The 952,500-nt window shown below is 39.7% G+C and overlaps 4 protein-coding genes and 3 long non-coding RNA genes across 14 annotated transcripts in view; 2 read left to right on the forward strand and 5 right to left on the reverse strand.

Annotated features, from left to right (window-relative positions):
• The window catches only part of zbtb16a (zinc finger and BTB domain containing 16a), a 142,487-nt gene extending 135,757 nt beyond the window's left edge, over positions 1-6,730 (reverse strand). Inside the window, exons 1-2 of one of the 2 annotated variants that reach the window (XM_080866383.1) lie at positions 6,583-6,730; positions 2,208-3,534 (exon numbers count right to left, since the gene is read on the reverse strand). In XM_080866383.1, coding sequence (XP_080722509.1) covers positions 2,208-3,445 — 1,238 coding nt within the window. In that variant the 5' untranslated portion in view covers positions 3,446-3,534; positions 6,583-6,730. Of the gene's footprint in view, positions 1-2,207; positions 3,535-5,854; positions 6,235-6,582 lie in introns of those variants that run through there. The other variant, XM_080866384.1, reaches the window with a different exon arrangement.
• LOC308386675 lies at positions 6,723-38,964 on the forward strand. The gene is made up of 3 exons (XR_013969839.1): positions 6,723-6,853; positions 12,549-12,674; positions 37,890-38,964. It is a non-coding gene; the product is annotated as an uncharacterized lncRNA (long non-coding RNA).
• Positions 31,246-304,452, reverse strand: ncam1a (neural cell adhesion molecule 1a). 5 transcript variants are annotated; one of them, XM_080866377.1, is made up of 21 exons: positions 304,195-304,452; positions 114,509-114,583; positions 112,035-112,244; positions 111,273-111,416; positions 106,484-106,621; positions 105,516-105,633; positions 103,125-103,285; positions 102,375-102,517; positions 97,362-97,391; positions 92,482-92,632; positions 86,713-86,897; positions 86,007-86,103; positions 83,462-83,629; positions 79,960-80,085; positions 78,349-78,363; positions 64,163-64,287; positions 63,281-63,461; positions 48,041-48,248; positions 44,932-45,048; positions 43,512-43,967; positions 31,246-35,745 (listed from the first exon to the last, which is right to left on the reverse strand). In XM_080866377.1, the coding sequence occupies exons 1-21, from the start codon at positions 304,244-304,246 to the stop codon at positions 35,625-35,627; spliced, it is 3,021 nt and encodes a 1,006-aa protein (XP_080722503.1). In that variant the 5' UTR covers positions 304,247-304,452; the 3' UTR covers positions 31,246-35,624. The 5 variants fall into 5 exon arrangements, with proteins under 5 accessions (XP_080722503.1, XP_080722504.1, XP_080722505.1 ...); XM_080866378.1 differs by lacking the exon at positions 78,349-78,363; XM_080866379.1 differs by lacking the exon at positions 97,362-97,391 and having other exon boundaries at positions 304,195-304,451.
• A 5,867-nt stretch (positions 304,453-310,319) lies between these two features.
• LOC308387506 (uncharacterized protein) lies at positions 310,320-312,911 on the reverse strand (the record flags this gene model as incomplete). The annotated part of the gene is made up of 4 exons (XM_080867612.1): positions 310,320-310,883; positions 311,451-311,546; positions 311,933-312,100; positions 312,498-312,911. The coding sequence occupies 4 exons, from the start codon at positions 312,909-312,911 to the stop codon at positions 310,566-310,568; spliced, it is 996 nt and encodes a 331-aa protein (XP_080723738.1). The 3' UTR covers positions 310,320-310,565.
• A 19-nt stretch (positions 312,912-312,930) lies between these two features.
• On the reverse strand, positions 312,931-318,008 carry LOC308387161. Its single transcript, XR_013969896.1, has 3 exons — positions 317,912-318,008; positions 316,667-316,721; positions 312,931-313,476 (listed from the first exon to the last, which is right to left on the reverse strand). It is a non-coding gene; the product is annotated as an uncharacterized lncRNA (long non-coding RNA).
• A 111,841-nt stretch (positions 318,009-429,849) lies between these two features.
• Positions 429,850-931,328, forward strand: cadm1a (cell adhesion molecule 1a). Of its 3 annotated transcripts, XM_080866462.1 has the most exons (12): positions 429,850-429,990; positions 753,679-753,696; positions 792,912-793,058; positions 824,546-824,698; positions 826,205-826,342; positions 837,428-837,586; positions 845,635-845,731; positions 856,831-857,003; positions 872,681-872,770; positions 887,774-887,806; positions 917,524-917,652; positions 926,380-931,328. In XM_080866462.1, exons 1-12 carry the CDS (start codon positions 429,918-429,920, stop codon positions 926,496-926,498), a joined length of 1,329 nt encoding a protein of 442 aa, XP_080722588.1. In that variant the 5' UTR covers positions 429,850-429,917; the 3' UTR covers positions 926,499-931,328. The 3 variants fall into 3 exon arrangements, with proteins under 3 accessions (XP_080722588.1, XP_080722590.1, XP_080722589.1); XM_080866464.1 differs by lacking the exon at positions 887,774-887,806; XM_080866463.1 differs by lacking the exon at positions 753,679-753,696 and having other exon boundaries at positions 429,851-429,990.
• LOC308387279 lies at positions 477,284-480,598 on the reverse strand. The gene is made up of 4 exons (XR_013969913.1): positions 480,326-480,598; positions 479,363-479,518; positions 479,186-479,278; positions 477,284-478,382 (listed from the first exon to the last, which is right to left on the reverse strand). It is a non-coding gene; the product is annotated as an uncharacterized lncRNA (long non-coding RNA).
• Positions 931,329-952,500: the final 21,172 nt, after the last annotated feature.

Consider the following 952,500-nt stretch of genomic DNA (forward strand, 5'->3'; position numbering starts at 1 on the left):
AAACTGATGTACATTATAAGGCTTTCATTAACCTAATATCAAGGTAGCATCTCTGCTGCTTAAAAAGAAGCAAACACAGTCAATAAGCAACTCCTTACACTTGTTTTGCCAATACATAATGAATTCAGTGTTTTTATGAAAGGTTGCAGAAACTAGATTTATACAGGAAGTGGGCACTTTTCGGTGCATTCATTTAAACATAGAAGCCCACATTGACACCTCACACCACTGACCTGTGCCACATCTGGAAACAATTAGACTCATGTTTGACTTGACCTGCCCGCACCTAAGTGAACTTTGCCAACTTTTTTATGCATTTGTTGCAGAGGCAGTGCTGACCCTGACACAGTTGCTCCGGGGGAATGATGCGTAATTAGTCAGAGGGAACACGACTCCACTTGTCTGAAATAAAACATCTTGCATACCCATCAGGACGATTAAGAAGTGTGACAGGATAGCCATAAAAAATAAGCAATAAATAAAGAAAAAAAAGAAGAAGCAGGGACTGGATATGATACCAAATGACCCACAGTGGAGTTTGTGAGGACACGAGAAGCGTCTGAATTATCAAGCATCTCAGGCGAAGCGGACCTTTCATGTCAAAATGGCAGAGCAGACAGCGGATGATGCAATGTTTGATTTCTACACTTCAGGAGGCTGTCAGGACAGCACATACAATATTAAACAGTGTCGTGTCGGTGTATCAACCAGTGTAAATTAACCCATTAGTATGCTATGGGGTGAGGCGGTGAGATCAATGCATGAAACGGTTTGGAAATCTCCTTTGATACAAGATTTCCCAGCTTGAGTGAATTGATGAAATTCCTCTTGAAACACAGGCAACCATTTCACACGCCACACTTTTTCTCAAGACAGAGACGAGCGTAGCCTGTCCGTTAACGCAGTTCGGCTACATTAATGCATCTAAAGAAGAGGCTATTGTGCTTCTTTTCTTTTTAAAAAGTGGCTGTAAAAGCCTGCTTAGGATGAACTAATCATATGCGCAAAAGCCACTTCTTTTTCTCTCCTTATGATTTTTAGACGTGTAATATGAGTCAATGCAAAAATCCTCTTTAACTTAATGAAAAATTAGCTCTGATCATGAAGGTCACACAAATATATACACTGTGACTTCCTGTATGTCTTTAATAGAGTCAAACCTATTCGGTAATATTTCTTTAACTTGAAAGTCTGGACTGAATCACTTCAGTGCTTAGCCATGTATGCCAAGATACCAGCTCAAGAATGATGGGACGGGTGATAAGGTTCAAATCCTCCGGTGAACTTTAACCACTGTGCATTCCTTTGCATTGATTCAAGCAAACACTGCAGGGTGAGAAGGTGGCCTTCAAAGTAAAATTTCTTAAACATTACGACAGCACGAAAGAGAGGTCATGCAAGATTAATATTCAGTTTGCTTGCTCAACCAGGGTCAATCCAAATATGACAGAAATCCAGTGAAATATATCAAATTGAGCAGGGTATTATGTCAGAAAAAAGGGATAGAGAGATTTGAAAAACTTTCAGTAATTCAAGTGAGGTTTCGGGGCAAAAACTCTGGGGGTTTTTCTGGTTTACTGTCACTCTCCTGTCCAAGAGCTACCTCCTTGTCTCAAAGCCCAGGTTCAGCACTCATTTCCTGGACTGACCATCTACTCCAATTATCAAGCTAATAAAGGCCCCCCTTGTGCAGTTATGGGAAAGGGGAGGGGAATTGATTCCAGGATGAGGGGGTTCCACTTTGGTAAGTGTGTGTGATAGCTGCCGCCCACATCTTGTAAGGTGTGACTAATGGTCTTGGACAATGTTAAGACAGCACTCCTTCAGCGGTCACCTGGACAGGCCTGGTAGTTACTGAAGGAGCAAATCTCCAAGTTTGAGCTGTCAGCCACACAAAACTAAGGTTTCTGTGATTATAAAAGGATGTTACTATTTGCTATTTCTCATAATTTCAAAGCAAAAAGCTGTCCACTTTAAATTATTAACAATAGGAATTAAGTTACTATGTGGATCATGAATTAGTAAAATGAAGCCAAGTGACTTAATTTCACATTCTGATGCACATCAAGAATTCATAAATAAACATTCAAAATTTCAGTCAAATTAAGGGTAGTTGAAATGCTAAAAAAGGGACACAAATTTCAAGAACAAAACAATTTAAAAAAAAAAATTTTAAGCAACTATCTTCAGAAGAAAAGTTGTCTTACCTGTGCTGCTCCACAGCTTCATTATCTGGTAGCTCTGCACCGCAAACATTGCAACGTTCATGCTGGTTCCTGCCGTCTGGTTTCATGCCCACTGCCAGCTCCCCAAGCTTGCTGAAGAATTCTCTCTGGATGAAACTCTGAGGCAGGAGTCCCCCATAGGCACTGAAGTCCATAGACATAGCCAGGGCTGGGGACATGGGCAGAGCGGACGCCATGGATACTGGCATGGACATCATGGCATCTGATTTATGATTGACAGGTAAGGAGTAGAGAGAGGCCAGATGTTTCTCAGTCATTCCAGCCATTGCTTCCATCCCCATCTGACTGACTTCAGCTTGAGAGTCGCCCATGCCTTCGTCACGGACGTAATGCAGCTCACGGGCACTGGTGATCACGCTGCTCCTGGTTGGCGTTCCGGGACCATCTCTGTTCCTGTCCTCCCCACTTCGTTCTCCATTGCTGGAGGCACTGGACTCCATGTTCTGTGGGCTTTCGTGGCCATTGCCACCCATATCCACTTGCATCATCTCAGTCTTGATCTCAGTCATCAGTTGGTTGGAGTTGCCATGAACTAGTTGTTCACCACCAAAGCCCTGCTGGAGCAGAGACTGGCCGATGCTCATCAGACTGTCCACAGCAGCTTTGGTGGGACTCAGGGTGGAGACACCAAAGGAAGTGGAGACGGAGGGACTCTGGTCGACGACCCCGGGCATGTTAGAGACTTGCTGTGTACCTGACAGATAGGGGCTCCCCATGGAATGCTTTTTTGAGTTTTTGGCTCCATTGTGACCTTTGCGCTCATCGTCTTCCTCTGTGCTTCCATCGTTAGCGTTGACCTCAGCATCATTTTCATCTGAGGACTGGATGGTTTCCAGGATCTTCAGGCATTGCTCTTCTAAGTACTCAATCTCAAGTATCTCGGCTGCATACAGAAGGTCATCCAAGTCTTCCACCTTGGCCTGGAGCGTGGCAGTGTAAGCATACTCCAAAATCTGCTGAAAAGTCTTTGGTGATAGAAAGTCCAGGGTATAATGCTGGCTGCTGCGGTGAAAGAGGATTTCAAACATTTTGCTGGTGCAGGCTAGCACAGTCCTGTGAGCGTGAAACTCCTGGCTGTCTACCATGATGACCACGTCACACAGAGTTCCAGCTAGACGCATCTGGTTGGCCTTCTGCAGCAGGGAATTGGGGTGGTTGGGGTTCTGAAGCTGGATCATACCCATTTTAGTTAAATCCATGATGTCGATGCAAACCACGAGGCCGACTCATGAGGCTCTCCTTCCCCGATCAACAATGTTTTTAGCTATCTTTGTAAACAAGATGAAACCTGTATGGAAGACAAGAGGGGAGAAAAAAAATCAGCTCTGGTAGAGTATCATGAGTACAAAGTATCATGAGTTAAAAAGATATTAGTCTTTACACATTTAAATCCAACATGCTCAGTCTGCATTTTTTTTTTCTTCCCTTCAGAATCTGAATGAATGAAAGGGCTTTCTCTTTTGAAAATTTTTTTAAATTCCAGTTTATCATAAAATACAAGTGCCTTTCATTATTGCAATCACGCTGCAAATAAATGTGATGAATTTGTTACGCTTATTTAAAACATACCACCTCTTTCTCTCTCTAAATGGCAAGTGTGAGGCAATTGCAAATATCCTGCCAGTGTGGTAAACACTCCGCTCAGTGGCATTGTTCTTAAATTCAGCAGAGAGTATTGACTGTAGATTTCTGAAGGGAAACAATTTGTGAGCCAACATGCTCAACCTGCATATCAATCAGTCCAACATATGTTACGTTACAAAGATGTCTTCATTTAGTTATCTAATCGGTATGTACACCAGTTAAACAAGTGTGAATTGTGGGTTTTCACTGCCGCTCGGTTCACAAAGACCATCAGCAGCCTTTCTGAAATTAAATAGCATCTTACTCAGTATTCTCATCACAGACGGGAGCAGAGAGCAGCGGCCAGAAATGGGTGGAAAGGAAAGCAGGATGAGGCAAAAGCACACAACACTGCTGTACCAAACACAGCTCTCAGTCGCTAATGTTGAAAATCGCAAATTTGTCCTCCTCCTACTCCTGTTAACCTGATTACTGAAGTTAACAACGCAACACGCTCCCACAACCCTATACTTTGACCTGCACCAAAAAAATAATTAAAGCTGGCTTAGATTGAATACACAGATTCACCACTACATTCAGTTTAACACTGAACTATGCTGCTTCTTCATTGTCCCAATTAACTAAACAGTTATTTGCCACTGCACCTACTCCAAGTGAAGCAGGAATGGTCACCAGATTAGTGTCGCCTTTGACCTACAAAAGCTCACTCAGGGCCAATTTTTAGGTTTTCGGAAGAGTGAATAAGTCAGGCTTATGACAAATGACAAAGTGTGTCAGATGAAGTCTGGTGAGAAGTGACACACTGTCTAAATTTGTAATATTATTGTTGCTTTTATTAATAATAATCTTCAAATTAATTTTTAAAGATTATGAAACAGACAACTTGGGCAGCTCTTTCCCTCCCTTCACACCTGTAAAAAAAGAAAAGAAAAGGAAGAAAGAAGAAAAGAAGAAAGGAAAAATAAACCTTGAAAAAATGATAAGGTTTCTTTTTCTTGCCAAACCTTCTATAATATATAAATAAGATCATCTAAACACACTGAATCTGAATATTCAGGGGGTAAATGATGCTGCACCTATTGTTAGTGCTGAGAGTAACGGAAAATAATTCTCCCGGCTTTTGGGGCACTGGGCGGTTTGTCTTTTCCGTACCTTGACAAAAATCGATGTAGAATGTAGGTAATGATAAAACCACAGGTTCTCCTCTAACTGAAATTAGCCTCTCAGTAAACAGAGATCATGCCTAAAACCCGACATTATCTTTATTGCAGGTATGCCAATAGCGCCGATTTATGGCCCCGTAAATGATCAATGCTTGTTGCGCTCTGTGGGTTATCAACTAAACTGTGGCTTCACTGGGATGTAAAGTTGCTGTCTGGGGACTTTGTCTGTTTTCTATTAATAAAGGAAAAAGGCTGCGTGGGTCTAGACGGCGTTAATTTTAGCCAGACGCACCAGACAAATTATACACAACATTATGCGTTAAGCAAAACATCACGTACTACATTAAGTACATTAAGCCTGGAGAGATTTCCTCCCAGGAGGACGATATGGACCGCTGACAATAACCACATCACGCCGACTTCACAGAGAGGCAGCATAATCAATCTGATCACGAGTTGTCTGCCATAGCGCGCCTTGACGAGCCAGCCACAACAAGAATAAACAGCGTTCAATATTCCAGACCACGAGCCACACTGACAGACACAAACGCGGAGAGATCAAAATGGTACGGGGAGGGGGGGCAATCAGATACCGGTGCCTGCTAAAAAAGTACACGCGACACAGACGGCAGGCAAGGGTCTCCGATTTGAGCCAGCTCTCATTTGATCAACGCACAGGTGGACTTTGAGGCATGATGAACACTGTAGCGCTACCTTGTAACAGTGAAGGAGAAAGAAGGGGGGTTTGGTCTCGGGAAAGCTGCCTAAGGGATAAAGAGGAAAAAAAGAGTGAAAGGGGAAGAGAGAGATCAGACACACTCGATAACAAATCAATTTGCCATCTGTTACCAGTTCCCCCACCTCACAGTGTGCTGCGCGTGCTACGGCGAGCCGATTATTGGTAACCAATCAAACATTTAGCTGGCTGTCAATCAATGGCAGTGCGCCTGTACAGTGACTGGATTTACGGTTGTTTCGTGTGTAAAAACCAGTGTCTGTAGTCCCCCATCATGATGTCATCACGGCTAAATAAGCCACGCTGGTGCGTCTGGAGACACAAGGACAAGCATGAGTGTCGCCGTCCTTAAAAAAAAAAAAATATGGGCAAAATTTCCACCAAAACAAGCTAACGCGATTTCAAAGTCACACGCAGCGAGGCGTCATATGTTGTCTGGCTCCCCGTGAAACAGCCAGACCTCACGTCCTCTGACTGCGATCTCCAGAATACTAACGAGCCCGAGAAGAAGAAGGGGGGGTTACGTCAACCTTAACATCTCTACACTGAGCTACAGTGCGTTAATGCAAACTTCAACACCTTGCAGCGCAATCAGGTAAACACTTGTTTTCATCCAGAACTCCGGTGCGCAAGTCCAACTCGCATGCCAAAGTCGCGTTTGCAGTCAACTTCAGCGTGAGGTTGAATGGGGACACGCATAAAAAAGCCGATCCTCAGCACTATAAACACATCAAAACATCCATATGGTGAATGAAAGTACGCGAAGAAAACAGTACTAGATACATGCAGAGTAGCGGGTCTGGCACTTGTCGCCGGGAAACTGCAGCTGCATTTAGCCCGGATTGGTACTCACCTAAGTTGCACGTTTTGATTCCGGATAGTGCAGGGGGATTGGGGCTACAGCATAGTAAGGCAGTTCGCAGTACCCGCTCTCAGAACATGCTCTAACTCCTTTCTTCTCTCGCCTTAGCAAATCAACACGGCGCTGACGTCAACGCAGCCAGACGAGAAGCAGGCAGGCGGGCAGCCGGCGCTGCGCTCCAGTCCATACAAACACTGAGAAAGTGAGACACCTAGGGGGCTGTCTCATGTCAAACGCCTGTGTTACAGTATGGCAGTGAAAGGTGAGCGACACTGCCCTCTCTCCAGCTTCCTGAACGCACACACAGCCTGCGGTTGTTCTTTAACTCGAGCCAGGAGCTGACTTATGGGTTCGGCGTTACAGGAGGGAAACTCAAGAAGAGGGGCTCATAAAAAAAACCCTCTAATATTTTCACTCCATTCATATCGGTTCAAAAATTGGTGTAGCAGAGGGACAGGTATGACTTAGTGCAAAGGAGCGATGAAGCTGTGTAGCTGTGCTGTCTGGCACATAATTAGCGTACCCAAAAAACAAATGGAGAAATTATTCAATTAAAAAAAAGGCTCTCTTTCTATCTTCTTAAAAAGTAACATCGTGTTCCATGACTTGATGTCCTACAATCAGAAAGCAAAACACATTATAATTTCATTATTTGTGTTCCTGGCAATGATGTAGTTTCACATCGATATTCTGTGATATTAGTGCTTCCAGCTTCCTATCCTATCCTCCCACTTCTATCATTTTACGAACTACGCATTAAATTATTATTATTTTAAATCCTAAATTCAAACCGCTACACCACTATTGCTGTCATTAACAGATTTTACAGTGGAATATTCAAGAAACTAGGGGGATTTTTAGGTCAGTGCAAAATTATAATACTCGCGATTTAACTGTGTAATGGCTAGAATAAAGTTTATAACCATCCAAAGTAAATGATGGACTGAAAAATGGGTATACCTAAATCAGAATCTAATACCTTTAACCACAACATAGTTCAAATGTTATGTTAAAAAAGGGTTAATAGACATGGAAGTGTCAGTCACTGCCAACAAAACTCTGAATGAGCTCACAATTCAGTGTGATTAAATATATCCAAGATCTGCATCTGATTTCACTGATTTCATAGAAGTAATTTTCATTCGCTTGAGTCTTAGGTCCCTCGTTTTAAAATACTGACAACAGGAAGGAAGGAAACTACTGGAGAAACAAAGCTACGCATGCAGCTGTGGGCCAACTAATTTCTTGTTTTATAAAAATCCATCCAAATGATCAGTGCAGTGAATGACTTTCAGCCAAATGGTTTTGTAGTGCATTACCAGCCCTGGATTGTTTTTATCCTCCTCTTTTTTTTCCATTGACCTATAACAAGCGATGCAATGGGCAGCTCACCTCATAATTGTTTGGCTTGATAAAACTCTCTATTGTAAAAGCATAATTTGGCTCTTTTCTGGATATAAATTTGATAGATGGTTTTGCCCTAATGATGATCACTGTCTAGTGGCGATCCTTTACCCTCGGTTTTATGTCACTATATTTTCATTTTTGCTGTTACGTTGCCTTTAAGTGCTTCTTGAGAGCTCTTACTTTCCTAAAGTCACAAATAAAAATTGCCCGTAACTCAGAAGGAAGTTGAGAGAATGGACATGATGTGTACATAAATCCTTATCCAAGTTATCCATTTGTGCAAACATTTATGTTCCCCAGCTCCTGCTTTGTTTTCTCTTTTATTGTTAAGCAAACTTTTTATCTACTGCTTTAAGAGGGTTAAAGATTACAAGCAACAAATGAAATATTTCACCATCATGGCACATAAATCTATACAGACATATGTAATCTGTGTGATTCCAAAATAACTGTAATTGTTATTTTGAATGGCAAACATTTATTATCAGCTATTCTGTTAACAAAGTGCATAAATATAATGCCTTGGGGGTTAAATGAGTTGACATTTATATATATCTGTTCAGTGGTTAAGGAATGCATATTGTTTGAGGTAGAATGGAATATTTTTACCAGTAAAAGTCCGGCAGTTTAAAATCCTACAAAACTGAACCTTTGCAAAGTGGTGCAGTTTAAAGAAGAACCATTTACAACACAACGGCTGTAAGGCCAAAAAAGCTGGGAGGGCCAAATCATCCAGCGTGATGAGTTTGAACACCTTCGCACCTCAGGCTCACATCAACACTCAACTGACTGAAGCTGATAAAATTGAAGCAATGGACGAGTCAGGTCAGAGTAGACTTTCTCAGGGAGACCGGGGTCGCTCAGTGTCTGCAACAGATCACTCGGCATGCTCTATCAGTCAGTGTCTGACAGCAGCCTTATGGTTTCCAGAGGAAAGAAAAAGATAATCATTAATATTTACAAAAATGACAAAAGATGCCTCATAGCCAAGGCATAAAAACTGATCAAGAGTGTTCTTTAGTTTTTTTTAATAGATGATACATTTGACTAAAATGTCTTTGGACTGTCATTCAGAGCCACCAGCAACAGACAAGCATTTCAGTTCTGCATGACAGTCTTGGGTAACATAGAAACTTTATTCCTGTTCAAACTCCCAGACAGCTGATGACTTTTGCTTTGTATTGCTCAACCAGTTTTTGTTTTTTTTTTCTAATTTCTGTTTTTCTCTCATGAGTTTTGTTTCCTACTCACATAAATGACTCAGTACCTGTGACAGTCACCCTCACGGATCAGCCGCTGGACTGTAAAAACACCAGGATGCTTTAATAAACCGCCTGTCAGAAATCTTTTAGTAGCGACTGGCCAGGTGGTCAGTAAAGGTCACGGCAATCGTAGATTTAAATGTCAGACTGAAAAATAAGCGGGCTCAATTGGAATTAGTAATCGCTATCATTTTCTCAGGCAAAGAAAGCAAACACTTCCTCGGCAGTATTTGTTACAATGTCAAGCTTTCTCTTCGTGCTTATTGAAATGATTTTAAAAACAGCAACAAGTCGAGGTTCTTGCACCAGGTTGTAAGCAGGCCCGCGGTTTATAGCCATTTCAAAATGGGAAGCATAGGTTCGGAGGCTTTCAGGGAAATCTCATTTCCTTTAAAATACAGTGGTGCTCTGGGAATTTTTAGATTCATCCGGGCACGGATCACAGAGTGCTTCATTACCTCTGAGCTGCGTGCTGTGCAGGCTTACCCAGGGATAAAGAAAAAGGCACTCCCTTAATCTGGCAATAATCCACCATTTTACTGAGGGGAAGGAAGATGTGGGCTAAATTATAAAAACCAGATCATCACTACACTTTAAAAAAAATACCAAGAGTTGGAAAAAGATGGGCTGCCTGGAGGAAGTTTTGGTTCCGAATGGGATCATTAAATGTCACTGAGTTAATAGGAGCTCCGGTGTGATTCAGTGGCAGGTTATCTGGGCTGCACAGGTTTCCATTGCATTCCCACAGATATATACTGCAGCTCACTCTACCGTTGTTTTCTTTGCTAAAAGAAGGTGATCAGTAATAATGAAAATCCTTATGTAGTGCTTTTCAATAAAAATAAATGCATGTGCACAGCTAATATACAAATATGGTATGCTTTTTGGAAATATCAAAGGATGGTGCACAGTTCTGTGCAACTCCACATCAGCAAATAAAGGAGGCGAGGAGATCCAGGATTAATATAATCATGAGTAAGAGTAATAGTTTTTGTATATATGCACATTTACAGAGAGATTTACAGAGCACAGTGAAATAAAATGAGAAAAGTAACCAGTTAAAACAGCAAAAACAGACAAATGGAAATAAAATAACAAATACAAGCAGTATTACTCATTTTTTCAGTACACTAAGGCTAAGATTGTTTTTCTGTGAAGGCTCCACACTTTCATTTTAAGTGGCACCATGCTGCAGATCTCCTGTGAGTTTGTGGTGTCCGTTTCCTACACTGTAGTCTGCTTGGACAAAAGCCTGATGACGGACGAAACCAAAACATTTCAGGAAGGCTGGGTCAGTCGCTGGGGTGGAGCTGGACAATCCCCAGTCTGCACAGAGAAAGATGTCAGAAGTCCTCTCCATCATGGACAACCTCTCCCACACTTCACACGCTGTTCTGGCCAGCCAGAGAAGTGTGTTCACCCCCAGAGTTATAATGACTAAACACTTTGGCCATCCACACATTTCATCCTCTTGCTGCTGAATTAAATTGTAATTTTTTTTTTGCATTCATTTTCAATTATTAAAACTTATTACTAAATTTTACAACTTCACAATCTTAAGCGACTGCAGTTTCCCCCTGGGGATGATTAAAGTTCTCCTGAATCCGATTGGCTAATTATCAGTTTTCTTGTTCAAAACCATACTCAGGAATGTGATCAGGCCCATAATCTTGAAAATAATTAGAGCAATCCGATCCAAATTAAAAGCAAAATATGTCACAGATTCAGGGGAAACTCAGAAAACAAGTCAGACCGGGCACGTGCAGTTTATTAAGAGAAAGACGTCCTTACAAACCACAGGACGAGAGGCGGTCAAAGTCTGATATTTTTTAATTTGTCTGTGCCACAGAGCTTTGCAGTTCCCCAAAATAAATTAAATATTATGTCTATATATTGAATATTAAAAAATAATGGAGCCATGTTGTTGCTGGGAAACATGGCATTATTTTGCCTCATTACCATGACCACAGATTGTGAAATTCATTTCAGGTCAATCACACTTAAACTGTTGTACTCGTGTAAATACCCACCAAGACATCATATCCGTGCTATTAAACCACTAAAAGTAAACAACATTTTTACTGCTATCTGGACAGCATTTCCTAAAACCTACAGCTTACTAAACTCATATCAAAATTAAGCTGTGCGACCCATTTTTCAAGGCCTTCGTCTTCAGTATTAGTGTTTGGTTGGGTCTCACCAAATCAGCTTTTTAGACCCCCAGACAGATATAAGGTCAAAAGTTATTTTCAGGGTAATGGTGGTAGCCATTTGAACATTTTGGTATCATATTATAACGCATGCTGACTGTTAGAATAACCTAACATAATAATGTTTGATGATCTTCGGCGTGTATTTGCTCAGCCAAAGTTTTTTATGACTGCATTATTTAAACTGTAGCTGTACTGTGTCAATCTTACAGTTTCTTAGTAGTTATTTACTCTCCTACCTTCTAACGAACACAAAGTTTTAGGCTTCGATTCAGACTAAATTCTCAAGCATAGACAGAGGTGACAGGAAAACCTGGTTAATGGTTCTGTCACGAAGGAAAATATTTCAGGTTAAGATCTTTGAGGCTCTGCTGACCAGAAACCCCCCATTGTCTGTATCCTGTGTAGCCACGGCGCTTGGAGGTGATGTGTGTGCGCGCCTGTGTATGAGTGTCTGTGGGTGGGGGGTGTGTGTATAGGCCCCACACAGTGGACCTTTGTGAAACTCTGCCCATGCAGCCAAACTGAATGGACTCTTTTTACACTTGTGTAAACCTGGGGGCGTCTCCGGCACTGAGGCCACACCTCTCTGACCCCTGACCCTCACCTCTGGCCTTGCTGGATTTGGTCAGGAGGTACTTTTTTTGGTTGCCATGTGCTTATGGTGAAAGCCAAAAATCTTTCACTGTGGATTTTAGTTTGATCCCACAGACACACAATCTCCTGCAGACTGTAGTTCAAGCATTTTATACTAATATGACAACATTTGTGTAACCAAAATAACTTTTTTTCATAAAACACAAAATCCAAGGAAAGTAACTATTAGAACAGAAATAACAAATGTAAGCGAATTAGAGCAAAAGTGAAAAGCATGAATCTAAAGTAGTTCACTCGTCCAAAACGAGTGCACTTCATTTTTCTGACCCCTGAATGACCAGCTCTTCTCTGTTTACCAAGTTACAGGTTTGTCCACTTCCACAGACAGAATGCTCGAACCTGCAACAGGTTAATGGGTGAAATGGCTATGTTGACCTAGGTGTTTTATTTACCAAGTGCCTGTTTACTTCTCCATTCCAAGCCTTCAGCTGCACCCTCAGAGGACAAACTACAGCGCTTAAGAGAATCCCCCGGATCAATACTTCTCTTTTCTTGAATGGCAAAAGAATGGCAGCCCCACAAACAGGACTTGTTTGGTCAGTTTCAGGTGAGGAGCCCCTTGATCTAAGACTCTGCAATCATTTCTTAACCAACCATTGACAGACCATTGGCTGTGTTGAAAGGATGGTTATTACAAAGGCGATAAGGTTGCTAGTGAAAAGGCAATAAATTATCATCTGTAGATAACATTTTTCCGTTGTAAAACAGAATGCACTTTTCACCTCAAAAAGCCATTAAAAAAATCAAATAATTCATACTGGTTCTGTGTTCACTGGCTAAACATCAAATCTGATAAAATATTAAATGTATTATCTCTCACATAGCTACGGGGGGAAAACCCACCCAACTTTTTTTAATCAAATTTACAAAATAGTATTTATTTGTACTCCTTCATGTATTAGAACACTTCTGTAGCACTAGCTATCAAAAAAGAGCACTTAAGAAAACTGATGAGTCTGCGTTTTGTCTCATGATTATTCACTGATATAACTTTTGTGCTTATAGTAAATGTATGGTGTCAGATTATTCCAATGTCCTGTGCGCATATTTGACGTATTGCCATGCGTGGGGGCAGAAAAAACAAACAGAAAATGAAAAACGAGCAGCACAAAATCCAAAATGCAAGCAATCAAAGCGAACAACGCTAACTTCGGTGAAACAAGTGGCTTTATCCTTGCAGTGAGACTTTGGGTCATTTATAGCATCTACCCTAAAATAATGGATGTGCCCTTGTGATGTCGGTGTGTGATGTCTAGCTAAGTTATTGAAGAAATTTATGACCCGGCATCGCGAGCGGCCATACTGCTGAAGAAAACAAAAAACCGTTGGTATGTCTATGTGTGACAAACTGTCACTGCGGCCCTGCTATTTTTCAGGGGAAGGCAGCATTACTGTGATGATTCATTGTATTTTCAAACACGAGTGCAAATTATTCAGAACAAAACAACAAAATTAGAACAACAAAAAGAACAAAAGCATTTTTTAAAGGAGAAGGAAAGGCAGACAGCAGAGAAAACCTCTTTTATCTTGAAGCTTTATGTATTTCTCCGACTCTGATATCTGCGAGCGCAGCGTCTACTCATCGCTTTTTCACCATATTATTTTTAAGCTAAATGAACACTGATAAGGCTAATTGTAAGCGAAATAAGGAGATCACCCCAGGTATTGTTTAGAGATCCGTTTTATATAATCCTTCCTATTCAGTTTCTTTTTGAATTCTAGAATTTAAATTCTGCAACAAAGCTTTGAGATCTGGATCTATTTTGGTTTAGACAGGTGATACACAGAAAAAAAAGAAAAGGTGGGCAGACAAACACAAAACCCCACATGGACTTTGGTGGGGTAATTTTCTCATTAATAATTAACATATTTGAACCCATTTAAACTCTTCGCCAATGTCAGCTGATCCCCGGTTGAAGAAATCACAGCAGAAAAGTGGTGATCTGAGAGGAGAGAGCCCGACTCACAGTCTGACAGGAGATCAATTCCCTCTCATGCCTTAGGTAGTCCTTATGCATTGTACAGTGAGAGTGGATGAGGCAGACATTGACCAAATAAATCAGAGGGATTTTCACTGTATGTTGAATGCATTCTTTCTTCAGGGAAATCCCATTCCAGAACCACATTGGTTCAAGCCTGTGGGAAGCACATGGACATGTGGTCTTTGCACTTTTTATAAACCCTTAAAGATATAAGATTGATACATTAAATAAATAGGAAATAAGCACTTCTGGCTAATCAGGGATACCTTTTATGTTAATCTACTTCTTGGATTGAATCTGTACTTTGTCCACGATCTTTCTACTTGACTTGATGCCACTTGTTTCCCATAACTTCTATCAAATAATACACATCATGTCACTGTCTAAAAGTAGCATAAACAGTCCAGTGTTCCATACAACTTCAATCTGTTGACTTTATTTTCAAAACTAAAAAAAGTTTAGTTTAGTTTTGTGTTTATTGAACATTTTCTTTGTTTACTGGGGCAGCGCTTATACTTTTTTTTTTTTTAGGTAATTGCTGTTTCTACTGTCTGAGTACAATGTTGTGTATGTATGTGAGCTAACACACACTGTGTGCAGATGTGCTTTTGTGAATTTAAATAGATTAATTTTTTTTCCATATTTTTTTATAAACTCGATGCCATTGAATATCATACAGTAGAATTCATACTCTTTTGTATTATGACATCCCTAAATAGCAAAGTAGGGGCTTCTTTTTTCATTTTTCCATTAAATGGAGTTTATTAAGCCCGATAACAGACGAGACCTTTGTGAGAGGTCTGGCAGAAAGCCTTTGGTTTACTTTCACCGTTTGTCTCAAATGGATCGGGCTTTGTGCCTCAGCTAGCTTGCTATTTCATATATTTTTGTTACCGGTTTGTCAAACCATGCCTGGTGAAATGCCTGCCTTGGAAATGAAACCTGAGCTAAGAGGTTTCAGACAACTTTCCATTTGTGCATTTTTCAAGCACTTGAGGAGATACAGCTGGGGAATGAGAAGAAAAAGAAGGGCGTATGATGCATTAAAGGCTTAGGCAGCCAGAAATTGAATGTTACAAGTTTGTGGGCTGTGCATTAGTCATCAGGGCACTGAAAAACCTGGACAATCTTGACAAACTAATTCAATAAATGTCTTTATGATCAATATGCTGCATACATAGACATCACTGGGCAAGAAGTCGCATTTAAAAACAATTTTAAAAAAAGTATTTCATGAATAAATCAAGCAAAGTAACGCTGCCCAGTAACCTGTACAGAACAGCCTCTTCTGTATTTTGTTAAGACACCCTGAACTGTGCTCTCTTCTGCACTTTCAGCTGCTCTGTTGGTAAAGTGGTGCTAATGTCGAATATTATAACGATCCCACTCAAAGTAATGCTGATGCATGGGATCTCCTTATTGTTCCTTTGTATAAGAAGGACTCATTTGTTGCTTTTTGATGGATCATTTGAGTTGAGGGAGCATGTGGAATTAGGCGATTGTTGGATTGAATGCATTTGGTGCATGTAAATTTGAAGTGGTAGTGAACATTTTCAGTGACTTCCCTGTCTTATACTTACTGCACTCTTGTTTTTATGACTGTCTTTTGGATACTGTACATGCTATCAAAAACATCTTGACATCTAAACAGCCTTTCTTTGAGACTTTATACAGAGATGTAACCTACATATGCTCAGTTTTCTTTTGAGCCTGAAACACCAACATATGTTTGCTGTATTCACAGACGCTGCAACCGTACACTCAGGGTATTTGTTAAATACTTGACAATAGAACGAAGACCTACAAACACACACGCACATGCACACCTCAATTTCTTCCCGGTGTCACTGTGTGAATTTGTTTGTCTACCTGTGTTCAATTGCCCTCGGTTTGATTCTCTCCATCCTTTTTTGATGCGCTGCTTAATAGCCCCTTTCCTTTCAGAGGAGATTGCATGGACATCTTGGAAGGGCCAAAAAGCCCACAGATAGACTAGTTTAGCGCCTAGTCCGTGTACTTAAATTAATCTCACATCACTGTAATGAGTAAGAGAAGAACTCAATGGTGAAATGGTGGGTGAAGAAATAAATGCAGAAGGATAGGCAGTAAGGAGAAAAGAGACAGGCTAAAGAGTGAGACAAAATGAAGGAGATTAAAGCACAGGTTCAGTGATTGGTAGATCCGGTGTAGTGCTTAATAGCATACAGTAAAGTTTCTACTTCATCCAGAAATGCGATGCACAGTAATCCGTGAGGTGCAGTTAGAGTAGTGGATATACACCTGCGCTGGTAAAAGAAGCAGCAGGGGAACAAAACAATTATACCTATCAGCAAACGAAATAAAACTCGGAAAAAGAATAAGGGAAACACAGAGTCAGCTTTCTCTGTTATTTCTTTTTTTTTCTAGTTTTGGTTTTGGTTAGTGCCCTTGGCATTTCCTGGCAGCGTGAAGCAGCTCATTCAGGTTGCGCAGCCCATCCAGCTCTTCCAGCATGGTACATCCATATTTGCTGTTGCAAGAATGTTTGCTGTGCCTCCCAACACAATCTCAAGAGTGTGGAAGAGATACCAGGAGATGGGATAGGGCCATTGTAGGGCATCAGCCCAACAGTGGGAATGACATTTAGCCCTATGTGTATGGAGGAACAGGAGGAGCACTGCAGGAGGAGCACTACAAAATGACCTCCAGAGGGGTACTCATGTATATTTCTGATCAAACTGTCATAGTCAGGCTCTATGGGAGTGGCATGAGGGTGGTACCTGTGTTCACAGACCAGCATCATGCATCTAGATTGCCATTTGCCAGACAACATCAGAGCTAGCAGGCCCACCATTGGCATTCTGTTGTCTTCACAGATGAGAGCAGGTTCATTCCGAGCACATGTGACAGATGTGAAAGAGTCTGGAGACATCATGGTGACTGATATGCTGCCTGCAGTACCGTCCAGCATGACCGGTTTGGCAGTGGGGCAGTGGTGATCTGTGGAGGCAGATCCTGGGAGGGTCTCTACGTGCTCGCCAATAGTAACCCGACAGCTGTTGGGTACTGAGATAAAATCTTCAGGCCCATTGTCAGACCTTATGCTGGTGCCATGAGCCCTGGGTTCCTCCTGTGCTGGACAATGCTTGGCCTCGTGTGGCTAAAGTGTCCTGGATGATGAGGCCATTGATACCACTGGCTGGCCCTCACATTCCTCAAAGACTTGAATCCAATTTACAGCCTCAGGGACTTTATGTATTGCTGCCAAATAACACCACAGACTGTCCAGGAACCCTGATCCAGGTCTGGAAGGAGATCCCCCAGTAAACCATCCACTGTCTCATCAGGAGAATGACCAGATGTTGGGAGTACATATGGGCAAATGGGGGCCATACATACTAATGAGCCAGATTATGAAGCAAGTTGGATTAGACTGTAACTTTTATCTTTGACTTTTAACATCATTTTGAATCCAACCCTCAAAACAGGGATTAGTTTAGTTTCCAGTCACTGTTGCACAAAGCAATCAATGTTAACAAAGTTTTTCAACTTTAATGTTTTGTTCATAAATATCCGATGTGTGGTTGAAGTGTTTACATAAATATTACAATTACTATTTATGATTTAAATGTATTGTGTCATAAGACTCACACAAGCCACTGATAAATACTATGAGGCAACATGACTACGGGAATTAAGTTTGAATCGAGTAAACATTATGATGCATGAAAAAACATGAACGGCAGCTGCTCTAATGAGTGAATCATATCATGAGATCTAGAAGTTTTACATAAATGTAAAACAATTATTATAATTTGGAAAATCTACATATCTGTTTTAAATTTAGGATAAAAGGAAAACGATAAAGCACCTTTTTGTTAGTCTGTTGTACCTCCTAAAGGAAAATAAGGTTCTTTTTCATTAGTTGGTGGGCAGCTAGGGGGGGAAAGGGGGGATTTTAGCCAAGGAGTGCAATACCCAGTGTAAGAGATTTTAGAAAATAATAAAAAATATATACAATTAAAACATGCAGAGGGCCTTAAAACACACACACACACACACACACACACACACACACACACACACACACACACACACACACACACACACACACACACACAACTAAAACCAATTATATTAGCAGGCCAGTCTTAGATATAATGTGCATGCAACAGTCTCAACACAAATGCTCTGGCATTATTTTCACTGGATTTGTGTCTCACTGCAAGCACCTTTTACTGGGTCCATCTCCTCCACATCAGACGCCAGTTCCACAAACACAACTTCATGGCCAATCCCAGGTCTTGTTTTGCATCCCATCTGTCTGCAATGTCCATCTTGTTACTTCCCTCTTGCTTTGCTGAAGCTCCGCTGCGTGTCTGCTGTGTGTCTCCTCTCTGTCTGTGCTGACTTCCTGTCGTTTCTACACAGTGACTGCGGAGGTGTTGATAACTTTTTTGATTAGGAAGATGTTGGTAGGAAATAATAAAAGCATGCAAAAAATATTTTTAAATTAAAACACACAAAATAAAACCACGATAAGAGTCAGTAAAATAGCCTCTGGTCCTATATCTTCAAATAAAATCTGGGTTAAATAGCAAATAAAAACATTTGGGAAACGGGTTTTGTTTTTGTTTTTTAATTCCTGTCATATTTGTCACTGACATGCTATTGCTGTTATTGGACATGTTGCAACTGCTTTTAGGGATTCAAGTTTCAAAAGTAAAGTCCCAGCACAACATTTTGCAGCGCAATACAAGATAATAGAAGATGGAGCTTTGATTAAGTGTTAAGCTGTTATCAGAGCAACAGCAAGAACTGCCTCAAAGTAACCTCTTTCTTTAAAATGACGTGCATGTATTCTGTTTGCTATTTGAAGGTTTTGCATCTCCAATAAAACAAGGTTCAGAAAAATTGAAAAAAAAAATATAACATGGGAAAAGGAGTGAATGGAGTAAAATAAATGTAGTTTTCAGAAATTCCAAATAAGAAAGTTACCGGTCTTACCTTTCTGTTTAACATCCAGTAGGACAGACACCTCTGCTGACAAACATTCAGAGCTGAACAGAGTCACAACTGCACAATAAAGTGAAGAGACACATGACACACTTGACATTTGTTATTATACTCCCAGAATACCTGCAGAGATAGCTACTTGTGATGTCATGCTACGTTAGAAGCAGAGCAGCATTTGCAGGTGAAAGGTGTGAGTTTCTGGTTTTCTTTTTTTTTTTAACCCAGCTGATACGTCCACAGGTACACGGGTATTTTTGAAAACGGAGATTTTCCATTTTCGTTTTAAAAAATAATCCCGTCCACACGTAAACGCAGAAATGAAGGAAAACGCTGCTAGGAACATGCCAAAGCAACAGGTGGCGATATATTCCTAAAAAACTGAGTTTTCGAAATTATCCACCCTGGCAGGCGTTTTTTAGAAATCTCTGTTTTCAGTGACCGAAAACGCCGTTTATGTGTGGACAAAAGGTGCAAACGCATAGAAAAATCTGCGTTTTGAAAAATACCCGTGTATTTTTGAAATATTTTTACATGCAGCAGTACTCGGCGTGGATGCTTTGAAGAATATACGTGAATTTGCCTCTTTCTGTGGAAATATTACAGGAAACAATCACCAGAAAAAGCGAGTCAAGAATATTTTTTGTTCCTCATTAAAGATTCTTCAGGAACTTGCAAAACCTCTTAGTGAACGCAGGGCTCTAGACTAACTTTTTGACATGGGCGCACCGGTACGCCTAACTTTAAAAATTTAGGCGTACCGGCACAAAAGTTAGGCGCACTCAAATTTTTCAACCGCATCGCTTAACACCGCAGTTTTACATGTGCACTTTCTTTGGGGGGGGAAGTCCATACAGACAATATTAATTTCTAAATTATTAACTAACAAACTTGTGCTTAAAGTGCTTTGTCAATATTGTAGAAAATGTTAAAAACTTAATCATCATCTTGGCCTCCTCTGACGACCTGTTTGCTGCTGTCTGCTGCTGAAAGGCCGTGGGGAGAGGGGACACTTGGGCAGTGCATTTACTGCAGCATATAATGTGTTTCCTGGATACACTGTGCTTTTTCAGCATTCAAATATTGATGGCACCGTGTCAGAGCACTGGCTATGAATTTCAGACAGATCAGGCCTTAACTTAACAAAAAAGTTATCAATAGTTCTTTTCATCTTTTCTTATTACCCACAGCTACAGTACATCCACTTCTCTCAGGCCTAGGCTGCTCACTAGGGCTGAGTATCATCACTGATTTCTATAATCCATTCAATTCCGGTTCTCAAAGTCCTGATTTGATTCAATTTAGCCTCAGACAGTCAGAAATATTATAATTCTGATCATGTATCAGTACTGATACACATGAGACTTCATCAGAATTGTGAAAATCACAGCAGATGCCTTTGTGTGAAAGTAACTGAGAATAAAACACAGGAAAACATGAAGGAGATTTTCCTGGTCTGGCTTTTTATAGCAGATAACCTTAAAAATATTCTGCAATTTTGCATAATTTTAAGAAATTTAAATTTCTTCAGTATTGAACAGCAGAAATTAGGCTTTCTTGTCCGAGGTCATTTAAGTGAAAAAAGAAAAAGCGCTGTAAACAACGCTAGACTGGTGGGTAATAAGCGAATGAATAATGCAGAAAACAGATTTGAGACGGGAAACTGTTCCTGAAGTACAGAGAGAGAGAGAGAGCTGTGCAGGAAGTGTGATTTTTATCGTGGTGGAAGCAAAACAGCAAAAGTCAGAGGGAATTCATGACGACATTGATCAAATGTGAAGCGCAGTTTGCTGCTTCTTTTGCTGCAGGCTCGGTGAATTTTGGTTGGAGAGAGGCAAAACCTGCAGCTCAGAATCAGCGCAAAAAGACGTAAACACAGCGCGGACCCGAAGAATCGCTAAGCTCTGACAGCGTGTCCGTGTTCAGGCCGTCGGGTGAGAAAGCCGAGAAAGACGAAGCTGATTCTGATGTGTTGGGTCCGCTCCGTGTTTAGGTCTTTGTGTGGAATCCGTTAATGAATTGATATCGCTTTATTCAAGCTAGTCACCTCTCTCTTCCACCTGCACTTTCAACTGGACCACGGCCAATCAGAGAGGTCCCGCCCCTGACTATCTCTGATTGGTTTAGTCCACGATAGGGGCATAATGTGTGTCTGTTGTTGACCACACGGAGAGTTACAGAGATTTTTTTTTTTGTTACCGGAACAGTTGGTCGCACCTGTGCGACCAAATATTTATTTTTAGTCGCACCACTGAAAAATTTGGTCGCATTTGCGACCAAATTGGTCGCACTCTAGAGCCCTGGAACGTAGATTTTTAAAAAAAAAATATGTACATCTGAAGGATGATCTTGGCAGAAGACATTCAATTGCAGGTGAATCTGAAGGCTTTAAAAGGCTGTGGGCTACGGAGGTGTTTTGAGAGTTGTTCTGTCAGAACTCTGGAATGATTTTTTTTTGCAGTGCACCACGGAACATGATTTTGAGACGCTGTGCTCGTGTCATTATTTCACTAAACAAGAGCAGAATGGAGTAGACTAAAGCATGTGTCATAGTGATCTTTTTATTTCAGTCACAATGACTCTATTGATCAAAAGAAATTTGTGAAAGTCACACATGTTCACAGCTGCTGAGGTTCCTAACAGGTGATAATTCTGCAGATCTTGAGGCAGCCTGTCAACACAAACTGATCCAAAGGCCTACCTTTGTGACTGAACAGTTGAGCAGCGTCCTTGTATTACCGAAATCTGGGTTGCCCATTCAAAGAGTCGCCTCCCAGTTATCTTAGAAAGACTTAGACAATGCGATGCAGAAATTACTTTCTAAAAGTTACAGATTTCAGACTCACAAGCTCGACTGGCATCAAGGCTAAGCTTTGTAGTTGTCTTTTTTTTTATTGCGGTTGCACTTTTAAAGATACTATAGCCCAGGTTTTCAGCCTTTCTGACAGCCTCGCCAATGCTTTCATTCTGTTTGTTTGCTCCTTGCAACTCACAGTTCATTAAGGCATATGGTGAATACCTCGATGAAGGCAATGAGTACAGCTACATTTTGCTGTATTAAAAAAGTATGAATTTTAATGTTTGCCTTGAATGTATGGTTAACTGAGTGTATGAGATGAAATGTACACAAAGTTTTTTCTTTCTATTAATAAATTTAAAAATGTGTAATTTACTGTGGCTTGAAAGCCTCTTTACTATCTCCACCGCTATCCCCCACACGACCTTTTTCAAACACACTGCTGTGACAAAGCATATCTGTCCATTGTACTGGGATTTTGCACAGGATCAGACTTGCTCAGATGAAAGGGCATCACTGGTGCACTGCAACTTTTACATCACTCGCATAACCTGTGTGTCTTGCTCTTGTAAAGAGGAGCTGAAAGCAGCACCGGTCCTTTAAATCCTGAAATTTTGTAAGAAATCTCTTTGAGTGAAGCCGTTCATTTCATGCTTCAACAACTCCCGGCTTCAACTTTGCATCATCACACAAACACACAATCATTCATATAAATTCGACTCATTTCACTGCACTGTAGTGGTCTCAACAACGGTGACATCATTGTTGTGGTCCTTTTGGCCATCCAGGTCATTTGAGCAGAGTAACTAGTTCATTCTGGAATCTGATATTGGCAACATTTAAAGAATAATGTGAGAAGCCCTATCTAGTTTCAGCTTTTAAATATGTAGTATAAGCTTACTGCTAGATGCGGAATATTTTTTATTATCTGCTTCGTTTATGTAAATGTTGTGTCTGTTTTTGAATGATAATTCAAGGATAACTTTGATTCCGCGTGAGCTGCATTGCTGGTGCATTCTGACTTCAAAGACACGATCATTTTTGACACATATCCCAAGTCAGCTCACAGTGGTTGAGCAGGTTAGACAAAGTAGTCCAGTTGTCCTAGCAACATTCTTCAGCCCTACCTGGGGGATTCCCAGAGCTCTCCTAAAAAAAAAAAAAAGTACATATACAGACAGAACTATTACGCCATTTATGCCATTTCAGTGGCTTAGCATTGAAACAAAGGTCATAAAGCTTGTGATGCACAGTTTTTGTGTTGAGGTTAATGCCACAGGAGGTCTAGAAGTTAGCAGTCACTGATTTAGCAGAGTGTTGGCAACATTTACACACTGTGTGTCTCAGTGCGCACAAGTTGCTGTGGTTCCTAAACTCTTCCACTTTGTAATGATGCCACTTACAGTTAATTGTGGAATATCTAGGAGGGAAGGAATTTCACAAACTGACTTGTTGCAGTGGTGGCATCCTTTTATGATATGTGAATTTAACGTGTGCTTCAGGACGACCCCTTTAATTCACAAATGTTTATAAAGCTAGACTATACAACTATGTGCAAACTCTTTGGTGTTTCCAGGACTGGAAACACCAAAGAGTTTTACTTTTCCATATAGTGTATAATCTCACTGCCTATGCTGGGGTCTCCCACCAGCTGGAAGCTCTTGGAAAATCCTGATCAGATGCATAAATCCACTAAACTGAAGAAGCAACAAGAATAAGCTGTAGCTCCGCTCTGAGCTCATTCTGGATGTCTGATAGCACTGGTGCCCCCAGGTACCCTTTGCATGAAACTCATTAATTCATTATCTTCCACAGTCTTGTTGTATGATTGCAACTAATCAGCAGCAGTCAGGTTCCATCGAGTTCATCAATAGTCCGTCAAGAAATAAATTGTTAATGTAAATATTTTTAATATGCATCCACCAGTGCAGTTTTAATTCTCTTCAAGTGTTTTCTCTATTTAAACATGATCTGCCCAACAATAATAACATAAGCTGTTATCATAACTGTGATACTCACACTACATATATGCACATACACAAAAATGATTACTGGTTTTATTAATATGCATATGGTGTGGGTGTTTGTAAAGCATAAAAATATACATTATTAATTACACTTTAAAGAGCCGTATGTGTTTAGGTGAGTGTATGTGAGCTGACTCCTTGTCTCCACCATTTACCACGTCTTGTCTACTTCCTGTGGAAAGACCACATCTGCCTTTCATTGAGAGGAAAGAAAAGAACCACCTCTCCTCTCCTCATCACCCATTTTTTCATCCTATCGCAAACCTAACACACACACACACACACACTTATACAAAGTGTAAAAACCAAGCTCTCTCCAGCAAAGCAGAATTACAAACATCTCTCCGATATATTTCCTGGCTCAATTTGCCAGATTTCCCTGCTCCTTTTTTTAGTTGCCAGATTCTCAGTCGACAATATTTAATTTAAAGAGTAAACACACTTTTTTTTTGTTTGCACATTGGTTGATGAAAGGCAGGTAAAAAAAAAAAGGGGGGGGGGGGGGGGGGAGTAAAAAGTCTTGCTCTGATTCCCATTGTGCTGAGTAGAGCCAGTCAAGCTCTTGTGTCCATAGTGCTTAACCACTGGACCGATGGCAAACGACACAGTAATCACCTTACAGTGTTCCTGGTGTTCCCGGAAAAAAGAAGGCCTACTCACCGCAGGAAAGCTTCTCACAGCTAATCCTTTAGCACATCTCTCTCTTTCTTTTCTCCCTATTCTCTCTTCCATCTAGATTCCAGTATCTGTAAATGAATCATTCAGGATAACCTTGATTTGTTTATCCTCTAACTAATACTGATGTTCAACACAGATTATCTGCTAATGTGTGGACTTTTCACTTTGCCTTCAAATAAACTATAAGTACAGTTTTAGCAAAGCAGACGGAGATGATGGACAAAATAAAAATGAAAAAAGGAGTTTCTTGCTGACACTTAGCATATGTAGATAGTGTTTCCTGTTAACTAAAGCTTAAAGATGAAACCACCTTAGTGCTTTGGTTCTAGTTTTTGGCTCCAGTTAGTTTACCCACCTTCATGTATTTCAGTTAGTTCTTTTGTCCCCCCCCGCCCCATCACTTACCCCAGTACGTGTTGACCTGCCAGGTACCGCATTGTCCTTAAGGGTCCTCCTTAAGGTCAGATCACTCCAAGAGCAGAGTATGATAGTCAGCAAGGTCAGGGCTTTCCTTCATCCAGATTTCTTGACCAATTCTACCTTTCTCAAAAGTTTGTGTAGTTGTGGAAGAGGATGTAAAACAGGGTTCAGTTTTATACAATGGGTTAAGTAACGCAAATCTATTTCAGACTTAAAGGAAAAAAAGCTCTTGACTTTAGATTCATCTGAGTTAATATGCCCAGAGTGGAACAAATTGAGGTAGCATGGAAGATTAAGGTCAGAGGAAATACTGCACGTCTTCACGCGCGAAGAATCGAAGAACAGATAAATCAGCGACTGAAGAACAGTTTACAGTTGTCAAACACATGGTTTAATTTGAGGCATTTGGATATGTTTTCATAAAAGAGCAGAGCAGGTCGATATCGTAGAAATCGCATGCTTGTGGTCATTACACACAAAGCGATGCGGGTAGAGTTCTTTAGATTGTTGGTGGATGGAACAGATCTATGTAGGGCTTTTCTATTTTTGTTGAGCACTTTAAGCATTTTACTGTACAAGGCACACCCACGCATACACAGTGCTTTAGCTATTTTACACACATGAACTGATAACACACGAGGGGCATTTATTGCACTTCCCCATCATATCTTTTTCTCAGGACATCCATCCATCCATCCATCCATCCATCCATCCATCCATCCATCCATCCATCTCCAATCCAATGTAATCATTCTTTTGGAAATCTGTATTGTCCAGTTCCAGTTTTGTGTTAACAATACGTGGCCTGCAGTGCTTTTCAGATCTTCAGTGATCTTCATTAAACCAAACCAGAGAATCAAAGATTGTCTTGGTTACACTTTTCCTAGACATTCCAGACAACAAACACATCGGAGGAGAATAAAACGAAATAAAACAAATTATAATAAATCGGCTTCGTCAAGCGAGATGGTGAGAAGGAGGGGGGGGTGCAATAATTGCAGTTGTTTCATGTGTGTACCTGTTGTGTCAACCCCCTTCATCCTCTGTCTGTCTGTTCTGTGACCAGAGGACGAGAGTGGGCAACAATACTGCCAGCTGCGGCCACAAGCTGTGAGCAAAAGCCATTCATTTAAAAGGAGTTTTTGTTCAGCTTAAGAAGTGAAGTGGGAAGTTATTTCTTTGAAGAAGCCCCCTTCTGAAGATTTGCTGATAAAAAACCGAAGGTTCTGTAATTTGCCGGAACTCCTGGTGCATTCCTGTGAAAGGTCCAGTACACTAAGAGAATACCAAAACAGGAAAAGAAAATGGGCAGTCTGATTTTCTGTAAAAAGTATGTGAATACACTGAAAATTTTCTACATATATATGTGTGACTTTAAAAACAAATCAACAAACTACCCAAATTACATTATTTTCTACATACATATTTTTAAGTTTAGTTATCACTTATGGTTAGTGATAAGCCCCTTGATGACTGCACTTTCTGTATTTAAAAATGCTTATAAGGAGTCTTGAAATTGAGATAAAAAGCAGAAGTCTGTGAAGTTGAATTATTAATGTACTATAAGCTGGGTCAGTGCCAAATACCAAAGCACAATAACACTAATCCTCTTGTAAAAATGGAATTCAGCCACAAAAGAAAAAGAAAAAAGTACAACACTGTGTAGGAATGGTGCTTTTCATTTATGTAGTATAAGTCTTTCACATGGTACAAATATTAACTTAAACAACGATTTGCAAAATGTAGATTTTCTTTTAAAATCTAAACTTTTGTGTTATTATTGGCCTCATTTCACCTTTACACATAAAAAACCTATTTATTAATATATCAAACACAGAATAGTTGTGTAACACAAAACTATTGTTATTATTATCATTATTATTATTAAATTTCAGCCCTGCTGCAAAAAAATGCAAAACCAAACATAATACTAGGAAAATAAGCTCATGTAGAGGAAAATATAAATGTCGTCTATACATAAAGAGTTCATAGCAAAAAGAGAAAGTTGCTGAAAGAGATCTGGAAAGCTCTTTGGGTCGTTTGTCATTTTTTCTTTTTAGCATGTTATTTTCCCAGTGTCAGAGTATCAGTCACGCTTTATTCCCCAGTGCAAAAAAACTGATAAAAACTGATTATTTGTGCACAATGTATCCATGTCTGCATATCAAACATCTTTTGTGCCAGCTGCCTGTCTGCTGAATGCTACTAAAAAACAAAATAAAGAAATAAAGTTTACAAGATCTTACTGTAAAGAATGGCTTTTTTTCCTTCCAGCATGCGTGCATACTGGAAGCGACTTACGGCAGTACAAATAGCATTAAATGATGAAATCTGTTGTCCATCTACTGTATATTCTGCTACTTTACTCAGCTCCTAGAATATTGTATTTTGATTTGGTTTGGCCAAATTCAAAGACTGAAATAAATAAAAATATAAAGATTAGCTCACATCTAAACAAATAAAAAAATACTTTTTCCTGCTTTTAAACATTTTACGATTACTCAAGAATGAAATAAAAACTGAATTTTGGAGAACTCTTCTTTTCTTTTTCTCCCCCCCCCCAATTGTTGATTCCTATTTGTTACTATTTAACTCAGAAGAGTAATTAAACAGATGCCTATTGCCCTGTACTGCCTTCTCAGAAGCACATCTAAACCAAAAGTACTCGATGTCCATCCAAAAATTATAGCACAATAAAAACAGGTTCTTCTTGGTTAAAGATTGGCTTAAAAATGTAGATGACTCTTCACAAGGAAAGTTTGGGAGAAGGGAGGGGGAATTGTATGAGAAGAAAAGTTCTTGGCATGGTGGCCACAGTGTGTGAGTTTGTGTGCGTGTGTGTCTATGTGCGTGTGTCTGTGTGTGCTATGATGTAACACTGATGTGATTTAGAGGTTGGGAAGCAGAGATGAAGCAGAGTGTTCTGGATAGGAATTCATGGCTGGCTGACCCTGTGCTGAGGCAAAAGAAAAAGGAACAAGACAGGAACAGCCTGGAAATGAGAAGACCAAAACGTGGCTCTGCATGACAAAAAACAAATACGTCTCAAAAATCTGAAAGGAAAGCTATGAGAAAAGAGAGAGAGAATCTGCTGTGCAAACATCTGCTTCTGTATATTTCAAGAACAAACCGAGGCTCAGTGTCTGGTACATTCAGACTGCATTCTAATCTGCTCAACAAAGCTGACTATGATGAGAAGCGTGGCCTTCTGTTTCATCAAATCATTCCATCTCCAGTGAATACATTTGATTGTTTACAACAATTTACAGGCTTTTAATTTGGAAAATTATTCTATCGTTTGGCACAAAATATTACCGGCATTCTGTTTGGGAACATTATATTGATGCTTATGCCGAGGGTGGGCTCCAAGGCAGTTCAAAGACCCAGATCGTGCTCAAATCGCTACAGCAGACAGGCACTGTCAGAAGCAATCAGGGAAACATTTGAACACTTTCAGACGCTTCTCACATATATGCGCATATCTGAATGTGAAATTTCTTGTTTCTTGTGGTTAATTTCTGTTTGCACTTTAGAATATGCCAGGAAATCTCACAAAGAGAGAAGAAGCTAATTGCTCTGACTCTGTGTGGCAAGTGAGTTCACTGTGAAATTGTGCCTTAAATCACAGAGACACCAGGTATCCTAACAATAAACTCTTCTAAAAAGAACCAGAAGGAAAAAGTTCCTAAGGTTTGTAAGAAAATTACCCCAAAACTGGGTTGTTGATGACCACTATTAAATTTCTCAAGCTTATACGGTAAGATGTTTATGTGCTCAGTCTTTAGTGTTAACTCATTTGCTGTCCCCATCTCAGTTCAACACAGGCCCGAGTATCTTGATGCACGCTCAATCATCCAGGTAGACCTTTTACAATGTGTGGTCATCTCCACAGTTGTATATTTTCTCACTTGTGCCATTCGGACAGCAATTAATGCTTAAAACATGCTGCAAATGGAAACTTTGACAATGACAAAAGGTAGACAAAAATCTACATAAATGACTCAACCACTTTACTAATTAACTCATTACCACACGTTGACTAATGTCCTCTCTAAACAAGAGATAGGTGTGGTGTGTACCAATCAGCGTAACACATGGCTTCACTATTATAAGGCTGTGTGTGCGCGACGGCAGAATTAAATGTGTGTTCAGACAGGTAGTAGCCACGAGGTTAGGCTATGTGCTTGTAGTTATCTGTGTATGGGATCAATCCCAGGCCAACGAAAACCACACTGGACCATTGTTATAGAAAGGGGGGAGGGACAGAGCCCTTGAAAAGCACCCTAATCTGGTGAGTGCAAAGTTGAGCAGATGAGTGGAATGATCTCTACAGAAAAGGAGAAATGGGATGATATGGAGCTTTGAAGAGTCATATTACTTATGTAGCTGATACTTGGTTCTGATAAACCGCATGAAAATGGGACCTGCATACTGCTGTGAATCACAGCTCCACAACTTTGTTTAAATGCTCTTTTTTACTAGGGTGTAACTATATTAGGGTAGTTAAACATACCTCAAGTGTAAAATACAAAAACAGCTCAACTTCACATCTTTTACCAGTCTAACATAAACCTCATTAGTGTTAGTGAACTGATTTTATTTACAGCGATTTGTATTCCTTCTACAGTGCTTCAACATTTCTGATTTAAAGACAATCTAATCATGTATTGATTGCTTTTGCTCAACATTTCTTGAGTTAGCCTGCCACCTTTTGGAAAACATAGGATCATTTAATATCCATAAGAACTACTGAGGAAAGTCTGATTATTTAGACGGCAAGGGTCTAATTAGTCCCACAAGCATTCATTAAAATGTGTCTGCTGTTAATTTAGTACTAAAATGGAACAGAGTTTAACATTAGATGTTCTATTGTTGTCAGAAATCGACAATATCTAGTTATTTAGTTTATAAAGACATTAAAAGATAATAGAGTAATATTATGTTAATTACAGAAAATAATGTAGTGTCACTAATCTTGTAACAACTAAATCATCCTGTGATTTAGTTGTTTAGCGTCAGGTCCATTTTCAAGCTTGGAGCATACTGCTCTCTAATGGTCATTATAGAGAACTGCATAGGGTCTGATGCAGTGTATAAATGTATGTCAATGGGTATTTCTTCTTGTAACAAGAAGTTTATCAGCATGAGTGTTTCATACGTCAAAGAGGAGAAGAAAAAGAAAAAAAATACTAATGTTTCTGTTTCATCCATGTAAAAACTCCCAGCTAATATAAGGTGTTAAGTAAAAATGCTGTTTTTATGTTCATAAATGAGTGGATATTTCTTTTTAGGTAAAAAAATAAAACAAACCCAAAAATGTAAGCAATTTAAAGAGGTGGCAAACTGAATTTTAAGGTCATACTCTGTAAATGTATTTTATTTACTCAACATTTATGTTCTGTTAATCCAGTATTTAACATGTTACTGCGACAAGTCTAGTATATAAACATACAGTATTTAAAAATATTAATACTTTAACACAAATATTCACTTTATATGTTATATATTAAATATAATTAATAATTAATATAATTATTTACAACAACAAAAAGCTTATTTTTCTTTTTTTTTAAGTCTAGGTAAGTGTTTTGAAATCAGTTGCAGTAGTAGTGAATTTCTTGACCATGAACATGGCATCTGGCTACAATAATGGTTTGCATTTTTGCCTTACAAGTCAAATATCCCCAGTCTGATGCTTGGAGAAGACGCAGATCCCTCTGTGGCTGCGTCAAGAAAGGGCATCATAAAAAAACATTCCCAGCGTAAACACGCGGAACAATCTGCTGTGGCGATCCCTTATATATCTAGTTATTTTTTCCTACTATGAAAATACTTTAATACAATTCTCAGAATGTTTAATAAGAATAAAATTCAAGGTACTGTCGCTGAATAGCCACATTTTCCTTCTTTAAAAGATCAAAAGAAATTTTGCTCGATAAATTATTGCCTTAAAATACAGGCCACTGCTTTGAAGGTATTTACCTTCAAATAATGAATGTGATAACTAATCTTAACTGTAGCTTTCAGTCTTCTTTGACAAACATTTGACTAACAGATATCACCGGTGAACTTTTCTAGGTTACTTACATAAAGAACAATTTTTTCATTGCAAGTTTTCTGAAATGCATGTTTAAATATGCAAACGAGGTAGTAAGCATCCCATCATGTGTGTCTGCACAATTCTTGGTATGAAAGAAAAAACCTTAACAAGATGCATTTTTCCTTTAATTTTATTGAACACAAAATTTCCGGCAGAATGCAAGGTCAGAATGTTCTTTTTGCCTCAGTTAGTATTCAGTATTTACAATTGTGACAGTGGGCAGACAGACAGAAGAGTGGCAGCCTACAGATTTTTTTACCTGCAGCATAGAGCTGATGTTTATACACACACACACACAAAGCATAAGAAAAAAAAGAATGGGGAGCTCTGGATCAAAGAGAGTGACCAGTGTTGGCAGTGGAAGCTGAAGGCTCCTGTCTGACTGAATAGGAAGAAGTTTGGGGTTAGACATTTGTGTGCAGGGGATTTATTCTATTCTCTGTGAGATAGAGAACCTTGAAAGGATGCTTTTCATCTTTTTGAAAACCTGAAAAACTCCTCGAGTAGAACTAGATGTCTTTATTCTTACTGAATCAAGTGGTGGAGTCAAAGGAAAAATCCAAGGCTGCTTCTGTGTCGTTCTTGTATTTTTGAGGCTTTGAACAAAGGCCTCTGGCTCACCCGATGTGACTTCACAAATGAATTTTAGGAGGTGTGACTGGAGTGGAAAAAGTTTTCATGTACAATACTTTCACAGGGGAAACAGTGAGGTTTGGTCATGAGACCGCACCCTTTAAAAAAAAATTACAATTCAGAGCTGTGCAAGGAAATCACGTTTCTTTTGAAGCAAAATTGCGCAAACAGGACAAAGTTACACAACACAGGGTCAATACAATTCATTAAGCCATAAATAGTTTTTACATAGCAAAAGTGATTACGTGGTAGTATCCTTCTAATATATGTTGCATGCTTGCTTTAGACAAATGTGTTTCAAATATTATAGAGAATGTGAGACCTGAGCGTCAATGTGCCTTGTACTCCAATGTCAGTGTTTTCGAAACATCTTTGTAATATGGTTTGCCCCCCAGTTCAGTTTATTACAGTTTTGACTTGTATTAGTTATGACAAGAGGTTAACTATAAAGATCTACACCACGTGTGTATTTAGGCATTTAAAATTTCCATTTATTATGACAGAAGTGATGACCAAACATAAATACTGTATACAAGACCAAATTATAATAAACCAGAATTCTCCTTCAGCAAGGACACTGCAAGCACTCATAATAACACAATGATACAGCCATTTAAGACTTATATGAGACAACAAAGCTCGGCTTAATTAACAAATCAAATGCAGTAAATGAAAAAGCAAATCAGCAGGGAAATGGAGATGTGAAATGTTTAATGCAGACACTGAAAGAAACTGATCGCATGCCAACATTTTCATATTTAAAGGCACTGTGTCTTTCCAGTTTGCTGCTGTCAGACTTCTGTACATCGGTGTTGCTAATTCTGTCGCATACTATCAGCTACATGTTTCACAAGCTATTTCAACTCTATGACAAAGGACTCAATGGCTTCACACATTCAGTGTACTAGCTTGCAGCCTAAAGTAGGAGGAACACTGTACAAAAAAAGGTCACACATAGTCTCATTACCTTTCAAATCCATAGCAGTGTGGAAAAAATGTTTTCGGTGAACTTCTAAACATATGACGAGATCTTTCATTTCCAAGGATACGTTTAATTCCTGCTTAAAAGAGGCCAAGTTCGTTAAGATTTGCTGAAAAGGTTAGAGTGTACATTCATTTCAAGTCACTAATCCAGGTTTTTAAATCACATTTTTCTTTAGAAATCCTTATGGTCTGTGACAGATTGGATATTTTTATTGGTTCAAAAAAAATCTGTGAATTTAGGGGTTTTCAGACCCACTGCTGCAGATGTATAAAATCAAGCATCTTGGCCACACAGTCTGGTTTTAGAAACATTTGTGAAAAAATGGGTCGTTCTAAAGCGCTCACTCAATTTGAACGTGGTACTGTAATAGGATGCCACCGTTGCAACAAGTCAGTTTGCGAAATTTCTTCCCTTTCCCCCAATGAGCTGTAAGTGGTATTACAAAGTGGAAAGGTTTAGCAACCACAGCCACTCAGCCATGACTTGGCAGACCCTATGAAGTTATAGAGCAGAGTGGCTGAGTGCTGAGACGCATAGAGTGTAAATGCTGCCAATGCTCTGCTGACTCAATAACTGCAGAATTTAAAACCTCCTCTGGCATTAACGCAAAATCTGTGCACCGGGAGCTTTATGGTATGGGTTTCTATGCACAAGCAGCTTATGTCTTTGTACTGTACATGCTCACAAATTTCTGTAATGATCAGAGAATGGTTGATATTAGGTTTCCTAATAGAAAGAAGCAGTTACAATTATAGACTGGTTACACAAAAAGCTCAAGATGATCACTTAACCAACTCATCTACAAACTTTCGGACATTTTTAATAAAGTTTCCAGCAACTAGACTTTGTTGGTAAATGCAGTGGTAACACAAGCTCACACTGAGTGCAGCTGTGGTGTAAGTGTAAAAACAACAGCTGAGACGATTAGACGGTTAAATCACTGACAGGTAAGCGAATCTAAACAAGCTGAGCTTTTGAATCTCCCGGTGAGTGATGGAGGTTAGCCCAGTCAAGACAAATCTGTGTCAAATATTCAACAACCCTAAGCTAAAGTTCAAACAAACAAACTGAACTGAACACATCTGGCCTCTGATTCACATTTAAGCCCAAAGCTGTCATGTAAACAGCTGGTCAAGAATGCTTAAAGGAGACCTCTAGAAGGAGACTTTGAGGTGACAGCATGTGAGAGAAAAGGAGGTAAAGGTAAATTTCCTCCATTAATCTAAAAACGTTAATGGGTTTGTGTTGTTATATACTGCTTCCAAGGTAAACTCACAAGGACTAAAACTAATGGTTTGCTGTAGTCAAACAGTGAGACCAAAAATTATACACAGGAAGTTGCATTATTTTCAATGTAAGGTAGAGAGCAGACAGTGTCAAATATTAGTTGCAGATCTATCTATATAGCTTAATTTACCGAAGTACTACCCAGAAGAAATAGTGGCCATAAGTCAGATTTCCATTATTTACATCCTGTAGCATCCCATTTCATTGGTCCCATTTATTTAATATATAATCAATGATCAATCCGTCTATTACATTTGGTCACATGTTAACTTGCTTGAGCTGGTGAAGAGCGAAAACAGTATTAATAAATGACTAGTGGGTTTTAGGATACTGATGATATCGAGTATGTAACAGAAGTTTTCACCAAATTCAGTCAAAAATAAGGTAGCAATTCTTCTTTGAAACAAGACTTCATCCAGCCTTGAAAGCTGGACTTTAAGAGATGTAATCACTGCAAAGAAACACATTTGTACTCTTCGGTATTCTTCACTGTCACCACTTAATTTAAACCCAACTTGTCTCCTGAAACTTAAGTTTATATACACTTAATAAGCAACATAATAATAGGTTGCACAAATACATTCAGTCAAAATGTATGCATGATCACCTTCTCTGTGTTTTACCCCAAACGTGTTGATGCGTGTAATTCAAATAATGCACTGTTTATAGACTTGCCCTTAACTCGGAGCAAATCTATAAAATAATTTGTAAGCATGCATTAGCTACGTGTCTTGTAAAAAACCATTAGATTGCTGTATATAAATGTCATTTTTAGGACAACAGGGTTGAAACCAATTAATAGTAGTACTTATAGCATGATACATTTTTCACTGGTGTTTTCTTTCATTTATCATGGCTTAGGATACATCTGGACCAGAAACACACAGAGACAACAAAAAAAAGTCTGAATATGAACCAAATGACAGCAACACATACAGAAATACAGTAAACTTGCAAAATCAGGCATGCTAATGTTCTAATCTCTAGCACTGGAAATAACACATAAAAAAGCTAAATAGGCAGTTTATCTGCATATTATTCAAACACAAAAAATATCGACAGAAGAAAAAAAAGACCCATTTTTTCATAATGCATTACCATGATGATGACCATACTGCATAAAGAATAGTAGCATCGGTAATGTACATGACTTACATGTGTGTACATCATGAAGGCAGTAATCAGTGAAGTAAAGCTACAGTCCAACCATGTTTATCTACAGGAAAATGTCGATTCTTCTCCGCTGATCAATTTAATATTAAGTCAAAGAAAGAAGGTGAATTACAAGAGATCAATTTTTTTCTGTGACAAATAAACAGGTAAACTTATGTAAAGGAACTAAGGCAAGTGCATGAGGTCTTTACATATTCCTGGTCAGAAGACACTGCAGAAAGAGAAAGAGACCAATGGTTTTCTTTTTTCTAATTTTTTTTTTCAGTTGCTTCTTGTTGGTTTTTCTAATGCAACGGGGTGGTGTGTGAAATTGCTTTGAGGTTTCAGTGACTGTGACCAACCCCTTTTAACCTTAAAACCCAACAACCCGAACCCTCCCAACCCTACGTGCCCTCTTCTTCTTGCTGCTCACGGCCAAGAAGATTACGCTTTACTTTCGTTGCCATTCATCTGAGGAGCCTCGTTGGGAACGGTCTTCACTTCGGCTGTGGCATTCTTCACCTCCGCCTCGCCTTTAGTGCTATCATCCTTCACAGTCTTACCACTACAGGCACAAATGTAAGAATGAGAGAGACACAGAAAGACAAAAAGAGAGGAGATTCTGTTAGCAGCAAATCACTAAGTCTCTCTTTCACAGCTAAACGGTCTGTTCTGAGCTGCCTTTTGTATCATTTTTCAAAGAAAGAAGGGAGGGGGAAATTGGGGGAAAACATGCAAGATGCTTTGAGGGAATTTGTTTTCCCTCCTGGAACTGAATGCATTTCACACATAATGGGATCAAGCTCACTATCCTAGCCAGACATCAAATAAGAGTACATGGATGTCACAGCTACTTTCAAGGAACAATGAATGCTGATGTGGAATGAGACAGGGCTGGTACAGTAGCCACAATGGATGAGGGAATGAAAGACTGAGGCATAACCTACAACACAAACTACAATTCACAAGAGGATTACATGCCATCTGGACTGAGCTGAGATACAATGGAAAGAGACTTTTGGGCCATACATCATTTAAGTTGAAAACTTTCTGGTGTTCTGGCTCGGATTTTTCTTTTTTAAGGGCATTGCTTTTATGTCTTCTGTACCGTGCTCCTACTGTGCCTTAGAAAAATAAGGCAGGGACAGTGCAATATATAAGATCTGTAAATATATCTAAACCTGACCGCCTTCTTAGATGTCATCTTATAAATTTTTGGTGTCAACTCCTTTAAATATGGTGTAATTATTCATATAAACTGTAAAGCTCCACTAGCATCCCCCAGTGGCTGAACTGCTTATTACATTACACAATTAAGTTTTTGCTGAGCAGTCACTCAGAATGTACAAAAAGGTAAACATAGCCTGTATCCTCTTGGGCTAATAAATGCTGTCAGCAGGATGTGAGATTATGAAGAAAAAAAATGTTTGCAGACTTGACACTTTTCTCCCCCCAGTGTTCCAAGAAGGAGAACTTTTTTTAATGTAATAATATAAATGCACATTACAGGAATTTACATTTTATTTGTGTCCTGGGGGGATGACCAAAAGCTTCAGGGAAATGTTCAGTTTAAATTCATGTTACTGTTAGTTTTCAAGAGTTATGGGGATGGGAAACTGTGAATGGTGCAGATGAGGCTGTTGGATGCTTTGAGTTCTTTTGGCTCCGGTTCAACAGTCTTAAACTGCACAGGGAATCTTTCTTTTAGCTATTTTTGCAATTCAATTTTTTAACTGAATTGCAACAGTTTATAAAATTTTTTCGGTCTGTTAGAAAAAAGTCAGCTGGACGTTGCTTTAAACCCTCTCTGGAGCTCTCTTCACTGAGTCAGTGTCCGATTGAAGTTCGGTCCTGTTTTCTGTCTCTCTTTATCCCTGGGCATCTTTTTATGATTCATTCAGTTGTTCCATTTTTGTTACCAATGAAAATATACCGACAACTCCTGGAGAACAAAAAGCATCTTTTCTTGTTTGTGTTTGTGGAATCAAGACTTATTTTCCCCCAAAGAGATTTATTATGTTGTAGAAGCCAGAACTGCATTGTGAAATCAATTTATAAAGTATTTTCCCCTTCCCGAGTTTTCATTTTCTTGCACAGTTCTCGCACTTACATGCTCATCAAAAACCTAAAACCAAAACATAATATTAGACAAAGACAACCCGAGTAAGTCCAGGATATAGTATTTTAATGATGCTTTCATGTATTACCTTGTTTTATGTGAAAAATGTAATTTTGGCCCTTTGTTAAATCCTGAATTAACTTTGATTAAATACATTTTTTGGAAAGCTGAGTTCAATTTCACTAGCTACACCCAGGAAAGATTACTGCCAGACCTGTTGGATCCAGCGTGTCTGTGTGACTGTGGCTTAAAAAATAAGGTCAGCTAAAAAAAAATAATCTCAAAAGGCAACACCTCATGCCACAATCTAAAGAAAAACAGCTGAGAAACAAAGTCATTGACATCTATCGGTTTGGAAAGGGTTAAAAAGCCATTTCTAAGGTTTTGGGACTCCAGAGAACCACAGTGAGAGCCATTGTCCACAATGGAGACAACATAACAGAATCCCAGGACTGGCTGGACAACCAAAATAGGGTCACAAAAGAACTCAGAATAACATCTTGAAGAGTTAAGTTCAGTCTTCACGATTAAACAAATAAAAAAATAAACTGGTGTTACGAACTTGCATGTCCATGTGTTTGTTTGTGCAGGTGTTGTGTCTTTTTATGTTAATTTAGCTGTGCCAGGGCCCTGCTCCGATCGGTGCGTGAATACACTGCCTCGACGTGACTGGTTCCAGCTGGAGGACCCGCCCATTAAAAGGAGGCTGGAGTACTACAGCGGAAGAGGTCCTCGCGTTTCTCCTCATGACCCAGCAGTATTCCTGTGGCAGCCGCTGGCTGCAGTGCGCTTAGAAGTTGTGGAAGTGGAGTGGGTAGGGGTGAGCTGCTGTTTCTTTTGATCACCCGTTTTCTCCTGTTTTGAGTTAGTTAAGGAGGTCAGACTCTGTCTTTATTTTTGACTTTGTTTTGGTAAGGTCAGGGGTGCGGGATTTGTGTAGATTTGTTTTGTTTATTGTTTTGGCCTTGGCTCACCCTGAAGTGTTGACACTCTCGTTTTGGTTCCTTTATTTCACATTGTAAATAAACCACATTGTAACTAACGGATTTGTTTCTTGTGGCTGCTTGGGTCTTGGGGGGGAAGCGAGTGCCTCACTCATGTTATTGCCTGGCCCTAGACGGGTCGTAACACTGGGCAAAAATGGCATCCATGGGAAAGTTCCAAGGTGAAAACCACTGCTGACCAAAAAGAACAAAAGAAGGAAAAACCCGCCAAACATCTTGATGATCCCTAAGGAATCAAAAGAACATCAGAGCAACAATCAAACATGGTGGTGGTAGTGTGACGATCTGGAGCTGCTTTGTTGCTTCAGGACCTGGACCACTTGCTGTAATTGATGCAACCATGAATTCTGCTCCCTACCATTAAATCCTGAAGGAGAATGTCTGGCCATCAAATGAGTTCGGGTTATTCAGCAGGACAATGATCCTAGACACACCAGCAAGCCTATAAAAAACTGCACTTTGTGTTTACTTGGGTTATCTTTGTCCATCCATTCACTAGCGCTTATCCTTTTCAGGGTACGCGCGGAGGGCGCTGGAGCCTATCCCAGCTGTCATAGTGCGAGAGGTAGGGTACACCCTGAATGGGTCGCCAGTCTGTCGCAGGGCTAATACATAGACAGAGACAACCAGTCGCACTCACATTCAACCCCCCCCCCCCCCCCCCCCCCCCCCCCCACACACACACACACACACCTATGGGCAATTTAGTGTTTCCAAGTAGGGATGGGTACCGGTGTCCATAAACATGACATAAACGGTAGTAACCAGACCGAAAAGCAGCGCACATTTCGGTGCTTTATTTCGGTGCTTTTTTTTCCTGAGCTGTGATACACTTTAGATTCTAGCCAATCATTTTACGTTTCCGAGGATAGTAGGCGGGGCCAGGTACGTACGTTCTGTTAGAGCAGAGCTACAGATTAAAAATGTCCAAGGCGAAGCGGTCAAAAGTCTGGCTGTACTTCACAGCAAAATATGCAAACTCAGCAGCAACAAGTGCTTTAAGCTGATACTGTGATACTGTCAAAGGAGGTAACACCTCAAATCCGATGAAACACCTGGCGACGCATAGCGTTTTTTTTAAAAGCCCAGAAATGCGCCGTATTTGATAGCTTGCTGCGAGACCTCACACCTAGCACATCTACTGCGGGTGGGTTGCCTGTTATGCAACATCCCCCAAAAACACGAAGAGGAGAGTCCTGGCCCCTAGCCCTGCCAGTGTAGCAGAAATGATGACGGATGATGGTGGCAGCAGCAGCCGTTCTTCTCTGCGTGAGTAGCTTAATGTTGTTCGTGTAATTTACGTTGAGTAGGCTAACCACGTTATTACATTAATGCATGTAAGGTGAACTAGCAAACATCATCATAGCTACATGCTGCTGTCTTCTTGTTTGATGGCAGATACTCCCTTCACCCTGGCTAAAAAGGCTAAAATGACCAAAGAAAAAGTGGAAAACAGTTAAACATGAGAGGTTTAGGACAAAGTTTGTGTGTTTTCCATTGTTTAAGCACTGCTTCCAGCCAAGAGTGATACCATATATGCCCCATAGCTGCAGAAAAGGCTAACATTGTTATATTTTTACAAAAAACAGCTGAACATGAGAGGTTTTTGGACCAATTTTGTGTTCTCCATTCTTTAAGCACCGGTTCGAGCACCGTTTGAGCACCGGCACCGTTTCAAAAGTACCGATTTGGCACCGGTATCGGATAAAACCTAAACGATACCCATCCCTATTTCCAAGTAACCTAACCCCACTGACTGCATGTCTTTGGACTGTGGGAGGAAGCTGGAGAACCCACGCAAACACGGGGAGAACATGCAAACTCTGGCTTATCTTTGTCAAATATCGAAATGTATTTGATTTTAAATATGTGACAAATATGCAAAAAAAGAAGAAATCAGGAAGGGGGAAATACTTTTTCACTGCACTATACAGGTTTGCGTTGTGCAATTAACTATATAAAAGGTTTAAACAACGATGTATTTTCTGCCATCTATTTCCACATTTTCACTATACTAATATTCCACACAGAGCTGCAGTCCATTGTTTGACATTAGCACTGTACTGTTGCTCATTCAAAATTCTGCCTATCCTATTAGAATGACCAATTAACCTAACAAGTGTGTCTTTAGACTCTGGGAGGAAGCCGGAGTATCCAGAGAGAACCCACGTGGGGACGGGGACAACAGGCTTGACATGCCAGCTGCGGTAATTGAACCCAGGACCTTCCTGGTAACAGGCGACAATGCTAACCACTTAAACCCTCTCTTCTATAATCAACTTGCTTCAACTTTTGACCTTTACGCAGTAGAATTCACATCTGTGAGTCATTTATGCAGTTACTCCAGTTTCAAGTTACTCTCAACTTCACTGAGAACCAAATTACTGATCATTGTGAGTCTAACTGTATTTCAAGCACGTGCAAGCTTCTAAAGAGCTATGCAGGGTATTAGTCACTTTTTAAAATCATTCTTACATCATCAGAAACTACTCACAAGTGCACAATTGTATTGGCTGTTGAGTCAAGGTCACATTAGACACATCATTAGATCAATGTTAAAGATACATTTAAAATCTAGGAATAATAATGAGTGTAAAACATCTATTAATAATGAATTCTTAAAGGTACATATTCTATAGTCTGCTCTTATTTCGTCTCTTCTGTTAAAATAAGTCCAGAGGAGGGCTCTACCGCTCAGATATCCAATAAACCCACAAGAAGTCTGACAAGACATTTTAGTGTTGGGATGCTGAAGAAGGATCACCACATAGATCAGTGGGAGAGCTGTGCTTCAGTCCTGTCAGAGTTATGAAGAAAAATCCCCCTGATGACAAGTTTGGTTTTATCAAGGTGATGTTGAGCTGACAAGAGCCCTGCTTCCAACTACCTCTCAACTCCCCATACTTCATCACTGACATCTTCCTCTGGCCATCCAAGTGAGTAAAGTATGAGATGAAGAAGGCAGAGAAAGAGGAGTGGCTGTCAGCAAGCCTCTGTAATTTATCTTCTGCAGCTTCCTCGCCATACTCAGACTGTCAGAAAAATCAGGAGAATCTGCAAACTCGTAGGGCCAAAACTCCAAATAATAACCTGTCATACCGCCACTGAAACGACAGCTTCTACAAGAATTGAGACAGAAAACAGAAGTGTCTGCGAGAAATTTGAGGGACTGACAGTTTTCTTTTGGCCTTCACCATCTATTATCTTATCACAATGAAGAGGACAGAGCACAGTAAAGCTGCTGCTTGGTGAATTTTTTAATTTACTTCAGCGATTTCAACTGAAAATTCTTCTGCCGAGTTCACTACACGAAGATTTCTTATGGCGCAGCAGGACTTGAACCCCAGCTATGGCAAACTAAGCACCATTAAGTGTATCACTTACAGTCTATTAATTGCACCTAGCTTAGGTTGTAGTCTCTGGCATTCACCTACTGCTGCTTGTTTTAAGAGGTCAATTAAAAACTACTTACAAAGACTGACATGTGATATATGATTTTAACACCGTAGGGATGAATTTAAAGCTTTTGATCATATTTTTCTGTTGCTTATGATAAAACAAGCACTCAGGGCTAGATTTAGAGTCCCGATATTTGCACAAAACTAAGGAAACAATTAAATCCTGTTTTAAACTGAGTCTAGCACTCGTAAGTTGGTACTTGTAAGTCTTTTTCACTCAAACTTGCATTTTGCTGTTTCACAAATGGCTTTAGAGCAAAGAAAACCTTTTAATTTAAAAATATAAACTTTTTAAAGCAATTTTAAATACTGTGATTTTACAGATTTTGCAATATGTTTACATCATCAGCTAATTTAATTTAAGTTGTAATCTTCTGTACATCAAAAAGAATTAGATGTAAGTTCCAGCCTTGATCTTGTTTGATTCCATTTCACCCATGTTGAGTGCACTGCTTCTCAGCTTTTACGAAGAAGCCAAAAACCAGAACACTAAGGAGTGGGAAACTCATGTGCATGCAGCTTAAAGCAGGAAAGACGTGTGCCTACAATGTTCAAGTAAATTTAACCATCTAACCCATTTACCATCGTCCAGCTATGAATGTTTCAAATACCTGCAGTCGGCACCAATAAAAATAAAAGCCCGGTTTAATGAACTGATTAAAATGACTGAATATATTTTTTGTATATTAGGACAGTGGGTGTTGCTAGATGCCCCAGAAGGTGAACAAAATGCATCATTCTCCTACAATCTGCCCATGATGATGAGGAATATGAGATGGCTTAGATGTATGGTAGGAGAAAATCTGTCTCTACTACGTGAATAAACAAACAGGTGGAGGAAGGTGGTGGATCTTGATTGATGACAGGCATGCTGGTAGCATGCTACACTGGTAGCATCCCAGTAGATCATTATCCTTGCTACCATTAAAGGAAAATTCCACTCTTGCATACTCCTAAAATTCATAATATTCTTGAATAATGTGCAATATAGTGTTAAAAACAATGGGTACATGTTTTAAAAAAGACTTAGGTTTACTACTCATGCAATGTTTGAAAATGTTTACAGCCAAAGCAGTTTTCTTTCTTTAAATTGGATAATTATTTTAACAGTTTTTGTCTTGAAATCTAGGTGTGCTGCAACTGTTGCTGCTGGAAATGTTTTTAACCTCAGCTGATACCAGACAACAGCCCAGAATATTTTTAGGGAATAAAAAGACCCATCAAAACCTCCAGTAGGGGAGAACTACTTAAAAGCACTGAGTCATTTAGATTTACCTTTTTTTAAAAAAAATAAATAAATGTGGGATCTTTCACAATATAATAAAGAAAAAAAAAGAAGTTTTTAATCTCAGAAACATGATGGTTTGAGGCTTTGAGAATAATGTTTTTAAGATAAACACAAGTACAGTCATTTCCACTATGACTGCTATTTGGCTCCGTGCTTTGGCCTCTAACAGTTTATATTTATGACTGTGAATTGTCATTAAATAAATAGCAATGGAAAGACTTTAGGAAAATATCGAGACCAGGAAATAAATTTAAACTAATTAACAAGTTTTAAGGAATCAAATCTTGATCTAAAGCTGCCTGCTATTTTCTGCCACATGCCTGATGAGTGCAAAACTGCTTGGGGAAGTCTGATAATACATAAGTGGAATTTTTCCTTTGAAATGGAAGACTTATGAGCTAAAGGGATGCTATCAGGCTCAAAGAGATACTTGGAAAAATACAGATATGGAGGTGCTCATACTCATTTTGGGCTGGTGTGGTCGAGTCTGTGCACGGGGCATTAGGAACATCCTTGGTCGGGCCGTCTACTTGTGAGTCCTTATTCTGGGTGCTGTCAGGGGCTTTGACTGAGTCCCGCGGACTCTGTGGCCCATCAGCATTAGCAGAGGGTGGGCTGACTAGCTCTGATACAAGGGGTGTTGGGTCGGAAGATGCGGCAACTTTAGGGGTGTCGCTCAGGTCAACCAGAGGTCCAACATCAGGTTGGGGGTTAGATTTATGCGTATTGGCTATAGGGCTGTTTTTAGGGTGAGACTTGGCATGGGCCACTTGGGTTGGGCTGGAGGTGTTGGTTGTTAGTGTGGTTCTCTCACTAGCAGGACTGCTTTGTGCCGTGCTAAAGCTCTCAGTAACTGAGTTAGCAGCTGTGGAGGACAGCAGATTTACCACCATCGGCGTGGTGTCTGCAGCAGCAGGCCTGTTTTGTGGGGAGAAGTGGGAAAAACAAGGTAGGAGAGGGAAAGATAGGGAGTTGGCACAGGGGAGGAAGCAGAGGGCAGAAAAGTGAGGGAATCAAGGACAACAAGGAAAATAAAAGAGGTAAAAGGAGAGTGCACGTCGGGGGATAAACAAAGCAGATTAGGTTTCTATTGTGCTGCAGTAAAATAAAAAAGAGACTACACAATCAAAATGTTAGCAACAAAATATTTGTAAGGGGAAAACATAAAACAATCCAACAATAAACTATAAAGGGAATGGAGGGAGTTTCAGGATTAAGATGCTCGGATGTCTTTCACAAGCAGTTTTCCCAGCAGAAGGCGGTGTTTGTTCATGCTTTGAATGTGTCTGAATGATTTATGCACCTTGGCAAACTCACTCAGAAGGAGATTCGACAGCGCTCGGCTTTGAAATGAGACGACTGAAGTTTCAACGACAATGTACTGTGATAATTGTTAAGTTGGTTGTTGCGCTTGTTGCTTCTTGTTGCAAAAATAACATTTGAATGGTTTGAAATTGTGCCAAAAAAAGGAAGTCAAGCAAATGTATTACTTTCAATATAAAATGGCAAAATCTGGAAAGTCTTAGTTAAGAGATGACCCAAAAATGCAGCGCCCTACAGCCTGCATCATGGTTCTGTGGCCGTGCATATAGACCAGCACTTGCAGAATCATTTCTATTGAGTGTTCACCGTAGGCAGTTAAGTGTGATGCGTCATACATGGTCATACATACTGTATAGACAGCGGGACATTTTAGCCTTGCATAAAAATGCTTACAGTGTAAATTACCAGCACTGCTCTGTGGTATGTATAACAGTCCTTACAAGAGAACTGGGTCAATATTTGAATGAAAGCTGGGCCGGACCAACATTATATTTGTAAAATGTTTCTGCTCAGAGCAAACCAATGATTTGCTTAATCTCTCTGTACTCTTGACACTCACTCAGGTTCTGTCAATGGCGTGGTCTCGTTGGGCTCAGTGGCACCTCCTCCTTCTTGGTTTGGAGTGTTTTCTTCCTCTGTTCTCACTTCAACAATAGGCTCCTTACACTCATCTTTGCTGTTATCCAAAGGAAATATTGTTACCAGGGTAATGAATTAAGTGCACTTAACTAGGTGTGTTATTTTTCAATCCTACAAAGAGAAAAATCTGGCAGTAACAATGTCAAATGAACAGGTTAATTTTAGTCAACTAAAACATACAAAAACCCGTCAAACGCACTCACCCTATCATCCTCTTTGATCATCTTCCACCTGCACTGACCTGTAAGCTCTGACTGGTGGTTTTCCCTGAGGCCTTGTGTTATCATCACACTGCTCTCTGATTGTGCTGAGCTGTGTGCATTGCTGGGACTGACCTGTTTAAACGCAGGGTGCTAAATAACGCTATAACTCTCACGATGCACTTTCACTAAATTTGTTTTGTGCGAGCTGTCAGAGCTGAAATATTTATTTGTTGCATTCGGAGCTGGCGAGATGTTTGATCAAACACAGGCGAACATGCAGTAACTGCATTTCAGCGCCATTAAATATTTACAGTTGGTGCTGAATAATTGAGGGAATTTCCCTAAGAATAAAATATAAAGATTTGCCTGCTTTCACTTTAGCTCAGCACCTTGGGAATTTGCTCTTTTGTCTCAAACTCGTGGGCAAAGACTTAAAAACATGTTTTTAGTGTGTACTTACATACATCTACCCAGGAATCAATGGAGTCTAATAAGCCCTCATACAGGGAGTGCAGAATTATTAGGCAAATGAGTATTTTGTCCACATCATCTTCTTCATGCATGTTGTCTTACTCCAAGCTGTATAGGCTCGAAAGCCTACTACCAATTAAGCATATTAGGTGATGTGCATCTCTGTAATGAGAAGGGGTGTGGTCTAATGACATCAACACCCTATATCAGGTGTGCATAATTATTAGGCAACGTCCTTTCCTTTGGCAAAATGGGTCAAAAGAAGGACTTGACAGGCTCAGAAAAGTAAAAAATAGTGAGATATCTTGCAGAGGGATGCAGCGGTCTCAAAATTGCAAAGCTTCTGAAGCGTGATCATCGAACAATCAAGCGTTTCATTCAAAATAGTCAACAGGGTCGCAAGAAGCGTGTGGAAAAACCAAGGCACAAAATAACTGCCCATGAACGTCAAGCGTGCAGCTGCCAAGATGCCACTTGCCACCAGTTTGGCCATATTTCAGAGCTGCAACATCACTGGAGCGCCCAAAAGCACAAGGTGTGCAATACTCAGAGACATGGCCAAGGTAAGAAAGGCTGAAAGACGACCACCACTGAACAAGACACACAAGCTGAAACGTCAAGACTGGGCCAAGAAATATCTCAAGACTGGTTTTTCTAAGGTTTTATGGACTGATGAAATGAGAGTGAGTCTTGATGGGCCAGATGGATGGGCCCGTGGCTGGATTGGTAAAGGGCAGAGAGCTCCAGTCCGACTCAGACGCCAGCAAGGTGGAGGTGGAGTACTGGTTTGGGCTGGTATCATCAAAGATGAGCTTGTGGGGACTTTTCGGGTTGAGGATGGAGTCAAGCTCAACTCCCAGTCCTACTGCCAGTTTCTGGAAGACACCTTCTTCAAGCAGTGGTACAGAAAGAAGTCTGCATCCTTCAAGAAAAACATGATTTTCATGCAGGACAATGCTCCATCACACGCGTCCAAGTACTCCACAGCATGGCTGGCAAGAAAGGGTATAAAAGAAGAAAAACTAATGACATGGCCCCCTTGTTCACCTGATCTGAACCCCATTGAGAACCTGTGGTCCATCATCAAATGTGAGATTTACAAGGAGTACACCTCTCTGAACAGTGTCTGGGAGGCTGTGGTTGCTGCTGCACGCAATGTTGATGGTGAACAGATCAAAACACTGACAGAATCCATGGATGGCAGGCTTTTGAGTGTCCTTGCAAAGAAAGGTGGCTATATTGGTCGCTGATTTGTTTTGTTTTTGAATGTCAGAAATGTATATTTGTGAATGTGGAGATGTTATATTGGTTTCACTTCCAGAAACATTCAGCTTTGATATTAATGAGTTTTTTGGGTTCATTGAGAACATGGTTGTTGTTCAATAATAAAATTATTCCTCAAAAATACAACTTGCCTAATAATTCTGCACTCCCTGTACTAACAGCTCTTTTAATAACCTGGTCGCAAAATAAAACTATTATTTCAGATTTGTATAAGTTAAAAAAAGAAATTTGGCTGACTTAAACAAGTAGTTTCAGTCTGCTTAGTTAGATTAAACCAATGTCTTTTCATCGTAGTACATCAGATACTGTTGTTCTGTCAGATACTGCTGGCCTCACAGAAATACACATTAGTGGTGCTTTAGGATGGGTGTTCAGTGCACTGGTTAACAATCCAGCTGTTAAAGAGTGATAAAATCTACAAGTTTCTCAGCTCTGAGACATGTCCTGCTTTGTTTTGCCTTGTTATCACTCCATTACTGGTTTCTTTTGTAACTGACATTTTATTGTGCGTTCACCCGCTGATTCCATTTCAGTTTAATACTTGCTGGGTAAGGTTTAGGACCCAAAACTACTAAAACAGAGTTATTCTGCTCCTTAATAAAATGAATCCTTCACCCTGAAAAAACAATAGTCGAGGGTTTTTTTTTTTTAACAGGCATCCACGTGTGATTGGAACAGAGACTTTTCTTATCTTTGCTGTAACCAGGTGGACTTGGCACTGAAGCCAGTGGTTACCTTGTGAAGAGAAAATGCCAGCAATGCCGACCAAAGTAAAGTGAGCTGAATAAGCACATCTTTACTGGCTTTATTCTAAAGTTATATAAATAATAAGCATTGATTTGTATTTATGGTTCAAAAGATAACTTTAAGCCCTTTAAGTATTTATTCTGTTTTTTTAGCTCTGCCTTCTTCTCAGTCAGCTCCTGAGAAATATGTTGATATTTGCTGCAAGTCCAACAGCTACACTCTAACTTAGGTTCTCTGATGATGGGTATTTTTGAAAATGTGCTAATTCTCTGTAGGCACACCACAAATAATCTGTGTTCCAGTCAAAAGATGACGCTTGCTTACGTGAATGCCGCCTTGCCCTCCTCGATGTCCTTGCTCTTTGCGCCTGGGCCAGCTTTCCCACAGAAGTTAACAGCAATGCACATGAGGAGCCCGCACTTGTTGAGGAAATAGCAGGTGACATCCACGCCCACCAGCAGCAGGAAAAAGACAACAATAAGGATGCCTACGATGGCCCCGGTGCCCATGCCTGAGCCACCACCCATGGCGTCTGAAGGGACAAAGACAGGTAGAGGGGATATACAAGCAAAACAGGCAGAAGAGGAGAAGAGGGTTCAAATATAGAGAAGAGGGGATGGGAAGGAAGTTAGAAAGAGAGAGGGAGAGAGAGATGATGAGGAATGCAATCAGGCTTTTAATACAGTGCTTCAGGTTTCAGTCAAAACCTCAGATGTGTGTCGCTCTTTTCAGAGGAAAGCTGAAATGGTGCAAGAGGGACCAACATAATTTCTAACAACTTTATATCTGTTCTTGACATCCCCGGTGGCCGAAACACTATGTTCAATTTCATACAGAATCACAGAAATTGCAAAGACAAAAACAAATCAAAACAAATGCAAACAAACAAAACTATCGGTAGCCTTTCGAGGGCTTCTAGGCATATTCTTGTTCTTGTCACTAGGCGTTTCATAATAGGCTTGTAACACATTTATAGACATTTGTGGACTGACTATTAATATTTGTGCCTGAGGTGTCAATATGGCACCATTAAATATAAATATAAATGCAATACACTACATTGCATACATATTTTACAATAAGAAAAAATGCCTCGAAAACTGCATGAGGAGCAAATAAATTGCAATGACAGTCTACTAGGATATATTACAACACAGGAAAACAATGTTGTAGCAGAATATTCTATGTGTACTCATAGTTTTAGCAATTCACTTTTTTTTTTAAACACCCGCCCAATCATTTTACCAGTTTCAATCAAACTTTCTTTGGAAATGTGAAGGTTATGAAGGGTTACCTGAGCAGCATGTGTGAGCAGCCAACACATTTCTAATTCAGCTCTGAAGGCAGAGTACAAATACAAGTCATTTTCTCCTACAGATTATTTGAATAAACAAACGCACATGCAGATTATAGAGAGAATGGTATAAAGATGGATTTTGGAGGTCAAGGCCAGCTTAGACAGCTACATTTACTACCTTTTTTATCATTGTGTGCAACCTGCTGCAAAAAGCACGGAGCATGCATTGTCTTAGTGACCTCAGTCTGTGAATTAGCGCATCACACCTTTTATTAATGCTTAATTAATAATTAACAAATTGATTGACATTTTATGTAAATTGCAATTGTTTCAGAGATTCAACTTAGAGCCACAGAATTCATGCCAGTGCAACTTCACTGCACACTATGACTTACTGGATTTCAACGTTCTTCTGGAAGAAACAATAGATCTGATTGATAACAGCAACAGAATAATGGAGAAACTGTATAATTGTTAAGAAAAGAATAAACTGTAATGCTTTGGATAAATAAAAGAATAAAGAATAAAAGGGATTCACTACTCCACTGAAAAAATGTGGATAAGTTAAACTAACAGAAAAAAACAGAAAAGACAAAATAATAATTAAAAAAAAAAACACATATTTCCTTGACTGAGGTAATCACAGTAAGCAGGATTCGTGGTAACCAGGTATAACAAGATTTCTTGTAATAGTCAGTGGACACTTAAAGACATAAAGACAGGCCTCCCTCAACTCGCATTTGGCTTCTTACTGAGACTGTGAGAAACAAAAAGCAATCTCTGCTTGTTCATCCAATGAACTTAATGTTGTTCAACGGAAACACAACATTCAGGTGTATCCGAACTCAGACCTATTTCTACTTTATCATCAGAAAGGTGTGGTATTTATCATTTTTGCAGCCCACTTCTAGTCTTATGGGTCAGTCACACATTGGAGTGAGCTGTAAGGGAGCTTGGTGTTGCAAAACACTTGTAGTTGCCTGGTGATTCTGAGACAGGTCACCTGGTAACGTGTCTCCAAACAATCTTGGTCTGGCCTGGAGTGGCTGCAGTCACTCTCAGACAGACAAGGAAAAATTTGCAAATAACCGCAGTCTAATTTATAAATGCAGACAGATTACAAACATGTTGTACTTAATCTGAGTCAGTTTGCTCCAGTGAATGAACCTCGTCTCCCATGTGTCTGTTAGCAGTAGGAGACTCGACTCAGCTGGTTGTATTCTGGTTCTATTCCTAAAGCAAGGCTGCGAGCACCTACACAGCTACATCACTATTTGTTCAGACGTTTCTGAACTTGTGTTTCAAATCTCTATCGTCTTAGCTTGACTTTGAATCTAAGTAGTTCGTTTGAAATTATGTTAAATTAAATTTCTGTTCACGCAGATCATTTTTGCTGACTTGTTAAAAATATAATTACTGTGTTATGACAGCTTGCATGTAATTGCCAACTTGTCCCCACTGACAAACCTGATAACAGACTCACTCCATCTTATTGCCATTTTAAAGTTGTCACGATGCACTAAAGCTACTGTGAAGATGACAGCTGACTGTGAGCGGTCGCAGACCCCGTCCTCCGTCCTTGAAGCAACGATTTCAAAGGCAACAAAATCACAAATTCCTTGCACACAGTCTCCAGCCACGGTTTTCCCCAGGGTGACTGTAGCCTTACTGACCACTACAAGTAACATTCACCCATTCACACCGAAGTTTAGTGAAAGCCTCACAACCATACCTGAGGCAAATTTCAAATGAACAACCTCTGGACTGGAGAACCTGGAAAAAAATCTGATAACATCAGAACATCCTGTATTGGCTCCATGTATTAACACAATGTTTCCCAATCAAGGCTTACATTTAATATGAAGATGATTTAAAATCAAAGCTGAAAAGATGTTTGTTTGTGTTCAGCGTGTAAAGTCAGAATTATAGTTCCAACCCTGTTATGTTTGTTATTATGGTGTCTACCGTGCCAGTAGGCAATCAAATTGGAAGACCTTCAGTTAAATTAAAGCCTCTCTTACATGTATCAATTTGGCTCTGCTTCAGGCAGTAAAGACTGCTGTAATGGCTCGCCAGGGTCTGATAAGGATCAAGGGCTCATCAAAGTGTCTGAGGAGAATGTGAGCGCTGTGCAATTTGAGGACCATCTTTATGTTAACTGTTTATACCCTCAGCCTTGGATATGGGAAAAAGGGAAAGGATCAGCCAGTGACAAATATGTTCTGCAGTCGTGATTCACTGGAACTACGGAACGAACCCCTATTTATAATGGCCTCTGCACAGCCTGCAGCGTATTCTAAAAGCTTAAAGTATAAATAAATGACAGCAGCGTTACCACTGTAAGGAAGCACTGTGAGCTGCGCTTTCAGTTTTCTGCCCATTTTGTGGTTTCACACATTCCCTACTCTTTAGATAAAAGGCCAAATATAGATAATGTACTGCCACATCAGTATACACTAGTTACTCCAGCAAAACAGACTTTGATCTGAAGTAACCACAACGAACGTGACGATTTAGTGTCACTTCCATTAAATCCATGTGCACTGGCGTCTAAAACTGTCATTTTGTACAGCTGAGTAATCACATGGGTGGGGGATATATATATATATATATATATATATATATATATATATATATATAAATATATATAATAAAAAGCCAATGTCTTTTTCAAATGGAGCAAAGCAGTAACTGCCACACTGAAGTATCATACTTAAATGTGTGTGACAGGTAAAGAGCGAGCAGAACTGTTAACACGCTCTTTACAAAAATTCACTGGATCTTAAACCACATATAAGTCATTTGGGGTAACCAATTTACTCGTATGCAACCCTGCAACGAATAACTGCCATGCTAATCTTTGACTGTTAACATACAGCTTTACTTTATGAGATGTCATAGTATGACATCACACTTTCTGCCAGTGATTTAAATTGCCTACAGAGTGATGAACGCTCATAACGAAGATGAAACCTCATTGGGCCAGTTTATGCCACTAATATGTCAAATGTAAGTATTTTATAAAAGCACCGTGTAAATGTGCCATTAAAAGGAGACTGAAACACATAAATTAGACCAAATGAAAGCTCCAATTCTCTTGGCCTTTGAAGTAGAAACAATTGTTGACACACATAACACTCTTTAAATGCTGACGGGAGCACACCCCATGGACAGCTATGCTGCAGACTTTGCAGGAAAAAAACATTTTATGCCTCTTAAAGATGTTATGTTTGTGCTTACTGCACTCTGATGCATTCACAAGTGAAAGCACTGCCCTGGGCCAACTGAGACGTTTAATTCAAATCCACTATCTTCCTCTTTCTGGCTGGCCCGGTATGTAAACCTTCAATTTCTTTGATGGTTGTGATGAAAATAGCAAGAACATGCCAGAGTTCTGCGTACTTATAGGTGACTACAGTGGTGCAGAAAACACTTGTTTTTTTCTCTGCCCATTGCTTCATTTGCATTTTAACAGGCACAATAAATCATGTGCCATGTATTCAGTGCTGAGGGGGGGTTTCTTACCGAGTGCTCTCACTGAGGGAGAAAGCACAAATCTACCTGTCAGGGTGGACTACACAAACATTTCTCTTTACGGGCTTGTCGGGTACAGTACTGAGACAGGTTTCCAGACGACTGCTGATAAACAGACCGCATGTGATAAAATATTTCACTACACACATTTCTGAGAAATCAATAAGACTGCCAGATATGTGCAGTTGTACTCTGATGAAACACCTTTATATCAGGAGTTAGATTTGAGTCCAACCGTGCAACTCTGCCTGTGGGTTGCAGTGTCTTTAAAAACTTGTGCTGTAAAACACGCAGAAATGCAATAAAAAAAAATCTTCCAGCACTTGCTTTACATTTGATGGATTGGTTCAGCCATAAGTAAAACAGCCAAATCTAAATAAAAAAATATTAATTTTAGAGTAGAAATACAGTTTAAGACATTTTAACAACATTTATTTCACCAGAGGGCCCACATAATAGTCTCAGAACAGTTTGTGTTTGAGATTCAGTGGAATGCTGAACATTGCAGTGATTAAAATAACCATATGCATGCAACAGACTGTAGAAAAGCAAACACAGAGTCCCCCTCATCTGTAAAGGAAGAAGCCCAGTTGAGGACAAATTTGTTTATACTGTAGACGGGGAATACAGACTGTCTGACTGAGGTGTAAAAATGTGTAAGCTGTCACCGTTTTTCAACCAGCACTACAACTGTATGTAACAACTGTCATTACAATTGTTCATACAACACCATCACAGAATCCCCATGACTCTTATTTTCTTCTTTTCCTTTCCTTCGTTGGGTCTATTTTTCCACCTATGACACATTTCTGGATACTGCATTGACCTTATTTGGCTTTAAAAAAGTTTCTTCAGTAATTCCCATGTCTGCGTCCTCCATCAAAGCTCTGCCACAGTGTGGCACTGCACCACCATTAAAAATAAAATCGGCTTCAGAATCAGTTTTCTTTTGGGGCACAAGGAGGCAGGGTGACGCTCAACCGGCGACCGACTCTCTCTCTGACTGATTTAAGATCCTTGGAAACTCTTCATGCAGAGAGCGGTGTGTGGCTAGATGGGATTTCAGCCCTTTTTAAATTAAGATGCTATGAAAACAAGTGCTACAAACTGATGTGCATGCTGGCTTGAAAGTTAGGAACTCTGGACTCATTTCCATAGAGTAAAGCTTATAGAGGAAAGAGGGGAATCATTCATTTAAAAAAATGCATCTATTTTAACACAATAGATATTTTGACACAGCGATGATTTCGATGACGCTTCTGTGGATTGTTTTAAGCTCCAACATTTGATTTGAAGTTTCTGCCATTAATCACACCAAGCTAACCAGCTGAAGAAACGTTTCAGGCTATACAAAAAAGGAAAAATCCAATAGAAAGAGAGATGGCAGCTTTCCCTTTAATCTGTATGCAGTGGGCGACCTGAACCATTTGCTTCAGGGAAGAGAAATATTCTGTTTATATGCAACACAAGTAAGTTTGATGCAGACATTTAGATGGAGATCCTGATTAGCAAAAATGAAAATCACTCAGCACTGATCAGCACTATCATTACTCGGTAGGCACTGATGAACAACTGGGGGGACAAAGTGACAAAGAACACCTCAAGGGTGTCGTAAGCTCTTATTTTCCTTGTGACAGAACTTATTTGAGATTAAACCGCAGTGCCAGGGATAATAAATGGAGGGAATACAAATCTTATTTTAGACCCCAACTCATAAAAAAGCGGGGGTGCCACGTTACCAAAGTGAAAACTGCTCAGAGAAAAAAAAGTCAATAACATTTGAAACTAACCTTGTTAACTTTTATTTTTTCTTTGCTAATAATTCTTCTGCTCTTCCTCACAACTAATTCTCCTTCATTCCTGTTCAGAGAAATGGGGTGTTACAGATATTGATGTTATTCAGGTTTGATGATACTGCCTATTCTAAGGCTCAGGCAGAGAGCTTATGGGGATAGATTCACCTTAGCGTCCCATCAAAAGGCCATCAAAGATCATACGTTCAGTGGAAAAGCCTGTGACATTTGATTACTTGGAACTCAAGTGCTCTTTTCTGCACTTTTTCTATGATTTCTTATGAGTTTTAGTTAGGTACGTGTTGTGCTGGATGTTAAAGCACTCACTAGCCACAAGAGCACGCTTGATGGGAAGATAAATTTTTTCGTATTTCTAGTATTACTGAAACGTGCACTTACATTTACTTACATTTACTTAGGGGCAGGGATAGCTCAGTAGGTAAAGTGGTCGCCCCATGATCGGAAGGTCGGCGGTTCGAATCCACTTAACGGCTACCCTGAGGTACCCCTGAGCAAGGTACCGTCCCTACACACTGCTCCCCGGGCGCCTGCTTAGTGGGCTGCCCACTGCTTCACTGAGTGAATGGGTCAAATGCAGAGAAAAACAAGTAATTTCCCCATGGGGATCAATAAAGTATCCATTATTATTATTATTATTATTATTACACAGTGCGTGTATATCCGTGTGAATCTGACTTTTAATACAGACATAATCAACTCCAATCCATCAGGACCATATGGCTCAAATTACCAGCAGCAGCACAAGTCTTAGTACCGCTTAGCTGGAATTTGTGATAAATCAGAGAAAAGTGGTTTTAAAACACACGCTAGCTGTATTCATTACAGCAAACTGACTTTCTGTATGTCTGGCCTCTATGATGGAAAATGCTCATCAAGACAGAATAAAAACAATGACCATTCACATATGTGTGATTACTGAAAATGTATCAATGCTTTATTAATTCTCTCACACTAAAATGCTGTTGATCATGGCTGCAGGTGATTTTAATCTCTTAAGTTATGCATTGCAATCTGTCATCTCTCATGACTCTGCAAACTTTAATGAGTTGTACAGCAGAGTGACGAACAAATGTTGGAACAAATGGAAACTATATAGAGGACTTTAAGTAACCCAAACTCTGACAGCCTTTTTTAAAAATCTTTAGCTTCTCATTGCCACTGTTAAAGACGGACATTTAAATTGGCCTAAGGTTATTCCCTTGTTAAGTCTCAAGTAATTAGCAATTTCTTAGCCAAATGCTCCGTTAGTTAATAAGAGCTAATAAGCACTGAGGCATTACTGAGAGTTAAAACATTTAAACTCCAGTAGAGTTGCTAGTGTGGCCGTTCTCCATGGTGTTACAATCAGACCAGGCCTCCATGAAAAACAATAACAACAACAAAAAAAAAAACTAAACATACAGGAGCGTGGAAACAGAAGCTAGCAATAAGCTAGCTAGCCATTAGACATGCTATTATGAAGTACCATATTTCAAGTGAAGTATTTAAAAAAAAAAATACTGCTACAGAATACATAACCTCCACCCTTGCGAAACATAACCACAGTGTTGTCAGATCACAAAACACAAGTAAGAATCCTTCTGTAACTGCGGATTTTCATATCTTTGATAGCTTAAACTAGGTTGCCTGGCTACCAGGTCAACAAAAATTAAAGGTGGTCCGGAAAGACTTACAAACAATGTTGTCGGCCATTTAATAAGGAAATCAAATTTCGGTGTTTTTTGTTGTGTAAACACTGGATACATTATTTTGTTGCTTAGATCGTAGCAGCTAACAACAGCCAAAAGAATCTACTCGGCGCCATCAGGGTTGCATATTGGTTTCATTCTAATGTTTAGCTAATGTTTGCATATTAATATCCATATTTTTGTGCTGTTTTACACTGCTGCAAGGCCTCTATACAATATACAGTTTACCATTTGTTCCTTTTTTATGCAAAATGCATACTTTATCTTCTTCACTTAGGCTACAGCCAAGCCCCTGACCTCAAAACATCTGGGTTCAACAGTCATGTTTGATGTAAAGCAACACTGAATGCAGAATACAGACATTTTGTTAAAGCTCCAGAGAAAAAAAGGGCAAAAATCAGCTTAACAATCAGCTTCCCAGAAGAGTCAGACAAAGATATCTTAGTATGTTTAGTCGCCAAAGCCTCAAAGTCATTACTTTCATGAAAGAAAAAGAAACAATTTATTTCAACCCTACAATGGTTACATGGAAATACACTGATAAGCACTTACAAAAATGTCTCAGGAATAGAGAAGAAAATAATTCCACATTTTTTAATTAAACAAAATTTTTTAGTGTTTAACAGCTGTTTCTTTATGGGTTTTTTTTTTCTTTTTTTAGACATTTCACTGCTTTCAGGTAAAAAGAGAGCATGAATCCTCCAAATAACAGCTGATTTCTCGAATATCAGTTTGAAAAGAGTATGTACACTTCTTCACAAAACATTAGTTTTTCTGCACATCCTTCTGTTCTCTCCTGACAAGGCGGTTACATAACAATGTATTTGAAAATGAGCATAATATAATGTTGAAAATTAAGAATGAGTCTGGGAAAAATGAGTTCTCTGACCATAACCGATATTAAATTTCTCTGCAAATGTTATCTTCCCCTCAATTTGTACAGCAGGACATTTCAAGCTTGTATAAAAGAAGAAGAAGAAAAAAAAAACAGCCAGAATTTAGGCACAGCATTTGTACTCATCTCCTGGTTAACACATTCATAATGCTTGACTGGGGAGCTTTGAAGCAGCTGCATAGCACATTCATGAATACTGGATCATGCCTTGTGTCAGCTTTCATGCAGTGTTCATGCTTTTATGTCATTTGTGACATAACAGTGGAATGGATGTGTTTGTTTAATAGGCAGTAAAGTCCAAAATAAAAGTCTCTTTACAATTTCCGTGTCTGATTAAACCACTGCAGACACAAAATTAAACAGTGTAATTATTCTATTTATCACCCCCTCTTCAGATCACATTAAGGCATTATGAATGTGTTACTAATCAAATCAAAAACAAAGCTACAATACTTTGTCTACATTGTATCCTGAAAGAGCACCCGACGTCCAACTTGCAACATTGACAAAACCCTAAAAATCTCTCTCCTTCGGAATCTATTCGTACACAAGATGACATTACAGTGAAAACAGACAAAAAAAATATTAACAGAATCTAAAAACCAGAAAACTGAAATTGATGCAAGTACTGAGCACCCTGTAATAACGTCATGAAACCAATGTCTTGACTCTTCAACTTTTTTTTTCTTGTGTGTGGCTGCACAAGGGTCAAAAGGCATAGAAAGCAAAGGTCTGGAGCCAAAGATTTGAACGGCTCAGACTATCCTCTTTCTCCTTGAATGCAATCAGTTTATGGGAGCCAGAGCACAGTCAGCACGGACAGAAGAAGAGCTGCCAGACTGCACGTCACACATTGGCAACCGAGGGTAGCTGAAGTTATAGACCAACAATAAATAAATATCCACAACAGAGTATTTTGAGTGATAATCACAGCAATAAAGTGTGACAAGAAAAAAAAACCACACACACACAGTAAAAACACAAACAGAGAAAGAAATTTGTGTGTATGGCAATGTCATGGTCCATAGGTGCCCAAGAAGATCACACATGGAGACAGGAAGGACACGGAGAAAAAAAAGAAGCAGGAGAGAAAGAGGGAAAAGAGGGAGAGAGATAGAAAAATAGGTCAGAAATACAGAAATACAAGTCTGGAAGGTTGTTTTTTCTTTTCAAGACTGACTTGAAGAATAAAAAAGGAAGTCTAAGTTAAAGGGTAAAAATAAAAAGAAGTTATAGCATGTTAGTATCACAGCAAATGACACATGGTTCATGGCAGGCATGGATGGAGGGTCACACAAAGGAAGGTAATGGGGGATGACATCGATAAGGAAGACATTTCAAACACACTGCAGCACAGTCTCTGTTTTCACCTTAAGGTTCAGTATAAAGAAGGGGAGTTTTAAATCAGCCATGGTGCAGAGCAGCGGCCAAGTTTAGGGTAAGATAGATGACAGCCTGAATGCAAGAACACATCCACATGAGTCAGGCTAGTATCTCTCACTCCTAATGGCCAGTGGTGTAATATAAAGTAAATGCAAGCACAAGCTTGCTTGCCAGTGATGCATAAACTGAATGCCAAAGTCTCATTAATTCACAGATTCGGTAATAATGGAGTAATAAAAAAACACAGCAACGCGTCTCTATATTTTATTATGTGTGTCTTTGGAAAGTTTGAGCTAAAGGCCAGAAAACTGGCGCATGGGTTTCCAATCAGCAGCTCTCTGAGCCTGCAGAGGAAAGAAGCTGGGCTGCTTTGCTCACGTAGCCTTAGCTACTATTGTTGCTCTTGACTTATCAGTAAAGGCAGTGCAGATTGTAGATGGATTAATTAAAATGTTTTTTGTCTACATTACGTAAGACATTACCTTCAAATCCTATTGGATGTTGCAATTGTAAATGGCTTCTGAATTTGGGTTCTAAAGGGACCCGATAATTACTTAAAAGAAATGTTAAAAACAATATGGCAGCTTTTTTGTCGGTAAATAAAAAGGAAATTATCTTGTTGACAGACCTCGTGGTTCAAAGTTCAAATATGTATGGACATCTTTTTTGTGTTTGTATGGACACATACGGAAAGAAAGCATAGGCAAATATTCACAATAGTACCACTTGTTCATCTAGCATTACACCACTGGTCATGGTTGGGGGAATGGCCCATGCAAAACCAAACATCCAAAGCAGACGCTGGTTATGAAGGTAAAGTCTGTGACATGGATGAATGGATGACCTCATGTTACAAAATGTTATTAGCTTTATAGTTTTAGTCCTAAGTCAACCTTAGCTGGGGAGATTTGGATGGATCAAGATGTGCCACTTTGTTTTTTATATTATCTCTTCACATTTGGGCAGCATTTGACTTTCCGTGAGACTGTGGCAAACAATTGCCGCTCAGCTGTACCTGTGTGCATTAAACCTAAAGAAAATTAGCTATACACAAACCCTTTCACACGTCCGATTCAAATAAATTCAAAGGACAACAAACTCCAATATGTTTTCAGAGATCTTTTATGCTGAAGTGCATTCACATTACTGGGCTGAATGAATTCTTGTGCGTATGGTTGTTTTTTTGAACATAAAACAGAAATTTAAACAGGCTGAAGCTCGACCTTGCGTCCGCACTGGACTCCCAATGTGAGATTCAGATAAAATTGAGCATGCAGAGTCCTGCATATAAAAAAGGAGCAGCTGTTGATCAAGCAGTACAAAGAACAGCTGTGAGACTGCAAGGGAATAGTGGAATTAAATGCAGATGTTGTAGCTAAAAATAAACCTCGGCAATAGCCCATGCTCCCTGAAGTGAAGAAAAACAACAGCAGCTTGGAAGTAATACCAAAATATCTCAAAACAAAACAAATAAAAATAAAAACTTGAAAAAGTAATTAGAAGACTTGAAGGGGGGCTGACTCGGATGATACTAAGGTTAACTTGTAGTCTGGTAGATTTATATGTGATCCAAACCTCCCACTGCTATATGGCTGTTGCCCAGCAAGGACATGAAAAAGAAAAAAAAAAACAATTACAGCATACGAAAACTCCCAAAAACCAACCAAACTACCAAACAGGTTTTTTCATGTGCCATGCACTGGCAGCAGTTGCCTTTTAACAACTCCAGTAAAGAGCAGAAAAACATTAATCCAGCTGGAAAAGGCACCATGCAAAGACTGTATGGGCTGCATCCCCACCTAACTAGGCCACACATTTCAATTCAGGTCAGTCTTGGAGCCTGAACTGTGAGACCTACTAAACCTGGTAGCAGAAGGGAAGACAGATGCTGACAGAAAGAATGAAAATCAGAGAAAATGTGAAACAAAGATAGAGGCAATAGAGGCTCAGATATCGTAATACAAACAGAGAGAGACTGCAAACAAATCAAAAAACAATGAATGGTGTATAAAATGTGGCAGGATAGTAAATTATGGAGTATGGTCATTAATGATTTAGGAAAAAACTGAATCTGCAAGCTTCATTAAACTTCATTTTTTTCATAAATAGTGACTTACTCAACTTCAAAAGCTGAAACTGTGATGAAATTTAGATTGCATGCATATAATAGTTTCTTCAACATTTGTATTTTGGATGTAAAACGTCAGTAATCTATCCCGATTAATAATAAAGCTCAACTACAGTGACTATGACCCACAGAATTTTGAATGAGTAGCTATGTGTGTGTGATGATAGCTCTCTAAAGAACAAACACTCACTGGCCACTTTGTTAGGTATACCTGTTCAAATGCTTGTTGGTGCAAATATCAAACAGACAAAGTTAAGACGATCTGCTAAAGTTCAACCCAAGTGTCAGAATGTTGAAGCAAAGGTGATTTAAGTGACTTTGAATGTGAGAAGGTTGTTGGTGCCAGACAGGCTGGTCAGACTGTTCCAAAAAACTGCTGATCTGCTGGGATTTTTCCCACACAACCATCTCCAGAGTTTACAGAAAACAGTTTAAAAAAGAGAAAATCCAGTGAGCGGCAGTTCTCTGGGTGAAAATGCCTTCTTGATGCCAGAGGTCAGAGGAGAATGGCTACGCTCCTTCGAGCTGATACAGTAGCAACAGTATAACCTCTCGTTACAAGCAAGTTATTCAGAAAAACAACAGATTCCCCTACAATAGTAGAAGACTGCACTGGGTGCCAACTCCTGTCAGTTAAACAGGAGGTTGAGGTTATAATTTGCAAGGTCGTTTTTTAAAATTGGAAAAACGTTGCCTGGTCTGTGAGTTTTGATTGTGAGATTTGGAAGGTAGGGTAACAATTTTGTCTGAACAACATAAAAACATGGATTCGTCCTTCCTTGTATCAAAAGCTGCTGATGGTGGGGGGATGTATTCTGAGAAAAGCCTTTAGTACCAACTGAGAATCATTGAAACACTACAGCGTACCTGAATATTGTTGCTCACTGTGTCTATCCCTTTATGAGCACAGTGCACCCATCTTATCATGGTTGCTTCCAGCAGGATGCCAATGCCACAAAACTAAAATCATGTCTATATCTATCATGTCAATACGTACAAAATCTCTGAGGAAAGTTTACATAACTTTGTGTGCCACAAAGAATTAAGATGCTCTTAGAGACAAAACAGGGTTCAGCTCAGCACTTTCAAAGTGAACTTAAAAAACTAGCCGATGAGTGTAGTTGTCTGCTTTGACTGGTAGGAAATGATTACAGCATTGTCCTACTACTTGATGGCTTAATTTTGTGTATTATTTTATAAAAATGTTCTGTCAGTACTTTTGAATCTATAGCAAGGCACAGATTTTAATTTGTGTTTATGACTTGTGGGCTGTTTTCGGGCACATTAGTTTAAAGATTGGGCCATTTTATAAGTGATTTCGATTTTTCAGGTAAAATATTTTTCACAGTGTGCACTTGACAGTTAAAAGAAAATATGACTGAGGCAATCAACACTTCCTTTCATAAAGAAGAAAAGGGCAGGCGAATAGTGAAAGGGAGGGTGACAATGGAAGAAAAACAGGATGAAACAAAAAAAAGAAACACAGACAGAGTGTAAGATGTCAAAGAATTTTAAACTGTTAGCTAATTCAAGTGGGGAGGCAGCCCAAGTTAAAAAGTGCACTCTACACACAACACAGCAACAGAGCAAAGGCCGACCGTGACCACCTGTGTAGACGATGTATTTGGGAATAAATGGACAAAACTCTGTTTTCTCTGGGTCTGACTGTAGTCTGTTCTCACATCATTGGACATTAAGATTGAGGAGTTGAAGTCACCTCATAAGAAGTAATGAGACTTGGAGGAGCCGGATATCCAAGGAGAAATGCAGTGAGGATGCCTCTGCATGTCATATGGACTCATTAGCTACTTTTGATCTTGTGCTGCCTGGGCTTCAACATTTTTTGAAGCGAGTGCAGTGTTTTAAAAAGGTGCTCTGTGCATAGAAATTCATTCCTTCAGGAAAAGAGGATTTAGTGGAGATGACATTATTAAAGAAAACAAAAGTGTGGCACTGACTGAGAACTAGAAACAAAGAGCGTAGGCTGGGGGTAAAATGAAAATAGATTTCAAATGACCCAGCTTGCAGTCACTTGTGTATTTCTACTGACATCAAACTTTTGGTGCACACATGCCATGTTCAGTGGTTGGTTTATCATTTAAAAACCCATTTTGGCCTACAAGGACAAAGCCTGTGCTTATTAACTATTGTAGAACAATGTTAGATTAGTTGCACTGGGCATTTTAAGGTTATCTACTATAGTAAACTTTGTGGGCAAGTTAGTTTAGTTCCTTAAATGTAAATCTCATTTTAAAAAATCCCCAACTCCCAAAAAGTAGCTCTTCAAAATACACCATTAGATCAAGTCTTTGTGTGATATTATATATAATGCCTGGATTATAAACCTTACAGTTACACTACTGTGCAAACGTCTAGCACCAGGTTCACTTTTTCTTTAAAATTTCCCCCCAAAATGAAAAATGTGTGATTTACTGAAACATATGCAAATATTTTCACAATAGAAAATAACACATTTCCAATGGGAATGAAATTTAGAGTTTGTGCTCATTTCAAACACTCTGTATAGGCCACACCACTACGTGCCCCTCGGCTTATAATAGAGTCTTTGCTTTACGCATCAATGGGGTTTGCATCGTGCATTTCCTTTTGGTTACCAGATATGAAAACAGTAAAAACAATACACCTCTGCCATGCGACAGACAGAGATAGATTATTCATGACCGACCCTGCAGCCAGCAAGCTTTGAATAAGCACCTAGCAAAAGTCAAAGATCCAAATAATAGATTTTCTGGTCACGGTAGAAGCCTATGTGCACTGTGGCTGGTGTGTGTGGATGCTTAGGGTAGGTATGATGGGAACAGTACCTGGGACAGTTGTGGGCTCTGTATCTGTCTTGAAGGTGAGGATGCCAGGCTTAGATTTGCCCTGCTCATTCTCTGCCACCACATGAACCTCATACTCCGTGTTCCATTCCAGGCTGTTCAGGACGATATAGGTACTGTCACTGGGAAGGCGGAGCTCTGGTTTCCAGTCAGATACACGCTTCTGAGAAATGGATTTAGAAAGGAACAATTCAACACTCTCAAAGGAAAAGCTCATTTTAGATCATCTACAAATGTCTCGATTTCTCAAACTGTTCTTGAGCTGACATAAAAGCAGTACATGTTCTTTCTCAACATGTTTTTCCGTTCCAAAGAGATTAACCTGGTCCGAAACAGTTAATAATGAGGGAAAAACAAGAAAATAATGAAATGTATAAAGTACTCACCAATTATTATGCACAAATTGTACACAAGTAGATCTTATAAGAATAAATGAAAGTGGTGTTTAAGCATTTATCTTTTCCATCAGGTTAGTAATGACTCTTTTTGAATACATAGTTATAATTCAGTGGACAAGTGCTGCATGAGAACATAACTTTATATTACCACCACTGCAGGAAAACTAGTCTGCTGTAAGGGTTGGTTGGTCTAATTACAGTCACCCTTTCTTCCTAGTGACAACTGTTAATTCCAAAGAGGTAGAAGATACAAATTGAAAGGGGGAAATGACTTGGATGATGAGGTGGCTTAAAATGCTTTGGAGTCATTAGCAGGCACATATTTTGACAGATTCCAGTAGATTTACCCCTGCTCAAAGCCGTAGCCAGATTTGACTACTTTATTGTAACTGCTATTTTTTTTTTTATGTTGTTTTTGTTTTTATATCAAATGCAAAAAGTTACCCCCATTGCCAGAAATACTCACAGCCTTGTATCTGATCAGGTAATGTTTAATCTTGGAACCACCGTTATCTTGCGTGATCCAGTTGATCTTAAGAGAATTGCCCGGGCTGTGCACCTTGGCCTGCAGTTTGGGAGCACTGGGTTCCCCTAAACAGGAAACCAAGGAATGATGATTAGATGACAAACGGTGGTTACTGCATCAACACATGTTTACCTTTAAAAACCAACTGCCTACATTAATTAACATGTCTGAAATTTTTTATCTTAAAAGAAAAGAAAACTGCGCTACAATAGACACATTTTTTTCACCAGTGTCTACCAGGAGCAGATCAATAACATTAATAATTTTCAAGCCTTCACCTCAAATAATAACTTGGTTAGTAAGTTTTAGTTAATGTTAATTTCTCAACAACCAAAATCTTTCATTACCCTTGAACTATTTGTTTAACCCAAGCCATTCGTTTTTGTGCCTAAACTTAAACTTTAACCACAGCAGTGCCAGATCAGGGGGCACACAAAATTGCAACAATTTTGGAACACCCATCAAAAGATTTGCAAAATAGTACATCTATGTGTTAAGTTTGGAGGACCCACTGAAAGAAATATAACCTCCATGAGAAGAGTATCTGATAATTAAAGACAGACTTTAGGTGGAATATTACTTCCAGGACGACTAGAAGCAACAGAGGTCAACGTGGCTGCCTCAGAACCACAGGCGGAGGTGTTGTTCTCCTTGAGGCCCTCATTATCTGCTCTGTCCTCCTGAGTAATGACTGCTGGGTCGCTGGATAATGAGCCTGTAGGCCTTGATTGGACATGTTCCTCTATTACTTTTAATAACATTTACATAGTCTTGTGCGAAAGGAGGTCAATGTGTTTTTTGCGTGTGTGTGTGTGTGCTGTAGCTCTTCGTGGCACTGTTAAGGCAATAAGTGTGGAGACTAACAACCCAAACTCATCAATTATGTGCATATTGGTTACACACAGTTAGCCTTGTTAATATGTTATTAAATCCCCTACCTTGTGATGCTATAATCTTTGCCCTGTGCTAACAATCTTAAAAGTAACAGCCACACCAGCAGGTAACAGAAAGGCTCAGTGGTGCTGCAATTTCTACATGCATGCTACTGATAGAAATTCAATAAGGAGTTAAACCAAAAAATATCTCTCTCTCTCTCTGTATATATATATATATATATATATATATATATATATATATATATATATATATATATATATATATATATATATATATATATATATACACATACACATATATATATATATATATATATATATATATATACACACACATTTTGTGATAGTCACAAGAAAAAAAAAGTCACGTATTCAGTATTTAACATTTCAAACATCAGTGTTAGTGGTTGTAGTTAATTAAATGAATATGCATGAAGGCACTTTTTCTTGAAGTAATCAAATAAGCACACTTTCTAAAAACTGCATCCCACCAGGCAGAAGTGAGCATGACACAGGCTGAAAGTGAATCAGACGGTATTAGTTACAGCAGTAGTAACTCTGTGACAGGCAGACATTGATACATTCAGCATTGCATCATTCTGGGTTAGGTGAATATTTCTGAAGGCTAAAACAGAGAAAGTGGAAGATTAGAATGAAAAAAACTACACATGCAAAGCTTGAAATTTGGCCCACTGCTGTAAATTCAGAAGGGTATCGTGTGAAACACCACCCATGGCCTAACATGCATGTGGATGGTGTGGTTCCACATGCAGCCCAAGCTAATCACAAAGACAGTATACAACAAAGTTATTAAAAACATTCTGTAGAATAAAGAAATTCATTTAAGTTTTACGAGTTCATAGATCATAACGGAAAATCATCTCATAAGTGCTGTATGTGAGCGATTATTAACAGTATGAATTATACAAAAGAAAGGTGAATTTTGAAAATAGTAAATGTCTCAAAGTTGGAGTCTTTGTTCAGGTCAAATGAAAAAAAAAAAAAAGATAAATGTTTTTAACATTGCCCAATCGTCTCAATGACTTCCCAATACTAAAAAGATGTACCCAATGTTAGCACTTCTGCATATGCAAACTACTAGAAAGACATTACATCAAAGATACAGAGACATGCAGGTAGGACAGACATTTTCTTTAAGAACAGCTGAACAACAAGAAAGAGGATGCAACAAGAAAAAGGAAGTAAACTTGCATGCTGCAGTAATGCAAAGGATTGTTGTGAGTCCAACCGGTAAAACAGTGTGAGCTATGTAGCTCTCCAGGGGAAGAATATGAAACATTAGCCTTGTGGGTGACTATATTTAACAATGCATGCAATGCAAATTGTGGTTAGTGGCACTTTGTGGGGCTGCTCGTATGATGTTTAAAAAGAATTCATAATGAAATGGTTTGTTACAAAACCGGAAAAGTGGGGTTTAAAAAATGCTTTGCAATGCTATCTGTGAAGGCATTTGGCCATATTAAAGGCAAATCATGTTAACAACAACACATTTTACATGAAACATAATATGACACAATTATGTGTGACTTTGTTAAAGATTTTTCTAATTAGTCATAAGTATAGTCATAACTTCTATGTTAACCAGGGTGAGAACTCAAAAATTATGTTTAAAAAGAAAGATGAAATTAAGCATATGCATCCAGTAGCACTTTGCTCTGCAGCACATCCAATAGTGCCTAGGTGTCAGACATAGCTGGAAAATTTGCACAATGGCTTTGCAAAGTTTAAAAATTGCACTAATATCTTGAATTTGTTGCTAAAATGCACTGGTATTACTGATGCAGTTGTACCAGGATTACTACACAGGAGCGAAACTGTCTGCAAAGTTTAAAAATGTGAGCACTTCTGCAGCTTGCTGTTTGAATGGAATAAGTAAAACGCTATTATAGTTTTATTTCCAGAATACTGGGTGTGGAATGATTTTGCGCCTGTAATGGCCCACCGTTATCTACAAATTTTAACATGCATTGTTGAAAACGCACTGACTTTTTTCAAAAGACATTTCAAGCTGTGACTGTTTTGTAAATGTGAATGTTTCACATTCAGAATGTAGTTATTTACACTTACAGAAAGAGAAAATATCACAATCGTGTCATTATTTATTACGCAGTGGTCTACTTATTGATCCAAGTTAAGGATATAGGCTGTTTAAGTGCGTTTAACAGATCTGAACCTGATCTTATGCATCAATTTAGCGTGTGTATAAAATCTTTTGTCTATTTTCTCTGTTTTATTGTGCTTTAAGATGACTGTTGTGCTGTGATTTGGCACTACAGAGAAAAAAACTAAATTCTACATGTTAATTCTTCAAACTTACATCACTCTTGCATTGCTGGCTCTATGAAGATTAGTGTTGTTTGTGGTGTTAATTTTAGCTTAGTTGAAGCTCAGCTTCAGCTATACATATATATAAAAAACACCCAGCACGCCCCTGCGGGCGGTTTATCCTTCAAGCTCGGGTCCTCTACCAGAGGCCTGGGAGCTTGAGGGTCCTGCGCAGTATCTTAGCTGTTCCCAGGACTGCGCTCTTCTGGACAGAGATCTCCGATGTTGTTCCCGGGATCTGCTGGAGCCACTCGCCTAGCTTGGGAGTCACCGCACCTAGTGCTCCGATTACCACGGGGACCACCGTTACCTTCACCCTCCACATCCTCTCGAGCTCTTCTCTGAGCCCTTGGTATTTCTCCAGCTTCTCGTGTTCCTTCTTCCTGATATTGCTGTCATTCGGAACCGCTACATCGATCACTACGGCCGTCTTCTTCTGTTTGTCTACCACCACTATGTCCGGTTGGTTAGCCACCACCATTTTGTCCGTCTGTATCTGGAAGTCCCACAGGATCTTAGCTCGGTCATTCTCCACCACCCTTGGGGGCATCTCCCACTTTGACCTCGGGACTTCCAGGTTATACTCGGCACAGATGTTCCTGTACACTATGCCGGCCACTTGGTTATGGCGTTCCATGTATGCCTTGCCTGCTAGCATCTTGCACCCTGCTGTTATGTGCTGGATTGTCTCTGGGGCATCTTTACACAGCCTGCACCTGGGGTCTTGCCTGGTGTGATAGACCCCAGCCTCTATGGATCTTGTACTCAGAGCTTGTTCTTGTGCTGCCATGATTAGTGCGTCTGTGCTGTCTTTCAGTCCAGCTTTGTCCAGCCACTGGTAGGATTTCTGGATATCAGCCACCTCCTCTATCTGCCGGTGGTACATACCGTGCAGGGGCCTGTCCTTCCATGATGGTTCCTCGTCTCCCTCCTCTTTCTTGGGTTTCTGCTGCCTGAGGTATTCACTGAGCACTCGGTCAGTTGGGGCCATCTTCCCAATGTATTCTTGGATGTTCCTTGTCTCATCCTGGACTGTGGTGCTGACACTCACCAGTCCCCGGCCCCCTTCCTTCCGCTTAGCGTACAGCCTCAGGGTGCTGGACTTGGGGTGAAACCCTCCATGCATGGTAAGGAGCTTTCTTGTCTTTATGTCAGTGGCTTCTATCTCCTCCTTTGGCCAGCCTATTACCCCAGCAGGGTACCTGATCACGGGTAGAGCGTACGTGTTGATGGCCCGGATCTTGTTCTTACCATTCAGCTGACTCCTCAGGACTTGCCTGACCCTCTGCAGGTACTTGGTGGTTGCAGCCTTTCTAGCGGCCTCTTCATGGTTCCCATTTGCCTGCGGGATCCCCAGGTACTTGTAACTGTCCTCTATGTCTGCAATGTTGCCTTCTGGTAGTTCAATCCCCTCAGTTCTGACTACCTTCCCTCTCTTTGATACCATCCGACTACACTTCTCCAGTCCGAACGACATTCCAATGTCATTGCTGTATAGCCTGGTAGTGTGGATCAGTGAATCGATGTCTCGTTCACTCTTGGCATACAGCTTGATGTCATCCATGTACAGGAGGTGGCTGACAACTGCTCCGTTCCGTAGTTGGTATCCATAGCCAGTCTTGTTAATGATCTCACTGAGGGGGTTCAGGCCTATGCAGAACAGCAGTGGGGACAGAGCATCTCCTTGGTAGATCCCGCACTTGATGGTGACTTGTGCTATGGGCTTGGAGTTGGCCTCTAGTGTTGTACGCCACATCCCCATTGAGTTCCTGATGAAGGCTCTTAGGGTCCCATTGATCTTGTACAATTCTAGGCATTCCAGTATCCAGCTGTGGGGCATTGAGTCATAGGCCTTCTTGTAATCAATCCAGGCAGTGCACAGGTTTGTCAGTCTGGTCTTGCAGTCTCGGCTGATTGTTCTGTCTACCAGTAGCTGGTGTTTTGCGCCTCTGGTATTCTTGCCAATTCCTTTCTGTGTCCCGCTCATGTATTGACCCATGTGCCTGTTCATCTTAGCCGATATGATGCCTGACAGGCATCATATATATATATATATATATATGCATGGAGGGTTTCACCCCAAGTCCAGCACTCTGAGGCTGTACGCTAAGCGGAAGGAAGGGGGCCGGGGACTGGTGAGTGTCAGCACCACAGTCCAGGATGAGACAACAAACATCCAAGAATACATTGGGAAGATGGCCCCAACTGACCGAGTGCTCAGTGAATACCTCAGGCAGCAGAAACCCAAGAAAGAGGAGGGAGACGAGGAACCATCATGGAAGGACAGGCCCCTGCACGGTATGTACCACCGGCAGATAGAGGAGGTGGCTGATATCCAGAAATCCTACCAGTGGCTGGACAAAGCTGGACTGAAAGACAGCACAGAGGCACTAATCATGGCAGCACAAGAACAAGCTCTGAGTACAAGATCCATAGAGGCTGGGGTCTATCACACCAGGCAAGACCCCAGGTGCAGGCTGTGTAAAGATGCCCCAGAGACAATCCAGCACATAACAGCAGGGTGCAAGATGCTAGCAGGCAAGGCATACATGGAACGCCATAACCAAGTGGCCGGCATAGTGTACAGGAACATCTGTGCCGAGTATAACCTGGAAGTCCCGAGGTCAAAGTGGGAGATGCCCCCAAGGGTGGTGGAGAATGACCGAGCTAAGATCCTGTGGGACTTCCAGATACAGACGGACAAAATGGTGGTGGCTAACCAACCGGACATAGTGGTGGTAGACAAACAGAAGAAGACGGCCGTAGTGATCGATGTAGCGGTTCCGAATGACAGCAATATCAGGAAGAAGGAACACGAGAAGCTGGAGAAATACCAAGGGCTCAGAGAAGAGCTCGAGAGGATGTGGAGGGTGAAGGTAATGGTGGTCCCCGTGGTAATCGGAGCACTAGGTGCGGTGACTCCCAAGCTAGGCGAGTGGGTCCAGCAGATCCCGGGAATAACATCGGAGATCTCTGTCCAGAAGAGCGCAGTCCTGGGAACAGCTAAGATACTGCGCAGGACCCTCAAGCTCCCAGGCCTCTGGTAGAGGACCCGAGCTTGAAGGATAAACCGCCCGCAGGGGCGTGCTGGGTGTTTTTTTTTTTTTTTTTTTTTTTTTATATATATATATATATATACACACACTCTCATATATGTACTCATATATGTACACACACACACACACACACACACACACACACACACACACACACACACACACACACACACACACACACTCTACAAAGTTCTGTACACACACACCCACACACAAATACTCAAGGCACCAAGAGTAAATTTGGTGTTACTCTATAAATGCAAGGGAAAATAATCATTGTGGTTATTATTATTAGTAATCGCTTTGATTATGAAAGTCATGGTTAGTGAATGTTTGTTACTTAATTACATAATGGCTCGTAGATGAAACAAATGGCTAAATGAATAAAACTGAAAATGTTTTAATGCCTCTTCTATGAGCCTAATTTAACAAAGGCCTTGCGCATGATTATTGCTGATGTAATGGTCTCGAACTAAACAAAGGAAATTTACCTTCTGTTGGTCAGCGAAGACGACATCATCAGCACCATGCAAGAGCCACATGACAAAGTCACATGATGCCACGGACATGAATGGTTGAAAGGATAACATAGAAGAAGAAAAAGAGGGAAAGTGTGGGGGGTAGCAGGGACAGGTGGGGGGCATATGGGAAACATACAAAACATTTTGAAATGATGAAAACATGTCAAAATAATAATAAAAAAACAAAAACAAGAATGTTAAAGACATAATGACAAAACAGAATAACAAAAACAAATCGTAAATTGATAAACAGAAGTTTTTGAACATATAAAAAATATGTTATTGAATATATGAGGTACTGGATATTTAGTTATGGCTGTTAACAACACTGAGAATATCAGTAAATAACCAAACAAATAAACTAATTAAGATATTGAAGACTCAGCCAAAACTATACACCCAGAATTGCCTCATGCATCCAGTTGACAGCTTTTCCTCTGGCATTTTTTTCCCTCTGTTATTTATTTTGGTAACAATTTGGCCAGATCTGAATTTTAACTTGTACCCATTCTAGTAGGGCTGATTGTCTTTGAAAATAAATGACATGTCGAACAGAAAATCAATTTTAAAATCAATACAAATCAATTTTAGTTGTTGTTGTGTTTTTTTTGGTAACAATAGAGCTTAAATGAAAACAGAGGAAACTCTGCAGCTTTGGGAATAAAACTATGCCAACTAAGTATGATACACAACACAGCAGACAACAATAGGAACACATGAAAAATCTGAAGAAATAAGTTCTACGACAATCTAAAAAAGCACATGTGGCATTTGTTCTGAGGAATGCATTTGTAAAAGCACTGAGCAGATACACTGCCATCAGCTGCATCCTATTTCAAGCTAATGAATAGTCACAACTGCATTAGACAAATGTTATTAAAATGGTGTGTCAAAAAGGAAAGACTTGTTAAGAACAATATTGAGACATACAGATCTCACACAGCAGACACATCATACATCAGGAACTTAAAAGGAGCAACTACACTTACAGCAAATACTCCAGTGACCAAACACACATGTTATGCTTCTTTACACACTGCACACTGTTAACCAAAATGACGTTTTAAGGTCTGTGAAAACCACAAATGACAGCAATAAGCAGTCAGACAGGTTAGTCACTTAGCAGTGCTACTGGTTAAAATTTTACTGCACACAATGACGTTAAAAACCTTAACCCGGGTCTGCTTGGGCTTTGTTGATCAGTGTCAGCGATCTCCCTTTTTCTTGTTTTTCAGAAAACGGGCTAAGTATTCACAAAAAGTATTTGTGGAGGAGCAAGTTATTTTTGGTCCATTCCCTTAAAACATTCATTAGAAAATCCTGGTCTCTGCTTCCTACTTAGTCACAGCTTTCAGTCCCAGTCAGATAAAGAACAATTGGCAGTGGCTATCCATGCTCTGGCGTAGCCAGTCAATACATGAAGGATGATTTTGAGATGCTGTTAACACGCTGCTGTCTGGCTTTTCAGAGAGAAATGGAGTGAATGCACACTAAGGGGAGGATTCAACTCATGAGCGATCTGGGAGAAAACAAGTTGTGATTAAATTGAGTGGATGAAACAACTGAAAGATTCACCGAAAAGACAGATATCCTTCTGTCATTTTAAAGAATGGCTCCTCATGGTTCGTTCAGCTGTGAATGTAACAACACTGCGGGACCAACCAAACTGTACTTTAACAACTGTCAGATCAGCTTAACTATATGCTGTGTCTCACCTAAACAGATAACAGGGTAAGAACCAGAAATAGCTTTCAATACTTTAATAGCTCCTCAGTATGTGAGATCTTAATAGTAAATTGTTTGATCATTTTTTGGGCGGTTGCCTTCCCTTTTTTTGCACGCTTTTTTTTTTATTTTATTTTTTTACAAATAAACAGATACATCTGAAAATTAGCTTTCATTTGTCATTAGCAGCCATGCTATGGGCTCAAAATGTGGTCATAAATATTTTGTACTTGTAAATCGGTTTTGTACTTGTAAAAAAGATTTGTATGTGTAAAAAAAATTTGTGCATGCGTAAAAAAGATTTGTATGTGTAAAAAAGATTTGTGTGTGCGTAAAAAAGATTTGTATGTGTAAAAAAGATTTGTGCGTGCGTAAAAAAGATTTGTATGTGTAAAAAAGATTTGTGTGTGCGTAAAAAAGATTTGTGTGTGTGTAAAAAAGATTTGTATGTGGACTTAGCCAAAAAACCCCTGCAAGTTACAACTACGAATTTTGACCCTATTTTTCTTCCTTTCATCTGATTGGTGAATGTCATGTCAATCACAAATGTAACAATCCAATCAGAGAACAGATGGGTTTGGCTGTCGGAGGGGCACTTTTTTGAACTGCAGGTCCTTGAAGGGTAATCTCTATATAAATATCCGATAGCAGTTAGGTCCCCTTACTTTCAGCAGCTGTTGAAAGGATAAAGTTGTGGTATGTCAGTGGTTAGAAATACCATTATTACTTTAGGATTAGTTTAACACAACGTCAGGGCTGACCCGGGACCATTGTTGTGAGTCACAGCGAGCAGCATAAAAGTCCTTTCACATCGGACCCAGGATGTGCTGCTAATGCTAACTGCTAACTAAAAGCAAAGGATCCAGAATTTGTTGCTGGCTGCTGGGCTCTGTGGGTTTTTGCAGCAGCTCTACCTGTACTAGATGCACCTGCTCCTTGTCGTTTTTATCTCTGACTTTATGTCAACTACAAGAGTTTCTGGTTTTTTTGCTAGTTCTTCAAATGTTCAATAAAAACATGTATGCTAATTCATAACGAAGAAACCTTTGTAATGAAGACTGTCATTTCCAAAACACTGCCCGCCCCCACCCCGCAGTCCGCAGCGCTGTTGAAAAGGCTGTGGAAGTCCCTGTATTAAACACGTAGTCCTGTGACACAAAAATCACTAAATTCGGACGACCACAGACTGTTTTCCTTCGTGGTGATGAAGGAAAACGCTGGGTTGGCATGTAAAAGGGCATTTATTCCCTTCAAAGACCTGCAGTTCAAAAAAAGCGCCCCTCCGACAGCCAAACCCATCTGTTCTCTGATTGGATTGTTACATTTGTGATTGACATGACATTCACCAATCAGATGAAAGGAAGAAAAATAGGGTCAAAATTCGTAGTTGTAACTTGCAGGGTTTTTTTGGCTAAGTCCACACACAAATCTTTTTTACACATACAAATCTTTTTTACACACACACAAATCTTTTTTACGCACACACAAATCTTTTTTACACATACAAATCTTTTTTACGCACACACAAATTTTTTTACACATACAAATCTTTTTTACAAGTACAAAACCGATTTACAAGTACAAAATATTTATGACCACATTTTGAGCCCATACCATGCCCGTTAGCGTGAACAAATGGCACATTGAACATACGCTGATTTGATGTTTAGCTTTGTTTTTAGGAGAAAAAATGGTGCAAAATAAATGTTCACTGAATCTACTTTAAGATCAACTAAATATGTAAGTACACTAGAATTTGCTTAAATTACGAATGTTTTTACTCAGTAAAAGTATAGAAATTGCAGCATTCTGTTATGACAAACAGAATATGAGGTGTTAGCATGGACCCTACTACCTTAATGTTTATAGCAAATAATAGCATAAACAATTTGTATGATGTAGTGGTATGAGTTTTCTATAAACCACCTAACTTTATACTAAGGTGTTAGCATGATACCTCTACAAATAGCAATTAAACTACAGTAAGTATCCTCTACACCTGTCAAAGTAAGCGGCTCAGTAGATAAAGCAGGCCTGGTAAAACAAACTCATATATTCCAACTGCACAACAACGGTCTCAAGAATCTAATTTTGAATATTAATGAACAGGCAAGTTGTGTTAATTCTGCAAACACAACACTATGTCAGATGGTTAACCTTTAAGTGTTAGTAAAAATCTAAATTTTTAAGTATTTGAGACAATTAGCAAAGCTATTCGATTTCTTTGTCAATTTTCACTCTGTAGAGGGATTCTGAGCCCTCCTATGACCCACAACAAATATAAATGAAAACTAGATGCAATGCCAAGCAGGTAAGAGAGGTAAAGAGACACAGCGCACACTGCTGGACTGGCATACTCACTACGGGCCATACTGGTGGCAGCAATAGGGGGTGGTATCTCTGATGAAACTGAAAGATGGTGAAAACAAAATGAGAGGCGCTGGAGTCCTCAACAGAAAAAAAACCCCTCAAGGATGGGACTGTTTCTTTTTGTCTCTTGGTCATAAAGAATTTGCCTGGATCACTGACAAATCTAAATCAAATCTAATGTGTTAATATGGACATGAAATGATATGAATAAATGCAATTTTATATTTCCATTTGATATTTTCATACTGATTATATACTGGTTCTCTCAGGGTGCATTGTGCCACTTATAAGAACACAAAACTTACTGTGTAATTCTGGCCCAACCAGTAGCATTTACATGCTCACTAAGCTCAGATCTTTGCTCTTTAACAGCAATGGAAATGTGAGCGCTTGCTAAGACATCATTTCTTCTTGCTGACAACCACTGACAGCTATTCATCTAAGAGTTTAAAAAGCTCATAGTTCTTCAAGTGTTAGATATTGTAGCACTTTATATAGCCTCTGTAGAAATTATCCACACCCTCACTTACCTTAACTGCACTACTGTATAGCTCTGTGTAAACAATCATTCTGTACATACGATAATTTTTAACCCTACAACTGTTTACAACTTGCATAGTTCCCATTTCTGTATAGCTGTATATCTCAGATTCCTGTAAAGTTATTTATTTCATATTCTGTATAGTTTTTCATATTTATATCCTGTCCATATCCTGTACATAGCTTGTACTCACTACAGCCTGTACATACTTATAGTTATAGAATATTCACAACATACTTCATACCGTGTACATTATAACATAATAGACCCATTTCTGTAATATACTTACATATCTATATTATTGCTAATATATATTGTAATATATCTATATCACTAAGCACTTCTGGATGGATGCAAACTGCATTTCGTTGCCCTGTACCTGTGCATGTGCAATGACAATAAAGTTGAATTCTATTCTATTCTATTCTAAACTAGTGGGCTGCAAATACACTAAGAATCATAACATTTAGGCAGTTTACAGGAATAGGTTTGTTCATGTCCTCCCACTGATCCAACTGAAGCCAAATGGTTCACAACTGTGGTTTCCTAGGTTCCTCCCACATTGCATGCATACATGCATTTTAGATATTTGCAAACAGATTTAGAATTTTCTTGCCTGAAATACTGGGCTCAGGTCTTGACAGCCCACCTGGGTTTAAGACCGTGGCTGCTTATAGCGCCTCGATATTTAGAATGCATAAAAGGCTGAAATGAACAACTTATAAGTTGACAGAAATTATGCTCCTTTATCTTTTGAAAGCTCAGGCCTGTAGCATTAAATTAAGTTCTTATGAAAGTAAAATTATGGCCAGATTTACCAAAATTTTGCAGCGCTTGTAAGACTTTTGAGGAAAAAGCTGCATTCTTGTTTGTACAGTAGTGACTGTAACATGTCATATTGATTTCTTACTATACCTATGGCAACTGCCTTTTGTTTTGTTTACAGCAACAACATACAATTACTCGCTTAACAAAATTATAAGCACAACAATCAGACACACACACTCACCCAAACACTTAGGCGCTACAGCACTATTACACTCTTTACACCAAGTTAATTAAATTCTTCTCTTTAACTCTCTTTTAAAAAGACGCAACTTATTTGTCCCTAAAAGTATTATACGGCAGAAAACATACACACAATGTAAACAGCTGCACATTTCCCAGTCATGCTTCTGGAACTGAAGCTTTTGACAGTGGTACTATGAAGTCAGTGCACTGTGTTGAAGAAAATGTAATCAGAAAATCTATCCATCTTTCTTCTGATTATCTAATTTAGAATCACGATTAGCTGGGTACGTTGGGGCGAGAGGCAGGGTACACCCTGGACAGGTCGCCTATTTATCGCAGGGCGAACACAGAGAGACCGACAACCATTCACACAATCACATTCACAACTACGGCCAACTTAGAATGTCCTTAGACCGTGGGAGGAAGCCAAAATACTCAAGAACCCAAACGGTGAACAAGCAAACTCCACACAAAAAAGTCCCAGCAGACTGGTGGATTCAAACCCTGGACCTTCTTAATATGAGGCACTGGTGGTTAGCACTATTGCCTCAGGACAAAAAGGTCCTAGGTTCAAATCCGATTTACATTTCAACACTATTGTGTTGAAATGTAATTGGCAAGCATGTCGAGCTGTTTTCACTACTTTTTAGTTCTGGCTGGAAACTTTTCTGCTGAAGTTTACTTGCACTGCAGTGTTTCAGTATTTGGTTGTATTTTTTCACTTTTCAACATTCTTCTAAAGGTTGTAGATAAAGTGAACTGGTGAAATGTTTTTCTGTGTGTGTATGTGTGTATTTTTCTATTAAGGAAGATACAATGCATTGAGCTTCTGGGTCTCTGTATTATACGAGATATTAAAACCTCTTCCTGTGTAACAGTAAGCACAGTCTTTTCTCAAAGAAAGCTACTCCTCCCTCCTCCAGTAATCTACTGCAAACTAGTAGTTTTTTTATTTTCTTACTTTCCAGATATTAATCTCTGTGTCTGAAAACATCTAATATCAAAAGAATGGGAACCCAAAAGATCTGGGGCAGTTGAAGACTGGAATATACGTAAAATATATGCAAAGACACCTGGTTTTTAAAATAATTACCAGAAATGATTCCATACATCGTCGGATAATGCAACTATATATAGTCTTTAATTTAGGCGACGTCATAGTCTGAAGAGAGTATATTCCTTATATAACATTCCCTGACTGAACTACTGCAATGCAGAAGTACATAATTTTTTTTTAAAGAAAAAAAAACAACCACACCTTTAAGGCGTCATGAGACAAAAAACACTAAAAAAAACAGGAATTACAAGCAGGACTGTTGCAGAAAACAACCTGCTCTTTAAGACCATCACACATATATCTCTAAAATGATCCTGACACTGCATAAAAGTATTCCATTTGCTATATTAGGAAAAAAAAAAAGAAGAAGAAACTAATGCTGATTGGTTGGGGGGAAAAAGAAAATTCATAGTTCTGGGGCACTGGATGATGATTCTGTGGAACACTGTGTGATCAGTTCTTACATCCAGTTGGCTGTAGCATCATTTAGTAACCACTCATTTTTTTTAACACAGAGAACGGTGAGGGTAAAATACAACGGGAGGATGGAGACAAAATGCAGACGAATATAAAGCAGCCAAGACATGGAGGACAGAAACTTACTTGTGACAGAATACCCTGAGAAGTCCAATGGAAGAGAGAACAGATGAAAAACCAGATGAGAAAACAATAAAACAAAGAGAAGAAAAAAACAATGAAATGAGAAATATGATCAATGAAAGAGGCCAGCTGCCCTGTCAAATCGTTAACCCACTGTCTATTGTGCCTTACTGAGTATTCTGTTCACACAAAGTTCTGCTTCTCTCTGTTTTACAGTTGATAATACTGGTACTGTATCAGCAACTACAGTAGAAAATACTTTTAATGACTTCAAGGTGTCGATCAAGGTAAGGAATCTGGATTTGCGGCTGATAATCCCCCCCTCCCCCCACTCTGATGCAATATAACAAACTGATTACAGCATCTAATATGATTCCTCCATCAAATTTTTGTCAATTTTTGTAACGTCTGAGCTGAACTTCAAGTTAAAAGGGTTTCCAAAATAAGCATAATGAGCACAGGGAAGAGATTTGTTTTTTTTTTTACTGCAAGCAAAATAAGAGGATGCTGAGGAGCTATTTCTAAAGGGGGGGGGGTGAAGAAGCACACAAATGGAAGTGTGACATGAAGGCAGGCACAAAATAAGACAAAGATTTATTCCTGACCTTGGTTTGAAATGCTGACTGATAAAAAGCTCTGTTTCCTCTCCCGTGAATTTACATCCTTATTATTTTTTACTATGTTACAATGTGCAATCACTTGTTATCATGTTAAACAGCAGTTACTGGATCATTTTTGCTATATGATTTGGATTTGAAAGAGAATCAAAATGCAGAATGTACGCGTATTTACACTACTATCTGGCCCAATTTATACTTCAGTGAGAAGCGTGTGACAAAAATACACTCAAAGTCACATTTCATGTCAGGCCGACACATCCTGGTGATGACAAGTGTCACATACCTGCTCTTTGATGTAAAGTTTGCCCCATATGTCTAACTAACTAAGCTGTGATATATAGGAAGCACCAAGGGCAATGACAAATATGTCCAGAATATCCACCAAACCCGCTTTAACGCCGTTAAATAGAAAATGTTCTTGACCTTCTAAAATATCCAGTAATTCATCATGCTCTGCCATCACTATCAGAAAATATAAACAATTCTCAGCAGGACTCGATGTGTGGCTGCTACATTAAAAATGCATGCTGTCACTGAACTATAAATACAGAGACAACACTCCTTCACACTGAAGTATAAATCAGCTTTAAGAATGTGCACGTACTTTGCAGAAAGCTTTCAGTAAATCACCTGAGCTGTGGGCTATGAAGACGAGGGTTCATTCAGACTTACACGCTGCAAACATTCACCAAAAAAAGAGGTACATAAAAGTGCTAGGTGATGAAGGAGAGGTAGGTTACACATTGCATCGTTAACCCTATTAACAAAGTTGGATCATGGAGTGACGGCGTCGTCGTGAGTTATCGTTTCTTCTGGCCTGGATGGAAAAGGATTGCGCTGGGGGCTTGGCATGAGAATAGAGGAACGTAAGGGTGAAAGCATCTGGGCACAGCTAGACACGGGGAGGCAGCGGAGTGAGCTACGGCATTAGGTTCAAAGCATTTGGGTCAGAGGAGCACTTAGAGCAGGAGCAAGAAGCGAGGGGAGTACTTACGGACTGGCTCAGTCTTGAAAGTGCTGGCCTGGCTGCTCTCGCCTTCACCTTTCCCATTGATGGCGGACATCCTGACCTCGTATGTAGTTTCTGGTTTCAAATTAGTGATGGTGATCCCAGTCATGTCTGTTGGAGGCAAGGTGGTGTTATTCCATAAAGGTGTACAGTGACCCGAGGAATTCAGAACTGAGACTCTGGGAACATTTCATATGTGACCCAATCATGTTGGCTTTTACCAATTTATGTGAGGTTGGTCAGTGTGGCTGCCTGCGTGCTACTTACCTTCTCATAGGCCGCAGTAGAGTAATGCACTAGTCCACCCGTTCAAGATTGTTTTCATTTTGTTTTTTACACTCACACTTTGCTCTGCTTCCCAAAGTAGAGATCTCTGTCTCCTCCTTTCGCTTAAGCTCACCACAATATAATAAAAATGGGGTATTTCTCCTATAAGTTGCTCAGAATGATTCAGCGGGATGCCTGCTGTGGCCTGATCCATATTAGGAGAAGAATATTTCCTACATGAAACCTTGGAACTACAAAAAACCGAGGCAGTAATTCCATGCTGAAAGCTTTTTGTTGACACTTGATGCCAGGACCCCACAGGTGAACTACAATTTTAATGAGTTTATAACAATGACTCAGTTGCATACAAACAGCAACCACAATGACCAATAGAGGGGTTATTAATTTTAATTGTATATGTGAAAAACAAATCCCAAGAAGGGCATAAATTGTAATTGCAGAGGGGCTCTGGGATTTTATATTTCAGGTTCTATTGTTGGGGGGGAATCAAAGATCTATTGTTATACAAGAGCTCTCAGGTGTATTATTTTTTTTAAAGGCCATTGCAGTGATCTTTAAATGCCATTTTTCAGGGTAAATTCCATTGATATAACCAATAATCTCCCAACAACAACAACAATCTATATTCAATAATCTACATTGAAGTGTAATACATCTTATAAAATTATTACTTTCTAAAACTCAGTTTTAAGATTTTTTTAAGTTTAAAATTTGCTTTTGACAGTCACGTTGTTCCTTCCAAGGAACAGTTGAGATTTCAGTCACGATACACATTCACGGTCTTGACATTTGTTATAAAACTGAGTTGGCTGATCTCTCAGTGTGCTATACAAAGAATAGTAATTTCATGGATGAGAACAAATTTAGGCTGTGAAAACCAACTGAGAAACATCTCTCCATTACTGTGACCATTTATGTCTCAAACTTATGTATCAGTGAGACGGACTTGCAGAAAGAGCTGAGCATAAGGCTGCTCGGGGAAACTGCATGAATACAGCTTTCAAGCATTAGAGCAGATGAATTGAGAACTGGGCTTTTAGCAGCAGCATAAAACTGATGTCTTTGCTGAGTCCATTAATGGTCAGATTAAATTTTTACAGCCAGCTCAAAGTAATATACCTGTGGGGGGGGGGCATGTTGGTTGCCTCTGCTTATGTAAAAGGTTTTCTCCACAAATAAAACGTTATTAAATTCGGTGCATCTTAGTCAGTGTCTTTCAACATTACTGCAGCACTAATATTGTAATTACGTGTACAATGTGAAAAATTTACTGTTATTTCCATAAACAGTAAGGACTAAAATTCAATATTTGGTTAAAAACATATAAAAGGACATCCAGATACTGGGTATCTGAGAAAATGATTATTAGTATTAAGGATTTGTGATTAGATTTAATTATAAAAATGTATAATATCCAGGTACCGATTAGTATTAATAATTTTCAGTCAAAAGGTAGGTAAATAATGTGAAATATTACTTGATATGCTCACTGATTTTAGAAATAGGTCCTAAAATGATGTGTTTTTAATTAATGCTTATTTGAATTCACAGTAACATCAGCCTATCAATAGTGCGAGCTCGTATATCTTCAATAAATCCCAAACTAAAGACAAAAACACTAAAAGAAAAAGAGTATTTTCATGTATAGAACTGAATGCTCCATGGCCCCAAAACCACTGCCATCAAAAACACATCAGTGAGAAATACCAGTCAAGCACTGAGGTAGATTACCATTAAGATCTACTCTGCACTGTATACTTTATGCATTATGGGAAAGCAAATGTGAGTATTTTATATTTACACAGAAATTACTACAGACTATATGGATACACAATGCATGAAGCTACATATGATCTGTTAGTACATGCAGAAATATTTACACAGTGCAGAAGTAAGGCTGTTTTATGTGTGTGCACACAGCAGCATCAGTACCTATATAGCATGGACCCACAGTGATATGGGTGTGGTATCTATATCTGGCAGTACTGCTTTTAAACATGTGATGGCAGCTCTGGGTCACAGTACTGTGACAGACACAAAAGCCTTTTTATTGACACAGTTCAGCCACTTGATAATTCAGTATCAGTAACAATATACTGCCTCCCTTCATGGCATATTGTAGCTTCAGTAGCTAGACCTTTAAAAAATGATATTACAAGTATCTTAGGAAATACGATGTGTTTTGCAAGGTCCTTTCACAGCATGTGTGTTTCAAAATCGCTCAGATTTATTAGACACAGAGTGGTTTAACTAGCTGTATGAAATATTTCTGACAACACTGACTGTTTGCGTGTGGGTCCATGCATTTCGTTTTGTGTACACGCTCACATGTCAGGCGGCTCATGGGCCTCGAGCTGACAGCACAGCCTGTCAGCCACTGACTGATACATCCCATGTGGCAGACAGGACGAAAACCATCCAGATTTGCAGGAGCCACAAACCCTCAGCGGGACGGGGATATTATCTAGGGCCTGTCAGTGTCGGAGCTGACTGTCATTTAGGCTATACTGTGTTCCACATCTCTTCTTGACATCAGCTACTGTCATGTTTGGATTAAATGTTGTCGCAGAACTGTTTTCGGCATGTAGGAACTAGACATAAACACATAACAGTCGCGGAGCTGAAACGCTGTGCTGCGTTTCTCTTTGCACCGCAAACTTTACAGTGGATTACCCTGGAATTTAATGTTTAAATATTATGATTAACAAGAAAATCTCAAGCCTTGAGCCTTTTTTACCTAACGGCAGAAATGAATAATTCCATAGATTTGCTGACAAAGATGGACTCTAGAGTCCTCCCCTTCAGGATGGCTCTTAAAGTATGATGCATCAGTTGGATGCTAAGAATTAAAGTGGCCTAAGTGGTACTAAGGTGTGGATGATGCAGCTGATGCCGACACGGAAAGTGGTAAATAACAACCCTTCCATCCACTGCGCTTCACTGAAAGTATGTTTTTCAGGGCTCTAAGGGGAAATGTATGGAAGAGATGACTACTCAGGAATCATAGCAAACCTAAACCATACAGAGAAATCTTTGTCCCAGCAGTCATTTTCAATCTCCTGCTAATGGCTAAATGAGGCTATACGAGCCCTAAACTTCCATAATGGCATTTTTTGTAAAGGCTACCACTTCTACATGTGCTTGTTATACACAAGGAGGGATAATCCAGCAAATTTAGTTTGCGTTATGACCGACTCACCATCCTCAACATCTTCCTCCTTGCCAGTCCAGTCCTGGCCAGGCAAACGCCATTCCACTCTATACTTGATAATTGGCACTCCACCCATTGAATCAGGCTCCTCAAACTTTACCACTGCTGTGCTTGAGAAAGGCTCCACTTGTTGAATTACAGGCGATGACGGCACCTCTGCAACGGCAAGCAGGGAAAATAATGTGTTAATACTTTTTTCAGTTTTCAAAAGCTTTTTAAAAAGCAAAAAAAAATTACAGCTTTTCATAAACTGCTTTTAGCTTCCATTGTGCACACTATGTTCTTTGCTCTGCTGCAGTGTGGGGAAAAAGAAAAACAACAAAAAAAGGACTCATATTTAATGTTAGGAATCGGTTTGATTAATTTAAAATAGGTTTCAGAGCTTCATAAACTCTTCTTCAATCGACTAATTTGAAATCTAGCAGCAGCAGCAGCAGCTCTTATCATAGCGGTTTTATATTTCTGGCTGTATTTGCATCTCTATCCTCTCTCTCTCCCTCTTTTCATGAAACTCATTTCAGCTTACTACAAAAATGTTACCATGCTGGAAAAGTGCTCACGTTGTGGCTAAACATAGGATGGTATTTACCACAGTGCAATTTCAGTCCTCACTTGAGATAACAATCACACCCACCTCTGTGAGTACTATGACAAAGGTCCTCACTGACATCATCAGCATTAACTGTTTTCATTTGCGAGGCTTTTTTATCAAACTTAAGAGAAAATGCTTCACATTCATTAATTAACAATTATGACACCAAGTTGCAGCCGTGCTAACTGTGTGCCCGGTACTCAAAGTTTGCAGGGACAGTACAACTTCAGCTCATCCCTGGGATTGATTTAATAACAAAATGAAACTTTCCTCTGTGGACGATGTCATTCTGTTTTTAATCTTTCAGTAGGAAGCCTTTACGATGCTAATCAGTATATTAGTTCTGTGGTACACTGGTCTATTATTTGTGTCCCATGTAAATCACTGGTTAAAAAGTGACAGTTTCTTTTATTCTAGCCTTTTTGTTGCATGTTCATGTCAAGGTAAAACATCTAGATACAGAAAAATGATCAGGTCAATGCACAGAGTATCGCCTTACTGGAAATAAACCCACATGGATCCAGGGGGATGAAGTCTTTTGACTTTGCTGACATTTGCCGCCACATACTAAAATCATGATTAAGATATGTGTTTAAACAATTATTCCACGTTATTATTAATTCATTTGTTTGGTGTAATGAACATTGCAATGAAACAGGTTCACTAGCGAGGCTGAAGCACGTTAATCTTCTTTGATATCAATCTGCTGATAATTAAAAAAAAAAGCAAACTGGGATGACTATGTCACTGTCAAGAGGGATTAAACTAATTATAAGCTCATCTGCATATGTCTGCACGCGTCCTGGATCTGCTTACCCAATGATTTCTTTAATGATGCCTTTTCTGGACTGAGTACCGTGTCTCAAATAGCTTCGTTTGGTCGAGCTCTTTGCCTCACATTACATGCAAAAATGTTCTCACGGACATAATTGCAGAGAAAAGGTGTGGAGACTTATTTACAGGGTTCTTTTTAGGATAACTCTGTTTGGAAGCAGTCACTTTAGGCATACAGACGAGTTATGCAGCAAATTACAAAAAATACTTCAAAAAGCCTACAGGATATTACACAATGTCAGCACAGGGTGTTACCATAATTAATTTGACCACCCTGCATTTAGACAAGGTCCTGAGCGACCTTCTACTTCTAATGGGTCCAAAGCAATTTGCATACCAAATGAAGCTAACGCGAGAAAATAAGACTTAAAGGGCAGTTCCGCTGTGATTTCAATTTTCTTCCATTGCCTGTCTAGCCTGTGCTCTGAGTGTCTCCAAGTCCTGGTTTGTTTTTCTTCCCTATTTATACTGCAGGATGCCTTTGTGCTTCCTCATACACAAACACAATGCCACTTTTCATTTGTATCCAGGCAATACACGCATATCTTTGCTAGAAGTCTTTTAATCATCTGAAGTCAATTCACACCATCCTGACTACACTTTCACAAGTAGATGCTTCAGATCTGCGCACTGTTGCTCTAAATACAGACAAAGCAGATAAATTAGTTCATCATAAATTCTAAATCTTTCATTCATACTTCTCATTCATTACCACTTGTCTTGCATACAGCAGTGGTTCCATTTGTTCCTGCTCTGCTAGAACTTCTGATGGAGATTTTTTTATACCTTTGCTTCCTAAAGTAGCTTCTGATTGCATTCAGAAATTACTTTTACATTTTTACTGCTAAACTGATCGACCTTTCTCTTGGTTTTACTGGTGAGTTGTCAAACCATTTGTTTTTAGGTGGTTAGATCCATATTGGGAATATGACTCTAAAATTCAGTCCATGGCAGTGGTTTGTGAAGTTCTTATTTCACTTCTGCATAAAAGACACTGGCCAGCCTGGAAACGTGAAGTCTCGTCATTTCATTATTTAGAGTGTTTCTTTTGTTTCCCCAAGACACTAAAAATTTCACCTAAATGGGAGTAATTTCTGGTTAACAAACCTGCTTGGATAAGAAGGAATTCCTTGGATTCAGAACCCATCACATTGGTCGCTGTGCAGTTGTAACTGCCAAAGTCGTTTTGAGAATCAGGGGTAATCTGAAAGACAAAAAGAAACAAAAAGAGACAAAAACACCGAGAAATATCAGGTTATGTCTCAAGTTTTTGGATGTGAACACAAAAAAAAAGAAAGAAAAAAAGACTCTGACTATATGCATGACGAACTTAAACACAGTGTAGATCATTAGGGTGTAGTCTCACTTAATGCTTTTCTGCTATTTAGCATTTGTGTTAGATCTGGAGCCTGGTTGTTATGCAGATGCACAGATTTCTTGATTTTAATCATTACCCATTGGTTCATTAACACAGTGTCTAGCAGTTGAGTGTGCTCAACACTAGGCCTATAATTATAGTCCATTTAAAGTTGGTCTGGAACTACTTGTTAGCTTTTAATGCAATCTTTCACGTTACTCTTTAATCTCACTAAAACAGTGGCTTATATTAGCCACAATTCATTCTTGTGTAACAAACAGAAAGCCTCTGTTTTTTTGTGTGTGCGTTTTTGGATACTTCTCAAAAACAATAAAAAAAACGGAGCTGCGTTCTAAGTAATCTGCCAAACTATGTCAAATATACAGAGCATGTTTGTGTATTTTGTGCCTCTTTATGGCAGTAGAAATCAGCATTAAGAAGACAGATGCAGCACACCTCAAGGTAGCTGACAGATGGTGTGTTATAGATCTTCATATTAGTGCTGTTGGCAGTGGGCAGCTGGAAGCCGTCTCTGAACCAAACCACCGAGGCTCCGGGATGAGCCTCCACCTCACAACTGATGTTGGCCGGGTTTCCCTCCCATGTATATACTGTCACCGAACCCAGGATCTTTGGAGTATCTGAAGGAATAGACAGGGGAGTGAGGATACTTGAAACAGATAAGCAGATTGTCAAAGGTTTACTGAAATTACTCAGTGGAAATAAACTGAATCTGACAAGTTAAAGAAAACAACTCTTATGGTTGGCCAAATTTATGCAGATGACTGACAAACCCGTGGAACAAACTCCTTTACTACACATGTGATGCATTATTAGGTAGTGCAGAAAGTAGTACTGGATACTCAATGGGGAGAAAAACAGATGAAACAAAAGAAGACATTCTGGGTGATGTAGGATTCATCAAACAGCACAATAATGACCCAAAATATCTGCAAGATGAAACAGCCAAGATGTAAATACTGCATATAATCAGCTGTATGTGAGTAAAACGTTCACTTTTACAACAGTCTAAATTGAATCCAACAGGAATCTGCTTGTAAAAAGCAGCACTGATTTTTAAGTATGTGCGGTATAATAAAAACTCCAAGCTCTGTTGAAAAGTCTAAAGGACAGAACGGTATCAGTCAGTTGGATATGGCCATTATATCTTGTCACGAATGGCAGTATTTCCTTTCATCCTTGAAGCTCTTCTCCACATTTCTAGCAGCTTTAATCAAGGCTACCAGTAAAAATACTCGATTTAGAATTCATGGCAGCAGAAAAAAGACATGTAAAACACACTCACTACGGAAAAGAAAGCAGTCGTGGCAATGGTGACAAAAGCTACAGTTTTACAGAATGGTAAACAGATGCTAAATGAATTCTAATGCTTTACTTGTGATCTATAAATTTAATGCCTTTTATGGTATGGATTTATGTTTTACAGCCAACTTGTGCTGGTTTTATAAGACATGAAAATGCTTCAGAGAGTTTATGAATGTGTTACAAATAAAAAAAACCCATTATAACTAATAATTATAAATTAGCACAACCACTTAGTTTAAAGAAATAGCACTGCTCGGGGTTTGATGACCAGATTATTTTTCTTTGATTTCTTTAATCTTATATGTGCCTGTAGCATACTTATGGATTATGCAGCAAAAATCAAATAAACGACTGAAACCAAGCAACAGTTTGACCAAGCTATTTTCACTTCCTACATGAAATGAGTTGATACCATATAGCCAAACCTGTTACACTGCACCCCAATTTTTGACAGGAAAACAGACAAGAGTAAAGGTAACGGACGGTAAAGTTAATTAATTCTTCCCTTCATTGTTTCCTTTTAAAATCTCCTGCTCAAATCACTGAGCATTGATTTTAAATTCAGTGAAGTATGCTTTGCTTCACGAGTGCCGTAAAATGCAGTGGCCCCTGACACTGCCAGGGCTTTACTTCTGACCCTATCCTTTAAAAGTCTGCAGCATGCTGCGGCTGGGATTGATGGACAAGGCTGAGTCAATAGATGTTCCATCTCCTGCAGCTCTGATTAGATTCTCACTCTTTCTGTCAGTGCTGCTTTTGGTCTCATTGACTCTATAGGGCCTGCGACTTGCCTGTTTGATTTCTGCAGGCTGCTAGCCTGGTATAGGTGAACATAGGAGGAATGCATCTGCCACATAGGGTTCATACATATCAAGTAGGCTGCATAGAGCTCATGTATATTAAATAGACTGCACAGTGCCCATAATGATATCATATAACAAAGTGCATACAAATGCAATAGTTATACAAAAAAGATGACAGCGTCACATTTGCATGACTAGTACATTCATACAAAAGTGGCAGCAACAGCGATACTTACTACACATAATTGCATTACTATTAAAGACTGCATTACTATTAGAAGGAATTTAGTCTTTTTTAGTGGAACACTGAAATAATACTCCATAAAACTCCCAACCAAAAACCCCTGAACTATTTTACATTCAAAGTGTTTCCTGTTCAGCTTCTTTGGGGAATTAATCTGTAGTATGAATTAGTTTTTCTTTCTCTCATTGATCTGTCAGTTTCATACAATATGTAATCAATATCAGTATCGCAGAAAGAAATGCTGTCTTATGCCCATACACCAAGTAGGTGAATTAGCTTGTCTTTGGCTATCAGGACATCCTAACTTGAATGAATAATTGGCTATTGCAGGGGTTATTCTTCAATAGAACTACAGGCAGCCAACAATGGCTCTGTGCAGCCTCAATACTAAAATATCATCATGCTTGCTGATATTCAGCTCTTAACAACCGCAGGGGAAAAAAGCCATGCATAAGTCTGTAATAAAAAGCAAAATCTAAAGTTACAATTTCTAATTCTCCATCCAGCAGGACTAGGAGAATCAGAAAGAGTATGTAACAGGTGACCTGCTTGGAGCTCAAACAGTGTTTTCATTAGACATTCATGTTAAACAAACTTCAACCTCTGACAAAATGGAAGTCAAACAGAAAGGACATTAACAGTTTCCTATCAGTCCTTCAGGAACAAACCTAGACATGCTCAGCCTAGCTAATGGGATCATGCTGTGAGGCAGATAGGAACTTCCATGCTTCGATAACGTCTCCATTGTGTGAGTGGGTGAGCGGTGATAGAGGGGACAGTGAGTGAGAGCTGTGCCCACGACAAAGCACCTTTTCTTATCGATAATTGCTTGGCAACAGTAAATCAGCTACCTGATAATTTGATGATTACTCTAGCAAGCCCTTAAACATCTCTATCAATGCTGAATTGTGATTATATCTCTAAGCAAATTACAAGCGCACTGAGCACAGGGGCATATTAATCCAATTAAGCATCCATTGGCCTTATTTCCCTCTCTCATTCTCTCTCTCTATCTTTTTTTTTGTTAATTAAGTAACATTTGATAGGCGTCAAAATGAGATCAAGTATAATTTTATACACATCAAAGCACTAGTTTATAGTTTGGTGCTGATGGAGCATTAAACCATCACCAGGGTACATACACTGTACTATTAGGGTCATTTTGTTTTTTCTTGGTGCTGTAGCACAGCGGTCCCCAACCCCCGGGCCTCGGAACGGTACCGGTCCGTGAGTCGTTTGGTACCGGGCCGCGAGAGTTGAGGCTCAGATGTGAAATGTATGGTTTTCAGGGTTTTTATCGGTTTTCAGCGTTATTTTGTTATCGTTTTGATCGTTAACTCTGTTTTCCTGGGTCTTTTCAAGTGTGTTATGAATAAATCTTCTTTTTTTCGGTACCGGTACTAGTTTTATTTTGTTGTATTTATCCGCGACACATTAAAGGCTGGTCCGTGAAAAATATTGTCGGGCATAAACTGGACCGCTGCTGTAGCACACTGGAGCTTTGTAGTGTCTATATAAAAAAATCAAACTTGTTGAAATTGTAATTCTCTTGGTACACCGCCCTAAAGATCAAAGGGGCCAACAGTCTCGCACTGTTGACCCTTACTTGGAGTGTCACAGACTCTCACGGTTGACCAGCTGCAGAAAGTACAATTTAGGCTTTACAGCATTTCTTGCAAGCTTCAAAGAACATGTCCAGTCCTGCAAAGACAGATGTGAAAAATGCCCACGATTAAGATCCAGAACTTATTTTTAGTCCTACGTGAAACAACGTCAGCTACACTATGGAGTATATTCAAATACTGTTGCTCAAAAATAAAGGGAAGTTTAAAATCTGCTGTGTACCCCTGAGTGTACCTTTTGACTGGTACCATGCCAAGATGGATGATGAATGTTAACTCTCCATCAAAGGTAATGTGACTGTCCCTGATGGGCTGAGACAAATGCAACCATATGACAGAAGGAAGATGCTGAAAAATGACCAAACTTCAGTCAAGAGAACATCTGAGATGATCCATCCACAACACGAGGTTAGTCATTGATATGCTGCTGTGCGCTCTGGATGATTCTGAACTGAAATCTTAGTTCGCCTCTGATTGATTCTTTGTGTGTGGCAAACTGTGAGCCAATGGGCTGTAGCTACATTGTAAGGTTTTAAAAACTGAGCTTAAAGGGACACTGCACATGAGTAGTGCTAATGGAAAGCCAGAGAGGCTGACAATGACCATAGATTGTTTTTAGAGGCTTCTTCATATCAAATAAAAGAAGATAGATATTAAAAAGACATCAGTAAGAACTAGGATCCAAAAGCAGGGTTGATACCTGATTTCCTGAAGAGTTGTTCTTAATTACCTGTAACTGCTGTAGTACATTTAAAAACACTTACGACACAATGTTATAAGAATGTTATTTTAAATTTAGACATATGGAAGTTTGCTTTTGTTTCTTTTGTGCTGTTAAGTCATTTTTAATGCATCAGCTAATTTGAGAATGGGCTTGAAGATGATACCCTCACCCTTAAGGACTTTAACTGATCTTGTTACTATCTGCGATAACATTGGTCACCTTTCTCACTCACTATGTGCTAACAGACCTCTCCGCATTGAATCATACTTGTTATTAATCTCTGGCTCTCTTCCACAGCATGTCTTTTATCCTGTCTTCCTTCTCTCACCCCAACTGGTCGCAGCAGATGGCCCCGCCCCTCCCTGAGCCTGGTTCTGTTGGAGGTTCCTTCCTGCAAAAGGGAGTTTTTCCTTCCCACTGTCGCCAAAGTGCTTGCTCATAGGGGGTCATATGATTGTTGGGTTTTTCTCTGTATGTATTATTGTAGGGTCTACCTTACAAAATAAAGTGCCTTGAGGCGACTGGTGTTGTGATTTGCCGCTGTATAAATAAAACTGAATTGAATTGAAAATTGATGCTGTCAACAGCTTGGTATAAATTAAATAATAATGAAGTAATGTTAGACAAACCAAGCACAGTTTATCTAATGTTTGCTACACCTGACAGCACACATTGCCTCTTTAATGTCTAAATGCTTTTCTATCCTCTCTTTGTGAAACCAGCTCAAGGTTTTGGTGTCACACTGAGACCTTCCATCTAGAGACACCTTTTTGAATAAGCATTAAACATGCATATGAGGAGAAATATCTGTGTGAGATGAGAAAAAGATTTCCACATGCAAGGCAGCCACAAGGTAGCAGTGGTTTAAATCGATGTCATGAGTATCAAGTTATTCTTGACTGGAGAGACATGCTCTCTTGCTCTTACTGTTAAATTGCTAGTGCTATAGATTTCCTTGCCTACAGCTAAAACCATCAGCTAAAGAACAAAACCCGAGAAAGTTCTCTAGGTGCTGTCAGAAACCATTTTTGGAGACAGAGAAAAAAAAAAGATCCAGTGCCTGAGCACAGATAGAAGTCGAAAAAAACATCTGGGCTCCATATATGGAAAGAAATGAATTACTGCAGGAACAAACTGACCTTCACTGCCTGATAAATCAGTATATTGTATCACGGTTAACAGATTTTCGTAATTTAACAATAGTAACTAACACTTTTAACATGCTCTTTGAAGACTGTTTTTTGGCTGATGCAACAACTTATAAAAGATAAATGTAGCAACAGAGTTTCCATAAAAGAATTCTTTTAGACACTACTCCTACCCCGTTTCCAACAGACTAAAATGAAACGTTAAAACGATGACATTTTATTAAGCAGATGTCAGCAGCAACAGCAGCTCTTATCAGTTTCATATTTGTACATATAACAGTGCAAACTTATGGTTATCTGTGTTGACAGCAAAGATAAACCACTGGAGCGTGCGGCCAGGCAGAGTTTTGTGACTTACAGCGGACTTCCAGGTACATGTGCCGGGCGTCCTGGCCGATGGAGTTGCTGGCGGTGCAGAGGTACTGTCCAGCATATGTAAACTGGACATTTTTCAAGGTGAGAGAGGACACCCGTGCATGACTGCGCACCACCACATTTCTATCAAGGCTCTATAAAGAAGAAGAGAAAGAAATTATTCTCACTTATAAACAGGTAGTTTTATATAAAACAGGGCTAAAGGGTCAGTCTGTATTTGTTGTTTTGCTAGCGCAAATGGGACAAATGAGTAGAAGATAAAGTGGGAACTATAAACTGAGAAAGCAAGAGTTAAAAAAAAGAAAAAAAATGTGACGACTGACTGACAGGTGAGCCATGTGAACTGCAGTGCAGAAATACCACAAGAACAGCGGGATGGAGACAACATAAAAGCTACAACTGCAATGAACTCTTCTGAGAGAGAATTTAGTATTCCTTGGATGCTATTAGCTGATAAGGCTAAATTTATTCTATGTTTTTTTTTGTTTGTGTGAAGTGAGTGCCACAGGAGCAAACAAATCCTTCCTTTAAATCCTAAAAAAAATAACGTTAGTTATAAAAATCTTACAAATATGCTGCTAAAATTTATTCTTTTCTCATATATATATATATATATATAAACAGCAACAGACTGGACATCCTGGCCTCTGAAAAACTATTGCTGGGATAACTATTAAACCAGCGTCAGAGCCCTGGCTAATAACCTGCAAACTCGATTGCTGTCCTTACCATTTAGCAGTCTGGTTGCAGGGTTACAGGCAGTCTAATTGCACTTGGAACAGTATAACTGCACTTTTAACAAACAGCTTGTTAAATCTGGTTTGTATTTGTATTAAGAGATCACATTTATTAGCCTGCCTACTGAGCTAATACTGCTATTCCAAGCATGTGTTATGCCTTACTTAGAGTGATCTCTTAACAGCTGTGCAGCTGACATCAAAAGTGGCCCAACGACCTCATTTGTTTTTTTTAACAAATGCAGTGGATCCTAGCTTCTCTCTGTTGTGCATGTAACCTGATGCAAATACAAGCCCAAAGCAGAGGGGGGGCTTCAAGTTCTGCACCGTTTTTGCGAAGACAAAAAGTATATTTGTTTTGAAATCGCATGGTGAAAGTCAGTAGGTGAAAAAAAACAACATCGGTAATAAAGAGAAGCCCTATGAAATGATTAATAAAACTGCAAGCCTATAAAACCCATGGCTGTTAAAAAAACCTGTAACAGTTTATCTTCCCTTTGGGGGACACAGGCGACACAAAAAGGAGATATACATCTTCGTTCTAGGTGCCATAGTATTTGCTTTTTATTTTAGGCATTCTAGCTAGAGCTTCGGCGTGCAAAGCTCTGGCCGGTAAACTAGAATATAGATGTAGTATATAACCGAGTCATATTTGTTGTGTAAGTATTACGTCAAAAACAGCTTTTCTTTGCAGAGCAGGGTGACGCAGATGTGGCAGAAATATTTCTGCTGTTTACGGAAGATCTGAGGGAGTGTCCTGGAACATTTTGAAAGGGCAGCATTAATCTTGTCTTACTGCAGTAACACAGGAAAGAGCTGTACTGGGTACACTGGTGGAATATAAACAGGAAAAAAGGTTAATAGAGAATAATGCTTTAATGATACAGCACAGGTAGCAGGGAGAGGGGAGACCTTTGAACAGGATTCATTCATTAACCAAATAATTTTAATTACAAAAATGAATTATGGTGGTAGACTTGTAAGGCGATGTATGGACAGGATTTTTTCAGTGTCTTGTATTTTGCAGTCACTGCTGATTTGATCTGCAGAGCAAATCTTTGTACACGTGTTTTGCTTGTCGTACATTCTGTCCGGCAAGTGTTACATGAAGAGGGAGACTGTCAGGCATAACATGCACAGGCTCTGTCTGTGTATTCATTAGATGTAGATCTGCTATTCTCAGCAATCACGGTGCAAGAGCCATTTATGCTTTATCTTCCCAAAATACTAGCTCAATAAAACGATGTTAGCGCTGTATTAATAACATGCTGAAATTTTATAACCACCTCCTCCTTTGAAAAAAATGAGGCAGTTTAGGCAGCTAAAAATAGAACTTTTTAACAAAGCAGATGTCGGCGAGCTGAGCCAACAGTTTAAAAAAATGAACTCTGCTACATCAAGAATTCAGCTCATGAGTAACTGTCTCCCAATTTGGTATCAGGATCCTTTAACACAACGTGGCACATGAAGATATATATTTGTGGAGAACACCTGACGGACAGGACAAACCTGTGCCTCCTCCAAAAATTTAACTTTGAAACTACTGGGAGTGGTCCTTGTCAACTTTAATTTCTAGAATGTTGATTTATGGAGCACCCTGATGGCCCAGGGGTTTAAGGAACAGAACATGAATATACAAAAGGGTAGGCTATTCATACTTTTAATCCAGCCTGGGACTTGTGTTGCTTGCTTATCATTCCCCATCTATTTCTGTCCTTAATTCTTTTAATTTCTCCACTGTCAAATCTTTCATCAAGGAGAAGTATACCAAGAAAAGTAAGTGCAATTTCTCTACTTGGCATTCTCAAGCCCTCCAAAGTGTTGAGGCGGGAAAAAGGTTACGATTTTAAGACAACGGTTAATTTAAGGAGACGGGTAACTAAAGGCAAGTGGTAAATAGAGTTCTATTAAACCATTTCCTTTATCTATAATTGTCTTTACTTAACATGCACTGAGTTGCTAAAAGAAAAACAAGCAGTCAACAACATGGTCATATGATCTTCTTATGAGTTGAAAATCAGTCAGTAGGCAGGTTATAATAATCAGACTTTTATCTGGTTTAAGTGTCAAACTGTCTTCCAAAGTGCACTTCTTAATGAAATAAAGATAAAGTGAAAAGGCTTTGCTGTTGTCCTTAGCATAATTTCACCTTTCATATTCGATTGTCTTCTATGACTAATTGTTTAATGACTGCTTTTTAGGGTTGCTGATTAACACCTGTCAGCTCGGTTCACCTAACGTCCAATGAAAGCAAGGCCGACGCTATTACTGAAGATCTGTTCGATCCATTCTGTGCCGCAATAAGTGCATTCGCTGACAGCTGACTTTCTGTGTGGGCCTACAAGAAAAATATTTAATGGGCTCGTTTGTTCACATCTAACTCTATGGCTTTATTCTTGGAATTTATTGAAGTAGTCTGCATGATTCACAGTTCAAAGTACCTGGGCCTAGGTGCAGCCCCTCAGTCTAAAACAGGCAAATGTAGATCCCTTACTCCTCCCTTTAGGATAGCTTTCTTCATATAGGTCTTTGCATAGGTCTGTCGTAAGGAATAGCTGCTCTCATTGACATCATACAAAGCCAAAAAAAGCTTCTTTCAACTGAGATGCAGTCTTTAGCCTTACCTCTTTGCTCACATGTATTCCTACATAAGCAAGCAAGCAAAAGCATCAGTAAATCACTAGAACAAAGTAATAGCAACAATAAAAACACCAAAGAAGTAGTCTTTAATTGAACTTCTGTAATGAAGTGCACAGTCAAGGATGTCAAGTACTGAAAAATCTGTAGTGACCCTTGGATTAGACTGGGCTCAGAGAGGTAAGAAAAAATGTGAAAGTGCTCCCGCTAAAACATAAAAGCATAGGTCACAGCAGTAGATCCATAAAACGCAACTTAAAACCCAGTCAACAGCCCAACAAGGTGACGTGATTATTGTCACATGCTGGGATAAGGCTATGTTAAACAGGCGTGTGGAAAAAAACTTTGCAGCATTACATCAGCAGGAAATGAGTGCTATGACTGATTGAAGCACGTTATTGAAGCCAGTTAGGAAAAACTTGTCAAAACTCTGAATCTGTGTGTTATGGATGCTGAATATGACAGTTAATTCTTAGCTTGGTTCCTTGTCACAGTGGTGAGTGAAGTGAGCTGATTGTACTGTGTCAGTTCTATCCAAAGGTAGTAATTGTTTTTGCAGCAGGCCAAGAGTTTGCATGTTTTTCTTTTGTGCCAAACAACAGAACAGGAAGCTCAAGTGCTTTGGGATTTTTTAAAAATGCAAACACACTTGGCATCCTTAAGCTTACCCTGTAAAAATGCTTGTTAATGCCATTCTAAGAGTTCTACCTAAACATGAGCCTTAAAAGTGGACAATGCAAACAGAATTCTGTCAACCTTCTTTGTATTAGAGGTTGAAAAAAAACCTCTCAAATCCTGGAGAAACAAAATCAAAACTCTCTACTTGGCTACATATGATCAGGGGCAAGGAAGACTTTTTTTCCCATTTGGGTGAGCTGACCTAGTGAGACCACAGTATAAATGAGGCCCCAAGGTGACTGAATGAGGCAGCTACTTCAGTGCACAGTTGAAACAAAAACATGCAGGCCCCTGGCCCATGACAGAAGGCTACACCATTAAAATCCATTCTGTTATTTGCTAGAGTTTGGTGAGTTAGAGTTAGTTTGCTCACAGCAGAGCAGACAGTGTGTTTTTTTTGGGTGTCCAGCTGCTGATCAATCAACAATACAGGATTCATCTTTTTTTCATGCAAAGTCTGAGCATTCACCACACTGTGCAGCAGGAAACAAAGAATGGAGCTACTTGGTCTACACCGAGATGCCTGCGTCTCACATGGAAATTTGTTGACAAAAATAAACAGTGATAAACTAATGGAGCAAGTCTAAATGCATACTGGAACTAAATGTATTAAATGAACTGTACTACGTGGCTATTAGTCTACACATTAAGCGCAAAACTAAATATGGTGCATATTAAATGTGGGCTGAGTGATAACACTTCTGCTCTGCAAACAAAAACAAAAAAAGGTGGTGGGGGTAAAAGTGGTAGTCTATGATGCAAGTCTGGGCTAGTACATCTAGAATCAGGCTACGATATTTGGTAGCCATACCTCGTATGTGTCTGGTCGAGTCCAAGAGGCCTAGAGAGGACAGAAGCAAAGAGGCAAAGACAAACAGCGACACAGTGGAACAAAGTGAGCTTTTGGAAATGACCCACATAGAACGAATGCAGACTGGCTTCAATGTGCAATGACTGAATCTTTTAAATACCGTTCCATGGTTTTGTTTTAGATTGTTAAAGCAAACTCAAGCAAATACATTGTTGCCAATTAATTTCCAGAATATCTACAAGCGCGTTTTCTCCGTTCTTGGTAGTTTCTGGTTTTTATCTGTCTTTTAAATGCTATCAATCATAGTTTACTTTGTTTTTGCAACGCGCAACATGTTAAAGATGGAAGTAGCCTCTAGGCATGAAGAGGTAAGCAGATTGCACATAATGACTTCAGTAAGCACTGTCCTTAATAAGAAATGCTCATAAAATATTCACATTTTGAGTAAAATAGGTAACAGAGGAATGAGGAATTAAAGGTGTAGCTACTTGTGGGAGAAAAGTTAAAAACGCATGAACGTGTATCCTCATTTTCTCAGATTACTTCTTGCTTAATCATATGTGATTCCAAAAATGCCAAATGGGAACAGCCAAATACTCAAAATGGGACTTAATAAACCAGTGGCTGACATCAGAGTGGTAAAGACCTTAGGCGCTCTTTTATAAACCATCTAAGATTTCTGCATTTGTATTAAATCGGTGATGCCATCTTGCAGTAATGTAACTAGAATTTAAAAAAAGATAGAATACCAAATGCAAATATCAAGGGTAGTTACCGATTTGCCTTTCAGGCAAACAGCCGTGATTTTTTACAAGATTTCTAGAAGCGGGACTTGGCACTGTTCTGATGTTGTTTATGAAAACTACAGATTGGATTCAGCTGAATAATTTCATTCAAAGCTTTATTTATTATAATTAAACAATTAAGACCAATGATGTCATAAATAGATTATATCCCTCTGTTGATGTATTAAAGGCTAGCTGAACATTTGGCATTGTCTAGTTCAAGGTTTTCTTGATGTGAAAATGACTGTTATGATGAGGGCCAGGCTTTCCAACTTGGCAATCAAGGAAGTAACAGAAATGGTCAAAATGCCAAACTCGAGCACATTTTCCTAGAGCTGCATGGGGCCAGTTATTAATTAATGTACTCTAATAAGAGAGAATTTGGAGGCACACTAAGGAAAACAAGGCACTGCAACTAATTATACAAGAACCACTACCGGCACCTAGGGACTTTGTTTCCTAATCAGCACATTTTCTCATCATGGCTTACAGTATGTATCTTGATTAACTCATTCATGTAAGTACAGAACATTGACTTCCACCACTTATCCTCTATTAATATAAACTACGTACAGATTCCTATCATGTGGTATAAACATTCAAACCACAAAGACCTTCAGCTGAACTGAGATGATGTCTTAATCATACATTACACAATGACGCCATTAGCTGTGTTTTTCTCAAGCCAGTAATATTCAAAAGAAGAAGCCGAAGACAGAAAAATTCCTGTTCTGTCATTGCACATCATTATGAATATGTCTGTGCTCTCGTACCCTGGCTGGTATGAATGTAGAACTAGAATGTGAATGGAAGACAGAGCGTGGCAAACAGGAAAGTAATGATGAATGAAGAGCCAATGAAAATTAGTGACAGCTATTACCAAATGATCAGCGGGATTTTCTGACTACAGCAACATTAAATCAAAATGTATCTGACAGTGATAGATAGGGAGGAGAGGGATGATGACAGCCTGTGAATAGAAGACATTCAGTGGCAACTATGAATACGACATGCAAGTCCTGTCTTGCAGGTGGAAGATTACATTCAGAAAGTCGCAATACAGTCACGGCTGCCGCAGCTGATTGGCAGTGATGAATTGCACAGTTAATAGGAAAATATGAGAATATTTTAACTGACTCAAATGTACAGACTGATCATTTTCCAGCACAACCGGAGTGGTGAACGGATAATTTGCACAAGTTTGCCATTAAGTCTAAAATAAAATCCGTCTCAGTTTAAGAACAACTTAACGAGATGTCTGCATTACAAGAACTGAATAAATAACACATTCTTCTTTAGTACAATGTTGTTCAGAAACAACAATATCCTACAGTTTTTTCCATTCTTAAAGACCTCATAGTTCCATATCCCCCCCCCCCATTATAACACTTTGCTCTTGGATTGAAGGCTTACTTCATAGGATATAAAAGTAGAGTGGGAGCTTCAGCTGCAGGCCCCTCGTCTGTCGAACCAGCTCCCAGCTTAAATTTTGGACACACACTGTGTAAACTTCTAAATTAAATTTAAAAAGTAAAGCTTAAAACGTTCCGTTTTTGATAAAGCTTAACTATTGGGACTCAAGTGTTTCTTGTTTGCATCTAATCATTAGTTATTATTAATCTCTGGCTCTCTTGCACAGTGTGTCTTTTGTCCCATGTCTCTCCCCAGTCGTAGCAGATGGCTGCCCCCTCCCTGAGCCTGGTTCTGGAGTTTTCTTCCTGCTAAAAATGAGTTTTTCCTTCCCACTGCCACTAAGTGCTCGCTCATATGGGGTCATCTGAATGCTGGAGCTTTCACTCTATTACTGTGGGGTAATAGATAAATAATGATAAAAAGCACCTTGAAGTGACTGTCGGGATTCGGTGCATTATAAATAAAACTGAATTGATTTAAATCATCCTGCTGCTGTAAATATAACTGCCACATTTGGTGCACAGTCTCACAATAATGTTATATTTTCTCCAATTAGCCGTCTGAATGCTTAAACAACTGTATCAACGATATTTACAATTATTAGTATAGAGAATGTTTACAATATGACTAGAAGAGAGTTTGTCAGACAGTCATTACCATGGTCTTTTTAGTTTTACATTATTCCACCAAAAATCAATAGTTCATTTCACAGAGATATATTTAATGTGAAAATGAGCTACATGGTAACTTTCAGACATAATTCATCACAATGCACCAGCTGACAGAGCATGTTAAATGAAGTAGGCCAGCATGGCCCAAAATACTGTGCAGCTGACTCTCTTATGCCCTGTGGGAAATAACAGGACAGGTGCTTTCATTGCATTTACAGTGTGTAGCTCCAAGAGTAGTTCTTCTATTGTTCTTACACACCTGTGTCATTTGAAACATTTGAAGAACAACTGTGTCTGCTATGGCAGGACAACAAACACTGTTGAACTATTTTTGTGTGGGAACATATTTCACAGGAGTTACAATACCTCTCAACAGTCAAACAAAAAATGGACTCAGGGTTTTCATGCTAAATGCTGCTTGTAGTGACAGGGTACAGCTTATCTTATGCCTAATTAAATGCCAGCATATTGTTGGCAGGAACAAGTTTTATGCCAAATTGTGCTTTTTTCCTGTTATTCCACAGCAAATGTCCCGAGGCCAGCAACCAGTCTGCAACCCAGCTGTTCTGTGTATCAGGGAAATATGCAGTGTCCAACTTTAGTGCTTTTAGAAGTAATATAAACATGTGGCAGTATGTAACGCAAGCTGAATCACAAACCAGTGCATGAAATGTTTTTCCCGAATCCAAAAACCTGGTGGAGGCAGCGAGGTAATTATCTTAATACTGTTTACTGCATTCACAGAAAATTACCCCTCTGAAGTGACTAATCTGTTTGCTGCTAGCACCATGTGCATTGTCAGAATAGACCGTTCAGATGGATTTTTCAAAATTATACAATTTTAATGAGCTGATAAGAGCATAACAATAGACTTCGGATGAGACTCTCTCACTAGGCTGGCAACTGCCAGAATGCTGTGACCACTGCAATGGAGAAAATAAGGAAAGGAATGGTGTTCATAGCTTACACATCCTAAGAAGCCGTTTACCATATCCTATAAGCAAAGCTTTAATCCAGCGTTATCTCCAGTGCTCCTGAAGGACATGAAGAGGAAAAACTAGGATATACGCCAAAGCATGACAAAGATGCATAACCCTTATGTGGCTGCTTTACTCATATCGTGTTCATCCTGGGAAAAAAGTGCCCACTCGTTCCCAAAGTGGATTATCACAGTAGTTTGCCAGAGTGGCATAACTGGAATCACAACAATCTGATTCATAGCAATAATTAAGCTAATGCCAATTAAATCATTTTCACTTTGTTTTTTAAACTCTTGTTTGATTTCCTGTGAATTTTAAAAGAGCACTTTTTATAGTAAATTCACAAAAAAAGGAAAGAAATTTCCATTAAAAGCCAATGAATAAAAGATGTTGTAGCGTGTCAGATGCGCTGTTAAAAACATGTGGGGAGACATAAGAAGTCTGCACTCTCTCTCCTCTATTAGTCACAATGTAAATGTACAAAAGCATTAAAGCAACTCGGGCTGCATAAGACAAGGCTGTCAAAAGTTCAGAGAGATCGTGAAGCAACATCAAAACCTCATTGTGCAAAGTTCAAACTCATGTAACAATGAGAAATGTACGAAGCACTTTTAGCTGCATTCCCAGCACGTGGGTGGAGTTGAATAGCCAGCTGATTAGTTATTAATGCCATGAGATGAAAAGTGACGGAAGTGAAAATAATTGGTGGGATTTCAAGGCTGAATTTAAAAAAATGAAAGTCAGTGAATGGCTGACAAAATTCCTTAAAAATGTCCATGTGAGTTTTTGAAAATTGAAATTGAAGCCTTTTTCTGAAAATTGTATTTAATAACAGCTGCCAACAAATCTGGAGAGCATGTGCTGTATTGTATATTACAGTGCAGGTCATAATATGTAAGTGGTACAAATTATGTGGAGGCTCTGTTCTAGCTTTCATCCACTTTATCTTTTCTAAATGACATTTTTTTTTTAAATTTGTTGTTTGCCATGTTGTTCCTTAAGAGCAGAAACGTTTTAGGCAAATTTCTCAAACAACTGTAGTTTTATTTTTTGGTACCTCTCTGTCATTAGCACCCCTTTTCCTAAAAACACTGGCTTTTTAAAACACTTCTATTAACTGGAAAAAAAAATGGTTTCTGGTGCATGACCACACAGCAACTCTACCTGTTCTCCTTCAGTGAAGACCTTGTTTCCAAAACTCCAGGAAATTGTAGGTGTTGGGTCACCGGAAGCCTGACATGTCAGGGTGACTTGATCATCAAACTCCGAAGCAGTTTGGTTACTCAAGTAGGTAATGTTGGGTTGGACTAGAAGCAGGACAGAAACTGTTATTAGAATTGGTTTTCTAGACACATAAATGTGGGTACCTTTGGTTTAAAGCTCCTTCTCCAACGAGAGTCAGCGGGGTAATTTCAAATATTTAATCTGTTTCTTTATTCTTTTTTAAACAGCTAATAGATGCTTGACATTTATCAACAGCTATTACCACTAATCCACCTGCCTTTTTTCTATTAACTGGGTTTGATAGTAGAGGTGGAAAAATTCTTAGGTTCAAATCACCACATAAACTCATCAGCTGCTGACAGATGAATATATGCGATCAAATGATCACGTCACTGTGAATGACACATTTGACATGGCCATTTGATCCATGGCTGATAGAGACGTTTCAGTATTACTGTGGCAAGTTATACAGAGTGGTTTCATACCCCACTGAGTTATAACAGAGCCACAGGACTACATAATTTCCTCATAAAGAGATACTGCACTTTATGTTTCACAGCTGCGTAAGGATACGAGTGTGCAGCAAAGTGCACAAAGTACAACAAAGAAATGTCAGAGATGATACAAAAAAACCAGCTGCCGTGTTCTTTATGCTAAGCAAACCATCAGCAAATGGAGTCATTTTCTTACCAAACACGCTTAGGCTGACTTCCTCCGCTTTCTCTCCCGCCTTGTTCTTGGCGATGCACGTGTAATCTCCTTCATCCACTTTGGTGACATGTTTTATTAACAATTCTGAACCATCCTCATTGAGGCTGTACTTATCGCCGTCTTCAAGGACAACGCCGTTACTGTAGCAAGGGGGAAAAAAGAGGAAAAGAGAAGTGTCCGCGTCACATGTATTTACTTGCACTACTAGAGGAGCCTACAAATAATTTTCTAAACTCACTGACAAAGAACTGTTGGGGTTTTATCTACTGAAGCAAGCAGCTCGCAGACAACAAAGCCTCGCAGACCAAAAAACGCTGTCCTGTGCTCAGTGCTTCTAAGAACACCTCCAACATTGCCTCAGATTCTGTTTGCCTTTGGTCTCCTTCAGCCTTGTTTTTAAGAAGGTCATACACCGATTGTATGATGACGATGCTTCTTTTAGATTTCAGAAAACACTCCTACTCTCAGGAGCCAAACTTTCACTTGAGGTTAGAATCTCTCTCTTTTTCTTTTTTCTTTTGTAGTGAATTAAGTGTTCGTAGACCTGGAGTAGCAGCATTGCTCCAGCAGCCAGACAGTGAATGACAGGCCTGTCAGCGACTAGAACAAATAGAGCTTTACCCCTATGTTTTTTTCACCACCTCATACATCTATCCTCCCAACAACCTTCCTGTCCATCTTAACCCTCTTCTAGCCAGGGCCTGCTTCTTCCTCAGGATCACACATTAGATCTGCTGCATGAAAGACAGCTGTGAGCGGGATTTGAGTTCAGTCGTCTTATTTACTCATGCAGCAGCAATCATGCTTTGTCTAAAGGTTTCTCCTCACTGCTGCATTCAGACATGAATGATGCACCAAGAATATTAACGTGCACTGAGCAAACAGCTGCATGAAGAAAAAAAACACGTTCGGGCTGACGTCCTTGATTTCGTCTCCCGAAAGCATACATTTGCACAAGTCGGTGGTCGTCAAACAAAAATATCCTATTCCAGCACGCACATGCTTGGTGTATTGGTAAGTTAATGTTTAAAATCATTACTAACTCAGTAAACCTCCTCTTTAATCAACAGAACTTACTTAATTAAACACATTTCAAGTACCAATTTTTGAACTACTACCAATTAGCGGTTGCTAAGATGCATATGCACCTTGTTCTCACTTTGGTTTATTCTGCTTGTTGACCTATTCATAATCCCTATAAATATATATTAACAAGTGTCATGTAAAAATTAACTTTATCAAAAGCAAGCCTGCATGAAAGGAGTCAGGGACAGAAGAATAAAGGGGACTGACTGGTAAGCTATGAACAGCAAAGTCACAAATCTGGTCTGGTCACGCTACTGTATGCAGAGATGTATTATTTCCTTATTATTACTGTGTCCAGCAGCTGGAGAGCTGGAGAAAAAACAACAGAGATACCCCGACAGCTGCCTCGGGTAGCGCACATCCTGCTAAAGGGTAGCCTCGAACTTATAAAAATGTCCCCGTTAAATTGATGCTCCTTGCTGCACAAAAGATAAAAAACCCCGAGGTCCTTTTTGATTAGGAATGTTTGTAACTAATTGAACTGACCTGTAAATATAAATTGCAGCCATTAGCGTAGCATAACAAATTCCTAATTGCCATGGAATGAAGTTTCAGGAAGACTAATTTTATGCAGATGTAGCTCCATCCTATCAACCCTTTATCTAGTAAGAGGCAAAAACACATGACTCATTTACCCTTTTACTGTGGATGTTATTACAAGGATTTTGATCATTGAGGTAAAAAGCCATCAGAATATCTCTCCATATCATTGTGTCATAAAATGGACTGCTGAAGTGAAAAAGCAAAAGGTAACAGTATATAGATCTCCCGCTCGCTAATGAATACTAATGAGTGTGACTTATAATGAGTTTCTATTGAAAAGCTGGAATTAATAAAAGCCCTCTATGTGCTTTAAGTACTAGTACACTGTATAGTGCATAGTTTGTCTTCCATTGCTCTGCTGCAAATATCATTCATCTCAGCTTAATCTTATCAGGCTGCTTTTACCTGCTTGGCAGATTGCCACTTAGGGGGGCGGGGGAGGGGGGGGGGGGTCATTTGTATTGACGTCAGTGTTTCTTTTTGGTTTGTCGTTGAAGTTTTGGACCTGAGAAGGATTACTGTGCACCAAGAATAACAGTTTGTAATTCATAATTATTCATTTCATTGCTCTAACTAATATTGCTTGTTTCGAGGTCAAGAACAAGAGGATCTGAAGATGAAAAAAAGAATAAATAAAATGCTTCATTTTTTGTGGAAGCTCAAAATTTCCCCTGACGTGATCCGGGGTAAATCTGAACTCTGCTCGTCACAACAGCCAGATAACAAGATTGAATGACGTACTGTGCCCAAGTCACGGTGGGTTCCGGGAAGCCATCTGCATCACAAGCCAGTAAAGCTGATTTACCAACGTCTGCTGTAGCGTTGACTTCTGGGTGCCTGACACGGATGCTGGGAAGCACTGAAAAAGATACAAGATTAATTTGAATTTCAAGTAACTAATATGTATTTATAAATTATATTTAAAGAGGTTTAATCTAGATATGTAGATTCAAAACCTATAAATGATTTTATTACTTCTTTTTGCACATTCCATATAAAATTAACCAAACACTGAAAAAACGTTCACAAAAAAAAAAAAAACCTTTTTGGTTTGACTTGTTTTAAACAACTACTGAACCCACATGGGGATAATGTAATTGTAGTAAAGTTTATCCAAAATGCACTTCAAGTTTCCTCCATTGAGTCGTGATAAAACAGACTGGATGTTTCAACATAGCTGAAATGAACATATTTCACACACATATAACGATATTTCCCATAGTTACACGTCTATTTCTTAATTTAGTCAAAGGGTTCGAAAATAAAAATGCAATTATCCCTGAAAATCTACAGAGTAGCTTTTAAGAAGTGATATTTCCTCAAGAAAATTGCCCAAAATCATTTTTTTAAATAGATTTTTCAAAATTCTTCATCCTGATAGTTAAAGGACTTTGATATTTAAAAGCAATTTGGGGATAATGTTGCTACTAAAGGTCAGAGCATCTGCAACATTTTCTGAGAAATCCACAAATTTAAAACCAATTTCTCGTCATTCTGGTCTGTAGTTGTTTGAATGTGTTTCTCTAAACCAGAAACTTGAAAAAGATGGCTAGATGATCTGACTAACTATCTAACTATCATTGGAGCAACAAAAAAGTTTTAAGGGTTTTAGAGCCATCTGGCTCATTACTGAACCCTGCTCTGTTAAGCCACACATTGATAAACAGCAGGGCAGGCAGAGCATAGAAGGTGGTGTATACACTGCTTACCGTTAACAATGACCTTCATAGTCTTGAAGTCAATTTCTCCCCTGGCCATGACACGAGCCTCACAAGTGTAGTTGCCCTCATCTGTCTTTTTAATGCTGCGGATCTGCAGGTGGCCATTATCCATGATCTTAAATCGAACTACAAAAAAAGGAAAAAAGAACAAAGGTTCGAGATTGTGAAGATTACATTCTCAACAAAACAGTGGAACAAAAGAAACGTGATTTAATAAGTCTTCTATGAATTAAGAGATGATCAGTTGGGGCAAGATTGAGAAAATCCTTCCTGGTAATCAAATTATTAGATGAGAGAGCTTCATGACTCTCTGGCTACAGTAAACATATTTTATCAATGTTTTAATCAAACCCAGATCCTTGACAAACAGTTGCAGCTCTAATTAAAAAATGCACAGTAACACAGCGAGCTGTCTTAACAGAAACCTGGTGTTATTTTTCACACATTATTGAGAAAAACTATCCAGCACTTATTAAAATCCACAATTTACACAGGGGACTCATTTATTTTAGTAATGACTGTTGCCTCAATCAAGTGACGTGTTCTTCCTATCAAGTTTAAGAGTTACACAGTTTACTGAACAAACAATTCCACCTCAGTGACTCCTACCACATCGCACCATCCATGGGAGTGAAACATTTACATAGTGTACAAAAAATAAATGACTGAAATGTTGAAAAGCTTTTAAAGTTTAATCCAGGAGTCTAAAAGTTAAGAAGAAACAACGCTTTTGTTAAACAGCTCTTATTCAGGTCACCGTGACACATTTTACAAGGAAGAGTTGCTGTTGGGATTTTTAACTCTGCAGCTTGCAGCACAGGGTTAGGTCAGCGACTGCACTGAAGAAAATTGCATAAGCAGTTTTTAGTTTTCAGTGTTGGTTACAATTAGTGGCTTTTCCAGTGAAAAACACATTCCTTGACAAGAATCCAAGAACAAAGGCAGGCTTAGCACAACAGTGTGGTGACTCCAGGCTCTCCAGCGGTCACCGAGGGAGGGGTTACTTCAAGGTTAAAATAGTCCCCGGTTCAAGTGTGAAACAAAACCCAGACTCCTGTTTTATGTCCAGCTCCCACACTAGATCCTAGTTTTTCACTGAACTTGCTAAGCCATGGCTGTTTTGGACCAATTTGGTCAATGCTCCTCCCAAGAAGGAAGCTATTGCCAGATTAAATGATTACCAAATATTGTACATGAATTTAGGCCCTCCTCATATTTTTGGGCAGAAGAGACCAAATGCTGAAAAGCTCATAATTTCATTTTACACAGAAGACAGCTTGGATTCACAGCAGCTACATTAGATTAGATTTTTTTGGCAAAGTGTTCAGCAACACTTACAGTTTTATATGTTCGGTATGTGCACGCTCACAGTTTCCTCCACAGCCGAGCTAAACACCTTTGTTCTGTGTGCTTACTGGCAAAGCAGAAATGGTTCAAAACCCAGGACAAACAACAGATAAAGGGATAAAGAGTTTGAAAAGTTTTTATAGTGTTTTTTGATATACTAATGTGACATATGGATAAAATAGATGTTCAATTACATCAAAGCTACATCTCTGATCGCCCGTGCGCAGTGAGAACGAGACCCAATTGTGTACATCAAACACCTCTAACTCCCGAAACACAAAATTCCTTTATTAAGAAAGAGTTAGAGGTTAAAAATGTTGTTAAAATGTATGTGTGTATTTATAAAGATAAGAGGATCCTGATAGCTGGGGGGGGGAGGGTCTTTTTTTATGCGTTTCAGGATTTCCTGCTTCCAGTTTTTCTATTGTTGTGGGTTTATGATTATTATTATTGTTCTTGCCTCCCCACTGTTCCTCTGTAATGTGTTTACTATTAGTTGTCTCTTCTGTGTGATTAGGGTTGTTTCCTGCTTTACTTTAACAGTTACCGTAATTGTCGGGCTATAAGCCGCTACTTTTTGCACAAGCTTTGAACCCTGCGGCTTTTAGTCAGGTGCGGCTTTTCTATAGATTTTCCATGATTTTTGTGATATCGTAAGACGATTTGTTTTGTTTGTTCCGCTGTTGTACGGCACTACGTTGCCTGGCGGAAGGATCGGGGTTCAAGAGTGGTATGTTGGTCACATGTCCATCCGCCAGGCAACATAGTGCCGTACAAGTAGCGCGAAAAACAAACTTCAAAGTAGCGCTATGCGTTCAGCGGGAGTCGTGGATGACGAGCGGCGATAAACTTGCGAAAAGCAAGTTGTGCTCAACTCCACCGGTGGATTCTGACAGCGTGGAAAAGTGTGCAAACATCCACGATCACCAACGGATTTCGAAGGGCTGGACTGCTGCATGATGAAGAGGAGGACACCGCCACGGCCCTTCAGAGGGTGTTCGACTCCGACACTGACAATGACAATGAGGATTATCTTTGGTTTTGAAAGTGACAACGAAGGAAAGAAGCTGAGAGTGGATGACGAAGCCATCCTGAGCCTGTTCGTATCCAACACTGGAGAAGAGGACTTTGGTGGTTTTAGTGCGCAGGAAGATGGTGGTGAATGACTGACTTTTCTTCTTGTTAAAGCTGTGTCACTGCACCTGAGCCTAAAAGGTAGTCCGAATCTATTTTTCTGGTGTGCTGTAGGTTACTGTTATGTACTACATTTGTTACTCATTTATGAAGCACAGCACATGTGCAAATATGTACCCATAACTTGATTTTCAAAATATTAATAAAAGGGGTGTGTCTCCAAACAGCCATCTCTTTCCTGACAATTCGCTTTGTGCATATTCTCTTACATATGATAAGTCAATATTGAAACACCTGCGGCTTTTGGTCAGGTGCGGCTAATGTATGTACAAAACAGGATTTTCCCCTGATTTTAGCTTGTGCGGCTAATATTCAGGTGCGCTTTGTAGTCCGGGAAATACGGTAATTTTCTCTGGTGTTTCAATTCGGTTTTGAGCCTCTGTTTGTTTGATTTTTCTGCATTACTTTCATCTACATTTCCTTCCTTTGCCGTGTGTGTGATCCGCAATCGCTGTGCAGTGTATAAAGAGCCCTTTCCTTCTCTTTGTTGCATTGCCTGTGTTTTTTATGCTTCTTTTTCTCCTCTCGTGCTGTCTGTTTTCTTCTTTGGATTCATTCTCTGGCTTTTTTGGATTCCATCATTTTTATTTTAAATCGTCTTTCATTATCTGTTGTTGTTTATATGAAATCATAAGTGATTAAAGCTCGCTTTTTGTTTGAGATCTCTTTCTCGCGGGTCCTAGGTGTGGGTCCTTAAGTCTGCAATCCATACAAAATCAGAGTGAGACATGAGGAGCAATAGTAAGATCTCACCACCCTGAAAGACAGTGGTTCCCAAACTTTTTTTGCTAGGCCCCCCTTTGTTTTACAAGAAAAATGTATTTTAAAAACTCCTTTTTGCGTTTACCTGTGGACGAGGAATACAGAGTTCGTCACGCAACGTCAAAGGTATGCGCCTTTTTTCACATCATGCTGTGCGCACGTTATTGTTTACATGAGATGAATTGCAGAATGGCAGATAGAGACAAAATATTGTTACTGTTAATCTGACTATCTTCCGGTTTTACACGCTTACATATACACACGCAGTTACTGTCCCTCCATTTACAAAGGCAGATGCGTCACGGTGCAATTATTTTATATGTAGTTGTTTTTTTCCTCTGTAATAATGTTCAACATTGCTATCAATACATTTTTCAAAAAAATGCCTCTCTGTGCAAAATGGGTTTAAAAACATAAACAACTGTGGGATACTGTTTGTCCGTGATTTAAACAGCCCAGCGCTGCTCCCAACGAAGGGAAAACCAATTCTGCAGGGGAGACCTACCTTGGCACTTGTGCAGGTGAAACCAAAGGGAAGATAAGCTTCACCATATTTTCTAGTCTTTGGCTTAGAATGAGGTTGGTTTGGAAACCTATTCAGCTATGCTTCACCTCCTGCTTTGCGTTTGTGTGGGCGCCCCATGCTAGCAGTGTCCACGCGTTTTTTTTTTTTCCCTTTTCATACCACGCCCCCCCTGCAATGGCTCTGTGCCCCCCCTATGGGGCGGGCCCCACACTTTGGGAAGCTCTGCTGAAAGAGAAGGCATCAAATGTGTCAGGTATGACCTGAAGTCAGAACATGAGATGGAGGTGGTTTGCAAACTGTTTATGCACAGAGCACCAACGATGGTCAGACTTAAGCAACTTTTGCTTTTGTGGCTGAACTTTACTTCATCATTGCCGAAACAGATGCTATGATTACGATTTGCAAAGCAACAAAAAAAATCTGATTCTAAACTAGCAAATCTGGGTAGGTTTTATTACAGGGTTTTTTTTGCTGTTATTGTTGTTAGTGACAGCAGAAGCTTTCTTAGATTACACTTTCCTTCCTTAAAAAAAAACCATGCTGAGTTTTTCAGATTTTTTTTTCCAACTATAGTTTTCCTTTATTTGGCAAAATTAAACTCAGGTGTGCCCTCAGACACATTTTCTAGTGACAATAACCACCTCTTGCTAGGCCTAAAAATACAATTTTCATGTTCACGCATCATCTATGAGGTCTAAAACTACTTTCCAATGGAAAACGGTTGGCTTTGTTCATAGATGATGGGCAGCAGGAGAGGGAGATGAGGAATAGTGTGGCAAATTGATTGGAAAGCATGAACTGGCAAACAGCATTGGCAGGGAGGTAAGGTGGCTGCTCACAGAGTTAAGAAGATGGAATGGAAAGGCAGGTTGGATGTGAGAAAGCAGCTAAGCAGTGGGGTGTTTTTTCCCCTCTTTTTCTTTTTCTTTTTTTTTTGAACAGACTCACCATCTTTGGCAGGTTGGATCTTGGAGCCCTTGTGCTTCCAAATAATAGTGGGTGGTGGTGAACTGACAACATCACAGACTATGTCAGCATCCTCACCCTCGATGAACTCCTGCGGGTTGGAAGTACTCTTGAACGTGATCTTTTCTGTGGGGGAATGGACATATTACACATTTTTATATGTATTAACACAGAGAGTGACATTTGTAAAGGTGAAAACTTACACATTTTCAATTTCAGTGGTTCACTTTGGTGTTTATATTACACATACCAAAGTTTCCAATAATTAGGTCAGTATATTTGAAATAATCCCCATGAGCCAAAAACTTCAGAGTGAGCTAAATGCTCAGTTTCCAGTATGTTATAGTTCAGTTCTTATTATGGTCATTTCACACAGCCCTGGCTGGGAGAACAGCAACCCCTCACACCTGCTGTTTAAATCTTCTGTTTATGAGAGGGGCAGCCAGTCGGAAGAAAGCTGTCTTAAAGGGACGGTGCTTAAACGGCTGGTTTCATACAGTGGATAAACTCACCAAAGTCCAGCTTGCCAAGCTAGACTGAGAATAACAGTATGGAGCTGGAAATCAGGTTACCTTTAATAACATAAACACTGGCTCTCTCTATTTGAAATGCATTACTCAAAGAGAGCGTTGATAGTGGCTGAGTTACTACAGTTTATGCAGTAATGTTGACTACCAACATGTGAAAAAATAACACTCTTCACTGGTAAAGTCTGTAAAGACTGCAAAACCAGGTCATACTTACGGAAGATCTTTACTTGGACAGTGGCCTGGGCTTCCTTGTCTCCATCCTTTGCCACACACTTGTAGATGCCAGCACTGTCCACGGTGGCGTGGTATATGGTGAGAGTCGACGTGGCTTCATCACTGCGGCTCACAAAAATGTCTGCCCTGTTGGGAAGGATCTTCTCACCGCTGGGGGCGTACCAGTCTATGTCTTTAGCATCTCCTACCACTGAAAATAACAAAGTAAATAATGAGATAGAAAAGCAAAACTTTTTTTTTTTAAGAATTTCACAAGTGGCCTGTAAATAATAGTCAGAACCTATAGGATTGCAACTGAAATCTGTTATCTTGTTTGGTGCTTTTGATGTTTTGCTATAGCTTAGATATGCCTCCCGCTTTGACTCTGAGCATGAACTTGTAGAGGATGCCATGGGCCTGTTACATCACATTACAAAGCTAGTGTGTGCATCTTAATTTAAAATTCAAACTTAATTTACTGCAACGATCACTGCACTGTGTGATGACCTGGGGAAGAACTGTCATTGCTGGCATTCATATTCTTCACATCTGTTCATGTTGGAATAAAGTAGTTGTAGTTCCTTATTTCCCTGATGAATGCATATGTGGAGCTGATTAAGGTTTGAGCTAGACTTTGTTCTCATTAGAGAATGTGAATAAAAATTGTTAAAAATGAATCGTAATTTGAACAGAATATATCAAAACGAAATTAAGAATTCTTGGTTTGAAGATGGTTTGGAAGCATTACTGTGAAATCACAATCTGTTTTCATCCAGTGTATGTTATGTAAAGCCAAAGACTAAACAGACACAGCAAAACATAAAAAGGGAGATATGAATTATTTCTGTTTCCTCAGTAGGATTATTCAGTAGGAGGAAACTTTGACTAAAAGAAAAATCAAACAACGTTTCAACATTATTCATCTTTTTATAAACAGTAGTACAAGCAGAGGCAGTTTTTTGTTTCCCTGAAAATTATTAATACTATCTCTTCTCTCAAGGAGCACAAACAGCTCTAAATGTATTTTGACACCCTTTTCAAACGGAGGAATTCGAGTTCAAACGAATGCAAAAATTTCTTCATAGAACAAAGAATGAAATCACTTAGTACTTAATGTCAAGGCTTCATATTCCACACACAGACACCCATCTTTGCTTTTAGGGCTTCATTTTTACAGAAACATTCTGCTAAAAGCAGTGAAACAACAGGTCATTAGTGGGAGAGAAGTGGTTATTTTTTCAAAAAGAAAAAAAAACATTGATTGCATGTAGTATGCAAAAGAAAATTTTGACTGGACTTTGTAATTCCTGTGAAAAACAGTCCACCACTACTCCTTCCATAACAATTGGGTATGTAGCTGCCTGGTGCTGAAAATCAAATAGACTTGTTGACTTGGATATGTGCAAGTGTGAGCACCTCTGTAAAAGGAAAAGTTTTGTCACTTTGCTGCTCTGGAGCATTCAGCTGTAAATTAACACATTGCCATGATATTCCCAGGAGCAGACATCTCAGCAAATTCACCCCAAGATCAAACCGTGCAATGCTCAGAGAAACTGCATCTCGGATTCAGCAGGTCTCAGCCAACATAAGAAATATTAAAGTTCATGACAGTACAAGTATGGGATGTTTGGAAGTGTTCTTTGGAGAACTGAGAAGTGGAGATGCTTTGACATAATGCACCGCAGTTTGCAAAAAGCAAATACAGCTTATCAGCACAAACACCTCAGAACAACTGTCGAGAGACAAAGTCATGTAGGAAATGATTATTTCAAGTTAGTCCGGCTACAGGTGGTTCAATAAACTATTTACTCATAAGTCCTATGAAGGTAGCTGTGCAGTGTTTTGAAGTTTCTATTTCAAATTCAAGAAAATGCAATTCATTCATTGTCCAGCATGATTGTAACTCACATCAACGGGATAACGAGAGAGATGCTTTGAATTTTCATACTGGACGACCCCTCGTAAGGGCTATGGGTATGCTGTTAATTCAGTCCCCATCAGCTTTGTTTTGTAGTGTAGAAGTAACCTGGGTTAATAAGACCAAATGAATGAATAATCTCTATTCAGAAAATTAGGACGTTATTTAAATGTAAGAAGATGTTGTGTAATGGCAGACTGCAGATCTGTCTTTTGTAAGCAGCATCTGTATCACAGACAGGCTGACAAATGCACAGAGAGAATGTAAGACCTCTGTCTCATTATCTTCTCATACAGCACCTCTCTCCCACCTCTTCTATGTCTTATTTCTTACATGACTCAGATCTCATCATCCCACCACCTCCACAGAATAAGCCCGTCAATTTATCCTTGTGATCTTTTTCTTTTTTTTCCTCCACCAGTACACCAATCTCATTATTTAACCTAACTTGTATTACTTTCATCAAATTACCTTAATAAATACTGCCAATATTGCTAGATGAGGTGACATTTGCATCAAGCCGTGTTAAATGAGGGATGTAGGAAGATCACTCTTACCTTCGCAGATGAAAAATTTGGAATCTCCTACGCTGATCTCCCCTTGTGGTGGAGTAATTTCCACCTGAATGGCAGCTGGGCGAAGAAAAAAAGACAGGACAAAATATAAATTAGTCTCTGGTTCAATCGAAAGGAACGGTGACACGGGGCTGAGACACAATAAGGCAAGACTCAAAGTGAAATGGCCATGCCTGCTCAAAGGAACAACCATGTTCAGGCAAACACTTGTATGTAATTTCTATGCTCACTAGAGTGCAACATCTCAATGTGCAAATGTGTTTGAGTTTAAAGTTGCACCCACAAAGCAAAGGAACTCACAGAAGAAATAATATGCGTCTTTTGTGGCGTATGTATTTATTTTGCACCATGTTGTGAACTGAAACCTGCACTGCTGAGCAAGGACACGTTGGTTCTGGAATTTGCTTTCCCTTATTTATAATTTGCGATTTACCCCTAGGAAGCAAAACTGTACCTTTTGCTACCAACACTTGCATTTTTGTTGTTAGTGAATTGTGTATCTGATTTCCTCTCTGACACTTGACACTCAAAGCACAAAGCTGGCACCTGAAGGCAGCATAAAAGAAAAAGTAGCAGAGTGAAAGATAAACTGAACTCTTAAAGAAGGACAAATCCTAACTAAATTAGGCGAGACGCGGACTTAACATTTGTTTGCTCACCTTATAAAAACGACCTAACTAAGCCACTCCGAAGCATTCTTGCATCCCGACTTCTGTTTACAGACGCTTAAGAATACATAATACCATAAAGGCTCTAATGCACATCTTCTCTCAGCATCAGCTAAAGCTACAGTGACAGAGATGAGATTTAAAAAGAGCAGAGAGAAACGCTTGCATGCACCCTAACAAATTTGAATTGATTTTCAAAGGCTTGATCAGCTAATCCTAACTCGCCAGTGCTCCACTGTACTACAAGGGATCTCATGACTTTTTAGAGTGACATGGTTTAATATATGACTCCTATCTTCAATGATATGTGGCACAGGACTAAAGCAAAGCCTGTGAAGTAGAAATACCACAGAATCGTGATCGGAGCTTGACAGAGAAGTCCCGCGGAGCCTCCAGCATGTCGCCACTTCACACAAATGAGTGAGTCAGTCTCAGCTCAATTCTCACCAGGAGATTCATGGGAATGGTTTGCGAGGACTTGCCATTCATAGACAGGTAGCCAACTATCATCACAGCACAATGTGGCATTGTTTCGTAATGCTACAGTTTCGCCATTGCAGAAAAACCTGCATGACTAAGAAGATAATGTCACATCAAAGACCTTTGCTGCTCTTTCTCTCCTATACACATTTTATGTGTAAAGGCATCATCATTATGGTGTGAAGCTTTACCCCAGCCATAATTCTGGAGTGAGGAGAGTGAACACCGCATCCAGACACACAATGTGCTTTTGTGTTTAGAAGCATTTTGAAACCAATATGGTTCTCAGTGTTTTGGCCAACCGTATTTTCTTCTTCTTTTTTTATGCTTGACTAAAACATTTCAGGAATGCTGTTAAGGGTCCAAAATGTCCCTTTCATCATATTTACACACATTGTAAGACACTGTGAAATGCATGGTCCACATGAACAGTGCAAAGCCACAAATAAGAACAGCTAAATTATTAGGTACACCTGTTCGCAAATCAGCCAATCACATGGCAGCAACTTGATGCATTTAGGCAATGGTGTAGATGAGATAGATCGGTAGAGAGGTACTGGCATAACTATGCTACTCGTCAAAAAAAATGTAAACACTGGTTCTTAAATTGAACCGGAAACAAATGCTGCAATCATCATGGTCAAGGACAGTCACAAGTATTGATTTCATACATGTGTTCAAAGTGTGAATAATATTCCCTTTATGCCTTGGTCAAGAAGTCACACAAATATTGATTTGCAGTAAAACACTGCATCTGCCACATGAATGAACCAGCCTTTGTTCCAAGCCAGCACACAGGCTGCAGAGGCATGAAAAACCACTATGTTTGCTTTTAGAGGCTGGAGGTAGATACAAAGACAACAACATATCCATTTCCTTCTCTCATCTAGTACGATCCCAGATACCATGCTATACCCATGCCTCCTAAGACTAAAAACACTGGCCCAAAACCAACTGATCATATCTGCAACACTAAAGACAACAAAAAGGAGTTCAGGCAGTGTGGGAAAGATAGCTATTCCCAGATCCACTTTCTCAGTCTGTGTGTCTACATGGGCACTTGTGCAGTATCTCCAGGATGGAGTGGTGGCTGAAAGTGTCGAGTGCGACTGTTTCTTTGATGAGAGCCAACCATGGAAGTTAAAAATAAAGATTTAGTAAAGGTAAGCCATCAGGTTTAATCACTGCACAAATGTGAGTTGTGACATGAGATCGACTGAGAGGAAATTGCACTTTCAAAAGTGGGTACCAGTAAGTACACACCAAACACTTTGCGCTGCACACAACAGAACAAAGATTTGCTGATCATTTGTCTCACTTGTCATTTGCAGTATTGTAAAGAATCTCCCCAGGCCCACTATTGTTGTCAAAGACACAAACATAAAGCTGCTGACAAACTAACTACAAAGTGAATTATTTCTCTTTGTAGCAGTTCGTACCTAAGATTATTCATATTCATCTCAACAGCATCAAAATATAAGGCAGAAGCTGAATATTCCATGAGAGCCAGCTCTGAGAATCAATCAAATCAGAATCGAAATCAAAACTTGATTACCCCGGTGCCAGATGGGTAATGTTAAGCTTCTGCTCAGAGTAATAAAAAAGCAGCGCAGCCCTGCTTCAGTCACGAATCTACTGGCAAAGAAATTCAAGTGAGGGGGATGACTCCAGGTGTGATCTATAGTATACAAAACTAACTGTGAAAGAATTGAAATATGTTATTTAAACAAACAAAAATAAAAAGGTGTGATTTTGAAGAGCTGCTTTTTTAAAGATCTTGTTTTTGAAAGGTGTAATGAGTTTTCAGATAGGGATTTTGGTTGGATGCGGTTCCTAGATTAAACCGTTTTGCAAGGATCAAAAGATTACACAAGTAACTTAATGCTAAATCAATGCTGGGGTGAGACAAATGCAAAGCACACCCAGAACACTCAAAAGTATCTGATTGCTGCAATTTGGGCTCAAATGAAATGCTCCTGGGAATTTTAACTGCATTTGCAATTTGCATCTAATGATATGATCCAGATGCCCTAAGACTGTAAAAACATAAAAGATATTCTTCATAAAAAACTTTAATGTTAAAATAATCCAACATTAGCTTCCATTACAATCATGAGCACAATGGAAAAAGGGAACAATTATATATTTAGGCATGATTTAGTGGCATAAGATAGCAGGTAAAAAAAACAAAGAAATCTGCCTCACGCATCTCACAGCTAAATATACAGCATGGAGCATAAAAGCAAAAGTGATGTGTTGTAGATTAAAAGCAAGGAAAGAAAGAAGTGCTTGGTTTTGTGAGGAGAGAGCTCAGATAAAGGATGAAGCTATCTTTGCCCTAACATGCTCTCTCATGACACCAATCTAATACCCATCCTCTAAGCCTGTCCCTCACTTCCAGTCCTCTAAAGACTCATAAACCTCTCTGTCTACTCTGAAGAGTCTCCCTTTAGTCTTCCTTCGACTCCTAACGCACATGCACAATAACCACATCACCTTGCTTTTTAATAAACAGAATTTACTGTCACTGCAACCGCATGTTTTCACAGAGATAAAAGTATACTGAAGGTAAGCTGGGCCAGAAAAAAATTCTATAAATGAATGTAAATTTAAACTTCAGAGAAACACAGATGGCAGAAAGATGCTGTATAATTTTCACAGTTGCAATCAGATGCACTGCAGCATGCACACATGTCTTCCATTCTAGCAACAACTTTTATCTCGGAGCTAAATTAAGCATTGTGTCCCTTTTTAGAGAAGCATGTTGTAGCTAATGAGCAGACCAGAGAAGTTAGGGGCTTAACTTCAGTCAGTCATCAGATTCTATGTATCGATTGCAACGGCTGTATTTTAGTTTACAGCGAGTCAAAAGACTTGAGTAACTTTTTCATATGTTCGATTTCTTTGTTTCTCTTGCACAAACAGGAAAATAACAACAAAAATACAACATTTCTTTAAGCACCGATGGCCAAATTGCTGTTTTAAATATTTGTAATGCGTTAGAACAGTTTGTGCACAGGTGGTGAATATCTCACTTTACATCACCCACAGCATAGCAGCTCAGCTTCGACCTCTGAGTTTGCATAAATAAAAATTACCCCATCTCTCTTTAGCATAGCCTTTCTATTCTACTGTATCCAACTGTTTAACCACACATGGCAGCTTCCACACTCAAACCTCAGTGCTCATGTTGCAGGTTACTCCCTTGTCATGGACCATACATGAGGGTTACAGTATTTATACACCTTTTCTTTAGCGACATACACTTCCACACAGACAAATGCCCATTCACGCATGAACAGCTTGCCAACCGTGCTGACCACTTATGCTATTAATTTGACAAAGTAAGAAAAGAAGTTAGATGGAAGAGCCCAAAAAGCTGAGCTACTTATGGTAAGCTCAGAGGCGAGATTAGTAATAGTGTATTAATCTACTGCTAAGCTGTCCATACTTTGAAGCAAATATGCCTGTGAGGCTTTAGTAACAATGACCAAAACTAAAATGGCAGTGCTGACTGTTCTCTAGCAAGAGGATTATGGAGTTTACAGCCTGTTGCTGGTAAACATTCTTTAAGCATCTAAACCACAGAGTTCCTTAATGCCAAATTATGTAAGAGCACAAGTATCTATACACGGCCACATTGCTGTCATTACTTCATTTTAGGATGTGCAAATTTGAAAAGAGAACAAATAAGAAGTTGTCAGGTTGGCTGGGAAAAAACCTGAAGTTTGAAGCAGCTTCTGTCCCGTCTTGGATCAGGAGGTTTGCATGCCTAATTGCAGCCTGGCAGCCTGTGGTGACTGGCTCCATTACAAGGAGGCTACAACAGTCAGCTGTTGGTGCTTAACATGCAAGTCATGTCGGAGTAAGCACACACTATGGAGCAGACAGTGCTGTGTAGGGCTACACATCAATAGCACATATGCTTGAAAAGCCGTCGTCTGGGGACGTACAAGAACAGATGAAAATGTCGTCATTTGTGTGCAAGATTTACATTTCTCTTTTCTTCCTGCGGCTGGAAGAATGTCAAAATGTCAGCCATGAAGGTTCCAAGCACACGCCAACCACATAATGTTACCCTCTCAAAGCTTTCCAACTGGAAACACATTTCTCTGAGATTTTGTATTCCTTAATTTAATACTAAATTGGTTAGACAGGTTAATCCTTAATTCCCATCTGGCTGTTTGGAGGAGGAAATAGCTGAATTCTTGAGATATTACGAGGCAATTCTGATCACAAATTAGAGCTCCATCATTTTATATGAATATTTTGGGACACTTTTTTCTTTCCATTTGAAAGAGAAAGAAGACAGGAAAGTGTCAAACTCTATTTTGAAACTGTTATTGGATATGCCCTATTAAACTAAGGCATAAGGATTTCTGGTTGCTTTTCAAACTGCAATTTGCAAAAAACATTTTGCAGCATCCTTCTTGATACACTGGAGGAAGATTATATTTGCTATATTATAGTATAGCTATATTATTTATATAGCGAGTTTAATTATTTAAGCCACTATTTTGTCAGTCAGAGATTAATATGATTATAATTTAATTTTTAATATTTCTAAAACAAACAAATTTATCTTTTTAAGTTACTTGTTTACGCTTAGCCTAAATCTGATTGGATTAGCTGGTTGTTGTTACCAACAGGGAAGTTGCATAGTGCCCTCTGGTGGATAAAGTATGGAACGTCAGCTTGGTTGAAGGGTGTTTCTCTTGCCCCTTATACAATTTTTAAATGCCTATAGTGATTGATCAGCAAATAGCTAATATCAGCTGATAACAGCATCATGCCATCATCATAAATCGGTCAATGATCTTAGCTCAAAATTCTACAAACCTAAAAACCACCAACCAGTACAGTGCTGTAGCCTTAAAAAACGTCTCCATTAACTATTATTTCTAATACTTCTCATCCATCACACAATATTTAGCAGCAACAGTGAATTTCTAAAATATTAAATGATGAAGCATAAATGTCAGATAAAATCTAGCCTAAAATCTTCTGCCATGTCAGAGCTTTATCAGTCAAGTCTGCTTGTATTGCCTGACGAGAGAATAGAATTTCTATACACCTCACAAACCCACACTTAAGCTCCCTTTTGAACCCCTTTGCAAACTTTAGGAAACTTCTCTACAAAATTCGAGAAGAGTTCTAGCAGCAATTGTCAAAACCTACATTCTTTCCATAAGTCCATCTAAGTCATCATTCCCACAATTACTTCTCAGTTTCAGTTCCTCAAACACTCTAAAACTTTTTCACTCTACTTCTCTGACTTTCTCTGACTTGCCAGTCAATCCACAAAAACAACTCACACTACTTCTAGCAGTTTTTCACCCTGATAACCTTTACAAGATGTCTACACAAAGGGGGTTGTGGCCTGTTATTAGTTTCCATCAATGTCGTTTTGTTTTTGTCCTTTCCTTGCCCTGAAAAACACAACCTCTCTGATCTTTCCTGCAGTGTATACTGATTGAAAGAAAGCCTAAGCGAGCTGCATTTCTATTGCAAGACTCCAGTCAGCTTGGCGTTTACAGTACTTTTACATTTTAGTAAAATGAAATTTAATCAATATATATGTAGAACTTAAAGCCAGATGTTGTACATGTTGTCTCTTATATTCTGATAAAATATAGTCCCTCTTTTGGTGTTTTGATTTGTTGACGTTTGAGGCTATAGCTTAAACTTCCTATTAGTAAAAGTATAACCCAGAAGTAATTCTAAACACTTACTGGAACTTCAAAAGGAAACGAGTTTTGCAAGTAAACAATGAATATACATAACAGTTGTTAAAGCCATTTTCCTACCTCAGCTAACTTTGAACATTACGCTTCTAATTTGTTTTTCAGTAGCAGATAAATTAGCCTTACAGACGCACATTCCAAAGTGTCTCAACCACTTATCATTAACCTGCTGCACTTTGAGGCACTGCACAAAATACTAAGCAGCTGTTTCCATGTGCTGCGTGTGGGTGTCAGGCCTTAATCAAATTGACATAGACGTGTTACCTTCTAAGCTCCTTCTCCTCACATCTTTCAGTCATTCACCGCATCAGCTTTGTCGGGATTATGGTTGTTACCAGCATCCCCTCCAACCCTTCAGCACTTGAGTTGCCTTCCAAGTGCATTTTAAGTGGAGAAAAGTCATTGTGGAAGAGCACAAACGTGTGCTGCAGAATTCACACGTTTCAGATTGTTTTTGCACTAAAGTTTGAGGCAAACTATTGTGTGAGCAAAGGCTACTTCCAACTTCAAACTTTATATTTGCCCTCAAGTTCTGATGAAAAATGCGTAGTCTAATCTGTCCTCCTTAAAATACACAACACCGTGATACATTTCCAATAAAGGCTCTTCTTCCCTCATAAATATTTGGATATTAAACAGAGGCCAGTATGTCCTTCTTTGATCTGACTAATTTAAGCCTTCTCGTTTTGACAGGACCTAATTACAAATCGTGAGGAGAATGCTGTGCAAGAGGCTGAAAGGCTGGAGAGGGCAGTCGAAGGGAAAACGGCTACGGCAAGAGGTCTGGCTGTGAAGAGATTACATGTAAAGCCGACTGTGGTAATAAAAGGGGAAATGGCTAAAGATTACAAAACACAAGGCAAACATTTACAGTTCTGTATCAACGCTATAGGCTGCGGTATGCATTACACCACCGAGTAGCTGGCCTCACCCGCAGTGGGAGTAAAAACGTGTAAAAAGTTTGTCTAAAGAGCTCTTGGGTGGTTCCTAAGGAAAGGAGATATGGTCATTTAAAACACTGAAAGGGGTCATTCACTGAGGAGCAAGACTGTGCTCAGCAGTTGCTTGGCATTGTGCCCCACCATTTTTATAAATATTGTGTGAACAAAGTTGGAATTTCAGCTTTATGCTGGCATACAAGTAGGAAAGTAAGATTTCAAGGATCGACAAAGGAAACTGATCATCTTCTGATAGCTGTGGTTAAATATGTATTTATTGAGCGTTGACATTTTGCTATAGAAAAAGCAGCAGGTTTCTTTCATCTAGAGTCAATCTCTCAGGATGTTGAAGGGCAACATGAAAATTCACAGCACATCCGCCTCACCGGGTGAAGAGGAACTTATACAGGTTGACCAAAGTTGACAATGCCCCCCTAAAGAGCCATGAATATTTACACAAACCTATATGTGCATACAGAACAAACTTGGATCAGCATTAATAAAGCTCTGTAATGGTTAGGCACCCAAATATTGGACTTGTGCAATCAGGTATCGGTCCAATCGAAAGGCTGGATAGGAAACAACCGTGCATCATCAGCTGTGGGTTGCTACTGGGAGAGCTAACGTAGCACGGGGGAAGCTAATGGCAAAGTGACACCAGTTTGAAGTCACTTAGATACACGTGTGTGTCTGTGTGTGCGTGTGTGTGGCAGACTGAGGAGGAAAGGAGAAAGTAGCGTGACCGTAAATGACAGCAGTACACAGCAGTCTATGACTCACAGTGAGCTGGATGACAGGTGGATAACACAAATACATTTTTAGTTTTATCCATTTAGTCCTGCTTACATTTATTTTCTAACTAATAAGTACAAATTCAGTCAATTTAAACGCTATAGTTGTGATTTTTTGCAACATTTTTTTTTTATTAAATTGGGTATGTTTGAGTTGAACCGGAATGATTTCTGGTATTTTAGGAAAACAGCTTATAATAATATCAGATCAATAATTAGCATCAGTACATACTTTAAGCTAATATTTCTGTATCGGATCAGGAATAGGAAAAAGTTGGATGTCTCACATGGTAATAATTCCATTACACTATTAGTAGCTTGTTTATAATTGTTATAACACGCACAATATACCATTACTAGTGGTCATCCCGATTATTACGTGGAGACTGGCAGAATTCAAAGGTTAGCTCTCCAAAGCTTCAGATTATTGTCCTACATTTCACACACTCAACCAATTGCACTTCTCAGCTAAAGCAGATCATGAAAAGTATTTCCAAGTAATTTGAATCTGGCCTGACCTGAATATGCCACAGCTCCTACCAATTAACTTTCAGCAGGGTCTTTCTGTCACAAGGTCAAATCCCCTGGTGCAATATAATTAAAAGCAATACAAGTGAGGCCAAGCTTTAATTCGGAAGAAGAAAATGTAATATGTTTTAGGTGAAGGGAGGGCAGAAATTATAACAGATTTTCTCAACAAAACAATAATCACATTAGCATAAAAAAATGGGTTCAAGTAACAAAAGAGCATTTTTGAAAAAGGAAAATACTCTGTCTGCACTAGCGCTGGTCTTTCTAGGCCATTCTGAAGTCTTACTGTGCTTTCTTTTGGCATCTTGCAATGTCTTCTTTCAAAGTTAAAATAAAAAAATCCAAGCTTTATTAAAATGGAAAAAAAAGAGCCATGGAGTGACGTGCACGCCTTTTTGTCCCTTCAGGTTTTAGTTCTCTGTATAAGGTACTTCTACAGGCTTTTATGCCTTTAAAGTAGTGGATATGTTGCTTTGATTTAAAGAAGAGTTCAGGCTCAGAATTCCTGAGCAGAGATCCTGCCAAGGTTTGAAAAAAATAAAGTGTTAATCACTGAGGAAGTACGAATGTCAGATAAAACCTCACCCGCATATCTCTGGTCTGTCTACAAAGCCTTCTTCTCCCAACTTAAAGCGTTGTCAGTCAAGCAAAGTTTACTTATATCGCTTGATAAGAGAATAACGTTTCTATAGAGCTCACAGGATCACACCTGTGCTCTCTATTGAGACCCTTGCAAAGTTGAAGAAACTTCTCTCCATGTTTCTAGCAAGAATTCTACCAGGTATTCTCAAACTGTATATCCTTTATTGAACACACCATCCCTACAATAACTTCTGTTCTACTGAGTCGCTGTAACTTTTTTAAACTAAACCTCTGGAAAAAAAAACAGATACATAAAATTCAATCAGCGCACAAGAACCCAAGAACAAATGCAATTTTGGTGACCTGTTTTTTCCTGACTCCTGGAAGCCATAAGTTCCCTCCAGTAATTAAAAAAGCCCTTACTATTTCAATTTGGCATCACCTGTAATTACAACTAGTAACTGTGACAACACCCCTTGGTTTGTACCTCTACGGCTGTGACCATTTTATCACCAGCAAGCTCAGTTAGCATGGTGGATCCATAGTCTTTATGGGTGCATGGCGCACATGTAGATACTTAACAGATGTAGAAATTAACTTCCTTTTGGAGCCAGCGTTGAGTAAAAGTTTAAGAAACAGAAGAAGAAGAGCTACTGGTCTACAGGAAAGTACAGCAAACATAAAATGGACTCACAAATTCCTTCTAAAGGACAAAATTTGAGTATTTGTTGCATTTTTATTTAGCATCATTGGCAGGTACCCAAGACGAAATGTGGAAAAGATTCAACTTTAAATTACGTATTTAAAATACAAAATATGAGTAACTGTATTCCGTTACAGTTACTTTGTTGAAATGAATGGATTACACGACATATTTTCCTGTTTCATAAGGCTATGCCCTCTCTATTTTATGTAATTCCACGCCGGTGGAAACCCAAACAAAACACGCATTAAGAGGCTCTAATGCCTGTGTCTCAATCAAAATGTGACCTGGACTTGTGGCCCGCATAATGACGTGAAGAAATATTTTAAAAAATTATTCACAAAAATTATTTAATATGAAGGCAATAGGCAGAGTGTTACAGGCATCGAATTGTTACAGGCATCGAATTTTAGCCTCATGGGCAGTGTAGTCCGTGCTGCAGGGAGCATGGACTGCCATACCCGTTATGTGTCTGAGAGTGTGATGAGGGAGATAAAGAGTAGAAAAGTACAAGTTGTCACCGAGCAGAAACGGGAAATGGAAGCATGTAAATATAATAATAACCACTGCAGCCAAAAAGAGTGCCTGACGAGCCCAGCTGTAAGTAAGCTATTAAGACTCGGCTGTACACTGTGTTCGTGTTTTCCTGCGAAACAACAAGTTCCGTTGGAGCAGTCTTTCAACGCCTCTCTCTTTCTCTCGCTAGCAAAGTTGACCCAGACAACAAAGTAAAGCTAGTTTTCGGCTACGAGCCCGACACAATCCCAATGTATTAGCCAGAGGTCCCTTTACTACAGTTCGGAGCCACGACCCTGTTTTATATACGCGCGGAATAGTTTACTATACGAGATCGCTGCAAAAAGTGCAGCCTTACCTAATGTCCACCCTACTGTTACTCATTTTATATTAAGATTTAAAAATCTAGTTGCTATTGGTATGGTATAGCCTTCAGTAATAGTAATAAATCACACAGCAATGTTACATTCATGAAGTTGTAAAAAGCATGATAATATATTAAGTAATCCAAAGTATTCAGAATGAGTTACACTTATTGAGTAACGTAATGGAGAACATTAAAAAAATACATTTTGGGGCATGTATTCTGTAATCTGTCGTGGAATACATTTTAAAAGTAACCTTCCCAACACTGGTTAACTGTACATGTAAAAATGCATTTAACTTAGACAGATAATAAGAGTCCGTCTAATATCTACATAAGCGCCTGTATGTCCAAAGGCCAGTATGAGTGAAATTGCCGGTCTGCACCCTAATTAACTAATGAGGCCAAACGGGTTAAACCACTACCCCTGTCTTCTTTCGTTGTTTGACCCTGAAGTGGCCCTGCATCTCACCAAGTTGATAATCACTGCAGAGCTACAGAATACTCCCTCCCATACTAATGGCGAAAAGACCAACACACCAAGTACAGCAGCAGTTTGTGTAAACAATCTTTACAATGCCAAAGTGCTTCTTTTACAGAGATTTTTTCACGCTCATGTCCACATTCAAAAGGAAACACAATCAGCGCATCCCACTGAGATATTTTTTGCCCTCTCTGTTCACATTCAGTTTATCTTTCACTGAATTATGACCCCATTTTGTTTACAGTAAAGCTCCAGTTTGAAGCCATAAAGTGAGTTTGAATGCATCTCACATCAAACCTGTGCGAAAGGGAACATTACTAGCAAAAGAACTTGATTCTATAAGCTTCTTTTACTGCTTGTTTGTTCTAAGGTTGTGCTCCTCACAGTACACCAGGTTTTGTTTTGCTATTACAAAGCCCAAGTAGCAAGTCTACACTGGCTGGATGCAGTTTATGTCAAATTATGCACACTGCAATTATTCACACTATTATTAACTGTCCTTCAGCCCGAGATAATGCAATAAAATGTGTCACCTAAAGCTCCCTATCATCACCTCCAATCATATCGTCCTTTTACTTTCCATGCCATATTTACAAACAAATTTGCAATTAATCAAATGTGCACAAACTGATTGGAATACTGTGAGCTCCAAGCCTCTTCGGGTCCCAGTGTCTGGGGCAGCATGAAAGTTAGCTGCTGTGCACAGGTTGTAATCCAGTATTGCTCACACTTCACTCAAAATCCTGGCTCTACAGTAACAATTGTTTTCTCTACTCTGTGTTTTGATGTAAAATCCTTTATCTACAGTAACTCGCTTCTTGGCTAAAGAAAGAAATTGCTTTCCAAAGCAGAAAAGCAATTGCCTATTTACAAAGTTCTGAGAGTTGCAGGAAGGTTTCTGTATATCTGACGAATGGTAGTCCAACATTCACTCTTCTTTTTGCTCTGCACAGCCAATACAACAAGTGAAAAAGGCTGCAAAGTGTGTAGATGCTCAGGGGAATCTCAGAGATTGGAATGTGTGCTCATCTTTTCAATGACATGTAGTAATCATTTTTTTAACACTAATGTGACATTCGTAGGTGGACTTGTAGCAATAAATTTTATATGATAACTTCAGTGTTCCAAAATGAAACGTATTCAATTTTAAATGCTATTCTGGCTCTAAGCTCTAACAGGAGTTGTGTTATCCTTCATGGACCAGTAGCCTCCTCATCTGAATTGTTGACAGTGGTTTAATGATCCGAGAGGCTTTTTTGGCAGCGACTGGTTTAGATTAACTTGCAGAAATTGAGTCAGCCAGAACTTCGCCTCGAGGCACCTCAAAGCCCCTTGGCTCCAGGATTGAGTGGTTATCGCCATCCATACTTAGACTAAAATATTCTCCAGATATAAATCACACTTTAATGTCTGCACAACAAATGTGTAAATCGGGGCCAGTTTTGAGCAGAAATCCGAAAACTTGTTCAAATGGGTCTATTACAACAACAGTTTGGAGAATCCAACATTTCAGTTTCTGAGAAACAAAATCGGCATGTTTCAGAAGCTCATACACTCCAAGTAGTAAACACAGTTATCACAATGACAAAATAAATTCTGTCAGTCTGCCAGAGGAGGACAGTATATGCCACAAATGAAAGGTGCAAAGAATGGCAGAGAATGAACAACGCCGATCTTTTCAGAGAGCTGGGAGCTGAGCTGACCCCTGTTTAAGACTTTATTCTTATCAGTCTAACCCACTCGTGCAGTGGATGGCCTTCCTTTATAAAGGACTGGCATTTTTGCTCACTTACTTCCTTTATGACTCTTTCCTGGCTATGCAGCGCAAGAGATATTTTGGCTAGGTGATCTTTAGGTCAACATAAATGGTAGTGTGTGATTTAATTGGTTCAAAAGCAGCTACAAAAGGTCTCAGGCACCTTACAGGAATGAGGGATGTATAAATTGTATAAATCAGAACCAACTGTGACACCATCTTCTTACAAGGTGAACTGCTATGCTTCAGAGATTATCATGACCAACACATCGATAGCTTCCTAGCACCTCTTACAAGTAGCTTCTTTGCTGACCAAAACTGATGTGAGCCACATATGTATATCACTCACTTTATTGGTTAAGAAAATAAGTAGGAGAACAAGAAAGACAGAAGAAATACAGCCTGCTTTACACAATGGGGATGATATCATTGAACCAAAAACAAAAAACAAAAAGAGCTGTTCATAAATTCTGTTTCCTACTCAGGATAGAATTCAGAAATATTGTGATATTTTCACTGTTATTCGCGTTCTTGAGCTTCACAGCAACGCAGTGGGACGTTTTCTTTGAAATATGAAACAAGGTGGTTCGTGCAGTACGTGATCTTCATTTAGAGAAACGCTAGCATTAACAATGCCCCCGCCGGTGTGAGAAATTCTTTCAGACATGCTCTCATTTGTTACGGGTGATTTTACAGAGGTACTGCAATTATCTTGACAGTGATATATGGGTGTTTAAATCTGCTAAACATAGCACTTTCATAGCAAACTGTGGATGACTTCCATGTATACATGCAAAATAGCGCGTGGCGTGTGACCAAGACACAGAGGCCTCAGCCTTATATAGTCCACTGAATGAAACTGAGCCTGTAGAGGGGATTGGATATGGCAGGATCCATGAACAGAGGCTAACCTTAAATCCAATTGAATCTTTTGCAATTGTTTTACAGCCCCTGGCCAGTTCTGTGCTTATTCCTCACACCATGCCTCAAAGGACCAGATACAATCCCTGCTCTCTGTAAGCACTCTCAATATCATCCCGACACAGACATAAAAGCAAACCAAAGAACCCCTCATTCATGTATCCATTGATGACATAAGGAGTCAGAGTAGATATTAAGAAACAGAGGCTGTAACCTCTGGGATGTGGTTCTGGATTTATAATGGATGGGGATTCCACACTGGCTGCTTGAGATACATAATTGAGAGTGGCCTGTTAATTCTTTCCACTAGGACCTTTCCATTTGACCATGCACAACTTGCCATGATGAAAGCTTCTAACAAAAGGATATTTATCTCAAACATTCATACACATCGTAAGAGTACATGACTTTCTTGCCACCTTTGCAAAGTATCACTTGGGAGATGGACGATACTGGTCACAAAAAATAGAACTTGTTCTCGCAACTGAGACACTGTCTGTCACGCATGCACAGCTGCAACTTCAATATCCTTTAGCTGCAATGGAGGGACCTTAATCCAGCTCTATGTCTGGGCTGTGTTCCTGAAGCACATTTGTCATCTCACTCAGTGAGTGATATACTGTAGCACATCATTATATACCAGCTAGTCCAACTTCAGTAACCCTACAAACGTCACTGCTGTTTAGTTTTCTGTCTTCATTTATGTTGGGAGTGATAGCAGAGCTTCACGTTTTAATTTTTTCAGAAATCCCTCAGTCAGAACATGCTACATCATGTTTAGGTGTAAACTAGTGAGCTAAGCTGATTACTCCGCGAGGCTCCTGACTACGGTAGCCGCACTGCTCCGACAATCCATCAAGCGGTGCGGCTTCGTAGCTTACCAAAGTCATACTAGAAAATTTTTTAACAGATTTTTGAGCGCAGTGTATCACATAAAATCACATAAAAAAGGAAGGTTTTCCTCCCTTTGTCACTCTTACTCATAGGGGGAGCAAGCATGTGGTTGCCAGATTGTTGGGGTTTTCTGCATTATTTTACAGTCTTTACCTTACAATATGAAGCTCCTTAATATGACCTTTGTTTTGATTTGGTGATATAAATAAAAATTATAAAATAATATGGTGTGTTCAATAAATAAAACTGGAGAAAAGGTACAATCCACATACTCCCTTTGTTCTGTTTTTGGAAGATATACCGTCATTTCCTAATGTGAAGAATTTTATTGGCTGTGTCAAATTATTTGTAAAAATTAAAGAATCATTTGTTTAAATCGGGCACATGGTTCTGAATATAATTTTTGAATTTAAGTTTTTCCTTTTGCCACTACTTCTCATGTAATAAAATATCAAGAACTATCCAAGACTTTATGACTATATATATGATTAAATATAAATATACACTAGCACAATAATTTGTCCTCTTGTGTTTTCTCTATTCCATTTCTGTTTAACTTTAGCATAGCCCTCAGTTCTTGGAAACAGCATTTAATCAAGTGGCAGTATTCTCTGAGGTTATCTTCTGTAGCTGTACATTCATTATTTCCAGGCTGCTAAAAATGTTCAATTAATAATTGCTGCCTGAGCTAGTTTAGCATTTTGATCTTTCAAAGGCTTTATAAAGCAAAGTTTAGAGAACAGGGCTTTTTATTGAGGAGTGAATTTATGTTCACTTCAAATGGCACAGAAAATCAAGCAAGCAGTGGTAATAAGCACACTCGTCTACATGCGTCACTGTGTGAAACTCCTTCTACCATCCCACCTCAACAACGAGGTCAAAGCTTTGTCTTCTACACAGCTGCACTCATGGACCCGGTCATGCTCATATTGACTTTGCATTGAAGGGAGGTCTCCCTAATCACTTCGCCACCCCGATGCCTACGTGAACTTTGGAACTTAAAAGAAGACCACACCTATCTGAACTAACCTGGAAGTATACACAGAAATCTAGGAAATATTAGAAATACTTCAGCAGTCTGCAGGAATTCTACTAGTGAAAGATTAGCAGTTAAGCTTTGATAACTGTTCATTGTAACTAATAATCAGTCAGTTGAATATTCAAACATTTCACGTTATTAAATCAAATCGATCACATATCTTCCTATATTTTACAAATGTGCACCACTATGCACACCTATGCACCACTCTGACTACAATCAGCACAAAATTAATCCTGAAATATTCAGCTTTTGAGGTTTGTTTTTGAGAAGGGGGATGTTGTCCTACAACCTTGCTTCATGAATCTGGATGTTTTAAGGTCATCTACATTATTGAAGTAATTAATGAGCAAACTTTCCCTCTATTGCTAATTTATATCTATCTAATCTATCTATCTAATTTCTTCATTAAAAAGTGCTACTCTTTGGTATTTGATCATTGTCATATCCTAATGGGAGATTTTAAAAAATATGGCACTATATTAAAATGCAAATAATCGAGGGATATATGCTTAGATGAACCTAAACGTGCACTTATGTTTTACTTTCAGCATTGGGGGGAAAAAATGTAAAAACTCTTAATTCAGAAATTGCTTTTGCTTGTTCTTTAAGCATTGCAACTGGATGCTGTGATTTTATTGTCACTTTTTTTAGATGCGCAACACAAGAGAGTGGGGGCTTAGAAATGAGAAATATTACATCTTTGTGGGGAAAAGTGTGACTTCACATAGTGGATTTGTTACAGGTTTGAGGGTGAAGTTGTTTTGTTTTTGTAAAGCATTGATTTACAGCCACAATGAAAATCTGCAATCAGCGTAGACAGTCTGTCTTATTTCAGCTTTTTGTATTCAAACAGGCAAACAGACATTTCATTTCAGCAAGTTTAGGTGGGAAGACTAACACACCGCAGATTAAACCTTTTTTTTTTTTTTTTTAAGAAAGAAACAAATTTAAGCTCAAAGGTACACAGACTCCACTGAGGTATTATCATGTTATCCTTTATATACGACCACATGTAGCAACACATTCTTAAAACAATCCATTCAGCACAGAAAAATAAACTGTTTTTTTATTGCTTCTGTAACACAATCACTACAGAACTCACTAAAAGCCAAATGAAGAAACATTCTTAAAACTGTCCTCAAGCGAAATTTTGTCACTGCTTTCAGGCAAACATCTAATTATCTATCAGTCCAATTTGTAAATCCTCAGAAGGAAATTGATGATTGTGGAAGAAAAGGCTAATGTAACTCGCAATGTCAAGAAATGTTAGAAACAACTTTAAAAACCTCACAGTTGCACATTTAATTGTTAATTTAGAGTCTGGTAAGCACAAAATATTACATTCAGTATACAAAAAGAAGAAAATTTTGTATTAAATCAAAAGCATGCCTTCATTACACGATCATAATGGCTCAGTATAGCGTCCACACTGACCCTTCACAACACATGTAAACACTGCTTTGCAGTTTGGGTTTGAATTAGACTGTTGAATACAGTAGCACAATGAACTTAAGCTTGTTATGACATTGACAGCTGAAGTGAATGGAACTGTATCAAGAGCATTAACACCATGTCAACTTCATTAGGCATGCAGCTGTACTTAACTTTTGTGTAATCAGTGTGGTCACATCATTTTTACCCCATCATCATTCTGAGAGACTCTCCCAGAAAGAATCTGCCTTAAAATAAACTCTGCTCCCACTGACAACATAGGAGGAGAAGTTAAATATGTATCAACCATGAAATGTATGCTAACTAATTTATGGCAGTGCTTAAAGTGCATTAGGTGCATATTTCTGACTTCTCATCCCACCCTCTCTGTCACCCAATAAATTTGTCTGGTTTACATGATTATGAACATTAGAAATGCATAACTCCTACAAGTTTTTTAGAGACTCTGGTGTTTGAACTTCTGTGGATGGCCGCCGGCCATTAGACGCGACTTATAAATGGAATGGAAGGGAGGACACACAGAATGGATGGTTCGCCTGCGTGTCTTGTGAGGAAATTGTGTGATCTGCAAGTTATCTGGCATGTCTGAGATATGGAGGGAGTCTGCATCCCTATATTCAATCTAAAGAGATTGTGGTCCTGACAGATTCCATTTTAATTGGATTTTTCTGTCCAATTCTTTTGGAATAAGGAATAAATCTTCCTCAAAAGGACACCTGATGTGACACTTGTCGTTGTCAACAAAGGCCAGAGAACCATCGATTAAAGAGCTTATTCCTCTCGCTCTGCTAGAATTGCTGAGTTTCCTGAGGCTCATTTGGATTCTGAAACATAAGGGAACACATGAAGAGTTCTTCTTTATTACTGCTCCTTTTTTGCTCATCGTTGTTTATATTCTGTTGGGTTTAAGATTTATAGTGCTTCAAAACACACTAATAAAGTCTACTACTTATTCTATTTAAATAGAGTATTATTTTCATTATCATTTTCAGTTTTTGCCCAAAGTGTCATAACAGTTGGATCCGGGTAAATTGTGATAAGGACACTATGTGCAAAATGCCCCAAATAGCCTTTCAAAGAACCTCAGTGTTGGACAGACTGAAGTTTTAGTACACAAACAACTGTTCAAGATGTGCATTTCGCTTCAAAGGGGAACACAGCTTTTCAAAATAAAAATACAAATCAAATTATATTGTATCTAAGAGTATTTGTCAGAGAGCGACACGTATAATAATAAGAATAGATTGATCAGTGGTATTAATAAAAACTGACAGCCTACTCTGTATATACTGCAGTGTCATGAGTGGGCTCGTCTGTGTTTTAAATACCTTTAATTAATATTTGGAGGGCTATGACACTATGAATAGCTGGGTTAGGACAATCCCCATGTTAGTACAAATTATTGTGTTCATTGTGATGCTCTGCACGCTGTTTAAACAAGAGCTTTGGAAGCTACCCAAAACAGAGAGTGGTTTTCTCCAAAGCATACCTCATGGGTGCAAATGCCATGACCAGTGACTGACCCATTCAATTCCAGGCAAGCTGAACCTTTACTGCAAGTAATACCCCTGTTTTTGTTTTTGCCCCACATTTCCCGTTTTTCATTGTCCAATAACAGCAAAGTGACCTAAACAAAACTAGTAAATGGACTTGCTGTTATATAGTGCTTTTCTACTCGAGCACTCGAAACATGTCTCATTCACCCGAGAATGTTTTTCCTTTTTCTAAGTGCTTCCTATCTAACATTCACAGTCCGTTGAACACATCGAGAGCAACTCGCATCGAGAGAGTTTAGTAGCTCGCCCGAGGATACTTTGGCACGCAGACTGGAGCAGGCAGGGATCGAAAAACCAAACTTCCGATTAGTAGACGACCTGCTCTCCTGAGCCACAACTACCCCTAAAAATGGTTTATGATTGGAAAGTCAAGACATCTCTCTCAAGTCTTATTGTAGATTTATTAAACAAAATTACTTCTAGGGACAATGCATTTAATTATGTATTTAAAAGGGCGTGATATATAATAGGTATATAATACTGTAGGAAGATTATTAGACTGAGTGTGATTCATTTAATTAAATGAAATAAAAATGATCCATCCATTCGCTTCCGCTTATCCTTTTCAGGGTCGCGGGGGCGCTGGAGCCTATCCCAGCTGTCATAGGGTGAGAGGCGGGGTACACCCTGGACAGGTCGCCAGTCTGTCGCAGGGTTAACACAGAGAGACAGACAACCATTCGTGCTCACATTCACACCAATGGGCAATTTGAATTAATCAATTAACAAATCCCCAAATAAATAAAAAAATTTAAGGCAACAAAAATCAATTAACATAAACATTTACAGGACATTTCTTTACTTTTAATGCTTTTCTCTTCAGTCAAATTTTGTAAATCCCACAAGCCTGGGGTGCATATTTTTGAAAATCAATGTCTTTGTTAGCATATGCCAAATTATATTGTGTTATTGCACTGTTGTGGATTTTTTTAAAATCTTACAGCGCCATTGGTCTGACAGGGTTATAAAACAATATTTTTGTATTTAATATTTTTTTTTACCCCCTCAAAAAAAAACCCAAAAAACCCCCATCTAATATGAAATTACAAATCTATGATACATACAATCCCTATAAAATTATACGCCAGTCATCTGCTTGTGGATTTGGTTTAATTGGCACTAAGATTTTTTCAATTGTATTCATTTTCATTTAATTTTCTGAAATGCTTTATACTGTGGTACTGTAGCATTATGTCGTAAAGTAAGGAAAAAATAGAAAGTTGTATAAGCTTCAAATTTTTTAGCTTGACTGAAGCCCAAATAAAAATAGAGGTCTAGATTTCCTAAACAGGACAAAACAGTGCAATCCACAAATAGCTCTCATAGCTATGGTTAGTTTTACGGGTCATTTTGTAAAGACAGGCACAGTTTCTCCCTATATTTTGTAAGTTGATGAAAGAACACCCTGGAATACATATGCAACAGGGTCGATTCCAAAGAGCTGAGCTTCCACCTCATTTTAAATATTGATAGTACTTTTGTCATGCCAAATCCCACTTTGGAGCACGGTGGTGGGGTGGTTAGCACTGTCGCCTTAGGTGGTCCTGGGTTTGAATCCACCATCTGCCTGGAGTTTTTCTTTGTGGAGTGTGCATGTTCTCCCCGTGGCTTTCCGGGCACTCTGGCTTCCTCCCACATTACAAACACAGTGCTGTTAGGTGTGAGTGTGAATGGTCTTCTGTCTGTGTGCTGGCCTTGCAACAGGTTGGCGACTTGTCCAGGTGTACCCCTGCCTCGTGCCCTATGCTAGCTGGGATAGGCTCCAGCCCCTCTGTGACCCTGAATTAGACAAGAGGATGGATGGATGGACTCAGTTTGCACTGGCGTAATGGTTCTATATGTGTTATTATTATAGCATATAGGGTTTCAAGATATCTGCTGGGTCAAGGGGCATTTCATAAAAACAAACAAACAAGCTCTCTCTCTCTGAAATGAGGAGCCATGCATAGAGCAAAGTACTTGAAATCGCTAAATTGATTTTTTTTTAAAAGGTTAGATTTTTTCTACTGTGTTAATCACACTGTTTAGTATTAATGGTACCATTCCACAACTATGTCAGCAAATGCTTCACACCTGTTTCAGGAAATAATAATTGGCGACAAAGACAAATAATTATAGTGATTAAAATGTGAATTTTCAATTAGTATGCACACTGCATGCACACACTGACAGACTGATGTCACTGGCAAATAAATGCTGAAGTAAGGTGGGAAACAGTTTTGACTATTTCAGCAAACATTTTAATGAGACAATACAAACAAACCCAGAGAGCACAAGATCAGGAAGCGTTGTCCTTTAAGGGAGACTCATAGGAAGGACATCAAACGACCACAACAACACAAGCAGTTTGTCTTTCTTACATCAAATATGTTGGAAAACTCATATTACAGTTTACTGAGGACTCATAGTATATTAGAAAATTATACCTTTGGACTGTATGTTATAGTAAACACAATGCTTAAAACAGAAGTAAAACATGTTTATCATTGAGAATAGCCAAGTTTAGCATTACTATTCATTTATTCTTTACATTGCAGAGTAATAAGCGTGACATGCTTTATATTGCAAACATTTCTCATTTAAATGTAGCATAATGCAGGTGTTTTGGAGCAAGGGACAGGGAGCAAATTCAGCCAATTTTATGGAAGGTGCAGAGATAAAATCATTTTGAGTCTGGATAACAGTGGGTGGTGACAGTGATAGCGAACGTTATTGCTGTAAAATGGGGTGAAGCAGAGAAGCATGACATTGCTCTATATTGATGTTGAAGAATCTTATTGTTTAAAGGGAACAATTCCTGGGTGAGAAGCAACCTCAACCCTGACAGTATTCAATAAAAATTTTTTAAAAAGCACAGGGCGATGACTACAAGCTCTGGAGACAAAATAAATATACAGTTAGGGAGGGGGGTTAGAAGAAAGGGAATGAAATCAGATACTTGCACCAACTCCCTATCCCACCCTATCTCATTTTCTCTGCAAGCATTCCATGGTGAAATTTGTCTGAAATCCGCAATCTGCCACTGGATGGTGTCATCCTAATGACATACTTGGCATACTGATGATTCCCATCTGCATCCCCCTACATCCAGCAGAGTGGATGTGCTGCTAACACATACATTATTTAACCATCTGAATGGGGCGAAGGAGATTGGTAAAAATAACATGTCTCTGTGGTCCAGCTGGATGCTGAGACACTCTATTATAGCATTTTCACTCCTTAGATTGTTTAATAATGTATGTACATAAGGCGGCAGGGAGGAAAGACAGACCCAGTGCCGAGACAGAAGAACAGAGCGAAGTGTAGGATAGGAACAGACAGGAAGAAAGAGCAAAAGACTAGGTGCAGCCCACTGCTGATGGCATGAAAAAAAATACCTTGCCCTTGAAAATGAGGACAAGCACCTAAAACTAGGCTGACACTAGTTCCCCTGTGAAAAAGCAGACAAGGTGGTTCTGACTTACATTTAGGGATGGCTCATCATCTGGACTTTTCTAGCCATATTATGCGAAGTGTAGAAGACACAGTATTCTGTATTCTTTTATTTTCTTTATCCCCCCCCCCCCCCCCAAAGTGTTTTCAATGTCTCTGAAGATCTTCAGCAATTCCAGTTTGATTAAAGCATAGTTGTATTTCTTTAGGACTAAAAGCGTGCTTAACGTTCTCTGCTGAATCTTTCTGAGAACTGAAGGGGAACTCTATTACTGATCAGGCTCTCCTGTGCTGCTTGTATCCTAGGAATGACAAATAGACTCCAAAGGTGTGGAGTTGGGGTGGTGAATTGGACAGATATATCTGCCAATTCTCCTTGAGAACTGAAAAACAAATCCCTTCTATGTTGCTTGTATAGTGCGAATGCTGGGAAGTGCCACTCATCTGGTACCTTTTGCTTTTTGTTGTGTTGACGTATAATGGTATATTGACACTGATAGAAATTTGTCAGCATGAGAGATTGATGAGACATTGTACGGTTGATGCTAAGTGCAGTTAAAAACACCAACACAGACGCCTCCACTGACACCACCACCACACATTATTGACTGCGTGCTGGTTTATCGTCTAAATAATGTTTTCTCTAAAATATTGCATAAAACAATGTATTTTATCAGTAAAGACAATGAATGATGCTCATACAAAAATCACTGAGTATAGTGTTAGTATGAGGTCACCCCTTCTCACTTTATGAATGCTGTGTCTTTTTTTCACGAGATTTTGGCATTTGGACTTCAAAAAACAAGACTAAATAAGAAAACTGCTAATTAAAAAAAAGAGAAGCACATTCATTATTAACTATTGAACCCATTAGTAGGACTTTGTTTGCATTGAGAGTTTGCATTGTGACTGAATGACTGACCTCTAGAGTGAAACCAGAAGAGAAATTTATGGATATGTGGGGTGACTGAGCCGATTATTAGCCCCTCCCTCATTTATCCGCGACACCTTAAAGGCCGGTCCGTGAAAATATTGTCGGGCATAAACCGGTCCGTGGCGCAAAAAAGGTTGGAGACCGCTGATTAAGAGGACCCGAGGGAAGCTCGGAAAGCTAAGCAGAAGTTATTTGGAGAGGAGAGTGACTGCCGTTGGTTGAAAAGAGAGGTTAAAAAAACTTCAGTGGTGTTGCACACTATTTTATATTATTTTTTAAAGTCATTGTTAACCCTTTAAAGCCGGTCAGAGCAGCACGCTCTGTGTTGTGTAACTATTTTTAAATCCCTGTAGAACCTGAACCACGTAAGCTAGCGCAATAATTTGTTTTGCATATGAATCAGGAGGAGTTGTACTTACATCTGATGCCATCAGCTCTCGGTCACGGTTTCCTTCCACATAAAGCTTTGCAAAAATTGCATAAAAAGCGCTTGCAGGAACAAAAACACAATATTCCAGAAACACGCTTTGCCGATCTGATCAGCTGTTCGTAACACTTCCCACAGTGAAACAGACGTCAGCGCGAACTATCACATGTCCGCCATTTCCTGGCCGAAACCGGAAGTGACATCATTTTCGCGGAAATGTAGTTTTTTACTTGTAGGCCTTAAAAGCCTATACTGGTCATGTTTGACCTTTCTGAATAGTTGCTGGGATGCTTAGAACTCAAACTTCACTGCTGGAAATAGTTTATTTTGATGCACATGCTGTTTTCTTTGCAAATTTGCGTCATAGGATTGTTTTTTTTGTTTTTCCTGCAGTGTATAAAAATTGGTGTATCTCCAAAATAAAACTATGAAGACACTCAAAATAAATTTCCTGTTGTTGTAAACTATTTTGTGCAACTTTTTTGTATTTAAAGTTTTGAGGGATAAACCTCTTAAATTTCTCCAAGTAGAAATATATGTAAAAAACCCAAAAACGATTTTCAATTTTTTTGTAGTTTATTGTACTTTTTTGCAATTAATGTAGTTACTATGGACTTAATGCATACATATTATTAAAATATGGGCTATAACAGTTGTATAGCAACTTGAAATGCTCCCACAAATGGCACTACAACATGTAAAAAAAAAATAATAATCTCTGGCGGACTTGGTTCTATAGTAGGTCTTAAAGGGTTAAATAAATATCGTCAAATAATCGAGATCTCAATTTCAGTAAAAATAATCGTGATTATCATTTTTGCCATAATCGAGCAGCCCTATGTGGGGTCACTGATTTGTACTCAAAGTTAACACACTGTAAAAGGTTAATGATAATCCCACAGGGTGGCCTGGTTTTAACGGCTAAGCCTACACGAGTGCTATAGCTGACAGCAATAATTCTGTTTAATATTATTATTTTTAATTATTAACAAATTACAAATTATTAAAATTATTTGTCCTTTATGCCTTGTGTTCAGTTTTACTTCCCCTCATCTTGTTTTCCCCAGTCATCTATTCCTGTGTATTTCCCACAGCTGCTTCCAATTCCCATTATCCCTCAGTGTATAGATAAGCCCCGTCAGTCCTTTTGTCCTTTGTCAGTGCATTTGTTATCCCTTCCTATGCTGTTTCCTGGTCGATTGGTTTTCCTGTTTTTTTTTGTGGTTTTCCCTAGACTCCTGGATTTAGTTCCCTCTCTGAACTTTGTTTTCCATGGACTTCTCTTCTCATACCCATTAAAAGGTAAACTTTAAGTTTTCATTCTGCCTGCCTGTGTTCTGTTCTGCATCCACACTCAACTGTGACAGATTAGGCTAACTAAATGTCTTGGACCTCAGCCCGTCACTCCTGCCCAACAATATATATACAATAATATTGTTGGGCAGGAGCAATAATCCAGAAATACGTGACCTTCATCTGTTATACAACCTCACAGAGTTGGTACAACAGACACCTAGGGAGACCAAGTTTGAAGTGTCTGGATCAAAATATTTATGCATTATAATCATCTTAAAATACAGCCAGTGAATCCTTGAAGCAATATTTTAAGCAGGAGCGCCTTCCTTTAAGCTCCAAAGCCAACTGTTCTGCTGCCTGCCGCATCACCTCAATCTGTTGTTTGCTGCCTAGAGTGCCAACCCTGGCTTTCTCCCCTGACCAGTGCTATCAACACAGCAGCAAGCAATACACTATCTGGCTGCTAATCCTCATGGGGAAACTGCGATAAATGTAACAGTCGGCAGACTTTCCTGGCTAAACTTCTTGGAATGACGTTATCAATTCTTAATCATTATAATTTCTACAAATCTATCACAAAGAAACCCCCTAAAACAAATACAAATGCAATGCTTAAGTGTAAAGCATGGAAATGTGACCAAAAGACTAAATCTACACATTCATTCAAGTAATATAGATCTCAGTGCAAGAAAATAAAATGTACAAGGTCATAAGCTCCCATAACTATTTAATACCCTTCCATCTGTCAGCCAGAGCACTTCCATTGCCTAGAACTATTCCTTCTTCCTGATTTGTTAATGTTATTTGTCACCGTTGATCATTTCTAAAGGGGTAAACAGTTTGGCTTTCATTTCAGCTTGCTTGAAAATCATCATGTGCTGCACTATATGTGAGAAACAACTGATCTTACCCTGTCCTATGTAACGATGTAAATGTGTCTAAACAAACAATTGACCACTTGGCGAACACAGATTCATTTTTGGTCACAATGCCTTGCAGTTGCCTCTTTGCACTCCAGTAATTTCTTAGCCCTAGGTCCCTTTTAGCTGAAATGGATGAGTCGATTGCAATATCTTGGAAACTGAAACATTCCCCTTGTAAGCCTTTCTCATTAACACCAGTACATGTCTACAGCAGTGATGTGGAAGCCTTGACCTTCAGAAAAAAGATTTATTAGGAGAAGTCCACGACTCATGTGGGATTGTTTTCATGATTATACAGCAAACAGCTAGAGAGATTTTTTATTTGCTGTCGGCATACAGTGATGGATAATTCAGACCTTAGTGCTCAGTGTTGAACACTGACAGAAATTTGAAGTGTGTAGTTCAAAGAGTATTTCATTTATCATCCTCTAATATCACAGTAATTAGAAAATAATGAAACTTTTTATGGTTGGGATTAAGCTACACTAGTTATGTTTAGACACTTACAGAACATCTTTATGGTTAGGAATAAATTACAGGTTAAGTTTATTAAAAAGAATCAAAATCATGTTGGTTTTCCTTCAAACTTGGGTATTTGATAGGCAGTTATAGAAAATAGGAATTTATTGTCCTGACTTCTTCCACACTGGCTTTTGCAAAACATTTCCATTAGCTTGCAATATGTGCTACATTAACTGTCCCAATGCATTTGGACTGGTTAGAGTTTGGTATTAGTTTATTTTTATACAGCCACAAACCACAGGACTGCTTTACCAAGGCGAGTGAGACGAATAATTTAAGAGGATAATTTTAGAGAAAGCCCTTGATTAAAATCCATTGGCACAATTTTCAACCAATGGCAAAAAGGATGCTGATGTGTATAATGTGAGAGCAGAAAATGACAATGGGAGTAAATGCACTGACGATGGTATCATTAGCCTGCATCAGAAATGAGCTCCCAAAGTGATAAAAAAGGTCTCGAGCAGCAAGAGATAAGCGAATACTTTGTTGACTTTAGTTCTGCACTGCTTGCAAAAAGACTTGCTAAAAATGTCTGGTGAAGAAAAACAGGCAGAAACAAAGGAAACATTGGAACTCCCCAAATGCTTCCAGTTTCCCATCCTGTGTGCTGCATATCTGTGGTCAGCTGTGGGTGGTGTGTTTCGGAACGGGGTGTGTGTATGTTTTTAAAATTCTGTCGGGCTTATTTTTGTGTATACGTGCACGTTTGTAGACACTGCAAACAGTTTATGTGACTACGTGTGTAGCTGACAGATTTATATGTCAGCGTTGTGCCGCTTTCTCTGCGACAGCGGTGACCATTTCATGGCCCTCAGCTTTGTCATGGTAAATAGAGGCTTTTACTAGTGGTTCTTTACACAGAGTATCTATTGTTTTCTTCTGGCCACAGAAACAAAGAGAGAATCCCAAGAGTCCAGATGTACACAATAAAAGCAGCCAAGACTTGAGAGAGGGGTCAACATAGGCGTAACCTGGAGCTCAATTTAGGTAAAGAGCATTTCATCCACATCTTGTGTCCTTCTGCTCCTTCTGTCTTTGTTCTGACTGAAGGTTACTACTCAGGAACAACAATTTTCCATCAAACAAAACTAGAACGCCATGGGGCATAGACGTGCAGGAGCTTTCAGACACACCGGTTTATTGGAGATCGTCTATAAGTGTTTCCTCAAGCACGCTTGAAGCAAAGTCTTGTAAGACATGTGACAACAACACTTCTACAGTGAAAGTAAGACTAATTATTTTAAATGGGTTAACAACCACTGTTTTATTGGGGAAAAAGAAATTGTGATCTGCAAAAGAATGACTTGGGAAAAACCGGTAGGAAGCACAGTCTTTGTATCCCAAATTGTTGAATGTGTCCAACTGGGTGAAGCCACCGCACTGCCTGTAACTGTACGTTTGAACAAAGCAACACAGCACCCACAACATTCTCATAAATGTCTGTAAATAACAAAATGCACTCACCAGACACCATTAGGTGTGTCTTGGTAATACTGCATTTTGCCATCAGAACTGCCTTAACTCTTCTTGGCATAGATTCAACATGGAGGAGGTGCCTCTTCCTCCACGTTGGCATAGTAGCATTACAAAGTTGGTGCAGACTTGTCAAAGTCACATTTGTGATTTAAAAATACAGGCCATTTACCATAATTTGATACATAAGTGTTCTGATTCTTAAGGTGCTCTGTTGGATAGGGATCTGGTGACCATCAAGGCAATCTGAGTACAATGAAAAATTAAGTGTGGTACTTACTTTACATATCCAGTGCAGTCTCACTTATTAGATAATATGCAGTTTTATTCTGACGCTACATTTGAGTCATTATAACAGAACTGCACACACTTGATTAGAAAAACTACAGTAATTTAAAGTATCTTAAAAATGGGTAGTGTCAGTGAAACTTTGGCTTTTATGTTAATAAGAAGAAAATTAAGCAAATGTATTGCTAGTGAAGACCATGTGACAAGATCAGAACACTTTCAAATTGGCCCTGTTAGGAGTCTGTTTAGTGAAATCAAGATTAATCTAACGCTTTTGTTTTTCTGGTGGAGACAGTTAGTGAGGGCACTTAGATAATGACTTTTTTCCTCGAGCAAAGTAAAATCTGAAGAGCTCTCTGGGGAGGACAAGCTCGCTGTATCCCTCACTGGGTTAACAAAAGTTGCTAAGCAATACTTTTTGTATCCAGCAAAGAAACTACTGCTTTACTTAGGTTAAGTTTTAAATTTTAGCAGCAGCTTCTTCTTCTCTGAGGGAAGCTAATTTTACCCCAGCTCTCTGCTTTATGTGGAGCGCGCCCCAATTCCCAAAGCCATTTATTTTGACTGCGACCGCTGTCAGGAATTAATCTGACTTATAGTGGTTTCCATGGCAACCACCACCACCTAATGATGTATGTGTGCATGTAAAGCAAAACAAAAAAAAAGAGAGATGATTTTTCTTTTTGTGCTCCAAAAATGTTTAGTCCCTCCAGATATGAACATGGCCTGCCACATACACTCACTTTTGAAAAGGTTTATATTTCAAAGCGAAGAAATTGGGGGGAATGAAAACCACCAAAACAGACTTTGATAGACTTAAGCACTTTGGTTTGTTATTTAGGAGGCTGACTTCTTTGTTGCGTGGTTTTCTTTGGTCTTGTCCCCAAAAAACCTTGATGCCCGGGCCAAAGTTTCCTCTTTGATCCAAAGTGAAAAAAAAGCATAGCTACTGTTCATTTGCTTTAAGCTATTCTGGCATGCAATAGCTGGAAGAGAAGCATCATGAAGATGGACACAGAATGCATAAACCATGGTCTTTCTAGCTTGTGGCTCTTATAATAATATAGCTAATCCTTTTAAGGGGTCATAAATTCTCATAAGCTCAAATTGAAGAGTAGGTGCTAATATACAATAAAGCAGTCACAACATCTTGTGCATTTCTATGAGACTGAAATGGACTTTCCAAAGTGGGAAGGGAGAAACACAAATATAGTTATAAGCTATTATTCTATAAAAGTAACCTATTCTAGACTGAGTCAACTGTACAACATATTGGCTTTTTTCAGCAAGTCAGCTTCTACAACCAGGAAATTAATTCCATTCTGAGTATGTGGTCAGAGAAGTATTGCAGCACTCCAATCCCATTTCCACTAAGATTCCACTGACTCACCGTTAGAGCCCTTAAATTTCTCAAAAGAACAGAGGTCGTCTTCTTAAATGACTGGTAGAAAATGGGATGAGTAAAGCATGCAAGCGGTGAGGCAACCTAATCTGTTCCCAAATCACGCCACATTCTTTGTGCCATGAATACAGTGTAATGGGGAAATTATGGTTCAACAGTGGTAGCGTGTTGGCAGTCTGTTGGCAGCTGTAAACTATTTCTGTTGTCAAATGGGAGCTGTATCAAAAAAATGTGGCAGAATCAGCCTGTGGGCTACTCTTGCTTGTGCTGTTGATGGTCCATCAGCCAGCCGTGGAGAAGAAGTTATAACACACAAACAGCTCAAGTGAAACCAAGTGCTAAAAACAGTGAAAAGTCTCCACTGCAGTTTTCTGTTCCTCCCATTCCTGTCGCTCTCTTCCCTGTTCTTGCCCACTTGTAAACCAATCACCATTCGACCGATGCACAGCACCATCATCCTCAAGGAATGTGCAGTTGTACGGGAGCATGTTTGCATTGCCTGAAAACCCATCTCTGTAGGTTCTCAGTTAGAAAATAAATTGGCACAATTACAGTACCATAAATTAAGAATGAGAATGCAAAAGAAGTAAAGTTCTTTTTTTCCCTTCATTTTGTGTAGGTGGTAGTACTGTAATGAGGTGAAAAATATGAAGCTCAAAAAGGATTATTAAAATTATTGATTACTGCCACAAATATGCATCCTGTATAATGTCTTATATAATGGCTGTTTTTCACTTTGCTTTTATGTACTATATGTTACCTAGTTATATGTTCTAAAGTATCGCGACCTTGTGGTTTTGGCATACCTACACTGAAACCTTTCCTTACGTTTAGAGAAGAGAAACTGTTTCCTTGGAGAAATCCTGAACACGCCTGCTATGTTTGGGGGGGAAAAAAGCTTCCACTTTCCTGCTGTGAACATCTAAACAGAGCACCACAGACATTTTCTCCAGGCAACATGAAAAACTAAATAGATTAAAATGTAGATCAAATGTGGAAAATACAATAAATGAATAATTTGATATAAAAGTAACAATATCTTGGTGGAAGGTCTTTCTTCAGTACGAGGAATTATTAATACTTTTCTCAGAAAGGAATTCAAAATTGTTTCTGAGAAAAATGAGTAAACCTCTGCAAAAGACGACTCGCGCTATTGAGAGAACACACTTTGTACAGTTTCTGGGTAATCAAGATCCCATTCACACTTTAACACTGATCATTAACATTTAAAATGTGCAGCTCTTCTACAAACAACCAGGAGATGACATCTTTGTGAAGCAGTCTAAATGGACAGTAATCAACAATCATGTCTCTTATATACTCCAACAATCCACCTACGACTTACAATTACCAAGTCTTTTGAGGGCTCATGTTATAGCATTACGTTATACCCGTTTGGTTCACAAATTCATTATCTGGACAAATTATATGGGCACCAGGAGAGCACAAATGTACATGGAAATATACTTAGTGTGAGGTATATGTTTCCAGCACCTTGTTGACTCTATGCTACAAAAAAGGCAAAAGGGCTTCCAAACCCCCTTTGGTGTATTTTGCCAGATCAAGTGTGCAAAGAGGTATTTCCATAACTTACTAAAGTCTTAGGATGTAACAGTCCTAAGCCATTAGCACTTCTCATTTAGATTTACATCTACCTATAACACCAAATCCCCTGGAAAAACCACCAGCTAAGCTACACAGAATGACCAGCATGATTATGTGGAGAAACCTTTTAAAACTACACCTTGCATTACTGAGTTCCATAAATCGCTACTAAGAAGCAAAATTAAAATGTTTGATGAAAGAGGCAGATAGAAGTGGTGCACCCCAATTTCAGTTTTTACAACGCAGCCAACCAGATGTCAAGCACACTCTTTCTGGAAGGAATCTAGCACATTGTGTCGGCACACCCATCACAGCTGCAGTTAAACAGGTTGCAAATTTTGAATGAAGTGAAATTATAGTCACCTTTACTTCGGTGTAGATCTACAGTCCATGTTTACATTTTCGAGCAAATGCTATTGAGCAACAGGCCTTTTTTATTATCTTCTAAAGTGAGCGTAGAATATTTACTGAAGATTTTAGGTTGAGTGCTGCTGCTCACATAAGTGAAATCTCAGTTCAGTTAGACTCATGGATTTGAGGATGAATCTTGAATCTTTGATTTATAGTGATCAAAAGTATCTAGTTTGACATAAAGAGCACTTGCTACAGTCAATGCTATCACAATGCTGCTGCTATACACATGATGCTACTGACTGGACAGACCCAATATGACCTCGAGAAACCAAGCACATAGACAGGTAGGGGTGACTGTAGAGCAGTTCATCTACTAATTGGAAGGTTGGTGGTTCAATGAACATGTCCCTTGCTGCTAAAGTCAGCATGCCAATGCATCTTTGGGCCAGGTACTGAACCCCAAGTTGCTCTCTGATACATCCATGAGAGTCTGAATGTTAGATAGAAAGCACTTATGTAGAAAAAGCATAGAAAAAAGTGCTTGTATGAATGGGTGAATGAAGCATGCTGTATAAAGCGCTTTGATTGCTGAAGTAGAGTAGAAAAGTGCAGAATTCCAAGTCCAGTCCATTTACGTCAAGAACAGAGGAGAAGAAAACGTGCAGGCTTTCAAATGCTGTAGAGCTAAATTTTCATTTGTTTCTGCACCTTCAGACTCAAGGTATGAAGAACCATGCCTATGTTTTATCATGTTTGAAGGGGTCCCCTTCACCTAAGACATGAAAACGTGAGGGAAAGAAAGAATGTGACCAGCATGCCTTAGCTAGAATTATGTACTTGAATTAGAAGTGGCAAGAAAACTGAATTCATTTGACTGCAATCTGCAATCTACTGACATCTACAGTAGCAGTGAGATTTCCCACATCGTACATTTAAGACATGGGTACCATTGAAGTCTTTTTCTGCACTCTAGGCATTCATAGAAAATAAATGACATTTTGAAGATTTACAAAAACATAATCCCAAATCAAACCAACCCTTTGACAGAAAAAGAAATCTAGCTGGTAAGCCTACTTTTTCATCAGCAAGATATCCCACAGTGCTGAGACACCATAAAGAGTTCAGGGATTTGACAAGTTCAGATCAGAGGAGCTTTTCGGGGGCTTCAGAAATGCACATAGTCACTGTTGCGATAATTGTGCTCATCATTATTCACTTTAGCATTGCCCCCTTCACCTACATGCATTAGACAAGCTACAGAAGCAGTAACGGAGGTTAATGTAGATGAGGACCACTGAGGGAGAAATCTTCAGCTTCAAATGCATTACAACAACAACAAAAATGCACTGGGAATGCACTGAATATCATAAACTGTGGATTTGAGGAACTTTTGGATTTTCCTTTTAGTCCGTTTTACAGCCACTCAAATCAATAAAAAGGTGCTCAGTGGACACCTAATGAATAGATGCCAAATAAGTCTCCTTGCTAAGAGGCTCTGGCCTTCAGGCTTCGCCTCTTATGTAGCGAGCCAGCCAGTTAACCCTGCTGCCTTGTTTGGACTGGCCTCTTCACATTGATTTATTGCTCAAACGTACCCAGAATGTCAACAGGAACCACACTCTTTAGGAATTTGCATATTTAAACAGTTTTGGTCGGAACTTTTTCCTTAATTCAAACTTAGCAGACACAAACAACCCACAATAATACGAATGATAAGTGTATATTAGTACCAGAGAGAAAGTGGAAGGAGGAGTCCACGTACTATAAAATGATTGCTCTATTCATCACACTTTATCTCCTCCTAATATTCTTTTATTTATTTATTTTTTTAATACTGCCTTCATATTCTTCTCTCAGTGCTTTGTGGAGCTATTAAGGCTTGAGTGATTTTTTTGATTGCCATTTATGCTGAGGTAATTAAAAAAAAAAGAAAGAAAAAAGGCCCAGGGGTATCAATATAGAAAACAGCGTATCACTGTGTTACAGAAAACTGAATTTGAAGAGAAAAATGAATTGTTGAAGGAACGATGTGAAATCAGTTTTCTCCAGCAATCGCATTTAGCACAAAAATCCCTTTTGGGGTTGTGTCAGAAACGTCAAAAAAAGAACACCGCCAAATCAAACATGCGGAGCTACCTGCAGTGGCGATCCTTTGTGAATAAGGCAGCGGCCGAAAGTAGGTTTAATTGCATTTAGTACGCCCTCATATGTTATGTTACATTTCCACGGCCTTGAATTGTACCTTGTAATTTCTTTGATATATTCACGGCCCTTTGCTGCACTGCTGATGCAAGTGATCAGAGACGAGAGGTATAACAAGATGAAAGTTACCAAGATAACAAGTCAAGCAGAGGAAATTGTACAGAAAAATGTAGCTCTTTCACTGTGCAGAAACAGGCATTCAATGGTGTGTCAGAATGATGAGCAAAAGTGCTTTTTCTTTGGTTGGCTGTTCTAATTTAAAAATTGATATTGATTGTTACTCTTATTTAGTCAATTCCACACCCATAATACACAGACAGTGTAGACACTGCATATAACTCCACAATCTATACACTAAGCAGGAACTGAGCAGGCTCAGGCAGAAGCAATGCGTATGTACAGCATGTCTGGCCAGTATATAATCATTAAAGGTATCCTACATTCCAGAAAAAAAAATATATCTCTGATTCATTTTTTCTTGTTTATATGCCAATTAAGTTTGAGAACAGGGCATACACACAACAAATAACACTTGCTAATGTAATGGAACAGATTAACTGTTGTCACCATCCTTCCCCTGGTGAGCCAGCACTTTTTTAGCCCGTGCAGGTGGTGCTAGGGAAGCACTGCTAAGAGCAATTTCCTAGCAGGAGAGTATTTTTGCGTGTGAATGCGATGCTGTGCCTCTGTCACACAATAATTGTGTGTTTTGAATGTAACTTCCAGACTAATCCCAACGCTTGCATGTGCAAAGTGATATGAAGCGCTGTCAGTTTCTATCCAGCCATGCATTCAGCATCAATTGAAAACTACAGCTTTACTTTACTTATCGCTTCTTCTTATCAGCTGGTGGGCTTTCTAATCTCTCTGCCTCTCTGAGAGCGTCCCAGCTGTAAATCCACTGGTGGGGAGCAGATAGCATCTCATGTCAAGAAGAATCCACTGTATTCATCTCACTAGGGGAGACAATGTGGCTCAATCATATCTGCTTACTGCTTCCAAATACAATTCACATAAACGCCCTACTTCTTTTTTTTTTGATAGTGTAGCCTCAGGAAATAAATACAAAATATGCACACACAAAAAAAAAGAAGTCATTTGTTATGAGTGTTACATTTTGTTTTGGACTGCTCTGAGATGTGTCATACCAACTGCCTCTTTTGTGCTATCATGTCCGTTCCTGACAGCTGTGTCTATTCTGGGAGCCTTTGTGAGTTATTTTAAACAGATGGTGCACAGGAGGATCTTAGTCATTATGATACAGGATGACATTAAATGACAAGACCCCCCCAAAAAAGAAGAAGAAGGATCACACAGTGCAGCAGGTTTGGCTGTTTTAGCTGGTTTCAGTAATATTAGACGATGGGAAAACACATTTTTGTGTACCTGGATACCCCGTCTTTAACATTCGTTTAATCACATTTTATATTTTGCAATGAAGTAAAAGCCTATAACAGCTCGTCTTATCTGGCGCATTTCTAGTCCTCACATAAACACGGCATAAAAGGTCATTTATAAATGAGAACAACTGTGGTGCTGCTGCTGCCATCGCCTGTGTTGAGGTCACGTGTTTTCTGCATTCATGAATGACCTCACACGGTTTTGGCAGTGGATTTACAACTAGAACGCTACATCTATAGGTGGCTTTTCTGCTTTCACAGAGAGCACATAGAAGCAACTAACAAGGCTGCTTGTTAATATTTGTATAGCTACAAAGATGAGGGGCAACAGAAGATACAACCAAAACGAACAGATGCTATGGTGAGACACCAGAATAGCTTGCTCCTTGATACGCACTCCACACACCTTTGATGGTTTAGTGAGGGGATAAACACTGTTCTTCCAAAAGAAATTCTCTTTGAAATGGTGCTTTGAGTGCCGTTTCAGATGTTATTATGTACAAAATAGGTGTGCACTTAGGTCAAGATCTGGTGACTGTAAAAGGCTGTAGCATATGATTCACACCGCTTTCACCTTTGTCCTGAATGAAAGCATCTATATTTGCTACACTTCCCCAGCTTTATACATGTAAACCGTAAAAGGCGTTGCTTGATAGGATGCTAAAAGAGGAGAAGAAAAACACGTAAACAAGGAAAATCAACTAAGAAAGAGAATAATGGCCGCAGCTCAATTATAGCCAAGCTGGTATTTACCAGCTGCATCATATAAAGATGCTATCCATAATGATGATGTCACCCTCTGCTAATTCTTTGTGTGCTTTCACAGCATTTTGGGGAATGAGTCTGTCTCCGAGTACACCTCTTCCCAGACATGCTGCCTGTTTGCTAAGGTGATTAACGCCACATGTTCTTCGGGATAATCCTCGCAAGTAATAATGTCCTCTATGGTCATATGGCAAATAGCAACAATGGGTTGTAGCAACAAAAGAAAAGCTTTAAACAAAAAGTTAACAATGCAACAATGCCAAAGCTTAGCCCACCATTTCGATATGGGCAAGTCGTAATTGGGCGGGAGCTTATGCGTACGCATTGCATGCACAATCTTAATATTAAGGGCAATTACAGCGTTCTTCCTTGTAAAAGTGAACAAAAAGTTTATGGTGCGTTTTTCTCTTTTTTCTGTGTACTTCTGTGATTTAAAAAAAACAAAAACACTCACGCATGTACTCATGCACACACATTACAGCCACCATGCCCCATCATAGCCCAGTTGCCACTGCCTGCACTGCAGTTGCTATGGAAACACCTGCATCTCTGGTAATCCTATGAATAGGATGCAATGAGCAGGGCTTCAGGGGGGAAAACAGCTTAACATGGTGGCAGGTGGAGACAGTAAACTGAAGCACATTGCTCAAAAAGACACTTGACTCTGATTTTCTTAGGTTGTCTGAACACCTGGTCTAGAAATAAATGGAAAATAAATATTCATTATTTTACTAGTATTTGCTACACACAGGTGATTTTGGTTGCATTTTGCCTCTGGCGAGTATAATGTTTAAGTCGAATGTATTTTATTCTTATGTAATGGTGTCCGTTTTACGCAAAAGCATTTATGTGGGCTGGAAAAAGTGCACTGCTATAAGTTAGTGTGGGAGGACCTTGTTGCAAACGCAAAATATTATCTACTGAAGCACAGACATTACATTTTAGTGTTCAGTTTAATCACAACGAATAGCAAAATAACTACTGCCCTGTGCTCTGCCCTATTTATCATAGAATGTTTTTCCTCATGGAGTAATTCCCCATCGAGTTTACTTTATAAAACTTTGAAAAACGCAACCAACCATAATACAAACTTTAGTAAGACAATGATGATGTCTACCTCTAATAAAAATATATTGCACGTATTGTTTTTGTAGATCAAATGCATTAAAAATGATTATTTCCAGTGAAAACCAAAAAACAAATGACCTCACATAAACAATGATTTATTTTTTTCTCAACCTTTGTACCAAACTGCACAAAACAAGCAAGATACAAGGTATTGATTTTTGAGCTTTAGAGGTTCAGGTAGGTGGACTTTGCCACCTTTGAAGAGACAGGGAGCCAGACTCCCTGTTTCCTCTCAAAATAATTGTCTGGCCCTAAACTTGAACACCTACATGGTACGTGCGGTATCATTTTGTTGATAGTAAACACACGATAAGGGTAGGAACAGAAGTAGTTTTTGTTGTTGTACAAAAACCAATCTGTTCATTTATATAAATACTGCATTTGTGTGTAGCGCACCATATCTGATTTGCATTTCTTTCATTTTGATTAACTGCATCGCGCATGTGTTGTACCACATGAAACATAAAAGTGCCACACTCCCTCAATTCACTGTTAAAAATGCAACAACCAGAAAAGCATGCATGATTCTAAATTGGCCAGCTGTGACAGCTCAGATAGGCTCTATCCACTGTGCTGCCCGCTCGCTCACTTTGTGTAACTTTTTAATTTTTGCATAGCTTCCAAACCTCAGCACCAGCATTATTACCACCAATGGATTCTGAAAGCTTTTTCTCACCAACCCTAAGCGAGAAGGACCTGGAGTATTTGCCAAAGACATGAATTGTAAGCATGTTTTATAAAGCCAACTTTATATTCTTGAATTATTTAAATTATTTTCCTTCTGATTGACAATTCCATTTAAACTGAAGAATCTGACGTTTTAATATAAAAAAGAGAGAATTCAGAGGTTATTTTTCCCTTTCCACACACTAACAGTGTAACTAAAGACTTTATGATGTATTTCAAAAAAAAGTTGCCGCCACATATTTAGCTTTAAAAACACAACATTTAAAGTACCCGAGCGATTTAAACATTTTTAATCAAAAAATTCAAGTACAAAAGCTGTGCTCTCAGGTCAGAATCATCAGAAAAAGTTTAATATCCAAAGATTATTTAATCAGTCGTTCTTTTCATCTTGAAACGGGCTCAGATGACACCAAAATCCTTGGCTCAATGCTAACAGAGCATAGCCATGTAATCTTTTGACAGAATAGTTGGGGAAACACTTGCAAATTAAAAGCCTTGCACTGTAATTTAGTGCAGTCATTTTGCCTCCATCTGCCTTTGGAGCAGGTCAATGGGTTTGCCAAAGAGAGGTTTGCTGCTGTTAATGCACTTCTGCAGCTGTACTGTATCTCTGCTTGTCTCTTTTTTGCACTGACGTTGTTTGGCTCGGTTTTCTAGCCTCAGCGCACCACCTTTGTCTGTTATCTGCTTAGTTTATGTTAATAATCCGTGTGAACATGAAACCAACCAGAATTAAAAGGCAAAAACTTGTAATGTCTTTCTTAATCTGTATACTATATATGGAGATCAAATGCACTGCAACTTCAGAAAAAAACAGCAAATAGAAAAATGCTGAAAAAGCCCTCAAAACACAAGGTGAATAAAACACAGCACGGTGGCTACGGTTGAGAACATTTGCAGTATTTTTGTATTAAGTTGTAGCATGCACCGTAGCATGCATAAGCTGAACTGACAGAGCCACTGTGAAATCACTCATTGGTCTTGAAACCTCAAGGTTAAAAAACTTATGGGTTTTACTGTGTTGATGTTTTCAAAATGGAAGTGACAAATGACATATATATTTCACAAAGAAACCAAGCAACAGTGCACTTTCAAAGGGTTGCACCATTTGCTTTATCGTCCTTTTGTCACGGTCTGGCTAGGGCAGACCGTATGTTGCAGGGAAGGACTCAAGCGCAGACCGAAATGAGATATGAATAACAAAACAAGCCGTTTATTAAGGCAAGAAACGAGGGTACAAAATAATAGGGAATCGATGAAAACTAAACAATGACCTAAACTGGGTGAACTAAAACGAAACATACAAAACTCTAAACATAACGAACTGACAGGGATACCTGGAGCGGAGACATAGGAACAACGGACGACCTGACAAAGAATGACTGAGAGCACACAGACTAAATGGACACAGGAGGATAATGAGGGAAGTGGCAACACATGGGGACCCAGCTGACACATGAACATAATTACGTCACAGGGGGAGAGTAACTGAACATGATGAACACAGACACGCCAGACCTCTTCACAATAAAACAGGAAACACAGTGAGATATAAACATGACAACCTGAACTTGACAAATAAGCCACAGACATGAAATACATGAAAAGCAGGGGAGACTTAACATAGTGGAAACACGAGGGGAAAATAACTAGAAACACCTAGGCATGATAGACTTAACATAGTGGGAACACGAGGGGTAAAAATTAGCTGGAAACAACTAGGCATAATAACGATGAACTTAGGAAACCTGAAGGCTACATAAACTAAACACAAAACGCTGGGTCAGCAGACCCAGGATCATGACACCTTTCTGATTTAAACAGGGTCCATCATTTAAAAAATTGTTTTAAAACAAAAGCTACAATTAGTGATCAAGGACTTAAACCAATTGGCAAGGTGTTTCAGGTGAACCCTGGGGTCATTTGAACTTTTGCAATGAGTTTAAAACAGCTTTGCAATCTTTGTTGGCCACAAAATTAAAGCATTTTTAATATTCAGCCTAAAATCTAAATCCGAGTACGAGAGACCTTGGATTGAGAAGCGAAAGGTACTCATGGGAGACAAAATAAGTACAAAGAAAAGTACAGATGATGCACAACAATAAAGATCCCAGTAAAGAAATGCAGACACAGGATGTTCTTAATTGGCCTCTGTAGTTTGAATTGCTCTGAGAAGACTCATCAGGTGTCAGCTGCTGATGAAAGCCACTTATCTGTTTCAGGCCTGTAGATGATACAGTGTTTACCATTGCTGGCGCTTCTTAATTCCCACCATTGTCTGCGCTCACTGCTTGCTACCATTAAACCAATCAACAGCCCCGCTGAGCCTCGGCTGATAATCGGTCAAGAAGAAATGACTCCAGGAGTCACAGAAGGAAAGCAAACACGTCTCCGTGTTGCATCGTGCTGATTGAATTGACAGTGACCATTCTGGCCTGTCAGTTTTAAATTGAGATTGTTATCAAACTCGGCTGTCAGAATGATGCAGTGTTTTAGGCGCTAACAAGAGCGATTTATATGGAAAAATGCAAGAAACAAAACAAAACGTCTGAGCCATATCCATCAATGTATTTTTAGCCAAGACCTTCAACATGAGTCACTCTGTCAGCTGGTCAGTAAGCTACAAAAAGCTTCAGTAATATCTTGGCGGACTATTTAATTTTTTACAAAAGCCCCTGGATATATATAAAAGGGACTGTCCATCGGGGAGGAAAAAATGAAGACAGAAACTGGATCCACTTTTCTTTTCCTTTTACAAGAGCTCGCTGACCAAAAGCATAAAATCATATAACAATCTCTTGCAATTGCAGGACTGCAGAGTCCGTCACTTTTCTAATGCAAACATAAACTGCATCCAAGGCTTGTACACTATTGCCTGTGTGGTCAGAAGGTAGGATTTTTTTCCCTTTAAGTGTGTAATAGAAAAACATCTGCGAGCAATAACTGGACTGATTCTCTGGACATTTCAGAGCAACACAATGTAGCAGTCAGGCAGCTTTTGATCAGTTTCCGAGAAATGATTGCCTTCATGTCTTATGTCTCATGGTGGTTATGGAGCTTGCAGGTTACGAAGATTAACTTCTCAACAATTCTTTCCAGGAAGTAGATTCTCTGGGGTTTGTCCCGAGCTGGTGTCTAATCTGGAGTTCAGCACTGATGTGAAGAAGGAGCTTCTGACTAGAGGCAGCTGCCTTCACTGATATCACGCCAGTGTAGCCTAAAATCTGACATGCACTTAGTTTTTATTGTGCGAAGGAAGATTGTGACGTCTAGCACCACATATGCTTTAATCAGCCTGAGGTGTTTTTGTGTACATTTCACTGAACTTGATATAAACGGCTAGAGCAGAAAAGAGTGATGGACAAAAGGGAAACAATGGCAGCAAAAACAAAGAGGAGATTATATGCAGGATTGCAATACCGGTGCTCTGAGCATATAATAGAGGAGGAAAAGAGAAAAGTCACATTACCGTCCTGTTTTTTGTCTTTTGGTTTTTGCTCCTGGTTCCTATTCTTGAAACTGTCTAATTGAGTCTGCTTTGTTTTTACAATAACCTCTGATCCAACAGCAGCGGAAATAGGGTTGAATGGGGAGTGAAAAACAGGCCTGAACGCTGTGTGGTTACATCGTGTTGTTTCCAAGTGTTTGGTTAGAGTCGAGAGAGGACTGTTGTACTTGGCATAGATATAGGTTCTTCACTTATTTTGTTTATGTCTTCCTGTCATCGTCCACCATTAATTACACAGTTATGCAGGAGATGTGGTTGGTCTACACAAACGATGCAGTGTGTGTTATTTTAAAAGCTTATTAGGCTGACCTGTAATTCACACATGTTAGTTCTGCTTTACTATTTCAGTTTTTGTTCTCTTGTCAAGCTTACCCTTGCACCATCTAGTTCCATTCATAGCTTAAAAAAGTAAAGGAGGGGGCATTTTTCGGGTGGACTTCATGATGTGTGACAGATGTAGGGCTCTATGTAGAATGAATAAAGAAAGGAGCTGTGACAGAGCAGAGAATGAGTCCCTGGGCACCACAATCACACTCAGTCTGCTATGACTCAGTGTAACGTACTCTGATTTTTTTTTTTTTTTAATTGAATGGTGTCCATATTAAGTAAGTTGTTATCTTCAAAAAGAGCTAATATCATAAGCCTCTGATGAGGAACACCGTTCACACATGCATTTAATTTCACCCAAACAGCCACATCAGAAGGATAATTGGTTCTTATAAATTAATCTCTGCAGTTTTGGAGCTTAAAAATGCCAATGCAACAGCAACACAAGCAGAAGAGCAGCTTTGATTGTTTTGAAAGGCAGCAGGGCTGAAGGCTGATTCCTAATGGCTGAGGAGAAGCTTGTGGGTTAGGGAGATTAACTTCAAACCTTCCCAGAATTAATTTAAGGATATTTTGCGTCTTAATAAGGGGGATGCATGAAAAAAGAAAACAAGTGTTATTTTTCAACCTACATCTTGTGGTTTCATGTAAAAGGCACGTTGCCCAGGATTACTGCCTGGGAGTAATAACTTTACAGAGGGAAAATTAATCGCGTTGCATTACATTTGATGTAACTGTAGTTTTAGAAATTCATAAACCTATCTCAAATGCAGTAAAACGCTTTAAGTGAGAAGTTTTCTTTTAGAAAAACAGTGGATATTACTCACATATCCAGCTAGAATAACACCATCAAAATGCCCACAGAAGGTACGATTCTTACCTTTATGTAGATATGGAGTGGAGTTGCAGGATACAGGGAGAAGCAGACATAGGGAGAAAGACCAAAACAAAAGGAAAACTGTTAATTTATCAAAAAGATGTTTCACTGTTAAGTTAAACTCGCTTATTGTCTCTCAGTTGTTTTCAGAGATTTAAGGCTATAACTTTAAGCACAAATCAGAACAAACCAATAAAGTTCTATAAAATGAAACAGCATTAAAGAAACAACAAATGATTTAATGTGATGGACATTTTTATCCAAATACAGCAGAACACACATCCAGTGCTGATGCATGAATTCTGTTACTTTAAGGTTGTTAAAAACTTTCAATACACACACAAATAAGCAGCCATTGATTCAGCTGTATCTTCCTGAATGTGGGCAAACTGGTTTCTATAATTACAGGCTAACTGCTTAGATGGAAAAGTGTGAATGAGAAGGAAAAAGTACTGCTAAGGAAAGGTTCTGTAGGGACATGTAGGGAATTACACACATGAATAAAAAGTACAGAAAAAATACAGATATAGATACAGGGGAAAAAATGGTTGTACATCGCTGGTTGAGGTCAGCACCTTATCTCGTTTTGCCTTCACACACTGTCACATACCGTTCACATCTCTGAAAGTGGTCCTTCCAAGTATTTTTCAGTTCAGTGAGTTTTAATTTGACTAAAAAAGAAGCTACAATTTTAATTTCTCTGTGTATTCTGAGCCAGTTTGCTTCTGAATAGCATTACCCTAGCCAATTGCTGCTACCACAAACAAAAATTAAAAATTAAAACACAAAGCAGTGGGAGGACATTCTTGCTGCTGATAAACAGCATTTCTAAGATTATCATATCGCAAAGAAAATAATAAATGAAGAGAAAAGGTTACTCAAGCATGCATCGCTCAGAGGAACAACCAACTCTTTTTTTTTTTTCGTACGAATGTATGATGTAGGATCCTAATTTGTTTCTTTAAAAGCAGAGCTATTTGTTTGCAGAGTAGCACCTGATTATGAGTATGTGCAGTGGCCTAAGACACTGTGCAGACCTTTGCGGCCTTTTCCAGATGAGCAACGCGTAATGAAGGTGAGATGAGCTGTGTTTGGAAACAACACAGTGTGTCTCACAGTGCAGAAAGCAGAAAACCAGAGGAAAGTTTGGACAAAAGAAGCTCATCTGTTTTAGACGAATGCTGGGAGGTCAGAGAGGAAAGCAGATGGTTTGAATCCCTGATTGCCCCGGGAGGAAGTGGGTGGAAAAAGGGAATGAGTAACACTTTTTCCTCCTTAAAATAGTCATAATAAATAAGACGGGCAGTGAATTCTCAGTCAGTCTGTCTTGGAAATTTATCCAAGTTAGTGCCAAAATCTCACAGATGCTTCCTTGAGCCACCTCAGCACTGTTTCATGAGGTAGGTTGTTCTTTTATTTATTTATTTTTGCATAAACTTGCTGACAGACAACCTTCACTGACAACATGCCTCCAGGGGGAAAAGAGGTTTATGAAAAACGTTTCCTAAAGGATGAATCAAGTTCATTGCAGTTCCTGGGTCTTTATCTCACAGTTTGGCATTTGTTCATATAACCTCCTGAGACCCGAGCTCGTGTTTATGATACACTTTTCATATCTTTTATCTATCTAGGATTAGTTGGACATAATTAGTATGAAACCTGAGCTTCATTGTTGAACAGGGAGTCTTCCATAGTTGTTACATACTTTTATTTTTTTTCATTTTTTAAGAGGATAATTTTCATAAGCTTGGAAACTCTGACATGTGGAAAGTGTGATATAGCAAGAAACATGCAGATATGACTTCACCTTATTTGGAGATTAAATTAAGCCAAATGAAAACTAAGTCAACATTTGAAAATCAATTTATGTTTAGTCAACCTACTCTTATCAGGTCTTTGTATTTTCATCACACTCACTGCATAGCACTGCTTACTTGAAATTAATCTCCATATTATAATGTGGGTTAAGGTTAAGGTTAGAAAGACAAAAACCATCAAACATCTGTTTCTGGAGTTTCACAAAAAAATTCTGATAATGTCAAATTCATCAACTTTTTCTTCATATCAACTTGGATTTTTGTGCAATCCCCCAAATGCTATAAGCCATTATTGACAAGGCTCTCTTTGCAGAAAGAGAATGCATATAGAGATGCTTTAATAGCTACTCGTACTAAATGAGATGTCTGCGTCAGCCAGGCATGTCTAAACAATATGTGAGGAGCAGAATAAGCAGTGGGAAAGATAAGTGGATATGAAGAGAGGAAGCCAAAAAGAAAATGAGGAAAAGAGCAGTAGGTATGGAAAGAATAAGGAAATGAATCAACCACCACGGGCAATCGTTCTCACTAATACAGCAAATTAGCGCTGATAAATTAGGCATTGTCAGCAGCTCCTTTGCATCCTCTGGGCTAGAGTTATTATGAATACTGAAATTTAAATACTACTTAGGCAACATCCTGAAAGATTACATTCTGAATTCAGGGTTGATGCTATAGGAGCTGCAAGCAGAGGTTTAATTTCACCTTCAGATGGTGTGCACCTGCTAAGTGGAGCTATGATGAAGAAAGGAGTTCAAATTAGCCCATGTCATAGGATCTCAAGTCCTATTCAACACTTCAGACTATTAAAACGTAACCCAATCTCATTGGTGATCCATTGTGCTGGCCTGAAAACTTTCTGGCTTTGATGCTGTGTATGTCAATGTTTTATCATATGGATACAGCAGCTGTGCCAAATGTGCACATTTATAAAAATATATATACATATATACTCAGAATATTAGTTGTATGCCAGTAAAGGCTCAGAGTCAGATTTCTCAGCTTTTATCATCCAATAGTCTTTGAACTGCTAAATAGCAACATTACCAGCCTCCTGTTTCAAAGTAATGGAATACTGCCATTTAAGTCTGTGGGTACTGCTGTAGTTACATTTCTACATGAGTGCCTATCCACAGTTAGCTAACCTAGAACTCAAAATGCAGGTCTACAAGGTGCAAAATAACAGACTTTATCAATGATTCTAAACAGCGAGGGGGTGACGGCTAAAATCAAGGGAAATAATAGCCAGCACTATCAAGCAGCATCATTGAGTCAACTGAACCTTCATTTTCCTGTTATTTCTATTCTCTTTTGCTCTACACACAACCACTAAAAGCAAGCAAGGCTGATTCATCTCTTTTTCTCTGTCTGCTGCTGCATTCGGTGCCTGTGCTGGCATCATACGGCTGTTTTCAAATAATCTAAACAAATCTGCATTAGGAAAAGAGAAAGAACACGAATCTTCATTTCGCAGTTTTATCGGTGAAAGCTGACAATGTTTCAACGCTGTGTGTGGTTTGTATACTGGTCACTGTTATTGTTGCTCTTACTTATGATGTTGTGTTATGTTTTGGTTCTGCCTAAAACATAGAGGAAACATGCTCACATATGGGAAAACTGTCAAAATGAATACATCAGTGATTTTGGCTTTAGGACCACTTCCAGAAAATCTTTAAAAATCTTAAGTATTTATGCAATATTACCACTTTTTTTTCTATTTTACCACAAAACTCAATCCATAATAGTTAAAATAGAGTTGCTACTTATACTACAAAATAAAAGTTGCTGCGCTTGTTAGACTATTTCCCCTTTTTCTGCACTCTGAAGGTCAGGTGTGCTAGAAATCCTTATCGCCATGGACACACATTGATCAAATTTAGTCCTGCATTACTGTGATTTAAATAAATACCAACCATCCACAGCGTGCTCAAAAGACACTGAAGAGAAAAACCTTGCAAGACATCTCAATAATCCTGATGTTTGAATGAAAAGTGAAATGTGATGGCTTTTCAACAAAGAGATAAGAATGTTCACCATAACTGAACTCAATTTACACAGAAAGAGAAGTCTTTTTCCAGACTTCTTTTCAAATCCCAAAAAGCCAGGTTTTAAACCAAACTTAAGGATGTGGGTCTTTCTCTGGATATGCAGAAAAGATTACTTTTGAACTTTTCACACAAATATCAGCACTGTAATTGTTATGGTTCTTTGCTGGATGGGAGGCGATCACGTGTTCGCAGTTCATCAATGGCTATATGCTGTCCAAAAAAAAAGGGGGGGGGTTTTATTTGGACCAAACCAATGTGACTGAACATAAAAGAATTTTAATTACTTTCAAAATTATCCCAAAAGCGCCTGATCAGATTTAGCCCTGAACATCCATGGATGACAGGTCGTTAGTGGGTATTGATCTGTTTTGGTACCCAAAAAGAAAGACAAAAAGTCAGCTTATATCATATCACAGTTGCTACATTAATACAAAAAGGGTCATTTTAAAATGCCACAATATTAAAAAACTTTAAGCTCAAACATCTCTGTCCTTTTGCTGCTGCATATTTAGAGGAGGTTTCACAAATAAGAGAGCAGAGCTCTGTCCTTTGGGAATCTGCTTCAAACCAAAGTGTCAGACTGAATCTGTCAATTTTCAACCGCACAGTGAGAAAATGGAACAAGAGAAACCAGTCAGTGGTCAGTTAGCTCAAGCTGACCTACATGTGAAAGAGAGGGAAGGAAGCCTCATTATAGAAGGCATTCAGTGTAAAAAAAACTTGAAACTTAAAAAAGTGCAAAACGATTATAGTTTTAAGCATGACATGAGAAACACAGCATCCAGTAGTTCCAGGGAATCTGTCATCATACTTTCCTGTGACATTTAAATGAGGATACCAACTAAAAATTGACATGCAGAGTAGACAGAAAAAATAAAGGCTGTGTCTAATGAGATCTTGCATTAATTGCTATTGTAAAGATTTTTTTTACTCACTACCATGTTCATTTCCATTCATACCATCACAAACCCATATGAGTCATAGAGCTCTGAGTCATAAAACATTCAGTGTGAATCACTGTATTTTGTTTAGGATCATCTCTATATTTCAAGCACATACACGGAAACAAATGTATATGCACACAGATCACAACCTTGCTCTCTGTGCTAATACACAGACAGTCACAGATGGCGGCTAGTGCAGTGACCTTGGAAACAAGCAGGTAATCCATTTCAAAAAGTGGGAAAGTGCTTTATCACTGGTTGAGCGCTGGACGTGACAAACTCGCCGTCTGCCAGGAGAGTGAGGAGGGCAATTGATTTTTAAAGAGAGTAAACAAAATTTGACAAATGAATTTCTGCACATTTTTGCACCCCTTATGCTCACTCACATCCTGAAATATCAAAAAATGGAGCTGAGCCAAACATGTTGCATAAGGAGAAAAAAAACAGGCAAAGTCAAAATATCTTATTCAGTCCAAACACTTTTTGTTTTTTGCTGTTTTTCTTAAACAACTGATTTTTAGACATAAAAACAGCCGAAATCTCAAAAGAAAACCTACATGGTTTCACACGATGCCCAGCAGTTTCCCCAAGCTTCCCACAGTTCAACAGAATGCAATTAAGTCCAGTTTCTACCATGTTACACTAGCTGTGAGCTCTGGTAATGAGCTCACAGCTAGCCAAATAATAGACAAATAACAATAAAATCAACACATTAAGGACAGATTAAAATACAAAGCAGACCAAAGAAATCCGCTCTGAATGTGTGCTGAAACACATTAATGGTTATTATTTGGTTATAGTCCATCTATAAACCCTAAAAGAACTCAAGAATTTAACATTTTTACAGGGTTCAAGTTCCATAAGAGAAATTTCCCATTCATTTTCTCGATCGATGCTTCTGAAAATCCTAACATAAAGACTTTGAACCAAGCCAACAAGTTACTAAGTGAACTGTCAGTGCACATAATTACATTTAATTGTGAAGGATCTGCTCATCCCACAATGTGCTGCAAAGCCTAGATTCCAGAGCAAATAATTTGCACCCTTCTCAAATTTAATACTTTTTCATTATTGTAATGTTGTAAAACAAAAAAAATTGTTATATATATATTTTGTCATTTGGGCGTAGTGACATATAGCCCAGTTATTTATATTGTGCAGCATTTCCTGATTCCAATCACCAATCAGAGATGGGATTCAGTTTCTGATTCACTTTAACACTGTGGGCACAGTATTTTTTTTCCTGTTTAAACAGGGTGGAAATCACACAGGACTTCTGTGTGATTTCTTTCTGATAACATTGTTTCGTAATGTTGCAGCTCTTAGTAAGGCTGATTTGGATGGTTACAAAATGATGGCTCATAATAAAAATCCTAACGGAGAATATGACAGGAGTATCCAGAACGTCACTCTATAGGTCTTTGAAATATGAGAAACACTGATACTGCAAACAGCGTCCTGGTGAGGCAGAGTGGAGACCCAAATGTAGACATGTGAAAACATTACAAATGAGCTTATATTGGCTGATGCAAACTATACAAAACAAAAGTCTAGAAAGGTGCAGAAACGGAAAGTTAACACCAAAAAAGACTAACAGACATGACTACTGACACTGAACAAGACGCTAAAGATAGGTGAACACAGAGGAACTGAGGCATAACCACAGGCCAAAGGGAGGACAAACAGACTACTACTTCTAATAGTACTTTACTTTTGCTTCATTTGTTGTTTGTTTAATTTAAGACTAAAAGAAAATTAAATGAATGAGAGGTAAAACTTGAGGGGAGTATATACTTCTGCCTACTCCATTTCAAACAAAAAGAGGAATGATATTTTGTAATGATTGTGAAGGCACATGTTTGAAATAAAAATGAACTGAACTGAACTCAACCTTCATGTAAAAGTAGGAAATAAAAACTCAAGATGACCAGAATAATAAAAGGAATCAAAGAGGAACACAAAAATACACAAAAAACACAAAAAATCAAATCTTTGTTTAAATGAATAACAAAACACAAACCAAGACTCAAAGAAAAAAAGAATAAACCAAGCAAGCATCAAAACTGCACACCGTGACAACTGACACCAATGCAGGTGATAAGCATGTATTTATAAATGGAAAGCTGATTCTTAACTATGCAGTTAGAGTTTTACTTTTGATTCATAAAGTAAAACTGCATTTACTCGGCTAGATGATGTAGAAAAAAATCATTGAAAAACAAGGTCCGGCTATTATATGAAAAAAGAAAGAGGTAAACACAGCAAGGCATCCTTGAGCTGTATCAGATGAAGTTCCAATTTGGTTTTCATCTCACAAAAGTTTCACTGTCACAGTAACTTCATCCTGGACTCGGTATGTGAAAATGCTAATTATAGGACTATTATAATAGTATTTGATATTATGACCTGACTGTTGGCTTAAAATGAGCAAATTCTCAATGAACTATAACTCTTTCTGCATTCTGTCATTATTCTACGCATCAAACACATAAAACTCTTACTTGACACCACGAGGATGTCACCGAATTATTTGAATGATTATAATTGTATATCTTTGTATTAATAAAAATGTAAATACCTTGCCTTTAATTACCCTCCAGCTACAGTACAAGCTTAGCCACTTCACTAGTACAGCTGAGTGTTCAAAGCCTTGCTCAAGTGCACTTGAATCAGTCAGAAAGGAGCAGACAGTATGTGATAACTGAGGGCTGATTGGACTATTTGACGTCTGGCCACAATTTGGTCTCTTTATCCTGTAGATTAAGCTCCTGATCCTATACACATTTTCTTCACATAACCGCTTTAGTGCTTCTTCATATGTACCCTCATGACTTTCACGCCGAGCCAGCTGCGATGACTATCAAGTGATTACGAACAGTGCACAGGACACGTCTCCTCCAATTATCCCGACTACTTAACAGCAGACTGCCCTCGCCGCGTTGTGCCGTCACCCGCAAATGTAAAAAACTCGTAGACTTGGAGCTCACCGGATTGTTTTCTTCTTGTACTGGCACACATCGCCAGCTGAAAATTCATCAAAGGGACACAGCTGACAATAATCCTTTTCTTTTCACCATTCTTTTAAAGTGGGTAAAGTGGACAGCCCGTCCTGCTGATGTAAACTGACGCTCCAACTGAAACACCATTAATCCAGCTGTGAATTAATCATAAATCCACTCCATTCTGAATCCAGCTGATAGTTCTTTAAGTCATAATACCCTGAATTATTCACATCTCCCTTCTGAAGAGTAATTTCTCCCTGAATTATTGAATTTTACAATTCTACCACAGTCTGCCTGATTGGCCTGTTAATACAGCAACTGTGCCTTCAGCATTTCACACTCCACAATTTCATTTTTTAATAATTGGAGCACTGCATTCAATTCTCTTTGAATTTCTGTTGCCATTTTGAATCGTTGGATGAGTCAATCGTTAATCTTAGGATTAAGGAAATATTTCACTTCATTGTTCCCTTGTCCCCCGCTCAATATGCTCACCCAATGTGACTCACTACTAACCACAGACTTTCTCATTCTGTAATAGTAAAGGCAGAAAGTGCAATACCAGACTGTTAGTTGCTCAAAAATATACCAGCACTCAAAGGGAATAAGAAACTAGGGAGCAGGCTGCTAATGGATGTACCACTACTGAAAGATTTCTGGTTGTTACAGAAGAACTCATGTGATGCATTTAAAGGTTTAAGCATACTTTTTCTCAGGCTAATGTTTATGGATAATATTTTTCCACACATCTTCCTTAGGACAAAAGCTTTTCACACAAAATATCTGAAGTTTTCTATGAAATTTAACATAAGTCAAATTATGTACAAAGAATATAATGGCCAATTGCTACTTGGTATCCACCATCTGTTTAAAAAAAAGGAATACTTAATATGAAATACAAGGAAATTATATATATTTTTCAGAAATCGCAGGTTAAGAACAATGTAAAGTGTCATTGTGTCTATTGTGGGGGTTGAACTTTGAAAAAAAAACTGTATAGAACAAACATAATTATTCAAATGTTTAAATGTGAAAATGCTCTTAGATACAAGGAGTTCATTTATTGTTGGATTTAACACGAACAGTCTCTTCTTTTCCATCTTTTGTCACGATTCCATACTTTAATCAGAGGTTAAAGAGATAGCTGTAACAACCTACACCTTTCTTTTTTGTCATTTGATTTCTATTTTTCTCATTTAATTTCTTGTAACATGAATGAATTAATAAAAGATCCATTTTAATTATTGTATGGCAAGCATATGTCAGAGGAAAGATTTATTGCTATAAAAACAAGTGTAAACTGTCTATATTTAGAGTGTTAAAATGTTTTTTCACACAGTATTTGGTTAACTATACCATCCTTAGCATTTCACTCTATAAGTGCACAAACTTGATTAAGGCTGACTTGGAACAGGATGTGTTTGTTAGACGAATCAACCAACTGACCTCCAGTGCTCTTTATGTCTGACTTCATATGCACATATAGTACATGGGGACATAATTAGAGCAAAGTGGAACATTGCCAAAACTGAGCCAACCTCAGAAAATTACTGTTAATGATCTTTGCGTCAGAATCTAATTCTCCTTTCGGCATATTAGGCCAAATAACCTTGATTGGAATACACAGGATTTGTTTACACACCTCTGCTGTGAATACTTCATTATACCGAATTTTTCAGAGGCCTGGATGGTGTCCCACACAAGCTGCTGCTTAGCCTTAGCTGATGTGTGCTCATTGACTACAAAATATATACTGCAAGGATTTACAGAAAGTGTGCGCAGGAGCTGCAAGAGATATTAAAACCATGATGATTTTCAAGCTGTACGTAAAAAATTTAACACATTGAACTCTCTTTATACGTGTGCAATGCCAGCCTGACATGGTATGAAGTGCTTATTTCATGAGTAAGTAATATCTAACGAACACGTACATTAGCCAACCCAACAAGCACTCAGCAATGGCTCAAAATGTGTTCAAAGACTAAACAAAGGCTTAACAAAGCTGACCACAGTGTCTGACTGACAAATAGGGATGGGTACCGGTATCTGGTGCCATTATGGCACTGGTTCTGACATAAACGGTAGTAACCAGACCGAAAAGCAGCGCACATTTCGGTGCTTTATTTCGGTGCGTTATTTCGGTGCTGTTTTTTCCTGAGATGTCATACACTTTAGATTCTAGCCAATCATTTTACCTTTCCAAGGATAGTAGGCAGGCACAGGTATGTACGTTCTTTTAGAGCAGAGCTACAGATTAAAAATGCCCAAGGCGAAGCGGTCAAAACTCTGGCTGTACTTCACAGCAAAAGATGCAAACTCAGCCGCCTGCAACAAGTGCTTTAATGTAATACTGTGATACTGTGCAAAGGAGGTAACTCCTCGAATCTGATGAAACACCTGGCGACGTATAGCATTTTGTTAAAAGCCGAGAAATGCATCGTATTTGATAGCTTGCTGCCAGACCTCACACCGTGCACATCTACTGCGGGTGGGTTGCCTGTTATCGGACCCGGAGTTAGCAACATCCCCCAAAACCCGAAGAGGAGAGTCCTGGCCCCTAGCCCTGCCAGTGTAGCAGAAATGATGATGGATGATGATGGCAGCAACAGCTGTTCTTCTCTGCGTGAGCAGCTTAATGTTGTTCGTGTGTAATTTACGTTGAGTACACTAACCGCGTTATTACATTAATGCATGTAAGGTGAACTAGCAAACACCGTTGTAGTTACATGCAGCTGTCTTCTTGTTTGATGGCAGATACTCCCTTCACCCTGGCCAAAAAGGCTAAAATGACCAAAGAAAAAGTGGAAAACAGTTGAACATGAGAGGTTTATGGACAAAGTTTGTGTTTTTTCCATTGATTAAGCACTGCTTCCAGCCAAGAGTGATACCATATATGCCCTATAGCTGCAGAAAAGGCTAACATTGTTATCATTTTACAAAAAAACAGCTGAACATGAGAGGTTTTTGGACCAATTTTGTGTTCTCCATTCTTTAAGCACCGGTTCGAGCACCGTTTAAGCACCGGCACCATTTCAAAAGTACCGGTTTGGTACTGGTATCGGATAAAACCTAAACGATACCCATCCCTACTGACAAATGGTCGCTGGGAAATGTAGCACAGACACAACAGATCGACAGTAAATTGATGAAAAAGGGAAGTAGTTAACATAGCATGAAGCATGAAACAGAAACATCAGAAAAGTGAGATTCAGGCAGATCTGAAGTATTGATTTGGCCTTTCTAAATTCAGTTGTTTAGCTGGTGATTATTTTGACAAAACTCAACAAGGAATACATGCGTTTGTATTGGCTGGATATCAGTGGGGAAAAATAGACATGACATTCTACCGAAATGCTGAGGAGGAAGGGACTGGGGCTAAAAAGCCTCACAGTTGTTTTACAGAGCGTTCAGCTCCCAGCAGCTCTCAAACACCGTTCTCATGAATATGAATGATGCTTAACCCCTGGGAGGAAGGCTGTCATGTCAAACACAACTGCAACACTGGCAGATTTCTCCAGACAGATCCCAGAGCCAGCCTTGACAACACAGCGTCCAGCACAGGTGATTCAGTCAGTCTGCACTTAGCACCACATTTCTTTGCTTCATTTTCCCACTTTTGTGACTGACTCATTACAAATTGTGGGAGAGTACCAAACGCAGAGTCCAGTCTGTTTCTACTGAAACTCCAGAGCTTTATTCGGCACAGCCCTAATTGTTTCCCATGACAGACAGTTTATTTTTCTAAATCCAGGTCATAAACATAACAGGGGAAAAAAGAGAGGCAGGTAAATTACAAATGTACACAGCTGGACTACACACTGTGTGCCAGTTGTGCAGGAATTGAGTCCATATTCCATTCATGCTTTACAGATCCAATTGTTTGAAACTTGACCATTGAGGTCACTTAAATACAGCACTCTTAGGTTTCAAGCCCAGTCACATGTCCAGCTGTTATACATTCTTCATTCTTAACACTGAGTCACTGTTGATTGGAATAATAAAGAATAAATATAAAAGATACAAGGTTATCCAGTCTCTACAGTCTCCTGCAAGCACAACTAAGCTGAATCCCACGATGCCCAGCTGGAGGTTTACTTGCACTGTGGGTAATACAAGTACTCAGTTATGAGAAGGACAAAGAATATATGAATTAAAAGATCTTTGGGTGACTGATATGTCTGATATGAGAGTATCTACTCACCAGCCACTATACTAGACTTTATTAGGTACACCGCTGACAACAGTACACACAATTGCCTTCATTCTTATTGGCATATATTCAACAAGAATTTGGTTCATGTTGACCTGATAGCATCACACAGTTGTTGCAGATTTATCGGTTGCAAAAAAGGATTCCAATCTCCCAGTTAGAGATGATTTGAGCTTTGTGATATGGCCATTATCCTGCTGGAAGCAGCCATCGGGAAAAGGTTACGCTGTGGTCATACATGGATGGACATGATCACCATTTAAATGACGCTCAGTTGTTTCTGAAGGTTGCAAAGTGTGCCAAGACAATATCCTCCAGACCATTATACCACCACAACCACCACCAATCTGAACTATTGATACACGGCAGAAAGATTAGAGATGCTCTTCTGCATACCTGTTTGTATGAAGTGGCTATTTGAGTTATTGTAGCCTTGATATCACCCTTATGCACTCTGGCCATTCTCCTCTAACCTCTGACCTCAACAAAGCCCAGTGCATTTTTTTCTGTTTTGGACCATTCTCCTTTAATCCTAAAGACAGTTACGGAGGAAAATCACAGTAAATTAACCGTTGTGAAATAGTCAGTCTAGCCCGGGTGGCAACAACAACCACACCATGTTCAAAATCACTCAAATCACCTTCCTTTCCCATTCTGATGCTCAGTTTAAACTTCAGCAGGTCGTCTTGGTCATGTCTATAGGGCCCAAGTTGCTGCCATGTACTTGGCTGATTAGATACTTGTGCTAACGAGTAGTTGATCAGGTGAACCTATTAATGTGGCCATCAAACGTTTGCATGTATTTCGTCCATTGTGAAATTGAAAATGTTATAGGATGACAATGGTAAATGGGTAGAATCCTCAAGGCTGCGCAATGCTGTTTTTTCTAAATTCCTTCAGATACTGTTTTATTTTCAAATAAGGGTTCCACTGGTGGCCTTGTGGGCTTATAGCCTGCTCTGTGTGCTGAGTGATGATATAAGATGGTACAAGAAGGCTAACACAGGAACAGGTGTAGCTGCATGCACTGTACCTGTAGAGCTGGACGCTTCCCCTTTGTTTCTGAGCCATCCTGCTACAAACCATTCTTTAAACAAAGTCTGAAGAGCAGACCCTATTCCCATTCCACTGTAACAAAATGTCAACAAGCAGAGTTACACCTCTGAGCACACCTCTGATACACCTGCCACAATGTTAGTGCCCACTGAGACCACAGTGAGAAGTCTAAACCAGCAGCTTCCATCATACTCGAGGCCTACTAGCAGAGTGTGGCTCTCAGACAGCAGAGGGATTCCACAGTGTGAACAAATTCATTCAGCTGGCAGACCCTCTGGAACATTTTGCTCTGTCAGGGTAATCATCGATGATTATAATAAAAAACGGGGGAGGGGTTGGGGGGGCTGCATGAAATCGACATTCTTCAGGAACAAAAGATGCATTAACAGTGTTAAAGCAGATGCAGTAAAGAGCTGAATGCATATGCATGCATCATGCACATACTGAGAGTCTTAAACCCATAGGAAATGTTGGAAAACGTAAACACGTCTACGATTATAATCACTGCTATTTAGTAGGATTACCAATATTACGTACACTTAAAAATATTGCCAACTGTTTCTCTATTGCTTCTACTTGTTACATTTTTTTTTCAATTTCAGAAAATTCCAGGATGGACTGATATTTACTTCCCATGAACTCCATGATTTTTCTGATTTTTGTTTCCTGTTATTGCAGCATCGAGCTGAATGATACATATATTCAAGGGAATTTGAGCTGAATGCAACGGCAACAAGCCTTTGACAGTATTTGACAGTATCTTATGTGGGGAAGCCAAACAGTAGGCCTGTGTGGATACTGTAACTAACATCATGGAGTTTCAGTAATTTGTTACAAAAACAGAAGTGCTTTGGGCAGCAAAACCACAAATTTCATGCATCTCGGTGTGTCTTTGCCCCCGTCTGCAGCCACTTTTCATCACACTCACATCGTAAAAAGTACAACTCAATGTTCCTGAGATCAGCTGCAGATTCAGAGAACGTATCAGTGTTCTACTCGATAAAGTTTATAGCACACCAGTGCTATTTGGAGGCCAAAAGAAGAAGAAAAAAAAATCAATCAGCATCAATCACAGCGCAGTGTGTGTGTAATGGGTTAAAAACAGACACACAAAGTACTTCTTGAGCAGTAACATATCAATGCACTAATGATCAGCTTTGTTCTGACATTCTGTGCTTTGCAGTTTCCTAATCCTGCCACATGTTGTTGTAGCTCAATTCACGTCTTGTCTCTCCCCTCACCATTAGCAGAAAAGGCTTAGGATGACTTCTGTCTCAATAGGCAGGAGGCAGGTGGAATTTGCTGAGGGATGGAGGGAAGGAAGGATATGAAGTGGAGGGGTGTTTGTGCAAGTGAGGGATAAGCAGGGTTGGATACGTGACAAGAAATGGGATCAATGGAAGGAAAGAAAGAGATAGGAAGGAAGAAAATCCCAAACCTAAGAAGAGACAGATGCTTCACAGCCAGTAGTGCTCCACCTCCAACACAAACACGGATGAAGGATGATGGTAAGAAGGGAGGGAGGAGCTGCGGTTGGTAAAAAGACTGCACAGTGCGAGTCCTGCCCTGACTGAGTTGTTGTCCATTATCAGAAACGCTCCAGCTCTCTCTCTTTTCGGTTCTCCGTTCTAACGAGCCATCCTGTTGCAAAGCACACTGGCCATTTTACGCCATTATAAAAGCTGCAAAAATAACACCAATTACTTTAGTGAAATAATTTTTGGGGGGTGTCAGCTAGAGAGGCAGCACAGAGATAAAAGACAGAACGCAGTATATTAATGCCCTGAGCCATCACTGTTTCATGAAACACTTTTTTTCCGTACTAATGGTTTGTTTATTTTCACTTTTCCTGCAGCGTGATTGTATCAGAGATACGAATGTATTAAAATGATTAAATTAGTTTAGTCGTTTTGCTGCCTAAACATGACCCTAAAGTGCAGCTCAAAACTACAAATATAAAAAAAGCCCTAAAGGCAAATTTTCAGTGTCAGTAAAAAGCGAAGAGTGACAACAATGTAGAAAAAAGGCTTGCATGTGACTGAGGTGTGAAAAAGCTTCAGTGCTATGAGACTAACTTCATTGCTCTGTAATTTGCAACTGTCAGGAAAACAAAATGCTAGCAGTAGTCTCAATATATATGGATACATAGATTCCACATATTATATCACTGATATACTGATACCTTATACATATTATCTCTAAAACTCACTATCGGTAAAGTTAACATACTTTTACATTGCATTCATTTTTTTAATGATTAAGTCACAGCACCAACTTTTAAATAAAGCTCACTACTCCATTCATGAATGCTACATTGTTTACTATATTTGATAAGAATTAATTAAGAAAAAAAGAATACGAGCAAATAAAAATGTCAGAACAGTTTATTCCTCTGTACACGATACCTCGGTTGCAGAATATTACCTTTTTTAAAAACAAATCCTAACACATTTACCATTTTTCAGTTTTATAAGTAAAGGATAGAGCCATTTTGCAATCTACAATTAAAAAAAATTTAAACAAACAAATCACAAACCAAAAAAACTTTGACTTCGTTTTTATATACAACCACTACCAACTAAAAAAAAAAAAAAAGGTAATTCGCTTGCTTTTTTAAAAAAAAGTCACTGGACACCACTGATGCAAGGTATTGCCTCCCTTTAACACTTGGTTCTTTTTGACTAACCGACCACTCGACTAACATGTTTGTCCTTGCAGCTTCTGACATGACCAAAGCCAGTGAGTTAGGGCACTCATTTTTCTCTTGCATTTCTGAACCTTACTACTTTGTCACGATGAACATGTGCACAGCATTTTTCAGTCGTTTCCACATACAATCCATATTCTGCTGCAGTCCACGGCTAGTCCCCATCGAATGCATCACTTACTTCTGTTTGAGTAGCATCTGCTAAAAGCTTTAATTCTCATGTTTTAGGAAAGTAATGATAGACACTATCATCACTTCCCTAAAACTAGACAATGTCTACTATATTATTATGATATTTGTCAGTTATTCTTAGCCACTTCCACACATCGTTTTTCTGATACGTAGTGTTTTTCATTCTATAGAACCTCTAGTTTCTAGAAACAAGTCATCCTGAACTACTTTGTCAACCTATAAGAGCTGGGATAGGGTCCAGCCGCTGTGTTGGATAAGCTGTCGAGAAGATGAATGGACGGACAGACAGATTGACTACATTGTCTGAAACAAGGCTACAAAGAACTTTCACATCCTCATCCATATTTTCCTTCTTTAGTCATTTTTAATATTTGTTCCGTCTTTGCTCAAAAATAAACGTCTGTTTTGCTGCTCTCTGTTGACTTCTCATACACATATAGCTCGATCATCAAAGCTTCGAGATGTTAGGGTAATTCCTCTGGTGAAGCACACTTTAGTGCACTGGAAGGCATGTTAAATGTCTTTGGCATCTGGAGCTTTGTTCTGTTTGGGCTGAAAACAATAAAAGAAAATGAAGCACTCAGCATGAGCAACTAGTCACCCCGGCAGGACGGATGCAGAGCGAGACAGAGGACGGATGGATGGCGTAAGGGATGGAAGACAGAAAAAACTAAAATAATGTTTTAAAGAGCAGCATCTTTGTTCTTTGATGCTTGGCATCAACAAGCCTTCAGGATACGCACAATACTTCGACTACTGCCGGTGGTAAATAAAGCTGCTGTTCCATTATCAGAACACTGCTTTTTAATCTGGTGAAATATCATCGCTTAGAGGAAGCAGCCGTCATCACCCTCTGTTTCTGCTGCATGACCACTTCCTTTGCAATTTTACAGATAGCTCTATCTGAGAAAAAAAAGGTAGAGAGTGCAAATCAGGAGATGACAAACTGCTTCAGGCTTCATGATCCCATCTCTCAGATTGAAAATCTCATTTGTATGACTATGAGATGTTGGTGTATTTCAGTAGACCATGTTTTGTACCGCAAACCCAGCACTTTCTCCACTCTTTTGTGAATTGCAAGTGTAATTAGATTTCCATCAGTCGAATGTGTGCACCTCTTATAGAAAGCACACGGCAGCGACAGACTCCGTATTTTAATGCCAATACTGTCAGGAGATATTAAACTCTAACAGTAACTTCCATGGCACTCTCGGCTCTGATCCACTAATTGAGGTCATTTGTTTGACAAGCTGTAATCGGTGGGCAGAAAATAAAAGACACCTGTTCAAAAAATGAAGTAAACAGAGCTTCTGATGTACTGGTCACAGATGATGAGTTATTGATAAAGTCATTATGCGGGCTCGCATTAGTCAGGCTGCGTATGTTCATGATAAATGACAAGATGTCAAATCGGCACAGTCTGTCTTTGGTTAAATGATGAATGGCAAGAGCCATGTCCTGTCCAACGTGTCCGATTATCTGCCGAATCGATTCGCTCACCTGTTGGGTAGCTCTCGTATGTTTGAGGTCATAATTTGAGAAGCCCAACCAAGCACCAAGAGTTCAGGTTCAACCACTTCACCAGTGTATTAAAGTATTTTCTTTTATATTATTTACAGTAGACTATAACTACTATATGTGGTGGAGGCGTGTTCCCTGGCTCAGATGCAGGGGCGGTGCAGTGAGCTCAAAGGGGCGGAGCCGGGAGGCAAGTGGCGACTGGACTGATGACGGTCTCTGCTTCTTTTTATAGTGAAGAAAGGGGGAGAAGAGAGACTGAGGTCTGGACTGAGAGAAGACTGTCTCTGTGTGTGCAACTGATAAATAAATTGAAAACCAGTGAGCACTTGTGAGCCTTGTACACTATATTACTTTAATGATCGTATGTATACATATATATGTATGTAGTCCATCTTTTCCTTAATGGGGGGGGGGATAATCTGAATGAAAGTCACGCATGACATATGAAAATTGTTAACATCTATGTGTTTCTAAGACAGATGTACTATTAATCCCATTCGTATATATTATGTTCATTTAATCATCCCCCGGCTAATGCAATGATATATTCCCTTATTTGCACGTGTCAGAGTTAATGTACGTCACCCATCTGCAACGTAACTCTCATCAAAACTGCTATTCGCAATGAAATTTTGTTTAATTTGGAATGAAGTGTTTGGAAGAGTGCCCCAGGCCTGGGTTTTTGCTTGTATGACTAACAAATTATCATTAAATTTGCTGTAATGCTACAGTAATTGTGACAGTGGTAGAAAATTAGGAAATAAAACCTATGGTTCGTTCAGCTTTACTTTCCTCTGCATAAAGCTTGGATTTTGCAAATTCTGTCTCAGGGAGCATAGAGGACTTAACTCACAGCATTTGCTCTTTAGACTCTGAGCTTCAAAATAAAACATGATTTACGATGGGAATGGTTTATGATTACAATGTCACTTATAAGTTCAAATCTAAACCCTGTTTCCTGCCTAATATCATAGTCAGCTGAGTTGAACCTCATCCAAAGTGACCTATTGGAATTTGGGTCAGCAGGTACTGACATGTGTAATAGGTACACAGTAGATTAAATAAAGTAAAAGCAAATTACCACATCTATTATTAGATTTCCTCAGCACTTATTCTTTGAAATTCTCCCCTAATTAAACCTAGTAAAACTTTTAAGGATATTTTTTGCTTACTTTGTTTAATAACTCAAAAAAATAAAGTGAAATCTCTGGTAAGTACTGTATCTTTAAATGTAGCAGTACCCACATTTCAGGCAATGAACCAGTCTTCCATCTCATTTTGATATACAACAAACGTCCTCTGAGTCCTGTTAAAGTGGGATGTATTGGCATTCTAATAAAGAGAATATTTCTCCGAGTGTGAAATATGATGTAGGGCACCCCGCCTAATAGTGCATTACTGCTACTCCCTTATTCTCATGGTCCTCCTGAGGAAGGCAGTAAGTGTTCTTAGTTAGCATTTTTTGCAAGTAAAATATGAAACTTTGTTGAAAAAAAAGAAAAACCATAATGTGAAATGCTGTGTCTGGTAACAAGAAGACTCTTGGTTTTTCCAGTACAGATATAACACCTGTTTTAACGCACCAGGGCCCAGTGACTGCCACTATAATCCCTGGAAATTCACTGAAGTCTGCCCGGTTCAGCTGATCACTTACCGGTTATTAAAAATATCATATTGTGTCTGTGTGTGCTTTTGTCAAGCATGTATACATAGATACACGCACATGGAAAACTGCTATGGAAAAAGGTATTTAAAATAGCCCGGTGGGATAATTAGCGAGTGATTTGCGAGCTGCTGAGGATGTGATATAGAGCCACGCTGTAGGCTGTATTGATGTCCTTACAGACTATTTATGATGGTTGACAGGACCAGCAAATGGCTGCATTGCGACAGGGTGACGACACAAGCATATGTTCTCACCCTGCTAGACATTTCTGAGAAACGGCTTTATGACATTGGAGAGAGCAAGTGTATGTTCAAGAGTAGCTTCGATGACTGCTGAATCCCCATTTATTACAGCGGTGCGGAGGAAAGAATCATGTTCATACCAGACGTCTCTCTCTGTCTGAGTCCCACTGCAGCAGCAGCAGGCTGGTCAGAGCAGCTGAGCAGTACCCACTGCACTAATAAAAGCACTGATAAGAGTCTTTCACTTCACGTCAGGTTTCTCCTTCCCTCCCTCTTACTTCCAAGGGACACTGGGCTTTATATAATGGGGCATTATTCAGGAATCTTGAAGCCCAATGGCTAAACAGAGATCACTTTTCACCTGCGCAGAGAAAACCGTTTTTAATTTTCTTTGAATTTCTCAGTGTTATAAACTGTTTAAGAGGAAACAAATTATTCTACTATTATGGTAATAGTAACGTAAATCGCTTATTATCAAGCTCTGAGATTAGATTTCCTGTGTTTTTAACCTGATGCATAAAGAAAACAGTATTTCTGTGGGTATATTTCTATTTGCCGATGCTGAGAAGATAATTACTTGTCAGGTGGGGAAGCCTGACAGGGCAATAAAAGTGAGCAGTCAAAACAGTCGCACACGTGTTTAGAAACTCTCAGACAAAACTAATTTATGTAGGAGAGAAAAATGAAGGCTAAAACTGTCAAACTTGCTCGAATTTTTGATATCACAGAGTCATAGTCTGCACAATAAAATGTCAGTTACAGATAAACAACATACAATACTGACCAACGTGTCCAACCCGCAGCCTGCAATAAGAGAGCACATAAATGTGCACTTAGTCTAATGCACCGCATCTCTATTTGATGTATTTCTGGTTACAAATACATACGACTATTTCGATGCTGATCACATCCTAGATGCAACTAGTGCTGCTTAAGTATTGAAGTATTCCCCTTCAACTTTCTGTTTTCGACAGAAGTATTCTGACATTTCAACTCTGTGTTTAAAACAGAAAGTTAAAACAGCAGAAATTATTTCACTTCAAGAACATTTGTCTCTGCCTTTGCTCTTCTTCATTGTAAAAGAACCTTTACTGTTAGTGTCAATTACAGATGATTACATTAAAGGACAGTCAGTCTTCCCACAGGCCATGTAGATGTCAACGCGTTCTTAGTATAAGTCTGATTAGGATCTGCATGAATAATAACATAACCATTTGTTCTGCAGTATACAGTAATAGCTATGGTTATTAAAGATTACAACTGACAAATGGGCTTTCCCAAGGCATCAGGCTGGCTGTGGAGGGTGGGCGTGATCTGGGTGTCAACTCTACATTCCTAAGGCGAACACAAGCATCGCCTGGGTGAATTTACAGTACGTCTCTGCTCTCGCCCTGCTGGGCCTCTCTTCCGTAAAAATCAGACAAGTGCTTTCATGACAAACTGGGAAGCAGCAGAAGTAGCTGCCTGATGTGATGAGGACATGTTATTCACCCTTGGATGCTGTCAAACAACAGCCAAGTTTATCACTTCCTCTCAGGGTCCTCTTGGGCCATCTCACTCAGTTATACTCATGAATGGATTGGATTTGCAAGGCGAATCCTAAAACAAAAATCCATCAAAATGAAAGACTATGTAGCACATATTGAAGACACAAGGGAAGCGACAAAGGATTAGCACGTTGTGAGAATTAACACACAGAATAATAGTCAAGAAAGTCTCTCAGTCTTTCTGCTTTTGCTCCCACCTCGAGAACACATTCATGCGACCAACTTCAAACATGGCATAAGTCAACTCAGAGGTGAGTAGTGTGAATGAGCGATTTTGGTCAGACAGCATTGCAGGCTCTTATGACTGAGTTGTGCATGATGTCATTATACTAGCTATTTTCTGATATATTGGTATCTGTAATCATACTGAAAATTTAAAGAGTAAGGAAGAGACGGGAGAAACGCCCTTCAAGCAGCTGACCCGAGGACAGCGTAAATGAGCAACCCAAGTAGTCAAGTCGAGTGTATATTGTTGGGTTGACAAGAAAAACTCAAGTATACAGTGGGATGAAATATCGTCCTCCTAGATCAAAGGTGCTAACTGTAAAAATAAAAATTCAAATATACAACTATAGAGAAATAAGATACATTAAGAATAAGTACAACAGTACTGTAGTTGAATAGAAATAGAAGGAGATATAGAGAAGAATAAGAATACATAAATACAATAGTACACAGACAGAGTGGAACAGTGCAATCAAGTATAGTGCTGGAAGTCCAACTTATTGTAACAGTAAAAGATTACTTTTAAACTACACCATCATATTATCTTAGTAAGGGCTTTAGTAAGGGCTCATAACTACACATGACACACGTTAGGTAAATCTGTTTCTTTTTTATTTTTTAAACATTGTCCAATATATTATATTATTAAAATCACCAAGTATTAGTGATGTGCTGGTCTTAAAAATCATTTATTGGTGGGGCTCTAGACGGTACCTTTGCTGTTGCTAACATGGCTGCTACCACACACACTGCATTAGTACATCTAATTTGATTACCACAGACTAGAAACACAAACCCGGAGGAAAACCTATAACATACTGTATCCTCTATTAGATTGCCTGTAGTATAATAGATCAGAATTAGGTGGAAGAAACCTAAATGTCAAGTACAAATTGGAATTAAAAGTGACCAGTCGATTCCTGTGCAAGCTATTTTATTTGAAATCATGATCTAATAGCCCACCTGTGAAAAGCACAAAGCACTAAGCACTTTTATTTTCTATTTAATTTTGTTTCACTAATTGAAACATTTTTTCTTTTATTTTTATTTCAGCTCGCAGGTTCTCATTTTTGGAATGACAGAGTGACTTAAATCAATCTGGTCTTCTACTGCTTTAACGTCAGATTCATGATTAATTGCGGATGGCTCTTCAAGGTTCAGTATACCTACAGACTCTAAATGACATATGTTATTTACCTACACAGTGGTTATATGTAACCTTCAGTTCCTGAATCCAGGCACTAGAAATTCATGTCCATTAACATATAAATGACCTAATAAAGCAGGATGATGTAAGTGAATGAATCACTACACTAATGTTTATTCTGGGCACTCCAAGAGTCTCTTTTTGCCTTAAAAAGGTAAACTTTGCACATAAATTGTGTCATAGTCTTCTTACAATCTAGTAGCACATTCATGTTTCTAAGAGTGTACATTGTTAATGTGTTTGTTTAAGAAAAGAAGGGCTAGTTAGGGGGGTTTTCTCCACTGCAAAAGAAATGTTCACTTATGATACAAATTTAAAGTGTGGCTAAGACAACAGACAAATTCTTTTCTATTCTGCCGTCAAAACATAAACAGGGTGTTTTATGAAAGCTATAGCTACCTAGAAAATGCTTAAAATCTGGATGTGGAGTTATTGATTAAATTGCTCTTAAAAATTCAAATGTAACTGACATGAAAATATAAGTTGGGAAACCTGTAAGCAGAAACGGGGCATTCGAAAACCTCTGTAGTGTCTTTGTTGTTCCTCGTGAACAGCCTCCCTCACTCCCTTCTGTTGAAAGCACGGTTTAATCTATTTTATATCATCCATATTTATCAGCACAATAGCCCCTATTTTTCTGAAAACCATTTCATCCTGTGCATGAAGGGATTACTCTCCCCAGCTAACATCTTTCTTACTTAAGTAATGCTAAATGGATGAGCTATTGCTCGAGGTAAAATGCATTGTTGATGACAAACAAAAGTGACAAGTGAACAACAAATAAATTACAGTTTAAGGAAAGGTAGTGCCATCAAGGACATGGTGAGGCCAGGGGTAACACACTCAGTCAATGACTGTGTAATATATCTCTGGTATGATGTTGTCAAGGCAATATGTTGGAATTTAAACACAGCAATATCAGCCAGCAACACAATGACCAGACAAATGATGTACTACACACATCTCAAATTGCATTGCAAATGTAAGCTGGTCATTCCTGGGAAAGAAAATATGGAACATGACGAAAGATCACACGACCGCTTAAGCTGATTTAAATGATAGGTTGACTATTTTCCACCTCAGTCCTTATTGAAATGGTGATACACATCATTTATCACTGCGCATCACCCAGTTTTCAATGCAACGACCGGCCTTCTCTGAAGGAAAGTGAGCACTTTATCACTTTTAGCAACAGAAACAATAGTGTTCTTCTGGGCGCAGCCTTAAAAATGATCATTTGAATAGGCAGAAAAGCAGCAAACCTATCCTCTGAGAAGTTTTCTAATTATCAGCATGGAATGTGGCTGTGCGATTGTACGCTGGTCTCATTTCAGTTATAGCTCTGCTTTGTAAATACATGTAAATACAACCTAATTACGGAGCATCTCACAATGAAGCTGGTGCCAGCCCAGCCGTCTTGTCAAGGTAAAATAAATATGCTCTGAATAGGATGCTAAATTCAGAGCCTGCTTGAGCCGATGATAAGAAAACAGGAGATGGCAAAAGTTTTAGTAGCTATTTCTGTTATGGCAGTCTTCCAGACTTTCCTCTCATTTGCAAGCCATTAGGTTGTTGCATATTCATTGTGTATGACTAGAAGCACATAATTCAGATTCAGATAGGCTACTGGGAATTCTGCTCTAAAGATACTCTGCAAGGATTGTAAGACCCATGCAGTTTAGCAGACAGGTGGTGACCAAGATTCAAGGTCCATATCTCAGAAGAATTTTGATCTGCCTCAGGGAGAATCACTGTTTTTCTTCAGGTGGCTGAATTTATAGTGTTGATGTTTAATGGACAAAATTAAATGGTCTATGATATCAGTGCAAATTTTGCATACACTTATTCTATAGTGGCTAACTTCCTTGAGTATGATAGTCTCTTTATTTATACACAGCGCCAGGCAGGACAAACATGCTGGTATCATGGCTGATACCAGGAGTGTGATTTAAAGCCTTAGATGGAAACTTTAATACCCTCTGAGACAAAGCAAGGGAGCAAGGTCTCAGCTTTAGGCTGGTAGCTGGTTCAACACCCACTGAAATACTACCCAACATCCCTTGTGACAAAACACCTGACTGTTTTGTCCAGTTGACCTTGCGTTATTCATAGACGATTTAAAAGATAAACATAGCTTCTGAGTGTGAAGAGGGACTGAACCTGAGTTCTATGTAAGAGCCAACAGTGGTTACGTCCTGTGGTGGTTGCTAAAAAGGAAGTCTGCTTGTATGGAAGTATAAGAGCAAATGGATCACAGCTTTTTTGTGCTGTGGCTAGCAATTGATTAAACTAACTTAATTGGTAGTTAAAGTTAATTTTGTAAATACGTCTTTATTAGAGTCAGAAAGGAAAAAAATGAAGCCATTGGTTTCTGAGTCAGTGGCACGTTGGCTTCTTCCCATTTTACAATTATGTTATTGTCCACTTTGACTTGCTTTTCTTTTCTGTGTTACTTGGCAAAGCTTTTTAATATTTGACATAAAGCAAACTCAAGTTCTACCTTTTTTTGGTAATTGCTGTTGTCCCACTCCAGCGCATGAGACTTCAACATAACACACTAAGAATCTGCCTTCAACACTGGCCTTCGTGAGCAAACTGATGTCACAATCAATCGGCCAGATCAGTCCAGCTGTCTTCGAGAGTCTTGTGTGTCTGGATGGTTACACTAAGAGAACCAGAAGCAAAACCCAACTTTTGGTCCAAGTGGACGCGATCCAGCTGATCACTCCACTGCAAAGGTGACATTCTGGACCTTATTATTATTATTATTCTTGTGAAATTCAAGTGAGCTTTTGTTTTGAAGACACGTCATATCTACTACCACTTTAAGAGTCCAGGAATGCCTTAGCTATTGGGAAGGTATCGTTAATGCTGACTGATGGTTCTTCATATGGGTTTTGGCTATGCAAATGTACATAGCATGGCGATGAGAGCGCTGTCTCTGGCTGAAACCTTTGACCACTTGCGGTAACCACGTAGAACCCTCAGACTTCCAGATTGCACTCTTTTTTCCTCCATGACTGGAAAAGTCAACACAGCAGAAGGCAGGCAAAAGGGAAAATTCTATGTAAGCTGAAGTATTCCAGATGTAATTTCTCTTCTACCTCTTCTGCTGCTTTAAGGATTACTGGTTCCTTCGACTTGGGAGGGTAAATTCAAGTTTTCACCCTTCATTCAAAGCACTGGTTCAGAACAGCTTCTAAATTCAACATCTGTCTGTATGTAAAAGCAAAGCTAAGAAAGCTGTTAGGAATCACAATACTATCCTAGCTTTGGTGCTGCAGAGCTCTTCAAAGTCTTCTCATGCGTGTTCTTAAAATGCCTTGGGTGAGAGCATATGGACAAGAAAATACAGCCATCTTTCTCTGAGTGTGTTCCTAATTTCCGGGAGAACTCTGTCCAAACTTAGTCTGACAATATTATGACTGGAGCGCTGAGTTATTTTGAGGCACACAAGATTTTTTTTTCTTTGAAACAGGAAAGTGGAGATAAAGTTCTTGTAAAAATTAACACTGAAAATTCATGAACTAGGAGAAGGAAGTGTTGGGAGTTTAGTTACAACTGAAGTACAAAATGAGGATAATTAGATTTAAATATATGAAGTAGATTATAATGTCTAAAAGAGCTTAACATCTTAGACTGGACTCTGATAGCCTTAATGTTGAAGAAATGACTGACTGAGGCAGTGAGTTACATTTTTTATGTAGGTATAAGAAACTCCAATAAGGGAAAAACTAAAAACCAAACAAAGTCAAGTTTACATTCTACTTGAAAGATGCCTCTCATGGTCAAATCATACTAGCAGTCAGCAAATGACCTCTTTTAACCTCAAGCCTGACCCTTTTCCAAAACTTATTAAAGAAATTAATTGTATGAAAACTACTCAGCCATTTAACTTTCAGTATGAAGAGTTGTTAAACAATACTGTCACACGGTGGATACGCACCAGACAACTGTGTGACAAGTCCTTGTGTCAGCATGGTTGCTTCCCCGCACATGATGAATTGAATCTTCATAGTGAGTTCTTCCTAATCAACAGTGACTAAGCACTTTGCCCAGAGAAAGTTGGACTAGTCCATAGTCTGCCCCCCTCTTTTGGCATCCTTTGATATCTGCATGACTAACTGCCTGTGTGAGCATGCAGTTACAGTAACTGACAACTTGCAGGATTTTTGGCCGTTTGAGTCAGAAATTCTTCTGTTCTGTCTCACTGCTGTGTGGGGCCACAAGCGTGCAAAGCTGGCGAAAGCAGCTGTTGGTTTCCATCCTGAAAACTGCTTAGAAGAGCAGCAATGGAGGGAAAATCAGTAATGTGAGACCTTCTAAAGTCATACCCCATCACCCCTAAATACCTCTGTGTAATTCTGCAGATGTCCCAACTGAACAAACTGTATTTTTTCCTGATCCAGTTTTGGTAGTTTCAGAACTTTCTCTGGGGTCCAAAGTTTTTGTTCATTTCCAACAAACATATTTCCAAGTATTTAGATTATGTGGGTTGACTGACTCATAATGTGACTTAATCGTGGTCAAACTAGTGGTCGTATGGAGAGAGACTTAGAACCTGTCCTCTACTCAGAGGTGGTCTTTTAATCATTCTGTAGCTGCATTTTGGACTATTTCACCAAATACTGTAACCAGTTCAAGCAAACACATACTTGTTTTTCAAAGGATGAACGTGTAACTGAATCTTTCACTTTTCCCTCAAATTTGACCCCCAAAATTTTGAAGGGCTCTAGTATTTGAAGTTTTCAGCCAGATGTGTCTGTTTCTAACTATAACAGAGGAGTCTTTCTCAATAGTATGTATAGTGTATAGAATAAAGGCTGAGCTGAACCCCTAAACTAAGATAAACATTGGACAAGGCAAAGTGAGACTTTGGGATCTTGAGGGGCACCAGAGATGGCAAATAAACACACCACACATGGACTAAATGTGTTCTTAGCAGCAGGAATCAAAGACCATCCAACCCACTTTTTAAAATAAATGTTGCTGGGAAGTATGCACACACACAATACATGGAGATGCACACACCTACATACATTTCCTGACCAATAACAGCCGATCTCTGTCTCAGAGATTAGGATCTGATCATTGGAGGTTAAATTTAAGAAGGCTGCAATCCAGTTTCCATGAACTGTTTCTAATTAAGGGGATCTGTTTTTATAATATGAGGGCATTAAAGGAACAGACGTCTGTCGTGAAAAAAAAGAGTCTCCCAGAAATCTATTTTAACAGATGGTCGTATTAACCTGGTATTTTCATCTCCTGTAGTGGCTGCCAAAGCCGAGCCTAGGGAACACTCTAATTTAGTTTAAAAATTAATATATTAGACCATGTCTGCATTTATACGCTGATTATATGGTGCTCTCAATGACTTCTTTGATGCAAGTATTAGCAACATCAAAGATATAGGTACTGTGCAAAAGTCTTATGCCACCAATCACTTCTTTAAATTTGTCCAAGAATCTGATGTGGTAGCAAAGTTTGACACAGCTGTTCAACTGTCTGTCTACACTCAGTGTATAGCTGAAAAGGGGGCATCAGAGAGAAATGTTTGGGCAGGGAGCTGGTAAAGAGGGTCAGTGACCCTAATTATCTGCGTAAATCCAACATTTTCATTTGTGCTCACTAAAATCATGTCTTGTCATAGTATTACCTGCCTTTTTGGAAACATGGTTTATGCAGTATGCATTCTGCTCTATTTCTTTGTCAGACTTTAAATAGTAAAAATATCTCCACATTACAGAATTCCTCGAAGCCTTCTTTTTAACCGTGACTCATCTTTTGAGCTTTGGGCCCTCCCCATTGGGGTGTCTTGTTTGGTAATGCTGCCACTCACATTTTAAACATTTTCAGTGTTTAAAATGCCTCAGTTCTGTCTGCCATCATCTGGTCTTTTAGCTTGCTCGCGTGTTGGTGAATACAGCTGCTGCCAAGTGCTTCTTTTACAGCCTGCTCTGTGTCTACAATTTGGCATATCTAAGTATAGTGTGAAGTGTGACCTCAAAGAATTTGAGAAAAGTGGACAAGTGTAGGACAAAAAGAAAAAGAAGTAGCAAGGTCTAAAACAACTATCTACAGAAGATGAATGGTATCTGGAAGTCGTGTCTAGCAATGACCTTGCACAGGACCTGAGAGATGCATCTGTCCCTTCCATTTTTGCTATAAACTCTTCAACATGTACAGAGGAGGTCAGGAGAGGAGAAGCATATAGCCTACAGTGTAAAACAGTAAAAGCATATCTGGGTAGATTGGCCTCCCCAATGTTGGACCATCTTGACAGAGAATGGAACAAAAGGCAGCCAGAATCCGAAGAAGAGCTTCCATTGTCCTTCAAGAAGCCTGACAAATACTTCCTGAAGACTACCTAAAGAAATGGCAAGATAGCTTACCTAAGAGTGTTCAGGCTATGTTGAAGAATAAATTTGATCATACCAAATATTGACTTTAAAGCCTGTTAGAACTGTTTTTTGCCTTATATTCTGGTTCCATTTACTATTGCAGATGTTTGAATAAATGAATATATCACAGCACCTGTTTCCCATTTTCCAAGCAAAATATAGGTTGGCTTAAGAGTTTTGCACAGAAATATAATTTTCAGATTTTACACCAAGGATTTCGCACAACTGACGAGAGGACCACCAATTAAACATGGCACTATTGACACTATCGGCTATATCTCCAAAGGCTTTTAATGTTTAGATGTAATTTCAACAAACCCTCATCAGGAAGAGAACAGAGAACATGACATTTATTTTCACACCAGATCGCTGAAATGCAGCTTTCTAAAACTGGCAGATGCCCATTTGCGCTCATTTCAGTGACAAACTTTAATTGAGACCTGGGGGGTGCGGGAGGGGGTTGAGTAAGAGGAAGATAATCATGCTTTCCCGGGGTGCTGAACAGAGAGTGTGCAGCCACAGCTTGCATTGGTGAATCCACTTTGCGAGCTCTCCCCCATTTTTTTTTTCCCAGGGCGGCTCATCAAGCCAACATTAGAGCCTGATTTTTCCATTGTCAGCAAATGCCAGCATGTATTTGCATCAACACACTGCATCTGAAAAGATGCTCAGACTTCTTCACTGCCACCATGTACCAGTATCCGGGGACTGGAAAATCAAGTGTTGTCCCTATTAAAAGATTCTCACTCCTTCTGTACCAAAAGCCTTAATTAAGAAAAGCCTTGAAAATCTTATAATTGTTGTAGACAGCAGAGCATTGTCACTCGATGCACATTTGTAAATTATAATTTTCACTGAGTTATGGCACTAAATCAGGAAATTATCTGTTAAGCAGCTGATTGATCCCAATAATTTCACAAACTACAGCTGAAAATAGTTCATAGAGCTCAACAAGAATAAAAACAGCATGTTGGGTGAACCTAAGTGGCTTTGATAACATGTCAGATCTCTAGACCTATACATTGTAAAGAAATATTTTCATCAGGTCAATTAGTGACAAGTAACAAAATCTTCTGATTTATTTCCTGCATGTTACCAATTCTATCTTTCTAGAATGTTTGAGCCTTCATAAGGTTAAAGGACATTAACTGTCAGAAATGAACAGTTCCATTCAATTCATACAGCACCTAATCACAACAACAATCGCCTCAAGGCGCTTTATATTGCAAGGTAGAACCTACAATAATACATACAGAGAAAAACCCAACAATCATATTTGGTGACAGTGGGAAGGAAAATCTCCCTTTTAACAGGAAGAAACCTCCAGCAGAACCAGGCTCAGGGAGGGGCGGGGCCATCTGCTGCGACCGGTTGGGGTGAGAGAAGGAAGACAGGATAAAAGACATGCTGTGGAAGAGATTAATAACAAGTATGATTCAATGCAGAGAGGTCTGTTAACACAAAGTGAGTGAGAAAGGTGACTGAAGAAGAAATACTCAATGCATCATGGGAATCCCCGGCAGCCTACGCCTATTGCAGCATAACTAAGAAAGGATTCAGGGTCACATGGTCCAGCCCTAACTATATGCTTTAGCAAAAAGGAAAGTTTTAAGCCTAATCATAAAAGTAGGGATACTGTCTGTCTCCCGAATCCAAACTGGAAGCTGCTTCCATAGAAGAGGGGCCTGAAAGCTGAAGGCTCTGCCTCACATTCTACTTTTAAATAATAAGTAAGCCTGCAGGTGTGAGAGCGAAGTGCTCTAATGGGGTGATACGGTACTACAAGATCATTAAGATAAGATGGGGCCTGATTATTTATGTGAGGAGCAGGATTCAGAATTCAATTCTGGATTTAACGGGGAGCCAATGAAGGGAAGCCAATATAGGAGAAATATGCTCTCAACAACACACTGAGCTCTGTTATCTACCCCACGAAGTAACGATCTAAAGCCAAAACCTCATTTTTATTCAGCACATTTTATTTCTATAATCAACTTTGAGGATCATTATCATGTGACAGATATTGTTAATAGCAAAACTTCACCAACAAACATTTATAACAGAAGCAAGCAGTAGTACTTTGGATGTTTTATCTGTTTTCAGAAGAGAAAAGTGCATTCTGGGTAAACTTTCAAATGTGAAAACATTGTTGAGGGTTTATTTATTCTGTGTCAAAATAGTTATCTATCATGTTTTAACACTGTCCAGTGGAGGCTATGGTTTTGAAATAGGAAAACAACACTGGTCTTCACATTTTATATATAATAGTTTGGACATATCACATTACTCAAACAGCTCCGGGTCCTAAAGAATTTTTCCCATGTGGCAGGGCCTGCACCACAGAAGCATTTCTGCCATTTTCAGACAATAATACTGTCACAACCAATGTCAGTCAGTTTCTAACAGAAACCACAAAGTGCATATACAGACAAAAACAATAAAATGTTTCTATTACTGTAAAAGAAAACACAATATTTCATAAATGACCCCGACAATGCATCTCATATTTGATTTAAATATCATATTTGGAATACAAGTTCAAAAGTTTTGCTTTCCTTTACTACACACTATATACCTCCAAAGATATATGAATATGGATGAATATGAAAATGGTACACTTTTAGCAACATCTCATTGTGGTAACCTGCTACACACATGGCTGGAAACATGCATTCTAGACCTTTGCTGTAAGAAGCTGTGGGACGTCACTGCTCCCCTTGTCTTGCATAAATCTGAAAAATATTCACTTTGCCCAATTATACTTTCATTTGAATATTTTGGGGATTTCCGATTCAAAAGGAGACAATATCCAAAGGCAAATGTTTTATACAAGCCAAGTGTGCCCTGGGGTTTGGGTTTACTGTACCTTGTCACTGTTCTCAGAAAATGGAGGTAGGCAATTTAAATTTTTTAGACAAGGTTGCTGAGGTTGGAACAATCAGCATAAATCACAGGTGATTTGTCCTTTACAGTAGGCACACACTGCACAGTACCTTTTCTTCCAGCCACACCAACTTCTGACTTGAACATTTATTCACTGAAATACGTTTATGCTTTCAGAGTATTCACTAAGCTGTTAGTCTACATGAAATGACAGAACTCACAAAGTCATGTCAAAGAATAGAATCTGGAGATGCTGTTGAATGTATAAAGTCTGGCACGCATACAGTCATTACTGCAGTCTAATGCTAACACTGTGAGATGCATCAGAAAGACTCTGTGTGATTTAGTGGCCTTCAAACATAAAAGGCAGTTTAAACCAACCAGCCTAGAGCACGAGCTCAACTGAAAATACCACAACGGGTTTAAAACTTCAACTACTCTATAAATGCAGTTGTTTCTGTGCAGTAAAACCTTTTTATTGTAGTGGAATATTGTCAATCTTCTTGAATGATCTGTGAAACATTTGCAAAAAAACAAAAACAAAAACACATCCAGTACGCTTTAACCATTAGGAAGGACTTTAGCTATTAGAATAATACTGATTCTGAGACTCTTCATAATTTAACAGATGATGCTTTTTCCAAGAAAACTACGCTCAAATAAGAACTGGCCTCTGGAAAAGAACTGTTGGTTGTTGGTTTTTTTACAGACTAGGACAATATTTCTAAAGTAAGTCCCTGTGCTTAATATTAACACTAAAACAACAAAGAAAAACTTTTTAGCTTTAGCTAGGCACTTGGAAAAGACGTGCTTCTACAAAGCCTGCAGCACAGGAGCCTGAACCTGTATTCAGGTCTCTTTTGCTCGAGGCAAAGTCTAGGGTGATAACAGACTGCAGGCAAATCCTGCAATTCTACAAAGCGCTGCTGACCTTTATTACCTGGTTTAAACCTCCTAAACATGTTGATCTGCACAGAGAGGCTGTGAGGGTCAATTATGGTACAGGGCCATGACTCATCACACAAAATAATAATGTCAGGTGTGAGCGTTCAACAACAATTACTTCTTCAAAAAGATTTGAATCCACACGTACATGTATTTTTGCAATTTCACTTGAGGTAAGGGAAGTAAAATGAATGAAATATTGCCAGTTGGCTCTAGATTAGACTTCTGAAAAAAGCATGACAAAATGTTCTTTGCAGGTCAAAATTATTTAATTATTGCCACAAAGAATCCTCCAGTAATCTGCAACTGATAAGAGCCAAGCACTGAATATTTATTTCTTTTACAAAAAATATGTACATATTCCGAATACTCCTTAACAGCACAAGAATGCTTTGATGCCACTATGTGGTAACATAATTTGGACTGCCCCACTTTATACCTGAAACCAGACCACCTTCATTAAAAAAAATACAGCCGAAAAAGCTGGCTTGTGTGCAGAGCTGATAAGATCCATCACAGGGATGGTTCATACACTGGAGGTCAGAGCTACAACTTATTAGCCCCCACTGGGTAGGATTAAACTGCTGTTGTCCTGTCAGCTTCCTCTGTCACTGAGCAAAGCTGATTAAAAATTATGAGCCAAAAAATAAAATATTCAATATGCTCAGCTCAACAAACACCTGACAAAGATTCCCTGTTGTTTAAAATGATCAAACACCAACTGTCACTCTCTCTTGGGAAAAATCAAATCAAACCAGAACTCTTACTGGGCATTGATCACATACCCACATATTCACTTATTGATGCAAGTGCAAGTCTTGATAGGGTTTTACATGGCAGGGGAAAAAAATTTGAAATGTGATGTAAACTATGCTTTTGTAAGTTTACCAGTCTGATGATGTACCTCATAAATATTCATATAAAGATAAACAGCTGAAGTGCCTGCCTTTCCAGTGGAGAATCACAGAAATAGAAATGACAAAACCCTCTTCAGAGCCCATTGTCCATCATTCCCATAATACGCCACTTAAATGACTTGTCCTCAATTTTCTATCCTCAAAAGGCAACACTGGTCCCTCCCTCCCCTTCAGCAGTGTATCACATTACTAATCAGATTATCTTCACTCTTCAAGAAACTCGTCACGCTCCGGTTTCCAAACTCCTCATTGAACATGCTGGTTAAGGCTTTTTGGCATTTCCTTGTGTGCCAAAAACAAATGCCTCGTAAATACATAAAGTTGTTAGAGGATAGTGAAGGATGAATCTCTGTTATCCACATTACATTTTAAATTTAAAGTCCAGGTGGTTAATTCAGACCAAAGTAAAAAAATAAAAATGTAGTGAATATTTTGTGTCACAATGTATTAATCATCTTTAACTAATTCTATAATATACTATCAGAAGTGATTTTTGAAATGCTAGTACTGTTACAGAAATGGATTTATTACACCTTGAGAGAATACACACAATATAAACTAGCATCTTATCATTTCTAAGCAACGCTGCATCTGCCAGAATTATTTTAAGACATTACTTACTGTACCAGATGCTCCAGATTATAAATAAAGAGGTTGATGTGACAATGAAAGTCATTCTATTATTGCTTAGTGGATTAAAATATGATCAGGATGTTGCTACGGATGCCTCTTTGGACTGAAACCAACACACAGGCCTGCTCTTACATATTTGCTTTCTTGAGGAAAACACAATAGACTATTTTGCTGCCACGCATCATTCCATTCCAAAATCCAATACCCCTTTAAAAACAAAGGCAATAAACCTGCACACCGATCTGAATGATGACTCACTTGTGCAGCCCATAAAGGTCACATTATCAACAACAACACTCATTTGAGGGAAAAAAACAAAACAAAAATAAAGCCTTACATTGAGTGAAAACTCAAACAAGTATGCCTCTCCAATTTCTGGTAGTGCTCTGACTAACAGAATGCAAACACTTCTGAAGTGCACTCAAACGTACACCATCAAAAAATATTTTGTAACTCTTGTAATTATGCTGATACACAAACTAGAATAGTAGATCATGGTGGGGAATAAAGTTGACAGCTAAGAACTATAGCTGGCAGCTAAAATGCACAACAGAAATTATGGTCGACTTGTAGTATGGTTGCAGTATCCTGTATACACGTTTTCCTTTTATTCAGGGTTGCTCCACTGAGAAGCAAGGTGTTAACGTGGGAGATTATCTGGAGTGTATTATATTCCTGTTGTTTGTTTGTTTTTTTTGGGGGGGGGCTTCCATGTTTCTTCCAGCTTTTAATGAATTCCAATATTAATGGCTTCCTGTCCTGTCTCACCCGATTACAAATATAAAAGTGCACTGAATGACTACACTCCAATACAATCCCCTTATTGATAAAATGTTAAAAAGGCTTTCCACGCAGGTAGCATTTCCATTCTGTATTCTTTATTTACTCAAAATGAGGTCATCCCATTCCTCAACTTTTGGTCCTACGGGAAAGAATTAAACCTAATATCTTAAAATTAATTAAGTGACTGCAGCCACTGCCCATTGTTTGGCAGCTCGGCCATCTGTGGCCATGCAACCATACAATCCCCATGCTGCTGCTAATGGAAAAATATTGATCCTGGTTGTTCCATATTCAGAGAGGGGAAAAACACACAGGAGAATGAGAGGTAGAACCGAGTCAATATTGCCTGCATTTGCAGCCCTGCTTTTGTTTGCGTTGACAGATGGAGATATTGATGTGATGCACTGCATTAGCACATGTGATGGAGCGCCAGTTAAGATTTGAAGCGAAAAATGTGTACAGGAAGTCCACGTGGCAGATGTCATTAAGAGATGAAACACAGCAGAATACACTTATTCAGTTACCGAACCAAACAGCCACCGAGGCGACTCCATGAAAAACATGGCAAACCTCATGTGCTTGCATAGACTTAATGTGATTGCAAGATTAGGGAAAAGCTGGTAAGTGGATACTGAGTTAAGGTTATTATGTCACTACTTTCCTTATTGTCTAAATTCGGGGCATTGGTCAACACCTTCCACTCCCAGCTCATCACATACAAATTCATGCACAGGACTCTTCCCTTTTTCCCTAACAAACTAGATTCAGCATGTAGGTCTCGTTCTGATGTGGAGAAAAGCATGTTGCCAAATGAGGAAGAATAACAGCTGACAGACGTGCACATGGCCATCGCATGACATCTAACCAGAAGACGGTAGTCCAGTCAGGAACTGCTGGTTAGGTATAGGAAAAGATTATACTTTGGATTTAAATACACCCTTTCACAAAGTTAAACACACGTTTCAAGGGGCGCTTGCCTGATCTGCAACAAGATTCTCCACCGTGACCTCGGTCACCACCATTACACATCCCGTAACAGAGCTGACACCAGCAGAGCGCGTTTGTCTGCGGTCTCGCAGAATCTATTTCAGATAGTTAAGTGACTTCCATTTAAATCCTGTTGGGGGAAAAAATGATGCTAAAACGGGGCCAGTGTGTTAAAATGGTAAGCCTACATGTTACAACTAAGCCTCGGTATGTAAGGCAGGAAGTAGCAGCACTGTCTTGGTTAAAGGTGTTTCAGAATCTAATCTAATCTAACTAGATAAATTTCTCTGCTGCTGGCATTACTTACTGTGCGCAAGGATCTATCTGATGTGTGGTGCACTCTTCATATCAGTGTTGACGGATGTGTGCACGCCATAAATAACTGGATCAAAGGCATCTTTTGATGATGTGATTTTGACATTTACATCTTGGTAAAATCCTTGAGATCACTGTAGATATGACTTTAAAAATTCACTGATGTCTTTTTAAGAGTGGAAAACATTAAGCATGCAGAGATTTTACTCAGTGGAAGAGAATCTGTTTAACCTTGAGTGTTCTTCTTGGATAAGTTACCATCAAACCACCGCCTACAGACTTTGGCACAAATGTGACCACAGCATGTTTTTATCCATGTCTTAGCATTCTCATTTTTCTCAAAGTCACTTTGTCATAGAAATGTAACCTTTTCAAAGAGCAGCACAGCAAAGAAGAAGGGGAGTGCTGATCGATGGAGCAGCTGAGCCTTCAGAAAATGCAGTGCTAACTTGAAGTCTGTGTGACCAAACTGCCACTCTGGGATAAGACATCCTATTGGTTGGGGATGACTTGCACACAAAAATGTTTTTAAAATCTGAATTTGTGCAAAAATGACAAAACTAAGACTAAAGAAAGTAAAAGTTTCTGGAAAAAAAAACAGTAAATTCATGTGACATATGCAATAAATAAATTAATAAATAAAATGCTACAGAGTCTTTTTTTTTTTTTGTTTTGTTTTTTTTGCCTGTCCCGTTTGGCTCTTTTGCCATCAGAATTGTTGTCTAAAGGCAAAGAAAGATGCCCAACGGATTTACTTTACCAAATTGACCATCCCAGCCTTGCCGTAATGGTCCATTTGATTCATCTTTTATTGTTTATTTTATTTTCACTTACTGAATACGGGACAGACTTGACTGGGGGAAAGAAGGGGAGAAAGAAAGAGGGAAAGAGAAACAGCTGAGAAGAGGGACGGGGGAGAAGGGCAAAAGACAAAAACCAACAGAACGGGCAGAGAAAAAAAAGAAATAAAAAAAGCATATATCAATCACCTGGATCACCTGCTGAGAAAGAAAAAAGAAAACAAGCAGAAGAGAACAAGAGTAATAGAATAAACAGCATCACAATGATATATGGGAATATGACAGTAAATACTAAATATTAAACATTATTGTGCAGCACATAAGATCAACAGAACAGTGTGCTTTGAGGTAGGAGCCAAAAAGGGTGTAGTTTGTGGGTGTGAGCACCCGTGTGTACACCTGTGAGCATGGACGCGCTTGTTTTTTTTTAAAAAAAGGTTCCTTCATGTAATGATCTGCTAGAGGGTGTTGGGGGGCCACAGCCCCGTCCTCCAGGGCATGAAGCAGGTATGGAGGAGATCAAAACTCCAGACATCCAGAGGCCCCCAGAACACAAGAGACCAAGGAAGACCAACAGAGGGGCAGCTGCGCCACTGTCCCGGAAAGAGCTGAGGAGAGTCCCAGATGAGGGCTCACTCAGCAGCCGCGGAGCAGAAGCCAGGGGGAGTTGCAGTGACGCGCCCGTGAGCTCCGCCGGCAGCCAGCCGTGCCTGAGTGACTGAGCCCCAGGCCGAGAGGCCGGGGGCACCCCGCTTCCGAAGTGGCCCGAGCGAGCCCCAGGCTCCAGGCCCCGATAAGCGGCCGCCAAAGAGTGAGCCGGTGTGTACCTGGACGCCCACCCCCGGACACAAAGAACCACCAACGCACCGACACCTGAGGGAGTCCGCCACTGGCAGGGGAAGTGGTGGTAGGGGGAGATAGGCCTCCAAACCTTGGAGGGCCTGAGATGTCCCCAGAGAGGTGGCGCCTGACACCCAACCTGACATATAGACACAGAAATACAGGCACACACATATACAAACATCCATTCCCACCCTCATGCTCTCATATGCACTTACTCCACACTCAACCAACGTGGAGACAGACATAAAGAGACGCTGTACACACGATCACACTCCCCAAGCGTACTCTACAAACCGGGTCTAGGTACCCTTACCCCTGGAGGGGGAACTGCACCCAGACCCAGGTGGTGTTACCCTTTTCCCTGCGGTGGGGGGAGGCAGACCGCCCCGACTCCGCAGCAGCAGGGAGGCCCCACACTCCAGACCGCAGTCAGACGGCCAACTCCTCCTCCTAGCCCCCCCGCTCCAGCAGGTCGCAGAGAACGGGGGTGAGAGAAGACTCCAAACCTCCCTCCACCCGCTCATTGTAATGTTGATGCATGTGTGTTCTAAGGTGCATTTAAAACCCAGGAGGGCTTGGAGCTACCTGCCAGAGAGCAGCAGGTAAGCGCATGGTCCCTCCTGCTAGCCCTCAATGTCTACGTGTATTTAACCTTGAGAGGTGGGCAACGACGCCAGGGGTGGGGTGTACACCCTGATGGTACTTTGGATTCCGTGTATTGTGCCCACCCCCAAGATCCTATATGTATGTGTAATGAGAGTGTGAGTAATGTGAATGTCTAAGTTGTGGGATAAAATTGAGGCAGAGGCAGCCAGAAGGGGACAGGGGGGGGGGGGGGGGGGGTAGCCTCCTCTGCACCCTGGTGACATACCCCTACTCCAAGGTCCTGCATGTGTGGGTGGTTGTGGTGGAGCGGGAAGAGGGAGGCAGCTGGAGATGGGGAGGGAAGGAAGGGAGGGGCAGGTGACCCCTCCCTGGGGCCAGCTCCCCCGCTGACCCCAGTAGGCACCCCCATACTCCGCGACCCGCCAGGGGAACGGGGCCCAGGCCCATCCAGACCGAGCCCAGTGCAGCAGCGCCTCCCGGCCCCACAGAGCCCGGACAGTCCACCCAACCCCACCACAGAGAAAACTGCACCCACCCCACCATCCACTCATCTTCCAGACTACATAAGACAATAAACACCCAGGCTGAGATCTTCCTCCACCTCTCCTGTATCTCCCCCTCCTGCAGAGAGAACTCCCGAGGAGAGGAAAGCTCCTGCAAGATGTGACAATCTCCCCCACCAGTTGAAGAGCCCCCCAGGTGGCTCGATGCACCGGCGGCACCCTGCTCCAGGGGTGGGCCCCCATGCACCCACCCGCCCACAACCCCGGCAACACACCAACCAGGACCCAAGCCCCCGAGGCCCGGCCCGGGCCCCAGCCCAGAGACGGAGCGCCCCCAGAACCTCACGCCCATCCCGGACCCACCCAGGGGCAGCCAGGCTACCAGGTCAGTAACCCACGTCCGTCAGCACAGACCCTCCCCTAGCCCCGCTGCACGCAGCCGCGAGGAAACAGTCACCTGAGAGCCAACAGAGCCCCTAACCGGACATGACCGCTACCCCGGGTTGAGCCCCCCAAGGAAGATGCCTCCGGGGAACCCCCCGACGCCCTAAGCCTGTCCCTACCCCCACACCAATCACAACAGTGAAGGCGGGACCAAAGTGTGACCCCCCACCCCCACTAGGTGATGGAGCTGATCAAAGGAGCCCAGAGCAATTGATCTGATGTGGTGGCAGAGGCTGTATCAAGACTAATGTAATCTAATAGATAATTTCTATATTGGTTAGAATTAAGATTATTTTTATTTTTCCAGTTCATGAGGACTGTTTTCTTGGCTATGCATAGGGCAGTGAAAACCATATGGGCGATATTCTTTTCTGAAGTGACATTATCTAAGCTGCCCAACAAACACACTAAGGGGGAAGTTGGAATGTTACATTTCAGACACTTCGATAAGTCTTCACATATCTCGCGCCAAAACTTCTGAACTGGTGGACAGAACCAAAGAGCGTGGATATAATTGTCCGGTGAATTGGTTTGGCAGTGTGAGCAGTTGTTGGTAGACGTAAAGCCCATCTTGAACATCCGATGACCTGTATAGTGCACTCTATGTAATATTTTGTATTGAATTAATTGAAGACTGGGATTTCTAATTAGATGAAAGGTTTTTAAGCAAATCTGAGACCAAAAGTTTAGGTCTAAGTTAACTGATAAATCCGCTTCCCATTTTGCAATAGGAAGTGATATTGATTCATCTGTTTTAGAAAGCATTCTGTATATTTTGGATAGTAATTTGGGGGTTTTAAGAGTAAGAAATTGAACCACACTTGGTGAAATGCTACAGAGTCTAACTTGAAAAGTAAATTCTCTTGTGCTGTAAATAGGAGAAGAGGCTTTAAAATGGTTTTTGAGAGAAGCGGCAGAGCAAGGTGAATTTAACGCATTTAATGGCTTTGACATGTCAACTGAAGTGTAAGTACTGGAAGGAGTAGATGTGGGTTTAAGAGGGTGATAAATGATAAAAAGCAAATGTGACCGTAAACACTAAAATAAGCTTCAGTTACAACTAAGGATAAAAGGCTAGACACACTTGACATAAGCTGAAGTGTGCAGACACTGTTGGGAGCTGAGAGCATTGTGCTAATAATGTAAGCAGTTGAAAAATCAATTCTTCACTTAAAGCAGCCAAACTGTCACCTGAAAAGCAATAAATTGCAAATAAATTCCAAAGCAGAAAATACACAAACATCATATTATACAGGTTTACACAATTTTCTGTCAACAAATATCGCTCCAAACTTGTCACACATTGAAGCTTGGTCAGCAATCCTTTCTAATCATATTGTAATCTAAGAGTTACTACATTTTTCATTGAGAGGATGACCTACAAAAGTCCATATTAGGAGGCAGGAAGTTAACAGACGTCTATAATTACACAACCGACAACAAGAAGAGTTCAGGTCCGGTCTGAGACCACTGTTTACACCTACAGTCTTCATCACTGACAACCCACAACCGTAGCCCCAACCCTAATCCTGTTTTGTGGAGAAAAGCAAAAGAGTGTCCTTTGGGAAAGCATATAAAAAGTTTTTTGATGTGTGTTGAACTATTTTTTGTCCCCAAATTGCCAAGACTTGAGAGAACAAATTTCAAAACTGAAAAAAAAAGGACGGGACATGGGACGGAGTCATCATCGATGAGGATAACTTGCAACACGTTCTCACTCCCAAGCCGTAACATATTACACTATGTGACAAATGGTCTGTATGTTACGCCTTCGGCCACCCAACAGGTTCCTATGTTAGGTGTTCGGAAAAAGGAGGACACATGAGATCCGTTTGGCCTCTATCCACACATATGCATTTGTTTTACTTTAATTGCTTTGGAAAACACTAACTAAGGTTGTCGTTACGGTTAGGGATACGTTTAGGGTTTGGATTAAGGTTAGGGCTGGAATACATGGCTGGAACGTCTGTTACCACCGGGAGTGTCATTCTATTGGATTTCATCCACAACCCAGGACCCCTCAGGATGTGACAAATCCTCGGTATGTTACGCATCGGCAATGAGAACGGCCTGCAACTTAGACCACACACGGTTAACTTCTCAGTCAGCTTTCACTTAGGGCGCCAAAACAATGTGGTTGGGTTTAAAACCTGACCTCAGTGTTTGCAGTTGTCAGTGACCAGAGATGGCTTTACATTTCTTAAGCTAACTGAAAATCATTCGAGTTTTGCAGGCTGCTGACCGACCAACAAGCACTGTTGTGGGTGGATTTTCCTGCTCAAACTCTTTTCCAATTTTATGCTAGACTGAGGGAGCATGCTGAACATGATGCATCGCCAAGGTGAACCATTGGTCTCGCACACACAATGATGCAATCACGAACAATCAAACTCATCGTGAGCTCATCCTCTGTTTTAATATCCACCATACAGCACCTAGTTATCCACTTTTTATTGCCAGACTCTGTCCAATAGAACCTTTTTGTCTGCAACTCATGAATGACCGTGACCCACTGTGGGGCCAGATCCATAGAACTGTGTAGATTACAAATGGTGTCTGTGCACATATTTAAATATGAATGGATGTAGAACCAGTCAACTGATCACTTGACTTTAAGAACACTGTTCACACCACTTTCATTTCAATGAAATTAAAAACGAGCAAAGAAGACTCATAATTACAATCCATGTGGATATGGAAATGTCAAACATTATTTTTTATTCTTAATTTCATATTATTTTATATTTTGAAGGCACTAGTGTTGGTATCCAAAAAAGACCTAAAGTCAACAGCTCTGTAAGTTCAGAGTAAAAGATCAGTGGCAGAGGTAATAAATAAATACATACAAAGGTCAGATTACAAAAACATCAGCAAGTTCCTTCACAGCCCCAAAGCAGCCAGAACCATGAAGCACAGCTGCAGCTATTTAGTATACATGCAAATAAATAAAATACACAAATAAATGGCAGATCTGCAAAAAAATAAAATAAAATAAAGCACACAGTCTATTATTAACAAGACAGTTGGTGAATGCAACATTCAGCAGATGTGTGAGCAGAAAGCACATTTGCAAGTTCTGTGTTACTGGCTTTTTATCTTGAAATGTCCTGCCTTATTTTTCCATCTCCACTTAACAACATCAGGCTAAATTAGTTTACGTGTTGGACGAGGCGTACAAATCATTTCTGTAGCTACACATTGTTTAAACATCCAGCTTCTGGGCTACTCAACAAGCCAATACAGAGCTCATGGGATAAACAGCTCATTTCAATGTATTCGTCCAGCAAATAAAAGAACGCACAGGGAAACAGGGGCATAAATTCAATACCATTCACTTAAGATTGCACACACACAAGCACTAACCCCAATTTAACACAACTTTACATCTGTCTTATAAAATAATCCAAGGATATAATCATGCACTCCAGGTTTACTCTAACAGAGTAACAAGAAATAAACAGTTTATTATATCTAAAGCACAACTAGAGACACATACATTTTGGTGATAGCACTAAATTCAACAAGTGGACAGAAAACTTTCAGGCGTTATTATATGACCAACAATGGCTCATTTGGCTGTCTTTTAAAAAGAGATGGGAACGCAGTTAAAACTCTTTTGAAGGTGATCGTGCAAATTACATATATTTTGTACTGATGTTGCAAATGTCCGTGCATCAGATTCATCTGTGAATGAGCAGACTTGCGAAGGTTATGCAGGTTAAGGCCTTTCAGTGGGTTGTAATGAAGACCTCGTAGCACGCAGATGACAAAGCAGACAATCAAGCACAAGAGCTCTTCATGTAATAGAGTAGTATTTATAATTCCTGTTCAGTTTTTTTCCCCACAGCCATTGCACAAAGAAGAAAAAACAGAAAGGAAAAAAAAGAAAGAAAAAATTATCCTGCTGTTTCCCTAAAATGATTTATTAGCTTTTGCTACTGATCCTCACAGAATGCACCAAAATTCATAATGTCAAGGTTTCCCTTCAAGCTGTGATCAGACAAGCTTTTGAAAAGGTGCAGAATAGTTCACTGCAGAATTCAGAAAAAAACCCATAAACCACTGATCATTTGAATGGCTTCACACATGCTGTTCTCCTGGCTGATGACAAAAGTGAAGGAATCGAATGTATGTGTGGGCGTGTCTCTGTGCTAGCGTGGATGGATGATTATCAGTGTAGTTTTGCTATCAAATCAGCAGCTATTGATTGATCTGACAGTGCAGATAAATAAAGCTAGCCATGTGCGAGATGTGAGTGTGAGTGTGTGCGCGCATGAAGGAGGGAGGGAGAGAGACACTGGAAAGTGTTTCACAGTAGCTTGAAATTGCACTGATCCACTAATGGGCTCGTGTTGCCTTGTTCCTCATTGATCTAGGCATTGGAGGGCTTGCCGATGGCTTATGGGCCATATCCTGCAATCCAGACGTCGGCATTTATGCTAGTCCATTAAACCTTATAACACCCCCAAAATGACCCCATATGGGACATCTCAATTATTAGATCATCAGGGTATTGGTTCTGCTTTATGTCATTTCCTTTTTAGCCACTAGTCCCACTGCAAAAGCCTTTACAATTCTCCCAATCCCTCTTGTGCAGTTATGAAAACAACACAGTGTAGGGTTTAATTTGCTGGCATAATTAATCAGAAAACAAAATTAAACCCAACCAGACCAGATGTCCTTCTGCTCTGCAGAGCACCTTCTTGCAGATTAAGTCAAAGTTGTATTTCAGTCACAAACCACTTAGCAATATCTAGATGAAGCGGAAAACCTTTCTGGTGAATGATTTAATACATAGAGGGTCACGAGTGTATCAACAACCATATTGTATCTGCACTACATTTGTGCGAGCAGGTTGCGGGCTTGATTTACCACCTCACCTCTAAAAATGTCATTACCTGGTGCATTTTGTCATCTTGTAAGAGTGTGAAATGAAGCAAATACAAAGTTGCTCTACAATCCCCTTCCAGAAAGGTTAGAGACTGCCTTCACAAGAACAATGACAACAAGATTTACTTGCTCAATTTATAACAATCCATGTTTACGTTTACCTGACAATAACCTAACGTGGTCACAGCAATGATCACCAGTGTCCGTCTCGAAGGGAGTTTGGGATTTATGTGGTAGGATATTTTTACAGCATTTGACTGGGTCAACTTTCACACAACAGACCATTGTCTTCTTTTAACCGTGACCACAATCTTTCACTAACTCGAAACCCACTGGAAACAAAGCTAGCAGTGTCAGTTTGGAAAACAGCAAAATAAATCACGGCCGTTACAATCAATTGCAAAGGACAGGAGTCCCTGCCAAAGCATTGCCCCCGTCATTGCTCTATGCTTCGTGATGCTTGTGTTGATGGAGTCTCAACACGGGTGAGCTTCGCTTGCTCAACTGGATTAACAAATCACAATATTATTCTAACCTCAAATGGGGCGACAGCATTCAATCAAATTCGATTCGCCATATTCTCTCAGGAAAAAAATATGAGGTCTGTGATTAAATTCAGACAGAGTTATGTGGATTTCATAGCTCTCATGTCAATGGTTAAAAAAAGACAATAAAAATCACAAGTAGGAATTAAAGGGTTTAAAAGAAAAGTGTTGAAGAAAGACCCATTGATCAAATTCACTTTGTTTCTTTTTGTAAGGCCGTTGAAGGGCTAAGAATGCATTAGAGGCATTGTTCATGGAATTTGATCTTAAATATATCCAGAAAACTTGCACAGTGTATGAACATTTTAAGTGTTTGGTCTAAGTTAAAGGAAAAGTCGAGACTATAATCAAAACCATAGTACTGAACACAGGAACATGTTTTGAAACTGGCTGTCAGGACTCGCACTAACAACAGCATACGAAAACACGAATAAATCTGACAGTTTAGTAGTCATCTAAAGTGTTGCTGACAACACAAAGGCTATGAAACTGTGTTGAAGCAAATGTTTCGATAAATAAAAGTAATGTCTAACACCTTGTTTTTATTCTGCAGTATTTCTTCATAAGCTGAGCTGATTTTGTATTGTGTTTGAGGAGGATGGAACAAATATAATATGGCTTTAGCATACACCTTTCTCCAGCGCGGCAGTAAGCCGCCTTGACGTTGATGCATTATTTTGTTGCTCTGTGAGCACTCGGGCAAACACACAAGACTTACACTTCTAATAAGCTGGATGAATTACATATATGATAATATTTTAGTGTTGAAAAGCACAAAATATGCAGTGTTTGCCTGTTTGTGCGTGTGTGTGTCTCTTGAATAATATCCTCGTAACTGGGCACATTTTTACATCATGCAGATGAGATGAAATCTATTAAGCATTGCAGCAAACTACGTATGCTCTCTTTTATGAATGGCGTGGCTGCCCACCATCATTTCTCTACATTATTAATACCCATAATTGTGAAATTCCAACAATATCAAATGCCTTATGATCAGCTGAGCCCTATAGAGATATTCACTGTGTCTTAAATGTCCCAACCCCTCCCTCCTTTGACTCCATGCTTTCAAGGCTGGAGGAGCAGTAAATGTAAACTGCTGTTGCTATTATAGTTTCAGAAAACAATCTGGCACAAGTGGGCTGTGTCACACAGCCATCAGTCTCAAACCCACACTGTGTCACGAGGGAAGCCAGGTGAAGAATTACATCTGGAGTGCAGCAGAATTTCACACCTGTTGTTAACCCTGAGGTAGGAATGAATCAACTAAAGTGCTGTATGCATTTCCTTAACCATCATCCAAAAGGCATGCTCGCCGCCCCATAATACTGTGATTTTGGGATGTTTTCACTATGCTATATATTACAAAAAGTTGGGGAACTAATAGAAATATGATGCTTTATCAGAGTTTCCCCAGAAAGTTAAGACTAAATTGTGGCTAATATAAAAGTTACTCAAAGAGCATCTTAGGCCTTACGGGAACCCCTAAGGTGAAACACTGTCAGGAGCAGTGATAAGAACATTTAAGAGGCTTAAGAGCTTCTTAAGCAGAGGAGAAAATGGTGAAAGGACAAATAGGAAAAGAAAATATTCACCAAATGCTGAATGACGCAGAGTTAATGGAACGCCACCGATTAGATTGTGAAGGTATAATGGCATTTCTCATTAGAGATGTGCTCGCATTTCCCACTCAATGCAATAATGCCAGAAATTAAAAGTGGTCATAACGCTAACATTATCTGAAAACCGTCTCAATGCAACACTGAAATGATGCCTTGGGTGTGCCGCACTCTTCTTTCAGCACAAACAATCTCAGAGCTTTTACGGTTTCATATTGTGCAGCAATTAATTTAATCATGTAAACAGATAAAAGCAGAATCATATTACCTCTAATATGAAATACTGAAGATTTAGCACTAAAATTACCTGCGTTACAAACTAAACAACATCAATAAAATATATAAGAACCATCAGAATGTGAAAGGGCGATTGCACAAACAGGCCACCCAGTCGCACCCCCTTCAATAAAATGCATCATAACAAAAGGGGTCTATCGCACTTTCACACAGAGTTAAGATTATTGCTCCAGGACATTTTCCTAAATCACTGCACTAGAATTGCCAGGTAAAGGAAGCATGCAGCTAGCTAACATTACAGCTTAGAGAGCAGGTGCTGTTGGACAGGGTCACTGAAGTTTTTTCTCCTGTTTGCTTTGGGCAGTGCAAGGCAAACGATATCTGGTTCTATTATATTCAAGAGGCACATATGCAAAGCTGGTGGTTACCTTTTGGTGGGTGAAATTCTAGTATTTTATTAGCCTATTACATAGCAATAATTAGCAGACATGTGTGTTTGTGTGTCACAGAAGTACAGTTTAAAGCCTGCTAGCCAAGCTTTCTAGTGTTTGCTGATGAGTTTGCACTCCACCCTCCTATCCCAGCAGCTACAGGCTGAAAAGTGGGGTATACCATGGGCAGTTTGCCAGTTTGTCACAGGGCTGATACAGAGAGTAAGACCAGTCACAATTTAATTTAGAATCTAACCTAAGGAGAGTGGGAAGAAGCCAGATTACACAGGGAGAACCCAGACTGGTGTAGGCAGAACATGCAGACTCCACACAGAAAGGCTTCAGTCGGTCAGGAGATTCAAACCTTGATGCTTCCATTTGATGGAGCAACTCTGGTTAATCGATCTTTGGTTGAGTCCTGATTATCCAGACTTTGTTTTTTTTATATGTATATTTTAGTGCTGTCAGCGTTAATCTCGTTAACACGGCGGCCTGTGCGAGGGCTGCACGGCGCTTATGCACTAACGCACTAATGCAGTGACACCATGCAGCCCTCGCACGGGCCGATCCGCGATAACTTGCTAACGGGGATTTGCCACGTTAATGCTGTTATGGCGTTAACGTCGTATTAACGAGATTAACGCTGACAACACTAGCATATTTTATTGAGTGGGGAACTATCCCTTTAAATTTAAAATCTAAAAAACACGGAGAAGAGCACAGACTTAAGCCAAAATGCTTATTTTCCAGACACACATTTCACTTCTTTACTACTAAAACTTTTCAAGAACACAGAGACTGGAGGTTTAATATTGCATTTGGCTGTTTTTCCTTTTTTTTGACCTTGTGTCAAAGAAGCTGCTAAAAAGTTTCCCTCTTAGACATTTGATAAATATGACGTGTGCCTCGATGTGTTGGTTGAATGCTGCTGTCTCGCTATCGGTGCTCAAGTGTTACTCTCAACAATGAGCCAAAGCAAACAGGCTTTTACATTAAAAATGCATTTCTACAGTTAACTGCTAATTGCTGCAGACACAACAATATAAAATGTATACAGAAGAGATCTATTTGGCAATGCTTTCTAGATTAGTGGCTCACTTAAAGATTATGAACCAAACAAACATTTTGAAATGCTAATTTATGCAAGACATCAAACTGTCCCCTGATGTACTTTTTAGCAATTCAGTTTTTAGATCACAGACACATTTCTGCTCCAGGCAGAAGACAATAGGCCTCTGTTCTGCTTCCATGACATCTTCCTTTTCAAGAATTAATGATCCCAATCGAGTCGCTGGGATTTTAAACGATATGGGAAGCCTGAAAACAAAGGAGAAGTTTCGCCGCTGTGATTCACTCTGTCATCGGTGGTGTGGATGAGAAGCCCCTTAGGTCAGCAGCTCTATCAATTAGACATCAGACTCACCTTGCACGCACACACACACACGCAGATTGGTTTCAATAAACGTCAGCAAAACAGATCCACTGGTTGCTATGACAACGTCTTCAGCAGCTGAACACACTATGTGAATAACAATATGGCCTGGTGCTGCTGCTGACTTCAGACAATGACCAAGACCTGCAGGCTTTTTCTCAATATTTTAAGAAAAGACCGTGGGATGTTTTATCTTGCACAGAAAGACAGTTAACAGTGGAAAAAATTGATTTTCATTCTCAGCTTCTGGACTGCATAATGTGACTTATATCAGTTCTAACAATCTTCAACAAAAAAAAGAAGAAGAAAAAAAAAAAATCATACAGCTTCACGTCTTTTTTGCTTGCCAAAGAAACTTCAGCGGCTCTATGCAATGCTGTGCGTTTGATGAAAACAATATTTTAACATAATCAATGCATTTTAAATTTATTGAGCAACGGTTCATGCTTTGGGCTGTGTTTGTTGGCCGTTGTCTTTGTCAGGAAAAAAATGATAATTTTGGCAAAAAGTGGCAACTGTCATAGGCTGAAGGTCTCTGGAAAGTTACTGTCTAGATCAATATGCCATCTGCTCCCCAGCCTTACCCTCGCTGTCCACAACCACTGATGTGTTCATACTGCTGCTATGAAAAGAGTTGTCACTGTACTTCACCACTGTTTGTGCTGCAAACAAATTTACAGCAAACACAGCAAAGCCAAACCAAAAGTCAGTGTTGACAGACTATATTGTTTGGGTCTGCTTAAAATAACACACACAGTTTAAACTATATCTCATGATCTATTTTGACAGTGGCACAGATGGAACAATTTTACCCACTTACCACACTTCAAATGGCTTAGATGGTGTCCTACGCACTTTTTTATAGAGGACATAATAATTTCAATTATGTCAAGTGTGAATCTTCACTTCAGAGTATCATACCCATCACAGCAAAATAAAAGCTTTAGCAGTCTAAATGCAATTTGTTTCACTACCTCTTTGATCAAAACTCTCAAGCCTCTGATTTAAAAATTAGGATTTGTGCTTTTGCTAGAAAATTCACAAACGTTTATCTGAGAGAATATGAGTCCTCTCACAGAAAACATCTCTTTGTCGAAGTCTTAAAATGTTCAAAAACAGCTCTTGCCAACGTGAAGCAATAGAGGATAAATTTAGGGTTTGTCGGAATGAGAGGTGAGCAATTTTGCTAACCAGCATGTCAGCATAGCGTCAATCAGTCAAGCAGTGTAACCGAGACTCGGTTTCACATGCTGTAATTTTGACTCAAATACACAGTGTAACGCAAACAGTCTACAGACGCTGAAATTGCTTGGCAACGAATAGCACTTAAAATTAGGACCGTTAAAGTTACTTCCAGATTTAAAGTGGCACTGGGCAGTCAGATCCTCCTATCATCACCCTGCCAATAACTGATACCACTGGCGCTGCAAGGTGGAGGAAAGCATTAATGTGCACGAGCCTTTTTATACTCAAGTCAGTCTTATAAATACACAACCAATTTACAACAGCAGCCACCTAACAGGACTTTATACTGTACTGTAATAGGCAATATTAAAGAGAACCCCCAACAATCAGATGACTCCCCCTCAGTGAGTAAGCACTTAGCAAAGGTAGGAAGAAACCTCTGGCAGAACCAGGCTCAAGTGATCTGCTGTGACCCGTTGGGGGTGAGTGGAAAGAGAAGAGAGCAGAGGGACAAGACAAAAGACACACAGGAGTAAGCCAGAGTTTAATAACTGCTAATGATTAAATACAGCAGTGGTGTATAAACAGACAATGAAATGAGGTGAGTGAAAAAGAAAGGCTCAGTGCATTTCAAAGCACCCCAAGCCTATTGCAGCATAACTAAGGGATGACAGAGGGTGACCCACCTCAAGCTTGCATCTGCAAAAGAAGGAAAGGCTTCAGGTTTCCATACATTTTAGCCTACTGTAATAAGTGAACATGGCAAGAAAATTATTAGTTGAAAGAATATAAAACTTTTATATATCTGTAAAATGTCTAACCTTTAAGTGTCCTCTCCACAAACAGCCACGTTTGTCTTGAAAAACACACACCCACCAAGTGGGAAAAACTACAGGAGAGCAGATAGAGTAGCATCTGTGTAAACTGAACTACATTAGACTAATTTAAAGTCAAATTAGTCAGTATTACACTTCTTCTGTTTCTGACATTTTGAAATGATAATGGATCAGCGTAGCTGATTCCCACCAGTATGTCTGTGTTGGTAGTTCACTTCATTAATATAATTATAAATGATTAGAATTTGAAATTGTGCTTTGTGTTTTTGGTGGTGTAAAAATCAAGAAGATACTCAATTTTAACCAAAACCACAATATGTACTAACACGGTGTTTCTCCACACATCTAATTAAATACAGATCACATATTTTGGTGATATATTTCATGATCATATTCAGATGGTACAGACAGCCAAGCTGCATGGTTGCTCAGTGTGAAAGACTCGTCTTATAACAAGTGTGTGGGTTATGTTTGCATGTGCGAGCTGGTCTTCGTGATAGCATTCAGCGCTTGGGTAAATAAGAAGTCACTTACATTTTAAAGGCAGAACCGTGGTTTACCAGACTGGAAGATTGCATCCACATGTTTTCACATCACTTTAAACTAACTCAATAATGGGGGGCAATTTTGCAGGTTGTTGCCCATTACCTCTGCAAATGCTGCTGAAGGCCAATTTAGTGGATTTGCTTACCTCTGTTTCCAATTTCAAATCTACAAGATTTTCATTATAATCGTGTAACTACCAGGTCATTCTCCAGTTCATAAATAAATACACAGCAGATAAAATATTAGTATGAGAGGAACCACAAATTGTTGCCTCTGATGATGATGATGGAACGGTGCTGTAAAAGATATGGACTCTTTCCTACCACAACAAAACGAGGCATGGCAAACTAGCTGGAAAAATGTTTCCGTGCAGCTCTCACTGTGCTTCCAACCATCCTTTTTATTAACATGAAGTATTGTCGCAGCCTGGCACCAAAACGACTCTCTGATCCAAAACTCCCCCAGAGAGAGGAAATGAGGGCCAGGGAAACGAAGAGGGAGAGAGGGAAAAAAAACAGCAGAAGAAAGAAAAAGAACATAGTCAGAGTTAAAGTATTGAGGAAGAAGGTAAGAACAAAGCCACGAAGCGAAAACTAAGCAACACAAGGGGGGAATGAGGGAATGCAAGGCGAGGCGATATAATGTAACAGAAAAGGCAATGACGATAAAAGAAAGAGAAAGCGGCTCAGGCTCTCAGATATGGGCTCCCTGAAGAAGAAGGATTTCAGAGTATTTAAATTGGCAGTTTTTGCTTCTTGCTTGTCATAGGTAACAGGGGCACATTGCTGAGGCTGTGCAATAAACCCACTGCATGCGGCATTTACATAAGCAATTCATTTACAAAGGAAGTCTGTCAAAGGAAAAGAAAGAAGACTGCAAATTAAAGAATAGCTAACGGCCACTAGGTTTAAAGAAAACTTGACCAGCCGAAATCTCTGCGGCTCTGCATTTGTATGTATTAAACACTCCTGGATTCGTGCACAAACATGCAAATCAGGAGGAAAAGAGTAAAATATGCATCATCAACTATCAAGTTAATGTCAAGTGTTTCATGAAGACATTTGCACGGTGGTGTGCGCTAACCTCTGGTTCCTCTGGTTTAACCCAACACCTACCTTTCCAGAAGTCTGCCAAGAAGTACATGAATTTCAGCAGACGGATAACTCCAGCAAAATGTCACTATTCCATCAATAGGTTGTTAGACCAGTGTGAAAAAAGAAACTAAAGCACTCCTACAATAGAGGAAGAGAAAGAAAAACAACAGCGTGGAAAATTTATGTGGACAATTGAGGAGGAATAATAATCGATTGTTCTGGAAAATCCCAAAACACCATTAGGATTTGAATGCACAGAATCTGTTACAGCTACAGTCCACAGGTTCTCATTAAAGCAGTGCTGATCACAGGTGTGCCATCCTTTCACAGGTTTTCCTCCTTTGAAAAAAATTTGGATTTCTCTTCTTTTTTTTCTTTACCCGAGTAAATGAGAAGGTACATTTTTGCTGGTGCTGTGCTCCCACAACACCAGCAAAAAGTGTGGAAAGTTACTGCCAGCACAAAGCTAACCACCATTATTTGTCTAACTCTGCTGAAAGCTCATTATCTTCAGCTGAACAAGGACAGCTACTAAATTCCAAACTTTTAAAACCACTCTTTTCTGAAGAGAAACCACTTATCATCCAACACGTTTCTTAAAAAGTTTAAGAAGAAACTCTAGGTAAGGTTAGCGGTTTCCTGTTTGAATGGTTGTGCTGTGATTGAGTTCATGACTCTGCGTGGGATAATGATGTAACACTTCAAGGTAAACGGTTTCACTAATACCAGGCAGGTATTAGCTTTAAAGTTTCTAGGTGGCTTTTTTTGGGTCAAAGTTTTGTGTGTTTGGTAATTTTTTGCAAAACAACCAAATCTCAGAGAAAAAGCAATTATAATAACCCAATACAAGTACAAGTATAAGCAACGCAAGTATGGATAACTGCGTCTTAAACTGCATCTTCCAGTATCACCGGCTGCGCTGCCGTATCGTTCCTTCGACACACCCTTTCATTGTCAAACATTCACCCAGGGAATGATATGCTCATGTATATTACTTTCCTAGACAATCCATCACTATTGCTTGAGGAAAATGTCAGGAGTGCTGCTTTGGACAGGTAGGGGTTATTTGTGCATGCTGCTGTCAAAAAACCAGCAAGGCACTCAGTGACCTTTGTGGAGCTCAAGAAGGATTTTATCTGCATGCAAAATTCAACCTTGGAGAAAAAAAAAAATTGAATCCACAGAGTGCTTTCCAGTGCACTGTCTGTGTACACAAAGGCTCCAAAAACAAAGCCTAAATATGAGATAAGCACATAAACAAAGTGGTAATCAATTTTTGCTGTTTATGTTATGTTTATGAGAAGAAAATGCTTATCCACTGGGAGCGATTAGCTACGATACTTCACATGGGAAGCAATGATAAATAATATTACTTTTCCTGTTACATACCCCTACTCCACATAGAGCTCTATTTATTTTGGTTCTCGGCCAAACTTCATTTACCACAGACGTAATAAATCCGCTCATAGCATGAATAGATTTCCTTTACGGTGCCAGCAATTTTTCAAGGACACAAAGCTGCTTTATATACAAAAGTCTAATACTTTCTTGTTTAAAAAACGAAACAAAGGAAAGACCACTGGAGTTTATCTTCATATTCATTTAACTTTTTACACGCTGCATACTCCATATATGCGAGGCAGTGGTTTTAGTTATGTCATGGCCATAATCTGCTTGACAATACTTAGCTTATACCCCCCAAAAAGGTAATTTCAACACCAGATGTAATCAAACTGACCAAGTAAAAGTTAAGCTGAAGTGAAATGACACAGCAAATTGCCCAGGATTTGGTCTGGTGCATTTTAACCTCACTCGGTAAGAGTTTTCAGCACAGCTCTCTCAGAAAAAACTTTATTGCTCTAGTACTGCATTACCATTTGACCTCACAGAATGTCACGCAATAGAAGTTCATGAGTCAAAATACGCAGCTGAGAGGCCAATTAATGCTGTGTGTATTGTGCACATTCACCACGTTTACACTTGAGGATAATCTGTGACAGAATGATTCATACAGCTTCCCCTCTGGTGTGGAACAAGGAAAAGATGGCTGATCCTCAATCCAATCCAGTTGAACACTAGCCATGCCCTGCAGCCACACCACCAAAATGAAACGCTTCATTCCTCTGTGAGCACTAAAGATGGACTCAAAAAACCTGTTGCATGTGAGGTAAATGCACCAATTCCTTTCTGCAGTACAGGTGAAAGTCTACAAAAAGATGCCGTGCTCTATGGACTTGAATAAATGTGACAAACAACTATCTCACAGCAGCTTTGAAAAACAAAATAACTTGGTCATCTTTCTCTAAAGGTTTAGTCATTAGCAAGTAATTGCCTAGAAAACATTTTATTATGGACTCAGCAGGAGTTTAAAATAGTGGCAATGCCCATAATTGCCTTGATGTTTCAAAGAAATCTGTGTAAACGCACAATCATAAAATTAAAATTAATAAAATGGAAAGCACTTTCAGTGCTTAATAAGACAAGAAACGTGTCATAAAGATACCAATCCATTACATTCAAAACAGAAAAAGCTCTCAACTGTTTTTACATGACACAAGAAAGGAAAATAAATATAACATCATTAGTAAGTGCTGAAGTCTATACTCATTAAAGCACTGGGACCAAACAAGAAGATTTAATATACTAGACGCTTTTTACAAATAGATGTATGAATTTATCAGCTGTGGGTATTGAATTTAAGATTTAAACTTTCAGTATGCCGACATAGCTATATAATGGGTAGGGATGTCACGATATTAAAAATGTATTAGTTGGTTCCAACACCTGTAGAAGTGCATAAATCTCAATACCAAAATAAATTCAATTCAATTCAATTTTATTTATATAGCGCCAAATCACAACATAAGTCGCCTCAAGGCGCTTCATAGATACAGAGAAAAACCCAACAATCATATGACCCCCTATGAGCAAGCACTTTGGCAACAGTGGGAAGGAAAAACTCCCTTTTAACAGGAAGAAACCTCCGGCAGAACCAGGCTCAGGGAGGGGCGGCCATCTGCTGCGACCGGTTGGGGTGAGAGAAGGAAGACAGGATAAAAGACATGCTGTGGAATAAATAATAATAAATCAAGTACTTGACCTTAAATATACCAAAACATAATTTGAAATCACTGACGTGGTGGTGGCAGGCTGTTTATTTAAAATGTTGACGTCACATATTGCTGACGATTCACACACAAAAAAAGTGTTGACTAAAATTTTAGGGTGGTTGCCAAGTACCCGAACATTTTACCTTGTTGCTACAAAGTATGATGTTACTTCCATTATGTTAGTTTAAACATTTATATCACATTACCATTTGTGGACATTTTAGCCTGTGGAACATAGTTGAGTTTACAACCACAAGCCAGCTGTATGAGGATATCACTTAATATGAACTGAACTTCACTCTGCAGAGCTTAACCTGCTGGTCTTTTAGGTGGTTCACTACACCAGCGGTCCCCAACCCCCGGGCCTCGGACCGGTACCGGTCTGTGAGTCGTTTGGTACCGGGCCGCGAGAGTTGAGGCTCAGGTGTGAAATGTAAGGTTTTCAGTGTTATCGGTTTTTAGCGTTATTTTGTTATCATTTTTATCGTTAACTCAGTTTTCCTGGGTCTTTTCACATGTGTTATGAATAAATCTTCTTTTTTTCGGTACTGGTACTAGTTTTGTTTTGTTGTATTTATCCACGAGACCTTAAAGGCCGGTCCGTGAAAATATTGTCAGCCATAAACCGGTCCGTGGCGCAAAAAAGGTTGGGGACCGCTGCACTACACTACACTAAGTATTTCCACCGTTGGTCTGATAAGCTCCATATTGTCATTGGCTTATTGCCTTTTCCAATCAGTTATCATCCCTTGGTCATCTGGTTAAAAAAAAAAAAAAGTACCAATACTTGACTCTTACTGCCTTATTTCCTAGAATTGCAGGCTTAAGTGGTAAATGGCCTGTATTTGTATAGCGCTTTTACTAGTCCCTCCTAGGGACCCCAAGGCGCTTTACACACCCAGTCATCCACACATTCACACACTGGTGGAGGCAAGCTACAGTTGTAGCCACAGCTGCCCTGGGGCAGACTGACAGAAGCGAGGCTGGCATATCGCGCCATTGGCCCTTCTGACCACCACCAGTAGGCGGTAGGTGAAGTGTCTTGCCCAAGGACACAACGACCGAGACTGTCCGAGCCGTGGCTCGAACCGGCAACCTTCCGATTACAAGGCGAACTCCCAACTCTTGAGCCACGATCGCCCGGCTTAGTGCATACACCCCCTGTTACTAGAAAATGAAACAAGTACTGTAGCATTTTCAGTATTTTGCTATCTTAAATGACAAACCAGACTACATTCATACCCAGCAAAACATATTAGTGAATACAGTCCATACAAGAGAAGTGGCAGAGAGTCTCCAGTCCTCCAAGTTCAAATTCTTCTTGAAAACTAATTATGCTTTCTAATGTACTTTGATGTGTAAATAATTTTTTGCTTCATTTTAAAATCAGCAAATTTAAAGCATCCCCTGGAAAAATAGAGCATATCTTCCTGTCCGAGGTAAAATGCATACATAAACTTATATGGTAAATAGTGGCTACAGCGAGGGGTGTGCAGTGAAGAATGACCATTACACGATGTAAACTATAAAAATGTCCTTTTGAGCACATGATTTGATTGTGCTTTGACCCTGTTAACCTGCGTCTCCAGTAAACCCAGCTTGGAGGCCCAGCTGCTCTTACTTCCCACTCAGAATAATGAAACAATTGGACTGGCAGGGGAAGCGTCAGAGGAGGAGAGGCCTCCTCATTAAAAACCCCTTTATTCATTCTTATTGCATTACAAACATCTTTTGTGCTGCTCTAATTCTCCATTCCTTCTTCTAATGTATTCACCTCAGCCTCTAACTGGTTGGAGTCCCCATTGGCATGGACTACATGTGTTTCTGTATGTGTTTTAGAAACTGGGAAGGACTTCATAATTCAGAGATCATGGGGTTTTCTTGCCAACATTGAAAGGGACACTACAGCTGAGCTTTTTAGATGTTAGTTTTCTAAATATATTGATTTAAAGGGTAAAAGTTTGAGGAAACTGAAATTATATTAAAGTGTTTTAAACGCTGGGGTGCAATGTTTCCTCTCTTTCTTTCTTTTTATTTAACCTAACCAACATCCAAAATATCTGGATAAATTTTATCAATTTATCAAATGAAGCAACACTGGTGATATAACCTCTGCCCTACCTGAAGTCTACCTTTCTAACATCTGTAAAAATAGGTTTCCTTCAACAAGGATAAATATTCCACAGGTGGCCACGTCCAATATAGAGTTATTCTTAATGCCCTATAGGTCCTGATACTTTTCTTCATGTATGACTTCCATGTCCATTTATGACTGGTCAAGAGGGACATTTGTTTTCAACTTCAGTTAATCTCAGTCTCGTACAGAAGACCTTAAGTGCTTTTGGGTCTTGTATTTTACATTACACTTTTTATTACTGGCTATAAGACATGGAAAGAAAAAAATCTACTAAAATTACAAATAAGTCTTAGAGTAAAGAACCTGAGTGAACCTGAGATGAAGCAGAAAAAGAAACATCAGAGCCACAATGGAACATTTATGAAAATCACAGTAAATAATGTACATCACAAGTGAAACTAGCATAAACCCATCTTTGAAGATGGGTTCAAGCTATGAAGGGTGGATTTTTCTTAAAAGATAAAAAGGGGTTTTGTCATTTAACATATTTTACAACTGCACTACTATCTACTGACATTGCACAGGGTGTAGCAAAGAAATGTCAGCATCTGAAATGTCTATTAATACAAGCTATGTAAATCCTGGGCCATGTCAGTTGTAAACAGAAGAAGTCTGGCACCTGGATGAATCCCAACAATAAAACACTTGGAATACTTCCAAATAATAGCCATGAAATGCCAGCCTGTTCCACTCTTTCCACTGTGACGTGAATCTGGCATCGATTCAAACCTCTTCAAGCTCCTCCTATTACCAAATGAGTATTAGTTAGCATTAGGACTGCATTTCTATCTTGTCCTTTAGCCTTACGGGGCTTTAGAAACATTTGCCATACACTACACACTTGCAGACTACTAAAATTTGCTATGAGTTCCTCTCAGGCCTCTTGGACAGTTGTGAAAAATATTCAGAGTACAGAAGACAGGGGCTGAGACAGAAACAGAGCATACTGCTCATCCATGTCAAACAGAATCCAGCCTATTGTCTCTGCAAGAGTGTAGGAGACAGGAGAAGAGTACATTTGCATTTAACATGTCCTCTAACCTGCTCCCTCTGTCCTTACCATCTCCCAGAAGAACTAAAGCCCTGTAATTCACCAGCAAGTCTCTCTGTTACATAAAGCAAACAGCAACGGTTGTGCGCTCAAATATTACAATTTTATAAAAAGCCTGTTGTTTGCCTACTGGGGAGATTCATTAAGGCAGAACATTATGTGATTATGGTTATGATAATTCTGAAACAGTGAAGATTGCAAAATAACAGACGTGAAAGAAACATGTGGGATTCATATTTCTGAGAATGTGGGGAAAATGGAGGTTGATATTGTAATGCAATACATTCCAGCTTGGCTGCCCAATCTGTTGCAATATTATTAAACCAACAGCAGGCTTGCCCTGCGTGAACCATGAGTTGTTAGACTGTAGACAATGAATTCTCACTTGCCTTTAGCCAAAAGAAAACCTAACCTGAATTTCAATCTAACCTTCTGAGAACTGGAAAGGAGGACAAACAACTGGGTCATGCGAGGCCATATGTGCACAGACACGTGCGCCCCTTTCAGTTCAGCACTCTTTTCCCATGTCTACGCTCAGCTATTTTTTAGACTTATCTTAAAAACAATCAAATAAATACTGATTCCAGTTTCTTCAACATCATTTAACACAGGTCAACAATTTTAAGACCCAACTTCAGATGCTCCAATTGGCAATGACAACTCCTAAGACCCCAGGCTCTTTTCAGTTCAGCTATGCTTTACTTGCAGGCTATTGGTAAAAGTGCAGCTCCTAGTTCATAAGGCATGCCATATTTTTATTATGTTGTTGGGTTTTTAGAACATTTAGCATATCGCTTTCTGAGAAATGCACACGTCCCTGGGCAGTTCTAAAAATGTCAGACCAAGGGGTTTCACCACATTATAACGGCACTGTAACACCATTCTGGATGTTCAGATATTTATTAATGCCAAAGATGCTCATTCTACTACAATGTAGCATTTTTATTAGATTAGATTACTATTAGCGGAATATGATAAGATTTATTTTCTTTTTACATTTTTGTCAAAATATACCATGAAAAGTCCTGTAAGTCATTAGCAGATGAATTGATTCAGTTTCAGTCAACAGTCTTTGAAATGACTTCAAGGAATTATTTCTAGAACTTCACAGCCTATGTTCTGATCATCAGGACATAGCGTTCCCATGTCCTGATGATCAGAATCAACTTTTTGGGGTTTATCTACAGTTATTTACTTAACCTTCAAAACCATCAATGGTGTCTCCAAAATCTACATGGTAATGTGATTTGGAAATGATTATTTCAATGAATTCATTGGAAGGAACAACTGGAAGGAGTACATACTGCCTCAGTTTGAGCTACACCGAGCTTCATTCAGTATAAGTGTTGCAACATTTTCAAACTTGTCTAAAGAAATAGATCCAATATGCAAATCCAACATTGGCACACTCTATCTGCTGTTCTTAAATGAGTTTAAACAATGATTTTTAAATGAAGGTTCAGTCAGATCCACTTATAACCATAAATTGGTGTTGTGGGAGAAAACAATAGGGATCTCTCTAGAATTAGGCTTAAAGTAGCTACAGTTGTTAAAGTTGTTACCTGGAGAAACTTAGACTTACTGTGACATCTGACGAAGCAGACAGCATGGAGTAGAGACAATAAGGACCCGAACGCAAACACAAGGGGATGAGGTGGGTATTAACAAAAGGCAAAAACACTTCAAAGTAACAAATAAAGGGATGAACTGAAAACACACTGGGGGCAGCTAAACTAAAGAACACGAGAAAAATGGAAAACGTTACAAAAACCTTACAACCAGGAACGAGGAGCCTGAAGGAGGGAACACAGATGAAACACCAGGGACGACATGCAGAGGTAACGCAGACGAACCAACAAGAAAAAGAGAAAAACACACTATGAATACACACAGAGGGAAATGAGGAAATGATAAACAGGAACACAGCTGAACATAATCAGACAGGGAGGAAGTAAAACAGAACACACTGACGCAGGGCATGGGACTGTCAAAGTAAAACAGGAAATACCACCAACATCCAACAAGAAACAAGAGACACAACACAAGGAACACAAGGGAGGCACAGAGACAAAACCTAAAGGCTGGAAAATTACAGAGGTGCTAAATAATAACTAAGGAACAAGGAAATACAAAAGACAAAACCATGAAAACCCCACAAAATCCCAGAAAACAGAATAAACAAAACCTAAACACGGAGTCGCTCTATGTAGCTTTTCCGATTCACTTGAAAATAATCTAGAAAGCCTTTGTTGACTATATTAAAACACACCTTCCCCTTATTTATATTTGTGTCCATTTACATTCATACATGTCTCATGTTTCATACATATCTATGTATTGCTATCAAAAAAATGATTCAGTAATAATTATTTCTTTTAAGTTTTTGTCCTAGCCTAGAAATCTACTCCGACGAGATAGCAAAGTTTCACATCTGCTGGTTTGTTTTGTTGTTAATGTTACTTTTGGTTTTTTGAGTAGAATAAAAAAAATTTAAAAAGGGAAAAGAAACAACTTTAAGCTTTAAAAGTATTTGCTTTGTAACCTTTCAGGTAATTACAGCTTTTAAAATGATGTTACCATAAAACTAGCCACTTATAACTAATCTGTAAAGTATTACCAGTGTTCATGAATTCTAAAACTCATTTAGCTTTCGTTTCAATCTCAGTACATCATACAAATACATCACGAGACTTCTCCTGTGAACCAAGGAAGCAAGCAAGCGAAGCTTATCACTACATGTGAAAAGATGAGCACCATGCAATCAATGCAAATTATTCGGGGGGAGGGGTACAGAAAACACCTGCTGTCTACTTTCTCTACCCAACAGTGGAATTTCACTGAGGATGAGACATAGCTGATAGATTTCTCTTTTCAGCTTAAAATGACACGGGGAAAGCTAAACTAGAACTCTTTTGAACATCATAAATTCCCACAGAGCCAGCAGCATGAAGACACTCCAGGTACAGTGTCTTGTAAGGATGAGCCCAGCAATAAGTCCACAGTGAAACACACCTGTCTGAAGTTGTGTGAAGAGGTTTAGAGACAGATTTGGTGCAGAGACAATAACATTTTTTTCTCAGTTGAATTCCTGATATTCACTTAAATCAGCAGTGACTCTATGGTATTTAAACCTTTCAGGGTTTCAAGGACACTTCAGCCCAGTGAATGAATTCAGCAGTATATTTAGTATTCTCTCTTTTTTTCTTGAATGTCTTGATGTCAGAGATGCTCATCATAAACACTCTTGGTAATTACTTTTGAATTCTTCCATGAAGGGTATAATGGCAAATGTCTCTTACCTTGATATGACAGATGAAACAGGGTAATTGAGTTCATCACATATAAGAAGAAGAGAAAGAGAGAAAAAGCATCTGTTAGTAAAATTACAATAGCCTGAGATGAGACACCCACACCAGGTTTTACACAATCTGTCAGGTTAAAGTCACCTTTGTTGTGTCTGCACATGGGAACCTTGACAGATTGATAACTCCAAACAGAGCCAGAGAGTAATACACAGGAACATAAAAATATGCCTAATTTTAATGGTGAATGTGGAATGGATTGGGGGGATTTTAGCAAGAAAGAAAACCCAAAGTTGAGAACAGAACTTTTAAAAGAAGTGTCAAGAGTATGATGTAAATTTTCCTTGCAGGAGCTAATTAGGGCATGTTGTGTTTGCATTTTACCAAGACATGCAGAACCTTCTGGTATGAATCCTTCCAAACTAGCATCGACCCAATAACAGTCTGATCCCACATGGTTTGTGGGAAAGAACAACAATTCTGGCAAACGTCTTTGTGTCTATAGGGTATCTCGCTAGGCTAAAGAGAAAAGACTTGGATGTCTGAGACTTATGGAGTGTGGGGGCTTCAATGCTTTTGATTGCCTAGTTTGTTGGTGATGACATGCTCAGTGAAAGCCCCAGAAGCCATTGTTTTTGCATATACTTAATTTAAAATCCCATCTCTAATCCAGTCCTGCCAAAGTCTACAAGAAAAGGAAAAGAAAATACAAAACACAAATGAGGTCTATGGCTACAACAGAACCTAGATGCAGAGCTCTTGGTCTCATAGTGCAGTGCTGCTTCACTGCATGTTCTGGATACTGATTTTCTTTAGCCTTTGGATGCCACTCTGGCATGAATCATTCATCACAATTACACAAGACATAAGCCCATTCTATCATCAAACAACACCACAAACTCACACAGAGACAAACGGCATGCAGAAGGAATTTCTTCACTTTACCAAGCAGATTTTAAAACTTGAAGTACTATACGAAGTGAAAAGATTTTCCATGGTTTAAGCCATTGACTTCAATCATTTATAATATGCTTTGCATTTCTACAGGGAATTTTTCAAGTTGCACCTTGAGAGTTTTTCCCCGATTTTTATTTGATTTCTTCCCTTTGAGTCTAACAGGCAGTTTTCAAGAGTTGGCTTGTAATAAAATGTGAAACTCAAAGGAGAACACTCAACTGGTAGTACATGTAGTAGTACATGATATCCCAGTCCATATCCAAGATAAGTAGTCACTCTTGCTTTTGTAACATCTCACAAATACAGAAAGCCGTGACACTGTGACAAAATAATGATTGAATAATAATTGCATTTGGATTTTTTACACTTGTGAAATTAGCCAATTTCTTCCCCTGAGAAACATATCTAAAAATTGATGATGTAGAAAATAATTGCAGAAATGTAAGGAGATTACCTTTTGCAAAATTGAACCTGGTGCATTCAAACAGCTTCAATTTGCTGGCAACAAAACGCTCTAAAGCCAAGTTCATCATAAATCCTAAAATCAATTTGCATCTGTCAATCCCGCTTTTATCCATGACAGTGGTGGTTTTTATTGGATCATCATAAATCAGAGAGCTCTGGTTACTGAAAAGGACGGACACAGTATGCAAATCAGTCCTTTAGACATTCTAATGCACAATGGTAGCACCTGAAAACTGAATCACCCACTGAATGGGTGATATACTTGGTGCAAATGACAAAAGGTAAAGCATGCTTGAATATCATCAACTTAGAGATAAGACTTAAGACTAGCTAATTTATGGCACTTACATTGATATATGATCACAGCAATAAAGGGGAACCCTTCTTCTTTGTGTAATGAGAGGTTTCGAATTTTACAAAGTTATGCCATTTTTATCTTGTTTGCATTCTCAAAATACAAATAAACTTCCATTTACTCTACAATGAAGAACTAATTTGATCAGACTTAGGAGAAACTGCACTGATTGTACAGGACAACTCTAAGACGCTATAAGCTGCAAAGAAAATAGAAAGCATATGCAGCAGGGATAACAGCTGAAGAAGTATAGTGCTTTAAAAAACAAGGACACAAAGTGTTGAGTAAGAAAAAGCAGAAATTCACAAGTAAAACTCACCTACAATAAAGAGATAAAGGTGTATGAAGGCTGCTGAGCAAAAGTGAATTAAAATTACTGGGCGGCATTCTCAAAATATTGAAAATATTGAAAGAAATGATGACGTGCTAAGTTGTAAAGTCTTTTCAACAGTCCAGTGACCAAGTATGCAAGCAATCTGACACAGAGGCACAGCTAATGCTCGGGTTTCATTAAGAACAAATCATGAAAATTCAGAGATTATACAAAATTCACAGTAAACCAATTAGCTTTAGAAAGAAGGGAAAGTTACGCAGCCAATATCAAAACTAACATAGGAAGACAGCGGGTTGCTGTTTTAGCCGCTGGACAAAAGCATGTGTACAAGAGGCCAATCATGGACACAATAAAACACTCAAAGCAGGCTTATTTCTTCAAAGGGAGGCACAGGAATGAAAACAACTGACAGTATAATAGCAAAGAAAGGGCTGGAGCTCGGCGTTTCACACAGCTCACGTGCAAAGGAACGTTGTCTTTGTTCAGGTTGGATGAGGTTATCTGCTTCATCTGTTGTTTCTGCTCTGTGGAATGCACGGACTGAAACCGTTTAATATCCTCTGAATATACCCGGTGTTGCAAATATTATGCTGATGCTTACTTTGAAGTCAGCTTCTGACTTTGCCCAACATCTCCCAGCGAATGTCAGAAGGGTTATGGGGATTGTGGTGTGTATGAAGCCTTCAGTGGCACTTGGCAGAAAAACACACACATATTGTTTATAAGTCTCGCTGGCTGGCTCTCCTCCATTGCTTTGGTTTTGGAGGGAAACACTCCCCTGTGGATATTTGGAATTACATTAGGAATGTGGTCAAAGGTAGCGAGGTTCAAGGGTTCAATTGCTGCCTTTTAAGATCAAAGCTATTCTGGGTGTTCAGACTTAAATAATTAAGATCAAACCTGCAGCACACTGGCTGAGTTTGGAACAGACTTGAGGGCATGCTGAGCGTGCAGTTTATGTAGAAGATACAACATTGCATGAAGATTTAACCCTCTGATGCATAGTGGTCACTGGAGTGGACAGCTACTAAAACGTACATCTCTTTAATGCATTGGTTTCTATGGTGGAACTGCATATTAGCCTCTAGAGTGCTCTCTGCTGCCATGCTCCATTGAGGTCAATTCAGTGTTCAGTTAGTGCAACTGCAAGTAAATTTCCTCTGAATCAAAGATGGCAGACAAACTGTCACCCCTGCCGACCACTGCTGGCATATCCTGTCAATCCTTCTATGCTAAAAGAGCCCAACAGGTAAAAAAAATATGATGATATGCAGTAACATCTAGGGAAGGATATTATCTGTTTGGAATAAGAAATTGTTATGTCTAATATGTAGAAAACTACAATTAACCATGTGTCCACTGTAGTGGACATCATGCATTACCCACTATATTTTTTTAACATAAGTCATAAATTGTCTCACTGTTTTTTGGGACTGTTTTGGTTATTATTAAGCATATAATTGTTACATTTATAAGCTACTCATTTAAAATATATATTTCTGTGCAGATCAGCTGTAGTTTGAGTTACTATAATAATTATTTTATCATATTTTGTAGACTTCAAATGCAGCAAAGAATAAGGCAGCGTACAGAATAGTCCAGGAAATTCCATCCAGCTCCAGTGATGATGATTTCATTGATGAGTGCAGTGATGAGGAGTTCAGTGATAAGTCCAGTGATGATGAGTGGCTGCCAGAGCAGAACAGAGACATAGGAGCTACGGATGATGAAGACACAAACAGTCAGGATGCAGAAAGTGAGAACGATGAGGGGCAGGATGAAGAGGAAGGTCAGTATGATCAGGGAGTTGTGGGAGATGGGTACATGGCACCTGACCATACTCAAGCCCGCAAAAATATTTGGAAAGTCCAAGACAATGACTTGGTTGGAGACTTGCCTCCTTTTCTAGGAGAGTGGAAATTGAATGTGGAGGGGAAGGATCCCATAGATTTCTTCAGACATCTGTTTCCAGCAGATCTAATTGATAATATAACATACAACACCAACTTGTATGGAAAAGAACTGTCAGTAACAAGAGAAGAGATTCACCCTCCAGCAATGCAAAAGAGGAAGACCCAGTGGGACCCCACAACCCGTGAAGTGGAGAGCAGTCACCAAAGTAGCCTGTGAGGTCAGGTTTGCCACAGGATATCACTGGCCCCAACTGACCGAGGTGAAAAATGCAAACAGGTGCCATGATGTTGCGTGCACACGGAAGACCAAATACATCTGCATGCAATGCTGTGTGCCATTGTGCCCTGGATGCGTTGCAAACTTTCGCACAGCCTAGGTGTGATGAACATAGAACTGTTTGGAGATGCAGAGACTAAGATGTCAGTTTGTGTTTTCTTCCAGCATGCTACTAAGGGCTTGGTAATACTGTCCTGCATCGTTATAGAACTGTGTAGACTCAAAAATGTTTCTCTTGTTGGAGATAGTTTGCCATATTCAGGTGTAGGATTCACAGCTAGGACTGTTGATTGGTTTTGTTATTTACGTCTAAACATTGGGGCCTTATGAGTTGAAAGTTCCAAAAAAATTGCTGAGATGTTTTTCAAAGGATACAAGCAAACAAGTGTTTGTATATTTACAATAGAACACAAGGTAATTAATTTTTACAGTAAATTCACAGTATTTCATGCTAAGTGCTCAGGCGCATGTAGTCCACTGGAGTGGACAAGTTTATAACTTTATAAAAAAACATATTTTGGAAAAAAAAGAGTTAAACATTTTTTTTCATGTCCTGAGAAGAATAAAAGCACTTAAGAAAAAAATCTTGACCAAGGCTTTCATAATTCATGCATCAGAGGGTTAAGGAAGCTAGAAAATACAATTAAGGCTTACATAGATATGCAATTCCTCACTGTAACTCCACAAGAAATACAGCACCATTTACATAAAGCATAGCACTAATACGGAGCCCCCCAGGGGACATGGGAGAAAAAAAAATTACGGAGGAAAAAAAAAAAATTAGGGAGAAAAAAAAAAATTAAGACGGACTTTTGCGAGATCTCGCAAAAGTATTGCGAGCGCTCGCAAAAGTATTGCGAGATCTCGCAAAAGTATTGCGAGCGCTCGCAAAAACTCCGTCTTAATTTTTTTTTTCCTCCCTAATTTTTTTTTTTTCCTCCCTAATTTTTTTTTTTTCTCCCATGTCCCCTGGGGGGCTCCGTACACTAAAGCATTTTTCTTTTTTGTAATTTAATGTGTTTTTTTAAGCTACTTTTGTGGGGAAACATAAATTATCCGCGTGATTCGGAGAACTATGCAAAAACTGTGTACATGGAGACTTATATGCTGTAATTTTGTGAGATTATTCCAATAGATTATAGGTTTTTCAATCATATAAAACAATGCAACTTTTGACTTACACTGGCTCCTGCTTTTTCTGATCATTTAGCATTATGAGAAGATCAAATCCAACACAGCATGTTGTAAGTGAACAAGTTAACACAGACAAATGCACATGTTGATTCCATACATGTAACAGCATCAACAAAAGGTATCAGCAGTGAATTTATACCTGCATTTAATTACACTACATCATTTTGTTTACTTGCTCAGAAATGCAGAATGTGGTTTGTAAACCTAAGATTTAATTCCTTGAAGGGTTTATATCATGTGTGACGAGATGCTTTTTTTTTTCAACCTTACTAATTATTTTTTATTTTTCACCATTTTCCATTAGTGAGCCAAGGCAGCAGTACCTATGCAGAAATAGCTCTGAAATATAAAAACAGCCAGTTCCCACTGTAGTTGGCAATTCAGTCATGCAACCTCATCAGTCATGTGGTCTCCCGTGCCAACTTAATCACCCATTTACCAGGGAGAAGTGAACTGTGGACAAACAGCATCAATTCCAAAGTGTGGGCAGGATGAATCCCAACATCATGACTTGCCCATCCAGAACCACCTTATCAAAGGAGATGGATCAACTGCGTCTCAGAGACAAGTCAACATTTTGATGGCTGGTGATAAACTGCTGTTGCTTGTGACATTGAAATATTGTGACTGGTGTGAAATGCAAATTTATCGCTTGCCGGTGTCCTTTCCAGTACTGCTAAATCCTCATGAAAGCCAGGCTAATTCGGAGGCAGAGTCTTGTTAAACGTGTTAACGGGAGTTTTGTGGTTAGCCAAAAGCAGGTATTGTGACGGATGCATGGCTCGTCCTAAGTGCTAATGCTGTTTCATCAGCCCACAAAAACACTGCAGTGCACAAATCTGCAGCAGTACTCCTAATTGAAATGCTGTGGACCTACCTATTTACACAAATGAACATCTGTTATTTATATAGGCACTGCTGGTAAGCCTCTTCCCACAGGGAGTGACAAATCTAAACTTATAGGTTGCTAAACAGATCTGTTTTGTGTAATAAGGTGGAACTTGTCGTACACACCACCACGCTGTCAGGTTTTTTGTTTTTGTCTTTTTTTGTTGTTTTTTTACTAAACTAGCTGAAACACTTGACCTTTTAGCTGGGTTAGTATTCACGCAGTATTTCTGTCAGGTAAACTCTGGATTTAAATACATTTCAACAGAATTTGTGTAACCTTAGTGTACAGAATTTATTTAAGCATTGTGTCAGGCAGCATTGGCAATGTGTTTTTGTGATGGCAATACAACAGCCAGACAACTAAAAATCCCTACATTGTAATCAAATATGGGTCTTGGCTAATGTTATATTCTTTCCCTCTGAGATACCTACCTACTGCTCAAGTGCTTTCTTGTTGGACGAAAGAGATGGCTAAAGCCTGAAGCCTGTTGAAATGCAATGCTCTGACAAAAGGTCCAGACTATTAGCTGTGACATTATGGGGAGCAATGGTGTACCTTTGTCATTTTCCCTTTTGTATTTCTTTCCCATTTAGTTAGGCCAGGTTGTTAACTTAGAGCTTGGTTTTCTTAAGCAGTATTTTTGACTACTGTTTTGTTTTCAGAGTTTAGTTATTTGTTAAAATTGCCCTTATTTTATTCCTTTGTATTCTGGGCAAAGCTTCATTGTCTTTTTGGTAAAATAACAACACTGCTTTGAATAGTAAGCCGGTACCTTCCTGTCCTTTGACTGCTCTTCCCCTGACATTTCTTCTTTGGTTTGCCACGAACAGCCAACCGTTGCCACTGCATGTTGGAAAATTGTTACTCTCACCCTTTTATGCAAAGATGATCAAATAAACAAGCGGCTGCCTTTTGGCTGAACTGCAACTTTTAGACAACAGAGTTCACTTCTAATTTACCAAGTATTAGAGGTCCAAAGAACTTGTATATGTATTTCAGTACATGCTGCTGTTGCGAAACAATAGAAGAACACGGGGCCTTACTGTAGTTCTTATGTCACTCTATTTGTGTATGTCACAGCAGACCTTTTCTTCAGCACGCATACATGATGGAAAGGTCACTATACACCCAGTTAGCTGTGACATTTCCAATTATGATTCCTGATGACAGGTAACAACAGTTTCACTAGGCCAGGGGATCACTTAATCCAGAGTTTGGCAAAAGTATTTGGGAACAGGTCATCCATCAGGGGGCTACATTTATCTAGTAGCTGGGGATAACTGAAGAATAGTTAAGCTCTTAATCATGCGTGTCAAATGTACAATAGACTAAGGGTAAATGCAGCAGAAAGAGGCAGCTCTCACTGTAAGCTTTCTTTTTTAACCTCTTGGGAGTAACACAAAAGCAGAAACAAAAACAACAAGATGTGATTGCCATTTTAAACATTGCTGTGGAAAAAAAAAGCTGGTATAGGCTCTGCCATTCTTGTGTGGATTCCCTTCACCACCTGCTAAAGCAAGATAAATTTCACAACCAATGAGCAGCCACTTAGGTTCACAATGCAGTAAGGGATGAAAGCAATGATGTATGTGTACTAAGCTGCAGAGAATGAAACTCACCACTGGCAAGCACAGTTCACCCCTGAAGAAACGAATTTGAGGATCACTGACAAAAAAGGGAAAGATATTCTTTGCAGCAAAATTATTTTATGTGGTCTAAGTGCTGGCACAAACACGCTAGTGTAACAGCTGGATGTTTGGGATATTCACTGTTGGCTGTTTCTCTGGATTTCCGACATGCCCTGCTGATTTGGGACCGGTGCCCAATAGCTTCGAGTTCATCCCTCCTTAAAGGTCTCTGAAGTGAAGCATGTTCACATCCTGGTTGCACTCTGGACTTCACAGTGTGAGGCATAAGAAATCGCATAAGGAAACTTGTTTTTCGGCTGTGTTTTGCCTCTTCATCCACCCTGCACAGCCGTTCAAGTGGACAAGTCCTCACAGAGAGAAGTACTGACCAATACAAATCAATCAACTCAAGCCTTAAAAAGTCTCAGGAAAAATGAGCATTTCCCACCTTGCTGACAGGCTTACTAGAGCTTTGCATAGTCAGAGCTGAAGAACATCTTTCAGTGTCTTTCTGTATTCATTTCCAGCATTCCAGCTGCAGCGGTGGCCCAAATGTCACTGCTTCCCAAGTGAAACATTAAAGAGAGAACAAACACCAGATTCTCATGGCAAACATATTTGTCATGGGAACAAATTTATCTTGTGTGGCATTTGGTGTGTAAATCGTGACACTTTGGAGACCTACAAAAGGGCTAAATTATCGTACGACCAACCCCAGACTACAGTTGCTCCACCCCAGTGGAGTGAGTTTCACTGAAAGGTGCTGAGGAGTCAAAGGAAAAACAAACTAAACTGTGGCACAAGCCATCGTATCAAAGTTTTTTCGCCACGCCAACATAATTGCCACTTAATTTGAGTTGGAGATTCGCTGTTTTGATAAAGTGGAGGAGATGCCATGCACATTGCAGATGGTACTTTAGGCTATTTCATATCGGGACTTCCAAGGAGCATTCCAAGCATGAAGGGGTTTCACACTATGGGCGAGAGCACTGTGAAACATGTATCACTGCAAAATTCGCCTGACTACCTTAGAGGGGTTTAAGGCTCAATTTTAACTGGGTATAATTTTCTCCTTACATAGAGTCACAGTTGATTTTGATTGCACCTAATACTATAAAGGATTTCAGTATCTTTTAAGTTTAACAATCTATTACCCAACAGAGTAATTTTCCTCATGGCATGAAAATAGAAAATAGATAGAAATTACAGTTTATAATTAGACTATAATTTATTAAATAATCTATCACTTCTTATTATATGGACAGATCATATTTCACTAAGCTTTGAAGTGGAGTGAAGCTTTCTGCAGTTTCACTCCTGCTCTGTTCTCTGTCTGAGACTTTGAGTCTAACACTGGGCACCTGTGAAGCCAAATACCAGAGTTTAAGCTTACGACACACTAAACTGTACACCAACTTAAACAGGCTTGTGAATCTGACTCTTGGGTCACTGGGAAAAAGGAGACACTATCTATGTGATTAATCTGTAGCTTCTAATGGGAGGTGCTAAACGTGCCATAGGTCAAAGGACAGATGATAAGTGGGGCCATTGTCTTGCCCCTGAAATGACCAAGGCTTCTTTTGTACCGCTTTCCCAGAGATTGTTGGCGCCCTTCTGCACTGCAGGTTTCCATACTGACCTCCAGACAACCTCTCATCCTCCAGGCTCATAGGGAGTCTTTTACATGGCTGCCTCTTAATTCAATGCCAGCTGAACAAGAGTGAATGAAGGGGGTTTCATGCCATGAGAAGCTTTCGCATGCTGTTTGACAATGCTCTGTCAGGAAAATTTGTCAGGACAATGAGGTTAAGTGTGGCGAGTGCTATCGGCCATGGGAACTTTGTTCTCTTCTCGGGTGTCTTGATTTGTTATTGTTTCATAATGCCTTCAAGAAGGGGAAGACTTTGAAAGTATGCCTCAGGGAGTCTTTTCTAACACAATACTCACTCTTCAGAAGTCGACATGGAGATTATGGTTACATTGCTGCGACTTGGTCCTAAAATCTATTTCTTAACTAAACACTTTAAGATAACACACAGAATAAGGCACCGATTTTCGACATGAATAATTCAAGGGGAACACTCCCCTGTGTATGAGTGCTAAAAATATTACAGCTTTCCTAAAAGATTTCCAGACAGAAACCAAGGATCCAGTTCATTAGAAATGAGTCACTGTGAAAGGGCTTTCATTTTATCCAGTGAGGAAATCTTTAAATGTAATCACCAATATACTTAAATCCCATTTATGTCCCATATTTTACACAGGGCAATCCAGTTTGACTCGATCAAGGTGCTTCCAAAGGAATAAGCATTTCAATCTTTTTTTGTGAGTAATACCTTTGCAATTCATTCACCTCCCAAATTTCATAAAGCCTACACTATATACTTTCTCTTGTTGGCCATTCAAATGGACAAGTAAAGAAATCTAATATTGTCTCACAAATCCAATGTGATCCTACTATAATAATGAAGCATCTGCTTCCAAACATCAAAGGAGGTCAAAATGGCAAGGCTGCATATGGAAGAATGCTTAGGCTGCCCTGAGATGAACCATCACAACAATGGGCCAAAAATATAAAAGCCAGACTCATGTTGTAATAAATCTGAATCTTAACTTTGGATTTTTGCATCGACTACAAAGAAAGCTCCTGCAGACGCACGAATGTGGAATTTTCTACCTATTTCAATATTTAGGATAAAATGCTGTCTGTGCTTGAGTGGCCAAATAACATTCAGTTGACATTTGGATAGCAAATAGGATTTATGGTAGTGCATTTGTGTCTGTTCGCGTAGGCATTTGTCAGCCCAGAGTGCAGGATTATGGATGTGGAACCAACGTAGATGTGCTTGAGTGAAATACTCCAAAAATCAACAGCACTTACTGTGGCTCAATTTGAATAATGCTGTCCATAGGCTGAATGCTAACTAGTTTTAAAGTGAGCTGGGATAGGAAAGCGGAGTTTGACACACAGACAACATCTAAGATCCCAAAAACAGCATGAAAAGCATGGACGGTAGCTGCTTTTCATTGTAACATCTTTGTATGAGTTAACCTCACTCTTTTCCATAGCTGGCAGAAGAAGCAACAACAAGCAAGAGTAGCCAGTGGACCAGTTGTTTGTGACACTGCCCCCTGGTGACAGTAAATGGCCCCAACATACAGACAACTATCTGCAAACAGTGACCAAAGGCACTTGAAAGGGCCGATGTCTTTGTGTAATAACTCATCCGCCAAACTCACCTCTCCTTACCAAGCCAGCCTCAGCCAAGTCTACAGGTCAAGTCAAGCAGACATTCATTTTATTTCAACAGGCTCATATGTTAAACTATTCACACCATAAATTCTCCCAGCCATTTAATCTCCAAGGAGTCTGTCATGCACAGCATCAAAACCACGACTTTTGGGATCTGGTGCAAGAATTACATTTTTCAGACCCTCTTAAGTATACACAGCTGTAAAGCTTTAGAGGAGGGTGAAGAAAATGTAAAATATCTTAGCAAACAATACCCCGTAGCTGGAAAATAGGAGTATCTGTATTTTATCTGAACCGTGGCTCGAGAACAGTGGTTTCAGTGAGAGCAGACGGTGACTACAGTATGGGAGTGTGTACATCAAAGCCAAGGGTGCATAATCTTTTCATCAAGTCGAGCTGGTACCAAGAGTGGTCACAGCTGGTTTCTATATCAGAGAGCTGTTGAAGCCACAATACAGAAGCGAAGGCATTTTTATTAAACAGCTTTGTGCTTCTCGGTGAATTTTATATTCAAGCTGGTGCGCCTCTTTCAATATACATGTAAATCATTACAATGTGCATAATCATGCTCCTGACAACAACAAAAGCCTTTGGATGATATATAAATAGATATCTGTTCATTTGCTCTGTTAAGGTTGGTGTGACAGTATTTGTTAAGCTTTTATGCACTCTGATCAAAGTGTGACAACTCAGCACACAGAGGACACACACACACTCTCAGCCCAGTTGCTGAGGAATAGTCATATCTCTTGATGCTTATGCAAAATATGAATGCCCAGAGTGCAAAACTTCCTGTAGCGCAATGTCACACTGGATGCAAAGAGCTGGATGCTTGAAATGTAATGCGTCTAGTTGTTCGGTAAAGAGAAAATAGTGCAATTCTTAACAGATGTTGGTCTGCTGTTTGATATTTCAGGAACAACTAATCTCCATCTTTGCACCAACACCATATGCGCACAAAAAAAAAAAACTATACAGCTGGCTGGCAATAACTTTGTTTTTAATGTCAGCTTGTGGCTCGTGATATTAAAAACAAATGGAGTGGGATTTTCATTTTCATTTTCTTAATGAGCGCATCATGGATGAGTTATTAATAAAAGCTTCTCTCTGTCGGGGTCGTGATGCCTGTCATTGTAAAACATTATTGGTTTTAGTTTATTCATTAAAAATGCAGGAGACAGCAGGGGAAACGCACCATGTGCAGGGTTTGAAACCTTTTTATCCCCTGTGCAACCCTTTGATTTTATTGTGGAACAAACAGATCCAAGTGGAAATCCCATGAGATCTACAAGATAAATATAAACTTGGTCTCTCAGTGGCTACCAAAAATATAAAAATAACCTAAAATCATATGGTACATAGGTGAAACCTATTTTTGCATTTTGGGGCATTGAGTAGCTGCATGATCAGACGGGATGCTTTTTTGATACAGCCATGTCAAATTAATATTGAGTGTCTTTGCAAGAAAAACATAGGGTTGTAAAGGTAGGCAGAGACATTATAGCTCATGTGCATGAGTAACTCTCAAATTGGGAGAATTCTGTGGTAGCCCAAAAGGTGGTTGCACCACCCGTGATCTGGCAACATGATATTTTTACTGTCTACATAGTATCGAGTTTCCAGCAGATCAACGGTGTGTTAGCAAGCATACCTACTCATTATCGTAGTAAAGCTGAGTTAAGTGTGTGTAACTTTTTTTGTTTGACTTACTGTGGCCATAACTCAAACTGGCATTTGTTCAGTGCTTTGTTGGGAAAAACCTGGGATGACATCATGTGGTCACCTTTGACCGATCCCAAAATAAATGACGCAATGTTGTGTGTTCTAGCAGAGGTATAATTTGAAGGGAGAAAAAGCTTTTTAAATCTTATTTGGGCCAAAGTTACCAAACCAGTTTTTCTTGTGATTCTATACATGCCATTTTTATATCACTATGACCACTGAAATTACAGATACGGGTAACCACCAGATCATTTAGATAGGGACCCACATAACTACTTAGTAGCATTCCCAAGATGGCTGCTAAATGATGAGGCCAAACAAAATAGTTGTTGTTAATTCAACATCATTATCATAATCTTCCTCCTACACACACACACCAAACAGATTAGGAAATATTAACAGGAATCTTTTTGTCCCTATGCTATGTAAAACATTTGGAAAGGGACTGTTCCTGCTTCTTATAAATCCAGCTTTAAAGCAAATGAAAAACATTTTGTTTTTGAGTTTTAATCCTAAAATCACATTGGAATAAATATAAATCCAGTGTTATTTTTTAGACTAAATCCTGGAGTATGGCCTTGCTCATAAGAAAATAAGATTTTCCTTCATAAGAAATGTGATGGATTTGTAAGGAAAAAAATATGAAACTACATGGATATAACTTGTTTTGGCCCTAGGGGATGTAGGGAGGGCCTTATTCACACAATGTGCCTCAGGTTCATATTCTCCCTCGGGGGCCCACGTGGGGATATAAATTAGAGGGATGTCAACCATAAAGCACCCTCTTAAAAGGGAGCGTGGCTGATGCAGCTGGCCCTTTTTGTTACAAACAGGCAAATGCAGCCATATATGGAGCCTTGCTCCTTGGGCAAACAATATATAACTAAGCCTTAAGGCTAAATTCCCCTCTTGGTAAAGGGTCAAAGCAACGTTCAAGACAAAATATGAATCACTGTAAAACAAATTTGCACTGATTCTCGCAATTTTGTTCCATTTAATGTTTGTCTTATATATATTGCCTATACCGCCAAATGGCAGGAAGCGTTTTAGAACATCATATAACCTATAAGGCAATTGCTCGGATGGGCCTTTAATTCTGTTATGGCAGCAGCTCAGGTTTTCCCTACTCTGGATTCAGTTACTAGCAGTAAGAGCACATGTGTCTAGCAGCTGGTAGCATATGGGATCTCTCTCCTTCGCCGCTTGCATAGGATAAGAGCACAAAGACGCCAGCAGTGCACAGCTGTCTAGACAAAGGCAGGCAAAAGTTGGAGGGAAAAGGAGAAGAACGTAAATGTACTTCGCCCAGACACCCTAAAAGTTTGATATATTATGGTCCTTGTTGAGGATATTTGCATATGTGACTCTCATTCAGTCTGAGAGGCTTTGAGCTATAGCAAGTTCAGTAAGCTCTAAAGAGATTTCTCTGAACCTATATGCAAGCATAAGACCAAAAAAATGTAACCTTACTCCGCAACACATGTTTCTAGGCTTCCTTCTGTACAGGGGGGCTGATGGATTGGATGAGGATGAGGGAGTAAAGCTAGATTGTGTGAACAACAACATCATACTTAAAAGAGAATAGCAAAACACTGGCCTGGCTACTAAGTATGTAATCCAAAAACAGCAACCCCCCAGCAGTAACTATAGAACAGCATGTTCTCTACTGACAGAAAAAAAATAATGAGATGGGGGGGGGAAAGGTGCAGATCTATTTTTTGCAAAGTGTTGCTGAGTACAAAGGCAGAATATGTTGAGTGGAGGCCTACTGCATATTCAAAAGGTCAATATTTAAGATTTATATTGGTCTTAATGCACAGTGTGATCAGGGATGTTGATCAATAGCTGTGAAATAAATAGTGAAATTACTGGATTACAAACCTCATATCAAGCCCTGTGAGTACATTCTGCTTTAGTGTTCAAACTCAATTATCCACATGTAGTCTGCACCACCATTTTGATCCTATTAGTTATGGACTTTGAGTGCTTTTCATTTTGATCTTCACAAGCCAGAGAGAAAAGTAAACAACAGTAAAGAGTATATGAAAGATCAATGGCCACAACAACTATTAAAAATAAAAATAAAAGTGATTTTTACTTTTACTCAATACCTTCACAAAGTGACTCAACAGTCCAGACAGTGAAGTGGATAATGCATCCAGCCAGTTTATCTCATTAGCACAGAAATGCTAAAGACAACAAAACATCCACCTGTGTGTCTGCGTGTGCATGTGTGTGTATGTATATGTATACAAGTCTGTATAAGCATTAAAAGAATAGCCCATATGCAGGCCTATTTTAAGCTCCTACAGTTTCATCTATCAGATTTAATTACTTTCCCACAGCTGAGGGAAATCATAACAATCTAAATTTGGGATGGCGAAAATGAGTATTGTCAGCTCATTTTGTTTTAGCTGTCCTCTGGGCTCAGAGTCATTTTCACTGCTTATCGTGTGCTCTATCAGCCCCCAGTCATTGGGAAATGGCACGCTAGGAGCCAGCTAGGGTTGCTTCGCTTTGTTCTCGGAGCCAAGTGGTGGAAAGGAAACACTTGAATCATCTGCTTGTCTTCATTAGTGTAGAAGAGGAATGATCTTGTTTCCCTTTAAAGTGTGAAAAGCAGTCGTGCAGTCTCGCTGACATGTACTATAGATGACCGGTGTGGAGAGATCATACGGACCTAAAAAAAAAAAAGAATATTTGCAAATCAAGAGAAAATAATCAAAAAGTCCTGCAGTTCCCTGGTGCAGACAGAGATTGAAGACTGAGGTGCTGCAGTTAAGGGTCGTTTGTAATACTACACAGTGAAAGATGATCTTATTTTTGGTAAAGCTGTAAGTCCAGCTTATTGATTTATGAAACAACCCTTCACACTATGGTTTCTGACATTACTTTTCTCAAACTTATGAGCTTTTTGCCTTCTAAGTTTAGGACTCTGAAGAATCACTTGGCTAAACTGTAAATACTTCTCAATTCGTGCTAATGCATTCGCAACCGATAGTTCATTGAATTTCGTTCAGTGGTTTTTTACTATACGAGACTCACATTAAGGTGAACATATTTAATATAGCACAAAATCTTTGGCTTAACTGCGTATCCACATGTCCACTATCTAGAGACGTTCTCTGATGACTCTACCATTGTTGGCTTCGTCACAGATGAGGATGAGGATAGCACAGACAGCTGATCCCGGCGTTTGTGGACTGGTGTCCGCGTAGCCGCCTCCAGATCAGTTTTGGATAAAGCAAAGAACCGGTGGTGGACTTCCCCAAGTGCAAACATTCACTTACTATGCGAACATTTGAAGCATTCATCTGAAAACTGAAATGAATAAACTCATATGGTCAGACAATTCAAGCGCACTTTATAAGAAAGGACAGGGCAGACTGTATCTGCTCAGGAGACTCAGGTTCTGCAGAACAGAGATAAAGGTAAAGAAGGGCAACTCTGTACTGAGATGCCCTTTCAATGCAATGGAGGTGATGAGCGAGAGGCAAATGATGGTTGATGGACGAAACTTCCCACAGCATGGCATGGCACAGTGACATCACTGAGTATTTCCTTCATAGGCTGCTTCTACCACAGAGGAGGCACAACAAATCATTCCTTTCTGCTGTAGCCAGACACTGCCCTGCACACGACTCTCAGTCCCCATCATTCACATGTTTTCCAAAATCACAAACTTAGTCAACAATGCTACCTGCAAAAATAGCTATGCATTTATCTATATTTCATCATATCTCATTTCACAGTGCATCTTAAATTTGTGCATGCATCCTGAGTCACACTCTAAACATCAGTTTATGTGCCATAAAAGTTTTCTATGGAAATGAGCTGGACAGATTTATGCAGAAAGTATATTTTGCGCTGTCCAACTTCAAGTATAGTTCAGGACAGATAACTTTTGCACTTAAAAACAAACAGACCTTTGCAGGAATTCAGGTGTACTCAGTGCCAGGCATAAGCCGCCCTGGGGAACTACTGTCACTGCTGACATCCAGCATTTATTTCTTATCTGTCAAGATCAATATATGTAAAGATTTTTGAAAGTATGCACCTGAGACATAAACAGAATTCTCTATTGTTTGCAGTATATCTGGCAGAAGGTTTTTAGAAATGTCTCACTTGTGTGTGTGTGTGTGTGTGTGTGTGTGTGTGTGTGTGTGTGTGTGTGTGTGTGTGTGTGTGTGTGTGTGTGTGTGTGTGTGTGAGAGTGAGAGAGAGAGAGAGAGAGAGAGAGAGGTATTTTCATTTTAAAATTCTGGAAGGTTCCCCTACAATACAATGAAGGGTACCAAAAAAAATTATACAAAAAGAAAAACCTTGTGGAAGATAACAAAAGTAAGAACGTCCATACAGAGCAAGTGGAGCTGAATGAATGAACATTTTGGAGATGTTTAACAATGGTCTGCATCAGCAAGTCCTTCAGTCATTTTAACCCAGAATAATGAGATTTCAGAAAAAATGCACACAACTCTCATTCATCAATAAAAAATAAATAAATAAATAATTGGTTTTAAAAAAAATGTAATCTTTTTTTTAATTGTATTTTTCTCCTATAGAAGGTTGTTTCCACCAAGGAAAAATGAGTAAGTCCCCAGGCAGAGGTAAGTCAAAATTTTAAGTCATTATCTCAGAGTCTTTGTCTATTATGTCAAATTTAGAGTTCGGTGTTTATTTACTTTTTTTCCCCTCTTCCTCAACCAGCTGCAGTGAAAGGCTGCCACTTCCTGAGCTCGGTTCTGCTGAAGGTTTCTGTGAATTGGTGCTAGATTAACGAAACTGAATAGAAATTAATTAGGGATCTCGAAATTTTGAGTTGTTGCAGCGTAACTCAAAATTTTGAGATAGACAAGTCAACGTTTCAGGTTATTGTCGGAAATTCTAGATAGCAACCCCGAATTTTGACTTAAGGAAAGAACTTTTTTCAGTGATGAAAACAAGCATTCATACAATCCAGTACTACAATTAAAATGTAGAGATTTTATCTGGGCTTCCCACAAAGATACAAAGTGTCCTACCAGTGGGAAATAGTACCCTAAAGAATGCCCCTTTTAGAAGAATTTTTGTCTATAAGAAAAATGCATTTTGCATTTGATATTTTTCCAGTTGTTTCTGGTAAACAGGTGCTACCTTTTATGATCTTAGCTAATAGTAGGTTTGTTGAAATACAATATTAGTTAAATACTAATCTTCATATCTCATTTTTGTAAAGAGAAAAAGGCTTCATGTGCTGCTTACGGTGTATTTTGAGAAGTTCTATTAACATGTATTCCTGAAGCAAAGTCTAGAGGTGATAAAACATGCATGCATAGCAGATTAAGACCTGTTAATCAAAACTGCAATAGTCTAATCAAAAATTAATATGATAAATATTGGCTTAAACTACAGGTTGGCGGGTTATGGGATGCTCTGCTTTTTTGCTGATCTGCAAGCTTAAATGGAATGATTGTGGCCATCACTACCTCCATAAGCTGGGCAAGAATGATGCAGTTTTCAAGGTCATCATTTTCTCAGATCTCCTTGTGCAAAGCACAGCCTTCTGTAAATGAAGTCTGTAAGTCACTACAGCAATATAGAAAAAGCACCAGGGAAGCAAATATTGATAGTTTGTTGTCCCCTCACTCTGAAAATTCAAATACAGCACAAACATTAGGACGCCCAGCAGACAGTTTTCTGTGCATACTGTTTCTGAAAGCGAAATACAGCCACTCTTAAAGCTCATTTTGAGAAGAGCCGCCAATTTCTGTCCCTCAAAAGACATTTCCTGCTCCTACAGATATAGCAGCAGATAAATTAAATTTCAGCATGAGGGCAATTGTCTCTTTCTTCCTGTTTCTATTTGACTACACTGTATGAGCGGCTGATTACCTGCCATCTGTTCTTATGGCAGCACCGACTCAGACTGAACATTATCATCATAATTATTTTTACCTGAATCCATGGCATTATCTGCAATAAGCCGAAATGTCTCGCCACTGGCCTTCTCTTGACAGCTAATTAATAGGACTACATATATTTCTCTGAAATTCACCTCATTCAAAAACTCCGCTGTGCTTTCTAGACTGTTGAGTACTGATGCCGAAATGCCCAAACCCTGCTGACAGTCACTTGCAAAATAGAACACAATTTGTAAGTGGTAAAGTAAAGTTGGCTCTCTTCAATTATTTAAAAGACCCAGGGGAATGTTCGAAAACTTTCACAGAGCGCATGCAGAGATCTTTGTGACTGAAACTTTCAAGCCACTAGTTTCAGTTCAGGAATAGTTCAGCAGTGTTGTCACATTGTGACACACTCAGGGAGCCGTACGCAGGATTTTCAGTTTGGAGATGACACTAGCTGTAGTGTGCAGGATGCTTCTGTTCTGCTAAACAGTTGCATTGGCCGAGCAATAGACACTCTGGTGCAGTTCAGTGCAATAAAAACAATACACTACTTGTGAAAATAAACGAAAACCTGATCGGCATGGGATTTTTGGAAGAAAACGACTATGCAGCTGCCTCCTCCAAGCTCTCTTCGGTTTCACAGGTCATGGCCATTTATGGGATAGAAATTGTCTGGTGGTGCAAAGGCTGAGTGAGAGAGAGGAAGACGTAGTGCTTCCTTAATAGCTCCCAGCCAATAAACACATAAATAAACATTATAGCAGCAGATAGTTTTACAGGCACAGGTGGTGAAAGGTTGGTTAAGTGGCACAGAAAGCTAGTAAAACGCCAAGAGTCTGGCCTTTAATCAAGTTTTTGTTGGGCTCTCAGCAGAGATCTGATTAGATGCAGACACAAGGCTCCCAATAACGATTGTGGGTGGGACTGGGCGCTTCAAGTTTCAAGCTCACCCCCAACCCCCAACCACTAACTCTCCCACACCATAACTCTTCGAGGTGCAGACACAAGATGGTAGCTGAGCAGATTCACAAACACATTGATTTCCAACCGTTTGCCTGGATGCACCATATGGTGCAGGCTATCAGCGTGGCTTCTGCCAACCTCACAGTACACACTCATAAGTAAACAGAGCAAGCTGATTGGCTCATTTCCCCTGCTGTCGTCAAGATATTCAGCACCGTCTTTCCACAAAACCCACAGAAATCCAATAATTGCAAGGTCAAGAGTTGCACGATGGAGCACAAACTGGCCGTTCTGTCTATTAAATCTATTAAACAAGGAGATAAGGAGAATTCCCTCACTCATCTCTCTCTGACTGACAAATTTAGATTAGCTTACTGAGATGACTAGATTGTCTAAAAACACCACAAACAAACAGAAAAGGAAAAAATGTAACAACAGCTTGTTTAAATAGTTTTCTTCACAGTTCGCAGTTACTGGGAAGAAACAAAAAAGAAGAGATGGAAATATAGTTATTAATCTCTGCTGGCCTGATGAATGCTGATTATATTCACAAAGACGCTGTCTGACAAAGAAGCATTAGGTGCTTCATGTTTGTCCAGCAGGATTGAAGCTTAATACAAGGTGCTCCTCTTCACTTAAAGTAAATCCTTATTCATTTGTCAAAATAATCGAAGATTAAGACGGGAAATTGTAAGATACCAAACATTTCAATCCGATGGGAGATTTCTGACAGTTCTAAGTACCATTCAAATTGAATAGCATCAACCCAAGAGGACATGACTTGTAGACTGCTTGAATAAGGCTTTCTGTGTGCTTTCTCATTTCATTTGTCACATCTAAATTTCAATAAAAATGTTGAAACAGAAGAAGCTCCCGGGGCACACGGGGCGAAATGAGCACAGTGGTATGACAGTAAGCGAGTAATTTCTCACCACCACCAAGTTTCTTTGTTTTGTCACAGATAATGAGAAAAATCAAACAACAAGAACGAAGCATATTTTCTTTAGCCTTCCTCTTGTTTTTCTTCTTTATCAGCAGGTTCAGGTTAATACTGCACATTATGCTAATCTTTTGTGTAGTGCCAAATTATCACTGTGTAACACACAATATCTGTAAGATGTTTTGCCCTCAGATTCAACGGACTGTGTAAAAAAGAGAGAGAGACAAAAAGAGTACCACCTGTAGGTTTTTTCTCTTTTTCACATTTAGCATTTTATTTAGCAACTTCTACAGAAACACTGAACGATTTGTATCCCATCTATTCTTCTCTGGTATCTTCTAACATTAGTTTGAATCAATTCTGATTAAGCAGCTGTATACAAGCTTCTGTTAGGTCCCCCTGGCATCTTTTTTTCTCATTAGCCTGGTATTATCCTCTATGCAATTAAAGCCTTCAGCCATCCTCAGATCTGCAAAACTGCTTCATAATGACAGCCTTCCCTGCTCAATTCACTCTGGCCGGTGTCTGGTCATATGGGGGCAAATGCCTTGCTGTGCAATGGGTGGATGACTGGATATGTAAAGCGCTTTGGGGTCCTTAGGGACTAGTAAGGCGCTATATAAATACAGGCCATTTACCATTTACCATTCACCATAGTCGCACCGGGCCCTATTTGAAAACCCCAATACCATTAACTCACTTATAGAGAAAAGATTTTGAATTGCATATTGTATCTAAAATGTGACAGTTTATTTACAATCTGAAGACACTATGACTGTTTATTTTATGCCAGGTAAAAATCAATCCCTGGTCAGGAGTGTGTAAACACACTGATGGATGTCTTGGGCACAGACTGGTGTACAATATCTTGCTAAAGGACACCTCAGTATACAGATTGGAGGAGCCGTAGCTCTTACCACCGTTGGATTAAGGGATGACCTTCTCTAACTTATGAGGCACGGCTACTGGTTTAGCTGTGTAAAGCATATACTTGTGGTGCACATAGTACATGTGCAAATGTTTCACAATAATTCAATTCAATTCAATTGTATTTATATAGCGCCAAATAACAACAACAGTCGCCTCAAGATGCTTTATATTGTAACATTGACCCTACAATAATACATACAGAGAAAAACCCAACAATCATATGACCCCCTATGAGCAAGCACGTTGGCGACAGTTTGGGAAATTTCAACACTTGATGATGAACACGGACTTTAGTCTTAAAGATGACTGGAATTATCTAATAATGGCCCACACTTACATCAGCTGAGCTGTAATTTATTGAGAAGAAAGGGACTTTCTTCTCAATAAATTTAACAGATTTCTGTGTGTCACAGTATAAAAGCCCAGATGGGCAACTTTGTGACAACGCAGCCTCAGTGGCGGTCAGACAGAATTTAAGTTTCAGCACATTAGAAGTGCCAGGGGATTATAATCATAGTAAAACAATTAACACATAAGCTCACACACAAAAAAGCAGAATGTTGTTTACAGTATGCAATTTGACATTACATGTTCACCATCTGTGAGTTAAAACTATGTTGGCTGAGATTTTTGCTATTACAAATCTTATGATGGCATGCTCCATATTTATTTGCAAAAATGTGTTTGCTGTTCTTCCCACTGATGCGGTTAACATTTTCTGGTGTCTGGGTACAACAACAGCCCCGATGACCCATCCTCTTAACGTTGTAATTGTAGCTATACTGGGATAGATTTGAGAAGGACAGACCATACGGGGGAGTACATGCAGTGTGGTCACCTTTGAAAAATGGAGCTCAGCCATGAATAATCTAAGGCTTTTCAGAATGTTGACAACATTTTGGAATGTTGTTTTGACCGACAGCTGGGGATGGGTGTGCCAGATGTATGGGAGTGCCTTGGAAATGATCCTGATCTCTTTCGGGTAGGGGAGTCATTATCTAGCCATGGCAGATAAGAGGTAAGTCTGGCTACTTGGTGGGCAGTGCGGTAAGTGTGTGTTTCAGGGGGGTTGTTAGACTTGACCTGCTTTGCAACTACCTCAGTACGTGGGCGACAGATGGAAGGGAATGCCATGTGCCACAAGCAACGGACACAATCCTTCACAGCTGTCCAATAGGGCGAGGGCGTGCAAAAATAGCAGGCCGGGCCCATAACTGCTCACTGTGGGGATGTGGGATGAGGAGTAAACATTGTCATCGCTCACTTTCCGCCAGGGTTTGCTCAGTGCTGTGCCGCAGCTGATTAGACAGGCCTCTGAACACTTCCACACAGGCAGGAGGTGGGACTGGAGACCCCCTACCTGAGCACCTCAGGTTGTCTGCCTTTTAAAAGCACTATTTCTTCCTTCTATTTTCTCCCCAGAAGCACAGCCCCAACAACCACGCCTCCTTATCACCCACTGTGAACTATTCACCAATATAAAAAAGTATGTAACTTGAACACAGGCTGTAGAGGATAATACCATCTCTTCAGTTGAACACTCAACAAAACAGAGGAACCAGCAGAAGAAAGGTCTAATATAATTGAATGAAAATCTGAAGGAGAATTCCGTGAACAAGATTGTGAATTTAAGTCATTCAGGTTTCATCTAATCAAAATATAAAGTGAATAATCAGTGTAGCAATGTACAAACTGCTCGGTTTTATATTCAAAAGCAGTCAATATGTGACTGAAGTGCAGACATTCACCTTTATTTAACTGGATTTTACAAAAATGCTGCAGCTACTGTTTAGCCATCTTCAGTGGCTGAAAATTAATTGTCAGTCAGATGACTGACAAGCAGTTTCATTGCCAGATGAGGCCTGTTACCTTGTTACTTCATGACGAATGAGGCAGACATTGTATTGGAAGCTGATCCAAGCTGTTTAATAGCCTTCCACTATAACTTTAAAGAGATATCAACACAAGCCAGGGAGGCCATGGTTCCGCACAAAAAGTCCTGAAACACCACAGAAGCACAAACGTGCATGATGACAGAATCGTTTCCATGGTTATGAATAACCCCTTCACAACATCTAGTTATAAACAGTCTCAAGGAGGTAGGTGTAGTGTCAAGGGATGACTTCACGAATGGAAATACTGATAGTTTATAACAAAGTGCAAACTGCTGATAACACTGAAGCAAAAGACAGATTAGACTTTGCAAAAAAAAACACATCTTACATGTCCTGCACAGTTCTGATAAAGAATTCTTTAGATGAATAAACATAATATTAACTTGTACTAGTTAATATTACTAGAAAGGAAAAGTTTATGATTAGAAGCATACCGCATCACCTGTCAAAGAGGGTAAAGAGCATGTGACATCAGCATGGGCATGGTTGCTGATGTTCAGTGGTGATGTGACTGCTGATAGAAGTCCCAGAATGAATTGTAAACTGTACAGGGCTATTCTCTCTGCTCAGATTCAGGCAAATGCTGCAAATCTGATCAGACATTGCTATTTGCAATGACCCAAAGCAGTGTACTTTGGGTCACTGCAAATAGATAATGACCCAAAGCACACTGCAAAAGCAACCCAAGAGTTTCTCAAAGCAACGGAATGGGATATTCTTCAATGGGCAGCTCAATGGAGCATGCTTTTCACTTACTGAGAACAAAACTGAAAACAGAGCAAACCACAAACAAGCAACAACTGAAGATGGCTGCAGTGAAAGCCTCAAGGGAGGACACAGCATTTGTGATGTCCATGAGTTCTAGACTTTGTTTGTTAGTTTAATCCAATTAATTTTGGATTAATCCAATTGAATTATCCTGTCTGCCAGCACCCCAAATACTCAACTGCATGTCAGTAAACTCTCTTGAATCGAAGCTGAAAGTCTGCTTTTCAATCACACATTGATTGCTTGACTTGAAAAATCCACTGTGGGAGTGTATAAAGGCAAAATGGCAAGAACTGGATTTTTGTTCAACAAATTATGGGCCTAACTGTATACTACAGTAAACCAGCACAAACTATTCATCCATATCTCTGAATTCTTTTTGCTTCTTGCGCGATACAAAGGAATGTGTACAGAAGTTCAGAAAAATAACATTTTGAAAAATTCTACCAAAGCATATCTTCCTGGACACAGTGTTTGTGTTCCTCTAGATTAGCCACATATCACACTGTCAACAGTGTTCATGGGGACTATTTCATTGGAAGAAAAAAGAAGGTAAGGTGAGTAATGGTGGCATTGATTCTGGAAAAGATTGCTGCTGTTTGTTGAACAGCAATTGCTTTCTGTTCATTTGTCCCTTTCTGAGAGGATTTTGTGCTTGTTTGTTTGTGTGCGTGTTTTTGGATTGCTCAGTATTATAATTTGATCAATGTAACATTCATATTAGCTACACAGGTAGGAATAGTGGTAGTTTGTTTGGGTTTTTTTACTTCTCTTATTAATACATTGATAAGGGGCGCTCCACTAACCGATGTCAGCCATCACCACATTTAAACAATACATTTGTCAACCTTCCCAAAACATGAATGGAAAAATGCCAAGCAGTTTTGGTGCAGCAAAGTGTTTTTCATTCCTTTCTTAGTTTTTACACACATTCTTTGCCTGTACAGTCTGTGCAATTATCCTGTCTGCCAACGTAGCCCAAATACTCAACCGCATGTCAGCGTGATGTGCCGATGATACAGCCCTGAAAAGAACCTGTCAATCCTGGCCCCCGATGACAGCAGAGATGGCACTGGCATTTGCTCAGTATTCAATTAGAACTGCATTTGTTCGCTTCTCCGTGTGCATCACTCAGCAGAGAGGTCATTAACCCATGACATAAAATTACTGTGTAAAGAAAAATGATGAGCTCTAATTAAATCTTCTAGAAAAAATTTGTTACGCAGGTAATGGATGTTATAGCCGAGGCTCAAATTATCTTTCATTTAAGGAAAAGTCTAATCGCTCGTCACGTGGTCGACAGTTACCTATGCCCTTTAAAACAAATACAGTATGTAAGAAAGTAATTCATGTCTGACTTAAAGAAATTCTTATGAGCAAGCTGGAAAAATTTTGATTAGATACATTAATTGATCCCTGCGACAGACTGGCAACCTGTCCAGGGTGTACCCCGCCTCTCGCCCTGTGACAGCTGGGATAGGCTCCAGCGCCCCCCGCGACCCTGAAAAGGATAAGCGGAAGCGAATGGATGGATGGATGGACATTAATTGATTACCAAATGATCACTTTTTCCTGACTTAGGGAAAACTAGGATTCCACTTGAATATAACTCTGTAGCTTCAGTTTTGAATTTTTTGTATCCAAATTTTTATTTATCTGTTTATTTAATGGGCAGATATGCACTATATGGGCGAAAGCACTAGGCCACAGCACTTAGTCTTTGAATTCAGGTGTTTTACATCCCATTGCCACATGTGTATATAATTAAGTACCTAGCCATGCAGTCTACCTTTACATATATTCTTTGAAGAATGTGCTGTTCTAAGGAGCTCAGTGCATTAGAGGATGGTAATGTGATAGGATGCCACCATGGCAACAAGTGAGTTTGTGAAATTTCTTACCTCCTAAATATCCACAAAGTGGTTTTTTCAGCTCTGAGTAAAAGTGTTTAGGAACCACAGCAACTAAGCCACAAAGTTATAAAATCACAGAGTGCTGAGGCACATAGTGAGTTACTGAGTCACCAATGCTCTGCTGACTCAATAACTTCAGCAGTCCAAACTTGCCCTACCATTAACATCAGCACAAAAACGGTGCGGTGGGAGCTTCATGCCGTGTGTTTCCTTGGCTGCAAAGCTTCTGTAGCAGTAATAAATAGGTGGCCCAGCACTCTTGTCCATATAGTGTTCATCCTATCAGCTCATAACATAACTCTCATTGACAGCAGTTATAACACATCTCAGTTCACCTCATTAACTAAGTTAGCATTAATCAAGTTTTAGGGGCTTTTCATAGCTAAAACATCTCTCGCCAGCGCTGCTTTGCAAACAGAGCTTTTGCTCTCCAGCTGCTCTGTCAGTCTGCTCTGTTCAGCGACTGAGGGAGCAACAAAGGATTTCAACTCGTGACAGTGAGCAAGCTGTGCGCTGTGCTAGACACAAGAGCAAAAGATATTCTACTGTTTCCAGTTTTCTCTCTATGATCATTTTACATGTAAATATAGCCCATATCAAAGCCTAGGCATTATCTTTAACTTTAACTTTATCTGCCACAGTTGAAAAATCTCACATCGCCGCTGGCTTCAAATGTTCACAATACCACTGAAGCTCTGGAGCCCAAAATCTGCTGTAAACGGTTGATGTTAGTTTAGATAGCCCCAGTGAAACCACATTAAAATAAGAAAAAGAGAAAAAACATTAAAGCAAACTCTGAAAAATGGTCAGCAATAATACATTCTTGATCTGTATTGTATAACAACTGATTCACCTATATTACAGGGAAAAGGCCTTTTGTAATAATATGTTCTGCTTTTAATGACACATACATCTAAATAAAATTATATTTGGGTGGAGACAGATATTCCAAAACCTGAAAAGGTGAAAAACAACCTGCACAGGAAGCCACCAGCAATGAAAAATTTAGAAAATATGTAATTTTGTCATTTTGGTAAACCAGCCTTAATGGACTAAAACATTATCCATATAAAAAAGGCAATTTTTCATATTTTAAAACTCTAGGGAGTGTTCCTGATGGGAAGCTAAGTTTAAAATAACTTTCATGTGGTTCTGTAAGAACTACACGCGATCCCATCAGTGAGTAAACCATGATAAATTCTGAGCTGAAACCTTATATCACCATGAGCAAAACCCCATCACCGATCACCTCACGGAGCAGGAGGCTGACACTTGATATTCCCCGTGGAGAGGACCCTAAGACACTAAAACAGTGGTTTTAGCGGGCTGACACGGCCCCTCTCTTTTGAATAAATGCACAGAGGCTGACGGCCAGCAGCAGACGGGAGCATTTAAGGAGGGACCCGTGCGGCGAGGGCCTTGGACAGCATCCAGGGGCTCTCACTGAGCAGCTTAATCACAACCAGATTCGGAAATTTAAGATGAAAACAAAACTGCGGAAGCCTGTAAAATTTATGGGGTCTTTGAAAGGTGAGACTGCAACTGTGTGAGGGGCTGTATGTGTTCGTCCTTTATCATCTGCAACATTATCGCGAGAAAGTCATTAAAGTCATGCCCTATATCCTGTACTAGCTGTCATCTTCACAACATGCTGACACTTTCATTTTAACACTACTGACTCCTGTGCATTGATGTGATTATGGGTATGGTAGCTAGACGCTGCTTGTTGGTGGTACAAAATAACGCCCGCAATCACATCTTTACACACACCAGAAAAAGCACTACCACAGCCATATAGTCGTATAAATAATGTCTTTTTTATTATTTTTACCCTGTTTTTAAACAAACTTCCCCCCCAAAGGCCAAAGTGAAAACATTTAAATGTCTTACCTATTGAAGATAACATGACAAGGTATCAGCAAGTGATCCAAAGGAGCAGCAGTGGGAGAAAGGGAGAGAAGAGAAGAATTAGTTACCTTGTACGCAATTTTCAAACGGTGCAAACACACCAGTCAAACATGAAAAGCATTCGAATGCAAGGTGAGTGAAGCCAAGACGCCTTTGAGCAGTGCAGCTTTACAAATAACTAAATCATTTCCCAAAGAGTGAAAAAACTATTTAGCTATTTTCAGCTGCCCTTTAAACAAAGTCATAGTTTCAGGGGGAATTGCAGTCCTGACTCTTTCCCATTGTTACCCTCTGCAAGCTTGACTGTGTTCCCGCACTAATGATAATGGCACACGACAAGGGCACGGTAGCACATGGCATTATCAAAATGATCAAGGTGTACTTTATTAAAAATAACACTGAATGCTGTGATGTCAGATCTGTAGTGATTTTTCAACTATTAAATCCCTGCTGCTCAACATTGTTTGCTTGTTTAATTTAAGTCAGCTTAAAGGATTAATACTGTCTCAGGGTACATCACAACCTTTTACCACTGAGATCACACTATAATAAGGGCCTTATACACGGCTTTAAACACCCATGTTTGCTTTTTCTCTTCTGTCTTGGTGCGGGGTCAGGATTTTACTAGGTCTTTTTTTTTTTGAGGAAATTATCATACTGGGTTTCACCTCTCACACCATTTCCTCAAGTCAAAATCACTTCTTCATTTATGTCAGCAAATCATGTCAATTTTGCAAAAGTGAAAAGGCTGTGGGAAGCTAGCACCAAGGTCAGCTTATTAATCTACCTGAAGAAAAGCCCTGCTGTTCTTTTTCTTTGGTAAAAGGACCACTTTCTAAAGTAGCAATCATCTCGGCCCTCTTGAGTGCTAAAGAAAAGGGGGTTGGCAAAGGGCAAAGAAGAGAGTGAAAAAGTAACTTTGAGGTAATAGGAGTGTAAGAAAAGGGCTGGAAAGGTCACTGATATTCAAAGTAAAATGCCTTAATAAGAGTCTGCCTGCAGATTGCACATCGGAAGCAACACTTAGCAGCATCCTGAAAGTGGAATTTAGAGAGGGCATTTATCAGCTGTTTGATCTGCAAGTGCTCTTAAACCTCTTAAATGATATTCCTGTGAGAAGTCAAGGAATAGTGCAAGGGGAGGGTACCACTAATTTTTGCCATTAAAGAGCATGCTAACAGAGACTTGTGACATCAGTCAGCTGAAGTTTACCCAAATGACACAAGGTCTTTGTTATTCATTCAGATTAAATGTAATAAATGATTCAGCATAATAAAAGTAGGTAGGCAGCTCACTTTCTCAAATGGAAATCCTTTGCACGCACCTTTCATGAGTGAAATGTGCTAATGTTAAAATTCTTTATACACATGTGTCAGAAGCATTGTTATGGATGTCAAAAGGTCGGGCTGTTTCATGTTTTTGTACCGGTGAAAGGTGCAATATAACAATGCTTTTTTGGTCAAGAATAAGAATCATCAGTTTGCTGTTTTTCTATTAAATGGTATACAAGACAAATCTAAAATATTACTAGACCTGACTTATTGTTTTCTTGTTTTTCTTTGTTAAATAAGCACATCTCCTTTGTTAAACACCAGGGACCTCGAGACTATTCCAGCTAGGTGAGAGGTGGTGACCAATCTAAACTGAATATGATGGACTGAGACGACTCCAGGACATCACAGAGCTAACACAACAGACAGACAACCTTTCACATGTGCCTTTGGATTGTAGGTGGGCACCAGTGCACACAGACATAACCCTGCAGGCTCAGAACTTACAAATAACAAATAGTTCAGTAGATGATTTGCCTGCAGTTTAAAAGCAAACTAATATATCTTTGATAATCTAATATTGATGACACACGCAACATCAGAAAGGAGAGGGATCTGTGCTGTTCGAGCGATCTGAACAACTGTTGGCTCTATCAGTTTCTGCTTTCACTGCTGGCAAAGTATTGTGTGGACTCCTGAAAGTGATTAAACTGTCAGCTTAAAGATCCACGGACAAATGTCTTATTACTGACACTAATAACACATTAGAACCTTCAATGCTACTAGATTGCCTGACCTGACAATATTCCTAATCTTGTGCTCCGTGAAGAAAGAACTAAGAGTAATATCCATGATTCCGCAGAAAAAAGAAACTAGACACGTGAGAAGATTACTCAGACTTGTTATCACAAGTTCAGTTGAAGTCAGCTGGTGTCAAATGATCTTAGTGCTGCCAACATGGACTCTTCCCACCGTTTCTCATCTGCTGTTGGTGAGTCTTACTCTGCAAGATAAACGTACAGAACATCAGGGAGGAGAGTGTTCTGTGCTGTTTGAGCCACCTGAACTGATATACAGAAAAACTGTATATCAGTTTCTGCTTTCTACGCTGGCAAAGTAATGTGTTGCCTCTTCTGAAATTGAGAACTGAAATGATTTCCTGCCCGTGCAAATAAATAAATCAGTAAATATTTCTGGAGTGTGCCCAGCCTCTTTGAAAAAAGCACGGGTAGCAACGTAGAGTAGCTTAAATAACTGCGGTCAGTTTAAACCTTGCACATCGCAGCAGCCAAAAATCAACAGGTGTGGCAAAATCAGTAAAATCATGACATTTAACTAAGTATTATATTTTAAAGTGAACGGTACTCCTTCTGCCAACAACAACAACCATTGAAAGTGTGCTACACGTGTATCTCTTTATGGTGCAGGATAAAAGATAGTAAACAACGTCATCTGACACTGTTATCCTCATGATCAAATGCCATCTGTATCATATGAGATGGAACATAATTCCCTAGCATATGGCCACTTTTGGAATCCTGATACCTCTGACTCCACAGAGGCAATTACAGCAGATAGATGAGCATGCTGGTAAAAAAAATCCATAAAACTAACAAATCAGACAATGAACTAATAACAGAGGAGGGTTAAAGGGGGACACTGATGTTACTGCAATTTCCCAAAGGAAATAAAACACATGTCACATGCATTTCTTTTGCTGAAAATATGTTTAAATGATGTACACCTTGCCACGGGCAAGCTCAACAGTCCTCTGCTCGCATGAGCTAAAACTTATCACAAGATACGAATAAATGAACGAGGCGGGTTGGGCTCTCTTGTCGGGTGTTTTGGCGCTACATGACCTCTGTATCAGCAGGTGATTTCACAAAATGAAGGCTGTGAGGCTATAAGCATCGACTCTGTTTTTACAGCAGCTGGCCGTGAGTGAGATCTGCCTGTCTGAGTTGGAAATCTCAAGAAAATAAATCAAAAGAGATGGAACCGATTCTTCATTTAAACTGCTGCTGCTTTGACAATGGAAAAAGCCTTTGGCTTTTCCTCCTTGTAATTTAAAGGAGCCAACACCATGTCTGCTCCATACAGCTCCAACTAAATCTGTGGCGTTGTCCAAGCTGACAGCAGAAAACAAGCACAACGGAGCAGAGAGTGTGCCAGTGGCAGAGCATACAGGCACAGATAACAGGCTTAAGCACTGGCTGAGCTGTATTAGGACCACAAACTTTTTTTCAGACTCCTCCAACAAAGCCGCTGACTTTGTACCCAACTATTTCCAGACAAGGTCTTACTATATACCATCGCCGCATAACCTGACTTACCTTTAGATGTGCCTTAACTGTCTGTCTAACTCTTAACAAATATGCAAGCATACACCAAAATCATGAATGCACACACGGGATCAAAGAGGAAGACGGTTAAACTGACGGTGCTCCAGCCGTGGCCCCCCAAAGCCTTTTCAGTTTTAGAGTACCAGGCAGTCAATCTAACAGTAAACAAAGCAACACTAAAAAGCTTTCTGTTTGCCTCTCACACTGTGCCTAAAGACTGTTCTCACTCCTACGTGTATGACTCGTGAATGCATATGTGCAAAGATAGCAAGTCATAATTTAGCCCGCACACACTATACTGAGGCGTAGGAGAGGTTCAAACAACAAACACTTTTATGTACAGCTAGTAGAGGCTTGGAAGTCAATACGAAAAGTCACATAAATTTCTGTCCTAATAACAGGCTATGCTAACGTGGAAGCAAGTAAGCAGCAGTGAGAGCTTTGTGTCTTGATAGCACCGTAAGAATACAGCCTGAACATCTGAGAGCTGTGTGCTGGGAGGGCGAGTTAAGAAAGATCTTATGAAAGATGTGCTAAGCAGGCAGCATATTGCCTGTCATTAAATATTGATATGTCTCAGTGGTAAGCTGACATATTTTTCATGCCGTTTATTAAGTTCTTTCCGTTGTAGAAATTTGCCAGTGCTTCACACACTGTTGCAATCCATTAACTTTTTAGTGTTTCGGTACCTTCACACTCCCGCTTACAGTATGCAAAATGCTCTTCAGGTATTTGGAATTTATTGCAAGCATTGTGTAGATACAAAATTATTAGTCTTTTATCCATTTGCCAGTAATTCCGAAGTAACTGGCGACACATTACATTTCCTAACACTATGCTGCCATTAATGCCAGTTCAGTCAGTCGCACTGTGTGGAAGTCGGAAGACTAAAAAACTTGCAGTTGTGCAGTTGCAGTGCGCGGTTTGAAACTATAAAGGAATACATTAAGTTGATTTGCGCAGCATTTCTCTTTCATTAATGCTTCACATTCAATCAAAGCTAATGATGAGTTTTTAGACAGAGAGGACAATTTCCAATGCTTGAATTATACTTGTAATTATCAAAACAGTTGTGCGCACAGCCAATCGACTTTTTCTCTAATGAGCTTGCCGCGATAGCTCAGGAGGGGACAGTGCAGTCTGTCAAACACCCATGCTGAGTGTTGTTCAAACAAAACCAAGTCTGATGTTTTGGGGGAATTAGAGCATTTTAATAAACAAAGCACAAGTACTGAAGCAATCGACTCAAGCGCAGCCTGGTTATAATTTTAATTGTCCAAATTGATAAGTTTATGACACCTGAAACAAGTAGATAGCCTCATATAAAAAACGATGTGAAAATTGCATCTTGAAAACAGCTACTAGTTGTAAAAACAGATCAGATTGCATAGAAGTCTATAAGAAAACTACCCTGCTGCTCACATGTGTGGATTTTTAGATCGATAAACATTTTTCTAAAGTAGTTGGACAACACTAGCTAGCTACGGCTTTCAACAGATATTAACTAAGCATGTGTTTTGCTAACAGGACCTGGCCTCGCTAGGATAGCTATCTATGCTAACCATGTCTTTGTGTAAATTTTTTCCTGTTTGAAATGCATCGAATACGGTGCATTTCGGTGCATTGAAATGTGATGAGCAGAGTCTTGACCAAGCGTCAGTGAGAGTGGGAGTGTAAATGCGTTGAATAACTATTTGTATCACAGTGACCCATCTTTCGCTGTTTCTCCCTTGGAAGCTATTAACGTGGACACAAACTGGTAAGTGCTTTTCATCTGCCTTGTGAAACTAACAATCATGGTTTCCACTCTAATTTGACAGGACAAATGTAATTTACACAACGTCTCCTGAGTGATTTGTGTTTTTTTTCCATTTTCTAGGCGAGACTTCAGAGGATATCAGAAATAATGAAGTGTTGTAAGCGGGGAAAGGCTCCATTGGAAAAGTGGTTAAGAAAACAGATGAATGAATATAATTCAACATCTGTACAACAAAAAACCCCAGAATTTTCAAGCTCACACAAAGTATACTACAACAAGGTGGGAGTTAAGTATTCAGGAACGTGTGGATTCAATCTCTTGAGGTTTCAGTTTTTGATGTGGGTTGGTGGTAGCTGATTTAGTTATAAACCTTTTTTTAACACTACAGAGAGTCAACAGTGTTCACAGCCAGAATGAATCATTATCACACATTTTATAGCTCATCAAACAAAGGTACAGTACTTTTAAACTACCTAATTTGCGTGTCTCGGATGCCACTTAGACTTTGATCTAACAGCCCCGGTACCTGCAGCTCTTTGGAAAACAGAAGATATCACTCCAATGTGCATGTGTTGATATTATGAAATCATTTTCAAAACTCCCAACTTCAACCCCCCCAGGGGATTTTGGATTTTTTTTTTTAAATCAATAAACTCATACTTAGGCAATCTCATTACATCCCAGACGGCCAGATGTGTAATCGGAGCCTCTATTATCTCTACTTCTGTCGTTTGCCCTGTATGGCAGTGAATTCAATTGTAACATAATTAGTGTCTTTTATAAGGGCAACGACCCCTAAGTCTTCTGATAAATGCTCTGAAGATTGCAGGGGCGTGACTTATCTATAACATTAGAACATGCACCACTAAAGGTCTAGATCCAGATCCAGATAGGACGGTTCTCAGAAATGTACTCATTCATCAAGCTGTTGAGAAACAGCAGTGAGACTATAGTCGATGTAGTTAGAAATATATTGCTGTGTCCCCCAGATGAAATACTTTTAGTCACCCCCCCACCACCCACCCCCGTACCCCCCTGTACTAAATCAGGGTTAGAAGTTTATTATTTTTCCAACACAGCAGTAATAATAACACTTCTGAAATGTAATTATAAAAGTGGGAAGTCTGAATAGATTTTGAGCAGATTCTAAAGGACGTTTAAAATGATTTATATTTCTTTATAATTACACATCACATTTACATTTATATTATTGCATAACTGCTCCTCTAGAAACTAAATATTTCTGTTGTAAGACTGACAATCTCCACCTCCTTCCTGCAATCAAATCTCATGACTGTGCACCAAGCACTGCAGGAGCATCACTTCTGCGGGAGGCCTTACAGTCTTGATATTACTAGATCAGCTTACTGTAAGAAATGAACAATAATGGAATACACAATAAAGAATCAGACCTGTAAAAAAAGAAGAAAAAAAAAAAGAAAGATAAATTATTCACTGAATTAATTAAATGTGTTTGTCATTTTTCTTACAGACTTCAATAGAAAACTGCTATAAAAAGTCATAATGAAATATTTTAAGCACAGGCAACTCACGCTGCTGTACGAATATTTTACTCTATAATACAAGTTATCCTCAAGGTTATTGTTTTCTGACTTAAATAACAAACAAGAGTTTTTGTCTTACATAACAGGTTTTTATGAAAAGTCAAATTCTAAATAAATAACACTCCAGCTGTGTTCACAAACACTGAGGTAGCGGATGCTTTTCAGCGTAAGCTCATGCATTTTAAAAAAAAAATGGAGTGCTTTCCTGCTCTCTCATTTATTTTTGTTAGCAAAGTTACAGGATGTTCAGGAAATGAATAGCACTGGAAAATAAACTAGCACGCTTTTTTCCGATGCTATTGATATTTATAAGTCCGCAATGAGACAACAGTGTGTTTCCTGTTTAATAAATGTGGTCACAAACTAGACTTTCACTTCACAGCTAAAGGCAACACAGGCCCAAATAACAAAGGAGATGTCTTACATGCCCTCTTACTACTTGTTTTCAAGAGCAGAACCAAATGCTCTTTGTCAATGCCACTTTCACAATCACTCTGCGTTACCCCTAGGGTAGGACAGGAAATAGTTGTGATTCTCATCAGTAATCTGTCAGAGACTAGTGAGTGATGGCTCCAAATCCCTGGTTTAATATAATTTCCAATACACCTGTCAAATGTAATGACATGTTGCTCTAAAGGTACAAAGTCACTGGCTGTGTTACAGCTGGTTTCACAGTGATAAGCCACCTGCTATCCTTAAGGGGCTACAAATATAAACAATAAAAATAATTTCTGGATTGGTGTAAAAACACGGTGAGACAGGACACTGAATTTCCCTGTTGCAGATAAATCCCAGTGGGAACTCAGAATGTGATTCCTAAGACTCCTCTGTGCCATCCACTATATTTCTCAAATAAAATAGTTCCATGGAAACTTTGTAACTGTTTCTGGAAGGTGTGCTATAAAGAAGGTATTATAAATAAGCCTTTGCAAGGTTAGTGTGAATTTGGTCATTTAATCTCTTGCATGTGGAAAATCTTGCTTTCCATTTGCTGATAGCAGGAACTCAAGTAACCGATCCCCAAGTAATCTATATAATTATACAGGATCACACCTAGGGGGGAGCAAAAAGCGAAAAGAGTTGAAAGATACGTGTTGTGCTTTTGTGATTTTACCCTTTTAATGTTTGGGAATTTAAATCTTCTTTCCCAGGTCATGGCAGGTGTGAAAAACTGCTTACTTTGCACTGTATTCATCTTGTAAATGCTCTGCTTATCGTTTGAGGTCACAGAAAGGTAAACAGTGCCAGTGAACGATACTTTTAGACAATGTGATAAAAACTGAAACAGGAACTCGTTCAACAGATCCCCTCAAACTGGAAATTAAATTGTTGTGTATGCTTCTGCCTCTTGGAAGCAGTGCTGCAGGTACATTTTTGTAGCCTCCCAATCACTTATTGACAGAAAGATTGGCTGGTATAATCCTTTCATCTTTCTATGCTGCCTCTCGCAATATCTGTATCCATCTGGTACACCACAACGCTTGGGTCCCTTGGCTTATCATGTCTAAACTATCTCATGCCTTCTACCTCATAGACAGACTTAATCACAACCTTGCTTTCTTCATTTCCAGCTGGCTGGTAAACAGATAGAGGCTCCCACAAGTCTGCAAAGCTTTGACAGCTAATGCACCTCTCTAAAATTCTTCCAAATCTCAACAATGCATGTTGGGTGTGATCCAAGAGGGATACCAAACAATGCACCTGGGTGTGACGGGGTTTTGTCTGGATACCTGAAACTTGTATTAAAGATGTAAAGATCTTGATTTTTCATAATTCTCTTTTTAGCTTCCTTTCTTTTAAGCCTAAAAAGTTCTTGTCATTGTAGAATAATTTTAATCAACATAAAAAAAACACTTTTTGAAAATCGCTATGGGCGTTAAACAGTTTTTATTGTCACACTATAGAAAAGATTATTAAAAAACGAAGTGGCAGAGTACGAGAAGCAGTGATTCGACAAATATGTCTATGTCACAAGCCCTCTCAACATACATCTGCGTCCAGTGCTTTTAATTAGAACATGTATAATTAAATGCTGCTACTATCAAGAGTGTAAGCTGTACTTTCCCATTGTATGAACATTGTGATGGCTCTTAAAGACATAAGGATGACAAATCAACACTATTCAGTACTAGTGCAGCATGTTATTTTGTATTTGGGAAGAGTAAAAACCCAATAATTATTGCTAGCTCTTAGCACACTCCTTGTCACAAAACATAACTAAATAAAATGGGCTAATGTCAGCAGCACTTGCTTTCAGCTCCCGTTCTTTTGTCTCAATAGCTTACAGATGTCGCTTGCTTCAGTTCCCGCAATCTAAAATACTGTAAACAAAAGAGCTGGCTGGACATGAACCACTAAATTTGAAACATACTACTAGACTGTCGATAGAGCCACAGCCTTGAGGTGGATGACGCCAAAGAAAACATGTACCGTTTGATTTAACATTTGCAATGAGCTGTCACAGCCCACAGCTCATTTCAAGCCACGTGCCGCTGAAATGTATTCACAGATGTATGGGAGGGGCTTTGTACTCCACAAGAGGCCAATTAATGCTCAACAATTTAAAAAAAATGATGTAAATAAATCTATCTATGACTAGATTGTGTTAGATTATTTCACATCTTGTTGATGCTATCAATATATTTAAACATGAAATGAGCTCACCTTGATGTCACTATTAGGCACTGTATGAAAATGAGGCTAACACTCACTTTTGTTTCATTGCATTTCAGGATTCCTTGGACAAAGACCCATTAACCAAATTAGCTAGTGGCTGGATACATTTCCATTTCCAATTGTCATTAGTAGTCCCCAATTGAAGTCTATGCTGACCAAACCTCTTCTGGGGCTGTCTAATAAAAGCAAAATTGCCACTACAGAGAAAAAAAATATTCAAATCGAAGCACAGATCTTGAAGTATCAAGCATGAAAACGTGTCAGCTTTTTGGAAGTTGAAGCACGGCGTATCATTAGCACTAATTCATAACAATACATTTCCATAAAAATGTTAATCTTTGAGCTTTGATAACTTGTTCAACCGACTGCTCCTCTCTGCGGTCCATCGGCGGTGCCAATATCCATTGACTTGGGGTGGACTTTAGGCTTACTACACTTAGCATTAACAAGTGTGCATTTTGACTTGACTCAGCTCAACAGCACTGTTCTCTAACTGATAATAGAAATAGGGCATGGCTGACAGTTCTTTGGCTCTAGCTTGAAGCCCTACTAAAAAGAAACAATTAATGGACTATTAATGAGCTAAATGGAGCCTTTTAAGTGGCAAAAGTAATGAGGCTTTTCATAAGGCCTGGCAAATGTCCACAGAGAAAAGTGAACCACTGTAAGTGAGAATAAGTGGCTATAAATATTTAATAACTTTGAGAGACTGTTTTTACTTACACTGATGATGGCAGGAACAAAAACTGTAATGCCCATGATTTTTTTTTAAAAACAAATACATTAAATAATGCATGGTCAGGTGCGATATTGCTATTTTGGATTTGGTCAATTTACACCTCTTCTAGTTCATTTTGGTTTTATAAATATACCTAAAATATTGAGATCTTGCTCGAGATCCATTTAGCGGTTTTAAGTAGCTATAGCAGAGATTGTGTAAAATTACAAGATATAATGTGTGAATTTGCTTGACTCAAGTCCCAAGAAAACTCACAATTATGATATATAAGAGCCAACTGTGTAATTATAGCAATCACTGAATCCACTTGAAGGCAAAAATGGCTATATTCCCTTTGCAACCACAATTCTTTATCAGTTGTGTTTTATTTGCTCAGCATCTCATCAGCTTATAGAAGCTTTTCCCATTAAAGGTTGCTATCTGCTGTTGATGGTAACTCAGTGGGTGCTGTTGAGGCCTGTGTAAGCAAGATGATAGCTGCAAATTGACAAGAGGCCAGCTAAGCCCCTTGGTAGAACCTTGCCCTGATTAATTAGAGCCATGGAAGATGGAAAAAAAAATCTGGAGCTTAGTCCTCCTGTAATCCCTCTCTCTAGAGATCATGTGGTCAGAGCTTGACCAAGCAAAAATAGAGTGAAGTTGACTTTGTAAGGCAGATGGCGGTCCTCTCTGTGTTTATTCGTTTTTCATTGATCTCCACTCCACTATCACCAGCAGAATTAACTGCAAGCAACCCAAGAGAATTCGTTTTTTAATTTCTTAAATATTTTATATATGAGAATCGACACAGAGACAAAATAAACTGTGTTCTTTGGATGGAGATGAAAAGGAAGGGAAAAGTTACTGCAAAGCTATTAGATATTAGATGAACCTTCACTGCAATATTTTTGGGCAAACCCCATGGGAATCTGGAATCTCTGGTAAGTATTCATATTTTATCTGCCTTTAATAAAGTCATTATGAATTATGTTTGCACTCTGCTTTTCTGTGTACTCTGTCACTTCGCAAGAAGAAACACAGCATATAATCAAACTAACAGGTCATAAAAATGACTATGACAGGCATAAAATTAAGAAAACAAAACAGAACAGGCTCTTCAACAAACAGATAAAAAAAAACAAAGGAGACGAATTCAAATTTAGTCTTTTTTTAATGGGAGATGAATTCTAATTACATGTCGGGTCATATCGATGTAGTTTTGGTCATTATTTTTTATCAGTGACAGCAACATTTTTCTTACCAGTTAATCACAGAAGATAATGCCGAGGGTTGGTAAAGGACCACAAGCAGTAAGGAAGACACAAGCTATCCAAATGCATTATAAAATACAAAACAAAAGCAAACTGCTGGGCCACGATCTAAACTGATCCTTCTAATGACCATCACAGTTTACACAGGGACTTCCTGCATGTAGATCTGCCCAGGAAAGCCTCTCTCTATAAGTCACTGGCTCAACTGTGTTACTTTTTTAAGTTATTCATCTTGGTCTGTTATTGGTGCCATTATTTCTAGTTATTTGGTATTCTTCTGGATTAGAATGATAATTAAGTTTTAGTAAGCCTGTTTTATCTTTTGTTTTAGCTGTAAACACAATTAGAATTGCTGAAAACTTTTTTTGAGAACTTTGTATATCTTGGACCCTGTAAGGATTTAGCTGATTAAAGGAAAAGTGAAAAGAGGTTTCAAGAAGAACAACCAAATATTTTCCACATTTGCTGTTGTGGACACTGTTCAGCTCCCGCTCATAAATTACCCCAGTTCTTTTCCAAGTCAGAGCAGCAGGTGATGAGTTAAGAGTTGGATGTCTCCTTGGGTGCCCTGCTTTGTCATTCGCCTCCTTTCTGATCTTCAGCAATGAACTCCCCACTAGGGGGGCAACAACACCCATTGACTTCTGTTTCTGTCATCTTGGCTGGCTAGAATTACTCCTTAGATCTATATGGAGCATGACCTCAGAAAGTGTTTTCAATTACTTGCTGCTGGTGTCAAACTCTTGTGCTGAGCTTATTGAAATTGAACACCCCAAACTTTAACCAAGGCCAACAAGTTACACTGTGCTACAACCATTACAAACATGCAATTACATATTTTACAAATGCTTCTCAGCAACAATTATGTTCATTATTGAGTTCAGGGAAATCACTTGGGGCTGCATTGGGTTCAGCGTAATATTAAAATATCAACATTCAATTGCTGCTTTTAAGTTGGAAAGGTATTTATGCCAGTTCTCAGGTGACGTTGTCCACAGAGGTCAGGAAACACACAGGCTGAGCACTGTTTCCACTCAAAATGTAAATGCCATGATGGTGCCAGTCACAGCGGAATAAACCGTCTAGGAAGGGAAATAAATAATAGGATGTATACAAACTACACATACAGGCACATGGGACTGAGATTACAATAGTTCTGCAACCGTTTTACATTCCAATTGCAAAGTATCATTATTGAATTATTGTTATTATTGATGGTTTGAAAGGAAAACATTTTTTTAATTATGCAGTTGCTAAAGTTTTTTCCTTTGCCATCTGACACTACGTACAAAAAAAATTACAAAGGTCATCTTGTCCAAACACTTGCATGAATGCTAATAACAAAATAAGAAGATGATAACAAGCAGCCTCTGGGGCTTAAAAAATAAAGCAGAAGCTCAGTTCCCAAAACAATTTGTTATTGGAACGGCCAATTAAGGTCCGAAATATAAGTCAGTCCTGTTAAAATTCCTAATTTTACAGCAGATTATTCATAAGATAAGATAAGATAAGATAACCTTTATTAGTCCCACACGTGGGAAATTTGTTTTGTCACAGCAGGAAGTGGACAGTGCAAAAGTTATGAGGCAAAAATTAGAATACAATAAGAATAAATACAGTACACAACTGTACAGAATAGAATAAAATAAAATACTATATACAGTAGAATAAAATAAAATAAATATACAATAAGATAAAAATAGAATACAAATACAAATACTATATACAACTGAGTAAAAATACATATCTTAACAACTCGGTAATAATAATAATGGGGTCCTCAAATTTATAAGCCTCCAACATAAATCTTTTTATGTTGGAGGCTTATAAATATGTTTATGATTTTATGATTGATTTTATGACAGTTTATGATTATCCCTTTTAGCATTTGCAATGCACTTTTCTCAAAAAGAACTGCACCTTGTTTAACTGTATAGGAGTTCAGTGCTTTAGTCTGTGGTCCAGTAAGTTCTTTTGTATATTATTTAGCGCTAACTTGAAGGTCTGTGTGTTGCAGCCACATAGACTATAGATGCACATTGCTTACACACCTTGCTAGCAGAAACTTCTGCCCTCAATTAAGTACAAGGCAATAGCCAAAATGCTAAAATGAGCATGACCCAAAGCAATGTACGATGTCAAAGTGACAACATCCATCAGTCTAAATGGACAAAATTGTGTGTCTTTTGTCCCATCTCGCGTCCATCAACTCTGACTCTGCTAGAAGTGTCTTCCTGTTACAGAGGACTTCTTCCTTTCCACTGTTGCCAAAAGCTTGCTCGTAAAGGATTGTCTGATTGTTGGGTTTTTCCCATATTGTTTTATGGTCTTTATCTTACTATATAAAGTGCATTGAGGCAGCTGTTGTGATTTGGCACTATATAAATAAAACTGAATTGAACTGAATTGAAAATAAGTGACGGCTCCCTGGGTGAACCAGGCTGGGGCTGGAAGTGGTAGTAACAGTTGTTAAATATACAGGAAAAACATGAATATATTCATGCAAGTATAAAATCAAACACAGTTATCTTAAACCAGTACATCAAACAGTGGATATTGTCCTGTCTTGGAGCAAATACCCACAATAATTTAAAATAAAATTATTAAGGTAACCTGTGCAACTCCACAATGTAATTTCCACCATTTGAAATATAAAATTTGTACCATGTTTTTACTCTATTTGACAACTATATTTCTTTTAATATATCCATTTACTTGCCAGAGGTGTGCCACTCCTTTCCCTGTATCCCTGAGCTATTATAGCCTTGGCTGGCACAGCGTCATGTTGTCAAGGGTGACAACTTTGCACTCATGTATTGTGTCAGGTGTAAACTCTGCTCACACTGATTTGCGGTGGCAACTATAAAGTTCAAATCCTCTGCCCCCTTCCTCTCATCTGTCTCTCTCTCTGGAGTCCTTGCCCCTGGCTGTATGCCATAACACGATGCTAGGCCAGGCAGGACTTTCCCATCAATCACACTTAAGGGAATGAAGTGTGGATGAAGGTAGTGATGTGGTAGTGGTCTTGATAATGGCCTTGAAAAGTTGGATACTGCCAGCTTTCACCACCACATTCTCTAGGGAGAAGAGGATCCCTGCCCAGAGAAGGTGAGTCATGGAATATTCCAGAGATAGGTTTCTGTTTCGCTGTGATTCTTCCTTACCTTAGATAACCCCCAGATTTCATAAAGGCATGATTCAGCCAAGACAAATTCTCAACTGTTTTACTCATGAGATTTTTTTCTACTACTGCCAAATGTTCTAAAATGAATCACATCTGTATCTTATTACTTTACCACGTTGTGTCTTTGCTTCTTAATGGTGCAACTTTTAATATAAACGAACTAAAGATAGCTGTGTTACAATTATCTTTGCACCCAGAGGTTAAATAGTTCAAAGAATTGAGAAAGGATATTTTAATACTACAGCCTGAGTGTCTGACAAATTTGATTCCAGGCCTCTAAACCGTCATCAGGATGCTACGATATAAAACTGCATGATTATCATCAATGAAGATAATAATAACACTTATAGACAGACCTGTGAATCAACGTTAATGGCACAGTAGCTCAGTTTAACAGCACAGTTAGTATTAACTTGGAGTTATGAATGAAAGTAGAGAGGGGAAAATGGGAGAGGATGGGAGCGGCAAAAGTAAACACAACAAATATATCCATAATTAAATTACGAATTAAGTCCTCATAATCTGCCTGTCTCCAGTGCTTCGCTCAACAATATTTGCTCTGTGGAGTGTGAGAGCAGTAGCTGCAGTGACAAAAGTGAACGCCGTTACAGGCAATCACCTTAATTCGGTCAGTCAACGCGTGTAGATAAGCTGAGGGTGTCGCGTAATAGTAACTGAAAGGAAACATAGCTGTGGTGAACTGGATAGTGAACCTACAACAACTGCCCTGGTGCACGATTCTTTACAATATCATAATGTTCGCAAAATTGTTTACCAATTTTTAATTCTTGATAAACATGGCGATCGCTAACACTACTAAGTCCCTCAAGGCATAATTTTGATAATAGATATTACTGACTGAGCTTTAGAGGATACTTTAAGTTAACGTGCATGAATAAAATTATCAAGCTTCAACTCCTTTTTTATTTTGAAAGCACAACAAAGGTACAATAATGTTACTCTCATGTGGTGTGTAACCTTCTTTCAGAGTAAAATGAAACATGTCTTAGCCTCACAATAAATAGCTAAATGTTAGGTCAGGTATTTAAAGCAACAACACTCGAATGTAATGCTGGATTGGGAACATTGTGCCAAAAAGGTTCATGTGACATGAATAACACTGGAAAATGAGGTGAAAATGTCATGGCAATTCATGCTCTTTCAGCATCATCGTTCATTTTGGCAGGACAAACACACCAATCAATGCCAATTCCAGGCTTCATCCCACTCCGATTCAGTCCAACAGCCCAGGAGCAACTCCCCTGGATCGCTGACAATTTAAATGTCAAGACTGGTATCAGCAATCTTTAAAATGCGAGTCGAATTTGGTAACCTAGATAGACAATTTCAGTTTAGTGTTCAATAGATGGAATAAAACACCAGAAGAGTCTTTTATAAATATCTTACTAAAGTTATACACATTTGCTGCTTCTACCTACACAATCTAATAATGGATTAAGTCACAGAAAGGACAAGGCTAGTGGCAAATTTTCAGAGTTTTTAAGTCAGAGGATTTGAGAGGAGATCTTATTGTAGTCTGGATAAGTGCTGTAATGATGTCCTTTTATATGTACCTATGTCATATATACCTTTTTATTTTCTGCAGTTATCTGTGGTCTGTATATTCTTTGATATATATATATACACACACACACACACACACACACACACACACACACACACACACACACACACACACACACAGTGGGGCAAAAAAGTATTTAGTCAGCCACCGATTGTGCAAGTTCCCCCACTTAAAATGATGACAGAGGTCAGTAATTTGCACCAGAGGTACACTTCAACTGTGAGAGACAGAATGTGAAAAAAAAATCCATGAATTCACATGGTAGGATTTGTAAAGAATTTATTCGTAAATTAGGGTGGAAAATAAGTATTTGGTCACCTCAAACAAGGAAAATCTCTGGCTCTCACAGACCTGTAACGTCTTCTGTAAGAAGCTTTTCTGTCCCCCACTCGTTACCTGTATGAATGGCACCTGTTTGAACTCATCATCTGTATAAAAGACACCTGTCCACAGCCTCAAACAGTCAGACTCCAAACTCCGCCATGGCCAAGACCAAAGAGCTTTCGAAGGACACCAGGAAAAGTATTGTAGACCTGCACCAGACTGGGAAGAGTGAATCTACAATAGGCAAGCAGCTTGGTGTGAAAAAATCAACTGTGGGATATATATATATATATATATATATATATATATATATATATATATATATATATATATATATATATATATATATATATATATCTCACTTATATCCTATGACCTAATATGAAATGGAAAAGCCTATCTAACAACAGAAGAACATTAACGGCACTCACAATCCTCCATTTCTCAAAATGCGCCTGACAAGTGAATCCAAGTCATAATTAAAACAGAACTGCCAGCGCCTTTTCACATGAAATCACTCAAGCAGTTACCATGTTCCCTGAAAAATGAACAAGTCTGAAAATAGATGTGTTGAACGTGCTGATGAGCAGATGAGAAAAACATCTATTCATCACTGAAGAATTTGCTGCTGTACGAGCTTCTCCAGCCCTGTCAGCTAGCAAGTGCAAGAACAATGACCCTCATTCTTCCATCTATTTGCACTGTTTTAAGATTTCAATTTTACAGTAAACGTTACAATGTGTTATCTGTTATATCACAAATACGCGAAATATGTCACTTATATATTACAGTAGTTGTAGAGTAAATGAACATGTGGAAAATCAATAGTGTTTATTTACTGCTAAGTAAAATAGGAAAATCATTCAGAGATTTTCATTGCTAAATCTGTGTAATATGGCTTAAGTACAGTCATTACACAAGTATATACTCAGCTAAGAATGTCTGTACAGCTATAGAAAAAAAAGCCATACGAGTCTGATTTTGAATCACTTGCTTTCCAACAGAAATGATGAAAGCTTGTCGCTAGTCTCTTAAAGTCGTTTTAAGACGACTAAATGTATGAAAAGAAATGTGAAATAGTTCATTTCTCATGAAAGAGGATAATGTTTAACGTTTCCTGTTGTATAAAAGTGACATTGAAATAAGAGAAGTTTCATAGCTCAGGTATCGTACACAATAATTCAATTCAGTTCCACATTTTAACCTGCGTGCATGTGCCGATACCAACACGCATGTATTCTTTCTTTCACACTTGTGACTTACTTGTGATTTAAGAGTAAACAATCAGTAACCTAATGCATTTTAAGACCATGAAAAAAGTCAATCAAAATTTGTAATAATCTTCATTCTCATGATTATTAATTCTCCTATTTTTCTCACATTGTTATCACTAATTTGGCACTTTGACTTTACATAGCAACCCACTTTTGATTCATTTTTGAGACTGAACTCAAATAATGTAAGTATACAGTTTGTATGTAACGTCACATGTGATGTCAGGCACGTGCGCACATTCTCGTTCTTCACCAAACCCATGGAGACATCTGCCATGTTTGTTCTGCTCGCTTTGGATCAGATATGTAGAGAACAGTTTGCTGCTTTGCTCGGCATTTTGAAGTTATAGAAAAACTGAGAAATTTATTTTCAAGTAAATTCCCTATGGTATTGCCTCAACTTTACATCAGCATTCGTGTTTATGGCTTACTGAGGTTTGACAATAATTTGATGCAATGACACCATCTCATGTCTTAGAACTGATTTGCTGTGTACAAAATAAAGGCTCGCAATCTCTGTGAAAAAGTGCAATGTCACAGTTAGGGAGAATTTTGCCAGAAAGTGTAGCTCCCACAGCCTATAGCAAGGGAAGGGGGTAAGTAAGGCTATCCAGCAACATTACTGCAAACAATGCAGTATATGTCTCAGAAAGCAGCAGGCTACAACAGCAGGACACGTCCTTCATTTACAAAATAAATGAAACTGTATTTGCCCCCTTCCTGATTTTTTATTTGCATATTTGTTACACTGAAATGCTTCAAAGCATCAAATGCGGCAAATACAGCAATGAATTACAGCCCAATATAGTACCTGAAAATAAGCAGATGGATATCAGATTCACAGGTAAAACAGTATTAAGCCATAAAAACTGCTTGTTTTTTTAAACATATTTATGCTTTTATTGATGTGTGCTAAAGAAGAAAAAAAGAAGAAGAAGACAGTAGGTGAATAAGACATATTAGCTAAGGTGACTGATTACAGCTTAGTGTTTCTTACCTTTAAGTGGTAACCTTTCAAAGTTTGAGTGTTAATAAGCTACAGAGTCAAAACACCAACAAGCAGTAATTATCTGTTTTAGTTTGCTCAAGTCCATTAGGAAAAGCTTGTGGTAATACTGTGTTACTTATAACCTTTTATTTTTCAAAAAGTAAACTGTACTTTACAAAGAACTAAAATTATACATTTTTCAAACCATCTGCATGTCAAAAGCATTTGGTGGCAGTACAGAGACCTTCTTTTTTTTTAACGTGATGCTTTATGCTTTAGTTGAATAGAGTCAAATCCTTGTTTTTTGCTCATAAACTGTAAAAGAAACAGTTAACTTAGGAAATGTGGAGTAACAAGATGTTACAGTCTTGTTTTTTTTAATGGTACCAATTATCAGCCAATACCCAGAGCCTTGCTTATTGGTACTGAAAATACAGTACCAATAAAATACATGCTGAATACAGCAAACAAAATTACAGTAATGCTTAACAAAGGGCAAATAAACATATACAAAGCAAGTGAGCAGTGCTCCGGAGAAGCATCTCCAGAATAAAGGACATATCATCAGGGTTGGAATTCCACCCCCATCTAGTCAGACAACAGACGGCACCTGCAGAGAGGCAAGTCCATTTTCCTGAACTTGAAACAGACTGCTCAGTAGAGCTTTTATTTCAGAGCAGATGAAACCTAAAACATTTGTTCTCAACACCACAACTATTTTACAGTGTGATGTACTTGTCTACTAAATGGAGGCCAGAAGTAAGGGCAGTGAGAGGCAAAACAAATGCTTACTCACGAGCCCTTTATAATGTGTCTCTTGCTGCAATCTTATATTTGTCTTTAGATCAAAAGCCATCAGGGCATTATCTTTTGTACGTACCACGAAAGTTGTTCCTATAGTTATATTATCTACGACTGCCATAACAAGCATTTACTTTAAGGCAAATCTTGGTTAATGGGTCCATCATTGGCTTACTACACTTGTTATGACAGTAATAGACCCAATATGTCAGGGCAGTCTGGTTTAGGGCTCAAATACAACCTTGAAAACAAAAAATCAGGACAGTTTATATCAAAGCATCAGCTAGGGACAGCATTTGGAATTGCAAAGGGGCTCGTGGCTAGCTTTGTTAGCCTCACTACCAACAATACATTCCTGAGTGATACTGAGCTCCTACTACCATACCCGACATATTCTCCATCCTTTTCATGTCCACCCCGACTCCACACTCCCACAGTATACTTCTCATTCCCGTATTTCTCAGTTAAGAAACACCAAATGAAACTCTCATCTCCCGTTACAACTCCTGACATTTATGTAAACGGAGCAGGCATTTTTCAATATCAGCTCTGTGTGCTTTTGGAGGTAAACACATTTTTAAGGCCGCTGACAAGGTACAAGGGTAATTTTGGCTGTTCTTCTTGAAAGAAGCTTCTGCATTTCCTTCGAGTCCTATTTCAATTAGTGAGCAAGAAGACACAGAAGTTGTAGACTGAAACATAAACATTTTTAAACATCTGCAATCGTGAAAAAGTAGCAGTTAGCACAACTCAGCTCTAAAATCTGTTTTCAGAAAGATAGACTTTGTTGGTTTGCGGTCGCCAGCAATTCCAGTCTGTCAATTCAGTCTTTGAAAGTGGTGGGCACATCTGGTTTCTTCTGTTTCTTCTTGCAGACTGGGGGCTTTTCTTTTAATGAGTTTTTAATAGAAAAGAGGTGCAACTGTTATCCCTTTTAGGTTCATTGGACTGTGTCACAAGCTCAGGCAGTATATTCCTATGGTCTGCTTGTGAACAAAAAAGAAAGCCGAAAGAGCAATCCCCGTGAGCGCGCATGAGGTGCTGTCTGAGGGATTGAAATAGTTAACATCACACAGGAAGAAGGAAACACGGACGTTTCAGTGGGTTTGTTCAACCCAGTGGAAAAGTAAATAAGTGCTACTGTGCACTGTTAATGCGAGGGCCATAAGAGGTTAAATGATGCATTCTTTTTAACCGTAGAGAACTACTGCACAAGCACATCTGCCAGGGGACTCCAAAAACCCAGCACGCCACAGACATCTGGTCATAAAAAAAAAAAAGAGATAGAAATAGTCACAGGGATACAGAGGTACCAAGAGACGCAAAGCAATGCGACTCCAGTGGAGCAAAAGTACCAATTTCACTGTCAGAGCTGCAAGCAACATGAGAGTTGTAATATGCAGAGAGGAGGTGAGAGGAACTTTTTCACTGTGTGGTTGTATAAATCTGAGTGTATATATCCAAAAACAGCAATACCTTATCTAATCCTGTAAAACCCTCCTGTAAACCCTCAGGTGGTATAACATTAAGGTCAAATTGATCTTTTCCTCCTACAACTGTAAATGTATTTCTCTCCTTCTCTTCTTTATGTAGTTCATCTCTAAAGAAACACAAACAGTACAACAAAGGTCATATTTGGTTGCCTTTTGCAGGTAAGTAAGAGGTTAAATATGAACTTGTGATTTAAAAATACAGATATATATATATATTAGGGGTGCAACGATACTCGTATCGATATTGAACCGTTCGATACAGTGCTTTCGGTTCGGTACGCATATGTATCGAACAATACAAAATTTGTAATTTATTTTATCAACTTTCCTTCTGACGATGCTGTCTGTGTTGAGCGCTCAGTGAATCTGCGTTCGACTACTCCGCCTAGGCTGCACTGTCGAGCGCAGATCCACTGAGCGTTCAACACAGACAGCATTGTCAGAAGGAAGAGCGCAGGGCAAGCTAGCAAGACAGAAGTTAAGCTCTCCTTGCAACATGGCAAATTGAACCTCCCCCACCCTCATTCAGATCTGCCGTTTGGAATTATTTTGGTTTTCATGTGACGTATGACCCTGAAGGTAAGCGCGTCATGGACTAAAGTAAAACAGTGTGTTGGATGTGCCACGCAATGCTCAATGACATGAGTGGGAACTAGTGTGTTAGCGCAGTTAGCTCGTTAACGTGTTGGCCGTCTAGCCCCACGCACGGGGCGATCAGGGGTAGCTCGTTAACGGAGATTTGACGTGTTGTGGCGTTAACGTCATTTCAACGAGATTAATGCTGACAGCACTAGTGGGAACACAACGAATATGACTGCACATTTACGCCGACATCATCCTAGTGCAAAGACAAGTGGAAGCAGACAAAAACAACAAGCATGCATGCTACAAACTTTACCCGAGTCATTTAGACAGCCGTTAGCACATGATTCTCCTTATGGGGACCTGATATGTTTAATATTGTGGCGAGCTCAGACAAGGAGGAGACGGAGGTGTCGTTTGGTCTTGCTTCCCGTGAGCTAGCCAGGGAGCACAGCCGTTTATTGACATCTGCAGAAGAACACTGCCGCTAGCTAGCTGCTCAGCACGGCAACCGCACAGCAACAACAACAACAACACACAGGGCGCCCTCTGACCCCGGAAGGACACACCGTCGCAGCGAGAGGGCGTCACCCGTCACTATGGCAACATAAACAAAACATAACTGTACAAACAGAACCCCGAACAGCCCTGACCCGCTACATAGCCCCCACCTAAAGGGTCAGTCGTCCCCGACGACCCCATTACCCCACACAAAGTCCTGCAAATGTCCAGGTGCCTTCTTTTGGCGCACTGGCCGGTCACGACCGGCGGGGGAAAAGTCACTCGGGTCAGAACATGGGGTGCCACCATCATCCCACTTCTGACACAAATGTGGCGAGCTCAGACAAGGAGTAGACGGGGGTGTCGTTTGGTCTTGCTTCCCGTGAGCTAGCCAGGGAGCACAGCCGTTTATTGACATCTGCAGAAGAACACTGCCGCTAGCTAGCTGCTCAGCGTGGCAACCGCACAGCAACAACAACAACAACACACAGGGCGCCCTCTGACCCCGGAAAGACACACCGTCGCAGCGAGAGGGCGTCACCTGTCACTATGGCAACATAAACAAAACATAACTGTACAAACAGAACCCCGAACAGCCCTGACCCGCTACAATATGCTGCTGAGAATATAGCCCAGAAGAAGCGTATAGTATTGCTTTTATTTTGGAAAGAGCCATTTCTCTGTAATAAACTCTCTTTTCCAAAGATGAGTGATTCCTCAATCAGATACAGGGCTTGCAAAATCGCTAGCACGACGTCCCGGGGCTAGCAATTTTTCCAGTCGGGCTACCAAAATCTATCTCTGCCCTGCCCGTCGGGCTATTGTAGGAAGGAAAAATATATGTCAATGCTTTTGCATTCTTTCGGAAATGTAGCTGGGTAATTATGTCATTGGCATCGGTGAGCCACTGTCAATATGTGACATATTGAAATCGCGTTTGAATTTGCGCTTGTTTTTTGCTTTCACTTTGCAATCGTGCGAACTGTGTATAGAGAGCGACAGCACTGATTGCTGAGTGATGATAATTTGCGCACCAATTCCTCTGACATCGTCTTGTCAATCGTTAGCTTACTATGCAAACATGACAAGTGAACTCTCCAGCAGGAAGCTTAAACATGTGAGAGGTTGATCGCGCAGAGAATCGCTGACCGTTATGTGTGGGTGTGTGTGTGTAAAAGCAGCAGGATATATATTTTAGTTCTGCTGAGCCAAATAAGACAGGTCAGGGTGAAGAAGTGACAGCCAAAGAAAAGCTTACCACAAAACGGAAAATTTATGACAAATCAGACTATAAGGCAAAAAGAAAGTGCAGCTTTATGGTTTCATGGACAAAAGAATTTCTGTGGCTGCAATATGACGAGCTATATAACCGGGGCTGCACATAAGTGGTCCGCAGGTGCGCATTCGCTGTCAAAATAAAAAAAAAAACGCGCACAAGATATGAAGTTGCAACGCGTGTTTGCATACATAAGATTTTCTGGAGGAGGACAGACATTTGTTTAGAACTCTTAAAGATCTCGAAGAAGCTCCTTTAAGCAATTACTTTGGTGTTCCTCCACCTCCAAACAAATGTCAGAAAGAGTCCGAACCACAAAAGAAGCGCGTATTCTCGGAAAAGTGGTTGCAGGAGGTGAGCTGGCTTCAAACAAATGATGAACGCACAGAGATGTGGTGCAGAATGTGCCGTGAAAATCCCACTCTAGCGGACAAAAACAGTGCTTTTTATATGGACGCAAACGCGCGTTGCAACTTCTTATCTGGTGCGCGTCTTTTATTTTGACAGCGAATGCGCACATGCGGACCACTTATGTGCACCCGTGTAAATAACATAATGTTCTGCCGGGTGTGTTGTTGGTTTTCTCTCGATTTCTGAGTCGACAAGCGCCTTTCTAACTGGGACCAGTCATTTTAAGAAAGGCCCCCATTAGAACCCATGAGAAATGCAAGAAATGCATTATTGCTCAGTCTGCAATATCTTTCCCAGAACAAACACCAATTGCAAATAACATACTAAAATAAACCTGAAAAATCTGTTTAGAACAGCGTACTATGTTGCAAAGAGTGAACTACCGCTGGCAAAATTTAGCAGTCTTTGCAAACTTCAAAAAGCAAATGGCCTAGATCTTGGTTCCACTTGTCTCTTACCCGTGACTTCAGTGGAAATTTCAAATTCAGGATCTGACACAGACTGATTCATGTCCTACACAGTTCTTACAATTTCATAGAAATTTCTGTTCAATTAGAACCAAGTATTTGAGTTGATGATTGTAATTTTTATACAATGTTGTAATTTGTTTTGCAACAATTTTTTGATTAATGTTTTGTTTCCTTTACAATATTATACTTTAATGTATAATATTGTAAAGGAAACAAAACAGGAAACAAAACATCAATCAAAAAATTGCTCTCTTTTTTATTCGGGCTACTTACATTTATTTTGGGCTACCAAAAACTGAAGAGTCCCTGCCCGAAGGGCTACCAGGGATTTTGAAATTTTGAGAGCCCTGAGATATATTTATTTTTTTAATTACTTTTGTTTCAGCAACATTAAATTTAAAAACTGTACTTTTGAGTTAAAATATATATTTATAATTTTAATAAATGACAAATTAAAAAGGCATGAACATTTTTTTTTGTATCGAAAAAATATCGGACCGTGACACCAAAGTATCGAACCGAACCGAACCGTGAATTTTGTGTATCGTTGCACCCCTAATATATATATATATATATATATATATATATATATATATATATATATATATATATATATATACATACATACATACAGTGGGGCAAAAAAGTATTTAGTCAGCCACTGATTGTGCAAGTTCCCCCACTTAAAATGATGACAGAGGTCAGTAATTTGCACCAGAGGTACACTTCAACTGTGAGAGACAGAATGTGAAAAAAAAATCCATGAATTCACATGGTAGGATTTGTAAAGAATTTATTCGTAAATCAGGGTGGAAAATAAGTATTTGGTCACCTCAAACAAGGAAAATCTCTGGCTCTCACAGACCTGTAACGTCTTCTGTAGGAAGCTTTTCTGTCCCCCACTCGTTACCTGTATGAATGGCACCTGTTTGAACTCATCATCTGTATAAAAGACACCTGTCCACAGCCTCAAACAGTCAGACTCCAAACTCCGCCATGGCCAAGACCAAAGAGCTTTCGAAGGACACCAGGAAAAGTATTGTAGACCTGCACCAGACTGGGAAGAGTGAATCTACAATAGGCAAGCAGCTTGGTGTGAAAAAATCAACTGTGGGAGCAATCATCAGAAAATGGAAGACATACAAGACCACTGATAATCTCCCACGATCTGGGGCTCCACGCAAGATCTCATCCCGTGGGGTCAAAATGATCATGAGAACGGTGAGCAAAGATCCCAGAACCACACGGGGGGACCTGGTGAATGACCTGCAGAGAGCTGGGACCAAAGTAACAAATGTCACCATCAGTAACACACTACAACGGCAGGGAATCAAATCCCGCAGTGCCAGACGTGTTCCGCTGCTGAAGCCAGTGCATGTCCAGGCCCGTCTGAAGTTTGCCAGAGAGCACATGGATGATACAGCAGAGGATTGGGAGAATGTCATGTGGTCAGATGAAACCAAAGTAGAACTTTTTGGTATAAACTCAACTCGTCGTGTTTGGAGGAAGAAGAATACTGAGTTGCGTCCCAAGAACACCATACCTACTGTGAAGCATGGGGGTGGAAACATCATGCTATGGGGCTGTTTTTCTGCCAAGGGGACAGGACGACTGATCCGTGTTAAGGACAGAATGAATGGGGCCATGTATCGTGAGATTTTGAGCCAAAACCTCCTTCCATCAGTGAGAACTTTGAAGATGAAACGAGGCTGGGTCTTCCAACATGACAATGATCCAAAACACACCGCCCGGGCAACAAAGGAGTGGCTCCGTAAGAAGCATTTGAAAGTCCTGGAGTGGCCTAGCCAGTCTCCAGACCTCAACCCCATAGAAAATCTGTGGCGGGAGTTGAAAGTCCGTGTTGCTCGGCGACAGCCCCAAAACATCACTGCTCTCGAGAAGATCTGCATGGAGGAATGGGCCAAAATACCAGCTACTGTGTGTGCAAACCTGGTAAAGACCTATAGTAAACGTTTGACCTCTGTTATTGCCAACAAAGGTTATGTTACAAAGTATTGAGTTGTATTTTTGTTATTGACCAAATACTTATTTTCCACCCTGATTTACGAATAAATTCTTTACAAATCCTACCATGTGGATTCATGGATTTTTTTTTTCACATTCTGTCTCTCACAGTTGAAGTGTACCTCTGGTGCAAATTACTGACCTCTGTCATCATTTTAGGTGGGGGAACTTGCACAATCGGTGGCTGACTAAATACTTTTTTGCCCCACTGTATCTGAGTTAGAATTGGCCTCCTCTTTTCAATAGGATCTTTTTTGTTTGTTTCACGAAATGTAATGACATATTTACCTCACACACCAGTGTGAATTGTGAAGTACAAATAAAAAATATCAAATCTTTTTTGAAATAGTAAAATTAAGCGTGGGCAGTATAACCTTAAAATTGTAAGAAAATTTTCAATAAAAAAGAGAAACAATATGGATTTTTTTATGATTGTGGCAGTCTAAATAAATGAAGCTGTATCCTTCTTTCCCAATGAGCTACTGTCATTAATGACACACTAACTTTAAAGTGTGAATCTAATCTATTGAAACAAGGCTCCAGTAGCACCACTACAGTACAATAGTAGTGACAAAGCATTTTATCCATTGACACAGCATAAATTAAATGCACGCACAACAGAAGTCCATCTATTGATTTCTCTGGAAATATGAAGTAAAACTATAAAATAACTGCCTGACAACGTAACAGTAATAAAGAAAGTATAAATATTTTGTTTTCCATTGGTGAAGCTTTTTAGCCAGGTGCTTACGGCCCTGCTCTTTTCACATTGTCACCATATCAGCAATTCCCATTAACTGCTTGCTCTTCCTGTCACATGAAGTGCAACTACAAAGTGCAACTTGCTTGATGTGAAACATTTGGGTTGCACATCACCAGCTGTTAGTGTCTCTTCCTTTGTCCTCTGGTTGTACTCGATGGTGTGTATTTGCCTCAAAAGGTGAGAAAAAGTGTGTTGTGCTTGTAGGAAGTTGTTAAAGTCCCATCCATTGTGTCAGCCTGTGTGTCATCAGAAGCTGACATATGGCCCTTGCTTTCAGACATGCCTGGGTTTGTCCCTCTGTTGTGCACACTTAGGGAATGTAAACACATGGCTTTGCTATGGAAATGACATTGCCATGTCACTGTGGCATATTTATATCATCTAACATTTTATACTGGTATTATCATTACAGTATGATAAGGCACAACTCTAAACAAAAGGTAATCGTGTTTTATTTAATGTCTCAGTCCTCTAAGTTAAAATTAGCAATGCTAACATCATTCTAAATGACTTAATTTCTCCTGAAATGGGAAAAAAACTCCTCAATGTCAGAAGTGGCTGACTGATATCTGACAGAGATGGATGCCTCATCACTTCATTGGGCACACAGCTACATTTTCACCCATTGTTCTACCTTTGCAACCAATACTCTTAACCTCACAGTGGCAACAGTCCACAGTGTGAAGGTGAATTGTGAGAATTTTTCCAAACTGTCTAGACTTTCCATCCTTCCAGACCAGCATGGGATCCCTGATAGTGGAAATCTATTTTGCGAAATGCTCAGAACCTCTAATGAAGAAATGAAGCGTGGCAGAACCATGACAGACCACGGCCAGAGGGTACCATACAGAGGGGAAAAAGAGCTACTGACAGAGCTGGTTAGAAAAGACGGTTGGATATGACAGGAAAGAAGCAAAAACATTAGCGGACACAAATAAAGTAGAAAAAGTATGCAAATATAGAAAAAGAGACTTTAAATTAATAACATATCAGACTGTAAAAAGCCTGCATTATGTATTACATTAGATCCATGTTAGACTATTGTGAGTTTACACAATGCTGCTGATGAGAGAAAGAGAAGCGCCCAAAGAGTAGCTGTGTGTCTTTCACTTTTCTTCTTCGTGTGTCTACTAATTCTTTCAATTGGCTTTTGTATATGTGGAAAAAAAACGTCAACACTGGCCGTCGGCTAATATGTTTACATCAGCAATTTTGTGGTTAATTCTGATATTTTAGTCAACTTATAGATCCCATATATATAAACACTGAGATAAAGAGAGTACTATGTAATATGGGGAATGTAGGCATTGTGGGCTTTGGTGTGCGCTATTTTGTTGGCAGTGTTTTCAGTCCCCACAGGTCGCTGTCACTCTTATTCACCTTCGGCACAAATCTAGCAGGCTGACGTATTGTTTCAGGTGAAGTCAAGCGGAAAACATGGCTGCCCCAAAACCCCTCAGAACCACGCCTTCCAACACACACACACACACACACACACACACACACACACACACACACACACACACACACACACACACACACACACACACACACACAGCACCCCTCCTCCTCACCACTGCTACCTCCAGAGCCCCACTCCAGGGATTCCCGTTATTTTTTTATGTCTGCCAGGGGACCTCTGGGATCACATCTCATATTGGCTTGGCGCCTTGCCTACTGCTACCAGCAGTCATAAGGGGGCCACACCCATGCTCAGCTTGGCTCCACTTTCAACATAAAAACGTCTTTGGTACTCATTATTTATGACATTTTCAACATGATTATTAATTCATTGCAATTATATTATATTTCAGGCACAGTCCAGACACTGCCACATCTGTGATGTCTCAGGAGCCTCGCAGGTCCAATAGGAGTCACCTCCGCCCTCTCCATTACTGTTTTTCCATTTCACTAATTGGGTTTTTGTTTATGGGTACTGTGATCACCGGTGATAGTATGATCAGTACTGTTAACTCCCTGAAGTCTAATCGGGGAAAACTTGTCTATTTATCTGCTGTGTGTTTCACTCACAGTAATCAAATTAACTCTCAAACTTTTTTTTTATCTTAAACATGCTATCATCTGCTAATTTTACAACAGCGTATACATGTTTATTATACTGATGCAATATTCAAGTCACTTGATACATTTCACTGTTCAAGAAATGCATCCTTCCTGGGTCAATGGGGGGTTCGGAGGGTCAACAAGTCATGGGTTAGGGTTACACTCTTTAGTATGGCCTTTTTAACTCTTCACTAATCAATATTTACTATGGATCAAATGACTAAAGAGGTTGGCTGCTAATGGTGATAAACCCAGTCCCCTTTTCAGGCAGCGACAGAAAAAAACACAGAAAACCTTGCCCAAACAAGAGTATAGAAAGATAAAAAGAACAACCGCCTGGTGAAATATCTTGATGCTAAGGAATTAGCAATTCGTCCAAATGAAAAATCCTGTAGACTATATGGTCAAATGTACTGGGCTACAATTATTATTGTTTGAATTCCGGTGTTTACAGTCCCTTTGTCACAGATGCCTCAAATTCAGTACCTAACCATTCAGTCTTTAAACTGGCTATTCTTTCACAAACAACTGTGAAAGAATGGGTCGTTCTAAAAAGCTTCCTGAATTCAAACGTGGTACTGTAATAGGTTGTCACATTTTTGATAGCTCTTCCTTCTAGATATTCCAAGATCCACTATGCATGCCATTATTCCAAATGAACCACCGTTTAGGGACCACACAAACTTAGCCAAATAGTGGCAAACTTCCTCTGGCATTAACGTCAAAACAAAAAGTGTTTGCCAGGAGCTTCTGGCATGGGTTTTCATGCCCATATGTGGCCTCGCTCCATCATTAAAATGCACACATCCTCTCCAGGGCCCTATTATAAGAAGCACGCTCGACAAACTCTGACTTTAAAAGAAAACTCAGAGTTGATTAATGCTGAGATTGGCAACTTTGAGTTTCCAGTTTCTGAAATGCTGCTCAGAGTAGGTTCGATCAACACGAGTTAAGCATATGAGTGAGTAAAGAAAGACAGCAATCGTCAACGGAGCTCCAATAACAAGATTCACTGTGGCAACAGGTAAATAATGAGCAGCCAATGTGGACTACGATGCTTAGGTAGAAAGGTATCGTTTTTATTGGCTTTGTCATCTCTGTTATCATCATAGACAGCATTTAAGTTTGACACAAAATATTTAATATATCATTTTTTTCCACTGTCTGAGGTCTTCAATTACCCATCTTGAATTTCCATTAGATGAAGCTCAAAAGGTCATTTTAAATTAGATTTTTAAATCTACTTATTCAGTTGTAACCTGACAGGAACAAACTGAAAACCTGAAGATAAAAATATCAAAATAGAGAAAACCATATCTGACACAGCTTCTCTGTGGGCTTGTGATGATAGTTACACAGATAGCGACAGACTTCAGGGTGGGTCAGCCCCTTAATACAGTCTATGACAATTTTATTTATTTAACAATTCTTCAGTAAACATTTAATATACTGATGGGATGTAACAATCTCAGTTTTACAAAAGAATTCATTCTTTTTTCCATTACTCTGTGAGAAATGCTTCACGAGATTTACAGAAAACCTATCCTTTAATGTTCCCCACTCTACCCATTTATGAGCTTATCTAATATCAGCCTTCACTGAGAGATGATGGCTCTCTTACCATCATAGCACAGGCGTTTTATCAAGTAGCTCTTATTAAGAGAAAGAGTTCAGTAATAGTAACTGTTACACTTTAAACTCTCCAAGACTTTAAAGAGTATAAAATTCTATCAGTAAAATATCAGTAGCTTTTATCTAGCTGTCTACCTGTTTCTCTGTAAGATTTTAGATATTTCGGCATAAAGTTGGAAGCATCAACCAGTTTGAATAAGGAATGCAGATCATGTTGGGACAAAATAAGCCCTATTAGTGGTTCCCAAATGGATCTGGGATGATCTGGGAAACTCCCAGATCCAAACTGGATGCGGGTCTGAATCAGTCTGAATCCAGTGGAAGTGGACTCTAAAAACTACATTGAAATACAGACTTTGAATTTCAGATAGGTGTTACTTTCAGAAAGTAATTAGATTACAATCAGACTGTCTGAAGTCTGCATTTAAAACGAAACTTCGTTCAGTTTTAGAATTGTAAAGCAATTTCAGCCTGATCTTCACTCATATATTCATATCATCTCTAAGATCTCAACAGTGACAGACATTTTTCTATCAGTGTGACTGATTACAACACGACAAATGATACAATAAATGTTCCCAGTGCAAAGAGACTGGCTGACAGTCTGACAGCTGCCTGAATGTCTGCAGTGTCACACAGTTAGAAAGATATTCTGATAATGAATCTGTGATGTAATTGCTTTCTCCGTGTTCATGTTAAGTGGTCAAGTACAAAAAATAACAAATCTGTTCATAAAAATGCAAACTTTTTCAAATGAACGCACTCCACCACGAGCTTTGATAGCAACTTTATGAATGTTGAAATGAAATGGAGTTTATTACGTTGCAGCAGGAGAGGTGGAGTCAGCGAGAAACTCGGAGTTTGATAAAGAAAACCTGCCAGTGAGCAGGTTCACAGAGTCTGACACAATTTTTATGGTAACTCTCTTTTGGGAACAAAAACCTGCAAAACTCTACATTTTAGCTTTTCCATTGCTCTTGACTTGGTTGCAACGGAAGTGAGAACAGCTTTACTAATGCTCTTTGCCTATCAGGAGTTTCCAGTCTTAGATTCAAACCTCTAAGCAATCGCTCTGACACAAAAAAGCGGCAGTGCTCTAAGCAAACACAAGACCAGTGTCAAAAATAGCACAAGTGCTGGATCCTTTTTTGTAGTTAATGCGATGTATATCTCTGTGGACAGGACTGCCAACAAACTGCTGGCTTGTCTCAACACTGCAGTGAAATCCAGGACACGGTCTCAAATCAAAAGAACAGTGGTCCAGTAGCAACTTGCTCCTTATAGACAGCTGCACTTTTGAAAATGCAACTGAAAATTGAAAAGAAAAGGACAGTCTGTGTGTAGCAGAATAATTTATAGTCAAAATTTCATGAGTGCTATTGCAGTGCAAGCAATAATGTGGTCGAAGCTTTTCTCTAATCCCGGCCATAAATTGATCAGCACATACCTGCCAGGGTGTAAAAGGATTGTCGATCAATACTATATTTTACCTTTAAGCGCAAACACAATGTACATTACAAATGCATGGGCTGAAAATTCAGCATGAATAATAATATTTAAGAAGTTATTGTTCTTATAATAACACAGCAGTATGTTAATTACAATGTTTCCAACATATTTAAGGATACAGCTTTGTCAACTTGCTTGACAGACTTTACTTTCCATAATGCAGGCTCATCATGACCGACCGCTTTGATAAGCAGGTTAAGCTGCCTATAAATCAGCAGTGACATGTGCCCTTTAAGACACCAAAGCCTTGCCACGACTTCGTATCTATCCCAAATACCCTGTGAAAAAACAAAGAATCAAAGCTAAGACGCCAAGCTTTGAGAATTTCTCTATGAATTTTTTTTCTTTTATGAAGTCTGAACAGAACACGTTTCATTTGGTAATAAAAATGACACGCCGGCTTCAGTTTCTTTATCTCTTCTTAAATTATTCTCTCTCAAAAAAGACACTTTAGCCTCATCAAATGTTACGATGTTCTCATGGGAATCCGTTTTTCTTTTTACTCCCTCATTATGAAATTCTGTGCTTGGGGAAAAAAATGGCTGAGAAAGTTGTCAGAAATCCGGAAGACGGAACAACAGAAAACAAAGCTCTGATCAGACAATAGTGAAACGTTGAAAGACAGAAGCAGAGCGGTCCTCAGAAAATGGCCTTTAGGAAACTCATAGCTGATGCGGCATAAATTCCATGTAGGTTAATGAAGTCTTAATTTAGACTTTGATGAGACTTCATATGGTAAAAACAGAAAAAGCACAAATGTCAGCACATTGTCGTATTCAGCCCTCTTTCCTGGGCACCAACGGGGACGCAGGCAACGGGATCCAAGCGCTGCATCAAATCCAACACACAATGTTCCAAACATAGACAAAGGACCTCCTCCACCCATAGTGAGCGACAGGACAGTGATTAATGAGGCCACACTAGTGGAGAGTGGCTCTGTTATACTGCACCTCCACTCCTGTCTCTGCTTCAGCAATAAGCGTGTCAACAAGTAACTAATGACTGCCAAGATGTCCTCTGTTATACATTTCCTCATAACATCGCACTCCTTATCACCTCTAATGCTGCATTCACATTGTAGGCAAACATGGCTGGGAGCAAGCTAGGTGGTAATTATTTTCAAGAACAGATTAGCATTAAAGTCAGCCATTGCTGCCACAAAGTGTCAGCAAGTCTTTTACTGTGAAAACAATTTTGTGACCAAGTATACATGAAATGAAGTATTGATTGCTCAAATTTACTTTTATTTAATTGATTCATTGATTTAGCCATCCATCGGCCTACCCCTAACATTAACACCGACGCGTGACAATCATGGTGACAACGTAGGATTGAGTGAATTAGGTACGAGTCATAAAGGTCTAGAGACTGGTCTGCAATCATCTGGCAACCAGTAGTTGTAAGTATTGTTAAGTGGTTGCTGGAGGTTGATGATTGCTCCAAAGACACACTTTTTTGCAATGATTGTTTAAAGCCCCAATCACCTGGGCCTACAAACCAATCAGGTACCCCCTCTTGCTAGAAAAAAATTGTATAATTGATTTGGTGATATATAAATAAAATGGAATTGAATTGAATATGAAAAACTACATGTACAATAGGTGTTTCGTGCCGCACCTTCTTCGCAGCCGAGTTCACCTGGCAACAGCCAGCAGACTCCAGGAACCACTGCCAGCAGCGACCGGAGTTTGTATTGCCTCCAACATGGCAGACAACTCAAGCAACGTGTGCACGATAAACCTCATCACGCTATTCTCCATTGCTTTCTTTTATAATACCCCAGCCTGAACTCAACATAATACTGACACTCATTCAGACTTCATGGTCTGCTCATGCTGATGATAATTTAACCTGCATCACATCATTCAAAAAGAAAACAAAAAACAAAAACTGCACTCTGCAGGAATCTTATAAAATCCATTCCCTCAATTCTGCTGGTCAGAGAGTCCCTCCAGCCACTGATCAAACTGCAATGTCCCTGTTCAAACACAGCTGCATCAATGGGCTTTTATCACACCACATCCCCCCACCCCTCCCATCACCCCGGGTACAAAGATATGCACAGCTGCTGCCCTGTTGCCCAGAAACTGAATGTCACTTAAGGAATACCCCCATTCCACAAACAAGATAGTGTTACAGGAAGCACTGCAAACAGCCTAAGCCTCCAAACTTGATTTTCTTTTCCGACCGAGCACCCTATACTGCTCACATGCATCAATTTTCTGGGGCCCCTCCATCTAATGCGAGTTCAGATGTCATTGAAACTGTGAAGATAGGATGAAAAGTATTACATAATTGCACCTTTTCTAAAGCAGGCCTTCTCTGTTATTGAGTTTTCAGTATCATTTTCCCATCACCGGGGACTGACCTAAACCTCTGTTCAATCAATGCATACTGAGTTATGAGTTCTGTAATTTAAAAATCACATTATTGGATGTAGCTCATTTAGTTGGAGCGTCTTACCAAGAAACCTTTTATGTCAGTCTGTTATGTCCAAAAGCACAAAGGAAGTGCATTAGCAGGTTATTTGTTTAGCAAATTAGTTTCAGCCCTCAATTTAGGCGAAAAGTCCTTTTGAAGGCTCTTAGATGACTGTTAACATCAATTTTACACTTTTTTATGTATGTATTTATTCAGTATCAGGAAAAAATATGAACATTTTATATTATAAAACAATGTGAACTATATAAGATTTTTATTATGTTAAAAAGTTAGGAAATGGGGAACTGCGTCAGAAAAAAAAGATTTAGTACTTCAGTGATTTATTTAAAAGACATTCATTAGACCAAACAACCTTCCTAAGCACTGAATCCCCTTTTTCACCAATCTATGCTCCGTTAGTTCTGCCTTTATGCAATTTGGCCTTGTTTTGAACAGAGCAAGCCAAGACTGGAAGACAGCAGCGATTTTAAAAAAAAAATGCATGCCCCTTCTTCATTCGGCTACGGCAGTGCTAAGAGACTGCCACTCCGGATCCTCCAAAGAAGCCACAAACACACATATGAATAAACTGAGGAGTTTTGCTGGGGTACCTCCTTATTAACCTGACAGGTATTTTATATTCTGTACAGTTCGAGGCTGTTCTGCAAGGGAGAGATGGCATTTAAGGCCCTCCAGAGGCATTAAAGCCACTAGGCTAGTAAGAAGAGCCATATCCCTGAATGAACTAATTAAGCTCCACAATGTCCTCTGCAAAATGGTGCCCTGAGATTGGTCTCTGCAATAGCAGTAATGAGAAAGACAGAGACGGGAGGGTAAAAACATGGGAGGGGAAAAATTCAGAGGGGGAGGGGGGGCGCAAACCTCAACCTCAAATGCATAAGGAGTGTGCACTATTCAGATAAGACAGATTAGCGAGGAGGCGGGTTGTCAGGTTCTTTCTGCCCCTCTCGTGGACGCGTTACATTTTTGAATCCAAGGTCTGGATTTTCTTGTCTTTGTTTTTCTACCCTTGGTTGCAGCAAGGCTCATTAAAGTCCATAAACAATGAGAGATGTGCTCTCTAATGAGCAAATGTTTCTGTAAAAGGGCTCTGTCCTTGGGAAGCTGGCCATGTCATCTAACACTGTATCCAAACCCAGTCTCATGCATCTCAGGACAAACAACCAGGCCATTCTCACTAGGCTTGATTGTCTCTTCAATCTCATTTTCGTTATCCCCTGGTTTTTTTGTAGTCTACTTCACATGAAAATTATCGGCCGCTATGCCTCCTGACATGGAGGGCAGTGTCGCAAAATCTGGCAAAGTGACTCATAATGAAGAGCTGAGACTTCTATGCTCCCTTCCTTAATGGCTGCATAGAGTGAATGGAGAGTCCCAGGAGGTTTCTATGACACAGGGTGGCTAACTAAGCCATCTCCTCTGCTGGCTATGGTGTGCAGTGAAGCTGAATAGAGCAGAAGTCAAAAACAGTGAGCTTTCACTGCATTAGCAGTCCATAACAGATGCTGCTCTGGAGATCGAGAGAAAGAAAAAAAGCATTTAGTGAAACAAACAGTGGAAAACAGATGTATGACGTCACATTCTGATTTGATCTTTTACACCGACAGCGGGTCAGTGATAAGTGATCTATCTATGGCTCACTAATCGCAGCAATACTGTATAATGATAGCAGGGATTGAGAGAAATCACTGCAAGTCCTCAAACACAAAATCAGTTAGTAAAATATTCCACAAATGAGAGAAAATACAGAGGCAAGACACATGCTACAATTGTGTTTTATTGGAGAAAAGATACAGTCCTGGAGGCCTAAAGCGCTTCATTATAACCACAGTGGGCCGAGTTGTATTAATCTTCAGGTTATCAACAGAGGAAAAGTTTGTAGGATGATTGAAGTCAAGAGTTTTCTCTTTGTGAAATACTGGATGTAGAGCAGGGCGATATGACCAAAAATATTTATCGCGATATACATTTGAAAATTTGCGATAACGATATAACTGACGATATAATTGACACTAGACAAAATACTTTACAACTCCACAACTTTATTAGTGCAAAAAACCCCATCAATGTATTTTCACTTAAACAAGCAGCTGTTTTTTATGTGCATTAAATTATATAAAAACGTAACAGCGCAAATTCTTTGCTGACAGTTTAACCAAAAGGCATTTCCAGTGGAAATTGGCCGACATAACCATGTAAAATATCCACAAAGCTTAAAAAGAGGTTATACACACACAATACGGTAATATTATGTTGAAGCACAGTACGTATCACTCCGCGAGGCTCCTCTCTACGGTAGCCGTAATGCTCCAACAATCTATCAAGCGGTGCGGCTTCGTAGCTTAGCAAAGTCGTACTAAAGCATTTGACAGATTTTCGAGCGCCGTGTACCACATAAAATCGTTTTGAGGTCAGGAAACACAACCAGAATTCATACATAAGGCACACGGGATTATAAGAGGCACTGTCGATTTTCAGAAAAATCAAAGGATTGATTTTAAGTGTGCTGTATTTTCCAAACAACACAGTAATAACGACGGCCCGCTAGCACGCTCTACCAAAAATAGTGCTTTGTTGTGTATCTGACGGACGAAAGCTAAACCAGTTCCACACCACTGAAGTTGCAGCATTTTTACAAACCAATTCTGGTTCATCCGTTTCATTCAACGATCCGCTTTCGCCCTTCTCATTCTCCGCCATGCTTTTTCCGCCATGTGCGTATGAAAACAAAGGCACTGCGCATGTGCGCTTTACCCATATTCTATCGCGATATTTCATTTTCTTATTGTTGCCCAACATTATACCGGTATTACCGTGAACGGTATGATATGGCCAGCCCTAACTGGATGTTTGTCTGTTAGATCTTAAATTACCTTTAGTGCCAAGAAATGTAGTGTAAAAATCTTGAGACAACTCACAGTAAAAGAAAAAAAAGAAAACTACAGTTATAACGTCACCTTATGGAGAGGATTAATATGATATACACACACACATATATATAGTTATTCCCATTTATAAAAGTGGGAATTTTGTTCCAAATGTAGGTGAAAATAGATCAGTCTAAATCTAAATGGCACAATGTCATCAAATGTCATGTCATCAAATGTTGAAAAGACATAATAAATTTACAATTCTAAAAAAAATGATGACATTAAAAATGCAGTGAGTATTGATTGATGTCTACCAGCTTGGCCAACCTGCATGTGCTCCAAATCTATTACAACTCCAGCAAGGCAACATCTGGTAACAGCTCCCCTTCATATCAGTATTATTGAAACAAGAACATAAGGCAAGAACATTTTCTCACAACTGCAGCTGACTCGAAAGTAGGAAAAACAGTGATTATTCAGATGTATCACAATGGAAACATTTGAAGTGTTGACTTCTTTTGCGTTGCTGTTTGTTGGAAAATTGAGGGAAATAATAAAGCATACTTAACATACATAAAGAATAAAGAATGTAAGTAAATACACCCAAAAATACTGAGATAAAACTGAGTTTTCTCCTGCAGAGGATATGACATTGTATTAAAAACACACATGGTAGCTACCTGACAAGACCCTAACTCTTACTTATGCAGTATTCATTTTGCTTTTGCTCTAAAAGTTTGATCATAATAATAATAAACATTCAATTTTGATACACCTGTATAATCAAACATCTGTTCACTGCTTGGTAATGCTTAATATCTTATCAGCCACTAACCTAGAAGCAAGTCAATGAAATTGGGCAAGACGACCTGCCTAAAGCTCAAATCGAGCATCACAATGGGAAAGACGTGACTGAAGTGAGTTTGAGTGTGGCATGGTTGTTGGTGCCAGATGGGCTGGTCTGAGTATTTCAGAAACTGCTGACCTTTTATATCAGCAAAATACAAATTTCCCACAACCATCTCTGGGGTTCACAGAGAATAGTCCCAAAAAACAAAACACATTTTTGAATGATCAGCAGTTCTCTTAGCAAAAATTGCAGATTCCAGAAATGAGAAGGAACATTTCCAGACTGTTCTGAGCTGATAGGAAGGAAAGAAAAACTCAAATACCCACCTATTAAAATAAAGGGATGCAGAGGAGCATCTATGAATGCACTATACGTAAACTTTGACGCAGATGAGCTACGGTAGCAGAAGACCATACTGTGTGCCACTCCTGTTAGCTAAGAACAGGAAACAGAGACTACAGTTTATATTTTGGCATAAACAACATGGAAGCATGGGTCCATCCTGCCTTGTATCAATGGTTCAGGCTGGTGTAATGGTTGTAATGGTGTGGAAGATGTTTTGTTGGCCTACCTTGTGGCCATTACTACCAACCAACTGTTGTATAAACACCATAGTCTATCTGGGTATTGTTGCTAACCGTGTCCGTCCCTTTATGACCACAGCGTATCCATCTTCACATCTCCCCAGGATAACACACCATGTCTCAAAGCTCAAATCATCTCAAACTGGTTTTCTCGACCATAACACTGAGGCATGCCAAGCACACTGCAAGTCTCTGAGCTGCAGTCTTTGGGCAGCACAGTCTCTAATGCCTCTGTTGGATGAGCTAAAAAGGCCAAGCCCTCAACTCCTGATGCTTCTGAGTTTGGCCCATCTGGCTTCCTGCACTGTGAGCCAGTATCAATCACTTGCAGCATGACACACTCCCTTTGTTCCTGCAACGCAAACATATTTCATCCTTCTGGTGTTCAGAAAGAGCGCAAGTCTTCAACTGACATTTACCCCCCCCCCCCCCCCCCCCCCCTAGTCTCTCATAAAGGTAAGATCAAAATTAAGTAAAATGTAAAATATCAAGATGAAAGTGTCGGCATCTGTATGTATGTATGCATTAAAGCATCAAACATTTCAGGTGAGATTTTGACCTAAATGTATTTGGTCAGAATATTTTGACCTTGAGACTTCATCAAAGTGTATGAAGCTTTGAAAGCACAAAAACACTTTTTATACCTTCTGTAGCCTGTCCTTCCCATTTCAACCGTGAGATGAAAGTCAAAAGTGTTAATACCATCCTCAGCACTTAGTAAAAGCATATGCTTCTGGCATTATATTAAAAATTCAAAAGAATTTCAGAGAGGGCTTAATTTGGAGTTAACTGACTGGTTCAAGGTTTTAGAGAAAGTGCATTATTGCCCAAAATGCATCAATACCAAAAGGCAACCACCGAAGGCTGCAGATATTTCTTCTTCATGTATTCATATGGCAGGGATTTACATTTAAATTTTGAGCATTTACAGTAAATCGTGCAGCACAAATACTGCAAGCTGCCAAATACTATAGAAGCGGAAGTGCAACACAAGAGTGCCAAGAAAACCGAGAGCATTTCTTTATCACCTGTCAACATTCATGTATCAAGTTCTGTTCTCCAACTAAAGCAAAAAAAGAGTCTTTTAGCATCCATTTCTATGTGCAGGCATAATTTGCGACCGTCAATAGTGCAATATAATTACACAGCTACAGAACTTTGTGGTAACGATGGCTTATTAAAGCAGCAGAGCAGCAAATTATGAAAAAGAGCTTTTCTAGATAAAATGAGACAGCTGTCAGTCAGGAGAGCGGCTATTCATTTCACAGACATAATCAGGCCACGATACATAAGCAAAAATTTAGCTCCTTTTACAGCTTAGTTTATCAGCAGGGTTTGTCTTATTTTTAGATATTATTTCCTGGAATTGAAAAAAAAAGGATGAACCTGCATCATATCATCATCATCATCATTCACGGCAAAGATGTTTCTTTTCATGGCATCTCAGATCGTGTGAATGCACTCATTTAGTAACAAGAACGGTGAAGAAAAGACCGTCGTTCTGCACGCTGAAGAACGCCAGTCAACTAACAAGTAAGAAGGAAAATCGAATAAAGTAGAGAACATTGAGCATCACGCTCTTCTTTAAATTCGAGCCAGAAGGAAGGCCTAAACGCAACGTGCCCGTGTCTCATGCACTGGTCTCTGCAAGCTTCAGTGCACAAAACAAGGGTCTGCAACAGAATGGGAAACAATGAATCCAGAGGTTGGAGTACCCTGCCGGCACAGTGGCTCCTCCTTGACAACACTTTGCATTGTGTTCCGCCTATTTTTCAACCTCCACCCCTCCTCCTCCTGCCCGTCACCCTGCACCTTTGTCTGCAACCCCACCTCACAGTGAGCCACTACAGAGTCTTTTCTTCACAAGCAGCTCTTCAACAGAGCTGTTAGTGTAAAAGCATAATAAATCACAGACCTCTCCTGATTTTATTAATTGCAGCAGCTTGAACATAAATGCTAAACAGATTTTCTTTAATCTTATTAGAAGTGTTTATGTTTGGTTAAATAATCCCATCCGTTTTTAGCTCCTTACACTTTATTTGATATATGTGAGATAGGACAAAATGAGCACATTAATAGTTGGCCTTTTAATAAATTTGATTTGCTCTTCAATCTTCATCCATATTTTACTACATCAGTGCTTTGTTCCATATAACTCCACAGAAGCTCAGTTGAATACACAGGTATTGATTACTGCAAATTAGCTTTTTGTTTTCAAGTAGAACTCGGACTAATCTCATGCTCGCTTGGCCTCAATTTCATCAGGAAAGTAAAAATTTATATTTTTAAGATACAATTAAGAAAAAGATGGCAATAACATGCATTCTAAAATCTAAATATTTCCTCATTTAGACATGGAGACATCTCATTAAAGCATAAGTACATACACGTTTCACCGAGCATTTGCAGCCAATTTCAATATGCATCACATTTTGAGAGTTTTTGATAGATATTTTGGTTTGAGGTTTATTACACAGCATCACGGGCATTAAAAGTGTTAATGGAAGGCCACCCAGTTATAACAACAGCCACTCCCTCTCAGCACTGAGCTGGTGTTACCCTGCAACCACCTGCTACACAAAAACACCATTTATTTTGATCAGTCTAACCTCATCAGCGCCCGCATGTGAAAGCCGTATGGGTACAAGCGACGGGGCTCTGGTTGTGTGTGACTCCCATATTAGATTGGTGGCAGGATGTAACGAGTTAATTTGATGATTTTTGACACACCGGTTTGATCAAACGGTCCACAGAGTCTGAGCTGCATCCACCGTCAAATCAACAGCTTCAAGATGTGTCTGTGTTTCATGCTGTTTCCATACCACACAGAGTATTTCACAGAAACCTCTCCAAAACAGCTCTGAATACCGTTTAAATGCAACAGGAAACCAACATCTATCACCTCTGACAAGCTGTTTTGTTTTGGGGGGGTTTTTCCCCCATCAAGAGACCATAAACCCAATATTTTATATTTAACAAACTCTTATTATATTTTATTATGTATTTAATATGCTTTTCCGTCTATGTGAATTCACTATTTTCCCATGAAGCGTTGTTTCTCCACACATTTGAATGCATAGCAGCAAGGCTGAAGAACTCCCCAAGTCCGGAACAAGTTCTGTGAACTGAGCTTTCACAAAACTTAAAGAGAGCACATTAAGTTAAAAGCCACCAATAGGTTTTATCCTATTTTAATATCTGAGAACTTCCAACAGTCTGTGATTGTGCCACCTGAGTGTGTGAACAGCACTCGGTGAAAGAAGTCATTCTCGTTTTTTGCTGGCATGGTCTGAAAAACACTACAGAGCCACAGCGGATGCCTCAAGAATGTGCTCGCTGACAATTGTGCCAATTTAGGAAGTAAACAAGTCTACAAAAAAACTGCGCATGGTGCACATCTCGCCTTGTTCCTTTTTCCCAGAAGACATGCTTGGGTGTTTTTTTTCCCTTTCCTTTCTTTACACACACACGCTCAGGCAACTTGGCACCTGAGGAAGCCAGCCAATCACAGAGTCCCTGGGATGAGCCAGCTGTCATTGCTAGGCAATACATCATGATGGTGAGTCACTCCCTGGGATTTAGAGACAGTAGAACAAATGCCCAAATACACTATGGCCTTAACTCTCTATGACAGCTCAGCCAAGGTAAGCCATGTGAGAAGGTAGATTTCTGACTGTGGGAAAAACATAAGAAACCCGGAGTGCCTGTGTGCACATAAGGTGCATCAGATATATGCCGTTTATCGCTAAAGAAGAGAATAATCCTCAGGTTGGTCTCAGAGCTGGAACGGTGAAATCACGTAGAGCAACTTTTGCTGTGCCAAGACACCGCAGAAAGTGATACGGCGTTTATAAGGTGCGACATCAAACTTACAGTCTGCATGCGCCAGCACAAAACACCCACACAGCCCGAGGGCCTAGACGCATCTCTTAATATCAGTGGTGATCACAGGAAACAGAGCACATCCCCTGAAGCTAAATTACAGGTCAGCGAGTTGTGTGTAAGATTTCAAATCAACACATCAAAGTGCTTTTTATAATAATTATAATAATAATAAGCCAAGTGGAGCCTTAGTGGTATCAAAAATATACCCCTATGTTTACTCTTCATATTGTTCTTAATTTAGTCACTTGGTTTCTTGTTTGCTGTCGCTGTTACTGTTCATTATTTTGTGCATAAGCAGAAGTGTTAAGTGCCGGCATCCACACTCAGGTAAATAACTGCCAGCTGCCATTGTTATGTGAATGACTGGTCACTAGGGCTGAACGATATATCGCATTTGCGATAATATCGCGACATGATCAAGTGCAATTTTCTAACCGCAAAGGCTGCGATTATACTGCGATTATATTATACAATTCATGGGCTGCATCCTCCTGAGGCCGCATTTGTAGACCGATTACGTCACAGCGACGCGCCGAAGGCTGTCCAAATTACTACCATATCCCAGAATTCATAGCGCGGCCCAGCCAAACTCCCGTTTCCAGCAATGGCGGCCGCTACTAAGTTTTAAAATTACTCATACTAATCTTTCTGGGTCACAAAATAAACTTTTAACATATTTTCAGGCGAGAAAGTAGTTGTGTAAACATCAAATATCTGCTCGGTTTATCAAGATATCCCATATTTGCAAAAGTGCTTCGACGTTTTCAGAGGCGTCTGCTACCCACCAGCTCGACAGCTAGCCGGGAGCTCGAGGGTTACTGATGCGGCCGAGAACGGCACAACTCCCGGCACATCATTTTCAGATCACCGCGGAGTTTCGCTGCTCGGGTTAAACGTAATATATAAGTCACTTAGACAACCTAAAAATGTTATTGTTGGGCTTTTTTCAGTGTTTTGTTTGTTCGTGAGTAAATCGGTTTGGCTGAGATTAAAGTTATTAGATTAGATAAAATAAAACTTTATTAATCCCCCGGGTGGGTTCCTCCTTGGTTTTCACACAGCTGACTAAACGTCAAACAGAAAACTTATTAAACAGAAGTATGAGACAGTCGAGAATTTACACCAGTGTCTGGTTATATTTTAGATAGCAAGAAGCAGACGGCCGAGTTTATTAAACTCCACCGAGACAGCGGTGACGCTAATCAGAACTAGCCTTCTGATTAGCTAATCAGAAGGCTAGTTCTGATTAGCTAATCAGAACTAGCCTTCTGATTAGCTAATCAGAAGGCTAGACCGTCCAATTTCACGCCTTTAAATTTTAAAGGCGTGTTTGTGTGTGTGTTTATACAATTGCTATTATGTTTGCACTTTATGTGTAATGTTACTGACTGCAGAGATCAGTAAGATGTGTGTATTTTTTATTTATTAGTTTTATTTATTTAATATTATTTTTTAATTGAATGACTGTCTAGTAGTTCACAGATGTCGAAAAACTGAGTGTGGTAAAGCCACTGATTTTTTTTATGTATATTTCTGCAATCTGCACATTGTACTGACTTTCATTTTAATGTTTACACCAGGGTTCCTTGTCAGCACTTTATGCTCAGATGTTTGTAAGCTAAAAATAAACTATTGTGTATGTTCAAATATACTGTTGTGATTGAAGAAGTTAAATAAAAATGTCAGTCATCAATTCATGCATCACCTCATGTCATCATAACAGAGGTCTGTCTTCCAGGAAAGAACAGTTTAAAATTAATGTAATATAGTATTGGCCATACTATATGATGTATTGCTTGTCTTTGTTTAATAATACAGAAGACAAATACCTTAAAAAATAATCGCATATCGCATCGCAATCGCAATATTGGGGCAAAAAATCGCAATTAGATTATTTTCCATAATCGTTCAGCCCTACTGGTCACTCCTAAGAAACCTATTATGCAAGCTGCAATCTGAAACCTGGGGTTAAGATGGCTAACGCTGCACCTTCGTAGTAGGAGGAAAAGAAATATCTCCAAACAGGACTCATAGGGGAGTAATAACGATTCTCAAAGAAAAAAGACACGTAATAAGAAAAGGAGGAATGTTTCAAAATGGGAGACCCACTCGAAATGAACTGTGTGGAAAAACATCGCTGCATGCATCTTAAATGAGCAGCGATTATCCCTGCAGACACCAGGTGTACAGGAAAATGAGTTGACTCTTCAGGTGGTTTGAAAAGCAGGATTTCTGAAAATCAGAAAATCCTCCCCCATCTACAAATGAATGCAGCAGGTGTGGTATCAGCTAGGCTGTGGAAATCCTGGAACAAAGCACTTTAAACTGTTTTACACTCTTACTTCAGTGAGTGCCTTAGCTGCAGTCCTAGAAACTAGCCACTGAAAAATACAGGTGTGAAAGTCAGCGTCACTGATACACAGGGCTTCCCTGATTACAGTTTTGTGACCTACAGAAAGGTTTTTCAATCTAATGACAAATTTGCTAAGATGACGACAAAAATTAGGTGAGTTTTTAGTGCACACTAGCACTACTAAAAACTCAATCAGAGAACGTATTTTTCCACTAATAAGTATTTTGAATCCCAAAAGTGACAAATGAATTAGCAGCCTAACACAACCATATGCCGGTTCAGTCAAATGCACAGTATATTTCTCATACTTGGGCTGTTCGATATATATCGGATGACGATATGAAAACGTCTATCGTTGCATGTTAAGCTATCGTTTGTTTCATGGTGTCACAAAATAAACTGTTTACGGCAATATTTTTTCAACGTTTTGATGGTCACTGTAGAATTTCTTAAAGTTCTCTCTTTCTCTTATATTTAATATAACCACACTATGGACGGACAAGCGACTGTTTTTATGCGTTGACGTTAGCAACAACGCCGGTAAAAACCATCGCGCGGCTCCGCCGTCCGCTTGTTTATTTACCACGTAAACCTTTCGCAATAAAGCTGAAGATCCTGTTGAGATTTTTCAAAATAAACAGAATCAAGTGAAAGAGTATGCAGAGTGTTTACAGATGAGAAGCAAAAAAGAGCCATTAGGTGCTAAAAAAGAAACCTCAGAATCAAACGTTAGAACGAGTTTTTCCCCGCAACACGCCGTGTAATAAATACTCACAAAGAAAATGTCTAAAAATGTATATTTTCATCCATCTGTCAAAACACTTGACTCCAGGTACACGACCAGCAAAAACAAAACAAAACACGCAAATCGAGTTGCCCGAGATTCACAGAATTTACAGAAAATGTAAAATGTTTGTGATATATTTCTTTGTCTGGACGATAAATGTCTTATATCAGGATATGAGATTTTGGTCATATTGCACAGCCCTATCTCATATTATGTCATTATTTACATTTTAATACTATTATATAATAAACACATCGCAAGAGTGATTACCACTTCTGGCCCAGAGTCCCCCTGGCAGATGCCTACAGATGGGGGCAATGAGATGCTCGGGCAGCAGCGCCTCGGGACAGAGAGAACGATGGAGAGCTAACAGCCAATCCCTGTTTGTGCACCGTCGACAAAGGCAGCTTCAACTATTAATGACTCTTTCACACGCTCACCTATTGAAACCTTTTAAAACTTTGACTTCTTACAGATAAATGTTGACCGAAGGCTCTTTGTCCATCATCTCGACTCCAGGAGAACTAGACAGGATGTGAGACTGAGCTTTTAGGGAGGGGTAAAAGCGATCACTGTAAAGGGAAAAGCAGGGTGCTTGATTTATAACACAAGATGAAACAACTGCAGTATTTGATCAGGCATCAGTAAAGTAATATATCAGGGATCAGAACTTTTAGAAGAACTCATAATAGCATCAGAGTTGGTCAAAGCTTTAAAAAGAAATACCTTTCTTTTTAAAGCTAACTAACATGGCTGACAAGAGAAACATGGGGACCTGGGGGCAGCAGTATAGCTAAAAGTCAGGCAATCACTAGAGCCCCGTACTTTTCGCTTTTCCAGAAAGTACCAAACCGGCTTTCCTGGAGAGATAATGCTGGGGAGGAAGCTAGAAGACAACACTGTGCATAGGGTTGAATAAAAAACAGCAGGTGTTTTAATGCAAGCAATGATATGCAGCTTATTCGTGTATACCCGTCAGTATTTCTATAGGTTATTGCATTTCAAAAGCTTTTCCTATAAAACTGCAAGACTTGTAACTTACTATTTTTACATTGCTAAGCATATAGCTTTGCAGGAGATCACACCTGAAGCCAGCCATCGCATACAGTAGGTGTTTGTTTAAGTGATGAAGCATAAGCATTAAAAGTCTGCCAAGTACACTCGGATGATATTGCCGCCGTTTTTCTGCACTTGAAGGCTCAGTTGAACAAAGAGAAAATAAAGCAAAACCTGCTCTCTGCACTTTTAGCTCAAAGATTGTCGGTAATCCAACATTAAGAAAATTACTCAGGGCTGACAAGCGTTTGTGTCATCCCTGATGAAGGTTACCGCAGCTAAGCCAAGGCATTTTATATGGAGGCGCTGTCACTCCAAGCATATTTTACATTTTATGCCTTTGGTTGAAACAGGTGGGGGGGGGAAGTTATGCAAAGTAAAAAATACTGGGTTTTTTCTTCTCCACCTGAAAATTAACACAACATAAGTATGAAGTGACTTTCAGAAACAAAACACCATCTGTTAATCAGTGCAAGTCCTGAGGGAAGTAAGTTATAACGGTGACAGGCTATAAATAACACAGAGTCCCATGCTGACAATAAAGAAAACTGGAACATCAATAAACACAGTATCTATTCCAAATAAAAATCGGTGCTTGTAGCTCTCCAGGCATTTCAAGGAGGACAGGGACATCATGCTGGGATTCTGTTGCGCAGCAATGTAGTCCATCGTCACCTTGGGCAACCTCACCAGACTTGGCAGCCTCACTTAAAGAGCTCAGTAAAAGGGAAAAAAAATATAGGGAGTCCACTGCCAAAGGAGCACAGATCATTAGTTCTTATGTAGAAAATCTGGTGAGGTTGGGGCTAAGCAAGTATGCTGAGGAGTGCCACAACAAACACCTGAATATTCTCTATCACCTTGCAAAACTCACACGAGCAGCATCCCGGTTAGCCTTAGAGCAACAGCAGCTTGTTTGAAATCACAGCCACTCCCACAGATATTTCACCTTCTTGGATGGGATCTTAAGGAAAATCAAGCATTGTTTATCTGAATTCATTAGAAGCTGATGCTGCTTCACTCTGCCAAAATGCCAGAGTTTAGCCTAAGGAAACTGGAGAAGTATTTTGTTTCAGACCCCGTTTCTTTAACCAGAACAGAAGAAAAGACCACAACAAAAAGGATCAGAAACAAGATTTTACTGAGCTGAAATGGATGGCTAAGCAGAAAGTGTGTCAACAAGCTCAGTGAAGGCATATTTTCATTTTGACAAGAAAAGTCCCGCCACAAAAATGTGGCTTTCATGAATAACTTCATTTTGGAAAAAAAATACATATATACACACACACACACACACACACGCACACGTAAATATATATATATATATATATATATATACACATATATATATATATATATATATACATATATACATATATAGATACACATGCATATTTGCATGGTATATAATCATAATGCTTATGGTTTTGTTATAAAGACATGTTGTTTTAACCATGGATGACTGTGCTGGGTTGCCTTGCGTCTGAATTAACTACATATTGTATTGATTTTTCTGCTGCCTTTAGGCGTCGCCACAACAGATCGTCTACCTCCGTCTCACCCTATCTCTAGCATCCTCCTCTGTCACATCGACCCTCTGCATGTCCTCCTCCGCTACATCCATGAATCTTCTCTATGCACTTCCTCTTTTCCTCAGCTCCATATTGCCTGTGCCTCTGATGTACTCGTTTCTAATCCTGTCCATCCCGGTCAGCTCTGCCACCTCCAGCTCCACTTCCTTTTTTGTCAGTGTCACCCTCTCCACTCATACATCATAGCAGGTTTCACTGCCATCTTGTAAACCTTCTCTTTCACTCTTGCTGCTATCTTTTGTCACAAATGACCCCCTGACACTCGTCTCCACCCACTGCACCCTGGCTGACCCCGTCTTCACTACCACTGCTCCTTCCATCTTCACTGTTACACCTGTCTACTTCCCATTAGACATACATATTCTGTCTTGCTTCTAGTGCCTTTTCATTCCTCTTCTCTCCAGAGCATAGCTCCACAGCTCCAGCTCTACAGATTATCCTCCACCTGCTCCCTGTCTGCAAGTATCACAGTGTATGGAGACTCATGGCTGACCTCTTCCATCATCCTGCAGCTTATCGCACCCCCACCCTGAATCCATTTCCCACTCCTTCCATACACCATGCTACAAGTTGTGGTAAGTAATGTAATATTAAATTTGTTTGTACTGACTCATCAAACTTTAAGTTACCATTAGATGAGTCATTGTGCATTAACTCATCTAATGGTAACTTAAAAATTCATGTTACATTAGTTAGTATTACTCGTGGCATTCCATTAGAACATAATGACATAATGTGAATATACATGACTAAAGGCTACCTTCCTCTGTGAATATTATATCTGCTTGAGAATTTTGGGAGACATTACTTCATTGACATCAGTTGTCCATTTAGTTACACACTCTGAAGACAGCATTAAGATCTGAAAATCATGTTCAATGTTGCGCTCAATGGCAAAGGAAGGGGCTGCTGATTGGGTTGCATAACAAGTCCGTCTCTTTTTTTCTGGGTTTTTTCCCCCACATTCAATTCTCTATAGGACGCCTTCAGAGCTCACACAATAAAAATCACTCATGGGTTCTATTCATGTCCTGATTAATATGCAAAGACAGCCTATCCTCATCTAACAGTCAGAAGAAATATTATAGCCAGTCAAGTCATTTTGAGCTCATCTGGATGGAATTATCAGCACTTTCAGAAGCTCTGTGATATGACATGAATTTATGGATTATGTAAAACTTGTATCATCTGCATTTCAAAGTTTTTAGACTTTACGTGCCTCTTTATCATCCACGGACGAAGAACTTCTAATGGCTTAGTGACTGGAATCAAATTAAAACTGTCTTTGTGTTCCTGTGTTAAAAACCCCCAGAAATTATTGTTTTTTTGTAATTAAGCTTAAAAGTGTTTGTAAAGTGTTGTTCAAATTTGGGGATTTCAGCTCGATTTAACGGCCACACAGTGAAGCTGAACAGCACAGTTCCATTAAATATTAACAGTTTGGTGGAGCAATAACAGATTTTGCACAGATAAGCAAACCCATATGTGCAGGTACGTATTGTATATCTGTGGTACAGAGAGCAGTTTTTACAGCGGGAAATGCACTACATACACTTAATAACATCACACTGAAAAGAAATGTTGAGTGTCAGTAAACTAAATAATATTACTGACAAAAGACTGAGTGGAGTCTGGAAAGAATGAAGAACTGACATTAGTCACCATCACTCATCTCCTCAGTCCGGCTTTTTCCCTTGCTGCTGATGTGGAACCAGCAAGTGCAGATAACACTGAGGGGGTGGCTGCTGTCTCAGACTGTAGATAAGTCTAAAAGAATCTGCCAAATTCAAATATACTTGGCAACTCAAGCTAGCACCTAGGCTACAGACAGGCAGCTCTCATTTTAACTTGATTGTACTAGCCTAACAAATGTTCTGTGTTTGTGTAAAAGCATACCAACAGTGGATGTAAATAAGTGTTAACATCCTTTTCTATTAGTGAGATTAGGGACTTATAGTGGGTTCTGGCTGCAACGGCACTTAACGAGCATTGTTGTTGTCACATCTAAATGGACTGGTACTTGTTCAGTGCTTTTCTACTCAATTTGAGACCCCAAAGCGTTTTCTTACCACAAGCCTCATTCACCCATTCATACACACATTAACCTAAGTGGGTTTTTTTCGTAATGTCCAAACACTCAGACTCCAATGGATGCATCGAGGGCAACTCGGGGTCCAGTATCTTGCCCAAGGATACTTCAACATGCAGAATGGAGGAGGCACAGATAAGGCCACCGACCTTCTGATTAGTACGTGATCTACTCTACCTCCTGAACACACCCATCTAGAAAAATTATATCCAAGTGGCTGTACACAGGTCTTTGATAGTTGAGTGTCACTGTGTTTCATGTGACATGTTTGAATCGTGATCATGATGAAGTAAAGTTTATCACCAGTACTGTCTGGGGCAAACAGCAGCCTCCAGGTCTGGAGAACGAAGCCAAGGCATAAGTGCCAAAAACTGCATTTCCTCTAATGCCCACTCAAAAAGCGAGCGAATCCACATAGAGTCCTGTGTTTAAAACAGCCAATTTCACAGAATTAAAAAGCATGTTTACAGCCTTGTACACAAAGCAGTTAGGGCCTCCATAGTTCCCCCCTTCGTGGCAAGTGTACAGGGGTGCATTTTCTAAAACCCATCCATCTGCATATTGGAGCTGGTGTGCAGATGGATGCTGTGACTGACAGGGGTTCCAACACAGACTGCTGGACTACTCAAAGTCAATTAATGCACCTCTCCACCATGTCTGTGCTGTTGTTGCCTGTTGGAGCATTTTAAAAGGAATTATCTAACAGACTGTGCTGTGTGGTACAAACAATTCAAGGAGTTTCTGCTTCAGTTTTAGTGAGTTAAATTTTTAGTATTTTAATAGTCTGCACTAATTAGCAGATAATGTAACTCAGACACACAGGGCTCTGTGTCTGTGCTGCTGTGTGGGCTGTTTTGAGTTGAACTCTCAGGGGAGAAAGGATGATATGACATATAATAAAAGCTGCAAAAGATGGAGATCAATAAACAAATCAAGGGGAGGGGGGGGGGAGCACAGCAAGAAGGGAAAAAAAGAAAGCTATAGGGCGAAAATGTAGACGCAGTAATGACTGAACTTTATGTAAATGTAGGCAGCAGCAAAGAACTCACATCTTGAGAATCAACTTGCAATTATGATGACAAGTCACTTGATCTGTTGCTCTCTTACATAAACTGTACGGCGACACAGGCATGCAGTATTTAGCTAAACAGAAGCTGAATCCAAGTAGGAGTACTGCTATAATCTGAACAGTCCATGTACTGACGAGAATTTGATCATAACAAGCCGTAATAGTACATTAGTACAAAGTGTCTCCAAGCCAAATGGTGCATGGACCAGAGTGCAACTACGGAGCAAAGCTTGAAAGAGCCAGAATCTAGTTTTATTTAAAGAGCGGACTAAAAATGCCTTATAATTTTCCTGTGTTTGGCTGCTTTTTCCAGTTCCCCTAAGTCAAAAATAGCCTGTATTATTTTCATAGTGGCTTTGAACCCACCACAGCAGTTAAAGTCCCATATGTTAGCCATTTAGGATTTGTGTATTTTCTCCCTCAAAATGTTACGCTAAAGTTTTTCTTCCCTTCTGTAGTTCAGCTGACTGATTAAAGTACACACATGCTGCTTTACAGCCAGAACAGTACATGGATTTGCACTGCTTGCAGTTTCATATAACTGTATGAACTGAATGGCAAGTGCACATCAGCATCTAGCCTGCCTTCAGCCTGCAAACTTGTTGTTTCAGGAACAAAAAGAATAAAGAAATCCAACAGAGGCAATCCACTTTCAGCAAGAGAGAGAACACTCTGCCATTCTGTCAGATGCTAAAACACTGCACAGCGGTTTGCAATATCATGTGAAAAGGCGATTCAACTCAATAACATCCATTCGCTTCTCCTTTTTTTTTTCAGGGTCGCGGGGGGCGCTAGAGCCTATCCCAGCTGTCATAGGGCGAGAGGCGGGGTACACCCTGGACCGGTCGCCAGTCTGTCGCAGGGCCAACACACAGGGACAGACAACCATTCGCGCTCACATTCACTCGCACATTTACACCTAACGGCAATTTGGATTTTCCAATTAACCTATCCCCACAAGCTGCATGTCTTTGGACGGTGGGAGGAAGCCGGAGTACCCGGAGGGAACCCACGCAAACACGGGGAGGACATGCAAACTCCACACAGAAAGACCCCGGCCTGATGTTGGAATTGAACTCAGGACCTTCTTGCTGTACGGCAACAGTGCTAACCACCGTGCCACCGTGCTGCCTAATTATGTAATTTGATCATAAATATATTTTATCCTCAAGTCAGACTAATCAATCAGGAATGCCCAGTAGTACATATTTTACATATTTGGTCACATATTTGGTCAGTGCAGGGCGCTGCTGGACGATGCTGAGCTGCAGTGCAATAAAAGCCAGTTTAAACTTTTACTGGAAGGCAACCCTGCGTTGGTTTCTCTACAGCCAACAGCACAGAGCATGAAAGGGTTAAAAAAAAGAATAGAAATGCCTCAGATCTGTAACTTCACATTCTTGAAGTCATAAATCTGAGGCGGTGTCATTTTCACTTTAATAAACGGGGCTTCTTTTCCCCTCAGATTACCCTGCATCACCTTCTACTTTTTCCAGTTTCAAACTGATCACCACCATGGATGCGGTGGCTTAATTCAGTAACACAGTCAGAACGGGCACTGCACACTCAACTTGAATTTAAGTCGAGAAAGATCACTACCTGTGTCGACTCCTAAAACTGCATTATAATGCAGTTACATCTTGGAAGGTGGTGTAGCTCTGCATTCTAATGTTTGGCGCGAGCCTCAAAAATGTAATTGTCATCGAACTGGAACAGAAACTGGAAATCAATAAATGTAATTAAATTGCTCAGCCCTCAAAGTGTGTGATACTGTCATTACCCCTTCAATATACCCCGAGTCCATCAAATAATGCGATCAATTTATTTGAATTTCTCCTTGTTGCAAGAGGGTACAGCTAAGGCACAGTTGTCTAATTATCTCCCTCTTGGTTCCTTTCTCTTTCCCTCCCCTGCGGAGGCGCGGTAAATTGTGGGGGTGTCAGAATATTTCGGCAGGGTCATGAATCATATAGAAGAAATGAAAACATCCCAGCACCACTCTCTAAACCCACATCAGTGACAGGGTGCCCAAGTGTTTGGGTGCTGATTTGGAAATACCTCCAAAAATATTCTGGAAAACTTTCAAAAGCCAGCGCCAAGTGATGCAGTTTAAGGTTCATAGAAACCACAAACATCAGCCGGCACACGCATTATCCCAACACAGCCCATTAGATCCTCGCTCAGCTTGTTGAAAGTATTTTAAGTAGTTTTTTTTTCCCAACAGAAATCACAGCATTTTTTTTCCCAGCGATAAAAATGTAAAGTGCATTTTTTTGGTTGCTGTTTGTGAAGTGCAAAATGTCAAATCCTGTGTTTTAAAAGTTTGGACAGTAATCAATAAATCAATATTTTATATAACTTCAAGTATCAACATCACTATCACACTCAAAAACCACCAGATCATACAAACAAGAAAAACAAAAGCGGAGCCCCTTTGGGGGCACGCCCAGCACCACATGGAGGCCAGCTTAGGTTTTATGTACCAAAACAAGAAAAATACCATCCAACATACACAGTAATGATCCACCTTCTTCAAATTCTGTCGTCTTATCCACTTAATTTCCCCAGTCCACATTATTTTAGGCTATATACATTATTTTCCTGTGCGTAGACCCACATTCTTCATGCTCGATTTCCCTAAATTCTGCAAAGACAGGGCTGTTGGCTTCAGCACAACTGTGAAATAAATGTATTATTTAGCCAGACCGAGACTACTGCATGGATAATTCAATACAGTCTCACAGTGCTACATCTATGAACTTTAAACTAATGATGCGTGCTCGGGGAAAAGTGACTTAACAGTCTACCCCAAATAATGTGTCATGGCCGTGTGGCACAAACACAAGGCAAGGAAAGGAAAGGAAGAAAGGAAAGGAGTCAAATGTCAATAAATCGAAACAGGCATAGCCAGATGATAGGCTACTTTTTTAGCACATGAAAAGATTTGCCTTCTGGTTATTTTAACTGTACCTTCAGTCATTTCATCCAGACTCAGTGGCTGTATTGGCTGCAGTTAATCTCAGTAGGGGAGAAAAAAATGCTTCTTTTTTTTATTTTGTTTTTTGCCATAGACAAGAAAAGCATAGACCTGTAGAGCACTGAGAAACAACAGTGCAACTGAGGCCCCGGGTTAGAATAATCATTTTACACCATAATGTACACTAAATTGAATCAAATTATAACATCAAACTATTCTTCCGCTCTCCAAGGACCCCTGGGGGTCCTCAAACTCCTCTTTGAGCACTCAGTTGCAGTGTATGGAATGGGGAGGTGAATGCAGGGAGGAGAGAAGGATGTGGGTGGTGGGAGAGGTGGGGGCTTTGGGGGGGAAAATGGGTCCCCCTCCCGCCCTATATAACCATGAGAGCTCTGGGATTGGATGCTATTGTATACATTGAAAGACTATTCAGTCTACCTCACTGGATGACGAATTTCCCCTCAACCAACGAAATTAAAAAGTACGATCAAATCAGTCTGGGTCTGTGCCGAAGTCGACATCATTTTGCGCATGGAGGTTAGAAAAAAACAAGCACCTCGCTACTAAGTTAGAAACTACAGAGTCCTTTTTGGCCAGAAAAACAACAAAAACAGAGGCAATACCTCAGTGTCGACCTATATGATCAGAGCAGGGATGCAAAAACTAAACTCCCGCACGGACACATCAGCACAGCTACTGGTTATGTGCCAAATCCGATCGTGGCACAAGTGGAAATTTGTGCGTGCATCTTATCGATCTATTCGATAGTTTTAAGCGCATGCGTACGGAAAACAAATTGAATATTAAGGTAATAAAGAGGAAAAAAAGGGCAGTAAATCTGTTTCCAGTGGGCTAAAACAAAGCGTTCCCGCTAATAGCGATCGGCTCTCCGGACACCCCATCCTCGGTGCGTCACGTCTGACCCAGCAGAACTGAGAAAGCCGAGGTGGACTTTTGAATGACAGTATATTCGTTTGCCGTTGACGTTTGCAGCGACTTAAGAGGCTATAAGCAATAAGCTGGCTGCTGACATAAAGGGGACCACAAAAAGCGCCCCACTACACCACCGGTCTCTGGAAGCATCCTCCTCTATTTACCCACAGGGACGAACTCAGGAGCTTAACTTCCACAGCACGCAGTACGAGTGGGGATTTTTATTATTATTATTAAAAATATGTTGCATAACTTAACTTAGGGAGAACAGTCACCCCGAATGAAAGAGACTGGTCGTCTGCACTTCTCTGTGTTGTGCAGGGATATTCAAAATGCACCGAGATACGCGCCTCTATCAAACTGTATAACCCCAAAACTGAATAAAATGCGCCCTGCTAAGTAATTCATGTCGCTTTACCTCAGAGAGGGGGAGATGCCTCACTTTTTAGAGAACTTTTGGGATAACTGTGAATTTTGCAGCGCTCGAGCTCCAAATCCAGCGCCACTGTCCGGAGTCAGTGACAAGGATGCCGCCGGTGGGACCAGAGGATGCTGCTCTAGAATCAACACGTCTCGGCCTGCGCTTTCACACAGATTTGCTTTGCCTACAGCTGGATATTAATCCCCACACAACCTAATATTAGACTAGAACAAGAAATAACTCATTTTACCTGCACAGCCGATGAATAACAATCCCCAGATGAGGTCCCTTATTTGAAGCATTGTAATGTGTCACACAGCTATTCTCCTTGAAGAGCAGACGCACTTTAAAACAAGAGAGGTGTCTCTAGTGATGGGGGGGAAACAGTCTTTCCAGGGACAACAACTGATACCAGGCGGATTTTTGGTCCTTCTTGCTACCCGTGTTCGCGCCGCGGCACAACGAGAGTGACAGGCTGAAACCGTAGCACGCACTCGCGCACGCATGCACTCAATAGATACCAGCACGAATTACTCCGCCCGGTAGGCTATAACCCCCCACACACAGAGAGACACACACGGAGGGGGCGGGCTGAGGTGAATTCAGTAACAAAGTAGTGCGCGGAGCTGTCTGTGCAGACGGCAGATGGTCACCAGAGGCTGTAATTCGGATTACTGAGCTTGCAAACCGGCTAACTATGGTTTAAAACACATAGAGTGACATATTGGTTCTAATTAAAAGTGTTATCCAGACTGCTAGAATAGCTTAATACTAAACGAATGACTGAATTTCCAAATAGTGATGGATAGTTCACAATGACAATATTTTATTCCATTTTATTTAAAAAAATAATAATAATAATTCTGAGGTGATATTGTTTATATTAATATATTAATATGGTTCGTATATGTGGTGAGTAGTGTTGTGAAGCATCTCAATAGCTACTGTTGGACAGTAATAAGCAGACACCCAGGGTGTTTTCTTTTTGTTTGTGGTCAGAAGTTTACATCCACTCATCATGTGCATGACTGTCATGGTAATTTGGGCCTTTCATTTCTTTGAACTGTTCTTTCACCAGGGTGAAATGACTGTACTTTTTCACTCACTGTGGGTGTATACACCACTCTGCATTTAATCATTAGTTACTATTAATCTCTGTCTCTCTTCCACAGCGTCTTTTGTCCTGTCTTCCTCCCATCACCCGCAACCAGTAGCGGCAGATGGCTGCCCCTCCCTTTGCCTGGCTCTGCTGGAGGTTTCTTCCTGTTAAATGGGAGTTTTTCCTTCCTGTTGTTGCCGACTGCTTGCTCAAAAGAAGTTGTTTGATTGTTTGGGTTTTGTCTCTACTATTATAAGTTCTTTCTTCTCGTAAGTGCTTTATATTGTTCTTACAATATAAAACACCTTGAGGTGACTGTTGTTGTGATCTGGAGCTATATAAATAAAATTGAGTTGCACAAGTTAGAATTTATTTTGGCTTTCCTCTAATCCACACAGGGTCAAACGTATTCATACAGGCTCAAATGTCTACATAGCCTCCCACTAAAAGTTAACAAGTTGCACCTCAAACAGATGGTTTTGAGGGCCATCAACAAGCTTTTTTCACAATTCTAACTGGATATTTGACGACTCTTCTCGGCAGAATGTGTAGAGTTCATTTAAATTGGCTGGCTTCCTTGCTCGCAAGTGCTTTCCTCAAATTTTCAGTAGGATTGAGGTTGGGGGCTTTGTGAAGGCCATCCCAGAAGCCTAATGTTAGCCCAGTTTATCCATTCCAAAACCAGTTGCAAAGTCTGTTTGGGATAAGTGTCCTGTCGAAACATCCAGCTGTGTTCAAATTTCAACCTGTGAGATGAAGAATAATTTGAATGTAGTCCTTTTTCATTATTCCATCCCCTTGGTGTAATGCACCAGTGCCAGTGTAAAGCTACCATGACTATGCTTGACAGTTGTTCTCAGGCTTGAAACATGCACCTTAGTCCTCCGCCTGTTACCTCTTATCATTGTGGCCAAATAGCTCAATTTTTGTGTTCAAAGACCACAAAGACTGACCATGAAAACCTTTCTCCAGAAGGCATTCGGTTTCTCCATGCGAGCAGCTGCAAATTTCATTCGAGCTGGAAGGTGTCAATTCTGGATCAGGGTTTTTTTCTTGATTGGGAACTTCTCAGTCCATGGCAATGTAAAAAAACTTGCTTCACTGTGGACACCAGTGTTGGTCAAGTTACTTGAAAAAAGTAATCAGTAACTAATTACTGATTACTTCCCCCAAAAAGTAATCCCGTTACTTTACTGATTACTTATTTTCAAAAGTAATTATTACTTAGTTACTTAGTTACTTTTTAAAAACACGATTTACAACCTGAATAGGTGATAAAGTGAGATCTTTCAGCCCAATTCTACTTTTTCTACATAATCCATCATACAAAATGTAATCAAATGAAAAACTCTCTTTTTAAAACTTGTTTTATTAGTTTTAATCTTTTAACTTTATGCATCAAGCAAAAAACAAATTATATGCAACATTCTCTGACTGGAAGAAATTTGTTTAACATTTAAACCTATTTTCTGCACATTCCAGCACATAAAATAAAATAGTTTTTTGTGTTTACACTCACTCTTTCAAATAAATGCAAGTGAAACACAGCAGAAAATAAATAAAATCAAAGACTAGCGGTCCTGTTGCTCTATTTTCACCTGTATAGCAGGAGTGGCGTAGGCGGAGGTTTACCCTGGTGCAGGTGTGCCGCAGCGGTCAGTTGAAGAATCCGCGAGTTTCTCTGTGAATTTCACATCACGTCGTAGCTACTCGGTGCTTGCTCGGAAGTTAAGGGTTTTTTTTCGCTGTAAAAAGAAGATTTCTTCCCACGCAGTGAATAGCGGACGCTAATGTTTTTGTCACTTTTTATGGAATCAAACTCAAAGTAAGGTCAGTACTTCCACGCTGCACGCTCATACTCTCTCCCACACTCGATATATGATCCATTGTTGATCTGCACACAGCTGTTGTCACGAACATCGCACTCGCTTACGTCACTGTCATGACACACTCTCGCAAGAAAATCACAGTTTTAGTAACGCAGTAACGCAGCGTGCTTACGGGAAAGTAACAGTAATCTAATTACCGTTTTTGCAATAGTAATCCCTTACTTTACTCGTTACTCGAAAAAAGTATTACAGTAACGCGCCCATCTCTGGTGGACACAGACACTGATACTTCAATTTCCAATTTCCAAGCATCCTTGATGGTTCTTCGGTTGTTACACACACTAACCATTTTCCTCTCATCTCAGGGTGATAGTTTGGATCTTCTTCCAGACCTTCCGACTCATTTGAATTACTTGTATTTGCATACAGTTTTTTGAACTGATGCTCTTGGAATCTGCAGTTGTTTAGAAATGGCTCCAAGAGATCTTCCCAGTTTGTGTAAATCTACAATTCTTATTTTTAGATATTTACTCAGTTCCCCATTGTTCTAAATGACTCATTGCCCCATCAAACCCCTTTGATGCTGGCAAAGGGAAACTACCAATTGCGCATTTTTTAGTGCCACTTATTAAAAGATTTTAAGTGAAGGTATGCATGCTTTTGCGACCGTGGCTCAGGGGGTTGGGAATCGCATCTGTAACCGGAAGGTCGCCGGTTCGATCCCTGGGCTCTCTGTCCTGGTCGTTGTGTCCTTGGGCAAGACACTTTACCCTACTTGCCTACTGGTGTTGGCCAGAGGGGCCGATGGCGCGATATGGCAGCCTCGCTTCTGTCAGTCTGTCCCAGGGCAGCTGTGGCTACAACTGTAGCTTGCCTCCACCAGTGTGTGAATGTGAGAGTGAATGAATAGTGGAATTGTAAAGCGCTTTGAGGTTCTCGAAAAGCGCTATATAAATGCAATCCATTATTATTATTATTATTTTGCTGTGTGTATCAGAAAAATTCAAACTAAATTCAAGACTGTTTTTCAGACATTAAAGATGTATATTGTAGACTCATCCCACAATGAAAAAACAAAACAAAAACAGTTCAAATAAACCATTAAAATCCCCAAATTGCCATGTCATTCATACCCATGATGAGTGCATGTAAACATCTGACCGCAGCTCCATATGCTACTGTGCATTTCCAGAGAAAAAAAAAGCTGATAACACAACACTGGCAAAAAGTCGCCCTATGTCAAACTTGTTAACACACAACTGCCACATCCAGCAGATAGAAGAAAAGTTAGCACTGATCTGGAACTGTGTTGGTGCCCACCTGCTGTATGCCAAATTCAATTGTCGCTCTATTGTCAGATCACAAACTCGGGAGTACGACTCCAAATGCTCAACTATGTTAATTTGTCTGCCTGCCATTTGGTGCCGGGCAGATAAGCTACAGCTGTGATCAGAGCTCCTTTGCTCAAAGCAACTTCCTGCTTCTGCTGCTGGAAACAATGCTGATGAGACTGCACACTGTGAAAGCATCACCACATTAACTACCTTTTTTTTGGATCCTGTTCTTCTGAATCCCTACATCTACTTGCCTCATCCGTGCAGTCCATGCATCCCCATCCTATGACCAGCAGGGATATTAAGATAAAGCACAAGCCTTATCTGTAAAAAACAAAAAAGCACTGTAGTCTGGGACACAATTTGATGACACAATATCAAAAATCAATTCTAACGTGATGTGTACTTTGTCAGAACTTGATGAACCTGTCAACGCTACATTTTCAAAAATGTGTTTAATGTTTTACTCTGTCTTGCGTCAGTGTGTGCTTTAAAGACCATAGTAATAATAAAACTAGAAGAAAATAAAACCTGGTATGTAAAACTTTTTTTTTTCATGTCTTTGCTAATATGGTTACATTTGTCAAGCAGGAGTAGCAAAGGTGCGACTACAGTACTGCTGCTGTGAGCTTTTAACAGCCTGATATGTGAGGGAGCCACTCAATATGACTAATTCAAACTGATCAAGCTTCTGCTGAACCTGATACAGTGCAGTAACTCTACAAAGGTGCCGCTTCACAGCCAGTCTGATGAGGTGGAATGATTACACAGACACAACCCATTCAACCTACTTTCTGTGAGAGATAGAATTAATTTAAACCTGTCCTTTGAAATCTTCAGGAGATTGGACTATAGAGTACCGATAGCTAGCTCCACCTCCATGCAGATTAACATTCTCTATTTAGCTTTTTTTTTCTACAGCAAAAAGATAATTGCATTTCCCAACCTGGGTCACTGCTTTGTTGTTTTCTGTCCACTGTCTGTCGTCTGCAATTTGGTTCAGAGAATATTGTGAAAAAGCTTTTGTTGGGAGAATTGCAAGGTATGACGAATAACTTTGCTTTTATGTTTTGGGGACCATGAGCTCCATATTTAACTGCCAGGGTAGGTTGTACATTACTCCTCTGCTGTTGTGGCTACTCTGAATCCACTTCAACTAATGGATTTCAGTCATCTGGAAACCTACCATGGGAATTTCTCAAATCCATCTTGCGGCATAATCCACATTTCCTCAACTCATCATCATCATTATCCAACCTCCACTTCAGCTCTGTCCCAATTTAGTGCCTGCTTAGACATAGCACCTGCGGTTTCATTTCGCTAACACCCTCATGTGCTGGGACACGGATATAGTTAATTATTGACACCTTCTTCTCCATTATGTGTGAATAAACCAGGAGAGCTTCATAAAATATATCTGGTGTGTTGCTTTCCTTTTTCCATCTGAGTGTTTACTACCTTATTCTGCAAACACTGTTTTTGGTACACTGTAAAACCTAATAAGTTCACAGAACTCAAAAATTGTTGTGTAACAGATTACACAACAATTTTCTAGTGATGTTTTTAAAAGTTTTAAGTTTAACTAAAATAAAAATTGTAGTTGCAGTTGCCTTAAATTACCTCAGTGTTAACTCATAAATGTTGATATTCCTCAACTTATAATTAGGGAGTAATAAACTCAAAATGTTCAATATGTTTCAACTTAATTAAGGTGGGAAATACACTCAAAATATTTTACATATTGCAACTCATATGATGTGGGAAATGAACTCAAACTTTTTCATATTTTCTAACTTATAATATGGGAAATAACACTTAATCTTCAAGATTTTTAAAATACTGTGGGAAATACACTTACAAATAATTCTGAACTATTTGCCCAGTAAATTATAATCAGCTAAAAGTGTTAGAAAACATGAAAGTAACAACACTAACAATTTAACAACTTTTTATTAAACACAATGTGCTTTTAAAAAGGCACAAACAACAGAGCTCACTCATAAAAAAGTGCTTCATAAATAAAACAAGAGAAAAAGACTCCAAGGGTCACAACCTTCTGGATACATGTGAATAAAAGCTCGAGAGTCTGCGTATTGTAGGTCTAGTGCACAGAACTACCCAAAAAGCAGGAGAAATGAGGCATCCATGTACTGGTTTACACAACTGTACATAACTGGGAACAAACATCAGGTAGTGCATTGAGGTATTAGGCAACACAACGTTAAACATGAATAGTCCACAAAATGAGCAGTCATTCACTTTAAATTAGAAGTAGAAAAGCCCAATGATTAGGAAAAAAAAACAAACAAAAAAAAGCTTCCTCAATACTCAGCTCAACAAGTAGTCCATTCTGAGTGATTCACTCATTGAACAAATCATTCTTCAGCGTCAGTAGACGCCCTTTCAGTGGTTTGTTGTCCTCAAGGCACATCACAACCTTCTGGATAAATGTGAATGTAAGCTCAAGTTTCTTTGGGTATTGTAGGTCTAGTGCATAGATGTACCCAAAGAGCAGGAGAAATGACTCAGCCAGATTTGTGGGACCATTCACAAGTATTTCATCCTCAATGACAATGCAGATGCTTTCGGGACTGAAGAGGGCCGAATCAGTAGTGTCATCCGTGACAACTGTCAGCAGAGCCACAGGAGTGTCAGTGAGGTCTGGACCATCTGCTGACTGCAAAACAAAAATAATACAAGAATGAGTTCAGCCCCACAAGGACACAAATCATGCTATTGATTAGAGGTGTGAATCTTCATAAGTCACACGTTTCTTTTAGGATTATAATGTCAACGATTTAATTTGATATGGCGATACATCATGATGCATTACAATAATCTTAATTTCGGTTTGACTTCAAAACATATGTTTAAATAAATGTTTTCAATAATAAATATATGCCAAGATTTTTGTTTTTGTTATTTACCAAACATTTCTCTGACCACAACATGGCACCTCCAAAAAAATAGAACACTTGAATTTTAAAAGGGAGATAGTTTTTATCTGCAGATTTTTTTTGTATAATAATCTTTCAACTATTTTCATGTTTTCTGGTTTATGCGTAACAATCTTCTTGCAATCTTATTCAACAATAGTTGATATATGGGAGAAAACAAGTCAGATGAGGACTGTGTTGAACCTCCTTCCTGATATACACCCTGGTTCTCCTTGAGTTCTGAGCGATGTCATATGTTTGACTGAACAGCTAGGCAAAGGGGTTGATGCTGAGGCCAGTACACTTACATCACAAGTCCTGAATAACATGGAGGCATCTTCACGCAGGTACACAGGAAGTGCACGAAGGACGAGGGCCCGTCTTGTATTTACATCATGCTGTTCCTAGATGAACATACAATATCTATTAGAATAGTATTTACACAAATGCAGAGTAAAAACAAAGTGTTGGATAGCCATGTTCTGATTGTCATTGTTATAGATCAGGGGTGTCCAAACTTTTTGTGTAACGGGCTAAACTTGTCAATCTAGAAGGGTAACCCTAACCTACCCTAGCCATAGATGGTAAATTCTGTATTTTGGATTTTTTTGGATATTTTGATAGGATAGATTTTGTCAAGATGTCCTTCTCCTAAAATGACAACCTTGTATCCATGGCATAATCACTTAATCTCGGAGCACAGTTGAAGCAATTGACACTATGGCTTCTTACAGCTGTGTACAAACCATCGGTTAATGTAATCCTGAATCATGTGAAATGAAAAATTTACCCGAATGTCATAAATTCTCATGAGCTTTGCTAGCTCCTCTGCAATCTTGCCAGTCTTGATGGCCTTGTCTCGGAACAAAGTGATGAGTCTAGGGGTGTGTCTGTCCAGCTCCTTGTAGAATTGAGTGCGCAGGTTAACATTGTTGATTCGGTGGAACTCTGCCACCACCTGTACATGAACAGAAATACACAGAAATGAACAAAGATGAATTAGGAACAGAATTGTGAATGTATTTTAAAAAGTTCTCAGGTTAGCAAAACCAGAGAAATTCTAATCAGAACCAAGGCCAAAATAGAAAGTTATTCGTCATTCTTTGTAATGTTATCTAAAGGAAATTTAAATAAATAAACTTCTAGAGACTTTGTTTACTATGAATGGGGAAAAAAAAGAAAAAAAAAACATCACAGTGATGTGTTGTCATTTTACATCTGCCATTTGCTTTTTGGTAAATTGTTTGAAAATCTAGACTTTTAAAAACTGGGAGAACAGTAAAGAGACAGACAGACAGACAGACACACACACACACACACACACACACACACTTTTAATTTTATTTTATTTTTACCTGTGACTCTATAAGTAGGGCTGGCCATCTGTCCACGACGTCTCTCACTCGTGGAGCTACAACAGCTCCAACAATTTCTTGGCGACGTAGGGCATAGGTTGTGTCCATGAGCTTGCCTATGACCAAGTAGTTTCTCTCAGTCTTTTCGACTTCATGCATGATCTGTTCTCTCATTTTTTCCAGAGAGGCTGGGGTTTGATCCTTCGGTAGGTTAGTGATGTAGTTGACCTCAGCTTTTCGAGCTTTCTTTATGTTTTGATGGGGGTGATCATTGTTGGGGTTGTTTTGGCTCCGCCTCCCTGTGTTGATGGCTACTTCTGCAACCCCAGCTTTGGCCAGATTGTTACGGTAAGATGCAAGCTTGTACCCCATGTGGCGTTTCCATCCCAACGCCCCGTCTTCACTAGCTGTCATTCTGAGACATGGATGAGCTCTAATCAAAGCTTGAGCAGCCATTGCCAATTCCTTGTCATGTGCGTATGCTTTAAAACTGTAGATTGTTTCTGCCATTTTTCTAAGGATTTCACTCTTCTGTGATCTCTTTAACTTCAGCAATTTTCCTGATTCTTCATAAACTCGATTTCCTTCTTCTAGTATATGATCCATTTCATAACCAAAACTAGGAACAACAAATTCATCAGGCCAACTCTTCTGGCGCTGTATCGCAGGTACATGTGGGAGTATGTCTGTGTCAGAAGATGCAGTAGAGAAGGTGTCGCTTTCAGGTCTGACAACTCTTAATGTGCCCTTCTCTGGTAACTCCTGGATGTCCACAAGGAGACAAAGATCACCATCAAAGTCCGGATCCTCATAGTGAAGGCTAAAGTCCCCATCCAGTCTTGGCTTGAACCTCTCTTGAATTATTTCTTTCAGCTCCTCCACTGACTTTGGTCGCTCAAGTAGAGTAAGTTTCAGGGCGGTGTCTCGTTCAACATACACACGCAGCACATGCTTCTGGGCAGCAGCCATCTTTTGGTTCCTAGGGGAAGAAAAAAAAAAAAGAAAAAGGGAAAAAAAAGAACAAACATGAATTTTTATGGAGAGTAAACGTGATACAAACAATGTACACAAGTCCATAGCCTCACTTGAACGATGGGAAGTATGGAAGGACACCTGCTGGAGTGAGGCAGTTTATTCATGGACCCACTGCCCAGCACAGCTCCAAGAGAATGTTGAAGTCAGCTGTTAACCTGCTTCAATAAATCTTCAATGTAATAATATGAAACGTTTTGGTGTCAAGAGCAATCTTCCATCTACGTTGTAAGCACAGAGAGGTGTTTTGTCATTTAGCTCTGATGGGGTGTGAACAGCCAGATTATTTGGGAAAAGTTCGTAAGATCTCAGGTGTTCAATGTAGTGCGATATGTGCCTTTGGCAAAGAAAGACAACACTACTATTAACCAGGAGAACCTGTTCAATTCTACAGAACTTAGGCAGTCCTCCCTCTTGTCCAACAGACAAAAACATTCCTACATTATAATCAGTTCCATCAATGCAGATCTTTGATGTGCTGTAAATAACATTGCTTGCTGTTATTTGTTTAACATATGTCTTTGCAACATCTGGAAGCATTGATACCAGTACAGAGGAGACATTTGATGCTTGCTGGTGAGGTCTGAAGAATCCTGAGGCACTGAGATGAAATGCTACCATGTACTGATGCCTGTCGGCGAGTGTTTTTAACACATTTTTAAAGTTTTGTGTATCGTGTACAACTCTCTTGAAAAAACTGTGTTTTCCCTCAAACCTCATTGTCCACAAGTGTACAAGGGGCCCAAAAAGACGTATAAGGTCAGGATAGTGTTCAATGTAGTGATGCTTAGGACGGAGTTTGAAATCTGGAAAGGCTTCTTTCAGCATCTGTCTATGATCTTGGATCTTCGACTGTAAATACTGGATGGACTCCTCTGTGAATTCTGAAGACAGTGATAACTCTACTACCTCTTTTAAGTCCATTAGCACAGTCCATATCCCATCCTCTTCAGGAACAGCATTTCCAATAATCAAAGGGAGCAGTCTAAGCAATGTGGCATTTTCATGGCCATTACCACCAATGCTTTTCTTTAAAGCAAAGCTCTGTGGTATTTTATGAGGTTTCTCAAGCTTGTCTGTTCCTTGGTAGGGAAATGACAGAATTCTGTCATTCAAATATTCAAGGGTGAAGTATTTGCGACGGATCATCTCTCCAATACACAGGGCGAGCTCTGTAGGCACAATGCCCTCCAAAAGATCATGGAGGGCATCAGGTGGAAAGCCAGTGACAGTATGAAAATGCTCTAGTTGCTGTCTCAGGACACAATCTGCCTGAACACCATTTTGACTCCGACTGACCCCATGCATTACGGCATGCACATCACTATTATGGCTGTCTTTTGTCCTAAGACTGAACTCGCCGCTTGCAACTTCATGAGTCTGAAGTTTAACTTGTGTTGCTGTGCAGAACCTGCAAAAGTGTTCTGCTCTAAAAGACTTTGAAAAGCCTGCCAACTCATGGGCTGCAAGATTGTCACACACCACACACATGACTGTTCCTTGGACTACCTTACCAATAGACTCAATAAATATCCCATCTTGTTCAAGGGTACGGAGGTCTCTCAACAAAGGACCAAGTGCTTTTTCATACCCAAATGTCTGGATGTCAGCCACTTTACATAAAGCAGCAAGCTGAATCACATGCAAGGCTGACCGGTATTTACTGGGAAGATCAGCAAGCATCCAGTATACTGAACAGATTTTGTGTATTTTGCGCGATGTGCCAAGCGGATTGGCTATCTCCAAATCATCAATGTACAAAATTAGTGTTATTTTGAACTCATCTGAAGACAAGAATGTGTTCTCTTTGAAGTACAAACCATCTTGGTGGCTTACATAGACACCGTTTTGTGCCACCTTTGTTTCTTTAATTTTATCAAGAATATCTGTATGACTGAAGATTTTTTGTATCATTTTGAGAATGGGAACATGTACTGCTGTGTGTCCTGGCTGTAGCAGATACTGTACAGGCTTTACCACAGGGTAATTATTTTCGATGAAGGTTTTCCTTCTCTTGGTTGAGGATAACGGCTTCCCCTTAGCTGTGGCACTGACAATAACATTGCAGTCCATAACAGTACTGACAACCTCATTTAGAATTGCTTCACTGACAGTGATATCATGACTCTCTAAGACCTCTCTGATGTCATGTTTGAGTATCGGTTGGGACAAGAAAAATATCTGAGTCAAATGTTCCACTATTTCCTGAGATGCCATTTCTGACACATGAAGAATAGATTGCATCTTTAGAAATAACGATGCCAAGTTATGGTTCAGCTGGGCCTTTAACATGTCTGGGTCACACTGACTGTTTATCTCATCGAGATCAAATGTGTCTGCAGACCCTGGACTGTGAGTTTCAGCAGGTTCCCGAAGACTTTCTGCTGCAACTAGCTCTGGGGCGCTATCGTTGTATGCCAATACAACACATTCACCAAAGCCTGAATCACCACTATGCTTTCTACTTTTGTGTGCATTAAATGCTGAGTAACTATTTGTTCTGTAATTACAGTTTTTGAATGGGCATGGTACCATCTCATGACTTCATAAATGATTTCTCAAGTGACCAAACAGAATTCCCTCAGAAAAGGGCTGTGTGAAGTTACACAAAGGACATATAAAACAACCACGTGCTCCTTCAGTTGCATCAACTCTATGTGAATCATTATGTGATCTTGACAGATGAGCTTTCATTGCCTCGAATGATGGAAAAGTACAAATGCAACTGTCATAGAGACATGGCAGGGGGGACACTCGTGAATATTGGGTATGCAATACAGTGTAGTGCCAAAATAATTGTCCCCGAGTATTTGAAGTTGCAGAACACAACTTGCATTTCCACTCCATTGGGCCAACTTCACCCCTGCAATTAAAACATTTGCAGTCAAAACCATTTCAGCCCTGTTTGCACTTTTGGCTTTTCAAAATGCACTGTTTACACGCATTGTACTTAAAATGCATGTCAATTTTTAAATTAGGTGGAACATAATTATGCCAACAAGTTCACACAGTAATTTAATTTTGTCTGTTCTGTTGCAAAAAAAAAATCTAAAAATTTTGAATAATTCAGGGCAAAATTCTCTAGTTTCTTTGTATTTATTTTTTATTTAAATTAGGACACAAATTATAAAACTCACCCACTGACAACTGGTGAAATGCTGACTCTCTGTAGCGCTCTTTGCAGTCTGATATCTGTAAACAATATGTGCACAAAGACGACTTGTTAATGTTCAAAAACATTTTTTGCACAGCACACACACACGTAGTCAGCTGATCTCATCTGATGCAGATCTGCTCCTTGATCAAGTGACATTTGTCCGGATTTTTGGCACGAGTGACGTCGAATCAGCACCGCAGCTGGATGGCCCGATTTACATACCCAGCGCAGCTGATACTCACCACAATAATTTACTAAGATTATATGCACTCCTGTTATTAAGTCCAGTTCAGTCTGTTAATGTTAACCGTTTCAAACTAATGTTAATAGGTGTGTTGCTAAGCTTAATAACTTAAATAACAAACTTGAAATTTACCCGTCCTATTTTCCCCTTTATTGTTTTTTTCTCTGTGCTGTAAATCTTCTGTCTAAGAAGAAATCTGAAGCTGCTGTTCTGAAAATGAGCTACCAAAACTTTTTCTGAATGAATCAATAAAGATCAATTTATGGAAAGCTGTGATGAAGGCGGTTTTGTCTTTAATTATATTCAACAATATAACATATTCGACCACTTTTAAGTGATTTTGTGATCTTTAATACACTTTAATACACTAAAGTTAAGGTTTTTTACCTAATTTCTAGTAAGTGGCCCAGCCCCTCCTATATTTTTATGTATGTGGCCCTCAGTGAAAAAAGTTTGGACACCCCTGCCTTACAGGTCAGGGAGTATTTGTGATCCGCACAGTCTGCATCAATGATTCTTTCTTAGCCTGGGAGCAGAACGCGGCTCTTTATTTTCATTTCATTTCAATTTATCTAGCAAAGATCGATAGGGTCTGGCTTAAAGGTGTCAAGGAGGCGCCTCAGTCTGGCTGGTTGAGCCTTGTCGAATTAGCGCGAACAATTTAGGTGAACTTCGTTCGTAGCACCGAGTTTGACCAGTGTGTAATGTTAGGCTGAATCAGGCGATGCATTTTTCCGCAAGGCTTGACTTGTAGAGCTCGCTTAGTGGAATACCCCTCTAAACTGTTAAAAGAACTTCGAGATTATCTCACAACCACACATTTGAGACTACGAAAAAATACAAACATGTGTCTAATTACCATCATGATAACACACTCATGTTGTTTATTATTGTTCGCTTCATGCTAGCACACACACATAGCTCAACAGCGTAAACTACTGACTGTGTAACACGGACACTTATTGAAATAAGTATACTCACAATACGCACGTGCATTACCGGCGAATACGACAACCGGTAGAAACGGACAGTAGAAAATTTTAGTAGAAAGTTCAAAGGCATGGAGCTAGAACTGCCACCGTCAACTTCCCGGGCAAGAATACAATGCATTATGGGAAATGTTGTCCCCCACGGAAAACCGCCAAAACGTTACACCGTTCTAATTTGAAATAACATTACGTATTTGTCACATTCGAAAACTTCTAAAATTACAATTACTTGGATTCGAATTCATTTATAACAAACATTCACTGTGCGCAAAGTACGAATGTATTTCCAGTAAAAAAATAAAAAAGAATGTTTATCGAAATTAAATTTAAACAAAACAAAAACACGTTAGACTTACCAAATTTAGGGCAGTTGATGAAAAAAAAAATAAGGTGGTGGTCGTGGTAGGTTGAAGTTGGGGACTCTTAATCCACACGGGCTGGCCAAATCTTCCCTGCATCAAGGTAAATTCAAGATGGCTGACTCAGCTTTCCTGAGGGAGCGACAAGACTCCACCCACCAGAACGTCACTAATATATGCTTCTTAAACTTTTTGAGCGTTCCGAACAAATTAGCTAAAAAATATTGAGCCCTATTCAATTAAAGTTGCATAAAAGCCAACAGAGCTCAATACTTTATAGTTTGCTCAACTACAAAACGACATTTGAGTGTTATGAGCTAGAACAACTGTTAGGGATTACAGTGTAGCTAGCTGGCTAACAAGACTAAAAGAGAATTCATGGTACAGTATTTGTCTGCAATTCTTTGGTTACATAGAGTGAACGATTCTGGGTATGCAATGAGCAAACAAACAAAAATCACTTAGCCCGATGGTGATGGTAGGTAAAATGCAGATTGAAAAGCTAGCTTAAACAGGGATGTCAGTTCAACATAAAAAAGGAAAGCAAAAAGATAATTCAAGATTATCTTTAATAGATTAAAGTTTTCCTTCATTCACAGAACTTCTTTGTAACTTTCATCTTCTCTGCAGCAAAAGTGTAGACTAAATAAAAGATGAACTTTGGCGACAGCGGGAAGGAAAAACTCCCTTTTAACAGGAAGAAACCTCCAGCAGAACCAGGCTCAGGGAGGGGCGGGGCCATCTGCCGCGACTGGTTAGGGTGAGAGAAGGAAGACAGGACTGTCACTACCCGATCCGTACCGGAAACCCAATCGGTACCCCGCATGCGCAAATCTTACGTCACTTCCTCTCTTTGCCAACATTGCGACATTCAATATATTTGACTGATACGGTTAGCGCCCAGTTAGCTCCTAGCATTTCTCAACAGCTCTGCCTCCTTTTCGACTGCCCGGGACATTTAAACAATGGATAATCCGTATACAAAGAAATTCATGCTTTTCTCCTCAACAGAGAGCGTCCCCCGATTGAGCAACAGCGCCGTAAAATAAGAAGAATGGCGCCTAATTACAGAGTTAATAATGCAGACTTTGTAATATCTCACGTGTAGATTCATCAGCCAGATGAAGTGTTTACTGACAATTGACAGTGATAGCGCACATCATCATCACTATTCCAACAATCCTCTCCTCACAGACAAGCATAAACACACTCGACTATCGCTAAATCAAATTTAACACACGTTTGTAATGACGCTAATTCAGTTTACAATAGGGTTTATTCGCTCGGTCAGCAGGTGGCGGTATCCTCGTACACTGGGGAATAAACTGCCATTAAACGAACAGAAGAAGAAAAAAAAACATCTGCACATGCGCGGTACGGATCGGGTAGACCCGATTTGTACGGTCAGACTTTACACATGCGCAGTAAGGATCGGAGAGTCCTGATCCGTAACTTTCTTTTTATTTTTCGTTTTTGTCTACATTGTACTGAAATGCTTCATTATTGCAAACATTTTAAGATATACTTGTTATTCTTAACATCTTAACAGATACTCTGACCCATAACTATCGTAAAACGCTACGACCGGAAGTAGAGACCTTTCGCGCATGCGGGTTACCGATTGGGTTTCCGGTACGGATCGGGTAGTGACAAGGACAAATACATGCGGTGCCATGTCTTTGAACTTCAGTGTTTTGGCTATAGCCTTACGTTCCATGTTAGCATGAAAGGGTGAACTGCTGAGTAATTAGCTACTGTTCGCAAGCTTGGTTACCAAGCTTCATCCGTAACTGTACATGTGCATCACGCAGACATAGATATTTACCAGTTCTTCTTGGATGCTGTGTACAACACAGAAAGCACTGATGTTTGACAAATGAGTCTATTAAATAGTTCTGAAGGCACCAATGGTAGAAAAGCAATGGAACGCTCAAGCTCAGATACTCCAAATAGTGGAGATGAGGCTCAGTAGATACCCACTGGCTGCCTACTTTGGCACATCTGTCAATTAAAATAGCTATGTCCATAACTCAAATATCCAGGCAGATGAGTAATGATCAACATTAGCACCGTCACAATGGAAAAAGAATGGTATTTATATAAAGGCATTTCAACTCTAACTGAGCACTCAGTGTACTGTCACACACATTTATACGTCCATCACTCTCCATCAGGGGAAACTGATGGTTCAGTATCTTGTCCAAGGATTCTTCAGCATATAGGAGGAGCCGGGGATCTTCTAAATGGTGAACAACCTGCTGAATCTCCTGAACCACAGCTACCTCTAAACAAGAGTAACACAGCAGCAGTATGGTGTAGTGTGAAGGTCTTTATCAGCAGACAAAACATAAGAAAAAAAGCTGTCCAGTAGGCCAGCTTTGAGTCTTTGCAGGGATAATTCTGGCCGCCGGGCCTTATGTTTGATGTAGATGATGGTATGCAAAGCTCTGCTTAGGCTCTGTGTAGGATGAGGGCACAACCATGAAAACTCACAGTCAAGCTTCTTTCAGCTGCTGCCTTATTATCTCTACCCGGGTGGTAGTAGTAGTAGTAATGAACACAGGAAGCGAACTTTAAAGGAGCATTGAAGTGGCTAATTTCATGTGAAGAAAACTGTTTTCTTGTTTTCTTGTTTTGATTCTAACCGTTCTAGTGGCATTTTATATAGTTAACATTTAAATGCAGGGTAAAATGCTTCGTCGCAGCCATGTTGCTAGCCACAGACTGAATACAAGGCCAATATTCTCTCTATTTTAGATCTGTTCGCATTTTTATTAGCTTATTTCACAATGTATAGAAGCAGGTAGTAGCTAAAATGTCTGCAGTGTGAGCTTGCCAGAGCTAGTGTGTTTATCAGAACTTTGTAAGATGCATCTGTGTGTATCTATGTTTGTGTATGTGTGTGGTTTCATCTGAAAAAAAAAAAATAGGAGCAGTTTTATAAACAGCATGTGTGTAAGGTCGTTTTAACTGATAAGGGCTGTTTTATGCATTCTCAGGCATAAGGCTGAGCAGAAGCCTGGAGGAAATCAGTCTCATCATGCGGCCACAAAGATATGCTTAAATTCACACACACTATAGCCTAATTAGCGCACTTCCTCTGAAAACAGGACACCCTCTGCAGTGTGAAACCAAAGTCTTCTTGAAGTGAAAAGTGTGCAATTTATCTCAGCATTAAAGCAAAAAAAAGTTGCAGGTTCTTTATATCCTTGTTTGCATAAGATCAGTTCTCAAAGATAACAACAGCACAGATCAAATGTTAAAATACACGTCCTTCTATGCTGTAAAAGGACAATATACTCAACAAGGCTGTAAACAAGATCGTTTTTGTACAATCCAACCTTATGCACATTGTACGCTTACTTCAAATTCTAATACTGTGCCACTTATTTTGTCAAACATTTACAGTTTTGAGTTTCCTTGAGCTGAAAGGACATTTAGAAAAAAAACATTTTATCCCACGCTATCTCAGCTCTGTTTAGGCAATGTGTTTTCATCTCAGGGCAACAAATACTGCTGTTCTGTTCGATGCCATCTTGTCTATCAGGCATACTCACAATGTGTCCTATGCCGGTGGTGCCTTGATACACTGGCTACAGGAGTATTGGACTCCAGGAGACAAAATTACCAATTTAAAGACCTACAATGTCCTCATTAGGAGGCTAAAGTAGATAGATGGAGTAAATCCCCCTTGTGTGAATCAGAAGACGGATATTTGTGTCCCATTAGGAAACTTTGTGATTTACAGTTTGTTTTTTTCTTTCTTGTTCATCTTGCTTCCTTTACAACTTTGTATTTCAACTTCTTCTACTTCCTCACTTGTTAGATTTAGGAACTGGAAACTACTTGGTTATATTTGGAAAAAAACAGGCCCCCCTTGCAGCATTAAATGCTACACAGTGAAAAATGATTCCTTTAAATTTAAATGTGACACGGGTTCTACTGCAATCATATATCTGGGAGTGAGACCTGTTTTTTCATTGCCTAAAAGGAGAGCTTTTGCACACCTGTGCCTTTGACCAAATGGCAGTATGGGAATGGTTTGGCGTAGGCAGTGGAGGCCAAGTCAGCTGATGTAGCACTTTGCAAGTGTGTTTTGGGCGTCTGTCCTGCATATTAAAAAGGATAATAAGTAAAAACCACATGGGATTGTGTGCTTTTACAAAATACCTTGGTCACAATGGAATTGTTGGTGAATTGTTGGAAAGGCAGTTGAGAACAGATCTCACACTGAAACACAATCCCTGACGCTACATAAATGCCCACAATTTTGTCATAATATGGCTTCCCAGTATCTAATTTAAATATACTGTATCCTGAGATTTGCCGCTTGATGATCTCTACAGACCTCATCGCTACACATGAGGAGGATTGGAGGATTTTGCTATCAATTCAAGAAAGACTCCTGACCTTCCTTTTTGTTTGAACAATCGGTTCTAAATTAAATCCTAATTTGCAAAAATTTCTAATCCATAATGAAAAATAGCTTCACTGCCCATCCAAGCTATGCAAAAGTGAAAAGTAAAAAATAAATAAACATAAAAAATTAAGTGTTTGTTGTTTTCGAAAATATTTTTTAAGAGAAATATGATTATCTGAAGAAAAAAAACTATAATAAAAATCAATATTAGACTATTGCATAAATCATTGTGTGCTGTCTGCAATGACAGGTGAGGCTCTGATGATTTCTTGTCTTTGCTACTCAGGAAGCGAAGGCTTAAATGCGGCAGCAGAATCAGGTTACCTGTGTGATTTATTGTCACTTCTTAGAAGCGTTCAGTCAGACATTTGGTGGATGTGCTTTGCTGCGGAGCCAATGGTGCAAAACCTCCATCTGTAGGATTATGGCCTGAAATTAATTGTAATAACACATATTATAGTGGACTGGCATGCAAATGTTTGCGAGTTTATTTCCCATAGCATATTAGCAGAACACACATACAAACACACATATATATCCATGCTTTCACACATGCTAGAGGTGTAGATGAGCGCAGATGAAAAGATGTAGATGAGTTTCTTTGCGAGGCGTGATACTTAACTGGTTAAATCTATTTTTAAAAAAATGTGTCCTCCGTTGTGTTCTTTGATCCAGACTGTGTCATGTCAGATTTTATAATAAAAAGTAGAGCTCTTCAGAAACACTCTGTTGTCAGCCCCCGGAGCTGTGTGACAAAAGCCAACATTTTGCCACCTGTAACACATTTAACTGCTAACAGATTCTATGCTACAAAAGGAGCAATTGTCCTATTCTTTTCAGACTCTACAGACATACCCCCCTCGCTTTTTAAACATCTGAAATTGATGCAGAAGGATTTTTTTCTTTTCTGTAAATTGTACGTTTACAAACTGTCACGGAAAATGTTAGAGCAGTTTTTTAGAAAGGAGGCTTGAAACGTACCATCTGTCTATATTTTTGTTGCATTCAGAGTAAATTCACTCGTCTAATTGTTTCTATTTTACATTTTTCCTAATAAAAAATGAAATCACCTTAGCTGAAATACATTTTATATTTAAGTAAATGCTTGCTCAGAGTTGCATGTGAAGACTGATGCTATCCTTGTGTGTATGTTGACAACTCCACCTGTAGCAAGTTATCTTAGCTTGGCAAAAAGACTTCAAACCCACATAATTGTAATTATTTTAGATTTTGCATGGTATGGATGGAAAGAAGGATCCAAACGTAGATCAAAAGATTAAAGTGAAAATAGAGGGTTAAAGGCATGTAGGTAGAAAGAAAATGGGAAACTGGCAGGCATGTGACTGTGGAATGAGAAACCGGTTAGGTGGTTGTGGAGGTCAGGCGAATGGAAAAAACGAGGAAAGTCTAATGACTTCTGGGGTGCTTTTCATTAGGCTTGCTTATACTTAACCGTGTCGTTTCGCCTCCCCAGAAGTGGGGCAACAGTTTTCCCTTTGACATTACGAAGACGTCACAATTTCATAATTGCACCTCAAGGAGGCGAGGTGCAGAAGAGAAAGAAGGCTTCTGAAGTGGCACAGAGCAAGGAAACCCAGGAATGTGGTGGATGGCATTTTTTATAAAGTGTTCCAGTGTATAAATAATGCAACTCCACACATGACCATATACTGCATGCAAATGACCCAGGCTTAACTCATAAATGATCATTTCAGTGTTGTAGCATCACACAAAGCTGCTGTTTGTTTTTTTCTTTTATTATTTCACATCAACATGCAGGCATTCTTATGGAGCTATGCCGTGTTTCACTCTGCAGTAGGTAAATAAATCAGAACATTTGACACATGAATAAGTCAGAAGAGTAAAAATCAATATTAAATGATGGTTAAAATTAACAACATCAATGAATGCATTCATTGTTATGCCAAACTAAATAAGGCTTTCATATATTTTGGAAGCCTGTAAGACACAAACTTCTGTGGACAGCTATTTGATGGCTGATCCAGCTGTGCAGAACGGCATCACTAAGTCATGAGCTGGCTTTGAGAGCAAGGAGTTTTCATTTTTGTGGCTCCAGCTTCAGAGTCCATGCATGTCTCCCTCACACCTCTCACTCACATCCTCACTGGGAGGAGCTAAGGAAGAGATGCAAGTGAGGGAAGTAAGGGGAGACATGCTGGCAAAATGAAAAGCACCCCTGGTGGGTGAATAGAGAGTGACAGGAGGCAAAGGAGGGGGGGGGTGAAAACAACAAAGAGGTGAGACAGGAACTTTGACAGGGCTCGGTAGCTACTTCTACACAGACAACGCTGATCCAAGCCATACTGTATTCTTACAGCATATCTCTTCCTATCCTTTTTTTGCACCTAACTCATCTTTGCATGAATTTAAAGATACATTGGTGGCTTTAAAGTTTCTTCCCATTCTTGCACGCACTGGCTGCTCCGAGACAGCCTTTTGTATTTTAGATTCAAAAAGGCAGACTATGATTCTTGTGTGACAAGCTTTATGAAGCCATTTATATTTACTGAGCACATTCATACTTCACAGAGGATAAACAATGCGTTCTAATCCCACTGGGTTGAGCACTGCCATTCTGACACTGGTTTCACAGATATGCACAAGGTGCCCTTTGGCAAATGTGCTCCCGACACACCACATGCAGACTCAAGCTTGCCATCGCTGAAACAATTCACGTCCTGTTTGGAACTTTAATTTCTTTTCACATATTCATTTGGACTCACTTTTCATTGAAAAGATGGGTGATTAGGGAAGAATATGCCCGTACATACCATTAAGCCTATGTGTAGAAAGGATAATTATTAACCAAGTATGTTTAAATGTGAAGCCGAGGGATTCTTTACAAGTGTCTGTATGTGACGACCTTGTGCGTATCTCTGAAATTCCAATGGCTTTGACAAAAAAGCAGTTTTTGACCCTGTGGGAATGAATATGGGCCAGAATAAATAGATACCATGCGCTTTCTGCAGTGCCACCCTTAGGTAACGATGTCAGCTCTGCACACAAATATTAAGCCATTGTTAAAATTTAGTCAGTTCAGGCGTACTGTGATACATCCCCAATGACCCAATTTCCTTTGCTTTAACTTAGAACAAAGACATTCTGCTGTTTTGTTGTTCAGTCTCCATCCTTCTTAACAATGAAACTACTCTGCAGATTCTTTTCCTCCTATCAAAACTAGACTCACTTTGTATACGGGTTGAGGAGAGTACAAAAGTGCATGAACATTGTCTTCTTAGGCTGGAAAAGGTTATGCATTGTACAAAGCCCACTGGTGGATTTTAAAACGCTTCTGTCTGCGGGTGTTTTTTCTCTTCCACCCCCCCTTCTTCAGTATTTCAAGAGAAGGAGGGCAGTTTTATTTTATGAAACAGTTCACAGCGAAAAGGAAGACAACATTGGAAACAGGGGGTGTAACAAGCATCAAATGTTCAAGGCACATGACCTATGACCTATTCCAATCCTGCAAATAAAAAATGATTCTTTTGATGTGTGGATTGCTTGAGATGACCTTTAAACAGATGTCTCATACACTCTAAAAGACTGTACTGACCTAAGGAGAAGAGAAAAAGTTCTGCAACTGATCTGGCAAGAAAATGTATTACCCCTGAGTCATATAAGGTATAAGGTCAAGTGATATATATATATATATATATATATATATATATATATATATATATATATATATATATATATATATATATATGTTTATTTACTGTTACTTCCCTGACTGCAGTACATGTAGAGTATAATGAAATCAAAAACTACTCTAGAGACAAGTGTATCACTGATTGACACAGGGAAAAGAGGCTAATCCACAGGAGGTGAGAGGAAAGCTTTTCTTCCAGCGACTGGATTCTGTTTGAGGTGATTAATACATGCGTAAAATAAGATGGATTAAGAGACCTGTCAAGAAAAGTAACAGGCAAGCCGGGGAGAGAGACAGGAACAAATCAAAATGCGACACGCAAGAACTGCTTCATTGCAGTGGGGCGAAAGGGCATAATTTAGATAGTATATTAATTGACACTTTCCTGCAAACTTTCATGATTCAAGTAAAGCGGAAAATACAGTGAGCTCACTGTGAGAAACATTTGAAAGATTCCTGGCATATTCTTTTACTGAAGTTGGAGAAATGGTTTTATTTACTATAGAAAGTTGTGGCTCACTAATCCCTTTTGATCGATGTTGGTGTTATCTTTTTAACATATGGCTTTTGCTGTACTTGCCTTTATTGTTTTTAATAGATTTAATAGATTTAGGTTGATATGTTTTTATAGTAAAGTTTTTATGTAAGGGCTTCAATTATGTTATTTATTTTTGTAGTCCTGACGACATCCTGTTAATTATATTACTAATAATACTATTACTGCTAAATATCTATGTTTCAAGGCAGGTGACAATCAGTTGAGTTCGTTTTCACCTGTGTCTTAAAAAAAGGTTGAGCACTGAGACTTTTTGCTTTTTGCACCTGGAACATTACAACACCCGGATGACTTTCACCGAGTTGTGAAGTTTCACTTGAATGCAAAATACAAAGCACCAGCTCTTCCTGCTGTCAAGATGTCATCATTGTTATTCCTAGTGCAGATGTAAGAAGCTCATCCATATATACAAACACTCACTGTAGCATGTACAGAACTGCATATGCTTCTGCTGTGTGCACAGTGCTGTCCATGCCTATTATTATACAGTACACCCAGGTTCTGTCTTTGCAGTTCCACTCCTGAGTGTGTTTGTGTTTCTGACCTGCCATGCTTAACCTGTCCACTGGTTACACTAAGTGTGTTTCCCTGATCTGTACACCTGCCAAGGCTGTTTTCCTGGTCGGCTCTTATTATCTAATTAGTGTTATGCACATTATATTAAAAAGAAGGTTATGCTGAGTGATTATTATGTGGTCTCGTTTTTTTCTCTTTCTTTTTTTATATGCTTGTTTTTCTCCTGTTTTCCCAAGTGGTTTCTGGTTTTGTAGTATAAAAGCAGTGAAGCCTTTAGCATGTCAAAAACATGCTGAAGGTACGTGCTGTTCAGAGCTCTGTAAGTGACAAGTAAAATGTAACTCCAGATCACTGCCTGAATGAATGATGGATGTATTGTCAACAAAGAATGGTTTTCAAACCCTTTTTATTTTTGCATCAATCTTAATTCTGTTAAAGTTTTACAAATATAAAATTGATTTGGAGAAAAAAGCAAATTTTAATAGGGTTCACTGACAGTTATTCCCACATATTCTCAATTAATGTTAGGTCCCCTTTTTTCTTTATATTTTATATTTTCAGGAATGCAAACTTACCACTGCCTTTGAACATGGCACTACAATTTCACCTCTATAGCATTTGAAGACTTCATCGAATTCATCAAATATCAAACTTCAAACATCCTTTTGAATGAATTATTTAATTTATTTACAGGGAGTGCAGAATTATTAGGCAAGTTGTATTTTTGAGGAATAATTTTATTATTGAACAACAACCATGTTCTCAATGAACCCAAAAAACTCATTAATATCAAAGCTGAATGTTTTTGGAAGTAGTTTTTAGTTTTAGCTATTTTAGGGGGATATCTGTGTGTGCAGGTGACTATTACTGTGCATAATTATTAGGCAACTTAACAAAAAACAAATATATACCCATTTCAATTATTTATTTTTACCAGTGAAAACAATATAACATCTCCACATTCACAAATATAAATTTCTGACATTCAAAAACAAAACAAAAACAAATCAGCGACCAATATAACCACCTTTCTTTGCAAGGACACTCAAAAGCCTGCCATCCATGGATTCTGTCAGTGTTTTGATCTGTTCACCATCAACATTGCGTGCAGCAGCAACCACAGCCTCCCAGACACTGTTCAGAGAGGTGTACTGTTTTCCCTCCTTGTAAATCTCACATTTGATGATGGACCACAGGTTCTCAATGGGGTTCAGATCAGGTGAACAAGGAGGCCATGTCATTAGTTTTTCTTCTTTTATACCCTTTCTTGCCAGCCACGCTGTGGAGTACTTGGACGCGTGTGATGGAGCATTGTCCTGCATGAAAATCATGTTTTTCTTGAAGGATGCAGACTTCTTCCTGTACCACTGCTTGAAGAAGGTGTCTTCCAGAAACTGGCAGTAGGACTGGGAGTTGAGCTTGACTCCATCCTCAACCCGAAAAAGCCCCACAAGCTCATCTTTGATGATACCAGCCCAAGCCAGTACTCCACCTCCACCTTGCTGGCGTCTGAGTCGGACTGGAGCTCTCTGCCCTTTACCAATCCAGCCACGGGCCCATCCATCTGGCCCATCAAGACTCACTCTCATTTCATCAGTCCATAAAACCTTAGAAAAACCAGTCTTGAGATATTTCTTGGCCCAGTCTTGACATTTCAGCTTGTGTCTTGTTCAGTGGTGGTCGTCTTTCAGCCTTTCTTACCTTGGCCATGTCTCTGAGTATTGCACACCTTGTGTTTTTGGGCACTCCAGTGATGTTGCAGCTCTGAAATATGGCCAAACTGGTGGCAAGTGGCATCTTGGCAGCTGCACGCTTGACTTTTCTCAGTTCATGGGCAGTTATTTTGTGCCTTGGTTTTTCCACACGCTTCTTGCGACCCTGTTGACTATTTTGAATGAAACGCTTGATTGTTCGATGATCACGCTTCAGAAGCTTTGCAATTTTGAGACTGCTGCATCCCTCTGCAAGATATCGCACTATTTTGGATTTTTCTGGGCCTGTCAAGTCCTTCTTTTGACCCATTTTGCCAAAGGAAAGGACGTTGCCTAATAATTATGCACACCTGATATAGGGTGTTGATGTCATTAGACCACACCCCTTCTCATTACAGAGATGCACATCACCTAATATGCTTAATTGGTAGTAGGCTTTCGAGCCTATACAGCTTGGAGTAAGACAACATGCATGAAGAGGATGATGTGGACAAAATACTCTTTTGCCTAATAATTCTGCACTCCCTGTATGCATTTTTGTCTGTTTCTTTTTCTGGAAATGTAATCATGACCTGCTTGATGACTCTGTGGTTTATACAATGAGTAGAGTACTCTGAGAATACACATGAATCAATATTATGTTACACACAAAGGAGTGGCATTGGGAGACTTTCACAGAGAGGCAAGCAGAGACATTAGAAGTATTTCAGTTTGAGCTTGTTTTTAATATGTTATTTTCTGTTTAATCTCCATCTAATGCATCATATCCTATAAAACGTACCGTGGCTGTCCCATGAGTACCACATCTTGTATGCATTTAACTAGAAAAAGCCAAGTTATTTCAAAAAACAGTTCAATCGGCGCCTTCCTGGAATGATGCTACAATTGTCGTAATCCATAAAGAGGGCAAGGACCCCACAAATTGTCAATCATACAGGCCAATCTCATTACTTAATACTGATTTGCGCATTCTCACCACGATTTTAGCCAAAAGAGTTAGTAAAATTATTACACAGGTTATAAATCCAGATCAAACGGGGTTCATTGCAGGAAGGCACTATGGGGACAATGTTCGTAGATTGTTGAACTTAATGTCCTTGTACAAGACCAAACAAGAAGAAACAATGATTCTGTCTCTTGATGCGCAAAAAGCATTCGACAGGGTTTCCTGCCAGTACTTGGGCCATACACTTGAAAGATTCAAATTTGGGCCAAACTTAATTAAGTGGATACAGATTCTTTATTCCAACCCAATGGCGGCTGTACGGGTAAATGGAACAATATCAGCCAGATTTCCACTGGAACGTGGGTGTAGACAAGGATGCCCACTGTCGCCCCTGCTGTTCGTTCGATATAAGTATTGAGCCTCTGGCGCAGTTGATTAGAGATGAACATGAAATTCAGGGCCTTTCAATTAATGGAGAACAGCATAAATTGTCCATCTATGCAGACGATGTACTTTTATACATTTCAAATCCTGCAGTCAGTGTACCTCATTTAAAAGAAATTATTAGTACATACGGTCACCTCTCTGGTTACAAAGTTAATATTGACAAAACATTGGCAATGGATATAGGAGGAAACATTTCACAAACATTTAAGGAGCGATGTGGCTTTAAATGGCCAAACGAAGGTATCAAGTATTTAGGAATTCAGATTCCTCACTCATTATCAGACTTGTTTAAAGTAAATTATGAAGTTATAGTTGCAAAAATAAAAAAAGATATGAAGAGATGGACAGTGCTGCCTCTGTCTGTCTTAGGTCGGATCGAGAGTATACGTATGAATGTATTGCCAAGACTTCTATACCTTTTCCAAATGCTGCCTATTAACATTCCCAACTCTACATTTGATAATTTAGATAAACTTTTTTCCAAATTTATATGGCAAGGCAAACGCCCAAGGATCAAGTTCCAAACATTAAAACTGTCAAAACTGCAGGGGGGATTGGCTGTTCCAAACCTGAAATATTATTTCTGGGCAGCTCAGATGAGACCCCTGACTGTATGGGTGCGGGATTTATCTGAAACTCAGTGGCTAAACATCGAGAAGACAATGTGCGAAAGATCATTGGAATCCCTGCTTTTTTCTAACATTTCAATTAAAAATTTGCATATGCGGGAATGGACGAGGGTCACACTAAAGATTTGGCGTAGAATCAAACAATCATTTGGTCTTCCAAAAGAAATTTCAATTTTATCAAGCCTCTCCTCCCTGCAGGGTTTTTCTCCTATTGTGGAAGACCCTGGCTTCAGAGCATGGTCAAATAGCGGGCTTTATAAACTATGTCATGTTGTGAGGAATGGGCACCTGAGCTCATTTGAACAGTTGAGAGGTCAATTTCGGCTTCCTTCTTCTGACTTTTTTAGGTTTCTGCAGCTAAGAAGCTTTTTGACAAAACATAAAGAATGGAGGCAAGTTTTGGAGCCCTCACCCAATGAGGAAATATTTCTAAAAACATTTCAAAGTAATTCCTCCCCAAAATTAATCAGTAATTTTTATAACACATTTATGAGTTTCAATACAAATGCAACTTTGGATATTAAGGCAAGGTGGGAAGCTGAGACTGGCACTCAAATTTCAGAGGACACCTGGGAAGAGAATTTAAATAGAAGGTGGTCATGAGATATTTTAGAACCCCAGAGATAATTGCCAAAATGAAGCCTACAAATCCTGACACCTGTTGGCGAAATTGTGGCACTTCTTTAGGAACCCACTCACATATATTCTGGTCATGCCCAAAACTCTGCTCATTTTGGAATGACATATTTAAAGTTCTCAACACAGTTTTCCAACAACCATTAACAAAAGACCAACAGCTAGCCATTTTAGGAGTATTACCAAATGGTTTTGCGGGAAACAATAAAAAGTATCTCTTAAGAATCTTGCTTACAGCAGCACTAAAGTGTATTACTATTAAATGGCTGAATCTTGACCCACCTTCATATAATATGTGGCTTGATAAAGTGAGAGAAATTTACCAGATGGACGAAATAACATACGCTCTGCGGATTCAGAGAGAGTTGTTTACTGAGCGTTGGCGACCCATACATGCTTTACTGTTTCAATAATTTAGCATAGGTCTGTTTCGTTTTGTTCATTTATGGCTAGATTTGTCACGTTATTTAATATTACATAAAGTTTTTGTTTTTGTTTTCTTTTTCTTTTTGTTGTTGTCTGTTTGTTTGCTTGCTTGGGTTTTGTTTTGCTTTCCAGTTTTGCTTTGTGCTTCCTAATTGTAGTTCTTATTTTGATCTACATTTCTGCATTGCGGTTTCTGTAACTGTCCTACTTGTGAACATTGACAAGTACAAGTTGCAATGTTGTAAATTATAATAAAAATTGAGTTAAAAAAAAAACAAAAAACAGTTCAATCAAGCGATTTCTCAGATCCGGTGCAACCTGCACATGTTCAACCTGTTCAACTTTGTTAAACTCCACATTACAGGAGTTAATGTCCCCTCTCCGTTTTATAGGCTTATCCATGATGTAACCAGCAATCAAAAGAAGTTGTCTGTCAGCGTGAAAAGCTCAAGCACTAGTTAGTGGGACATGTACTCACAATTGAAAATGACTGGAACTAAAGATTCCAGTGGTTAAGAGTCAACAGTATATGGGACAGAATTTTGTTTGTGATATAAGGAGAGAGATTACTCTCACCTTGAATTAATTAGCATTTTAGGATTTAACAGGGCAAGCACTGCCTACCTTACTTGCCCTGACACTACTGACTCATGGTCTTATGGTAACACCAGAAAGTGTTACTGTAGCATATTATCAGCATAAAACAGATATATTTTTACATTATATAAAAAATGTCATAATGCCATATCATTGCTATACCAAGGTCATGCATTTAGATTCCCTAGAGCAGAAAACATCGAGAGAGGTCTGTCTCATTGTTTAAGTGCAAGAGCAGAGTGTCACTCACTGGATTTACAAAATCCAAAAAAAGCATAGTACTTTCCAAATTAGGCAAGAAAACTGCTAAAGGTGGAAAAATCATTCTTGCTTCCCCACTTGAGCAAAAACAAGCCAGATACAAAGGAGGAGATGCTATCAGTTGGTGATGTGTGACCCATATGTAAACAAATGACTCCACTGAGCATTGCTGCCGGAGCATGGCTGATGGTTGGAAATGACTGATGTGGTTACACGGTGGAAAAACAGACCCAAGATGCTCTCTACAGTCTGAATCTACCGAAACAAGGCACTAGCAGCAGCAACTACTTTCACTACTATTACTACTATTTAGGCTACTTTTGTGCTTGCATTTGATTTACTCTGTCACTGGATATTATGCTGTGTCATTGCTATTACACTATAATGCTGCTGCTGCTGGTACCCTGTTTCAATAGATTAAGACTTAAAATGAGGAAGAGTGTCATTAATGGCAGTAGCTCATTGTGGAAAAAAACCCTTCAGTTATAAATGCTGCTGGCTGCAAGCTCAAGTATCAACAGATGTGGTTCTCAGTTTTATTTCCTTTATCATCAGAAATGTTCTTATAACTTCAAAATGATATAACAATATATCGCCCTACTCTACCAGGAAGTATAGCAGTAAAATTTTAATTTCTGTCTTACTTTCCTAGACTAGACCTGATAAATACATCAGGGTATAGCAGTGACACTTGTTGTGAATTTTGTTGTCCATATGGACAATGGATTGCAATCCATTTAAAAAGGGAACTGGAAATTTTGTGACACACAGCTAACATGAGAGCTTCCTCATTTTCAGTGTTTGTCCTCCTGCTAAGATAAGACTTTGTGTTTACTTTGTGGTGGAAAAGTCGCTGAATTCTACTTTGTCTTTGTTTTAAAAAAAAAAATGCATGAAATACAGGGCTTTAAATACATCAGACATTACATCACTCGAAAAATTCAGGGTTTTGAAGACAGATCGTTATTTTGTTTAATTGTTTTTTCCTTTTCACTTAGCATTGTTATTAATGTGTGTAACTGTGCACACACAGTAATTTAAATAGGTTTAAAGGTTAAAAAAGTCATGAGACAAAGTCGTGTAAAAAAAAAAACAGCTCAAAGACAAAGAAAGAAAATGACAACATTTGAAAGCCTGAGAAGCAGAACCTGAAGAAGCATCAAACAAGCTACGCATCAGGGAAGTCAAAGAAATTGTTAATTTCAGAGTGCTGTTGATTCCAGCCATGCCCCTGTGCCTTCCTCAGGAACAACAGGGATATCTCGGTCTACAGCTGCAGGCTGTCAACAGGCTGTCATGGAGACTGAATGTCAGTCAGTAATTCAGTCGGCCCACACTTCAAAATAACCCCTCTCCTCCAGTCCATCTCTACCACCTCCTCTTTTAGTTCCACTTCACTGAATGTCTGGCATTTCTCTGGTCTGATGTGCCCTCTATTATGTAGTCACCGGGCCAAGATGTAGACACTATTGTGAGACGTCTCTCAAGATACTGATCTGAGTCAGGCTGACAAGGGCGTCCAGGTTATTTACAAGAAAAGATATTGCTATTCAGTTTCCTGGTGTCAGTCTCTATGGGATATTGATGGGTTTTCATGGCTGTGTTTACTTTCTCACCAGGAGTCAATGGCAACCCTTAGACAAGGTTAAAGTATTTGCTTCTGTCTGCATGTCACCATTTTTTAAGTGGCTAACTTGTCACCATACAGCCAGAAAGTCACAGATTTGATTCCCAAGTTTCTTGCTCTCTGACATCTTGAATTGTCACCTTTGGCTTCTTCCTCACAGCCAGACTTGACAGTTTGACTTGAGGCACTTACTTTGCAATACAGTAGGTAAAAATGACTGACATGGATTTACTGGACAGCTTCCCAGTTGGTCTTTGTGTCTTTAAATGCATTTCCTGGATTAGGTGGGTACTGGGTCATTATAATTTTAGGGAGATCTATTAGATTCCTTTCCAGCTCCATATTTATATCCCTGGGCTTCACTAAAGTAGCCATCCAGCCACTTTCCAACCACTCATCCAATTCAGGGTTGTGGGAGTGTGTAAGGTGGGAGGCAGGCCATCAGACTATCACTGAGGTAATACACATTCACACTTACAGCCAATCACTAATTATTTGCATGTCAGGAGTCTAGGCAGACGCAGTAGTAGAGAAAGAACCCTTGTAGGCACAGGGAGAGAATACAAACTCAGCTCACTGAGCCTTGAAGCAGCCCTGCGGTTCATCCAGTGCATGAAACAAGCCATTTTAGCTTCTTAGCCTTTACCACCTTTACTCTCGAACAGGGTGAGGGTGGGGCTGATGTGCTTTCAGCAAAGATACGCAGGTACTTCATTTATACCCTCTCTTTGACATTATGCACATCCAGCAGGATCAAACAGATTAGAGCTTTTGACATACACTGATCTCATTATTTAAAATTGTGAGTATTCACCATTGTACAGTATAGGTATGGCAGAAAATAGTTTTATCGTAATCTTATTTATGTTGATTTTTGCAGTTTGGTTTGTAGATTTCTGCAGCCCGTCAACACTCTGATTTTTGCATTACAGGACTTTGATGCTTCACTGTTTGTTACATAGAAAATATAAAGGATATTTCTCAAATCAGGTCTTAATGGCAGCATTCCGCCAGGGAGTTTTCTGTAGCGCCCTGTGGATGGAAGCGGTCAAAGTCATCATTAAAGCATTTAATGACAGTCCTCAGGAAGCCATTATCATTTGGTAAGTGATTCATTAAAACCTAATCTCTTCCTTCAGCCCCTTATTATCACGACTAAAGTTCATTATGTCATTGGGTAGCACTCTCCCAAACCTCAGCCCTTATTAAAAGAAAAGGGGCTGACCTGATGCCACATAAAATGAGCCTTAGATGCTTAAGAGAGGCTTGGATCAGGTGAAAGACAGTGTCCTTAATGCATTACCAGGAGAAAGCCTCATTTGGGTGCAGTAAGTCCAGTAACCACAGAACAACCTCTTGTCTCTTATCAGGAGGAACATGTTGATTTATTTGCTTTAAACAAAATGATTTGGTTCATGCTCTCTAACTGAGAATCACTAAAACTGGAAGAATGACAAAAATCTAAATTCCCAGTAAAAGAAAACTGAAGAATTCAGGCATGGGGCTGAATTACTGCAAGTTGGTCTATTACAGTCACAGGCTAGCATGAACTGATGAACCAAAACACAACCTCTTCAGGAACATGCATGAACGTAGAGCTTAGTTTAAAGGTTTTTAAAGAGTTAAACATCTTAAATAAAGGATTCTATTAAATTTCAATTCTATTAAAACAAAATACAGTTACCAGTTACCTGTAGATACATTTATATATTTTATTTCTGTATATAATGTGTGCATTATCTCTTAAACTTCTTTTAATCTTTATTTCTCTCATTCTCTCTCATTAAAAATCCACAGTATCATGCTGAATTTGAGAATAAATCAGGATTTGGAAAATACAAATTTCCTAAAACATTAATGTGCAAAAAATGAGTAAACCCCAAAACAAAACAAAACAACAAAAAAAACAACAAAAAAACTAAACAAAATAAGCTCCACGTCACACGTGGTTCCTATATGTATTGTTTAAATAGTCTTCTTGTTTGATTTCATTGAGAGGGACAACTTGATTAATAAGTAAAATTAATTAAGTAAAATTGATATAAACCACTCCCATTCAAATGTGTATTTATTGTTGCTATTAATTTTACCATAACATTGCATCTAATTCTAAACTAGTGGCTGCTATTTTGGAAAAACTCCTCTAGGTGGTGCTGCAGGATAAGCTTCGGGCAGTCTGCCTCTGTGGATGGAGGGTACGTTTGATCAGATTGTAAGGCTGACCCTTTGGCGTGTGCATAGTAACACAATTTAAGAGGCGACCAGATCCTATTTAGAGAAGAAGAGATTTGTTCACACATATCCATGATAAGTGTGTAAAATTTGTCTGTTACAGCATAGCATAAGAACAGATAGAACTCCTATCCTGCTATTTAAGTTATTCCTGGTTTCCTTTATTGCTAAGTCATCACAAAAATGGGACTAGTTCTGATTAAATCTCCATCCAGCCATTTTCTTCTGGTTATCCAGTTAAATGTGTCATTTCAAAAGCATCCCGTATCACAGCAGAGACCTAGGCATAGAGCAATTCTTTTCAGTCACAAGATCATTTTAAAAAAATGCAGTTACTGCAATATAAAGCAATTGGATAGGGATGATGTCAGGTTTCTCTCCAGATCAGCAAAGGCCTTCCATTTCTTCTTCTTTCAGCTCTTCCCTTTGGGGGTCACAACAGCAGTTCACCTGTCTGATCCACTTATTTAATTTAGCAAAGGATTTTAATGCTGGGTACCCTTCCTGATGCAACCTTCCCCATTTATCCATGCTTAGGACTGACACAAGAAGTATACTGACTTGTGACCCCCCCAGTGGCTGCGTTAGTCCAGTTCTTCCATGGCAGACTTAATTTATTTAATACACCAAGCCATCCACCCTGTCAAATTCAGGCTTGCCAGGGTGAGCTGGAGCCTATCCCAGCTGTCATGGGGTGAGAGGCGGGGTACATTTATACCACTTCTTATTAGCCATTTTAACACATTGTTTGGATGCATTAACCCCCCCCACACACACACACACACACACACACGCACAAAAGTAAAGTCAAAAATGGAAGTGGATTATTGACACTATAAATTTGTAGAAACATAGAAAACTAGCTTTGTGTAAAATTTGCTCAGTTTTGACAGCCTCGTTTTCTACAGTAGTTATTCATTTTCCAATTAAACCTTAGCGTAAAGTCTTTTTTAATGCATTTGCATTGATGTCACACTAGGGGGTGCTAAAGTATAAGCTTTATCTTGTGCCTCTGTGCTTCTGTTTATAAAAAAAAAAGAAAAAAAGAAAAAGTAGTAATCTGTGTAAGACGTGGTCTTAAAACATAAAAATAATACACAAGTGTTATGTGTTCACAAACCAGAGGACCAATTGTCCATTTAATGAGCCTGTTATGTGTACAGTTAATAATAACTGTTGCAGACTTGCCTCAAACTACATAAGTGTCTGTATAATGATTATGCAGAATGTGAGGAGCAAAAAGTGATGGTTATATAAACTAAAAATACCTAATAAATTTGTCTGAGTTCACACATTACACACTGCATACATCATAAGTGGAATACAAAAATATAGCCACTAATTAGAGAGTGCAATCACCCAAATGAGAGATCCAGAACTAGATGACAGGAACTTACTTCCTCAGGATATTGACTCACAGCGGTGCCATTCTACCTGGAGCAAAGATCACCCGTCTACAGAAGCAGACTGCAGTTTTTAGAGCCGCATGTCACACATGCTTTACATCAAGTGCACAAATTCAAGCAAGCAAAACATATTAATATATTGCTTTCAAAAAGAGGGTCACAAAAGTGCTTTGCAAGGCAATGCACAGCACCCAATAATGGAAGTAAAAGTGACAAGACAGAAAAGAAAGACAAGAAGGAGCCATTTACATGTCAAAAAAACAACAGTGGAATTAAAAGGAATAAAAAATGAGAAAAGTTCTTTCTGGTTAATAAGTACAGTAATTCATGCAACTTTGTAAAACTTTTTTATTTACTTCTTTTAATAAACAGGATGTTTGGAGGCCTGGTATATGAATGTGTCTGTCTGGAAATCACTTTGGATTAACTCCTGTTGTTTCAAATGTGCTATGGAAATACAGTGGGGGAAATATTTGATGCCCTGCTCCATTTGTCAATTAGTTCACTCACAAAGGAATGAACAGTGTCTATTTTTTTATAGTTGTTTTGGTTTTATATAACAGAATATGATCCTCAATTAAAACTTCATATTTGGTGGAGAAACCTTTGTTGGTAAGCAGAGCAGTAAGATGTTTCTTGTCGTTGGTCACCAGGTTTGCACACATCTCAGGGGGGATTTTGTACCCCTTTGTACAGAAGCGCTCTAAATCCTTTAGGTTTCTCGGTTGCAATTCAGAGGTTGCATGGAGCTCCAGACAGAGAGCGTCTGATGGTAATTTTATATTTCTTAAATTTCTGAATAATAATTTGCCACATGGGCACACAGCCGATCTTTGGGGAGCATGAATTCTGGTTATATTGTAGGCGATCAAATACTTATTCCACTTAATGGTATGCAAATCAATTTATAACTTATGTAATGTGTGTTTTTTTTCTATATTTTTGATATGATATTGATATTCTGTCTCTCTCTCCATTCAAATGAAACTTCCATAAAAATTAGAGACTGCTCATATCTTCATAAGTGAGCAAACTTCAAAATTCAGCAGGGGATGAAATAATTATTTTATTTCCCTCACTGTAAAACTGACTTGAATTAAAGTTTAGGCACGGACTTTTAGGTGTTCTTCTCCACTTTTACAGTTCCTCAGTATGGTTTGGTGTGCGGGGTTCTCGAAAATGGAGCAAAATATGGCGTGAAGACCCCCCAGTGATAGATTACCTCTGCAGTGTGGAACTGTGGAATTTCTTTCAGTAGGTGAGACACTTTTGAAACGCGCTACCAGGGTGGCCCACACAGATCTGGCAGAAGTACTCACTATAGTACATATCACACCATGTAAGTGTAACTGAACAGAAGTGCTCCTGTTTCACTTCATCCTATTCATGATTCTCAAAGTGTTTCTTCACTGATAGTGAAGAAAGGATAGAAAGTCCAGCTGTTTAAAATCCCAACAGAAATACACAAGACTTGCCTTCTGGGCAGGAACACGTGATGCGACTGATGGATGTTTGTATGAGAACAGAAACCATATAAATATGCTGGGAGTGAAAATTTAGCGATTTTCTTTCTACCACCTTTCTACCATGTGTGCTGTGCAGAAAGACTGCACAGCACACATGCTGATAAAATGCGTTCTTTTCAACTTTTGCATCATCGCAAGCTGAACGCGCTCCTGCAGAACAGAGAGATTGTTTTATGGAATAATTTGTAGAATGATTTTCAGATTTTCTTACTCATCATGTACAATGTTTTAGTAAAGCTGCAGCTTAGCCAAGACTTGACTCAAGTGCTCTGTATAAATGTGTAAACAAATGGTCCTTCATATTTGAAAGGTCATGCTCCTCCAGTTCTCCTGTGTGCCTCTGCTTTTCCTTCTTTCTCGCTCTATCAGTACGAGAGTGTGCTTGTTTGTGTGCTGTTAACCGTGCCTGATCCCTTTGGGTTTCCCCATCCTCCATTCCTGCACACCTCAAGCCATCAAGCTCATCCACTCGTCATTTGCAGATCAACCTGCCACTATTTATGCTTGGAGAGAGCTTTCAGTCTTGGTAAAGCGTTGAACTGTGTTAATGAGACCATCTCCAGTCTGCAAATCTTGTTCCCGTTCTCCTTACCAACAACTTACCTGTTCCTTTCTTCTGTGCAGAAGCCCCCGCATTTCCCTCGGTGACTGATATATGTGAGAGAGAGGGAGTCGTGGAGGAGATTGTTTCTGTTCCATATGCATCACTGACAGACTGTCCCTGCCTCATGATTTTGTAAATAGTTTCCTTTCACATGTACTACAAATACGCACTTAATCTGTTTTCTCAATTCCCACACTGTAAGCCCCGCCTGCTCCACTGGTTATGGCATGAAAGGTCAAGTCTTGAAAAGGATCAACACGTTGTTTGTATCCTACCCTAACAGTTTTGGGTTTGTTTTTTGCATCAATTAAAACCATATAAAAAGGTCCTTGTTGCACGTAAGCATTGAGTCAACATTGTTGACTAACAGTGTTGGTTTCCTGGACAGAAACCTGAAAAACAGACTTGATAGAAGAAAATGAAAAAACCAAAAGCATTAAATACCCCACTTTCAAAACACTGTTTGCATTGTAAAATACTGCTAACGACTAGAAGTATCAAATAAAAGCTGCAAAAATCATTTTAAAATCTAGTAGAAAAAAGATATTAAATTGAAAATCCAAAAGATTTCACACATTAGGAAACTGAATTCAAACACTTCACACAAGGCGCCATCTTCAGCCCATCCACTCTGAGCCCTCCTCACACCATTATCCTACAGTAACATGCCGATGTGCTGTGTTTCGACTTGGGATGCGAGATGCGAGAAAGAGACATAAGGAGCGATAGAGGCTTAGTTGTCAAATGACGAACCATTGCTTCCATATGATCAGCCTTAAGCGATATGAGTTACTTATGAAATCCTAGAGGAGCAGCGTTTTTGCATTACGCCACTCAATGAAAGCCTTCCACATGTGACGCAGCTGAATTTCCTCACTCTGAGCTCTTCCAGAAGCCTCTTCTCTTCTCCTTGGCTTCCTGAGGGACTGTGAGTGGAACAGGTTGACTCATTTGGTATTTTTCTGTAACTTTTAAGATGTTTTTGTTCCCTTTAAGGTAATCTATTTTGTACAAAAAAAAAACAAAAAAAAAACCCCCAGAAGTTTAGAGCATTTTTGTGGAAAAGAAAGGAGAAGGACTTTCTTTTTATTCTTTTGTAAATGTTGTTACATTTGGGTTATTTCATAGGTCAACAATGGAAAAAAAAACAAAAAAAAAAAAAAACAACACGTATTGTGTTTACAGTGTCTAACATACAGATTTTGAGGAAGCAAAGTTTCCTCAACTTGTAAAATGTAAAGAATTTTAGAAAGGAGAGAAGAGAGCAAGTATTTCAAAAGTGGATAAGTCAGGCTGACCGGTACCATTTATAGTTCCCCTCTATTTCAGCTGAACATCACATGAACTTCATGTGACTGCACAGTTATTTATCTCAGTGCTTTACAAAGCATATTGTAGTTTTGCCTTTTATTCCTATGCATTTATGCTCATGAAACAGTGATTGCAGTTAGTTGTTATTCAAGATGCGGGCCTACCTTCAGGAGCAACTTGGGGTTCACCGTCTCGCTCAAGAACACACAGTGACAGACAGCTGGAAAATGTAATATTTTTCTACATGTGCGAAGAGGATTGTCCTTTCTTATTCCTGACAGTCAGCAAGACTTTGAAAATATTGTATTTCGACTGTAAGGATGTTTTGTGCCTGCCACATTTGTTTTTGAGGATCTTCCGAGGGGATGTGTCACCCAGGCAAACAAGAAAATTGAGGGGAAAAAAGACAACCCATATATGAAAACAAAAGTAATACCAGAGAAAATGAACTGACCACTCAGGGTGTTTAATGGTAAAATGGCCTTATTTGCCCATTTATTTGCAAGACACAGAATTTTGGGATTTTGTCACGGTACTGGTTTAGTTCATCTAGTTAATTTCTAGGTTGCGGTTTAGTCCTTTGTTTCTTGGTTCTTTTTGTCATCTCCCCCTGTACTAAGTCTCCCCGGTCCATGCGTGTTCATGTCCATGTTTCCTGTTTTATTTTGAAAGAGTCTGGTATTCTTTGTTCATTGTATTTAGTTTCACTTCCCCTGTCCTGTCATTAGGTTCATGTGTGTCAGCTGTTCTCCCTCATGTGTTTACACTTCCCCTGATAATCGCAGTTTAGCCACCCATCCAGCAAACAGTGGTATAGCAAAAACAAACCTAAACTGCTTAACTATTAAACTACACATATGGGTGATGTGACTTGACACTTGTGTGGGTGATCTACTAACAATGTACTAATTTATATGCAAAGAATAATGACCGACAGCAGTGAAAATTAGCAGTTTAAAAACAAACAGAACTGATGTAGGAGTGAGTGATCGCCTAAACTAAATAATACAGGATAGAAATTATTTTAATTTAATTAGTTTAAAACAGGGGCAGCACAGTGGTGTGGTGATTCGCATTTTTACCTCACAGCAAGAAGGTCCTGAGTTCAATTCCACCATCACGTCATGTTCTCTTATGTGGGTACTTTGGCTTCTGGCTTCCTCCTACAGTTTAAAAGACATGCAGTTACTGGGGTTGGGTTAACTGGTAATTCTAAGTTGCCATTTGGTTTGAATGTGAGTAAGAATGGTTGTCTGTCTCTAACACAGAGACAGACAACCATGCGTTAGACTGGCGACCTGTCCAGGGTGTACCCTGTCTCTTGCCCTGTGGTAGCTGGGATGGGCTCCAGTCCCCCTGTGACCCTAACAAGGATTAGTGGAAAAGATTGGAGGGATGGAGACATGTCAGGTCTGTGTTAGACTGTGTAGGGTGTGCAGAAGAAACCAAAACCATGATGGTCTAATTTGAGAGACATTTCAGTTTGGTATGTAGCAGATCCGATCCTACAGAGAAGTTAAAAAAAAAAATTGCTCCGTGTATGCACTCTTGAGAAAAGACACAGGCACAGTCTCTATGTGGAAATCTGACTGAAACACTGGAAAACCCATTCCTTGCCCAATACAAGATGCATCCTGTTCTGTAATTCAGAGTTTCTCCTACTCTCTCACTCCCAGCTTCCATGTTAAGTTTAGCTCAGTTAAATTTGGCTCCCGTTACAAAACAGCCATATTATTCAGATTCAGAAATGTGTGGGGCTTGGCCCTAAGCGTGCAGTGTGAGGACTCACAAGAATTACATGACAGGACAAAAGCTTTGGTATGACACTCACACCTTTTAGCCATCCACCTTCTCCAAATAAAGGAACACTCCTAGGGGCAACTGTCACAACCACATCGAGCCTAAATAAGATATGCTTTTGTTCTGCGTTAAATTCAAAGCAATCGGCAGTAATATTGCATGAAGCAAACCTCAGTAAATCACATTTATATTTAAATATTCTCCTCCCCAGATTTCGTGCTTTCAAAGCGAAACTTGTACAAATACATATGCAATAATGTCAACTGCAAAAATGCCCTTTCAGTCACAAAAATGTGGGATACTGCACAGCTTCAGTAAATACCAACAGTAACTTTTTAATGGCAAAGTGGTTTTTGTATTGTTAGCAAATCTGGCTCAAATTAAAGTGTTGGGCCACCACATGCTGCCAGAAAAGCTCCAGTATGTCTTGGCATTTATTCTAGTAGGATGTTGAGCTGACAAAATCACCAAGATTAAATCCAGTTACTTTTGAATATAAAAGTTAATTTTAACCTTAATTATGCTCTATAGAACACATTACAGTGAGACTGACTCACTAGTTTGCACTAGCAAACTATCACTAATATCAGCACAGTCATGTAAGGTGCTGCCTTCTATTCAGAGCAACTTGGGGTTTCGTGTCTGGGCCAGTGACACTTGGAACAGGGGTCATACCTCCAAGCCAGCAATTAGAGGACAACCTGAGCAATGGCTGAGCCCAAAGCTGAAGGTACTTTGTAAGGAATAAAAATCCCTCTTTAAATGTCCAGAGATCATTATTTTTCCCATAAAAATGTATTTTGTTCACCTGAATCCATACATTACCTTTCATTTATTGGCTTTAACTGTATTTGTGTTTTTCTATCTTAACACAGACCAAACTAGAAGCTCTTTCAGGGTGTTTTATTTAGATGTGACCGCATATATACACTGTACATACACAAACAGAAAGTCTTTACTGATTCCTTCACCCTACAGGCTGCCTAGTCTGAGATCAGGGGCTGAGGCTATTGCCTCCCGTCCTGCTCCCTTGAGGTTAATTATGTTCACTTTACCAGCCGTGACTCACTTTCTATCTGCCTCAAAAGCTCACAGTCTACTACAAGCCCTGGCATGGCTGCTGTTATCACTAACAACTGGCTCTTCCAAGCAGGCTCTGTTCACACATGATACATCGCTGCCATGTCAAGGATGACTAATTAAAATGACTGACTGCACAATCCTAGATGTGAAGCAGGTAGCCTAGTGGATGTTCTTTTGGTATCCAGTGAGTGTCTGAAAATGCCCACTTTCCACCAAGATCTATTCCCTAAGTTACTAAGTGAAGTTAAACTGTCTTTCAGTTTTCTTTCCATTATATACCTTATTCCTGTTAGTCTTCACTCACCATTAGAAGCATTACATGAGTATAAAATGTAGTTTAATGGGAGAAAAACAGAAAAAAATGTTTTTTCTACCTGAACATGCGTCACCGTTTTTAAAACTATCGATTGTGTTCAAAATGTTAACATGCCTTAATTGTAAGCCTACATGTAATGTCAGTTGCGTGAAGGCTTGTCTTCCAATGCAGTCATAAATCACTACACTGTGCAAACAATGGTCATGAAAACACGTCCTTACAGCACTTACAATGAAGCATGTCATGAATTCTAAATCACCTTTAAACCACATGAACCTGGTATTTGAGAGGACTCTCATTTACCCTGAGAGCTTAAGGCACTGCATCCAAAGAGAACCCAACACAGGCAGCCAAAAAACAGGATCACTGAACAACCAAGAAGGTTTAATTTATTAACAGCAAGTTCTGCTTATGCTGCTTTCAGTGAAATTGGACACAGTAATTGTCTGAATATCAGTTCCACTCTTGAGTGACTGATTAATGAGCATAACCATGAGATACACAGTTGAATTCTGAGAATGCTAGACCCTTGTTGTGTTCCATAGCCTTTGATTTATTACTGGAACTAAACACTTGTCTCAAACAGCATCCATTCACTTGAATAAAGATACTGGCCTAGTTCATGAGACCAATATATTCTCCAGTTTGACCACTGTATGCTTAGTTTTCCCAGGGAATGTTTAGTATTTACACCTGACAAGGGAACTGTCATAAACTGGCTGTGTGCAGGCAGGTGAGGACCCAAATCCAAAACTCACGGGAGCGGGACGTGAACTGAAAAAACAAACAAACAAGAAAAACAAAAAAACAAACCCACAGCTTTATTGCTGGGGAAAAAAGGCAAAAGGGCGGGCGTGATTGCGGATGCCATGCAGGTGCGTCCGCACGGCACCGCCAACCACGCCTAACCACAATAACGCTAGGTCAAAATGACAGGAACGGCAAAAGACTTGAACTAGGGGTGGGGGACTTTTAACAAGTTATGTTGAAATTGCTGCTAACATCAGTAGGTGTTGGTACACTAGCTGGCTTTGTAATATACCAATCTTCACATCTCTTCACACACATTTCCTGTGTTTCATGATCAAAAAAACTCATTAATCTAACATGTCTCCTCTATCCAAAGCAGTTTTTACTTAACAGTGTTTGGTTTTGATTTCACTTTGGTCCATATCCTCTTACAGGTCTTCACCACTGCCCCCATGTAAGTCCCTTTTGTGACCACTTGCACTTACACATCTGTGATCTGTGCTCAACTATGGAAAAGAGAGCAGAAGAACAAAAGCAGCCTGTTCTGGTCAGCAGGATGTGTGGTGAGTTTGTGTTGGCTCGGCCAAGAGAAAACCGCCAGCATATGTTATGTGCCAGCACAAAATGAAGGCATGCACTACAGTGCAAGTCTTTTCCCTCAGACACCTTAGGATGTTGCAATAAAAGGTCAGATAAACAGTCTAACCCTAGGGGATAATCCCACGGTCCACAACACTGTGAATGTTGTAAAAATCAAAAGCATTTCTGTTTGCACTCTTGGCTTTAACGCTGTGAGCTCGTCCACTGAAGACTGTTTGGTCCCTGGGTCAGAGACCCAGCCTTCACCAAACATGAGGCTCCACGAGATGCTCTCCCAAATTTACATCTGGGATGACTTGTGATTTTTAATGATTTTCAAACTTAAATGTAAAAAGTTATATATTCATCTTAAAGAATCTTTACATTTTACAACAGTATGATTTTAAGTGATTCTCTTTTTTTGATTTCATACATTCCCGAGTCTCAGTAAGTAAGAGAGTAAGTTTGAGAATTTTGTATTTGTTGAATTCTTTGTCCTTTTTTTGTTTTTTTTTTTTGTTTTGCTTGTATTTATCAAACTTTTATTGAAGTATCCTCGTGGTTCAACCTCATATCTGATTTATTGCATCAGTGCAGCTCATAAAATTCACTGCATGTGAAACCCACACCACTATTTCTCATTTCACTCCACTGTGTATGAGCAGACATTCTGATTGATCTTCCTATTGGAGTAAACAAAAAGAAAACCAACAAACACAAGGGGGGAAAAAAAACGTAAACTAATGTAGAAGTAAAGTGCAAAATTCAGCCTGGTGTTTACTCTTTCAGACTCGGGGCCAAATTCCTGGTGGTCTGGTTATGTGACTGCCCCGAAAGGGTCAGTGCTAAAATGTAAAATTAAATAGTTGACTGGAAATTGCTATTCCCTCGCCTGCTTTTAACCTAATGTCATCTGTGTCATCCTATGCGGTTGTTATTCCCCACGCACCTTTGCTTTACCATCATGCTCCCCGTGGTCTCTAAGGAGACAAGTCTGCATAATGTAGCTATTTTTTTTTTAAGTTGTTGATTTGTGGTGCTGTAAAAACAACAACCATTCATGGAATCCATAGAAAAAAAAATCATGGATTCAACCCAAGAAAGCGGCATATGAAATTGCAGGAAAATAAATAATGATGGCTGCACCCCACTTGGGATTTTCTACAGATTCAGACTCTCTTATAATAAGGTATAATACGGAGCATTTACCCGGCATTAAGATGAAAACAAGACAAAGAAAATCTGCAATCATGTTAGGACCAGTGTCCACCGTAGAAGTGATAAATAATTTAATGAAATGTGAAATCTTGCATGCAATTTGGTCTTTTTGTGTAGCAGAGCAAGAATTCTTGTCCTTGTCCTTGCCAAGCGGAATGATGAGGTCAGGAGTAGTAGACGTTATCAACAAGGGACCGGCAAGGATTCGGCACAATTTAAAAATACAGTTGCTATTTTTCAAAATCATTTCACTAATATGTTGGTTGGGACCTGGTAGCAGCACTGGACAAAGGGTCAATGGTTTGCTAAAACCATTAGGAAACCAACCCAACATCTGGGGATTCGGAATATTCACAGATATGTTCAGATAAGTTGCTCTCAAGCAAAGTGTGTAGGAGGAATCTCTCTTTTTTCTGCTTATGAAAGTTCTCAACTTTTCATAAGAATGAAAGTTCTCAACTTTTCATAAGCTAAAGTTTCATCAGTGGCAAAACGGAAAAAGTTGGAGCAGAATAACCTGACAGCACACTGAAGGATGCTTTAAGTTCAGTTGTGTAACAACCAGGACAACAAGCACATGAACAGCAGATTCTTTAACGTAGAATCTTCAAACTGTACTCAGTATAAAGAAATCTGCAGCCGTTTGCCTTCAACCTCCCTCAGCACTCATTTAATCTCAACTAAGCACAAAATTTAAGTTTTCGGTTTAAATTTTACTAAAAGATGGAAAAGCAACAGAAATAATAAGGATCTGCTAAATCTGCTTGAGGTTTCTGAGCTGTTAACCTTGTAAAAGAGGCCTCATAGATAATAGGATTACCACAAAATGCAAGTGAAGACTTTGCTTTTATTTTATCTGAGGAAACTGGAACAGTTTTATTTCAGTGTATCCTAGTGGTGATTTAAAGAGTAATATTCTATAAGGTATCTAATATTGCTTTGGGGCATGCATATAGATCAGTGTCAAAACAAGTGTTTGCTGCTTGTTTCTCTCTCTACTTCTACCGAGGCTCACATTTCTCTGCACTGCACATTTGAAACATGTAAAGTAGACTAACATCCCGGGACACATCATTGACAGTCAACTCTTCTGGGATCATTTAAACAACCGAGTCAACAGCTAAACCAAGCACACGTGACACACGGGCTGTGATAAAACTGAAACTGCTCAAATCCACCAGGAAAAATATGGCCTAGAGGAAGTAATTTTAAATCATGCTCATGACGCCTTTGATTGTCAGATCATAATATAATTTTATGACTTCAACCGTGAAGACCAACTCTGGCGGGACTATAAATTACCGGCCTATGTCTGCTCGCATTTGTTATTCCCCAGAATGCAATAACAGCTTTTTCTTGTGCCTACTCACTAATAAATCTTTTTGACCCGTTAACCATTGCACAGGGAGCCAATTGGATACACAGAGCTCTCATGTGCTGCTAAGTGGATTGTACTTGAGCAGGACTACCTTTGACAGGACCAGTACTTTGCATATGTGGACCCTGGAAATTTTGGCATGGCACTGCATCAGTAGCTTAAATTAAATGATAATAGGCTGCACTTGCTGGTTGGAATTTTAGTTTTTTTCGCTTGTTATTTTTTAAACATTCCTCTTTTTTGATGCTATTTCAAATCATTGCTGGTTCCCAGTCTACCAGTATAGCCTAAAGCCATGCCACTCTGGGTTTCTGCCTACAGACTTTTTCCTTTGCCCTTCAGACTGTGTTTGTCAGAACTATTGTCTTTCTTTTCAGTAAGAGGTATTCTTACATGGAACAAGTTGTGGTTTGCTTCCTTCTTGCTGGACTGCATCCAAATAACCTAAATGACATCTCAAGAAGTATTGATACTTTCTCAGTCCTTGTGTCCTTCTATATATAAAACTTTTGTGTTTTGGATTAGATGAAGCAATATAACCAGCGGCAAGGTCAAGCACTGGTCTGGAGGTGGAGAGAGGTCAAGACATGCCTGCATTATTAATCGGTATGATGGGATATCTAAGGGCAGAGAGACCAGTGAAAAAGAAAAAACAAATAGAGCTGTACAAAAGTGTGGAGCCACCCATCACTTCATATTTTGCTTGGAAAATGAGAAACAGCTAGTTATTAATTAAAAACATGTACAAACATACATGAAAACAGAGTATATAAGGCAAAAACACAGCATCTACAATCCAGATGAACCAGAAAATGAATATTTGGTAATACCACCTTAATTCTTCAACACAAATTGAATTCTCTTGGATTAGCTTTCTTGAAGCAGTCTTCAGAATTACTTCTCCAGGCTTCCTGAAGGACATTTTGGCTTTTTTTTTTTTTTTTTTTTTTATTAAATGTTGGTTCTCGTTGTCAATCACGCACTTTACAGATGTTATTGCAGGGTGGTTCAAAATCTGATTTTACTTTCTGAGTTCATCATTGCATCAATTTTCACAAGATCTCTAACACCACTGGTTGAAGTCCAGATCCAGTCGTAAACCATGACCACCGTGTTTTACAGATGGCTGTAAACACACCCTGTTGTATATTGCGTCTCCTTAGCATATATTAACAATGATTTAAATCAAAATTTATATTTGGATTCATCGCTTAAGAAATGTTTTCACTGATTCAGCCCAGTTCTCGTGTATGTTGGAGTACCTCAGCCTTTTATCCTGGTTCCTTTCCTTAAGAATTGCTTCATGACAGCTAACCTTCCAATTCTGTTGACATTTTTTAAGAACACACTGAGATACGCCACATTTTCAGCTAATAGCTATAGGAGTGCAAACAGCTATTAATTTTGTGATTCTGTGAGAGGCCCCAGTAACAAAGTGCTTGTAGATACAATTTAAAATCCCTTGATTTAGGTGCCTTTTTGTGATTGAAGGTGATTTGCGGCGCAACGAACAAAGATTTGTCACAAAAAAGGCCACGTGTAAGGAGTGAACTGAAAATGATTGAGAAAGTTCCAAAAGAAAAAAAAAAAACAAAAAAAACATTGAAAGACCATCAGAAAGTCAGGAGAACTATTGCTCAAGACCACTCTTTAAAAATTACAAGAAAGTCTGGCTGAGTGGAAACAAAATATAAAGAAATGATGGGTGGCTCTTCTGTCAGAGCTGACTGCAGGTAATATTGCTTACACAATATACTGTAGATGAGTTTGCATGCCAGGAAACCCATCTGGCACAGCAACTGGTTATTGGTCAAACCCAGATTTCAGAGGCCTCCAAAGATGTGGTATATGAGAAAAAGATGGATATGGGCTTCCTTGACAAACAGGATTCTGTTTTGATTCATTTCTCTGCAAATTATTATATTTCATAGCCTACACTAAAAAATGATTTGAATACATGTAAATTTTCCATGTAATCTTGTTATAGAGACACAATGTTAATTCTGTAAGGAGAGACCGCTTGGAAAAATTGGACATGATTGAACATGGCAGAACAGAATCCCAGCACTGGTAGGATTTAGGAAAAGACCCCCCAGGGCCTAGACACTGGTGGTGGTGAAGATGAAGACTTAGACTTGAATAGAGCTCTGTCGAGGAGTCTGAGGTGGAGAGGTCAGTTGCATCACTCAGTTGAAAGAGAGTCTCAAAGACTGGCACAGGGCACAGATTTAAACCATGCAAAGCGGAGGTTGATTGGATCAAAAAGGGCGGGCAAGAAGATGATTGGACGAGAGTAATGATGTCAGTATTGAGAATGACAGCAAGAGAAAAACAGTCGAACACCCAGGAAAGCAGGCAGATGAGTGATTACAGATCTTCCCTATTGAACTTATCCACAAGCTTAATTTGTTAATTTTAATGGAATTTGGTCAAAATTGACTGTTTATTTTTTTGTTTATTTACTAAAGTTTTATATTTCATACATTTGAGTTGCATTTTTTCAAAATTATTGCTTCATGTTTATTGAGGATAAAATTTTATTTCATTTTTTTGTTGAGTGGCGCTGTTGGCTTGACTTACTTTAAACCTCACTTTTGTCAAAAATAAAGGATGCATTTTGCAACTGTTCAGTTGCAAATGTTCAAGTCAAAGTAAACCTCACACACCTGTGACTCATTCATCAGTTCCCCCTGCTGCATTTCTTTCCCCAGGTGTGCCTTATTAACTATTTTGTGCTTGTGTATATTTAGTCTGCACACTCTTTTAGCTTTATACAAGGCTATCTGCCATGCAAATGACAGTTAGTCTTGTATAAAGCTGATTAAAGCAATCAAACAAACAGCAAACTGAAAACAAACAACAACAACTGACAATGCAAGTCTAAGAATTGATGCTTCATTAAATATAAAACAGCGATGATCTAGACCCAAAAGTACCTGAAAATGAAGAAGAGAGTAGTCACTTGTGATGTTAAGATGTTCTTTTATACTTTTAAAGTCCTCTTTATAGGCCTTGTATACTTTGTTGTCTGGTAAGACGGGATTTATAATTATATCATATTGAGCCTTTATGACCCCTTAATTTGGTATTGTTCAAAGTAATTACAGCACTGAGCCGTGTGTTAGGGATGCTTGACCACACAAAAGAAAGAGCCATCAGTACCAGATTAAAAAAAGATATGACTTCCATAAACAATCAGTGATTTTTGCTTTTGTGAGGCCACATTCATTTCTAGCTTGCTTTTAGCTTTCTAAAAGCAAGTATTGTGGGTCAATGACCCGTCTCCTCTTTTGAGAAATACTGAGAAACACGTTCTTTTCCTCTCAGAAATACATTATTGTAGAAAGTCTGTTCTAAATCTGTATTTAAAGATTATTCCACATTTATTTGTCAGCTTGTATGTATATAGACACAGAATGAAAATGTGTGTTTGACTGGCTTGTCTTGAGCTGCCCTACACGTCCTGGTTCTACAAAGATTATTCTGCAGACAGACTCCACAAATTGAGCTCCAAAAGCCTGAAGGCTGAAAGGGCCTACAGGGAGGCCCATTCAGGGATTCCAGGTCATGCTTTTATACATATTCTGTACAGCATACAGGTATATCCGTTTACTATTTCACCACTTTAGATGAGTTGCTATGGATGCTGTTCTTTGCCATCCTCTCTCTTTCTAGTCCCTGCCAGTAACCTCCCTGCAGCATTTTGGATCAACTGTAGGGTTTTCAAGGAGCTTTGAGTACAACTTGATAATAAATTCTAGGCTGGACAATAGTCCAGGACAATAGTCCAGCCTAGAAGTAACAAAAGCATGAACTAATTTTTCAGCATCACTCAGGAGATAGGATGTTTCTACTTTTAGAGATATTGCACACACAAAAAAAAAGCAGTCTGACATATTTCTTTAAAATGCACATTGAACGACATATGCTGGTCAAAAATGACTCCAAGATTCCTCATTGTGTTGGATGGATAACAGGTTGGACACCATGTTTCTAGTAAGATTGTTAAGGCAGAGTACAATAACTTTGGTTTTATTTAAATTTTGAACCAGGGAATTTAAGATCATCCGATTCTTTACGTCTGTGAGACATTCCTGAAGTTTAACTAATTTGTATATTGTTTGGCTTCATGGATAGATAAAGCTGGGTATCATCTGCATAGCAATGAAAATGTATCCTCTGTCTTTTAATAATAGTGCCATTTCTGTGCTTGTCCTACAAGACCCCATCTTGCAGGACAAGCACAGAAATTAGTGCACTGTCAGAAGAAAACCAAAACATTATTTGAAGTCCGTACTGTAATGAATTGTGAAACCTAATGGAAGCTCTTCAAATAAACGTTCCTCTGCAGATTAATCAGTTTTACAACCACTCTGAATTTGTGTGATGAAAGGAAGGTTGGAGACTGGCCTATGATGTGATGGCTTTTAAAGTAGTTGTTAAATTATTGGCACCTTAACGGCCTATGGCACACAGCCCATTAATGAAGATATACTGGCTATATTTAAGTTTGTGATTTGACCTTTGAACATCAAAGTTGTTTTCTCGAAGACTTCTGCAGGAGTTCTTTTTGGACCAAGAAAAACGTAATTATGCCCAAATATCTAACTTTGAGTAATTGAATTACATGTAAATTTTCCATGTAATTTTGTTACACAATTAAAATTCGCTTTATAGCAAAGATGTTTTCCTTAATGATTAAAAGAAAAATAATAATTATTGCATTTTACTCAAAATTATTGACTCATTTTTATGAAAGCAAAGAACAATTTTTCAGTTCCCTGTCTTGTTGAGTCTTTTATTTCATTTATCTATAAGTTTAGTCAGTTATTGTAACGTAATAATCACATAATTGACACTCAAAGCTACCAGTTTGCTTTTTAAATATTTGCTGCATTTCTAATTTGCGTTCCCAAAGCAAAATGCTCTGAGATCCAAATGTGAAACCACATTCATTTCCATCAAACAGGAGAAACAGAAGAAAAATTGTTTCTTATGAACTAATTTTGGAAATCCCCAGTGCATCAACTATAGAAAACATTTCTATCAGTGTGGAAGCCTCTACATGAACGAGAGAGTAAAGAAGGTATCATGGAAGAGAGGGAGGGATTTATCATGGGAGGGAGGAAGGCAGGCAGCCAGGCTGTTAAACAGCCTGAAAAAAAATCTTTTTCAGAAACAACCCCCCCCCCCCCAAAAAAAACAAAACCCTGCTATTTCCTCTTATTTGCAATGCCCTGTCTTTTCTGTAATAACATGGCAGGAACTTACAACCAGTAAGGAATGCAAACACAAAATGAGGGTACGCATATGGCATACAAACTGAGATCTGATTATACACACAGCAATAAGGGCATAGTCTGGATTGTTGGCAGTTTGACATGAAAAATAATTGAACTAAATACTAAATATAGGACACTGGAATGTCTAACAAGGGTCTGACAGTTAAATATGTTTGCACAGCTTCAAGCACAGCATGGCACTGGCAAGTCGATTGTGTATGCATTACACCAACGTATAAATGAAAGTGTATATCCAGCTTCCACACATGCAGACCATGGTGTGGTTATCAGTAGGGATTTTCATGAACATGGGAGAAATAGATGCCTTTGTGTTTGGTTGGTTTATTCCAGCTAGAGACTGATGTTTCTAAAGACGGAGAATGAAGTAACAATTCCAACTTTATTATTTCTGGCTCAGCTTGCATTTTGCAGAGAGAAAAACAGAGTGGAGTCTGTCGTCAGAGACCCTCTGCTTTCTCACAGCAAGGACTGTCCGGTATCCAATATTATGAAAATGATATCTGATTGACTGCCCATGTGCTAATCATGGAGAAAGGGGGGGGAGAAAAAAAAGAAAAACTTGCAGCTTTGTCCATCAGTACATCAGTAAAATCACATTATCATCCTCCCACAGATTAGCACACATTTATAGTGGATGGCATAAAATATATAAATATAAAAAAAATTTTTTTTTTAAAACAACATGCGTAATTAATGAATAAAGAAGATTTTTTTTAATCTATTTATTTAGTTCACAGGGAGAGAGTGTTGTTGAGATTATATGCTTAAAAAATAATGGTTACTATTACTTAAAAACATGAATCTCATTTAATTTGCACGTCTGTGATGGCAAAAAATTAAAACAAAAGACAAAAAACAAACAACAAAAAACAGTCCTGGATGAACCACTGTTGTCCCATTTACAACATCAACCTTCAAAAGAGCATGCATATGGATATATGTGCAGTCACTATACTTGATAGAGTATTACTGACATCAAGCAAGAAGATCATCCACCTAATGTGCCATAAAAACAAAATTGCATATAACTTCGGTTGTTTTTATGAGCAGTATACATGTATGACATGACGTCTATCGTCATATAAATAAAAAACAGTCTAAAAGACAAACTGCCTCCTCCTCTGCTAACTATTACAACTTACATGTTTGTATTCAATCCTCCATTATTACAGATATTATTTGAACAGCTCTTCTATTGGGCTCATTAATCTAATAATTAAAATCTTTAAAAACAATTATTATGTCATTATCCTTAGCCGTATCTGTAGCCTGGTCATGACTTTACATGATCCCAACGCTGCATGCCGGTGGAAACAAAGACATGATGCTGTCCCCTGACCTAGTTCAGTATTGAGAAAATCAAAAGCCCTATTAACATTTGTAAACTCTATTTGTGAATACACGGCTTGGTGTTGCAAACAGAAAGACCAGCAGCTTGCAAATCAATAACTATTGATTCATTCCTGGCCTCGGGATTGGTGAGCGTAACAGAATCTAAATTTACTAACTCTCGCAGCAAATGCATCAAATGATGATTGCTAGTCACATAATACTACAAGGTCATAGATGGGAAGAAGATTATGCACATTGTCCCAACATAAGCATCCCGCCTGACACACAGCAGGTAATGAGAAAAAAGCTGAAAAACTCATAAATAGACTCAATGAAAATGGACGAAATGGGGGTGGACACTGGAAATGTAACGATTTAGAGAGTAGAGAGATGTCTTACTAAATTTGTATGGACGGTTGGATTGTTTGGATTATGTAACAAGGATTCAAAGTCATAGTGTCATATGAAAGAAGAAGCAGTTTTACTTTAGGCTTGAGTTCATCTTTTAAGGGAAAAAAAGCTATCCAAGCCTACCTGGCCCTATGTGAAAAAGTTAAGTCCTCCTATTGTTAAATAATTAACTGTGATTAAACAATTTTTTGGAATAAAATTACAGCAGCCACACCCAGGCCTGACTTAACTTAAACAGAACGTGTCTGACAAAGTGAAGGAGCCTAAAAGATCTCAAAAAGCAACACATCATACTACGATCTAAAGACAATGCTGAGAAACAAAGTCACTGACCTCTATCAGTCTGGAAAGTGTTAGGCTTTGGGCCTTCAGTGAAACACAGATACTTTATCCACAAATGGAGAAAACCTGGAATAGCAGTGACCATTCCCAGGATTGGCTGACCTACCAAAATTACTTCAAGAGCGCATCGATGACTTATTCAGGAGCTAACAAAAGAACCCAGAACAACATCTAAAGAACTGCAGGCCTCACTTGCCCAAGTTCTTTAGATAGCGGGAAAAACGACATGGATGGAAGAGTTCTAAAGGGAAAACCACTGCTGACCAAAAAGAACACAGAGATTCGTCTCACATGTGCTAAAGACATCTTAATTACCCCCAAGACTTTTGGGAAAATATTCTGTGGACAGATGAGACAAAAGCTGGACTTTTTTGAAGGTTTGCTTCCGACATCTGGAAAAAACTAACACAGCATGTCATAAACAGAGCATCATACCAAAAGTGGTCTTTGTTGCCTCAGAACCTGGACAACATACCATAACTGAGGGAACCACGAATTCTGCTCTTTACTTGATAATCCCAAAGGAGAACGTCCAGCCATCAGTTCAAGCTCCAAAGCTCAAGCGCACTTAAAATGTGATGATCTAAAACATTTAAGTGTGACAAACATGCAAAAACTAAGAAATAAGGAAGGAACCAAACACGTTTTCATAGAACAGTATGTATATTATCACTGCATAAGTGAAAGAGTGTGTTTAGCTTCATTTTTCATTCTCTTGCGATATAATAAATAACAAAACAGGTTGTGCAACGTGTTTATGTTATAAAGAACAGATCTCTAGATAATAAACATTTCCTCTATAACTAGGTCAAGTTTAGAATTATGATCAGCTCCCCAAGCTGCTGATGAAGTGTGTTTGCATGTGCCGAAAAATCCAACCTGTTCCAAAATATGCAAAGAACTTTTCAAGCAACAGCATCTATAATCTGTTGGGGTGATTAATAGATAAGAATAGAAATGTCATGAAGAACGTATCCAATCCGAGCTATACTTAAAGCCATGCGGCGCTTACCATCTTCAGTGCTTCGGAGGTGAACGTAGGTTTAAGAGCTCCTTGTGAGATGTGTGTATTATGCAGAGTGAGTGATCCCGCTTCTGTGGATTGAGAGGGTATAAACAATTTCCAAAGACAGGTGTATGTCTGGGAGAAAAAAAAAACCCAACAACACGGTTTCTCTATGCAAAAATACATTGCAAACCCTGATAGTAAGTGTTTTTCAAAAGCAATGCTGTACTGCTAATTATGCAGGGAGTTATTCTGCTTTAAGTGGGGAACAAAAAACTATTTTTCACTAGAAATAGTTTTATTAAATTAAAGATGCACTATGAGTTCATGGCAGAAAGGATGAATTTCTGTGGAGATGACAAAATCTGACAACTCAAAAGTATATTATACAAAAGTATATTATTTATATAAAAATGACACTTGCCATGGTATAACTGCACTTATACCCTTGCATGCATAATACTGGCAATTACTGTACCAAACATCTATTCCTTGTACAACACTAAGTAAGAAAGAAACTTTTTGATCATGCTAAAAGAAGTGCCCAGCCAGCAAAAGTGCTCCTGCGCCAACCACCTTTCTACTTCACTTTAAATAATTGATGCTGATTCTGTATGTGTGAGAATAAAAGTTAACAACTGCCGGAGAGCAGGAGCAAGCTGGAGCGTCTTTCTTACAGGTAGGAGGGAAATAATGAAGGAAACAGCAGCGTGCTGGTTTGAAAACACCGCAGTGCTTCCTGAAGAAAGTGCCTCAATGAGATAATGAACTCTGGATGTGCGCGAGACATTTTGACAAAGAACTTCTCATCATTTCTTGGGCCTAGCCATGCTGAACATCTTTAATCCCCCGCCACCATACGCTAAATCTGTTATAGCGCACATGAACATCGCAACGTCCTTTTTTTTTTTCTGGAATACTTCAGAGCATCAGTGAACAGGGATGGATATAAACAGCTTGGACTAATCCCAATACCCAGGACTACAAAAAAAAAAATTAATTGTGCCTAATTTGCTGCTGTCTAAACAGAGATTGGATTTCGTTTAATGCTAAACAGCCCAGTCCTGGAAATAAACACATTCCTAATTTAAAATACTCCCCGAAGTGTTTCTCACTTTTCTCTCTGCTCTCCATAAGAAATATATGCAAATGACAGCATTTAGGTTTCACTCTCTGCACTAAGAGTAAATGGTGGAAGATCCCCAAGAGGGTTTCGAGTCTTAAACGAGCGTGTTTCATTCTTTCTTCAAAGTCCCATCCCTGAGCTACGACACCCTCTGCTCTATGCTGAACTTGCTTTAGAGAGGAGAGATGCTTAAGCGACTTATGAGCCCTGTCACAGATCACAGGCTGGACCATGGCTGAAACCCCACGTTATGTTTTCTCATATTCAAGTGAGAAATTTGGCGGTGGAAAGCTGAGCAGATGCTGCGAGACTCAACAACTGATGCTGCTGTTGCTGCCTGTCTGAAAGCGGAAAAGGGAGGGGAAAAAATCAAGAGCTTATCGTGAAAGCTTCTGATCAGTGTGAAGCAAAGGGAGACAGATGACTGACAGAAATAGAACGTGGACGTTGTTTATTTGCATCATCTCATGCAGCTTCACAAAGGTATGTGTGATGTAATTTGATTGGCACTTTAAATGGACTTTTCGGTGACTCATTATGATGAAACGTCGCACCTAGAAAGGTTTGAACATATGCCAGTATCAAAATTTATGGGTGCTATTTAAAGGGTCACACAGCTCCAAAAAATGTAGTTCAGCTTTTGAATTGCGAGTAGTACACAACTCGAATGTTTTCTGTGTCTTTTTCAAAGTAAAATATCTGTGGTGAAGTGTTTCTCCTTCATGGATGACTTTTATTTGTCTGCAGAAGAAAGTCAAGAACCGCTACACAACCTACTGCGTTTATATTTCAGATGTATTCGGCAGACTAATGGACTTGAAAGTGGCTCTATAAATGTACTTAAATGTACAGAATCCCCAGGAGGACGTCTGTGAGGAAAGTCATCTCATCAGAACAGCTCGAATACTCAGTAAGACCAGTGCAATTTAAAAAAAAAAAAAAAAAAAAAAAAAAAAAAAAAAAAACAGGGGAAAAAAAGAAATAATGGTTCATTTCATTTAAATTGAAAAAGAATTGTGTGAATAAAGTGTTGCCTACAGACACGCTCACCTCATGTTCTGGTGCCTGAACTGCCGTCTCTTGTGTTCAGCATTTAGGTCTGCACACAGCTAACCACAGAACTGATCATGACACTGCAATGTGGAACCGTAAAGTCTGTTACAGAATAAAATTAACACAATTTTAAATTCAGAACTCCCAGACACACAAACCGGCTACCTTAACAACATCTGCGAGGGAAGCACTGATTACACAGACATCTGTTCAACTGCTCTTTTATGCAAATATGTAATCAGCCAATCACATGCTGGCAACCAAGCACCAGAATTGGAAAGAAAGGTGATTTGAGGGACTTTAAATGCAGCATGGTTGTTAGTAGCAGATGAACTGGTCGAAGAAAGTGCCGATGTACTGGAATTTTCCCACACAACCATCTCTAGGGTTTACAGAGATTGGTGTTAAAAAGAGAATATATCCAGTGTGCGGCAGTTCTCTGGGTAAAGATGCTTTGCCAGAGGTCAGATATGAATCCCCAGACTGCTTCGAGCCGATAGCATGGCAACAGCAACTCAACCACGGTAAGAAAAAGAGCATCTCTGTAGGCACAACATGTCAAATGATGAAGCAGATGACCTACAGCTGAAGAACACAATGGGTGCCACTCCCGTCGGCTAAGAACAGAAAACTGAGGCTTACCAAAACAAAAAAAACAAAACAAAAAAAAAAGAATAGAAGATTAGTAAAACTCTGCCTGTGCTGAATCTAGATTTTTGCCCTGACATTCAGATAGCAGGATCAGAATTTAGTGTAAACAATGTGAAAAGTATGAATCCATCCTACCGTGTATCATCTGTAATGTAAGAGTGCAGGACTACCTGAGTATTGCTGTTGATCATGTCCATCATCTACAATTGCTGCTACAGAGTCGATGAATCTGCAGCATCTTTGCGATGACATCGTGTCAAGATGGACTAAAATCTCTTTAGGATGTTTCTAGCACCTTGCTGAGTCTATGCCAAGGAAAATTGAGATAAGAGAGGGTCTGGCCCAGTGCTAAGAAGGTGTAACTAATGAAGTTGTTTCAGGAAAGAGGCAAGTATGTCGTTTCACAGTGGAGCCACAGAGCTCACAGAAGGAGATGATCAGCTTGATTGTGTCAAAAAAATGTGATATTCAGAATACATTAAACCATAGTTTATTTCAGCTAAGATTATTCCTAAAACTGTGTGTACCTTACTGTGTAAAGTGCCCTGAAATAACTGACATTGTTTGTGGGTACAATTTATACATGCATTTTATTCAATTGCCAAAAAGTTGACAAACTTTAAAAGAAATAAGTTTACTTTTTTTCCCCAGATAGTTGCCTTAGCTGGACCTGATTTGTCATTTGATTCTTGGAGCTTTATTGTTGCCATCAACAGTTTGAGAAATGTTTTCACCACTTATCATATCCAAAGTGCTGTTTGGAGTTTTATAGAGGCTTTTTGACTTATGGTCTCTGAATAAAGAGGAAGATGCGAAAACACTACAGTCTGTGTGATCCCCTTCAAGCTTTGTAGGTAGCGCTTGACTAGGATCGAGGTGCTCCTTTATTTGAAAAGAAAATATGGCAAATAATCTCATTGTTGGATAAGAAAGATGGAAGGATACCTCTTCCACAAGGGGAAAGGATTTGAAAGAGGGGAAAGGATTTGAGAAACTTTTAATGATTAGGAGTGATGAAACACCGAGAGCGCTTGGGGGAAGAAGTTAAGGGTGGCTAACAAAACAGTGTTGAGAGAAAATGAAGCTATGTTCCTTGGGGATTAAGCTGACAGATAGCAAAGGTAAAGACTGCCTTTTCTTTCAATCTCCTTGGATATCAGGTTTGATCAGGAATAAGGCAGCAGAAGCAGAGTGCAAAAAACAGGACAGAGTCAAATACTGGTGTGCCACTCAAGATCGAAGAGATTTCTAGTCTGTGTTTTAAAAATAAAAATAAATACAAGGAACTGGAAGCCATCTACCTTACAGGTGACCTGTAAAAGAAGCTTCAGTGGACTACCATCATTGATATACAACTCATTTGATATTTGTCACTTTTGTTTGCATATACATGCACACTGATGTATAAGCAACATGGACAGAAGTGGTAACGTGGGATCAGTGGGCTGCACTGTTACTCAGCTAAGAAGTGGTGAACCTGAGAAAAATGACAGTAGCAGTAATTAGGGGAGTTAGTCATGCAAAGGCTGCTAATGCTGGATATGGAATAAAATTAGGCACAAAGATCAGGTAAGTGGATGAAGGTGGACCCGTATGAGAGTTTTTATACTAAGCCATAAATCACTTTGGGTTTTAATTTTAAAGGATGAAAAAGTAGGAAGCTGTGTATTGCATTTAGGATCAAAATGACTGTCCTGCCCTACATATCAAGACCTTTCCTTAATGTCTGACAGTTTCTTTTTATGAAGTGACGGCGCAAAGTTACATCTGACTGAGTTCGGTTTAATTATTGACTGACCATTTTCTGCAGTGTCCAACTGGTGGCAGTAATGTCATGCTCTCAATTTGACTGCAGTGAAACACTGAACCCGTTGCTGCTCTGCTTTGGAAGCATCTGTGCATTAAATGTCTATAGCGGGTACAGTCAGTGACATCACCACATTATTCACACAATGGCTGCTGAAATGTCACTATTTGGCAGGATGAAGCATTTGCATTTGGTATATTTTGTACTGCCTTTTGTTTTTTGACAGCAGTAGGAAACATGGGCTACTTTTTATTTCACAGTCAACACACAAATGGCCAAGCTATGGGGGGGAAACGCTAGAGGGCAGAAAGAAAGTAGCTTTAGATTCCCTTAAAAATAAATGTATTAAAACAATTTTTTTTTTCTTTTAAGAGTAAACAACAGCACTTTGTGTCAAATTAAAAATCATACAGTTCAAGATTCTACACCGCATTCATTACTCCAAGGCAAGACTGGCCAAAATATTTCCAAACATAGATGCAAGCTGTGAGACATGTAGAAATCCCTCTGCAGATTTAACACACATGTTTTGGTCATGTCCAACTTTAAAAGCCTACTGGTCAACAATTTTCAAAACATTGTCCGAAGTATTGAATGTTGAGCTTCAACCCAATGCAGCTATGGGTATATTTGGTGTCACAGAAAGAGGACATAGAACATTAAGGAAGAGTCATAAAAACATAATCGCTTTCACTACACTGCTTGCACGCAGAAGGATATTGTTGCATTGGAAGTCAAAAAAGCCATCCAAAGCGGCTTTATGGTTTAGTGACCTGACACAATTTATAGAGTTGGAAAAGATAAAGTACGCTGTCAAGGGGTCGAAGGAGAGATTCTTTGCTGTTTGGGATACATTGCTAAAACATTTAGAGAAAATTAAAACCATACCCACCTGAAAGATGCTTGACAGCTGCCATAAATCATTTTTTGTGTGATTGGGATTAATTTTGTGCAAACTATTCCCCTTTAAGTGCACATCTTCAAATATGGAGAATTTCCTTGTACCTCATTTAAATTCACTTTATTCATTTATTTAAATTTTCCCCTCTCTGGATCGGTGTCCAATATGTTCTTGGGGTGGGGTAAATATATAAAAAGGAGCATTGTGGCCTTGCTCTATGTATGTCTTTGTACTACATTGTTGATGCTCAATATAATAATAAAAAAAACAACCCACAATTATTTTACATATCAATTAAATTAATGGCATTACATTTAGTGTTATTTTCTATCAAAACATGGCAGGATTTTATTTGTCATCAAGTTAAAATTAATCAATTTTAAATGAACTAATAATGCAAAACACTGAACCACGGGCTTTTGGTGCTTTCACTGCTCTCTGTCTATGTCCTGACTCTATTTGCTGAGAGAATAAGAAAAACAGACCCCTTTGCTCCCTAGAAAAGCTCATTCTTTTGCAAAATTGCATCACAGCAGTTATGCACATGCACCTAAGATTAAATGAAGCTTACATTCCAGCTTCATTTAATCTTCCAGCTTCTACCTCAGAGATAATGGTGAAGTTTACCTTCCATCCTTGGCCCCAGTCACACAGGCTGTAATGTAATTGGAAGATGCCTACTTGTCTGCAAACACTCGTCAACTGCTTGCCAAGTGGTAGTGAAACATGGAAAAAGTAAAGGTTGATGCTTACTGCTTCAACCAACATGTTTCAAGAGTTGCAAGGTTTGTTTCGAAGGCAAACACTGCACACAGTTTGAATTCTGGTGACATTTATCATCAAGAACTTATTCACAAAAGGTGACCCATTAACGGTTGATATCATCATGCTTCTATGGGCTTCCTGTGTCTCTGTATTTATTTATGTATGCATGGCTTATAACCTAAAAAGATTTACATAAAACAAACCAAATAAACCAACCTATAAAAAACAAAAAACAAAACATTGTCTTACTGAAATAAGCAAAGCCTTTCCACCAAAACTCATTCAACAGTAATCATGCCTTCACAGATGCCCAAGTTAGTCATGCCATGTTCACTTATGTGCCAACATGGCATGACAGATACTGGGTTTTGTCAAACTATGATGTCCAGTGTCGCTGTAATATTACCAATTTGTTGTTCAATAGAGGAGCACAGTTAAAAACATGTCATATTGCTGGCAGCGTATTCAAAAATAACAGAAAACTAAAGTCAGTCTTCATGGCAGAAGCCAATATTAAAATTCTGATTTGTCATTTTTAATCACTGTAAGGTACTGCAGCTATCCGTGCAGTTATAAATCAGATTTCATTTGACTAACAACTAGTTTAATGACGTCTGTCTCACTGAGTGTGTGTTGCATTGATTCCAAAGGATTTGGACTTGAAATAAAAAGCAGACACATGCTCAAGCAAGAGGGCCAGACAGAAACTCTTGTTTGGAGAAGCTCTGTGATGGAGAGATTACCTGATAGACCAGTGCAGTTCTATGGCAAAGCAAGCGAAGCTGCTCTTCAGACATGCTCTGCCTGACTGGATGTGTTAAAATCACTGTGCTGTAGTTATGTGGTCTGACAGATTGCTTTCTTTTTCACAGTGCAATTGATTTTCCTAAGTCTCTATCTCATCTTCATTCTTGATCCGCTTGAACTGAACATCGAACTAGAGAGTATTCACTCCTTCTGCAAGTTTGGGAACTGCTGTGTTGATGAGTGCAGCTAAAATATGTTGGACTAAGACTGTTTAGAGAGGACTATCATTGGGAAATAAGTGAAAATAAGCAATATAAGAGGTAGTAATTTTGTCCTGGGAACACCGCTGCTAAAAGCTTATAAACACAACTTTACAAGTTGTCTGAAGTTAGTAAATTCTTTGAATACATTGAGTGTGCAGATTTTTATAGAATAAAATATAACATCGCACATAAGTCCTGAGTTTGCATCACGAGTGGATAAAATAAAACAGTGCTTGGAATTCTCAATTAATTAGAAAATTGGGTAATAGTAAGCATTATTTCAATTATTTTGAAATAATGCTTACAGAGCTTTCTTCTGAATCTCAAGCGTAGTTGTATTACACACAGACCATCTTTCTCCACAGACACTCAGCTTGTTAGTCCTTCATTCAAGTCATTTTTCTATGCACACTTTAAAAAATGTTTTGTATTACCTTATCCATGGATTGATGGTAGGTAAGTACCCAGCATTAGCTAATTAGCACTCATCCTTGCTTGATGAGTGCTTTTTGCTTTTTCATTCACCTCAGCTTGTCATGTAAAGGTTGTGTGCAGGAAGAAGTGGAGGAATGATGGACCTAAAAGTGCAGACTCTCGGAGGCAACGTAAACTCAAAAACTAACTAAACTGGAAAACATAAACTAAGCATAATGGGAGAAAGGAGGGAAACACAGCTGAGGCAAATCAGGGCTGATGACAAAGGAAGCAAAACCAGACACATTAACATGAGACACGGACCTTCAAAGTAAAACAGGAAACACAGACTGAACTTCCAGACACAGACTCACAAGCAACAGAGGGAACAGAGACGTAGGACCAGGGCAGACCCAGACACTGACTGGACACAGAACAGAGTATGGAAACCCAAACTTAAGAAATACAAAATCACAAACCAAGAAGAAACAGGGAAAAATAGAAATGCAAAAGAGAAACCAAAACCGTCACAGCAATAAACCAAGATGAGAACACAAATAAAGGTACAAAACTGAAAACACTGGGTCAGCGACCCAGGTACCCTAACACAGCTTTACTCATCCATTCAGGTTAACCCCATCCATCTCAGACGTCAACAACACAGATGTAAAGAAAATGTGTAGGCAAGTGCTGCTTATGTTCCTGCTGACACACGTTGAAAATCGGTTACTGGTTTCTTTGTTTCTGGATTTTATTTCACAGCTGCTCGCCGAGTACTTGGCAAAAGTTTGCAGGCAAGTTGGTGACCAAAGTGACCAATGCAATTGCAAGATGGCTTTAGTGAAACATCAGATATTTGTTTGTAACCAATTTCACTCAGCGACTGCTAGCAAATATTCACCAACCGATTAAAGAATCTCCGTCTGTTGCGTAGATCCATGCATGTTAAGCTGCTTTGCATTCACATGATTCTTTAAGCATTTTAAAAGTTGATGATTATGATCTTTAAGTTAACAGGTATCAGTCTGTAAGTTTGGCCTGTATTTGTATAGCGCTTTACTTAGTCCCTAAGGACCCCAAAGCGCTTTACACTACATTCAGTTATTCACACACTGGTGATGGCAAGCTACATTGTAGCCACAGCTGCCCTGGGGCGCACAGACAGAGGCGAGGCTGCCGGACACCCTCTGACCACCACTAGTAGGCAACGGGTGAAGTGTCTTGCCCAAGGACACAACAACCGAGACTGTCGGAGCCGGGGCTCGAACCGGCAACCTTCTGATTACAATACGAACTCCCAACTCTTAAACCACGATCGCCCGAAAACAAGTGCAGCTTATGTGTAGGTGTAGTCAGAATTTAAAGTGCAAATAGTTGCAACACTGTCACAGTGTAATATATGCAGAGTATGCAATTTTAAAATGTTTATATTGTATGAAGTTGTGTTATGTTGTATATAAATGTACGATCACCCAAATTTGTAGTTTATTACATGGTTGTACTTGTATTTCAGATGATGAAGAGTCAATCCAGTTAGTTTTTATTCACGCTAAATTTTATTAAGCTCTTGAAAAGATAAAAACTTATCATTAACCATTGTTTTGAGTAAACGCACCAATACTCAGATATTGTTTCTTTAGAGACAAACAGCTAGAGTTACTCTGAGCACCACAAATGAAACTCCATTTGCCTGTTTTAGGCTGACAAATGGATATGACCCTCCAAGTCCAGATTAGGAAAAGTGGCTGGAGGGCAGAAAACCCGATACATTTATTACCTTAAGTAGAATGACTGTTCTGGGCCTCTATTGCCTTTTTGTGTTTCAATATGTTTCAGCCTTTGCTGAGAATAGCCAGCAAAACTGTGCTAGTTTTAATGAAAGGTAATTCATTAGATTTGTTTTTGCATTTCATAGTTGTTTTAAATTAAATGTATCCCTTCAACTAGCAAATAATTAAGTAATCTTATTCCCATACAGATTAAGTAAACTGACAAGCAGATTTTCACCTTTAATTGAAGGAATTGAAAGAGGGATAAGAAAAAAATAAGAAGAGTTTAATAAACAATCTGAATCTAAAAAGAAATGAATGGAGTGATCAGTTGAGCAACACTTAGGCCTGAAAGAAGTACTTTACAGAAGACAGATAAAGTGGATGATGGCTGAATTTATATATAAAAAATGAGGCACAAACCACCTCAAGAACACGAAGGTCAGATTAGAATTTGTAAGTAAACATGTATAAAGAGTCCCCACAGTTCTGGGGGAAAAAAATCTTTAAAACCAAGATTAACTTGTACTAAGGTGATGGAAAGAGAAAAGCATGGAGAATGAAAGGAACAGCTCACGATCTGAAGCCCACCACATCATCTGTCAAACACAGAGGAAGAAATATTATGGCATGGGCATGTATAACTGCCAGTGGAACTGGGTCACTAGTGTTTATTGATGATGTGACTGCTGATAGAAGTAGCAGGAGTAAATCTAAAGTGTACAGGGCTATATCTCTGCTTAGATTCAGCCAAATGCTGCAAAACTTGTTGGATAGCACTTCACAGTACAAATGGATAATGACCCAAAGCACAGTGAAAAACAGTCCAAGCCAAAGAAATGGGATATTCTTCAATGGCCAAGTCAGTCACCTGATCTCAGTCCAACAGAGCAGCTTTTCAGTCACTGAAGACAAAACTAGAGGCAGAGAGACCCACAAACAAGCAGCAACTCAAGGTGGCTGCAGTAGAGGCCTGGCAGCAGTTGCTGATGTCATTGACTGAAGGTTTTGCATCCAAATATTAAAAAACAACTCTTATATTTAAATATAAGAGTCAGTTTTGTTTTTGATGATTTGTTTGTCAAACAAAAGTAATTTATTAAAAATGGGGCAATAAATGTTTACATCAGTCTCTAACTTACATTTTTTGTTAAATTTGAACTAAAACTAAAGTTTGGACTTCGATCAGATCTTAATTATTTTTATTTAAATTCCACTGAGGTGGTGTATGGCAGCAAAACTAAAAAACTTTGACTGAAAAAAATCTATGGACTTCATTGTATATGGCATACAATATATTAATTTAGTTTTGACCTGGAAGTTATATCAATAATTCAACCTAATTTTATGTAACTCTTTCTTTCTTTCCACGTGACTGTAGACTGGCTCAGCTCTAGCATCCCAACACACTGAATAACAGGCTTGCAACCATGGAGTGCTTTGCTATTTGCAGGCAGAAGATAAACCAACGGCCATAAATCAAACAGAGGTTTGTATAAATGGAAATGAAAAGCCTTTGCCATGAATGACAATCGTTTCTCAGTCAAAGAAAATTAAATCAGACTGGGATTCCACACCCAGTTTGCTTTGTGAATCATTTCTCTGCAGCACTTTTTCCTTTTCGTATGTTTGTGCATATTTTCGCCTCAGGGTAATATTTTCATGAATTAGCATTTGCCAGTTTAGTGGTGAAGGCATTAAGCAGGCTGGAGCATAAGGGCATTAATTAAACATTAAAGCCTTGACTTGAACAGTAACAAGAATTTCCTGGTTGTGCGGAGCCATTCTTTTGCACGTTGTACCAGTATCATGAGCAGCTGCACACAGCACACTGACACTCTTGCACCACACCTATTTTGCTAATTAACTTAATTGGTCAAGTAATTATCATCCCCCTCATAAACACTTTTGTTAATGGAATGATGGGTGTTTTAGCAGTGGCACATGACTCTGAATTATCTTCTGTTAGTTCTTCCTTTGATTTTTAGACTTTCTTATTAATTAGAGCCCTGCGCATAATTAGCATATCAATCCTATCATTGAGAAAGTGGTGACATCCCAGGTTAATGGACAATGGTTGCAAATGCAAACAAGCATTGTCCACGTGTTCACATTTACCCGTATTTATGCTATAAAACCTAAAAAAAGAGATAATGGGTTTTAGAGTGATGAAAAAAAGCCTGATGATACTTTTTGTGAAACATTTTTTTTACAGACATCAACTCAAATGTTCATATTTCTATGAGAAAACTAAATTCAACTACAGCCGTGTTTATGTCACAAGATTCCTAAATGAATGCCTTATCACGAGTGTCTGTGTGATCACAAACACTCCTTTGTGTTTCTCTGCAGTTGTATAGCTATAGGTCATGTGGGGATTAAAACATTGTGCGCTGCTAGTCTCATTAAATCTGAGTTAATTACACAAAGAGCAGTCTTTAGCTCGTGTCATCCATAGGCATGCATATTTGTGTATTTTCAAAGTTTTCAAGCACTAGAAATTGTGCTGTTTTAAGAGGCTTTTTATGTGAAAATACAATAACTCTGACATGGTGTCAACTTGGCATGGCTTTCTTCAGTTTAGTCTCACATACATTTAATTGAAACAACTCTTTTGACTATACATTTGTTCATTTTAAGCAAGTCTAGAAATTTAATGTCGCTTAGTTACACGGTTTGGTTTGGAAACAAAAACAACTTTATCGAGCCTGCTGGAACACCATGAATCTTTTCCATAATTGTTAGAAGAATGAATCACTTGGTAAAGGTTACAGAGCAGTGGCGATCAAAAGAAATTCTGACCTTTGAAACTATTTGAAACAGAAGACAGCAACAGTTAAAACAGCCAACAGATTCCTGTGTTAAAATCCACCGAATTGTTGACCTACCCATCAACCCAGACCTTGCACAAACTCTGTGGGTCGTCAGACGGGGTTCTCAAAGTGCAGCCATAGCCTGCTGGCTGTAATCTGTGTGCCATGTGCAGGTGACATTGATAGACTGATCTATTGTACCTGTGTACACAGTTCATTTCATACTACTCTTTTAACTCCAGGCAGACTAAACTTCTTCCTCTCCTGTTCCCTGTAGGGATCGCCACAACAGATCATCTGCCTCCACCTCACCTCTAGGACTGATAAATTTCAAGGGTATGAAAAAGTGAAATGTCTAATCAAGTTTAACGATTCCTTAAATCAGAACAAAAATCATCTCATATATACTAAAGATGTACTATACCATCTGCTGAATCGAGACATTACACACACTAACTAAACGTTTGTGTTGTGCCATCAATCACACTCTGACTTTTGAAAGCAGCACTCAGTCATCAAAACTTTTAGAACCCCTCCTCTTACAGCTAGGTGAACTCTGTTATTGCTCCATTTCTCTGGTCATAATAGCTTTGGCCACTAGAGGACACTGCCACAGTCTTTTTTAAAATCTTTTGAAGTCTCTTGTAATTAATGTCTACTGTGCAGTCATGACGGCACGCTTGCACTTGCACACACATTTCCATACAGCACATTTTCTCCCATATCATGCCTTTAACTCAGCAGACGGTGTGTTGATGTTTCTGTAAAATGCCAGAATAGCATAACATTAATCAGAACAGTCATAAAAATGCATGCCATGTGCTTGCAAATACTACATAAGCAAGCACTGAGTGATAAATATAAACCATAGACAGCACCTATACTATGCACTGCTATATAGCAACCTTTCCACTGCAGGCGAAATCTGCAAGATGGATTGCTGATGGTCAGATCTGATTGTCTATCGCTGATGTTCAGTTTGACTTTCAAGTATTAAAACACATTCTTCAGTTCTCTGCAGGGCTGTTTTATCCCTCTTTCTCTCTTACCCATCTTCCCTGGGGAGAGGACATAGATGCTTTATAGCCTATACCTTTGTTTACCAGATCACATTACCCCTAAGCAACAATGGAGACTCCCTATAGGCTCCTAATGAGTAAGCAGCGATGGCACAAGGCCTCGCTTCTTTTCTTTGAGGGCATTACTGTATGTTAGAGCATGCCACTGTATAGCTGTGGCTTCTTTGGCATCTGACAGACTTGTCATTCCAACCTCTTTCACTCTACTCCACTTCATTATGGCAGTATGTCTCTACTTTCTCTTTAGCCGAACCATGTTCAAGATCAGCATCTGTAGCCTACTTCCTGAAACAAATGAAATTCTGATATGACTTTTTATCATCTGACGGATTTTTCCACAGAATCAATTAAGCATTTGAAAATAATACCAAAAGCATATATAAGTCCATCTGATGAAACTCTGTCCAAACATTCAAAACTTGGAATATCGTAGCTCTCCCCGCATGGTGTAAAACAAAATCAAAAGCATAGCCTTGCAGAAATATTGACTTCCACCCTGCGGTGCTTGTGCAGCATTCGTATCTCACAGCAACAGTTCACATATGGACTCCTGTGATGTTACACTATTCAATCAAAATGTGTTAACATCAATAGATCTCCCAATGTAGACAAGGAATGGCATCTGAAATCTTGAATAAAATTGAGATATAAAAGCCTGAAGGACATCACCTACCAAACACTGTGAGTCTTTGAACGTACCGTAAATATCTGTAAATATCACTGCATTTGCCTTTCTAAAAGCAGAACACATGAGTACACAGAGTGGATGCAGGTGAATATGAGATGGATCCATAGCAGGGCCAGTTTTAGGATGTTAAGCTTGTGCAGGATGAAGACAGGTAAAGAGTAGTTGCCACCAAAAAAACCTCTCTCTCTCTCTCTTTAGTTTAAAAATCTATACATACGTATGTCCTCACAGGTAAAATAAAAGTGCCCATTAGATAAGGAGTTTATTTTCATGGTTAGTCTCCTCATTCAAGGCAAGAATATCACAAGCACCGTGTATGCCCCCGCACACCTAGTGGCAGGCTCTCTCTCAGTTTCCCCGCAGCCACTTAGAAAAGATGCAAAAAGGAAAAGAAAATTCAGAAGCAATTCAAAGTAATGGCTGTTTTCCCCAACCATAACCGTGGCAAAACACATCAGTTTATGACGTTACGTTAAATGTGTGGGAGAGAGGGAGCATCACGACGCATTTTACCAGCATAAAAGCTGCTGCAACAGGTAACCTGGAACTACACAGAAAGCCTGACTTTATGTTAGGGATAAAAATAACACAAACAACATTATGAGTCATCTACACATTTTAAAGAAGGTGGGACTCTGTTTTTCTTTTTCTTTGTTTTTCCAAACACGCTGGAGCTACCTGTGTGCGTATGTGGTTTACTTGTTGCCTTGCTCAGAGTGCATGGTTGTGAACGCCCCTTCATCTCCGCACGCTCTGAGAGCCACAGCGGTCAGCTTTGCACCTCTGTGTATTTGTACCTCTGATCATGTTAAGAAAGAAGCGTGTGCTGTGGGCAACATTAGGGGCAGGCTGTAGGATGCCAACCCCATCAGAGGATGACAACAGTACTGCTATTTTCTGGGCTAACTTTTTCATTGGGTGAGCAAAAACTAAATGATTTTTCTTAACTCCTGCCCGTAGCTGAAACCAGCCTAGATCTATAGAGAAGGAGCAATCAGGGAATGGAGCAGCATGCCTGGCAGAGCTTGTAGCTACATACCGGTGGCTGATGGCTGTGGCAGACAGTGAGAGTCGGCAATCATTTGAATGAAGCTGTGGTTAAGCAGAGGAGTGGAAACTTGGGAGTGGGCAGCCAGGCAAATGGAGAGAAGGTGAAACGTGGCTGGGCAGCAAAGTGGCATGTAAAGTAATCTGAACACTGAAGAACAAAAATTGTTAATAAAAAATTAGTAAAATAAAACAAAATGAGGTGCTAATGTAAGTGAACTAGGGAAAATAGGCCGAACATAGCTACCAACAGCAAGAAAGCCAGAATGATGTAGTAGCTAGTGATAGCTATAGTGCTCGTGATGAGATGATGATGGATGCTGGGGAGGTGAAGGGAATGCCATGTCTATGACTCACACAGAGAAACAACAAGACAGGCAGGGAAACATAAGAAGAGACAAAAGGAAAACAGAGGAACAGAGGGAGACCAAAAAGCCACGAGACTAACATTTTGCAGTTAAAGTCTCTCTCTTGAGATCATCTCTCATTTCTTATGTAATTAGCTTGTGTGAGGGTTCTTAATATAGGATAATGATTGTCCTATGTTCAATAGAACAACCGTTCTTTTCTCACTAGAGACAGAAACTCGCAGGCTATGTGCATGGCTCTGACTATATTAGAAAATTAAAACTACATCCCTGTTTGTTTTTTGTTGTTGTTTTGTTTTTTTGTTAGCATGAGTCATTTGGGTTTTCTAACTCTGAGAAATCTTCAAATACTAACATATAGTTAGAGTAGTTGCTTTGTACTTGCACTTAAGATGTTTTATGTCCACAGATTGCTGGTGGAAAGTGAACCAGCTCTGAGTTCCAGTTCTCTTTGAAATGCAGCTGAAGCTTTGGAAGAAGAAGACTGCACTTAAAGTATCTCAGTGGGGCAACAAACGGAGTGGTCTAAAACAAACAAATGTTGACATCTTTGCCATTAATAGTAATGTCTAATAATAACACTGTTTATTGGTGCTGGACAGTGATTAGCTGAGAAAGCACACTGAAATACAGCAGGTGTAATTAATATGTGCTTATATTTTAGAAAAATGTTCACTTAGTTATCATTAATTTGGTGGGCTCTTTGTTAAGGATAGAGAAACACTGCTTTTTTTTTCCTCAAAAAAAGGAAAATATTATCAGTCATTTTGAGAATAAAATTGAAATTTTGATATTAAAATCAAAATTATATTTTGAGAATAAAGTCGACATCTGGAGATTAAATCCCTCTAAAACATGTCTTGTAAGCGTGAGTATTATTAAAACTGTACTTCAGAATTGGTTTTATGTACAAGGAAATTATTTCTGTTTTAGCACCTAAACCAGGGGTGGGCAACTCCAGGCCTCGAGAGCCGGTGTCCTGCAGGTTTTAGATGTGTCCTTGATCCAACACAGCTGATTTAAATGGCTAAATTGCCTCCTCAACATGTCTTGAAGTTCTCCAGAGGCCTGGTAATGAACTAATCATATGATTCAGGTGTGTTGACCCAGGGTGACATCTAAAACCTGCAAGACACCGGCCCTCGAAGCCCGGAGTTGCCCACCCCTGAAAAGATGGTGCAAAAAACTGCATCGGGTCAGAAGAAACACAAACTTGGAAACAGATTTGTGCAAAAAAGAGGATGTATGTTGCACAGTTAGACAGCTGCTCATGGTGTTTCTCTAACTCATCTACATAAGGCATTTTGTAGAAGGTACAGAAAATAATTTTTAAAATAATTTTTGCTTAATTAATTGTCTGACTTCTCAGAAAAGCCCAGTGTGTCTGCTCTGATTTGGATATAAAAGGGAAATTTGGTCATTTTTATGTTTGTTTGGGTTTTTTGAGTTTTTTGATAGATGTCTAAAATGTTTTTGTTCACTCTCTTAGGTTGTTTTAGCACCGCATATCCTGTTACCTGCCAAGTGGTCTTAATCTTAACATCAGATATTTACCCAGTATGTATATAACATGATTACTGTAGCTATTGTGGAATTTCTTACATGATGAATTGCATTACTTAAACAACCTCTAAATCCTCAGGGTAGGGACATTAGTGCTGATGCTTTTGTGAGGCACCCCACACCCAACTGCCCTACAATTTACTGCCAGCCTATTTCTGGCTCTCCTTCTTATGTCATTAAATCTCTCACCACATTGGGCTGCTGTTAGATTGGGGCCAGAGCAACAATTAACCAAATTTAGCTAATCTGACATCAGCTGAACTCTGTGAGTTCATTTGCAGGGCCCGAGTTTTGCTCTTGGCAATTTGGTGCTTCTTGCACATGGACACTGGTTTCCTCTCGCTCCACATCTTTAATCCTTCTCACCTGAGAGGTTGTGTCCGAGGCATCCAGAAAAAACGCCCACAGTTGTTGTGGGGATTTACTTTGTCTCTGTTGTTTTAACCTGAGCTAAGACGGACCCAGATCAGGGCCCTGGAGGGACATGGCACCAGTCCTTAGAATTATTCATTTTATTTTTGTCATTGAAGAGTTTTTATCACTCTTGTTCAATGCTTATCATGTATTATAATTGTTAGTTTGCTCATTACATGTCATGAAAATTTTAAATACCAATTCAGTATGCTAAATTTGCTTCAAAATTACTTTTTTAAAATTTTTGCTGTTTAAAAGACTGCAGCACGGCAGCACAGTGGAGTGGTGGTTTGCAGTGTTGCCTCACAGCAAGAAGCTCCTGGGTTTGAATCCGCCATCTGGCTGTTCAGTGTGGAGTTTGCATGTTCTCCCCATGTTTGCATGGGTTGTCGGGCTTACTCCCACAGTCCAAAGACATATACAATCACATATGTTAAATAATGAATTTGATCATTTCTGTTCCCCAAGCGATTTCTACATCTTTGAAAGGAAAGCTTTGAAAAACTAAAAAAAATTACAACAATAACGATCAATAAGGCAAACAGAGGCTCCTGAATCCACGCTTTATTTTCATATTTGTTTTCTTTGGAATTACTGAATTCCAAAGAAAACGCTGAATTGGTTCTCTTCAGTATATGGAGCGTTTTTGGGATGAAGTCCTTTGGGAGGCACAAGTCAGAGCAGTATGACTGAGAACTTTGCCCTTCTTTGGGGGGAAAAAAAGCACACTTACTGCCTCACTTCAGTGATGTGGCAGTCAAACGCCAAAAGACACACCACCTGTCCCAGGCTACAAGCAATCTAACTGGCTGCCTAGCTGTTTGGAACCAGCACAGCTGTCTGCAGGAGGAATGAAGAATTCCTAACGTTTTGCCTGCATCTATTATCTTCCTTGTGGGAAAACAGCATGGGTCCTTTAGGGGAAATTGTTCCCTCAGTTCTAATCCTTGCAGAGGCATCAACAGAAGACTGATGTAGTTCTCTCTGAAGTAGCAAATGGAGCTGTGCTGTCGTTTCTCTGCTACGACACAATACAGCACAGAGAATTTGAAAAGACTGAGGAGAGACTTAAATGATGCTTTGAGAAATCACTGTGGCAGATGGCTTGCACTGTAAAGCAAAACATGTCCTTAAACTGTCTCAGTGCTTATCTGCACAGAAATCACAAGGTGTATGCAATTTCTATAATTTCCTATATTTATTTTTAGCAGCTGGTAATGATATGACTTTGGAACCAAAGCACAACGTGGTGAAACATGAAAAAATGTATGAATACACAGATTCGCCACAGCATTAAAACCACTGACAAAGTGAACGATCCAATGTTTTGCTGGAAAACCTTGGTTTCTCTCAGGTTTCTGCATTTTACTTAGACATGTATCACTTTCCTCAATATTATTACAGACTAACCAGAAGGCCCGTGAGAGCTTCACTCGTCAGTGGCGATGGAAACGTCTGAGGCCCTGATCCAGACTCTAGACCTCCCAGTTCAATTTGGCATCTCCTGGATGCAAGCCAGATCAATGGAGGCGCCATTCTTGAAACTCACAGGTACTTTAGAAGCCATCGCCTGTGCCACCGTGCCGAACACCACACAACAGGTCAGAGCTGTTTCGGTGCCACAAAGGTGATCTAAACAATATCAGATTGAATGCACTGGCTGGGACTTGGGACTGATGCTTGTCTAGAAAAAGTGAGGAAATACAGCATTTGTTTTGATACTTAAGCTAAGTAGAAACATTCATGTACAGCTTAATATTTGTTTTGGAAAGCTTACCAGAGGGCAGTAAAGACCGCCAAAAACTCCTATTTTTCACAACTTATTGCTGTTAATTCACATAACCCTCGTGTTCTGTATAATACCATTAATTCTGTACTGAATGCAGAGGATCATGTTCTTTTGCAATCTTCTGAGGTCATGTGTAATAGGTTTCTTTATTTCTTTGTGGATAAGGTTGCCAGTTTGAGACCCTCCACTTTATCTTCTGTTGGCCCGGCTGTGCATGTTCCCTGTTTAAATTTGCTTATTGCTTTCCAACCAATTGTTCTACCTGAACTAGAGAAGCTTGTGTTAACTGCTAAACCGTGTGGTTCTCCGAATGATGTCGTTCATCTCCGTTTTTTGAAAGAGGTGTTTCCTACTGTTGGACCACATATTCTGAATATAATCAATACCAGCCTCTTGTCAGGTCAAGTACCAAGTGAGTTTAAGCATGCAGTTATTCATCCCTTACTTAAGAAGCCAGGCTCAGATATTTCAGTAATGTCAAATTTAAGTAAGATCTTGGAAAAGGTTGTTCACACTCAGCTGATGGATTATCTAAACAACTCTCAAATGTTTGAAGTTTTTCAGTCCGGCTTTAGGCCGTTTCATAGCACAGAGACAGCTCTCATAAAGGTTATGAACGATATTCTGGTAGCGACAGACTGTGGTAAACACGTAGTGCTTATACTACTAGATATGACTGCTGCATTTGACACAGTGGATCACGACCTGCTGATCTCTCGATTACAGCATTGTGTGGGCATTTCTGGCTTGGCACTCCTGTGGATAAAATCATATCTCTCAAACAGGAGCTTTTCTGTTAAGTTGGGCTCGTCATCGTCCTCTGTGGCCCCTCTGTCATGGGGTGTACCACAGGGATCTATTTTTGGGCCATTACTGATTTCATTGGATCTCCTGCCACTGGGTGCGATCTTTCGTAAACATAAAGTTTCATTTCATCTATATGCTGATGACTGCCAGCTTTATTTTCTTTTCAGTCATTCTGATAGCTCCCCAATTAGACTCCTGCTTGATTGCCTTAGTGATGTTAAGTCATGGATGGCTCAAAACTTTTTAGATTTTAATGAACGTAAAATGGAAGCAATTCTGTTCGGCCGGAATCGTTCCTCTGATATCCCTGATGTTGACCTTGCTGCTCTGACCCCTCACCTGAAGAGCTCGATTACCAATCTTGGGTTAAAAATCGACTCTGCACTTACCTTTGATGGTCACGTGAATGGGGTGGTGAAATCGTCATTCTATCAACTCAGGCGTCTGTCGAAGGTTAAACCTTTTCTTTCAAGGCGTGACTTGGAGACTGTTATCCATGCTTTTATAACCTCACGCTTGGATTATTGTAACTCCCTTTTAATAGGGGTTGGACCGGGCACTCGGACACGCCTGCAACTAGTACAGAATGCTGCGGCACGGTTTTTATCTGGTAAAAGGAAATTTGAGCACATTACTCCGGTCCTGGCCTCCCTGCACTGGCTTCCAATTGAATTTAGGATTCATTTTAAAGTTCTTTTATTGGTTTTTAAATCTTTAAATGGTCTGGCACCTGCTTATCTGTCTGATTTGCTGAAGCCCTATGTCCCCACTCGTTCGCTCCGGTCAGCTGAGCAGCTGTTGCTCTCAGTCTCCAAATCATGGCTGAAACTGAGAGGAGACCGAGCGTTCTCTATTGTCGCTCCTAAGCTTTGGAATAATCTTCCTCTTCACATTAGCCAATCGACATCAGTGCTGGTTTTTAAATCCAGATTGAAAACGCATTTTTATTCACTGGCTTTTGACTCAGTGGTTGACTGACTTGTATTTTATTGTTTTCGCTATGTTTATTATTTTATCGTATTTATTATTCTTATGGTATCTATTATGTTTCTGTTGTTCAGCACTTTGGTCAGCCTTGTGTGTTTTTAAAGTGCTATAAACGATGATGATGATGATTTTTTAGCTAAGAACACTGCTGCAGCACACTCATGGATAGAGCCTGGTCAGAGCTCTGGCTTATTTAGTGAGTCAGAAATAGACAACAGTGACAGAAAAGATTAAAAGTTTTACAGTTTTACTACTGTTTACATTCACATTCACATCTTAGATTGTTAACACAGGGTTGCCGGGGCTGCTCCGACTTCCCGAGTGGAAAATCCGAGTTGAGGAGGCGTTCTAGAATCAAACTTGGCAACATTTCTGCCTCTCTAGCCTTCATACTGTGGTCAGTTAAGAACACACAGTACATAACTTGTGAACAGCGTTTGTAGCTTGTAGATTGAAGAATAAATAAATAAACAGTTTCTACTGGATGTGATAATTATCAGTTTATGTCAAGGCTGGAAATTAACATTATACATTTTTGCTCATTGTCCACTTTGTTAAGTACACCTGTTACACTGCCCATTTCTGATCAGCCAATCACATGACAACAACTACATTTTGATATGTAGACTTGGTTAAGTTGACCTGCTGAAGTTCAAACCGAGCATCAGAATGGGAGAGAACTGAAGTAACTTTGAATGTAGCATGTTGGTGCCAGACAGGCTGGACTGAATATTTCAGAAACTGATGATCTGATGGGATTTTCCCCACACAGTTATCTCCAAGGTTTACAGAAAATGATCCAAAAAAGAGAAAATACCCAGTGAATGGCAGTTCTCTGAGAAAAAATGCCTTGGTAATGCCAGAGGCCAGATGAGAATGGCCAGATGGCCAGAATGGATTTGAGCTGGTATGAAGGCAACATTAAATCAAATAGCTACTCATTACCACCAAGGTATATACAGAAGAGCATGTCCGGAGGCACACCATGTTGATTCTTGATGCAGATGGAGTACAGCAGCAGATCACACCAGGTGCCACAGTATGGACTGGAAAACTATGTTACCATGCCATTTCTGATGACTCTCGATTTCTGCTGCAACATTCAGATGGTGTGGTCGAAATCATCTCTTTGTGACCGCTGCGTACCCATCTCCCGATAGCTGCTTCCAGCAGGATAATGCACCACATCATCTCAAACTGGTTTCTTAAATGTGATAATGAGTTCACTTTATCCGTCTCAGTCGTCTCCAGGAATGGAATATTTGCATCATGGGGTCAAAACTAGGGCTGAACGATATATCGCATTTGCGATAATATCGCGACATGATCAAGTGCAATTTTCTAACCGCAAAGGCTGCGATTATACTGCGATTATAAGGCTGTCCAAATTACTACCATATCCCAGAATTCATAGCGCGGCCCAGCCAAACTCCAGTTTCCAACAATGGCGGCCGCTACTAAGTTTTAAAATTACTCATACTAATCTTTCTGGGTCACAAAATAAACTTTTAACATATTTTCAGGCGAGAAAGTAGTTGTGTAAACATCAAATATCTGCTCGGTTTATCAAGATATCCCATATTTGCAAAAGTGCTTCGACGTTTTCAGAGGCGTCTGCTACCCACCAGCTCGACAGCTAGCCGGGAGCTCGAGGGTTACTGATGCGGCCGAGAACGGCACAACTCCCGGCACATCATTTTCAGATCACCGCGGAGTTTCGCTGCTCGGGTTAAACGTAATATATAAGTCACTTAGACAACCTAAAAATGTTATTGTTGGGCTTTTTTCAGTGTTTTGTTTGTTCGTGAGTAAATCGGTTTGGCTGAGATTAAAGTTATTAGATTAGATAAAATAAAACTTTATTAATCCCCCGGGTGGGTTCCTCCTTGGTTTTCACACAGCTGACTAAACGTCAAACAGAAAACTTATTAAACAGAAGTATGAGACAGTCGAGAATTTACACCAGTGTCTGGTTATATTTTAGATAGCAAGAAGCAGACGGCCGAGTTTATTAAACTCCACCGAGACAGCGGTGACGCTAATCAGAACTAGACCGTCCAATTTCACGCCTTTAAACTTTAAAGGCGTGTTTGTGTGTGTGTTTATACAATTGCTATTATGTTTGCACTTTATGTGTAATGTTACTGACTGCAGAGATCAGTAAGATGTGTGTATTTTTTATTTATTAGTTTTATTTATTTAATATTATTTTTTAATTGAATGACTGTCTAGTAGTTCACAGATGTCGAAAAACTGAGTGTGGTAAAGCCACTGATTTTGTTTATGTATATTTCTGCAATCTGCACATTGTACTGACTTTCATTTTAATGTTTACACCAGGGTTCCTTGTCAGCACTTTATGCTCAGATGTTTGTAAGCTAAAAATAAACTATTGTGTATGTTCAAATATACTGTTGTGATTGAAGAAGTTAAATAAAAATGTCAGTCATCAATTCATGCATCACCTCATGTCATCATAACAGAGGTCTGTCTTCCAGGAAAGAACAGTTTAAAATTAATGTAATATAGTATTGGCCATACTATATGATGTATTGCTTGTCTTTGTTTAATAATACAGAAGACAAAGACCTTAAAAAATAATCGCATATCGCATCGCAATCGCAATATTGGGGCAAAAAATCGCAATTAGATTATTTTCCATAATCGTTCAGCCCTAGTCAAAACTGACATCTGCAGCAACTGCATGATGGTATCTTGTGAATATGGACCAAATTCTCTGAGGAATGTTTGCAGGACCTTGCTGCCATAAAGGACGTTCTAGATACACAAGTCTCTGGTGAGTATACACAGTTTGGAGAGGGTGTGTGTCAGGGACAGGGGGTTAACAACAGACAGAGTGACCAGGTGTCAGACTTTTTGTGTGATTGCAAAGCATATTTCTTCTTTTTCCTGCATATTGAAGTAGTTTTCTATATTTTTATTGGGTCTAGTTAGCAAATAATACATAAATAATTTAACTATAAAACATCTCACAAAATAACTGTGGCTTAAAAGAAGGATGTTGGATCTACAGCTCTGCTGAAACCCAGGGATGATTATCAAAACATTAGTTGAAGTTAACAGTTTAACCTGAATTTGCAATAAAAGGGAAAATACAGGAGTGTACAGAGACTATTACATAAGAATATTACATAAGACCATTAAAACAAAATTAAACTTTTATGTATGCTGAAGGAAAACTGAAGAAATTCTAAAAGAAAACAAACATTGTGAACTTGTGACCTCCATAGTTTCTGTTTGTGTATCTCTTAAGGTGGACATGTTAAAGTTCAAGTGTAAATGTCAGCATTAGAAACATGTTCTGCATTGAATCTGGTCACCCTAACTACAGTACAGGTCCCATTCTTACCTATGATTTTTTGTTTCTTCTCTTTCAACTACAGCAGGGGTGGGCAACTCCAGGCCTTGAGGGCCAGCATCCTGCAGGTTTTAGATCTCACCCTGGGTCAACACACCTGAATCACATGATTAGTGCATTACCAGGCCTCTGGAGAACTTCAGGACATGTTGAGGAGGTCATTTAGCTATTTAAATCAGCTGTGTTGGTTCAAGGACACATCTAAAACCTGCAGGACGCCTGGAGTTGCCTACCCCTGAACTACAGCATTGCTATATTGTCTTTTTCCTTTCTCATTTTTTCCTCTTTGAGTTCTTGTTGAGCTGCATCATCCGTGTCTTTGCTTTTGTGACTTACTTTTCTCATGCTCTGTTCTTTCCTTTGCTTCTGTCGCATCTCCTCAGAGCTGCTTCCAAAGTGAGCTGTTCATTTCACTGTTATAAGTACAAGTGGACTGAAATTTGTCTTTGGATTGTTGCATGTGTTCCTGAGGAGTCATATTTTTCAACTTCACAGGGTTTGCCATTTGCACTCATGCTTTTGGAGTTTGTATATTTTCATAAAAGGATTAATGAACTACTTTATGTAGACTTAGTGATTCATGTTTGCATCCGTTTATGTTTCTGTTCTTGAAACCTATCCATGTATGCTAGCAAGTGTTTCTGACAAAGCAGATGTTGGTCAGCTGTTGTGTTGTTTCCTGTACTTGTCAAAATGTTAAGTTGAGCAATATTAGAACCACGTTAAAAGTTTTAGATCTGATCTAAAACTTTATACTGATTATTATGTCCATGTTATGTCAAATATTGCAATCACAATGTCAGGCCCTGTACAAACAACTTGAGTTTATGATTTATATAATTTGATTTATATTTGGCAATGCACACCTGTGCGATATTTTTTAATGAAAATAGGGGTCAGAGAAGAGCGATATTTTATATTCAGCAAGGGCAGTAAAGTTTTGATTTAACTATATAAGGTTTAACTATTCATCAACAATATATCCACTTGCCATTTCATTTTCTGTGTGTGTTCAATTGATGTTTTAACTTTTTTACTGTTCTTGTTTCCCGTTACGGCTGCTTTTACAGCTGCCAGTGTATTCCCTTAGGTTTGTTCAGTAAACTTTTTAATTTGGACTTTTACATTGATTCATCCATTGCTGGTATATTTGGAGGATTGGAGTACTGAATGAAAAAAGAATGATTATCTGACTGACTGACTGAGCTACATTACAGTCTCAGTTTTCTCAGATTAGTTAGGTCACCCTAACTACAAGTCCCAATTAAATTGTCCCATTCTTACCTCTGATTTTTGTTTTTTCTCTTTCAAATACAGCACCCCTGCCCACCCGTCCACAAATCTGAGCCATGGTTTGAGTAACACTTGTCCTTCAGGTTATTTACACACAAACTCTATGCTCAGAGTTAGTCCTTTGCACTACATTCAAGCACTTTTCAACCTGTCCTTTTAATGTGTGCCCTCCTCTTGTTATGTATATATTCCTCTCGTTTGATATTTATTCCTGTTGTATTACTATCTTACTTATTTATTACTTATTTCCTTTGCAGTTGGTGTAGAGCACCCACAATTTCATTGTACATGACGGTAAAGAGCTATTCTATTCTATTCTATTCTATTCTATTCAGTGTGCCATAAAGAGGAAATAGAAATGGTTCCCTTTCAAAGTAAAAATTGTGCCTCAGCGCTGCAGCTAACATGTTTCAGAACGCGTAACTTTTACTTTGAAAGAAAACAGTTTCCGTTTCCTGTTTGCAGCAGACTTTTCACAGTTTCACCACAGGTCAGAAATTAGCTGGACAGTGTTTGTAGAAAAGTCTATCATTCTATACAAACTGTAGCAATATGCTAGTATCCAAAGCAATCACAAGGAGGTTTTCATCAACTGGCAGGGGAATATACAGTTTTCCTTAGCAACAGGCAATTATCTTTTTTCTGTTTTATTTTGAGGGCGGGGGGGGGGCTGATAGCAATCTAGCAGCTATTTTTCAAATGGTCAACCGGTGGTTGCCATATGATGGCAGATGGGTCTCTACGTCCATGTCACTGTGGCCTTATTCACTTAATCTTGTGTTATCACTATTATTGTCAGATGTCCTAAATGGCTGACAAGTTAATGTCATGTGGTTGGTTATCACGTCTGAAAAACCTCATTAGCTTATGACAATATGTATTAATGTTACTTGTTAAAGTACATGTCTAGTAACTGCCTGCTTAGTGTTAGTATTGGCGGAGCACGACAGAAAACTATTTTCTGGTGTTTTACTCCAATGCCAGACTCATCTAAATAAAAACTGAATGTTATAGGTGCACCATAAAATGTAGCCTTCACAGAAGTATTTTTCATTAGATTTTTACTGCTGCTGGGAGTGGTTTGTAAAGAGACACATGGATATCTGCTGCAAAGATATTTTTAATTTCAGCTGTTGAACTGAGCGCCCATAAAATGAATCAAAAATGTCAGTGCACTTTGTTATGAGCACAGCAGGATGCAACACAGGATTGATATGCATTAGTTTGATAAAATAAGCATTTACATTTACAAATGCTTCTATTTCTGTAGCCCCATACATATATATAAGGAAATTGTTTCAAAGCACCAGTGAAAATACAGACCATGTCCATGCTATTTTCAGACACTGTTCATATTTTTTTCCATGGCCTTTGTAATAAATCATGAGGTCATGTAGAGCAGAGATCTAGGAGTAACAATAAGGCAGCTCTAACCCACAGCGGACATGGGATAGCTTCAATAAGATGAAGAACTGCTGGTAAATGTAGGGTTCCTCCCTTTATTATGTGGATGCCTGATCCATAATCAGCAATGAATCACAGAAAGATTACATGAAAATGCTGTTGTGGGCTATTGCAGATTGATTATTGGGGTGTAGAAAATTATTAAAAGGCTTATTATTATTATTATTATTATTATTATTATTATTATTATTATATTGCCAGGCACTTTAGAAACTGAAAACAGCTGGCATGTTATAGATTTCTAAAACTGTAATTGTGAGGAATCACATCCACTTGCATGGGTGGATAAACCTGCTAGGGACACTTCACAATTAGTGTGCTTCTCATCCTATGCTTTACTCAGTTTAACTCCCCATTCCTCCCACTCTGCGAACTTTGTGCAGGAAGATTAGCTATCTAGTTTGTTAATTAACAAACTTAATTAAGGCATAGTTTCATTTTTTAAAACAACATTGTTTTGCAGGCATAGAGAAACAATTCATTCATTTTTGAATAGTCTCAATAGCATAGAGTATATGCTATATTTTAATGAAAGTACTCAGCCTCCTACACATCACACCTAAAGGAGCTGGAAACACATACCATGAAACTCCCGGAGCAGTTTTTATTCTAATCTCACTGTCAGAGGAGGTTTGGACCTCTGTAGTTCTTGAGTACAATGTGTATTGGGTTTCCTTGAACATGTTTGCAGTTGTGTTGATTTAGATTGCAATAATTGTGATAATTGCTTGTACTTCTTTTATTTTTCAGGGCTCTGTGAGGGTCGTGCCATCTGTCCTTGAACTTCCTCTTGTTGTTTTTGAAGAGTACTTTGCTCTTTCTGTCTGGCCAGGTTTATGGTTATGGGTTTCATCCATCATTACTGTTTGGTCACTCATTTCATTGTCATTTCTCTGTCTTTGTCATTTCATTTCACGTTATATCTATCATACAAATACAGTACATTACAAGTCATAGTACTGATTGAACATGGCACCTTCACAATGGAAGGTATACTATGTAAAGCATTGATAGTGTGTCCCCAGCTGCCAAACTCATGTCTGTTCAAATCTTTTCAGGGCATTTCAATGTGAATAACAAATTTGTTTCCACAATTTGTTTCCACCTTCTCTTTTCTAAATCTTAAGAAACATCCAGAAGGTTTGAAAGGATAACGTTAGTGCTTAACAACTTTGCATTCAGCCTTTCAGTGATCAATAAGTTAAACAAAAGTAAAATGAGCCTTTTTACTTCTTTTGTTTGCTTAGACTGTAGGAAAAAGTGTAAGGACGACATAATTGGTTCCCTTCAGTATATGGAGGCTCTTTGCAAAGGATTATTTTCTGCCGCATGAAACAATGTTGCAGTCTGAGGAAAATGGAGAATAAGTCTACTGGGATCTCTCCTGTTACACATAGAACTGCGATTAATTATTATTTTAAAATATTGATGTATACCTCTGTTCTAATATTCATGCCCCATATGCTTTGTATTTTTTGTTTTTGTGCGTTCTAAGAACTCAGATAGAAATTGCATGTAAAAAAAAAAAATGGGGAAGAAACTTTCATTAAAGCAGGAATTCTATCCTTTCATTTCATAGCTCTCACTTTCTAACCAGTCTTTGATGTATATTTTTCTGAAATGTCATCTTTCAATAACAACTACGCTTTAGGCCTTGTATCTTTGATGAGCAGCCAGTGCCTGCAGGCTACATAACAGACTTTTACCAGGTACTTGTGAAGTTTGCAACTCGTGTGCACATTGAGTTATGTGTTTACGTTTATGGACAGTTTCTTGATGAAGTTAAATGCTTTAAGTCAAACAAGATATCTGTGCTGAGCAAACCTTGTATGAACTTGTCTCTCAAAGTTTGACATGCCTTTCTGACGTTAGCGGTGAGGCAGTGTTGTCTGCACAGATTTGTGATATGGAATAATGGCGAAGATGAAACTCTTTGTTCTGAAAATAATTGTGCCATCCCTTTGAGGCTCTCGGTCCTTGTAGTGATTGGTTCATTGTTTACAATAATTACACTATCAAAATTCATTTAACAATATGATGCCTCTGTGAAAATGGTGCTTTCAACAAATTTGATTTTTGAGAAATTAGTTTTAGTGACATGAAAAAGCTAATAAAATAAACATTATTGTTGTAGTTGCAGACAAGGGGCCCATTCTCCTTGTCTTTTCATTATGAGTGCACTGGGTAATCTTCCATTTCCTTGCAACATTTGACTTAAGCTCACAGCTACAAATTGCTTATCTTAATTCATTTGACAATATATATTTATCCCTTGGAGTCTTTAAAATGCATTAAATTGGCTACTTTTACATTAATTTACACAAACCTTTGTTTTGATGTTTAAATTAGATTTAGTTTATAGTTCTTTTTTTACTGTCATCTCAGCGTGCAGTACAACTGCAGCCTCAGTAACTCTTTTACAGTCTTCTTGATCAGTGAGGAAGTCTTTACCATCCTTAAAGTCTCATTTTCTTGGTAAAGCTTAGACACCTCTCAGTAATCCCATTACTGAACTGCAACTACTAACTATTCTCTTGCAAAATGGGACCACAGTCCCATGTGCTGACTCTGTAAAGACCTTCTGCTTTAACTCAGGCACTAATTACACGCAGACTGTGAGCACAAATCCAAGGAAGGCACAGTGCAAATCTGCCCTGCACTTTCACATGCAAATCCTGCCTCATGTGTTATGGAGCAAGCACGGCACCTCATACTACCCATATGTTTGCCTCTCCCTCGTTAGTCAGCAGAGCTGCAGCGTTGAGAAAAGGACATATCAATCTGAAAAACCTGAAAAACACGCACACACACACACACACACACGGTTTTGGCCGAGTCTTTTAAACAGGTTCTGAACAGATCTCAAGTAATGACATCTCAGAAGATGTTTCATGATTGACAGCACAGACCTCCTTTGAACCCATTTTTTTATACTCTGAAAGAAAATTTGGAAATTTGTGGTGTTTTACTGGGTTGTGATTGTTTTCACTGGTGAGGAGAGTGATTGCTATCTTCTTTGCTTACTTTTGAAATTCCATTCAGTCTGCGAGGCCCTCCATATCACTGACAATGCCAACCTCAAGTGCAAATATGTCAGCTTCCCAAACATCTAAAATAAAATGCGTGATGCAATATGAACGGGGCATTCGGAGTCCAAGTGCCTGGAATAGGGAAAATACTTGGGCCATGACATGACATTTCATATGAATGGTATGCAGCTGACGTGAGGGGCTGTCTTCTATAACAATAGTAAAATCTTGTCCCAACTGTACTGTTACTGTATATAAAGCCATTTTATCTGTCTGCTTTGCAGATGCAGTCACAAGGAATTTGTTTCCACATGGACTTGTACTTTTTATTAATAACTGCGAGGGAATGTGATGCTCTGCTTGTTAACCACTAAATTATTAACAAGCATGGGACAGCCACAGCCACAGTCTAACTTAATAAAGCCGGCAGCACAAAGCAGCATGCACGCACACACACGCATTCACAAAGACCCACAGCAGGTGTTGATGCAATGTGATTTCTGCCCAGTGTTCTGAATATCAAAGTGAAGAAATGAAGCTTGGATAAACAGCAGGAGTAACTATGACTCTGTTAAGGTAGCCAAATGTCTAGTCATCAACTTAGTGACATGCATGAATGGATGAATGAGATTTCCACTGTCCCTAGCTGCTGTCTTGAGAAACCACAGCCAAGGGAATGGGCTTTGCAGAATCAGTGGGGAAAGAAGACCCTATTGGGTTTGATTCTAGTTTGGCACTGTGAAAAGACATGAGAGGTGTAGAATAAGTGGGGAAGGGGGTGGCTCCAGCCACTGGTGAAATACCACTGTTATCCATTTTTCACTTAACAGGTGAGGCGTGTTAGGATGCCTGGGTCGTTGACCCAGGGTATTTGAGTTTCTTATATTATTTATACTTTCTAGTCTTTGGTTTCTTTGAGTTCTGTCTTATGGTTTATGTCTCTGTCTTCTTTAGTTGCTCTGTCTCCCCTATCACCTGTATCCCCTTGTCTAGTTCACGTCTCTGTGTATCCTTAGTTCCTATATCCCCGTGTTCAGTCAGTGTTTGTGTCTGCCCTGGTCCCACGTCTCTGTTCCCTCTGTGGTGCCTGCATGTGAGTCTGTGTCTTTGTTCAGTCTGTGTTTTGTGTTTCCTGTTTTACTTTGAAGGTCTCTGTCTTATCTCAGTGTGTTCAGTTTACGCTTCCTTTTGTCTCGTCAGTTCTGATTTGCCCCAGCTGTGTTTCCCTCCTGTTATTCATTCCCTGATTGCTCCTTCTGTGTATTTAAGCCCTGTGTTTCTCTGTGTCCGTGTCGCGATCTACTGTTTATTTTGCTGTGTGTTTTGCCAGTCCACCGGTGTTAGTTTATTTTCAGTTTTTCCCAGTTATGTTATGTTTGCGTTCAGCATTAAAGCTGTTTTGGTTTAAGTTTGTCTCCGGAGTCTGCACCTTGGGTCCTATTCCTGTTTGCACACAGCCATCACCTAACAGAAGATCACGACCAGTACATGGACCCAGCAGCACTCGCCCCGTCTGAAGAGCTCAGGGAGGATATAATTTATTCAGTGGATAAATTATGTGACCTGTGGCTGAATCATTCTGGGGAGGAATTTCAGCGTGCTGTAGCGAACCAGCTACAGCGACTGGTTTCTGGTCTCCCCTGGCTTTTGGACTCACTTCACCCACTCATACAGGAGTTTTTCCTTAATGAGCTTGATCTGCATCCCCCTGTTGCTACCACTCACCTACCCAACTCGGAGAAAGATGTGCTGCCCAGCCCGCTGGACTTGGAGTTGCCCGGCCCATTGGAGCCATCACCGAGGAGGAAGCGGCGGCCGCACCACCGGCGTGTCACCCCACAACAACCGGCTGTGGTGAGCAAAAAGGACACTTCTTCTTTTTCTTCGGGCCATGGGACTATTTATTCTGGGGCTATATTTTTTGCATCAGCTGCTCAGCCACAGGGTCACTTAGCTGCTCAGCCGTCTGTCTCCGCTGGAGGGTCCGAGGGGCCCGTTCAGCCACCTGTCTCCGCTGGAGGGTCTGAGGAACCGCTTCAGCTGTCTCTTCCTGCTGGAGGGTCCGAGAGGCCCGTTCAGCCACTTGCCTCGTCAGCTGGGGGTTTGGGAGGACCCAGTCAGCACGTCCCAGTGTCTGCTGATGGTTCTGGCGAGGCCGTTCAGCCACCACCGGCCTCCGAGTCTGCAGCTCCGCCTGGTCCGGCCTCCGAGTGTTCAGCTTCGTCTGCGCCTGGGGTCCCCATGCCGTCTGGTCCTGCTCGTCCTGCACGTCCTGCTCGTCCTGCACGTCGTTGCCGTCATGGCCGGCTCCTTGACCTACGCCGCCGTCATGGACGGCCCCCTGAACTACATCGCCGTCATGGACGGCCCCCTGAACTACGTCGCCGCCAGTGTCACCCGGCCGGCCTCCTGTGTCACCCGGCCGGCCTCCTGACCTGTTTTCTGGGCTCTTGGACCATCAGCCTCCGGGCCGCCCCCCTGACCTGCCCGGGTTTGAACTGTTGTGCCGTCAGCCTCCAGGCCGGCCCCCTGAACTTTTTCGAGACTGTTGCCTGGGCCTCTGCGCCTTTCATGGGCTCTTTTGTTTGTTTGCTTTTTGACGATGCCTGGGCCTTTGTGCTGTTGTTTTGGACATTGTTCCTGTGTTTTGTTCTGTTGCTTTCCGGGCTCCATTGTTTGTTCTTTTTTTGTTTCTGGCTCCTTGTTTGGTTTTGTTTCGAGCCCTCCATCCTGTTTCCCCCGCCGCCCACCCTGGTTGGGTTGTTTTTTTGTTTTTTTTTTTGGTGTTTTGGTTTGGGCTGTCTGGAAGCCAGCCCTTAAGGGGGGGGTACTGTTAGGATGCCTGGGTCGTTGACCCAGGGTATTTGAGTTTCTTATATTATTTATACTTTCTAGTCTTTGGTTTCTTTGAGTTCTGTCTTATGGTTTATGTCTCTGTCTTCTTTAGTTGCTCTGTCTCCCCTATCACCTGTATCCCCTTGTCTAGTTCACGTCTCTGTGTATCCTTAGTTCCTATATCCCCGTGTTCAGTCAGTGTTTGTGTCTGCCCTGGTCCCACGTCTCTGTTCCCTCTGTGGTGCCTGCATGTGAGTCTGTGTCTTTGTTCAGTCTGTGTTTTGTGTTTCCTGTTTTACTTTGAAGGTCTCTGTCTTATCTCAGTGTGTTCAGTTTACGCTTCCTTTTGTCTCGTCAGTTCTGATTTGCCCCAGCTGTGTTTCCCTCCTGTTATTCATTCCCTGATTGCTCCTTCTGTGTATTTAAGCCCTGTGTTTCTCTGTGTCCGTGTCGCGATCTACCGTTTGTTTTGCCAGTCCACCGGTGTTAGTTTATTTTCAGTTTTTCCCAGTTATGTTATGTTTGCATTCAGCATTAAAGCTGTTTTGGTTTAAGTTTGTCTCCGGAGTCTGCACCTATTCCTGTTTGCACACAGCCGTCACCTAACAAGGCGAGCCCTGAGTGGGCTCTTGCTTCTGGTGTCAAGTGCCCAGCACCTGCCACGTGGCACCTGCCAACATGGCATTGGGACACCTGTCAAACTGTAACGCAGGTGTCCTAAGGCTGAAAGACAGGACCATGCTGATACTGGAAACCTGGACCCTCTGTAGCCACAAGAAGCTGTGCCCTCCTCTAGAACAAGACTAGAGGCTCCGATGGTAGTGCGATGAAGAAAGGGGTGTCAAAGAAGTACAGCAAACTGCCCAAACCTGCCCATGGCCAGTCACTTGAAGAGGTACACCAGAGAGATAGAAGGTAGGAGAATAAACCAGCTGTACTCTACTGAACCATCCAAGATCTACTCTCAGTGGAAGCGGAACAACATGAGAACAGCAGCCCCACCAAGGCTGGAGACAGAGCAACACTGGAAAAGACTCTGGGGGAAGGACACAACACAAAAGGAATGCTCTGTGGCTAGTGAAGCTAATAACAGACAACAGCAACCTCCCTGAACAGGGACCAGTAACCATCACAGTGGCAGACATCCAAAAAAGGGTTTCCAGTATGAAAAATTGAACACCACCAGACCTCAACATGATTCATGCCTACTAGCTGGAGAAGCTGACTACACTCCATGAGTGTCTGGAAGCACAAATGAACCTAATCAGTGAAAGACACATAATAATAGTTAGCTGAAGACCTGACAGTCCTGATCCCCAAGGATTCCCATAAGAGACCAGTCCCATCCACCTGCTGGCCAGTCACCTGCCTCAGTACCACATAGAAGCTCCTGTTAGGCATCATAGCCGCTAAGAAGAACAGGCAATGGCTCAATACATGAGTACGGCACAGAAAGGAATCAGGACAAGAGGGGCAAAACACCAGCTACTGGTAGACAGAACAGTTGCAAGACCAGGGTCACGAACCTGTGAACCGCCTGGATTGACAAGAAAGCCTATGACTCAGTGCCCCAGACATGGATCCTGGAATGCCTAACTATACAAGATCAACAGCACCCTAAGAGCCTTCATCAGGAACTTAATGAGGATGTAACAAAAAAAACTAGAGGCCAACATCAAGCCAATAGAACAAGTCACCATCAAGTGTGCAATCTACCAAGGAGACTGCTCTTCTGCATAGACCTGAACTGTCATGGTACTGGGTCTGTGACACGGTGTTTATGTGTTTTCAGATTTAATTAGTATTCTTTGATTTAGTGTAATTTGTGGTTCTAGTTCTCTTAGTTGTTTTCAGCTTATGTTATATTTATAGTTTCTATTCTTTAGTTTTCTGTCACTGTGCTCCACATTTCATGTCTAGTCACGCTTGTCTTCATGTTTGTTTATCTCCTGTGTCCATTTTCTGCATTTCCTTTGTGTCTCCCCAGTCAGCTATGTTCCCATGTGTTTTTCCCCCAAGTCCTGTTTTATTTTGACAGTTCCTTGGCCTTTGTTCAGTGTGTTCGGTTTTGCTTCCTCCCTGCCTCATTATGTTGGACAAACTTGGATGACAAGGATTCAGCCTATTGATATTGCTATAGAGAGGAATATGTTTGATGTTACACATTATATATCAGTGTGCTTTGGGGTAGTAAGGCACGACCAGGAAGAAGCAAAAAACTTGCAAAATCCACCGAAAAAAGTCAATTTAGTCTGAGTGGAGTTTAAACCCAGGACCTTTTTCCTGTGATGTAACATTATTGTCCCCACCCACCATGCCATAAAACCAAAGTACTAAATATCTATTTGATCCAGAGGTGATTTACACTGAGATACTTCCATAAAGTGAGATGACTTCTAAGAAATATTCAATAATATGCTCTCACCTTGTCACTGCACTGCCAATTTCCATTTCACCTTAGAGTACTCCACACTTTAGCCACACACTCTAGCTTTAAAGCTTCACATTGCTCTCTGAGGGTCGAAAAACCTTGTGCTCTACCCCTGCCAACCACGGTTACTTATCATTAATATTTATACACCACAATTGTTATTCAGAAACTGTACAATGAATGTGTGAGGAGGAGTGAAAATGAGGGACCCTGGTGCAAAAAATACCTCCATTACAAGCACTCAAATTACTTTACTTGTTACTGCCTGTACCACTAATAACCAATTTTCTTGTTGAAAGTCTTTCAGACCACAATTGCATTGAATGTAGTAATTAGTCATTTTAAAAAATCATTTTTATATAAATTAGAACACGAACAGTCAAATTTCCCAACTATAAAATGATCAGATATGTAAAGTGAGAGTAAATTGAGAGATTGTCTGAACTTCAGGCACTCCACTAGCTCAGTAAATCTAATATCAAACCTCTATTATTCTAATTTAATACCCTATTTAAATGGGACCTCGGGACATCCCATGATTTTTAATAAGTATAGAGACTGAGAGTGATTTTCTATAACTCAGTGGTACAAAGTCAAATTTAAATGAACTCTTTGTAGATGTTCAACCTGAATGCAATTGTTCTAATAGTGAAAGGACTGAAGAATCTAAATTGCAGTAAATTTTCCACTGTGGTGCACACCGAATGCTTCCAACCATTGCTCTATTCACCTAGCCTGGTTTTTATACCACACAGCTGAAATCTATCTTAGAGAATGGGCTAATTTTTAGAAAAATTATTGGACTTGCTGTCTTTTGACTGCTTTACTATTAAGGGGATAGTGCTAATTCAGCTGCAATTACAGCGTCTTTTTGGTGTAAGCAAGAGGAGAGGTAAAAAAGTTAGATTTGCCTTCTCGTTCCCAAAAAAAAAAAAAAAAAAAAAATCACACTAGAGAAAGTGCTGACACCTAAGCCTGGCCTACATTTTTCATATGTTTTAGTAATTGTAACAGTGCAAAATCTTGAGAGCATTCTCAGTTGAATTCTTGCTTTTCTTACTTACAAACTGACAGTACAGTCCTGCCCTTATGGAGTTGGAAAAGTTATGCACGGTATTTGAGGTCAACACATTTTCCCATGGGAAATGCATATATGTCTGTCCCTACACTAAACTGGAAGACTATTATTCATCCTGAAACATTTCTTAGACTTTTTGGTAGATATTCTCTAAATTCAAAGCTTTGGAGAAGCATGGTAATAACTCATTTGTCCAAGGTAAGGTTACTTAGGAAGATAGTAAACACTGTGACAATCTTATCCTGAAAGGAAAGGCTCAAGAGAGATGATTAAATAAGGTGCAAACCCAGAAAACTAGCTGTGGCAACAGGTTCTGGAAGTACAGAGGAACTTGTATTCACAGACCCCCTTTTCCCCAGTGTGTCTGTGTCATGTTGAATGAAGAGTTAAAGCACAATAATCTGCTTTGTTCTGGGTCCCTTCCGGCCTGGAAAAAGTAAGACTGACAGAAGATGAAAACTTTAGTTTTGTTGAAAGAGACTGTCTCCTGGAACTCATAACTGCCACTCTTAAAGACTCATTCCCAAAATGACTTTCCAGACTCTTTTCTTTTTTTCTGCATTTTAGTTCATTGAAATAAGAGCCTACCTACATGTAGCTGAATTTAGAAATTTGTACAATTTAGGTTACTTTACTAGCACATGAATTGTCTGTTATAAGCTCACAGTCACACTTAATTGGGTACTCAGGTTCAACTGTTTATGCATTAAATCAGCCAATCACCTCACTGCATGCTTAAATGCAGCAACTCACTGCATTTAAGCATGTATATTTGAACTTGGCATGGTTGTTGCTGCCAGAAGTCCTGGTCTTTGTGATCTTAGTGATCTGCTCGGGTTTTCACACAGAACCATCTCCAGGGTTTACAAATAATGATCCAAAAAAAAAGAGAAAATATCCAGTGAGCAGCAGTTGTTTAGGGAAAAATCCTTTGTTGATGCCAGACAATAGAGAAGAATGCCCAGACTGCTTATAGCTGACAGAAAATCAATACTAACTCAAATAACCATTGGTTACGATAAAACTATGCAGATGAGCATCTGTGAACATACAACACGCTATGCAGAAGAACACGCCGAGTACCACCCCTGTCATCTAAAAACAGGAAACTAAAAGTCACACAGGCTCGCCAAAATTGGACATCAAGTGTCAGTTTCTGCTGCAACGTTTAAACTGTAGGTGTAAAAAACATGAAACCGTAGATCGACACAGCCTCGTGTCAACGGTTGAGGCTGCTGTTGGTGGCAGTTTATTGATGTGGAGGATATTGTCTTGGCAAGCTTTGGACACTTAGCCTACAATTTGATCTGGTAATAGTTTGATAAAAAAAAAAATAAACACAGCCTCATTGCCTTCTGCACCTTCCATAATTACAACATCCGTTTTGTCAGGGTCCGTGGTCCTGTGTCTATGTGTGATGCTCGGGTAGCCACACCCCCGGGCTGGGCCATCACCAGCACACCTGCTGGGGTTCACTTTGGACTGTGGCAGGAAAGTGACTGGCTGAATGACCAGAGCTAAATGACTGACTAGGATGAAGCGTGGCAAGCTGAAAGAGCTGGAGAGTGGAGCGGTAAGGTGCTGGGCAAGCAACAGGCAAGCGTAGGATTAGACAGGGATGCAAACGACACAAGTACCGACTGAACTTGAATTTAGGTTGGCAGACTAAACAATCTGCCGGTGAAGGGAGTGCAGAGCAAGTACAGCGCTCCAGGTGATGGGGGAATTACAGACATACTCATGAATAGGTAACAGGAGTAAAAGCAGTGCCACGCCCAGGCTAGAAACAAACAGAGTGGGAGAAGACTCACGATATCTGAGATTACAGCCTCTGCATATTAGATAATCATGATTGGCCTGGCAGGGGGAAGACAGAGTGGAAATTTGTTTGAACAGGAGGGTGCTACACACATTCAGTCAGGGCAAATGACACATAAGCTCTGAGATTCTTCTGGATTCTAGTCTAGGCAAACAGAGGACTAACAAGAAACACAAAGATTCAGAGAAACAGGACAAACATAGGGAACAAGGGAGAGGCACAGCCAGAGCTATGACAGATCAGGTAACAACAAACAAAGCCATGAATAACAGCGTGTTTCCAGCTTTTGCTTTGACATTGACTGTAAGCAGTCCAACATTCTCTTTGCGTAACATGGCAAAGATGTGTTGGGGAATCCTTATACATTAAAAAAACATTCCGAAATGCACACAATGTGAGACTAACGTAATACTCTTAATCAGATAAAACAGTTGTGGTAGCAGCTAGCATCCAACCCTCCTCACCATCGCTGGAATCAAAGCTTCGTAATCCTCGTGACTAATGACAGTGAAGAGGATTAATAATACTTATAACCAGGCTTTACTTCACTATGCAACACAGTCTGCGATTTTTATTATTTATTTACTGCTCTCTGTGCTTATTACACGACTGAAATCTTGTTTTTTGGTTGTTTTTTTATGTAGAAAATGAAGTCATGTCACTATGGCTGTTAAACAGGCAGCTCACAAGTAATATTGTACCAAGGCCAGGTCAGTCTAGAAGTTTTGCTGTTTGAAAATGGAAAGTGTGTCCTCCTGAGGTGAAGTTGCGGCCTTAAAAAGTCCCAGTCCCGACTGTACAGTATAATGACCTCAGATATGTTAGCCAGTAGAGCAAGCAGGGTCTAGCAAGCATGATGAAACCGGAGCAATGCCCTGCTTCTAGCATATGATCAATGAAAAGAAAGTATCACTATGTCAGTGAAGGACTGCACTGCATGCCAAAGGAGGACACACACTCCCGGAGGACCTTGAACAGGCAATGGGATTCAGTTGAGGCAGAAGAGGTTAACATGCTCCGTTCCACATAAGGAGACAACTTCTGGTGTCATTTGTCAAATCCGTGTTCTCTTTCACTCTTCATGGGGTTAGACCCCCGTAGTAATCTAACAATCTCAATGTTATAGGGCTACATTTCCATAGTGTATCTGAGGGTGACACACTCAGACAGATATTTATTATCAAGTAAAAATATTTCATTGTTTTTTTTTTGATAGTGACAATGCAATTAGGAGGATTACTTTCCACCTTTTAAAACAAAAGATCTGTTACACATTGACTTTATTGCTGCGGCTCATTTTCAACTCTGTGTAATCAGTTTAAAATCCCAATAATAAAACAATCTCAAATTAAATTACACATGAAATACAGCCTGAGGATAGACAAAATACTAGAAGTATTTGCAAATTGACTACTCTCAGGATGGCAATGAAATGCCACTGATGCTGTGACAAATCTAGAATTTATGATATTTCTCTTCTCTCTTTTATTTCACTTAGAAGAAAGCATTCGTTTCATGATATTTAATCTTTTTACAAATTTCCTGAATCAATATATAAGCACCAAAGAGGGTATAAGAAGTGTAATCCTTGCCTCCTGAGGATCTCAAGTTATATGAAAATGCTGATACTTGGGGATAAACAAAAAAACAACAATAACAAAAATAAGAAAAACAAAACAAAAGACTCAACTTTACAAGTGTGTGGCCAGGCTGTTTGGATTCCCAGGAGACTGAATACTTGTGTTTTGTCAAAGCTACTGGCATATCACAGATATGCACAATGCTCCCTTGGCACTGGTGCCAAGACAGCTCTAAGCAAACATGGTGAAAACATCGTTATCTCCCCAGTCTAAACTGGTCCAGTCAGTTTTTAGAAGTAAATAATGATTGTCTTTTTTTTTTCTTTCAGTGCATTTGAATGACAGCTTATTTGATTCTGCAATGACCGTTCTCACACGGTGACATAGGGTCGACTCCACGTGAGACTAGTATTAAAGGACAAATCTTCTTTTCTTTTTTTAACTTTAAATAAAAACAACAAAAATAAACGCAACAAGAATTCTGTCTCATTGTGGCTGCAGGGTGAACGTGTCTAGAGCAGGTGCAGCCTGCACGCTCTTTTGATCAGTGAGCTCAGTGGGACGCAGAGCCCCAAGTTAGTAAGAAAAATCTCACTTGTGGCATCTTAGGCTTTCTTACTCTTCCCAAAATAATTTTTTTTTTAATTTTCTTATAACTGATTGGATATTATAAAAGAACTGCTGTTCACAAACCTTTTCCTTACGAAGAACATCCAGGAATTGGCACAACTTTCTTTTTTGAGCTACTTTTCAATCAAACCTAGATACTGAGAAAAGACAGTTGGCTAACAGTTATTCAACACCAGTATGTTTGCTCATTGGTTTTTCCAATGCTGGCTTGTAAAGAAACCCCTTGTTATCACATTTAAATGCATTAGGTGAGTTCAATTTTTCAGCAGGAGGCATACTTTGACCAAAATCGTGGTATTTTCCTAAATCTAACCAAGTACTAACCAGTAGTAACCAGTTAGTGTCAGCAGAAGTGGAAAGCAGTTGCAAGAAAAACAAAATAAAGTTCCATAGAGGACACAAACATAACCCCTGTGGTGTCAAATTTATTACTTACCCCACTGCCTCCTCTGCCACCTTCAAATGTCAACTTTGGATGAATAACAGCGTTTGGCTTTGTCCGGAATATCCCCATAACACCTCAGAGTATGTGTGTTCATAAGAACACAGAAAACTATTTTTAATTATACATCTTTCAAATCCAACCCAAATACCTCCAACTTCAAATAAATAAATATTGTAGAATTTATAAGTTCAGTTTAGTTATAGGGGTTGGACTCCACTCCTTAAAACTAATTGGAAAAAGGTCAAACTAAATGAGAAAGCAACCCTTTTCCCAAGAGTAAATCTAGAAATTATTCTAGGGTAAACAAATGAGCTAACGAGCCGTAATTCCGAGCACCGTGCTCCTAACAGCGTCACCAGGAGAGGCCAGAGCGAGCCCGGCTAATTGGCATCAGTGTTCAAAGTTGCACAATAAAGGCTGTGCATGGTAACATATGCAGCAGTTAATAGGTTTTAGCATGTGAAATAAAAGCAGTGGTGAGCTCATGAGGGGGGCAATTATGACAAAGCTGTGCACATCCTAGATAACCGTTCGCTCGACTCAATCTGGCTAAACCCCCGGGGAGGCAGCTTGCAGCAGCTCCAGAGACTGCAGAAACCAACAAGAAGGGGAAGGTGGAGAGGGGAGGAATGAATTCACATAAACAATTGTCTAACGAGTTTTGCAAACACGAAAAATGAGCGTATGTAATATAAAGCCATCTGGATTATGGTGGAAATACACATCACACAGAGGCCTCTCCATGTGTTAGATTCACATGCAAAAAAAACCATATTCCATCTGATTAATGCTAAAATCAAAATTAATTATAATAAAAAACAAACAAGAATGCATTACCACTACAGACAAGGACTGTTAGCAACTAGCAAACTTGCCATTTTGTATAAAATCTGTTTGTACATTATAATAAACAGCGTTTAAAAACAATATTTACCCACCTTCTAGCACCTAATTGGTTCGGGATCATTTCTGTACAGTGCGCTATCAAAATCAAATTGCATTTGATTTGGTTTAATTTACCTAACATTCAAAAGTAACATGTGTTACTAAAATATAGACCGTAGGCTTTATGTACTTTCTATTCACTTATGTAAATAGAGAAAATAAGAACACAGAAACAACAATCAATACTACATAAAAAGCAGGTTAATCGGGCCACAAATCAGATCCACAGACAGAAAGGTAAAAAGAGGGAACAGCACAAAATCATCTCCCTTGAAACTTCCTTGCAATTTTCTCAGCATGCCCAACTTTCTTAATTTTGCAGTTTTAGTGTTAAAATTACTTGGTAATTAATTGGGATGGGAACTGAGAACCGTATCTTGGAAAGAACCGGTTCCCAGTAGGTCAGTAGCCTACCTATCGATCCTGCTTATTGTTTCCACTTGTGCTATAATCAGCTGATTTCAGTTTGTGTGCCGCAGGAAGAAAATAGTGGTGCAGTCTACAGCTAGGATATAGACATTGCTTTTATTTTTATTGCAATAAAGGACAAGAGTACAATAGTAAAGTGCAAACTGCATCCTGGACAGAAACAACGGCATTATGCTGCAGACCAGGGGCGATTCTAGGATCAAACTTTTAGGGGGGCTCAGCTCCCAGTCATGTCATGCATGTAACACCTTGTAATTAATATTAATGGAATATGCTGTTTGCAAATGTAATCAGCCCTTTTCACATTTCCAAACCTCATTTCAATTAGAAAACATTACAATGTTACCTTTAGAAGCAACACAATAAGATGGATGGCCGATGTCTAAGAACAATTCAGAGTGAAAAATCGGAGATTTCAATCTAATCCACCCGTTTTAAGGTGAAGCCATTAAAGAATTTAAAGAACTGTGGCAAAGAAGATAAAATGAGAAACATTAACAACATGCAGTTGTTTTATATTACGTTTTTAAACTCATGCACTACAAACCCTCCCTGTATTATGCAGTCTTAGCACAGAGCATCACGTACCCCAATTTCACGAGCGGAGAACAGATTGGAGTCGCTGACATCAATGTACTGGCAGCCATTCTGTTCGAGCCATGTTTAGAGTGGCATGAATCCTGTAAAATGCTTCCATTCATATCAATACGCTCTGTTTAGAACGTCCACTGGCATTTTTTAAGTGTGCTACTGGAAAGCACTCAAACTGTCTATTGCTTCTTCTCTTTCCTCCTCCTCCTTTCTCAGCTAGAAATTAGAAAATTACAAAAATATAACCTTATTATAATTTTTATAACACGAGGAGGATCTACAATTGACAACAGTACAACACACTGCTTAGTTATGCGAACTCATCATCTATGAATGACGGTAAAACAGAAGCACAGCTTTATCATTTTTGGTGAATTTGAGTAGATGTTCACTCTGTTTCTTTTTGTTCCACTTTTCCTTGCTGCCTTCATCCTGTCTTAATCTTTGTGCAATCACCCAAAAGTTAAATATCACAGGGAATAAAAAGCATAAACTGATCCATATCAGTTCATAGCAATATTCAAACTGAATACAGGCTGCAGCTGGTCATTGACAGGCAACATCCTTTTGACATGCTGCCACCTGGATATGGAGTCGTACTGTAAACACACACTGACGCTCAATCAACCAGAATAGGAAGAGAAATTTTTAACAAACCTAAAAAACAACATATCAGCTCATTGGCTGGCAACTCACAACATAGCAGACCAGTGGATCAGAGGATTAAAATTAGCTAATAATCACTATAGTGCGTTAAACCACATTAACAAACCTTTGTGGCACTATTAAGAAAACAAATAAAAATAAGCACACACTTATCTCTGCATTATTAGAACAGTTTGAACTTTTGTTTTTTATAGTTTTCTAACAATATATTTTTAGCTGCTGACTCCAGTGACTTTGTTTGTTCTTGTACTTTTTGATTTAACAGCTGTAGGTGACACAGCTGATCATGGCATGTCACTCTCTCGTTTGGAGCAGTGGGTGGGGATCAAGGACACAGCCCTGGAGTGGTTCAGATTCTATTTGGCAGATCAAACTTTCTGTGTTAGCCTCAGTCACTATCTGTCCTCCTCCGCTCTTATCTTGTGTGGGGTCCCACAGGGCTCAGTTTCAGTCCTCCTTCTCTTCTGTCTCCATTATATATCACTTGGTTCCATACAGCACAGCATCTCATTCAGTTGTTGTGCTCATTGTAGTCAGATTTATTTCCCTTACACTAGACTGTTGAACAAGTTTCTGGACAACATTTCCCCAATTTTAGCCTCACTCCTGTGGCTGCCCGAACATTTTAGGATTCATTTAAAAAAAAATTGTTTTTAAAGCCCTCAGTAGTCTTCCCCTGCCCTACCTCTCTGAGCTGCTACATCTTCATACACCCACTCTCTGGTCAGCTGACCAGCTGCTTCTCAGTGTCCCTAAAACTAAGCGTAAACTCAGAGTGGACAGCACTTTCACTGTTATTCCTATTGATCTGCCTTTGCACATTAAACAGGTGATTCTGTCTGTCTCTTCTTTAAATCTATTCCTTATCTTTGACCTGATGTTTTTAACTTTATTTATTTTATCTTTAGTTATTCTAATGTATGGCTGCTATTTTGTCATGTGGTATATCTTTTATTTATTACATCTGCGAAGGAGGTTACGTTTTTGGTTGCATTAGTGTGTGTCTCAGTGTCTGTAAAAATGATTCCTCAAAAAGTTTTGAATATACTCCAATAAAACTTTGTAGGGGTGTAGAGTGGGGTCATGTTAACAATCCATTAAAATTTGGCTTCCATCCAACAAGGTCTTCATGGTCAAAACTGGAAAAAAGACCTTATAACTTAGAAACTATTATTTTTATAAGTGTTGTGTGTATTGACAACATATAGAAAATAATGTACAAAGATATACAATTTAAAAAATAACATGCCACATTTGACCTCTGACCTCCCCTTCAAGATCAATAACTTGATCTGACAGTTAACATGATGATATATAGGGCTATGTAAAACTATATTTCTTACAGTCATTGAATGTATTGAAGACATATAGAAGTGGCTATATGGGGAACTTAAATATCACTTTACTTTAAACCTCCATCCTCTTCATCAAAGTCAAATAAGGTCAAACATTTATAAATAATGTCTTTAACTGTGGTTAAAAATCTGCTGCTTTTATTTGTATTGGCAACATTTAGACAATTACAGTGGTGTACATATATGATCAAAATATGTTTTGAATTCAAATATCATGTCACATTTGACCACTTACCTCACTTTTGCATCTGCCTTTCTTTTAAGCTGATTCCAAAATGCATTATATCTTTAAAGAACTTGTAAAGAGAAAGAATGCGCTGCCAGTTAGAAACACACTGTAGTATAATACCACATAATAAGCTCAAGATTAATGTTCATAATTTACAAATCAATAGCAATTATCCATTACTACAGCACTAGAAACGACTCTTTCACTTACACTAAAAAATGTTGCCATGCTGCATTATGTAAAACAGATTTTATAGCTCAAGACAACATTGACTGTTGGACCAGGAATGCTAAGATATTACATCTCTGGATGGGAGGTGGACAAACGGAGACAAAATTCAGGGTTTCAAAATTCCAGGGTGATAAAAGTGAAATTCAAAATGTGTAAGTCAACACCAGAATAAAAACAAGCACTTTGCCAAAAAAAAAAAGGCATTTAGACTCCGCAGTGCCAAAATAACTCCTAATATAGCACCAGCTGAGCCTCATGAACCTCTCCCTGCAACATCAGGTAAAAGCATATCATGGTTGTCACGTAAAATCTAGGTGCTACTATTTTTTCCTCACCTCAAGTGGTTAATGGTAACTGTATGGATATGCAACTCATGAAAAAATACATTAAGCTGACACAGTATCAAGGCATTATTGTGAAAATTGCCTACCATTTTAAGGCAGCCCGCATTTTTTACGCATGCTGTGACTGCTTCATCCCTGAATTTTGAGCCTCATAAAGGTACCTGCTCTTTAGTAGCACTTCTGAGCAGCTTCCTGTGCACAGCTCCAAACTGACAGGATCAGATTAAATATAATTTATTTATTCTAAAAGTCCAACAGCAACATCCATTGTAAAACAAACAGCAGTCTTTTAGAATCAAGATGAGGAAACTGCTGCTCTCAAACATAAAACCCCTCATGAAATTTAGGTACAGGTTCAGTGATGTTGCAGTTTTGGTACCATCACAATTGACACGTTATCTGTCATTTCAGGAGTGAAGCTGCTTTTTCCTTATGAGAACAAAGGATCCTACACCACAAAGGTGTCAAGGCTGGCTAAGAGACGGGCAAAGTTGGACCCAAAAAAAAGGTACAAAATAGTAGAGCTCACAAAGCATAGTACTCTAGCGCACCCTGTAAGGGAAAACACAACCATGAAGGACAAAACTACAAGCAGAGATAAACTGAGGACTTGTGAGAGGATTTTTATGAAATCAAGTATAATCAAGTGTGCCTTATAATCGAGTGTTCATATATTTTCACATAACCAAGCTTAATGTTAAAGAGAACATAATGCATTCCTTACTTCAGTGTCTGAGATGTTTGACAAGTCATGATATAAGATGTATTCTTTAACCCAGTGTGTGTGATGTCAGATAAGTGTGATATACTTCTGTATTTTTATTTTTAGTTTGTGTGCAGAGGTTAGATAAGCTGAGATAATGCCTGACCTCTCCCCTTTCTGTTAAAAGAGGAAGTACTATGTAACCCATTTTGCCTTATAAATAAAGCAACCAGCCTGCGTTTGAGTGTGTGTGATTTTGCTGAGAGGCACACACCCATGCGCATGTCTTAAAACTCTCTGAGTCGGTCTGCAGTGTCTTATTTCTCTTACTTGTGAACAAATGTCTTAACCCCTGACATTTAATTGGTCCTCCGAGCCGGAGAACTGACTGTTATTTTTAACGTCTAGTTGTCCACAGACGGTTTTCATCGGATCCTGACGTCGTGTTGCCTGCGCTGGAAAAAACCTGTGCACAGTAAAGGAGAAAAACCGGGACCATTCGATCTCCGGTCAGCGTCTTATACAGGCCCCACGGCGCCAGGACCAGATGAACCGAATCCAAAACGCAGCGCCACAGTAAGGTGAATATGAAACACTGCATTCCATCAAGCGCTAAAATACGTTGATATTGAGATTTTCCTTTAAAATAGTGTGTAAACCTGGTTAGCGCCGACAGATCTCAGTCCAAGAGGGACTTAGAGACGACAGGCAAGAGCGAGATTCTAGAAATCGCTATTAAAAGTTCCGGTTGCTCTGGGTAGCAGCTGAACGGAACGAGTTCCGGTCGCTCTGGGAGTGGCTGCAACGGAACAGGTAGAAGGTTGCACAACGAAAATACGGAAAATCTCAATAAAAATTATAAAAGCGCGCTCTAATTGTGTTAACTAAGAGGAGTGAGTTGTCATTTACGACCCAATACGCGGTCGAACCGCTTCTCAAACTGTTTTCCTGTGTACGCTCACGAACTGGTTGGAGTGGAGATAAGGTTGTGCGTCATCACGTAAAATCAATAACCGCTCTCTCAAATAGTGGGAGAGTAGAAGCCTGTTATTGATAACCTGCCCGCTTCGTCATACCAGAGACAGTGTCACAGTTCTGACGTAATTAGTTCAAAATGGGTAATTCTAAAGCTAAAGTAAAATTAACAGCAGATGAAGAGTGGTTAGAAAAAAAAACTGTTCAAATGCAGGAGTAATCAGTGCAAAAAGGTGGAGAAATCCACATAAAATATATTGTCCAGCTTGGCAAGGCAAATGCAACCCTGATTCAATAAATGCTTTAAAAACCGCTTTGCAAAAAGAGAGATGCATAAGGTAGATTAAGGCTGTGTCATTGTACAGCCAAGGAAAATGTGTGAAAAGATAAATGTTTCCATCCTGGAAGTGGGTGAGACTGCAGCTCACTCACAGTCCTTGATGGATACAAAATAAAATATAATAATAAACTACTTGGTTCGACATGCAACAGAGAGAATGAATGTGACTGAAGGTTGGATCTGAGATGAGGCAAACAGAAGACCAGTCTAAAAGTAGGCACAAACCTGTTCAGAGAAAAAGCAAATTTGTACAGATTGGATGAACTATAAATTATCTGTTTGCTGAGTAAGATGATCCTAACTATTAAGTTGGCTCAGTAGTAGTATAGTGATATACACTAATAAAATATTGTAATATACTATTGTTATTATATAGAGAGAAAAAGATGATAATAATTAATAAAAATATAATATTAATATTGACAAGAAGTATCTTAGCCAGTATGATGTGAGATGGACAATTGTTATGAAGTAGTCTGCATCAAGCTTAAGGTTTGCTCAAACTCAGTATAATGACATATGAGATGAAGAAAATAAAGGCAATATCTAAACCAATTAGGTGCATAGAGGCACTTAACCTGCTTGAAAACCTGTCATTTATCCTAGATAAATATTACTGAGATGTGGAGCACATCTATAATAACAACTAATAAAGCCATGTGTAATACACCAATTTTTCCAGTAAAAAAGGCCAATACTGGAAAATATCGCCTAGTTCATGATCTAAGAGCAATAAATAAGGTAACAGAGCAAATACCTCCAGTGGTTGCAAATCCACATATCATTTTAAATCAAGTAACACCAAAAGAACAATGGTTCTCGGTGATTGACCTCTCAAATGCATTTTTCTCTGTTCCCTTACATAAAGATTCACAGAATCTATTTGGATTTACTTTTGATAATGAAAAATACACATACACGAGGCTACCACAAGGATTTCAAAATAGCCCAACACTGTATGCAGAAGCTCTAAAGAAATCAATGTCACTTTGCTCTCTCTCTGCTCCAGGAAAATTTCTGCTGTATGTAGATGACATATTGATTACAGGCCATACACAAGATGATTGTAAAGAAAACACAATGACGGTTCTGCAACATCTGGCAGAACAAGGCCACAAAGTATCACAACACAAGTTACAACTGTGGAGTGATAAAGTCATCTATTTAGGACATCAGCTAACAGGCCAAGGCCGCACCCTACTAGAGAGCAGAAAGACAGCAGTCCAAAATGCAGCAAAACCAAATAACTAAGCAACAAATGATGAGTTATTTAGGTCTGTGCAATTTCTGTGGGTGCTGGATCCCAGAGTATGCACTGCTGGCCCAGCCACTACAGAACCTAATTTATGGAAAAGACCTAGCATTAAAAGACAAAATACAGTGGACCCTAGAAGCAGAAAAAGCCTTCACTGATTTAAAAATAGCATTGCAAACATGTACCGTCTGAGAAGCATAATGTCAAACATGTTCAAGCGTATGTTAGGAAACTATGTTTTGGTTCAGAGGAATATGGAGGATCCCTATCGCCAATATGATATGCTGAATATGGAGGAAAGAGTGGAAAATCCCTATTCTAGTCTTTACAGAACTGTTGTTTAAATACTTCACTGAATGACATGCAAGTTGAAAATGTGACTAACAAGTGACTATGCATTGATTAAAACCTGTGAAATATATTAACAACAGGAGGGAAATGTGAGAGGATTTTTATGAAATCAAGTATAATCAAGTGTGCCTTATAATCGAGTGTTCATATATTTTCACATAACCAAGCTTAATGTTAAAGAGAACATAATGCATTCCTTACTCCAGTGTCTGAGATGTTTGACAAGTCATGATATAAGATGTATTCTTTAACCCAGTGTGTGTGATGTCAGATAAGTGTGATATACTTCTGTATTTTTATTTTTAGTTTGTGTGCAGAGGTTAGATAAGCTGAGATAATGCCTGACCTCTCCCCTTTCTGTTAAAAGAGGAAGTACTATGTAACCCATTTTGCCTTATAAATAAAGCAACCAGCCTGCGTTTGAGTGTGTGTGATTTTGCTGAGAGGCACACACCCATGCGCATGTCTTAAAACTCTCTGAGTCGGTCTGCAGTGTCTTATTTCTCTTACTTGTGAACAAATGTCTTAACCCCTGACAGGACTTAAATACAGACACAGTAATTATGGAGAGGAAACAGCTGGGGAAAACAAGACACAGGTGAGCAAAATCTAACTAATGAGACAAGGGGACGCAAAACTACACACGACACATGAGATGAGGGACTATCAAAATAAAACAGGTAGTAACAAACACTGAGACTAAAACATACTAACTTGACAGAACAAAACAGGGACACGACCAGGGAGACAGAAGGGTAAACAAAGACGAAGACAAGACTGAGCCAGACATGGAAACACAGGCGAGGTAGGGATTCAAAAGGCAGAAGGGTTGCAAACATTAATACCTACAGTTGCTACGATAACAAATCCCATCACTCAGCGCGTACAGCATACAATAACCACTCAGACAACAATAAATATGTATAAATTGTATCAATTTTTTATTCCATTCATTTCATTAATTGGCTGTGCTATTATGAACTTATGAGTGAAATCAATGTTGATATGGTTACAAGCACATTTTGAAAATCCATCTAATCAGGTCCAAGTCATATATTCTTTTTTGTTTCCTGAACAAGTTATTGTATTCCCTTTGCCAAATTCAATGCGATTTAATTTACCAGGCATTTATAGAAATAAATGTCTAGAAAAATGTATTTCTTGTCTTGAATCAGAATATTACATTGGAAAGATGCTGTACCTCAGCACTACTGTGATGGAGTCAGGGTTTAATAGCATTTAACAGCCTTTTATTCTCCCTGAACCCAGTTTTGGCTCCCTTGTTGAATCCATTACATTTACATTCACCTTCTTCTTAATAAAACCTATAAACAATTAAATCTAATAATAGTAATCAAATCATTACAAGTCAAGCTGTTTGTTTACAGTGGTGTATAACCACTTTTCAACTCAGTTGGAAGGGTTCTGTTATGTCAGTCTGCTCATGAGTTCCAGCTGCTATCATGGAAGCCTTCAGGTACACTGAGCCCTCTCATCAATTGTTGTTATTCCACACAATTAGGCTTTTGGCCTTAGTCCTTTAAAAATTTGGCAATGATACCTGTGTGTAAAGCTGTCTCTGTGTGCAATAATCATCAGCCCCAAATAAGCAGCAGAAGCAAATTAAGTAGTATTACTGTTCTTTTTCTCTCTCTCTCCACACAGCACCTATAGTATGATCATGTAAGTCTAAATCCAGGAGAGAGTCTAAAAAATTATCTCTTTATCTTAAAAGGTTGATTTTTTTTTCATGTATATATAAAAATGACTACCCAGAATACCTTTTTATCAAAGTTACTCACTTCTCAGAGATACACAGAGGAAAACCAGATTTTATTCCCCACTGAATTTGTGCTCCCTTACAAAAAAATGAACACTTTCTAATGTTTGGGAATTTCATTTTAAGGCAGAGAGACACAATATCAACAAGAATCCAGAAAAAAATGCATTACATAAAAAGTATAAATACATTTTTGTGTCATCCGATGAAACAAGTATTTAAACCCCAAACAAAACATAACTTATAGTGGAAAAACCCTTGTTGGCAAGTAAGCTTCTTGTAGTTTGTCACCAGGTCTGCACAAGTCTCACGAGGTATTTTGGCCACCTCCTCTTTACAGAAACTTTTTCAAAGTTTGATTTTTGGAATACGTCAATACAAAAACTTAGTGGAGACCCAGTCTGAAGGTGTATACTACATATTCTAACTAGGCTCAACACGCACTCTGACCTTGACATCTAACTGGATGGCCCAGGTAGGAACATTTGACTTCTGTGAAAGAATCCTTCGGAAGTGAGCTTCTGTCTTCCTGCCACAAGGGTTTGGGAAAAATCCTCAAAATTAAAGTCAGAACTGCACTACATCGTCTTGGCCCTGCTTAAGCTAGCTTTGGAGTTGCAAGAAGCGCCACAGCTGGACAAGGCACTCCAATCGCACCTCCCAATGCTCAGGCAGGGTTAGGGTTAGGTCTGTATCTGGGAATCATGTATGCTCAGGTTGTCTAAAACACGACTGGACTTCACAAGTCATCTTTTAGCTCAATATGCTTTATAAGCTGAAATATCAAAGAGATACACCATCCCATAAAATGCAGAAGGATTTTCTTGCATTTGAAATCCTTTGGGTCTGAGATTATATTTCTACAGGAGACTCACCTCTGAGCCAATGAACATTCAAAATTAAGGAGAGCCTAGATAGGCCAAATATACCACTCCATACAGAACCATGGCCATTTTCATTAAAAAAGATGTCCCATTTGTATAATAAAAAACATTTTTTGTATTATAAGGTACTTTATAAGGATCTATAGATAGATAATTCTAAAAAAAAAATATTACTAACTCCTTACCTTCTGTTAGTACTAGAAAGATGGCGCCTGGTCCTTATACCTGCTTCTCTGGCTTAAAGAATTAACACACTCAAGTTGTTTTTTGTACCTTTTACCAATAATGCCCATTTTCTTAATCTGGAAGTACCCAGGTTGGCAGGAAGGGCAGTAAACGTAGCCAGATTAATATATTGAATGGCTCTCTAACACTAGAGGAACATGTTAGTCTTTTGAACCCATAATTAAACGTGGACTTATATTGGCTTCCTGCATTTTTGACCATCCCTCTCCAAAGTGCTCAACAAATATATTGATTTTGCTTTGGAATGATTTTGGAAACTCTTTGTGCTTTTTTGCTTGGCCAACTATGTACCTTTGTGAGAAGAGGGAACTGAGGCAACACTGACAGCATGCTAATGAAAATAGTGGCCTCCCAGCTTTATATCTCAATCTCTATCATTCTCTATGCCTACTCTGAAGTGCTGCAAGTGATACATTCACCTCTCTATAACCTCCGTCTCCCCTGGCATACCTCATTTACTATCATTTTGATCACAAAGTTAGCTCCAGAAATGAATGTGGAAAACGGGTAACATTGACTGGAACCTGCTTCAAAGGCAACAGCTACCTTTTCAGAAGCACAGCTGCCTGCTGACAGGCTTCCATATCTCTTCCTCATTTTTTTTTTCGACAGCGATTAGAGATGCTGAAAGAGAGGATGTGTGCGCTATCATTGAAGAGGATGGAACCAAAGTTTCTGTGATAAATTGAGCCTGCTATGAATAACGGGATTCAGTACTGTAAACTCGAATAACTGCGAGTTTATTCTCCATTTGATGTGTGTTTCCTTTCAGTGCACCTTATACAAAGGTTTCAAGTATTAGGACTGACTTACTAGCTTCAATGCCCTACTGGGACAGGAAAAAGAACATACAAAGGTGATAACACTTGATCATACATATTCCTTATTTAAGACCTACCTACTATGATACTTAAATATCAGTATCATAAATATTATATGCTGTTAGTTCAGGGGAAGCCAATACATGACCAATAATGTTACACTGTGTGTTACCTATCCAGGCTTTGCTTTCATGCTGAAAAAGGAAGTCATTGCCAGTCAGATGCTTTCCAGATGATACTACATTATAATCATGGCCCCCGAGCATGACAGGACCTCCACAGTGTTTCTCCAGTTTTACTCTCCTGACTGTTAGGGTGCCTGGGTCGTCTACCCACAGTTTTCAGTTTTACATTATTATTGAACTTTGATTTTTATATTATTTATCATTTCTAGTCTTTTGGTTTCTCTGTTAGAGTTCTCTGTCTTATGGTTTATCTCCCTGTGTTCCATAGTTGCTATGTCTCCCCTGTCACCTGTATCCCTTTGTCAAGTCGCATCTCTGTGTTATGTTTCCTGTTTTACTTTGAAAGTCCATGTCTCATGTTAATGTATCTGGTTTTTCTTCCTTTGTCTCATTAGCCCTGATTTGTCCCAGCTTTGGTTCCCTCCTGTTTCCCATTCCCTGATTGCTCCCTCTGTGTATTTAAGCCCTGTGTTTTCTGTGGTCTGTGTTGTGATCTACCCTCATTCCATGCACGGCCTTACTTTTGAGTTCACGGTTTGCCTTCGCCTGTTTACACTTTGGGTCCACCGTTCCTGCCTGTACACAGCACATGACACTGACCTTTCACCAGTATGCTAGATGACAGTTTTAGATTAAAAATTTATAACGACAACATGGACAACATTTTATTTATTGTTATTATCCATGAATATTTTTTAAAATTTACTGTTTTATTAAAAAAGCAAATTTTTAAACTGTATATTATACTTTATTACTAGTGCTGTCAGTGTTAATCTCTTTAAAATGACGTTAACACCATAACTGCATTAACGCGGCAAATCTCCGTTAGCGAGTTAGCGTAGATCGCCCCGTGCGTGGGGCTGGACCGCGCTAATGCGTTTACGAGCTAACTGCGCTAACGTGTTGATGCCGTGCATGGTGTTATGGTGTTTAATGAGATTAACGCTGACAGCACTATTTATTACATGTTGAGTTCTCAGAGAAGTCCATCCATCCATCCATCCTCATCCGCTTTGTCCGGGGCCGGGTCGCGGGGGCAGCAGCCTAAGCAAAGAGGCCCAGACCTCCCTCTCCCCAGCCACCTCCTCCAGCTTATCCGGGGGAATACCAAGGCGTTCCCAGGCCAGCCGAGAGATATAATCTCTCCAGCGTGTCCTGGGTCTGCCCCGGGGCCTCCTCCACTGTGCTTTCTCAAATTTGGATATAAAAATGTGCATTTAGTTTACAGTTTGCCTAAAAAATATCTTTCTTTTTCTCTCACCCATTCTGGATTTTCACCCAGATCCAGGAAATTGACACTGACTGACATTTTTTTCCATAAAAGCATTGTTTTAAGTGTGTGACTGAAACTGTTGTCTTTACTAAATTTATCTAGTCACAACCATGATGTCAAAACAAAAGTATATTTTCATTAGAGAAAGAGCCTCACTGTCAGTTTAATTTAAGTAAACAGTTTTCTTTCTTTTTTTTCTCTCTGAGTGCTTGGAGAACTAAAGGGCAAAAGCAAACTACAAGCAAAAATAAATTCCTCAGGAAGGAAGCAAATAGGAATAAAGTTGTCTGGGGAATTTTAAAAAGTCACACTTAAAAAAGGGGCTTTGCTTTGAGATCAAGGGCTTTGCTTCATTATAAAAAATGTATGGTAACTCTTGCTAAAAGAGCATTCATATACTCACAAAGATATGTATTTCACTTTATGTGCACTGTCGCAAAAACAAAAAAGGGCAAAACTGTGTTAAAATATACTGTTTATCCGCAATCTTGTATTATTAGAAATATAACAAATTACAGGGATTTCATTGTGTTCACCGCATTAGCAGTCCATATAGGTAGCTGCTCACTGAAATGTTCCCAGTCAGCAGATAACAGCTCAGCTTTATCATCAAATCGAATTTCAGAAAACTTTACTTCTATTATAAGTTGTTGTGTCAATTTTAATCTGTGCAAGTTAACAACTCCACATCATAGAATGTGTGTTGGAAAAGAAAAAAAAGCACGCCATTGGAAAACAATATGCATTGTTGTGTTTGCACACAACTCCAAAGTACCAGCGGCAAATCAATAGGAAAGCTGCAAGATTTCATTAGGTGAAGAGCCCTTGTGGTGACTTTCCTGGAAAGCAGTGCTGATCCAACAACCTGTCAGGACCTTGTAGTCGATTACAGCAGGGATTTCAGAACATTATTAAGGGTTCAGGGGTCAAATTGTACACTGCTTATCCTGCCTGTTGGGACTTGCTTTAATCTGGAAGCACTTTTGAGCTGATTGCATTCCTCCTCATTTATTTTGCACATCACATGAGACTTAGAGGATTGTGATCCATACAGAACACAGCGAGGCATCGTGTTTTTAGCACATAGGGCATTAAACAAAAAGATTTAATGTATGCTCCATTTCACTGAGTACATATGTTAAAGACGGAGAAATCATCCATGTTGGGAAGCTTATGCAGGATCTTTACATCAACTACAGAAATATGCCAATAGAAAATAATGACAACTTTTTTGTTTTTTACTGTACATGCTATTCCTTAACAGATTATGTCAATAATGTTGATCCATCTTATCCAAACATTATCTCATTATATACAGCTTGCAGCATAATACCTTATGAAGTACAAAGATAAAGAAAGTTAAAGTTCAAACAACAGTTAGATCTGAAGTCACTGTAGTAAACTTCTAGTTCTTCAACCTTTTGTGAACTTTATTTAGTTCCAGAATTAAAGAATAAGCTTGTGTTTTGCATAACTTAGCCCATTTACCAAAACAAAAAACTACAAAAAATGCACAATGTGCTCAGTGTTACTAATCCCCGGGATTAAGCAGGTTTGAAGTCCTTGCATGGGTTTTCCACAGTTTGCTGCAGGGAAATATGGCGTGAAAATGGTTAGCCATAAACAAACATTTGTACACTAGATTTATAGTTTACTAATTTGCTAAACATGCAGAAACACTGATATGGTTCTGTTATGGATAAATAGCAATTGTGTTGTGGCAGAAATCCCAGTTCTGCATCAATATTAGAATTACATCACCTGCCAGTCAACCCCGGTATTCCTGCCAGATAGCACTTACCCACAGACAGTTTTCTCTACATTCAGATTTATTGCATAAATTATTTAAATGCTATTAATTTAATATCCACTTTTTTCTATTTGTTTGATTTTTGCTTTTTTAAAATATATTTGCCAAACCCCTATCTCTGTCTATAAGATGAATAGGAAAGATATGCCCAGATATAGATGTGACTCTGCATTAAGATATTTCCAGTGCAGCTAGGATTCGGTTATGGTAAACATCAAAGGCAGATGGCCATCCTCAAGTGTCAGCACCCTCGGTATCAAAGAGTTATAACTTTTAGATTTAAAAATTTGCTCTAACATTATCTGAGGGTGGATTTTTCTTTTAAGTCCTTCAAATCAGCTGGCAGCAGGTGTATCATCTCCAGTTACAGAGTTTGAGGGTAGCTCCAAACTACTAAAGCTTAAAAGAGAAAAAATAATAACTTCCCGGCACTTATTCATCTGTAATTTGCCCCCTGTGAGATTTGTCAGATGTTTGTAGCTGACAAACATTTTAACAGCACGCCTTTAGCTGTTATTCATCATAAAGACACACGTATTATTATAGAAAAACATTATTGCATAGTAACTGGGAGGTATTGTTACATATATCATAAAGTTTAACCTTCTGCTATATAAAACACTGCATAGACACTGTTACAGCAGTCAAACGGATCCGGGCTTATCCCAACCAAAAGCCCTGGATGACCCGGGAGGTCAGGCAGCTGCTGAAGGAGAGGAACATTGCGTTCAGGTCTGGCAACAGGGATTACTACACCACAGCCCGATCCAACCTGAAGAGAGGCATCAGAGAGGCAAAGGGGGACTATAGGAGGAGGATCGAGGACCATTTGAAGAGTAATACCAGCCGGCAGGTGTGGCAAGGCATCCAGCACCTAACCAACTATAAGATCAATCTCGGAGCTGCGGACGGTGACCTGGAGCTGGCAGAGGAGCTGAATATCTTCTTTGCCCGCTTTGAGACCAGGGTACCGGAGGTATTGGAGCCACAGCAGCAACACGCCACCCATAGCAGCACCACCCTCACCCTGGAAGAGCACGAGGTGAGGCGCATGCTGCAGGCTGTTAACCCGAGGAAGGCGGCGGGTCCTGATGGTGTGCCAGGTCGAATATTGAGGGATTGTGCAGGACAGCTGGCTGGGATCTTCACCAGGATCTTCAACAAATCCCTCGCACAGGCGACTGTCCCACTCTGCCTGAAGTCCTCCACCATAGTCCCCTTGCCTAAGAAGCCCCACATCACCGGCCTGAATGACTACAGACCGGTGGCACTCACCCCAGTGGTAATGAAATGCTTTGAGAAGCTGGTCCGCAGACACATCACAGCAGCCCTGCCCCGCAGCCTGGATCCACACCAGTTTGCCTACAGAGCAAACCGATCCACGGAAGACGCTGTAGCCACAGCACTCCATGCTGCATTAACTCACCTGGAAGAGCATGGTAGCTATGTGCGGATGCTCTTCGTGGATTACTGCTCAGCTTTTAACACCATCCTTCCACACAAACTGGTGGCCAAGCTACAAGACCTGGGGCTTCCATACAGCACCTGCATGTGGATCAATAGCTTCCTCTCGGGCCGTAGACAGAGAGTCAGAGTTGGCCATCACACATCCTCAGCCCTGAGTCTCAGCACTGGCTCACCCCAGGGCTGTGTGCTCAGTCCACTGCTCTACTCTCTCTACACACACGACTGCACTCCTCTCCACCACAGCAACATCTTTGTGAAATTTGCAGATGACACCACAGTGGTGGGGCTCATTTCCAAGGGAGACGAGTCTACATACAGAGACGAGGTGGAGCAGCTGACGTCATGGTGTAAGGCCAATAACCTCCTCCTCAACACTTCAAAAACCAAAGAACTCATAATAGACTTCAGAAGGAAAAGGCAGAGATCCAACCACTATTCATAAATGGGGACTGTGTAGAAAGGGTGGCAAGCTTCCGCTTCCTGGGAGTCAATATAGAGGAGAACCTTTCCTGGAGTGTGAACACCTCCGAGCTGCTGAAAAAGGCCCAACAGAGACTGTACTTCCTGAGAATTCTCAGGAGGAATAACATCACACAGAGACTGCTGGTGTCCTTCTACAGAGCCACCATTGAGAGTGTTCTAACTTACTGCATATGCATCTGGTACACTAGCTGCACAGGGGCTCAGAGGAAAGCACTCCAAGGGATCATTAACACCGCCCAAAAGATCACTGGCTGCCCTCTCCCCACACTGGAAGTTCTACACAACGCCCACTGTTTTAAAAAGGCCCAAAACATCATAAAAGACACCTCACATCCTGGCCACTCCCTGTTCGAACTGTTGCCCTCAGGCAGACGGTACAGGGCAATCAGAGCAAGGACTAATAGACTCAAACACAGCTGTTATCCAACTGCAATAACACATCTGAATACTACAAAAAAATGTCCATCACGCCACTCTTGTGTTAATCTATGCACGGTCTGAAGCATGTGTGTGGGAATGTATGTGAATGTTTTACTGTTACATCTTATTAGTATTTTAAGTATTCTATCTATTTTATTTATTGAATTTTATTGTTTTATTTATATTTTGATATTGCTAGGGATGATGCAATGATCGGGGACCATTCTTAATTTCGTTGTTCTCATGACAATGACAATAAAGTTTCTGATTCTGATTCTGATTCTGATTCTTCTGACTTCACTGCTATTCAGCTGAGTCTGTTGATCAGTATAGTCTCCAGGACAGAGTCCCGCTATTGTTGAGAAAAATTGGACATTATTATTGTATGTTGCCATGTATAGCAAGGCCAGGTCAGGATCTTTTTATTGAGGTTTTGATAGAAATGATTGAAGGCCGCATGATTCATTCTGTCCCTTCTGTCTGGGGGGAAAACGAACAATGGAAAAAGCTTCAAATTGAAAATGGCTGACCATTCTTCTGCTGCTTATTCCTCCTAAAAATAGTTACTAGTGACATTGGAGTCACAGTCTCAAACTAAAGATACACAACTTGTCATACCTGTTGTAAACTGTAGTGTGAAATAATGTTAATTAGTGTTAATGCTAATTATGTGAGGAAACTAAACACTCCGCTAACCCATTTCAGCCTTTACCTGTGAAAATATGGTTAGAGGTTCATATCTCTTTTTCTTTCTTTGAAACCTGACTACACGGATCCATTTCTCAATTTCAACAACTACAGAAAATAAAGCAAAACAAAAGGTCATCTCTGGTCGATTTTTAAGAGACGAGGGGGGACACTGTGGGTCAATGGGTACAAAGAGTCCATTTTAAAAAACTCTCCACCAGTTTAAGACTAGTAAGGAAAGTGCTAAATCAACCTAACTTAGAGAAAAACCTTATCCATCCATCCATTCATTCATTCACTGGCTTTACTAGAGCTTATCCCAGCACACACTGCACTGCACTGTATTAGCATGTCAGAAAGAGCTAATTGTGTCATTATTTGACTGAAGTGACACATTTTTGATTTTTGATTTTTTTATTTGATCAGCTCAAAAAAAGCTATCAAACAAAATATGTATTTTCATATATATCATTAGTTATTAGTTAGAAATGTCTTACATAACAATACAATAAAACAATACAATAACAAGTAAAAATGGCGACGGACATGGTACTTTACAACACTAACAATGACCTATGCTTTGTACTTCTGTTTAATCTCTGTTTAATCTCAACAAGCCTCTAACAGTCAGTGATCACAGTCCTCCTCTCTCAGTTTTTATTGCTGCTATTTATTTTAAAGCTCAGTTTTTAAAACCTTATGTTGTAACTACAGCCCAGCCCATGTATTATATTAATGACTAACCTCGTATTGTGGATGGATTATCTCAGTTGTTCTCCTGACTGAAGTTTGGTCCGTTTACAGCATCCTGCCATGCGATTGCTTTTATCCCTAACCAACGGGAACCCTCACATTAACTTTTATCAAGTGGAAAAAAGTTAGCGTTCACCCTCCAGCTTCACTGTTTATGTCATGCTAACATAGCTGTGCCGCTAGCAATCACGTAGCACATCACTATATACCAGCTAGTTCACCTTTAGTAACCCTACAAACATCACTGCTGTTTACTTTCCTGTCTTCATTTATGTTGGAAGTGATAGCAGAGCTGTATGTTTTAATTTGTTTCAGAAATCTCTCAGTCAGAACATGGTATATTATATTGATAACTAGCGAGCTAACTTCCTGCTAACTTCCTGCTAGCTTCGAACTCCGTTAAATTTTATAAATTCTGTTTTCATGGATGCCTGGATGTTAAACTTAATTGTTACACCTTGTAAAGCAGCAACACTGATCATTTTATTACAGATGAAAGAATTTAGACAGTTTTTACTCTCAGTGATCCCGCAGTGATCATTTGACTTTGGGATCTGAAGGGGAGCCAGACTGAAGCCAGACACGGCTGATGATGTCAGACTTAAAGACCGGATGGTGGAAAGAAAGAACTCACTATAATATATTAGGATATTAAGATAAGGCTTGTAGTATCCTTAAGTCACACTGTTTTTTGTTTTGTTTTTTTTTTTCACAGCAGATGAACCAGCTGAAGGCTCTGCCTCCCATTCTACTTTCAGACACCTTTAAAACAGCAGGTAAGCCTGCACCCTTGGAATGATATGAAACTAGTTCTTTAATCTATGATCACTCCAGACTTTGTACATGTATGAATGATTTTAAATATAATTCAGCATTTAACAGGGGCTGGAGGAAGAGAAGCTAATATGGAAAAACTGTGGTCTTCCTTTCTAGTCATTTTCTGCACTTTGGATCAATTGAAGGCTTTTTATGGAGCTTTTAGAACAGGAATTACAGTAGTCCAGCCTAGAAGTAATACATTTTTCAGCATCACTCTGGCTGAAGAAAAAACAGTCCTAGATATTGTTCAAATGACATATCCTGCTCAGTAACTCCAGCACCATAGTAGTTAATCCAATATAATAACATCCAGACACCATGACAGGCAATTAAAAGGAGATTGGATGTTTTACAAGAGTACTCACTTGCTGGGCCTATTGCATCTTTAACACACTGATTTCAAAATGTTACACTTTCAGTTGCTATAGTATTTTCCGCTTCAGCAGTTTACACTGATGTGTTTCAGGTAGGGGGTGCTGTGGGGATCTCTGTATGAGTTGGGTAGCTGTAAGACTCACACATGTTATGCATGTTTTAAAATGATGATGGTCTTTAACATGAAGTAAAAGGCTTGGTCTCTGAAAGCATAATCATCTAAGAAACACAGCAACACTGCGCCTGCATCTCACTCTTTGTCAGAGGCCCCTCAAACTCTGTTACTTCCTGGCAAAACCAGCCACGTTCTGATAGGAAGCATGACACAGTTTACACACACGCTGTCCAAGAGCAGTTCTGCAATGTCTGTTTTAAAAGCCACAAACTGTCTCCAGTGTTATAGTCATTTATCCTGCAGCCTGTTGATTTTGATAATCGGCTAAACTTTTTAAGGATCGATTAAGAAATACGAAAAATCACTTTTTACATTGGCATTTTCATGTCGAGTTGCACTTCTGTTTAAAGGTGTGATGACCGTACTGGCGCACAACTGAACCCATGTAATCTAAGATCTAAGCTTAGGTCTTAGATTGAATAACAGGGGCTTCATTGTAGCCTGAAGGCCACTTAAAGAAATTACAAAAAGAGATTCCACGGTGTGTGGAAGACTAAAAGTGGTCAGACTATCAAGTTTACTGGAATTGCACAGTCTTTGTTTTTGTCTTGTATATTGTATTTCCATGTGTGTTTACATCTTTCAATACAATCTTTCCCTCATTTCCCTTTTTCTTAATATAAATCAATGTGTGGTGGCTCAGGGGTTTTGCACTGTACCATAACTGACCAAAACACAGAATTATCGATGAGTTTTTAACTGGACTGACACCAGCAACAGAAAGCCTTATTGCAAACAAGAAGTGTTCATCCTTAAATTGGATGGGAAATTGGAGGTATCATTATTTTCATTAGATTAAGATTGAATTTAGTGTCTTGTAGAAAACAATTTTATTATTTCTGTGGAAAAAGAAATTATTTTTGGACTAAAACAGTGTTTCCCTCACACTTTAAGTATTAAGATATAAATCTTTTTATATTTCTTATCATGTCCCCAGTCCATTTTTGTATCAAAAGCTTCGAGTTAAGCCATCGTGTTGTGTTTTACAAACGGAGTCTCTTTTAAAAGTATCCACAAATTACTTAAAAGCGATTTTTTAAAGAACTTACTACTAAAACTCTCTGACAATTTAAGGGGAATAGTACCCTTTTAACCTTGTTCGCAAGAGTACATGCATGCAATAATTTGAAATATTGTGAAATCTTGATGAAAAACCACACATCACCACAGATGAAACAAAGCCAAGGGATGAAATTGGGAAGCAAACTAGTTGAGTCTGAGGGATTCAGCTCACATTTGCTCAACTAACATTAATATTTATCATTTGCAGAAAACTGCTCGTGTATATTTGCTTTTTAAATAAATTCCTATAGAGTGAGTTCAGCTTACCCTCACTATGTAATCATACCATGAGATAATTGATAGAGCCAGTGAATAAAGAAACGAATAACATGAACCGTGTTAAATATATGATGAACGATGAATGTGAAGACTTTATAGCTACAGAATACATGTTTTCATGTATATCAGTGGGTACACTGGCATCATCCCACATAATGATGAAGGAGGAGAGAGGTGCTTTGAACACCGTGAATCTCACACTACCCCTGGCTCTTTTCAAGGGGAGGTGACGATTGCTTGGCTTGTCAGCCTCCAATCCTGCCAAGCGCTCGACAGACCAAAGGTATGGACGGTTCACAAACAGAATTTTTAAATCTAGCCTGGATCAAAGGGCTGAATAGGAAATCACAATCAACTGGTAAGAATGTCAATGAACTGCATAATCCACAGCTATCGGAGAAGACAACAGCAGAAGGTTTGGGAAAAGCGAGACAAAGTTTATTTCACTTTTGTCTCGAAAGAAAGGTTTATTTCTCGTTAAAGGTACTTTAATTTGTTGGTGCCCTTTCCTTCACAGTCCACCTGTGACGTCCACAAAGTCGCACCGATTCAGCAAAACTTATATATATCACATCTTTCTTTCTTTGTGTTTAACTAGATGCTGAAACCCTTTCACTACGGGGCTCTAAGACGTTATCAGCCACAACTGCTCATAATTTCAGCTTTCGACTGATAACAAGCCATAAAAGCAGTAGGACAGATAAGCCTCGTGGCTGTTGAGAAGCACAGAAGGCAGGTGGACACAACCATGCCAGGTCAAACTGCAGAAGGTTGGGTCCAACACCAGATGGTTTGTCTTGATCAGAACACTTGACTGAGGATATGCACAAGAAAGTCCCACAGCTGCCTCAACAAACCCAAAGAAAGAAGGCGGCCTGCCAGAATAACAGAATAACTAACTGTTGTTAGTCCAGTTCCTGAAAATAAAATATTCGGGAGTTTCTCTGTAAGTAACAATTGAGATGGTGTTTTCCAATAAATGTAAGCTGTAATTGTATTAGAAAAATACTCCTTTTTTTCACGAGTGAAAGTCCCAGCTTTATAAGGTTATAAATGTGTTCCAGGGCTTTAACTCATCCTCTCTGAAAGTGCACTCTTCTCTCCTATAGCTGGCTCACTTATCTATTTTTTTGACAACATGAAAGCTCTAATTGTCACAGAAGAACTGTATTAATTTCTTTCATTTTGATGGTGGTTTGGTCCCATGTTTGAGAAACCTGTGGCCATTCATTCAACAGTGTATCTACAAGTGTCAAAGCCACTGTTACAATTGGTGGTGCTACACTATGTGCGCTGTGTATTGACATAAGTACAGTTTGAGTTAGACCTTGTCAGATACAACAGACAATTGAATTCTCCAGCTCAGCTTGCACCTAGAGAAAAGCACAACTGCAAAGTCAGCTTTAAAAAAAAAAAAGCGTGAAAGAAGTGTGTGATGAAATCCCACTGTGCACAATCCCTGAGACGCAACAGTAGTTGCAGTATTTTTTTGTTTTTGAATCTTGTTTTAGCCATTGATATAAACGTCTTGTTTTTGTTTGTTTTTTATTCAATTTTTAATTTTTATTGTTTTTTTACAAGAGAAACTTTGTCAAAGCAACAACTACAGAAACTCTCTCAACATCTTAAAACTGGATATTTACCACACAGAGAGCAGCATATATGACAAGATATGAAACAGCAGTAGCTGACATTAACAAACATCTCTAATGTGAAAGATAAAATCCGTGTTTTAGTAACCGACTCTTGGATAGAAGATTATGAAAGTTGCCTGTAGAGTTAAATAGATTTTTTTTTTTTCAAACTGAGACGCTGCGCTCCAGCACGATGAAACAGTTAGAGAAGGCTCAGTGGAGTAGCTTTTGTTGATTAAAATGCCAATACAGCCCCATGTACTAACTGCTTCAATCTACAGTATTAACAGCTGAAGGCTGTTCTGTGGGCACCTTTGTGTGTACCTAGTTGCTTCAATGTAAATCGTTCTTTTGGCATAAATATCTTTCTTCAATAGTCTTTTGTGATTACCAGCTGTGCAAAGCTTGCATTAGAATGCAACACACTGCCCTTTGTGGTCCCAGGACCCTTCGCTAATGCCCTGCAACTTTTGTATGGCAAACCCAGAAAGACAGCATTAGTAAGCATCGCTCTTCATCTTCCATTGGTTTGTTTAAAAGACTTTATAGATTATAAATCCAGTGCAATACTGAATAAATCCAAAATCATTTATTTTACTGTTTCAAGCAGTGCCTAATAATGGATTGTGTGCATTTTGCAATTATGCAGTTTTCTATTAATTAGTAAATTGCATAGGTTTTCTATAATGTGATATAGCTGATTGCTGAATATTGTGCGTATTACTGTTTCTTGCAGTTTCTTGTGCCTATTTATATACATTACAGACTTCTTTGACCCTCATTTCAGTCCACTGGCTGTCCCATTTTACTGCCATCACCCTTCAAACCTCTTTTCTGCTTTGTCCCTTTCTCCATCATTACAGGAGCCACAGGAGGGGTGATGAAGCTATAAAGCCTCATTGAGATCTCGCCCCCAACCTCAGTCTCATATCTCAGATTCCTCCCTGCAAAAATTCCTGGCTTATGGCTATCATTGATTCTCAATCACACCTCTGTTCATCCTTTTGCGTTTCCTCCTCCGGACCCATCACGTTCAGCCTTTTTATTGTGTTTGGACAGAGTTGAATGGGGGTGCGTATGTGTGTGTGAGGGGGGGCTGTTGCTGTTAAAAATCAAATATCTGAATTAGTGCGCACAATCAGTATCAGTTTGGACCTGAGCATACAGATATGCACATACATTTATTAGCACTCGTCAAGCCTTCATGATATTAACACATATCGCATAAATCGTTTAAACTGATGGTATCAATATTCTCACAAATGAGAATGTTCAAAGCCGCAGAATCCACCTCTGCCGTTAAATCAGCCTTTATTATTTATCCGCTCACATCATTCATCATGTAGTCCTTCATGTCCTCGGAGACAGCGGTTATACTTTGCTGCCTGGAGAATTTTTGATTCCCTGGCCAGTAGAGTGTTTTCCTTATCTGGAATCGCCCTATGTGATAAAGGAGGCAGTGGCTGTGGAAGGCTTCAAATTAAACTCATAGCCTATCAATTCTCATTGTCAAGTGACTAAAATTAGTACTATGTGGCTCACCAGCACCAGGTTTTAGTCCTACCCCAGCCCAAACATCTCAAGCCAGTGTTACCTCAAAGATTCCTGGCTGCTGCACCGGCACACTATCTGTAAGAGTGCGCATTTGGCTCACTGTGACTCTTTCAGCAGTGTGTGTGTGTGTGTGTGTGTGTGTGTGTTTGTTTATCTTTCCTCTCTCTCAGACACCACTCTGATGTAGACTTTCTACCTAGGAGTGGTTACTTTGGAGATGTTTATACTTGCCAACTATCCACCCCACTTTATTTTCTCCTTTTTTTAAAAACCTGAAACACATTCCTTAATTTCAACATCACAGTCCATTTACCCATTTTAGGATCTACAGTGATTCCAGCCTTACAGGTTCTTCTTTGACTTGGCTTTCTCTGTGAGCACCGGAACCAATAGGTGGCAATGTTGGTCAATCGGTTTAACAAGTCATCATGTCAGTCAGTCCATCCAACAGTGATCTCTGCAATATACAGGAGGGAAACATAAACCACTCACAGAGGATTCAGTGGCTCTTTTATGCTTGCTGGTTTGGATATGATTTCCTCCTTAGAATAAAATTTCTTTCTGCTTTTAGCATTGTTTTTCGGTGTACGCAGCATTCTTTATAATAACAAAGACACAGGCAGTGTTCAGTTATACTGAAGGGCTGACAGAAGTAAATATGAGGAAGTGGTCTCGGAGAGGCTGAATCAATTGTGGGAGGAGGAATTAATGCTGGTGGATAAGATAGTGCAAATCCAGCTTCAAGGGATTTCAATCAACACTTGGACTGAGCCTAAAGCATACTTGGTCTGGCCTTGTTTGTAGAAGAACAACAGTCACCAGCCCACATCAGACTTGTCAGTAGCACAGTCCAAAAAATGCCCCATTCTGCAAATATCTTAAACCGGGCCATATTTGATCTAAGTGTCACAGGAATCAGAGTATGTTTTTAGAGGCTAGTACTTACAGACTAGTGGCAGTTTAAAAGAAAACAAACCAAAAACAGATGTCTGGCCCCAACAATGAGAGAATCTTGTTGGCTATTGATCCAAAATAGTTCTGAGTGATTACTTTTATCCTGTGATGAATCATTTCTAGCCTAATGGGAGTGGTCTATTGCAACCACAGCATCCACAGGAGTCACTGAAAAACCTTACCGTAAACTCTGTAATAAATCTCAACCCAGCTGAGCACCTATGGAAGATTTCTGATTGTGTTTAACAGTCCTCTCCACTCCAATCACTGAAATGCCAAATATATAAATATCTTTTTGAGGAAAATGATCTATCCTTTCAATATCCTCCAGTTCCAGACACTTATGAAATCAATGCCATGGCACACTGAAACAGTTCCAGCAGCACATGGTGGCCTAAAACCATGACAAAACCTTTAATGAGACACTTTATTTTTTACTTCAAACTGTAAATTTAGCTTGTAATATCATAGTTTAGAAGAGTTCTAACAGATAAGACATTTATTATATAGTCAAAATGATATGTTTTTACTATACTGTATAAATATTTAACTCACTGAACAACTGGCATTGTAGTTCTTCTTTTAACAGGGCAAAAAAGGGCATCTGAAAAGTCAGCAATAATAAAAGCAGCCACATGAAATAGGTTACATAAGCATAATGCAGGCACAATTTGTACATATTCAAAAGTCGTTAGGTTAAATATTTTAAGATACTGAATACAGTACGTCATGTTGCCTACCTACACACATGTATATCAAGATAGCATGACAAAACATTCAAAGATTAGGCCCTGCCACATAAGCCTGGAGAACTGTGGGTGACCATTTGGGAATCATCACAATGGAAAAATGTACATTCTCCAACTAGTTGGTGAGTGGCTGCTGAAGACTGTTTCTAGTCACTTTGAAATAGAATGGAAATGCATTCCTTGCAATTGCTTTGATACCTAACAATAGCTACAGTTGCCATTAGTTTGCATGAAGATGCCAACTTGTCTGCAAACACCTCCCAAACAACAAGACAACCGGTATTTTAACCGTGATACAAAGTGAAATTTGTACCTTTTATTCTTGGCAATGTGTTGGTGAGGCGCAACCGTCACTTAAGATATATTCTTCAATTCAAATTTTTCAAAGTTTCACTCCAGCTGGATGAATAAATGGTGAATACTTGTGAACAAGTTAGCGATTGTTATCAAGGGGTCACCAACCAGTCTCTTGGTCTGTGTGACTGAAACCTTGTACTGCAGTCATCGACTGAAGCTGCCATATGTAATTTCGGAAACATGCCATCAAGATAGACTGTTTTGAGGTTGAGGTGTTGCAATCTCCTGCAGTGGAGGATTTATTTATTATTATTTTTAAACATGAAGTGCTGTTCAATTTTGAGATTTCATAATGAGTATTAAAGTTAAGTAGCACTCATAGCCGAACGGCAGTAAGTAAATAGTCTTAATTTAATCGGTGGTCCCGCTGTGGTTTGGGAGCCAGTTTCAGAAATGTTAAGAAAAGAAACAAGTTTAACTTCTTGTGTCCTATGTGCCATTGTTTGTGATGAAAAGAGCAAGGTATTACAATCCTAAATAGGCACTCCTCCACAATCCCCTGTAGTCTCATCCGCACATATGGCTGCTGTGAGGTTTCTCATGCTTTACTACTTCCTGCTACTACTGTGGATCAGGGTTCCCTATTCGAATACTTCCGCTTATAATAGAACAAAGACATAATTTTGCTTACTTTTCCAGTCATATCCTGCCTGTACTTTCTTACTCATCTGCAACAAAAAGTCATACTATCCCATGTGGCCTTGGGGGTAAGCTAATACTTGTAACCTACATTGTGGCATTTTTATATCCGCTGATAGATCTAAGAAACTAAAAGAAAAATGACCTTCTGAATTCAAGGTCACATCATTATTAATTAATGATCTGATTTTCTTAAAATATTTGCACATTCTTATTTATAGTAACTGAGACATGGCTGACCTCGGTAGACTCAGCCAACTTTGCAGAAACACATTTCCACCTGCCTGTTAGACATTTATAGGAGATGTCTTAGGGTCCCGTTTCCTTCTTTTTTAAATTTTATTTTATAGTCCATTGTGCTGCTCCCCCCACACTGAGTTCTACACACAGGTAAAACAGGTACACTGATTTTTTCTTCTGGGTTATGATTGGCCAACTTTGATAGATTTCTTTGTGTTAGATCACAGAGCTGCCATTTTTAAAGCACCATTTAGGACATCATCCTGTCAAAGTGCACTTCATTTTTAATTATGTCTCTGCATCGAGACTCCTTTCTAATTGGTCAACACCACCATTAAATGTTGAATTTTGCCCTCTTTAGACATATACTGTGTCTCAATTCTTTGTATTGCTCCACTGAAATGCAGAACTTGTAAATGGTCATATTATTGGAGCCGAAATGGAAACTGACTTCAGACACAATTGTCCATGAAAGTGGTAAAAGATAAAGATTTGCATATTTGTTTGACACAATATCAAATATCATTCAAAGGGCCAGGCTCAGTCAGTCCTCTCAATGGTAGACATATTTTTTAATGATCTCGTCTCACAGTGTGATAGGAAAGAGCAATTTTTTACCCTTTGGTCTCAAATTGCACCTAATTCACAAATCAAGTTAGCTAATATTACTGCTTTGCTTTCCCAGTTATAAATGATTAACTATTCAGAACTATTTAAAATAGTTTCTAAAAAGAAATAATTTACCCGAGGCTTAAATGCCACCTCGGATAATTAGTTTATTCTATAATTCTTAATATCTCTTTATTTTGCTGATTTACTGGTTCTTTATTACTCAACAACCACAGACCAATTATCTAAGTACCTGCTGGAGAAAGTCAAGTCAGTTCGTGTTTTTTAAGAACAGTAATGGTATTTTTAAGAGTTTACAGTTAGGCTTAGAATCTCACCACAACACAGAGACATCTCTCTGTATGACCTACTTTTAACCACTGACAGACATAGCTACACACCCCTAGTGCTTTTAGATCTGAGAATTGCTTCTAATAGGATCAGTCGTTCCATTTCCCTCAACCACTTATGAACCTGTGTTGTTGTTAAGGGAACTGTCCTACATGTATTACATCCATATCTCACAAACACAACATTTCCAGTTACTATAGAAAATGTCTGTTTCTGTCTAATTCAGTTTTGGTGTTCCTCAAGGCTTTATCATTAACCCACTTGTAATTACAGTATACAATACATGTTTCCTCTCAAACAGGTTATTCGGCCCACTCTAAACTAACCCTATCTGTTTACCTGTTCCACAGATGTTGACTGTAGCCAGCCTTCCTAAACTAAATAACTTAGATGTCTTAGTCACTGACTTAGTTATTGACCATAACTGTTAAACAACTTGATAGAAATCTTTGTCTTTTTTATGGTGATCTCTGTTTTAATGTTGTGGTGAAAAATATTTTTTCCAGTGATCTTTTTTTAATTAAAAACTATTACTGTAGCACCCACTGTACCAACAAAGCAATTAGGCTTTTCACTTACATCAAAAACTTATTAACTACTTGTTAGCCTACATGTAAGTTGGTGACTGGGTTTAGTTCAACCCAAGGAAAGCTTCAAACTCTAGATCTCTTGGATGTTTTCATTGCTTTGGATTATTTTATATTAAAGTTAAGCATATTGTAACCGTGTTAAGTTTTTTTTTCTTAACAAAGTTACAAACAAAGGTTATAAATAAAGTGTATTGATATATATTCCACTAGACAAGTTAAAATCAGAAAATTTATACAGGTTTTTGAATGTGTTCAAGATACACAGAGAAAGGCCCTAATTGGTCCGCAAGCTGAAACCCAAATCTTTGTTGCTATGAGGCAAAATTGCTAACCAGAACATTATATCAAACTAAATTTAAAATTTTAAACAATTTAAATCACAGCAAAACAGCAGAACTTTACTGCATTTTGTGAAATGTCAAATCACTTTTCCCTTGCTTATTCTGTGGGATAGTAAAAGGTTTGAGGTTCGGCTCTGGTAGGAAAATGTCACCAGCTTTCTTTCGTTCTTTCTTTTTCTGATTTTCATGACAGAATCTCAAGGAGTGTCTACTATGGTGGCTCCAGGATTGCATCATTACTTTCTGCAGATGATTTCATTCTGCTCTGGAATGTGAGACTTCACAATGGGTGAAAGAAGTGAAAGAGTTCAAGGCTTTGTTCAAAAGTGATGAGATGAAACGTGATCAATAGATTTCATTGGCTTTGTCAGAATTAAATAGGATACTGTACTATACACAAGTGTTAAAACACCACGTACTTCAAAACAGACATAAACAAACATGTTTGCACTCTGGTGCAAAGAAGAATCTCCTGGACTTCAGTTTTTGATTTCATCTGGCATGCTTGCAAGCTGTAGCTCAGTATTTTATCATTAATTTAGTATAATGTCAAACCACAGGCTCATTGGCTAATGACTTTTCAATCCCAAAATGTTAACCAGTAAACATACCCTAAATAATCCTTCTTTAAGAAACAAAATATGACCAACATTTACAAAATGTACTTAAATATTTATTCAATTCAACCCAAAATGACTGGCAGAGCACTTATACAGTTCAACTCAAAAAGTTATTTTCAAGGGTCTTTTTGCAACAACGCGTACTGCCCCCTGGTGGCTTTTAAAACGAGGGCATGTTAGCCTCACTTTTCTAATCTGGGAGATACATCTATTATATTGTTTATGATAGTCCCATATGCTTTTGCTCAACTTTTAATTATTTGTTTAATTTATTTTTAATGATCTCAGTTTTGTGTAGACTGATTAGTTTTCAGAAATTAACACAACTTACTGACGTAGAAGTGCAGCTGCCAAAAGGAAATCACTTGTGTTAAGCTTGTTTAGTATTTCCTTTCATATATTAACTTAGTTATCTACAAACCTCATTTATCGAAAAAGTAATTAAAGTGATCTGGGAGTGCAAAATTGTAACTTCTAACTGCAGCACTAACTAAGCTTGTGCCAGCCAAAATGCCAAACTTGAGCCTTCAAGACAGTGTTCCAGAAATTAATACATTTTAATTTTATATACAGGGAAGGGGGCTGGGGGCCTTAGGGCCTCAAAAATAGTATGACCATCCCTGCTCTTCTGAAGCATTACATACAAGTGGGTGAAATGATTAGTATAGTTTTCAAATTTTCAAAATACAAAAGAAAAACTCTACAAAAGAGACTAACGCCAAGCTACTAACACCACACACAGACACCTCCTAACCAACCCTGCAGCAGAACACAGCGTTAAAAACACTTTCCCGCCCTCCAATAGCATATTCTGAGAGCTATTCAATAGGCTGTGAGGCACGTCCATTACAAATAACAGTATTTATCAACACTGGTAATAAATGAATATGGTAAATAGTACCCTCCCTTTCTCGCATCTCATTAAGTGAGTCCCGTTGTAGCAGCTATAGGTGAAGCTGCCTCTATCTCTGCCATACTGAAGCAGGTGTCCAACATGGCGAACGCTCGCAGCGGCTCTCTCGCGACTATTCTCTTTTTATTCATGTCTTCGGCGGCTCTTCACAAAGGTAGGACTTTTCCCGCGGGTGTCTAAATGGAAGTGGCACTTTGTTCTTAGATTTCCGTGGATGTAGATGCGAACGAGTGCAATTTGAACAGCGTTCTGGGCAATTTGTGCTTTTGAGAGCATTCGGACGTTACTGTGCAGTTGTACTGTGATGCTGTTGAGCAAGAAGTAACAAAACCTCCCCGTAAAGTTGAATTACTGTGAGGAAAGAAGCCGATGCGCGCGTGGATACATCGGAACCGGCGTTACAGATGCGTTGCCCCTGGAATGCATCACTTTGGTCAGCTCACCATTAGGGTATAGGCTGAATGGCTACACAGCTGGCAACTCTTGGGTTTAAAAAAAATAAAATAAATGCTGATGTGAGAAAACAAATGGCGTGGTGTTTTGGTCGCTTGAGGGATATAAGGATGTATATGTGGCATGCTTAAACTGAGGGTTGCTTATGCAGTGCGCTAGCTTTGGTTTACTTGTGTAGCGTGTTCGGAACGCTGTAAACCACAGAAAACAGCGGTGCGTTCAAGTGGAATAGCTGCAGCCCCGACAACGTGCAATCGGAGGAAAAGAAAGCGCAAACTGCTCAAAACTGTTCATTTAATGGGAAGAAACAAGAATTATCATGTATTAAAACGTGACTCTCCGCATATTAATAACAGCGGGACTTTATGGAAAATTCAGCACAACGGCCTCACACGAATCAGCAGTTTTTTCCTCTCTCCACCCGAGTTTAATCTCTATTTTTCCGAATCTGTTCACTCTCGGCCATCCCGCTGGATGTGGTGTGGAGAGCGCCTAACCCGTTATAAAAGTTGTCTTTTCAAAGAAACAAGTGCCGCTCGTGTATTTTAGCTGAACGCCGAACTGAAAAGCGGTGTCGGAGGAGTCCAGGCGATATCTCAAATCACCGCCTAATGCGCGTAAACTGTTAATGGCAAACAAGGAAAGATTAATTTCACCGAGTTCGCAGTCGCGCTCTGGGCTGTGTTTTCATAACACCGGGACTGGATTTGCTGTGGAGCCATGCATGAAAACATCAAAGCTTTTCGTCCGGGTGTAGTAATCTGAGTCAGAAGCTTTAAAGAAGCGGATAGGATACAGATAAAGCCGGGCGAAAACTGCGACACGATTTCTTTCCTTCTTTCTTTCTTGAACGCTTGGTGATGTTGAGCGCGTAAAGGAAAGCACGGACGTTTATTTAGTAAGAAGAGATAAAGTGCTGGGGCTGTTTGTTGCCAGCACGAAGTCCGCGTTGAAAACTGGAGGTGGTGGGGGGGGTTGTCGTGAGCTACTGGGAAATACACGCTCCGTTTCGGGGGTTATTTATCCTTGGACAGTGATACGCTGAAGCTGTGGTGAAAGCACTTGCTTTGCCGCTTCCACCACCGGCGGTAGTAATGTATTTACATCAAGCCAATTATGTAATGAATCATTACTAACTTAAAGTTAGTGCGAAGCTGTTCGTCTGCAGATCATAACCCCCTTTTATGCTGAGTGCCGAGCCTCGGGGTGGGGGTGAAAATGACGGGAGTGCAGATGTCCTCGTTTGTCACATTGTGGATTATCCACAAGGCTTAATCTACTCTTTGTTTTTTAACCCATTTTTTAAATGAATCAATGTTTTTTTGCTTTCTCAAGTCAGTAAAAAGCAAACAAGGCTGTTGCTGTCCTTTGCTGGACAGTGGGCAGCTGTTACCTTCATGAAAATGGCTCCAGTGATTTCAAACAAAGCTCAGGGCGCACTTGCACAAAGCATATCAATTATTTACCCCGAGCAGAATACTGTAAGCTCTCATTGTGGTTAAGCATTAAAGAGTGGTGATTTCTACAATGTAGACAGTCTAATAAAAGGCTAATAGAAGGCTGCATCAATTCATTTCAAGTTTTATGGTGTTACACAGGTTGGACTCAGACTGCTGGGAAATCACCTCTTGTTCTATAAGAAAAGATTTAGAAGATGGTACCAATCTCTGTGCTCCACTCTCACATCATTTCTTGTTTTCTTGGCAAACCAATGTACTTCCAGAGATAGCTTTTCGTCCTGTGAAATAAATAAAAGTTATAACTTTAGTCGGAATAAGTTATTTCAGGGGAATCAAACAGTAAACAGATATTTAGTAGGCATCATTTTTAAGTTGTGCTCATAGTATTTATCCAAATTCTTTGCTGTTCATATAAGTGGATTTTTTAAAATTTATTTAATGGTACTTTTTTAGCAGATAATAGGCGCTGAGTATTTTATCGCTTTCCACTGCTTTCAGGAAAGTGAGAAAGGTGTTATTTTACTATGATGCGTATACTGAGTGAAACATCAGCGATGATCATGCAGTCCTGTAGTAATTAACAGTTCCAAGCAGATGCACATGTTGTATCCTGCTGTAATTTATGCATTTTTCCATTTCTCTGCATTTATACAGTTCCTTTGTGATTCTGCACAGAAGTGTTTAGTAAGGCCAGTTGTAGTGCAGATTACAGGTTTAGAACACCCGGGCACGGTGCTTTACAGGTGTTTATTAAAGAGCGCAGACGCAGCACACCCTGACCGTAAGCCTGCTGAGACTTGCAAACGTGGTTAGGCAATCCTTCACTTATAGTGAGACGTGTCGCTGTTTTCATTTTATGCAACTGTGTCGTAGCGCAGGTGAGAGCGGGGACTGGTATGTGTTTGAATGCAGGAAAAATGGTTGTTAACATGACTTCTCTTGAATGTCACCACATGTTCAGGCTTGGGTAATGATTATGTTAGGATAAGAGCATTAGTCGTGTCTGTTTTTAAAGGTTCAGTCTCACTAACTGCTGATGGAAAACTGACAGGAGGAGATTAGGTTGTGGCTTGCTGCTTTGTCATAGCGAAACACAAGGTAGAATAAATATTTTATGCTTAACTTAAAAGGTCTTTTTTAGCATACTGTATCAAAAATCCAAATGATTTACTGCCCTAATGTGATACTTGACAGGTTATTCCAAACTGTAAACGAATATCAGGGATAATAAATGAAATAGCAAGGGTGTAGTTTAGTGGGATTCTCTAATACTCAATAGTGTAGCTGAAAAAGAATCTCATTTCAGTAGTTTTAGGCTGTAGTGTGGATTTGAATACAACCTAAACCTGGGATGTCTTTCATTTGACAGCTCATTTAAGATGTTATCTCCGTGCACCCTGCCACTGAACCTGTTGTGCTCCTTACAAAAGATTTATTGGTCGCGTTAGAAAAGCATTTGCATTGTTGTCTCCACTTTAGATTGACCTGAAGGCACAAAGTGAGAAGCTGTTGCATGATTAACACTGAAGTTTACATCTTTCTAGCAGTTGCTGCGCTAACCTAAGCGTTGTGATTAGCAGTCAAGCGTGTCTCTGTTAACCTTGAGTAGGCTCGATGCACTAATAAGTGTTTTGGGTATTTTGGTCCAAAAGTTAAGACGTGCAAAAGAATAAAATCGTATTTTATTGGTGGATATGTTGAATCGATGACTAGCATTAGCTATACAAACAAAAAAACTCATGATCACCTTCACCGTTTAAAAACAAAACGAGGAGCTGTACTGGTGCTGGGATGACTGCAGAGTTTCATTATAGATGCTCAACATGATGCACTTAGCCCAAGCCCTACCTGCTTTTACAGCCTAGACAGAATTACTTCACCGAACAATTTAATTATTTCTTAAAAAAACCCAACTTTTTGTACGAAATTTGTCATGTGTGTTATTACCTCCAACTGGCTACGGTCTGTTTCAGTTACAAAGAAAAGCTGCATCACGCACAAATGAATCATACAGTGTGGTTTGGCTCAGAGTCAAGCTGGTAGAAGCCATACTGCTGGAAAACAGGTGTGTAAATGGACTTGTTCACCGTCTGTACCCTCCAGCAGCCTCTCCAGCTCTAATGAAGAACAATGGCTTTATTCCTGAAGGGAGGGGACCCCAAGTGACCCCCCCCCCCTCCCTCCTCCTCCTCCTGCCTCTGCCAGTCTACAGTGACTCTGCTGGCAAGCCAACAGATGACTGGGCTGGGTCGCATCTGGCCTCTGTGCACTTAGTGTAATCAAAGGGAGAAAAAAGGTTTATGGCCTACTTGTTAGTGATCTGCCAAATGATGGGATGTCAAGTAAGCACCCTGCGATTTCAAATCTCTTGAGGGGATTGGTGGGGGTGGGCGTATGCTGCAATATGCTATTCAGAAAGCAGCCTACCGGCCTATGCATCAAATTAGACTATTCCGTACACATTTTGACAACCTGGGTGTGAAACAAGTGAAATGAGTAAAATTAAAGTGATCTTTGAATATTTATGTGCTCATATTAATTGCTGTTAATGCACAACAGGCCTCAGTGATGAATGCTGCTATTTTTCACTTGCAGGATTCTCGTCTGGCACAGGCCTCTAGCAAGTGTGTGCTAAAAACAAACGCAGACTAATTTAAGTAGTTCCTCTGTGCGGAGCTCAAAGAGGAAAACTGCAAGACTGTGGTTCCATTATGTAAGGTTTAAAAGGGAAAAAATGTCACGTACGTAGTACTTTTTCCACTTTGTGTCCTGACCAGCTTAACTTTGCACACATAAATAAACCTTGATGTGTTACTGTGGCTGTTAAGATTGTTGTATGCTGTCTTCTCACAGTGTGGTCTTGGAGCTGACAAGCAGTGTTGCAAGCGGTGGATTTGGAACGTGAAAGACATAAGGTTGACCCACAGTAGAGACGAGAAAAAAAACTCAGCTTCTAATAATTTATTATGTAATGTCTTTTTTTAGTCTCTTAACTTTGTGGAAGCTCAAATCTGAGGCAGTCTGATAGGTACCATTTTTCCTAGCATTGTTCCCCTAATCTAACACCTCTGCGGTCTTAAAGAAGGCCCAACAGCGTCTCCACTTTCTGAGAATCCTCAGAAAAATGGACCTGAAGAAGGAGCTGCTGACCGTCTTCTACCGCTGCTCCATTGAAAGTGTGCTGACATATTGCATCGGTGTGTGGTTCTCCAGCTGCACCACAGCACACAGAAAGGCACTCCAGAGGGTCATCAACATGGCCCAAAAAATCATTGGACATCCTCTTCCCTCCCTGAAGGACCTGTACAGCACTCGCTGTCTCAAGAGGGCACGCAGCATCCTACGGGACTGCACACACCCAGGACACCGGGTGTTTAAGCTGCTGCCGTCTGGCAGGAGGTTCAGGCTGCTGAGGTCCCGAACAAATAGACTCAAGGACAGCTTTTACAACAGGGCAATAGCCCTGATCAATGTAAATAGCTGACCTGACTGGATACCTCCCTGGACTTTTTAGGGGGAGGTAACAATGTTTAAAACGATAACAATAATATTTATATTTATAACAAGGTGCAATAATAATTAATGTGCAATAATAACAGTGTGCAATACACATACACTTATTCTTCTTTTTTATACTAAGTTAATATACTGTGTTGTGTTGTTTGTTACGTTGTGATGTGTCATATCGTGTCGTGTTGTGTTATATGTAGTGCCGACGTAGGACAGTTTTTCCAATTTCATTGTACTACTGTACTATGTATGACTGTGCAATGACAATAAAGAGTTATCTTATCTTATCTTAATTAAGGTTTATCTAGATTGTGCTTTTTAGAGTAATTGCATAATAAATATGCACTGCACAATGCTGGGTAGAGTGGCACGCTAGATGAGCATTTACCTCTGAAATCTTTACAGGCTGGCCTGTGTTTTATTATTAGACTCTGCAGCTACAGAAACCGATGTATGTTGATGACCGAGATCCACTCAACAGAAGACCACTTCTGTGATTGTGTTCTGATAAAATCCCAGATAATTACATACAAGTGGGGATGATTTTCAGTTTTAATGTCATCCCTGCCAAATGCATATAGGATGAGCACTTCCTCTTTCTGACAATTTCCTCTTCCTCTCGTCACTCCTCCCATTGACTAAATTTAGTCAGTGCAGCTATCATCAGTGACAGCATGGTCTTTTTTTGAAGGGGTTGGGGGGGGTGCAGTCATCACGTGCTGCTGCTTCTGTCTCTTGTCTGTGTTACGGTACCTGGGCTTAGTCACACGTATGAATAACAAATGTGAATGGGCAAGACAGCAAATTCTTATGGAGTTGTTCAAGCAGTTGTGTAAAACTAGTGATTCTCAAACTCTGGTGAAAAAGCAGTGAAAAGCACACACACACAACTTGGCTGCTGTATTTTCAGCAATTTTGTCCTATTAAACCATTTGCAGGACTACTGTGTAAAGGTGCTAGGTATCCTGTTGACCAGCTGTGGAAGTGCACGCCTTTTTCTAATTAAAAAGAGGGAAAAAACTATATATGTCCACATATTTGCATTGCTGAAAAGTCTTTAGTTGTTGGGCCTCATAGCATAACTTGCTTAATATATGACTATCCACTCACCTTGATGCATACTGTGTGGCAAAGATGAAACATCTGAACTGCAGCTTTGTCTACGTCTGTTGCTGACGACAGAGGCAGTGATATCAGTAGATATCCAAGCAACATGTTAATCATGAATTTGGGAAGAAATCCCCACAAGCACACACATACTCACATATCGCTTTCATTATAGTGCAGTAATCATACAAATATATATCTTCTACACAGACATCATTATTTGGATTCACCTCCCGAAGGGCGTTGGTCCATGTCCCTTGGATTCCACTGTCTTGCCAGAAACATTTTCGGAAGCGTAGACAGCAGTCCATTGTGCTCTCCAAGAACTGCCTGGATTGTGGAGCTCCTGTTAAAAAGAGACCTTAGTTTAGGAAGTGGGTCTTTGAATGGCTTGAGCTGGATTCTTGTGTTGCACCAACAGGCACTAAAGGATTTGTGAATACCATGATCTTTGGAAGTCTCCCCAGGGAATTTGACAGCACTGCAGGAAATGCAGGCTAAATCCATCCTGTGTGTATGAAATTGAACTACATTTGTGGCTTCCTTGTGGAGCTGTCCAGGCAATGCTCAAGTTCCACTTCTTCTTTTTCACGTCTGATCTTTTTCACTCTAGATCTGAAGCATTGTGTTGACTGGAAAATGGCCCAGTCAGCTAATTAGACCTGATTAGTGAGGAGCCACATATTGGAGGCCATTAGTGGTAGGATTGAGATAATATATTGAGATAATATAACTGATAACACGGACACTAGTATCTAATATGTATTTTTGGAATGAATATCAAAAACAGCCATGTGCCAACAAACATGAATGAAACTAATGAGGATATAATTGTTTAATCCTTTCAAGCAAAGATTATTAGAAATGGAGCATGGTATTTTATTTAATGTTTATATAGCTACTAGAGATGGACCGATCCGATATTACATATCGGTATCGGTCTGATACTGACCCAAATTACTGGATCGGATATCGGCGAGAAATAAAAAATGTAATCCGATCCATTAAATATCAAAAAAGCACCTCACAAAACTTGCTACACGGCGTAACTCGGCTCATAACCGTAGCACGTCGCTGCAGTATGCATCACGTGATAGAGCGGCTGTGTGTAGCCTCGCTACCAAACCAGCATTTCATCTCCGAGGAAGTGATCCCAGAGAGAAGTAAAGCAAGTGTGTAAGTTCGTCTCTGAATGTCTGTAAAGCATTCCCATGTTAAGCTTAACAACCGACTGCCTCTCTCTCTCTCTCTCTCTCTCCTGCTGCTACTTCAATCGTGAAACTGCTTAACGATCAGCTGATCGGCTTTTCTGTTGCGAATCCATCTCTCTTCTTTGTTTTTGGCCCACTTTGCACCAGAAAGAGGAAACCAGTGGCTGAACAACAGCAGCACTATTAAGCTTGATAAGCTGTTGTTAGAATTTATTTATTATTACTTTCTAGACCAGGATCTTTTTCTAAGTAGCTGACGACTGGTAACTGTGCAGGGGCGGATCTAGCCAAGTTTAGCCAGGGGGGCCAATAGGGCACTAACAGGGAAAAGGGGGCACAAAGACATACTTTTCTTTCTTATTCTCATTCAAAATGTCTAGCTTTTAATAAATAATTATCTGACTCTTACACCTAAAGTTTTAATCTGATGTAAAATATATAGAAGTCCATTACTGTATATAGTAACTGTTAAGTCTAATATACCCTAGTAAGCTAGTACTTTTTCCTTTGGGAAGATACCATCTGTGCAGTCTCCAATTCTGTTGAAGAAAGATGTTGAATCAATTTTATTATTCTTGAAAAATAATTTATTTCTGTGCATTTTCCCCCCTGCATCAAATTAAATTTGATTGCATCGATTAAGCATCATGAGGTGGGGGGTAGTTCCCTATTTTTTTTTTTTTTTTTGCTGGGAGTTTGCAACCCTATTAGTTAGGTTGCTTAATATTTCTGCTAAGTACTCTTTAAAATACCAGAATAGGGAGGATGGAGTAGGTTTAAGTTTATTAGATTGATCACTGTTGCTGAACTGTGAAATATTTTAGGCACAGTGTATTTTTTACATACAGGTATAACAGAATAGCTTTAGTGTTGTTATTTATTTAAACTTGAGAATAAACTTATACAAAATGCAGCAAGATATAAAAAAAAAACATTTTATTGATTAAAAAACACACTATATCGGATTCATATCGGTATCGGCAGATATCCAAATTTATGATATCGGTATCGGACATAAAAAAGTGGTATCGTGCCATCTCTAATAGCTACTAATGTACTTTGTTTATACAGACAACAGTATTCTTACTTCATTTGTAAAAAAAATCTATTAAAAAAGATCAAATGAGCATTAATTATCTAAAATAGGTTATATTTTAGGGGAACCACTGGAATAGATGCATGAAATTGCATTTGAGTCAAAGGAGTGCTGGTGTCGATCAATACCAGTATCAGTATATGGTGTCAGTACAGTAGTACTAAAAGTATGAAAAATCTTTTTTTTTTCTTCAATTTCAGTTTCAATCAAAATTCGTGATTTTTGTTTTGCTTAAAAATTGGCACCACAAAAAACATGTTGGAAGTATATTTTTTCAGTCCTAATAAAATTTACTCTAATAAACTCATTAGTCTTTAATTTAAAAAACCCCCAGAGAGGAGTCTTTGCAAAGTCAGATAACAATCTCAAGCAGTCTTGATCGATTGCAAAATATAAGGAGGACAAAATTCTGAATTTCAGACTCTTTTGTTTATGCAACATCACAAAACCTTTTTAACATAATGGCAAATTGGCTTAAAAATCTATCTACAAAATCACGTAAATATGATACATTGAAAACATTAATATTTGAAATCATAAATGAAATGAATAGAGTTCTAATGAAAACAAAATTAGTATGATTGATATATCGCTGTTGCATAGATGGATATTTATAATAGTACATAGTAATATATATTAAGATTTTCATAAATGTGGGATAAATATAGCATTTCTTATTTTTATTATACCTTTAACACCAGTATGTTTGTATTTTTGAAGTATAAATTGGCTGTAGTCTGTACTGTCTAAAATTGACTTTAACTTTGCAATTATATGAAACAAATAAAAGCAACAGCCAAACGTGGTAAAGTCGAATCATTAAGTACTTGAACAATTTCATGGAGAAATGAATAAAAACAATTGGCAAGTATGTAAATGAAGGTTTTTGTGGGAGTCGACTCATTAATAAACTGATGAGTCATTTCAGTGTAATGTGGAGGGTCGTATCAAGGACAGTGTAACAGCCCTAATAGTAAAGCTGTATGGCTGACTAATCTAATTTGAAATCCCAAGTGAACCATTGTCAATCACAGCAAGAAATGTTTTCCATTCCAGTTTTTGAATTAACAAGAGACAATAAGGGGTCTTTGATTGTCCCCTTCCTCTGACTTTGAGGACTTCATCATCTTGCTGTGCTGTGGAGTCGCAGGGAGGCATTGCTTTGCTGTAATTGGACCCATTTTTCCTGCAATCATACTTACAATAGCCGAGTTCAGCAATGAATGAAAAAGGAATCAATGCAGATCATTTGTGCTTTCAGCCAAGTAAACAATACAGCTGGTTCGGTTGTAATCGTCGGAGGGGAAATGAATGCCCTTCTGAATACAATACAGGTATGTATCAGCTGCAAGAGCACACAAGGCTTGAGTGATCTGGGTTCTTCCATCTTTCATTTTACATAACACTCCAGCTTGTATTACATTTCAGTGAATTTGCTCCTGATGAGACCCTTCAGGCTGTTACACCGTTTCCAGTGGAACTGGATCGTGTCTCCCCACTGTGCTTGGTTCCCGTCCTTTGTCTCATCTATTGTCACTCTGTCTTGACTGATATTTTCTGCACTATTGCCAGACAACTATTGTACAGTAGCACAATCTCATTTTCCCGGTGTCCTAGTTGGATGATGCAGAGGAAATTCATACCTGCTACAAGACAAGAGGGCACTTCTTTGAGCCTAAATCATGGATTGTAACACTGCAAAGCACCACTTAATTCCACTTAGTGTCACAGTCCAATTCTCTTTGGTATGAAAAAGAATAGCACCTCCTTCCATTACTTTGTTTTCCACTAGTCATTATTTAGAGAGAAGAACAGTATCCTTTTTCATTGAGAAAAAATGGAAAGTTGGCATGGGAAATAAGTTCTTTCGCCCAGTGAATCTGTCATTATTTAGAACCACGAGAATTGGCAGCAAACACCTCTTTGATGAAGACTATAAAGAGGATTTTCAATGTGAACTCGGGGGTTTCCTGACTCACAAAGCACCTTTGGTGGAATTCTATGGATGCTTGTGTTCATTCCCACTGCAAGCAAAGGCTTTCTGCAGTTTTGCGTAAAAGCTCAAGTTCAAGTCCAAGTTCAAGGTTCTTTATTTGTCACATGCATAGTTATACAAGTATAACACACAGTGAAATGTAGCCTGACACGCTCCTCGACATGTGCAAAAATTTGGGGGGGGGGGGGGGTGTAGAGGAAGAACATTATATATATATATATATATATATATATATATATATATATATATATATATATATATATATATATATATATATATATACAGACATATAGTATATACACTGGGTGAATGTGCAGTAGTAGCAGCAAGCAGGTGAATTCTGTACATTAATATGAATAGATATCTGACTATTTTACAGGATAGACAATATAAACATATTTAAAATTAAAGGAATTGAAATGTACATTGTGCCTTGGTTTAGAGTGTCTGGAAGAGAGTCCTGTCTCAGTCAATTATAGATGATGTGAGAGGGCGGGTGTGTGTGTTTAGGGCACGGATGGCTTGGGGATAGAAGCTCCTTTTGAGTCTCTCTGTCCTTGCCCGGAAGATGCGGAACCTTCTACCAGATTGGAGAAGTTGGAAAAGCTGGTACTTTTCGGGAACAATTGGTTGAAAATAAGTACCCTTATAAATATTGGGATTTAGATTTACCTTTACCATGTTGTCTACAACTGATCATGTCCGGAAAACATATTTTTCAAAAGAACCAGTTAATGAACAAAGATCAAAAAATAGGGGCGACAGATAACATTAACTTTGGCACGATTACCTTTGGGGAAAAAAAAAGAAACTCAAGGGGAGCTTCCACTTTTCTAGTTTTCAAAGTCAATAACAATGTGAAAGGGTCCTAGCTCTTAAAACTACCATGACCTAGATGACTGAGACCCTAACACCCCTGCTAGCTGACGTTTAGTAAAACGTGATTCTACTTGTTTATGTATGATATCATTAGGTTTGGTGTGACTTAAAAACACACGAAACAAACCCGGCATGTATCCTTTTTTTTTTTTTTACATCTTAATTTACACTAAATATACTAAGACTTAGGTTTTAGTATATCCTGAAAGCAAGCGCTGATCTAATCACTCTTAGTTGTAAGGCTTGAGTAAGACTGCTTTATAACTAAGATACGAAAACCAAGATGCAAAAATATATATATTTTTCTGTACATCAAATAGATGAGACCCATATATAATCACTTGCTAAAATGCAAGGGATGTTTGTGTTTTAGGCTAAATAATAAAATGGAAATAGGAGACCGGTTGATTTGATTTCCTGGAACACAATTAGTCAGGCCTGCACTATCGCAGCAAGTAGGACAAACAATCCCCTGCTCTGTTACAGGCTCTGATCTGAAAGACTTACAATTCAGTTCCCTGTGTATAACTTCTTGTGCTGTTGCTTGAAGAAGACACACAGCAGGATTCAAAGAGTATGAATATTTTAAAAGAATCTTTTTATAAACAATAGGCAACAAAACTCTTACCGAGCCTTACAGCTGGATGGTACATTTGCGGTGGTGTACTTTTCTTTCTTTTCTTTTTTTTTTTTGAAGCTAAATATCCATAAAAAAAAAACATTTGGCAGATTTAATAGTTTAATATAGTTACTATGTTGTTTAATAGATGAGCATATTTCATATTTGTGGCTTTCATTTTATTGTGTAACGATCAAAAAGCAAGTTCTCCTGTAGACATACATCCAGCAAGCACTCAGAGAGACATCGCGTCCTGCTGTGGTGTACAGATACCAATTTGTCCAAAGTGCTTTCACACCATGCACCCAAACAGCTTTAATGGACGTCAGTACCTGGAACCTAGACCTGTTGTTAGGTCATGGCTCTTTGAGGTTTGGCCTCGGGACAAACACATGGTAGTGCTGAAATTGTTGTCCTCCATCCATCCGTTCAAAGGTCTTTCAGGCTGTGGCTATGTTGTGGTGATGCCTGATGGGGGTTTTTCAGCCCAGAATTTAATAAGTGACATAATATTTTTCTCTAAATATTTATTAACTTTCAGCACAACAACAATAGACTTTGTTTTGGCTTTAAAATGTAAAAATGTTTACAGCTAAATAATGATGAAGTCAAAAAATGTCAGACTGATGATATCAACTCGTAAAACAATTTTGAGCTGAAATGTTCAGTTCGTACATCAATAAAAAACTAGATATATGTGAGGGTTTACTAAAAGTTGTTAAAAATACCATGGACAGGGTATGTGTCTCCGACTGAAAATAGAAATGAAAGGAAATGTTTGAACCCGGCCTTTTCCAGAGCGGTTTCTTGCTGCTTTGAAGTGTGTAGTATTTGTTGGGCTTCACTTGGCTGTCAGATTAGTACCTTCTCAACTGAAAATGAAAATGGGTGAAGGAGCAGTTAATCCGCATAAGAATATTTTTTTGAGGATGAGAAGCTGTGGGTCTAGCAATCTGTCTGCGTATTGATTGGTTGTCTGGCTCTGCAGAGTTAACCTGACATGCCAGGATAATTTAATTCCCTCTACATCGCTGATTGCTGAACACAATCCTGTCTTATCTTAGCGCTCCTTCTTTGAGTTACCAACAATGATGATGCAACACGTGCAACACCTGGAAAGTGAAAAGTTGCGTTGCATCAGGAATTTCAGAGGCCACCGTCATTTTGAACGTCTTAATTGGGTGTAGTATTTGTTATTTACTAGAGAGCAATTCTTCAGTGTTGACTCGCAAAAAGTTTACCGTTGTAATTGCACAGTGAAAAATGAATACCTCCCTTAGTGCCCTTAGGAAAAAAACTGGAATCTTAATTTGATCTCTTTATGGGTTATTGCAAGCAACTACACCTCGTGGCCATTCTTTCTTTTGTGATTCTATTTGTTTCCGTTTTTGTCAAATTGGTGCCATTGTGCAAAACTATTACAAATTCATGTTTGGACATTAAACTGCATTATTTTAATTAGCAGGTTAATCGCCAGGCTTGGGGTGTGTTTTCAAATTCGTCATGGCTCACAAAAACATATTTAGTATACACATCCAGAAATGCATATACTATTATATATTGTACATATATTTATTAGTCTCAGATTTAGCCATTCTTATATTTTGCTTGTTTTACGTTATTGTATTTTTGCACAACTCTGTTGCTTGTGAAGCTCGCACACAAGAATTTCACTCACATGTACTGTACCAGTGTATCTGCACATGTGATGTGACAATAAAAGTGATTTGATTTGAAAATTAACAAATGTTGGAGTGTGACACATGAAACAAATGCAACATACAGACATATCATAATAGTAACATACCATAAAAATATTTTTGACTGGGAAGTAAATTAATTGATATTCATTTGCCTTTTTTTGCTTACTTTTAGTTTTTATGACCCAAATGACCGACAGTTCATATATTTTGTTCCTTACTTTGCCTCATAATCTTAATCCTGTCAATTCATTTTTATTTTTACCCGTGCAATTATAAAAGCATATAAACATGCCTCAATCACATTTGTAGCCTTTGTGAATCATCAAGAGGAACTGTAGAAATAAATTGAATATAATATAAAACACCTGCTATAAATACATAACGGTCAGAGTGCATTGTAGAATCCCATAATGGACAGTTTACCTCTGTGTGTTTAATTCTGTAAACATGATTGACCACCTGTAAGTGAATCGTGTCACTTTACATAAAGTGACTTTGATAGTTCATGCTCCAGGCCTGTAGACTGTCAATTTGAAATCTGAGACAATGTGCTTGCTTACCACCTCCTATATAGCTGCTTTGAGAATCCCTGTCACTATACATTCTTCATATAATCTCTGACCTGTTGTACACGATTAGCGGAGGACGGTACTTTGTTCTGCATACATTATTTTACCTCCCACACCAGAAAGATTGGCTTGTAATTGTACTGTTAAAGGTTCAGCCAAATGCTTTCTGAAAGCCAAAGAACAGCATTAAACCTCATAGATGAAGTCATTTTACTCCAAAAAATCAGACATCCGTTTTCAGCCAAGAACATAACCGTGTTTGTTGATTATTAAATAATACGGTTAATACAGCCAACGCACAGGAAATCACAAAACCTCACAGATTAGCCATTTCTTTTTTTGAAGAATATGCCTTAAATCTCTGTCTTCTTTCCTTTTTCCCTTTTGTTATTTCGACATTGCACTTATCAAGTCTATTGCTGTCGTCCACGCCCTGCTTAAAAAACACCACATCTCTACTTTCTCGCACTTTAGCATCGATGCAGCCTTGGCGACGTGGTCGCTGGCTGTGAAAGTCACCACAAATAATCAGAGCAGTCCCGGGTCACCGAAATTCAATTTTGAAATCTGCCCAGTGTGTTCAAATCAGAATATTACGTGATTGATATGAACATCTTTATACGATAACTACAATCCAGTCAGGATTAATTCAGTTGCTGTCCCCAAATGCATTTGTTTGTCATGACGGAAACAATTTGTTGTCAGCTGGTGACTAGTTTTTCAGTTTGCGACTGATTATAATTAAAAATGAAATGTGATACAAAGGCTGCAGCTTGTTTTTGTTAAGCTGTGCTGTCATTGGTTAGTAATATTCAAAAGAAGATAAAGGAAAAAAAAAGAAAAAGAAGGCACATCAGACAGTAAAAATCAATTCATTGCGTCTTCTGTCATCCACAGATGGTGCCACTTCAATCTCCTTTCTATTTTGTCAGGCTAATGTGCTGAAAGATGACAAGGGAGGGTCATTTCAGAGCAAAAATAGCAAAGGCTGAGCGTAACGGCCGTGTCAGTCAGCCTTCTATTTTGTCATATTAATGTTTGGATAAATGACAACTGTGGGACATTTCAGTGGAAAAGTGGCAAAGGTAGCCGACTGTGACAGCAGGCCCAACAATGCAAATTTTTTGAGATTTGATCTCCTACTCTCCTCTGTAAAACAACATCCTAAAAATATTGTGGAAGACACATTTTGTTGATTCATATAAAGTGGAAATAATCTTAATTTCAGGCCCTGAGCATTCTCTTAATATGCCACATATCATTTGGGCATTCGTACTATAGAGAAGAGTTTGTAAAACTGTCAGATGTAAATACAGGGTTTGGTAGGAGCCCATATGGAAAAGATATATATAAATCTTATAAAGTTTGTATCTGTCTTGTGTGAAACTTTTATGAAAACAGATATAAGATCCCTTGAAAATTATATAAATGAAACTTGTATGTTTTGGATACTTCCTAAAACAATAAATGAAAGTAATGAGAAAGTGGCCACTTTCATGAGTAAATCATGTAAGCCTTTTATGATTTACTATATGAAGTAGGCCACATCTTATGCAAGTCTTTTATAAGTTTTTACCATTTCTTTTCCATATGGGAGTGCTCTTTGCAGATGTTGTAATGTCCTTCACAGTTCTCTTCTTTGTTTTTGCTTTTTTTAAAACAATATCTCAAAGATTTCTTTTTAATGGCTATGATTTTAAGGGACAGTGACTCATCAGTAAGCAGTAACGGACACGGCAGATTTTTTGACATTCGCTACTTTAATTAAATATCAAAATGACCAGTTAATCAGCAGCGGACAGGCACCCACAAAGCTGTGGTGGGCTTAATGTATCCGTTGCATGAATTTGTTTTTGTGTACGTTTGCGCATCCCTGGCTATTCATTTATTTTTCGTATCGATAGATTTGTATATACCATGTGGTATTGCAAGCATCGGAGTTCCAAAGGCTACTTCTGAAAAGCCAGGTTTTGTTTTTATCTTCCTTGTCATTCCTTGCATTTGAGACGTCTTCCCATTTCAATATCTAAAAGCATCTGCTCTTTTTGCTGAAGTAAAAAAATGTGTATTTGATAAAGGTTTAAAATGAAAGGAAGGCATTTAATAAAATGATATTGTACATACAGTGTAAAAGAAGAGTTTACAGGTCGTCCCCAGCGTCGTATTGTTGGCCCGCTTTTCTGGCAAATATATAGAGCGTGCGCTGCATCACACATAGATGAATGCTGATTAATTTATTTCGTCTACTCCCATAGAGTGGGCGTTTCAGACACATGGTGGTGTTCATTTAAAATGCAGAACAATTCAGTGTGCCCCTGGCACTTCTGTCTTTTAATTAAGGCCTGTTATCCTGACAAGACTTTCTAAATCTAGAAACAGATTGTTGCACAACTATAGAATTTTAAAAAATTGCTCTCTATATATACTTTTTGAATATCCCTCACTGATCACATTAGTCAAATGGATGCTATCCCGCACAGATTGTAGCTGCTGGGTAAGAACGAGTGTTTTGCTGACTCAGCCACTTCCTATATGATTTTGGGTTCGTTCCAGACAGTAATTTACCATAGCTTAGAGACTGACAATACGTTTCCAGCTGAAATTAATGAGCAGTAGGAACAATTGGACTTTGTTCAATGGAAGCTGGAAAATAGGGCTATTTCAAAGTTGTTGTTTTTTTTATGGCTTTTTATTTATTGAGCAAATGTTGATCTTAAGGTTTGTGATTGAACCTTTGCAGAAATGTTTTGAAGTCCACTCGAAAGTACTTAACGTTTGCTGTATCATGCGCCATGTTAGCGCTGGAGTATGTGTGGGTGCTGCTTGACCTCGCTGTTTTTTTTTTTTTCGGTTTTGCGATGGTAGATTTAGAGCATTAGCTTTTAAAAGGCTAAGGTTTGTTTATCTATTTTTTTTCTTTTACCCTGCTGTATGTTGTCAATAAAAATACATTTTATTGAGCAAACCTACTTCCAAACTCCTTTGAGTCATGAGTAACCAGCAGTGCTGTAGCTGCCATCAAGGACACCAAGTCCGTCTTCTGATTGATTGTTTTATTTCATATAAGCTTACTTCACTTATTTATTTTCTGTGAATTTGGGATTCTTAGTCAAGCTGGTATCAGCTGAACGACTTTCCAAGTATTTCTAAAATCCTGGCAGCTAGTGGATTCCCTAACTTGAAATGTTTACATTCTCCATTCATACATTATAGTTTTATAAAGTCCATCTGTGTTCTCGCTTCAAAAGACGACGAACCGCTGATAATTTAAGCCCGGTTCCCCTCTGACACAGACGGCCCCACATTGCTTCCTTGGACATTTTGTTTTATTAAATTTCCTGCATGTATGGCAGTACAATCAGAGCCCCCTGAGAAACAAGGGGGATTATGGTGCACCCAGACTAGTGTTTGGGAATAATCACTCAGGCCTGTGGAGAGGCAGCCTGGTAATTTTCCTTTCTTGCACTCCCATCAGTGTAGCATCATAATGTTCTCGTATGAAGTAAATAGTGCACTTTGTCACGGCATTTTCACTACCTGCCTGCGAGTGACTGTGATTACAGTACATTTTTGTAACGTTTTATTTGTTTTAGAAATTTTAATAACCTTTAGAGAAGTGACATTTCCTGCTTGAAATCCATAATACTTTAGCACTTCCCGCAGTTTCTTAATGACTGTTTAACTCACCTTAGTCATTAAATACTTGATTCTAGTGTGGCATGCAACAACACTGCTCAGTTTTCTGAAGCTCTGTAGCGTAATATTATATCTGATTAAAATGGGTGCTTTCTTTAGATGATGCTGTAGATGTTCTGTGTGTGACACCAGGTAGGGTGCCTTTACTGTAAAGCAGCGGTCCCCAACCCTTTTTGCGCCACGGACCGGTTTATGTCCGACAATATTTCATAAATACAACAAATAAATACAACAAAATAAAACCAGTACCGGTACCAAAAAAAGAAGATTTATTCATAACACACGGGAAAAGATCCAGGGAAACCAAGTTAATGATAAAAACGATAAAAAACATAACGATAAAACCCCTGAAAATCATACATTTCACACCCGAGCCTCAACTATCGTGGCCCGACTCACGGACCGGTACCGGTCTGTGGCCCAGGGGTTGGGGACCGCTGCTGTAAAGCACATGAACGTCCTGCCTTTAGACAAGTATGTTTTATAAGACTGAACCCAATGATTGAAGAAAGTTATTCACACTGCCTATTTCACTGATAATCAACAAATTCTGCATCTTTCAGCATCTTGTTTATTATATTATCATATGTTTTAGTATTTAAAATTAGGAAGCAATTTCAGTACAAGAATGGAGTGTAGCTGACTTCAAAGTAGAATACCATACAATATTCATTTCAAGTAAGATAGCTTACAGAGCGGTATTAACCTCTTCAGTATTCATAGCAATAAAACTCATGCCGTTTCCAAAATTTATGCTTGAAGCTAAAGTCTCTACATCAGCCAGTATATTAAGAAACTGCCGGTTGTGTTTAGATGCCGTTTCTCTCCTTTAACCCTCCTGCCATCCTTTAAAAAACTCACACCCATCACCCTAGGGACCATTCTCAGCCACGCCATAAAAAGACCATATATCCATATTTTATTCCACTTTAAATTAGCCAACCTTGTAAAACTACTTCTCCCTGAAATATTCATGTAAAGTTTTAATTATATTTTCGTTGTTTTAACCCTTCAAATCCCAGTGTTATTACATGAGCGCCCTGTGTTATAAGCCCCAAAAACCAAAAAACGAAACTAAATATTTCCACAAAAAACCAGTTGAAGTAATATGTGATTGTCATTATAAGTAGGCCTTTAGATGGACCAAAGATTGGCACCAACATACATTTTGACCTGCCATTATTTTGTTTGCATTTTTTTTGCAATTTAAAAATTAAAACTTCAAGGCCCTGAGTCTTCATTGACATCCAAGAAAAGAAGAAAAAATAAAATCATATGATGATAATTTGGGGTTGAAAAATAGCGTTTATAATGGAAGTCAATGGGCAGAAAATGGTCCCCAGGGTGATGGGTGTGGGGATTTCTGCTGCTCAGCCATTTTAGGCTGATTTAAGGAATTCACACTGGAATATTAACATTGACAGGTAAAAACTATCCTGTGGCAAGTTTGGTTATATTCCACTGAACACAGTGGAAATGGCAGCCATTTAACACATAGCAGTGGCACAAAAAGGTCCCAAGAAGGCAGGAAGGTTAATACAGAGAATGGGCTGCCCTACAGGTCACTAGACATAAGAAAAAATCAGACATAGGTTAGGTGTGATTGGACCTTCGTGTATCTCCAGAGATAGCTACAAAAAAAGTCCTTAGCCCATTTGACTTGGGTTTTATGCATCATGCATTGACTTTCTACAGAGATTCACTGCACAAACACAGGCAAACATTGCACTTTGACGTAGGTTGATTCTCTCCATGCCAGGTTAAAATCCGTCTTTTACTAAACGGCTCAATACTATTGCCAACCGATGCTATATTAAGATATGTTAGATTGTCCATTGTGCAGTTAAATACAAAAGTGTTCATTAAATATACATTCATATCTTAATATTTAACAAATTCCAGAAATACGCGTTCTTGGATTTAGATCATTTCAATAGATCATGAAGTCCAAAGCTGTTGTAGCCAATTCCATCTACACTATATTAGGCTATGCCATAGTACGTAGACCTCTTAAATATTCCATCTCTTTGTGATTGTTAAAAATGACATTTCAGCACTACAGGCATTCATGTGCTGCTTTAACAGCCTCCACTCCTCTGGGAGGGCTTTCTTCAATATTTTGACCCTGGCTGCAGGGATTTGCTCCCATTCGACCACAAAAGCATTAGAGAAGTCAGCCACTGATGTAAGACGATAAGGCCAGGTTTGCTGTCAATGTTCCAGCTCATCCCAAAGGTGTTGGACAAGGCTGAAGCACTTTCTATTGTGGTATGAGGCTCTTAACATTGAGATTTTTCTTCACTGGAGTTTAGGAGGTTACTATATCAAACAACTCCCAGATCAAAGTAGATTTAATTGCTGTGCGTGGAGAGATATTTTCATCTTCCTGTGTAGCTTTACATTATGTATTTAGCTTGAGTTTGCTTTAGCTTCCTGCATTTGGGTAACTTAATTGTCGTTATAGTTTTACTGCTATAATTTAGCACTTAAAATTGATTATTATTGCCCTACTTGAAGTACCATGCTAGAAACAAATTAATCACTTTACACCCTGCGGGTTTTAAATAAAACATTGGGAAGAGATGCTGCAAACGCTCCATAAACAAAAGAGGGGAAAGCCTCTGAGGTCACCTGCACTGATGAAAAACAAAGATGACCTTTTCTCACAGTCACATACGATTGCTCACATTTACCCAAACAGCAAACCAAACCTTATGGTTCCCTCCCTGCACTTAGCCTTCATCAAATATTAATCATTTCCAAGACACTGTGGCTTTGTTCACACTCTCGCGCACTCAGGGACCGCTCTGGCTGTTTGAACGCTTGGGTGAGATTACCATTTGGTCGCCTGCTGCCAGAGGTTTTTGAGAGATTTAGTAATTTCAGTAAACTGGTTCTTGGAATTGTCCAGACGGAGAGGTGCAAGAAAGGGAAGGGAAGAAAAAAAGTGAACTTTTCTGAAACCTGAAGCTTCACAGCACAATAGCACTCTAAATCATGAATTAATGATTATGCGTATAGATTTGCTGCCAGTGTTGTTGACAAAGTAATTTTATTAAAATATTTATGATTCTGGAAACACTGAAAATTCATTCCATGTGATAACTTACTTAACAGGAGCACCTTTATGTTACAAAACAACTGTAATCATTAGAAAGGTCATTACGAGAAATACTTGTGCACACAATAATGACACAGTAATCTCTGAGACAAACATTTACTTTGATCAGAAAATGTGTTGAAAATGAACATTTGTATATTTTTGGCTGTTGTAAACGGATCAGGCCTTTACTAACATTAAAATAAAAATGCTTTGACAGCCGTGATAGAGCTCAGGACGGCTGCTGTACAGCAAATGATTTAACTGTAGCTGTATGTGTGTCACCTCACCTGTCGGAGGTGAGCTGACACAAATGCAGCCCGTGCCGTGATGCTTAACACCTGCTTTTTTTCTCCCTCCACACCAAAACGGAGCACTGTGTACACATTCATTAGCATGACGCTGCTTGCTCTCTTTCATCTAGTGTCAGCTTTCCAGAATGCCACTTATGAGCCTATTAGAAGGCATTAATTCAATCTCGTCATTTATGGAAGTAAGGTCTCTGTGAGATTAGAAAATGGGGGAAGATGTGTAACCTATATGTGGTAGAAATGGTAGTAAAAGGGTGACAGAAATCCTAATTTGGTAAAATGCACCATGGGTAGCTCACTGAATTTGAGCTCTTGAGCTGTGTTATCAGATCACATATCTGGTAAAATAAAAAGTATTGGAAAAGAAAGTCATTCCCTGCGAGAGAACAACTTTATTCCCAAGTACTTAAGAAAAGCCAACTTCTTTGCCCTTTGGCCCTAGTTAGCATTGAAAAAATACCACATCCCTCCAATGACATTTGCATGGTTCATTTTTAAACCATCCTCTGTGTACAAAACCATTTCATGGGAACCCTAACCAGCCCCCTCAACCAGTCCTGCAGGAGGGCATGCATTTGATATTGAACGCACTTTATATCGCAGGCTGTCGGTGCAACGCTGAATAGATTTCTCAGACACAGATGTATTTTTGTGCTGCGCACTGGGCCTCGGCTCAGGCTGGATACGGTGTCCCCAAAGAGCAGGCGGAGCACCGCAGCGTTTCAAGAGATTAGAGGTTGGTCAGTCTGGGGAACCAAATCGATACATCCTCTCAGGGAAAGGATTGACGATGCATTGATCCAGACCTAACAGGAGCTGAAGATGCATCAGACCACTAAAAGTAGAGGTCTGGTGATAACAGTACCTCTCAGCTTGATTTCTGAATCACAGGGACCAAAGTGGCATTTATGTGCTCATAAAAACAGTCATTAGGTGTTGAGCAAAATTACTGACTTGGAAAAACAGAACAATATTCAGCAGTGTGTTGAGAGCTTGAAACTCCCACTGGCTTTTGTAAATGTGAAAAATCCGTGGGCATCTAGATTCTCATCACTATTACAAACAAGAACCTCGTTTTGGTTGATTTTTTGTATGTGGAATGATAAATTCACGTTGGCATGTAGTGTTCAGAACGTGTATTCGGTTAGTCGTGTCCAAAAACACCTCCAGGGTTAAAGCTAATACGTAGAGACTGTGTTCTTTGAATGTCTTTGTTTTGAAACGTGCCTTCCTGACATGTTTTATGGCAAAGAACACAAAAAATGGCAAAGAAAAAAGAACAGAGTGTGACATGACTGAATTCTTGTAATAATGGAATTTGTGCTGTAGAAATGTAGAGAAAGACTTGAGGCTTCGGGATATCGAAATGGGAGCAGAATGTTCTTCTGTAGGTTTCATCCAGCTGTACAGTTGAACTCTTGTTATTTCCTTTGGGCAGTGTCAAAGATGATACGTGCTCGTCTTCCAAGGCTGTATGCTTCAACTGCAATTGAAAAAATAATCAGAGTGGCTCCAGGTATCACAAAGTTAGCAGTGATCAGAATTAAGTTTATATCTTAATATTTTCCACTGTTCTTTGCTTGTTTAAACGTCTGTTTTCACATATGTGTGATTACAAGCTGTCCTGTTTCATGTATGTGCAATGTATCCTAAACGGCACAGGCAAATAGCTGCTTGGAAGCTAACAGCCACATGCTAATCTGTCATTAGCATGTGGCTAAAGAAGTTTTTCCTTTCAGAAATGAAGATACAAAATTCGCTGTACTAAAACACAGTGTAACCAGCACAAAAACATCTTTTTAAAAAACAACAACATAATGAGATACTTAAGTCTTCCTCCCCCAGCTAAACGTGTCCTGTTTGAAGAAGCTAACGAAGAGAAAGTGGATAAATCTAAAGCGAGCTAGACGTCAGAGCTAGATACTCGCAAATAGCCTTGGTATAAGCCTTGGTACAAGTAGTGAAAGGCCAAAGCAGTTTGTGAGGGAAATTATAGAGTAAAAAGAGAGAAATTACATCTTGTTATCTGAAATTTGTAAATGTTCTGGAAAAAGGGGTAGCTGATCTGTCACACCTTCAGGTAAAGGTTCAACATATGTTCTTTAAATTATTTTATATCTTTTTCTAGTAGCAGAACACTTTATTCTCTGAGCTCTTTAACTAAGAGAGGCCCTTGTGGAGGGAAACTGTAAACTTAGTTTATCATGGAAGTGAAATGTTTTTTTGAAGACATGTATTGTTTGTGGTCATAGTTATAGTTTTGAGAATGAAAGAGTCAGCAACAATCTTGTTTCTAGATTACTGTTAGTGCAAACAAAAGGGCTACATGTACTCATTATGGGCATGAATGACATAGTAAATTTAAGATTGAAATGATTAAAATTACCATGCCATTCTTGCCCATGATAACTGTAACTTTAAAAGGTACCTTTTACTGCCTTATATGTATATATAAACTCTTTCTATTAGCAGATACTTATTGAATGTAATAATACAATTCTTAAATATATTGTTTTTCAAGTACAAAAATTCACATTTTAAATTTTTAACTTAAAAGGTTCTAAAATTAGGCCATTTTTACATGCAAATATCCTGGACTTTGTACTTTTCTTATTTAATTGCAATATATTCTGTAATAATATTTAATTCTACACAATTCAAATAATTTCTCTGATGTAGAAGTTTGTTGTTCAGTTTAATTGACTGATCATTTTATTTTTGATGTGTGACTATTGCTGAATCCTATTTACTGACATTGCTTATGGACTGTTAACACATTTTTAATTTTCAGAAAATGAAGGAAGAACGCAGCATATTCTTCATTTCAACCTTTTTTTGTTGGAAAACCTTGAGTTCAGTATTATTCAATCATGACTCCATTCAAACTTACACAATCGCATTGCCACTTTTACTGCACTCTGATTAAATGCCATCATTTTCATTATATTCTCACTACTGTAAAAGAAAACAATACCCTGAAAGCAAATGTCAAGCAGCATCTTCTAAATACTCAAATACTGTATTTGTGTAGGTTTGCTTTTGAGGAGTAAAACTATTTATCTCTGCAGGAAATGAAGTGTGTGAAATGAAGGAAACAAAAACCAATAATTCTAAGATCACGGGTGTCCAACATAAGGCCTGGGGGACAGAGTCGGTCCTGCATAGATTTCAGTCTGGCCTGCGGGATGGGTTTGGAAAATGTGAAGGAGTGAATACATTTTTATTTAAATTTCTTTTCAAAATAACAAGTTTGAAAGTTTTTCCTGCTGATATAGAGCTCCCCACAGGCATCCAAAACACACCAAAGTAGTTAAGTAACAATGATGTGACAGAAAAGTCTACTACATAAATTTCACTTGCAAAAAAGAAAAACGAAAATTACCTAAAAACCTTATGTTTGAAAAAATTTGGGAGTCTTTGGAGTCAGAACTTTTTCTGTAATTTTACACATTTATTATGTAGAAATACTAAGATGAGCTATTGAAATTGCAATTCTTAAGATATTTTAGGCATTAATGTGTAGGTAAATGTCTTTACACTAACACAAAGCAGAGCTACTTAACTACTTAAGATTAAAGTGAGCCTCGATGTGAAATGAATATTATTGTCCAAGAGAAACAGCGTCTGCACTACTTAGTCTTAAACAGTTAGAGATGCTGGATACTCACATGTGACAACTGTGCAAGCAAAGTAAGTACTCAGGGATGAAATGTGTACGTGTAGTTGAGCGTGACCAAAATGTGCTGATATTCCTTGGTTGATTGCGTATTGTTAAATTATTATTATCCATCTTCCAACCAATATATAGTCACTTGGGCCCCAACTTTCTTGCTTTATTGTAAGGCCAAAGAAGATTTCTGATTTTTGTTCTAAGCATTTGTTTCTTCTGCGTTTGGATGTTTCGTTCAGCTGGGGCTGTTCTCTGCAGCATTTGCATGTTCTGTGTTGGAGGTACATGGTAGGTTGACTGGATGTGAGCATGACTGGTTGTCTGAAAGAATGTGTATTACGTGCATTCCATTACGACATCTTAGCTTTTGATATCTGCTGATACAGAGCACTGATCTGATAACAGTCGATTTGTACCTTTATATAAAAGATAACATTAGGCTTGACTTAAACATTCATTTCCCAAGTTTACAGAAAACCAAAACAACAGCAAACGTCTTTCATTTCAGTTCAGCGTGAGGTTCTTTAGACTACTGTGTGCTTTTGTTCTTTACAGTTGCTGTAGTTTCATCTTTTCATGCTCTCACTGTGACTGTGATGGTCAAACTTTAGGTGTCTTAGTTCAGTATTTCAGTGTTGTTTGGCGTTGTTGTTACTAGTCTGCATATGCAGTGCATCCACAAGCAGATAATATAATAACAACAAGCAATTTCCTGATGCTCAAGTGTTTTTCATCTTAACTACTTTATTTGTTGCTGTTGTGTTTCTGGGTGTAATGAATTCTCCTCTTTTAGGGGGGGACGGAAGAAAAATAGGATAAAATCCTTTTAACGGAATCACAATCAAGATTACATTATAAATGTCTTTAAACCACTTTTACCAGTATAAAAGTGGTTTACACATTTTCAAATATTATCTGGCCACCCTATACTATAATGTATACAACTTCACATCTTTTAGAAGCAATCCAAAAGTGATGTTAATTTTGTTAATATGGTAAAAATCAAACAAAAGCAAAAAGCTAAACAAACTGTGCAGTAGTTCTTGTTTTGTGTCTTTCCTCTCACTTCTCAGAGGCAATAAACCTACTCTTATTGGCTGTCTTTCTCAGGAGTGTAATCTCACCAAGGTTGAGCAGCATTTAATTGCTATTCGTATGCTCCTGTTATCTTCCATAGGAAGTAAGAATTTAAATGCCCGACAGACAAAATTAGGGTGCTGTTATGTGGAAATTTATCCCGTAGGATAGCTGCTACCCTCGTAATTAGCACTGCCAATGACAACTGCAAACTTATTGCAAAACAAACCCAAAGGCTGAAGTGTGATGGGGATTGGATTGTTTTAGTCTGACACTTGTCTATTCTCTTTGCAACCTGCATTATTGGTGAGACTTGGAACATTGACCTTGCCCACTGGTTCAAACACTGAAGACGACAGTTCATTGAATTCAGCTCAATAGTTCTTATATTGCCTGTCTCTGTCTGTTTAACAGAACCAATTAAACTGTTAATTCTCACTGCAGTCGTGATCTACCGATAATGACTGGAGAAGAATAGAAAGCATGTGTCTAATTTTTTTTAGGCGAATCAAGAGTACGAGTCAGGGGTCCAGCTTTGAGGGGTTTCTCATTCAGCAAGGCAAATCAGACCTCAGGGCTTTGACGGGACCCTTTCTCATCCTCTTGGCTTTGTCAAGACTAGTTCATTTCAGTCTATTCAGGTGAACCACATTGTGCGCTGCTGCTCTGCTCATGCATTTCATTTGCTAGTCCTTTGTTTTGAATCCTGCTGGAGATGAACTGAAGGCACTGAGTCGGAGCTAAGGCAGGGATTAGGACCACTTTTTTCATGCTTTCTTGGAGGTGGGCTACCTTTAAAAATGTCCGGTGGGGTGAGGTGATACGGCTCCATTTGAATATAGACTGTTGACCCATCATAACAGTGATATAGAGCTGGAGCAGAATTCAGATAAGTATACTATGGTTAATAGGTACTGTATGTCATTGACTAAATGCATGCTCAAGAGTGCCCGCAGCTCTAAAAAGACTGCAGTACGCTCCACTTGGTCATAAATTAGGCAGCCTGAACAAGTACAGCCATAGCTAATTGTTCGACAGCTCAATACCAAGACTACAGGCATTAATCTGCCACTATAACCACCTTTACTCTGAGATTTTGACTGTTGAGATTGGCTCACAAGAGCTTTAGTGAGGTCTGCCTCTCATGTTGTGCAGTGAAGCCTGGCTTGCACTTCCTATTCAAGTTCATCCCAGTGGGGTTGAGGTCAATGCTCTCTTCTCTTTCATCTGTAAACTGGGAAGACTATAATTCTGTATTGGTGTCAAAAGTTTAATTGTTATTACATTATCAATATTGACTGGAATCTAATTATATAAAAAAAATAAATGTCTTTTTTTGTCCTGTCCAGGGTATAAGGTCTGACTTTTATTTACATTGCAGGAAACAATGATATTGAAATAAACACATTATTGTAAAATTCTGTTTATTGTCCAGGTTAATGGCATAAATTAGAAGAGTACATTTCTAAGTAAAACAATCTCTGAATAAAGTGTTTACAATAAGGTTTGGAGCTCCACCAGTTTATCAGTGGGTTGATACTATCGGCCAGTATTAGCCAACGAAAAAACAAAAAAAATTAAATAAGAGACACACATTTTTGAAACTCCACAAACACAATAACCTGCTGATCCATACCGAATTACACAAAATAAGTTAGCTTCAGCCTGAGCCCGAAAAAAAGGCATGTATCTTATATGAATTTATTGTAGAATCTGTGTAATGTGTGATGAATGAATTAATAAATATCATAAATATATCTAAAAACAATGTTGGGATATCTGTTTATGTCCCATCTCTGAAAGAAAAAAATATCTGATATATCAGAAGGTCAGAAATCACTAAACATCATTATATATATATAATAATATATGGTATAGATTTTTATTATACTGCCATAAATTCAATTTTCCTGAATTATAATGATCCCTCCTCTTAAAAAAATTATTTATTCTTCTTAAATAAGAGTGCATTGATATTTATATTAAATTATACACTTGCCATTATTATGGCATGAACTGTTAAACTTTACAGTAAATGTGTCAATAGATTAAACTGTTAAATGAGGAATAGGAGTGGTTTAAAATAAAAATAGACTTTGTAGGCTAACATGTACACAAGCCATAATTTTCCTTCACAATAGTTCATTATATGTTAACAGTCAAGTGGGCAAACTCAGTGAAATATTCAATAGTTAAGATCAGTGATATATTATGGAAGGTATTAGAGTAGAGGCCACCAAATTAGAGCTTTTACAGCCAAAATGGGAGGTTGTTATTGTTGGTTGTGTTGGTGGGGGGTTAGGAATCTAATAGCTGGCTACTTTTTCCCACTGGCTCGCCATGTGCTCATCTGCTGTTTCTCAGTAAATATTCTATTCAATTTCCCGTTTACCCAGTATGTTGCATCTGCATCACCTTTTGTTTCCTTATTATCCCATTCTTCCAAACAGAAAAAAGAAATCCAAACACCAAATCAAAATAGAAGCTGAAAACTCTCATTTGCTAATCAAACTTGGGACAAGAGGTAATTAATTCTTTGGAATCAGTCAATTAATTTGCATAATAAGAGGTACCATAATTATGACTTCTGCTACTCAAGCCCAAAAATTGTAATTAGAGATTTAGTTTGCATTACAGCAGAAAAGCCTGATATCTGGGAGCTGGTTCAGAGAGGAGATTGAGCATCCGTAGCTCTGGGATGGAAATGCTGGCAGAGCTGCGTCAGAATAAAAGCTTTTCCTCCACAGTTTTCCTTTTGCTGGGCCCTGAGGGGAAGTGCTGGTTGTACTGATCTTCTAATCTGTAAAAAACCAAGACCTCAGTTTTCAGGGGCCTCAGTCTCTCTCTCAAGTCAACTGCTGCCCCTTTTTCCTTGTCTTTTCTACCAAGCATATTTTTCTCATTTCCATTTGCAAAGAAATCCATAATTTTTGCAGTCAGCAACTTAATGCTAGTGCAACACACACAAAAAAAGAGAAAGAAAAAAAAAACCTCACAACAAAACGAAAAAAAACAAACATGAAGGGTAGTATTAGTGTGGTGCTGTTTGCTCTCGAAGTGTCTGGGCTTTGACAGGAATAAAATAATAACAGAACATGAAATAAAAGGAGGAAGGAAATGTCACTGGGTGCCATGAGAGGACTGAAATCAATGCCAGCTAATCATCCACTTTATTTTGTTATATAAGGGCAATTATAAGCATCCAATCACTGTGTGAAAATGTGGTGCTGGGTTCTGGGCCAGGTCTTGTGCGTTAAGGATAAAGCTCAAGAGCTAGTTCTAATATCAAAATCAGTTCTGTGCAGTAATTTAACGTCTGCTTGTGGTGTGAGCACAGCTACAAATTTACATTCCAGTGGGTGGTAATATAACTAAATATCATTAAAAAAAACTTTATGCATGTAGTTAAACTTATGACTGTTGATATTTATTATGGCATCATATAATGTCGCCCTAAGTGTAATGTGGGTTGAACAGATGCACATCGTGTTTTACACTCTCAGATTATTAGTAAAATTGTAACTTAATTGTCCATAAGCAAAGTTACATAGTAGCAGTAAAGACATCTGAGCAATGCTCTTTGCTCACACACATTTACAATCGTGATGTGGATGTATCCTCATTAGATCACGTTGTATGAGTAGCAGAGGTGATTTTAAGCTGTTGCTTTGCAAGCCACAAACAAAAAGTCTCAAGAGTATATATTCAACTCCCACAACAAGACAGGCAACTCCCAACTGGGATAATCCCATTTAAAAACAAAAATAGGAGTATAACTCACTGCAGTCCAAATGGGATTGTTTTTCATTTTACAAATTATTGTTTGGTGATTAGAATCCTTTGAAATCTTATTTTATAGGTTTTTTTATCTAGTCTGTGTCCTACACAATCACAGCTGCCACAGTCCCCAGTTTTAGGCCTTGTTTTATGTCCTGAATTCTTAGTTAGTATATTTAAGTTTGAGTTAATGCTTTGGTTCTATAAAGTTTAGATGTATTGTAGTATTCTAGTATTGAGTTCTAAGTCATGTTTACTCCAATGATAAGTTTTCAGTTTTGTAATTCTTAGGTTTCTGTCTTGACTTTGTTATTGTGGCCTCCATTCTGGTCCTTTATATCTCTGTAGTAGTATCTCTTGGTTGTTATCTTTTGGGTTATTTCCTGTTTTACTTTGATAGTTAGTTGTTTTTACTTCCCCTGTGATTGTATTAATTGCCTACACCTGTTTCTCATTCTCCCAGATGTTTGCACTTCCCTGATTACCCTTTGTGTATAAATATGCTGTCTTCCCCTCAGCCTTTGTGACACTGTCTGTTCAGATGGGCTGCGTGGTCCCCCCTCTGTGTATGCTTGTTGTTTTTGGATGACTGGTCTCACTTTGGACTCTGCATCACGTTGAATAAAACGGCTTGCTTTCTACTTTAAGTTTGCTTCTGTGTCCTGTGGTCGGGTCTTTGCTCCTGTATTTTTCACTCTGAATAGTTAGCTGGCTAACTAAATGGTTTTATCTTTGTAAAAGGTGAATCTATAGTGTATCTCTATATGTTTTTATATACCATGTGGTTGTGTACCTAAACCACAAGCATATACCTGCCATATATATTGCAGCTGACACTGAAAGATAAAAGGCACAATCCTATTTATAAAGCAGAGGAAACACAACAAAAAGGAGGGGTACAAACTTGCATCTATTATAAGCATGCTAAGTGGTCAGCTACACATAAAATTAACATTGTGCTGCAACATCTATTCAGTTGTCAATCCTTCTTTCCTATAACTCAACTCTGATGAGGGATTTGTTCCACGAATGTGACGTTAACCCAAAAAGGCCATGTCATAAATGGGGCAAATGCTTTTCCACCACCACAGGAATATTCATGAAGTCGACATGGCAGTAAATTGAACGAAGGCATTTGTAAAATGTGGTGACAGTAGCTGCAGGCCCAGAACTGTCGCTCCCTGCCAGGGTAGAAGGCGTTGAGCTGAACGCTGTGCAGACTTCCTCTGAGAGAGTATTAACTGAGTGGTGAAAACAGCTGGAGTTGCATAACAGTTCCTCTGCATTTAGTCTGCTCAGAGAGAGAGAGAAGCTGTGGGTGAGAGTGTATGCAGAGATGCCATCTTTTAGTTGCGTGTCTGTGTGCATGCTATATGTCTAAATATGTCCATTAAAAAAAACAAAACCCCAGCATACTGCTTGGAGATGCTGTGATACGGTGCCAATTTGTGTGTATCAGCCGGCTCGTGTGTGTAGTGTTCACTCTGTGACTGTAAATGTGTGGTGGGTTGATCCAGCACTCTCAGGGGCTGATGGGAGCCTGCACTAAATCAAACATGCAGCCTCTCTGAGCAGCCACCCCCACACCTTCATCCCCAGTTTGCATCCTCTTCTTACACTGCGAGAACTGTAAGCTGTGACGCAGGCTGGGCTTAGCACACTGTACTCTGCTGATTCACATAATCGACTGATTTATAATAATGGAGGTTCATTTTTCACCATTTAAAAAAAAATCTAATAGTAAAAATATTCAAGTACCAGACCTTATTGTATTAGATTATTCATTTAATTTTATTTTTTTTCCACAATTCAAGGTTGTATCTTTATTTTAAGTTGTCTAAAATTTCCTGAATTATGTTTTTTGTGGCGAGAAATTGTGTTTAATGGAAGTATTGTTATTTTTTAAATTTATTTCACAATAGTGATGAGGATTTTTGTACTGTTCTTAATTCTATGAAAAAAATCTCATAACTACAGGTAAAGTGTTTCTTCAAAAGTTTTTTGTTTTTTTTATTTGCTCTCCCTTGCGTTTATTTTTCTGAAGGTCAAAAACAGCAACACATGCTAAGGGTAATGAACCATCACAAGACAGAGATGCTGCAGAAATGAGTTAAATTAACACAAACAAATAAGAAGGCTTTGGAAGCACCTGCATGAACACCTTCAGAGATGCAGTCAGCTTTAGTTTGCTTGTCAAAAAGGTTCCCTGTTGGATTTGAGGCTAGCAACCATCGTCATGATCAGATATAAAGTGAAGTGGAACCACAATCCACTGTTTAATTTTCTAGAATGATTCTTCAAAGTGTGTGCATGCATGTGTGTTGGTCTTCAGCGACTCGCCTCACAGTGAGATATTTCAACCTTAAAATAAGTATTTCATTGCTACTGTCCATCAGCTTTGTTTGCTGAGATGAATCAACATCCCAAAGGCCTTACTTTGAAAAGCAGTCTTGTACAAAGGGTCAAAGAAGAAGGTTTGCTTTTGGCCTTGGTCGTTGAAAGACAGCTAGGATTGTGTGCTATCCTGCCGAAGACACGTGTTGGACTTTTCAGTAGCCTGGAGAAGGAGAACCTTGGACTATCATCTGTTCATGCATAGGAACACCCACCACTTTAACATATTTGTTTTTTTATGTATCAGCTTGTTCCACAAATCTGTAATCACAGAAATTGTGTTTGTTCAGATATGAAGGTAAATGCATTTTATAGCAATTACTAGTCATATTGAGGGGGAAAAAAGGACAGTGGAAAATAATCATATTTGAAAACCAGAAAAAAATAGCAAAAATAGGCAGCAGGGGAGAAGTGAGAAAAACTAAAGCAGATGACAAGGCAGGTTACAGTCGGCGAACGGGAAGCATGCGGATGACTGACAAACAGCACGAGCAAACACAGGCGAAACCTAGTTTAAAAGAAATAAAACAAGCAGTGCAGCAGCACTTTGACTGTCAGGGTAGTTATTAAACTGGAGAGCAACAGCATGCATCTGGATTAATGTCTCTGATGGCAGCCTCAAAAAACAGGAACAGATTAATTTGTCCAGTTGGAGTCTTATGCAACTCATTCCAGTCTCAGCCCAGTGAAGTGGAATGAGGAAAAAAGCCCAAGGGAGTATTGGCTTTTGAGGACTTCATATGTATGTACTAGCTGAAAGCTTTAGTAAATAAATGGTATTTATAGTGTAGTATATATTTGGTTTTGTATGTTTATTACCTGATAAACTTTATTATGGTAAAGCATCAATAGTGATACCCAGATTTACCAAAGTTATATGATTCACTTTCGGATATCAGCTGACTCTTGCGTAGTGGTCATTTTAGGAAGTCGTTTGTGTTGTATTAAGAAAGCAGGCAACAAGGTGGAATGCAGTATAGAGATTATTATGGCTGGCAAAAATGTAATGGCAAGACAACACAGTAAATGGAGAAAAAATGAAGAATATAGTTCTTACTCTGACAACAAGGCAAGAACTTCTAACTCGGGGAGTCCTCTGTATGCTTGTACATGAAATACATGGTTCTTTTGCATCTATACGAGCCATATTTTCATGTAAATGCCATTGGTTGCAAATAAATATTGTGTATATTACACAGCAGTGTGTATATGGAATACTACCAAAAAAAGAGAAACGTTAAAGTGTCATGTTCTTTGTAATTAACTAGCCTGTTCCTGGTGGGCTACAAACAATGTGGAAAATATGCCATGCTTTAGTTTTTTTGCTTTTTGCTAATAATATCCAATAGTCTCCAGTCATGAAAAACGAGTGCGCTGTGAAAAAACTCTTAAGCTGATACATCACTGTGGAAAAAATTATCATTTTTTTTGCTGCGTCCCTGAGGAACACAATTCCAAAAACACTTCAGTTCCCAAAGCACCGCCTATAAATTAGGCAACATGAAAAGGTATCTGTTTGGGATGTAATTTGGTGTTCCATAAAGTGTTTTTATGGAGAGCAAGATTCAGCTTGTTTGCATGTCTACAAACAATTACAGCCTGGTTAGAAATGGTCCAACTGATGGGGGTTAACAGCATAGCTCCAGCGAAGGCATTATGGGAAGTTGATTTCTTCAGACCTTAAATGGAGGTTTGTGCCCCCATCAGGAGTAAAATATTGGCCAAGTTCATGTGACATTGGTTGTAAATGGAGCACTGGTTCTCTGAGAGCCATTAAAACTCTGTTCTCTGTTTCATCAGCAGATCATTTGGAAGCAGCAAACAAAGTGCCTTAAAATAAGGTTTTTGTGAAATACCATGTTATTAACTCCAATGAAAGAAAATCTACTTTTTTAAATCTGTAACTGTTGACCTACTAATGGATTTTTACTCCTCTTGTGCATGGTATGGGAAAGCTGCTGAATAGACTGCAAGCTGTAAATGACATTAGCTTAAAAGGAAAGGAATAAGAGGGTTGTGACTTCTTTGAATGACTGTCAAGCTAATAAAAAACAAAAATAAAAACCTGCATTTTAATTTTAATTCTGTTTGAGCATGTTGTTTGTAGGATTTTTTTTTTAAACACTGTAACATCTCATGACTGTACTGGACAAGGGGTTTTATGTAAATTTAATATAATGAGTAATTTATTACTCCCTGCCTTTCACCCTATAACAGCTGGGATAAGCACCAGATTCCCTGTGACCCTGAATTGGATAAGTGGAAGAAAATGAACAGATGGATTGATGGAATAATTTACCCTGAGCCACCCAGACTATAATCTTTCCCTGCAAATGCTAGTTTTTGCATCCAAAAATAAATAAAGCAAAAAATATATATGTATCTTATATTTGTACATGTTTCTATCCACTCATTCAGTGGTATTAGAAGATACTGTTAGAGTGGCGTCCATAATACAAATCTGATGTTAGATGATGCTTTTCTGCAAATAGTAGGGCTGCTTACTGACATAGATATAACACTGTCTGTGAAGCTGGATTTAAGAAATAAGAGATTAAAGTTTTAAAAACATGTTTAGCGCCATCTTCTGTGAGTACAGAACGTGACGTCATGTGGTTGGTTGGTCGGTTGCGCTAATAGACTTGCGTTAGCTTATATGAGCTAACTAGCGACGCAATCGATAACTCAGAGGAAAATAAGGACACTAACTAAAAATCTGGGGATCACATTTGCTCTGCCCCTGACTGTAACAATGAGTTTTATGTTTAAACTGATGACTGTCCACTTTCACTGTCTGTTCTCTTTTAGCACTAAGTGTCTGTTTGCTGGTTGGCTAGCTGCTAGCTCTTAGTCGCATTAGCCGGGTTCGTAAAGCACTTTATAAATAAGAACAGTGTGGAGGAGAGCCTGTAGGCTTTTTTCTTAAATCCAGCTGCACAGACAGCACTACATCTATGTCAGTTTTTGAGAGCAGAGCTAGTGGTGTATGTTATCCTTCATACCTGTAGCGTTTCATGTTCCCTTTAAAATAGTACAGTTGCATGCTAGGGTTTGACAGGCCAACTATTAGCTTTCAGTAGTAAAATATTTAAAATGTTTCTAAAAGCTCTAACAACCCCCCCCCCCTCCAAAAAAAATCACTTATCTAATGAAATTTAAAGATGTCATTTACTTGTCATTTTACTACTTACCATTTGCCCCGAATTTCCATAAAACAACTATTCATACTTCCTTTTAACACTTCATTGTGACATGCTCACTGGAACGAGTTCCTTCTACTTGTCTTTCAGTCTGCCCAGACTTTTTAGGGGTCATATCACTTGAGAAAAGCTGTTCCTTAAATTATCCAGCTGCTACTTTTGGTTCAGCCTGATTTCAGTTGCTGCTGAGTTGTGTCAGTGATAAACCAATCTGTGGCTTTTGAGAGCTGGGCCCTCTTCCAGGCAGCATCTTTGGAGTTAAAGCGGCTTTTCTGAACCATGCTCAGGCAGTAAGCTGGCGGTATTTTGAATTTTCGGATGTTTTAAAGGATCAGACATGAGTGAAAATGTCTACGGTTGACATTGCAGTAGACCACTTTCCCATTGATTTTCTTCCTAATAGCTATTGTCTCCAGTAAGTTTCAGGAAATTCGGGAGTTGTGCAGTTATGTACCAATCCTAAACCAGTGGGCAAATAAACTGAAGCAAACCACAGTTGATGCTCTAATGGGATAATGATCTATTGGCTTGGTGTGTAGTTGGTGAGATAATGTAACTTTATTATGACCTCTAATACAATATTTCAAGGCATTATGGGGTAAGTGATCACTTGAGTGCCTCTGAACATCATGGAGCCATTATAACAGTAAATGCTGTGAAAGAATACATAAATGTTTCCACGCATCACCTAACTATGAGTAAGCCAGACATCACACTGTGAGATCAGCTTCAAGCCTTTACTCAGCGGAAAGGACCAGAATGAAGCTAAAATGCCTAAGCACTAGCCCTTCAGTGCAGCACTACAAGGGCGCCCCATAGGATAAAATTGTTATCACCTAAAAAACTGTGGACACACACACTTAACTTTGTGTCCTTTCTTCACTTTGAATTCCTGTTACTGTGTCCTTGCCTTAGCCCTTGGCGAGAGAAGCGGAACAAAAATATTAAAGGAGTGCTTCGTAATAGTCAGCTTAAACCTATTTGATGGTGCACAAAAAAACAAGAAAGGAAAAACAATAGCTTTATATATTACGCTGCACAAATAAAATAAGGCAACATTCGGTTATCTCAGTACAACTCAAAGTCAGTTAAACTTCAGGGATAATCCATTTCACCTGCTGTGGTGAAAATCAAAGTGACAACAGGTGCACTGTAGAGGCGACAAGAAGACAACCCCAAAAAAGGAAATGGTTTTGCAGGTGGTGGCCACAGAGCATCGCTCCCTCCTCATTCCTCCTGAATGATTTTTCTCTATCCTTGTTACTACAAGTAGCATAAGACCGTACCTGCATTTCAGTCAAGTTGTACAGGTTTTTCCAGGCTCTCCATGATGGTGCATTTATACACTCCATTGCAAAAATGTTTGCTGTGTCTCCCAGCACAGTCTCAAGCATGTGGAGGAGATAGCACAAAGTGGGGAGTTACAGGACCTCAGCAGGACTGGTACCTGCTTGTTTGTGTGAAAAGGAGCACTGTCCAAACCCTACAAATTCCCTACAGCGAGCTGTTCATGCGCACGTTTCTGACCAAACTCTCAGACGCAGATTCCATGAGGGTGGCACCTTTAATAGGGTCTGGGGTCACAGCTGAGCAACATGTAGCTTGATTGGCATCGGCAGAGAACACTAGAACTGGCAAGTCCACAATTGGTACCCCGTTGTCTTCGCAGATGATTGTGCAGGCATCGTAACGCGTGCAACGTCATCTCTAGACTCTTTCAATCTGCAGTGTCTTTGAAGCTTTTGAATAAGTTAGTTGCATATGCTTTTTTTTTCTTGGTTAACATCACTTGCACTAAATCCAAACTATTTGCAAAGAATAGAGGGACAAGCTCTTCATCTGCTTTGCCAGACATTTGAATTTTGTTGTGTATCCTTAATGTAGTATTACTTCTCCAGACTATTCCAGAAAACCTCAAGTTCTGTGGTGCAACAGCTGTGATTGGCTCATGCAGACATGTGGTCAGGTGCTGATTTAGGGTTTGCTTGATTTGCTTTTCCCTTGCATTTAAATATCGCTTTATGCCGCTTGTTTAATTGTCGGAAGCCAAAATTATGATTGAGATTAAAACTCAGTTCAAGTGAAGCCCCACTGTATATTTATGTTAATGATCTAAACAATGCAGCACCACAGGTATTATTTTTGAATGACGGAATTAAATAGACTGAAAAGACTAATTGTATTTTCAACAGTGTGGATCAGGTTCACCAATGCTTTACAGGAGGTAAATCAGAACCCTTGATGTACATTCATTATGAAGCATTACTGAAATCAATTAAGCCAGAGACAAGGGCTCATGGCAGCTTTTGAAGTAAACCCTCCAGTGACTTTGCTATTATGTCTAAACTATGATAATTTCCTTTTTGTAATCCCATCATGTGTAACTGTGTAATCTCACAATCTTTGCAAAGGTTCATTGAACCTGTGAACACAATTAAGATGTTTTTGCAGGAAACTGGATTATGCATTTGTGTGATTGAAAGTCATAAATCACGTCGTAATATCCCTGTCAACGTAAAGTCAAGTAAACCGTATTTAATCGGTTATTTGTTTATTTTTGGACCAGTCTTATGCAGCCAGAATTGCAGAAGCAAATTACAGTTTGAGAGTATGATTTAGAAACAATAAACTATAATTAGGAGAATGTCATTAGGCATTAGCATACTCTCACAGAGCAAAGAATAGCAAGCTTTCTGCCAGAGATGCACTTTTAAAAGCACTAAGTCAAGGACTGAGAAGGATTGAAGCTTCAGCACATACAGTAAAATATTCCTTGCTATACTTTATGATGAGGGACACTCATTATATTGTCTAGCATGATGTCCAGGTCATGGTAATCTAAAGAGCTTGGAAAGAAAAGCGACTGGACTTCTTTAAGATTTTTGAAGACGTTTCACTGCTCATCCGAGAAACGTCTTCAGTTCTAAGACCAAATAGTGGCGAGTCCTAGCTATTTAAGCCCTAGTGGGAATTTTCCCTTTAATTGTCCCCTTTGCGAGACCTTGCCTTACCCTATCGTGTGACCTATTGAGATCAACTGACTCAAGATGTAAGTGGGCGTTAAGGCGCCTGGGAAGGGATCTCAAAACTGGATTGTAGATGGCAGACAGTTGGTGTGGTAGAAAATACTTGGCTAATGTTATATATAAGAATAATTCCTTTTGTCCATTTGGTAACAGTGGGGAGGAAAAACTCCCTTTTTATAGGCCATCTGCCCATACCAGTTATGATGAGCAAAGAGAGAAAAGAAGAGCACTGAGAATCAAGAAACAATCACTCGGCAGGTTAGTTAGCCAAGCAGATGTAGAGCAGGAATATATATCACTGGACCAAGTAGCCAGCAAGAGAACTACATAATGGAGTTAAATAGAGAAGATTAGAATATATGCTGTCGCTAGTGACAAGGCAACTCAAGGCCGCAAGTCATTCATGATATCGAATGAATCACAGCTCATAGCAGGGGAAAACAAGGCAAGATGGACACATGGGGGGGCGGGGAGGGCAAAGAAGTGGGAAGAGATGGAAAGGTCTGGGAGGTCAGGTCTCGTGCATTGTTCTTTACCATGCTCCAGTTCCAGCCGTCATCCCAGCTCTTTGTTAAAGCCTGAGCACTAAGGATGTCTGGCTCCTGGGCACTATTGCCAGAGGCTGGAAGCTCAAGGGTCAGCGAATTTTCCAAACCATTGCTTTATAGTGGCCCGATTATCAGGAAAAATTGCTCCACTGTACTCATTCAACAGGCGTCAAGCTCAGTTTGGGCTGTCACGCTCAGGCACTGTTGATGGCCAGCATGATAGATGAATGAGCCGTTAGGATGTTACAAAGGCTGTTTTATGTGACTGATCTCAATCAGAACATGACCCAAATCTAAATTTAAATGTATTTCTACTTTATTATACCATGCCATCAATTCAGCTGCTAGGCTCTGAGAAACAGTTAATGAACATTTCATTAAATGTTTGACCAGCAGCTACTGTACCTTCCTGCATTATCGAACAAAAACATTAGGCTACTGATGAGTGAGCAAATTGGTCTATGAATCAGCAAACAGGAAGAGTAACTGCTACTGTACAGTTAATTTTTCTGAGAAGACATCAGCCTTATGAGGAAGGACAGGCCGAAAGATTGTAGTTAGTTCCAACGATTTGACTTGTGGACTCACCAGATGTAACCCTGTAGCTGGAATCACGACGACAAAAACCTTTTAGAAATCCATTAGTGTCACTATATGAGCAGTTTGGTGGCATTTCAAAGAAAATCTCTTACTGCTATTTTTGAACAACAGGAGTCGGTAGTCTGAACAAATATGTTTTGTGAGGTGTCCACTTCAGCTAAAATAAACAAGTCACTTCAGAATGAAGTTTTTGAAGGCTGGAGTGGAAAACTAGAGGATTAGTTCAATGTTAGCTCATTCTCACATAGGTGCATTTGTTGTATTTGGATTGTATATTAACTTGCTTTAAAAATCTACTCAGCTTGTCTGGGATGGTTTGAGCCCATGGGCAGAGGCCAAAATTGTGTGTAGCGGTATGGCTTAAAGTGTGCCTATATGCACGAACGTGGCACAAATGTGCTTGTGCAAGGTTTTTAAGGCAATATGGACCAGCATTATCACGAAATGGTTACATTTTAGAAACACAAATGGGAAAAACTGTTGGATGGAAAAGGGAATTGGAGCTCTGATTAGAGCAAATGACAGAGTAAAAACAGGTAAAAAAAAAAAAAATGGTTGGTTCACAACTGAGAGGTCATGATTGCATGCAACCATTCTGCAGGGTTGAAGGTATTTATAGCACCCATCCATCCATCCATCTTCATCCGCTTCATCCGGGGCCGGGTCGCGGGGGCAGCAGCCTAAGCAAAGAGGCCCAGACCTCCCTCACCCTAGCCACCTCCTCCAGCTTATCCGGGGGAACACCAAGGCGTTCCCAGGCCAGCCGAGAGATATAATCTCTCCAGCGTGTCCTGGGTCTGCCCCGGGGCCTCCTCCCGGTGGGACATGCCTGGAACACCTCACCCAGGAGGCGCCCAAGGGGCATCCTTGTCAGGTGCCCAAACCACCTCAGCTGGCTCCTTTCGATGTGAAGCAGCAGCGGCTCTACTCTGAGCCCCTCCTGGATGGCCAAACTTCTCACCCTATCTCTAAGGGAGAGGCCAGCCACCCTTCGGAGGAAGCTCATTTCTGCCGCTTGTATCCGCCATCTCGTTCTTTCGGTCACTAGGTATTTATAACACCTCCCCCAAAATTATTTTAAAAAACATGTTCATGTTCAATAATTCCTGAGGCACAATGCATGTATGTGAACAAACAAACAAAAAATATGTTCATAAGAAAATAAGCGCCTTTAAATTGGCTGTTTTTCAAAAGTCTCCAACCCACAGTAGCTAACATGATTGCTCTCTAAAGGTGCAATGGTCTTAGGTATGTCTGGCATACATTCTGACAATTCAGTTTTATTTATACAGTGAAAAATCACAACAACATGCACTTTATATTGTAAGGTAGACCCTACAATAATACATACAGAGAATAAACCAACATTCATGTGAGGAAGCACTTTGGCAACAGTGGGAAGGAAAAACTCCCTTTTAACAGGAAGAAACCTCCAGCAGAACCAGACTCGGTGAGGGGCGGGGCCATCTGCCGCGAGAGAAAGAAGACAGGATAAAGACATGCTGTGGAGCAGAGCCAGAGAATAATAACAAGTATGATTCAATGCAGAGAGGTCTATTAACACATAGTGAGTAAAAGAAATACCCAATGCATCATGGGAATCCCCAACCAGCCTACGCCTATTGCAGTATAACTAAGAGAGGATACAGGGTCACTGTCTCTGCCAGTTTGTGACTGTGACCGCTGCATACACATGGTTTTTGTCCGTACGCATAATTTACACAAGCGCCCCTGGAGTCATCACCTCAGGAGCGTGGCAGTAAATCTGCCTGCAGGGAAACTATGGTGACATTAGATTTGGTGATTCATGCTTGGTGACATCTATATTCCAGGGGTCATGCAGCTGGAGATTGGGGGTGATGGTTCTCTCACATCACTAAGTACTGGTGTTAGCATCTTTCAAATGACTTCTCCTACGCTACACTGAGCAGATGCTATAATGTGGTTCAGCTTTGCTGTGCAGTCATAATTTGTTGTTGCTGCAACGGGCAATTTATACCTACACGGGGGTTGAGCGACATAGATGAAAATCACACCTGGGTACTTTCAGGTTGAATGGAAGTACACAGATATATCTTTAATATTTTTCTAATGAGTGTGTTAAATGTTGAGGTCTGCGCCAAAACCACATGTGAAAACCATTCTTTTTTTAGATAGTTTCCTTCCCTTTTGAGAAAAGTCCAGCTGGAAAATATAGTTACAAGAAACTGGAGGGTTGTTCCTGTAGTTTTTCTTTGTCTTTTTGATAGTTATCAGTGTATTTATTCACCCAAGACCATTATATAAGTGCTTTATATTTTAATATTTAAAGAGGCTACTAAGAACCAATACAGATTTAATATACCTTTCACACAAACACACTGTACTATGATGAAGAACAGAGTTGCACCTGAAAGGCTTTAAGGAGGAAATGAGTTGTGTAAAGCAACATTAAGTTACATTTATATAATTGGGTTTTCTAATCTTATACCTTGTTTAACTATATTCTAACACACATTTTCATATTTTGTGGAAAAAAACAAAAATAGACATGTTTGGAAAACTGATGTGAACATCTTGGCTTGCAAAGTGACTCATAATGTCGGCAGTTGAATATTTTCAGTTTATTGATTGCCCTGGCAAACAGTATTAGAGTTCACAGAGAAGATGGTGCTTTGGCTCTCCACCAGGAAGAAAAAAAGAAGATATTGAGCGTACACTACCTCACTCAAATTGCATCGAAATTGCCAGCTGTCTTCTTGCCCCCTATGTTTTCTTCGGTGACTCTTGGATAGGAATGGTTTTATGGATTGGTCCACTGCAGTATGAAGCCAAGGTTATGGCATGGCTGGTCATGTTGGCTCTCATCATCTTACTTTTCAGTGGCTCCAGTTCATGCCCAGACCAACCCCAGCGCTACATTCAGACACTCAGACTGTCTCAGTGCCTGCCGCAGTGCTTCACTCCGCTATTAACATTCTGATTGCAGTCTTGTTTCGTTTGCCTGGCCAAGCACTTTATTTCCAAAAAAAGAAGGAAAAAAGAGAGACCCGGCCTCAGAGCTGACCTTTCCATTTGCAGAAACACGGCAATCATTCATAAATCACACTAAAATATCCAAACTGTTTGATATCACAGGCCTAATGAAATCACTCGCACTCCTTTACTGCTATTATAGCAAAAGGTCAGCGACATAACTGATGTTCAGCTTCAGCATGATTGTCCTACTTCATATTACCCATTGCTCAGCCCATAAAAAAATCAGTATAGGCCATATTGTGTGACATTTTGTCATAGTTTTTTTTTCTTTTTTAGGCTGTCGAAAATAACTAATTTTGTGGTGAAAGCTCAGTTTGGAGTTTACTTTGAAATGAGTATTTTATGGTACATTTGGTTCAGTTATGAGTTTGAGGGATATTAGTGGGACCCAGACTGTGACTAGGAAAATTACCCTTACTTGTAATTATGTGTTTCTTTGCAAATAAAAAACATGAAAAATCAAGACTAAAAGGATATGAAGGAATACATTACATTGTGGAATTGCAAAAAGAAAATGCATTTCCAAACGGGATATTTTATGAATGTCTGCACTTGTCTGCTCGTTATTCATAATGGCAACAAAACTCATTAATAAGATTTTAATCACATTCCCATAATGAAAAAACAACACATCTTTTTGATACAAAAATGCATATTTCAGATGTTTTATTTGCTCGGGTGTAAAATAAGATAAGATATCTTTTGCTTTAAGGCTTTGCTTTGGAGTAATAATATACTAATAAATAATATACAATAATATTGTTGTCCATTAATGGTGATCTCATGAGCTCTCAGGGAACAGTAACATGATTGCATAACCCCAGCACTGCTTCTATCATGGAGATCATCATTACTTTATAAATAAATAAACTTTCAGCAGGGTGGATTAACACAGTAAACTATAAGGTCAAAAGATGATATCTCAAGCCTTGTTCATTCTTTTTAGAATCAGCCGGGTTATTTTAGGGGGTTTTTGGTGGCACATTTTGTGATAGTGGTGTCAGTTTAATCACATTAATCCATGACTAGCTTTGTAATTAGTTAGTGCTACAGCTTAGTAGCATGGCATAAGGCTAGCTTTGCAAATTAAATAAACTGAGCACAGAATATTACACAGGAAAAACATTTAATCTGCCACTACGAAAAAATTGGTAAAGCAAGACAAGACGTTACTTACAATAACAAAAAATGTGTGTTGTAGCACTTTATTATCTGGCTGATTGACAAAACATTGCTTAAGTTGTCTATAGCATCACTTTGATGTTTTGTTTTTTGCATCCTTGTGTTGTAGCAAAAATTAATGTGAAAATCGACAAACTCAAAATCAAAGAACATTTAGATCAACAAGTTGCTTGGATGCTTTCCTAATAAATAATAAATAAAGGAAATGTTTGGTAATGTTTCATAAAAACATCATGCAAATACATGTTTGGTTTTTTTTTTTTTTTCACTTTTATTTGTAACATGGTGTTAGGTTGCAAATCTGGCATTTCTTTTTATTGCAGTGAGACTGAGTGCAAGTTAGACAAAGCAATTATATGCTCAAAGCATCAGCCTGTTAAAGCTGCCTAAGCAGTAAAATCCAGCACGTCATCTTTACAACATTCATGCTGAGCACATCGAAGTTGAAAGAACTTCACAACTGAGACCATCACTGAAGGAACAAATTTGTGTGGCCATGATCTATATTCTCATTGGCATGCAGAATCCTGTAGAAGCACTACCTTTCCCAATGCTACTCAGATCCCAACTTTCAGTAATGACTTGAACTTTATTTTCTAGCTTGAACAGCTTTAAGAGATATGAGCCAGTTGAGCAATATACTAACACTAACCTAAGAATTACTTCTCTTCATTAACGGCGCTTTAAATCCGGCCATATGCTAAGTCATATGTGCATGAGGGGCAGTCATGATAATAAGTTCTGATAATTAGTCCAGAAGCTGCCGGTGGCCTAAACAGTTATTAAGTGGGTTTGCAGTTGCTTTAACATTCGACCGGCATTAACTCTCCATCGTGTAACCAGGTTTCATAAATATTCATTAAGAAAGTTGAGTGGCGGCTCATTCAGTATTTAGTCATGCCCAATGTTAATATATCAAATGTTTATTCAAAGAGAGATGCAGGTCGTAACCGGCAAGTCCTTCCAGAAACAATAAGTACATCTGAATGGATCAGAGTTTCAGAGCTTTCTCGCTCGCAGATTACCAAGCACATTTAACTCTTCATGAACAAAAGTGAGACGTTTGTTGATGCCAGTCTTTACATTTCTGCCGTGTCACTGTGCTGGAGTTCTGCACTATATTAAGGTGCTAGTCTCACGATCTGGATGCATAGACTTGCCATAAACACTTGGTGCCAACAGATTTCTTTGGTAGAAACAGGAAGTGCTCCCTGAAAACACTGATGTTTGTTTTAATAGTTCCAACAATAGAACCCAAACAAATAGAACCCAAACTGTCGGCTTGCCTAGTGACTGCGGCATGCCATTTGTGGTACAGTAAAGCAGGATAGGGTGATTTTTATCTAATAGGGAGCTATAGAAGAAGTAGTCCTGTACTTGTCCTGGAGTTAAGTTTGTCTCACCCAGTGACACGCTGCATAAAAGTCAGGGCATGCCACAGCCAGCAAATCTGCGTGTTGTGTTAACTCGAGGTGGTGTAAGACTTTGTCTGCGATTAACTGAGGCTGACTCTCAGCACTGTCGATGTGCTGCTTGTCACACGGGGCGTCGCAGCAGTCTGTGCCTGGCTGGAAAGGTTTCTTCTTGGCGCGAGGGGATAATTATGATGAAATGATTGACGTTTCACCTGAGCAGAACTCTCGCTGATGGCGTGTTGCATTCGCCAATGTCCCTGTTTAAGTGTCAGTTAGATGGAGGAATGCTGAGCGATGACGTTAATGGATGCTGCAAAGGCAGAGGCATACTGGCAGATGTTGACGTTCCATGAAGTAGTTTTGCCTTATCATCTACCACCTGTAGGCTGTCTGTGGAGACACACTGAGTGTGTGTGTGCGACTCAGTTTTATATTAAGTGTTAAGTTTCTTTCCTGTAGGAAAATAAAAACGCATTTTTGCAAAACCCTCATATTATTCATGTTGTTCATCTGATAATATCAATAAGGATTTGTCCTGTTTGGTGATATAAAAAAAACACTGTTTAAGCTTTAAGCTGAAAATTAAAAATTCTAATGTAATCAACCAATAATTAAGTCTAATGAATGTTAAAAGGTCGCATAAAAAAAGCATGTCTTTTCACCACATCGTTACACCCTGAATATGAAAACAACTGCATCCAGCAGCTGTTTTCTGACCAGTAAAAAAAAAAAAGGGATTTGATTTCCAGCCTTTATAACCAGAAACCTCCAGCAGTCAGGTCAGAGTGCCCCAGAAATAAAGCAAAAAACAACAAACATGGCAGAACAAGTAAATAATCTGCAAATATTAATAGAAATTCACAAAATATCTCAGTGAAAAATGATGGTGTTTTGGCATAACACAACCACGCTGCAGAGAGCTCTAGCTGTGCAGTATCCTGGTAGGAATAAAGCCATTTTCTTACTGACAGCGTATGTGGTGGTTTTTGAGGACAAGCCACCATCTTTTTTAGTAGATATGAGACCAGATAACAACAGGCGCTTATTATTTGTGGTTTGCTACAAAGAGGAGCTGTCATTAAGTAAAGGCAGGCGCAGTGTGTGAGGGATGGCTCTCTGAGTAATATTACTTGAGATTTTTTTCCCCACTCAAAATCTATTGACGTAAAACCATAAGATGAAAAGTACAATATGAATGAGCTCCTTCCAGTGATAACTAATTGAGTCATTATTTCAACATTGCTATCGTGCTTTACTGATTTTTTTTTTTTTTTTATTGTTCAAGGTTGATTTATAGCTTAATATTTAGGATTAAAGTACATTAAAAAAATAGATTTTGTTAGCCAATTTCAGAATACCGTTATATCAAGTTCAAGCACCGTATCCCATCACTTTTCATCTTCTACCTTATTGCACACTTAGACCTTAAACATTTCATTTAAGTGTTCTACCACTTTATTTGTTTCTTTACACTCATAAAAATTAGTCATTGGATGAACTCAATTTGACTGATGGCAGGTTTTCCACGTAATACATTTATTTTGGTTCAACCAAATCTACATACATCATGACAATTTAATTAAATTGAGTCAGTAGAACACAATTTAAAAGGAAAAAAATTACATTAATAAGATGTGAAAGGTTTTGGTTGGTTCAACTCAATACAATGTCATTCATTTGAGCTAGATTTTCTTTCGAATTGAAATGATTATTTTAAGTTAAACTAAATCATAATTTTAATTACCAGAAAACTAATTTAATTATTAAAATAATGACAAAATAAATTGGTTTTTTCAACTCAGTTTTATTCACTTGAATTAAAAGCAGAAACAGAATATTTTGTGAATAAACATACATTTCACATGGTCAAATTAACCTTAACAAAATCAAAGTGCTCACAAAAAAGTGCCTTACATTTGAAATGAATATCAAATCTGAAAAGCACACACCTTTGTATTACTAGGCAAGACTGAAAACAAACTGGAATTTGTAAAATCCGATTTCACGTAAGAATCATTGTATATATATTTATAGTGACACTTGCAGGTAGGTTTTCAGCAAATTCACAATGATAACCTACTAAACATTGCAATTCACACCATATTATGCCAGTCACTGAACATTTTAAACAACCCAAAAATACTTAAATACAAATATATAATGTATATATATATATATATATATATATATATATATATATATATATAAATAAAAGATTTTCATTAAGAACATTTTGTGTTACCAAAGGGGAGGTATTTTAATAAAAAAAACCTTTATTTCTCTAATTCAAACTTTTACAAGCTTATAAGAACGGGAACACCAACTTTAAAACACTGGAAGACACCAAACTTGTCAACATTTGTTTTGTCTCTTCGAAAATCCCAAACGCAATTAAAAGGAAGATGCTGGTTACAACCATTGAATTTTTTTTGAGCTAAATTCTCACAGTCCTTTTATCCATCTATAGTAGTATAGATTAAAGGTTACATCACTCACAACAGAACAGCAGACAAAAATAGACAACTTCTATTTTTCAAAAAAAGGGGAAAAAAAAGGTCACAGTTTGAACAAAAGAGATAAAAAGGCCAAAATCAAATTTTGTGCTGGGGTCTTGTTTGCCTAAGCAAACATCTTCAATTTCATTTGTTGCATTTGTACTGAGCCTTTGTCCATCCAGATTCATTAAATTCTTCTGACATAACTCGAAAGTGTACTTGAGGTCATTTGGATAGCTCAGATCAAGTGCATAAATCAGTCCAAAGAGAACGATGAATGACATGATGACACTACCGAGGTTGTTCATAACTGTAGTACCTTCAATGACAACTGCAACATCCTCTGGCTCCTGAATGCCTTCTCTTCTGATGGTGTAAATACCCATGACAGTTGCTGCAGTGGATCTCAACTGTTCATCCTCAGTGGAGGAGGTCTGAAAAACAGGATGTTTCAGGTTTAAGGGCTCTGTCACTTGGAAGGGGAAATATTATGCAAAACTCAGCTTTGTATCCTTTTGTGCTGAAACATGGGTCTCTACTGCCTCTATAAACACTCCAAACATGAATAAAACCCATCAATCTGTTCTCTATCAATAGTTTGGGCTAAGGTATTATGTACCTCCCTTTGGGAGGGGCTTGAAATAGAGGAGCAGCTCCTCAAGTGTCTATAGGTGTAGGTGTGTGTGTGTGTGTGTGTGTGGGGGGGCTGGGTCAATTTCCCTTATTTCATGACAATTGGGGACCTTTTGAAACAGCTTGTTTTAGGCACATTATTCCGGAAACCAGAGGATCGCTGTAACGCCAGTGACACTAGTCAGTGTCTCGATGCAATCTGCTGGGTTCCTTATATAGAAGACTTTTTACTAATTGGCATAATTAACTGAATTTCATTGGAGTGTTTACTTTATGAAGTGCCTTGAGATGACTGTTGTTGTGATATACCGCTATATAAATAAACTGAATTTAAACACTGACAGAAAGTGGATGAATGTTTTCTTCACATTTACCGTGTTTATAGAGGCAGTAGATACCTACATGGCAGCCCCAAAAAAATGAACAATTGAATTTTTACTGAATCTGTCCCCTTAAAAGGTGCTCTCCAGTACAAGTTTCAACAATGACTATTAAGAGTAATACATATTTCACAATTATATTGTCTCTTTTGAATATATGAGGATTTTGTGTGCGATGAACCTAACTCAAATTGAATCTAGAAAAGAAAGTGTGATAAGCGTACCAGATACTCCTTGAACAGTAGGTCTGGATCTTCATTAAAGTAGATCACCAGGCTTTTAAGAGTATGCTCCCTCTTTATGTCGATGTCATCACACTAATGCAAGGGTGGGAAAAAAAGGGTGAAAAAAATGGAATTGATTGATTGCATTTAATTGATGGGTTTATCATTAGTACTGACCAAACTACTGATCGCCATGATATCCTTGATCTTTTGGCCCTTTGCTCCTTTGCTCCCCTCAAAAATTTGCATCAGCTTGTCTGTTAAGTTGTCCAGCTGAGCCAAGAACTTCGCCTGCAGGGGTTTTGTAGTGATCTGCAGGAAGTCTGCATTCACCTGGAAATAAAACATACATAAATATAGTAAACTAGAAGTTTAAATACAGACTGCTGAATCAACACACTGAAAGTTGCTAAACATTTGAACCATCAGTGAAGTTTGTCAAGACCTAAACTGTTTTTAGCTGAGTTTAGGAATATATCGCCACCTGTTGCTTTGGCATGTTCCTAGCAGCGTTTTCCTTCATTTTTGCGTTTACCTGTGGACGGGATTATTTTTTAAAACGAAAACGGAAAATCTCCGTTTTCATAAATACCTGTGTAAGTGTGGACGTAGCCAAAATCTTTTATAATAATAAATAGGTTTGAACATCACGGGAGTGCGCATTGTGCTGCCTGCAGTTACTCTTCCGGCCACATGGTTCGCTTTTGGTAGCACCCTCAGTAAACTATGTAGTGCTTTTAAAGACACCTCAAAACGATACTTTCTACTAGAAAATGGCATTATATAATAATAAACACAGAATACATAATTTTTAGATTATAAAAAGAAAACAGTAAGAAAGAAGTTAGCTATAGGACATCATCTTTCATTGAGCACAATGGCTAGCTGCTAATAAGCTAGCACACGTTCCGACTTAAAAGTTGGCAGCTACACAATTTCTCCTCTAAAACAAGGCACTTTTGAAAAGACCTGGCTATATTGTCAAAAAAAAATAGTATTCAAGCAGAGAAGAGAATGGTAGCACCACCAAAAGTTCAAAAAACAACTGTTACAAGCTTCTATGATAAATAGCATTGCCATAGATTTAGCTGATAAAGAAATACACAATTGGATATATGAAAAAATAATATTTTACCTTACCTGAAGGTGTAGTTTTATCCAAAAAGTACAGAAAGGCCAAGAGCAGCTGCATTCATTTAGGTGATCCTGAAAGAGCGCAAAATTTTCAAAGAAGGCGGACCGTTGTGTAACTCAATAACTTTGTGTTCTTGTAACAAAGACTGCTTTGAGAGAAAATAATTTAGGTTCACCACACGAATAATAATTGCAGTAATGCTGGAGTGCTACATTTGCGTTGAATGAGATTAAAAAAAATGTTTAAGCTTAAAGAGGGGCTTGAATTTATTTCTTTGAGTTTACAAATACTTAATTGCAAAAATGTACTCCCCCTGAATCTGTTTTTTGAGTGTAGGTTTTTTTTGCACACGCAAAGCGATGGTGGAAAGCATCTGCCTAGTGAAGATATAAAATTAAACTCCTGGGGTAAAACAGCCTGCATTCTTCCTCATGGAATGAATATTTCATGGAAAGCCATCAGCGGCATATTGGGAATACTTCTTGAAAATAATTACGAGGGAAAAGGCAGGGTGATTCTGTTTAAAGCTCTATAAACATAACCCTGTTAGAGGGAAAGGCCACTTCGGGAAGAAGTTTCCATGCAGTGGCAGCTGACCAGAGTTCCCTTCCCTGTGGGATTAAATTCCACTGTTGGTTCCCACAGATGGATTACAATCCACAAATCCACAAATGAGTGCAAGTTATGGTATGCTATCACATTGCTACAATATCATAAACAAGAAACATGAGGTTATGCAACCAGAGAGACAGCTTTCACAATAACCTTCATCTCAAACGCTCTCAAAGGGACATTCCTCCAATTTTTTTTCACATGAAATGCTGGTTGAGAAATCAGGTGTAGGCCTGCTGAGCAGTTGTGTAATGTCTGCTGTGCCTGCAGAGGAGCTTTGTCAAATCAGTGACAACAACGTCCGATTATGTCATCAGATTATGTCTCGACTTGGCCGTTACAATCAGGACAGGGAGTCTTAAAATGGGAGTTTTGACCAGGCGGGGAGGGTGTATCATGTAATCTGCACTCCCCGCCCCCAAAAAAGGATATTAATTACAAACCAAAACTATCAGTATAAATTTTTTTAGTAAATTTACTCGCATTTCTTTTCATTTAAACTTTTTCGAGTGAACACACAAACTTATTAGCCTACTCTAAGTGCAAATAAAAACTCCCCATCAAGTGTTAATCCATGGAAAACCAAAGATGGACAGACGCTGCTGGAAAAGTCTCATAGTGTGACGGCGGGGAGGACAGTCTTGGCCGGAGTGCTTGCAGCTCTCCTGCTGAGTTACAGCTGAACCCCCGAACAAGCAGGAGGTACAGGCTTTGATTCACACTTGATTTCAAAGACAGAGGACCCATGTCAATGATAATGTTCATATTTAGAGAACAACATGAAGAAAATGGATGAAAACAAGTCAATTGTCTCATTCTTGACTCCTGATAATGAAAATTAAATTTGGTCTCTACTGCCATGTATTAAATAATTTTATTTCCATTTACACTTTTATTTTTGGTTAACGCGCCTTAAATCTTTTATATTAGTTGATATGATTAGCGAGTTTTATGCACCTAAGCACAAGACTTAAATCGAATCACCAGATCGCTTTAAAATTTGCTGATCATATTTGTCGTCCCCAGAGTACGAACCATCAGCAGCTTCCTGTCCTCATCCTCTTTGATTGAGCAAGGACAAGAAGTAAGCTTGAGAAATTGCCAGCTCGTCAGTGTGTTAGTTTTTAATGGGTGCAGTCAATACTGCATCGACGTTATGCTCAGACTTACACTTTTGGTGGCCCGTTAGTGTCTCACAGGTTTGGTAGTCTGGTACTATAAAACAATCCTAAATTTGAGATTAATTTTCGTCTGCATGCTTGCATACGTGGCTGCTGACATGCGTGTCTGTGTGTGATCGTAGAATGCGGTGTGTCCAGAGGCCCCCCCCCCCCCCCCCCCTAAAAAAAAAAAAAAAAAGAGCTTCTTCTTAAATTGTTGTGGCATTTTTGACAGCAATTATTTCCAAGCAGCGCAGCATAAAATTACCATTAAAATGGCTTCAAACGACATGTCAGAATTTTCTGCTGGTTTGATTCTATTTTAAAAAGCTCTGGATTTACCAATGCTCTCACTTTGCCTGAATAAATAATGAAACCCATCCTTCTGCTGGACAAAGAACGCAGTAAATGAACCTCAATGAATACTGACAAGCATGTAGAGTACAGCTGCCTGACATCAGAATCATCGTCTCTCTCTCGTTCAGTCGCTCTTACGTCATTCAGCAAAGCAGTTTCTTTTTTTCCACTTTAAATCATTTAGCTGTTGTTACCTGTTATTTTGACAAATCTGCTTTTTAATAGGAGTTTTTTGGAACATGTGTATGACCTGAAAAAAGGGGGAAGATGGCTACAAAAGTTACTTTTTTTCCTTGTTTTTTCAAAGGCACATTTTATTCCGAGTGATATCTGTGGATTAGTGGAAACTTAGCAGACTGCATGAGCATATTCTGCCATGGGGAAAGACATTTCATTGCATTGGGGGATTAGTGCGCTGCGTGCCTCAATCACTCACTCTTTGTTGGGATAAATATTACCAGTGTCTGGAGAACAGGCGAGCGGCTGGAATCAGTGCTTCACTTTTCGCCATGCTTGACGTGCTGCTGGGTCTTGTACCAAGTCATTACCGTAGCACTGCAGGGGGAAAAGTTATGCACGGAGACGACTTCCTGAGAGCCCTCGCTGAGCCTACCGGACAAAGCCGCTAGTGTGAGGGTTATTTGAGGTCGTTCGCTTTGCCTGTTTAGCATGGGAATCGTCACTTGAGCTTACTTTAACTGACTTAATTGCTCTGACACCCTCCAGTCCCTCTGAATTTATCATCTTCATCCAAGTCCAGGGAGTGCAAGTAAAGCAATAACATCACTTGGGCCAAACCAATAGGTTATTGATTGGCAACCTATATAGAAAGGGACATGTCTGTGCTATAATGGAGTGGGACACTAGAGTTTGTCAGGAAAAGCAGAGGTAGCTACCGCTTTTCTCTTCCTGTCCTAAATTTCCTAGCTTAAGTTAATGAGAGTCAAAGGTTCCCCGCTGCACATTTCTAATTGCCCTCATGTCGGCATGTGAAATGGCAGAGAGCAGCAATTTATCGGATAAATCAACATAAGAAGGAAGCTGGTCAAGGACTGCCAAGCCACTGAGGCCCACCAACTGCGAGCTTCATCATTAGTCTGTGACTTATTTTGACCTGGCATCTAGGCGATTACAATGGGACCGAGCAAAAAGAAGCTCTGGCATGACCTGCAGCAATAGACCAGTCCCCATGCAATGATTAACTGCTGGGACTGCAGGTTCTTTATTGCCAATCTATTACTTAGGTATCCACTAGTAAACATATACCCAAATATATTCCTGATGATCAAAGGTTCATACTGACTCAATGAAAGCAGAGCACTGGGAATTCACATGGGACCACTAAACACGTCTCATTTATACGTTTAGAAATGCATTTAGAGACATTTTGAAATAATCGTAGTTAACAAAGAAATTGTGCTGTTGTGTGAAAGTGATAGAAGTGAACTTTTTTTCAGTTTTTTAATATACTACTTACTTGTACTTAATTAAGGCAACAGGTCTGCTCCATGTATTGAACTCATGCAGGCTTTGAAGCCTGAAAGACGGTTAAATTATATTAAAGTTAAATTATTTCTAATTATGTGTGTGAGTAAAATTCAAAAATACAACCTCCTGTGTTGATGCCGACTTTTCTACGACATGAACGTCCAAGCTGTTATATTTTAAACCAATTAAAAAGAAACTGTAGAGAAATAAAAAGTCAAATAAGTACCTTTTCATTGAATACCCAATCTGGGATTTGGTTATAATATAATTTTAAACTACCAAATGGTTTTCTTTGCTGAGGCTATCATTTTAGTGAAATTGACTGTGAACTCGATACCCTCGCCTTCTTTAAAAATGCATAATCTTTTACACATACAAATGCACTTAGATGAGCGGCTCCTCTCTATGTTGGTTTAAATACGGCATATAATGAAGATAATAATCTCATAGGGCAATCCCTGGAATGCAAGTCTGCTCTTTTTAACTGCTACCGTAGTAATAAAACTGCTATAAGCGCTTCCCCACCATGAATTTTTTATAATTCCGTGCCATAAATGCCAGCTTACTGTGTACCATAAAATTAAGTGAAATTAAATGCATTGCATTTGCTAGCAGTGGGGTGAGAAGAATAGCTTGAATCGAAGAATGGTGCAGATAATTTTAGTTAATAGTTTTTAAATGGGGAAAACAACGGTGTTAGTCCAATCTGGTTGAGGCCTCTGCTGTGTTTTAAAGTTGGTTTGCCTCATATTAGTTTCAAAGACATTTTTAAAGACTGAGGCTGATGACATTTGGAGTTAATTCCACATATGCTATTTGCTCCCATGCATTGGAACCTTTTGCTTGCCGTGGTTAGGGAAAGATAAATTCCTGGGTTTAGGTAGATCCTTTGATAATTTTAGAATGTAAATTTCTCCAGTTTGAAAGTGTAACAGCTGGAAGAACTCCAGTTTTACCTATTTGTTGCATCATGATACTTTAACATTTTGAGCTCACCTCATCTTCATCAGACAGTAATGCACAGAGCATGGCCCGATTAAATCGCATGTTGACATAGAGATCACGTGCAGGCAAAAAAACACATTTGTTTAATCAATACAATCATTTTTATGGACTGTGCATTATTCCCTGGTAATAGAAGCTTGTGCATAGTAAAAACAAGAAAAAGTAGATAAATCAAGTAGGTAAAAGCAGATAAATAAACAAATAAATAACTAGATATAATAAAAAAACTAAAGTAATTTAAAAAAAACATGTGAAAATAAAGAATAAAAATCCCTAAAATGAAAAAGGAACGTTAAAATAAAAAAATACAAAGAAATAAATGAAAGATTTTTGAAAAACACATGCACACCCTGTCAGACTGGATTTTTGCTGCTGTCTACCATGTCAACTTTCCATGCAAGTTGAAAATGAACACATCATGCTCTAGGTTATGCTTTATTTTTCTATTAATCAGACTAGAGAAGCTTTTCCTGTGGGTCTGTTTTGTTTTAAAGCTCTTCAAATTGTTTATATAAATGTAATATTTGAGTCTTAAATGTAAGAAAATGGCGTGTGGTGCTGGAATACGTTCTTCTTGTGATGAATTTTTGCACCAGTAATGCAGCTGGTGTTTTTTTTATTTGTACTTGAAACCATTCTTACTCCAGATTACTCCTAAAAACAAGTCTATTACGATGAACATTACGGGGCACTTTTATTAATGCATATTCAGTTCCTCTGTTTGGCTGAGACTCAACCAAATCACAAAGGCAGATGTGAGCGTTGCCCAGAAAGTGTCAAACTGAACTGAAGGAACAGAGAGAAAAGATTTACGAGTAACTTGGCAGACAATGATGAGTTTTCTTTAATAGATTGCTAACATTTTGTTAAGTGTGGAGATCTTCAAAACCATGAAAGAGGAGGACTGTTTGTCTTTGTCTTAATGGAGAATTGGACAAGGTTCTGCATTTTTTAGACAAGGTAGAATTTTTAATGGAAAGGGAACTAGTGTTCTGTGACAGGCGAGGACAATGAAGAGTATCCTTGTGTCACCAGTCTGCATGTGAATGGCAAGAGCTGTTATCCTTAAACTGAGAAGACCAAATATGCAGAACGTTGTGTATTGTCAGCGAGGCATACTCATTTAGTGACACTGCATAGCAACAATAGACGAACAACTCGAATTCAGACATTAGAACATTGGCAAACAATGGGCTTGTTGAAAAAAGGTAATGGAGCCAGTAAAATCACACAAAGGGTGGAGATAAAGGGGCATTGCAGTTAAAATGCAAAATCATCAGAGCCAGCAGTGACAGAAGATATCCAGAAGCACAGGAAGAATAGGAACAAGAGTCATGAAGATGATAACATGAGGAGCGCTATTCTGATGCATCTATTCAGTTGCACGAGGCAGAAAAAAATACATTTGTTCTGAAGAGCAAAAGAAAAGAACGCGCTTCAGTCCTAAAGCTGAAACTACATTCATTAAGATAAATTACTATTAACCCTTTAAAGCCAAGTACGTGAGTTTTTTAGAGGTTTTGAGACTTCAACGTCATCACTAAATTGCACGAGACATTTTTAAGTTACAAATACCAAAAAAACGATTATTTAATTGGTTGAAAATATTGGATTGTCTATCCAGTGTTTGAAAAAGAGTAACACTGAGATTCATTTGAAATGAGTGAGTCTCATTTTTAAGTGTTTTGGTATGAACCAGCTTCTGGGAAAGACTTTTGAGTTACTAACTACCCGTTGCCCTTACTAGCCCAGGTGTTGGCTTTTACACTCTTTTTATTAAATATTTCTCATTTAAACCACTTGCTGTTGCTGCAGCTAACAAATGAGTTTAATGAATGTGGAAATTGTGGGCTACACAATGAAAATGATTTAAAATAGGCCCAAAGAATTGAATCAAATCAAATCAAAATTTATTTCTGTAGCACATAATAATACAACAAAGTTGACCAAAGTGCTTCACAATCGTTCAAAGCAATAAGCAACAGCATAAGACAGAATAGATTTTAAAAAAAAGAGAGTAAAAAGGAGGGCAGGAAACAATATGAACAATATGGGTAAACAACACAACTAGCCACGAAATAATATACTAGATTGATTTAAAAGAACTTTGGTGCTGAGCGGTAACCTTTCATTTTGGTATGATGTTCACTTTGAACACACAAATTGCTTTTATTCAATTCAATTTTATATATACAGCGCCAAATTACAACAACAGTCGCCTCAAGGCGCTTTATTTTGTAAGGTAGAGTGTACAATGAATACGGACAAATACCCAACAATCATATGACCCCCTATGAACAAGCACTTTGGTGACAGTGAGAAGGAAAAACTCCCTTTTAACTAGTATGTCTGTGAAGGTTCTCAGTCATCCAGGTCATCGTAGTCTAAGGAGCTTGGAAAGAAAAGCGTCTGGACTTCTTTGAGTTGCTTGAAGACGTTTCACCTCTCATCTGAGAAGCTTCTTCAGTTCTAAGGGTCAAATGGTGAGCGACCATCTTTGAACAGAGGCGGTGGTTTACGACACCAACTGTCTGCCATCTATAATCCAGTTTTGAGATCCCTTCCCAGACGCCTTAACGCCCACTCACATCCTGGGCCATCTGACCTCAGGAAATCACATGATAGGGTGGGGCCAGGTTTCACAATGAGCTCACCCGAAACTCTGGCTGATTGTGACCCACACCCGCTTTCACATTTTGGCTCATGTGATTAGGTAGAGGATCATCAGGGGGTCCTTTGTCCCTCTTTGGGGGTAAACGTCTACTGGGTTTAAATCTGGGACTCTCCACCATTTGACCTTAGAACTGAAGAAGCTTCTCAGATGAGAGGTGAAACGTCTTCAAGCAACTCAAAGAAGTACAGACTCTTTTCTTTCCAAGCTCCTTAGACTCCCTTTTAACAGGAAGAAACCTCCGGCACAACCAAGCTCAGGCTGGGGCGGGGCCATCTGCTGTGACCAGTTGGGGTGAGAGAAGGAAGACAGGATAAAAGACATGCTGTGGAAGACAGTCAGTGATTAATAACAAGTATGACTTTTTGAAGATGCAAACCTTATCAACGTGATTACTTATACAGGATGAGCTGCTAAAAATGCATGTTCAGCTCATCTATATCAACTAAAAACCACATCCCAGTTGTGGCAGATGACTGCCCCTCCCTGAGCCTGGGTCTACTGAAAGGTTCTTCCTGTTAAAAGGGAGTTTTTCTTTCCCACTGTTGCCAAGTGCTTGCTCATAGGGGCGTTGTCTGATTATTGGGATTTACTCTATATTAATGTAGAGTCTTACAGAGACCTTACAATATAAAGTGGTTGTGATTTGACAATATATAAATAAATTGAATTATGAATTATGAAATTGGGTGTTTGTGCTAGTACATTTGCCTTGATTCCTTTTGCCCTTTAAAAAACACTGCTGGTGTTTCCTTTCCACACACAAAGAAATTGTCCTCGCTTCAGTATTTCTAGATCGATTGTGTTTACCTGTAATTTGTAATTTGAGAAAACATTGCACAGTGCTACAGACATCCACAAATTAAACTTACATCAATGCAAAGGTGTAACACATATGTGGTTACACTGACGACGAGCTGTTTCCTGGAATGGTCAGTGCAGACGTGCCACAGCAATAAAAGCTTTGGAAAAAGTAGCTGCAAAATAAGTGGAAACTGGTGGGTACAGATTATGCAAAGCGCGCTTCTTCCAGCATGAGTATTAATTTGTAGGAAAAAAGAAGTGGCACTTCAGGGCAATAAAGGAGGATGTGTGCAGTAAGACCAGGCTCGGCCATCCACTATTCCTTTGCTGCCATTTTGTGGAAGGCTCATGCTGGAGCAGTAACTCATGCATGTCTGCCCTAACGCACCATTGCAGATCAAAGCATGGCTGGGTTATGTAAAGCTGAAGGGGCTAATAGAGTGACCACATCCAATACAAAATATATTACAGTGCATTTGCCTCTGACAGGGATTGATGGGGTACATTATCCAATGAAATTGAGGGTTTCTGCAACACAGGCATAACACTGCTTAGTCCAGTAGAGCCCATGTGCTGTGCTACTGTAGAGCACCAAAGCATATGGTTAGATTTGCACATTTGGTAAGTTTTATTTCACCATAAATAGAATTCAGACCATGTTTTGGGAAGCAGATACAGTTTCCAAGTCCTACTCTGTTTTTGTGACGGAGTCTAATAAGCTCAGTCTAACCTCATCACATCTTGTCGTCTTGCCCGTTTTATTTTTTTCAGCAGTAAACTGAGAGCAGTTAGCATATGTCATACCCACCAAGAACACAGATGTGTTGCTCGTGTAAGTAGGATAATAACAACATGTGTCAATCGTATCCATGCTTGTCACCGTCAATCTTTTTTAAAGGGTGCAGTTATGTAGCAAGCCAGCTAACTCGGAAAATAGCACCCTTATTCTAAACCCCAGCTACAAAACTCTAATTTGCAAGTAGAGCATATGTTCATCAGTCACCATGACCAGATCATTAGGTATGAAGATGACGCAAGCAGATTCATTGCATTGATGTTATCCAACCCTTTCACCAAATTCTTGGGTGACATGTACCTTTATTTATCCTTACAGCTCCCGCGATGTATGATTTACAGTAGATTTACCTCCCTGTCTGTCACGCAAGGAAAGCGTGCCATACTACAGCTCAGGGAGCGATGAGAGTTGACACTAGCATTTGGGACGAGGACCAGAGGACATTATGGATTACCTAACATTTTACAGCATGCTCTCAGAGTAGTAAGCGTACTTGTGCGAGCCTGCTTCTGAGGGAATGCGACAAAGATTGCAGTTGTGATGATAAAAACGGAGCCGCGGGGCATCGTAAAGAGAGGAGTATTTGTGCCCTAGTTGCCCGGTGATGCCAGCTGAGACTGAGTCACCGTGCTGCAATGACTTTCACCTTGGCTGGAATCACTGTAGATTTGTGCTGGTATGTGAGGCAGCGGGGTCACTGCAACTGCTCCTCAGTTATTAATTGACAGACAGAGCAATTATCAGTAGGAACTTGAAGTAGGATAGATGCGCTGACAGTTACATGTGGCTGAAAAAGACACTCTGGGAGAAATGTCTCTGCATGTGCACAAAGCCATCGTGAAATGACTGCTTTCATTTGAATGTAATCATAGTGAACTTATACTAACAGTCAGTTAAGCACACTTACTCCCTAAACATGAGCTGGTTTTTAAGGGGGGACTGTTTTCATGCTTCGTTTGATTCAACCCTACCTCCCATTAGGTTTGTCAGGCCTCATGATGTGTTGGATGCTGGAAAATAACAATGGTTGTGTCTTTGTTAAAATAACGAAGCGTTACAATTTTATTAGCAAACACGTACTGCACATCCATAGTTTTTTTTTTTTGGGGGGGGGGGGGTTTCAGGAGAGAAATGGCACAGCTTTTTAAACTAATACAAAAAACTTTTTCGTTTCTTCGAAGAATCCTTTTATGTGAAAAGTGGAGAAAATGTTTCCATTTTCTTCAAGGTTATCAGAGCCTCTGCGTTGAGCCATTGTATCAAATCAGTGCAACTGTCAAGCCATCTCTTCAGTAAGTGATAGACAAATCACCGTTCACTGAGTTGACCTTGAATTTAAGCCAATGGCTTCGCGTGCCCATTACCGCAGCTTTGGCTGACATATTGCATCAAAAGTTGAACTGAGTCGACGAATAATCTTGATTGAACTCTCAGGAAGCTTTATTAATCCCATGCTACCCAGAGAGGCTGTTAGCTTTTATGAGCTGTTGTCAAATTAAAATGTCCAAGCTTTTCAGTAGGAATTTGTCATGCTTACTAAACTATGATCTTAACCAAATGGAAGGCAAGCAGGGCGGTCGAGCGCTAAATCATGTTGACAATAGTTAATGAACGTCCCAGGTGCCAAAAAGGCAGGCTTTAAAGCTTTACTGCCTCCTAGATAATGTAAAGTAAGACCTCAAGTAGATGATTTACACATCTAAACCAGCTGTGGAGTTTTCCTCTTTCTCCAAATGCATATGAGAACTAGTTTGAGTTCATGAAAAACATAAACTTTTTCTTAAATCACATCCCTGGTGGTTCACAGACAAAAGCATTGTCACTGCATCTGGATTACACCATTTCACAGCAGGGCCTTTTTTTCTAGGGAGAAAAGAGGAAAAAGGGAACAGGAGTAGTAAATACAAGAAACGCTGGCTGGTTGCAAAGAATCTTGCTGACGCCTTCTTTTCAGGATTGCTCAGCACCTTCTTCAGCTTGCAGTGTGGGACTAGAGGGAGCAACGAGGAGAGTGGAGTGGAGTCCCTCATGATCAATTACTTCACTTGTCAAAGTTGCAACACCGCCATCTTCTAGTTAGTGACCTTTCACCCTGCAACATCAGTTCTCATCTTCAAATTTGCTTTGCCAGCAGTTTTCTCAGTGGGCTGCTGTCAAATATTTTTGGGGAACCAAATTCTCATTCTTCTTAGAATATATATATATATATATATATGTAAGGGGTGCAACGATATTCGTATCGATATTGAACCGTTCGATACAGTGCTTTCGGTTCGGTACGCATATGTATGAACAATACAACAGTTGTAATTTATTTTATCAACTTTCCTTCTGACGATGCTGTCTGTGTTGAGCGCTCAGTGCATCTGTGTTCGACTACTCCGCCTAGGCTGCACTGTCGAGCGCAGATCCACTGAGCGCTCAACACAGACAGCATAGTCAGAAGGAAGAGCGCTGGGCAAGCTAGCAAGACAGAAGTTAAGCTCTCCTTGCAACATGGACCTCCCCCACCCTCATTCAGATCTGGCGTTTGGAATTGTATGACCCTGAAGGTAAGCGAGTCATGCACTAAAGTAAAACAGTATGTTGGATGTGCCATGCAATGCTCAATTACATGGGTGGGAACTAGTGTGTTAGCGCAGTTAGCTCGTTAACGTGTTGGCCGTCTAGCCCCAGCACGGGGCGTTCGGCGGTAGCTCGTTAACGGAGATTTGCCGTGTTGTGGCGTTAAGGTCATTTCAACGAGGTTAACCTGAAAACACTAGTGCAAAGACAAAAACAACAAGCATGCTACTAACTTTAGCCGAGTCATTTAGACAGCTGTTAGCACATGATTCTCCTTATGCTGCTGAGAATATAGCCCAGAAGAAGCGGATAGTATAGCTTTTATTTTGGAAAGAGACATTTCTCTGTAATAAACTCTCTTTTCCAAAGATGAGTGATTCCTCAATCAGATACAGGGCTTGCAATATCGCTAGCCCGACGTCCTGGAGCTAGCGGTTTTTCAGTCGGGCTACCAAAATCTATCTCTTCCCTGCGTGCGTGTGTAAAAGCAGCAGGATATATACTTGACTACGATGACCTTCACAGACAGATATATATTTCAGTTCTGCTGAGCCAAATAAGACAGGTCAGGGTGAAGAAGTGACAGCCAAAGAAAAGCTTACCACAAAACGGAGAAGTTATGACAAATGAGACTATAAGGCAAAAAGAAAGTGCAGCTTTATGGTTTCATGGACAAAATAATTTCTGTGGCTGCAATATGATGAGCTAAATAACCAGGGCTGCACATAAGTGGTCCGCAGGTGCGCATTCGCTGTCAAAATAAAAAACGCGCACAAGGGTTAGGGTTAAATTTAAAAACTGTACTTTTGAGTTAAAATATATATTTATAATTTTAATAAATGCCAAATTAAAAAGGCATGAACATTTTTTTGTATCGAAAAAATATCGAACCGTGACACCAAAGTATCGAACCGAACTGAACCGTGAATTTTGTGTATCGTTGCACCCCTAATATATATATATATATATATATATATATATATATATATATATATATATATATATATATATATATCCAGGCGTATGACAGCAATATCAGGAAGAAGGAACACGAGAAGCTAGAGAAATACCAAGGGCTCAGAGAAGAGCTCGAGAGGATGTGGAGGGTGAAGATAACAGTGGTCCCAGTGGTAATCGGAGCGCTAGATGTGGTAACTCCCAAGCTAGGCGAGTGGCTCCAGCAGATCCCGGGAACAACATCGGAGATCTCTGTCCAGAAGAGCGCAGTCCTGGGAACAGCTAAGATACTGCGCAGGACCCTCAAGCTCCCAGGCCTCTGGTAGAGGACCCGAGCTTGAAGGATAAACCGCCCGCATGGGCGTGCTGGGTGTTTTTATATATATATATATATATATATATATATATATATATATATATATATATATATATTATATAATATGGTTAAGGTCATCTGTTTGAGTGTTGTCACTTACATGGCTGTAACAGAATATTACAGTAGAACTTACTGAGAGTGTGAGCCTGGACGTTCCTGAAGTATGAAGCTGCTTCTGCTTCCCGATCCAAATCAGACAGGATCCAGTATTGATTGTGTGATGTTCCACGTAATCCAGGCTCACGGCTTGCACCTGTTAATGCACAACAGGAGAACTCAAGGAAATGTTTGATTGTACCTCCTTGGCTCATCATGTTTGCCCGAGATAAACCTTTGTTTGCACCTTATTTGCATTGTGCACAACATAACGCTGAGGGCTAATGATAAGATTCATTAGTGTGGGGAATAAGAACAAATCTTTCTTTTACAGACAAATGCTTAATATTGCCATTTTTGTTTTTTTACATTTAAAAATACTTTTTATTGCTGTCTGTTAATAAGAAAAAAACCCCTCTCAAAGTACGGCTTAATCATACCATTAAGTTTAATCATCATCACTCAACCCATCACTTTTTTCAGGCTGCTTTAATCATTATTTAGTAGCGTTGTCCAGGGCAAACCATATGTGGCAGGATTCTACAAAGATAGATGAGTTGATTTATTAGACCTCATGTTTTGCTAACACTGTGTGGCCAAGTGCCCACCAGCCCACATAGAGTCTTCAGGTCAGTTTAACCTTGAGAACAGAGGGGTGTATCTGTATTGTAAGCAGCTGTAACCCTGCCAAGAGGCAGGAGCACCTCTCGCTAGCTGCACTAGAATAAGCAGTGGTTGTCAGTGATATCCAATTGTTTTTAAGTGGAGATTCCCTCAGCTAGAAGGCTACAAATAGGTCTCTTTGTTCCAGAGACAGGTAAATAAGATACCACAGCAGACCTGGCACTCATTTCACCGATGCCGTGCTGCTATTAGTGTTCTTAATCTTAACCCACATATCTGTAGGTTACATCACACATAGTCTTTTTTCTTCCATGTTTTCACAAAGCTACCAGCCAGGGACTGAGGGTAATGATGTCAATTTTTCTGAGGTTTGTTCATCCATGCATCATTTTGATTCTGGAGGGTAGATTTCAGTGAAATTTGCTTTGAATATTTATAGATCCTGGAGGATGATGACCCCTGACCTTTTCCAGCCATTATCAGGTCGAAATATCACCACTGGAAAAATCTCATATTCAGTGAGAGAGATTTTGGTGCAAAATGCTGAGCACATCCATAATCCCACAGGGACATGCCCACTGGACTGTAACGGCCCCACAACTTTCCAGAGCTGTAAGATTCTGTGTGACACTCGTATATATTTTACTCAAACTGGATTTCCTGGATGGTATTTCATCTTCTCACTGATAATGTGGCAGTGTACCCGTATCACTACAGCTTCTTTCAAAGCACTTGCCAGAAAAACAGAGTCAGCACAATCAACACCATAGATTTAGCTAAATGAACTCACCAGTGCAAATAACTCAAAGTGCTCCCTGATTTAGCGTTGCAAAGTGTTTTTCTATTTGCTGAAGAAACTTTCTGTTCTTCAAATTCCACACGAAAATAACTAAATCTGTGTTATATAAAGTCATAGTTCATTATCATCATTTTAGAGGGACTGAAAGGGCACCTTTATAGAGGCATTAATTGTAAAGTTAGCAAAAGTATGGCAAGAAATTAAAATCAAGGCTGCTTTGGTCTCTGGCCCCTGAGTTTGGCACCAAAACAAGACCGACTCATCACACAGCGCCGCGACTTATAGCCCACAGGCATGGTCGTGACATTTCTCAGTTTTAAGATACAGAAGGAAAAATGCTAATGAAGTGGCTGGATGGAAAATGTCATATTTTTTTCTTCTTTTTGAGAAAATGCAGCTCTGTGTTTTTGTGGTTTGCACTTACGTGCGCCTTCATGTCATGTTGGAGAGGCAGTAAAGTGACTACAGGCTGACTTTTTGCTTCTTTTTTTTCCCTACCCCCAGGGGCAGTGGCAGAAATGCAGAGCCACAACAATGGCTGTCTCTTTTTGCTTGGAAAGAGGTGTGGGGGGGAGTGGAGGTTGGAAAGGGTGCTATAGGAGTTTATCTTAGTCATGGTAATTGGTTTGCTGGTGTGGAAGTAGGATCATTCGAGAAAACCTCATTCAGTCTGACCCCCTCCCATTTATCTGTCTGGAAGGCTGCAGGGAGAAAGGGGAGAAGGATGGAGAGAGTGAGGGAGGAATGAAGGAGTGCTGTTGCAGAGGCATTTTCATACAAAGGCTGGAGAAACTGAGTATATCTGAAGGCTAAATCTGATGCCGGCCTAAAACGAAAGGCACCTTTTTGCATCCCGCCAAAGTGCTCACTTCCTTACTCCCTAAGCATCCTTCTGTGATGCTTAATGTGTCTGTTTGCATGCATGTCTAAGGTGTAAAGGTAGAGTTCTAATGCAAACCAGCATTACTGCCACCATCAAATCATTTCTCATTTTCAGATTAGATTAATGGAGGCGGATATTGAACGGCTCTTTTTGGCCTGGTATTGTCTTAAAGTGAAATGGCTCATTCCCAAAGTACTGTAATGCATATTTTCAGCTTATCAGTCCAGGTTTTTATTAACTAAGATAAGATAAGATAAGATAACCTTTATTAGTCCCACACGTGGGAAATTTGTTTTGTCACAGCATGACAGATGGAAAGACCTGTGCGAGAGCTCTGGGCTCTATGTGGTGTTTAACATGCCTGTCCTATAGCACTGTTGCTGAGGCAGCAGGGTCCAGGTGCACAAATATCTTCCCAGTCACACACCATCAGCTAGCTGTTTCCATTTGTCCCAAGTGGCAAGCACCATGACTTTATACTGAAATCACTTGAGAGCTCCTCTAGGCGCAATTCTTCTCAAGACCAGTAAGTTGATTTAAAAAAAAAAAAACGTCCTGATATTTCTCTACAAAAACAATGTTAAAAGTGTGAGCCACTGGAAGAGGTATAGCCAAGACATAAAGGATTTAAAAGCCGAAAGAATTATATTTTATTTGAAGTTCTGTCATTGAGTCACCACTCCACGCTGTTTTACAAAAGAGAAACAAGAAAGAAACGGACCTGGTGAAACTGCTGTGCAAATTTAAAAAAGTTTCCTTCCCCTTAATCTGACTAGAAACACGTGCATACGATGATCGGAATTTGTGGACGAGGAATAACATTTTCGGTTTGTAGTCTTGGGTTCCAGTGACAATCACATTTGAATAGGCTTTATTGTTTGCAAATAAATATTCAGTGTTTTTTGTTTGTCTGATTTAGATTTTTATTATCTTTTTGTCTTTTTATTATCTCTTTTATTTGCGTTTTTATTGTCTCTTTTTTTTAACGTATATGGATTTATAAACCATAACTGGCAGAGGAAAAGTAAATCTTGGCTTGAATATTCCCTGGCTACACTGGAAGTCCAGAAAATTTGCTCTTTTCTGCCAGTCAGAAGACTTTTTCCCACTCAGTTTCCACCCATATGGCCTAGAAAACGGGATTCAAAACAGAATATTTCATGCTTTTGCTATAATTCTGGTACGGTAGTCATTTTGAATATTTTTAGTTTTCTGTTAGTCACTATTTAATTAGTCAGTCTCCTCATTGTATACACTCACTTGAAACTTAATTAGGTAGAAATGACATGTTCGAATTCCCTCTGAACAACCTTAATTCCTTGTAGTGTAGATTCAAGAGGCTACTGGAAACAAAGGTACTCTATTGCAGCAGTCTGCAGCCTTTTTTGCGCCACGGACCGGTTTACTGTCAGACAGTATTTTCACGGACCGGCCTTTAAGGTGTCGCGGATAAATACAACAAAATAAAATGATACGAACAAGACAAAGTGTGGCATTATGTAAATATAATAATCAACGCAAATTCACTGTGTAATTGTGTAACTTTATTAGCAGCGTCCTCCTGAAATGCGCCAACAACATTGAGAGTAGCATCCTCCTCTCCGCCCCTTAATGCTCTCTGGTCGCTAGGGTAACGCATAAATATTTCTTTCAAAATAAGACAAACGACAACACGGGAAAAGACCCAGGGAAACCGAATTAACGATAAAAATCCTGAAAACCATAAATTTCACACCCGAGCCTCAACTCTCGCGGCACCAAACGGCTCACCGGTCCGTGGCCCGGGGCTTGGGGACCGCTGCTCTATTGGATTGAGATCTGACCGTGGAGGTCATTTGAGTACATTGTCACGTTCAAGAAACCACTTTGAGATGAGTTTGTCATGCTTTGTTACATGGCATGTTCCTGTCAGAAGCAGCCTTCAAAAGATGGCTGCATTATAGTCATGAGTGGGACATAAAAATCTCTCAAGAATTTAGCCTGAACCATTGATACAAGGCTGGCTCGGTCCATCTTTTCATGTAGCCAATGAAATTGTAGCCTTAGTTACCTGTTCTTAGCTCTTCTGCTGCTTCAGAGTTTGGCATGTTGTGCTCTTCTGTGTGCCTTGATTGTAATGAGGGGTTACTTCAATTACTGTTATCTTTCCTTTTTGCAATTTTGCACCCATAACTTTGTTGTGACAGTATTCTATTCTATTGTCTTCTATTCTAGTGAGATCATGATTTAAACATAAAGAGCTGTTAATATGTATGTTTTGAGTACACCGGTGGATTTACCAACTAGTAAGCCTTATGTACTGAGAGAAATGTAGGGAGACCTCTCACACGTCTTTTACGCTGTGGCCCAATTTCACAGGTGATCAGATATGTTCCTCTGGCCTTCTCTCCCAACTGTTTTCAATTTGTTGATGCAGCTATCTTTCAACTTTGGCCCACCTTGCAATTTGTTCCCTTGGCCTCAATCTCTCTTTTTGCCTAGCCTGTTGGATTTATTTATTTATGTAGGCCATTTATTTATCTGTGTGGCATTGTTAGATAGAGCCCCCCCCCCCCCCCCCCCTTTTTTTTTTTTTTCTTTTTCTTTTTTAACAGGGCAGGGAATTTCCACACGACACCGTTGCAAGTCTTGTGAGGGTCACTGCACACAGATGAATGATAATTGGAAGGGAAGAGGGAAGTCTCCGCTGGGCTTTCTGTCTAAGGTTGTTCCCTGCACCATGCTAGTTGCCAGGGTGACAACTAGACTCCCATAATAATGCATCATCTGGCCCAAAAGGGAGAGTGATGGCGAGCAGAGATAGCGTAGTAGCAGATTTATTCTTATTTTAATCATTGTGTTTGCTGCTTATTATGGCAAAAAAGCAGAGTGCTTGCATAAGTTATCAGAGTTCACGGCATAGAACTAACACTGCATTAATAATACACAACACTGGCTGTCTGATGAAGACAGGAGAAAACTTTCATGCTAACCATCTGCGCATATAACCTTTTCCTTGTTTACATGCGCAGAATGTTTTATTACTAAGGCGGCTTTAAAGGTAACACCTGACTGACCCTTTCCTTCCACAGTTTGCAAAATCTTTTTATAGGTATCTGAAGGTGTATTGGAACAACTAGTGGAAACATAGGTTTAAGAAGTGGTTTTAGAAAGCTAAATTCATCCTGTGAAACCTGTCAACTCATTGTCTGTCACAACTAACATGAGCTTTTTGAACCACAGCCCTGAACTTTTCTAGGTGCTGCATGTGAGAGCATAAATGTCAACTCACTGTGATCGGACATCAAGTGGTCTTTAACCTGCCAGCTCCCAATTACAAAGTCCAATTGAGCCCGTGTGAGAATAGAGCAGATAATTGTGCTGTGAATTCAAAGCGAGCCAGTGAATATACCCTGCCCTCTGCACGCTCTGCCCAGGCAGCATCATTCCCTAAACCAAACAGAACAATTCCAGGAGCGAGAACATGAGCCGATGCAGACTATTTCCTGCTCTCAAAAAGGGACGCTGCAGACAATATCTGATGTCCTATCTTGATTCTGATGTCCTATCTTGATTCTCCTGACATTGACTGAATCGATGCCCAAGTTCACACACGAACCCTTGATTATGCTAGTATAGCATGCGTCTTTGCTTGTTTCACTTTACTTAACATTAACCCTCAGCTGAAAAACACTGAAAAACAACGATCCCCTGTTTGTTTTATATGTCTTATTGTTGCTGGCATGTATGCTGAAAAACATATGCAAAAGCTCTTCATTAAGGAGGAGCCCAGTTCTGAGCTGAAAAGCCGCCATAAAGACAAGATCTAGCAGCATGTCAGCACCCAGCAGCCATACATTATGCATCGTATTGTGAAGTATGCATGGCTGCTTGGGCCAATACTTGCACAGATTGTGATGCATCAGCAACACTGCTTTCTGCTCTAACTCTTGTCCATCAACAACTGCTATTCATAGAGCCCATTAATGATTTATTGAATAACAAATTGTGCGTAATGGGACCCTTATCTGCAATCCTGCTGCTGTTATTTTTGTCTCTTCAAAGATGCTTTTTTTCCCCCCCATTTAATTTTCAACATTTGAACCAAGAACTAAATTGAATTTAACAATTGTAAATGGATTAATTATGTTTTTTTCCCAGGGAAATAAAGGGTGTAGGAGGAAAACTGACCTCTCTGATCTCTTTGAACTTACCCTTGCCTTTGCGCAGTAATGAACACGGACACACTGGGATGCTATTAAGCATGACTCTCGCTTCTTTTGCAAACACTCAGTTTGATGCTGTTGATGTATTTTCTAAAGATGACCTGGTGTTTTAAAGAACCAGAGGGGAATGAGGGCTTCTGGTTTTAATAATGGCAGGCAGATTAAACCTTTTATTTCTTTCATTCTTAGATTAATCCATAAAAGCGCATGGGCTGTGATGCGGTATTGTGTGTGCAATGGGGAAAAGCAATATCATTTATATTATATTTAATTGGTCCCCCGAGGGCATTTGATGATGTGAAAAAACCCAGAGTCTAATACATTACTAAGCCAGACAAATTTTGGAGCTATTGGAAATAAGTTTTTCCCCTGTTATTTTTTTTAAATGAAAACATACACAGTCTTCAATTTATCCTTAACATCCACTTGGAAGAAACTGACACTACAGCGTCAGTGAGTGTGAGACAGTCACATCTCCAGATTTTGACCTGAGGCAGCTAACTTTACACTGCGGATGCAAATCAGCTTTTCTCAGCAGATGTTCTCCTCTCTCGGGGGGTCAGGGGAAAGAAGTCTGTGATAGTCCACTTTTGGGGAAAAGGTCAGATCTTGACACACTGGCATTGCCATCCTTTGCTCTGTATAATTAGAAAATCTTGTCAGTGGGATTCCAAGCTGTTGTTTTTCTTTTTGTTAGTTTTTTTTTTTGTTACTATCTTTGTTATTTTGTGTGAAGTGTAATTATCATTGAATAGGCAGCACGGTGGTTAGCACTGTTGTCGCACAGCAAGAAGGTCCTGAGTTCAGTTCCACCATCAGGGTTTTTCTGTGTGGAGTTTGCATGTTCTCCCATGTTTGCGTGGGTTCTCTCCAGGTACTCCGGCTTCCTCCCACAGTCCAACGACATGCAGTTAGTGGGCAAAGGTTAACTGATCAATCTAAATTGCCCATAGGTGTGAATGGTTGTCTGTCTCTGTGTGTTAGCCCTGCGACAGACTTGCGACCTGTTCAGGGTGTAGCCCGCCTCTCGCCCTGTGACAGCTGTGATAGGCTCCAGCCACCCTGAAAAAGGATAAGCGAAAGCGAATGGATGGATGGATAGATTTCCTTGAGCTGTTACAATAAATATGCTAGATTACAAATACTACATATATGTTATATCCCCCAAGAACCTGACCGATATATTGGTATATATTATCAACAGGTATTAACAATTCGAAATATCAGTTGTGGCAAATAACTTAAATTTATTGTCCAAAATTGAAAATGTAAAAAAATAAAGAAGTGACAGAGAAACACCTTGTTATGAGTGTTGAATCGTTAATCCATGAGAGGGCACTTTGCAACTTTCCAACAACAACCAGAATAACAACACGTTCTCACTCTCAAAGCGTAACATTTTAAGCTAGGTATATACTATGTGTGTGTGTATATATATATATATATATATATATATATATATATATATATATATATATATATATATATATATATATATATATATATATATTAGGGGTGCAACGATATTCGTATCGATATTGAACCGTTCGATACAGTGCTTTCGGTTCGGTACGCATATGTATCGAACAATACAACATTTGTAATTTATTTTATCAATTTTCCTTCTGACGATGCTGTCTGTGTTGAGCGCTCAGTGCATCTGTGTTCGACTACTCCGCCTAGGCTGCACTGTCGAGCGCAGATCCACTGAGCGCTCAACACAGACAGCATAGTCAGAAGGAAGAGCGCAGGGCAAGCTAGCGAGACAGAAGTTAAGCTCTCCTTGCAACAGGCAAATTGAACCTCATTCAGATCTGGCGTTTGGAATTATTTTGGTTTTCATGTGACGTATGACCCTGAAGGTAAGCGAGTCATGGGCTAAAGTAAAACAGTATGTTGGATGTGCCACGCAATGCTCAATTACATTGGTGTGAACTAGTGTGTTAGCGCAGTTAGCTCGTTAACGTGTTGGCCGTCTAGCCCCATGCACGGAGCGATCGGCGGTAGCTCGTTAACGGAGATTTGCCGTGTTGTGGCGTTAAGGTCATTTCAACGAGATTAACCTGAAAGCACTAGTGGGAACACAACGAATATGACTGCACATTTACGCCGACATCATCCTAGTGCAAAGACAAGTGGAAGCAGACAAAACAAAGCAAGCATGCTACTAACTTTAGCCAAGTCATTTAGACAGCTGTTAGCACATGATTCTCCTTATGCTGCTGAGAATATAGCCCAGAAGAAGCGGATAGTATAGCTTTTATTTTGGAAAGAGCCATTTCTCTGTAATAAACTCTCTTTTCCAAAGATGAGTGATTCCTCAATCAGATACAGGGCTTGCAATATCGCTAGCCCGACGTCCCGGAGCTAGCGATTTTTTCAGTCGGGCTACCAAAATCTATCTCTTCCCTGCCCGTCGGGCTATGTTAGGAAAAATATATGTCAATGCTTTTGCATTCTTTCAGAAATGTAGCTGGGTAATTATGTCATTGGCATCGGTGAGCCGCTGTCAATATGTGACATATTGAAGTAGCGTTTGAATTTGCGCTTGTTTTTTTGCTTTCACTTTGCAATCGTGCGAACTGTGTATAGAGAGCGACAGCACTGATCTGTGAGTGATGATAATTTGTGCACCAATTCCTCTGACATCGTCTTATTAATCGTTAGCTTACTATGCAAACATGACAAGTGAAATCTCCCGCAGCAAGCTTAAACATGTGAGAGGTTGATCGCGCAGAGAATCGCTGAGCTTATGTGAGTGCGTGTGTAAAAGCATTTCAGTTCTGCTGAGCCAAATAAGACAGGTCAGGGTGAAGAAGTGACAGCCAAAGAAAAGCTTACCACAAAACGGAGAAGTTATGACAAATCAGACTATAAGGCAAAAAGAAAGTGCAGCTTTATGGTTTCATGGACAAAAGAATTTCTGTGGCTGCGATATGACGAGCTAAATAACCAGGGCTGCACATAAGTGGTCCGCAGGTGCGCATTCGCTGTCAAAATAAAAAACACGCACAAGGGTTAGGGTTAAATTTAAAAACTGTACTTTTGAGTTAAAATATATATTTATAATTTTAATAAATGCCAAATTAAAAAGGCATGAACATTTTTTTGTATCGAAAAAATATCGAACCGTGACACCAAAGTATCGAACCGAACCGAACCGTGAATTTTGTGTATCGTTGCACCCCCAATATATATATACAATGTTCTTCCTCTACACCCCCCCCCCCCCCCCCAATTTTTGCACATGTCGAGGAGCGTGTCAGGCTACATTTCACTGTGTGTTATACTTGTATAACTATGCATGTGACAAATAATAAAGAACCTAGAACCTAGAACCTAGGTGACAAATCGTTGATATATTACGCTTCCGGGCACCCAACACGTCCCTATATTCAGCAAATCTTGGTAAAGATTTGCTGAATGAAAATCCTATATTGGTCAGGCTTTATAGCCCACACACTAGTGCTTTTTATTGTATATTTGTTATCAATATTTGTTATCAATATTTCAACATAGCAGGCCAAGATAATGTCACATAAAGGATAAAATTGTTGTACTATATACCAAACATACTTTGAACAGTTAACATGTGGGTTATCTTGGCTTAATTTTGCCTGTAATTTGTAGGAAAAATAAGTTGGTATAATGTGGTCAGATTTGCACCCCAAATTGGTGGATAACCTAGAACACAACTGTAACTGGCACAACAGCTGAGAAACAAAATGAATTAAACCCAACTTTTGATGAAATGCTTTTCAGCAAGATTAAAACTCCAAATGCAAATTGCTTTTAAACTGTGTGTAGTTCAGTGAAATATTTTCAGCCTCAGAGTAAAAGAGTGTGACTGCTTGAGGTTAAAGTAGTTCATTGGGAACTCATGCTTGCTGAAATCCCCAGGTTATGGAACACTGTCATGTGATTAATTAAAAAGCTTCAGGAAAAATGGCCCCAGTTCACAGCAGGACTGTTCCAAGGTGCCTGGAAAATATGCAGGAGGACCAAAAATCCACAAATAGACTATCAAACTGTGTGTCACCAGGAATGAACATGGAGCCCTTATTAAGACATCGTGCATCTGAATAAATGATTCGAATGTGTGCAGGAAAGTCTAAGTCTATGTGCTTAGCATAAAACCATCCTTGCTACTGGTTTAGTCTGCAGGAGCTGGCACCAACCGTGTTGGCTTTCAGATAATAGGACAGCATCCAAATTCCCCGTCAGCTTACTGAGACACGTACAAAAGATTTTTACAGCTCACACTTTAAAATGTGTGCTAAAGTGTGATCATATCTGGAGCAGCTTTATCCAAGTTCTTTTACAGTATACAGTAGGGCTGTGCGATATGACCAAAATCTCATATCCCAATATAAGAATTCTATCGTCCCGATAACGATATAGATCACAAAAATTTAACATTTTCTGTAAATTCTGTGAATCTCGGGCAGCTCGACTTGCGTGAAGTGTTTCCAGCTGCGCGTCCTTTACCCGGAGTAGAGTGTTTTAACCGATGCATGAAACTATATATTTTTAGACATAAGTTGTAACGGCCGCCGCTTTCTTTGTATTTATTACACGGCGTGCTGCGGGGAAAAGCCTGTTCTAAGTTTGAGTCTAAGGTAAATTTTCTAGCACCTGGCGGCTCTTTTTTACTTCTCATCCGTAAATAATCTGCTCTTTCACGTGATTTAGTTTATTTTGAAAAGTCTCAACAGGATCTTGAGCTTTATTGTGAAAGGTTTATGTGGAACATAAACAAGCGGACACGCGAAGGCGTTACCGTCGCTGTTGCTAACGACAATGCATAAAAACAGGCGCTTGTCCGTCTGTAGTGTGGTTATATTAAATATAAGAGAAAGAGAGAACTTTAAGAAATTAATATAGCCACTACAGTGACCATCAAAACGATGAAAAAATATTGCCGTAAACAGTTTATTTTGCGACACCACGAAACAAACGATAGCGTAAAATGAAACGATAGACGTTTTTATATTTTATATATATGTCGTTATATCGAACAGCCCTAAATCGGACCATGTTTCGGTGAACAAACCAATAATAACACACAATAACACAAAGACTCATTTACAAACACCAATACCTCACCATGAAGATCAGCGGAACCCACACTTTTGAAAATTAAATGCTGTGCTGTGTATTAATGTGTAAAAGTCTGCAGTACTTCAAAGCACACATTCTATTTATTGGTAAAAAACAGACACACTGCAGAAAAGGCAATCTCAAGCCCAAGCCATTAACCCTTAATGGCACTTTAGCACCAAACAAAAGCTATATACGTCACATCGCTCACTCAATACCAATTTTGTATTGGTGCTGCCATTGTCCTCCTGGCCTGGAAAAAAAAAAATCAATAATTGGGGACTGCAATACACTGTATTTACCCAGCGCAGTACTGTATACTGTATTTACTCAGTATGCCGCCCAAAAAAAGAAAACAGATCCAAAAATGCATTTTATTTATGTACACCGTGTAAAAAAAAACAAACAAAGCATGCCCCCTTTCATTTCTAAGGGTTGACATATGACAAATGTCATGTCCTTAGCATACATTAAAATGTGAGTGAACAAATATGGTTTGTTTGGAAGGGTTGCCAGGAGATGGCCTCTTCTCTTTAAATGAACATGGCAGCATGGCTTAGGTTTGCACATTTGACTAACCACAAGGCATCTGGAACAGCACTTTGGAGAGAAAGACCAAAGAGGAGATGTTTGGCCATAATGCAGAGTGCCACATTTGGCAAGAACCAAACACAGCATCTCAGCTCAAACACCTCATCCCAACTGTCAAACAGAGTGGTGGAGGGATGATTTGGCTTGTTTGCAGCCACAGGACCTGGGTGCCTTGCAGTCATTGAGTTGACCATGAACTTGTCTGTATACCAAAAGTGTTCTCGAGCCAAACCTGAGGCCATCTGTCCAACAATCCAATCCGCGAGAGTTAAGGCTCGGGTGTGTGAAATTGATGGTTTTCAAGTTTTTATCTTTTTTTTTTTAATCGTTTTTATCGTTAACTTGGTTTTCCTGGGTCTTTTTCCGTGTGTTATGAATAAATCTTCATTATTTTTGGTACCGTTACTGGTTTTATTTTGTTGTATTCATCTGCAAACCCGTCGGTCCATAATAATATTTTCATAAACCAGTCCGTGGTGCAAAAAAGGTTGGGGACTGCTGCTATAGAAGACTACAAAAAATGCCCTGTTGGGTTAATGGGCTCACTCACTCATTTTGGTCCATGTTGAATGAAATATTATTTAATGTGCTCATCCACCTTTAATGCCATCAGTGCACGTGACACTCCATTTTTGGAGCACTTGCATGACTTGCAAAATAATTTTCCCCGTTTTTTTGGGGGGGGGGGACTTGTGAAAATGTCTTTACTTGCATAAAAGCGTCACATAAACAAAAGATAATAAAATAAAACTATTAGTTCTATTAACGGACATGCTGATGTCACAGAGTCTTTGAAATCAGAAATTGTGAGCACATTGCAAGAGTTGTATATAAGACTATAGCCAATAAGTGTTGTTAATATAGCCATTTCGATTATGTTGCCTGTGCTATTTAGACAGTTTTATGTAACTGCTATGACTTAGACCATTGATAATTAATGCGTTATATGAGGTAAGACAAACAAATGGAAAGTAATGACATGTGTTTGAATTGAGTCAGCATCTTAATTTTCAGCATTACTTGCATTTTGGTTTGTTTGGACGCCCTTTTGTGTCTTTTGGGACTCGATGTGCTTTTAATACTGCTTACTCCTAGAATGTGGTGTTTAGCCGCATCTTAATGTAATAGCTTTGTGCTTTTCTCAATGGGGCACTTGGAGATTACGTAAAAAGCCTAGCCTCAGAGGTTCCTCCTGGCTGCAATCCACTGCCACCTTGATCTGCTTCCAAAACTGTAAGAATTATTCATTATCTGTCATCGTTTGTTTGCAGCATTTTCAGTTCTAGAAAATTATGGACGCTAGTTTGAGATTCAGTAAATTTGGTAACAGGTTAAGCATTGTCATTATGTATACATTTAAAAAATAATAATGAGACAGCTGCACTGGATGAAATACTCCTTCATTAGAATGAGCTTTATCAGTGTAGGTGATTCTGAATCAGGTCTGTGATCTCCTGAGGAAATCTCCATCATGGCCAGATGTGCTTCGGTGTTTACACTGTTTAGCAAGTTTGACGAGCTGAGAGGAACACAAATGCAATGTTAATGCAGATTTCTCTAGTGTGAAGTTCTCATCTAGAATATGAATTTCTGAAAATTTCTGAATAATGTGCATCTGAAATGATTGAATTTCCATTTTTGTTTCACAGTGGTGCTATTTGTATTTTCTCCTTGTGCTTGTTTGGTTTTGGAAGAAGTTTTTGTGCTTAAAAGTTGAGATTGTAGTTAATTGGCAACTCCAAACCCATCCTGGTGTCCTTCCTAGGGCACGAATTATTGCTGTTTTGTCACAGCCAGTGGCATTTCAACAATTTCCCATGTGAGATCAATCAAATCTATCTCCTACTACTACGTTCTGGCTCTCGAGTTGGAGCGCTATCAAACATGCATCCTGCTAAGACTACGATGAATATACTATATGCTTTAAAAATATGTTGTAGGTTTCTCAAAAGCTGAAGGTCGTGTACCACTGATACTTAAAATGAAAATGTAAAAACCAATGAAATATGTGAATTTAATTTTTAAGATACTTTTATTGAGACACACAACTTGGGGATGAAGATAATACATGGCAAGCTTTGTGTAGGTCACCCTGTTGAGATTTTTCACAGTGCTTGATGTTCTTGATCCAGTAAACAAAGGTCCCAGAATAAGACTGAGCAAAAAGAAGGTAGAATTACGGCTATTCTTTTAAATACCATTTTTATGAGCCGCAGCAGTTTCTCCTAACAACAATTGTACTCGGTAGATAATGATGGCTTAAATATATACTCACCCGGGGCCCGGTAATTAAATAATTTGAGGGGGTATGCAGTGAGCTGTGATTGTGTGCCAGTAACTGTTTTGTTTCTGCTTATACATACCAGAATTATTTTCCCCTAGTTTGGCTGGTGCTGGGAGGCAAAAGTGACATTGCTCCCATTCATAGTGGTAATGGAAAGGTCCTTGCTTGACTAAGACTCCAAAAAAGCATGGCATTTGAATTGTTTTGGTTACTTGAACTTTAAGAGGGATTTGGCACGCGTGCTCATTCAATGAATAAAAATGATGCGAAGTGAGTGTATGAGTGATCATGTGACGCTGTGTTGACTTGCTCATCAGAGTTTCACAAGTGTCATTTTGATCTTCGGCATTGTTGTTTGGCATAAGCCACATGCACTGGGAATTTTCTCCACCGTGTGGATTGCAAGGTGTCAAACCCCATCCCCGAAAAAGATGGAATACCATGTGATTTGTCTTTTTAATGGTCCCACTAGGATTTCTAATTTTATTATTGTGGATAAAGGTAAGGAGTTGGGAAGTATTTAATTTTTTTTCCATAACAAGGGGCCTACACCTCACAGCATGACTACCACTGTAGTCAAAAATTGCTGTATTTCAAAATCAGCTTGCTTGTTGCGACCTTTCGTTGTGCTGTCATGACAGTTGTCTGTGACACTCAAAAGGTTGGTATAGGCATCATGGATCTAATATCAGTTCTCGGCTGCTGGGTTTGTATGTTTTCGATGTTGTAAAGCAGTGTAACTACCAGTGTTTCCTCTGCAGTGAGGACTGGGTTGCTATTATTGCTCGAATTAGCATTATTTTTTCTTAAATTGCAAGACAGCAGATCCCTGTGTGGTACTGTTTGATTGTCTCCTGGCAAACTTCCTCACCGAGGACTTCACCCCATTTTCCTTCTTCTGCTTCTAACAAACCTCGGACATGCTGGCGCTTTTAAATGAAAAAAGCCCTCTTCTGAGCTAGATCGAATCACAGTGAGCCTGGTGCACATAGATCATCCCTTAGAGCTGCAGAAACACAGAGGCTTTTACTCCAAGCAAGCCAAGTGAATACACAGAGGACCCTAAAAGCCATGTAGCCTGTCAGGGTGTATTTATAGAATGTCCCCTAGGCAGCCATGTCCTGATTCTAGGAAAACACAATATAATATTTATATAGTGTGAACAGAACAATGTAGGGATCAGCCTTTATGTGGGGGCAGATGTAGACAGTTTGTCTATAAATCGAGTGGAGAGTTATGAACTCCAGATAGAATAATATTTGTGGCCACGTTGGGGAGAGGAACGGAAGGCATGGAGGAGCACGAATGCTACAAGTTTTCGGTGAGGTGTTATAATGTCAATTTAATTAGCTTGGGTCTTAGGCCTCATATAACATCTTCGATTTGAGCCCACACCATTGAATTAGACCCTTGTCCTGCAGGAAGACGCCAACCAGAAGCGCAATTATCACTTTCAGTGGCGTTCATCAAACTGGAAGCTGCTGCAGTGACAAAACAGTGGCAATAATAAGTGTCAAGGCTGAAACCAATATCCTTGCGTTTATTACATCAAGATGCGTGATTTAATTGGAAGTGCTGCACTGGCATCACAAAGTATAAAATATTGATATCACATTTTTGTGACACTCCTCAGAAATGTGTTTTGTGTTTACCTCGCCAGCTGCTGTTGCCAAACAGCCTTAAGCCCCGTGGGCTTTTCTTTCCATGCAGCCGCTGTTTAGCATAATAGGCACAGTAGTATACTGCCCTGGTGTTTTGCCTCTGTCAGCCCTATTAATCGGAAGTCAAATCACTTCCATTAGATTTCTAGGGTAAAGCATTTGGCTGGTGGGATTTGCTGAAGCAGGACAGAGGGAGGAAAAAGGCAGGAGAGGGGGGGAAAGATAGAAAGAGGAGCACAAGAGAGAGAGAATGGCTGCTGCTGATAAGCTGCAGGCAAGAAATATGCAAACCTCCGCAGTGTATGAGAATGATGAATCAGGGATAATAGTCACCCTGCAGTGAATGTTGTCATCATGGGACATTTTCTTCAGAGACAACATTTACCTGTCACAGCATCTACGTTCGGAGGAGCAATAATGGGCTTTGTTCCCAGGTGCAGCTGGGGTAAGGGGGCGGAGGGGGGTGCTGTGCAGGGGTATTGGGTTTTATAGGAAGAGTCGGTTTGGGGGATGAATTCGCTTTCACTGATTTGTGCAGATTGTGTTAAATGGGCCAGTCAGTAATTGCTGGCAAAAGTAAAGAGGTCATTCTACCTTTGCATTCGTTCCTGCTTGAGTTTACCAATCTTTTTATTTTGACGGTTACATTCTTATATGATGATGTCACAAAAGTGGCAGCAGGTGTAAAGGATTTTCCAAATAAGAGGAGCAGTAAATATGTCCTTGTAAACTGTGAATTCTGTTCATTTGAGGTCAGCTCATCTTGTTTTCCTCTTCACTGTTTACTTTCTAGCATTGTATAAATATGATATGTAAGTATTTTTATGCTAATACTGATCTAGTACCTGTATTAAACCAAAGACAGAGGCACAGGTACCTTCCATAGATTATTTATACCCAGCAATGTAAAAATAGCTGTTTTAATATCAATATAGGGCTGCTCGATTATGGCAAAAATGATAATCACGATTATTTTCACTGAAATTGAGATCATGATTATTTGACGATATTTATTTAACCCTTTAAGACCTACTATAGAACCAAGTCCACCAGAGCTTATATTATTTTTTTTACATGCTGTAGTGCCATTTGTGGGAGCATTTCAAGTTGCTATACATCAATACAACTGTTATAGCCCATATTTTAATAATATGTATGCATTAAGTCCATAGTAACTACATAAATTGCAAAAAAGTGCAATAAACTACAAAAAAAATTGAAAATTGCTTTTGTTTTGTTTACATATATTTCTACTTGGAGAAATTTAAGAGGTTTATCCCTCAAAACTTTAAATACAATAAAGTTGCAAAAAATAGTTTCCCACCACAGGAAATTTATTTTGAGTGTCTTCATAGTTTTATTTTGGAGATACAGCAATTTTTATATACTGCAGGAAAAACAAAAAACAATCCTATGATGCAAATTTGCAAAGAAAACAGCATGTGCATCATTTCACTGTGGGAAGTGTTACGAACAGCTGATAGGAACGGCAAAGCGTGTTTCTGGAATATTATGTTTTTGTTCCTGCAAGCGCTTTTTATGCAATTTTTGCAAAGCTATATGTGGAACGAAACCGTGACCGAGGACAAGCTGATGGCATAAGATGTAAGTACAACTCCTCCGGTTTCATATGCAAAACAAATTATTGCACTAGCTTACGCGGTTCAGGTTCTACAGGGATTTAAAAATAGTTACGCAAAACGGAGCGTGCTGCTCTGACCGGCTTTAAAGGGTTAACAATGACTTTAAAAAATAATATAAAATAGTGTGCAACACCACTGAAGTTTTTTTTTTTTTAAACTCTCTTTTCAACCAACGGCAGTCACTCTCCAAATAACTTCTGCTTAGCTTTCCGAGCTTCCCTCGGGTCCTCTTAATCAGCGGTCTCCAACCTTTTTTGCGCCACGGACCGGTTTATGCCCGACAATATTTTCACGGACCGGCCTTTAAGGTGTCGCGGATAAATGAGGGAGGGGCTAATAATCGGCTCAGTCATTTTTAATGATCGTTGAAAGCCCAGATCGTAATCATGATTAAAATTTGATTAATTGAGCAGCCCTATATCAATAGCTGTGCTTTTGCCAGTGATTCATCATCATTAAAACATGAATGCATAATGATCGATAGACACTTCTAAAGGCAAAGTCCAACCATGCTTTTAAAATCTCCCTCTTTACTTTTTCTAACTGTTAATGTGCCCATATGACTGATAGGCGCATTAGACAGGAGCAGCAACCCTTGTTGAGAGATTATTTGCCATGCTGAGGCAGTGGACCCCTGCTGGCCAGCAGGATTGCCACCGCCCCACTGTTTAAGCCCGGAGCTGACGGGTCAGCGTGACTGACACGGGAGCAATTGGTCGTAGTCGCCCATCTGGGTGTGTGAGATCTGGGAATCAAGCTGTCTGACCTCACACTGCGACACTCTAGAGCTCCAAGCTGGCATCCAAAGAGAAGGGAGCTTAAGTCTTATTAGAGAGGGTATTACATCCAAACACAGACACGCCACTTATTAAGACAACACTATCTAGGGAACAAAACAGGAGATTAAAGACCCATGCCATTACACTGTAGGTCACAGGGGGCTTCTTGGCACTCTTGTAATCTGGAAACAATCACCCATGGTTGACTAGCCAACAGGGACTCTGAAAACATTTTGTTCTTTGTTTTGTTGGGACAACTGTGTCTCCACCAGCTATTGAGGGTCATGGAAAACAGAGAAGTCAATAAACCTACTAGAAGAGCCTATTGGTGCAGACCTTTCAGTCTGGGTTCAGTCACTGTAGAAACAAAGTCTTTCCACCATGCTTTATAAGTCATTACCAAAGAGCAGGCGTAGTAGGTTTCCTTGGTTGCACGATTTTTATTGTGTACCAGCCGGCGTATCGCTCGCTGTTTTGATTTCTTGCCTTTCTGCTTCTTGACACAGCTGATGGCTTGTCTACCAGCGTGGGTAATAAGAGCCGAATGCATTAACCTTGTTTTCATTTACTCCCCGTGGATACAGCGTGGGCCCTGCAAGTTGTAAATTCTTCTTCTTTTTTGGCAGCATACTTTATCATCGCTGGCACTTTCTGTTAAATCTCAGGACCTTTTCAGGACCTCCCTCCTCTGGTCTCGGGAGAATTCTCCTGGAGGTGACTGCAGCCTCTGTTTGTGCGTTGGGAGTTTCTCAGCCCTCGATCCTTGCCTCAGGCTGCCATATTCATTGCTTAAAGGGCTCCCAAACTCTAGCTGCCAATAAAAAATCCAGATGGGTTTTGATACTGAATGGCCCAAGCTCGAATATGTCGATTTGTAGACACTAGAGAGTAGAGTTGATTTCCACTATTGGAGAAGTTTTAAGCAATCCGGGCCTCAGTGAAAGGCACGACTTTTATCTCACTATGCATCTGTTTCTCACCGAAATGAAACAGACAAGAAACGGGGACGATGGGACTTCTGAAACAGAGGTTTAGATTATTGCCATGAGTGTGATAAAACATGCTCATGAGCAAATTATATTATTTCACTTGCAGATATTCACTGCTACTAGGACGGTACAAGTCCCTGTGCACAAATTCAACAACCGCACAAGTACGTCTAAACAGCCAAGGGCACAAATCAGGCAGCAGCTTTCTTGTTTTATCCAATGCCATAAAGAAGCACAACAACAACAAATAACACTACTTGCAAGTTAAAGCAGCTGGAAAGCTATATCTCGTGAGCCCTAGATACATCCTCATTTTAAACCCCACCACACATACTTATTTCTCTAATGACATTTCCTGTTTCCTCTGGGAAACCAAGCTCACTTGCAACGAATCCACAAATTCTGCTGTAAAGGTAATTCAATCTTGAGTTTATCTACAGAGGTTAGACTGGTGTCATTACAAGAAGTCAGCCTTTTTGAGGTAATTGAGTTCATAAAATGTAATGGACTGTATTACTGTTCATGCCTAAATAATTTCCCTTGTAAAACCCCACTAGGCTTGCTTTAACGGCTCCTCAGCTTTCAGATCTTTCACTCTCATTCAACTTATATATTTGCATTTGTATGATCTGGAAATTCATATTATAGATAACATACCGTCCAGTTCTCGCTGTTTCATTAATGTGCGCGCTGGCTGTCTTTATTACCCCACATTCCTGCTTGCGCCCTGTTCAATCCTGCACAGAGGCGCCTTGCATTTCAGTGTACACTGGGGCCAAAAGCACAGTTGGCACTCTCAAACCCGATTGTGCTTTTAATGTGCACAAGCTATTAATCAGCAGTTTTATTCTAGGCCATGGGGTTTATGAGAGGCAGTGTTACAAGGACTGTAAGCTGCCCTGCATATTTTTTTATTTTTTATTTTTTGGGCCCATCACACTGTAACAGCTGTTTCATACCACTGAGGGAACGGCGGAGCAGATTTGACCAATAAAACCTATAGACCCTGGCCTGTGACACACGAGACGCAAACAACACTTTTGTACTTTTCACTGCCTGCATGGGGGGTTGGTTCTCCTTCATCTGTAAAACTCAAAAGACTTGGTAGGCTAAAGAATGCTTAGAACATTGCATCTTACAAAGGCAGCTACACTGGGATTAAAAGTTAATGAGTGTGTGATTGTAAAGGAACAGAGACTCGAATGTGCAGGCTCAGCAAAATGTGCAAAAGGAGTCTGTTTGATACAGAACCTCTGGTTATCTTTAATTTGATTAGCTCCTTGACTGTGAGTGAGCGTTTGAGAATAGTTAATTGCAAAGAGATTCATATTTCATATCCATAAACACATTGACAGTAAAAATGAGACATGCACATTTAGAGTTGTTTTTTTTTCTTAAATCACCCTCTGATACTTTCTACCAGAAATCAAGCAATGATTAAAGAACCTTTTCAAAATGTAGTATGCGCTCATCATGCAGTCGGTTATTAGACCTTTAAAAATATGCAAGAGGTCAGCAGCAGAGTCATAACATTTGAACTTTTTCCATGAAGCATGATAAGTCGATATATTTGAAAGGGCTGTGAATCCCAGCGAGCACCAAACGGTACAGAACCTTCATGCTCAAGCTAGGGCTCCTCGATTATGGCAAAAATGATAATCACGATTATTTTCACTGAAATTGAGATCGCGATTATTTGACGATATTTATTTAACCCTTTAAGACCTACTATAGAACCAAGTCCGCCAGAGCTTATATTATTTTTTTTACATGTTGTAGTGCCGTTTGTGGGAGCATTTCAATTTGCTATGCAACTGTTATAGCCCATATTTTAATAATATGTATGCATTAAGTCCATAGTAACTACATTAATTGCAAAAAAGTGCAATAAACTACAAAAAAATTGAAAATCGTTTTTGTTTTTTTTACATATATTTCTACTTGGAGAAATTTAAGAGGTTTATCCCTCAAAACTTTAAATACAAAAAAGTTGCAAAAAATAGTTTACAACAACAGGAAATTTATTTTGAGTGTCTTCATAGTTTTATTTTGGAGATACACCAATTTTTATATACTGCAGGAAAAACGAAAAAACAATCCTATGATGCAAATTTGCAAAGAAAACAGCATGTGCATCAAAATAAACTATTTCCAGCAGTGAAGTTTGAGTTCTAATCATCCCAGCAACTATTCAGAAAGGTCAAACATGACCAGTATAGGCTTTTAAGGCCTATAAGTAAAAAACTACAATTTCCGCGAAAATGACGTCACTTCCGGTTTCGGCCAGGAAATGGCGGACATGCGACAGTTCCCGCTGACGTCTGTTTCACTGTGGGAAGTGTTACGAACAGCTGATAGGAACGGCAAAGCGTGTTTCTGGAATATTGTGTTTTTGTTCCTGCAAGAGCTTTTTATGCAGTTTTTGCAAAGCTTTATGTGGAAGGAAACTGTGACCGAGGACAAGCTGATGGCATCAGATGTAAGTACAACTCCTCCGGTTTCATATGCAAAACAAATTATTGCGCTAGCTTACACAGTTCCGGTTCTACAGGGATTTAAAAATAGTTACACAAGACGGAGCGTGCTGCTCTGACCGGCTTTAAAGGGTTAACAATGACTTTAAAAAATAATATAAAATAGTGTGCAACACCACTGAAGTTTTTTTACCTCTCTTTTCAACCAGCAGCAGTCACTCTCCTCTCCAAATAACTTCTGTTTAGCTTTCCGGGCTTCCCTCGGGTCCTCTTAATCAGCGGTCTCCAACCTTTTTTGCGCCCGACAATATTTTCACGGACCGGCCTTTAAGGTGTCGCGGATAAATGAGGGAGGGGCTATTAATCGGCTCAGTCATTTTTAATGATCGTTGAAAGCCCAGATCGTAATCGTGATTAAAATTCGATTAATTGAGCAGCCCTAGCTCAAGCAGTATTATGTAACAGGGACTCCTGCAGGGCAGGAATACAAAATTTGGCTTGTAATGTGCTTGTTTAGGGTACTTCCCAGGCTACACGCTTTTGTTCTCTAAACAATACAATTTTTCTGTAATTTTCTTTTTTTGTAAGTATGCATACAGTGGGGACTTCTGACTGTGTCTAAGCACTAAATGCATTTTAAATCAAGTTGAGTGTCAATAATTTAAGTGGCTGCCTGGATAAGTAAATAATTTGAGTACTTAGTATTTTCTATCTGGAATTGGTCTTAATAATGCAAGAGCTGTGTAACCCCATTACATTTGTGTGGATTGCATATGAAATATCAATTTCTTTTGGTTTACTTGTGGGCAAACTAAATCCACTAATGCATGGAAGGAATAGAAAGGGAGTTCAATAGAGTTTGCAGTGTATAATTTCAGGTAAAAGTTGCTTACAGAGCAAAAAAACAATTTTGCTGAGCTGATAGATTAACTGGCCTAACTTTTAAATGCCACTCATCCTTTCACAACTTGGGGAGAGTAAAACCATCCCATCACCATGTAGCTATGGGAGCATGTGCCAAAGACACCCACAGCATTGCAAAATGATTCAAAGTTTATTTAAAGTGTTTTTTACCTTACAGATTAAGCAGATAAAAGATCTGGAGTTGATTGCAAGTGTTGATATGGCATGTGGTATTTTATTCAGTGGAACTCTCAACATGAGGTCTAAAGAGTCATCAAAGTTAAGGAGGCCATGGACTCAAAGACCAAAATAAACCAAAGAGATAGATTCCTATGACTTTAGGCAAGGCCACATTGATAATTTGCTACATTCTGGCCTGGAGATCTGGAGTACCAAAGAATTCTGTCCGTGGTTAAGAAAAACCGCTCCACAACATCGAACCAAGTCAAGAACAATCTCAACCTATATATACATTATTACCAAAGTATACAATTGAAAGACACTTTACTGTAAATACAGAGCGTTTACTTCAAGGTGCAAACCACTGGTTACACTCAACAACAACTAGACAGAAAACATCTAAAGGAGCCTGCACAGTTCATAAACCAAGATTAACTGACACCAGAATGATCAGAAGAGAAAACATGGCAAAGAAAAAGTGGAAGCAGTATTAATGCAACAGTGGAACCATGTCCACAGTGTCTGGGGCATATTGTAAATTGTACAGGACATTCTGCACATGCAACCCAGGAGCTTCCCAATGTAGTTCAAGTTCAAGGTTCTTTATTTGTCACATGCATAGTTATACAAGTATAACACACAGTGAAATGTAGCCTGACACGCTCCTCGACATGTGCAAAAATTGGGGGGGGGGGGGGGGGGTGTAGAGGAAGAACATTATATACATATATATACAGACATATAGTATATACACTGGGTGAATGTGCAGTAGTAGCAGCAAGCAGGTGAATTCTGTACATTAATATGAATAGACATCTGACTATTTTACAGGATAGACAATATAAACATATTTAAAATTAAAGGAATTGAAATGTACATTGTGCCTTGGTTTAGAGTGTCTGGAAGAGAGTCCTGTCTCAGTCAATTATAGATGATGTGAGAGGGCGGGTGTGTGTGTTTAGGGCACGGATGGCTTGGGGATAGAAGCTCCTCTTGAGTCTCTCTGTCCTTGCCCGGAAGATGCGGAACCTTCTACCAGATTGCAGAAGTTGGAACAGTTTGTTGCCAGGATGGGACGGGTCCTTCAGTATCTGCGCTGCTCTAGTCTGGCATCTCCTGGTGTAGGTGTCCTGAAGCGGGGGGAGAGCAATCCTGCAGCAGCGTTCTGCTGTACGGATCACTCTCTGGAGAGCTTTTTGGTCCTTCACACAGCTGTTCCCAAACCACGATGTCATGTTCTGTGTGAGGATGCTCTCCACAGCGCCTGTATAGAAAATCCTGAGGATCTTTGGAGAGACCCTGAACTTCCTCAGTTGTCGTAGGTGATACAGGCGCTGCCTAGCCTTTTTGGTCTGGACCTGAATGTGGGCAGCCCATGTCAGGTCTGAGGAGATGTGGAGAATTGGGATAATTTTCAACTGCTAGATCAGTCATTTTTACTATTATCATTATTATTAGATACAAAACTATATACAAAAATGCAGAAAGACAGAAACAAGTAGCAACTGAAATAAATGACTAACAGAGCATCTCAATGTCACGGAAAAGAGGGACCCAGGCGCGGTTCTTGCTCACAGAAACAGTGCGTTTATTTACAGTGAAACAGACAAGTCCAACAATCCATTCAAAAGTGCAATTTTCCAATCGTGCTCGTCCCTTGCTCCCAGTGCGTTCCGTGTAGTAACTCCCTTAGTGTGTGTGCTCCCCAACTCGCTTCTCCGCTCGCCCCTCCTGGAGGAAGAAGGAAAATCCAGCGTTAGCCACACGCTAGCCGAATAACACACTCACACTGCTCGCACAGACTATACCAGTTCGGAGTAATAATCCCACGTCGACTGTCGCCGTGAGTCCAGGTTAAATACCCCTTTCTAGCCTGGAGGAATGATTACCAACCACTAGTCAGGTAATCAGCTGCAGGTGGGCCGGCAACAGCGAAGAGGGACTCCCAATGACGACAGTCGCCAGGACACGCCTCTCCCACGGCGCGCACTTCCGTAAACAACCCCGAGGGCCAGGGAGGGAGAAGCAAACACATATACAGAAAACATAAACACAAGCAGGGTCGTCCGGAAAGGGCCGTCCAACCGTGACAGTACCCCCCCCCTCTAATGGGAGCCTCCGGGCGACCTGGCAAACTTGTCCGGATGCCGGCGGCGGAATTCTCTCACCATGCGATGATCGAGAATGGCAGACCGCGGCACCCAAGAACGTTCTTCCGGACCGTACCCCTCCCAATCCACCAAAAACTGAAAGCCCCTACCGCGGCGCCGGGCATCCATTATGCGAGTAATGGAATACGCCGGGGCGCCGTCGATAATCCGGGCGGGTGGCGGGGGCCCAGGGGGCGGGCACAAAGGGCTGGTCCGGACGGGCCTAACCTGAGAAACGTGGAAGACGTTATGTACCTTCATAGCAGGCGGAAGGGCCAGCCGGACCGTCACCGGGTTCAGGACCTCCTGGATGGCAAAGGGGCCAAGAGACCGAGGGGCCAGTTTCTTGGACTCAGTCCGAAGAGGGATGTGCTTGCTGGAGAGCCACACCCGCTGGGCGACCTGATAATCCGGAGCAGGAGTGCGGCGGCGATCCGCCAATGCCTTGTTCCGCTCGGCCGTTCTCAGGAGTGCTGCGCGCGTGGCCCGCCAGACCCGACGACAGCGCCTAAGGTGGTGCTGGACCGAGGGAACCGCCAGCTCTCCCTCAGAGATGGAGAGGAGAGGGGGTTGATACCCCAGCGACGCCTCGAAGGGCGAGAGTCCAGTCGCTGATGACGTGCTGGCGTTGTGGGCATACTCCACCCAGGCCAACTGCTCGCTCCAGGTCGCTTGGTTCGATGATGCGACGCAACGCAACATGGCCTCCAGCTCCTGATTGGCCCTTTCGGTCTGACCATTAGTTTGGGGGTGGAACCCGGAGGACAAACTGACCTGAGCTCCCAATTCTGCACAGAACTCCTTCCAAACCCGCGAGGTGAACTGAGGGCCACGGTCGGAAACGATGTCCTGGGGTATGCCGTGGAGCCGAAACACATGCTGCGTCAGTAACTGGGCCGTCTCCAAGGCAGAAGGGAGCTTGGGCAGAGCAATGAAGTGGGCAGCCTTGGAAAAACGGTCAATAATGGTTAGAATGGAGGTGTTACCTGCAGAGGGAGGCAAGCCGGTGACGAAGTCCAGGGCGATGTGCGACCATGGGCGTTTTGGAGTGGGTAACGGTCGCAGGAGGCCAGAAGCAGGCGAGTTGGTGGTTTTGTTCCGTGCGCACACCGGGCATGCCGCAACATAGTTCTGGACATCGAGAACAAGAGAGGGCCACCAAAACAAACGTCGTAGAAAGGAGACAGTGCGATTTTTACCTGGGTGGCACGAAAACTTGGCAGTATGTGCCCAGTGAATGACCTGACTACGCGCTGTGGCCGGAACATATAGTCTCCCTTTCGGGCCCGTGCCAGGGTCGGGCTCCTGTCGCTGGGCGTCCCTGACCACCTTTTCAATCTCCCATGTTAGTGCACCCACAATGCAGGTGGGGGGCAGGATGGGTTTTTCCTTCTCGTCCTCATCGGTCACGGGTGCGAACTGGCGCGACAACGCGTCTGGCTTAGTGTTCCTAGAACCGGGCCTGTAAGTAATGGAGAAGTGAAAACGAGTAAAAAATAAGGCCCACCTGGCTTGTCGGGCGTTGAGGCGCTTGGCTGCCTGGAGATACGCCAGATTTTTGTGGTCCGTCCACACCACGAAAGGCTGCTCAGTGCCCTCCAGCCAATGTCGCCATTCCTCAAGGGCCCACTTGATGGCGAGCAACTCCCGGTCGCCCACGTCGTAATTTCTCTCGGCCTGAGACAACCTGCGGGAGAAGAACGCACAGGGATGCAACTTGCCGTCGATCCGTTGGGAGAGAACCGCCCCCACGCCCGAATCGGACGCGTCCACCTCGACGACGAAAGGCCGGCCGAGGTCCGCCTGGACGAGGACTGGAGCCGAGGAAAACAGGTGCTTGAGCCGATCAAACGCTTGCTGGGCTGCGGAGGACCACTGGAAAGACAACTTAGGAGAAGTTAGGTTGGTTAGAGGAAGGGCTACCTTGCTGAAATCCCTGATAAAGCGGCGGTAGAAATTGGCGAAGCCCAGGAACCTCTGCACCTCCTTGCGGGTCTTGGGAATAGGCCATTCCACTACGGCTTTGACTTTGGCCGGGTCAGCTCGCAAACGCCCCTGTTCCACAATGAAACCCAGAAAAGAAACAGTTTCCACATGGAACTCACATTTCTCCGCTTTCACAAAAAGGCGGTTCTCCAATAGGCGCCGTAGAACCAGACGTACATGGTTGATGTGCTCAGTCTGCGACCTGGAAAAAATCAGAATGTCATCCAGATACACGAAGACAAAATGGTTAATAAAGTCCCTGAGCACATCATTAATCAGGGCCTGGAAGACCGCAGGGGCGTTAGTGAGACCGAAGGGCATCACTAAGTATTCGAAGTGCCCCAGGTGGGTGTTGAAAGCCGTCTTCCACTCGTCACCCTTGCGGATGCGAACCAGATGATAGGCACTCCGAAGATCCAGTTTGGTGAACAGGACTGCCCCCTGTAATAGTTCGAATGCCGAGGCCAGCAGGGGGAGTGGATATTTATTCCTAACAGTGATCTTGTTCAGCCCTCGAAAGTCAATGCAGGGACGCAGGCTCTTATCTTTCTTCTTTACAAAGAAGAATCCTGCTGCTAAAGGCGAAGTAGATGGGCGAATAATACCTGCGACCAGAGACTCCGTTATGTAGCATTCCATGGCCTCACGTTCCGGTTTAGACAGACTGTAGAGCCGACTTGCTGGCAGGGGAGCGCCTGGGAGTAGGTCAATTCCACAGTCGTAAGGCCGATGTGGAGGCAAAGACAACGCCTTACTTTTGCTGAATACCTGGCCGAGGTCGTGGTAGTCGGCGGGCACCAAGGAAAGGTCGGGGGGTGAGGAGCTTTTCGCAGAGGCGGTCCCAGGATTGTCCGGGACAGCGGCAAGTAAACATTGTTCATGACACCGCGTGCTCCAGCCAGTTACACACCCTTTGGCCCAGTCGATTTGGGGGTTGTGATGTTGGAGCCAAGGAAATCCCAGTACCAGTGGGGTGTGGGGGGCTTTGAATACCAACAAACTGATTTTCTCAGAGTGATTTCCCGAAATAATGAGTGTAACCTCCTGAGTGCGATGTGTGACGGAGGCTAGATGGCCGCCATTTAAGGCTGAGACCTTCAGGACCTCTGGAAGGGGAAGTAGGGGCAGGCCTAAGATGTTGGCTAACTCCTCATCTAGGAAATTTTGTTCAGAACCAGAGTCAATGAGTGCGCAGCAGGAGTGAGTGAGGGAGTGAGACATTAATTTAGCAGGGCAGCTGAGGTGAGGGAACACTTTTGTTGTGGCGCCCGCCAGTATCCCCACAATTACTGACGGGCCGACTCTTTTACTCGGTCTGGGCAGGAGTCAACAAAATGTCCTCTTTTTTCCACAAAGAAAGCACTCACCAGTCCATTGTTTGCGCCCCAGTCTAGAGGAGGAAAGCTTGGCTCCGCCGAGCTGCATGGGTTGCTCTTCATCCCCGTGTTGCTCCTCCTCACTTCTCCACATCAGAGTAGGAAGGTCCCTAGATGTACCCGTGCCCCCAGCAGGCCGCCGACCATCCCCGGCTCTTCTGCCGAACTCCCGCATGTGGTCGTCTAAGTTAATACACATATTGATTAGAGCAGACAAAGCTTTAGGCAGTTCCTTGGTTGCTAACTCACGCTTAATATTCTCATTAAGGCTGTTGAGGAAGGCTCCACGCAGTGCTTTCTCCTCCCAGCCCGACTCCTCCGCCAGGATCCAGAACTCCACGGAAAAGTCAGCAACACTCCTCCTACCTTGCTTCAGAGAAAACATGCGATGACCTGCAGCATCCGAGCTAGCGCCTTTATCAAACACACAGCGAAACTTGCTGAGAAAGACGTCATATGACACAGAGGGCTGGGTATTTAAAACTGCCTGAGCCCATTGAAGCGCCCGCCCAGTCATAAGTTGCACCAAATAAGCGATTTTAGCAGAATCAGAGGCAAAGGCACAAGGTTGCTGTCTAAACACAAGAGAGCATTGCGTCAAAAAACCCCGGCTCCTCCCCAACTCGCCGTCAAATTTTTCGGGTGCGGGGAGTGAGTACTCCCGCTGCCGCGGTGGAGGTGAAGGAGGAAGCGGACAGGCTGCCGCGGCTTCCAGCGAAGGGGCAGGCTGCATTGGAGCCGTATTAGGTGAGGAAATCAACATACCTTTAAGCTCCGTCATGGCTTGCAGAAGCGCGGTTTGTTCCTTTGAAACATGCTTCAGCATTTCCTCGTGTCGCTCCAAAACCTCCGCTTGGATAGACAGCTGGCGTGAAGCAGAATCCGCTGGGTCCATGGTGGTGGGATTATTCTGTCACGGAAAAGAGGGACCCAGGCGCGGTTCTTGCTCACAGAAACACAGTGCGTTTATTTACAGTGAAACAGACAAGTCCAACAATCCATTCAAAAGTGCAATTTTCCAATCGTGCTCGTCCCTTGCTCCCAGTGCGTTCCGTGTAGTAACTCCCTTAGTGTGTGTGCTCCCCAACTCGCTTCTCCGCTCGCCCCTCCTGGAGGAAGAAGGAAAATCCAGCGTTAGCCACACGCTAGCCGAATAACACACTCACACTGCTCGCACAGACTATACCAGTTCGGAGTAATAATCCCACGTCGACTGTCGCCGTGAGTCCAGGTTAAATACCCCTTTCTAGCCTGGAGGAATGATTACCAACCACTAGTCAGGTAATCAGCTGCAGGTGGGCCGGCAACAGCGAAGAGGGACTCCCAATGACGACAGTCGCCAGGACACGCCTCTCCCACGGCGCGCACTTCCGTAAACAACCCCGAGGGCCAGGGAGAGAGAAGCAAACACATATACAGAAAACATAAACACAAGCAGGGTCGTCCGGAAAGGGCCGTCCAACCGTGACATTCAAGGGAAGAAGTGCAACACTTTTTGATGTCAATGGGCTCTACACTTCAGTCAGTCTTTAAATGTAACATTTTGTTAATTTGCCCAATTACTTTTGACCCACTGAAAATATGGGACAGTGTATAAAAATGGATGTAATTCAGCCAATTAACTGTGAAACAGTTAATGCTATGCCCTTGAATTAAACCTGCACTTAAATTACATCTTGATTGTTAAATTTAATAGCCTCTGTGATGGTTTAGAAGCAAAATTCCAAACTTTCCTTAACTTAACTAGGGGGTATTGGTGTGTAAAGCTAACTAAACTAACCCTGTTGTAATGTAACAAGCAGTCACCAAGAAATCATTTGTTCAGAGCTTGCAACAGGTTCTTTCACATAGGAGAAAAATGGAATATAAGATCTAGAAATCTGTCAGAAATGAGCCAAACAGGTGACGTTTAAATTTGGTGTTCTACAGTCACATAAACAAACCTCTGAAATACGAAGGTAAAGCATGATGGGTAATCTTTGTATGTTGAGCAAGTTTTAAATCATAATTACTGCTCACTTTTATACTGCTCCAAAGGGCACTACAACTTTTTAATAATGTCAAAGTCCTTATTAGAACTTAATAAGAGTGTAATCATCCACTTCCTCTTCCAACCTCATGCTGCGCATTTGTTGACAAATCTGAAATGGGAATGCACCTCAACAACTCGAAGATTCACAGATTTACTGTACTCAAGCACAGCACACAATTGATTTCAGTAAATACAAGCCTGTGGCAGTTGCTCCTCCTGAGTCCATGCAAATCAACCCTATATGACCCCGGGAGAGGGTCACAGCGGGACACAGCAGACGGGCTCCCGCTCAGGGAGCTTCATGAGGTCATAGGGGCAGCACTGGAAAATTTTGGCAATGATATTCTTCCATCTGTTGAGAAAATAAGTGCTGTTCATTGATTGGCCATGCAACTGACTGGGGCAACACAGGCACGGGTAGGAAAGAGATGGAGATCACCCTGCCAACTGCCGCATAACTGCAGGCAGCGCTGTTTGGGGTTTCCATCCATCCTTTGCCCTATCTCGTTATTTAAGCCATGCACTCAGCACAGCAGATTGTATTTATTACATATTTGCATATATATGAGTGCCTCTATTTTGACAGCTTTTCAAGCAGCACACTCTTTATTGAGATTACATGAGGCTGAAGACAAAGTGAGAGATGTCATTCCATCTTGAAATTGAAGGATAATAGTGGGCAATGCTGCAGTTATTGCCAATACAGTATCAACAAAAGTAAGGTACTGGTAGGAATTTACTAAATAGTCACTGGTCACCCCTTTCAAAATTTAAAATAATCTCCTGTTTCTTTGGAGCCTTGCTAAACACACATATGTTACAGTTTAAAGCTATTTTGAAGTAGAGCAGGGCGATATGACCAAAAGTATTTATGACGATATACTTTTGAAAATTTGCGATAACGATATAACTGACGATATAATTGACACTAGACAAAATACTTTACAACTCCACAACTTTATTAGTGCAAACCCCCCCCATCAATGTATTTTCACTTAAACAAGCAGCTAGTTTTTATGTGCATTAAAGCTATATAAAAATTTAACCATGCAAATGCAAATCCTTGCTGACAGTTTAAGCAAAAGGCATTTCCAGTAGAAATTGGCCGACATATCCTCAGCATAACCGTGTATAATATCCACAAAACTTAAAAAGAGGTTATACACACACAATACAGTAATATTATGTAGGGCTGTTCGGGATGACGGTATAAAAACGTCTATCGTTTCATTTTACGCTATCGTTTTGTTTCGTGGTGTCGCAAAATAAACCGTTTGCGGCAATATTTTTTCATCGTTTTGATGGTCACTGTAGTGGCTATATTCATTTGTTAAAGTTCTCTCTTTCTCTGACGGACAAGTGACTGTGTTTATGCATTGTCGTTAGCAACAACGACGGTAAAACCATCGCGTGTCCGCTTGTTTATTTTCCACATAAACCTTTCACAATAAAGCTCAAGATCCTGTTGAGACTTTGCATACTGTTTCACTTGATTCCATTTATTTTGAAGAGTATTTACGGATGAGAAGCAAAAAAGAGCCGTCAGGTGCTAAAAAATAAACCTTAGACTCAAACGTTAGAACAGGCTTTTCCCCGCAGCACACTGTGTAATAAATGCTCACAAAGAAAACAGCGGCCGTTACAACTTATGTCTAAAAATGTATCGTTTCATGTATCGGTTAAAACACTCGACTCCAGCTACAGGACGCCCAGCTGGAAACACTTCACGCAAGTCGAGCTGCGTATGAAAACAAAGGCACTGCACATGCACGTTTTACCCATATTCTATCGCGATATTTCATTTTCTTATCGTTGCCCAACATTATACCGGTATTACAGTGAACGGTATGATATGGCCCAGCCCTATTTTGAAGGATTGAAGAAGCAGACACTGAACACAACTCAAAATTAAATTCGGTGAGAAGTCAAATTCAAAATCTAAGATACAGATAAACTGGAATGAGATTTTATCATTGGAGTGCAAAAAGAAGAATGCATTTTACATCGTGCATTGCTAATTTATGTCACCATGTTGATACTGGGAGAGAGATTAAATCTTTATCTGCTGGAAAGTCTGGAAATCTTCTCAAGGGAGGAAGATGCCTGAAATACCTAAGGGGAAGATAAAAAACACAGGACTGACAGGGAGATGTGTGGCAACCGCTATAATGCAGATCTTATGAAAACAAAGCGCTTACTTGTTGATTTATGTCTAAAACAGAGACACAGAAGAGTCTTCTCCATCGGTTATATGGACACAGTTGCTTCTCTGTAGCTCACTGTGCATCTTGGTTGTGGGCCTAGTAATATTAAATAAAACAGGAGCAGAATTCTTTTTACATTTCACCTTTAATTTCATGGCTTCACTGTACATGTTCGGTACAAGCAGTTAAATATTTCAGTACTCCAAGAAGAAGAACCTGTTCTGATCAACTTTGCTCTGCAAAATCACTTGTGAAATGTGAAGATGAGGGTATCGTGTGTGTATGGTGGAAAAAGCCAGTGATGTGTACTGGTGCATGTCCTGCCAACTTGTTCTGGCAAATCCGGACCTTCTGCCCGGTTAAGTCTCTCTGCGCTCTCAAATTCACAAGTCACGTGGCTGGCGGCATGATAGATGACCACACAACCGATTAACCGTGTTTTACGCTGACTTGAAATTGGATAGATAGTATTTCTGTCAAAAGAGTGAGCTGAGACAGGGGAATTAGGATATGGTGTTTTTCCCGCAGCACTGCCTTTGTCATCCGTCTGACTTTCTTCCACTTTAAGACAGAGACAACTAGTAGTCAGTACTCGGTACTGAGGTAGTCATATCAAGTCTTATCATACCACATAGAGTCACATCAACTCTACTTGAACACTCAAAGCACTTTATACAACATTCCTCATTCAACCATTCACACCCATTCATACAAGCACTTTTTTTTTAGTATGACACAATGCTTTGCGCTAGCTTCTGTGCCACAGCCAACTCCCCCACATTATTATATAAAAAGACAACACTCTGTCATGCTACACATGCAGAGCTGTAACTCTTTTTTTCTCCTCTACCAAAAAGATTTTCGTGCTGTATTCTGGTTTGTTTGTTTGTTTGTTTGTTTGCTTTTTAAAGTAAACAGCAAATGCATTAGTGCTAATGAACCCATCATACTGCTCGTGTCATGCTGAATTTATTTGTAATTATCCTAGCCTTATGAGCCATGTCAGCCATGTCAAAATTGTTGAATTTTTGACGTTCTTGGGTTTTTGATGCCATTTAAAGTACTGAAAAGAAAAACCTGAATATATTCACTGTTCTTCTATCAACCACAACACTAACTTGTGAAAATAACTGATCACAATTAAAAAGTAAAGGCCAAATCTTTTTTTTTTTTTTTTTTTGCCCATTTCAAGTAATTCCTCAACATTTAAGTGGAGTTTTAAATCTGGGCTTTGATTATGTCATTCCTTTGAGGATTTGCTAGTGTGGTTTGGATAATAATCCTTTTAAAAGTTCACTTCTGGTTCCACTTCAACTCCTGGACAGATGTCCCCTCACTTTACTTTTGACTGTTCTTTGATATGATTCAGAGCTCATTGTTGAATCAGCGACTGTAGGCTGTCCGGTCCCTAATACAATAAAACAACCGGAATGATTTCCTCCCACTATCTTTCACAGTTCATATCCTAAAAAGTTGCCTTTGGACTCGGCTTTGGTGATATGTTAAAAATTTCTGGCCACAGTCCCTCCAGTAACGAGCAATTGCTGATGTATTCATGCTCATAGGTATCCTTAACCCTTCTCTCAGAGAGACTTCAGAGCTTGGCATAATGACAGCACACACATCAAGAGCAGAGAATGTCAGCCTCTATACATCATACTGTAGCTTTAAATAAGACTGTTTCCAAGTAGAATCTGGAGCAATGGTTATTCTATCCTTGTATGACTTTGAATATGTGATAAATCATTCTCAGTAAACATCGCTTATTGAAAATGCAACAATTTTCATGTAGCACAAAGCTTTTTCACATCAGACATAAGCAGTTTCACAGTGATGCATACAGAAGTGATAGAAGTTGCAGATTGTTTAATCATTCAGTTTCTATAGTAAAGGCCGTGTAATAAGAGTTGTCAAGGAGTCTTGAGAGGCCTAATGAAATGGTGCGTCTTCTCTTAAGAAATTCATAACTTTGCTTTAACTTTTTACCTTTAGTTAATACTTCATGCTTAGTCTCTTTTCTTAACTATGTTTAGTTTTGCTATTTTCTAGCGGTCGTGCTTTCATTTTAAGACACATGAGTAGAACTCAAACACAAATGTCACAGAGTGCTACACCTGAATACAAAAGCCCATCTTACTCTTTTCTTCTTGCAAGAAAAGAAAGTCAACACCAATCTATAACACTCAAATGTTATTTTTATACATGTTTTCAACTTGTGGGTCATAGTATGGTCTGTAAATACAGTGTTTTGCAGTCCCCAATTATTGATTTTTTTTTTCCAGGCAAGGAGGACAATGGCAGCACCAATACAAAATTGGTATTGAGTGATCGATGTGACGTTTATAGCTTTTGTTTGGTGCTAAAGTGCCATTAAGGGTTAATGGCTTGGGCTTGAGATTGCCTTTTCTGCAGTGTGTCTGTTTTTTACCAATAAATAGAATGTGTGCTTTGAAGTACTGCAGACTTTTACACATTAATACACAGCACAGCATTTAATTTTCAAAAGTGTGGGTTCCGCTGATCTTCATGATGAGGTATTGGTGTTTGTAAATGAGTCTTTGTGTTATTGTGTGTTATTATTGGTTTGTTCACTGAAACATGGTCCGATTTAGGGCTGTTCGATATCGGATGACGATATAAAAACGTCTATCGTTTTATTTTACGCTATCGTTTGTTTCGTGGTGTCGCAAAATAAACTGTTTACGGCAATATTTTTTCATCGTTTTGATGGTCACTGTAGTGGCTATATTAATTTCTTAAAGTTCTCTCTTTCTCTTATATTTAATATAACCACACTACAGACGGACAAGCGCCTGTTTTTATGCATTGTGGTTAGCAACAATGACGGTAACACCTTCGCGTGTCCGCTTGTTTATTTTCCACATAAACCTTTCACAATAAAGCTCAAGATTCTGTTGAGACTTTTCAAAATAAACTGAATCACGTGAATGAGCAGAGTATTTACGGATGAGAAGTAAAACAGGGGCGCCAGGTGCTAAAAAATAGACCTTAGACTTAAACGTTAGAACAGGCTTTTCCCCGCAGCACACCGTGTAATAAATACAAAGAAAGCGGCGGCCGTTACAACGTATGTCTAAAAATATATAGTTTCATGCATCGGTTAAAACACTCGACTCCAGCTACATGACGCGCAGCTGGAAACACTTCCCTCTAGTCGAGCTGCTCGAGATTCACAGAATTTACAGAAAATGTTAAATTTTTGTGATCTATATCGTTATCGGGACGATAGAATTCTTATATCGGGATATGAGATTTTGGTCATATCGCACAGCCCTAGTCCGATTGTTAACCGGCAAAAGTTGAAATGTCTCTTATCTACTTGGAAACAGATGTTCTAGTACATGATTGGGCTTATATACAAGGCCAGAAATCAAGGTTCAGGCTACAGGATGCCCCTAAGTAAACAGGATACATTACTGTTGTTTTCCTTTTATTGTTATTTTTATGCCTGTTGAACCTCTGTCCTAACAGTAGTTGAGTAGTTGGCTTGGTTGACTTGTAGGTGCGGATCCACACAGCACTTTGTTAAGATTTGAGAGGTGTGCACTTGGCTGCTGTGTGCGCCTCTTCAATCGATGGCTCCCCATTATACCCTTATCTGTGTCTATAAAGGGGTTTCTGTGTACATTTGGGGAAGTATAACTCCAGCATGACACTCGGAGTCTGTACCGCATACTCCTGTTCAAAGCTCTTAATGAAATTGGCTACCTACAGTTTCTGTTGATAGCCAGTGTACAGTATATGTGCACCTTTCTGAGTGAAACAACAGCTTGTGTCTTCTGCTGGGAAACAACCATTTTACCACAGAAGCATCAAGCCACAGTAAAGGGCAATGAGCATGATAAGCAGATGATGATAGCTTTTCGGTTTCTGTTTGTAGTCCACTTGTAGTCCTGATTCTATTCCCAAATCATTTTTGAGTCGGTTTTGATTACATGCATGCAAACAGTTTGGGTGGGGAGTGTAAGAGCGATTACATGTTCATCTACACCGGAAGCCCTGGAATATTGGCTGTTGCCCCCAGAGGCCAAGGCAGCAGACTAACTGATGGATTCCCAGATTATTTAGACTTCAGCTTGTCCTTGTTGAGCAGTGAGCCATATATAAACTACTGTAGGCCTGTTTGACTAAATGCATCTATTCATGCTACAGCAACAGTAAACTTTAACCTTTGTATTAAGTTTTATTTTACAACACAACATGGTTGTTGGAAAGGACAGAGCAGGTGCCGCAGGGAGGTGTGTGTAGCTGTCTAGCTGTGTATTAAAGTTCTGTAAGGTCCCTTTTTTTTTTTTTTTATTTTTTTTTTTTATCTCTGTGCGTCTTTTTCTTCTGTTTGTTTTCGAGTCCTGCATTTGATTTCACAGTACATATATTGTCTAATATGTCATGTGATTTATGGATTTTATTTCTCTCTCTTTCTCTCTAGGTAAGTGCGATTTGGCTTTCCTCTTCCTCCATCCCGAAACAAGCACCTCTCACCCCACCCGTCAGAGAATGCCCCCTGGAGATAGTGGGTGCTGAGGTGATTCATCGGTAGCGGTAATGGTTAAAAATATTTCTCCTCCTCCTTCTCCCTCCGCTCTGTTTCCCGCTGACTGTCAAAGGAAATGAAGCCAGCTTGTTCTCACCCCTAAACAAGACTGGAAAAGGTCTCTGTAAGCTTGTATCATTTTAATGTCTCCTAACTCCTTCCAGGCATGGAAGAGAAGTTCAGACGGGTATAAAATGGGAGGGAAAGTCCCGGATGATGCGAGGACTACAGAGAAATGTGGGTCCGTGCCTGGACAGATGTAGGAAAAGACCAACAGCGATCCTTAAGGGGTTGGGAGCTTGTTTTCTTTGTGCACTGATTAGTAGGTTGCTGGTTTGTCCTTGCCTTTCATCGATGCACAGAACCAATTAATCATTGTTCTTTATCTAGACCTTTATTCATCGGGGTCGTTGACAAAGCTTGCTGTTGACCTTGTGTGTTCTGGGTTGTTTTTTTGTCTCTTTGTCCAGTGCGCTTTTCCAATTCAGATACTCATTAAGCAGTAGGGAAAGTGTGCAGGCAGAAAATATGACGGTTCTGTATGAGGTCCAAAAGTTTTCCCAACTCGAGGAAAGAATCCTGACCTTGACAGGGGACGATAAATAATTATCATTACAATGTCTCTGATACAGTTTTGCTCCATGTGATTATCCCTCCCTCCTTGTCCTTCCTGCTGATATTGGCCTGAAGTACATTTTATCTTCACCTTCCAGGCGGAACAGATTAATCCAGTGAAATGTGTTTTAGCTAAGTCAGTGCACTAAATGGAGAGAAGAGGAAACCCAGTAGTTCACTGTCTCTTGAATTACAATGAGTATGGCTCCTTTTTCTTTTCTTTTTTTTTTCAAAAAATGGTGTTTGTGCTTCAAAGATCAATCACTTCATAGAGCATTGTTTGGGTTTTAACTTTTGAGGACCTTGTTGGTTTGGGGATGACGAATTTTTCAGCAATGCTCCCTTGGACTAAACATCCAACTGATGCAATGAGGCTGCAATTGTTTTTTTGCTTTTGAACAGTGGTTTCTCAGATCGCTGGAGTTGCCTTACAGTGTCTCTCCTACAAACCTATTCTTCTCAGCTTCAGACTGCAGCTTTTATTGGGGAGATTGTGTGCAGGGCGAGTCGCAGCAAATTAGCCAAGGGCCGCAAAGGTTAAACGCTGCTACTGGGGACTTTGTGGATGAGGCAGGCCGAACCACATCATTGGCAGCTCCCTTCTAGCCTTCCTGTCTTGTCAATAATGACTGTCCACATCACAGCCCATTCATGTCCACATTTCAAACACAATCCATTGTAACTGCATTACATTATGCAGAACATGGCAGCAAAACAACAACCCGACATTCATTTTCGCTCTATTCATCGTTATATTTCTTTGCATATCAACAGTGTTCGTGAATGAAGCTTTGTTCGCATCCATCCAGATGACCTCTTAGTTTTGTCCTTCCATTTGTCCATAGTACACTGGCTCAATGGGCTACTGTGTTCACTCTGACACAGAGACAGCATGGGCCCTAAAGGCCCAAGGACTCCTAGATGATGGAGTACATGAGACATCTGCCATGGAAGTACAGATGGTAGCCTTGGGTACACTGGACCCTGTTAAGGCTGAAAAATATGATTTCAACCCAAGTAAGCTGTGTTGACCAAGACCTCTCCTCCAGTACTCCTGGGGTCGTTGGTGCAGGGTGTGGGTGGTGGATTGATTACACTATTCTTACGAGAGAGCGGTGACCCAGAATTTCTCGATAAATATGGAAATGCAGTTCTTGGAAATGAGGATAACCAAGAGTTATATAACTAGATTGTCAGATCAAATAAGGAAAGGAAAGGTGTTAAGTGCATTTGTCAAAACCAGTAAGATTAGATTTTTCATAGTGCACAGGAATCTCATATTTATAGGAAGTTATGTAAGTGGGTTTGGTTGGAGCTAGAGATATTGACTTGCACATAGACAGCGACAGAGTTTCTATTATGTATGATTACCAAATGTAGAGCTGTGGTGATATTAAGCACTGGTATGGAAAATAGGGCTGGGCCATATTATACCGTTCACGGTAATACCGGTATAATGTTAGGCAACGATAGGAAAATGAAATATCGCGATAGAATGGGAGTAAAACGCGCATGCGCAGTGCCTTTGTTTTCATACGCACATGGCCGATTGTTGAGTGAAACAGATGAACCAGAATTGGTTTGTAAAAATGGTGCAACTTCAGTGATGTGAAACTGGTTTGGTGTTTGTCCGTCAGATACACAACAAAGCACATTTTTTTGCAGAACATGCAAGCAGCCGTTCTAAGATGCTCTTAAATTTGGGAGTAATCTGGGTCCTAAACTCCGTATGCTTCAGGTCAAACAACACTGCAGCATCACTTAGAGTTAAAAACTGTCTAAATTCTTTCATCTTTAATAAAACGATCAGCATTGCTGCTTTACCAGGTGTAACTATAAAGTTTAACTTCCAGGCATCCATGAAAACAAAAGTTATTACATTTAACGGAGTTAGAAGTTAGCAGGAAGCTAGCGGAAGTTAGCTCGCTAGTTTCGCTAGTTACCTAAGCATGATATTGCATGTTCTGACTGAGAGATTTCTGAAAAAATTCAAACGTACAGCTCTGCTATCACTTCCAACATAAATGAAGACAGGAAACTAAACAGCAGTGACGTTTGTAGGGTTACTGAAGTTTGGCTAGCTGGTATATAATGATGTGCTACGTGATCGCTAGCGACACAGCTATGTTAGCATAACATAAACAGTGAAGCTGGAGGACGAACACTAACACTTTTCCACTTATAAAAGTTAACGTGAAGGTTCTTCATGGTTAGAGACAAATGCAATCGCATGGCAGGATGCTGTAAACGGACCAAACTTCAGTCAGGAGAACAACTGAGATAATCCATCCACAATACGAGGTTAGTCATTAATATACTGCAACAACATGGGAATAGAGCAGCTACCAGAGAATTCAACATTAATGAATCAATGGTACAGAAGTGGAGGAAGCAAGAAGAATGAGTTTAATAAAGTTTGATTTATCTGACTGCTTTGTTTCGCTTAATGTGCCTTATAATCCCGTGCACCTTATGGTCCGAAAAATGCGTAATGCACACTGCAGTTTAATGTTGCAAAGCACCTCTTTTTAACTTCAGTGGATATTATACATGGTTATGCTCAGGATATGTCAGCCCATTTCTACTGGAAATGCCTTTTGGTTAAACTTTCAGCAAGGAATTTGCATTTGTACTGTTACATTTTTATAAAGCTTTAATGTACATAAAAACCAGCTTCTTGTTTAAGTGAAAATAAATGGAAGGTTGTCTTTTTGCGCTAGTAATGTTGTGGAGTTGTATTTTGTCTCGCATCAATTATATCGTCGGTTATATCGTTATCGCAAATTTTCAAATATATATCGTGATAAATATTTTTGGCCATATCGCCCTGCTCTAATGGAAAACTCAAATTCTTCGGTGGGCAAATTTCTGCGCTAATGTTGGCCACTTCCAACATTGATGGCTATACTCACCTGCTTGCTCATCGAGAGGCTGTAAGATGTCCTTCATCTGACTGCTTCACGTAGGTCCTTTGGCTAACCAGTTTTGTCCAATTTAAAATGAAAATAATCCAAAATCGGTAACACATACCTTCTGTGATTTTATGTCACATGTTAGACTGACTTTGTCTAACATGTGACCTGACCTTCAGTTGTATGTAGCTGGTGAATAAAACACTGAGGACAAAATGAAAAACAAACCACAGTGTCATGGGATGTTTTTCACATTATTGGACCACTTATCTTCATTTTTTGATGTAAAGCTAGACTGTAAACAGCTTTATTTTTTAATCTCCCTCTTGCCTCTAAAACGTAGATAAGCAACATCCTCTTCCTCAACGCGCCGGCCAAAAGACCTTAGACAGCAAAACTGTCACTTTTTGCTCGAGCAGTATTGGGTTGGACTCTAGTGGGCAATACATCTTCTATCGACCACTATGTGAGATTTAGATATGAAGGACCTCTTAACCAAAGAGGATCTGACATGAATTAATAATTTTTCATATAACAATCCAATAATAATTTAATATTAATTCAAATTTTAGGTCAGAATTGCTTCCCAATTAATCAGACGGTTCATTAGTCATGTGAAATGCCTCACAGTTGCTCGCTTGTCATTTAGTTAAAACCTGTTTTGCTTTTTTTTTGTATAAAACCTCCTTGAGCTCGCCAGGCTGTGCTCTGTTCTCCTTGTGCATTGTGTGGAAGGTGCGAGTGTGCTTGCCTTCAAACGCTCGCTTGTCGATCCTTTCTTTGTACCACGTCTGGCTGATGTCCTCCCACTACTGCTGCTTCGTGTTTGGAAGGGCCAGCAGGGCCAGCATGGAGAAGGGAAGGAGGGCCGTCTGTGCCCAGCCTTGGCCACCTGGCTGCCCAGAGGGGAAGGGGGCGTGGAGGGCGGTGGAGATGGGGAAGGGGGTCAACGGGAAAAAAGAGACATTTCCCCTCCTCTCTCTCTCTCTCTCTTTCTTTGGCTTCTTTTCATCCACTCTGTTCTTTCTTTCCTTTTTGTCCCTCTCACCTGCTTCCTGGGTTTGCTTTCATTGATTTTTATACTCCCCCTCCCTGTAGGATCTCTGGGGGTCCAGCTCATGTCAAAAAGCCCCACAAAAACTAAAAAAAACAAAAAGGGTTTAATGGTCAATTAAAAAAATGCTTTCAACTGTTCTTAAACAGTTATTATTTTGTATTTTCTTTATATACAAAGTACATTTATATAGAGGACACTTTGATACAATTTTGAGGCTATATCACTCATACCCAACTCAAAGTATTTCAATTAAATATGCCAATATTCATCTTCCTTTTCCAGTGAGCTGCTCTCATTGATGCCAGGCTATTTAATTTCCACCCCTGCTCTGCACTTCCTCTCATATTGCGTACGACTAGCAAGTGCTCCATTTATTAGCTTTTGTGCCCCCCCAGTATTCCTTCTGTGGGTGCCTTCATAGCCTGGTTATACTCAATGATGCAGCAGGAACAGTTTTCCTGCAAAGCTTTGTTGGAGGTCTAACCTCTTGTAACCTAACCACCATGACCATGGATCGTAGTCGTAGGTGGACATGGTGGCTGACTCTCTGCTGTCACTGGCAGGCATGCTTGGGTCAGTGTTGTCGTGCATGCCAGAGAACATAAATGCATGCCATGACAATACAGTGATATCACAAGATGGCACTTTTTTAAGGTCGCACACAGATTTAGCAACTAGATTCATCTGCTGGAGTCAGACCTACACACACCTCACTGCGCAACGTATATTTGCACGCATACCAGCATCTTTTACCTATTAATATCCCACAAACATTTGTCCTTTTATAAATTGCATTTATTTCTCTCTTTCTACACGTCCTTTACACATCTGCTCTGTTATCTGTTGTATGTATGTTGCTATGACAACTCCATTTCTCTCTGGGATTAATAAAGCTTCTCTGATCTGAATAAAAATTAATAAATAGTAAAATTAAAAACAGAAAAAGGCCACTTTTTCAAAACAAAACATTGCTTATCTTTTATACTTTAATGTCAAAACCACAGGGAGATACTGGAGATAGCCAAACGAGCTGCACAGAGCCTCAGGTTCAAGACCTCTGATTTAGGAGAACATCTTGTAAACAGGAGCAAATTTCATATTTAAATATGTTTAATATTGCAAGTAAAGTGGTTAGGAGTCTGTCAGCTGTGGCAAGATGTTTAATGTATGCCACCAGATGCCATTATGAATGTTAGGTTTAATGTCCTTGAAAAGCATAGGAAAAAAAAAACACTTTTATGAATGCGTGTGTGTGTCAATGGGTAAATAAGGCTTGTAGTAAAAAAAAGCTTTGAGTGCTCAAATAGAGTAGGAAAGATTTATATAAGCACTCATCCATTCACCATGTCACAACTCTATTATTAGTTCAGATTTGTCCTCTGGTTTGGTTTAAAAGTAAAAAGAACAATTATTCAAGTTTTGCTTTTGTAATGTGTGAAAACCATAATAGTTTTTGGATCTTTGTGCACATAAAATGTCTATGTAAATGTTCAAATTATAAAATATCTAATTATATTATCTGACCAGAGTGTACTGCCCCTTACCTCAAATCAGATGGGATAGGCTCCAGCCCCTCCTACAAGCATGAATTGGATAAGATAAAGTTTCTCTTGCATTATTGTTAGTCTTAGGATATGAGTACAGCTTTTTTTAATGATGCTTATATGTATTATAAAGTATGGTTGCTTGTACTCTGTAGGACATACAGCCAAAAATCATATTTACACAAAGATTACTGTATGTTTGGTTTCAAAGGCGATGTTGTAAAGTTGTAGATTTTATTTTATTTTTGGTCAGGTACATTTTAGAAAACCTCTTATTTATGTTTAAGGAAGATTTATATTTTTTATTAATATGTAGAAAGGTGAAAAATGTAAAAAAAACTAAATGAATGTTGTTGTGCTTTGTGAAGCATTTCGCTGACACGGTTTGTGTCCACTTATTCTGTAAGGGCCATTATGAATCAATACAAAGTTCTGATTCTGAGTCCTTTATCCAATAACGTTGATACACTAATGGGAGTGGTTTCTTTTAGGATGACAATGTCATCCATAAAGCAAGAGGGGTGAGATTAAACTGCTTTGACCTTTTATAGTTGCCAGGTTTCAACCATTTAAACATCTACAGGAGATTGAGAGCAGTTAGACGGCACTCTGCAGCACCATCGTCAGAACCGCAAATGAGAGAATATCTTCTGGAGGAATTGCTGTAGCACATTCAAGCTTTTTGTGTCTCACATACATACAATTGTGTTCTTGTTTTAAATGCCATCAAAAGTTCACATTTGTACACATCAGTTACATCACCAATGTCAATAATCAGCTCGTATCAGCTCTTCCATTCTGCATGATGTTTAACATGTTTTTGCATCCCTCTTTTGATTAAATGTGTGTAATACACTTTTGAGCACTTAGCATGCATGTCATTATCTGAAACTACTTCCCATTCAGAAGACTTTTGCTCCTTAATTATTTTTAAGCTCTTCTGGAGGAGTTGACACATGGTCCAGAGGTCAAACTGTGAGGCCAGGTGAAACTAAACTCACCATATTGCAGTCTCCTCTGCCTCCTCCTTTCACTGCCTTTCCCCTCAGGCTGATAATAGAGATTTGGGGCTCCCCTGCTGCTTGAGCCACCTGTGATATTATCTCTGAGCTCTTCCGTGCAAGGTGGGACTCTTACCCTCGCTATGGGACTGAGGAATTAGAATTAACTTTGTGGCTAAGTGGATCGGATGCCTGGATATGAAGGATGAGCAGAAGGCAATAAACTGAAATTGTTCTGGTTTTTTGGGAGAGGAGGAATGTGTTTGTGTGTGCCGAAAACAGTGGCTTTTTTGTTTAGCACAAATGAGTTAAAGATTTAAGGCTATTGCTAACTAAATTATTGCTAATTTTGCATTTCAGTACATTCAAATTAGCCAAAATGAAATAAAAACCTATAAAATATACATATCATCCACATCAGGATGGGGGCAGGTGCTGTGCAAACCCTGACCAGCAGCAGCTGTTAAATATTCTTTTAAACTATCAACCGTTCTCACACTGCAGGGCTCCAGTTTTATTGCACTACGAAAAATGTGATTTTTCAAGCACAGCTGTTCTTCATCAGACCGATGATGACGTTTAGCTTTGACTGATAAACTGAGCTCATAACTTGACTAACTTGTCAATCATAATGTAAGCCTGCCTTACAAGATACACTTTCAGTTTCACTCTGAACACGTAAGTCATTTTGCAGTTAAATCACTGTCCTACAGCAACTGCGTCACTGCTTGTGGACGTATTTCTGAATTTCTGCTTCAGATCTATGAGGTTAGACTCCGACTTTCTGTGTATGTAGATACAATAGATTTGCAACAGAAGGCAACATATTATCACAAACAGCTGGCATGTAATTGCAAACTTGATTCCATTCAATCACCAACTGATAACAGACTGACTCTGTCTCGTTACCCTTTCATTGCTGTCTTGATGCACCAAAGTTACTTGGAAGATGGCTGCGAGTGGTTGCAGATCTGCTGCCTGTCTTCAAAGCAGTTACTTCATAGTTCCCATGATTACAAGTTTATTCGACACAGAGATTTTAGTTGTGTTTCAGTCTCCAACCACTGTTTTCCCAGTATGATTGTAGCAGTAATGATGGCAGATTGAATCAGTGTCTGATTGGGTTAGGGTAACTGCTGTCACTGTCCTTTTATTCTGATAAAAACGAATGCATGAGGACAAAAACTTATAGACGTGTTCTTCAATGAATACAAATGAAAGACAAGATCCAATGAGAACTAATTACATTGTGTAGAATCAGAACTAATCTCCTTGTGCAGTAAGGTTAGATGCACACGTTTGATTTACCCCCTAGAAACAGTACAACTTCTCACTTTCTCATTAAAAAGTAACAAATTGTAGACACTTGGGAAGAAGAGAAGAATATGGACATATTTCACATTTGATGTCAAGGGAAATAAGACACCTTGTAAACAGTTTTGAGCAGCTCTCACCAGTAAAAACAAGACTAAACAAGACAAAACTTTTACGCTTTATATTTTAGTCAACAAATCAACTTCAGATTCAGTCTAAGCCAATCTTTGGAGATTTACTTTAATCAAACTAAAAGAATTCAGATGACCAAGTTATGACTAAAAGTACATGTATCAGTGAAAAGAGAAAAAGTAAATCAAAATCTGCTGTTTCTCTTAACTTGTTCACTTGTTTCCAAGTGAAACAGTGATTGAACTGCCTGATCGGGTTCATTTATCAGTATGTTGCATACAGTTTAGACTTTTTGTGTAATTTTCTTTTAAACCTAAATTAATGAGGCTGAACATTTTTAGGGTTCTCATCAAAATAACGTATTATAAAATTTGCCATCAGAAAAAAATCATATCTGATCTTTTCTTTTTTTCCTATATATGTTTGAGATAGGCTAATTGGAATGACTGTGTGCAACTTCACAAGTGTAGGAGGTGAAAACTCAGAATAATAATGTGTCGGTTACAGTTTGGTGTTACATAGTAACAGTTAAGTCCCTTAGGTCCTGTCAGGTTAACTACAGGTGAACTCTAATTGGGAGTACATGGTATGGTTCAAGCTTTGGGGCTTAAAAAACTGCACTGGTTCACAGTATATAGCGATTCAAATGGAAGTTCCCAAGTTAAATTACGGTGTTTCTCTTCTTTCCTGTCAGCTATCCTTAAACAAATGTGATGGATTTCAAAACAGCCAAAGCTCTCATTTATGTGAGTGGGGGAAAAAATTCAAGGAGCCCTGTAGGACACAACGTATAGGCTAATCAAGCAAGCATTATGGGTAATTTTATGGAAACCTCCCTCGGTGCACCTGTTAAATGGGCCTTATCATTAAGTATGTATGTTAAGTCTCCACAGGGAATTGTAAACACTGTGTTTTTATTTTGTTCTTAGACTGCTCGCGTAAATCAGGTGATGGCTTTAAAGTGAAGACTAATGGTGGGTTTTTTGTGTGTGTGTGTTTTTTTTTATGTCTTCATTCATGGTGTGTATACTCCTGCTAACATTTGAATTCACTGTTAAATATCACACAGGAAGCAGGGGACTATTTAACTAATGAGGTGAATTCACAATTGCATCATCCATCACTTCACGCTCAACCTGCTTCCATCAAGCCCCTCACCCACACAACTGCCATCGTCACGGTGATTCTGCAATTGCCCATTTTTCTTGTGCTCTGTTGACAGAAGCCCACTTGATACAGCGCTGCTGCTTATAAGGAGAAGTTCAGCACTGGGCGTTTAGTTAGTGTGATTTCACTTCCTTTTACGTGGCTGTGACAACTTTTCTCTTATGTGTGTGATTTTGCAATGCCATCATTTTTGCATGTAATGAGTAATTATTATTATATTGTTGTGGTAAATGCATAAGATAAAAGGTTTAATTGGGGAACAAGTGAGATGGGGCTATCCGGTCGTTAAGTGATGACGTGACGAATCCTACTTTTGTGTTGTTAACACGTTTAATCTTTTGTATTTTCTTCTATTTAATCTCAAAAAGCTCCTAAAACAGTCAGTGATCACTGTTGACCTCCCTTGGCTTTTATTACCGCTAATCATTTATTTAAGCTCAGTTTTTAAAACCTTAGGATGTAACTACAGCCCAGCCCATGCAGCAGTATATGAATGACTAACCTCGTATTGTGGATGGATTATCTCAGTTGTTCTCCTGGCTGAAGTTTGGTCCTTTTACAGCATCCTGCCATGCGATTACATTTGTTCCTGACCACCGAGAACACTCACGTTAACTTTTATCGAGTGGGAAAAAAGTTAGCTTGTTTATATTATGCTAACATAGCTGTGTCGCTAGCGGTCACGTAGCACATCATTATATACCAGCTAGCCCAACTTCAGTAACCCTACAAACGTCACTGCTGTTTAGTTTTCTGTCTTCATTTATGTTGGAAGTGATAACAGAGCTGTACGTTTTAATTTGTTTCCAAAACCCCGCAGTCAGGACATGCTATATTGTATTTAGATAGAAGCTAGCGAGCTAACTCCCTGCTAACTTCTGACTCCGTTAAATGTCATAAATTCCGTTTTCATGGATGCCTGGATGTTAAACTCAATTGTTACACCTGGTAGAGCAGAACGCTGATCATTTTATTAAAGATGAAAGACTTTAGACAGTTTTTCAACTCTCAGTGATGCCATAGTGATCGTTTGATATATGGACCTGCAGCGGAGTTTAGGCCCAGACACGGCTAGTGACGTCAGACTTAACGACCGGATAGAGACTAGGTTTAATATATTGTAAACAAGGCAATTTACCCATTATGCCAAAATACTTAGTTAACTGAAATAGTTATAGAAACAATGCACTGTGAGGGAAGATTATGTGCATGGAGGGAGGAACGTTAAAATACTGTAGCAAAACTTGCAGCTGGTTATCAGGCAATAACATGGTAGCAGCCCAGTGCATTTAGACCTGTAGACCCAGTCTAGACAATCTGCTGAAGTTCAAACTGAACATTCGGATGGGGAAGAATTTAAGTTGATTTAAGGCATGTTGTTGGCGCCACTTGGGCTGGTCTGAGTATTTCACGAACTCATGATCTGCTGGGATTTCCCCCACACAACCATTTGTATGGTTTACAGAAAATAGTCAGGAAAAGGGACGATATTCAGTGAAACGTATTTTGCAGGAGTTTAAAGGGGAATGACCTGACTGCTATGTGCTCACTGGAAGGAAACGGTAAATAACAACTCATCATGGCTAGAGTTAAAGTATGCACAAGGTCATCTGAAGATGCACGTACTTGAAGAAGTTGATGTACAGCAACAGAACGTGTCTTAGATTACAAAACAAAACAAAATTCCAGCATCGCACAGCAATGTTTCCCAAATCGATTATGCAAGTATGTAGAAGTTTGTAATATAATTTCCGGTCTGTTCTCAGAGTTCCTTCATCTGCACAGATTAATATAATCAAAATTACACAATGTTCCTGTTGGGACATTGCAAGTGTGTTGATAAAATCTCCTTGATCAGAGTCATTCATGTTTTCATGTTTTGATTTTATTTTTCAGCTAAAACCTCACAAAACTTGAAGTGACTCGTTTGATCCTGACTTTTTAGATCTTTAGGTCTAATTTATTTTATTGTATCTTACATGCTTCGTATATCTGATGCAGTAGGAAATAAGCTGCTTATTTCTTAAGCAGCATCTCTGTTGATTGATGTACTTAAATTCAAATTGTTACTTGTTTCAGTCACAGTTGCCCACATTAGATATCGAAACATAAGTTGAAATCCAGGGCCATTTACTCTGTAGTATTTCATGCCTGTCACACATGTAGGTTTTATTGCACTTTCAGTTACCATGTGGCACACTTACTGCTGAAAGACATTTAGAGAAACTTTCCAGCTGATAAAAATATATAATTGTGAGACAACTTTTGATTTCACTGCTTCCACTCACCTGATTGTTACCTTCCTCATCATGTGTTCCCACATCAAGAACCCTCATAGAATTGCTACGTGGGAGTTCTCCTCCTACACCAGGTGACAGGGTGGATATTTCACTGCTACCAAATTGGCCATTTGTCTTGCCATACCCTCATTTGTGGCACACGGATGGTAAATGTAGCAAACTGCACCGCGCGTTTCGTACCCTCTTGGTTGCAGCAATCATACAATCTGCGATGAGGGAGGTCGATAAACTGGGCAAACAGCGCAAGGTCAGTCGTGGCCTTCTTGCAGCTCAGCTCAGTCATTCTTGCATCCTCCCTAACAACCTGTCTTTGCTTCTCAGAGGCTACTGTGTCACAAAGATTCACTAAATCACTAATATAGTTTCATAACAAATATCCTGTTTCAAAAAGCACACCGTTGTTCACCGGTTTTAATTTTTATGACTGAACTTATTGCTTTAGATTAAACACTTTGCAGTCTGTATTGAAACAAGGGTCCAGCGAGAGAGAAGAGATACCTGGGGAAGGAGGCAAGAAGTCCACGGTTAATAAATATCGTACCATCCTGCCTCCCAGCTGTTTATCTTTCATTATGCCAGATTTTATTAAAAATACTTATGGAAATCTCTGTGAGGTCTGGCCTCTCTCTGGCCTCTCCTGTGGGACCTTAGATGAGGAGGAGCATTTCATTTGCTGTGTTCTCACAAGCAAGGCTCATGGCTTTGGCCAGTGCTTGTTATTAGCAATCCTAATGACTTTTAAATTTGATATGAGAGCTCTTGCCAAGGCTTCCTGGTTGGTGGCTCTGTGCCTCTCTCCTGAGAGACTTACTACTGCCTTACTGCTCCTTTGATTAAACTTTCATATGGCACTGACTTGCACCATCCACCTGGGACTGAGTCACCGTCTCCATCTCCCTGCCATTGTTTACCCAAGTGAAAGAGGAGGGGATATCTGATGTGCACCAAATGAGACTGCTGAAGGAAAAAGCGGATTTCTTAGTGGAGTCTCTGCAACAAATGCAAGTACACAATGGTTTGGCCTGGGTAAGCAGCACAGTGTTTGTTCAGTCTTTATAAAGTGGGTTTGGGAGAAGCCATAGCTGTTACATGGTGACAGGCAATCTGTCCTCTGCTCAATAATTCCTGAGGGCTTTTGTAGTTGACTTTTTAATGGAAGTTTCTTGCTTTTTCTGATATATGCTTGCATTAGTTTCACCGTGCAACTACATTTGCTGACACCGTTGATTAGAAAAGCATCTCCCACATAATTTTAACATTTCCACCAGTACTTTTAGGATACACGCTGCATCTATCGATTGTTCCAGGATGAAAAAAAAGGATTAAACAATACAAAACAAAAACATATGCAGCACTTCTTGACTTTGTTAAAAGCACATATTGTTTGCTGGAAGCCCTGTAGCCTTCCCCGCTGACATTAGTACATGTCTGTTTGTATTGATGGCCTGTCAAGCCACTAGCAATAGTGGGTGTATGCTATGTGCTAAATGGCTGAGGTGAGGTAAGACTGTGATGGTGACTAAGCTCCCACTTAGAGACCTTTTCCCACTGCCAAAGTTGAGGGTTGTTATAGTGGGAGCTCATTTATATGAACCGCAGGCTTCCAAGCAGCTGCTGAAAAACAGGTAAAAATGATTAAATCTCTGTTGTCGGTGGAGGTGATTTTAAGATATTGACAATGTAGGTAACAGAGTGCTCTTCATATCTCAAGATTTTAACACAGTGGGGGGAAGATTTCAAGATACCTGTCAGAAAGTTTCCCTTCCACACCAATAAAATAGAACAAATTGATATATTTTTTTAATCTACTGGTAATAAAGTTATTTTTACCTGAAAAAATGAATGAAAAACTAAAAACAAAGACAGACTAACATTGTTTTGTGGGGGTTTTCTGTTGAACTGCATTGTATGTTGCTCTTAAAATGTTTAAATGACTTGTGGTGTGAGCAGCACAATGAAGATTTCATGAATCCCTGCTGGTTTAGGATGGAAGCTGAAATCCCAGGGACAGATGTCTATAAACCTTGACAAATAAAACCAAAACACTGCACATGAAGAGATACTACTGAACTAATAATGCTTGTTTGCATGAACTGCCCCTTATGATTAGCTGGGGGGGGGGCAGTTGTGTATCTGAGGGAGAATTACTGCTCAGTGTGCCAGAAAGATGCAATACAGAAGCAAACACCGTTCAGCATTAAGAAAATTAATTTGGAGTTTTTACATTAAGAAAAAAAAAACTATTCTGTTGTGAAAGTGGTAGTCCCAAATTTCCTGCTCGCAGCCTGAAATTTTCCCCAATTTTTTCCACACTCCTGCACAGAATAATCGTCGTGATAAATTTAAATTTTTTTTATTGCTTTCTACTGAAAGTCGAGCATTTGGAGCTGTGGTGCATCAACAAATAGACAAGCAAACAAAGGATTTTCAGAGGTGAGTGAAAATCCACCATCACAAAAAAAAAAAAAAAAGATTTGCTATTGTGTGGTTCATAGATCTGTTGTTCCTAAACTGATGATGCAAGTATGCAGAAGTTTGTAATGGTATTTCCTGTCTGTTTTTGAAAAGTTCTCCAAGCTCCTTGATCTGCACAGATCAGTATCATCAAAATTACACAACGTTCCTGGTGGGACATAGCGGAGCGTGTTGATAAAATCTCCTTGTTCGGAGTTCTGTCCTCTGCGTTTGTGCTGAGTTGTAAGTTGCTGCTTCTAAGCATTTGGCTATCACTGTGTGACAAAGCGTTGCGTAGTCCAACTCATTTTGCTTCTCTGCCATTACTAATTGGATGCATTCAAATTTTCCTCCATCTCAGTTCTAGTAAAGCTGACTTTCTAGTGTTTGGCCCCAAAACTTTCTCTAAGGAGGTCTGTCAGTAGGTCGTTAATATCACATCATCTGCTAAGAACTCTGGTATCATCTATCACAGGGGTGGGCAACTCCAGGCCTCGAGGGCTGGTGTCCTGCAGGTTTTAGATAACACCCTGGGTCAACACACCTGAATCACATGATCAATTCATGATCAGGCCTCTGGAGAACTTCAGGACATGTTGAGGAGGTAATTTAGCCATTTGAATCAGCTGTGTTGGATCAAGAACACATCTAAAACCTGCAGGACACCGGCCCTCGAGGCCTGGAGTTGCCCACCCCTGATTTATCACCTTGGTAACTGAAGCTTGAACCTCACATCTCTAAGCTCACTCAGTCTTGTTTCCTTCATCTCAGAAATGTGCAAAAATCAAACCTTTACTGTCATCCAAACATCTGGAACCTTTAGTACACACTTTAATTATCTCCATTCTTAATTAGTAGAACTCTGTTTTCATGTGAATCTTTGAGTCCTCCGTAGCCTGTCTATGTAGTCTACATGGAAAGGCACCTGTTCATATAACGGGGCTGCTGGACCGTATCCCCACAGCTGACTTCTCAGATCAAGGTCTCCTAATTGTTCCAGGCTCTTACTCTAGAACCAGAGGCGACCAGTGTTTTTGAACTTTTAGCACCCAAACTTTGAAACAGCCTTCCTCAGCCTATCAGGTCGGCTAATTCTGTTTCCTGAAACACATTTTTATTGGTTGGTTGTCCTTTAATTTTTGGCATGTATGGTGTGTGTGTATATGGGAATGAATGCGTGGCCCTGTGCTTGATTATGTTTATATATGTTGGAACATGTATACGTATCTTTAATGTGACTTCTATTCAAACTGTAAAGCACTCTGTAACCCTGTGGGCTACACAAGTAAAGGTATTATTATTATTGTTATTATTATATTCTTCTGTTAAAACCTCACAAAGCTTGAAGCACTTTGTCTGATTCTGACTTTTAAGGGTGATTATGGTGTCATTTTTTAAATTTTATCTAACTTGCTTAATATATGCCATGCAGTTGATCTTTTCAAAGAAGTCTTGACCTACAAAATATTTATTTTTCCTCTTCAGATGTTCAGCTCACTGTTTATTTCTCAGCCAGCATCACTGTTGATTAATAAACCCATATTCAAATGGTTACTGCTTTCGATGGAAGCTGCCCAATCCAGTTTTGATAGTCACATTATAGATCTAAATATCAGGTAAAAGCCAGGCTTAAATTATTTCATGCCCATCAGGAACACAGAGTTTATTGCACTTTTTCGGGGATCAATTTCCAAGTGGTACGATTTCTTCTGAAAGGTATTTAGAGAGACTTTCTAGCCGATAAACACACATAATTATGAGGCAACTTTTGATTTCACTGCTTTCACTCACCTGATTTTTAGCTTCCACATCATGTGTTTCATCAAGAACCCTCAGAGTGCTGTGTGGGAGTTCTCCTCCTACTCCAGCTTTGGTTTTACTTCAAGATTTCAAGACATCTGTCTCGAATTCTTCCCGTCCGTGTCAATAAAGTTGAGTTTAATTGATACGCTTCTTTGTATTTACAGATAATAAAGTCGTTTTTACCTCAGAAAGTAAGCACACTGTCAAAGTTTCATAATAAAGACAGAGAAACGCTGGCTTGTGGGGTATTGTGTTGTGTTGCTCTTAAAAAATTTAAATGCTTTTTCGGTGGTGTGAGCAGCACAATGAAGATTTCATGAATCCCCGCTGGTTTAGGATGGAAGCTGAAATCCCAGGGACAGATGTCTATAAACCTTGACAAATAAAACCAAAACACTGCACATGAAGAGATACTACTGAACTAATAATGCATGTTTGGATGAACTGCCCCTTATGATTAGCTGGGGCGGGGAGAGAGAGAGGCAGTTGTGTATCTGAGGGAGAATTACTGCTCAGTGTGCCAGAAAGATGCAAAACAGAAGCAAACACCGTTCAGCATTAATACAATTAATTTGGAGTTTTTACATTAAGAAAAAACCTCCTCACAGCCTGGAAGTTTTCCCTGTGTTTTTTTTCCACACTCACAGGATGATCATCTTGATGAATTTACATTTTTAGGGCTTTCCTTGAGGCAGCTGTGTTAACTTCACTGCGTGAAAACCAAACAAATGACAACAAATCAACAAGCAAACAAAGGATTTCCAGCCCAGTGAATTCCCACAAACCTCAGTTAGCCTCTTTTGAGCCTGCATTTGCAAACATTGTCACACCCAGTTGCGATGGCAATGGTCTGGTGTGAATGACTAAGCTACCATTAAAATGCAGGCTTGGTTTAACCCCACTTATATTATGTTGTTTATAATCAATAAGCATATATCAAAAATACGACAGTCAAGTCTTTTCTGAAATACTGCAGAAATAGCAAGCACAACTGTAAACATCTTGCCTAGCCATTAGCTTTAGTCTGGAACAGTCACTAGACTGCCTCCAGCTGAACCAGGAATCCCCCTCAAAGGTGCCATCCTCCTCATCAAACATTGATTTCGATGTGTCTCTAAGTCCGTTTCATCTGGAGGTGGTAAACTCTGCCTCACTCCCAGCAGCTGTAAACAGTGAGCGCATCAGAATGGCACAATGAACTGAGTGTTGACACAAAGTATCTACTGCAAGAACTAATGGAACTGAAAATAAAGTCACATCCACCAACATTGCAGTGAATTGGAAGCAAATCCAGTGAGTCTAATCAATAGATCTCTTTTTTAAAGTTTGCAGTCATTCTGGGCTGATCTGCGTGTCCTTATGTCGTTGCAAATCTACAGGCAGCTGAAAAACATTCAGATGAGCATGTTGCAAATTAGCCACACTGCGCGAATCCAGACTTGCAGTTAGAGCTTTGAGGTGAGGTCAAGTCTGTGAAAACAGAATAAGAAAATCCATAATCGATCACAGACCCATTTACTTATCCCTGCGAAGCATGTTGTGATTGCATGGACCCTGAAGTGTGCTTCAGAGTTGCAAAGACAGCAGGTGACTTCCTATAACTTAAAGGCAAAAAGTTAGTTGACTTTTCCTGTCACTTCTTTGTCTGCATTGACACTGACTGTTAAGATCCAAGATGTCTGTCTTTCCTCGTAGTCTCCAATACCAATACTCCCGCAAAGAAATTGCTGCAAACTTTGCAATGGAAATTCATCATGAAAGTTTTTAGAGTCCACTGTGACAACTTCAAAGGTCCTTGTTTCAATAACTGCCGATTGATAGCTCCAATAGATTCTAGCTCATTCGTGTGCTTGAGTATTTAGCTTAAACTTACATTGAGTCCAAATGCAATCCCAGTACTCATAATCAGAGTCACTGCAGTGCCTGAGCCCTCATCACTGCAGAGCTGGTCCAAATCCAACGAGCCCGGCCAGAGCAAAGACCCAGCAGCATTTTGAACTTTTCAAGAACCTGAAAGTTAAATTCTGACTTTGTAAGAATTTGCACATCATTTTGCAACAACAAGCATGGTGATCTGTGTAAATAGAGATAAGCAGCCTTATTACAGCAGGCACTGCTGTAGCAGTGTTTCATTTATTTTTTTATAATTTTGGTTTTATTTCTTTCTCTAAGGAGCTTGGGAAAAATCTGGACTTCTTTAAGTTTCTTGAAGACGTCTCACCTCTCATCTGAGAAGCTTCTTCAGTTCTAAGAGCAAGTGGCGAAGAGTCCCAGATTTTAAGCCCTATGGGAGTGTCCGCCAAGAGAGTTATGGACCCCCTATTGTGCTTCTACCTAAAGGTTCCATGACCCTCTTTGGGGACACTCCCATAGGGCTTAAAATCTTAAATCTTAAATTTCAAGAAACTTAAAGAAGTCCAGACGCTTTTCTTTCAAAGCTCTTTAGACAACGATGCCCTGGATGACTCAGAACCTTCACAGATATATTTCTTTCTTTAAACACCTTTATCTATTGAATTGTCCTGAATATAGTTTTAAAAACAAAAACAAATGAACCGGATCTAAACCTAAGTAACTGCAAAAAAGTACAATTATCCATTTGTTTCACATTCACCTTGAAGTTGCAGACTCCGTTTAGATCCTTACGTAAAATAAAAGCCTGCGTTTTATTTTTAAACTCAACCTGTGTCACCTTTATTCTGCCACACAGGGAAAATCAAATCTACGATTCACTGCTTGCTACCCATTTGTCAAATAATGCCGCAGTTCGCCTTTATTCTGCGCACAAAAACACAGACATCTTTCCAAGTTCATCTGTCAGTCAGTCTATTAAGGCCTCTCTGAGCCCCATAATGATTCATTGTTCAGGAACTGAGGGTCGCTGATGGCCAGGGCTGATAGTGTCTGAACCTTGTCTCTTTGGCTGAACTGAAAATCTTTTGATTTTCATCAGGCTCATCCCTGCTTCCACCTACGTCTCGACACTGGTGACAAAAGAGCGATGGCACATGCTGATTCTTTGCCCAAAGACTGATTGATCTCATTCGACCCAGATACCAGCAGAAGAGAGACATTATTACCTTTGTTCGGCTGCACAGTGGCACATTTCAAAGAGGCAGTGTGGAGGGTGAACTAAGTCACTGGGAGTGTGTGTGTTCCTTTGACTAAGCCTTTTGATGAGTGCTTCTTCCCAGTGGCAGTTTAGAAAGAAAAGGTGATCCGTGTACATATAAAACTTGCACAAATCTGATTTAAATTTAAAGGGGGAATAAAGTGCTATGGCATATTAATGTTAATCCCGGCAGATACACTTCTGTTCTTTCCTGAACATTTCCCCGCAATTTCCTCCGTCCTTCTTTGTTGTTTGAATTGCTCTACAAAGAGAAAGCCCAGATTCATTTTGCTTAAAGCTCTCATCGAAAGTGTGCAATTTTCCTTCTAAGGAAACACTGCAGCAGCTGATTTCTCTGATTAAAGCCGTTTCTTAGATTGAAAGCGCCTTAATCAATCAAGTCAGGTGTGGAAGTTTTTTTTTTTTGTTTTTTTTTTTTAACTGTAATGAAAATCTGGCAGTTTTTCTGCCCTAATGAGGCATGGTGGATGATTCCCTTCCAGAAATCTGACAAACAGACACTGAGGATCTTTGAGGGGGAAATATTTAAAAAATAAAGAGAGAGAAAGAGTTGGAGAGAAGGTCCAACTTCTGAACCCTAAACACAAAAAAGCTCTCATCCAAAAGCAGAGAGAGTCGGGCGTGTTCACTAAGATGTCAACGCTACTTCATTATTGATAGGATTATGGCTCAGTAAATAGGCCTCCAGCCCATTTTCCTCTCACTGCCCACAGGAGACCGCTTCCATTTTTGGAGAAAAGTGATTGAATTTTGAAACACAATTGCCACATATCAATTCCTAACTCGCACCTCTCTCTGTTTTCCTTTTGGTGTGGTATTAAATAACCGGTAAAATATTGCAGGCTGTCTGTCAAGTTCATAACTGTTTTCTGTCACACTGTGGGGAAGAAGAAGAAGAAAAAAGATTAGACAATACTGAAATACATTTTCAGCGAGCATCACACGCGTGTCAGGACCCAGATATTAGAAAAAAAATAACTGACAGAGATCATGATAAGTGCAGAATTTCTGTTTGTATGATGTCAAGCAGAATTTACTGGAGTTATTGCCTGGATGCGCGGCGTTCATTTTGTAAATTTCCACGGGAAAATATTGCATTTATGTGGAAGTGAGTTGTGTGATTTGTAAACAATTTGCCTGCAGTTCTCTCTGATGAGATGAGGGAAATGAGAGGACAGGAAGCCACAGTTAGCAAATGAGATACACCCCAAGGGAATTGGCGGCGACCGCACTTCGCAGTGGGGATCCCGAGAAGTCGAAGCGAGAGCATTAGATTTTAATGTTCACTTGTGTGACGTTTTACTCCATTATTTGAGAACAACAGCGTGTGCAAATATTGAAGTTGCACATTCGATAACACTCAAAGGAAAGGTTACTGCACCCTTGTCTTACACATGAGAATACAAATAATAGTATATCTGTAGAGGTGTTTAAGTGGAAGGTGATGAATATGTGACGAATGCACCGAGACAGATTTCTGCTGACGTTGCTTTGACTGACAGAGCGGGTGCAGGTGGCAGAAATTTGTCATTAGGTTTGAAAGTACACGAAAAATTTTATTTTTCTGTGTGACTCAGTTCTCTACTTGAAAATAGAGTTTTTTCTAAACAAGAAATGGAACAGATGGCAAGCCACCTCACTTATTTGTGAGAAAAGTCTTGGGAGTGTATGTGGAAGGCAGAGAAGTTTGGTAGTGGTGCTGTAGGGTGACAAAGTGAAACCGCACCTATGGTGTGAACAAGTTCCTTCAGAGCGAGCTATTAAAAAAAGTCTGTATTTGCAAATGAAACACTTTTTTTTTTTGTTCAAAGAATTATGCGTACAAAGAGCACAAACCCCACCCCTCCTGCTCCTGGGAGGGCTGGGGACACAGGAAAGCGTGGAGGCAAGATAAGAGAGCACTTTCTCTCAGCTGTTTGAGGTTACACGCTTTCCTGAAACCATTATGTATTCCTTATGTGCGAGGGAGCACACTTAACTCATCAGAGAAAGGTGTTATCAAGGTTTCAAAGTATGGATTTGGAAAAAAGCTTTGATATTTTGACACAGAAATTCACTCTACACTCATTAGGCACTTCTTCTTAGCAGATTCAACGGGATGCTGGAAACATTCCTCAGACAATTTTGACGATCTCCATTCCATCACATCGCAAAGGAGCCTCTGTTGGATTGAGATCTGTTGACTGTGGCCCCATTAGAGTAGGGGCCCAAAGTGTGCTTAAAAAAATCTCCCACACACCAGCAACCTGCTTATACAAGGCAGGATGGCTCCACAGTTTCTTGCTGTTCATCATAAATTCCCAACCTACCTCCTGAGTGTCACCATAGAAACTGAGACTTTTTTTTTTTTTTTTTGCCTGTCCCATTTGGTTCTTTAGCCGTCAGAATTGTTGTCTGAAGACCAACAAGGATACCCAATGGATTTACTTTGCCAAATGGATCATCGTGGCATTGCCGTATTGGTCCATTTGATCGACCTTTGTTTTTATTGTTTATTATATTTTATTTTCAGATGTTACAGACGGGACAGACATGAGTGAGGGATAGGAAAGGGAGAGAGAAAGAGGAAGGAAAAGAAAAACAGAAGGGGAGAGGGACAGTGAGAAAGGGGGGGAGAAAAAAAATAACATACTAAACACAACACCATCGCATTAATCTAGCTAAGTGTAAACAGCAGTAAATACTGAATATTCAATGTTGTTGTGCAGCACGCAGGACAGACAGCGCACAATGTGCTTTGAAGTAGCAGCCAAGAAAGGTGTAATTTAAGTCTACGAGCAGTGAACACCCGTGTGCATACCTGTGTGGATCAGCGTGCTTGTATTCAAAAGGTTTCCACATGTAATGGTCTGCAAGAGGATGTAGCGAGCCATAGCCCCGTCCCCCAGGGCATGAAGCAGGCATGGAGGAGATCCAGGCCCCAGACATCCAGAGGCTCCCAGAGCACGAGAGCCCAAAGAGGACCACCGGAGGGGCATCCGTGCCACCCTCATGGGGAGGGCTGAGGATCCCCAGACGAGGCGTCACCCAGTAGCCACCGAGCAGAAGCTAGAGGGGGCTGCACCGGCGTGCCCGCCGGCTCTGCCGGCAGCCAGCTGTGCCAGAGTGAACCGAGCCGCAGGCCCAGAGGCCCGAGGGCCCCCTGCACCCCGGAGGAGGCCTGACCGAGCAACAGGCGCCAGGCCCCGCCAGGTAGCCACCGGGAGTGAGCCGGTACATACCTGAGTGCCCAGCCCCGGACACCAAGAACCACCAATGCACCGACCCTTAAGGGCATCAGTTACCGGCATGGAGTGTGGTGAGGGGAGATAGGCCTGGGAGTTCCCAGAGAGGTGGAGTCTAAGACCCGACCTGACATATAAGACACAGACAAACAGGCACACACAGACATAAACATGCATTCCCACCCTCATGCACACATATACAAACACTCAGCACTCACCCAACGTAAGGATTGACATAAATGGACATGTACACACAATCACACTCCCTAAACATACTCTATACCCCGGGTCCAGGTACCCTCGCCCCCAGAGGGGGAAACAGAACCCAGACCCAAGAGATATTACCCTTCCCCCCGAGGTGGAGGCAAGCAGACCGTCCCAGGCTCCGCAGCAGCAGGGAGGCCAATCGGACAGCTAACATCTCCTCCCAGCCCCCCCGCCCCAATGGCTAGCAGAGAACGAGGGTGTGTGAAGACCCCATACCTCCCTGAGACTTGCCATACCTACACATCTCCTGCATACCTTGGTTATTATGAGTGATTATTTTACCTAATGCTGTCTTCCAGTAAGTTCAAAGCAGTCTGGCAATTCTTCTCTGACCTCTGGCATCAACATGGCATTTTCTCCCTGATAACTGCCATTCACTAGACATCTTCTCCTTTTTTAAAGAGTTTTATCTGTAAATCCTAGAGTAGATCCCAGTAGATTAACAGCTTCTGAAATATTCAAGACCAGCCCATCTGGCACCAACCATCATGCCACATTCACTGTCACTTTCTAGTAATGTTTCTTCCCAAGTCTGATGCTCTGTTTGAACTTCAGTAGGTCGTCTTGACCAGCGGTCCCCAACCTTTTTTGCGCCACGGACCGGTTTATGCCCGCCAATATTTTCACGGACCGGCCTTTAAGGTGTCGCGGATAAATACAACTAAATAAAACTAGTACTGGTACCGAAAAAAAGAAGATTTATTCATAACACACGTGAAAAGACCCAGGAAAACCGAGTTAACGATCAAAATGATAACAAAATAACGCTGAAAACCGATAAAAACCCTGAAAACCATACATTTCACACCTGAGCCTCAACTCTCGCGGCCCGGTACCGGTCCGAGGCCCGGGGGTTGGGGACCGCTGGTCTTGACCATGTCTGCATGACTAAAAGCATGATGTGATTGAACATGTGCACCTAATAAAGTGGCTGGTCAGTATGCAGGCTACCACTTGTTTTTTTAGTTTTTTTATATAAATATCAGCCACGAAGACCAATTTATCAATGAGTGTTATTTAAAAGATGAGTGACCTCGTAACTGGTAAGTTGATGAAAACATCTCCTATGAACTGGTTGTTTGTTTGTGTTTGATTTTTTTGGGAAGCAGTTCTTTTTTTCTTTGTTTTTTTTTTCTAGTTTAGTGTTAAGCTGGAAGCATCTCCCCTCCTGAATATTTCAGCAAGTATTATGTGTTGGTCTGATGGTGGTAGTGTTGAAAAACGCTAACATATTGACAGCATGGTAATGATTACAGTGTTTATATATAATGCTAATGTTGCTAAGATTTTCTGACAGACTGGCTGAAGACAAAGAGGCTACGTAACTAAAGACAAGCTAATGAAGCTCACACAACATCCATTTACACTGCTCAGTAATCTTGCTCTATTTTTTATTTTTTTTGCTCCTCCCCCTTTGTGAGTGTGGACGCTTCATCTCTTTGCTCTTTAATTTTTATTGATTTTTATGCTGATTTTTTCCCTTTTTTCCGTATGAGCTTACCTGCGATAGCTTCTGGACACTTATAGATCATTAGGACTAAAGTGTTCTTAACAGAAACAGCAACATTTTTATAGTTACCTTATCCTCAGCGCTCCGTGTGTCTGTGGCCTAGACACAGCTGAAGCCTGATTACAGCGTCTGGGCACTGAGCAGCCTCAATACCCTGGAAAGGTGCTAACCGCTAGGCTAACTAGCAACAAGATGCCTTCCCTCTCCACAGATGACTACCACAGCCTCCTGCAGAAGATTGCAGTACTGGAGACAAAAATTCATCGCTTAGAAGTAAACGTGGAGGTAAATGGACTGTGTGGAAATGAAACAACCTTGCCTTTTATTCAAAACAATGGCGATGAGCAAGCTAGTACACAGCTAAGGAGCACAGATAACATGACCAAGAAAGTAGACTTTGTGCACTATTATAAATACTCAAGCGATAATCCCCCCTTGGACTGTCTTGGTGCAAAACCAAGACATAAATCATGTCTCCTGGAAGGGGGAGGACGTATCACAGGCAGGGCACAGCGAGCTGAAATCTCTGAAACCGACTGGCCTTCACTTCCTACGAGACAGAGAAGCTCTTCTACCCCTGTATACAAGAGGAAACAGGACTGGACAACCGTGAATAGGAAGGTTAACAACAAACCTTCAAAACAACTGAATGTGAAACTGCACAACAGATTTGCTCCACTATCAAAGGACCCTGGATCTATATCGGACAACCATCCATCTAAAAGTAGCGAAGTAAGGTCCGAAAATCTTTTGAAAAGTAAAAGGCCACAGGGAAAGCTAAAGGCTAGGCCTGAAACTCTGATTGTGGGTGACTCTGCTGTAAAGGATGTACAAAGGATGTGCGGTAAGAACACTAAAGTCCTCTGCTTTCCTAACGATATGGTCAACAACCTGAAGGAGAGAATTCTTCAAATTGCAGAGGAATATCCAACTGTGACAAACATTGTTCTGCATACAGGGTCAAACGATGTGTCCAAACAACAGTCGGAGGTTCTGAAACGGGACTTTACTGGATTATTAAATACTGCAAACTCTCTGAAGGCAGCTGTATTCATCAGTGGACCTGTACCGCCGGTCAGAGGAGGAGACGAGGGATTCAGCAGGTTGTTTGCACTGAATAAATGGCTTACATCAGCATGTGCTGACCACTCAGTGCATTTTATCAACAACTTTAATATTTTTTGGGAACGCAGGCATCTGTTCAAAGCAAATGGATTTAATTTTAACAAGTCAGGGGTGAAACTGTTCACCTCCAACTTGTTTTATTCCATACGTCATCCATCTGTGATTGGTGCCAAGGCTGAGATAAACGAGGAGTTATCTCATAAAGAGGAACAAACAGTACTCCAAGAACAGACAAAGCCCAGCAGAAACCTTGAGGAGGAGCTCCATCTGCCCCCACCCGGGAAGAGCCTCAGAAAGGAGAGACATCTGAGGCAAGAAGAGGGGTCCCTATTTGCCTCCAACTCTCTCAACAACACCAACGACCAGGACCAGGACCAGGGACCACGATCTTCCCCAGTCCCCCAAACCCCTGACAGGCCATCACCCTCCTCCCCCTCCCTTTCTCCCTCCTCCCCACGCCTGAAATTCACTGAGGAGATGATGGAGCGGGTCAATGCTGGGCTCAGATCTACCCCCCGGCCCAATCCCTTTTTGTCCCCCATAAACCCCCCACCAGAGCAGCCAAAGGATCACCATCGAGCCCCACCCTCAACAGAGCAATCGAAGTCACATTGCTCAGCCTCGCCCCCCTTAGTTCCTCCTTACCACCTTCATGCTCTGTCTCCGAAGTCTGATGTGTGATGTGTGGAGGGTCCGGGCTGCGAGGATTATGGCAGTGGTGACTTTTCCCAGGAGAAGCTGGGACCCTGTTTACTAGAAGGTTTTAAAATCTCTGTACTTTCAGGTGACAGAAGGAGACATGTGGCCTGGTCAAAACACAGAGAAATGCACTCTAAAACATCTTTAAATATAGTAAACATACCTTGTGTGCCACAGACTGCTCCCAAACACGAGGGGACAAGTAATGCCTCTAAAACACTTAAGTTGGCTTTATTAAACGTTAGATCTTTAGCTGGGAAAACATTTTTAATTAATGATTTAATCACTGAGCACAGCCTTGATTTTATGTTTTTAACTGAAACTTGGTTGGACCAAAGTAACAGTGGAGCTGTTCTCATCGAGACGACCCCTCCTAACTACAGTTTTATCAGTGAGGCCAGGGTGAGCAGGAGAGGAGGAGGGGTTGCTGTCTTATTTAATGAATCATTTCAATGTAAGCAGCTATCTCCTGGAAGTTTTCAGTCTTTTGAATATGTGGCTTTACAGCTGAAGGCCCCATCCAAAGTTGTGTTTCTTAATGTTTACAGGCCTCCCAAATACTGCACAGACTTTTTTAATGACCTCAGTGAACTGCTGTCTGTGTTGATTTCGACTGTGTAATTATTGTTGGGGATTTTAACATCCATGTGGACAACCCTCAGGACAAAGGGACTAAAGACCTGAGTAACACTCTGGGCAACTTTGGGCTGACTCAGCATGTAACAGAGGCCACACATAATAGAGGACACACTCTTGACCTACTGATCTCCAAGGGCCTGAGCATTTCAAACATTACTGTGTCTGATGTGGGCCTGTCTGATCATTACTGTGTTTTATTTGAAAGTAAAATCTCAGCCCACACAAATATATCAACAGCAGTGATCACAAAACGATGTATAACTGAAGACAGTAGTGAGATCTTTTACCAGGTCTTCCCATTAACACCTGACCTGTCCAGAGGTTCAGTCAATGAGCTCGTCAATAGCTTCAATGCAAAAATGTTAAATGTAATGAATACAATTGCTCCCATTAAGGTGAAGGTTATCTCTGGAAGGAAAAAGTCTCCATGGAGAAACTCCACACTAGTGAAAAATGAAAAAAGAGAGTGTAGGAAAGCTGAGCGCAGATGGAGAAAAACAAACCTCCAGGTTCATTATGACATCTATAAAGAGAAACTTCACAATTATAATTTACAACTGAGGAGTGCAAGGAGGTCCTACTTCTCTGACATCATCACTAAAAACAGCCATAATGCTCGGGTCTTATTTTCTACAGTTGACAGGCTAACAAACCCTCCTGTGTCAGTGGCAGCTGAACTTCATTCAACCATGGCCTGCAATGACTTTGTCAAATTCTTCACAGAAAAAATCCAAAAGATTAGACAAGCAATTGGTATATCAACAGCAGATCCAGACTATGTATTGTGTCCACCGAAAAACTGTTTAAACACCATAAAACAGTTTCACCCTATTAACAGCAAAGACCTGGAGGACATCTTAGGTCAACTGAACTCCTCCTCTTCCTGTTTAGATGTCCTGCCAACAAGTTTTTTCAAAAAGGTCTCAAAGACTTTGGAGTCAGACCTGTTACAGATCGTCAACTTTTCTTTAATGTCAGGTGTGTTTCCGGAACCACTAAAAACTGCTGTAATAAAACCTATACTGAAAAAGGACAATCTTGACAAGACACAAATGAACAAGTGTTTAATGACATATGTCTGAATACAGACAGTGGAAAAATGTCAGTCTTAGTTTTACTGGATCTCAGTGCAGCATTTGATACAGTTGACCACAACATATTACTCAAACGACTGGAGAACTGGGCAGGTCTTTCAGAAACTGTACTAAACTGGTTCAAAACATACTTAGAAAACAGGAAATACTTTGTATCAATAGGTAACTTCACATCTGAGCAGACAAGTATCACATGTGGAGTTCCCCAAGGTTCCATCTTGGGACCCCTTCTGTTTAACATTTACATGCTCCCACTGGCACAGATTATAAACAACAACAAAATAAACTACCACAGCTATGCAGATGACACACAAATATATATCACAATGTCACCAGGAGACCAAGGCCCTGTACAGGCTCTTGGTAAATGCATTGAGGAAATTAATGACTGGTTGTGCCAAAATTTTCTCCAGCTAAACAAAAACAAAACTGAAGTAATAGTCTTTGGCGCCAAAGAAAAACGATTACAGGTCACCAGAGAACTTCAATCTATACACTTAAAAACCACAGACCAGGCGAGAAATTTGGGTGTAGTGATGGATGCAGACCTAAACTTAGAAAAACACATTAAGACAATAACAAAATCAGCTTACTATCACCTCAAAAATATTTCGAGGATAAAAGATCTGATGTCTCAACAGGACCTGGAAAAACTAGTCCATGCATTCATCTTTAGTAGGCTTGATTACTGTAACAGCATCTTTACAGGTCTACCTAAAAAATCAGTCAGACAACTACAGCTCATTCCGAACTCTGCTGCTCGAGTCCTCACTAAGACCAAAAAAGTGGACCACATCAGTCCAGCTCTGAGGTCTTTACACTGGCTGCCTGTCCGTCAGAGGATAGACTTTAAAGTTCTGATGCTGGCCTATAAAGCTCTGAATGGTTTAGGACCAAAATACATCAGTGACCTCCTGACCCAGTATGAACCTTCCAGATCCCTCAGGTCATCTGGATCCGGTCTTTTATCAGTTCCCAGAGTCAGAACCAGACACGGAGAAGCTGCATTCAGCTTTTATGCTCCATATATCTGGAACAAACTCCCAGAAAGCCTCAGATCAGCTGAAACACTCAGTTTATTTAAATCCAGGTTGAAGACTCACCTATTCTCAGCTGCATTTGAATAAAGCACCAAATCCACACCTTTAAGCTTAAATTTCAAAACTTACATTTTAACTACTGATTTTATCTATTGTTCTGATTTTATCTGTTTTGATTTTATATACTGTTTTGTTTGTTTGTTTGTTTGTTAATTTGTTTGTTTGTTTGTTTTAATCAATTTTAAATCATGCTTTTTATTCGTTTTTGTTTCTAATGTCTCTGTAAAGCACTTTGAATCACCTTGTTGTTGAATTGTGCTATACAAATAAACTTGCCTTGCCTTGCCTTACCAGTGATACCAGTATGTTATATTATCATTCATTGTTCAGTTGGATTAACATTAGTTCAGCTGTAAAGTGGAGGGAATCGTGAGAGTTTTCCGTGAATATTAGTGTGGATGAGATCTCTTTAGTATGTGACATCACTATAGCAGTGTGCTTGTGGCTTCGCTTTAAGAACCCACTATGTGAAGACTTTGAGTAATACTTTGATGGTGTTTAACAATCCAAAGTTAGTTTCGTTGCATTTTTAAAAATCTTCCACTTACACAGCAGAGCAGGATCTTCCTGACTAGTGAAATTTAAAAAAGAAAGTAATAGTGTGGCACTCTTTTGCAGATGCACAAAGGCACTTCTTTATTGTTTGTTTCAGACTCAATACCATACATGTCTTCCTCCTGCTGCGACTTTCTCTTGGTCCAAAACTGGGTTGAAAATTTGATGTGACTACAGTTTGTAGAACAGGAAGGGAAATCTGTTTCTGAACGGACAAAACGGCACATCAACCTCAGCCAGCTTCTTCTTTCCCTTGTTAGAGCATAATACATTTCACTGTCATCTCTAAAAGCTGCCGCATGCTTATCTCTCACACTGAGAGAGGATTTGAAGGGAGAGCTTTGTTGGACATATTGAGCTTTCCATGTTTCAAAAAGAAATATTGCCAGATTTTTTTAAGTGCTGCCTCGAGCCATGTTTCACCCCACCGCTCTTCTCTTTTACTATGAAAGTTGGCTGTCAGAGAGCTCATTTGAGACTACTGTATGCGTTCCCCTGTCTCCTCAAGACAGGAGGAGTATCCATATTGTTCCCCCTGTGTTACCTGTCGAGACATCTTCGGTCTTTGAGATGTTTCATGAGCATATGTGTAATACAGTCAGCTGTCTTAGGCAGTGAGACAGGGCAAGGGATGCTGGTTCAATACTTGAATCATTTTGGTCTGCTTTTCATGTAAATCTATCATGCATATCGCTCCGAGCGATCTACCTAAAATACTACAGTGGTGAGACGTGAGTCGGCTCAGGACTGAACACTCATAAGACATCACGCATGGAAGCGAGCCGGAGTGCCTCTGCCTATTATTTTAGCCAGTGATAAATCTCGTCTCCAATCATCTTCCTCGTGTAATAAGTCTTCCTCTTGAAGTGTAAAGATGATTGATGTGTAAGGCACTCAAGACGTGCACATTGGTAGGATGAGGAGTACGTGCTGGGAAAAAAGACGGGGCAGTAATGACTCGAGTGTGACTGTTGCATCACTTGTGCTGGGTTTTTCTTTGGGTTTTTTTTTTTTTATCTTAATCGCTCCCTTAGACTCGTCTCACAGCAGGGGTGAGTGGTCGAGCCAGATTTGGCTCTTTGTGAAGGATTATCAGATGAGAAAGCGGAAAGCATTTGCAAAAGGCAACGGTTGTTGGCACAGCTGACCTTTAAATGCTGAGTTGGGGCTGGAATTGACTTGTTGTATCAGCAAACACAAACAAGTGCAAACTAATTACATATTTGAAGCTCAAATTGACCAAAGGTTTGAGCACTGGGCAGACTATTATGTGCCACCGGCATGTTTCCGAAGTACAACGAGCAGTAACCGACCGTGCGGCACGAAGAGGAGGGCGAGCAGAAACGCTACAATTTGTGATAATGACACAGTTAATTAACTTTCTGTTTATGTTGATTACTTCATTTACCTATAAGCTTTTCCGAGAATTGACGAGACTGTTAAAATTTAATACATTTTAAATTAAAATTTATAATTGACAGTGGTTCTCTCAGGGTTTCGGCATCTTTGTAGAATAAATGAATGAAGTATTTGTTCAGTGTTGCAATATAACCTTGCAGTTTTTAATGAAAACTCTCCGATGTCCTGTTATGTTAGTTATCACATTGGTCCCTCAGGTCCATTGCTTTTAGTTTATTTTGGGTGCAGCACAAACAGCTATTTTAACCCCATTTTGTTGGTCTAATCACGCCGCAACAGTTCAAACCATATCACATGCCATTATTTTTGAGTGATATTAAAATATCAAAGTTTGCAACAACAAGGAAAATTAACAAAAAGAAAAAAAAAGAGGAGCACAGGCACGCATTAATTCTCATGCAGTCTGCTCGTACTCTTTCTGCAGCGCTGCCTTGAAAACATATTTTTGTGCCTAAGTTCGAGGCAGGGGTTACAGGCAATTTATGCCATTTCTTTCGCTGCGATGGGTCGTTGAATGTATTAAATTAGTGTTACATTATGCACAACTTACTGGCATCGTTTGAGACCTCTGACCTTATGCAAAATTCACATGAAGACCTTTAATAAAAAGTTTGAGAACCTGTGGTATCACTGATTAAACATGTTGAGTCAGTAGCATAGGTAATTTGTTAGGGAGAGTGTTTGATCAGCAGGCCTCTGCCGCCTGTGTCTTCACACACTAGGCTTCGTATGTCAAAGGACTGAGTATGAACTTGTGGCTTTTTTAATTTCACCTAATCCTCAAACTCTTATCAACCTCCCGTGACGTATGGCTTGGTTATTAGCTATTTTAAGGAAATTCATTAGAAATTCTGGATGTTTAGCATGTAACATGCTTTTTAAACTCATGTAATAAGGCCTGATTTTTGCGCCCTGCCAATCAGAGTTTGTACTTCAGCACAAAACATGTTGTTAAATGTCTTGTAATGCTGCATAATTTATTTTCCTCCATTCGGAGTTGACGCTTGCAGCCGTGCATGCATGTAGCTGTGATGTGCAGACGTGCCAACACGTGTTTAAGTCTTGTAAAGTGAGCCTTGGCTTAACATAAATACCGATATGTTGGAGGTCCCTATGAAAAGGTGCAAGTTTATTTTATAAAAATATATATATATATAATTTTTTTTAACTGCTCAGTCTTCTGTTATCAGTCTTCACTTCATAGCTTGTTTGCTGTCATGTCATTCCAAAATGAGTTAATTACAGCAAAGGATGGAAGTCATACTGCGAGAGATAGTAGGGGGTCTCAGAAGATGTCTGATGGATTAGCGTGCCTGTTTACTTTAGATTCCAAAGTGTTCATTTATTAATTCCTGCTGTAACGCTGCTCACTGCAATCCTGTGACAGTGATGTACAAAGGCAGATACCCCACAAATATTTTCCTGTCTGTCTTTCAGCAAAAGCTCGATAAATTAGTCCGGCAAGTTTAACAGATGGCTTACGCTCTATTTACAGCTCACATTCCAGTATCATAACTTTCTAACACCACCTACACAAAAAGAGAACTTTTTGCACTCGACGACTTAAACGCTCTTAATGTACTTTCACTCACACAAACTTAAATGAACATCAAAATCAATGGCGACCGCCACGCGGAGAAATAAATCTGACCCCAATTATTGGAGAGCATTTCAGAACTGTTGACATGGAAGAGTTTTTCTTGTCTTTCACTGCTTTAGAGTAATCTGAAAGTTAAACTATCTTTAACTTTAATAAGTGACCTTAGTTTTCCTACCTATGAGTTGGTAACATCTGTTAAGAGTTCTTCATTTTCGTTGGACAGCATCAGTAAAACCAGGGTCTATATAGCAACTGTATGAAATAACTTTAGTCAGAGTTAGTAAATCCAAATTTGGGAGCAACAGTGAAAATAACTTTACACAAACAGTGGGAATAACACCATTCATACTTTTTCTTATAGGTTGAAGTACCTGTAAGCATAAGGCTGGGATTATACTCACTTGCAGAAGTGTATTTTTTTTTTTTACTTCACCATTCTTTATGCTCATAAATCTCATTGAGACACAAAGTCTGATCTTCAAGAGTGACCTGTTTTAAATAATCATACAAAACTACAACATACTATCCGGTCGTTAAGTGATGACGAATCCTACTTCCGGGCCTAAAGTAGTCTGCGTTTAATATGGCTTTTGTGTTGTTAACATGTTTAATGTTTTGTATTTTCTTCTATTTAATCTCAAAAAGCTCCTAAAACAGTCAGTGATCACTGTTGACCTCCCTCGGCTTTTATTACCGCTAATTATTTATTTAAGCTCAGTTTTTAAAACCTTAGGATGTAACTACAGCCCAGCCCATGCAGCAGTATATGAATGACTAACCTCGTATTGTGGATGGATTATCTCATTTGTTCCTGACCACCGAGAACACTCACGTTAACTTTTATCGAGTGGAAAAATAGTTAGCTTGTTTATATTATGCTAACATAGCTGTGTCGCTAGCGGTCACGTAGCACATCATTATATACCAGCTAGCCAAACTTCAGTAGCCCTACAAACGTCACTGCTGTTTAGTTTTCTGTCTTCATTTATGCTGGAAGTGATAACAGAGCTGTACGTTTTAATTTGTTTCCAAAACCCTGCAGTCAGGACATGCTATATTGTATTTAGATAGAAGCTAGCGAGCTAACTTCCTGCTAACTTCTAACTCTGTTAAATGTCATAAATTCCGTTTTCATGGATGCCTGAATGTTAAACTCAATTGTTACACCTGGTAGAGCAGAACGCTGATCATTTTATTAAAGGTGAAAGACTTTAGACAGTTTTTCAACTCTCAGAAATGCCATAGTGATCGTTTGATATATGGACCTGCAGCGGAGTTTAGGCCCAGACACGGCTAGTGACGTCAGACTTAACGACCGGATAGTCATTATTACAACTGATATAGAAAAATACATCAAAAATAAAATAAAAGACAGGAGCAATAAAACATTAAGAACAGGAATAGCCAGCCAGTGATGCGTTCTCCATTGTCCTTAGAATTTCTTTAAAACTAGTGCTGTCAGCATTAATCTTGTTAAGATGACATTAACGCCATGACTGCATTAATGCGGCAAATCTCCGTTAGCGAGTTATCGCAGATCACCCCGTGCGTGAGGTTGCACCGCGTCAACGCGTTAACGTCATTTTATCGAGACTAACGCTGACAGCGATATTTAAAACCCTTCAGTTGAATTAAGCTGCACAGCTTCAAGTCTTGTTGTAATTAGTTCCAAGTATAAGGAGTATATTGAAAGAAAATGTCTTTTTTCCAAAGTTTTGTATGTAGGAACAGTCAATATAATAAAAGCTGTAATAAAATTCTCAGTGGCATAACCACACCTGGTCTAAAATATTATTTTAGATAAATATTATTATTTTTTACTTGGTTAAAAAAAAAGGGGGGCTTGCACTTCTACTTTATATCAAGTGCTTTTTGATTTGCACAGTTTTGTTTTTTCCCCTCGAATTTTGATGACAAATTTTAAATCTTTTAACATGTAACATTCATATTGGATATCTCTAAAATGCTAATTCTGTCACATGAGGTGGTACACAGCATTTGTCTTGACACTTTTTGCAACGCAAATCTGGACACCTTGTCAGTGATGTTCCTGGCATCCCAGGGAGTTTTGGATCTTTCCCCTCACTCACATGACCCAGCTGGGGTTGATTAAGCCATAACCTGGGCCAAGAATGCGCTTTCCCCGACAGCTATCCACTCAGCCACCTAGAGACTTCTTTGGCATCTTTTGTTGGCTTTTCCCCGGATCCAGCACCCCCTCGGAACAGTAGTATGACCTGCTTGGAGGATCAAAAGAGTACGACAATGTTGTGTCTCCATGTTACTATAATCTCCTCAGGGAACTTGACTTGTCTGCCTGGATCAGCCTTCAGTTCTCAGTTGAGCCCTGTGGGGCTTGAAGGCCTTGTTGTCAGTTGTGTCCTCCACAATCTGACAGAAGTGGTGGCTTTTTGATATGTTGGCCTCAGGTATGTATTATAGATGATTGTCATGCAGGTACTGTCAACTATGGATTTCCACCATGGTATCCACCTTTGTTTACTTGCACCAGTGACGGGCAATGCAATAGCTGTTTGAAAATAACTGTATTAATAAATAAAAACAATATTTAATTTTTCTTTTCTTGAACTGCATGAAGTCTGCACATAGAGTGCTTTCCCTTGTCCAGATATTTCACATCCCATTTAAGAGATGAGTGAGATGAGGTGCTCAGAAAGTCACTGACGGTTAATAAAATGCAACCCAAGAGAGTAGACATTGCCTGCAGTTTCCCCAGTAGGGTTGCTTCAAAGTGCAAGGGCATTACTTTTTAATGCCTGTGTTGAATAACTGTGGGTTAGCTAATTTCTAGAGGCTTCTGAAAGGTCAGGCATTAGGGCAAGAATATATACGGCTGCAAGTCATTGTCAGTACTGCTAAATTGCAAATGGTCTCCCGCTCTTCAAGGAAGGATAAAATACTAATGTTAGCTCTAAATATAGTTCAAAAACCAAGCAAGAAATGTCGGTATATTATAGCCAGAAGGTTTGCTGAATGTGATCCGTAGCCTTTACAATTTTATGGGGCGGCAGGGGGAGAGGGGGAAGATAAGATAAGATAACCTTTATTAGTCCCACACGTGGGAAATTTGTTTTGTCACAGCAGGAAGTGGACAGTGCAAAAGTTATGAGGCAAAAATTAGAATACAATAAGAATAAATACAGTACACAACTGTACAGAATAGAATAAAATAAAATACTATATACAGTAGAATAAAATAAATATACAATAAGATAAAAATAGAATACAAATACTATATACAACTGAGTAAAAATACAACGATGCCAGAAAAGATTATTGCACTTAGTGTTATTGCACATGTGTGGATGTGTGTGTTTGTTCAGTTAAAGTCTTTGTTGTGGAGTCTGACAGCAGTGGGGAGGAAAGACCTGCGAAATCTCTCCGTCCCACACCGTGGGTGCCGCAGTCTCCCACTGAAGGAGCTGCTCAGTGCTGTCACAGTCTGCTGCATGGGGTGGGAGATGTTGTCCATCAGGGATGACAGCTTAGCCGCCGTTCTCCTGTCACTCACCACCTCCACTGGGTCCAGAGGGCATCCTAGAACAGAGCTGGCCCTTCGGATCACCCTGTTCAGTCTCTTCCTGTCCCCAGCAGAGATGCTGCCGCCCCAGCAGACCACGCCATAAAAGATAGCAGAAGCCACAACAGAGTCATAGAATTTCTTCAGGAGTGGGCCCTCCACTCCAAACGACCTGAGTCTCCGCAGCAGGTACAGCCTGCTCTGCCCTTTCCTGTAGAGGGCGTCTGAGTTATGAGTCCAAGGCGGGTGGGGGGTCGGACATTCAATCAGGAGCAGCTTGTCTTCTCATATTTGTACACGCTTAGTAAATGTGGCATTAGGGAGAGTATTTAATCAAAACTTCTTTTGGTCCCATTGAGAGTTTTTAGGAACTAGTACCATGACTGCACAAGCTCTGGCTTGGAGGGAATTTGCCAAGAAAGAGCTTGGCCAAACATCTTTTGACTAATACCACATTCTGCTCAGCAACCCTTGTTTCCCTTCATAGCATTAATTTGTTTCAGCTAATTTCACAGTCTGTGTTTGGGCAACCAGGAGCAGAAAAGCACAGGCTTGGCTTCAAATCCTAACCACAAGAGGACTTGTTTGCCTCAAATTACTAGTAATGGCTAAGGTGCCTCTTTTGCCTTTTTTTGACATTTAATTTTTTAAAGTGAGCTATGACAAACCCAGTCACAATTTAATGTTATATAGATTTTTATTCTGATTTATGTTTTATTATAATAATGTTACTGTTTTAGCTCTACAGTTTGGACCTCCCTTATTTGGTTTCATTAGAATTACACCAACCAGTCTACTCCTTCCAATGTGAATCATGTATACCACTTGTAGTGTCTCATTGAATTCATCAAGGCCCCTCCTCTCATACTCATTTCACAAGCACTCGACTCACATCCTGAGAACAGAAGCTTTAATATGGTTTGTTTACTTACAGGATCCAGGCTTCACAGCTATGGTTTACTGAAATGGAAATAAATCTTTTCACAAATCCAGGATTTAATTATACAAAAGGGCAACTATATTTGCTGAATTCATCGAAGGTTGGAACAGATCCACATTTTACCTCATCCATTCCCATCTTTTAATTTGATCAAAGGGTTTCCGGATTAGCAGCATGAGTTTTTTCAGGGACGTGTCCAGCTAGTTCAGATGGGCTGGCTAGCCTACTTGCAACCAATCTGCTCCTTTATATATATTCTGCCAACGGTTCTGGACAGCTAAAGCATTTCAACTGGCTGACGCTCAGCAGTTAAGAATTCTCAGTTAGAGACGCTCTGTTCTAGACCCCAAACCAGAGACATAATAATACTTAAACTATGTATTTATTTGGACACAGATGGATGACATAGAAGATTTTGGGACAAGCTCACAGTTTATTCCTCTGTTATTGCTGATTGATTCCTACCAACCTTTGGCAAAATATTACCAGAATAGTGGGAGTTTGTTACAAGTATATGGATGTAGGACCATTTTGCTTCTGTTTCAAACCCCTTTCTCACTTCAGCTGCCACAATGTAACTAAGTAAGGTTAAGCTAACTTTCCTACTTATGTTACCATGCCTTTTAACTGCACACAGAGACATGAAAGCCCATCAGTGAATTCCGAGGCTGCGGATATATAGAACAAATTCTTGCAGTCCTTGGTTTGAGGAAACGGAAACTGTCCCAAATTCCCCCGAGGCCAAATTTTTCCTTTAAAGGTTTTTCATGGTGGATATTTCATTCGCTAAAATGAGGTACCATTACCATGCTCTGTGGTTGGATTCATTAGCACACTGATCATAATGAAAAAGATAATAAGCGAGAGATGAAAGGACTGGATTTTACTCCCTGCCTTCATTTCCACAAATTGGGCATCCGGAAGGAACAAAACATCCATCTGTGTTGTGCATAATACAGATAATGGCAATGGAATGATTCTATATTTCTGATTTCTGCTAAAGCCACTGCGAGGAAGACTACAACAAAAAAGAAGAACAAATGGAATTGGAGAATCTGACCTTTGGTTGAAGCGCTTGCTATCTCCTCACATGGGTACACCATTTGTATCTGGCAGAACTCACTTCCCTTCTGTTGCCCTGCTGAGAATAAATGAAGCTTCTTCAGGACCCTTGCTGTGTCTCTGGAACTGACTGGAACAGTCTAAAGCACCAAAACTGGCATGAATCCCTCCATACCAAGCACACCACATATTGGGCAAACATTACTTTAGCCAGAAAAGTCTATTTGGTTAATGGAAAAAAATCACCTCCATTTTTACCCCTCTAAATGTTCTAGCAGAAGTAACGTGGAGAGAAGCAATTCCACTATCAGGTGTCAGTTGCTTCTTAAACCCCCCCCCCCCCCCAAAACAAAACAACTTAAAAAGCGTTTCCTTGAAGTTAGTTTAAAACACCGCATAGTTTGGACTTAAAACTACAGGAGAGTTAGTTGGGAAAATGGGATATCTCCCTACCCCCCACACAATAAATAAATGTCTGATAATAAAAAATATTATGTAAAGAAACCACATTTCTTCCCATGCAAACATGGGTCAACCGCATCAAAACACAAGAAATATGCTTGAGCTGGTGTAGTAAAGTATTTGCACTCTTCCTGATTTCTTGGTTTGTGCATATTTGTCACATTAACATATTTCATATCATCAAACACATTTTAATGTCAGACAAAGATAACCTGAGTAAATATAACATGCAGTTTTTAAATGATGATTTCTTTTATCAAAGAAAACAAAAGCTGTTCAATATCATTAGCTACACCCTGGCCTGATCGCTGCCAGACCTGTTGAAGCAGGAAATCTCTTAACTAAAACCTGTCTGACAAAGTGAGGCAAGCTGAAAGATCTCAAAAAGCAACACATCTGATACAAAGTTACTGACATCTATCAGTTTACTAGCTGGGCCCACGTCCTCATTTTAGGTTTGGTAGCGTTTTTAGTAAATAAAGGCTAAAGGCTTAATCAAGAAATGAGCTGCGGTTTGGGGAAGGCCTCGATGGGGACTGGCAGCGGCTCCCGGGCTTGGCAGATCTCCATGTACTAATGAGAAGTGAAATAATTGAAAAAGGGGAGGGAGGGTGGGGCACGAAAAAGAGAACGAACAGCTCAGCTGGTAGAACTGGGGGGGGGGGTCATATATAGAAAATACCCAAAAAGGGGCGTGTTTGGAGGCGTGGTCCTGCTCCTGAAATTACAATTATTTATCTCCAATTGGGAAAGGGTTGTGAACCACAGTGAGAACCATTATCCACAAATGGAGAAAACTTGGAACAGTGGGGAACCAGTCAACCAACTTCTCAGGATTGGCCAACCTACCAAAATTGCTCCAAAAGCGCATCGATGACTTATCCAGGATGTCACAAAAGAACCCAGAAGGCATCTAATGAACTGCAGCCCTCACTGGCCTCAGTTAACGTCAGTGTTCATGATTCAACAATAAGAAAGAGACTGGGCAAAAATGGCATCCATGGGAGAAGACATCATACCAGCAGTCCAACATGATGGTGGCAGTGTGATAGTCTGGGACTACTTTGCTTCTTTAGGACCTGGATTAGTTGCTGTAATTGATGGAACCATGAATTTTGTCTGTACCAGAAAATGTGTGGCAGTCAAGCTCAAGTGTATTTGGGTTACGCAGCATGACACACTGGCAAGTTCAGTACTGAAAAGACTAATTCGCAGTTTCTATAAATACTTGATTGCAGTTCTTACTGCTATGGGTGGCGCAAGCAGTTATTAGGTTTAGACGGCAATTATTTTTTCACACATGACCAGAAAGGTTTGAACTTTTTTTTTCCTTAATTAAATCATGTTTTAAAAACTCCATTTTATATTTAATTGGGTTATCTTTTTTAATATTAACATTTATTTGATGATCTGATACATTTAGGTGTCACAAATATGTACCTAGTGATAAGGTTTTACTTAAGCTTAAGCTTAATAATGGAAGCTTATAATGCTGTGATAATTCTGGGCGAATATTATGAGTAGCATGAGTAATATTTCGTTAATGCTACATCAGATAGCAAAGTAGATTCTAATTGCACACGTTCATCCACCGGTGCGGAGAGAAGTGACAGATAGTTGTTGACAAAAAAAAAAACCATATCCTGCTTTTTCAAACAATTTTCCAAGAAAAACCCTCCAGAAGGATTTCTTATTTTTGGTCTTAAAATAAAGAATAGTGGATTTTTTTCTGCAGGAGCTGAAATGTGTAACTGGCAGGTTTGTCTGTGGAGAGATAAGACTGGAAGTATTTAAAATTTGCATCGCATGCAGTAGCATGAACTACACACTGAGCAATTTAGCAATTAATCAATTTCAAAATCAATTCACACATAATGCTTTTAATTAATGAAAATGAATTCTATTCCTGCCTTGCAGTTGTTACAGCTGCCCTTGCATTTGCTTGTGTGCTTCACAGGAGATTATTCCAGCTACAAGTTGACTTTGGCTACCTACTGAAAATGAACTAGAGCAGCTCAGTGGCTGGTTTTAAAAGGGTAATGTTGCTTGGCTCGTGATTCCAGTCTTGTGGATGGGCATACCAGACTGACAGGTCAGCCAATTTGGATAGTTTTTGGCCAAAGAGTAGAGGACTGTGGGTATCCTTCTGCTCATCACTGACGCTGCCTGTCAACATGTGTCCATCAAGTGTAGCCCTGTTGTCACATTCTGCAGCTTTTATTTTGGAGAGTGCTGATTCACTGGCGTTCTGACAGCTGGGACTTGTGTAATCTCTGTGTCCACTTTTTCAAATGACTCTTGGCCTATTTGCTGCTCTCCCCACATCCCCTGTATAAAGCCTGAAATAGCTGCATATTTCATTGGTTGATACTCTGAACTAAGAGCTCAGATTTGGCAGCTTTGCTTTTCCCTGTGCCAAATAGAAAAAGAAGGAAAGGAAAAAGATACTATCAAATTAGCTGCTAACTGCTTAGCTTCTTAAGTATGTCTTTAAATTGGTCTTTAAATTGTAATTGCTAAGCGAATCAGGCTTTTAATTAAGACACCTAACAAGTTTGTAGCAGCCGTTTTAAATAGGTTTCATTAATACCTTCAAACTTGGTAGTAGTACCTTGATTACAAGAGATATGTGCTACTTGGTTAGGATTGTAAGCATTTTTACAAATTGTAGATACTTAACAGAATTAAGTAGATAAATGTATCAGTGCTAGCAGTTAAATTGTCATCAAAATGAAGCTTAAAAACAAGCAAAAATGCATAGATTGAACTAAACAGTTGAACTGTAATTTGTTAATTCAGAGGGTAACGTTGAAATCACAGTTGAAATTGGCACACACATACACTCACAGGATACCTTATTAAGTACGCCTATGTAGGACTCTGTTGGACCCTCGTTTGCCTTCCGAATTCTTTTCAATAACACACATTAAAAAAGGTACTGAAAACATTCATGTGGTAACTTCGGACTGTTACTGCAGATTTGTCAGCTGCCAATCCATGATGTGAATCTCCCATTCCACCCCATCTCAAAGGTGCTTTATCGGATTCAGATTTGGGGACTGTGGATATATAGTAAATGAGTTTGGTCATTGTGATGTTCAAGAAACCAGTTATGGGATTTGAGAGATTTGAGCTTAGCGGCGTGGTGTGCTATCCTGCAGGCATCAGAAGATTGGTATGTCGTAGTCATACAGTAAAGACATGGGCATGGTCAGCAAGAATATTCAAGCTGAATCAATGCTTTCGTGTTGCTTACACCTAATTCTAACCCTACCATATGAATGTCATAGCAGAAATGGCGACTAGGCAATGATTTTTGTAATCTTATGTTGTCTTTGTGGGAACTTTAGCCTCAGTTTCCCATTCTTAGCTAATGGGAATGTCACCCAGTGCAATCTTCACTCAGGGATGCATCCTTCATTCAGCAGTGCATTCAGGGATGCTTTTCTGCATACCTTGGTTATAAGAAATGGTTTTTGAGTTGCTTTCTTATTAGTTCAAAGCACTCTTGCCATTCTCCACTGACTTCTGGCATCAACAAGACAGACTGAGAGAACTACCCCTCACTGGATATTTTATTTTCTTCACACATTCTGTGTAAACCCTGGAGATGGCTGTGTGGGTAACTCCCAGTAGATCAGCAGTTTCTGAGTTTCTGAAACATTCAGACAAACCTATCTGGCACCACTAACTATGCCACATATGGTCACTTAAAGTCTTCCCATTCTGATGGTCGGCTCAAACATTATCAGGTCATCTGGACTTAGGACTGTCTACATGCATGAATGCACTGAGTTGGTGCCATATCATTAGCTGTTTGGATATTTGCTTTAGCAAACTTTACCTAACAAATTGTTGTAGTTGTCATTTTGCATTTAAACTATGGTAACTTGAAATCTGACTACATTTAAAATGTTAACTACTGAAATAAAAAGCAGGTAAAATGTTGGTTGAATTATAAGAGATGCAATGTTAATCTTAATGAAATGAGCAGTTTAAATAAATAAATACATTTTACTATACAATGCATACTTTTAGTCATGACTTTTTTATTTCTACAACCCATGACCACACCTGAACTCAGTTCAAACGCAGTGTGCACCACTGATATGGGAGTTTGTCACGGCAATATTTGTTACAACTTAACAATTTGGGACTAATAGACAGATTTACAATTCTTATGCACAATATAACATCTCTTGTGACTACTCTGCATTTCTGCTTTAATTTTAGATTTTTCTCTGAACATTAGCATACAGTGGCAGCTTGTAAAAGTACGCCTTGGCTGCCTGACTTAGAAAGCTGAACTCTTTTTTTTTGGACTGCTTCAGAATATTCTGCAGTCAGACTTCTGTGAAAATCTTGATGTGATATCTCACTTTGCATGCTTTGCCAAATATGTGTTACAGCAAATAACAACATGGGTTTTAACGTAACGTCGTTATTTTCCGTAAAGATTCATGTCAGTTGCCAGTTTCCCAGATCCCATCTGCTCTTGATTACAATGAGATATTTAAAGCATCTCTGTGTTCACTATGAATTCTGCTAATGTTAATGGTTGTGATCTCCTATTAACAGTAACCTTATAAAATCGTCTTAACTCTAGCAGGTGACTGTGTATGAAAACATGTATACTTGCAATCCTGAATTTAATCCCTAATCTGTAAAGGGCAGTAACTTGCGCAGTAATTGTTAGACCTCGTTATATATAACAATCAAACAGCTTCATATACGTTTTGGTGCCCAGTTGCTCTGAAAAAGTAGAAAAATACACTCCGTGTCAAAATGCACCATTTATTTTGAAGAACAAAAACAACGTTATAAGGAAGGCTGCTCCCAGATATGTGCGCATCAACACCGAATCGTCCAATTGAAGATCAAGAGGTTAAACAACAGATAGAAGTACAAAAAGGCAAACCACTGTAGAGTAGTCGACATGGGAAAAGGTACGCCAAAAGAGAATCTTTTGAAAACCTTGCTGCTGTGAAATGAAGTTGTTTGATTATTTATTTATGTATATAAATTAATTACTTTATCTTCCTGTATAAGGAAACTATTTTCGCTAGGTTTTTGAGGTGTGCAGAAATGACAGCTCATTCACAGTTGACCATTTCATCTGTTTGTGGCAGGCTTGTTTCTCTCATGTTTGGATGTAGAAGTGCATTATGGAACAGCTTGTAAAAGTGTAACTAAAACTATCAGTAGATTTAAAAAAAAAGAAATTGGTTGACGTGTGTTTAGGCCAGATGGTGTGTGAGTAAAAGCAACCTGAACAGACTTTATTCCCTAAAGATTCGACTTATTAAAGACTTAACTCAAGTTTTAGGTTTTTATAGGCTTTAGTGTCAGATACAAAAAAACCCCACAGTTGATGTGGTTTTGAGTAGAAATTCATAAAGTGCTGTCATTTTGAAGCTTGGTGTTCAGGTAGGACTTCAGACAGTCACATGAAGACTTTATTAAGTTCAGAATTCATGTAGACTTGACTTGGATATGTTGACTTAGGGCGTAAAGTTATTTCAAGTTTCCTCAGAGTTTGATTGAATTGATATCTGACATGAACTTCTCCAGCTCTCCTGCTAACAGACAGACTGCCATCCTATACGGCCTGCAGCTGGCAGGCCAAAAATATCTAAACCCAAACTAGCTCGTGTTTCTCCTTGAGGATACATCCGTGAGAGTTAGTGCTACATGTAGCTTATGTTTATGCTGTCAGCTGTCAGTTTACCGGCTCCACCCTACATCTTCACTTCCATCATTCTCTTTTAACTGTCGACAACACGGCTGTCTACGCTTTTATCTGTTTATCTGTTGATTCTTTTTATACTCTCAAACACTAGCTGCGCTCCTCTTATCTTTGCCCACTTTCTCCTTCTCACCTAGTCTTTGTTTGCAGTCTGCAAGTCGACTTAGTGGCATTTTTTGGGTAAAAATATTTGGGACATCATTGTTGTCATCTTTTGATCTTTTTTTTTTTCTGGTCCTCTGCACTGCAACTTTTAGACTACAAATAAAAATGCCACACTGTATGTCGGTATGTGTTTGTGTGTTGCAGCTCTGTGATGGTCATGCTTCAAGGAAATAGGTTTACCTGTGAGACGCTATTGTGTCTTAGTGACAGGTCAGACTTTCTCCATTGGGAGCGTGGAGTTCTATTCCTCTAAGGCTGTAGACAGTTTAGGTTCAGAAACTCGGGAAAAAAAATGGTTCCCATCAGATGGTAAACTCATAAAAAATGCTAAATAAGTGTTTTGAAGCAAAGCTATTTAAAGTTCCTTTACAGAGGCATTGTGTTACCTGCGGCATAATTATTAACTTACTTAAAACAAAACATGTAAGATGTTGCTGCTGATCCGTCGGTTCGGATTGTTTTTGTGCAGTTGTGTGATTAGTTCACATCTGAACTACTGGTAGACAAGCAAATCTCATGTTCTATGTGGTAAAATTACTGTCAAAGCAGTGTGGTGGTTTTGAAGAGAGCATTAGGATGGCTTTGGTTTCCTGTTGGAAAACTAGCTGAATGCAAGCTGATAATTACTTGGATGTTTTATTAAGTGGCTAAATGCATTCTTAAAAAAAGGTGAGTTTTCACAGGAATCTGTGGTGTCCTGCGAAAAGCCAAATGCGCTCCGTGATTCGACAGCGTCTAGAACCACCTTTTAGCAAAGCCAAAGTTGAAGTAATCATTTTCTGTATGACTGTATCAATCTCTAACAACGTTGTGAAGGAATTTGGCCCCCCCTGTCTTTATGACAGTTTCAGTTCACTGAGGTTTGTGGACAATCATTTATGCACCGCTGTCTTAATGTTCTGCCACAGCAGGTTGAAGTCTGGACTTTGACTGGGTTATTTCGACACCCCGACTCTTTTCTTTTTCACCCATTCTGTTGTTTGCTGCTGTGCTTTGGCTCATTGATGCATGATCCAAATAAGGCCAAGCTTTCGCTGTCAGACAGATGGCCTCATAGCTGTCTATAAAAAATACATATAGAGGAGTTCATTGTCATCTCTATGACCGGAAGGTGCACTGGTCCTGTGTATGGGCCACTGTGGTTGCGATTTCATATTAGGTGTTTGTGGTGATATGCTGTGTTTGGTTTTCAACAACCGTGGCACTGTGCCTTATGGCCAAACACCTCAAAATCAGGCTCATCTGTCCAAAGCCCATTATTCCAGAAAAGCTGGCTTTTTCATATAAAACTGAGAAAAAGCTAATCCATGCTGACATTTTCACTTTAGAGAGAAGGGGCTTTTCATATCAATCCCATCTTTAACTGATTGTATTGTCATGAACTTTAATATTTAACATGCTGACTGAAGGCTGTGGATCATGTGGGGTTTTTGCAGTTTCTCTGAAAATTGCTGAGTTCTATGTTCAGAGAGTCAATTTTCTGGGACGTCCAACCCTTCGGTTATTGTAACATCATAGTAAAACACACCTGAATGTTCCAGAACTGTAAAAATTTCTGCTTTTATAGAGGTGGTCACACTTGCTTATGAGTAATTAATCAAATGTATTTGATTAGCAGCACCTAGCTCCTACATACCCTCTTAATTCTAATTGTACTTGGTTTTTCACAGGACTCATAGTCTTGTGACATCTTTCTTTTTTGCATGGCTGAATACATTTTGATCTTGGTTCTTCTGGTATATACACACTATATATTGTGTTGTGTAACTTGCATGCGCATAGCAATAAGGACATGCTGAGGTAATACATCAATCACGTCATGCAAACTTACTTCAAAGAACCCAGACTTACCTTTTAAGCCTTGTGCAGCTGAAAGCCTCACTTGTCTCTTTTTACTGGCTGCAAACTAGAATTAAAAGGTAATTTAAGCCATTAAGGGACACAGGAAATATAAAATCACCTACTGAGATTGACAGTAAAAGCAATGATGAGAGGTGAGTGTTTCAAAGCAAGAGTTTGTGTCTTGTTTTTATTGCAATTGGATTTCATCACTGCAGTAATGAAATCTCATCCAAATTGTCCTCCAGTGATTTTTCAGTTATCCAGCGTCTGACCAGAAGTGGTTGAGCACAGAAAGGAAGATGAAAACTTTTTTATCATCCTTCCTTTGATTAATTTCAGTGCAGCTAAACAGAGCATCGAAAACAAAGCAGGAGTGAAACCGTGGCAATGGTCTCACGTAAACGTTAGTTTGTAATGTGCATGAGAAATACAGCAGATGAGCGGTTGTACATTCGTTATCTATTTGACTGAAGTTAAACCTATGATTGGCAGAATTAATGAACCAAACTGTGTATAACATTTATATATATTTAACAGAATATGATTGAGCTTCCCTTTTTCTTACTAGTGTTAGATATTCTCTTTCATGCAGTGATCTAATGGAGATTAAGTTTAGCATCTTTATAGCACCAGTTTCCACTAGGTTAGGATGTACAGTTTGTCAGTTCTAAGAAAGGAGGCAGATTACTTTGAAATGTGCTTTTCCAAGTGTGATAGCTTTACACAACCTCAAGCTAAACAGGAAAATTGGATTTTGAAGTAGAAATTATTCTCTTGATGAAAATCTAGAAGTGTTGAATTACCCAAATTCCTGACAGCAAAGGCGACATTCTCTCAACACACACTATACTTTACATTTCGTGACCTTCTTTGAGAGCAAAGTGCCCCAAAGTGAATTTTAAAAAAGGGCGTTTCAGCCTTGAATGGTTTTGGCCACACTGAGTTAAATCAAATTGATGGTGACAAATTCCCTGATGTGACAGTGGTGTCGTTGCTGTCATCTGGATTAGCTGCATTTTTCTCCATGTGTTTCCAGCTGCTGCCAGCATTTATCCCTAAACCATTGCCATTAAGTACAGCGCTGCACTGGAGGAAATTCTACCATTTCTCAAGGGAGGTTCTGCCTTCCTTTTATCTCCTACCCTATCTATTATGTCAAATGCCACGGTGTGCTCATGTTCCAGTTTCTGAGCTGACCAAGGTGAGATTCGCACACCCACACTTTCTGCCATTCTTGACCTCCAGCCGTCTAGGCTGCATCACATGTACAAGCGTGAGGGAAGTGAGGATGCACAGATAGACTCCAGGGAGTTGGGGACAAAACAGGGCGAATCTCCTGTGGTGGAGAAATGGAGGTGCTTTCTGTGGAACTGCAGAAATACAAACTTTATTTACCGAAGCTGTTATTGAGGGTTGGTGAAAACAGTTGGTCTAAAGAACAAAGTTTTTGATATGAGTAATGACATGCTGCCCATATTGACCTTTTCAGCACACAGATAAGCTGGTCTGTTGTTTTCTTATGTAGCTTTAAATATCAGAAATAAACAATTAACACTGTGCAGTGGACATAAGCATTTACTGATTTTACTCTGTCAAAGAAGATAACTTCTATTTTTAAAGTGTCCTCACAGGAAAAATATTTATATCAAAATAAGGAATTTGGCTTTTAGTCCATCCTCTCTATATTATACCATATGTTCATAATGGCTCAGAAGTGGGTTTTTCTGAAATAATTGCACTTAGATGAAGCATGCGCGTGTGTGTGCATGATGCCCGTCAAGCTAATTCTAATGTAAATGTCAGGCTATTTATTTATTTACCAAAGGCTCTGTCACCCCGCGGTTAGCTATCTTCTTAGAGCGTCTCTGTTGTCCGTGCCATTACATATCATTTAATCATAACATTTAAAAGGGATTAATTGGCTACCACCATGAAAAAATAGCATCACGCTGATCCACTGAAGTTATATTTATCCATATTGATTAAAACAACTTGAAAGTTCTGCTAGAACAGAAAAGTGGTGAGAATGAGATGAGAGTTTGTTTGGTCCTCTGCGATGGTGGTGATAGTGTGAAATTTTAGATGTAGTGTTTGAGCACAGAGATGGATATATTATCATACCGGGAAGAAAACAATTCCGTTGTGTAAAATGACATACATCTAATGGAAAAATTATATTTCAGGGAGGTCAGTCTCTGGTGTGCTGCTTGGAGATCACGACTGATGGAGGATTTTTAAGACCACGCCGGTATTTGGTGGTTTATAAATCCCAAAACATGAGTGTTTCTTTTCTTTCTGGCATACGAAACATAACGCATTTTAAAAATAAACTTGTTTTGTCGTCACAGCAAGTTGCGGATTACTCATTTACACTCTGCCTGACACTGCTTGGATCAGCCGCTTGTTGTGTTTGTGGCATTCCAGACGTGTTCCCAACAGGGAAGCTGCAAAGTTAATTTACTGGTTGTTAATTTATTGGTAGAACTCTCATAGAATTATATTTATTGCATGGAATAAGAGACAATGCGATATTATATTAACTGTATATGTTAGGGTTTGGGCGATTGGATGAATATATCGACTATAGTTTTTACAAGGGCGATTTATTTATTTATTTGCCCAAGTTTGCTAATAATGATGGAGCTAACATAAGCAGTCAACAGAAAAAGAAAATAATAGCGCTCTTTTAACAGCAGCCTCTTTCATCTGCGAGCAAATGCACCCTCCTCAAATACTTGTTTGTTGGAGCTGCAGAAGCTGGTGATAGCCTAGCATACTCAGCCGGATGGTGGACACGAGCATGCTCATGCAAGTTAGTCGTGTTTGAGTACTTTGCTCGCATAATACGTCTGCACAAGCGGCACACAGCTTTGGTTACTTCCTTAAGTTTATCTCCTTCATCTGGTTTAAAGCCAAAGAAATCCCAAATTGAAGACTTTATATTTTTTTAGTGCTGTCAGCGTTAATGCGCCGTCATCACGACTAACACAACTAACAATGAACCCATCTGGAGCGCAGACTGAGTCAAAATCCCTGAAATGGCAGTTTGCCCAAATGTTGTTCATTCTGCGCTCCAGATGGGTTGAGAGCGTTAAAAATTTTAATCGTGATGACCGCGTTTAAGCCGCCTTAACACTGACAGCGTTTCTTTTGGCGGGGGGGGGGGGGGAATTAGTTCATCCATGTTTGGACTCTGTGTTGTAAGCGTGCAAATTAGTCCGTGCATGATTGCATTGCCCCGCCCATCAAAAAGTCTGCGCATGCGCAATTGATTGCCCGTTGGAAAATTTTTTACATATATCCCAACCCTAGTATATATTAGCTAAAAGCACTTTACTCCCATTTACAAATTGTTTCTTCTGGATTAAATTAATGTCAGTTTTTAATTTTTTACAGTTAGTGCTGAATAATATTATATTTTAAATGTCTATTTACATCTTTAGTGCTCAATAATTAATCAAAAAATTAAAAAGTATTTTATAGAAGTACAACATTTTGTATTAAACTGCTTATAGTAGTTTATTAACATATTGGCCAAACTCAAAATGAATACTTCTTACTGCTTTTTCCCTTCATGTGCACAATATAATGAGTTTAAAATATAATGTAATGTGGCTGTGAAATAGTCAGTATAAAATAAGAAGGCTTTATTTTATTTACATTGTAAATTAGTAAATTAAATTCCTCACAACGGCATCATAATTGGAGAAGCAAGTGAATGAGTGAAGAGAGGGAGCAGAGGGTGCTTTGAGCTCCATAACACATTTTTCTTCTTCTTATCATTATTTGGAGATTTGTTCTTCCTCACAAATTCTGACAGTGATGTTCACACTGTTCACGGGAGTGACTGGAAGATGAACACCAGACACTTTGTTTGCCGTGTCTGTTGTTCTATTCACGAGCTAAATCTACTTGAGACGCTTCTTGGAATTGTGTTTGAAACAAAACACTGCCTTCCTTTCCTGAAGTAAGTTGTGTAGCATGTTGCTCACTAGCGAGGATTTGCGAATACACAACAAAGTCAAGATCTCATCATATGCGATCTCTGGAGAACTCTGGATTCCAAAAAACAACAGTGAAAGCTCATACCGGTGTAACCTCTGGAATTTGATCAACAATTTAATGATGAATGGGAAATAAAAGCACACAATGGCTTCTTTTCAAATACACAATTTTAATAAAACATAAATGGTGTGGAAAAAAAGGAGGAATTCTGTTTTCTGCATCAAGGATTTCATGAAAGTGATATAAATAAAGATTTCAAGTGGAAGGCACTTTCATGAAATGCATTTTTAAAAACAAAGCTTGGTATTAGTTGAGCAACCAATAGCATAACAATAGGCTGGCTTAAGTGTTTCACGGCAGATAAGACATGTAGGCATCCGTTACAATGTAAGCACATATTGATTACTGGATTTTATTTTTTAGCAGCTTTTCAGCACTATATGCACACTACAACTATGTTTTTATTGTCATTATTATATTGATAATATCTCTATAAAATCACCATCAGCTGTTTGCTACTTAGATTTTCAGCAGAGCTAATAGATAGTAACCAGTTTTTAAAATTCATCATGTGAATCGGATATTGCAGTAGCATTTGAAAAAACACGATCAAAGTGAAATCCATTTGCAGGGCATATACCCAACTATCAGTTTTACAGGTGCAAAAAAATTAAACTGTTAGGGGCACACAGGGCAAAAAGCAGGTTATGTGCAGATATTAGTCTTTCCTTTTCAGTGAGGTTGTCTTCATCCCAATAAGACTCTCTCCATTTCTAGGCATCCCTGTACTTCTTTTGCAATGAGCTTGCCACATCCACAGGGAGAAAGTCTTCTCATGTTTGTGTCCAGTGTGAATAATTTTTCTTGAGCCAATTTATGTTTTACTTTGAAGGGGAAGTCTGGGTGGTTGGTGGAAAGCTTTCAAGCCCTTTTGCTTTGAACATCAAACTGCTTGTCTTAAAATTTGCTCTCGGAGTGAGAAGTGAAGAGCAGAGAGTGAAGGGAAAGGGGGAGAGAGAGCGATACTGACATGCGGAGTAGCAGGCAAGGTGTCAGGTGAGTGATTTTAGTTCTCCTGAGGGGCTGCACTGCAGGCGCAGATAAGAACAAACTCCAAATGTCACGACAGCTTCGGAAAGAAATTAAATTTACCCCAAAAAGGACGTTTTTGACATGCTGAAAGAATGATTTAAATTGTGCTTTAATGAGCCTTTCAATTAACAAGTTGTCCCTCAGGAGCATAGCTTATGGTGTTGTCACCTGGTCATGTTCTCTCAGTGGCTGCCCTTGTGCCATTATCTTGTGCGGGTCCTGTCCACAAACGAGTTGAAGGACGTAATTAACCTTCTGCACAAATTATGTCAGATGCGCGGGACACTGTGGAAAAAGACCTTTAACTACTTACATAGTTCATGGTATGAGTAAAAGAATGTCATGGCTTATGCATAAAAATGGTAATTAATTGATAAAACAATATGTTCGTGGCTGATTAGCGGTCATAATGTGGACGCCAGATAAGACCTGGCACCTTCAGAAGATATTGACCTTTAACAGAAACAGTCAGAAGCCATAGGTGTGTGAGGTTCACCTCTCAAATAAAGCACAGGGACAGCTTATACTTTTCAGTGATCTTCAGTGATATCTTGTATATTTAGATTTCACCTAGCTCCATGAACACAAATAAACATACATCCATTTTCTGCTGCTTATCTGGGTTTGGGTCCCAGGGACAGCAGTCTTAGCATAAAAGCCCAGACTTCCCTCACCCCAGACAGCTCCTCCAGCTCAGCCAAGGGGACACTGAGTTTTCCCCAAGCTAGCCAAGAGATACAATCTCTCCAGCGAGTACCTGGATCTGCCCTGGGGCCTCCTAACCAGTACAACATGCCTGGAATACCTCACCTAGGAGGCGTCCAGGAGTCATCCTAGTCAGCTGGCTCCTTTTGATGTGGAGGAGCAGTGGATCTAGTCTCTGTTGAATGACCAAGCTCGTCACCCTGTCTGTAAGGAAGAGCCTAGTCAGTCTTCAAAGGTAACAAATTTCTGGTGCTTATATCCATGACCTCATTCTTTGGGTCACTACCCAGAACTTGTGATCATAGCTGAGTGTAGGAAAAAACAAGATTTCAGCCATGGAGCTACTAATTCTCATTCCTGCCGCTTCACGTTCTGCCACAAACCGCTCCAGTGCAAACTGGAGGTAACCACTTGATGAGATCCCAAGGCCGCCAAAGTCGAGACCTTCCACCACTTGGCTACACCTAGATATTCCACCCATAAAAGCTAAAAAGGCAACCCTGGCAAATATACATCTGGACAAAAGTTAAAAGTGGAAATTCATTTAATTAAACAACAGTTTCTCATTTGTAATGTTGTCTACTCATTTCCATCTCTGTTGGCGCTCTACTTGAACCAGTTTCATTAAACAGCTTTGTTACTAAAGCTTATAGATGGATAAGCCGACTTGTCACGCTTTTGCACAAGACCCTGCTACTCTCCCACATATCTCAAATGTGTCATATTTTCATGCCACGAGATTAAATATTCATTTGTGCCTTGGCTTTCAGAGACAGAATAGCAGATCTTTACAGTATGCATTGTTTCTGAGACCTATCACTTCTCCTCACGATTCAGAGATAAATTTCACTCCTGTGATCGCAGCCATCTGGTGAGATTTGAACTCGGGACTGTGCTCACTGCAGAAAATTCCATGTTGAAGTGCAAGTGCAGCCAGTGCGACTTTGAGACGCACCCTTGTCCACGCTTTGTACTCTTTGCTGGCTACTTATTTTCTCGCTGTTTTGTTGTCAGTCTTCCTGTTACCAGTGAAACGCAGGAGTCATATGGTAGTTGCCTTTTGGCAGTGAGGTTAATCAAAGGGGGCTTTGTAGTGGCAGCAGTCCTTTTGGTTTTGAGGAGGAGCCAAAAGCTGCTTCTGTGGCAGCAGTTGCTGGATCCTCCAAAGTGGGTCAGACTGAGCAGCACACAGAAATTTATATTTAATGTTCCCTGTGGGACTGATGCTTTAGACCATGAATAATTCTTCGTAGGCTATGGCAGCTCTCAGTTATATGCTCCTGTATACAACGTAATGCATGACCGGTCATGGTTGGTGATTATAAATTCAGAAATTAAGTTCGCGAGAGATTAATTTTCTTTATTATTGGCTCTTTCAGTCTGCATTGTAACCCTTCCTTTTGTGGTTCCTGTTGTTTTGTGGCAGCATGTTCATGCTTGTCTTTGTTAAGCAATACAAAGACAGAAATGTGAGCATGCCTGTATCTTGTCTGGACATTACACGCCAACATCAATTGTGTGCTAAGTGTTACTGCACAGTTGGTGTGGATTCATTGGCTTGTGTCGGTGTGTGAAAGTGGCACCACTTTGTGAGCCTGGTGCATGAAAGTGGCATTGCCTCACCAGTCAATAGCATGAATTATGTATGGCAGGGGAAGGTGAAAGCCATGTTCTGCATCATCTGCAGGCTGTTCAGCAAATTAACATTTGGACAGCCATTTGCTGGCTTTAGGAGGGGTTCGTGCCTTATTTAATGGCTTGCTTACAGTTCAGAGTCATTTTTCTTAACAGGTTTCGTCTCTTGAAAATCATTTGTGACTGAAGCAGTCCCACTTTACAGGAGCAGACTATAATGCGTGGGCAGTGAAAAGGGCAGATGGAAGTGATGTTTAATTGGCTAGCCTCCTGTCAGGTCTAATCCGTACTGGGGTTCTGCCATCGACATCATTCCAAGTATGTTTCCCTGAAAGACAAGCTTTCAGCCTAACATGTTCATTTCACCTCTGAAGACACTTTCAGAGACAGTCTCACTCTGGCTTCCTTAGTTTCCCCGAAGCCTGATTTGATAGGCAGATGGCTCTACCTGTCATATGCTTTACCGGCAGAGGTTAGCTGCATTATTAATCCTGTGGAAATCTGGCATGTCAGTAGTCTGTAAAGAGACCAAGGTTGGTCGTGACGAAGGTAAAAAATATTCAAGTGCAAGACAAAAATGTCACTGCAGGTCACGAGAAAGGTCTCAAAAGAGGAAAGGTCTGCATACTGTGAAGCTTCAATTCAACAATTTAATTCTCTTTTTATGCCATTCTTTCATTTTTCGGGCCTGAAGAAGATTTTGTAGATTGAAAAGAATCTTTTGAAAGTGAATTCAATTAATGAGTTGCAGCCTAACTGTGTTCAGGCCTTTCCCTTTGTGTACATGGACAGTTATTCAAAAAATCTTAATGAGCACATTTGACCAAAAGAAATAAACTCCTCTGATGAGGTTTAGCTTTAAACGCAGAATTCAAGTCACTCATACCTAAACCACCTAATTAATATTTATAGCCCCCTTCCAGTACTGCCATGGCCCACTGGGACATGGGCAGGGGTCCTCTGGGGGTATCGTGAACACCAGATCTTTTGGGTGCTGTGGGTTTTGAGTGAGTGAGGCTTGTCCTGGCAGACCCTGTAGGTGCACTTTCCAATTATGATCTAAAGAGTTTGGACGCTGTTGGTCAAAATATTATCCACATAAGTGACAGGAACGAAGGTTTCTTTGTACAAAATTGCAGTGTAATAAAAAAAAAATCAGTGTAATTTACTTGATTTTATTTGGCTGATCAGTTTTCTCTCTGTGTTTCCTCAGTGAAAGACTTATTAATGGTTGGTTTAGGGTAATTTGGATTTACTTATTTTTTTTCTTTTTGTTAAATCAGCATCTGAACACTCTCAATTTTATCTGGATCTGTTTTGCCTTCTGGCTGCTACCCTCCCTCTGGCCTTATTAACTGGCAATCATATATCTTATCACCCTTCTTTGGTCTGACTAAGGGCAACATTGTGAAAACCATTATTAGTACCTTTGTGCAGGTTGTTTACAAAGCCAAAGCTGCCTTGTAATTTGGCTTATTCATTCAGATTAACCTTCCATGTTTTCCATTGATTCTCAGGATAAGCTTATTAATGCAATATAGACACAAATAAAACATCCCGGGAGCCATGACCCATGACTGATTTTATAAGCTAGCTTGAGGCAACATACTGAACCTTTTCCTCCGAGGGAGAAAAATACATTTGGGACTGCTGAAGAGACACGGCATGCTTCCAAATCTGTATGTATTCCTCCCAGTAGGCCTTAGACTGGCCTTTAGTCATGCTCAAATATGCTTTCTCTCATAATCTAAGAGCTTTAATCCAAGTGTTGAATAATTTGGATCAATTTTGATTTAGGAACAAGGTCTAGGAAAGGCTGCACATCCAGTTCAGTTAAATTTTACATATGCAGAACCAAGTTGCTGGTTTCCCTTCTGGGTTCTTTATAGTTTATTCTCTGGCCTTTTATTTAAATCCAGTCTCTTCTGATTGTTTTTTAGTTATTAATAGTTACTTTTAAATACCCTCGATGGACGATTAAAACTCACTTTTCCAAATAGTTGTTGGATATTCAAGCACTAAAACAGTTTTAGGGACATTATTTGCGTGTTGCAATAGGTGATGTGTTTTACAACATTTCAGGAAAGAATTTAAAAAATGCTAGCATAGCATTGCAAACTGAACATTTCGAATTTCAAACATCAGGTTTAGTTTTAACGTTTTGGTGGAATGAACAGCAGTAAATTGTTTTGTGACATTAGGAAATTTCAATATAAGAAAACACCGAACAGGCAGTACAGCACCATGATAAATGACTCTCTCTCTATCAGTACAATAGAGATAAATCAACAGCTGCCTCGGCAGTAGTTTAACTAATTAATTACAAAATTGTGAGTGTCATTTCAGTGCAAAAGAAGTTCTGGTTCAAACAAAAATTTTTCCTGTAAAAATGTTAGCAGCTATGTTTACAATAAGACTTATGGACCCAAACCTCTGCGCACAGCGTCTGCAAATCGGGGCTTTCATCTTTACGGAGGACTAAGCTGTCATCTGTGAGGCGTGAGCGGTGTTTGTTTTTAACATAGTTCATGGCAGCCGACCCTACCCGGGGTCGAAAGTCTCGATAAATGCACGGCGTTTCGGCGGGTACACCGGCTTCCGCGAGTGTGACGCTTATTTTGAGCGATGAAAAAATAATAAGATATAATTTCTTTTTTTATATTTCAAAATCACAATAATCTTCCAATTTAGAACTACAAGTTAAAAAAAGAACTAAACACAAATAAAATACACTTCAGCTAAATACTTCTAATTTATTTTCCCAAACCACCCAGAGCCGCAAAATAAAGACTAAAGAGCCGCGGGTTGCCGACCCCTGTCCTAGACAATCAAAATTGATTTAACTCCTTAAGACTTCTCTTAAGAGGTCAAGACTGTAGGCGGGAGCAACCATTTGGTTACCACTGGAGTCTAGAATCACATGTCAATAGGAAGTGAAAGTGTATGTTACATCGAAACATAAGCTCTGCCCACACGTGAAAAGCTCACCAATAAGATATGGTTGTGGAGTGGCTCACGCTGTCAATATTTCTCTTTCCATGAAGTTTTTAACAGCTTTCAAGCTAAAGTGCAGCACGTAGGACATTTATTTGGAGGCCATTGCTCTTTACTTAAGCGCTGAAGTAATGTTTTGGCTTTGAACACCTAAGCCTCAGGGAAATCACAGCTTTTTACAAATACTAGGTTCACAGGTTCAGGTCCACTGATAGTATGGAGAGTGAGCTATGGAGTTTTTCCAAGAACTGTGTTAATGTCAGATGGAGTTAATATTTGTTGGGAACTTGTTGTGAACATAGTGTACATCAAACTGTGACCTAAAGGAAATCAATAACCAACTATGGGAAAAAAAAGTCGAGGTTCATAGCGAAGGAGCGAATCTTCAGACGTCTCTGTATAAACCGAAACTGGAGTTCGTGAACGAATCCATGAAAAATATTGGATCATTGTTTTTAAATAATTTATTCTTAGTTTGTTTGTTTGTTTGTTATTTTGTTAGTTTATTTATTTTGATCATGTAAACAATATACAGGTACCTTAAGCAAAGAAAAGAACAGAAAAAAATACCATACAAAATAAAGTTAATACATTTCAATATTGCTTCTGTTCTGATTCTGTTACATATCAAAAAGAGTGGGAAGAATTACACACTTATTTAATCCCAATCCTTTGCCATAAGTTATCAGTCAATATTTAGTCAGCTTACTTACTGATATGATCTGTAATAAAAATAGCAAACAGATTTCTGATATAATATATACATCACATCATGAAATTTTCTAAGTAGATACACTGACTTAATTTCAACATTTTCCTTTTTTTTTTACAGTTCAGGAAGATCATATCTTTATAACTCTTTTTCAGCTGCATTATGTTTGGACATTGCTTCAATTCCATATTCAAACTGTTCCACAGCTTCACAGAAACACAAAAGCCTTTTCTTGTAGTACGCACCTTCCCTGTTTTGAAGTTACAAAAACCTCTAATTAAAAAATTATAACTTCTTTAAAAAAAAAAAACATACTCTGAATATTACCTGGCATTTCCTTATTTTTTGCTTTGAATAGAATTTGTGCTGTTTGGAATTTCACTAGATCAGCAAATTTCAATATTTCAGACACGAATAGTGAGTTTGTATGATCGCTATACCCATCATTGTGGATGATTTGATGAGTAAAAAGTGATTGTATAGTGAAACCAGTGAACAGTAGAGAATATGAAGTGATGTCCCGTCTAATACCTGCTTTGCCTTGTTTAGGATTGCAATGCTTCTTGATACTTTGGAATGAATATATCTTACGTGAGCTCTCCAGTTAAGTTTTTCATCTATTATTACCCCCAGAAATTTATTTTCTTAGCATTTGGTTTAAACTACTATTTCCAAATAACATAATTTTAGTTTATTCAGATTTAATTATAAGTTGTTTATATCAAGCCAGGACTTCACTTTACTTATTTCATTAGTGATTTCATCCAGTAAATGCTGCAGATCATCACCAGAGCAGAAAATGTTTGTATCACCAGCAAAGAGTACCATTTTTAATACTTTGGATACTTTACAAATGTCATTAAAGTATAAGTTGAAGAACTTTGGGCCCAAAACTGACCCTTGGGGTACACCACAAGCAATGTCCATACATAGGTAATGCATCCATTCTCACAGTGAATGGATGCATTACCTTCCTAAGACCTGATCTGCTTCGTCGTTTCATGTCATCTTTTTTTGCAGCTTTGTATAATTTCTTATTTCAAAGATTAAACAAGAATTATGTGTCTAGAATGCAGCAAGCCTTGGAAGTATTTATAAATTTGCTTTTATTGGGTTTAAAATAAACTGACACAGACAACTTGATATAGTTCTGCATCACAGATCATTAATTTTTGTATAATTTTCAACTTCTGTTATTCTATTCTTTATTTTTATTTTTTTGTCGAGATGTTGCAGAGAATAAAGAGACAATTAGTAGCGAGCCTCGAGTTCCTGCTGCTAAAAGATCTTGGATATATTTTGGCCCTGTGACTGTTTTGGAAAAGACGATAATGTTTCTTTTCCAGTTGTATGTTGTGTAGTTAGTTTAAATGCTCCACTATGTTAATTTGATACTGGTAGAAAGGACATTTGTGATTTCACACAGTGAAACAAAAATAGATTAAATACTACCAGTAGTCAGTGGATGCATTACCATATTCTTGACATCTACAGTATTTCTTATTTTTAACTTGAGCTCTCAAATTACTTGGCTCTTAATAAAGCTCATTATAATATCAGTATGCTAGCATCATGCTTCTCTTTGCACTAATAGGCTTTGATGTGCATGTGGGTAGATGGAGTGCAGAGACTGACCTTATATTGGAAAAAATGTGCAATATTTATTATATAGTATGTACATAATGGGGGAAAAAGCAATGTAAAGCAAAAGGCTGCTGAGTGTAGCATTATACTGCTGTTTGAATAACCCCCAGTTCTCTCTCTTTTTCTTTCCCTCTAGGTAAGCACTTTCTTTGCTCTCGGTTGGTAGTGGTGATGGAGGCGGGATTGGCCGAGCGTGCATCCTGTTGCTGTCAGCCCCGGTGAAGGTTTCATGCAGCTGAAATGTGAGGCAAGAGTGTTTAAGCTGATGCATTGAGTCAGTCTGTTCATAACAGAGATGCACCTAGGTCTAGTACTGGCAAAGTCAGCAGTATGAAAACAATGAAGCGAATGCCCTCCCATCACATACTAAACCTTTTTACCATCGCCTCTTTGTCTACTGATGGCTTACTGGGTAGAATAAAGGTCTAAATTTTAAGGTGTGCACACACCAAGACCAGTGTTGCTTTGGATGACTGGGGCAAAACACAGCCTGCTTTGCAGAGTGTGCAGGCCACTGTGACATGGTTTAATGCTTGTAGAGTTCGGTGAGTCTTGCTGGACCTCTGTGCTCTACTTCACTAGTGTATCTCCAGAGATCTGTGTGGACTCATATTGTACTCACACAGAGTGACTTGAAGAGAAAACTTTCACAGATTGCACAACTCAAGCTTGTCCTGAGTATTTGAATGGTAAGGCTGGTCTGGGTTAGGGTCAGAGTTTCCTCCAATTCCAGACGGCCTTTGATTTTCACTTATCTTCCTCTGAATAAAAGTAAAGTAGCAGACAAAACTGGTTTGAGTTATGTAACACAACTCAGCAGGATGCTAGATGCTACATTTTTACCTCAGGGAATGAATTAACTTTGCTCTGTGTGAATGTCCAAGGAGAAAAATAAAAGGCGTGTTGCTCCTGATAAAGGCTGTTTGGTTCCATTTGTTTGGTTTTGTCCCCATGTAAGATGCCACTGACCTGGTGCAGGTTGGAAGCCTTGGTGTTAACATCGATGTTGCATCTTGATTGTAACTCTGTCTTCAGCCTGGTGCAGTCAGACTCAGCATGTCACCAAAATACCAACCAAGTGAAGGCTGGTATTAGGTAGAAAACATCAACATAGACTCACATAAAGCCTCAAAAAGGAGAATTTTAGGCTTGTTTGGAGCAGTTTATACTTCCTTGTTGCTTTCCTGTACGTATAATATTTGGACCATTAAAATCAATCTCAGTGCACCAATTATCCCCACACTACATTTACAAAATGCAAATCTTTGTGGTATTCCCTTTAACTGAAGAAGTAGCTTCCACGTTTCCACATCCAGCAGTTAATGCATGTTTTGAAAGCCGAGCATGATATAAATGAAGAATAAACGGCAGCCTAGACTGATGGTTCTTGTTATCTTCTCTTCTGTTCTAAACTGGCATGAACACTAAAAGAGGCAAATTATGGCAAACAGCACTGACATGTTCATTATGTTTAACTCAATTAACAGAGTCTAGAATTTGACATGTTTTGACATTGTGCTCTGCCAGAATTTCTAATCTTCGGGGCTGACATGTTACCAAGATGTAAATAAATGCGCCACTTTGAGAGTGCCTTTTTTTCCACTATTCTGATTTAAAATGTAATTGGACAGTTTGTCTCACTATGTATTTTATAATGTGGTCAAATACACAAATGAGCCCTGTGTTACTCTGTGCTGTGTATATTTTTCGTATTGTCAGTAAATCCAAAATTGGCTTAAACGAAGGTTGGCCAAGAGGGGAAAGGAGCTAAAATGACTTGCTTTAGATAGAAAATTAATTATAGGGCTGTAAAAATGACACTGTACTTATATTGAATGATTCAAAGCTACTCTAGTAGGATTAAAAATAGGGATCTGGAAATTGCACGTATGCTAATATTATTTTTATAAATGCTAACGTTTTTTAAAAACAGCTTGGCACTGTACTTTTTTAACAGATGTTATTTATGTAGGAGTAAATCTATTTTCAGTTTCATGTAATCAGAATAGACTGTACCATAATGACTACTAAACTGCATTAATGGTAAATGTACTCAGTCCTTTTTTGGACAGCAGTGGAACTCTTTTCATCAGGTTTGTTGACAAGAAGAAGAATAAAGAATATCAAAAGCTTCATCTCATAAATATATTAAAAAGGGACCTGAATCTTGCACATGCATGCTAGCGTATGTCTGCATAGAGGTACTGTGTCCACAGTCACATTTGATGCATCTATGGGGTAGAAATTCAGTGGAACATAATTATCCTAAGTGCACTGCATCATTCTGCTGCAAAAAAGAACATCTTTCCATTTCAAGCCTCCCACTTTGCATTTGATAGAAACAAAGCACATCTTTTATAACAACCACTAGCAATGTGTCATTTTCAAAGTGGCATGTGCATTTAAGATATGAGGTTGGATGTGTGAAGCCACCGTGGCTTGACACTTCTAATATCAGACTCTACCAGTGACAACTGAATTTTTCATTTAGCGGTTATTCTCTTTTGCATTTATGTACCGAGATATCTGACTAATTGTATTATTCAAAGGAGTCTGGTATTTTGAAAGATGATTAAAACAAAGTTGATGTAGATGAATATGGATATGAAACAACAGGATAGGGGAGTAAACAAAACTCTTCATTTCAGTTGTTTTGACTGCAAACGCATTAGCTTGGAGCCAGTTTAGAAAATACCAAGAAAAATGACAGAGACAGATCTGCCAGGCTTTAAACTAGATTCACTTAATGCTTTTGTTTCATCCCTCATCCTGTGCTAAAGCGTCAAGTCTCCTCTCCCCTGACATTTTAACAATGTAATGTGGTAGCTCTGCGGCCCAGCTTGAGTTCTCTGTATATATTTTTCTTAAATAGGTGCGAACAACACTTTATGACTCCCTGCTTTGATTAGGACCTTTTGCTAACATATTTCGACACACTGGGTGCATTATTTGACATGCAGCGTATTGCTTTTTAGTATCTTCCTGAATTAGTAGGTATAGAATTCGATGGAGGTCCATGTAAAGAGACTGGAAGATTGACAGTGTCAAAAAAATCCCAGATCCTAGACGACAGCACTTTTCTCTGCGTGAAAGATTTTTTTAGTCATACTAAGTTTTTGACTTTATTCTGTCAGTCATTGTTTGGTTAGTTTACACAACAACAGCAAAGAACACCTGGCTACAGTAATGTTAAGACTATTAAAGATGTTAAAGTACTTCTGTTTCAGTCACTTGGACTAACCTAGACAATGAAGAGGATACCCAGCATCCCCATGTCGTGAGGCAGGATCAGTCTTCATTTTTAGAACATCAGCACCATCCTGCTCTTTTTCTCTCTTTAAGTAATTGCTCTTCTGTAGTTTAGATATACTGCATTATCATTTTATTTCGCAGTTAATTAAAGCAGTTAACCTGGAACCCCCAATAAGACCACTGGTCTGTCATTCAATAAATCTGTTTATCTGATAGTAAATCAAAACACACTTATACAGATCATAAAAAAATGGTACTTGTAATGGTAAATAAATAGGTTCAGGGTGCAATAACAGAGGAGGTGATAGAATATTTATATAACTTCCAACTAATTTTCACATGTGACCACATTGTTTACAAAATTATTTTTATTTTGAAATGAATATGCACAATGTTCTCACTCTCATTCTCAAGTATACCTCTTCAGACACGCTGATCCAATCAAATGTAACAATACAAGCATTTAATGTGGCAGCATTCAGTCTCACTTCCACTTGACTCTATTTGACCAGCTGTGCAATTAACCTTCAGTATTTAATATAAAATAATGTGAAATTTTAAAACTACAAAATGCCGTCACTTTAAAAAGTAATAAATAAATATTTCATGACAGCAGGCTTAGATGAGTTTTTGTGGTTTTCTTTGAAATAAGTTCAGCAGAACAAGGAAGGAGGTGACTCTGTTCTGAGATATGTGAAAATAACTTGGATGTTACATTGTAACTTGTGAATGATGTTTAGGGTAGCTCTTTTCACTATCAGCCTCGCAGCTGCACCATTACTTTCCAGGCGAAACAAAGTATCAGCAGGTCTGATGCATAGCTACAGTTTTACAAGTTGGAAGAACAAACTTTACAATTTACCTTTGCAGGGAATTCTAAAATTCTTATATCAGCAAATAAGCAAATATTTAACACACAGTAGGAATGTTTCTTGAATTCTTTGTGAGTCTCCTGAAACTCTAAGTCTGGGTCATTTTTCTTGTATTTAGTACTAATTGTTACAAAATAAAAGCAAAATACAGCAGTCTTTAGTGGCTTAAAACACACACGCACGCACGCACGCACGCACGCACACACACACACACACACACACACACACACACACACACTGCTGATAAACTGTTTTAAGCTGCAGCTTTAAAAATCAGATTTTTATCTCCACTGGTGATGAAAAATAATTTAGTAGCTGCAGGGATATGTGAGTAGTGGATTCCCTCCCATCCCCCTGGGCAATTGCACCCTAACTAGGACTTTAGGAGTTCCAGGTATAATCATAATTTCAGGAATTTCTAGAAATGGTTTGCTAAATATTGAACATACATTCACCGCCCCTAGGACATTACGGCACCTCTATTTAATAGACAAATAATTTTCTGTTTCATCACTTATTTGGTGTTCATGATTTAAAGTTTGAGAGACCGTGATGTGCCCCATTGGTAGCTGCCCATGCTAGCTAATTAACTGCCAAACTTAAGGTTTTGATGATCTGGGCTCTAAAGGCAGTTTGCCTGTGTAAATGACCGCTTATGTTTCCTCTTAGGTGTTAGACATTTCACTTTAAACATGTTAAACCAAAAACCTTCCAGAGAGGCCTGGACTCGTGTGGATATATTGTAAGATGTAAATGAAACCCAATCTATTTCAATTCTAGAAACAGATGGTACTTGAGCTGTGGTTAAGAGTGGTAAATGATCTGCTCTCAGCCTGCCTTTATCACTGTCTAACTGAATGAAAAACTAGCATCTGATAAATGGACAGTTGGATTAGAAGCCCAAGAAAATAGATTATTAAAACTATGGCAAATTGAATTCTTGAGGATTTAATGTGCGCCTTAAATTATTTTGTTTAAACAGCTGTCTTTTCTTTGAGGCTAGGTAAAATAGCCTGCCTTAGATCCAGAATACAGATTATGGACTGACAGCACTGTTTACTGCAAGCCAGTATTTGTAGCATTTCTGTGGGAATTCCTGTGCAATTGCATGCTGGTTTTAGACACATAGGCGATGGAAAAATACAGAAATGTCAAGATATCCACTTATCCTCCACTTCACCATATCTGAGAGATTCAGAAGTTTACTGTCAGTTTATGACCTTTCTATACATTTCTTCAATAAAACCAGTAAAGCACTCGCAGGCTCTCTCAAAGATCACACCATGTGGACCTAATTGTGAAGAACTTATTCTTCAACCATATAGAGTGGTTTTAAAAAACAAAACAAAATACATGTGAATGAATGGGTTAAATTGTCAGTAAAGGCACTACCTTACATTAGAATACATCATATATGTTATGTTCATTGGTTGGTGCAAAGACATTGTGCACTGTTCATGCAATTATCAGATAACTAAAGGTAAATGCCAAACATTTTACTTCGAAATCACAAGTTAGGAATTGAATCGGCATCGGATGAGTTTAACATATCAAAGGACACAAATGTGAAATAAGGCTACAAGTCATGCTAGTTGCTCCGCGAGCCCGTGTTCGCTGAAGGCTTGGAGATGAAAAGTCAGGGATTATCAAAGTCATTACATTTCATCCTGTGGCAAACATGAATGTGCAAGATTATGGCAATGTATTCAGTGCTTGTCAAGATTTCTCACAGACCAAAGTAGCAGACTGACCAACAGACAGCACAGGCACTTTTATGGTGCAATATATTGATTAGATAAATTAAGTGAAATACTCTATGGCTCTGATGGTCCTGTAATCAGGATTTCTGCACCTCAGTAACATACATACACATTACAGTCGTGCATTCTTGCCCTAGCTGCCATTAACTTAAAGGGTAGACTCAGAACAGGCTTCTTCAGTAGGGTAGGATTAAAGCCTACCTTTGACTTGAAAAGACTGGTAGGTGATACACTTAATCTCTGTCTGTCTGTCTGTAAAATTCCTACAGGAGTTGTGCAACCAAACTTGGCACACAGGTAAATCTGTAGCACATACTGAACCGAAAGCCCAGACTGCACCGAAAGCTCAGTTTGAGACTGTTTATTCTAAACTCAGGCTGTGTATAATGTCAGCGAGAGCTGATATCCTTAATATGGTCACACAGCTCTATCTGTGAGCAGCCAATCCCCACCCACTTGCTGTTCAGATCAGCTCGTTTCAGGCGGTGGATGAACCAAGTTTTTGAACTGTGAGTCATGCAGAGCTTCTCCGGTAGTTCAGAAAGTAATTATAATGAATAACTCAGCTTGTGTTTAAAGATACTTTGTCCTCGCCATTTTTCCTATATGATGCCGGTGCATTTTGTACACTGGCAAATATCAGGAATCATGCTTAATTTTCAGTGCCTCTTAGGATTTTTCAAGTTTTTCATTATTTTAATGTTTAGTTTTGTTTCTTTAATGAAGTCAATTACTTTAGTCCTTTGTAGTTTATCTGAGGATATTAAAGCTCACAGAAGTGACACAGTGCTCACCCTCTTGAGATAACTTTGCTGTAGACCAAAGACGTGTATTTTCAGAGGTATTCATATTAGCAGCGTTGTGATTACGGTTTCTATAATAATAAAGTTCCCGAGTGTCGCTTTGACTTGTGCATTTCTGCTATCAATAGTTGAGCTTATTTTCTTTTGCAGATGTCAGTTACATTTGAAGTTGCATAATTCTATTCAGGCCTTATTTCCTGCTCTTAATTTAAACAGAGTGCAGCTGCAAAAGGACGTTTTCTGCTGGATATCATGATGCCAACATATGCAACTCAAAGCATATTCTTGAGTTGCATATAGTTTCTGAAGATGTCTGCTTGCATGACATTAGGAAATGCAGAGCAAACGAGAGACTAAAGCAAGACTTGGCTCAGGCCAAAGATTTTCTGTCTTCTAAACAGATCCCAGGGTGGAGAATCAGTTTGAGGATTCCAGTTAGCATCTGGGTCGGAGCACATCTCCGCGGCTCTCACGTTACCCCGTTTTGTGGCAGTGAAGCCTGCGGTGGTGAATTCATGTGAATGGCTGAAGAGGCAGTTCAGAATTACCCACATGGGGCATCGTATTTATTCCGTTTTTTCTTGTACAGTGCAGAGAATTTCAAAAAACATTTTTTTAACATTTTGTTTGGAAAGTCGGGCAAATGAGCTCTGTCACTATATCTCATCACGACTCCGTCGAGGAACGCGGAGTTGATGTGTTGGTGTTGCAAGTTGTTTCAAAGTCCCTGGTGAGCTCAGATGCTCAGTGCAGCCGGAGGGATCTTCCATGAGATGAAATGCCATCAGAGATACAGTACGTATGTAGGAGTCTTAATTAAGTCAGTCTTCTCTGATTGTGAGCTTTTAGAGCATGCCTATCTCAAGCTTGCCTGCTTAATTGGATGTGTGTGTGTCTTTGTGTGTGCTTTCTTTGTACGTGGGCAAGCCTCTTTGGAAATGTGCATGTCCGTATCGCAGTCATTATATGTGTAAACAGGAGCTCAGTGGGGAACATTCTGCATAGCACAAACCATTGGCATGTTTACTCAGTCTCTTTTCTCAGCTCGGGCTTTCCCCCCCTCATTCTTCCTGTCAGCATGCTGTCTGCTTCACAATTTCAGTGACTTAGATGACTTGGGTGTGCAGGTGGCGGCTCACTTCACAGACTTGACACACATACACACACTCTTTAATCTCCCCTTTACCCAATCCTTGTTAGGCAGATCAGCCACCATGTGCTGCTCTTTTCAATCAATGAATGCCAAAGGCAGTAAATCATGGATTAAGGTGCAGCATGGCACTCCATTCTGCATGCTCCCAGCCCTTCATCTCATCAAGGTGCAAACAGAAAAACCCAAGCACCTGCACGTCTATGATGGCCCCCGTAAACTTTAATCATTGCTGGTGACCTCGCTCATCACCACCAGATTAAAAAACAATTGTGCCTGCGCCTCGGTCCCTGCTACGGCCCCCTGCTAGTTTTATGTATTGGCTCTTATCTCTCTGGTTAAATTATTTTCATCAATCAAACAACCCTATCAAGAAAAGTGACTGCCGTTTAGATAAAAGGCCCCCCCACTGCTCACAGGTAATATTTAACCGATGAGGGAGCTCGTAAAGACAGATGAAGAGCTACAGTGCGTCTCTCCGGGGAGCCTGTGTACATCTGATTTTGTTATGAAGCTGTCACAGATTTAAATAGAATTTCAGGATCACTTTGTCCCAAGAGAAATTCAATCGATTCCCTAATGGAATCCTGTCTTTATATCAGCAAAGACTTATAGAGACAGCACGCTGCATGGTTCAGACACACTAAAAAAATGCACAGCTCTGTGTATTGTTGTACGGGACATAAATTTAAAAAAAAAAAATCACATTTCTAGGCCATTTTGGGCTTTGATGGGGGTATTGTATTTTTCTTACTCAGCTGATATCTCACCAAGAACACATGACAGAAAGACGTTTCTCGTGCAGAAGGAATTTTCTTAAAGAAAACAGCGAAACACAAACACTGCGTGGTTTGCAAAAAGGAGATGCAGAAGATTAATAATAGATTTTTGGTTGTGTCGTCTAAGTGGATCAAAAAGGACAGAATTTTCTTTTCTTGAGACGTTGCACTGATATTCAACAACTAAAGGCCTGAAAGGGTTAGAAAAAAAACCCCTTGATGGCAGTGTGTATTGTAACATGCAATATTTCACCAGCTTCAAATATAGTCATTGGTTTATTGGTTTGCATTTTACCCCTCCTTCCAAAAAACATTGCGTTGTTAAGCAGGAGTCAATGAGTCTTATTTCCCTTGTTTCTTGTCCCCTTACTCATCGGCCCTTTGTGAGTTGTAAATTGATTTGGTCTGCCATTATGAAGGAAGTCACAGGGTTTCTAATTTTTTCCCGGGGAAGTGCAAAGTGACCAGGCTTTCAGCACAGGATCTAATTTGGAGGTCTTTCATCTAAAGTGTTTATACTTGTTCTGAATGCCCTTGAAAGAGGGACAAACAAATCTGCAGCATCCCGCTTCATCCCACAAGTTCCTCCAATCTCTCTACAAAAATTTTAGTATAGACTACATCATGTTGTAGTGTCGGCATGATGAATTGGACACGTGTGGAGAGTGCCACATATTTTCAGACTCTTTCTTCAAAGCACTTTCAGTGCTGCACTTAGATGCACACGTGGCAAGTGGTGAAAGCAGTTTTCTGATGATCGTGATCAAAAAAGGAAGAGCAGCAAAGATGATATAATTTAGCCCATTTTTGCTACCACAAACTAATTAGCCTATACTTTTACACTGCGGATGCATTGAAGTGCTTAGAGCCTGCACAAAATTTAGCCAGTGAGGCAATATTAGTGTCTCACTCACCTTTCTTCTCTGCTTGTCTGTCAGTATGTGTGCGCTCGTATCTCTCAACTTCATGTGTGCATTTATTTTGTATTGTTATATTGTTGTTATATTGACTTCTTTTGTATTTCTTTATAATTTACAGTTATTCATTGGCAGCAAATCGAGGCAAAGCAGACAGATTCTCCTTGTCTGCAAATATATTTCACACTAGTAAAAGAATATAGTGCGTGTTAATATTCTCACAATGTGGCTGAAGGAAACGAGAAAGGGATAGAGACATGAAACCCAAACATTATACAGAGAAATAGCTGGAAAAAATTCGTCTGGAAGAACAGAACGCTCTGTAGTTCTAAAAGTTGTCTGCTGGGCATTTGCACTGCAAGACTGTCCTCTCTTAGAAAAAGACCGACATACAGAATATTTGCAAAAACAAACATGGAGTGACACTTGATGAAACTCTGTTAGGATGTGCTGGACTTCGCCCAACCAGTCTACACCTGGAGAAGGCATTCAACCACTTCTCTAAGGAAGTCTTGTGGGAGGTGCTTTTGGAATTTGGGGTATCAGGCCCATTGTTGCAGACTCTTCAGTCCCCGTACACCCTTTGTTGTCGGTGGATGTTGGAATCCACCAGGGTCACCAGTTGTCATTATCTTCATGATCTTCATGGACAAACGTCATGAAGACGTAAAGGTGCAGCTGAGGGGTGGTGGGTGTCAGGTTTGTTGGTCTCTTGACCCTGTCTTGAATCATGCAGCGAAATTTAACAGTTGATGTATATTCCTACCCTAGCGAATTAAGTTCATTGATTTGTAGAAACACCACTCTAACAGAGGAATTGCTCTTTTGAAAGCTGCCAGAATCTTTTGACAGAAACTGTCATTTTTAACTGGCAGAAGTTCTCCTGTCTGCTTTAGGGCATACCTGCCGCTGTCTACAGCAGATACTGCACTGAATGAGAATCAAAACCTCACACAACCTCATTTGAAAGAAACTAAACCATCACCATCTGAATTAAAATATCTACCCAGGGAAACAGTTAATGTTTTCAATATTATGATCTCGAATCCAAAAATGTAGCCTTGCCACAGGCTGCCAACCTGTACAGCATGTAGCCCACCCTGTGACAGCCTGGATAGGCTCCACAACCCTGAATAAGCAAATGGATGGATGAGATGTGTGACTAAGTTTCTTAAAAAAATAGATAAAGTCACTGTTGTTAATGCCGTTTTCACATGATTAAAAATTTGCACAATACTTGATCATCTACGGCTGCGGGAAACTTGATTGCTTTGGGGAAACAATATATTTCCTGGAAACAGAGAGCAAGTGAAGTCTATGGATTAGGTGCAGCAGGTTGGCGGAATAACAGTGCGCTGAATATCACACATTTGCTTCCAACTGTGTAAATATACCAGAGGGAGGATTTTCTCTTTAAAGACCTTGTGAGTTAGCATAAAGCGTTACCCTGCTACAACAAGCAATGTTTTAACTTAACCTCTGGAGACAATATTTTGACCAAAGTGCCTTTAGTTTCTGGTACAGGCTCCGAGTCAAAATTGGAGTTGAAGTAGCTGCGGGCTAGAGGTTTTGAATACTTTTGCAGTTACTCACTTAGCGAAGGTTGTTGGAGATGAAGGAGAGCAAGATGCTTTTTAAAGCCAATAGGATTTATTATGTGTTCTGTGCCCTATAGCAGACTGGATTTAGCCAATCCCTAGACATATCCTTTCCCTCTCTGTACCCACAGCTGTCATGCAGAATATCTCATCACATCGACCGAATGCGGGTGGGTTGGTCTGTCGCCTTTCTGTGAGAGTGTGTGAGTGTGTTAACATGAGAAATGTGGCTTGTGGTTAAAAGGGCAGTGGAATAATAACTCTGGCACCTGCTCAGGCTCCCGTGCGCTGTTAAATGTCCCGCTACTCACAAAGTCAAATACAAGACAAGCCTAATGGCTCCCCAATGCTCGTCTTTATAAATGATGGTGTTAACTATAACTCTCTTAACACTGAAGCACTTTGCGGATCAAATACAATACATATTGCTGTGGTTTGTGTGTCCCATTAAAGGTGTCAAGTTCAACTCGGCAGTGCTTTAACTATTGAATTCTGTGTGGACTTTTCAGCGTATTTGCTTCAAAAAATTGTTTGAAAGCAGTAATGGAAGTGTTTTTGTTCAGCTAAATAAATTAGGTAGACATCCTGGTCTCCTGTCCAAGGCGTGCTGTCAGTTTGTGTGGTACTCAAATCAATGCACCACACGAAATAATAGGTTCCTTAGCCATTATTTAAACCATTCGTAGGACCTGAGTTATAGTTTTCAAAGTTCATTCTTTGATTTTTGTGCTAATTGATACCGTGTACCTGCACAAATCCAGTTTCACTGAAAATGTTTTTTAAAAAAGCCTCAAAAAAGAAGCCAATGTGTTTGTGTTCATGGACACCGTAACTGAGGCATTTAAATGTGAAGGGTATTTCATATCTGCAGTACAGATACACTGAGACGAGTCATCAATGCATCACCGTGGCAACCAAGAAAACAGCTCCTTAAAAGAAGCAGTATGTAGTATTTTAACCTAAACCCTGATCTTTTCTGTAAACCCTGCAGCATGTCCTCAGAATAATACAAATGATGTGCAAAAAAATTAGATGTGCATGACTTCTCCTCGACCCTGATAATGGATTCATTTCGCCACCATGAATTAGTACATATGAGAGTGGGCAGATGAAAAATCCTGTTCAGGGACACGGGAATAATGTTTGGAAAGTCCGGTGTCCTGAAACACTAGATCACCGGTTGTGGCCGTGAGACCGTGTTGGCCTTACATGCAGGATTTTGCATAACTTCGGACGACAGACCGTAGTTATAGCAGACCAGTCTCCAAGTGTCATCTTCATCAAAGTCCTCATGCTTTTTTCTTTCTCTTAAAACAACTCAAATGTCGTTTCCATGGTTTTAGGTAAACACGATAAGATGGCTTGCTGATTGCAGTATTAGTTTAGAGTGATTGTCATTCACTAACGTGTGCATGGTGATAACAGCAAATATTAGATGTTTCATAACTCTGATGGTGCATGTACACTTATGTTGTGCATGAGGTAAGAATTCCTACTCACATTTTTGTAAACGAGGGCGCAGATGTTCATGTCGCCTAGCCTTTGGCTTTTACCTTTAATTTCCTTGAAAGCAGATGCATAGTCACATATCTCTTAATATTGAAATCTGACGAGAGATCATAAAAAATTGAGACCGATATTTTTTTGCAGGTGTATATATTAACACATTTTTATATATGAGCATGAGATGTGATATTGTTAGTGGCGGCACCACTCCACACCATCCAGATGAATGAGCTCAGCCCTCATTATGATTTCGGTGGATGTTGAAGGGAAAATATTAGAGAGATTGGTTCCATAGCAGAACCTAATTGATTTATAATGCATCAGCTCATAAAGCAGTGAGTAGTTCCTCACATGGATGAACATCGGCTTAGGGTGTGGTGGAGGGCATTTGGAGGTTAACAGAAGTGTGGAATTGAGGACTACATGAGATTGGAAATGTTTTGAGGAAGATTGTACTGGTATCGGTCAGTGTTTTTTACACTTTTCCATCTGCATCTTGTTGTTCTGCCACAGCAGAGGCTGTTGTTGTTGTGAGGATGTGGCGTGTCGGCTCCAAGAGTACTCAGATTTACTTCCGATCAAGTGCAGCAGCTCCTGATTGTTAAAAACAATACCTGTACTTTCTTGATTGTCTAATAGTGGGATAATGAAAATTGGCCTTGAATGTGGATTGTGGATAATTATTGAATATGAATGCTACATCCTTCCTGTACTGTACTTTTGTTTATTTTTTCCCTGCATCAGACAATTTGCTGTTACTGCAATAAATTCTCTTATTTTTGCCCACTAGCATTTTAGCCTCCAAGTAGTGCGTCACCCAGTGCTGCATGGAGATGATGGAGGGATGCATGCATAGCCTCGATGTACAGCTTGAGAGGAATGCAATGAGGGGAAACCTTGGTATGAAGTCAAAGTGAAGGTTAACACGAGTTGAGCTTTGATTGTTTTTAAATGAAAGCGAGCGAGTGTCTTTAGTGGTGAAAGAAAAGCATAGGATGTGCGACCTGCTTTAGCCTGTAAAGACTTCAGTGTACATTCACAACCATCATTTTAGGTATTTACCAATAAGTTGTGCTGGCTACAAAGCAATCTTAGATCAGTCTCTGCAGTCTCACCCAGTGATGACAGTAGATGGGTGGCTGATGTCTGTGTGTTCGGCTGATATCTCACTCCCCAAAACCTGCCGCACTACTTTTAATAGCGAAGCTCAGAGCTGTAAGGGAATCTCGTTTATTAGGATTCAGCCCACTTCCTGACATGCTGTGAAGGAATAGATAAGAGCAGTGGGAATGTGGTCTGAGATAAATAAATAAACAGATCATGCACCAAATAATTAACCTCACAGGGTCTTTGACATGCTCTGAAAATGCTTGGAGGTGGGGGGCTTGGGGGGGTATTGAAAATGGAGGTAGAACTCTCGCATTAGGCTCATCCTTCCGCCCTGGGAAGCTGTTCTATATGGATCTCCAAGGTTAACCGATCCATTCAGATGCTCCTTTATAGTGCTGATGATATGATTATTACAGACTGATCTAGATTTTTTTTCTTTCCCAAAATACCAGATCTACCCCCCGTCCCAATCCCTTTTTGTCCCCCATAAACCCCCCACCAGAGCGGCCAAAGGTTCGCCATCGAGCCCCACCCTCAACAGAGCAATCGAAGTCACATTGCCCAGCCTCGCCCCCCTTAGTTCCTCTTCATGCTCTGTCTCCGCAGTCTGATGCGTGAAGTGTGAAGGGTCCGGGCTGTGAGGATTATGGCAGTGATGACTTTTCCCAGGAGAAGCTGGGACCCTGTTTACTAGAAGGTTTTAAAATTTCTGTACTTTTAGGTGACAGGAGACATGTGGCCTGGTCAAAACACAGAGAGCTGCACTCTAAAAGATCTTTAAACATAGTAAACATACCTTGTGTGCCACAGACTGCTCCCAAACACGAGGGGACAAGTAATACCTCTAAAACACTTAAGTTGGCTTTATTAAACATTAGATCTCTAGCTGGGAAAACATTTTTAATTAATGATTTAATCACTGAGCACAGCCTTGATTTTATGTTTTTAACTGAAACTTGGTTGGACCAAAGTAACAGTGGAGCTGTTCTCATCGAGACGACCCCTCCTAACTACAGTTTTATCAGTGAGGCCAGGGTGAGCAGGAGAGGAGCGGGGGTTGCTGTCTTATTTAATGAATCATTTCAATGTAAGCAGCTATCTCCTGGAAGTTTTCAGTCTTTTGAATATGTGGCTTTACAGCTGAAGGCCCCATCCAAAGTTGTGTTTCTTAATGTTTACAGGCCTCCCAAATACTGCACAGACTTTTTTAATGACCTCAGTGAACTGCTGTCTGTGATCTGTGTTGATTTTGACTGTGTAATTATTGCTGGGGATTTTAACATTCATGTGGACAACCCTCAGGACAAAGGGACTAAAGACCTGAGTAACACTCTGGGCAACTTTGGGCTGACTCAGCATGTAACAGAGGCCACACATAATAGAGGACACACTCTTGACCTACTGATCTCCAAAGGCCTGAGCATTTCAAAGGTTACTGTGTCTGATGTGGGCCTGTCTGATCATTACTGTGTTTTCTTTGAAAGTAAAATCTCAGCCCACACAAATATATCAACAACAGTGATCACAAAACGGTGTATAACTGAACACAGTAGTGCAATTTTTAACCAGGTCTTCCCATTAACACCTGACCTGCCCAGAGGGTCAGTCAATGAGCTCGTCAATAGCTTCAATGCTAACATGTTAAATGTAATGGACACTATTGCTCCCATTAAGGTGAAGGTTATCTCTGGAAGGAAAAAGTCTCCATGGAGAAACTCCACACTGGTGAAAAAAGAAAAAAGAGAGTGTAGGAAAGCTGAGCGCAGATGGAGAAAAACAAACCTCCAGGTTCATTATGACATTTATAAAGTGAAACTTCACAATTATAATTTACAACTGAGGAATGCAAGGAGGTCCTACTTCTCTGACATCATCACTAAAAACAGCCATAATGCTCGGGTCTTATTTTCTACAGTTGACAGGCTAACAAACCCTCCTGTGTCAGTGGCAGCTGAACTTCATTCGACCATGGCCTGCAATGACTATGCCAAATTCTTCACTGAAAAAATCCAAAAAATTAGACAAGCAATTGGTACATCAACAGCAGATCCAGGATATGTACTGTGTCCACCAAAAAACTGTTTAAACACCATGAAACAGTTTCAACCTATTAACAGCAAAGACCTGGAGGACATCTTAGGTAAACTGAACTCCTCCTCCTGCTGTTTAGATGTCCTGCCAACAAGTTTTTTCAAAAAGGTCTCAAAGACTTTAGAGTCAGACCTGTTACAGATCGTCAACTTTTCTTTATTATCAGGTGTGTTTCCAGAATCACTAAAAACTGCTGTAATCAAACCTATACTGAAAAAGGACCATCTTGACAAGACACAAATGAACAACTACAGGCCGATCTCAAATCTCCCGTTTTTAAGTAAGATCATTGAAAAAGCAGTTTCTCAACAGCTCAGTTACTTCTTAAAACAGAATAATTGCTACGATGCCTTCCAGTCAGGTTTTAGACAGAACCACAGCACTGAAACCGCTCTGACCAAAGTGTTTAATGACATATGTCTGAATACAGACAGTGGAAAAATGTCAGTCCTAGTTTTACTGGATCTCAGTGCAGCATTTGATACAGTTGACCACAACATATTACTCAAACGACTGGAGAACTGGACAGGTCTTTCAGGAACTGTACTAAACTGGTTCAAAACATACGTAGAAAACAGGAAATACTTTGTATCAATAGGTAACTTCACATCTGAGCAGACAAGTATCACATGTGGAGTTCCCCAAGGTTCCATCTTGGGACCCCTTCTGTTTAACATCTACATGCTCCCACTGGCATAGATTATAAACAACAACAAAATAAACTATCACAGCTATGCAGATGACACACAAATATATATCACAATGTCACCAGGAGACCGAGGCCCTGTACAGGCTCTTGGTAAATGCATTGAGGAAATCAATGACTGGTTGTGCCACAATTTTCTCCAGCTAAACAAAAACAAAACTGAGGTAATAGTCTTTGGCGCCAAAGAAAAACGATTACAGGTCACCAGAGAACTTCAATCTATACATCTAAAAACCACAAACCAGGCGAGAAATTTGGGTGTAGTGATGGATGCAGACCTAAACTTAGAAAAACACATTAAGACAATAACAAAGTCAGCTTACTATCACCTCAAGAATATATCAAGGATAAAAGATCTGATGTCTCAACAGGACCTGGAAAAACTAGTCCATGCATTCATCTTTAGTAGGCTTGATTACTGTAACAGCATCTTTACAGGTCTACCTAAAAAATCAGTCAGACAACTACAGCTCATTCAGAACTCTGCTGCTCGAGTCCTCACTAAGACCAAAAAAGTGGACCACATCAGTCCAGCTCTGAGGTCCTTACACTGGCTGCCTGTCCGTCAGAGGATAGACTTTAAAGTTCTGATGCTGGCCTATAAAGCTCTGAATGGTTTAGGACCAAAATACATCAATGACCTCCTGACCCAGTATGAACCATCCAGATCCCTCAGGTCATCTGGATCCGGTCTTTTATCAGTTCCCAGAGTCAGAACCAGACACGGAGAAGCTGCATTCAGCTTTTATGCTCCTTATATCTGGAACAAACTCCCAGAAAGCCTCAGATCAGCTGAAACACTCAGTTTATTTAAATCCAGGTTGAAGACTCACCTATTCTCAGCTGCATTTGAATAAAGCACCAAATCCACACTTTAAGCTTAAATTTCAAAACTTACATTTAACTACTGATTTTATCTATTGTTCTGATTTTATCTGTTTTGATTTTATATACTGTTTTGTTTGTTTGTTTGTTTGTTTGTTTGTTAATTAGTTAGTTTATTTGCTTGTTTTAATCAATTTTAAATCATGCTTTTTATTTGTTCTTGTTTCTAATGTCTCTGTAAAGCACTTTGAATCACCTTGTTGTTGAATTGTGCTATACAAATAAACTTGCCTTGCCTTGCCTTGCCTTGCCTATAATTTATGTGTAAGTATGAAATGTTCCAAATCCTAAGGGCTCTTGATTTCTGGCTGATGATCCCCATTGAGGTGGTACTGAACTGAGAAAAGTAGCAAACTGTAAAATTGAAAGTTTGAACTGCACAGTCAGTGCCATGCCTGATAATTTAATCACAAGGCGAATGATATAAAAATGCAATGCAGAAATGCAGACTATAATAAAGACATTATAAAAGCCCTTTCTCTCATTCAGGGTCAGTTCTTGGTCATCATTTTCTATGGATTCCAGCCATTTCGGTTCCTTTTCAGGGACCAAGGCCAGAGAGAAAAGCCTCAAGATACCAATTTTTAATCTGCACCAGCATTTTCAAAATAACTCCAATTAGCTGAGGGAAAGAGTTTTAGTGGCTAGCTGTTTTCTCATGGAGAACTAACACAATAATGAAAATCAGCAGAGTTCTAAGCCTCTTATATCTCCCCTCATTCCGAGCTCTCCTTCAGCCTTTAAATTGCCATCATTTGACAAAGTAATCAACATTGTTTTAATTAAGTTGTCTAACTAAGCTCAGATGCATTTTTCCCTCTCCCTATTACCACTCTCCCCCACCATAAAGTGCCTCACATCACTTCTTCACTTCTCTCTGTAGCTTGACTATCCACAGAAGTAAGTTGGAAATCATGTTTTCTATTGAAAATTTGCAAAGCCCACATTTCAGTGCCGTTATTAGGCATTGGGCACATAGTATTATTTTCATACTGGAACACTTGTCAAAATAAATGTCAAAAGAATCCTTTCAAAAAGACAAATATGTTGTGTAAAATAACAGAATTCTGCTGTTATTAAAACCTGTTCTGCTGTATAAGACAGGAAGTGAGTTGCAGTACGGCTATGTTACTCTTTCTAATTCAAGTATTATATCTATGTACAATTCCATGCAAAACATTTGCTGCATGCATACAAGCATTAGACAGTTAAAACTGCATTAACAGAATTGAACTCAAAGGCAGCCCCGTTTACTGTTTTGTTTGGAAGCAGGGGCGTCGCTGTCCATGGTGCTGAATTTGAGCTCTTGCATCTTGTAGCTCTTGGAGCTTGGAGTGTAACAACAGCAAACTAGATTTAATTTCAAGCTATGATGGCTGTTATTTACAGCCTACAACTTGCAATAAAAACATAATCTATTATTCACCAGACGACTATTTACCGTATGTGTCCCTTGTTTCACCAGTGCAGTCTTATATATTAGCTTTTGCTGTTTATTGGACCTCTGCCACTGAATTAACTGAGAAGTACAGCGCTGCTTTGTGTCACGTAATAACAGATCATGATATGCAGGTGCTGAATTTGTCATTAACACACAGAATGGAATATAATATTTATGCGATTTTCTGTGTACATATGCACTTCATTTAAGAAAACAGCTTCCTGTTGGTTTTTGCACGAAACATGCTGGGCTTTCCTTTTTTCTTTCTTTCTATCTTCAAGTGCAAGTTGGCTTTTATTCTTGTACTTATTTGCCCTGAATCAGAAATGTACTAATTAGGTGACACGGGGAAATTTTACTGATGTATTCCAAAACATATTGAGAAAACTATTACAGAAGACTACATTATTTTTTATAAAACTAATCAAACATGATCAAAATGCAGTTTTAAAACAATATTTCTTAAGCTCAAAGATGATTGCCTGCAATATAATCCACATTAGTGTAATCTGATATACTAGTGACTGATGTTTGAAACATGAGCTACGTCTTCAGCCAAATGTTGAATATTTTCTCTGCAGATGATTTAACACATGTAGTCAGCACACTCCAGGAAGGATGTGTGCGTTTCATCCGCACGCTGATTTGTGAGGGGAGCTGTGTGTAATTTTATAGGCTGACATGACACCACTGACTAAAGTTATTTATTTAAATCTCCCAATAAGACGGCGGGCTCAGTCAGCATCTACGGCTGGGGTTTTTTTCTTCAGCTTTTTTAAACATGACATTAGAAAGCTATTCAAAAAAGGTTTATTAGCAAAATGATCTGAATGAATGAAGCCGTCCTCGGGGGGAGTCACAGGGAGTCCAGAGCTTCATGACATCTTTGCAAATATTTTTTTAATACATTGCATATATTATTAAATCTAGTGTATGAATTCAAACATAGCACGGTGCTATATCGGAACTGATATTACTGTGCAACGAGTTTCAGTTTTTCAACTTCTAGCCATAAATATTTTGTAATAGCGGCATGTGTTCATGATAGATTATCTGTATAATCAGTAACACCACGAAATGAATCATTTTGTGCATTTTTATGAATACAATTTCATAACCATTGGATATGAAGACTCTGAGGTCTTTTTCCTTCCCCAATTAGATAAATAACAACTGTTATTGATTTATTTTTATGTTTATTACAGTAAGTTTCCAATCATAATGGAGAAGAAAAGCCACTGAGTTTAAACAAATTAATTAGTTCATATTAACTGTTTGCACTGTTAATATTCCTGCTGCTTGAACAGCAACACACATCAACTGTCTGTTAATTCTTCCACTGACAGCATATCTTGGGTGATAGATATTGATTCTTGTGGTGGTTTCTAATAATAATTTGGGACATCAGGGGCTTCATGGAGGTGAATGTTTTTCTTCCTCTCTCAGAGATCAACACCCCCCCTTAAACACACCGTTCTCAAACCAACCCCTGCAGCCTCTCCCTACACACTTCAACTGTGTTTGTGGTCTGCCAGTAAGTGCCATCTTAAACCAATTTATTGAGGGAGGAAAAAGGTTATTAAGCTCCTCTACCACAAGTCACACTGACTTACTGACGGAGTGCAATGCTGTGTTTGTAAAGTTAAGAATAAGACGTACTTTTCTTTCATTTAGAAACTTGTTAATATGGTTATTTATGAAGTATTACATATTTATAGGAAAAAATGCCAAAAAGCTTGGGAGTAAGTTATATTTTCTTTCATAAGATTCCACAGGAGGAAGGTCCTGCCAATGTAATTTTATCCAACATCTTAATGGAGAGCGCTTCATGTGTGAGTGTGGCTACAAACACAGTTACGCTCCGTGACAGAGTGGGAGTGGGGAGGGTCCAGTTTGAAAGAGGCCCCCTGTTGCAGCTTTTAAAGGGGGATGAGAGGAGCGCACGTGATTGCGCATTACTCAAGCTCGCTCTGACTCCACCTGCTGATTTTCTATTCCTCCCACTATTCATGGATTCATCTCCTCTCCTGTTCTGTGTAGGATCCACGCTGCACCAAAGCTGGTTCACCATTTCGCTTGCGTGTTTTTTTCGTTTTATTATCCTCCTTGTTATTTCATTTGCCAAATTTCACCCTCACTGGTTTTGATTTTGGCTCATAGTCTACAAAATGCTCAGGGCTGTTTAAGTGCCAAACTGTCTAGAGCACCTTCAGATACTCTTACTTCCCTGATTTACAACCGTCAGTAACATGTGATCTCTGTATGGATAGATTATCTGGACCCTGCCATCCCTTTCAGAGATCTTTGCATTTACTATTAGCATTAAAATAGCATCTTGTTATCTCGATTGTGTCCACAGTGTAGTCTGACCTCAATTTGCAAATTCATTAGCTAGAGCCGACTGACTTGTCAACAAATGTAGCACATTTCAAATCAAGGAAAGAAATGCTGCTGTATGAGCTCGAGCTTACTTTTTCCATCGCCAAGATTAACTCTACCACCTTAAGCTGTAGTTGGATCTTCTTGAGTTAGCAGTAGCAGGCAGAGTTAGGGGAGCTTTCGGCTTTAAGATCAGAATATGGCACAGATTGTATTTATACCTTGCTAAGACCTGATGCCAATATAAGCCCAGCAGCCTCCAAATGTTTGTGTAATCCAGTCCCATTTGAATCATATGAAGGCATTTATATTTTGAAATAACATTCTTTTTTTCCCCTCAGGCTCAGGTCAACCAGGCCTAGAAACCAGTCGCTGAGCACTTGGCAAACACCAGAAAGGTGCTTGCTGTTGATTTCTGACAATAACAAAGACATGCAGGGTGCTGCACCGAAAACCTCCATGCAATTCCTTTGGTCACTAGCAAACTGCTAGTAGTTTGCACGTAAGATGCCAAGTTGTCATGCACTACTCTCAAAGTTTGGGGTGATGAACTGTTTGCTTCAAAGTAAGAGTCACACCATCTCTGTAAACCTCCAGCAACCCCTCACCAACCACTCAGGCCTCCTCATTTTCCCGTCATGACTAAAGTATCTCGGGGGGTCAGAAACTGGTCTCCAGGCTTGTGTGACTGAGATCCAATCCCTATTGAGTTGTACTGATACAAACTACATGTTAATACCCAGTGTAAGTGAGGTAACCATATTGTACACACTTTTACTCTCTATTATTATCAAATATCCAGTTACAGTTATACTCTGGTCATTTTACTAGCTTGAAAAACGTAGTAAAAACCTAAATCTTTATATAATATACCATTGCATTGAGAAGATTTTTCGTCAGCGTCATACATACATTTGTTGTCTTTGATCTGTTTAGCTTGAACATGTTGCTCCCTCATGCACCAAATTCGTGTCACTTAACAGCTATTCAGTTAATAACTGCGAGTAGAGTAATTTTCAGTGCCTACAGCCTCGCTTTTCTCCAACATTTTTCTGTCAATAATGCTGATAAAGGAGAAAGCAAAGCATCATTGGTAAACTTAATTATATATTGTACTGTGACCTTTAGAAAAAATCTCAACTTCTTCTCATTGCATGCTTTCCACACAGTCAATAATAAAGTTTCTGGCAAACAAATTAACTAACAAACTTACACCCTTGGCCAAATCCTTTATGTTTACAAAAAGGTGATTCTGGGCTCCAAATGAAAAACACATTTTTAATGAAACCGCTTTACAAAGTCTGAATACACCTCCCACACATAATTAGCCTATTGCCCTTGAATTTGAAGCTAGTTTTTGTAGTTTGTACTTATGTTTGAACAAAAATAATAGTCAAGGAACAAGAGGAGTAAAAATTATACAGTAAAAGCTTTAATCTATTAGAAAGATGTTGAATTAGAAAAAAGTAATGAACGATACAAGAATCAATAATAAAATGTAAAATTAGAATTTAATGATTTTTGTATTTCCATTCCAGAGGCCTCTAAGTTTGAAACGTGATGTTATGCCTCCTCCCGCACGCATCATTTCAGTCACAGGAAGTGGCGCCGAAGAAGTCACTGCTCCTGTCGTTTCATCTGCGAGTAACACCGGGTTCATATGTGCATGTGTACAATACACAGTCAATTATTTAAAAGTTTAATTTTAATAAAATTCCACCTTGGCATTAGGCACCTACTTGCGTGAAGCAAACAAGTTATTAAGAAGCATTCTGGATCAGGAATAATTAGCTACTCTCAGATATAATTCAATTTGTTTCCTTGGTTTTGCCCCTTTTCTTCTTCCGTGGCATAAACAGCGCATACATTAATTATAGCAACTTTATTTAATTATTTTGGTTTAATTTTAATTTAATAATTCTGTACTGTGGAAGGTTCATTGTTGGAGAATGCTTATAATATGATGAATAATAAAGGATTCTGAACGTAAAGGTGAAAATGCCAAGTTCATTTTCAAATTATTAATGAATGAGCCCATCTTCAGAACAGAGTCAGCTAATATGTGTTAGTGTCATGATCCGGAGTTTGTGACTCCGTGTTTATGTTTTAGTAGTTATTATTATTCTGGGTTTTGTTTTCATGTTCCTATGTGTTCCCCAGTCTGTGTGAAGTTTTTGCGTTGTGTCATTGGGTGTATGTGTTTCCTGTTTTATTTTGAAGGACCTCCCTTCGTTTCTGGTTTGTTTTGTTAGTTTTACCCAGTTTAGGTTTCCGGTTTCATGTTCACCCACCATTGCTGTTTGTACCCACTCCTGTAAATAAATACTCACCAGAGCTGCCGCCTTTTGGGTCCTTTCTACAACTCCACACGTCTGCCACACCGGACGTGACAGTTAGATTGTTTTGTACAGTAATGTGCAGAAGTCTTGAGCTGCCTCTTATTTATTTTGCGACCAAAAAATTGACTTTCTTGTGATTTTTCTTTTCTTTCTTTTTTGGGGGCAGGCATTTGTCACCTTCATTTGATAGGACGCCATATAAAGTGTTGTTGCTGAAAATCAATGGCAACAGGTCTTATGTAATGATTATTCAAAATTAGAATGTTTTAATTCCAATTTTCATCAGTATGTATCGTGGTCACGAGACAGGCACACCGCTGAGTGTCTTCATATTACGCTGGGTCAGCACACCTGAATCAAATTACCAGGCCTCTGGAGAACTTCAAGACATGTTGAGGAGGTCATTTAGTCATTTAAATCAGCTGTGTTGGATCAAGGAGACATCTACAGGGAGTGCAGAATTATTAGGCAAATGAGTATTTTGTCCACATCATCCTCTTCATGCATGTTGTCTTACTCCAAGCTGTATAGGCTCGAAAGCCTACTACCAATTAAGCATATTAGGTGATGTGCATCTCTGTAATGAGAAGGGGTGTGGTCTAATGACATCAACACCCTATATCAGGTGTGCATAATTATTAGGCAACGTCCTTTCCTTTGGCAAAATGGGTCAAAAGAAGGACTTGACAGGCCGATATCTTGCAGAGGGATGCAGCAGTCTCAAAATTGCAAAGCTTCTGAAGCGTGATCATCGAACAATCAAGCGTTTCATCCAAAATAGTCAACAGGGTCGCAAGAAGCGTGTGGAAAAACCAAGGCACAAAATAACCGCCCATGAACTGAGAAAAGTCAAGCGTGCAGCTGCCAAGATGCCACTTGCCACCAGTTTGGCCATATTTCAGAGCTGCAACATCACTGGAGTGCCCAAAAGCACAAGGTGTGCAATACTCAGAGACATGGCCAAGGTAAGAAAGGCTGAAAGACGACCACCACTGAACAAGACACACAAGCTGAAACGTCAAGACTGGGCCAAGAAATATCTCAAGACTGGTTTTTCTAAGGTTTTATGGACTGATGAAATGAGAGTGAGTCTTGATGGGCCAGATGGATGGGCCCGTGGCTGGATTGATAAAGGGCAGAGAGCTCCAGTCCGACTCAGACGCCAGCAAGGTGGAGGTGGAGTACTGGTTTGGGCTGGTATCATCAAAAATGAGCTTGTGGGGCCTTTTCGGGTTGAGGATGGAGTCAAGCTCAACTCCCAGTCCTACTGCCAGTTTCTGGAAGACACCTTCTTCAAGCAGTGGTACAGGAAGAAGTCTGCATCCTTCAATAAAAACATGGTTTTCATGCAGGACAATGCTCCATCACACACGTCCAAGTACTCCACAGCGTGGCTGGCAAGAAAGGGTATAAAAGAAGAAAAACTAATGACATGGCCTCCTTGTTCACCTGATCTGGACCCCATTGAGAACCTGTGGTCCATCATCAAATGTGAGATTTACAAGGAGGGAAAACAGTACACCTCTCTGAACAGTGTCTGGGAGGCTGTGGTTGCTGCTGCACGCAATGTTGATGGTGAACAGATCAAAACACTGACAGAATCCATGGATGGCAGGCTTTTGAGTGTCCTTGCAAAGAAAGGTGGCTATATTGGTCGCTGATTTGTTTTTGTTTTGTTTTTGAATGTCAGAAATTTATATTTGTGAATGTGGAGATGTTATATTGGCTTCACTGGTAAAAATAAATAATTGAAATGGGTATATATTTGTTTTTTGTTAAGTTGCCTAATAATTATGCACAGTAATAGTCACCTGCACACACAGATATCCCCCTAAAATAGCTAAAACTAAAAACAAACTAGAAACTACTTCCAAAAACATTCAGCTTTGATATTAATGAGTTTTTTGGGTTCATTGAGAACATGGTTGTTGTTCAATAATAACATTATTCCTCAAAAATACAACTTGCCTAATAATTCTGCACTCCCTGTAAAACCTGCAGAACACCGGCCCTTTGAGGCCTGGAGTTCCCCACCCCACCCATGATTTGGAGCTCTTGGGGATCTCTCCAAAATTGATGAAATTATGGATGCAGAAAAATATTTTCAGATTTTGTTCCACCATGCGGTACCATCTGAGTGTTTCTGATTAGCAACAATTTAATTTTTCAGCAGGGCAATGATCCCAAACACAGACAATGCAATTCAGCTATAGACTAAAACACACAATGGAACATTATCAGTCATGGCCTGGAGTCCCCAGAGCCAGTCGATAACTGATAGGGACAGAGAAGGGAACAAAAAAGCAGCCAACATCCAAAGAAGAGCTGAAGATCTACTCCTGAAGATCTTAAAGATGGACATTCATGCTCGTTAGAATTGAACAGACTTGTGTTTCTGCCTCGTTTCGATAAAACCCACTGCACCCATTCCCCATGTTTCTAATAAAATATAAGGAAACAAGACATGGCTTAAGAAATGTAGATGTTCTTTGCTTATTTTTTGTTTAATCTATGAGCACAACCACTGAAAATTATTAAAAATTCATCTGTGTGTGTGTGTGTGTGTGTGTGTGTGTGTGTGTGTGTGTGTGTGTGTGTGTGTGTGTGTGTGTGTGTGTGTGTGTGTGCGCGCGCGCGTTTCAACTTCAAATTCCTGGCAAGGAAATCAGTTACCCTAACACCATTGCCAAGTTCGGTGTTGTCAGGCTTCATATCCTGTCATTGCATCAGCTTTCTCTATTAATAGGTTATTCCTTCAGGTTAGGTTGCCAGACCAAAAAAAGCTTCAAACTCTTAATGAATTAAAACAGAAACACAACATCTTTACTCTAAAACCCCCTCATTCAAACTCACTATTTAATTCCAGGTATTTGTCTGAATGTTGTGATTTCCTCTACGCTTGGCTTGCATAGTGCAGCCCAGGGGAACAACTCTGCTGGCTCCGTTTTCACTGTGTTTCTCTCCTGGCTTATTCTTGAACACTTTGATTAGTAAAGACAACATTAGTTCTCTCATGGGACCGTGAACCTCTGGAGCAAGGGCATGTTAGTTCTTGTTTATGTTGGCTTTGGATCATTGACGGATCAAAGAAGGTGCACGATCTCTTAAAGGGCCACTTGTTTTCCATATTTTAAAAGGCTGCGTTTAGATTTTTTAATCAGGAAATTTATAGGATAAAACGAAACAAAAAAACGTCAGTGTGGGTGTTTTAATAAACTATAAGCTCACACATAATGTACATCAACAACAGACCATATCTTCCCTAACAAATTCCCAGTGCAGATCTCTATCAACAACTGGGTGGCTGTAGCTCAGGTGGCAGAGCAGGTCAGCCACTAATCAGAAGGTCGGTGGTTCGATCCCAGGCTGCCTCCTGGCTGCATGCCAAATATCCTTGGGCAAGATACTAACCCCATGTTTGCCTACTGGTGGTGGTCAGAGGGCCCGGTGGCGCCAGTGTCCGGCAGCCTCGCCTCTGTCAGTGCGCCCCAGGGCAGCTGTGGCTACAACGTAGCTTGCCATCGCCAGTGTGTGAATGTGTGTGTGAATGGGTGAATGACTGAATGTAGTGTGAAGCGCTTTGGGGTCCTTAGGGACTAGAAAAGCGCTATACAAATGCAGGCCATTTACCATTTACCATTTATCAACCACACGCAGATACATTATGGTCATGTTCGCTAAGGGGCAGTAAAGACCTTGCACAATTCCTCTTAAAGCTGAGGCTTTAGTGTGGACACAGCCAAGTGCACTGTGGTGAGTGATATGCTAATAACAGTCTTTTTTGGATTGTGGACAAAGTGACTGGAGATCAAACAGAAACACAAAAAGCAGCCCTGAAGCTTTAGGCTGCCGTTTTTCTGTTTCGCTGTCATATTTACCTGCAATTTCAGGTTGCATTAACATGTTTATTGTATCTTTTTATCTTCCCTGCATAATTCAGTTTGATCAGATGATGTGGTGGTGGTCTGGGGAGCATTAAGGATCTAAGTAAAGTGCACTCTGATCAGTTCGGGAAATTCTAAATCCAGCCAATATGCTGAAGATGTTGAATTGGAGACCTAACCTCACCTCTCCTGCTACATCTCAAGCTGCTCATTAAAAAGCTATAGATGGCTGTATAAAAGCACATCTGCGAAGGGCTCTGTGGGACCATTATAGGTTGCACTATGGAGGTCATATGACATGGGCGGGATGGCTGGACTGGTTCTGCTGGTAGTGAGCTTCTCGAATTGTTACATTACCATAAAGTGATGGTGGCAAATTAGCTGGCAGGTGTCTTCTTTTATCAAAGGAGCCTCACATATTAGAAATCTTGAGTCTCCTCCATTGCTGTTCTATATCGTAGATAAATTTGGTCACATGTGGAAAGAACATAGACCTTTTATTTCGCTGCAAAATAGGAGCACTAGAGAACTGGATAAAAACAGAGTCCAATTTGTTGTTTTGTCCTTGAAATCTTCAAATAACAGACAAACAAAACTCAGACAGAGATTCGAATCTTGTGGAGTTGTCATGGTCTTGTGTCGTAAGGCCAGTTTTCTCTCCCCCCTTCTTTTATGACTTTTTGAGATAATAAGTTGGCTCTTTACTAGCACCACCCCCATTACAGATTGTGCATGCTGATAATTACATAGCCCGGTTTCCTCACCTGTTATTGCATAGTTGCAAGCCTTCCTTTATCAGATTAGTTCCAGTAGGTCCCTCAAATTGCCAGTTTTCTCCAGTTAAAAATAAAAGTAATTTCAGATGCACACCTCTGTGGTTATATTGGCCATTGTTTGACTAACTGTGTCTGACTGGGTCATTTTACACATTGCACAACACTACCTTAGTTCATACATTTTCATCCATTTGTTTGAGGTAGTTTGGATATTAGAGTTTCCTAGTACGCTGTAATTTTGTGGTTGTTGTCATGCCCCAGAAAGATTGTTGAACCCATGGTGCCTTCCTGATTGTACCACTTGATGGATAAGGTGCTTAAAAATGTTGCACAGTGCTGTATGGTTAGAGTTTGGGAACAGTGCATCTCAGGGACACAAACCTTCCATTCACGGCTCGACCGCTGATCTGTCAAAATTGCTTCTTCTTGCCGGGGCCCCACATGACTCCCCACTGTCAAGCCAAATCCTGTACCCTCACCTTTACAAAGTGCAAATGGGAATGTACTGTAAGAGCTCAAGGCTCAACAGCTTTGTTACCAAGGAAACTTAAGTTGAAAGTCTGCTTCCAGCTGTCCACAGGGACACAGAGCCTTGCTTCACAATCCCACCATTGACAGAGGTATAGTGAAATTGCTGGAGACTACCAACGGAGTCCCTTTAATGCTTGTGTCCAGCAATGGTCCAAGGGTAATAAACGGTTTTCCTCGCTGATACCCAGCATTTCCCCGTTTTGTAATTTACCCATTTGTCTTTAAAGCAATAGGGCTCCAACAACTGTGCTTTTTCCCGCCTTACACCACTGTCAAAACAGCTCATTTTCAAATAAGGTCACATAGATCCAGCTCCATAGTTTCACATCAAAAGCACATATAGATTATGGTTGAAGGTTATTAAAGCAATGCCATCTTGTATCAATGCTTAATCGTGTTATTTGGAGATATCAAGTTGTTATCTTGTAATCCCCTAATTATCTCATCAAGGTCCTCACTTGTAACTTCTAAAGCCTGTTATCCTGAGATAAGGGTTTAATTATAGTGTTATGTGGAAGCATCAGCTGTTGTTTTATTGTGATCATATTATAAATGTGTCATCTTATGGGCACTGTGGAGATCAGAACAAGGGACCTATACATATCAATGTTTTTCCATTTTTATTTACTGACAAATCAATATTTCTGATATTGAAAAAAACCTTGTTCACTAAAATCAATTCTCATTTTACTTCATGTTTTGGATTATCAGTAGTCAATTGTTTTTCCAATTTGATATAAATGCTTATGTGTAAAAATAAACAACAGACCACATAGCAACTATTTATGCAAAGGGTGAGTACATATATTACAGGTAATATTAACATTTAACTGCTGCTTTAGTCTCTCTTTTCGTTATTTTGTGGGAAGGGTTGTCACTAGTGTATCTCCCTTAGAATGGAAAAGACATGCAGTAAAGATATGACCAGAATTTAATATAATGATTTAATTAATGTGGACGCCTTGTAACCACCTTGTGAACACAATAACGCATGAACAGAGCAGAACTTTCAAATTGGTGCTATAACTGTATCTACTGAAAAATAGTCTCTTAGTGACCTTGACCTCAAGGTCAGAGGTCAAAGGTCAAGTTTTCTGAAAATCTTGTGATAACAGAAGAAGGAAGGATTTTGAAATGGATACTTGGAGGCTGAGGGGTACCGCTGGCGGCTGCCTGTAAGTTTGCTAGTATACTAGTCTAGTATATCATATTTATATCATTTAACTATCATAGTAAAATACTGTCATGCAATGCTTTTTGTTATGGACTTTTAAAAAACATAATTACTTGATCATGTGTACAGTTTTCTATTTAACTGTTAATTTAATCTGTTCAAATGCTGAGACAGTGGGTGTACTTTCACATGGCTTAAAAAATCTGCTGTTAGTGTTACCACAGCCCGATTATCCCTCACAGCCCTCCCCTCCCCTGATTTTCCCAAAGTCTAAAAAACTTCCTCTGAGACAGGACAAATAGGAGACCTAATTAAGGCTTCTTAACAGCATTAACAACCACAATGAAAGTGCCTGTCTTCAGACTCGGAGAAGCACTGCACTCCTCTTGAGTTCTGTGTGGGCTTTTCATGCCAATACATTTTATGAAGCAATACAGTGTCTGGGAATCCGATTCATTTTCTGCTTTACTCGCTAGGTAGGTCTGAAGGAGCCAGCTTGAATAAGGAGCTGTTTTTCCACCATCCGACTTTCTCATTACCCAGGCCTTCACCTCTTCCCGGGGGACTGACAGTGTCTTGCACCCTTAATTCTGACAAGGGTTAAGAATCATTACATGTGATGGAGCCAGCAGGCTGGCTAGCTCTGGCACCCCCTGGTCTTCCTACATTCATTAAGCCTCTCAGAAGAAAAGGCAGATTAAGGTAGCCTTAACTGGAGCATGTTTTACCCCCACACATTATGTCAAGCTTTAACCTTTTCAGCTGAAACAAACAAAACAGTGAGCGCAAGTGCTAACAGGGGATGTTTGCCCGCTGGTGAATGTATTTGCATGTGTTTTTTGTTAAGTACAGTTAAACATTGGTTATGGCTGTTAGGGAAGGGGCAGTGGGGAGGAAGCTGACATGACTGAAGACAAGCACTTACAGCTAACTTTGTTATCCCTGTTGGGGAATATATTAGATTGTCTTCCTTCTGTTAGCAAGAGGTGGTTTGCCATGTGAAAAATAACAGAAACTGTCAGGATTTCAACATGTCGATGGACAGGTAAAGGGAAATATTCAAGCTTTTTTTCTGATTTAGGTCTACTGTAACAATCTGTGGTGAAAATTAATCTGTTTTCAAGGTACCATGGTAGAAACAGATGACAAGAGCAGCATTAATTTGCAGATGTAGTGAAGGATAGTGAAACTTCTCTGATTCTGCCCAATTTAGTTTATCTGTCTGCAGACAAACCATCAAAAAGAACCCACTTCCAGGTTTCTCATTCTCTGAGGGAAAAAAAGACAGTCTTTGTAATAGTTGTGAACAGAGTGTCAGAAGTCTGCAGAAATGATGTCTTGTGTAGTTGCAAAGTAAACACACCATCAGTTTGGGGTCTCTATATGCTGAAACATCAAAGGAGCAGAATCTCTCGGTGTGAGTTTTGTCATAGTCCAGCAGAAACCTTGTTTAAACTCTGCAACAAATGCAAAAATAGGCCCCATTATGTCTTTGTACATTTTGAAGCAAAACACAGTCATTTTTAAAAAAAGAAGCTATTTTACAGTCATGGGAATAAATACACTAAACACCTTCAAATATAGGCGCAAGTGAGTATTTTACTAAGGATGAGTCATGCAAGCTAAAAAGATGGTGTTTTTCTGAACAACTAGTTGAAAACAGTTTTTTTTAATAAAAAGGGCTCACCTCCTGGGGAAATTAAATGCACCTTTAATAGCAGTTTGCAAAAGTACTTTTTATAGTTCTTGTTAAAATGCTGGCTTGTTGTTGGCATTAAGGACTTTTGGTTATCTGCAGTCCTGTGAAAAAAGCATTTGTCTGCTTACTGATTTCCTTTTTTTGTATATTTCTCACACGTTTCAGAATATCAAACAAAATATCAAACATATTTTAATAATAGATAACAAGAAGTTATTTTATTTTGTTTATTATGGGAAAAGGCTAAAATGTAATTGCCTCCTTGTTGCCCACGCACACCGGGATTATTCTATATGCTGATGCAACAGACGTTTTGTGTCCTGTTACTACCTCCACCGTGTCAGATGTATGATGGACTGGGGCTGCTTTGCTGTTCTAGGACCTGAACTACTTGCTTAAACTGATGGAACCATAAACTCTGTTCTCTGAAAAACCAAAAAAAAACCCAAAATGAAGGTTTTGTAGTGGCCTAGTCCAGACTTAAATCCAGTTGAGAAGCTTTGATATTAAATTAAACAGACCTTTCATGCTCGAAAACTCTCCTAAAATCCACATAAAACAGAAGAATGACCAAAGAATGGGCCAAAAGTCCTCAATAGTATAAAAAGTAATTGCTCCATAGACCCAATAACTGGCTGTGCCACCCTTGGCAGCAAGAACTGTAATCGAGTACTTGCAATAATTGGCAGTGAGTCTTTCAAATTGTAGGTATGACATTTTGGATCCAAAAAACTCAGACAGGGTCTGATTATTCAAGACTTTGTTTATGAGAAGGATTTTAAATTCAATTCTAGATTTAACAGGGAACCCAAGAAGAGATGCCAATATAGGGGAAATAGGGTCTCTCTCCCCTTCTGCATTCATTTTGGAAGAATATTACAAATAATCTATTTCATTGTCTGGGCGTAGGAGCTCTCTGGGACCATTAGTGAACAGAGACTAACATAACTTCAGGCTGTCTCACTTATGGGTTGAAAAGTGTGTTCCAGTCTATGTAACTCACAGGACATTTGAATATGTTTTTGAGGGATATTCAGAAATATCAACTCTGGCAGTTTTTAATGCGTTTGAAACCCTCTTCTCTCATGAGTGTGCCCCGTAGCTTCAGATCTTCTTGTTGTGAACTTAATGATGTTAGCTTTAGTTGGAAGCCACACTTTACTCTTTAATGTTGTCTGTCTTGAGAACTACTCAGTGCATTCATTCATTTGAGGATCTAGTTGCGCATTCTCTTTAATGGCTCTCTTGCACTGCCGCTGTAGTGGCGCCTTCATTTTCTTCTGCTGATGCAGAAAAGATGCTCACCTTCACCAGCCACCTACAGTTTTGCAGGTCTAATTCAGATCGCACATCACTGGGTGGCCCCCTTTCCAATTATGGCTTCTATTTACAGTATAATTACAGTAATATTTTCTCACTATAATGTAATAAACTAGGAGATAAGCCTGCGGATATCAAGCTGTAGAGGGGATCACTAGTTCACCATTTGAAAAACCTAATTGTGTTCTGTGCAGTAGAGGCTTTTTAAACAGCATTTAAAAGCTAATCAAATCAAGGATTTGCCCAAAAAGGCATCTGGCGAGACAGCTTTTTATAGAGGCCTTTGCACAGCTTGTCTCTAATCTGAAAATGAAATTTTACTTTCAGCCGTCTGTTATCTTCTCTCGCTGTTGTGCATCAATGGTCTTGTCTTTTGTTCCAAACGAAATTGTTTTCTCATGCCTGTAATATCAGTAATCTTGCGCATTAAATTGCAAGTGAAAACAAAAAGCAAGACAAAGAGGACGACTTAGCTTAAAGAACAACCTGGCAGGCACTGCGGTGAAGGGACAAGGATCCTGCATAACTGCTGCCAGTTCTTTTCTGCTGCACGGTTAATAGCGGAAACATGAAGCCACTCAGCAGTACAATTTACGCGTATCTTCTCAGAGCTATTCCCTCAGTTTGAAATGCTCAACAGAAAAAGAAAGCCTAAGCAGAAGAAAACAGACGTTGTGTTTTTTAGATGCTTTTAAAGCTTCAGTCACAGTAAAGAGAAAGCACACAAAAATCAAAACATTTAACAAAAATCGTCCGTTATTCATTATTCGTTATTTACTTAACAACTGAGCCAAAATGTAGAAGCAGTGTGTAAGAAAACAAACAAACTACTGCTTTCATATGAATTAAGAGGGTAAATAGCAAGCAGGTGCTACTAATCAAATGCCGTTGATTAATTAGTCATCAGTAAACATCGGCGTCACTTAAAAAGCAGATGTTTGAGCATTTTGCAGGACAGCAAACTGCAATAAGGGTTACAAAGCTATTTCCAAACAATTTAAAGTCAATCATCAGACAGTGAGAAAAAATTATTTACAAGTGGAAAATATTCAAGACAGTTGCCAATTTTGCCAAGAGTGAAAGTCCCAAAAAATTCTCCCCAAGCTCAGACAAACTGTAAAAAACCAAAGATCTGCATTTGTAGGCCTAAGTTTGCATGTTAAATGTTAAAGTTCATGAAAACACAAGTATAGTTTGTGTTTTTGAATGGCTGCTGGGAGAAAGCCTCTTCTCACTAAAAAGAGCGTGGCAGCATAATTTCGGTTTGCAGAGTTGCATCTGAACAAACCACCAGACGTCTGCAACAATGTCCTTTGGATATTGTCCCACGTGTATGCGTTTACTGCCTCGAACCGGAGTTTCGGCCAGTATTTTTCAATCCATTGTACAATATCCCTATACTGCTGTTTACCTACTGTCCTTATTTTCTGTGGTCTTCCTCAGCTGCTTATCTCTCTGTGTATCTGTATACATTACACTCTACCGATCATCAAAAGTATGCAATCCATTCACATCTCCAAAAAAAAAAAGGTCCTAACCTTTTCTCTTTGTCTACTTTCACTTATCTTTTTGGTTCAGCCTTTATTTACAAGGTTGTAACATTCAGTTCATATTTACAGCTGTGAACTGACAGAGCCAAACAGGCTGACAGGGGAAATTAGCAATTGCTCCTCTTAGTTAACATATGTATTAGCATATGTGCATGTTTACTCATCTTTATTTATGAAAAGTGTTACCCCAGCATAACCGATTAGGCCTCTGATCAACTAATTATCCTAACTAAAACGCCCCAATCATAATTGTCTCGTAGGTGTCCCAAAGAGGTAATTGGTTTCAGCAAGAGTTGAACTTTTAATTCAAGCTGCCAAAGGAAGGTTTTAAAGGAATGAAATCAGGTTTTTAGACGTTCAAGTTTCAGTATATTTCTTAATATTCTCAGGTAAGAGTCTGACATTCAAAGTATGCTATAGAGCTTACCTCTTTGCACTACTTTAATATACACAAGATTCTTAAAAAAATAACCTCCCACCTCTATGAGTAATGTCCATACAGTCCACTTACATATTTCTGCCTCTTTTTAGTCGTCATCCTTAAATGAAACTGAATTTTTTGTGTATTCATTTGAGTTATCTGGTACCAGGGAAAAAAGAAAAATCTTGTTATCAATGGGGAAGCTGATGGCCTTAGGTTACAATTGTTACTTTCCAATAACTTTTTCATTTATATTACTATTTTATCAGCTATCCAGTGTTACCAACTTGATGAATAACCATTGTGTTGTAGTAAAGTAGTTACCAGAGGAACTGTGCAGAGAATGTTTTGAAAGGATGGGTAGAAATTCTGACAAATACAAAGAATCACACAGTCATGTCGCCTCTAAGAATCTTAATGCGGTTGACTTGGAGTGAAGGCCATTTAGAGCGTGTCACAGACCTGCAGGAGTGTTAGAAAAGTCCCTTTTTCTTGGTGTGACAAGTTTATAATACTTCTGCGGGGAATTTGTCAGTTACAGAATATGGTAGACACAAAAAAATTACATGAATTTATGTAGCGTTTTTGTTTTGAGATATTCAAGGTGATCTCAGTATTGGAGGGCATTTGCGTGTTTCGGCCCTGTGAGTTCGTAGTAGTGGCAATACTGATTAGTGAGGATAAACGTGATTATTGGGAGCAGATGTGAGATTTAGTGGCGTGACAGAAACGTTCCTTTTGGTTGAGCACTGACTCACAGGACTGACACTGTGTTGGACTGTATATTGTCACCAGCTTCTTAATCCAGCATCTGTTGCATAAATCCTCTTCTAGAGAGAGGCTTTATCTTCATACCATCAGAATGAAAGTTGGTCTCTCTTGATTCTCATCTGTGTTCATCTCTAGCTGTCATGTAGCCACTATAGTTATGAAATATGGGACTACAGAAAACCTACCTTAAAAGAAGCACATCTTTGGGGCCAAACGTGAAGCTATTGCTTTAAAAAAACAAACCAAAAAAAATGACCCCGTTACCCTAAAACGCACAAAGCTTTCTGGCTAGCTATGATTAGAATGATTGTACTGAAAGAAAGACCAGTTAAAAGAAAGGTAAATAAAGAATAAGTACAAATAGACATTATAAACAGTTGTTTCAGCAGCAAAAGCACAATTCAGAGCTGAGGATTGCAAAACTGATCGGCCTCATTTGCATAGCCTTTCAGTCCAAGTGGGCATTTTGTCCAAGGCCTCATTTTCCGATCTGTAATTTCAATGTTGATCTGTCTGGAGAGACATGCCCCATAAAAGTCAATTAGACACCTCTACACAGGCTCTAGTGAATGATTTAATCTCCTATCATATGAGGAGTTCTAATCAACGATCAACCGTGGATCACTACTATTGTCTCTTACTATCTCTTGGAGACTTCTCTTAAATGTTGAATGGTGTGGGGCCAGTGATGCATCTCTGTTGGTGCGTTATTGATTTTGCAGCTTCATGGATACCAGGCTTCAGCTGGTACCTTTCTACTGATAAAGTTTGTATATCTAAAGCAAACAGTTGCCCTGTAGTATGTTCAGATACAGCAAAAGTCCAAGAGGATGTCCCTTTGGAGTCATCTTTATGTCAGCTTGGTGAATTGTAGTCTAATATTTAATGATTATTCAGCTCAGGTTTGGTCCAGCAACTCCCCAGAATAAAAATATGTGGCTCTGGCTGGCTGCATGTTCCAGTCTCTTCACCATCCTTTTGCTTTCTGCCATTTGGCACTCAGTATGAAGCTAGCCTGAAAATGGCCCTGATGAGAGTTTGAGAAAGAAAGCGCTAAGCCTCTAATGCACAGCATTCTTCAGCTAAGGCTTATTGGTACTTGGGCCAGTCCCAAAGTATTAACAGCAGAACTGACCCTTGAATTAATGCATATGTCTTCGGCATGATACTTATGTGCCAAAAGAATGTGAAGACTTTTTAATTTGAAGTCCTTAAGTTCCGAAGAAATGTAATACTCATTCTTGGAGCTTTGTCGCTGCTCTTTCGAGGGAAGTTTCTTGCTTTCATTTTTGAATATAAAAAGCTCCCTAGTCTCAAAGTAAAGTAAAACAATCTGCTGAGGTAGTGAGATGATCTTAGGAATAAGTAAAATTCATTCAAATAAATTAATTCGCAATATCAAGTTCGGGGATTCACAAGAAAATTATTTTAAGGATATAAGCAGATAACTGGCAAACATCTGCAAATGGGACTGAAGTGCTTGTTTACCAACTTCTTGCTTCCAATTAGAGCACAAATCTGGACTTGTGAATAAATGATAAAACTCAGGAAGGTAGATTATGTGAGTCAAGCTGCTGAGTTATCTGCCTATCTTTGTAATGAAGTAAGCAGGGTGGCCCTGATTGGAATAGGTGGCCAGGAAATGACAGCTTCAGCGAATCACACGGCATCAACAATTTTCCTTAGAGGAAAATTGACAGTTGCCAAAGTGGCCATTATTCTCAAGCAATCAGGCTTTGTAAAAGTGCTGACACCAGGTGAAAATAACCTCTTATTCAGAGCCGTGTATCTAAAGCTATGTGGGACGCTGCCGTCGTCACACAGACACCTCATCCATCTCAATAGCATGATTAAAACACAGATGTGGACATAAGTTAATGTAGCATTTTATCAAATTTAATGGTGGCGCCGACTCACAATTCATCAAATAAACGAGAGATGATTAAAGATGTTTTTCTTTTCTTGTGGGTTATTAGCATAACAGTCCCTTGTGGCATGAAAAACTTTGCATTGATTGACTAGGTGCAGCACTAACCTTTAGGCTATACTTTTTTTTTTCTCGTTGGTATCTTGGGTGTGCATCCTCAAACTGTCAAGCTGTCACGTTAAACTGGATGAATGCCAAGGGTCTATGTTAAGCTTTTCAAATGAGACTGGGGTGTTGTGGTGAGTGCACTGGTTTGAAATGGGATCATTATTTAATTTGGGTAGGGAAATTCAAAATTATACCATGCAAATCCATTAATGATGCCCGATGGCCAACAGAGGATGATCGGCTGTATTAAATGCTGCGTGTCCTGTACCTTTTTTCTCTTATCTGTGTAGAGGTATAATTTTGGCTCGTGAGCTTACAGAGTAGCTGTTTCTACCAATTTAGCTTGGTTAGTCATTAAGAAAAGTGTGAGGAAATACTGAGAGCTTGAGGTGAGCTATAGAGAAAACAACAGTTGCTCCCTGTAAATAGGTTAGAGTAGATCCTTTTAGGTTGCACAAGTTTTATTGTAGTTACTGTTTACTGTTACTGTAGTTGTTTTGTTTACTGTTCGATGCTGCTCTCCTATGATTCACTGATCTAATTGATTAGAAGTGTATGATTCATCAAGTCACCTGCAAAACAGTTTTTAAGTGTCCTTTTGAAATTAGTTTCCAAGGACGACCATTTGGCGTCCGTCCATCCACCCATCTATTTTCTTTCACTTATCCAAGGCTGGAGTCTGTCCCAGTTCTGTCATAGGGAAATAGGCGGGATCCACTCCGGACAGGTCGCAGAGCTCACGCATAGACAGATAACCAATTTTATCAATGCTTATTAATGTTTAACTGCTATGATACATCAGTAAGACTGATAATCTTAATAATGATCACACTAATTGCAATATGTATTATGGGGGATATCATTCATTCTCTAAGACAACTCAACAACTAAAAATGATATTGTATCACAGATGATGAAACGTCACAAAACTGGCCACCTGTCTATGTCAGTATGTGTTCACTTCTTTTTTTTAGGAGGTAGGGTACGAGTTCGGGTGGGAGGCTCTGGTGTTCTTTTTCTTTATCGGAGTGGAAGGCAGTACTATAAATTGATATGAGAGAAGCAAAATGAGCTTTGAGCTGGAAAGGTTTTCCCACTGGGGATTATGCAAGACAAAGTTGGCCCAGATATAAGGATTTTGTTGTTGTTTGTGTTGTATTTCTGTTTGTTTTTGGATTATGACAGTCAAACATAGTAAGGTGAGATTACAAATGATAATAAGATCTTTCTTTCAAATCACTGCCAAAGCATTTCAGACTCGTCAGTCTACTTTTACACTTTTAAAGACAATTGTTTTTGTTGTTTTACAATTGCTGAACGATATGACAGAAATGATAGATTTGTTTTTCTTCTTTAATAACTGCTTCCAAATCAGTGACAGTTTTAGGTATGGTTAAATTAACACTTTACGGTGGATTTCACGTAACTTAAGAAATTGTCTTCATGTAGTTGTTAAATTTTCCTTTAAAAAAGAAAGTAAGAAGTAAAAATCAGTAAAGGGCATATGCGTGACATTACGTGACATCTAAGAAAGAACACTGCCAGGTAGGTCTATGCTGTATATTATCATCAATATCATCATGTTTTAAGGAAATTTGCTATACTGATATTTCAGACAATATAGAAAAACAGCGGTTTATTGGTCATTACAGATTGCAGGATGACTGACTACCTAATTTACACAGTGACTCTACTGCTGTAATGTGCGAGCAGCAGCGTTATAGTGCAATACTAATGACACAGCATGATGCAGAGTGACAAGGTATAAGACAAATGTCTTTCATTCTTTCCCCCTGTCCTATTAAAAAAAAAAAAAAAAAAAAAGGATGACAAAGGATGAACTGAAGCTCCGCCATCACGTGATGTCACATGCTGCTGTTTCTGATGTCACTTCTAAAAAAACAAAAAAAAAAACAAAAACATGTAGTACAGTCTCTGAACAGTGAGCTCAGTTTATACAAAGAATAATAATCTCAGTCTATATGAACAGAAACACATTTTACAAAGTGTTCAAACAGCTTAAAGCAAACATGACTTACTGTCAGAAACTGTCAGTGTGACTGAATCACTCCACTCTGTTGTTTCATGCTGTGAACTTTTCATTCTGCCCTTACAGCGATAGTTTCCGCTGTTTGATGATGAAGCAGATCTAATCCTGTATTCATTTAGATTTGGAGGTTTTCTGATGCTGTTTGTTTCCCACTCATAATCCCACTCAGTGTCTCCTCCATGGATCTCACATCTGACAGTGATCGTCTCTCCTCTGTATATCTCAGACCAGTTTGGATGCAGAGTCACAACAGGCCTGTTTGACACTGTTACTGTTCAAGAAAGTACAATAAAAACACATGAATGACAAAAAAAAAAAAAAAAAAAAAAAAAAAGGTATAAGACAAATGTGAGAACAAAAGTAGGTTTGCCTTGAAATTTCAAGTGTAACATAACTGCTTAAAAACTTACACGTGTAACTCTTAAGCAGGCTGCACAATATTGTCACATAATTCCACAAAAAAACCCAATTAAATGCAATTTTCGCACACTGTCTCACTTAACGCTTATAAATTTATTTCACAGCTTTTCTGTCCCGTCGACCTTCATCAGGTGCCTGATTTTAATGTGACATTGTAAGCAGGAGTCACATTTAATTGTTTTTGTAGAATTTCTTCTCCCACGCACCTGTTGCACCTTCAGATGTGCAGAGATTTTGTATTAGTAGTTTTTGACATCATAAACATTAAATATTTTCCACCTGGCAAATTCTTGGGTCGAGCTTTTGTACCACCATGTACACTCATCAGTTGTTTCCTGTCATATGGAGTGCAGCTAGCAAGCGATTCAAATTATCCAGGTTGAGCCATTTATGTACGTTTGTGCTGCACATGACCAGGTGCTAGTATCGCCTGTTTTGTAACCTGGTTGTTTTTGCCTCAAGCGAAGAAACAGTTTTGCTGTTTCCACCGTATCAGTAATCGTTTTCTTCAAATTGCTCTGTTGGCAGTTGTTAAAGTAGCTCTCGTTTCGCTACATCCTCAGTGGAGGCTGAAACACGCTCTTAGTCTCAGACATTCCTGGGCTTGTCACGTGTTGTTTGTACTGGAGAACATAAATCCACGGTGTTGCTATATCACTCATATCATGACATGAAAGTTCTTGTGGATCATATCACAGCTGTTAAGTTAAAGAAATCTCTTATATGACTTCAGAAAAAGCAACTGTAAGTCTTTGACGAATGCTGGTCTAATGCTTTTAGACATTATATAGATAACACATCACCTTGTAGAGAGTTGACAACCACACTTGTTTGTGCTGCTCAAATGTGTATTTTTATAGAGGCATTGTTAAACTCTCTTGGGTTTTTATACACTTCACTGGTGGCCCTCTTCTCTGTGTTGGTGTATTTTCTTTTTTTTAACATTTATTCACTCATATTTGTATATTTTATGGTTGTTTTTAGTTTTTCTTTTGGCTTAGACATTAATTCCATTTTAGCCCTTATCTGGTAGTGAGTGGGAGTGGGATTGGTTTTAGGGGATTAGTTTTCATATTTTGTCCTTTTAATTTTTTGTGTGTTTTTTAGTGTTTCTTGCCTAACTTCCTTCTTTTTGTACCTATTATTTCTGTAAATGGCCTTGTGTTTGGGAAAAACCAGTAAACATAATTTAAAAATGACTGATGTCAGGGTTTTAGACTTATTTTTCATATTTAAATGTTACCATTTAGTTCGTTTGATAACTATGTATTTGATAATCCAGGTTTGACAGAATTTGACAGAATGGGTCAAATAACAAGGACTTCCAAAACAACGTGTGAGTGCTTGACCAGATTCTCGCTGGTCTGTTGTCACTAAACATCTTCTAAAGCAGGTCTTTCTGTCAGAGAGGATGGCCATAAGGCACTAAAGGGACTACCTAAATAAACAATTAAACACAAAACTTTCACCCAGGAAACAAAATAACTACTATATGGTCATGTATATCCTAAATGTCTTTTCATAATAGGCCATCAAATATCCCTGTTCTGCCAGATTTGCCAGCATCACAAAGATCTAAAAAGGTGACACACTGGTTGCAGCAGTACTGGACATAAAAGTCATCTTTTTCAGTCGTAAGGACCTGGTTTGTCTTGCAGTTGGGAAATTTGTGTGTTTTCACTTTTGTTTGCACAGTTTGTATCACTTTCATAAAGTTTCTACACCAAATCTAACCCATAACCTGATGAGCACCTCTATAGAAACATAATTCATCTCACAGCTATAAATTATAGTAAATGGTATAAGCGGTGTCATGACCTTGCATAGCTACTGTATTTCACTTGGCTTATATGGCCACTTTTTCAATCACAGATGATGGTATAAATTCCTAATGTTATGGTCATAGCCCTGCACTCGTCCTCCTTATCATCCCAGCTGGATGTACTGTCAACAGTGACCGCAGTGTCAGGTTTGCATAGTGGAATTGCTGGTTATTTTTAGCGTCCTTTACTGAAACATAGGGCCTCGGTGTCTACTGGGGAGGCTTTGTCTCCAGTTTTCTTTGGCAGCTGCCATGCACCTTCCCACCAAAGAGGAAAAGTAGTTGTTGTCAGCTGCAACAGGATGACAGCACTCCGGGGACGGACAGTGGGACTGTGTGGCCCAATGGCTCGGCTAGCCAATTAGCATACAGAGATTGCCCTGTCAGACATGCTCAGAGAGAGGGAAAAAAATTGAAGATCTCCACAGAGAGTGGGTGGCAACCTGTAGTAGCCATCTATCAATTAGCCCTAAAAGCCTGGATGTTAGCGTTTGTCCATATGCTTTCTGGAGTCTCTTTCTGAGTACTGTTTTCCTCTGAGAGTTGCAGCATCATTTATCTTTCAATTGATTTTCATATTCTTTCTTTTCACCCTCATCTCTTTGCTTCTTGTTCCCCTTTTGCCCTGTATCTGTTGCCATCCTTTCCCCATATTTATTTAGTGCTGACACATCTCCTCCTACTTATAGATTTGATGTCTCTCCTGCGCTCACTCTTTGTCAGTCCAACTAGCTCCCCTTACTCCTTCCTCCCTCCCTCGTCCCAGTGTGAAGGGGCCAGCCTTCACCATGTGGGGCTTCATTAGGTCTGCCTGGACAGCTCTCACTTTGGTAATGACATTCCATTATTGGATGAAAGTGTTAGATCCCAGCAGTGTGCATCTCTCCCCTCCATTCTAACTTATTGGCGCTCGGCCTCCCTTCTTGTCCCCACGCCCGCTCCATATGCTGTGACTCAGCATGCGCCGCAACAGCTGGGTTTGCAACTGCATGACAAACGGCAGTACTTTAATCAAATGCCTAAAGAGTGCACGGTTATCCTCCAGCCACATTTGGTCCGAAACTCATTTTCTTTCCCTGTGCTGCTTAAGTCGCAGTCTCCTAACCCATGCATCGCTGAAGCCCCTTCTTACTACTATAAATACAAATTTGCTGGACTCTACAAAGTTCCTTTTTTTCTCCCACAGAGTAAATGTACAAGAGGAGGCACTTTTCACCCTGAGGCATTTTACCATTAGCAGTGCTGAGGCTTGTCTTTTTGTTTTGATGCTTAATGATAGCTAATCAATTATAAAACATATTACTCTCTTGATTTTTCATGCCCAAAGCACTCTGAATAGAAGTGCTTTGGGCTTCAATGTTTGGACAAGCCTGCCTTTAGTTCCTGTTCTTAACAGACAGTTATTTTATGTTTTATGTTTTTTTTGACTGAAAACAGGGTTATGGGCATTAAAATATGGTAACAGAAGACCTTTCCCTGCCTATTGAATCTAACCTATTAGAGATTGTGGCGCTCATTCTTTTGTCTAAGAATGGACGGTCCCTTTTCCCAGAAGTCTGATTTCCTACATATTTGAACAACCAGGATGCTGTTTTTAAAGGTGACTACCATCTCCCCACATCAGGTGCCTCTTCACTCCACTGGCTGCTCATGCTAGTACTTTGAGAGTCGTAGAGATCCCCTGATTAATCACTTAAGAAAAGTCCCTTCTTGTTGATAAACTAATTACCCAGTGCATACTGACCAGCCAACGTGATCCCGGCTCCAGGCATAAGTCAAATCAATGATCCCACTGTTAATTTATCTCACGCTTGACAACATAATAGGCCCTCTGGAGTAAGCTGACTAATGAGGACTTCCTAAAGGTTAAGTAAACACAGATGATTTTAGAGGGACAGGGCACACCAGTAGCTAAGTGGTCCACCCTCTGTGTTCCAAAATGGGAGAATAGTAATAAATAGTGTTGTTGAGTTATTTTGTAGACTCTTCTTTCAAGAAATGAACTCTGACTGTTGAAGATCTGTTTGTTCTTATTAAATTTGATTTGGTAGTTTTTCCCATCATGTTTGTCAGAAATAATAACAAAAATTGATGAGACTGCAAAATAAAGCAGCGGGATCACTAAAGAAAAAAGAATAAAAAGTCAGATGAGACACAAGCATTCATACAATCAAACGGAATTTCAGAAGAATGGGAACAATAGAAAAGATATTTTTATCTATAATCCAAAATGTTTTTAACGTGACAACTTGTTGATTCAGTATTTACACAGCTGTATTTCCACAGTTCAGGACAATTTTTCTAAAGCTACAGTACAAATCCTTGCCAGCAGTGAGCTCTGAGGCTGAACAACAAAGCCAAAGGTAGAAACGCCACCAGCTACTGATTATCTCAATTTATAAAGGCTGATAAATAGAAATTAACAGCATAAAAAAAGAGTTGGAACAAACACCTTTGAATAGTTTGTCTAAAATAATATTCTGATATATTGGGTTTTTAAATCAGCAGTACTGGTGTATGTACTGTGCTCTGCTCATTTCCATTCCCATGACAAATGTATGGGGGTAATTTTTTTTTTAATAATTCACTTAAAATGAAAGTTTATACTATTATGACCTGACCTTTTTTGACTGAGGTTTTAGGTCCACTATTTTTAGTCACTGAACTAGATCTCTCAGCTAGGGATGGAGCAAAAATACATTTCGATATTCAGTGGGGAAAATTCGATTTGTAGATTACCCCCAGAACCCCCACCTCCACTCTCAGTTGACTGTGCTTAGTTGTGGCAACTTGTGACATGCTAGTTTTAACTTTTTAATTTCTTGAAATTGTTTGATGGTGGTCTGCGACACTTTCTGATGGTGTTTTTTTTTTCTTTTAGCCATTTATTTTTAAAAAGTTCTGACCTGTCCTATTACCTACAACATTTGAGGTGTTGTTGACTCTTGAAATCGATGTTTGTGCTTCAGTCAGAATCTTGTTTTTTACTTTTTATGTTGCCAAGCATGTATTACTTATATCGTCTTTAAATGCTTTTATGCAAACCTGGCACTCCGCCCTCTCATCTCAATATACTCACTGCTGGCTCCACAGCACCAAAGGTCAGTAGACTTCAAATTTAACCCCTTATCGACCAAGCATCATTTAGGCCGCCTGGACTCATTGGTCATTTTGGCTGTAAAAGGGCCAGAAATTATACGAAGTGTGAAGTATAAGTGAATTATTTTACCCCTTTTTTCAGAATCACCTCAGCTGTCAACATCTGGCAGTCATTTTACATTATTGTATTGTTATGACAATGGAACAACAGTTTAAAGTGGAAAAAAATAAAAATCGTACTTTTCAGATTTATAGTTAAGTGGAAACTGAAGTGGAAACGGGAACAAAATGTAACACATTTTTCTTACACTGTCACACTTTAATGTAACATTGTCACTGTAACATTGTCACTGTACCCGTGTCTGAATCATGGCTGTGGTTATAACATAGTTCTGCTTCGTTACTGCCTTCACCCTTCTTAGTAATATGCTAAAACTACTGTGTTTATGTAGTCATATTTTGTTAAAGGCCAACTGTCCTCGCTGTGTAGAGGCTTTTATTAACTGCTTGGTATCCTTGGTGCAAAAACCTTTAATTTGTAGTTTTTTGTTTGCTTTAGATTTTGTTCCATTGGGCAGAAATCCTCCAAATGCAACACATTCTTGGGCAAAATTGATGTATGAGTATGATCAAAAGAGAAAAACAAAAGGGACAAAGTTTGACAGATGAAGTCACTTAGCCTTATTGCCGTATATCCATACAACCACTGGGGAAATAATCCTCAGCTATGTCTTTCTTCTCCAAGTAGGGTCGCATGATTTCCATGCTCGACCTTGTCATGCTTTTGTTACACATTCAGAAGAATCTCCTCCTTTTCTTTGACTTATAAGTTTGAATGAAGTTGTGTTTCAAGAATAGGAGGATAGTGTTAGAGTTTGTATTGTTGATTGTCATTTATGCTTAGAAATATTTAACCATAGATGCTTAGAGGTGTATAATCAATTGTGTAGTGATAAGTTGTGTGATCTTTAACAGGCTACAGAGGCTTGGTGTGTATTCCACACTAGAATCCACACCTATATCCTGGGAGCATGGGAAAGTTCGTACCTTGTCTTAATTGTTTTATGGTAGGATTAACGTAGCTACGTCTGTTCTAGTCTAAGTGCTTTTCTGTTTAGATGAACTGCTGGACTTCCTCACCGGGGGGGGGTCTAGTCTACCCTCTTCCTGACCAAGGATGTTTGACCCTTTGATCAGCAACACACACACACACACACACACACACACACACACACACACACACACACACACACACACACACACACAGGCAAGGTACTCTTTGTTTGTATGTAGACGTCGTATGTTAATGAACCTATGCATATTCATGTAACCTCAATAAAAGGACAGTGGTACGGGAGGATGGACGAGAGCGACTGGGGTCAAGCGAAGGGACGGCGCTCTGTCCGGTCTCTCCCGTGCACGAGTAACATGAAGAACTTTGCCTATTTGTGTCTTGCTTAGCAGTGTAATTATATTGTCTTCAACGTTCCAGCGGATGGGTTCAAGCTACAAACCTATCAGATAGAAGTTTTCAACTGAAATCATATTATACTTGAATCTGGATAGCATGAGTGAGTGAATAATATGAACTGTATTAGGCTAGGCACCCTGCTTGCTTTCTCATGAATAAATAACAAATGAGCGTGAGTCGGAGCATGGAGACATCAACTCCATTACCATTCTGTTTGCCCCGTCCGATATATGGGGAGCAGAAATGAGAAGTGAATTGCTGCATTATGCACCCAATTTTCTATAAGGCTCCTGGCTTTCTTTGTAGATATTTGGTGAATGGGTTGTATGGAAATTCTAATTTTTCTCTTGTCGCAAAGAAGAAAACACACTCATAAGTATTGCTTATATAAAATTGTTTCCAGTGTTGGTTTCAAATCTTTTACATTCTAGAAAACATCCAGACAATATCAGCTGATAGATCTTGCTTTGAAAGTTCCTCTCAAATCTTTCTACTGTCACCTTTTATAACCTTGGCAATCCAGTATAGAGTTCAAAAAAACAATGTCATGCCCATGCTGTCTTTTGCTTCCCCTCTTGCTGTTGCTTTCATTGTTTATTTAGTCATTCTCAGACAGTTTTCCAGCTAATCCCCACCGTCCCCGGCAGGGAATTCAGAGGAGCAGCCAGGCCTACATCACACTCCAAACCCAACACAGAGCTGGAGCCTACAGGGTCACAGGTGGAGAGCTTGCTCCTTGATGTTTGAGTCCAAAGCCATTGTTTTCACATTGAAAAAAGGGGGGAAAGAAAAAAGAAAAGAACAAATTGCAAGTGCCTAACATTTTTCTACCAAAGAAAAGAAAGAAGATGTGGACACTTCTGTGATTTTTGTGCCACTGCAATCATATTTGTTTATTACATATATTTTTAAAACGTTAAAGGCAATCCCTGATACACTGAGTCACTGTTTTTATAATGAAGTATTCTATTAAGCATTTGATCTTGTAAGCTATATAGTGTTTGTTCAGATAGGCCACAGTGTTAAAAGCCTGAATGGTACATTTTATATTGCATATAGTAATCTGCAAGCTGCTTTGCAACCCACCTCCACCTGCAGACAGAATTAACTCTTATTTTGAGTCTTATGGTCCTGACTAAATTGTATTTGGGGAATATACTAGAATTCCTGGTTTACAAAAACAAATGGAGGGGTGGAGGGGACGACTGCTACCATGTAAACCTCCCTAAGGCTGCCCGCTTGGATTTTACACCATGCTTCTGTGCACAGTCCAATTTGAACGGGAACTGACACTGTTTGCGGAGGATGTTTCAGTGTACAACTAATTAAATGGCAGCAACCCATGAAATAACCTGAAAGTGACCTGGAGTGGTTAAGCTTAGGCAATTAAAACTACTTGTTTAAAGTTAGTAAAAGAAAAGAATGTGGTCATCGTTTCACATCCATCACAGAATGTTGTTAGGAAAAACAGACATTGTATTCCCTTCAACTTTTTCTTGCTAGAAAGTATTTTCTGAACTGTTATGATCAGGTTACTCACTCTAAATTGTTATGATAAAATAGTGAAAAAAATAGTCTCCATAAAAAGTTTTTAAAGCATGCTCATATATCCATTAAGTTGCTATATAAAGTACTTCCTGCACATGGTCCTGCATTCCACTCACTGTGGACATGTAGTTTTTCAGACTCGAAGTAGCTGTTGTGCAGAGATGTTGCATTTTCTACTAAATTTACTTTGACACTGACTAGAAACCTCAACCATTTCTTGTGCTTTGTTGCCTCAATAGTGAGATTACTGTGTGTGTTTCCTGTGTGTGTGTGTCGTGCACACATGCCGTGATGGATGAAGGTATGCTTCATTCTGCACTCCCTGACACCGTCCCATCTGCTCTCTCTTTCTTCCATCCATACCTTGTTTTTAGCCTCTGCTCCCCCGCTTGGCTCAACAAATAGTCGTTGTCACTTCCCCAACTGTAACAAATACATGGTAGTCAAACACAGACATTAATTAGGAAGCATGGCATCCCTGCAAAGAACATCAGAGTTGTGCATTGAAAAATCCTTCCGCAGCATGCTGAATGTAGAAAAGAGGGTAGGATCCTGGGCAATTCACTGCAACTCACAGGCCTGGGCCAATCTAGAGGCTTAATTTTACATGAAAAGCAATTAACAGCCAGAAAGTCATTTTAGTTTTATTAAAGCACTCACAGGGGCTTTATCACATTGGAAATTAAATTGATGAATTGATACTGAAATGATCCATTCTACCTAACTGACCACTAACTTGTTATTTAATAGCTTTAGTATGGTTTCGCCAACTCTCAGCTGTGATGCTGAAAATGGGAACGAAAACATGAAGCCATGTAGTCATTCAGAAAAAACCCCCATTAATATAACTTCAAAATACTTTTGTGGTTTCTGGGAACAGCTTTGCTAGAATGTGATGTTCTTAACATTGATCAAAAACATGCTGCACCAATGGAAGATGGAGTTATTCTTTGTGCTTTTTCAACAGCTTTGCACAGCTGGGTTGATCTCATTCACATTTGTTGTCATTTTTTCTGCCTTTTTCTGTTTCTGGCACAGCAAGATCACAAAAATGGCATTCATAATTCTCCTTAGAGAGCTAGGATTGACTGGGGCTGTTTTTGGCATCCTGCTAAGGGAAACCGTCATCAATGAGCACAACACCAGGTCTATCAGAACTAGATGTGATGCTGAGGTATTGAAGGCAGGTAAAGAGCTAGTTGGCCTCAAAGTCAATGAATGATAAATTATAAAGATAAACTAATAAAACCTATGTAAATTATTGTTGACAGAAAATCGTGTGAGTGCATAAAAGACTGATGTGAGAGCTCAGTAAAGAAAATATTTATAGGTACGTATCTGCCAGTGTTGCCAGTCTAAAAAGGTATAAATCTTTGAAAACGCACGGAAATGTTTGTGCTACTTTCTTTCACAGTGCAGCTGAAGTTCTTCTTCTCCTGCAGTATTCTTCTTTTCGAGTGCATCTTTGTTCCAATAACACTTTAATAATTTTTGCTAATGATTGTTTTTCCAATGAAACAGTAGAATAATGCTTTAGGGAAAAATAACACTGGGTCATCAGCTTAGAACCAAGTTTGTACTTTGTTTACCTCAAATTGTGCTTTTTGTGACTGGGACAATATATAGTACTTTTATTCAGCTGTGCCTTAAGGCCTCTGGGCCACCAAGCAATATGCGTTCTACATTTTGAAAAACAGATCAAGGGTGGGAGCAAATATTTTTGTGCTAGACTTTATTGTTGATTTCTCTGCCTTAATGATGACTTCTTCCCAGCTGCCTCCCACACAGAGCCACACACAGAACCTCTGCTGGTGTATATTTTATCATCTCCCGGAGATGACTGACTGCACCAGACTGAGACTTAAGACTGGGAGGTTGCTGCGTCTTCTCTCTACTTTCAGCCATGCGCCAAAAGTAATCTAGTGGAGTTTGTTGTTCTTTAAATCTGCAATATGCAGCATTTTGCAACATAAAAATAAATAAATGTGATAGGGGTTCGGTTCCTGGCAGTGGTGCCTTCTTCTTAATTTCCCATGTGCTCTGAGGAATACTATAAAGTACTTTATTTGCATTTAGAGAACTCCCAGGGCTTAAATGGGCATGAAACACGTTCAGTTAAATAAAAAGTGAATGAGTCAAAGATTAAAGCTTTGTAGATAAAATCTTTGCAAGTCAACTATGATTTCCAGGTTGCTGCATGGTAATAAACATCAATCATCTGAACTTAAAAGCCTTCAAACAGCAAACTGAGACTTTGTATTGCACTATTTAGGCTTATTGATTCCTCCAACCTCCACACCATATGTGCTTTTTGTTTGGTTTTAAAGCTTCTTAACATCTTGGGTGTTCACAAAGTCAGTTTGAGAAATGGATAATGTAAGTATAGCCACATGTCAAACCCATAAACCATCTTTGAAATGCTTAACTTCGCAGTCTCTAAAGTGAAGCTAATATGCTAGTGGTCTTTTTTTTTTTTTTTTTTAAATAACAGCCAGCAGGGGGCGACTCCACTGGTTGCAAAAACTGGCTTGTGTGTGTGCAGCGAGTCCGCACAAAAATCAACTGAGAGTTAATGCCAATAAAAAATGCATTTTTTTTTAATTAATCTGTGAATCAAATAGTATTTTTTCTAAATATATCCTTTTTTTTGTATCAGTTTTTATGTATTTGTACTTAGTTTTTTTCAACTGTCCTTTATGATTAGATGAGGAAAAACACCATCCCAAATGTAAGCTCTTCCTGTTTAAGTACCAAACATACCCAGGTTTGACATTGATCACTACCCAATTGCTCCACTGGTGAGCAAATATACTAGATGAGATGAAGATAATTGGGTGTTCAAAACCTTTCCCCTAGAAGTGGTTTTCTACTCAAACATGCTGGTTAAAGTGTTTGCCTGCAGTTTGTTTGCAATATAGTTCTTGATGACCATAATAAAAACCACAGGCCAAGCAATAAAGCTGTTCTTTATACCAGAAGTGTTGCTGGAGCTTCAACCAATTAATGAACATCAGAAAGCCAGTACCTATAGAAATGTATTCACTCACTACTCTGTTGGGGCTCCACAAGTGTACCATGACATGGGGGTGGTCATCTTGTGGCGCTGCTGAGGTGTTATTAAAGCCCAGGCTGCTTTCATAGCAACCTTCAGCTCATGTGTATTTGTGTATTTTGGGGTCAGGTGTTTCTCATCTTCCTTCTTACAATACCCTGCAGATTTTTCTGTGTGGTTCAGGTCAGGCAGGTTGGCTGGTCAGTCAAGCACAGTAATAACATGGTCAGCAAACCATTTGCTAGTACTTTTGGTTTCCTTTTCCTGTGGAGTCATCATCAGCTAAAGTAATTCACTGGTTTTCAGTTCTTCAGGTGACAGGAAAACACAGCAGTTATTTGAAGGCTAGATAAGCATTTTCATTGCTTTAATTGCAGTTGCAAATCCCTTTTACTGGAATCTTTTTATATTTAGCAACGTTTTTATTTTTGTATGTTTTTTAAAGCAGAGTCTAATGCCTTAAATCAAGAGGATAGAGCTGTCTGAGAACAGCTAAAGCCCAGAAAACGCTTATTTCTCAGTCATATCTAGCCCTTCCATGTAGGATTTGATCTCAGATCACAAAGATGATACTCAACTTGTTTCTGAGACTTCACTGACCAATGGCTGATATAACTGTGGGTTTTTAAATGTCAAACTTTTACTGTAACACAGTCATAAAAGAAATAGAAGAAGATGAAGCGGATTTATCAGTTAACTTAGACCTAAACTTCTGGTCTCAGATTTGCTTAAAAACCTTTCATCTAATTAGAAATCCCAGTCTTCAATTAATTCAATACAAAATATTACATAGAGTGCACTATACAGGTCATCGGATGTTCAAGATGGGCTTTACGTCTACCAACAACTGCTCACACTGCCAAACCAATTCACCGGACAATTATATCCACGCTCTTTGGTTCTGTCCACCAGTGCAAAAGTTTTGGCGCGAGATATGTGAAGACTTATCGAAGTGTCTGAAATGTAACATTCCAACTTCCCCCTTAGTGTGTTTGTTGGGCAGCTTAGATAATGTCACTTCAGAAAAGAATATCGCCCATATGGTTTTCACTGCCCTATGCATAGCCAAGAAAACAGTCCTCGTGAACTGGAAAAATAAAAATAATCTTAATTCTAACCAATATAGAAATTATCTATTAGATTACATTAGTCTTGATACAGCCTCTGCCACCACATCAGATCAATTGCTCTGGGCTCCTTTGATCAGCTCCATCACCTAGTGGGGGTGGGGGGTCATAGTTTGGTCCCGCCTTCACTGTTGTGATTGGTGTGGGGGTAGGGACAGGCTTAGGGCGTCGGGGGGTTCTCCGGAGGCATCTTCCTTGGGGGGCTCAACCCGGGGTAGCGGTCATGTCCGGTTAGGGGCTCTGTTGGCTCTCCGGTGACTGTTTCCTCGCGGCTGCGTGCAGCGGGGCTAGGGGAGGGTCTGTGCTGACGGACGTGGGTTACTGACCTGGTAGCCTGGCTGCCCCTGGGTGGGTCCGGGATGGGCGTGAGGTTCTGGGGGCGCTCCGTCTCTGGGCTGGGACCCGGACCGGGCCTCGGGGGCTTGGGTCCTGGTTGGTGTGTTGCCGGGGTTGTGGGCGGGTGGGTGCATGGGGGCCCAGCCCTGGAGCAGGGTGCTGCCGGTGCGTCGAGCCACCTGGGGGGCTCTTCAACTGGTGGGGGAGATTGTCACATCTTGCAGGAGCTTTCCTCTCCTCAGGAGCTGCCTCTGCAGGAGGGGGAGATACAGGAGAGGTGGAGGAAGATCTCAGCCTGGTTGTTTATTGTCTTATGTAGTCTGGAAGATGAGTGGATGGTGGGGTGGGTGCAGTTTTCTCTGTGGTGGGGTTGGGTGGACTGTCCCGGGCTCTGTGGGGCCGGGCGGCGCTGCTGCACTGGGCCCGGTCTGGATGGGCCTGGGCCCCCTTTCCCTGGCGGGTCGCGGAGTATGGGGGTGCCTACTGGGGTCAGCGGGGGAGCTGGCCCCAGGGAGGGGTCACTTGCCCCTCCCTTCCTTCCCTCCCCATCTCCAGCTGCCTCCCTCTTCCCGCTCCACCACAACCACCCACACATGCAGGGCCTTGGAGTAGGGGTATGTCACCAGGGTGCAGAGGAGGCTACCCCCCCCCCCCCCCTGTCCCCTTCTGGCTGCCTCTGCCTCAATTTTATCCCACAACTTAGACATTCACATTACTCACACTCTCATTACACATACATATAGGATCTTGGGGGTGGGCACGATACACGGAGTCCAAAGTACCATCAGGGTGTACACCCCACCCCTGGCATCGTTGCCCACCTCTCAATTTTAAATACACGTAGACATTGAGGGCTAGCAGGAGGGACCATGCGCTTACCTGCTGCTCTCTGGCAGGTAGCTCCAAGCCCTCCTGGGTTTTAATTGCACCTTAGAACACACATGCATCAACATTACAATGAGCGGGTGGAGGGAGGTTTGGAGTCTTCTCCCACCCCCGTTCTCTGCGACCTGCTGGAGCAGGGGGGCTAGGACTAGGAGGAGGAGTTGGCCGTCCGACTGCGGTCTGGAGTGTGGAGCCTTCCTGCTGCTGCGGAGTCGGGGCGGTCTGCCTCCCCCCACCGCAGGGAAAAGGGAAACACCACCTGGGTCTGGGTGCAGTTCCCCCCTCCAGGGGCGGGGGCACCTAGACCCGGTTTGTAGAGTACGCTTGGGGAGTGTGATCGTGTGTACAACGTCTCTTTATGTCTGTCTCCACGTTGGTTGAGTGTGGAGTAAGTGCATATGAGAGCATGAGGGTGGGAATGGATGTTTGTATCTGTGTGTGCCTGTATGTCTGTGTCTATATGTCAGGTTGGGTGTCAGGCGCCACCTCTCTGGGGACATCTCAGGCCCTCCAAGGTTTGGAGGCCTATCTCCCCCTACCACCACTTCCCCTGCCAGTGGCGGGCCCCCTCAGACATCGGTGCGTTGGTGGTTCTTTGTGTCCGGGGATGGGCGTCCAGGTACACACCGGCTCACTCCTTGGCGGCCGCTTATCGGGGCCTGGAGCCTGGGGCTCGCTCGGGCCACTTCGGAGGTGGGGTGCCCCCGGCCTCTCGGCCTGGGGCTCGGTCACTCAGGCGCAGCTGGCTGCCGGCGGAGCTCACGGGCGCGTCACTGCAACTCCCCCTGGCTTCTGCTCCGCGGCTGCTGAGTGAGCCCTCATCTGGGACTCTCCTCAGCTCTTTCCGGGACAGTGGCGCAGCTGCCCCTCTGTTGGTCTTCCTTGGTCTCTTGTGTTCTGGGGGCCTCTGGATGTCTGGAGTTTTGATCTCCTCCACACCTGCTTCACGCCCTGGAGGACGGGGCTGTGGCCCCCCCACACCCTCTAGCAGATTATTACATGAAGGAACCTTTTAAAAAAACAAAAAACAAGCGCGTCCATGCTCACAGGTGTACACACGGGTGATCACACCCACAAACTACACCCTTTTTGGCTCCTACCTCAAAGCACACTGTGTTCTGTTGATCTTATGTGCTGCACAATAATGTTTAACATTTAGTATTTACTGTCATATTCCCATATATCATTGTGATGTTGTTTATTCTATTACTCTTGTTCTCTTCTGCTTGCTTTCTTTTTTCTTTCTCAGCAGGTGATCCAGGTGATTGATATATGCATTTTTTTTTCTCTGCCCGTTCTGTTGGTTTTTGTCTTTTGCCCTTCTCCCCCGTCCCTCTTCTCAGCTGTTTCTCTTTCCCTCTTTCTTTCTCCCCTTCTTTCCCCCAGTCAAGTCTGTCCCGTATTCAGTAAGTGAAAATAAAATAAACAATAAAAGGTGAATCAAATGGACCATTACGGCAAGGCTGGGATGGTCAGTTTGGTAAAGTAAATCCGTTGGGCATCTTTCTTTGCCTTTAGACAACAATTCTGATGGCAAAAGAGCCAAACGGGACAGGCCAAAAAAAAAAGAAAAAAAAAAAACTTTTACTGTAACACAGTCATAAAAGAAATAGAAGAAGATGAAGAATAAACTACTTTCAGTTGTTGCCTTGGTACAAGGGGTTGCTCCACATGTTTGATTTGGCAGTTTTAAATGAGATTCTCTTCCTGATTCAACTCTAAAAGGAATTTTAGTCTTTGGCTGGATTCAATGCAGCCATCTTTCAATTGGCAAACAAATGTGTTAACCACAACTGAGTTCTTATAAATGAGGTGCCGTGATTAAAGGTGGATTCATTGTTTCCTGAAATCTATGTCACTATATTTGTCCAATGCATAAAGACTTTGTGCTTACTTACAATATATGATTCTCAATCCCTAAAAAAAATCGAATACTTTTTTTTTCATATTTTAATCACTGAAAATGGCATAAAAAATATATTTTCACCAATGTCAAGCTTTGTTTTGGGCATTAAACATTACTCCCATGTTTAATAAAACCACAAACACACGAGAAATCCTCCTGAAATTGCTCGAAGAAAGAAAATGATGAGCACGGCTGCCGTAGTGAGAGGATTTATAACTGCTAAGAAGAAGAACCAGCAGAGCCAGACAGAGTACAGCTGCCCACCCTCACCCCCCTACTGCTCATTCCTCCATGCTTGGTTGGCTCAGCTAAGAGTAGTCAAGTGCAATGGAAACCTCAGTCGCTGCCGAGGTTCCATTCGCACCTCGCCAAACTCGCCTCACTTCCAATTCCCAGCTGGTCCCTGACCAACCTCCTGGCATCCGTGCTCCTCCTCTTTCCTCTTTCTAACAACTCAGCGGCTTCATCCCTCCATCGCTGTGGCCCGCGCTACCTTTATTACTGCTCAGGCTGTGGGAAGAAGGGAGCTTGCCCACTGGCCCATGTCAGGTTAAACTCGAACCTATTTGAAACAAGAAGTGTGCGGTGTAGCGTGAGTACAAGTAGGGCGGCTGAAAAGTTGAGGTTTGAAAAGAAGTAATTAGATTAGCTTAATCTTACATGCTAACATAGACAAGAATTAAGGGTTTGGGCAGGAATGACTGATATATAAAGCTGTATTAAACCTGCTACACTCTCTGACTTTGATCTTCATTCAGTCAGAAGTAATACAGTTGTTTTTATTTCTCATTTTTCAAAGGTGGTCTGGAAAGTATTACTTTGTTTCTCTCTAACTCCCCAAAAAACCTTATACTACTACGGAAAGTTCTGTTGATTTGAGCTTCTTTGGGGCATCGAGACTAGCGTCGTCTGGAGAAGTGAATCACTGATGCCTGCATGAGTGTCAATCCAGTTTTCTCAGATAAAAAGGAGCATGATATCCAATAAGCAATCACGTCTAGATGTTGGCAGCGGTCATGGCAGAAACATCCTGTGGAGGAGTGAGTAGTTTCCCTGTGGAGTGTGATTTTTTGGAAATCCTGAAGTACATTTCATTAGGCTGGTTTGCCTTTAAGTGTGTTTACGTGTGTGCATAAATGCATCTCAGTGGGCGTTTAAAAAAACGCACCTGGAGACAAAGCGGTTACTCAGGCAGAAAAGACAAAATCAAACTGTCTGTATGGGGGGGGGAGGAAAAAAAATAATTCCCTCTCGCTGTTGAAAAAGGGGAATAATTCTTGGATGCCAGGCAGCAAAAGCATATTTAACAAATGATTTCATAAGAGCAAAGCAAAATAAAGAAATGAGCGTGGGCAGCAAACCGATGACACAGATGTTCTACCCTGATCTTTCATCTGACTCTGAGCATCCCTTACATCTCAGGGACTCTACATGGTCATTAGTTATTTGGTGTAGGTGCACACATGCTGAGCACAGGAAGCGGCAAACTGCTGCCAGTCCTCTGGTTGCTCGGCATTGAGTCATTTCTTCTCAAATATCAAACAATATCAAACGTTCTGTAGGAAAACCAGACAAAAGTTCCAGGGGATAGATGCATAAATCCCTTTCTAGCTTTATTGCTTAAAGTTAACCGTAGTTACAAAGGCAGATTACTCCACTGTGATTCTTTTCGTTGGATTTATGAAGCCGTCTGTTTGCACAGTTTGGCTTCATACATCTTGATCAGTGTGCACGGACCTGATTTCAACTCTTTGTCATAAATTCTGTTTAGACATATGGACAGCTAAATCAGCTGTTTGCATATTTTTACATAATTTCCAGCATACGCCACAGTAATTCAGCAGCTGCCCCTTTTTCTAAGTATTACAGCACGGCTACGGCAGTTCATAACCTTTTGATGGGTTTAAAGGTTCTAGCAGAGCCTGTAGGTTCAAGGTTTAATGAGTGAGCTGGAGCTATATCAAAATTATAGGTTAAACTTAAGTTTTTGCCTCTTTTTTGGTATTCATCCCTGTCATAACAAACAGACAAATGTGTTATGATACTCAGTTATTCGCTCTCAAACTGCAGGCTTACTTGTGGTTCCTAGAGTTTCTAAAAGTAGGATGGAAGGTGGAGCCTTCAGCTTTCTGGCCACTTTCTTGGGGAACCATCTCCCAGTTTGGGTTTGGGAGAAATTCACTCTGCTTTAAGAATTAGACTCCAGAATTATCTTTTTGATAAAGCCTTTTTTGACCTTGATGTCTCCCTTAGTTATACTGCTATAGGCTCGGACTGTTGCACAACTTCCTGTGATACATTGCGTACTTTTTCTCTACTCGCCGTTTCTCACTCCCCACGTTTTTATACTTGCAGCATGTTATTACATTTTCATCTTCTGTCCCCCTTTTCTGTGTTTTTCTTGTTTCCCTATGCTTTCTTTTTCTTTTCCCCTCACCCACCAACCACTCATAGGCTGCCCCTCCATGTTTTTCCTTTGCTGTGCTTGCTCAATAGGGGTTGTTTGATTTTCTGGGGGGTTTTCCCCATTCTTTACTTTATAAAATAAAGTGAATGACGCAACAGCTGTTCTAAATTGGTGCCATATAAATAAACCTGAATTGAATAGAGTTGAATTTTCCATAAAGTATTGAATGATTTTAATTGGTGCTTTACCTTATACAACATTACTCTCATTAATTCTTTATATGTAAAGCAGCTTTTTCTTCTTGTTGTCTCATACCAACACTGTGCCCGTGTATGTCTGCTGGTACTGAGTTAAACTAAGAACCTGTGCACCTCAATGTCAGGAAGAAACTGGGGATCATCCTCCATTTAAATCCAAGAATATGAATATACCTTTCTCTTTTTATTCATTGCTGAAGTAATAAATAACAACAGGCTTAGGATCGATAAAAAAAATGTTGCTGTTATTCATCTAACTTAATAGCAATGGTTTTATTTCAGTTCAAAGAGACATCAGGCTTCAAACTGTCTTCATATATATATATATATATATATATATATATATATATATATATATATATATATATATATATATATATATATATATATATATATATATATATAGTCACAGTAGTAATCCAAACTGCTGATACTAAATTAATAGTAAAGACAGAACAACACAGAAACCGACTGAATGGATCGTTCCATGGATCGCCTAATTGTCACTGATCGAAATATCGGATCAATGCATCCCTAAAGTAAAATGTCATTAACAATAGCAAGGCTCGAATTAAAAATAATTGTAACACACACACACGCACGCACGCACGCACACGCACACACACACACACACACACACACACACTGCTAATTAATCACTCCCCTACCAGTTGGGTGTCATTTGCCATTTATCATTTGCCAATAAAAAAGCTCAGTCGTTATGAAACTATACTGACATTTATCTGATGCGCTTTGCTAAATGCTATCACTCTGTTGCTGCTTGTCTGCATAGAATAGAAGCCTGCTTAAACATGCAGGTAATAGGAGGAGTTGGAAGAAATCAGAAGACGCCTCCAGTTTCTGCATATACAAATGTGTATAGAGATCGTCCCTTCACTAAGATTATGTGAAAATTAGCAGCTGGTTTGTCAGGAGAAAGTTTCACTTCCATTAAAACACTGAAAACAAAAAGCGCTCAAGATGATGATGCACTTTAAAGAGCACCGACAAAGCTCAAGCAGTGAAAAACAATGTAGTAGAGGTGATTGAAACGTGGCCTTTATGCTTTTGTGTTCATTTGAAGAGCAGAGCTATCTTAACACAAATGATTGAAATCCTTTTCACTGGCTAGTATTTTTCAAAATTGTGCTTCTTGTACAAAAACAGTTTATTGACTTTATTTTGCCACATTAACATGTTAATATTACAGAGTTTTTCCTTAAGGGAAACACAGTTTTTCTGTGATTTATTTTTCTCTGTGCAAGAAGTAATTTTCCTATTTTAAGAAATGTGCACTTGATTGTGATTTATAATGCACAACAATGAGAATAACCATACAAAATTATCAAAATGACACAAATTTTAGTTTTTCACCCCGGCCAACTCTGAAAAACCATGCTCCTGCATGGTCTAAAGTAGGTTAGAGGCACTTACGGACTTCACATTCTCTTTTTCCTGACAGTAATGGGTGGAGGACGCTGTCATTTTGTTGTATTATTTAGACAGATGTTCTAAATAGCGATAACTGTCAGTATCTTTGTGCTCTGAGGAGTGTTTTCTCGTGGTGTCTCGCTCATGAAATAATACCTGCAATAATGCACTGGATGTGATAGGTTAGCTGCGAAAGCAGCACTCATGAGTTGAGCCTTCAGTGTTTGTCTGCAGTAGACTGTGGCACCGCAACTCACTAACACCCAATGGAACAGCTCTCCTGGGCTTCCACATAAAAGACCGCAACAGCTGTTCCACCATTTTGCAGCTTACCAGCTCGCAATGTTCTCCATCACCCTCCACCTCGATCACATTCTCTCATCCCTCTCTGTGCCTCTCTCCCTCACTCTCTCTCACCTGGGGGTGTGATTAGCAGAGTCAATTAGCGCACACTAATCAGGCTAAAACACAGACTGACAGATGTAGAATGCCAAAAATTACTTTTTTTCCCCCACTAACTTTTCTCTTTTCCCAAGTGATTTCCTAAAATTAGTGAAGGGAGTCTTGCCACGATTCATCATCAGAGTAATTGTTGGTGGATGTGTGTGTGTGTGTTGTTCGTTGCACTTTACATTGTAGAGACAGCATGTGTCATTACAAGAGTATCTTGAAATTACTGAACCTTCATGGTTTTGCTCAGACACTGTAGTGTTGTTGAGTCAGGAGCAGGTATTCAAGGTGAGTCAAGATGTTTCTGTGCATCTTTACTGAGTTCATATCTTGCATCTGTAATCTGTGACGCTGCCGCTGACTGTGAGATTTTGCTTTAGAAATGAGGATTTAAAGAACAGATACCGATGATGCAGGACAGATATAACCATGTAACTAAAGCGAGATGCTGGTTTGCATCGTTTGGAACTATTAAAATACTACCAACAATTCTTAACTGTTGTACTATGAATTAAAAAAGACAATAATTGTGGTTTGCACATGCCAGAATCGAAAATAACCATAGATTTTCCGTCAGTGACTAATATCTGGAAGCAGCGATATAAATATCTGTTGCTCTGACAAATTAGTACTAAAGGTTTGACACTGTCAAGAACACAGCTCAGTGTGTTTGTTCCGCCTCTTTCCGGACATGAAATTAACATTACGCGGCTGGATCTCCTCTCTGTGAAGCAACTGTTTGTGGGTTCAGTGAGTCCCATATTTTAGTACTATTGCTGACTTGTGATCAGTTCTTTGAGGAGATCATAATGGGGCTTTGTGGGTAAAGGTAACTCCATTGTCCAGGGTGGCACACAAAAAATTGGCAGAAAAGATGCAAAGCCAATCATCAATCATCGCTTCAGCGATCTCCGTTATGCTACAGTCACACAGGGAAAATAGTGGTTGGAGACCACTGAACAGTCCAAATTGTTGCAACCATGGTGACGTTCTTTCAATCTCATTGGCTGTTAAATGGTTGTTTCAACGATGGGGACCTGGTCTGGACACTCGATGTCTTCAAAGCGATAAAACAGCAACAGAACGGAGTCAGTCTAATATTAGTTTACCAGTTTGGGATTGAATGGGATCAAGATGGCAATTACCAGCACACTGTTTGTGATAAATAGACAAGCATTGCCACTTTTAGAGAACCCCGTAGATTTGAAACTGAAATTCAGAAATGCCTCCACAAATAATGAGCTGGTTGCTACAGAATGCCAGTTTAACTGCAAACTGACACATATGCTCTGTAACAATGCTTTTATATAAGAATAGAACCACAACATAACCAGCTGGCAACTGAGTCCAATTTCTTATTTTTAAATTAGACGGCAGTGATTTGCAAAAACTCACCAGTTTGTCTGAGAGTGATTGCAGTCAGTCCGAGGTGACCTGTGCAATCACCTTGACATCGAAATTGGTTGAGGATAAAGCAGCTTCAAATTTTGGGCCACCAGTTGGTTGTAAGAACTACTTGTAATGTGTTACCAAAATGCAAAACATTTAATGCAACCATCAGGTTGCATCAACAGTTTTTAATTACAAGGAAGTTGTTGTCCTATTTTTAGTCGAGCCATTAAGCGAGCAAGCATCCATTTCATCTGCCTGTTTAAACACAGGAAGAAATCGGCTTCACTGCTGTGTTGACATGAGCAGTGACTACATCATCACTTCATCTTTTAGCTCCATGACCGCAGAACTTCACACTTTGTTTCGTACATTCTAGGGATAAAATTACATGCCATTAAATCAACGAAATAGTTTATTATGCTGGCCTTTTTTTTTCTTTTTTTTTTACAATTCTGTCCATCAAAAAGAAGATGCACCTTCTGATCCAAAGTAGTCTTGCATAGAGAAACCTCTGTGACCTCTGGGTGCAAGCACGGGAGAAAACTCTATAAACACTGTAGCACTTGGGGAAAAACACTTGAGCTTGTTTGGATGAACCCGATACACTTATCCTTTCTGCTAAGCCCAGGATGCTGCACCTTTGGCCCTTACATGCACTGCTTGGGAGAGATAGAGTTGGACACTGATTGCATATTTTATCCCAATTAAATCTCCTCAATATATGAAACTGATTCTATTAAGACACAAGATGTTGAAGTACTTTTAGACTCCAAAATCTGTTTTTCATTTTTGTTTGTGTGTGATTTGGACAAAAGTGTTACCCTTTTTTAACGTTGTGGCACAAAACCATATTACATTACTTCTCAGTTTTCACTCGTGTGACCTTCAGTTACCTTTTCATTTTACACATATTCCACAGTGACGATGGTATCTCCCACAATATGAGGGTGGCACAGTGGGTGGCAGAAATATGCAACTGCATAACACATGGGCGAGTAGAGGCCCAATTTTCTGTGAGCAACACCCAAGATTTATTGCCTGGTAGCTGTAGTCCAATGTGGGATCTTCGCAGGGAAAAAACAAACCTCCCATGTGTTACGCACTTCCACTTAAGTTCTCAGCTGGCAAAAAGAAAGTAGCTGGCAATTCCATGTGAGACTATGAACCACAGACCCTTGTCTTAGGCCAGAAATGGAACTGGCAGTGATGCCATAGGCAGCCCAAAGGCAAAACAGTCAAAAAAGATGAAAAAGAAAGATGTCTGCAAATGATAACAAGAAGAAACAAGAGTAGGTGAGGACCTGCTTGTATTTGCTTCCACTTCCATCACCCTTAATCATATCGCAGCAAGAACAAGAAGAAGAAAAGTGTGCTTTTTTTGTGAAAAGTCTCTTCCCGACACTCTTGCAAATGTAGTTGTTTCATTATTATGCCACCTCTTTCACCTCAAGCAAGTGTAAAAGCTTTCATTTTGATTCCATTTATTTTCTCCAGATTTAAAATGTGCATACAAATTGGTGGATGGAAAAAATTTAATGTGAGAGGTGCGACTGGCAGTAAGATAATGAGCAGTGCATGACAGCTTGAATAGCCCCACTTTGCTTGATAAAGTGGGGGTTATCACTCGTGTACAACTGTACGGATTGTGCAGTTCTGTCCCCTGACTTTGTATGACTTGTCTGCTTGATCTATGTTCTAAGGAAAAACCTTCTTGCGGATGAGCAGTACTTAAAAAGCGTGCATTTAAAGTGATCCAATCTCAACTTAAACTTGACAAACAATTACTTTTTTCCATAGAACTTCTTTGCTTATATTTCATTTGGCTTTGAGTTTTGTATTTTGGGAGAAGCTGATGCTTAAATGTGTTCTTGCAAAGCTGTGTAATCCTTTATGTGATCAGGAAGGCATGAAGTTAGAGTGTTGGGGGAAATGATGTGGACAGGGTAATCCCCAAAGGTCTTACTCTGCTTGGAAAATGAGGGACATTACCTGTGGTCTTGCATATGGGTTGTCTTCTCTCCACACTACTCTCCTTTCCTCTCATGAATGACTAAACACACAAAATATGCTTTGTATAAAATGTTAGCATCAGCTCGGAACAGCAAAAGAGACCATTGTCAAACATGAGCCAGTGGTCCGGTGTAAAATTTGGAAAAATACAGTGCAGCATTTGATCTCCTTTAACACATGTAACACGTGTGCTTGACTGAAATGGTGCGATTTGAAGGGCAAAATGCTTCAGGAGCAGTCAATCGAAAAGTCTTATGGTTACTCAGTAGGAGACCTTATCTTGCTGTGTGCATCGCTTTAAATTAATAAATCATTTTGAATCAGATGTGGTATTTCTTTTACTAACATTGCTTTATAATGTATCAAAAGCAGTTCACATTCTATTGAAAGTGAATATGAAATCATACATCGATGCAACTGCAAGCAATAGTGAACAGCAGTAAATAGTATAAGTAGTTTTTTCAACTCCAAGACGTTGCTATTGCTTTTACATCCAGTATTGTGGCCAAAAAACCAACAACGTTCAATTCATCAAATGTAACAGTCCCATGTGCTGAAGGTTTAGAGAAATCAGAAACTGATACCATGGACCAGGGTGTATTATATATTGGGGGTGTCAAGAAGCTCACTAATGCAGTGGAATTGTGTATTATTTGTCTGTAGGAGAGAAAAATATGAGGTGCTGGCACATCAATCAAAGATGCCATTTCAACATGGCTGTATTGAACAGCTGGGATTAGCCACAAACTGTGGGGAATAAGCGAGGGACAAAAATAAATGCAGTTTTTTCCCAGCACTCGTCTTACTCTTGTCCGTACTGTCACCGTGCATGTAACATGTGCATAACCGCTACTTTCGACTGCTCCCTTGTCACAGGGGGTCGCCACAGCGGGTTTCGCCCCATGTTTGATTTGGCAGAGTTTTTGCGCCGTATGCCCTTCCTGGCGCAACCCCGAAGAGATTTGTGTCTCCAGCTGGAAACAAACCCGCGACCTTTCGCTTGCCCAGCTAATTTGAAAAGTGTGATGGTTGCTCAGTAGGAGACCCAGGATATATTTCCCTTATCTGGCTTCACTTGTCTTCACCAGTCAGGATGAGGAGTCGCATGGAGGTGAATATGAATCTGGGGTCTCCAAAATTAGCGACAAGTGTTTTCACCAAAAAAAGCAGCAGTGTCAGGAGCATATGTCCAGTCATGAATATGGACGGTCTATTGGCAGTGAAGGACAGTCAGGCTGTAATATTCGAAATACAAAGAGGTTAAGTAACAAATACAGGCTGAAAGCAACACAACTACCAAAGCCAGAGCAGCATCTTGCTTTGGCTAGACACATAGAAGCTGGACACATTCAAAGGTATATAAAAGCTACCTGTGTAAGTTACAAGATTACCAGTATGACAGCTGCTGGGAGATCATGTATGCTCTCATTTCGGTTCATATATGTATGTTTAAAAAAAAGAAAGAAGGAGTAGGAGCCAGTTGGACCCAAGTGTCCAATGTTCAGATTACAGGCCACACAGTATTTGAGTTGAAATATGACTTTATTCGCAATAAGCAAACCTGCACTCATGGACCTGACAGAGTTGTTACTGTGACAAAAGAGAAGTTCACATGACTGACCAGCCTGCCAAACTGTGAAGCTCTCCATTCTGACAGATAAAGACATTAGTTGTGCCTTGTCACTGTGTTTCACTGCAACAGAACAATTTGCCTTGGCTTAAGGTCTGCAGCTTTTGTCATTTTAGAACGCATGGGCGGGAAAGATGGGAGTAGCTGTCTGACAGCTGTAGACTTTCTGCTAACAGTGGTGCTCCCCTTCAACAAGTTTCTTTTAAGATGAAAGCCCTGCATGCTTTTATCCCACTTCCATGTTTGATATACAGGCAGGGGTTGTGGCTCTGTTCTTGTCTCAAAGTGATGTTGTGTCATTTGATCTTGGCAGATAGGAAGACATCTGAGGCCTGATTGGGTTAAAAAAAACTGTGACAAGCGCAGTTTGACACTGCTAAAATATTTGCTATCCTGCTTTGAAGAGACAATTAACATGGGAGCCAATTGCTGTTGCCTTTTTGTCTTCACGGTCCTGTCACAACAGTGTCCTGACATCTTTTTGTAGTGTAGTGCTCAATTAGCATTACCCTGACTTAAGAAATGGTGTAAAACATCCAGATTCTGTACCAGTCTGTCAGACACCTCTGTTGGTTGGGTTTACAGTTCTATATGATGCAAATCGAAGGCAACGCGGCTTTCTTTTGGCAAAACTTCTGCCAAATCTACTCTTTTGCTCTTCCGAGCCACACAGTTAACCTCATGACTTACTGATAAGTTGCTTCTAAATTGGTCCAATGCAGAACTCATTTGGCTCAAGCTATTTGTCCCTGAAGCCAGAGGTAGCTTCTGTGACATGACAGAAAACTAGGGTAAAGTTTAGAACATTGAAACTAAAAAGGAGGACATTTTCTATTCTCCCCATTAATTAGCTCATGCTCACATATCCACCCTCACCTAAAAGTTTCTAAATCTGCGGATTGGCCTCATTAAAAGAGTAGAGCACTGCAGTTGGGTATGTGTGATCAATAGCCCAAACTGAGAGTAGCTCCATGCTGATCACTTGCTAAATCCCACTTCTGATAGGAGTTGTTGTTCGGCACCAGCAGAGCTAACTCAGTTGATTAAATATCCACCTCCCTACCCTCCTTTTTCCTCCCATCTCTGCAGGCCTGAGTGATTGCCTGAGATGTGAAGGGGGGCTAATGGAGGGAGAGGGAGAGGGAGACTGATGGAGGAATAAAGGGAGGGCAGAAAAGGGGAAAGATCAATTGTGGATTTAGCTGAGAGCACAACTTGGCAAGTGCATGCAACCCACGGCAGATAATATGATTATCTTGGGAAGAAAAAAACAAAACAAAGAACCCCACCTTGCTGCATTATGCAAAGGAAGATGTAAGAGGAGTCTTGTCTTCCATGCAGGCTTTAATTCAACAATATTTACTGGGTGCCATGTTTTTTTTTCTTTTTATCTCTGCCAGCAGCTTAAGAAAAATTAATAAATAAATCAGAAACTAATACCATGGTCCAGGGTGTATTATATGTTGGGGATGACAAGAAGCTCACTAATGCAGCGGAATTGTGTATTATTTGTCAGTGGGAGTGAAAAATATGAGGAGCTGGCACATCAATCAAGGATGCCATTTCAACATGGCAGTATTGAACAGTTGGGATTAGCCACCCACTGCGAGGAATAAGCGAGGGACAAACACATGCATTATGGTTTTTCACATTTTTTTTTCTTTTAGGGTTCCTGGTTCCTTTGTCCATCCTGTCACTGTGCTTCAAAGTTATTATCAGCTGATGAATAGAAGGATACTTTTTGGTTGTTCGCAGTGTCTCTACATTATCGCTGTGTCCTCTGGTAGACGCAGACAAGGAACAATAATGCAGAAATGTATCAAGTTTGACATTCAGAACTGCCCAGAAAGAAATCAGCAACAGCAGACACACATATGTACATACTTATTGGATATAATGCATGTGATTTCATTTTCATTCAGGTTACCTACCAAAGTGATTCCTAACATGTAGTAACACTGAAACATCATTAGGTTAGAAAACCTAATCTGATTTAGATTTGCAGTGAGTGACTGGAAGTCAAATAGGAGCGGTGATTTATTGAAGCATTCAAACATACATATAAACAGACTTTGTACAATTCTAACATGACAACCTTTATTCTTCCACGTAGCCTGGACTCTCTTAGGCAAGCTTTCTTGTAATTTCTAGAAGTAGTCTTTAAGAATCGTTTTCAAAGCTTCTTGAAGGAGATTCAAAGCTCCTCTTTGAGTGCTGCCTGCCTTTTGTTCAGTCCTCTGTCAAAAACATTGCACGACGCTTCGGTACTGTTGTTGTCTTGTCTCTGAGGAGGCCAATCCATGGCTAGTAGTGTTCTATTGTGCGCTTTTACATCCATGTGTGCTTTTAATGCACTGGCAGTATGTTTAGGATCATTGTAATAGACGCTTTCCAGGTGGTATGGGACGGTGAATCAAAATCTGATGCTACTTTTCTGAGTTCATAATCCCACCAGTTTGCACCACTTACTGAAATGCAGCCCCAGACCATGACAGAGCCTTTACTGTATTTTACAGATGGTTGTAGATGCTCAGTGTTGTGCCTCTCTCCCGATGTCTTCTGTACATATTTGAACCAAAACTTTCAAATTTGGATTCATCACTCCGCAAGACCTGTTGCCGCCGACTTTGATTCCAGTTCTTGTGCTATTTGATGCACCTCAGCCCTTTTCCCCCATTTCCCTTCCTTAAGAATGGCTTCTTGACAGCCACCTTTCCACTGAGACCATTTGTGATGATGCTCCGGTGAACAGTAGATGAACCAGCTGAAAGGCCAGATGAATCTCTCAGTTCCTGTGACTCGTCTTTAATGGATTCTTCTTTCCTATTTCTTAAGGACAGGATTTTGAGATGCTGCTAACCTGCTGCAGATAGTTTTTAGATTTGCCTTTTCTTCCTTTGTCCTCCATTTGTCCATTTTTCTCAAATGTTTTAGGAACACACCGCGCGCCATGCTGAGATATCACACTTTGACAGGGATGCCAAAGACGTATTAGCTAAAAACTTGGCATCTCAAACTGTGTTATCATTTTTCATTGGTTCAACTAAAGAAATGTAAACAACTTTTGTAATAGGCTGGCAATAACAAAGCTTCTAAAGATACAATTTAGAGTTGGGTTTTTGATAAGGTGTTATATGTAGGCGCAACACTGGTTCATCCCTTTAGTTGGATGCTTTTTTCTGCTTGAATGATTCATTGTTCATAGGTCAGTGTTGAAAATACTGAAAACGATCAGTTACAATGATGGACTGAAGATAAGTGGAAAAACATCCAAAAGGTGTCCAAAGAAAGTCTTCACCTTCAAAAAGGCTGGAGAACTATTGTTCATTATTGGGGATCTCTGAGATTTGAAGAAATGTGTAATAAACTGAACTTTTTGCAATCTTTTGGTGGTTATTCTCGGCACTTAAATTCTAGAGGGTTCACGATTTTTTTCCACTGACACTGGTGACACTGACACTGTAAACCTTCCTGAAATCAAAGTTTGATCTAATCCTTTCCTGCTTTGGCCTTTTGCTTTGACACCTTTTGCCCCCCGCACTGCCGTAGACATTTAGAGTTGCCAAATGTTTTGCTCTTGCTCAGGGTGGGTAGGCAAGAAGAGAATATAGACTTCTGTCTGGACACGTTGTCCCCAACTCGGTCTCAGGCTGTCTCTTTTTCTCTCACGTAAAGGAAATGGAAGCTGCTCACTGGAGATAAGCTGCTTCTTTCCTGTGAATTGCAGCTGCCACTGTCAATATGCAGCGGCGTTTCGGTATCCATTTCTCCGTGTCTTGTCATTGGCAGGAGTGACAGGTAGATTGGATGGAAGACCTGCAAGCTGGGATAGGTCACCAGCTTGGGCTTGTGACGTCTGGAAAGTTGGTGTCAGCCCGCAGGCCATTGGCATTCACACATTCGGCTCAATGTGCATTGAAAATAGGCCTGTGAAGTGAGACAAGGCTGAATGCATATACTTCTTTCCAGGATGCACTGGAAGCGGTCATAGGATGTACGAATGTGGTAGACGTCTGACTGGAAAACACTGGTGGAGCTTTAGCCTTTGCAGCGTATCAGCACAGTATCACAACTGGAACAAATCGACAGCTGCCAACAGGAGACGTTGTGCCAAGATTGAAATGATTAAAAAATCCGCTTGCATGAAATATTCATACAGTACTTGAAATTTCAATTTTTATTGACATATTTTATTTATATTTTTTTAATGCCAATCTTGTTTGTTTTTCATGTTCTTTTTAGTGTTTTCTAGTTACGACTTTCTGCTTTCATTTATAGCTTTTAGGATGTAAAAAACTGAGATTCAATAAGAGTCTGTATCTTTTTCATTTTTCAGAATGTAAATGTAGGTAAACATATGTTTAAAGATATAATTAGATGCTAAAAGAGCGATTTATCATTTAAATTCCCAGGTACTGTTAAAATTACTGCATAAATGACTTTGTGGCATATTAACAGCGCTCTGTGTAATGGTAGAAAGCAGTTTGACAAATGAGGCCCATTTTATTTAAACAGCACACCTACTAGGCAGCAGCCAATTACCCTTGTGGGCCAGCATGCAGGAATTTGGTCCTCAATATGTTTTGACAGCGCAGTGCTATATCATAGTTAGCCCCGCAGACACACTCGTCAGCCTCATACTTGATCCTGAACACAAAAGCTGTCAGCCAGGTCAGAGGCTCGGGGGGGCTGACATTGTCTGCAAAACACAGCCATATCTTCCAGCAAATGGAATGCGAGTTTGATGCCGTGGTGGTTCATGTGTGGGTGGGAGGGAAGGAGGGTGGCTGTGGAGGCAGGAGGGGGTCCAGAGAGGCTTCTTGTCTGTACTGTGACATTATAAGTCTCACAAAGGCAGGGGTGACAGAATCCACGCTCCAAAAGGATGCAGGGGCCCAGAGAAAATAACACTGTGTAGATAACTCCATGTCTCCAATAGCATTTTTACTAGAAAGAAAAAGCTGAAATTGCCTTCCTAAAAGAACATTTTGTTTATTCTTCTTTGCTTTCAACCCCAGAACCAGATTGAAAATACTGATACTTGGATGTATCCAGTAGCTCAGGGACATGTTAATCCAATTTTTACCTGGTGTGCGATCTGTTTGTGCATCTAATGTGATCTATGTCTGGATATCCTTTCCTCTTTGTGGCTGATTTACAACGGTGGGCATTCAGAACTCACCTAATAAAAATGCTCACCATGTTCAATGTGATTATCAAGACAGCAGCGCATCCAGATCCGCACAGCTACATATTTACACACTAAATTATGTAGTTAAATTATTATGAGGTCCTGGGTATACGTTATATAATATTTAGCAACTGGACACATTTGTTCGTAGAGGAAAGCAGTCGATTAAATTACAGAATACATATTTACAGAATAGAAATTTAACATGAGGTAAAGAAAGTGTTGGCATTTTCAGTCTTGGAAAAGGAGGTGGAAGTGGTGCTTGACTATGTGGAACTGTGGCTCGCGCAAAAAACCAAACCCCTGTTGTTTTCTCAGAACCTCTAAATATAACCACAGTATATGTTTAACCACGATTTCAGAGACGTCCGTCACTTTCAACTTTCACACCCACAACTTCAGAAAATTCTCACCTCAAGCTTTCACTCAAACTCAAACTTCTAAATCTTTTGCCTGTTGGAAAACTGTGAACAAACCTGTCCTGGTGATTGACCTGTAATAACCTCACATATGGAGACCTTTTATTGCAGTATATAAAAATTGCTACACCCTCAAATGGACTTTGGCTCTACTGGAGCCACAAACCCGTCTGCTTGTGATGCAAACTAGCTGAGGCAGTCCAACTTAAGGTCAGCCAAGGAGACCTACTGCCTGAGGCGGGATGAAGGGAACAAATGTTCACGTGGAAAGCATGTAACTGTTGGGTGCATGTGCACCAATCACCTGCGGGGAAGTAGGGCATTGCCCACGAGCTCTCGTGCAAAGTCAAAGTGACAGATGCATCATGCGCATTTTTATTTGTGCACGCAGGCGCAGGTGTTGTTGTATTTGATTGAGTCAAACTTAGCAAACCTTTACTTTGTGGGCTGGAAACTGGCAGATTTTTTCCCCCCAATTTCAGGAGGTGTACATTGTGTAAATGTGCCACCAACTTGCCATGGAAACCATCTTTATTTAGCATAATATCACGCTAACATTTGCTTATTAAAACTGTTATATAGCTGTGGCATTTCTTCCTTGAAGCTTTGTTGAAGCTGGATTTGTGTTGTTTATGTGTAAAAACAGATATTAAGCTTCATCTTGAGTCTGTAAGTGTTTAACTTGTTAAAAAAAAACCACATTATAATGATTGCTTTAATTTCAGCTGCATTTCTTTCCTGAATACAGCTGTTTTAATCTAATAACCGACCGTTTCTTTCTTTAATTATTTATTTTACTTCATTGTAATTTTGTTGGACTGCTGACATCGTTGGGTTTTCTGTTTGCTGGCTCATGTTGACACATATTAGCAATTCATGAATCCAGGTGGGAGATATCAGAGCCTGGGAAAAAAAAAGAAAAAAAATCAGCAACTAAACAAAAAGAAGGAAATTGGATGAAGGCAGGTTCCATCACAGTGTGGATGTTTTTGTTGAAAGGCTGCTTTTTAATCAGGTTTTGGGTTCAACTGCTGTAGATTATGTTGGCCTCTGTGTGTGCGCGTATGTGTGTGTTTATTCTACAGCTGCTGGCAAACATTAACTACAAACAGCTGTACTGATGACAAAATGGAAACAGCCATTGTCAGCAGAGAAGAAACCAGCAAGACCATTCAGAATGAAAATAACCTGATACGATAACATGAAACATTGTGATGCAGATGGCGTCAACAATACAGTTGCTGACAGATAAATACAGAGAAGGCAAAAATATATTTTTCTGAAATTTTGGAAGGCATTTCCTTTTAAGCTGAGGTGGAACACATAACTTCAGATAACACAAATGTCAAAAGAAAGTGAACAAGTGCTTAGCTTTATGTACTTTATAAATCTGCCATTTTATTACTGCAACTCGGTCTCCTTTTGTTAAACATCAAGCCTATTTTGAAAAAGCCACGAACCTGTGACTGTGATGGGAAATCAAATCAAATCTAGGTCACATTATGAGACTTTTGCCTTTGGAGTGTACTTTGGTCTGTTGTCTCCGACATTTCATTTTTCTGCCTTTCAAAATGACCTTTACAGTTCTTTCTAATGTTTTCCAACAATTTACCCAATATAGGATGATCCTATAAATATATAAAAATATATAAAGACCTTACACTGCAAGGTTTAAAGAGATTTTCAGAAGTATATTGACTGGTGTTATAAAAATCTGTCAATATCAACTGCTAAACCGTATAAACAGACTATTTCGAAATAGTCTAACTCTGACAATTTTCCACCTCTGACATCACTGGAAACCTTTGGAATCTACAGAACCTACAACAGTCACATTAAGGTTGTCCAAATACTTACGGAGCTGCAGTACAATCACACAATTTTTCAAATTTTTCCTCTTTATGATTGGATTTTAAAATAAGATAAGGTACAAACTTGCGGCTAATGATGGCCTCCTTCGTTAGAATAAACCAACATCTCTCAGACCTCACATTGATAGTAATCGGCTACTAAATGGAATTGCAACACTTGGGGATGAACTCCTTTATCTGCATAATTCTTCATGGAACAACAGGGAACAGATCTCACCTGACCATGAAATTCTAGAATTAAAGGGTTTGTAGCTGAGATCCCAGGAAAGGTTGACTTTGAAAATGGTCATGGCATTATCCGTCAGTATTGAATGGCCAAAGTAGACAAAGCAATGTGACACTGTCAGAAATTCTATTTCCGGTGTATTGGTAATTTTACATATACAATGTTACCTGTTATATAAACTCACACTGGATAATATTGTTGAAGATGGTGTGGTCTAACACTCATTATCATTTCACCCATTGTGCAAGCATACTGATAGCAGAGGTAGAACAGGTAAATTAGATAGGATCTCATGACTAACTACATATTATTAACATTGAAGAATAAAACATTGACACCTTTCATCCTCAATAGTACATGTCATAATTTGCATGGATCACAGGCATGCTGCCAATGTCTACCTTGTGATGCTAATGGCAAGTACATACATATTTAAGGTTGATCTCAAGGCAGCCAATTAATATCTTCATTAGTATGCATACAAGAGTGTGAACGTGCAAAGAAGGATGAGGACGCCATGGCACGTTCCACTTAAGATCTCGTGAATCTTGTATTTATTCCTGAGCACTGGAAATAGAAAGTAGAAGGCACAATGTTAAATCTGATTGCGTTCCTTGCTCTGCATTACCGATTTAGCATCTTATCCAAGAGAAAATATAAATTTACGAGTGGTTCCTTAATCAGTGTAAACAACTTACTAGTGGCAACAATTTATAGCATACTGTGTGAAGGGTAAACACATCAGCATGCACTGAAGAGAAGCTTTCAGGGATCATCGTAAGCTCAAAAATACAGACGATAAACGCACATCACATTTGTTCATTCAGAGGGTGCAACGTTAAGACGCTTAAAAAGTAATCGAAAGGTGGACTGACATTGATGTTTTGGTGAGGTCAGGTATTTGTTGCAAAAATCGTATTGTTTATATCTGAATTTGGTCTAAGGTTTGGCAGGCCACGCAGGCACCAATGCTGCAACTTGTGCGTTACCCATTACACTCTTGAAACAGGAGAGTAGCTGAAGATGGTTTAATCTTACTGCAAGCGTACAAAAATTGTTACTTTGTGCTAAGAGTCATTAAGGCATCGCTCCAACCCTCCTCCACCCATTGATAAATGTTTGTGCACCCATGGTGACAATGACCTCTGACTGTTCTCGATATGCTTTCTACTGTGTGTGTGAGTGGTTGTACAAAACTGAAGTAGGGACAGTAGGAATTTTCTTACTAAGGAAACTTAGATGAGAGTTGGTTAAAGGATGTGACAGTCATATCGATGGACAGTGGTGAAGTTGCAACAACTGAATGCTAAAATAATCTTTCTTTTATTGAAAATTAATTCTATTTAATACTTTGTAGCGGCACACGTGTACCCCCACAACTCAATCAGTTAAAAAGAGCCCGCGATGCTTTATATCTGCCTGTGCTATATTAAAAAGTTAAATCACAAAAATAACCATGAACTGACTCACTAAAAATACAAGTTCCCAAATAGCTGCTTTAAAATGAATGCTTTTTTTTTTCCCTTTATAGACGCGTCTCTTATTCTGTTCAAAGCCTGGCTTCAAGTTTCTAACAAACATCAAAAATGCTAGAAATGCAATATTGAGAAGAACTATCCTGCAGCAGTAAATTTAACCCCCTGTTTTTTTTTTTTCCTCCTCCAAAGTCTGTGCTCAATCTTGCCAAGACATGGAGTAATCCTGTTTTTGGCTTGTGCCTTTCTATGAAAGCCGACATTCAGGAAGTCAGCGCATGCAGACACATGCGTGCTGTCAGCTGGAAGGCGTTCATCAGATTTTGCATCCTTCCGTTATCCTGTCACAAAAGTCTCACAAAATACGGCTCTTTCTTTTTCTGTCTGTCTCCTCCCCATCCCCCACCCCTTTGAATAAAGACACAACAGCAACCTGGCAAGTGGCAACGGCAATTCAGCAGCCTGGCAAATCACGAGAGGTTTCCAAGACAGCCTTGAGCTGTCAAAGAGTGGAAGCAGTCAGGCTGCTGAGATCTGCCTCCTCATTCGATTAAAGCAGCTGGGAGATATTAAACTGTACAGTAACAGGTCAGATAGGATTGCTGCTACACCGTACTCCCTTTTTCTATTGCTTTTGACTGTGTTTTGTATGCTATTTTTATTTGGTTCAAAACCCTCACAATGTTTGCTTTATTTTGATAGAAACCGTTTTGCGTGTCGTGTATCTCTTGTTTCCTGCTGCTTCACGCTCTGTTGTAGGTAAATTAAATTTAATAAAATTTGAGATGATGTTTAATTGTGTTAGATACAGTGTGGTGTTGCATGGAATGAGGCGTTTTTGTGGCTTAATATACCACAAGGTTCACTATTAGCGTACCGTGTCAGATGAGAAAATAAATGGAGCCAGCTTGAAGCTTGACACACACCTGTTCCCAGCTGTAACCACACTTGAGCATTTGTTTGCCTGTCACCTACAATGAATTTCAAAGCTGTTATTCTAGCGGTGTCACACTCCTGATAGGATGTGATTTGCACACTTTTTTTACAAACTTGACATGTGACCCAGTCAAGCAGAAAACATCTTAACAAAGTTCCCCTCCACCTTTCTTTGACTTTGAGATCTTTGTTCTACCTTTTTTTTTTGTATTTTAAACTCTTCAGTGCTCGCTGTGTGCGGTGCCGTCAAAAATAGTCCCTGTGTGACACATTATATGGGAAAATTGACAAATGTGAAAGCACAGAAAGAACCTGTCTGCTTAATCTTACTGCTGGACAGAAAAAAAACGCTTCCTTATTTAAGAATCTCTCATTTCTGTGTGTTCTTTTTTCACGCCTCACATGTCCTTCTCTTTTCTCATTTCTGTTAATGATTGCAAGTATCTGTGTCACTAATGGGATGCTTGGTTTCTTTTTTGGTAAGTGGCTGAGTGAACAAACTGTCCCTCTGTATGTTGCACTTGTGCACCTGCTCGCCTGTTAGGTGACTAAACTGCATCTATCAGCCATGATCAGGAGTTAGGACTGCCTGTGGCTAATCTGAAGGTTGCTGGTTTGACGTCCAGCTTCTCTAGTAAACATAGCAAAGGGTCCTTGGACATCACAAGTTGCACATAGTACATCCATTGTAATGGTCACTAAGAAAAAATGCTTTACTACTGCGACAAGCAACTGTATGGTTTCCTATTGTACAAAGACATGGAGAGGATTAAAAATTGAGCGCAGTGGGAATGGTTATCTTTCTCTAGGTGTTAGGCCTATGATGGACTGGAGATCTGTTTAGGATGCACCGTGCCTCTACGCCATCACATTTGGGATAGGCTTCAGTCCAACCGAGATCCCGAATTAAATGGTGATAATGGATGGATGGATTGGAATATCTTTGAGTCCAATTTCCTCCTGTTAAAGCCAGCAACCAGTTGAAAAATATACATTCTTTCCGGTGACTTGTGGCTGTTTCTGCCTGTGAGACCGAGTCTAAAATGAAAGCAGGAAAAATCATCTTTTGTAGACACTGAGGCACTGAATGATCAAAAATCTTTTTTACAGTAATTGTTTCAGCACCAAATAGCCTTCCTTTAAAAAATAATTTGATATTTTGCTGGAGGGTTATAGAATCTTTTGACTCACTCTAACCCATTAACCCAATTGAAATAAAACTTTCACAGAAAACTTCACTTTGTTTCCCATCCTGCATTACTATCTGCGCACCAAGTAGTAAGTTCACCTTATGTGGCTTCTTTAATCGAGAATTTAGAATTAAATGTCTGGTTATTTCTCAAAAACTGTAAAGACGAGACGAGAGTGCTTGTCCTATCATGAAAAAATGTACTTTTAAAGAAAAGCAACTTGTACTTTATTTTTTTCCCCTCGACTTTAAGTTGAGTAGTAACGTACATGAGAGCAGAGATCATAAAAAAGATGTGGTGCAGAGTTATCTCTCAGCATTTCTCTAACAAGACTGTTGAGTATCAGTTACATCCTCACATCATGGTTTGAAAGCTTTCTGTTTTAAGACAGTTTGACAGCTGTGTAGTTACATTTATTTAGTTTTGCCTAATGTGGTTCATTTTTATTGAATGAAACAGTTGCATTGAGTTTCTATGTGTGAAAACGGAGAGCAGTAAACATTTTAATAGCACATTCAGTAGATAGAAACTGTAGAACAGTAAACAGTAAAATGTTGCTAGAACCATTAAAGAACACGTCCGATGACTCTAGCTTACGGGGAGTGTGGTTCTGTTCACGTTCATGCTTTTACTCCACTGGCAGCTTTTGGTATCCAATCCAAATCAAGTTTGGATTCAGTACACCATCAGATCTATCGCCAATGATTTTCAGTCCAGTTCTTGTATAATTAAGCGTGCCTCAGCCTTTTTTCCATGTTCCCCTTTCTTAAAAATGGCTTCTTGATAGCCACCATCACAGGTCCTTTGTCATAGCTTTGCTGAATTTCTGTTACCTGCTTTTTAGGGAAATGAGTTTCACATACTGTTAATTTTTTTCTTCTTCTTTTTCCTCCACTTGTCTAATTTCCTCAAAACTTTTAAAAACTGTACATCCATGCCCTCGGCTAATAGCTCTTTGGGAATCTCCTTGTTGGTGCAACCCCCCCCAAAAAACAAACAAACAAACAAACAAACAAACAAACAAAAAAATTATGTATATAATTTGTAAAGTAAACATCATCTGAGAAAGAACAAGGAACAGTTCCTTGATGATAAAACTGCTTAATTTAACTGATTTACCAACAACAGTTTGGGTTCTAGCTATCCAATAATATTGAAATCAATGAGCGTTGGCTTCATCTAGACCTACAGACTGTTGTTTGAGGAGAGGGATTTTGGGCTTTTGGAAGGTTGGTGACGAGGGCAGCACAAGCCAGTTTTTATTCAGGCTGAAGACGATGCCACGAATGGACGAGAGTGAAGCTATTATCGGGCTGTGATCGTGGAAGTGCTCTGGCTTTGATATGTATTCATGTGTAGTGTTGACATGAATGACTCATGTCAACACTACACATGAATTTCAAAGTTCCAAAGTTACTGTGTTTGTCTGCTTGGCATTCTTCTGTGTGCTTTATATACATATGAGAGCTGGTATCAGTATAAGCTGAACAGAGTGAAGAATACTTGTTTGTACTACTGAACTCTGACTCTTTCAAGTTGTGAGCTCAGTTGTATTTTGCCCTTGCCTTTCAAGGCACGCTGTTAAAATCTTATGAAATATTTGTATTGTTTTTTTAAACCCCTACTGTTCAGATCATATTTTGACCTATGAGTGCTGCCATTACTCAAAGCACTCTGGATCGATACGATAATCTGGTTACACTCCAGAGCTATTATTATTTCTAATGTTCCAGAGTATATAAAGTAAGAAAAGCACAGTGCACTGCTTTTGATTGTAGTGCACTGTCTGTAGGGAACCAAAGAACTGATATAGTTATGGTCGAGTATGAAGACAACGTCCAACAGAGCTGCAACTGAGTTCATGGCAGTTCTTTCCTGATGCATGAAGTCAACTTTAAGAGCTTGCTAATGCTAATGGTTATAAGCAGCAACTAAAATCACATGTGCCTCAAACCTTCTCCAAAAAGAATTGAAATGCCTTTGTGTAGCAAGTGAATATCCAAAGAAATGTAAACGACAGGACATATTAGATGCCCCTGTACAGCAGTAGGGCATAAACTGTACACTAAGGCAGTTGCTGCCTGTGAAAGCAAAGGACTGATCAGTACCCAGATCATTGAGGAAGTGTGTTCAGTGTTTTCTGACTAAGGCGCATGCAGTTACCTAAAAAGATATACGGTACATACTGATAATTGTGGCCCATGAAACTGACTTGATAAAAAGATAAAAGAGCAACATAAATGCTGCTAGTTAGAATACATTTAATGATCTGATCAATGCACCGACTAGAGTTTCGGACAGATTTGAATGAAAATTGCACACAATGATCACCTTTTGAGTCTTTAACCAAAATGTACTCAAGGTCAGATTTCAATATTAGTCAGATTTTAGTAAAATTCGATGAATTTGTGCTCGATGTGTCTGTTTAGAAGCTTTCTTGACTTCTTGAGTTTTGTGCTTCACGCATTGCAGCAACCTGCGGACTGTGATGGATCATGAGCCCGAGAAGCTACTACGTCACCGACGTTCTGGCTTCCAGATCTTTATAAACTAACATATTTTCAGGGTTCCTTTTAAAGTTTAGTCTTAACACACTCGAGCATTGCCTTAATTGTGCTTTTGGCTCGCTGTGTTTTGTATGAATAACAAATACACAACAGGGCCTAAATTGTAACTGGGCTTTGTTAGCAGTGGGGAAAGCTGTGTTTTAAGTCTATCGCTCTTTAATTAACACAGTGGTCCTTTGAGTAGTTAGAGCGATCGTCTTTACTTTGCCTGCTTATATCTATTCTCTCCAAAACCATCTGTTCTTTGAAAACTGTTATGCAGTAACCTTTGGGAATGTAACAGGCCAGTATTATAACTGCGGTATTTGAATCTTAAGCGGATTTTAGAGGATCAAGCAGTCACAAGTGTTTTGACTGCATAAATCATAATTACTGACTGCAACAAATGAAAATAATTAGACTTATAGCGGTTTGGTAAATATTCTAATAAGCAGATTCAGTGACATCGGAAGAATTTTTTCATTGAAAATGTGGGATTTTACTGGAAATCTGGTGGGTAGAAATGAAGTAAATTAATTAGTGGATTTTGATCACTGAATAAGGAAAACACATAGGTTCATTACAGTACAACCTTATTTCCTTAGTCAACGTTGCCTTGTCTGATTAATTATAACTCACTAAACTAAACAAAGTAACTAAACTAAACAACATAAAGACAAATGATCAGTCAGTTTATAAAAAAAGGTAAGAACAGGAAGGCTCTGGCATTAAAAGCTCTAGTGAGGTTTTTTTCCTGATGGCCAACTTCAGAGGTAAGAGGTAACCTTGAATATTAATGTGAAATCATGGCTTTAATTACACCCATACCTGTCAGCAAATTCCCTTCTCTCTCTTGAATACGAGTCAAGCTGGTCAGGAGTGCGAACAAAGGAAGTCTGCCTTAGTCACATGAACCAGCCGAGTATGAGCTGTTCTGCACAGCCCCTCTCAAACATTCACAGTAATTACCTTCCCATGATTTTTGCTTTGTGATTCTTGTCTTGTCAATATTGCAGCTGGAATCCATTATTTAATATTTTCTCTCCCTGTTCTCTTTTTCTCCTCTCCTTTAGGTGAGTGTCAGTCAACAACGTGTGGATTATTTCATTATGTGAACTCCTGCTGTGTCCTTCTGCGTTGCCTTTTCCTTGCACGTCGTTGTATGATTCTGCCATCAGGTTTGGGAAAAAAGAAACCCTTCGACTGTTTCACTGTGATTTTGATCAAAGAGAAAATGTAGGGCGTCCAAGAAGGCGGGCTTCCTCCAGCAGACCTAGATCCTAGTGCTAGTGGCTTGAGCCATATGCACATAAAAGTAAATGGCTTCTGTGACCAAGGGCCTTCTTTTTTTGGGTGTTTACTGTCTTGGCTTGACTTGATCTTTCTGGACTCCATTGGCTCCCTGGGAATAAAAAGGCTACTGCATTTAGGAAACCTTTGTCTTTTTTGGGAGTACTTGTTATTCAGCTCTCAAGATTCTAGTGCTTACTGCATGTGGGCTGATTACTGATTACTGTTGACTTGAAATAGAAAGTAATCACTTGCTGTGTCGTCTTTTCTTAGCAAGTCCTCACATTATTCCTGATGATGTTTAAGTGTTTATGTTTTGTTGGTTTTGCATCTTTCTGGAGTGTGTTTGCAAGGCAATCTTTGACCTTCTTCAAACTATTTTCATAAGAAGTGGCAGGTTCATTGTAAGCGTCTCGACACTGCTGTGACAAAGCCGTGCTTACCCTTTGAAGTAAGGGTTAAAGCGACATATTGAATTTCAATTACAGGAAAAAATGAATGGGACTGTGGAGTTAGCAGTGTTGTATTTGCAAAGTGCTGACAGATGCTGGAAAGAGAAAAGACATTCCCACATTTTGACTTCTTTTCACTGGCTCCTTGTTGAATTCAGCATCAAATTTAAAACCATTCTCCTTACATACATGGTCTGAAATAGTTTAGCCCCATCTTATCTTGTCATAGTACCATATCACCCCAATAAAGCACTTCACTCTCAGACTGCAGGCTTACTTTTGGTTCCTAGGATATTTAAAAGTAGAAAGGGAGGCAAGTCTTCAGCTCCTCTTTAAGTTTTATGATTAAACGTAAAACTTTCCTTAAATAAAATTGAATTGATTTGAGTTGAATGCTCTCGCTGTGCTTGCCTGAGTTCTCTCTGGTTACTCCGACTTCCTCTTGCTGTCCAAATAGATCATTCAAATTCGGAAAAAGGTGTGAATGTGAGTATAAATGGTTGTCTGTCTCTATAGAAATGCTAACTTTGCCTTTCTACCATTGGCAGCAAAGCTAGTCGCCATCCCTAGCGCAACCCTGAATTGGAAAACAGTTGAGAAAACTGATGAATTGATTGAAAATATTAATCTAATAATAAAAGCAACAGCAATGGGACTTTGCTTTTTTATTTCATGTGATCTAATTTTAATGTAAGTGCATCAAAAAGTAGTAAAACAAAGATATCACATAATGTAGTGGTTACTCCTTGTTGGATCAGACTACTGTACAGTTTAAAACAGCTAAAAAGACTTTTTTGGCTCTACTTCAATTATGTTTGTAAGTATGGTACAAAGCATTAATTAGGTTAGCATCACTGCAGGCAAAAGAAGTTTGAAATTTCCACATGCAATAATTTATATTTGGTGACATGACTCTTTTCTGTAAAAGCAGTAGCAAGGCCACTTTACGGAATACCATTAACAACAGCAAGTATGAAATTCATGCAAATAGATACACAATGAAGGGAGGAATTACAGTGCAGGTGGGTTGCAAAGTGGTTTACAGATGGGGAGGAAATGTGGGCAGGCTGAAGATGTCACGGTGGTGGAACGGACTCAGGCGCAGACTGAGGGAGCACGGTTCAACAATACTTTATTAATCACTCAGGTGCGCTATGTACACGTGAGGGGGGGACACCAGGGTCCCGGGGATCAATAGGCTGGGGAAACACACTTCTTCACACTTGCTCCGCTCCTTGTCCAAACAATCCTCACACAAGCAGCACACTCACGGGGTCCAGGAGTCAAACACGGGCAGGTCCAGATAAACCTATAAACATAGACGAGGGTAAGTCGGAGGTAAGTACGGGAACAACAGATTCCCGATGAAGCCAGGCAATACTGACGGGAGTTACTCAATATTCCAGCGACAAGTAGCTCAGAGCCCCTGCCTTAAGAAGAGCTGCAAATCACCGGAGATCAGCTGCAGGTGTGTGGGCCAAGGGCGGGAGCCCAATCAGAGCTCCGCCCAGGCAGATAGGTAGGAGAGAGAGAGAGAGAAAGGGAGAAAGGCGAGGGAGTGGAGAGAGAGTAACATAACAAACACTTGTGGCCACACTGGGCTGGCGGGGGAGGCACAGGGACCGTGACAGAAGAAGCTTAAAAAGCATGCCCTTATGATATAGCCAGATGAACGTGTAGCTGTATTTCAAATTCTGATTTCAAATGTCTTTGCAGTCAGTTGATCTGCCAGAACTGCGGCTGAGTTTGACTTTGTGGCCGGCCTGAAATAGTTCTGTGTTTGATGGTGCACGTTTGTGCACAAAATAACAACATAAAGTTTTGTTCAATATTTAGAAGTGGGATCTGCATTTATGTCTTTAGTTACTGAAATCAAACAGCAACACTAGAAAATTACTGAGATCCATACTTCCTCTACCTGTATTCATGCAACAGGTAAACGTATTGACCTTGCTAGTTAATAAAGAAAATGGCAGAACAGGATTAAAATTATTATTAAATTAATTCTAATGGCCCTGTATTTAAAGATAAGTAATATAGATAAAGTGAACCACAGTTAATTTGTAGCATAAAAACTATTGAAAAGGGACTTATATTTGACGAGGGATGCTGAAAGTGTTCAAGCTAACCATAAAGCCTGTTAATTTTGATGGCTGGAGGATTTGCCATGAGACCCCTGGCAAATTAACATTTATAAAACTATACACCTTAATATTGTGGGGTTTAATGAATATTGCAGCCTCTAGGAGCTGCTAGTCGAGACTAAAATTGTCGTGTAATTGCTTTTAAATCTCAGACATTTGCTGTCGGAAAATGTAATCTAGACAGGGAAGCTTCCGAAAGAAGCCACTGTGAAATATTGATAGCAGGATTTGCAGAAGCAATTATGGAACAATATAATGTGATGTCTTGGCATAATCTGTTTTTTTCCCCCCTACTCTGCCCTAGTGGTTAAGACCAGTCTCACCAGCAATATTGACTTGCATTTGCATACACACACGTGCGCACAATTCAGTGGTCATTAAAAGCTAACGTCACCAGGGGCAAATCCTTGGCAGCACCTGCCAAAGCCATTATCTGCCACCCTGTCCTAGACAAACGCTTTGGCATACATCTGAGTAATTAGGCCAGATTATTGGCAACCTTCCTTGGCCTTACCCCATTATCAAGACCACTAATTACCAGCAGTGTTCTCTCTCTCGGTGTGGTGCAGGCACGAGCGGCTCAAGGGAGAAAGCGAGAGGAATGGAAGGAATACAAAAATGGACAGAGCTGGACAGGCCAAGGTGTGGGATTTCATGAGGGTTAGCCACAGTGAGAAATGCGGCGACTCAATGGCGCCTTCAGTATAAGAGACCAGCGTGTTATGTGTGTTAGTATATCTGACGACCCTATGGGAAATATTTTGTAAGGGGAAGCAGTTTCAAAGTGTCATCAGCCGAGAGATTGAAGTCTTTTCGAGGCGTAATGGGAGCTGATGACTCGTGTTGGTGAGGCGCTGGTGAGTGTTGCTTTCAGCAGAGTGGAAAATCATGCCCGCTGAGCAATTGCAGCTTTAATGGAGAATGGCACACAAACAAGGCACATATGGACATTTGCGTGCACACTCAGATGGACGCTCCTCCTCTACCCTCCCGTGAATGAGCACACACAGAGGAGCACATGCATACACACTAGAAGCGTTCATATTTGCAACCATTTCGTCTCACAGGACGTTGGTGCAGTAAATGTATTTACACAGTTTGAGACGTTCTCATATAAAAAAATATATATATAAAAAAAACGAATGTATGCAGTGCTTTTTGACTATGGACTGACTAGAAACTGTGTGATCTGTGGTTCTTTTTCATGTGCTTACAGTGGGGCAAAAAAGTATTTAGTCAGCCACCGATTGTGCAAGTTCCCCCACCTAAAATGATGACAGAGGTCAGTAATTTGCACCAGAGGTACACTTCAACTGTGAGAGACAGAATGTGAAAAAAAAATCCATGAATCCACATGGTAGGATTTGTAAAGAATTTATTCGTAAATCAGGGTGGAAAATAAGTATTTGGTCAATAACAAAAATACAACTCAATACTTTGTAACATAACCTTTGTTGGCAATAACAGAGGTCAGACGTTTACTATAGGTCTTTACCAGGTTTGCACACACAGTAGCTGGTATTTTGGCCCATTCCTCCATGCAGATCTTCTCGAGAGCAGTGATGTTTTGGGGCTGTCGCCGAGCAACACGGACTTTCAACTCCCGCCACAGATTTTCTATGGGGTTGAGGTCTGGAGACTGGCTAGGCCACTCCAGGACTTTCAAATGCTTCTTACGGAGCCACTCCTTTGTTGCCCGGGCGGTGTGTTTTGGATCATTGTCATGTTGGAAGACCCAGCCTCGTTTCATCTTCAAAGTTCTCACTGATGGAAGGAGGTTTTGGCTCAAAATCTCACGATACGTGGCCCCATTCATTCTGTCCTTAACACGGATCAGTCGTCCTGTCCCCTTGGCAGAAAAACAGCCCCATAGCATGATGTTTCCACCCCCATGCTTCACAGTAGGTATGGTGTTCTTGGGATGCAACTCAGTATTCTTCTTCCTCCAAACACGACGAGTTGAGTTTATACCAAAAAGTTCTACTTTGGTTTCATCTGACCACATGACATTCTCCCAATCCTCTGCTGTATCATCCATGTGCTCTCTGGCAAACTTCAGACGGGCCTGGACATGCACTGGCTTCAGCAGCGGAACACGTCTGGCACTGCGGGATTTGATTCCCTGCCGTTGTAGTGTGTTACTGATGGTGACCTTTGTTACTTTGGTCCCAGCTCTCTGCAGGTCATTCACCAGGTCCCCCCGTGTGGTTCTGGGATCTTTGCTCACCGTTCTCATGATCATTTTGACCCCACGGGATGAGATCTTGCGTGGAGCCCCAGATCGAGGGAGATTATCAGTGGTCTTGTATGTCTTCCATTTTCTGATGATTGCTCCCACAGTTGATTTTTTCACACCAAGCTGCTTGCCTATTGTAGATTCACTCTTCCCAGTCTGGTGCAGGTCTACAATACTTTTCCTGGTGTCCTTCGAAAGCTCTTTGGTCTTGGCCATGGCGGAGTTTGGAGTCTGACTGTTTGAGGCTGTGGACAGGTGTCTTTTATACAGATGATGAGTTCAAACAGGTGCCATTCATACAGGTAACGAGTGGGGGACAGAAAAGCTTCTTACAGAAGACGTTACAGGTCTGTGAGAGCCAGAGATTTTCCTTGTTTGAGGTGACCAAATACTTATTTTCCACCCTGATTTACCAATAAATTCTTTACAAATCCTACCATGTGAATTCATGGATTTTTTTTTCACATTCTGTCTCTCACAGTTGAAGTGTACCTCTGGTGCAAATTACTGACCTCTGTCATCATTTTAGGTGGGGGAACTTGCACAATCAGTGGCTGACTAAATACTTTTTTGCCCCACTGTAGTTTGTATTTAAGCATAATTATTTTTATGGTTTTAATTCTTTTGGTACTCTTTCTTAGTTCTCTTGCATAATTTTCAGTAGCTACTGACCAGTGAATATCTCTTTTCCTTACTCATCCTGTACAGTATTTATCTCTTAATACTGCTTCATCCCCTGTCTTTGCTTCCTAGCCAAAGAACTCTTACATGCACACACACATATACTCAGGTTCGTTTTTATCCACTCCGTACACCTGTCTCGACCCTGCTGAAAAACTAAAGGTTAGTTAAAGGTCTGTGAGATATTCCAAAGTGGAGAAAACCTGCATACTAAGAGCGTGGTCAGTGGAGATATTGCCTCAGACCTCAGTTCCAGCTGAAATTACCATCACCAAAGGTCAGATATCAGAGATACTTTTTTCTGAGGCACCGAGGGGCTAAATCACACCCATTCGCTGTGGCATACAAGGAAATCACAGTTGTTATGTGGTTATGTGGCACTCAGAGCTACTTTGGAGAGAATTTTTTTCAGGTTATATTAAGAACTCACTGAATTATGAACTGGATTATAAAGTTTATTGGAGGTCTTTTCCTTCCTGTATTCTCTTTGTCGCCTCCACCATCACCCCCTTTTCTTTCCTCTTCCTATTTTCACTGCATGAATCCTGGCCCTCCTATGCAGCAGACTAAGCACTGCATGAAGCCTGGAAAGAATGGAAATCAAGGCTTATTAATTCTCCCTGGTGGCCGAAATAGTCCTGGCCATGTCAGAGGACTTTGGAAAGCACAGTGAGAGAAGGCAAATGCTTGTCTGTGGGCGATTTCATAGCAAGCATGTTTAGAGAGGTTTATTTGAACTCTGGAGGGTTTATTCCTTTAATTTGTTTCATTTGGGCATGAGAGACCAATGCCATTTGAAACAAATAACCACACAGAGACTGCTGGAAATGCAGACCTCACTTCTCCTCCAAGCAGACTGGGCTTGGTTAAAAGGGAGAATGTAATCGGTTCAGGAACAGGAAACAGCCCCAAACAGATGCTTTTATTGGTCTAAAGAGACGGATGTGATCAGAGGAGCCAAAATAAAACCAGCACAGCGAAGCAAATTTTTCCACAGTGGAACTGAAATCATGACAAGGTTTGGGCAAAACAAAAACAAAGCCTCTAGGTGAAGAAGTCATTGCACTGTAATAATACTCACTGTAAGATTTTACTTGTAGAATTTGGGCCAGGAAAACATACTGACAAACAAACAGACATACAAACAAACTATAGTTTTCTACCTTTCAAGGCAGGGATTGAATTATCAAAAAAGTTGGTGATGGATCTCCCAAGACATGTTTACTATTTGAAGTACTGCGGAAAAGCCTGCAGTCTCCTCTCATTTCTTTATATTTTACTATGAAAGTGGGAAAAAGGTGCAGAAATACATTGAAACATGCACAAACATACACGGAAATATCGTAAATAAGATGAAAACAGAGTGTGTACAGTTCTAATGAACTTAAAAGTCAATACTTCAGCCTATTCTGTGTTTCCCATCCTAAAGAATGGCTTCTTGACACCAACCTTTCCACTGAGACCATCTCTGATGAGGCTTCAGTGAACAAAGGACGGATCAACGGAAGGGTCAGATACATCTCTTGGGTCTTGTATCCGGTCTTTGCCTGATCTTTTCTATTTCTTAAGGACATGACTTTCAAATATAGTTGATCTGCTGTAGATAGTTCTTTTTAAGCCTACCACTTCTTTTGCCCTTTACTTCTCCTCAATTTTTTTAAGGACACACTGCACGCCATGCCGAGATATTCCAAGTTTTCCTCTTTGGAATCAACCTATTTGTGCAAAAATACTTTTTATGCCAAACTCTGATATCTTTGATATTTTTCATATCATCAACTAAAGAAATTAGAACGAACGATTTGTTTATATAACGGGCAGCTAGTAGCAAAGTGTTAAGTACCTTGAAAGATTCATAGGTCAGCATTAAGTGACTTAAACACAGCAGACACTAAACACATGCTAACTGAGAAAATTCAGTTTGCAAGTTCTGAAAAAAAGACTTCTTCTTCTGTTTGTTTGTTTGTTTGTTTGTTTTTTGCATTAAACATATTTTAACCAGATCTGGAAAGACAGAAAAATAAACCTTCGTAATGATTCCAGATTCCTGCCATCCTAGAACACTCATAGAGATATTACAGTGGATCATGGGGGGACCTCTGATATTTACATTTTTGCGTGTACGTTTTCACAAATCTCTCAAATGATTGCCTTTGGACTGGACTCCAAAATCTTTGTTTACATCCAGCTTTGGTCTGTTGGTCTTCTAATAAAAAAAAGCCTGGACAGATCCTCCCGAAACGATTACTTCCATTCCGATGTGCTGGAAATACATCAGAATAATTTATTTTTCGACCATGCTGCCACCTGCCCCAAACACACAAAAAGGAATCTTGTTAACAATTAATTGCTGAGAGCACTGGCACAGACCAATTAAAGCACTGTTTACATGTGATTGAGCTGTCTATAAGGCAATGCATTTAGATGTCATGTTAGTAAATGATGTGAACAACTTAATCACTGTTTTCTTAATCTCGCTGTTGCTAATAGTCATTTCGCTCACCTAGTGTGTTCACTGCAGTTCAGCTGGGTGAACGCTGTCACGTTATCGGTGTGTAACCTGCAGCTCTCAAAGTTTCACTTTCATTTAAAATCCCTATGTGAGCTTTTCCTTTTCATGCTTTACGGGCTACATGCAAAATCATATGTGATTATGTTGATGTGCTTTTGTATCTGTGTCCCGCGCCTTCATTTGTTCTGACAATAAAAAGCATAGCCGATGAAGAGCTCCTCTTCATAAGGACTCCACACTCGAGAAAAGTTTGGTGCTGAAAAGTTCAAGAAATGCCGACCCTTTCATCTTCAGTGAGAGCCATGTGTCAAATTGGGAGCCCCCGCTGTGGTTTGAAACCTTTGTCCACTGGAGGAGATTGAAAAATGCCCGGGAAGGCCGGATCTAATACTTGGTTGCATCTGCCATTCCCTTTAAAAACGACCTCATGGTGCAGCGACAAAAAGGCATTTTAATAGGCCTCAGATGAATTATCTATAACTATGACTGAATAAATCTTTAATCGCTGTAATGAACTTTAGAGTATGGATTCAAAAAGCCATTTAGCTGATAAATGACCCATGGAGGGCTCTGATACAAGGATAAATCAAAAGAGACTGGGGTCTTCAGTTCTTTTTTTTTTACTAAAGACCAGCTGATTTAAATAATTGACTTTGGAGTACAGCAGCCCAGAACACGCCTGCTGATAAGCAAGAAGAAAAAAGCTTGTTGTATTTGAATCGCTAGAAAACACTGATTGAATTTCTCATCTCGGTATAAAGCACCCTTGCATCTCATGGGAACACATCTGTCTCCCTCTGTCTTGTTCTTTGACTTAAGCTGTAGTACGTGGGCTGCCGGATCTTCCCGTTGAGCCACGGATAAGCACAAAATGTGACTTGACGCCGACCCTTCTCCCCTTTAAAGACTCGCGCGCTGCTCGTTCTGCTTAGCTTCTCAAAATGACAGCGTAAGGTCAAGCACTTCATCTATTTCTTTTGCTTGGCCAAACTCTGGCCAGATCATGTCATGTGTAATACCCCTGGCCATTAATTGCTAGCATATCCCACAATGCCTTCAATGTGCACAAGAAAATACGAGTCCCTCCTATTTCTGCCTGTGTCAGCAGTACTGCTTGTGTGTGTGTGTGTCTGTGTGTGCATGCTTGTGTGTATGTCATGTTTAGAGCTATGCTCATATTTCAGGTGGGTTCAGTGAGATTGTCTTTTTTGCCTTTATATATTATGTATGTCACTGTGATTTATAGGTTGACAAAAGCCGCATCTATTCACAGGCCGGCATTGCTGCTCTTGTTTTGAAGGGGAACTGGCCGGTGGGCCTGCTTCCCGAGCTGGATTAGTTGGTGATTTTGCAGAGCTGCAATATGCCAGCAAATGAGCCACAAAATAGGAGCAGGACTACATGAGTAGTAGAACCACTGGGGCCGGTAGTGACCGCTCCCCTCCGTCGGTCGCGCGTGCTTTTGTTTCACTTACGCGTTTCATTCACAGCAGTGCTGCCTCAGAGTCCATATAGGACATGCCAGTCAATAATTAAAGCATTCTAATCAAAGATTTCAAAACATCACAAGTCTCTTTGTGCTGGCCTACTTACCTGAAATAGCTTCACTTTGTATTTATATGTTCCGAATATCTCTGAACATCTCTGGAGCTGTAAACAAACAACAAAGTATGAAATATGAAGCAGATTTCTGGCCCTCGCTCAGACACACCATACATCACTATCAATTACTTTTTTTATGAAGATGAATTGCTTTCATAGCTTCTCCACGGAAGCTCTTCTTTTTATGTAGAACTCAGTGATGCACAGGCGGTGCACCGACCCCTTTTGAGCTTTGCTCTGTCGGGCATTAGTTTAAGATGAGATCACAGGGACTCAAAACATAATGCTCTTCACAGTTTGGCTTATACTTTGTGAGTCAGTCACTTTGGAGTTTTCTGCCCACTAGTCTGTAAGAAATCCAGCATCTTCTTTGTTTTGCATTTTTTTCCCCTTCTTCTGTACTTTGGCTGGTTAGAGTGCTCTGTTTTGATCGAGTGGCATTCCCACATATCCAAATCCTTCTAAATTAGCATCTTAAGACCTCTCGAAATCTCATCTAGATTGTTTCTGTTCCCCACAGTTGCATTGAAATGATTCATTTCTTCCTACATTTGAAATGGTCTCGATTTTAGTTATTGCCGCCACCTACTTTTTGTTGCGTTGCCTTTATATTGAGAAAAGGGGGCATTAGTTATTCAAAGTACTTTGCTGTTTACTGACAGAGTGGTATGACCTTCTCTGCAGGCTGAAAGGTGCTCAGCTTTGACAATTACTTGGCTCAAAGTGACTGAGAACAACAACGACTGAGATGAAGCAGAGGCAATAATATTCGGCGGGGAACCCACTAAAAACAGCGGTGCCAATTCCCTTTACTAAGGAGCTGTCATCTTGCCAAATGATGCGCGTCACTGGGTTTCACTTTCGTTTCTTTTTTTCCCCCTGCTTTTCAGACTTGTTTCTGCATTTGAAAGCCTACTTATTACAATCTTTGAACTCTTGCAGATTTTTTTTTCTTTTTTTTCCCCGCTGGTAGAGATAGTTCTGACAGCTTGCTCCACACTTTGGGAATGTAATATTTTGCATGGAGGAGATATTCAAGTGAATCAGTGTCAGCTCAGCTTTGGCGTCACATGGCAGCCATGGGAAATCTGGGGTGTTGGAAGAGAGCTTTGTGAAAACTGTCTGTTTGTGCTGAAACGTCGGGATGATTGAAGTATGACAGGCGTGATTGTTCAGGCCTTATTCAACAAAACCTGGTTTGACAATTAAACTGCTTTTAAGTTAGAAATAGTTTAACACAGTGCTAACCTCACCAGCTGTGTTCAAAGCTTTGTGTGTCAGCATTCACAGGTGCTTCCAATAAATTGTTGCAATTCAGAATCAGAATCAGAATCAGAAACTTTATTGTCATTGTCATGAGAACAACGAAATTAAGAATGGTCCCCGATCATTGCATCATCCCTAGCAATATCAAAATATAAATAAAACAATAAAATTCAATAAATAAAATAGATAGAATACTTAAAATACTAATAAGATGTAACAGTAAAACATTCACATACATTCCCACACACATGCTTCAGACCGTGCATAGATTAACACAAGAGTGGCGTGATGGACATTTTTTTGTAGTATTCAGATGTGTTATTGCAGTTGGATAACAGCTGTGTTTGAGTCTATTAGTCCTTGCTCTGATTGCCCTGTACCGTCTGCCTGAGGGCAACAGTTCGAACAGGGAGTGGCCAGGATGTGAGGTGTCTTTTATGATGTTTTGGGCCTTTTTAAAACAGTGGGCGTTGTGTAGAACTTCCAGTGTGGGGAGAGGGCAGCCAGTGATCTTTTGGGCGGTGTTAATGATCCCTTGGAGTGCTTTCCTCTGAGCCCCTGTGCAGCTAGTGTACCAGATGCATATGCAGTAAGTTAGAACACTCTCAATGGTGGCTCTGTAGAAGGACACCAGCAGTCTCTGTGTGATGTTATTCCTCCTGAGAATTCTCAGGAAGTACAGTCTCTGTTGGGCCAATTGTTTTGAAATCTGTTAAAAAAACAAAAACCCTGACAGATCGTGGCCTTTTTAGAAAAATCACTTTAATCTTTCGCGATCAACGTCGCGGTTCTTACCAGTGCCGTACAGAGAGGGTGACATTCAACAATGTATTCATAGGCCCCTTTTCAGGATGGAGCCAGGGACAGAGTGATTATTTACAACCCTGACAAGCCCTTTAACCGTGACTGGCAGCAGGGTATTAATTCTACAAAAAGAAGAAGCAAAAGCAAGTACAGCAGCATTTATTAAGTACAGAAGCTGTATTAAAAGATGTCTTTATTTCCTCAGTGTGACAGCTTGTTTTAACCACAGCAAAGCATAACAAGCTTTTTTTAAATTCTATGTATAGATGTGAACCTAGCATTCAGCAGATGATGATCAATGCAAGCTATAAAAAAACTGCAGAAAAAAATTTCAGGGTAACTTTTTGGAGCTAAAGTATCAGAAAATACAAGGTAATTAATAAAGTCGATGTAGCTGACATCAGGCCATAGTTTCATGTCATCTACCCACTCCGTGAGAAGTGACGGGTGAGGCACTGCAACTGAACTGTCCTCGCTGCTTTTTAAAACATCTCTACTGTGTATCCACCACGATGTGTTGCTATTTACACCAGGTAAAAGAAACTGCAATGAGAGAAATCTTAATCAACAGTGAAGGTGTAACCCCGCAACTGTCAACAACAGCTCAAGCGGAAGTAAAAAAACATCTTCTGCTATGAATCAGGAGTAATGGCGCGAAATAGTGTGGATATAGGTTCCCCCAGTTCTACAAGCTGTTCATTCTCGTTTAAGTGCCCCACCCTCCCTCCACATGGGCATCTGCTAGGCCCGGGAGCCGCCGCCAGTCCCCTTCGAGGCCTTCCCCAAACTGCAGCTCAATTCATGTCCAAGCCATTCACCTTTATCTACTTAAACGCTGTTGAACCTAAAACGAGGACGTGGGCCCAGCTAGTGTAACGGTCTGAATCATTTTTACCGCCCTCTTACTAACGTGAACTATATCCGTGGGTTGCCATTACCATTTGTGGAGAAATGTTTACTTTTTATTGTAAGTTATGAAAAAATGTAATATTCTGTAAATTACATTTTTACTTAGCAATGCTGTCGTGTTTAGTATACAACAGAAGGTAGGACTAATAAAGAACCTTCATTTTACACAGAAATGTTATCATATGGAGTTTGACAAAGCATATTTTTCAACTTTTTCAATTTTCTATTCTCTAAGAAGAAAAATTTAACATGTAATAAGGTTGCCCTACAAAAGCAGAGTTTGATTTATCAATAAGAGTGTTTTTCTCATTTTGAGCATTTTTATTGTGGCTATACTTTAATTTTTTGCCCTCAGCTAATGTTTTCTACAATCAAGCCAGTGCACGACTTATGCAGCATTAATTAAGTTTATTTCCCTCCACAAGCAACTGCAGAATTGCAAATTCTGCTACTAATTTCAAATGATACAAATTTTGCGTTAAGGAGCAAAGGTCGCTCGTCTTTTCTTGCTGTTTTTGTTTCTTCATTTCTGGCGCGTTTGCTTTGAAACACGTTCTTGATGTTTGTTAATTACGAAGCATCGGTGACATGAATGATTTCAGCAGCGGCATTACCGAATAGAAAAATGGAACAGTGTTTGCCTTTGCCCCTCCATTTATTTTCCTTGTCCTTTGCCAGCGCTGTTTTCATCCAGACTATCGAATAGAAAATTAGCACAGGATACTACTTATGGATCCAATAAACATTAAGTACAAATTGCTCTCATTATATAAGATAGCTTTCGGTTCCCGATGTGCCACGCATGACCCTGTAAATTAAAAAGATGGAGTAAAAGTCAGTGGTGGTTCTGAATGACACAATCCTGCCCACCTTTTTATTATTCCAACCTATCTACGCGTAACAGATACTTATAAAGCTGTTGCTCTTTCAGGTGTTCCAGTATATGATTGGGCTTCATCATAATACTGCAGCATTAGCCGTTGGCACAGCTAGCCATTATCTGTCCCCTGAGCAGGCTGGCTGACTGGCAGGCTGGGTGGAGGTGTATTAACAAGGCCACTCTATTTTTCTATCTCGCTCACGCTGCCATGTCTCCGCTGCATGGACAGTCATTTATTATTTATAGACCTGCTTTGGAGGTGTGACACAAAAGGCAGGCTCACATTCATCCATCAATGTGTGTGGGCACTGGCTGCAGTCATAAACCACGTACACATGCACAAACACCCATATACATGTTGCTCTCTAGAAGGCAGCAGTAGCCTACTGATGTACTCTACATTAACTGCTACATATCACACACACACACAGTGCACTCTCACACGCACACACAGATATCGCCACATTCGACATGCTGCTGACATGGCTTTAGCCAAGATTAGCAAGGATTAGATTAGATCAGCCGCAGAACTGAATAAATAATTGAAAATAGATTCTGCTCAGAGCAATTAAGAGCTTTAAGGCTGCTCAGTCATGATTTAAACAGAGTAAGCAATACTTTTAGTACTTAAACACTCAAGGAGCATGGAGAGAGCAGGTTTTCAGGACACCCTTTAAAGTAATTCTCAGCTTTTTAACTGATCACAGTTGATCAAAGTAGAAAATTTCCACTAAAATTGTCCATAAAAATGGAGGCTGCTCTTTTCTCTACTTTACCTCATCGCTGGGAGATTATTTTTCTATTTGTTTTCTTCAGAGATGATGGAAAAACTGTAAAAATGTTTTCTTTCGAGGACCGTGAATAATAGGCATCACGTAACCGGGATAATCTGCGATGACTTGTTCGACCATCGAAAAATAGTGCACGGCACGACCTGATGTGAATATTCATGTCGTTTATGTAACATAACGAACTGGTTTAGAGCCTGTATCAGTGCATGAAGAGTTAAAGAATTCAGACACAGCACGTTTTTAAAATGACTTCATCTGAAAAGCTGAAATTAGCACAAGGCAGAACACTGAAGCATTACATGTTAGGCTTCATGGGGTCACGTTTAAGGGATTAGGGGGGTTTTCTGGGTATGTGCATGCAGCACAACCTAGAATGTGCATGGAGGAGTCATAGGATTGCATAGTTTAAAAAAAAAAGAAGACAATCAGCCCGTTTTACTGTGGCACTAAACTCGTGATCATGTGCCCATCTTCTGCATGTGCCAGCGACATAACACCCAGTACTTTTCATGCATCGTGTAAATTCGAGATTAATGAGGATGTTTATTGGCCCGAGATGGCGATGCTGTCGTTGTGGGGGAGTTGATGACAGCCAGTGTCTGTCACAGTTAACACACTCCACCACATGTTATGTTTCATATTACATACGCAGCAGCTGCACACAGAGCTACCAGCACAACACACATATCATGTCGTTAATAATTACAGTTCAAGTCTTGGATCTTCCATTGTCCATTTTTTTCAACGACTTCCTACCTATGTACAGATATATAGACACACACACATGTAGAGACACACACGCCTGCAAACGTAGACACACAGTAAGTGATCCCAGTTCCCTAGACTTGCTCACTGGCCTGTGGTTGATGTGACACATCCTCAGCCCCTGCAGTGATGCTCAGAGATGAGCCACAATGGTGGGAGTAGCGCACACACACACATCTTACATGTGCACATTTTTCAAGCACACACGCCTCACACATGCACACACAGACACACACACATTAAACATGGATCTGGTGACCTATGCCTTGCAGACTTCAACCATGCTCGCTGGCCCTTGGATGATGAGTGGCAGGCTGCTCCCCTCTCTCACTCTCTTTCCTCTCTCTTCCTTCTTCCTCCTCCTTTCTCTTTCCATTTCCAGGAATCTCAATTTGTTTTCTACCCAGCAGAAGGGGAATATTAAAGAACATTCTTATTTTCAGCAGAAAATGCCAGGAGGCATTAATGGGATTTGGGTTTGATCAGCACCAATGACTCAGCCATTACTCGCTCGTGTGCTGAAATTGTTGCCATTTTTTAACACTTTCCTCCATGTTCTTCGTTGTGTTTTTCAGTCGTCATCTCATAATGCAAGACTCTCTAAGTCCTCAGTAAAGGGGGACTTTTTGACTTGTGTTTCCTTCTTGCAAATCAAAATTAGGTTGTTGTAACTCTGCTTAACTGCTTAGCTAGTCTTATTAGCTTCTATTTGTCCAGGAGCTTTCCGTTGCTTATCCCAGCATGCTTTTACATATTCCTTAAATGTCTCAGGTACTGTTTTTGTCTTATTTTTCATAGCATATGCACTGGAGTCCTTTTGGTTGAGTCTGTTGGCTTTCCGTGGTTCTCTGCACAACTGGCACATAATTTAATGCTTCAGTGCTTTAGCTCTTTTTTTCCTGTTTGTTTGATTTAATACTTCCAGATTCGAATAATGCAAAGCCAGCTGTTTTGTGTTTGTAGGTCTTAGGATGTGTTACAAAAGGGTTCTTTGTTTAAAAAAATTGGAACTTTTATTGGTATTATTATCATTACTAATCAGTAGTAGTAGTATTATGACCAACAACATAAATGTATCTGAAGCCCCGCACTTTACACCTTTAAAACAACATTTATTATTTCACTACCACAATTTTACTGTTTCCTTGCATTTGGTTAGTTAGCGTGTCCTTTTTTAAAAATCAGTGTTGCTGAATTTACGTTATGTTCACTATTCTGTTGAATAGCAGGTTTAGTGTTTAGCTCAGTGTCAAACATATGGACTGGGTCCAAAAAGAGGCTCAATAAAGGGTCCAATCCAACCCACTGGACCGCTTTGCAAAATGTGAAAATTGCGAGTGGATCATATTATGAGAATCATAAATGTTCATTTCATATGAACCAGAGATCTGAATCTTAGTCATTTTTACAGCTTTTTACTAACAGTCTCTACACATGGGTTGCTATACTACACCTAAGTAAGCATTAGGAAACCATTAAATAGAAAGGTAATTACGCCTTTTATGCAGTTAGTCTTCTAGTAGATTACTACTTTATGTAATCAGGTCCACAGTTAATCAAAAAAAAGGAATTTTTCTGTGAATTAACAGCATGTGTCCTGTTTTCAGTTAAGTCAAGGTAATCAGATGCTATAATGCAGCAGTAATTTTACATAGTTGTTTCTTAGAGTGTGGTAAAGTCCAAGGAGCTATGCTGATGGGTTTCTTTGGTTGACTACTGGAGCATTTCTGTGTTATTTGGGAAAAATTGAGGGAAAAAATGTGGAAACTGCACTTATTTTTCTTAAGACATCTCAGATTATTCATCAGTGGAGTGGATTGTTAAAGGAAATCATCTTCCAAAGTGTACTAAAACTTACCGCTAGAAGAAAGATTTGGATTGTGTTTGATTTTTTATTTATTGTATTATCTACTCATGCTTTTATTTTACTGCTACAGCCCACTTAAGATCAAATAAAGCTGTATGCGGTTTGTGAATTGGAATGAGTTTGACTCACCTGGTTTTGTGCATTTCTCTTCAATCTCTCAGGTACATTTTTGTTTTTGACATTTTGTCTAGAGCAAAGTTAGCCAGATAATTCATTCGCCATTAAACCGGCCTGCCTGCTTGCTCAAAGAGCAGCTGCACACTCGGCCCTTGAGACATATGTTGTGTGTTGCCAGGTTGCAGTGACAGATTGACTGAAACCGTATCTGGTCTGTGGATTGTGTATGTGCACATGTGTGTGTGTATTTTGTGTTTCATAGATGATCTGAAAAATTGTGTGACAGCAGAGAAGTATTGAAATCCTTCTTGGGTTTCTGATTCGGTTTCCGATGATGATTATTCATAATAAAATTTGTGGTCAATGTAAATCCCACTCTTGTTTTCTGGGGGAAACAATGTAGGAAGACGTGAGGAGAGAGAAACGTGCAAGAGAAACCCTGAACTCTGTCCACTGTGCCAAAATTGCCCCACAGCCTTGTGCTGTTCCTATGATCTTGGTCCAGACATGGTTCTGAATAAGTGGGCCACTGGAACAAGCAAAAACACAGATATGGCAGTTGTTATGTTAGCAGTATGTTTACTGCCACACCACTACCACATTACATGCACAATTTCATTCCAGTTGACATAAAAAACCATTGGTTTGTCTATCTTGAAGTCAATTTTGACTTCTTCTTATTGCCTGTTGTAGTTTACTTATTTGTATTTGTCAGCTTCTAAGCTGCTATTTTTTTGGATTAACCTTGTTTTTCTTTAAAAAAAAAAACATTAGATAACATCATTGTTATTGAGTTAGAAGGAAACATAAGTAGACATCCAATCTGATGCAAGTTTGGCATCTGGGAATTGAATGAATATATATGACACAGATTCAACAGGAGTTTTGAGTTGCCCTAGTTTTCCTCAACCAAATTTGCTTTCAGACTCGCAAGAGGGTCCGTAGCAATAAAAGATGATTGGATGTGTAACTGTGCTGTTGCTAAATGCTAAATCTGACGATAATAAGGACAGGGCAGTTTTTTTGTGTTGGGGTTATAGTATCTTCGTAGTAAATGTTTGCGTGCAGTCAGACGTTATGCTTGTGGTGCTAATCTCAAAACGGAGATGCCCTTTGATCACCGGCCTGGTTAGATAAGGGGCAAAACACATTCCTGGCTTTAAGTATCAAATGATACATTTTGTTGAGCATTTTATGATTTTAGCTGAAGTTTAAACACACTTATTGACTTACGATGTCCTGAAGTTCATTAAGTCTTTAACCTAATCAGTGGCTGACCAATTCACTACTTATATATATGTTAGTAATGCCGGAGTCTCCAAAGCAGTGCTGCTTGCATTTTCCCTTACAGTGCAGAATGAGTCCACACTAGTTTAGTTCACTTTGGTTGCTAACATAAACAAATAACCTAACTTGAAAACAAAACAGGCAGACAACGGGTTAACATTAGGATGTGATTTTGTCATGCGTGGTTGTCTTGAGTGTTTATTAGTCTGAGGAAATAGCAAAATAAAAAATGATATTCACCCGTGGTGATGTCTTATGTAAGCTGATTCGTGCAAACTACAGTAAGAGCTTCTCTACTGCAACTCCTCTGTGGTTGCTCCTTCTTTTTACTGAATATTTAAAACTGCCAAGCTGGAAAAGAAAAAGAAAAATGTTTTATGTGCGCGATGATTTAGCAAACAATAGCAGTCAGCTATGACTTTTGTTGCAAAATGCACTGGAATTCCTGCGGTTGTTTCATGATTCAAAGGCCTGAGCATCTGATGTAGTTGCGGGAAGCTTTTAAATATGAAACAACACAGCCCCAATTAATCTCCAAAACAATATTCTCAGTAGATTATGCTTTAAATAAAAGTTTGAAAAGCACTTAAAGATCTCCAAGTCTGTTGTGTGTGTTGTGTGTGTGTGTGAGTATCTTGCATGCCTGATTGGTGACCCTTGTTTTAAACACTTCCCTTTAAATTATCTTCATAATGTCATCTGTTCATGGGGGGAGAAAACAAATTTAATTTTTTAAAATAATATAATTCAAAATGACTTGGTAAAATCTCTACTTATTACTTTAAATGTGAACAAAAACATCTTCACAAAAACGAAGAAGGGGGAAAAAGAAGAATCCACTGAGTAGAAACTGACAGTTACTGTGGAGTTGAGTATGAAAGAAAAGAGTGACTGAGGAAACCATCACATTAGTTTACTGTTATTGCATCTGGTCCTTCCTAAATAGACGTTTCCTTGTTCCTGGGTGCTTCTGAAAAATGACTCTATTATGAAGGAGTCAAAATAGCCTTTGGTTGAATGAAACCTCCTATTAATCATTATACACTTACAGTATACAGAGGGTGCACAACACTTTATATCTTTATTATACTCATTTATTTTCTTCCTTGATAATGAGCACAGTTTCTATGTAACACACTTTAAATTTAACCACTGCCTCTAAATCACAGCATAAATCTAAGACCAAAATTTTACAACCGTACTGCCCAGTATTCTGTCTTTATGGAAGGTTTTTATCAGCATAATACGGGATTTAAAGCATTGGTTATGACTGCTCCAAAGAAGCTTTTCCTAAACTGAGTTATAATTAAGATCTAGAATTTAATCAACTTGCGACTGATGAGAAACAGTCAAGATAAGTCTAAGATTGAAATTGTGAGGTAGTTAAGATAATGGACAATTTTAAGAGTTAGAAGCTGACACTTGAATCAGTAACTCCTGTGAAGGCTGGAGAGCAAAATATTTGAAAACGCAGGGGATGGAAATGAGCAGCTGAACAATATTCACTGAAAACTGCTGAAAAGTGGAATAAGTTGAAATTAAAGTTGAAGAAGAAAGGGGATTTTGTTTGCTTCTGATTTGTAGAAATTCTATCACACTGATTCACAAGAGCATCAAATCTTCAGAAAAAGTTAAATTTGTATTCCATCATTACAGGACAAATTGTGAAATTAAAGGGAGACGTCTGAAAGGAGATTTGCTATGTCTAGTTTTGGATTACTTCATGTTGCTAATCAAGCAGCTTAGCCATGTTTGAAATGCGCGTCTGCAGTATTCAAAACTTGCTTCTCATAAAGATTTAAAACATCGAATTGTTCCATTCTGGCAATTTAATAGTAAGAAATTTTGTAGTAATAGAGAAAATTGAAGTTTTTTTCCTGAATGAGCTATTAGTCAGTATTTTTTATTGAGCAATCTGTGGATGGCTATTGAGTTTCCACTTTTTATTAAGCTCGGCCACATAAAAGGACAGAAAAGCTGTTAGTTTAATTAATAGAAACAAATTCATCACTTAGATGTTTGAAAAGCCAATTAGGTCTGTGTAATGCCATTTTTATATGAGGAAGTTGTGCTTTTATTTGCATTCATTCATACAGCAGAACAATTTAGAGGAAAACTTGAATCAGCAGGAAAAGTATCAACAGAAATTGTCCTGTTGATACTTGATTGCAATCTAGAATATGTTTTTGGGGACCACTGCGGTTGGGAGAGGTTACAACCCAACCGCAGTTCTGAATTGGATAAGCATAAGAAAGGATGGATGGAAGATATCTTTCATCCGTTACAAACAGCTCTTATTATTCAAGATAAAATGCAGATTCCAATATAAAGAATTAGATATCCAGTTCATATCCTAAAATTGGTATATAGATACACATTTTGTGTGACTCCGTGAAGTCTTCAAACCACGACTTATTTGTGTTTTATTATAAGATATGTGATACAATACAGTATCTCCAGAATTGTATTATTCTGTTTTAATCAACTGTGTTAAAAATAAGTATGCCAATTAAGCCAATAGAAATCCACACACACTCCCACACCACAACACTGAGGCAAAGATATTATCTGCAAATGTGAAAGTCAACTGGAGTTTAAAGAAAGATGTCACGTAGAGTAAATATTCATTAGAGGAATTGTGTATGTATGTGCGTAATTATATATGATTCATGGCTTGTAAGTTCATGAGAGTGTATACAGCACTGACTGATGGATCGCGGTTTCTTTTTTCCTTTGTATTTTAAAGATTACTGGTCTTTGTTGCTGGTGTTGTGGGAAGTTTGTCTTTTTTATACATTGAGATGTGAATAACATCCAAAAATAAAAGTGAAAGAAGAACAAATGTGGAAAAAATTTCAAGTTCAAAAAAGTTTATTATCAGCCAAAACTTCTGCTTCTGAAAGGATTCAGCAGACAATAAAGCTCATGTGTTTTTCTTAGCTGCAGAGGTGTTGAGAGGTTGTTGTTTTTTTCATATCTATAGCACTCAGACAGCTGTCGCTTACCTTTACACTCAGCTGAGTTAACTTCACGACTTGAGCGCCGTACTTAATGCGGTTATTTTCAAAAATTGGAGACTATATTTAGTCTCTCGCTCTCCTACTGACCACTGGAAATCATTTGGTATGCCCAGCTGTGTGCTTGTTACTCATTAGCATTGGTGTGCAAACCATTTGCAAATATATATTCAGTGAAACTTTTTGGCAGCACACACCTGTCCACTTGGCAAAGCAAAGCAGAAACGTAAACATCACGGGCAAATAGAAGCAAAGACGTGAGCGCAACAGAATCCTAAGCAGGGCCACAAAAAGCATTACGTCACTATTTATACCATCGTGTTTGCACATTCTCTCACTTGTCACCTCAAACGATGGTTGTTTTTAAATGTGTGTCTGCGTGATTGATTCTTAGTTTCCTTTGTAAATACAGATAGCGCCTGATATATGGGTGGTTATTGCTCATTATACATGTACACAGCATGCATGTATAATACATTCCTAACACACACACGCTCGCACACGTCGTGTGACGCACAGTCGCTGCGGTACAGGAGGCTTGTTGCTTCTACATTTATCTCTATTTTCGTTCTGTCATAACACACACACGAATACACGCACATGCACACATGCAAAAAGTGCTGCTTTGCACAGACTTGCCTTCTCTCCTCCTCATTGGGGTTCAAAATCTTCTTTTCTTCTTCTTCTCTTATTCCTGACATGCTTTCATTCTCATCTCTGCATTTTTTCCCTCTTATTTATGCTCTCAACATATGAAACCACCTGCCCTCTGCTTCCATCTCTATCTTGACCAGTTATGTCTGGTCCTTCACTGCAGACTTCTTACTGCATGCCAGCAACCACGGCAGCCCCAGCCACAAAAGCACTCTTGCTTGTGTGTGTGTGTGTGTGTGTGTGTGTGTGTGTGTGTGTGTGTGTGTGTGTGTGTGTGTGTGTGTGTGTGTGTGTGTAAACCCTTTGTCACATTTCACACTGAACTATAATAGTTGTTTTGGGGGTGGTTATGGGTTTCCTTTCAAAAGTGTCTTTTGATGCCTCCACTGGCTGGACGCCTGCTTCACCCTGCAGGTTCTCTGAAAGCTTCCCATCATTCTCTCCAACTATGTATCTATCTATCCCTTTCCCTATGTCTCTTTCTGTGTGTGTTTATACTGTCTCCTCTCATCTGTCCCAGATTAAAGGCTCGTCTCCACTCCAGAAACCTGCCAGCCTACATCCAGCTTGGAACAGGGTCACTGCACTGATCTTGTCCAAGAGGCTGCCTTTGAAGCAGGCTGGGACGCATGCATACACACACACACAGACACACTTACTTACACATGCTATCCCTCGCCCTCTCACCACGCAGTGATGAAGTGGCCAGGGTGTGACTCTCCTCTGCACTCTTCTAACGCCTTTTATTTTAATGAACTCGGCTAATACACAGACGTGGATAGCAGAACTGAGAAATGGAGTCCAGGGAAGCTTTTCAGCCAATATGATGGAAGACTAGCACCATCCATTGTTGGACTTCATATACTCATCTGTGTGCCAGTGCAGAATATAAAGATTAGGCAGGATGTTTAAAAGTTTCTACATATGAATTGAAAAATCGTATAAGTAGCTGCGTTTCAAAGAAGTCCAGACTTTCTAATTGTGATCACACATTTGCTATTTTTGCCTCATTTGATCAGATGTTCTGCAGATCTATTTTAACTGCGAAATTTAAAACAATCCTCGTCTCTTTGTCCAACTTTGGCAGCATCAAAAAGTTTTTCAGAACACCTTGAAAACTCGGAGCGGTGGTCGACCACATCGCTGCCACATTATCCGCCGATAATTAATTCCAGGAAGTGTGAAGTGTGTCACGCTAAAACGCGGGGTGCCATTTGATATTCATGAGGTGTCATCCTGTTTCAAATGTTCCCTCTGGTGTTAGCGTGACAAAATGCAGTCCTTTTCAATCCCAGGCCTCCCACAGATCTTAACTGGAGACTCATCACTCATTTCCGGTGTGTGGTCAGAGAATGGGAGGGTTCAGCCTGGTGTGCGCGCACATTTGTGCATCAGGGTGAGGGATTCCAATCTGGCAGGCGTTTATCTTCTCCGAGGCCAAGCCTGACTGACCATTAATGTCCTGTGATGTTTAGGCTCTCCCTGGCCATCGAGGATCATGTGCAAAGAAAGGGTTCAGGGGGGAGGCTTGTGTTTTCCTTTAACGGGACCTGTTTTACAAGATTAAACTGGGGAAAACTACAGAAAACTATACGGGAATCTCTTTTTGTGACACAAGACATGTTTGAATTAATAACAGAAGAGCACAAATTGTTCAAGTCTTCAATCTGCAGTGTTTTGTGAGCCTGCTCTAAACTTTAAATGCATGTTTGCTTTCCTCTGGGTCCGATCTCTCCTGAAAAATGCAAAGCTCACAGAGGAAAATAAATGTAAAACGTTTTCTTTCCAAATCTGGCACGCATCTCAAAAATATTATTAAAATGCTATAGTAATTGCAATAACACTTCATTTACATATAAATATAAAACCCTTTGTTACACATGAGTTCAAGTCAATTTCACAGATTTCTCACAGATGTTTTGCTTGCTTGGTTTTCTTTGGATGAGAGACAAAGAAGTGCCATTTTGCTATACACTTCATTTGGTGTATAGCAGCATGTACATATAATTTATTTACTCGCCGTTTTTGTTGTGGCAACAACAAACCCTCTGACCTGTGTGAACGCAGTCGCACACAATGTGTTTTATTATGATAGTTAAGTTCCCAAATTAGTTCATTTTGCCAATAAAGTAAGAGTAAGAGGATATAATTGGGTATTCTCTGCTGTTCTTATACATATAATGCTCATATTGTGTCTCTCTGTAATCACCAAATGTGCCTAAAATTAGAGCTGCTGCTAAGATCTATTCCCACAGAATTTTCTTAATAATTTAACAGATTTTAGTATCGGGCATAAACATCTTGGCAGCTTTTTCCCTCGATTTTCTTTCTTTTTTCTTTCTTTTCATCCGTTTCAAGTTGGGAATTGTCGAGGAAGCAGAGAAAATAAGAAATTCAAGCTCTGTTAGCAGATCCATTAAAGTAGTGTCATCCCCGAAGATAATGACCTGGAGGATATGCATTGCAGCATTTTGTTGCTTGGTTGTGTTTTTTGTGTTTTGTTTTTTGCTTATGCTGCTGCTAGTAGGGTTTCCTGGGGAAGAGACCTAGGGGGCAAATTTAGAAAACACACAAGGCCCACACATTATGATGTAGTTACCAGCTGCGATGGTGTGGTTGGCATTGATTTTACTCAACAAGCCTGTGTGTCTGTGTGTGTCTTGATGGGAGAATTTGGACCTACTGTAGTGGAAGCTATCACAAAAGCCAGTTTTACTGGTTTGTCTGTTTATGGCACGATTTTCTAGCAAAAAACTGTATAGTTGACATTAAATAAACAAGTCTGAAGAGTAGTGTACTTGTCTGACCCATGAGTACTCAGTAATTGTAACTGTGAGTAATGACAACCCAGTATTCAAGGTTAGAACATCTTCATTCGATAGGAAAGAAAAGAACAAAAAGATGTATTATCAAGAAAAAATATTAAAGGGTCTGTTGTTTCCAAAGGATCTGTAATGTGGGGTTTTTTTGAAGAGTGCAAATAGACGGATCCCATTTTGAGTCCCACTGCACATTAAGTAAGACATTCTACTCTATCATTTCCCCTTCACTGGATAAGATCTGCTGAAGGTGGCAGAGAGTATTTTTTATGAATAAGCTCAAACCTCTCCATCACAAATTTGCTGAAAATAATGCAGAAATATTGTTTGTTTGTTGTCTGCTTTGGAGGCAGCAGTGGCATCAAATTAAATATTGATGGTCTGCCTTTCTTTGATAATCGGTGACAAATGAGACGCCGTGAAGAAAGTCTTTTGTCACTGCTAAAATTTTGAGGAAAGCTGCACTTGTAATTAGATGACCTGCTTTAGCAGGGAGAATTTAGTAGGACTTTTAAATCTTTGTGATTTAGAGATGTTGGAATTTAGGGGGAAGAGAGACAAAAACAAACACAAGGATTTCGGGAACAAACCCAATGAATCCCTCACAGCAGATTTAAAACTCGACTAAAATACCGCACCGAGTCTGTTTGACAAACATATTATTTTTGTCAGCTTATTTGTGTTTGTGAATGTGTGTGCTTGTGCACACATAAACATATCTACCTATGCAGTATGTAAGTGCCCTTGACAGCAAAGGCTGTTTGGGAATGCTGAACAGCCATGCTTCTTACCCACCATTCTCTCCCTGCAATCATTTCCTGATTGCCAGTGATAGAACACAAATCAGACACATGCAGTTGAGGGTAATATGTGTTGCTGTGAATGCCTGCAAGATAAGAGACGAAGCCGTATGACTCGGACAGAGCTTCGTGTGTTCATGCACTCATCGTATACCGTTGCATACAATTTATAAGTGAGATTAATTTGCAGGCACCACTGATGAGTAGGTGTTCTTTTTTCCTGGTCTTCTTGGAGGTAGCATGCATAGCAGGTGCATTTTAGCGTGGTGCATATGCTGACAAGTCCACACAAGCACAACAAATTGGCTCACGTTGGATGGCATGACGTTCACTTGGAGCCTCACATTTAGCCTCTTTTTACAAGTTTTAGGTCCTTTGAACCCGTGCGGACCCTCACATACTCTCAGATGCAGAACGCTGGCATAAAAAAGTGTTTGTCGCTAGCAGGTGCTACCCCACTCGTTACATGTTGTAGAACTGATGCTTTTGAGTGAGAGCTACTTGACTCATCCGGCTCTCCAGCTCTAACTCATTTTATACTTGTACATAATATTTTGAAGTGAGACCGAGTGAGAGTCGTATCTGTATTTTTTCATCTTAAACCCCTTTCTGCCCATTGTTAACATGCCACATGTATCTGGGTACTGAATTTGGATAATGAGTGGTATTAATGGCTCTTTTATGCTTTATTCTGTCTATTGTGTGTTTTTATTTTTGAGTTGACCCTTCAGTTTGGTGAGGTCTCGCTATTTTTTGGGAAGGCCCATTGAAAACCCTTTGCAAACAGGATGACCTGACTTTGTTTTGTTTTGCCTGTAGTAACAATTTAATTGTGCGTTTCTCATCTTGAATATGATATGAAGAAAACTCCAAGTCCCAGGAAAACTTTAGAACTGGGTAATCATACCTGCTGTGAAATGTATGCTTATCAAGTGTTTCCACAATACAAGTATCTATAGTTCCTGAAAGATTTTTATAACAGTGTTACAAAATCTTAGGGAAGGAACTGCTCACAAAGGGCAGTTTCAAAGTAGTTGTTTGGCATATAAAGTACGTATTATTCCTGACGGTACAGTGCTGTGAAGAAAGTATATGCATATGGCTATATAAAATCTGCATATGTGTCAGATTATCAATTGAAATTTAATATTAGACAAAGATAACTCCAGTATTTAAATATTTCACTTTTGAAGAGAAAAAAGCTATCAACATCTACCTGACCCTTTGTGAAAAAGAAATCATGGTTTAAAACCTATCTGGCAAAGTGGAAGAGGCTAAAAGATCTCAAAAAGTAATGCATCAGATATAAAGTTACTGACATCTATCAGTCTGGAAAGGGTTACAAACCCATTTTCAAGGCTTTGAGACTCCAGAGAACCACAGTGAGAAGCATTATCCACAAATTGAGAAAACTTGGAACAGTGGTGAAAGTCCCACGAGTGTCCGGCCTATGAAAATTAATCAAAGAACACATCAGTGGACGCATCCAAGAGGTCGCAAAAGAACCCAGAGAAACACCTAAAGAACTGCAGGACTCATTTGCCTCGTTTAAGGTCAAAGTTCACGACTCAGCGATAAGAAAGAGACTCTACTAACCATCAAAAAGTCCCAACAAGAAAAACACTGCTGACCAAAGAACACAAAGGCTCGTCTCAGATTTGCCAAAAACATCTTGATGATCCCTAAAACTCTGACGAAAGTTTACATTTTTGGAAGGTTACATCCTGCATAAAACTGTCACAGCATTGCATAAAACAAATATCATATCAACAGTCAAACATGGTGGTAATGTAATGGTCTGCTTTGCTTTGCTGCTTTAGCACCTGCTCTCTAATAGAAACTCCTGAATACTGTATACCCATCCAGGCTGGAGAAACTGATCAGGAGGGCTAGCTCTGTGGTCGGCATGAAGCTGGACACTCTGGTGACAGTGGCAGAGAAAAGGACACTAAAGAAACTGATGGACATTATGAACAATGCCGGGCATCCTCTGCACACGGCCATAAACAACCAGAAGAGTCTGTTCAGTGACAGGTTGCTTCTCCCCAAGACAAGAACTAACAGACTTAAAAACTCCTTTGTCCCACACGCCATCAAACTGTTTAACTCCTCTCTGGAGGGGAGAGGGAGGGGAAACAGGAGGACAAAGGAGGGGGGGAACAACTAAGCTGTAGTGCCTCTTCACCTCACTGTACAATACCTTGTGCAATACTTTTTGTAAATAGTCAACAGACTCAATACTTGAAATGTGCAATTCACTTGTATTTTTATTTTTTATTCCTATTTATTCTATTTATCCCCTTTGTATATTTTATTTATATTTGTTTCTGTATTTATATATATGTGTGTGTGTGTGTGTGTGTGTGTGTGTGTGTGTGTGTGTGTGTGTGTATATATATATATATATATATATATATATATATATATATATATATATATATATATATATATATATAACAATTCTGTAACTGTAACTTCGGTCGTTGCTGTGCTTTTTTTGGAAATCGAATTTCCCAGAGGAACCCACCCGAGGGATTAATAAAGTTCTATCTTATCTTATCTTATCTTATCTTATCTTATCTTATACCCAACCATCAGTTTATGCCCTGAAAGTCAAGTGCATTTGGGTTTTGCAGCAGGACAATGATCCTAAACATACCAGCAAGTCCACTACTGAATGGCTAACAAAGAAAAACAAAAAAAAAAAACACAAGTTCGGTCATACCTGATGCTTCAAACATCCAATGTGTCTGAATTAAAATAATTCTGCAAAGACGAGTTGGCCAAAATTCCTCCACAACGATGTGAACGACTCATTTCCAGTCATTGCGTATGCCTGATTGCAGTTTTAGCAATTACCTTTTCTTACAGGGTTTGGATATCCCTTAATAAATTAAATCATTTAAAATACTATTTTGTATTTACTCTGCTGCTTTTATTAAAATGAGTTTGATGATTTTGATCTACTCTTTTTTACTGATCTTACTAGCCAGACTCAATTTACACTCTAAGAGGATATGAAATGCTAGTATATACCTACCAATGGGTTGCACAGTCCTTAAGCATTGATGCTGTTATATAAGCTCTTCTTGTAAGATTTACTTCCATGTCACTTAAAGCCACTGTACAATTATTTCTCAGTATCAGTATAGCCCTTTACCACTGCAGGAAGAAAAGTATTTCCATTGTTTACACTGCTATTCAAATGCTAGCAGGGAAACCACATGAATTTAGATTACTGTATTACAGATTTTACCCTTTGCCTGCAAGCCAGTGTACACAGAAATTTATTTACATTTATGTTCTCTTTATTAATTTCCTTTTCATTTACTCATCTTATTCTGAAGCTGCTGTATGAAGCAAGCACATGCTGACAGTATGTTTTCCTTTATAGTTATCAGCACATGAGCTGATTTTTGGAGGCTGGGAGCATAGGGGCAGCATTCCTTCTACAGCATCCATGCATACATATGCATTTTTGCAATCTTCCTGATTAAAAAGAGATGAAAAAACACAAGTTCAAGCTCTAACTTAACAGTCTAAAGTTCCCTTTTGCCATTTATTCCCATAAATGAGCATAAGTAACCTTAATAATGTATTAGAAGGTCTAACTTTCAACTTGAAGGCTTCTTCTTATCTTTGCCGTGCGTTTCGTTTGGTGTGTGTATGTGTGCTCATTACATGTGAATGGCAAGTTCTCTTGGGAGCAATAAAAGGTTCATTTCACTTCGAATCCTTGTTGAATAAAGAACAAATATATGACCCTCTGCAGCTAACAAGACCCTTCAGCCCCCGACCTGTGAATCCATCGAGAAAATGCCTGTGTCACAGCGGCAGTCAAAAGCAGCTACAGTTTTCCCAGCACAGCTGACAATGTCACAGCTTTCTGCAGCGGCTGCTGAGGGCCGGCCACTGCAGTCAGCGGCACCATAAATGTCACTCTATCTTTGATGGGGCCTCCTGTGGATCAACGCCAATATATAGCATACCTCCCACCAGCCATCTAACCTCCATCCGTCTATCTATTCATTCAGCCATCTTTCCATCCTCCCCTGCCTCATACCTCCCGCCACCCTCTTCTTTCCTTTTAACTTTGCCCATTTACATCCATTCCCTTTCTCTTTCCCTTCAGCAGCCAGACTGCTCCGTTCTCAGCATATTCACTGCTTGTCATGTAGTCTGTAAAGGTGATGTTTATAACGTGCCCATCACAGCGTTCAGTGAAAAAAAAAAATCACAATTGCTGTCAGTTCTATACCTACCCATTCATTTTAATGGGAGAAATGATCATTTGGGAGTAAGTTGGAAGTGACAAAATGTACGAACATCTCACTCATGGCGGCTGCTCTTCCTCGCTTTCTGTAACTTAATGAACAGAGGAGATGAAGATATGTGTGTGTCTTTTATAGGGGAGCTCATTCAGCAGTGCATCCGATAGACTTTTGGTTTGCATAGACTTGTGGTGTCCCATTTTGAAGGCTCAACTTGAGTGTCTTGGCCTTAGTTTTAAAAACTAGATGCAAGAAGTAAGAGGTGGATATGACGCACTGCATACTCGTAGGGTGTTGACTTGTTGGAACATCATGCATTTTTAACTAAGGCTAGAAACAAACAGTACAAAAGTGTTTATTGAGGTTTATTGAGCATCAAAGCAACATTTTTCAATCAAAGCAGTTGCCCCCTGCTGGATATTAGAAATAATGCAAATGAAAGTCACTTTTATACTGCCTTGCATTCAGACCGGGGAGCTTTTGTCCATTCTGTCCATTTTTTTAAAATACAGTGTCAGGTGGCTAGTAATTGAATGGGAAAATGTAGCTGTAAAGATGCTATGTTGGCAACTGTGAAATGAAATGAAGTAAAAAAACATTGTGATCAGTGTGTATGTATGTCCACCTACCCTACAAATACATGCCCAAATACTCCAGTACTCACATTCAGCCCATCGGGGACTGCTTTGTGTCAAGGGAAAGCTATATCTCTAACATACAGCCTTAAATTATTTTTGTATTATGGCGTGCTAAGGGTTCTGTGTGCTGCTTAGACAGGGCGACCACCCAGTGTTGATGTTTAGCTGATGTGGCTCTTTGTTTAGTGCTATCCAAAGCAGAAAAAGGCACAGGAGAGCCAGCGGTGAGAGGAAAACGGAGGCTGAAAAGATACCGGAATGACCGACTGTGGCACAAAATCAATGCCTTCCAACACTTTATCACGGAAGCTACTGTGATGCAAATGCTAACTCTGAGACTTTCAAATTTGTTGAATAATTAGGTCTGGAAAAAAGTGGGCACTGTTTGAAAGGCAAACCAATCTAGATGGTGTTTTGGTAGCTCTCGTGACTTTAATAGCAACGCCATAAACGACACTGGGACAGCTCTGTCTTATCGTGGCGACTCCCTTTATTGCCAAACTGCAACATACAATACACACGGCACAACCACCAGAGGGTGCTGCATGAACCCTTGAGTTAGTCCTTACCATAACATCCCCCTTTCTGAGTACATTATAACCATAATGTTTCCTGTGCTAATCCACATTTATGTCAACACTACATTCACTGCAACTTAACTTGTAGCTGAATATTTCAATGCTGTTACGTTAACTTTTATTCTGTAACGGACATTTATTGTTTCCACTTTATAACAATTATTTTATTTAACTGTGTGAACTTATCCAACTATGAAGGTGGGGTAGACTTCCCAATCCTTCCGCTGAGTGAGGGGATTATTCTGCCCCTGGCTGGTCACTCAGGTGCTCGAGAGTACCTACTACCTACTTCAAAGTCTTTAAGGTACCTCGGTGGGTTTCTGTCTCTGGTGGGATATCTTTTTTCAGTAATCCGGTCATTCGGTGGTGTAAGACACTGCTGTGCCTGGTTCGAAACCGGGCTGCTGCTGTCTTCTGGTATGACAGGGATTTGCTGTTCTGTCGGTTCCGTCTTGGTCTCTTTTAGTGTGATGAGATGGCTCCTGTTTCGACGTAGAAGTCCTCTCGGGGTCTCAACAAGGTAAGAACGCGGCGTCTCTGCTCTGCCTGATATAGTTCCATTTGTTTTCATGTCTGTTATCCAGACTTGATCTCCTGGGTGTAGTCCTGTGAGGTCTTGTGCTCTGTGTCTGTTGTTGAACCATTTCCACTGTTTTTCTCTCTCCTTCCCTTCTCTCTCTCTCAGTTTAGTGATGTTTGTCCAGCCTGGGTTGAGGCAGGATGGAAGTATGGGAACTGTGGTACGAAGTTTCCTCCCCATCAGAAGCTCTGCAGGGCTATGTCCATTGGCAAGTGGTGTGGCGCGATATGCCATGAGAGCAAGATATGGGTCTCCTTCTTTCTGTAGAAGGCTCTTTACTGTTCTCACTGCTCTTTCAGCCTCACCATTGCTCTGAGGGAATCTCGGGCTGGAAGTGGTGTGGGCAAAGCCCCACCCTGAAGCAAACTTTTGGAACTGTTCTGAGGAGAATTGTGGACCGTTATCCGACCTTAACTCTGTTGGAATGCCGTGGCGTGCGAATATGGACTTTAAGTGGTCAATCACTGCTGCTGATGTGGTAGAGGACAGCTTAGCTATTTCTATGTATCGTGAGAAATAGTCCACTGCAACCAAATACTGGCTGTTACTCCACTCAAAAAGATCAGCACCAACTAACTCCCACGGCCGTGTAGGAAACTCAGTTGGCATGAGTGTTTCTCTGGGTTGCTGTCTCACCTTTGCACACGTCTCACATTCTGCTACCAGCTGTTGTAGTTGAGAGCTCAGTCCTGGCCACCATACCGACTGCTTGGCTCGTTCCCTGGACTTTACAATGCCCTGGTGACCTGTGTGCAGTCGTGTCAAAACATCTTTTTGTAATATTTTTGGGATAACTATACGCATACCTTTTAGGAGAAGTTCATCTTCAACAGTCAGGTCCCCTGCATGCTGGTGGTATGGGAAACATGGACCTGGTATTTTGAGTTTGTCCGGCCAGCCATTCTTGCAGTAGAGTTTGATTTGTTTTAGTGTTTCGTCTTTGTCTTGCTGCTCTCTTATTTGTTGTAGTCTCTCCTCTGTTGCAGGAAGACCTGAAATCACCTGATGTGCATACAGGTTCATTTCGTCTCTTAATGTCTCGTCACAAACAGTTTTTTCTGGTGCTCTGGACAGCACGTCTGCAGTTGCGATGTGTTTGCCTGGGACACGTGAGATGGTGAAAGAGTACCGCATTAATCTCATTCTCAGTCTTTGTACTCGTGGTGGCAGTTCGTCTAAGTTCTTGGAGCCCAAAAGTGGTACTAAAGGCTTGTGATCTGTCTCAACATGGAACTCAATGCCTATAAGAAAATCAGAGAATCGCTCACATGCCCAGGTTATGGCTAACGCTTCCTTCTCTATTTGAGCGTACCTCTGTTCCGTGGGGGTTAATGCTCTTGAAGCGAAGGCCACTGGTTTGGTTGCGTCATCCTCTTGTTTCTGAAGTAGCACCGCTCCTAGTCCATAGGAGGATGCATCAGCTGATACTGTTGTTTGTGCTTTGGGGTTGTAGAGTGCCAAGTTCGGTGGTTCACTCAGTTCTGCCTTAATGTTGTCAAATGCTGTTTGTTGAGCCTCACTCCAACACCACATGTTTTTGGTACTGAGTAGTTCTCTCAACGGCTGTGTTTTCTCTGCTAAGTGGGGAAGGTACTTGCCTAGATGATTAACCATTCCTAGGAATCGTCTCACTCCACCCACATCCGTGGGCGCTTCCATGTTGCTGACTGCTTTCACTTTCTCCGGGTCTGCTTTGACTCCTGCAGCATCGATGATCTGTCCGAGGAACTTGATTGAGGTCTTTGCAAACTCACACTTCTCACTTTTCAATGTCACCCCAGCTTTTGTGAGCCGTTCCAGGACTGCGATCAGTCTCTTGTCGTGCTGGATTTGTGTGTCAGCATAAACCAGAATGTCATCCATCTGGCAGACGACTCCTTCCAGCCCCTCTAAAAGCTGAGACATTCGTTTTTGGAAGTGTTCGGGGGCCGAAGATATGCCAAAACAAAGTCTATTAAAACAGAACCTTCCGAATGGCGTGATGAAGGTTGTGAGAAGAGCTGACTGTTTGGACAAAGGTATTTGCCAAAACCCTGAGTTAGCGTCGAGTTTTGAGAACAACTTTGCGCCCTCTAGCTGTCCTAGGGTGTGCTCAACTGATGGCAACATGTGTCTTTCTCTTTTCACAGAATTATTTAGTTTGGTCAAGTCCACGCACACACGCACTTCATCTCTGTTTGGTTTAGGTACTGGAACCATTCCTGCACACCAGTCGGTAGGCTGCTCTACTCTGGAGATTACACCTAACTCTTCCATCCGAGCAAGCTCTCTTTTGACTTTGGGTAACAGGGGAAGCGGGACTCTTCTTGGAGTTGACAGGGCAAACGGTTTGGCGTCTGCTTTAAGCTCAATTTTGTATTCCCCCGCCATCCGGCCTAACCCACTGAATAGTGTTGGAAACTGCTGCTTCACTGTTTCTACTGAAGTGAGTGACACAGTTTCTATTCTAGCCACTAACCCGAGTGCTACGCTCGCTATGCGGCTTAGTAATCCTTGTGTCAGGTCTGCTACTACATACACAGGCTGTACTGTAGCTTTGCTTGGAGTGCTCAAGTTAGCAGTAAATTTCCCTCTAACTGTTAATGGAGACATTCCCACCCCATATAGTTTCAGATCTGTGGGTTGCAGCTGCGGTTTTTGTGCTAGAGTGTTGTACTCTTTTTCAGGCAAGACGGTTACGTCCGCTCCTGTATCAATTTTTAGCCAGCAGTCTGCATTGTTAACTTTTACTTTAGTCAACCACGCATCCTCTGTTCTATCTGAGGCTACCGTTCCCAGAAATGCTATTTCTCTTTCTTCTCTGTTACCACCCGCTGCACGTATTTCTCCCACTGCCCCAGACCTACATACTCTTGCGTAGTGACCTTTCTTTTTGCACTGATTGCAGAGTACCTCTCTGGCTGGGCACTGGTGTTTGCTGTGAAAGGGTGTCTTTCCACATCGGTTGCATTGGCTTTTCACATTCCTCTCCGTGGTTTGTGGTACAGTCTTTCGTGGTTTGAAGTGTTTCGTTTTTGCTTTAACGATGTCCACGTTGCAAAGATTCTCCTGCTTGAAGTTGTTTTTAAGAAGATCCTGTTGTTTCTTAACAAGTTCACTTTGGCGAATCCGTATCACTGCTTTTTCTAATGTGAGCTCCGCATCCATTTGTAGTTGCTCCGAGAGTCTCTTGTCTCTTATTCCGACAACGAGTCTGTCTCTTATCATTTCACTGTGCAGCGCCCCGTAGCCACAATGCTCAGCCAAGGCATATAGGGATGTAATAAACCCGTCTGCAGTCTCTCCTGCTTCTTGCTGCCTTTGGTTGAACTTTGCACGTTCAAAGATAACATTTCTTCTGACTACAAAGTGTGCCTCGAGTTTGTCTTTGAGAGTGTGGTACTCACTCGCCTCCTCTTCGGTCAGGTTCAACGAGGTGATCACGTCTTCAGCTTCATCGCCCATTGTATATATCAGAGTGTTAACCTGGTTTTCGTCCGATTGTAGCTCGAGTCCGGATGCTATCCTGAACCTGTCGAAGCGTCGGATCCATTTCGGCCACTCTTCCGGCTTTGAAAAATCAAACTTCGACGGCGGTGATACTTGAAAGGCTGCTGGTGCGGCCGCCATGTTGCTAGTCGCGAGATGCTAGTTAGCGCTTCTTGCTAATTTGTTAGCTTAGCTCTTACTGTGGCTGTTATTGCAACCTTGCAGGGCGAGTTCTCTCCGGTGAGGAAGTTTCCGTGTTCCGTTATGTTCTTCTTCTCTCCCGAGCACTTCTGACACCATGTTTTGGTAGCTCTCGTGACTTTAATAGCAACGCCATAAACGACACTGGGACAGCTCTGTCTTATCGTGGCGACTCCCTTTATTGCCAAACTGCAACATACAATACACACGGCACAACCACCAGAGGGTGCTGCATGAACCCTTGAGTTAGTCCTTACCATAACAGATGGTTGCAAACCATCAAGTTTAGTGGGAATTCTGAGAGGCTCAAACTTGAGAAAAGTCAGCATTGCTAAAATAATGTATTAACAATGTGCTTGTAAATAAGTGATTGTAGTGGTTGTTTGTCCAAGCAAGGACACAATCTCTGCTTTAAAGGTTAAGATGGTTAATTGATTAAGGCAGTGGTTCCCAAACTTTTTTTGCTACCTTTGTTTTACAAGAAAACAAAGGGGGGGCAGGCTCCACACTTTGGGAAGGTCTGGATTAAGGTAACGTCTAAGTGACTGAATGGTAGCTACAATAAGAGTACATTCCCTCCATTTATAGCAAAGGAGCTCTTTTCGTGTTCCTCTAGCTGAAGAAAGCAGGGCCTCTATGAAAGTAGATAATTTTAGAGCTCCCTCCCACTGTTCAGGTAACATTACAGTTTTGATTAAATATAATTTACTCTGATACTTAGCAGTAGTCGGATTGTAGCTTAAATATTAAAGCTGTTTGTCCTTTTTTAGCAAGGCTGGGCGAGATCCCCTAGTTGTTGTCACTGGGACTGGGGTCATAATAAGTGTATGGGACCCATATTTAAAATCTTTGTAGGGCTGACAGGGTTACGATGTGTAATATAAGTGCCGATTAGCTTTAGGTACACACATTTGGACACTGCCTTACTCTCAGTTTAACTAGGATCATTGCAACACTGTGCTGAAGATTTTTACTCAGTCCTTGTGAATTCCCATTTGACTTGAAAGCACTGGAGGTTATGGAAGAGTGGTGAGGGCTATTCAGTTCCAACCATAGTTTTACTTAGCTTTAGCCATTGTTCATGATGCAGCAGTTCAGGGCTCAATGACCACTGGAAGACTCCAATCTTGCTCCGGGATGCAACCGCATTTATTTTTCCCAGATGAGAGATGAAAGACGGGGCTCGGTTTGATAAAAGCTGGCGCTCTTACGGTCATGCGTTGAGAAATGTTTCTCTTTTTTTTCACATTTTGTATGGAAAGCCTCAGTATTGGAAGTGATGGAGCACCTTGAAGCAGAATCCACTCCAAAATGGTTCAGTTATTTGCCATTAAATGTGTGGATTAGGATGTAATAGAGGGTTGTTGGGTGCGATAAGAAGTGCAGCAGCTCCAGGTAAATCAATACTCTCAAAAACATCCTTCATCTTACAGGTTTCTTTGAGAATTTGGATCGATCGCAACACTGTTTTATTTATATCGTTTCACTTTATTTGTCACCCTCCTCTAGATTTTTATGTTTTGATCTCCCCCTTTAGCCTTTAAGTGCCAAATCTCCCACTTTATCAGTATTTAACACTTACTGCGTGGCGAATGCCAATGTTTACTCTTCTGTACCTTTAGCTGAATAACCTAATAATTTTGTTCAAACCGTTAAAGGTGAGTAAAGGACTCACCAGTCTGATACTGTTGTTGGACTCCCAACTCTCTGTATTTCTGGGGCGATCGTGGCTCAGGGGGCTGGGAAGCGCATCTGTAACGGGAAGATCCCCGGTTCGATCCCCGGGCTCTCTGTCCTGGTCGTTGTGTCCTTGGGCAAGACACTTTACCCTACTGCCTACTGGTGTTGGCCAGAGGGGCCGATGGCGCGATATGGCAGCCTCGCTTCTGTCAGTCTGCCCCAGGGCAGCTGTGGCTACAACCGTAGCTTGCCTCTACCAGTGTGTGAATGAATAGTGGCATTGTAAAGCGCTTTGGGTGCCTTGAAAAGCACTATATTAATCCAATCCATTATCCCTGTAAGTGCACTCTAAATGTTCAGAAATTCTAGTGCAAAGTATCTAAATAATTAAATCAGAAAAATTTGAGTGCCAATGGAAGTAGACATGACTGAGAAAACTGTGTCGCCTCTGTGTACTATAGGTACGCTGCTTCACATACTGCTGAGAAGATGAAATATCTACCGGAAAACAGGAAATATAGTTTAAATGACAAATTCCTCACTCTAAAGGCTGAAGAGATGGAGAAAAAACATTGTACAGCAATTCATTATACAGATGAGCCACAGTTGTACAACTCTCTAAAGCCATTTTATCTTTCATCTCCACCATATGTAAACAGACAAATCACAACTTGTAGGAATTGCAGCAAAACAAACATATGGCTCTATATTGCTTCTCAGTGCATCTACGGAAAGGCAATCATAAAGCTTCATGCACATGTTGCATGTGTGGCCCAATATGCTTTCATAGGCTGGACATCGCAGAAACCGATCACTCAAGGACAAGGTAAGAAGTTGAATCGCTTTCTTAAACTATCATGACCTGGATGACCAATATACACAGACACACAGTGGCAGTCTTTTTTCCTTTCTCATGATTTTAATATACCGTATTTTTCAGACCAGAAAGCGCACCGGATTATAAGGCGCATTAAGAGAAACGGAACAGTCAGATAAGTCAAACTTTGCTCACCTCATTCTTCTTGCTTCCTCCACTCACGTACCATTGATTCATTAATGCTGAATTGTCTCGCAGCTGCTCTATTCCCATGTTGTTCCAGTATATTAATGACTAACCTCGTATTGTGGATAGATTATCTCAGTTGTTTTCCTGACTGAAGTTTGGGCCATTTACAGTATCTTGCCATGCGATTGCATTTATCCCTAACCATCGGGAACCCTCGTTAACTTTTATTGAGTGGAAAAAGTTAGCGTTCATCCTCTAGCTTCACTGTGCTAATGTTATGCTAACATTGCTGTGTCGCTAGCGATCATGTAGCACATCGTTATATACCAGCTAGTCCAACTTCAGTAACCCTACAAACATCACAGCTGTTTAGTTTTCTGTTTTCATTTATGCTGGAAGTGATAGCAGAGCTGTAAACTTACATTTTTTCAGAAATCTCTCAGTCAGAACCAGTGTTGGGTAAGTTACTTTAAAATAGTAACTTAGTTACATTACTAGTTACTTCTCTCAAAAGTAACTCAGTTACTTCAAGTTACTCGTTACTTTCAAAGTAACTAGTTACTAGGGAAAGTAACTTTGGTTTTACTCAGAATTCTCTTGTTAATGTGTTGCTTCCATAACTTTTCCAGTCTTCTAGCTTGCTTACTTGCCACAAGTGCACTGTGCCACCTACCAATAGAAAGGAAAAGATAATGTGCACATTTCCACGAGAGAAATCCCACGCCTGGACCGTCATTGACTGCTGCCATGATTCTAGCCTACGTCACAGAGTCATGTGCGCCTTTTACATCCAACACAAAAACTGCAGTCGTGGTGCTTTCAATTGTACTCAGAACTCAGAAATTCTGCCTTCTGAATAGGAAGATGTAGGCAACACCAGACTGCAGATGAGCTGCTTACAGGGCTGGACTGGGACAGAAAATTGGCCCGGGCATTTTGACTAGAGACCGGCCCACCATTATAGCAAAAATCATAAAGCCTTTGAATGAAAACAAACGCTGTTGTGACAGTGATGTACACTGTTTTGATGGTATATATGCATCAATCTATCAATCGTTTGTTGTAAGATTCAGATAATTATTTTTTAAAAGCTAGACATTTTAAATGAGAATAAGAAAGAAAAGTATTTCTTTGTGCCCCCCTTTCCCTGTTAATGCCCTACATGCCCCCCTGGCCACACTTTGCTAGATCCGCCCCTGCACAGTTACCAGCTGTCAGCTACCTAAAAAAGGATCCTGGGGTTATTTGTCTCTCAGAAACAGTTCATAACTTCCCTTCAACTCATTCATGTCACCTAAAAGGTAAACCTGTTTCTCCATCACCTGTTCAGCTCTGATGATCCAGTAAGGACATCTCCTGGTTTCATCTTCATGTTTCCCTCTCACCAGATAACCAAACCATATCATGACCAGCAGCTTTTTTGCAGCTGTGGCTCCAACAAACGTCAGCTGATACTAGAAATTAATATTAAATAAATTCTAACAACAGCTGATCAAGCTTATGGTAGTTTATGCTGTTGTTTAGCGCGACATCCGCTGGTTTCCTCTTTCGGCGTAAAGTGAGCGATAAACAAACAAGAGAGAAAAGCCAATCAGCTGATCATTGATCAGTTTCATGATTGAAGTAGAAACGGGAGAGGGAGGGGGGAGAATGAAAGAAGAAGAGGCAGCTGTGCAGCAAAGACACAGAATAACTCCAGCTTTGTGCCTTTTTCATTGTAGCTGAATTACGGGACAAACTGTTCCTTTTCACCTCAATAAGAAACGCGTAATATTTTCTCTGAATACCAGACGGGATGGTTGGCAACTCTAATAACTTATGAACAAAATAAAGTTAAACATCATTAACATCATAGCACCCACCCAGCTGTATAGAAACTCCGTCATGCTAGCTAGCACGCAGTACGGAAAAAGTCAGAATAACGAAAATAAACTCCACCTAAACTTGGTTCATATCTGACCCAGAGAGACTGCAGGTCATAACTTCTTACCTGAAGTTCAGTTCACACTTGGACCGGCGGCTGCCTCGGGTCTCTTTTCCTTCTGCGTCCCCTTTCCTTCATCCACCGGCTGGTGTGAGAAACCGCCTCTGTCCGCCAAGCCAGCAATTTGAATTCTTTGCATTTCAGGATACTGTTCTTTAATAAACGGTAAGCATTATACATATTGTCCTTGCAACATTGGAATTTCATAAATGAATGAATCGCTTGGCTTGCAAAAGTATGACGTCACAACAATGTGAATGGTCACTTGCAATGTTGGACCTGGAACAACATTTATTATGATGATGTGGGAACAACACCGACACGAGGATATCACATCATCCGCTCCGCACTACGGCTACGTAGCTTAACAAAGTTGTACTAAAATAGTTTTTGACAGATTTGTGAGCACCGTCTACCACATAAAATCGGTTCGAAGTCAGTGAGCACAACCAGAATTCATACATAAGGCGCACCAGATTATAAAGGTGCACTGTTGATTTTTGAGAAAATTAAAGGATTTTAAGTGCGCTTATAGTACGGAAAATACAATATATGGTTCCTGACTGTTTATGGATGAGTAATTGCACAAGTGAAGTGCAAAATGTGAGCCTGCTGTGTCTTAATGACCTCAAAAGTTTTATCTGAAACAGTCTCTACAACACAATCACTTTTCTCTTGTAACATTTTGTTGTTGTCTATTACCACACGCTGCAGTGTAAAGAGTGAATCACAGTTTATGTGATTACATTAAAAATGCAAACTGTTTTGGACATCAGAATTAATCTAATATCATCCGGTCTTATACCAAATTAAAATGGCCACACTGATGAAAGAGGAGACATAAGAGATTCATTTGTCAGGGTTGATTTGCTGCATCAGCAGGCCCAATCCACCAAAGTAACTTCCAAAGTAGTTTTGGGACACGGGCACTCATCAACATTAATTCTTAATAATCTCTGCCCAGCTGGCTAAAACACTCTGCATTTATTTTGAGGAAACACACATAACAAACACGTACCACCCAGCCACGTTTAAACCACTTGCTTAATATTGCCCTGGTGTCTTTGAAACAGCCCTGACAAGTCGGTCCATGGACGAGCAACCTCTGGAGAGCTACGTGTCAAAGTAACATCCACATGAATGCAATAACCACACTTTCCCAGCAGAACATTGCATTCGAATAAGTAAATAACTTTTATTCACGCGGCCTGCGGTTTTAATGTTGTGGCTCATCTGCATCTTTATATACCACAGAGATATGCGGTATATTTACTACTGGGTAAACATTCAGATATAAAACATTCTGATCCAACACTCGGTATCGTCAGTGAGTGAGTCTTTTGTAAGTATTCCATGTTGAATTGCCAGAAGTTATTATTGTGGCATCTTTATCATATTCTCACTAATGAGACCAAATTAACTGAGTGCCTTAGGATGAAAAATCATGATGTAATTTTATTACAACATCAGTAAGAATATAGAGATACAAAACATTTACATTTTTAAACATTTTTCCCTTTAAAGTTTATATAACTGCTGTGCACTTCTCTTCTTTTCAGCAGTGCTATATCTAGAAAGCATAGAGGGCATCTCAAGAGACGAGCCAACACTGCTGGATTATGACCAAAGGTGGAAAAACAATGCTATCTATTGTCTTTTTGCTGCACAAGGGAGTTATCTCTTATCTCAGAATCATCTGATGATTCGTTGTCTCGCATATCTTTCAAAGCTTACAAAGAAAACAGTGATGACCCTTCGACCATTGCACATATCACTGTGCCAGCGAGAGATAATTTTCTGGTTTCAGTGTTCAAGGAAAGAATTGACCTGTTTCAAAGAAAAAGCAAGCATTATTTTTCTGTGCTTGCTATGTTTTGTCTCAGGGAGTTTTCAAGATAACATGCAGATTTCTTGCCTGGCACTTGGCCACATTTTAGTTGAATCCAAATCTCCACTACACTTTAATGATGAAAGACATCAGTTTTTTGCTGTGCTACTGAAGGGAACCCCGGGTCATTATGGTTGCCAAAATGAGTTGCTCTTTTATTCGCACATCAATGGTATTCAGCCCAACTCCTTTGAGGTCTTACTCCCTGTAAAATCCTGCAATGTGGTATCTGCTGTTGGCTGGTTGTCGAAGGTAGATAAGACTGAAGGGCTGATTTCTCCTTCACTCATCAGTGCTGTCGCACTCCATCTCACACCAATACTCCCCAAACCCAAAATCTTATGTGACTTTTAAGGAAATATTGTAATGAAATACACATGACGAACAAACCTGCTCGCCCCACAAGGTTGTTACAAAAACAACATAGGAGAGATTTCTTGGAATTTCATGTGGATGGACCTTTAAGCCAGATGTGTTTTCATTTTTAAGCATTCATATGAAATATTTCAGCATTTTTGCATTTATAAAAAATGTAAAGAAGAAGGAGATAACAGAGGATTAATAATGTTGATGTATTTATAAGTAAAATGCTGTACGATTGGGTTAACTACAGCTTAATTCAGCGTAATCCAGTGTGTATCTAAAATTAAATTATCAAGGGGCAAGAAGCCAAACAACAGAATCTCCTTTTTATGACTCTGTCATAATATTTCAGTGACAACAATATTCACTAAATCTAAAAAAAGGTTTATTTACTCATTGATTTGTAATCCAGTCTACTTTATCTATTAAGGATTGCTGGTGTTTTTAAGAGCTTGTACATACGTTTTATAAGGTGTGCAAAGAAATGCTTAAAGCAGGTCATTTTAACCCGCTGTTAAGAAGTTGTTTGGCAACATGACAGTGTCATCATATCTGATACAGATAAGAACCTTCAGACAACTAAGATCCCCCTCTGTGCCAAGTTTGGTTGCTCATTTCATGATTATATAGTAGGATTTGCCAGAAAGGCAATGGTAAGGTTGGCTTTAATTTAATTTCAGAGGAGCCTTTAAGATCCAAACATTAGCCTACGTATGCTTGCGTGTGACCCCTGATGCTAGTTAAATAAGCCTTCTGTCAGCACACTTTGCGACACCAAAAGTTTAAAACTTACTCATCCTTGTGACTTAAACAGTTAATTTTTGCTGGTAGCAGCTCTGGGTGAGGGATCAATCTCACTTGTGCGCTTGACTGACGAAATACTTCAGCTTTAAAAACCCAGTTGTTTACCCAGTGCAATCAAACATGGCTATTCTCCAAACCTTTCTACTTCAAGACAATTTTGTACCCTCAAGTGAAGAACACTGCCTTTCTATCCTTAAACCAAAACTGCCATTCTTTCATTCACCCCATTGTTACAGATGGTAGCATTCCGTATTTAGAATTTAGCCAGCCCAAGCTCTTGGACATGCCATGTCATTATCATGTCAGGACCACTTCTGCTTAGTCACACCAGGCACCAAAAGGGCCAAGTATTCATCCGCACCTCCAGCTGCCATTTTTAATCTCTCTCCACTGCAGTGAATCATTTAAGTTGTTCAAAAAGTGGCTTTTACTCCCATCTTCTCTTATCACCAAGACAGGCTCAGCTTTTGTCGAGTCCTGCAGGACACAAGAGGATTGCTACAGTTGTCTGGGATGGGAATAATTGCAAATGACATGTGTATATGGTTCTATTTTTATTGGGAATGAGCATGTGAAGTTTGGATCTGTGGTTGAGGAGAATTCTCGCCTCAAAACATGTTTATTGTGCGATTGGCTTCATGTTGTAGGATAACACAAGCTGTGATGCTTTGAAGCATGTTGCCGTTTCCCTCATGAGTAGTGTGTAATTACTACTGTACATTATTAGATAATTACATCAATACTCAGCACTTATGAAGTGGGTCATTCCCATCTTCAAATTTACCCTGTATTGTGATCCCAAGTACACGCGCACAGTCTCACAAGGGAAATACAATACTGCACCTGGTAAACACGTACCTGAGCGACAAGATGTGGTGATTTGAATTGTGATTCAACATTATATTGGGGTTAAGGGCTGTCTGAACACAGACACTGAAAGGTCCTCTTCATGATCGCAGTACAAGAATGTGCTTGTGTGGGCGGGTGGGCTGGCAGATCTGTGCTGTGTGATGATGGTCAGATGTGTGGGTGTTGGGAGGTCATGCTGACTGCTGATTACCCAGATGGCATGCTCACCATAGGTGTGTGCAGTTGAAAAATGCCACATCCATCAAAGTTCTTTTCTTTCAACATCTCCATAATGTGGTAACCTTTGGATGGTTTATTTTACCAGTTTTTGGATCACTTCTGCACTTTCAATTTTTCATTTTTTAAGTCGATGTATTTATACAACTCTGAAACCTGCTTAAGTGCTGATTACCTTTGTCTTGCCATTATGGCAGTCTGCGTACAAATTGTGCAGTGCAGTGCATTTTGTGTAAATGTATGATTTCAGCCTAAGGGTAGTGTAAGAAACATAAAAGCAGTTCAACCTCTGCAGAGTATGTATATCCATGAAATCCTTTGCAAATCCAGCCAATAAAAGGGAAGTCCACTTTATAATGTCCTGGAATAAAGTTTCTGTTAAATGGAAGATTTTACCTGACAATAAGAGAGTTGATCAGAAGGTTCCAGGAACTGCCCCTTGATACTATTTTCACTGCCTGAAAGTTGCATTATGATCAGGTCTATTGCACACCCATTGATTTGATTAGAGTGTTTAAAAAAGACTGCAATGAGCAGCATTTCAACTTTCAAATTGACACCAATTTTATTTGGAGTGTCAATATTCAGCTTAAGAATGCACAGCACAAGTACAGAGTATCAGATGAGGAACTCATTAATTCATTCCTTCACAAGAGCTGCACACAATGGATTTGCTCTCGAGATCAGACTGTCAACACACCTGAGAGACAGCATTCATTGGAAGCGATCCGTGGTGAGTGCCATTGTGACACTGTGTGCCTGCACTTAGCCAATTAAAAAACAGGATTTTTTTTTTTCGCGTCTGCACAAATCTTTGCTCTTAATCCAACCTTCTTTCCAGATTTGCCTTTCAACATGATTTTGAGTCTTAGGTAGGTGGAAATTCATCAGAGTTATCTATAAATAGCAGCTGTGCTGAAAGTGCTAGGGAGATGCACAAGAAGATCATCGTGAAGGAGAAATGCCAAATATGACAAGAGTAAGTGTTTTGATCTTTATGGTTAAGTTCTCATAACTTTGCACTTTATTGCAATTTAAAGTATTTAACAAAGGTTAACTTAAATGTGCATGAATCGCCTTCTGAAGTCGTAATTTAAAGATGCCTGAATGATAATCTTTAGGCAGAAAAAATAACATGTAGGGATTTTTGTAAAGACTTTTCACATCTGAACTCCAATCAGTGACATGAGGGATTGCTCCGACTCAGAGGTTCACCTTCAAAAACACAGTTTGTCACATATTATGAGCATGGTTCAAGAGTCTCAGAGCATGTATGTACATGTTTTAAAATGAGGAAAAGTACCACAGCAAAACCTGAGTGGGGGTTCATAGCTTAAAAGAGTGGCATGCTGTGTTTCACTTCGTTGATATTCACAGTCATAGATAATCATAAGGCATCCAGGAGGTCACACTGTGTGCTGACTCCCTCATCCACTAAGTGGTGAGATCAGGGTCATCTTAGTAAAAAGGCCTCATTGAAAGAATTCTCCTACAGAGCTGCAATGATGACCTCATGATGCAGCAGTGGTCTGCTTGTGTGCCTGTTAGCATTAAAAATCTAGATTTAAAGTGACTAGCAAAACTGTCTGCAGAACATCTTAAACACAACAAAGTACACATTAGTTTATCCTAATGACAACTGAGATGCAGTTGCAAGCTAAATAATTACCAAGCACCGTTTCTTCTGTCCTTTGCTTTGTCCTTTAATGTGTAATTTGACTCGAGCATTTAGAAATGCAATTTCCAGAAAAAATTATAGCATATTATCTCTTCAAATTGTCACTTCATTGCAGCACCAATTCTTTGTTTGAACCCAAACAACCTGACGCAAACTCTGTGAATATACAGCATTTATGCCAACAAGCAAAGGCTTCTCACTTTTTCTTGCAACAGACCTAAGACAGGTCTTGCTATTTGTACTTAACCCAAAAACTACAATTTGTCCTAGAGCGCTTTAAAAATGGTGCATATTTGGACCTATCCTTTTTCTATACCCTGCTGTTTTAAATTGAGCTAGCAAGTCAAGACTATATCTCCTTTTCAAATGTACCTTTTAAATGGACGGACCTCATCTAGTCCACTTTTCGATAATGTTTATGAGAAGGCCTTTAGCTTTAGGCAAAGTCAAGACTCTGCCAAAACAAAGCACATCAGATCTCATCGGAGCCGATTAAAAACATTTACTTGACACCTGTTGTGTTGTGTTGGGATGCTTGCGGTTAAAATCAGGAAAACACAATTCCACTGTTGAAGGTACGTGTTTAAAGACATATATGAACCCCGTGTAGTTTTTTTATTATTCTCTGACATTCAGCTGACAAATAAAAAGTCGTTTGATATTTTTGCAGTGCTGCAAATATCACTAAGTAAAGATGGACCTTAATTAACTTGTCTTAATATGTCAAATTAACAAGGCATGGCAGCCCTAATGTCACGCATACTCCCTCTCACACATAGATGTTATAGTAAATTGTCAGTGAGAGACTAGAAGATTTAGCCTACTTTTCCTCACAGTACAGCCGGAAGCATGTCAGCATATTTACATGCTGCACTTAATCCTCTAGAAGGAAATTCCTTCTGAAGGAAGGACTACCTTAACAAGCATGTCATTACATATTATCAATTTATCTTCGTGTAAAAGCATGTTGTGTGAAAGTGTGTGTGTGTGTTAGTGCATTGCATGCACCATCTATGAAGAAGCGGGGGAATTTAATGTGATGTTTTTACTTAAGGCTACCCACTTATCATGTGACATTTTTGCATTCTGTGGTCACATAATTTATGATAGACCAACAAAAAACATCCAGTGGTGGATGATTTTCTTCCAGCTGCCAGTGCATTTGCTTGGCGAGTGGCTCAGATGGCAGTGTGAGGTAGCGTAGTGAAAAATACTGATTGCAGTACTCAGAAATCTTGAAATGCAATCCTAGTTGTTTGCACATATCAACCTTCATGGTCCATGCGCCAAGATTGTGCTTAGAACTTCTGGATTCCTTTATGTGAAATAAGAGCCGTCATTCCACATGCAGAGCAGTCTTAATATTCCTGCGACTGTTTTAAATCTCTCAGTGTGTTTGTCCTTTTAGCCATCAACTCCCCTACACGATCAGGAGTTGAGCAACCAAGCTCCGCCCACAGGTACATCTTAGGTCTCTGAAGTTTCTTATCTACATCAGAGGTGTTAAAAATATTATTGTCTGTTATTTGATAATTGATAATGTAAAATAGTAATAGATAGTAATTGTTGTATTTGCCTTATTTATTTTCTAAGATTTTAAAATAAGCAAATTTCTTTTATGAAACTAAAGTCCAAAACAATAGTTCACAGTAATCAGACGGAGAGATTTTCAAAATAAAAGTGTGCTTCAAATACAAGTTCAAAGTTGAGGTAACTTTAGGCTCTGTGACTGTTTGAGAAAACACTTAATGTGACAGGGTTCTTGAATTCTTTAGCAGAGATCATTTCACCAGAGTCTAATAGCTTTTTCTGATTTTTTTTTTATTCTTTTTTTGTCATCACAGTTTAAAAAAAAAAACACCAGCGAGTGTCACTAATTAGTTTTAATTATCCATGACTTCATAAAAGGCCAAAAGAAGAATTTGTGGATAAAGACTGAGAAAAGACACTAACATACAAACTAAATATTAAAATTCTAAAATTATACATTAATATAAACAGCTTAAATTTTGACAGTATGTTGTACTGTACTTGCATTAATGCTCTGGTAGAAACAACTCACAGTTGGGTTTATTATAAAAAAATAAAACTGGTTATATGAAGAGAATCGGAGAGCCTTAGTCTCTCAGAAAATCAAGCTGGGTTGAGGTTTGCGTCTCTGTCAAAGAATATATGGGATGGAGTCATTAGTGCACTCAGAAGTACCGTTATTGCTGAACAAAATATAGACCCTTTAAGACGTGCGCTGCCATCCAGATGCCATCTAACTCAAGTAAGACCTTGCTTCTTTTAAGACAATGCCCTTGCCACATTCTGCACATATCACATTAATATGGCTCCATGCTAAAAGTGTGCTAATCCAATCTACTTGCAGTCCAGACCAGCTGCTGAAAATATTTTGTGCATTCAACAAAAGAGTCCTTAAACTGCTGAAAAGCTGAAACCTTACATTTGACACATCTTCTTCTCCTGGCTGCTTGCTTTAGGGGTCACTCCAGTGGATTGTCTGCTTCCATCTCACCTGTACCTAACATCCTGTTCTTTCACACCAGCAATCCGCATGTCGTCTTTTGCTACATATGCAAACCCTCTTGGTGGTCTTTCTCATTTCCTCTTACCTGGCAACTCCATATTCAGCATCCTTTAGCCAGTACATCCGCTGCCCCTCTGTTGTGTCTGAACCACCTCACTTTGCTTCGTTAACTCTTTAACTTGCAATTATGGGAAAGTATTATATGTTTAAAACAACAGCAATCGGTGCCTGTTGTTAAAATGTGCTTTGATGTAATATAGTGACGCTCTTTTAGTATGAGTAAGAACATGCAAAGCATTTGTTCATACACATGAAGCCCAACTTTACCTGAAAGGTTGGGCTTCATCCTCTTTCGTAACTTTTTGCCACTCGTTTACTTATTTTTAAGCTAAACTAACAAAGAGAAGCTAAAAAAAGGCCGACTCACCATAGACACAGAGCAGACCATAAACTCTTGCTGAGGTTCCTACATCTCTTTTATGGATTCACTCTGCTGAGCTAAGGGGCTCTGTACCAGCAAGCAAATGTTCACCTTGATAAGCTTTTAGGTCAGCAGCATCTCCACAGAACGGCCTTGTTTCTAAAGCTATTACACAGCAGGTAGTAAGAAGGAAGCGCAAGAACACTTCTCGTAGCATAGCTCGTCAGTAAAAGCTTCAAAACGTTCCCCATCTGTCCCGTCTTCTATTTAAGTTGCTTGAACAGATGAATATGGGGCACTCGGCTGTCTCGGGGAAAGTGCTACTGACAGTGACAAAACTCTGTATGCTCACTTTAGTGTGTTTTCTCATTCATAATCACGCTGTATCCTGGAAGTTGATTTATGTTTCCCATTTGCTTGTTGTCAAACCCCAAAAGCAAATAAGGTAACAAACAGGAGACTTATGAGGTATTCCTAAAATCTAAAGTTCTGCTGCCAGCGACCAGGAAATATCTGAATAAGACTGAAAACTGTGAAGACTGCATGACTGTTTCATGTGCCACTTTATACTGGGTGTCACTAATAAGATCACCGTCATAGTTCAGTGTTTTTTCATATGCCTCTTCATCTGTCCGAGGCGTGCTTTAGTATTCAGTCTGTGCAGTGTGCCAGCGAGTCATGACTAATATGAGCTAGGACCCACCCGCAGTTCAGCTTTAGAGCATGTGGCTGATATTTGCATAGTTTTTGCCACCTGGTATGATATCTATCTCGGCGCTGTGATGTTTGTTATTAGAGCGTAAACCCCCTGATATTTCGGCGGCCTTTTCATAATCTTCAGAGTCACGTGGGAGGCTTTATAGGCTATAGAAATGACAGGAGAAAGATTCTCTGTTTCACTTTCTCTCACCCTATCTTAAAAGTTATGTGTGGCGACACACTCGGCTTTAAGGTGGCTTGAGCATGAACTGAGAGTTAATTCAGTAGGGTGACGCATAAATTGCAGAGACCTGAAAGTCCCAATTCACAAGTTATTTTCTTCTGCACATAAGCACATAATAATAGCATACAAGAGTGCTGGCAGATTGTACGACAACAAAGAACTTTGTGATCTCGTCAGTAATTGCACTTGTATCCATTTTATAGAGAAGAGTTGAGCAAAAGCTGTAATTAATGTGTGGAAGCAACAATCATTGTATAGCCTGTAAAGTATGGGTTTATACTCATAACTGACATCGCCTAGATTTTGTTTCCATGAACTAAATACTTCAAATTAAAAAGAAAAATGTGTATTTTTTTAGCGTTCTTTCCATTCGCTCGGTAAAATGTGGAAATGGTGCACGAGAGATTATTCGACAGCCACGTGCTCGTCACGCAGCAGCCGTACATCTGAATTTTGCTTTGTTTGTGGAAGAACACGAAAAAGCAGAGTTGAAAAAGATGTGGCACCAAATACGAGCGTTGCCCTCGCTGTTAGATTAGTGTGCCACCCAGGCTATGCAGAGTGCTCAGTCATCCGCCATCTCCAAATAGTGCAACGACACCGCCTCTCTCTACAGTCTGCTTTTGATGGATAAACACAATGTCATCATGTAAACACATCCCTCTCCTCCTTTGCATTTCAAAGCCTCTGGCAATACATCTCCTCAGCCGGCTCATGCAAGCGGGGCTCTCCACTCACCTTTGATTTGTGGCTGTGTTGTTCTCTTCGGCCTGTCACCAGGAAGTAGTTGAAATGACTGATTGAACTTTGAAAGACTAATGTTCACGTCAAGCTGGCCAAATCAGGGAGAACGTATTAAAGCTAACAGGAAACATACAGGGAAGTAAGCTTTGTGCTCGCCGAACTCCTATTCTGCAGACAAATGTCTGGCAGCATGCCAGTTTCTTCACGTTGTGGAATAATTTCATTTTTGCAGAGACTGAAGAAATGGCAGCAGAATAAATCGCACATTTTGTTTGCACTCTTCTGCATCCTTTTCTGTGATTAAGTCTCAAATTACAACGCTGGTTTGGTGCCAGCCAAGGCTTAGAAAGAGTATTCTCCTCTCCAGAGTGTTGCCCCGAGAGTGAAGATTTCGCTTTTTTTCCCTTCTCCATTAGGGAGCGTATCTGAATGGAGATACAGGCCTTGCCATTTGAACATTAATAAGCCGGTTTTCTAAACCCAGAGTGGCTTGGCTGGTGGAGAACTTTTCCCCCTTTATATTCCAGCATAAAATGCCTTCTTTACCCATCTTGTCATTTATCAAGCGGCACCATAGGCTTGTTTGGCTTAATAAGTCTGTTTGTCTTTGTACTCCCAGGGTTTACCCCCCACTCCCAACCCACCAAACCACCAACCCCCCGAGCAGTCATCCACGGCACAAGTGGGAAAGAGTACCTTAGGGGTCGTAGTTTTAATTAGACCCCACTATGGCAGACCTGTGTGAGGCTGCTACGCTGGGTTTCTGCATTTGATTGCTTTTGATTGCATGTTATGAGCCTTCTTCACCAGGTTTGAAAAGCCTTGTGGAAAAAATCTAAACCTGTTTCAAACTGAGTGTACTTTACCATTAGATTTCATCACACCGTGGCTGTGTCACGTTTTAGGGGCTGTCTCTTTTGACGGGGGCTCCTTTGAAGGAAGTAGGAGACTCTACAGAGGATTAGCTAGAGAATCATTAGGAGTTCCACTAGCAGTGACCTGTACGCAGCGGATTTAAGGATACAGAGGACCACAGAAGTTACGCCAGCTGCATCATGAAATTTTAATGGTAAAAAAGGGCACATTTTTGGGTCACGCTACAAAAAATAACTTTGTGGCAAAAATGTGTCAGGCAAAAACAGTTAATTGGTATACAGTGGTAAGTCTTCCCACCCCATTGAAAATTTTATGAAAAGATTTTTGTTTTTTACAATTATTTTTAAGAGGAAAAGACATTCGAGCATTTACCAAGGTCTCGAACTTATCCCATTTATCTCATTGTTTTAAAGAGTCTTAATAAATTCTTTGTAAAATCTTTATAACACTCCCAACAATTATCAGCCGTGGGTGTAGAACTCTGAAATGTGATTTTGTCAAAATGATGGCTCAAATGCTGAAAAACAAAATCAGCTTGTTTTTTTTATTTTGTAATATAATTAAAAAGTTCACGGTTCATGGGACTGGGGGAGGTCAAGTTGAGATATGGAAGCAACAAAACACTTTCTTGGAGAAATGCTCGTGAGAGTGCTCGAAAAGCAAATTTTTAAAAGCGTGTTTCATTAAAAAGACCTTCAGTAAGATGTATTCTTTGGAGTGTTGGAGAACTGTTGCACTCTGCAATAAGACCTCAAATATGCCCTTTATGACCTCTCTCGCACTCTCACCACAAAATTCTCAAGTATCCAAATCAACACCCAAACAAGCCCGACGCATTTTGGATGAAGTTAAAAAAACAACCTTTTGGCCTTAGTGAATGAAAGCTCACGGGTGCTGATATTTCGGGATAAAAAGGGTGCAAAAATTCATAAAAAAGTACACTTCTCCGATTGCAAGCACGGGGTGGATCGATCAGGTTTTTAGGCACAGGGAAGATTTCACAGTTAGAGGAAAGAGGATTTAATTAAATCAGGTAAAAGAAAAGTTTTGGAAACACACCAGTATGACCTATTAAAATATCACAAGTGTCACTGGGGCATCAGGTACAGGCAAGCATTTATGTGTATCTTCATGGCAATGATATGCATGTGTCATCATCTGCCAGCCAGCAAGCTTATTCATGCAAACCTTTTGTACTCCTTGATGGTCCCTCTAACCTTGCAATATAAGTCTGCAGCGTGTGTGTGTGTGTGTGTGTGTGTGTGTGTGTGTGTGTGTGTGTGTGTGTGTGTGTGTGTGTGTGTGTGTGTGTGTGTGTGTGTGTGTGTGTGTGTGTTATTCTGATCAAGGGCTGTTAGTTCAGTAGGGTAATAATGTACATTTGCAGATACAAAGTCAATCCGTTATTTGTTTCGCTGTCTGCTAAACCTTCTTAAAAAGGTTTAGCCTGGTAACGTTTGCACATCTTTCATTTTGAAATAATGTTTTTCAAACATAATTAGATGTTTTTATTATCTACAACAACTTCAGCTTCTCAGTGTTTGCTTTTACACACATATACACATCACACACATTTTTACCCCGTTTTCAGTGATAATTTTGACTTCAGCCTTGTAATTGATTACTTATCTCGTACTCGTCTCACCTCTCGCTTTTCATGAGTTTGAGCCTCTGTTGATTTATGCATCAGTCAGAATATAGACAGTGTTTTGAGTTGCGCTGCCTGTTTTACAGGTTTAGCCCTTAGAAAATCAGCCTTTCATTGAATATTCTTAGTGGTCCCATTAAAATCATAATTATATATTTCTTCTTTTTTTTTTTTTTTACTGAACGCTTGAATATTTGAAAGTTTGAGTTAGGCTCTCTCTGTAATTCTGCTGTTATCTATTCTGTATTTCTGCCTTTGGTGGGATTTGATCAATAGTTTTCTTGTGAACTGCCTGCGTGTGGATGTAACAGATCCAAGACTATTTATGTTTACTAAGATCTGTATTGACTCTGGCCAAGGGGTGGCTTCACTCTCTTCTTCCTTCCTTTCATACAAACCGTTTCTCATATTTACTCCTTCTTCTCTATTTCTGTTACATCTTGAGTCTTTTTTGGGGTTTCTGAAGTTCCAGTCCTTTTAAATGTAACCAACTTTGAGATTGAGCCAGAATTTGTGACAAACAGCAATAATTAGGGATTTTGGCAGGCGTATACAAAAGATGCTGACAGTTGGTGTATGAAAATATATTAGATAATGGCTTGTATCTTTGGAAGATGATCGGTAATCCTTCGTTGGAGATTTGGCCATAGTAATTTGCTTAGGTGCACCTTGCTTAGGGGTGGGTATTGATAAGATTTCCGATTCCATTTTCGATTCTGTTTAACGATTCGATTCTTTATCGATTCTTTTTAAAAAAAAAAAGGAGAACACTGTGGTCGATTACCTTAGAACTTTGTTTTACATCTTCTCTTTGAACAAGATAGAAATTTAGGAGTGACATGGCCTTACAAACCCAACAGTCAGATCTTAAGAGATCTTTAAGAGATCCAGAGCCTACGGCTCTTCAATGGGGTGTCACGGGGTCCCCGGGAAAAAATTGTAAATGTAAAACAATAAAATAAATATTCTTCTGTAGCAATAACAAAGTTTAACATAAATTATTCTGTAGCAAATACACAAGAATATCCTGTAATGTCCCTGCCTACAATTAAACACATTCACTTACCGAAAATCGGGGGCATCTGCTGTGGCAGCCTTTTACCACAAACTTAGTCACTGCTCTGTGACATTCATCCATCCTGGCCTGAAAGGAGACGCTACCGGTAGACTGCAGCGACAACTGCCAGCGAGTGCCAGCCAGACTCTGTCTGTCTCTCTCATCATGGTCACCTAAATGCACAGTAATGGCAGGTTTTGTAATAAGGCAGATCGCGCTAACGTAATACGCACTGTTAGTTGATTATTTACCTGCCGAATTAACGGGAGAGGACGTGCAAACGTTACCGCTGCTGCTGGGTTGAGTTTCACGAGTCTGGAGCGGAATTAAAAACACGACATTCATTTAAGTTTATCGCTTCTTTTGTGAGCAAATGCTTTTGCATATTCGTAGTGTTTCCTCCCTTAAATGAAATATCTACTTTGCAAGTATTGCAAGTTGCCCTGTTGTCATCCGTTCTCGTAAAGTATAACCAAACTTTTGAGCGTTTGAGCTGCTTAGGCGCCGTGTTTCCTGCCAGGTAAATGAATGGCAAACAATTCCAAGGAATTGAAACAATGGGAACCGGTTCTCAACAAGAACCGGTTTTCAATACCCATCCCTAACCTTGCTAGTATCAATTTGGCTCTGTTTTGCATTTACAACTGTCTAAATTCTTTGTGGCAAAGATTCAACGAGGTGCTGGAAAGAGATCAGAAATTTTGGGCCATATTGACATGATAGGATCATGCAGTCAGTGCAGATTTGTCAGCTGTACATACAAAATTTAAGTCTCCTATTTCACTAAAGATTGGGCTGATGTCTTGTGACTGTGGAGGACATTTGAATAGAGTGAGTCCATTGTGACGTTCAAGAACCCAGTTTGAGATGACTTGAGCTTTGTCATTATTCCTATATAGGTAGACACCAGTCGCGGCAGATGGCCCCGCCCCTCCCTGAGCCTGGTTCTGTTGGAGGTTTCTTCCTGTTAAAAGGGAGTTTTTCCTTCCCACTGTCACCAAAGTGCTTGCTCATAGGGGGTCATATGATTGTTGGGTTTATTATTTTAGGTTCTACCTTACAATATAATGCGCCTTGAGGCTGTTGTGATTTGGCACTATACATATTGAATTGAATAGACTGATTGTGGCATTTAAACACTAATCAGTTGGTACAGAGTGGCCCAAAGTTCGCCAACAAAATACCCCCCACACCATTACACCACCCTTGACATAAGTCAGGATGGATCCATACGTTTGTAAATGGTAAATTGCCTGTATTTGTATAGTGCTTTGTATAGCTTGTTCCAAATTCTTACCCTACCATCTGATCGTTCCAGCAAAAACTGAGACTCATCATACCGAGCAATGTTTTTTCAGACATTCTGTTGTGCAGTTTTGTGAGTCCTCATGAACACTACCTCTTCTTTGCTGATTGGAGTAGCATCTGGTACAGTCTTCTGCTGCTTTCCTTTTTGTATTCGAAGTGCTTAATTAAGTTACTTTTGCCTCCCGATCAGCTCAAAGCAGTCTGGCCATTCTCCTCTGATCTTTTCATCCAAAGAACAGCTGCTCATTGAACATTTTACTTTTTCAGATCATTCTCTGTAAAACCTAGAGATGGTCAAATGGGGAAAATCCCAGTAGATCAGCAGTTTCTGAAATACTCAGACCAACCCATCCGGCACCAACAACCACGGCACGTTCAAAGTCTCTTAAATCATTTTTCTTCCCCATCCTGATGCTCTGTTTGAAATTCAGCAGGTCATCTTGACCATGTCTACATACCTAAATGACTTGCTGCCAAGTGATTAACTGACTTTGTATTTAAAAAAAAGTTGAACAGGTGTACCTAATAAAGTGTCTTGTGAGTGTATATGAACTGTTAGAGTCTAGAGTAGACACGTGTACATGGATGATATCAATCAGTCCCCTTTTCAAGCTTAATAAATGTAAAAGAAAGATCAGATTGAATTGCTCTGTAACTAGTACTCCTTAAAACTGACTTTATACTGAGATTCTGTTACAGTGAATCAGCGCATTCAAGGTTTTCTTAATAGAAGAACTGAGCTTAGCTTACTTACATTTGCAATAACGAGTTGTGCTGAGTGGCATAAAACTACAGTGGTTACCTGTTACACGTGGTCTGAATATGCCTGTAGCTACATCTTTTACCTCTAAATAGGCTTCATTTTAATGCCCTTCATGCAGACAGTTTACAGTTGTCTCTAGGACAAACAGGATTATTATGGGGCAGAAAGAGCGGACCAAAATTTGTTCAGGCCTTCTAAAAGGCCCTGCAGGGATTATTCACTAGTGTATGGGTCAAATCTATGGCATCACACTTAAGGTGGTTTGTTTTTAAGGCTAAAAGGACGTGTTTGCTTTTAAGATACCCGCTTTCATTCTCTCTCTTTAAAATATATGCAAAGGGTACTCCAGGTTGATTCAAAGACTGAGGCTTAAATCTTAAAAGATATACTTAATTACTTCACTCACTGTTACTGAGCTGGACTTGAGAGGATCTTCAACACATAGAGGTGTGAAGAAAGAAGGCAGATAAAACTTTAATTTCACTTGAACTGAGTCGCAGATGATGATGATGTCCTTGCACATTTTAAGGTAGCTACAGTCTTGTAACTTTTGTACTTGCATACTTTATCTCATTTACTTCATGAGTTTAGTTTAAGGTGATTGTTATATCCATTCACAAGACTCATTATTCTTTAAAGTATGCTGGAAATCGCAGCTGCTTGCTGCTCCCAGAAGGTAAGCTTCACAACTGGCTTAAGCTGAACTACTCATTGATTAACACATATTCCCATTTCTCATTCCCATTCCATCGCCACACACGCTTCCCTTAGCCTAAATTTGCAATTAAGGTTTCTCTCACAGGTTCTTATTTGCATCTTTTTATTTGTTTTCTGTGCTGTGAAATCTATCAATCCAACTCAGACCCTAGAATAACACCTAGAGGTGTCTCGATCGGCTGCCAAGCACACTCTCGAGCAGCGGTGCGGTTGGCTTGTGGTGCAAATGAAATCGACTGCAGGACTCTGTGTGATTTTTGCATACTTTCAAAAGCCAAGCTCAAGTTAAATTAGATGTGTCAGCTTGTGTCCAACTCCATGTAGTGAAGAACCTTATTAAAATAAAAGCAGGGCACTCACAGCGGAAAAAGCCTGTTTACTTGTTCCTAAATTTCTATCACTGTTTCGGACATGCTGAGTCCAGTTGCAGTATTAAAGCTAATGAGTATAAGAACTTCAGCACCCATTCTTTTGTGGGCGTTTTGTGTTTGCACTCAGTGAGAACTACACTAATCTAATCTTGAAAACCGTAACCGTGAGTATGGAAGTCATATGTAGAGACAAAGATATTATTTTCTCATGTTATAAAAATATATGCGCATCACAGTATATGTGCTCTCCAAGATGTCCTTGCACACGTGAGCTCCAGCAGCACTTTGTGGTTTTTGAATTATGACAAGCATAGTCCCAGTATGATCATAATTGGCTGGATTGGATTATCTGTCTGTTAACTCTGGGCCCTAAACCAGCCAATTTACTCAATTGTCAAATGGGTCATGTGAAATAGTTTTCTACTGCCATTAAAACAAAAATTATTTCCCCTGAGTCTAGTCCCAAGCACACACACGGCCATCATAGTTGAGGTAGATTGCAGGTTTCGGGAAAAATGTCACCACGAGCCTCATTTCTTCCATCTCAGTTTCTCTGCTGCTGGCACATGTTGGCTCGTGAGACAGGGTGTTGTTACTGCATTTCAAGGACAGCGCTGCATCTGGAGACATCTGTGGCACAGGGAGAAAGTGTGATTGCTGGCAGGTAGCTCTCCAAGGGGGAAGCAATGGATGTTGCTGCTCTCACAAATAAGCCCCTTCAGCCTGGTAGAGTTGAGGACTAAGTGGCTGTTTAGATGTCAAGTTTACATTTGTTCGAGTTGTTGACACTGGTTGGTTGGAAACAGATGGGAGCAATGACAAAAAAAATAGGAAGCACACATATACATGGTTGCTGGATATTAGGCTGCCATTCTTCGTGGCCCTGGTCAATAACTCTGATGGTCACTGAAACTTAAAGCTTGGCTTTAACTCGCATCCAAGTACCTGCGGATGTATGGTGTTTCACAATAACTCCAACTGACGAAAGGTCTGGACTGCAGGCAATTCAGTTTATTAATTGTACTTTAGCACAGAGCCATGCTGTTGGAATAAATTAGGAAGCTGGTTTGGTATGGGATTAGTCTTTAATTGTTCATTTGCCCATGCAGTCTTCCTCCAGTTCATCTTCAAAGACTCTTTTTATACCCAGTCATTTGTTGACTGACTTGTTGCTGAGTAACCTCATTAGATGCGACGCTCCAGTAGTTTTTAATTATAAAATTTAAGTAATTGGGGCAAATTTTCTCATTCAAAATAAGAATATACTTTTTAAATAAATCCTCCATGTTTTAAATGATTTGCAAACTTTTTACTTTAGGTGGCCCCCAGCTTTAACGTCTCTGGGGTGTATAAAAATGCTCCAGAACTAATTGTTGCATTGACACCAGCAATGATTTTCACACAATGACGACTAGCCTCGAGTACATTAAAAGATAGATGGATACTTTTTGACCCTCATAACTAATAGGTGTGTTAATCAACACTGAGAACTATTGACCGCTTTGTAATTATCACTTTAAATGAAGTGTTTGCACATAAACAATGTTTAACATTGAAATAGAGTTTTTTATTGTCTAATGACGGTTATTTACTCAATTTTATTGACTTATGGTGTAATATAGAAACACCACCCTATTTATTTAGTCATTAGCTCTTAAGTGGTTAAGTAAGTGATCAGTATAATATATGCCTAGAAACCTATGAGCATTCAGCTGATACAATTGCAAACCATGTAAATGGAATGGGGTCCTGACCTCTGCTGAAACGCACAACAAGCATTATTTGCTGGTGCGTTCAGACTGTTGCTTCCCTCCTGTGTCTGCAAACAGAAGGCTCCCCAAATGGCCTTCGCGGTTATTTCGTGCTTTGCCAGTTGAAAGCTAGTGATTTCAACAATATGTTTGCACACCAAACTCGCTGCATTTTCTGAAGCTGCCAAACAAATTTAAGTGGGGGATGCAGCAAATGCAGCCAAAATTTTAGCCCCAAATCATTGCCGATCGATAGCTTTGATAGCTGCTGAATGGCGACTGTGTTTGTGCGAGTTAGGACAAACTTTATAGCGCCACGACTTGGGCTGCCAAGAATTGGTGAAAATGTGAAAGATATTTTCAGTTTTAATGCTTTCATTGTATTCCTGTACCAGCTACACCCAGGAAACAAACGTGACAGGTGTCAGATTTAGACCAGCAGGACGCCAGTGAAATGTCATCTGTGTTTGAGGAAGTCTCTGTGTGTGTTGTACCCAGGGAACGGGATCATGTGATCTGGATGGAGGAGTCAGAAAATGAAACTAAACGATAATTGTTGAGCAGGGAACTGGGATCACAGAAGCTTAATGTTTATCCAATCGACATTGCATTAGAGCGTTTGTCTACATTTACAGTGATTAACAGAAAATCTGTCTTTTATGATACATGGCTGAACAATTTTGCCTTTCTTTTTTGGGTGGTCATTTTCTGGGAGTATGAGCTCCAGCACTACAAGTTGGACAGCAATCAATCAGAGGTATTGATTTTGGAGAGCTTCCAGCTGTCATGTTGGATTAATATGGATTAGTCACACTGTGCATCTTAACACTGTAGTTAGTCAGGCGGCGGGTTCAGTATGCTGAATTAAAATAGGGTTTAATAAGCATTTTGTGCCTCCAACATCAATGCATTTAAAATGCTTTGATGTGTTTATCCGGCTTTGCCGTTCTGATTTAGTCCTCGCAATGCTGTGACACGCATGATAATATAATTAACCAATCACAGATAACTTACAGTACTAAACATGTCATGTGCTTCCAAATTGTGTGAATGAGAGAACTTGTTTTAATCACATTCAGGTTTACATCATAATTGTTGACTGACGTGTCTTTTAAGGAATATTATTAGACTATGAGTAAAGTGTCTATCCGGTTGTTCAGTCTGACGTCACTAGCCGTGTCTGGGTCTAAACTCTGCTGCAGGTCCATATATCAAACGATCACTGTGGCATTACTGAGAGTTGAAAAACTGTCTAAAGTCTTTCATCTTTAATAAAATGATCAGCGTTCTGCTCTACCAGGTGTAACAATTGAGTTTGACATCCAGGCATCCATGAAAACGGAATTTATGACATTTAACGGAGTTAGAAGTTAGCAGGGAGTTAGCTCGCTAGCTTCTATCTAAATACAATATAGCATGTCCTGACTGCGGGGTTTTGGAAACAAATTAAAACGTACAGCTCTGTTATCACTTCCAGCATAAATGAAGACAGAAAACTAAACAGCAGTGACGTTTGTAGGGTTACTTAAGTTGGGCTAGCTGGTATATAATGATGTGCTGCGTGACCGCTAGCGACACAGCTACGTTAGCATAATATAAACAAGCTAACTTTTTTTTCCACTCGATAAAAGTTACCGTGAGTGTTCTCGGTGGTCAGGAACAAATGTAATCGCATGGCAGGATGCTGTAAAAGGACCAAACTTCAGCCAGGAGAACAACTGAGATAATTCATCCACAATACGAGGTTAGTCATTCATATACTGCTGCATGGGCTGGGCTGTAGTTACATCCTAAGGTTTTAAAAACTGAGCTTAAATAAATGATTAGCGGTAATAAAAGCCGAGGGAGGTCAACAGTGATCACTGACTGTTTTAGGAGCTTTTTGAGATCAAATAGAAGAAAATACATAACATTAAACATGTTAACAACACAAAAGCCATATTAAACGCAGACTACTTTAGACCCGGAAGTAGGATTCGTCGCGTCATCACTGAACAACCGGATATGTTTAAGGTAGCAAAATGAAATGCTACCATGTTAAAAGCATAGCATATGGTACATTAATAGTACATCACTTATATGAGGCATTCAGATTGTGAAGAATATGGCTGATAAATTATAGATATAAGACAAAATATTGATTTGTGTATTTAAAAAGTAGCTGGCTTGCTTGTGCGTGTGTCTTCTTCAACCTTAAATCTGAATGAATTATTGATTATGAAATGGAAAAAAAAGTATTTTGCAGCATCATATTTGCTTCACTTCATTTTATATTCTGATTAGTTGGCTGCAGATGTTGGGCACAGCAGCCGCTACACTCAAATCTACTGTAAGTTTCTGGTTGTCCTTCAGTGACATGTCTCTCAATGCATAATCAAGCCGTCTTTGGATTGACTGGACAGCATCAGCAGCAACAGACCTTCCCACATCGCTCTATATGAGTTTTTTAATTAGTCGGGTAACGTTAGATTTGTCTTTTGGAAGTGTTTGCTGCACAGCAGTAACACCTGGCAGTTACGGGGGTGTAAATATTTACTAACAACTCAAATCTTGATGTGCACAACATCGTGTGGTGAAGCTCATATTTAATCACTAATTATAAGTGTAGCAGTATATTACTTGTATTAGGACTCGACTAAGTTTGAACATATGAGCAGCTGTTGTGAAAGGCTCCAGTGGGTTCTCATCATACTGAAGCATATTGACAGTTCACATATGCATCTTCTCTGAGGTTGATCTTGATGTGCGGGTACTATCTTTCCGGGCTTGCCTGCCTCCTTTCTATTGTGTGATTTCAAGAATGTCAGCTGAGTAAGCTGCAAGCCTTCAGGACATTCCCAAGGCAAGATTCCAGCACTTGTTGCTTGACTTGTGACAGCAATCCCATGAGAAAGACTTAACTTTCCTCTGCGGAGAGAATACAGATTCCTCAAGTATGATCTAAACTTCAGCACAAACACACACAGCTACTTCGCCTCAATATTCCCCCATGATCTGCACATTTACAGTAGTTTATGTTTAAATGAATGCAGCTTCTAGAATGTTTTCTACTGTCATCTAAGCTCTCGAGTGACAGTGTTTCGTCCCGGGTAGTGCTGGCCAACTGCTCCCATCTCCCCCCCAAAGTCACCTCTCACCCTGCCAAGTCACTGCCTAAACCCCATTATCACAGAAGACCATATTGAATACACTGCTCCACACAATGCTGTGCTTTAAATTTCAATAGTCTTTTTCAACTTTGCACATTTCCCTGAGCAGTCTTGTACAAAATGTTTGAGATTTTTCTAATAACCCACTTACTCTATAGATTTCACTGGTCAATTGTAATAAAACAAACTTTACTGAACCATCTGCAAGCTAATTGTGATGCCCTTAGAAAGCCTCTTTAATTATAGCGGTCAGTTCCTCGGTTCTTTATTCTTCCCTAAACAAAAGAAGCAGGAGTCATATTGTTTTTATCAATTCCTGCAATCTTAATGCTTTTGTAAGTAGCACTTTAAAGCTGTTCAATATTACCCTCGTTCTCCTGTTTTGCAGTGAAAGCCGACGGTAGATTCCCCCCAAATCCAGGATTTTTTCAACTACTAGCAACACGTGCGCATATTCCTCCGACAGCCTCTACAGTACCCTTCTTGATGAAACTGCCTCTCAGCTGAGAAGATATGTGACAGCCTCTGATATGGGTTTGAGTGGTAAATTGAATTAGAGTAGGATGCCAGAATATGCCAGAATGGCAGGTGTACAGTAGTCTCTGTGTGGACAGCCGCGATTGGCAGCATCTGTGACAGTCAGTGTTGCTCATTCTGGCTGCTTCCACACACCGAGTGCCTGCAGTCAACATCTCTTTGTCTACGAGATGAGCATGACCAAAAGAAAAAAATTTAACAGACAGCCAGATGAGCTGAGCCAGATTCACAAAAACAATTTAATTGACTTTTCAAAAAGCTAAATACCACGTAACCAGTGTTTTCGGTGATTGTTCTGCAGCCGCCATCGTCGTGTACAACAATCAGCCAATCACAGCTTTGTTCGTGAGGTTAAGGATAGTTATGATATCTTTGTGCTCCAGAGCTATAAAATAACTCAATCTGTGTAAAAAATCCAACAGATTTACAGATTTGTCCCCCACCAAACACTAAAAGAAAACATGCTACAAACAGAAACTAGATAGTTGCAAGAATTGAAATAATACTGAGGCCTGATCGATAAATCAGCAAACATTAGGTCACGAAGTCAAATAACTTATTGAACCATAAAGTCCCCTGTTCAACTTACACTAACAGATCAATATAGGACTATCTACAGTGCCACGATAATGAAAGTTATTAATAAATATCTGTCTCTAGAAAGAGTCATCTTCATTCTGGTTTTCAGCTGTCTGCAGTACACTATGGGTTAAATGTATGGGTACTTTACTTACTTGTAAAACCACTTGAGCTGTCCTCCTCACTTGAGCACAACAACAGAACAAACAAGTTAGAACGGCCTGAAGCTCAAATTTCTTTACCGTTTTATCTTTTACCTTCAGCAACAGGTAGTATATAAATGTGGGTATAACTGAGTAAACCTGTAGGTTTAATAGGGTGACTTTTCACCTGTTAACAGAAAACTGTGAGAATATGAGCTTGTTGCTTACTTCAGTAAACACTTTCCCGTAGAGTTTAACGTCTTATGCATTCAAGTTTTGTATAATACAACACAATGATGTAAACATGTTTGATATATCCTTTAGTCTCCAGAAGGATGATAAATGTAGGGTATGCTTTAGGCCTGCTTTGTCGCATATGAGCGTGCAGCATTCCTCGGTGTCTCAGTCAGATCTGCCTGTTTCTCATCTCATCTAAGATTGAATGAAGATAAGTTTACCTTTTAGACACACACACACACACACACACACACACACACACACACACACACACACACACACACACACACACACACACACACACACACACACACACACAGGAGTTCTACACAGAAGTATTATCTACAAAAACTACCTCTGCATACAATAGATGCACTAAAAGGTTTAGCTACTAGCTCAAAGCCTCATCAACAGAGCTGACGTCAGTGTGGACAGGACTTCTGAAAAAAGGGGGATTTTGGACTTCCACCGTTTGTGTTTGTGCATATCTCCATTTTGGATAACAAAAGAAAGTGAGAAACAATGTGTGAGAGCTTTGTGAGAAAACACAGATGTCTGTCATAAACACCGAGTCAACTGTAGGATCTGTTAAAGAAATACATGTGTTCATTTGTTGCTTCTGTGAGCTTTTTGTTTTCTGCTGTGGTGATTATCTCACAAATGAATCACTGGGCTGTTATTTCATATTTTGGGTGCCTTATTAGTTGGAGTATTGAGAGTTGAAAACAGTGAAGCCAAGTCATATACAGTGCGTAGGAATGTCAGTTCCAAAGTGCAGCAAGTATCTTGGGTAACAGACTCATATCTGCAGTCACAATATAACAATATAAGTCTGAATATTAATAATATTTCATATTAATGCATGACTTTATATTTGCTGTGGATGAACCACTTCTGCAAGGAGGCAACATAACATTTGTGAAGAATATTGGAGAGACCTTGCAGTTTTCTGGGAGCCCTACAATGGTCGGGCTTGGTGGAGCATTTCCGGAGCACAAAGATCTGACTGTCATCTCTTTGCCATCTTCTGTTTTGCCTGTGTGTGCGTCTTGCTTATCACAGGAAGCAGTACGAACGAACTCTCAGACCTGCTGCTGTTCCCTTGAGATCAAGTATTACCGTGATAAATGCATATCCGTGTTGGACTGCTGGATGATTATTTCTACATGAGGAAAGCCAACCCGGGCTCGCAAAATTTCCCTTTTCCATCTGATATCGGTGCTGCAAAGCTGAAGTGGATTGATCTCACATATGTGCAGAATAAGGCACAAACAATCAGAGATGAATACGCTGTTAATCCATACTTTCTTTGTGTTCAGTCTCAACATTAAATGTATGAGGTGGCCGTTTACTGGTGCTCATCCTTTACAGACAACACACTCTGTTCAAGTGACTGTTGGCTCTTCCTTTTTAGCTGTTGCTGAAACTGTAGAGCTGGAATTTATCACCTGAACAGCTTTAAACAAAGCTGCAAAAACTGCCAAATTGCCCGTGCTTATGCCACCTGGTTAAACATCTAATACTATTGCAACTCCTAACAGCCCAAGACAAATTGGATCTTTGAAGCATCACAGGGTATGTGTCATACTCCCTGCCTGCTCCCTTGATCTGCTACAATATATTGCACCATGCATTCTTGTTTAATTTATCACAGACCGTCATATGAGTCATGTTGGCTCATCATTGTTGTCCAAGCACACCCTCACCATATTGCATGAAGTAGGCCATATATGCTTGGGGAATTGTCTCAATCGGCTTACTGGAGGTTTGTACCAGTTAAGTTATCTTCAGAGCGGAGCATATGCTTCCTTTTTTTCTGTGATCCTGCAGTGTGAGAGGCACATCTGGCAGTGCAGTCATCTCAACAGTAATTTGCCTCGCAATATGGTGTTCACGGGCTGGTTAGGACCACGTCTATTTATTTATTTTTTCTGACATTCCTATTATTATCTGGCCCGATTTTCATTTTATCGCCAGTTTGGAAAATGATCGACTTGTCAGTCGTGTTGCCAAAGTAAAATGTAAAAAAATGCCCTTTTCGTACGTGTTCTCGTTCTACGCCAAGGGACGTGAACCCCGGCTGAGAGTGAAAGCGGAAAATGTTTTGGCTTATTTAAGTAGTGGTTCAAAGCTATATACTTTTTGCACTTAGTGCCAAGAGGTGCCACAGGGCAAAATGTCAACGAGCTCATTAGCCTTACTCGGAGTGCGGATGTAGATATCATCCCTCTTCAAAGGGAACGCTGGATTGTGAAGAACCTACTATTTCACTGTTCTTTTTAGGTCATTGTATCAGTCCACTGTGAAAGGATATCAGAAGTGACCACTGTCCCCAAATTTTAAAGGAAAGTGCTTTACTTACTTGAATGTCTTCTCTGAATCACCTTCTGACACTCTCAGTTGAAGCAAGTAAAAGGGCAGGCAGGGATTCGTGCCTGCCTTTAGTGCTCCTGACATTGTAGAGAGCGTGCTCTTTAATTAACTCACACAAATAATATTTCTCCTGCTGTCCCCACTGCCGCTGTTAACCGCCAAACTGCCGGTGACTCACTGTGACATTTTGAGCGACCGGCCGCTGCAATATCAGCTAACCTTTTCTTCATAATCGCTGCTTTGTAGCTGAATGTCATGCCTGTAACCTTCATTCGAACATGGCTACTTACAGCAAAAGCTGACAATTAAAAATTCTGTTTTGGATCGGAGCCAACTACCTCATCTCCAAATGCGATGTCTCGGGGACAGTTTGGACAGGGGTCGACCCACCGGATGAATAATTTATTGCTACTTAATCTGTATGTGATTAAAAAAATGTCATCACTTACTTACTGAATTTGGCTTTGATTTGTTGTGCTCTTTGCCATATTGATTAAACTGAGTTACTGCACATAAAAGATGCAGAACAATGGAAATGAGGGAAATGCAAGCAAGCGCTGCACTGATACATCACTGGACAAATTAGGGTGCAAAAATTCTGTTTAAAACTTCTCGGGGAACTTGGCATTACTTCATTGATTTCAGCATTCAAGTGAGGAACTTTTCGCTTCGATGGTTTTCATTTCCTACAGTACAAGTAGAACAAAAATAGACTCCAAATTGCTTCATAATTTATTTAGACTGTAAAAACAGCCCTCATTTCCCAGAGCTTTCCCTGTGCTGGTTTTGTCCCTCTCGAATGCATACCATTGTTGTTCTCTATAGGGAATCCACTGCAGACTCATACTTGTTTAGCTTTTTTTCCCCTCTTTACTTGAAAACTGTCCAATAAAAGCCAAATAACAAAATCATTCTTAAAATACACTTTAATTATGAATTGAAAATCTGTAGTTGACTTCACAAACACATCAAAATATCATTTGTGGTAATGATTGCGGACAGGAAGGTCAGGATATTGCTTCAGCTCAACTTCTAAAGCGGTTGGCTTTTTTTCTTTGTGCGTGTGGCTTTGCAGTGCTGCCTCCTCCTGCGGTCTGGGGAATTGCTGCCACCTTCAAGTGCAGCAAATCCTCAGACGTAAGTGTGTTAAGCCCCGTGCGCTTTGCCGAGGGTGGAAATGAAGACAGGCTACCCCTATGAAGAATGATGGCTCCTTCAAGAGGCAGCTGTCCTATTTTAAGCAGGCGACACTCAGCACAATGTGCTGTCTGTCTCTGCCTTTCCCTCCCTCTGTTTCCTTTTGGTCTTCTTTCTCTTTCTCTCTATCTCCATCTCTGGCATAGCGAGGAAGGACCTTTGAGATTGGGGTAAATAAAAGTCTCAGGAAGTGAGCAGAGCCTCAAAGTCTGTGAGAAGATTATGTGTAGTCCCCCTCAAACATCTTCAAGGATGGAAATGTTATTGATGCATGTTAAGTCCTCTGGGGCTTTCACTCAAAGGACATTTGGGGCCTTTCATCCTTGACATGAAGGTGGAGGGAAACATTATTGAGGCTCCAAAACATGACAGAGGTTTCTCCTTTTAGTGGGAGGCTTGAAAGAGAAGAGTCATCTTTCTTCACCCTTTGAGAGAGAAACCTCATAATTGGCTGAAATGGCTGCTCTTTTCTTTATGCCCACTTCTTGAGGTAATTGGTGTTTATGAACTATTTATGGCCCATCTTTGCTAGTGTCAGCCCCACACAAAGTAGAAATATGTATTTTTAGACCGAGGAAAAATTTTCCACCTCCTACTTTTCTTTCCCCAGACGAAAATTGTCTATTTTTGTTTGGACCATTTTACATAATATAAATTCAGCGGCGATATGGTTTGTTGCACTTATTTTACCGTCTGAGGAGGACCGAGGGGTTGTTGTTAGTTTGTGGTTTTGACCCAGACTGCCATCCCATCTGCGATGGTGATTTGAGCAATGTAGACGGTGTTTCTGCAAATAAAAAATGTTATCATGCTGTTAAACCACATAGGCTATAAAAATAAATCAGCTAGTGTTTATGGATCTGTCCAGCAAGGAGCTCCCTCAGCCCAAAATACGGCCCATACCTTTAGTCTTTTAGGATGGGAACTTTCAGAAGATACATAGTTGAAGTACAGTGTTGTGTAAAAGTCTTGAGTCGGGTTTTATTTCTTTATATTTTGCTTCCAATGAGCCAGACTTGCTTTAATGTTTTAAAATGAGCTTGAGCAATAGTTCTCCAGGCTTTCTGATGGTCTTAAAAAATTTTTTTCTTTGAACATTGGCACAAACTTCCCCATGAGCCATTCATACATGAAAAAGTCACCTAACTCAAGGGATCAAGCAATATTGTATCTACATGTAACAGACAACAAAGCAAACCAGCAGCCTGTTATAAAAAAAAATGTTAATCTATGAAAAATGCCAAAGACAATACGGTTTGACACACATAAAATAGGACTTTTAAACCAACAATGTGATTCCCAAAAGGCTATAAAGATGTGACAAAGGACCTGGGCCTGAAGTTGACCCATCTACTCTTCACTGAAGCCTCATCAGAAATGTTTTCAGTATAAGTGTGTCTGCAATAAAGCCATTGTTGGGGAAGGAAAACAGGGAAAACAAGCTGAGATGTGCCAAATTACACCGAAACTCTGAGGCAACAGGTGTTAGGGAATGATCAGCAACGTTTGGGCCGGATTTCATCCAGTGGTGTTGGGGAACTTGTAAAAAAATTGGTGAATTTATAAATTAGGTAATATTAGGATGTTATGTGATTGGCAGCAACTTCATTTTTCAGCATGACAGTCAGTCATGATTGACCTCCTGAGAGCTAGCACCTCAACATTACTGATGCAGTGTGGAATCAAACGTAGGGCAGGGCCAAAAATATTTATCACGATATACATTTGAAAATTTGCAAAAACGATATAACTGACGGTATAATTGACATGAGACAATATACTTTACAACTCCACAACTTTATTAGTGCAAAAAAAAACCCCATCAATGTATTTTCACTTGAACAAGCAGCTGTTTTTTATGTGCATTAAAGCTATATAAAAATTTAACCATGCAAATGCAAAGTCCTTGCTGACAGTTCAACCAAATGGCATTTCCAGTGGAAACTGGCCGACATATCCTCAGCAGAACCATGTATAATATCCACAAAACTTAAAAAGAGGGCATACACGCACAATACGGTAATATTATATTGAAGCACAGTACGTATCACTCCGCGAGGCTCTTGACTACGGTAGCCGCAATGCTCCGACAATCCATCAAGCTGTGCGGCTTCGTAGCTTACCAAAGTCATACTAAAACATCTTTTGACAGATCTTTGAGCGCCGTGTACCACATAAAATCGGTTCGAGGTCAGTAAACACAACCAGAATTCATACATAAGGCGCATCAGATTATAAGGGGCACTGTCGATTTTTGAGAAAATCCAAGGATGGATTTTAAGTGCTTGTTATTTCCCGAAAAACACGGTAATAACAACGGCCCGCTTGTCCGTGTCATTGCCTACTGTAATGAAATGACCCTGCCCTAATCAAAAGGCAGCCAACATTCAAAGAAGAGCTTTGAATCTCCTTCAAGAAGCCTGGAGAAGTATTTCTGAGATCTACTTTAAGAAATTACAACTCTGTTTTTTGTGTTATGTTAAGTATTTTATATTGCATTTTCATATATTTACAGGTTTCAATAAATTGCTGCACCATTTCTCATTTCCCCTGCCAAATTAAAGGTTGTTCAAGACTTTTGCATGGTACTTTATGAGATATAAAAAACTTTTATTATTACATTATTACATTTATTTTTAACATTTATAATTTTTTTTGAATATTTGATACCAAGGAAAGAGATTGTATATGATCAGCTGTCATCGTAGGTATGACCATCGCCTTTCTGAAGCTAATGAACGTTTTCTTTAAACCTCTTCATACACATCTATTCGTCCTTCCAGATTCAGGAACAAAGTAACTTTCTGCAGTCAGGCAGACTTGAGGTTTGCATAGTGGCAGAACAGAAGTCGACAAAGTGAAGATAGTCAGGTCAGTCTTGCTGAATATAGTAAAAACTAGCCAAATAGAGGGTCAGCGCTTTGAAAATCAACCACATTATGAATTGCATCCATTAAAATGTTAAAATTGAGCATTATAGTGTCAGAGCCACCAACAAGGTGTTTCCCCCTGAACACCTCTTAAATGGCGCTTTCTCTCCTACAATTTTACTTCCGCTTCAGACCAACGAACAAACATGAGATCAGTAATTTGAAGAGTTTCACGACATAGCGGTCATGTGCTTGGTAAGCAGGACAGTATGCCTGTAAAAACCACGCAAGCGATGCAAAATGAAATTATCCCATCTTTGTCAGCCGATGGTGGGAGCAAAATTGCGTGTACTTTGCAAGCTATGTGTTTCCCTTTGTTCCCATAGAGTTCAGGCTTATCTTCCGGCTTTCTATCCTTTTTTATTATTCTGTTTATCCTACTGTACAGCTATATCCACATTCTGAGTGACTGAGCTAATTGTTCCTGCTCATGCATTCTCTGCAGATTCAATTATACGCCACTCTGGGCATCCTGAAAAAAAATGAGGGTGGGAAAAGATGGATGTTAGCTGAAAGTGTGGGAAAATGAAAAGGTAAAAACCAAAAAAAAGAGGAAGCTTCAGAAGGTCATAGATAAGAGAGGAAAGTTGAGAGAGAGAAAAAGGGAGGATGATAGAAAAGTAGAAGCAGCAGGGATAAATTAGAGAGGGGAATAAGAGCAGTCCCTTGAGTCATATATTTATGTAAGGGGAAAATCAGCTCACTGGAGTGTACACTGTAATGGCACCCCTCTGTATAATGATTGGCGCTGACCTCCCAAATAAGAGGATTACTTTGTGCCTGAGCTGGCCAGAAATAATGGACCTCACCTTAGCTTAGTTGCAGTTTGACACAGCAGAAAATAGGTTTGGAAATAAGAATACCTCAGCAGCAAGGGGCCTGCCTGGGCCTCATTCATCTGCATCAACATTGTGTCAAATTGGACATGCATTCCTGTGTATGTGCCAGGTTCATGAACAGATGGTGTAAATGTACTGCTTCTGGACCCCCATGGGCTCGTAAACTACTGTAGCAGACATCATGGAAATAAGGTGCTGCAAAGTGTAAAGTGTTGCAGTAATTTATTTCTTTTCCCATTTAACAAGCAGCGGAATGAGCTACAGTTTCTGTTATTTACATGGTACGTCGTCTGCAGGAAATGAGCTGTTGTTATTGCAGCTTTCGGTCAGACGGTGACAGGGCAAGTCTTCTGCTCGGAAGAATATTGTGGCTCAGCAGTGAATGTTGTGGCTAATGTCTGACTGCAGGGCATGCTCTCCTTTTGTGTGCTCTGAACCAGCAGGATTAAAGCATCCATCTTGCTCTCCCACTTCCCCTAATGGTATTAGGAAAAGGGTGGATAGGTTTCAGTATTCCGTTAAGGAATATCTGATATGGGGACTGGCCGATTCAATTAAGTAAAAGGCAAGGTAGGAGGGAACGAGCACTGCTGTAATAGCCTTTGAGCTGCATACCTCAAAGTGGTGCCTGTTAATCTGGAAAAATACTGCGTTACTACCTCCCGCTTACAAAAACACATATATTATATGCCCATTACAAAAGGACTTGTCATTCAGCGACATAAAAATGAATAGAAACCACAAATCAGACTAGACACATGGGATTCCACCTTTCATGCAGTGACTGGTGGGGCAGGCTTCAGGCCAGGACAAGCTGCCTCATCCTGGATCTGAAATAGGATGCAGTGAAAGATAATGAATAATGAATGGACTTTTGCAGTCTTTAATGTATGATGTCACATATATAAATCAAATTGTAATAAGAATTAGGAGACGGTGCTTTGGTGTTCTCGAAGAAAATACCACAAAGTAATCCCGATCCAGAAAAGGAAAAAAAGGAAGTGCTACAAGGCTCTAAAGGCTTATCCAGCTGGTGTTGATAAGTAGGGTGAACACAAGTTCAATATTTTAAAAAAGAGGTCTGCTGAGGCACTCTGTTTAGGATAAAATCATACAACAAATTTATTCTTGAAAGGATTTCCGCAAGAAAAACAGACCGATACGTATCGACTTCATCGGGGTTCAGCCTTAATCCAGATCCAGATATCCTTCTGGAGAATGTCTTGATTTAAAATGTAGCATAAACTTAAATGAAATGTGTAGAAACAATATATTAAACAGCTCTTTCTTTTATTTGCCTCCAGTTATGCATATAGTGGTAAAACTAGTGGAAAGTTTGCATTTATGTGCTCTTATAGAACAAATAAACGAGCAGCACATCATTAAGTATCAAACTGCTCAATGCCTACGCTCTTTACCATTTAATATCAAAAGCTGTAGTGGCATCCAGCATCCATCTCCAAACTGTAATCTGGATTTCCTCTTTTCACTGACGCGAGCCATAAAAAACATTGTTTTTTTCTTTCTTTTGGATGGATATCAAAACAATGCATCAGAAATGTCTGTAATAACAGGCGGCCTTATGGTGGCATATGCAAAATATGCAACACTTATTTTCAGTGTGTTTTGTTACATTCACAGTTTGCAGGCTGGGAACAAGCTGCGTGTTTTCTTACATTGTAAGTCTACAAAATAATAGAGCAAACAAAGACATTTTTTCACACGGTGGAAGCTGACAGTAGCATTTATGAGCTCCACAGTATTCTGGTAACAAAAAAACCCCAATGTTATGTTTGGGGCTACTTTGTCACACCCTGTCTAAACACACAAGTTTGAGCAGGTTTAACATCAGGGATAGGTTTTATTCCAACCCTCAGGTATGAGAAGTCAGCGTCTTCCATCCCAAAACATCTGACAACTTTGATTCTAACTTGATTGATTAATATACTTTTAAAGGTCACATTTTTTTTAACCGTCTAAGAAAAAGAGCCTTAAATTAGAAGGAGAACATTTTGACCAAAAGCCAGAGTTTACCTGACATCTTCGGCGCTGTTACGCTCGAATGCCTCCAAATAGATTTCTAATGCATTACAGTATCTCCTAAGACTTTCATAGTGCATGGGGAGCAGAAAACCCAAATCAGTTTCTTGACTTCCTCCACTTCATACAGCTCAGCGGTTAAGTTATCACTCTGCCGTTTGGTGGTCTTCACACCACAAAGTCCCAGCGCTGTCTGGAGCCACTGGGTTTCGATTACCACAAATCCATTCCACTCATTTAAAATTAATGGCCGTGGACCTCCACTAACCCCAGAGATAAGCAAGGGCAAGTCTTTTTCTTTAGAACACCTTGAGGATTAGATTTTTCTCTCCGCATCAATCCATCAGGAGATATTACTTGGTTATGGTAATATTTTGGTGGTAACTGGAAAATTACTTCTTCAGTTTTGAATCATTCTTCTGCTTAAATTTGTTTAAGCATTTTTAACCGGTCCTTATAGATGTTGGACTTTGGAATCCAATTAGAGTTCGACTACCTTTACAAATTTTTGTTGGCTGTTGGTTTTGCTTTGTAAGATTGCTTCACATTTTTTGGTAAATTGTCAAAATACATTTTCTGTTTGTAGTTCTTTGGAAGGCACTACACAGAAGGGCGTATCAAATGTCAGGGTCAGCGTTGATCTATGATAGACTAGTGACCTATCCAGCCCCACTGCAACCCCAGTAAGGTAGAGACTCTACAATAATAGAGAGAAAACCCTGGAAGACATCCCCCTTTGAGCAAGCATTTGGTAACTGTGGGAAGAAAAAACTCCCTTTTAGCAGGAAGAAGCTTCTGGCAGAATCAGGCTTAGGGAAGGGGGAGCCATCTGCCATTCTGACTACTTGCATTTGTGCATCTGTGACACTTATTCTCTCCCAGTATGTTAAAATAGTTACCATTCAATTTGCATTTGAGAGAAGATGATGATGAAGCTGTTGGGAACTAAGTCAAGAGCACGCACCAGAGTTTAGATTATTTTTCATTGACAGTTCTCCCTCAGATGCCTTTGGACCCTCCACTGCACCCCATTGTAGGATTACAGTGGTCCCTGGTTTATTGCGGTAGTTACGTTCTAAAAATAACCTGCAATAGGTGAAATAAGCGAAGTAGCTAACTTTATTTTTTGCAGTTATTATAAATGTTTTAAGGCTGTAAAACCCCTCACTGCACACTTTATACACTTTTCTCCGACAGGCATGAACATTTTCACACTTTTCTCTTTTGATCACGATCGTGGCTCAAGAATTGGCAGTTCGTCTTGTAATTGGAAGGTTGCCGCTTCGAGCACCTGCACCGACAGTCTTGGTCGCCTACTGGTTGCCTACTTGTGGTGATCAGAGGGCCCGGTGGCACCAGTGTCCTCTGTCAGTGCGCCCCAGGGCAGCTGTGGCTACAGTGTAGCTTGCCATCACCAGTGTGTGAATGGGTGTATGACTGAATGTAGTGTATAGCGCTTTGGAGTCCATAGGGACTAAGTAAAGCGCTATACAAATACAGGCCATTTACCATTTGTTTCAACACTCTCAAAGTTCAAACCTTCATAGAAAAATAAGTCCAGTATTATAGAATGAAACCATAGGCACCCGCGGTTGCCTTTGATGGTGCAAAATGTTTCATCTACATTTTTGTGTTTGTTGGAGAAAACATACAGTGCAGCACTTCAGAGTCACACTGCTAGCGATAGAAAATTTAGATAAATTTGACAAGCTGAGCGCATTCTGTACTGTACAGGAGACATGGCATGAGATTGATTGACAATGGTCTACAGCCAATCAGAAAGCAGAACACAATGCGCTGTAAAAAAAGAAAAAAAAACATGCAAAATTGCACAAAACAAATCTGCGAAACAGCGAGACCGCAAAAGGTGAACGGCATTATAGCGAGGGACCACTGTACTCTGACCTGATGCACTGCTTTCAGGTTTCTAAGCTGCAGCTCTTTTACTAAAACCTTCTTTTTGAACTCCAAGTCATACTTTGAGAGACAGCTCTAATCACCAGTGATAATCCTCGGCACAGAGTTGGGACTGCTTGACATAGAAGTTGATGATGTGATCTAAAACAAGTTCTCTGAGCAAATCCAACCCTTCATAGAATAACTTCAGCCTTTTGGCATTCAGTCCCAAACGCATTGGCAACTGTATCAAATTCTTTGTTAACAAAAGAACGGTTTCTGAAATTCAGGTGTAGGTACCTGGCATGAAAAGGCAAGGGTTAATGTAACATTAGAAAGCTATAGTTTTCAGAAACTTGCAATTACATCATACTCTCAGTGTGAATCACCTGCGCTATATTATTATCCATTTTATGGCAGCTGGGTGGATATTGAGACAATAGCAGCTCTCATGAAATGAAGCTTATCCACATTTGAGCGCTGCTTTTGTCCTACATTCCCAGTGCTAAGTGTACACAATTTACCAGATGGTACTGTAAACACACTTCACAATGTAAAATTTCTCTCATAAAAAGGGCCCTTGATGCATAATGTTACACTCTTAAACACTAAGCTGTATTACTTTTCCTCATTTTTCTGGCTGCTCTTATCGTTCATGAAAATGCAGGCCTATCTATTCAAAGTCATACGATGCACAAGGCTGCGCATTCATCCACCACCCATGACTTGGTGAATGGCGAGAAAGCATAAGGATTGGGGGGAGTTGGGGACATTACCCTAGGCTTCCTTTTTTTCCCCCTGCACCCTGAGGACACAGCCATTGGTAGTGGAGGGAGGGAGGTTTCTCAGCCTTATCAGCAGACCAGCACCCAGTGCTCTAATCACCAAGTCCCAGAGACAGCCGGAGGTAAAGGGTGAGTGGATGGATGAGCAACATCCAAGGAGAGAAAAAAAAAGGGTGGAAGGAGAGAAGGGAAGGGGAGAAAAAAAAGCTATGTTTATACCTCTTAGGTTACAGCAAATGACAGCTGCTTTCCAGTTCAATGCATAACTGAGTAGAAATCCTTTTGGTGAGAAGAGACAAGTGCAGATTTTGTCCCACAGCACAATGTCAGCAGTGAAATATAGACACTTTGCAGTTGCATCACAAGTCTCTTTGCAAAGATTGCAGGTGCCATCTTGAAAGCATTTCAAAAAGAAGGGCCCTAAAACGATGACTGCTGTATGAGTCAATGTCAATTAAATCATGTTAGCTTGAGTTTATAATCTTTGACTGCCATCGACTCTTACTTTCCTTACTTGTATGTGAGACAGACAGCCTGTGGGTTATTTTAGAGGTTGTGTTCCAAATGGGGTGAACAGGGTATGAAATTGCAAACCAAGATGTTCAGGTTGATGAATGGCTTTTCAGAGACCTCGGCAATGCACGGTGTCCTGTAGGTGTAGTGCATTTGACAGTTATCTGTCGCTGTCAGTCCACTTCCATCATTGTATCTGTTTATCTTGGCACCATTCTGCTCAGAGTCAAGTGTTGGCATCATATGTCTTGTCTTGTTGCTAGCTTACGATTGTGTGAGCGGATCTGCAGTGCTGGATTTTTGTGTTTCAAGTGATTATTTGAACCGGATGAATTGAGAGTCAACATCACACGTTGTAAAACAAATGAATTTACCCTGTGAGAAACTTTTGGTGAAAAGGACGCTATCTTTGAATGTGGTATTCAGTTAATTAATCTGTCCTTGGAGTCTAAATTGAACACAGACAAAAGCCCAGCTTCCGGGCTTGCCGCAATTGTACAATCTCTGATGGAGTTGCCGCTGAGACTGTACAAAAGGTACAAACCTATACTGTATATCTGAACTGATGTGTATGCCACTACGTGAACAAGTACTCTAAATTAAGTCTTTAGTTTCTGTTTGTAACTGGCCTTCAGATTAAGTCATAGAAGTGCGATATGGTCCTTCTATCTATGAGATAGTATAATATCTTTCAAGCTTCCAAAACTGAAAGAAATCACAGTGCTCAGTTTAAACTCTGGTCACATTTTGACACATTTGGGATTGTGGTTTGGGTTTGTTAAACACTCCTTGGCGAACGAGAATATTCTTAATTTCCTTTGATTGTTTATTAGTATTTTTTTGCTTCTTGTGGATTGGCTGTGGAGGAAATGTTGTTTTTGAACCATAAATTTGACAGCCAATCGCATGGATTCGGATCAAGGTCTTGTCTTTTCTTCGAGCTCCTATCTCCCTTTGATGCAAAAGTTTAGTTGTATTTCATACGTCATGGTTTTCTTTTAAAAAAGGCTTTGGGGACCGTAACATATTTGGGCACTCACTGAGCCCTAGAACCTCTCTCACCCTGAGTGAGAATCACACCCCCAGACCAAAACAATTTAAAATTATGTAGAATGATTACAGCGCTATCATAGAAACAGTTAAAGAAACCATGACTATCAGTATTGAGTGGGGAGCAGGTCATGAAGACCTCAAATGGAAGGAAAGTGGTCATGGAGATTTAAAACAAATGTAAAACCATGAATTACAGCCCTACAACACTTCTGAAGGACAAAATTAGGTAATGTTCTTCAATTTTACTTCATCAGCAGAATTCCTTCTGGTAGCATACTTTGCCAAGTCTCACTGAGTTTGAAATACAATAAGGAAGTGCTATAGGCAGTAAATTACACTTTAATATTTGATCAAAAAGCTTTGAAGGCACTCGAGTCCAGGTGTGGTTGCAACCCCTAAACTCATTGTGATAGAGCACATAGTGTTCCATTCTCCACACTTGATTTAGTGCTGTGACTGGTTTAAAAGAAAGACAATAGGATTGGTGGTATTGATAATTAGTTTTTAATGTGGCACACTCATCATGTCCAATTTCATGCCCCTTAGGCAGCTGATCGCAGATTTAATCAACACATTATTGCTTGCTATACTGACTGGAGGGAGGGTTTCTGCCTGTATATGTGTGTGTGTGTGTGTGTGTTTAGGTGGTGGTAGGAGTGTGAAGGGGATAGAGCATTAGTATGTTTGTGTGATTGAGGAGCGAGCGAGGGAGGCTGTCAGCATGTGCATCCATCCCAGCAACGTCCCTCTTTGATAGACATTGAATGTGTGTTCCAGGCCATTAACCAAGAGCCACGTTTGAAGATGACGGGGTTGGAAGCTTGCGGTTGTGCTGCGTCGAAGGAAACTGTTGGTGAATGCAGATGAAAGCCTGCCTGTTACAGTTTTGGTTTTTAGGGTTTTTTATTAGACTACTCTTATAACACCTAGGATTTTATATTTACCTGCTTTACAACTGCAGCGTACAGTGTATATATGTTATATGGTATTTTTAGAGGCACCCACAATATGTATTCTGCATTAAAATTGTATTTTAATGGCAACAATTGTATTTTTTTTCTTTTGATTATGAAATTGCGATATCAGTTTTTTGGGCAGTTGATCAGATGATCAGAACCAAAATTTTTAGTGTGGAATATATTGTGACATTTTTGTGAGATTATTAAAGATATCACAGATTTAATTCCTAAAAGTCCTGGTGATACTTCACCCTTTTTCCTGACATTGTCAGATTTTTTCCCCCCTGACCATCCTATTAGAACGCTCCTTGTTACGTCCCATAAATTGGTCTACAGCATGAGGGGTGTAGCACTTAAAGGGTCCTGGTAAAACTAAGAGTCAGAAAGACACATTCTTGACAAAATTTTGATTACTGTAAATAGTCAGTTAAGCCAGTAGACACATCAAAAACTGAAACAAAAGAACAGCAAATCCCCAACATTGGTCAAGAAAATGGCTGAATTTAAAGATCACCCCTGTAGCTCACAACTTTGCCAAACTACTGTTGGAGAGGTCTTTTCTGGAGCCTTTTGAGTGAGTAGTAACATGTAAGTAGGAAGAAGTAAAAAAGGACACTCTAGAGCTAGACCTTTTAACGTGGCACACCCACTGAGAAGTCAGAGTCGGATATATATCCTTGCTAAAGCCAGCTACTATTTGACCAGTAAGATGTGATGGTAACTGATAGGCTGGTGGTGGGAAATGAAGATACTGACCACTGGATGACCTGTGGACTTGGTTGAACATGATTTTTTCACTAACATGAAGGCTAGTGACTTGTTGCAGGTGACTTCAATACTAAGCTAATTACATTAGCTAAAAAAAGTATTCGACCGGCAGAATAAAAACAAATGTGGCACAGTTCTGCCATCAGCTGTCCTTTGTGTTTCCACACAGTCATTGTATGCACCGTGTCTATTTTACATTTTTACATAGAATTTAGTTTTCAAGTTTTAAACTTGAAACTCTTCTCAGCCTTAACTGGTCATGGCACATTGCTCCCACTCCCTGAGCCTGCTTCTGCTGTAGCCTTCTTCAGATGGGAGTTTTTCCTTCCCACTCTTGCCAAGTGCTTCCTCAAAGGGGGTCGATGTTTGTTTGGGTTTCTCTCTATTTTTGTAGGGTCTTCCTCTCAATATATAAAGCAGCTTAAGGGAACAGTTGTTATTGTTATGTTGTGCTGTATTGGAAAAACAAAAGAAAAATACTTGATGATTGTGCTCATCCAATGGATAGTTGGCTAGTCATTTCCCACCTCTGGCCTATCAGTTATTAGGACTTCTCATTGGTAACATTAGTAACTGGCTTTAGCAAAGATACTGCCTCTTTTCAACACTTGTTGCTGCTCCATATTTTAGAGTCATAACACTCTTGGTGACTAATTTACTTGTCAGTTTGATGAGAGAAAATATCAGGTTAGTCTAGTAGTCTAAATGTCAATTCATTAGGAAAATGCATTTTACAACTACCTGCAACTAAGATTGGTGCTGCAACTGCAGCTAGTGGTATCTTAGCATGCTACAAACAATGTTAACTGGTTGTATTATTTGTCTTTGAAAACCGCTAGTCTTTGATTTCATTTATTTTCTGCTGTGTTTTACGTGCATCTATTTGAAAGAGTGAGTGTAAACACAAAAAACTATTTTATTTCATGTGCTGGAATGTGCAGAAAATAGGTTTAAATGTTAAACAAATTTCTTCCAGTCAGAGAATGTTGCATATAATTTAATGTTTGCTTGAAGTTAAAAGATTAAAACTAATAAAACGAGTTTTAAAAAGAGACTTTTCATTTGATTACATTTTATATGATAGATTATGCAGAAAAGATAGATTATGAATTGGGCTGAAAGAGCTATTGCCTTATTACCTATTTAGGGGATAAATCATGTTTTAAAAAGTAACTAATTACTTTTGAAAATAAGTAATCAGTAAAAGTAACAGGATTACTTTTTTTCTGGTAGTAATCAATAATTTGTTACTGATTACTTTTTTCAAGTAACTTGACCAACACTGATTATGAGAATGTAAATAATTAGCTTAACCAACTAGTGATGGTAGCTGTGTTTTCCTAAAAACATTGGGGGTCTGTAGGCCTGTAAAATGTAGAAAGTAATCACAATGAAAACCCTACATTTGACTGAAAATAGTACAAAGAAAAATATGTTAAAAACTGAAAAATGTTCAATCGTTTTTGAATTTTATTTTGATGAGCAGAACTATAAAAACAAAATCACTTCTGTGTGACAGCTGCTAAGAATTCACAAGTTGCTCTTGACCACCACTCTCTGCAAGCAGACCATAATAAGTTGTCAGGCTGCACAGTGAGTACAGAGAAAGGGGAAGAGGCAGAAAATCAGACAACTGGAGCCAGAAAGAGTAGTGGCAGTGTTTATCTTGAACTACTTAACTCCCTGGCTCTGAGTCAAATGTAGAGAGAGACATTGGGAGATAGTGGAGGCCTTCATTAAATGCAGCTCAGGCCCTGGTGAAACCCTGGTTAATGTCCCTATCATCTCTGGAGTGGTCCAGCATCCAGCTCTCTGTCCAAATGACTCATGTTTAATGCATCTGTGCAGCGCTTGTCATTTAACCTCACCTCCGGAGGTTGTGGGTTGAGGTGGGACGGCGAAGGCTCCCGCAAGGCCCACAAGGGGCAAAGCGCCATGCAGTTATTCTTTACCCGCTCTCCATTTGCTTAACATGGGGAGAGCTGCTCCATGTCTCCCCTATTGCTGGGTAATCTCCCCAGAACTAACCCCCACCCCGTCGCACTGCATGAACCTGAACTCAAGGGTGGTCTGGCTTGGATATGTGGCTCTCTGAAGAACTCTGTTACTCCCATCCTAGTGTGCTGAATGTTTAAACAGGATACACCTGAGACTTTAACTTAACAGTCAGCTCTTTTGCTGGACCATGTATAGCAGCGGTCCTCAGGTACCGGTCCCGTGAGTCGTTTGGTACCGGGCCGCGAGAGTTGAGGCTCAGGTGTGAAATGTATAGTTTTCAGGGTTTTTATTGGTTTTCAGCATTATTTTGTTATCGTTTTTATCGTTAACTTGGTTTTCCTGGGTCTTTTCACGTGTTTTATGAATAAATCTACTAGTTTTATTTTGTTGTATTTATCCGCGACACCTTAAAGGCTGTCCGTGAAAATAATGTCGGGCATAAACCGGTCCGTGGTGCGAAAAAGGTTGGGGACCGCTGATGTATAGCGTTGGTTAAACACTTTGATAAAAGCTACCAATGAGGAGTTTTTACTACCAATTTTACTAGTTTATGAAATTTATTACGCCATTGCATGACACATCTTACTCCCTTTGATTTTTTTCATCATCACGTTAAGCTCATAAATAAACCTGTCCAGATAATTACAGTCCACAAAAAGACTCACCAACATACATCTTTACCACCGGCAAAGCTGTGTAACGGGATATAAGAGAGCTGATTTTGTTTTTGAGCATTTTCCTCTTATTTTCCCCGCTTACATGCGAAGACAGGCTCTCCTTCTAAACACTCCTTCTCTCTCACTTGCACACACCCACTCAATCTCTGCCTCGCTTTCTTGATCTGGATAATGGTAATTAGAATATCACCATGATTGAAATTTGGCAAAAGTTGAAGAGGAAATAGGTTTTCTAATCAAAAGCTGCCTCATAGCTGGAATCCTGATGCTTACTTGGCTGAAAAATGTTCCTCAACGATGGGGGCCTAAACGGATGCCAGACTGTATACTGATGGCCAACTCTGCTCTTTTTCTACTGATGTCCCCGCTGAGGCTGATATAGCTGATCATGCTGGTTTACATTTATTTATTTTAAAAGTGGGTGTTTTTCTCTAATCTTTGAACGGGCCCACCATAAGTGACATATTTAGTTTCTTAGCTGAATGAGAGCAATAGCTTTTATTATAAAATTATGTTTTTGGCACAGTCTTTGGCGGTTAAAAAGTACATACATCAAAATACATGCATATATGCATAGATAAACGTACCGCAATACAGCAAAAGTCTTAAGCCACCCTTCTTTCCTTTTTTGAAAAGGGAAAAAATGCATGCAAAAATGTATTGAAAGGTGCAAACATACAGTGAAACACAGTATACAAGGCAATTGTAACAAGCTCGAAAGTCAATATTTGTTGCATAGTTGCATACATTTTTACAAACTCCCCAGCACCACTGGCTGAAATGCAACCCCAAACCTCAGCCATACTTTGCAGATGGCTGTGGGCACTCACTGATGTACCTCTCTCCTGACCTCGTCCTTCATTTCTGTATTGGCAATGATTTGAACCAACAAATTCAGATTCATTACTCCATACGACTGATTTTAGTCCAGTTCTTGTGTAATTTGGCATACCTCTACCTTTTCTCTTGAAAACCATCCTTGCACTGAGGTTTCAGTGAGCAGTAGTTGGATTAACTGAAGGTCCAGATGTATCTCTCAGGTTCTGTGTCAGGTCTTCGTTGGATTTTTTTTTAAAATTTCTTAAAGACATGACTTTCAGGTACTGTTTGTAAGATGTGTGTTTTTAAGCCTTGCTAATTCTTCTTTTACATCTACTAATCTAACTTTTTTCCCGTGCACACCTATGCCAGGTTTTCAGCTAATAACTCTTTAGGAATCACCTTGTTGTTGCAAAAATACAATTTTTTGCCTGTCAAACTGTGCTACCTTTGTCATTTTCCATACATTCAATTGAGAACATTGGTGTTATTTCACATTGTTTGCAGAAATGTTTGGGGAGTGCACTGGTTGGGTGCATTTTTAATGTTTGAATGACTATTAAAAATACAAGCAAGTCTGATTCCTTGGACCTGAAATATAAAGAAACAGGGGTCTCAAACATGCACTGTAGTAGATCTAGCTTTTATGAGAATGTCTTTTTCTCTCCATAGAACAAAAATAAGAACCTAGCATGTTATAAAATGATATAGTTTGGTTAATTTGTAGAAAAGACAGAAAAATGTGTTTGTGCATGGGATTATGTGCTCGACTGTTTCTTGGCTGGGAGCTGGAGCTTCCTGGATGTTCTGCCGGTTGCTTGGCAAACTCACACCGTTGCCTATGATGTAATTCCTTTCTAAATACGGTATTATTCTAATCTGATTCAATCCATATTTCAGTCCTTTAACCAGTAAAAGGTAAAAGCTGTGCTATTTGTATGGCATAGCTAAGAGCTTTGTTCAGTGACTGTATAATGTTTTTAAAAATGCTGTTTTTAATTTTTAATTTTCTTGTTAAAACGCTGAAAAAGCATGATTGTTGTTTCCCTTTGGATTCTTACCTTATTTGTCCTGTACTGTACTTGCATGCACCTTTATGCACTGGCAAATCAACTTTGAATGAGGTTTTAAACGCTAATCTCCCTTTCTGTTTCTCCCCACTGCTTCTCCTCTTCCCACCTACTGTACCCTCCTCCACAAACACAGGAGCTGCACAGGACCCAGGTAAGCCTCCCCCACATCTCCTTTCCTTTTCCTGACCACAACCTCCCACCATATTCGAGCTTTTGTTTCATTTCAAATACATGCTTCCTCTTTCATCTCGTATTTTTGCACTGTGTGTCAAATCTGCAGTCTTTCTCTCAGCATCTCTCAAGCTCACATTTTGATTTTTGTCTACCTCACCCTTGCGAACTCATGCTGCTGTTATTGATGCTGATGTCTTCTGTCGCTTACCGGCATTCTAAGTAGCGCTAGCTTGAGCAACTTAGTACACACTGCACAGAGAGAGAGTTCAATGATCCGAAGGGTCTTATTTCAACAATATTTTTTTTCAAAATGAAAGAAAAAGCATTTAAAATTAAAGCTTTTGGGAGGGAAAAAATTGGACTTTGCAGTTTTGCTGTTCTACATTTGTACACACAGACAGTGCATTTATGTCGCAGACTGCTAGTGGCAGTGATTTAAAAATGATAAGAGGATATAGCTTTCACTACTTTGGTATTACATTTCATTGTTGCATTGTCGTAATTACCTATTAAGCTTTCATTCAGGAGATAATGATGTTGCCTTTCAAATCAAATGTGTGTAATCATATTCTTATTAATTTTACATGCGAGCTGGAGTGTTACAATTATTTTGGGAGAGAAAGAGACGAGTACAGAAGGTGAAAGGTGTGGCTGCTGACAGCAAACCACAACCACAGCGTGTGTTTGTCTGTGTCAGTAGAGATTTGATAGTTTCTTCCAAACTGAAAAATCCAGAAAGGAGTTGTTTTTGGAAAACGTGCTCAGAGGTGCATGTTACGCTGTTTTAGAGCAACCTGTGTGATCTGTTTTTCCTCTGTAGCCTCTGGTAACGACATCTTAACCCCATATATCGTGGTAAGGTCTGGGGTAAGTCTTCGAGATGATAATGATGATGATTATGGGAGATTTTTTGTGCTGTTTGTTTGTCTGTATTTCCGTCATCAGCAAGACTGTACAAAAACTCAGCCTGGATTTTATGAGGTGGAATATGGGCAAAAGAAGAACCCATTAAATTCTAATGATCCGGCTCACACTCTTGAAACTTGCAAAAAAGGCAATAAGCATTAGCTTTACTGGATCTCTTGTAGTTATTATTATGATTGTGATTTCAAATGCCTTGAGCTGTGAAAAACAGGAATTTCCATCCTATTATGTTTACTACCACGTTCTTCCTCTATACATTTCTTTAACCCTCCTGCCATCCTTTAAAAAACTCACACCCATCACCCTAGGGACCATTCTCAGCCACGCCATAAAAAGACCATATATCCATATTTTATTCCACTTTAAATTAGCCAACCTTGTAAAACTACTTCTCCCTGAAATATTCATGTAAAGTTTTAATTATATTTTCGTTGTTTTAACCCTTCAAATCCCAGTGTTATTACATGAGCGCCCTGTGTTATAAGCCCCAAAAACCAAAAAACGAAACTAAATATTTCCACAAAAAACCAGTTGAAGTAATATGTGATTGTCATTATAAGTAGGCCTTTAGATGGACCAAAGATTGGCACCAACATACATTTTGACCTGCCATTATTTTTTTTGCATTTTTTTTGCAATTTAAAAATTAAAACTTCAAGGCCCTGAGTCTTCATTGACATCCAAGAAAAGAAGAAAAAATAAAATCATATGATGATAATTTGGGGTTGAAAAATAGCGTTTATAATGGAAGTCAATGGGCAGAAAATGGTCCCCAGGGTGATGGGTGTGGGGATTTCTGCTGCTCAGCCATTTTAGGCTGATTTAAGGAATTCACACTGGAATATTAACATTGACAGGTAAAAACTATCCTGTGGCAAGTTTGGTTATATTCCACTGAACACAGTGGAAATGGCAGCCATTTAACACTTACATCACCACGGACTGCCATTTGGCTTTTTCTACCTTTAAAACCCGGAGAGCAGCCAAATGGCTTTTAGCTAAGCTTTAGCTTCAGCCAAGTGGAAGCTAAATTGGCTAGTCATTCATATGTATATTAGGTTGTTAGCTGGGAATTCTGGAGGGAGGGGAGTGGGGGTGTGTGGATGAGGGGGTGGGGGAGCTGCTAAAAGCTGTGAACTTCCTTTTGTGTTTCATCTTGATGCATTCTCAATCATCCAGGGAAATAAATCTCCAAAAGTCACCAACTTGGAGTGTTTCAGTTTGCCATCTTAGGGAGAAATCAACACACATGGGTGTATGTCCTTTGTTGCTGAGATTTATTGATAAAAACAGTACAAAAAACCAACCATTTGTACACATATTTACAAATAATAATAAAAAGTGAGTGAGTACATTTCAACATTATACCAGTGGTCTGATTGATGCCACAATGGAGCAAATCGAGCAAAGACTGATAAGTTCGCTGCAATTTCCAGTGTGTGGGGATCATTGGTCACCAACTGCATCACGTGCTACAACCCTGGTCTATATATCACCGTTGATGAACAGCTTTTCCCATCAAAGACTCGGTGCTGTTTCCTGCAGTATATTGCAAGTAAACCTGACAAGTTTGGGATCAAGTTTTGGGTGGCTTGCGACCTAAAATCCAAGTACATTTGCAATGTCTTCCCATATCTTGGCAAGGACCCCAATCGTCCCACTGGGGAGAGACTTTCTGAAAATGTAGTAATGAGGCTGATGGAACCATTCCTAGACAAGGGCAGAAATGTTACCACGGACAATTTTTTCACATCGCTTTCACTTGCGCAAAAACTTCTTAGACTGAAAACCACCATCCTCGGCACAGTCAACAAGATTCGCAGGGAAATTCCTCAATCCACTAGTGGATTGGCTAGTCATTCATATGTAAATGTGGTGGAGCTTGCAAGAGAGTTGGCTCACTCTCATGTAGCTGAGAAGAAGGCAAGAAAAGAACAGTTGCTTCGGACACAACCCTCCACACCTAGTCCTGGAAAAAGAGCCATGTGTCAGGTCAAACACAAATGCAAGAACAATCATGCCACTGTGCGATGTGTTCACTGCTACAGATACACATGTGGTAAATGCAGACTACAGATACCATGGCAGTGCCAGGATTGTGAGTGATTGCTGAAAATGTTGAAATGTACTCACTCACTTTTTATTATTATTTGTAAATATGTGTACAAATGGTTGGTTTTTTGTACTGTTTTTATCAATAAATCTCAGCAACAAAGGACCTACACCCATGTGTGTTGATTTCTCCCTAAGATGGCAAACTGAAACACTCCAAGTTGGTGACTTTTGGAGATTTATTTCCCTGGATGATTGAGAATGCATCAAGATGAAACACAAAAGGAAGTTCACAGCTTTTAGCAGCTCCCCCACCCCCTCATCCACACACCCCCACTCCCCTCCCTCCAGAATTCCCAGCTAACAACCTAATATACATATGAATGACTAGCCAATTTAGCTTCCACTTGGCTGAAGCTAAAGCCTAGCTAAAAGCCTACCAGCCATTTGGCTGGTGGTGGGTTTTAAAGGTAGAAAGGTAGAAGCCTGGGACTCCTAGTGTTAACACATAGCAGTGGCACAAAAAGGTCCCAAGAAGGCAGGAAGGTTAATTTCATTAAATACAAACCTGTTTCTTTCTTTCTTCTCATTTTGAAGCCAAAAACCTTAGAATGTAATTAGGTTCACCCATTGGCTCAGACTGACTCACACAGATTGCGATATGCCTACAGTCTGTCTGTATTTATAAGTCAAACAGTAATTATTTGCAACCCTTCACCAATCTGTCTCAGAGTAATTGCAGTCAGTCAGTGTCAGGCCTCGATTACTTGGAGACAGTTTGTCTCTAACCAGGTGACCTGTCCAATCACCTCGTGATCTAAAATGGATATCCAGAGGTTGGGATTGTTGCCTTCCCAACCTCTAGGAAACCAGCTGGTTGCTGCAAGCTCTCGCAATCAGTCATCGGGCGCAAAAATTAAATGCACCGATTTCTCGTTGTTCCATCCAAGTCGAATTGTGCCACCAGTTAATATACAGATTTCAAAATGCAGCATTTGAGTTTTAGCAAAAATATTCTGTCTGCTGTGAACAAAAACTCCAGCAACAACTATCTGATGTACAAGCAAATAATTTAACAGCTGCTCCGCTGAATGAGAAAAGTGAGTAATGTTGGGTATTAAGGCAAACCTGCAGAGCTCCATCCGGCGGTACTTATTGTTGTTTAAGGTCTCTGAGTGATTTAGGCGGCTTAGACTGCAACTGGATGGTGATGCTTTTCAGACAACATCTAGCTTTCTTTGACATTTTAATGTCCCCGACTTGCTTTCTTAAAAAGTGTTTATGTATTATGTATTACACCATCATATCGACACACTGTGCTATATAATCATTTTGGTGTCCTGACTTATCAGGGCATGAAAGCTGCTCCAACTAATACTGTAAGGCTAAAAGAATATACTACATTATGACATGAGGATGAACTGTCCTCTGTTCCTTCCTTGCTTTGCTTCAGCTATTCCTTTTAAAACATAGTGGCTTTTACTCAGCAATAATTGGGGTTTAGTGCAAAAATCGCCACCTTTCCAACAAAAAATTATGCTGCATATCATGCCATGCTGCCTCTCTTAACGTCTTCACTCCTCCTCTCACCATCTCTCCTCTACCAAGCCTTTTAATCCAATTAGCAATGCCAGTGACAGTTATTTATATGTACATGAATTAGAATTGAAGAGCAGGAGATCCTCCCTAGGGGCTGATTGGACGGAGCCCAGTCCTTCACAGGCCTGTTCTCGGTCACAAACCTGTCCGGTTGCCACCAAGCAGTGGTGGTCTCTCAGCTTATCACATACAAAGCAGCGACAAAAACTCATTGCAACATGCATTGCAAATGACAGTTACCCGTTACCTTGGACTTTATTGTGAAAACCAAATCAGTGGGTACTTTTTATCCCCAGCACAGAAAGACTTTGACCGTGTTGTTTCATCTTTTTTAGTGTTTTCTAAAACCGTCACAATTTAAGAAATATTTGACACATTCAAATTGGGACACTCTAATAAGCTGTCTTCTCGGTGTTCAGGTTCATCTTAGATCTATGTTTCTGTTGCATTCCATTGCGTGGACTGAAATAGTGGGAGTGCCAAATGAGTGTGTAAGCTGCCAAATCTGGCTCGCTTACCCTTTTGAACTATTTGCCAATGATTGCAGTACTTCAGAGGGGTAGAAAAAGGCATGTCACAGTGCTGCCAGCCTTATCCTTTAAAGATTTTAAGGTTTTAACACCACGTTTGAAATACAGTTTTAGAAATTTCTAAATTTAGATAGAACTTTATTAATCCCTCGGGTGGGTTCCTCTGGGAAATTCGATAATTTACATTCATTAGCAATGCCACTTTAAGTCCAGCAGTACAAACATTAATGTTTGCAGTTATAAATTAAGAGTTGTTGGCCTGCAAAGTCACTTTAACATTCCATTTGTAAAATTATTCACTTTTGGTTAATTATGAGTCTATTAAAGAACTCAATAAATGTGCCAGATGGCTTTTTTTTGGCTTAAATTAATACAAAATTAACTCTAGGACTGCTTTATTTTAGCTTTTGGAATAAGTGCTCTCATTGTGCTTCTGTTTTCTACAACAAATTATACTGAAATAAAATGTAAAAGGAGCAACAAGATGGAAAATGAGTGACCAAAAATAGAGGACTGGATTTATTTTAGGCTTGTATGATTAAGCCGGTGTTTAAGGCATGTGATTAAATTCAAGATGTCTGTGAAGTAAAATAATATAGCTTAGTTCACAGCCCAAGAATAAATATCAAATTCAAAAAAGAAAGAAGGAAAAAAGAGATGACACAAGTTGAGACAGTTGGCGCACTATTAATAATAGCTCATGGAGATGTGCTCTACTGCCTTTCCTAAGCGAAGCATGCGGATACCGTTCAGCTCAAAGTTCTCATCATGTCGAAGTGCTTTAACTTTGTTGATTTTATACAAACTAAAATATGAATCAGTCAGTAGAGAACGTCCCATCTGCATTCAACATGGCTACAATCTTAAGTCTATAAAAAAATGACATAATTTCAAGGTTTGAAAAGTGAAAACAATGACAACAAGCCTTAAACTAACAAATGGCCAGTAGGGGAAAATCCTCTGGTTGGGAAAATGTAATCTGGTTACACTGAAGTAAAAAAAATCATTTGAAGTTTTTTTTAATGATCTCAGTTATTAGTTTAATTTCTTGTTGAATTCTAGGTAATGTTCATGCTGTAAATTATATCCCATTAAAGGATCATAAAGTAGGGTTTGCTATAGGGTGAGCCTACCATTGTGACCACATGTCTCTCAGATGGTCACACAGGCCTAGAGACTGGTCAGTGAGAAAAAAATGTGTTTTCCCCTGACGGTTAGATGTGGTTGCTGGTAGTTGCTAGGAGAAATTAGTACCCTCCCAAAGATTGGCCATTGTTTGCATGAACGGCACTGACTTGTCTGCTAACACTCGCCTTTTATTCTCTGAGCTATAGTGAACCTCGAGCAAAGTGCTTGCCTTTTACGTTCTGTTTTAGGTTTGTGTTTGACTATAGCTCGGATAGTACGGGTGAGTGTTTGCATACAAGTCGGCGTCTTTCATGCAAACTATAAGCGGCCACCTCTAGTGACCAAAGCAATCATAAGGAAGTTTTTGGTACATTACCATATACCATTTAACCTAGCAACCCCCAGCAACCATTTGCCAATGGGTCAGGGAACACCTGTGGTTTAACCAATCTCTTGTCCTGGGTGACTTAGACCTAACATGAGCATGTTTTTCCATTCAAGAGTTGATTCAACTGTTAAAGTACTTCTCAGCTTTTCAAAATATTCTCAACCAAAGAAGGAGGAGAAATAATAGTAGCATCAGCTAAATCACTGACACATTTTTATTTTTGTTTACTGGAGTAAACCAGTACTAAAAAGAATAACGTTTTCACAGACTTGAGAACAAGAAAAACATTTCTTGTTGTCAGAGGTCATGGTGTTTTCTTAGTTTACCCACCACTACAGACAAGAGTTCTTTTTACCTGCAATGGGGACTCGCGTATTTGTTCTGTGCGCCAATCAATAGAATGGAAGACGTGCGAGGACAGAGGTGGGCTGAGGGACAGCAGTTAAACAGAAGGAGTCTTATCCATGTGTGCACAGACGGGCTCTTTGAACACATACAAGCATGCATTTGCACCTTTGCAGCCCCATATACACACAAACACGTCGAGTACAGCTCAGATTAATGACTGAATCAATCACACGCATACAGTGTTTGCTTGTCATCCTGTATGCTTTCCTTTTATAAGACAAGTTCAATTTCCCAGGCTACTGAAGCTCTATCAGCGTTTTCACAGAATATGTATTCAGCAAGGTCATCTCTCACTGCACCAAGAAATTTCCCTGCCACGAGGATGTGTCTTTGCTGTTGAAATGTCAATAGTCCCCCAGTCGGATGCATTGCAATCTACATTTGTCAATACATGCTGCTTAGAGCCATACCATGAGCAAAGCATGCGGCTCATTCATTAAGTAAACCTTTTTTTTCCTTTTACTCAGGTTGATTCCTGTTGGCTCTGATTTATTCACTTAATAAGCACACGAGGTCTGAATTTTATTCAAATGCTCAAGTGTTCATTTAAATTTTGGATTAGAAATTTTAGCGCTACAGAATGTCATATTTTTACCGTTTAGGTATTCCTAATTTAGAAAAGTAAAAATATAAGAATTCACCAGTGTATAGGAGGATTCAGTAGACATCATGCTGACTGCCATCTCTTGCCTTTTGGTAAATAAAATGACACCGACTCACTGATGCCAGTGGCCAGTATTTCTCTTTTGTGTCACTTTCAGTTTTGCGGTCGTTAAATGTTCAAAGATTGTGTGACGAAGGACAGAAGAACTTTGAAACAGCCTTGTTACTTTTTACAACAAAGATTTGTTTGTTCCCTTGGCACAAACTGGGTTATAAAGAACCACAATAAAAACAAGAAATACCACTGATACATTGTCGCACAAGTAATTGGTCAATTTATTAATACAATTCGTCTATTCAGCCGACAACAGTCCTCTCGGGGCAAACCAGAAACCAAATGATTCCCTCTGCGCAGCATTTGGTGACAGGGGAGGGGAAAAAAAGTATTTTAACAGGAACAAACCGAACAGCAGAACCAGGCTCGGGGAGGGTGACCATCTGCCACAGCCAGTTGGGGTGAGGGTGAAGCAAAGAGAGGGAAAAGAAGAGCACAGAGAGACAACAAACGATACAATAGGAAGCACTCTGCAGGTTGGCGGGACCAGTAACAAGCTCTGGAGCCGGTATCATCCCAGATTATCACTGTTGGTGCATCTTTGCAAAAATATATCATTCAGACCTTTCAATATAGATCCTAACACTGCCTCTGCATTATGCCAGGGAGAAGAGAATGTAATAAGATGTAAAGGGTAAGGGAACTGCATCCCATAAAAAAATTACAGCTCACACTGAGCATAGGTTAGACCCCCTGCTCTTGCCTGTACTAAGAGTAGGCACAGAGCTCAGTAAAACAGCTTTTATGGAGGCAGCTTCTTCTACGGTACTTGGAATAAACTAAAAAAGTTGAAGTTAAAAGTATAGGTTTCAACTTGCTGATGAATGTTGTTATTATTTAAAGATGAAGCTACAGTAGAGCAAGCAAAAAAGCCAACAGTATGTCTGTGTTGTTGTTCTGACCTTGTCTGCCTTTAATCTTAAATATCCAAAGTTATTGGGCCAGTCGATTTGATCATCTGCAGGATTGTGACCTTTATTACCTTTGAGGAAAACCTACAGATAAAGCAATAGCTCCCAAAATTAACATCAGAGATTTTGCACTTTATGAGGTTTTAATAATAAATAATAATAATACATTTTATTTATAGGCGCCAAGCACAAGCACAAGAACAATAGCAACAATACAATATAATAAAACATAGCAAAATATAATTTAGACAAAAAAACAAGCATGAAAGTATAAAAGCTGAACAAGGTCAAAATGGACTAAAACAGAATCAGGTGTATACAATTCTGAATAGATGGGTTTTGAGAGGTGATTTAAAAGTGGTGAGAGAGTAGAGTTTTGCAAGCATAACGCAAGCCAACGCTCCAGCGTGGCCGCAACTGAAAAATTATTCATATATGACACACGTCTCAAACGTCAGAATGATAACAATGCATGCTTCCAGTGTTTTAGATGTCTGCTTGCTTTCTCTCCTCCCGCTTGATTCAGACAACCCTTGCAGGGCTTTATTGTGATGTGATCTGATGTACTGAGAGCGTAATAAAATCTAAATGGTTGAACTTTGACCACAAACACGTCTTGATCGTTAAGGAAAATGGCACAGCTGTTTCAACTGTTTCATCTCCTAATTAATCTGTCATAATGCAGATACAATATCATGGCAGTGGCTGTTTAAAGTAATTATCTTTGACATTTTCAGATAAATAGACATTTGCCTTGTTGCTCACTATCACTACCTGATAAAAGAAACCGGTGATTGAACTTTAAGTTAGACAAATTGTGTGTAAAAAAAAAAAAAAAATCATGTGAGCAATATAACTGTCATAACCTCATCACTAAGGTAGTTCAAGGTAATTCAAAAAAGATTTAAACTGAAATAGATGTGTATGGGCTTTATGTTGCTATGCTTTATATTATTTTCAGTATAAAACTGGTGCTGATGTTGTCATCATCTTGAAGTTAAATGGAGTTAATTTCGAGCTTTTTGTTGTTGCAAAAACAGGAAGTAAGTAGGAGAAAATGTTGGGCTTTTTCCTTGAAGCAAGAAAAGCATAGCCTGCTTTTTGTCCACTGAGAGGAGACGATTAAGCGTGCATACATCAAATCACATTTCAGGAATTATAATCAAATGTTTTTAAATAATTCAGCTACGGCTTGATATTTGTTTTAAATATTCATTCTTTGATTAGTGGATGTAATAATGTGTACTGTCTCAGTTGTAGCTTTTATTGACATTTTACTTTTGATTAAAACCAATTATCTTAATGAAATCAACATAAAATAATAAATGACTGTATGCAATATTTGATAGTTGCACAACAAACACAGCAAAGCAGAAATACTGGCCATCTTATAGCATCAGTTTTGTAGGAAATGTTTATGAACTGGTAAACAACCATGTGAATGTTTTAAAACCGTACATATATTGTAAAAACAAGAATTAAGGAATATGAATAACAGCAACTACTGTGCTGATATGTATCTATCTTCAGGGAACTGATCAAATACACGTCAAAGAGAAGATAACCATTGAGGAAGATGAATGCATGACAGACCAAATGTGTTGGCAGATGTAAACACCAGACTGTATTAAGCCAAACATCATGTTCTTTTCAAGCAGTCAGAATCAATCAGAAACAATCGGGATAAAAGAAATGTTTGTATTCAACTGCAGCCAGTGAGTCTAAGAACTTGGGTAAATAAATAGATGATGAAGAAAGAAATGTTGGTGTACAAATATTAAGATAAGAGATAAGATAGAACTTTATTAATCCCTCGGGTGGGTTCCTCTGGGAAATTCGACTTCCAAAAAAAGCACAGCAACGACCAAAGTTACAGTTACAGAACTGTTATATATATATATATATATATATATATATATATATATATATATATATATATATATATATATATATATATATATATATATATATATATATATATATATATACACACACACACACACACACACACACACACACACACACACACACACACATATATATAAATACAGAGACAAATATAAATAAAATATACAAAGGGGATAAATAGAATAAATAGGAATAAAAAATAAAAATACAAGTGAATTGCACATTTCAAGTATTGAGTCTATTGCACTGTTGACTATTTACAAAAAGTATTGCACAAGGTATTGTACAGTGAGGTGAAGAGGCACTACAGCTTAGTTGTTCCCCCCTCCTTTGTCCTCCTGTTTCCCCTCCCTCTCCCCTCCAGAGAGGAGTTAAACAGTCTGATGGCGTGTGGGACAAAGGAGTTTTTAAGTCTGTTAGTTCTTGTCTTGGGGAGAAGCAACCTGTCACTGAACAGACTCTTCTGGTTGTTTATGGCCGTGTGCAGAGGATGCCCAGCATTGTCCATAATGTCCATCAGTTTCTTTAATGTCCTTTTCTCTGCCACTGTCACCAGAGTGTCCAGCTTCATGCCGACCACAGAGCTAGCCCTCCTGATCAGTTTCTCCAGCCTGCAACTTGTTTCAAATTCAGCTTATTTCAAGAATATGCTAGAATGCTAAAGTGAATGTTAACGCAATATCTGAAATCAACAGAAACTGAATCATAATTTTAGGGTGTGAATGGTGTTATTACGGAAAAAAACGACTTTCTCACCATATAAATATAGCTGAGTACAACAGTGTAATCAATGTTACAAAAATACAAGACTTTTTTTTTTCTGATTCTCCAACTCCAGCAAGATATGAGATCTCTAGTGAGCAAATGATTAACATTTAAAAATATTCCAAATGACAACAAACCATATAATATTAACCTATTTCATAGCTGCTAAAGTAAGACACAAGGGAAGAAATATAACAAAAGGTGTTTGCGTAATTTATTTAATGGTTGTAAAATAGTTACTGTGGCAACATTGTAGCGTTACGGCCAGTGCTGCGGATCGGGGTATATTCACAATGCCTGCATTTACACTGCATTTAGCCTTTAGTAAACTTTGGTTCTCAGAACTACATTTATTGCTTTTGTTTTGTTTTTTGCATAAACAGTGAATAAATTACAATGCAATTACTATTACAATCACAATGCACGTAACTTGGAAAGAATCCCTCGATGCTGACCACAAAGAGAGCTACCATGAGATTAACACAAGGCTTTTGCCTTTTTAACCCATTGTTTGGGTGCAATGCCGAAATAATGGCTTTATGAATTCAGCCTAGTACTTTAGACAATGCTGTTGCTGAGTAGAGTCTTGGGAGCTTCAAAAAGACAACTGGACTTCTTTAGGCTCGCAAAGGCTTCTCTCCCAGAGGCTTCTTGAGTTCTGAAAAGGTCGGAGAGTCCCAGGCATTTAACCCCTAGTGAGGGCTGTGCTCTTTGGAAGTGGCTCTAATGATCGTTGACCCACTATTGATCCTGTTAGTCGTCACATGCACTAAGTCATGCCATCAGCAACTGCAATCACAGCTGTGATGTATGCATAGCAAGCAGTGTTTTGTCAATAACAGACTGAAGGTGCGTGAAATCTGCAGATAATGTATGTTGCCTTAGCGCGTCATCTAGCCAGTTCACTATGGTTTCTTTCTCTTATGGAAAGAAAGACTGGCGTACTGTCTGCTACTCTGAATCTTTGTTCAAAACCACGTTCATTCTCCATTTTTGTCCATAACGCTTCTGCCAACAGGTAACAGTTTGTCCGCCTGCTGATGAGGAACTGCTTTGATGTTGATGGCAATATCGTGTGGATATAGGACATAGTCAGACAACAGTTGTGTCTCTAATAAAATGTTCTGAAATTATTAATCTTTAGTCTGTCATTACCTCAATTGTAATTGATTTCCATAGGGGAGGGGATTTTATTTTCTCAAAGCAATCACTAGAGACCAGTGTTATCAGAGTGTAACACAATTTTAAGTCGACACTGGTATACAGCAATCCCACCATACTGGGTGGAGTGAAATGAAGTTAAAACAATTCAGCCTTTCTTCAATTTGTTGTGGAGTAGCACATGTCTCGCAGTATATATGGCTGTGGAAATACACCACCTGTCATTGCTTTAAAACAGCTTGACAAAGGTGTCAGTCCTACCCATGTCATCATCCTCCCATCTGTCCAATTCTCCAATAACTGGGGCAGTCCTCGCAGTGTCCAGTGCCCACCAGGAATGACTGACTTTTTGACGGCTGTCTCAACCAAGAGCTCGTGAATTTTTTAAAGGGATCGAAAAGCTCATACCAATAGATGATGTGCCCATATCTCTCCATCTCCAAGCCCATGAACATTTAGACTTGTGAGGAAACCCATGTACCCCTTCAGGAATCTATGAGAAGGTAAAGAGCTTGTGCAGTGTTTCATGACTAAGGTGCTATTCCATATTTTCAAAGCCAGTTTGAGCAGTTGGGAATCAAAGCCTCTGGATCTCCTATGTGTATCCTGTAGTATATGCTGCTGGGTCACCGGTGAATCTTTCAGCACTTGCAGGTTGTTGGTGTGGGCCTCTGTGGATTCACCGCATCCTGCAAATGCCTATGCAACTTGGTAATCTCCTAAGGTTGCAGGCTGGGGCGATGCCTTGGGCAGGTTGATGTGTACCTCAGGCCATTCCTGTGCAGTTTTTTGCAGGCATTTAGTCCTGTTATGTTTTAATGAGATTATTACTGTTGTTTCCTTAACCTGTCATTTTTAATTTCATTCATCTTACTAAAAGAATTATATTCAGTTCCATTTCCGTTATGCTTTGTATTAATTATATTGCCTGTTAGTCTCATTTTTGTGGCAGGGCACTTCTTGATGTGTTGTTTACTTGACAGAAAATTGCACTGCTGAACATTTTAGAGATTTTTCTTAGACAAACACCTTTGTCATCAGTTGTTTGTCACTTGTCACGGGGTCTGAAGAGTAAACCTGCTTCACCCAGTGTGTGTCAGGAGCTGATGGTGAGATATCCCTGTTCTGCTTTCTCACGCTTTTCTACAGCTGCCTGACTCAACATAATATCCACATGACTGGCTGCACATTTAAAATGGTTCAGTCAGTATACACAGTAGGTCTACAGTACAAGCTGTTTTCTGTCTGCATTCTGTCTTAGTTTGGAGGTGACCTTACTGCAGTATAAATATGCTCAAATAAACATTCTGTGCAGTTTTCCAAAAAGAAAATGCTTTACATGGTCTTGGAGAATTATATTGGATGCTTGCATTATCTTTTTTTTTTTAATGTCATATCAGGTAAATAGTTGGGTTATGGTTAATGTTATTTTTGAATATATTTCAGAGTGGCTGAAATTATAGTTACATTCATGAAAACAATAACTTTTCACATGGCTTTATTCAGTCCTCCATTTCCATTGCAATTAAGTGGGTAACCAAATTAATAAATTCACTCAATTAACTTATCATTAGCAGAAAAGGTTGCACCTCTATAAAAGCAGAAGTTTTAATAAATTGCTGGTCTGGACCATTCAGGTGTGTTATTAACACAATGCTACAATCTTCCCAGGAGTGGATGTTTCATTAAAATCACCCCAATGCTCAGAGAATCTGTATAAAACCCAAGACTTTACAGGCCTCAGTTAGCATGTTAAATGTTAAAGTTCATGAGAGTACAGTTAGAAAAGATTAAATAAGACTGCCGTCCCGGATTCGAAAATGTGGCACAAAAACAAACCAATGGAGGCCCAGTAGAGTGCAATCAGATGAAGAGTTTATTAAGAACACATGCGTGGGAAGAAGCACACAGCATCACATCAGCGGACTTCTTTGCCCAAAATACACAGACAATGGCTTTTTTATAATGTCAGGGTTAACGCCCCTTCACGTGTTATAAGAACATTATTTGCATCTTAAGAACATTATGTGCATAGTTTACAGTAAATGGTCAATCTTAAACCCCTAAAATTAGACAAAGAAGTTCCTTTTTCTATCACACCTTCCGTAAAAGGCAATAAGTTGCAAGCCTAAATGGTCCCTGAGGGCTTGTCCTCCTCTCTGACACATCTTCTGTCACCTGTTACTAAGCAAACTCTAATGCAACAGGTTGCTGAATACATTCAGGCCTTTGCTCAGACCTGTTTCTAGATTGTATGTATTATATGTGTTTTGTAAGCGTGTATGCAGTTTTAACCTTCTGTAGCTCCAAGTCACTTACACAATAGATCGTCCGGACATCGCTCCGAACGAGGCTTATGACCTTCCCTTAATTGACTGAACTTCAACTCTTTAATAAGCACAAAATGCAATGTGTGTGTACAATTATTATGACTGCACCTGTAATAAAAGGTTACTGTGAGGCCGGCAGGTTTTAATGAACATCTTAATGCAGTATCAATGCTATAGATTATATTATTAATGATGCAGGATATATTGTAGCAATAAAATTATTTATAATAATCTCTTTCAGAGACGTCACCACACCGTTTGTTGTGTCACTCCTCGGCCCACTCAGTTAGGCCTACTTCTAGCTCCATCAATGACATCATGGTCAGCTCTCCGGGGTCCACTGCCCTCGTGATTACCTTTTCCAACAATCCTCTGGCGCAAGGAATGAGACAACAACCACAAGTCACCAATATCCCTAGAAATGATGCAATAGAAAGCATTACAGGCATCACAAACCCTTTCCATTGTCCGAACACGGATGTCATCCAGCTCTCCAGCGGGTTGTCGATTCCTGAGTGTTCATGCATAGTTTTAGACAAAGTTTTCAGCCCTTCCAGAGCTCGAGTTACTGAGCCATCTAGGGAAGTGTAACAATTAAGTTTAACATCCAGGCATCCATAAAAACTGAATTTATTAAATTTAACAGAGTTAGAAGTTAGCAGGAAGTTAGCTCGCTAGTTTCCACCTAAACATGACATACCATGTTCTGACTGAGAGATTTCAGAAGAAATTAAAACGTACGGCTCTGCTGTCACTTCCGGCATAAATGAAGACAGAAAACTAAACAGCAGTGACATTTGTAGGATCACTGAAGTTGGAGTAGCTGGTATATAATGATGTGATCGCTAGCGGCACAGCTATGTTAGCATAATATAAACACATTAGCCCAGTGAAGCTGGAGGATGAACGCTAACTTGTTTCCGGTGATAAAATTTAACTTGAGGGTTCCGGGTTGTTTGGGACAAATGGGACCAAACTTCAGTCGGGAAAAGAACTGAGATAATCCATCCATAATACGAGGTTAGTCATTAATATACTGCTGCATGGGCTGAGCTGTAGTTACATTGTAAGGTTTTAAAACCTGAGCTTTAAAATGAAAAGTGGTAATAAAAACAGAGAGAGGCCAAAAGTATGATCGCTGCCTTTTTAGGGGCTCGTTTAGATTAAATAAAACAAGATACAAAGCATTAAAACATGTTAGAAACACAACAGCCTTAATAAACGCAGAGTAGTTTGGACCCTGAAGCAGGGTTCATTTGTCATCACCTAAAAACCGGATACCAAAAGACTCTAGAATCAAATGTGATGCCATCTGTCTGACAAAGCTTGGCTGAAACTGGGTCATGGAACAGGACAATGATTGCTAGAACAGAAGGAAATGAACAACAGAATGGCTGAAAAAGAGGTGCCGTATTGGCCCAGTCAAAGTCCAAACCTCAATCTTATCTAACCTGAAGACAGCTGTGTATAAATGAATATAATGTAATGTATAAATGCCCGCAAAAAGAAAAGTGGGGTAAAAATTCCCAATAACGATGTGAGAGACTTATTTTCCTATAGAAAACGATTACTTCAAGTTCTTGCTACTAAACAGGGTTTTACAAACTACGGAATCATGGGTGTTTTTCTTTTTTCATGACTCTAGAGAGTTCCTGGAAGAGTACTTGGTCATAGGGGGATTGTCTGATTGTTGGGGTTTTCTTTGTATTATTGTGGGATGTTTACCTTAGAATATAAAACACTTTGAGGCAACTGTTGTTGCGATTTGACGATGTATGAAATTGAAAAGATTTTTCTTCAGTTTTTAATAATGTATAGCTTAACTAATCATTTCTGCTTCCCTTCTACCTCCTCAGTGTGCCATTTTTTATTGTGACTTTCTTGTTCTTCACTGTAAACTTCAGTTTACCCTATTTTATTTAGTAAGCTCCTTCACGAGTAGTGAAGTACTGACTGTGGTTTGTGAAATTGGCAGGGTAATCCATTTTGAGTAAAAAAAGAGAATAAAATATTGATATTTAGCACCGCTCTATCAGTATCTGTCACAAGTGGAAGCACAGTGATATTGTGATACAATATTTTGTTCCACCCCTAGTCCCAGTCATTATTTCATTCACAAAACATTAGCTGAAGAAGCACTGATGCTTAAAGCAGACACCAATGAATCATGATATGATAGACAGAAGGATGCTGCAGTGCCCTCTACTTCCTTCCCCTATTCTGTAATGCTGTCTCTCCTTCGCTGACCCTGGTAAAGGCTCTCAGCTTACTTTTGTTTATCTTTCAGGGGATATAGAAGCGTCTCCTCCTTCCTCTTCCCCACTGCTCTTCTGTTCTGTCTTTCTTCCTTGAAAGATATTTCCAAATGAGTGAGCCCAGACCACAGCTGCCTCTCTGACGCATTAATCACTTGGCTGACGCTCCCTCCACTCCCACGTGCACGTAGACATCGCTTGCGCACACACTTCGACAGGCACACGGCCTCTCGCTCATGGATAACCTGGTTTGACTCACATAAGTAAAGGCATGTACTGCCACCGAGTAATATGAACACGTGTCAGCGCACACGACTTGAGACATAGACAGAAAACATTCTGGGATTATACACAAAAGCATCCACCCACCCCTCAGATTGGCTTGACTTCCCATTCTACACCACCTCCCTCTCTCTCCATCCAGCCATGGCTCCCACATGACCCTCCATTTTCCTCATCATTAGCAACACCAACAAGCAGCCGCATTCCATCCATCCCTCCCTGCTACCCTTCCTGCCTCCCTCGCCATTCCTCTGTTTACTTCTTGATTTCTTTATTTGATTCCCGTACAATCCCTCCCCTTTGTGTCCTCTGTGCAAAGAGAGGCATGAGAGGCGAGAGGGAAAAGGAAGAGATGGTGGAAATAGAAGGGAGGGAAGCCTGTTTAGGCTTTTTAATTTGTATCCTAAAGTGACGCACCTGCTTTATGGTTTCGGCGCTGTCAGAGATGGGTAGAGAATGGTGCGCATCCTCATAGTGAAACGTACCTTAATGAGGCCATAAGGGCCACAATGGGTCCCTTCAGGTAAAAGCAATATAATGTTATGGACTAAAACTATCCATATTCTGCACTTTAACTTTCAGGAATACCTACAGCTGCATTTATTTCTACTTTTGCTCTTTATAGAACTGAGTCTTGCATTACGCCACGGTGACACTAGGGAAAACACTAGTTGAAGACAGCAACGTGATCAAGATTATTGCAACTGTATGCAAAAAATAAGTGTACTCATTGCCTTTGAAGTGATTGCTTTAAAGACAGGGAGCAGGTCTTCGACCCCTCACGGTCGGTTGCCGTCTTCAAAGCTTTGGTGCGTAAAATGGCAAAAAGGTGGAGCCTGAATGTTATCAGTCTATTGTCAGTTTGCAATTTAATGGTCAAGTTGGCAATTACATGTAATCTGTTTGTGATAATATAGTGATTTAGTGTGACTTTCTTTTGACAGGGTTGCAACCAGAAAAACAACCAGTTGAGAACCAGTTGAGTCAATTCCCAGAGTTTCTAACAGTCAAACTGCAGACGAGTTGTACTCATCAGCGACGTCTTTATAATCTGCCTGTGTTTATGAGCTACATAACAGTTGTTTGCAACTCTTCAATAATCTTTCTGAGAGTGATAAAAGTCGAGCCGCGATTGTTTGGAGACAGGTTGCAGGTTTGGGGACAGGTCCCAGCAGGTGCTTACTCACTGGACACCACCAACTTCTTTCCTGGTTGTAAGGAGATTACCGTCCTATTTTTTCTATGGTGTGATCGAGTCATTAATGGTCCATTATTTGCTACCTAATGAATGAACCTTGGTTGCAGTTAGATTAGTTCTTGGTTTTAAAAGTAATTAACTTGAGTTTTAGACAGATTTCATGGTGTAAAGTTGTGAGAGATGATAATGATATCAGTGTATTGGCAGGTATTTGTCACTTCTTTATACAAAATAATATTTTCTTAAAGTAAATCTATTTTTTGCCAAGTGTCCAGACAAAAATGATCAAAACATTTTCTCGCTGTATCAGGAGACTTCAGTGAAAAGCTTTTTGAGTTGTAGCTTTGGCCTCTGTATTTCAAACATGCACTCGATGTACTCTTGATGTTAAGTGGCCTTTAGTGAGCAAAAGAGCATGAAAATTAATGTGAAAAAGCAGCTAAAGCAGCATCAGCTTAGATTTCACTGAAAATATTACACCAAACACATGAAAAATGTGAAAAAAGATTGCACATCACGTTAAAAAAAGTTTGAAGAAAACACCATTAAAGAAGGTCAGTTCATCACCAATATACTTTCAGACTTATTAGGTACTTTCTAGTACTGGGTTGGATCACATTTTATCAGCAGAACTGCATTAAGTCTTTATGGCATAGATTCAACGAGGCGCTAGAAACATTCCTCAGAGATTCTGGTACATGACGTTGACATGACAGCATCTCACAGTTACTGCAGATTTATCAGCTGCATGTCTGTAATGAGAATCTCCTGTTGGAAGCAACTATCAGAAAAATGTGTACACTGTGGTCATAGAAAGATGGACACAGTCAGCAACAATAATCAGGTAGACTTTGGTGTTTAAACAATGCACAGCTGGTACTAAGGGGCCAAAGTATGCCAAAAAAAAAAAAAAAAGATATCCCGAACTCTATTACACCATCACTGCCACTCTGAACCACTGGTGCAAGGCAGGATGGATGTGTTCATGTTATTTAGGCCAAATTATGACCCTACCATCCTTATTAAGCAGCAGAAATCCAGAGCAATATCTTCTTTCATCTGTCTTGTCTATGAGACAAGATGTGTTTAGAGATGCTGTTCTGCATACCTTGCTTGTAATGACAGGTTATTTAAGTTATTGTTGCCATCCTATGAGCTCAAAGCAGTCTGGCCATTCTCCTCTAACCTCTGGCATCAACAAATAGTGACAGTTACTCACAGAACTGCTGCTCACTGGGCATTTTATCTTTTTTTGGAAAATTCTGTGTAAGAGACGGTTGTGTGGATCAGCAAATTCTGAAATACTCATACCAGCCCCCCTGGCACCAACAACCATGTCACATTCAAATTCCCTTAAATCACCTTTTCTTCTCCAAGCTGATGCTCAGCTCGAACTTCAGGAAGTCATCTTGACCATGTATACCAGCCTAAATGCATTGAGCTGCTGGAATGAGATTGGTTGATTAGAGCAGCGGTCCCCAACCCCCGGGCATCGGACCGGTACCGGTCCGTGAGTCGTTTGGTACCGGGCCGCGAGAGTTGAGGCTCAGGTGTGAAATGTATGGTTTTCAGGGTTTTTAATCGGTTTTCAACGTTATTTTGTTGTTATTTTTATCGTTAACTCGGTTTTCCTGAGTCCTGTCACGTGTGTTGTGAATAAATCTTCTTTTTTTCGGTACCGGTACTAGTTTTATGTTGTTGTATTTATCCGCGACACCTTAAAGGCCGGTCCGTGAAAATATTGTCGGGCATAAACCGGTCCGTGGCGCAAAAAAGGTTGGAGACCGCTGGATTAGAGATTTGCAAACAAGTAGATGAACACATGTACCTAATAAAATGACCGGTAACTGCAATTCAACTGAAGTTAGCATGAGGAGAAAGCTTCCTTCTCAAGCTGAGATGATCACTTAATTTGATGATCACGTTATCAACTCTTTCACATCAAGGCATAGATACTGTCACAGAGTCTGCCATGAAATTTCATATGAATATTCATGGTCTCCAGAGGATGACGTTTTTCAGCTGTGTCTTTTGATCTCAGACAAAAAGATTATTTTGACTGATATTATCTTGAATATTATTTTAAATTATTGTTATTCATGTATCCCAAGGGGGGGAACTTACTTAGCCTTTTATTTAGTCCCACTGTAATAATGCATTATCTTCTTTTAAATTCAAATTGAGAAATTGTGCTTAAAATGTAGCGGTCTCACAGCAAGCTGTCAAATAGTGACAATATGTATTGGTTTGCTTATGTGCACATCTTTCAAGAATTTTCACATATGTAAATTATGACAGTAGAGCTCTTAGATTTGTGATAAATGCGGTCATAGTAATAAGATACGTCCTTTTTTTGAGATAAAGGTCAGTTGTGGAGAAAATTGTGGCCTTTGGATGATGCAAAGGAGGAGGATTTTGATGTAACCGAGAGTCTTTGTTGAAGTCTTCAGAAAATTCATTTAGTTACATATTGACAACAACAATTAAAGAGCCGTTGTGTAACAGCTGTTGCATATTCATCAATAATTACTCTATAATTTCCGAATTTCCCCAACGACTGTAATTTTCATTACTGTTACAGCGTATCGAACTGACATACATTTAGGCTTCATCGGGCTGCAGCTTCCCCATTCTTGTGAGATGAAGCAGTACTTGTATTATAACTCCCATATATCTGCTTCCAAATAGCTGCAAAGTCTGGTGAACAAAAGCAAGGGAAAAAATATAAACTTACAAGTAGCGGTTGGACACGAGATAACAGAAAGTAAATAACGAGAATAAATACGAGTGTAGAATGTCCCGTGTACAAAACATAAACAAATCACAATGCAGCGGTACTCTTAGAGCTTTAGAATACTTTCTTTTTATTTCCGTTGCATTGTTATAACTTGAGTTGCACTCATTAGGCTTAGCAGAGAGATAAAGGCATTATGTGTGGCATACAGCATACAGCAGTGGCTGCACAAAAGCCACTTACATGCTCACTGCAAGCATGTAACACCCTACAAAGCTCTTCACACCCGGCTCTTACGTAATGTGTCACAAATCCAGTGTTCCACAAAAATTGTGTGTGTGTGTGTAGGTGGGGGTATAAGTACATAGCTGTGTCATAATGTCTTACATTTTAAGTAAAATTATATACAAAGATGCCTTATTAGTTATCAGCAGCTACACTAATTTCGGGGTAGGTTCCAAAATGGTCCTCTTCCTTTTGCAGAGGATTTGTAAACATGCTGTTGTTCTTGATCCCCTGACTTTTCATCTTAAGCCATCATCTCGTCAAAATTTAATGCTACTTAAATATTTGATTATTTGTAGCACAGTGAATATAGTTTTACAATTTTATATACCTCTGCCTTAACTGTGACACCTCTAGCTTTTGAGGCTTTTCAGTGTGTGTGTGTGAGTGTGTGAGTGTGTGTGCGTGTTTGGCACTTTAAAGCAAGGCGATTTATTAGCAATTCACTCAGATGCATTATCTTACATTTGAATGAATCTCAAAGGGCCTTTCTGCTATCACCAGTTTTTGCTTTGGTCTATTATGGATTACATGGTTAAATAATGCAATGTCAGGCTGGAAAGGAATATATTGGCAATGAAAAAGAATCTCGATTATAGCTTTGCAACAACAAACACTGGTAGATTTTAAAGTAAAAAGTTCAAGTGAAACTCATATAGAAACAAATATTTTCTGGATGTCTTTGACATATAGGAGGATTTGTTCACTTTTTTGTGTCTACTGTAGTAAGACGCTTACAGTGCTGTGAAAAAATACTTTTTCCCCATTTAAAAAAGTTTATCATTCATTCCCTCAGAGAGGGCATGATGGCATGACAAAGTTAAGTAAACTGAAAGTTCTCAAAAAGCACTATAGCATCCAACAACCTGGAGAATCAGCTGAGAAACAAAGTTTATTGACATCATTCAGTCTTGAAAGGGTTACAAAGCCATTTCTCAGGCTTTGGGACTCCATTGAACCACAGTGAGAGCCATTATCCACAAACAGAGAAAACTCAGAGCAGTGGTGAGCCTTCCCAGGAGTGGCTGACCTACTAAAATTAAACAACATCTGAAAAACCGCAGGCCTCAGTTAAAGTCAGAGCTCATGGTTCAACAGTAAGAAAGACACTGGGTAAAAACGGCATTCAAGGGAGAGGTCCATGGAGAAACCCACCCAACTTGATTTAAATCTGGTTGCCATTTAATGTCATTAAGCAGGCCATAAAGGCTTGAAATCTCCCCAGCTTGGCTAAATTAAAACGATTCTGCAAAGAAGAGTGGGTCAAAGTCCCACTCTTCAACTACGACTGGCAACTAGGCCAAAGTCCTAGTTGCCAGTTCTCGCTGCCAATTGCCCCCCATACCATCAGGTTTGGTGGGCAATTTTCTCTTTGGACCAGGTAAGTTTGGATAACTTTTATTGTTGAACATATTTAAATGGTCAGAAACAGACCCACATGAAAACAAACCTTCTCCATTTTTTTTAGTACCTAAACAGATGTTCAGATTTGCACCCTGCTCTAATGTCAGCAGAGACTAAGCAAAGCCACTGCTTCAGTAGCACAAATTCGAATTCTTAAACTCCAAATGTTTAGCTGCAGTCCGCCATTGTTATTTCTTTGGAGCAGCTTTTGCTATTAAAATGTCTTGACTACAAGCAAAGCATGCCCAGTTATCTGATGTTGCCAACAAGAAGAAAGCACTCCGTTTCAAAAACTGAAGACTTGATGGGTTATTTATACACAACAGCATTCAAATCCTTAGTGTTAGAAATAAATAGCCGCCACTGGCTGCAGATTGTGTGATGCAGTGAGACGACCTGAATGCAGATGAACAGAGAACCTAAACTGTGAAATACTAAAAACCCATGAAACCATGAAGGGAACACCAGCAGAGACTCCGACCAGGGACAAGGGGAGACTGAGACAATATATACACAAGAGGAAGATTAGGGGAGTGGAGACAGCTGGGAAACACAGCAGGAGCAAATTAGACATAATGAGGTAAGGGAAGCAAAGTGAACATAATACACAAGAAATAAGAGACTATCAAAGTAAAACAGGAAACCCAACAAACACCGAGAACTCAAAACTGTGTATACTTTACAAAACTCAACACTTTAAACACAGAAACAATGAGTCAAGACACAGACCACGACAGACATGCCAGTGTGTTTTTTGCTTGTATGGTTGCAGGCAAGACCTAAGACATTGTAATCATAATCAGTCAGAAAGTGGGAAAACTTTAAGACAAATCTGGAACCAGTAATCAAAGACTGGTGTGGATTACTGTGTTTTCATGTCGCCTTTTGTGCTACAGTGCAGCCTAAACCCAGGTGGCGTTCTTGTCAGCCTTTTACCTCAAAGAAAATGATAGTTTTCTCTTCATAATATTGTAATTTACTTAGAATGTAAAATGCCCCGAGGTGGCTGCTGTTGTGAATTTGAGCTATATAAATGAAACTGAATCGAACTGTCTTGAATTGCATTAAAGTAAACTGAATTTTCTGTGCTGTGCTCACATACTGTATTTTATTACAGCTGAATTCCCAGTAGGGCTGTTCTCATTGCAAGAGTTTCTGTTTCTGTTGTCAAACAATAGAATGGCTAAGAGAGTGTGACATGAACGTTGATGATTACGACTAGTTGTTATCCTAGACACTTTCAGCCTGCTACTGTAAACTACTAAAATGCTGATTTAATAAACCGTGACATCATCGCCTATTTTATTTGTGAAATTATTGCTTGGACGTGACAGAATGTGGTCAAGTGTGTCAGCTGTGCCGCATTAGCTGATCCTCTCGGTCACTCTCTTTTTTTTGAAAGTGGTAAGGGAAGCTGCAACAGTGAATGTGCACATTTGGAGCAGGCGTTAACACCTTGCCCACACTTCAGGGGAAGGTAATTTGTGCTTTTCCATCGACTTTGCATTGCATAAAGCTACATCCTTGTTAGAAAGCTACATTATCAGCAGGGATGGGAACCCAGAACTAAGGTCTCTGGCACACAGACCTAGTCACTAGAGAAAATGTGCATTCCCTGACCGGTTGGCAATTGTTTGCTGCCAGTTGCTTTCTTTCTCCAGGTAAAATCAGATGCATAGAAGGTACAACACCAAAAATCTCCAAGTGGTTGCTTGACTAGACTACTAGTTTGCCACTGTTGCCCGTAGCTGGCATTAAAGATGTTGACTTGACTGCAAACCCTTTCTAACTGACCACCACTGGGTAAAAATGTGACGGAAATAGAGATCGTTTGCCTGACATTGCTTTGTTTCACTCTTCGCCGTTTCATACAAACTATGCAACCAACACAATCGCAAGGAGATTTTCGGTGCAGTTTTATCTTTGCAATCATTTTCACCTAGCAACAGCCTGCAGCTTTTAGCAACCACTAACCAACTGGAAAGGGAATACTCAATTTTCTCTTGTGACCAGTGGTTGCCAGTCAGTCTCTTGGCCTGTGGAAGTGAAGCCTAAATTATTATAACCTGCTGAACTGCAAAAATGAGCCTTTAATGAAAGAAATTTGGATGCTGGCAAAATGATGTGATTCATGAACAGGAGGAAAATATGAACCGAGATCCTGAAACTCGAAAGCCTAAGCCTACATATAAGTCAGGTGGCACGTGATGTATTTCTTCTTCTTGAAAAAGTGCTTGTAGTAACGTCAAAGATACATGATTCAAAAAGCCAGAAGCAGCTTAATTGTGTTTGCCAGTGACTTAGCACGCTGTTTTTAAACAGTCATTTCAAATGAAAGATCTGTTCTGATGATCTGATCTTCCGATAAAACCTGAAATACACATTTTGGAAACGAATGACACTTGCAATAACTTGCACAATACACTACGCCCACCTTAAATCTTGCACAAATTCAGGACCGTGGCAGTATGAAAATATTCATTCACCTCTGTAATGGTCCCGTTGCTGTTAGGATTAATTTACTCCACTCAGGATTGTGAATTTGAGAAACTGCAGCTGTTTATTTTCAGTTAATGACATTCATGTTGGTGATGCATCGTAATGTGCCACCCACTAGGGCTCTATAAAACCGTTCACTGCTCAGTATAACCCATAAACAAATAATAAGATAGCAAAAAAGCCTCGCTAATAGAACAATACAAATTTGTGAACACCTCACAAATATGATATATAATAAAAAGAATTCTTTTAAATGGAAAGCACACACACAAACATATATATTCTGTGCTGATTTCTTCAGTTGTAAACATCATGCCCACCTGCATTTATAGGCAGAAGTGTGTTTTCTATACTCTTAAAATCAATCTATTTTATTTTTATCCAACATGTCTTTCTTTTAAAAATGACAGATTACCTTGTTATAGCTTATTCTGGGGCAGTGACCATTACATACAATCTCTGTGTCTGCTGCGTGCTGTTAACAATTCGTAACAGTGTTCTGATAGTTAAGTCTCATCTCTAAACTGACCAATGGGATCGTCTCCCATAAATTCTGTATGTCATATATTTGAAATTCCCTCTGAACAGCCGTGGTTTACAGACAGATTAAGTGAACTGCCTCCTTCAAATCCTTGCCAAGAGGGATTCCACTGTTTGAAGTGGTCAGGCTGTACAAGGATCTTGACCTTTTCTCGGCTGCCTCTAGCCGCCAGGCGGCTGTACTAACACAGCATTCACACGGTAAGTGCTGGTTGGAATGACAAGCTCAAATATGAAAAGCAAAGTCGTAGCTTTTTTTTTGGCTCTTGTAACTATCGTGCCACAAAGTAATTACACGGTCTGGGAACACTGGGAACATTGTCTTTACAAAGATGTCTGAAAAGCAGGAGGTCAAAAGAACAAACCTCCAGTGTGGACAAAGTAGGTTATAAAAGAAAACAGATCAACAGAAAAATTATTACCCATAAGTATCCACTGCTGTCGCTGAGGAGATAGAGCGGGTCGACCACTAATTGGAATGCTGATGATTCGATCCCCAGCTCCTCTAGTCTGGATGTCAAAGTGTCCTTGGGCAAAGATACCTAACCCCAAAACACTCTCAGTGCAATAGCATTTGGAGTATGTGTGATAGTTACAAAGTGCTTTAAAGCATAGAAGCACTTTGAGTGCTCGGAGTAGAAAAATGCTACCAGTCCATTTACCATGCTGCAGTTACACGCACATGAACGCTTTAATTTTCCTGAGCTATGGGGAATTGTTGGCTACTTTTTGGCTTACAGTCTATTTTATTTCTTCCAAATAAACTGGTTTATGTGAGCAAAATCACATCAGTATGGACATATAATCTGATTTAAAGTTGCAGAGCTTGGTTGCTTGTTGGTTTCTTCACGTTACTACAAATACAAAGGTGACTTGTTAATCATGTATTTTGGGCATGTAGAGCGCATACTGTTAAATTTCCATCACTAAAAGCACTCTGGAGTGATTGCTGGTCATCATTTATAGCCACTCCTATATTAAAGGCAAGGCAAGGCAAGGCAAGTTTATTTGTATAGCACAATTCAACAACAAGGTGATTCAAAGTGCTTTACAGAGACATTAGAAACAAGAACAAATAAAAAGCATGATTTAAAATTGATTAAAACAAGCAAATAAACTAACTAACTAATTAACAAACAAACAAACAAACAAACAAACAAAACAGTATATAAAATCAAAACAGATAAAATCAGAACAGTAGATAAAATCAGTAGTTAAATGTAAGTTTTGAAATTTAAGCTTAAAGGTGTGGATTTGGTGCTTTATTCAAATGCAGCTGAGAACAGGTGAGTCTTCAACCTGGATTTAAATAAACTGAGTGTTTCAGCTGATCTGAGGCTTTCTGGGAGTTTGTTCCAGATATAAGGAGCATAAAAGCTGAATGCAGCTTCTCCGTGTCTGGTTCTGACTCTGGGAACTGATAAAAGACCGGATCCAGATGACCTGAGGGATCTGGAAGGTTCATACTGGGTCAGGAGGTCATTGATGTATTTTGGTCCTAAACCATTCAGAGCTTTATAGACCAGCATCAGAACTTTAAAGTCTATCCTCTGACGGACAGGCAGCCAGTGTAAGGACCTCAGAGCTGGACTGATGTGGTCCACTTTTTTGGTCTTAGTGAGGACTCGAGCAGCAGAGTTCTGAATGAGCTGTAGTTGTCTGACTGATTTTTTAGGTAGACCTGTAAAGATGCTGTTACAGTAATCAAGCCTACTAAAGATGAATGCATGGACTAGTTTTTCCAGGTCCTGTTGAGACATCAGATCTTTTATCCTTGATATATTCTTGAGGTGATAGTAAGCTGACTTTGTTATTGTCTTAATGTGTTTTTCTAAGTTTAGGTCTGCATCCATCACTACACCCAAATTTCTCGCCTGGTTTGTGGTTTTTAGATGTATAGATTGAAGTTCTCTGGTGACCTGTAATCGTTTTTCTTTGGCGCCAAAGACTATTACCTCAGTTTTGTTTTTGTTTAGCTGGAGAAAATTGTGGCACAACCAGTCATTGATTTCCTCAATGCATTTACCAAGAGCCTGTACAGGGCCTCGGTCTCCTGGTGACATTGTGATATATATTTGTGTGTCATCTGCATAGCTGTGATAGTTTATTTTGTTGTTGTTTATAATCTGTGCCAGTGGGAGCATGTAGATGTTAAACAGAAGGGGTCCCAAGATGGAACCTTGGGGAACTCCACATGTGATACTTGTCTGCTCAGATGTGAAGTTACCTATTGATACAAAGTATTTCCTGTTAAAGTGGATTTATAATGCGTTATAGTCTTTAGAGAGTTTGTGCAAATGGCTAAAATTGATGTTATCTACATTAAATGTTACTAATTACATACTGTGGCAAGAACCTTTTACTTTGTTTCTTTGTTTTCTCCTTTATGTAAGTTGGGCTGTCCTGGTGCTTTTTTAAAACTTGAGTTTGTAGATCATTTAAGTAACCGAGCGACATGACGAATGTGTAAACACACTGCATAAGTAGTCCCTTAGGGCAACTTGTAAAAGATGCAAAAACATAAATAAATGACTGAATTTGCCTAATTTCGTCCAGTAACTTAATAACAGGCAGTGGTGGGACTGCTGTTCTTTGGACTCACCACCTCATCATTTTCACAGTGGTATTCTAGCTGGTCTTAATAACCCACTCCAGAGCCTTTTGGTCTTGGGTCATGCACTTTTCATGTTCTAGCATTTGCAGCTGGAGGGATTTAAACTGCAGTAACGAACAAAAATTATGGACCAAGCATCACTAACGCAAAACACAGAAACCTCCCACTAGTGTCTTGTGTTATGACTGTGCAGATTCTTAATCTGTCTAAAAATGCATGAACAGTCTCTGATTTCCTATTTCTTAATTTTAATTTCCTATAATCCATTCATCCATTTTAACTGGCTATCCAGTAGTTTTTAATACAACAGGTCAATACCCAGAAGATGGCCAAGTAGAGGAAAAAACCTTTAGTCTAAGCTAACTTGGGTTGGCTCTTTTTTGTCTGGTACGATCACACCATCTGCAGTGGTGTTTGGTCTGGCTGCTGGTCTGAAAGTAGAGGAGAGAGAATGTCTGGAAGTCTTCTTGTCTTAATCCAATTTCTGTGCTTCTTTTTCCAACATTGATTAATGTATTTCTGTCATCAGTGATAATATATAATATGTGTTTCAGCAAAATGAGCCAAAAAGTAGGACTTCAAGCAGAAAAAATAAAAATGTCTGCATATCTGCATGCACCAAGGTGAACAATGAGCTGTTATATTTGCTTGAACATGGATGTGCCTCTATTTCTTGTCCTGCTGAGCATTTTTTTTTTTGCATTTTTACTTGTGACAGGAGAAAAAAAAACGAGACTGCTCTGCAGTACTTCCTTGAGCATCATTAGCGTCTTTGATCTGTACTGATTATGGTTGTAAAGAATGACCTCAGAGCTGATATCGCTGTACTTATATACACATGTTCAGAAATCATCTCTGTGCATTCAACACAGACACTCATAATCAATCGTGCTCATGCGCATCTGTGGAAACATGTAATCAGACAGGACCGCTCGCATCGAGCAAGTGCAAAACACGAACACGGTCACTCTCTCTGCGCCTCGCACAAAAGCACACTCTCCCACACGCATATTGTATGGGCCAGTGCACAAAGATTTGTCATTTTATCAGCAGGAACCTCACCAAGAAAATAGAAGAAAATGATTGTATGCTGTTCACTAAGCATGTACTCAGATACACGCAGCCCTTTTGAATGTCAAAGGGAAATCAATATCTCTCGATTGGTTGCGGTGATCGCAAGCTGTGCTGAGAGCATCACGGCACACAAATGTTAAATATATATAACTATATATAAAATGTACCGTGTTGTATAAGATTACTGTACGTTGCATCATGTTCCTGACTAAAACAAGGCATTAATAAATGCATGTTTAATACCGGAGCTGATAAAAAATGCAACAGCAGTACTATTACTACTAATATCACCACAGGGAGAGCTGATATGTGAAAAAAAGATACATCGACAGACTGATTCTTGGATTAATATTTGATCTTTTCAGCAACCTTTTTATCTTTTAATCCCGTATACAAGTGTCATTATGTACAGAACAAAATCTACAAACCGATTCTCAGAGAGTGAATCAAAGAACATATCCAAGATCATTTTCCAATGCATTTTGATATCTGCATTACAGTGGGTTTAATTTTCCGTTGATAATCGTCATCACTGTCATGGTGGCCATCGCTGTGACCTAACTTAATATGCATACAATTCTTTCCGAATCAAATGGAAATATGCAGCTGTTAGCCTCGGCAAATGGAACATGACATTTTTTCCCTCTTCCGCGGCAGTATTAGTGAATTTGGGCCTGAGGCTAGCTTTGCACAGTGAAGTGTGGAGTGTCATTGTCTGACAACTTTAATCTAGGATTGGCTGCTCTGACTTTTTGACATGGATGGCCACGGGCTTAAATCTTGTCCCCTCTCAGTGCCATGGGCCAAATATGTTGCTGGCTATTGACAAAGCAGCAAATGTTAGATGTACATGTTACTTAGTTCATGCTAGAGCTTAAAAGACACATTCCAACTATTTTAAATATTTGTTTGCATTTGTCATAGCATAAAAATTATTTATAGACCCCTCTAGACCTTCTGGATAGTCACTGGTGTGATTTAATGTCTGTATGCTCTGCTGTTGTTGCTAAGATGTACCTGCTTATACTAGTTAACCCTGTGGAGCTATTAATATGCAGTTAAAACACAACTACTGTGGTGGAATCTGTAATGTTTGAAGATTATTCAGGTAACAAGTAACCTGGGAATACATCAGAATACATCAAGGAGTTTTTTAGTTCATTAGGTAGTCATGATCAGGTGATTTGCCCTGCAGTCAAAATATTTTTTCTCCATCTTTTCTTATTTGCCCTCCTTTAAAAAAAGGACACGCAATGAAAAAACATAAGTGTGGCCCATACTGAATTTGAAGTTTTTTCCTGGAGTGCTGATTAAAGGATGAAGTCTCTGTATCCAAGCTGTACGTTGATTTTCTGCATGTCCTCCCAGTAATTTTGGGGTTATCTCATGGTGTTCTTTTCCCCCCCCATTCCTCCTCTTCCACATCTGCTCAATCCATTTACAATACATTGACACGTTGAGGAAACACTCTTAGATGGTACAGAGGACAGATGATGTGACACTGATTTATTGTTCAGATTTCATGTAGCAGCTTTGCATACTTGTTGTATTTCAAGCTTTGGCTGAAGGTATAGTTATTGCTCAGACTACACATGCAGTAGTATCCAAAGGCTACAGGTTTGACTTCTCTAATGAGGCTGAAAAATAAAATAGCACAGACATTTATCAATACACATCCACATGCATTACCCTATATATTCCTTCCACTGCACAGACATCACTTCTACCACAATCATTACTAGAAACAACACTGTGCTCCAAATGTACTCCAAATAATTATGTATCTCCCATATTTGCAACATTAGTTAGCTGATAGAGCCAGGGGGCGGGTAGTGGGTCAGTACAAATATTTGTGTTAATGCCCTGTTCAGCACACAGTGGTCTAATACAATATCCAGTGTCCCAGTACCACACATTTGCCCTCCCAACTTGTCACATTTAGTAATTCTTGGTCAAGACCAGGATTGATCATATTTTGACACACTGAAGACCCTTTCACCAGTGCAGGTTGTGCTCTGGGATAACTTATTGGTTGCAAAAATCTACAAAACATGCAAAAATCTGTATTGTTTCTCAGTCACATTTGGCAAAAAATAGGACGCAAACCTTCTTGCGACCAGGAAAAATCAATGGTTTCCCAGTGAATCCTCTAGTTACAACCCGGCTCTGCTATGCGACAGGGGAGGTAACATAAACGAGCCCAAAGCCAGGACGATCAGATTAAAAAACAAAGTTTATTGCCGAAACTGAAAACCGTTTGTGAAGCGACTCACTAGGCAAGTAAATAAAGCCAACGTACTCTCACACGTTCAAATAACACATTCAAATACAAAGAACACTAATCATAAGGGCAGCGACACATAGACAGAGGTGCAGAGGCAGGAGGTACAGCCTACACAGTCTGTTCACAACAAAGAGTCCCCCTCAAGTGAAGAATCGCCAGCCTTTTGTAGTCGCGGACAGCCGCGTCATTGGTCCGTTGAATGCCGAGGATCCCCCAGCAGCCAATGCTCTATGAGGACCGGCACCCTTGAATTTCCTTACAGGAAGGCCGGCCCACTTCCTCCAAGGCCAGAGGCTGTAACAGCAACCACTTTTGATTGTTTGGTGTTTGCACAGGCTACCTTTCTCTGCACAGTTACGGTTCAGACCGACTGCAATCACTCTCAGACACGCCACCATCACACTGCAATCAATCAGTCTGTGCTAATGAGCACAACTTGCTCATGATGCATCTCTTTCGGTATGAGACTCAAAAAAACGTGTTGCAACTGTTTGTTTTCTGGTTATGAAATAATAATAATACTTTCACTGTATAATTTCTGTAATTACCAACTTGAACCCCTTCAAGCACAAACTGGCTGATAGCAGATTGACTGTCTTACTGCCTTTCACCACAATGATTGGTCACTGCCAACGAGTCAAATTCATTGCATATTGTCACAGTCATTTTTGGTCGTGCTGTAGTTTCTGATCTGGGTTTTTCCTGTCGTGACACCAGCATTTGTTGCAGACATTGTGAGCATTAATCACAGTCTTGCTTTTTGACTTTTACTCTTTACAGTGGCAGAAAAAAAGATAATGTTTTGGATTCAAAATGCCTCTTTTCACAACATTAAACACATAACCACAGCTTCTCGCCATTTTACTGCAGCAACAGTGATGACACCAGCGAAACAACATTTGCCTCTGACTTCAGACACTGGCAGACTCTATCTCAGACACTGAGTGGTGTCTCTTGAAGTCTTTAGGAATGCTCTTTACATTTAAAATCACACAAAGTGGGTACAGAGTGCATTTATCGCCAGTATGTGATGAGCCAGCAGTGAAATTGCCCTCCTAAGTAATGCTGAAGCTGAAATTAAAGTTGCTTTTCTCAGATATTTAAAGTTTTCATTTAAAATATTTCTCTTAAGCAGACTCTTGAAATATTTAATCATTTAGGAAAGCACCAAAGGGATATTTAAGTAATTTCCACCAGTCCCCAAGAGAAAGGTACATTGTTCAAATGAAGCAGAATAAAGCTCATTTATATTTGTCATTCCAAAAAAGCCTTTAAGTTGATTTTTTATTTTTTAATTATTAAAAGCCATTATCTTTTGGATGTAAAGGATAGCAGTCAACAAAAATCTACCATACAGTATTTCATCATTGTCAGTGAGCTCTCCAGTCATTATTATATGCTTTCCTATAATCATATTATACTTTCCAGCAGCTGCTGCAGACTGTGAAGCCTGAGAATATCAGGTCAATAAAGCAGTGATTTATGCCTATACAGTGGCAGTTCCCTGGTCTAGATTCATGCAGATTATTCTACTATTCCGAGTATATGTCATATATTGCATTGGAAATAGGAAAGATGTGCACTCGCAAGCTTTGCTGAATACTAACAAAGCTGTGAGACTGACCAAGAAATGAGCCTTCCAACTTTCCCATGGTGCCTCTCAACTGCTTACTGCTATTAAATCCCCAACACTGCTTACCTGTGTTTGACTTCTGTCTGCTGTTTGCTCGGGTTCTGTCGTTACACTGTTGGTCTCTTCATCTGTCCGGCGGTCAAATGGATGGCAATAGTGCTTTTTTTTTATTTGTGTCTAAACGCACGAGCTCCTTTTTTAATGGAAAAGGCAAATTAAGTGATGGATTTAAACATTTGGAGGAAATGCATTAAGTGCAGCTCAGGCTAGCAATTACATATCACTCCCACCATCTCTGATGTGCCATTATCATAATGTCTGTTTCAGTTATGAGAGTTTATCTCCTACTGTTGTCATACTGTGCTGCAGGACTGTCAGTGGTAGCTAAATGCACCTCGCTAAAAGCTTCAGTGTGAGACTTTTGTTTGAAGGCAGGGTATCATTAGTCCTTTACTCCTACCCCTCACTTGGTAATCGTGATGCTGCAACACTTGTCACACTTCTTGATGAGTTATCACACATCAAAAAGGGCTTACGGGCACATTATATAAATCCTTCACAGGTACTGAGGAAGCACACGGCCAATCTGCATATTTATTCCACGATCACCTGAAGATACTCTGATGCATATGTCACGGTGACATCCAAACAGCTGTTTTAGGCTCAAACGGGTGACACGGTTATGATAAAATGATCAAAACAGACAGACATTTTTTTTTCCGTTTCACAAAGAAGTAAATACTTTCCACAGGACAAATCACTTCAAGTTTGGACTCAGAAGAGCAGGGAACCAGAAAACTTTAAGCACCTGAGAATAACTTGGTTCTTCACGGTGACCTTCTGACACACTTCCCTCTCTAAACATTTGAGCAAAAAAGAAAAACAAAACGTCACCTTCTAGATTTTTACAGCCGTTGTCCACTCCAATGTCAGGACTACTTTTCTAAAGCTCCTCTGGTGGTGTCGTAGGTGGCTGTGGCACATGGTTGTTGTTGGCCATTAATTAGTGTAAAGCTCCTCCACCTCCCTGCACCGTTTTCCAGCATGTCAGACTTGTTTATTTTGCACAACAGGAACAATTAAGCAGCTGACAAGACAGCCACCATTTGAAGTCCTTCCTGCTACTTCCAGTGACTTACAACGCAAGTTAGCAGGCACCTTGCAGCACCCTGCTGCTGCCTTGTAACCTTCAGCGGATGTCTTGAAATGCATTTTGTAGTACGCAAGTAGTAGTAGTAGTATTATCATAACCAGATGCCCACCCTACCACCCACCTCTGCAACATCTTTGAAAAATGAGGTTCGGTCTTGAATATTAAAGACAGTGCGGTTCATTTATTTAGGGCTGCGTTCAGGCCACTGAGGGATGCTGATTTGAATCTCGTTTGTTAAGCTGTCTATCCTTATCTGTCAGCATCAGAGGATGCAATTTCTCTCTTCCCACCTCATCCTCCTTGTCTTCTAAATGGCAGGGATATTTAGAGGTGCTTGACAACTGAGGCATGCAAATTAGCAGTTGATGTTTCCTGTGTTCTTTCAGTTTCCTTCACTGTTCACCCCCCCCCACTCCACCCCTGAGTCGGCCCTTTTAGCCTAACTGAGAAGATATATTTGTGATTCTATTTTCATCATCATGTAGGAGGGAAGTATGGGCTGGTGGTGGTGATGGTGTGTGTGTGTGTGTGTGTGTGGGGGGGGGGGGGGGGGGAGGGGTTCAAACACTTTATCCATAGTTTCTCGAACTGCAATCAGAGTAATGGCAAAACAGCAGCCTCCTTTGTAAGGCGAGGAATGGAGGAGCAACAATAGCAGCGTTCATTTATTGGTGCATTTTACATTTGTTTAGCCCCGCATACCGATGTGATGTATTCATATACAGCAGCAACTTCGCACATTATCAGCAGCTCTCATTTTGAATTAAGCATAAATTCAATAGTTATAAAAATAATTTACTAGAAACTCCCAACCCCATTAGGAAGTTGTAGCCTCTTATTAAACTGTTTATAATAGCTGTCATATTTATTAGGTGCGATGCTGCTGCAGTGTGATCCTTCATTATATTAAATTAAAACTAATCAAAAGCAGCATTGGCCAGCAGAGACTGGTGATGATGGTCTCAGATTGCACAATATCAGGCTGAAAATAGTCCGGTCTGACATATGTTGGGCGTCAGGCTTGACAGTTTATTGTTTTATCTGGTCTAGTGTGTCCCAGTGGAAGAAAACCATGGATCTTGTATCCTTGCTGACACTCAGGTGATCTGCACCATGCCAACACGAATATTCTGTGGAACAGTATACATAACAGAGTAATGTCTGAGGAGATGTATGCAGTGCCGTATAGCAGCAAATGTTCCACGCATGCACACCCTCTGCAGGGTGTGAATAGGCCTTCAATCATGGCGTGTCTGCACCGAGTTCATCTGAGTTCACCAGTGTACAGTAGTAACTTTACAAAGAGGCTACCCACAGCTACTCTGCAGAAAGATGCATGAAGTATTTATTGTTCTGTCCTTAACCGTGTCAGCACAGAAAAAGTTTGGGCTGTGTTGTTTCAGTCTTACATCTCCTGTGTGTCTGATATATATATATTTATTTAAAAAAAGGCCTCACTCCTCTGTTCCAGCAGAGTACAGGTAACGTTTGAGGTGCAGGCTTCAAGCTTGTCACTCCCCACACATATATGACATATAGAAATTTGAGAGTAATGAGTAAATAACCACCCGGTTACAGGTGGATTCTGTTGGCATAGAGGGGTCAAAAACGGGAGACAAAAATTCAGTGTATGTCAGTTTTGCAGTTCCAGTATAAACCACCATATAAGAGGGTGTGTTGGGTATATGATGTGAAAGGAGTGGGTGTGTATTAAACAGTGCAGTTCGAGTTGAACTAACTGAACTACCTCACAGGCTTCACTTCATTTTTCTACTCCATTTTCTACTTTTGCACAAGTACTACATTTGGCTTCGAGCACTTCCAAAATGCAGGTGACCTACAGTCAACACTCTGCCTTAATGCCCTTGTATAAACACAGAGATGGAGTCATCAGCACTCGCTGCTGCTCATGATATGCTTCCTACTGTATATAGATCCAGTGTTCGTGGTGCTGTTATAAAGGAAGGTGTGTAGATGTAATGCCTTCTAGTGTCCTGAAGGCTTTTTCGCTCAGTCTCAATGACAGACAAACTTTCAAAGGTAACCAGCTGGAAAAGTCAACCAAGTTTTGAGCAGGTTTGCTCTTTGTGCTAAGTAAGGTGTGGTTGCACTTACCTTTAAAACACATCATGCTGTTCACTGTTCAACAAGACAATTTGACTTTAGTCATGGTGTTTGAATGGGTAAACAGGTTGATAGCCATGTGTAACAACAGACTAATACAGTTAATAAGACGAAAGCTAAATATACCTGTAAACCGGTCGGCACAGGCCCGTACTCCATCAGGCCCTTGTACTCGGTCAAGCCCAGTTGGCTTCTCTATTGTCCTTTGCAAACCAGGCAAAGAAGCTGCTGAGATTTTCAGCCAGCCTTTCAAATCAAATCACAAATCAAATCACTTTTTATTGTCACATCACATGTGCAGGCACACTGGCACAGCACATGCCTTGCATTGTTGTTAGTGGTTTCAGGCTGTAAATTTCTGCTTTACTATTGATAGACTGTAATGAACTGGAACTCTGTCTCCGCCTGCTGTGGATGGGAGTTGAAATTGAATATGTACTCTGTCTGAAGTTTGTGGTTATAGCCCTTATGTGCTTCTTTAAGTTGCCTTTAGCTATACTGCCAGTTATAGCTGACTCAAAGCCACAATGCATAATGGAGATATGCAGGATATATAGCACATGAACAAAGCCATCTACACAGTACATCTACAAGAGCTTCTCAGCAATGGAAACCCCTCTCATGAAGCCGTGGTGCACAGTTTTTGTGCTGCTCTTAGTACCAGCAGAGTTTTGTCAACTTTGTCAACTATATACTTCAGCACTCAGCAACCCCACTCTCTAACTTTACATGGTTGGCCTCTTAATTGCTGAGCTATCTAAATGCTTCCACTTTGCAATAATACCACTTACAGTTGATCGTGGGATATGTAAGAGGCAACTCGCAGCTGTGTCGGGATCCTGTTACGACACTCAAATTTAGTGTTTGATTTTGTACACTAGTAGGGATCGGACTGAAAACAGCTGAATCCAAAGATTAAGAGCTGTGGTCCAGTATTTTTGTCTATAAAGCATAGCTAAAATGTTTGACCATTACCTTGCTTTTTGCCATTTCCCAGTTTTAATCAGAGGCATTTTTTTAAATTAACGACTGATATTTATAAACCTCATCATACTTGCTTGGAGGTGGTGACAGCAAAGCCTGTATGTGGAGTTAGAAACAAAATCCCTTAACGTAGGTAGGAGTCAGCAGCTGCAATTAAATCTGTGAATCTATGTTTTCAGATGCACTGCTGTCTTTTAAGGTCTTTAAGTTTAACAATTGCATATTTGCTGTAACTGGATATTGTAATGCAAGAAATGACATTTTGGGGGGAAAAGGAAAAATGTTGTCAGAGAATATTCACTATCAACATTTTTTTTCCATTTGCCAGATGTCTTAATTAAAAACATTTCCTCATTATGCTAATGAAAAACTAATTTGATTACAATTATGCTTCCTTAAAAATGCAGCTACTGTTGCAGTACAATGTAATTTCTAGGAAACAGGTTTGATAGAAGTAATAATAATAATAATAATAAACTTTATTTATAAAGCACACTTAAGAACCAAGGGTATGCCAAGGTGCTTAACAAGTAAAAGTACATTAATGTGTGCTCCTGCAGACCCTTCCACACCTCTACCTGACGGTGCTTTATTCTCTTACAGAAACATGACTATCATATTGAAAAAGTTAGTTATCCGTTTTCCTAATTTGTTGACTTCTTCTGTGCTTTGACTTCCTGTTATCGTTTGTCCATGCTTCCATTTAGCCTGGAGCATCCAGTCATGTGTGTGTGTGTTTGTATCTCACCAATAAAAAATATTGCGGGGATGAACATAACTAGCACCCACCACTGACAAGCTGCCAAGTGTTGGTTTTGTGGTAATCATTTAGAAATAAACCAAAGCCACTCAAGGTCCACCATCAGCCACAACAATAGATGCTACCCCACAGCAAAGTCTGGGACATTATTACTGTAGTTTTTCAAACCAAGTAGCTACAAAGAATCCATTTTTCATTCTTCAGGCAGAGATATTGCTTGTGAAACAAGGAAGCGCAGAAGTCTAACTGGCTACTGATGACCAATGACGCCTGTGACCAATTTTTCACAGCCCGTGGGCTTGCTGAGCGGTTTCCCAGCTTTCTCAGTTCCTGTTTATTGGACACATATTAAGCTGGCTTGGTCCACCACCTGCTGAATGTTGACTCATTAAATATTGCATTGCACTAAAACAGTTGGTCAAAAAAAGTAGAATTACATATCATCTGTTCGATATTTGAAGATCTATATATATATATATATATATATATATATATATATATATATGTACATATGCTAACGTAATTTCTGTGTCTTTGTTTTGTCCAGTGGTGAGTCAGAACCTGGTGACAGACAACGTGACCGTGGTGGAGGGAGAGATGGCGATCATCAGCTGCCGGGTGAAGAACAATGATGACTCCGTTATCCAGCTGCTCAACCCCAACAGACAGACAATCTACTTCAGAGACATGAGGCGTGAGTGTTGTACAACCTTGAATGACTTCACTGCCATTCTTTATTAATTAGGCTATATTTTTGTGTGTTTGAGTGTGTTGATGTAAGAAAGTAAATTGACTTTTTTTGTAAAAGAAAATCAATTAGTGAAGCAGCTGATGCCTATTTCAGTTTTAAATGTCAGCGTTTTTACATTACAATGCGATGTGCCAAAGAGAGTTGATAATGAGATACCAACATGAATTTAGCAGGCTGATTGGACTTTATTGTTGCTTTTGGTTGCTAAGTATTCAAGCATTGGGTAGAATCAGGCTTTTAGTTTTTATAGGGTAGTGCATTGGAGATTTTAGATATTTAATAACTTACCTTTCTTTCCATTTTGTTTGAGCTAGCCGATTAGCCTTTGTGAATACAACTAAATCCGGCACGACATGGAATAATTTCTTTGCACAACCTTTCCATCAAAATAAAGGAATTTTAGTTTTACTTTGAAAAGGGGGTGCCTTTTGGGAGTTTTTGAGCCTATACGTGTCACTTCCAAACAGTACCTCAAAGAGAAGTGGGTCGAAATCCAGGAAGCGCTCCTTCTCAAAAGTAATTAAAGCGAGCTTATGGTTGATGGCAGATGATTTCAGCAGTAGTGTTAGACTTAGTTGTGTGTTTTTACTGAGGAAATAGAGATGCTAGGAGACAATCTTGTATATTGTGCGTTGTCGTATTGGAATGAAGCAACAGCAGAAATACGAGGCTACAGGCATGGGACAGTCTGTGGTGTAACGATAAAAGGCTTGGAGCTACAAACAAATTCTGGAGGATCTGGAGTGATGGAGGTATTAGGACAAGTGTAGTCATAGCAAAGTAAATGACTAAGTCAGGTTGTCCATTTAAAGAGAACATTCATAAAAACAGCAGTATTTTACATTTTCTATGTGCATCAGATTTCATGCCAGAAGACTAGGGTGTATAATGCATGGGATATACCACGGTTAGACAGCTTCTTGATTTTTATTTATTTTGGAAGCCTTTATGTGGAACATACAATACAACAATATTAAGATATTTTTTTAATTTTTCAGAAAATTAAACAAAATAACAGTAATTCACATATGTTTGACCCTCAAAGTGATCCCCCTTCCCCAGTGTGGACCTCAGTGAAATTGAGTTCAGCTCCCCTCCTTTAAACATTCCCGCTGCTGTGGGAAGAAGTCAGTGAACCTTCAGATTTAATAACTGGTCAAACCTCCTTCGAGAAGGAAACACCTCAAAAAAGTGTTTCCCATGGCAGCAGATCAGGCCTTTACAAAGTTCAGGAACAATTCCTCTTCTGCTGTAGGATGTTTCGTGTGACTGGCTCTCTGGACTTCTGGTCTCTGACTGTGTTGACTCATGGACTACCCCCCCCAAACACACACACGCACACACAATTTTTTCTTTCTATATTAGATTTACTAACATGTTTCGGGTCATTGGTGTCTGGTCGCTGCTGCTTTACCCAACTTCACCCTTCACCCGAGTAAGCAATATTTTTAGATGGAGTTTCTTAAGGACTGGGTGTTTCTCAACCATTAGAAATGGTTGTCTAAAATCACAAACCCCAATCGCTTATCGAAGAGACGTCAAACAACCAGCAGCTTTAGCTGATGAAAGCTTGTTTGCGTTCTTTACTGCTTCTACAGCCTGACATCATCCTGAAATATACCAGGATGCTTTGCTGTTAACTAGAGGAGATGCAAATTTGCTTAGATGAATTTAACTGGATTGCTATGTAACGTAACAGCACAGGATCAACACCACAATCTACTGCTGACAACTGGCTGCGCACATTTGCAGTATGCTCTATGGGTGTTTGAATTCAAGGTGCCAAATAAAATTGAATTGAATTGCGTATCCAGTTGTAATATACAATCAATTGAGTGCTATAATAAAAATAGATTGTTTGTTCATTATTGTAACTTATGATTATAACCGGGGTAAATTTGGCAGGTCGGATGTGGGGGGGGATTATCAGACAGATGACATCCTGCATGGGCAGGATAATCAGGAACGATTCTGTTCCAGCGTTTCAATATAGAAAAGAAATGCTGTGTGTCAACCAATCTCAGCAGTGGCATCAGAATTCTCTGCAAAAGTGAGATTTGCAGATGTGTCTTTCATCTTGTTGAACTGCAGCTAAGCACCTGACTGCTCTCTGCAACATTCTGCAGAAATTACACACATGGTTTGTTGGCTTTGCATACTAACGCAGCTGCTGTGATAGGCTGACGGAGAGGAGCAGACGCACTCCGGTGTGAAAAGATTAAACCTAATCTGACCCTCTGACCCTTCACTGCATTGTTCACAAGTTAGAGCCCACAGTTTGTGATGCATTTGGGTCTCTTTCAGAGAATGAATTGGGTCGAGAATTAACGTCCTTCCCTGTACAAAGATTTGCATTGCAAACAGCACTTCATGGAAAAGCAGAAAAAGTCCACTTTTAAAGCAGTTTGTATTTTAGATTTTTATGTAGGAATCTGCCACAGCGGAATATTTATTAAGCCCAGTATTCCTTAAAAATTAGGCACTTTGTGCTGGTGAAATTTGAGCTTATTTCATATTAATTATTTTTCATTGGCTCTTCTGACACGGAGAGCAATGTCAATAACATGCTCTTTTATTTCATTTATATTGCATGTGATGTACTAAATAGCATAAAAAGCATCCAGCGATGACGTCGCGTGACATTAATTAATATTCTTCTTACATTATTTGCATTTCCGGGCAGCTACTTTAAGTTTGACCCACATGTCTGCAGCCAGATTAATAGAGAACAAAGTTAGTATAATCCACCGTGTTTAGCTCTCAGCATGTCTGCTTCAATAAAAGCAGCTCATACCCCTAAACATTTAATGACCTGTGTGTTTATTCTTATCCTCCCCAATTATCGTGTCACAGCTCTAATTAGCCGTGTTTAGCTGGACATATTCTGTTCTCTCCTCTGTTGTGCCAGTTTCTTTGTGTTTTTTTAAGCCGCCATGCGAAATGGTGACCTGCTCTTAAAATACACATTGCTCTTAGCAGTTTTCATACTTTTCAAGCTGTATCTTGGAAATGCTTGTTAATCTGCATGTAATTTTATTAGCAGTTTACATTTAAAAAGAAAAAAGGACGACGTGGACCATATCTGGTAGAATTTTTATGTTGGCAACAATAGGATGTTTTGTATGGTTACACTGAGGTCACTTAATAAAGTCGCAAAATTAGATTTAGCATTCATCATGTTGGTTAGTCTGCTCTAAAAGCAGGCTACATGCTCCACTTTGTACAGATGTGACACCACAGACTCTGGATGGTAATAGATCAAATGACTGCTGCCACCTGAGGGAATTTGCCCCCCGGCCCATGCAGCTTAGTCGTTCCATCACAGACACTTGTTCAGGAGAACAAATGAGCACGCAGCTACTGGTGAGGGACAATGACGTCTGGTAATTATTATTAAATATGGTGTTGTCAAACTGTCACCAAGAAAAATGCCCGGTTGAGTCAAATGGCCTATTAATTATGCAGCTAAATATTGCATAGAATTTGCCTTAAATGTAATTTCAAAGGAAAAAAGTGATCTCCAGAGAAATCCTAAAGAACAATCTGTGCGTGAAGTAAAATGTCTCGCTCATTAAATAGTTTTGTAGCCTCTGAACAAATGCAGTCCCCTGCTGAGAGCGATGATGGCAAAGCAATTAGCCGTGGAGGACAGGTAGAATACCAGCGCAAGCGGTATATATGAAATGATGTCGTTTACTAAACACACACACAGGGATGATAGATAGTTTGGTGTTTACATAAAAAAAAATCAAACTAAAACAGATAAATTGTGCTAGTAAAAATAAGTCTAGTCATATCAGCTTTATACTGTATGTATAGCCCATTTAAACCCAGTGAGCTCCATATAAAAATCTTTAAAATCTAATTATTACATAAATAATGGATTAAAGTTGTTTAATCAATAAAGCTGCCCTGACTGACTGCTTATTAATTACTGCTTTTTTCCCCCCTTTTACCATCAAACACATGCTGAGGGACAAAGAGAGAGGGGCACAGATAGTGAGTGGTTACACTGGAGCGTACCAAACCAGGACTTTGCTGAGAAAACTGAGAAGAAACACATCAATAAGGAAAAACTACAGGATAGTAAGAACTGAACTGTAACCTCTAATTGCCTTCACTGCTTTAAGCCTAAAACTCCTGAACTGAAAATTAGCTTCCCTCCAGCCCTGGGCCAAGCAGTTAAGTTTAGGAAAAGATTCTGATCTGGACTCCAACCTATTTCAATTTAACTCCAATTAGGGCTGCACGATTAATCGTTAGAAAATCGCGATCTCGATTCATACTTATGTGCGATCTCATTTCCAAATGACAACGATTTAAAAAAAAAAAAAAAAAAAAAAAAAAAAGACGACGACGACGATTGTACCGCATTTTGATCTGGGACGTAATCTGCATGAAAACAAGCGCTCACTCTTCCTGCTCAACAAATGACAAGGGCGGAGCCTTATACCACGTGATGCTAAAATTAGCAGGGAAAAAACAACGGAGAGCACGTCAGGGATGACGAGAAAGTGACAGGGGAAAATCAACCACCCAAACATCAATAACGGGAACCTTATACAGCGCTTCCCTATACCCGTCGAACTTCCGCAGGCACAAAGAAATCACGGAGGCCATCACTTATCACCTGACCAAAGATATGGCTCCCATCAACACTGTGCAAAACGAGGGATTTAGGAAAATGATCAACACCCTAGACAAACGCTACACAGTGCCGTCCCGCAACTATTTTTCTATTGTTGCACTACCTGCTCTATACACGCAGCGTCGAGCAACGGTGGAGACGGAATTTCAAGCAGTACAACATTTTGCGGCAACAACAAAACGTGAGACATTTGTTGTTTTTATGTTTATTTATTGTTTTTATGTTCAGTTTCAACTGTTACGAAGTTGATGTGCAGTTAATAAGTGCAATAAATATTTATATTGGAAAAGAAAATCGTGAGAGAATCGTGATCTCAATTCTAAGGCAAAAAATCGTGATTCTCATTTTATGCAAAATCGTGCATCCCTAACTCCAATGTATTTTTTAAAGTCTCTTCCCAACCTTAACCGAATGTTTTTGTACTTTTACACTAGACTTGAACTTCTGGTGGCAATTTTGGAAATTAGCAATTTCAAAAAAATGTTTATTCATACATGTAGCGTATAGGAGTGTTCAATATAATGATATAAATCGGATGACCATATGAAATCATCTATCATTTCATATTACGCTATTAATTGTTTTGCGGTGTCGCAAAATAAACTGTTTATGGCAATATTTTTTCATCGTTTTGATGGTTGCTGTAGGGGCTATATTAATTTGTTGAAGTTATCTCTTTCTCTTATATTAAATGTAACCACACTACGGACAGATAAGCGACTGTTTTTACGCGTTGTCGTTAGCAACAAAGACGGCAAACCCAGCGTGTGCCTCCGGCGCTGTCTGCTTATTTTCCACATAAACCTTTCACAATAAAGCTGAAGATCCTGTTGAGAATTTTCAAAATAAACCGAAATGATGACGAACAGATAGACCAGTCAAATCCAATGACTCATTGGTTAAAACCAATCGAGGACCTTATTTCTAAACAAGGGGCTGTAGCAAATGTCAACCAAATTTCTGTAGCATGCACATGGTTTGGTTATGAAAAGTCGGACACGGACCAGAAAATTGTACTATGCAAATTATGCATGAAACTGGTCCCCACCTCAGACTCGAACACGGCAAACCTCTTCTACCACCTACGAAACATACTCTGATGGGTAAAATTAAGTGCCAAACCATGCTACCTTTGTGAATGTTACCTACATGCGTACTTTAACGGGTAAAATGAAGTACTCTGATGGGCAAAGTTAAATGGCAAACCGTCATACCTACTTAAATTTGTGCTGGAATTACTCTGTGACAGCAGAAATGTACATAAACTATTTACGGTAAGACGTTTTGCCAAAGTAGGATGGTTTGTCAGAACACCGTTACAACTTATGTCTAAAAATGTATGTTTTCAGGCATCGGTCAAAGCACTCGACTCCATGTACTCAATGTAATGTTCTTATTCCTCTATGAATAAAACATCAAGAATTGCTCCTGGTGCTAGCTTCAGCTAGCTGTTTATTATTCTTTCTACCACGATCACTTTCTTCTTCTACTCTGTATATCTTATTGATTCCAGAGCGCCCCCTGTGGGTAGCTTCAACAATAGCAACTATCATTACATCCCCTTTCCAAACAGGTTGGTGTTATACTAACCACAATTCCAAAGAGAACTGTTACTCTGTAACATCTGAACATTCTTGTCTAACATTCAACATGTTATAAATTGTGCAACAAGCTACATTCAGTAGTATTCTTTTTTTTTTTTTATAACCAAAAATTGTAGCACAAGTCAAACAAAATAAATCCAAATGTATACCTTACATCTTCCAGAATGAACCCAAATGAATCCCATACAGCCCTCAAGCACATTAGAACTCTTCACCTTTGACAGCTTGAACAGTCAATAACACATAACTCAGCAGGTATCAATTAAGTGTGAACAATTACTATTCTAAATGAATTATTATCCGTTGTTTACTTGTGATTTATTATTATTATTTTTTAACAATTCTTTACCACAACAGTTCACACTTGTTCTATGAGCCTCTCTGTAGGTTTCTTAGGTCTGGTAGACCTTCTCAGTATCTCAGACATTGGGGAAGTTGAAGGAGGCTCACTGTGGTGCTCAACAGGGTTAGCACCTCGTTGTTCAGTTCCAGTCTCTGTGTCCTGATGTTTAACATCCTGTGTCTTTAACAGACTTCTCCGGTTTCTTCTTAACACTTGTCCATTCTCTGTCTGAACAGCAAACGATCTGGGCCCTACTTCGCTGAGAACTGTTGCTTTTTTGTCCCAGAAATCTGGACCTGCAATCCTCACAACATCTCTTTCCTGAAGCGGTTCCAGACGCCTTGCAGTTTTGTCATAGTTCCCTTTCTGTCTGTGCTTGAGTTTCATTCTTTTGTCGGTCAGCTTGTTGTCATGTGCATTGTCATTTTCCTTGGAAATGTGTGGAAGTGTGGTGCGGAGCTTGCGATGCATGAGTAGCTCAGCAGGTGATGCCCCACACTCCAGGGATGAAGCTCTGTAGCTTAGCAGAGCCAGGTAAGGGTCGGTCTTACTGTCTCTTGCTTTTTTGAACAATCTCTTTACTATTTGGACTCCTTTTTCTGCCTGTCCATTCGCTTGGGGATACAAGGGACTAGAGGTGATATGTTGAAATCCATATTGTTTTGCAAAGTCACTAAATTCTCTACAGTCATATTGTGGACCATTGTCACTGATGACACACTGTGGAATTCCATGTCTGGCAAAAAAGCCCTTCATGTGTGTGATGACTGACTGTGCTGATGTACTGGAAAGCTGTGCCACTTCTGGATAATTAGAATAGTAGTCAATCACCAAAACATAGTCCTTGCCATCCAGATGAAATAAATCCGTGCCTAACTTTTGCCATGGTGCAGTGGGTAGGTCTGCTGCCAGCATTGGCTCTTTTGTTTGTTTGTAGTGATGTTTGAGACATGTTTCACATTTCTGTATCATCTCTTCAATATCCCTGTTGATGCCTGGCCAGTAAACTGCTTCTCTCGCTCTCCTTTTACATTTCTCCACTCCAAGATGTCCTTCATGGATACGCTGAAGCATGTCTTTCCGCATGGATTGCGGTATGACAATCTGGTTTTGTCTCAGCACCAGCCCATTAGCCATGCATAAATCAGCTCGCACAGAGTAGAACCCTGGACAGACTCCTTTTGACCACCCATTCTGTATAAGGTGGGATACTTTCTGCAGCACTGGATCTTTTGTCGTCTCCTGTACAATTTGCTGCAACATGACATCTGATGCTGGGAGTGAGGCAGTTACCATGTTTACATGTGTTTCAGCCTCCTCGGCTGTAGCGCTGACTAACCTGTCACCACTTGGTGCTGGCGCTCGGGATAAAGCATCCGCAAGTACGATATATTTCCCAGGCGTGTAGATCAGCTCAAAATCATAGCGCTGCAACACCATCATCATGCGCTGAATTCTGGGTGACATGTCGTTGAGGTTCTTTTTTCTGATCGAGATGAGAGGTTTGTGATCAGTCTCTGCTGTAAAGGTTGGTAATCCATATACATAGCTGTGAAATTTTCCACACCCAAACACTAAGCCCAAAGTCTCTTTTTCAATTTGAGCATAGCGTTGTTCAGTTTCTGTCATTGATCTGGACGCATATGCTACAGGTTGCCACTTGTCTTTGTTCCTTTGGAGCAGAACTGCTCCCAAGCCATCTTTTGAGGCATCTGTTGAAATTTTTGTTGGCTTTGATGGATCAAAGAATGTCAAGACCGGCTCTGTAGTTACAGTTTCCTTCAATTTTTTCCACTCTTTCTCATGCCGGACCGTCCACTCGAACACTGTGTTGTGCTGTAGCAGCTCCCTTAGGCATGCTGTCTTGGAGGTAAGATTAGGAATGAACTTACCCAGAAAGTTGATCATCCCCATTGCTCGCAAGACACCTTTTTTGTCAGTGGGTGCTGGCATATCCAATATGGCTTGTACCTTTGACTGATCAGGTTCCACCCCTTCACTTGTAACCTTCTCTCCCAGGAAGGTCATCTCTGAAACACCAAAGAGGCACTTGTCTCTATTCAGTTTAAGTCCATTCTTGTTAACTCTCCACAAAAGTTTCTCCAGCCTTTCATCATGTTGTTGCCTTGTATTTCCCCAGACTACGAGGTCATCTATGTAGACTCTGGTGCCTTCCAGCCCTTCGATCAGGGACTCCATTGCCCTGTGGAAGATCTCTGGTGCTGATTTAATTCCAAATGGGAGCCTCAAGAAACAGTAACGCCCAAATGGCGTGTTAAAGGTAGTGTACCTGCTGCTTTCTGGGTCTAGCCTCAGCTGCATCCAGTTTGCTAAAAAACTTAGCTCCTGCCATTTCACTCATTATTTCCTCTCTCTTAGGGATCTGATAATGCTCTCTTTTAATATTTTCATTTAGATCTTTGGGATCAAGGCAGACTCTTAAGGCACCTGTATTCTTTTTCTTGACACAAGTGATAGAGTTCACCCAGTCTGTGGGCTCTTCCACTCGTTCAATGACACCCATTTGAGTCATTCTTTCAAGCTCTTTTTTCAAACTTGTCCGTAATGGAGCAGGCACTCTCCTTGGGGCATGCACCACAGGCACGGCATCATCCTTGAGCTGGATTTTGTAGGTGTAAGGCAATGTTCCATGTCCTTTGAAGACTGAAGGAAATTTACTGATAATGTCTGAACTTCCTTCATGCCCTTGGTGTTCCTGTCTTTTGCCTTGTTTGGCTTCTTTCATGGTGTCAGTATTAATCTGATAGATCCTCTTTACTAGTCCCAAATCCTCAGATGTTTTATCTCCTAAAAGTGACTCGTGTCCATCAGGTACGATGGTGAACAAAATGTTATGCTGTTTGCCTTTTGCTGTCACTTTAAGTCTGCATCCTCCTTTTGTTTGTATTGGCTGGTTATTGTAGGCCCTCAGCGGCGTGACTTTCTCTGTAAATCTTCTAGGCTTCTCAGTCAGTGCCTTGAAATCCTTCTCATTGATCAAGTTAGCTTTGGCCCCTGTGTCAATTTTAAATGTTACCAATGTCCCATTGACTAACAGTGGAGCAGTCCATTTATCATCTGTGACTGAACTAACACTTTGGCCAGTGTTATGTCTTGAAGACTGTGCATTGACATCTTCTTCATGTGACACCATCTTAATGAAAAATGTTTCACTTAGATCATCACTGTCATCTGTGTCTTCCTGCACAGTGTGTACTTTTTGTCCCTTGTTTTTGGAGAGACACATTTTTGCATAATGGTTTTGTCCTTTACATTTTGCACATTTTTTTCCATATGCGGGACATTGTTTTGGTCTGTGTTTCTCTCCGCATCTCTTGCAAGTGAACATTTCATTGTCACACGTTTTGTTTTTGTTGTCGTTGTTTTTGAATTTACTCCATGGCTTTCTTTTAATCGACACTGCATTCACTGCCTCATTTTCCTGTTGCGCTGCTCCTTGAACAGGCTCTCTAAACGTCAGTACATGTTGTCGTGCTAGCTCACTGGCTTGACTTATCTTTATAGCACTTTCCAGCGTTAGTTCTGTTTCTCTCAACAGTTTCTCTCGGAGCTTCTTCTCATTAGTTCCAAACACTATTTGATCTCGTATCATAGAGTCTCTGAGATCACCAAAATTGCAGGACTGAGCTTTGATCTTGAGGTCTGTGAGAAAAGTATCAAATGACTCACCCTGATGCTGTAAGCGTGAGCGAAAGACGTATCTCTCGTATGTTTCATTTTTCTTTGACAGACAGTGCTCGTCAAATTTCTTCATGACTTCATCAAAGTTATCTTTGTCCTCGGGCTGAGCAAACACAAAAGTGTTGAAGACCTCTATTGCTTCTGTGCCGGCGATGGTGAGCAGCATGGCTATTTTTCTTTCATCTGCCCGTCGATCCACTCCGACAGCTGCAATATACAGTTTGAACTGCTGTTTGAAAGTCCTCCAACTTGCATCCACGTTTCCAGTCAGTTTCAACGGACTTGGCGGTTTTATTGCATCCATCTTGTTGCGTTGCTTCTTATTCTTAACCCGTCTCCTGGTACCATGTAATGTTCTTATTCCTCTATGAATAAAACATCAAGAATTGCTCCTGGTGCTAGCTGTTTATTATTCTTTCTACCACGATCACTTTCTTCTTCTACTCTGTATATCTTATTGATTCCAGAGCGCCCCCTGTGGGTAGCTTCAACAATAGCAACTATCATTACACTCAACGCCCAGGTGGAAACACTTCATGCAAGTCGAGTTGCCCGAGATTCACAGAATTTACAGAAAATGTAAATTTTCCTTGTGATATTTATCCATGTCATGACGATAAATGACTTATGAGATTTTGGTCATATCGCACACCCCTAGTAGCGTAGTCTCATAGTATATTTATAGTTTGGTGCCACTGTGCTAACTTCTGCACCACCACGATGCTTAGACAGATACAGAAATATCAACCAAATTTCTGTTGTCCTGTTAACCAAATTATGTAGTTGGTTGAACGCAGCCTGTCTAAGTAATGCAATATACTATACGTTTTTAGTCACTCTATAAGGCACACATTTGCTTTGAAGCCCAAAAATTAGCCCTAGGGAGGGTATATTTATATAAATTCTACTTGTGAGGACAGAAACTGATTTCGTTTTATTTCTGAGGGTTAAGGCCGCACGGATGACAGGACATGAGCTGTAGAGCTGTAGTCCTCTGCTTTCCATGGACAGCCATCAGTGCTGACAGAGATGCATGGCTGTGTCGCACTCGAATCACTTTCAGAAACAAAGAGCGTACACTGCAATCACAACAGTGCTTGTCGTCATACCTGAATAATCAGAGCAACAAGGTAAATGTGTCAGAGGACAATCATTAACATTGCTTCGCTCTAAATTACCCGAAAAACACAGTCAGTGGCTTCACCAGTGACATGGAGTTATTTTGGCAACTATTCCACTCACTTGCGCTCTCAGCCTGACCCAAACAAGACCGGTTGTGTGTGTGTGTGTGTGTGTGTGTGTGTGTGTGTGTGTGTGCGTGTGTGTGTGTGTGTGTGTGTGTGTGTGTGTGTATCTAACCTTCCTCCTACACACTGGCACTGAACAAAGATGCATTCTCTAACATTTGAAGCAAAAGCTGAGTGAGTGTTTGAGCAGAGAAAGTAACGCTCTGTGTCTTTCTCACAGTTCGTATCGTTGTTCCACCACATGATAATCTAATACTGTAATTAAAGACAAAAAAGAAAAACAGCTGACTTTGCGGTTGTTAATTTCCAAAAGGTTTGTGTATAAATAACTGCTGCTTCACAAACAACAATATAATGCATTAATGCTAAGATTTATATATTTATCACCGCGGTCGCTGTGGGATGCAACACAGTGATGTTGCCATGCTAACAGGAGACCAATGCAGTACCTATAATTATCATAAAACAGTAAAGATGATGCACTGATGTAAGAATGATGTAGCACAGTGAGAGGCTTTAGTCACTCAGACATAGAGACCAGTCCCTGACCCCTGACAGCCTCTTGTTGCTAGGGAAAAATACGTTGCTAAGATGTTGCTGGAGGTTGTCATCTTTCATTAGGTGGCATTAGTCACAAACAGGTACAGTACTACTACAGTACTACACCAAAACCTTGTTATTTTCTTCGTCAGATTGTCGCAGTCACCTGTATTTAGCAGAGAAGACTTGATTTATCTGCAAACACTCACAAACTTGAACTTTTATAGGTGGCTGGTGTGCATTTCCACTTTGTGTCACATTTTTCACAGTTTCACAACCACTTGGCGAGTAGTTTGCAAATGTTTGGAGTCAAGTTGGCGTGCAAACTGTTAGCTACTTCCTAAACTTTCTACCAACCAAACAACCACTTGGAGATATTTGGTGCAGCTCTGCATACCTTGATGCAATCAATTTCAGCCACCAACAGGCAGCAAACCACTTGACAACCAGTCAAGGAACACACATCTTTCTCCTAGTGACCCATGGTTGCCAGGGGGGCACCAACAAGTCTCTATGTCTGTGTGTGGCCCAATGAATGGGTAAATATAATATTTAGCAGCAAAAGGAAGATAGCAGCTAAATAAGTCCAAGAAACAATGAAAGGAAGTATTAATATCACTATTAAATTCATCCAATGGAAAAGACAAACGGTTGCTCCTTGTTTGATGGCAGTGAGCTGTTTTTGCTAACATGTAAGTCATGAGAATTCAGGCTAATAAAAGACAGAAGTATCAGTAAAAAAGTCCCTTTATTACCTTCGTTGGCTGTTTTTAACCCTAGAAAAAATTACAGTGCACAGCTCACACATTGTGTGCACTGCCTTTTTGATATTAATTATAATAATAACTTTATTTGTACAGCACTTAAAAACTGAGTTACAAAGTTCACCACAGTTTGAATTAAAGTCACCATTAAAGATAACTACGCGTGTTTGAACATACAGACAGTCTAATCAGGGAAACCTGATTTCCAAGCTAGCTTCAGTCTAACACATCCTGGGTCTGACGTTACAGTTGGACATTTCTGAAACACCTCAGCTAGGAGGTGTTTAGGAGGCATCATAAATAGATACCCAGGAGGTGTAGTGAGTCACAAATAAGCCCTTAGCTCAGCCACCATTCAGAAGAAGTTAAATTGCACCACATGTGTCCATGATCTCACTCTTTTGGCCACTACCCAGAGCTTGTAACCATAGTGAGGGTAGGGATGTACATCAACTAGCAAATTGTTTGTTAACAGTAAAATAACCCTTAATTATAGTTTAAGTAACAATTAAATTATAGTCTGTTAGGTTTTAGCCCTTTACTTTGGTCCATTTTTTGTTAAAGTTCCTCTTTCCTTATTTCACTGTGAGCAGTCAGGGTGCTTTATACAACTTGCTTCATTGACCCATTTTTTAATGGTGTTTCTACAGAAGTGCTTACAAGTTCAAATATCAGCGACCTCGACTACAAGCTCAGAGGTCAGGTATATCTCATGCACATATCTTTCCACGTAGCACTTTTAATTCTTATCCCTACTTTTATTTTTTTCCATGTCTATTTAAGTGCTATTTATGACACTATGTTTGCACTGAAGCACCGCAGCAATTTCCTAATGTTGTAAACCTGCTCAACATTTGGCAATAAACCCCATTCTGATTCTGATTCTGATTCAAATTAATACCGTAGGTATATCTACAAAAAATCTCAGACGAGTTCGAATATAAGTGACCCTGGCCTTGAGGTCAGAGTAACTTTTCTGAAAATCTTGTGAATGTGATAACTTGAGAACATGTTGATTTTGAATGAACGATGTATGATTTTGAAATCGATACCATAGGTTTATCTACTAGAAAGCTGAGGGGTAGCACTGGTGGTTGCCATTATTTTTTTTCTCTGTCAGACACACAGAACATGCTCGGATCAGCATGATGTTCTGCTACCAACAAGACATTTGCACAGTGCCCTCTGGTGGGCAAACTGTTCAACATCAACATTCATAACACAGTTGAAGGGTGTTTCTTCCGGTTCTTTTTTTTTTTTTCTTTTTTACTGTTTCTATTGGCCTTCTGAAACCTACATATGTGTGAATGGGTAAGACTGGCTGATATATCAGTCCTGCAATATATATACATTTGGCTTTAGTTACTTTTTGTAGTTATACATAAAGTTTCCCACAGCCTTCACTATTTTATTTCAAAGTTGAAAAAAAGGAAGGTTCATACATCAGCTTTGCAAATCTAGTGCAAACCTGCATTTGAAGTGTGTAAATCCAGTTCTGTTCATTTTTTGGTGTTTGTCTTCAGTTAAGACTCTATGCATAAACACAAACACACTGTTTATATACACTCATTACTTAATGGTTTATACTTTATGACTCACCAGAGACATCCAAGCACCCGGTGAGGTGGAGTGCCAGGCCCTCCTTCACATTTACTACTCCCTCCTCATTCATCGCCTTTCAAAATGCACCTTCTATATACTATACAAGGGCACGCTCGCAGAAAGCCCTCATGCGTATGCTAAAGCGAACTTGGTATTTATCTGCTGTTGTGCCGAGCCACGGTGAGCTGACTCCCACAAGCTGGCTGTCAAGGGCAAGGTGTTCGTCTTTGACGCAGGCTCCTTGATTTTCTGTGATCCCTCCCAGGCATCTTCGCTGCAGCTGCACTGCTTCATTATGACATAACCTCCACTAGGCTGCTTCCAAACAACATTGCCCCCTTCAAAATATCACATCTGCCATCGCAGTCTGAATTCGCAATGGTGGATTATCTTTGTGAGTGTGAGATGGAAAGCAAGAAGGAGTAAAGAGACAGAAAAAGAAGAGTGCTTTGAAACCTGCTCCAGTTACTTTTAGCGAGGAGCCTGACTATTGGTCATCCTTCAGTTACACTTTATGTTCACCAAAAGCAGCTCTTATGCTTTCTGTAAACATTTTTACTCAGTTTAATCAATTTCATTCAAGTGGAATCGAGTGCCATGAGATGCAAGTACTGCGCTGCTTTTCATTTTACATCCCTGCCTCTGCAGCTCTGCAGAAAAACACTGTTTTGTACATTTTATGGGCTAATTCAGCAATTCAGTGTTACACTTCTATAATACTGGGAGACACCAACAGGCCAGTGTCTTTTGGTTTCTTGTTTTTGTCAAGCTTCAGAATATATCACATGAACTTAGATTTTCATGAAGCCCCCTCTCCTTGACAAAAGCAACCATTGTCATCAGGGGTCCTCTTAACCTCTGACGGTGATTACCTGAAGTCTATTCCCAGTGCTACTTTAAATAATAAAAACCAGTCTAAAGATGTTTCAAGAGTAGCATAAGAATGCTTGGTATTTAACTCAGGCTAATCTTCAGTAGTTTAGTTCTGTGCAGAGTAAAACATACGACCCTTTAGTACAGACTGTTGTTAGCATCTAGCGTTTGCACAGATGGTGATATTTCAATGAAACAATGACATTTTTATTATGTGAGTGCTGCTGTGCTCCATTCGAAGTCAGCAGTAGTAAAAACACAGCTGGCAGGTTTCTGCTCAAACTGACTTATGTTTTATAGGAAAATATACATTGGCAACAGCTAATATCACACCTGAATTGGGACTTTTCAGCTCATCGAAAGGCTGTTATCAATTATCAGTTCCACACATAAAAGAAGACAGCGTGCTCTACGTTTTAGCCAGGCTGTTATCCATTCACTGTAATGAGTGATAAACATGCAATGCCATGATTATGTAGGAAAGCTAAATCTGGTGGCAAATGTTGGCGTAAGATAGCGACTGTGACTTTATAAGATCTGCTTAAATAATGTATGTTTTTTCTCCTTTGTGCCTCAACCTATCTAAACTGTTAAAAAGATTAAAAAGAAAAGCCAAAAAAGTCACGTTAGAGCATTAGGCTATTGCCACTTCTCTGCCGCCTCTCTCTTCTCCCAGTGCAGAATTGTGTTGCCGTTTTAACCTTGAAGCACGTTGTCCTTTTCTTTGGTTCAGCGGGGCAGAATGACTGATGCTGAATGAGGTAATAACTACTAGGAGCCAGAGGAGGCCACTTATGGGTGATATCTGGGCCTGATAACAACTGGAAACTGCCATTCAGGTGGCTGATAAGATTTTAAATAGGTGATCACTGTGCCAGCAAGACTTGGATATTGCACCATTTTTGCATTATCTTATGAGAACTTCACCATTGCCAGAAAGAAAATGCACACTCCTTTAATTGGCTTTTAAAATTAAGAATTATTCCAGAATTGCCACTGATATATTGATAATTAGGAGGTCTGCTAGGACCATTGGTGAATGTCTGGAGGGTAACCCTGTAATGCATGTCAAAATTTTCCTTCCATGTTAACCAGATTCACTATTTCTTAGACTAATTAAACAGACATCTTACCCCTACCATAAAACCTACTGTCACAAGTGCATATCTGTTTGGCTTGAGGAACAAAATCTAGTAATACATGTTGGGCTGCCTGTTCTTCCCTATTCTTTTCCCAAATGCTTATGTTCATGAATCTACTCATACATGCTTCCATTACCACTCACTAAGGCAAAGACAGTATGTTCTACTTCAAATATACACCTACCCAGCTACTTGTATAAAAGGGCTAAGAAGGGCGTTCACACACACACACAGCCTTGTTCTCCCGTGGAGGATCGGTACAGTTGCAGCTTCTTGAGCAGTGGATGATTTTTCCACTGGAGGCTTGCAAAGTTCAAGGTAGAAGGCTTTTGTGACAGCAGCTTAACAAGCCAGGTGAAAGTACAAAAATAAACCCAGAATACCCCTATGCAGCTAAATTGTATTGTAAAGCTGGAGTGTTGGATATATACATAAAAAAGATATACGTATATACATAAATATTTTTTAAAAAATACACTTGCAATATGTTAGCCAGGTAACAAAATTAATACTTAATGAAAAGTCAAGTACCGTGCTTCATTAATGCATTGAGTGTTGACTAATCTCAGTGTATAATTTCCAGCACCAGCTCTACTTAACACAGTAAATGATATACTTTAACTCAAACTATTTGTATGTATTCCAAGAATGAACTAGAGAAAGAGGAATCAAGCCTATTATGTGTTACCTTACTGTTACTCTTACATAACATAAATACAGATTACCATTACTGTTTGTTTCTTTTTATTTTAGAGTCCAAAACAACACCTTTGAGTTCTTTTTAGGTGGAAGCAAGAGTAACAAAACCCCTCCAGTAAAATGCAGCTGAGAGGTGAAGTCTGCGAGAAATGGCAACACTTCACAGATTTTTCAGCAGAACTCGTGTCAGTTATGACCAGGAGGATCAATTCAGTCCTTATGCAGAAAGGTGGACATACAGAATTGGAGGAAATCAGTTCAATGAAATGTACTGTAACTTTATTTGCAGATGGATCTTAAATATAAACTTTTCGTTATATTTAAATTACACATTCTGGTTTTTTTTTTCATTCTTCTTTAACGGGTAGATTTGTAACCATTTAGCACATTAGTGATACTGACCCATGTGATACGCAGTTTTGTTTGGTGTGCTAAAAATATACAGTAGAAAGCTACATTCGGCTGCTCCTTTATTCACAAGGGGTCATCGCAACAGGCAGCTCGGCTTGTTTGATTTTCTTCTTATGCCTGAGGCCCTTCCTGACACAACCCCAAAGGGATTTGTGTCTTTTCCCGGGATAAAACCAGGGAGCTTTTGCTCATTAGGCAGACGTGTACGCTACAGTATAGAGCCTCTTCTGAGCACATGCAGTACAACTGACAAATAACTATGTATACAGATACCACTGTTCATCTCAGTCCAAACTAATAACCTTGTTATTTCAACCCAGTCTAATTCCTAGAGAATCAGATACTGCTGTTTGTAAAAGATGTCCTTCAGTTGACAGTAAGACCTCGCTCTGCTTCAGAATGGTCAACATTTGCTTAAGACGTGACAGCCCAGCCCTAACCCTGACTCTAGTTCTAGGCAAGTTCTAGTTCGAGTCTTGGCAATCAGGGATAAAATCCTAAACAAAAACGATTTTTTTCACACAAAAAGTCAGTTTTGCTTCTTTTCTCCAAAATACAGGTTAGTGTTGCCAGGGTTAAGAAAAAGTAACTCATTATATTAATCTTTGACAGAAATACATTTAGAGTGTTAATTTCAAGGAGACACAGATGGATGGAGTCCAGCCGAGACGAGCTGCCTCACAAGTCTTTCAACACTGAAATTTTTTAAACAGCTCTTCACAAAGTGCATCTGTCTTCAAATATGAGGAGATCATTATACGTGCATTGCTGTCTTTCTCTTAGAATGAACATGTTGCAAGGTGGGTTTCTTTCTAGACACGAGAGACTGAATAATTTGGGGCATTCCCAAAAAAATCTGTTTACAATATTGATACTCCACATTTTAAGTGAGGCTGGTGCGGTAATTTCAGCCAGTTTTCCCATTAAGTGGTTAAAGAAATAAAAAAAATAAATGAAATGTATAATTAAGCTAGTCATTTACAAGACCAGGTACAGGTACATCTGAAGGGTTGTCTTTGCATTTGGAACATTTTGCTGTGAACAGACAAGTGCAGCCAAAGGAGCTCTTTGACCACATGTGAAACAAGCCACCCTTAAGCTGTGAAAAGAGAAAAATCTATCCAAGATACTGATACAAATGTAGGATAGGCAAAATCTACAGTTTAGTAAATCCTGAGAAAGAAAGAAAGAAAGAAAGAAAGAAAGAAAGAAAGAAAGAAAGAAAGAAAGAAAGAAAGAAAGAAAGAAAGAAAGTGCTGATGAACTCATTAAAGCAAAAAGAACTGGACGTCCTCGGAAGACAACAATGGTGGATGATCGCAGATTTATTTCCATGATGAAGTGAAATCCCTTAAAAGCAGCCAACCAAGTGAACAACACTGTCCAGGAGGGTAGACGTATCAATACCCCAGTCTACCATAAAGAGAAGACTGCATGAAAGTAAATAGAGAGGGTTCACTGCACAATGCGAGCCACTCATAAGGCTCAAGAATAGAAACGTTAGATTGGACTTGCTGCTGGCTTTTTTAGATGGATGTTTTTAGCACTGTTCTGGAAAAACATTCTTTGGACAGAAGAAACCAACATCTACCAGAATGATGGCAAGAAAAAAAGTACGGAGAAGCTGTGGAACAGCTCATGATCCAAAACATACCGCATCATGTGTAAAACACATGCAATGGCTTGGGCGTGCATGGCTGGGACACTAGTGTTTATTGATGATGGGACTCAGGACAGAAGCAGCCGACTGAAGTCGGAGGTGTTCAGAGACATACTGTCTGTTCAAATCCTGCTACATGCAGATAGACAATGACCCAAAAACATACAGCCAAAGCAACCCAGGATCTTATCAAAGCAAAGAAGTGGAATAATCTTGAATGGTCACCTGTTGGTCACCTGATCTTAACCCAACTGAGCATGCATTTCACTTGTTGAAGATTAAACTCTGGACGGAAAGGCCCACAAACAAACAGTAACTAAAAGCCACTGCAGTAAAGGCCTGTCAGAGCATTACAAAGGAGGAAACCCAGCATCTGGTAATGTCCATGCGTTCAAGACTTCAGGCTGTCATTGGCAGTAAAGGGTTTTCAGCTAAGTATTAGAAATTAACATTTTATTTTCAGTTATTTCATTTATCCAATTACTTTTGAGCGCCTCAAATGAAGGGATTGTGTTTAAAAAATGCTCACAATTTAACCCACTTAATTAAAGCTGAAAGTCTGCCATTCAACTTATTTCATTTAAAAAAAATTGTGCTAATGTACAGAACCAAAATGATTAAAAAAAAGGTGTCTCTATCCAAATATTAATGGACCAAACTGTGTTTCTTTTTTGTTAATAATAAACATAATGTTTCAATCTTTAGGTATGCTAGCAAATAACTGCCGGCTAAGTATTTAACTTTTTAGCATAAATAAAACTGTGGTTTGTGTAAACAGATATAAAGAAGAGTGTTATAAACGGGAACAGAGCTGGAATTTTTAGCTTGATGGGAAGAAATATTTTAGTGCCACTGAAAAGCAGCGTCCTCTAAAAGCAGACGTTACTAAAGTTCTTTACATCAGCGCCACGGACCGGTTTGTGCCCGACAATATTTTCACGGACCGGCCTTTAAGGTGTCGCGGATAAATATAACAACATAAAACTAGTACCGGTAACGAAAAAAATACGATTTATTCATAACACACGTGAAAAGACCCAGGAAAACCGAGTTAACGATAAAACGATAACAAAATAACGCTAAAAACCATGAAAACCATACATTTCACACCCGAGTCTCACTCTCGCGGCCTGGTACCAAATGACTCACGGACCGGTACCGGTCCGTGGCCCGGGGGTTGGGGACCGCTGCTTTACATGATTTTGAGGTAAAGAAAAGACGATACCAATGAATTTAAAAGCATAAGTATATTAGTAAACTGAAAATAAGAATAAGGTCAGCGGCGTCACAGCGAGACTATGACTGTTAACAATGACTGAAGTAATAGACTGGATTTAGGTGGTGACAAAAGCTAGAAAGCATGGACTTCACCTCCTAGAGTGGTGAGGAGGCTGGGTATAAGAGTGTAATTACCCCCGCCCCACCCCGTCTCGCCCACTCTGACACCCAATAATAAAACTTTGATGTGCTCCTCTCAAAAAGTAGCAGCAGCCACTAATCACAATTGATTGCAGCCACTTAGGCGAGGCACACTCATCATCTCCCGCTCTCTCTGGATGGGAGTCATCCTCGGCAAAGGCTGGAGAAGAAAAACTATTCAAATGAAATGCAGCAAAAGAATGAAGATTAATCAAGAGAGGGGAAAGAAAAAGCAAGATGAATTAAAATCACGCAGTCAGCAGAGGTGAAGAGGGGAGAAAGAGGCGGCAGAAGATATGTACAGCCCAGTCTTCTACTGCTTTGTATTAAAGTTTCTTTAAGTCTCATCCACTCTAATTTTATCTTTGCATTGAAGCGTAGCAGAAAGCAGAGAACACGGCTGCGTGAGGGATGACCTTTTACAGACTTTTTTCACTTTTCCCCTATTTGAATATAATTTGCTGGTTGTTTGTAATAAATATAAAACATGAATTTTTTACGTTTTAATAACTGAAGATAACCATCTCAAAAGCTAGTGTCATGGTTCAGTTGTTAACAATGTAAATGCACATATTAGCAATTCTTTGCCTATGGCTGTTTATGTTTCTGTACATGCAAGTAGACAATAGAGATATAGCAGCAAAACAGACTCTGAGGTCACCAGAGTCCATTCATCACTTTACACTGTAGGTGTCACAATATGAGGAGTGCAAGATGCAGGACTCAGGAGGCCAACTCTCATCCACAAAGGTTGAGCCTTTAATCTAGGCCAGGGGTGGCCAACCCGCGGCTCTCGAGCCGCATGCGGCTCTTTGCCTGGTTTCATGCGGCTCTTACGTTCATATCAAAGTTTATGTTTGTGTTTTGATTTTTTTTATGTTGTTGTTTTAAAATGTGCGCGTTCGCTTCGCTTGAGTTCAATACGGTATTTTCATCAAATGCGCATGTGTGTGAGATGAAAATACCGCAAAGTTTCCCAGTAGGAGCAAGTTCGCCCTTAAAATGGCAGGAAAAAAATGCACAGCAAAAAGAAAATATGAAGATGAACACAGGACGTTTTTAACAGAGTGGGAGAGTTTATATTTTTTTGTTGAACGCAATGGTAAGCCATTCTGCCTTATATGTCAGACGTCATTAGCGCATTTCAAAGCTTCAAATCTTCAGCGCCACTTCAGCTCACTCCATGCTAACATCGACCAGGAATTTCCAAAAGGGACTGAACTTCGCAAGCACGAGTTGGCCACTTTGAAAAGTCAGGCAGAAAAGCAGATACAGTTTTTCCAAAAATTTACGAAGCGGTCAGAGACCATAACGCTCGCATCCTATCAGCTGGCTTGGAACATTGCACGGGCTAAAAAGCCATACAATGAAGGGGAGTTCGTTAAAAAATGCCTCAGTGATGTTGTTGGAATCTTGTCTCCTGAAAACGACAAATTAAAACGCATGGTATCAGACGTCCAACTGTCCCGCCACACTGTTGAACACAGAATATCGGACATTAACACGGCTATTGAATCACAGTTGCACTCTGACCTTCAAGCATGTGAGTATTTTAGTGTCGCATTGGATGAGAGTTGTGATATACAAGACAAGCCTCAGTTGGCAATATTTGCACGGTCTGTTTCAAACGATTGTGTGATCAAAGAAGAACTCCTGGATATTGTGCCATTAAAAGACAGAACCCGTGGCATAGATGTGAAAGAAACCATGATGGCTGCATTTGAAAAAGCAAATCTGCCCATAACGAAATTAACTGCAATAGCCACGGATGGAGCACCAGCCATGATGGGATCTGTGAACGGGCTTGTGGGGCTGTGCAAAGCTGACCAAACTATTCCTGACTTTTGGAATTTCCACTGCATCATCCACATGGAGCAACTCGTGTCTAAATCATTGAATTTAGATAACGTCATGAAGCCTGTGATGGAAATCGTCAACTATATCCGCACACATGCGCTTAACCACAGGCAATTCAAGAATCTCATCGCTGAGCTGGACCAAGGGCTTCCAGGTGACCTGCCGCTGCACTGCACTGTGAGGTGGCTGTCAAAAGGCCAGGTACTCTCTCGCTTCTTTGAGCTTTTGGATGCCGTGAAACTGTTTATGGAAAAGAAGGACAAGGACTATCCCGAGCTCTCGGACCTCAAGTGGATTATGGATCTGGCCTTTTTGGTCGACATGCTGTGTCACTTGGACAGACTGAACCTGACCCTGCAGGGTAAGTTAAAAATGCTCCCTGACCTAGTGCAAAGTGTGTTTGCGTTTGTCAACAAACTGAAGCTGTTCAAGACACATATTCAAAAGGGAGATTTAACGCATTTTCCCACTCTGCTAAAAGCCAGCGGGCAAGTCGCCAGTGCTGCCCTGAGTAAGCAAAGAGCCAGATATGCAACGCTGATTGAAAACTTGCACGAAAGCTTCGTGACCCGGTTCCATGATCTACAATTGAAAAGGCCACAGATTACGTTCCTCGTTGACCCATTTAATGCAGAGACCGGCTGTTTGAAAGTCCCGCTAGTCACAGATGAAGCTGCGGCTGAGTTGGAGATGATCGATCTTTGTGAAGAGGACCAATTGAAACCTGCTTTAAGGGAAGGGACCATTGAGTTCTGGAAAAGTGTGCCAATGGAAAAATACCCCAATGTCAAACGGGCTGCGCTTAAGATACTGTCAATGTTTGGGTCAACATACGTCTGCGAGTCTGTGTTTTCTACCCTAAAACATGTGAAATCAAAGCATCGATCTGTTCTGACTGACACACATGTGAAAGAATTGCTTCGAGTGACAACAACGGAATACAAGCCAGATTTAAAGAGGATTGTTCAAGGCAAGGAATGCCAGAAGTCCCACTAAACAACATGCATTATAAAAGTAAATGCTATTGTAGATTATTATATTTTTGTTTGTGGACTTGGTTGAACTGAGAGTTTGTGTGTGTGAGACAGTGCACACAATGTTCATTGTTGAAAATGACTGGCCTGTGGTTTTAGTACTGTAGGAGTCCATTTCTGTCATTATCATGTTGGTGTGTGACATTTACAATAAATCTGGCTGAGCAGAGGTGTGTGTGTGTGTGTGTGTGTGTGTGTGTGTGTGTGTGTGTGTGTGTGTGTGAGTGTGAGAGAGAGAGAGAGAGAGAGAGAGGGAGGAAAGGATGGGTGATGTTCATGTGTGCCCATGCGTATGATGTGGCTCTTTGCGGTAACACAGTAAAAAAAAAGTGGCTCTTGGTCTCTGACTGGTTGGCCACCCCTGATCTAGGCTATAGCAGAAAGTCCAAAATAACAAAGTCCAGAAGGTGAATAAACAATAATTCAAAAAGGAGCGAGGAATAACGCAGGGCTGGAAACAGGGAACAAACACTGTGCACAGACACTGTGACAAAGAGTAAGGAGAAGAGGGCTGATTAGATGTAATGCCCAACGGGAGGGTAATGAGACACAGGAGAGAGTAATCACACACAGGTGAAGACAATCCGGGGAGACTCACAGCAAACCTTCAAAATAAAGCAAAAATGAAAAGTTGGATACAGGCATGATGTATGTAAACAATCCAACAGGAAATACACTGAATATGAGTCAAGGAAACACTGAAGGACAAACACAATCATAGATAGACATGGAGGGAACTTGAGCTACTACTAACAGATACCAAACCATGGACCAAAACACAGGATGCAAAGTGGAACTCGTCATTAGAATAACTGTAAGGTAAAACAGAAATCAAAGGCTCAAGTATGTCACAGCAAATGAAGCTTGCGGTCTATTAGAACACAGAAATCAAAGCAGGAACCCAAAAATACAACAAACACAGAAATAAGAACTATAAAATCTTGCAGTAATCATAAAACCTCTGCAGAATCCCAGCTCAAATTACTCACCAGCAAATTCAAAACCAGAAAACAAGACAGATCCAAAGAATATCACAGCAGGGGTCTTAGGTCAGACCATTCCTCAGCTTACCGATTCTTCTGATTGTACAAGAAGCTTGCCTTTAAATGTATATTCATCCCTGCATAGAAAAAGGGCAGGTTTGTGATCAGTATCCAGAACAAAATCTACTGAAAATCCCTGCCTGGTGTTTCAGCCTGAAAACAAAACCCCAGAAAAGCGTCAGTGGTTAGCTTCATCACATGCATATGTTTTCTTGAAAAGTCAACTTTTGTGGCAACAACAGTTAAGACGATGACGCATTGTAAAAACATTCGAAATCCCTTCCCATATGTCCTTGAATAACATCAAGTTCTCCATCACCATCAGCGTATGAGAGGCATTTGAAAGGCACTTTGTCTTGTTCAGGTTAAAATAAGTGCTAAATGTACTGTGCATGTATGGCACAGTACATTTAGCACTTAGAAAGCATAAGTGCTGAATGGTAATATGAGTTTCAGCAGTATGGGGTCTTATACGGACATTATGAAACAAGCTCAGACTTTTTCAACTCTATCTTCCAGTACTCGTGTTCCACATGTAGGTTGAAAGTTATTCTAATTATTCCTCCTCTGCACGGCGTCCACGAAGCAAAGCCTGTGTCTGCACCGTAAAAGATGACGACAAAATCCAAAGTACAGCTGAAGAGTGGTGTTTTGCTTCGCTATGTGGTGGGGAGTTACAAAAGCGTTTTTAAATAGCAGTTTGGAGAAGAGTGATTTCGGGGGCGACCTATCAATTTGGCTCCCTCAAAGACTGCTCAGTTCACCTACCTATAAATCTATCAATTTTGCCTTTACATTGCACCGATGCAGCATTGTTTATTGCTTTAGCACTCACCATTTACACTGCTCTTTCTTTTTACTAGTTTCCCTTTATGCGGAGTGGAGAGGGGATCCCACTAACAGTAATGTAAACATGATCTCTAATGAGAAGTGGTGCTATGAGGTTTCTGGTTACTTCTTGTTGTTAGTTTGTACACCAAGTGATATCCGTCATTTGGAATTGAGGAGACTGGTTGCGTGCAGGAAAGATTTAACTCCTTATTAGGTTTAAAAAACACCAAAAACATATACTTTAAAGATATACCAATTTTTTTTTCGAAAGAAAGCCAGATGTGAAATGGAGGTCAGAGGTCAAATGTGACATGATATTTGGGTTTCACTAAATGTGATATTTAGAATCCCCATATACCAGGATCATTTACTAATTATTGCCTTTATAAAGAAAGTCAGTAGAGTTTTAAGCATAGTTTTAAAGATAAAATGTGTTTTATTCAAGTTTGATCTGATTTGACCGCAAAGAAGAGGTCAAAGGTCAATTGTGGCATGATATTTTAAATACACATATATGGTATTTTCTATGTGTTGACAGTACACATCATGCTTGTAGGAGTCATAGTTTCTAAGCAATAAGGCTTTTTGTCCATTTTCACCCATTAAGTTGACCTTGAAGACATCGGTGCATGTGAGCCATTTTTGTCCCGGGTCATTCGACAGTGTTTTGCATTTTCCTGTGTTTGTGTCATTTTGTATTTGTATTATGATTTATGTATAAGTTCACTTTGTTAGTCTTAAGTTTATTCTATATTCTAGTTATCCTGTTTAGTTCCTTGGTTATTTAGCAGTTTCCCCCTTGTGTCTTTGCCCTCTGTGTGTCGGTGCTGTGAGCTCATGTGCATCGTTCCCCCCCCTTGTGTTTTATTCCGTCTTGTTTATCTACGTTCCCCAGCTCGTCGTGTCCTCTCTCTCCCTCCAGTCTGCGTCTCTGTGTACTTCCTGTTTTACTCTGATAGTCTCCCGTCAGTGTGTTTCATCTTGTGTTTGCTCTTCCACTGTCTCATCATGGTTATTCGTGTCAGCTGTGCTCCCCGTGTGTTCTCGCTTCCCTCATGATCCTTCTGTGTATTTATGTCCGCATCTCCCTCAGTTATGTGTCGTGTCCTCCCTCATAGCTGTGCGACTCTCCCTGTGTTTCCCCGTGTGAATGGTCATTAGAATTTCCCAGTTTAGTTTTGTACCGTTTTGCTTTTTTCCAGCAACAAAGCTGTGTTTTCTGAGTTCACATCCTGCTAAAAAAATCATTTTTTGATATGTGTCCATTAGAATGATGATGTACTTTATTTGTGTTCTTATAGCCTAAGTTTAGGGTCATCAGTGATGATTGACTGAAATTGGTACAAATATTTCACTCGTTTAGATTTCTAAATCTTGCCGGCTAATTGAACAGGATGTCAGTTTATACCAGAAGCCCCAACATATTGGCTGCCGTCCCCACAGGCCAAGTCAGAAGACAATAGCCTAGTTTTTCATATTGCTATAAAATAAACTTAAAGTGGTGACAACATACTAATGAATGGGATTCATTAAAGCCACCATGCTGTTAGTTAGCTCTAATTAGCATGCCCAGTGGCACTGCACTCAGTGGGAGGTGGAAAGTCAGCTTCCTCTTAAAGTCTCCTTGGCTAAACTTCAGGACAGCTCTACTGTACAATCTTATCACTGCTTTTAAATTAGCTCAATCACCATAAACTGCAAAAACAGATACATCAGATAATTTACAGCCTTTCAGGGTCTGGACAGACATCTCTTATCCAAAGACCTGACTATCAATTACCTTTGTCGGGCATCTGTGATGTCCCTGCTATGCTATCAGATATGATAGAACAAGAGAAGGAGAACGGGACAAAAAGAGCATGAAGATAAAAGGTCACTCTCTTTTCTGCCTGGTACACAAAGAAAAGTGAAATATGTATTCCAGTTTGCTGTGATGTTACAATAAAAGGACCGTCTGCAGCGTTTCTTGGCTTGCCTTGTCTTATGTTTTTTTTCCTGAAATGTACCACTGTGTTCAGTCCTGCTGTGTTAACCAGGCTGTTCTCCGTCATATGCCCTTGCATCTCTTTGAGCCTGCAGTATTGTTGTCCCAAACCTTGAGCATGGGGAGCTGTCCTTGCCAAAGTGCCTCCATTTTTCTTTTCATTATTTTTTAGAAAGTATTTATTCAGTTCATGCTTACACGGCAACGCCTTAGTTAGAAGTGACACATAAGAGGATTAAGAGATCTTTGAGAAATGCTTTTATGGAATGGATTATATCTGATTGGCACGGGTTTTTTAAATTGTTGACGCACCAGATTTTTCATTAATTTATGGATGTTTCAAAGTATCCACAGCATAAGATGTTTAGGGTTTTAGCTAAGCTTGGGTTGCTTGATGGTGCATTTCTGAACCCAGGCATATATGTTTATGGCTGGGTTTTATTGTGTCGTTGCAGGATATATAACATTTTCTGATGACGTGTTTTTGTTTCATGGCTAATTACTAGCACCTCTTATTTGGTCAGATGGATTGGTGTTGTGCTTTCTGACCCTCTTTCTACGATTTGAGCTACAGTTTGCAGCCAGTATAAAGATTGACAAAATTGATTTGTTTGCATTTTTTTCTCCCATGTCATACACGTGTAATCACAGAAAATAACATCACGTGTGGGTAAGACTGATCCATCTGAGCAGCCCCCCAACGAGTTTAACATTAACGTCCTAAGACCCGAACTCTTCCACGGCATGCATTTTTAATTTCTCTTTGATATTTGGGCTGATTGGGGCCTGATAAATGTAAAAACAACGAATTAGCAGATTTTTTCTTTTTTACCTAATTTTAGTTTCTAAGAAAAATGAGAGCCACTCTGTTGTCATTTGGACATTGAACTACTGCTCCTCCATACAGCAAAATCCAGGTTTATACTGATGATGTTGTGTTTTATATCCTCTTAAGATTTAACACTTCTTCAAATTCTATTTTGTTTTTTAGTGACCTCCAGAAACCTTTTTACAGGTTTTTTGGATTATTCTAAGCTCCTTTAACAAATAAATTGTTGTGTTTCCTCAGTGAGATACATTACAGTGCCATAAATATTTGCATGCTGGATTACACTGACTATCCTTCTCTTTGAAACACAAAACATTGGCTGTTAATACAAAAGTCGCTTCTTTAAAAAGGAAGAACATGTCTCGTCAGTAACAGTTTTGCTTATTAGAGCCTTTCCAGGTGTTTTTTTTCTTCTTTGCATCTCTGTATTGTAGCATGGGTGTGTTTGAATCTGGGAACATTTAATTCAATTAAATCATTAGGATTAGATGCTGACCTCTCATTTTAATGAGGGCTAACAAGGCGTTTGAATGAGCAACACTAATTAGGGGCACATTATTCATCTCCTAGAATAAGGGTTTCATTGTAGTTAGACAAAAGAAACTAATAGCTGCGCTAATGGAACCAAGCATATAAGTTGCCTGTTTTTTTTTTTTCTTTCTCTTTGGAAAAGGTGAGGAATATGTATTCAGATGAAATAAGAGCTTTTATGGAAAATAACTTTCTTGTATGCCACACTTTAACACAGCATCATTAAATCTTTTCTGGATTGTTTGCACTGCTTCTTAGCAATTTGTTGTAGTGTTGTGAGCAGGATTTTCTGGCAGAATAATCAAAGACTAAGAGAAGTACCGGGATAACAGCAGCATCTTAGTGATCTCTTGTTCAGATCATCCAACATCATGGCCAGCGTTTTTAGGCTTTCTTTTTCGGCCAAAGAAGAGCACAGATGCATATTTGGATGCAGATTTTTTTTCTAGTCAGCCTGGTGATATTATTTTAAATCTATCTGATGCAAATAATGATGCACAAAATCAGTTTTAGCCTCTTGCTTTTTGCATGTCTACAATGCCTCTCAGCTTTAAATCCTGATAACGTATGGCCGTGGAAGCCGTGTAAAATTATAATGGACCCCAGAGGTTCTTCTGTCTATTCATGTCTGTTTTGAGGTGTTTTGTGTCAGAAGTCTCCGTGTTTAATACTTTAAGCTGTTAGAAAAAAAGAGTGCCAGAGGATGAGTACACAGATCTAAGAGAGTGCAGAGTGCAGAGAACCTGGAGTTGCTGTCAGTCAGAGCAGAGTTTATCAGCACATCGAAGAGGGGATGGGTATGGGTAGGCTTTCATCTTAACCACATGTTGTCATTCTACATTAGAGCTGATAGAGTGTGCTTAGGTAGGTGGGCAAACAAGGTTAGGCAAGATGAAAGTGACTACAGATGAAGAAGAGACAGGATTTATGGAACTGCTCTCAATTGCTGTGTAGGCTCACTGAAGGACGGCCAAGGATGAGGCTTGTGTTAATGCAAACAACGCTGTTAACAGCCACAGTATGTGTGAACAAAACTGCATTTTGGATTGAATAGAAGCGAGTAACAAAGTGCTTTACAGAGTTGCACACTTAGCTCCGTGATTGATTGTTGACTAATTATATTGAGGGTTTTTTTTACCCATGTGAAAGCTCTTTGAGTACAGTTTGAGGTTGTGAAAACAACAATGGCTGGCTCGTATTTGTCCATATAAATAAATTCAAATTTCTAAAATATTTTTTTTTACCAGATTTACGCCTACTGCCTTAACAAAGGAAAAAGAAACAGAAAACGCCAAAGTCCTGTCGTTTTTATTACAGTATTGTTTTTGTAAAGTAAAATTAAAAATGAATGGCTTCTTTAATAATGTTTTTTTCTCATGCTTATGATGGACAAAAAGCTATAGAAAGTTAAAATAGTAAGTAGTCTTTCTCACTTGCTATTTGTCATAAGGAGCACACTTAAATTGTCATGTTTGAGTCTGTATTTAAAAACTGGAGGTATAAGTTGGAGATGGTGGTGCTAACAAAGCTGGAGGTGGCAGAATTTTATAGGCCCAGATTTTTGTTGGGAGTGACCCGAATGGAGAGCATTAGAATTTAGTATATCAGTGAAGCTGGATGAGTTTAAATACCTGGGGTCAACCATCTAAAGCGATGGACGATGCTCAAGAGAGGTGAGAAAGAGTGCAGGCAGAGTGGAGTGGGTGCAGATGAAAAGTAGCAAGAGTGAAAGGGAAGGTTTACAAGATGTTAGTGAGTCTTACTGTGATGTATGGTTTGGTGATGGCACAGGAGGTGAAGATGGAGAGCTGAAAGTCTAAAGATTGTCATTGGAGATTAGAAAGGAGTCCATCAGAAGCACAGCTCAGGTTGAGCAGTTTGGGAATAAAGTTAGAGAGGGGAAACAGAGATGATTTGAACATGTGCAGAGGAAGGATAGTGGATACACTGGAGAAAGGATGTTGGAGGTGGAGCTGCCAGGAAGGAGGAAAACAAGAAGAGCACAGAGTGGATGTAGTGAAGAAGGAGATGCAGAAGGTCGATGTAACACAAGAGGATGCTAGAGATAAAGTGAGGTGGAGGCAGATGGTCTGCTGTCGTGGCTCTTCACAGGAAGAAGTTACAGCTCTAGTGGAGTTGACCTAAGGCAGTGGACAGTTTGATGTATTTTGTGCTTTATACACAGATTCTTTTGAGGCCAAAAAGAAATAAAATGCACATTTTACATTATGATCTAATGTTGTTGTTTCTTTAATGAAATAACAGGATGTTTGTCTCACACCCTGCTCTATTGGATGCTGCAAATCCTTTTTTTAACATGTAACAATAATCACGAGCTAATAATATGTCTCATTATTAGCTATAAGCCTCATTTGAAGACTACTGGTCAAATCACACTTAAAGGAGTATGGGATCACATACCTTTATAATACTAAATCCTGAATAATGACAAACAGCAGCATGAATGCAACTTCCCTTTTAAATTGCATGAACAATACTAACTTCATAAAGTCATATAAAGCAGACGTCTACATTTTTGAATATACTATAATAATAATAATATAAAGTGGTGTGTGTGTGTGTGTGTGTGTGTGTGTGTGTGTGTGTGTGTGTGTGTGTGTGTGTGTGTGTGTGTGTGTGTGTGTGTGTGTGTTTTTTCTCTTTCAGCACTGAAAGACTCTCGCTTTCAGCTCGTGAACTTCTCAGACAACGAGCTGCGGGTGTCACTGTCTAATGTCTCGCTGTCAGACGAGGGTCGATATGTTTGCCAGCTGTACACAGACCCCCCGCAGGAGGCCTACGCTGAAATCACAGTGCTAAGTAACAAAGCGGACAAACATATACATACATGTGCAGACAAACGCTCAGTGTTATTGTTAGAATTAAGTGAGTTAAACAGCAATTAGTCTACACAAGGTCTTAACACATTAATGTATTTGTATAGATGTGTGAGATGTGAGATTGTTTTAGGCTTTTTATGGTGAGCTTAGTGAGAAAGGTGTTCAAATAATAAACAAAATATAACTTTTTCAATAATATTTTCACAGTTTTCCTTAAATTTAGAGACTAGCCCAACTTTATAAGTAGGCATACCTTTACTAGGATATTTTGGAAACAAATCTTGGGACTTTTAACTATAACTGAACAATATTGCTCTATAAATGCTGTTGTGATAATAGCTGATAAATATGAACATAATAATATGACATCAACATGCATTTTTTAAACTTTGTGTTTATTGTTTTATGTTTTCAGTGTTTCAAGTTTGTGATTGTCAGATTTTTAAAATATTTGTCATCTGTAACTGTAAAAACACTTAGTGGCCACTTCATTAGATACACCTTGCTAGTACTGTGTTGGACCCATTTTGCCTTCAGAGCCGTCTTAATTATTCAGTGGTGGAAACACTCCTCAGCAACTTTGTTCCATATTGTCATGATAGCATCGCACAGTTGCTGTCGTTTCCATGATGTAAATCTCCTGCTCCACCTCACCTCAGCCGTGCTCTGTTGGACTGAGATCTACTGACTGTGGAGGAAACATGAGTTGATTTGAATTTAGTGACACGGCGTGTTATTCTGGTAGAAGCAGCCATCAGCAGCCATCAGAAAATGGGCACACTATGGTCATAAAGGCGTGGACATGGAACAGCAACAGTACTTAGGTAGGCTGTGGTGTTTAAATGATGGTCAGCTGGCCCTAAAGGACCCCTAGTGTGCCATCCAGTGTGTCTGCTGCTGTAGCCCATCTGCTACAGGTGGTTGCTACGAGTAAGTGGTTGTTTGAGTTACGTTTGCTTTCCTGTCAGCTTGAAGCAATCTGGCCGTTGTCCTCTGACCTATGACAACAAAATGGCCCAGAGAACTGCCACTCGCTGGATATTTGATCTTTTACGAACCATTCTCTGGTTCCCTTGGAGGTCGTTGTGCAGAGAAATTCCAGTAAATCTGGTAGATTTTAAAACACCAGCAACCATGCCATGCTGATGTTTGCTTTGGACCTCAGCAGGTTATTCCAATCATGTCTACATGCCTAAATGCTGTCGTGTGATTGGCTGGCTATTAGTTGAACAGTTGTATCTAATAAAGTGGCTGGTGAGTATATATTGAATAAATAACTGCAAAATATGAGTTATTTAAACGACATCCAACATGTTCACAGTATTGCAAATGATAATTCCTGAATTAGATTTTTGCACTTTTCTAATTCTAATTTTAAAAGAAAAGCCTTCTAATATCAGTCCTGTTTTCTTCTTAGCTTGTGGTTTTTAGGGTGTACTGCATTGCCTCAGTGTTTACACAGTTCTGTTTGTGTGTCCTGTCATAGTTCCTCCAGGTAACCCCATCATTGAGGCCCGGGATGAGGTCCTGAGCGAGGGCAACGAGACAGAGATGACCTGCACTGCCATGAGCAGTAAGCCTGCTGCCATCATCAGATGGATGAAAGGAGATAAAGAGCTTCCAGGTACTCTAGGCACTGTACACTGACTTTGAGAAAATCCCATCCAACAGTCAAGACCTTTCCTCTCTTACAGTTTTTCTCAGTCGCTTTGGGGCTTTTCTCACATCACTATTAACATTTCCACAGTAGTTTGTTTATTTCTCAAAACAATTAGTGCAAACTGCTAAACCTAGTGGATAACCTGCAAAAGCAGGTCACTTGCTCAAAATTGATAATCCAGTATTCATGTCAAGGAAACTGTCAGTGTCATCAAAATGAGAAGTCTTGACACCATCTTGATGAACAAGATAATCAAATGGCTTTGTAATGTTTTCATTATGACAGTGTACAGTATTCTCTCAGTGTCTTCCAGTGCAAAAAAAGGTCAGAACTCGGTGACACGTCCTGAAAATGCTCAAGACAGCACTATACACTTTTTGCACAGCCATGTACAGTAAAATCTACAGTAAAGTTAAACATTCCTGTAGTTATGGAAGTAAATGAGTACAAGACACTGAATACGTATGTTTCACATTTTTACTGTGTAGGATGTTTGTAATTCTACAACATTGTGCAAAAGAAAAATACTCTACAGTCACATATTTAGAATAAACATGAGAAACACCCTTTTGGTAGAGCGGTGCACAATGTGAACAATATAACAGTACATATTGTAACTGAACATACGTAAATCATTCTGGCACATTCAGACGTCCCTGTCTGTCTGGTCACATATTCTCATCTACATCACAACGGATATCATCCCTTGCAATGCAGCGAGGAAAGTATCTCCTGGAGTGGCGAATCCACCCTCTGCATGACTCTGCTGTGATGTCGTCACATGCTGCATCCATGGCTGCCAGCAGGGCCATTTGTGCATGTGAATAAACCTTCCACCTCCAGGCAGACAAAAACTCCTCTATCGGATTAAGGAATGGGGAGTAGGGAGGGAGATATTCAACAGGCATTCTGTCATGTGCTGCAAACCACTGTCTGACCAGATGTGAGTAGTGAAAAGGGACATTATCCCAAACAACAACATACTTGTTGAGTTGACCTCCACCCCTGTCATTCTCAGGGACTATGGCATGAGAGAAATTGTTCAATTTCGGGGACAGGAAAAAATAATGACAAAAAGGTATAACATTTGCTTGACGGCATTTGAAAACTAGTTCAACAATTTTGTATGTAATGACTCAAGCAATGAAATAAAGACTATTGGTTTTATTGGGAACGACTATTTAGCATCCAAAAGTATAGTTCATTTTGACTGACATGACATAAGCAAATGATAATGTTGTCGAGGGCAGAGAATTGTATGAAAGCAACTGATACATGTCCAAGAGCATTTGCAATTTGTTCAGAGGAAGGAGAAATTGCTACTATGATGTGCACAAATGACTAAAGGTTGTGGAGATTGCACTAATGCTTTTGAGAATTTTCATTTTGATCTGAGAAAAGCACCAAAGCGACTGAGAAAAACTGTAACACAAATAAATATATGTACAACTATCCATTAACTCATGTGTGTAAAAATAAATGAATAAATAAAAACACATTTTCTTTCAAACATCAAAATTTCAAAGATCATATTCATAATCCTGCCTATGTACCAACCAATTTTTAGAATTCAGACTAAACCCACAATTCTATTCACCTGTTAAAATCCAAATGAAGTTAAATAGCTTAAAATTTCCTTTTTGTCCTCTACAGAGCCGGCCTTTTTGTCATTATCCTTTAGAGAAAATAAGTGGCCACATATTTGGAAACCCCATCGTTTTGTATTTAGTGAGCAGCATACTGCAAGATTCTGTGAATACACAAACGAATAATTTGGATACATTGTTACATATCAGTATTTTTGCCCTCTTTATGTTTTAAAGAATTCACACATTTTATTTGGAATCATATTAAGCTAAGGTTTGGCTGAAACGTTTGCACAAGGTCAAAGCTAAAATCAGACCACAGCAAACATGTTCTTGACTTGCAGTACTCTGATCACATTTTTCTTTGACTTGAGTTCTTCATGGCAAAAAACAAGCTTTAAAAGCAGAAGCAAGATCAGTGAGTGATGGGTGAATATATTAATACTGCTACTGAAGCCAGGAGGACTGCACTGTTTGGCATTTAAGAAATGACTTGACAAATAGATTCTAAAAATTATTTTATTTTTATATAATTCCATTTATAGGCACACTTTTTCCTTTGAGCGCATATTAATGGTGTTACTTTTTAAATGGAGCTCTGCTGCGACTTTGAATAGATTCCATTAGAGCAATTTGCATTTGCAGTAATGGCTGAGGCCTGTTGGCATCCTGACAACCTGCATGCCTTCATCAAAGGTAGCTGCGCTTTAGAACTCGGTGCAGAGCTCAGGGGTTGAACAGGCCTCCTGCCAAGCAGCTCCACCTCAGAGCCCAGACAGCAAGCTTTGTAAAGACTTTGAAACAAAGGTCCGAATCAGAAGCTGTTCTAAAAGCCCGGAGCAGGTTCACCTCCGCACCGAGGCGCATAAAACCTTCAGTGGCCAGCTCAAATCGAAGAATGTTCCATTGTAACAAGATCAGGGATTGGCTTGCAGCTGGCTTCTAACATCACAAAAAGACTCATTATGTTCAGTATGGCAAGAACGGCAAATTCTTTAGGCATTGAATAGCCAGAGCCGATGGTCTTTTAGTCATTGATATCACAAAAGTTGCCATAAAAATGAACCTAAATTGTAATTTAAACTGTTTTTTCTGAACAGATGCACATACATTAAAATGTATTTCATGTGATATTATTGTTGAGAAATACAGTTAGCACCACCATGAATAGATTACAGTTTTCCTAAACTTACACATATTACTTAATGATATTTAAGAAATGCATTTATCCAGAAAGCACTGTTACTTAAGTGCATTAAAGTACAAAGACTAATGGTTTTTTCCAGCATACTTACTTTTGTAAATGGAGAAAGTGAAACTAGTGACCACTGTGGCTGTTAGTCACAGTGAAATACTGATTCAGGGTTTCCAGTAACTCATTTAAATAGGAGCTTGCCAGGCTCTGCATACAAAATCCATTCCCATTCAGCATTTTCTTTTTATTTAACACACTGTGCTGTGTCATTGTTTGCTTCCACCGAGTATTCCCAGCCTCTTTAACTGAGCTCTCAAACAATGCCCATTTGTTTGTTTTGTGGAATGACAGAAAAATTATTTGTGTAATGCTAAACGCCCTTCAACCCCGCAGACATGTTGTTTTCTCACACTTGTTGGGAATGGATTGACATTTACAGAATAGGGTCAGCACTCTGTGAAGCTCTACAACTGCTAGATACAATTTTTCGCAGTAGCACAAAATACAGGTGTACTTAATAGCTCACTTGTCACAACACTACGTTTGGAGCATGCTGTTTGCTTTTATCAATTTTTGCCATAGGTGAAAAGGTGCTACTAGCTGAAGCAGCCTCAACGGTTGCAAGTTCTCCCAGATAAACCATCCTTTATTATTGTACGTACAGGTGTGGTCAAAGTTTATATACACTCGTTATGAGCATGGGTGCCGTGGTAATTTTGGACTTTTTTTAACCCTTTTTTTTTACAGGATGGGATGATTGTGCAACATAAATCTTTAATGACTTTAAAAGCAAGAATTGGGTATACAAGTTGACTTTATTTTGGACTTTTTGTAATGCATACAAGATTACAAGTATAGATAGATAGATAGATAGACAGACAGACAGACAGACAGACAGACAGCCAGCCAGCCAGCCAGCCAGCCAGCCAGCCAGCCTCAGGTGCAGGCCGTGTGAAGATGCCCCTGATGCCATAACCAAGTGGCCAGCGTAGTATACAGAAACATCTGTGCCGAATATGCCCTGGAAGTCCTGAGGTCAAAATGGGAGACCGAGCTAAGATCCTGTGGGACTTCCAGATACAGACGGACAAACTGGTGGTGGCTAACCAACCGGACATAGTGGTGGTAGACAAACAGAAGAAGACGGCCGTAGTGATAGATGTAGCTGTTCCAAATGACAGCAACATCAGGAAGAAGGAACACGAGAAGCTCGAGAAATATCAAGGACTCAGAGAAGAGCTTGAGAAAATGTGGAGGGTGAAGATAACAGTGGTCCCAGTGGTAATCGGAGCGCTAGATGTGGTAACTCCCAAACTAGGCGAGTGGCTCCAGCAGATCCCGGGAACAACATCGGAGATCTCTGTCCAGAAGAGCGCAGTCCTGGGAACAGCTAATATACTACGCAGGACCCTCAAGCTCCCAGGCCTCTGGTAGAGGACCTGAGCTTGAAGGGCAGACTGCACGCAGGGGCGAGAGGGGAATATATAGACTCAAATATATAGATACATCCCCATTAATATCTGGTTAAATTCCCCTTAGCAAGTTGCACCTCAACCAGATGCTTCTGGCCAAGTGATTTACCACTCTTCTTGACAGAATCGATACCATCTGTCATATAAATGTAGTCCAAAAATTTTCTTTTGGGTTGATGTCGGGGCTTTGGGAAGGCTATTCCAACAGTTTAATGTCTGCCTGCTTTATCCATTCAAAACGTTTTGATGCATGTCTGAGGTCATTGTCTTGTTGGAACGCCCAGTTGTGTCCAAGTTTCAACTGTCTACCGTTTAATCTGAAGAATTTGGAGATAGTCCTCCTTAATTATTCTGTCCACTTTGTGCATTGTGCTAATACCACTGACAGAAAAACAGTCCCAGAGCATGATGATACCACCACCACCACCACCGTGCTTAACAGCTGGTACAATGTTCTTAGGTTAGAAAGGTTCATGTGTTCTCCTTATCATTGTGGCCAAATAGCTCAATCTTTGTCCCGATGACCATAAAATATTTCTCCAGAAGGCATTTAGTTCGTCTATGTTAGCAGCTGCCAATTTCAGTAAGGTCTGAAGTTGCTGATTCTGGAACCCAGGTTTCTTTCTCGGTTGGCAGCTTTTCAGTCCATGACAATGTGAAACCTGCTTCACTGTGGACAGTGATGCCGGTGTTCCACAAGTTTATGGTAGTTTATGTTTATCGTAGGCTTAAGTCTTGGTGGGTTTTTGGGTTGTTCTTGAACAATTTCCTCTAAAGTGTGACAGTTTTGGTCTCCTTCCACACCTTAGCAAAATGGTTACACATCCGAATAACTTGTAGCTACATGAAATGAACTGATGTTCCCGGAAACTGCACTTGCTTAGAAATGACTCCAAGAGAGATTTCTTGGTCTCTTCCTCTACAATTCTCCTTTTTAGTTCTCATTGTTCTGAGTGTTGGTCATCCCATCAGTGCTGTCAGACAAATTATTTTTATGCTGACAAACAGAAACTACCTGTTGTAGTCAATCATGGTCATAAATGAGAAGTTACTCAGTCTTGGCCTTGTCTAGTTAAAAGACACTGTAGAACCTTCAGCATCACTTCTTAAAAGATTCAATTGAGTGTATGTATATATTTGAACCTTCATCTATACTTTTCAAACTTGTTGTATGCTCTGCAATTATTCCACCCTGGAAGTTCAAAGAAATCTTTAAATGCCCAAAATTAAATCAAGATCTTTCTTTTTGTTTGTTTGTTTTGTTGATGCCACAAAGAATCATTCTGTAAATGAAACATGGGGTTGTTCTGCTGATGCTGGAACTATTTAAGACAAAGCAGTGCAAGAAAATGAAAGATGAGAAGAAAAAGAATGGCCCAGGGTGCTGGAGATATGGCACTAGAGTAGAATTACTTAAACTGCCTTTGGCTGTCCTTGCCTAGAAGACTTATTTCTAATTAAATGTCTCCGGAATTTAACATAATTACCTTAAAGGATAATCACACTCTCTTAAATATCATTTAAAGGTTGCAATTGTCATGCTTGCCAATTTAAATCCTACCATCTTTCCAAATATGCACAGACCTATTATCTCATCATTATCCTTTTCTTTATTCCTGCTCTTATCCTGCTTGTTTAGTGTTTTATTAACATATGCCCTGACACTAATATCTCCAGTTTTTTAAGCTTGCACAACAATGGAAATCGTAAGAAAAAGGGAATCCTAGCCGTGCAGGTCATTCCTCCCTGTTCATTTAAAACTAAGGAGAAGCAAGCAGATAGAAAAACAGTCAGCAGGGCACTTCATTGACTGACAGGGATCAGAGCAGCCATTAGCCTCAAGTGTTAAGAGACTACCACAGGGTGATTTCAATTACCCTGCTCTGCCCCAGTAGGAAGACTGGACAAATGGATAAAAGGATATTTTGGGAAAAGTAAGTGATGGAATTGGAGAGACATATATTCTATATAACATTGCATTGCTTCATTTCTTTTCCACAAGGATACTGTCAGACAGTAAACGTTCAAGAAATGAAGTATGTCCGTGCAGGGAAAGAGGACTACTTGAGTTTTACGGTTGAATCCGCAAAAAGTTAAAATACCTCTTCAGCTTTTATTTGACCTTCCACTGCCTTTCACTGGCATTCATCTCTGCTGCCACAGCTCCAACATTTATGTCTCTGTATGTTTTCAGTGTTTAACACAGGTGATATTCCTATACAGAGAACTCTTTACGTGTTAAGGGCTTTTATAGCTGAGAGAGAAGATTAATAAAAAATCCTTTATATTTATTAACTGCTGTCTTTAAATGACATTTAGATCGATAGTGAGCACGACTTTCAGTGGTATCTAGCGGCATTGTGGTTTCTTCTATATAACAGCCATAGCAAAGGGCACTGAGTTGTGAAACTGCTCTTGCTGGCCCAGTCACCTCAGCATTTAAAAATAGATCACCAGAGGCAAATTACTTCCATATAAATTTTTATTCATCAAGGCAGCATGGACAAACGTAAAATATACAGATTTGTGCCGCTAAGCTAACAAAGCATGACCTTGACAGTGCTGGTCTTTAGGGGCACGACTTCAAAACAGAGGGAGCATGCTGCATCTGCTCTGATATAACCAGGCTCTGCTAGATTTTGCAGCAGTTAAACTTCAAACCCTACATTTCTAAGCTCATCCAGTCTTGTTTGCTTCATGCAAGGAATATTGCAAAAAATCTAATCTACACTATCAGGCAGCAACTTGGACATTTTAATAATAATAATTTATTTGAAAGCGCCTTTCAGAATACTCAAGGACACTGTACACAGTAGAATAATAAAAGCAACATAAAAACAAGCAGTTTACACAATCATAAAAGCATTTTAGTTCACACTTTAATCTTCCCTTGTCTTCTCTTACACTCCTGTCTTCACTTGGTTCAAAAAGCAGCCCATATACTAAATAATAGCCAGTGTTCACTCCTCAACCCTTTTCTTCCCTTCCCGTGGCTCCCAGCGAAATTCAGAATTAATTTAAAAACTTTATTAATTACTAACAAAGACCTAAATAGAGGCTCCTTGGTACACATTTTCCTTACAAGTGAAAGACCCCTGGCTCAGTCCTGGAAGAAGACATCAATTCCTTTGGGATTGTATCAGGAAGGGCATCCGGCTAAAAATCTGTCAAATCAAACATGCAGAACTACCCCCTGTGAATAAGGGAGCAGCTGAAAGTAGCACACACTGACAATGCCCATGCTCCTGCTTATTTAGTGATCTGGGAAGTCTTTATTCAAGCAGTTGGTCTGATTGGGGTCACTTTTGACGATTGCATGGTCTCATTTTAAATCCAGAACAGGCTTTTGAGGTTATAGAACCTTCGGCTACAGAACACACAAAAAATACATATGTGAGGCCAAATATATGACATTTCTGTGTATGAATGTTGTATAAGTCTTCGTCCTAGTTGTGAAGTACTTTAAAAAGTGCATTTATATTTATTATTAATATTAGCAGGAGGAGGAGTAGTAGAAGGAGTAGTCCTTAACAGGGACAAGCAGGAGTCTTCATGGTCTATGACATGTGCCCACAACATCGTAGTCAGAGCAGGTGGAAGAGAGCTGAGAAAGGCGGAGGTATGCTAAAGAGATAAGAGGAAATGTGAATGAGATGGACTCTGGTGTAACAGTGAAGAGTTAGTGAAGGTGGCTGAGTTTAAATACCTGGGGGTCAACTATCCAAAGCAACAGACAATGCACAAGAGAGGTGAAGAAGAGAGTGCGGGGAGGGAAGATAGCAGCAAGATTGAAAGGTAAGGTTTACAAGATGGTAGTGAGACCTGCTATGATGTCTAGCTTAGAGACAGTGTAACTAAAAAAAGACAAGAGGCAGAGCTGAAGATGTTAAAATTTTAATCTGTAGTGACAAAGAGGGACAAGATTAGAAATGGGTAGTCAGAGGGAAAACGCAGGTTGAGTAGTTTGGAGATAAAGTTGGAGAGGCAATACTGGGATGGTTTGGACATGTAAAGAGAGATAGTGGATATACTGGACAATGGATGATGTCTAGCTTAGAGACAGTGTAACTAAAAAAAGACAAGAGGCAGAGCTGAAGATGTTAAAATTTTAATCTGTAGTGACAAAGAGGGACAAGATTAGAAATGGGTAGTCAGAGGGAAAACGCAGGTTGAGTAGTTTGGAGATAAAGTTGGAGAGGCAATACTGGGATGGTTTGGACATGTAAAGAGAGATAGTGGATATACTGGACAATGGATGGCACTGCCAGGCAGGAGGAACAGTGGAAGACCACAGATAAGATTCATGGATTGAGTGAAGGAGGGGATGGTGTGACAGGAGAGGAAGCTAGCGATAAGGAGAAATGGAGGCAGATGATCTGCTATGGTAACACCTAAGGGAGTAGCCAAAAGAAGAAGAAAGAGCTAATTATTCAGAAAGTTATTGGTCATGCGCACCTCTTGGATAAACTCTGCTAAGTGGCTGGAATTTATAGCATGCTAGTAGACAATTACATTAGACAGTTGCTTGTGTAGTTTGATGGACAGAAACTGAACATGAGAAGATGTGGACCTGCTGGAATTATTGCATTTGACCATGGAAAATAAAAAGTATGCTGCTTTTAGCTGGCTTGCTGGGATTCAGTGGCCACATATCTTTCTCGCATTGTCTGAATACTGCTCTCTGCCTAGCTAAAAGCTACACCTTTTGGGTTCTCTTAGCATATTTCATGTGGTAATACTTATCAGAGTGAGCTCAGTTGTATACTCTTAATTAGCAAGTGTAGGCCTAAGTAGACTGAGGAGCTATAGTTGTTAGCACTGTTGGACTAGCTAACCCTGCAAGCCGATACTATGATGCTAACTTTCAAGCACATACTTGGTTTTCACATATGCCAATGTCATTGCGATGGTTTGTGGTTACCAGGCCTACAACTTGGTCTTGAAGTCTGCCTTAAAATACAGACAGAGCTACAGGCAAAGATGAGGAAGTTAGCTGCATATCATTCCTATAGCACACAGTGAATGATACACACAGGAAAAGGTAGAGTGGCTTGGATGTGCCAATCCAGGAGCAGAATGTCAGGAAATGACTTTTCTGGAGTGTTGGAAATGACAGATGGTGTAAAAAGGAGGATGGGGAGGAAATAAGATGGCGGATCATTAATCATCTCAGAAACCATTTATTCTAAATATATCTTCTACTTCCACACCTTTGTACCTGCCTTTGTGAACAGCTTTTGTGGGTTATTATTTTTATTGTGATATAAATTGTCAAATGTAAAGCACAAGGTTCAGACACCCAGGACTTGAATGAAGACATCTTTTCACTAGTCTTTCATGCATCTCAAAAGACATTTTGATTTGAGCAGACCCCTTCAGGTTCCCATTTCAGGTGCTTGCATACATCTAAAGCCTCTAGTGGTATTTATTCATGACAACCTGTTCCTTTACACCATCCACATCACACAGGTTTGCTTTCCCAGCTTCCAAAAAGACAGTTGTCACCACAGTGACAGGAACACCCCAGTGGCTGAGCTACAGAAGAGTGAGTGGAATGTGCACCGAGTACATATTTTACAGCTAAAATGTGAATTGATGGATGCAGCCGTTCATATTTGCACAGAGTTTCTCCTTTTCTGGCGTTTCTTTTTTGCAGGCTCTTTCTCTGATGTTTGTTTTATTGATGGGACACAAACACGCTTGTGCAAATGACTGCGAGGAAGTAGGACAAAGGGATAAAAAGGATCAATCTTTCTTTGTCACTCTACTGTACAGCATTCTCTGCATCTATGTCCCTCATTTTGCCCAATGAAGCTGTCCTCGTCGTTGCATTTGAGAACATTTTGTCTGTGTGCTATTAAAGAGCAGCCAGTAATAAGACGAGGGACGCTTTGCGAGCTTCAGATCTGGCAGTGCCGTACAAAAGGTGGCCACACAATAAATCTGGCTTGATAAAGCCTAATGAGTGATTCACAGTCGCACAGTAGCCCCTGACAGCAGGCAATTTTTAGCTGATTCACCTTATCGGACCATTTTCAAGGACACGCTTCTCACTCCCACTGTAAATATTTTGCAAGGTCAGGGGAAGAAAGACATTCCCCTTGTAGGCGAACAATGGCTGTCTTTGTCAGTCCTTAATATTTCAAACCTTTTTCTCTGGTAGCCTTGAGTGCAAAGCTGCCATCATTGATATTTTGTAAAGTAAAACTGTTCAGCAAAATACTCTTTCTTTCTTTTTTATAGCGTACTCCCAGAGGAATCAAGGATGCATAAAATAAACCTCTGACAGAAGTAAGGAAGAAATCCAAAATAAGTTTTGATAATATTTACCCAAATAAAAGCATATAGAAATTATTGACATTTTCTCTGCAATGGTAGCCTAAGCCTTGGGAGCTCTGTTTTCCTTATATGATCTTTGTGGGCAAAGCATACATTGAAAATCAATTGATCCCTCAAGCAGGAAATCAACCAGCCTACAGAATACAAGGAGTCCATAAATGATTAGGACAGCAAGCTGTGCAGTTTTTACTTTAAACCAAACTCCAACTTTTTACACCAAAAGAGCGAGTCGGTGTTTGGCGCTGTTTGCTCAAACCAACTAAAGTCCTAGTATGGCTGCTGTGGTTGGATTTCCAGGCGAGCTTCCTAGAGGTGCTTCTCCCACAGTACAACTACTGCCCCAGCAGTTTCTGTTCCACACCCCAGTGCCACTGGATAGATGGTTCCTGCCAGAACCCTCTGAGTGAATTGATTTGACCTCCTTTATTTGTTTTGTCTTTGTTCTTTCTTACCATAGGCAAGCCCAAAGTTGAACTGACCTACGACAAGATGTACACAGTAACCAGCCGACTGACGTTCACCGTTAGCAAAGAGGATGACGGCGTACCTGTGATCTGCATCGTCGACCACCCTGCAGTCAAGGACTTCCAGGCACAGAAATACCTGGAGGTGCAGTGTAAGTGCTTCAGCTTGGTAATAAATTAGAAATCAGCATTTGATGGATATTTAAACAGCGCTATACTTTCCCTTTTTTCCTTTTTTCTGAGTATCATCTGCCTAACTCATCATCTTAATTCAGAAAAATGGACCGGATTAGAGAAGAGTGTTCCATTCCTACTAATTAAATGGAATAGATTTGCTTTTTTCTTACCCGCAACTAAAAGTTTAATGCATGAGGTGTGGCAGTGACATTGAAAGAAAATTATGCATGTTATAATGAATAAAAGGGGAAATTGGACTGTAACACAGTAGACAGTTCTATCTTCACTAATTAAATGACATAAACTTTCCACAACCTATCCCCCCACCACCCTCTGAAAGTTTGGTGAAAGGCTTTGCCATTGGAAAAAAAAAGATTCATCTTGTGTGAGTAGGAAAAAATGAATGTAGAGGTGGTTTACAGATGTAACAAAGGAGAAGGTGTACAGGGTTCATGCAAAGCTGGGGTTGCAACAGAGAGGGTGAGATGGAGGGTGACGATCGACCCCTGAAGGGAGAGCTGAAAGACGACGTGTTTAGTTTCCTCCGGAAAAACATGTCGGTGTTAAATTTGAATTTCACTTTGCTCTTCTCACCTCTTTGTGAGAAGCATGGAAAAAAATCTGCAGATCTAGTTGAATGCAAAACAGATGCATACTTAAAAAGCTATTATCTTGGTGGCACAATGGCCAGCACAAGCAGATCTTTTCAACTGGTGTTTTCCTGACTTCAGACATGCTTCGGTTGCCTGTGGAGTATTTTGGTGCAAACAGCAGAGTGCACAGTGTGCAGGTGGTAGTGTTTTGTGGAAAAATATTTCACATGTGCATCAGAAATAAATATTTTAGAGTTGTGTTTTTTCCCCTAACCTAATGTCAATCATTTCATTAGGAAGTGCAAACAAAATGCACGGCAACTATTTACTACAAATATTTGCTACAAATGCACGGCAACAGTGCAAAAGAATAGAAAATAAAATATAGATCTAAATATAAATAAATCGCCATAATTCACCCTTAGCCAGGCAACGCTCTTAAATTTAGCATCAGAAATTAAATGCCTGTCAGGAAGTCTGCATTCATTTATAAAATGATCTGTCAGGATCCAGTTCTGTTCTTGATATGTGCTTTGTGCTGCACGTAAAGCTTTTGTATCAGTTTACACCTGTAATTAAATACTAACAACCAATCTGCAATTTGCAGTTTATCTTTGATTTGACAAGTATGACACCAGGCCACTCTCTCTTAAATCCTTATTGTTGTTCCAAAAGGCATCTTTTAGTACTTCCTTGTGGTGAACGTCTGTGCTTTCATTTAGAAAGGTTAGCTAAAACCGTGTTAGCTCACTATTAGATTTTAAATTACAGGGTAATCTGTGACAGCTAGGATCACTTTCTTGTCCACCTTTGACGGCGTTAATATTTTAAGTCTGGGGTTCGTTTTGATGTTGTGAGAGAAATGGCACTGGAAAAAACTCCATGGTACTCCAAAAATGTAACTATTTTCAATTGAAAATGTTTTTTAATACTTTAATGCTGAGGGTATTTTTAAATAAAAAGTCAATGCTGAACCTTAAGAGCTGTTAGGAAGCAGCTGAAAGCTCCCTGTGGACACATAACTTTACATTTTGCTAATATGAAGTTAATGTTTATTATAACAATTAGAACATTTATTTCTGAGTTAGTTTTAGTCTCGGTGGTGGGGTGATGTTGCAGAAGCTCTGTCATGTTTATTTCCCAGTGTTGTATGATGCACAGCCCTGATCACATGCCCTCAGGGTCCTGGTGGGAATAGATGAATGTCAATGTACAGCCATGCTTCTCCATGCAGGACCTTGAAAATTCATGGACAAGCTAAGATCCAATCCTTAATTTCCATTTGTTTTCATATTTATTGACAATATGCACTCATTAAGTGATCTTAGTATTTATTGCTGAACAGAGAAGGACTTGATGCCTTGTGCTCATACCATGACACTCTGCACCTCTATGCTTAGATTAACTAAACTAACCAGTGGCTTATAGATTTCTACAACATCTCTCAAAAACATAGAATGTTACTTATTTTCCTCAAGTGAATGAGACTCTAAATTTGCTGCTTCTATTTGTATGTGAGGTACAAACATTCTCAGAATTCATTAAACTCTCAAATAATGCCCCTGTTTTCATGTAGGAATGGTTAACACAATGTTTATCTATCTAATCATCTGACCTTGTTTATTCAACTAAATGTTCCTTAAAAAAACAACACGTGGCCCATAATGGAGGCCAGGAGGACACTTTTGCAGCAATAGCCACTTTTAATTGCAGTATTATTTATATATATATATATATGCACAGACGACTCTTCTCAATAACTAATAATAGCAATAACACAACACTGCTATAAAACAGCATGTAACAAGTAATTAAAATCCTAGACTGAATGTTTAGATCTTTTTGTTAATAGAGAATGGTTAAAGTTCTGTATTTATTGTTTCTGTAACCTTATGTCTTTGGCCTCTGGCATGTCCTAGCATTTTATTTAAAAAAATAAAATCTCTTCTGTCACTATCTGACCTTTCTCTATGAGCATGAGAGGAGGAGATCAGCTCATCTACAGAGGCAGAATGGCATTTTGCTGGCTTCTGATAACAGGGAGCTCACACTGACCACCCGGCTCAGTGCCTCACTCTGCTCCGTGCAGGGGCTGAGGCTGCCATGCTCTTTGCATACTGTAGTGGGTAACAAACAGACATAAACAGTCCTCCTCTCTACCTTCTCTTTGAACTCTGTTACACAGTTTAATATTACATAGCAACTGCTATTAGTGTATCCTTCCTATGTCCAGAGGAATTTTGTTTCTCTGTGGACTGTCTAAAGACTAACAGTCAACTGGTATGAATTAAGTAGATGTTTACTAATTGAGCACTCGGGGATGTGATAAAGTGCAAAATGCACAGTTTGGAGTCACGATTCTGTTTTGTTGTTTTTTAAATTTATTTGTTTTAGCAAAAGGACCAGCATTGTATAAAATTAGTGGAAGTATTATTGTTTTTCAACCAACACCTTTCACAACTTTTACTTTGAAAGCTTTCTGTTTCTATAGCATTAAAAGGCTCTTAGTAGTCGTGGTTTTCATTGATCATACTGCCCCTAGTGGTCACTAATGTTACAGTCACACTAGAGAAAACAGTGAAGGAGCAGCTGACAACAAAACGTGCAATCGACACGCCGTTCCACCATGTCGATTTCACTATTTGCCTCTTAAAATCAGTAAAAAGACACGCATGCAGAATTTACAGTAAGTTGCAGTAAAAGCAGAGGGAGAATTTTTATTTCAAGCCAACATGAAAATTACCACGGGAAAGCGTTTAAACAGACATTATTAACACATTTTCACGTAGATACATATTAGCTGCCTAGATTCATCATTTCTGGCAGTTAAGCACCCTGGAATGGCTTTAAAGATATCATCTCCCCCTGCTGGTAGTCCAATATCTGCATGTAGTAATGCAACTTCTGCAAGCGAGTCCATTTTATGTTTTGTCTGTTACAGGTTTTATGGATGAGACAACGGGTCAACCAAGATTATTAATCATTATTAATCATTTCAATGAGACTTTAATAAACTGATCGTTCCCAGTTAGTTATTGGATTCAAAGCAACAGAGTCAGTCTGCTGTCAGTTTGGGATTGACTCGGGTGAAGCTGGCACTTGTATCATTATATTATCATTGATTATTGGTGATAAATGAACAAAAATCTGTGCAAACTACTTACATTCTACTTTTAATCTCATCCAAAATGGTAACATTGTTGCAGGATGGAAATTTACCTACAAATTTACAGGCACCCTTGCTTTTATATAGCATGTATAGCCAGAATTTAACAAGTAGTTAAGTTCAACCGCCGACTACAAAAACGAAGCACAGTCGTGCTCATTGGTGCACCCTGACTCAAATTGATTGCAGCATGTTGGCAATCTTCCTGTGTTTATTACACTAGATGAAAATTAGTCACAAACGTTAACCAGCCTGTCTATCAGAGAGTGACTCCAGCCAATCCAAGACTGACTGCAATTGTTTAGAGACGGGATGCCTCCCAAGAGGTGTTGTGTGCAGTTGTCTTGCAATCAGAAGTGCTCAGCCTGAGGTGGAATGTGCAACCGTTCATTGCCACGCTTACGAAAAAATTAAACACAGTCACCACAACCACCGTGTATTCCTAATCAGCAAGGAGATTGCTTTTGGACTATTTTACTCTAGTGTGACTGACCCAATAGCTAACAGAAAACTGTTTGGAAAACTTTGGTTTTTGTGTCCCTTAAATGTCGAGAACTATATGTACAATCTATGTATCTTTACAACCCCAATGAACTGTCTGCTTTTTCCTTCTAATTGTCACCACAGAGCCCTTCCCATTAACATATCTAAAAAGTGCATATGTCTGGTGAGAAAATTATGAATGACAAAACTAAAATAAAGCCTACTTCTGCAGTTTCTACAGTGACATGCAAGTTAGCTTACTGATTAGATGCAGTACACTGGTTGATTTACATTTCATTCACCCACTGTGTAGGCAATTTGTGAGTGGAATGGAGAGCATTGTGTAGTAAGAAAAGGCGAAGGAAAAAACCCCATTGTCAGGGGACAGCATAATTAAATAAGACACTAATGATTATGTGTATAAGAAAGCAAGCTGTTTGCTCGGATGCTGGGTTGTTTTTCCCATAAGGTCAGCTGGCTGCCGAGAGATGGATAGTGCCGTCTTGAGTGCTTATGAGGTGAGGCACACAATAAAGCAAATAATTCAGTTAGCATAATGATAACGGCTCTCTTGCATATGGTAGACACTATTTCATTTCCACTGAAGTGACAGCATCCTAATCTGGCAGCACAGTGTTTTCCCATCAAACAGAGACAAGAAAGCTTTGCCATAACTACTTGAGGCTATCAAAACAACCTACAGATGCCTGGCGTCCTTCATGTTTATGGCTCCGAGATGACAAGGTCAGATGACGTCGTGAGCAAAGAAAAAGTTGCAGGATGCCATGTAGTGCCTGGAGTGGAAATAAAACCAAAGGGTTGCTGTCTAAATCCAAGCATGCCTACTGAGCAGAAGACTTGGCTTTTTGCCCATCTGCTGTCCATCACAGAAACTGAAAGCCAGCCACTGACAGGGTGTGATTTAGACAGATGGATGGCCAGACACGTGTTGTTTATTGCCGAGAAGGTCGGACAGCAGCGTGGAACTTTACCGCCAGCTTTGAAATCATAACTCAGCCTCGATCATTCCAACTACAGGCTGATTAAAAAACACACGCACCAAAAAGTGGATTTAGGCCATAAAAAGAGGAAGAGAACAAGAATAATTTGCATCATAACTGGTAAACTATCATTACTCTACTTTGAAATAAAATGGTTCCACTGAATGGCATTTCTCTCTGCCATTTAATGTTAAATTTTTAACAAAACTAGAACAAAACTTTTTTTTTCATGGGGTAAAAATACTCTTATGCTCTTTTTATTACATTCAAGTAAATGGTATTTGTGACATCGATTGCATTTACAAAAAAGATGGGGATGATGTTTCCCTTTTGAGATGTGCTGTTGCTGAGCAGACGGCAAGATAAAAAGCAAATGTTCTTCAGTTTTCTGTCAGCAGGACACCTCATTGACTGGAACCATCAACCAAAACATACCTGGCATTTTTAAACCTTAGCGAAAGGTTGTAAGTCAGACGAGAGCTTCCGTTTCCCATTTCCCATTCAGTGCATGGCAAGAACGAATTCAATCCCTTATCCGTTTGATAGATTGAATAAAACATTACATTCAGTCGTCTCTTACGCCAAGGTGAAAAAAAGGCTTTGATAGCACCAGCAACAGCCAGTGCGATGGGAACAACCAAAACTCCACGGGTGCAGAGAATAGCACAGCGGTGACTGTCAAAGCACCCCACTGATTTGTCAAAACAGCATTCTTACATGCTTTTTTTCTCCAGCTGTAATAGCTACTAAAGTGCTTTTGCAACTTTAACCGGAAGCATCTTTGAACATACCAAGCTACTTGTGATCCTGCCCAGTGCCCACCTATCATCTCCTAGTGCTTTATGTTTTGCTGTCTTCTTTAATTTACATATCCACAAAAGATAAGATAAGACAACATTTATCAGTTGGCTGGGGCAGGGAACAGTGGCAAAAAGAAATAGAGCAGGAATAAAAATAACTTTATAGCCTAGAAACTAAAATGTACACTAAACAAAAATATGCTCACGTATAGCTGGTTTGATGCTCTGTAATCTGTATGCACAGGCTGTAATAGCAGGAAATTTAAAGGAAAACACCTTGAAAGTAATTTACTGTTTACTTAATGTCAAGTCAAATCCCCCCCGGACTAAGCAACATAGCAGCTCAGTCCTAATAACAATAACAGTGCCTTTTAGCAACTTAAACATGACCTGGCCTCCTCTGATGCTTGAACACTGCTGAGGCAGGTCATGGATGTTGTTCTTGTTGCTGTATTTCCTGTTAATCCTCGCACCTTTTAAGGGTTTGCTCTTCAGGCACCATTCTCTTTCTGTCTTTTTAAAAGTAGAAGCTATTTCAAATGCTTGCCCTGAACATTTTAACCATTATTAACAACTTTCTGTCTCTCTCTACGGTTTTTAACAACATCTGTATAAGGAGAACACATTCAATGGAAAGATTCCCTTTTATGCTTCCTGTGTTTTGTGGGGTTCCCCAAGAGTCTGTACAGGGAATCCCTGATTTTTTTACCATGTACAATATAACCCTGGAAAAATCAAATGTCATGTGGAAAAGAAAGTGTTTGCAGGACCTTTAAAAACAAAGTATATCCCAGGATTTATCAGCCTGTAGAACCACCTTTAACAGCGATAACTTTATATAATTGTTTGCTGTGTGACTTTATCAGTCTCACGTCATTGTGGAGTCATTTTGGACCACTTTTCCTTTCAACATTGCTTCATTTCAATGAGGTTTGTGGCATCCGTTGAGGCACAACTCTTTTAAGGTCCCACCGCACCATTTAAGTTATGTTGACTTTTACTTGATCTTTGCTGCATTCTGTTGCTGCTGTGCTTAGGATCATTATCCTGTTTCATGACCCAGTTTTAATCAAGCTTTAGCTGTCAGACAGATGGCCTCAGATTTGACTCTAGAGGAATCAAATTTAAGAACAGAGAAGTTCATGTTTGACTCACTGACTGCAAGGTGTCCAGGCCTGTGGCAGCAAAACAAGTCCGATTTATCACCCATCCACTGACAGTTAGTATGAGGTGTTTGTGCCGATATGCTGCGATTGGTTTTCCCTAAAGGTAGAGCTATGCAATATGACCAGCCATCTCAACTTAAGTCTCATCTGTCAAAGGAGATTGTTCCAGAAGTCTTTTGGTTTGTATATAACTGTATGTCCCCTTTAAAATCTCAGATTTCAAGTGCTGGCTTAGTATCTCCAATTGTCACCAGAAGGTGCTTTATGTAATATAAGGTAAAAGAGCCCACATTAAAAAAGAGGCCAATTTCTTAGATGTACTTAAGTTGATGACTAAAGTTATGCACCAACTAATAAATTTAATCAATATTTGGTTGCTTCTTTCATTTGAAGATCCGCAAAAAGGATTCACAGTGTTGTTTGTGGGTTCTGATTTTCAGATTACTCATTTTAAGCCTTGAATAGTCAAGATCTTAGATGGGATCTCCCTGCTCCTTGGACACCTTATTAGTGCTCGAAATCCTCCCTCAGTTCATATAAATGCGAGAAGTCGGCAAAGCTGATTGACACCAACCAATGCCTCGTGCAACTTCATTGTTCTGCATGTCACTCCCAGGTTGAATTGGATTTAGCAGTTTTACGTTCTACTCCTGACCACAAATTTCAGCTTTGATGCATGTGCTTATCATTATGTTGATACTAAAGTTATACTATAGATATTTTTACAGCAGACCAGAATTCATGATAAGAACTTGTAGTTTGTCACTAATGTTATCTGGATATTTAATACTTTGTGTTTTTCTCATTTTTTCAGACAAACCAGAAGTTAAGATCGTGGTAGAATTTCCTCAGGGTCTGACCAGAGAAGGAGAGAACCTGGAACTGTCGTGTAAATTCAGAGGCAAACCCGAGTAAGACACAAGCAAACACACGCAAACATACACATTTAACCAATTAATGACAGCCATGGTGAAACAGGTATGCCTGCCTGCTAACAGTTGCACATCAGTGTATTCACTGACATACCATCAGTGCATTGTGGTGTGTGGCTGTCTTTTACTGTTTTAGTTTTGCTGTTGAGAAGTAATGAACATAGCAGCAGTTAGCTTGCACTGGCATTAAAAAGCATCTGTACATGGAAAAGACATAATTTCAAAATCTATGATTATTCAATCACTTTTTTTTTTCACAAATCATGGTCACAATACATAATGAAAACGTTGCAATTATACACAAAAAACCCCCAAAACTAACAAAAAACAAAACTAACAAAAAACAAAACTAACAAAAAGACCCCCCCCCTCCCTCCCTACCCGAGGCTCACATAAAGAGAAACAGAACAAAACAAACAAAAAATGTTTTTATATAGTCAATAAATGGGTTCCAACAGAAGGCTGTACGGGGCTTTTGCTGGTAGTATTAGGAATACAGTACTATGCAAAAGTCTTTAGCCACCCCTGATTTCATCACGTTTTATTTCCTCAGAGGCAGACTTTCTTATTATATTTAAAGTAGTCTTGAGCAATCGTTCTCCAAGCTTTCTGACAGTCTTCCAAATTTTTCTTTGGATGTTGGCTGCTGTTCACTCATTTTCAATCCAGTCTTTGTACCTGACCATTTTCAGAGGAATCTTTTTTTTTTTCAAAGCTGCTCAACACTGAACAAAGACTACAGAGTTTGACCATCGTGATTCCCATAGAGCTGTTAACTGAAAACTTTGCATATATGATAATTGAGGACAAAAGAAGAATAAGCACGCCTAAAAAAAAAAATCTACAGCAGATGAACAGTATCCAAAAGTCATGTCCTAAAGAAAAAGGAAAAATCCAGCTCAGACTTGACACAGGACCTCAGAGTTGCATCTGACCCCGGCTGATCCAACAATGGAGAGTCATCAGAAATGGTGGAAGGGTGGCACAGCATGACAAAGATCCCAATTTCCCATTTTCCTAGAAAATATGGGGTGGCTCAAGACTTTTGCACATCACTGTACATACAGCATGTTTTTGGTTTTTGGTATTAGAAATTTGCTCACTGCTGTATTTTTTGTTCTGCAAGAATATTCTGTCTGTCGAGTTTGTACTGACTAAAGCACTATTTACGTTTTTTTAATACGTTCATTTAGGTACTCACAACACTTAGGAAAGACCATGGTGTACTTTTAATACAGTAAAAAAAAGCAACAGTGACTTGACACACAGTGTGTTTATGTACATTCAATCAAAACCCAATTCAAAGTGCTTTTGTTGCCTAAACCTAACCACAGATGGAAGTCTGGATGTGAAACCCGGTCCTTTGTGTAAGAGTCGCTTTGTACGCCCACCATCCACCAAAAACACCTCCCGCTGTCTATGTTACAATTTGTAAATGTGGCACATTGGCACACAAAAACTAATGTTAATCTAATGCAGCCAGACAGTACATTCAACCCAAGCATAGAAAAAGGAAAAACACAAAAGCACTATTAGTTTGTGATTTATTGGAGCCTTCGTTGAACTATGAGAAAACATGCAAATATGGAGTGCATATTGCTATTCACAGTATCATGCATTAATTTCATCTGAGGCTTCCAGACCATTCATGGTTACACTGCACCTTTGAAGTTATAAAAGGACATAAGTCCAAAGACTTTCCCCCTTTGTAGTTAGTATAAGACCGCAAAATAAAAGTGAATGGAGAAAAGCAGACAGAAAATATTCTACTGGATTTGAGAACTCAGAAGCAGCAGTGGGTTTAGTTGAGGTAAAATGGCGAGGATACTATAAATTTAGTTCTCTCATTAGCTAAACTGGCATAACTTATAATGCCAGTGATGAATCATTGGCTTATTGTAAGCATAGAGTTTTTATTCTCTTTTGATGGGTAACATAACATATACTGCACACACCTCCAAAGTATGTGTCTGTGTGTATGAGTGAGATACGTTATATATGTCTAGTGTACAGTACTGTGCAAAAGTCTTGAGCCAATCCTTCTTTATATTTTGCTCAGAAAATGGGAAATAGGTGCAGCAACTTATTGAAACGTGCAACATATATGGAACGACTGTATATAAGGTACTGTAAAAGCAGAGTCTGTATGGTTCTAACGAGCTTCAGAGTCAATATTTGGTATGACTTCCTTTATTCTTTAGCATAGCCTGAAGTCTCTTTTGTCATTTCTTTAACTAGTCTTCTGGAATAGTTCTCCAGGCTTCTTGAAGGCCATTTATTCCACACTGCTTCAATAATGTTGACGCCTGGGCTCTGGGCAGGCCAATCCATGACTGATAGTGCTCCATGGTGTGTTTTTCTATCCAACTATGCTTTTACTACAGTGTGTTTGAGAACATTATCATGAAAAACAAAGCCGTTGCATGATCGCCAACACCACTGGGGAAGCTCCAAACCATATCAGAGCCTCCACCGTGATTTACAAATTACTTGCCACTCACTATTCTACCTACTGGAATCACTCCATAAGACCTGCTGGCATTGATTTTTAGTCCAGATCCTTTGTAATTAGCATGCGTCTCCGTTTTCTCCCTGTTTTCATTCCGTAAGAATGGCTTCTTGACAGCTACCCTTCCACCGGGACATTTCTGATGAGGCTTCAGTGAACAGCAGATGTATCAACTTAAGGGCTAGATGCATTTCTGAGGTCCTATGTCAGGTCTTTGCAATAAATTTCCATATTTTTAGGGACATGACTTTCAAATGTTTTTTTCTGCTGTAGTTTTTTTGGTCTGTCGCTTCTTTTGTCCTCCACTTGTCTAGTTCCATCGACTTTCTTAAGGATGCACTGTTTTTGGCTAATAGCTTGCTATTAGCATCTGATTTTGGCTAATAGAACCTTGTTGTTCTTAAAGATGCAATTTAAAATTGGATCTTTGGTCAATTTTCTGTTATGTTAAGTGGCTTAACAAAAAAAAAAGAATTTATCTGAAAACACCTTCTGTGGAGATACTGTTGGTTTTGTCCATTTTGGGTTATAGCTGTGGCTGAATCCATAAGCGACAACCTTTTCCCATTGTAGATATAAAAGGGCTCATTATAAGTTAATGAAAAAACTGTGATTATTATTTTCAGTGAACTATACACCAATGCAAACATAATAATGAGTGTTGTAAGGTAATGCGATTGTTTTTTGTTTTTTTTTGTTTTGTTTTTTTTCTTTCTTCTTTTTTTTTTCTTTTTCTTTCTTCTTTCTCTCGCTGTTCAATAGCTGACCTTAATCTTACAGAGAATGATCAAAGCTCATGTAGAAACAAACAAACAAGTGAACAAAAGATTTTCTCTTTCATTTCTGTCAAACAAAGCTGTATGAAACGTTTCCAGCTGTTAGTATCATGGTTGCTAGGCAACCTGGGCAGCGCAACGGAGGCTAGACCGTCCCATTTCACAAGCCTCGCACTTCCGGCCTTAGCGGTCTTTGAGTACGCGGCCCTTGAGGATCGTTGAGGCTGCAGACCCTAAATTGGGATACAGCCACAGACTCACACGCAGGCACTGCAACAGAGGGAACAGAGACGTGGGACCAGGACAGACACAGATACTGACTCGACACGGGGATAGCAACTAAGGATGCACAGAGACATAAACCATAAAAGAGAACTCTAACAAAGAAACCCAAGATTAGAAATGATAAATAGTATAATAAATTTAAAACCCTGGGTCTACGACCCAGGCATCCTAACACCCGCTCCCAAAACTCAGGATCTGAGAAATACAGAGATTGAACTACATAACTTTTCTCTCTTATTTCTTCCTGTTGGTTCCACCTTTAACTGTAGTCTGTTCTTAATCCAAGGATCTTGAATTCTCTCGCTTCGTCACAGCCACTTACAGATATGCCTGTTCTCAACCTGCTGGCATGTCTTTGGCAAGGTGTCCTTTGGAAGGTATTGGTGAGATGGAGCCACCCACGTCATACTCTTTCAGTATCCTTGGTCAGTGTTGTGGTGTATTTTAAGCCAAACATTGATCTTTCCCAAAACCTAACCATTACTTTTTTGTGCCCAAACCTAACCAGCAACTAAACCTCTCCAACATCATACCTCAGAGTTTGTCAGTCTGTAAAATACTGCCAGTGTGTAAAGGCACTAAAGATAAAAGAAGTTGTACCTAACAATGAGGTACGTACAACATCTGACAAATCTGCATCCGCTGACAGTCTTGGATGGAAAATATGGTAGTAGTGGAAAACCTTTTTGGCATTACATTTGATCAGACTGGGTATGTTTTATTCTTCAGAATGCAGAGTTGGTGATGTAAAATTGTGATTTAGGCCAACATGCACTACCTTTTGTTTTAAATGAGCCAGGCTGGAAATGGAAAAAAAAAGTGAAAGAAAGGGAGAAAAAGAAGCACAAAATGTACAAATGGGCTACAGGTACTCTCTCCTGGACAATAAGCCTGTGACTATATGTGCCGTCAACTCTTATTTGAAAATCTTTCCTGTGAGAGAAAGAAAAAAGTGCAGCAGAAAGTACTATAATTCTTTTTTTTTTTTTTTTTTTTTGCCTGTCCAATGCGATTGTTGTCTAAATCCTGCATACTCGACTTTCCAAGTCTTCCCCATTTAGAACAACCAAGCATCTCTCAGATCTCCAGAGTTTTTCTTTAGGGGTATCTTGTTAGTCCCTTTATTATGCTGTAATATTAAAACCACCTGATTATTATTGTTTTAGGCCTCTTGTATAGGTGTTCTGGCATTGACATGTGACATTTAAAGGTGTCCTGTCATGTCTGGTGGAATGACTTTGGTAGCAGTTCCCTTGGGCCCTGTGGGTTCTGGGGTGGAGCTTGCTTGCCTTTGTACATCCTGTATATGTTTAATCACATGGGGATCTAGCGAGTTTGAAGGACACGTCAGTACTTTGGACTCTTGGTCATGCTTCTTGAGCTTATCTGTGGACTGTTTACTAATTGGTGGGCCACATTGTTCAGCTGATATATGCCAGTGCTACAGGCAGTACTATTATCATGTGGAGCGTGCGTAGTCTGTTTGCTCAAAATACCACCCACGTGAATGCCACTACTCAACATTCACCCAATTGTAACGAGATGATCCGTGCCATGTCCTGGCATTAAAAAAAGTGACTCGTGAACATTGCCTCATGGGCTAAAACTTAGTTTTTGATGACAAATTAGAAAATTGGAAATGCCAAATGTCACAACTCTGTGGAAGAGGAAGCTAAGAGTGGTACATAAGCCTGACAAGCACAGTGTGTTGTTTTACTCAACACTGGCTCTAGAACTAATCTTCTCGCAGACAGCAGAGATTTCTTCTAATTAGCCGATGGAGTTCAGCTGATGGATAGAATGGCTGTGAAAGTACAGTTTCAGGGAGAAAAACTGTGAGTGGAATGTGATAAGGACCTGGGTCCTGGCTAGTCTAAATACCCATTACTGGCTACATAATCACGTAATTGAATGGCTTCTATGTTCGTTTTTCAGATTTCCAAAGGGGAAATTTGAAAACTGACCTGTAATTATGAAATACATCAGAATTACTGTGTGATATTTTGAGCAGGTATTTAATTACTGCTGCTTTAAAAGTGGAGGACCGAGCAGAAGGGCATTAATAATAGTGAGGGGAGTGGGTCCTAATGTCTTGCAGTTAGAATTTCAGTAGGCAGAGGGTTGAATAGGCTGGGTGTTTTTTCCCCTAAATGATGAGTGATAATATTCTGAAGGTATCTAGGGAAAGTGTATGAGGCTGAGAGAGACTATGTTGATGGATTCGAGACACTGGATATGCACTCATGAAGTCAATTTTGTGATTAAAGTTAAATGATTATTTGTGGTACACAGAGCTGTGAACAGAAAACTGTCCTCAACTAATTTTTCTCACCATTTTGAAAACTTACAGTGACTCGGTGCAAATAAGCCCTTTGAAATGCCTAGCCTTATCATCTGAAAGCTCCAGCTTGTTGCTCATTAGGATATTATTTCACCTGCATCATCGGTAAACCCAGCTGTTGGTTTGTTTAGATGGCAGGTCTTTGTGATATGAGATGTAATGGAGTGCAAATGAAACCATTAGGGAGAGCAGGGTTGAGCGTAGCCCTGAGAGCCTCCGGCAGGAGACCTGTTGAACTGTTCAAATATCAATAAATTGTACTTGGTGCTGTTGAAATCTATCAAATTAGTATGTTGACAAGCTAGTTCAAATTTGAACAGAACACAGTCATGAGATGAAGATGCTGTTATGAAAATTACATTACAAACTCAATGTGACCAACTTGCAGGTGCTTCTTTTGTTCAAATTCAAAGGTAAATGACTTCAGCTGTCCTCTCTGCTGGAGAGTTGAAAGTTGGAAAGTGTGTGAAATTTAGTTTTTCGGGGAAGTGTTTTGCTAAGGGAATTAGAAGCATGAAAGAGTGATTGATAGTTATTACTGAAATGTGATTGAAATTAGTTTCCTTCCTTAGAGGTCTGAGTGAGGTGTAGACTTTCTAAGCAGGTTAAAATGCAACCAAACATAAGCAATCATAATTTCTTAGTGTGTTATTAAATGGCCTGTAGTTGTATAGTGCTTTACTAGTCCCTAAGGACCCCAAAGTGCTTTACACATCCAGTCATTCACCCATTCACACACACGTTCACACACTGGTGATGGCAAGCTACATATAACCACAGCCACCCTGGGGCGCACTGACAGAGGCGAGGCTGCCGGACACTGGCGCCACCGGGCCCTCTGACCACCACCAGTAGGCAACGGGTGAAGTGTCTTGCCCAAGGACACAACGACCGAGACTGTCCAAGCCAGGGCTCGGACCGGCAACCTTCCGATTACAAGGTGAACTCTTGAGCCATGATCGCCCACAGTTAAGTCTTTTTTTCATCTAAAGCCACAGGCCCCAACCCCTGGGCCACGGACCGGTACTAGTCTGTGAGTCGTTTGTTACCGGGCCGCGAGAGTTGAGGCTCGGTTGTGAAATTTATGGTTTTCAGGGTTTTTATCATTAACTGTGTTTCCCTGGGTCTTTCCCTGTGTTGTAGTTGTGTCTTATTTTGAAAGAACTATTTATGCATTACCACCTGCGACCAGAGAGTATTAAGGAGCAGAGAGGAGGATGTTACTCTCAATGTTGTTAGCGTGTTTCAGGAGGACGCTGCTAATAAAGTTACACAATTGCACAGTGAATTTGCATTTATTATTATATTTACAAAATACCACAGTTTTTCTCTTGGTTGTATCATTTTATCCACAACACCTTAAAGGCCGGTCCGTGAAAATATTGTCTGACATTAAACTGATCCATGGCGCAAAAAAGGTTAGGGATCGCTGATCTACAGCTGATCTATATCTGTTAAATTAGGATTTTCCATGATTTTCTTTTTCAATATTCGACTATATACATTAATTGGAAATATAATCGATAAGGTGAAAACAGTTTGGAACAAGGTTAAAAAGTCAGTACGTTGGCAGTACATTTGGCATCATAGTCATGGTAAAAAAAATGAAGCTACTGCCAATCAGACACTCTCCAGATGTTACTATGTAATAGATCAAAATCTAATCTAATCTAATCTAAAAATGGTTCAAGGTACAAGTTCTGGGCTGAAAAGAGGTGAAAAATTTGAAAGGCCTTCAGAAAGCCTGGAGAGCAATTGCTTAAGACCACTTTAAAAAATGACAAGAATGTCTGCTTTGTTAGAAGCGAAATACAAGGGAACGAGTGGTGACTCTTGACTGCACTTTATTTGTCAAAATCTTTGTGTGCGAAACCCTCGTAAGCACCTTCGCATTTGCCTACACAGGCAGCTCTAATGCATTTCATCTTGGATGACGTTATGACTATGACATCAACAGCTGAACTCTGTTTGCAGGTTCAGCCAATGCCAGCTTTAAATTGGCCCTCAGATTTAAACCTTAGTCGTAATCCAGTCTTGACCATGAATCAAAGTTAGAACCAATCTTTAACTGTCTTCACTTTTCACTTTCCCATCTGAGGCTCAAAAACTCAGTATGAAACTCTGAAAGGTAGAAGTACAGAACAGGCATACACACACACACACACACACACACACACGCGCGCATAGATCAAAACAGTGTGCACTCCTGAATGCTCCTCCCTTCCAGCCCAATCCCCCACCCCCTGCAGTTTTCATACTTGGCATAGAGACAAGCTCACTACCCGTATTCATTTTATAAAGATGAAAACACAATCAATACAGTGAGCCGGGAATTGGAAGTCATTTTCATTAGAGCTGCTGAGAGTTGTGCAGTCATTACCAGCAGATAGCACAGGGGGCCCCGACTGCAGGCAGCCATTTGTATTCTAGACGCCTGCCCTTCCTCTCTCCTTGCAACCCCATCTTACCTCTTCCATCTATCTATACCTCCTTTCCTAGCTTCATTTTTCCCTCCTCACAACATCCGATGCACCTATAGAAACATTTTCTTCTAGGTTATGTTTCCAACTCCATCTGAGAAAACAACTCATATTTCTAAATGTTTTTTTTTTTAATTTACATTTCACTTCACCTACAGAACACTTGCAGCAGACACGGTCCTCTCTCTTTCAAGCCATCCACCACAGCCATTAAAAACACTTGTGGTTTGTTTGTTTGTTTGTTTGTTTGTTTGTTTGTTTGTTTGTTTGTTTGTTTTGGAAATGAGCTTCAGGAGCTATTTCATATTTTTCTTTTTCCTGGATTTTTGTGCACCCCCACCCCCCTCCCATTTGCTTGCTCCCTTCACACCAAATGTTTTCAAATGGAGGGAAACAAGTTAAAACACCACAACAAAATGCAACAAAAGAGACCATCAGCACATGCTCAGGGGAAATAACAGTAGCTGGCAATGGCCATTGAAAGTTGCAGCAGCAAAATAGAGGTGTTTTGTCTTTTTCTTTTCTCTTCACCCTCTGTGACTCTGGGCACTTTGAGCTCATTGTCATAAAAATGGAATCTGTCACCCTGCTATAAACCTCAGTCAAGGTAGAAAAGAGAACAAAGAAAGACGCTTGGTAGGCAGCCACCTACAGAGCTTCTCTAAGTATACAAGCGTGAAAAGTCTGCAATTTCAAGACAAGGCTGGTGCACGGTTATTGTTACTTTTAGAGGTATGCAAAGGTACAGATGTCATTTCAATACATCTTATTTACCATTATTTATTGTTGCTTTAAACTAAAGACAAAAAAAGATGAAGCTGTGTTAGTTATCTTCAGAGAAATGGTAATCTGTTACCACATGTGGGTAAAGTTGTTAAAAGGACCTGTAAATGTATGTCTACTGTAGAACAATCATATACTGAAGTGTTTTTACTGATTGAATCAATTTGCTAAACCTCCCTGGAATGAAATAAAAAGAGAAACTGAGATTTAGATAAAAAGACAAACGTGACATTGTGACACATATAATAGACTTTGGTCTTTTTTTTCATGAAATCTTAGTAGTCAGAGTATTACTACGTAAGCGCAGTGTACCACAAACATACAGTCATTTCTAAAACAAAACAAACTGACCTCTGAAAACAAAGAAACAAAGAATGGTGGGCTACTGTGATACTGACTGCACTGTGAAAAAGGTATTTGAGCTTGAACAAAACATGCAAACAATTAAGCAACAGTTGTCCAAGATCGGATACTGATGTCAGTCCAGAGGGTTGTTTAACTTGTTCATTTTTATATAACCAAAAGTGCAAAACAAATGCAGACCTATAACCTCCTAAGACCCGAACTCTTCCAGAGCATGCATTTTTAATTTCTCTTTGATATTTGGGCATATTGGGGCCCGATGAATGTAAAAACAAAGAATTATCAAATGTTTGTTTTTTTTACCTGATTTTTGTTGCTAAGAAAAGTGAGAGCCACAAATGAGGATATTTGTTAGAATTTTGATAGAACAGTAGCAGTATAATGTCCTCGTAAGTGGATATCAGGCCCTTGCAGAGCAAAATTGAGTATTTTGGTCTAAATAACCCAAAATGTGATGTCCACATATGTGGACGGCAGGTCCTAGGAGGATAATATAAAAAAGAAAAAGAAAACTCAAAAGATGGAAGTTCTTGGTTGCCTTTGGGATGCCATGGGATTTGTGTGTGTCTGTGTGTGTGTATTGCATGACCTTTACTCTGGGGCCAATCCTTAATCATTAGTTGGCCATACAAGATAATTATTTGGTAGATTGACAGGAGATTTATTACATGCATATTGCCCAAATATGAAACCTATAGCGAGTACATTAAAATGGTAATATAACCTTGGTACCGTTGCCGGTGCTTGCTGGACTGTCTGATCACTGAGGTTCTGTCTTCAATATTACATAGACCCTATAATCTATCGGCTTTACCTTACAGTGTAAAACACTGTTGTTGTGAATTGCCATTCTATTTTTTTTTTTAAGTATTACTTTAAAAAAAACAAAAAATATATAAATATTAACATTTTCTGTACATATTCTAAGTATGTATGGCTATAATGTTACAATATTGTTGTTTTTTAAAGAAAAATAAATGGAATATAAAATAATGTGACAAGAATTTTAATTTTCTCATAATTTGAATGACAGTGTGATTGCATTTTATGGTTTTTAAATTAAAAAAATATATATATATATGTGTGTGTGTGTGTGTGTGTGTGTGTGTGTGTGTGTGTGTGTCCCCATAAACATAAGATACATTTTCACTTTCAACCTTAGTTGTTAGTCATACTAAATAAAGGATCATGAAATAGAACTGCCAAGATTCAGCTTTGAAGTATCAAGAAAAAAAATTGATGAGAAGTACTTAATGAAAAGGTTTTTTAAGTAAGAATTAGTTCAATGTATGTTGTGGACTCTAATTGGTTCCCACTTTTAAACAGCATGAAACTTGATTTTACAATTCATTCACTGATAATATGAATGCCGTTCATTTAAAACAAGGTATGCAATATGAAATATATATATATAATATATAAAATATAAAAGGTATTGCTGATATAGGGGATCAATAAAAGATCTCAAAGACTGGCCGAAACTAGCTGATGAAGAGCAATGTGATCTTACTCCTGTACTTACTCTGGTGTTTTAATTTCAGGCCACAGCGGGTGAACTGGTTGAAGGTGGATGACGACGTACCTTCCCATGCAGTTATCACCGGCGCCGATCTTTACATTGAAAATCTAAACAAGTCCTACAATGGAACCTACCGTTGTGTGGCATCCAACTCAATTGGAGAGGCTTACGATGACTACACCCTCTATGTCTATGGTACGTTCATCTATCACTGATCCACTAATATTTTATTATCTCTTACTGAACAAACTTCCAGGTCTTTTCCTTTACTTTCTGAGGCTTTCTTTCTTCAGAGGACCAGTTCTAGTAAAGTATGAATTGTTGCTTCCTTGTACTCTCTCTGAGCTATATTAACATTTAAAGATCTTCAAACCTTTGGCCTTTTTGAAGAAGTTTTAGGAGAGTGAACATAAACAGCAGAATAATTTATTTGTAGAGTGATGAATGATTTTTAAGACTGGTAAGCAGTTAACTCTGGTGCTCATTACTAGGTCTTGGAGCACACTGAATACTCTACTGGCATAATCCAGAGTATGCAGGCTGACTTTTAAATACGGTCTCTGTTTTATTACAGCATAGACTTATTATATTTATATGAACAGCTTGTCACTGTACTCTATTCACTTTGTTAACCTAACTGCCATGCACCTTCATGTAGGAAATACATTACAAAAACATTTGGTCTCTAATAAACTTTTAAATGCATGATTATTGTTATTTAAACAGGATTGTTGTTCGTCTCACTTGTGCCTCAGTAACACACCTATGCTCAAGCAACTACTTAAGATGTTGCTTCTATTTTGTTCAAAGAAAACACGAAGATCCTGTCTCACAATTGTGTCTTTGTATTTTGACTGGCTATTTTAATTAGACACATTTTTGCATACACACATTTTAGATTTTACAAACAAATTCTTGTGACATGTCTTGAAATTTTAAATACTTTGCTGCAAAAATGGAATTCCAGATATAAGAAGGAAATGTATTGTTAGTTTGACTAGTGGATATAACAAATATAACTTAATAGTTAAAGTTAGAAAAATGAAAAATATCACATTTTTTGATGGCTTTAAAAATATTAAGTTCACTAGGTAGTGTGGATTAGTTCCAGACTTCTGAATTTAGCTCTGAGCGTAATAAACTAAAGTTCTTGTAGGCCCTAGAAGCACACTAGAAGGTGGTCGGCAATTGGAGAAAACAATAATAGCTGCAATTCCCTTCAGTGTGTGGTTTGCTCAAGAAGTAAACATCACTACATCTGCTCCATTGAGTTATTGCATTTTGTTTTTAATATACTGGCCCTGAGACCACAGAGTATTATTACGTCCTAATATAGCTTAAGTGATTTTTATGTATGTGCCCTAAAATTTGCCTTAAATGGCTTTATGATCTTTACAACATATACCACAATAATACATGTAAGCAAAAATTACTTTTATAGATGATGCAAAGTATGCCCTCAGCTTGCTGCCTGTATGTTGGAGTTGCTTGAGGATGCTCCACCTGTGGACTCTGTTGTCCTCTTGATAGGCTCCAATGCTCATGTGGGCATGATTGGGAGGAACGGCCTGCCAGATCTGAACTCAAGCAGTGTTCTGTTACTCGATTTCTGTGCAAACCACAGTTTGTCCATAACTAACACCACGTTCAAACAGAGGCACTCCAGGCCGCATGTCGATGATCGATTTTGTAATCGTTTCATCAGATCTGCAACCATATGTTCTAAACACTTGGGTGAAGAGCAGTGCTGAGCTGTCAACTGATCACCACTTGCCAGAGGTCCCTGTCCACAAGATCTTCAACTCCCACATCCGGCAGAACTTTGACAGCATTCCAAGGGAGATTGAAGGAGGTCACTGAGGCAGTTTAACAACTCCTTGGTGGCAGATCCCCTGGGGCTGATAGAATAGAATAGAATTAGAATAGAATTCAACTTTATTGTCATTGCACATGTCACAAGTACAAGGCAACGAAATGGAGTTTGCATCCATCCAGAAGTGCTTTAGTATAGATATATTACAAGACATATATATTATATATTACATACAAGTTACATTTCCATAAATATATATTACAAAAATGATGAGTTTCACCCTGAGTTCTTCAAGGCTCTGGGGTTGTAGGGTTGTCTCGGTTGACATGCCTCTACAATGTTGCACGGAGATCAGGGGAGGTACCTCTGGATTAGCAAACCGGGGTGGTTCCCATCTTTAAGAAGTGGGACCAGAGGGTGTGCTCCAACTATAGGGGGATCAGACTCATCAGCCTTGTAGCAATGGGCCAGACACCCATTGCTACCCATTGCTGATTATATAACCGCTGCAAGAGCTTGGTCCGCATAGCCAGCAATAAGTCGGACTAATTCCCAGTGGGTGTTGGACTCCAACAGGGCTGCTCCCTGTCACCAATTCATTATTTTTATGGACAGAATTTCTAGGCATAGCCAATGGGTGAAAGGCTTGGCTCAGCACCTCCAAGTCTGAGGCCATGGTCCTCAGCCAGAAAAGGATGGAGTGCCCACTCCAGAGATCGACAAATGGATTGCTGTTGCCACAGTGAGGTGAATACTGTACCAATCCATTGTGGTCAAGAGAGAGCTGAGTGTAAAAGCACAGTTCTCGATTTACTGGTTGATCTACATCCCTACCCTTACCTGTGGTCACAAGCTTTGGGTAGTGTGCGAAAGAACAAAATTGTGAATACAAGCGGCGGAAATCAGGTTTCTCCGAAGGGTGGCTGGCTTCACCCTTAGAGATGGAGTGAAGAGTTCGGCCATCCCCGAGTGACCTCCTGTGTGAGGTGTTCTGGGCATGTCTCACCGAGAGGAGGCCCCGGGGCACACCCAGGACAAATTAAATCTCTCAGCTGGCCTGGTGTTCCCCCGGACAAGGTTGAGGAGGTGGCCAGGCAGAGGGAGGTCTGGGCTTCTCTGCTTAGGCTGCTGTCCCCCTGGCTCGGACCTGGGTAAGCGGAAGAAAATGGATGGATGTATGGATATGATGCAAAGTGTACACGGCTACATGCTATCTTTTCATCCCCCAGCTGGGATCACTGGATGAGGGGTGTGCGTTCCGTTAAGCACCGGAGCTCCTGTCCACACACCTGGAGTTATACCACACCAGCTTCAGCCTACTTGGACCAGTTTTACTCATTTATGTCGCTTCCATGTTGGTCCCTTCTTTTTCTGTATGCATTTCTGTCATTCTCATAAACATATTCTCAACATGTTTTTGTATTGTTGATACCAATAGCATTTAATACCCGAGCAAGGCATTATACTCTAATGCGCTCATTTTCCCTGACCAAAATTACTTCACTATCCCTTTTGGTAGACCCTGAGCATGCAGAGAAATAATTTGGCTGCTATTGTGAGATGGAATTAGCAGAGTGGCAACGCTTGGGGTTTATTTTTTATGTGGGGTGTGAAATACAAGTTCAGTGCCTGATGGACACCAGCTGAAAAGATGTTATTTACAGCAGAGCGAGCTGCTGTGCTAATGATGAGTACACTAAAACAAGAGAGGTACCATTGCAGACCAGGAAATGGCTCACTGCCACCTGCTGTATTATATTTATTAGTTATTATGTTAGCTGTGTCTTTTCCAGAACTATTTTTTTCTCCTTTTTATCCAAGGATAGTATGAAATCACTGCTACCTAACTATAGATGTGGAGCTTTCTCCAAATTTGTAACATTTATAAACATGAACAAAATTTTTGACTGAAAAAACGTTTCCACATTTACTGAGCCACTAGGGCACAGTAACTGGTAACAACTGCAATTGAACCTGAGTAATTTGTTCATGTTGGAGAGGAGGTTTAAATCACATCTGAAGCCTCCTGCCAGAGAGGCAGTCCACACTGACAATCTCTCTCCACAGGCATTATACTAAACAGCTAAAGGACTAAATACTCTATCCTGTAGGAAAATATGATGCTGAATTTTTTTTTTCAACTACACGTATTCAAACAAAACCATTTTTTAAATAAAGTCATGCTGATGTGTTTATCATAATGGTCATTTTTAATAATTATATTTTGCACAGAGCTGTAAAACCTTTGTAACAAATGTAACAATGTAGCTGAAGCTGTAATGTGATTACTGAATTTAGTACTGTACAGTACTTTGAAAGAAACATTGTAAATATAGGTCAAATTCCAGCTACATGTTTAGTACAGTCATTGTACAATGCAATGTGACCACAGTAATAGTGTTATTTTGTAACAATGTAACATTGCTACTTTGTAACATGCGCACTAACCCTAAAAGTGCCTGTCTGTGCATGCAGATGTGTTTGTACTCAGTTACAACACAGATAAAAGCATCAGTAGCAGTAAAAGTGTACCTTAAACCCATGTTGTCCCTAAGTAGCAAAATTCATAAATCACAACTTTGCATTCAGTATAAATTTTGTGGTATTTATTGCTGGCATTTTGTGCCTCTCTCTCACTAGTCCTAACCAACAAAATCCCATGGTGAGGGCTGCAAGTCGGCCTCTCTTATCCACCCACACTCCCCCTGGTGAGAGAAACACAAAGATAATCATGGTGCAACATGTGGGCAACTAAAAGCCTTGCACACAAAAAAAGAAATCCGCCATTAAAACCACAGAAGACCTCCATCCTTTTAGAGCTAGTCTTTTGATGACTTTGATGTGTCCGTGGGTCCCACACTCCTAATGTCTACAGTAATTCAGCAGCCAATTGTGCCAAACATTCGCCGTGCTAATGGGAAGACAGGATGTTGTGGTAGAGCTGTCAGAAGCTGATTCTCACATTATGTTTCAGAGCTCCTTCCAACACACATATGCACACACACACACACACACACACACACACACACACACACACACACACACACACACACACACACACACACACACACACACACACACACAAGCATGCCACCTGCTGCTCCAGCACTATCAGCACCATGAAAGCATCTCTGCAGTCAACCTTTTACGTCAGCAGTAGCTTTAAGAGGGGCATGGCTCTGCACAAAAACATGACCCCTATAGGCAATAAACTGCTTGAGTGAGTCACACTGACCTCAGCTTTGTTCTCGTGTTTGTGTTCCATTTAGATAAAAATGAGCTCTGATGCATATGCCCATTTCATTTTGGTTTGTTTTGGGTTGGTGCGATAGCTGCCAGTCACACTGCGAGAGCTGTCAGTTAAACTAAATACATGGATCGTGACTACGTGAAAAATAGAATTCCACACAGCATTCCACTGCTTGCTGCCAGACGCATTGCAAGATTCATTTGAGATGGTACAGAAAAATAGACCAATGATTAAATTTTATAGTTAGAAATTATTTTTATAGCAATTCAAAATCTAGATTACTTTAAAAATCATTAACAGACTGTTAATTGTTATGGCTGTAATTTACAGTATAACAGGATATTATAAGCGTATAGTGAAAATTAAAAGCCGAAAAAAGGCTTCTCACCAAAAATGTTTCTGGTCAAGTTTGTCTCTTGCTCTTCTGTGCTTTTCAAACAACATCCCAGGAAATTTTGGTAAAATATGTAAATATGTATTCTCACGTTGTATAAATGATTTAATATTCTGTGTACCTGAGTGATTTGTGAAGTTCTGTCAGCCTAATGTCAGAATGTTCTTATTGTTACAATACACTTCCAACTTGCACTCACTGGGCACTTTATTAGGTACAACTTGCTAGTACAGCATTCCAGCCCTTTTTGCCTTCAGGACTATCTTATTTCTTCATGGCAAAGATCCAACAAGGTGCCAGAAACATTCCTCAGAGATTTTTCTCGATATCAATATCATGGTATCACACTGTTGCTGCAGATTTGTTGGCTGCAAATCCATCATGCAAATCTCCCATTCCGTCACATCCCAAAGCTGCTCTATTGGATTGAAATGTGAGTACATTCACTTGTCAGGTTCAAGAAACCAATCTGAGATTTGAGTTTTGTGACAAAGTCCTTTATCCTGCTGGAAGCAGCAATCGGAAAATGGGTGCACAGTGGTCATAAAAGGATGGACATGGTGAGCAACAATACTCAGGTAGACTGTGGAATTTAAATGATGTTCAGCTGGTGCTAAGAGGTCCACAGTGTGCCAAGAAAATATCCCACACACCGTTACACCACCAGCAGTACCTACAAGGGGATGAATGCATGTTTTCATGTTTGTTCAGACCGAATTCTGACTCTGCCATCCAAATGTCACAGAATTAGACCAGGCATGTTTTTTTTTAATCTATGCCACCAACAAACATGCAAGTTTCAAAATCACTTAGATCACTTTTTTATCCACATTCTGATGCTCAGTTTGAGCTTCAGCACTTAGATATTTGTTAATTAAATATTTCTGTTAATGAGCAGTTAAACAGGTGTAACTAAAAAACTGGCCAGTGAGTGTGAATTTCATCCAACCTTACTGACTAAAGATTCGATTTTCCCTGACAAATTAACAGAAGCAAAAATACCGAATTTAATTTAACCTTATTTCTGCTGGGATTTTAAAAGTAAAGCAGAGCAGAGTAGCAACACTTCAGCATGTTTTTCCAACTATCATTCAGCTTTGCCTGGAATAACAAAAAGATATTGGCACTAGCTGTTTAAAAGACCTCTTATCAACAGCTTCACCAAAAAAAAACCCCCCCAAAAAAAACGGTTTCATGTGGCAATGCCACACAAATGAGTCAGTTCTTGATTTTAGGCACAGCACTTGGTCAATAATGCATACAGTTAGTTATACCTTTATAATGTTACACAATATGTGCCTGTGAGGCAGAAAAGAGCAGTATGGGCTGCTGTTTAGTCCCCAGCCTCCTCCTTGGGATCTCAATATAGCTCCTGAATGAAGAAGCGACAATATGTCTTGTTATTCCTTGGCATAGACCAAATGACCTGGTTAACATGTGTGAAAGCACACTTGTGTTAACTGGGCAGATTAAAGAGTTCCATAAAATAAGTAAATACATGCTAATTGCTAGCTACCATATGTTGCCTCCAGGCTATTTCATTCAAGTCCAGTATATCACGAGATCCCGCATATATATGCAGGGTAATAAAGATGAAGGCAATAATACTAAGCCAAAAAATAGAAACAAATGTAACCAATTACCAGTGTTATTGCTTCAGCAATGCAAAAGGAGATATCGTGAAAAACCATCAATTTTAAATGACTTCCATAAAATGAAAATTCTCTGCCACTCTGTCAACCTCGGGCCTTAAAGCACACACAATATAGCTCTGTAACTTGCAGCTATGTAAAGTCTTCATTGGACCTCCACCATCATTACTCCCTGTGCTCGGCAGCCAAAACAAATACAGCCATATAGCCGGCATCTCCTCTAATGCATTTGAGTCCTAAATATTGTGACCCTAAGTGATGGAGAGCACCATGAGACTGGCTGACACTAACAATGTTAACAGTGAAGAAAGCAGTCTGTATTGCTCCAACTCTCACTGCCTCTCATACTTCACAGGGTAAGAAAACACAACCATCAGGGTTTTCCTTTCACAGTCGAGTGAGACCCAACGCCGAGGGGTTTTAAGTTGTTTACAGGCTGCCGCTTACCCAATAACTGAGTTCTCTTCTTCTCTGCTCCTACACCAGCACTGGATTTTATTGCACACTAGCAGCATGTTTAGTGACCCTGTTGCTCTCAGTCATCCTTCTACTTGCTTTACACTTCTTCTCCTTCAAATTGCATGGCAGTTTTTCCCCACAAATCACTGTTATCTCTTAGAGTCGGATCCAACACGCCTTGAAGAGTGTCCCAAAACACCCCGTTCAAGCTGCCTGTGCTCTTAGTTGCTTAAATTGCACTTGAGTGGAAGTGAAATTGCAGATGTAAAATGTTCTGAGGAGGAAAAGTAATTCATCACTTCCAAAACAAATTTGTGTGGACTTTATGTTTTAAATCCCTTCTGTCTGTTATTAAGACGTAACAAGATATATGAGAGGCAATATTTTAGATGTTTCTTTAAAATGTATCACCACAGGCAAGATGGGTTGTGTCACAGTGGCTTTCACTCTTAAGTTACAATTATACACAATTTCACATGGAAATGGCTGTCAGGTCCTGTCAGGTGCCCATTACATTAATGAATATCAAAGTATATTTGTGCGTGTTTGTTCATATTCTCAAATTAGAGAGCAGCTTTTTCACTTTTTGTCTCTGAATGAAAGAACCTCAATTCTGAATAGGTTGTATACTGGACTCAACAACATCCTTCAAGAATTGTGTTGTTGCTATTTTAGTTACTTTTTATATATTTTGTAATTTCTCAGTGGAAATAGAAATCAAACTTTACAGTTCAAAGAATTTTTATACACATTTACAACTTTGGAATCTGAAAAAAAGACAATTTAACCCTTTAGAGCCGGTCGGAGCGGGCACGCTCTGTTTTGCATAACTATTTTTAAATCCCGCTCTGCAACCACGTAAGCTAGCGCAATAATTTTTTTTGCATATGAAACCGGAGGAGTTGTACTTACATCTTATGCCATCAGCTTGTCCTAAGTCACAGTTTCCTTCCACATATAGCTTTGCAAAAACTGCATAAAAAGCACTTGCAGCAACAAAAACATAATATTCCAGAAACACGCTTTGCCGATCCGATCAGCTGTTCATAACACTTCCTACGTTGGAATAGACGTCAGCGCGAACTTTTGCATGTCCGCCATTACCTGCCCGAAGCCGGAAGTGACGTCATTTTCGCGGAAATGTAGTTTTTTTTACCATCAGGGCCTCAGGGCCTATACTGGTGCTTTTAAAAGTTATGTTTGACTTTATGACTTTCTGTGTCGTTTCTGGGATGCTTAGGACTCATATTGCACTGCTGGAAATAGTTTATTTTGATGCACATGCTGCTTTTTTGCAAATTTGCAGTATAATATTTATTTTCGTTTTTCCTGCAGTATATAAAAATTGGTGTATTTCAAAAAATAAAACTTTGAAGACACTCAAAATAAATTTCCTGTGGTAGGAAACTATTTTGTGCAACTTTTTTGTATTTACAGTTTTGAGGGATAAGCCTCTTAAATTTCTCTAACTAGAAATATATGTTAAAAAAGCAAAAACGATTTTCAATTTTTTGTAGTTTATTGCACTTTTTTGCAATTTATGTAATTACTATGCACTTAATGAATACATATTATTAAAATCTGGGCTATAATTGTTGTATTGATGTATAGCAACTTGAAATGCTCCCAAAAATGGCACCACACCATGTAAAAATATAATATAAGCTCTGGCGGACTTGGTTCTATGGTAGGTCTTAAAGGGTTAACAGTTGAATCAAGAACAGTTCCTGAAGAGGGCTTCAAAGAACAGACGAAAAAAAGGAAAGGACTCTAACTGGATTACCTAAGAAAACAACAAATCAGTGATGCATTTATGCAGTGTTTTGGAAAAACAGAACGCAAGTAATTAGAGACAGCATCATACGAGGCCCCATCTACAATTTTGTTTAGCTGCTAGAATTAGGCTAGAAATTTCTGAATTTAGTTTGGAAAATATTAACGTTTTACCTGTTGATCTACATTCCCGCTCTCACCTATGGCCAAAAGCTCTGAGTAGTAACCGAAAGAATGAGATCACCGATGCAAGTGGTGAAAATGAGGTTCCTCTGAGGAGACGGAGTAGAACTTCTACTCCTCCACATCTAAAGGAACCAGCTCAGGTAGTTCGGCCATTTGACTCATGTGCCTCGTAGGGTGAGATGCTTCAGGCATTTCCTACCAGGACGACGCCTAAAAGCAGGACCCAGGACGAGCTGGAGAGATTACAATTTGATGTCTATCTTGGGAACAAATTGGTGTTCCCACAGATGAGCTACAGGAGGAAAGGAAAAGGGGGATTTAGACTGCTGTCCCTGGGACCCAGACCCAGATAAATGGAAATAAATAGACAGCAGCGCGGTATGCTATAAACTAGCCAGTGATTTACCACAGCCAGGGTGCTTGCCTGTACCTTCTGGCTGTAGCTCAGGAGGTAGGACAGGGCTCTACTAATTGGAAGGTTGGTGGTTCGATCCCTGGCTGCTCTAGTTTGCTTGGCATATATCATTGTGCAAGATCCAAACACCTAGTTTCTCTCTGATGAGTGTGAATGTTAGCTACAAAGTGCTTAAGTATATTAAAGTAAAAAGCACTTGTATAAATGGGTGAGTAAGGCATGTTGTATAAAGTGCTTAGAGTTGAGGTAGAGTAGAAAAATGCTATATAGGAAACAGTTCATTTACTTGGCAAAGATTAGTTTAATACATTTTAATTATTAATTAAGTAATCTGGAACATAGCGTGTGATGTCAGTAAAAGGATAGTTAAGCTCATCTGCAAAAAAAAGGGTTAGGAATTACAAATACTCCAGTGTTAAATACAATAAGTCTATATGAATGGTGGTACATAAATCAAACCATTGTCATTATGTAAAAAACAGTACTGTTGTTTTATTAAAACCATTGCAAATTTAAATAGCTTTGCTGTCTACTATCAATCAGTCTTTGCTGCAGCTATTTCTTTCCCCCAATTTCTTATTGGTTGGTGATGTTATTGTGCAAATATAGGGCTCCTGTCTCATCTGGTGCTCACACAGAGTTCTTTAACTCACTGGCTTTAGCAGGAATGATTCCTGTCAGGCCTGTGTCTCAGGGCTTCCTGCAGTCCTGGGGCCCGTTCTTCGTACGTCGCTTACTACATCCAAGATCAAATGACACATCCAAGATCAAATCATCGCGCTAACCGTGAGCTCGCTAATCCGGTTCCCCGAACACACCTGCTGTTGACGATTAGTACAGCTGGACGCAGTAATGTGACATCACTGGGTGTCGTAAAAGGGGCCACGCATCGATAGTAGAAACATTGATCGGCAACCCTCTGATTGGTCGGCGAAAATGTCGACGGAGCGCGCTCGGCTCGGTATTTTTCGGCAGCAGAGCAAGAACTCTTGAGTGAGGGATTTCAGGAGTTTCAGAGTTTAATCAGAACGCAAGGGAGCACTGCAAAGGCTGCAAAAGCAAGGAGCGAGGGCTGGCAGGAAGTTGCTGACAAATTAAACTCGTAAGTAATTTAATAATAACAATAATAATGGAGTGGATTGATATAGCGCTTTTCAAGGCACCCAAAGCGCTTTACAATGCCACTATTCAGTCACTCTCACATTCACACACTGGTGGAGGCAGCTACAGTTGTAGCCACAGCTGCCCTGGGGCAGACTGACAGAAGCCAGGCTGCCATATCGCGCCATCGGCCCCTCTGGCCAACACCAGTAGGCGGTAGGGTAGATTTATTATATTACACTATATTATCCAATATTATATTACATTATATTATAATATGTTATATTTTATCCTCTTTCACATTAGAGCCACGACAGGACCCACTAGAACATGGGAACAGGTAAAAGTGAAATATAAGAATATCCTACAGAATGGTAATATTTATCACTTATATTGCTTTTAGTCTCTTGGAAAGAGACCCTGGAATAATCTGTTTGTTTATAACAGCAACCAAGAAAAGGGCAGAGCAAAAAAAGACAGGTGGTGGTCCTGCACCCCCTCGTCAACAAGTTGGTTAAGTAAATAATACCCTCACGGGAAAATCGATATCTCTCTATGAGCACACTGTCGCGCTGAGCTAAAGGATCCTGTCTATCCCGCAATATACGCTGAATTCTGAGGACTCTCCTTATCAATCTTGCACCTTCCGCAATGGGTGGCTCGCGTATACGGACAGGACATGGCTGCGACAGGCTTCCCAAATCCACCTTCGCTTTTATAGCCGTGGTCTCTCATCTTGATTACACGAAGTAATTTACAATTGCTACTCTGAAATATGAATTACATCTGTAATAATCACATACATGTAATAGAATGTTAATAGTACATTTCCCTTTTTTAGGAAATGACCTGTGTGAAATCAATAAATGGATCAGGTGCTGCATTGTCTTTAGTTACATTGATGTTATTTATTTATGGTGAAACAGTGGTGGAATATCGCTGTTGCTTTCGTATGATGACGCGGACATACCTGCGTGGCCGCGATCTAATCCTGTTTACATAAAGTAAGCCTGCTCCCGAGCAGGTTTACGCTTACGGCTCTGTTGCTATGACAGCAAGTCCCGGATGAGCTTCGGGGAACCGAACGATCCAGGATCACGCGAAATCGTCAACAATCTAATCCGGCTAACCTACTTAGCGAGGTACGAAGAACGGGCCCCTGCTCCTTTCGTTCAAACCAGAAACTGATTCATAAGCCTCATCAGTAAACAAGGCCCGGTGACTCAGCGGGAGGAAAAACACATTCAGCCTGTCACATTTGAAAGTCAATGAGCTCCAGCATTCTTTGATACATTGCACCAGCTAGCCACCAATAACGAGAGATGTAGTGTACGTTCAGACAGTCTCGCCAGTGTTCCTTTGAATCTTTTTTGTAATGCTAAGTTTTTAATGAGTTGTTGACACTGATGATCCCAAACATCTGCTGGACCCTCACAGTTCATGATGGGATAAAACCAATTAGACAGCACCACCTCCGAGCTGGAGTTTGTTGGCTCTCAAGCATGTGTGAAACTCATCAGTTCAAGCTTTGCATGCCAGCCGACTTCCCAATGGATCATTTCTCTCTCTCCCTTTGTCTGCTCATTGGTCTGTACAGTCTTTTGTATTATCAAGGTTGTCTTTAAATAACAGAACTGTGGATAGATTAAAACTCTAACGCACATCAATAGAGTTCCAATACTAATCCTGATTACCTGGAGGCCTCAATTTGAATTGTCAATTTTGCTTCAGGAAGAGTTCTGAGGGGCTGCTTTGTATTTGAAATGCTTGATTCACTTTTAATTGAGTGCATAAAACAGATACTTTTGAAACCAACAACTGTGATTTTTATGAACTTGCTACGAACAGCTTCTGCCCTCAGGGAGGATTCCTTTTATATAATAAACAACCTCTGTACCCTTACGGAAGGCATCAGAAACAGCAGGGTAATGTTTATTATCATTTTAATGTATCTTTGGAATCTAAGCTTTTTAATTCAGGCTCATTTCATAGTAAAAAATATATGAGATCAAACATTAGACTTTGAACATTCAGTTCTGCAAATGTGATTTACTCAGCTGGAAAGTTACCCTAATGCAACTTAATACAGTGTACCTTTTTTTTCCTACTGTATGTGGCTTTTTAAAATACTAATACAAGTAAACACTTTTTTGAAACTATTTCCATAAAAATACAGAAAACTCAATAAATGGACTAATTATTACATTCTGTGTATGGAAAAGGACCTCTTCTGCTTCTTTGTGTTATCTGTACACAACATATACATTAGAGTGCAAAAGTCTTGAGCTGCACCTCATTTGTTTATATTTTGCATTAATGGAGCCACACGTTTTTGTCATTTTTAAAGGGATCTTAAGCACAGATTTCTGGAGGTCTTTTGCTTTGCGCTGCCCTCTGACTCATGCAAGTATTAAAACAGGCACCAAACTCAAGGAATGAGCGAGTTTTTAGTCTACATATAACAGATAATTTAGCAAAGAACCAATTTAGACACTTTGTTACTTGCAGCCTGTAAAAACATGAGCTGGTTCCATTGGCTTCGTTTAATCTATGAAAAATGGCAATGATACCACAGTTTGAAGGGCATAAAATAATATTTGTGCCCCAGCAAGATGATTTGCAAAGACTTAGTGGCAGAAGATTTCTCATATTGTCATAGCAAAGACATATCAGACCTAAAACACCATCTTTAGCAGATGAACAGTATCTGAAAGGTGTGCCCTTAAGAAAAAGAAAGAAAAATCTGTGAAGACCTGAGAGATGGATCTTGTCCTTCAGTTGATCTGTCAGCTGTTCACCGAAGCCTCATTAGAAGTGGTCTCAATGGAAGGTTGGTTGTTACGAAGCCATTATTAAGAAAGGGAACTGGAGAGAAAAGGCTGAGGTATGCCAAATTTCACAAAAACTGGACTGAAAGTCAGTGGCAACAGGTCTTATGTTCTAAATTGATTTTTTTTTTTGTTAAATCAATGTATCCATGTAGCATCATCTTCAAAGCATCTGATTGGCATGGCAATGATCCAAAACACTAGCCAATGCAGTTAATGAATTCCTGGTTAAAAAACAAAACAATGGGACAGTAAGCAGTCGATGGGACACTATGTGGTCCCCAAAAATGACTGAAACAGTTTAGGATCATCTGCACAGAGAACAGAGCAAAAGGCAGCCAACATCCAATGAAGAGCTTTGAATGTCCCTCTAGAAGCCCAGAGAACTATTCCTAAAGACTATTGAAAGAAATGACAAAGTTTCCCTAAGAGACTTGAGGCTGTGTTGAAGAATAAAGGCAGTCATAGCAAATATTAACTCTCAAAGTGGTTCGACTTGCACAAACTCTGCTTGTGCCTTCAAGCTTTCTTCCATTCTTCAAAATATAAAAAAACAAATGTTGGCTCGAGACTTTTGCACAGTTCTGTATGTTGGTGTATTATCGTCAGTAGCTTTGACAAGAATTAAAAAAAAACTGGTCAGTCTATTTTTCAGTATTCAGTTTCCTGTCATGTATCTAGTACACAACTCTGTCCCAGTTACCAGTTGCAACGGTGTGCTATTATTTAGAGCAAATTAAAAGTAAACTAATAAAGAGTAAGAAAGTGTACTTGTTTTGCACAGGTTTCAGTTGCAGTAGGATCTCTATGTAGGAACATATCAAGCGCAGAAGTTTGCCAAAGATAAACACAAGCTTACTTTTTAAAAATAGTTTATGAAAATTCATTTCAGTAAATATAATTATAGCAGCATACAAGTGCTATCAATTAAAGGTAAAAAAAGCACTATACAGTCTGTGCAACTGTTAAGCCGACCCTTCTTCTGTCTCCTTCACCTTTGTCTGCTTAACTTTCCTCTCCTTCCTCCTCTGTCCATAAACATTTCTTTCCAATCATTCTTATAACCCAATACTTCATTAAAGTGTAGACCAGCCTCCCTCCTTATCAACAGCCACAAATTACTTGTTTTTTCAGCACCTTTTAATAACCCCAACAGGTTTTTCAGCCCATTGCTAGGCAATCAGAGCGGCATGGGAGGTCTCTAACCAAGCAGCAATCCCAGTGGCTTCATATCAGTGCAGCCCTGCCACTCCAACAGGGAAAATGTCACTTTGATATCTCCCCCTGGTCATTGTCAGTGTGGGGAGTCTAACCCAGCTAATGAAGTAAAAGGGAAAAAGCTGTGGGAGGAAAAATGGTCTGTGGTCAAAATCTGTGTTCTCAACGGCCCTGCTTGATGCCTTTCATTTGTTTTATATGTGTGTGTTGTTAATCCCCTCCTTCTGTTTTTGTGCCGTGTCATTTATCGTTTGAATTTCTGCATCAATCTTTTGCTTTTTTTTGTTTTGGGCTAGTATCATCAGCAACTTTGTGCTCTTCTCCTCTGAGAAATTAAGAATGCACAGGCATATTTATTTGTCAAAACTCCTCACTGCATAACAATGACAGCATAAGTACAACCCCAGCACTTGTTACTCATTAGACATTTAATCACTTCTAACAAACATGTGCTTGCTATCTTTCATGTCATGGTGTAATGCCTGTGAATAGACATAAAAGAGAAGAGTTCCCAACAAGATCTTTGATCATCTCATTCGGGTGGGACGAGATGATCTGTTGAAGTATCATCATTGTGTCAACATATTTAATGCACTGCGATCCAGCTAATTTATCAGAAAGTCTGCCGCAGACCTTTAAATCACCCACACACGGTGGCACACAAAGAGCTGCTGGCCCGAGATACTATCAGTAGTGTTCACAGTGACTTTATTTTATCTTCATGGCTTTTATACTTATTTGTTTCCCCGCTTTTGTTTGTCATGTATTTGTCCCCTCATCCAGATGCTCCCACCACTACCCCTAAATCCACCACAGCCACCACCACCACCACCATCATCACCACCACCATCTCCTACCCCGAAATAAATCAAGGTACAGTATCACCTTCACGCAACCTGTTTATCTCTGTGTGCTTATGATTGTGTGAGTGTCTGTGTGTGCGCTCATGTGCATGCATGCTGCCTTGCTCCCAGTGTGCTGGATCCTTCCCTGTGTATTCCCATTTTTATTCCACAGTGGCAGCTTTATTTAGTCATGATGTTTTTGTCTTTTACCAAGTTATACACTGAAGCCATCATTTAACAGCTAAAACTAATGAGTCTGGGGCTGCAACAGGTATGCATAATCCTCAAAGAAAATGCAGTATTAGGATGTTAATCTTGCGTGTTTTCTTGGCTGTCAGCTCGTCTTATATGATAAGGAGTTGAGCAATCAAACTAGGCACATAGGTTCCTATCTATGTCAGACTTTATGATGAGATCATGTTGCCTAGCAACCAACTAGCAGTGAGCTAAAATTAACCAATTTTGCCAAACCAATCAGGAGTTAAATAAGCCAAACATGGCACACAGGCACATCCTAAGCCCCCAAAGGTTCTTATCTATGTTAGACTTTATGATGAGATCATGTGCCTAGCAACCAACTAGCAGTGAGCTAAAATTAACCAATTTTGCCAAACCAATCAGGAGTTAAATAAGCCAAACTTGGCATACAGGGACATCTTGGGAATGTTCTTATTTACATGAGATATTATGACATCTTCATGTTGAATGGCAACCCATCATAACTCGGCTGTGAAAGCTGTTTGTTGTCGACCCAAATGCAAAGCATGGGAAGCAAAATGAGCATTTAATGCTAATCCATAATACAGGAACTTACTAAAGGATAACCTGAATGTAACCAAACTAAGAACAGAAGACTCAAAGAACAGAGCTAGTAATTAAACCACAAAAAATTATAACCCTACACACACCCTACACCTATACAGAAGCCCAGCCCAAGGAAAACCTAAAATAATGAACATCAAATAATAAGTAAAATGCAAACAGACCACTGGAAAGGAAATAATAAATAACACCATATACACTAAATAAATCATAGTGCTAAATTTCAGAGGGAACAAAAGTTGAACATAAATCACAAAACCACTAACAATGAAGAACTAATCGAAAAATTGAAAACAAGGCTCCAAATCCCAGGGACCACGACACAACCGTGTAGCAATGTGCTAACATGACCCATTTTTCCCGAGATGATCAGGAGTTGAGCAACCACACTTGGCACATAGATACATCTTAGGCCCCTGAAGGTTCCTTTTTATACCAAATATTATTGTCATCATGTTGCCTAGCAACCACCTATCAATAGACTAAAGCGACCCATTTTAGCAGTTATGCTCCGATATCACCTTATAAAAGCATTTTATTATTTCAATTTTACAACAACACAAATTTATACTGGCAAAAGTTGAATTATGCGTAATATCTTAAGATGCCGTCATGTTAGCTGGCAACCAAGTGCGTTTTTACTTTTGTCTATGTGTAGTTATACCAGAAACACAGAGACGCCAAACAATACTGTAGCATGGGCATGCACTAGTAATAGTAGTGAGCTCCAAAAAATATCTGCACCATGGCCAAAACAGATGCTACGCTAGCTCACCCAGAGCTTCTATTCACCGATGAAGAAAGTGAGTTGCAGGGGGCTCGTGAAAGAAATAAGCAGATGTTGTTTTAGAGCCACATTTTGAAAATACAGTATTAATATGCTGTCTTTCTGAGAGCTTTAGTCAGGATGAGACCACGGCAGACTACACTTCGTTGTAATACAAAAGCATCAAGTTGATATGTTGCAATCCGATTTATACAAAAGAAAGAATATTTCCCACAATTTTATTCCCATCTGCAAAAAAGCAAATACTTAAAAAAAATAGAACATCACAATGTGGCTTCTGTTGCCTTGTAATTTTCTGGTGCCATTTAAAAAAAGTGCATCTGATTGTGCCATTTTAAATCTTTCTCTGGCATTAAATAATTTATTCTTAGCAATTGCAGCCTAGAAATGGTAGGGTTGCAATCTGAGGCATTAACATGGCAAATTACAACTCATATACACAAATAAATGCACAAAAGCTCTTTGAAGGGCTGATTAACATAGAAACATTAAATAAAAAAGTAACAGAATTTAGACAACTTCAGCTATATTTTTACTTTGTAAGTATGTGTGCAAGTGAGTGGGTGAAGATGAGTTTTGATGTTCAAAGGACAAATAGTAGGCCAAGGTTTAGTACCTCATGTTGTTTTGTTGTCAGTGGAAGTAACCAGGTGGTCGTCACTGCTTGTTGTTCCCAAATCGTTCTCAGCAGGGATTCAAAAGAAAAGCCAGGTGCGCAAAAACATGTTGGAAAAGAGTTAATTTTTCAAATTAGACTGCTGCACCACTGTACTTTGCACCATCACAGTAACGTGACACTTCACTATGGCATCAGCTTAATTGGTAAGATGTCAAGAGTTGGTGCAAGCAAACATCTATATGAAGCTGTGAATAATGGTACATAAATAGTGGGATTACTATGACAATTCTGTGAATTTGATGGTTCTGTAGCATTTACTCACTACAGACACACGAGTCGCCTTTTATTTGAAACTCATCTCTCATTCAGGAAGTCAATTATAGATCATACTCTAGGTGGGTTGTGGAAAAAGGCGAACACTAGAGGTGAACAATAACTTGAACATGAGCAGTTGAAAATTAGACCCTTTTGAAATAAGCAAATTTTATCTCACTCTTTCAACAGCAGAACTCGAGGCTATTGTGACTATAAATCTCCAAAGGGTGCAGATAGAAAACATCACTTTATGCCTCGTCTCAGAAATCAGCCTGAGCTCCAAATGCAATCAAAGCCTCTCTGACAGACCGCTCAATTGGATCAAATCTCACAAGGCTGGCAGAAATCACAGGCATTGTGCTTGATTATGCCATCTGATTGGATTAAAGAGAATACCTATCTATGCAGGCTGATTGATAGCTCCTTTGCCTCAGATCAAGGAGTGTGGAGTCTGCTCTGGCCTGTTCTGATTATAGCAGTCCTGACTGATTCAAAGTGAGATCTGTGCTGCTTTGCAAAATAATTATGCTCCTGCTGTGAATAATAGATTTACTTTAAAGGTAAATAATAAGAACCGTAAAAAAATATTTTGCAACCTCTGCTTGCACAAAATGAGCAAATTAGTCAGTGAATTAAAAAAAAGTAGTAACCCAGGCCCTTAATTGCATCTTTGCTCAGTTCGGATCAGTCATGCTAAAACGACAGCTGGATGTAGCCATGCTTTCTTGTTTCTTCAAAACGAGCATCTTGAAGAACATCATTAACTCTGTGATGCTGACTTTAGAGCTCATGCCACTGACGGTAATTTGTAAAGACTGTGGCTGTATGTTAAGGGACATCTCGCAAATTTGTGACTGATTAGAAGTCTCCCAATGGCAAGGAGGAATCACAGTAGGGCTGAAGCCAGTCCCAGCTGTCTCCCAGCTGTGGGCAAGAGTCACGGTACACTCTGGATAGGTTTCTGTGCTTTTGCAGGGGTAAACCAGACCATTCACCCTCAGATTCACACCTATGGCCTATTTAAAGTCACCAGTTAACCTTGGGCAGTGTTGGGCAAGTTACTTTGAAAAAGTAATAAATTACTTCTTCAAAAAAGTAACTGAGTTAGTAACTGAGTTACAAGATTCTAAAAGTAATTAATTACTTGAAAAGTAACTATGGTGTTACTTTAAAAAAAATGTTTAACCCTCTGGGGTCCAGGGTATAATTGGCCATTTTAACCACTTTTGATGTTTCCTCTACATTTCACCTTTAAAAACTATTTACTTTGCCTTATTTGGTATCATTGTTTTCAGCACAACCTCACGTGTCTGAATTTATAGTTATGTTTTTATTTTGACATACTGTATTAACACAATTGATCTAAAATCAGACAAAAAACATAAAATCCAATTAGAAAAAAGTTATTTTTTTACTGTAACAACCACAAATATGTTCAATGAATCACATTTCATAACTTTAAATGCAAATATTAATTGACAATTTTAAAATTATATGCACAAGTTTTGCAAACAATAAAGTTATTTGCAGCCATTTACCTTTTACCCCTTTTTTAAATAACCATTTCAAACTATTTACAGAACAATCAGCTGTTCTGCATTCAATAAGATGTCACACAAATTATTTGTGCCACTCCAAATATTTCTGTCCACTATAAAGGAGAACATCACAGTCTGATACCTGCAGGTCTGACAGCAGCAGGTGTATCACTCCTGTTTCTACCTGGAGACAGCAGTCGCCTCATTGTTCGGACACACAACACAAAACTATCCACAACACTAACTACACAACACAACACATTAACTACACACTCCAAACACACTAAACATCACAAATCTCAAAACTCACTCTCTCTCTTTTTCTGCTGTCTCTCTCTCTGTCTCTCGCTGTCACTCCTAAAACTTCCCCCTCTTCCTAAACAACCAAATGTCATGTTGCCATATCATTTTTTGATTGGTTGACATGGTGCATTTTTCCACCAACACGAAAGGGCGGGGTTTTGTTTTGTTTTTTGGGTTTTTTTGCTCATAAGCAGAGAGTGCTTGCTAGCGCTGTCCTTAGACAGTAAACATGACGAAACTATTGAGGAAAAACAGGCGTATATATTGTTTATCATGACTCTGGTTTTACGTGGCCTATCAACACAATTAAAAACTGGTATATATCAACTTGTTGCTTTGTCATCTTAAAGTGGTCATGTGATTGGCTTACCACGACTACTTTATTCTTCCTCAGTCAAACAGCAGCACTCATGCGATTGTTTTGCCCCAGGTGTTGTACCAAAAAGTGATCATCTACCAGAAAGTGATTGCCGTCCGCGGGAGCTCACGCAGCTGCTTAAAGCTGTAGCACCCAGATTACTTACAGCTACTTCCGTGCAACTGATGCGGTAAGCTGAAGACAGCTTCAACCGTCTGTTTGTTGAAAAATAGTAACGTGACCGCACGGCATTTTCTTGTTAGTAACAGTAACGGCGTTGTAACGATAGGAATAGTAATTAGTTAGATTACTCATTACTGAAAAAAGTAACGCCATTAGTAACGCCGTTTCTTGTAACACCGTTATTCCCATCACTGACATTGGGTGCATGTGCGGGAAGAAATCGGAGAAGCCTGGCAGAAATGGGAAGAACATACAAACGTCACAGTGGGGACATTTTGGTGATTCGTCTGACAGCAACCTGTGTGGTGATTGCATGGACTACATAATGCTTATCGCAATCGTTTTGCTTTAAATCAGGTCACTTATTGATCTCCAGGTGAACTTACTTGATACAAGGAAGGGTAATAAGGAAACATCAAATATCTGCTTTTGTTGCACTGGGATCATTTAAGGGTTTGGGTTTGTTTTTTTTGGTTGACTGTTTGCATGTTGACAACCAGTTTGATTGCCTGATTTTTTTTGTGTCTTATCCTCTTGAATAAGAAATTATTGAGAGATATGATATTGATTGGCAAAACTACACAGTCAAGATCAAAGTTGTATTAAACTAATGTATAACTCTTTGAAAACTATAAATTTATTAAACAGCAAAATGCATTTCATTTTTCATCTTGGAGAAAATACAGCAATTTTCAAAATAGTCAATATGCTGGGTAAGATTTTTATAATTCAATTCCAATTTATTTTCACTAGTCAGATGACCCCCGATGTGAGCAGGCACTTTGGCGACTGCCTTTGACAGGTAGCAACATTCAGCAGAACCAGGTTCAGGGAGGGGAAGTCATCTTAATCAGTCGGGGATGATTGGGGGGAGAAAAGGCACACTGTGGAAGAGAGCCAAAGATGAGTAATAACCAATGATTAAATGCAAAGTGATGTATAAACACAAAATACCTGCTCGGCTAAACTCAAGTCTACTTTCGGTTGTTTCAGTTTCGGTCATTTTCCATTACAACTGAGTATCACATACGTGGTTTGGAGTCATTACAGCAACGCAACAGAAAGTCTCGTGACGTCATTTGTATGCAACACAAGTGCATCACAACAAGGGAGGATGTCGAGGCGATTGTATACCCGCTGCTCAGTCCATGGACCACAATGTTGGGCTTCATAAATTGAGATTTTGATTTTCAAGGAGTCACTCTCATGAGCCATCAAGTGATGCCACTGGCTGGCCAATTGGTGGCATACAGTCTGGTGATGTTACACTTTCAGACTGACTCAGATGGCTTGGGACCCTGGCCGAGTAGGTAGTAAAAAAGTACACGGGACAGGTTACAACCACCTTCTGAAAACTCTAAAACTGAGTCGAGCTGAGGGGAGTAGGAACAGGCTGGAAAAGGGCTAATACAGAGTGAAAAGAGGTGAGTGAAGAAGAAACACTCAGTGGATCATGGAAGGCAGCCTAAGAGAAAGTGAATGTATTGAACTATAAAATTAAGAAAGGTTATGCATGCTTATTATGAAAACTATATACAGTTTTTATACAATTTATAAATAAATATAACATTTATGGTGCAGGTGCATCTACGAGAGAGAATAAAGGGAGCTTTCACTGTTACCTTAGACTCTTAACAAAAGCAGGCTCAGCTGTGATCGCATCATGTTGGGTATTTATGGGTGTGTACATGATTCTAGTTCTCATTTTGCCTTCCACTTTAATGCCACCTCTTAATAAGAAGAAAGAATGTCTGGAGAAAATCACACCCTAAACAGACTCTCACTGAAAAAGAATTATGATCATTGACTGTCTCTGCAGTAAAAAAACAACAACAAAAAAATCTCTGTACAGTATATTGGCAAGTTATTTCAGTCCCCGGTGAGCAGAACTTACGTTGAGATGCGTGGGCTTCACCTGATAAAGCCAACCTCACGTCGGCAGGGCCAATATTTTCAGGTTGAAACAACCCACTTATAGTTTCTGCCAGATGTCCTCTCTTTGCTTTCAACTATCAGGGGCATTCCATTATTACTGTGTATATAGATTGAAGGCAGCAGACTCATATGGCCATAATACGCTCTGCCAGTTGATTTCATTTACCCACAGTGTGCTGCACAGATCAGAGACCCACTGCCAAATGAATCTATCAGAGTGGGATTGGATTTTTTTTTTTTTTAGCAATTTCCCATTAGAAGGACAGAAAAGAGAACTTTAAAAAATCTGTTAGAGTCCCACCACATGGCTTTTAAGTGCTTGGCAGGGTTTAGAAAGTGACATGGGAAAATGACTAAATTACTGTTTTCACCACTAAATAAATTTCTAAATGGAGATATCTTGCTGACCAACTCCTGCAATTAGGATATAGTAGTCACATGTCATTTTTTATACTTATTAAACCCTTTTCAAGAACTGCTTCTTCTTTTTCAGTAACCTAACTTATTTTCTCTAATGCTTAGCTAGTTGTATTCTTATTGTCAGTGTCAGGGCAGAAGAAAGTTTTTACTTGAAAAGTAACTTTCACACTTTCCTCGGGTGCATTAGGTTCATAATAATAGTCACGGCCAAGAGAGATGAAAACTGACCTTAAAACCACAAATGCGCTGCTTTATTCAACATTATGATGTCTCCCATCAACAAACTACAGCTAATCTTTGCCTAATTCGATACAGCGACAAATGAATAATTGTTCCTAAGCCAGGAATGAGAAATATGCATAATAAATGTGTACCTACTGCAAATAAAACAATCAGGCGGCAGGGTAGCATTATTTTTAATTGATGAAAGACCGTAAACGGCGCTGACAACCAATTCATTTAACCCACACTATAAACAGAACATACAACAACACCGGCACGGGGAGGGAAAGGAAACAAACATTCATTACATTTGTCAGGGCCTTAAAATACATAAACACCATCTGGTGAAGTGACTTAGAAATTTTATGAATTTAGATGTGCCACCATCTATCCTAACCACTAACACATCCTTACATAGTAATGCACTGTCACATACTAATGTGTGGTATTGTTACCACTTTGTTCAGTTTGAGTTCCTATCCATTTTCAAATTGGAGCCAGCCAGCTATAACTAATTTGATTAAGGTCAATAGCAACACAATAATTGACGTCATGTGATATTAGAGCGCCTCAGTGGAATTATAGTGCTCAGTATCATTGAAAACAGCAGTCAGGAGCCCAACATGGCTTCTTAATGCGAGAGTATATTGTCTTTTAGAGGTATTACTGCATTTTATAGTGACCACAAGGAGATGAAGGTTGTAAAGCAGGGCCAGGAGGTAATCAGGTTGCCACAATATCTGAAAAGTATCACCAGCAAACACAGTTTTGCAACCTTTCATATTGCAGCTCCTAAAATAAATGCACGAATTATGTCAATAAATCCTGTATTTCTATTACTGAATTAGTGGTTTTTGTCTAACAGTATTGGACCGAAGCACCTGGGTTTTTTAATCCAGAATCTATAGCCGTGCTATAACGTACAGTACATGGACATAGGTATGTGAAACGAGATGTCAAGAGAGGGGCAGATCTAACTGAATGGCCTGTCAATCACTCGTTTTTAGCCATAGAGCGTATCCTGAATCATCATGCTTTGTAAAACTTGGAATGACCATAATTTACAAAGTAAACTTACTTTTTTTTTTTTTTTTTTTTTTTTTTTCATTACAACCAATACTTTATTGTGAATGTATGAACCAATTAACTGTTAACAATGCCAAAACAAATGGTCATGTCTGTCTATGTGCCTGAAGCTCAATAAGCTGCCGCAGCTGGTGTGAATTGGCCATTGGGAGCACAAGGCAGACTTTAATATCTCCCAGGGATTTTTCTGTCTGGTTGCATTTTTGTTGCATCATGTCTCCGAATTACCTCGCCATAAAAAAAAACCTTCATTAACCATTATAAAACCAATAAAGACTGAAGAGATGTTTAAAACCTATCCTTTTTTTTTTTTTTTTTTTTTTTTTGTTAAACTTACTTAGAGAAGATTCATGGATGAAGTGAAGGAGGGTTAGTGTGACGGAAGAGGGTAATGGAGAATGGAGGATAAGCCACTGCAGCGAGACTAAACTTAAATGGTAAATGAACTGGTTTTTACCTAAATATTGATCCCATAAACTCATGAGAAGCCTTTACTGAGGACAGATCAGACTGGCATTTACCAGAGACTAAAGGACAGGAAGTTGTGGTTCAAATTACAAACAAAGCCCCCAGTTGCCATTTCAAACAAAAAGCAGGTTTAAGGCATTCGAACATTAGCCTCACTTTTCAGACCTGCAAACTACTTACTGTCTGCGTAGCCCATATCATGCTAGAATTCAATAATACTACAATAATACATAGAGAGAGAAAAAACTAACAATCATATGACCCCTGTTAAGGTTCAAAATATTGGGGATGGAGACAAGAGAAAAAACCACAATAACAACACTGGTCCGGCCGGGTTGAGTCAAACGATGATTTAATGATCACACACGTGGGAGATGGACACTGATGCAGACAGCCTCAAAATCTCAAAATGGTGGAGCATTGCTCAAACTTTTATAACCTCTGGTGCCTCCACCTTATCATAAAAAGCCTAAACATTCACATGCTCTCTCTCACACAGCGCCTAAGCTACGACCTTGGCTCCCTGTTTATCTGCTCCTGCTGAAATGGGGCAGAAAACTCCAGCACACTCTGTTCTCTTCTACTCAGACAAATTAGACAATAACCTTCTGCGAACAGTATTTCTTATAACTCAGCAATATAATGCATCATAAAACAATATCATTCATTCACAACAAGTCAGCAATTTAATGTAATGCAAATCAGTTTAACTAATGCAATAGTTATCAGCTTCTTCTAATTCAGGAGAATAATGCAAACTAAAACTACATAATAATTCACAATCTTTAATTAGGGGTATAACATGGCATAAAATAATATCATAATTTTACACCCCCTATGAGCAAGCACTTTGGTGACAGTGGGAAGGAAAAACTCCCTTTTAACAGGAAGGAAACCTCCGGCAGAACCAGGCTCAGGGAGGGGCGGGGCCATCTGCTGCGACCGGTTGGGGTGAGAGAAGGAAGACAGAATAAAGACATGCTGTGGAAGAGAGACAGAGATCAATAACAAGTGTGATTCAATGCAGAGAGGTCTGTTAGCACATAGTGAGTGAGAAAGGTTTATCCCTAAAAACATTTATTGTAATGCACTTTCACTACTGGGTTAAATTTGTGTCTGTTCCAAGAAGAAGAAAAAACAAGTGACCAGAAACTTAAAAAAATAAATAATAAAGATCACTATAATACGATTGCACCTCAAACTGACTTTGAAAAGAATTTCCTCCTGGATTTTCTGTTGTTCTCCAGCATTCAACTGTTATTACAGAGCAAAATCTTTTGTTGAAAAGAAAGAGATACAAGTTTCTCTATCAGCAGCGCTCCACGGGGGACGGAAAAGTCTGGGAAATATAGGAAATCACAAACTAAAGCCAGAGTAGAGAAGCCAGGTCAGTGGATCCAACAAAAAAGTAATCTAACAGCCAGCGGGGACACCCAGCAGCATGTTGGCATTTTTCTGTACTGCAGGGTTCCCCCTAATGCATTTCTACCAATATAATTATGATTGGCACGCAGTTATCTCTGCATGTTGAGCTGGATTTCGTGTCACAGTAAGTCACCAAAGGGCTTGTGGGAATCATGACAACTAGTCATGAAGCCATGTCCTCACCATGTCTCTGAATGTCAGCGAGGACAATGCCGATGTCTCAGTTGACCTGAAGCTAGAGATGGTGAAAGAGGGCTGCTGGAAAGAGAGGCTGTTCAAAAATGTACAGGCAATCACTCTGCAGCAGACATACTGAATGGTCCCACATGGTTACCACCCACAGTGTAATGAGGGTTAGCAGGTCAGGCTGCCTTTCTGTTGACTGAGGCTTGCAGCGACACAGGCTTCATTTTACATTTGGATGCCAGTGAACACCAGTGCATAAATCTCTTCTCCGGTGGCAGAGATGTTTTGAAAAGAGGCTATTATCATCTTTTGATCTAACCCTTCATAAGATGTGCTCTGATCTGCTGCTGTTGCTATTATACTGGAATGTATAAAATCAAAATAGTCGAGCCAGTCATTTCCCTATTTCCTCCTACTATACAAATACTTTTCCCCCCGTGCTCTCTCATAGACTCATGAAGTGTCACCAGTCAATTAAAAAATGGGATCATATTCTACAACTCCTTGTTTCTTTCTGTTTTAGGAAAATATAAGGCAGATAATAGTACAGCAGACCTGCCTCCACCTTCTGGTCCTCATAAACATTTTTTTAAAGAAATGAAAAGTCAGCGTAGTGTGACATTTGATTTGGTTTTATTGTTAAGAAACTGTTCATAACAGGTGTAGTCACCACCATAAATACAGAAACCTTAAATAGAAAATTACTCCCTGCTTCTGGGGGCTGCAGCCATGTAGAACATTTACCAAATAGACTGCTGTGAGAGAGACGCTGTAAGGCTGAGATATGCCATTTAAAAGATCCTAAGGACAAATCTGTCCTCCCTGTTGGCTTTAAAAGAGACAAACTAGGAGACACTTGAGTCAAATGTGTTGCTGGATGGAAGAATGCAACAGTCAGCTGTTAGGAGACATGCATCTTCACTCACTATCATAGTAAATATGTAGGTTCATTTATGCTGTCTTTCTTCTCCGTGTCAGAGCCTGGATTTGGATTTTGAATTTCTTCACCAACAGTCAGCAAAAATGCTTCTGCGACACTTACCAGAGTCTAAAAAGGTGTTCCAGAAGCCACCGGAGATGATCAGAGTACGAGGCATCAGGCATTTAAACCTGAGTCTTTACCAACAACAGACTGATTCTGGAAAAAGTTTGAATCAGCTTATGTCCTCTGCTTCTCAGTCGCCTGTTTTTGCTAAATAAAATAAACTCACTGGTCCCTGAAAATAACCATGTCTTAAGATTGCCAACATTTTCCACTACCAGAGATTTTTGCAGCTGTCTACCTGTATGACATTTTACCTAAAATGAGCATTTTTCAGACCTTCTTCATGCCTATTTTTAGATGCCAGCATTTCCAGAGAGATTTGCACTGCATTTTTATTAAAAAAAAACAAAAAAAAAACACCCTGCAATAATACTTACACACACTAAGCTATTTAAACTTTTACCTATCTCCATGTGAATGTGACTCAAACACCATAAATATCAGAGCATGTAATGTGTAAGTTTACAGGGTTTTTTGCCCCTACAACACTATACATAATGTGATAAGCATGATATTTGTTCACTGCTCTGGCGAGACGAACAGACGCTGTTGCTGATAATGCAGACACTCCTGACTGAGCCGTAAATACAGACGCAATGTGGTGACTGCAATTCAAAAAAGATTTTCAAATTCATTTTTGAGCACAGCCACCACTTTTAAAACAAATTTGATCAAATGTGACTGCTGATCGTGTACTTGTCTCTTTCCATTATCCAGATAGGAGCTTGGCCTTGTTAGCCTGAAAAAACTGCCAAGTAGCACGACTTGCTTCATGAAAGACTTTTCTAAGGTCTGCTAATACTTGTCAACAATCCTTTTGGAACTCAGACAACATCAAAATAACTATTGTGCAACTGTAAATACCACTGCCCAAACACTCACAATTAGTGAAATAGGATCCTGCTTGTCATATTTACGCCAGGGTATTGTTTTATACCTCCTAATTCCTGTGGAAAGCAGTGTCATTCTGTCAACATATAACAGTGTAAACCTAATTGTCACTTCAGAACTAATACAGCATCCTTTTGGTATGACAGGATTCTGTAATCAGGATCAAGCAAGTTTATTGTGTGGGGATTTTACGCTTTCGTTTGTTTGTTTGCGGCACAAAATGAGATAGCTGGGTAATGCACGTCCACATTTAACAGTCTACCTTACTAATCTGGCTCAAAGAATTTCTCTATATACAGCATCCAATTGCAAAAAAGAACTATTTTGGTCACTTCTGTGGCTCATACTAAGGGCTGTAACTTCACCAAATATGCATTGTCAGTCTAATCCCTGGCCCAGGGCGTTATTTAGCACTGACATGTCTCAACTACTCAAGGAGAACGGATCCTTTGAGACTTCAGTAACTCTAAGACGGACTCACCTTGTGAAATTGCTCCCTGTATCATAGCTTCTGGCAGCAGAGGTGAGGTGTGGCATTGGTCTATTGTTCCCTGCACATTAGCACCGAGCACAAATCTCTAACTTGCAATAACATCTATCTGTATCAACGCCTTACAGGCCCTGTCACATGTCCCTGCAGAGAGAAAAGACCAAAGAATTGGAAGTGACACACGGGAACAAAACTGTCCTGCTTCAGAATAATCGGCTTTTCATAGTCAAGGAGGGCCTAAACTTTATTGTAGGGTTACTTCCACCACACGAGCACTTCATATGCGGATCATTCGCAGAGCGGATACGGAGTAGAACTTATCTTTTGATTGGCTACACCTGCGATGGACCTCTATAGTCGAAGTGAGACACAGAATGCACATAATTTCATTGATTATTATAAACGGCCAGTGTCTCAGGATGCTCTCTACAAATGGTCCACATGTAGTATGTTAGACATAGAGAAGATGTTAGGGGTACGTTCTGAAATCAAAACCCAAAAATAATATATGAGTAAGACTACAAATCTTCTCAAATGTAACACACTGAACCTTTTAAAACACACTGCAGTTGACATAGTTAAAGACATGTAACTGGTAGTTTAAATGAGAGTGAACTGTTTGTTTTCGTCTCACCAATTATACAGTGGGGTGTAGCAGTCTGCTGTGTGCACTGAAGCTACACCAGCTTTGGCTGTGATTTGTCTCTGTTTTACACATTGGTCTAATGTAAAAGCAACCTAATCAAAGCAGCCAGCGTTGCTAAATGCACTGAGTTGATGGATCTCAAATGGCTTAAGTCATTGAAATATTATAAATCTCCAGCTATCAACTAAACTTAATAAGCCATGTGAAATGTCTGTATTTACTTAACCAAGAGCTACGCATAATATACACTGTAAATATAATTTTCCTGTGAAATTCTATTAGTTACCATGATGCCACCACATTTTTCGAAGTTGGATAATGCAGATAATGTTCAAATTTGATAACGTTTTTTCCTCTCGAGCTACAGTGCTGCTGAACAAAATGGTGAAGTAGTCATGCTTGATAGCAAACGCTGCACAGCAGGGCAGGTGTAACATCTATTGAGACAGCGCTTGTCAGTTTATCTAACAGCATCTGAAATCCTCTGACGGCAGACTCAAGGATGTGCAGCAGCTGATAATTTATGTAGCGTTTTCCACAAAAAGAAGAAAAAAACTGCAAGCTGACACTCATCAGTCCAAGTTTTACACAGTCCCGGTCAAGATCATTTTAGCTGGATTTACTAGTAGTGGAGCTAAAATGTAAGGTCGCCACTCTCACGAATACCAACTACAGGAAAGTGCATTTAAATTTAAAACCTGGTGTTGAAAAAGCCTAAAGTGATAAGAGTTGGCTGGTGATAATTTGGCTGCTGTATCTCATTCAATGCAGAGTTATTTCAGCAATGAATTCTGTTACTTTGTTTCTGCTTTACTTAACTATTTGCCATATGAAACATTGCCTTCATAAAGTGCTGGTGAAATGTTTTCCAAGTCACAAACTGATACATCAAGACGGCTGCACAATTATTTCCCCTCGATAGTCTTTCATTTCTGCACACCAAAGCTGCCAACAGCACACGATAATAGTCTCTTCCATATCTCCTCGAGCAGTAGCCACACTCCCCTCTGAGTCGAACGTCCAGTGTGTGCAGTGCAAAGTGTATTTTTGTGTGTGAATGCAAGCCCGTGTTTATCTCTGCACTGCCTTTGGTTCCCTTTGATTTCCCTTAAGTCTTATGTCTTTTGTCATGTTCTGGTCTTCTGAATGCTTGCTTATGGGTGTCATTTGTTTTCTCCCCCTGCCCTGCTCCCTCCCTGCCTCCCCCACCCCAATTCTTCTTTATTTGCATGCTGTTCCTCCTGTTCCACACCTCCCTCCACAACTGCCATGTCCTCTCCTTGTGTGCTCAGACACTGCGCCCAGCACTGAACCTGCAGCTCATGGTTGGTATCTCTACTTTCCTCCTTATGTCTCTCTTGCTCTCTCTTTTTTTTTTAACTTGTATATTTGTCTTTGCAGCATGCCTGCTTTTACTGTTACACAACAGACATTATTGTGCCAGGCTGCCCAGCCTGGAAATGTCAGCTTTGTGCTGTGTGTCAGGTTTATGTTGGCCATACTGAAGCAGGTACCAGTCAGGCTGCATTTTACTTTAATTGCAGTTATGCTGTCAAATATATATAAAAACCCTTCTAATTCTTCTTACTTCAGCTGCACTTGCAAAATGGTTTCACCAACTAACCAATTACAGTGTTTCCCTGAAGGTGCCACAGAGGAATATCACCCACACTGAGGCCAGGGCTGATTATATCTGCAACATTAGATGATGCTGTGTGTTGGGGCAAAAGTAGACCTAATTTAATTGTTTTCATTTACTTGAATGAAGATGATACACATCATTTTCCAATTTCACCTAATTTGCAGCCTTTTTTCATAATTTCGTGCCTCCAGTTTCATAATTTGTGGGACCAAATTCATGAAGGCGTTATCACGAGCTTTCTGTTAAGCATGTGTTCGTTTTGCAGAAATTTGAATCGCACTTCACAGACTTCTAATGACCATCTTAGAGGGCTGAAGAACAAAAAAAAGAGCAGCAGGCCTCTGCTGACCTGTTTATGGTAATTAATTTTGTTGAATAATTTTATGATGGTTTCAGTCAAACTGAAAATGAGTCAATAAGACAAACAGCTGTTAAAATGTTGTCAAACCAACATTTCTTTTCTGTTTTCAACAGCATATTTGTATGAAACACATACAGTACTGTGCAAAAGTCTTGACTCACTGCTTATTTCTTTACACAAGCATGAAAGTCAATATTTGGTATGACCACCAGGAATAGTTTTCCAGTCTTCTTTGTTTGGGATCATTGTCCGGCAGAAAAAAGACGTGGCTCCCGCTGAGACACTTTCCAGATGGTGTTGCACAGTGTATCAAAATCTGACGGTACTTTTATGCATTCACAATTCCATCCGTTTTGACAAGATCTCCTCCACCAGACTATGACAGAGCCTCCAGCGTGTTTCCCAGATGGCTGTAGACACTCACAGCCACAGTTTGAACCAGAAATTTCCAATTTGGGTTCATCACTCCAATGCCACTGATTTTCACTCCATGTCTTCTGTAAACTGGCATCCCTCAGCCTTTTCTGCCTGTTTTTTTTTTTTCCTAAGAATGGCTTCTTGACAGGCTCCCTTCCACTGAGACATTTTCTGATGGCTTCAGTGAAACGGAGATGGATCAGCTGAAGAGCCAGATGCATCTCTTACATCCTGTGTCAGGTCTTTCTTTGATGTATTCCCTATTTTTAACGGGAATAACTTTCAGATGCTGTTTGTCTGCAGTAGATAGCTTGCCAAGTTTCCTCAGATTTTGTTTAACAACACACTGCACGCCATGCTGGGATTATGACAATATTTCAGCTAATATTTATTTGGGAATCAACTTGTTGGTGCTGATTTATGCCTGCCAAACTCTGTTGTCTTTGGCCTTTTGCATAGATTCTACAAAAGAATGCAAACAAATTAATGCTGTCAGCGTTAATCTTGCTAAAATGACGTTAACCGCATTAAGGCAGCAAATTTTGTTAGCGAGTTAGCGCAGATCGCCCCGTGTGTGGGGATGCACGGCCCTAACGCTTTAACGAGCTAACCGCGCTGACACTGTGCAGTCCCACGCACGGGGCGATCCGCGATAACTCGCTAACGGAGATTTAATGCGGTTATGGCGTTAATGTCATTTTAACAAGATTAGCGCTGACAGCGCTAGAAAAAATGTGTTTTTGTTATTTTAGGCTCAAAGTGCAGCACGGTGGCACGGTGGTTAGCACTGTTGCCTCACAGCAAGAAGGTCCTGAGTTCAATTCCACCATCAGGCCGGGGTCTTTCTGTGTGGAGTTTGCATGTTCTCCCCGTGTTTGCGTGGGTTCTCTCCGGGTACTCCGGCTTCCTCCCACCGTCCAAAGACATGCAGCTTGTGGGGATAGGTTAATTGGATAATCCAAATTGCCACTAGGTGTGAATGTGCGAGTGAATGTGAGTGTGAATGGTTGTCTGTCCCTGTGTGTTAGCCCTGCGACAGACTGGCGACCTGTCCAGGGTGTACCCCGCCTTTCGCCCTATGACAGCTGGGATAGGCTCCAGCGCCCCCTGCGACCCTGAAAAGGATAAGTGGAAGCGAATGGATGGATGGATGGATGGATAGGCTCAAAGTTTGAAATTGCTTAAAGAGACAAGTTAAACTGGCTCTTTGCTGAGTTATCTGTTGTGTTTAAAGACTAAACAAGTTAATTCCTTGAGTGTGGTGCTATTCTTCTGCATGAATGATTATGTTAAATGCCTTAAAAAACAAGAACAACATTCCTGTTAAAATGCCTTGTTACAAGGACTGGACTGAAAAGTGAAGAAGCAGCCAATGTTCAATGAAAGACCTCCAGAAGCTTGGAGATTAAACACGCAAGACCATTTCTAAACAATGACAAGAAAGTCTGTTTCCTTATATGATGGAATGAATTGTGGTTCAAGAGTTTTTCACTGTAAGAAGTGTTAAGTTGAATCAGTGCAGCGGTATCAGTATGAATATTATAGTAACTGTATTCAAATTAAGAAGGGGATTTCCTACATAAAGGCAGCCATATTAGATGAGGCATTCAAAGATCCGTTCTTGCCTGTAGTGGTCGATAATCCAGCAGCTGTCAGACAGGAGGTTTTCAGGAAAATATTGATTTAATTTTCATGAGTGTTGGGTCAGGGGTCGAAAGGTCAGAACTCTGTGTTGAACTAATCCAAACTTTATATCCCAAAGGGAGTTATGACCAGATTTCCTGTATTGGTTTGTGCCAAGTAACAACCTACAACATACAGGGGAAAAAAAAGGAATTTCACCTTTAGCTGTAATTCTAAACGTTTCTGGGAGAACTTGACGAATTTAATTACTATCGTTTGTTATTTTGATGTATTGCACACCCCAAAGGAAGCAGAGGCTAATCTATATCAGAGCTGGTGCTCTTTTATGTTTCAGTTATGGATTTAATTAGTGAAAAGTAGGCCGACTGTCGGATTTCGCCACATCTGAATGCATAGTCATTGACATCAAGGTCTATAATTGCTTAACATTCTGCATTAATCGCGATATCTCACATATTTTTGTAAAATGTTGTCTAATGTGACCATGATGTAGTCAGATTTTTCCAGGTGGGATTGGGGGAAGATGAAGAGCCTCCCGACTCGTTGGTGTCCTCTCTCAGCAGCAGTGAGGTCTGCTTCCTCTATATGATGCTGAACACTTGTGTTGAAGAGACCACAGATGCTTTGTCCTCCTTTTTCAAAGATGTGTTTTTAACATTTATGAGTTTTTGAATGGTTGCCCCAGATGTTCATCCGAGACCGCAGTCAGTTTTTAGATGTTTGCAATTAACTGCAGTAGTGCATCATTAATATAAGATTTGTTTACTGGTAGTTTTACATTAAGCATTAAAAATCACTTCAGCAGCTTCAATTTAGTCATTTTTCTGATTTAAAATAAATGAACAGAGGAGTCAAAAATTATCAATGTGTATGAATTTTAAGTTTAAGCAGAGGTCAAAAGTTTCCTCCAATATTTATTCCTTCTCACAAGCCTGAAATAAAAGAAACCACCCTGTAAATGATCTGCATGGATTCCTGCCTAACCTCGAAAATCTTTTTTTTAATGTAAGTTAAGTTTTTAAGTATATTTGTCAGCAAGTGAAATATATGTATATATATAAATGTACCAAGGAGATGCCACCACTGCTGTTGCATGCAAAGGCGAGAGGACTGAGTGGGCTGAGGTCTCTGTCCAGACAAGTGAAGTCCTAGAAACAGCTCTCAAACTCAGGGTCATGGGGAGGGTGAGAGGGATAAACAACAGTTTATGCTCACATTTACACCTAAGGCCACTTTAGAAACACCAGTGATCCCTAACATGTATGTGGACAGTGGGATAAACCCACTCAGAGAGAACCCACACAGGCACAAGGAGAACATGCTAACTAACCTAGCCCAAGCTGTGAGACCACCACTGTGCCGCCCCTAAAGTTTAATCACTTGTTTTTAAATCAGATTTCACTGCTGATTCTCTAGTTTTTATGTCCAGGCGACCGTTAAAATTAAACTTTATTTAGGTAATGCTTCAAAATAATTGCCCAAAAACATGGCAGGGGCCATTTCAAGATGGCAGCCAAGTGGCGAGGCACGCTTTACGCCTTCGGCTGATCCAGCATGCCACAAGAGTGCTAACGGGCACTAGACAGAACGATCATATTTCACCCATATTGGCTTTTTGTCAAATGTAGAATTGAATTTAAAATCATTCTTCTCACATAAAGGTCTGGAATGAGCAAAAAACCCAGCTATTATTGGACCAGAGAAATTCACTCGCAGACTGCAGGTTCTCAGAGTTTCCAAAGACAGAACAGAAGGCTTCTTCACTGTGGAACCGGCTCCCAGTTTAGGAGAAAGATACCCTCTGTAGTTCTAAGATTAGGTTTAAAAATTTCCTTTTTGATAAAGCTTACATTTAGAGCTAGATATGAGCATTTGTTCTTCACTCCCTCCTCTTCCTGTTAAAACAGGGTTCTTCTTTCCCCCAGTCACCAAGTGCTGCTTGAAGGAGATTATCTGATTGTCAAAGTTCTCACTTTCTAAAGTCACTTTCCTAAAGTGACTTTAGGCATTTGAAGGCATCTGAATTGGCACTGTATAAATAAACTGTTTAAAATTTAATTGAACCGACTCTGTATTTTTATGCCTTGAAGATATCTCAGGGGCTCTCCATTTAAAATCGGAAGCCCGGTATGTACTAGTAGCATTCATATTGCATGACAAAAGTTTTCTGTTGCTGCTGCTGAGCATTACTTCTGTATCTCCCAAAGAACTTTAAGCTTACCATCGATTCTGCTGTGCGGTGCTTACAGCACCTGAAAATGCTCCCCTCATCTTTGCAGAGCTTTCAGTTCATTGTTTAGCTGTCACACCTGCAACTGTAACTGTTTTTGGTTCACTCTCAGCACTCTTGCCCACTGCAGCAGCAGGCAGAGTGTTTCTTTTGTTTTTTTTTTAAGGAAAAAAGCTCTAAAAATACACTGTAGCAGCTAGCTGGTGAACAGAGCGAAAGAGTCTGAGGATCCCCTCAAGAGCTGGTATATACTAAATATAGAGACACAAAAGTTATATGTCAAATTATAATTTTTTTCATTTTTAAAGGTAAAACCAGGTGAAACCGAGGACATTGTGTGTTTTGCAATGAGACTAGCCCAGTTCAGCATTTAGCTGGAGGTATTTGTTGTATCCATATTAGTCTTGTTCATATGAATGCTCCTGAGGATCACATTTTTTGTGCCTCTGCAAAATCCCAAATTAAACCCTTGCTTGTGTTTTTTCTACCTTACAACTCTTCAACAGTTCAAAACTCTGACCGATTTAATTTGCTAATTAATGCTAGCTAGCTAGAAACTGATGAGTCAGCAAATGCAGATAATAACAGCGACGATGAATCTCCAGGAGACAGCGTTACAGTAGGCTATAAATAATAAAATTGAAATGAAATAAGATAAGATAAGATAAGATAACCTTTATTAGTCCCACACGTGGGAAATTTGTTTTGTCACAGCAGGAAGTGGACAGTGCAAAAATTAGAATACAATAAGAATAAATACAGTACACAGCTGTACAGAATAGAATAAAATAAAATACTATATACAGTAGAATAAAATAAAATAAATATACAATAAGATAAAAATAGAATACAAATACAAATACTATATACAACTGAGTAAAAATACAACGATGACAGAAAGGATTATTGCACTTAGTATTAAATAACAGCCAAATGTAGTCTAGCTGTTGCATAATTTTCTTCTCTTTACTTATCAAAAGATAAATTTCACCAAGGCCTGATGCAGCTGTAAACTCAGCTTCATCTTTTGAAAAAAAAAGGAAAGAAAAATTGGATAAGCTTGATATAATTAAGCCCCATTCAGCTGCATTTACAATGCTGAATATCATTCATATTTTTCACTAAACGGATATATGAAAGGTTGAACTAGTCTTTTACGCTCCACATTGTTGATAGTTTGCATGTGTGTGTGTTTGCGTGCGAGTGAATGAGAGATGAATTGTAAGACACTTGTGGAGAAGTGCTATGTGAATGCATCCAGCTGGCAAACGAGACACCAGGTTACTGCGAGAAAGGGAGGAAATTAGAGCGTCCACAGAGCCTGCAGCTACTGCACAACCTGTACCTATTGGCCATTGTTTATTTCTCTGCTTCATCTGTCATCAAAAATCACTCAACCTCCCCTCTATGACCCCAGTAATAAAAATGAGTGACACATTGCTTTATTGCCATAAACACACCCCGTGTTGCAGGTGTGCATACAAAAACCGAAACGTGGAAAAGGCAAGGATAGTTTTGTACATTTATAGGCAGGTTGTAGGGCCAGGTAGGCTATGCTCTGTCTGAGCAGGACTAGCCCCTCTTTATGTAGGACTTCACAGGACGAATATGTCTTGTCCCTCATGTTGAGACAGCGTTGCACCTTTTTATTGGTTCTCAAATTGTTATAGTGCAGGACAGACCGTTTTAGAAAGTCTGGCTTGTATCCAGAGAAGCAGAGAAGGCCATCATCTTGGGTCAAGTGCAGATTAACCTGTCACAGTCTTTTGCAGCTTCCGCTACATCCAGCGGGGAAAATTACGAGTCACCACGGAGCCACAGGCTATGCAGATTTAAGCAGAGTGTGATGGAAGCTAACACAAAGAAAAAGAAATGCAGCGACTGTACTCTTGAAGGCCAATGGATGGTGATTCTTTTTTCCCCCACCAGTTATGTTTTTTTAGTTTCGCACGTGGACGAACGTGACATAAAGAAGCATGTGATCAAACAGACATCTGCCAATCTGTTAGCGAGGGAATTCAAGTTTTTTTTTCTTTGCCTTCACGTGCTAAACATCAAACATGCTTATGCGTGTTTCGGGTGTAAGTTTGACTTACGTGCTACTACTGAGAGTCCTAAGAGTCCTATATTTAGTTTCTTGGCATCTGGTCGGCGTAGCCTTTAGCCTAACAGCTGCAACTTGAGCTTTTGTTAAGAATAACTTCATCTGGACAAATAAGCTGAACCTGGCCTGCATGACTCACACAGCATGCTCAAATTTACAGGTTTGTCAAATATTGTCAACACTGCTAAATCACTTTCTTTGCATCGCTAAATCACTTCAGAAAGCCAAGTGAAACGCACTTGTTGCTCCCTTCAAGCGCTCCCTCCAAAATCAAGAATTTTGGTGACTCCTAGTAACACGATAAAAAAAAAAAGTGATAATTCATGCTCATATTTCCAGGCGTAGTTTGTAACACCAAGTCAGACCCTGCCTTTTAACAGCCTCTGACTCTGTCCGCACTGACCGCCTCACTCCTTACAACCTCTCAAATGCAGTTGCCATGGCGATGTCCCGCTTTTCGTGACTGAAAGAGAAAGGAAGCCGAGACACTGCTGAACTGGAAGGCTCTTCCCAAGATTGTCCATTTCCCTGTAAAATGGGCTAGGTACAGGGGAGGAGGCGTGGAGTGCAGGAGGGAACAAATTAAACATGCAGCAGAGAACAGAAGAGGCTTTGAGATGAGCTACCAGTGGACTGGAGAAGTGGGTGTTGAAACGTTTTGTTCTTATAAATTAAGCTTTAGCTGAGAAATGAGAGAGCCAGGAACTGGAAAAACTCAGACATAATGACTGACTTTATTATGCATGTGGATAAACTCGGCTGCACTTCTGGCTCTGCGAAGTTGTTGTGGTAAGAAGTCATTTCACTCGTGAGACCCGCAGAGTTGGAGCCGCTCATGTGAAACAAAAACTATAAAAAGAGTTATATAAAGACTTGACTAAAGTGATACCAACTCATTTTGCAGGACAGCACAAACAATTTCAAAGCTCCAACCAAAATTCTGTTCGAGCAAAAGAAACGGCTCCATAAACAACAGAGGAGTTCAGTCAGGTTTGAAGCAAACTTGATGGATATTTTAGAGTCCAAACACAATCATACATGATTATATTCGCAGTTCATTCACATTTCTGAGGGTGTATAATGAAAAGAGGTTTATTCATCTCCTTCATGGCCACTTTTTCCCTCAAAGTGAGCAAAGTAATTGATTTATTTCAATATATTTTCCAGAATTGCACCCATGGACGCCACATTTAAAAACCGGTCCGTTTCTTTCTGGAGGATTTCTTTTCATCATGTAACCTGCATGATGTAAATCAACTCTGCGCGTGCAGTTTGTTTCTTAGAAATGCACAAAAGCTGCCAACAGTTCAGAGGCAGCTTTTTGCTGTTAGATGTTCCAGCAGCATTTCTTCTTCTCATCTCACTTCCATCTCCTCACTCTTAATGAAAGGGCATGCTGGTGGAGGATGTCAGTTGCTTTTGCTGATGGCTAGGTGCACTCACTAATTTCCAATCCGGAGAGGTGAGCACGTCTGGAAAGGACACACCTGCCAACACGGCTGTCAGCAAGCATGTGAGAGTAGTGGGATAATTGAGCTGCGCTCAGAGACCTAATAGTGGAGAGGAATACAGCAGTATAATGGCCACTCTGCTCACAGTGGGATTGCAGCAGGTGAACCAGAGAACTTTTCTCTTTAATCCAAGGACTAAGCTGTCACATTTGAATGTCATTAAAGAGACAAGACATTCATTAAATGACAAGGACACGGTGTGCCAGATTACTCTGGTACTGATGTCCAACAAATGTAGTGATTGTGACTTCAGAATTTGATCGCTACAGTATCCGGCAGCTAGCTGTGGGAATTCTTTTCCTTAAAGAGCGGCTTCTGTCTGCTGCGCGTTTGATCCGCGGGCTCCACGTATGTTCGTTTGTCGTGAACGTGGAAATCATTTGGACAGACATGTGTATTAAACTCTGGCAGAATTCCAAATCTTTTGACATGAGGAACAGGTCGGTGCAAAGCTCAGACAGCCGCGCACAGATGATCTTGGGTTGACTGACTATCAAAGCCACAGATGGCACTGCCAACATCACTGACTACTTAACATATTGGTAGGTGAAAGGGACACCGTGGCAGGTTTTTAACTGGCACAGCGTTGGTTTGATGATTGTTTTTGCTAAAAAAAAAAATAAATGTTTTTTTAAAAGATCTGATACTGATAATGTGGTTTGTAATTAGAATTATTTTAAAAGTCAGATCTGAACAGATGGACTTCTGGAAAACATGCAATCTTTGATGTCAGGCAGAGAAAAACTTCCATATATCTGCTTAGAAGTCATGTTAACAAGATCTCTCTTAAAGCTTCACATCTCAACTTAATGCCATTAAAACAGGATATAGTTTTAGCTATTTCAGCGTGATGTGTTGCACAAAATGCAAGCTGTTATAGGAAGAGAAAGACCTTTGGTGGAACTGCAACATTATTGTCTATCTGTATTTAAATCACGACTGTATATGTAGAAGAAACTGGCAAAGTGCTGTCAACAAGATGTGATTGTCCTGAGAAGTATAGTGTAACCGTAGCTGTGCTGCTGGGATCTCTCTAGATTGAGTTTGCACCTGTACCAGTGTGGGTTCTCCTCAGGTACTCCCTCCCACATGCCAAAGACATTCATATTTCCAAACTGGCTTTACAAGCTGTCTCCTAACTCTCACTCCATAGGAGTTTAAATAGGAAAAACAGTTCAAATATTTATTGACCAAGACTTAGACAGGCTCAATGGACTTACTTTTGTAATTTTCACTGTAAAATTAAATAATAATTCCCGTCCTCCAGGAACCATCTGAGTTGTCTCTCTAGCCCAGAATGGTTAGGCAAGGTAATCTGAAGCACATGTGGCAAAATCTTTCTGTCTGAGCTCAGACCTTGTGAGGACCTTGTGCTATTGTGATACACTGACTAAAGCTCATCGTCTCCTCTTTATGGAACTGTGAGTTTTGTCTCTATCAGAAATGGTAACAAAATTACAGTATTTTAAAGAGCACTTGTAGTATGAAAACTAATAAATGGATGTCATCTTACTTTTGACATTAATGTCTGAGAAGAACCAGAATGGCAAAGAACCAGTGCAGCAGCACAAGTAGTATACAGTCTTTTATTTCACGCACAGTGAAGTAATACATTTAACAGTGGTTCACACATGACTGTGCAGACTTACACAAGTAAATCAAGAATAGGTACAAACCAGTTGAATCAAGTCCTCTATTGCAAAGAGGCACATTGCAGGCGAGTTGCTCTCATTGGTGCAATGTGAGTCAGACTGATTGCAACGTGTTGGCAATCTCTCTGCATTTTTAAATCAGACGGCAGATATTTGCAAACCTTCATCATTCTGTCTGAGAGCGGTTGCAGCGGTTGTTTGGAGAGTGGTTGAGATCACCTGGCAAAACAGTGGCATGGTTGTGAGATCCCTGCGGGTGTCCTTAAACCAGGAGTTGGCAGCAGATCATTTCTTTTGGGCTTCAAGTAGAACGAGGAGCACGTGTCTTTGGCTCCTTACCGTGATCTTCAAGGGACGTTGCAGACTGGTGAGGCGTGATCAGTCTGCAACAATGTTTAGGTGTGTGGTACACGGCAAAATAACTTCCAAGACTCAGGGTTTCCCGACAGAACATCACACCTTAATATGATGATTAATGTACTTCACTTCACCTGTGGAGGATTTTATCTCTGGTGGGTTATCAAAATCCAGGTGAACATCTTTTTCTTGTTGTTTATTTTGTTTTTTAACTCTAAGTAAGTAAAAGTAAGAATTGCTTAAGTGTTAAGACTGAAGGACGCTGTAGTGATTTTAAGCAATGGACACTATGTAGCTGATCCACTGAGGAAGAAACGTTAACAATACAGATAATAAGGTAACGTTGTTTTTAAGAAATGTGGTGTTATTTGATCAAGCGAAGTCGCTCACAGACCTTCACTGCGAGTGCTTGTGTGTATGTTACAGATAGATGCATTTGTATTAGAGGCTGGCACTCAGTGGCTTGAACCTGCCTTTGGGGCTCTCTTCAAATAAGGCACATATGCTGCATTAATTAGTTTTAGGCACACAACTGAGTGTGACAGGTGACAAACAGCCCCCTCCCTCTATGTGACTTTAAAAAATGCATATCTACTTTTATAAGTCACACTCCTTTCATGAAGGGAAAGTTAACCTCTAAGGTTCTGTCTGTCGTTCTGGCTTTTTATGATGAAATAAACAGCAAAGTGCTGAAATGCTTAAAGTGTAATCAGCGGTTATTCCTCTCACCTGTGACACAGATGTGATGCTTTCACTCTGCGTGGAGTGAAATCTTTAAGCAATGTCAATAAGTGCAACAACTTTAGAGGCAATTTTTGAGATATATAGCAATAGTTTTAGTACCCGTCAGTCATAAATATAAAGCAGGTGCCACTCGAGCCTCTTCTCGTTCCTGCATCAAAACATCGCATTCGTGTTTTCTTTTCCAAACTGAAGAATGTGAAAATACTGCATTAGGCCCGTGTGCACTGCTGTTTCAAATATTTTTTATTAAAATTATTTTTTTATCACTTGAAAATATCCATGCTATGTATTTTTTTATCGTGTTGTTAATGTATGTGTTTTTGCTGCTTACACCATTAGGGCCACCAGATGTGCACACATCAGTGAGATTATTTCACACTAATCCAAACTGTCAATCTTCCCCATCTGTCGCCCAGGTCTGCTACCTGCTGAAGTGAGAACACCTGCAACACAGGATCAGCCTCACAGTAACTGCTACCACATCAAGCCCCTTTTAAACCTTTTGTAGGAAAAGTTTTGCATGTTCGCTATAGTAATAATATATAAAAAATAACATTAAACGTCAGCGTTATTACAGATGAAAACAATGATATTATCCAAGCTATCGTGTAATATGTCCGAGATTATTATTCCTCCTATTTCTGTTAACTGCATTTACATAATCAATGTACAAGTTTGAATCACCTGTTTATGTAAGGGGTAAGTAGTTCTTTTCTCATTGGGGGCTTGATTATAATAAACCATAATCTCAAAGTGGAGCTATTACACCTATTTCCAGCTACGTTATTTTACCCCTGAATTCTAATAGTGTAGTTTTGCATTATTACCATTAATAAAAGAATCCTTGTTCAGCACCTTATTTCATCCACAATATAAAACAAGCGTTTTACCTCATCTCCCTTTTAGGCCACACTTCCTTTAGGCAGATTTCCTTTGCATGGCCACCCCTTTAAAACAGAAGGTTTGAACAGCAGGCAGGTGGATCTGCTGTGCATACAGCCAGAACTCTGAGCCTGACAATGACGATATCAAGGATACCTCTCTATCGCATCATAAAGATCCAAAAGTTGATCTTTTTGATGCAAAATGAGCATTTAGGGTACTTTGAAGCCTTGCAGGGATAACTTGACCTCATAATTTGAAAATTTGGCTATGAAAAATATTATTGTTTCCCTTTAGGCCGTGTATGTTGTATTGTATAATGACCTGCTTGGACGTTATTAGACTATGCAGTTTGGGATTTGCATGTTCTCCTCATGTACTGAGTAGACACTCAGGCTTCCTTTTAGCACCTGTGTCACAGCTAAATGCATAAACACAGTGGGAGCTGTGTTTCCCTGCCTCTGTTTTCCACTGCAGCTGCTGTTTACTCTTTGGGTGAAGGGCTGGCTTGATAGTAAACTTGAGAAGAAAATGTTTTTTGAGAGAATGCAACAACTATGTGAAGAAATAGAAAGCTGCTCAGCACCAGATCTGATGTATGGAGATCATGGTCACTTATTATTAGTCCCAGTGCACCGAAATTAGTTGCAGTTCACCTAGAGGACACTCGATAGCTCTCAATGAATTGGAGTGAACGGAGCTAAGTGGCTTAAATAATTATTCACAGTTGGTCTGAGTGTGAATAATTATTTTTATTATACTCATATACATTTTACTCAAGATAGCATTATGCTATTCTATATTCATATTGGTTAAGACATCCTCCCTTGATGGTTCCTGTTTCCAAGCAATAACTGCAATAGCATTTTCCAGTGTCATTAAGTAAGAACAGACATTTACATGCAGTATGTGTATAAAGAAGGGGAACTATAAATGCACATGTCAAACCTTGAAGCAGATGGGCTACAGCAGCAGGAAACCACTCCACATGCCACTCCTATCAGCTAAGAACAGGAAACTCAGATACAGTTCGCGCAGGCTCACCAAAATTGGACAAGAGAAGACCGGAAAAATGTACCGTGTCTGATGAGTCTTGATTTCTGCTGCAGCGTTCAGATGGTAGGGCCAGATTTTGGCGTAAACAACATGAAAGCTTGGATCCATCCTGCCTTGAATCAATAGGTCAGGCTGCTACTGGTGGTGTAATAGTGTGGGGGATATTTTCTTGGTACACTTTAAGCACCTTAGTGCAAATTGAGAATTGTTTTAATGCCACAGTCTACACGAGTATTGCTGCTGACCCTGTCCATCCCTTTATCGCCACAGTGTACCCGTCTTCTGATGGCTGCTTCCAGCTGGAAAACACATCATGCCATCATGAACATCATCAAACTGGTTTCTTGAACGTGACAATGAGTTTATTGTACTGAAATTTCCTCCAAAGTCACCTGATCTCAGTCTAATAGAGCACCTTTGGGATCTGGTGGAACAGGAGGTTTACATTTATTATTAAAAACCTGACAGTCATCTAAAACACAAGGATTAATTCTGCATAGACTTTAATATCGTTGTATAATTTGATGCCAGACCCTAAAATAGTTTCAGTACCCTACTAGTAGTTATTGACTTTACCTTTATTACTGTATCAGTAACATTAATATATTTATTTAGGCTAAGGGTAGCCCACAGATAAGCCTTTTGCTGCCTTCATGTGTCATCACAGTGAAAAAGCACATTATACAAGCCCACTGAAAGTGCCCCTCATTGGTTCTTTTTACTCGGCAGTGACTGTGCTGGTTGACAGTTCTGCAACCTTTGCCTAAATAATATGCAAATTAGGATCTTATCACAATGCAGATAAGCTATAAATGCTAAGGCCCATAGTCAGATGCCATTATCAGGACAACAATTCAGGACACATAGTGCATGTCACTAAACTGCAGAGCCACGAGATGCTGCAGTGACTACTGCTCATTAAACACACAGAGCAGACACGACCCTCCATAATTAGCACAAAATAACTTGTCTTTAGGTTCATGTATTTTTCCATGATAAAATATTTCTTGGATAGCATGTCAGTCGTTTATCTAGTATTCCGCTTTATTCGTAGAATAATGAATTATATTGAATTCATTTCTTAAGTGTTAATTTCCAGGAATGGATTGATACTCTCAGCTCCTAGCAGACTGAGAAAACAGGTGGTGCGCATGAAATGTGGTACAAAATAGGATCCCAAGGCATTTGACCTGCATGTTCCTTGTTTTTGAATGCTCTTATTACAATTTGCATGTAGGACTAGTGTTGCCATGACAGCAGCTGAGTCTTAAAACTTTCATCTGAGACAGTTGTACTCTTTTTGAGTTTGACTCATCCAGTATTGGCAAGGAGAACGCAGGCCGGCAGGCCGGGGAGCGAAAAGTTACAGTCTGACTGGATTTTGTAGGGAAACACCTTTATTCAGTGGTGTGGAACACATCTAAAATGAATATCTATTATTTAATATTCAAAAAATAAAAATGAGATCTGAGAGGAAATTGAAATTGATTATTAATAGCTGGTGAACAGCGCCTTCTTTCCTCCTTCCTTTTCTAAATGGAACGTGCAGCTCTCGCCCATGAGGTCTCTCCGAGGCTCTGGCCACTCTGTTGTGGCATTTTTCTTCGCTCGCTTGCTTCTCTTTCTCTCACTTGGCTTTCAGCGCAAGTGTTGGCACACAAAGTTAAAGTAAATGTTTTCCCAGTTTAATTCCACACTGTGCCAACCCGAGATCTGTCGTCGCAAGATCTTAAAACCCACCAATAGACGTTTGTTTACGACACATTCTTACTCCTATCACATGCTGACTCTTGCTCAGGGTCCATCCACCCATCCATCCGTCCATTTACTTATCCAATGCGGGGTCACAGTGTGGCTGGCGCCTATCCCAGCTGTCCCCTTTAGCATCATTTTCCATAGTACCAGCAGTGCTTCAGAACACTATTATGACAACTGAAGAAGCACAACAACCGAGTTTGCATTAGGAAGTGTGGTGTCACATGGCACCATCGCATGACTAACCAGAAAAGGGATGTTTGAGTCTTATCTGAGCGTGATATTTCTACATTTTAATTTAACTTTTTTATTTTTTGACTTTTAAGTTTCTTTAGCTGTTTTCCTTAGTTTAGGGAACAAAAATTCTTATGTGTAGTAAAACATAATGGATGGATTAAAATATACTCGCGCATTATCGCCACATCCTTGGTTACCACATGTATTATGCCGTTCTATACACAAGATGTCATTTTGATGCTGGTCTTGATGCAACAGCAATGGGATAACAAAGGATCCTCTTTTAGGCCTCAGTAACATAGCAACCAAACCCTGATATCTCCTGATGATTGAGGAAAAATGTGCTTTCCCCAACCAGTTGTTGTGTGGTTGCCAGAGGTAAAAAGGGCGTAGCACCAAAACCCTCCTTGTGATGGCTTCAATCTCTAGCAGATTGCTGCAGTTGCCTGTAGTTTGCATGGAAGAGCCAGCTTGTCTGCAAATGCACTTCGTTTACTCTCGAAGCTGTAGTGTAGTTGTATCTGTAAATGCAGATAAAACTGGGATTATTGTACTTGCCCCTAAAAATCTTAGCAAACGTGGGGTCTAACCAGATACTTACCGTGGCCTCTAGTAACACTGTGAGGAATCTTGAAGTCTTTGACCAGGATATGTGCTTAATAAGCAAATATGTAGGCTGTTGTAATTTGGCGCTATATGAATACAATTAAATTGAAATTTAATTTAATTTAATTTAATAGTGGGATTTCAGCCAGAAACAGAGTGTATTTGCTTTCAAAGTAAAAGCTGTGGCATAGCACAGGTGAACGTTCTGTTTCTTTTCACTGCAGCTTGGCGAGTAGTGTTTGCCGGCAAACTACAGGCGACTGCAACAATCTGCTAGGAGCTAAAGCAGTTGCAACTGGGTTGTACCTCTTTGCATTCAATTTCACCTTGTAATCCACAGCAAACACTTGCAACTGGTCAGGAAACACATTTTAGAGAGCAGAGACTGCCAGATGGTTGCCAACAGGTCTCGAGACCTGTGTAACTGAGGCCTTTAAGAGCAATTTCTTCCACATTTAAAAGTAGAAAGAATACAATTTGGAAGGTTTGTGTTTTGTACCATGTTTCAAAAACATTTAATATTTTTCCCTTATACGAAGTCAAAGTTATCGCTTTACAATATTAACCCTGCATGTTAAAAAAATACTCCTACCCTGTTTGAATATGAAATCAAGGTCTTTAAGGAGCATCCATATGTAGGTGTGAGCCCCGTCTCAATGTTGTGATGAATGCTCCAAAGATCCATTGAAAAAGGACACTATGGGAGTATTGCTAAAACATTAACACTTTTGACAAATGGGCAGTATTTGAAAGACTCTGACAGACTGGTGTTGGTTTGTCAGACTGCCCTGCACATAGAAAATGACACTAAAGAGGAACCCGCTGCATCAAAATGTCTATGCCTATGAATCACATACTGGGCAAGCATCTACAGTGGGGCAAAAAAGTATTTAGTCAGCCACCGATTGTGCAAGTTCCCCCACTTAAAATGATGACAGAGGTCAGTAATTTGCACCAGAGGTACACTTCAACTGTGAGAGACAGAATGTGAAAAAAAAATCCACGAATCCACATGGTAGGATTTGTAAAGAATTTCTTCGTAAATTAGGGTGGAAAATAAGTATTTGGTCACCTCAAACAAGGAAAATCTCTGGCTCTCACAGACCTGTAACGTCTTCTGTAAGAAGCTTTTCTGTCCCCCACTCGTTACCTGTATGAATGGCACCTGTTTGAACTCATCATCTGTATAAAAGACACCTGTCCACAGCCTCAAACAGTCAGACTCCAAACTCCGCCATGGCCAAGACCAAAGAGCTTTCGAAGGACACCAGGAAAAGTATTGTAGACCTGCACCAGACTGGGAAGAGTGAATCTACAATAGGCAAGCAGCTTGGTGTGAAAAAATCTACTGTGGGAGCAATCATCAGAAAATGGAAGACATACAAGACCACTGATAATCTCCCTCGATCTGGGGCTCCACGCAAGATCTCATCCCGTGGGGTCAAAATGATCATGAGAACGGTGAGCAAAGATCCCAGAACCACACGGGGGGACCTGGTGAATGACCTGCAGAGAGCTGGGACCAAAGTAACAAAGGTCACCATCAGTAACACACTACAACGGCAGGGAATCAAATCCCGCAGAGCCAGACGTGTTCCGCTGCTGAAGCCAGTGCATGTCCAGGCCCGTCTGAAGTTTGCCAGAGAGCACATGGATGATACAGCAGAGGATTGGGAGAATGTCATGTGGTCAGATGAAACCAAAGTAGAACTTTTTGGTATAAACTCAACTCGTCGTGTTTGGAGGAAGACGAATACTGAGTTGCATCCCAAGAACACCATACCTACTGTGAAGCATGGGGGTGGAAACATCATGCTATGGGGCTGTTTTTCTGCCAAGGGGACAGGACGACTGATCCGTGTTAAGGACAGAATGAATGGGGCCATGTATCGTGAGATTTTGAGCCAAAACCTCCTTCCATCAGTGAGAAGATGAAACGAGGCTGGGTCTTCCAACATGACAATGATCCAAAACACACCACCCGGGCAACAAAGGAGTGGCTCCGTAAGAAGCATTTGAAAGTCCTGGAGTGGCCTAGCCAGTCTCCAGACCTCAACCCCATAGAAAATCTGTGGCGGGAGTTGAAAGTCCGTGTTGCTCGGCGACAGCCCCAAAACATCACTGCTCTCGAGAAGATCTGCATGGAGGAATGGGCCAAAATACCAGCTACTGTGTGTGCAAACCTGGTAAAGACCTATAGTAAACGTTTGACCTCTGTTATTGCCAACAAAGGTTATGTTACAAAGTATTGAGTTGTATTTTTGTTATTGACCAAATACTTATTTTCCACCCTGATTTACGAATAAATTCTTTACAAATCCTACCATGTGGATTCATGGATTTTTTTTTCACATTCTGTCTCTCACAGTTGAAGTGTACCTCTGGTGCAAATTACTGACCTCTGTCATCATTTTAGGTGGGGGAACTTGCACAATCGGTGGCTGACTAAATACTGTTTTGCCCCACTGTATATGTGACGGGTTCAGAGTGAGAACAGGTTGCAATCTTAGTATTTTATGCAAATTGGACAACCCCAGTATCTGAGATTATCCCTTGCCACTGGCTTTACTCACTTTGAGCAGCACTGATACAATTTCTGGCTACAGTGTGAGCTGCACTGTGTGTGAAATGCAGCACATTTTCATTCTCTTTTTCCTAACACCATCCATGCATGTAAGTCGGTCTGAATTTCCTTTGAGGTGAGGCTTGGATTAGAGGCCGACACCATACACTCAGCCTTGCTAAAGGATTTTATTATCATGGCAGGTTTTTGTCGGCGTTGCTACACCTCACAGAGATTGTGCCACAACATTGCTCCTCAAAGACATCCATAACAGCATCACGAAGCACGCATTAGGGACCGTGATAACAAAGAAATACAATGCTTGGCATCCATCTTTACCCAAAGTCTTGTGATTTTGTCTCTTGATTCTGCAGCGCTGTGCACAACATGCATTTTATGCATGTTTGAATAACTTTTAGCCAACCAAACATTACCAGCAAATGCACTGATGAGTTTTGGCTTTTGAAAAGAACCTCAAACTTTTTTCTTTCAATTTTTTAAAGAACTGTCCTTATTTTATTTTCATTTTTTTTGAAATGTAGAGTCAATGAGGTAAGCTATGAGGGATTTATGTAAACCCCTCATTTCTCAGTACAACCTTGACCAGAGAATGTACTAGAGTCTGTTTACTGCATGTATGTAAATGTAGCCATTGTCTTGGCTTCTTTTCTAGGATTAGCCCTTCATTTTCTTGGCACAGTTCCTTCACCCAGGGCTCTGTCTGCTGTGTACACAGATCCACACAAAGCCCCCGATGTCATTTCACTGATACTATTCTGTCTCACAACACAGAGTCTCTTCTGTTGTTATTATCAATATGCCAAGAGCAGAGGAGACACAGGACTTGACTTCAGCGGTCCATTTATTTCAAGACCTGCTATTTCTGTGAATTTGACCTTGACAAGAGTTTTCTCTTTGGATCATTTACGCTGTTTTTTTTCCCTTTTGTTGCTTGTTTTTTTGGCATTTTCTTTATCATAAACATATCATTGAGTTATTTTGACCTTATCTCTGACAAAGTCAGAGATGTTTTTTAATTCAGTAGATGTGAAGTTCTAAAAAATACATCAAACACGAGTTTATGTGCACAGACCAGGCTTCTGGCCACCTTTCAACCACAAGCATAACTCTTCATGAGCTTTTCAACAGTCGTTGGAATGGCCGAGGCTGGAGGCCGCTCAGTGACAGCGGGGTGGGAGGAGAGTGTTGGCGGAGGTTTGGCGGGGCAGGGGGGAGTTTGATAATCTCGTGTGAAAGAAGAACGAGCAGTCTGCTGGTTGGAAAGAAGCTCTACCAGCCCCCCCCCCCCCCCCAAAAAAAAACAAAACCAAAAAAACAGTGTCCCCATTAAAAGGACTGATGTGCATCTCTGCAACAAGCTGCAAACTCGTGTGGCCTTGGGAGCCATAGAGAGTCCTCACTGTGTTAGAATAAGTCACTCCTGAGACCACTAAAAGCCATTATTAGAAGGTGTTTATTGAGCTAGCCGTGGCCTAGATACAGCTTAATATCCTGAGAACAGTCATAGACCATAATTATATTACATTTTGGATGAAGACTGGCCATGATTAGATAAATGATGAATAGCTCCATCAGATAAAAAAAAAGGTGCAAGGTTTCTAAGGAGATAATGCACTGTTGGCTTATTTTTGCAAGTATTTGGAACATTTCCTGTCCTTCTCGAGACGATATTGTTTGACACAGAAAATGGAATTCATTACACAGACAAAGGTTTACATTACACAAGAAACACCACGAAAAAGGAATACCAGCTTCTTTGTTTCATTTTACTCTCCCACGCACATCTCTACCCTAGGTGTAAATTAGATGATATTTAGTCTCTGTTTAAACATTAAGCAAGTTTCTTTTTCAGATAGGTTTGAGCTTTCTATTTTAGAATTGCGCCTAGAAGTGTGTGCCAAGAAAGGGACTTTAAATTGAACAGTGGGAGTGTGTTATTTTCAGCAGATAACGCCCCAGTATAACTACTAATTACACCTTTCAGTCAAAAGAAATTAAAGAAAATAAATTGCACTATCGTTTGCTTTGTCTTTGTCTTTTATTTAAAAACTGTAAAACGATGTTCGGACTTGATTTCTGGAAACTGCACGACGCAGTTACACGACAGTTGAGCAGCATCAGGTGCAGCTGAGTGTAGAAATAATATGTTTTTGACTTCCAAAGGACAAATTTGAAAGCTTTGTAACCTGCCTGTGCACTTGTGTGATTCGTCTGGAAGTTGTTTGTGTTTTTAGGTCCTGATGGCAGCAGTACCAGAAACCCTGTCATGGTTGGGTAGTTTAGTTTCGATTACTGGCAAATTCCAATTTCAGCTTTTTGTCCACAACACAGCCCCTTTGATGACAGGTGTCACAACCACTACTATGTGAGTGTACCATTCTGCCACTGTTTAGAAGCGAAGGCAGGAAAGTTGCCTGTTGCCTGAAGTTATATCAGCATGTGAGATCAGAGACAAAAAGGCACAAAAGTAGAATACCTGGTTACATGCTGGTTGGACAACATTTGCCATGTTGTAGTATGTGTATTTTTTTCTGAATTCTTTGCATAGGTACTTGTTCAACGTCTGCACTGTGACTAGTGAAGCAAATACTATCTCAGTGCAGTGTTCTGTCATCCGATGGCTATAGTGCACACTTTGTCAAAGATACCTGAGCAGGAATGTGCAAATCTGTGATAAAATGATGGCTCTTGAGAAGTGTCGCAGCTTGTATCCTGATAGAATGGAACAGACAGTGACACATCTCACAGTGCCAGTTTCAAGATAGTGCAGGGCAACCTGCTTGCAAGTAGGAAAAGTCGGTGTTTGCACTGAATTTCTTTTGCTTGCACCGACCAATTGCAAGTAGTTACAATGACAAACTACCACCAGTCACCTGGTGGGAGGCAACTTGTCTCCAAACAGTCTCAGTGCAACTCAGAAAGACTGCAATCACTCTCAGCGAGATTACTGAATGTTTGCAGATAATCACCATTTATAAATAAAGGCATGTTTCCAACACATTGCAATCGATCTGAGACAGTTTGCAGCAATGAGCACAACTCTTCTGTGCAAAAGAGGACTTGGCCCAACTGGCTGTGTTCAGGTTATGTCCCTATATAGGATGCTGAACATGTGTGTCAGCAGCTACTTCACTATTTATGGAAAAATTTTGGAATTTTTTGTGTCAGTTCTTGGAGGTTCTTGCTGGAATCTGAATGTATGCCTTTATTTGTCAGTTGCAGTTGCCCACAACCGAGATGGCAGACCTTGCCGACCGTACATACAAAACAAAAACATCACATTGGGGAGACAGGTCAGGCTAGGTAGCAAGGGAAAAAACCATCAAAATGTGTAACACAAAAGGATAATTCAGGAATGCACAGATATCAACACACCCTCACACAATAAAACACAGACAAGCAACATGGGAGAATATGCCAGTGTGTACAGCTGGATCTGGGACCGCTGCAATCTTCGATTGCGCCTCCAGCTGATCCGCTGTCCACATCGGATGGGAGGTAAGCATGGGAGGAGGTGTTGGATTCAGGGGAGGGAGGGTCATAGTGAGGGTGTATCAGTATCAGTGTACATGTTTCGTGCGTGTGTGTGTGTGTGTGTGTGTGTGTGTGTGTGTGTGTGTGTGTGTGTGTGTGTGTATCCCAGTTAAGTGTCACCACGCCCAATTAAGCGAAGGTCAACAGTCTCCAGTGGACCCAGGTGGCCTTGAAGGAGGGACAAAGAATTCTGTCAACAATCCTGTTATCATGGAGAATTTTTGTTCTTCCAGTCAGCTTCGACCTTGGCAGGCCTTCAGCTGGCGCCAGTGGGATAGCCACATAAGTGAAGATGGCGAATGTTTGGGTTTAGTGCGAACAACTGCATCAGATTTTTACAGTTGGTCTAATGTCCATCACTGGTCACCAATTCTCTCAATTCCCATTCTTCTTCTCCAAGATCTTATCCATAGTGCATTCAAAACACAGCCTGAGTACTCGCAGCCCTGCCAATCGCCTATCATGGCGGCCAGCCTTATGGGATTTTGAACAGCTGTAGCCGCTTCTTTTTCTTCGATAAGCCAGGTCCGAGCCATCTCCAGTCAGCCAGAACTCTGTGTGCCATCTTTTTGGCACCTGTCTTTTATTTTGGTAGAAATAAGGAAAACAGTTCTATTTGGGCTAGAAAAGGGCTACTAGAAAGAAATAGGCACTTTTCTTTTGAATGAGGTTATACCCAGCCAGTGTGCAATGCCCTCGAGATGTCTTCACCATGGTGGAGTTATCTTTTTTGTGGTACTGGCCCAACTTTTATAGACTTTGCTTCTATTCTCAAGTGTTCATCACTACAGTGTTCCCTCAGATCCCTTTGCCAGTAAAATAGTGAGAGTGATGGTGCTATTCAAGAAATTTGAATAGCAGAAAAGATCTTTTTCTGAAATGTGCTGCCTACACCAGTAGGCATCAGAACATTTCTTCTGTCCATTATGTCGGTGTGGAATAGGTAATGTCCCTGGGAGTGCCATCAGGCTTTTCAGTTGGTAGTGGAATAAATGAAAATATAAAGGTTATATTGTAGGTGTGTTCGATCCATTATTTTTGGATTCCTGCCCATACAAAGGAATAAAAGTCAGGATATCTCAGGCTCTGCTGTGTCGATTTTGACCATTGTATTTTTATTTCTGTGTCTTTCAAACTTGCCGACAAGCCTTCTAACTTTGTTGAAGTACTCTTTGAACATCACAATATATGCGGTTTAGCTCCTCCAGCAGTCTTTTAGGTTTTTTTTTCATTTACTATAGCATACATCAAAAGTAATGAGGACTTTTGAATCACAAACATGCTGCAGAGTCAGCTGAGGTCATTAAAGCCAAAGAAGTCTCCGAATCGTTGCTAAAATCAAACGTCAGAAAAACTTCATGACAGTCTTAATAATCATTTCAATTTCAACTTTACACGACCCCGTAGCTACTTTCTTTTTCTACTCTGTATTTCTAATGGTGCTGCTGTCTTTTTAAAATGACACCCTTTTTTTTGACATTTCGAAAAAGACTCAATAAATCTTAGGCCAAGTCACTCTGTATGTAAGCAGTGTGGTTCGCTACCCGAGAGGCAAAGGATTTAACTGACATTTTTAAATAGGTTCAATGAATGGGTTCATTGGGACTTTAATTACATTCACTCTTTAACCAAGAGTGTTGTTGGCAATGGAAGTGGATCTTGACAAGCCAATGTGCTCTTATGACACCCCACCCACATAGTACTGCTGTTATTCTGATTGCCCCTCTATCTACAAGCAGTATGGGCACACCAGTGAAATCACTAATGCTTAATTAGCAGATTAGAAGATCCAATTAGGAGATCTCCTCTGTCTCAAATCAAGCCTCTGTCAACACGCCCTATGAAATGAGATAGTTCACATCTCCAAATAAGGTGGATGTTTCTAAAATGACCACGCTTGATTGACAGTTGCATTCTCGGCTTAGCCCTTCGGACACCTTGTTTGATAAACCATCCTCGATGAACCATTCATAATTATATTCTGAAGTGACAGCACAGTACATAACCTCTAAACATAAAGTAGTACTCCAGCTTTTTTCCCATGATGTTTGGTGGCTCTGCTGGCTGTTCCGTTCTGAGATGAATGTTTCTTTTTCAGAATGTGCTGCAGCAACCAAGTAAAGCTACATTAAACCCTTTAATAACCCATTTGGCCTCATCAACACACTAAACAGCTTCACCAGTGATTTAAAAGATTCTGCAGGTTTTATTAGTGGTGCTGCTGCAGTATAGGAGCTAAACTGAAGGACAGCAGCTGAGTTCGCTTCTGACTCCCTAACCTTTTCTCTCAATGTATTTTTATTGTAGAATTATCTAATAAGAGCTTTTTTCCTGGTATCAAAACCATAGAAAGGAACAACCATCTCTGTGTTAATGGCTATCCTGTGTGGGAAATTTGAACACTGTTTTCAGTTGTAACCCCAGCAATATATATCTAATGGATCAGAGGCATTAGAAGAGAGAGACATGACACTCAAAGATTGTTTAATCGATAAGTAAACAAGAATTTTATAAAGGCAAACACTGCAATTGTTTCATCTGCACAGACAAAGAGCCAGCTGTGTTGGTGACAGCCATATGTCTCTGTTTTATGGCTGTTTGTTAAGATATGAGTAGGTGTACTTTATATTTCTTTGTTCTGCATATTTCTTTACTGACAAGTGGCCAGTTCGTTACAAGGCTAAGGCAGAAAGAGAAACTGAACTGGATAAGCAGAAGATGATGGATGGATGGATGGATGGGTGGATGGATGGATGCTGCTGAAGCTGTAGCATTGTTTAAGCGGCACATATGTAGTAGAAGTATAAGTTGCAGGGAAATACAGGATTTAAACCTTATCTTGAGCACTGGCCCTCGAGGCATTACTATGACTGGATTTTTGATGAACTTTGGTTGACTTGAGAGCTGGCTCTTTAATATGATTTTATAAATGGCTGGGGTTGCTTTGGGATATTATTGTTTGTGGAAGTGCTTACTGTAACTATGCTTTTGTTTCTATCTTGTTTTGTAATTAATACAAAGTGCTGCAGCTACAGGGAATAGACTGTCACAATTCCCATTTTGATGTGGCTCTCAGATGCTATTTATTCATGACAGAAGTGACTTTTATGGAAAGGCAAAACTTGAAATTGTTTTGAATTTGCACTCCTTTGATTGCTAAAACAATGATCCGTGCAATTTAAAGTTTGACTTCCAATGTGAGATAATAACGCAAATGTACTGTATTTTACTGGGTGACAGTAATTGCTCATAAGTGATACTCACTGGTATGACATGCAAATTGCTTTGTATGGTATGACTGGGACTGAGTGCTTGCAGAAATTGACAGCACTTTAACACAGTTTTGGCTTGCAAACAGGCCTCATTAAAAGCAGAACATTTTTCTGCTTTTTTGGTTTGATTAAGACAGAAATTGTTGGCTTTGTCATTCTACCAAGAACTTAATGCTGCTGCGACTGTTATGATTCACGGATGAGTGGACTCAAATGCAGGACACTGGAGACTGAATAATTCAACAAAAAGCAAGTTTAATAGCTGATGAAAACATTCCTCAGGGTTGAGTAAAAGGAAAGGTATAAATCCAGAAGTCCAGGCATGCACAAAGAAGCAAAGGGAACAAGAAGAATCCACGTGACAAAACATGCTATCCAACACAGGGGAAGACAAGACTGTATAGCCAATCACAGGGGTAATTGGGGTTGGGGAAGCAGTTAAACAGAAAAGAAAATAATGAGGACAGGGCTGAAGATAGCCAAATAGGGAAAAACTAGAAGGTAAAACGAACCAAAACCCATTGTGCTGTGTCATAGCACAACCGAAATTACTGCAGATGTGTGCAATGAGCTTGCTCTGTCATTGCTCTTGAAATGGTTGCTTTAAAGACAGACACCAGATCTTTGAGAACTCACAGTTTTTTGCCTTTTTGGCAACTTTAATGTATCAAGATGGCGATAAAACAGCAATTGGGTGGAGTTAGTCTGCTATCAGTTTGCAGCTGAATGGGATAAAGATGGCACACGATCTCTTTGTGATGATGCCGTGATTAACTTCTATTTGGAGATTAAGTATCGGAATTTCAGGAGCGGGACCACACCTCCAAACACGCTCCTTTTGGTTCTCATCTATATAGGTTCCCTCAGTCCTACAAGTGGTCATTCCCGTTTATGTGCCCCACCCTCCCTTGCCTTTTCAATTCTTTATCTTCTTCAATTATCTTCTTCGCGGCCCGGTAGCCACCGCCAATCCCCTTCGAGGCCTTCCCCAAACTGCAGCTCAATTCATGTCCAAGCCATTAACTTTTCCCACTAAAAAGCTGTCAAACATAAAATCAGGACGTGGGCCAGGCTAGTGAAAGACACAGTCATTCACATGACACAGAATTAAACGTTACATTAACATAAATTTCTCAACAAAGTGGCACAATTACTGCAGGGTTGAAACTTAACTGCAAAATGGCATAGATGCTTGGAGACCTTGCTTTGATATAGCAATACTACCAGAATACAACTGTTTGGCAACTAGTTTTGTAAAGTCTCCTACTGCAAAAAAATCGCAGACAAGTTGCTCTTGTCGGCACAGACTGATTTATTCGGTACGGCCTGGGTTTAAATGAGATACTGCAAGACACACATATTAACAGAATGCCCGCTCTAATAAATTAAAGGCAGTGCTGTTTTATAAGCCCAAATCTTCCTTCTAGTGCCAGACCACAGTTTACACATATCCCTCCTACAAGGAAAAAGACTTCATCTTATGCATGTAAATCCATAAGGCAGGGCTTATTATTCTAAATAGCAACATAATATTATGCAAAGACTTGTGGAGACTTTGATGGTCTCTGCCTTCCTTTCATCTTAAATTAATTTAAAGGAGGAAAGTTTGATATAGACAATCAGGACTGATCCTCTGCAACCGTCCGATCCACCTCCACCACCCTGACCACGCCGCACACACGTAATCTCCCCTCCCCGAAAGCCAAAGTCCACATTAACATCGTAATAGGAAAGTGTGTTAAAGCAAAGCTCTTGCAGCCTGACAAGAGCGAATTGGATGTCAGAAGGATTCCTGCTCAGTTTAATTGAATCTGCCCAGCACTAAAAAAGAAAATCTGAAGTCAAAATAACCTATTAGATCTATCAGGTAATGTTTTGTTGAGTTTGACAGGTAGCGCTGTGCTGCCCTCCCCACTCCCGACTCCATTCCTTCAGGTTGGGTAATGCAGGTGTGTAGGGATGGTATCCATGATGTTTCTCTCTCTGTTTCTGTTATTCGTTAATCAATTGCAGCCTGGCTCTTTCTGTTTTCTGGAGCTCACTCAGCAAATCCCCTGTGTAGAACTAGGCTGGAGAAGCATGTGGAGGGGTTTTTAGTGAGTTACTTCAGCTAATGGATGGTGGGGCTGAAGGTCTGCTCCATGTGTGAACTGAATGCTAAGAACTGGATGTTGTTCAGTTTCCAGGCTTCTGCAAATATTTTCAGTAAAAAAAGAAAGAAAGAAAGAAAAGAAAGCATTAGTGTGGAAATGAAGGTTGGTGTAATGGTATCAAAATAAGCTAAAAGCACGTAAATGTACCTGTACATGTATATTATGTTGAATACAAATGTGCTTCATGAATACACAATGAAGCCCAGGTCACATCTCAGTGCAGCGTTCAGCCATGTGAATCTTCTCTCCAGCAGCCGTTCACCTTCCTGGGGCATAATGTGGGGAAAGAAATGTCCTCATGCTTTGTCCCATGAAGGACCAATCACGTCGGCAAATGGATATTAACTTAGGGTTGTCATGGATCCCTACACATGATCAATAGCTTTCACATAGCATTGCAACCAAGGACTTTAGGGGACTGTTGTCCAGTCACAGATGTTTTTTGTGTTGTTTTTTAACCCAACTCCTGCTCTGAAACTTGATTAACTATCCCCACTGTGTTAATAATTTGTGAAAGTTTGTTTTGTTTAGGCACGGTTGCATACAAAAAAACATTTTAAAGACTTATTTTTCTAATCATGAAACCTCACAACGATACACAAGCCGTGGCGAGCAGATTCTTAATGAAAGGTACAATACTGAATAATTTCTCGTTTGGTATGACTATGGTTATTCTTAATCAATTCTTGATTGCAATCCAAACAGTTATTGTTGTGGCAATTTCGTACAGTGGTTATTAAAATGTCAGCAAGAGACAAAGGAGCCAGACTGAACTCAGGAAAAGAAAAGAGTCCTTCTTTGTCTTGTGGGAGAGCAACTATGGAGCAATCAAAACAACACAAATTGCACAGCGTAACGCGTGATGTGTGTCACTATATTAACCCTTTGGTTATAACCAAGTCCAACCCTGGCAATCAATTGTTCTTGCAAGTCTCTGTAATTAGAATAAAAAAGTTCTAAAAACTATTTATTAACTCATTTTTAGCTATTTGTTATTTAAAATATAGGGTTATCACATATCGTGACCATGACTTCAGAGGTCTTACTATACATGCAGCGAAATTCTACTTAAGATAAAGAGCTCAGCATGCTAATGAAAAACAAACGACATAAAAGAGGCATTAAGATCACTAGTTAAAAACTGAAACTGCTGATGAGGTTTGGACACATAGTTTGAGTACAGTGAGGAAAAATTGTGGTATAATTGTGACTTTGGTGTTGTTAACATAGGATCGAAGCGTGGTATGTTGTATGTGTCACAAGCTAAACATGCATCCTGGCCCTGAACAGCTCACCTGTAAGAATCACATTTTACCATTTCTTATCCTGTCAATATCTAAACATATAGCTTACTGAGCCATATGTGTGTGTGATCGCTGAACGAATCAGTGTAGTAAGTTGATTTGGTCAAAAACTGAATTGGCTTCCTTGATTTTCCCTGCATTGAAGGGATTACACCCTTTTTGAGTACAGTTGTAAAGTTGAATAAATGTCAGTAAGTGTACACTAAGTATTAATATATATATATGTTAACCTGTGATTTTACAAAATGAACGATCTCTCCTTATTTGCAGCACCATTGTTGCTTTTCAGTAACAACTTTTTAATATTCTTCATAACTCTGTCTGTACTGTTCCTTCTTACTGAAGCTGGTCGGTCTTGATCGGTCCATTTAGAAGAAATGTCGAACGCGTCAAACGCCCCCCTTTTATGTGAGCGCGTGCAGAGCCTGAAGCAGAAAGCCTGCTTTAACAAAGGAAGTTGATAACCACCCTTGTGATACCCATTATGTCTGACTGAGCTAACACAAAGAAACACTTGCTATGTCAAACTTGCTTCTTAGTACACCCTCTGGACCTCCATATGATTACGAAAGGACCTGTGTCAACATGTTTTTCCATCAAAAAACACATACGTTAAATTTCTGCACAAGACTGCTGACATCTGTGTCTGCATGTGTTTATTTCTTCCACTGAGCTCGTTCAGGAAGAGTAAAGCAGTATTAAATTCATTTCTTTTGAAACACAAGAGCGACAGTCATGACAGTCAACCAGGCAGCTCTGGATTTACTGGAGTGTATGGGTTAAGTCCAAATCTTCGGTTTTGTTAAAGCAGTGCATCTTAGGCATTGCTGCTCCAAAGTTCCTCTATCTAAATGCCTTGTATTAAATATAATCTTCATTTCTATCACTTTAACTCTCAGACTGTGTGGTAGGGATTTGGTGGCTGATCGCTATTCTCTCAATGTCAGGAGAAGTTTTAGTAGCACTGTTACTGATTTTGTTTTTTCTTCCCATTCAGATTCACGAGCCGGAGAAGGAGCACCCAGAACAGTGGACCATGCAGTTATCGGAGGAGTGGTGGCTGTGGTCGTGTTCGCTATGCTCTGTCTACTCATTGTCTTGGGACGCTACTTTGCAAGACACAAAGGTAGTAGATATAGGAAATGTCTAAAAACAAAGTTGCTAAATGTTTGAATGTTGATACAGTTGGGTCAACTGCTCATTAGCACAAATATCAAATCAGCCAATCAAATGGCTCAATACATTTATGCATTTAGGCATGGTCAAGATGACCCGTTGAAGCACAAACTGGACAGCAGAGCAATGTGCCAAACAGACTGGTCTGGTCTTCTAGTATTTTAGAAACTTCTTTATTGAGATGCCACACAACCATATCTAGGTTTACAGAGAATAGTCCAAAGGTGAGAAAAGAACCAGTGAGCATCAGTGCTCTGGGGGGGAATCTCATGTTGATGCGAGGCTGATAGGAAGGCAACAGTCAGTAAACTAACCTCAACTAATGCAGAAGAGCATCTCTGAATACAGATGGGCTAAAGTTGCACACCGGGACCACACCGGGCACAGCTTCTGTCAGCTAAGAACAGCAAACTGAGGCTACAATTAACCTGGGCTCAAAAAACATGGACAATTGAAGATTCGAAAAATGCTATATGGTCCGATGAGTCTCTATTTCTGTTGCAACATTTGGATAAGAGATAACATATGCAGTAAATGACATGAAATTATGGATCTATCCTGCCTTGTATCAACAGTTCAGGCTTGACACACACTACCAGCGTGACCCGCCATCCCTTTATGACTATGGTGTGCCCGTGTTCTGATGGCTACTTCCGGCCATGCCACAAAGTTCAAATCATCTCAAACTGCTTTTCTTGAATGTGACAATGCATTCCCTGTACTCAAACGGCCTTAGTTTAATAGAGCACATTTGAAGGCTGGTTGTGCCTCTGGAGGTAGAGTGGGTCATCTAATGACCAGATGCCAAAGTGTCCTTGGGCAACCCTGAGTTGCTCCCGATGCGTTTATCTGGGTGTAAATTTGTGTGAATGTCAGATAGAAACCAGTGCTTGTTTGAACCTGTATCAATTGGTGTATAAGAACTGTATAAAACACTTTGAGTCCTCAAGTAGAGAGCGAAGCTGCTGTGTACGAACGAGTCTTGTTACTTTTTACCATTTACCTTTGGGATATGTTGGAACAGGAGAGTCACATAATAGATGCTCAGCTGTCAAATCCTTGTTGAATCAATGCCACGAAGAAGGCAGTTCTGACGGCAAAAGGGGGGGTCTAATCCACTATTAGCAAGGCATACCCAAAAGCTCCATATGATACATTTAAATTTTGTGTATCATTTTTAAGAAGTACCTGTTATTTCACAGCAGCTTTCCTTTTAAGCATTATCTGTCCCAGCAGGCAGTTTGTCAAGTGTAGCCTCTTTACTTTGTTTCTGCAAAAACGACTTATTACATCAATGGATGGTTGCTATCAAAATGATGGAAAGACAGCTATTAAGGCTATGGGTTACTGATGATGAGTAAAATTACATTTTTCATGCAGTCCTGCCGCATAGTATAACAAATCTTGTATGCCGTCCTCACAACAGAGAAATAATTAGAATCTATAACACATTTCACACTTTGATGTTTCTTATGCGGGGGGAAATGAATTGGGTACATTAACCACTTTAGAGAGGAAGTACAGTAAATGAGGCAAATTAAAAGTATAGAGGAAATGTGCTCTTATTTCAGTGGTGCTGAACTCTGAGTGGCTCCTCACATTTGTGTCTAGAAGCAACATGCAAGCTGCTTGCTGGTAGATCTTAGCGGTGCAGTGAAACTTTGAGGCAGTGAGGTTTGCAGTAGCTCCAGTGATTCGTACGACTGTTTCCCAGATCAACACACAAAAACAGCCTCTGTCTAGCTGACTCCGACTGACGTGACTTATTGACACCGAAGACCAGGCACACAGCCATGTGAAGCAGTCCCACTGTTGTGTTACCGAGTGCAGCAGTGCAGATTTTAAAGGATAACTCTAGTTTATTACAACTTGGTTGCTATTCTGTATATAATGTTTTCAGCCACTTTCGTCAGTAATAAAAGAATTGAAATCCATAATCCAATACTGAGATCTAGAGGTGCAGAAACATTGCTTAAAAAAAGAAGAAGAAAAAAGCGTTAGAGGGAGAAAGAAACAGGTGCAGTCAGACAATCAGAGAAGTCAGAAACAACCCCCCCAGGTTGGTCAAACTTATTTAGAGGAGAAAGCAACTTTGAAATTACTGTCCAAACATCCATTACACCTCACAGACCAACTTCCTCAACTTTGACCCACTGTGGAATTGGGACCTTTGTAAGGAAAAATAGGGGAAAACGGGTTCACTTCGGGCCTATTTTGTGCCCACTTCTCATAAAATGATTTGGACAGTCTTGCTAAACTTTTGGCATTTTACACCCTGCCAAATCATCCAGCTGTTCATGAGTCCTAACACATCTGTCTCTGCTGGTTCCAGATCTCAGCAGTTACTTTGGCTCATGCAGAGATATTGAAACTGACTGGCAAAACTATGAAATATAAGCTGTAATAAACTGGACGTATCCTTTAGTGTTCACTTTGGAATTATTGTCACAATGCTGCTTTCCTCTTAGGCGACTCGCAACATGTTTTCAATATAAAACAGCAATAAGATGCAAGTACAAATAAAAATTCAGGCCACTTGGACTAATTGTGTATATTATGAGAGGTAAACTGTTTACAAGGTAGAGTGCCTGGAGGCCAAGTATAAATATTCATGACGGAACAATAATAATAATCACGAGGAGGGAGGTTTTTGTTTGTTGTTTTTGGGGGGGGGGGGGTTGGTGTCATTTGGTGGCTACACCTATGCAGATGTGAGGCTGCAGCAGCCACTCAGAAAATATTTGAATTAGAACAGAAATATTGTCTCAGGCAACTTTTAACTACCTCTTTAAAAACTTTCCAATAATTACTCAACATCACACTTACCTGAAGGGACCCACAGCCCTGAGAGTAAGTGAAGCAGCAGATTTGTATTAACTGAAGATAAGGTTGGAGGACCACAAAAGTCTGATATTACTGTTCAAACTTCTGCCAAATTGAGACACATTAATAATTTTATGAAGTTATGATGTGGAATACAAATATATATATTCCACATCATAACTATATATATACTAGGGCTGCCACAAACAATTATTTTGATAGTCGACTAGTCACCGATTATTTTTGCGATTAGTCGACTAATCGGATCATGCATCCACTGGACGTAAAACGTACAGCTTATTGCACCAGCATGCATCTGCTCTTATATAACTATCATTAGCTTACAGCTTTAAGGTAAATGGTAAATGGACTGGTTCTTATATAGCGCTTTTCTACTCTGTCTGAGCACTCAAGGCGCTTTATACAACTAATTCATTCACCCAGTCACACAAGCACTTCTAAGCTCTTAAGTGCTGAGTATCTAACATTCATACACATTCACAGTCCGATGGATGCATCGGAGAGCAACATGGGGTTAGTATCTTGCCCAAGGATATTTGGCATGCAGACTGGAGCAGCCTGGGATCGAACCACCGACCTTCTGGTTAGTGGCTGCCAGAGCTACAGCCAGTGTGTGCTGTTTTAGTTAGTATGTGCTAACTAAAAATAAAGACAAGATGATAGTTTATTAGATTTTAATGAAATTTGCAGATTGTTTCAGTGAAGTTTAATAAATTCAGCCGTCTGCTCCTTGCTATCTAAAATATAACAGGACACCGGAGTATATTCTCGAGCATCTGATAGTCAGTTGTCTGCTTGACATTTATTCAGCTGTGTGAAAACTATAACTTTAATCTCAGCCAAACCGATTTACTCAGGAACAAATAAAATACTGAAAAAAGCCAAACAATAACATTTTTAAGTTATCTAAGTGACTTCTATATCATGTTTAACCTGATAGCGAAAGATGGCAGTGGGTTTGAAAATGATTTGCCGGGAGTCCGGTGTTCTCACCGGCTCTAGTGAGCCTTGAACCCGGCTAGCTATCGAGCTGGTGGGTAACAGACGTCTCCGAAAACGTCAGAGCGCTTTGGAAAATATGTGATGTCTCGATAAACCAAGCAGATATTTGAAGTTTACACAGTTACATTCTCACCTGAAAATATGTTAAACGTTTATTTTGTGACCCAGAAAGAATAATAAGAGTAATATTAAAACTAGCTGCCGCCATTGTTGGAAACTGAGCAGGGCCGCGCTATGAATTCTGGAATAGGTTGGGCCACAAAGTATACACCCGACCCATCCTTCAAATCTGGGGAAATGAAGGGCGCACTTGTCGGAGTCTTCAAATTTGGACAGTCTTCGTCGTGTCGCTGTAACGTAATCGGCCTACAAATGCAGGCACAGCCTGAATTTGGACACAGCTACAATACCGGACACTGCTGCTTCTTCTTCTTCTTCGGGGTTTAACGGCAGCTGGCATCCTTGTACATGCAGTGCTGCCATCTTCTGTTTCAGTCTGTTATTACACTCTTAAATCCTACTACTTATTCCTGCGTCTTTTGTGATCTTACAAAGCTTCAAACGATGCGTCGACTATTAAATTAGTCGTCGACGATTTTAATAGTCGACATAATCACGAGTAGTCGATTAATCGTGGCAGCCCTAATATATACACATATATATATTCAATTTATTTTCTTGCTTTATACATGCTTTATAGTATATACAGCATAAAAGAAAAAGTTTTCACATGGGTGCAGTGTAAAAAAACACTAGGTGGCTCCACTCACACCCAGTGTGAAGGGAAGTGAGAGGGTTAGCCTTTGGCGCTTTGAGTTTTCAGTTGTGTGATTGAAGCCCAGATTAAAGTTGGAGTAAAATATTGGGATCTCTCGTGTTGTCCTTACATACCTCTACAGTATATCCTTACTGCTTCCATAGAAATGAAGAGGGTAAGTAGCAGCCAGCTGCTGCTAATCAAATGCACTTGATTAATTGATCATCTGCAAGTGGAGGCACCTCTATAAAAGCAGACGTTTTCGGCGGTTTTCTGGTCTGGAAATATAAAGGTGTAAATTCCAAGGAGAAAAAAAAGGCAATGATCTTAGAAAAGCAATTTTTGCTTTGTATCAGTCTGGGAAAGGTAATAAGTCCATTTCCGAATAATAGAGTCTGGCATTCTACAGCTAGAAAGATTATTCACAAAAAAACATCCAAGACAGCTGCCAGTCTGCCAGCAGTGGACGTCTGAAATTCACTTCAAGGTCAGACTGTGCAATACTCAAAGAAACTGAAAAAACCCCAAGAGCTACATCTCAGACTCTACAGACCTCAGTTATCATGTTAAATGTCAAAGATCATGACAATACAATTAGAAAAAGACGGAACAAGTACAGTTTGTTTGGCAGCACAGCTTAGATTTGAAAAGTTGCTTCTGAAAAACACTTCTGTAACAATGTCCTTTGGGCAGATGAGAGTGGAGATGTTTGACCATATTGCATTGAGTTGACCATGAACTCCTCTGTAGACCAAAGTAGTCTAGAGTCAAATGTGAGACCATCTGTTTGACAACTGAAGCTTGGCCAAAATTGGGTCATGCAGCAGGACAGTCAGAAAATCTACAACAACATGTTTGAAAAAGTCAGAGTGTTGCAAAGAGACCTTAAGAGAGCTGTGCATGAAGGAATGTATGCAAGCCTCAATGGTCTGAAGCATGATGACTGCCATCTAAAATTTCCTCAGAAGTCAATGTCAAATTCAAATTTATTTGTCACGTACACAGTCATACACAGTACGATATGCAGTGAAATGCTTATGTGCAATGTGCCATACGATTGCATTAGCAATAATTTTAATAACGCTCTATATTAACAGTTACACACTATATAGAACAACTTTATAGAATTAAATTTGTTTGTAGATGTTGGCAACTATCAGCGAATAGTTATCAGCTATTTTGAAACAAAAAAACAACACTTTTTATCCATAATAGCAAATGGACTGTACAACAGAAAATGCAAATGCTACTTATGGTCTGCTCACACCAATGATAAGAAAAATAAACTGGGCCAATGTGGCATGTTTGTTACTACAGAGATACACATGTTAATGTGATCTCTGGTCTCCCACTCAGAGATACAGGTCTCCGAGTGTCCAGCATTCAGACGGCTACCTGAGGACACTCAGATATGTAGAGCCAAATACAGCAACAAATCCAGCTGCGTTTGTAGTTCTGCAAACTTTGACCCCCACAGAGTCAAATCAGCTGTATTTCGATGTCCTCTGTGTCCAGCCAGTTAATGCACGGCAAATCCAGCTGCTCATTAACGCTTTCTGGTTTGATCAGAAAAGAAAACATTGGTCCATACACCTGAAAGTCCCAAAAACACATAGTGAATTCTGTCCTGAGTCCACGGATGTATCCGTGTATTTCCGCGGTGCTGATGCTGCGCTGAGCGGACAGATCTTGAAGCAGATGGTCAGATGATTTCTATACATTTTACATCAAATAAAAACTTTGGTTGTAAGATTCAGATAATTATTTAATAAAAGCTAGACATTTTAATGAGAATAAGAAAGAAAAGTATTTCTTTGTGCCCCCCTCTCCCTATTAATGCCCTACCTGGCCCCCTGGCAAAACTTTGCTAGACCCACCCCTGCACAGTTACCAGCTGTCAGCTACTTATAAAATGATCCTGGTGTTATTTGTCTCTCAGAAACAGTTCATAACTTCCCTTCAACTCATTCATGTCACCTAAAAGGTAAACCTGTTTCTCCATCACCTGTTCAGCTCTGATGATTCAGTAAGGACATCTCCTGGTTTCATCTTCATGTTTCCCTCTCACCACATATCCAAACTGATATCATGACCAGCAGCTTTTACTGCTGTGGCTCCAGCAAACATCAGCTGATACTAGAAATTAATATTACATCAATTCTAACAACAGCTGATCAAGCTTAAACGTGCTGCTGTTGTTTACCGTGACATCAGCTGGTTTTTTCTTTCTGGCGCAAAGTGGGGGATAAACAAACAAGAGAGAAAAGCCGATCAGCTGATCATTGATCAGTTTCACGCTTGAAGTAGCAACAGGAGAGGGAGGGGGAGAGGATGAGAGGAGAAGAGACAGCTGCAGCATAAAGACAGAATAACTCCAGCTTTGTGTCTTTTTCCATTCTAGCTGAAGTCCGGGACAAACTGTGTTCTTTTTCAGCTCAACACGAAACGCATAATATTTTCTCTGAATACGGAACGATTACACTTTTTATGGGACGGCAACTCTACTAACTAACCTTATGAATAAAGTTCACTATCACTAACATCATATCACCCGCCTAGCTGTATAGAAACTCCGTCATGCTAGCTAGTACGCAGTACGAGTTATTGTAACTGACTGTAAAAAGTCAGCACAACGAAAATAAACTCCACCTAAACTTGGCTTATATCTGACCCAGATAGACTGCAGGTCGCCTCGGGTCTCTCCTCCTCCTGCCTCCCCTTTCTCTCATCCACCTGCCTCTGTGGAAGCTCCGCCACAGCCACCACCAAACAACTAAGTTATTTTTACACACCGGCCAGCATCTGACCAATCCACCACCTTTCAATGTTTACAAAAAAACTAAACAAAACATCGGCCCATAAAAATGAAAAATCAACATCGGCCGGTATGCTCGATGGCCAGTCCAGCTATGGTAAATGGCCTGTATTTATATAGCGCTTTACTAGTCCCTAAGGGCCCCAAAGCGCTTTACATATCCAGTCATCCACCCATTCACACACACATTCACACACTGGTGATGGCAAGCTACATTGTAGCCACAGCCACCCTGGGGCGCACTGACAGAGGCGAGGCTGCCGGACACTGGCGCCACCGGGCCCTCTGACCACCACCAGTAGGCAACGGGTGAAGTGTCTTGCCCAAGGACACAACGACCGAGACTGTCCGAGCCGGGGCTCGAACCGGCAACCTTCCGATTACAAGCTACAGTTGTGCCATCAGTTAACCCCTGGCACGTGTGCCCAGGGTTGCTGATCCCTGGTCTAAAGCAACGTAAAGAAGAGTGGATCCAAAATTCCTTCCTGGCAATGTGAGAGGTGACAAAGTCATACAGAAATCAGTTACATCACGGTATTGTTGCTAACAGGTTGTTTTTGAAACTACTGAATCATGAGGTATACTTAGTTTTTCACACACTACTTCTGGATGTTGCCTCAATCTTTGTTAAATAAATGATGATGTTGTTCATCTGAGGTCAAGGTTACATTTGAATTAATTTAACACATGCTAAGGACTAGATGATATTTTGTTTACTGTGTTCTGATACGTAAAACCTTAGAACAGACAGGGTAAACGTTCTTTTTCAGGTCTGCATAATATTCTAGCCAGCCTTTTTTGCAGCACTCCAGCACCTTGTTTCTCTCTTTTCAGGCAGCATTTGTGCTTTTAATGTGGCACTACTGTCCCTCATTCTTCCTAAAATATTGTCATCATCGCCTCTACTTTGATAGGCTGTGAATAACTCTTGTAAATTAGGTTTGAAGTGGCTGGCTAGTCCCTTTTTGTGTGAACTTGACAAGGTTAATTTGAAGGTGTGAGCAACACTCTTCCTGACACTCAAGATCATTTTGAAACCCTGATTTTCATGTGCCAATCATAAAGGAAAGTGAGGGGAAACGCTGTGTAATCTGAATATCGCCGCTTGCTGGTGTTCGGTATATGTAAATGGCCACACAGTGAAGGATTTGCATAATTGGGTGCTGTGAGATGGAGAGCCACATTTTAATCTTTTGTATCATCTGAGCAGCAGGCTATTATCCAGTTCGTGACACTGTCCTCCATCCTGTCCTCCTCAGGTACCTACTTCACACATGAAGCCAAAGGAGCAGACGACGCAGCGGATGCAGATACAGCCATCATCAATGCCGAGGGTGGCCACACCAATTCTGATGAAAAGAAGGAGTACTACATCTAATCAGAACAGGACCCCTCACCTCCAATGTCCTGCTTGGGACACTGAAGGGTTTTTTGGGACGGGGAGAGGGGGAAAAGGTGGGGGTTGACAGAGGGGTTGGAATCGGTTCGGTGGAGGGGTAGAAGAGACACGGGATTTTAAAGAAAGGCCTGGTTTTAAGCCGTTGTCTAGTCTAGTCTGCAGATGTAGATGGAATGTTGTGTGTGTTTAAAAAAAGAAAAAATCAAAAAAGGATAAAAAATGTTAGGGTCTGGGGTTTTCAGTATACAGGGATGGGTGGGAGGGTGTGCCAGAAATCACTGTAGAGAGCTTCACCATTCAACACCTCCCTAACTGCTGGTACAAATTTTATTTAGTTCAACCATTTGCAGAAAATTCTGTGCCTTGTTCGAAATCTTTTGGTTCTACCCATATTTTGCATTTGTGTTGATCATCGTTTGCATAACCTCGTTGCTCCCCTTTTCCCGTTTCATCTTCCCACCTCGTAATTATCAGTGTGCTGTTGGCTTTTGTATGAGGGTAAAATTACACAGCCACTTTATTAATGTCTCTTAATGTGTCTGCACAAACGGATCCTCTCCTGCATAACAAAAACTCTTTCCAGTATACTGTGATTTGTCTCAAGCCATTACTTTCTTCTCTTTCTCCCTGAAGTTTTGACAGCTCTAAAAATGCATGGAACGCTTTACATATCATTGTACAAAGGACATAAAAGAGAAACAGGTTTGTAGTACTGGACCACACACACGACACCACAGAAAGAAACGCGACTAAAACAGAGGCACAGAGGCTAATGTAAAAGGATGTTCCCATTTCAACAGGCCGGTTCAGTTTGAAAATTCATATTTAAAAACCTCGGTTTTGTTTTTGCAGAGCAGATATACTTCTGTATTACTGTCTTTTAAGGCATTACATTCCTTAGTGAAAAGAAGCAGTGCATTATTTTTTCCTCACTGCATTGCCATTTCATTATTTTTGATTTCTTCCTCTGCTCTGTGTTATTTTTCTTCTATTTGCTGAATGGAAGGCCTGTCTTCCCACCGGCTTTTATTGAGTTGTAATGTTGGTTTTCAATTGATTTCCATCTGCTCTCACCCTAGAATATTTTTTATTATAAATGAGAAAGTAAGAAAATGTAAATTGTCCTAAAATTGTTTTGACACATCCTCAGTCAAGATGCCTCTGTAATAAAAGACTGTTGGAAAAAAATATTTGGTGTTAATATTTGCCAATCAGCAGCTGACATTGCTGGTGTAGTGTACGCCATACAACAAGTTTTCCAAGTAGAGAACCAGCCTTAATATAACTCCAAACTGAAGCCCATTCAAAGTTAAGTTACATCTAATCGGTACATAGCTACACGATACATAGCAGTCAAGGTCCTCCCATTAGCAGGTTCACGTTATCTCATTGACACACAGTCCAATGTAAATCAAGCCAATGGCATCACAACTGTATTGTACACTAATCCTTACTAAGAAATATTTTTTACAACTTACTAGAATTACAATGGAGTACCTTTGTGGATTTTACTGTATCACGTTCATTGTCAGTTTTGTCAAACTGTAAAATATGGAAGTGTTATGGAAAGTACATGTCTTCGAAGTAGAGTGTTCTGAGAGACAAACCATTCACAGCCATTCACCACCATACACTATATGGACAAAAGTATCTTTGAGTGCAGGTGTTTTGGGTCGCCACAGCTGTAGAAAATTAAGCACCGAGCCGTGCGGTCTACTTTTACGAACATTTGTGACGGGATGGGTTCTTCTAAGGAGCTCACTGAATTCTAACGTGGTACTGTAACAATGTGCCACCAGTGCAACAAGTCAGTTTGTGAAATTTCTTCCCTTCTAGGTATTCCACATCTAATCTAAGTGAAACCACAGGACCTTAGCCATACAGTTATAGAGCTCCAGCCCTCCTCTGGCATTAACATCAGCACAAATCTGTGTGCCAGGAGCTTCATGGCATTAAGAAGCTCCTTTAGGTGTAATGGATAGGTGACCAAGTACTTTTGTCCATGTAATGTACGTAATTTTGCTCAAATTCATTCATTTTTGAACACCAAAATATTAATTTTGCATGTATGCTCATGCTAGAACCCGTTGCTTTTGCTTCTCTATCATGGTTTATGTACAACCTGCCAAAAGCCAATGAGAATCTGTTTCGCTATGTCAGTTTGGGAGCACTGAGGACACCAGAAGTAATTAATTGTTCATACGATGACATATTACACACGTTGTGGTCCTTGGTGTTAATCCATGGTTTGCATTATTGCTCTGGCTTTTCAACATGGCAATGTGGGTTTACCAGTGACATTGTTTCTCATTATTATGTGTTCGCACAGCAAGCAACACGCTTAATGAATCCTTTCTCCATGTGACAGCTGTGGGTGGATAAAGCTGGAGGTTTCAGATGCCGTGTACAATTTCAAGAGTTTGAAACACTGAAAGCATATTTATTTCGTGGCTTTTTTCTGTTGTGATATTACATCACACTTCAAAGATTTGTCAAAGTTAGCATGTGCCCAACATCAGCAGCAGCAGTTTTATTTTTTTAAAGTGAAGTTGGTCTAATGTTGAAAAACTAGTGTCAAGAGGACAAACTAAATCATATTAGTCAAGGAAAAGGTGGCAGTTTGATTTCTAGTGTTTATTTACCATCCACATACTGTTAATTTCAGCTCAAAATCTGAATTACTAATGTTTGCTTGTTTATTGATATACATTATTTGTTGTTGTTTATTAAATGGGACACCTGTGGAATTGGAACAGTTAAGCTTTGCATTAAATCCATTTTCAAGAAATTTGAAAAGTAATGGCAGTGCATCGTAAGCGTAAGATGATGCTTGATTTCTGAATTACGCTTCTAAATAAAATGAATGCAATCTGTTTAAAAATCTCAAATCTTAAACCTGCTTTACCTTTCCCTTGTTTTGTAATGAGATGGAAATGTGTTTCAAAATGACTTTGAAACACTTTGGTCAGACTTTGCCCCCCTTTGCAAGTTGCTAACTGTTAAAATTACTTTCTAATTTGAATAGGAAAAAATGTTTTTTAAGCTTCATAAAATGGATTCTTTGAGAGAAACCAATAAGATGTTGGAATAAATATATCAAGACACTGAAAACCACTTTTCCATTTCATCACTGTTTGGCGCATTTATGGATTCTTTGGCACTTAATGGTGTTGCTTGCCATGTGTACACTCACTATGATTTAACACTGTGTTGCTATGTTAAAGCATTTGATTGGATTTTGTTAACGCGCAGCTCGTATTGCGACACATTACCAATGTGATAGCTTTAATATTTCATGGTCATGCATGAAGACAACATTCAGCCTTTCCATGTTGAGATTTGGGGTGGCTCTTAGACATAGCTCTTGTGAAATCCACAGCGCAAATTACACTTTCTTGACCATCTGTGCATTTAAAAACGTTTAAGTTTTGGGGCGGGGTGATTTTAGAGCACAGCAAGTGGAACGGGGGGAGCTGTGGATACGTTATTTTTAGTTTTGGATGTGGTAGTTGTAGATAGGATTTACAGGAGAGACGATGTGGACAAAAATCAAAGATGTTGTGTCCAACTCTCTCCATCTGTTTCTTGTTAAAACTTGAGTTCATTTTCATTAGTTCTGGACTCACAAAGTAATTTTATCACAAAGTTAACACTGTATGCTGACGACACTGTTTTGTGTTTGTTAAATGGACGGGTGGGGGTGGGGTGGGGAACTGATTAGGTAAATGTTTCACGGTCTGGTGTCTGATTTAACTATTGATTGACTTGTTATTGTTGCTTTATGAATCACAGAGCAGATGTCACTTTCATCTGTAAGACTGATATTGTGTGATTTGTATTTTCCAGTGAGCACTATTTCGCTTCAGTGACATGTGGCAGCTTTGATTTAAATCAGACTTCAAAATATGTACTTGCCAATAAAGGAATAGAACTGAATATTGTCTTCTCCCTAAGGCTGATACGTTAATATTTTATTTGTGAATATTAAACTTTTTGCAGATTGGAATGCCAGGAGTGTTTTACGTTATAAAAATATTTTTTTGTTCTCCCAAATTTCCAACATAAGAAAGTGAAAAAAATATATTTAAGTACGCTTAATTATTCCGAATCTTAGGTGCATAACAGAACGATAAGGTTATTGTACATATCATTTTATTTTCCATTATTCCCAGTGAAGTTTTAAAAAACGTTGACTATGGTCTTATCTTACAGTGCAACTGAAGTCGTTTTCTTCCCATTAAATTCTTTTGCTAGTGTCCTGTCTCAGGTTCATGCCTTGCTGACTGATGTGACTGCATCTCAGGTAGAATGCAAAATTTAGGCCCCACCTATCAATGACATGAAAGCAAGTACAATACATCATTAAATACAATTAAGTACAAAACAGAAGTTTAGGTCCCAAAGCAAAAAGGGTGAGATAATTTTGCTTCTATGTTGTACATGTTTTATGTATTTTTCTTAATATTTGGTGCACTGTAAAAGATGTGTTAAGTATTGCTTTGTGTTAACATAGGTACTAAAGAGTACAATGTTTATTGGAATGAAGCAGGATCAGAAACTTGTTGTGGCTGTACTTCTGTCAATTTCAACGCACCACCACCTTTTGATTCCCAAAAAGTTTTCTTTCACCATTCTTTTCAGATTGATTATTTTTGTCTCTCTGCTGTACTTGGGAAATGTTAATGTGTATTAATGGAGAAGAGGAGTTCCACATTCCCATACACATTTTGTATTGGTTCATAAATAGACATTTTTACAAAACAATGAAGAGTTCTTGTCTTAATAAAAGAGAAAAGATATAAATGTCCAAAATAATCAGTGTTGGCATTGGTTTTTTTTAATAGGCTTTAGGTGAATTATTAAATGTAAAATGCTATACGTATAATATGGGCGCAGAGCAATACATACAGTAATATTTACTTTGGAATTAAACAACAACAACTGTCCACCCTAGCATCTTCTTTGTCTTCCCCAATAGACACAAACACAGATTTTTACAACTGTTTAAGTGAAGGGTCTCAGTCATCCAGGTCGTCGAAGTCTAAGGAGCTTGAAAAGAAAAGCACCTGGACTTCTTTAAGTTTCCTTGAAGACATTTCACCCCTCATCCGAGAAGCTTCTTCAGTTCTAAGAGCAATTCGGGTTCACCAGAAGCTTGGCTCGTGTGGGTCAAGATTCAGCAGGCATGTCCTGATTTAAAACCAAATTGCCTGAGGATAGAAGCTCCTATTGAGCCTCTCTGTTTTTGCCCAGATGGTGCTGAACCTTCTGCCTGATTGCATAAGTTGTAACAGGTTTTTGATGGGATAGGACAGGCCCTTCAATATCTGAGCTGCTCTGGACCAGCATCTCCTGGTGTAAATGTCCTGCAGGGAGGGGAGAGCAGCCCTGCTGTAGCGTTCTGCTGTACGGAAAGTCCTGAGGATCACTGAAAGGACCCTGAAATTCCTCAGTTGTCTGAGATAGTACAGGTGCCGACTAACCTTTTTGGACTGGACCTGAATGTGGGCAGACCATGTCAGGTCTGAGGAGATACTTGAAGGACTGCACCCTCTCCACTGGAGCTCCATTGATGACAATGGGCTTGTAGTCTCTGTGCTTACTCCTTCTGAAGTCCACCACCAGCTCCTTGGTCTTGCCAACGTTGCCGACGTAGGTAGAGGATCCATGACCCTCTTGGGGACACTCCCATAGGGCTTAAAATCTGGGACTCTCCACCAATCGCTCTTAGAACTAAAGAAGCTTCTCGGATGAGAGGTGAAACCTCTTTAAGGAAACCTAAAGAAGTCCTTTCCAAGCTCCTTAGACTGTTCCTGCAGATGAACCACATTATTTTTGTGTTCCTGAATGTGATTTTTCATATATCACGTACTGATTCATGACAATGCAAACAAAATTGACATTTTGCACTTTTAAAAGACAAACACCCCTGCATTGATTGCTTTAGTTGCTCTCTGAGTTGTAGTGAATCTTGAAAAACAGCAATGCAACCAGAATTGGAGTATGTTTGCCTTGAAAATAAAAGTTGTGCCTTACCGCTATAACAAAATTGTGTCAAAAGATGCAACTTTTGTTTTGCATCATACCTTCATGGTTTTACTACTCCATTAGCATTTGCAGATAACTTGGCATCTTCCATGCAAAGTATGGGCACCTGTGACAAAGGACTATACCACTTCAGCTAGTCACAGCAATACACACAAGCTGAGGTCTTCCTAAGTCCTTAGCCTGCGTGACTGAGGACTTGGGGAGCACAGGTTGTGTCTTCCTGAGCACAAATTTCCCACAATTATTATTGTGTTTCTGGTTATGATTTTTAATCTGCCCGGTCTCATATGCTCTGATTTATGTCAGTGTACACAAAATAAATGTTTACCACTTGTGAAAAGCAGAAACTCTATATTTGGACTTGAGGGGTTGCACCTAAGCTTGGGTCATACATGTCATACAAGTGTTTCAAACATCATGTATTTTTAGTTTATATGCCATTAATTCAAAGTACATCACGTTTTTGGGTTGAGACTAAAAATGACTTGATGTGGTTTAGAAAAATCCCACAATTTTGCTGGTGAATACTAAATCCAGACTTTTACTAGACAACATTCTGCTGCCTGTCAAAGAAAAAAAACCTGACATCTATGAAGAGAAACACAGAGGTTCTTAAGTGACAATTACACATTTGCCTGTGAGAAACGGTGTCACAAGCGAGTCGCAGTGGAATACAAGTTTGATGTTTAGAGTGTCGTAATTTTGTTGGTGGATGAACATAACTCCATTACAGGAAACAGTGGAGGGGGTTTTACACTTACTTTCATTTTGAAATGTCTCATAAAAGCGTAATTATCCACACAGGTTCAGCTTCGCTGAGCAGTGTTGATGAATATCACAAGTGTATTTTGATTGAGACAAAGGTAGGTGTAATGGGATGGCTCTGCACACCCACTTATTCTTTGAAAGTGAAAACCTTGGCAAGAGGAGATGACATGAAATCTTTATCACATGCATAAACCAGTGTGAATATGGAGTATAAAATCAGTACTATCAATTAACACAAAGTGTAACATGTTGAGAGTGCCATGAAATCTTTGACACATTTGGCAAGGTTTAGACTCTGACTCTTTTAAATCAACATCTCAAATATATGAAAGTAGTATCATTGATCTCAACACAGACAGAGTTGGTGTGAGGTGAACTGTCTGTCACAGACAAATGTAGTCCTCCATTCATATTTAATGTTCATGATTTAGGCTCTACTTTACACGTTAACAGACCTGTAATATTCAGTATTCAGTAGATGACTTGAGTAGAAGACGATATTATCTTTAATTACAATTTCGCCCCAGGCTCTCATTATACCTCAAGTGCTGTATATAATGAGCCAACATCTTAAATAAGTAAAGGTGATACTGCTATTGATTAGAAAGTTAAGACCCGAGGCAGGCTATCAGTCATAGAAAATGTACTTCTGAGCTCATGTTTAATGTGTGTGCCAGTTGGTCTCTTATGGAATCATTACTCAATATCCTCAAATAACTATTGAAAGAAAGAAATCCTATTCATTACACCTTAACGGACTCTCTACATAAATAGCTCCGTCCTAATAAAGCAAAGTCAAACCCTTCATGTCCTCGCTGATGATGTTTTGTACACAGTAATGAAAAGGTCAGTGGTGCGGTGTTATCTCTTTGTGTTAACCTTGCATGCTCAAAAGGTTAATATAGATATCCTGCAATAAGGAATACACTTTTTATCCATTACTTGCGCGCAGCAATGACATTATTATTTGAGTCATCACAAGATAACGTTTTGATTCTTATTTAATGAACTCCTTTAAAAAAAATGTCCTTGTTACCATTTGCATATTATTCAGGGGATTGGTTGTTTAGCACCTACCCAGAGGCCATTAAGATTAGAAGGCCATGAGGAGGCTCTGCAAAGTAAACCTTTATAGCCTTGTATCAACAGGTGAACAAGAAGTGATTATGAATGATTTAGTAACTGCGAGATCGTGAGAGGCAGGAAAGAGCAGAGCTATAAACTCTGGTGGTAATGGCAACCCTTAAGGCTACTTGGGAAATTAGGCTGTCTGTAAGGTCAACAATTACGCTACTTGTCTTTGCTCTGCAATCAGACCAGGTCCCCATTATGCAGAGAATTTTTTTAGACATCCTTTTTGCATGCAATAATTGAGTGAATAATTAGCTTTTATGTTTCTGCTCTGTATTTAAGCCTGTCTGTTGAAATTACATTAATATACTATTTGTGTTTGTCATTTATTTTTTCTTCTGAGGAATCATGACATGTCAGAACATGTAAGATTAGGACTTATGGTTAGGTGTAAATGCTGATATCTATACTCGTCATTGTCATGGTCTGTGAGTCCATAGGTTATATTTTTCATTTTGAGATTGTTTGTAATTGCAGTTAAGACACAATTCTGCTCACAATTTGTTTTATCACTAGCCATAGGTCTGTTTTTCTTTATATAGTATTTTGTAGGTGTAGGTTTCCTTATATTGTCTTCTTAAGTCCACATCTTTATGTTAGCTATTTCCATCTTCTGTTTCTTCCTATTTAATATTGGCCTTATTTTTGCTTCCTTCTTCTCATTGTCATTGATTAATTTCACCTGCACCTTGTTTTCCCAGCTGTGTCTCATTGCTCTGATTAATCTTCAGTGTATTTAAAACCCTGTCTCTGTCTCTCATGTGTTCTCTGTGAGTATTTGTTTTCCTGGCCTGTGTGCTCCAGTTTCTTTGCGTTATTGCCTCAGTGACTTTTGCTTTGTTTTGGGACTTTGGTGTACTACCTAATAAAAGGTCTTTTTTTGTTTGCTTGCTTTTTTGAGTTTCTGCCAGTCTCTGAATCCTGTACTTGGGTTCTGTATCTTGTTAGAAAAATACCACTTTACTAGTTAAACCTTAGTTGTATCGGGTTTGACCCCCTTTTGCCTTCAGAACAACATTAATTCTTCATAGCACAGATTCAACAAAGTGCTGGAAACATTACTCAGAGATTTTGGTCAGTACTGATATGATAGCATCACACAGTTTCTGCAGCTTTGTCAGCTGCACATAAATGATGTGACCATTCCACAACATCCCAAAGGCGCTCTACTAACTTGAGATCTGGTGACTGTGGAGGTAATTTTACTGCAGTGAACTCAGTGTTATGTTCAAGAAACCAGTTTCAGATGAATTAAGCTTTGTGACATGGTGTGCTGTCGTGCAAGATGCAACTATCAGAAGATGTGGTCATAAGACATTTTCAGGTAAGCTGTGGTGCTTAAATGATGCTCAGTGGGTGCCAAGGGGCCCAAAGTGTGGCGAGAAAATATTCCACGCAATATTACGTGTGGTTTTTGTAGCCTTTTCTGTTGTTGCCAATTTTCAAAAATGGCCGTTTTGATTTTTGTTAATGAGACACTTTCATGATTCATCGAGTGATACCACTGACCAGCCCGTCAGTGGCACGCAGTCTGACAGCGTCACATTTTAGTACCTGCCTGGATCGCTTTGTAACCCCAGCAGAGCAGTTACTATTTTAGTATCTGTTAGCAGGTACTATGACCTAATGAAAAACCCTGAAAACTGTGGTGAGTCAATCCAAACAGTTACTAATGGAAAGGAGGGCTTTGGAGTGGTCTTCTGCTGTTGTAGCCCACCTGACTCAAAGTAAGTTATGTATTTACAGACGCTTATATATCTTTGTTGCATTACTGTATTTTTTGCACTATAAGGCGCACTTAAAATCCTTTAATTTTCTCAAAAATCGGCAGTGTGCCTTATAATCCAGTGCACCTTATGTATGAATTCTGGTTGTGCTTACAGACCTCAAAACGATTTTATGTGGTACACGGCGCTCAAAAATCTGTCAAAAAATGTTTTAGTATGACTTTGGTAAGCTACGAAGCCCCACCGCTTGATGGTGTTGGAGCATTATGGCTACCGTAGTCAGGAGCCTCCGGAGTAATCTGGGTCCTAAACTCCATCCGCTTCAGGTCCCAAAGTCAAACGAACACTGCGGCATCACTGAGAGTTAAAAACTGTCTAAATTCTTTCATCTGTAATAAAATGAATCAATGGTACGGAAGTGGAGGAAGCAAGAGGAATGAGTTGAGTAAAGTTTGACTTATCTGATTGTTTTGTTTCGCTTAATGCGCCTTATAATCGGGTGTGCCTTATGTATGAAAACAGACCCGTTCATCCACAGTGCGCCTTATGGTCTGAAAAATACAATAAGTGTTTTGAGGATTGTTTATGTTTAAGTTTTGCTCCTTTTGTCACGGTTCTGGGTCAGTTTCGACCTTATGTTTTGGTTTATTTTGCATGTTGGAGTGCTTTGGGGTTGTCTGGTGTTTTGATTATTTGTGATATATTTTATTAATGTGATTCTGGTTTAGGGTTTTTGTTCGCAGGTTTTGTGTTCTCATGTTTTATGTGAGTTTAGTTCTGTGTCCTGTCTGCATCCTCGTGTAGTGATCTCTTGTTTCCTGTTTTATTGTGAAGGTCTGCGTCTCACGTGAGTGTGTTCAGTTTTACCTCTGTCTCGTCTTGTTGACTCCCAGCTGTGTCCCCACCTGTGTGTAATCTCTCTGTGTTTCTCTGTGTGTATTTAAGTCGCGTCTTCTGTCTTTGTAGTTGCTGCTCCGCCTGTGTATCCACCATGTCTCACTCGTGTAGTTTCCCTGCTGTCCGTCGTCATTCTCCGCTGCTCATCCTCCTTCATGTTCATGTCCTGGTTTGTGTTCACTAGTGTAGTTGTTCTCAGTTTAGATAGCCTTCTGTTCCTTTTGCCATTTGCCCATTTTTATTTTGTGTTTAATAAACCACCCTCACACCTTTACAAGTGCCTGCGTTTGGATCCTCCTCTATCTCTTCCACACGGCTCATCTCACTCGCCGTGACACCTTTTGTAATATGGATCATCATAATTCTTTTCTCTGTATCTTGTGTTGAGTTTTATTCTCATCCTTTTTGACACATTAGGTTAATTGACCTCAGGTGCGTCCCCACCTGTTACATGTCCCCTATTTGGGGGTATATGTGTGTTTATATTGTCAAAATCTTCTCTTGTTCTTTATTGTGTCATCCCACATGATTGTATCTCCTTGCCCTGTGTTTTCTGGTATTCACATCCTCTGCTTCTGTCCTGCATTGTGTTGGACTTGTGTATTCTTGTAGGCTAACAGCTTATTGCGTTAAAGCTGTGGTTTTGTTTTGTTAGTTTATTCCCGTTTCCCTGAGTCCTGCATTTGGGTTTACTCTCTGTATATGATACCAGGAAACAGGATTTCTGTAATGATATCATTACAGTATTGCAGTGCACCCTCTGACCTTTTCCCCTTTATAATAAGTGCATCCCATGCACATGTTAAGTCTCTAAACATGTGCATTTGAAGTTATTATTAGGATGACCAATTATATATTCATGAATTTATACATATTTAATAATAATATAAAAACAGTTTTTTCTTTGGTCTGCATAATCTGAAAAGATAATGCACAGTTATTGTGTGATTTCTTTACTGTGAGCTTTCCTTGAAAAGAGAACATTACTTTAGTAAATTCATGGCTAATTAGTTCTTTATTAAGCCCAAGGCAAAAGACAAAGATAAGAAAAACGGAAAACATAAACTATCTTTGTTTTTTCTGCTCTCTTCAATCAGAAAGCAGTGCTTTATTTAACAGCCGGTGTAGATTCATTTAACAAACACTCTTGGGCAGTCATTCACCTTTCCCTTTCCTCAGCCTTCTTCTTTCCCAGCAACCTTCACTTCCTTCATTCTGTTGACCAGTTTCTCTCTATAACTAGTGCCACTCTGTCTTTATTGCATCATCCTACTCACTCACTTCTTCACAAAGAAACCCCATCGTGCATCATGGGAGATTTAGACTATTTTAGGATATTGCATCTTGGAAACAAATTAGAAAAAAAACCCCATACTTTGAGCAAATTTAGCTCCAGGCAAAACAACCAGAGCATCTGAGTAAATCATAAATCATGATCATTCCACTCAAGATAATGTTAAGATAGTCTGGCAAAGTAGCAACTGCAGTAGTGCTAACATCAACCAGAGCTGTGGTTCAGTTCATTGCAGCAGATGTATTTTAATAAAATACATATATATGTGTGAATGTAGGTAATCCATTACTCCAGAACCAAAGGATTTCTCATTTGTTTCACTACTTCTGAGCTCTTTCAGTAATCAGTGAGGAGCTCCACAGCTGAAAGCAACTGAATAATTCAGTGTTATTATTCTGTGTACTGAAGATGACCAGAAGAAACAGTTAATATGGTAATTTTTTTTTTTAAAGACACACACCAACACCTTATTTGAGGGTGTCAGGTTCTTCTGTCAGATGCTGCTGGCATCATGAGGTGGTGTTTGGTGTTGAGGCTTTGACACACCAGCTGTGGCATTATTAGACACTCACAGAAACCAGCCACATCTGCAGACTGCAGGGTGGTTAAGTTTCATCTCAAGAGACCTGGGTTTTTGGACCATTTGCCCTGTCTGGTTGTTTTCATGTAACTTCTGATCCTTGGTTAAGTACAGTTTTGGGAAGGTTACTTTTAAGATGTATTCCACTACAGATTACAGAATACATGCCCCAAGATGTATTTTGTAATGTTACAATTACTCATTGAGAGTAACCTATTCTGAATACTTTGGGTTACTTAATATATTATCATGCTTTTTACAACTTCATGAATGTACTATTGCCGTGTGATTTATTACTATTACTGAAGGCTATACCATACCAATAGCAACTAGATTTTTAAATCTTAATATAAAATGAGTAACAGCAGGGTGGACATTAGGTAAGGCTGCACTTTTTGCAGCGATCTCGTATAGTAAACTATTCCGCGCGTATATAAAACAGGGTCGTGGCTCCGAACTGTAGTAAAGGGACCTCTGGCTAATACATTGGGATTGTGTCGGGCTTGTAGCCGAAAACTAGCTTTACTTTGTTGTCTGGGTCAACTTTGCTAGCGAGAGAAAGAGAGAGGCGTTGAAAGGCTGCTCCAACGGAACTTGTTGTTTCGCAGGAAAACACGAACACAGTGTACAGCCGAGTCTTAATAGCTTACTTACAGCTGGGCTCGTCAGGCACTCTTTTTGGCTGCAGTGGTTATTATTATATTTACATGCTTCCAGCTCCCGTTTCTGCTCGGTGACAACTCGTACTGTTCGACTCTCCTTTTTCTCCCTCCTCGCGCTCACAGACACATGAGGGGTATGGCAGTGAATTCTCCCTGCAGCACGGACTACACTGCCCATGAGGCTACATTCTTTAAGGCGATGCCTGTAACACTCTGCCTATTGCCTTCATATTGAATAATTTTTTGAATAATAATTTTAAAAATATTTCTTCACGTCATTATGCGGGCTGCAAGTCGGGGTGACATGGGCCGTGAGATTGACACACAGACATGAGAGCCTCTTAGTGCGTGTTTTGTTTGGGTTTCCACCAGCGTGGAATTGCCAAAAATAGAGAGGGGACAACTTAACAAATGAAACAGGAAAAGACCGCCGTGGAATCCATTCATTTCAACAAAGTAACTGTATTCTGAATACTACCTTTTTAAATGGTAACTGTAACAGAATACAGTTACTCATATTTTGTGTTTTAAATACGTAACGACGGTACATGTATTCTGTTACTCCCCAACACTGGTTAAGTGTCAGAAGATGGTGGTTTGGAATGAACCTGTAGGTGATGCTTGATGAGTGTAGAGCATCCCATTACAAGCGCATCCCAACCAAAAGTAGAACCAGAGGAAATGCCCTGGAAGATGTGCAGTCATTCATCTATCTCAGACGTATCATCATCAATCTTGGGGGCACAGATGCAGATGTCACAGCAAGGATTGGCAAGAACTCAAGAACATCTGGAATTTCTTATTTTTGTCACAATGACAAAAAAAGAGAAATCCATCGTCTGAACTCCAACATCAAGTGAGTGCTTTTATATGGAGCTGAGATATTAAGGATGACAAAGACTGTGCTCAACAGAGTGCAGACGATTATTAATAGCTGTCTGAGAAGAATCCTCCAGATGTCATTCCCAGACAAGAGTAACATCTGCCTTTGAAGAAAATTCTCAACAAATGCCAGAAACCGGAAGAAGAATGCAAGGATCGATTGGGCACACGCTGTAACCAGCATCACAAGACAGGCCTTGACATGGAATCACCAAGGAAAGAGGTCAAAAAACACCTGGCCAAGATGCCTCGAGGCAAATACCAAGAAAATGGGCCTTACTTTGGGCCAGCTGGAGGCAAGGGCACAGGGCAAAAGACTCTGGAGGGCTCGTGTTGCCACCTATATCATGTAGGGGGTGAAAGGGTAACACATGTGTGATGAGTTGGGAAAAACAGTCCTTTCCATCTCTCTCTGTGCTCCTGTGAGTCACAGCCCTGACACCACAGGAGCAGCGGCTTTAAGCAGTTTTTGATTTCCCAGGAGAAAATATAGGCTGCAAAAGTTCTTAAAAAAAAAAAGAAGCATAAAGTCATACTAATGTCCTCATAATGTTGTAGTCCTCAGTGTCTAGTTCTTTAGTTCTTTTCCACTCTTTTAGTACTTCCTTACCTATTTTTACCTATTGTTTCCTGGTCTGTTTCCATCTTTTCTTCTGTATGTACTTTCCATGTCTCAGTCGTATTCTCTTCCTATTATAGTCAGGTCATCATTTGGTCATGTCCATCTTTTTTATCCCCTCCACCTTTAGGATGACGCTTCATTTTCACCTGTGTTTTATTATCCAGTTGCATCTGTGTGTATATAAACTCCCATCTTCTCTCTTATCTTGTTCGCCAGCCTCTATGCAAATCTTCTTTCCTGCCCTCCTATATTAATGTTAATTAAGGTTTTGTGTGTTTTCTCCCCTTGTTGGAATTTTACACCCATACAGTTTTTTTGCTTGGAGTATTTGGTTATTAATCATCATTTTAATGTGATGCATTTTGTGTCTTTAAAATCCCACATAGCATAGAAAAACACACCATGATGAAAATCTTGATATTTCTGAAGTCTTGCCAGCAGCAAGCCAGACTTTGGTCTGTCGCTACCTCATGAGTCATTACAAATTGTAAAACATCAATTATAAGTGCCTTTTAGATTCTCTTGTACATGTAGAAATGCTTGTAAAAAGCAAATTGGTTCACATGGAAGAACATACATGGTACTGTGCAAAACTCACAAACCACCCCTCAGTTGCTTGTATTTTGCTTCCAGTGAGCATTAGAATTTATTAAAGTAGATTTTCTTTAGACATTGGCCAATTTTTCAGTCATTTATTGTCCAACCCTCATTTTCATGAAGGGTTTTTTTTTCTTAAGCCTCTTAAAGCTGACACAAGTTATTCAAGCATAAAACACCTAACTCAGGGAATCACCTCGTGTTGTATCTGCACATGTAACAGTAAATTCAGCAAAGAACCAATTTTAAATTGTATCTTTTGATACTTTGTTAGTAGCAGCCTGTCACTAAAACATATAATTATATATTTTAGCTCCAACAAGATGATTCAAAATGGAAAGCAGACAAGTGAAAGACAAAACAAGGAAGGTCTGAACAATTATCTACAGCACAATAAAAGCATCTTAAAGTCGCGTTCTGAAGAAATAGGAAATTCACTTCCAGTGCAGTAAAAGGATACCTGGATAGAAAAACGCACGATTGAACATGAGTCATGGATTGCCCGCCTAAGAGCCTGGACCTCAACATTAATGAAGCATCATAGGATCATTGTGACAAAAGCCAAAACAAAAGAAACCAACATCTGAAGAAGAGTCATTGTTAGCCTCCAGAGCTACTCTTGAAGACTGCTTTAAAAAATTACAGGAAAGCTGCCAATGAGAGTTCAGACCGAATACAGAATCTCAAGCTCATTAGTACAGACTCTGCTTTTGCCTTATATACTGTACTTCCATGTATGTTTGCACATGCTTCAGTAAATCACTTTACCTAGTTCCCATTTCCTTGAAAAATATAAAGTGGCGTTGCTCAAATTGTTTGCACATTATTTTTAACCATAACTGCCTAAAGACTGGCTGTCTTTAATGCCAGTGAAATTGCAGCTTTTATGTAACTGAGTCAGTCATCGAGGTCTTGACCTGTGTAGTTTTTTCATTTGTTTGTTTTAGTAAACAACTAGATTAAAACAAAAACAAATCACTGCTCTAAAATGAGCACATGCTTCATTCAGTTCAGGCTTTTGTCGTGTCTGTATAGTGACAGAGGGCAGAGGTCAGGTTCAGCTCCTTGTATCATCAGCACTTTCACTTCCCTCTGTAAATACGTTCCTATAAACAGACCAAACATGGCTGCTAGCAGCTTTGTTAAAAAAAGGATTCATGATGAAGATTCAGCTATTTATTACTATTGCTATTTTTAATAACAGGCTTAGGTTAACTAACCTTTCACACAATGGCAATGACAATCAAAAAACAGCACAAATGTATGATAAGTTAAACCCAGCCACAGCCCTGAAGCTACCAGTAGGCATCAACAGAGTGCAAATTTGTTGCAAGTTGTTCTTAATCAAACAGGAACCACCTGAGCTGAAAAAGGTCTTAAATAATTAGGCTCCTTATCTTAAAGACCTCATAGAACCTCATAGTACCATTTTCCAGTTCCATGCTGTTTCCTGTTTTATTTTGAAAGTATGTGTCCTATGTCGGTGTAGTCGGGTTTGCTTCCTTTGTCTCCTTATGTCAGATTAGCCTCAGCTGTTTCCCCATGTGTTTTCACTTCCCCTGATCACCTCCTGTGTGTATTTAGTCTGTGTGTTTTCTTTCACTCATTGTTAGGTCGTCTGTAACTTCTTGCCATGTTTCCAAGTTCCATGTCCAGGTTTATGTCAAGGCTCTTTGTATTGTTTTCTAGTTCTCCCAGTTTAGGTTCATGTTTGTCTTGCTTTTTGTTGGCAACTTTTTTTTTTTATCAGCCTTATTAAACGGCTCGCCTTGTGTTAATTCTAAGTCCCGTTTCACATTCTGGTTTTGATCTGCTTTTGGGTCCTTTATTCGTAATACATACAGTCTGCTTCTGCAGACTGTGACAAGGACTGCATCAGGTGACCCTGAATCCTTCCTTTGTTACACCATAATGTAGTTTTTCTTCTTTACCCTTCTTCTTTTTTTTCTTTTTTTTTTTTTAATTGTTTTTGTCCTGTCTTATTATTAGGTATGTGTGTTTTTGAAGGGATGCCAAATGCTATCATTTTTTCTGTAAAGCAAATTTACCTTGCCCCTATGGGTATAAATAAAGTTACCTTGACCTAGTCCCCACACCCCCCAACCAGTCACGGCAGACGGCTACCCCCCTCTAAGCCTGATTCAGTTTTGTTCCAGTTCGAAGGGAGTTCTTGCTCTATCTTTGAGTCCTTATTATTAATAGATAGATTGTTGGGTTTTTATTTCTCTAATATTGTGGAGTATTTACCTTAACAAAACAAAGTGATTTGAGGCAAGTGTTGTGATTTGGTGCTATATAGATAAAACTGATGGCTGGTTCCAAAAGCTGTAGCCTATCACTGCCTGATCAGCCTCAAAGCCACTACTAGAGTTACTGTACTGGACCTCTCAACGATGTTTGTGTCATTGGTGCCTTGCTGCTGTGTGGTGCAGCCCATGTTTTTGTTTTGTTTCTGGAATTTTTTGTTATTTTAATTGGTGTGTTAGTACTAATTAAAAGGTATTTGAAAGTGATTTACACCTATATATAGATTAAAGCAAGATTTTTAACCACAAAATTTTTTTTTTCTCCTGGTTAAATAAAGTTTTAAATGTAAAAAAATAAAAAAGAATCTCAAAAAGAATTTCCAAATATGGACATTTTTGGCTCCACAAACCAACATGGCTGCAGCTTCAAAGCGCAGACTATAAATACGCAGTGGGTGACGGCTCCTCGGCTACATCCATCTTTTTTTATACAGTCTTTGGGCCTCATTCATCACAGGTGCAGCAGTGAAGGCACCACCTGTTGGTGTGTAGTTAAATTCATAGACATGAAGTCGGTATCGATCGTGTCGGCCAACGAGTGAAAGAGAACAATGATGCCTGCTTTCCTCTTTGCTCTTGCTGGTTCTCTCTTTGTATTTTAAATCCATTCACCTGAAAATGTTCCCACCTTTGTCACCATATCTGGAAAACAAAACAACTTTCAGTCACTTTTGATTTCAGACATTGTTTAATGCATTACCCTTCTGTCACACGCATGCTTGTTTTATAGTTTAAATATAACTTCCATTCAGCCACAAGTCCCTTCTCTTTGAGTTGTTGTCATTGTTGGATTTGTGAGCAATAGCCACTTACCGGGTAAAACGGCACCTCTATTTATTTGACTCCCCCAGAAAATTGCTCTGTGACATTCAGCATTTGTTATGATTGTTTTGTTTTCAGCTGCAATTTGTGCTCAGTGGGTCAGTTTGATTTTCAGGTGGGCATCTTTAAAATTTATATTTTGTATTATACTGCAACAAAAAAATCCATGTGGGGCTGGTGTTTGAGTCCCATTTCTTGTCGATGTGTATATAAAATGTGTTAAATAAATTAGATTATGAATGCAGAAAGCCTTGCTTTGGTTTTATGTTGCTCAGTGACAGCTGGGCTGTTATTGGATATCTGTCTACATCTCTCTGTCGTGGTTCCTATCTTTTATGAAACAGCCAAGTGAGAAGAGCTAAGCTGGTTACTCGTCCAGTCTTTATGACCTAGCACCGACCCTGGCTGGCAATGTTAGCGCAGTGATGATGTGAAGGAGGAAGGGGAGGCAGGTTGTTTTCAAGTACCAGACAGTGTTTTGTTCATAACGCTGTGAATCACTAACTTTTTTTATCAGTTTTATTTTTTATTAGTTCTTTTATCCCCATTTTTCTGCCATACCTGTGAGGCAACATACTAGAGCATCTCAGAATATTATGAAAAAATGAAATATTTCAAACCTTTTTATTGTTTTAAGTTTGTTGATTTTGATGATTGTGATATTTAGCTCATGAAAACCACAAGTCAAGAACCTTAAATTAATAGAATAATTAATTTTGAGTTTTAGTAAATTACTGTTGCAGCAGTATAAGTATCTTCAGTACATGCAACCACAAAACTGCTGAACTGGCAGTCATACAGAAGATGAGCAGTGACACCCTCCAGAAGGAAGCTAAAACACAGAAAAGGCTGGTTGGTGTTCATTCCTTCAGTGACCTGCCTGTGAGAAACCATCATGCAACTGCTACGTACTGACTGGAACAAATAAGTTTGATTAATATTAGCTTATTCAATGAAAATGACTATTTTATTTAGCACATTTCATACTATAAGCCAGTTTTGGAAGCCGAGGATCAGAGCGGCAGGACCTCTGCCTCTGACTCCCACCTGAGGATGCCCATGTTGCTTTTTCAGACTGAGTCCACGCGAGCAACATGTGCCAGAGCTTGGCTACTAGATGCTTGCCCTTGAGACTCTACCCTGGGACTCAACCAGGACCAATCTGCTATGGAAGACCCTACCAGGGGAAAGTCGCCCCAGAAAACATCCTGGGATCACTGGGACACACAAATCCCTCCACCAGGCTAAGATGGCGATTCGTGGAGGGAACGAGTCAGGGAGGAAATACTGCCCCAAGTGGATGAGTATAAGTATCTCAGGGTCTTGTTCATGAGTGAGGAGAGAATAAGATGCGAGATTGATAGACGGATTGGGGCAGCGTGCGCCAAGTGAGGCCCATTTTCTTGATGAAGTGTAAAAGTAAAACTGTCACTTTACCAATCAATCCACATTCCTACCCTCACCTATGCTCACAAACTCTGAGTAGTGACTGAAAGAACGTGATCACGGATCCAAGTGTCAGAAAAGAGTGGCTGGGCTCTCCCAGCAGAGACGGGTGAGGAGTAGAGCCGCTGCTCCGCCACATTGAAAGGAGCCAGTTGAGGTAGTTCAAGCATCTGATTAGGACACCTCCTGGATGCCTCCTAAGTGAGGTATTCCAGGCACGTCCTACCACAGAAAATAATTCAAGTTGTTTATTATGATTATTTTTGTTGGGAATCCTGTACGCCTCAATGATAATTTCAGAGAAAGCAACACCAGAGCAGGGACTCAAACTCGCAACCTTGTCATCGTCTCTCTCAAGTTTCAGTGTGACAATGAAAGGAAATGTTAATGACTAAAATACTGTCCACTTGCTTTTAACTCCTCTTCTGCTACTTTTAGCATCTGTAACTTAAATGAATTACGATTATCATAAAATCCCGAAAGAAATGCTCAAAACAACGACATGACCAATGCAACTTGCCCTTCACTTTGATCTTTCAAATATAGCTTATTATCATCTTGGGGCACTTTTCAAAGCCTGTGTTAAAAAGTGCTTCGCACAACGCAGCAGCCTCATGAAAAGCTGTCTTCAGTGAAGCGTAACGTTCATAGTTCAGCTGTGTGTTTAACAAATCGCCGAAATTTCATAACATAGCTGCACATTAGCAAGTTATAGCACAAGAGAAGGAGCACAGCAGCCATTTACTCAAAGATGGTGCAGTGTATCCTCTGCTATAGAAGGTAATAGAGGAAGCACTGAAGCACCTTTCTTAACAGTTAGAGAATTCGACCAGCTCTTTTTATGACTGCCATTTAGACACTTTCTGGTCAACCTTACCGGTTAGAAACCTTCCTAAGCAACCAGCTATTCCACCGCAACCATGACCTCACCGCTAACACCCCCAGATAATGGTATTTAAATGTTCATGAAGCTGTGAGAGCAATATCTTTGATACAGTAGACCACACTATTCTTTTAAACAGACTGAAACACATGGTGGGCCTCTCTGGTGCTGTACATAACTGGTTCACTTCCTATCTCTCTGACAGAACTTTTATGGTGAGTATGGATACATGCTCCTCTAAGATCCATAAAATGACATGTGGTGTGCCTCAAAGGCCCTGTACTTTTTAATTTGTATATGCTCCCTCTCGGCGGTGTCATCAGGAGGCATGGAGTGAACTTTCACAGTTACGCTGATGACACGCAGCTGTACATCTCCGTGTCTCCTGATGACACCAGACCAATGGATGTCCTTTTTAACTGTATTTTAGATATAAGATGTTGGATGGCAGAAAACTTTTTACAGCTTAACCAGGACAAAACTGAAGTTTTAATCGTCGGTCCCGAGGCTCAGAGAGAGAAACTCTTGTCTAAATTAGAGGCCTTTTCACTATGTCCTTCGCTACAAGTGAAAAACCTGGGTGTTATTTTTGACTCTGAGCTTGGTTTTATCCCACATATTAAACATGTAACCAAAATTGGATTTTATCATCTAAAAAATATAGCCAGAGTCCGCCCTATTCTCTCTCGGGCCAACACGGAGATGCTGATGCATGCTTTTATTACCAGTCGCATTGATTACTGTAATGCCCTGCTCTCTGGTCTTCCTAAGAAGAATATTTCAACTTTACAACTTTTGCAAAACTCGGCAGCTCGTGTGCTGACGAAGACCAGGGGGCGGGCCCACATTACACCGGTTTTAGAATCGCTGCACTGGCTCCCCGTGTGTTTCAGGATCGATTTTAAAGTTCTTTTATTGGTTTTTAAATGTCTTAATGGTCTTGGGCCTTCTTATCTCTCAGATCTGCTTTTACCATATGAACCCTCGCGGACCCTGAGGTCCTCACGTACTGGCCTTTTGATTGTCCCTAAAGTCAGGACACATACTCACGGAGAGGCAGCTTTTCAGTGGTATGGTCCTCGTCTGTGGAACAGCCTGCCGGAGGAGCTCAGGGCCGCAGAGAACGTACATGTTTTTAAGAACAGGCTCAAGACCCACCTTTTTAATTTAGCTTTTACTTAGCGTTTATTTATTTTATGCTTATTTATTCTATCCTGTTATTCTATTATTAATTTAGGCTTTACCTAATATTTATTGATTTTATTCTTATTCATTTTTTAACCTTCTTACTCTATTTATATTTATATTTATATTGTATCCCGTTCTTATTTATTTTATCATTTTACCTTGTATATATCCTATTGTGTCATATCTCCAGTGTTTCCTCGGAGGGGGCTCTCTGCACCGGGGCTGTGATCGACCGTGGCTGCTGGGGCTCTGGGGTCCTCTCAGCCTGGCTGGGGGGCTCCTTTGCCTCCCTCCTGCTGTGTGCCCAGCCTGGAGGCTGCAGTCTGTGACCGGCTCCCGGTGCAGACGGCTCCCTGTTATAGTGTTTCCTCACTTGGCTCATGCGAACCCAGCCCAATTTTTACTCTTTAAGTGTGCGTGTGTGTGTGTGTGTGTGTGGGGGATATGTGTGTATTCACATCATTTATGTTAATGAGAGTGTGGGGAGTGAGTTGGAGGGTGGGGTGGGCTGCTTTTAACTATGTAAAGCACTTTGTGCTACATTTTTTTGTATGAAAAGTGCTTTATGAATAAAGATTGATTGATTGATCTAATAGTAGTAAATATATATATACTCTAGGATGGGTCCTGTCGACTGCTTTAGTTATTCAATACCACTGGTGCTGCTATAACCTTAAAGGCACCCTGTGGAGTTATCTTCAGAACAAACAAAAATTATCTTAACATTTAGCTTTGGTCATACTGATGTACTGCCTGATGATGTTAGCAGCGCAGAGTTGTGCAAACCTTTGTATCTGCTACTGAATCCTTATGACCTCTACACCATCATAATACTTTGCTTTTAAAAGTTTTGTTATTGCTGTATTTTTCCCAAAAGCTTGCCAGAGTGCAGAAATTCCCTGCAGGATTCAGCTGATTGTGAGCAGGGTTGCGGTCAAATGGTGTTCTTGCAATGAAAGGTTTCTGACTATGTGAATTATTACAGAAGTATCTCAGTGGCAGTCATGATAAGACCTGGTAAAACTCTGCTTTGGTGCTTAATTTCTGATCCCCTTGAGGAAGATACACTGGACCGACGTCTGTGAAGGGAAGCGAGATAATACATTTACACATTCGCTGCTGAAGCGATGTTTAACAACCTTCATTACATAATGACACAGCCTAGTTTAAGAGCAATCGGATTTTCTTGAGTCTCCTTGTGAACTTCTTTTTCACTTCAGCTTGATGTTTTTCATTATGATCAAAGAAATGTTTTTAGGAAAAGACATGGCATGCATTTTTTTTATAAACATCCTTCAAACAAGGTCTCATTGACTTGTAGTCCTCCACCGTGCCTCGAACATTTCCAAGACTTTTAGTGATAAAATGCTTTGTAAAATATCTACAGAACCCAAACTTTTGACAACTAAAGTTTTGCTGAATGACACAACTGTTTTTTTTTTTTTTAAATTATCATTTATTTTTTAAGGGGTTTCTCCCATCTGTCTAATATTTTGTGAAGATGCCTCAATTTTGTCTAATGTTAAAGTTTTTTTTGTCCTTTTCTTTTTTTCTTTTATTTCATCCAGGATCTGATGTGGCCCTTCTCATTTGATTGGTTCCCTTGTTGCCAGATTAGGGAACACAGCCTGGAAAGGTGGAGGTATGCACTGGAGAGAGGAAGAAAAAGCAAGTGGTGGAGTGGGTGGAGATGATCTCTGGGGTGATTTGTGACATAAGGGTATGGCAACAGTGGAAGGGAAGGTTTACAAGATGGTAGTGAGACCTACTGTGATGATGCTTCGGTGATGGTGACGCTGACAAAAACATACGAGGCAGAGGGTTGAAATGATCCGCTGTGGCAACCCCTAAAAGCAGCACCAAAAGGGGAAAGATTAATGTTACTACCATGCGCAAATTTTCCCTTTTTTTTTCAGAAAAAAAATGGGTTTTTTCCAGGAAAATCATGAATGTATGTATGAAATGTATGAAATCAGGAATGTAACGATTAAAAAGATATAATATTATGCATTGTACATCCTCGTGCTGATTAAAGATGCAAAACGATACATATTTAAGTTTTGGACAACATAGTCCCCTCATATCCATCGGCTGGGTTTAGTGCAGCCTTCTAACAGTTTAAGACTAACAAATTACTCATCATTTGCTGTGCACTTTAATTTGCAGTTACAAACAGATGATGTGTGAGACATTTGTGTTTATTTTTTCAGTTTAACACAGAATAAAACAAACTTGAGGCTTTAATCACACTGCATGCTGTTAGCACCACTGCCTCGCTGTCGAGAGCTTCTGACCCTCTGAGGGTGTATGTGTCTTGAATTGTTTAAACGTAAGGCAAATAGGGTTAACCACTACACAATCATAGAGCTACTATGCTTTAATGCATCTCTGAAATGGTTACGGAGCTGTCTCCTAATATGTTCATGGAGGCAAAATGTCTTTTTACAGTTAAAATTTTTACACATTTTTCAACCAGTTTTAAATGGTTTGGTTTCACATTTTCCCCTCAAATGTCAGACAAACTCCTGGTTCGCTGCCGATCAATTATCTCCACGAGGCTTCTACATCAGGTGGAGTAGAGTGTTTGTCCTCCTTTGTGCTGATTGGGTAGGCGCCTGTGCACTGGTGGCTCAAGTGATATGGAAGTCGGCATCTCCTAATTTTAGCAGTAATGGATATCTGTCGTCTGATTGCGATTGTTAGAAAGGATGCAAACCACATGAGCAGCTGGATAGGCTCAGATAAGGGTTCTTTCTTTAGCTCTGGCATTTTTGAATTCCAACTTTTGTCTCAAGCACTTTGTTGCTCTGTGGGTAGTAAGTGCTTGAGATTACATGATTAAACCACCAAGTTTAAGCAAAAGCTCTAAAATTCCTAAAGGGAAAATGCTGGTAACTGTGAATGTGAGAACATACAATAAAAATTTACAGAGCAAAAATCATGAGCAGAGAGTCTAAAGGAGCCAACAGGTGTTCACTTTGTGTTGAGGTGTTATGGTGCCGGGACTTTTGTGTATCTGAGTTTGATTTTTTAAGAAATTACTGAATTTTTGATTTCTGATTTTATATTCTAACCAAACACATGTAAAACCCTGCCATCTTCTCCCTGGTCAAACCTGGTCGCTGTACAAATTCACAGATGTACAGATGTTGTTTTAACACACAGAAGTTTACAGTCGCTCATAATGGGCAAAAATGTCATGGTATTGTTGGGCCCCAAAATAAATAGATTTGTGCAACCCAGTTCTTGTTTGTTAAAGTCATTAAAGATACACGCATTCCAACCTGGAAAAAGAACAGTTCAGAGAAATTAACGAAGGCCCCAATTTACTACGATGGTTCTGCACATAACAAAGTGCGTGTAAACCATAATTGTGGATTAGATGTTGCATCACATCGTGTTTTACCAAGTGAGTAATATAGATCAGATTATTTCAAAGATGGAATGCATTTGTGAAAATGTTTTTGTCTTTTTTTTTAAACATTAACAGCGAATGTGCTTATTACATGGCTGCACATGTCTTTTCTACATACAGATAATATTAGTAAAAAAAATAAAAATGCTATTTACAGTTTTGTACATCTAAAGTCCATTTAATTTGTTAAATGTTGGATGTAATATATCAAACTCTTACAATTAAGTATTAAAAAGCTCCGGAATGTCATTTCTTCCATATAAGCAATTTTCTCCTGAAACTAAATTGATATACTTTATTTTATTTTATTTTATTTTAATCAATTCACGACACTGCCTCCACTTTCATTTAGGAACTGTTTAACCACTTAATAGTTTATAATAATTACTCTGAATGTTGGCAGGGTTTGAGTCCCTTCCCAAGACTTGCTTTATGGTTTCTTGTAATTAGCTTTGTGGTTTCCAAAGTATTTATAACTGACTTGTCTGTTAGTTGTTGTAGTAGTATTTCTACCATGTTTTTATGTGTATTCCTTCCCCGTCTCAGCTCTTTGTTTCATATTCATGTCAGTATTCACATCATTTTTTTTGTTCTGCTTAATTTGGTCATTTTTCTCAAAGGAATCTTGTTTTGTTCAGTTCTAGTTAGAGGTGAAATACTTTATACTAGGTTTTTCAGGTATTTTACTTTTTTTCTCCTTTAGGATAAATGCA

The sequence above is a fragment of the Rhamphochromis sp. 'chilingali' genome (genome assembly GCF_963969265.1).
Source record: "Rhamphochromis sp. 'chilingali' genome assembly, chromosome: 19".
NCBI lineage: Eukaryota > Metazoa > Chordata > Actinopteri > Cichliformes > Cichlidae > Rhamphochromis > Rhamphochromis sp. 'chilingali'.

Bases quoted from the DNA above. Each gene is read 5' to 3' on its own strand.
- ncam1a (XM_080866377.1), bottom strand. From the start codon at position 304,246: ATGCTTCAAATAAGGGACCTCATCTGGGGATTGTTATTCATCGGCTGT. The intron at 97,392-102,374 runs GTAGAGTTGCTG...TGTCCTCTCTAG, and splicing joins TCTTCACTGAAGGAGAACAG to GCCTCTTGGACTCGACCAGA. The intron at 92,633-97,361 runs GTATGGCTACCA...TCTTCTTTATAG, and splicing joins CTCGACCAGACACATACGAG to AGCCTTGATAGAAATGTGGT.
- cadm1a (XM_080866462.1), top strand. From the start codon at position 429,918: ATGGCGAACGCTCGCAGCGGCTCTCTCGCGACTATTCTCTTTTTATTC. The intron at 837,587-845,634 runs GTAAGTGCTTCA...TCATTTTTTCAG, and splicing joins GAAATACCTGGAGGTGCAGT to ACAAACCAGAAGTTAAGATC. The intron at 857,004-872,680 runs GTACGTTCATCT...CCCCTCATCCAG, and splicing joins CTACACCCTCTATGTCTATG to ATGCTCCCACCACTACCCCT.